General features: G+C 44.3%; 1 protein-coding gene, 1 long non-coding RNA gene and 1 pseudogene across 4 annotated transcripts; 2 read left to right on the forward strand and 1 right to left on the reverse strand.

Annotated features, from left to right (window-relative positions):
* Positions 1–108,314: 108,314 nt before the first annotated feature.
* LOC144755038 (uncharacterized) lies at positions 108,315–555,063 on the reverse strand. 3 transcript variants are annotated; one of them, XM_078643489.1, is made up of 8 exons: positions 554,927–555,063; positions 514,851–515,056; positions 339,806–339,916; positions 338,858–339,128; positions 304,176–304,228; positions 295,976–296,014; positions 164,384–164,435; positions 108,315–108,456 (listed from the first exon to the last, which is right to left on the reverse strand). In XM_078643489.1, exons 2-8 carry the CDS (start codon positions 514,969–514,971, stop codon positions 108,438–108,440), a joined length of 666 nt encoding a protein of 221 aa, XP_078499615.1. In that variant the 5' UTR covers positions 514,972–515,056; positions 554,927–555,063; the 3' UTR covers positions 108,315–108,437. The 3 variants fall into 3 exon arrangements, with proteins under 3 accessions (XP_078499615.1, XP_078499614.1, XP_078499616.1); XM_078643490.1 differs by lacking the exons at positions 108,315–108,456; positions 164,384–164,435 and adding an exon at positions 201,648–201,980; XM_078643488.1 differs by lacking the exons at positions 295,976–296,014; positions 304,176–304,228.
* A 159-nt stretch (positions 555,064–555,222) lies between these two features.
* Positions 555,223–585,666, forward strand: LOC144755039 (uncharacterized). The gene is made up of 4 exons (XR_013594827.1): positions 555,223–555,305; positions 584,160–584,322; positions 584,850–585,040; positions 585,495–585,666. It is a non-coding gene; the product is annotated as an uncharacterized LOC144755039 (long non-coding RNA).
* Positions 585,667–864,460: 278,794 nt separating this feature from the next.
* On the forward strand, positions 864,461–865,322 carry LOC144753466 (homeobox protein vex1-like; annotated as a pseudogene).
* Positions 865,323–1,153,433: the final 288,111 nt, after the last annotated feature.

Raw genomic sequence — 1,153,433 nt, forward strand, 5'->3', positions numbered from 1 at the left:
TCTCCAAATACATACTGAGTTGCTGGTTAATCATCCTTTCAATTAGTTTCGCTGTTCTATGTTGTGGTCCGATGTTGACCTTAATTGAAGTAACAAGATCGATGTTGGCCTAAGATCCTGAAATGAAGGCTAAGGGCAGTCTTAGTGTGGCATACACTAATTGTGTTGTCGATTGTTGATGCAGTACTGAGCAATGGTATTATTGGTACTTGCACAGGGAATCTTGAAGACAGATTTTAGAGATTTTTGAGGTTGCTTCAGAAAGATAATTTGAATGGTTCTCGAGAATTTTTCATTTGCGTGAGGGCAAAATTATACTGGTCCAGATTTGTCTGGATGTAAAAGATTTTCTCAGTGTATGGTTATATCGTTTTCTTTTAGTTGAGCAGACAAGTTGTTTTCAAATTGTTTGTTTTGTTAAAGACTTCCTAAAGACGCTGATGCTGATTTTGTGATGGGAGGGTCAGTCGCAACAGTTAAGCTGACATCACTAGGTGCCGCACAGGTATTGGTCAGTTGCTGAGAAATCGCGACTAAGTGCTGTGCTGGTATAGGTTGGTTGGAGTGAGTCGCGCTGGGTTTGGACAGCGTGAATAACTCTGATTGGTAGAAGAGAATCATAACACGGCAAAGGACTTATTGGAGATATTTTCTTAGTATAGACTTAACTCTTAGCATAGATAATCATGAAGTTTTTTTAATTGTTGAAAACTTTATTTAGTAAAGATGAGCTAATACCAATTAGAGGAGGAATTCCTGTAGCTCCTGAAGGGAGCCCTGCATCATTCATGTCACTAGGAAGGAGTTATCACACATGTACATGGTTAAAAAACTTGAATGAAATATACCGAGCAGGAGGGCAATTTAGCATTTCCAGAGAATGGGGCTTTTAATACTAGAATTTTAGAAAATGTAAATAACCAAATGAATACCTTGAGACATAATCCTAGAGCTATGAAGTATGAAGCTCTTGAAGAATGGGGACATGCGTCATACAAAAGAGAAAGAGTAAAGTATCAAATTAGATATAAGAATACTATGAGTAGAGATTCAGAAGCAAAGTGGGATGCTCAGAAGAAACTGAGGAGGAAAGATAAGGCAGAAGGAACACAAATGTTTCCAGTCATGATAGCTGAGATAAGTGAAGGAGAAAAATGTAAAGAGAGAAAGAAGAATGTTGAGGAACAAAAATACTGAATTTTTTGAAGGAGCTGACGATATAGATGATTATTTTTTAAATGAGATATTGGTGAATAGACCTCCACCTTATCATGAGGAACAAAATACAGTGGAGACAGGTTCCTTCCCTAGTGCTCCAGTAGTACATGTGGAAAATACACAGGAAAAAAGACCCTCAGGACAGAATTCAATTCCAGTTAGAGAGGAGTTGTTGAGAATAATTACAACAATGAATCCAGATGCTTTGTCAGTCCCAGTGACTATTGGTCCTATTGCTCCATTCTACAATTATTGACAGGCAGTTTCTCGAGTGCATGCTTTAACAATAAGACCGTGGGTGAAATTCATAAAGTTTTGAAAAAAATGAATGTGGATAAACAAGGATCGATTAAGAATAATGGAGCAATGTAAGTATAGTTACGGGAGAAGAGTTAGAGACATTAATTTGTATTTCAAAAAAATCAGTTTAAACCCAAAGAAGACGTTCATATGTAGATCCAAGGAGGACGTTGCAGATTGAGAAAAAGGTGACACCTATATCAAGAGGGTCAAGGTCAGGTGGAGTTAGTGAAGATATTCAGGGATCTGTAGGTCCTTCTCCGGAAGAACGGGATGAGTGGATAAAAGAAATAGCGCCTGCTTGTAACGTACAGAATAATAGATCAAGCATAGATGTGAGAAAATTGAAAGCAGATTTGGAATTAAATATTTTGGGAACAATTAGTCCAGAGAGATTAGGCAAATATCAGCATGAAGAATTGCTTTTCATGTGTAAGAATATCAGACGGAGAGTGAATATTTTAACTGAGAAGTATGCAGAGGTTGCATAAACATATGGGGTTAACATAGAGAAGTCCAAGGCTTTACAAAAGACATTTTGTTTAGATCTTAATGATAAAGATTTGGAGAGTTTGAATGTTTCAGGAAAATGTTTGCAGAACAAAGAGTTAATAAACACTCTAAAATGTTGGCTTGAAATAGACCAATGGGAATGCCGATAGGCAAAGAAGAAGGAGCATACAATAGTGATTTCATTGGCTTTCCCACTGTATCCTGTGAGGGAAACAGGAGCTGAAACAGCTGATGTGATGGCATATCGTATGAGAGAGGTACGAGCAGGTGGGTTTGTTCACATCCCTTGATCGAGGCAGGATATATTATCATCTACGAATTATTTTCCTAAGTTGAGAAATAAGCCAGTGGGTTGGTACAAACAAGCAGAGAGCTTTGTCAAGTTTTCCAAGGTTTTGTGGAAGGATTTGGATGGCTTGTTTGATAATGTAGTTCCTACTGATTCCTGGGTTGAGTGTAACATTGATGTAGATTGGCCGAAAGAAAAATATCCAAGAGATAGGAGCACCATCTGAAGAAGTCATGAGAAAGTATAATCAGGTCATTACATATTTGAAAGGGAAAATTTCACCCAAAGAAACAAATTGGGTGAGAATAGGCAGGACTACTCAAGAATTGAAAGAGTCAGTGCAAGCATACTATGAGAGGCTTTTACAAGTGTTTAAACAGTAGAATGGCATTTAGAATATTTTTGAGAAAGATATGGGACATTTTGTATATCGGTTTGTGTATGAATTGAGACCAGAAATAAGTGCCATGATTCAACAGCATTTAATTTGTTGGCAGAGCAAGTTGATTGAAAAGATTCTTCGTTATGCGAAATACTATGGTGATGATATTGATTTGTGTCATAAAACGTTAAAAGAGAAATTGATGCTGGCTCAGATGAAAGCAGCAAAGAAAGGGGGATTTTTGAATTTGAATACAGATTTTACAGAATTTATTAGAGAAATGGTCAGACTGCTACTGGTATGAGAGATTTAGAGTCAAATGGAAATACTATGATGCAAATGATACCGTTACAAAAAGGGAGAGATTGAGGTGGTAATATAGAGGAGATGAAAAAGAAGTTTCCTTGTCATGCGTGCAGCAAGTTAGGGCATTGGAAGCACAAGTGTAAAGGTATACAAGCAAATATCGTTGATACACAGTTCATAGATACAGGAGTAGATGGAATGAATCAGATGCAAATGAATCAACAGAATCAGTATCAGCAGATGTCGACTGGCAGAGGACAGGGTCAGCGAATACTTCAAGCTCCTATACAAAATATGAATGGTCAAGTACAAAGATACAATGCAAATATGAGCTTCCATACAAATGACCAATTGAATTCAAGTGTGCAGATGTCTTCTCAATATTTGATGCAGTTGGATGGAAATAATTCAGATACATTTCAAAGATGGTGCCTGAGGGGGTAGGAGGAGTGCATCCTTGGTGCATCCTTAGAGGTAGAACAGTGTGGTCCCTATATAGACGGTGAGGTTGACCGAAACACTGTTACATTCCTAGTAGATACTGGTGCTACCCGTTCCACTGTGAGGACTGTGAAAATTCCCAACCCACCCCTCTCAGGAGAAAGTATACAAGTTGTAGGAGTTTCAAATCAAATGATTAAGACCCCAGTGACTAAACTGATGAAAGTAATGGCTGGATTACTTCAGGATTTATATAAATGTGTAGTGCGTGACACAAGTCTAGCAAATCTTGTTCCAGGGATTCTGCACATACACAGAACCATGCACAGGATTATGGGACCTCGGCATATAGGGGCTGTGCCTTCCTACCGCCTTAGTTCCCATAAGCCACGGACCGACTAGCTATAGTGTCTCACTCGCTCTCCTAAACACTCACTAAGAAGCAAATGATTAGACACCCTAAAACACAACACTCCCAAACCTCATTGGAATCGCAGTAACAAGACACACCTTTTCGCTCACAATCTCGTACCTGTCCACAATAAGATATGACCGAGACATGAATATAGTTTGATTTTTTTTTTTTATTATTGTGGGCTAACATGCAGTATACGTGCCACAACCAGCAGAAAAATACATAACATGAATATGCTTAGCATTGCAGCTAGGCCATACATCATAAAGGGAGATGTCATCACATAAAGACAATGAAGAAAGGACTTTACAGCCACATGCATCAAGTGATTTAGGAATCGCAAACGGTGCAATTCGCAAAATTCGGCCGTTTGCGATTCCTAAATCACTATTTGGGATGCATCAATCAAAAACTACTAGAAATCGCTATTTTTTGCGATTTCTGAAAATGCGATTGCATTTAAGGAATCGCAATTTGCGATTCCTTAAATGCAATGTATGACACCTAAAATAAATTGTGAATTCGCAATTAGGAGGACAAAATTACCATGAGGTTGGACCTCATGGTAATTTGCGAAAAATCTGAAAAATGCAATTTTGTGCATTTTTCAAACTGTCATGTTGTGCACACACATGCCCTTAGGGCATGTGTGTGCACAACATATGTGCATAGATTGATTTCAGGGGTGCAACAGGGTGTCCTTTGGACACCCCTGCACCCTTGAAATCGCAATCTCAATTTGCGATTAGCTAATTGCGATTCACAAATTGAGATTGTCTTCCCATTAATTCCTATGGGCCTTTTGGCCCATAGGAATCAATGGGATGGGATTCCTTACTTGCGATTCGCAATTTGTGAATCGCAATTAAGGAAAAATATTCCTTAATTGCGATTCCTTAATTTTCCCAATTAAGGAATCGCAAACGGCAACAATGATGCATGTACCTGTTAGTGCCTAACCCCCTTTCCCTTTGTTAGAAGAAGTATTATTATATCATATAAGATTTCTGGGCTTTGTCACATTGGACCATAGATGGTATTTCTACTTCGTAGGTGTGTGTTTCTCTTCTCCCTGTCCGAGTGTGTGTCAGCTAAACATGTATCCCCGTAATATCAAAGTATGAGTTTACAGCAGCAGCTGCATTAGTGTGTGTTTGTCTAGGTGCCAGGGCCTGACCAGAACAGAATAACAATCAATCAATCAATCAAACAAATTTGTATAGCGCGCTACTCACCCGCTAGGGTCTCAAGGCGCTGGGAGGGGAGGGGTCGCTACTGCTTGAACAGCCAGGTCTTGAGTTGTTTCCTGAAGGAGAGATGGTCCTGGGTCAGCCGTAGGTGAGTGGGGAGGGAGTTCCATGTCTTGGCCGCCAGGTAGGAGAAGGATCTTCCTCCGGCGGTGGCTTTGCGAATTCGTGGGACGGTGGCGAGGGAGAGGCTGGCGGATCGGAGCTGGCGGGTGGGTGTGTAGAATGTGAGGCGGCTGTTGAGGTATTTGGGGCCCATGTCGTGGAGAGCCTTGTGTGCGTGGGTGAGGAGTCTGAACGTGATCCTCTTGCTGACAGGGAGCCAGTGCAGGCCTTTCAGATGGGCAGAGATGTGGCTGTGACGGGGATGTCCAGGATGAGTCGTGCAGAGGTGTTCTGTATGCGCTGGATTATTTTCTGGAGTTTGTATGTGGTTCCAGCGTAGAGGGTGTTCCCGTAGTCCAGACGGCTGGTGACGAGGTCCTGGGTGACGTCTTTCTGGTTTCGGTGGGGATCCATCAGAAGATCTTTCGGAGCATGCGCAGGGTGTTGAAACAGGATGACGAGACGGCGTTGACTTGATTGGTCATCGTGAGGGAGGAGTCCAGGATGAAGCCCAGGTTGCGTGCATGGTCCGTTGGCTTGGGGGCGATGCCCAGGGCAGGGGGCCACCAGGAGTCGTACCAGGCAGAAGGGGATGGTCTCAGGATGAGGACTTCTGTCTTGTCTGAGTTCAGTTTCAGACGGCTGAGCTTTATCCATTCCGCGACGTCTTTCATTCCTTCCTGGAGGCTGGCTCCGGCAGTGGAGGGGTCATTGGTGAGGGAGAGGATCAGCTGGGTGTCGTCGGCGTAGGAGATGATGTTAAGGTTGTGTTGGCGTACGATGGCTGTGAGGGGGCTCATGTAGACGTTGAAGAGGGTGGGGCTGAGCGAGGATCCTTGTGGAGCGCCGCGGATGACTTTGGGGGCCGCGGATCGGAACGGGGGGAGTCGGACTCTCTGGGTTCTTCCGGCGAGGAACGAGATGATCCACTTCAAGGTCGTTCCTTGGATTCCGGTGTTGCTGAGGCGCTGTATCAGGGTGCGGTGGCATACGGTGTCGAAGGCCGCTGAGAGGTCCAGGAGGATGAGGGCAGCTGTTTCCCCGTTGTCGAGCAGGGACCTGATGTCGTCGGTAGCTGCGATGAGGGTGGTCTCGGTGCTGTGGTTTGCTCGGAAACCGGACTGCGAGGGGTCGAGGGATCCGTTTGTCTCGAGGAAGGCGGAGAGCTGTTTGTTGACGGTCTTCTCGATGACTTTGGCAGGAAAAGGGAGGAGCGGAATGGGGCGGAAGTTCTTGAGGTCCGTGGGGTCCGCGGTGGGTTTCTTCAGGAGGGCGCTGAGCTCGGCATGTTTCCAGCTGTCCGGGAAGGTGGTGTATGCGAAGGAGCTGTTAATGATGTCCCGGAGTTGGGGTGCGATGATGGAGTCGGCTTTGTTGAAGATGTGGTGTGGGCATGGGTCGGTAGGGGAGCCGGAGTGGATGGTGTTCATCGGGCGGGTGGTGTCTTCGGTGTTGACCGAGGTCCAGGTGCAGAGGGTGGTGGTTGGGTGCACTGGTTCGGTGGTTGGGTGCATGGTCTGTGCGCCAAAGCTGTTGTGTATGTCGGCGATCTTGCGGTGAAAGAACGAGGCGAGTGAGTCGCAGAGGTCTTGCGAGGGTGTGATGTCGTTGTTGCAGGTGCTGGGGTTGGAGAGCTCTTTCACGATGCTGAAGAGTTCCTTGCTGTTGTGGGTGTTGTTGTCCAGTCATTCTTTGAATGTTGTCCTTTTGGTGGTGCGGATCAGTTGGTGGTGTTTGCGGGTGGCGTTCTTGAGGGCTGTCATGTTTTCTCTTGTCTGGTCTTGGCGCCAGGCTTTCTCGAGGGTGCGGCAGGTTTTCTTGGAGTTTTTGAGGTCGTTGGTGAACCACAAGGCTTTCTTGATGCCGGGTCTGCTGGGAAGGTTCTTCTGTAGTGCGAAGTCATTGGCGCAGTTGGTGAGCCACTGTGTGAGGTTGCGGGCTGCTTCGTTGGGGTCCGTCGTGCTGGTGGAAGGGTTCTGGCTGAGGGAGGTGGTGAGCTGGTCGGCGGTGATCTTACTCCAGCTTCTGCGGGGAACCTGTTGCGGGTGGTGGTGGGTCGGGGTTCTCCTGAAGTTGAAGTGGACGCAGCTGTGATCTGTCCAGTGTAGTCGGGTGGAGTGGCTGAAAGAGTTACCTCAACAGCAATATCTGCACGCGTGTCCGATATCAGAATACACATAGCCATCATGCTAGATCTAGTGCCAAGATTGGAATACAGTGGCTTTAGCCACCTATGGCGTGGGCCATTATAAACCGGGCACACAAAGAGTACATGAATTATCGTCTCTTTCTGAATATGGCAAAAAGGGCAATTGGGATTCATGGTTTTATTCCATTTAGCAATGAAAGATCTTAGAGGAAGGGAACCCACTCGGAATTGATGACATAGTTTCCTATCTCTATTCTCAGTAATCAAATTCCAGTAAGGTTCTGATTTCAATGCAAACTTGTGATCAAGAAAGACATCTGTAAGCAAGGTACTACCCACCGTTGACAGGGTCTTTCTAGTGATCATGTCCCAATAGAAATTTTAAATCATTTTTGTTGGGAAAGATGTTACCTATTGGATCATCCCACAATTGGCCAAGCCCCATTTCCCTCAGGTTGTGCTTAATGTTCTGCAGTGCATTACTTCACTCGCATACGATGGCTGGTCCAGAGCCTCCTCCAGTAGGCCTGGGGTCTGAAACCTGCAACCTTGTCTATTGAAGTACAGCCCAAATCTAAGAGTAAAGGCTTCATAGGTGTTGATTGTGGAAGGGCAGTCAGGGATCTCAAGAACTTATTTTGTGCTTGTACTAGGGGTAAAATGTTTTCGAACCCCCAACGTTCTGCACCATAAATAACGGAGGCCTTGATTTTCCCATTATAGATATCTACTGCTGGCCCTATGGGTTTTGTATGGGACAGACGGTGTTCCTTTAGTAGGGCACCAGCCAGCTGATTATGCCTTAAAACTATGGCATCTAAATGGGTGGCCCAGTTCATCTTCCTGCCCATAGTTACCCCTAAATAGGTGAATGTATCGGTCTGTTCCAATGATACATTGTCCAATACTATCCTACTCTTGACACATTTGTGCCTATGCAAAACCATGAACTTTGTTTTGTCTGCGTTTACCACGAGCTCATGGTCATTGCAAAAAAGTACAAACTGGTCAAGGGAACGTTGCAGACCCGACTGAGTTTTTGATAAAATGAATGTGACGTCTGCAAACATTAGTAAAGGTACCCTTGAACCGGCAAGAGATGGTGCATCAGTTGGAAAAACTGAAAACAAAATGTAATCAGCTTATTTATAAATAGGGAAAATAGGGTGGGGCGAGGACGCACCCTTGCCGTACACCCTTATTAACTGGGAAGGAATTGGTTAATTCACCCTGCTGCCCCACCTAACTTGAGCATAATTTACCTCATGCAATTTAACAATGAAGCCAAGAATTTCCTTTGGCATCCCAGCCTCCTTTAGCTATTCCCACAGCTTATGACGGGGAACTAGGTCAAATGCTGATTTTAAATCAACAAATGCTGCATAGAGGGTTCCCCCTGCTAAAATCACTGTGGACCAATAAATCATCATAAGTCTAAAAACGTGGTCAATGGTGCTGACATGGGGTCGAAAACCCGCTTGATAGGTAGTTAGAACATCCTGTTCTATTATCTATTCATTGACTCTACCTAGGACAAGTCTTGCAGCTATTTTTTGTAAAGTATCTACGAGGCTTATCGGCCTATAATTGCTGGGACTGGCACGGTCTCCCTTTTTATATAGAGGGATGATTGCCGCCCCTCGCCAAGTTTCCGGTACTGGAGCACCTTTGGCTATAGCATTTACAATGATAAAAATATAACCGATCCATATCTTCCTGTCTTTTTTATATAGGTCTCTCTCAACATTCAGGGCGTAGAACTCTAACTCATATGATGTGCGCATCCAAAAATGGAGAAGCACTGAAATCCACTGAATAGTCACCACTTCGTTCTACAGGTGAAAATTTCTTTACTTTCAAAGGACTTCCGTGATCATGTCCATCGCGATTGTGTCATTCATAGTAACGGCACAGGGCGCAAAAGTGCAATTGGCAAGCATTAGTATTGAGAAGCCATATTAACCAACCCAAGGGATGAATAGTGGAAGAGTTAAGGGTGACAATCTGGACCATAGTAGTCAAATCATCCTGAGTATGATTTGTATATTTCTGCCAGGTATAATAGGCTGCCAATGATGGAAACGGAGAAAAGTTAAAAATTTTTGCAGTAGTTAAACCAAAACAAGTAGTCGGTTGTACAGTCTGTTGCAGGAATATCAGCTGTGATGGTATCAAACACGCATGATGCAATTATTCAGTTCCCCGCACCTGCCAATCTTTGGTACCCCATATTGATTTCAAATCAATCATGTCCTTCCAATAATCATAACCTTTTAAGGATAAATTTGTTATTAAATTGAAGAATATACCAATTTAGTATGGGTCAGCATGAATTTCATTTGTATTGGTGAATTCAACTGAAAATAATAAGATTTCGGGTCTGAGAGATTATATCTAGAAAAATAGACAAATTGTTTCATCTGCGTTTGTGACCTAGTCACTGCTGCTACTGAACATGTGGCTACTGCAGATTTGGCTGCCTTATCAGCCAAAGAATCACCAACAGCATGTGCTCCCACACGCTGACGGCCAAGAGTATGGATAACATGTGGGAGTGGCAAACGTTCCTTAAGAGTGGCCACTTGGACCCAAAGCATTTTATGTTTTATAGTGCTACCTTTAGCATCCCGATAATCATTTTGAGCCAAAAGAACAAATTATCATTAAAGGATTGTACACAGTAAAAGGAATTGCACTAAAGCACATAGCTCGGCTAATTAAGCTCTACTGTCTCCAAGTGCCTGTGTGTGCGCCGAGGAAGATTTCAAATCACGACTCAACCATAGAGCCTGCTACAATTGTACAGGCTGCCGACTAACATGTTTAGAACCAACGACGGCCGGACTAGGAAGCAAAACTGGCCCTGGCAAAGTGCTCGGCCGCCCCCTCCCCCCTCGGGGGGGATGGGGGGCCCTGTAACAAAAGCGGCCCCCAGGGGCCCAGAACCGGCCCCCACCCGTGCGGTGCACCGGGGGATTGCCCGGTGCCCGCTATGGCCAGTCCGGCCCTGACCAACGACCAGTTGAGCAGAACCGTCCGTATAAATGATACATTTGTATCGATCAGGAAGAAGCAAAGATGACGGAGGGCAAGGAACCTGTTCATGTTGCAAAAACTCCGGTGTGTCTTTAAAAATAGGTAAAAGATAAAAGTGACATAAGCCAATGTCAATGAACTCGCCCACTGAATCCAAAGAGTATGTAAAGCTTTAGAATTCGGAACGCTCACCTTACTGACTGCATCTAGAGCAGGCACAGGCGAGACCATAAGAATACGCTTACCTTGAGCAAGAGAGTGTTCTTTAAGAATTGCCATCTCAACTGCTTTAAGAATTTTTTCAATTGAGGAAAAACGTATCTCTGCTGATGTGTACAAGTGTGATTTGTAAGCAACGGGGACTGTGTCTCTCTAAGTGAAACCTTCTGTACCTGGCACAATCCTTATGCCCAAATTTGTAGAATTGTCACAAGTTAACAAGAAGTTGGTCACAAGCAGATCAGACTGCAGAGACAGAAGAATCGTGGTATGTTCCGGAAGCCAGCTGGAAGATAAATACGAGGGTTGTTTCAACATGTAAAGTGGTTTGATACGCCGGGCGTAGTCAGGAATATATGTCCTCCCAAAATTAAAAAAAACAGCAAAGATTGTAACACATTTAGAGTGGATGGAGGTTGCAACTGAGCACATTTCTCCAAAAAGTGAGGAGCCAACCCCCTATCTCCTTTGTTGAGCTCGTAACTCAAGAAGAGTACCACCAAATAGGGGATGTGTGACTTATCAAGATAAAATGTGTTCCCTAAGTCAGCAAAAGACTAAATGATGCGATCCATATGAACAAGATGCGGTTTCAATTCATCATCTATCAAGTAAATGTCTTTGACGTATGAGAAATCATCAGGGTCTATGTCATGTAAAAGAGAAAAAGAGACAGAACACATGTTGCAAAAGCCCCAGGGCTATTCTTATAGCCCATAGGCAAACGTGTAAAACGTTTTTGATTGCCAACCAAGGTGAATGCGGGTATGGCACGTCTATCAGGAGCCAAATTGTAACTATAAAATCCATTGGATATATCTAGAGTGGTCTTATACTTCTTCCGAACAATGTTATTTATCAATGCAGAGCTGTGGATGTTCTGTACTGCAAACAAATGAAAATGGCTCTTTAAATTTCTGTAATCTAAAACTCTGTGATATGAACCTTCCAGTTTCAATATTGGAAAAAGCGGATTATTCATTGATGAAACACAGGGTTTAATCACACCCTGATATTCTAGTTGGATCAAAATTTCAATAACGGATGCTGTTGCATCACGCTTGTTCGGATATTGCACTTGTGGCTGAAGCATAGAACGTAATGGAATTCCATGTGCCGGTGAATCTCTATCCCAGCCAACCTGATTACGATATACAGCCGGCACTAGGGCTAATGCCCATTCCGACGTGTAAGCTTGTTTTTCCTCCTCAGAGACGTAACGGAAAAACTCAGGAGTATTACGTCCTCTCCCCAGGAAGAAGCTAAAATGAATGGAGGAGGCCAATCCACCTCCGCCAACAAAATGTCATTAAAGGAGGTAAGATTGTCCTAAAAGGCTGCCCTAATTGTGCTTTTAATATCACCTTCAATTTGGAGGACTATCTCATAAAGCCTATCAGGGGGTGCAACTAGTGTATCTGCTGTTTCCACTGTAATGAAAGTATCAGTTGCTCTTGCCTCCAGATGGAGTGCCTCCCGCGCTATGGTAACTTCCGCCACGCTGTTGAGGAGTGTCACCGCCCATCTCCAATCAAGGAGCAGTGTTTTCACCGTCTGAGGAATACTTTGCTATGAAACCAGCAACTTTCTTCTTCTGAAACTGGGCACGATAAGGAGGTAGTCCCTCTGGTTTGACTATTACGTCAAACTGACATGCCGGATCACGTCGCAGTTGAGTGGTCTCGCCTAGTCTGCGATCCTGTCGCTCCCCTCCACTGAATTGAGGTTCCGATGATTCATGAAAGGAACGATGGGAGCGAGGACCAGGAACCTGCAACCTGCAACCTCTCTGGTGTCTTAATTTTAGAGCGGTCAAGCAAATCATCTCTATGCTCAGGAGTATCAGGTGTCGGTGAATCTGCACCGGAACCATGCTTCTGTTGTTGCTGCCGCTGAGTTCTATTCCAAGCTTTTTTGAAAAGACTGGATGCCCCTCCTTTTTTAGGCTGGGGCTTAGTTCGTGTCTGTGTAAAAGGTCTAATTCCCAGATAATTACACCCCAAGGATTTATACATGTTCACAAAAATCTTTGGCAATTCATATTGTTTATCCACATCAACCACTGTCTCTAGGCACTGACTCACCTGCAATCTAACTGCTTCCCTCTTGACATTAGCAAGAATCATTTCAGAGGCAATAGGGAACATGCCTAATAATCTCATCCCCAACTCCAGGGCAGCCTCCGCCCTGTGTTCATCTTGAACCTTCTTAAAACTGTTGGAAGTATGGTCATAAAGGGGGTTCTAAAGCATCATGAAATAATCACCCCAAATACCTTCCGGCAAGTGGTGCAATCAACCAGATTGCGAATAAGGCCTTTAGGTAAGCTCATCGTAAGTATCCTGTGTTTATCTACACGAGACATGTGTGGAAAAATAGTTTGGAATTGCTCAATTTTTTCAGCCAACCAAAAAGGGAAATCATCCATGAATTAATCATGATAGGACTAATAACCAAGCAACAACCATGCCCAGGTGGCTGAGTGGCACCTGCCGAGCTGCAAGCACATTACGAGAGAAATACTGAATGACAATTCTGTGTGTATGAATCAAAGACGTGTATAATATGCGCAGTTCTGCATGTGAAATACCAAGAAAATTTAGATGTGGTGTAAATCCCACCAAAATGGGCCATATGGCCCTTCGACCGATAAGGAGCCGAGACAGACCAATGAAACCGCACTGAAATCGAACCACCTTCATATTCATGAAATAAATTATCGTTTCCATCAACAGCTGGAAACTTAACCCAGGAGTAAAAAACCTTGAAGCGGAAAGCAGCCTCCGCCTCAGTTTATTGCAATAATTGTCATTTACACAGCACTTAATTGTAAATTCGATCTATCTGAGCAGAATACAATTAGCTCACTCATTGCTTGATTATACACAGCCATTTAGCTAACATCCCGAGACGGGCAGGCGGCATCGGACAGTGAGGCAGGGAAAAGAAAAAACTGTACAATTTAAAGAACAATTACCAACACCCAACTCTGTGAATAAAGGGTAGCCCTCTAGGTTGCAGCTCGCAAAGCTAGACGTTGGAAACCAGGCCGAAATGGCCTCTATCCCCTCACACCCATTTGCTATAGTCTCCGCAATGAGCTATTAACTGCTGCAGGCATGCTCCCTCCGGTCAACTATCACCACCTAATATCTATACTGGGTCCACCAGGCCTCAGCCAATTCCAGCAGGCTCATTGACACTCTCATCCCCCCGGCACATACATCAACTGCTTCTTCCTCTTCATTCCGTTCAACACGCTGCATATACGATACATATAAACCCCCAAATAATGTTGTCCTACTTCTGGGGGGCAGCAGCTCACTACATGTTTCCGATTGTGTGGAACAGTACATCATATCTCGCGCCCAATGTCGCAGTGTCAGGACTGGCCCCCTCATCCAGCACAAAGCCACTCGTCTCTTGGCTATAAGCAGCCCCATATCGACCAGTCTGCGCACTACCTTAGGTAGCTCCTTCGTATATCCCAGAAGTGCCATCAATGGGTCCAGTGTAAGACCTATTTCAACCACTCTGCCCAACTCCTCAAACACGCTTTCCCAATAGGAATAAACTCCCGGGTACAGCCACGCCAGGTGCAGAAAATCTGCAATTGGTGAGCGACATCTCTCACACCTGGCATCATCTTGCAAGCCATATCTGCACAGCCGTTCAGGGGTGTAGTAGAGCGAAATGAACCAACCTATGCCTACCGTGTAGTGACACTTTCCTGGTGTTCGTGCAGCAATAGAACCATTTATCATCTTCCAGCTGCACATTCAAGTCATGCTGCGATGCAAGTCTAGCCGCAGTGTACTTATGTGACCTGTGCGACATCGCTATCCTATAAATGGCTGTAACCATTTTGCGGTGAGAGGTGCTTTTGATAACATGCATTAACTCCAGCACCTCCGATGGCTCCTCCATGCTGTCACCCTATAGCGCCCTGAGTTCTCTCCTCACTCTATGAAATTGAAACTTAGTCAGTGGTGAGACATCCTCCATCGCGCCCGCCACCTGCTCCAGAGCGCAGACTGCCCCGTCATGAAATAGGTCTCCAGCGACCTCAATTTTAAGTTCACGCAATTCCAGGACAACACCTCGCTCAGTACACGGCCCCTAGCCATCTCATCCATTCAATAGGCATAGCAGGGGAGTACAATAATGCACCCGACTGATTCTGCAACAGCCAATTCCATGCATGCCTAGTAGTGTTCAATTTTTGCTGGTAGAGTAGAAGGTTCAGTAAAGAGCCTCTCCTGTCGCAAATAAGTGACATCTGCTCCACCGTGTATCCAGGGATGCAATTGTGCTCCTTGGGCCACCCTATAATAGAGTTCGAAGTCCGGCGCACCCAGCCCCCCAGATGATATGGCAGTGTGAGCCCTCCCCACTTGGCCCTTGCTTGCCTACCTCCCCATGCCAATTTTAACATCAATTGCCTCTGTCTGTAGAAGAATATGCGCGGCAGCACCAAGGGGATATTCGTGAAAAAGAACAAGAGTCTGGGTAGAACTATAATTTTCATAATAGAGATACGCCCCTCAGGGACAGTGGTAAACGACACCACAAGTCAACATCATCTTCCAGCGAGGAGATGGCTGTGCCGTAGTTTTCCCTGAAAACTATATCCGCATCTGTGTGCAGTCGTATGCCGAGTCATTAGTCCACTGCAACGGATATTCCATATCAAATTCGGTAGTTGCTGGCGTAAGCAGGAACACAAGGGATTTGTCCCAGTTAACCCGGAGTCCAGACAGCGCACCAAAACGAACTACCTCCCTAATAACTGGGGCCAAGCTGTTCTCTAGATCCCTCACATACAACAGCGTAACATCCGTGTATGTGGATAATACTATTCTATACCTCGGGAATCCGATACCTTCATTCCCATGATATTCCCTCAAAGCGCAAGCCAGCAGCTCCGCTACCAGGGCGTACAACAGTGGGGACAACGGGCAGCCCTGTCTGGTGCCCCTTGTAATATTAAAAGAAGCCGAAACCCAGTCTCCCATTCTCACACGGGCCGTTGGCTTGTAGTATAGAGTCCCCAGCATCTGTAAGAACACCAAGCCCCATTCGTGTCAGTACTTGCTTTAGAAATGACCATTCCACAGAATCAAATGCTTTTCCCATACTGAGGAAGACAGCCACCGCTTTGTTTTCCTGTCGAATATGCTACATCGTGCCAAATACCGTATGGATATTATAAGTTAGGTTCCTGGACGGGATGAATCCCGCCTGCTCCGGTGCTACCAATATATGTGGCATCAGAGCAAGCCTGGTAGCTAAGATTTTCGCGAATATTTTCATGTCCACATAAGGAGAGACAGAGGGCGAAACGAACCGCATTCATCCAACGGTTTACCTGGCTCTGGTATGGCTACCAGCATAGCCTCCCTCATGGATGGGGGTGCAGTGCCTGTCGCACACATATCATCAAACAGGGTTGGGAGGTGCGGGAGCAATTGCCCCAGGAATGTCTTATAGAATGCAACTATCGATCCATCCGTCCCCAGAGCACTACCAGTTCTCATACTACCTATCGCCTCAATTATCTCGTCCCTCTCTATCGGACGCATCAGAAGTTCCCTGTGCAGGTGTGGGAGAAAGGGGAGTTCTATATGCTCCACATATTCGACTATTTGTTCGTCCGTCCCCATCGACCGGGAACTGTATAGCTCTGCATAATATTGTTGGAAGCGCTCTGCCACCTCCGTTTCCTTTGTCAAAAGCTCCCCGCCCTCCGTCTTAATCTCAGTAACTTGAGTTTTGCCTCGCCTAGCTCTCATTAACTGGGCCAGAACAGATCCCAGCCTCTCTCCCTCTCCATACACGAGCGCCGTGGCTTAGTTGCCCAAATGTTTCACTTCACTATCTGCGGCAGCGTGAAATTCCTCCAACGCCAATTTAATTTCCTCTTCCAGAGCCTCAATGCCCCCGGCAAGTCGTTGCTGCTCTAGGCTTTTTAATATACCTTCCAGGTCCGCCAGAGTCTTGCGTAGAACTTTAAGCACCCCCGAGTGCTTAGCCATCGCTACCCCTCTAATGTAAACCTTGAACGCCTCCCAAATGGTTTGAAAGCTATCCACTGAGCCAGAATTTGTGTCAAAGAAGGTATCAATGGCTACTGCCATCTCCTCCTTAAAGACCAGATCCAGTAAAGAATAAGGAGGGAACCTCCACATCAATGGCGGCAAGCGCCTGCCTGGGGACTCCAATACCAACAGTAGCGGAGAGTGGTCCGAGAGCATGCGCGGCAGCACCATACAATGTCATACCCTATTAATCAATGCAGTAGAAACCATCCAAAACTCAATACGTGTATGTATGTTGTGGTACGCTGAGTAATGTGTATAGCCCCCTGGACTTCCTCCAGGTTCCTGGCAGCCGCCGACTGGCTCCTGATGGGTCGCGCTGATCTGTTCCTGTCCGGGTCTCTAACCAGGTTAAAGCCCCCCCCCAAGGATCTTTGTGTCCCACCATTGGGCTATTGTCCTAGCTATGTCACTAAAAAACTCATGGCAATCAAAGTTGGGGCCATAAATATTAAATACCAGCATGTCCATACCCCACCCCATACACTTGGATATGACATATTGGCCATCAGGGTCCGCTCCAAGCATTGTGAGTTTAAGGGATGACCTGGGATTAACCCAATTCAGTACTCTAGCATGTGTGGTGAAACCCAACAAGTTAATGTTGCCCTCTAACCCCCTATAGTTCAACATATGGCTCATTTGTGGCGGATGTGTCTCCTGCAGGAGGGCCAGATCAACATTCTGCCTATTGAGGTAGCTCAAAACCTTCCTGAGCTTACGGTGATCGTTGAGACCCCTAACATTCCATGACAGAGTCCTTATTTCCCCCCCTGCTCCTGCTTCCGTTGTGGTTCACGTGCCATGTATTGCGCATTCAGTGCATATAGTGAAGCGAGCAAACTTGTACTTTGACGTGCCTTGTTGTATCCACTCAGTCATCACCCAACATCAGAACCATCCCCCCTCATGAATCCTACCTCCCCTCCCCCCCTTTCCCCCTCCCACACCAGACCTCCCCCAAACATGGCCGCATGTAATGCAAATCTCCGTCCCTGCCCGCCATGCCCCCTACCCTGAATCCCTTCAAATTAGAAAACAACAACAGTGCGAGGTACACGTGAGCGGAGGTAGCCCCTTGCGTCCAACTTCAGCAAGTAGCAACAACAATTGAAACTGGCCCTAGCTCCAGTGTGCCATCACAATCACCTTTGTAGCAAAGGCCATGAAGCATCAAACCCCCACAGTCGAATTTACAGTCCCCTATGTCATATCGCAGTGTTCTAGTCCCAACTTACTCTCCTAGTAACTTCACGAAGACATCGGGTCCATTGCTGCTGCATGCAGCCTGTCTGTGCGGGCAGACCCAGTCATTACTCAGCAACCAATTCGCATATTCGTAGCTGCCCCATCATTCCTACGTTTCTATCAGCAATGCAACTCCCTTAGCTATGAGTCCCATAGAGTCCCATCCCAAGTTCTATATCTGAACACGACAACCACCCCACCGTGTAGCCTCCAATACCTCACAGCGTTCTAATAGTGTCCACTGCAATTATCAATCCTGTTTGTCCAGCGTAGCCTCCTCCAACTCTTCTTGCTGTGATTGCGTCGGGCTGGTCCTCCGTTCTTTCGCCCAGGTCTTGATAGCTTGCTGCAAGGCCTTAGGGTCCATGAAGATATGCGACTTCCCCTGTCTGTTCACCCGCTGTTTCGCGGGATACAACATGGCGTAATCCACACCCAGCTCACGTAGCTGCTTCTTAAGTGGCACAAAGTGTCTGCGGGCCTCCTGTACTCTAGCAGTAAAGTCGGAATACAGTGAGAGTTCCGACCCCTCGTATTTCAAGATTTTCTTTTCCCGAGCGACACGTGGACGAGGCCCTAGAGCCGTGTGCTCTCTCTACTACAAACATTGCCGAGAAGACACCATCCCCAGCAGTGTGACAAGCAGTTTTCCATGAATTGTTCCATGTTGCCTGAGGGCGTCGATTCCGGAAGGCCAACAAGTCGCAGATTACAGCGCCGAGAGCGCGCTTCTATGTCCTCTGTCTTCTCCTGCAAGATGCGTATGACCTTATCCAGTTGTTTATGGTCAGCATCTAGGGTGGTGTGTGCCTCCTCCACTTCCGTGAGGCGCCTCTCGGACATATCCAGTCGTTCGGCATGCTTATCCATTCGCTCCACCATTCTATCCATCCTGTATGATAAAGCATCCATTTTAGTGCCCAAGGTGGTGATGCCGCTCTGCAAGGAGTGCTCCATGGACTTCAGGATAGATCGTATATCCTCTTCGGCGTCCTCCTGCGCTGGCGCCATCGTCCCTGTCCCCCTGCCTGGGGTGGGGTCTTGAGACTTGGACCGCTTTTGCTCAAAAGACAACTTAGACTGGGTCTTGTCGCCTTTTCCCATGCTCGCTGTGGGCGCCCACTCTTGACGACCAGTGCTCAGTCACAAACGGTCCCAAGACCAATGACAGGGCAAGGGCCGCCCCAAAGTAGACAAGGCTTGCCCGCCACTTCAACCTCTCACGACGCACAACCTCTGCCAGCACTCTGCGCCACCCACGCCGTTTCCCGTGTCTCCCCCAGTGCATGACAAGTATAGGGCCCCACCTTCTCCGGGTGGTAAACTGAGGGAATATCCAGGCCAGCTGGCCAATGTCTCTGTATAAAGGCAGGCAGTCCTTAGCCCAGCACACTCAACTACCTCCACCACTCTGCAGTCCTGAAAGGTAGTGCCTCAATCAAGTGTCTTCACACACCGGTCTTCACGGGCGCTGGCCGACCCCACTGCAGGCTCTGTAGCGCTGTCCAGGCTATATCTGAGCAATAGCCAGACCCGGGGAGATAAGGCCGCAGTCGGGATCTAGCCCTACTCCCCACACCTCAGTGTCAACCGGCCTCAATTGGCCCCAAAAGTGCCGGGATCCCGCGGGGCTATATCATGAGCATCTCGTATGGGCCTCACTTACTCCACTAGGCGGCACCCAGCCACTACCACTAGTCTCCTCGTGTTTCGCCACAGTGCCCGGGCCGTTCCGCGCCCCTCTGCTGCGATAGTACTCGCAGTTGTCCGCCAGCGGTCCCCTGCTGGCTCCTCAGCTGCCTCTTATCCTGCCTACCACCGTCGGGTTTTTCGCGGCTCTCTTCGGGGTCGTTTCTCCGCAGCCCCGCCCCCCGCGGCACCAGGGACTTGGCTCAGCCTCACATCCCGCGACGCAGCCCGGCCTCGAGGGTCACTGTGGGTCGGGGATTCGAGGCCCTGCCGCCAGTAGATATCTCGTCTTGTGCTAGCACTCCGCGGGCCAGCGTTCTCAGAACCAGTTCGCTCCGTCGTCTCCGGACCCCTTCAGGCGCTGCAGGGGCTTTTTTAAGTGCAAAAACACCGCCCGTGCTACTGGATTATTGCCGGATCTTGGTATGGCTTCACGAGCTCCGGGCTCAGGCAGCCATCACACTCCCGAGCTAGCTCCGCCCCAGGCGCAGCAATGTTAATTGCCATTATCGACACCATAAGGAAAATGGTAGCGCAATCAAATGATTCTTGTGAAGTGGTGATTTGCCTAACTGGATTCATGCTGCTCACACTCGTCGAGCCCCATGTCTACTTGAAAGTACAGAGTCAGTTGAAGGTGAAAAATTAGAACTAAAAATAGCCTGAATAGACTGAGAATCAAGTTGAGTGGGCGCAAGCTGCTGGGTCTTGCAACACTGTCACTGTTGAAGCAGAAAGGAAGTTTGTCCCTGAAAGTGACAGAGAAAAGGAAGAAAAGGAATCAACTAAGCGGAACCTTGAATCAAGTTAAATAGACAGTGTTTCAGGAAAACGAACAAGAAAAGGTGATAAATGGTCTGGAGGAGCTAAACAGTTGAAGAATACTTTGAGTGAAAATATTCCAGAAGCTGTGGTTGAATTATCTAGCCAATCTGAACAAAGTGATACAGACGAAGAAGAAAACACAGTACTCGGAACAAAAAGAGCACAAATTCCAAGTCCGAGGTATTCAGCACCTGAGTGGACATATTTGGCTGCCACAAATGATTGGGAAAAATAATTCATTGTGTTTTGTTCCAACGACAACTTATCATATGAGCCGCCCTAAATGAACTGTCCATGAGAAAAGAAAGTGTAAAAAAAATAAAAGACAGGAGATTTGAAAATAAGCCAGTGATCTGATTGAAATATAAACCTTGTTAGTCTAAATTTGCTATTCTAATCCTTGCTAGTCTAAACTGATTAGTCTATGCTGATTGAATATCACAATAGATTTTTGAATTTCTGGAAAATATATATTTTTTTCCTCTATTAAAATGGATTGAATTGAGACTGGTAATCAAAACCAACGCTCAAATAGGCGAAAGTGTTTTAACGCTTGCCTTATATGTGTCCTTATGATATTGTTTGTCTAGTTGGTGTTAGTACTAATTGTGCCTTATCTCATGTGTCCTATTAATCCTTCTAATGATTGTGTAAGTGCAATAACAGAGGTAGCAACAATGCTTAAAGAGCATACAGAAATAAATATTACAATTTAACAGGGAATGACTTACACCAAGATAAATCTATTAATGACTTTTCGTTAAATGTGTTTACTAAACTTGTGTATGAGTTTGTAGATACTATGGATGCAAGAGATTGTTTTGTGTGCATGCAAATAGCCTCGTCTGTGTCTGAAGGGGTGACTTATCACCACCTTCCTGTATCACATTGAATTACATGTAGTGTACTAACAAGTTTGTTCTATGACAAGGAGCAGTTTCAATATTTCTACTCTAACTACGATTTAGTTTTTTTCCTATTAAGACGAATATAAATATAGTGACTAGTGCGAAGAATGCAGAGTATATGGGTGATTTTATTTCATACCACTAAGCCTATAAATTCTGTACACGTACATAGAAACACTCTAACATGTAGTTTACACAGTATAGAAATAGAACAGGTGAAATAAAGTCATTTATGTCATGAGAGAGAAACTTATGAATTTACTAAGAAATGTTAGTGTTAAAAGTAAAAAGCAAATCCAGATATGGACAAAATGATTATGAAAATGTATAAAGTCAAACGAATCTTGTTTTCATTATAAATTAAGTTGATGCTACCTATATCGTTTCTTATGTTTCTTTATTTCCTTAAATGTAGGGTGCTTATTCTTTGGAAAATTATGAGTATGTAGTTTCTTCATGTAGGCCTCAAAACCTGTTAGTGTATTTTTATAATGTAGGCCTAAGGAAAATGTAATTTGTCCTTCATTATTTCTAAAATGCTGATCTAATTGCTTTAGTTATGAGTGTTTATCACAAGAGTTTCCTTCCACCGGTTCGAATATTCTCTCCATGAAATAACTGTATCAAGATTGTTGCAAGCTAACATGGAAGCAAGCGTATGGATATTAAAAGTTTCAATGTGGTTCCTATTTTTGAGGTGACTTGATTGTACACTCCCTCAGAGAAAAATGGACAAATGAGCAAAAGTATTATAATTTGTTTACACAGCTTCGGCTGGATCACAGGGCCCCCAGACCCAACTACAAAGCCAAGTTTGAATTTATGTGGGTGGTGTCACTCCCCAAACATCTTCTGAAGCTACGCCCCTGACAACTAAGTGTAGACTGTGCTCTGGAATGGCCCCAAACTTAACAGGGCAATCCATGATAATGGGTTCTACAGGACTGGGCAATGGTGGGCTGCTGACTAAACCTATGAAAAGGTGTAGCTGGACTAAGAACATTTAAGGGACAACACCAGGGCCTCAAGTAAAAACATATTGGAAGACAAGGGTACAGGTGAAGCCCTAGGCTTCTTTCAGACTCAAACAGGAAGTTGCCAGTGAATTTTGCATGACACTACTTTGCCCTTTATCTAGACACCTGCAGTAGATATTGCTGAAGGAGAAATTCACAGGAATCACTGTAGGAGAGGGTAGGGTAACCAACTCAAGATGGAGCAGAAGATGGAGAGAACCAAGGTGTAATCTTAAGGCAAAGGAAAATATGAGGCCTTCGTGAAGCAGGTAGGCCTCAAATCACTGGCTGGTCTGAAAGCATACAAGAAATTCCACTAATCACATGCCTGCCTGGCACAAAGAGATCTGCAGTACATTTTATTATATAAGGAACAACATAGAAGTGCACAAGAGAATAGTCCACTATCAGTTTATCTGCATTGGCTAGGATTTTCTCTAGGGCAGGTGGGAGCGATGCAACATATACTGAATAAAATACACACCTATGGTATGGGGTAAGTTTATTGCAAGTAAGTGAGGCATAACGTCACTTTAAATGTCACAAAACAATGACCCTTTAAAGTATAGAAGGTGAGGTTTACTCCTTATAAACGATATTAACACACAATAATGTCCACACTGCTATCTTATTTTAAATGCCTGGGTCCTTTTTACAAAAGTCGCTCAGTGGTTATAGGTAAGCATTATACCTATTGAACCTGTAGTGTATATACAGGCACAAAAAGAGGTCTGATTATTATTTGGTGCAGCTACATGAATTAAGCAGTTAAATGCATAATACTTAAAAATCTGTCTTTGAGATAGAATTTGTGGATAACAACCTGCAAATTGATTCCTGCTTTCATGTAGTAAACTCAAGCAGTGCAATGAATAAACATGCTCCCGCACCATAAATGCCTCAGTATCAGATAATGAAGGTGAATTTCAGGAAAAAATATATTCAGAGGGAAGCGGGCATTAAAGTCACTTATCCCTTTCTTAGTTGAGCAGTAGTTCTAATTCTGGTCAGTGATCTCTCTTTCACACTGTCTACTGCTTCTGCCAGCACGTGTTTAATGTCACAACTCACCAGTAGCATATTCCCGTAGTAATTTCCCTCACATATCAAAAGTGATGTCAGAATTAAACTCACAAAATAACAGACCGTTTTTAAGCAGGTAAATTAGGATTCGAAATGCATTATCATTGTGTTGTTCTGACAAAATAAGTTTTACTGAGATTCTCCAGTGTTTGATTGACTCATGACATTTTTATACTGAAAATAAATGTATTTATAAAGATCTGCACTGGGTATAGAACTAGCCATGTGCTGAATCTAATGACTGATAGAATATATCCATTTCTTCTCCACACATCTCTCCATCCTAAAGCTATATTGCTTTCCCGCACTTTTTTTCACTTGCTCGAGATCTGTTGGCGTAGCTGCCGAAATAAGAGTGGGGAAATCATTCAAATCAGACCGGGGCAAAATTGAAATAACTTAAGCGTAATTTGTGTAATTTTGGGAATTCTGCGTTATGGTTTTGCCCAAACTTCCCAGAATTAGGCCATAATACCCCATATGAAGTTATGCACCATTCGCAAAAATTACTTTACAGTGAAGATTGCAATTTCTGGTAATGCGCCAGAAAGATTTACCGCAAATGTGCAGTAGAAAGAAAATGCAAGCAACTGTTATTGGTGGCACTCTTGTTTAAATGAACCCTTGTGCGTAAAATTGACGTGAGAAGGCATTTTGCGCTAAAACAGCTCAAAAGGGTGGATTTGCATTTCACATAATTATTTGCAATTTTGCAGATTTCGCGCACCCGTAATTTACAATCCTTTCTTAATGCCTAAAACATCCTACTCTGTAGGAATGTGTCCAGTCTACATTTCATTTAATTTCCTACTCCTCTGGAGGGTCCCTGACTGCTCCCACTTATCCGGATCCAGGTGGATGGAAACGGCATGTGCATACTGCATGAAACATTGCCTGTGTGTAGAAACTTTATTTTTGTTAGTCATAACCATAAAAGTGCATAAAAGTTAATAAATATACAACAGTTCATAAAAAAAAACTCTATCTAAGGAACATGCAGGTGAACTAGACAAAACCCAAACCATCCAACAAAAACCTCAAAAAGGGTCTGCTTTACTACTGAGAGTAACAGGTGGAGGCTTCAGTACTACTGGTATAAAGTGCAATTCGATAGAGAATCAGGGGTGTTCAACCAGCTTATGCATATAACTAGATCTAGTGGGCTGCTCTGAATAGTTGACATTTATAGTACATAAGTACATCAACGAGCACGGTGCAAATATGTGTAACTCATAAAACATAACGAAGTTAACGGAAGACAATAAAACATCAAGGGTTACAGACACAGTCATTATTTTTCAAGGATGTCTTGTGGGGCATGCTATCCAAGATCGGCTCTAAAAAAGGGCTATATACGAATTTATAAAGAGCTCTCCATTAAAGCGCTGGTTGGCAAGTGAGAGGCGTTGAAGAATCTGTCCATACAACCCCTAGCTCAGCCTCAGTAGAGCTTGGCAGAATCTAAATTCACATTATTAGTTAGCCAGGCACTAAGGGGCATATTACCAACCAATAGAGATATTTTTTGTCTCTAACTTGTTTAGAGACAAAAATTATCGCCGCACATCGGCGATTTTTATCGCAGATAAACCTTGCTATTAGCAAGGTTTATCGCAAATGCGATAAAAAACGGCCGCAATGCATGAATATCGCTGAAAAGTCAGCGATATTCATGCATTATCGAGCAAATGCTCTTAGACATGTTATCCACCTCCCATTGGTTAACATGGCTAAGAACTGCTCAGGGCAGGTGTTAGCTTTTGGAGATATTCGGGCTTAGCGCGAATATCTCCAAAAGTTGGTAATAGGAGATAGCGATGTTAGCGACTGTTTCCAGTCGCTAACATCTTGGCACGCCCACTTTGCATGTCATTAGTGATAAATATCACTGACATGCAAAGCGGGGCCCAAGATGGTCGCTATCTCCTATTAGCTGTCGCTAACTGGTGTTAGCGACAGCTTGGTAATAGGGAGATAATTTTATCTCCGCTTTCTTGGCTTTTAAAGCCAAAAAAGCGGAGATAAACCCCCTTGATAATATGCCCCTTAATTCTTATAAACTAGGCTGTTTTCAGAAATCTAGACCTAGGGAGAACACATTTTTGATGGATATTAGCTTGATTTATTCGGAGACCCTCCTGGTAGTGCCTGGTTCCTAGGTTTAGACATAGTGGTTTTATCCATTTTATTCTCTGGGTTATATATGTGGGGCAGAACAACAGCCATGTTGGGCCTTTTTGCGTGCCACATTGCACAACAGACATGTATAAGTGCTACACAAGGGGTTGGACCAGGTGCTCATAAAACAAGCTAGGGGAGAGTGCCTATCCTAAACTAAATATAGACTTTTCTTAAGAAAGGGATTTGTATAAAGTCGAGAAAATCTTCAAAGATTGAGTCCATTTTGCGGTTCAAAAATGAGTGTCAAGTGACAATACATCAGAGTGGGTTACCGGGACAGTTTGCCAAAAGTACTTTTTGACGAGTGGGAATGCACTAGCAACGATTATTTAGGGCTTAGACGAGAACCTGTCCATGCCTATTTTGATAAATGAGATCTAGGTGAATTTAAGCCATGGAATGTTTAATGCCTAGGGCGTACTGATTAAATCGCTTAGGGCTGTTCTAAAGTGTTTCAGTTCCTCAGTTGACCAAAGTCTAAGCCAGTACAAAATATGCCTCAGCCTGGCATAACAGCTTGTCTTGTATACTTTCAGGTCCAGGTAGAGGAGGAGTAAAGGACAACTTTGTGGAAGTTTAAGTAGTGCTCTCATAAAAGAGTTCTCTGAAAGAAGTAAACCTTTGGCGTGGCTGTAGCCCCAGAGCTCAGAACCGTAGAGACTTGGACTAATGGCCTGTGCTCTATATGCCTGCAAGTTGGGGGAGACTGTGAAACATTTGAAGCCCTTGAAGAACTTGATAATTACACTGGATCTATATTTTAGACAGGCCTTGGTCTTGGCTATTTGTTCACCCAAGCTGTCCTTCTCTGCCAATCTGATGCCAAGACAATCAGTCTCCTTAACTCTTTTGAGTGGTTTGGATTCCACAACAATCTTGCACTGTTATGTTCCATATAGGTACCCCAATATAGGCTCAGGTAGTCTCCTACCTTTTCACCTACATTCCCCTGATATTACACTGCATAACAGTGCTTAGTACTGACCTTTTACCTAGTTACAGTAATTTCCAAAGATGACATGGGGTTTTCTCTAAAAAGCTTAAGCCTTATTCATTATGCATGAGGATTCTTGGAATTAAAGCAGGACAGCAGGCCTACCATCTCCTGCGTAATAACTATGTATAAGGGTCATTCCTTCTGTCATCTTAGTCTGACACGACACAGAAAGGTTTATCCCAAGGGGGTACTACTTTGGGTATATATAAACCATGTCTTGCTGAGGTAGTCAGAGGAGAAAAAGACTTCCATGCCGGCACACTGACGCAAGACGCTGGGGCTCCTGCACGCGGACACTCCAGCTCGCAGTGGTCTGACATCTCTTGCGGGGTGTCCATCTCGAGACCAAGATGTGGTCCCAGAGTCTCTCACTTTAGGTAATGGGGTTGACTTTAACCTAGAAGGATTCTTGGCTTTACACCCATATACATGCTAGGCACATGTACTTAGGGTCGCATTGTAGGAGTAGGTAGGAGAACGCATTTTACTGTCATGTGTTTTATATACTTGCCTGTATTCATTGTTTTAGCACAATGGTAGAAACCTACCATCCTTCTACTCTGTTAGTGCTTATAGTCATTTATATCTGCTACTGTCTAGTGGTTGTTTCAGCACACCTAGTTTACACTAGAATGGCGCTGGTTCAATAAATTGTTATTATTGAAAAACATCCTCACCGTTTATTCTGTGTATCTCTCTGAGAAAAAGTGAGTACGATTGACTGAACGAAAAGTAGTAGACTTTTTCAACGATCCTGAGGGATCAGGGTTGTCATGTTCAATAGTTGCCAAGAACTATTCTCTCCTTGGTAAGAGGGCTTTCTAGTGGCCCTATGAGCTAGCTGGTACCAGGCTAACATACCCGGTAGGGTGTGTAGAATCGGTCTGACACCAATCCTATAGTGTCTGTTGTCTAAATGTGCAGTTCTTATATATGTTTATAGGAACTACACAACAGCACCTATTTACCCTTTTCACATTAAAATCCATGAATTTGATCTTTCAAGCATTGATTCCAAGGCCTCTTTGTTTACAGAACTGTTTGAAGTTATCAACTAGGATCTGAAGGCATTTGTTTTTTTTTATGATTAGGAAGCTATCGTAGGTGAAAAGTAGCACTGGTTTCTTCTTCCTAGCCAGAGTGAACAAATCATTATCTATGAACCCATTAATTAACAGAAAAACATCGTAGATGCCAGCACCCACCTCTGATGTACCCCTATCCTGTCTGTAAGTTCCCTGCCCAAGCCACAGTGAACTCTAGCATAGGTATCTGTGGGTAGACGAATGCTAATAGATTACATGTCTGGCGGCATGTCCAAAGCTGATAGTATTTGCAACAACTTAGGTATTGGGACCAGATCCAATGCAGCACTTAGGTCCATAAATGCTACGTTTAAAGACTTACTTTGCCTAGCAAGACCACTTTCCAGCTGATAAACTTGAATTGAAAAACGTGATCGTCAGTGCTGACTTTGAGTTGAAAACCAGCCTGAAGTTAGATTAAGATTGAATTTTGTGATATTCAGGCTATGTTACAGGTCCCGGCTCGAGCGCGAGTGACAGATGGTCTGTTTACCACTTCACGGAGCCTCAGAACCATTTTAGACTACATTCCCCAGAATGCCCGGCATTACGACACGTGCTGAGACTCCGTAAAAGCGGAAGTGAGTCAGCGCAACGCGTCAGAAATTCTCTTTGGCAGTATTGATGGTGGTTGGGTGTTCTACAGTCCTGAAGGTCCGGTAAGGGTGCTAAGCACCGGCTGTTCCCTTGTTCCTTGGGTCGCCTTAGTCCCCTCTTCCATTGGAAAGTGTCAGGCTCGGTCTTTCTTGTCCTCGGAATTGTGCTGAAGATTAAAGAGTTCCACCTCTCGACGTCCCCTGTGTCTAGTGTCAAAACATACAGATCACCAGGGGAGTCGAGCGAGGGAGGGAAAGGAAGGGGACAGCGGGGAGGGAGATCTGCAACAACAACCACAAGTACACTAAGTACATACACTATGAGGTTGTACACAGTCCAAGTGAGTTTCCTTCCTTTACCAATAAAACAACAGCATGAACACCTTCCTACCTGAAAAGGAAAATACTGTAGCCCCAAATACCAGAAGAGATATAAGAGACACCAGGGAACAGACCAGCATTATCAGGTACAGTTCTTAGGTCCGAAGATCCCTTGAATCCCCTGTTACTTTCTCTTCTGTGGTTGAAACAAAATCAAAAGGTTGCGGAGACAAAACGAAGGTATGGGAAACAGGATCAGTTAATACCTCTTAATTGATCTGTACCCTGGTATTGTTCTATGCTTCGTGTAGACATTCAAAGGTATGTGGATGGACGAGTCTTGTCCAGATTCTATGGAACCAGCAATCACATTATAAACAATCCAGATAGCAGCAAAGTATGGTTCCCTATCAGTATACTTCAATACTGTTCGAGTTTCAATAACAAAAGGCAAACAATAGGATGTAGAACACAGCAACCAACAGTTCTGCTCTGTTCCTATCGAAAGAGGAATCTCTCGTCCTTGGAGACTCAACTCAGGAGTAGGCAACAAAAGAAAAGACCAAGACGAGGAGAATAACGTTCACCTCGCGTCAGTCTGCCGAGTCTGGACTACGTACCCAACCCAACACGGGGTACTAAAGGGATGAGTGCTAAACAGTCTGAGCACTTACCATCCGTTGCTGTAGACTCACCACTCAACTTGGCTCAACTGCAAGAATAATCGACAGCGTCTGTTTCCTCGTGGTACACCTATTTCCTGGTTGAACGCGGTGATGCGCGCCACGCCCCTTACGTCCCGGGCATGTCGGGAAGTGTAGTTCCTGGCCCCGGAACTCGTGCAAGGGATAAATACAGAAGCAGAGTCAGCGGCACAGTACGTAGTTCGTGACAGTACATCCCCCTTCACAAGGGACGCTGACCGGCGCCAGGCTTGCCCGGGCACAAACTGTGAAACCTAGCCACCAAACGAGGAGCATGGACCTCCCCAGCAGGCACCCATGAATTTTCCTCCAGTCCATACCCCTTCCAAGAGAGCAGATACTGCACCCTTCCCCTCACCAGCTTTGAATCCAGCACCCTCTGGACCTCGTACTCATAGTCCTGCTGTACCCAAACAGGCGAATGGGCACGCCGCACCGGTGCGAGGGTTTCAGGAGAGACACGTGGAAGACAGGATGTATTCTAAGGTGCGCCGGCAAGCGCACCTTCACTGCTACAGGGTTGACATGTTTTATCACACTATATGGACCAATAAACCTAGAGTTGAAAACACTGTGCTTCTTGAACCGAATGTGCCTGGTGGACAACCACACCCGATCCCCTTTGTTGTATACCGGGCAAGGCCTACGACGTCTATCTGCTTGAATCTTGTACCTACTCTTGGCTCGTATAAGATTCGCACGTGTGGCAAGAAGAATCCTGCAGACACGCAGTAATCTGTCCTTGACGTCACGCAGCCTGGCATTGGTATTAGGAAGCAGCATAGGTTTAAACCGAGGATGATGGCCATAAGAGCTAAAGAAAGGGGTGTTGAGTGTTGAGGAATGCTGTGTGCTGTTATAAGCAATTTCCGCCACCCAAAACCAATCCACCCAGGCTTCGGTGTTATCCTGCACATGACAACGTAGGAATTGTTTGAGCGTCTGGTTTAGACGCTCAGTTTGGCCATCGGTCTGGGGGTGAAAACTGGTAGAAAATTCCTTGGTGTTGGTGGTGGAATTTGTTGCCAATGGCCGCTCACACAAACTTACAAAACATACAAACTGCAGATCACAAAATGTAATCTATGCTATCAGATGCCCGTGCGACTTGATCTATATTGGACAGACAACACAAATGATCAAACAACGCATTAACCAGCATAAGAGCCAAATTAATTGCAAAGTCATGACAGCCCCCCTGGTATCACACTACCTACAGCACGACCACCATGACACGGACATGCAATGGCAAGTGATAGAAAAACCCACTCTGCCTATTCGAGGTGGCGATATCAGACCTCTTCTCAACAAGGCTGAGTGCAAATGGATGACAATTTGTGACTCCATTAACAAGGGATTAAACACGATCGATGAATGGAATGGTACTGTCACTACTTGAAATTACCACAGTCACTCTGTACCCTTAATCGTTTTATAGATCGTGCTTGATTTTTCATACTGCCATTGGCCCGTTGAACTTGATACTATCTAGCCATTGGCTGCTGAACTGTATTCCTCAGAACCAACCCCCCCCTCCTTTCCCCTGGCATCCTCACCCCTTCCCCAGCAGTTCACTCGGAAATAGATCCAGTAGACACTATCTGTATTTTGTTCACTGTTATGGATTACTATAAGTGTGCTGATGATGAAAATGATAAGAAATGCTTCATTCTATAAGTCCGCCAATTGATCAATTCTTCCACGAACTGCTGTTCTGTATTGCTACTTGATTGTCCACCATGCGCCGAATGCTTCTATTCATGAGTTGTTGAATGCCAAATGTTTTTAATCTCCCACCCCTTCTCTTGACTCCAGTCCCTCCACAACTTGATCACGTCACCATGATCATGACGCTCTACTCCTCTGTATAGGACTGCGCAGTCGCGGTTCTGGTCCACTTCCGGGACGCGTCTCCACAGCAACCCCCACCATTCCTGCCGCCCTACTTCACCCGCTATCCAATCCTCGTTGCCCCACGTCAGCACTCCACGCCTGACGGCATCTCCCCGCCCCACACCCTTGCCCCTGACTCCGCCCAAACGTGGAAGTTTAACAACGGTCCTGCACCGGCCCGAGTCATAACTACGCCGTGACTCGTCCATGCCGCAGCTCACAGATTAACTCAGGTAAGCGGCTACTTTGATCATATCCCTCACCCGACTCCCCCATTCCAGTCCGGATACTAACAGTCACCCTCCCCTTCCTTCCCAGTGTACTCGGAACACGGCCGACTTCGACGGCCTGTGAGAGTGCTAAGACTACTAACTAAGGTAGGTGCTCGATACTTTCAACCTACCATGGTTTCAATCTCCTATGCCATACGATATATATTCCACGCTCTCCCTCCGCCTACCTAGCCATGCCCCCCCTTCTCTCTCCTCAGTTCCTGCCCGCAGCCCAGACCCGATCCACGTCGTGGCTTGGCGCATCGCCTAAGAAAAAAACCCACCCATTGCTGGTCACACGGATTCCATCCAATCGGGATCCTCCAAGGTACCCCAACAAACCCCCTTCTTTCCCCACGCCTCGCTCGTGCACTTGGCCCCCCTCCTAATATTTCCTCCCTTCTTCCACAGCACTCCTTCATTCAGACAACCAGTCCTGATGATGATCCTAAATAATCCGGATCGAAACGCCGTCGACCTAGCAGCCTGATCTATAGGCGCACCTCTTTCTTGTGGCCTTAATTTCAAACTTAATCAATCGCGCCCACTGTGATATCACTATGTCACATGCGTCATTCAGCCACTCACTGTAAATAGCTTGCACTTTATGCACAGTGCGCCGTCAACGCTGTTCACCCTTCACTTGCGTTGCCACTTTCACATTGTACACGTTTTTTGCACCAAGTCTTATGTGGTTGTCATTATTACAAATTATGCAGTGCTGTTCTTAACTGTATATATCCGACCTTGCAACTACTGTAGCTATATAAAGATGAGTAACTATCTTTTGTACTAAACAAAATGTGTATTCTCCTTCTTGTCCACCCTAGTAATGCTATGTGCATGCTATTTATAATTGTCTAGCTAATTCCTACCTCTCAGGACATTGTGTTCTAATTGCATCTTACCTACCCAGTCCTGACCTGGTCCATGGGTTACACTCCTGTTATTCCTACAAAATCCATTCCAAAAAGGCATCTCTTATTGCCAAGAGTTCCTTCTCTGCTATAGTGTAGTTCATCTCAGCAGAGTTTTGCTTCCTGGACATAAATGCTATGGGGTGAAGCTGCCCGGTGTTTTCGTTTCTCTGGGACAGAACCGCTCCCAACGCAACTTCGGATGCGTCAGCCTCCATCAAAAAGGGCAAGTCAGGGTTGGCATGCACAAGAACGGGAGCAGAAGAAAACGCGCTCTTCAACTGGTTGAAAGCGTTTTGGGAGCTTTCGTTCCACACAAACGGGATGTTCTTCCTGGTAATGCGGGTCAATGGAGTCACCATCTCGGAAAATCCCCGTATGAATCTCTGGTAAAAATTGGCGAAGCCTAGGAGGCTCTGAATGTCTTTAACAGTTTCCGGACGAGGCCAATCTTTCACCGCTTGGACTTTCCTTTCGGCCATTACTTGACCAGATGGTGTGAGCATGACTCCCAAGAACTCCACCGTAGTGACGTGGAATTCACACTTGGTGATTTTACAATACAACCAATTTTCTTGCAATGCTTGTAAGGTGTTTTTCACGTGTTCTACATGTTCCTCAGTGGAGTCAGAGTAGATCAGAATGTCGTCAATGTAGACGACTACGTATCGGTCCAGATGTTCTCTCAAAACTTCATTCAAGAAGAATTGAAACACGGCCGGGGTGTTACAAAGCCCAAAGGGCATCACTAGGTATTTATAGAGCCCATACCGCGTCTGAAAAGCCGTTTTCCCTTCGTCCCCTTGTTTAATACGAACGAGGTGGTAGGCTCCCCTCAAGTCGAGTTTGGTATAGATCTTCGCCTGTCTTACTTGTTCTGGTAAAACAGGTATCAAGGGTAACGGATACTGAATCCTCACCGTTATGGAATTGAGAGCCCTATAATCAATGCAGCATCTTTTCTCCCCATTCGCTTTTGGAATAAAAAACAGAGGGGAAGCGGCAGGGGATCTTGATGGCCCGATAAACCCTGCTGTTAAGTACTTGTCCAGGTAGCTTCGAAGAAGCTCGTTTTCAGGTAGAGTGAGGGCATAAATCCTGCCGCTAGGAATCACAGCACCTGGGAGAAGATCGATACGACAATTGTATTCCCTGTGAGGCGGGAGTTCCTCTGCTTGAGAGTCGCTGAAGACGTCTTTATAAGCTTGGTAAACAGTGGGTAGAACCACGTCTTTCTCTGCTGCCGTGGCAATATGTTGTAAGGAGGCAAGTTCTCTTTAGGGCTTGTCCTGAGGCAGGATACAATGAGTGAGGCAATAGTCAGAATCGAACAACACTGAACTGGAGGACCAATGTATGGATGGTTCGTGCTTTTGTAGCCATGGAAGGCCCAATATAGCACCATATTGGGGAGCTCTAATGATGTTAAACGACATGGTTTCTTGATGATAATCATCATATGTAAGAACATAATCAGGAGTATGATGTTTGATGGGGCCGGCTTCCAGCTCCTTTCCATCCACCGCATACACAGTTTCCGGTACGCTTTTCGTCACTAGGCATGCTCCCAACTGTAGTGCCACATCATAGTCCATAAAAAACCCTGTGGTTCCTGAATCCACCATAGCGCTTATATCCTTTTCCACTGCGTCTATCACCAGAGTCATAGCGATAAACACATGGTTATGTTCTTGTGCAGTACCCGGAGTCAATGAAGGTATAATGTTAACGCTCGAGGGTTCCCCTTCTTCCACCTTCAAGCTTTTGAGTTTTCCGACCCTTTCTCTGCGATTCCAGCCACGGCCTGACCTGGTCTGAATATCCCAGTTTTTTGTTTTACCGTACAGTCACGGAGATAATGTCCCTTCTTTCCTCAGTAAAGGCACAACCCCTGTTTCTTCTATGGTCCTGCTCACTCAATGTTAAGGAGGCCCTCACAGCTCCTATCTCCATGGGTTCTACGGACGTGGTTGTTTTGTCGCCTTGTCCCACACGTTCATAGGGTTGCAGAGGACGGTCTTTTTTCTTATGATCTCCTTTTCTCTCTCTCAGCCTATGGTCTAGACGAAGAGTTAGCTCTATGAGTGCCGTACATGTGCGGGGTTGAGGATCAATGTGGGCTAATGCGTCTTTTAAATCATCGTTAAGTCCCTGGTAAAACACAGCCGATTGCTTAGACTCGGGCCAGTCTGTTTCTGCTACTAACTGACGGTAGTGATTGAGATAGGTTAGCAAATCAGACGTGCCTTGCTTCAATTCCAAAAGGTCTCTATCAGCAGAAAACGTGTCTGCTCTTCTATCAAAGGTTTTTTCGAATTCTCTACGGAATTCATCCCAGTCATACAGTAGCGGATCTTCACGTTTCACTATGGGTACTGCCCACTGTGCTGCATCACCCCCTAGGTACGAGATGACGAAGGCCACCCTGGCTAGGTTGGTGGAGAACATCTTGGGTTTGCACATGAAGTGCAGCAATACCTGAGTCATGAAGACTTGCACCTTCTTGTTGTCACCAGAGAAGCGCTCCGGGGGAGCCAAAGGGATTTGGCAGGCATTTCAACTACCACTGGTGTCTGAGGGGCCTGATTCCCACTTGCATTAAAGGGGTTCCCCTGTAACCTGTCCACTCTGGCCTGTAATTGGGAGGTTTCTGCTCTTGAGTCAGCCACTTCTTGTCTAGACGCAGCCAACTCTGTCTGCACCAATGCCAAGGCTGTCATAACATCATCAAGGGTAGCCATGTCTATAGTTCAGCACAACCAAGAAGACAATGTATACGTGGGCCAATTGATCTGTCAGGCTCGGTCTTTCTTGTCCTCGGAATTGTGCTGAAGATTAAAGGGTTCCACCTCTCGAAGTCCCCGGTGTCTAGTGTCAAAACATACAGATCACCAGGGCAGTCGAGCGAGGGAGGGAAAGGAAGGGGACAGCGGGAGGGAGATCTGCAACAACAACCACAAGTACACTAAGTACATACACTATGAGGTTGTACACAGTCCAAGTGAGTTTCCTTCCTTTACCAATAAAACAACAGCATGAACACCTTCCTACCTGAAAAGGAAAATACTGTAGCCCCAAATACCAGAAGAGATATAGGAGACACCAGGGAACAGACCAGCATTATCAGGTACAGTTCTTAGGTCCGAAGATCCCTTAAATCCCCTGTTACTTTCTCTTCTGTGGTTGAAACAAAATCAAAAGGTTGCGGAGACAAAACGAAGGTATGGGAAACAGGATCAGTTAATACCTCTTAATTGATCTGTACCCTGGTATTGTTCTATGCTCCGTGTAGACATTCAAAGGTATGTGGATGGACGAGTCTTGTCCAGATTCTATAGAACCAGCTATCACATTATAAACAATCCAGATAGCAGCAAAGTACGGTTCCATATCGGTATACTTCAATACTGTTCGAGTTTCAATACAAAAGGCAAACAATAGGATGTAGAACACAGCAACCAACAGTTCTGCTCTGTTCCTATCGAAAGAGGAATCTCTCCTCCTTGGAGACTCAACTCAGGAGTAGGCAACAAAAGAAAAGACCAAGACGAGGAGAATAACGCTCACCTCGCGTCAGTCCGCCGAGTCTGGACTACGTACCCAACCCAACACGGGGTACTAAAGGGATGAATGCTAAACAGTCTGAGCACTTACCATCCGTTGCTGTAGACTCACCAGTCAACTTGGCTCAACTGCAAGAATAATCGGCAGCGTCTATTTCCTCACGGTACACTTATTTCCTGGTTGAACGCGTTGATGCGCGCCACGCCCCTTACGTCCCGGAAATGTCGGGAAGTGTAGTTCCTGGCCCCGGAACTCGTGCAAGGGATGAAAACAGAAGCAGAGTCAGCGGCACAGTACGTTGTTCGTGACAGAAAGCAAAGCCGGTGCTCGTGCGGAGGAAGGGAGGTCGTCGACGCTTTCTGACATTATCGACCACATTGTTTCCTGGGTTGCTAATTCCTGGATCCTGGTTACTTTCTTCCCTGGGGTTCCTCACAAACAAAGGAACCAATTAGATATTGTGCACAGTTATACTGGAACTCTCTGGTTCTTCAATATTTATCGTACTCTAACAGAGTCTGCATACAGTGCTATTTGTTTGGTGTACCTTCGCTAAAACAAGTGGATTCTCTATATAATTTTGACTGGATTATTCAGACGATCGAATAATAGTGATTCACATGGTTGCATCAATAGGAAGTCCTGGAGAATTAACCGCGATTTCTTTTATTTAATAGACAAGATTTCAGTTGGCTCATACTTTTGAAACTTACCTTTCATGGGACAAGACTTATTGATTTTGTTTGTGTTCTTATGGCTCTATTTCAACAGGGGTACGTTGGAGGGGTATAGGACTACGCTCTATCTCTGTGAGGCATATTGGAGTGTAATAAGGGTAGGTGTTTGGTAGACATGTGTTTACTGTATATCGAATTAGTGAGATTAAATGTGCAACTCTGATATGCTGTGGTGTATTTGATGAATGTTTACGTTTCTCACATGTATCCCACCTTACAGACAAACAATAACACCGCAAAGAACCCTCTACCAATCTATCTAGGTGACAGATGAGTCTTGATCTAAGAGTGCCATTCTTTCACTTTACAGGTATAAATATATAGAGCTAATGCGGTTCTGACAGGTTTGCAGGTTAGTGGTAGTAAAGGAGTTTACTTATATTGTCCTTTTGTATTTTCAGGTCTCCCTCCCTGCTGTTCTCTTCCTTTCATTCCCTCGCTTGACCGTCCCATTGACCTGTGCCATTACGGCATTCAGGCTTGGGTATATCAAGAGGTATAAGCAACAAACTGATCCTGAGGACTGAACAGTGTGACAGGCTATGAGTTCATCCAGCACTTGATTACAGAATTTTTTTGCAGGATGTCGATTAAGAAAATCGGGCCGTAGTTGGCTGGATCATTACAGGAGCCCTTCTTAAAGATCGGGACTAACTAACTCAGCACCCCTCCAGGTTTCTGGGATTGGGACACCCTGGGCAATTGTGCTGCTTAAAATATTAATATTGCCTGAAGTGTACACGTTTCACTCAAGTACACACATGAAGTGCCTCAATTGTTACTCGTTCAAATAGTGTGCCGACATAATATATGATCAGTCTTAAGCCACACCTTAAAAACTATTTTTCACATCACCCATTATTTTTTGTGTACCTTATGAAAAGCGCACTTGACAACTTACAATGCGAATAACTATGTTCAATGTGCAAATCAGCACGCATATTTGGATTTTTGGGGACAAAATAAACGTTAATTCAGCAAACCTCTTTAATCAGCAATTCAGGTCAGATAAAGAGGTGGAAGAGAACGCCGCAATGAATGTAATTCAAAACATGTCTCAGGCTTTTGTTCTCATGCTGAGAAAGAATCTTTTAAGGATGCCCTGTCTTTAACCTTCCAGTGGACACTTCAGAGGGAGACTCCGTCTAGCCTCAAATTGATCAATAGGTTCATTATGACATCCTGCAGAGCGCTCCGACAATTTGTCCATGAGCTACGCCATGACTATCTTAATGTACATTTAGAGATTTTCACAGAATGGCAGTCTCTAAGGGATTTTAGATTTAGTAATGTATGGGAACATATTCTCCAGCGGCTGGTAAGTATTATTCATTTACAGACGAAGCAGCATGAGATAGTAGCTTTTCTAAACAGACAGCAATCACGATAATGTGCACTTGGGCACAGAGAGAGGCTTAATCAAGCAGGGCAGGCAGGGTTTCTGTGAGGCGCGCTTGTAAGTTTATTGAAATCAAATTACACATTTTCAATCCAGAAAAGGTCACAGAAAGACAAACATCGATTTCCAAATACTCCTGTTTTACACATTGCGTCCATTACTCATAGTGGGCCTGATGTTCTATGTTTTATTCTAATCAGCAACAGTGTTCGCAATTTTAGCATCAACTTTTTAGGGTATATGCATCAAGCTTTTTTTCCGGTGCCGGGCCGATTCGGAGAATTGGCCTGTTTGCGAAAGGAAAAAGGCCTTTTCTGATGCATGCACCTATTTCCATTCACAATTTAGGGAATCACAATTAATTGTGATTCCCTGAATTGCGAATTCAATTAGGGAATCTCAATTTGAGATTCCCTAAACGTGAGGCATTAACGGCCACATGCATCATTGTAGGATTTTGCAATTCCTAAATTGCGAAAATTAAGGAATCGCAATTTAGGAATTGCAAAATCCGATGCATCAAGAAATCCTAAAAGTTTTTAGGATTTCTTAATTTTCGGAAATTGCGATTCCTTAATTGAGAATCGCAATTAAGGAATGGCATTACATTGATTCCTATGGGCCTAGAGGCCCATAGGAATCAATGCCTTTTTGCACTTTTTTATTTTGCAAATCCCATTTTTTGGTGCATTGCAAGGGTGCAGAGGGGGGTCCAAAGGACCCCCCCTGCACCCCTGAAATGTATTTTAAAGTGCATGTTTCACACACACATGTCCTAAGGACATGTGTGTCTGTAACATGAAAGTTTAAAAAATGCATTTTTGTGCATTTTCATAACTTTTCGCAAATTACCACGAGGTTCAACCTCGTGGTAATTTGCACCTCCTATTTCAGAATTCGCAATTTTGAAAACAATCATGCATTGCATTTAAGGAATCGCACAAATGCGATTCCTTAAATGCAATCGCATTTTTAGGAAATGCAAAAAATTGCGGGGTCAGAATAATTGTTTCATGCATACCAAAAACTTATTTAGGAAGCCCAAACAGCCGAATTTACCGATTCGCACCGTTTGCACTTCCTAAATAGGTTGATGCATGTGGCCGGTAGCCTTTCCGAAATGCGAATGTGCATTTAGGAAATGCTAATTACCATCAACTTCGAGTTGATGGTAATTTGTGCATGCTTTGAAAAATGCACACAAATGCTTTTTCAAAGTGCCATGTAGTGCACATATGCCGTTAGGGTATGTGTGCACTACACGTGTACTTGCCTTTTTTTGGAGGGGGCTTCAGGGGGGCCTTAGCCCCCTGGCACCCTTGGATTTGTAGTCACAATTTGCTATTACCAAGTTGGTAATCACAAATTGCTAATGCATTCCCATGCATTCCTAAGGGCCTGTAGGCCTTAAAAATCGCTATTTGGTAATTGCAAATGGGGATGTTGATGCATTTGCCCCATAGTGAATGGAATAGTATTTTGTGACCCTACCTATGTGCTAATAGATAAGGATGCAAAATACCAAATTGCATGGGGTTGCAGAATGATCTGCCTAATTATTCTTCATTAGGCAAATGATAATCTGAGACCACCTGCGATTGACCCCAATTATAGCAATGCTGGCCTGCAATGGACAACTGACCACCTTTCCTGTGTTTACATTCCAAAACAGAACACTTTTTAAAAGAAGTCTATAAAGTAACCAGTGCTGCTTTTAAAATAAAGAAGTTTGCCCTTTTAGAAAACTTCAGAGGGAACAGGTAATGTCCCTACTATATCTGAGACTTCCAACACTATTCTCAATTGAGAAGGGATCATAGGGGACCCATCTACTTTGAATATCAGTTACGACTCCCAAATGAGAGGCCATTAGCACACCAGTAAACATAGCTCTCCGTTGTGTTTTCTCCCTTTGTGCAACAGTGCACTGCAAATTTGGTTGCTGGGCTGCTTTGAGTGAAAAATTAGTGAATCTGTAATTAATGGCACTGGAGTTGCACTCACTGGCAGATTAAATGCTCTAACTTAAACCAGCTATTCCAATACCAGAGCTCTTCCCAAACCATCGTCTAAGTGAGGCTATGGCATTGGTAGGTGAAGTCGAAACATGGTATTTGGGGAGCTTCTGTACGAATTTCTATTGGATCAGCAGACAGATTTACTTACTAGAGTATTTTCCTAATGCAGAGGAAGGATTCTCTATCTCTTTTCAGTAATACATGGGTTAGCATCCCAAGGAAACTTGCAATTACAGTACACAACCATTCAATGAATAAACAACCATAACTATTACTGCTAAAACAAAACGTTGTTGTACCTCAAAAACACGCATCATGATTACAGTGAAGGAGCCGGAGTAGCATGTTCTAGATCTGCTCTAGAACCTCTAGTCGATGGTAATTCTCAGCATTAGAGCGTGGAGGGAAGAGAAATTCATTAACTATGTCAACCAATTTGATTTCACTTCTCTGGGCCATAGTAATCACAGACTACAAAATAATGTTAGTTGATTTATGACAAGGCCAAAACAACTGTAATACAGACACCTTAAGATAAAGGTGTAAAAATATATTGGCATCAACATAAAGACAAACCTACGAATAAGATTGAAGTGATGAAATATACAAAAGACAGTCAATTCAAGAATCAGGATACAAAAGATAAAAAAAACAGGAAACCATGTTCCCCTGCATCAAAGGTTGATAGAGATAAAGCATTAATCTATCCTCACACTAGCACTAATGTGACATCCCTAATTAGGCATTCTTTGGAGCTGGATAGATTAGGTGTCAGCATGTGGAGTCTTCCTTCTAAGTCTCTCCACTTCATTTGAGTTGAGTAGCATGTGGCTACTGAGACAGTGCTCATTCTAAGATGGTCTCTCTACAAAAAGCAGCAAATGAATGGGCACTTTCCCTACTTACAATACTCCAAATATCACAGGTGTCTTCCCATGATTCCTTTCCGGTCACACCACCCAATCAGGCCACATTTGCATAGGTAGTTTTCCAAGAGATGAGGATTACTCCCAAACAGTAACACAATGTCCTTGATTGCCAGGCCCTCTCTGGTGAGAAAATACCAGATCCTTATCAGCATTATCTCCCAATGTATACTCTTCTCTCCTTGCCTAACTCCTAAAACAAAGACATTATTCTAACTAACAAGAGAGCTTCTTCCACCTGCAACATAAACGTGAGAAAGAACAGAATCTAACATGCACATGAAAATCAATTATTAATTCTAATGTGAGAGCTTCCAGGGAAAGTACATTTCAGGCCTACAATTTTCAGCTAACATAAGAGAAATAGAACATGAGCTTTATGCAGTTATATAGAAATTGAGAGATACACAGTTATTATTTTTCTCTACATATAAAATGACATGATCATAAAGCACATTCAATAATAAAATGATTGTCAATTGCACAACACGAGCGTTTCAGTTAATGTTTCCCACTGGTTACATTCGATTATCCAAGTTACTGCTTCACGTGCTCTACATTTTGACCTAAACACATCTCGTTCATGTTATTCGATTCAATTCAAGGTATGCTTTTATCTGTTTAAAATCACAAAACATAAAAGCATCCTAAAAACCATAAAAACATCAGTATATCCCAGAGTTAAAAGATTCATTAACATAATTTGTGATAAAAAGCATACCAATGAATCCCCACAGACTTTGTGTGAAATATATCTAATTAAAATCTTTTATCACAATATATATTTCTCAGTACATTTTAAAATTTGCAATAGTGTTTAACATCACAATATTAGATAGTATAGTACCAAAAGATAAAGTGCAAAGTGGTAAGCCATATATTTATACCGCGGCTAAGTATACAGTACAAGCATCATTTATCGTATTATATTCCAGTTTCTTCATAGACAAGTGCTTTGAGATGTGAGTTATTGTGTCTTATTTTAATTGCCTTCTAGATGAAGACTGACACAGCATTACAGATTTTAATATTACCTAGGCTACAGATATATTCAAAAGCAGGTCTATATAAAAATAACGTCTCCTTTAAGAACAAATGTCGTAAAAAACACTTCCTAAGCTCTCTATAAAAGTTACAGAACAAGATAAAATGTAGCGTTGTCTGATTTGATTTGCCATCACAGGGGCACTTTGGCAAGTTTTTACTCCACTTGCCCATTTTTGGAAAGGTTATTAACAAATTAGCCAAACCCATCTGTAGTCTTGTAAGGTAAAATCTGTGTGTTCTGTTTGTGACCTGCAATGAATAGTTTTGTGTCCGAGTCCCAGAGGTTCTCTCACAATAATCTTTTGTCAAGGGTTTTGTGTTAGCATCTACTTCCCTCAACCAATTACGTGAGTCCACCATACTACTTTTTAATTCCTTTTTGCATATTCAAGTATTTGGGAGGGATTTTCTGGATCAACATCATCAACACATTCCTTTAAAAGATTTCTGATATATGTCAGCCACAGGATTGTACTCCCATGGTCAAGTGTAATGTTGGATGGCAGCAAGCCCGAGAACTATCGTCCAATATCACTTCTTCCGTGGCCTGCTAAAGTAGCTGAGGCGCATGTCAACTCTGTCCTCTCGGAACATCTACTTCAGGCCGACATCCTAGACATGACGCAGAATGGTTTTCGTGCTGGGCATAGCACGGAGACGGCTCTACTGTATATGGTAGAGCACTTACGTTCCGTGCTAGACACGGGTCAAACGGCGGCGCTGGTGCTATTAGATCTGAGCGCCGCCTTTGACACCGTGTCCCACCCTATCCTCCTGCGTCGTCTAGAGGAAGTTGGTGTTGCTGGCCTTGCTCTCCAGTGGTTCCGTTCCTTCCTTGCCAATCGTTCCTTTAGTGTGGCCGTCCCGCCTTACCAGTCCAAACTACATCCTTTGGATCTGGGGGTTCCACAAGGCTCCTCGCTGAGTCCCACGTTATTCAATCTATACGTGAGACTGCTGGCTGAGGTAGTCAGGCAGTGGGGTATGACCATGGTGTCTTACGCAGATGACACCCAGCTAGCGGTCACGATCAGCGGGGATGCGGACGTGGATGCCCCCAGATTCCAACAAGGACTTCGGGCCGTGGCCCGCTGGATGACATCCAACTGTCTCCAGCTGAACGCTAGTAAGACCGAGGTGATGATTTTTGGCAAACAAACGGAAATCTGGGGAGACAGGTGGTGGCCAACGGATCTAGGCCTTACACCAACCCCGGTCTTTGAGCTCAAAAACCTTGGGGTTTGGCTGGATCCTACCCTTGCCTTCGTTAGCCATACCAAACGCACGGCGGCCTGCTGTTTTGGCATCTTGCGTGGACTTCGTCCCGTGCTCAAGTTCTTTGATGCCACTACTAGGCAACTCGTGATCCAAGCTACAGTGATCTCTAGGCTGGATTACGCCAGCTCCCTCTTAGTGGGTCTGAATCAAGCAGAAATTAGACGCCTCCAGCGTATTCAGAATGCGGCTGCGAGAGCGGTGGTGGGATTGCCCAGATTCTGCTCCACCACTAATACCCTGCGTTCGCTGCACTGGCTCCCGATGGCACAGAGGATCCAGTTCAAAGTGCTCTGTGTTGCCTATAAAATCCTTAAGGGATCCCCTGCCACGATCTTGTCTAAGCTCATGTCTCGCTATGTTCCCGTTCGGTCTTTAAGATCTTCCGACCTTGAACTGGCGGTCGTCCCCCGTTTTAAGCTTTGCAGGGCTGGTGGACGCTCTTTTCAAGTCCGCGCTGCATTGCTTTGGAATACCCTTCCCCTGGCGATTCGCGCCCTCGGGGACCTGTTCTCCTTCCGCCGTGCGGTTAAAACTTTTCTGTTCCCTTAGTGCTCTCTTTTAACCTGTGCTGTTTAGTTGTGTTATGCTGCTACCTTGTCGGGCGCCAGGACGCTCCTTCGCTGGAGCATCTGTGCGCTTAATAAATTTGCATAACATAACATAACATAACATAATACAGTCTCTAATTACGTCTTGTGTAAACCTTGCACCCTCTTTGCTCCATATCCAATACCAATTATTTAAACTTATGGTGCTTATAAAATCACTAATATATGGTGCCCCAAGTTCCTTATGTACACTATATGTGGGGTGGAGTTTGGTACAGCAAGCAATCTTCATAAAAAAATATTTCTTGGGTTTGGAGGGTTACACAATTTGCAGCTCCCCAGAGTGCTGCTCCATAACAAGTTCCATTTAGGCATTTGCTATTATATAAAGTCATACATTCCGTAATTGGTTTATTATCAATTTTTTTCGAAAATCTACCTGACAGATTTTATTTACATTGTTCAATCTGGGTTCTCCAGTGTCCCTTTGCATTGTAAACTAGTCCCAGATATACAAATTAATTTGTTGCTTTGATTGGAATACTATTTACATGGTGATTCCTAATTTTAGGTTTCCCTTGCCCACACACCATCGTAAAGGTTTTGTTCAAATTTAGTGTTAAGTCCTTATCATGCATAAATTCAGCAATTTTTTCTTTCAGGGACTGTAGTCCGTTCGCAGTTTGTGATAAAAGAACTGTGTCGTCCGCATAGAGTAAAATTGGAACGGAGCGTTTACCTACTCTTGGGGTGTCAGCATTTACATTTTGTAGCTCTGCAGCCACTCCATTTACATATAAGGAAAATTAAAGGGGGGCAAGGACACAACCCTCTCTAATTCCCTGGGTTACCCTGAAACTTGATGTGCACTCTTCTCCTACACCATAACGCACTCTAGTACTAAATCCAGTACTAAATCAAAGGCACTTGTGAGGTCAACGAAACAAAGGTGTAAGTGACCCTTTTTCGTTATTGTATATTTGGTTATGAGAAGTTGCAAATGAATGCACTGTTCTATTGTCCCTATCTCCCTTCTGAAACCATATTGTGTTTCAGTAAGGATTTTATTCGCCCCTGCCCACAATTCCAGTCTCTCCAGCAATATCCTGCCCATTACTTTATATGTTGTATTGAGAAGGGGAGACCGCAATTGGACTTTGCACCTTTGCACCCGACCCCCTGGCCCAAAACTGCATCTGCACTTTACCCTGAGTCCCTGGAGGGACGTGAAAACCGGCGCAGCGGTCCAGCAGCGCGGGAGACTGCAATTGAACTCCGCATCGTTGCACCCGGCCCCCTGGCCCGAAACTGCACCTGCACTTTGACCTGAGTCCCTGGAGGGATGTAGAAACCGGCGCAGCGGTCCCGCAGTGCGGGGCGTGCCCGGACTCGGCCCAGGCGAAGACAGGGCCAAGACTGGCTCTTCTTAGCACGTCATAGGCTGAAGTAGGCTGGGCTGGGCGGCAGCTCTTGGCCGCATGGTGGAGGGGCAATTGATTCACAAAGCAACTGCCAAAATGAGCAGGTGAGTCTGTGTCGTCTGGCCTTTTTATTTGTTGTATTGTAATTAACTGACTGACATCAATCTTTTTGGCAGCATACATCAAGTTATGGGGAAAAGGAAAACTATGTGTCAAATAAATCCCCATAAGGAGGGTGAAGGAGGAGCCATCCGACTCTCCTGAAATATCTGACTGGAGCCATGGGGGCCATAGAGCAGCAGTTTCATCTGTAGAGGAGGCTATAAACACCGAAAGATCCGGCTCAGAAGAATTGGGTGATACTGGGAAGGAGACTTGTACTTTTCCATCAGACATCCCTGAAATCTTTGAACCCAGCGTTAGTATCAATGGGTGCGTTTTGATTCTCTCGGATCATATCTCTATTTGCGAGCCAGACCTAGATGCTGCCCCCAGCCACCGACCAAACGCTATAAATTCACTATAAATTCTAAAACTAACTCAACTAATATTCCCTATAACCAGCCAGAGGTCAGAGTCATCACTAATAACTCTGTACCCGGCACTGTATCAAAAAGAATAAAGCAGTGAGCAACACTAATAAAGGCATGTCGCACAGCACTCAAAAGGAATTGGTGGTATTCAACAACAAGTTTGACACCCTGGACTCTTATTTGCGAGAAACTCTATCCGACCTTGTTAAAAGAGTGGGCATCCTGGAAGTCAGACTTTCACCTCACCTAGAAACCCACCAGTCATTTTCTGCAAGGCATAAAGTATCTTAACATAGGGACCCTGTACTGGAAGGGCAAGTAAACAACTCAACGGCAAAGGACGCTACAATTCCCAGTACTAGTGCGACCTTAACAAGACACAATCAGACATCCACTAATATAAATGTAGGCACTAAATTAATGGGCCCACCTGCTGACATCTCTCAGGTGTTTTTAAATTCTGTTCCAAATCTATCAAATAATTGGAATTCCCCTTTCTCCGGATGTTGCCCCCAGGTCAGGCCAGCAACAGAAAAATCCTTTAGGAATTCACAATCGCCCTGCATCAAATGTCTTAGCACCTGATTATAACCTAGTTGTTGATCCATCTAAGATAGTCTTGGACCTTCCTCCCGCTGTGACCCCATAAACTGTTATCCTGGCTAATGTACTGCGATTACCTGCCGGGGTTGTAGAACATTTGGATACATTAAGGAACAAATCCCTGTTTTGGTTAGGCTCCAAAACTGGTCCCACAGACAATCTCTTCCATAACTGTAAAATGGCCAGAATAGTTAGCTGGTTAGGGAAGGGCCAGAAGTCTATGCCATGGGACTGTGTGATACTGACTTTTAAGTCAATAGAGCTGGTTCACCACATCTTGTCTAGGGCGGGTTCGTCTCCTATTTCCTTGCATGACATCAACGTGGTACCGCTGGGTTTCTTTTATCAACCTCTTAATTCTACATGCTCATACCCACATGATAGGGAATACCCTATGAGGCACACACTATATAATGTCCCAGTGCAGAATCGCTGTGATCTCTTCTCCCACTTGGAGCAGGAGCACTGACGCCCTAAGAACAGGGAGGGACCAAACTTGTTGAGCAGAGTCGCTACCATAGATATGAGATGAGATCATTAGCACAGGGAGCAAATGATTTGAGCCCCATTAACGTTATGGCAAGTACATCTTTAATCTCAGAGAAGGCCACAAATGAGGATCTTAGGAACGATATTCCCCTGGCCCTAACCAACAAAGCCATTGAACCAGTCCTGCAGGTAAAATTCCAAGCCCAGTTGCCACCTCTGCCCTTAGCCTAGATAATGGTATAATAGCGCCCCCCAAAGCGGGCGTTGCAATGGGATTAGAACCAAGCACAAGAGATGCAAAAGAAAAATTCAAAGATTGTACTTGTAATGCCCTGTTTTGGAACATTGCAGGTTTAAAATCTAAGATTGTGAACCCACAGTGGACAGAGTTTTGTACTCAGGTTCGATATTTTGTGTCTGCAGGAAACATGGGCCAAAGATGTGATCCACATTAGGTTTAAGACCTTTCACTCTCCTGCAGTAGCATCAACGCATGGGAGAGCAATGGGGGGGGGGGGCTTTACACCTATGTAGCATACCATACAAACCTGTTGAACATAGTAACATTGGTTGCTGACTGCCACTTTCAAATAATAGGGGCTGGCTTGGACAGAACAACTGGTCTACTGATAGTGAATTTTTATAACAATGCTCCGCGCGAAGACCAGGCAGAAATGTTGGGGGCTATATCCCTACATGTTATTAAGATCCAGGATGCCTCCTTTAAAGATCTTTTTCGAATTTGGGGTGGAGATTTTAATATCAGTCTCTGGAGGCACTGGGACACTGGAGTCTGTGATTTTGGATATAACAGCGAGATTAGTCTCCCTCACTTTAACCACTCTGGTCCAGGGGAGATTTTAAATGATATTATGCTCACAGGTGACATGGTCTTCGCAAATAACTTAGGTAGCTATCGGTTCCATTCAGCCCAACGTTTAATGGACACAGACTTTACTCCACTATTGACTTTATTTTAATTTCATCAAGACATGCCTCTAGACTTATAAGTTTCCAAACTTATGACATCTCCCTTAACGATCACTTCCAGCTGAGTATTGGAGTCAAGCTGAATCGCAGACCAGTCAATGGAAGGACTCCTCCACTTATTGTGTAAATACGTCACTTTGACAAGACAAAATGGCTACGTGCTAAGCTGGAAAAAAAATAGACATCGACTCATTTATGAATAAGATTACATCTAACTGCAGCGAAGCAATCAATACATGCACAGGAGAAGGCCATTACACGTCCGAAATAGTGGAGGGGTTTTCCGTCTTATCTGAATTCATAAGTAATTCCCTACATGTAAACTCAAGTAAGATATCTACACAAAAGAAAGGGTGGTTTGATCATAGTTGTACTTTAGCTCACTCCAATATTAAATCTGCACTTCATAGTAAGCCTACAAATAATGATGAAATGAAAGAAGCGAGAAGGGCATATTGACATGCCTTGAAAGTGAGGAAAAATAGGCTAAGGGAGGACGCATGGAACAATCTGTGAGCTGCATCTGAATTGAAAGACTCCTCAGCGTTTTGGAAAGCGGTCAATGCTCCATTTCTAGTTGATGCAGGGAGGGCAAGCATAGAGATAGCGGTATCCAGGAGGAATGGGTAGACCACTATTCCAAATTATATTCTACCTCTTCCCCTGAACCAAGTATTAGCAACTAGGCAGGGGTTAGGATAGAACCCCAGATTGTTAATCACCACTGGATCTTAATGAGATTGAGGAGGCGATTAGATAGAGCAAGAGTGGTAAAGCTCCAGGCCAGATGGCATCCCTGTGGACCTTTTTGAATATAAGATAGCCTTCTGGGGACCTATTTTAACCCATGTCATCAATGCATACATATCGACCAGCCTTATTTCTACCTGGTGTGAATCGATTTTGGTCCAGTGTTTTAAAAAGGGGGACAGGCATAATCCAGCATGCTATCGCCCTATTTCACTCCTAGATTCCACGGTCAAAATATTTGGAAAAGTAATCTTATCTAGAATACAGGCTTGGGTAGATGAACACTCCATCATCAGTAATATCCAATATGGATTCCGAAAGGGCCTGGGAATGATAGACCAGTGCTTAAATTTAGAGTTAATTACCAACAAGTTTTCTAAGGGTAAAAGGGGCCCTCTTTACCTAGCATTTGTGGATTTGTCCGCAGCTTTTGACTTCGTCATTCACAACAAACTATGGCCGATTTTAGAGAAGTTGGGAGTAGAACCATCTATAATTCCCTTAATGTGTAAATTTTATATCGAGGCCAGAGCTATGGTGCGATTTGGCATGGGGGCGAATGTACTGACCATTTTACTGTAGGAAGAGAAGTAAGGCAGGGTTGTGTCCTGGCACTCCTCCTATTTACCTTGTATATTAGCAACCTAGATCTGACCTTGAGAAAGGAGTGCCAGGACCTCCCAGGGACAGGGAATTGTCCTCTCCCTGTGCTAATGTATGCTGACGACGCAGTGCTTATGGCCACACCCCAAATAGTCTCCAGAGGGTTTTATCTAGTTTTGTAAATTTGATGTCCAATTTGGGTCTCATAGTCAATCCATCTAAAACTTTTATATTAAAATGTGGCCAGGGGAGCAATAAGTGCTGCCCTTTCTTCCTATAGGAGAATCGCTTAACTTGTGCTAATACTTTCTCATACCTGGGGGTTCTTTTTGACTGCACTGGCTCATGGTAAAAGGCTGAAATTCTAAGGCCCTGGCAGCCCTGATCACTTTTGGCAGAAAACTAGGCAGACACACCTTCACAGAACTGCTCCACATCTACACAGCGAAATGCATCTCAATAGCAACCTATGGAAATATGTAGATGTGACTTCTTTACAGAAGATTGAAAATTGATTTCTTAGATATCTGCTTGCTATTCTGGCTAGTGTTTCTACTTTTAATTGTCATACGGAGCTGGGTCTATCGCACATGGAAGATGTCATTGGCATCCAGCCATTTCTCCTCTGGCATCATATCTGGACCACAGAACAGACCAGCCTAAATCGCCAAGTGATCAGAGACTAATGTGCGTTAGATGGGGCCTCTTACATAGGATGGCTCATGTATGTCAAAGGATTTTAGTGTAAATTGGGCCATCCAGAATATTTTGATAACCCCAGCAGTCTGCCTAAATTCAACAGGAAGGTTTTCAAACTTAGTTGCTTGCATTATCTTGAAAACAAAAGATTAAACACAGAGATTCAAATAATCTCAGTCTTGGCACACCAAAACATTCTGACCACTTTTAAGATACAGCCGTACTTAACATATGTAACCCCTGATTTTGATAGATTTTATTAACGCGTATTAGAATGTCCATTATTCATGGGCTATTTAGCTTCCCAATAATTAATGATTGGTCCAGGCAATTGTCTAATTGCCCATGTGATGACCTGTCTGCACAATCTACTATGCACGTCTTATTCTTTTGTAAATTGTATACATTCCAGAGGAAAAGGTGGATACTCCCGGTGCTCAGAACATTAGGCCTGAAACAATGTCACCCTGCTTTCCTAGTTATGCAGTCTCTGGGAGAAGAGCTCATAACTCTATCCATTACATAGTTTTTAAAGTCTGTTCCTAATTGCAGAAAGACTATTTTAATGTAAAAACCTGCACTGTAAAATGTATTTCTTAAATCTGTGGTTCTTCTTCTTTTATTCACTAGTAACATGTGTTCTTGCCCCTGACTGTACAGTATTTTAATGTGCTTTTATGATTATCTTTTTAATTGAATAAAGCTTGCTTTGATATGATTTGGTATGGAGAAGGGAGATTGGGCGATAACATTTGGGGTCTTTCCTATTGCCCTTTTTGAAGATCGGGACAATGATACTTTTCGTCCATTTTCTTGGAATCAAACCTTCAGCAATAGTGTTAAACGCATTTTGTAACAACTGGCCCCACAAACCCACATTAAGTTAAAAAATATCTATGGCCACACCATCAACACCAGATGTCTTTCCACTTGTACTTTTTTCTAAGGCCGATGTGACTTCATTTACAGTAATTGGGTCCAAATTGAAAGTTTCAAAATTGATAAAAATGTTATCATCTATTTCAGAAATATATATTGGATCACTATGTACTGTTAAGGCAGGGATTTCACTATCTGAATTAAAAACCTTCATAAAATGGCTAATCCACTCTTGGGGTTCTACTGGGCTTTCAATTTTTACAGCGCTACTATCTTTAAAATAGGGGTGTTTATCGTTTTCCAAAAAAGGGCGCAGTCCCTAGTATTAGCTGCCTGTTTAAGCATCTGCCATGCTTCTTTTTGAATCTCCCTCTTTCTTCTTGCCACTGTCTGTTTATATATCGGTCTCCGGTTTTTGATCTGTTCATTATCTTTTTGTCTAATTTTCAAAGCATTCTTTAATAGGTGGTTTGCCTCCATGCATTCTGAGTCCAACCAGCTAACTATATTTTTCTTTTTGTTCTTATTCTTAATTTTTAGACCCTGGGAAAAAGCTGTGGTTATTTTACACAAATCTCCCATGATAACTTCATTTGTTGATTCCCCTTTTTACATAATTCCATGTTATTTTTACTGTCAATAGTTGACCATCTGATCGAAATGCAATTTTCTCCCTGAGTTTTTATGTTTGGGGCTAAGTGTGGTCCTCCACAGGGGATATAATTTAATCTGACGGTTAGAAATACTGGGTTATGGTCGTTTAGACAGTTTTTTTTCACCTCCATTTTTACTATCCGATTCTGACCATGAGCCAAGATTAATATGTGATCAATTATGGAGCAATGGCCTTGCCCTTCAAAATTTAAGTTTAATTTTATTTAGCAGAGTTACTTAAAACCATTGCTACAAACAAGTCATTGCATGTTCAAAAGTTAAAATCGATTAAAAAACATTATATTGTTACGTTCCATTAATAAAAATGATTATTCTAACAGCGTCAGTCTCTTTCCTTGTCAGCTGCAGTGCCGATCTGATTTAACATTTTCTTCTCCACTTTTCCTAAAAATTTCACAAGCCTGCAGTTAAGCTGCGTGTCCCCAGGTGAAAAGCACGCTAACACGGCTTGCCTCCGTGTACGGATGGCTCTCTGATTGAAGAGTGGTTTTTAAAGCTGTCTCCTTTCCTCTGTTAGGTCTTTGCACGTACAGATGAGATGCAGCATATATTCCTCCGCTGTCCCACACAAACGGCATTTAAAATCAGATTGGTGTTTCAGCCTATGTGGAAAGTGCCTTGTGCATGGCAACACGCCTAGTCTGTATTTTAAAAATTAAATTTGTATATGTTTGGTGAGGCCGAAAGCTAAGTATTTTTGTGCAGCCTGAGAAGAGTAAGTACCCAGGGTCAACCAACCATGCGACCTCTTTGCTACGGTTGCCTTGTCTTCGATCCAAGATTCCATTTTTACAATTTTCTTTGTAGCTTTTTTGAAAAGACAGTGGCTTGTCGGGTTTGCCCAAAGTTCGGTTAGGCCCAGGATTGACACACTAGTAGCTAAATATTTCGCTGCGGGAGATGACTGTTTCTGTTGTAACTCAGTCCATAAGTGCCAATTTAAGGTGCCTGGTTTGGATTTCCTGACTCTGTCCCAGAAAATAACTGTTGCACCTTTCCTTGCAACAGTCTGTTTTTGCATGCCAAACTCAAGCCTGATTTGTGCTTGAGAGACTCGTGTAGGGAGACCTAAGACCATTCTGTATACTTTAGCAACCACAGTATCCAAGAGCTTGGAATCCCTTCCTCTCTGTGCCTCACTCCCGTACGTTATTGTCGGAAGAAGTTGTGCTCGTATAACTTCGACCAAAGGGGCGAGTGAGGGGCCAGTTAATCTGGAGTTTCGGTTTCTCAATGACACCGCTAAGGCAATGCCTTTCCTTTTGATTACATCTCTTTGGGTTACAAAATGCCCGCCTTTGTCAATAATCACCCCCAGGTATTTATTCTCTGAGACTGAATCTATTTGGATCTTATCCCAGAACCAGACAGGTATTTTCTTCAGGTTCTTTTTGATTGTCATGGTTTTGTTTTTCTCCAGGTTGATGGTTAAGTCATTAGCCTCAGAGTATTGGGACGTGATGTCTAGAAGACGCTGCAGACCCACCTTCGTTTGACTAATTAACACTAGGTCATCAGCGTAAAGGATACATGGTAGTGTTAGATTCCCAATCTTTGGGGAGTGTGAGTTGCAGGCATTTAATAACGGAATAAGATCTGCAAGAAACAGGTTGAATAGCGTTGGGGCCAGTACACAGCCTTGCTTAATGCCTTTTGTTGTTGGAATTTTCCTAGATAGCGTTGACCCGTCCCCGAGCTTTACTTGCACCCAAGTTTCAGTGTGCAAGTTGATTAACAGGTTCAATAAAACCTGGGGAATGCCCCAGCCTGCCAGTTTCACCCAAAGTTTCTGTCGGTTCACATGGTCAAAGGCTGCCCGGTAATCGATAAAGCATAAATGTAGTGGTGTTCTTGTGGCGTCAGCCTTGTCAATTAACAAGGCCATTGTTGTTATGTTTGTCGAGGTCCCCACGGATTTAGAGAAGCCAGTTTGATTTAGGGGAATGATTGAGTTATCTTCCGCCCAAAGGTGCAGCTCATCCAGCAGTGTCCCAGCAAAGTATTTTGCCCTCATGTGGAGTCTGATCCACTACTTCCAAATTATATTTATACAAGGCCCAGTTAATTGATTTTCCATACATATTATGTGGGAAATGAATGTAGCGTTCTCCGAACTCATCTCATATCCACACTGCTTCCCTATTGAGAATATCAAATTTCCTCCTATTGAAATCTCCAAACCAGATAAAAAAATAATGACCCTTGGACTGTTTTAAAAACAGGTCAGGCTCCTTCTCAAGGGATGAAATTACTTGATTTCTGTTACTGTTGAAGACATTATTGTAAAAATGAATTATCACAAAACACTGATTAGCATTAGTATTTAACCACAGAAACTGAAAATAGGGTGAGTCAGTATAAACTTGCTTCAATGTCAGTGGGCATGTAACCGAAAGTAAAACAACTAGGCCTCGCTTTACCCTTCCACTTCGTGATGGGCTTGCTTATGTATCAATTGTTGAAAAACCATCAACAAAAGAGGGTTCTGTGTACCAAGTCTCTTGTGTACAAATAATTTGACACTTGTTCAAAAATTCAGGCCATACCTTAGCATCCAATTTCGAGTTAAAGCCCGCGATGTTCCATGAAACTATAATCAAATTATAAGCCTGCAAATTTTGTGTTGACTATAAGCCTTTATCAACAAGGGAAAAGTTTTGTTTAGAACATGGTTCGGCACCCTGGTGCAGTCAACCTATATCACTGCATCATCTGAGAGCCGAAAATCGATTAGACAAGGGCAGAGGTCTATACCTATCAGCTGTTAATAGATCATTGCCATACTCTTTTGGGTTTCTATTAGATGGTCCATAGAAATATCCAAGCGGTACCTCTGTAATATCTCTTTTCTCATTATTAACTGACATTTCTCCATCATTAGGTATTTCTTCAAACAAGACTTCAACCATTGCCTAATGTCAAAAAGACAACCAAACAGTCTCTCTCTCCATTTTTCTGGGATCTCCCTACCCGGGTACTCTTCTCACCATGATAATATTCCTTGCAAGATTAGTTGAGTTATGGTGAGAATGTTTCATGAACCAATGCAAAACCTTATTCTTCAAGTCTACCCAACCCTCATTAACACCATCCTCCAATACTGGAATATCTCTAAGGATAATAGTGTAAGGTGTAGCCTTAGGTGGTAAATGAAGTGAACCTTGGTGATTATGTCTAGATTCAGTCCTTTCTATTATTTTATCCTTATTTATAATTGAGATGTGTAAGGCTTGTTGTTTTTATCACATTTTGGGATTATGACGGTGACTGCAAGTCCCTTTTTGTAATTTCCTTGACTATATTCTCTAAGATTCTTTCTCTATTTTTTCATCGTACCTAGATACAGGTTTTGCTGGTTTCTCTGGGCCTCATACAGTCTAATTACTAGCACTATCTCTTCTTTTATCCTTTCCCACTGTGTCTGATGGATTTTTATCAGATAGTACTCTATCGTAAGATGACAGATCTGTAATGACTTTCAGGATCTGTGCCTAATCACCCTTTATTTTCCCTATTTCCTTTAGGAGATTTTTTTCAACCATTTCAATCTTCCCAAGTAACTTTTTTGAAGCTAGGTCCAGTTAAGTTGAACAGTCATTGCTAGTGTTGGCCTTTTGCCCTCCATTGTGTTTAAGGACCATTTTCTGTGGTTGTTTAGTTGAACCATCACCTTTTGCTTTCACTAGCTGTTTACTTTTGACTACTGGTGGAATAGAACTTCTTATGTCTTCTGATAAAGCCAGTATTTGCAATGGGTCAGATGATACACAAGGTGCCCCACGTGCATTATACAGTAGGGCTGTGTGGGCATGGGAGTAGGGACGACCTGGACACCAAGTAGTGGGATTAAAGAAGGCTTTATTTTCAATGGTTTCGGGGGTTTGGACATCAGCGTCTTTCTATGGCGCAGGGTTAGTCTCTCCCGGGCGAATGTACTGGAGTCCGTGATGTTGGTCTTCTCCGGTTTCAGTCGAGGGCCGATGGATTGAAGTCAAGGGTTTCTCCGGCTTCGTCTCCGGTACATGGAACAAAACCATAAGAGAGGGAAGCCGTTAATATTCAATCCTCCACGGGTGGTGCACCACAAGGGACCAGGGAAGTGATGGGAACCCAGTGACACGCTTCAACCACTGTACAGTGCTTGGTGATCGGAGAGGTGGGGGGAATGCGAGGTACCGGGGAGGAAAAGGAAATAGGAAGGTAGGGCAACCACAGAGGGAAGAAACAAACCGGGAGCTGTGTACACTATTTACACGCTGTCCATACGCCTCCCCACCCAGGCTGCCCAACGCCGCCGTACCTGGGAAAGCCACACTCCTCCCTCGGGAGTGTGGCACGGCGGTCCACAGGGTCGTTGGCCCCCTGGCTTTACACCGTCCTCCGTCTCTCCGTCTCTCCCGTGTTCTTCCTTCAGGCTGCCTCCTTCCTCGCCTTCTCCGCTTTCGCCACACTTTTCCTTTCCGCTCCTCTCCGGCCGTTCTTCCTCCGGGGTGCTTGCACACCCGACGTACAAGACTTCCTGTCTTTTGTCCAATCCGGACACTCTGACGTCTGTTGTGGGCGTGTTCTCCTCCTCCGTGGTGTACGCCCAATTAAAGGAGCCGATGTCGTTGTCCTCGTTGTCGGGTCCGCTCTGCCCGTCATCCCACCTTCCTGACTGCAAAGAAGGAGGGGGTGCAGAGTCAGTGGGGTACGGTTTCCACCATTCATGAGAGCCCTGAGCCCCTACTTCATTACACTCCACCCCCCCTGGTTTCACCCGTTCGGGGAGGACTGGTATCCTAGAAAGGAAGTCGGCATTCCCGTTGTCCCTTCCTTTCCTATGTAGAACCGTAAAGGCAAAGGGCTGCAAGAAGAGGAACCAACGAAGGATCCGGGCGTTCTGGGATCGGTTTCTCTGCATCCATTGCAGGGGGGCGTGATCTGAGTATAGAATGAAGGTCTTTCCCTCCAAGTAGTACCGCAATTTGTCTACAGCCCAGCGGATTGCCAGGCATTCCTTTTCCACCGTGGGATACTTGCGTTCCCTTGGGTGCAGTTTCCTGCTCACATAGAGTCTCGGATGTTCGATTCCGTCATCCCCTTCCTGGGACAATACAGCCCCGATGCCTATGTCTGATGCATCGGTAGCCAGGGAAAAGGGTTTCTCGAAATTGGGAGGAATGAGGACTGGACTCGTGGTGAGTGCTGTTTTCAGGGACTGGAATGCAGCCCAGGCCTCTACAGAGGGAGGACTCGGAAGGGTATTTTTGACGTTTTTCTGTAGGAGGTCGGTTAGGGGGCCAGAAAGGCTAGAAAAGTCCTTAACGAACCGCCTATAATACCCAACGAGGCCTAGGAAAGCCCTGAGTTCCCTCTTCGTTGAAGGAAATGGAGTGTTGGTCATGGCTCTGATCTTTTCCTCCTGAGGGGCTATCACGCCCTCCCCTAGCATGAATCCTAGGTACTTCACTTTCGAGAAAGCCGCTCTTGATTTCTTCGCATTCACATGTAAACCGGCTTCCCGTAGGGCCGTCAGGACCCTGGTCAGGTGTCCCATGTGTTCTTCCCAGGTGGTACTTAAAATGACGATGTCGTCCGGATACACTGAACTGTACCGGGTGTGTGGAGCCAACACGGTATTCATCAACCTTTGGAAGGTGGCAGGGGCCCCGTGGAGTCCGAAAGGAAGAACGTTAAACTCAAAGAGCCCATCCTCAGTTGCAAAGGCAGTTTTGTGTCGGTCCTCCTCTCTTAGGGGTACCTGCCAATACCCCTTGGTCAGGTCGAGTATTGTAATGTATCTGGCTTACCCTATACGTTCGATCAATTAGTCTACCCGGGGTATAGGGAAAGCGTCAAAAGACGAAATGGCATTCAGGGCACGGAAGTCCATACAAAAACGGGTAGACCCGTCGGGCTTCGGAACCATGACTATGGGGGACGCCCAGTTACTTCTTGATGGTCTTACCACTCCGAGCCTGAGCATATCCTGGACCTCCTTCCTTACATCAGCCCTTTTTGCCGCAGGTATGCGATATGCCCTCTGTTTCAGAAGTGTGGCTCACTGGTTAGAGGAGGCAGACCTGGAAGCAGAGGTCAGCCCGGGACCAGGGTTCAATTCCCGGCTCGGCGGGGTCTTGAGTCCTAAAATGTCCATGGACTCGACAATTCTCGCTCCGGTGCCTACTCGATTCACGGGTTCACACTCTGCGACTCTGGGCAATAGCTTGCTTAATCTCCACAACGGCCCCTCGCGGCGGGATGCCTGGCTTTCACCTTGCGGATACCCTGCCGGGGTTATCTCACAGGGGAATACCAGGACGGGTTCCCTAAGCAAGCGCTTAGAAACCGCTTGGTGATTTGCGCTATATAAATTCCTGTACATTTACATTTACATTTACATTTCCATTTCACCACCTGTCCTTCTTTTGTTCGGATTTGGTGTTCGGCCAAATGGGTACACCCCGGGGTGTCCGAGAATATCGGAGAAAAAGGACGTAGAGTCAACAACAACTCCTTTCTTTCGGCGTCACTCAATTCGGTATTAACTGGAAGGTGGTCCAACGTGGTGGTGGAGCTAAGGGAGGGTAACGCCAAATTGGCCGATCGAGGGGGTTTTCCAATCCACCGTTTGAGGAGATTTATGTGAAATGTTTGTCTTCGGGTGTGAGTGATTTGTAGCCGGTAGGTTGTTCGCCCGATGGTGTCTATCACCCTATATGGACCTTTCCATTCGCTCCTAAACTTTTGGGTAGAAGACGGTAGGAGCACCAGGGCCCAGTCCCCTCTTTCAAGGGTCCTCCACTTTTTGCCTTTATCGTAATACTGTCTTTGTTTATCCTGGGCTTTTTCTAAGTTTGAGTAGGCCAAGTCCCGCAGCTTCCCCAGTCTGGATCGCAACTGTTGGGTGTACTCTAGGAGGTTTCTTTGTTCGGCTGCTTCTTCCCTTTCCCAGGCCTCCCTTGTTATCTCCAGAAGAGATCTCGGTTGCCGTCCGTACAGGAGCTCAAACGGAGAAAACCCCAAACTGCTCTGTACCTGTGATCTTACTACATAAAGGGCCAGAGGTAGCATTTTGTCCCAATCCTTGTTTTCTGCACTTAACAGTTTTTTTAGGGTTGTTTTCAACGTCCGGTTATACCTTTCTACGAGGCCGTCCGTTTGCGGATGGTAGGCGGACGTTCGGATATGGTGGAGGTTCAGCAACTTACATACCTCAACCATCATCCTTGAAACAAAGGGGGTACCTTGATCCGATAGGATCTCTCGCGGAAACCCCACCTGTGAAAACAGCTCTACCAGTTTTTCAGATATGTTCTTCGTGGTCGGGGCGCTGAGGGCGAAAGCCTCAGGGAACCTGGTGTTATAGTCTATAACCACTAGGGCATAGGTATGTCCTCGCGAAGAGCGGGGCAGGGGACCGATCAGGTCCATGCCCACTCTATCCCAAGGGGTTGCCTATTATGGGCAGTGGCTGTAGGGGAACTGCCGGAGGTCTGGTCAGGTTTTTCTTTTGGCATACCTCACATAGACGACAATACCTTTCTGCCTCCTTGTAAATCCCGGGCCAGAAAAACAGGCGCAAAATGTTTTGTGTTGTCTTGTCAGTCCCACTATGTCCAGCCGTGAGGTGGGTGTGGGTGTAGAAAAGAATCTGCTCCCTGAATTCTTTTGGTACTACCAGTTGGGTTGGATCCCCTGCTTTACCTTCCCTATACAGTAAGTCGTTTACGATACTGAATTTGGGATACCCTGGATCTGGAGAGGTCAGAGAGGTATGAGCAGCCTCCCAAGCATTCATGAGGGTCGGGTCGTTGGACTGAGCAAACTTGAACCCCCGGTCCATAATCCATGGTTCGGTCGACAGGTATGCAGTGGCAGAGTGGTCTTTTAGTTCTCTTTCAAATAGGGAGAGGAAGTCAGGGTTGTCTACTCCAATTACCAGTTCCTCTGGTAAAGTCCCTACCACCCCTACTTTCACCGAACATGGCTCTCTACCTATAGGGTGCAAGGTTATGCGGGCCAGGGGATAAGGTTTGACGTCGCCGTGCACGCATCTAATGTAAACGGTGCCTTCCTGTCCTATCTGGGAGGGGCTCAGCAATCTTTCTTGGATGACTGACTGCCTACATCCAGAATCTAGTAAGGCCTTTACTTGTCTCTGATTTACCCGTACCCTTACATAATATGAAGGTCCCATTTCCGCGGTGTACATCACGGCTTTGGGTATGTAGCCGACCTCCATGGGTTCCTCTGGGTTTCTTTTGTGGGGGCACATCCATGCTATGTGTCCCCACTCTCCGCACTCAAAACATTGGGGGCCTTTTAGGACAGAGGGTGCCTCCATTCGATAGGGTCGTGGTTTGACAGGTCCATGACCGGTTTCTTTTTTTCCGGTTTGGTCGGTATCTGGTTGGGCTTGCCGCTTTTGTCTGTGTCCCATGGGAATGATCGGGGCACCGCCCGATTGTAGTTGGAGGCCATTTCAATTGCCTGGGCCGCGGTTAGCCCGGGATGTTGCCGTAACCATCTCTGGGTGCCATACGGCAAGGCCTCCATGAACTGTTCTAGGATGATGCTGGACATGATGTCCTCTTTACTGCGCGAGTCAGGTCTTAGCCATTTTTCGGCGGCCATCTTGAGTCTCAGGTACATGGTTTTTGGATTCTCCCCTGTTATACCATTCTCCTTTCTAAAGCGGAGTCTATACGCCTCTGCGTCCATTCCCAGATGATCTAGTATCACCGCTTTTATGTCGGGGTAGGAGGAGGTTCCAGCGTGGTTGGCCACCTGATAGGCCGCCTGAGCCTCTCCCGTCAATAACGGGGCTAGGAAGAAAGGCCATTTGTCCTCTGGCCATCAACACGCCCTAGCGGCGCGTTCGAAGTTTAGCAGGAAGGCATCGGGGTCTTCCCCAGCCATGTACTTCTGTAGGGCCACTCCTGATGGATGAGGCCCAGCTGTCCTGGGTATAGGTAGGCCCGGGGTATGCACGACCTTTTGGATACTGTCCAACTGCTGGGTCATTGAGGTACGAAATAGTTCACGGTCGGCATCCGCCGTGGTGATCTGTTGACTGATTGCCCATTCTAATTTCTGTTGTCCTTCAATGAGGGTTTGAATCACTTGTTCCATGGCCATGGTCGTTTCCTGAGGGGACAATCCCACTTCTGACACCAGTGTGGGCGTGGGAGTAGGGACGACCTGGACACCAAGTAGTGGGATTAAAGAAGGCTTTATTTTCAATGGTTTCGGGGGTTTGGACATCAGCGTCTTTCTATGGCGCAGGGTTAGTCTTTCCCGGGCGAATGTACTGGAGTCCGTGATGTTGGTCTTCTCCGGTTTCAGTCGAGGGCCGATGGATTGAAGTCAAGGGTTTCTCCGGCTTCGTCTCCGGTACATGGAACAAAACCATAAGAGAGGGAAGCCGTTAGTATTCAATCCTCCACGGGTGGTGCACCACAAGGGACCAGGGAAGTGATGGGAACCCAGTGACACGCTTCAACCACTGTACAGTGCTCGGTGATCGGGGAGGGGGGGAATGCGAGGTACCGGGGAGGAAAAGGAAATAGGAAGGTAGGGCAACCACAGAGGGAAGAAACAAACCGGGAGCTATGTACACTATTTACACGCTGTCCATACGCCTCCCCACCCAGGCTGCCCAACGCCGCCGTACCTGGGAAAGCCACACTCCTCCCTCGGGAGTGTGGCACGGCGGTCCACAGGGTCGTTGGCCTTCTGGCTTTACACCGTCCTCCGTCTCTCCATCTCTCCCGTGTTCTTCCTTCAGGCTGCCTCCTTCCTCGCCTTCTCCGCTTTCGCCACGCTTCTCCTTTCCGCTCCTCGCCAGCCGTTCTTCCTCCGGGGTGCTTGCACACCCAACGTACAAGACTTCCTGTCTTTTGTCCAATCCGGACACTCTGACGTCTGTTGTGTGCGTGTTCTCCTCCTCCGTGGTGTACGCGCAATTAAAGGAGCCGATGTCGTTGTCCTCGTTGTCGGGTCCGCTCTGCCCGTCATCCCACCTTCCTGACTGCAAAGAAGGAGGGGGTGCAGAGTCAGTGGGGTACGGTTTCCAACTATCATGAGAGCCCTGAGCCCCTACTTCGTTACAGGCTGTTACTCTTTTCACATGGGCATCTGAGCCTGCTTCTGGTGCAGGCTCAGATGGAGCCAGTGTAGTCTCTTCTATCACAGTAGTTACTGCATTCATGGTGGCCGCTAAAATCACTATCAATTAAGCCCATTGCATTGTTAAGGTAGTTGGTTATAGGAGCACTCAATCTGGCGGTTTTGTTCTTACTACTTGTGACAGCACCTGCAAGTTTATGTTTCCCCATGTCCTGTGATGTATTATTAGGTATTACAGGATGACACCACCTTTCCACTGCATGAAATGGGGGTATATTGAACAAGGAAGCGTTTAAAGTTTCAATCTCTTACCCCAGTTATCAGCATTTCACAGAAGATTTCAGGGACGTGGCCCAGCCCAGCCTCTTCCGGCGGCTGACAGATGCAGACGGGCCTGCCCTTGGCTCGGGCGTCCTGCGCTGCGGGAGCCCACGCTTGTTTTTCAAGTGCCTCCTGGCGCTGCAAATCAGGCAGGTAATGGCAGGCAATGGCGGGAACCACGCGGTGGGAGTCAGCACTTGTTTTTCAAGCACCTCCTGTTATGTTATGTTATGTTAATAAATGTTTTGTATAGCGCTCAGCTACTCAAAAGAGTGTCCCAGCGCTAAAAAACCCAAAAAGGAGCCTAGCGGAAAAGGAGACAAAGGTTAGTGAACAAACAGCCACGACTTGAGTTCTTTCCTAAAGGCTAAGAGATTGTCATTCAGCCTTAACAACAATGGTAGGGCATTCCACAGTTGTGGCGCCAGGCGTTTGAAGGAGCGGCCTCCAATGCGAGCGCGTCTGAATGCAGGGACAGAGGCCAAGGCCAGAGAAGATGACCTGAGCAGCCTAGATGGCTGATAGAAGTCTAAACGCTTCCTAATGTAGATGGCCCCCGAACCATGAAGTGCCTTAAAGGCCAGAGTAAGAGCCTTGAAAATAATGCGCTTCCTGATTGGAAGCCAATGCAAGGCCTTTAAAAGGTCTTTAGTACTGGATCTACGATGCAGGCCAAACACAGCTCGTGCAGCAGAGTTCTGCACAATTTGCAGTCGTGTTAACAGGACTTTGGGTAGGCCGAGGTATAAAACATTGGCATAGTCCAGTCGTGATCCTATCAGTGCTTGGACAGCTATTCTTCTGTGGGCAAAAGAGAGTAGAGGCAGGAACTTCCTCAGCATTTTTAGAAACCCGAAACATTTGCCCACTAGGCCCAAAATCTGTGGCTTTAGGGTAAGACCGTCGTCTACCTTCACTCCAAGATTCTTGGCGTCGGATGAGGCAACTGAGGGTGGAAACATGGCTACTGGCCATGGCTACTCCTGGCACTGCGCTGCGATAGGCTGTGGGCGTTGCGGCTCTGGCCGTGAGAAGAATCAGGCAGGTAATTGCAGGCAATGGCGGGACCGGCACTGCGAGAGCCTGTGCTTGTTTTTCAAGTACCTCCTGGCGCTGCGATAGGCTGTGGGCTTTGCGGCTCTGGCTGGGAGAAGAATCAGGAAGGTAATGGCCGGCAATGACGGGACCCATTACATTGCAAGATTAGGTTAACACGACAAAAGATTATATTCGGATGCACGACAAAAGATTATATTCGGATGCAGTCTATGTGTGTGATTAAATGTATCCCTACAATGTAACATTGATTTTGCGCTAAATCAACAGCATGGATATAATCCTTCTAGGCTCGATAGGGAAGACCCCAACTTTCTGTTTGCCTTTTTCCTCTCACTGTTCAGGTTGAAGACCTGCACCAGGAAGACATGACAGCCTCTATTAACACGTTTTGGGCATGATTCACAAACAAATAGTATTAAATCCGCAATAGCATAGTACTACTTTGAACAGGTGTAAATTTACAAAGTTTTTGATATTTAAAAACGTTGTCTTTAGTATGCACAGAAATTTGAGCCAGTCACGGTTTCAGGGATACTACTTGAAATGTCATCTGGCATTCTTTGCACTGCTAGTTCTCAAATGCTGGATTATACACACAGTATATTCTGTATTGCAAAAAGCCAACCAGTCTGCATTTTCACGTTTTTGTTTTGTTTTATATATTTGTACATGGGGAGCCTCGAACCTCATGCGGAAACACCTCTGACACATGTTAACCTTTTGTACCAATGACCACAAAGGCCTCTTTTTTTTCTTTTCCCATCTCACGTGAAGGCGTCCCTTAATCTGATTGGGACCCTCCATTTTTTCCAAAGTAACTTGAATCTCCCTCTCATGCTTAAACAACAAAACCAATTGTTACTACCACATTTCGAGTGCAAGCCTTCTCTTCCCTCACCAGATCATGTATGTGGGTTTGATGTATGTGCCTACATCACTATCCACATGGCCCTTCTACATGTTGCGAATTAGACATAGTAGTACTGGATGTCTGTTGAGCTTCAGCCTGTTAACCTTGGTCACCGCACTGTCAGAACGAGCAGAAACACATCACCTATTCTAGGGATATGAGTTTACCTACTCACTGCAACGGTGGACCGAGAACTGTTTGTAATTACCCATCGCATGTATCTCTCCACCTTATGTTTCCCTTTCGTTTAGGTGGAACCACAAGTCGGCAAACATTCAGGGATAGACCGGTAAACATTGACAGGTCATCCATTATTAGAAGGGAGACCTTGAGCCTCAATTTGAGGCACACCCTATTGTTTTTGGTTCTGAAGAAGTGCTGCCCGATTGCTGGGCTGTTGAGGCATGAAACCTGTTGACCACTCAACACTAAAAGCTATCTTGGTACTTTAAGACCAAAAGATAGCACCACTACTTTTATTTAGACCAAGTATCCCTTCTCAATAAAATGTTGTTTATTTGATACCTGAGCCTATTTTATTCACCACTCACATGCATCACTAGTTACACTGTTAGTTAGCACCCTCACATGCATTCATCCATACTGCAATTTCGGATCAAAAGATCTCCGACAAAGAGGCCCTAGGCCCTTCAGACATTGCAGCGCCTGCTTGACAAGGAGTGCTCAATGATGAAGCATGACACCCTAACAGGTGTGTGAGGCCACCAAGATCTGAACTACAGGTCTTCCTTCGACAGGACAACCAGCCATTTGGATCAACTGTGAGTGATCATCCTGGCTAAGGAGGAACTATCCTTACTTTGATAGCTATATATCTGTTCCTTGGAAGGAGCTTGGTTGACCTCGTCTAATACTATTTTGCTATACCTTCTCTCTTTTCTTGTTAGGAAACATCTTAACCTACATCTCAATGAAATGCGTACATGTCCCATTCCAGGATGGTAAAGGATCAGAGAGGTGTATGTGAATGTCTACAATCTCATGGATTTGTGGGCTTTCACATGACCTTTAACTATAACATTTGCAGCAGCAATATTGATTTCAATGTGCTGTACAAATACACTGTAGTGAATATATATCTGCTTCGTATCCATTTGTGAATACCTGTCTAGCATAAATACAAGCATTTTTAAATGTAAATGTTTATGTTCTGCTTAAAATGCCTTTGCTATTTCAACCTATTGTCTCCAGGAAAATCCTAATGTTAATAAAGGACAAGAATTCTAAGATTTAATTTGCATCCAAAGTTCGCTTTTTTTCTTGCAGGGTGCAATGTACAATTCGAAAAATCCTGTCTACTGTTGTCCCAAATGGAACGTTTTTAAAAATGTGTTGTTGGAAGGTGGTGTATTAATAGGTGTAGGTAGGTACCTACACCAAGTAAGAAGGCCACAATCACAATATAAGGTCCAGTCATGGTCTCAAAAAATTATTCTCTGGCTGAACTCTTGGTAGCTGGCTGCAAGCAGGAAGGATTAAGTTAGGAGATAGTTATGTAAAGCATTTAAAAACACGAATACATGAGATAAGTAAGTCACAACCAACAATAAAAATCCAACAATCATTTATAAAACAGAGTAAATATTTTTAGGAGTGAAATGACAAACATCTAATTTAAGGTATTGGAGATATACATTGTTAAACAATAAACACTTTCTAGTGCCTTAAAGGCAAAAGCACCAACATGGGCCATTGAGTCGCATTTGGTCAGGAGGAAGTAAAAGTTTCAGGATGACTACAATGAAGCATAGGTCGGATACAGTGAGCGGTATGTCCCATTCAAGTTTTTACCTTCTGACGTACTCCCTTTTTTGGACCTTTTTCTTTCGACGTAAAGCAGGTCCCCTCCGCAGGCCGGATTTGGGGTCAATGCCGATGGCTTGCTTCAGCGGTATGCCTCGGTCAATTGCTGGAAGTGTCATAGATGACAAAAAGCTTCAGAGCTTCAGAAGGGTAAACATGAATTTCAGGCCGGGTTGTGGTTCGACGTCACAGCTAGACCTTCAATGACAGGTCGGTCATCCTATGGAGCATTTAGGTCAAAATGTTCCAAATGATCTCATACTTCTGCATATATTTCCAGAAGGTCCTTTTGGGGTTTCAACATGTTCACAACACCAATCCAAGATTTCCGAATCTCTGAGTTGTTCTTTGGCATGTTGGGACTACAATACCCACAATGCACCAGGCCAAACCCTTAAAAGTCCATTTGAAGGTGGCCTGCTGGGTTCCTCTTGGTGGAGATGATGCAGGTGTAGCTCTTTCAACCTGTTGCTTTCATGGAGTACACTCCTTCAAATTTCACAGCAAAGCAAAGTCCATTTTGGGCTGGAAACTAAAGTGTGCCGGAGGTGCAGTCCATATGATTGCAGTTTTCCCTTATGCAGACCAAAGGTCCAGCAGGACAGTCCTTCTTCTTGTAGTTTCAAAGCACGGATCTGAGTTGCTGGGAAGGTCTCCCATATTTATCCATGCTTTTAGGGTTACAAGCAGGGGGTATCCCTGACAAATGAGGTACAGGGTGCCCCCCTCAGGAATGACAACTCCCTCCAAAGTGGGGCATATGTTTGTCCCAGAAAGCACTATATGTCAAAGTCCAAAATAAAGAAATCTCTCCTGGAGCTTAAAATCTGTCTAACCCAACCTACAGGTGTGGCTAACTTTTCCTTCCACACTCCTTCCAGCCACTCTGCTAGTTCAATTGTAGGGGGTCCCATCTGGGTGGGGTGGTGGAAGTGGGGTTGGGCCTGGGTCCTTTCCTAAGTGTCTTTCTCTCTTTGAAGACCAGATTGGCTACCCAGCCCCGTTCCTGTTGTTTGCTCTGCAGCTGCAGTTCTCCTCTCACCAGATATCTCCTTTGTCTCAGTGTAGGCCACTTCACACCACATAAGAACAGTTTGACTCAGCCTGTTAAAGGCTGACCAATCAAGGGAGACTGCTAGAAGGCTGCATTTTGGCTCACTAGAAAAACACGTTCCATACCTTCTTTTCTGTCATAGTTATAATAAATCCAACCTTGGCAAGTTGTTAGATTCTTTTTTAACTATTATTTTGACAAGTTGAAGCATCATCTTCGTTCACTCCTGTCAATAGTCAGATTGTATTAAATGTTATTAAAGCCTTCCCATATTATCCTACAGAGCTAATGCACTACAATGGGGAAAAAAGAAATTGACAGTTTCTACCTCACTAAGGTTTAAGGTTAGAAAACATCATTTACAATGTCCCTGTTTATACAAGGCACCCTATCCCTGGGGAATTAGAAGAGACTTTAGGGGTGACAATGTAAAAGTAAGGAAGTTTAAGACTTTGGAAATACCTTGAACTCCACAGTCGAATGTGCATAAAATTTTAAAAAGTCAGCAGGCCACACAGCAGTGCACACTTAAGTGCATTAAAACTGCTCATCCTCTAAACCTACCTGCCCACCATATACTAGGGACAAACAGGTAGGTTGCCAGTACGAATTGTAGTTACACCCAGTTACCATGTACATTCAATCAGAGCACAGGTCCTGGGTCTGGTTAGCAGACCACAGGGCACAATCAGAGTCAGAAAACAAGCATCTATTAGCCAAAATGGGGGCAAAAGGCGGGGTGGGACAGCAAAAAGCCCTGGTTTATCAAAGGTCTCAGCTTATATTGGTTCTTAAAAAGATAAATAAATAAACGCCGTTTATGCTCACGCTATCATGCTTGATCAGAGTGATGTCAGTCATGAGTTATTTCAGTTGCTTAAACTGTGCATTCTTCTACAAAAGAGGGAAATGCTGAAATACACTTGTGATGAGAAAAACTGGGGGTTGGGCCCGCTGGGAAAGAGGGTAGGTCGGGCCACAATAAACTACAAAAGTGGGGGTTTTACCTATGCCTCTATTAAGAATTTCACAATGAATCTAAACTTAGAATGAACCAAAATTTATTAGTCTATCCTGACATTTAAGTTTCTTTCAATTTAAATTTTTGAATATTTTTGTAAAGGCAAACCAAAGAACGTTATCAACTTCACGTGCTGCCATATAGTGCCACATTGCACAATTTTAGAAAACAAATCATAAGTATTTACAGTGATATAAACCCATTACTACTCAAATGACAATACATTAGTGAACAAATAACAATATCAATGTGCTCACAATTTTGGTAAAACATGGAACTATTACTCAGCAATACAGTCTCAATCATGGGTATCAAACCATCAATTGACCGAAAAAATATATAGAGAGTGTTTCAACCCAATACAAAGTCCATCCGCTTATATACAAATCAGAGAATTGTGCATTAATCGCTGGCATTAAATGTCGATGCAAAAAGAAAGAAAAATGCCGACGCGTTTCGAGTCCCGTGGGTAATTCAAAGGACTCTCATCAGGGCTGTATGAGTCTGGTCCATGGAAACTATTTACAAAACAGAAAAAACAGGTGGGATTTTAACTATCGAGTCCTCAATCCATTGCTTATTTACAAAAATTTACAACACAGTACAGCATACCTGGCGATTTCAAATCCCAAGGCTGCACTTGTAGTGAACTGTGGTCTCTGCCGTGGGTGCTGGCTGCAATAGAGTGAGGTTTTTTTAGAAAAATGTATACTGCTGGGGACTGAATGAGGCAGGGGAAGGGGCATTATTTTACCTTTCGCGTTTTCACCCGGGCGGCGCTGCTGCCTTCCTGCCACCAATAAATCTCTTCTTGAGGATCACATTTTCTGCAACAATTTGAACATATGTTGTGGAGCTTGCACATATTGTGTCTAAATTGTGCAATGAAAAAAATTTAGTAGCTAACTTACTTTTTGAACGACCCAACCAAGGCGGGATTCACTGCCGCTGCTTTATGTTGAATACGTTTGGGTTCTGTGAAAATATGAATGAGGTGCACGAGCGTGTGAGAATAACTTCGCTGCTGGTACTGGCGCAAGAGTTGTCTCATTCTTTCTGCAATGAGTTCAAGCCTACCTTCGTTTTTGACTTTTGGAAGCGTATCCCCTTGGCACACAAACGCGGAATCAATCTCCTCGCAAGATGCGCGTTCGTTTCTCCGAGTTTGAAAAACGGGTCATGTGATGTTCATGTGACCTGTTGGGGCGTGGGAGCCTAGGGTGCTGAATGGTGTCTTCTGGGATTGGTAGTTGTGCCTGAATAATGTGTTCTGAGTGATTCTCACGCTCTATTTATTTCGCTTAGGCAGTTGAGCCCTTTATTTACACTGTCGAATTTCATGATTAAATAGGCTTCTTTTTGAAGTAAAGCAGTTTCGACATTAGTGTAATGTTTTGGGTCAATCCAAAACAATATCGTCCACCTGAAATCATTTTCACTGTGGTTACTGTTCACGAAATGTTCCACCATGGGCGCAGTCAATACTTTTTTCTTTATCCGTGAACGGTGTTGCATGATCCTTACATTAGCCGCCTGAGTAGTCTTCCCAATATACACTCTATTACAAATGCACACCACAGCGTAGACCACGTTCCTAGTTCTACAATTTGTAAATACATCATGTTTCCATGTCACACCATTGTGAGAAAAAACATTTCATTCCAATGTCACAGCACATGAGACACAGTTGCCACATTTACGATGCCCACAAATTGGTTTTAGATTCCACTGAGCTATAAGATCACTTTTTTGCTTTGGGATGGAGCTGTCAGCTTTTATCAGATGTTGCCCTATGCTTGTGTTTTTGCGCATGGCGAAAATTGTTTTTTGAAGTGGAGGTTCCAGCGTTTCCAGTAAATGCCAGTTATTGAGAATGATGCGCTTGAATTGGTTTGTGTGCTGACCGTAGGTCGATACGCAAACCAATTTGTCAAGCTCCTCCTTCTTCTTCACTTGTAACAAAGTATCCCTCGAAATGAATCTTGCTCTTTTTTTTGAGTGTGAAAGCAATTTTTTTGGATACCCCCTAGTCGCCATTTCCCCGCAGAATAAAGAAGCATGCGTCTCAAAATCCGACATGGTTGTGCAATTACGCCTTATCCTTAGCAATTGCCCGTAGGGCAAATTCTCTCTTAAGCATTGTGGATGTGAGCTTTTATAATGCAGGATAGTGTTTCTGTCTGTAGCTTTTTTGTGAATTGTCGTGAACAGCGTTCCGTTGCTGCTGCCTACTGTGACGTCTAGAAAAGTCATTTTTGGTTGGCTGGAGTTCAATGTGAATTCTATATCATTGTGTCGAGAGTTTAACCATGCATGGAACTGGTCTAACTGGGTCTGGCTCCCCTGCCACAGGAGCCAGACGTCGTCAATATAACGTAGCCATTGGTGTATGTTGTCCAAAAATGGATTATTATTGTATATGAATCGTTGTTCATACTGGTCCATGTAAAGCACTGCCAGCTCCGGCGCGTAGGGACAACCCATGGCTGTCCCTTTGATCTGAATGTAGAACTCATTTTCAAATTTAAAATAATTGCTCCGTAGCGTGATTTCAGCCAATGACACAATAAATGAAGTTGGTACCCTGTGTGGTCTCTCTCGCTGGTCCAGATACACTTCTATAACCTCTAACGCCTCATCCTGAGGAATTTGGGTGTATAGAGAGGCCACATCAAGTGTGACCATTAGTTGTGTTTCTTCATCGAATGGTTTCCCCTCTATTTTGGTGATAAAATCTGTTGTGTCGCGAAGATGTGATTTCACCTGCACTATACAAGGTTTTAAGAAAAAATCGATGTACTTAGACACTGACTCTAGTGCAGAATCGCAGCCCGAAACAATGGGTCTGCCTGGGGGTACCTGTTCATTTTTGTGTATTTTAGGCAAAAAATAAAGAACAGGCATTCTTGGCAATTTCTTGTTGAGGTATTCGAACTCTTTGGGACCCAAAAAGCCTTCATCCAGCCCTGTCCTGGATATTCTGTCAATTTTGTCTTGAATTGCATGTATAGGGTCCTCCTTAGACGGCCTATACCACTCACGGTTGTTAACGTGTGACTGCCCCTCAGTGAGGTACATGGAACGGGGCCACAACACGACTGCCCCACCTTTATCAGCCTGCTTTATTATAATTGATGTGTCAGATTTAAGATCACGAATTGCTGTGGTCACTCCCTTACTGATGTTATTTTTCATGAACCTTTTTGTTTTTTCGAGTTTACTGAGAGACGATAGGACCGTTTGTTCGAAAGCAATTATTTGTTTTGGAATGTTTTGAGTCGGGGTAAACTTTGACTTGACTCTCAAACCAGTAGTTTCATTACTAGACGTTACTTCGGCAGAAGCAAAGAAGGCCTTCAGTCGTATTTTGCGACAGAAATTTAATGCCTCCAATTTAAGTTTGGTAAAGTCTGTTTTTTTGTTTGGGACAAACTTGAGGCCGAGGCCTAAGAGCATCTCTTCATCTTTCGTAAGTTGTTTTCCCGAAAGGTTAACTATAGTGGACACATTTAGTTGTTGTAAGTCTTGTTGCGGGTTCGCATCTCCCATGGCTGCTTGAAGCGGACACGCGATTGCCCGCCCCTGGCTAAAAAAGAAGAAGAAGAAGCGGATGAGGCACCTCGTCTTTTAGAATTGTTCTGCCTCGAGTCGTTGGAGGAGTCAGATGAGGTCGTATCGGAGAATGTGAGGAACCTATTTCTTGATCTGCCCTGGAAGGATGTAAGAGCCCCCCGTGACTCTCCTGAAGTATAAAAGTCTTCTTTGAGAAAGGGATACACTTGTTCTAGTTTAAAAGATTTAGAATCCCTATCAAATTGAGATGATTTGATATTCAGGGTGTTATCTTTGAAAACCGCGATTTCCTTCTCAATTTTATCAAGAAGCGCTTTTGCTTCTGTAACAGTTTGGGTGTCGTTAATGGTTTTAATGAGTTCCTCTATTTCTGACTCTTCTTGGTTGCAGATCCGTTGTGCTGTCTCTATGGTTTGCACCATTAGATCTCTGCTACATTTAGTGTTTATTTGACTAAATCCCTTCTTATATTCTGTTTCTTCAATAAAGATGACCGGGATATTCTTGACCTGGAGGCCCCAAGGAATAGTCCCTGCTTTAAGGTGTTTTATCAAAAAATGACCGTGCAGTTCTGTTCGGATATGTTTTTTTTGAAGACGTATTAACTTATCGGCCTCATTTTGTTGTTTAGCTGAGGTACTAAGGGTGATTGAGGAAAATGGAGAGGACGCAATGAGGTTCTGTATATGGCTTTCCGTGAAGGACAGCGTATCTTTTTCTGCCATGCTAGGCAGGAGACAGCTCTCCTGCGCAAGAGTTGATCTTAAACGTTGTTGATAGGAAAGACACGTGTGTGTCAATCCCTACCCACTCGTGTGAATACCCGCTCAAGGAATGAGAAAAACTGGGGGTTGGGCCCGCTGGGAAAGAGGGTAGGTCGGGCCACAATAAACTACAAAAGTGGGGGTTTTACCTATGCCTCTATTAAGAATTTCACAATGAATGTAAACTTAGGATGAACCAAAATTTATTAGTCTATCCTGACATTTAAGTCTATCAGTTTCTTTCAATTTAAATTTTTGATTATTTTTGTACAGGCAAACCAAAGAACGTTATCAACTTCACGTGCTGCCATATGGTGCCACATTGCACAATTTTAGAAAACAAATCATAAGTATTTACAGTGATATAAACCCATTACTACACAAATGACAATACATTAGTGAACAAATAACAATATCAATGTGCTCACAATTTTGGTAAAACATGGAACTATTACTCAGCAATACAGTCTCAATCATGGGTATCAAACCATCAATTGACCGAAAAAATATATAGAGAGTGTTTCAACCCAATACAAAGTCCATCCGCTTATATACAAATCAGAGAATTGTGCATTAATCGCTGGCATTAAATGTTGATGCAAAAAGAAAGAAAAATGCCGACGCGTTTCGAGTCCCGTGCGTAATTCAAAGGACTCTCATCAGGGCTGTATGAGTCTGGTCCATGGAAACTATTTACAAAACAGAAACCTGTTTTTTCTGTTTTGTAAATAGTTTCCATGGACCAGACTCATACAGCCCTGATGAGAGTCCTTTGAATTACCCACGGGACTCGAAACGCGTCGGCATTTTTCTTTCTTTTTGCATCGACATTTAATGCCAGCGATTAATGCACAATTCTCTGATTTGTATATAAGCGGATGGACTTTGTATTGGGTTGAAACACTCTCTATATATTTTTTCGGTCAATTGATGGTTTGATACCCATGATTGAGACTGTATTGCTGAGTAATAGTTCCATGTTTTACCAAAATTGTGAGCACATTGATATTGTTATTTGTTCACTAATGTATTGTCATTTGTGTAGTAATGGGTTTATATCACTGTAAATACTTATGATTTGTTTTCTAAAATTGTGCAATGTGGCACTATATGGCAGCACGTGAAGTTGATAACGTTCTTTGGTTTGCCTGTACAAAAATAATCAAAAATTTAAATTGAAAGAAACTGATAGACTTAAATGTCAGGATAGACTAATACATTTTGGTTCATCCTAAGTTTACATTCATTGTGAAATTCTTAATAGAGGCATAGGTAAAACCCCCACTTTTGTAGTTTATTGTGGCCCGACCTACCCTCTTTCCCAGCGGGCCCAACCCCCAGTTTTTCTCATTCCTTGAGCGGGTATTCACCCGAGTGGGTAGGGATTGACACACACGTGTCTTTCCTATCAACAACGTTTAAGATCAACTCTTGCGCAGGAGAGCTGTCTCCTGCCTAGCATGGCAGAAAAAGATACGCTGTCCTTCACGGAAAGCCATATACAGAACCTCATTGCGTCCTCTCCATTTTCCTCAATCACCCTTAGTACCTCAGCTAAACAACAAAATGAGGCCGATAAGTTAATACGTCTTCAAAAAAAACATATCCGAACAGAACTGCACGGTCATTTTTTGTTAAAACACCTTAAAGCAGGGACTATTCCTTGGGGCCTCCAGGTCAAGAATATCCCGGTCATCTTTATTGAAGACACAGAATATAAGAAGGGATTTAGTCAAATAAACACTAAATGTAGCAGAGATCTAATGGTGCATACCATAGAGACAGCACAACGGATCTGCAACCAAGAAGAGTCAGAAATAGAGGAACTCATTAAAACCATTAACGACACCCAAACTGTTACTGAAGCAAAAGCGCTTCTTGATAAAATTGAGAAGGAAATCGCGGTTTTCAAAGATAACACCCTGAATATCAAATCATCTCAATTTGATAGGGATTCTAAATCTTTTAAACTAGAACAAGTGTATCCCTTTCTCAAAGAAGACTTTTATACTTCAGGAGAGTCACGGGGGGCTCTTACATCCTTCCAGGGCAGATCAAGAAATAGGTTCCTCACATTCTCCGATACGACCTCATCTGACTCCTCCAACGACTCGAGGCAGAACAATTCTAAAAGACGAGGTGCCTCATCCGCTTCTTCTTCTTCTTTTTTAGCCAGGAGCGGGCAATCGCGTGTCCGCTTCAAGCAGCCATGGGAGATGCGAACCCGCAACAAGACTTACAACAACTAAATGTGTCCACTATAGTTAACCTTTCAGGAAAACAACTTACGAAAGATGAAGAGATGCTCTTAGGCCTCGGCCTCAAGTTTGTCCCAAACAAAAAAACAGACTTTACCAAACTTAAATTGGAGGCATTAAATTTCTGTCGCAACATACGACTGAAGGCCTTCTTTGCTTCTACCGAAGTAACGTCTAGTAATGAAACTACTGGTTTGAGAGTCAAGTCAAAGTTTACCCCGACTCAAAACATTCCAAAACAAATAATTGCTTTCGAACAAACGGTCCTATCGTCTCTCACTAAACTCGAAAAAACAAAAAGGTTCATGAAAAATAACATCAGTAAGGGAATGACCACAGCAATTCGTGATCTTAAATCTGACACATCAATTATAATAAAGCAGGCTGATAAAGGTGGGGCAGTCGTGTTGTGGCCCCGTTCCATGTACCTCACTGAGGGGCAGTCACACGTTAACAACCGTGAGTGGTATAGGCCGTCTAAGGAGGACCCTATACATGCAATTCAAGACAAAATTGACAGAATATCCAGGACAGGGCTGGATGAAGGCTTTTTGGGTCCCAAAGAGTTCGAATACCTCAACAAGAAATTGCCAAGAACGCCTGTTCTTTATTTTTTGCCTAAAATACACAAAAATGAACAGGTACCCCCAGGCAGACCCATTGTTTCGGGCTGCGATTCTGCACTAGAGCCAGTGTCTAAGTACATCGATTTTTTCTTAAAACCTTGTATAGTGCAGGTGAAATCACATCTTCGCGACACGACAGATTTTATCACCAAAATAGAGGGGAAACCATTCGATGAAGAAACACAACTAATGGTCACACTTGATGTGGCCTCTCTATACACCCAAATTCCTCAGGATGAGGCGTTAGAGGTTATAGAAGTGTATCTGGACCAGCGAGAGAGACCACACAGGGTACCAACTTCATTTATTGTGTCATTAGCTGAAATCACGCTACGGAGCAATTATTTTAAATTTGAAAATGAGTTCTACATTCAGATCAAAGGGACAGCCATGGGTTGTCCCTATGCGCCGGAGCTGGCAGTGCTTTACATGGACCAGTATGAACAACGATTCATATACAATAATAATCCATTTTTGGACAACATACACCAATGGCTACGTTATATTGACGACGTCTGGCTCCTGTGGCAGGGGAGCCAGACCCAGTTAGACCAGTTCCATGCATGGTTAAACTCTCAACACAATGATATAAAATTCACATTGAACTCCAGCCAACAAAAAATGACTTTTCTAGACATCACAGTAGGCAGCAGCAACGGAACGCTGTTCACGACAATTCACAAAAAAGCTACAGACAGAAACACTATCCTGCATTATAAAAGCTCACATCCACAATGCTTAAGAGAGAATTTGCCCTACGGGCAATTGCTAAGGATAAGGCGTAATTGCACAACCATGTCGGATTTTGAGACGCATGCTTCTTTATTCTGCGGGGAAATGGCGACTAGGGGGTATCCCAAAAAATTGCTTTCACACTAAAAAAAAAGAGCAAGATTCATTTCGAGGGATACTTTGTTACAAGTGAAGAAGAAGGAGGAGCTTGACAAATTGGTTTGCGTATCGACCTACGGTCAGCACACGAACCAATTCAAGCGCATCATTCTCAATAACTGGCATTTACTGGAAACGCTGGAACCTCCACTTCAAAAAACAATTTTCGCCATGCGCAAAAACACAAGCATAGGGCAACATCTGATAAAAGCTGACAGCTCCATCCCGAAGCAAAAAAGTGATCTTATAGCTCAGTGGAATCTAAAACCAATTTGTGGGCATCGTAAATGTGGCAACTGTGTCTCATGTGCAGCGACATTGGAAGGAAATGTTTTTTCTCACAATGGTGTGACATGGAAACCTGATGTATTTACAAATTGTAGAACTAGGAACGTGGTCTACGCTGTGGTGTGCATTTGTAATAGAGTGTATATTGGGAAGACTACTCAGGCGGCTAATGTAAGGATCACGCAACACCGTTCACGGATAAAGAAAAAAGTATTGACTGCGCCCATGGTGGAACATTTCGTGAACAGTAACCACAGTGAAAATGATTTCAGGTGGACGATATTGTTTTGGATTGACCCAAAACATTACACTAATGTCGAAACTGCTTTACTTCAAAAAGAAGCCTATTTAATCATGAAATTCGACAGTGTAAATAAAGGGCTCAACTGCCTAAGCGAAATAAATAGAGCGTGAGAATCACTCAGAACACATTATTCAGGCACAACTACCAATCCCAGAAGACACCATTCAGCACCCTAGGCTCCCATGCCCCAACAGGTCACATGAACATCACATGACCCGTTTTTCAAACTCGGAGAAACGAACGCGCTTCTTGCGAGGAGATTGATTCCGCGTTTGTGTGCCAAGGGGATACGCTTCCAAAAGTCAAAAACGAAGGTAGGCTTGAACTCATTGCAGAAAGAATGAGACAACTCTTGCGCCAGTACCAGCAGCGAAGTTATTCTCACACGCTCGTGCACCTCATTCATATTTTCACAGAACCCAAACGTATTCAACATAAAGCAGCGGCAGTGAATCCCGCCTTGGTTGGGTCGTTCAAAAAGTAAGTTAGCTACTAAATTTTTTTCATTGCACAATTTAGACACAATATGTGCAAGCTCCACAACATATGTTCAAATTGTTGCAGAAAATTTGATCCTCACGAAGAGATTTATTGGTGGCAGGAAGGCAGCAGCGCCGCCCGTGTGAAAACGCGAAAGGTAAAATAATGCCCCTTCCCCTGCCTCGTTCAGTCCCCAGCAGTATACATTTTTCTAAAAAAACCTCACTCTATTGCAGCCAGCACCCACGGTAGAGACCACAGTTCACTACAAGTGCAGCCTTGGGATTTGAAATTGCCAGGTATGCTGTACTGTGTTGTAAATTTTTGTAAATAAGCAATGGATTGAGGACTCGATAGTTAAAATCCCACCTGTTTTTTCTGTTTTGTAAATAGTTTCCATGGACCAGACTCATACAGCCCTGATGAGAGTCCTTTGAATTACCCACGGGACTCGAAACGCGTCGGCATTTTTCTTTCTTTTTGCATCGACATTTAATGCCAGCGATTAATGCACAATTCTCTGATTTGTATATAAGAGGATGGACTTTGTATTGGGTTGAAACACTCTCTATATATTTTTTCGGTCAATTGATGGTTTGATACCCATGATTGAGACTGTATTGCTGAGTAATAGTTCCATGTTTTACCAAAATTGTGAGCACATTGATATGGTTATTTGTTCACTAATGTATTGTCATTTGTGTAGTAATGGGTTTATATCACTGTAAATACTTATGATTTGTTTTCTAAAATTGTGCAATGTGGCACTATATGGCAGCACGTGAAGTTGATAACGTTCTTTGGTTTGCCTGTACAAAAATAATCAAAAATGTAACTTTAAAGAAACTGATAGACTTAAATGTCAGGATAGACTAATACATTTTGGTTCATCCTAAGTTTACATTCATTGTGAAATTCTTAATAGATAAATATACTTGTGACACATCTCTATACATACATACAAGTGAAAATATCACTCTGCAACAGATGAATATGTGCAAATCAAATTGCACACATAACCAATATTGTACTTCCTCCTATACTCGCATACACTCAGAAAATGTTTTTGCAAATCAGGCAGCCAATACAGTTGTAGACTAGAGAACCTCCTGGCCTCTATGCAGACTTGTTCATGGTCACATCCAAACAGTAAGACGAGTGTCCCATGTGGGGTTGTACTCGTCCGTCATCCCGAGGCTTGATGCATCCCTACATCTGGCAAAGAGGAGATCAACTGCACGTCAGCTAACCTCATCCAATTTATGGCCGTAACCGCTGCAATGGCACACTGCCATGGCCGATGCAATGACCCAGCTCCAGCTGCAGCTGTTCATTACTTGGCTTCCTCCAAAGCTCCATCTTGTACCCAGACACCTCAGCTGCAATGCACGCTTTATTGGAGGATTGGGCTCGGCCTCCTCTGCTGTACAGACATCAGTGGACGTGGACTTGTGGCATGCTGGGGGTGGGGGGGAGTGCCCGTCCACATCTGAGGCCCAACTGCAGCAGTATAAAGGCTGCAAGCTGCCCAGATCATGTGAAGGCAGATACTGTGGACTGCCAACACCACCGGGGGGCCAAACTGAGGTACTACACCCAATTGGTGCATGGAAGAAGCCATCATATCCCTCAGGGCCTACCCAAGGTCCATTCAGTGCCATACTTGATTCCCCACAGGGGAGAAGCTGCAGTAGTGTTGAATGAAACCTCATCCACCCGAGAAGTGTGGGTCCACTACCTGTGGTGGGCAGTTATACCCCCTGGTAGTCCCCAACTCATTGGCATTTCTGCCTTCCCATATGGCTGATGACTATCAAAATGAAGCAGTAGGAGCTTAGCCACCTGTGAGGGGCCCAAGCTCCCATAAGTCCCCAACAGTGCTATCTCTGTGCAGTGCTCTGACTGATCCCATGAAGGTGGCACCAAGATGGCACAACTGGATTGGTGAGCTAAACAACTATTTCCACATGACATGGGGAAAAGACGGTACCTTGAAACAGTTGCTCCTCTTGCATGTTGGAGGCAAGGAAATCTACCAACTCTTTGAAACCATGCAGGAAGAGAGTCAAAAAAGGACTATGAGGCAGCAGTATTTGCCCAAAGTGCATTTTTTGACCCACAGCAAAGTCTGGACTTGGTAAGATTCAATAGATTCCCCACCAGAATGCCCTACCTTGTCAGCATGAGTGCAAGCAATGATTAGGCCAAAGATGTGCTTACCCAACTTATTCAGGGATGCTGCTCATCAACCATGCTCATCAACCATGTTACATCTTATCCTGTGCCAATATCAATCAATCATTTATACAGCACAACTAATCACTTGTGAGGGTCTCAAGAAAGTGGAGTTGCTAGCTGCTGCGTGGTGATCTGTTCATCCAATCAGCCATGTCTATAGTACTTTTTCATGAATTGCTGGAGTCATGAGGCAGTCCTGAGGTGCAGGGGAAGGTTGCTCCCATAATCCATCTTGCTTGTGATAAGGGCCTGCATAAGGGTCCTTCTAGTGTTGATTGGTAGCCACCTGAAGATCTTGCATGTACTTACCTGATTCTTCATAGATAGCTTGCTGTGCAAGCTGGTGCCAAGGTTGCGGGTGCAGTCTTTTGGGGCGGAGGATGGGCCGAGTTTCGCAGGACATCATACATCATACCATGATAAAGAGTTGTCCATCCATGTTGAGCTTGAGATAGTTGTCCATCATCCAGTCAACGATGCAAATCATAAATCTGTGGAGTTGGATCTGGTGGTGGAGGGGTCTTCTGACACTGAGAGGATGAGCTGGGTGTCCTCAGCGTAGGAGATGATGGTGAGTCCGTACGATCTGGTGTGTTGGTCAAGGGGGTCATGTAGCTGTTGAAATGGGTGGGACTGAGGGATGATCCTTGGGGGACGCAGTATATGATCTTCTTGGGTTCCAAGGTGAATTTTGGAGACAGATTCTATGGGTTCTTCTGGTGAGGTATGGACAAATCCATTTGAGGGCATCTCCCTGGATTCTGATGCGATGTAGTCTGTGTTGGCATGACCCAGACGCAGTCCTCATACTAGCTTGCTTGCATAAACCCCTCAACATGTGAGTATAGGAAATTAAGTTACCAATCTCGAAAGCCTCGAGGCAGACAGCAGCCTGTGAGATGGGTCCTCCCAGGCTCAGGGAAGAGAGGGTGCACTGCAGAAAATAAGGGCTTTCTCAAAACATCACCTAATGATGTCAACCCTAATGAAGTGTGAAAACTGTAGCCTAGAACCACACCAACCAGACATCTACCTGATCAAAGGCAAGACATTGCCCATGTGTGGCAAAGAAAACTACCCGTGTTTGCCGAAGCACAGACAAAGGGCATGCCCCTGTCCATCTCAATGGGAAAAAGGCCACCTCTGACAGTGAGATCACAAGCCTTCACTCAGGCAGGAGCATCCAAGACAATGAGGATGACGTCTTTACAATTTTCACTCACTAGACTATGACCAAGGGCAGGAAGTTATCCCCAGTGTGCAAATGATTGGAGCAGTGCTGGCCCCAGCCCTGATAGGAGCCTCCCTGAATGTCATAGGCATGTCTCAATTAAAACAAACTGTTACCCTCTCCCCCAACTAGAACCAATGACAGCCAAGATATTCACCTATAGTAGCTGGCATTGACTGTCAATAACTGGTGTCATTGAGCAAGTGTAACCAACGGATCTGCTTCCATGTCATTAAGGAAGTGATGGTCACACTCCTCAGCTGCCACACTACTAAGGACCCAAGTCTGTTGTTCTTTGCCCGACACATCCATGACACCCAAGCAGACGCCATTTTAAAAGACTTACAAAGCTATTTCAAGGCCTGGACTGTATCAAATGTGTGCGGATTAAGCTGCTCATTGACCAAATGGCCTGTTCTGTGGCCCTGCAACACAGAAGGGGCCGCTTGCACCTGGGACCATTGGTATAGGAGGAACTGTGTATGCTGGACACCCAGACATGATAAAGATGGTGGCTCAACCCACCCCATGTGTGTCCCCTCTTGTGGTAGCGCCCAGGCAGGAGCGGTTCACCTACGTGTGGATATGCACCTACTGAATGATGCAATCCAACAAGAACATCATGTACCCATCCTGGATGACATAATTGTTGAGTGATATACAGTGGTTCTTGAAGCTGGTCCTCAATCCAAGATACTACCAGCTTGAGTTTGACCCCACCTGCTGCTACATAACAACATTTTCTACCCATTTGGCGTTGCATTGTTATAATCGCCTCAATTTTGGCATCTCCTGGCTGATGAGGTATTCCAAAACACTATCCCACAGTTGCTGACTGCTCTGAATTGGCTCCTTAACATCAGTGATGATATCTTGATCAATCCAAGATGCTGGAGGAACACCACAAGTGGCTTTAAGTGACACTCTCCCCCTCGCAGAGCACATGCTCACACTACACTGAAAAAAGTTCCTTCTTTGAACAGTCCATTGAATCTTCGGATACATCTTCTCTAACCGTGGCCTGCGGGTAGACCCAAAGAAGACAGAGGCCATACAGAAAGCTCCTGTGCCAAAGGGTGCAGCAGAAGTGGAAGCTTCCTGGGTATGGCCATATACTATGGGAGGTTCATCCCAAACCTGGCCACACTGGCAGCACCCATGCGGGCCCAACACAAAAGTAGATGCAGCATGGAACTGGGCATACCGGAAAGGGTAGGAGTTTCTGCTGAGTGATGCCTTAATGACCCACTATGACCCACATCGCAACAACAAACTGGTGTTAGACACCGGTTCCAGTAGGCTGAGAGCAGTGTTGCTCCAAAAGAAGAGCCACAAGGTGTGGCTCCCCATTGCTTGCACAAATCGGGCCCTAGCAGGGACCGGAAACAGTTATGCCCCAAAAGAAAGGAACACCCTGGCCATCAGGTGGGGTTGCTGCCAGTACCATTTCTTCCTGTGTGGATGGTGAGTCCAGGTTTTAAATGACCACAACTGCTAGTTCTACTCTCTGAGGACACCACTCCAAATCCCTCACCAAGGATTAAGTGGCAGTGCCATTGCAGGCCTACAACTTTGAGGTCTCGTACCAGCCAGGAGCCCACAACCTAGCTGATTTCTTTTCAAAACACCTACAGAAGGAAGGCCCGAGGGCCCAAGACTAGAATGAGTGAGGTGAAGACATGGGAGTGCCTGCCCCTTGGCAATGGTAGTGGATGAAATATAAAAGGCTACAGACTTAGATGCATGCCAAACAGTGGAGGCACAACATTATAGTGTCTGGCATTGCTTCTTTCTCTGCTCGGGACGGTGGAGCCCATCCAACAAGCTTATTATAAGGCAGTTATGGCTTGTCTACCACAAACGTTACAGGTTCAAAAAGGAGCACTTGTGAGAGGCCACTGCATAGTAGTCCCATGAGCCCTGTGGGGCTGAATGATCGACCTAGAACATCAAGGACACCAGGGGAGAACAAAGACCAACGGCAACTGATAAAAAACGTGCATTTTCAGGAATAGATGAGATACTAGACAGTGCTATGGGCCAGTGTGCCCCCTGTCATATCACAGGAAAGGGGAAAGCCCCAGCACAGGTGGTGACAGAAGAGTTTCACCCAGATCCATGGACTCACCTGAGCCTAGAGTTCGGCAATTTCCCCCGGACAGGAAGTCCACTGTTGTCATCTTTGATACATGCTCAAAGTATCCAGTGTTTGAGGTGGTTCGATCAACAGCGCTCAGAGTTGTGAGAGACTTGGAGAAACTGTTCATCTCAGAAAAAGGTCAAGACTGAAAACAACCCACATCCTGAGACCAGGAATTCAGGGAACACTTCAATGGCCTAATAGTACGACACCAAAATGACCTCAAGGGAATGGAGAAGCCAAAAGATTTATGATAACCCTCAACAAAATACTTCAAATAGGGGTTGACCAAGGGTAAGATCTGATGAAAGGCCTTCCCCGTTTCCCTAATGGAATACTGGAAAACACCCCACCACAGCATGAGGTGTGACCATGTGGACCTTCTGCTGAAGCATCTGGCCTGAGTTATCATGCCCACAAGCAGAGATTGAATGCAGAAGTTGTGCAATAATGGTGAAGGCATACCCCCGAGGGGGCCTGTAATAACTGTAGGACCACCATACCAACACTGCAAGTTGGAGACATGGTATTCATCAAGGATCAACACCTTGCGGGTCCCGTTTGAGAGAGAACCCTGCTGGTGATTGAGGTCTGAGGGACCTGGAGACACAGAATGTCTCCTGGTTTAAGGAGGCGAAAAAAACTAAGAGAGCCAAGCCATATGTCTCGCAGGACCACCAAGAGGAACATGAAAGCGTTTGCCAAGATGAACTGTGGTGGCACCGAGAGGAGAAAACCAAGAAAGAGTGGACACCTTACGCTACCTTCAGCCCCACTCCATGGTTCATGACATTGTCCACGCAGGGGAAAGTGAAGAGTAGAATGAGCCTCCAGAGGATCACTTGAGAGCAGCAAAGTATTACAAGTTAAGACACAACCAGGAACCCAGGAGGCTCTTGAAGGACTTTGCATGAAACCTGGAAAAGGTCAACAAGCCTGCTCAAAGAGGTGGCATCCTTGCGAACTGACTTGGGGAGGGAAGTGCCACCCAGCCTCTATGTGGACGTGAGCCATGCACCACGCATCCCAGAGGCTAGGCTATGGCAATAGGCATACATAAAGTGGTTGTGTATCCTTTTTGGCTACACTCAACAGGTGTATACGGTGACCCTGTGCAGATACTATTTTAATGTGCTCATCCATCGCCCCAAGGCTGAAGCACCCCTACAGCAGTCACTTCATGGCTTCCATATCTGCTGTCATTTTTCCAGATTGTACCATGATTGACAGCTTCTTTTTTTAAGACCAGAGCCTTTTGACAGACCTCCAACATCATATTTTATTAGACAACACTGGAGTAAATTATTGCGGTTTCTGCTGTTGCTCATTGCCAATGGCATATTACTCAAATAATATAAGAACAATAAATACATAGTCCAGTTCTTATTAGGATGACACTGCCAGTACATTTGAAGAATAGACAAAAGTTTGCAAGTATTTTCAAATAAATGGTTTTAGTTAACCATGTGCCTAAACTATATCGATACATGAATCCGTTTTATGCCACTATAGGAGGTAACAAATATTATATTGTTCCCTATTTCCTCTTCCAAACAGAAGAGGTGAGTCATGGTAAGATCAGTACATTATTGAACAGAAAGATTCCTGATTTGGTCTCTTTGTTGGTGTTCTCTTCTGTCCGGTCTCCACTGTGCCATCCTAAAAATGTAAGAGGCCCTCGCAAGAAATTCTTTAAGGGCCCCTCTTTAAGACAATCTTCTGATTTTATTAACCATTTTATGGTAATCTAAAACCCAAGATAAGAACAATGGGAAATGTTAAAGGTTGAGATCGATAATTGTTTGTTAGATATGGAGAAAGACGACTTTCCTAGGGACCCTGGGCAATTTCCCACTTTGCCCATGCCTTAAAACGCTTCAGGGTCTCTAGCCAATATGCATTGTTATGTTATGTTATGTTAAAGAAATTTATTGAGCGCGACTAACACCATTAGGTTTCTTGGCGCTTATGCTGGGGGGGCAGTGAAGAGAGCGTGAAACAGAAACTAAATATAGGACTCAGTGAAGAGGAGTGTTTTAAGAAGGGATCTGAACCCGGAATATGAAGAAGACAGCCTAAGAGAGAGGGGAAGGGAATTCCACAAGATGGAGCTAGAAATGAAAACCTAAGGCCACCATGTTTTTTCCTCTTAAATCTAGGAACTGATAGCAGGGCCATCTGGGATGACCGGAGATTGCGAGGAGGAGCATACGGGTGGAGAAGAGAGGAAATAAAAAGAGGACCTTGGCCTGCAAGAGATTTTGAGATAATGCAGCCTAACTTAAACTTACAGCGAGCAGATACCGGAAGCCAGTGGAGACTTTTTAGGAGAGGACGAACATGTTGATCTCTAGGTTGGTGGTAAATCAGGCGAGAAGCCTGATTTTGGATCAACTGAAGTCTCTTAAGTTGGTAGTCAGGGATGCCTACATACAGTGCATTTGCGTAGTCAAGCCTAGAAATGACTAACGCAAGCAAGGCCTAAGTAAGGGCTTCGGTATTGAGTAGGCGAGAGATTTTACGGATTTTCCTGAGTTGAAAATGGCTAGAGGACACTACTGCGCTGATCTGGGGTGTCATACAAAGATCGTAGCTAATGACAACTCCCAGGCTTTTGGCTGAATTAACTGGGGAAGGAGGGCTACCCAGACTTGCAGGCCAAAAAAAAGGTTGCCAAGGATTGGAAAGTCCCCCGACAAGAACCAGCTCGGTCTTGTCGGGGTTGAGCTTCAGATGGTTTGAGCTCATCCAATTACTAATAAAGCAGAGCGTGTTTTGAAAAGTAGTGATTGAGTCATCGGAGGAATCAATGGTAAAGACCAGTTGAATGTCGTCCGCGTAATTGAACGCGGTGACACTCAACCCACGAAGGGAACGAAGTAAAGGGACCAGGTACAAATTAAAAAGGAGGGGGGACAAAGAGGAGCCCTGTGGGACGCCACAGGTCAGCTCGACCTGAGTAGCAGAGAACTGGGACAGCCTGACGGCTTGTTGGCGTTTAGTCAGGAAAGACTGTACCCAGTCCAGGGCGGTACCCCGGATGCCAGCCTCTCTGACACGGTCGACCAAAATACCGTGGTCGATCGTGTCAAAGGCGGCCGACAAATCCAAGAGGACCAGGGCCTGACAGATGTTGGCGTCGGCCCCTCTGCGCAATTCATCCATCACGGAGAGGATAACTGCCTCTGTAGAATGCGCAGGTCTAAACCCGGCCTGCTGGGGGTCCAAGACGCATGAATCTTCAACAAAAGTGCTGAGGGTGTGGGTTACATGCGACTCCAGGACTTTGCTAAGGAAAGGGAGAAGGGATATAGGGCGATAGTTGCTCATGATGGAGGGATCTGCCGAGGGTTTTTTCAGGATGGCAACCACCTCGGCCTGTTTAAAGGAGCAGGGAACCTCCCCGGTGGCCAAAGAGATGTTTAAGAGGGCCAAGGGGGGTTCAGAGCAGGAAGTAAAAGCTTCCCGAAGGGCCGAGGGAGGGCAACAGTCGCGAGGAGAACCAGAAGAGACTTTGTGCAAGAGTGAAAGAAAGTTGACTGTCGAAATGGGGGGAATCTGAGTTAAGATATGGGCATTGAAATGATGGCTGGAATCAATCAGCGGAGAGGGGGCTAGCGGGGCTTGGACAGAGATACTAGTTTTAATTTTAACAATTTTTTCCACAAAAAATTGGTTCAGGGAATCACACAGGGATTGGGAAGGAAGGGGCGCAATAGTGACTCTCGCCGGATTAGACAGTTCCTCAACAATTGAAAATATATCCTTGGATTTGTTTGAGGAGTCCAAAATTCTGTTGGAAAAATAGAGGGATTTAGTCAAAGTTATGGCAGATTTATACTTTCTAAGCAGGGAGGAGAATATCTCTTTGGTCTCGGGGGAGTACCCCCGGCGCCAGCGCCGTTCTGCCTGGCGAAGACCAAGTTTTTGGGCTCTAAGGTCCTTGGTAAACCACCTCTGGGCGTCATGACAGCGCCTTGCTTTGACTAGTTTTAAGGGTGCCACCACGTCAGCAGCAGAGGTAAGCCAATGAGTGAGACCCTGTGTCTGAGAATCGATAGAAACGGATGATCCAGTGGTGGGTGGGACAGATGAACTAAGGAGGGAGGTAAATTCATTTAAATCAGCCCTGTTCCAATTGCGTGCCAAGAAATTAGTTTCTCGGACCTTGGTAGCAGGGGAGGGCATAGCTAAAGTAAAAGTAATTAAAAAATGATCTGACCAGAGGCAGGGGAGAATGAGGGGAGCAGAAATGTCCAGGCAGGAGGTCCAAACCTGGTCTAAGGTGTGACCCTTGACGTGAGTGGGTGAGTGGATGTGTTGAGTGCAGTTTAAGCCTAGCATGAGGTCTGAGAAGGCCAGTGAGCCTGGGGTTTCAAGAGAATCCGACGGCCAGTAATTGAAATCTCCCAGGACCAAAACGTTGGCATTATTGATAGTGAGCTGGGAGATAAGATCACCAAACTGGGCCGAGAAACTGGGCATGGATTGAGGGGGGCGATAGACCAGGGCACATATGAGAGATGACCCTGGCTGTTCCAGTCTAAGTACCAGGCAGTCAATCATGGGGATACTGGTAGTGGGCACTGGGGAGAAACGAATTGGGTGCTTAATAATGGCTGCAACCCCCCCTCCAGCTTTGCCAGAGGAACGATTGACTTGTAATATATAGTACCCAGGGGGGATGGCCGCCAGGATATCGGGGGAAGAGTCATCTGTGAGCCAGGTCTCGGTCAGGAACAAACTGTCCGGCTGTTCCGACCCCAGGAGATAAAAAATATCTGACTGGTGGCTGACCAGGGACCGGGTGTTAAGGTACATCACTGACAGAGAGGAGTTTGAGGCTCTACCGGTGGAGAAGTACAGGGCCTAGGCCCCGGGGCTGGTGACCTGGCGGTAGGTGAGGGGAGAATAATCTCTGGAAAGGTTTTTCTGGCTGTGAACAGGCCGAGTGAGGCGAGCCTAAGGGATAATTCAGGTGGGGGGAGTGCAAGGTCATGACACATAATAAGGGAGGAGCGGTAATATGTGAGGGAAGGGGCAGAGTGGCGTGCCCCTTGCCCCGGCCGGCCGCGGACGGGCGCAGACGGGCTTAACTCAGGCGCAACTCCGGCGTGCCTACGACGCGCCCGCTGCACTCGTCCGCTGCGCTGACACATGGTGGGCGTTTAAATAGGAGAATGACGAGGGGGGTGTGGCGAAGCTCTAACTCGCCAGCCAACCCAACCCAAGATGGCGCCCGCGGCCGCTGGGGAGCCCGTTTAAGCGGTCAGCCCACAGCAGGCAGCTTGGCTTCTAAGAGGGTGAAGACCAAAATTAAAAAGTAAGTGTCACTACTCCTAGTCAGCAGGACAATAGTCAAAGTATTAAAAAGTTAATGTCGCTGCTCGTAGTCAGCTGGTCAATGATTAAAAAGAGTTGCAACAGCGCTCCAGCAATCGCGCACTAGCCCTCTGCCACCAGGCAGCTTGTGATCCCTTGCCTTACTTTAGTCTTGCCAACTAACATAAGTAACTCTGCTTGGCTCTTGTTGTAAATTCAGCATCTCATTTGCAGTCAACGTGTACTGTATCTTTATAGCTCAGCATGACTGAATGTTCAGCCAGGCTCTGTAGAGCTCCATAATTCCTTACCTCAGAATCTTCAATTTTTTTTAAATGTCTCCGCCATCTCTTACTCCATGGTGGTGCTCTGTACTAGGCCTGGGTAACATTTAAAATATGGGGGTATACTTTGTAATTTTACATTACTATGCCACATTGAGTAACTGTGCCACTGTTCGGTGCAAAATTATAATGCAGTAGCATTGGAACAACGTCAACAACAGAGGAATCTGGTGTTTGTGTCAAAGTTGTTTTGCTTTTTTGTAAGTGAAATCCATCTTCACATTAAAAAAAATGACAAGAGGACAAATTTCACTCCAAAATAATGTGCTAAAGACGAGGTTTGCATATTGCATAACTTTACATAAATTTTCCTAATTATACTAAAGTAATTATATGAATTTCACACTTGCCAACTTTGTATCCGCTGGACACCTTTCACGTCTGTCCCACTTTTTCCATGCTTGTTTGGCACCCAGTCATAAATGAATCACAAGTGATTGCTTGAAAGTACCCAAAATCAAAGTTTCGATGAGGACATAAGAAGTCTGACATCTAAAATTTAAGTGGGATTTAATTTACTAATTTACTTCCCTAACTTCTCAAGCTAACTTAGGTCAGACTTTAGAACCACACATTCAATTTGGTATGAAACGGTATGGGTTCCAGACTATACATGTCATGTCATATCAATCAGACAATGCATCTCTCCTGCAAATTCTCTTGCTTTAGCCTGAACTAATTAATTTATGAAAGAGATATGTGAGGCCTGGTATTTTAATTTTGTAAACCTCTGTTTACGTGACCTGTAAAACACTGTAGAGTGGCAAAAGTTATGTCTGTTTCAGTAACATTTTTAAATGAAACTATATTGTGCATTGTACAGTGAATGTAGTTTTAGATTATTTTTAATACATAATACTTATGCTGTTTGTTTAGAAGAGTAGTGATAATCAGTTTCTGCATTTAGAACTCACAATTCTAGTTTTTACAATGGGGGTGATCCCTCAAACAGCTAATTTTATCTCATATTATTGTTTAGGTTTTGATTTTATTGGGCTTTGTTTTACTGTGGCATTGTACTGAGAAGTGTTTTACCATATGATAATAAACTATCACTGCTGTGGCTACAGCACAAACATAACTGGGAAGAAAGTAATCAGTGAACAGGGGTCAGGAGCCCAGATTCAGTAAATCATTTTTTTTAGAGGTTATCTTTAGAACATTGATAGTGAAACCTAAAGGGGTGAGTAACTAGTTAGTGAGTCATTTATGTTCTATGGAGAGGTGAGTCTGCTTTTCTTCCTGCGTTGCAGAAATGTGGCTAGCCAGTGTAAGAGTTGATAATGTTTTGAAAATAAGGGTGTCTTTTTCAACTTCTTCCTGAACTTCTGGAAGGTGGGAGGAGCCAAGAGGAATGTTGTGTCGTAACCAGTGCTCATAGACTAAGATATTATCAACAACAATGGTCCTTAGTGAGGAAGGGGAATGTACAAGAAATGAATATAGACTAAATAGAACTATATTTGTTAAGAAATGCCCAGCCGGACACTTTAATGTCTTGATAACAATAATGCAAGAAGGAATAAAACACAGAGTGTGATGAACGTGGGACACCAGCCGATGTCCAGCTAACACACTGGGGGAACACAAACAAGGGAAGGAATGGTAGGCAAAATCGGGTCATCTAGAATTCAAATTATAAGAAGATCCACAGTATACACATATGCATGTTCAATTTTGTGTTAACTATGCATTTAGTGCATTTTTGTCGACGACGTTTCGAACCATGAGGAATCGTTTAGCTTCTAGTTTGAAAGCAGTTCTTGAGGAGATTCTGCGTACTTCTGATGGAAGAGAGTTCCATATCTTTCGGGCAGCGCCGGAGAAGGCTCGGTGACATATTCTCTTTTTGCTGAGGATGAGTGGTTTCAAGCGGAAAGTGTTAGCGCTTCTTGAGGCTCTACCACCACAAGATAAATCAAGCTTTTGCTCTAGGTACCTGGAAGTTTTGAAATGCAGGGCTTTGTGCGTCAGAAGGGAAATCTTTAACTGAATTTGAGCTTTCTAGGGCAACCTTTTAAGAGATTTTAGTACTGGGGAAATATGCTCACTTCGTTTGGTACCTGTAACCAGTCTAGCTGCCGCGTTCAGTGATGCTCTTAGTGGAGCCAGGGTATATTTGGGAAGGCCACAGAGCGCAGCGCTACCATAGTCTAGCTTCAGCAAGACAAGCGCTTGGACCACCGGCTTGAATTCAGATTGTGGAAAGAATGGTTTGATATTTCTAAGTTGTCCTCATCAAGTGAATAGCTCCCTTACACACATTGCTGATGTGATTTTTCAGATTCAGGTGCTTGTCCAGAGTGATTCCGAGAGATTTAGCTGAGTCTATGATGAGAGGGGTTCAGTTGAAGGCAGTGAGGTGATTCAGCCAAAGGTCTGGCTTGGGGATGTGGTTCGGAGGCGAGATGAAAGGAATTACATTTTGGAGGTATTGAGAAGGAGATGGCTCTCAGTTAACCAATTTTGAGTAAACATTAGGGTAGTGTTGAGTGAGATGATGTTATCCGGAGATGAGATTTTCAAATATGGTTGTGTATTGTCCGCATTCATATGGTAGAGAATGTTCGTGGAATTTAGTGAATTAGCTAATGGTTCCAGGAAAAGGTTGAAGAGGATAGGAGATAGGGCTTATCCTTGGGGGACACCCATAAGGACTGGAGAGGGCTGTGAGAGGGCTGTGAGAGGGAGTGGTTTGCCTTGACTCTTTATGATCTGAGGTGGAGGAAGAACGAGAACCATTGTAGGACCGCACCCGAGAAACCCATCCTGTTCTTCAGCATGGATAAGAGGTTGTCATGATTAACCGGGTCGAATGCGGAGGAAAGGTCAAGGAGGATTAGGAGGCAGGAATCATTTTGGTCAAGCATTTTTAAAATGTCATCCAGAACGTGAGTGAGGGCCGATTCAGTACAGTTCCCCTGCCGAAAGACAGATTGATGCTGGTCTAGGAGTTGGAAGTTCTCAATGTGAGCACAAAGTTAGGAATGTACGCATTTTTCTAGAAGTTTGGCTCTGTGTTAGTTTTTTTTAGAATAGGTGACACCTGAGCTGCTTTTAGGCAGCCAGAGATCGTGCCTTGTGATAGAGAAGCGTTTATAATCCTTGTCCAGGTGGGGATGAGTACATTCTTGATTTCTTTGAAGATGGCCGGGGGAAACGAGACACTGAAGTGGTTAGATGTGTTGATATTCTGAAGAATCTTGTTGATGTCTTTTTTACTGAATGAGGTAAAGGTGTCCCATGACGCATTGTTCATGGTGTTCAGGCTGATAGCTTTGCACTTTTCTAAGGGGTAAAGGGGTGGTGCAGACCCAGCGGATGGCAGGAGCGCCTTTTTAGAGGCTAGCTCAATGGTGATGAGTCTTGATTTCTCAGAGAAGAAAGCAGCAAGTTCATCGCATGAGGGTGGGCTGCCTCCAGAGTCAGAGTGTTTTGGACCTACCACTGATTGCTGTTTGACCAATTTGAAAAGTGTTTTGGGGCAGTTAGCAGCTTAATCAAGTTGGTGTCTGAGGTGTCAGCTTTAACACTCTTTATTAGTTTGTTGTAGAAGCTCCGAACCTCTCTAAGGATTTTTATGTTGGTCCAAGAAGGGTTTGGATTTCCAGTTACATTCAACTGCCCTGAGGTTGCGAGGTTCCATGTTTAAATTTTCGTTGTACCACGGTTTGGATATTTTTGTTGAGGCACTTTTCTGTTGGAGTGGTGCAATGTCATCCATGATGTTGGAGATGGTCGAATAGTAGGAGTCGGTGAGCACCTGAACCTCAACCAAGTCAGTTTGGGAGGAGAGGGCAGATTAACAGTGGGCTGCTAGTTCATCTGAGTTTATTGATCTCAGGTCCCTTTTCCAGATCTTTGATTTTGTTGATTGACCTTTCCTCATCGACACCTCTCTGTTAATTTAAAAGAGGATGCAGTGGTGGTCGGACCAATCGCATGGGATAATGGTATCCAAGGTGATGGTCTGCCCTTCTGAGATAATGAAGTCTAGATTTTCACTTTATTATGAGTAGGTTGGTCACAGTGCTGAGTCAGATCTCGACTGTTTAAGAATGATTTGAGGCAAGTTACTGCATGGTCATTGGGGTTAGACCAGTGAAGGTTGAAATCACCCAGGAAGATTTGGGACACGGCTGAGTCGACATTGCCAGAGATGATTTCCATCAGTTGCTCGATGAAGGGGAGATTGTCTCCCAGGGGGGTGATAAAACGTGTGAAGTTTGCAAACCAGTAGATTATTACTTGAGATGCTGAGACAGAGGTATTCACAGGAGGAAGGCAAAGAGGACTCAATGTGAGAAATCGAGTGTGGTCCTATGAATACAGGCTAGGCCACCACCCAGTTTCCAAACTCTGTCTAGCCTGATTATGTCATGAGTAGGAGGTACTAGGGGGTCTAGGATAGGAGTGGAGGCAGGATTTAGCCACGTTTCAGTGAGGATGATAATGTCTAAGTCCTTGTGTTAGATTAGGTCGAAGATGTCGGAGGCGTGTTTACTGGATGACCTGCAATTGAGTAATACACGTTTAAGTCGTCACAGATTTATGGGTGAAGAAGTCTGGATGACATTAACTCTTGTGAGGTTGTCCTTATTGATTTATCTAAGTATGTGAGGGGGTTCTCTGTTCAGATTTGAATGGATGGCTTGTATTTGTCTCGGAAGGAAAGCCAGCCTGCTCTTGTTTGACACTCCATTACCTAGAACTACCTGCTCACGTCTTCGTCTCCACTCCTCAAGGCCGAGGATGGGTGAAGGAATTCCGCTCACCTGTGGCTGGATGCTGCTAGCCTGCTCACACCTGATGCATGTGGTTACTGTGAGCTCTTTTGAGCCCCAGCTCCCTTCAGTCCAGTTTTGGTCATTGTAGGTGTGTTCCGGTGAGACCAATCCTTGTTTCCTGAGCTTGTGATATTACTTGATTCCTGAGCTATAGTTAATACTTGTTCCTTGGTTCCTGAGCTATAGCCATTCCTTGTGTCTGAACTAGCACTGCCCATAGAGCAACCATGTTTCCTGAGTTACTGAGCTATAGTTATTCTTTTTTCTGTTCTTGGGTTTCAGCTATTTCTTGTTCCTGATTTGCACTGCTTGCAGTGCTCCCTTGACTCCTTGTTTCCTGAGCTGTAGCTATTTCCTGTTTCTTTGAACTAGCACTGCCTGCAATGCTACATTGACTCCTGAATCTTTGGTAATTCTCTGTTTCTGAACTGGCACTGCCAGCAGTGCTACCTTGCCTTTTGAGCCTTAGCTCAATTATTGTTCCTGCCCCAGCACAGGCCTTCAATGCTGCTTTGTTTTCTTGATTCCCAGACCTACACTATTCTAATATACCCTTGTAGACACCCCTTCTGTATATCCTTTTCCAGTCCCTGCCTTTCTTCCCATTTCCTTGGTTCCAGTTCCTAGTTTGCTGTCTTTCTATTCTGCTGTTATGCTTCTGTGACTTTGTATGTTTGTTACCTGCTTTCTGCCAAGTGTGCCCTGTGATTTCCTTCCTTTCCTGTTACGCACTCCTCCTGGCCAGCTCCTTGTCTATTGTGCTTGTGTTTAGTTCTACCCCCTTGATGTTACTGCCTTGTGAGTTACTGTTTGATCACCAGGATCGGTGGGCACAGCTGACTACCTAGGTGGAGTTTCTTGTTCACTGTGAGTATTGGCTTTGAGTTACATTTATAACATCAGAATAGGTATGAACTCCACAGACCCTGCCTTTGCTGCATATCCTATATGTAGGTATTTGCAGTCAGTATCTGTAACAGCAATTGTGCATGAGAAACCTACTGAGCTTCAGTCTTACAGCGTGGAGCGCCTGAGTGCTGTATCCCAACACTCCCCTTTATTGTTAATGTTGTTTCATTAATATGTCTTTCACATTCGTCCTGGGTCTAGTTTTTCTGAAAGCTAAATCACCTGATGACTGCCTACACTTTCTGAGTCTTAGCCATCTTGTTCCTTCATGCAGGCTTCCCCTTCACATCCCTTTTTCCTCTGACTACCTGTATGATTCTGGGCAGTGCTGTACTCCTCTTTCTGCATATGTTTTCTACCCAGTTCCCAGTCCTTGCCCAAGTCCCTGACTGTGTACCAGACAGTCCCGGACAGGCCCTGACAAGAAGGACTGATGTCTGCGATTTTTTTCTTTCCTGTAATACATAATTTCACGCCAGGACATGCCTCCCCGCCTGGTGTGCCATTGTCCATTCGAGATGACTAGGTTCTCAAACAAACAAATGTGGGTTTGGTTTTTTCTGGTCTTAGTGGTGATACATTTGTTCATGAAGGTGATAGATGTCTGTAAGAGAAGTCTGTGATGTTTCATCTGTTTTGGGCTGATAGCGGTATTTTGTTTAGAGTCAATGAGAGGTATTACAGCACACTGGATGCCTTTTAATTGTGTCAATGTTGAGTCAAAAAAGCCATTAAATAAAGTATGGCCTATAGCCATATGTGAGAGGACTAGGGTGTGTAATATTGATCTACAATCACTTTTGGGAAAAACAGCTTTTACTTTTTTCAAGGCGCAGTAGACACCAAATTGTTTGTTCTTGTTTAAAGAAACATCTGCATTGAGAGAGAATCAATGTGATTCTGAACTGATCATCCGCTGTTGACTGAAGCCATTGAGTCTCACATCTGTTAACTTGGCTTGGGATTAAGGATTTTTTTCTTGCTATTATTGAATATGAGGAATTCAGTCTTCGTCAGATTGAGTTTTAAAAGGCCAGCCAAATCTGCCAGCTAAGCGTCTTCCCAGACAGAGAACACAAGCATCCCCAAAGCGGTTTTGTTCTGTTTAACCCTCTTTCCTCAAATATAATTTGATTCCTATGGCACAGTGAGCATGGGACCTTCATTTGGGCATTTCAGTCTCACACAGAGCTTTTATTCTAACATGCGGAAATTTATTGGAAGGAATGCTTCAGTTAATCTCATCTACTAGGGATTAATAACATAACATGTGTATTTGTAAAGCGCATGTTCACCACTATGGGTATCTTGGTGCTGAATAACAGATGTTTGTTGTTACCCAACTCATTGGTACTCATTTTATTGATCTCAAATGGATGAAAGGCTGAGTGGACCCGCCTGGATTTGAACCAGTGACCATGAGGTCGAACACAGGCCCCTGCAGTAGACGCATTAGTCCACTGAGCCACCAGACCTGGTCTAATCAGGTTCGCATTGCAGTCCATCATTTTTTACCACTCTTCCATTCTAAACGGGTGCAAATGACATGCAAATTTTCCCTGCTCCAATAGAAAAAGTACATTTTGAATCAGCAGGCCCAGAACCTCCAGGTGAGCAAAAAACAAATAGACTTGATTTTGGCCCATCGATCTGTCTGAGAATGAATAAAGCAATCTATCCCTTGTTTGTTTGTTCATTGTGATTAATGTGCCCTCTCTTTGGTTCCATGCTCCGTGTCTCAAAGGATCCAAACTGCACCTTACATATAAGGTCAAAATGGTCCAAAAACAGACTGAAGTTGCTTGTGTTTCCTCTCAAAGGGGACCTGGCTTGGCAGTTCGGGATGGACTGTTCATCTTGGTTGCGAGACAAAGGCTAATTTGCATATACATGGTTCCTGTCTGAACTGATAGGGTGTGAAACAAATTATGGAGTGGATTACCATCCAGGATGGGTATCAATGGCTGATATAAATTCAAGCAACTCATTCATCACTTTTTGTCTTCCTCACTGCTACATCCTAACTGCGCGTCTTCTGATCACTGTGCCATAGGACTCAAACTGCATCCTATTGATGAGACCAAAATAGGCCAAATAAATTCAGGGATTGCTTGTGTTCACGCTAGGAGGGTACATCATGGGGGTGGTGTACCCACTTTGAATTGAGAATCAGTCTGCGTATTGGAAGCTAGTTAGTTGGGGCAGGTGGGTTGGTTGGCACATTGTGGGAGTGGTCCCTCAAAGTGGTTGTTGGCCCCCGCCATTATTTAAGGCACCTGGCTCGAGCCTGCAGCTTGTGATTTGTCCTCATGTGAGTGGGCCTGTGTGAGCTTTATCACCATGGCATAGTGCCTTGCACCGTTCTCCCTTGACACCAAGAGATGTTCCAGGTGCAAAATTGTGATATCCTTGAGACATTTCTCTAATGTTCTGAAGGACCAAGGTCTGCCTTTCTAACAAGGTGAGCAGAGATAAACTTTGCCCCCATTTCACAAATATGTCCCCACTGAGAAAACTGTTCTTCAGAGAACTCATCCCAGAGGACACAATTTCCCCATGCTACCCCTCCTGCATGCGTGGGCATTTCATGAATCCAGCAGTTGTTCTGCATGTTGAGGGTTGTGGGTAATATTTTTCAGCTGGATAGAATTCCGCCTCAGCTTGAGTGCCCTCACCAAGAAAAGACAGATAGAATATCAGAGTTCCACCTGTGTGGAAGCATGGAGCAGGGGAAACAAATGAGGTACATGCAGACTGAGGAGTGGTTGAAAGTGATCACAGCATATCCAAGATGAACATTCATTGATTTTTAGCTAGTGGTGCTTGGGGGCTTGTATTCCAGAGGAGACCCCTAAATGAAGTCTGCAAGGTGGCAAGGAGGTGATATTGAGGATGCCATCCTTCCTGGTGACAACAATCCCCTCTTCCTCTGCAGCAGTGGAGGTCACAAAGACACAAATTGCAAAGAAGATTTGGAGTTGTCTTATGTTTACACACAGTTCTCTGATCGTGGAAAGAACAGCATCATAGTCCTGTCACTTGTCCCTAATTGCTGCAAGGAAAGGTACATGAAAGTTAGTATCTAAGGGTATCAGTTGTTTGATTTGTAACCATACATGTGCGATTGAATTGTGTATTAACTGCAACTGCTACAGTTGCCTTCTTAGTGGGTAGAACCCTTGATGTTTACCTGTTGACCGTCCCAGAAGGCGGCAGATGACGTGTCTCCCTTGATGCATCAAGCAAAAAAAGAATAATGAAAACCTTTAGAAATCTGACAATGTGACATAGTGCATCGATTGCAGATGTGATCGTGCTGCTCATGCTGATAAATATTTTAGAAATATGTTATATTCCTTTCCAGTGTACACTTTGTTAAATAGGCAATTGTTTGATAGAAAGGAGAAAGAGGGCAGTGCAGCAAATGATTATAGATATCAATACATGTACTATTGTCACAGACCTGACCGACAGCTGAAAGAAATTCCAGCTTGCATGAAGTTTTCTAATTTGGTCTCCTGTTTGAACACTGGGGGTCTTATTTCAATTCAGCTGTCAAGAAAGATTTAAATGCTCCAACACAAATAGTATTAAGATATGTTTTTTGCTATTAGTATTATAGAGTAAATAAACATACACATACACAGAATTCTCCTCTTCAATTGAGATAGCTGGCGGAGCCAGATTGTTTTTACATACTTCCGAAAGGAAGAAATGCAGTAAAGATACCATAGCATTATTTGTGTCAGGATATTAACAGGATTAGAGCTCTTGCAGTACCCACAGAAGGGAGCAACAGATATAGTTTTACCAAATATACTGTCTATTAAAGTTTTGTGTAGCATTTAATATCAAATTGTTTTCTTAGAGAGAGACATTTGGAGGTGGAGTCAGCCATGCAGAGAACTGGCAGAGGAGTGGGTGGTGGTGTAAAATGAGGGCGAGGCCACGTTTTGTGGCTATGCTCACCAAAACCTATGATGGCCCTGTTTGAGTGCATGTTATATCGTTATCAGGGAGGATATATCAGTGTGGTCTTTATGCCTTAATGCGTTTCTGCACGTGCATGTGGCGTTCTATCTCTATAATGCTTGGTGTGTATAGTGCCTCTGAAGATGTTGTACATTAATGTATATAGTGTGAACCTAGCAAGTAGAATTCTGCAATATCAATGGCGAGGTGTGATTGCAAGGGAAGTTGGGAGAGGGAGGTTGACTTTTTCTCATTGGGATTTAGTATTCATCAAAGGAGCTTACCTTTAAGTGGGTTGGGCGTGCAGGAATAGTTGACATGGTGAGGAGTTCTGAGATTTTGGGAGGACTGTGAAAGAGATGGGATAATGTGGCCGAGTTGCACAGAATCTAAAGTGACATGTACGGAGTTTGATGGTTTTATTTTCAAATGTACCATTGTTGCTCTCTGTGCATAGATATATGCACAGATTTTTGTTTAATACGTGCCAAGGTATATCTGTAGCTTTGCTGTTATTATTCAGTCTCCAAATGATTTATGCAAAAGGGTTTATGTATGGCTGTGCATCAGTATTTTGTGTGGCTCTTTCTTCATGCAGAATAATATTGCCGAATGACACCAGCACTGGCGTAACGAAAATTGAGGGGGCCCCCTCCGGGCTCAATTAGGAGCTCTCCGGACAGAGTGCAGTGTCGATGGGGCCCCCTGGAGCTTCAGGCCCCCTGCACCGCGTGAGCTGCGGGGGGCCTGTGTTACGCCCCTGGACACCTTTCATTAAGAAATATCAAAGGCCGGGCTGTGGTGAAGAAACTGTGAAGACAACAAGAAATAGATCCGATCTGTATATATGGCAAGTGGCAAGAAGATGTGGAAGCTGTTTTCTGCAGTTTTGACATAAAGCCACTGTACAGTGACTTTGGTTGCATACTGCTGTTGCAGTATAGCAGTGCACAAAAATTCCTCTTTCTGACTTGAATTCCAATCAAAGTGATAGCATTCCATTCGAAACACTTCTACGTAATACTATTTTATAGCTCACGCCTTTGACTCTTAACTCTTTCGAGCAGACAGAGCTTCGAGCATGTTTTTTAAAAACACAGCGCTAAAGCACTCCTAAAATGTTAAACTGGAACACAATACAGTTGCTGCACAATTTCATTAAACCAAAGCAAAGCTTTACAAAGACAAAAAACATCGAAATAAGATATTACAAATATAAGATCCGTAACACCTGTAGGAGGGACCTGTCTTCAAACAAGTTTCTGAATAGTTTCCTTTTTGTTATTTGCCCCAACCTAGGGGCCGATCTAAAAGGAAGTGCCGCAGCGTGGCAACGCAAGCACTTTGGCTGCGCCACTCTGCGGCACTTCCGAAGCACACGAGTGCAGCATATTTACAATAATATGTTGCATTCCTGTGCTCTCCCCCTGCGCTGGCGCACAAACAGCTGCCATGTGCCTGCTCAGGCACCAGTGCACCATGGTGCAAGGATGCCTGCGTCATGGGGAGACTGTTTTTGTGCAGGAAGGGACACCTTCCTGCACAAAAACAATCACTACACACATTTTCCTCTTTCAATGCGTGCTGTAAAAAGAGGAAAAAACTAGGAGAAATGTAAACATTTCTCCTCGTTGCGCCTGGCTATGTCTCCCCTGGGGAGGCGCAGCATTGACACCTATTTCCCGATCTACGATTGCTCGTATGGAAATGTACCTCGTTCCATGGGTGTTGCTTGAAAACACCCACAGCAACATCCATGGAACTCTCCTTCCATGCAAAGTGCTGCGTGTGAAGGGGCCATATTTACAAGGAAAGGAAAAGTCACGCAGGGTGGCTTTTCATCTTGTAAATATGGAGAAGTGCAATGCTCCTCCGGTACGTCACAAAAAGTTACATACTGGTGGCGCTAGGAGGTTGTAAATCTGCCCCATAGTTTTGGGGAACAAGTTAATGTTGCACAGATTGCTATAAGATCTGTCTCAAAGTAACACAAAATCATGTAACGAACATTATCACAGTCCAGATTATGGTGTTCGGGGAGGGGGGAAAGTGTTCAAAAACCGATGGTTCCTTAACAGAAGAAACCTAGATGTTGTATGGCAATATGCTTGTTTGGGTATCTTTCAATTCTGTGCAATGCAGTGTTGATAGAATAGACATGACTTAACAACTTAAAAAGTCAATAAGCTAAATGGGTGTTAAATATTTGCACATATTGTATAATGTTGACCCATGCGATCAAGTTCTGCGTTTTTCCAGTAAGAGTTTTGCAACACTGCTTTATTACACTGTCCTCCTGAACGAGGGAATGTTATTGGTGGTTAGACATTAAAGACAGTACATTACTCTATAACCTCTAGCACTGAACCACTTGAACTATCGATGAACAGCTTTACGTAAAGGACCCGAATTAGGTTTTTTCTCAGACAGGTATCTGCAGATGCCTTCCAGACATGTGATTGCTTCAACTTTATGAGCGCTATACGGAACATGGATCTCTACGCAAGAGAAATAAATAGTAATACTCTGATTACAATACAATGATGCCCAATAAATATACAATCAATTACTTAAAGAGAATGTATTTATATGAAAAAAGAAGACTCTGTAATAGGGGGGGAATGCTTGATGGGTAAGGGAGGTTTAACATATATTGTTATAAACTTCACTCCATTTTCCAAGACTAAAGTACTTATTGTTCCTGCTATATTTACCATGTACATTCGTGCTCATGTCCCTTTAACCTATATTGTAGTATATGCTTGTTGATGTTCTTAATATGATTTACTTCACCTAAGCCCGGCTTTTATCATATGTGCTATGTACAGTGTCTTTGATCTGGCTATAATTTGAGCACCCATCCCAACACATGAGCTGTGCCACCTTCTATTAGGCGGGCCTATTCATAGTCACTACTGTAAGAGCAGAATGAGGCAGATTAAAGGTGAGAAAAGAGCAGAAAGAGGCAAAATAAAGGTGAGCAACGAGTAGAAAGAGGCATAATAAAGGTGAGAAAGGAGCAGAAAGAGGCAGAATAAATATCAGAGACAAGCAGAAAGAGGCAAAATAAAGGTGAGAAACTATCAGAAAGAGGCAAAATAAAGGCCAGCAATGAGCAGAAAGATGCAAAATAAGAGTGAGAAATGAGCAGAAAGAGGCAGAAGAAAGGTCAGAAACAAGCAGCACGTGGCAAAATAATGGTGATATACGAGCTGAAAGAGGCAAAATAAATGTCAGTAACGAGCAGAAAGAGGCAAAATAATGGCGAAAAACGAGTAGAAAGAGGCAAAATAAAGGTCAGGACTGAGCAGAAAAAGTCAAAAGAATGGTGAGAAACAAGTAAAAAGAAGAAGAATTAAGGTCTAAAGGTCAGAAATGAGCAGAAAGAGGCAAAATAAAGGAGAGAAACTAACAAACAGGCAAGCAAAGGCCAGCAACAGCAGAAAGTCGAAATAAATACAAGAAGCTAGCAGAAAGAGGCAAAATAAAGGTCAGAAACAAGCAGAAAGAGGCAACATAGAGGTCAGAAACAAGCAGCAAGAGGCAGAATAAAGTCAGACGTGCAGAAAGAGGCAAAATAATGAGCAGAACCAGTGTTTAATTTGTAAAGAAAAAAGTGCCAATGCCCAGAGCTCTCCGTTGAGACATCGGCCAATGTGCGAGTGCAGAATAATGAGGCTGCTTAATCCTAAAGCCATCTCAAGCCTCTTTAGTCCATTACAGCCACTCCCTACCACTTCAGATCACTCTTGCAGCTTACTGCTTTCTCTCTTTGTGACACTCTCCCAGTAAATGTCTTGTACTGATAAATAAGTGCTAGCCCCCCAAAAAGTGCTGGTGCCCCCCATCGTCAACCACAGGCTCAAAGTAAGCACTGGACAGAACAAGCAGAAAGAGGCTAAATAGAGGGCAGGAGTGAAGAGAGAAGAGGCAGAAAATGTCCAGAAAATAAGTGGAGGAGGCACACAACTGGAGCCAGTAGAGGGTAGCATACTGCAGGTAAGCTGGACAGGACAACTGTCAGAGGGGGAGCTAACATGAGGACCTGCTTCCATGTGCCCCCTATTTTTTTTACCATGCACCCAGTACAGACTTACTCAGACAGTCAGGTACCCACTCACAGATCAACGCACCCACTGACAGACACACTCACTGCAGCACCCACACACAGACCCAAGCACACTCATGGACCCACTCAAAGATCCACTGAGACTCACTCACACACTCATGCATCTACACACAGACTGTCTGAGAGACTCACACACCCGCGCACAGACCCACAGAGTTTCTCACTTACTCACAGATTCACTCAGACACTCATGTAACCACTCAGAGAGCCACTCAGAGACTCTCAAATGCTCACCTAGACCCACTCAGACACTCATCTATCCACTCACAGACCCACTCAGAGACTCATGCACCCACTCACAGATCCACTTGGAGAGTCATGCACCCACTGGCTGATCAACTCAGACACCCACTCGCCACTCAGAGGCCCACACAGGGCTGTGTGCCATGTCGACTTCGGGTTTCTCTGCACCAAGACACACAGCCTGCAATGACAGAGAGATTAGCCTTGACGAGGGGTTCATGGGGTGGCACAGCCAGTGCTGCAACCCCAGAGGACCCTCTTGAGTACCCATGCCCTAGATACCAGGGGAACCACTTACTAGGGACTTACAGGGGTAACTGAAGGTGTGCCATTTATGTTATAGGGTTAGGGAAAGAGCACTGGTACTGGGAACCTAGTTATCGGGGACCCTTTACTCTGCAGTCAAAGGTGCATCAAAAGCCAGGCAAAATGAGGGGGGTACTGCAACAGAAAACCCACTTTACTACACTCACACATCCTCATCCAGTCACAGTCCCACTGAGAGACTCAGAGAGACTCATGCACTCACCCACCGAGCCACTCTGAGACGCATGCAATCTCTCCCAGATTCACTAAGAAACTCATATACTCACACATATAACCATTCACACACCCACTCACAGACTCACTTGGACACTTATGCACCCACCCACAGACATACTCAGACATTCACTCATCCACTGATAAACCTTTTATTGTACTACAAATGTACCTATAAGTTCAATCAGTAATATGTATTTTCTATAAGTTTATAAATACATTTTATATTGCACATTTGCCATTTTACATTTTAAAACTAACAATTAACAAATGAACATAACATAACTTACTCAACTTTTTAAAACCACAAATTACAAATATTTTCTTTGTGTAATATTTATTTTTATGGATTCATGGATCTGTTGCCACAAAGGCTGGGTTCTAGGCCCCTGCAAGTTCTGCTTAAAATGTAAGTGGCCAATTGCATTTCACAGGTCCACTATGGTAGTAAGGCTTGGGGTTATGTGAAAACGGACTTAATCCAAACAGTGGAAAATACATTTCTCTGACCACTGGTACAGACACCGCAATGTACACAGGACTGGTCTGTACATATTGTACTTGGAGTGAGATTTCTTGCTGATCCAGTGGCCCACAGTCCTCAACTTTGTTGGGTAAAAAGCTGGACCAGGCAGAATCTCAAATTAAACAGATTGATCCCCTCCGATTGCTTGGCATGGACGGTGCATCAAGAATTCAATGGAGTGCCTATATTAAAATGGCACTTATGGTGTCAGATAGGCATCTGCCTATCTGACACCTTATTGTCTGAGACCATGTGTTTACAGGGAATAGAGGCACTGTTCTTTGAGCAGGCAATGTCAAATAGAGAAGGGGTTAGAACTGTTGAAACCTCTAGCGAGGGGCAATATGCTTTTTAAGTCTGTTCAGGGAATGGAGCAGGTTGACCATAGGCATGGTGGGTTACTCCTAGTCAGGGTTTGTTTTCATCAATTTCCCCATTTGCTGACTTCTCTTGTTGGCTGGGTGCACTCTGGAAATAGGCTGCCCTGCATCTCCGACAATAGATCTCTGAAGGATACCTTACACTTTGTCATGTTTTTTAATTACTATAATTAGCCCAGAAAAAGGTTCCTGCTACCATGGCTGAGGTCCCTGAACTTTAACCACAGAACCGAGACTGCCCTCCTAACTGCCACGGACGACATTCGCACCCTACTCAACCAGCGCAACATGGCAGCCCTCATCCTACTAGACCTCTCATCAGCATTCAACACTGTCTGCCACTGCACACTAACTGCCAGACTCCACAACGCGGCATCCGGGGAACCACCCTCGACTGGATTTGCTCCTTCCTCACCGGCTGAACCCAAAAAATCAGACTCCCACCCTTCCTTTCTGAACCCACAGAGATCAGCTGCGGAATATCCCAAGGATCCTCACTCAGCCCCTCGCTCTTCAACATCTACATGGACTCAGCAGAGTATCCTATGCCAATGAAACCCAGCTCATCCTCTCCCTCACCAACGAACCCAACATCACCAGACACAGCTTCCAGGAAGGTATGAAAGATGTAGCCTCCTGGATGAGCAACAGCTGTCTGAAGCTCAACTCAGAGACTACTGAATTCCTCGTCCTCAGATCCACCTCCTCAGCATGGGATAACAGCTGGTGGCCAACCACCCTCAGCGAACCTTCCACACCCACACACCATGCAACTTCTGCATCATACTCCACTCATCCCTCACCATGCACTGACAGATCAATGCCGTATCCTCCACATGCTTCAACACCCTCAGCATCCTCTGCAAAACCTTCAAATGGATGCCCGCGAATCCAGAAGGATCATCACCCATGCACTCATAGCCAGCAGACTGGACTACATAAATGCCCTCTACCCTGTAATAAACAAACCTTTACTCCAGACAATCCAGAACACCACAGCTAGACTTGTCCTTGGGATCCCACAACAACGCCACATCACCCAACACCTATGAGAACGCCACTGGCTCCCTGTCAAAAAGAGAGTGACCTTCAAGCTCCTCATTCATGCCTATAAATCCCTCCACAACATCGGACCCCAATACCTCAACAAAAGAATCTCCTTCTACGCACACAAGGGAAGCCTCCAGTCCGCCGTCTTGCCCTAGCTGAAATCCCACGCATCCGCAGAGCCAGAGCGGGGGATGATCCTTCTACTACATCGCATCCAAGACTTGGAACAAACTCCCACTCAGCACCAGATAAGCCCCACACTGCAAGCTTTCAGGAAGAACCTCAAGACCTGACTCTTCAGCTGAGACAAAGCTGCATGAAACACCCTCCCCCAGTACCTTAAGACGTTCGTGGGTGAGTAGTGCACAAATCCATGATTGATTGATTGACTAACCAAGTACTCCCTGCTCCTATGTACTTACAATTGGTTCCTAGTGAATATGTTTGACTTGCCATGACAAGCTTTCTACTGGCATCCTTGGCATCTAGAGGTTTGAAGCCTCATTGACGACCTGGTGTATGCCGACGATATTGTGCTTTTTAATACTATTTTCATTCTGTATTTTATGCTGTTTGTATGCAATTGTTCCTTATTCATATATTGCTATTGTAACTTATGCTGTTCTTTTATGATTGCTTTTTTGACTGAATAAAGATTTTATGAAAATTACACTTTTTACAAATACAAAACACAAAGTCTTTCCCTGTTTTCTATTCATTTTATGGATCTGCAGAACCTTTGAGATGCCACCATGAATATGGCCACCCATCCAGATTGAAAACCATACCCTAAATCACTTATTTTGATTTTGGAATCACAGCTCTATCAATTTATAGCCTTTCCTGCAAAAGAAGAGAGTTTGAAAGATAAAAGAATGGAAAGAGCAAGGCAAAGAAAAAGGAGACTTACAACCTCCCCAAAAATCCTCTGATGTTTGGACTTATCTCTCTATCCCTCCACATACTGTGAAGAAGTGTTTAATTGGCACATCATCTGTTTCCAAACAACGAAAGACCATACATACAAGGACGTATCAGAAGACAAAAAGAGAAAGGGAAGGTGGTGCATTATCATCAGCAGTTGGGCCATCTTTTGTACACTTCCCAACTGAGCAGATACATACCATCACAGCTGATTCACTCAAACTGAAAGACACGGTCACTCATTGAGCCAAATACCATATGCCAGTTGACCTAAATATGCCATTTTCTGCCCAGTTTATGGATGCTGTCAAGAAGCATAATTCCTAATTTTTTTTTATCCTCATCCTTCCATCTTGGGAAACATCCTTTACAACGCAACTTTTACCACGCAGTGCTTTTACATCGCAACTTTTACAACGCAAACCATTACAACCCATTGCGCTGGGGGGGCGCTCTAGGATAGGGAATAGATTTAATTTACAATCCAACACCTTCCCTACTATCCACGGGGACTGGAGTTGGAATAGTAAATTAAACTATTCACTATCCAGCACCCCAAAGCGCTATGCGTTGTAATGATATGCGTTGTAAAAACTGCGATGTAAAAGCATGCGATGTAAAAGCATGCGTTGTAATGTCATACATCCTTCCATCTTCCATTACTCCTCAAACTCATGTAGATATCTGAAATTCAAATCTAGAAGTCATTTAACTTGAGATTACATACTATTAGATTACATACTATGAGCAAGCGAGTAGTTCCATAAGTGGATATGTCAGTGTGTAAGAGGCTGTATAAGTGTCTGAGTATGGGTATGTAAATGGAATATGAGTGGCTGTATGGGTGGGTGTCTGGGTGTGTGAGTTGCTGAGTGGATATGTGAGTGAGTGTATCAGTGCCTCTTTTGGTGTGCTACTGGATCTGTACGTAGCTGTGTTAGTGTGTGACTGGATGTGTTAGTGAGTGTGTGGATATCTAAATGGGTGTCCAAGGGGTTGTATGCATTGGTAACTAGCTGTGTTAGTGGGTGTTTAGGTATGTAACTCTGTGTGGAAGTGGTTTTATTAGTGGTAGATACAGACGTGCTGTGTGAGTGTGTGAATGTATATGTAAATGCCTCTGTTGCTGTCTGAATGGGCGTTTGAGTGGCTGTATGGTTTTGTAAATAAATATGTAAGTTGCTGTATGGGTGGGTGATAAACTGAGTGTATAACTGGGTGTAACGACGAGTGTGTCTGTAAATGACTGCCTGAGTCCTGGGTACATGCTTGGCTGTATAGGTGTGTCAATGCCTCTATGGGTGATTGAATGACTGTGTAGATGGATGTATAGGTAAGTAAATGGGTGTGTGAATGATGTTATGGGTGTGCTGCTAAATCTGTCAGTCACTGTCGGGCTATATGAGTGGTAGTGCTTTTGTGGGAGTCCTACTGGGTGTATATGTGCCTGCCTGACAGCGTGGGTACAAATTACATACTATTAAATTAAGTACTATAGGCAAGCACTCACATCAAATGTCTAACACATTCATTCATACTTGCTTAAGAAAATAACTTCATTTTCAGTATTTATCTTCCTCCTTTGTTGCTCACTAGATTTTTAGTTAAGGTCCTAATCTAACCTCCCTTTAAGTTTGCCTTGTATAGTAGTGTCTAGAAGCTACACATTTTCTTTCAGCTTATATACATTCACAGTTCTTTTTTTAAAATATACTTTTTTATAGTACAACCTAATTAACATACCTGTAAAACCTCTTTGCTGCTGTCCAACGTTTATTGTAATATCTGTTAGCATCTGTTTTCCAATGCTAATCTCAAGTCAGAACTGTGGAATTCCACCTCCACTCTCAGTAGAAAAGTACGTAAGATAGCTACTCTTCCACATGTGCTCTACACAGGTGCCATGAGTATAACACCCCAGCAAGTCTCTCGTGCCAGAGCCCAAGACAGTACTCTGCACTCTAGGAATATACCAATAAGGCGCTCTTGTTTGGTGTAACATGCGCAGAAACAATGGTAGTATTACTATGTGGCATATAGTAGCAATTGAATGTACCAATGCTTGTTGTCAGATAGACTGTGTATGTAATACCAATTGAATGCACCAATGTTTGTTGGAAGATAAACTGTGTACATACCAATGCTTGTTTACAGGCAGATTGTGCATATGAGCAACATGCAGTATTTCACTTGCCTGATTATAGACTCGTGTAAACTGCCAAATGGAACAAGTATCTCATGTCCCTAATAATTCATTTGCATAACTGTTTCCTGGGCACACCTTAATCCTATCTGCTCCAGTAATATTCTGAACATGTGCCATTATGTTAATAACTTTAGAATGTGGAACCACAGGACACGTGCACATGCTTTTCAGTATCCTTCCTTGGTTATTTAAAAAGGTGCTGTTAGAAAATTAGTGCTTGATTTTGTTACACTGCATCAGAGCAGCAGCCTCTTACCTGAATCCTGATTCCAGCATTGGCATCTCTCCATTGACAACTCTTCACCCTTCAGCTCCGGTCTTCTTCTCCAGCATTTGCCTTCCATCCAGGGCTCCAGCAGTCTCAAGAGTTGGTTGTTTTCCGGCTCTCTTCTGCCAGATTACAAGATCCCGTAGTTCCTGTAATGGAAAAGCAACAGAAAAGAGACAAAAACATTTTAAAAGTCACTCTCTGTTCCATCGCATACTCATACAGTATACTGCAGAACAGAAACAGGTAAAACAAATCCTTTTTTTGTATTAGCACATGAGACTGGAAGTATTGTGTTTTAAGGCACTTGATAGGTTATGTTATTTACAAAGAGACATTACCTCCTTCAATCTAGGTGCATTTGACCAGTAGAAAGACGTATTTCCTCTAATAGCAGCACCATTAGGAAAGTGTACATTGAGACTATTTAGGTACTTGGGGGCAGATTTATGAAGGCCTTGCGCCGCCGGTGCGTCACTTTTACCCATGTTAAAAATGACGCACCGGCGGCGCAAGGCCTTCATAAATCTGCCCATTGGTTGCTTCTGTAATCTGCAAAAGACACTACCTTCACTCTCTGTACATTTGAACTTTGGAAAGCCATATTTCTTGTAATAGCACCATCCCTACAAAGTCAACCATGGAACTTATACAGGAATTGTGAATTCTAAAAGACATGTTACGGTATGGTGTGACTCAAAACTGAGATCAGGATTTATATGTTTAAGATTTGGATTGTGGTCAATTTTGATCTTGGTAACGTTTTGATAACCACTATAGATCTCCTGTTGTTTGCCACCTTAACCAATGGATCTATGTAGCTGTTCTTTGACAGGCATTCTGGCTATGTTTCTGGCGTATGAAAGCTAATATTAATACTACTCAAATTGTTCTCAGTTACGAAGTATTAACTGCACACTTCTCCTTACAGAATAAGCATCACCCTACATATACTCAGAGCCCCGTGATCCAGAACCCAGAGACAAGACGCTACCCTGACCTGACCCGACCAGATCTGACGCAAAGGCTCCACATCCTTGAAGAAGCTGCCATTTCTCTTTCTCATCCCACCCACCCTTCCTCTTGGGAGCTCTCGGGGGAGCAGTGTTTTTCATTGCCGCCCTGTTAGTTTTCACTGGGATTCGTGGAATAACATTGCCCCACCGGAACAGCCTGGTTTTCAGGTGAGTGGCTCGCAACAACAGGCTACAGAATGTTCTTCAAGAACATTAAAGTCTGCATTCTGTTCTCTGTGTAGTTATCACCTACTCCCCATAAACACAAAGGCTCTTTTCAGAGCCAACCCTTTTCCTGAAGACAGTCTTTTTGTTTTCAAATCCTTTTTTCTAATTTCTCACTCATATCCACTGAATAGCTTTGGATCCTCAGTCAAATAAGGGGTCTGCCTGCTTTCTTTTAATTTCAATGACTACAATTCAATTTTAATTCAGTTTAGTTTTTTGTAATAAGTCTAACACAAACTATTTCTCTCTCTAAGGCTTTCTTCAAGGTTCCAGTAAATTACCACCAACATAACTAAGAAATCCTTTACAAATATGCTCCAAAACACATTTTTACATAAAACAATAACTTCAAATTAACCTAAAACGTATAATAATTATCTATAATTAAATACAAATATATCACAATACCCAAAAATTAAACATACCCCCCAAACATAAATCGAAAACATACATAATTAAAAACACAAAAACAATAATTATTAAATATAATAATAGATAATAGATTTCAGGGGCGTTATAGTTAGTTGGACATTTCACTTGTACAAAACCATTGAAATTCCCCCGTTATAGTTAGTTCAGCTAACTATTAACTTGCGCGCCCGCAATGCACTGCTGAAGACGTCACATATTACATCACTCATGACATGGTCAGTGACATCACTGATGACATCTCAAATGACATCACAGATGACATCACTGATGACATCATCCTTGTGATAGAGTGACAGACCTTCTCTCACCCAAATATAAACTTTGATACACAAACTCAAAAATAGAAATTAACAGTTTCAAAACAATGGACATACCCCCACGGACCCGCCAGCTCCCAACGCCCTGCGGGAGCTGGCATTGCTTTTCCACAAGGAGAGCTGCATGTTAGCAATCTGCTTTGCTTCATTGAAGCGAGAGCAGGTTTCCCTGCTCTCGCTTCAACGAAGCAAAGCAGTTTGCAATGACAGGGCGCTGGGACTCGAGCGAGGATCCCGCCCTGTCATTGCAAACAGCAGTGTCCCAGGGGCAGGCACCCTGGGACACTGCAGGAGTCAGCCCTGGGGGGTGGCGCTCTCCAGGGCCATAACTGACCCGCGACCCCCCTCACAAGCAATGCACAGCCCCGGGGGGTGGTGGTCCCCGGGGCTTGGGGGTCTGTAACAGACCCCCAAATTAGAATATTAGTGCCCCGGGGAGGTGGCTTTCCCTGGGGCGTGTGGGGGGATTGGGCTCCTCCACATATTTTTTAACAAGCCCCCCACACAGGAAATGTAATTTTTTTTAAATCCCCGGGGGTGGCGGTCCCCGGGGCAGCAGGGGGCAATGTGCCCCTGTTAATTAATTAATGAAAGCCCCGGGATTGGCGGTCCCTGGGGCTTGGGGGGACCTTAGAGGCCCCCCCACAGATTAAAAAAGACGCCCCTGGGGTGGCAGTCCCTGGGGCTGCGGGGGGGCCTTGAGCTTCCCGCAAATATTTTTGAAAAGCCCCTGGGGTGGCGGTCCCTGGGGCAGTGTGGGGGGATTGGGCTCCCCCACATATTTTTTAACTGCCCCCGGGACCTGGCCCACCCGGGGCTTAAATTAAACAAAGCGCGGGAGGCAACGCTTCGTTTTTTTTATTTCGCGGCTGGATCCACGGATCCAGCATGCACCTCGTGATTTCTTTTTTTTTTAATGCTTTTTTTGGCCCTGGGGGTCAGGGTGTTTCTACCCTGCCCCCTGTTCTTGTTTTGCGCCTTTGTTTTTCTCTTTTCTTGTGCCCCGGTTCTAACTTTACTTTTAGTGAGGAACGCCTACTTTGCATGTCATTAGCGATAAATATCGCTGACATGCCAAGTGGCAAAAAATAGGGCGCTATTGCCAGTAAACTGTCGCTAACAGCTGTTAGCAACAGCTTGCTAATAGGGCAATGAAAATATCGCCGCTTCAGCGGCAAAAAGTGCCCATAACGCGGCGATACAGCTCTTGATATTATGCCCCATAGTGCCCAAAGTCCCCATATATGTAACAGGTCAACTGCCACCTATCCTCATTTTAAAAGCGTAATTGTATGCACTAAAAAAGCCACCAGCAATACCCAACCTGCTCCTAGAACATAGGACAACATACAACACCGACCATTTATAAATAAAACATAATGATGAATCCTTCCTTTTACATGACAAACTTAATCACGAAAAACAAATCCTAATTTTCTGTGCAGCTAACAATTTCATGAAACGTACCCAATACCAAACCTGGATGATGGATGGGACCTTCAAAATGTGTCCCAAACCATTTACTCCTGTATGCACCATATATGGTGAATATCAAAACACCAATATCCATTTCATGTATGCTTTACTCCCAAACAAACAATTAAAAAAATATAGCACCACACAGGCCTACAAGGCTGTTCTATCACTTTAATCTGGTGACACCTCCAAAAATCGACACTAAGGGCCTGATTATGAGTTGGATGATCCAACTGCTTGACTGCAGCAGCCCAAAAAAGACCACTGCTCCTGCAGTCTCCCTCCCACTGTATTATGAGCTTTCCGATGGGCCGGTGGTGTTCCTCCTGGTGGCTTTCCATGCCAAACGACGCATGTTTGTCTCTATTAACTGCACATGTGTCAAACATACACATATGTATGTGTAAAAATACCACCTACCTACTGGAGTCTGGCCCCTATGTGGCCAGTCCAGTCAATGGGTATATGGTACAAAATAACCTTACCTGGATTTCGGTGCCAACAGGGTTGTTTCAGTCAGTCAGTCAAAATCTTTATTCGGATTTCAAAAAAATCCATAAAAGCACAGTTTTTAAAATACAATTCAACATATTTAAAATTGCAGGTACACTAGATGCAATAGATGTGTATAAAGTGCATATTAGTACAATTACAAAGTCACATATTTCCATTATCTAAAATGCAAAGGAGGTCAATAATCATAAGGAGTACAAATAAATCAAGGGCATCCCATACTTCTATGAACATTAAAAATAACTTCTAGGAAAGTGCTTGTGCGGAATATGGCTTTAAATTGCACAGTTAAAAAGATTAAGCATGCTTTACACAAACCTTTAGGCAACGTTGTAGGTAACAGTGTTCTAACAGATCTAGTATTTACAATGCATAAAACTGTTATACGACGGTTTGGGACAATTAAAAGCCACTGAAAAACTACTGCCATTACTTAAATGGGGTCCTTTGCCCACTGGATTGTTGTCAATGCCCCGGGGACTAGGGGAAAGCATGTAGGACATATTAGGATAAAAATCATGTAGATTCCAGGTAGAAATAAGTCCATCGCCATTTTGAGATAGCCATGTCTGCATGTATGGCACAATGTGTCTGCTCCTAAATCGTATCAAGATCAAATCGCCCAAGATGTCTTTTTTAAGGGGTCAAAGCCAGCCCACCCTCCGGACACTTATTATTCGGCCATCAAGATGGTAGGGCAAGGGTCTGTTTTTGGACAGCCAGAACTTGACCTTGTTCATAAGTTCATGTTGTCTCTCAGCTTTACCTTTCGCTAGTTCAGGAACTCCAGAGAGAACAATTACAAAAGGGGCAGCTTCTGGAGGTAGATGAATATGGGTGGTACGCACATGTTTAAATGGAATCTGACGTGCTGTTGACAATTTCGGGGGGGCTTTGGGATTAATAGGCAACAAGGAGGTTGGAGTTGGCAATTGAATAGGCACCGCTTCATAAGGTGTGATCAGATTAGATGGGTTTGAAGGAGCAGTTGTCGGCGGGCATTGGGTTGTTGCAACATGGGTTGAGGATTTCAGGAGACATTCAACAGAGTTCTCCAACCCCGTCAGCTTCTCCCCCAACGTAGTGATTTTGTCCATCAAGGGGTGTATTAAAGATGTGATCAGGTGCTCGATCATAGTCAGAAAAGCCTGATGGGAGGATGGTGGTGAGTCGTCCAGGTTAGCAACAGGTGGCGAAATAAAGTACGAATTAATTAAAGATGGTATAGGACTTAAAGAAGGTTTATCAAGTTTGGGTGTTTTAGGAAGACTCCCATTGACTTTGTCCCCATCGAACTTCCTTTTGGCAGGTGTAGCCCTGGGAGGTATTTGTTGAGTATCAGGAAAGGATTTCAACTCCCTTAGACGTGGTGATAAGCGGCGGCATTTTAACGTGGGGGAAAGTACTGCTGGAACGTACTTAACCTTACACAGGCTATTTAAGTCCTCCAGCCATGAAAAACTGGAAGGAGAATGTGCAAATATATCATACGGGATTTTATCGGACATATCCCCTGTTTTGGGCTGAAGCATAGTTGAAGAAAGTACAAGTCGGAAAATTACCTCTAAACTGACAAAGGGGGTGGCCCGTCCCCGTCCTCCTAAGTCCGATGAGGGCCGTAGAGGGCCCGCCCTTTGCCCGGGCTTCGCCCGGCGTCCCGCGAAGCGGAGCAGAGCGCAGCTTTGAAGCACCTCCTGGCGCTCTGGTGACCTGTCAATGCAGCGCCGCCGCTGAGGCTGCCGGGAGATGTAGTCCCGGGGCGGCGGCGCTGTAGTCTGCAAGGAATGACTCCTGGCGGTGGCGGCTGCAGTGGGGGCCTCCTCGCCTCCCCCCTTCCTCAGGTAAGTGAGCCTGGTTATGTCCCCCCGCTCCGCCGAGCAGAGCGCAGCTTTGAAGCGCCTCCTGGCGCTCTGGTGACCTGTCAATGCAGCGCCGCCGCTGAGGCTGCCGGGAGATGTAGTCCCGGGGCGGCGGCGCTGTAGTCTGCAAGGAATGACTCCTGGCGGTGGCGGCTGCAGTGGGGGCCTCCTCGCCTCCCCCCTTCCTCAGGTAAGTGAGCCTGGTTATGTCCCCCCGCTCCGCCGAGCAGAGCGCAGCTTTGAAGCGCCTCCTGGCGCTCTGGTGACCTGTCAATGCAGCGCCGCCGCTGAGGCTGCCGGGAGATGTAGTCCCTGGGCGGCGGCGCTGTAGTCTGCAAGGAATGACTCCTGGCGGTGGCGGCTGCAGTGGGGGCCTCCTTGCCTCCCCCAACAGGGTTGTTTTAATTAGAGTAAAGATGGTACTGTGCACAGGGGACCTGGAAAAAGGGATCAACGTTGGAGTCTGATGGGAAGAACAGAAAATGGGTGAGTATGTACCCCAAAATCTTCTATTCTGCCCACTCAAAGAAGGCAATCCCACCGTCACGGTCGGTTCGTCAGAAAGCCCACTCATAATTCTGATGGCAGTGAACTTCTCTGTACCACCCTATGACTGCTGCTTTCCATTGACCTCCATTGCTGGGGTCTGCGACTGGCTGGCGGTGTCCGCAGTTCACGGCAGTCTTTCCAAAAGCAATACAACAATCTCATAGCCAATTTAATTTCAAAATCAAAAGAATTATATCACTAGCTTACTTCCATTTCACAGAGGTGGTCAACCACTATGATTTACTAAAGCCCTTTCTACCACCAAAATGAAGACAAACTTAGGGCCTCATTTCAATTGGTGATCTTCCAGCAGGAGTGCTGCTTTGGTGGTCCCTGGAAGGCCACCGAGCCGTCGGCTTTACCGCTTGCCAGATTATAAGAGTAATCCAGGGTTGGGGGTGCAGTGGTGTTGTGGCAGTGGGAATGTTTAGCTCATAGGGGAGCCTTAAAAGCTTACCACCACCGTGACAACACCACCAGCATATCCGTGCACTGTATGGCATGCACCAACTCAGATGCATGGACCAGCCTCAGTTGATCAAAACTGACGCGTTGAAGCCTTCAACTCTTTCTTTGCCCAAGGTACTTTTTTAGCATACCCTGCCTGGGTTCTGTAGCTGGCCTGCCTTCCATCGTGGTCGGCCTGAACTTTGGATTTGCATCAGTCCCTCGTGACCTCATGTAACATTTTTACCGCTAGTGACTTCGAAGCACTGTTTTTCTTTAGAAATTCATTTGTTGACTTGTACTTATTAGATTGTTGTTGTCTTGGTCGTGTTTTACTTAAATAAATATTCTCTATTTTTCTAAACGGGTATGGAGTCTTTGGTGTTGTTTTCACTCTGTTAATGTAATTAAAATTTGCACAAATACTCTACACATTCCCTCTTAAGTAAGCCTAACTGTGCTGTTCCAAGCTCCCACAGGTTAATTTAGGTTATGTATTTCACTTACCCTGACTGTAATTCTGGCTCCTACTTAGACAGGCCATGGCTTGGCAGTTCGGGCTGGACTGTTCCCATCAGGCACAGGGTCAGACTGATTTGCATATGGCCATGTATGAACTGGGGTGGCAGAGTGGGCTAAAGAACGGTGATGGATTAAACCCAGATCAGTTGACTGGGGGTGAGTGCTTGCATTGTCAACGCTCCGTCCATCATTTCCTTTGTTTTTTCTTTGTTCGCCATAAGTTGGCAGGGTATGCTCAGACGTGAGTCCCTTGCTCACTTTGCCACTGGATTCAAGCAAGCCAGGCTGAAGACGGCTGAAATGCCAGAAACCAGTCCTCGGTAGCTTGTTTCCGGTCCAGCGAAGGCATGGCTTGGCAGTTCGGGCTGGACTGTTCCCATCAGGCACAGGGTCAGACTGATTTGCATATGGCCATGTCTGAACTGGGGTGGCAGAGTGGGCTAAAGAACGGTGATGGATTAAACCCAGATCAGTTGACTGGGAGTGAGTGCTTGTATTGTCAACGCTCTGTCCATCATTTCCTTTGTTTTTTTTTGTTCGCCATAAGTTGGCAGGGTATGCTCAGACGTGAGTCCCTTGCTCACTTTGCCACTGGATTCAAGCAAGCCGGGCTGAAGACGGCTGAAATGCCAGAAACCGGTCCTCGGTAGCTTGTATCCGGTCCAGGGAAGGCATGGCTTGGCAGTTCGTGCTGGACTGTTCCCGTCAGGCACGGGGTCAGACTGATTTGCATATGGCCATGTCTGAACTGGGGTGGCAGAGTGGGCTAAAGAACGGTGATGGATTAAACCCAGATCAGTTGACTGGGGGTGAGTGCTTGTATTGTAAACGCTCCGTCCATCATTTCCTTTGGTTTTTCTTTGTTCGCCATAAGTTGGCAGGGTATGCTCAGACGTGAGTCCCTTGCTCACTTTGCCACTGGATGCAAGCCAGCCGGGCTGAAGACGGCTGAAATGCCAGAAACCGGTCCTCGGTAGCTTGTTTCCGGTCCAGGGAAGGCATGGGTTGGCAGTTCGGGCTGGACTGTTCCCATCAGGCACAGGGTCAGACTGATTTGCATATGGCCATGTCTGAACTGGGGTGGCAGAGTGGGCTAAAGAACGGTGATGGATTAAACCCAGATCAGTTGACTGGGGGTGAGTGCTTGTATTGTCAACGCTCCGTCCATCATTTCCTTTGGTTTTTCTTTGTTCGTCATAAGTTGGCAGGGTATGCTCAGACGTGAGTCCCTTGCTCTCTTTGCCACTGGATTCAAGCAAGCCGGACTGAAGACGGCTGAAATGCCAGAAACCGGTCCTCGGTAGCTTGTTTCCGGTCCAGGGAAGGCATGGCTGGGCAGTTGGGGCTGGATTGTTTCCATCAGGCACAGGGTCAGACTGATTTGCATATGGCCATGTCTGAACTGGGGTGGCAGAGTGGGCTAAAGAACGGTGATGGATTAAACCCAGATCAGTTGACTGGGGGTGAGTGCTTGCATTGTCAACGCTCCGTCCATCATTTCCTTTGGTTTTTCTTTGTTCGCCATAAGTTGGCAGGGTATGCTCAGACGTGAGTCCCTTGCTCTCTTTGCCACTGGATTCAAGCAAGCCAGGCTGAAGACGGCTGAAATGCCAGAAACCGGTCCTCGGTAGCTTGTTTCCGGTCCAGGGAAGGCATGGCTTGCCAGTTCGGGCTGGACTGTTCCCATCAGGCACAGGGTCAGACTGATTTGCATATGGCCATGTCTGAACTGGGGTGGCAGAGTGGGCTAAAGAACGGTGATGGATTAAACCCAGATCAGTTGACTGGTGGTGAGTGCTTGTATTGTCAACGCTCCGTCCATCATTTCCTTTGGTTTTTCTTTGTTCGCCATAAGTTGGCAGGGTATGCTCAGACGTGAGTCCCTTGCTCACTTTGCCACTGGATTCAAGCAAGCCGGGCTGAAGACGGCTGAAATGCCAGAAACCGGTCCTCGGTAGCTTGTTTCCGGTCCAGGGAAGGCATGGCTTGGCAGTTCGGGCTGGACTGTTCCCATCAGGCACAGGGTCAGACTGATTTGCATGAATGTATGACATTACAACGCATGCTTTTAACACGCATGCTGTTACAACGCAGGTTTTACTACGTATACCATTACAACGCATTACACTTGGGGGTGCTGGATAGTGAATAGTTTAATTTACTATTCCAACTCCAGTCCCAGTGGACACTAGGGAAGGTGTTGGACAGTAAATTAAACTTATTCCCTATCCTAGAGCGCCCCCCAGTGTAATGCGTTGTAATGGTATGCGTAGTAAAACCTGCGTTGTAACAGCACTGCGTGGTAAAAGATGCGTTGTAAAGGATAATTACCGATTTGCATATGGCCATGTATGAACTGGGGTGGCAGAGTGGGCTAAAGAACGGTGATGGATTAAACCCAGATCAGTTGACTGGGGGTGAGTGCTTGTATTGTCAACGCTCCGTCCATCATTTCCTTTGGTTTTTCTTTGTTCGCCATAAGTTGGCAGGGTATGCTCAGACGTGAGTCCCTTGCTCACTTTGCCACTGGATTCAAGCCAGCCGGGCTGAAGACGGCTGAAATGCCAGAAACCAGTCCTCGGTAGCTTGTTTCCGGTCCAGCGAAGGCATGGCTTGGCAGTTCGGGCTGGACTGTTCCCATCAGGCACAGGGTCAAACTGATTTGCATATGGCCATGTCTGAACTGGGGTGGCAGAGTGGGCTAAAGAACGGTGATGGATTAAACCCAGATCAGTTGACTGGGGGTGAGTGCTTGTATTGTCAACGCTCCGTCCATCATTTCCTTTGTTTTTTTTTGTTCGCCATAAGTTGGCAGGGTATGCTCAGACGTGAGTCCCTTGCTCACTTTGCCACTGGATTCAAGCAAGCCGGGCTGAAGACGGCTGAAATGCCAGAAACCGGTCCTCGGTAGCTTGTATCCGGTCCAGGGAAGGCATGGCTTGGCAGTTCGTGCTGGACTGTTCCCGTCAGGCACGGGGTCAGACTGATTTGCATATGGCCATGTCTGAACTGGGGTGGCAGAGTGGGCTAAAGAACGGTGATGGATTAAACCCAGATCAGTTGACTGGGGGTGAGTGCTTGTATTGTCAATGCTCCGTCCATCATTTCCTTTGGTTTTTCTTTGTTCGCCATAAGTTGGCAGGGTATGCTCAGACGTGAGTCCCTTGCTCACTTTGCCACTGGATTCAAGCAAGCCGGGCTGAAGACGGCTGAAATGCCAGAAACCGGTCCTCGGTAGCTTGTTTCCGGTCCAGGGAAGGCATGGCTTGGCAGTTCGGGCTGGACTGTTCCCATCAGGCACAGGGTCAGACTGATTTGCATATGGCCATGTCTGAACTGGGGCGGCGTAGTGGGCTAAAGAACGGTGATGGATTAAACCCAGATCAGTTGACTGGGGGTGAGTGCTTGTATTGTCAACGCTCCGTCCATCATTTCCTTTGGTTTTTCTTTGTTCGCCATAAGTTGGCAGGGTATGCTCAGACGTGAGTCCCTTGCTCACTTTGCCACTGGATGCAAGCCAGCCGGGCTGAAGACGGCTGAAATGCCAGAAACCAGTCCTCGGTAGCTTGTTTCCGGTCCAGGGAAGGCATGGGTTGGCGGTTCGGGCTGGACTGTTCCCATCAGGCACAGGGTCAGACTGATTTGCATATGGCCATATCTGAACTGGGGTGGCAGAGTGGGCTAAAGAACGGTGATGGATTAAACCCAGATCAGTTGACTGGGGGTGAGTGCTTGTATTGTCAACGCTCCGTCCATCATTTCCTTTGGTTTTTCTTTGTTCGTCATAAGTTGGCAGGGTATGCTCAGACGTGAGTCCCTTGCTCACTTTGCCACTGGATTCAAGCAAGCCGGGCTGAAGACGGCTGAAATGCCAGAAACCGGTCCTTGGTAGCTTGTTTCTGGTCCAGGGAAGGCATGGCTTGGCAGTTCGGACTGGACTGTTCCCATCAGGCACAGGGTCAGATTGATTTGCATATGGCCATGTCTGAACTGGGGTGGCAGAGTGGAATAAAGAACGGTGATGGATTAAACCCAGATCAGTTGACTGGGGGTGAGTGCTTGTATTGTCAACGCTCCGTCCATCATTTCCTTTTGTTTTTCTTTGTTCGCCATAAGTTGGCAGGGTATGCTCAGACGTGAGTCCCTTGCTCTCTTTGCCACTGGATTCAAGCAAGCCGGGCTGAAGACGGCTGAAATGCCAGAAACCGGTCCTCGGTAGCTTGTTTCCGGTCCAGGGAAGGCATGGCTGGGCAGTTGGGGCTGGACTGTTTCCATCAGGCACAGGGTCAGACTGATTTGCATATGGCCATGTCTGAACTGGGGTGGCAGAGTGGGCTAAAGAACGGTGATGGATTAAACCCAGATCAGTTGACTGGGGGTGAGTGCTTGTATTGTCAACGCTCCGTCCATCATTTCCTTTGGTTTTTCTTTGTTCGTCATAAGTTGGCAGGGTATGCTCAGACGTGAGTCCCTTGCTCACTTTGCCACTGGATTCAAGCAAGCCGGGCTGAAGATGGCTGAAATGCCAGAAACCGGTCCACGGTAGCTTGTACCTGGTCCAGGGAAGGCATGGCTTGGCAGTGCGGGCTGGACTGTTCCCGTCAGGCACGGGTCAGACTGATTTGCATATGGGCATGTCTGAACTGGGGTGGCAGAGTGGGCTAAAGAACGGTGATGGATTAAACCCAGATCAGTTGACTGGGGGTGAGTGCTTGTATTGTCAACGCTCCGTCCATCATTTCCTTTGCTTTTTCTTTGTATACTTTTCCAACCAGAAATCTCACTTTCTAACACTTTTGATCAGAGGTGAGTATATGAATATTGTTTGTGCAGTACCTTACAGTAATTTGGTGTACACTGTTATCTGTATCTAGACTAATTCAAATCAATTGTCTCTGATCCCCATTTTCATTTTTTTCCTACTCTCTTCAATTGGCATTTCTAATTGTACAATCCGCTCTATTTGGCAATTTTGCTTTCTATTCTAAATCATGTCTCTGATTGGAGATTTGAGTTGTTGTAGTTAGAGAAGTACACAGTATAGCAACACAATGATTTTTGCAAGGATTTTGATGTTTCTACACAAGACCTCACTAAGAAGGTGGAGATTCAAAAGGTGCTGAGGACCTTGATAGAATCTAGGGATGCAGTACTTCAGATCCCTAAGGAGGGCGATGATATGGAGATAGCGGATGATGAGGAGTAGGACGAAAATTTAGTGGAGAATATGGGAGTACCAGTGGGCCAGGGGGCTGATACGTTGCAAAGAGCACTGGTTCCCCTAGACCAGGGAGCAGCGTGTCCTTCAAAGGTCTGTCTCCAGAGGAGCTGGCAGACAAGATGGAGGAGAGGAATTTCAAATTGGAGCTGGCTAAGCTCAAATTGGAGAAGATGAAGGCCTTGGAGGAACAGAAACAGACCTTGGCTGAGCAAAAATTGGCCATAGAGGAAAATCGATGATGTTGGTTCAGGAGTTGAGCTTGAGAGAGCTTGACATCAAGGCCAGACAGGTGAATTCCAGCAGTGGTTGTTGACAGCAATGCTTCTGTGCCCTCAGACAGAAGGGACCATATACCCAAGGATCTAGGGTCTGATTTTGTGGTGGAATTCCACAGAGAGAGATGATTTCAGGCCTAGGAATTTGCACTCCAAATGCACCAGGTCCCTGAGGCAGATTGGGGGGCTAGTCTTTGCATACATATCCCTAGTGAGAGGAGGACACTCTACTGGCCTAGAAGAGAGTTACAGGATGATTTAGCCCCCAATGAGGTAGCCCCTAATTTTAACGTTTGGTCTGACCCCAGAGAAATATAGGCTGAAATTGATGGATAGTCAGAAGATTTCCCACAAGATCACGTTTATCGTGTGGATTCCTTTTGCAAGGCACTGGATGGTTGGGTGAAGGGCAGTGAGGTAAAATATTACCTGGGGCTGTATAATTCTTTTGCAATAGAGCATATGTTCAGTCTTTGTTTTCCAGATCTGTGCCAACACCTTTTTGATAGCAAGCTCACTGGCTACAGAGAGTTTTGCTAAGGAGGGGTACGGCTGGGTCAGCACCAGGATGTACTAGAAGGTATCTGAGAGGATCACCACAAGGTTGGTCAGGCGCCCCAACAGCAGGAGGAGGGAGGGGCAAAAAGAGAAAGGAGTTATATTAAGGGCCCCAAGCTAGTTCTGTAGGTTCAGGTTCCCAGCCCCCTGCTGAAAAGAAGAAATGGTACCCTGCCAGTATGCCTGCAGGGAAGGTTCAGGAGAAGTGACATGAGTACCAGCAGCAAGAGCATTACAAATTGGATGCCAAGTGTCCCAAGTTGACAGAGTCCCCCATTGGTGGGTAGTCACTTGGGTTAGCTAGTGTAGCTCTTGGGGAGGAGATGGCCCCAGATAGTGCTGGGGAGAGTGTACAGTTAATCCTAGTGACCCTGGGTGATGGAGAGATGGTACAGAAAACCTATATGCCTGACAACACGAGAAAGTACAGTCAATGGGAATCCATCAGTGGGTAGAGAGTAGAGGCTCTGAGAGACACAGGAGCCAGTATGACTACCATCAGGTGTCATCTAGTGTCTTCAGAGCAGGTAGACCAAAACACATTCCACCAAGTTGTTTCTGCTGACAACCATCAGAGCTACTATCCCGAGGCTATGGTTCCCTTCGGGTTCCCTTGGAGTGGGGGGGTCTCAGTTCTGTTGAAGGTAACTGTGAGTTCCTCCATGCCCGTGAACTTGGAGCATCCCATCTGAAAGGAGGTGGCATTAAGGTCACACTTGGTGATGATAGGGTGGAAGAGGGGAGCAAACCTCTCCATGACCACCTGTCTACCAAGGAGCAGGATAGATCTTGTGCGCGTTGCGTATTTCCGTTTCCGGGCGCTATTGGCAATCTCGCGTTGTGTGCGGCGCGCTATTACGAGTTTGCGTGTGTTTTTGCGTGCTCGCGGGGGAAATATCGCTTACCCACGCGGTCCTCAATGGGCGCGGCCATCTTGTTTTTCATTCATTGCTATGGTTCTGGGCCTGGCTTTTCTATCCTCTTGTAATCTTTCCAATCCTTTGTTTCTTTTAACTTTTTTTTGCTCTTTTTTGCTTATTATCTATCTCTCTATTTGTCTAGATCTGCATTTTGTGTTTTTTTCTACCTTTTGTTATTCTAATAACTACTTTTTTTGTTTAGCTCTCTCTTTTATTGTATTTATTTCTTTCCCTCTATTCTTTTCTTCTTTTGGCCAGGACCATGGCAAAAGGAGCCGGCAAGGCAAAGGGGAAGGGTCCCGCACCCCGTAGCCAGCTCCCTTGCGGGCGATTGAGGGGAGTTGATGTAGTGGCCAGGGAGGTTTTTACCGAGGTGGAGGTGGCCACCCTGATATTTTTTGTTCAGCACGACCTCCCTAAGACCTTGGTAGCAGGGGGCAGGCCCGGTAAAGGGTATGGCCGCCAGGAGCATCAGCAGCGGTGGTATAAGGTGTGCCGGGCCATGCAGAGGGAGTCGGGGGTCCGGCGCACCTATGACCAAGCGACGCACCGGTGGGCCGACGTCCTCAACCGGGAGCAGGACCTGCTCCACCTGCTAGGTGTGAAGAGCCCTGGCCTTGGTGAGTAGCTATTTAATAACTACTTTGTATTCTTCTGCTCTGTGTTATATTGCTAATATATGTTTTTCCCGAAAAGCAAGAATGCTGCAGATTCGATTACATTGCAGGTAAATTAATGTTTAAATAGCTTCTGTGATTGCAGGTGCTCGCCTGCTCAGTGGCGTTGCTACTATGCTTACTTGTTTGCAACTTTGTGCTCATTTGAGAGCAGAACTGCATAATGCTAGAGAGACTAGAGACTTAAGTCTAGTCCTTCCTTTGTACTCCTGCTGCCACTAAGAAGAAGAAATAGTGATGGATTGATAGGTTGAGTATATTATGACTTGTTATTAGTAGTAGGACATTTTTTAGTGCTCTGCAATCATGATGACGACTGTGTCTGTCACGTCGCGTGCTGCTGAGTGCTGGCAGTCGCAGTAGAACCTTTTTGTTGTTGGTTTCGTTAGTGATTTACATAACTTTCCGAGTAGACATTCTGCGAATCCAGCAATACTGTACTAGTATCCTCCTAGTTGACCAGATCAGATAGGTCAATACATGTAGTGCAATTGTTGCTAATTTGTTTCCCCGAGATAATTTTAGATTGTGGTCAAAAATATCAAATATTTCAAAAAAACAATCATCCATGTTGTGTTTCTTTATTTCATGATCATCAGCACCTCCCAGGGGCAAGGTGACTAGCACCATTGAGACTCCGGTGGAAGAAGGTGGACAGTCACAGGATCGGTCCCTTGCAGGCTCTCTGCTGGCCCCAGTAAGTTGTTCTATTGTTATATTAATACTTCTACTTCCCTAACTTTTACAGCTCCTATTATTTACAAACTGTTTTCTAATTCTATTTTTTACAAAATAGTCTTTGATCTTCTTCTAATCTAGACTACTTTCTACATTCTTATCCGGCCTCTACCATCACTCTCTGTGCTACTACTATTTATGATTATGAGTCGGTCTGTGTAGGTAGGTAAGCTTGCCCAGTCGGCAAACGATGTTAAACAAATCTCTGATCCAGCAATAGCTCTAGGCACTGAGTGCAGTCATCTGGGTTGCCCTTGCTGTCTATTCCAGTCATCTTAATGTAAGTGCTTTGACACTTTCCAACAACAAAATGTCATTGTTTACACCAAGTAAAAGGTAGCAGTTGCCTTTTTGATTTGAGAGGAGCACATCCCATACTGCTAGTGTTTCAGGGACTATTCTGCACACAAAGAAGTATGGACAAGATAAATAGGACATTGTTGATGATAGGTGCAGTTCGACTTTCGACATACCTCAGTCCGAACAGAAGTTGAACCCCCAATCCCCTGACCGACTATCTAGTGTGTCTGACCAATGATTTTACGACCCAGAAGAACAAAAGAAGACTACCGCCGAGTCCCGGCCTATCTGAGTCACTGAAACATGACTGCCAAGTGCAGTAGTTCAAACCTTTCCGTTCACTCACTCGTGAAAAAAAACACACAGTGTTTGTTAGTTTTAAAGTTTTATTTTCAATTAAGAAATGAAAAAATCATTTCTTTATTTTTAATAGTGTAGTATTCGGAGCAAGCACTGCTGATAGATGACGTTAAAGTTTAAACAACATTCCCATGAATCAAATTACTTTAACATAATAGTTAACAGACACATGAAATTATTAGAATAACTGTGCGGGAGCCCCCACCTTCTTTAAAGTACTTAAAGTACTGCTGGTGATGACTTACTAGTAGTTGGTGAATCGTCCTGTTGGCAGAAGGGCAATGTAATCGTCTTTCTGTAATTAGAAAAATAGTGCACGTTAAGCAAGCATTCATCAGTTGTCCTAAGAAGTGTAGCATTTAAAGGAATAAGCATATAAAAATTTAACACCCTCCCCAAAACCGTTACTTTTTTTCAATCCCAGTAATAAAAAATGTGTTATGTAACATTTTCTTCCACTACGAGACGAAATAGGGGGTTGTGTATGGCATCTGAAAATATGACATGTTTTTTCTAGACGTCACAACATCTGATGACCACAAGTGCCGGGGCCAGCAGTGCGGAGGGCTCCACTCAAGGGGCGGATGCGGCGGCCCCACCAGGAGGAGCTGGGGGGGAAGGCTCAGCGGCGGCAGACGGTGGTAAGTTATTATACTCCTTACTTATTGAAATTTTCAGTAGGCTCGCAAAGGAGTGTATGATGTACTGTACAGTACACAGTACACTAGTGCAAGTACACTGTACTGTTAAAAACAGTTACTAATTTAGAACTACTTTTTTGGCTATCACGGAGAAGACAGTCAACCTTGACTTGTAATAGCATTAGCGGCGGTACTTCTCGGGTAAGCAATGGCCCCTCTATTTGACTTCAACTCAGCTGGCAAACTTTTATCGTGAAGCCAAGTCATATCAGATGTACTATAGGGATGTGAAGAACGAAAAGTGAAAGAATGGTGAAACGAAGGACGAGCGAGTCTTAACATTTATGACTGTAAAGAATGGTGTTTTTGAATGCAAGTCAAGAGAAGAAGACAATGGTTTCCAAAATATAATGAAAAGGGTGTTAGTTGGTTGTTGAGAAAAAGAAAACTTGGTACATAGTGTGGAGTGGTGTGGCTCAATGGTTAGAGGCAGCAGACCTGTAAGCAGAGAACAGCCCGGGACCAGGGTTCAATTCCCGACGCGGCAGGGTCTTGGACCAGGGTCAACGGACTCGATAATTCTCGCCTCAGTGCCTACTCTAACCAGGGAACACACTCGGCAACTCTGGGCATTAAGCTTGCCTCATCTCTACAACGGCCCCCCACAGACGTCGGGGATGCCTGGTTTCACTCTGGAGATACCCAGAAAAGGGACCATCTCACAGAGAAAACCAGGACGGGTTCCCCAGCGGTCTACAGCGCCAGGACACTCGGGTAGAGTAACAGTGCGCTTTACAAGTATCCCACATTTACATTTACATTTACATTTGAGACATTAAGAAGAATGATAGACGTACTTTGGAAGCCTGGATGTTATCTTCTTTTTCCTCATCGATAGCAGAGGTGTATGATGTAGTAGAGCAGACGCTGAGTGGATGAAGATTATTACTTTGAGCAGCAAGTCCGTGCCGGAGTAGCAAAGCTGAGGAAATCCAAATACTAGAATTTGTGATTGTTCACAAATACTCCCTGCCTTGACTAACAGTACAGTACTTTACTTTGCAAGCAGAGTATCTATTGTGTATGGATTGTATAGTTGACAACATTATATCAAGTCAAGTCCTTTCCTCCGCCAATTATGGGTACCACACTCACTCCCTATGTTAATAATTTTATTTCAGCTGTGTCATGGGTGGACTATCGCTGTAGTTCACTCAATCTATCAAAACAAAGCACCTAAAAGCATTCATCATATAACCAAAGATCATGTGATTGGCAGGATAATGATATATGATCAGAATTGAATAATCTTCATTCTTCTTTTGTAGTAGTCAACTCAAGCCCCGGGGGGGCGGTGCGAAAGATATCATTACATTGAGCAGTAGCCCTTGATGTAACCGAGTATGGCCAGTGGCAGAGCCACCCCTATAGAAAAGTAAAAGCTTCCTATCCCCAACTGCAGGTACTGCTTAAAGTACTGCAAGTCTGCGTCATCATGGCTTGTGTCTGTTTTTCTTGGGTGCAAGCTGAGTAAGCTGCCACAAGTTCACGTACCAGTAATTTCTTTTGCAAAACAAGAGAAAAAACCAGAAGACTTTTTTTAGTACTCTCTGACTATGTATGTATTAGTGAGTCCATCTTTAGTCCTGCTAGTGGAATTCCTGAAACTCCCAGTAATGTCACAGGCGTACAAAGCCGGCGGAAAGATACATGCCAAAATGTTATACTGTGTTTGCTACTTGCTGGTGTTACTGAGAGTCAACTTTCCGTTGAATTATTTTGACTTTATGTTAAAGACTATTGGCTACAGTATTTTTCTTTCTTTCTTGGTTCATATAGATGCTACTCCGAAAAAGCTCACCCGAAAGGAGATGGCTGTCCGGGCCAGGGCCCATAAGCTGGAGGCTATTTGTGCCGAGTATCGGTGGCTGTGGGCTCTGGAGCAGGAGGAGGAGACAGCCACCACTGCATTCTCCTCCAGTGCCCCCGTGTCCACCAGCCAGAAGCCTCCAGCCAAACGGAGCCGTGGCCCGACATCCTCCCGCCGCCTCCACACAGCAGCAACACAATCAGCTGCCCCCCCCAGAGCCTGGATGGTACGTCAGTGCCGCCTCCGTAAAAGAGTGGAGTACCTGGAGCGGTTGGCCGAAAAACATCAGCGCCAGCTCTGGGACCTCCGCAAAGAGCTGCGGGACGTGCAGCAACAGCTGTCCACACTACGCTACCGGAGGAAGTGACTGTCCCTTGCCCCTTTTTTAAAGACTGTTGGGGGGGGGAATTGGGTATTTTGAAAAGGAGACTTTTGGACTTTTGGACATTGGTTGGGGTTAGGCAGGGGGGTGAGTGGGTTAATTTATTTTATTTTTGGACTACATGAATATATTTCATAATAATTATTTTTCATACCAAAACATAGTATACGTGTTCATATTATTTTGTGTGGGGGTGGGCGGTGGTTACTGGACGTTTGGTTTCTTCCAACTTACCAGCATGAATGAAACATCTAGTCCTGAAATGTTCCAAAATGCCAGTAACCGAGTTAGTGAATTCAGATGCCCTACTAGTACTTTACTAGTAGTACTGGTAGTCTCTGCTCTCCTCCCAGTCCTAGCCCATTATTCTACCTCTCCAAAATGCTTATCTTACCTGTGATTCGTGTTTGAGAATAGGGGTAGCCACAGGGCTGTCTGCATGGTAAATGGTGATTAAGGTTGGTTGTTGACTTGAATCCTCGACGGATAAAATATAATTGTTGTGCTGGTAGTAGTAGTGGTACACACTGGCAGTAGCAGCATATGAAAAAAAGGAAATGAAACATTGGGTGGCCTGAGCGTAGCATTAGAAACAGTACAATAGATAGTACGCTACAGACCAGTGCCATAAATTGTAGCCTAGAGACACAAAAGGGGATGATGGACGGAGCGTTTGAGCAAATCAAACACTCACCCCCAGTCAACTGATTTGGGTTTAATCCATCACCATTCTTTAGCCCACTCAGCCACCCCAGTTCAGACATGGCCATATGCAAATCAGTCTGACCCTGTGCCTCATGGGAACAGTCCAGGGAAGGCATGGCTTGGCAATTCGGGCTGGACTGTTCCCATGAGGCCATGTCTGAACTGGGGTGGCAGAGTGGGCTAAAGAATGGTGATGTCTTTAATGTGTGTTTGTCAATTTTCTTTCAGACCACAGGTTCCTCAAATTCTGAAGGACCACCCACTTTTTCTGGTTTGTTCTTTTTTGCACCTATTTTACACTGAGGTTTTAACTTTCACGTCCTCTGGCAAGGGTGGGCCTTAGCGCGCCTATACCACCGAGGTACACTGTTACACGGTCCTGATGAAAGCCCAGTAACATCTACACATAAATGTGCAGAAACATGTCGACCCCACTCTAAGTGGAAATACCCAACACATTAGTTGGTAAATTTCCCGACACATATATTTTAACTAATGCCCGGCTGAACACAGAATAAAGGTTTTTTGTCTGGCACAGCGCGTTGGCATTTTTTAATTCACTTATGATTTTTTCACACCATTGTCACGAAAAACCCGCTCCGCAGTAATCTGGCGTTGTAGCACACCAGGGAAGCATTTGGCTTCTCCTGGTGGGCCCGATGATGAAGCATGTCACCACCCAGGGTGGTGAGTGAGGGCTTCCTGAAAAAAAACCCTAATTGACCTCCACTGTGAACTTTTAGGTCGATTTCATCCTTCTCAACCAACTGTGCTTAACTATTTTTCTGTGTGACGACACTCTCTTACCTGTTTGACACTCACGAATTGGCCATAGTTCTTCCGTAAACCGACGATGATGATCCTTCCATCCCAGTGAGTGACTGTAAAGAAAAAAGATATATTACTTAATAAATTATCATGGTATATTGGCAAGTGAGTCCACTCCAAGGACATTTTGCATATTGTAAAATGCAACATAGTGGCCCCTGAACTTGAAGTACAATTTGAATTAAACAAGGTAAAAAAAAACAGAGAAGTTGACATGAGTTACAATTACTGTGTAAAAGATTAGATAATAACTAAGACAAGACATATGATTCATTTCATGCACAAAACACAAACAGCAATTGGTTTCATCAGAGCCAGACAGCCATTGCTATCCACTGCATGCCATCTTCTCAATTATTCATTACCTGTTATACTTTTTGTCCGCATCTTCTTCGGAAAGTGAGGGCCCACAGGGCAGCCTCTCCTGTCAATTTCAGAAGCAACTCTGTCAGCAATCAGTAAGCATGTAGTCAGTCAGTAATTTCTGTCCCACTTGGGGAGACTCATCTATGAAAACAAAGTTTCTTTACTTATTTCTTCGTAATCCATCTCCCTTGAGGGAAATGGATAGGTGGAGTCTGGAGGAGGAGGATAGAGGAGCATGATTGAGTTATGAACTTGTGAACCTCAGGAATGCAGACTGCAGCACCTTCAAATCAATAATGAAAATAAGATGAAGACAGTGCTGCTGATGGACTTGTTGTGAGAGTTTTGTTGTGGTAAAAGTTTTAAAACAAAGAAAGACACACAGTAATAAAAGTGAATAAGGACAGAAAAAAAGGAAGTCATTTTCAGGCCTCGGTGTCAGGGAAGTAGAGCTCGTCCCCAAACTCTATGAATTGAGACGGGAGTAGGTCAGCTAACAGAGAAGAACTTCCGTCACCTAAGTCGGTGTCCTCTTCTTCCTGCGTGCATTCACGTATTTTGTAATCTGGTGGTATGAAGTGCTGATTCATCTTGATCAGTGTTAACCTCTCCACATTTTTGGGCGAGAGGCGGGTCCTTTTTGAAGTTACAATGGCACCAGCAGCACTGAAAACACATTCAGAAGACACGCTTGCGAGTGGGCAAGACAAATAATTTAGAGCCAGGTTGGTGATCAGTGGCCATAGAGGCCTTTTTCTATACCAATACAGCAATGGGTTCTGATTAACAAGGACCTCTGTTTGGTCATCAAGATAGGTCTGCACCATCGACTCAAGGTTCTCCACGGTTGCCCCACTTTGCGTACCATCTGTGGCCTTTGCAGCACTGGAACGAGCAAACCCTTGATGAGTTAGCCAATCCGCTTCCGACAATATTATGGCTGGGCCTGGTGCAGGTGAGGGTGATGATATGGTTGCTGCTGGTGTCATTAACGGCTGTGAGGGAAAGTGACTCCCTTCGGCCACAGATTCAGAAGTGGAACTTGACGCCGGATGGCCTGCTGATTCAGTTGTACTTCTGCCGGCTCCTTGAATTTCCTGCCGCTCTTTTTCGAACTGAGTCACTGACACAGCTAGCCAATGTTTGTACTTTGAAACATCTGCTTCATCAAAAGGAATGAATGGTTTGCTGGCCACTGCCTTTTTGTACCGTGGATCCAGAATAGTGGCACAAATGTAATGTTGTTCTGTATGTATGTTTTTAAGCCTTTCATTGTCAACTAGGCGGCTTAATAACCTTTCCGCCAACTGATATGCGTCTTGCTTTTCAGCATCATCTCGGAACGTTGAAGACACCGCCTTCAGTTGGTGCTCTAGCATGACCAACAATGGGATAGCTTTGCCCAAAGGACATTCCTCCCTGCTGACTTCACGCGTGAAGACCTCAAAAGGACGAAGCATGTCTGTCAGGCTTGCAATTAGCTTCCATTCCTCCAACTCTAGCCTCATGTCTTTCATGGTAGAACCCAGTTTATAGACATATATTACCCCCCACTGCTCAGACAGACGCTCAAGCATGTAAAAGGTTGAGTTCCAACGTGTTGCCACCTCCTGGATGAGTCCTTTGACTGGCAGTCCACGTTCATGTTGAATGCTCCTCAGCTCCTTCCGGGCCTTAAAAGAATGGCTGAAATGTGTGCAGATTCTTCGGCAGGTGGTCTGTAACTTGATGACTGTGTTTTTTTTTTCAAGAAATCTTGCACCACGATGTTAATACTGTGCGCCAAACAAGGCACTCTGAAATAGCCACCTTGATGCATGGCTTTAACTATATTACTGCCATTATCCATGGAAACATAACCAACTGTGTGATTTCTTGGATGCAGCCATTCAGAGACCTTCTCATCAAACTCGTCCAAAAGGTTAGGTGCAGTATGAGTTTTCTCCATGGCAAACATGGCTAATGTTGCATGTTTCCGAGTAGCTTGAAAAGCTGTGTCCGGGTCAACACCTGGATTTGTCTTGTCTCTAACCCCTGCAAAAGAGACCCAGTGTGCAGTGACGCACATGTAATAAAGGGCTTGGCAACTGGTCCACATGTCTGTTGTCAAGTTGATAGTGTAAACAGCACTCTTCTGCAAAGCTGCCCCAATCACCTCCAGCACATCTTGATGTAGTGCTGGAACCGCAACTCTGGCAAAATAGGAACGGCTAGGAACCTTCCATTTAGGGCAGACTGTTGCCACAAATTCTAGAAAACCCACCCCTTCCACGAAAGAAAAAGGGAGAAGGTCCAGCGCTAGCACTTTAGCCAGCTTTGCGTTATACAGACGTACCATTGGGTGGTTGCGTTCAAATGGCGCCTCCGACCAAAACATGCTTCTAAGCTTGGGGTTGGGCCATTTTACGTGATGATGATGATGATGATGATGCAGACTTCAAACCAGTTAGGCTCATTGATTTACTTTTTTGCATTGGTGTCTGTCCCCGACTCTTAATGTGCCTCATACATGTTGCAGGGGTAGAGGGTGTGGCGCTACCACTACAGTGCTGCTGCCAGGGGTACTGGGTGTACCAGAAAAAATGTTGGTTGGTTCTTGACTTCCCCCCTGCACAATCAGCCCCTCGTCAGCATCAGATGCAATGTGAATGGATACATTTGGATCAGTTCTACTTTGGGCTTCCTGGATGTTCCTTAGGTGCGCATACCACTGGATAGTGTGGTGTTTTTTTAGATGACCTCTCTGGCCTCCGGTACCATAGTTGGTACCAAGCTTACCCCAACTAACTAATACTTTACAAATCGAACAAACGACCATGTTTTCCGCCTTTTTGCTAACAGTAAAGAAGTCCCAAACTGGGGACTGGAGATGTCTGCTGGTGGTGGAGGTGCTACTTTGACTTTCAATGCCAGATTAAGTGGAGGATGGGCGTGGCTGAATTAGTTTCTGTTGTTCACTTACAGCACCACTACTTGAGGTAATGGAGGTCGAGCTGGATGGAGGTCCCTGCCAGCCCTTCTGACTAAAAAAGATGGAAGCTATAGGTCGTGTTGGTGTTGTAGTTAACTGCGTTGGTGGTGATACCAGTGCCACGCCACCCACATCCCACTCAGCAGCCATTTGGGATAGGGTGAAAATGTCTGTCTGCTGCATGCCTGCTGGGGCTGGAGTGACGTCTGTGATGACTGGGTCGTCGTCAGACTGTTCATCAACAGCAGAAGACACCACTTCTTGTTCGTCGTCATCACCCATAAGTCGAAGCCTTGCGGGAACCTTCCTTTTAGGCTTAGCTACCTTTGTCGGCACATGGCGTGCCTCACTCTCAGACTGCATTTGTGGGTTCCAATCAGGATCAAGGTCATCATAATGAAGGGGGCTTGAAGAAGAACTTGTAGTAGTAGTAGTAGTAGCCCTCCTTGACCTTTTTGTTGCTGGGGATCTGGAAGACAATGGATCATCATCAGGAGGAGAGGCTTCCTCGGATGATACCTCCGCTTGAATATCAATTTCCTGATGTGCCCCTACTTCTGGAGGAACAAGCATTGTAGGCAGTTGTGCCACTCCATGAACCTCTAGTTGCACCTCTCCATGCACCTCTCCATGCGCCTCTCCTTGCGCCTCTACTTGTGCCTCGCCTTGCCCCTCTCCTTGCGCCTCTCCTTGCCCATGTACTTGCGCTTGTACTAGTTGCACCTGTGGTTGTCGTTGCGGCTCTGGTTGTTGAACACTCATCAGCTGAGTTACACCCGGCGTTGATTGGATGGTACTTTCTTGTGATGAGCCAACATCACTGGTCGATGGTGATTGAACAACCAAAGTGGCTGCATCAGCAGCACTCATGGTCTTGGACCTAACTTGGCGTGGTGGCACTGAGCCCAATGAAGTGGAGGTGCTGCTTCCAGCTTGGTCCCCGGCGGACACCGCTGCTGCTGCTGCAGGCGTAGTTTTTTCCCCAAAAAGGTGTCGGTGGGCACACCAGTCTCCTTGGTAGGTGGTGCCACTTGCTTCTTCTGCTCCTTCTAACTGGCAGTGGCACTGGCAACTTTTTTCGCTGAGGCGCTACGGCCACCTTTCTTTGGGCCCATCTTCTTCAGATGTCAGAACAGCAGGCCGCAGTTGCACGAGTTGCAGAGTTGTCTTGTCTGTGGCCACATGTGAAGTCACGTGACGTTGTACTGCACCCACCGCTGCAGGACTTCTTCCTGGCACTGGTGGTTCTCTTTTGCACCTAAAAGCAATGGAAGCCAGAGGAACATCAGTTAAACATCCCAAAAAGTCGAAAAACACACAAAAAATCACCACAATCCAATGCCATCCATGCCTTCAATGATGTTTAAATTTAAGATACCCCACAGAAAGACTTGGTCCATGCACCACTGAGTACCCCTGGGCATAATGGATGAAAGAACGGCAAACTGGGTGCAGGCCTAAGCACACTGCCTGGCTCCAAAATGACCCCTTGAGCCTTGACCCCCACCACATGGCCAGGCCCTGCCTGGACCAGGCCTCAAAATGGCCCCCACCCACATGGCCAGGCCCCAACAACACCCCAAAAAGTCGAAAAACACACAAAAATCACCACAATCCAATGCCATCCATGCCCTCAATGATGTTTAAATTCAAGACACCCCACAGAAAGACTTGGTCCATGCACCACTGAGTACCCCTGGGCATAATGGTTGAAAGCAAGGCAAACTGGGTGCAGGCCTGAGCACACTGCCTGGCTTCAAAATGGCCCCTTTACCCCCACCACATGGCCAGGCCCTGCCTGTACCAGGCCTCAAAATGGCCCCCACCCACATGGCCAGGCCCCAACAACACCCCAAAAAGTCAAAAAACACACAAAAATCACCACAATCCAATGCCATCCATGCCCTCAATGATGTTTAAATTCAAGACACCCCACAGAAAGACTTGGTCCATGCACCACTCACTACCCCTGGGCCTACTGACTAGTGAGGCTTTACAGGCACCCCAACATATAACAGTGAGCTAAAATTCCATGACATAAATAAGAATTAAGTTTAAAAAAAAATCACAGAAACAGTTGTATCATGCACCCATGACTAACCCTGGGCCTACCGGATACTGTGGCTACCCACAATATATATTTTTTAAAAGTTGTGAAAAAAGTTTTAAAACTGTAGTGTCAGCAACTGCAATGCCCCAAACAAACAACACCAACTTACTTGTAAAATCTCAAGTCCAAAAGTGATCCAAACTCCAAAGTCCAAAAAGTCCTCAAATACAGATATATCCAGCAGCAGCCACAAAAAGTAATCCTTCCAGGTCCAGATCCAAATCAAAAGTGACCAGGACATGGACAAAGCACTGGGAGGAGCCTGCTGGACAGGAACAGGAAGTTGGAGACTCTGGGGCACTTCCTTCCTCCCACCCCACTCCCAAAAATGGACTCCTTGCACCAAAAGTGCAGCCAAATGTCAATCTGAGGAGTTATTCTGATCAAAATCATGATTTTCAGAAGGTTTATGCTTCTTCCGGTGGATTTCTTGTGCAGAATTGCAATTTTTGCAATTTCGGGAAAGCGAGCTGTTCAAATCTCCCGCCGGAAGTCAGCTGCGCGCCGCATCTACGTGTTCGGCATTGTTTACTCCCGCAATGCGTATTTGCAGGCCCTTATGGCGTACTCGCGTTGTCAAACTCTCTCTGTGCAAGATGGCAAGCCGCGATGACGTAATTGCGTTCGAAAAACTCTCGCGCGATCACGCAGCAAGATCCAAAATGGCGCAGCACACGCAAACCGGGAGAAAAACAACTCGGTGGACTCAGAATCACGGTAAGTCAACGCCGCGCGCGCAATATTGTATTTTTCAAGCGCGACCAAGCAAAAAAATCCGCAGCTTGCGAATTTGCGGATTTTTGGGCAAATTTGCGTGATTTGCGGACCGCGAATTTGCCAAAAATCCGCACATTTCGCGAACAAAACAGATTTTACGCCCACGCTTAGCAGTTTACCTATTTGTTTTCCCTTACCCCAGGACTCACTACATAGTGTACCCATAATATTGATACAGAGGACAGCACACCTGTAAAGAACAAAATTTACAGGTTGCCTGATAAAGTGAGGGCTAACATCAAGGAGGAGGTCTCCAAGCTGCTGGTGTTGTCGGTAATTGAGCCCTTCAAAAGCCCATGGTATACCCAAGAGGTGTTGGTTCCAAATGCTGCCCCTCCAGGTGTCACACCTGAACTTAGGTTCTGTATACACTACTGTGAGCTCAATGCGGTCCCCCGGACTGACGCTCACCCCATCCCCAGAGCTGATAAGCTCATTAATTGGCTTTGAGCTGCCAAGTTCTGCAACACATTTTACTTAATGTCTGGGTACTTGACTGAGGGGGCTAAAGAGAGGTCAGCATTCTCAAAACCAGAAGGGCACTTCCAGTTCCAGGTCATGCCTTTTGGGTCCAAGAACACCCCTGCCACCTTCCAGATGCTGGTCAATGAGGTCCTGGCTGGTTTAGAGAACTTCAGTGTCACCTACCTAGACTCCATTCCAGTCTTCAGCTCTAGTTGGAAGGATCATTAGAACCCCCTCCAGGAAGTTCTTCAGGCTCTTCATAGCGCAGCCCTAACTACCAAGGCCAGCGATTGTCAGCTAGGTCAGGGTTCTGTTGTCTACTTGGGTCATCAAGTAGGAGATGGCAAGATGCAGCCCTTGAAGCCCAAAATTGACACCATTCTGGCTTGGAAACCCCCCATGACCCAGACCGAGGTGAGAGCCTTCTTAGGCCTCACTTGATATTACAGGAGATTCATCAAGGCATATGGCATAAATATAGCTCTCTTAACAGAGCTAAATTCCAAGAAGCGGCCACGTCAGATAATCTGGACAGAGACATTCCAGAAAGAATTTTATGCCCTGAAAGAAGCTATGTGCACGACACCCATGCTCAAGGCCCATAATTTCTTTCAACAGTTTGTTGTGCAGATGGACATCTCTTACTTAGGGGCCGTGCTCTCACAGTTACATAAAGAGAGCCTGAATCAAACTGCAGCATTCATCAGTAGGCAGGTACTTCCCAGGGTTCAGAGGTGGAGCGTTGAAATGGGAAACCTTTGCAGTGGTCTGAGCACTGAAGAGGATTAGGCCATACCTGTTTGGCACTCACTTCTGTGTTCAGACAGACCACAGGCCCCTCAGATGGGTAATGCAGATGAGGGGTGAGAATTCAAAAATGTTGCAGTGGTCCATCTCCCTGAAGGTAATAGACTTTATGGTGGAACACTGCCCTGACATAGATCAGATCACTGCTGAAGGTCTCTCCAGGTTCTTCAGCCTTAGAGAACAGAATTCCAAGGGGGTTGGCTAGCTCTCTCCACCTTCAGCTGGGGGAAACATGTGTTAGGCCTGGCATCATTGCCGTGGTTTCTTGTGACATTTTGCCTTCTGACCTCCTGTTTTTTTTTACTTAGTTTTGCTAGGTGAAGGATTCTGGCAGTGGTGGCTCAGATTTGAGTGACTTTACTTCAAAACAACTTCTGCCAAACCTTACATTTTGTGTAATAAGTATATATGACACAACTGTAAAAACGAATTACATACACATCACATTGAACACAAAGTAAATGCAACATACATCCTTGTTTCAAAATCCAACGTGATGACATTACATTTATTTGTCCAACACTTCTAATAACAATTTAGTAAGAAAGTGTCCAGCTTTGTAAAGCATTCAAGGTTACGTGTTTCTCTAAGCTGGCAGCATGTTCTAGTCCTCAGAAGAAAGGGGTTCAAAAGATACCTCCCCCCGCTCCCCCAGATAGAGCCGCATAGACCTCTGTAGTATGTCCTGACCAAGGGCTGAAAATGGCTCGGGCCTTGTAATCTTCAAAGGCCTGTTTGATGTCCCCCCACCTCAAATACATTTTGGGGTATAAGTACTAGACCCCTGACACCACCAAAGGAGAAACTCTGCTGGAACTAAGGACATTCTGCCTGGAAGAAGAGTTTGCTTAGTCCATTGCTGTGTAGGTCTGCTGCTTGCAGATTCTTGCCTGGGAGTGCAAAGGACTGGACCTGCTATATACATCCTTGAACCTGAGATTCTACAAGGGCTGTTTTCTGAAGTCCCAAGGACACAAAAGTCATCTTGCAACTTTGCTGGTGGTGCTTATAAACCCTGTTATCCGTGAGCTCTTCCCTTGCCTGAGGTGCCCCCTCCAGTCCTTGGCCACAGAAGTGAGTTCTGAAGATGTTTTCTGCAAAATTCAATGCAGAGACACCTAAGCGCTGATCGGAACAAACGCAGTGCCATCCGATGCAGTGCCGATTCAAAGCCAAAACAGCAATACATTATGAACACCATTACTTTGACATGCCAAAACATTAATCAGTGCAGGTTGTTGGTAAATAGTGACCCTCAGTTGTGGACAGGGCTTGTTGGCATTACTTGGCCCCATGTGTGCTTGCTTCATATAAGGTAGCACTGAATTTATGCGAGGTGTGGCCCTTTGTGTGACCATTTGATACATCTGTCATTTAATGTCACTTTCTCTTGCCCTGTGTATCACATGGCATCCATACATTGCAGCTAAATTTTGAGGATAATTTTCATCATAACTAATATAGCTACATTACTGCATGCCGATAGTACATAAGTACATACATTCCTACAGGGCCTCCAACCTCCAAACCCAGCACATCCGCCTCACAGGCCAGCAAGGGACCACATCTGCCTCACGAGCTATCCCAACCACCCATTAATTTTTTATCTAAGAAACAGTCCAGTCTTTGTCAAACACCTGCTTCATGTGCATACACACTCTCTCCTATTGGTCCTTAAGTCCTTTGGGGAGAAACTTGGCTTACCTTACTCCAGGAAGCCACCATATGTGGCAGGTAGTACATGACCATTCATATCAATGCACCATCATCTCCCTTGGTGAAGTCCTTGCCTCTACCCTTCCCAAGCATGACCCTATCCCTCCTTTCTACCCTAAACAAATACCCATTAGGCCCCACACTATGCCTCACTTACAAATAGCCCAAATACACCGACAAACCAAAGACAAATGTAATTACAAAATACAACAATAAGACACATAAAGTAGACAATATATCGGTAACATGGACAGACCAGACACAGACTACACCACAAACAGCCAAAATCTCCAGAAAATGTTCCCTGCACTCCAACAATCAGCACCAACCAAAAGAAACTAACACAAAGAAAAAGTAACATTTACACTTCCTGGTATGCAGCCTACTACACCCATTGCATCCTTTCCTGGGTGAACCCAGAACTTTTTTGACATTTCTATTGATTTTCTGACACATTACTACACAAATGTACATAAGTGAGGAACTGCATAGTTGCACCTATGCAGTAATGCCAAGGGCCATGCAATGGCGTAGATATACCTGTTTGGAGCCATGCAACAGAGACCATGCACTGGTTCTAACCCACACAAGAGAGGCAATGTGATGGTTCTGAGCCGGGTAACAGAGACGACTCACCAGACCGATAAAAGAAGAATATCTTCTGCTGAAGCAAACACCTTAGGCCTCCTTCCATAAGTCCAGGACTGGGGTGACACCACTTGGCCAGAGATACTGACATATGTCAGACTGAAGGTGCTGAAGCAGAGTGGTTGGAAGTCTTTTATGTTCCTGAGACTTCATAAAAGGAGGCCAACCAAATTGCTCTTGGGGTCCCTCTAGGTTCAAGGGATGCATGTGCAGTCCTTATAACCCAGCCAGGGGAACGGCTGGGCAGCACAGCAAGGTAGGACTTCAGAGATGATTGCTCCCACATTAATGTTCATATGAATTACCAGGAAACACATATGGATGTCAGCCACAGTATATTGTGCATAAAAACGTTCCAGAGATGCATGTAGGTCCCTTCTTTGTGATGTTTCACTGATTCAACAAACACTTATGGAAGCCAGAGACAGGCTTGCTCTCCCATACATCATTGTCTGTCCCACCCATGTTGCAGCTTTGCTGAACTATCAAACTCCATCATGTGAGATTCCTCTACTCCTCGTGTTTTCTCCAGGCAGCCATGACCTTTCCCACACAGGAATCCAAGGCACTCCATGTGATGAATCATGCTATGACCAGCATACTGACATGCAGCACACATACTCAGTTTTCGTACACTGTTCAGTACTACAGTCCCTTTGTTCTGTACTAGAGTGTGTCACTTTGAACAGAGACTTCCACCAGACACACATTATCAGTGTGCACAGTTTTCCACATTGCAACCATTGTCTTGTGTATGTCTTTCACAGGCACATGCATTTTGCACATGATTTTCTCATGTGCACACTTCAAGATCAACCTGATGTTGGGCAGAGGTGAGTAAAACACACAGCAGAAGAACTTTAGAAGAGGTAAGTGCGCCATTATGCCTCACTCTAGTGACCCAGGGTTGAATGGTAATGTTCACTATTACTGAGCACTACACGGTTTGATGCCACCCCCACATGTGTTCTGTTTTACTCCTGTCAAATGTAGTAGCATACCACAACTATGAAGGTAGGTCATCTGGGTGACCCTGCTGGTCCAACAAGTCTGCAATCCATGAGACAGGCCGATGTCATAGCACACACGCAAATTCTATGTTGCCCTATTGGAATATACCAGCTTTAGTGATCCAGACAACAATACAATTGTACACTCAGGACACAGGACACTTACTACCCAACACCACCATTGCACCATATTTAATAATGCATGTTCACACCCATGTGTGTGTTTTAACATATATCCTTCCAACATTACCCATCTCTGAAGTGATGTGATGTTGGCAAACATCTCCCTTGTCTTACTTTTCCAACAAATGACACACATTGATACTTCAATAGTTTAGTATGTTTTGATACAGGCTTTTGAGCCTCCTTGCAATGCTCTGCAAAGCATGGCAAATGTGTATTGTATTATGGGTGGGCAAATGTAGACCTCACATCAAGCAGCCCTGGGAAGGTGTTAGATGTGTGCTGTTCTGTGGATCCTGACAGATGCATCAATGCAATCTTTGCAAATGTCATTTAGACATGTACAACTGAGACTAGCCCTTTTGTCATGACACATGTCTCATATGATCTGTGATAGTATCAACTGCAACATTTGTATCAGCAAAGTGCTGCCTCTCTGCATGCTAGTCCATATGTGAAACACACATTAATTTGAAGACTATATCAGGGACTAACATATTGGGAGATTTCTGATCCATCATACACTGAGTGCCATGTTTATCACACTTTGATGTCGCAGCACTGCAGTGCACTGCACTGTTTAAGATAGGGAGGACAGGAAAGCCCCATATATACACAGATATATAGCAATCCTGCCTTCTCCCTTTCATGCATTGCACTGCTTCACATTGGTTTGCTGAGTTAATTTCTTATTAGTTGGAGATATGCCCTTGTGTTATCAACAGCTCAAAAATCAAAATTATACATGGTAACGCCTACGTCTAGTTGAGAAGATGTGAGTGACTATGTAGATACCTTGACATTCACACATACACCACACAATGGATGAGTTCAAAACAAATATTCATTGGATGATAATTTCACATAGTTTCTGTCATTATTGACATAATTTCCATTTTATTGAGAAAAATAAATATTAAGCCACAGATTGGTCCATCTCTGGAAACCTGCCATCGTCTGCTAAATGGCAGCATAATTTCCATCCTCGTCTTCCAATTCATGTGGATTTTCTGCTTCATTGTCCTATGGAAAATTGGTTTGCAAACAGATGTCATGCAAAATTGTGCATACTAATATGATCTTGCAAACCACGGGAGGGGAGTACAGTAGTCTTTCTCTAGATTTATCCAGGCAGGGGAACTGGGAATGTAGGACCCCAAACTTTCATTCAACGACATTCCTTATTTTGGTCAGAGCTGAGCTGAACTTATTTTGGATCGCTGTGTGCAGATTTTGGAATGGGGTAATGAGCCATGGCTGCAATCAATATCCTTGGTCACCTGAAAAGTTGAAAATACCAACAGTCAATGATTTGGTACATTGTTATTTAAACATAACTAACTTTGGTCATCATTACAATGCCAGTCGTACGAGCATCCAACTGACATCTTAGCGGGAATGGGACCGCCTAAAAAGAAGGTGCACGTCCCACCCGCCAAATACATGCCTTAAACATACTTTTTACTATTGTAGCTTGTGCTGCTGGATGGTAAAGGGATGCAGCACAAGATCACATCCATGAACTGTGTGCCAGGCATCTTGTGGTGACCTGGCACATGGATGTTTGGGGGACTTCATGTGCCAAGGGCATGGTGTCCAGTAGGGGCCCGCAGACTCGATTTCCATCTTATTTCATAGCGTACCCACTACCATGAAAAGGCAGAACGAAAGGGACATCATAATCCCGTTGGTGGTGCCTGCGCTGGCACCGCCAACATTCACGGATTACCTGTTTGACCGCCGCCCCAACGGGATTGTTGTCCCTGTCGGAGGTGGTAGTCTTTCCCTCTGCCTGCAGCACTCTGACCACCTGCATCGTAATCTGGTGGTCGGACAGCGGCCCTTAATGTTGTATGGACCGCCACTGGAAGAGGTCTGTAAAAAATCATAATCGGGTCCTACATGTTTTATGTATGCAGGCAAACTCATACCAATTTCTTTAACCTTCAACAGATATGCCTTAGGTACTGTTGACTATTGATGTTCCTGTAGGGGAGTGCAGTGGCTGCAGGATGCAAAAATTGCACATGTGTGCAATCAGTGGCACCAAATGTATGAGGGAATGCTCAATAATTTAGAACCCTTGCTTGGTATTCAATTGCTGTTGGTTAGTGTAGAGGAAGAGTAGGTAAGGTAGGGCCAGTTTTATTATGGCATTCAACACAGATGGGAGAAAGGCAGTTAAGGCTCCTTTTTATATACCAGCCAATCTTGCCAATGTAGTTTGGAAGGATCCAGAGAGGCCAATATATGCAGCACATACATCACTATAACATGTGCTGAAATGGCACAGTTTCTTGGAGATGCTGCCTGGAGACTTGGCCCTATCCTATCCAACAATTCCACAATATACTCCCTCTTCAATCTGTAAAACTGATGACCCCTCCTCTCTGAAGTCAATGAGGCATATGCGTTGGCAATATTCCTTCCTTCTTCATTGCCTCTGTTGTTATCACAGTGCTACTCTCAATTGCTGTATAACAACCTCCGAGGCGTAGTTCAGCTTGGCAAAGTGTTCTGTCATGATGGGGAATTTGTACAACAGCCACTGAATCATTTCCTATGCCTGGGTTACTGATGTGCAGCAATTCTGGTGCATGACTAGCTTTGCATGGCAATTGTACAGTACGCGTGATGCAGTGCTCTTGATACTCACGTCGCATTTCTTCAAGTCTTGCCACAACTCCTACAATAGACCAGGGACCCAGGGACATGCTGCTGCGGTCGTTCGCTGAATGCTGGGTGCTGACAGTCGGTCATTGCGTGTGGCAAAGAACTCCATCTCCCAGCATTCCGAGCAGTGCGCTGGCTGCTGACAACGCCCTACGCGCCAGGAGGCGCATAAGTATCGGCGAGGCCTCCAGCAGCGCGGTAAGCGCCCTGGTAAAGCCTGGGCCATGGGCGGGCCCATCTGCGCCCATCCATGGCAGGCCAAGGCTGGGCTGGGCCACTCCCCTTTGCCTCAAGAGCAACAGCACACCGGTAAGGAGCCGTATCATATAAACTGTACAAATCTGGGAACCCTTTAAATTAGTGGATTATGGGCAAGAGAAAACTAGCCAGCAATAGAGGGAAGTCCACCACAAAAAATTTGCCTATTACCAACTTCCTAAAAAATGCTGTTGGGTTAATTAATAACGAGATAACTCGGGTCGAGGAAGAACTCGCAGCTATAAAAGAGGCCTTAGATGCTGCAATGAAAAAGTCGCTTACAGAGGCCGGGAACATGCAAACTGTTTCACCTGTCATTACGAATAAGGGGGTTGAAAAGGGGAACGATTAGGTCCCTGTGGTAGAATCTATTAGCCATTGTGAAAATAACACAGTGAACATTATAGGCAGGGTAAATTCCTGTGTTTTGACGTCCCCTTTGGAAATTACCGTGTTATCTGACTCCTTGGAATTGGTTTCTCCACCGGCAAAAAAACTGAAACAACTCCCCCAAGTAAAACGTATGCAAACGTCAATTCAGCAAATAAAAGTGAAACCCAAATTGAAAGAAAAAAAAGGAGCAAAAAATGTTGGGGTGTCAAATGGTTTGGGGGGCACCCATATAGATAACATGGATAACCATGCCCAAAAACCAATAAATATGGAAAGTCTTTTTAAAAATTGCATGGTAAAATGGACAGCATTGAACACCGACTGATGTCAGAAATTGAACTAGTTAAAAAGGATGTCATGCACCTATTAGAACTGGTTTCAGAATCGTCACTCGCAAAGATACCGAATGAAACACAGCATAAAAGCACTAACTGAGATACAGAATGAAGGTTGTAGGACTCAAATTACAGCGGGTAAAAAGTACCCAGGATTCACCCCTTCTGTCCCATCATATCAGAATGACATGTCACTAGGCCGATCAAAAATGATGGAAAAAGACGGTTCCATAAATTTAACAACTACAGTGTGGTATCCTCCCCTTCTTTTCCCCCTCCGGCAGTTCCGCATGTAATGGAGCTGCTCGCGGTGACATCATTTAGAATGTCACCGCAACCAGCGTTCCAAGGCGAGCGCCGGGAGGACAGAGCGAAGAGGTCACCAGGTTGTGGCTGTTGCTGTGGCTGGGGTCGCTGTTATTTCCCCTCGCTGTTTTATCTGAATAAATAGCTACTTCACCTTCTACCTATCGTGTCTGCTGTGTTGACTGATACTACACTGGCGACGAGGACCGGGGACAGTGACCTCAACACGCCCGCGAAGTAAATAAGCGAGTTGAAGCTCAAGAAGAATTAACCCTCTAGACTCCCGAAGCAGACCGGAGAGCTGCGATCGAATGTGGTGAGGAGCAAGAGCGTGTTGAGACAGGAGGGGAGTGCGAGGTGTATTTAGGGACAGCTGTTGACACCATAAAGGAAGCGACGTATGTGGTGGATTGTCAGCTGGTGCAGGCGCCCTGTGCCGTAAGCTGCATGTGAAAGGCGCACCCTGAGCGTTTTGGTGACCGATGACTCGGAAGTGCTGTGGAGCGGCAGTGAAGATGAACGGCAGTGTGTCATGCTCTCCGTGAAAGAGCACCAGCGGTGACCATCCGACAGGTGGAGGCGGCGTAGAATGCATGAAGTGTCTGCGGGGCGCTCGGCGAAGAACGCGCATTGACAGTTGATGTAGGTGCTGGCGGCGCATTATAAGTGGACTTAGGCCGGCTTTGAATCACATTTGGACCACCTTTGGCGAGTACCACTAGCTCGAAGTCGTCAGCGCAAAGAGTCACGGGCTCCCATTCAGCGTCAGCGCTTTCGCTGGCATTTGTTTAAGTGAGGTGACTGGTGGTGTGAACGGCGCGCTACCTAGCCGTGCGTTGCTGATCGTGGACACAGCGTGAGCTCAGACGGCATGCTGGTGGTATTACAACACTACTAGAACCTCACCCTTTGTGAAGCCTGAGAACTTACTTATGCGTGTTCCTCGTCATCTGCTCACTGGGGTTAGATCTTGTTGAACAGCCTGCTGTCATAGAGAAGATTGACTGTGGGTTGCCCTCCTCAGACCCGGGACGTCCGGTGCATGCACGACAACAGGACTGTTACATAAGAGTGTTACTGCCTCAGTGTGAACCGACTGGTGCGCCACAGTGCCACCTAGTGGTTTAAAATGTTGTTGGTATTGTCAGTGTCAAGATTGCAGCATTAGTTGATTCTGTTCTAGCATCACTTTATGATCGGTGTCTGCACATCACTTTACTCCAGATACTGGTCACCTTACGTGTTCTCATACCCCTGTTAACACTGAACTACATTCCCTACTGCCTCTTAGGGAGGCTGTCTATGATATTGTAACTATGCAGAGTGTAACACCCCCACCCTTCTTCCTGACTAACCCAGGAGAACCTGCAATTCAATGGAAAAAGTGGAAGAAAGTGTTTCTAAATTATGCTACTGTGTGTGGTCCAAATCTTGGGTTAGAAAGGAAGGTAGAATTATTGGCATATTACTTGGGAACAGAGGGGGAAGAAGTTTTAGATCATCTCCCAGACCTAGGGGCGCAGAAAGCAAGGGGACTTAATGAGCTGGAAGTAAGCTTAAAGAAATTAGATTTGCACTACCTCCCTAAGACTAGCACCATAATGGAGAGATACCATTTTGGAAAAAGAGTACAGAAGGAAGGAGAATCCATTGAGGATTCTGTGTCAGACCTAAGGAAACTAGCTGCAACATGCAAGTTTGGTGGCGCAAGTGAGGAGAGGATCAGGGACCAGTGTGTGCTCGCTTGTAGGATGGAATGAGTGCGTGAAGAGTTGTGGTTGAAGGATGACCCACCCCTGAGGGAGGTCTTAATAATAGCCAAACAGGTGGAACACATGCTACAGTGTGTCAGTGAAATCAAACAGGATAGTGGGGAGAAAAGAAGTGAAGACAAGCCCAATGTAAGCGAAGTGGTGACTGAATGCGAGGCGGTGTCCGTGATCAAGGGTCAGAAAGTAGTAGGAAAAGAACAGAAAGAGAACAAGATGGGATGGTCATTCAAGGGTACCTGTTATAGATGTGGTAGGCAAGGGCACATGGCCAATGACAAGGAGTGCCCTGCTCTCAAGTTCACATGCAACAAGTGCGGAAAGAGAGGTCATTTCAGGCAGTACTGTAAAAGTGGACAAGGATACAGTAGACAGAGTAAGGACAGGACAAACACAGTGTGCGACAAAATAGTTGTGCGAGTAAGTGAAGGACTGATCTGCAGTCCCAATGACACTATATGCGATGAAATTGTTGTGCAAGTTGGTGAAGGTCAAGTCTGCAGCCCCAAAGACACTATAAAAGTAAAGGGTACTGAATTAGAAGCATTGTTTGATTCCTGTTCAAGAATAACAATCATCAGTGCAAAAGAATTTTCACGAGTGTCCAAGGGGAAGTTGATCTTGAGGAAGATGGATGTGAGGCCCGGGGGGTATGCTGGTCGCCCCATCTCAATGAAAGGTTACTTCTGGGACAAAATTGAGTATAAGGACAGAACAACAGTGTCTAAGGTTTATGTGTCCACTGTCGGTTGATAACATTTTGGGTTGGCAGGCACAGAAGGAGTTGGGGGTCTTTCTTAATCCGAATAGCCATCCCCAAATCTTAATACAAGAGGTGCAAGAGCCTAAGGAAGACATAGTGACAGAGTTCAAGGAGGTATTCAGTGAAGAGCTTGGGTGTCTGAAGAATTACTGCCACAAAATCAAACTTAAAGAAAACGTGAAGCCTGTAGTGGCCAAAGTAAGGAAGCTACCCATTGCCATCCAAGAAGCGGTGAAGACGGAACTCGAAAAGCTGTGCAAAGCAGGAGTCATCGAACCGGTGGAAGCGACAGAATGGTTGGCACCAATCGTGGCCGCCCAAAAATAGGATGGGTCTGTCCGCCTGTGCATTGATCTTAGAGCTTTGAACAAAGAGGTCGTGGTCGACCGTTTCCCACTGCCCAACATCGCCCAGATGATGAGCATGCTAGAGGGCGCAAGAGTATTCTCCACACTTGACCTAACTTCGGCTTACTTTCAGATCAAGCTGCACAAAGAGTCGCAAGAACTCACAGCATTTGTGACGCCCATGGGCGCATACAAGTTCAAGAGGATGCCATTCGGATTGGTTTCTGCGGCAGCCGTGTTCCAGAGGCTCATGGGGAACATCTTGAGAGAGATTCCTGGCGTTGTATGGTACCAGGACGATGTGCTGGTATTTGCTAAAGACCATGCAGAACATGACAAGAGGCTGAGACAAGTGCTGGCCAGGTTTAGGTTGCAAGGACTAACTGTGAGAAGAGAAAAGTGCGTGTTTGGCTGCAGGGAACTGAATTTCTTGGGACAAAAGGTGTCAGCAGAAGGAATTCGTCCCAAAGCGGAGCTCCAGAACACCATTGTGAACTTGGCGCCCCCAAAGAGCAAGGACGAAATTAAGTCGTTCATGGGAATGCTGGAGTTCTACAGCAAATTCATACAGAACCTTGCAGGGAGGACGTATGCCATCAGGCTGTTATTGAAAAAGGACACAGTGTTCAACTGGAGTCAAGAGTGTCAGAGAGAGTTTGAGGACGTGAGGAATGCACTTGCAGAAGCACCCAGCCTAAAGTCTTTCATACCCAATCGTGCGTCAGTAGTCACCACAGATGCAAGTGCAAAAGGGCTAGGGGCGGTCCTCACACAAGTAGGCAAAGACGGAGAAGAAACGATAGCCTTCGCTTCAAGATCCCTACAGAAGTCAGAGAGCAATTACTCTGTGATTGAAAAAGAAGCTTTGGCAGTATTCTGGGCATTGGGCAAATTCAGGGACTTCCTGTGGGGCACAAAGTTCACCCTTCGCACCGACCACAAACCATTGGTGGAGGTCCTCAGTAAGAAAGGCCTGGATGCCATATCTAGCAGGATCAGGCGCTGGGTTGTTGGCCTCCAGGAATACACGTTCTCTGTCGAGTACGTCCCTGGAACACGTAATTATGCAGCAGACTGCTTGTCGCGGCTGGTGGAAGAAAATGAAGTGAACGAGGTACACGACAAGGTGGATGAGGAAATTGATGACCATCAAATGGAAAATGTGTGCGCCATCCAGAAAGCAATAGGCGAAGAAACGTGGAAGAGGGCACTAAAGGAAGACGAAGTCTTGGGCGAGGTGTGCAGAAGAGTAAAGGACAGATGGAAACATGAAGATAAACGGAATGATGCTCTGCGGCCATTCTGGATTGTCAAGGATGAGCTGTCCGTTGTCGATGAGTGTCTGTTCAGGGGGACGAGGTTGGTACCTCCCGCAACAGTGAGAGAGAATCTGGTGGACATGGCTCACGATGGCCACCTGGGCATCACCAAGACCAAACAAAGGTTGAGAGAAGACTATTGGTGGCCGAGCATGGACCTTGCCATCGAAAGGAAAGTAAGAGACTGTATCCCGTGCAGCATCAGCGATAAGGTACTGAGACAACTGACGCCTCCAATGGTATGCAGGCCACCACCAGCAGGACCCTGGGAAGAGTTGGCTTTGGACATCGTTGGCCCATTGACGGGAGAAGTACGCACGCCGTACATCCTGGTGCCCATGGATCTGTACTCCAGGTGGCCAGAAGTGAAGTTGGTGAGTGAAATCACGACAAAGGCCATCAATGAGTTCCTCCAAAGTTTGTTCATTAGAGAAGGGTTGCCCAGCAGTCTACTCACGGACAATGGGGTGCAATTGTGTTCGAAAGAGATGGAAGATTTCCTTGAGGAAAGGGGAATCACACACAAGCGTTGTGCCCTGTATCACCCTGAGACCAATGGCATGGTCGAGCGCTTTAACAAAACCCTCAAACAGAGCATTCAGTTAGCCAAGATCAGCGGCATGGATTGGAAGGAAGAAGTATGGAGGCGGATAGAAGCGTACAGGTTTACCCTGCACCAGAAGACAGGTATCACCCCTTTCGAGTTGCTCCGTGCAAGAATACCCAACACCAAACTATCGCCAGGTTGGATGGGGTGGCATAAAGGATGGTCGGACCACTCCAAAGAAGTGAAGGGATTAGAGAGGCAGGAAGAAGCTATGGTTGGGAGGAAAGAAAGGTTCGACAGGCTCCACTCTACACAGGAGGCCAGGTTCAAGGTAGGGGATGACATTAAGATCAGGACACCCACTGGCAGGGCGAGTTGGTCAGGATATAGTAGGCCCACCAAGATCACTAAATTGTTCAGGAATGCTGTCAAGACCAAGGAAGGGAAGATATGGAACCTAGGAAGGGTAGTGAGATATCACCCCCCCGGGCAGGATTCCTGTACAGAGAGTGAGGGCGAAGTCAATTCTGGAGGGAGCATGGGCCCCCTCCCCAGGGAAGAGAGGCCGGTCCCCCACCCGGGTGGAAGGACTAGCCGGAGAACGACCAGACCACCCAGACATTTGGAGCAGTATGTGATGATGTAAATTTCTGTTGTACCTTTGACCCTAATGTCTAATTCTTATGTTTCATTCCGCAGGGAAGGGGGATGTGTGGTATCCTCCACTCCTTTTCCCCTCCCGGCAGTTCCGCCTGTAATGGAGCTGCTCGCGGTGACATCATTTAGAATGTCACCGCGACCAGCGTTCCAAGGCGAGCGCCGGGAGGACAGAGCGAAGAGGTCACCAGGTTGCGGCTGTTGCTGTGGCTGGGGTCGCTGTTATTTCCCCTCGCTGTTTTATCTGAATAAATAGCTACTTTACCTTCTACCTATCGTGTCTGCTGTGTTGACTGATACTACATACAGCCAAAGTAAATAAGTCGGAAACAATAGAAGGGCCAAAATCATTAACTAACAACTTGGTGGAAGTTCTGTGTTTACCCCCACAGGTGACCCCCTACGTGATTATTTTGAAAAATGTACCTACATTTAGAGGAACCAAAAGGGAATCATATGACACATTAAAAAAACAGGTTGTGCATTGGATATCTACTAAGTCTAAACTCACTATTAACTTACTACAACAAAATATTTTCATGTTGAGAAGAGTGAATTGGGTAGGCAGCTCATCGAAAACATGTCAGGGAGACTGTGTGGTAGGTAATGTTCAAAACAGGGAACTGGTAGGACATTTGTTAGATTTTTTCTGTAACTCCACAGCAGAATCCACTCTACATTTGGGTGATTATATCACCGCTGTTCCACTTGTATATTTTTATAGACCAAAAAAGAGGATTATTACAACAAAATTAAGAACTTGGGAAGGTATGATGTAATGGGGATTACTCCTACACCTAATAGATACACCCCACTAAGCAGTTGTAGTGATGTAGATTGACAGGTGATGGAAATTATTGGGCTACCAGTAAGTAGTCAGAAAGACCCTTCTAAGTATGACAAGATACAGCATGATGGGTACTTACACTATGAAAAGGATAGTAGGACTATTGTACAAGAGGATTGTGCTAGTCAACGACCTGTTAAACAGAGGCTTCCAGATTGTGAAAATGAAGTAGAGAGTACCACACAAGAGGATGGTGTTTGTCACCTCCCGCAAGAAAATGTATGTATAATGTTGTGGAATGTGGCAGGGGTAAAAAATAAATTAAATGATGAGGAATGGCTAGAAAAATGTGAGAACTGTGACCTAATTTTGCTCCAAGAAACATGGCATACTGAATCATTTTTTATAAATGGTTATCAAACTATATGTACATATGCCACACCATCTAGAATGGGTTACGCAAAAGGTGGCTTAGCAGCCGCAATTCCGGTATCCTCTCCCCGCATTTAAAAAAAATGTATATATCGCGTCACAATTTTATAAAATACTTTATTTTAAAGTTGAGGGGAAACAGTCCATTGTTGTAATTCATTTCTATAATAACATTTTCGATAATACAAGATGCAAGGTAATTAATTTGCTAGAAGAAGTTTTGGATGGTTTCCTAAAAGGGATGGGGGGGTAATTTTATGCTTATCTGGGCTGGTGACTTTAATGTAAAAAAATGTGAAGTTATAGCAGGAGAACAATGTGGCTATCTTGAGATCATTCTGGAGATCGAATCTCCTATTTTTCCCATGGCATTTATGGTGAAACCATTCATAAATATAATTTAGTAATTATGGAATTAAATGATTTTGATGGAAAGTCACCTACCCAGACATTTGTTGGTGCTGGATCGTCTTCAACCATTGATCATTTTATTGTCTCAGAACATTGTAGGGATCTAGTGGAATCTTTTACAGTTTGTGTAAGCCTATTTAGTGATCACCACACCTTAACATTGAATTTTAAGTTTAATATGTCTCGGACTAAAAGAGGGAAGGCAGCCGATCTTACCATCGAGACCCAAGGTAATAACGGAGTCTCAATAAAATGGTCAGGTGTACACGATTCTCTGTTTATGGAAAATCTTACTTGGAAAAAACAGCATGACATTGATACATGCCTAGATAGTTCATCCATTAATTTGTATATTACTAGCTCCTTTTCTAATGTTATTATTGAAATAGCGGACAATCTAAAAAGTAAAACAAAAGAATAAAGGGCGCAACCAAGAACCTAGATGGGTTAACTAGGTATGTTTAAGGTTAAATAAGGATTTAAAAACCTCCCTAAATACAAAACCCAGGAAAAGTGCTGAAATAAGTAACCTAAGGAGAAAGTATAAAATGGCCCTGAACCTTAGGAAAACTGAGATCCGAGAAGAGGCCTGGGATAAATTGATACAAGCTGCAACAACTCGTGATACAACCCTATTTTGGAAAACCATTAACTATTCTTTTTTTAGAGATACCTCAGTGGTAACGATAGATGTTTTAGTTCCATTAGAGGAATGCAACTCATTTTGAAGGCATTTTCAACGCAGAAGGCGCCATAGTCATGCAAAGGGAAAAGAGTAACTTTATTACATTTGAGCCAGTTGGGTTACCCCGGCTAACCCTAGAAGAAATCAAAGGGGCACTTAATAAAAGTGCTAGTGGCAAAGCCCCCGGACCCGATAGGGTCCCAATCAATGTCTTTAAGCATGATATCGAATTCTGGTCACCTATCCTACTGACCTTTTTTAATGCAACGTTTGATGGAATGCTTCCTACATCTTGGGTTGAAAGTATAATAGTCCCCATATTCAAAAAAGGGGATAGAGGGAATGCTAAGTGTTATCGTCCCATATCTCTCCTTGACTCTACCTCCAAATTGATGGGAAGAGTTCTGCTGGGAAGACTAGAAAACTGGGTCTCCGAGAACAACATACCATCAGAGCCCCAGTATGGTTTTAGGAGCGGTATTAGGACGATACAACAATGTGTAAACTTGGACCTCTTGGTAGGAAAATATACCCTAGCAAAGGGAGGGTCCCTACACCTTTGCATCGTTGATCTCACCAGTAGTTCTTTTGACCTGGTAAATCACGATAAACTGTGGCAAACACTGGTTGAGTTAGGCGCCCCCAAAGATATTGTTATTTACTTGTCCGGTTTGATATAAAGGGAGAATGTACGCCGGACTTTAGGGTAATTCATGGGATAAGACAGGGGTGTGTCTTAGCTCCCCTTTTATTTTCATTATATATAAATAATGTTGACCCTTTTCTGCAGAACTTAAAGGCCGATACCCAAAAGGTAGGTGCTCGTCCCACTCCAGTACTCCTTTATGCGGACAATGCCGTCCTTTTTTCAAGGACGGCAAATGGTCTGCAATGTTTGATAGAGGAAATGTGCTCATTTAATGACTGAAAAGGATTTAAAGCTGAATTTAACAAAAAGTTTCAGTATGGCCTGTGGTAAAAACAGAACAAGGATTAAAAAGCATTATGTGGGTGGCACCGTAATTGATAGAGTCTCAAGTTTTATGTATTTGGGTTTACTGTTTAATGAAAATGGTACTTGGGGTTTGCATATTAATCTATCAAATTTAAAATGTATACGAACAATAGAGGGTATATTTAGATTTTCTACAAAACTAGGAAATAAACCCATAAGGGAAATGCTCACCCTATATAGAAGCAAAGCTATTACAACTGCATGCTATGGTGCAGCTCTATGGGGAAGAGCTAACACTGTAACCCTTCAAACACAAGAGAACACGTTTTTAAAACGTTTACTAGCAGGTACAAGCTCTACATCAAATGGTTTAGTCCACAGAGATTTCTCTTTTCCCTACATTAGTGATTTTATAAGAGCAGCTGGTATTACTCCATGGAATGGGATATGGATGAGAGAAGAAGAAAGGTTTACTAAGAGTATAATACTGGATTGCCTGACTCTAGATAATAGCGGAAAAATACAGTGGCTTGAATATATTCAAACTTTATCAAAAAGTTGTAAATTGACCCTAGAGCGTAAATAACCTATGTCTATACAAGAGTATAATAAAAAAGAGTTGAAAACAAGGCTTATTACCGCAATGGATTTGGTAAGGGATGATGAATCAAGTACGAAACAAAGTATAATCTGTTACTATGAGCGCCCACTTTTTATGGACATACAACCTTATCTCATCAAAGTAAGAAATACCCAACATAGGTTATTTTTAACAAGACTAAGACTCAGTACCCTACACTATCTAGTTGCATTCCCTAAATCCAGTAAAAGGTACCATATTTTACTAAATTGCCCATGTGATGGAAAATCTCCTCAATCCACGCTGGATTTCGGATCACTGAAATAATATCGACGGACAGAATATCGACTAGCAAAAATATCGATGCCAAAATATAGACAGACAGAATATCGAGTTTGTATCTACAAACAGGTAAGTACAAAAATATCGAGTCCAATATATTGTTTACAAAAATATAGTTTATTAAAATATCGACTTTATTAAAAACGGTATTAAATTAATAGTTAAAATTAATTACTAAAATATACTTAAAAATACTTAAATTAACTTATAATAATTAAATAATTAATGAAAGTTATAAAAAATATTTCAATCATATTTGTTAAAACATATATATATAGTAACAAAATATAATTAAATAATATCCAATATTATTACCGTACAATAGCAGAAGTGTAAAAAATACTATTCCCACTCCAGAGAGTGCAACAGTAGGGAAAGCGTTGGATAGCGTAGGGGTAAAAATTACTAGTCCCACTCCAGTGAGTGCAACAGTAGGGAAAGCGTTGGATAGCGTAGGGGTAAAAATTACTATTCCCACTCCAGTGGGTGCAACAGTAGGGAAAGCGTTGGAAAGCGTAGGGGTTAAAATTACTCTTCCCACTCCAGTGGGTGCAACATTAGGGAAAGCATTGGATAGCGTACGGTTTAAATTACTATTCCCACTCCAGTGGGTGCAACAGTAGGGAAAGCGTTGGATAGCGTAGGGGTAAAAATTACTATTCCCACTCCAGTGGGTGCAACAGTAGAGAAAGCGTTGGATAGCGTAGGGGTAAAAATTACTATTCCCACTCCAGTGGGTGCAACAGTAGGGAAAGCGTTGGATAGCGTAGGGGTAATATTTACTATTCCCACTCCAGTGGGTGCAACAGTAGGGAAATCGTTGGATAGCGTAGGGGTAAAAATTACTATTCCAACTCCAAAGCGTGCAACAGTAGGGAAAGCGTTGGATAGCGTAGGGGTAAAAATTACTATTCCCACTCCAGTGGGTGCAACAGTAGGGAAAGCGTTGGATAGCGTAGGGGTAAAAATTACTATTCCAACTCCAAAGAGTGCAACAGTAGGGAAAGCGTTGGATAGCGTAGGGGTTAAAAATACTATTCCCACTCCAGTGAGTGCAACAGTAGGGAAAGCGTTGGATAGCGTAGGGGTAAAAATTACTATTCCCACTCCAGTGGGTGCAACAGTAGGGAAAGCGTTGGATAGCGTAGGGGTAAAAATTACTATTCCAACTCCAAAGAGTGCAACAGTAGGGAAAGCGTTGGATAGCGTAGGGGTTAAAATTACTATTCCCACTCCAGTCAGTGCAACAGTAGGGAAAGCGTTGGATAGCGTAGGGGTAAAAATTACTATTCCCACTCCAATGAGTGCAACAGTAGGGAAAGCGTTGGATAGCATAGTGGTAAAAATTACTATTCCCACTCCAGAGAGTGCAATAGTAGGGAAATTAAATACTTCATATATTATTTCAATAAATATAAATTAATATCTATACAAAATTAATTAAAAGTAATTACCAATTTAATATAATATAATAATTAATCAATTAAAATTACTAATTAAAAATAATTATTTCAATTATTTACCTATTATTACAAATTAATTACAAATTAACAAATAATAATTTAACATTTAAAAATTAATTAACAATTATTTCGAATTAAATACAATTAAATAAATTGATTTATTTAATTAAATATAAATAAATAACTTCCCACCCTATTCGCCTATAAATCCACAACCTGCTACAGAAAATATATTAGTAAAATTAACATAATTAGCAATTAATCAATTAATTAAAATTGATTGCCAATTAAATTGTAATTAATTACCAAATATAAATTAATTAATAATTAATTAAAATGAATACCAATAAATACATGTACATATTTAATTAATTATAATTAAATTACTTCCCACCCTATTCCCCTATACACCCACAACCCACTACAGAAAATAAATTAGTAAAATTAACATAATTAACAATTAATCAATTAATTAAAATTAATTGGCAATTAAAAGTTAATTAATTACCAAATATAAATTAATTAACAAATAATTAAAAATTAATAACAATAAATAAATTTACATATTTAATTAATTATTATTAAATTACTTCCCACCCTATTCCCCTATAAACCCACAACCCGCTACAGAATTAAATTACGCAAAAATTAAAAAATAAAAATGTCATTAATTAAAATTATTTATAACATAAATACACACTTTTAACACATATAATAACATAAAAAACACTATAAAAAATTCAATATTATCAGAAATTCGATAATTTTATTAAACTATATTATATACTTCGATATTTTAAATGTCTATATTTTTAACATTCAATATTACATTACTTACCTTAAAAACGATATTTTTGATGTCTATATTCTGTCCAGTCGATATTTTGTCCATTCGATATTTAAAACTCGATATTGTGTCCAGTCGATATTTTGGAGTCGATATTTTGACTGTGCACCCTGGATTTCTTATTATTTTGTAATTTTTATAGAGACATTCGTAAACTTGTTTTGAAATCTCTTTTTTTAGCAAATACATTTTATTACTATAAACAAGCTTTTAACTTTATCTGCAGCTTGGAGAATAATAAAATCATGAATGCTGCTTGCAACTTTACACAAATGTCTATAAAGAAAAGAAAGACTTACTCCTATTTAGATGCATTAACTTATGAATAATATGATGATTGACGTTGGAGTTATAATGCCATTTATCCAAAATGTATGATATATGGAATTGAATGCACTATATGCACTTTTGAGAAGTTTTTTAAGACTAATGATTTTAAAAGATCCTAATGAACCTTACTATTGATTTCCTTGGATTACTAACTAAAAATGGCCTGTATTTTTGTAAAATAATTATGAGAATGTGTAAGAAACATGTTTTTATTATTGTTATTAGAATGCTTTTATGGTCATCATAATGTACTGGATAAAACTTTTTTGATTTGATTTGATTTGATTTGATCCAGAGGCCAATATATCCAGCACATACAATGGCACAGTTTCTTGTAGATGCTGCCTGGAGACTTGGCCCTATCTTATCCAGCAATTCCACAATAGACTCCCTCTTCAATCTGTAAAACTGATGAACCCCTCCTCTCTGAAGTCAATGAGGGATATGCGTTGGCAAAAAATGTATTCCTTCCTTCTTCGTTGCCTCTGTTGTTATCACAGTGCTACTCCCAATTGCTGTATAACAACCTCCGAGGCTCAGTTGAGCTTGGCAAAGTGTTCTGTGATGATGAGGAATTGGTACAACAGCCACTGAATAATTTCCCTAGCCTGGGTTACTGATGCTCAGCAATTCTGGTGTATGTCTAGCTTTGCATGGCAATTGTACATTACACATGATGCAGTACTACACTTTTTAATATCACTGCATTATGGTTGCGTTGGATTTTGCAAAGGAATGCCTATGTTGTATATATTTTAACCTGGGTGACGCAACAGAATTCGGGGCAGCTATTGCACCACAGAATACTTTTAAAAAAAACATGCATTTGAATTGGATGTGTAGCTTTTTTAAATATGACTTAGTGCTTGCTCCGGCCCTGCGTCAAATTTATGATGCAATGATGGCACCAGGGCCGGACTGGCTACCGGGTGTTTCGGTGTGCTGCCGAGCTGGGGCTGATTTTGTTGATGGGGACCTGTGTGTGCTGAAAAACATTTGTTTTGCTATGTTTATTTCGAAGCACTCGCAGGTCCCCATCAACAAAATCAGCACCCAGCGCAGTGAAATAAGCCCCCAGCTCGGCAGCACAACAAAACGCCCGGTAGCCAGTCCAGCCCTGGACGGCACAAACCATCGATAAATATGCCCCTTAGTTCCTTGACTTATCCTGATCAAATTTTCAGATCAAGAAGATAAACAGATAAGACGTGAGAACCAAGGGTTCCTGGATTGCCATCATATATCAAGCATACCATTCTTTAGCCTCAGATTAATTCCTTGGAACAACTGTGTTGGAAGAAACCCTTTTCAAAAATGGTGAGGTCACCTACTTATCACTGACCTGTGCTAAAACATATTTTTGACTGGGCTTGTCCTCCTAGGCATTCACACCACTGCAACTGGTATGGTAAAAACAAAGAGAAAACCCTCTTAGAATCACAACTGAGGATCAAGAATGCACATTACCAGATGGTGAAGCAGATACAAGCAGGGCTTGCAGAAGTTGCCGCCCCCCCCCCCCCCCCGTTTATCCTATAGATTTGTCTAGGTGATTTTAATTTACTTCCTCCTTGTTTTCCACATCTTTATCATGTCCAAAAATAAGCAATAGACACTTTAAGAAATTGAAGGATAAGAGTAAATCTTTTCTTTACTAATTTTACAAATTTAAAATGGTTGACGAACTTATATTTCATGACTACTATCTTCACAACACCAACATACAAGCGCTGCGCTGTGAATTATTATGGTTGCCTGCAAGAAAAGACAACTTGCTTGGCATGACACACCTGTGTCCCACAAACCGCAGAATTATTTGTTGCTATTGAACAGGATAAACTCTTTCTTCCTCACTGTTCATATGTGTTCTGAAATTTTTTTTTTTAAAGCATTAACCTGAGTCTTGGGAGCATGCAGTTAATTTAGCTGATAAAGCATCAGTACGGCATATTATTATTATTATATTTCATGTTTTGTTGTGCTTTGGCTGCTTTGTACTGTGCATTTGACATCTAATCCTGTTTTCGTTTGATAGCTAGGTCAAAGAAGCCATTCTTTTTATTCATTTAGAACAGTATCTCCAATCAGTTCCTGCCGGCACCGCATTTACAGGTAATTTTCAAGATGATTTTTTATTTGCATTTAAGAAATAAATGCTACACTTTCTGCCATCTATTTGGATGAAGGCTCTTTGAAACACTAAAATAAAACAACATACCAGCTACAAATGTCTGCCACCTGGAAACAAATGCCCATGCCTGGGATAATAGTAAATGTTTCTTTTGAATCTTATTTTTCCTGTCATTATTTTCCCACTCGGGCTAACTGTGCACCTCGGGGATGATGAAAGCATGAATGGCGCTAATCTGCAATTTCGGCCCCCAGGTATTCTGCAGGTGCATGTTGAATGATAAGTGCTAGAGTATAAATGGAGCACTTTCATTCAGTGCTACGCGGTTAATTGTTCGGGAAAAAGGAATCTATCTTGAAATCAGGATGAGTTGCTGCAAGGATTTGAGTCAGGTGCATGAAATAGAACGTCTTTGACAATGGAGATACAAGATAGCATGAGTTAAACTTTATGCATCAGAAATAAAAAGCTCCTGGAGAACCTGTTATATAATATTCATATCTGTGAAGTAAAATCAATGTTTTTCAATGGACGCTGATACTAACGAGATTCATTATTTAGCAGAAGATGGGACTGTCAAGACTGGTTCTAGTAGCAACCCTACCTCAGACGCACCGCAATTTCACCTTGACTGTACCTTTTGAGATCTAAATAGGCATCTTCCCCATTCAATGTTACATCAGGCACATTTTGTACTAGGTGTTTGTATTTTACTGGAAATTGGTAAGCTAGTTAGGAAGCATGTCATTTAGGCAGAGTTTTCTGCAGAGGTGTTTGAAGTTCCTGGGCCAATCAAAATCCTAATTCTTCTTTGGAGATTTGTTGTGCAGAACTCAAAAAATGTGCTTCTAGTTACATCTGAGTGGTGTCTTGGTGTCATTGTTACACGATTGATTTCAACGCAGGAGAGACAGGTAACATGCCAACAGTTAGGGTTGAATCAGAAAGAGAGCCATGGTTCTCAGAATACAGGAATTCCTTTGTTTGCTAGTGTCACTAAAACTGCTATTTGGCCAAATGTCATGTCCCAGTGGTATGGCAATAAGTGCCACTTTCAAAGTGCACGTTAAACTCTATCTCCATACTAGCATACTATGGCCTGATTTATACGTGGTGAGGTGAAATGCATGCCCTAAATTCCAGTGAGCGAGCAAAGTGAACCTCATTTCTTCTGGAAGGGTTTAGTATGGTGTTCTCTTGAACATGCATGCAACAACATATCACGAGCTGGGGAGGCATGAGCTAATAGTGCATTGTTCAATATTCTGTAATGTAAAGGGGAGTCAGTTGATGCTGTGCTGCAGTCTAGATGTGGTGTATTGAATAAACCTAGACCTAACATCTTTTTTGTATGCATGCAATTTGTGGCACACACTACATTTGGCGATGACTGGAGAGCGTGCCCAGGTAAAGGATAGGATGATGCGAAGGAATAAATGAAACAAGCAAAAGCTCCTGCAGAGAAATCCCAATTAATCCCTTACATCACACACCCCAACAGCTGCCATAAGACTTGTCTGGTAGACGTGGGATGAAGAGATGAGCTGGATACAGGGGAGGGCGTGCTGTGTAAAGCACACTTGTTGCCATTCATCAACCAGGTATAGCCCCAACATGGGGCCTGACGGTCGGGCCGGAAGAAAGTAAGCAAGGCATACCCAAGAGTTTGGCAGTGCATCGCTAATAACTATAAGCTCGGTCAAAGCGAGAGCCTGGGGGACATGTTTATTTACGATCGAGCCAGCTCCATTAAAGTGTTTAGCGCGTGGGACTAGAACACATCTTCTAGAGGGAGAAAAAAAAAGAAAAAAAAACAGGCGCCACATTAGGTCAAGGGAAAGGCCAGGGAGCATTTTTGGCACAGCAAGTAAAGGAAAAGATAACAAGTGAAATCTGTGGGGAGTGGCCAGAGAAACATATATATTAAAAAAAAGAAAAAAGTTGAAATTTCGATGGCTGATCAGATATAGAAACACAATTTATTGTATTGGAGTCCTCATGCCTTTACTGTGTCTAAAGCCCAGTGATAGGCACATTATTGATGGTTGGCTAGTAAAGGACCTGCACCTACAGGAAAAGATGATACAGTTGCAGTTACAGGCACACCAGATAAAGGGGATAGACTTTTCAATTTGTGGGTGAAATTGACATAGGAACATTGGACTAAAAATGCAGAATGTTATTCCTTCAATCTTTTTCTTAAATAGTTTGAGGAATCCTCCAATCAAATGGAACAAATGAAAGAAAACTTCTTTGAACTATGCAAAAGTATGTGGAACTAATCTAAGTGTAGAAAAAAATACTCTCTTTAGTTACACTATTTGGGAGGTAGGGGGACAGGAAGTATTAGAGAACCTTCCCAATTTAACTGTGGAGGAGGAAAGGAACCTGAATGAGTATGAGATGTGTGTAGAGAAGTTGGATAGGCACTCTCTTTCCCAAATGAGCACCATAATGAAAATGGAACGATATAACTTTGGTTAAAGGGAATAAGGTGACTCAGAAACTATTGAGGAATATGTAACTAGTTTAAGAAAACTGGCAGTACCTGGAAATGTGGGGGTTCAATAGATTAGATAATAAGAGACCAATTAGTTCTTAGACGCAGTTGTGACAAGATTAGAGAATAACTTTGGCTTAAGGATGAATCTCCTTTAGGAGAAGTGATGCTCATAGCAAAGATTGTTGAGCATATTTTAAAATGCATGAAAGAGTTGAGGATTACAAAGCAGGAGCGAGGTACGAAGAAAAAAGATGATGATTCTGTAAACGTGGTCAAAGTGAACAGCTATGAAATAAAATGAGAGGAGCAAGTTTAAGGGTGAATATTATAGGTGTGGAAACTAGGGTCCCTGAGGAAATGACAGTGAAAGTCCAGCATGTATGTATTGCGACTTATATAGCGCACGTATCACCCGAAGGTATCAAGGCGCTTGCTTAGGGAACCCGTACTGGTATTCCCCTGTGAGATACCCCGGCAGGGTATCCACAAGGTGAAAGCCAGGCATCCCGCCGCGAGGGGCCGTAGTGGAGATTAAGCAAGCTATTGCCCAGAGTCGCAGAGTGTGACCCCGTGAGTCGAGTAGGCACCAGAGCAAGAATTGTCGAGTCCGTGGAATTTTGAGCCCGAGACCCGCCGAGGTGGGGAATCGAACCCTGGTCCACGGCCGATCTCAGCTTCCGGGTCTGCCGCCTCTAACCACTGAGCCACGCTTCTCCACTCTCCATGTGTGTGAGGAATGAAGGGTATTTTGGGAAGTTTTGCATGAGTATGGAAAGAAAAGTTGACCGAGATAAGAAGGTTCATGATGTGCAAAATTTAGTTTTTCAGGCGAATGATATAGTGTCTTCATTTTCTAATAATGTGCGTGTGAGTGCTGGTCATGAAAATCCTTCGAGTTGGATAAAATTAACAATGTTGAGCTTGCTCATATCTCACTATTATCTTTAAGAGGGTGTTTGATGTAAATGTTGTCCACCAAGTACATCTAGCAAGTTTGGATATTTGTCCAGGTGGCTATGGTGCTTCACCTATTGAAATGGAGGGTTTCTTTACAGGAAACATTAAATTCAAAGGGCTCATACATGAATCTATGTGGCAAACAAAGAGGATAATTTAATTGGATGCTTTCACCAAAACTTTTGGGAGTCAAGTTAAATCCAAATGCGGTACTGTGGGTGATAGTACAAAATATACAATCACGTGCAGCAGAATTTCTAAAAGAATTTCCTCAGATATTCCAAGGAAATTTTGGTTGTCTAAGAGGTTATAAAAAACACATTAGGTTGAGAAGAAACGCAGTGCCTGTAGTAGTTAATATAAGACTGATACCTATAAGTGTTCAAGATAGTGTAAGTAGTGAATTGTAGAACTTAAGTGTGGAAAGGATGACAGAGCCGGTTGTAGCTACAGGATGGTTGGTCCCAGTGGTTGTCACCAAAAAAACAAATGGAGATATTCAGCCGTTTGAGGATTTTAGAGCACTGAATTATGAGGTTGTATTGATACATTTCCTTTTCCAAATATTCAGGAGCTGATTGCAACGTTTGTACCGCTTTGTTCGCCATAAGTTGGCAGGGTATGCTCAGACGTGAGTCCCTTGCTCACTTTGCCACTGGATTCAAGCAAGCCAGGCTGAAGATGGCTGAAATGCCAGAAACCGGTCCTCGGAAGCTTGTTTCCGGTCCAGGGAAGGCATGGCTTGGCAGTTCGGGCTGGACTGTTCCCATGAGGCACAGGGTCAGACTGTGTTGCATATGGCCATGTCTGAACTGGGGTCGCAGAGTGGGCTAAAGAACGGTGATGGATTAAACCCAGATCTGTTGACTGGGTGTGAGTGTTTGATTGGTTCAGATGCTCCGTTTATCACCACCCCCTTTTGTACCGCTTTGTTCGCCATAAGTTGGCAGGGTATGCTGAGACGTGAGTCCCTTGCTCACTTTGCCACTGGATTCAAGCAAGCCGGGCTGAAGACGGCTCAAATGCCAGAAACCGGTCCTCGGAAGCTTGTTTCCGGTCCAGGGAAGGCATGGCTTGGCAGTTCGGGCTGGACTGTTCCCATGAGGCACAGGGTCAGACTGATTTGCATATGGCCATGTCTGAACTGGGGTGGCAGAGTGGGCTAAAGAACGTGATGGATTAAACCCAGATCTGTTGACTGGGTGTGAGTGTTTGATTGGTTCAGATGCTCCGTCCATCACCATCCCCTTTTGTACTGCAACGTTAACTGGGGCCACTATATTCACCACCCTAGATATATCATTAGCTTATCATCAAACTGAATTGGACAGAGTCTTGCAAAAGTTAACAGCATTTATAACACTGATGGACGCATATAAGTAAAAAGATTACCATCTGGACTTGTATCAGCTGAGTTAGTGTTTCAGAGGGTGGTGTCTGAAGTGATGAAGGACCTGAAGTGAGTCAAATACTATCAGGATGACCTGCTTATCTTGGGAAGGATGAGCAAGAACATAACTTAAGAGTGAAAATGGTTCTGGAAAGGCTGTTGAGTTTGGGGGTAACTCTTAAAGAAAAGAAATGCAAATTTAGTTTGCCGGAAATGTACTATCTAGGACATTTGATCACGGCGTAAGGAGTTTTACCAAAGAAGGATCTAGTATAGACCATTGTGAAAATAGATGAGTCATAGAGTTGGGAGGAACTGGTGTTGTTTTTAGGAATGTCTGAATTGCACGATAAATGGGTCCCAAATTATACAAGAAAAACTGGATGTGAGGACCCTGTTAATAAAGAAAGTCAAATTTGTTTGGAGTGAAGAGTGTAAAATAGAGTTTGAGGTGGTGAAAAATGATTTAAAAATGCACCTAGTCTGAAGGCTTTTGTTCCTGGTGATGAAACAATCATAAGTAGAGATGTGAGCCAAAACAAAGGGTTTTGGAGCAGTTTTGATTCAGAGGCAAGATGTAAGGAGGAATTGATTGCCTGCACATCTAAAGGTTTGAAAAATTAGGAAAAAACTATTCAGTCATTGAGCGAGAAGCTTTGGACATTTACCGGGCATTGAATAGGTTCAAGAATTGTGTGTAGGGTATGAACTTTATAGTTTGATAGGATTACAAACCCTTAAGGGAACTTTTTTTTTAAATGGTCTGGATGCTATATTAGCGCAGATTAGAAGGTGAATCATATCCCTACAAGATTTCAGTTTTACTGTTGAATACAATTCGAGAGCTAAGTATTACTCTGCAGACTGTCTCTCTTGATTAGTGAAACAGGTGGGGAAGGTCACTGAGTGTCCACAATAAATACCATGCCGAGTCCCCACACCTTTGCCTGACTTCGAGGATATGTCCGGGAGTAGGAGTTTGAGGTCTCACAAATCCAGATGATCTTACCTGCCTTGAAGCTTGCCGTGAATTCCCACTTGGCTGATTCTCCATCCAGCACCTGAAAGAAAAGAGCAACAACATTAGAACCAGAACTCAACCTTGGTCTTCAACTAGAAAGATGGTCAGTGCACTGAACCTAACAATGAACAACAGATAATTTTATTTTTTGATCATCAGAAAGACTCATGCAGGACGTTTACTGCTAGTTAAAGGACTGTGTGACTTTCTAAAAGGATTGAGGCATTTCTTTCCTGAATCTGTATGAAGCAAGAGAATTGGAGGACTAAAACCAAGAATCAAAATATCTGTATTCCTTAGTGAGTGCAGTGAACAATTTTGAGAGTGCATTACCAATCCTGTTAGAAAACCATATGATTGTGTGTTAAGAAGATTACTCATGTTGGTATTTGTTTTGTTGTTCACTACATAGACCCTGGAGTGGTCAAAGCCCAGCAGATGCTGGAGCAAAGTTACCACAGACCAGCTAAACACATCACTGAGCCAGAACCCACCAATCAACATCGCGGATACCAACGACGCGGCTCACAACCTCACATAGTGTATCATCAACTGCGCCAACACCCTTGCACCACTGAAGAACCCTCCAGGCAAACCCGGCAACAAGAAAGCCACATGGTTCACTGACGACCTCAAAGAATTGAGGAAATCATGCCTAACCCTCGAGAAAACCTGGCGCCACAAAAAGACGACAGACAACCTGACTGCCCTCAAAAACGCCACTCGCAAACACCACCAGCTGATTCGCACCACCAAAAAGACATCGTTCAAACATCGGCTGGAAAACAACATACACAACAACAAGAAACTCTTCAGCATCGTAAAAGAGCTCGCCAACAGCAACGACATCACACCATCACAAGACCTTTGCAACTCCCTCGCCACATTCTTTCACCGCAAGATCGCCGACATACACGACAGCTTCGGCGCTCAGACCCAGACTCCGCCCTCAGCCACAGAACCAACGCCCCCGACAACCACCCTCAGCAACTGGGCTCCTATCAGCACTGAAGATACCACCCACGTTATGAACACCATCAACTCTGGATCTCCTTTTGACCCCTGCCCTCACCACATCTTCAACAAAGCCGACTCCATCATCGCACCCTACCTCCGGAACGTCATAAACAACTCCCTCATGTCCGCCACCTTCCCAGAAATATGGAAGCATGCTGAGATCAACGCCATACTGAAGAAGCCCTCGGCGGATCCTAAAGACCTCAAGAACTTCCGCCCCATCTCTCTTCTTCCCTTCCCTGCAAAGGTCATAGAGAAATTCGTCAATAAACAGCTGACAGCTTTCCTCGAGGCAAATGGCTCCCTTGACCCATCCCAGTCCGGATTCCGAGCCAACCACAGCACTGAGACCGCCCTCATCACAGCCACTGACGACATCAGGACCCTGCTCGACAACGGGGAAACAACCGCTCTCATCCTCCTAGACCTCTCAGCCGCCTTTGATACAGTCTGCCATCGCACCCTGATAACCCGCCTCCACAACGCCGGGATCCAAGATAATGCCCTGGACTGGATCACCTTGTTACTCTCCGACAGAACCCAGAGAGTCCACCTCCCTCCCTTCAGATCAGTGGCCACCGAGATCATCTGCGGCGTACCCCAAGGCTCCGCGCTCAGCCCAACCCTCTTCAATATCTACATGAGCCCCCTCGCCGCAATCGCACGCAAACACAACCTCAACATCATCTCATATGCCGACGACACCCAGCTGATACTCTCCCTCACCAAAGACCCAGCCACCACCAAATCCAACCTCCAGGAAGGAATGAAAAACGTTGTGGAATGGATGAAACGCAGCCGTCTCAAACTGAACTCAGACAAGACGGAGGTCCTCATCCTCGGACCATCCCCATCCGCGTGGGATGACTCCTGGTGGCCCACAGCACTGGGCACCGCACCAATACCCACGGACCACGCATGCAACCTGGGATTCATCCTGGACTCCTCCCTCACGATGACCAAGCAAGTCAACGCCATCTCATCCTCATTCTTCACCACCCTACGCATGCTCCGAAAGATCTTCTGATGGATCCCTACTGAAACCAGAAAGACGGTCACCCAGGCCCTTGTCACCAGCGAACTGGACTACGGGAACGCCCTCTACGCAGGAACCACAGACAAACTTTAGAAAAGGCTCCAGCACATACAGAATGCATCCTCACGACTCATCCTGGACATCCCACGCCACAGCCACATATCTACCCACCTGAAAGACCTGCACTGGCTGCCCGTCAGCAAAAGGATCCCCTTCCGGCTCCTCAACCACGCACACAAAGCGCTCCACAACACAGGCCCCGAATACCTCAACAACCGCCTCACGTTCCACACTCCAACCCGCCAGCTCCAATCCTCCAGCCTCGCCAGCTTACCACGGATTCGCAGAACCACCTCCGGAGGAAGATCTTTCTCTTACCTGGCTGCCAAGACGTGGAACTCCCTACTCCCCCACCTACGACTGACCCAGGACCATCTCACCTTCAGGAAACACCTCAAGACCTGGCTCTTCGAGCAGAAGCAGCACCCCCCCTCCCTGCAGCACCTTGGGACCCTCACGGGTGAGTAGCGCGCTTTATAAATGTATTAATTTATTGATTGATTGAAGCCCAATACCAGGAAAAACCCAGCCTCCTTTTTGGCAACAAGGCCCTTATTCAACTCTTGTTCAATCAGGAAGAATCATAGCTCTGCACCATCACATATTTCCCAAACTCCCTTCCCCCTGGAAGCAACTGCCAGTACTCGTAGCCATCCAAGTGTTGAGGTTTTCATCACCTGTGACTGATAGGACTCTTTTCGCTCTCACAGATGCCTACCATTCAGGTGTGTGGTTCTTGACAGTCCCATTATGGCAAGAATTATGTAAAATATGCTAGTACCAGAATGTTGCCATTGATACTAGCTTATGCCTTGGGTGCCCATATATGAAAAATGTTCTTCAGTAGATCATAGTTGCCCCCCAATATGCCAAGGTTACCTTCCTTGAGCCCAAGAATTAACTCCTCTGACATTGTGCCATAGTTATCTATATACAATTAAATACCTCCAGTGTGTCAGGACCTGATTTTGCAATGGGTGTCACCATATTCCCATAAATTATCTCTAGTATACCAGGGTCACAGTTTACCACAGGTGCTCCCCCTTATGCCTATATTAATTTCTAATATGCCAGTGCCACAGTGTTGCCATGGATGCCCTCATAGGCTTGAGGATACTGCACCAGTCTCTCAATCAGTGAACATTAGGTTTTAACAGAGGTCTGAACATCTGCTGTTTTTGACCGTTCATCCACTTCTGCTAAACTCAAGCTGAGGATCTTTGTTTTAAGGAAGTGATGGACGTAGAGGGACTGACTGTGAGTTAATAACTGTAAGTGTATTCTTTTTAAGCATATGCCTCTGAGTAAAGGCTTGTCTTTTAAAATGTCCACAAGTGAGTGCCTTCAAATTTGAAAATGAGTCCTTGTGAAAATGTTTGCTTACACCTGAGTACCAAAGACATTGGGCATCATTTCGAGTTTAGTAGAGTAGGACATCTGAGATACATTGCAGGACTCCACCCCCACCAAACGTGTGATGCCCCATCACATTTAGAGGTGGGGAACCACAACGTTCCAGTAGCACAGCCACCAGTAACGTGGGTGGCCACTTGACCCTCAGTTCTCAGGGGCAACAGGACATGGCCACCACCACTAATTTTCCCTCCTCTGGCAAACAAACAAAGTCCCAATGTGCAGGTGTAACCCCTTTTTTAGTCAGTGGGATTGTTGTTGTCTTCCTTTTTAGCAACAATTCTCTACATTGAGTGATTGTTGCTAAAAGGTAAAAAGATAATACCAAATGGATTAAATAAACATGGTGACCAGCTCACCATTTAATAGTAATGAAAGTCCATGTGCCACTTAGATGAACTTACTTTCATTGTAGACATACTGTCCAGTCAGGAGAGAAATTCCTGATATAGCATATAGTTCTCCACGGGTGGGGTGGCTAGGATGGTCTCTTCAAACCCAGCAGACTGGTGGTGTTCTCATGAAACTCAAATTGCCCCAATGGTCTTTAAATATATTCATGACTTGCTTAAGTGCTTGTGATTGTCAGGAAAGCCCATTTAAATGAGAAAGTCCATGCTGATTTCATGAAATGATCTATTCTTTGTGCTTCTCAGCTCTATTTGACAATGTCTCTGCCAATCATTAATGTGCGTGTCTTAATCTATGTGTGCCTCCTGTGTATGCTGTCCATCCTGCATGTATTTGAGTTTGTATGCATGTCTGTGCATGTACTTCCTCTTCTTGTGTGTTTTGTAGACCACCAAGCTCTCTTGTGGTTTTGGCAATAGACATTTTATGTAGATTTTCTGGTCTTTTCCATCTCCCTGTAGGGCTAGCCTTGTGTTTTAGACTAGTCTGACCCAGACACTTGCTATCCACTATCTACTACGCCAGATTGCTTTGGGCTCCATCTGTGATATGGGCCTTCTGTATCAAGGTATTGACAATGCCATGATGGAGGGTTTCGTGGACAGCCTCTGGATCTGTGGCAGCTGGAGGTGTGAGCTAACTCATGGCTTCTTGTGTCTAGCTTCCTTCCATATTTGCACTAGGTGGGGCATCCTAGAAATATATATTGATTTTCATTGCTTTGTGTGTGGCAAGCAATTTGCCTCAACAGAAGATGTATTGTTACTCTAACGAGAGCAAAATAGAAAAGGAAGGGTGGTGTTGATAAGGGCTATAATAATTGGATAACTTGTAATACCATTAAGGGCCTGATTTCGAAGTCGGGTGGTATTCCTTCTACCCGACACCGACTTGGTCCTGGGACTCACCGAAACCTGGTTGTGGGCCCAACCGCCTCTTTAGTTTGATGACATTCCTATATTTCACTATGGGAGCATGCATTACAGCCATAAACCGGCTGTAATGCATGCTCCCATAGTGAAATGGGAGGTGCGGCTCATCCCTGCACCCCATGGCAGGCACCTCGAGGTTCCTGCCACAAGCTCCAGGGATCATCAGGTGGGTACCTCCAACCAGAGGCTGTGCACCAATGGGGACCCTGCTGTGGGCCCCCAAACACACTTTCTGACATGTGGTTTACATGTCGGACAGACCTGAATGGAAACCATGCCAGAAACCGTGCATTGTAATCTCAAGGGTGGAAAGTCCAGCCCTTGAGATTACTAGCCAGCTTCCGACTGGAGGATGGGCTCACTGAGCCTGTCGGATGCCAGCCGGAATGACCTGCTGGTTTCCTTTCTGACCACCTCTATCATAATGAGGAGGTCGGGAAGAAACCGAGCGGCCCTTTACAATGTGGCCCTAAAGGCTCCGACAACAGGTCGGAGTCTTTACAGGCTGCATTGTAATCGGCCCCTGAGTGTACATATCTGTAAATGCAGTGAAATTAAAGATGTCATATATGTAGTGAGTGATTTATGTAATAAATCACTGTCTTACCGCCTGTTGCACCAAAAATATCAGCATCCAATTTGTCATACTCCGCTATTTCTTTCTTCATAAAGGAATAGCTACTATGATCAATTAACACTAACACAGTGCCCATAGTTGCAGGCAGGAGCACCAGTCCTCATTTTTGGGAAACAACATTTGCTTTTCCTCAACATACTTTGAGTCAGAGCAAGAGAGAAGAAAACACAAAATGGGGATAGGAGAAAGAGAAAGCCGGGCAAGCAGTGACAAAGGGAGAAAGAATGGATTAAAAAGAACATGCAAGAGTGCGAGAGTCAGGGAGTGTCTGGTGATGGATTAAAGAGGAATGAGGTGGAATCAAGACTATGTAGCCTCAATACTCTATATCCCGACCATCTGCTAGCGTAGGCAATGTGCTTCTGAACAAAACTTCCAAAGCTAAGAAAGCATGATTTTGCAAATTAAGCTCTGCAATAATCCAATGTTTTAGAGCACCCTGGAGTGACTGAGCTCTAAAATACTTTCCCTACACAAGACGCTGATATTGTAGCCTTAGAGTTTGCCGTAGCAGGCTCCACTGGCCATTAAAGGCCCGCTCCATCATTTCGGCACGGGCCTTTAACAAGGAAGCTTTTTTAATGGATTATAGAGCCCACTACAGAGGGCTCCAAGGCTATTGGAACATTCTGCCCCTAGAGGGCTGGATGTTCTAATTTGTAAAACAAAGGTCTCACGGAGTCTGAGAGGGTTGAAGTCCCCTGGAGCTCGGGGATGTCTTTGTTAAACATTGGAATGTTCATGCTCTGGGCTACTAACAGCCTTTAGAAGCTCGGAGCACTACATTTTTTTCAATGGAGCACCCAACATTCCAGAGTTTTAATATAGGTAAACACATATTGTCATTTTGCTTTCTGTGGCCTATGATTAAAAAGTCTTGGTGAGACATTTTCTTTTTTTCGTTAAACATTTTTCAAGGTTGAACTCTTTAAGTGCACAATTATCTTTACCTAATTCTTTCAAAACATGGTGTATCTGCAATTTATGAATTCTGCAATAATTCATTTTCTTCACTGCTCCCTGTACTAGCTTTTTCTCAAAACAATTTGCCACACTAAAGCAATAAACATCATTCATGTTTTCCTAGCTATTCTCTTCAGTGTTCTGCCTCAATTAAGCACTTGGTATGAGCACACCAGTGGACAGATATATTCTCTTCTGTCCAAATGTTACCTCAATCAATAGACTTCAAGCTTCTTTTAGTGTATTTCATTAGTGTAATCGCATCTCGTTAATTACTGGATTTCCTGATTATCTGTCTAGTCAATTTGTCAGTTAGCATTGAAGGTAAGACCTGAGAAGCTGCACGTTATCTTATTGATATTTGCTTACATGACTTCTATATTAATTGAATACCTCGACCCTTAATTAGCTGTCGTCTCTTCTATGAGACATGAATGTGTTTTGCTAGCCTAAGGTGATGTAAAACTTATTTTGCTTAAAGCATGTAATGCTTGATGTTCTGAGGAAAGTGAAGACCCACCACTGTAAAAAGCTGGTTGTTATTTTGCCAGAGGTCAGTATGTGTTGTGTATTCTGGTATTAATTGTAAGAAATATGTCAGATTTTTTTGGGCAATGCCGTGATGAACTTCTTCTGGTCTAACTGATTAAGCAGATTAATATCCTTTAAACTGCCAAATAAATATCCAAATCGGACATCCTCAGACTAACAGGTGACTAAAACAGAGATTTTCCCAGCAACTGAATATGAAATTATTTATAAAACAGAGAACTACAATATATTAATGTCTATTTGGGTTTGTTTAGATCCATATTTGTTCAATTGAATTTCTTTCAATAATGGGCAAATGTGCAGATGCTGCCCATGTGCCCATTATGGAAAAATGGCAATGTCAGAGAAAGCAGAAGTACATTGAATCAGCCCTCATAATAACGTGAGCTCTTCTATTTACGATGTAATGCGATAAGGAGGGCTTTGTGGGACTGCACTAAGGTACACGTGTAAGCAAGCTTTGCTAGTCCCTATTGTACAAACAGGCAAGTGCAGCACTGCAGGGCTAGAATGCAGGGGTGGCTCCTCCACTAGGGCGGAGAAGCGTCGCCCCACTTCTTATCGCAGTGCGAGAAGCAGAAACATAAAATGGTAAAACATTCTGTTATTACCATTTTATGTTTGGTTTAGTTGCGGGCGGGCGGGACGGCTCTGAGAGCAGGGGAGGGGATGAGTGGTGTGCCTGCCCACTCCCGAGTGCTCAAAGACTGTTTCGTCAGCCCCTTGGCCCCCCAAACCAGTCTTACACACGCTGCCTTTTCTCCATGTAGGCTGTTACATGGAGAAAATGGCCTCCTCATTAGTCCCTGGCTGGTCAGCGTCCCTACCAACCACAAAGCTGCTTGTTGTGATTGGCTTAGGGGAGGGAGGGAGCCTGGCTCCTTGCTTCTGCTTCATGTTCCTGGAGAGCAGGAGAGCAGAGAAGACATGTGACCTGGGACCCGGCCATCGGAAAGGTAAGTTTATTTATCTAAATATTTCTTTTTTAATTAAATTAACCGCTGTGCGACCCTCCCTTCCCTGCGACACCCCGACCCACAAGTCATGCCGGCCACTACTGCTGGAATGACAGCACAAACATGTGCTGTTCAACCATCACCACGGTGCAGTTGCAGCTTTGTCGTTCTCCCACACATTTAGCTTGCAGTGAAAACAAACCTTAGAAATCGACCCTGGGAGCGTCCATTTGCACTTCCCTGGTGTCCTTCAACTAGCTAACCGGCGTGAACCGTATCCTGCTGCCAGTGGGTGAATTTAGGGTTGAATTGTTTCATTTTACTTACAAAAAGAGGTAATTTTAAATATCTCTGATTCTTCTGGTGCCAAGTCTGAAAAGAAAAAAAAATCTGATTCTTTACTAGTGATTAATGTAAAATACTCTACTGTACATGTATGTACATAGGCATATAAGCCTCAAAATGTTGGATGCCAAATCCTCCAGTTAAGTATATTGTGTACTGCAAAATAGTGGTATTGCTAAGTCTCCATTTCTACAATAATTTAAATGATCTACCAAACTTTCCAGGTCATAAATCCTGTATATAACCATGGTAAGTTCTCATGGTATTATACTCCTACCACTGCACCAAAAACCAGGACTGTGAGATAAATTCATAAGCGTTTATCTTACATAGAAAATTAATCCAATTTATAAACCATATAACACATCACACAGAACAATATTTGTACAGGAAACCATGTACAAATGTTAGTATATGATTAGGATTGTGCTAGCCGTTGTTAGACCTGGCATCTTTTGGTGTTTCCCCTGTATTTGTGCTTTCGGACCTCTTGGTTTTAACTCTGTTTTTGCTGGTTTAGTGTCTCTGTGTACTTTCTCACTGCTGTTCAGTGTTAAAGTGCAAGTGCTCATGTTGTAAACTGTGTTATGGATTCGTGTTTCCATGATTGGCATATTTGATTTACTGGTAAGTACGTAGTACGGTGAACTGAGAGTTCCAGGGCCTGTAAATCAAATTCTACAAGTGGGAATGCAGCACTGATTGCGCCATCCACAGAAGTAGCCCTGTAAAGAAATTTCAGACCTGCTACTGCAGAGTTTGTAAGTGCCATGTCGACTGGTGAGTGCACCCACTTGTCAGGCCTTAATCTTCCCTTTTTTTACATATGTCACCCATGAGGTAGGCCAAACGTACCCCTGTGGGCAGGGTTCTGTGTCTGTTAAAGGTAGGACATGTAATGGTGTGTGTGATATGTCCTGGTAGTGAATTACAGTGCATTTCATTTTTCACTATGGAAAGCTTATCTGTCCCATAGGATAGAATGGGAGTTTTACTTATAACATCTTATAAGCATAACTTTCCATTGGGCCAAGATGGGGTGATGGATTTTAGTATGCCTGGACTCAGAATGTAAAAATGCATCTTTTAGTAAAGATGATTTTTATGTTCTGTGTTTAAAAAATGCCACTTTTAGAAAGTAGGTATTTTCTCTGGGTTTGTGGATTGACTGTCTGGATTTGGAGTGACAGGGGCTGGGGATGTGCATTCTCTTTAGACAGCCACTGGTGGGTTTGAGGTGGGTCCTGCCTATCCTGAATGAGTCAGGGCTGGGCTGGATAGACCTGGGCTGAATTTAGAGTAGTGTGAGGAGATTTACTTGCACCTGGATGGGCCTGGTATGATTTATACAATGCTGTCTCCATCTCCTGCTGGGAAGCTGGGCCACAGAGAACCAAACTGGTTTGGACTAAGCACAGACACTCTCTGCCTGAGAGAACAAAGACATTTTGAGTTTAAATATTGGGGCAAGACCTCGGAACTGTAGAACTCTTTTGGGACCAATAATTCTGCCAAGAAGAAGAGCTGGAGAAGCAGTGAGGAGGAACTACCACTATGCTGTGTGCTTTGCTGTGTTGGGCTTCAGTGGCCGCTTCTGTCTTGGGCAGTGAAAGGACTGGACTGAACTTTCTACAACTTCTTTGTGTGTGTTCCTCCAAGGACTTGAGGTGGAGCTTGCCCCCTGTCCAAGTAGTCACAGGAACAGCAAATACTTCAATTTCATCTGTTACCAGCACTGGGGATTGTGTGTTTTGTGCTACAATAGAGGAAGAAGCAACCTGATGGCATCAACGACACCACTGCCGACACCGTGTTCTCAAGCCACTGCAAAGGGCACTGCTGCACTTCGCACTGCAACCCTGGTCTCACCGATGCCGCCACCTGACGCCGCCACCGAGCCGCTACTTGCACCATGACCTGTGGGCACCGCACTCCTCACCCCCTTGCTTCACGCCTCACCCCTGATATCACCGAAAATGTCACTCCATGCTGACACCAACGCCGCTGATTGCACCTTGGTTCAAGGGCACCGCTCGTAAGTTACACTATGCACCACCCTTATCCCGCACTGCAGCCTTGGCCTACCGATGCCAGTGCCATCGACTCCCATTTGTCAGCCGACGACAGTGCTTCAAGAACGATGACGCTGATGCTTGCACTGTGACCTGCCAGCTCCTCATCACATTCGCACTGCTGCCCTGTTCTCACCGACTATGTGGACGACTGTCATAGAGCTGCTGCCTGCACACTGACCTGAGGGCACCACATGCTGCACCGCTGCACTTGGCAACGCAACCCCAATGCCTGCCGACACCGGTGCTCCCGACTACAACTGCGAGGAGTTTGATCTGCAAAGCCTGTGACTTTAAGGGCCCGACAACTCCCTCATCGACCTCCGGAACGGACACCTGCAGATGTTGGCTCTTCGGGGCTCATTGAGAGGTAGCGATGCCTTTGCATTTCTAAAAGGTACTGTTTTGCGGGTCCACCCGACACCGTAGCTGGCCTGCGACTCCGTGGTCAGCCAGAACTGTTTGGATTTGATGTTCACAATGCCCTGATAGCCCCTGGATGGAGCTATTAACTTCAAGGAACTGTATTTTAATATATTTTTGATTATTGAGATTTCTGAGAACTGTATGGTGGATTTTTATCGTTTTTCGTCTTGTTTGCACAGATAAAATATTGGTTATTTTTCTAAAACTGGTGTGGTGTCCCTTTGTAGTGTATTCACTGTATTACTGTTGGTTATGTGCAAATGCTTTACACACTGCCTCTGAGATAAGCCGGACTGCTTGTGCCAAGCTACCAAGGGGATGAGCAGGGGTTATTTTAGGCGTGTAACTCCCTTACCCTGACTAGGAAGAAGGGTCCCTACTTGGACAAAGTTGCAAGCCATGTCCAACTAGAGACCCCCATTTCTAACAGCCGTTAACAATCAGAACATGTACATGTCCTCCACGACATGCACCATTCTTTCCAGGTTAAACACGCACACTACTGGATGTATTCCTTGAGTTCATTCCTCAAATGCAATTAAAGACATGTTTGTTGTCCACCTGTATTCTGAAAATCCTAATTGCCTAATTAAAGCAAATGCAAAAGTAAATGCCGAAATACAGCAAAAAATAAAACCTATACTGGGTATGCCTTCTTTCACTGCTTGAAATTATGAATATAGTGTGGTCCCTTAATCCACACAGGACATTAAGCTGAATTATAGCTCAGCCACCTTGAGCTGCAAGATCATGAAAATAAATAATATTTTACTCAGCTCAAGTTTAAGGTAATGATGTAACCTGTTTATCTTACACATAATGCTTCAATGTGACTGCTAATGTTTGGTTTTCACTTCTTATGTTTTAAATCAATTACATCAATGTGAAGCCATGAGTTATTGTCTGTAGCTCACTATAGTGGGGCAGTTTCAGTGTTTGTTTACGTTTAATTATAACATCAGGTTAATTGTACTTTTTAATATGAATTTCAGAATTTCATTTTATAGACAGACAATAATTTAGTAGGGCCAAAGGTAGCTATAACTTACTAACTAAGCAATGATTTTCTTTTTTGATGATATACCTCAACCAGTTCCATCCCACAAAGAGCAGCTGCACACAGACATCAGCTGTATGCATTGATTGAGTGCCACAGGGTATGGCCTAAAGCTAGACCATGTACTAGTTCCTAGCTCACATGGGCTAGCTGTACCTAGCCCTGGGCATGCACATTAGATTCATTGAGGATGGCCTTGCCTATCATTAGGACCTTCACCAAGTACTGATCCTACCGATCCTAGCTATGCTCAGACCTCAGCTGGCCTCCTGTAGCAGGGCATGGTCAACTTGATCCACCCAACCTAGCTGCTAGTGGAGTTTTGGTATTCCCAACTTGCTGCAGTCCCAGTGTCATGTTTATGGCAAGAGTCAGTGTCCAGGCATGCCAACCAAGGCAACCAACTTCGCCATGAAGGCAACACCATCACCTCCTCCTGCTTTCACACTCTCTGCATGTTATGTAAAATTTTAAGTGGATCTCACTGGCCACCAGATGTACCATTACAAGCAGACTGGACTATGACAATGCACTCTATCCTAACACCTCCTCTTCACAAACTTCAAACCATCCAAAACACCTCAGCCAGACTTGTCTTAAACCTCCAATGCAAACCCCATACTACACCACTCCTTATAGTGCTCCACTGGTTCCCCATCTAGAAGCACTGCCAGTACAAACTGCTCACACATGTATTCAAGTTACTACATAGCATGGGACCAGCAAACCTCAATCACCGGATTCACTTCCACCAACCCACCAGACAAATTTGCCCAGCATCACTCTCACTTGCACACACACCCCACATCCACAAAAAACAGAACAGGAGGTCAATCATTCTCCTACAAAGCCACCAAATGCCAGAACGACCTCCCCCAGAACATCAGGGCCTCCTCACTTCTTGTATTCTGCAAGAAGCTAGAGACCTGCCTATTCAGTTAGTCTTCTTGCTGGACCATCGAGACTGCCTGTATTCAGGCCGACCCTCACAATATGTCTACTCTCAACTATTGAGTGACTAAATACCCTCACGGTTGACAAGCAGCGCTCTACAAATCCACCTTAAATGTTTGCACCACATATTACCATGCAAGCAACCTCTGGGTATGGACTCTAGCCTATGTCAAGGTCCTAAACCTCCCACTCTCCTTCACCCCCACTTGTATAGTGCCCACATGCACTTGACCGACGCACTTGTGCAGCAAGTTCTGAGGACAAGGTCTGGCCTGTTAGCTCATCTGCATTCTTCACAGCTTCCTGTGCACATCCTTTGGTCGTCTGCAGTTGCACTATTTTTTTTCAGCGTACGATGGTAAAATTACAATTTATTTTTATTGCTTAAAAGTTGAATCACCAAATCAAATAACAGTAGGTTAATCGATAATCCTTTTTAGGTAGGCAAAGCCTGTGATACATTAATTCACAAAATATTAATTAATTAATTAATTAATGTATAGCATACAGATATTTTAGGATTACAACCACATTTCAGATTTCAGATTTATTATCCATGGTCACAGTCTAAATGCATAGAAAATGTATTATACTACTTTGATTTTGTTTTTTAATACATTTTATTTTGTGGCTGCGTTCCTGAGCCACAGTAAGAGTTTTGGAATGTCATAATTTTGTCTTCGGTACCAGCGTGTATGAGATCACCTTGCTCCACGAGTGGATCCAATCAATTACATCGGGGCAGTCATGGGAGCTTTAAGTGTATGACTGCTATCTTGATAAAAAGGACTTGCTTACATCAACTGTTTGGTGCAGCGATTTTACTTCAAAGTAACGCATTTGAGATCCATTGAGGATATTTAAGAACAAAGGCCTGACACTCTTTTGATATTTTTTACCTAAAATTGGCTACATCCCCAGCCCTTGTGAAAGCAGAAAAATATTACTATCATAAAGAAAACACCATCAGAAAGCAATATAAGCCTTTGGTTGTGCTGAATGATATGATATGATTTATTAATGTGCTTTCGGCTGAACTGCCTTTCGCACATATATTTTGAATAGCAACATATATTTAAAAACAGAAATGGGAGGAAAGAGAGCAGCATAGATTAAATATTCTTTTAGAAGTTGCTATGGATCCTTAAAAAATACAAAAAAATAATTAAAGACACAGAAGAAGGCATTTATAGACCTGAAAGATGCTGATTTAGCAATTTGTTCTGAGACATGCTTTTCAGTGTTATGCTATTGTAAATACATCTTGGCTATTTTAGCTTTTCTGCAGTTTTTGCCCCTTCAGTTCCAGATTTTGACCTGGTACAGCCCCTTGAGTCTTTTTATTGCCTTAGACAGTCCACTCAGTGAATAGAGAAGGTTGTATTCCACAGTCTCTACTTGATAAGTTGGTCAGGGATGTTAAAAAAGGATGAACGGATCAGAGAGGGAGGTGGATTTAGACTTCTGTTCTTTGCTCTTGTCTTCCACGTGGCAATTTAGGAAGGTTTTCAATATAAGTGTGCTATTTAATTTTTTCCTCAATAGACGACGTTATTTGGTGCCGGGATAGGTCCAAGTCATTTAGTTTCTTTTTCACAGGCCATGGCATAGTTGGATCTATTCTGCTTTAATGAGTGACTCTTGGCATCTGTTGAGGTTTGAATTATATGAAATGAACACAGTTGTGCACTTCACATACATATAATGCATACTGTTAGAAGCGTGACTTCCGGTTGGCTAGGGTATGCACCTAACCAAGGTGGAACTCACCACTCTAGTCAGCGTAAGGGCGTTACACACTCAAGATACCTCCTGCTCACCCCCTTAGTAGCTTGGCAGATTAAGCAGGCTTATCCCAGTGGCAATGTGTAAAGAGTTTTCGCAGCACACACACACACCAATAACACACTAGGCACACCACAATAAGAGACTCACACTAGGTTATATACAAATATCACTGTATTGTACATAAGACACATAGACCATAAATCACTTTGTAGAATGTAAAGCACATTAGACCACATTCACATAAATCACTGCGCCAACTAGGCCATTGTCATAGTCATAAAAAAGATCATAAATCACTTTGCCACCGGCAATTGTCATGAACATTACAGTGCACTAAAGTAAATACTGGTAAGGCTGCACACGTCATGAAAACATTATGAAAAGAGCCTTACACCATCACTGTACATAATATATCATCCCATAATACATCTTTTCATCAGGACATAAAAATGCAGTGGTTTAGAACACAGTAAGAGACTCCCACATCCCTGTACTGGGACTGGTTCTGCTGCATTACGTAAAAAGGTCCAGGAATTACCCCCATTACCAAAATCACAATGCTCCGGTGATAGGAAAGACCTGCACACCTACCTCATTAATTGCAGTAGTTGTGTGTATTGCTAAAAATGGCACTCCCTTATGGATCAACTGTGGTACCTCGGGACCGGGGAGGCAATTGTGACCCTTTTTCATCCCCACCGGTGTGTCGTGAAGGAGGGTGCACACACTGTAGGAAGGGTGGGGGACCTCAGTCGGTCTCCAGCCTATGTAAACTTAAGGAAGTGCAGCTGCCTGCGAACACGCTGTGCAGCTGCTGCCGGCACAGGGGATTCAATATTGCAAAAAGAAATGCCCCCCGGCAAGTGTCAGGATGGGGGTAAGGGGTGAACCACTTTCCTTGGCCAGGCAACCTCTCGGGGTCCCCCATGTATGGCCAGTCCAGCCTGGACTGTTCAGGGCAGCTGCCCACTACCACACGGGGCAGCTGCTGCACCACACAAATGGAGCTGCGTTGACTCAACTCCTTGCATGGACTCTCACTGGTCAAGCCACATGCAGAACTCTCCCCACTGTCTCAGGGGCAGGAGGTGCTGCTCCTCTCTGCTGTGCGCGGCCCGTCGATTTCCTGGTGGTGATGTCAGGAACTCCAGGCAGCCGTGTTAGTTGGCCGGTAACAGCAGTGCTTCCTGGACAGTGCAGCCTTGTTCTCCAGGGAATCGGGTGAGGCGCACTCCCCTTCGGCCAGTTGCTAGGCAGCCACTGGCATTCCGATGACCCCTCTCTGCTTTATCCGGCTCTCTCTCGGGCCCAGACACGCCAGCTTCTTTTTATTATAAAAAGAATGAAGTGCTCACCATGAGCTGCAAGGCCCAGAAATAAGGTACATGAAGCGCTTAACATGCACCACTTGTGTGGTACAACCACAAGGAAAAAAGTGGCGCTCACCCTTTGCTTCCTTCTGGGCAAACATAAGTGAAGAACACAGCGCTCAACATGTGCTGTTAGGTAATTGGAAAAAAAGAACAGCCCTGTCCTTATCTGCTACATTATCCAAAATGGGGTAACCCAAGAAGTCAAGGACCTAGGTATTATATACTATTGAAATACAGTGGTCTTCAACCATTACTTTCCTTCAACTGAATTAATCAATACATGATCAATGCTGCCACATAGTTACGGGATATGTCTCTCAGATCAACCCTGCACATTCAATGTATTCAATCTTTACAAAAACGAAAACAAAATGCAACAGCAGCAATTACAAAATCAGAGGCAATTTTAATTCATTGCGTTTACCACTATCTCTATATCAGAGGCTTTAGGGTTGCCCAAAGAGGGCGTGCAAGAAATAAAGAATTGTCAAGTGCTCAGTAGGAGAAAGTAGATAAAGGCATAGAGATATTCACAATATTATATACACAATAGATCGGTTGCACAGTTCACCGTCTTACAATCACCTGGCCTATGATATAAGTTTTATACACATTTTTCATTGAATGGAGACATAGCTTCCAAAAACGTATTGCACCAGAAAATGTGTTTCACAATCCAGGTATTGAAAAAAAGAGAGGGGGAGCGTCGACGTTTCGACTCGTCTTAGGGCCTAAAGGTGAGTTAGACCGTGGCCATGCAAGTCTTCATCAGGACTAGTACATTGGGCAACCTAAGGAGTATTGTTGGCCCTGAAATGAAGTAAGGATGTAAATCAGGCTGTTGCATTAACATTGCGACTAAGATCAGTCTCGCAAAGCCATAGGGCAAAAAAGAGAATTGCTTACCCTATAGTGGGGATGGACCAAGTGGAATATCTTCTCATGGGGCAAAAAAGAGAATTGCTTACCCTATAGTGGGGATGGACCAAGTGGAAAATAGGAGGCAAAAGGCAAAACGTTTGGGGATAAACCTGTCAAAAGCGCCAGGTCTAACACATACTATGTAAACTTATGGCACAAACACCACTGTTTTTCCGCTTTAAAGTACAAGTATTGTAGAAATTTGCCCTTTCTGCAGGTTCAAGACAGATATTGTGCCTTTTGCTGGGCCCTGTATTTTGTTGGCTGTAGTGCTCTGTGCACCCCCCTGCTAACCTGTGATAAAGAACCTGTCCGTTTCAACATGGTGAAATTGGCATGCCCTGGTTGTCACATTTAACTTACCAGTACATCCCTAGTACATCCCTAGTATATAGTACAAAGGGTACCCATGGCCTGCAAGTTAAATGATACTAGTGGACTAAGGCACCCTTGTGCTATCCACTACAGTGACAGTGCAGACATGACTGGGGCCTACTATTTGTAGCCTGTCTGTGGTAGTTTAAACAATGCAAATCAACCTGTCAAAATATAGTCAAGGCCTTCCTTTTAAATATTTCAAATAGTAACACTATCAATAAATACAATTTGATGTCAAAATATCTAAATATAATACAGATATCATTTTAGTATAGCTTAAAATGTAATATAACAATAATGTGTTTAACAAAATACAATTAAACACTTTTAATTATTCCTATTCAACAATGATTTCCATAATTATAAATTCATGATGAAATACTTTGACTACTTTAGGTGTAATATAATTTAATTTAATTTAATATTGTTCCACTAATGAAAGATTTAATTAAAAATTGTGCTGTCAATCCTATGTAAGAAAACACAAGGAGATGATGGACAGAGCACTGCAACTTTTCAGATACTCACCCTCAGTAACAGATCGGGGTTGAATCCATCATCGTTCGTACGTTGCATGGAATTTAAAATCAGGACATCTAGGAACTGTAATGTTAAGCACGTGCTTACAGTGAAAAATCCCTGGGTTTAATTATTACATCTCATAGTGCTTGTTTCCGTTAGGAAACGGCTAGAAAATCTTTTTGAAAAGGTATTAAAAATCTAATTTAACGGTAAAGTATTAAGGAAAAGATACGTTTAGAAAGTTACTTTTTCCCTGTCTGTATCCTCTGGAAGGCCATTTGCATTTGCTCTCCCACTTCTGCCAGACAGTAAGAAACATTTGAATAGGTGCAAACCAGTGTATAGTGCCTCACAAGAGAAAACAATAGCTTGACAGGAATGAGCAAAGATGGCCCCTCTGAGCCTGTCAGAACATGCCGGGTCATGCTTGAACAAGGCTACTTGTGTGGGTGGCGCATCCAGTGCTGCAGGTCCACTAGTAGAATTTAGATTACAGGCATTCGGCAAATGGTACACAACTTTACAAGGTACTTATAAGTAAACGACAGATGCCAATCATGCATACACTAATGTTACCATGTTTAGGGGAGAAGCACATGCACTTTAGCTCTGGTCAGCAGTGGTAAACTGCTCATAGTCATAAGGCCAACAAAAAGATACAGCAAAAAGTAGAGGCAAGCAGGCATAAAGTTGGGGGAAGACCACCCTAAGGATGACAGGTCTAACAGAGTCCTTCTTTGTTGTAGTTTAAAAGGCAGGCAACAGGTGACTTTAACTCAATTGCATTTTACCCGGTCTAACGGTGAGTTGAGATTCCATTAGTGGGACTCAATCATGTCAGAGATTCAACATGATGTAATCCAGAGCACAAAATCTAGCATGGTTTAAATGCTTCAGAACCCACTTCTACACACCGGTCATGTAATATCTGCCCAGTCTAGCTACCTCATTCAAATTATATTTCAGTCCACTGATAAACTCCACTGGTACACTCATCATTAAAACTGAGCCTAATGTTCTTTTGAGCAGGACTTCCAAAAAAACTTGTATAGCCTGCTTCCTTGGAAGGAATTCATTGTATAACTAGACTAAACAGCTTTTATTCTTGCCCTAATCTGCACAGGTAAGAAACAGGTATAAATATCAGTTACACACGTTTTTAGAATTTCGATGTATGTTGGTAGAGAACAATTGCTTATTATCCTCCAGAATGGGTGGCATCTATCAACCTCATAGGGAAAGTAAATGACACTCGTAGGCAAGATGGCGGTTTGACTCGAACCGCAGCAGCAGCAGCTTCCCTGAGCTCCGATAGCTGTATGGAACACGCAGGGTTTTCCGGCCGTGAATACAGGCTGCATCTCTATCAAACTGGTTAAATCTATCAAACATGCATTAGTATGTATTTTGCTCAGACTTTCACCCCATTCTCACCGCAGCAAGTGGATCGAGTTCAAACTAAATCTCAAAAGAATGGCATGCGATCCCTTTAAGGATTTACCGATTTGTCTCTTCTGTGCTGCAGAGACACAGCGGCGATCGCTGTACGCCTGCCTCAACCACTCCGTTCTGAGGGCTCTCTGCACTGCCCTGACAGGCTCAGTCAGGGTCCAGCGCGTCCCTTTCTCATTTGGGCGGGACGTGTTTATCCATCCACAGGATTCCATTTCCTCCCGCGACCCAGACTCGGCAACTTGCGGGAAGGCACGGCAATCTTTGACCTCCGCTCCTAATTCCTGACCTGAGACTGCCAACATGCCTCCGAAGACGGCCTCAGCGGTCTCCTCGGCTGCCGCTCGCGCAAAGCTTGCAAAAGCAGCTCGAATTGCCAGGGAAGAAACGGAGCGGATTTTGAAAGACGGAACCGGACTTGACAGCGCTTCCATCTCGACAGAGAGGCGCAGGGGAAAAGTTAAGAAACCACCACTAACAGAGGGTTCACCAAGACACGAGGCCCTTGCTGCCAGAAGGAAACTGACCCCTCAAGCTCAGCCTTCGCCAGGTGGCTCTGTGATAGATATGTTAAGGCGCAAACAGGGTGCCCTCCACAGGAACCAATCTGCTACCCCGACTCTCACCGAGCTTTCAAATAATAGTGGGCTTACTATTTCATCACCACACCTGATGCTACAAACTGTGAGTACCTTGAGCACTGTGAGTACTGGGTCTTTGACACTGACTAGTGATGTTAATGCTACAAATGATTCTGGGGATCCGCCTAGCCCTACTCAAAATTCAGAGGTGAATGAACAGAATGAATTGGGAGTTGAAGGACTCTGTATGTCTTTCTCAGGTGAAAGTGCAAATATACTGGGGGTTAAACACCGAGATGATTTAGAAGCTCTAACTGTGGGTCAAGGCTTGACCAATTTGGGTGCCACAAATTTCTCTTTGTTGGAGCCAGCATCAGATAATCTCACGACGAACTTTGAGCCATCTACTCCCAGCTTGGTAAGCGCAGCCTTAGAACCCTCCGTATCCTCTTTACCCCCTGCTAACTCTCTATCCGACCTACCATCAACTATAATACAGGAAGTATGCATCACTGTAGACAGAGACAAAGAACCCTCTGAATTCTACTCATTCTCCGATGAAGCAGGGATAGAGCTAGAAACGGATGAACCCGAGACCGAATCAGACCTAGAGCTCTCATCCGATTTAGAGGAGCAACAGGACTCTGAATATATATGTAGCTCCTCCGAAAGCTTAAATGAAGATCACGCAAAAACCAACACCATTCGTACCAAACCCACCGCAAGCTCTAGACCGGTGGACAGTGCTATTGAGGGGGATTATCTCCCCTCGAAACTATCTCTTTCCTCTACACATGAGCCCGACCATCCTAACTCTAGCGAGTTTTCTTCAGCAGCTGTAGAAACCATCTTGCAAGCTATTGCAGCTCACAGGGAAGAGACTACGCTAGAAAGTAAAAAATCCAGAGCTGCAATACGAAAAGTTCAAACGGTAGTCAGAAAGCTCACCAAGTCCTGCACTACTTTTGCGGAGAGAGTGACTGAGATCGAGTCAAGAGTGCTTCACAATGAGAATGAGGTGTTGGCCAACACTGAGAAAATTAAATTGCAAGATGCTGAATTAACAGACATGCAATGGAAGCTCGAGGACTTCGAGAATAGGCAACGCCGCAGTAACGTGCGTTTTTTGGGAATTCCAGAAAAAATTGAGGGAGAGAACATTCGCTCATTTGTAGTACAAATACTTAGAGACTCATTGCCTGAATTAAAGGACTGGAATTTAGATCTGGAAATACAACGAGCACATCGAGTTCCTTTTAAACCACCTACCAAGCCCGGTGCATACCCACGTGCCATCCTAGTATATTTTGGAAACTTTTTGCTACGCCAGATAGTTGCAGAGAAAGCCAGACCCGATCATAAATTAAAGTTCAAAGACTGTTCTTTTTTCACAAGACCTGACTTCTGTCATGCAACTGTAGAACGGTGATGGCGCTTACGTTCACTGATCAAGCCGTTTCAGGATAAAGGAGCTCAAGCCTACTTGAATAATCCTGCCAAACTCAAAGTTGTACGAGCTGGCCAGACTTCTTTTTTTACTTCAGAGATTAAAGCTAAAGCTTATCTAGATGAGATACAGTAATTTGATTAATGATTCTTAAACCCTAGTGCTGGATTCTTTTTCTTGTTGTTATCTTTTCATGTTGCACTAGGCCGGATTTGTTCGGCGACCCTGTGGTGATTATATATACTAGATTCACTCTACAAGCTTAAGTTGGTAGCTTAGGTACTGCTCTGCTTTTCATCACCCAGACTCTGGTAGAGTCTGAATGCCTTGTGTTTTGGGGGGGGTTGGGAGGGGAGAGTTCAGCAAGGGTGGTTGGGAAGGGGGGGGGGGTTGGAGAGGGGGTGTGCATCAAAAATAAAAAATAAACCAGACCAGATAAAAAGACACACAGCTTATATGGATTACTACAAAATAAATCTAAAGCAAAAGGAGACCTCATTTTATATTGTGTATTTACAAACATGCTTAAGAGTCATATGTCAGCAAACATTTAGCTTTGATAATGGGTAAGTTAACGATTCAAACAATGAATGTAGGGGGGTTATTGACTACTAACAAACGACAGCTCCTGGCCGAATTAGTCCGCTTAAATCCTGCTGATATTTTATGTCTTCAAGAGACACATATACCCTGGGAGAAAAGATCATTACTTAAATTAAGGGGATATAACTTATTAACTAGCTCATCACAAACTTCAAACATTAGGGGTGTAGCGATTATGGCAAAAACTCATCTTGGGACAGCTGTTCGGCAATTGTCAGACCCGCACGGCAGATGGGCGGTGGTCAAACTTGCTCTGGGAATTATAATTTGTACCATTTACGGATCTAACCAAGATGAGCCAGCTATTTTTGAATTTTTAGAAACAGAGCTCCCTACTTGGCAGGGTCCACTTATCATTTGCGGCGATTTTAACATCTCTCTTAAAGTCCAATCTAATGTAATACCACTTCAACAGAAATATGTAGGTCGCAAACCCAAGGTTTTCAAAGCACTTCTTAGATTGTCCAATAGTTTAGGGTTAGTTGATTTTTGGAACTACTCAGGTTCAGGTTTCAAGTCTTTATTTCGATTTTTAACAAATCATAAAAGACACATTAAAATACAGAAAACATTTGACTAAATCAATGAATTTAAGCAAAAACAGCAAAGAAAAACTGTACAAAAAAAATATAGGAGCATAGACAGCAATCAAAAAAGCAAACACACAAAAGGACATTTAAGACGAATGGGTAAAAGTGAATTAAATATCAAGTAATGAAAAAACCTGAGTAATTTATGAAACAATAAAATATGTTAGAAGGAAACATTACTGTTCGTGTTCATTATCAGTGGGCCCTTTCTTAACCAATTTACAAGTAATGCAGATGGAAAAAGCTAATTGTAATCACATATCGTTAAACTGATACATAATCAAACAGGTTATGGCAGATTGCGAGCCATATTTAGTTGGCCTGAGAACCATAGCATGTTTTACTTCTTAGCTTTCAACCTTAGGAGCCAAGCCCAACCCAGATATTTTGCGAGGCTTACGACGAAAAGTTCGGAAGTATTGGTCCTAAGCACCCGAATTGCTTCCATAGATGTTTTGAATGGTAATTTTAGAAAAAGGGGCTTTAACCACTTTTTCCGCGGTGCGGCATATCTAGGGCAAGCAAAAAGAAAATGTCCTTCTGATTCAACATGGCCTGGACAACATGTACAGTGGGGCGATGACCCTGTGGTCCATTTGTTTGAGAATGGGTTCAAAGGCAAAGTACCCACTCTAAACTGATGGTACAATTTTTTATCTAGCGGTCTGGTTATTATATCCCAGTAGGGCTCTCGCGATAGATCAAGTTTAAATGTTAGGAACCTGCCTGTGAGGCTGTTGTTATTAGAAAGTAGGACTCTTTTTAGGCGGGTAGTGGCCCAATACAGAGATTTAAACTCATCTTTAGAGGGAAAGGCATTGGATTGAGGGAATAGCCAAAGATGTTCTAAGCCCATATCAGTAAGGATAGTTCTGACAGCAGAAAGCCATGGGATTTTCCCCGAGCCAGTGATGGACCTAACTTCGGCCAGTTCATTTGCGAATAGCGATAGATCTGGGGACGTCCATATACGTCTCCATAGGGCCACTAGCCTAAATCTAGCCATCTCGTTGATCGGAGGGGAACCAAGGTCTAGGCAGAGGGGAATCAAAGGGGTCGACTGAGGTAGCCCTGCCAAGTTGCGGAGGAATCTGCATTGAGTTTTAAACAAATTTAGCAAGTCCATATGGCCCCAAAGATCCGCACCATATAAAATGGTGGTAGAGATTTTAACATCATAGATCTTAAGGGCCGGTAGGACCCGCTTTGTGGTTGATTCCTTTTGTTCTTTAATAAGGCAACCAGTCAGCCTTGCCAGTTTAAGATGTTGAATGTTAACCTGATCCTTCCATCTCAAACGGCTGTCAAGGGTAACCCCTAAGTAGGTCATGGTATCGACCTGCTCGAGGTTCACCCCATTCAACCTCACGGAGCTCCGAACTGGGTGATTTTTAGTGAAAACCATGAACTTTGTTTTCCCCACATTTACCACCAAGTTGTTGATGGCACAGTACTCCTCAAAGCGTTCCAAGGCCCGTTGGAGTCCGCTACGTGTTTTTGAGAGGATTAAAGTGTCATCCGCGAAGATGAGAAGTGGAAATCTCATCCCCGCCAACATTGGGGCATCAGTGGGGGTGTCCATGAAGAATTTGACAACTTGATCAATAAAAAGGATAAAGAGTGTTGGGGCCAGGACACAGCCCTGGCGGACACCTCGAGTTACGGGGAATGTCTCAGTCACTTGTCCCTGGCCGCCCCACCTTACCCTCGCGTAGTTGTCCTCATGGAGTCTAACAATGAGGTCTAGCAGTTCTAATGGGCACCCCAAGTTTTCTAACACACCCCACAATTTGTCCCTTGGCACCAGATCGAAGGCGGACTTCAGATCAATGAATGCAGCAAAGATGGTGCCGCCGCCGAGCCAGACCACCTTCCAATAGATCAGGCAGAGTCTAAACACCTGATCTATGGTGCTCATTCCTGATCTGAAGCCCGCCTGCATAGGAGATAGGATGCCCTCTGTTTCGATCCATCCCTGGACCCGTCCCAAGACCATATGTGCTATTATCTTTTGGATCGAATCGATCAAACTGATAGGGCGGTAATTTCCTGGGATGGACTTATCACCCTTTTTATAGATCGGGACTATTTCCGCTCCCTTCCATGATTTCGGAACTGTGGCTCCATAGGCTAGGGTGTTAGCTATCATAGTTATGTACGGGAGCCACAAGGCGGGATTCGATTTAAATAAGTCCGCCGGGATCAGATCCATGCCAGGTGCTTTCCCTTGGAGAGTCAAGGCCAGGGCCAGCTCAGCCTCAGCAATTGTGAAAATTAACTTTTCCCCTTGAGGGGTCTTCAAAAATGTATTGCCAAGGGAATTCATAGCTTCGGGGTCATCGGCTCTGAATTGGGCAGAGTAAAAAGATACCCAATCCTCAAGGGGCACATTGTTTCCCGGAGTAAAAGAGTCCGAGTTTTTCCCCCATTTAACTAAGTCCCAAAACCTTTTTTGGTTATTAGAGGAAGATGCCTCCAGGAGGTCTGACCAGAACTTATCTTCCCATTCCCGTTTGGCTTCTCTAAGAGTTTTCCTGTAATTGAGCTTTGCGGCCTTCACTGCGGCCATATCCCGTGTTTTAATGGCCGAGATGAGAGCTGTATGTGCCTCCCTACATTTCCTATTGTACCATTTCTGGGGCAAGGGATTTGTTTTGGTAGGAGCATTTCGGCACGGAAGGGAGAGCAAAGATTTCAACTGTTCAAAACATTCAATATGTAATCCCATCACATTTTTAGCCAGCCTTGAATCCGCCCCCAACAAATCAATTTGCGACATTTCATTAAGTGCATTTTTTGCCACAGTATTAATATTGTCCCATAGACACTTATCCTCTATAACCCGGGACCATTTCAATCTCCTCCTATCATTGGTGAATAGGGCATCCCCAGTACAGGTGGCGGTGGGCTCCTCTTGTCTCTTTAGGCCTGGAATCTCTAATGACAATGACAGCGGGTTGTGGTCGCTTTCCGGACGCTGCAGAACTGCCATGTCAATTAGTAACTGCCAGTGCTCCATGTTCAACAGAATATAATCAATGCGGCTCTGCCTCTGCCCGTTATCAAAGGTGCAATTTGCTTTGATGTCCGAAATAGTACGGCCATTACATGCACGAAAGCCCTTTTGTAGGCAGAATGCCATCCAAGACACTGCCGCCTCTGTTGCTTTTGCCCTCTTTGCCACTTTTAAGTCGGGAATGCCCCAAACGGAGTCCTCAGCCATACTCCAGGTGTCTTCCATGTCAAACAGTGGTTCTATGGTGCAATTAAGGTCACCAGCAAGAATAGTAAAGTTTCCGCTGTCCATTTCTGAGGTAATATGGTCGATTAAGTTCAACAAGAGCGGACTTCGACCACCGGGGAGACCTCTAGCATAGATATTAAGAATGTTCATATTTTGCTGATTCCCTTTGCTTAGTTTGATTTGGAGGAGGTCCGGATGGTCAACAGGGAGTTCGGTTGGATGGAACCCCATAGACTGTTTCACCCAAATCGTCAGGCCACCCGAGGCCCGCCCCTTACCCCCTTTAATTGCAGGTTTAAAAAAATTAATGAAACCCAACTTGTAGACAGGCTCAGTTGCCCAGGTTTCCTGCAGCAGAATAATGTCATAGTTGTCCACAAAGTTTGACCAATCAGTAGAGACAAGGCGGGCCTTAATACCTGCTATGTTCCAGGACAAAAATTTTAAAGTTTCCAAATTATCATTAGTGTTGACCATGGAGGGGGGTTGCAAAGGTAAGGGCTGTAGGACTCCCTTTGAGTGCCCATTATCATCTTTAACCTCTATATACCTAACATGGTCTATTAGAGCTATGGAATTATCCTTGATCGGGATCTCTTGAACAACTATGTTGGGGAGTGGTTTAGGTAGCAAGGGAGCTGGACCTCCAACCTCATGTACTATATTACTAGGTTGATATGGACTCACCATACTATACTCAATGGGCTCTTGGGCTACTGTTTTAGCAGGGGAAGGCTCACTATTGAGTCAATCGATAGCCTCAAGGCCAGAGAGGGGACCAAAATGATTAAAGAGAAAGGGACGCTGGCAGTCGAGGGGAGTCAATGCCAGGGGGTGTCTTGCTGCTGGGACCTGGCGAAATGGGGGGTAAGATTGGGGGGGTATTTGCCTATGTGGGTAAAAATACGATAAGGCTAAAGTTTGTACATCCCCCTGTCTTGCGAACCTTGGTTCACGTCGGATGGCATCAACCACCCACATATGTTTGAACGAGATTAAGATACAATCTCCCTCCAAATCTTTGGCCCCGTGTCCCACCCATTCTACTCTCCTCACGAATAATATCTCCGTGGGAGTGGAGGGGGGTAACGGGCGATTTTTATTTAGCCAAAACATGACTTTATTACGAAGGTCCACATAAGACTCCCTGGTCCCTGGTTTTAGTGGTGCTACACCTGTCAGGACAATCGTGTGTTGAGCTGCTTCAGGTGGTAGATCAACACGAGGGGTAGTTGGCCTTTTGCGTCCTCCCTCCCTGTAGTTAGTGGAGGCAGTACGCTGCTCTCTTTGCGTGGTAGGGGGAGCGAGATTTAAGGGAGGTTGCGGGGGAGGTCCCATAGATTGACACCCACCAGTATTTTGTTTTGCCTGAATTTTTTAGGGCGGCTTAGGTGCCTGGGGGTGGGTGCTAGTGCCTGGTTTGGAGGATGTTGTATTAGATGTGTTAGATTTTTCTCCCCCTTTAAGCGTAGTGATATTCGGCCCTGGTGCTTTATTAAAAGATGGTTTACCCCTTACCATATTATTGTTGTTACCAGGGGCCTTAGTCGTTGTTGGTATTTTACTGGCACCCGTATGGTTTGTGCCAAATAATGTTTGTAGCATCGCATGGTTTGAATTAATCAACGCCTCCATGCTATCTATTTTTGAGGTCATTAGCCTTGTCCGCTCCAGGACAGGCAGAAGTAAAGTTTTAAACATGGCCTCCATTTTAGCTAACAAAACTTCGTCACTATTAAGGCACATGGGGCAGGTACTTGAGGAGCCCAAGGCCGACAGGGAAGGGCATAGCATGTTGGTAAATACAGAGGGGATTTGAGGGTCTGAGAGGAGCTCAGACTGCTGTCTTGCATCATCTTCGGCTTCATTTACTTTAGGAATTTTTAAATCTCTATCCCCCGACAATCTAGAGTCCAACTTTCTCTTTTTAGTGTTGGGACCAGGATTGGGTACAGAATGGTTGGGGTTTTCAGCGGGAATAGAATTACTAGAGTAGTTGATGGGGAAATGTCCCGAGAGCTGGCTTGAATCAGGCCCCCCACCAATCAATAAATCATTCTCATCATCATCATCCCCCTGACTACATTGGGATGCTTCTATACTGTGCCTTTCTACCTTCAAAATATCTGCTAGTGGGCTCGCCCCTATTTTTTCTAAATGGACGATTGCGTCTGTAGAAGTAGTATGGACGCAGTTAAAGGCAGCATGTGGGGCAGTGGGCACTGGGGAAGTCGAGTTAGCTAAAGCCCCCAATGATGACCGCTTGCCACTGATGAGATCTATTGAGAGTCTCTTCTCTACCATTGCAATTTCCTTCTCCAGGATTCCAGTAGCCCGTGTTATAAAGGCGTCAAGGGGACCGGAAACAACTCCCTTGGAAGTGTGGATCTGCACAGATCGGTCTTTGCCTGACCGTAACGTCATTGCAGAAGGTGCAGTTTGGCAAAGTTTATACGAAATGTCAGGCTGTGTTGGCAACACCAAGGAACAGGAGATGTTAGTGCAGAAGCCGTCGCCTACCTTATGGCCTTCCACTCGACCAGGGGGGGTGGGCCTAGGCCGGACTCTGCCGTACTCGAACGGCCTCAAACGGCCCGCTCTTTGCCCGGTCTTCGCCCCGGTCGCTCCCGCGCGCTCCCGCGCAGCGGGTACTCCGCCCGGAAAAATAAGGGATGACAGGGGGCGTTGCCGGCGGGGAGAGCGGCCACAGGTGTTGCACGCAGGGACTCCTGGTCACTGGAGTCCCTGCTAGGCAGATCGCAGCCCCGCCGGTGTCCAGAAGATGTAGTTCAATAAAGGGCTCCCCCTCGCAGCCTCACTGGAAGTCTCTCCACGTAGCGGGACCCGCGCAGCGGGTCCGGCAAGTCGTTATTCCACACAAGCAGGGATCAAAGGCTGGGTCAATCCAAATCGCGCTGATGCGTTCACAGTATCCCACTGGCAAAGGGAGGCGCTGGGCTTTAACACCGCTTTGAAACAGGGCGTTGCCGGCGGGGAGAGCGGCCACAGGTGTTGCACGCAGGGACTCCTGGTCACTGGAGTCCCTGCTAGGCAGCTCGCAGCCCCGCCGGTGTCCAGAAGATGTAGTTCAATAAAGGGCTCCCCCTCGCAGCCTCACTGGAAGTCTCTCCACGTAGCGGGACCCGTGCAGCGGGTCCGGCAAGTCGTTATTCCACACAAGCAGGGATCAAAGGCTGGGTCAATCCAAATCGCGCTGATGCGTTCACAGTATCCCACTGGCAAAGGGAGGCGCTGGGCTTTAACACCGCTTTGAAACAGGGCGTTGCCGGCGGGGAGAGCGGCCACAGGTGTTGCACGCAGGGACTCCTGGTCACTGGAGTCCCTGCTAGGCAGCTCGCAGCCCCGCCGGTGTCCAGAAGATATAGTTCAATAAAGGGCTCCCCCTCGCAGCCTCACTGGAAGTCTCTCCACGTAGCGGGACCCGCACAGCGGGTCCGGCAAGTCGTTATTCCACACAAGCAGGGATCAAAGGCTGGGTCAATCCAAATCGCGCTGATGCGTTCACAGTATCTACTCAATAAAGATGATCCGGGATATACCTATTTCTCAAACCCTCATCAGAAACATGTTAGGATTGATTATTTTTTTGTATCACACGAATTCCTAGCACATTCTTCAATTAGCAAACAGCCAAAGATTATCTCGGACCATAATCCTCTTGTCTTTTTAACAAAAATACCCGACCTTAATAGTCAACCAAGGTCCTGGACTTTTGATCGTAAATTACTGGTGAATATCCAATATATCGCTCATATAAAACACTGGACAACACAATTCTTTGAGGCCAATCGCTTCAGTGCTTCACGGAATACAGTTTGGGATTGTTTTAAAGCTTCTCTCAGAGGTGAAACTATTAGCTTTCAAAATCACGCTAGGAAACAGCAATTTAATGATTTCAATTTAAAGATGCAAGCTCTAGTGACAGCTGAGCAAAAACATATTTTACAAATATCTAGAGGCTGTGATGCAAATCACGAGATGCATCAGGTCATAGCCCTAAAAACAGACCTCAATTATAATCTTAGTCAGAATGCGGCCCAAACTTACAGAGTTCATAGAAAGGAAGTATATGAGAGTGGCGAAAAAGTTGGGAGACAATTAGCATTACGCACACGTCAGAAGACCTCCAATAACAACATCACCGCTATTCAAGATAGTGGACAGGTCTATACCCAAACCGAAGATATTGCTAAGCAATTTCAACAATATTACCAGAAATTATATTCTGAGGATACTGTGTATACCGAACAGGACTCTGCTATTTTCCTACATAAATTCCTTAATTCTCCTGAAAATGAAACACGTCTTGATGACGCTTCCCGCAGGGATCTAGAAAAAGAAATCACCTTAGAAGAAGTACTTACTGCTTTATCAATCATGTCCACCGGAAAGGCTGCTGGCCCTGATAAAATTCCAATTGACTTATATAAAATATTGATCCATCAGCTAGGGCCGCTTCTCCACGATTTATTCTTAGGTATTCAATACAACGTGATACCTCCTGAATCCTGGAATGAAGCATATATTGTTGTCTTCCCAAAGAAAGGTAAACCCCCGGAACTGGTTACCTCCTATCGTCCAATATCATTAATCAATTCGGACTCTAAATTATACGCCAAGGTATTGGCTACTCGGTTGAGCAGGGTCGTTGATCATCTGGTCTCCCCGTGGCAGCATGGTTTCATCCCAGGGAAAGGGACTAGCAACCATATTAATAGAGTTATCACTTTGTTTGACTCCATGTCTGCCACGGGTGGCCGGATGTCGATGATCCTGCTCGACGCAGAAAAAGCCTTTGACCGTGTCTCTTGGTCTTTCTTATGGGCGGCTATGTCGCACCTCAATTTCGGCCCCAAATTTATAAAATCTATCAAGACAATGTATCATTCACCCAAAGCTAAGATTCAGGTACCAGGTTCCGTCTCTGGGCATATCACTATATCCAGGGGCACTAGACAGGGGTGTCCTTGTTCCCCCCTATTATTTGCGTTATACATAAACCCTTTAATTTTAAAACTCCTCGAGACTCATTTAATTAAACCAGTGGTCTGTGGTCAATACCAAACAAAAGTTTTAGCCTACGCGGACGATATAGCCGTTCTCACTCCTGATCCTTCAGAGGCAATTACTACTATCGAAAATTTGACTACCGAATACGGTAAATTTTCAGGGTATTCACTTAATAAGGGGAAAACTTTAATTCTCTGTACCAACAATATAGTCTGTTTGGACCCTAGGGTCGTGAATAAAGCTACATACCTGGGAATTCTGATTAGTCCAGATATTAAAAAAATAATCAATTTAAACTTTGACCCACTTTTTGATAGAATTAAAAAAGATCTTGATCGAGTGAACTGCCTATATCTTACAATTATAGGCAGAGCCAATTTTAAAAAAAGAATGTCTTACCTAGGTTTCTTTATTTGTTCCGTGCCATTCCATTAGCTATTGAGGATAGGATTTTAAAATTGTTAAACTCACTTATGTCTAAATTCATCTGGCAAAATGGCAAAATTAGGAGGTCACACAAATTGTTGTCTTTACCTTTACACAGAGGAGGACTAGCTATACCTAACACTACCCTTTATCATTGGGCTGCTTTTACACAGATCTTTGCTCCCCTGATCAATCCTAAATGCCTAATTGACAACAACGTTTTCACTACAATCCCATCTATTTATGAGCTTATCATGGGGAGTAATGCTGCAGGGTTGTTCCTGCGGTACACCGACTCCGCTTACTATAGAAATTATCGCTGCTATACAACCATAACCGATGCTCTTAAAGTCTGGAAAAAGATTCTCAGACATATGCATATTAGTAATATCACCAGATATACACCCTTGTGGCATTCGGCTCTCACTTCCAATAGCGGTTTTGATTCCACAGCAAGAAAATGGAAACTCCTGGGTATCTTAACAGTTCATGATTTTCTGTTTAAAAGATATGAAACTACCTTTCTGGACCTAAAATTAAAATATAATCTGCCAAACGGAGATTTCCTCAAGTACGCTCAACTGTTTGCTAAGCTTAAAGCCAATATTTCAACTGTGGACTTAGCAAATAATGAGCTATTCGACCTAGTGAGCAGATCTAATATAAGAATTGGCACCCTGTATGATACCTTTATGCTCAAAACCCCGGATGACCTCGAGAAAATCGAAGCTAATTGGGCAGCGAAGTTTGAGAATCCCGATGTTGATTTGTATAAATGTATTGAACTATCTAATTGTCTTCTTATGTCTAGCAACCTTAAAGCCCAGTCTTATAAAACCTTGTTTAATTTGTATTACACCCCGGCTAAACTGTACACTTGGGGGAAAAGAGAAAATGACCTCTGTCCCAGATGTGCAGGTGGATCCGCAGATAGTATACATATGTTCAGTAGCTGTTGTAAGCTCGATTTAGTAAAAAGCATGATTTCAGATTATTGGTTGACAATATTTGGCCACAGACTGCCTGAATCTGATTGTCTATATTTAATGGGCTACGATGGGTCCCTTAATTTCTCTAGGAGTGAGAAAAGACTTGTCTTTATTGGTACGGCTATATTAAGAATAATTATATCTGCCTGTTGGAAAGATACTGTTCCTCCTAGCTTCCAAATGTGGCTAGCTCGTCTCCTAGCAGTATGTAATTACGAGACATCGATCTATGCTACTAGGGGATTGAAAGCTAGGAAATTTGGCGAGGATATTTGGAGCCCTGTATTACGCTGGAGGGAAGGTATCAATTCAACTTTTAGTGGTAGCCATTAATGTTCCTTTTCATTTTGGACTTTTTACTTTCTTATGTCATGCCACACCGATACTGGTTACCTATGTCTATTTCTACTTTATTTTTTATTTTTTTATTTTTTGTTGTTTGTTGGCTGAAAAATAATGTACTGTTCTTTATTGTATTTTTCATGAAACGTTGTGTATCTAATTTCTGGTTCTGGTTTAAATAAAAAAAAAAAAAAAAAAAAAAGGGAAAGTAAATGACAGATACTTTGGGACTCACTATGTTACAAGTGTTCTTATGTGTACATTTTCGATTCTGGAGATTTGTATATGCTTTAGTTGGACTAACGCGCGTTACAAGAGTGTTTTGGGGAAGGGATTCCCTGGATTGGAAATGCAGGATGTCATTGACATGGACCCATCTAGTCATTCTAAGGTACGGAGCATCATAACTTGCCAAATGAGAGATAATGAATGCAAACAAGTGAGCCACTGCTTACGTTTACGTTTCCCTTGCTCACTTTGCCACTGGATTCAAGCAAGCCGGGCTGAAGACGGCTGGAATGCCAGAAACCGGTCCTCGGAAGCTTGTTTCCGGTCCAGGGAAGACATGGCTTGGCAGTTCGGGCTGGACTGTTCCCATGAGGCACAGGGTCAGACTGATTTGCATATAGCCATGTCTGAACTGAGGTGGCAGAGTGGGCTAAAGAACGGTGATGGATTAAACCCAGATCTTTTGACTGGGTGTGAGTGTTTGATTGATTCAGATGATCCGTCCATCACCACCCCCTTTTGTACCGCTACGTTTTTTGGAGAACATATGTTACATCTGAATATTGTAATAATTTTCAGTAAAGACTGTATAGCATTTCTAGTATAATGAAACTGCCCAATTTAAGTGTGGCAGCAAGGAAAGATAGTGGGCATTATTATTTTTTTTTTTTTGGTTCAAGGCACGAACATATGTTTATGAACAATTCTGTTCTGATGAGCCATTTGCGTAGCAGTTAAATCCATTAAAAATATTTGATTAAACTTTACAACGCATGCTTGCCAGTTTCCATGTAGCATGCAGCAAATCATGCCACTCCATTTAGTAAAAAAAACGTATTAGCGTACGGAGTTGCACTGAGAGCAAGCACAATCTTCTAAGGTATAAGTGCAACAACACAGTAGCTTCCCAAAGACATAACACATATTTGAAGTTTCAAGTGCCTAATTACTATATGCAATGGGAGCATTCGGTGCTGCCAGTTGTCAGACTCTCTCTGATGTGCTATGCAGCCCGGGAGCACTGCCGGATCTAGAGAGCTGCCTCTTGCCTTCAATTGGTAGAAAGAAAATGGCGCCATTCTCTCTTGGTGCTCCCTCGGCGTTTTATGAAGTAGCTGCCAGTTCGCACATAGCTGTACGGGCTCTTCTTCCCTTTGCTTTTTCCGAGAGCAAAGTGCAAAAAACAAATCAAGTAAAAAAAGGTAAACAATCATTTTTCTATGTTTTTGGGGCTTGCAGGACTTCCCTGACGATTCAGAAAAGGGGGTGGTGATGAACAGAGTGTCTGAATTAAGCAGACCACTCTTACCCAGTCCAAAGATCAGGGCTTGATCCATCACCGTTATTTAGCTCACTGCCCCATCCCAGCTCAGAACCTGGCTATATGCAAATTAGTCTGTCCCTGGCCCAGTGCATCATGGGAACAGGGCAGACCAAACGACCAAGCCAATTCTTCACCAGAAAGGAAACAAGCTACCGGGGACCGGTTTCTGGCATTTCAGCCTCGTCGGCCCGGCTTGCTTGAATCCTGTTGGAGCAGTGAGCAAGGGACTCATGTCTGAGTATACCCTGCCACACCTATAGTGGCCAAAAACGATTCAGAAAAGGGGGTGGTGATGAACAGAGTGTCTGAATTAAGCAGACCACTCTTACCCAGTCCAAAGATCAGGGCTTGATCCATCACCGTTATTTAGCTCACTGCCCCATCCCAGCTCAGAACCTGGCTATATGCAAATTAGTCTGTCCCTGGCCCAGTGCATCATGGGAACAGGGCAGACCAAACTACCAAGCCAATTCTTCACCAGAAAGGAAACAAGCTACCGGGGACCGGTTTCTGGCATTTCAGCCTCGTCGGCCCGGCTTGCTTGAATCCTGATGGAGCAGTGAGCAAGGGACTCATGTCTGAGTATACCCTGCCACACCTATAGTGGCCAAAAACGATTCAGAAAAGGGGGTGGTGATGAACAGAGTGTCTGAATTAAGCAGACCACTCTTACCCAGTCCAAAGATCAGGGCTTGATCCATCACCGTTATTTAGCTCACTGCCCCATCCCAGCTCAGAACCTGGCTATATGCAAATTAGTCTGTCCCTGGCCCAGTGCATCATGGGAACTGGGCAGACCAAACTACCAAGCCAATTCTTCACCAGAAAGGAAACAAGCTACCGGGGACCGGTTTCTGGCATTTCAGCCTCGTCGGCCCGGCTTGCTTGAATCCTGATGGAGCAGTGAGCAAGGGACTCATGTCTGAGTATACCCTGCCACACCTATAGTGGCCAAAAACGATTCAGAAAAGGGGGTGGTGATGAACAGAGTGTCTGAATTAAGCAGACCACTCTTACCCAGTCCAAAGATCAGGGCTTGACCCATCACCGTTATTTAGCTCATTGCCCCATCCCAGCTCAGAACCTGGCTATATGCAAATTAGTCTGTCCCTGGCCCAGTGCATCATGGGAACAGGGCAGACCAAACTACCAAGCCAATTCTTCACCAGAAAGGAAACAAGCTACCGGGGACCGGTTTCTGGCATTTCAGCCTCGTCGGCCCGGCTTGCTTGAATCCTGATGGAGCAGTGAGCAAGGGACTCATGTCTGAGTATACCCTGCCACACCTATAGTGGCCAAAAACGATTCAGAAAAGGGGGTGGTGATGAACAGAGTGTCTGAATTAAGCAGACCACTCTTACCCAGTCCAAAGATCAGGGCTTGATCCATCACCGTTATTTAGCTCACTGCCCCATCCCAGCTCAGAACCTGGCTATATGCAAATTAGTCTGTCCCTGGCCCAGTGCATCATGGGAACTGGGCAGACCAAACTACCAAGCCAATTCTTCACCAGAAAGGAAACAAGCTACCGGGGACCGGTTTCTGGCATTTCAGCCTCGTCGGCCCGGCTTGCTTGAATCCTGATGGAGCAGTGAGCAAGGGACTCATGTCTGAGTATACCCTGCCACACCTATAGTGGCCAAAAACGATTCAGAAAAGGGGGTGGTGATGAACAGAGTGTCTGAATTAAGCAGACCACTCTTACCCAGTCCAAAGATCAGGGCTTGACCCATCACCGTTATTTAGCTCATTGCCCCATCCCAGCTCAGAACCTGGCTATATGCAAATTAGTCTGTCCCTGGCCCAGTGCATCATGGGAACAGGGCAGACCAAACTACCAAGCCAATTCTTCACCAGAAAGGAAACAAGCTACCGGGGACCGGTTTCTGGCATTTCAGCCTCGTCGGCCCGGCTTGCTTGAATCCTGATGAAGCAGTGAGCAAGGGACTCATGTCTGAGTATACCCTGCCACACCTATAGTGGCCAAAAACGATTCAGAAAAGGGGGTGGTGATGAACAGAGTGTCTGAATTAAGCAGGACTTCCCTGCCATACATCAGTTGGAGGAGCTCGGCTATGTGTTTCTGAACTGGTGACCGGATTGCAGGAAGAGCTGCAGATGATTGGTGTACGGATTCATTTGTTTTCATCCTGCCTTTAAGTAAGATGTAGATCCTGTTCCTGCAGTGTTTCCTATTTTTAGGGGGTTGTTCATAGCATTAACACCTTTACCTACAATGCACTAATGGCTTTTAAGTGACCTGCTCTCATTATGGCCTTCGCCTACGTTTTTTTTGTGGGGGAGTTTTATATAGCGCGAACTATAGACCCGGGGGTATCAGAGCGCTTTACACAGGCCCCAGTTGCGTCATATACAGATGGACGTATTCATTTTATTAATCTCTTGCCCATATTTACACAGAGAGTATTTAACAGCCGTCAACTGCCAACAGGTGCGGGCATTAGCACTTATATATGTCTTTTATCCTCGAAAGATCAAAACTATTAGTGCCACACCTAGCAAGGAATTACTGCCATGACCCCAACAGATGCTTAGGAAGAAAACACCCACGCAAATGCTGTAACGTGATTAAGTTAGTACAAGGCAGTAGCATGACAGGACCTACTTGATACATTAACCAACTGCTTACGAGGTGAGGCATACATAATGTGGTGAAGTGGTTGTGAACCAGAAAGGAAGAGGTAGCATGAAAAGTATTGCTTTCGCTTTCATGTAGAAGTGGGGAGATTGTTGTCACTTTTCATTCCCCATCGGTGTTGGGTACGTTGCCCCTGGGTATTGTCACACTTTCCTGGAGTCGAGAGCTGCCTACTGTTCGGTTGTGCATTGGATTAAGAGGCTACTTCCAACACACTTGCTTCTCCATTTCTGTGGGTAATAGTTTGAGAGAGACCCCTGAGCACACCAGGGGATTAGAGTACTAGTAAACAGTGAAAAAGGAAGAGATCCCTTGGTGGCACTACTTGAATAAATCAATCAGTATCCACTTTACACCAATAATAGCCCATATATAAGAAGTGATCACTAGCATAAGATAATACACAATCAGCAAATTCTATAGATTTCTTTATTTTTGGATTTTTTTAAAAACACATTTTGAGTATTACAAATTCTAAAAACAGTACATTACAATTGCATTATAACATGTACATTAGCACCACATTTGTATCTATATTTCATTAAAACAACAATAAAAAAAAGATATAAACAATGTTTCTAAACAATATATAATCAAAAAACAAGGAGAGAGACAAACAACAGACAATTCCTATTTGTCATATGTAAACACATCAGGGAACCTAATTTTTAAGAAACTAATCCTGAACACACTCTAAATACCGTGTCTACAGAAAAGGCTCTATCCCTTGATTGTGTTAGATCTGGGCGTCGACGGGTTTCAATGGTTTTAGTTATAATAGACCATCTTTTTCAAGACAAATTTGATACTTCTCTCCTATAACAGGCACTGGATGGTTGCCACTTTCAAAGGAATCCTGCAGGTAAACATATTTATATAAATATTGTGTAAAGGAATAACATATTAACCTATCTAGTACATTACCATTCTTTTTTTAATACTAGACCCTCATCATTTGTATACAGGTTATACACAATCTATGCCTCACGAATCAGCCACACACCGCCTTCTGTGGCCTCTTGATCCAGGTTGCTTAAGTGGAAGAATGCTATTGAGGCTGTATCCCTGATGCCTTCCTACTTCAAGCTCGAATAACATACTTCCTTTGGGCACCTTTGTTCCTGTGTGTTAGACTTTCTTTTCAAATAACCTACAGGTGCATCGACAACACTGAAGATGTTTCCCCATGAGAGAAAGTCATGTTTTCTAGTTTCCACATATCTTCATTAATATTTTTACTTTGTAGGCGGGGATTCTTCAAACGTACTGCAGACTTGTACTGCTGTCTTGTTTCTAAGCCTTTAAAAAACAATAGGGCAGTGGAACTACCGCTATTCATTTCCCCCGAAGGAAGTTTCACGACTTTGAAGAACTCAGTGGAGCATGGTATTCCCTGATGGGATGATACGTCTTTGAGTTATTTCTACTACTGTTGTTGTATTTCAGGAGGGCAGTATAGATCCTTTCAGGGCAGATGAGTATGAACGTTCTGCCTCTAAGGCTGTAGTGTTGAAGTCTATTAGAGGTATCATGAATTAAGCTTAAGCCTTAGATGGTGGGGTGCTTAAATTACATTTACTCTATTCTTTCTCATATGAATGTCTAATTGTATGTAGACATGGATCTCCACAAGGCTATGTAGAATGAATGGAACTTCCTTAGTTTGCCCCTTCACTGAGTAACACCAAAGCCTCAAGATTTTACATTGAGAGGAAATATCAAATTGTTTATGATGCACTAAGATCTGATTGCCCATAGTAGAAAGTGTAAGACAATCTGTGTATTTTCCATTAGGATAGCAGTATCAGCATACAAGTTGGCATTGGAAATCTACCAACCACAGTAAGTTTTGTAAGACATTCAAGACTTTGTTGGACATGTTATGTTTATACAGGATGAACAATAATGGTGCCAGCAGGCATCCCCTATGGTATCAAAAGATGTGCGCAGTGTTCCTGTTTGCATGACCCTCACTTCCTGTTAGGTTATTCCTGTTCATAATATTATTAAAATTGACAAAAATGTAAGTCACCTTCACATTTTTCAACTTTGTCCACAAGGATACCATTTCGAATTAGGGATATTCAAAATGAACATAATTTGCTTTTGTGTAATTACGTGAAATTCTGCGAAAGTATGCAAAATTTTGCACTTACAAAATAATGCAAATCTGGCATTTAGCACTATATTTTAGTGTGGAATCCGTTGTCTAAAATGTACATGAGGACGCATTTCCTACTAACAACAAATGCCTAACAAAACACAAGTGCTGCAAACAACAGCCTCTTTTTTTTGGTTATTCATGTTGTTCCCGTTCTTCTATGCTAAAGGTTTTCTGTGAACATGGTGCAATTACACCTTATGACATAATGGCATAATTACACAGATTTAATGTGATAAGCGCAGCACAAAATACATTAAGCTACATTTCACCAGTGATGAGTTCAAATGTGGGCATGAATTTCCGAAATTCTCTGAATACACACATTCATTTGAATGCACAATAAAACTTGCCTGTTGTTGACTGGCTAGTGAAGAATTCACCTTTCATATTGTTTACATCTTTTTACTCTTCTACCCAACTCCTCATAGAGTTCTGGTCAAATTTTGCAATTGATAAGTCAATTGGCCTGGAGGATTTCATTATGTCGCATTAGACAGTTTTATGACACTGGACCAGAAAGCTGTTTTGCCATGACCTTGCTAAAAAAGTCTGATTCTGAAAATATCTGGAACGTTCTGGACAAAACAAGAAGCCACAACCTGTGTAAGTATTTTTCTAGGGACTAAGCTGAGGGTGTGGCTGGTCCATTCTGACAAAGTCTACAGCACATCATGTATTTGTCATTCTAGAGAAACCTGTATTGGTTGCAGTGGTCTTCCTCATGCCACAGCATGTAATACTTTGAGTGCTTCTGTGCAGTTTTGAAATGTTGGGAGGGGAATTTACCCTTCATGGTATACTGGTGTGTACCCCTTCCTGAATGTCCAACTCCACGTGCAACTGGGTCTTGAGTTTTATTTGTCTCATCTAGCATGCTAATCTAACCTGTGCACTGAGGCACAAGCCTGCCTATTGGAAAGCCAAGGCCTATAACTAGTTTGTGACTTAGGAGTACAGTAATCATACCCTTAGTGACATGAGATTACAGTCCATGTCTCAGGTTGTGAACATTCAACAGTGGTGGCAGCACATCAATATTTAAGGATTAACATCCCTTGGCAGAGATGTTATGTCTGTCTCAGAGAAGTGCAGCATGCTGGCTCATTCATGTAAAGTTCAGCTAGGAAGAGACAAAGGACCCTTGTTCTGGCATAATATGTGTGTGTTGAGTGCACATGTGCAGAGTAGATGTGCAGCACATGTTATAGAACGACTCAATGTGTACCTTCAGTGTGGGTGTTGTGACCGGTAGGATACATTTTGAATTTCCCCTGGTTTAACATGCCACAGGGTGGAGATAGATGCAGTTACATAGACAGTGGAAATGTATTGTCTGCATTCTTGTCACTGGAAGGTGGAGGCTCGGACACTGAAGTGAGAAATGATGCAAGGAAATAGGGCTATCCTTAAATATTCTTTGAGGCAATTTTAGAAAAAAGGCTGCTACTAGTCCTTCCTGAGCATTTTCTTTTGGTGGTTGATAGAGGAGAAAGTAGATCAGCAGATTCTGTTATTATAAGCTAATAACGGTCTATGCAGCCCATACATTTTGTCTGTCCCTGATTACTACTACAGGAAGATTGATGACAGCCAAGTTTAGAGATTTTGTATCTGTGTACTCATGCTTGGAGCCAGCATCATTCCTACCTGCAGTAAGAGCCATCACCTTGCACAAAGGATGTGTCTTCACCTAATGTTTGAATGGGAGCCATCCCAAATCAGTTCCAGAGTCAGTGGAACCTCATCCCTATCTGGAAAACGAGTATAAGGGTGCTACCCAAACAACCCACTATGAACAAGGAAGGGAGTGCTCTATAAACAAATCAAACAACTCTTCTGTGACCAGGATTGATGGTTTCCTAACGACAGTCCCTCAAATTTGAAGTCTGCACACCTTACTGGAAACGTCGTGAAAGTGCCTAGAGCCTGGAAGCAAGCCTGCCTGCACAGAGAGGAATAAAGAGGGCCTGGTCCTGATAGGGGAAGCCATCCAGAAGGTAAGCCGAGCCATGTTCCAGTTGGGATGAACACGCAAAAGATACCAAATTTTGAGTTTGATTGTATTCGGTTCGAACCCAGTGTGAGGTATGGTGCCACAGCCGCCTGGTGTGGTTTATTTTGTGAACTACCTGATACAAAATCATGTTTCCTTATTTGTGTGTGATTTGGTATCTCTCTCACTACCTGAGGATTTTTCCTGCTGCTGACCTGTGTTGAGATATTAGTGCCGCTGCAGCTGAGAGCTCCAGAAAGCATGTGGGCTGCAAACACCAATGAGAGACAATCACTGATTCAGGCCTGTTGCTCAGCATTCCTGTCATGACTTGAGGGACATGCCTGCCACCAGGGATGATTTTATCACTACTGCCACTGAGGACATCTTCGACAACCCAAAGGCTACAACTGCCAAGGAGGGATGGCTGGTGAATATGGTCTCCTATACCATAATTCCAATGTGAGCTGAGAGGAGGCACCTTCTCCTTAACAATGCTCTCCCTTCTGGAGGAGTCTGCAGTGTGACCATGAAGAGTGCAAGATAACCACTACAGTGATTGGAAGTGCTTTATACAGGTAAATAACAAAACACTGTGCCTGAAAGACCAAGAGACTGTTTCTTACCTCAAAAGTATGCATTTCATTTAAATCTGTCTCGAATTTGTAGCAAAATAAAAGACTGAACAGACTTATATGGCCCCTAATGTACCATTGATCATACAGCTATAAAAATGTGCTCTCCCCTGGGCTGATTCTTGCCTGAGATTTCCCAGAAGTAGCCATAGTGAAATAGTGTTTGAGTAGGTCAAGTATCACCACCCCTTATTAGAACCCCAATGTTTGCGGACACAATATGCATTGGTTACAGCCCAAAACAATAAAAGAACCCTGAAACAGAAATACTTTACTGCCTGCTATGTTTTGTTGAGTTATTAACATCTCTTTTCACAAGAAAACCCCTGGAAGGGGCAGCATTTCATTGTGTATGATGGTTGTTTTGTCTTTGACTGCTTGTGCTGCCAACCCTGTCAGGTGCAGAAAGGGAGTATTTGGCATAGTTCAGACCCATGGTAGGATGGGTCCCAGAATACAATTGACCACAATCATTGTGGTTGTGGTCAAGTAGCCCCTTCCTTTCCTTGTCCCATGGATTGGGTGTGACACCAATGAATAACAATCAGGTTGTGCAGGTAGTGATGATATAAATCTTAATCATGTGAGATTATTAGCTATAAAGGGGAATAGCAGTTCCCAAGATATTTACACCTGTAAATGTGCTTGTTATGCACTCAAGTTTTTAAGTGAACCTGAGTGTACATGTAGAGTGAGTTTCAACAGTTCTTGTTCCACTTGCAATTGGAGCTACTGCACGCATTTTAACTCCTTAGCACCAAGGCATACATGAGGACATTATTGTGCTTGCTATTTTGATATGTCTCCATTGTAGTAAGAGTAGTACATTAATCAATATGGTCTCCCCACATGTAGGGGTGTCAGATAGGCACATTGAAGGAGAACAGGAAACCCACAGAGTTCATCAACAATGTAAAGGTTATTTCTTTAAATATTATGACATAAGTCATCAGAGCGAGACATGAACATCTAGCACCATCTAGCACAAGATCAAAAAATCAATCTATTGATCAACTTTCTTAAATGTTGTTGGTGATAAACAGTATAGTATAGTAGGTGATGTTAACAATATTTAACACTGTATCAGGAAAACAAATGTATTGGGAGTGGTAATATGTTACAAGAATATTTCTTAATATTTAATCAGATACACTTCACATGAGGTACAGAGTAAAAAAAACTGCACAACTACATAAATACTGCAACATCGTAGCACCACAATAATACAATAACGAAATTACATAACCACGAAACACCACAAAAAAATAACAGTCAGGCAGGAAAACGGCTAAACAGGAATGCACCACAAAATTCTCAACACAGTACAACAAACTCACATGATACAACAGTGACACCACAAGAGCACAACAACACAGCACAGAAACTCACCAACACAATACACAGACACAGACAACTGCATACTGTTGGAACACAATCTGATATAATGCAATACGGAAGAATAACATAGCAAAAACATACCAACACAACAGTTTCACACAAAAACCAAAATAAAAATCCACCACAACACAAAAACATTAAAGTCCAACATTGAAATTGTTCTGTCGTGAGTGTGTTGTGCTTTGTGTAATGCTTTTTTGTGGTCATCATGTGTTGTTTTGTGTTAAATTCGGGTGATTCTGGTTTGCTTTGTTATATCAGTGTGGGAGGTTGATAGTGGTGTGTATTTTTGTGTTGATTTGTTTCTTTATTATTTTCTGCTACTTTTCTCATTATTTTGTATTGTTCTACATTGTTATTTGGTGGAAGTGTTGTGTTTCTGGGTGTTTTATCGTGTTATTGCTGTGCTAGTATGCTTTATATTGAATTGAGTTGTTTTTGAACTATACAGTTCTGTTGTGTTTTATCATACTACTGATGCACACTTTCTTGTATTGTCTTATGTTTTGTATTACTGTGTTGCGGCAGTGTTACATTTTATTAAGCTGTGTTGGTGGAGAATTATGTAATTTTGCACCAATTAGTTGGTTTTCTTTTCCATTAGTGTGGCATTAGTTGTGGCATTTACACTGCGATTGCCTTACCGTTATTTGGTCATGTTGTACCTTTCTGTTGTACTGTTGTGTTATGGTATAACCATCATGCTTTTTTGAGTACTGTGCTTTGTATTAGTATGTCATTGTTGTGTTCTCGAGTGTTTTCTAGTTCTTTTACAGACTTCAACAAATACTGACATGTTTCCATTAAAAAAAAGACCATTCAGTTAAAGTTCCAGCTGAAACAACCATTTACCACTAAGAAGTAAGAGAGTAAAACAGGTGCTTCAGGTGTGCAAAATTTTACCTTTCAACCTCTAAACGGGCGAGATTCCCCTGCCCCCTCCCCACCCAGTGCCTAGCATTTCTATTAATGTTTGGAACATTTCAATTTTAAGCTTTCATAACTTTTTTCAACAAGAGGTATCAAGTTTAAATTTGTGTCCTCTTTAGGCGCAAATTCTGGAAATCCAGAGGTACCAAGGGTTTGTGAATTTACCCGGGTGAATGTTGTTTTTAACACAATGGAGAAAAACAGCAGTGCGGGACAATTTATGTTTTTTTTCCTAAAACTGGCATCAACATTAGGGTTGCTGTGCAGCTCACCAATTTCCAAGATTTAAAACTTTCAGGCACAAGTAGTTATGTAAATATCTTTTAACAACAGTTTTGTCTTGTTGGAAGGGGCGCTCTCAGAGGGCTGGGTTGTGCTCACCGACCACCCCAGGACCCACCTCTCCCACAGATCTTGCCGAGTCTTATCATGAGGTCCCCACCGGGGAGGACTTCAAATCTAGGATCGTACACACTGAGCTCACACCACACTTACGAACGGACACCACACCGGTGGATTGTAATAACAAGTTCTTTATAAGCAGTAAAAGGAAGGTAGCACTCTTATGTACAATTGATCAAGGGATCACAAAAAGTCTTTGAGGGTTCAGGAAGAGGGAAGCGGGACAGTCTTTAGCCTTTAGGCCAGTACGAGGTGTACCCTACGCACAGCTCTCAATCCTCGAGCCGGGGGATACGACAGGTGATGATCGTACTGGCTGCTTCACTCACGGCGAATCAGCTCGGTCGTGATGATGGTCCAGCCGGACCAGAGTACTCCTCGAGCCGCGACGAGGTCAGCAGGGCTCGATCCGGAGAAGTTCGTGAGGAGCCGCGACAGCGTCAGCAGGGCTCGGAGGTCTTTTCAAGGTCGAGCCGCGACAGCGTCAGCAGGGCTCCGAGGTCTTAGAGATGGCGAGCCGCGACGACGTCAGCATGGCTCCGAGGTCTTTGCAATGGTCGAGCCGCGACAGCGTCAGCAGGGCTCCGATGGTTACGAGTTCAAGCTCGAGCCGCGACAGCGTCAGCAGGGCTCAGGTGGTTCAGTTCCGTGTTGCGAAGAAGGAGCCGCGACAGCGTCAGCAGGGCTCAGCGATGCAAGGTTAAGTTCTTCTCAGGGTCAGCCGCGATCAGATCAGCAGGGCTTCAGGTCCAAGATACAACTGCCCGCTGGTTGTCGGGCGGGCCCTGATATAGTCCATTCGCCCTTTGATGTCCGGACCCTCGCAGGCGGAGGTCTCATGCCTTGGGGGCTGGTCGCTGGCGAGGTCCGGCGGTTGGCTCTTTGATCCTTTAAAGATGCGTCCCAGACGCCAGTGGGTCTGGAGCCAGCACTCGGGGAGGCCAGAGGTGCGAACGAAACTTGCTCACAGGGGGAGGCCAAAGGTGTGATCGAAACTCCCTGGCTTATCTCACTCGGGGAGCCCTTTACCCCCCAGCCGGAACTGGCGCGCCTTTGGAGTCTGGGTTTCACTGGGGGCCGGGGTCACGCTAGGCCCCCGGAGTCAGGGATCACGGGAAGGAAAAATGGCTGCCGGGCCTTGTGGGGCATGCAGGTTTAGGCGCTCGGAGCCGGGGAGTGGGACGAGATACGTGGGGCTGGTCGCCGGTTACGGGGGCTGGGCGTACAGGGGGCAGGACGACCAGGGCTCGGGGTGCAGGCTACGCTAAGAGGGTGCGGAGGAGCAGGGTCGGACCACGCCACGAGGCCGGGTCCAACATGTCTTGTTTGTGTTTTGAAGCTACTTGCAGCTATTGGTGAAGACAGGTGTGAAGCTCCTGAGTGAACACAGAAATCTATCCATTTCTGAAAACTAGCCAAAATCCAACATTTGGAGAGGAGTGAGTCCTGTAATTCGCTCATGGGTTTCCCAAACAAATTGTTAAATAAAAAGAAAAAAAAATAGGGAAAATACAGAGCTAACATCATTTACATCTATATGTTTTGCCCCAATGATCGATTTACAAAAATGACATTACATTACATCCATTACAATCTTATGGTTGCAGGGATATAAAACATTTGATGGTTGTCCAAAACACCAGATACCCATAGTCAATAAATGAGCATCAGCCTATAATAATTTGTAATTGTGTGTACCGACCATGCACCATAGTTAATGACACAATCTAATGAATGAATAATGAGAAATGTGCGCTCGATACTGAATTTAGAAATAGTGGCTGTCTGTACAATTCTGAATTTGGTATTCTCCATACTATCATGTGATTCAAAAGGTGTTTAAAAAAAATATTCTATCTTGCACACTGGCTTACATTTATATGCCAAAAATTGATAGAATTTCAAGTGATAATAGAAATAGATATACCATTCTGCATTCCCTCACTTTTCTAAATAGAAAATAATATATCCATATTGTGGATTAGTCTGTCGCCACCAACAGGAAAGGCACCAAAACATAATGTGGAGAAATCCGGATTTTTACCTTGCAAATTCACCCATTTTGGCAAAGTGGGTAGCTGGGAAATTTGGGCCAATGATGGAGACCTACCAAACCCAAGCATTCCTAAAAAAAGACACCCTGGGGAGTGTGTGACATACATTGATTCCAATACCTTTTTTTTACCAGAATACCCTTAAAACCTTAAACATTGGCTGCAATTACACATTTCCCGTATATTTTCATGAGGAAAAGTAGTTAAATATATGAGGAACCCAAACAAATCCTACCTTTCAGCATTCCCACACCTTTCCAAATAACAAGCATTGGCATAGCCAATAGGTCTCGCTTTCGGGACCTTATAAGCATTTAGTTATTCAGTACAATATGCTTAGTGCAACTACATTAACTGTTGGATGGTTAAACACATATAAGGTCCCAAAGACGAGACCATTGGCTATGTATGCCACTGGGCGGAGACAAGCGAGACTCCTGACGAAGAGAACACAAGCCTTGAATAACTGATCTTAAAGGAAAAACTCTAAACGCCAAATTTTAAGCATCTCTATATTATATTTTTGTACTATTCATCCATCTTAAAATCCGATTATTTATTAATTTTAAGAGAATTATATGTAATGAACTTAACCTCTTCAGTGCTGCGCGAATTTCGCTGCAGTGCTGAAGGGTCATAAATCACATTGACTCATGACGGAAATGTTCCGTCATCAGCACCGGAGCACCGACGCTGATGACGGAACTGTCCGTCATGAGCACGGAAGGGGTTAAATAATCAAACATAAATAAATAAAAAAGACACACTTAACACCATGCCACTTAGTAGCTGTGCGGATCAGTGGAACACTTTTTATGGTAAACTATATAATCAAAATCTCTGGGGCAACCCAGTGCAGTAAGCAGCTGAGTAGAATGCAATTATAAGAAATACTATAAAGGGACCTGCGGAGATGCTACATGCTGCCAGCTTAGTAAAAAGAATAACTTGTGTGTCTATTTCTCACACCTCTTCATCCATCACACTGCTAAGCGCTGTGTCCCGTTCCATGATAACCACACCTCCGTGGTCATAATACATTGAAGTGCTTCCCACACAGGATCAAAACAAAAACACAGGGCTTGCAAACCACACACCCTACATGGGGTACCATGCTACCCAAGAAGCCAAGCGCCTCAACAGCACAGAGCGCTATATAAATGTCGCAAAACCACAAAAGTGCGTCAATACTTTTTGTGTTGCACTTGCAAGACAATCTGTATTGTGCCAGAGCCTATTAAATCTGCAGGAAGGCTCACTGGAAAGTGTCATTAAGATTTGAAGTCACTGTAACTGCTCATTTGGACAGAAAAGAATTCATGTCTTTTCCTGCTCATTACTGGCGCAAGGCAGCTGGATTCCGACCAGAAGAACAAACGCTGGCTCCTCCTGGCACCCGCTTCCTCCCTGCCCTTTGAGGCCAACATCCCTACGGTCTATATATAGACACGTGCCAGCGCTTGTCCAGGAAGTCATTGAGCGGACAACAATTGGACAAATGAGATAAGATTAATATAGGTTCATTTAGGAAAAATACCGAGGCGGCCAATCAGCGCTTCCTGAGAGCAGCTTGACCCCTACTGGATGGCACTGCCCTCCTCAACCTCGAACCTAGGACCAACGTGTTGCGAATACCAACTTCTAAGTATTTATGTAGTGCTTCATACGGTCATTTAGCATGCTTCAAAATATTTCAGATGTTGGTAGTTGGAAGAACCGAGGCGCAGGGGAGACACAGTGGTTTGCCCAGGATCAAACAGTGTCTCCGTGTGTGCGGGATCCATACATTTCAGCAGTTTAGCCATTAACTATTCTGCAGCCGCTACACTGTCTCTCTCTTCAAGTCTGGATGTGTGTGACGTCAGAAGTACTGCCTCAAAGCATAAAGATTTAGGGAAAATGCATTTTTTTATTTGGTCCGATTTTATTGTGTAACTTTCTCATGTGCTAGTATAGTGAGAGAGGGAGTATGTCATATTATTCGCTTTTGGGTAGCTCTAACAACCCTTTCAGTACATAGGGTGGTCATCTTTACTAGTTGTTGTTCCTGCACTTGCGGTCTAGATGGCTGGATATATTGCAATCTAGTTTTCGTACTAGTGACATCGACTAGTAGAGGGTTCTGCGTTATACCATGCAATTATAGGACTCTACCAGCTTAGGTGCGCATTTCCTGTGTTTAATTGCCTGTTTCATTTTAGGAATCCACAAATCTACCACTATTCTCATTAAATGACAGTTCAAGGCTATCTTTAGTGGTGTTTACACATTCCTGTATGAAATGCATTATTCGGTAAAAACTAATTTGAGAGATAATTCCGCCATCCCAAGAGACATGTTACTGTGTAATAGGTGCAACCCTGTGTGCTTCAAGTGCACGCACAAAACACTGGAGGCATGCTCCGTATTTGGTGCACTGATCTGCCACAGCCCGTTCTCTATTCGGTCTTTAAAATGCATTGTAATATTGTTGACACCTACATCACAAAAGGCAAGAAACACAGGCAAACAGCAAAGAGAAGCACTCTGCATAAAAGTCAACCCCCTGTTCCCTCATCTTACATCCACTGCTAGTGTGGACCGCTCTCATGTTAGAGAGGAGGACGGGGGCGGGGGCCGGACGGCTGAGAGCAGGCAGCGTTTCCTTTGCGGGAGCGTGCGACCATATGGCGCCACCATATGGCGCCGCGCGCTCCCTGAAGGAAATCGCCAAAACATGCACGTGTTGCATTGAAAGCAATGCAACGTGTGCACGTTTTTGCCTGGAAAGGTGAAGCGATCTCAAGAGGTCTCTTTCCTAAGTAGCGCATGTGCGTGCGTAGGCGAGACCTAAAAATGGTAGTGTATGTGTGTGACTGCGCCTAACACTCATGAAAAGAAATGACAAAATATGACATGGAGGGGAGGCAGAAAGACGGCGGGGTTCATGGTGAGACGGTGCAACACCCCAATACCTCAGTGTACCCACCCCACCTCTATTCTTTTTTTTAACCATTTTTTCCTGTTGTCTAATGGGCTGTCTGCCACCTCAAGGGGGCAGAAAAACTGCTTGCCCTGTCCTGGCTTAAGAGATTCTGCCCTTTCCTTAAACTGAGGGCAAAGGCCCAAGACTATTGACTTGTCTGGGTTGGGGCATGGCCGAATACATAGACAGGCCTTCCCACCCCTTCTGTTCTTTGACCATTTCCACTGGTGAATAGTGGGCTTTCTTTCCCCCGCACCTCCCCCCCCCAGGATGCCACTGAAGCTCTTCCCTTATGTTGTGGCTTTTTTTTCCTTCTAGTCTTTCCACCAAGAGCATTTCCTTATTATTTTATTTTAATTCATTTTCGATTTGGTTTTATTGCCATGTTAATCAAGAAACAACACAATGCCGCTGTAACATGCACATAACATGGAAAGGGTATTATGTGAGAGGGTGATGCAGAGGAGAAGGAATCGCATAATATCACAAAATTAAAACACAATACAGTAATTCCAGATGGAGACCCAGTTGCATTATTTCAAACCACGAATGTTACAATGACATGTAATGACAAGGGGTAGAGATACAGGGAGGTACAGATTGTTTATTTTTTGTGGAGCAAATTCCAGGGGCTATCAACTAACAGTCCCATATGGCAGAGTTATGTGGGGGAGCGGTATAAGTGGTGTAAAAATATGAGAGGCAGTAGCCTTAGCCTGGCAAGTACTGCCACCCAAGCACACACATGGGACCATTAGGTGGCTTTGTGTCCTCCTCCCATACCAAGCGTGCATCCAGTGGTATTGTGATTGGTGCAGAACTTTGCATGATAGTGTATAGGTGAGCAACTTATGTGCAGTGACTAATTAATGAGTATATGCTCTAGTATCTGGAGTGTGAGGGGCAGGAACAGTGACATGTAATGTGTAGCAGATATCATGAAATTGGTAGTATAGAAAAGTTTCCTTCCAGTGCTGTACAAGGAATGGACACATGGGATTCAAATGGTGGTATGAAAGTGTCTGCCAGGTAAAGGTCTGAGAAAGTTATGAGACCTTATGAATGGTATGCATCCTGTATCCTGCAAGATGGGCCACTGGGGGTTACACGCAAGAGCAGAGAAGGGACATAGAGGCAGGGGAGCCCCACGCATTTCTTCAGCCCATCCAATGCCCAGCGCACTCATTTTACCATGTCTATCTTCACCCATGGCGACTTATAGGGGAGGCAAAGAGAAGTAGAAATAGCCACTGCACAGCCCAGTTGAACTCGATGGCAGTGTGTGGATGAAAGGGTGTTGTGTAGAGCCAAAAGTGTAACGGCTGTGCCTGGGCACAAAAGGCCTAAAGCGACAAGTCCAGAGCACCCAACCCACCCTGGGTGAGTGGCAGTGTGAGGAAATCCCAAGAGACACCAGCTGTTTTCCAGCCCAAATCAGCCTAATGAGATTGGATCATAGACACCACAGGAAAGCAGCCATGAAGGGTATGGGCACATTATGGAAAAGATAAAGAAATTTCAGTAGGATAATTATTTTCGCTATCGTTATCTAACCAGAAAGCGAGAGTGGCAACCAAAACCATGATGGTATTCTATCCTCCAGCCATGAGACAGCACATCCTGAAATGGCTTTCCAGAGGTTGTCAGGGTCACGTCGTCAGGGTCATTGCTGAGCCAAATACCCAAATATCATACTGGATTGGACGCCCACTTCAGCGGGTAATCCGTGGTATAGAGTTAGGTCAGTAACGAGAAACACTATTAACTTAGCCCAAATTACCTGACTGCCTGGGAAGCCATCAAATCTTATAAAGTTCATGGGTTTCTGGAGCGAGATTATTTTGAGGATTGCAAATGTAAAGGGTATCATCATCGGCATACATGGAGACTATTAACCCCCTAGTGGTAAAGTCCAGGCCATGGTGGACATGATGTCGGAGTAATGCCGCCAGGGGCTCCACTGACATAACAAACAAGATTGGCAACAGTGAGCAGCCCTGAAAAGTACCTCTTGTGACTGGGAATGGATCAGAAAGCATGCCGTTAAGGCAGACGTGGGTAGTGGGGAGAGTATATAATAATTGCATTTGATGGAGGCATAGGGAGCTGATACCATAATGTGCAAGCAGAGTAAAAAGATAGGGCCACTTCAGCAAGGCAAATGCCTTAGTAGTGTCAAGTAGGGTGGCCACTGCCGAAATCTGGGGATGAGGATGATGCATAATGGTGCAAATGGTACAAACATTATGTGAGGTGGAGCAACCAGGGATGAAACCGGATTGATCTGCTAATAGCTTTGTAAAGATTTTGTTGTTGATATTTATCATTGAGAGCGGCCTGTAAGAGTCACAGCGAGAGGCATATTTCTCTGTTTTCATAAGTGTCCTGATGACCGCCTCACTGAGGGAAGGAGGCAAAGGCCCTGAGCGAGGGATTCCTCAAACATAGTGAGCATGTGTGGTGCTGGGAAGGGGAAACAACCTTTACAACGCAACTTTTACAACGCACTACCATTACAACGAAACTTTTACAACGCAACATCCATTACAACGCATGTCTTTACAACGCAACCATTACAACGAATGACACTACAACGCATACCATTACAACGCATGTCATTACAACGCAGTCATTACAGCGCATACCATTACAACGCATACCCCTGGTGTTAGAATAGTAATTTTTACCCCTACACTATCCAACACTTACCCTACGGTTGCACCTCTGGAGTTAGAATAGTAATTTGTACCCCTACACTATCCAACACTTACCCTACTGTTGCACCCCCTGGAGTTAGAATAGTAATTTTTACCCCTACACTATCCAACACTTACCCTACTGTTGCACCCCCTGGAGTTAGAATAGTATTTTTACCCCTACACTATCCAACACTTACCCTACTGTTGCACCCCCTGGAGTTAGAATAGTAATTTTTACCCCTACACTATCCAACACTTACCCTACTGTTACACCCCCTGGAGTTAGTATAGTAATTTTTTCCCCTACACTATCCAACACTTACCCTACTGTTGCACCCCCTGGAGTTAGAATAGTCATTTTTACCCCTACACTATCCAACACTTACCCTACTGTTGCACCCCCTGGAGTTAGAATAGTAATTTTTACCCCTACACTATCCAATACTTACCAATCATGCAATGTAAATTTTTGCGTTGTAATGGTATGCGTTGTAAAGGTAGTATGCGTTGTAATGGAATGCGTTGTAAAGGTAGTTTTACAATATTCGTTGTAATGGCATGCGTTGTAAGGGAATGCGTTGTAATGGATGTTGCGTTGTAAAAAATGCGTTGTAATGGTATGCGTTGTAAAAGTATGCGTTGTAACGTCATACATCCGCTGGGAAGGATGCATATTCTTTCTAGAAGGCGGTGGTAACCACCCAGACCCGGCACCTTGTCACCCTGAATGACATTTATTATTTTTTCAACTGTGAACAGGGAGTCCAGGTAGGTTATGTGGTCACAGTCCAGCCATACTAGTTGAATCCTATCTAGATATACAAGTAAGTCACTTTCTTGGTGGAGGGGAGTGGCGGTGTATAATTTGGGAAAGAAGGAAGTCATCATAATTAGGAGTTTGGAGGATTTGGATGGAGAATTTAAATTAGCAGCTAGTAGTTCCTCCTCGTATGAGGATGCATGTGGTTTAGAAGCATAGTTCCTAGGGTTCTCTGAGGGTGATCACAATCCCCATAGCAGCGGGCCTGAGCATCCCGATTTTAGATGTTGGTCTAGCAGAGAGCCTGCTCGGAGAACTCTGTCAATTTGTCTCTAATATCTACCAGTTTAAACTAATCTTTGGATTGGAAATATTCAGTCTTGAGAGCATGAATATTGCACTCTAAAAGTGCAAACCTCCCATGTATTACCAAATTATACCTTATTGTTTCGTAATACATGCGCCGCAAATGACCACCTTCAGGGCTTCCAAAAGAGTGGAGGGAGATTCTACAAAGCCCATATTATGAGCAAAGTACTCAACTATCTCTTTGTGAATCTCCTGTTGGAATACAGTGTCCCTTAGGGTCCCGAGCGGCAGACGCCAAGGAAAGGCACAAGTGGCTGTCTGGGGATTGAGGAGTTCTATTAAAATGGGGGCATGATCGGAGAGAATGAGTGGTATATGTGCCACTTTTGTGACCCAGGTCTGAAAGTCCTCCGAGGTTAGTCAGTACTCTATTCTACACCATGCGTTGTGGTGAACTGTAATGCAGTGTGTGCGTGAAAATGTTGCCATATGTTTTGGAGGAGATTGTTGAGGATGATTGTGCTGAGTGTCAATGCATTGTTGGGGTGAGGGCATTGCGAAGAGCCTCACAGATCCAATTGGTCATCAAGTGTTACATTAAAGTCACAACCCCATAATATTGATCCAGAACCTAGGCCAGCAAACCTCCAAAAAGAAAATCGGGTCATCAGCATTGGGTAATAGACTGCAAGTTAAAGAAAAAGGTGAGGGACCAGGGGCAGATAAAGGTCCAGCATCCAGGCCCCCACAAGGACTACACACAAAGAGGGTATGCAGTTCCTCTCAAGAGAGAAAATCATATTTTCAGAACCGACACTCACTGTTGTACCATAGGTCAAATGTCGGTGAGCATGTCTAGCCGTCGACCTACCTCTTGTCCGATACCTGCTGGACATGGGGTAGGCCGCACACTAGACATACTCGCCAACATTCAGTCTTTGGTACACCAGTGAGCGTTGGTTCTGCCAATATGACTGTGGATCCCCCCCCCCATGTGATTTGGTCGTATTTTCCCCTTAAGGTATACTGCATCCTAGTATGATCTATCTAGGATGCAGCATTATTCACATGTACTTGTTTCCGACCCTTACGTTAGTATGATGGGACTTTTGCCTTGGTGAAATGCCATGATCTTCATGACAGTAACAGGGCATTAAACATGTTGACCTTCTTTTAAAATATTACTTTGTGCTGGTTTGGATCATTGATTATATCCTTCTCTAGCCAGATCATGTTTTTAACTATAACAAAATAACCAAGTTAATAGGGAGTATTTTGATTTGTTTTAGTTATTTTACTTCACACTTTTTGACCAATCTACTCCCTTTTCACACATACCATCACACCTCACTCTTCACATCGGCAAAAACAAACGAAATCCATTAAAGAGCCCCCCTGCTGTGAGCATTGGGCATTGCAGCACCAGCCCAAAGAGGAGCTGCCCTATAATGAAGCATGACAACCCTTGGGGTATCTGAGGGCCCTTACTCCTAAGGGAACATATCCACTGCTCTGCCTCTTTGGCAGCCTTCAAGCTTCTCTTCTGATAGGAACTGCTGCATACCCTATTTTCGTATTGCCTTTGACTGCAGCCAGGATTGTTGACTATGTAGTGTGCCGGCAAGGTTAGCAGAACACCCGCCATCATCATAGAAGGCACAGTGACGTTGCCATTTTATGCTCTATGTATTAAAACGACAAAGCCACAGACACATCCCAACTGCAAAGAGGAATAGGAGTCACAGTCCCATCTGGCACGCAGCCCCAGGCCAGAGGAATGTGTTGGGTGGATCTCCTGAAAAACGCAGATGTTAACCTAGTGTTTGGCTAAATATGTGTGAACTAGGCATGCTTTCCTGCGGTCGCCAAGCCTGCAGATGTTCCATGCCAGACATTCGGTGGTTGTCATGGCATTTTAGCGAAAGGATGTAAGGAGTAAAGTGTGGTCAGCCGAAAAGTATATGACGTGCAATTGGGTAAGGAAGGGGACATACTCACAGTATATGTCCAAGGAAGGACACACTGCAGTAATAGAGAGCAGTAGAAAATAACAACCCAAATCCACCTCCCTCCCACTCCAACCACCAAACATGGCTGAATTTCACAATCCCACCCCCACCCCAGCATCCCAATATGAAATGAACAATAAATCTAGTTGAGAGCAGCCAGGTGAACGACCTAGACATGTAATGGCGAGGGAGTTGAGGGTATAAAACACACATCTATAGGACAGCAGTTGATCAAATCTGTCTAGCATGTCCATGAGTGCAACAGCCTCTGTGTGGTGCAACCAGCTAGCTCGAGTCCAAGAGTGTGAGTAATAAGAGGGGACATACAAAGGTCACCAGGAGATGATATCTAGCTTCACATCAATGGTTTTGAAACTAGTTTTGACATCCACAAGGAGTTCTTTGAGGTTGATATCATCTTGGGTGGCTCCTCCCATGTGCGCAGGCACACCCACCGGTGGTGATCCTGTTCAGCCTGTTGAGTGTGTTACTTACCTTCAAAAGAAAGCTTAGACTGGCGTATGTCCTGTTTACCCATAGTTATGGTGCAGTTCAAGAGAGCCCAGGAACAGCAGTATCAGCAGGAGTCCAGTAGATGGCAAAGGCCAACTGGAGATCAGTGATGCTGGGGTCTACAATAGCAACCAGTTCAGCAGAGTGACTGTAGCACCACTCCACCAACAAAGAGCAGTCTGTGATAGTTTCCGAGCCATACCACTTCCCAGAGAATGGTCACTCATGCAGGTCCCAATTATGCAGTCACAAGTGGGGAGATTAGGAGGTCCTGCAGGAACAGCTACTAGGAAATGATCTGCCCTGTCACAGTAAAACAAGGGGCCCACTGGGAGCGCCACATCAATGGGACTGTGGTCTGCAGGGTTTTAAGAGCAAAGGCGGTGGTGATGTCCATCACAGCCAACAAGGAGTAGTCATAGGGCTCCAGCCCTGTGGCGCACAGGAGTCAGATGCGAAAAAGCCAAAGAGAAACAGTGTTGCACACTCACCAGCTGCCAGAGGGTATTCAGGCTTGTTGCATACGGTCTCAGCGCTGGCAGGCCAAATTCGAGGTCGATGCGGCGGTCAGCAAATATGGCATCCAGTAAAGGCGGTAATTTATCACCTATGCAGGAGGCAAAGTGGGGCCTGATTGGAGCTGTCCACAGGACTAGGAGACAAGGCCCAGGGCAAGACAGGCAGGGCTCGCTGCAGCGGGGCCCAGCACCTTGTCCGCCAGCCACGTAGGCTGCACCCTGCCCAGTGAGTCAGGCCGTCAGAGTGCTGTGGGTCTGCAGAGGCCAGGCAGTAACCACCGTGTCCTCACCATCTCACCGACACAGCCAGGTTATTTACAGCAGTCCACGACTGTCTGGTGAGGCCCCATCTTAGAATGGGCTGGGTCAAACGTTTTGGGGTACCGCAGCAATCCAGGGTTTGAAGACTTGGCCAAGAGCAGCCCCAGACGATTGGGGTGCCCATGTGGTGGATGACTGGTGTAATGATCTGCTGTGACCTGTCTTCATGCAGGATAAAGGATTCAACTGGCAGAGCCCTCTCAGCAACTGGCCATCGTGCACTCCGGCTAAGTTCCACCTCCAGAGGCATATTCTTCTTTAATGTGAAAGATGACACTTTGATGTCCTCCGCCTTATTGAGGTGTTACAGTGGATGTCAGCATGTCATCTACAGCGTTAAAGAGAGTAAAATACCAGTCAGCTCACAACCTGGTATGTACATTATCTTAAATTAGTACTTCCCAATCTCACTTTATTGGAACAATTGATCCGAGGTGAGCAATCATAGACAGAGGAAAGGGAAGTCTAGCAGCTGTACAATGAATCAGTATCACCAGTAGCCAGTTGTACATAACTGGGAGACCGAACCATAACTTCTTGACTGTTCACTGTAAACAACCTGCACCTTATACCAAAGTATACTGAATTTATTGCGTGCAATGATCATCACCTATAAAATTGGCCGCACAATGTGGACTTGGGTATTACCCTCACCAAAGTCTGCATGTCCCACTGTCTACTAGGCCTCTAACCCTAATAAATATGTTTTATTGCACCCAGTATATACAGTTGTATGATAAAACCGCAAAACTCAAAATTAAATGATGTAGGCATCGGACGTTATCAGGCCATTCGTAAAACGGGTCTTTGACACACATCAAGCACACAGACAGACACGTATATACAGACATACACACCATTATAAACTTTGACCATTCAGCTATACCATATTAAGTACCTATGGCGTACGAGGCAATTATTGCGTAATATTGCAATTGTTTCAATTTCTAAAGGCAAAAGAAAACTGGGGAAAATGTAAAACATTCAGTGACTTATTTCCTTTGTTTGAAATGAATGGCCGCTTGAATAATTTAATTGCTGCCGTTACTATTGAAAAATGCATGTCCTGGAACAGAGAAAAAAAAAGGCGTATTTCGCTTATCTGCTAAATGTAATCCTAAAATAGTTGCAGCAATTTTGTGTCGTTCTCACTCATTGCAGGCGATTTTATTGGCAATGGCAGATGCCGTCAGCCATTCCACTCATAAACCTGTTTTTTAAATAAAAGATAAAGTACGTGATTTTGCTACAATGTTTCCTTTATGCATTAAATTTAGTATTCTGCAGTTGCCACCACAGGAGCTGCTGAAAAACCTACCCGTATCTATATGCCTTTCTGGAACATCTGCTATATTATTCCCCTCAGAAACTTCATTTTGAATCTCTGTTGCTTCTATCTATATTTTTCTTCAAGTATACAAATAGCCATGTAAATAATCAATATCTTTTACCAGCTGGGAATGTCACATAAGACTGAAAAAAGTTGTCGCGGAAGTGAGGTACATCATTTTGTTTTCACAGCAAGATCTACAAAATAGGCAAATCTGTGTAAACATATGCGCTGCAATCGATCACGATTGCGCATTGAAATATGAAATCACATTAGTAAAAAAGCATTTCCAGAGCAATAAGTCTGTTTTTCAGGTACTAAAATATATTGAGTGCGAAGTGGTGCTCATGTCTCGTTGGCAGGGAGCATGGAAGCAGCAGAGGAGTGTTAGTATCAGTGGTCTGTAGGGTATGGGTGAGATGATGCATGTTATGTTAAAGAGAACTGTATAGCCACCTATTGCCATCAGTACTACCTTGCAGCACTTTCTTGTTCTATAGAGCGTAGAATGGAGCTTGGATTTTGTGCAGTGATTAAAACACATTCCCACTATTGTGGTGTGAGTTAGTAAAAGGCTAGTATGAGATGGAGTACTGGGGATGTAAAATGTGGTTTTGGTCACAGCGTGGTTCTTTCAGAAATGGCGCGATGTTGGGCTATGTGAGTGTGGTGCTGTGAGGCAGTAGGGCAGTGTTGGAGGTAGCGGACTAATATTGGTAGTGCAGTCGCAGCAGTAATGGGAAGTGAAAGTGTGGCACTGAGAGGTGTTAGGGTGATGGTAAAGTGTTAATATTTAGGGGGTGGTACTATCATGCTGGTGGACTATGATGAGTTTTGTGAGGGAGCAATTTGCTACCTGGGTTTTAGTGAGGTGTTCAGAGTGGGAGCATTCCCATGGTTGTTGAACTGCAATGCTGTGGTGTGACTAGAGTTTCTAAGAGTGATATTCTGGTGCTTGAGCTGGAAGTGTAGTGGTGAGAGATTATTAGTGTGGTGGCGACATGAGGGTGCTACTGTGGTGATGCCTTGGCGTAGAGCACAGGTCTTCAAATCTTTGGATGCCGAGACCCCCCTGTCAACATTTTCAGTCGTAAGGACACCCTCCTGACAAACATTTCTAAACCTGTAGGCAGGGCTACTGGAATTATGAGGCAGGTGAGGACCAAATTACACGACAGGCTTGACTAAATTGCGTGGGAAGAAAATGTTAATAATGTTATGTGATACTGCGTTATTTTGGGCTAGAATTGTTTCATTATTTTGACATTTATTGTACACAGTAACACTGAGGAAAGATTTCACCCCATCAGTACCAGTTTATAACTAAAATACAGCAATTAACATCAGAAAGATGTCTAGTCAACCTTTGTGATGGGCCTTCCACTCCACAGGAATACGTGCTGCCACATTAGAGGCTCACCTGGCCGGGAGCAGCAGGGGTCCCTTAAAACCCTGGCGGTCTTGTGCAGAGATTTACCCATGCTGCTTTCCTCCCACCCCTCCTTTCCAGCCCTCTCTCATCTCCTCTCCTAATCCCGGATCCCTCTCTCACTTTGCAGGCCATTTTCGTTCACCCCTTTTTACAACTTCTGAACTCTCCCCATTCAACTTCTCACTTCACCCTTAATCACCTCTTGCCATTCTGTCTTTTCACTGCCCTCATCTCTAACAGTCTCTCGCATTTATCTCATGGCCTCTCTGGCCCCGTCACCTTCCATGCCCATCTGCACTTCTCATTCATCTCTAGTCTCTCCATTCAAATTGTTGTCTATTTGTATCTTACACCTCTCCAGTCCCCCATTCATCTTTCACATCTCTCCTTTGTTGTTCCAAACCTTCTTGAACCAATGTCCCTCTCCCCTGTTACCTCAGCACCAGTGCTTAATTTGAGCAGGTGGTTTCCGGTGCTCCGCACTGGCACTTAATTGTGCACACTGGCACTATGACTGTCTGGCACATGGTGGCTCTGTCTGTGTAATTTAGAGATGAGCAGAATAGCTGTTTATTAATTCACTATACATTAAAAACGATAAACTCCTGACATCCATGCCATTCTTATAGCCTTGGGGGCTTGAAATAGTCACACTTGTACAAGTGTTATGATTGGTAGTTGCATAGGTATTGTCATTGGCCGCACTGGCAAGGCAATGGGTGGGTGGCTTAAGTTGCAGTGGCCTACTGGTGAGGTCCCTGGCACATGTTTTGTTACAAATTAATTACTGCTCAGCACCCACCCCAGTACTCGCTCTCTTCCCGATCGCTGCTGTCCCTCACCCATGTCGCATCAAATTACTTTTAGGTCACAGATCTTCTCTCAGCTATCTTCTCTCACAGTTTAACAGTAGCCCTCCTCTGTGCCCTAAACTTTCCCTCACACTAAGTTCTTGCGTGTCTGCACTTCTCTTCGGCACTTCACATTTCTCCTCATCCCTGACCTCCTCAATCGAATTCTCTCACTCCCTTGCTGTACTTTCTCATTCTCTCATCTCTCCTCACCAAGAACACTGGATGGACCCGTATGCTCCTCTTGTGCCACTCTGATTTTTGTTCTAATCCAGGAAGTCAAAAATTGTCGGGCATGCTGTTTTGGTGCAAGAAGAACAGTTATGGAACGTGCACCCTCCTTTGCTTCTCTCCACCAAGAATCTATTATCCTTTAGGAAGATATAAAAACCTGGCTCTATGTTCTGTAGGTCACCCCATTTGGCTGGTTCGCCTTCCCCTTCTGTGTGTTTCTCATTTGCCTTCAGGCAGCAGATGGCTATTAGCCCCTGGACACCTTTTCGTAACAGTAGAACACTACAAATGTAAAAAATAATAGTAAGAGGCAGAAGCAGGGGAGCCACTAGACCCAAACTTCGTGGGGGCCTACAGTCCCAGGCAGGCCTGGCCCTAGCACTGGTCACACACGGTGCACCAGTCTTTTTTGCTGCCCCCTCCCCAGTTTTCTCCTCCATAAATTCCCTCACTACCACTCACCAACAATGCAGCTCATCTCTCTGTAGCACGTTTCTGACAAATATTCATTTTTATTTATAGCGCTACTCATAGTTTACTCACACTCAGTTCTGTGATCTGCATAGTACATGTTCTTTGTAGCAGGCACATTAACCCTCTGCACTATGTAGATGACAAGAGTGACCATGTGAGTGCACGGTGAGAAATGCAACAGTGTGAGAGTAGGGAAAAAGGAGTGACTGCAGGGTGAGTGAGGTGACCATATGAATTTGGGTGCAGATGTAAGTGCAGCGTGGGACAATGAATGCATGGTTAATGATGGGCTTGTTTGAGTGAGTTGCAAATTGAGCAGTGAGGGGGCAGGTGAATGAGGTGTCACATGAGAGCAGGATGAGTAGTGTGACTGCAGGGTGAGGTACAGGGTGAACAGCGCAAGTGCATCGTGAATGCAGAGTGATCGCTGTGAGTGCAGGGTGAGCGGGTGAATGATGTGTGAGAATGGGAAGTGAGTTCTCTGACTGCAGGGTGCATTCCCAGACACTTGAAGTAACACAGCATATTATTCACAGCGGCGTAGTGTTTCAGATATAAGTTAAACTATTGCTATTATGGCATTAATCAGGGATTGAGGATGGAGGAAATAAATAATATGCTGATCCGGCAACACACTTCCAGTCCCATGGTTAGGGTTGCCTGCTCATTATTTTGATGTCCCAGATGGTACAAAAATAAGCAGTCACCTAAAGCTGTATTTTTCAGCACTCTTCTGTGCCTACTTCGGACAGCAAATATGAATAGAAAGCACTTTTAATTGTGTTCTAGGGCTGCCTCAATGATCCATGAATGATAATAAAAGGGAACAAAGACAGAAAAGTCACATTTGGAATGAATGCATATGTTTTTATTTACAATCCTATTTAGTGTCAAGAAGAGGCCTTTCTTTGCAGGCTCTTTAAACATCAAATGACTGCAATTTATTTTTGGCAACCCTACTTTATATGTCTTTTCATGAAATACGTCCTCATTCATGAAATACATTCTCATACTGCTGCAGTAAATGTAAAATGCATATTCCTTACATTTGTAGAGTGGGGGCCCAGGGGGTACTGGAACTAGAAAAACAAGCATAGGCCTAGCCAATAGGTCTCGCTTTTGGGACCTTATAAGTATTTAGTTATGCAGCACAAAACCGTAGCTACTGTGTCATGGGCCCCTGTGCAAAGGAGGAAATATACGTACTGACTGCTGCCTGAATTATGAAATTCAGAAATATTCATTATTCTGTGTGCCCTCAGTCCTCTGAGCCCTGGTGCACTACACCTGCTGTACCAATGGAAGCTACGCCTGTCCACTTCATCTCTATGTGTCCTGGTGCTTTCTTACTATCTTCGACTAATTATAAAAAATGAGGTGCCCACTGCATTATTTTTGTATCTTATGCAAACTGAAAAACGTTGAAAATTCTTTGATAGGTGATAATAATTCTGGTGTGACCGGTGGAGGCCAGATCTGTGGGGGTATGGGTCTTTCTTAATGGCATTCTATCCTCATGTGCGTGAACTGTAGACACTTCTCTCTTAAATCGTAAATATGCTTCTTGAGTGTTTACCAAAGTTGGAAGTAAGGCATCCCTCTTCCCTCACTCATCACACTAGCTCTCTCCATTTCTTCCCTTTCACGCATTCCATATATCAGACCCCTATCCAGTTCTCTCCCTCATCCCATTTCCACCTGAGCATTTCCATTCTGCCCTTCTCCAGAGCTGTCCCTTACCTTAAATGTGAGGATGTTAAGAAAAAGCCCCAAAAAAGCTTTAAACCTCCAGCTTGTGAAGAGAATGAGATATTTTTCACTTTCCCTAAGTACAAACTCGTGGACAGAAGGAATTATCTGTGAATTGCAACAGGCAAAAGGAAGCACGGGTGCATTTAAATGTACGATGCATGTTAAAATTACAACTATTATTGTTCAAGTAGGTCCAAGCCTGAGCCCACCCTTGCAGCCCTCCGGGTGTCGGATCAGTGGCATCAGAGAGTCCTTCTTCCTATTCTTGGAAGCAGGACCCATCCCCCAGTCTGGAGAGTAGAGTGACTTCCCCGGCTTTCAGAACTCGGGCCTCCTGACGTGCTCATGGCCCTCTTGTTATGCATAGGTGTGTCCGTGTGAATGTGGCTGGCAACTTGTGTCGGTTGCCTTCTCGAGTTTCCTCTCAAGCCAGATGAATTTAACATCCCTGCTGCTGAACTGAGGGCGAGGATCATTTACAGGATGGGGGAAATAGATTTAGCTTAAATTGCTCCTCAAACACATTGTGGGGGAAAAACAATTACGAGGAGAGGAGGAGGCAGCAAGGGAAGGGGAGAGAGGAGGGGGCCTGCGCCTGTTCCCTTTGCGGGAAAAATTAAGCCTCAGTGACCAGTTTACAAAAGGTACGTAAACATGCAAATGGTCTTTAAAGACCTGTGAAAAATTCAGGCGAGCTGTGCTGGAGATAAGACTGCAGACACAGCCCAGCGGAGCCCACAGCAGCTTGAGCTGAGACACACTATGGGGGAGGAGAGGGGCTGAGTCCCTTGTAGTCCTATGGGCCTGGGCAGAAGTATGACGAGGATTAAGCGACCCCCTTTCCTTCATTCCACGGCCCCCCTGGGGGTCGCGCCCCACACATTGAAGACCCCTGGTGTAGAGTGATGCAGATAATTTGACATTGTGCCAGTTAGAAATAGTGGGGTTGTGTGATAGTGAACATGCAGTATTATTGAGAAGAAGTGTAGTAGTAGGGATGGTAGACTGGTCCTGGGGTTGTTGGTGCTGTCCTGATGTGAGATATTTTAGCCGGGGTGGGCCTGTAAGTGTAGTGGTTTTAGTTGTTAGTGTGATGTCTAGCAGGAATAACAAGAACAGGGGCAACAAAGCTGTGCTGGAATGGTAGTGTGGCCCTGGTTGTTGCAGTGTTTTGATGGATGGGATAGTACAATGGTAGAGGAATCTGTGCAGTGGTAAGTGGGACAATGAATAGCTGTGTGGCTGTAGGATGATGGTAGAAGATGATAGCCTGGGAGAATGTAGTGTGATGATGGATAATGCTGCAATGCTCTGAGGTGGTCTGTGTTTACATGGCTTAAGAGCAATCTGGGGTATGGTAGTAATAGTGTGTTGGGTGTGGCTGGTATTGAGGTGTTATGAGACACCAGCCTGATAGCGTGAGGTGGCTGCACAGTTGCATTGGGTCATGAGGCAGTGCAAGGGCGTGTTAGTAAAGGAGACGAGTGGTAGTACTTTGTTAAAAGTAATAGTGCTGTATGGTTTCACAGATTGTGTTAGGTGGTTGTGAAGTTCTGTAGTTAGTAGTAGGTCTTTTAAGTGGCTATTAGTATGATGGCATAGGATTGTGATGAAATGTTATGCATTAGAGAAGTCTCAGTTGCTGTTGAGTAGTAGTAATAAATAGAGATTATTGTAATAATCACTTGATCACAATTGATTACTAGTCAAAATAATAATAGTATAAAACATTTTGTAATTAAAACTTACAAATCTAACTTACAACAATCAAGTTCAGTACAAACACTACAAAGTATAGGATTCTGTAACTTCCCGACTTATGCAATGATCTACATACATTATTCGACCATCTACCACTGCATTACCATCATCTTTAGTTCAGTCCATTACCTTATAATAATAAAGTGCTAATGTGCCAAATGTGCAAGGTAAGTGCATTAACCTTCCAGCAAACTGATTGAGTACATACAGCTCCTAGTATTAAATGCTATTTGTATTCCAACTTCTACAGTCATTACATATATTGTTCAACCACCTGCCACTATATTAATTATCTTTTTATTAGCACAGTCTATTACTTTCACTAATATTCTAAAGTGCTAATGTGCCCGATGTGCAAAAGTGCATACAATTCATTGCATTTGTGCAGCTAGTCCTTTGTCTCTAAATGAAGGTCCAATTCTATGTTGAATAAAATCTGTGTTGCTTACCATTGTATATAGACAATTACACAGATAATGCTTTATAGTCATGATATAAACATGTTCTCATCATTATTATTGCACTGTCTTCTCCCAGCTTAAAACAGTATCTAACAGCATCCATTGTTGATCTTATTTTAGCATTTTTAAACAGGGAGCATAAATATATCTTCCGTATAGACAACAGGATTTGGCAGATACATATATTGTGTATAAGAGATGCAAATGTAGTTCCACAGAGGCAACCTGTTGGCCTGCCTTTAAGAGCTGGGTCCCATTTCTCTTCAAACTCCCAGATCGGAATGTAAAACAGTCTGAACATCAGACATTATCTTTTTACATTGCCAGGTAGATTTAGACCGAAATATTCTTGGCACTGCATGATTGTATTTTACATCTTGTAACTGATCTGACACAACACGTTTCAAGAGGGCAAGATGGCAGCCGCTTGAATCGAGTGAGCGTCTCTCCCTGTCTTACCTGAGAGTGCGGAAGGTTTGGAGCGGTTAAGGAGTTGTCAAGGAGTCGTTGGTGGACAAAGGCTGCTACGGTAGTAGCGGTAGTCGGAAAACGAGACCCAGGACAGTCAGCCGGTCTGCAAAAGGAGATCAAGCTAATGCCGCGGGAGTGGGAGATTCAGAGGCTGTGGTTGCGGTCCGCCCGGCTCGCATTCACCATTCTTCGAAGCCGCGCACACCTGGGAGCTTGGCAGGCGTGGCTAGCGGAAAAAGCCCAGAGGAGTTCTACCGAGGCAGCCGTCTTCCTGCACGGCCCGATGTCGCCGAGGAGAAATGGAAACGGGAACGGTCCCGTCACTGTGGTAAAATCCGCGGGGGAAACTCCAGCTATCAGATTAAAGAAACAGCCACCTGCGGGAGAGAAAACGAAGAGGTCGGGGAAACAGGAGAAACTTGAAAAGACTGGCCCCTGTGCTATGGCGGTGAGTGCAGGGCTAATGAAAGGGAAACTTCCTCCCTCCTCTGGCTCCAAGGAGAATGTCATTGCAGGTGCTAAAGATCAGGACGAAAGCAGGGCCTATGGCAGTTTTACCAGGGGATATTTCAACTGCTCAGGAGGGGGCAAGACTGGTGAAAGCAGTTACTGTCCCGTCTATGTTTTCTGGCAAGAGCGAAGCGAAGATACCTGTTGGTAAATCCCCTATTCTAGTGACGGTGTTAAATTCCCATGGCAGTGGTGGTGGCTCTAAGGATTTCACCAGGGATCAGTGTGCAACCGGGCTACAGAAAATAGAGGCTGGGGGGAACTTGAACGCTGTACTTGAGGTAAAAGAGACTTTGAATGCTGAAGAGAAGGAGGGGTCCATTATTGGGGCTGCGGCTATAAACTTTTTCAGTGGGCAACCACATCAGGGTACTATTCCCTCCTGTATCACGCTAGTGGAGGAGAATGAGGGTAAAGGAGTTCCCAGGTCAGCGGATCCCCTTCATGGGATAGCTTCTTTTCCCCGGTTGAGGACTCGGATATCGAACTTACGGCAAACTCCGAGAGCAGTAGCTTCACCTCAGATAAGGAGGATGGTAGCCCCCCTAAAACAGCCGACACTCTAAAAAGAAACACATTCCGACATAGCCGTAGTAAGGCTAGGCTAACTCTCTCGCATAGTGATGGGTCTGAGACCAGCAATAACCTTCAATGGGACTATTCACAGGCTGCGATAAGCTTAACCGACTCAGGAGGCTTAAGGTCACGAGGAACAGATCGGAAGGGATCTGGGGGGGAATCTCATTCACCCCCATCCAATAGCCTGATATACGATATGCTCAAATCTATCCAAAGCGAGGCAAGACAAGAGCACAAGAGGGCACAATTGGCGACGATGAAGATATAGGGGGCCATAAGGAAGAACACAAAGGCTTGTTCAGAAGTTATCGCCAGAACTGTGGCCTTGGAAGAGAGGATTGTCGAGCTTGAGTCTGGGCTTCAGAATACTGTCAACAAAACAACAGCAAATGATGATAAGTTAGCTGATATAATGTGGAAGCTCAAGGACTCTGAAAATAGGTTACGTCGGAACAATCTCCGCCTCCTCGGGATAGAGGAAAAAGCAGAGAGCCAGGATATTAGAGGCTTTGTTATTAAGCTGTTTCAAGTCGCATTTCCTGAGCTCTCTCATTGGTCCTGGGAAACCGAGATCCAAAGAGTTCATCGCTTTCCTCTTATGTTGAAATAAAACCCTGACCCCGGAGCCAAACCAAGGGCCATTTTAATTTTTTTGGGTAATTTTTTGTTACGTCAAGCCATCTTCGAGAAAGCCCATCCTGAGGCTAAGCGATCGGCAGAGGGACATATATTTTTTGTCCGCCCGGATTTTTGCCACGTAACTGTGGAGCGCAGGTGGCGAGTGCGCCTCCTGATAACTCCATTCCAAAAGAAGGGCTGTGAGGTGTTTTTAATGAATCCTGCATGATTAAAGGTCATCTTTAAGGGCAAGATCCGGGTGTTCACTTCAGAAATACAGGCCGAGGAGTACCTCAACGAACTTCCAGATAATTGATGATTGATGTTTGATGGCCTGTGGTGTTTTTTGGGGCTGGGTTAGGGTGGCAAGTGTGATCTGTGATTTCGTTTTGAGTATATGGTTTGGTGTATCCACTATATGCTGATGTTTGAGTGTTTATTTACTCCTTTTGGCTCTCCTTTTTGCTCCATTTTTTTAGGTTGGACTTTTAGACAGGGAGTGACCTTCGGGCACTCGAGAAGTGGGAGGCATCATATGGGTCTGGTGACCTGTTTTGCCTGTTTTTGGGATGGGGGATGGGTTCAGGCTGGGGTGGTGGGAGGGCGTACTAGGGTGGGGGAGGAGCTGTGGGAGGAGGCATGTTCAGGGTTTGTGCTACCTTTGGAAATAACAAAAATGAATCTAGATTGTTGTAAGAGTTTGGAGGTTTTTTTGCCTTTTTTCTTTTTTCTAGTCGTTTTTTTCTTGCTAGGAACATGTGGTAGGAAGTATGGCTAATATCCGAATAGCCACCATTAATATATGTGGATTAAATGACCCTGTAAAACGGTGTCGGGTTAGAGAAGATCTACGCTTCCAGCGGGCAGATATTATTTGTCTTCAGGAAACGCACATCGAGGCTAGCCGGCATAAACTTCTGGATTTTGACGGGTATCAATTACTTTCTTGGACTAGATTGGAGGCTAAAACTAAAGGAGTGGCAATCTTGGCACGAAGGGGGAAGATGAGTGTCATTCGATATTCGGTGGATAGTCTCGGCCGATGGGTTATAGTACACGGTAGATTTTTAGATAAAAATGTCACTTTATGTTCAATCTATGGCCCTATACTTGACGACCCTGAATTATATAAGTGGCTGAGTTTGGAGCTGGTTGGCTGGCCATCACTACTTATTGTATGTGGGGATTTTAATATAAATTTGGGTTGTGAATGGCTGAATCATTCTAGGGTGCCTTATGTAGGAAGAAAACCCAAAGTTTATCAGGCCATGAGATATTTTATAGAGTTACATGGGTTGATTGATGTATGGGCAGCATTGAAGCAGAAGGACCCGGGGTATACTTTTTTTTCAGCCCCTCACAAGACTTGTTCTAGGCTTGATTATTTTTTCATCTCCTCTGTTCTTTTGGCTGGTTCTAGTATCTTCAGGTTCTCGAGAGTTATGTCGGATCATAATCCGCTAGTGCTTGAGGTCACGATGCCAATCTGTAGAAATAAACCGGATACTTGGACCTTCAATCGAGGTTTTTTACGGACATTAAATTTATTGAAGTTATGGCTCCTTGGATTTCGACATTTTTAGATGAAAATTTAAATAGTACTGGGATTCAAAATGTATGGGATTCGCTTAAGGCTGGGATTAGGGGGGAGACAACTCGTTATGGGTGGGAAAGTCAGAGAGAAGAGAAGGTGAAAATGCAGAGACTGTATAAAGACCTAGAGGAGGCAGAGTTATCATTAGTCCATGCAATATCACGGGTACTAGCCGCTAGAATTAGAGAAAGAGAGTCTGCCACTCGGATTAATGCTATCCTGGATCCGATGCGGAGTTAGTGACAGAGGAGGGGGACATCGCCTTAGCTTTTCAAAAATACTATCAAAAATTATATCACAAGGATATTCTTGATACCGAGATATTACAGGCTGAGATACAGGAATATTTAAAAGAAACAGAGGTTGATGCCCTCTCTACAGAGGAGATGGGAATTTTGGATGATGAAATTAGAATAGAAGAGCTCTGGCAAGCGATCGATTCTCTTCCGGTTGGCAAAGCGGTAGGTCCGGACTTTATTCCGGGTGATTTGTACAAAACTTTTCGGCAACAGCTTACTCCTGTCATGTTGGAGCTGTTTCGCAGGGTGCAAAGGGGTGAGAAGCCCCCGAAATCATGGCAAAGAGCCAGAATTGTTGCCTTTTTAAAGAAAGGCAAGACTCCTACTGACACGGGATCTTATCAGCCCATCACGCTTATAAATAGTGACATAAAAATGTATGCTAAGATACTTGCTAATCGGCTCTCCGGTGTGATTAAGAAGCTAGTATCCCCACAACAACACGGGTTTGTCCCCGGAAGAGAAACGATCGACCATACACGCCGCACTATTGCTGTTTTTCATTTCACCTTGTTTCAGGAGACCCTATGGCTCTAATTCTGCTGGATACGGAGAAAGCTTTCGATAGGGTCTCCTGGCCTTTTTTATGGGCAGTTTTGCGACATTATGGTCTAAGTGATAGTTATATCTGTGCTATTCGGAGCATGTATCAACAGCCTACCGCTCAAATTTCTGTTATGGGTAATCAGTCCGGTATAATTACCATTTTAAGAGGTGCTCGACAGGGCTGCCCTTGCTCCCCCTTATTATTTGCCATCTATATCAATCCTCTAATTAAAAAACATTTTTCTAATGTTTTGATTCAACCGGTTAGAGCCAAAGAAGGGGATACTAAAATCCTTGGGTATGCGGATGACCTTGCCATATTGACTGATTCCCCACAGATTGCCTTAGCAGAAATTCAGAGATTGACAACTAAATTTGGCAAAATCTCAGGATATCATCTTAATGATCCCAAAACACAAATAATTTGTAATGAGAAAATTAACTTGACAGACTCACGGGTGATTGGCAAGGCAAGATACCTGGGGGTTGAGATAAGTGCCAAACCTGAGGAGATTGTAGAGATTAATTTAGCCCCTCTATTAAGTAAAATTAACTCTGAGGCACGACAGATTAATAATTTACATTTAACCCTTATGGGGAGATGTAATGTAGTTAAAATGATTTTTTTACCAAAGATTCTGTTTTTTTAGAGCTAGTTGATTTGATATGGTTTAAGAAAATTGAGCGTAATATTTCTTGGTTTGTATGGGCTGGTAAAAGACCCAGACGGGCTATGAAATATATGACGCTATCTAGGGAGAGGGGAGGTTGGGCATTACTGAATTTTCAATGCTATTACTGGGCAATTATGATGCGGCATTTAGGTTTATTATTAGATGGGGAGGAACTTGCTGGTGCTGACATTTCTATTTATCGGTTAATCTATGGCAAGGAAGCCAAGGGGCTGCTTTTCAGACATATTGATTTTGCCTATTTTAAAAGGGTAGGGTTCAAGACTCTGTTGGCAGCATTTAAGGTTTGGACACCCGTGAGAAAATTATTTAAAATCGGAAGATTACATATATACACCCCTGTTATTGGTAATACTTTGCTACCAGAGGTTTTCAGGGATGGCTATTTTAGAGAATGGCATATGCAAGGAGTTTTGGCAATAGGGGACATTGTTACGGAAACAGGGGTCATGTCCTTTGAATGTATTAGACAGAAATTTGGTATAGGCAACCGGCATTTCTTTAAATTTTTACAGATTCGTGATTTTCTAAGCCGCAAAAGGGTTAGTTGGGTCCATATCCCATTGGTGGATACGATCCAGTGTGGTGAATCAACTATCTGCACGCTGTATAAAATGGTGAATGAAACCAGAAGCGATGATCTGGATAAACATATCGGTCGGTGGTTGATTGATGTACAGGCAGGTCAAGAAATATGTGAAGAGGCATTAGGCTTCAGTCAAACAGCAACTATAGCAGCAAACCTCCAGGTTCAATGCTTAAGACGTATTTCAATTTGTATGTTACGCCACACCGTATACAACAATGGGGTGGGTTGAGTGGAGTTAATTGTCCTAGATGCGGGGAATTTGCTGTAGATAGTGTTCACATGTTTGCTATGTGCCCCAGTCTGTCCCAGTCTGTCCTCATTGTTGGATGCGGTCAAGCAACGGCTTGGACAGATGTTAGGTTACATGATTAAACTTTCACCACAGGTGGTAATGTTGGGAATCGGGGATATGGATAAGAATGTACAAGAAAGAAAGTTATTATTTATTGAGATGGCTATACTTAGATTGTGCATAGCAAAGGTATGGTTGGATCCTGCTCCTCCGAGATTTTGCGAGTGGTTTAGTAAATTTATAAATATAGGGAAGTGGGAATTGCTGATCTTTAAAAGGAGAGGCCCGGGGGCTCGGAGGGACGGGGAATGGATTTGGGAGCCTCTTACAAACTGGCTGAATTCAGAGAGTTAAGGATGGGTGAAGATTGTTAATTTTTGAGATACAACGGGTGTGCTTGCTCTCCTTTTGGATTTGCAATGTGTTTCTTCTGTGTTTTATTTAGTTTTTTTTTGTGTATCTCTGCAATGATAAATCCTACAGCTCCGGGGGGGGGGGTGGGAAGGGTGGGGGGTGGTGGAGAAAATTTGCTACAAATGTGGGGAATGACAAAGATGTAATGTACGTTGGTATTCTTTTGTCTTTATCTTCTAAATATGCTTTTTTGTCGTTTTCCCAATAAAAATGTATTAAAATAAAAAAAAAACAATATCGTTTTGCATGTGTTACAAGACTGAAAAAAGCCTGGCTACAGTATTTCTTTGAATGTGTTACAAGACTGAAAATAAAGTGGAAAACATAACTACTTGGAACTGATCTGAGGCCCACTGCTTGGTAGTACATGCGTTGCGAATAAGATTTTTTTGGACATAACAGTTCATTTTCCCAAACGCCTGTAGATCAGGCAAGTCATAAGATCCCAGTCCCATCAATATAGTATGCAATTCTGTATGTCTATGTATAGGTCTCCCCAGCTCTTCAAATATTAGATGATTCATGTAAGATGGATCGGCCTTGGCACATTCAACAATATAATTCACACTCCTCCTGTAGTGCAATGATACCATGTGGTGTAGTTCTTATATCCCTAATAGGCTCTGCGCATTGGAATAACATACAATAGATTTGACTTAAGATTGAGGTCAGTATGCCTCTATCCAGTACATTAAACTTAATTGTGTGTGCCAGCAAACTCAGAGGTCACTAGAACTTTCTTGAATGAACAAGAAGGGATTAGTCTCTGACAACTGCATAAACATGACAACTTTGTTTCCCTTAGAGTCAGAACAATATCTTCAGAGTCGTGGAAACAATAGATAACTATTTCACTCAGTCAATCATGCATGATTTGTTTCTACAGAGTTGCACAGAAATAGAGAGACGGCGTTTCAATAAAAAGGGTTTATTCAACAGTCTTCTTGCTCATGCAAGAGATATGAATTGCTACAATCGTAAGACAGAATGCGAAGTATAATGCGTACAGCGTAAAAAGTAATATAAAATAATACTGTAATAGCATGGTCTGTTGCTATAAAATACATACATAAATAACACAGGCTAAAATACCTAACTGGTGCTTCTAAAATACGCCTACCCCAATGTACCTAACCTAGGTCTAGTACGAGGAAAGAAGTAGGTGCTGGTTTTGCATAGGTTTAGTTTTGCCAATAATTGCCAAAGGTTTCTCTAGGTTCTATTCAGTTCCATACCTTAGAATGAGAGAGGTTGGTATCTCTTTCACGGGACTCGATTACCCAACACCCCGCAAGGGGAGTCAGAAACACTGGAGCTGGATTCTCGGCAGGAGGATGACAGCTTCTGGTCAGTGCGTCAGCTGGGGAGTTGACTTCCTTCTGTACTTGCTGTGGCGAGCCGCTTCGTACAAGTAGGTAGTCTAACTGCACTGAACCCCACCGTGCTTTGCCATAGCAAGTGAAGGTATATTTATACCTTGAAGGTGTTTAGGAATGCCAGTATTGATGTAAGAGTCGGGCATATGAATGTCATGAATGAATCTCTAAGAATAGATGTTCATGCATAATAATGAGTTTCTTGGAGAAATCAATATTCAAGCAAGGGGATGTCCCTAAAGGCTTAAGAGTCTGGTTCTCCAAGAAATCGTGGTGACGTAGACGAACAGATGTAAGCAGCCATGCCTGTATTTGGTTAGCATGGGCTATGCCTAAATAAGGATTGGGTTTCTATGCCTATTAAAGGCAATGTGAATTGTACCTATATAAGGGCATGAATCAGGAAATTCACACAGAATCTAAATGGATACACAACAACCAAGGACTTTAAATCAAGCTCCACTCTCATAACATAGTGAGAAGTTGGGAGCCGTAAATGCAATAAAATATATTCACATTTCTTGATTTTTTTTTCAAAACTGAAGATGACCTTGTTGCCCATTACTGGGGATGCATGTAATAAATATGGATCTAGTTTTATATGTAATCTATTTTCCTCTAAACATATTTATTATTCATAAAACCGATGTGGTAATCACTGTTGGTTTAGCTTTTGTTTGCTGTCCAAAGTACCCAATTTTTGTTTTGGACATATTGGCTATTAGCCCCCTCTCTGTATTATAAATATGTAATTTTTATTGAATATGTATTAAAAATGTAATAGGTAAAAAGGTTGCATTTTGTGCACTAGACTAATTTTATAATCCTCATTTTTAAATTGATACATTTTAAGATCTTCGTTGTGTGAGGGAATTTGTGGGGAGAGGTCGTGTGCTAGTATTGGGATCTTGAGAAGACTTCTTGTGTCTTTTAATTCTTTTATTTCTTCGGGGCATTGCTCTTACAGATTCTTGCCCGATATTGTGCCTCATAGTGCACTTCCTTGCTCGACGATCGGGCAGCTTTTTGGGGGGTAACTTTGAAGACAGTGGCCATCTTGGACGCGACTCGCGTTGTTCACGGTCAGCGTTCCAGATGATGCGAACTGATTGCCGGTCCCAGGCAAACCCTATATAGTTAAGTCAGATTGCCGGAGCGGGGCTGTAAAAAGTCTTGCATTTTGTGCACTAGACTAATTTTATAATCCTCATTTTTAAATTGATACATTTTAAAATCTTCATTGTGTTGTGTGAGGGAATTTGTGGGGGGAGGTCTTGTGCTAGTATTGGGAATTTGAGAAGACTTCTTGTGTCTTTTTAATTCTTTTATTTCTTCGGGGCATTGCTCTTACCGATTCTTCCCTGATATTGTGCCTCATAGTGCACTTCCTTGCTCGACGATCGGGCAGCTTTTTGGGGGGTTACTTTGAAGATAACGGCCATCTTGGACGGGACTCGCGTTGTTCGCGGTCAGCGTTCCAGATGATGCACGCTGATCGCCAGTCCCAGCCACACCCCTTAAATTGGATGCACAGCAGGAAGCACAGCGGACGAGCTTAGCAGGTGCACCTAAGGCGCGCCTAAGGCAAGCCCGTCTGCGCCCGTCAGCGCTAAGTCAGGGCACAGGGCATGTCACTCTGCCCTTCACAGCCCGAAGACTTGCGTCCCCAATCTCCTGCCCGTGGAGTGGCTGAATTCGTTGAAGCCCACTCCCTGCCCATCTCACAGAGTTTGGTTGAGCGACCTGTCCAGGGACTTCACCTGTGGGGACTGTGGGTTCAGCTTTACTCCGGAGCTCCGGTCATCAGGTCGGTCTGATGCCTCCCCGAGTCTGGGGACGATTAGTGCTTGCCTAATCAATGTGAGATCTGTGGCGAAGCACTTCGTCGATATAGCTGATCTGATCACGGATAATATTATGGACATACTGTTTGTTATGGAGACCTGGCTTGATGCCTTCTCCAACCCCACAGTGGCTCTAGCTACACCGGCAGGATTTAAAGTTCACCGGGTAGATCGCTGCGTGGGTCGAGGCGGAGGCTTAGCCATTTGGTATAGGGAAGACTGGACCTTTCGGAGCGAATTATCTACCCTTTGGGGTGACTGTGAAGCCTTGAACTTTAGTCTTCAACTATCAGCCCAATTTACTTTGGGTGGTTCCTTGATTTATCGCCCCCCCGGGCCTGCAAGGAATTTTCTGGCGGCCTGTGGAGGTGCTCTGGCCGAGTGGGCTTTATGGTTTTCGAAGTTTGTGCTGCTTGGGGATATTATCATTCCTCTTGACCACTCCGAGGAGGGGGACTCCATAGCTTTCATGGACTCCCTCCATCTAGCGAACCTCTCTCAAAGGGTTCTGTTCCCCACACATTTGGGTGGGCACACGCTGGACACCATCTGTGCCAACTTCCCCATACTAGTGATGAAGCCATGGCCAGTGGCCTGGTCAGACCACTTTCACATATTCTTCTCTTGGGATATGGATAACTCTCCTCGGTGGGCCAACTGCCGTCGCCCCCCCCGTCTCCAGGAAGGTGGATCCCGGCCAGCTAAGCGCCTCGCTTACCACTTCCCGGCCCTCCTTTACAGGTGGTTTGGAGGAGATTGTAACGCAATTTGCCGATTGGATTGCTGGCGCTGTTGCCAATGGGCCGGAGCAGTCTCAGACAAGGCTGCGGTGTGAATCCCCTTCTAAGCCATGGTATACTCCCGTGCTGAAGACTTTGAATCATGCCTGTAAGGCTGCGGAGAGGGCTTGGCGTCTTGGTGGCTACCACATTTCTGATAAAAACATCCTCAGATCCAAACAAAAACTTTATTATGTGGCGATAGGAGAGGGCAAAGGACAGTATTACGCCGCTCGTATTGAGCGGGCGAATAACAATTCCAAAGAAATGTTCGCAATTGTGCAGAGCTTCCTGTCCCCCTGCGCCCAGGTGGCGGCTTCTCCTGCCACGGAGGCCTGGTATAACACCCTGGCGTCATTCTTTAGAGATAAAATAATTAGCATCCAGGAGACTTTTTTGTCTTCTCCCTGGAAACAGCGACCTTGTGTTGCCGCTGCATCTGCCCAGGGCTGAACCGGTCTCCCCTTTCTCAGAATTTTGTCCTATTGACCTTGCTGGTTCTCTACGAATCCTCAAAGCCCTTAAGTCTGGCTCTCCTAACGACCCCTGTGTGGCCAGCTATTATCGGATGTGGCTGACACCATCAATTCGGAGGTGAATTTTATGGTCAACAAATCGTTGCGGGAAGCTTGTGTGCCGACAGACTGGAAACATGACCTGATCCTTTCTCTACTCAAAAAACTGTCACTTGATCCACTGGTTGCAGAAAACTATCGTCCCATCTCACTTTTGCCTAGTCTGGCCAAAGTCTGTGAGAAAGCGGTCACATTCCAACTTACCAACTTTGTTGAGGGGGCTGGCGTGCTTCATCCGGCGCAGTCTGGCTTCCGTGCCTCTTATAGCATGGAATCCGCTCTGCTAGAGGTCACAGAGTCGATTCTGGAGTATCTTGATGCCGGCGGGAGAGCAGCATTGGTTATGCTTGATCTCTCGGCGGCGTTTGACACGGTGCCTCACGCCATGCTCCTTGATTGCCTATCTGAAATAGGAATCTCTGGGTCGGCCTTGCAATGGATCAATTCTTTTTTGGAGGGAAGATCGCAGCAGGTTTGGCTTCCTCCGTGTGCCTCTGTGCCCATGAGGGTTTCCACTGGGGTCCCGCAGGGGTCATCGCTTAGCCCGCTGTTATTTAACATCTACGTGACTCCACTGATTTCTCTGGCGGAGTCACTGGGGGCTAAGGTGATGGCTTACGCCGATGACACCCAGCTGCTGTTTAGCTGGAGCAAGGACTCAGACTCGGTTAAGAGACCCCATCAGTGCTTGTCATCGGTGTTTCATTGGCTGGCCAATGCGCAGCTCAAATGTAATGAGGGAAAGTCTGAAGTACTGCTGTTTGGTTCTTTTTCTCCGTATTTCAGAGGGAGATTCTGGCCTCCTGGTTTTCCTTGCCCACCTGAGAATAAGGGTGCCGCCCAAAACCTTGGCGTTTGGTTCGATGAGAATCTGAATTTTGTAACGCATGTAAAAAACACTGGCTGGCACCTGTTTTGGTGTGTTGAAAAGTTTGAGAAAGTTTCTGCCGTTCTTGCCGAGCTCGGCCAGAGAGACGGTTGTTCGGGCACTGATTCTTTCCCGCTTGGACTATGCCAACACCCTCCTAGTTGGCAGCCCAGGTTTCCTTGTGAAGAAACTACAAGTGGTTCAAAACTCGGCTGCCAGACTCCTAGGGGGGCTGTCATCCAGGCACAGCGCCCGGGCTCTTCTACAGTCATTACACTGGCTTCCAGTCGAAATTCGCCTGAAATTTAAAATGCTCTCAATTGTGCAACAGACCCTTTACGGTCTCGCTCCTACCTTTTTGCAGAAGAGACTTGCTTTTTATACACCAGGCAGACAGATGCGTTCGTCTTCACAGCTGCTGATGCAGACTCGGAAGTTTAAGCGCCAGCGACTGGGAGGGAACTCCTTTGTGCGCAAAGCTTGTCTAGCCTGGAATGCGCTGCCTTGGCTTTGAGAGCCACTCAGGATCCTCTTCTGTTTAGGAAAGCTTTAAAAACCCTACTGTTTTAATTGGTAATTGTGCATCTTCTGCCTTTTTGCCGTTAGCGCCAGAACACTTCCGAGTAGCTGCGCGCTGTATGAATTAAAATAACATAACATAACATAATTGATTTAGTTGATGCTGGACTCCTTTCGGCATATGGGACAAGATCACTAGGTCATCTGCTTATGCCAGATATTTTATTTTTGTACCTCCTAACCATGGAGGAATACCCTGGTCAGACTTTAATGAGCAAGGACACAACCTTGCCTAAAGCCGTTTTTCAGTGCAAAATTTAGGTGATAACGTGATATAAATTGTTAGCTTTACCTGAAGCCATGTTTCGGAATGCAGTTCGACAATAAAATTCAAAAGGTTCGGATCGGTTTACCATGCTACAAGCTCTTTCCACAGCCTTTGCCAATTAACCTTATTGAATGCCGTGGAGTAATCCACGAATCAGGCATATAATGTTGTTTTCTGCATATATGCTTTTTTTCTCCATGTAGAGTCAATGTTGTGATGTTATCAATTGTTGAACATCCGGAACGAAATCCTGTTTATGTTGTTGAAATTAATAATCTTTCCTCTACCCAAAGCCTTAATTTATTTTGGAGGTGTTTAGCAAACTGGTTCCCTTCGAAATCTAGTAATGCTATTAATCTGTTGCTGGTCGGATCTGATTTTGGACCTCCCTTATATATCGGATGTGCAATCACTCCTTACCAGGAAGATGGCATTTTTCCCAGCTTGATTACATGTGAAAACAGTCTTTCTAACAATGAGCTCCAGAAGGTTATATTTAACTTGACCAGATCTATAGGGATACTGTTTAGTCCACCTCTTTTGAATGAGCGCAAACCTTTTATTAGTTTAGATATTTCTTTCTTCATCATGCCCGGAAATATTCCATTAACAGTTGGCGGTGTATAGTAACAGATGATACCTGATTGAAATAGAGCTTTAAATTATGTTTCCCACTAATCACTTGGGATAAATAGATCATCTGGCTGCTTATAGGAAGTTGTACCATACCTCACTCGGAACCAATATGCTTGTTCGTTCCCAGATGAAATACAATGCTATAAATTTTCATAGGCATTGTCCTCACTGTCCTGCATTATTTGTATGTTTCTGTTCTTTAATTCCCTCTTCAAGCCTTGCAACCGCAGCTCACGATCCTTAGACATTGAAAGTTTTAGTGTATGTTGCACTATGCAGCTGTATACTCTCTTTGATTCAATTAATTGCTGAGTAATGGGTGAGATTACTATATATTTTCTTGATTTCTGTGATTTGGTCGCCAGGATCAATTGTATGTTCTTTAGTATGAATTGCCAGGTAGTCATCCAGTCATCCCCTACTTCCAGCAATGCAAAATCTTTTCTAATGTATGATGTCAGAGCTACCTCCAAGTTAGACACCTTCTCTTTTAACATGTTCCTCCAAATAAGCCTACCATTAACAGCAATAAGTCTGTCACTGTTAGCCATTACACGGGTCTTCCACTGATCATGTTTAACCTTGATAACTAGCCTTTGAGGATCATTATCACTCCCGGGTCTTTGTATAATAGCATATTTTTCAAAAAATGGAAACATGAATAATGCCCAAATGTGTAGTCTATGGTGGTGGTGACCATAGGTTCTCTTAAAGCTGATGCAGCTGTTGATTCTTCTGCCAATCTTCCATTTAGTGCTCTGTATGCTGAGTCAACCAAAAGAATATATGCATACCTAGTTAGACTATTGGTGCTTTTAGGTTTTTTTGTAAAGAGATATTGAAGCTCAAATCAGGTTCCTCTATGCTTTCAAGTTTTTTCGCTTATGCCAATAGGGTTTGATTGAAGTCCCCTGTTAAAATGACAAACAAATTGACCATATACAACCATTATTTGCTCCGATTCCTTAAGTGTTGTCTGCTATCTGTGCTTCTTTTTTCACCAGTTGCAGAAAAAAGTTAGATGTTTATAATAGTAAGGGTGCAATATGGTTTGATAGAATGTGGTAGGTGGTTGTGCAGTTCTGAGGTTAGTAGGTCTTTTAAGTGGGTGGTAGTATGATGGCATAGGATTGTGATGCAAAGTGTTGCAGTACAGAAATCTAAGTGGCTGTTGAGTAGGTTTTGGATGGTAGTGCCCTGATGGTAGGTGATAATTTGGTAACATGAGGATAAAAAATGAGGTAGTGCGGACAAGGTCTGTGGCTCAGGAGTGGTTGTGCAGATCTTTTTGTTGTAGTGCAGTATTAGCAGGCTGTTTTTTGATGAACAGGTGGTAGTAAAATGCTAGATGGTTGCAGTTATTTTGTTGTCATAGTACAGAGAAAGGTCAGTGTCAAAGATGGCAGAGTAGTATCGGGGATTGTATTATTGTGCTGGATGTTGGCCGAGTGCCTAAACCCATGGTCATGATTTGCAGTGCAATGGTATTGCTGTGCTGGTTATTGTAATTCAGTCCTGGAAGAGGTATTGATATCTTGTCTTCTGGGATGGTGATTGATAATATGGTGCTGTCAGGTGGGAATGATCCTGGAAAAATGACAATGCTACCAGTGGCAGTGCATTGTTGAAACTGGAGTGCGGGGATCAGAAAGCAATGGCAAATTGATTGTAGTGTAGTGGTTTTGATGATAAAGTGGTGCAGCATTACAGTAGTGTGGGATGCCAGTGCACTGGCTGTAATAGTAGACCATCAGCAGTTGAGGTATTTTCAGTGTGCTGTGGTAGTGAGCTGTTAGGATGTGATAATGAAGTAGTGAGACGAGATAGTGTGCTGCAACAGTGTCAGATGTAGCGTTCAGTTCAGTTCATAAAGAGTATCCGTTTTTTTGGTAAACCATAAAAGTCTCACACACAAAAGTACAAGATATTTAGAAAACACGATAGATGTAGAAATAACCAAGAGCAGCTAGCCAATGTACAATTCATAGATAAAACACTATCTATTTTCAGCTGCATCAAAACAATTTTCCTTTTTAAGATACAAAGTGGGGGGGCGTGGCTTACGTCCGATGGAGATGGCCGTGGTTTCGTAGCTCTCCGCAAGACGAGGAGGGAGACCGGCCCGATGTTCCTTTTCCTGCTACGGACAGTACCTGGAAAACGAGGACATGCTGTAGGAAGGACTTCTGCTGCCTTCCATTCCTGTTCTGGGACCCTGTTGGGCATATTGTGAGTAAAGAACCGCAAGTGAATGCCCGTGGCGCCGCCGATTTGATGGCCGCCATTTTCTAATTTCTGCTGACGGAGCGAGGCTCCTAGCGGTCTTCCCTACGGTCCTGAGAAGCAGTATCCTCTTCATGTCGCAGTGATTCTGGAGGCCTGCTTTTCTTGACTTTATGCCCCTCTTCACTTAAACTTCGTGGGATATCATTTTATTGTGCCTTCACCTCAATATTTGATCCTTCTAACGGAATGCCGCCATTTTGTCCGGTGTGTGTCACAAACTGCCTCATTATTTCTAAATAGCTTTTTGACTGCTTGAAACAGGCATTATAAGCATCACATGCATATTTCTCTCCCCAAGTTACTCAAGTGGCTGTTTTGAATTTCTCTCACATGCGCCTGCTTTCTGAATGACGCTATGCTTTTTGCTGTAATTTCAAACAATGCTGAGCTCTATATCACTAATTCTTACGCTCATGTTGGTTCTTATTATTGTCTCTAAGTGATTTTTCATGTGCTCAAGGTTTTCAAATGCTGCCAACATTACAGGTTTTATGCTAGTGTACGCTTATATGTTCTGGGCTCATGTTTTACCTCATTCATGTTATATGCAGTTGTGATGCCAGCATGATTTGATGCGCCACTGGTTTTGTTGAATGCACTTACCTTTGCTTCCGCCTTGTTTTATGTAGGCTTGGCTCCACATATCCCTGTATTTCCACATTTTGCATTTTGAGGTTATGTACTCTTAAGCTTGTTAGGTCATTTTCCAAGTGCGTTCCGAGAGTTTCACTAATTTACCTCTGTATTTTGTGCTCCTGATTATTTTAATTAGACTACCTTGAATTGTTTCCACATATCTCATAGTTTTGAACTTTTCACTTTTTGTATGGGGAGACTCTCTAAAGACCTACACAAACCCTCCCCCACTGATAAGAAACTCTTAGTTCACACAGGTTCTCGTTTTCAGTGTTTAAATATGGAGGACTTACCTGATACCCCATCCTCAAAGGGTTCAACATCCTTAACTTCATCAATACCTGCTACCAAAAAAGGCACAATCAAAAGATTAAAGAAGGACCCTCCCTCGCCTTCTTCACAGGCGTCTTCTTCCACTACGATTGATTTAGTGTTGGATGAAATAAGGGCCTTGCGTCCCTTTATCGAAGAGACTAAATCCACACTCCAACAACTCTCAGACAAATGGATTTCTGTGGATGAACGGCTCACTGCACTCGAACAAAATGTTGCCTCCATGGAGTCCTCTGTATCCAAAGTTGATCCAGTATGCACACAAGTTTCGATTTTACATAAGCAGATCGAAAATTTGGAGAATAGGAGTAGGCGGAATAACTTGCGCCTTTACGGCCTTGAGGAAGGTTTGGAAGGATTTGTTCCCATTTCTTACTTTAAATCCTTCTTGCCAAAACTCCTTCATTTGCCAGAAGGTACTAATCTCAATATACAGAGGGCACATCGTCTGGGCTCCATTAGATGCACATCATCTGTTGCAACAATGAAGAGACCGAGAGGAGTTATTATGTACTTCCTTGAGTATACTGACTTACTCACAGTCCTATCTGCAGCAAGAGCTACGAACCGTATCACATGGTCTGGACATCCTTTATTCTTTTCACAGGATTATGCTAAGTCAACAGCAGATCGACGTAAGGAGTTCTTGTCTCTTCGACCACAACTGCGTTCCTTGGTAGCACAATATGGGTTGTTTCATCCTTGCCTTTTTAAAGTAACTCTCAATAACAGGACCACTACGTTTGATGACCCAGTAAAGTTGAAAAGTTTTCTTTATTTGCACTCCAACGATACAATGGATACCGCTTCATCTTCAGGCTCTAAGTAACTCTCTTTCAGTGCAGCGGTTTTGCTTCATTGTTTTGTAGTTACTAATTTTGCTGGTTGCTTATGTTTCACAGTATACATAATATGTTATATTAATTGTTTGTTCAGTTTCTTTTCTCTTACACAGATCTTTTTCCTGCTCGTCAGGCTCCTTACCTATGTTCTTGAGGTTCGTTGGTTCCAATCCCTCCTTTCGTCTTCCCCTTTGAGCTATGATCGTGCCATTGTCCACGTGGCTTCCACCCTCCCACCCTTTATGTGTTCCAGATGTTATGTAAGTTTTTTATTTTTCCCTTTCTCCTAGTGTTTTTTGCCATTTGGTTTTCTTTATGGTTTCATCTATACTCACACCCTCTTCCTTATACTCTCTCTTACTCAGATGCGTTGAACTTTTCAACTGCTTTTTTTTCCTCCTTCTGTTATTTTTCTGCTTCTTTTCTATACTATCTCTAGGAGTTCTGTTTTCTTTTTCTCACTTAGCTACTCCTTTACATAGTTGTTTGATAGTGCACTATTACTCTTCTTTTTTCTTGGTCTATCTTGAATGGACTTTGATGTATTTTTATGATTTTCTCATATGTTCTTTTCCAAGTTTAATCCTTTTCTGTTATATATCTCTCTTCCTATTCATTCTCTTTCCTTTTCTTTCTTTTCTGCCTTCTTGGCTTTCTTTTAAATTATTCTTCCGACTACTTGTTCACTGGCATATATTGCTTTTTGCTTCCTGTTTACCATTGTTATATCCGGTTTGGTTTTTGATGTTTTCTTCTTTATTTCACACATGCATGGCCTTTTAATTTTTTCTTATGTATTCCATGACTGGATTTTCATCATTATTGTCCTTAATTCTATTGTATGCCTTTGACAATTGTTTCATGGAACGTTAGAGGTTTGCATTCACCAATTAAGAGGCAAAGAGTCTTGTCCCACATTGCTAAACTCAACGCTGATATAGCATGTATACAGGAATCCCATCTTTCAGCCGAAGAGACTATTAAGAGGTTGGGTGGGGGAGGTTTATTTTTCCCCAGGTGATGGTAAGCGCAATGGTGTCGTGATTTTGTTTCGTAAATCTCTCCCGGTCAAAATTGTCACGACTAGCACTGATCAATCAGGTAGATGGGTCCTGGTAAATTTTACCCTGAATAAGGTTCCTACATCCATACTAAACATTTACGCCCCAGTGACTAGCGATGCCTCTTTTTGGTCCTCCCTGGCTCCACACATCACACAACATTATGCTGACAATTTCATTCTAGCTGGTGATTGTAATGAGGTTCTCAACCCATTTCTAGATAGACAATCATCCAGTGCTTACATTCCCCACAAATCACACAAATCGTTCACACAGCTTATTCACCAATATAAACTAATCGATGCATGGAGATTATGTACCCCTACTTTGCTAGAGTATTCATTTTTTTCCCCGCCTCACCAAACTCAATCAAGATTGGATTATTTTTTTGTTTTACATCATCTCTCTCAATCCCTCATTTCTTCCGATATTGGATCCATTTTAATTTCTGATCACGCGCCAGTTTCCATATCTTTGGATGTTCTTTGTAAACCTAAGTCCGCTAAGAAGTGGCGCTTCAACAATTCTCTCCTCCTTGATTCTGATTTTGTTTCTTCTTTTACTTCCTTTTTTTACTAATATTTTTTGTTGAATCAATCTGACGAGATTCATTTTCCGGTAGTATGGGACGCTTTTAAAGCTTCAGCTAGAGATTTTATAATTCAATATGTCTCTCGTAAACGGAGGAAGGCGCAACAAACCACCAAGGATCTCTTTTCTAAAATTAAGCGTTTAGAACACGCTTATTATACTTCAAAATCCAAAGAGTGCTTAAGTGAACTCATTGCCACCAAACTTCAATTTAATAAGGATACCACGAACAATGCTTCTAATTTTTTGCTAAAGTCTAGTGCCAAATTCTACAGTGGACAAAATAAAGCTGGAAAATTATTAGCTAATTATTTAAAAGCTAAACAAAATAGGGTCAACATAGACACCATTCATGGTCGGGATGGTTCACTTAAACATAAGGATAGCGATATTTTGCAGGAGTTTCATCATTTTTACGAGTCACTCAATTCTTCTGAGTCGACTGCTTCTGAAAATTGTATATCTCATTTCCTCTCTAAGATTCAATCTCCTTTTGTTTCGCCCCCAGATCTTTCTCCATTGGAAACAGATATAACGCAAACAGAGCTCTTTCGTGCATTACAAACTCTGAAACATGGGAAAGCCCCGGGCCCAGATGGCGTCACAGTAGAATTCTTTTCTCACTTTTCCAAAACTGCTTATCCCCAAACTACATACTCTGATCTCTACTTTCCTCGACTCCGGTTCCGCCTCTGTTACTTTTTCTGATGCTCTTATTTGTATTCTTCCCAAGCCTGGTAAGGATCCGCAGCATTGTAAAAATTATCGTCCAATATCTCTGGTAAATATTGATTATAAAATGTTCTCGAAAGCGCTGGCCCTACGTTTGGAGTCCCACTTACCTGAGCTTCTAGGCAAAGAACAGTCTGGTTTTGTTAAAGGCAGATTTCTTGCAGACAATACTAGATTATTCTTCGATGTCCTCTCTAAAACTTCTCACTCATCTCACCCTCTTGCAGCCATAGCTCTAGGTGCTGATAAAGCTATTGATAGGGTTGAATGGATGTATCTTTTTCAGACACTGAAATGGTTTGGCTTTGGGCCAAAAATGTCCACATTGATTTCACTCTTATATTCTCACCCAACGGCGGCCAAATGGTGGCTTATCCTCTTACTTTTCTCTTAACAGAGGGGTTAGGTAAGGCTGTCCTCTCTCTCCCTTCTTGTTTAACCTTGCCCTGGAGCCTTTCCTAATAAGAATTCGTCAGAACAATGACATTCATGGTTTCACCTTCCGGCAATCTACCATTAAGATGGCTGCGTATGCTGATGATGTCTCAACCCAGTTCTTCCATTCCTGCATTCTTAACTGAGGTGGACTCCTTTGCTCACGTATCCGGATACAAATTAAATAGGGACAAATGCGAGATTTTGCCCCTTACAAAATTTACTCTTAAAAATGATTTTTCTGCTTCGGGCTTTACGTGGAATACCGAGTCTATTAAATACTTAGGACTTAATTTCACGGCATCTCTTGCGGTACAGTTCCTCGTTGTTTAGATGATTGTATTCAAAAATTAAATACCCTTACTTTCCAAATGGCACCCTCTTTATCTGTCCTGGTGGGGGAGATTGGATACGATCAAGATGATGCTCTCGCCTATTATCCTCTTTACCATTTCCAATATCCCATTTTCTATTCCCTTAAAATACTTTAAGAAAATAAATTCTATTCTCTCTACCTTTCTATGGGGTCATAAAAAGTCTCTGATCAAACTGATGCGTCCTAAGACGGAGGGTGGGGTGAACTTTCCTAACTTTTTTCTATACCATAAATCTTTCCTGCTACATCAGGTCTCTAGGTGGATTATGGATTCTACCTCCTCGTCTCCTGTTTGGTTGGACCTAGAGCGTTCTTTCATCTCTCCCTTCTCTTTTAAAGAATATCTCATGTTTTCTCGAAAACCACAATTTATATCTACCTCTATTCTCAAACATACGTCCAAAATTCTTCCAAGTTTGCCGATCCCATCTTTTTTGAGCAACCTATTTAGAATAATATTTCTAACCTGATTGATAATAGACCCATCTTTTGGAAGGCATGGAGATCTCGCGGTCTCATATGGGTTCATCAATTATATCATCATAGTCGATTCCTTTCCTTTTCGTCAGCTGTCTCTTCCTTCCATTTTCCTCCTTCTTTCCGTACTAAATGTGCCTTGTTAATCACTGCACTTCAAAATGCACATGATGCATACCTTGCTTCTCCTTCTCTTGTTTATCCAGAACCCTCTAGTATGCCTTTATTATATTCCTTACTCCTCAAAAAAGCCAGAGCTTCCAAAATGTATGCTTCTCTTTTAACTTCATCTTCTTCTCGCATTAAAACTAAGACGGAGGAGAAGTGGGAAGAAGATTTACATGTCTCCTGGCCCATTGAAATTTGGGATAAAATTTGGCTGAAGCTGCGCAAGTTGTCTAGAGCTGCTAATGCGACTCAGACACTATTTTTTATTTATAATCGCTTATGGCTTCCCCCACTCACTCTCAGCAAACAGTTTCCAGAATCCACAGATCTATACTGGTCCTGTTCAACACCACATGCAGACCTTTTCCACATGCTTTTTGATTGCCCCCTAGTCCATACTTTTTGGGTTCTGGTTTGGTCCCAGATAAATAGAACTTTTTTTGCCACACATCCCTTTTCTGTTTCACACATTTTCTTGGGGAGCGCTTCTCCTATTTGGTATCCTGGCACATTGCGTACAAGGATAATCGATTTATTGCTAGCAGTAGCTTTCCAACAAATTACCAGAAACTGGAAAGACTTCACCAAATATTGTATCAGGCTTGGTGGTATGCTTTCTGCTATAATCACAGATTAGACACGACTTTTGTTTATCCACTGACTGGCTGCCAAACGAAAAGAATTGTGGGATCCTGTTACCTCCTTGTTTAACGACAGTGCCAGACGTTCTATGCCCCTATCTCCCCTGCAGCAGGAAGCCCCCAAACCTCCATGAATGCCTCTTGCTTGTTCCATATGCTTCTTTTCTCATAATTTCCTTTTGTATTTTACAAAATGTATATTTCATGTTATTATTTATTTTTAACTTCCTGTATGGTTTACCGTTATACATTTTAAGACTCATCAGTCATGCTTACAGTTTACTCTTTAACTTCAGCTGTTTTCCCTTTATTTCCCCTTTTCTTTATGACTTCTACCCAAAATTATGGTTTTTTGCTCTTAATGACATTATTGCATTTTTTCTTTTTTTTTCTATTGTATTAGTGCTTACTCTTATGTAACGTCTTTATGGATTTATTGTGCTTATTTCGTCCGAAATTACTTTAATACATTTTTTCCTGAACTTAAAAAAAAAATACAAAGTGCACAGTGCCATTTGCTAGTGCAAAGCTTTCCTGGCTAGCAACAATGTATAAACAGGGCATGTAAACTCTAATAATAAATAGCATAATAACTTTCCACAGAAACTGACAAGTTTCAATTAAGTAGTACATTCTCCTGTTGTCATTGTCTTTCAGGTGAAATTTGAGATTTGGCCAATGAATATATGTTTCTTTTGCTGCACACTAATGCCACTTGTTGTTTCATATAATTTGTGTGTGCAACTGTATTCTGTCACTCCTGTACCTTACATTTTTTGACTACTCACTATTGTCACCTTCGATTTAGATATTTTTATGTTCTGCACAGTTATTTTATTCCAGTATTTTGTCAGTATTATATTTCTACTTGTTCTGCACTTGTTTATAACCTACATCGAATTCACTCCTATTCCTAAAATGCACTGACGAATATCGCACATAGACTTGTCACTGATGTAACCTGCACTCATTACATTGTTCCCTCCCGTATACACTGATTACTACCTCATATTTGTTAGCTGCTCATTGGTGTCACCCCTGCTCCATGTAACTTACAGTCCTCATCAGTATTCTGCTCCCTTATATCTTTATTGTGCACCCTACACACTTGTGCAACTCGCACCCATCTCAAGTGTTAGTCTTGTATGCACCGATTACTACCTCAAATACCTTGGCAGCTCACTAGTGTCACTTCCCATTATCTCACTATTATTGTCTGCATCTGTACTCTGCATATAGCATTATTGCGCACCCACTAGTGTCACTTTTGGCCCACGCAACTGTTTATGACAGTGCACCCTCCCTACTACACCTACCTAGACTGTCCTCCCATCATGGAACCCGTCGGCAAGCACACACATAGAATCAACTACCCACCCTCACTCACTAAAAAAGCCGCTAAACGCTTTAAACACAACTTCCTGAGGTCCCACCCTGAAACTCCCTTTACAGACACCTACTTCTCACCAGTCAATGGTTCACTGAACTTGATATCATCTTCCACACCACACGCAGAGCCCAATGGAGAAAAGCGTTCCTCACCTTACTCACCGTCTCCACCTCCAGGAATTTCGCGCATGGCCTAAAACTCTCCATCACACCATCCCAACTCTTCCCGGGCAGAACCACCATCACTATATACAATAACGGGATTATCCTAATTCAATCCACAGATAAGAACCTGGAACTACTAGACAACCTGTTCCCCACGTTCAAACAACACCTCGCCAATCATCGGACCCCCACTCATAGCACCCTCAGGCCTATCACCCTTGAATTCACAGCCCCCAATCACAACCCTTCTAACCTAGCTCAACCCCAAAACGACACGCACCTTTCCTCCACCCCCGGCACCTTAGACATTCACCCACCTAATGTAGCTACCTCGCACTCCTCATTTACAGACATAGATCCCTCACCCACACATTCCAGCAGCACCCCCTCCCCCCCCCACCAACCTCACCTTGTCCTCCTCTCATACCACACCCATTCCTGTCACCCCTGACACCACAGCCTCAAACCACACTCATTCTAACCTAGCCCAGCCACAAAACGACATGCACCTCTCCTTTACTCCCGACACCCTAGTCATTCACCCACCTAATGTAGCTACCCCACTCCCCTCAAGCACAGACATAGATCACTCCCCCTCTTACACCAACCACCTCACCCCTTCCCCCCATACACCAGCCCCCATCCCCTTTCCTTTCACCCCTGATACCACAGCTCCCACCCAAAACGACATGCACCTCTCCTTCACTCCCGGCACCTTAGTCATACACCCACCTACCGTAGCTACCCCACACCCCTCAAGCACAAACATAGATCACTCCCCCTCTTACACCAACCACCTCACCCCTTCCCCCTACACACCAGCCCTCATCCCCGTTCCTCTCACCCCTGATACCACAGCTCCCACCCACAACCCGCCTAACCTAGATCAGCATCAGACCGACACACACAAAGGCAAACCCCACCCTTTATCCCCCCCCATTCTCAGCCCCCACTTCCACCCATTAACTAATCACACAGAACACACCACCTCCATCAACTCAACTACACCCCCTCAAAAAAGAACCATCTACAATCCCACTTCCCCCCCCAGTCTCACCCCCCACTACCCAACCTCCACCCCCTTCACCACTAATAAACGCCCATCCTCCACCCTGCACTCTCCGCCTACCACCAATACTCTCATCCACACCACCAACCTCTCCCCTATGTCATCCACGCCCGACCCTCCCATCCCCACCTCCAACACATTTCCCACACTGGACTACATTACGGCCTCCCTCCTCCAGCTCAAAGAAGACATGCACATCATCAAACAACAACTACTCTGTCTATCACACTCCAGTCACCCCTCACCCAACACCCTCCACCAGATCAAACAAGACATTCACATCATCAAACAATCACTCAGCACACACCCCAGACACCCCTCACGCGCCTCCACCATCACCTCCCCTCCCAACTGGTCCTCCACCCGGGCGGCGAACTCTCGCACTCGACTCCCACCGCACTGGACCTCAATCCCTGTTCACAACCGCGAAAACCGCCCCCATCGCTCCTGCAACCCTCTCTCGGACCTCGACACAATCACCCTCCTCCTCTCCTACGACTCAGCTCCCCATAGCAACACACCCGACACTCTCACTGCCATTCCTACGATTCACTCCAATCCCCTTAGACCCCCCACACTGAACAAGAGAATCGCTATCCATAGTAACCTGAGTAAAGTCCCCCTCGCTCTAGAACCCCCTTCCACCCTCGACACACCCCGTCTCAAATGCACTCTCCTCAACTGCAGATCAGCCGGTAGACACTCCTCCTCTATCGCCGATCTCATCCTAAAATTGGATCTTGACTTAATCATCATGACTGAAACATGGCTAACAGAATCTTTTACACCTATAATTGACATTCTGGTTCCCCCCAACTACCACATCACCAGACTTGACAGGTCTGGCAATAAAAAAGGTGGCGGAATCGCATGTATATACAGGAGCAACCTCTCTGTCTTGAAAGTAACTTCCCCTTCGTTACCCTCCCCAACCTCCTGTGAATACATCTGCCTCGATATTATCAGTGAGGGCAAACCGATCTGCACTCTTCACGGCGTTTACCATCCACCCGGCGACAACCTTACCTTCTCCCAACAAATCATGGATATGATCTCAACCAACTACGGGCGACAACTCACACAAATATACCTTGGTGACTTCAACCTCCACTGGAACGATCATAATGATGCGGTGGTAAAAGGTCTGAAGAATTTCCTTAACGCCCTTGACCTCACTCAAATTTGCAACAGTCCGACACACGAGAAAGGCTCTATCCTCGACCTTATCATCTCCAAAGAGGCCTCTATCCAACTCGAATCTATCCAACCCTGTGACTGGTCAGACCATCATATTATCACATTCTTCATCAATGAAAAAGTTAAATTTAACCCTGTTCAATCCGCCAGGCCCAAAGTCTGGAAAAGAGACATGAAAAAACTAAACTCAAACTCTCTGCCCCCCAACAGCTGCAACTTACTGCTTCCTCCTACTGGCGTTAAGGACGTCCAATCCTTGACTGATCACTATCTTAACACTATGACCTCAATAATTAATGAAGTCGCACCCTTGCAGCTAAAAAAAGCCTCCACAAAAATTTCCAATCCCTGGTACGACGGGAGTCTCAATGACGATAGACGCGCCATGCGAATGGCAGAGCGCACCTGGAGATCAGCTCCCTCTGCACTGAACCTAAAAACCCTGAAGAAAAAGAGAAATGCCTACTTCAGGAAAATAAAACGCTCAAAATCAGACTTCTTCAGCCATCAGCTCGACCAAGCCAAAAATCGTCCGAGAAAGCTGTTTGAGCTTATCCGAACACAATCCAAAGAACAACCCCAACCTCTCAACACTATGTGCGAAGCTCCCTCCTGCGAAGACTTCGCCTCTTTCTTTAACCAAAAAACTGACAACATAAAGAATGATCTCCTCATGGACGCAAGCCTCTATCCCAAACCCCACTGCATAGCACCCACTAAACCAAAAAACAATGCCACTTGGTCAACCTTTGTCACCTACACGGAAGAAGAAATTGGCAGACTGCTCAGCACTCTGAAACCATCCAATCACCTCACGGACCCCCTTCCTGCTAACGCTGTTAAAGTCCTTACCCCGTCGCTCCTTCCACTCTGGACTAAAATCATTAACAGCTCACTTCAACAAGGAACCATTCCCGACTCCCTCAAAGTTGGACAAGTCACACCCTTGCTAAAGAAACCTACAGCCGACCCCTCTGACCTAAACAACTACCGTCCCATTACCAACATTCCGACTCTTGCCAAACTGCTAGAAAAATGCGCACAAATACAATTGACTAAACACATTACTCAGTTTGATCTCCTCAACTCTCATCAATCAGGCTTCCGAGCAAATCACAGTACTGAAACTGCTATGACTCACATAATTGACGACGCCCTTCAAATCCTAGATCATAACGATACCTGCCTCCTCATCCTCCTTGATCTCTCCTCCGCATTTGACACCGTCAAACATGAGAATTTACTCGAACTATTAAACACAAGAATGGGCCTATCTGGAACTGTGCTCAAATGGTCCACGTCCTTTCTGCATAACAGGTCGCAGAAATTCAAGAGCAACAACTTGATGTCCGCGCCAAGACCTGCATCGCTAGGCGTACCACAAGGATCCTCCCTATCCCCAACTTTGTTCAACCTAGTTATGGAACCTCTCACCACCTTGCTACAAGAATCCAATGTACACTTCCACATGTATGCTGATGACACCCAACTTTATCTCAAACTACAATCACCCAAAGACATCACGCTCTTGAACTCAACGATCAGAAGCACTCAATACTGGCTGGCCGCTAATCATCTCAAACTCAATGCCCTTAAAACAGAGTTCCTTCTGATTTCACCGCCCACAAAGATCACTACCGCACAAATGTGGCTTAAACACCTAACAGCACTCAATGTTCAACCCACCATCGTGGACTCAGCGAAATCTTTGGGCATAACACTTGACACCAATCTCAGCATGCAGGAACACATCAACAAAGCAACTAAGGGAGCGAACTACCAAATCAACACCCTTAGGAAACTTAAACCCTTCCTGCCAGCCAAAGACTTCCAAACTGCTGTACAATCACTAGTCATACCTCGAATAGAATACGGCAGCACCGCCCTCTGCGGTCTCCCCCTAGCTACTACGGCACCCATAAGAGCCTCTTTAAACGCTGCAGCGAGACTTATCACTGGATCAAAAAAACACTCACACATTTCCCCTGACTTCAAATCCCTGAACTGGCTGCCTTTTGAAGCCAGAATACACCTGAAAATCGCTTGTTTGACGCACAAGGCTGTCCACCTGAGCTCACCTAGATACCTCGCTCAGAAGCTGACGATTTCTGGAGGCTCCTGAAACACTAGAGGCACAAACAATCTTTTGCTAAAGCCTAAAAGATTCCGCAAAGAAAAAACGTATAAACGCTCTTTCTCAGGAATGGCTCCCAGGATTTGGAACTCACTCCCCCCTGAAACCAGGCTCATCCCCTCTACCATACTTTTCAAGAAAGAAGTAAAAGCGATCCTCATGGCTAAATACACTTGAACCACTACTGGGGATCAACTTCAAAGACTCGATACTGATCTGTACTACTTGTTCGAACCCTTTGCATTTTTGTTCGACTTTGAAATTGACTTACTTGATTGTTTATGATATCACCTCACTGTACTTTTAACACTATTGATGTATCTATGTATATATGCTCCCCTCCTCTGTAAAGCGCTCTGATATCTGCGAAGATCTTGTTCGCGCTATATAAAACTTTCAAAATAAAATAAAATAAATAAAAATAAATAAATAAATGAATACTACTTGAACGCAGTCGTTCTTAAAGTGCAATAATGTGGGGTTTTTTTAAATGTCAGGAAAAGTACCATATAAAATATAAGATCCTCCACGGGTTGCAGGCAGGTAATCATTTTAAAACAATCTCAGATGGTAAAAGACAAAAGAATATCCCAGATAAAAGCGACCCATTATTTTTCAACTAACCTCCTTAAGCGAATTATAGCAAAAATAAATCTATATATCATTTCGCAAATATAGTTTGATTGGAGAAGTTGGAGATAAAACAACCTGGACTACATTTTTTGATGTTCAAAACACTCAAGAGTGGTAAAATGTATTCCCTGCGTTGTTTATTTTATAACCCGCAGAAGAAAAGAAAGTTCAACATATTCTGACTTGAGTTGCAGTCACATGGACATGGATCCAGATGGGCCTTGTTATATGTCTGGCTGGTATACGAGACCAATAAATAGGTGTTGCCGAATCTGAATCTAGTGAGATAAAAAAATTGAAATGACTAAAAGGGTACAAAAGAAATGGCTCAATTCGTTCAGTGTCAAGGGTAGATAATCAGCTACCTGCTTTGTACTGCGCTACTTATATTCTCTTTAATCACTTAAAATATTTTTTAAATCTCTTTTTAGTTGGAGTACTGCAGACAGTAATCTGAGGAATACATTTTCTGTTCTATGTAGAATGAACGAAAATCAGAATCCCCACTCTCCGGCTCAATGCCAAATCCTGGCTCAGCATCGGGCGGTGTAAATATTTATGAGGACTCGGTCGTTCTACAGCCGAGTTTCCTGGCAAACCTAAATAGGGCCTCAAGCATTCTAACGAAACTCCTTTTCTTGACCTCTAAGAGGTGGGCCCATGAACCTTTTTGATCAAATGGGATGCCTAGGTAGCAGAAAGTTGACACCTGGGATAATGTTTCATTATTATTGAAGCAGGGTCTCATTTTGCATTAGTTCTTCCCCACCAACATGACCTGTGACTTGGTGGTGTTGGTCTGCAGACCCAACCCCTGCATACAATCATTAAATCTGTTGAGGAGGTCCTGCAGGCCCACATCTGTTCTTGAGATCAGTAAACAGTCATCGGCATATAATAGAGCGGGGAGATTTCCCTGCAGCACCCGTGGCACATCGATAGCCCGTTCATTCAAAAAACTCTCTAGATCATTTACATAGATTCAAAACAGGGGCCAACACACACCCCTGTTGGACGCCACTATTCATTTTGATCAGGGCTGATAATTCTCAATCCGCCTAATATCTTACTCTGCCCTTAACATCCTAATGCATTTGCGCTAAAAAGTGGACCAGGGGGGCATCTATGCCCATGCCTAACATCTTTTGCCATAATTTCCCTCCCATCACACAATCGAAGGCTGATGTCAAGTCCAAGAAGCCCAAATAAAGATGCCATGGTGTATTTGCTAATTACCAAGTGACGGTTGAGTCATTGCTCCACCATGCCCAGGCCCCTTCTGAAACCATATTGTATGTCCGAGAATTTCCCCTTTTCTGCTATCCAGCTTTCAAGGCAGTCGAGAAAAACCCTGCCCATCAACTTGCATATGGTGTCAATCAGTAATATTGGGCGTCAACATTTGGGGTTCGACCTATCTCCCTTTTTGAAAATAGGGACAATTATTGCTGTAGACCAGGATTCTGGGGGACCCGTAACTGTGACACAACATGAAATGTTAGTTAAAATTGGGATCCAAAGGTCAGGCTTTGCCAGGAAGAGATTAGCCAGTATGCCATCGGGACCGGCAGCCTTGGTTTTTTCTGTCAAGCCTAAAGCCTTGGTAACTTCCTGGATTGTCAGTGAGTCGAATTTTCTCAAAGGCCCTTTTGTGTAGTTGCTGCATTGTATGGTGCCAGTCGGGTCCCCCCTATTATTATAAATTGCGTGAAAAAACCACTCATTTGAGGGAAGTGTGACATCGGTGGTAATAATATGGTCATCTTGGAAGAAGGGGGCATTGATGGTCTTCCAAAATAGATTACTATTTTTAGTGGTGCTGGCTTCATACAGCCTCTCCCATCCCTCCTTCCTAACAATCTCCCTACGATCTTCTAGAGTCTTTTTATACTGGCATCTTCAAGCTCTGACCGTACTAAATTTTTCGGCTTTTGTTTTGAAGCTTAGACGCGCTTGTTATGGCTCCTTGTACAATCATTATTGAACCACTTAGAATTTTCGCGGGCCGTAGGCCTTCTGTCACATTTTAAAATTTAATTTAAAGTTATAGAGATGCCTGTGAATGCTACTAGCATGGTTTTTGGATTTAGTTCATCTTTAAGGCAAGTCAAGAATTGCAACATTTTTTTCGAGAAGTTTTCCCAAAACCACCTCAGGGTTCATAGAAGCCCACTTACAAATGAGACCCTTATTTCTATGATGAGTTAAGGGGGGTGCTATTTGGGGCAGATCCTTGATTTGTGTTTCAAAGTGAATCACTAGAGGAAAGTGGTTCCTAAAAAGTACTTTTAGAATTGTAAAATATACTGACTTGGGCTTATAATAATCAGGAAGAGCAATAAAATCAATGAGTCTGCCCTGACCGCAGCTACTATACGTGATCTCCTCCTGCTTATCCTCTGGGTAGATAAAAAAGAGTTAAAAAGATTGCCACAGGAAATCTGTTCAAAACAACTGGCCCACAGGGGAGCTTTCCATGTGGTTGAAACAGAAACCTGTGATAATGTGCAAAGTCTGCAGTTAAAATCCCCGCCCCATAATAATATATAATCTGTGTTCAGTTCCATAATGTGCTTACTTAATAATGTTTCAAAGCTAGCTGCTAATTCAGTATTAAAAGTAATAAAATGTTATGATAGAAATATATGATTATATGTGGTATTTAGTACATATATGACATTAATAAATTGAAAGTGCAGAGTGTACAGGTTAGAGGAGCATATTTTGTTGCCCAAGGTTGTTATTAAAGTGAGCAAACCACCCCGGTCATGTCCTCCACATGAACGAACAGCTGGTGTGTCAATAGCTATAAAGCCATCTATATATATCTTCTCACGGGCCCACATCTCTTGGAGACAGATAATGTCATAGCGTTTTATAAAATCTAACCAGCCATCATTGTTCACCTTGGACGCAAGTCCAGCTACATTGCAAAATAGGCAAATGAGCTTATTGACCTCTATCATAATGAAACCAGTCTCTCTGACCACAGGACTATTCATACAGTTGGGTGAAGCCTCTTTGACTTTCTCTTTTATATTATCTCTGACCATACAGGGGGATGCCAGTGGCAGGGAAGTGGCTTTGAGTGCCTGTGTTGTTGCCCTCCCATCCTTGTTAGCACGATCTTCAATCGGAGAGGTCCCCAGTATATGTAGTCAATCAATTTGCTCAAGAGATGAGAAGTGATTGTAAGTTGGAATGGGAGGTCGCTCCGATACACCCCCATTAACAGAGAGCAACTGCAGGAGGGATTGCTTGGTGGGTCTATAAAAGTACCCCAGGACTACTACTTCAATCCCTCCTCCCGTTGGAAGTATTTGGGATTTTCTATCCAGAAGTCAGCCTACCTTGCGCTTATATCTAAAATTTACCATGATACAATCACCAGGTGTCTCTTTTGGATGATGCCCAACCTAGGACACACGTTGAACGTTATTTATACTCCCATAAAGTTCTTCACAACTAAAAAAGTGTGTCCTTTTTCGGAGCCAGTAGACAACCTTATTTTTTAATTGCCAGTGCTCTTCAGCTAGAGCATAAAGAGGGACTTTTTTAAAACTATCACTAGCTGAGTTGCCTCCAGGGGGAGTTGCAGAATTATTTGTGATCTTGTACAGACTACTCGATGATCTGCATTGGTTAAATGTTTTTTGGATGTACTAAGGAGGACCATTACTGGGCCTACTTAGTGGGCCTGATTATACCCTGGGCAGGCATACTGTCGAGTTAAGCTTGGTAGTGCGGGTAGAACTATTTTTCCTGCAATCCTCTTGTATGAGACCCTCACCTGACACCCACTGATTGTGGCCTACTGTGGTTGTAGTATGGGCCTCAGAGCTTTGCCACCCCCTTGGTAGCTTGACACGAGAAGTCAGGCTTATCTTAGAGGCATTGTGTAAAGCATTTTCACATAACCAACAGTAATACAATGTAAGCACTACAAAAGGACACCACACCAGTTTAGAAAAATAGCCAATATTTTTATATACAAGACCAAAAACAAGAAGAATCCGCAAACAGTACTTAAAAATCTACAGTTATCAAAATACGCTTTAAAAACAGTTCCTTGATGTTGATAGCTCCGTCCGGGGCTATCACGGCGTCATGAGCAAACAAATCTAAACAGTTCAGGGTGGTCGCAGCCTTGCAGACCAGCTACGGTGTCTGAAAGACCCGCAAACAGTACCTGTTAGAGATGCAGGGCACTGAGGTCCTTGAAGTCACTCGCGTTTCAGGTCGAACTCCTTTCTGTTGGGATCAGGAGCACTGACGTCGGCAGGCGTCGGGTGCTGCGGTGTAAAGTGCAACAGTGCGGCATGTGGTGCCCGCAGGCCTCGGTCGCATTGCGAGGAGTGGCGGCATGAGAAGACATCGCTCAGTGGCGGCATGAGAAGACATCGTCGGTGAGACCAGGGTCGAGGTGCGAGGCGAAGGCGGTGCTTGTCACGGTGCTGGCAGATCACGGTGCAAGAAGTGACATTGTCATTCCTGAAGTGCTGTCGCGGCTCAAAAATGGGAGCCGATGGTGCCAGCGGGGTAGGGCAAGGCTGAGGTGCGGGATGAGGGCGCTGCGTCGTGTACATTTTCAAGTGGTGCCCTAGAACCACGCTACAAGCAGTGGCAACGATTTTGGCATGGAGCGGCGGCATTGGGGAGGTCAAGGCATCATCGTGAAGCGAGTCGGTGCAGAGGGTGGTGCCCACAGGTCACGGTGCGAGCAACGGCTCCATGGCGGCATCAGCAGGCGTCACCGATGAGACCAGGGTCGTGCTGTGGCATTGCGGCGGTGCCCCCTGCTGTGCCTTCAGGACAAGGAGTCTGCAGCGTAGTTGTGACGTCGCCAAAATGCTTATTCTTCTGTCGCAGCACAAAACACACAGTCCCCAGTGCTGAGGGCAGAAGAGCTTGAAGTCTTTGCTGTTCCTGAGACTTCTTGAACAGGGAGCAAGCTCTACCTCAAGTCCTTGGAGAAACTCACAAAAGTAAATTGCAGAAAGTTCAGTCCAGTCCTTTCACTGCCCAAGACAGAAGCAGCCACTGTAGGCCAACACAGCAAAGCAAACACCAAAGTGGTAATCCCTCCTCACAGATTCTCCAGCTCTTCTTCTTGGCAGTCTTGATCCAAAAGAGTTCTAAAGTTCAGGGGTCTGGGCCCCAGTATTTGTATCCAAAAATCCTTTGATCTTCTAGGCAGAGGGTGTCTGTGCCCAACCAGAACCAGTTCTGCCTTCTCTGGTGTGATTTACCGGCAGGGGGTGGAGAAGGCATTGTCAGAGGCAGACCCTTTGAGGTGCAAGGAAATCTCCTCCCTCTTCCTCCATCGCAGCCAGGTCTATTCAGCCCTTTCTTGACCTACCTAGACTATCGAGAGCCACCCTTGCTTCCTAACCATCTGTCGTCCAAAACCCAGACAGGCCATCCACATTCCAAGAGAGGCACACAGTATGACTGAGCAAGAAAATACCTACTTCCTAAAAGTGGTATTTTCAAACACAGAATGTAAAAATCACCTTTAATGAAAGATGGATCATTATACTCTGAGTTCAGGCATACTAAATTTCATTTTCCCACCTAGTTCCCAGGGCCAGTTATGTTTATAAGATGTTATAAACAAACTTCCCATTCTGTCCTACGGGTATCAAGTAGCCTTGCAATAGTGAAAAACGAAATGGGCTCTAATTAACTATCAGGACATGCCACACACACACCATGGCATGTCCTGCCTTTCACATATACTGCACCCTGCCCGCAGTGGGAACTTTGGGCCTACCTTAGGGGTGCCTGACATGTAAGAAAAGGGAAGGTTAGGTACTGGCCAGTGTGTGCACAGTCAACAAACTGCGCGCAGACTCTGCGATGGCAGATCTGAGGTACCTTTTCCAGCCTACTCACTTGGGTGGCACAATCTGTGCTGCAGACCCTCGCGCAAAAACAACAGTTGATGGACAGAATGCAGAACAATGTCATACATTCACCCCAGTACAGAGATCTGGGCCTAAATCCATCATTTTTTTGCACTCCACACCACCCCAGTTCAGACATGGCCATATGCAAAGCAGCCTTGACCCTGTGCCTCATGGGAACAGTCCGGCCCGAACTGCCAAGTCATGTCTTCCCTGGACCGGAATCAAGCATCCTAGGACCGGTTTCTGGCTTTCAGCCGTCATCAGCCAGGATAGCTTAACTCCAGTGGCGTGGAGAGCACGGGACTCACGTCTGAGCATACCCGTCCCACTCGGGATGACAAATGCAAAAACAGTTGATGGACAGAATGCAGAACAATGTCATACATTCACCCCAGTACAGACATCTGGGCCTAAATCCATAGTTTTTTTGCACTCCACACCACCCCAGTTCAGACATGGCCATATGCAAATCAGCCTTGACCCTGTGCCTCATGGGAACAGTCCAGCCCGAACTGCCAAGTCATGTCTTCCCTGGACCGGAATCAAGCATCCTAGGACCGGTTTCTGGCTATCAGCCGTCATCAGCCAGGATAGCTTAACTCCAGTGGCGTGGAGAGCACGGGACTCACTTCTGAGCATACTCGTCCCACTCGGGGTGACGAATGCAAAAACAACAGTTGAGGGACAGAATGCAGAACAATGTCATACATTCACCCCAGTACAGAGATCTGGGCTTAAATCCATCATTTTTTTTGCACTCCACACCACCCCAGTTCAGACATGGCCATATGCAAATCAGCCTTGACCATGTGCCTCATGGGAACAGTCCAGCCCGAACTGCCAAGCCATATCTTCCCTGGACCGGAATCAAGCATCCTAGGACCGGTTTCTGGCTATCAGCCATCATCAGACAGGATAGCTTAACTTCAGTGGCATGGAGAGCACAGGACTCACGTCTGAGCATACCCGTCCCACTCGGGGTGACAAATGCAAAAACAACAGTTGATGGACAGAATACAGAACAATGTCATACATTCACCCCAGTACAGAGATCTGGGCCTAAAGCCATCGTTTTTTTGCACTCCACACCACCCCAGTTCAGACATGGCCATATGCAAATCAGCCTTGACCCTGTGCCTCATGGGAACAGTCCAGCCCGAACTGCCAAGCCATGTCTTCCCTGGACCGGAATCAAGCATCCTAGGACCGGTTTCTGGCTATCAGCCGTCATCAGCCAGGATAGCTTATCTCCAGTGGCGTGGAGAGCTCGGAACTCATGTCTGAGCATACCCGTCCCACTAGGGGTGACAAATGCAAAAACAACAGTTGATGGACAGAATGCAGAACAATGTCATACATTCACCCCAGTACAGAGATCTGAGCCTAAATCCATCGTTTTATTGCACGCCACACCACCCCAGTTCAGACATGGCCATATGCAAATTAGCCTTGACCCTGTACCTCATGGGAACAGTCCAGCCCAAACTGCCAAGTCATGTCTTCCCTGGACCGGAATCAAGCATCCTAGGACCCGTTTCTGGCTATCAGCCGTCATCAGCCAGGATATCTTAACTCCAGTGGCGTGGAGAGCACGGGGCTCATGTCTGAGCATACCCGTCCCACTCGGATTGACAAATGCAAAAACAGTTGATGGACAGAATGCAGAACAATGTCATACATTCACCCCAGTACAGACATCTGGGCCTAAATCCATAGTTTTTTTGCACTCCACACCACCCCAGTTCAGACATGGCCATATGCAAATCAGCCTTGACCCTGTGCCTCATGGGAACAGTCCAGCCTGAACTGCCAAGTCATGTTTTCCCTGGACCGGAATCAAGCATCTAGGACTGGTTTCTGGCTATCAGCCGTCATCAGCCAGGATAGCTTAACTCCAGTGGCGTGGAGAGCACGGGGCTCACGTCTGAGCATACCCGTCCCACTCGGGGTGACGAATGCAAAAACAACAGTTGATGGACAGAATGCAGAACAATGTCATACATTCACCCCAGTACAGAGATCTGGGCCTAAATCCATAGTTTTTTTGCACTCCACACCACCCCAGTTCAGACATGGCCATATGCAAATCAGCCTTGACCCTGTGCCTCATGGGAACAGTCCAGCCCGAACTGCCAAGCCATATCTTCCCTGGACCGGAATCAAGCATCCTAGGACCGGTTTCTGGCTATCAGCCATCATCAGACAGGATGGCTTAACTTCAGTGGTTGTGGAGAGCACAGGACTCACGTCTGAGCATACCCGTCCCACTCGGGATTACACATGCAAAAACAACAGTTGATGGACATAATGCAGAACAATGTCATACATTCACCCAAGTACAGAGATCTGGGCCTAAATCCATCGTTTTGTTGCACTCCACACCACCCCAGTTCAGACATGGCCATATGCAAATCAGCCTTGACCCTGTGCCTCATGGGAACAGTCCATCCCAAACTGCCAAGCCATGTTTTCCCTGGACCGGAATCAAGCATCCTAGGACCGGTTTCTGGCTATCAGCCGTCATCAGCCAGGATAGCTTATCTCCAGTGGCGTGGAGAGCACGGAACTCATGTCTGAGCATACCCGTCCCACTAGGGGTGAAAAATGCAAAAACAACAGTTGATGGACAGAATGCAGAACAATGTCATACATTCACCCCAGTGCAGAGATCTGAGCCTAAATCCAATGTTTTATGGCACTCCACACCACCCCAGTTCAGAAATGGCCCTATGCAAATTAGCCTTGACCCTGTACCTCATGGGAACAGTCCAGCCCGAACTGCCAAGCCACGTCTTCCCTGGACCGGAATCAAGCATCCTAGGACCGGTTTCTGACTATCAGCCGTCATCAGCCAGGATAGCTTAACTCCAGTGGCGTGGAGAGCACGGGACTCACGTCTGATTTGGTTCCCAGGCCCTGGCACTCAGTGTACTTTTCTAGGGGCTGACAAGAAAACCAAACAGCCAATCATGAAAACACCAATCCATAACATACTTTACCACAGGAGCACTTGCACTTTACCACTGATCAGCAGTGCGAAAAGTACGCAGAAACGCTACGCCAGCAAAAACAGAGACAAAACCATGAGGGCAGAAAGCAAAATCTCAGGAGAAACATGTCAAAAGATGCCAAGTCTAACAGCGATCTGCTAGGTTTAAGCTGTGAACTCTGATCATCATTAGACACGATCAAGAGGTCACCATTGAAAATGCAAGAGTTTCCAGTGTCCTTTCTGCTATCGGCCTGGTGCCGGGGCTGTGGTGGCTGAGCTGCACCCTCGCCTCTGATGTCTCCACCTGGGGGTTTAGTGTGCAAAGCTTTCTTAGTTAACCCCATCCTCTCCTCCACACTCTCAATCCTATTGTTGATCGCCCCAATTGCAGTAGTCACAAAGCTAGTTATGGTTGCGGCCACCGGGCGTTCTCTGGTGTTTGGCATCGCTGCTTTCCTCTTCCCCATAGTCTTATCTTATAAGACGATTTAATTCCCTTCCGGGCTCCAGTCCCACGTGCAAGGGCCCAGCCCAGCCTTGGTCAGGTGTGGAAGGGAGCAGACGGACCTGTCCTTGGCTGTGCGTGGTCGGGCGCCCCACACTGAGGGAGAGTTACAGCACCTTTGTGGCACATCAGGCACTTGGCCCTGCCCCTGTAGTGAAGCATGATGCACAGGGGGACCGTTTCCCACTCCAGCAAAAATGGCAAATGTAAAGCTGGAGCAGCAGGAGCAGCGCTGCCGGTAAGTTATGGGGGCTTCCCCTTGCCCAGACAAGTGTCCCGTTAATAGAGCGATGATGCTTTCGCCCCCAGTAGACTCACCACTTTAGCACCTTGACACCTTTGGGCATTATAAGTTGCCAAATGAAAGAAAATCAAATCAAATGATGGGTGAGACATACATTTGGATGATAGTGAATCACTTTCGTTACCTGGGCACCAGACTAGCTGATAATCGATCCTGGGCCCCTCAAATAGCATCTGCGGTGGCCAGGAAACTTAGGTATTCATCCAGTGATGCGGCCTACGCAGCCCTTGAAGTCTTCAGGGCCACTACTGTAGCTGGGGCCAATTACAGAGCAGAGATGTGGGGTTGTGTTGATCTGTCCTCCTTAGTACAAATTGAAAATACATTTATTCAGTCACTGCTTTGCTTACCTTCAAGCCCACCTCTGAATCCCTTAGGCACTGACCTAGCAATGAACAATGTGGACTGAATGGCTCTTTTCAAAACCCTGATGTACTGTTCCCTTTTTGGACCACACCAGAACTGGCCTTTTATAGGGACGCCTTGGAGGAATTAATTACTTTAGAATAAAACGTATGCACACCATGGCTCAAAAATATTAAACAGCTATGTGAAGCCACTAAGATGGAGGGAGTATGCTACTTGCCAACTGAAATGAAAAAGCTACAACTATCAAACTAAAGGAATCTTTCTGGGAAGTTACACTTCTCAGAACATGGAAAATGCAAATGGGGGAGCCTCTCTGAAAAATGTCTTCACATCAAATGACTCTCATGTTTGAACCTTACTCGGACAGGATCAGACCCTGGCAGGCCAAAAGTTTATATATTAAATTTAGAATTGCTGGCCTGCTGCTTGGGACAGTCACAAGCAAGTTGGACAAGAACACAACTCCAATTATCAACTGTCCATTCTGCCTGATGACCCCAGAGTCGACAGAGCATGTTCGTTTCTTCTGCCCAGGCTATGCCCAGCCACAAAGTAGGTGGATTATACCAGGCAAAGCACAAAAGTTGGGAACAGCAAATTATTGGGAGGCCCACAGGCTACTTAGATGTGACACAAGAGCAAATTGTTTTGCCATCTTCACATTTCTCCTCTGGGCTTGTAGTATTAGAGCAAACAGGATTGCCAAAGAGCGCTTCCCTGCAGGCCCCGCCCCTAACTAAAGCATTTACGCTTACACTCTTCTATGCGCCTTATAGATTTTGCTGCTATCATAAATTTGATTCCCTTATTTAGAAATAATTTTAACCTGGACATTGTTTCTAGAACAATAAGTTTCGAACTTTGTGCATATATTTATATGCTTTGAAAAATAAGCTTGAAATTCTATTAAATTGACAGGGATATCAGGAAGAAGCTCTATTTCACACTGATGAATTAGTCACTCAAAGATCACAAAGGGATAGTCCAGAACTGAGGTTATCCCTTCCTGATTCCTGTCCCGACAATACAGTTCGCTTGCTAAGCTGTACAGAAATTGCGCCATTACCACTCATATGACAGCACTTTTGTTGAAGCGTTGTAGCCCTCTATTTTCCTTTTTCATAATATTATATAATAGCTGTAATAACTTGGAGAGTTGCATTTATAATACATTTGATAGCAAGTGGATATTGACATAACATGATTTTTTAGAATTGAGATTGTGCACTTTTTCTATTGCCACAAACTCTAGTCATTATTACATAGATACATTTGGGCCAAAGATTACGCATGGGCGTAAAATCCGCTCCGCTCGCGGATTTTTCGGATTTTCGGCAAATCCGCAATCCGCGAACGCTCGCGAATTTGTCGAAAATCCGTGAATCCGCTCGCGGCGGATTTTTTGCTTGGTTGCGGCGCGCGGCGTGGTGCACGGCGTTCACTTTCCGTCATTTTAGCGTTTGCCGACTTGTTTTTCTTTGCGAGTGACGCGCCATTTTAGATCTTGCTGCGTGTTCCCGCGGGAGTTTGTCGCCCGCGAATACGTACTCGCGGCTTGCCACCTTGCACAGCACACCTCGCGAGAGTTCGCAATTGCGAACATGTAGTTGCGGCGGAAAGGAACAATCTCGCACTTGCGAAATAGAGATTTTGCAATTTCGCACAAGAAAATCACCAGCAAACAGGATAAACCTTCAGAAAATTATGATTTTTATCAGAATCACTCCTCAGGTTGACATTTGCATGGCCTTTTTTTTTGCAAGGAGTCCATTTTGGGGGGGGGGGGAGGAAGGAAGTGCCCCACAGTCTCCAACTTCCTGTTCCTGTCCAGCAGGCTCCTCCCAGTGCTTTGTCCATCTCCTGGTCACTTTCATTTGGATCTGGAGCTGGAAGGATTACTTTTTGTGGGTGCTGCTGGATATTTGGATTTGAGGCCTTTTTGACTGTCTTTGGATCACTTTTGGATTAGAAATCAACTTTCACAAGTAAGTTTGTTTGGGGCATTACAGTTGCTGCAAGTACAATTTTGGAACTTTTTCAGAAAATTAAATAAATTATATTGTGGGTAGCCACAGTATCCAGTAGGACCAGGGTTGGTTATGGGTGCATGATACAACTGTTTTGTTGAATTTAAACACCATTGAGGCCATGGATGGGCTGGGATTGTGCAGATGTTATTGTTTTTTGTCGTTTTTTTGGGCCTGCTGGTGTGGCCCTTTGCCCAGGGGTGGTGAGTGTTGCATGGGCCTAGTCTTTCTGTGGGGTGTCTTCTTGAATTTAAACATAATTGAGGCCATGGATGGGCTGGGATTGTGCTTATTTTATTGTTTTTTGTCGTTTTTGGGGGGCTGCTGGTGTGGCCTTTTGCTTGCCCAGGGGTGGTGGTGGTGCATGGACTGAGTGTGCCTGTGGTGTTGTCTCACTCTCTTTGATGTAAACATCATGGATGGCATTGGATTGTGGTGATTTCTGGCTGTTTTTCTGTTTTTTGGGGGTGTACTGTTGATGTGGTCTGGCCATGTGGGTGGTGGTGGTGGCCATCTTGAGTGCTGGCTGGTACAGGCAACATGTGCTTGGGGTGTAAGGGGGCCATTTTGAGGAGAGGCAGTGTCTGAGGCCTGCACTTATTTTGCCTACTTTTCATCCCTTATGCCCAGGGGTAGTGAGTGTTGCATGGGCCTAGTGTTTCTGTGGGGTGTCTTCTTGAATTTAAACATAATTGAGGCCATGGATGGGCTGGGATTGTGCTTATTTTATTGTTTTTTGTCGTTTTTGGGGGGCTGCTGGTGTGGCCTTTTGCTTGCCCAGGGGTGGTGGTGGTGCATGGACTGAGTGTGCCTGTGGTGTTGTCTCACTCTCTTTGATGTAAACATCATGGATGGCATTGGATTGTGGTGATTTCTGGCTGTTTTTCTGTTTTTTGGGGGTGTACTGTTGATGTGGACTGGCCATGTGGGTGGTGGTGGTGGCCATCTTGAGTGCTGGCTGGTACAGGCAACATGTGCTTGGGGTGTAAGGGGGCCATTTTGAGGAGAGGCAGTGTCTGAGGCCTGCACTTATTTTGCCTACTTTTCATCCCTTATGCCCAGGGGTAGTGAGTGTTGCATGGGCCTAGTGTTTCTGTGGGGTGTCTTCTTGAATTTAAACATAATTGAGGCCATGGATGGGCTGGGATTGTGCTTATTTTATTGTTTTTTGTCGTTTTTGGGGGGCTGCTGGTGTGGCCTTTTGCTTGCCCAGGGGTGGTGGTGGTGCATGGACTGAGTGTGCCTGTGGTGTTGTCTCACTCTCTTTGATGTAAACATCATGGATGGCATTGGATTGTGGTGATTTCTGGCTGTTTTTCTGTTTTTTGGGGGTGTACTGTTGATGTGGACTGGCCATGTGGGTGGTGGTGGTGGCCATCTTGAGTGCTGGCTGGTACAGGCAGCAACATGTGCTTGGGGTGTAAGGGGGCCATTTTGAGGAGAGGCAGTGTCTGAGGCCTGCACTTATTTTGCCTACTTTTCATCCCTTATGCCCAGGGGTAGTGAGTGTTGCATGTGCCTAGTGTTTCTGAGGGGTGTCTTCTTGAATTTAAACACCATTGAGGCCATGGATGGGCTGGGATTGTGCAGATTTTATTGTTTTTTGTCGTTTTTTTGGGCCTGCTGGTGTGGCCCTTTGCCCAGGGGTGGTGAGTGTTGCATGGGCCTAGTCTTTCTGTGGGGTGTCTTCTTGAATTTAAACACCATTGAGGCCATGGATGGGCTGGGATTGTGCAGATTTTATTGTTTTTTGTCGTTTTTTTGGGCCTGCTGGTGTGGCCCTTTGCCCAGGGGTGGTGAGTGTTGCATGGGCCTAGTCTTTCTGTGGGGTGTCTTCTTGAATTTAAACATAATTGAGGCCATGGATGGGCTGGGATTGTGCTTATTTTATTGTTTTTTGTCGTTTTTGGGGGGCTGCTGGTGTGGCCTTTTGCTTGCCCAGGGGTGGTGGTGGTGCATGGACTGAGTGTGCCTGTGGTGTTGTCTCACTCTTTTTGATGTAAACATCATGGATGGCATTGGATTGTGGTGATTTCTGGCTGTTTTTCTGTTTTTTGGGGGTGTACTGTTGATGTGGACTGGCCATGTGGGTGGTGGTGGTGGCCATCTTGAGTGCTGGCTGGTACAGGCAGCAACATGTGCTTGGGGTGTAAGGGGGCCATTTTGAGGAGAGGCAGTGTCTGAGGCCTGCACTTATTTTGCCTACTTTTCATCCCTTATGCCCAGGGGTAGTGAGTGTTGCATGGGCCTAGTGTTTCTGAGGGGTGTCTTCTTGAATTTAAACACCATTGAGGCCATGGATGGGCTGGGATTGTGCAGATTTTATTGTTTTTTGTCGTTTTTTTGGGCCTGCTGGTGTGGCCCTTTGCCCAGGGGTGGTGAGTGTTGCATGGGCCTAGTCTTTCTGTGGGGTGTCTTCTTGAATTTAAACATAATTGAGGCCATGGATGGGCTGGGATTGTGCTTATTTTATTGTTTTTTGTCGTTTTGGGGGGGCTGCTGGTGTGGCCTTTTGCTTGCCCAGGGGTGGTGGTGGTGCATGGACTGAGTGTGCCTGTGGTGTTGTCTCACTCTTTTTGATGTAAACATCATGGATGGCATTGGATTGTGGTGATTTCTGGCTGTTTTTCTGTTTTTTGGGGGTGTACTGTTGATGTGGACTGGCCATGTGGGTGGTGGTGGTGGCCATCTTGAGTGCTGGCTGGTACAGGCAGCAACATGTGCTTGGGGTGTAAGGGGGCCATTTTGAGGAGAGGCAGTGTCTGAGGCCTGCACTTATTTTGCCTACTTTTCATCCCTTATGCCCAGGGGTAGTGAGTGTTGCATACTTGCATGTCCCTAGTCTTTCTGTGGGGTGTCTTCAATGTAAACATCATGGATGGCATGGGATTGTGCTCATTTTTCTGTGTTTTGTCGATTTTTTGGGGTGTATAACTGAACTGATGTTCCTCTGTCTTCCATTGCTTTTAGGTGCACAAGAAGACTCAATAGAACCACCAGTGCCAGGAAGAAGTCCTGCAGCGGTGTGTGCAGCATAACGTCACGCGACGTCACGTCTGGACACAGAACCCTCTGCAACTCGTGCAACTGCTGCCTGCTGACCTGCTCTGAAGAAGATGGCCCCAAAAAAAGTAACCCGTAGCTCCTCTAGCAAGAAAGGTGCCAGTAAGGAGCAGAAGAAGCAAGTTACCAAGGACACTGGTGTGCCGCCCGCCCCTTTTTTTGTGAGTAAAAAAAAAAGTATGCCTGCAGCAGCTGCAGCGGGATCTGCTGGGGACCAAGCTGGCAGCAGCACCCCCGCTCCATTGGGCTCAGTGCCACCACCACCACCACGCCAACTTAAGTCCAAGCCCTTGAGTGCTGCAGAGGCAGCCAGTATACTTCTTCAATCACCATCGACCAGTGATGTTGGCTCATCGCAAGAAAGCAGCAGCAATGTCCCTCAATCAACACAGGTTGTTGTAGCTCATCTGACGAGTGTTGAACAACCACAGCGGCAACAACAATCACATGTGCAAGTACAAGCCCAAGTACATGTGGAAGGAGAGGCAGCGCAAGGAGATGCGCATGCAGAGGTGCATGGAGGGTCACAACAAGTGCCCACAATAGTTGTTCCTCCCGAAGTAGGGGCACATCAGGAAATCGACAATCAAGGCGAGGTATCATTTGAGGAAGCCACTCCTCCTGATGATCCTTCATTGTCTTCCACAACCCTAGCAAGGAAGAGATCAAGGGTGGTGTCTACATCCTCTTCAAGCACACCTCCTTCTGATGATACGGATCAAACTTGGGAACCAGCACCACAGCCGTCTGAGAGTGAGGCACACCATGATCCAACAAAGGTACTTAAGCGTAAAAGGAAGCTCGTCCAAAGTCTCAGACTTATGGAGTGTGATGAGGCTCAACAAGAAGTGGCGGATACTGCTGCTGATGAAGACTCTGCCAACGACGACCCAGTCATCATAAAGGTCACTGCAGCCCCAGCGGGCATGCAGCAAACAGACATTTTGACCCTAGCCCGAAGAGCTGCTGAGCGTGATGATGATGATGATGTTGTCGATGAGGAGGCAGTGGAAACACCACAATCATTGGAGTTAAGTAGTACACCAACTCGTCCCGCTTCCATATTTCTTTCTGGCAAGAAGAGACCTCCGTCAACCTCGACCTTAATTAGTGGCGGTGAAAGTGCAAAACGTACAAAAGTTGGGCAATCCAGATCCTCCACTTCATCTGGCATTAGCTTCATGACCACCACCACCAGTATCGCCGCCTCCTCCATGTCCCACAGACACTTCAAGTCCCCCGTTTGGGACTTCTTTACTGTTTGTCCAAAAAATCCAAAGTTTGCCATTTGTACCATTTGTAAGCAAGCAGTTAGTCGTGGTAAGCCAGGTACCAACTATGGTACCGGAGGCCAGAGAGGTCATCTTAGGAGACAGCACACTGTCAAATGGTTTGCGCACCTAGATGCGATCAAGAAAGGCCAAATTCAAGGAAACGTTGATGTTTCATCTGATGATGACGAGCAGGAAGAAGACGTGTCAAACACTTCCCTTACACCCAGTACCCCTGTCAGCAGCACACCCAATGTGAGGCACACTAAGAGTGTTGGAGCGAGTGAGACACCAACGCACAAAAGTTCACCAGCGAGCAAAATTGGGTCAACGAAGTCATTATCAGCCCGTAAATGCTTGGTCCAGGGCAACATTAGAACAATGCTTACTTCAGACGTGCCATATGAACGCAACCACCCACTGACGCGTCTGTATAACACTAAGCTGGCTAAAATGCTAGCTGTGGACCTTCTACCTTTTTCTTTTGTAGAAGCGGTAGGTTTTCTTGAATTAGTTGCAACGCTCTGCCCTAAATGGAAGGTTCCGAGCCGGTTCTATTTTGCCAGAGTTGCGGTTCCAGCACTACATGAAGATGTGCTGCAGGCGATTGGGGCAGCTTTGCAGAAGAGTGCTGTTCACACAATACATCTGACAACAGACATGTGGACCAGTGGCCCAGGCGATGATTACATGTGCATCACTGCACACTGGGTCTCTTTTTCAGGTGTTATAGCAAAGCTAAACGCAGGTGTTGACCCGGACCAAGTTTTCAAAGCTGCTCGGAAACATGCAACACTAGCCATGTTTGCCTTGGAGAAAAGTCACACAGCAGAAAACCTTTTGGAAGAGTTTGACAAAAAGGTGTTGTCAATGCTATCCCCCCTAAAACGCAAGATTGGTTATGTTTCCACGGATAATGGCGCCAATGTAGTTAAGGCCATGTCACAGGGTCACCATGTTAGAGTGCCGTGTTTGGCGCACTGTATCAACCTGGTAGTTCAAAAATTCTTGAGTGATAAAGAGAGTCCAGCGTTCGAGGTAATGGCCACCTGCCGCAAAATGTGCAACCATTTCAGCCATTCTTTTAAGGCCCGGAAGCATCTGCGGAGACTGCTACTTCAACGTGGAATGCCAGTGAAAGCACTCATCCAGGAGGTGGCAACACGTTGGAACTCAACCTTCTACATGCTTGAGCGTCTGCATGAGCAGTATACGGTACTCGATCACTATTTCTTGACAGAGGCTACATCTCAGAAGGAGGACCTGCGGATGAGTAAGGCGCAATGGGCCATAGTTAAAAGCCTGACAGACATGCTTCGTCCTTTTGAGTTCTTCACGCGTGCAGTCAGCCAGGAGGACTGTAATTTGGGAAAAGCTATCCCATTGTTGTGCATACTGGAGCACCAACTGATGGCGGTTTCTTCTGAGTTTGAAAAAGATGAAAAAAAAAAAAACCATTTCATTTTGTCTGAGAAATTATTACATCGCCTACGTGGTGATGAACGTCTTAAAAACATCAACTCAGATCAGCATTACATTTGTGCTACTATTCTGGATCCACGCTACAAAAAGGCGCTGGCAGACAACGCATTCTTTCCTTTCGCTGATGCAGATGTTCAAAAGTACAAACATTGGTTAGCCTGGTCAGCCAAGAGGTTTGAAAAAGAACGGCAGGTTATTGAAGGAGAAGCCAGTACATCAGCATCAGCATCAGCAGGCCATCCGCAGTCACAAGAATCCACTTCTGCACCTGTGGCTGGGGCACAAGTGACCTCTCAGCCGTTAAAGACACCGGCAACTGGATCATCTGCACCACACACAATGACAACACTAACAGTGGCTGGGGAGGAGGATTGGCTAAGTTTGATGGGGTATGGTTCTCTAAAAAATGTCACAGGCACAGCAAAAAGTAAGCAAAGTGGAGGAACAGTTGATGACCTTGAGTCGATGGTGCAGGACTATCTGAATGACTCAACAGTGGTCTTTCTTAATGAGGAGCCATTGCAGTATTGGCATGGCAAAAAACAATTGTGGCCACAGCTCTACAACCTGGCTATAAACTATTTGTCTTGCCCACTCGCAAGTGTGTCTTCTGAACGTGTTTTCAGTGCTGCTGGTGGCATTGTAACTGCCAAACGGAGCCGCCTATCGCCCAAAAATGTGGAGCGGCTGACAATGATCAAGATGAATCAGCACCTCATACCACCAGATTACAAAGTGCGAGAAAGCACGCCACATGAAGACGATGAGGACAGCAACGTAGATGAGGGGATTTTTTCTCTGTTCGGTGCCACTGACCTCATCCAGCCTGAATTCGCAGAGTATGATGACGAAATCTTGTTCTTATTCCCTGACACCGAGCCCTGAAAATGAGACAATCAATCAAGAACTTTCTTTTTCGTCCTTATTCACTTTTATTCCTGTGTGCTTTGTGTCTCTCTTTCTTTGTTTTGCACAGTTAATTTAATTCAAACTTTAATCACCTAATCCCAAAAAGAAGACCATCATCAGTACTGTCTTCACTTGTTTGCTTATTGATTTGAAGGTGCCGCAGTCTACATTCCTCAGGTTCACAAGTTCTGAAGAACATGCTCCTCTATCCTCCTCCTCCAGACTGCGATTTCCCTCCAAGCAGAGTGCTGGATTACGCACAATGAAGAAAGACTCAGCACTTGTGGGGGTGTTGTACTTCTTTGCGGGTGAGTTGACGGTTTTGGGCCCATTGCTGTGAAGCTCTAATAATGGACAAAAGTGTTTTGGACCAAATATGAGGTGAAAATTTCTTGCCGTTTTTGCTGACTTGCTTGCCTTTGAGGTGCTCTTTGGCGGGGTTCCGGGGGTTTGTGTGTAATTTTTGGTGTCTGTCGAAGCACTGCTGCGACAGTCTAATCTTGATTGCATTTGCTTTTCAGGAAATCCGTGGTGGAAAACAGGAGTTATGATGATTGATGACGACCTAGCTGCACAGCGCGTTACTTTGGACCGAAGGCCGAGAGACATTGTAAGTATGAGATTTAGCTTTTTCGCTGTTTGGTGGTGTTGTGTCGCGTGTTTTTTTGCGGGTGGGTTGGCGCCGGCGGGTCTTGCCTGGGGCTTTCCTGGGAAGGTCTAATACCGGATACAAGTGTTTTGGACAAAATCCATAAGGAACAGCCTTTTTTTTGCCATTTCTTCAGACATCTTGCTCAATGTAGCATTTTGGGGGGCTTCCTGCTGTTCGTGGGTGGGTTGCGGCCGGGGTCTCTGTCGAAGCACTGCTGCGACAGTCTAATCTTGATTGCATTTGCTTTTCAGGAAATCCGTGGTGGAAAACAGGAGTTATGATGATTGATGATGATGACGACCTAGCTGCACAGCGCCGCGTTTGGACCGAAGGCCGAGAGACATTGTAAGTATGAGATTTAGCTTTTTCGCTGTTTGGTGGTGTTGTGTCGCGTGTTTTTTTGCGGGTGGGTTGGCGCCGGCGGGTCTTGCCTGGGGCTTTCCTGGGAAGGTCTAATACCGGATACAAGTGTTTTGGACAAAATCCATAAGGAACAGCCTTTTTTTTGCCATTTCTTCAGACATCTTGCTCAATGTAGCATTTTGGGGGGCTTCCTGCTGTTCGTGGGTGGGTTGCGGCCGGGGTCTCTGTCGAAGCACTGCTGCGACAGTCTAATCTTGATTGCATTTGCTTTTCAGGAAATCCGTGGTGGAAAACAGGAGTTATGATGATTGATGATGATGACGACCTAGCTGCACAGCGCCGCGTTTGGACCGAAGGCCGAGAGACATTGTAAGTATGAGATTTAGCTTTTTCGCTGTTTGGTGGTGTTGTGTCGGGTGTTTTTTTGCGGGTGGGTTGGCGGGTCTTGCCTGGGGCATTCCTGGGAAGGTCTAATACCGGCTAGAAGTTAGTTGGACAAAATCCATAAGGAAACACCAGTTTTGGCACTTTGTAAGTTAGGGTTCGTTAGGGTTAGCCCTAGCAGCAGGATTGCATGTGTTTAGGGGGGTTCTATTGCAACGCGGTTCTGTTGTTGTAGAGCACTGTTGGAGCGATGCTGGCTATGGATACTTTTGCTTGCAGGCAAGTGGTTTGAATACAATCCACGGTCTGTATTTGGGTCTACTGTTACTTTCAAAGTACGTTTTGTAACCATTTTTCTGCTAGGCATCATCAAAGTGTGACTTTTTGAACCACACAGCGTACATACCTTTTATTTATTTATCAGTGGTATTGTAATAGCACTTCCTGTTTTCCGTTCAATAATTACAGGCCGGGTTTCAGTCAACATCCGCCAGGCAGGCAGTGGACAGGGTGTCTCTTCTGTCAGTGGTCACCACCACATTGATGGACGAAGCGTCAGCTGGAATGGAGGAGTGCCGCCAATAAGAGGAATTGTTTGCTGCATGCAACTTACTTACCAATTTCAACAGGACAACTCCAACAACATACGCAATACAGATACAGTATCCATTGTTGTCTTTTATTCTATGAGTGTGACTGCATGTGCTTACCTTTACTTTGTAACCAAAGATTGTCTGTAAACTCTGTATCTTCAATTATTGTTTGTCCATGCTCTGCTTTTTTTTTCTTCTCTCAACAAAACCTACCCAAAAAGAAACCCCCATTCCCATCCATTTTACAAACCCTAACCCTCTTCCCCCGGGCTGTGTTGTTTTGCTTGATGTCTGACTAAAATGACATCAATAATTCCACACACTTGCTGGGGAGGATAAGGTGATAGCAGCAACAGGCTGGTGAAGGAATACGAGGATATCTTCTAGACTTACTCAGCTTCAGTACTATATCTTCTAGTAGTAGTAGCCAATGTCAAATAAATTCAACGCAAGTACTAGTTATACTTGCAATACTTTACCATTTGTTAGGCTACATTATGGCACTGTTCTAGTGTACTGTCACCTGCTATTTTCTCGATCGTACCGTAACCGTTGTAATGCTACAGTAAGGAGTACAAACAAGGTTTCGTTTTCTTTTTTTCCATAGGCATGCAACTGCCACTGTGTCACACCACTAGTAACACCGCAATGAGGAAATGTCACCCGCCCAGGAATGACAACGTTAATCCCCATTTCACCTGGAGCCAGCCCTGGGCCTAGCCCTAATTTCTAACACAAATTACAGGTAAGATAAGCGTTTGGTGGGAGGTAGTATAATGGAGTATTATTTCGGAGTAGACAAGAGTTTGACGGTTGTACTACTAAAGTCCTACGACTGTTCAGGAAAACAAAGTTACTGTTACACCCCCGCCCCCCACCCACCAGACTGAAAAGCAGTAAAAAACAGGTATGGTCAGATAAAGTAGTTGAAAAATATATTTATTTATCCCTAACAAAATAATCTCCCTCACCCACCCTAACCCCAACGATTGTCTCTGAAACGTCCCAAAACGATCCCAACTCCCAAATCCCACCCCCCAAAAGTCTATAAAAAAAGGGCAAGGGACACTCCACTACTGGAGGGTGCTGGTGCTGGTGCATGATGCGGCATGGGCATCATACTCCTTGCGGAGGGTGGCAAGCTCGGAGCGGAGGCCCTTAACCAAGGTCTTATACCTCAGGACCTCCTGCTCCAGGTTGGACATGCGGACTCGGAGGCGGTGTTGGCGTTCCTTGCAGCTCCTGTGGGGGGCAGCTGGTGTTTCCGGTGCTTGGCGGTGGCGGTCGGCTTTCTTAGCCCGGCTCGGTCCCGCTGGTTTAGTCACGGAGGAGGATGCAGTCGAAGATGTTGCCCCGCTCGACTGCGTGTCCTCCTCCTCCTCCAGGGCCACCAGCCGCCGATACTCGGCGACTGTGGCCTCCAGCCTCCGTTGCCGGGCCAATCTAGCCTGCTCCCTCCTTGTTGTTGATTTGGAAGAAGGAGCAACTATATGAAGAAAGAAAGACATAGTCTGTAACCAATGCTCCTTATTAATAACACAAAGTGATTGAGCCGAAAGTTGGGTCACAGAGTACAAGTAGCAAATTGAAAGCACAGTACATAACTATTGAGGACAGTATCTATGTAACCCTCCCACTTCTGCATCCTTGCTCTAACAGTAGTGGTAGTTTAATGAACTAATTCTACGACCACTATGGACTTCCATTACAGTCGACTATGACAGTACACCAGTCTTATTCTTCTTCTTCTCTCTTGTTTAGGGAAATGGGTACGTTATCTTATGCAAGCCGGCAGAATGACATGGACACAGCACAGTGAAGTTGCACCCGAGAAAAAAAGTTGCACACCATGATGATGGAGACAGACTTGCGTTACTGTACCGGTCCAGTACATGCAGGTGGTGAAGCTATTACTTTTCTATTACGGGTGGCACTGAGAATACTCTGTTACAAGGGCTACTGCTTAATTAATTTACCTTTCACCCTACAGTGCAAATGAGTACTAGAAAAGGAAACTGAAGAAGCTAACTAATTTGATTATCTATCACTTCACATGGGACGTATTTAATGACAGATGAGATGACTTTAGGTGCTTTGCTTAATATTGAGTGAACACAGTGATACACCCACACATGAATGACGTACTACAAGTAAACTAAAGTTATTAAGAGAGGTACAGTGTCCACCGTAATAACCAGATATATGCTGTGAATGCAAACGCAATACAAAGTACTGCTACTATTCATGGAAGTATTGGACACATTTACAATTTCTTTTCCTTGCCTTCCCTGCACTGGGACGGACGTGCGGGTGCGGTGGTACATGCTCTTCAAGGTAACACTTACTTCACCTGGCGACCATCTACTCTCTCTAGATACACATTTGCTATGTAAGAGTCAGAGAATACCATGCTCCAGGCATCCATTCATTCAAAGTATACGCACACATACAGTTTCTGTTTCACCCACCCAGGCTGCTGTCCTTCCACCCATCCTTGCTTCATCATTGACCCAGCCATGCACCATACCATATTCTTTCCTTCCCAGCCACCTCTGGGTCCAAGCAAACACATATCGTTCTTCTTTGCCAGCCATCATACAAGTTCGCGTCCCACTTACTTACACCCTTCTTTCGCTTTTCGTTCATCCCATCCATCACGTTCGTCTAAGAACTTATTGGGATTCTTCTCACCAAAAACTTCACAGCTAAGTCGAAGTACATTTCGAGGAGGCTACTACCTGGTTGATTTGTAATTGTAATACACCCGTGCAGAAAGCACACTATGCAGTCTTCAATCTCAATAAGTAAGGAATATATAGCTTACCTGTTTCCGCCACCACCGTTTGATCCCCCACAGGAACGGCCACCAGCTCTTCTACCGCCGCATCCTCCCCAGAGGCCTCCGAGTCCAAGTCCAACACATCAGCCACCTCCGCGCTGGCCCCGTCACCAGATGTTACACCTACAAAGTACATTTAAGAAAGTTAGAATACACCACTCACTACTATATAATATTTGGTCTAGGAGAAATGTTAAAAAAACAGAATACAATGTAATAATTTGTGACTGTCTACTCCATAGTAAAAATGTCCCATTTTCCAGGGAAGGCTGTTGTCTTGCTGCACTTTTATGCACAACTGATGAATGCTTGCTTTTGATTTTTAACACGCACCACTTTTTCTCCTAACAGACAGAAGCTTGACTCCTGAGTCCTAAGAACACGACCAGGATCAAGTTCAAAGTAGGTGAGAGTTCGGCTCGACCACAAGAAATGTGTCCAATTAATCGTCAGCACTAACCACTTTTCCGTTTACAGTTAAATAGTTTTATGACAAAGTAGATTTCAATAAATGTGTTTACTTTTAATAAAGCTTTTACACTTAAATAGACTCTGTGGTTTTTGTTCCTCTAGACTAGAGTGGATGAGCTAAAGGTTTTGGAATTTTTGCAAGCATGAGTGCCTCTGACACTTCTTGACTGTGCTGTGACTCCGTACTACTCTCTTGTCCTGCGTACGATAATCTAGAGATCATTGGGGATCTATAATCGGTGACTTCGGGAGCTGAATGACTCTGCCACACTATCTAGTCAGTAAGGAGACAGTGCATAGAGGTATTGCTGAATATAATGGGAGTCCAATGGAATTGCCAAATGTCCAATCTTAGTTAGCTACACAGACAGACTAATAAAAATAGTCTAGTAATACCACAGGGAGTCATCATATTCGAGGCAGGATAAGAATTTATATTCAGTCTACAAGAAGATCAAAGACGATTTAGAAAAAATCGAATGAGGAACGCTAGGAAAAAATAGGTACTGTTTAGTAAAATGTAAACTTACTGGGGCCAGCAAAGGAGCCCTCGCCTGCCCGATCCTGGCCTGCATCCTCAGCACCCTCCTCCTGTGTCCTCTTGCCCTTGGGGGGAGCTGATGTACAACATGAAAGAAAGAAAAACCATAAAACATGGATGAGATTTTTCAACCAAATCAAACATTTCAAAAGAACAATAACAACATATTTTGGAAAAATAGCAAATAGATAGACAACTATTCCACGGGATCTATCTCATGTGGTATACTACGTTATTCGTATTGCCTGATTTGCGGAACGTTGACTTAGAAAGTTCCTATGTAACTCAATAAACAGACTACTAAAGAGGTTTGCCTAGGCCTGGCACTGCAGGCAGTAGTGCACAACACGTGACAGACAAAGTCCATCCTGCTTGCAGATCAGTGAATACTCAAACTATCAATCCACCCGCCACCACCGCCACTATTTCTTCTGATAGCCATGTGACTGTCTAAAGGAAGGACACTGGACTTCAGTCTGTTGGGGCTGATTTATAAGTCCCTTGCGGAAGTTGCGGCTGATTTTCCTCCATTGTTGCGTGCCTTTTCTGACGCAGCGGCAGAACAAAAGACTCGCCATGGTGTTGGTGCGGCGTATATATTAAAAAAAAAACACATATGGGCATATGGGCGATGCATCACGTTGTAAAGCCCTGCGCCATCAGGGGGCGTTCCGGCGCAAGGGAGGGCGTACCTGCGCAGGAACGAATCCTAAAAGTGGCTGAGGGAAATCTACAAGATGTCAATCAGTCATTTTTATGACAATGATGCATGACTCAAACCCTGCGCGCTTGAAGCCGACGTACGGCTTGATGCAGCATTGGGGAGATAGGGTACCCCAGAGCATTGCTGGAGCTGCGCCATCGTTGGCACGCAACTCCAGCAATGCGCTGCCTTTACGGCACAGATGCGTAAGGCTTCTGTGACGTTTTGGGCCAATGGGTGGTGGTGGCATGGCACACAATTACTGCCGCATCCCTGCTACTTTGCAGGGATGCGCCGGTAATTGAAAATATGACCCTTACTGTCTAGCATTACGCAGTTCTTTTCTTTACAGTACACTGATACATAATTTCTCAGGCCAATGAAATGCTTCTGAACACAACATACAAAACAAAGAAGCATAGTAGCAAGCAAGGCTACTGAGAAGGAGAGCAGTGCACCTGAAAATGAAATGCATAGAAGATTTTGAAATATAATTTACCTCAATGTAATCGGCAGCATTATTGCTCTTGGTAAAGAACAAAGATTTGCAAATAACAGAGCCGGATAAAACAGAGTAGTAAATGTACTACTACTACTACTCACCAAGCCCGGGGACCTCTACGCCGAGCGCGTCCAGCAAGTCCCGCTCCCGGTCCATGACATCGGTCCAGCGGTGGGTGGCCTGGTTATACGTGCGCCGGACCCCAGAGATCTTGTACATGGCCCGGCACACCTTCTCCCACCGCTGGCGGCGCTCCCGGATGCCATAGCCGGTCGCGATCTTGCCGCCTCCCAGGATCGTCTTGGGGAGGCGGCGCTGGACATGGAAGATCAGTGCCGCCACTTCCTCCGCGCTAAAGATCTCCCTCGGGACCACTTGCTCCCCCCTTAAACGCCCGCACGGGAGCCGGGCACGGGGTGCGGGACCCTTCCCCTTCTCAGGGTGCTTCCCGGCTCCCTTTACCATGGTCTGGGCAGAAATAAACTTAAATGATAAAGAAGAAATAGAATAGTGAAGAAGAAAATAAAAGAGTTTAAAAAAGTAGTTTAAAAGTAACTAAAAGCTGCAGAAAACACAAAAATATAGAGCTAGAAAAATAGAGGGTTAGATAATAAGTAAAATTAGATCAAAAAAACTTCAAACAAGCAAAGGATGGCAGAGATTGAGAGAGGATAGAGAAAGCATGCCCAGAACCATAGCAATGAATGAGAAACAAGATGGCCGCGCCCGTTCACGACCGCGTGGGTAAGTTCGCGCGAGATTTTCCTTGCGAGTACGCGCGAACTTGTACTCGCGAGCAGCACACTTTGCGAGATTACACATAGCGGGCGGAAACGGAATTACGTCACGCCAACAAGATGGCCGCGCCCGTGTACGACCGATAGGGTAACTTGGCAAACGAATAGCTAGAAGCGCCTCGCGAACACGCGCAAGATCACGCGAACATACACGTCGCAACAAAAACAATTTTGTATTCGCACGTATTCGCGGCTTCCGAAATCGATCTCGCACGGATTCGCGCCCCAAATAACGCGCGAAATTGCAAAAAAAACGATTTTAGCTAAAATGAAAGCAATGAGCAGGTGCAAAAGTTCAAACTTAACATTAGTAACATTCAAGGTAGTGCTTCCTGATGGGCCCCTCCAGAGTTTGCAACAATTCTATGACCCTGCTATGACCCAAACAGCAGGCTCATAGAATAGCACCATAAAGGTCCTGTAAAAAAAAAAAATCACTGCAACAAATAGCAAATTACAGATAAGGAAGGAAGCAGGTGCCAGCCAGACTGGAACTTTCAAAATTACTGACACATTAATGAAACACAAATTAATTGATGGCAGTTGAAGAAGGGCAGGTGTGCTAGCTTTTTTCAACCACCATAATCTACAGTAATAAATAAACCTAATAGGTGCCTGTGAGGATGTACTAGAGGGTGGCATGGGTGTCCCAGAGGGTGGCAGTGGTGAAACAGAGGGTGCTGTGAACCTGTGATGATAAACCAGACGTAGAAACAACATAGTCGCGGCCGTTGCAAGCCGAAAAGTAAGTTCGCAATTGCGAACTTGTCCCAAAATCGGCGCGAACACGCGCCAACACAAAAAACGGAAAAATCCGCAAGTCCGCTAGAGTTCGCGGATCTTCGCGGATTGCGAATCCGTAAATACGCAAGTTCGCGGATTGCCAATCCGCAAAATCCGCCCATGCTTAGTCCAGACTCCGCCGTAGGACATGGAGGACTATGATGGTTATTGTCTATGGTTGCGTTCTTGTTCTTTGATTTTGTACCGCGGTGACACCATTTTTGCATATGGAACCTTGTGCAACGAAGAATACTAAACCTAATATATTATCCATTTACTATGTAAATGTAAATGTAGGTGTACTTATATAGCGCAAACCTGTCACCCAACGGGCATCCTGGCGCTTGCTTAGGGAACCCGTCCTGGTATTCCCCTGTGAGAAACCCCGGCAGGGTGTCCACAAGGTGAAAGCCAGGCATCCCGCCGCGAGGGGCCGTAGTGGAGATTAAGCAAGCTATTGCCCAGAGTTGCAGAGTGTGACCCCGTGACGAGTAGGCACCGGAGCGAGAATTGTCGAGTCTGTGGAATTTTTGAGCCCGAGACCCGCCGAGGCGGGGAATCGAACCCTGGTCCACGGTCGATCTCAGCTTCCGGGTCTGCCGCCTCTAACCACTGAGCCACGCTTCTCCCATGACAATGCAATGTCATTTTCAATGCGTGTTTATGTGTAAGTTTTATTGCCTATAGCTGAAATAAAATTTCAATCAAAATACCGAATTTATTTTTAAAACAGAAGTAGTATATCATACATAATTAAAATAGTGCAGACGGTGCAGTGCTCAAAGTTTCAGTGGTGTGCAACATTAACAAATCTACATATATACATATATACATATATACAGAAGGGATGACACATAAATTCCATAATAACAGAATAGTGTATATTCCCAAATTACTGCCTTCAAAATATAGACATATCGGACAATCCCTATTCACAACCTTGACATTTCAATTCAATGTGTGGTCTACAAGGGTCTCTTCGCTATATAAAGTATCCATCTGGCACAACACCTCACTGTACAGTGCATCATTCGGAACTGCTGCTGCCCAAGGCTTTACCCGGTGCAGGCTCCTTGTATCTCCTGTTGACAACAGTCTCAACGCCGCCGCCGAAACTCCACCAGGCAGCTTCAGCAATCATCAGAGACAATGCATCACCTCTGCTTCACCTAGCATTCTCAATACCGCACTTCATCTCGCAAGTTGACAGTATCCTCGACATTGGCACATCAGGACCTTGCACCACAGCCTAGTCCCTTCTCAGAACCAACACATTGCCTCATCTGTCGGAAGTATCTTCAACGTGGATCAACGCAACTCTATGCAAACAGGGTTTAAGTTAATTTTTTCAGTTGGCCTCACTGGGTCCCTGTAGCTGGCCTATGCTCCATTAAGACCGGACAGAATTTGTGACTTTGTCCCAGTCCGGTGTGACCAGATATGCCCAACAGAGGTTTTTGCTTCTTGCCGCTATTTTTCGTTAAAACTTTGAAGTTTACTATCTCCAGGTCTAACATTTGTATTATTGTCATGTTAGTCTTGTTTTATTTATCAAAATAATTCATAGTTATTTTTCTAACTTATCTTTTTGTATGGTGTTTTCACTGTTTTAAAGTTTGAAGTGTTGCAAACATATTCATAAACACAAGATGAAAAGGAGCATATACTTATATTACATCCAATTGTAATATACAGTCAGTATCAAGTCCAACAAATCCAAATTTATTGAACAGGGAGTCTTTGTACATCTGTCTCCAATTTCACTTTATTACAGTTTTAGATAACATGCGTACATCCGCCCAGTCAACACGTTTCGTCCAATAGGACTTCCTCAGGGTTGGGTAAATTCCTCAAAGGAACAGGTGACTTTTTCCTTTATTCCAATTCTAGTGGGTGCTAAGTATCCTCATAGTGTCCTTATTTCTGCATGATAAAAGGTTAACTGCCTTCTTTTGTGATCTGCTGTGTTCCCTGTTGGGTTCCACTCGGAACCAGCGATTTGTTTCAGGCTGATACATCTATGTTGAACCGCTGGCCTTCAGGCAGTGCATGGAGCACTCAAGTGATGCATTGGTGCATCGCAGACATCGGCGATGTGGTGTCCGAGAATCGTGCAGTAGCAGTGATGCAGTGGCACTGCATTCTGCAAAGTTGGGGCTTCATTGTACGTCATAGTTGTTGCTTTGTGCAGTCGGCAAACAGTGTCCACGGCTTCATTGTAGGAAGCGGGAAGGAGACGGTGGCAGTGTCTCCAACCCGCTTGCCGGTCAGCCTCGCTCCTGAGGGTATTTTTAAAAAAAACGCCATAGCGATTGAATCGTTTTTAGAATTGAATGTAGACTGTGCTTTTAAATATTGTGTTTCACTTAAAATTGAAAATCGCATTTCCCGCATTACTCTGCACCAACACTTGCCTTAGACCACACTCCTGTGCCTCTATTGTCGCGCCATAGCGCTGGTAGCCGCCTCCCACCTCCCATTGTTGCTAGGGGGTGGTAGGCATTTGCGGCACTTCCGGTCCCACTAGGAGCGGTTAGCGCTCTAGTGGCTGCACACAGGGCTATTTAGGCGGAGCACTGGAGGAGCTCGCTGCGGGAAGGAGACGGTGGCAGTGTCTCCAACCCGCTTTCCGGTCAGCCTCGCTCCTGAGGGTATTTTTAAAAAAAAACGCCATAGCGATTGAATCGTTTTTAGAATTGAATGTAGACTGTGCTTTTAAATATTGTGTTTCACTTAAAATTGAAAATCGCATTTCCCGCATTACTCTGCACCAACACATGCCTTAGACCACACTCCTGTGCCTCTATTGTCGCGCCATAGCGCTGGTAGTCGCCTCCCACCTCCCATTGTTGCTAGGGGGTGGTAGGCATTTGCGGCACTTCCGGTCCCACTAGGAGCGGTTAGCGCTCTAGTGGCTGCACACAGGGCTATTTAGGCGGAGCACTGGAGGAGCTCGCTGCGGGAAGGAGACGGTGGCAGTGTCTCCAACCCGCTTGCCGGTCAGCCTCGCTCCTGAGGGTATTTTTAAAAAAAACGCCATAGCGATTGAATCGTTTTTAGAATTGAATGTAGACTGTGCTTTTAAATATTGTGTTTCACTTAAAATTGAAAATCGCATTTCCCGCATTACTCTGCACCAACACTTGCCTTAGACCACACTCCTGTGCCTCTATTGTCGCGCCATAGCGCTGGTAGCCGCCTCCCACCTCCCATTGTTGCTAGGGGGTGGTAGGCATTTGCGTCACTTCCGGTCCCACTAGGAGCGGTTAGCGCTCTAGTGGCTGCACACAGGGCTATTTAGCCCTTGCACTTTCTTGAGCGCGCAGAGATCGCGCGCAGCCCCGCCTAAGACCCGCCAAAGAGCTGCCCGTCTGCGCCCGTCCGCGACAGGATGGGGCACAGGGGCCATGGACTCTGTCTCAGCCCGCCCAGCTCTAACAGGTATGAGCAAACAATATATAACATATTCCGCCCAAACACTACGGGATCACAAGCCACCAATTGAATGCTGCACTAAAATACCCTGGCAGACAGTTGAGGGAGGCTTCTCATGTCTTCAGTGTCGACGTCAATCAATCACTAGTATTACCCAATCAGAGGCAAACACTCCCTCAGATGGATTAAAGAGCTTCCTCCTAAATGTACGATCCCTACCCAAACACCAGCACCAGGTTTGGGATTTAGTTAACACTATTCAGCCGGATATATGTTTCCTCACCGAAACATGGATGAAGCCCCATACAATCACAGCCATAGCAATGGGGATCCCATCTGGATATAAGTTTAAACACCTAGACAGAGAAGTGAAAACAGGTGGTGGTTTGGCCATAATACATAAGGACGAGATAAAGGTCACAATACTCGAGCAACATCGAAGTCTACAACTAGAAATCATGATCTTTAAAATCGACCTAACTAGCCACACTTCCTGGAAAGGCGCTCTGGCTTATCGTCCACCAGGATCAAACCCTGATTTTGCGCTCACTCTTCAAGAGCTTTTAGCTCCCTGTCTTAAATCTAAAGAAGACTTTATTCTCTTGGGAGATTTTAACATCCATGTAGATCAGCCAGAACTATCCGAATCCATTTCCCTAGTTACGGATCTATCAAATTTAGGTCTAGAATTACAAAATAAAGGACCCACACATAGGGGCGGCCACACGCTAGATTTAGTTTTTTCCAACTGCACTAAATTAACCTGTCTTTCAGCAAGAGAGATTCTTTGGACGGACCATTTCTTGTTAGAATTTAACTTACTGATTCCAAAAAGATCCACCAATAAAGCACCATCTCCTCCTACCTGGCGCCGTCAATGGCATAAAATCTCAGTCAATAAACTACAGGAAATTTGGATACAACCTGCCATATTGGCAGAAGACACAGCAGATATAGCGTTGGCTAAACTTAATGATTCAATTAAGCGAGCCATTGACATCTTAGCCCCTTTAAAATCACATAAACAGTATCCTTCCTCTAAGCAGGAGATGCAACAATTAGCAGAAGCGGGTAACTGTCCCAAAGAGCTTTTTAAAATTCTGCAGAATTTTATAAAACCCGCCGCATGTGAGAGCTCTGACGATTTTTCGCAGACTCTATGCGATGAAATCACGCTATTCTTCGAGGAAAAAATAAATACTATCTATGAAAGAATAGTGGCAGCTAAGAACAACATGGGTGATATCGATAAGCCCCTACCCCCGATCCTGCCAAAGCACAACAAACATCCGCTGCTATCTATTCCTCCAATTGACAATGCAGAGCTCCTTTCCCTTATCGCCCATATTAAATCTGGATATCCATATGACCTCCTCCCTGCCAAGATGGTTGCCCCTCTGATTTCTCTCTTGGGACCCTCCATACAGAGTGTTATTAACATCTCCCTCATGAAAGGACAGGTCCCGGCAGACTGGAAAAGAGCGGTGGTAAACCCAATCAGGAAAAAAGCGGCTTCTCCATGGACAGACCTCTCAAACCTGCGTCCTATTTCACTTCTGCCTTACATCGGCAAAATAGCAGAGAAGCACGTGAACACCTATCTATCAGGACATCTAGAAGCGACGGAGGGCCTGGACTACTCGCAATCTGGGTTCAGGCCTAACCACAGCACCGAATCAGCCCTCCAGACAGTGACCAATAACATCAAAATGGCACTGGATGAGGGCAGTTCTATGATTCTGGTGCTGTTGGATCTCTCTGCCGCTTTTGATACGGTGTCTCACGCGGTGCTCCTCGATCGTTTAAAGGACGTAGGTTTGGAAGGAGTGGCTCTGTCATGGATGAAAAGTTTTCTATCTGGTCGCTCCCAAGAAGTTTGGCTGGGCTCCCACAAATCCACCTATAGGGAGCTCAACAAGGGAGTGCCACAGGGCTCATGTTTAAGCCCAACACTTTTCAATGTGTATGTGGCCCCCTTGGCCAACTTAGCAAGATCATTTGGGTTTACCCCGGTGTCGTACGCCGATGACACCCAACTCCTCTTTCCTTTTAAAAGTCTGACCCCTGCAATAAAAAGATCATTTGCAGATGGAATGAGAGCAATATCAGAGTGGATGTCATCAAACTGTCTTCAATGCAACGTAGGGAAAACAGAGGTCATGTTGTTTGGACAAGCGGCAACACACTGGTCACCTGAATGGTGGCCCTCAGAATTAGGTCCTGTTCCCAGCCCTAAGAGTACGGTAAAAAACTTGGGAGTGTTACTAGATCAGACACTCACTTTTAAAGATCACGTAAACCAGGTGGCTGGTACCTGCTTTCGGGCAATTGGGATGCTAAGAAGAGTGTTTCCCTATCTGCCAGATTGCCACAGGAAAACACTTGTGCAGGCGCTAGTCATCAGCAGAGTGGATTACTGTAACGGTCTTCTTTTAGGAGCCAACGAAGGACAACTTAATAAGTTACAAGTAATCCAAAATACGGCAGCAAGGACAGTCCTGAATGTTCCCCCTAGGACTCCTTCCCGCCCCCTGCTGACTAGACTCCACTGGTTACCGGTGAGGAAACGAGTACAGTTTAAGACTCTATGTACCATTCACAAAAGTGTGATAGGCGAAGGCCCAAAATATTTGGCCAAAATCTTTCAGCCACACGTTCCTGGGCGCTCTCTGCGTTCTAGCAATCAACAGCTACTGCAGATACCTAGAATAAAGAAGTCTAGACAAGGAGGCCGAGCGCTGGCTCATGGGGGACCAGTGCTCTGGAACTCTCTACCTCTTGAGTTGAGATCACTCACTAGTCACCTGACTTTCCGGAAGACCCTAAAAACACACTTATTTACCAGCAACTAATTTCTTCCCTTGTAAGATGTACTATCCCTTTTGAATAAGACCATCTGGAGCTATATTCTTACTGGCAAAGCGCGGAGATACCCCTTTGGGGGTCTATTCAGGCGCTATACAAGAATATAAAATAAAATAAAATAAACGGTGATTTATCAATTTTGCAGAGGAATGCGCTGGTTCAAATCAACCTGTTAGGGTTGATGTGTTTGTTGCTGGGATTGCAGCGCCAAACACTCACTTCCAAGGGTAACGACTGGATTTGGTGCCCCTTGGCAGAGCTGGGCTCACAATAGAGAAGCCCAGGAATTGGTAGCAAGATGCAGATAAAGTTTTAATAACCCTGAGAATTCAGAAAAAGGAAGCAAGCACAAAAAGCTCTTGGAGTATCTTTAGAGATGAAGGATGTAGAGAGTCAACTCCAGACCTTTTTCTCCCCCAGAAAAGAAGCAGCCAGCAGGAGGTCAACTCAGCAAAGCAAGTAGCAAAGTGCCAGTCTCTCCTGGCAACACAATAGCTCTTCTTCCTGGTAGAATGTCTTCAGTTAAAGAAGTATTCTGAGTATATGATGTCAGAGGACCATTACTTATACCCATTTTAGCCTTTGAAGTGGGGAGACTTCAAAGAAAGAACTTTGTAGTGCACAAGACCATGCCCTTCCTTCCCTGGCCCCAGACTCACTACAGGGGGTATGAAACCCTTGGTGTGGGGACATGCACAGTCCTATCCAGGTACATGTGTCTGCTCCTGCCTCTCACTTTAGCTCAGGAAGACCCATCAGCCTGGCGATGGGCCTTCAGGATGTGAGTGGCACACCTCGCCTCCCTTTTTGTGTGACTATCTAGAGGAAATGCACAAACTACAGCTGTCACCCAACCCAAATGTTTATTCCAGAGACGGGCACAAGGCACAGAATGGTTAAAGTAAGAAAATGGCAAATTTCTAAAAGTGGCGTTTACAGACCTGCAATTTAACAACTAACTTCACTAAAATATGTGTTTTTAAAATGTGAGTCCAGAAACACCAAAATTACTTTTCCTATATTCACCAATTGAAAGTTACATTTTAGTGAAACAAATGTAACAGTATTTCACTACTAGGACATGTAAAACATACATGTCCTGCCTTTTAAGTACACTGCACCCTGTCCAGGGCCCACTCTAGTGGTTGCTTATGTGTAATAAAAGGTTTATGCCTAACAAGTATGTGATCTTGTCAGGTCGGAATGTCAGTTTAAAACTGCACACACAGGCTTTGCAGTGGCAAGCATGAGACATATTTGAAGGACTACTTATTTGGGTGGAACAATATGTGATGCAGGCCAACTAGTAGCCTTTGGTTTACAGGCCATGGGCACATGTAGTGCAATGTACTAGGGACTAGGGACGTATCAGTAAATCAAATATCCAATCATGGAGAAACCCATTGCCATTACAATGCCATTACAATTTAGACAGACGGCACATGCACTTTAGCACTGGGAAGCAGTGAAAAGATGCTAAAGCCAGCAAAAAATAAAGGTCAGCGCACAGTCAAAACAGGTCAGAAAGCAAAAAGTCAGGGGAAACCACATAAATAGATGCCAAGTTGAACATATACCATATACCCAGGCCCTGCTAGTTGACCTGCAACACTTAGAGTGCCATTATTTAGGTAGCACTTTAAAACAATTCCCCAGTCTGCCATTGCAAAATTAATGCAATTTTAAACTGCCAATTCAACTTGGCAATATAATCCCTTTGCCGGGCCTTAAACCTCCCTTTTAAAACAAATGCCACCCCTAAAGTAGGCCCTAGCTAGCTCATAGGGTAGGGCACATTGTGTAATTAAAAAGTTGGACATGTACCTTTACATTTTACATGTCCTAGATGTGGAAAACTCCTAAATTTGTTTTTCACTTCCGTGAGGCTACCTGTGTTTTAGATTAACATTGGGTTACCTTATTACATCTAATTAATGCTAATGTTTGACTGGGGCCAGGTAGCCAGTTCATGTTTGGTTTCTATAACCTAGTAATGAAAAATCCTCTTTCATGGTAAAGTCAGATGTTTAATGACAAAATTGGTCTGTCACACCCTCTCTTAAGTTCAATCCTGGACCTGCGAAAGTACTCTCAGAGGACTGCTTATTGCTGTAACCTGCTGTGCACTGTGCTAGACTGTTTTGCTATACTTGATAGGACTGCTTTTCTGCCTGGAGCCTGCCTTGCACCCTCGGAGGCCAGCCCTGCTGTTGAGCCCTGTGTCTTCCCCTGTACTCAGGACAAGCGTGACTCCAAGGGTTCGTTTCTGGCCTCCTGTCCATAGCCACAGGAGCACAAAAGGCTCCCCATCTTAAACCTGCACCTGGACCCAGTGTATGTGAGTCCTGAACTCTCAAATGGTGTTCCACCAGTCCTGGTCCCTTGGTTGTGGTGTAAACAGTGCCCAGACGACCAAACCTCAAAACTGAGGATTTGCAAACAACTGCTCTGTAAACCAGAAGGCGACCGGGAGAACCTGCTCATCTATTCACCGAGGAGCTTTGCCAGTTGGATTGATTTTTTGGCATCTCCTGCTACTTTCTTCTCCGCAGCAGCAAATCCTGTTCAACGGTCCTTCACCAGAGGGGTATCCTGTCTCCTGGACTGTCTCCGGCTACAACCTTCTGGCTCGTCCCGCTGGGGTTTTTCGACTTCCATAAAAACATGTAGCAATCTAACTTTAGCATTTGGCTGTCCAACCCTTGGACCAATTGGGCGGACTAGTCAGCAGCATGACAGAAGAAAGAGCTCTGTGGCTGGAGCCAGGTAGTGGGGACCTGTCCGCAGGGACAGGAGTATTGTAAATGTTGGAGAGTTGATACACTGTTCAGTCAGCTCTAGCATGTAGCAAAAAAGCCCGAGCACACCACCAGAGGGAACTAAAAAGGCTCTTAACACCAAACTGGGTTAGTATCAGCAACACGCCCACTCAGGTCGCCTATGCTTGTCCAGGGTTCCAGCAAAAGGCACTTGGAGTGGAGAGACATCCTGTAGTGCCAAACCTAGTGCATTCAAATCAAGGAGACAGAGAATCTAGAAGTCGCCATCGCCATGCAAGTGGCACCTAGTGGTTCATATACAAAAATCATGTGGCCGGCAGCCCTGCCGGCTCTCTGTCATGTAGCCCAGTCCCAGGTCAAGCAAGAGCATCCGTCTTAATGTATTTCAACACCACCTGCAGAGCTCCCAGGGCCCGGGGTCGACTAAGTCCCAGGGCTCCCTGAAGGACAGATCTGGGGCCTTGACATGCTCTGTGTAAAACTGGACACTGATGTCTCCCCAACGAACTGAGGCCTCTGAGAAAGCAGCGATTGCCTTCTTCCTAAGTACCTGTGGCCTTCAACTGTGACAGTTTCTCAGTTGACACGACCAGCTCAATCCACTCCTGGTTGGCATCAGCAATCCCAGTAGCCACCTCCACTTCTCCTCTCGGGCTGCATGCTGACCATGCACATGGAGCACTAACGGTGTCTGGAGAGGCGGATTCAGCATCTTACCATCCCCCTAGCAGTAACACCATGTTTCCATATCACTGAGCATAGGAAGAGGGGCAGGTATGCAGTGGCTTTCCCTTCCCTGTAGCGTGGGGCACTTATCTCAGCATGGGACCCCGCTCAAAGGGGGAGGCCCTGTGTCTGCATCATGGGTGGTGCCTAGATATGATAGGCACCAGTGGAAACTTTTGCGCACCACTGTTGTCAGCTCTGGTCAAGGAGAGTGATCTATGGAGCAGGCCTCTTGCTCAGTTGCAAAAGCCAGATTTCAGCCACTGAAGATTTGTATCACTAATCTATACATTTGCTTCCACACAGTCAAGATACCAATAAACTCTCTCTTACCTTAGTAAACGTTAGGACTGTAAAAGTCCCCTGCTATGCCTATCCTTTTACTTCTGTGCCCCTTTGGTCAAGATTTCCAACATTGCCCCGAAGACCTTTTACAATCGTTCCATACAAACTTGTACTTCTGGCCAATATCACCAGGCTGCCTGACTGCCAGTTAGGAATGGAGCTCTTTGCAAGCTAATGATATTTTTTTTCAAATTGATAAATGGATTCACCACCATCTACATCTCTTTAATACTGAGCTCATATGTTCCAACTTAAAAGTTGTTCTCAGCCATCCTTAAATGTGTGGTCACATTCAAATCTCCAAATGAACCAACAAGCTTTTGGTCCTTCTGATTTCAGGGGTCCCTGCTCAGCAACTATCTTCCTGTAGAATCACACTGTGTTTCTCAGCTCACCCCCTTCTGGATTTCCGTAAAGGAATAACTCAATTTACAAGGATAACCAAAACCTAATAGGGCAATTCCCATATTTTAAATATGCATATATAAACCAGTTGTATTGTCATATTCATGTTCAACATTCACAACACAATAAATCCCAAAACATTGCTATATTTTCTCACCGTAACTAATATATACTTACATATTGTCTTGAGTATTTCTTGCCAAAGTGCTTTAGCTTCTACATCAGATAAACAAGATATGATGACATAAAATCAATACACTGATGTCTATGCAATCAAGATTCCCAATAACTGAGTTTATATACTTTTTTCCTGTTCCCACATTCCTTAATCCTTCGCCCTACCAATGAGTTTGCAAACAATAAAACATGGCAATAGTAGTTTGTAAGTGAGAGATGTTTAGGTATACACAAATAATAATCAAACAATTGGATAAAGCTGGGGTACTAGTTATAATCGATACATCAGACTACTGCAATAAAGCAATAATATAACTTGAAGATGAAGCTACATATGTGACACTTTCCAATAATCCAACATCTAGATTACAAAACTAATTAGAGTAACTTCATAGAGAAGTAGTGAATAGTAGCTGAATAAGTGAGAAGAGTCAACAATATCTAATTAATCTACATACAATTATTACTGCCCTCTATCTAATTTGAAAAATTCATACAGATCCCAAGCATCCAGCTGAGCACGCAAGCATTGTTGATATTGAATTTCTTATTCAATCTCCTTTGCATAAATTTAAAGTATAGCATAAATCCTTCTAAAATAGGTGATATTTCAACCCAATAACACCTTTTGAAATGAGTCTGTAATTCACAATAAAGTATTTCTATTTCAGAAATGAATATGTCTAGTATCTGTAGATGTTGTACACAGTTATTGGATCTAATGCGAGCCCAGTTGAATTCTGATATGTATAGGTATTAATTTGAAAAATGACACTTATTTGGTAACCCTTTACTAAATGACAAAATCAGCAATTGGACCTGGGACATTGGGAACCAATCTAGTGGTAAGGATCACCAGATGAACTAACCATGTTCAATCACAAATTAAACTAAGTCAACAAAAGGCTTACAATTTCATATCACTAAGATTTTCATATATACATTTTCTGATAGTATATGTTAAATATGTGAATAACATTCCAAAAATACACATCAGTGAGTTGTGAAAATAAATTCATCATATTCCTCACAAGCTTTCTTCCTAGAAATATAGTGCAGCTACTACCACACTGCTAAGTATTTGGATGATATGAATCTCCAATAGGAATAAGCAACTATAATGCAAAAATTAGATCAAATAATATAAGGAACACATTGTGCAAGGCATCCCATATAAATAATTGGCTTTAAGGTGGAAAAATGTGTAAAAAGGGAAAAATAGGATAAAAGCAAAATGAAAAGTAACATAGCTTCATTATAATCCCCTTTAACATCATTAGTTAAAAGAATCATCATTAAAACTGTGCAGTGACTTATCAATAATGAAACACAACTATCTTCAATGATAAGTTGATATTTGTAAAGAAAAAAGTTGAGATATTACCTTGGCACAGTTGACTCAAGCAATCAATGAATACAATCTTTATTTAGAATGCTTGGACAGCATTCGTGAAAAGTACATCAACCACCACAAGAGTACAATACAAACAAGAAATACATTTAGAATAACATAAAATTGCCTTTGTTTTTTTTAAATGAATTTCTAAGTTTTTTTTAAATTCTATTTGCTAACTATGACGTCCTTGTAAGCTTCATTTTTTTCAGTGAATTTCAAAGGTTTTTTAAATCTAATTACTAACTATAACGTCCCTGCAATATTTGTTTTTTTGTGAATTTCTAAGGTTTTTTAACTAGCAGTCAAGTTGGCAGAGTGGTGGAGAAAAGGTGCTGGCCCTCCGACTAGCTGTCAGGAATTCTGCTGCATAGGAATTTCAGGAGGTACCAGGAGGGCTTCCTGGCCCCTAAGGTCTCACCGGAGCCAAGGGGACTTTATCCCCCAACTAGTGGTGCGCCAGCAGGAATGGTAGCAGAGTGGTGGAGAAAGGGGTAGTGGCCTCTGACAACTTCTCAGTAATCCTGCTGTATGGGAATTACTAAAGGTAACAGGAGGGGTAGTTGGCCCCCAAGCACATCCTTGTGGGACAGCTACCTGTCCTAATACCTCCATGCAGCAGGATTACAGAGATCTGATATCAGGCCACGCCCCCTTTCTCCACCACTCTGCAAACACACCTCCTTGTGCACTACTGCTTGGGGGATGAAGTCCACCTTAGGCCTGAGGCCCTCAGGAGGCAAAGGTACCTCATCCCCCACCAGCAGTGTGTCAAAAGGTTCATTTGCAGAGTGGTGGAGAATGGGGCATCACCTGAGACCACCTCTCAGCAATCCCACTCTGTGAGTCTTATTGGAGGTAACAAGTGGGCTAGTTGCCCCCTAAGGACCCTTCAGCAGCAAACAGGACTTCATCCCCTATTAAGAGCGTGCCAGGAGGTGCATATGCAGAGTATGAGAGAAAGGGGGGCCTTCGACGAGTTGCTGGCTTTTGATTTTTCTTGTAAGGCAGGGGGACTGCGTGGCCCTCCTTCACTTGACCCTTTTGGGCCCTGGGGACCCCATCCCCATGGCTAGGTATTTGTTCATGTATGATAATAAAAGTGAAGGAGGGTCATGCGGCCCATCTTCCCATGCTGATTTTGGCCTTGGGGACCCCATCCCCCGGGGCCCGGCCATTTATAGTTTTTTGTAAAAAGGGAGTGGGGCCTTGCTGCCCAACTCTTCAGGGCATTTTCGGCTGCAGGGACCCCATCCCCTGGGGCATGGCCTCTCACGGGGGAACACGGGGAGCCTGAAGGCCCCCGTGGACCCAGCCGGCTCCTGCCTTATGTGGGAGCCGGTATTGCTCTTTGCAGCTAGGGAGCTGCTAACATGCAGCTCCCTTGGTGTTAAAAGCGAAGTGTGATCTGCTTTGAGCAAGCAAGAGCAAAATGCTCTCGCTTGCTTAAAGCAGAGCACACTGTTTGCTACAGGATTGCAGGAGCAGTGCTCCCAACATCCTATATCAAACTACAATATCCCGAAGGTGGGCACCCCAGGACATTGCTAGAGTCAGCCCTGGGGGGGGGGTCCCCAGGGCCATTTACCCCTTCAAGAGGGGGGCCGCATAGACCCCATCCCATTTTGAAAATAGCTCCGGGGAGGTGGTGGTCTCCGGAGCAGCGAGGGTTGCATACCCCCCATTTAAGTATGGTAACTCTGGGAAGGTGGCAGTCCCCAGGGCTGTGTGGGGGGGCAGAGCCCCCATGCATCTTATTTGAATATAGACCAGGGAGGTGGGGATCCTGGGGCTGCAGGGGCCACGCGGCCCCCGCATGTCAGCCAATTAGCCCTGGGGAGGTGGCAGTCCCCAAGGCTGCATGTGGAGGCTAGAGCCCCAATGCATAATAATAAAATATTGCCAGAGGGAGGTGGTGGTCCCAAGGGTTGTAGGTGGCTGCAAGGCCACACGCCCTTTAAACAAATTGCCCCTGGGAGGTGGCCCCCCACACTTCAAATAGCCCGAGGGAGGTTGCGGTCCCCTTGGCTGAGGGAACGCAGGCCCCCTCATCTTTATTTTTAATTTCCCACAGGTACATGGCCAACCCAGAGTCCTAAAGTAAAAAAAGCACGGGAGCCCACACTTTGGTTTTTTTTCCCAGCCAGATTTGCAGATCAAAAGCAAATCCTGGTCAGTTTCTGTTTTTTAAATGCTAGGGGCCTCTATAGCCACCACTCTGCAAATGTGCCTCCTGGTACAGTACTGGCTATGGGATGAAGTCCTCTTGACTGCTGAGGGTCCTTGGGGGCCAACAACCCTCATCTTACGTCCAGTAGCTCCCACACACTGGGATTGCTGAGAGGTCATCGGAGGTCACACCCCGTTTCGCTGGCATTCTGCAAATGCGCTTATTGGTGCATTAATGCATTAATGGTTGGGAGATGAAGTCCCCTTGGCTGCTCATGGTCCTTGGGAGTGAACAGCCCCTCCTGTTACCTCCAATAAGTGCCACAGAGCGGCAATGCTGAGAGGTGTTCAGAGGCCACGCTCCCTTTCTTCACCACTCTGCTAACGTGCCTCCTGGTGCACTACTGGTTAGGGGTAGGAGATCCCTTGGATGATGATGGTCTTTGTGGTCCAAGAATGCCTCTAGTTACCTCCAATGAGTCCCACACAGTTCGATTGCTGAGAGATAACCAGAGGCACACTTCCTTTCTCCATCACTCTGCAAATGCACCTCCTGGCATACTGTGGGTTGGGGAATGAAGTCCTCTTTGCTGCTGAGGGACTTTGGGGGCCAAGAAGCCCTCCTGTTAATTCCAGTAAGTCTCTTACAGCAGGATTCATGATATCTGGTTGGAGGCCAAGCCCCCTTTCTTCACCACTATGAAACGCAATTACTAGTTAAAAAAACCATAGAAATTCACTTAAAAAAACAAAAGTTTACAGGGACGTTATAGTTAGGAAAAATAATTTAAAAACCTTAGAAATTCACTGAAAAAACAAAGATTGCAGGGGACTTACAGTTAGGCTCAGATTTCCCTTGTACTAAACCGCTGAAATTCAGCAGTTATAGTTACCTGAGTTAACTATAACTTTTGCCCCTACAATGCACTGTTTATGACCTCACTGACCGCACATATTACATCACTCATGACATGGTCAGTGAAATTACTGATAACATCACTGAGGGCATCTTAAATTACATCACTGATGAAGTCATCCACAGAATCACTCACTCATACACTCACACCCCTCTAGAACCTCTCGTATGCCCACTAAGACACCCATACAACCACTCACATACCCATTCACAGACCCACACCAGTACTTATATTGCCATTCAGTCCTCCATAGAGTCATTCAAACACCCACTCACCCACTCCTACAGCCACTCACACAACCATTCACTCACCCATATAGTCACTCATACAGCCAATAAACCACCCGTACAGCCACTCACATAGCCACACACTCACCCATACAGCTATTGACAGACTGTGAGAAGCTGGCCTGGTATATGATGTACACTTTTGTAAGTGGACCTCTTGCACTAGTCAAGGCAACCATTATGGTTATTTAAGAGGCCTTAGACAACCTTAGAAAGCTGTCTAAGTGATAGCTGTGGAGAGCAGCCTTCAAGCTTAGTCCAGTAGGAGTGTAAAGCAGCTTGTTTTACTAGAATGCAATCTTATAGTATAGAGTAAGTGAAAAATAACTACACAAGGTATTTATAAAAATATGTATTTATTATATAATATTCTCTAACACATACAAATATCTCCTACCCGGAGATATGCACAATGCACACAATACTTTTCAAAGAAACACAATAAATATACGTAATACCCAGTGAACCCCAGGGGGGACCAGTCCATATAATAAGATAGTTGTATACAAACCTCGCCTCGGATGAAGACAGTGTCAAGAGGATGTATAAGTGCTAGGGACCCAAGGAACGACCCAAGGTGAGTGACTAGGAACCCCACTGAGAGCGTGTGCAGTGTGAAAACACCACTGCGTGCTTCGTACAAGTCTACTTGTAAGTTGCGGTTGGATTTTTAAAGATTAAGGACCCTTCCCAGTGGACTCTGAAGAAACCCTGTGGAAAACAGAATGTTGGAGAGCCACCCCACCTGTGGATACCCTAGTACCCACATTACCTACACCATGTGCCTACGTGTGAAGTGATATCAGAAACTGCAGTCGAACCCAATGGAGGACTTCAGAAAAGTGCCACTGCTGAATAAGGAGAAAGTGGCCGGTGGAATCCGACAGTGTATTCAAGTTGTGAGGAATGTGAAAGCAGAGGGTACAGTCTATGTCACTCAGGAGTGACCAGGAGACTTGGAAGACGAATTCCCTTGGATGTTGGAGTTTACAAGGACCTTGACTCTGCAGCTTTGAGGACCAGGCGTCGCTGAGAAAGGCCAGGATCCATGGACGAGCTGTTCAACGAAGGATGTCAAGTGCTGAGGGGTCGGTGTCCGGCAGGAGCACCAACAAGCATTATCAAAGGCATCCAAAGCAGGAGCTAAAGAAGGAGCAATGTCAGGACCAGCAAGATCCAGGGGACTCACCAAAAGCAGAGGAGTCATGGTAGGCCACGAGCAATCAGGGGAGCCCAAGAGAAACAAAGGTGACCCTCAAATGGACCCACAGGCCGGAGGCACTGGAGTAGCAAGAGGACCTCAAGCAGTTGACAAAAAGATGCAGGCCACATTGCAAACGATGTAGTGTGGCGGAAGATTCTGATCACAGGAGATGCTCGAGGTTGGGACTATTTGGAGCCCGAAGTTGTTCTTGGATGGAAGCCAACAAGCCTTTGCAAGTGCAAGTTGACACGGTGCCCAGGTGTCCAGTTATTGCAACCCCACAAGGTATACTGGCCTCAAACTTGTTGAGAGGGCAGGCCTTGGGAGCTGTGAAAAACTACCACCTGTGTTCGGAGTCTGGAGGCGCTCAGGATCAGCAGACCGGTCAACTTAGTTGCAGTGCCTGCGAATTCAGGGGAGTGACTCCTTCACTCCAAGTGAGATTCTTTCAGGTGTTTTTGATGCCCACAGGCCTTGGGAGGTTCCTGTATGGTGCACAGGCACAGACGATGCAGCAGACTGAAAGGGAGATGAAGTCGAGCCCAAACGACATCTAGCAGACAGTAGAAGAAGAAGTGGTGTCTGATCTGAATCTTATCATACGACAAATCTAGGGACCTACAGCCAGGTAAGCCATTAAGTACCCAAGGAAAATGGTTGGTATGACTCAGGAGACCCTCCCAGGGGAGAGTCTGGACAGAGGGGAGGTAACTTCCATGTCCTTTGTCCAGTTTCACACTAGGGTGGGAACCAATGACTCCCAGGACTAGTTTGAACTGGGCTGTGCATGGGGACAACAAATGTGCCCCACATGCAGACTGCGTGGCGCTGACTAGCGCACCCACCCTGCCCTAATACACTAAATCCTATCTGGGAGGTGGTCACACCACCCTATGACGGGATACCTATTGTTCTGCCTTCCCCTGCTTGAGCTTGGCTCAGCAGCAGGAGGGCAGAATCGTGTCTCTGGCCGACGCCAACCATTTTGTGCTGTCTGGGTCTGGAAGACTGGTACCGAGGACATGGAGGGCTTGTCCAGTGCTTGGAATCATACCTTCCACATTGTTTATGGTGTGGGAGTATGATTCCAACATGTTTGATGCCAAAAAAGATAGGATTTGTTGCAGCCAGTTTCGAGATGGTCATCACATAATTATGCGATGCCCCTCTATATGGCATAGTTCCAATTCACTGACAACCCAGGAGAATGGACTCCGTAGGCTGCAGGGGTGTCCTGCTCATGCAGGGGCATCCTCTTACTTATAACCAAAAACTGTACCTTTAGGATTGCAAAGGCCTGCTATATGGGTGACTTATAGGTTTTAAGTGCTTTGACCCTAGCTATAGGAAACCTATATCTTTAGTAAGTGGTGCTAGCACCAACTTGCACAGGCTACAATGGCAGGCCAGTAGTTCCATTTTCAAATATCTTTCATGATTGGCAAAATGCATGCTTCCGCTGATGGGGGACCTCTGGGGTACCTATGCCCTGGATGCCTTTGTACCATATACTAGGGACTTATAAGGGTACCCAAGTATCCAATCTGGGATGTACCTACGTACTGAACATAACAATTTAGGGAGAACGAAGATAGACTGCGGTCCTAATTAGCAGGATCCCAGTCAGACTAGTCAATAACAGCTTAGCACCAGGCAAAAAATGGGAGTAACCATGGAAGCAGATCCTATTTTCCTACACATACCCACTTATTTCCTTTAAAGTTACTCACACATCCGCCTTCTCACCCATACAAACACTCACACACTCACTCACACAACCACTTACATACCCATTCACACATCCATACAAGCACTCACAAATTTGCTCACTCACCATTACAGCCATTGTCACACTTTCTCCAATATAGCCACACACCCCAACTTACTTAACAAAACACCCACTCAAACAGCCACTCACTCACCCACACAGCTACTTACACACCCAGTGACTCACTCATATAGCCATTCAGTCACCCACCCACTCACCCATACAGTCTTTACACACCCAGTTACCCACCCATAGAGCCACTCACACCGCCACTCACTCACTCTTACAGCCACTGGCGCACCCACACACTCACCACTCACACAGCATGTCACTCACCCACACAGATGCCCACGCACCCGAAGGTGATGAGTGTGCTTTTGAAAGGAACTGACATGTTGTCCTCACTTGTGGAAAACCTTTCAATTGCCCTATGAACATTGTTTTTTTATTTTGCATACTCACTGTGCAACTGTTGGTATTCCAAAGACATTATGTTTATCAAGAAGAAATGGTTGCTGAAATCAAAAAGAAAAGGTTGCTGAAAATGATGCACTGAGTATTTTTTCCATGTTTATGGACAAGCATTGTATTTACACAGAGCAACTGCAAGGGGGATGATTTCCAAAATGCATCTCTTAATGAATTCTGTGGCATGCATTAATGGAATTGATGGACCCAGTTCAGAGGGCCGGTCTCTTTTGATGTGAAGGAGCAGTGTTGGTTGTTAACACTCTCTGCGGAGGCGTTCTCATGAGCACCACCTGCTGTAAGGAAGCAAGCCAGCATACCCCAAAGGAGAGTAGAATATATACACATACATATGTATATGTATGCACTTAAAAAAACAAACGTTACAGGAATGTTATAGTTAGTCTCAGATTTCACTCGTAAACCAGATATATATATATATAAACATAAATAAAACATTAAACCATTAAACACTGATAAACAATTTTTACATTCAATTTCGTTTTCTAGCAATATGGCAAATTAGACTTCACAAATATTTATTAACACTTTTTGTCCCACAATATTTTTGCAGTCACAATATCTTCACCAAACTACATTTTCGTATCATTTTTCGGGTTACAAACTGAAACATTATAGCACGGAAAGTGATAGTGAAGACCTTTCCAACCTGCAGGTGTAACATTAGGGAAAGGATGAATTTACAAAGTATGCACAAAGATTTCAAGTACCAAACTGTGTCAAGAAACAGATGACCAATTTAGAAATGGAATGAAGTGGCCAATTTATAGGTATAAATAGTATTGAATGATGTGTGAACTGAAATAAACTCCTGGGCACTTCTGCCTATAAGAATGGTGCCACTTGGATGACAATTCTGGACCTTCTAGCATGTAGCAAATGCCATTTACAAATCAAGCTCTGAAAACCTTTGCTAGAGCCACGCATGTGTTTACATTTTACGTTGAAACTGACAATTTCATCTAGCTACATCAATTTAACCTTTGTTTTGTAAGTGAATTTTCTGAGGTTTATTTAAAATGTAAAGTAAGATATCATTAGCATACCTAACTATGACTTCACATTAATCTTTGTTTTTTTTCAGTTAATTTTTTCAAATTTGAAGTAAGATTATATTACCATATCTAACTTTGTTGAACTCCTGTTGTGCACTGGGCCTGTGGCCGATCCTCCCGGGCAGCCAATCCTTCCATCGCCAACGGACATCATACTGCCAATTTTTTTCAAATTCTCTGGATGTGCTGGCTCCCGTGGGACTCCTGTGAGCCCAAATGTACAGATGTTTAAACATTTTAAACCTCAACTACTCCAAAACTACTGAACCGATATACTCCAAATCAGAAACCACATTCTTTCTGTCTCTAGATCCAGCATTCTGCCAGTTTGGATGTATTTATGTTTGTGGGTCCCTTGCTTGCTGCACAACTGGATTCAAGCTACACTGGCTGATAAGGGATGATACCCAGAAACCTGTCCTGGGATGCTTGTTTCAGGTCCAGCGAGGACCTGGCCTGACAGTTCGGGCTTGACTGTTTCAATGGCATCAGGGTCAAGACTGATTTGCAAATAGCTGGGTCCAAACTGAGGTGAGGTGCTGAGCAAAATAACGATGGAATAAATCCAGGTCTGTGACAGGGGGTGAGTGTTTGAAAGGCTTTAACAATCTGTTCATCATTTTATTTTGTGATGTTGATATTTCTGTTAAGCCAATTCAGTGCTGTTCAAAATTCCCTATGGAACATGCATGGGAAAACTGCATTAAATAACCCCCTTCTTCTTGGCCCCTACTTGACTGATCACCCTGAAATTTTAAAAGAAGCAGCCAAGGAATATGAATATTTTTGGGGACATTTTCATGAAGATGCCTTAAATGTTCTTTGGTGTGCGGGCAGCTGGGGGTCTGCCTCTGGTTGTCCGTCGGGCTCCTTGGTGCCCTGGCCCCATCGCGGCTTGCTGTTGGTTGGTCTTTTCTGCTCCCAGTGTGACTGGCACACAGGCTGGTTGCTCCTCCTGCCCTAGCCTGGTGGCTGGTGGTGCGCCTGGGACTAGGGGAGGGGGGGTGTTGTTTGTTTTGTCCGTCCTCCCCCAGGGGAATTCCCTGTGGTTGATTGCCTGTTATGCTCCCTTTTCCGGTGGCCCCTGGGAGTCCGGGGTTCGTGCCACTGCTGTTTGGACTGGGCTGTCTTTTACTTGTACTGTGTCCTGGTCATTGGCGCCTGGTCTCCTCTCTTCCTTGGTGCAGTTGCTTGGCCTTGTGCCTGTTTTAGGCTTCCTGCCTTTCCTCCCTGGGTGCTCCTGGTCTTGCCTGGTCTCTGGCGTTTGGCAGAATCGAGCCTGGTCGAGGCCTGGGTGGGAATCCACCTGGGCTTTCCTGCTCCTGTGGGCTTTTCAGCACCTGTCGGTTGCCTTCCTCGGCTCTGCATCCTTGCCTGTGCGCTCTCTGGGTGTCCTGGCATTGTGAGCCGGTTGCTTTGGTCTGGTTCTTGCGTGCACTCCTGGCCCTGCTCCTGCCTGCCGTTCTTATCTTCCCCAAATGCCCTGATGCTGCTACTTCGTGGACCTTCTTTTGGCTGGCGACCTTTCCGCCCTGTTTGCCCCAGGCCGGTCTGGCCTTGTTCCGGCCTGTGTGGAGCCCTGGTGTTCTGTGCTTCTGGGTTGGCTTGTCCGGGGTCCCCTCCAGTCGCTCCTGGTTTGCCGGGTTGTGGCTGGTTTGGCTTGGTCTCCGGTTGTGCCTCCTTTATTTCGTTGGCTGTGCTGTGGCTTTGTGCCAGCTCTGGGGTGTATTTAGTCTGGTGTCCCCGGTCCCTTTCCTGGTGCCTGTGTCCTGGCTTGTGAGCTCCCTGCCTGTTGGATGGCCTGTCCCTCTCCTGTCGGTTCCTGGTTCTTGCAGGCTTGGGGTGTTCCTGCCATTTGTAGACTCTTGGTTTGGTCTGGGCCTGTCTTTCCTGCGTCCTCACCCAGGTCCTGCTCCTGGGGTGTGTCTGTCGGTGGGCATGCCCCCCGTTATCCCTCCCCTGTTGGGGTGCAGTCCTGTAGTGTTAGTCTTGTCACGATAGGGGTCTGCCCTTCTTGCTGCTGGTTGTCTGCGGCCTGGTGCTGCTTGTGCCTCTGGCTTCTCTGGTTCCTTTGGTTTCCGGTCTGTTGTTTCCTTGCCGGCAGCTCTGTTTTTCTTTGGCTGTTGCCTCTGTTGTGTTTTCGTCCGGCCTGCTGTGTGGTCCGGCGGTTCTGTGCTGGGGGCCTCTGTCAGCCTTCCTGCCCTTTGCCTCGACCTGTGCTCAGCGTGGTTTTCTGCCAGGTGCGGGTTGGGCCACTGGGTCCTCTTGCCTGGGAGGGTTGCTTGGCTTCGCTTGGCGTCAGTCCTGGCTTCCTGGTTCTTTTTTGCTGGTTGTGGCTGTTTTCTCTCTGCCCAGGGTTTTTCCCCTGCTCCTGCCCGCCCTTGATGCGTGCTGGGCTGTGGAGTTTGCATGTCTGTGCAGTCTGTTTGACTCCCGCACTGGCTTTTGTTGCCTCTCTGGCTTCCCTGGTTTTGGGGGTTCATTTTCCCTCCACTTGGGGTCGGGGGTTTGGGGTTGTGGCCATTGGCCCTGTCCCGTACCTTCATCCCTGTGTGGTTCTGGACTGTTTGTCCCCGGTCTTTGCTGCCCTCTCTGTTGTTTGGTCGGCTGTCTGCCAGCTCTTTCTGGGTGTCTTTGTGTCCAGGGAATTAGCCTCCCGTGCCCCTGCTGCTCTGGGGTTTTGGGTCGGACCCTGGCTCTGTTTGTGGCCTTGTTCCGTGTGGGGCATTTGGCTTCCTGGGGTTTGGGTATCTGGCTCTTTCCCTGTACTTTCTGTTTGGTTGGGGTCTGGCTGTCTGGTCCTCAAGAAATTCGTTCTTTCTGAGGTTGGTTTCTGTTGGGTTCTCGGGCCTGCTCCGTGCTGGCTCTGTGGGCCTTTTGGGGTGGTGTTCCTGGGGTTGTTTTCCTGTTTACCCTGTGTTTTTTTGTGTGCCTTCACCTTTGCTGACTTGTGGATGGCTCCCGGGCTCACGCTGTGGCTCTGCCTCCAGGGCTGGGTGCTTGGTGGTTGTCATCTGGCTGCTCTGGTGGTTGGTGCTGGCCATTCTTTCCTGGGGCCTGGTCCTCCTCTGAGCTGTTCGGGTGCTTTGTCCTCTGGGGCCCAGGTCGTTCTGGGGTTGTGCCTTCACCCTGTTAGCTGGCCCTGCCCTCTTTCCATTTTCTATCTCTGGTGTGGCTGGAGTTTGCTCTGCGTCTGGCTGCTGCCGGGTCCTGTGTGCCTGTCTTGCGGTGCTGGGATTGTCGGCCTTTGTCCGGTGGGTTCCCTTGGCCGTGTCCTGTTGGGGCTTTGGGGAAGGGGCTTCTGGTTCGTGCTGGCTTCCCTCTGTGGGTTGCCCTCTTCTTCGGCTTTGGTGGGTGCGTTCCTGCTGTGGTGGGGTGCTTCCTGTCTGGTTGCTCTGCCCGTTGTTTCCCATGGTTCTTTCCTTTAGCTTCCCTTGGTTTGCTGCCTTTGTGTGGTTTTCTGGGTGTGCTTGAGGGTTCGGAAGGCCGGGTTTTCTGCTTTGGTATTCTCCACTTTGTTAATGAATGGTACGAGGACATAAGGGACCTGGGGATAATGCTCTATTACTTACCGGTAATTTTCATTACTTCGGGTCCAGTTGTCCTTGCTCCAGTCAGGCGCCCCACCCTCCCTCCCGTACGGCCGGCCTTCCTGGGGGCTTGGTTGTTCAGGCAGAATGCTGGGTTAGTGCTGAATATGTACTCCAGTGGGAGGGGCGGGGTTATGGTTCCAGCATTCCTCTGCTCTTTTTTTCCTGATGGGAGATTGTTATCTCCACTTTGTTAATGAATGGGACGAGGACAACGGGGCACAAAGTAATGAAGATTACCAGTAAGTAATAGAGCAATATCCATTTGTAGCCTTCAATTTGTTTATGATTTTATTCGACAGTTAATCATCGCGTCACTTATTCTGGAGTGTGGGGCTTTGTTAGAATCTGTTGAAGAAGATTCAAATAAAAAAATCTAATTACATTTCAAGGCTTTTGTGCATGTGACATATTAAATATTTCAATGTACAGATGTTATTGATTTTCTGTAACAGAAACCGTGCAAGCTTTTCCCCCAATTCTGTCTTCGTGCCTTAGAAAGTGATTTTAGTTGGTTAGAGAGACGGCAGTCAACAAAGGTTTAAAATAAATATCATCTGAATGCATTTTTTAAAAATGTGTAACACATAAATGGCAGCATTCAGCTCCACATCAACATGTAAACTACTATATTTTTTGCTAACTGCACATAAATTGCATTATAAAAAATATCGGGTTTTTTCAGTGTTTAAGATTAATTAAAAAGCTGCAGTGTTTGCTTTTTCATATTTAACCTTCAGTAAGTTGCTTAGATTAACATTAACAATTTAAATAAACTTCAACCTAAAAAAATGCCTAACAAGCAGATATGAATGGTCTCTGGGCGCCATTGGAATGTACAGTCGAGGCAGTCTAAATTTTCCGAAACAGTTTACTGACTACAGGATTATCATCATATGAATACAAAATAAGCAAATAATGCCACATGCAGTGCTCTGATAACAAGAGACTTCTTACAGTGTGCCCTTCACTGTTGTCCTATATTTCGCTAGAAATATTCTTCTTAGGCCAACAGCTCTCTGCAAATCCACCCGAGGGCTGCACATTAGCAAAAACTCATTTGTACAATGCTCCATATTCATTATCTTCTGCTGTGGCTCCAAATGTGTCACTATTTGCTTACTTTCTGCTCTTTGCAACCTGAGGCACAAAGGTAGATTTACAAAGCAGTCTGTCATTTTGCACACCAGGGGGCTTATTTACAAGGCCCTTGCGCCACTTTTGCATCATATTTAACATGGGAAAAGTGACACAAAAAGTGGCGCAACTGCTTTTCGACCTTATCTTCATTTTGTACAGCGACGAATGTACAACGCCGGAGCTCAAAATGTTCATTCGGTAGGATTTGTAAAATCCAACATCAATAACAATTTGTGAGGCAGGATTCCATGTTGTGAATAATACCAAATAGCTGTAAATTCATGAATTTGAGCCCTACTCAGGACAACAGACCTCCATTCCTGCATACAGTGTTTTTTTTTCTGAGCACGCCCTCTGCCACCAAGAGACATTGATGAGGAACTTGCAGTGGTCACTGTCAGCTCCACCAATGCCAGCAAGCATCGTTATGGAAGTAGAAACTGACTATGGTGGCAGCTTCCACTTTGAGAATCTGTTTGTGTTCACAGTTGTGGTTGCAGACCATTGATATATGGCGGTCCAAATTTGGAATCATGTAGGACATGTAGGATGCCACTTACATGCCTCTCCTACCTCCTGAATTGCAAACAGTCATAAAGCGCAATTTAGAGTGGTGAAGACAATTCCCACTCAGAAAGCACCCCCTGTGCAATGCTGCTTTTGGTGTTTCTTTCAGCGAATCGTGTGCGTGTGAAGCCGTAGGATCTCCTCTTCCTTGAGTTTATCGGTCTTTGAGTCCACTTGTGATGTCTGCTCATGCCTCGTCCGGTTGACTTTTCATGTCACAGGACCATATTTCTTCTATTCCAACATGTGACTTTACGTTTGACTTCTCTGTCAAATTATGAGCGAATACCTTATTACTGTCTGACCATTTATTCTATTCTTCACTCTTGACTATTGCACTGCAACTCTACATTCGAAGTCTATATCCACTGTGACAAACTTGAGATGTGTAAAAGTCTTTATGGAGTTTCTGTTCATTAGGAGCAATTAAATCAAGATATTGTTCCCACCTCTAATGGTTATACAGTCTGACTCAGTTGATCGTTCTATGATTGAAATTATCTTGTGGAATTTTAGATCGGTTGGGAGAACCATTCTTGAACCTAAACTTTGGGTAACTAAGGTAGTATTTTATTTGTGAGGACTTTTGGTTTATGTGATTCAACCTTGGGTCATTGATGAACACAATCGCTTTTATGTTTTATCAAACATGGTAGCTCTTTGTTACTTATTTCAGAAATGACAGTCATCTTTATAAAAATGAACCCATTTCCCTTCTCGCCAGCGCTCTTCCGACCTTCTTTTTCCCTGATTGGCATGTGTGATATAGTCTGTGGAATGCACGTTTTCAATGTGAATAGAGCACACTGGACCCTCTACCAAGTCACAAGAACAGCTATATTTCGATATTTCGAATATGATCAGGAGAGTCCTGTGCTCTTTGACTCTATGGCCTGAGTCAACTTTCTCCATAGATACATACTTGACTTACTCCAGTATTCTGCAGATTCCTTGGCTTGTAACAGGCATGTGGCTAGGAGGGACTCTCTCATTTCAGAATGACAGACTGGCATGTGGTCTGTTGGTCTGCAAGGGGGTAGGAGGCCATTGGCTCCATCACCCTGGCAAAGAGATCCCAGCCTGTCTGGTGGGATTTTTGTGCCATGAAGGGCCAAGGCACTGAAGGCTTGCTAAGAGGCACAAAGTTGATATCGCTCGTTCAGCAAACATTCCCTTCAGAGTTAACAGACTCCCACAGTGAGAATGTATTTCTCGGAAACATATTTAAATGACCCAACATGTAGGGAGTTTTATACTGTACACCGGGGACATCCTGCACTTTCCCAGCCTTTTTTCACTATTGTATTGCCAAAACATGCAGGGAAAATAAGCATGGCCTAGTGGTCATATAGTGGACAGACGCTGGGTCAGGGGTCCACCACAGGACTTTTGGGTCTGGGGTTACTCTTGCTGAAGCCATTAGAACCTCCACTGGTGGTAAGCCAGAGGTTCCATAACCCTAGAGGGAGTGGAGAATCTGCAGGCTTGAAAGGGGTGGAGAACCATCTGTTTACAGCATTCCCCCCACTCAGCCAAGCTGCTAGAACTGATGTATTCCAAGTGGCTCTCTATCTCCCAGATCTAGTTTCACCTTTGAACCACCTCCTAGCCACCAGACGGGTGCGGAGAACCAGAAAATATCTGAATGAGAAAGTATTAGGAATTGTAGGAAGGACTGAGCACAGGAGGGAAACAGTGTGGGAACATTCAGTCCTCTATACCAAAATTTACCTGAATGCAGATTCCATCATTAGCACATGAACCTTCCCTTTGTATGCTTCCATGATTCCAATAACATCTAGAGCAGGGAACTAGAAACCTATCTTTTGAACCAGGTGATTGAAGGAGAGGAACTCGTGTTCACCCGAAATGCATAGGGAAAATAGGACTAGAGGACTGCAGAATAAATTGTATGGTCCTGCATGGGCCGAAGGCAGCAAGGTGCATCTTGTGCACACATGTCTGGAGTTAGAGCATGTGTGACCTTGCGAGCCTTCTTCTGAGAGAAGGCTATTTAGAAAAGCGGCCCCCAATTAAGCCATCATTAAAGATTGCCTAGCGTGTGATAAGAGCATTTGTACCATTTGTTTATCATATGAAAATCTTTCACAAGCTGAGCCCTGCTCTAGTGGGAGACTAGATAAAAAGTATTTGAAAGCACTAATATCAAACTATGTCCATTCACAAAGGCTCTCGATAGAAATTAAAAACCCTTCAGTGTTGGCTAACTCTCACTTGAGCATGGATAAATTACCGGTTTAATGCGTGTGGGCGGCAGGAAAGATCCTCATTATTCCACTTTAGGGCTGACACTGCTATGTACCTACGTTGCTTCGCTTTGGCCTTTCAGAAAAATGTGCCCATGTCCTAGTGATGGAAGATCTGCTCAAACAAAGTTACACTTTCGTTTCTTCTGTAAATTCTAAGTAAAATCCAGCAAACAACTTTTAATTCAATGTATTAGATCACCCAATTTTAGGCAGTGTAGAACAGCTGTATGCTACCTACAGCAAACGGAGAATGTTGACTGGTGTCTTTATGTAGCATCCTTTTTCTGATCTGCTGTACAGTCACGTAGCACGATGCACTTTGAGGCATTTATTATTTTTTTAAATCATTTTCATGTCTTTATTGCATATAACTCACTGTATTTTGATATGATTTTTTTTTATATATACTGTTATTTGTATGATATTTTAATCATGGTTTTAATTGGAATAATGCACTTTCGTGGTTGCTATTTGCACCTGAATAAAGGAATTTCTGAATTACGTAGAACAGCATAGATATAAGCAGGTGGAAAATGGTGGACAACACTAACCAAGCCTCTGCCCTCACTATGTGCTTTATACCAACATCTCACCTGACGAGCAAATACTGGCAGAGCAATCCCTGCTCTGAGATTACATTAACACTGTTAGTTGATCTAATTTTACAAGAAAGTGTAAGAAGCACTCTTACAGAGATTTGATAATATAATATAAACCTAATGTTTTGTACTTTTGTGAAACAAAAAATCTCTAACACTTAATATAAATGAGCCAAACTATGACTACACTGATCTTGCAGTTTTTCATTCCAGTTTTTTACTTTTCTGATTAGATACAGCTACTTTGATCTTTATAAAAGGAACTGTGTAGAATGCTAGAGAATACTGGTGAACAGGTGACACTGGAAAGTGGACTGTTATGGACAAATATTTCAAAATCATTATTTTAGTAAAGTGCTCCTTTTAGAAAGTGGTTTACTAGTAGTGATGAGCAGGGACCTGCCACTAGTAATAAGGTCACAAACACAATAAAGGGTTCATTCGAGGTCTCAATACATTATTTCCTTGCTTAATCCTTGGTAGCTGGCAATGACCAGGCAGGATTAACTTAGTAGACAGGTGTGTAAAGCATTAAAAACCATCAATACATCACATACATAAGACTCAATAGACAAGAAAAATCCAACACCAATTCATGAAAATAGGATATATTTGTATGAACAAATGGACACGAAATGACAAAAAAACAATGCAAGGAGCCGGCGATATGAATGTTTAAAGAATACGAACTTTATAGTGCTTAAAAGCCTAAAGATGCAGGTAGGGACATCTAGTTGTGCTTGACTCTCTCAATGTCGAGCAAGGCTCCACATCAGGTCGGGGTTCCAGCCAACAATGGCGGCTTGGTTTAGCACGAGGCATTGGTTAAATCTTGAAAGTCTTGAGCTCAAAGAGCTTTCATTTGGATGAACCTGAAATCCAGGCCACTTGACTCTCTTCGATGGTTCGGTCACCTTATGGGGCTTTTTGACTGACAAAAACTCCCCAAACTTCTAGATCTCCTTCCAGAAGGTCCTTTTGGGTTTCCAAAGTTCCACAACACAAACCCACTGGTCTAGAAGGTCTGAGATGGTCCTTGGAGTGTTGGGACTACATTTTCCAGAATGCACCTGCCTGGCTCCTTAAAAATCCACAGGATTCACTCCAGATGGGTCCTTCTTGGTGAGGATGGTGCAGCTGGAGCTCTGTTAACCTGTTGCTTTTAGGGAGTTACATTCCTTAATCCTTGTGAAGCCAGGCAAAGCCCTTTGTGCTGTAGTTCCAGAGTGTGCTGCAGATGCAGTCCTTCAGAGTGCCATCCTTTGGGTGCAGATCAGGGTTTCAACAGGGCAGTCCTTCTTCTCCTTGTTGTTTCAGGCAGTGATCTAGGTTGCTAGGCAATGCTCCCATATTTATTCATAGCTCCTGGGCTTGAAGTCAGGGACCACCTCTGACCAAGGGGATGCAGGGTGCCACCCAGGTGTATGAACACTTTTCCAAAGTAAGCATATTCTTGACCCAGAAAGCACTATTCTTCCAAAATACAAAATAGAGAAACTTTCTCCTAGAGGGTTGGATTTAGCTAAGCAAAACCAAACCACTTGTGTAGCCAAGGTTCCCCAACTCTCCCCTTTGAGTCCCTTCACTAATCTAACTATTGGGGCTCCAGTATGGCAGGAGATACAGGATGTGATGGCGAGCTTGTGCTGCCCTAAATTGTCACTCCCTCTTTGAAGACCAGTTTGGCTATTTCACCCCCATATTGCCTTTGGGTCTGAAAATTGCAGTTCTCCTTCCACATGAAATCCTTTGTCTCTAGTCAGGCTATTTCACACCTCATTAAGTACAGCTTGGCTCAGCCAGGCAGAGGGTGTCCAGTCAGAGCAGGGCTTCTGGAAGACTACATTTTGGCTTTCACAAAATAAAGTTCTGTAACTTCTTTTCTGTTATAGTTATAATAAATCTAACATTGGCAAGTTGTTAGATTTATTCTAAACAGCATGTTGATACTTTGAAGTATATTTGTTTGCTCCTTTCTTTTAATAGTTATACTCTAATAAAGTATTCTCATGTTAGCCTATGAAGCCATTGGCTACAATGGAGAAACACAATATAAGCAGTTTTTCCCTCACCAGGGCATTAAAACATATTTTATAATGTGCCAACTTAAAGTTACAAGGCTCTCTTCCCCTGGGGCACACTGTGGAGACCTTAGTGGGGATCTATATGTGAAAATAAGGTAATTTGAGACTCTGGAAGTACCTTTAATTCCAAAGTCGAATTTGCATATAATTTTTGATAAAAACAGCAGCCTGAAAGCCAGGACTGCCTTCAAAATGACAGCAGGCAGCAGAGTAGTGCACACTTAAGTGCATTAAGTCTATTTGGCCTCTAAACCCACATGCCCTAATATATACTAGGGACTTACATCTAGGCTGTCAGTACCAATTTTAATGAAACCTAATTACAAAGTTTCAAAGTTTTATTTATTATGATTTGGCTCTCATCGAGGGCCACATAAAATAACATACATAATATCAAATAACAAAATAAGGACACGATACAGACAACTTCAGAAGTAACAAGTAAATATAAGCAAATAATAAACTCCGCAGCATCTCCCAAACTCATATTAATATATATCTAAAAATCCTTTAAAATAATTAAATAATCTGGAACAGAACATTTCGTTAGGCGGGCAATACAGAGCATGGCAAAACATTTTTATATTCAAAATTCCCAACTGTAAACAGATAGGTTTTATCCATTTTTTGCGCCATACATGTAATATCGGGCAAACAAACAATACGTGGTTGAGGTCTTGAGCAGCATTATTGCATAGATTGCATAAAGGTGTCACATCATACCATTTTGCAAGAAGTGTATTAAGTGGAAGCAAGTTATGGCGTAAGAGGAACCATATCCTACGGACACCATGAGGTATATTCCACCTTAAATATTGTTGTGCAAGTTTAGGTGTATAAGTTAGGACCAGAGCTTCCCTTTCTTTATACTTCTGTTGGGCCAGTATATCCATCTTAAAGCATAGTTCCCAGGACCTACTTTTTAGCTTTTGCTTTAATTCTAATGGAGAAATAGAAAATAACATACTTTCATCTAATTCCAGTAGTACAACAGCTTTTCTAAAATTTTTCACCAGCTGCGAAAACTCATTAAAGGTACCTAAAAGCTCTTTTTTTATGAGTTCACGTAGGGTTCCTGGTTTAGCTCTGGCCAGGGAAGCTATCCACCTCACAAGAGCAGCCAGCCCTTGGGCCCAGCAACTTCGCAGACCAAATTCTAGTCTGCAGGAAGTCGTGGAGCAGGCTGAATTAAGTGAGGAGATTTTCCTTAATACCTTTCCCTCCACTTTTTGCATAAAATCCCATTGCTTTAGATCCACCAATTCTATTCCATAAAGAAGGGTGGCAGGAATCTTCGCACGAAACACCTCCAAGCAAGAGGAGAAGTGCCTCTTCCCTGTCGCATTATACAATGAACATAATCCCATACCGTGGGCAGTTGCCTTTCTAGAGTTATTTTCAATGTGAGGCTTCTCACTAAGGTTAGAAGATATAATTTTGCCCAAAAATGTATAGGAGTTAACTACTTCAAGTTTTTCTCCGCTTAATGACCAATTATAGTTCCTCGATCTGCACTTCTTTTTACCAAAGATGCACATGATCTTGGTTTTAGAACTATTAATTTTCATACAGTGTTTTTCCGCGAAATCATTCAAAGTATGGAGACGATTAGCGAGACCCTTAGGAGTCAAGTCTAAAATTAGTATGTCGTCAGCATACATTAGAATAGATACGGCAGTCCCTCCAATTACTGGGGCGAAACCATCACTTTCTGCAATTACCGTAGGCAGATCGGCCATGTACAGGGAAAACAATGTGGGTGCTAGTATACAACCCTGTTTTAACCCATTGCGTGAGGGGATTGCTTGCGTAAGACCCCTTTCTCCGCCTTGTAGCACCTTACACCAGGTGTTACAGTGCAGGGACATAACTAACTCCAATAAGTATCGCGGCATACCAAATGACATCAATTTTCTCCACAGCGTCGGTCGGTCAACCCTATCGAACGCTGCGGAGAAATCAATAAATGCTGCATATATGCCCCCACCACGAACACGCACGTATTTGTCCGTAATTACATGCAACATAGTTAGGTTATCTAAAGTTCCATGCTCTTTTCGGAAGCCTGTCTGTTCCCTGGGAATAACATTATTTACAAAAGCCCAGTCTGTTATTAATATTAATAGCAGTTTAGCGAAGATTTTTCCAATCGCATCTAATAACGCAATTAGGCGATAATTAGCAGGATTCTCACGGTCTCCTTTTTTAAAAATTGGGATTAAAATACTTCCCCGCCAAGAGTCAGGAACTGTTCGCTTTTTGAAGCATGCCTGAAACACAGGAAGCAGGATCCTGCTCCAATTTGTTACGTCTTGCTTTATTATAGACATGGGCACTTCATCTGGACCCATAGCCCCAGAAGAACGCATGCTCTTAATTGCGGTGGCTATGGAGTACTCAGTGGGGAGTTCCATTTTATCATCAATGTTACCGTCTGGAACCCAAGTGTCCCCGCCTGCTCCATTGGATGCATATAAGGTGAGCACATATTGGATCCAGACATCTTCAGTAATAACAGTGGGAGTGGATGTTTTAACAGACCCACATCCTTGTCTTATTATGGACCAAAAAGCTCTAGAGTTTTTACACCAAGATGCTTCTCTTAGACTGATCCATACCATATCTTCTTTGTCTCTTTTTAATTTGGCTCTCAATCTCACCCTCCTTCGCTTTAGTAACGCTAGCTGTCTCCCAATTTCTCCTGATCTGAATAGATATTGCGTCCTAACAAGTTTGTTAATCTCTTTATTTAACTTTAATAAGGGACTAGGAGAGAAGTATTTCTTTTTAATCTTTCCTTTACTCCTAGCCATTTCAGTGATTTTTAGGATAAGCGTTTCAAGGAATATAAATTCCCTACCTTGCCAAGAGTCAAGATTAGTTAGAAATTGAATAAGGATGTTTTGTACATTATTATTAGAGTTGATACCCCAATAACATCTCCCAGAAACGCAATTGATAGAAAAGCCTTTATTCATTAGAGACCAACGGTCAGATTCCGGGGGTATTAATGAGACAGTTAGTTTAATAATTTTATGGTCACTCAGAGGGGTATGTGTAATTACCAGATCTTTAAAACAAGAGAACGTATCAAAATCTGTTATTGCATAATCCAAAATGGATTCACCCCTGATAGAGCCATGTGTATAATTAGCAGGGGAATCAGAGGGCATTCTACCATTTATAATAATTCCCTCCATAGCACTAAGCTCCCCAAGAAGGATCTTGCCCCTTTTATTCGTTTTTATATTATTAGGCAAGCAAGCTTGGGGAATATTAAAAACTTCTTCTTTTACTTTGTTACGAAACAGGTCTAGGGAAGTATTGGACACTTTACAATTTAAGTCCCCCACCAGTAATAAGTACGGTGGGTCATCCACCTCTAATACCTGCTTTATGTAGGCAAACATACGTTTTAACACTGGAGTAAAAATATCTTCAGGAGGGATGTAGGCATTTAATATTATAAACGACGACCGTTGTACAACAGTATCCAGATTAGAAATGGTTATAGATTGAAATAGATTACTTTCATCCTTTTGGTGTGAGAATTGCCATTGTAATGTATTAGATAGCAAACAAGCAATTCCACCTTTAGCGTGGCCCCTTTTGGAAGACGTTGCAGCGGCTTCTAGGATGAAGTAATCATTCCCCCCATACGGGAGAGTATCACACCATGTTTCTTGTATACAGTACATATCTGCCTTCAGAGAAAGAAGATAATCAAATTTCTCCGGACAGTTAGACAATCCAGCAGCATTCCAAGACACTATATTTAAACACTGGTTAAAGATATGAAGATGATCGTGGGTTTCTCGAGGTGGTGTTTGAGAGAACTCCCGGTAACCAGTTCCACCTTGAAGCATCTTCATCTAGAGGGTTATCCGTGTTACCCGTTAAAGGCAAAACCTGTGAAACCATACGTTTACCTCTGGAAAGCCAAATTTTCAGGTCATTATTACCTACAGGATAATCATCCTGACCAGAGGATAACCTTGTGATTCCTTCAACGAAAGAATAACATATGTTTTTGTTAACAAAAGGTAACACGTCAATGCCTCTACGTTGAAAGGCTTCTGCTTGTTGAAGGACCAGATTAGCAATAATTTTTGAATAAAACTTGACCCTTGTTCGTTGGCCATTTATATTTCTTATAGGAAAAACTAAATCAATATCATTTGTCTGGACCAACTTTAAGCTTTCAATTTCATTAAAACAGCTTAGTAGCCAAGATCTATTCATTCTCAAATCAGAATCAAGTAAGGGCAAAAAATCCAGTAACAAAGTATCCACATAGGAAGTAGTACCCTTAGATGTCTGTTGAGAAACATTTCTGGGTACTTCCACCTGAGGCAGAAAAATAGGGGCTGTGGGATTAAATACTCTTGTTACTATTGAAGAATGTCTGTCAGTCACATTCATAGGTTGGGAAACATGGGCACCACTTGCAGACCCAGAAATCAACAAATTCGGAGTTGCATCATCTGTGGCCTCAGTTACTAATCCAAAAATCACCCCATTCGTAGTTACTTCAGCTGGGGTATCATTGGAGTCATTTAAGATACCTTCCGGCTCTACATTATCCAGAATAACAGAACGGGGACTATGCCCTCTTCCTATGGAAGCGGGCATTTCAGTTATTACATGTTTTGGAAAAATAATTTTTCAAGTGTTTTCTTTTTGTATTTACGCATCGGTTTCCCCTTTTTTACTCTTGTTGTCATTTTGGAAACTCGGGGAGACCCAGAGAGACTTTCTGGCACTTTTTTATCTGGCTCAAAAATGGGAAAGAGATCATGGGCCCCCGTTTGAGCTTCTTGACACACATTCTCTACCTGCTCAACTAGGGATGTTTCCGTTCCCAAAAGCGGGACCGATGAAGAGCATGGAATAGTGGGCTTACCAGTCTCCTGCTCCATTGGTAATCCCAATGGCGCAATTCCCTTCCCTTCAGTAGAGGAAATAGCCTCTTGATGTACAACAGGCTCAGGGTTAGAAGGGGCCACTAAAGACACAGGTTCATTTACAACCTTTTTCACATTTTGTGCCAACAATACTTGTAGTATTTCAGTAACAGAGGATAGAATACAATCAGAATTTACAGCAAATTTACCCATTAACAATAGAATGGAAGACAAAATTTGCTCCAAGGCTATGAGTGACTCAGAGATGGGTTTATCATTCATTGGGTAACTTGAAGATGTAAGAGGACAAATCCCCGATAGATTAAAATGACGGGATTGATCATTGCTCAGTGGAGATAAGTTATCTGTGGATTTGACAGAAGGGGTACTGCTATATAATAGCAGACCAGACGGTGTTTCTCCAATTGGCGTTTTATTAACTACAGTGGGAGGCAGAGATGACTTTTCCACATATCTTCCACAGAGTTCAAGATCAATACTAGTGGCTATGGACACATCACCCTTATCATCGTCCAAGATATCATTCCCCTTGTAGACATCATGAATCAGTGATTGCGATGTTAACAGGGGATCAACCACAGCCATATGTTCAGAACTAATTGGCAGAACCGCCACCTTAGACTGGCTTAGTGATCTCTTTATTTCCACCATGGGAGTCACCTCACTACCTTCCACCTTACTTATGCAGGGATTTAATTGCTGTACTGAATCATTATCAAATTTCCTGGAAGCTTCAAGCGATCTATCTAAGCTTTTTTCCCAAATTTGATTTAAATGCAACTGACCTTTCATAATAGCACCGTTAGTTTGTGTTTTTTTTTTCAAATGAATCGGACCGTGTGTTGTACCAAGATTCTCCATTACAACCTTCCCAGATCGTAATGTCTTAGCCTCCATCTTATTAAAGATATAACAAAGCCTACAATAAAGGTCCCAAACTTATAAAATAACAGTTAAAAATAATACACAAAATGAAATGAAGTGAGAGAGATACTAACAGTCTACTACTCTATGCCAATATTTCTGTCAGCATTAGCGTTACCAACCAATATAATAACGCAGACTAGTATATATACACATACGACTGAAGAGTCAAGATACCGGGGCCCAGCCCGGCCTACCTCGGCCACTGAGGGCCACAGAGGGCCCGCCCTTGTCCCGGGCTTCTCCCGGGCGCTACCCGCGCGCTCCCGCGCAGCGGGGTTCGAAGACTCTTTTTATTGACTGCCCTTAAAAGGGGGCGTGGCCTTGAGGGAGAGCGTCACCAGGTGGGATCGGTGAGGCAGCTGCTGGGACTCTTGGGAGTTGGAGTCCAGCGGTCTGCACGCTCGCAGCCCTGAGTGCCTCAAGCCCTTATTCCTCAGATGACAGTTGCAGCAAGGAGCTGTCCCAGTGAAGCGGGACCCGCGAAGCGGGTCCGGCGAAAAGTAGCGCTTTCAAATGCGCTTCAGCACGAACACAGGTCGCTGTATGACAGTCCTCCAGCGCTCAGCTCAGGTGCAGTTCAGCAGGCAAGGGGTGTGGAAGGGTAATCACTGCTGTTTGGAATCTGGCGCCTTTTGCAGGATAGAAGGGGGCGTGGCCTTGAGGGAGAGCGTCACCAGGTGGGATCGGTGAGGCAGCTGCTGGGACTCTTGGGAGTTGGAGTCCAGCGGTCTGCACGCTCGCAGCCCTGAGTGCCTCAAGCCCTTATTCCTCAGATGACAGTTGCAGCAAGGAGCTGTCCCAGTGAAGCGGGACCCGCGAAGCGGGTCCGGCGAAAAGTAGCGCTTTCAAATGCGCTTCAGCACGAACACAGGTCGCTGTATGACAGTCCTCCAGCGCTCAGCTCAGGTGCAGTTCAGCAGGCAAGGGGTGTGGAAGGGTAATCACTGCTGTTTGGAATCTGGCGCCTTTTGCAGGATAGAAGGGGGCGTGGCCTTGAGGGAGAGCGTCACCAGGTGGGATCGGTGAGGCAGCTGCTGGGACTCTTGGGAGTTGGAGTCCAGCGGTCTGCACGCTCGCAGCCCTGAGTGCCTCAAGCCCTTATTCCTCAGATGACAGTTGCAGCAAGGAGCTGTCCCAGTGAAGCGGGACCCGCGAAGCGGGTCCGGCGAAAAGTAGCGCTTTCAAATGCGCTTTAGCACGAACACAGGTCGCTGTATGACAGTCCTCCAGCGCTCAGCTCAGGTGCAGTTCAGCAGGCAAGGGGTGTGGAAGGGTAATCACTGCTGTTTGGAATCTGGCGCCTTTTGCAGGATAGAAGGGGGCGTGGCCTTGAGGGAGAGCGTCACCAGGTGGGATCGGTGAGGCAGCTGCTGGGACTCTTGGGAGTTGGAGTCCAGCGGTCTGCACGCTCGCAGCCCTGAGTGCCTCAAGCCCTTATTCCTCAGATGACAGTTGCAGCAAGGAGCTGTCCCAGTGAAGCGGGACCCGCGAAGCGGGTCCGGCGAAAAGTAGCGCTTTCAAATGCGCTTCAGCACGAACACAGGTCGCTGTATGACAGTCCTCCAGCGCTCAGCTCAGGTGCAGTTCAGCAGGCAAGGGGTGTGGAAGGGTAATCACTGCTGTTTGGAATCTGGCGCCTTTTGCAGGATAGAAGGGGGCGTGGCCTTGAGGGAGAGCGTCACCAGGTGGGATCGGTGAGGCAGCTGCTGGGACTCTTGGGAGTTGGAGTCCAGCGGTCTGCACGCTCGCAGCCCTGAGTGCCTCAAGCCCTTATTCCTCAGATGACAGTTGCAGCAAGGAGCTGTCCCAGTGAAGCGGGACCCGCGAAGCGGGTCCGGCGAAAAGTAGCGCTTTCAAATGCGCTTCAGCACGAACACAGGTCGCTGTATGACAGTCCTCCAGCGCTCAGCTCAGGTGCAGTTCAGCAGGCAAGGGGTGTGGAAGGGTAATCACTGCTGTTTGGAATCTGGCGCCTTTTGCAGGATAGAAGGGGGCGTGGCCTTGAGGGAGAGCGTCACCAGGTGGGATCGGTGAGGCAGCTGCTGGGACTCTTGGGAGTTGGAGTCCAGCGGTCTGCACGCTCGCAGCCCTGAGTGCCTCAAGCCCTTATTCCTCAGATGACAGTTGCAGCAAGGAGCTGTCCCAGTGAAGCGGGACCCGCGAAGCGGGTCCGGCGAAAAGTAGCGCTTTCAAATGCGCTTCAGCACGAACACAGGTCGCTGTATGACAGTCCTCCAGCGCTCAGCTCAGGTGCAGTTCAGCAGGCAAGGGGTGTGGAAGGGTAATCACTGCTGTTTGGAATCTGGCGCCTTTTGCAGGATAGAAGGGGGCGTGGCCTTGAGGGAGAGCGTCACCAGGTGGGATCGGTGAGGCAGCTGCTGGGACTCTTGGGAGTTGGAGTCCAGCGGTCTGCACGCTCGCAGCCCTGAGTGCCTCAAGCCCTTATTCCTCAGATGACAGTTGCAGCAAGGAGCTGTCCCAGTGAAGCGGGACCCGCGAAGCGGGTCCGGCGAAAAGTAGCGCTTTCAAATGCGCTTCAGCACGAACACAGGTCGCTGTATGACAGTCCTCCAGCGCTCAGCTCAGGTGCAGTTCAGCAGGCAAGGGGTGTGGAAGGGTAATCACTGCTGTTTGGAATCTGGCGCCTTTTGCAGGATAGAAGGGGGCGTGGCCTTGAGGGAGAGCGTCACCAGGTGGGATCGGTGAGGCAGCTGCTGGGACTCTTGGGAGTTGGAGTCCAGCGGTCTGCACGCTCGCAGCCCTGAGTGCCTCAAGCCCTTATTCCTCAGATGACAGTTGCAGCAAGGAGCTGTCCCAGTGAAGCGGGACCCGCGAAGCGGGTCCGGCGAAAAGTAGCGCTTTCAAATGCGCTTCAGCACGAACACAGGTCGCTGTATGACAGTCCTCCAGCGCTCAGCTCAGGTGCAGTTCAGCAGGCAAGGGGTGTGGAAGGGTAATCCTAATTACCATATACCTTATAATCAGAGTACTGGCCCTGTGCATGGTAAGCAGAGCCAGGCCACGGTCAAAGTCACTTACCATTGGTATCAATAAAAAAAGGGGGGTGATCAGGGCATAAAGTATGATTTTCTCACAGTTCCATAGAAATTTAATTTCAACAGAGTGACACATGCAAAAACAAAATAGCAAATGCACCATCTCTAATAATCATTCAGTGAATTTCCCACAGGCTAATAACTTGTATATCAAATAATAACGCGTTTGCACTGTGGCCTACCTGATAATTTGCAGGATTGTAAATCTAGGAATACCAATACTCATACTTATAGAAAGTCTATGATCCTAAGCACATTCAAGACTAAACTATGCCTGGGTTGTTATGCTCCCTTTTATCTAAGGCTGGCCACGTAGAGAGGGTGCATGAGTTCATTTTTGGAGGAGTTAAGACTTGGTGGGTTTTTTCTGTAGAGAGATCACAAGCACAACATGATAGAATATAATGCTACCTTAAGTAATAACCAGTGTTAAAAGTCCAGTAAGTATTTATTAAAAACGTATTTTAAATCATAAAGCAACAGAAATAATTAAAAAAGAATACATATAAAAAGCAAAAATTATTTGAAAAAACACATAACATGAAACCTATTTAGATGGTTAAAAATAAAATTTGCCATAAACTAAGATTCATGCAAACCTGTACAGCATCTGAAACTGAGCAAATGCCATGGTTCAAACAAAGGGATGGAAAACAACATCTGCATTCTTCAGTCAACACAGGGCACAAATGGAGTAAATTAGACCTAAGCCCAGATTTACAAAGGTATCCCACAATGCGGAATACCAGTGTTGGTGACTGCACTGCATGAGAAGGAGAGAGCAGCAAAGCATGTTATCTACTCGGATATACTACTACCCTGCACTCTCCCTAGGACTAGCACACAATCAGGCTGCCTTGCGGCACGTAAACATCTTTTATCATAATTTTTTATGCTGCAAAACTACTGCCTAGTATTTTTGGTAGATAGGGTTTTGCATTACAAACTATGGGTGGTTGCATAGGATCACCCATCTGCTACCCATGGAATGCTTGCTTGATGCACAGCAACACAATGCAACACTTTGTATTACTATGAGTCAACCTTCCTGGACTAAACTATTTTTGCACTGAGCAGTAAATCCAAAAGCTCATATTGAACAGGTTTGTGTCACTTTTGAATATCAGTTCCCTGAACAGCCTGGAAGATGTCTCTTGTCAGCAAAGTGAGCTCAACCAATGTTTGCATCCTTCGGTGCCACTGTCCATGGGATACTATTGCTGAGGGTTCGCTCAGATTTCAGTTTAATTATTTCCTCCCATAGGTAAAAATATAACAAGGCACACCCAAAGTGTTAAACCTGTCAGCTTTAGGGTGGTCACCCCCAAACCTTTTGGCTACTTACCTCCATTTTTGTGCTGAAAACTGTTTTTGCTTGTCTTGGAGCTCTGTGCACTTTACTACTGCAAATCAGTGCTAAAGTACATGTGCTCACTCCCCTAAACATGGTTTAATGGCATACACTTAATTGGCATATTTCATTCACTTATAAGACCCTTGTAGGGCCGTATACAATATAGCCAGGGCCTGTAAATTAAATGCTAGCAGTGGGTTAATAGCACTTATTTTGCCACCCACTGACATAGCACCTTATAACATGTACCAGAACTGCTATTGCAGCCTGAATTTAGATTGAAATTGGCAATTTAACTTGGCAATATAACCCCCTTGCCAAACCTTAATCTCTTTTACCGCTGTTAGGTCACTCTGAGGTAGGCCCTAGGTAGTTTTCAGGGCTGAGTTCATTGTAGTTAAAAGGTTGGATATGTACTTTTAGTTTTACATGGCCTGGTAGTGAAATACTCCTACACTTTTCACTACTGTGAGGCTTACCCCTCCCATAGGATAACATTGCAGCTACCTTATTGCATTTAATAAGCTGACATTTTCCGGGAGCAGATAGCTTTGTCAAGTTTGGTATTCATGACATTGTAATGCTAAATGCTCTTTAATGGTAAAGTCGGATTTTTTATTACAGTTTTGAAAAAGTCACTTTTGGAAAGTTGGTATTTTCCTGCCCTTTGTGCTGGGAGCCTGTCTTGGGTCACATGACTGGGTGTAGCTGACAGACTTTATGAATTCCTCTGAGACAGTCACACAATAGTTGGATAGGTGTGTCTCTGTGGGTCATCTACTGGCAGGATGGGGTGGAGTAGAGCATAGCACCATTTGCAACTAAAGAACTAACACCTCCATATTGTCACTTCAGCTTGCTTGGAGCCAGGACACCCCCCAGAGGTGTCCCATTAGTCCTGGACCCTTGATTTTGGTGCTAAAGGTGCTCAGATAGCCTAATCCAAACACTGAGAACTTTTTGGCTAAAAACTGCGCTGAGATCCATGACCCACTCGCCTATGCGTACAATGTGCATCACCAGTCGGATTGACTGTGCTGCTCCTCCTGCTACATGCTTTTCCACTGATGCGTGCTACAATTGGTTCTGTTGGGTTTCACAATTGCTTTGTAACAATATACATTTTTATTCAATGTCATCAGACAAAATGAATCAAAGATACACCACTCAATATACGTATACCAATATTGATATTTTATGTGAACTTATTATCATAAATATGGCTACTATACAATCAAATTCATAACAGAAAGTATTGAGAAAACTTTTTATGACAAAACAAAAATTGTGACATAAATAGTGACAGGCATGTGTAACACGAATCACATTTCAGAACAACATAAAGGGCTTCACGCAATTTGTGGTTTTCCGTCTTTTTTTATATTTCAGTGTAGTTCAACTCCTGGCGTATATTAGTTTCACAATTGTTTAGATAGGGGGAGTGACTCAAGATGTGAAGTGGCTGGACATCGACTTTTCGACCCAGGATATATGTGTTATTTTAAAAACATCACAGAGGGACTTTATCAGGACTGGCGAAAAAGCATATAGAAAGCCTATAGAAAAACAGGGACAAGAATGAATAAACGTGGTGTACCAAAACAGAGACAGACAATAATGATTGGAAGGTCTGTTTGAGAAAACACATCAATGAAGGTGGTGGACTTGTCCAGTTCTTGGATAGAGCCTGAATGCAATTATTGAGATAAGGTCCTAATTCAGTGCAAGCAATGTGCTTGTTCTCCATGTGCGATTCTAGGGGAATATCTAGAATACATGTTAAAATTACTAATTGAGTAGATTGAATCATGCCTCTGGTAGAGGGACCCAATTTTTGAAAAAAGGGGGGACTCGCTCATCTGGGTGAATGATTCTAGTATGGACGGCTTGAGGATATTCCAGGAAATGGCAGTCACAGTGCTAAATGAATTGGCATGGACGTGGCCTATTAAAAAATAAATACATACACGTGTTGGTAATTGTGAACACACTCATATACAACATCGCATGAGACGCATCCCTGTCACAATCGTGGTGCTAGAAATTGCATGGCCTGAATAAAGTGATCGGACAAAGTGAGCAAAGTGAGTTACAGATGCAACGGACGGTGCGCATTGTGCTCGACAACCGTACTTGACTTATCTTTATGAAATGAAAGGCCGACCCTGGACCCTTGTGCTTAAGGGGGTCTGTGTCATTGTAAGAATTCACAGAATGTCACAGTATAAAATCAAGCATGCATAATAGTTATGGAAGGTCTTGCAAGTGGAGAAGACAAACTCAAGGCTCATGTAGTGTTTTCGTGTGCCTTAAATTGTAAATGAGCTGAGCGCGATCAATTATGCCAACAAAGTGAAGCATACATTAAACTAATCTGAACATCCATGGGGATGTCCTTAGTGAAATCATATGTCAAAACTAAAGTAGTCACGCACAGGTAGAAGTCTGACTAACCCTCTCGTGGTCTTATGTTGACTGTGAAGATGATCCGGTGGGGTGAAGGCTCCCGGTCGGTTTATATGAACTTGAAAGTCGGCTGCCGCTGTGTCAGTGTGCACGCCTCTGTGGAACTCCAGAAATAATTGGCTCATCACATCTATGATGTGGTGCCTATCAGCAGCAAGTCCACGGAGTGAGAACAATGCTGCCAGTGATTGAACGCCCCTAGGTAGGATGCATTGTTGGTGAAATTGGGTGCAATATTAGGATAATTCCAGATGATGATCCGTAATACAAAAACTGATTTAAAACTAAAAAAGGCGGAAGGTGTTCATGGAAGGGGATCAATATCCAAGAAGAATTGTTAGTAAACTGTAAAGGTAACTTGATGACGTAAACCGTTGGTGTATTTGAACACCATTGCCTCTTCGTTTAGTCATGCAACTACAGCATTTAACTTTCCTAAAGTAGCATGGGGACTATTGTGTCAAAAGGGGTCACAAAGAATATAGTCCCTGACCTCGTCAGTGTGCAATCAAAGCATGGACCTCAGTAGTTTCTGCATAGACAACGCAAAACCTCTATGAATGGACATGTCAAAGTATCCATAGTATTATAGCATATATCAACAATTTTGGATCCGTGTTTATACTTATAGGAATACTGGTACACCAAAACAACTCTGTTAACATTTCTGGAATATCACATCCTTTTTTAAAGGAACTATGAGTGATGATTATGGCCAAGTTATACATTTGACAATTATGCATATTTAAATCAGTGAGAACATCTTAAACAATTGGTGTTTCTGTGGTTCATCTCAGCACTCCTGCCACCCATAACAACTGTAGCAGAGTCATCCTAAACATTTGTGCATAACTACACTAGAGCTGTAATGACAGCGCAGATACAATGGTCAGCAAGGTGGAACACAGTATGTGTGATAAGGATAAGGAAAAAACATTATAGTAATGAAATCTGTCCATTAATTTCCTCTGATTCATTTCAGCCATGGGCACCTGTGTGAAGGGTTGTATGATGTTACAACGCATACTTTTGCAACGCACACCTTTACAACGCATTTTTTACAACGCAACATCCATTACAACGCATTCCATTACAACGCATTCCATTACAATGCATGCCATTACAACAAATTTTTAAAAACTACCTTTACAACGCATTCCATTACAACGCATACTGCCTTTACAACGCATACCATTACAGCGCATAACATTACATTGCATGTATGATAAGTATTGGATAGTGTAGGGGTAAAAATTACTATCCTAACCCCAGGGGGTGCAACAGTAGGGTAAGTGTTGAATAGTGTAGGGGTAAAAATTACTATTCTAACTCCAGGGGGTGCAACAGTAGGGTAACTGTTGGATGGTAATGGTATGCATTGTAACGGTATGCGTTGTAATTACTGCATTGTAATGACATGCGTTGTGATGGTATGCGTTGTAGTGTCATGCGTTGTAATGGTTGCGTTGTAATGGCATGCTATGTAATGGATGTTGCGTTGTAAAATTTTTGATGTAATGGTAATGCATTGTAAAAGTTGAGTTACAAAAGTTGTTTCCCGTGTGAAGCATATGTATCCATCGGCACTCACAGATATTTAGTCTGGATTGCGTAACACCAGGCTGTTATGGATTTTCTCTACTATCCACCACTTCAAACTTTCTGCACTATGACCAGCAGACTCAAAGTGTTCCACCATTGGCAGCAGAAAACCCTTTTTAGGAGTAATTCACCAAAGGGGTATCTAGCCTCGTGGAACTGTCTTCAGCTACAACCCTCTGCCTTTGACTTCCATTTCAGAAACTAAGTATGAACATAGAAATCTTCACCTTGATTTTGACACATGCTTGTCTGATGAAGACGCTCCACTCTTGCACACATCATGCAGCCTTGCCCCACTAAAACTGAAGGTAAGTACTGACCAAGCCCAATCAACTTTCTGTATCTGAACCATTCTTCATTGGGGTTGACCTGGCCTTGCACGATTATATGTCTGTAGTTAAGGCATTGATCTTTTAATTGCTAGTTTTCACTAAAAAGTAAAAGAATTTTCAGAATCTACTGACTGGAATTTTGTTGTTTTGCAGTCAAATAATTCATACAAATTTCTTCTTGATTCTCAACTGGTGAGTGATTCTTCTTGTGTTGTGTTCTCACATATAGCCGCAGCCCTTGCAGGGAAGGGCGGTTGGTCCATGTGAGGGGATTTCGATGGACGCTGATGAGGAAAAGTTAATTATTTATTTAATTTTCCTATGTCATTGTCCATCAAAATACCACCCACATGGCCCCACTGTTCTTACCTGAATAGGTCGCGGCTGTTCACATTATTACTGTTTATGTGCTGCATAAATACTTTGCACATTGATTGAAAGTTAAGACTAACTGCGCTGTGTGGGACTTACTGGAGGAAACAGGAGGAGCTGTTGGCCCCCAAGGACGTCCTTGTGGGCCAAGTACCACTTCTGTTACCTTCTGTAAGTCCCACACAGTGAGATTGCTGAGACGTCTATGTAGGCCTCGTCCTCTTTCCCCACCACTCTACAAATGGGTCTCCTGGAGCATAGCTAGCTGGGGGATTAACTTTCATTGGCTCAAGAGGGTCCTTGTGGGCCAACTACCCCCTGTTATCTACATTTAATCCCACACTGTGGGATTGTTGAGAGGTGTTTGAAGGCCACGCTCTCTTTTTACCGCACTCCGCAAACATTCCTCCTGGTGCAATACTGGTTGGGCGATGAAGTCCGCTTGCTCCTGAGGGTCCTTGGAGCCAGTCTACCCCCCTGTTACCTCCAGTAGGTTCCACACAGCTGGGCTGCTAAGAGGATGTTGGCGGCCACACCCCTTTCTCCATCACTCTGCTAACGCACCACCTGACGCACTACTAGTTGGGGGAAGAAAGCCACTAGTCCTAAGCCCTCTGGAGGCAATGGGACATCATCTCCCCAACAGCAGGGTTCTGAGAGGCTCGTTTGCAGAGTGGTTCAGAAAAGGTCCGTGGCCTCCGAACACTTCTCAGAAATCCCACTGTGTGGGACTTACTGGAGTTAACAGGAGGTCTTGTTGGCCCCTGATGACCCTCAGCAGCCAAAGGGACTTCATCCCCTAACCAACAGCGCGCCAGGAGACGCGAATGCAGAGTGCTGAAGAAAAGGGGCAGGCCTCCTGTGTCCTGCCGCTAGCTTTTTCTTTCTTTTTATTATAAAGGAAGGGGGCCATGTGCCCCCTTTTCCTGGGCCAGATTGGGCCTCGGAGACCCCATCCCTGGGACCAGGAATTTTTAAAATGGGGGCTTTGCTGCCCCCTGCTAATGCCAAATAAGCCACCAGGTACCCCATCCTCCGAGGTTTGGAGTTTTGTTAAAAAAAAGGAAAGGGGGGCCATGTGGACCACTTCCCTTGGCCAATTGTGGCTCTAGGGACTTACCTTTTTTATTTATTTATTTTTAAAACAAGGGAGGGGAGCAGCGCTATCCCCTCCTGGGCTGATTTTGGCCCCAAGGAAACAATCCCCTGCGGCTTGCCCTTTATCTTTTTAAAAGAAGGGAGGGGTGCTATGCGGCCTCGCTCCCGGGCTGATTTCGGCCAAGGGACCCCATCCCACAGGGCCTAGCCACAATACTGGGTGCCCTGGTCCCACCCAGAGCACTCAGTTTTTCAAGTTGGGGACCACCGGGGGACCCTGCATACCCCCTCAGGCCCTGGGCATTGCCCACATCCTGCGGGTGTCAGAGTTGCTTTTGGACAGAGGGAGCTGCTAACTAACCCTGGGCGAAGCACTACGCTACGCTCGCGTAGTTTGCGAAGTTTGCGCAACTTCGCACTACCTGCGGGTGTCAGAGTTGCTTTTGGACAGAGGGAGCTGCTAACTAACCCTGGGCGAAGCACTACACTACGCTCGCGTAGTTTGCGAAGTTTGCGCAACTTCGCACTACGCGAGCTGCACGTACCACTGTGTGAACACGCACAGCGTAGCGTAGTGCAGCGGTCATTTTTTGATTGTTCGCGGTCCTCAACGACATGTTCGCGACCGCGAGCAAGCAAAATGACATCCCGGCGAGACTCTTAACGCTGGGAGGTCAGGTTTCTCATTGCGAGTGGTCGTGCATGCTCGCGACCGCTCGTGATGAGAAACTACCAGTTCGCGTTGAGAAAGCTGCCGCTCGAGTAAAAATCTACTCGAGCGGCAGAAAACTTCAGCTCGCACTGTGCAAGATGCCGTTTTCAATGATTGCACAGTGCCGGATGCTTGTTCGCACTATGCAATCATTGAAAATGCATCTTGCACAGTGCGAACATGCTACTACGCAGCTCGTGTAGTGCTACGTGAAGTTCGCATAGTGCGAAGTGCACTTCGCGTAGCTTCGCGTAGCTTCGGGTAGTGCTACTTCACAAACTACGCCCAGGGTTACTGCTAACATGCAGCTCCCTCTTTCCAAAAGCAATTCTACTCCACTTCTAATAAGCAAGAGCATTTTCTGCCCTCGCTTACGCTTACTAGAATGTTTGGAGGGAGCAGTCCCCTGCCAAGCCATAGCAAACTGCAAATGTCCCAGGGAGGTGATAGTCCCTAGGGGTCCCCAACGGATCTCCTGCATACACATTTTCTGAGCCCCGGGGAGTTGGTAGTCCCTGGGGCTGCCAGGTGGTTTAGTATTTATTTCTCATGTAGCCCTAAGAGGGTGGTGGGCCAGATACCCCCCATTTATTTTTCAGTTAGCACCGGGGGTGGCAGTCCCTGGGGCTGTCGATGTTGCTCAGGGCAATTCCTTGTAATGAAGCCCCGGGAAGGTGCTGGTCCCCGTGGCAGCTGGGGGCCATGTCCCCCGCATTATTTATATTCAAAGCCCTGGGGAGGTGGCAGCCCAGTGCTGCGGCGGAGGTTATATGGGCCACACGATGAATGACATAGCCCAAGGAGGTGGTGGACCCCCGGGCACAGGGGTGCCGCATGAGCACCCCCTGCATATTTTTATAAATGTGTTACTTTTTTTCTGACTTCCAAAACGGAATATACTAATGTGTCTCAGACACATTTAGCAATTCCCAATGGGGTCGCAAATTACCTGCCTCATCAATATTCATGAGGGAGGCTGCAATATGTGACCCCCATTGGCAATAACACAGGGATGGTTCCTTGAAGAAAAACGAGATTCATTTAAAAGAAAAAAATAAAAGGTTTTCTTTTCATTTTTGAAGTTCAAGCAGTGGGCCATGGGGACACTGGCAGGTATGAACAAATATTTTCACTGCCACGCACAAAGGAGAAGGTCCCCGGTGACCCCTTTTGCGGCTGGCTTACCACCTATTTGAAATGGGTGGTAACTGTGATTGTTTTGAGCCGCATTTGCAGTTGCAAAAAAATCATACAAACCCTTGTGAATCTCTATTAGGAAGGGATGCCCATGGCATGCCCTTGTCTAATAGCCACTCACAAACCCTATTTTACGAGTCTGTGATATATTGCTAACTCACTGAATAGGGTTTGTACATGCTATAACCCATTTTGGTGGCAGCAAACTGCCCGATTATCAGTTTGTGACCACTAAAAACAGTGGTACATCTGGCCCCAGATGCCTATCGACTTCAATGGGAAACAGCATGACTCAAAGATGCCTACTCAGTTCTGTGAACTGGAGGGAGGTGCGTTGATTTAGGAAATGCCAAGTAATGTGCTTGCTCAAATGTCACACTCCTTTACTTAAGTGGTTGTGGTCTGGGGGGACTATCACTGGACACATGACACACGATGGACGCACTCAACCGAATGTTATGACAATTGGCATTTGTGCGATTGATCAGCTAGGTACATGCAGCTACTTGTCTGGGATTGCGGGTAAAATATTTTTCTCACTCGCACATATCTGTACCAGCCTATGCATTGCCAATTGGTCCCAATCCACCATGAAGCTTACCTTCTCCATGACTCTACAATATTGACAATTTACTTTTTTGCATTCCTCAGGCCTTTTCTTCTTCAGCACTAAAGCTCTGTAACACTCCTGCTCAGCAGATTAGTTCTGCCCTGCACCCAAGAAGGTGATTCTGAGAAGAATGCAGATGCACTGCCTAAGACGATGGCTCTCTTAGCTACCAGCTGTGTGCAAGCTATTCTCAAAATGCATGATTCATGCATACAATCTGGGAATATTCCAAGAATATGGAAGGAAGCATTTGTGAGTCCTATTTTGAAGAAACTAACAGCAGAACCACGAGAACTCTGCAATTATCGTCCGATTTCTCTACTACCCCTGCTGGGTAAGTTGCTGGGAAGCATAATCAATAAGCTACTAAGTCAATATCTGGAGCTAAATGAAATTCTTGACCCATCACAATCCGGTTTTCGACAGGGTTATAGTACAGAGACTGCTATTTCAGTAGTTACAGATTCGCTTAGGCAAGAAATAGATAAAGGGGGATCAGTAATACTGATATTATTAGATCTCTCCGTGGCATTTGTTACCATCTCACACAAAGTGCTGGCGGAGAGATTAGACTCCTGTGGCATCCAGGCAACAGCCTTGAAGTGGTTGCGGAATTTTATGTCTGGCAGAACACAATTATGCTAGGACCTCACAGGTCAGATTCAATCAGCTTAGACAAAGGCGTACCTCAGGGTTCCTGCCTGAGCCCGACCCTATTTAATATTTATATGGCTCCGTTAGCAAGATAGTGGAACAGCTAGGCTTCGAGATCATCTCATATGCTGATGATATTCAGCTTATGTTCTCTGTTGGTCCAGATATAGTAGCAGACAAAGCACGGTTTGCCAGAGGAATGCTTGAGATCTCCAGCTGGATGACGTAGAATTGTCTCCAGCTGAATCCCGGCAAAACCAAGGTAATGCTAATGAAAAAAGCCACACCTAGTTGACCTCATCACTGGTGGCCTTCAGAATTGGGAGTAGCTCCTGTCCCAACACAATGTGTTAAGAATTTAGGGCTAAAACTAGACCAGTCTCTATCTATGAAAGACCACATTGCCGCCACAACTAGCTCTTGTTATTATAGCCTGTGTCTGCTTCGCAGAATCCTCCCCTTTATGCCCACAAACCACAGTAGAACCCTGGCCTAGGCCATGATTATCAGCCACCTGGACTATGGCAATGCCTTGTTGGCAGGGGTAGGAGAGACCCCGCTAGGCAAACTACAGGTGATTCAGAATACTGCGGCCAGGATGGTACTGAATCGCCCAGTGGGCTCTCCTTCGGCTCCCTTACTGCGAGAGCGCCATTAGTTATCAGGAAGAAAGACATCATTTTTTAAGATCAGTTGTCTCATATATAATGTACTTAATGGAAGAGGCCCTCAATACCTTCAAAAGAGACTTGTTAAACACGTACCGAACAGAAATCTAAGGTCCCAGGCTCTTGGTCTTTTACAAGTACCGCGTATAAGGTTGAGTCTCACTGGAGGAAAATCATTCTCGTATCTAGCTCCAAGATATTGGACTGAGCTACCTGATCCCCTTTGAAAAATCTCTATTATTAGCACATTTAGGAAACATCTTAAGGCTTTTCTATTCTAATCACACTCTTGGTTTCTAGTCTCAGGCTAAAATTTCTAGTCAAGCGCCGAGATGCCCCCGGGTGAGTCACGCGCTATAGAAATAAGTATAACATAACATAACATGACACTGTCCATTTTAACATTTAAATACAGAATAATGTTTCTTTTCTTAACAATAGCAAATTGTAGCCACTGTGTGGGTACTCCCTATTTTGTTTTTTTCAAACATAGGTAACAGAGCAAATGAATAACTTGGGACTCTGGGGCTGAAGAACTGTTTGAAATGCATTTAGTAATTGAACAGTGTCATTCCTTGATTTCCTTCACCAGTCAAAATGATAATGATGCTTCTCATCAACTTAATAAATGTTGTGTTTGTCCTTATCTCACCTTTACACATCTCCCCATTCGCATCCATTCATCAAAGCTCTAACCCTTTTCCCCCAGGTTGTGTGATCTATTGAGGTGTGACTAAATAATTTACAGTATAAATGGATCACACACCTGATGAGGGGATGTGGTGAAAGCGAGGCCAGCTCACTGTTACAGAATCTTTATAATTAAACAATATCCCACACCAGCCCTACTTACTCACCCAGGCATAAATGGGACGGCATAAATGGGACATCATCAAAGATGAACACAGTGTTAAAAACCATACATTTTATGATAAAATATGAATAACATGCCTCAAAGTAAAGTTAATGCCCGTCCAGGGTTCAATTCAGGGATTCAGGCAGTAACTTTACTTTGACGCATGTTTGCCCTCTGCTGCCAATTCAATGAGTGAATGAAGTACGGCTGAGACCGGTGGCAGGTTCAGTGGTTTATGGAAGTATGCTTGAAGATTTGACTGTCTGAGTGCGAGTGTGACATCAGGGTTGGAGAAACCCACAGAGGATGCTAGTTGTGAGCAAAATGGTCGTTATGTATTCATTTTTTATTTCATTTACAACTTCTGAAACAAAGTCTGAAGATATTGGCTTTCCTGAAGAAGGTGGGGGTTATAGAATGTTGGACCCACTGAAACGCGTTGATGCTTTGTTTTTTTAATACATCACAGATCAATGACATGTGCAACACTTTATGGCTATCATTTGACAAGAATTTGTTGATCTGATTGTGTGCATCTAATATCCCATTTTTTGTTGTTATGTCTTCTTGATTTGAAAACATTTTTTCTTACTTCTTTTCCCCCTTGCTGTTGTTGTGTGTTTTTTTAACCAGTTTTTGTATTTATGAATATTTGTTTGTAATTGAACGACATATTTGAGTATTTAATTTTCCCATTAAATATATGTTTTTTAACACTGTGTTCAGCTTTTATGTATATATACTATTTTAATAAATTGAAAAAGAAAACATTTTTTCTGACTTGATTTTTGAGTTCACATTATTTGCACCTCTGTGTTTGGTTGGCTCTGGTTGACTGATATTAAGTTTGATGGTGGATGTGAGAATCAGGTGTTGTGGTTGACTATTTGCTTCCAAGGGGATTGTTCTTTTGACTTTAACTTACCACTTGTCCCTGCCACCAGTGGGACTTCTTGTCATGGTCCCTACCAGGGGGTTCCCTGATGCGTGTGTGGTAGGTTCCGGTATCGGGAGCACAGCACCGCTGGTCAGCGGTCTAGTGCTCGGAACACGAAGAAGCACTTCTGGGTGAGGCCAAATATAGCTGCGACGCTCATTCCCGTCAGTGCTTCTAGTACTGATTCCCAGCTGCTGCCTGCCACTTTTACTCGCACCTCGGATCTTCACCAGTGCTGTTACACAGGAACCTTTGACCTTGGGACCGACTCCCGCTGGAGCACCTCTGCAGGTTCGTGACCGTGACACGCTATAGGAAGCGTGGTTGCGGCTTTTTCTGATTTCCTTCACTCCACTGGAGTGCCGATACTTGCCATCTGCGACATGCCTTGAGGAGCGTGGTCACGATCCCCTCCTGCTCTTTCTTGGCGCAGGAGCGTCTAAAAGCCTGATATTCCCCATGACACGCATTGGAAGCATGGTCACGGATATTCTTTGATCTTTCTTAGCGCATTTGCGCCTAGAAGCCTGGTTCTCTCCGTGACACGCAAAGGAAAGCATGATTACGGTTATTTCTTGTTCCTTTCCGGCGCAGGAGTGCCTCAACAACTTGTTCTTCATGACACACAAAGGGAAGCGGGGTCACAGTATTCTTTAATATTTCTTTCTTGGCGCAGGAGCGCCTAGAAGCCTGGTTCTCCCTGTAACACACAAAGGGAAGCGTGATTACGTATACTTCTTGTTCCTTTCTGGCACAGGAGCGCCTGAACACCTTGTTATTCGTGACACACAAAGGGAAGCGTGGTCACAGTATTCTTTATTATTTCTTTATCAGCGCAGGAGCGCCTGTACATCTTGTTGTTCATGACACACACAGGCAATCGTGTTCACGTCACGGATAGTTCTTGTCCTTCCCCAGCGCAGAAGTGCTCTTGTTTTTCTTCACTGCCTACTACCGTCATGCAAGTGTGCGTGACATTTCTACACCCTATTCACATAAGACGTCGGGAGTCCTGATACGGCCCTCTTCTTGATTGATTGATTGATTGTGGGTTTCTAAAGCGCTAGAATCGACTCCCGAAGGAGTATCTCTGCGCTGTAGACCACTGGGGAACCCGTCCTGGCTTTCCCTGTGAGATGGATCCTACTGGGTATTTCCAAGGTGAAACCAGGCATCCCCGGCGTATGTGGGGGGCCGTTGTGGAGATGAGGCAAGCTAATGCCCAGAGTTGCCGAGTGTGATCCCTAGTTAGAGTAGGCACCGAGGCAAGAATTATCGAGTCCGTTGACCCTGGTCCAAGACCCTGCCGCGTCGGGAATTGAACCCTGGTCCCGGGCCGTCCTCTGCTCCCGGGTCCGCCGCCTCTAACCAGTGAGCCACACCACTCCACTTCTTGAGAGACTTCATATTGGAATATACCTTCATGTGCCAGGTGACTAGTTATCAACTCTTCATACTGTCTGGTTGTTGCGTATGTGTGTATGCTCCAGTAAGAAGGGAGGGCAGATGCACTAATTGCTTGTTGTTCCTCTGTTTAGCTGGCGACACCCAGGAGAGCGCCCCCAGTGTAGCAAGATTCCTCACCTGATCTTCTCCGACGACGTCCTTTCCCGACAACTATAGGCACCCTCCCCTGGTTCCATTGTTGCCTGGGTCTGTATATTCATCTTGATCATGTAGGGAGGGGAACGGTGGAGGTTGTTCACATCGTTCCCGCGAGATAGCTCCACAAGTAAATCAGGTAAGACTTGTGGGGTCCCGACACTTCTCCTCCACGTTCGGCCCACTGGGCCTTCTTCAAAGTCCCTGACTGGCTGGCTGGCGCTTGTTAGGGCAGCACTGGTTGTCTTTGTGCCTAGAGAAAAACATAATGTGACCATTTTAGTTACCAGATTAGCCACCTAAGTTTTTATTTTGCACAATGTACAACAGCAATACCTCACTACAGTTGGATGAGCAATATAGCATTATCTTCTTCTATCAAATGTATCACTTTGGGAGGTTGGTTTGTCAGTTGACAACATTTTAAAGACCAGGTAGTCATTGAATCAACCAAAAATGGAATAATAAAGGCATAAAACCACAAAAGGATAAGAGAGAAATGCAATGAAGGGTGGAAGGGAATGTAAAGGAAATATGGTAGTGTTTTTTAATGGTATGTCATTCCTGCCATGCTGCACTATCATGGAAACTGCTAGTATAAGACAATTTTGGGGGGTCCATGACCATGATCACTCTATCTCTGTCCCTGTACTTTTTGAATGTTTTATCAAGAAAGCCTTCTCAACCAACATGTTTGCTGAATAGAATACTTGGGCCTGCCTGTGGGGCTCTTTACGTTACCAACAATCTGTTCTCCTCTTAACTGTACTACACAAGACATGTTAAAAAAGGGCGAGGGAACGCTTACTAAAAAAGGGAGCAGAAGAAAGCTGCACATGGGAAAAAGTTTGCTGCTGAAAGAAAAAAAATATATACGGCCATAATTTTACTATTGGGAATAAAAAGTAAGAAGTAATAAACACAATTTACAGGTGCCAGCAGAACCATCTTCTGTGGCTGGTGGTGGAGGTTGGTCCACGTGCCAGTGCTGGTGGTGGTGGCATATGATTGCCCAGGTGCTCTCTTCACCCTTGGGTGCTTCTGAAAGAAGAAGATAAAAACCAATAATTGGTGGTGCTCTCTACAAAAAAACATTTTGACAGGCACAGCATTGTACTTTTTAAGACAGATAAACTAGTTTCCTAATCCTAACCTAAAATTACATTTTATAGTATTAATGTATTCCAAGGTCAAGTCAGTATTCCTTTGTGTACTGCACATCATGGAGATTGGGACTATGAGCTACATAAAGCCACAGAGAAGAATGCAGACACCCTTGATATCCTACTAATGTAAAAGTGAGTGACGTGAGTTGACATCCCTTCAATAGATCAAGCGAGCACCTGGCTAACTTATACCGGAACAGAATCCTGGCAGTAGCAATCACTTGATGACCACTCCAATCCTATGTTCCTCCACCCTCCCTGTCAGGTTGCTACCATGCACCACAGCTCTAATCAAGGTTTTGTGTTGCCCTTGCCTATAAGGATTGTTGTCGTGCAGGGAGATGCGCCTTATTGCGCAAAATAATCCAGGGTGCCATGTAGCGCAGCACCCTTGCACCATGGTGCTATGGTGCCTGCATTTGTGCTAGGCAGCAGAGGGAGAGAGAAGGAATTCTACATACTTTGATAAATAAATATGTTGCATTCCTGTCCTCTCACTTTGATGCAGCACAGCAAGTTGTCTTGCTGCCCTTTCCCGCATGACATTTTGATACATCACGCCCCAGATGCACTCAGCAAAGTGTATACATAAACTCTAGCATATCAAATACCCACTCCTTTTGCAACAAAGACAGTGGACGCAACTACAAGCACTCTCTGATGCAAAAACAGCATTTGCTTTGGTGCCTGTGGTCTTTCTCTGAGTGACATGACTAAGTGTAGTTGACAGTTGGGCTTTGTGAATGTCACCTAAACAGCCACACAGAATGGGTAACTTAGGTGTGACTGGATGGGCCATTCACTATCAGGATGGGAGGGAGGAGCTGGGCCCAGCCCCACTTACACAAGAATAGGCTGTGGTCCGCCTCCACACAAAGGCCTGCACATCCTCCTTAGCTAGTCTGGAGCCAGGACCAGGAAGGCAGGGCACTCGTGTACTTCAAAGGTATGCCTCTAGAACACAGGAACTCGCAACAATTTTCGAAGGGGCCAGGAAATGTGGCCAGTGATCTGACTGAGGGCTGCATTGATGCCAGCCAAGGTGGAGGTTGGGGGTTTGGGATTGGGGTTTGGTGGTAAGGTGAGTGTAGGGTAGCTTATTTACACAGGCTGAAACAAGAAAACCTGGGATTAATACCAGCTACCACACTTAACCAAATTGTGTGATAACAATTGTTTACTTTCATTTGCACTCCTTTTTCTTCATTTTCACATTTAAGTAGACATTAAAATACATATCTTCTGATCCGCACTGTACAAAGCCTTCTCCTGTGTTTGATTTAATGAAGTATGATGTTGTTTATGTATAATAGGAACCCAGCCCCACCCAAAGAGTACACATAACAACTGACTTGTATCTTGGTTCACGCTTGGCATTGTTGTGAGGGTGGGGGTGAATAAATGTTTTTAAATTCATGTTAAAAAAAATACTTCTCAACATACTGATATAATCTGATTGTGAGAGGGTCGACGGGGATGCCACGATATCGCTCCTGCCCTTAAATCCCCCGGACACTGCCACCGCAAATAATGCTCCATCAAGACCAGGGAAGCAGGAGTTAATACCACTGGCCTCTCCTTGCCCACAGGGACGTCATGACCAATCAAATCACACGAGGGCAGGGTCACGCCCACTAAAGGCAGAACCGGAGAACCAGGAAGCGGCTTGGTTGTGCTCGAAGGAAGCGGAGGAGTAAGAAGACGCCGCGCCTCAGGAAGACACCGTGCTACAGCAAGAAGATGCCGCAGTACAGGAAAACACAGTGCTACAGCAAGACGCCATGCTACAAGAGGACGCCGAGCTGCCAAAGTCATGCCAAGAGGGAAGCTTGATGAGTGACGAGAAGGAAGCCACAGAGGGCTCCAACCTCCAGGACCCGGAAGGAGACAGAGGACCCGACTCCTGGACGGAGGAGTGGTGGATGCTCCCGGAGGACATTGGAGAGCCGCCGCAGCTCAGGAGAGTTGCGGCTGATGCAGTACGTGGATTGGGAGGGAGTGAAGGGAGGGAGTAAGGGGAGGGCTGGATTAGCATAAGGGTTCATCACTGATATTCACTGTGTGTATGTGTATCTCCACCATCTCCTCCTCTTACCCTTATCCCTCATGCCCCCCTCACCTTGCCATTTGTTGAATTCACCACTGTTGTATGAGTCGTTTCTGTAGAGACTGGTTGTGCTGGTACAGAGACGTCTAATGTATTACACCACACCCGATCTGGGAATCTGATCTGTTTTCTTTACGTGGAAACCACAATTCTCCCTCATATTCCGCCCTTCTTCCCATTACTTTTTCTTTGGTTATGCAGTACCCCTATGGGCTCCTTTGATCGGTGAAGGGTTCTGTCCCGCCAAACCAGTACAAGGACAGAATTTTGCTTCTCTCCCTCCAGCGAGCCTCCTGGGACCACCCCCATTTCCCTCTTTCAAGCAGAAGAACGGCCGAGAATCCAAGGGAGGACCTCCCAGACATTATTCAGGAGAGAAGATGACCACGATTCGCCCATATTGACGTTTTGTTTTCCTGTAACCTCAAATAAATAACATAATTGAGCCCATAATCCGGCCTACTTGTTTCTTCTTCCGCCCATCCCTCTCACACTGATGTATTAAGGTGAAATGGGTATGCATGCTAATGAAATGCACTTTCTAAATAGCTGTGCTGCTGAAAGGACTGCCACTCTGCTGCTGTTCTGAAAGACTTTTGACCTGCTGCCTGCTGCCCTCTTGGCTAGGTAAGAAGGACTGGACCTGCACCTCTTGAAACCAGAACCCAAAGGGACACCAAGAGATAGCTGGCTGGACTCCTGATCTGAAGCCCCGGGGATACAACAGGCTTCACAGCTCCTTGGAACAGATACATTGCCCAACTGTGAGCTGCATCCCTGATGCTGGACTTCACATTGTAAGCCCCATCATCAGTTTCTTGATGATGATGTTGGCCCTCACATCGCAGCCTCACTCCATCTCGTAACTGACGTTTCTCTTTGGCTGCGCAATGCATATTCCACGTGGTTCTTCACAATGTTCTGGTAACCTGGATTTAAGATACTCTGTTGACCAGGCCCGTGCTCCATTATGGTAGGCCTGAACTTATGACTTTGTCCCAGTCCAGCACAACCACATTTTACAGGTTTTGCTTTTTTGTGCCATTTTCACAAAAATCTTAAAAATGGCATATCTCTGGTTCTGCTGATTGCATTTTTATCGTTTTGGTCTGGTTGTATTTATTATGGAAAATCCAATGTGTCTAACTTGCTTTTGGACTATTTTTGTGTGGTGTCTTCACTTTATTAATATTTGAAGTGTTGCATAAATTCTTTACACAGCTAAGAGAACCCACAGAAAGGCGGAGTTTCAAAAGGCTCTGAGGTTTGGGGTGGAAGTTCACCTATCAATGGTTGAAGCCACAGAAGATGATGATGAGATGGAAGGGCCTGGTGGATACCTTCCTATGGTGCCACCTGCAGTTGAGGGGGATGACTTAACCCGTGAAGTGGAGCCCCCTGCCATGGCCGGCAGCATTATGTCTTCCCACAGCTCTCCCCAGAGGATGTATCAGAAAGAAGGGAGGATAGTAAGTTCAAGCTACAGATGGTCTTGTTAAGAATGGAGGAAAAGAAACTGGTCATGGAGTTGAAGGAAAATAAACTTGCAAAGGAGGCAAAGAGAGCGAAGACAGAGAGAGCCATAGAAGAAAAGAAAATCGTGTTGGCTCATTTACTAAATCTAAAGTAGCTGGACATCAAGGACAGACAGGCAGGGTCAAGCAGTGATAGTGACAGCATACCGGCAAGGTCCTCTATAGACAAGAAAGTCCATATCCCTAAATGTCTGGTGCATGACTTTGTTGTGGGTATGACATTGACAAATGGCTCGAAGCTTATGACATTGGCTTTACAGATGCACAGGACACCTGAGGAGGAATGGGGAGCTAGTCTGTGGAAGCACATCCCCGGTGAAGGGAAGGGCACTTAAATGTTACTAGAGAAAACGGACAGGTGGAAATAATACCACATGAAGGAAGTCCTTGTTAGGAACTATGGTCTTACAATAGAGAATTATAGGCAGAAGTTTAGGGGCACTCAGAAAATAGCCAATCAGACCTAGGTGAATTCAGTGGATTGCTTTTGCAAGACACTGGGTGGTTGGGGTGCAGGGCAGTGAAGTAAAGGGTTATTAGGGGCAGTACAATTGATTGCAAATGAGCATATGTTCAGTCTTTGTTTTGCATACCTGCGCCAACCCCTGATTGATAGTAAACTCTTTGACACAGGGATCCTGCTACTGAGGGAGACCGCTGGGTTAGCACCAGGGTGCACAAGAAGGTAACTGAAGGGGATCATCGCAAGGATGTATAGGGCTATTGTGAGAAGTTGGCCTGATATATGATGTTTCCAATTCTGGAACCACCTTGTATCAGTCCAAACTATCCCTTATGGTTTCTGGTTGTAAGTCAACCTTGTAGACAAGCTATCTTAATGGTAGCATAGACTAAGCAGCCTTAAAGGCTAAACTCAAGAGGTCGTGTTAAGCGAGCTGTTTTACCAATCACAGTCCTGTAATATCAAATGAAAGGACACCACACAAGTATATATTATAAAATATATCTGTTTATTTCTAAAAATAATCCCCAGTACTCTTTATGAATAAAGGGGCACAAGCGTTAAATCAAAAGCACAGTATAACATACAAAGTTGCACAATTATGGATGAGGGCGGGTGGCCACTCAGACCATATATTAAGAAAGTGGTATAAGAGATACCAATCGAACAGTGGTTAGGCCTAGGGCCTAGGGAATCGCTGGGAGCAGTCGGGACAAGCAATGCTGAAGTCGAGAAAAGCCCGCGGGATTCGGGTGCAGTGCTTAAAGCACACGCATGCACCAATGTTAAGTCAATGGTGCGTAAAAGTCACACAAAGAGAGTTTTAGGATACTTCCGATGAACCTAGAAGGACAAAACTTTAGACACAGACCCTAGAGGTGTGTACCAGTGTGGGAACACCGGCGTTGCAATGTTACCTCACCCACAGGAAGCGGGTGCATAGGGTCAAAGTGGCGTCGGGTTTCGTCACGCAGGTTCTGGGTGCTTGAAGCTGAAGAGGCTGCAGGCGATGTGAAGGAGAAGTGACCGGTGTGATCCAAGGGTGGATCAGAGTAGAAAAGTACCTGAAAGCAGAAGGGACAGAGTCTGGGTCACTCAGCAGTGACCAGGGTGGAACCAGGCAATGTCGGGCGCAATCAGGTGGTTGTCGAGGAGCTTCTCTCCGCTGCCACGTGGGCTCTGGGGCATCTGCGACGTCCAGGAGCGGGTCACACGTAGGCTCTCACCGTCGGCGCTGTCGGCTTCAAGATCGGAGCAAACAACACTTGGCAAGAGCAATCCACGCGGAACTGGGAGATTGCTTATCACTCGGACCAGGCGGGTCAGAGCGGGTGCTCCTTTTCAGAGGAGCTGGTGTAAATCTGGAGCCACCAGAATCACAAGTCGTATTTAGGTTTTTGCCGGCACAGGGGCCACAAGCCATCTGGCAAGTGACCGGGCCAACGTGTTGAGCCAAAGAAAGCAGAAGGGCCCCACGCATCACTCGTTGAGTGTAGAGGGGTGAACTTCAGTGCAAGAGTGGCTCAGGGTTGGGGCTTCTCAAACCCCAGTGTACAGCTTCGAGGGTCACTCATGGGCTGCACGGTCAGCGTCTCGTGGTCTTTTCAAGATGGCATGCCCCACGCCTCCGGTCGCCTCCATGGGTCTCAGCTCTGCAGGGACTGTGGATCGGGCTGTAAGAAGGCAGGCAAGCTTGATCTCGTCGATCTCTGTTGCTCGAGTTCCGGCGGGAACTGCAACAAAGCAGACGTCGAGGTGCTGGATGGTGCCTGTTTCCACAGGGTGGTCACTCCTTGACCACAAGGGAGATTCTTCAGTCTTTTACGTCGAGTAGGATATCGAAGAGTCCAGAGTTTCATTTCTTATGTTTCATCAGGATAATCTGAAGTGCATTGGCACTGCTCCCACTCTTATTCAAATCTGGGGGGCTGGATTACCTGCTAGGTCCCCTCCTATGGGTGGGACCCAGGAAGGGGGTGGATACACCCCTTTCCTTTGATCCAGGCCTCGCTGGGACTGGGGCTGGTGTGCCCCAGAACCGGTTTGACCGGATTATGCAAGGGGAAGCCTTGTGCTCCCCATGCAGTGTCTGGTTTCTTTCAAACCTCCCTGCTACAATCCACTATCTCCTGTCTGGGGTGGTGTGACACCTCCCCGTGACAGTAAATTCTTTGTCCAGGCCTCCTTGGCCGAGTTTCGGTCAGCTGCAGGAGGTCAGACTCTTGTCTGTGGCAGAAGCATCCATTTTGTGGATCTGAGGCTCTTTTAAAAATCAACCGCATTTCAGCAAAGTAACATGTCTTCTCCCTCTAGAGGGGTGGAATGCTATCACCGTAACCAGGACTGGCGAGGGGATGGTATTCCAAATCGTATGACACCTTACACGACATGTTTTGATAAAGCCAAACCAAAGTTGCTATATAACCGCGAAGATTATAATGCACTTAATAGTATATGGTATGGCATTATCCCGGAACAGCTTAGGGAGTTGTTCCCGACGGCTGCAGACAGGCTCAGCTCATGCTAGAGCTCCATCTCACATTAAACCACGCACTCTGCCTCCAGGATTGATAAGGCCTTCCATAGGAGTGGCTCACAGGTTTATATGTGTCCAGATATAGGTTTAGATATAGGTATACTATATCTAAGCAAGAGGTGATTACACCATCTTGCCCCAGCTGAGTGATCAGCCAGTTGTGTCAATTTAAGAACCAGCCAGGGGTGGCAAAAGATATGCTGCAGCCCCTGGTAGGCCTTGGTGGCACCTATGCCCTGAGCACCTATAGTGCATGGTACAGGGGCTGACAAGGAGTCCATTTCCAATTGTGGTATGTACCTATAGCACATGGATTACTAATTTAGAGAGAGAACAGCAGGCTGGGGGTCTGATTAGCAGGCCCACAGCCTCAGTAAGTTGAAAACCAGTGAAGCAAAATGCAAAAATTTGGGGTGACCATAGGTTTGCAGACCCTACTCTCCTACACAACCCCCCCCCAAACGCAGGGACATTAAACTTAACCTTGACCAGATAAGTCTTCATGTTCTAAGTGGAAGTACCTGGAGAGACCATCTGCATTACCATGGTCAGTCCCTGGGCGGTGCTCCACTGTAAAGTCCATCCCCTGTAGGGAAATGGACCACCTGAGCAGTTTGGGATTTTCACCCTTCATCTGATTTAGCCACAAGAGGGGCTTATGGTCTGTCTGAATTAGGAAGTGAGTTCCAAACAAGTATGGCCTCAACTTCTTCAGGGCCCAAACCACAGCAAAGGCCTCCCTCTCAATAGCTGACCAACGTTTCTCCCTGGGGGTCAGCCTTCTGCTAATAAAAGCAATGGGCTGGTCTTGACCATCTTGATTAAGTTGTGAAAGCACAGCTCCCACCCCCAACTCAGAAGCATCTGTCTGTACAATGAACTGTTTGGAGTAGTCAGGACTCTTCAGGATAGGTGCAGAGCACATGGCCTTCTTCAGGTCATCAAATGCCTTTTGACAGCTAACTGTCCACTGAACCTTTTTTGGCATCTTCTTGGATGTCAAGTCATTTAATGGTGTCACAATGGACCCATAGTTTTTCACAAACTTTCTGTAATACCCAGTCAGGCCCAAGAAGGCTCTGACTTGTGTCTGGGTAGTTGGAGGAGCCCAGTCCTGTATGGTCTGGATCTTGCTCTCCAGTGGTTGAACCTGACCCCCACCTACTAGGTGGCCCAGGTACACAACCTTGCTCTGCCCTATCTGGCACTTGGTAGCCTTGATAGTCAGGCCTGCCTTTTGCAGGGCCTCCAGAACCTTCTTCAGGTGGGTCAGGTGATCCTCCCAGGTGGAGCTAAAGACAGCAATATCATCTAGATATGCTGCACAAAAGTCATCCAGCCCAGCAAGGACTTGATTCACCAACCTTTGGAAGGTGGCAGGTGCATTCTTCAAACCAAAGGGCATTACCACAAACTGATAATGTCCACTAGGGGTAGAGAATGCTGTCTTGGCTTTTGACTCTTCAGCTAGTCTGATCTGCCAGTAGCCAGCTGTCAAATCAAATGTGCTCAGAAACTTGGCAGAAGCCAAATTATCAATGAGCTCATCTGCTCTTGGAATGGGATGTGCATCTGTCCTAGTGACAGCATTGAGACCTCTGTAGTCCACACAAAACCTCATTTCTCTCTTTCCATCTTGGGTATGAGGTTTTGGCACAAGGACCACTGGGCTAGCCCATGGGCTCTCTGATGGCTCAATCACTCCAAGCTCCAACATCTTTTGCACCTCAGCCTTTATACAATCCCTGACATGGTCAGGTTGCCTGTAGATCTTATTCTTCACAGGCAGACTGTCACCAGTGTCCATCTCATGGGTGCACCAGTTAGTTTGACTGGGTGTGAGTGAAAACAAGTGTCTGTGGGCTTGCAAAACCTGTCTGCAGTCCATCTGTTGCTGCTCAGTGAGGCTGCCTGCCAAGGCTACTCCATCAACTGAACCATCATCAGGGTTCTGGGAAAGCAGGTCTGGGAGAGGGTCAGTCTCTTCCTCCTGATGAGCAAGCTCATGTCCTCCCTGTCCACAAATGCTTTCAAACGATTTACATGGAGCACCCTGTGGGGGCTCCTAGGGGTTCCAAAGTCAACCAAATAGGTGACTTCTCCCTTTTTCTCAATAATAGGGTAGGGTCCAGTCCATTTGTCCTGGAGTGCTGCTGGGGCCACTGGCTCCAACACCCACACATTCTGCCCTGGCTGGAACTCAACCAGAACAGCCTTTTGGTCATGCCAAGCTTTCTGTAATTCTTGACTGGCCTCCAGGTTTTTGGATGCTCTCTCCATGTACTCAGCCATCCTGGAGCGGAGACCAAGTACATAGTCCACAACATCTAGCTTAGGCTTTTTGAGAGGTAACTCCCATCCTTCCTTCACCAAACATAGTGGACCCCTCACAGGGTGGCCAAACAAAAGTTCAAAAGGGCTGTAGCCAACCCCCTTCTGTGGGACCTCTCTGTAAGCAAAGAGCAAGCAGGGTAAAAGGATGTCCCATTTCCGCCTAAGCTTCTCTGGTAAACCTTTTATCATTCCCTTGAGGGTCTTGTAGAATCTTTCCACAAGCCCATTGCACTGTGGGTGATAGGGTATGGTAAACTTATAGTTTACTCCACACTCCTTCCACATTGCTTTTAAGTATCCAGACATGAAGTTGGTACCTCTGTCTGAAAGAACCTCCTTTGGAAAGCCCACTCTTGAGAAAACTGCAATGAGGGCTTTTGCCACCACAGGTGCTGTGGTGGTCCTCAGGGGAATTGCCTCTGGGTACCTGGTGGCATGATCCACTACCACCAGTATAAATCTGTGCCCAGATGCTGTTTGAGGATCCATGGGACCCACAATGTCTATTCCAACTCTTTCAAAGGGTACCCCCACCACAGGTAGTGGTATGAGGGGGGCCTTTGTTGTGCCACCTGACTTACCACTGGCTTGGCAAGTGACACAGGAGCGACAAAACTCCTTGACATTTTCTGACATGTGAGGCCAGTGAAAGTGAGGGACAAGCCTGTCCCAAGTCTTGTTCTGGCCTAAGTGTCCTGCAAGGGGAATATCATGGGCCAAGGTGAGAAGGAAACCCCTAAACTTCAAAGGTATAACCAACCTCCTGGTGGTACCAGGCTTGGGGTCTCTAGCCTCTGAGTAAAGGAGTCCATCATCCCAATATACTTTATGGGCACCTTGAGCATTCCCTGCAGCCTCAGCAGCAGCTTGCTGTCTGAGGGGTTCAAGTGAAGGGCAATCTAATTGGGCCTGCCCCAGGTCTGCCCTTGAGGGTCCCCCTGTCCCGAGAAACTCAACCTGGTCAGGCTCAAGTTCCTCAGAGACAGTCTCCTCTTGGACTGCAGAATCAGTTTCCTGTGAAATCTGATCCTCAACCTGGGGCAAGGGGGAAGGCACAGCCTTAACCCTTTTGCTCCTTCTCCTGGGTTGTGGTTGGTCTATTGTTCCAAGATCCACCACTGGTTCAGGAAGGCACTTCTTAGCCTGAGTCCTTGTCACTGCAAGGACATGTGCTGAAATCCCTAGCATTTCTGCATGAGTCCTGTACTCCACTTCTGACCAAACTGAGCTTTCAAGATCATTGCCTAACAGACAGTCTACTGGGAGGTCTGCACTCACAACAACTTTCTTTAGGCCATCTACCCCTCCCCAGGAGAAGTTCACAACAGCCACACTATGTGTAGTAGTGGAGTTGCTTGCATTGGTCACTAGGTAACTCTCACCTAGTACAATCTGTCCAGGGTCCACAAAGTCAGGTTTCACCATAGTGACACTGGCACATGTGTCCCTGTAGGCCTGAGCCAGTCTCTCATTTATCAAAGGCGTCTGCCTATATTTGCCCAGGTTACTGGGACTCACTGTAGTGGACAAAGATCATATAGGAGAACTGCCTGAGTAGGGACTCTGACTAGGCCAGATTCCATCTCAGTACCCAAGGTTAACCCTACTATACCCTTTGGTTGTGTGCCACCACTGCTAACTGTACTAGGGGGTGCAGGTGCTTTAGGAGCTGCAGTGGTGGGGACTGGATTTTTCTTGGTGCATTCACTGCCCCAGTGTGAAACTGATTTGCAGGTATTACACCAAGGTTTCTTTGGGCCATCGTTCTTCTTTTTCTTGTTTCCATTTTGGGAACCACCCTCCTTATTATTAGTTTGGGGGCCTGAAGACTTCTGGTCCTTTTCTTTATCTTTCTGATTCCCACCCTTCTGGTCTGTTTTCTTCTGGTCACCACCTTGGTTCTGGGGTTTCTGCTTAATCCTTGTTCTGACCCATTTGTCTGCCTTCTTTCCCAATTCTTGGGGAGAGGTCAGATCAGAGTCAATAAGGTATTGATGCAACAGCTGGTTCTGACAGTTATTAAGGATCTGCTCTCTCATTATAAGATTGTACAATCCTGTATAGTCTGAGACTTTACTTCCCTGCAGCCAACCCTCCAGAGCCTTAGTGACACAATCAACAAAATCAGTCCAGTCCTGAGTCTGTGCTTTTTGGGTGTCTCTGAACAACAACCTGTATTGCTCAGTGGTTAGGCCAAACCCTTCAATAAGAGCACTCTTCAGGACAGAGTAGTTTTTGGCATCCTCAGGTCTAACTGTGAGCAGCCTATCCCTCCCTTTCTCACAAAAGGAGTACCATAAAATTGCAGCCCACTGATCCTGAGGAACCTGCTGTACCATGCAGGCTCTCTCAAGAGCAGTCATCCATTTGTGGATGTCATCCCCTTCCTTGTAGGGGGGCACAATTTTTGTCAGGTTTCTATTATCATAGCTCCTGTCTTTCTCTCTAGGAATTATGCTGCCACCAGTGGCATCTAAGCCACACAACTTCTGTTCTCTTGCTAAAGCAAGTCTAGCTTGAGCCAGGGCTAACTCCTCCCTCTCTATCTGGAGTTTGACTGCCCTCATCCTGGCCCTATGCTCTTTCCTCTGAGAGGGAGTCATTCCTCTCTGAGATTCTCTTGAGGCACTAGAAATATGAGAGTCCCCTGATGGATATCTCACCCTTCTGTTGCCTGGGAGAATGAAGTTATGGGATCTGGGGAGGTGCTGGCCCTCTCCATTCCCCAGTAGGTTTAAGTTGGCCTGGTTAAGCCTGGCAACTATAACCTGGCTACCCCTCTGATCCTGATCTTCAGGATCCTCTATGTCTGAGCCCTCCACCTCCTCTTCTTCCTCTTCTTCTTCCTCCTCTGGAGTGGTCTCATTTACAGGGGGGTTCACTCCATCTCCTGAGTCTAAGGGAGCTGCACTCGCCTTATCTAAGTCATCCTTTTCCAGAATGGCTATCAGGGTAGGAATGGTGGGGCCACGACCCCTTTTTAGCCCTCTTGATATGCACAAGGCACACAAGTCTTTATGGCTAAGTTTGTCATAGCTGGAGGTTGCCTTGGTAAGGTCAACCATCACAGGCTGAGAGCCAGGAGCTTCGCCTGTGCCAGACATGACTACTAGTGAGGTGTTAGTGGTGCACTTACCTACACTAAGTGTTTTCCTACTGTACCTTGCTAGTGAGTTGTAGTCAGGGTGTGCTACTTCCTTTAATCTACAACTACTAAGTTCAGTAGAACTTAAATATGCTAAGCTTTTAATTTATATGTACCTAAGGTACTTGATGTGATCTTTCAATTTGATAAAAAGATTGCAATGGTAAAACAACAGCAAGCTCAAATCCGCACCGCTGCGCACCAATGTGAGAAGTTGGCCTGATATATGATGTTTCCAATTCTGGAACCACCTTGTATCAGTCCAAACTATCCCTTATGGTGTCTGGTTGTAAGTCAACCTTGTAGACAAGCTATCTTAATGGTAGCATAGACTAAGCAGCCTTAAAGGCTAAACTCAAGAGTTCGTGTTAAGCGAGCTGTTTTACCAATCACAGTCCTGTAATATCAAATGAAAGGACACCACACAAGTATATATTATAAGAATATATGTGTTTATTTCGAAAAATAATCCCCAGTACTCTTATGAATAAAGGGGCACAAGCGTTAAATCAAAAGCACAGTATAACATACAAAGTTGCACAATTATGGATGAGGGCGGGTGGCCACTCAGACCATATATTAAGAAAGTGGTATAAGAGATACCAATCGAACAGTGGTTAGGCCTAGGGCCTAGGGAATCGCTGGGAGCAGTCGGGACAAGCAATGCTGAAGTCGAGAAAAGCCCGCGGGATTCGGGTGCAGTGCTTAAAGCACACGCATGCACCAATGTTAAGTCAATGGTGCGTAAAAGTTACACAAATAGAGTTTTAGGATACTTCCGATGAACCTAGGAGGACAAAACTTTAGACACAGACCCTAGAGGTGTGTACCAGTGTGGGAACACCGGCGTTGCAATGTTACCTCACCCACAGGAAGCGGGTGCATAGGGTCGAAGTGGCGTCGGGTTTCGTCACGCAGGTTCTGGGTGCTTGAAGCTGAAGAGGCTGCAGGCGATGTGAAGGAGAAGTGTCCGGTGTGATCCAAGGGTGGATCAGAGTAGAAAAGTACCTGAAAGCAGAGGGGACAGAGTCTGGGTCACTCAGCAGTGACCAGGGTGGAACCAGGGCGGAACCAGACAATGTTGGGCGCAATCAGGTGGTTGTCGAGGAGGTTCTCTCCGCTGCCACGTGGGCTCTGGGGCATCTGCGACGTCCAGGAGCGGGTCACGAGCTGTCCCATGTAGGCTCTCACCGTCGGCGCTGTCGGCTTCAAGATCAGAGCAAACAACACTTGGCAAGAGCAATCCACGCGGAACTGGGAGATTGCTTATCACTCGGACCAGGAGGGTCAGAGCGGGTGCTCCTTTTCAGAGGAGCTGGTGTAAATCTGGAGCCACCAGAATCACAAGTCGTATTTAGGTTTTCGCCCGCACAGGGGCCACAAGCCAGCTGGCAAGTGACCGGGCCAACACATTGAGCCAAAGAAAGCAGAAGGGCCCCACGCAGCACTCGTTGAGTGTGGAGGGGTGAACTTCGGTGCAAGAGTGGCTCAGGGTTGGGGCTTCTCAAACCCCGGTGTACAGCTTCGAGGGTCACTCATGGGCTGCACGGTCAGTGTCTCGCGGTCTTTTCAAGATGGCGTGCCCCACGCTTCCGGTCACCTCCACGGGTCTCAGCTCTGCAGGGACTGTGGATCGGGCTGTAAGAAGGCAGGCAAGCTTGATCTCGTTGATCTCTGTTGCTCGAGTTCCGGCGGGAACTGCAACAAAGCAGACGTTGAGGTGCTGGATGGTGCCTGTTTGCACAGGGTGGTCACTCCTTGACCACAAGGGAGATTCTTCAGTCTTCTACGTCGAGTAGGATATCGAAGAGTCCAGAGTTTCATTTCTTCTGTTTCATCAGGATAATCTGAAGTGCATTGGCACTGCTCCCACTCTTATTCGAATCTGGGGGGCTGGATTACCTGCTAGTTCACCTCCTATGGGTGGGACCCAGGAAGGGGGTTGATACACCCCTTTCCTTTGATCCAGGCCACGCTGGGACTGGGGCTGGTGTGCCCCATTAACGGTTTGACCGGATTATGCAAGGGGAAGCCTTGTGGTCCCCATGCAGTGTCTGGTTTCTTTCAAACCTCCCTGCTACAATCCACTATCTCCTGTCTTGGGTGGTGTGACACCTCCCTGTGACAGGCAATTCTTTGTCCAGGCCTCCTTGGCCGAGTTTCGGTCAGCTGCAGGAGTTCAGACTCGTGTCTGTGGCAGAAGCATCCATTTTGTGGATCTGAGGCTCTTTTAAAAATCAACCGCATTTCAGCAAAGTAACATGTCTTCTCCCTCTAGAGGGGTGGAATGCTATCCCCGTCGCCAGGACTGGCGAGGGGATAGTATTCCAAATCGTATGACACCTTACACGACATGTTTTGATAAAGCCAAACCAAAGTTGCTATATAACCGCGAGGATTATAATGCACTTAATAGTATATGGTATGGCATTATCCCAGAACAGCTTAGGGAGTTGTTCCCGATGGCTGCAGACAGGCCCAGCTCATGCTAGAGCTCCATCTCACATTAAACCACGCACTCTGCCTCCAGGATTGATAGGGCCTTCCATAGGAGTGGCTCACAGGTTTATATGTGTCCAGATATAGGTTTAGATATAGGTATACTATATCTAAGCAAGAGGTGATTACACCATCTTGCCCCAGCTGAGTGATCAGCCAGTTGTGTCAATTTAAGAATCAGCCAGGGGTGGCAAAAGATATGCTGCAGCCCCTGGTAGGCCTTGGTGGCACCTATGCCCTGAGCACCTATAGTGCATGGTACAGGGGCTGACAAGGAGTCTATTTCCAATTGTGGTATGTACCTATAGCACATGTATTACTAATTTAGAGAGAGAACAGCAGGCTGGGGGTCTGATTAGCAGGCCCACAGCCTCAGTAAGTCAAAAACCAGTGAAGCAAAAAGCAAAAATTTGGGGTGACCATAGGATAGCAGACCCTACTCTCCTACAGCTATCCACCAGAAGAAGGAGGGGGGGGCAAAATAAACCTAAGGAGTTTAAAGGCCCAAACAGTTCCTCTGGACAGGACTCCCAACCACCAACTGAGACAAAGAACAAATTGGATCCCTTACAATAAGACTTCAGAGAAGGCACCCCTCAAATGCTATGAGTGCCAAAAGGAAGGGCACTTTAAGGGAGATGCCAAGTGTTCCAAGTGAGCACAGCCTTCCACTGGTGGGAAGTCACTGGGAATAACTAGTTTAGCACTTTTGGAGGCAAATTCCAGTTAGTAGGTTACCCTAGTCCCCATGGATGAAGGGGGGTTGTGCAGAGAACTCACATGCCTAGTAATACTAGGAAATAAAACCATTGGGACACCATCATTGGGTGGAGGCTCTGAAAGACACTGGAGCCAGTATGACAACCTTCAAATGTCATCTGGTGACCTCAGAGCAGCAGGTAATCCCTAATGTATTCTACCAGGTTGATGCCGCCAACACCCATGAGAGCAGCTTTCCAGTGTCTCTGGTTCTCTTTGAGTGGGGGAGGGGGGGGTCTCAGGTTCCTTGAGGGTTGCTGGAAGTGAGCCATCTCTGCCTGTGGATTGTCTGCTAGGTAATGACCTATAGCACACCATCTAGAAGGAGGAAGAACTCGGGTAGCCCTTGGAGATGGTATTATTGCTTTACTGGATGTGCCTCATCACATGGTTAATGGACACCTGAGAGGGTAGTCAAGATGTTCTGGAGCCTAGCAGAGTGCCCAGGTGCCTGGGAAAAAGACGAAGGGCAAGGGGCATGGGAAACCAGCTCCTGAAACTCACACAGTACGAGAGGAGGATGAACCTGAGGAGCGTGCCCCGGAGCCTACTGGAGAGTATGTTGCCGCCCTGGGGAACCTACATGAGCTGGTCAACTGGCAGCAGGAGGTGAGTCCTACCAGGGAGGAGTTTCTGCAAGGTGCAGAGGGTGTGCCCCACATTTGAGAGTTTAATGCACCAGGCCAAGGCCCAGGCAGCTGGTGACACCTCTGGTGATCAACTGATGTACCGAGAGAATGGCTTCCTGTATAGCGATCCAAAGCAGTAAAATTAAAAAAAACTCTTGCCTGAGCATGATATAATGCTCATGAATACATTAATTTTGTTCACCAGAGGGCACATGTAAAGATGTATGTATGTAAGATCTGGTACTCTTGGTACAGTTTTTCCCCTAACTTGTTGCCTTCAGGCCTCCTGTTTTTGGTGACCTCATGCTAAAGTGCACATGTTCTCTTCTTAAAATATGTTAAGTTGGTTCATACTTAATTTGGCATATATCATTTACTTGTAATTCCCTAGTAAAGTGGCACTACATGTGCCCAGGAGCTGTATATTTAATGCTTCTAGTGGCACTGCAGGCACCGATTGAGCCACCCACTTAAATATCACTCTAAACATGTCTCAGACCTGCCATTGCTATCTGTATTTGTGCAGTTTTAAACTGCCATTTCAACCTGGCAAAGTAAACTTTTTGTCAGGCCCAACCTTCCTCTATATTACATGTTAGTCACTCCCAGGGTACACCCTAGACACCCCAGAGGGCAGTTTGCAATGTATTTTAAAAGCAGAACATGCCCTGGTATGCCACACATTTCTGGGGAGTATACCTCAAATTCAATGTCCTTGAACACTCCTGTCTGAGTTTCCTAACCAAAAACACATTCAAAGGAGCAGGGGATTGTCAATGGACGTCACTCTTTGATAGTTCTTTTGGCTTCCAGTTTAACCCCTAAGGGTCACGGCCGCCGCGGTCTTCAAGCCCTTGGCGGCTTTCAGGATAGTAGCTCTTCCTCCCGCCCGGCTCAGCTCGTCAGCGCTCGCTCCGCTTGTGGTGTGCCGCCCCCCGCTGGGTTGTCCATTCTGGGCGCTATCCCTTGCCTTCCTCGCTCCCTGTCTCGCTGAACCCCTCCCCTGCTTCTCCCTCGTCCTGTGGCCACTCGACCGGTGCCCGCCATTCATCGGTGACCGGGCTGTGAAGGCACACGTACCCCTCCCCCTCACGTGGCCGTAGCTTCACATTAGGGGAGGCGGTGGCTCGGTGCCACGCACAGTTCCTCGGCCCCCGTAGTGACTGGTCCAGTTACTGGGTGGTTACAGGTGGCAGGGTGGGCGGCTGGGGGGGGGGGGGTGAGGTCTGAGCAGGGGGTAGTGGGAGGCTGCCTCACGCACATACAGCACACAAACGGCAACAACAGCAGTAATAGCAGACTCCTGGGCAGTTGGACCTCCCCGACACAAGATAGACAAGCAAGATTTTGACATCCAGAGAGGCAAAAGGGGATCTTGCCTCCCATCTCTCCTCACGTCTTAACGTTCAATTTAGGAGCCAGCAGCTAGCAGAACTTCCCAAGGGAAGACCGGAAACACCAGAAGAAGTCACCATCCTATTGGTCTACCACCAGTGGTCCCTTGCGGCCTGGCCTTTCAACAGAAGCAATGAGATCGGGGAGAGTAAGAAAAACAACTGCCTTAGCAACAAAAAGGAAGAAGGCAAAACCGGAGGCTGTCCTCGAAACCACTCTTACGAGCCCTCGTAATTCACCGAAGCCCCAAATCCGTATCTGGGAAGCAACACCTCAGGAAGAACAACAAGATCCTCGGTCAGGCACAAGCCTTGAGCGAGCTAAATTCTCGGTCGCTACTGGACTACTTTAAAAAAGCGCCGGGTGCACTAATGGCCACTTCTCCCCCTCAACTGGGGGAGACTACGATCTCCGGCATCATAGGCCATTCAGGATATTTGGCAAAATCGGTAAAGTTAAACACACTCTCACCGCAAATGCTGTTTTCAACAACCACTAAAACGTCGGCCTCCGACCAAGAAGTATTCACCTTCGGGTCTGAACTTAACGACCAGAGTCTAGCCCCGGCGGAAGATTTGTCATCAGGCAACCAGCCCCCATTGATACAGCCCCAACGACCACCTGCCTCCAACAAGCAAGAGGCAGGTTGCACCCCACAGCCCGTGGGGCCGCCAACCACCGACGCACTCCCTCAAGCAAGCCAGCTAGTGACCTCACCATTCCAGTCATCTCAATATTCCAACATCCCAAAGGAGGCTATTTCAGCTTCTCACCGCCAATTAACTTTTCCGCAAATTCACAATTTCTTCAACCAGGCATCTAATAATGACGTTGAAATCTCTCTCCAGCTGGACACCAACAGTCCTCCAAAGGGAAGTCCGGTCCAGCCCAACCAACAACAATGCCTGCTCTCACCACTAACAGCAAAAATAGCCACACCTAACTCATTCTATAAACCTGATATAAACGATTACAACCTGGCGGACTTGTCCCTCTTTCTGAAAAATCCGCAAACCCCTTCCGCTCCAAGCCCGAAAATAAATAAACAGCAAGAAGTACCTACTACACAGAGTCTTTGGCCCCAGCTACTTCAAACATTCCAATCGACAGTTATTGCATTAAACTACCACTCAGATAAACAGGACACGCAGGTTGACTTATTGAACACGCTAGCAGTATTTACAGCAGGGATCGACAATAAACTAGACAAATTAAACAACTTAATCATCGACGCACAATCGTCCTCAAAACTAGTACAGTCGGTTTGCTGCTGTTCTCCAATTATTGACTCACTCACTTCTCTGCCAGCCATCCTCACCATCGTTATAGACGAGGTTAAGCAGCAGAAAGAAGGCGGCTCGATAAAAAATCTACACAAGAAACACAAACCGCTATAAACTCGTGTTTAGAAACCGATAACATCCAGTCATCCCTTGCATCTGCTCCCCAGAGAAGTGGGGAGCAAGATCCCGAGCTAGGCGAAAGCAATAACCAAACAACACTACCCCTACATCAAATGCCCTCACTGACCCTAGCTCCGGTCCCATTCGGGCTAGTAAACTACACCAGCCCCAACGAGGGAGAGCAACAAGGTAGCCTGGGGACCACTGAATCCCCCAACTCAGAAATACAGTGCGCTCCTATGCCTCCTCTTTCCAAGAGGGAGCGCAAACGCCAACGCAAACATAGAAATAAACTTAAAGTCAAAGAAACATCTGCCCCCCAGAAACTATTCCCCGTTTTTACAACGACTTCTAAGAAGGCAGGTGCAAACATTTCATCAACACCTCCATCCCCTGTAAAGGCAGCACACAGCGATCCACTAGGGGGCCAATCCCTAAGTCCCGGTCAAAATCCCTCCTCAAGCGGTCGTGCCCCAAGTACTCCATCTGGCCCCTCAGGGACTCCTGCAGAAATAGAGGGACCTGATCCGCAGCCCGATATAGAAAAACCAAGGGCACCACTCAAGGATCCTTCCATCTCGAGGCACACAGGCATAAATTTACATCCCCAACCAGCCCTTCAACCCTCTCTGGCAGAGCAAGAAAAACTCAATACAGACACCATTCCTTTAAAAACAATCTTCATTCACAAACTAACTAATCTGCAGACCAGGCAGGTAACATGGCCAGAATCTCAACATCCGCCTCCTCCCCATCAAAGAGTAGACATAGGGGCCCCCCTTGAAAAAGCCCCTAGCTCAACCAAAACCCACGGCCTCACAGGGATCAAAAGTGACCTAAAACATACTACGATCCTATTAGTCCCCGAATATAAATCAAGGGGGAGGTATGATACCCTTAACAGGTCAAATATATTAAAACTAGTAAACGACATCCCAGGGTTTGAAGCACTATTATCGAATGATATAGACTCAATTGAATTCTTGCCCCCAAGGGGCTCCCAACCTTCTGAGGCAACCCTGGTGTCATTTAGATCATCCTACTGGGCAGGAGTGTTCATGGACCATAAAGCTGCCTTCCGGGATTGGGGCATTAGAATTTATCCGTACTCCACCCCCGGCTACCCCTCAGTGCTTTTAAATCGGCCAGGAGTAGGAACAAAAGCAGAAAGTCTCCCAGCTGGCAACAAAATTAAGCCTTATTCAATCCTAAAAAACGCGCTGGGGATCGCAGAAACACAGACACCCCTCTCTACCGGGGGACACGACCCGACAACATCCAGGGATGGGGATGGCTTCCGGCCGTCCTGTCTCGCGGGAAAATAGTCTGACCACAGGATGTGCCTTCAGTGGAGCAAAACCACAAAGCACCGGTACAACCATACCCACAAAAAACTGTGACAAAGACAAAGACAGACCCCGTTTTCACATTGTGTTCATGGAACATCAGTGGCCTCCAGCACAAATTAACCAATCTAGAGACACATTCCTTCATATACGGGCATGCACTAATTGCCCTGCAAGAAACATGGGCCACGCAAAGCTCACCAGTCACAGGGTTTATTGAATTATGGAAGCCAGGAATCAGAGTCTGCCGCTATGGCCACCCAAAAGGGGGACTGTCAATTTATGTTTCAAACTCCCTAAAAGGCCCGATTGTTCCGCTAAACTTTGAGGAAGACTGGCTACTTGGGGTTAAAATTAAATCATGGTACAAGCAACGCTCACTCCTCCTACTCAATGTGTATATCAACCTAAGTACGCGGACAAAAAAAGGACATCTGGCACGCTTATCCACTATCATGAGCGATTTGGCCGCTGACCACCCCGATTCGGACTGCATAGTAACGGGGGACTTCAACACAAATCTTTTCCAGGGCAAACCTACAGACCTTGACGGACTTTCTCCATTTACTCAGCTCGAGGTGCCAGACCAATCTAAGCCTCCAAATCAAGTCCATTGTGCCCTGGGTGAGCTCCTCGTGTTGCAACTATTTAGCGCTGGATACCTGGTAATGAACGGAAGGACACCGGACGACACCCCCCCAAATTGGACCTGGACAAACGGGCACAAGAAAAGCTTTTTGGACTTCTCTATTTGCAACTCAGACCTGTTTTATCACCTGGCCAGCTTCAGCATTCTACCACGACGGGAAAGTGATCACCGTCCACAGGTCATCACTCTTAACATAAAGCCGGAGTACCATTCGTCTGCCTTAAGTACTTGTATTGGGATTCACACCGAGAATCTGAGGCGTTTAAAATGGAGCGATGATATAAGCCCTAACATCATGAAGACAAGTTTGGCTCTTATCAATGGGGATGCAAATCAGACGGCTTCTCCGATTGCCGTATGGACGAATCTCTGCGTACAACTGGTCACTCTTTTTCCTGTTAAACAGCACCATCACAACGCCAGCACAATCTGGCAGTTCTCACTCTCAACCCAGTCGAGGGCGTTGAAGAAAGCCAGGAACAATGCCCTGCGGGCACTTACAAAATCCCCAGGAAATAATGATCTCAGTCATGTGTACAAATTAGCGCAAAAATCATTCAGGATGGCCTCACAAAAAGACAAACGTCTATATCAAAACCAGCTATGGGCCAAGCTCCTTTGGGAAAGCAAAAACCGCAATGCGAGAACATTTTGGGCCTTGATCAACCGTTCCAACTCGGGGGCATCAAAAGTTGGGTCGGCAAACATACAGGAGTCAGACTGGGCCGCCTTCCTGACCGACCACTTTAGGTCCCCGGAACCCACAGTGAGAACAGGAACCAGCCCCTGTAAAGCGGTTGAAGCACCCCAAAGTATCTGCAGACCCAAGAATACAATCTGTGAAGGCTATTGTACAGATGACATCAAGATCAACGAAGAAATGGTCGTCAACGCTGTGTCAAAAGCAAGATCGGATGGGGCCCCGGGCCCAAACGGTTTGCCTCAGAGACTGTTCAAATCCAACAAAGCTCTTTGGTCGGGGCACTTAACCACCTTGTTTAACTTTGTGCTTAGGTCTTCAACTGTTCCAGATTCCTGGCGTGGGGCTATAATTCACCCAATCCATAAATCAGGCTCCCGTGCCATTCCAAGCAATTACAGACTAATTGCCCTACTTGACATCGAGGCAAAGCACTACGCAGGCATTCTTCTGAAGGAGCTGAAGGGATGGGCAGAACAGCGTGATTTGTTACCAATGAACCAAACAGGCTTTACTGCCAATTCAGGGACCCAGACTAACTTGCTCACATTGTCAATAATCATCGACAAGTCGCTTTTATCATCAAGATCTGTGCACTGTTGTTTTGTTGATTTTAAAGCAGCGTTTGACTGGGTCTCAACGGCAGCTCTATGGGGTAAACTGAAAAAATGGGGGATCCCTGAAAAACTCCTGGATGCGATAATCCAACTCCACTCACACACCTGGGTTCAGGTGAAGCTGGGGTCCGGCACGCACCTCTCACGGAAAATCATGACTACCAGAGGAGTCAAACAGGGGTGCGTGCTGGCCCCCCTCCTTTTTAACTTGTTCATTGCAGACCTACCGGTCACACTTGATGAAATAAACAGCCACCCCCCTAAGGTTGGAGGCGTAGCAATAAGCAATCTTCTTTACGCCGACGATCTGGTTCTTTTTAGCCTTACTCGGGTCGGGCTTCAAAGGCTTTTGGACAGGCTATATAGTTACACTATTAAGAACCAACTTGAGGTAAACTTAAAGAAAACCCAAGTTGTGTCCTTTGGCAGGAAACGCAATGGAGGCGGTGCGTGGTCATATAACAATAATAATCTAACAACAAGCCGCTCATATAAATACTTAGGGGTCCACTTTGATTCCAGGGGTAACTTCTCCAAACAGCGTGACGAAATTGCAGTAAAAGCCACGATCCTACAGGTCACATTATCTAAGCTTGCTAAAGAGCTGTCCGGTCCAACCCTCTCATTCCTACTGGAAATTTTGAGAGCAAAAATCGGACCCACCCTTACGTATGGTAATGAAATATTTAGGGGTAAGCTAAACACAACTATGAACCAACTTGTGACCAAGATTTACAAAAAAGTGCTACATTTGCCCAAATCTGCCTCTGCTGCCCAGATCAGGCTAGAACTGGGCTTATTAAATCAAGAGGCTTTCAACACCGGCACATATTTAAACTTCTGCCACAAACTTAGAAAAGCAGCTATAGGCACTTTAGAGTCTCTAGTCTGGTTGGAGATCAGTCAGAAGAACCCTGGGGGCTCGTATGGCCGCCTTTTTACAGACTCTATCCGCGAAATGGCGGCGGGTGATCTATGGGCTCTCAATCCCAGCATGACAGCATTTAAAACATGTATCAAAAAGAGCGTCAGAATGTGCTCACTTATTATGGACAAAGAGCTACTCCGCAGACGCAGTCACGCATGGTCAGTTATGAAGTCTTATGGGCGCATATCTCCGGCTACTTACCTCTCCTGTACTTATTCATTGCATTTAAAGCGGAGTTTTCTGGCCATAAGATTGGGGGTTTGACGTTTTTTAAAAGATCTGCCTACATGGCAGCGTACCACGGAAGATTTAACTTGCAGAGGGTGCGGCATGACAACTGAAACGCTAGAGCACGTGGTTTGCTTATGCCCCGCACTTACGTCCCAACGTAGACGTAAACTCAGGATAGAGTGGAACAGGTTGGGTGTTCGGACCTGTAGACAGGCAATTATCACCTCTCTGTGCCCAGAAAACATAGCTCTGAACATCGCCATTACAACATATATTCGGGACGCCTATCGCATCTTCACAGCAAAGGCGTAAGGAGCAGCAATCCCCCGCGCTGTCCCGACCAGCGACCCATCCCAAGCTGCATTTTAGCTTTTAGTTTTAAGTATAAAATTATGAGTCTTAATTGTTAAACTCCGGTACATAATTTCCCCCTGCTCTTTGCTAAGTGTTATCGCTGTCTAATACTCAATTGTTTTAATTTTTAAGGTGTAATATAACTCGAGTAACAGGTGTCGATAGATTTTTACTGTTCAATTGTGAAAAAAAAATATATATATATATATGTTTTGAAGTTTTTTAATTATAATGTATCGATTTGTGGATCTAATTTGTAATGCTTTTAAGGATATTTTTCTTTTATCCAAATAAAGATTTTACACCCTACATAAGGCACATAAATGGAAATATTTGAGGAAGCGCACTGCACTCCTCTTTCCAGACAGAACTGGCCATACTAACATAAATGAGATTACTCACAATTGCAGTCTTCTTGCTTGCAGATATGCTACGTCCCCAGTTGCAGCGCTAACTGCTGTATAATGCCTTCCTCTCAACAGGGCTACACATTTCAAAATTCCTCTTCTTTATTAGAACAGTTTTGTGCAATCCTCAGAGTGGGTGCCTGCTGATGATTATGGGATTTGTATTTGCTACACATTGATTTTCACTCCGGAAGAGACCCTTAATGCCACAGAAAAATACTTCTCTAGGGACTTGGATCTTTAAACAAACTTTGTGTCCTGATGATGGTCTTGCAGATTATTTCCAACGGAGACCAAAACATCAGCACTTAACCCATTTTTCTTTTAGTTGTTGTTAACATTGATTTTAGAGATCTAGTCCCTATGTATAGGACAGTCTCCTTTTGTGATGATATGAGAAAAGGGTATTAAGACATTGATGACTAGTTGATATGCAGTTATAAGTATCATACCATCTGTTATCAATGGTACAAAAGGACTTTTTTGAACCCCTAATTTACCCTTGGTGTTTTTACATAAAATCAGAAAGAAGGAATATATCCGGATAATTGAATTTATTTCAACAGAAAAATAGTTGCAGAAGTTGCTTGAATTGTTTGGCAATGTAATGATGAGACATCTGAATTAAATGAGAAATTGAGATAAAACTTTCTTAAAATAAATCCCTTGTTGGCACCATTATCTAACTAACTAACTTTATTTACCCTAGCCCCCAAGGGTATATTGGGTTGCCCAAAGTTTGCTAAGTACTTTTAGAAAGTTGGCATTTTCTTACCTTAGCCATTTGGTGTTTGCAGCCTGTCTCTGAATGGCTTGACTGGGTGTAGTTGGCTGCTGGGCTTTTGGTATTCCTCCTAGACAACCACACACAATGGGGAGCTTAGGTGTGAGTAGATGGGTCATCACTGGCAGAATGGGAGAGAGGAGATGGGTACAGCCCCACTTACAGTTATGTAACCTGTGCCCTGCCTCCACACACAAACCTGCGTTTTAGTAAGCTGGAGTCAGGGCCAGGAAAGCAGGGCACCTGTGCACTTCAAAGGCATGCCTCTTGATGTTTCTCTTCACTTTAAAGGCACAACTTGGTATAAATTCTGGCCCACAGGCACCCGCTCTTCACTACACTTCTGAATAGTTGGATACTCTGCCAGGAAGAAGGACTAGTGTGCTGCTGAAAGGACTGCCACTCTGCCCAACTAGTGCCTCGAAGTATTTCTTTCCAGCGTGCTGACCTGGTGTTAGCTGCCACTTGCCTGGGTAAGAAGAACTGCACCTGCACCTCTTGAACCCAGAACCCAGAGTGACTCCAAGAACTAGTTGGCTGGTCTCCTGATCTGAAGCCTGAGGGACACAACATGGTTCCAACAACCTTCAACCTGTACCTGCCATTTGTGAGTCTACCATGCCAAGTGGTGGCACCGGAGTCCTGGGCTCTTGGAAGTGAGCTTAATGTGCTCTGCCCCTCTCTGTGGATCGAGCAGATCCAACTCATCTGCTGCTGCATGGCACAAACCTGAGCAGAACTGCAGTGCTGCTGCTTCTAAGAAGATTTGACCTGCCGCAGAGACCCACATCGCATTGGAGTCCATCAGAGCAGCTGCTGCGTGACACACCCTCAGCACAGTCCCTTGCATTCCTTGTAAGGGGCAGCCATGACGATGACAACAGACTCCACTTTGCGGCATCACAGCATGCATTGTACCAACTGCACGCCACATCCCCAGAATTGTATTTCACATAGTAACCGGTGACAATTGAATCCTTGATGACGATGCAGGCCCTTGCATCGCAGCTTTTCAACATCTCGGTATCTTTGACGCAGATCCTTGCAATGCTCCACAAACTCGGATTTAAGGTATTCTGTGCAACAGGCCTAACTGGGCCCCTGCAGCCCTCTCCTCATTGTGGTTGGCCTAAACTTGTGACTTTTTCCCGGACTGGCATGGCCGGATTGTTGGAAATCAGGACCTGTTTGCAGTGTCTCCCCCCTTTTTGCCCCAATAGATACCCTGTGGATTATTTCTGACTCTGAGTATGCCCTGGGCTCTGCTGGACAGCCTCAGGGCCAGTGCTATGTTGAAAACACACACCGTTAGGGTGAAACACACAGTGAAAACACCCATACACACATAAGGGTACACTGTAAGTTTGGAGGGGCGTGGCTAGCAGCCTAACATGGCGGACGTGTCTCGGTGAGGCTCCGACCACGGGGGCCTAATTATCCTGAGAAGCATTACAGAGGTGCTCCAGTGAAGCGGAAACTGGGCAGAGGCGGAGCACTGAAGCACCGGGAGACTGCTGAGCCCGAGAACGGTGGTGGCAGAGGCCAGGGCTGAGACGCGGCAGAGCAACGGAGCTTTCGGAGGCGCGAAAGCACCCGCGGATTAGTCGGGGCCTGACTACCCAGGAAGCCCGAGCGGCGAGGCGGGCACCACTGCTGGAGGGACACGGCCAGTCCGGGATCATTGTGTGAACAGCCCGCTCGCCGGAGCGGGGGGCACTGAGACAGGTGGAGTGGGGAGAAGCCCCGCGAGATGGCGGGAGAAAACAGTGCTGGGCCCAGGTAGTGAGGCGCGCCCACAGAGGCCTGCGGAAAGGAAAGTCGGCGTATCTGCGAGCGGGGGCTGCCTCCTGCCTGGGTCTCCCGGTGGGTGCCTGGAGTCCACAGTCATCCGCGGCGAGGCATTTGCAGTGGGGCGGCCCGTAAACAGGGCGCTGCATCCCCGACTCTTTGGAAGCTGCAACGTCAGGACCCGCGGCCCCCGCGGGCACAGCACTGGGCAACCGAAGCAGCGTCCGATGAAACACTGGCGGGGGCCCCTGCCGACATCCAGGTAGAGAGCGGCCCGACTGAAGAGAGCTGTGGGCGCCGACAAATCCCTCCCTGCCAGACTCTAAAATGGCGGCCGTCGCGACGCACTGACCCGCGCGGTCTGCGCTTGGCAGGAGCTGGTGGCAGAAGCAGGAGGCGGGTGGAGAGGCCCCCAGGAGACGCCCATTCCTTGCAGGTCTGCCTCACGCCCGCATTAGACATTGCCCCTGAAGAGAGATGGGGTCCCCCGGCCACCCGGTACACCACAGCTAGGCGGGGACTGCCGGTGGTGAAGGCCGGAGGTCAGGCGAGCTGCTGAGGGCCTGCTGGCACCCACGACCGGCCGCCACTTGCTGAGACGCCTGCTGGGAGCCTGGAGGCCCGTGAAGAGGAGGTGAGAAGGCGGCGCTGCAGGTGGTTAGGCGCAAACGGCTGGGGCACTGCTGTAGTTAGCGGTGCGCCCCCCACGAGAGGCCGGGGAGGAGCGGACGGCAGGCGTCCCCGCCGGGGCCAGTTTTGTACCGAAGCAGCCTGTGAAGCACGACGCCTAAGGGAGCGATGAGGACTCAACTCCACTGGGTGTGCACCGCAAAATGTAGTGTGAGCGACCCTGGTCGTCATGGCCCTGCACCCCACACAGCCGCAGCGCCATAGGAGTCCATAACACGCCCGGGACTGAGCTGATAACCAGAAGGGGGGGCTCCCGACTTGGCATAGGCAACAGACCCGGGGACAGGCGTGAGGCGCGCATGAATAGTGCCCACAGGCGAAGGGGGAGCGCAGGATATTAAAGGCTGTGGAAGAATACCTGCAGTGGACAACCGAGATCAACTGACCGGCAGTGGCAGCTGGCCCTGAGCGGGTTCATTCGAGCGACTGAGACGGCGGAGCCTGGGTGGGTCGGGACTCCCCCCCTCCTTCACAGACTGGTGCACCGATCCGACTCGTCAATGCCCACGGCGCAGCAGCTGGCGATGGGTGGGCTAAGAGACAAATCGAAACAGCAGCAACAGGCGGTGGGGGACGCGGGCCTAGTGCAGGAACGGATCAGAGAGGACTCGGAGATAACGATGTCACTGGCTGCCAAGATGGACACGGTGTTGGCGGCGATGGAACGCATAGGAACCACCCTGGCGCAAACCAAAACATCTCTCGAAGCGCTGATCGACAAAGTCACGTCTGTCTTCACGCTATTGCACGCTGACCACCATAAGCTGTCAGAGGAGGTTGTCGTCCAGCGCCAGTCGGTCCAATAATGCAGCCAGTAGTGCGTAGCCACACTGCGGCGCTGCAAGACCTGGTGGAGAGGGTCCAGGCGCTAGAAGATGGCGCTGAGGACGCGGAAGGGCGCTCCTGGCGCAACAACATCAGGGTGGTCGGACTACCGGAGGGAGAGGAAGGGAAGAACCCCGAGAAATATGTGGAACAGTGGCTACTGGAGATCCTACCACCTGGAACATTGTCCACGCATTTTGTAGTAGAGAGAGCGCATAGAGTACCGGCACAGAGCTCGGGACCCGGCCTCGCCCATTCCTCTTCAAACTCCTTAATTACCGGGATCGCGACGTGGTACTCCGCGAAACCCGGAAACTGACGGACCTCAAGGTGGGCAACAGCCGAGTGATGTTTTTTCCTGACTTCACTGCGACAGTCCAGAAACGGAGGAGCACGTATATGGCTGTGAAGCGGCAGCTCCAGGAATTGGACTTGCCTTACTCCCTGCTGTTCCCCTCGCGCCTTCGAGTGGTCATTAAGGAGGGCACGTGCTTCTTTGAGGCCCCGTCCAACGTTTGGGACTGGCTGGAGAAGACCGGACAGTGGTCAGGGGCGAGACCCGCGGGCCCAGAGGCAGGAGGCTGGTAAGAGCAAAGGTCCAGAAGACGGAGAAGGAGGAGAGGGGCCAGACAGAATGCGGAACCGGGTCAGGCCGCCCCAAGCCCAGAGAGAATGAGACGGGAGCGGCAGGAGGCACTGGCGGCAGTTGCGACGCTTGGAGCGGTCAAGGCCACTGAACATGCGGAGGCCCAACAGCTGAGTGACCGGGATGTAAGTGGGGCGTCCTCCCCGTCCACAGTTCTGTCAGAAGATGTCAACCTGCCGGTGGTGACACCGCAGACAGCGGACCTACTGATGTGAGCATGTGAGAACACCTGCTAACGGAACGGAAAATCATCAATTGTCAACCTTTGAACATCGACAACATATCCTTTGTCCAGCCGCCACGCTGGGAGCAGACGAAGTAGACACTGATACAGAGACACAGGCGCTACATAGGGAGGGGGGCGGCGTCTGGGGGCGGGAGGGGAATGCTCTTGCAGGTGGACAGACAAAGCTGGTTCCGGGGGGGCGCACAACTGCCATAATCGTAGGCCTGATCAAGTAATAGTGCAGAGGGGGCTATCACACGCATCCCATGAACAACGCACTGGCCATACTTGAGCACCTCTTAGGCATACATAGGCCCTACACATGGGAGTGACACCATTGTATTGCTAACCACACAACCCACTGTGCGACCACTGCGCTGAGAACACGACTCTCTGAGGGACAGACACACTGTTTGTTTGGACGAATGCCCCGTTGGGTAATCGCCCCTCATGTTTTGTTGTTTACTGTTGGCTATGAGATGCAGCAGCGGCATACAGACGAACCCCCTAAGCACCGACCCACTGGCCGCGCCTGGTGCCCTTCCAATCCCCTGACCCACATAAGGTGGCAGCGCGACACTGACAATGGCAGACACTAATGTCATAACGTGGAACATCCGCGGTATGCACACCCCAGGGCACCGTTACTCTGTTTTCTCTTACCTGCAGCGGCATGGGGTAGGGGTCGCGCTGCTGCAAGAGACACACATGTCCCGGGCAGAGCTTGGGAAGCTCCGTAGGAGATGGAGAGGCCAGATATATGGCACTGAATATTCAGCGCATTCGCGCGGCGCGCTAATCTGGGTGAGGGCCGGAGTCCCGTTTGTATGTGAGGAGGCGCAAATAGACCAGGAGGGCAGGTACTCTCTGATGAAGGGGAAACTCAATGGGCAGGTGGTGCTACTGGGTTCCTTGTATGCTCCCAACACAGTCCAACATTCTTTTCTGGAAAATCAGAATCGTACCCTCCACCCATACGCGGGAATCCCATGGCTGTTAGGTGGAGATTTTAATATGATATTGGACACACACCTAGATCGGTCCTTTCCCCTCCTACGCTCTGCACCGGTGGCGTCCAATGTGCAGGCGCTGCAGGACTGGCTGGCCCATTGGGAGGTACGTGACCTCTGGTGGGTGCAACACCCCACTGATAGAATATACTCATATTATTCAGCGGTCACCGACCTGCATGTTCGCCTTGACCATATAGTGGGATCCCAGTCGATGCTTCCGCTCCTGGCCGAGTCGACGTACCTAGGTAGGACACACTCGGACCATAACCCTTTGTTATTCCGGATTTGTTGGGAAGTGGACCGGCCGCCAGTACCCCTGTGGAGGCTGCAACCGGCGGCCCTTGAGGATGGTGAGCTTTGTTCCTCGTTGGGTACGGCCATACTGTCGTACTTTGAGTATAATGCGGGAACGACAGCCGATCCATTACTGGAATGGGACGCGCATAAGGTGGCCATCAGGGGACACTGTATCGGCGCCTCCTGGAACATCCGCAAGACAGTGTCCGATTCCCTGACCAGACTGGAGTCAGAACTCCTGCGATATGAGAGGGAGGGCGAGGGTGCTGGAAGGCACTCGAACAAGCTGGAGGAGCTGAGAAGGGACCATGCGGCCTTAATAGAACGGTTAAGGTGCCATAACTATGCGGCACACACAGCCAGGACACATGCGAGGACAGACAGGGCTGGGAGGTTACTGGCTTGGCTGGTGCAGAGATCGGACCGGGGAGCGTGGGTGGGAGCCATTCGGGTGAGGGGAGGGGAAATTCACCAGGTGATGACGGCACATTACAAGCACATATACACAGCCCGGGGCACTGGCTCCAGGCGCGCGCTCGAGGAGTTCTTAGACCTGGCGGCATTGCCTAAAGCGAACAACATGCAGAACGAGACACTCTGTGCCCCGCTCACCCTGGAAGAGATAGGGGAAGCGAGCAAGGCTCTGGCAACAGGGAAATCCCCGGGACCAGATGGCCTACCAGCTGAGTATTATAAGGCCAACAGGGAGGTTCTGTCGCCCTGGCTTCTCCAACTATACAACACAGCGATTAATGAGGATAGGCTCCCCCCGTCTTTGGGAGAGGCCTTTCTGGTGTCGCTCCCCAAGCCTGACAAAGACCCCACAGAGTTGGGCTCGTACCGCCCACTGGCTATGTTTAATGTGGATTACAAAAGCTATGCCAAAATCCTTGTGGAGTGGTTAGCACCGGTTGTGCCACATTTGGTGCACCCGGACCAAAACGACTTCGTACCGGCGAGGTCCACATCGCTAAACCTTAGACGGTATTTCAGGGTAGCAGCGGGGGCGACGGACGACTGGCCTAAAGCAGGATGCCTTATATTAGACCTTGAAAAGGCATTTGACAGTCTGGAATGGGGGTATCTGAAGTCAGTCCTGGAGAAGTATGCGCTTGACGCCGATTTCAGGCAGATGGTGGGCCTACTGTACCGAGACCCGGTAGTTCGGGTGCGATTGGGACCATATGTATTGGAGACGGTGGAGGTGGGCAGGGGCACCCGGCAGGGGTGCCCGCTGTCCCCGCTGCTCTTTGCACTTGCCATAGTGCCTCTGGCCGTGGTCATGCGACAGACGCTGGGTATTGGGATTCCGCTGGGAGACAGTGTGCATCAGGTGTTGCTTTATGCTGATGACCTGTTCGTTTTTATCAGAGATGTAAGTGCTGTTCCGGACAGCCTAGACCGTCTGCTGAGCGGCTTTGCGGAGCTCTCAGGTCTCCGGGTCAATGTGGGCAAGTCAGGCCTCTTTGCGTTCGGAGATGGACTGGAAGACGCCGGGTTTAGGCTGCAAGGCACAAGAGTTCAGTGGATGGCGGACACTTTTAAATACCTGGGGATCCAGATCTATCGCCAGCCAGACGATCTGCGCGAAGGGAACTTAGGCCGTGCAGTGACAGCACTCCGATCGCAGATTGGCTTCTGGTCCACGCTCCCACTGACGCCCACGGACAGAGTAGCCCTGACAAAAATGGTCATGCTCCCGCGCCTGCTCTACTACTTTACTAACTTGCCCCTGCTTCTGCCAGCTTCCTTCTTTGTCTCGCTAAACAGGATCCTCCGCGATTTCATCTGGGGCTCCTCCAGGTACCAGCTGGCACTCCAGAAGTTGTTCCTCCCCACTGACAAAGGTGGACTCACTGCCCTCTGCTTTGAGCACTACTACCTCGCTGCCCAGATTCAATGGGTTGCTCGCTGGTTGGCGGACAGGGGGCGAGAGGACACAGCTACCGGGGACCCTCCATATGCACTGGAACGTCTACAGGTGCTATTTTATCCACTGACCGCCCGGACGTGCCCCGCCCCACTACTGTTGCCGGTGGCGTACCAATGCTTTCACAGGGCGCTGAGGCTCACAAGAACAACTCTGCCATACGCGCCGGCGATACCCTTAGAGGGCTCTCCGGGAGGAGGGGGGGTCCTTACGTGTTCCATGCTAGAGAGGTGGCACGACACAGGCATACAGACACTAGGCGACCTGTACAGGGATGGGGTACTGACACTATATGAGACGCTGGTCACCGATGAGGGGCTCCCGTCTGGGGGGTTCCTGCTGCACCGCTCCCTGCTGGCACACATGACAAAGGGGTGGGGAGATGTTTCGACGGAGGCCACACAGCACCTCGTCATCCAATATTTACATGTCATGGGAGGGGGGGAGGCACCTGGTTAAGTGGTTCGCTGCAGCGCTGAGAGTGCATACGGTAATAAGCCTGGACGCTTTACGGGGCAAATGGGAACAAGATCTGGGGCGGGCGTTTGGCGATAAAGAATGGGAGAAAGTACTCCAGAGCCCTGTGAGGATACCCCGGAACATGAGGTTTCGCCAAATTCAGGTCTACATAATACACAGGGCCTACTTAACTCCGGCCTTAATCAATAGGTTTTTTTGCAGAGCAGATGCGACCTGTCCTAGGTGCGAGACAACAAATGCTGACATACTACACATTGTGTGGGGGTGCGCAGGGCTGGGCACTTACTGGGAGGACATTGGTAGGCTCCTCACGCAATGCACCGGGCGCGACATCCCATGCAACTGGCCTGACTTCCTTCTGCACCTCTTTAAAAGACCCCGGAAAGACAAAGCATCGTCCCGGTTCCTGGATTTGGGGCTAGTGGTAGCGGTGCGTCTCCTCACTAAGAGGTGGGAAGCACGGGACCCGCCCAGTGTGCAGGCTTGGACACTGTCCCTTAAGGCGTGGGCCAGGGCGGAAGGGACCGCCATATAGCTGGAGGAAACAGTGGGACTCTGTAGGGAGCCTATGGCAGAGACATGGGAGCGTATGCTTCGGGGCCTACAGCCGAGTGGGGTGGCTGCAGCCGAGGAGTCGAGTGAGGGCTAGGCGGGACTGCAGCTAACCGGGGGATACATGCAGAAGACGACATCCATGACGACTTGTGGGGTGTGCTGCGCGAGACCGAAGGCCGGGGAAAGGCGGGAACTAAAGACATGTGGGAATGGGAGGAAGGACATCTGAGTGAGTAGAGGATGAGGGACAGGGGATCTGGGGCGGGCACCGGAAGCAAGGAAGGGACAATATGAACTGTCTGCACAAACATGTCGCACTGAGCTTGGCTGCATCAGCAAAGTTAAAGTTTACTGTTTGAGAATATAACTCATTTCTGTACCTGGAGTTGGGTCGCATAGGCCCCCCTTAGTTTCTTTGATTCTGGACACACTCGGCCACATTTACTAAACTACAGGAGAGTCGGCACAGCAACTGTAGCATGTATGGGACATAACGTGTTTAAGTATTCAGCAACTGAAATGCAATTGTAATAATGTGCTAAATGAATGTGAATGTGTATCGTGCCGTTTGTAGACCTGTAACTGGAAAAACATTTAAAAATTTCCAATAAACAGATTTGACAAAAAAAAGGGTACACTGAAGTTAGGGTACACCTATGATTGGAATGACCTACAGTGTAAGTCCCTAGTACATAATAGGGGAGGGGGATTGAACCTACCTGGAAGTCCCAAGTATATAATGGGCATGGCAGTTCGGAGGCCAATAGCCTTTGTTGCACTTGCATGTGTGCACTGCTGAAAGCCTGAGGTCATTTTAAAAGCAGTCCTATGTTGGAACGCTGCTTTTAAATGTAAATAGCCCCCAAACTTGACTTGGGTGGTAGAGGTACTTCAAAGGTGATAGACTACAATAATGTGGCATATTAGGTACCCCCGGGTCCCCCCAGGTGTCCCAAAGGTAGGGGGGTCATGTACTTATAGGGAGGATCCTTACACAATAGGTTTTATATACACTCAGAATAGAAACATTGTACATTTCACTTCCCCCTCTGTACTAACCTGCTTCCCAAAATCGACTTTGATGATAGGAACACGGTGGAGTGAGGATCTACACTATGTTTGCACTTTCAGGACTTCTAAAATCTCCCTTAGTATCATAGTGGTGGGGTCACATAACTATAGACAGTGTCTTTATAAAAGATGTTTTATATGCCTGGTGTTGGAAATATTCTTGCTAGGAATCAACAAAAAATATCTTTCAAGGACTTGGGAAAATGGTATTGATAAGTCCAACAATATGCTATTGTTGAAATTATCCTAAAGTACACAGAAAGGAAGTTATAAGACTTTTTTTTGTATGTAAGCTAAAATTCAGCCTTCCTATGGTCTCCCCTTCTTTGTCAGAGTTAAAAGGATAAGCCAAGCAGCTTTGATGAGGGGATAAGTGGCTCACCCTGAGAGAGGCTATCTCTTGAAGAGAGCACTGCTACACAGGAAAGGCAGAGCAGGGGAGAGGGGTCGTAAACCATGGAGCTTCAAAGGAGAATGAGACAGCAAGGAATGCCAGGCCCATGTACCCACCTCCTACCCAGACCCAGTCACATGGCAGACTTAAGGCAGGAATTTGCAGATGGGAGGGGAGGATAGCTATGGAAATGAATGACACTGGAGGTTGGTTTAACTAGTTCTTGCTACTCTGCTGCAAGTTCAGCTGTACTGTATTTTGGAAGAATAGTGTTTTTTGGGTGAAGATTATGCCACGTTTTGGAGGAAGAGGTCATGTTCTGGGGTGCTGCCTGCACCTCACTGGACAGGAATGCACTAATCTTGACCCCAGTGAACATAGAATAAATGTGTGAGAGGTGCAAAGCCTCTCAGATCTGCTGCTTGATACTAAGAGAAGAAGAGGGGTCTCAAAGCTGGAATCTTGATTTCGCCATCAGGGCCTCCATTCTGACTGACTGTGCATGCTGCATTAGCTGGAACTACAGCCTTTTTGATATACCTTTCTTCAAAAGTCATAAAGAGTGGCCTTCCTGCAAGCTGCAGTTTAACAAGGCTCACCTGGACCATCACCACCAAGAATCCCCAACCTGGAGTGCGTCCAGTATATTTGTAAGAGTTTTGTAAGTGGATTGCAGAAACTGAATTCCCAAATTCTCAAGGACCATCCCAGAGATTTCAGACCCTTGGATGTGTTTTAGAAACTTTGGACCCCCTAGAAGAACTTCAGAAAGCAGTTTCAGAAGTTTGGGGCAACTTTGGAAAAACTCCATAAGGGGACCGACTCAGTTGGGAGAGCCAAGCGGCGACCTTCAACCGTAAGTCAGCCTGCTGGTTTGCCCCACTGAAATGAATTTGAGGTCTGACTTCCAGAGTTTGACCAGGAGTTTCCTTGAAAGCAAACTGTCAAACCCTCACTAAACCTGGATTGGTGAAGAGCATCGAGGGATCCCAGCAGAAAAAGCTCCATAAACGTTTCTAATAAGAGGGTAAAAACTTGATTGAGGCCTACCACAAGGGGTATCCGTGCAAGGCTCTATCAATCACCATTGGCCTGAAACTTTGACTTTGTCCCAGTCAAGCACCACCTGATGTCCCAAGGTGGTGCTATAGGTTTATAAGTGCTATATAGTGCTACATTTTTTTATTCATATCTCCGGTTCCCTATTTTGGAATGTTGTCATTGTGGTGTTGTTTAAAGATATAAATATTTCCTATTTTCATAAATTGTTGTGGGATTTTTATTGTGTGTTGTGTCTTAATTAATTACTGAATTGGTGTTTTTAAATGCTTTACATACCTGTCACTTAAGTTAAGCCTGTCTACTCACAGCAAAGCTACCAAGGGTTGAGCATGGGAATAATTTCTTGAGACTTATCCTGACCTCTAGACTATGTTAGTGGCTTTCCTGCTAGTGGTAGATGCACATTCACCACTACTAATAATTCACTTTCCAACACAGATATCCACAGTTGGCATTTTGTAGTTTTTGTCTCTATTTTCCTAAAAATATTTAATTGGATATCTCTGGTTCTACTAATTGTATTTTTGTCATTATGGTCTTGTTGTATTTATTAAATATCGTTCCATTTGTCTAACTTGGTGTGGAACGCGTGTAAAATCTTTATTTGGATACAAGAAAAATATCCTTATAAGCATTACAAATTGAATCCACAATTCGGTACATTGTAATTAAAAAAGTTTCAAAACATATTTTACCACAGTTGAACAGTAAAAATCTATCGACACCTGTTACTCGATTTATATTGCACCTTAAAAATTAAAACAATTGTGTAATAGACAGCGATAACACTTAGCAAAAGAGCAGGGGGAATTGATGTACTGACGTTTGAGAAATAAAACTCATAATTTTATTATTTTCTTTTTTTTTACTTAAAACTAAGGGCTAAAATGCAGCTTGAGTTGGGCCACTGGACGGGACCGAGCGGGGGATTACTGCTCCTTCCGCCTTTGCTGTAAAGATGCGATAAGCATCCGGAATATATGTTGTAAAGGCGATATTCAGAGCTATGTTTTCTGGGCACAGAGAGGTGATAATTGCCTGTCTACAGGTCCGAACACCCAACCTGTTCCACTCTGCTCTGAGTTTACGTCTACGTTGGAACATAAGTGCGGGGCATAAGCAAACCACGTGCTCTAGTGTTTCAGTTGTCATGCCGCACCCTCTGCAAGTTAGATCTTCCGTGGTACGCTGCCATGTGGGCAGATCTTTTAAAAAACGCCAAACCCCCAATCTGATGGCCGAAAAACTCTGCTTTAAGTGCAGTGAATAAGTACAGGAGAGGTAAGTAGCCAGAGATATGCGCCCATAAGAGTTCATGACTGACCATGCATGGCTGCGTCTGCGGAGTAGCGCTTTGTCCATAATGAGTGAGCACATTCTGACGCTCTTTTTGATACATGTTTTAAATGCTGTCATGCTGGGATTGAGGGCCCATAGATCAACCGCCACCATTTCGCGGATAGAGTCTGTAAAAAGGCGGCCATACGAGCCCTCAAGGTTCTTCTGACTGATCTTCAACCAAACTAGAGACTCTAAAGTACCTATAGCTGCTTTTCTAAGTTTGTGACAAAAGTTTAGATATGTGCCGGTGTGGAAAGCCTCATGATTTAATAAGCCCAGTTCTAGCCTGATCTGGGCAGCAGAGGCAGATTTGGGCAAATGTAGCACTTTTTTGTAAATCTTGGTCACAAGTTGGTTCAGAGTTGTGTTTAGCTTACCCCTAAATATTTCATTACCATACGTAAGGGTGGGTCCGATTTTTGCTCTCAAAATTTCCAGTAGGAATGAGAGGGTTGGACCGGACAGCTCTTTAGCAAGCTTAGATAAAGTAACCTGTAGGATCGTGGCTTTTACTGCAATTTCATCACGCTGTTTGGAGAAGTTACCCATGGAATCAAAATGGACCCCTAAGTATTTATATGAGCGTCCTGTTGTTAGATTATTATTGTTATATGACCACACACCGCCACCATTGCTTTTCCTTCCAAAGGACACAACTTGGATTTTCTTTAAGTTTACCTCAAGTTGTTTTTTTTTTTTTTTTTTAAACAATTTTTATTGCAGGAATATGTAACATAGCCATCATCTTAATGTACTTTACATAGATCAGCGTAACAGAATATAACGAATGCCATTCAAGCGAGTTGTACACAGCCATTCAGCCCACATCCCGGAGGTCGGGCGTCGCTAGTTTCGGATATTGTACATTCCTCGTGCTGAGCCTGAGACCAGTGTCAGTACATCAGGAGTTCGTCTTCCCGCTTTTCAGCTGTAAACATGGAGCCCCTACTCGCTAGTCCGTAGTGCAATTCCTGGCCAGCTGAGAAGTCCGTAAACTTGGTCCCTCCCCCACCCTTGCCTCCCAGTGTCTAAGTCGGTGCACGGTATGAGCATATGTATTAATGGTGTGTGTAACCTCTGTGTGTGTGTGTGTGTGTCCTAGGGGATCGTAGCTGGTACGTGTGTCGCTGCCTGTGGTGTCTCAACGTGTGTCTCTTCCTCCTCATCCTCCTCTATTGCGCTGTCCCTCAGTGCCTGCACTAATGCTTCCCACCCCATTGCTGCTTCTTGTGCCCTATTATCTGACCTGCGGCGCGCCATCTGGTAACGGATAGTGCTCTCCGCAGCCGCCCATTTTATGTATTCGTTCAACCATCTCCTGTGTGTCGGTGCTGTCTTCGATTTCCATCCTTTAGTCAGCTCCCTCTTAGCTATGAGTAGCCCCATATCTATAAACTTACTTGTCAGCTTGTTCTTTTTTGTGTGGGGGAACCAGTGTAAGATGGACACTGCACTATCATATTGGATATTCCTGTCAGTAACTGCGTTCAGGGTTACCTCTATGTCCGCCCAATAGCCTTTTAAACTTGGACAACTCCGTAACATGTGGACCAGGTCAGCCCTCTCCTGATTACATCTCGGGCATGCTGCGTCTGCCACCTGAAAGTATACTGCAATTTTACTCGGGGTGAGGTAAGCGCGGTGAATGATATAAAAGTGTATCAGCTGAAAGCGCGCGTTTCTAGTGCTCTTTCTGGCCCTCCGCACTAGCTGCGACCACACAGTGTCTGGAATGTCTAACTGCAGATCCGCTTCCCATTTAGCTTTAAGAGATGTAAGCGGCTGTAGGGTCTCCGTGTGCATTCTGCGATATAGGCACGTTACGGCCTTGAACGTCCCCGCTGCCATCATGGTGTACTGGCATGCTAGCGCTGTGTCAGGCTCTATTAGACCCCCTGCCCAGTGCTTTTGTACGGCTCTCACCACCGCCGCGTGCAGTAAGTAGTCTCCCCTCGGGAGATCATATCGATCCTGCAAGGTCTGGAACGGGGATAAAATCCCATCTTCGTAAAGATCACCTATCATCTGTAATCCCGCTTCTTCCCATAAATGCAGTCCTGACCAGTCCCCTCCGTGTGGGAGCGCCGTCACCATGCCCAATGGGATCTCCGGGGCATACGGGTGTCCAGGACCGGTTCGCCTCTGCATGCGGTTCCAGCACAGGCAAAGGGTCCGCTCCTCCTGGGAGAGCTCCCGCAGAAGCAGTTTCTGTTGTAGCGTGATATATGCCAGGACATGGCGGGGCGTGCCGAGGTCTCTCCCCTGCTCCGGGCCGCGGTACACTCTCGCTACCTCCTGTGTAAAGAATTGCATCTGAGCCGCTAAGTAATAGAGCTCGAAGTCTGGGACAGCAAGGCCCCCCTCGTCTCTAGAGCGGATCAACGTTGCCAGTGCTACTCTGCGTCTGCCTGTCCCCCACAAGAAGGATACCAACAGTGAGCTCAGTTGTTTGAAGATTGCCCCAGGTATCCACACCGGGAGGGTCCGGAAGAAGTACAATAGACGCGGCAACGCTATCATTTTCAGGAGTGCTACTCGGCCCGCCGTTGAGAGCGGCAGAGTGGCCCAGAAGGATATACAGCCCTTCAATGAGCGGATGCAGCGACCGATGTTACCGTCGAGGAGAGCCGTCGGGTCGTGGTAGATGTGCACCCCGAGGTAGCTCAGGCAATGGGGTTCCCAGCGTAGATTCCGCCGAAGAGGAGGGCATTCCTCCTCCCTCCGCAGTGGGAAGAGGCAGGTCTTAGACCAATTTACCCACAGGCCCGATATATTGCCGAAACGCCCCAATAGGCTCTCGGCCCCCTCTACCGCCGCTCCAGTGTTATCCAAAAAGAGGAGAAGGTCGTCCGCGTAGAGAGAGATGTAATGCAGCTCCCCCCTGAGATGCAGCCCGGTGTAATATTCCCCCTGTCTCGCCCGAGCCGCCAGAGGCTCTACTGCAAGTGCAAACAGCAGGGGGGCAGTGCGCATCCTTGTCTGGTTCCTCTAGTCACGTCGTATTGGTCCGATACTAACGATCCGAGTCGTACTCTCGCTCTTGCTGAGGAGTAGAGCACCTTCGTCCACTGTATGTACCCGTCTCCGAGGCCAAATGTATGCATCACTTTGTATAAATAGGGCCATTCTAGACTGTCAAAGGCCTTTTCGATGTCAACCGCTAACACTAGGGGGGATTGTGCCTCGGAGGGTGGGGTGTCCACCAACCTAAGTAACCTGCGGATATTGTGTGTGGTGTTTCTCGTGGGAATAAAGCCCGATTGATCCTTATGGACCAAGTCTTGCATATGGGCTATCAGCCTAGTGGCCAGGACTGGTCAGCATGGACAGTGGCCTGTAAGACGCGGGATCCTCACTATCTCTACGTGGCTTTAACAATGGTACCATTATGGCCTCGCTCATTGATCGGGGGAGTTTGCCTGCGTCCTTGGCCTCATTTTAGATCGTTTGGAGTCTCGGGGCCAGTAGGAGTAGGTATTTCCCGTAGAACTCTATTGGCAACCCGTCTATCCCTGGTGTTTTATTGCGCGCCATTTGCTTCACCGCTCCCCTAATTTCAGCCAGGGCTATAGGGCTCCCCAGAGCGTCCGCCTGTTCCTGCTCTAGCCGCGGTAGCTGCAGGTCAGTCAGAAAAGCATCCAGAGCTTCAGTGTGGTCATCCAGCTCCGCACTATACAGCTGCTCGTAGTACGATCTAAAGCAGTGTAGTATTGCAGATTGCGTGGTTTGGAGGTGATTCTCACCGTCCCTCAAAGCCAAAATCGGCTGGCTATTCCGGTTGGGGTTCGCCAGCCAGGCTAGTAGTGTTCCCGTTTTGTCGCCCTCCGCCAGAGTCTTCGTGAGGTACGCCTTGTAATCAAAGCTACGAAGGCGCTCCATCTCTACTGCCACCGCCTCCCGTGCTCCTCCCACCTTCCCTTGTAGTTCAGGACGATTCGGTCAATCCTGTTCTACCTCACGGAGGATGCACTCAGCCTTGTCCAGGTCGTCGAGTAGGGACTTGCGTGCCCCAGCGTATTTCCCTATACAGTGCCCCCGCACCACTACTTTAAATGTGTCCCACTCCACGGCTCTGGACGAGGCAGTACCCTCATTATCCACAAAATACTGGGTAATTCGCTCCTCCAACTCAGTTCGGAAGGGCGGATAGTCCAGCGTGTCAGGTCGCAGTTGCCATGCTGGGATCTTGGGGGGTTCAGTCATCCAGTCCAATGTTAGGAGAAGTGGATTATGGTCAGATAATGTACGTGCCAGGTATTCCGTCCGAGTTACTGCAGTAGCTACCGGGGGGGAGCATAGGAAGGTGTCTAGGCGTACGTGTAAGTCGTGGATACTAGAGTAGAACGAGTAATCCCTCCCAGTGGGGTGTTGCGCGCGCCAACAGTCAGTCAGGTTCCATGTGTTCTGCCATTCCGTCCGACATTTCGCCAGTCGGTGCACAGGGGAGGTGTGAAGCGGGGGGTGTGATCTGTCTAATGCGACGTTCTCTACCGAGTTGTAGTCGCCTCCCATTAGCACCGGACCCGCAAGATAGCTGGTGAGCCCCCTGGAGAGACCCGCAAAGTATTGTGCTTGCTCCGTGTTTGGTGCATAAATACTACAGAGCACTATGCGTCGGCCTCTGAGGAGTCCCTCCACTGCCACATACCTCCCGTTGGGGTCGATTGTGTGCTTAGTCACCTGGAAGGGTAGTCCCGCTCTAATCCAAATGAGCACCCCCCTAGCGTACGCAGAATATGCAGTGTAGTATAAGTGACCCCTCCATCTACGCTGGAGCGCAATGCCCTCTTTTTTAGTCAGGTGAGTTTCTTGTAAGAATGCTATGTGCACTCCTCTACGTTTCAAGTATGAGTGGACCTTGTGTCTCTTTGCCATAGTATTTAACCCCCGCACTTTCCAGGACACACATTTCAACGATCCAACATTAGCCATCATCTCTGTGGAGCGCAAACGAGTCAATGGTATGCAGCAACCTAGACACTGATTCGACACCTCCCCCCGCACTCCCAAATCGTCCCCTACTTCCCCCCCTCCCCTTCATACCTAGAGTCCCCCCAACCTCTCTAGTCCCTCCCTCCCCCAGAACAGGACCTAACTTCAAAAGAGTTGCTCCCATCCAAACAGTTGAGCAACGTGCTCTCTATGTTCCTAGTACGTAGTCGATGCTACGTTGGCCTTATGGGCCTCGGGGTGCGCACGCTAGTCGCCGAACTCTCTAGGTGCTGTCTCTTATTCCCCCGCCCTGACACTCATGACAATTCCCATACCATCCCATTCTCACAGTCGACTGCTCCAAAGTCCCTAGGAGTGGCAGAAAGCCCCTTCAGCTCCATTCAGTACCTTGTCGAGGGTTCAACCTTCGATGATCTCTCCCGACGTCTGCGGTGTGACCTTCGGGCCTTTGGCTCCGCCCAGTTCCGAAAGTTCAGTGTCCGAGCCCGTTCCCTGGCCTTCCGAGCCCGATCCCTTCTCCGAGTGAGTTAGCGCCGTGCCCGACACTTCCTTCACTGCCTGTAGCGCCGCTTTTCGTTTGCCAGCTGTTTGAGATTCCGTCGGTCTTTTGGAGCCCTGTCCGCGCCCTCTGTGTCGCCTCGAGCGCCTGAGCGTTTGTCCCTGGCGCTCTTCCTCTGCCCGGAAGCGAGCCCCGTCTGTGCCAGTTTTGTAGGTGTCCCACCAGGCCCAAGCATCCGCCGACGTCGGGAAGAACATAGATCTCTCGTCCACCACCACGCGGAGTCTGGCCGGGAAGAGCAGTGAATAGTGTATCCCTTCCGCTCTGAGCTCTTTCTTGATGGACAGGAAGGAGGCGCGCTGTTTCTGCGTCTCAAATGTGTAGTCCGGGAATAGTGTCACTTTGCTGTTGTCGACCTGGAACGGGCCCACTTCCCTTGCCCTTTGCAGCAGCCAGTCTCTGTCCTTGTAGTGTAGCAATTTTATGATCACCGGGCGCGGAGGGAGACCCGGCTTCGGTGGTCTCGATGGGACTCGGTGCGCCCTCTCCAGAGTGAAGAAAGGGGACAGGCCCTCCGGGGCCACCACTGACTGTAACCATTCCTGTAGGAAGCTCACCATGTCCGCCCCCTCCGTTTTTTCCGGAAGGCCCACGAGGCGCACGTTGTTCCTCCGGCTACGATTTTCTGCGTCCTCGGCTCTCCGTTCCAGCACCTGGATGCGGTCCAGCGCGTCCGCGAGTTTTCCATCCAATGATTTCTGCGCTGGTACCAGGTCCTGCAGGGTCGTTTCCGTTTCCTTGACTCTGTCCGCAAGTTTGGCGTGGTCGGCCCGCAGTAGCCCCAGTCCCGCCGACACTTGTGCTATGTCGCGGTGCAAGGCATCCTTTGTAGCGGCTATGGCCTCCAGGATCCTGTCCTGCATTTGCTGTAGTTCCGTTACTGGTTGTGTGGGGTCGTCAGGCGTGTCTGGGGCAGAGTTTCCATCGCCCTTGGGGCCTTTAGGCTTGCCCATAGTTCACTGGCGTCGTCCGATCGAGGGCCTGGGGTACGTGGCGGAGATGATCCCCTCACATTCCGAGGTGAGCAGAGCGCCAATCAGTGGCCGTGAAAAACCCTCTTCTCAAGGAATGGTCCCAGTGCGGGTCTTCCGCAGACGGTGTAGCCAGGGGTCGCCCCCAGTGTCGAGTCCTGGTGGGGCTCAGGCATGCTCTCTCTACGGTAGATCTAATCTCTGGGGGGGGCGGGAGTCCCAGGTCAGGCAGCAGCGTCAACGAGTCAGCAGGGCCCCCCGCGCAGGTCTGCTCAGGTCTCTGTAGGGCGTGGTCGTCTCAATACGAAACAGAGGCCCTGTGGCCCGTGGTCGCCATCAGTGGTCTCCTCAGGACAGTAGGAGGCCGCGCCGCCCAGTCGAGGTCAGGCGAGGGGGGGGGGGAGCCCCCTCGTAGCAAGCAAGGTTGCGGGTCGTCGCTGCCCTCCGCGACGACCCGGGGAGCCCAGTCACAGGCGGGTGAAGGGGTAGGCCCCCCCGCAGAGCTGCTGTCCCCCAGGCGCCGCAGACAACCAGCAGCCAGGCGCCCCCCGCGATCCAGATGCCAGCAGGTCCGTTCAGGGAGGCAGCCAGCAACAGGGAGTATGGCAACAGCTCGCGTCGGGCAGGCCCTCGCACCGGGGCCCCGAGTACCTCCTCTGGCGGGGGCAGGGCTCCGCTGCTCCTTCTCGGTCGCGGCAGCCGAGTCGGCCAGATCCCCCTTGTCTCTTGTTGTCGGCCTCTGCAGTCGTCAGCGAGTCTTCTACTCCGTGTGGCCGAGCCGCCCCATTCGCGGGTCGCAAGTCGCAGGTCGTAGGCCCCAAAGCCGGGGCGTCTATTTCCGTTCTCCCGGCGGGAGTGGGGCCCTCCCAGTCTCGCAGCCGGCTGACTTCCGCCACAGAACGCCCCGCTGGCGGGGACCTCCACTGACCCAGGGGGGTGCCGATCCCGTCGGCCAGAGTCCGCTAGCCGTGCTCCGCACCGTCGGTCGCCAGGGAGGGTGTCTCCGGGGCCCTCCAGCACTCAGCTTTTGTCCGGTGACGCCATCTTGGTTGCCAGAGGCCCGGCCTTCCCGTCGCTCGCGGCCGCCTACCGAGGGGCTCCGCAGGTTCGAGCCGCAGGACGGAGCAGTCCCGAGGCGAGCTCTCGGGATCCACCCGATTTGAGCGGGGATCCCGGGCCAAGGGAAGGAGTAGATCAGGATCGCCGGGCGGAGGGTCGGGAGCCTCGTTAGGCTGCGACTCTCTGCATCGGCTGCTAGCCACGCCCCTCCCCTCGAGTTGGTTCTTAATTGTGTAACTGTGTAGCCTGTCCAAAAGCCTTTGAAGCCCAAACCGAGTAAGGCTGGAAAGAACCAGATCATCGGCGTAAAGAAGATTACTTATTGCTACGCCTCCAACCTTAGGGGGGTGACTGTTTATTTCATCAAGTGTGACCGGCAGGTCTGCAATGAACAGGTTAAAAAGGAGGGGGGCCAGCACGCACCCCTGTTTGACTCCTCTGGTTGTCATGATTTTCCGTGAGAGGTGCGTGCCGGACCCCAGCTTCACCTGAACCCAGGTGTGTGAGTGAAGTTGGATTATCGCAACCAGAAGTTTTTCAGGGATCCCCCATTTTTTCAGTTTACCCCATAGAGCTGCCCTTGGGACCCGATCAAACGCTGCTTTAAAATCAACAAAACAACAGTGCACAGATCTTGATGATAAAAGCGTTTTGTCGATGATTATAGACAATGTAAGCAAGTTAGTCTGGGTCCCTGAATTGGCAGTAAAGCCTGTTTGGTTCATTGGTAACAAATCACGCTGGTCTGCCCATCCCTTCAGCTCCTTCAGAAGAATGCCTGCATAATGCTTTGCCTCGATCTCAAGGAGGGCAATTAGTCTGTAGTTGCTTGGAGTGGCACGGGAGCCTGATTTATGGATTGGGTGGATTATAGCCCCACGCCAGGAATCTGGAACAGTTGAAGTCCTAAGCACAAAGTTAAACAAGGTGGTTAAGTGCCCCGACCAAAGAGCTTTGTTGTGGAACGCTTTTTGTGTGGTGTTTCACTTTATAACTGTCTGAGTGTTGCACAAATACTTTACACATTGCCTTCAAGTTAAGCCTGACTGCTCTGAGCCAAGCTACCAGGGTGTTAAACACAGGTGAATTTAGATTTGGAGTGTGCCTCACCCTGACAGGGATTGTGGTTGTTGCTGGACTGCTAGACCAGGGCTATTCCTGATCTGAGTAACCATTGAGATTGGGCTTGCTATGGGTTTTCTTTCACATGTAGGACCAATATATCTCACGTTTCAAATCAGCTGCAATGGTATGTCTGCCATTTGCATCTTGGCTCTGTTATGTCGTGGCTTTTAAGTACTCTGCCTTTATTGTATTATCAGTGCATAAATGTTTATTTGCATATTGGCTTTGGCTGAGCTGTGGCTTGTCCCATTGTTTGGGGCACATGTGCTCGTGGCACCGAATCATGCTGCTAGGAATTCTATGCTCGTGTTTGCATGCATTCATACTGTTCTTTTGAATGGAGAGTTGCATGTCGGAGTCTTTATTTTCACGCTAACTCCCTCAAAATGTTCACCATTTCTCAGCGTTAATTCCTGGATTTATTTTTACCAGCAAGTAGATAAAATGCCCAGAAAGATTTTGGAGCTGTGGATTTGCAATGAATCTGGTATTCGAACTCCAGCTCGTTTGGGTAGTTGACCCACTTATACCTTCGAAACTTTCGCTTGTGCTTCACGCATTGGGATTATATTGTGCATAGGTGTGTTATCACTAATTGGCACGGATGCTTTTTGCAATTGTGCAGGGGCTGAACGTGAAATAGGTCATTTGCCTCGACTAGGTACTTTATAGTGAGCTTTGCTTTTATACTTATGAATGCTTTCCAAGAGATACACTTGAGGCATCAGTAGTATACCAACATATTTACACTAAAATGTGGCTATGTGCACATTACTGCTAGTATGTGAAATCTTCTTTTGTTAGGTCAAACGAAATAAATTATGCATCTGTTTTAAAGTCTATGATTTCACCTAAGATCGTGCCCCATAAAAATATTTTTGTAGAGTTATTTAAATGTTCCCACACTGAAAAGCAATGAAATGTCATTCAAATATCCAATGCACCTTAATAGAACATAACTTTCTCTAGCAACCTGTTCATTAGCCACTTTGCCCATATTCTCAAAACCTAGAGCCAAATCCCTGTTTCAAAAAATGGTGGTTTGTGAAAACTGTAATAGATGCTGCGTTTATTGCGATACCTGCACCCAATTATGGCAGGGAGACATTATTATGATTCACACAGCTTGAGAGTTAATGACTTACAGATGTTCTACCATTAAATTACATTTTTTAATTAAACAATTGATTTTAGAAGGATGTATGCACTTCTTTGCTGAAATAGTGCTTATATGTAATTGGTATTTTGTTCTTCCTTCGAAAGGTGCCAAATCAATCCTGCAAAAAGCATCTTATAGCCTCAAAGAAGAATTATTATTTGTACTTCTTGGAACGAACAACTGGATATTGAATTCTTGAAATGAGTAGTAACTCGCCGTCAAGTCTTATTTTTTCCAAATCCCCATAACCAAGGCTTTGATATTACAACCTGTACTTGTAATTCCACAATGAAGACAGATTTTAAGTTCAAACCATTCTGACTAGTAAAAGAGAGAAGCTATGAACATTATTTCATTGACTGGAATCAATCTACTATCTTAAGGTGGTGTGCTTTCAAACGGGCAAAACAAACAACACAGGTATAAATCACATTCTGCTCAAATTACATGTGAACACCTGGAGACGTTAAAAGAGAAGATGACATACTCCATCAATATAAATAACTCTAGAATCCAGCCTGAAAATGTTCAAAGCATGGAGCTAGTGATGCATGCAAAAAACACTTTAACTCAGTCTGTGATACAACCACTGAAAATAAACATGAGCCCTTCTGTTACGCGCATGTTTTGCTTTGCAATTCACTCAGCCATGTAGATAATATATTGATTGATAAAGTGCACTAGCATACATGACAACATAAAGATTGTGCATTCTGAATATTAATAAATAGATTGTTGGGTGCTTAAATACATATATGCTCCGTTTTACCGGGCATAAACGGCCTGCAGAAATCATGCAATTAACAATTTTAATAAAACATGCCCCTAATTCCATTGCACAAATTTTCAGCATGACTGTTGCTGCAAAAGTACATATTTCTGTAAAGCAGCTGCCTGACTGCAACTGTTTCAACTTTGCTGGTTGTCATGGTATCAAACATATTTTTTCCTATAATTCCAAGTATGAATCCGTATTTGAATTGTTGAAAATGTGACTTATTAGTTAATGACTTGTGTAATGCAGGGCAGTGTTCAGGTGACAGCCATGTACAAAAATGATATTTCCACTAAGTCTTAAAATACAGAACAAACAAATTTAACGACAAGGAAAGGACGAAATATGCACTATAAGAAGGAAAGGGGAGAAGCCTCCACGGGGAACTCTAAAGATATGTATTATAAAAGGCAAGACGCTGGAGGAATGCAACAAGGAGTAAATATATGTCAGTGAATATTCTCATCTTTGTAAAGTATTAAAGTGATAAATGCAGAAGTCACTGTAGCCAGAGATATTATTAGGGACTGTCTTGAGTGTAAAATGGGACACCCAATCTCATTGTTAGCGTGTGGGGTCTGTTTTCCGAAAGATTAGTTCACCGCGTGTATTCACAGACCCTGAAAATATTGTGAATGCGAACAAGAACATTTGCTGCAAACCCTGTTTCATTTTTGAGTATACCACTAGATTGAACGAGGATATGGTGAACTCAACAGTGACATCTTAAACACATGGCTGTAGTCAGCTCTCCTACCAGCTGCCTCTTTACAGCAAGAGGACACGAGGAACAAAGGGGCATATTCACAAGCCCCTATCGCCACCACAACTTCACTTTCATTGACATAATGTTGGCGATAGAGGCCTCGCCTTATTCACAAGGCAGCATTAAGCCACTTAACGTGGCTCAATGCTGCCTTGTGAATAAGGCCCCCTTTCATGCGTGTTTAGCGTGAAAGGGGCGTGCAGTGGGTGTTGTGGTGGGGGTTTCACCGCAAAACCCATTGATTTTGACGCTGCCCCCTATTCACAAGGGCAGCGTAAATAGGAGGTAGCGCCAAAATTAGGGCCAGGAAAACCCTGGTCTTATGTTGGCAAAACGAGGAGAAAGGCTTTATTTCTCCTTGTTTTTGCTTGTTCCATGTGTGCTGCCTTGTGCAGCACACATAGAAAAAGCCAAATGCCATAGTTTGTGTGTGTAATAGGCAGGTGTCCCTTCCTGTACATAAACAGACCTTTTTTCAAATGCCGATTTGTAACTTGCATGTGTGCTGCTTGAAATAGCACAGATGTAAGTTACAAATTGGCATCTTAGGTTTGTTTATGTGCAAGAAGGGACACCTCATCAAATTGACACAGAAAACATCACATATAAATAACAGAATTCACAGTCAAAAACCAAATTGAACATACGTCAAAAGAAGAATTATTTGCAACAGGTTACAACAAACGACAAAATCACTAAATGAATACAAACATGAAACAATTACAGAAAACATTTAAAGCTTGCATCATCTGTGAAAAACACAAAAGTATTTGTGAGAAGTGTCCAATTTTATGGACTAAACTTATTATTTCAGCAAGAATATCAGAAAAGTGTTAGAAATAATGAACTAATCTTTAATACATCCAACAATAAATGCATTTAGATTTAACTAAATGCCTCTCGAAATGCCAACACGTTTCCAGACCCAGACTGGACAGTACTGGGACTCTCCTCAGGGCTTCAAACAAATGATCGGGATATTTTAAAACAACAAAAAATGAAAGCTTTAAATGTTTTCTGTTTCATGTTTGTATTCATTTGGTGATTTTTTTTGTTTGTTGTAAACTGTTGCAAATAATTGTTATTTTGACGTATGTTCAATTTGGTTTTTGACAGTGAATTGTGTTATTTATATGTGAAGGTTTCTGTGTCAATTTGAGAAATATGTGTTTCTTTTTCAGTCTTTTGAAAAATAAATTTTGATCAGTTTAAAGACTACCTAATAAAAATTCCATTCAGACAGATAAAAGAATAGTCTGCCCGGTGCTCCATAAATAGTAGGCGTGTAGGCTAGTACGAAGCCAGGTATTCGTGTTGTATTTTGAACTTTCTATAAATGGCAGTTTCAGAATTATGACTTAGAATACAACATTATCATCAAATAGGTTTTGAATGACAATTCTCCAGAGATCAAACTCAATATTTCTACCTACTCCCAATTGAAAATGTTCACTTATTAAATGTAATAAGGTAATCCAATAATATCCTATGGGTGAGGGAGGCTCTGCAGTAGTAAAAAAGGAATTTAGGAGTTTTTACTAGTAGGAGAGGTAATGGTTAAAAATATATGTTCACCTTTTTAAACATACTACACTCTGCCCTCTTGGCTGTTCAGGGCCTACCCTAGGGCTGACATTTGTATTAAAAAAGGAGGCTTAGCCCTGGAAAAAAGTTTATTTTGCTTGGTTGATATGACAGTTTAAAACTGCACACAAAGGCTGCAATGGCAGACCTGAGACTTTTTTAAAAGGCTATTTAAGTAGTTGTCACAATAAGTTCTGCAAGCCCACTAGTAGCATGTAATTTATAGACTCTAGTCTAGGTGCATGTACTTCCACATTTTACTAGGGACTAACAAGTAAATTAACTATGCCTATTGGGTGTGAACAATTTCTATCATGTTTATGGGAGGGGTCAGAAACACTTTAGCAGTGGTAAAGTGTGGAGTGTTCTAAGGTCAGAAAAAATAGGAGGATTGAAGACAAAAAGTTGAGGAAACCATGCCAAGGATGTCAGATCCAACAGTTGATTAAAATGGCATGTTATTCAGTACCCTAAACTTCTATAACAACAGCCATGGGCTTCTGACAATTCTTAGAGCAATGCACTTGCTCTTTTGCAAATTAAGCTGCGAATTAGGCACTATCTGATGCCACAGACCCAAACCTCTGTGGAGGCACGTTTGTATCAGGGAGAAGATCTCCACTGCTCCTCTATGTTAAATGGGTCTCAGAATGTATCCAATCATTTTGCTTTTGTAGGGTACATCATTATAAACTTGAAAGTAGTTAATTTCTTTCTGGAAGTAATCCAACTGGACACATCCCAGCCTTTCTACATTTTAAACAGTAAAGGTAGTACATGAACTGTCACTAGTGAATATCAGACATTTGTATGTCAAGGACAAAAAAAGAATGTCTTCCTCTTGTCTTGCATTTTATTCTTTAAGTTTCTTTATGACTTGAATTAGCTACAACAATTATAGCCAATGCACATTTCCTTCCATAAGCAACTCAACACACACTCACATATATACAAAATCCCACTTGTATATGTGCACTGCAATAAAGAGTCTACGATAAGACTTCATGTGTTACACAGCACTGTGCCCTCTTATTGTGCACACCATATTCTGAAATACCACACACACACCATGATGAATAAATGAACAACTCATTTAAAGCCAAATCTTATGAGTAAAAATGGCAGTGAGTAAATGGGGAATACCTCCAAAATGGCAACAACAACCTAAAATAAAATACTGTGTTCAATGTTTGTTTATTATACAAGAATACCCTATTAATTCATGCACTTCCGTTCAACATAATTCAGTTCTACATCTAAACTGATGAAGACATAGAATGCAGCAACTAGAAATACACATTCAGTTTGACAAGTTCCACAAACGCATGATTTTTAAGACAGAGTACCTGTTCAAAATAGCATGTGTGCAAACCAAAAGCAGATTTATAACAAGTTGTTAGCAAAATACGTTTGTTGCTTGAAAATAAAAAAGAAACCAGTTTATTGCTAGGCTCTGTCAGGTTTACAGAGCAGTGCATCAAATTTCAGAAAGCATTGACAGCAACTGATGTGATGCTGGTTAATACTAATGCTTTAGAAATGCCTGCCAGCTTGGCCAAGTTATAAATGAAGTCCTAGATCCCAAGTTAAAAACTCTGAGGGTCAAACCTGGTTGGCACATACGACCCACGCTCCATTACTGATGGCATAAAATCATGCATATGTCCCGGTTTAGCATGGCCAGTTGATCCTCATTGGTGCTTGATGCTCTTTGGCTCTATTTATTCTTAAAAGTTAAAAAAAATATATATTTCTAGTACTCTGTATTGTTTTTCTCATTTTGGTGTCACTTTGTTCATTACGAATTCTCAATTAGTTATAAATTGAGGTGGGATTTTGTATTCTTTTTGACACTTTTTTACTTACGGATTCTTAATAACAGTAAGGGTATTTGGAATACACATATAACTCTATGCAAGCTGAAATGTGTGAAATGAGTGGAGGCCATTTATAGATTCTCCCCAAAAATTGGTAAAAAACCTGCACGGGAGACTCTTAAGTTATACGGAGCAAAGCGTATCACAGGGAGCTGTTACCGGGGAGTCCTATGGGGCCAGACCGATACTCCGCCTTTACAAACCCTTGAAAACAACTTTTTAAGACACCTGCTAGCCGTACCTGCCTCTATCTCTTCTATTATTTTGTATAGAGAAACTGGAACATCATATGTATATATGATTTGATTACCATGGCCGCTTTAAATTTGTTCACTTTGCTCACTTTGCCACTGGATTCAAGCAAGCCGGGCTGAAGACGGCTGCAATGCCAGAAACCGGTCCTCGGAAGCTTGTTTCCGGTCCAGGGAAGGCATGGCTTGGCAGTTCAGGCTGGACTGTTCCCATGAGGCACAGGGTCAGACTGATGTGCATATAGCCATGTCTGAACTGGGGTGGCAGAGTGGGTTAAAGAACGGTGATGGAATAAACCCAGATCTTTTGACTGGGTGTGAGTGTTTGATTGGTTCAGATGCTCCATCCATTACCACCCCCTTTTGTACCACTTTTGGCCGCCATAAGTGTGGCAGGGTATGCTCAGACGTGAGTCCCTTGCTCACTTTGCCACTGGATTCAAGCAAGCCGGGCTGAAGATGGCTGCAATGCCAGAAACCGGTCCTCGGAAGATTGTTTCCGGTCCAGGGAAGGCATGGCTTGGCAGTTCGGGTTGGACTGTTCCCATGAGGCACAGGGTCAGACTGATTTGCATATAGCCATGTCTGAACTGGGGTGGCAGAGTGGGCTAAAGAACGGTGATGGATTAAACCCAGATCTTTTGACTGGGTGTGAGTGTTTGATTTGTTCAGATGCTCCGTCCATTACCACCCCCTTTTGTACCGCTTTTGGCCGCCATAAGTGTGGCAGGGTATGCTCAGACGTGAGTCCCTTGCTCACTTTGCCACTGGATTCAAGCTAGCCGGGATGAAGATAACTGCAATGCCAGAAACCGGTCCTCGGAAGCTTGTTTCCGGTCCAGGGAAGGCATGGCTTGGCAGTTCGGGCTGGGCTGTTCCCATGAGGCACAGGGTCAGACTGATTTGCATATAGCCATGACTGAACTGGGGTGGCAGAGTGGGCTAAAGAACGGTGATGGATTAAACCCAGATCTTTTGACTGGGTGTGAGTGTTTGATTGGTTCAGATGCTCCGTCCATTACCACCCCCTTTTGTACCGCTTTAAATTTGTGGCACTGTGTCTGGACGAAGGGAAGAAACTCACTTTACGAGGAATATTATATTAGACTGTTTGTCCCAAGACCGATAGGAAAATACCTTGGTTAAGCCTTATTAGTGGTCTCTTAGAAGAATGCAATTTGCCCCTGAATGGGAATCAACCTGAAGATATACAAAACACTAGTAAGGTTGCATTAAAAAGCAGCCTTCTGAATGTTAGGACAGCCTTAAGAGATGAGGTTTCAAGTACCAAGAAAACTGTTGTATCCTATCTTGAGGGACCAATTGCTATGGGTATACAGCCATAACTTATTTTCATAACTAACGTACAGCATAGATTCTACCTAACCAGACTACGGATGAACACATTACACCATCTTTTTGCTTTTCCTAAAAGGGGCAAATGGTGTACTAATCTTCCAAACTGTCCGTGTGATGGTAGGTCCAAACAAAGCACCCTTCACTTTTTACTTTTTTGTAATTTTTATATGGAAATTAGGAACATTTATCTCCATCCAACTTTTGAAGATAAACGCCTGTTCTCCTATAAAACTGCTTTTAATTATTTACGAAATTTAGAAAAAATACTAGTCTGCAACGCAGTAATTTGTTATATAATGTCGGCAACAAAACAAAGGAATGAACTTGTTCACTTAGAAAAATTAAAATATGAATCACTATAAATATAACTGTATAATGATTGTGCTCATTTAAATTATGCTAAGATGTTGTTTTCTTCTGATATTTTTGGATATAAACGGATGTTATTGTATTTTATAGTATGCTTTTATGGACATTTTGTATGATCCGAATAAAGCTTGATTTGATTTGATATTTTAACTGTTTTAGTTTTTCTAAATGCTGTACACATTTCAAGCCATCTACTCTGTGCTGGAGCTCAGGTTGCAATCTCTGAAAGCATTAAATGCCTCTAACAAAATAGTGACCTTATTCCATGTGGGGGACTAAATTTACTCCACCATCCACCTCACTTACAGACTGAAACTTTATTGTTTAGTAAATTAAAACCATCACAATATTACATAAAAAAATGTTTTTGTGTACACAATAAAACGTATAAGACACATGTCACTTCCTTAAATAAAAATAAAAATTACTGTTCAGTATAATACAAGAAGTTTTCTATATATTGTCAGTTGAACTGGTATTTTTTTCAGCTACTTTATGATACTTAAATAGATCTTTAGCATCTTATAGTTCAGTTGAGTGTCTAATTGGTTATGGCAGCCCTGAATGTCTTAATGTTCCTTATTTTAAGATTGGCTGCAAAAAAGTCACTCATGCCGGATAAAAATATAGGCAAATGCAAATCCGATTAATAAAATCCTCTTTTATTTGAGCACAACATCTGCATGTTGTGGGACCTTTGTATTTCCAGCTTAGTTGACCTGCTGTTGTTGGTAGGTCACCAAACCAGAATGCCATCAGTGGTTTCTTGTAAAAAACAGAGAATGTGGTTCTAAAGTAAGGTGATTGTTTTAAGGAGTCGTAGTTATTAAATGCCATCCATGCGTGTGATTGCCTGCTAAATGTTGATTTATCTTCTAGCAATGATTGAAGTATTGCTGGTTTGTTGGTGAAATGCCTGAATTCTGAAAAGGACAAACTTTTTTTCCACAGATTTTCTGTCTTGGTGTTTTGAAGGGCTTTGTGGAGAAAACTATTATATGATGATTGTTTGTCTTTCTTAATTTCCATCCAAAGTGCTTCACTGAGTTTACACTGATCTCGATTAAGTTTTATTTTGTACCAGCTTTTAACTCTTGAAAACATCCTTCACAGTGTTTCATTTATTAAACCAAATTCCAGCCTTACCTGGGCCGGTGAGGCACTTTTCAGCCGCTGGAAGGTTTGTTTATAAGTAGTTACCTGTAGTTTGTTTAGTAATAGGGAATCTTTTCCATGTTGAATAATGCTGCTGTAGGTTAATGTTGGCAGTAGTGGCTTGAACGATGGACATGCCCGTTTTTTTTCTAGAGTGCTGAAGGCAAATGTTGAACCAGCCCTTTTTTCTATGTAATTCCATTGTGCTTGTTGATTGAATCTGTTGTCTAAATACACTCCTAAATGTTTGTAGTTTGTGAATTCCTCCAGCTTTTTGCCATTCGGCCAGATATTGAGTTTGTGGCTAGATCTGTTTAGATTCAGCATGGTTTTTGTCTTGTTTATGTGGGTTTCCAGTTTATTGTTATGTAATTCTGCATTTCTGTCAACGCCCTCTGGAGACCTACTTGCGTAACGCTCATTAGTACCATGTCATCAGCGTAAGAGAGGCGTGACAGTGGATACAGCCCTAGTCGTGGAGTGTGATTGTAAGTTTGATCCAACTTTTTGGCTAGATCTCTCATGAACAAGTTGAATAAGTGGGGGGCCAGCTCACATCCTCTTCAGGATATTAATCGAGGCCCTTGTCCCATTGCCTACTTTGACTCTTACCCAGGTGTTGGTATATAGTTGGGTTATTTCATATAGTATATTTCCTGGGATGGTCCAGTCTTTTAGCTTTGTCCAGAGCCTGTGGCGGTCCACACAATCAAAGGTTGCCTTCAGGTCGATAAAGCAGAGGTGTAGTCTTTTCCTATCCCATTTACATTTGTTGGCGAACTGAGATACCTCTAGTATGTTCGTAGTGGTTCCCGTTCCTTCCTTGAATCCAGTTTGATTAGGTGAGATAAGGTTCTGCTTCTTCAACCACTCAATTAGCTCGGCCAGAATCATGGAAGCATACTATTCAGATTCAACGTCAAGTAGTACAATGAGTCGATAATTTGCTGGATTTGTACGAACACCCCCTTGTGAATTTGATTTAATATGGAGCCTTGCCAGCTTGGGGGGATACTACCCCGTTGAATCTTTTTAGCATGAAGTCTGTCCAAACCTCCTCTTGCACCTTAGAATTATGCAGCGGATTAGTTGGCAAATTGTTTATTTGGACCCAGAAAGCCCTCGAGTTTAATTGCTTTGCATTGAATAGTAGTTTGGCCCAGTTTGCCTCATGTAAGGTCTTTTTCTCTTCCCAGAGGAGTTTTTGTACCCCTTTCCCAGCTGCTCCTGGAAGCCTTTTGCAGTTGTTGTTGTTGTAGTGATTTCAATTGGTGTGAGGTGACTTTGTTGTCATTCCCAGATTTCCTCCTATTGCTGTTTGTCTTTAGAAATGTGAAATTAGATGTAAAGTCCATCCAAGCACTTATTAGATCAATACTTGTGTTCTTGTGGCTGATCAGAGCTTGGTTCATTATTATAGGATTCAATTCTTGTGATGATGTGTTTAACCACTTAAGACATTTTTTGTTTGATTTGTTTAATGTGCCCACCAGTGCTAAATTGTTTGGATCCTTTTAGGATGTACACCAAACTAAATGTGCAGTTGACTATGGTCACTCTGCGTTGAGAAGTTGACAGAACACTGGGCTAAGTGTGGCATCAAGGATTGGGAAATGATTGTATAATCCAGTATTAATTGAACTTTTGTACTGTGATATGTGAATTTCAGGGGTGAATCCTCTGCTGTTCTCCCATTTACGACCCACAGTCCCAAGTACTCTAACATTGTTACAGATTCCCCACCTGTATGATTTGGGCGGTATGCGGGCAGCTGAAATTGTTGTAGAACTTCCCAGTGTATGTTGTCGGATGTTAATTTATCGTCTTCCTCAGGAGTGTGAATCAGATTGGAGTTGAAGTCACCTGTTATAAGTATGTCCCAGAGAGGCTGTGTGTTTCTTGACTCTAAACTGTTGATACACGGGATGACATGATTGCTTTTTGGTACTTGGATGCATGTATGTATTGATTAGTAATACTGTTCTAAATCTAGATTCCCATCGCAAGAACGTTTGATTGACTGCAGGCCAGAGTCTGGAGATGTTAGTTGTTCAGATTTGATGTTGAGTAATGTAAACACCTAAAATACCAAACCTCCTTTCAGGCAGCTATGAATTTCAATTTTTCTTGCTTCAATGATATAGTGCATGTAGCCTTCTAGGGAAAGATTGTCAAATGCCCATGTCTCTTAGAGCACTATTATATCATATTCATTCTTCCCAGTATTGTGGGGGTATACCATCTTCAAAATCTTGTGGGGATATACCATCTTCAAGCTGTTTCTTGGCTCCAGCTGTGTTGCGATAGAGGAGGTGCAGTTCTCTCTTCTTTGTGTTTTTTAGATGTTATCTCCCTGGGTCATTCTGTCTTGTTAGCATTTAGTGTTGCAGCTAGCCAATGCAACTTTGGAGCAGAATGATCTATTTGCGTTTCGGGGTAGTTTGTCTCAGATTTGTGATTGGGGAAACTTCCTCAAATGCTACTTTGAAGGTGCTTTTTGACCAATAGGGGCTGGGGATAGCTGTTCTTGTGTTCCCTTGACAGTTTTATGCCCCACTTTTCAAAATGTGTGGTTTAATATCTGTTTAACTGTATCTGCCACTGCCAAGTAGTTAAAATGTGTTCCGGATGTGTGTGGTCCTCGTTTGGCAAATATTCCACTGTTAAGAGATCTGTTCATTCTATATGTTTTAATTTTTCTGCCATCAGTTTTAATATATTCCCTCTATTTAATGTGTCATGTCGACCTTGTGATGTATACAGTAGTGTGAAAATTATATATTGCTCGTCCTAGTTGTTTTGGAAGAAGGTGTTTTCAGTCCAGTGATTGAGGTAGTCTAATTCTTTTGTGAAATTTCATTTTGTCAGTTTGTGTAGCCTCTATGGGTATTATATTTAACCTGTTATTTGCAAACTCATATCCGGAATGAGGATCAAATAAACCTGCTGCTTTTCCCAGTTATCCGATTCTTGGCCATTTATAGCTATTCCCCTGGTGATGGCATCGCAGGATTTGTGGTTCTGGGACACTGGATTTGTTGATCATAGTTTTATTTTATTCCTCCGCCGCTGGTTTTAAATCAATTTGTCTGGTTATTTTTAATGTGGCTGCGTACTGTGGGCTCCAGATGCCCAGGGCTGGTACCTTGACCACGGTGGCTTTTTAGACTGTTTTGTGGGTATTGACGTGCAATTTATGGACAAGATTGTGAACCATTACTGGCTTCCCTTTTGTTTGATCTTGCTTCTTTAGTTACAAGTTATGAGTGTCATTGACGTTGGGTGTGGTTAGTCTACTATTTAGATCACTTCTTAACTGGCCCCTTTAGTGTCGAGCTGTCTGTGCCAAATTCTTTCGTTATATATATTTCATCTGGGCTCTGCTTGATGGAATCGTCCCCCTCTACTGGACTATTGTCCTGAGCGGAGGGCACGCTGGATTCCGCCCCATTTCTGGAGGCGTTTTTGAAAATAGGAAATGGTTTCTGGACTAGTTGGTTTGGCGCTTGATTACTTTTTCTCTTGCTCTCCTATCTTTCTTCTTTTGTCTTCTTGATTGCCTTCCAGTTTTTTGGTTAGGAGTGTTGCCGCCTTTTGATTTCTGATCTTCCTTTATTGATCCCCTATTCAGTGATGTTTGCGCCTGCGAACACATTGTTTTTGCTGTTGGTTCACTTGATATGTCACGAGTCACTGCCCTTGGGGTTCATTCATTCCTAGGTTAATGTTGAATAATTTCATGATGTTAGTTGTCTTTACTAACCTGTTGTGGATTAGGGTGTTCAGTGGTTGTTTGTATATTCACTAGGTGTGCTTTTTTGATGTTTATTATTTCTTCAAGGATTGCTGATAAGGAGCTTAGTTTGTCTACTATGGGCCCACATTGGCAGGTTGGCTGTTTTAGCTGGTTTGAGTAGCTTGGATTATATTTGTAAGTTGTTCTAAATTTGTGTTAATTCCTGAAGTGTAAGTGGCCACTATGTTCATTAGGTCTATTTGCATATCTAGCTTATCCAATTACATTACCTTTGCCCTTGTAGTTGCTTGTAATGTGTTGAGTAGCATATTAAAGACCCCAAACTGGCCAGACTGGCCACATTCCTCAACTACTGGGTGTGATTTGTCATAATTTTTTATATTGTTGTTTTTTATACTATAGTGGTGTCTGGTGTTTATTTCCCCCTTGTAAGAATACTCTAGGACCTTCCTGATGTCACATGATGTTCGGGCTGATGCCCTGGAAGTAAACTACTTATTCGTTTGTTCCATATTGGCCTTTGTCAGGTCTGTGTCATCTGATGAAACTGTGATTATACTTTCTTTGTTTTTTCCAGGGCTTTTGTTTTTGGATTCCTGTTTGATTGTTTTTTCATCCATTGCTTCTAGGAGTTTCCTGTTGCATGAGAGGGAGGGGGATCTTAGATAGGAGTTTTTGTGAATTAGCATTTTGTGTATTTGCATTTGTTGCTTGATATTTCTATTTAACACTTCGGAATCCACTTCATTTGTTATTATTCTGGGTGTGGAGTGTAAGTTTTTTGTCATATATGAAACCATCATAATCTTTGGGCTTAAGAAGGGTCCTGTGTCTTCTGTTGTAATAAATTCACAATGTTTTGCCATTTGGTGGGTTACCTCTTGTTCCCCTACATCATTGTCGGTCCCATAGTTGATTTTCTGCAGTACCATGACGTGTATTTGTGCTTGGGTAGTTATTTGGTTGTGGCTAGTTTTGCTTCTGGCTTCTGTGACCCCCTTTGCTAACTCTGAAGGGTTAGCACTGTCAGTCAGCTCGGCCCCGTTGGTTTTCTTGCATGGGGTACCTTTTGGTAGCTCAAACATGGATACTAAATTGTGCTGAATCCCTGGTGTTTTATTCTTTCCTGGGGATTGAGGGACATCGCTGAGGCCCACACACTTCTAATTTTGTAGCGGGGGCCTTGGACGCAAAAGTGGTGCAAGGGGGTTGTAAATCTGGTACACAGTGTTTTGTTTTACTTTGCTTTCCTTTCTGTCATGTAGAGGATCCAGGGTAAATATAACGGTTTCTGTACTGCCAGTACCTTTCAACCCTACCCCCTAACGGCTTTCTGGCTGTTACCATAGTAACAGTTCATGGAACACTTACGTGAGCACAGAGGTTAGGAGTTCACCACACTATGTTACTAATGGAAAAAGTTACTGTGCTGGAGTTTTAAAACTTTTCCATAGGAACCGTTAGTCGTAGCTATAGACTCTGGGAAAGATCTGGTAAAGAGTTAGCCTCAGAATTATACTTCAAATTATCAATCTCATTTCTATTGGGGACTGCCACCCCCCAAAAAAAGAAGACATATATACTGTTTTTTAAAGAACTTTTACTGAAACAACAATAAATAACTGGAAACGTAACTTAAAAATAACAGTATATTAAATAACTAGAAACATAACTTTAACAAAACAATATAATAAACAAAATGTGATATGGACCCCAATAGAAGTACGGTAGGTAATCTGCAAAACAAAAAAGAAAATTAGTGTTTAAAATTAGATCGATGTGACTAAATGAGGTCAAACATTACAAGTCAAGGAAACACTTGGCGATATTTCCTTATTTTTCTGTCTGCAGTGTGCCTGATATATTTCACTTGTCTTATAGGACCGCGTTCAAGCGGTGTCTGTATGGAAGTGCCTACTGCATCAGATTTACACTATAGATCAACAGGTCTTTAAAATGATTCGGAGATGAGACAGAATTAGGTGAGAGATCAAGTCATTATGGAGGTCAATATTCTTTAGGGCTTATTTACAAGACTCTTGCGCCACTTTTGTGTTACTTTTCTCATGTTGAAAGTGACAAAAGAGTGGCACAAGGGGCTTGTAAATAAGCTCTTTTAATTCGAATGCATTTAATTGGAGAGATTGTATGTCTAGGCCGCTCTGCTTACCTTATGTAAACACTGTGACCAACAGAGTTCACAACTTGAACTCATCTTTGGTTCTACACGTCAGAGTGAACAGCAACGTCTATAACTTTAGAAGAGAAAGAGAAACGATGTGAGAGAGAGTGAGTGAGAGAAAGAGAGAAAAAACGACATTAAAAGAGTGAGAGAGAGAAAGTTATAGAAGGAGCAGTTAATACTGGAGAAAATACTCGTAGCTCACCTTTTGACTCAGTTGTGTGTCCAAGCACGTGCTGGTTCATAGTGCACCCTCCAGTTTAGTGATCTGAAAGATAGTATATAGAGTTAGTAATAGCATAGTACATGCAAATGCACACCTATATTTTTGGTTTATTTATTTGTACACTCAGGATACTATATTACAAGTTCCACTGTGAGGAGGTGTCTGTTTTTTTCCAAAGTAGTATATCCCAATCATTCCCACTGCATAGCGGTGAGTTCTCAATATTAGGTATCTAGACTGTTGTACCCCATGTGGCGCCAGGGGCTCATACATCGGCTCCTCAAACTGTTGTAACCTATCTATTCTCAGTGCCCGGAGGTAATTGTACATTCCTATGCAGTGAAGCTGCTGCACATTACCCACTCTCTCCTTTCACTGATGACTTGTCGTTGTTTCGGAAACAAGCTTCTTTGCTCACTTTGTGCCATTGGCCTGATTCAAAGAGGGTGCACTATGTGTCTCGAACATTGAGTTTTAGAGGTGTTGGGGGGACGCCAATTTGTGAAACACAACCTGTAAGATAAAAAGGAAGTTAACATTGTGTGTAATTTTTTATCAGAGAGATGAAGTGAGAGAGCGACTGCAAAGAATATTCGCAGCTCACCTTTCTGTCACCAGTGTGTTTTTCACCACATGCCGGGACATAATTGCACCCTGAAGCTCTACATTTGAAAGATAGTAAGAGAAAGATGTTATGATTGGTATTTGTTACTATCCTAATGTGGAGTTGAATAACATTGCACTTTCACACATGTTCCCTCTTGCATTTAAAAACAATTATTGATATAGTTTATATTCCGGACGTTTGACCGAATATAAAAACGTTCCTGCTAAGGGAAAAAAAATATACATGCAATAAGATACACTATATAGGATGGGTACGCCTAAATCACTGCATCGCTTTTTTGTATCCAGTCTGCTGCAGCCCTTCGACTCCCTCCGATGCGCACCCAGGCCTCGCTGCTCACCTTTCCATGGACAGGACACCTTCTACATCATGCAGTTCCAATATGCCACTAAGAAGTCTCAAACATGGTGCTGAGTCTTGATATCTCTATGGCTAATGACATACTCATGCTCCCATCATCATCATCGCAGGTTCTTCACCCGCTCAGTCTTTCCGGTACCACTAACTCAGTAACCAAAGAGGCCACGCACATGGTGGTGGACCCCCTGTTCGGTGGTTCGTGCCTACATGAGGCGCCCGAACCACCAGGACGGGCCTTCACAGCGCTTGCGATGGGAGCAAATCTAGAATGGTGTACAGCACGTGCGCCCCATCTTTTTTATAGGTAGGTCACGTGTGTAGTGATGGATATGTTAGATGGGTGTGGTGTGGGTGTATACCAGCCATGAGGGAGTGTGTGTGTGCCGTTCTGACAACTAGACCTGGAGCTAAGAAATCACTACAATGGAAATCTGGGCAATGTTTCGTTTTTGTTTTTTCCTGGTAGCGTAAGTGGAGTGGGCTGGCCTGACGTATGCTAGTGCTGCCGAGGCTCTGAACTTTGATTCCAGAGCTATGGGCACGGTCCAGTCGTGAGCTATATGAGAAATTAAGTGATTTGGGTGTCCGTTTTTAGTGCTGACTTCACCAGGGTCTTAAAAGTAAATGTGTCATTATATCTGTAAAGTTCCACAACTTGGCCAACATGGAAGGTACAGGGTATCACTGACTCTATATTCGTTCATAGTGGCATACATAAAAGATGGTGGACAGGACGCCTTTCTGTGATTATGAATGATTATTGTATATTCAGTGGAGTGTTGTAGCTGTATTAATACAGGGCTGTGAAATGTTTAAGTTGTAGTTTTTGGCACATGAAGGGCAGATAATATATATATATACCTATGTGTTCATTCTGGTACACTGTAGAACTTGATGCTGGAAATCAGTGTTCCAGTCTCGGAGTTGCTTGCACATCCTGTTATTGTAGATTAATGACGTAATGCACGCATTCCTGAGCATGTATTGTAAATACAGTGCTCATGTAAATAGCTGATATAGCTTTGGGTTGATTTTGCACTAAATAAATATGCTTTTAAAAGAAAAAAGAGGAATAGCCCACACTGACTATCACAGGTAAGTTGTTTGCATAGGCTATTTATAGCACAATATAATGTGGTAGGGCGGAGGAGCAGCATTTTACAAGCACAATAAATAGACAGACACAGTTAGATAGTTGAAATGGGTACAGGCACGTGTGCTTGACTCCATTTATTATGTTGTGGTTGGTAACAAGTAGAATAGTAATCATTATATAATATACAGTTATTTAATCATAAAAGTTGATGACTTTTGTTGTACAAAGGTAGGAACATTGTATGTGAAATAATACACAGGACATTCTATCGTAAAGGGTTCATGAGTTGTGGTGCACTGAGGTAGGGCGGTTTGTGTGGAGCCTGCGATGATGCATGGTTCAGGCAGACCGCCCTCGTAAAAATGTGTTTTGACTATTGAATTTTGCCTTAACAAGGGCACGTGGTGATTATTTACGGTGTACTGAGTTAGTGGTACGTATGGTGTATATCGTGTGCTCACCCTGAGATGATGCGTGGTCTGACTAGGTTGTACTGAAATCATTCACTGTTGCATACTGAAATATATGAACTTTGAGGGAAGGGCAGAAACTAGCATCGATGGTTATCAATTGCTCTGTAAACTAGGTCTACTGATTGCCCCCATAACCAATTAAATGTTTGCATTTTACGTAGTGCATTCTAACTTTCTCAAAATGGGGACATATGTCTGGTGGCGATGTTGAAGGTGATGTCCCAGAGGTACTTGGTATTGCCGTTGTTGGAGGTACATTTTGGCACAATTTTCTACATTCTTTGTTATCACAGTTCACAGAATGCAACAATTGAAGGAGCTTGTGCATACTAGCAGTGCAACAGCACTATTTTTTTCTCTGCTTTAAATTAATCGAGGCTGAATTTAATGCTGTCTGTAGTGTAGATGAAAAGGTAAATTCAAGTTGTGAACCCTACTTTGCACAGTGTAAATGGAAGCTAATATACAGTACAGTTATAGAACAAAGCTTTTTTTGTCAACTTATTTTAACAAAATCTGAATACATACAGTATAATTCTCTCTGCATTAAATATATCAAGGTTGAATTTCCTATTGTCTATAGTGTAGATGCAAATGTGAATTCAAGTTGCAAACCCTGTTGTCCGCAGTGTACATCTTAGGGTGGAATGCATCATCTGCAATTATGATTGAAGTGGAAGATAGAACATGTATGCATCGTGCATTTTATTATTCAACTAAATGTATAAGTGATATAAAATAAGGTTTTCAAGGAAGCATAATATAGGGATATTATGTAGGGTTTGATATGTGTTATACTTAGTTTGGTTTACACTGAGTTAGTGGTATCTAAAACAAGAAGGTTCTGTGGAGCCTGCGATGATGCGTGGTCCAAGCAGGCTGTACTGATAGTAACGTTTTTTGTGTTGTGAATGGTGCCTTAGTAAGGGCACGTGGTAATCATTTTTGGTGCACTGAGTTACTTGTACCATTGGTGCTTAGCGTGTACATATTCTGCGATGATATGTGGTCTGGGGGGTGGGGGGCACAGTAATTGGAGTAATGTCTTTTGTCGATTGGATTCTGCATGAATTCCATTTACATGTGATAGTATGCCTCATTGCTGACATAAAACTGTTCACTCTTCTTTCCGATGATTTCTGGTGCACTGAGTTAGTAGTATCTCTGGTGCTGACCTTGTAAGTACCCTGCAATAATTCATAATGCAGGGGGGCTATACTGGGAGAAATGTTTTTTGCCTAGTGAATTCTGCTTTAATAAGGCTATGGGGAAATGACTTGTGGTGCAGTGATTTAGTGGTACAGAAAGAACTCAGCATGTGTGTACCCTGGGATGATTTGTGGTTTAGGGGGGTGGTCGGAGTGGTATAATGTCTCTTGTCTACTGGAATGCGTCATGTACAATCGTCATTCTATCTGAAAAAAAATCGGAACACATACAATACAATTGTTTCTGCATTAAATTACTCAAGGTTGAATTCCTTATTGTCCGCAGTATACATGCAAAGGTGACTTCAAGTTGTGAACACTGCTGTCCGCAGAGTACATCGAAGGCTGTAGTTGACACAGTCATCGAGGAATGCTTTTTTTGTTACATACTTTAACAAAATCTGACGATTCAGTAGTATTTTTCTGCCTTAAATAAATCGACACTGAATTTTATGTTGTCTGTAGTACTTATGCGCCACTGGTATCAAGCTGTAAACTCTTTTGATCGCTGTGTACATTTGAAAACGGAACTCACTACAGTCATTGAGGAATGTTTTTTGTGGCATCCTTTAACAAAATAATCTTTGCCTTACATAAATAAAGGATATCTTGAATGCTGTCCGTAGTGTAGATGGAAAGCTGAATTCAAGTTGTGAACCCTGTTGTACGCAGTGTAGATTTAGGGCAGTAGTCGACACAAAGATCGATGAATGCTATTTTGTCACAGTTAACAGAATCTGAGGACACAGTACAATTGTCTCTGCCTTAAATAAAGCAAGGCTGGATTCAATGCTGTCCGTAGTGTTGCTGCAATGCTGAATTCAAGTTGTGAACCCTGTTGTACCCAGTGTAGATTGAAGGCAGTAGACAACACAAAGATCAATGAATGCTATTTTGTCACAATTAACAGAATCTGAGGACACAGTACAATTGTCTCTGCCTTAAATAAAGCAAGGCTGGATTCAATGCTGTCCATAGTGTTGATGCAAAGCTGAATTCAAGTTGTGAACCCTGTTGTATGCAGTGTAGATTGAAGGCAGTAGTCGACACAAAGATCGATGAATGCTATTTTGTCACAGTTAACAGAATCTGAGGACTGAGTACAATTGTCTCTGCCTTAAATAAAGCAAATTCAAAAACAACAGTTGATGGACAGAATGCAGAACAATGCCATACATTCACCCCAGTACAGAGATCTGGGCCTAAATCCATCGTTTCTTTGCACTCCACACCATCCCAGTTCAGACATGGCCATATGCAAATCAGCCTTGACCCTGTGCCTCATGGGAACAGTCCAGCCGGAACTGCCAAGCCATGCCTTTCCTGGACCGGAATCAATCATCCTAGGACCGGTTTCTGGCTATCAGCCGTCCTCAGCCAGGATAGCTTGACTCCAGTGGTGTGGAGAGCATGGGACTCACGTCTGAGCATACCCATCCCACTCGGGATGACAAATTCAAAAACAACAGTTGATGGACAGAATGCAGAACAATGCCATACATTCACCCCAGTACAGAGATCTGGGCCTAAATCCATCGTTTTTTTGCACTCCACACCACCCCAGTTCAGACATGGCCAAATGCAAATCAGCCTTGACCCTGTGCCTCATGGGAACAGTCCAGCCCGAACTGCCAAGCCATGTCTTTCCTGGACCGGAATCAAGCATCCTAGGACCGGTTTCTGGCTATCAGCTGTCTTCAGCCATGATAGCTTGACTCCAGTGGTGTGGAGAACATGGGACTCACGTCTGAGCATACCCATCCCACTCGGGGTGACAAATTCAAAAACAACAGTTGATGGACAGAATGCAGAACAATGCCATACATTCACCCCAGTACATAGATCTGGGCCTAAATCCATCGTTTTTTTGCACTCCACACCACCCCAGTTCAGACATGGCCATATGCAAATCAGCCTTAACCCTGTGCCTCATGGGAACAGTCCAGCCCGAACTGCCAAGCCATGTCTTTCCTGGACCGGAATCAAGCATCCTAGGACCGGTTTCTGGCTAAACATGGGTGTGAGTTGGATGTAATTCACGCAGTACATGTTCGACGTTCTTACAGTAGTTAAATGTTGATGTTAATTTGTTAGTGGTAAGTGGAACTATTGCATGATTTTTTAGGCAGCATTGTAGATTTGGTTTCTTGTTGGAAATATGGGGAAGTGGTCAACATATGAAGTAGAAATTGTTATTTAAAAAACCTTTGAAATTTACTGAAAAAACCATAGGTTTCAAGCAGGTTATAGTTAGGATTTATCATTAAAGAAAACTTTGAAATTCAGTGAAAAAAACATAGGTTTCAGGCAGGTTATAGTTAGGAATTAGCATTTAAAAAACCTTAGGAATTCACTGAAAAAAACATAGGTTTTAGGGTTGTTATAGTTAGCTGGACATTTCACTCATACAAAATCATTTAAATTCCTCCGTTATAGTTAGTTGTACTAACTGTAACTTTCGCGCCCGCAATCCACTGGTGATGATGTCACATATTACATCATTCATGACATTGACATTATTGCCTTCGGCGTTGCTCACTCTCTTTTTCACTTTTGACCTGTGCATCAATATTTCAATAATGTGTGCACTTCGCTCTTTATGAGACAATCCAGGGGTTTTGTGGGATATGTAGTCCTAGTGGAATTTCTGTGCATGCCCGGAGGTTGACATTTAAGTCGGGATGCTGTTACTATGTGTATTTTTAGCCCCGGATTTGCCAATGACTTTATTTGGATTTATTGACTCTGGATTGTCTTACTAGCAACGGTGGCTCTGGCAACTCGCCAAGAGTTCGCAGTACCTTGTAGCGGAGGTCACACGGAGACAGAAGAAAGGTGATTTGACCATCAGCTCAAGTGAGCAATTTTTTGGTTTTTTGTCTGTTCATTATTGGATAATAAGGTGAAGGGGCAGCAGTTGTAAATATGTAACATTTGTGTTTTTATATTATCGTGTTTTTTTTTTGTGAAGAGACTCTGGTTGCCCATTACTAAATGCTCACATTACTCCCATTCTTGATGAGTGGCATTGTATATAAACATGAACTTATTCATGCTGTAAACGGTAAAAGCTAACTTTGTAAATACAGTTTTGCACTGTGCAATTGATATAGTCTAATATGGTTTTAACAATACTATTACTCAGTTTTACTGAAAATAGAGCATGTATTCAGAATGTACACAGCAAAAGCATGGTGATTAGTAGTATGTTGTTTATGTTTATTGATGCCTCAAATGGTAAGGCCTATTTATACTGTGAAAATAATGGCTCCAAATTAGATTGACAAAGGATTATTGTAATCCGAAATGCATCTCTCTTGCCTCAGGGGTTGAGTGTTGACCTCGTGGCCGCGTCTTCGTCCATGGGGGTATCTGTGGAAGCTGGATTGTTTGGTTATACATATATATATATATATATATATTACTGCTTCCCTTTTCCACCGGGCCATGCACTCAGGCACGGGTGCTTGTTCGCGGGGGGCGTGCCCCGCTATTATTGTAGCTACTTCCTTCTCGTCTTCCCCAAAGAAGAAACCGCACTCACGGGAGGAGGATCAAGGTTTTATTTTAGACCCTCAGAGCACCGGACGCGTTTCGGCTACTGCCTTTGTCAGTGGTACACTGACGCGACATTTTTTCTTTATTTAAATACCCTTCACGTGTCATATTTTGTCATAGAGATAGAGAGAGGACTTTTTACAACAACAGTATGTGCCATGTTGGAGTGGTTAAAGTACAACATCTCGTAATTATCATCAAAATTCAAAATTCATTGCGCCCTGGATGGGCTACATGCTATGACCTTGTGTATCAATTCATGATTACTAACAACATTCTATTTACATATTCTAAACAGTACACTTAAATTATACCCTTTTCTTTTCTTCGGCATTATTTTGCCCTGAATGGGCTTTTACAACAAGGTCAACCTTTATGACACGTGAAGGGTATTTAAATAAAGAAAAAATGGCGCGTCAGTGTACCACTGACAAAGGCAGTAGCCGAAACGCGTCTGGTGCTCTGAGGGTCTAAAATAAAACCTTGATCCTCCTCCCGTGAGTGCGGTTTCTTCTTTGGGGAAGATGAGAAGGAAGTAGCTACAATATATATATATATATATATTACCTACTGGCGGTCGCCAGTAGGTAATTATAGTTAGGATTGTTTTCCAAAGGGAAATCGCAACATTCTATTGGGACTATCTTTGGCGCCGGTTGAGGAATCTGCCTGAAATTTTCCTTAACTTTGCCTCGCGGCGCTCCGGTCCTTCCCTAAAAGTTTGGGGGGGATTCATCAAGCGGGGGCTGAGATAAAAGGGGGGTCCCCATGTTAATTTCCATAGGGCGGTTGGACTCACTTTTAGCCCGAACGGCTGAATGGTTTTCCACCAAACTTGGCAACATTGTAGGGACTGTTAGCCCAATGTGCCTTTGCTATGTCTCAAGATATGTGCTCCAGAGGATTTTGAGTAATTTGGGTTTAAAAAAATATATATATCTATAGCCGCGCCCCGGTACGCGCACCAGGGCGCTTACCAGCGTGCACCGCGAGTTCGCGCGCGGAAAGCTGATTGGCTCTCGGGTGTCTGTAAACATTCCAAACAGTCTGGAGCGGCCGCCATCTTGTGTCTCAGTAGGATCGAGACACAAGAGGTGGCAAAAAACAAAGGGGGAAATGACCAAAAGGGGGCAGGGTAGACCCCCCCTGACCCCCTAGGTTTGATGTGGGGGCCATAAAAGGCTCCGCGGGGCAAACAATTTTTTTTTAACAAAATTTCGATTTTCGCAGGGGGAGCGCCCGGTACGCGCACCGGGGAGCGTACCGGGGAGCGTACCACGGGGAAAACCCAGTGAAACAGTAAAATAATAATTTAAAGTGCTTAGAGGTAGGGTAGCTCTGCATAGAGTTGTTGTGTTGTTTGGGTGTTTTAAGTACCAACATGTATGTACCAATGTAGAGTCTTAAATTCAATGTAGACCGTCTCCTCTGTAGATAATTTGCATGTTGTTACAGAAGTTATTGTGGTATATGGGATCCATATCATAGTCTGTCAGGAAAGCAGAAACAACATGGAGGCAGGAGATGAAAAAGAGATGTCAAATACACATTGGAGATAATAAAGTGGGAGAAAGGAAGTAACTATGAGCAAAATTACTATGTAACACAAAAAAGTTGCACAGTATACTATAAGTCTGACTTTATATTATAATCAATTTGGTACTAGTTTATGAATTACATATAAAAATGAATAATGTCTCGAACAATTTTTGGTTATTAAATATAAATTTATTTTTCTGATTATTTTTCAAAATTGAATAAAACTTCTAACAATATATTGTCTAGAATGTCCTCATTTTCATTCTGTGATTCTATTGCTTCCACACACTGAACTAATTCATGGTCCAGTGACTCATCCATAAAATCAAAGTCATCATTCTCATCAATAATTTCTTCAGGGTTGTTCTCCAGAACAATTTCGAAAGAAATATTCTGTTCTCCTTCCATTTTCTTGCTGTAAATTGCATAAAAAATAAATATATCAGTGGAAATAGGGCGCTGTTGGGTTTAAGTTCAGACAGGTAGTTTTGATTTTTTAACAGTGAAGTTATCTTTGGGCAGTGTATGGTATCAGGCTGGAAGTAGAAATATAAAAAAGTGTATGTGATAAAGCCTAGGTAAATTCATATTTATACCAGAGAAGCCTAACTCCATCCATAACTATAACAGAGAAGCCTATCTCAATCTATAACTATTATAGAGGGATAGTATATAACTATCAGAAAATGTTTTCCAAATTAACTTAAAGTGCACAACATACTTCACTTTCCAAAATAACAACTTACCTTTGAGAAAGCAGTTGAAGTTCTCAGTGAAAATCCTTTTCAAATGTACTTCAGGAAGTAGTAGTCAAAATGGCTGTGTTTCCCTCTCTTTTTTTTATATATATTCATTTACATAACCAATCAAATGTCAGGAAATAATAGTAGAAAATGAAAGTAACATTTTAATTGTTTGTAAATTCTAACACTTCAGATGTGTTTTTGTCATGTAATTTACCTCAGGATATTTAGACAGGGCTACAGGCCAAATGGCTCAATGGAATTCAACCAAATTTGGGAAAATGGCAGGGACTGGTATGTAGTATTGCCTATTCTATATTTGGTGAACTTCTCTACAGAGGTTTTTATGTAAATTAACTTTTAAAAATTTTTAAGAGCGCTTACCGGTGAGTGCCCCGGTACGCGTACCGGTAAGCGCAACGGGAGTCCTCCATTTTGTGTTTTGGTAGATTTGAGACAGAAAATGGAGGACAAACAACGTTGGGAATGGGTATAAGGGGGCATCGTAGGCACCCCCTGACCCCCTACATTTTCTGAGGGGGTCTTAGGAGGCCCATATAGGCCAAAAAAAAAAATTATTTTTTTAATTTTTCGCGGGGTGAGCGCCCGGTACGCGCACCGGGAAGCGTACCGGGGAGCGTACTTTGGTGAAAAATAGTGAAAAAAGTTAGAAAAATATAATCATTTGGAGTGATCAGAGGTAGGGTAGCCCTGAAAAGAGCTTTTGGGTTGTGTGGCTGATTTAGGTACTTACAAGTAGGTACCAATGCACAGTCTTAAATTCAGGAGGAATATTCTATTCCCCTCATCTGAGAAGTGCACACCATCTCCTCTGTAGATATCTTGCATGTTGTAACGCAAGTTGTTGTTGTATATTGAACCCATTCCATAGTCTCTCATGTAAGCAGAAACAGATTTATTCACATGTTTCCGTGCTTTCTCAAATTGTGGACAAAATTGGATGGACCACTTCCATTTCTGTCTTTGGCATATATTGGAAAATACCATGGCAATTTGAGGAAAAAGTGCCATCAATTGTTCAAAGGTGTCCTTTAAAAGCATTTCCAGACCTACCCCAGTCAAAGTGCCTAAGTCATTTCCACCACAGTGCAGAATTATGAGGTGAGGGTGTGGCAGATGCTAAAAGGTTTTCACCAATGGTATCAATTGATGACATCTCAATCCTCTTTGGCCAATCCATTTTATGTCTACATTTGGTAAGTCAAGGTTGTGAAAATTTCTGGTAGCTGCATACCTTTGAGCCCAGTGGATATAGCTATGTCCAATAATCCAGACAGAATACATGGTGAGAGGAGGTTCTGGTGCAGTCAGATGAAGTGTAGGAATAAAATGGCAGTTGGAACAGTAGGAGTTTGCACAAAAAAAAACTGTGGATTTTCAGTGCTCTTGAATCATAAGCAAGGATTGGTGGATTCAGAAAGTTGGAAACTGAAAGTTAGGGTGCATGGTTCTGTTCTGTGAAAGAAGTAATTTGAATGGTTAAGAAAAAGTCATTTAAAGAAAGATTGCAGCGGATAAGCTGGTGTATTGAGAGCTCAAACATCCTTGCTAAGTTCATTTGCAACATTGTAGAATAAACTTCTAACCCTGAGAGCACAGTGAGGAGGGAGTTGCTATGGTAACAGGTAGAAAGGGCTGAGGGGGGGGGGAGGGTGTTGGTTTGAAAATAGAGAGGGAAGAGTTTTGATTGGTTACCATGAGCAATATGTGTGTAGAATTAGAGGTTGTCTGTGCCATTAATGGTTGCAGTGCCTGGAGAACATACCTTTTGCTCTGCTAAAGAAATATTGGTGTGTGTATCTGACACTGTTCTCAATCTCCCAAAGCATTTGTAAAGGTGAGTTATGATTTATTCAATATAGAAAGAGAGTTCAGATTAAGAAGCACATTGAGTTTCTTTGCTGTTGGTTTGTGTGATGCTTTTTGAAAATGCATGGTTTCAATATTTGCAAGATAGAGGATTTGTATTTTGTGAAATAGTCATGTTTCAGTAGTGAAGTTGAATGGTTGTACATAGGACCTGTGCTCTGTATCTAAAATGTTAATTGAAAAATTATTTTAGTGCAAATCAATGAGTTTCAGTAGTGAAAATGAATGCTTGTAAATATGATCTGTGCTCTGTTCCTAAAATGTTAATTAAAAAACGATTTTAGGGCAAATCAATGGGTTTCAGTAGTGAAAATGAATGCTTGTACATAGGACCTGTGTTCTGTTCCTAAAATGGTAATTGAAAAACGATTTTAGAGCAAATCAATGGGTTTCAGTAGTGAAAATGAATGCTTGTACATAGGATCTGTGCTCTGTTCCTAAAATGTTAATTGAAAAACGATTTTAGTGCAAATCAATGGCTTTTACATTTTTAGGAAGGAATAAATAGTGTGTGCATAATTACATAAAAATATTTGAATCTTTTACAAACATGTCACCTGTGTTACCTCAGATTGGGAAGTAGACTGAGTTTCTTTGCTGTTGGTTTGTGTCATTTTTTGGGTAATGCTTGGTAGGAATGTTTGCAAGACAGAGGAAATGTATTTTGTAAAATAGTGAGTTTTCAGTACTGAAATGGAATGCTTGTACATAGGATCTGCACTCTGTTTGTAAAATGTTATTCAAAAAACCATTTTGGGGCAAAGCAATTGGTTTTAGATTTTTGAGAAGGAATAAATAGTGTGTGCATGATTACATAAAAACATTTGAACCTTTCTCAATCATGTCACCTGTGTTACCTCAGATTAGGAAGCAGACTGAGTTTCTTTGCTGTTGGTTTGTTTCATTTTTTGGGTAATGCTTGGTAGGAATGTTTGCAAGAGATAGGAAATGTTCAGTATTGAAATGGAATGCTTGTACATAGGACCTGCACTGTGTTTCTAAAATGTTATTGAAAAATCGATTTTGGGGCAAATCAATGGCTTTTACATTTTTGAGAAAGAATAAATAGTGTGTGCATGATTACATAAAAAAATGTGAACCTTTCACAATCATGTCACCTGTGTTACCTCAGATTAGGAAGCACACTGAGGGCCTTATTTATGAAAACAGCGATGCGTCACTTTTCACTGCACACTCCTTGTGACACCAATGATGCGTTATATTTAATGTATGACGCATCATGTTGCAAGGACTTACAGATAAGTCAGTATTTCTGATGTATCTGTAAGCGCAAAAGTGACGAATTGCTGGAGTGTGCCACAAAAGTGACACAACTCCAGCAATGCATCCTCTCACATGGGGAAAGCCCCATGTGAAAGCGTTTGCCTCAGTCTTACGCCTGCTGTGAGGCAGGCGCAAGATTTTGACGTAACAGTGTCGTAAAAGTGACGCAGTGAAATCTCATAGATTTCACTGCGTCACTATTACGAGGCTTTTTGCGGGGGAATGCCCCCTCTGTGTACATTACACCTGACAGAGATATAATGTGGCGCAGAGGTTTAAAAAGTGACGCATCTACCTACATGCGTCACTTTTTAAATATGGCGCAACAAGGCACATGTTTTATGCTGCCGATGCGTCACAAAAAGTGAAGCATCAGGAGTGCAAAACTGACGCAGGGCCTCATAAATGAGGCTTATCTTTTTTTGCACACTACTCCAGTTTAGTCCTGTCCACTGCACTCTTGGACACAAGCCTCACCTTTTGTGCTCCCCTGGACAGGCTTCATCTCATCTGCACTCCTGCTTAGGCCTCACAATCTTTTTTTAGAATAACATTTGAAAAACAGAGAAAAGGTCATATGTATAAGCTTTTCCTTACACTACTAACACATTTTTGGGGCAAATCAATGACTTTTACATTTTTGAGAAAGAATAAATAGTGTGTGCATGATTACATAAAAAAATTTGAACCTTTCACAATCATGTCACCTCAGATTAGGAAGCATACTGAGGGCCTTATTTATGAAAACAGCTATGTGTCAGCTTATTTACACCCCTGGACATGCGCCACCTTATCTGCACCCAGTTACCATCAATTATACTCAATACATTGAGGCCTGTCCAGAGGACACAGATGAGGTAAGGCTTGTCCAAGGGTGAGAGGAGGTCAGTGCTCTCCACTGTACTCATGGACACTGAATGCTTGTACATAGGACCTGCACTGTGTGTCTAAAATGTTATTTAAAAAACGATTTTGGTGAAAATCAATGACTTTTAGATTTTTGAGAAGGAATAAATAGTGTCTGCATGATTAAATAAATATATTTCAACCTTTTACAATAATGTCACCTGTGTTACCTTAGATTAGGAAGTAGATTGTGCAGATGAGGTGAGGCATGTCCAGAGTGACAGAGGAGGTGAGGCCTGTGTTCAAGACTGTAGTGGGAGAGAGGTCTTTCCTGGGGAGTGTAGGTGGTGAGGCCTGTGTCTAAGAGTGCAGTGGACTAGGCTTCATGAATCCTATCCCCCACTGCAGTCTTAGACACAGGCCTCACCTTCTTTATACCCCTGGACAGACCTCTCTTCCACTACACTCTTCAATACAGGCCTCATCTCTTCTGCACCCCTAGACAATCCTCACCTCACCTGCAACCCTGAATAGACTTCAACTAATCTGCATCCTTAGACAGGCCTCAGCTTATTTACACCCTTGGACATGCGTCACCTCATCTGCACCCAGTTACCATCAATTATACTCAATACATTGAGGCCTGTCCAGAGGACACAGATGAGGTAAGGCTTGTCCAAGGGTGAGAGAAGGTCAGTCCTCTCCACTGTACTCATGGACACTGAATGCTTGTACATAGGACCTGCACTGTGTGTCTAAAATGTTATTTAAAAAACGATTTTGGTGAAAATCAATGACTTTTAGATTTTTGAGAAGGAATAAATAGTGACTGCATGATTAAATACATATATTTCATCCTTTCACAATAATGTCACCTGTGTTACCTCAGATTAGGAAGTAGATTGTGCAGATGAGGTTAGGCATGTCCAGAGGGACAGAGGAGGTGAGGCCTGTGTTCAAGAGTGTAGTGGTAGAGAGGCCTTTCCTGGAGAGCGTAGGTGGTGAGGCCTGTGTCTAAGAGTGCAGAGGACTACGATTCATAAAGCCTATCCCCCACTGCACTCCTAGACACAGGTCTCATCTTCTTTGCACCCGTGGACAGACGTCTCTTCCACTACACTCTTCAATACAGGCCATACCTCTTCTGCACCGCTAGACAATCCTCACCTCATCTGCAACCCTGAATAGACTTCAACTAATCTGCATGCTTAGACAGGCCTCAGCTTATTTACACCCTTGGACATGCGTCACCTCATCTGCACCTAGTTACCATCAAGTATACTCAATACATTGAGGCCTGTCCAGAGGACAGAGATGAGGTAAGGCTTGTCCAAGGGTGAGAGGAGGTCAGTCCTCTCCACTGTAGTCATGGAGACTGAACGCTTGTACATAGGACCTGCACTGTGTGTCTAAAATGTTATTTAAAAAACGATTTTGAGGCAAATCAATGACTTTTAGATTTTTTAGAAGGAATAAATAGTGTCTGCATGATTAAATAAATATATTTCAACCTTTCACAATAATGTCACCTGTGTTACCTCAGATTAGGAAGTAGATTGTGCAGATGAGGTGAGGCATGTCCAGAGGTACAGAGGAGATGAGGCCTATGTTCAAGACTGTAGTGGGAGAGAGGCCTTTCCTGGGAAGCATAGGTGGTGAAGCCTGTGTGTAAGAGTGTAGTGGACTAGACTTCATGAAGCCTATCCCCTACTGCACTCTTAGACACAGGTCTCACTTTCTTTGTACCTGTGGACAGACCTCTCTTCCACTACACTCTTCAATACAGGTCTCACCTCTTCTGCACCCCTGGAGAATCCTCACCTGATCTGTAACCCTGAATAGACCGTTTGCTTTTTGTCATTGCTTTGTTGTTTGGTAATAGTGGTCTATAATGTGCTATTTTTTCTTTAACACAGATTGAAATCAAGATTTCAAGAGTAAGGAAAGATGCCCTCAAGGCAAAGGAGAAGGAAAGATGATAAGCGGAAAAAATCAAAAACAGCAACGGAATTACAGCACTCCTCCACAACAAATACTTCAAAAAACAGGAAAAAAGCTCCTGGTAAGACAACTAAGTCTTTCTTACGGAACATATGTAGATAAAAAAAAAATGTTGGACAGCATGTAGAAAAAGAGAAGGAGAGAGTAAATTTGAAAAGGAAGGAGAGGCCCTCAAAAAATCTTACTACTGGAGCAGGAGAGAATAATATGTATAGGAATAGAAGGCAGAATCAGTTTAGAGACATTCGTAAACGAATGTTTCGTAATAGGGTGGTTTTAAATTTGTTAAAAAACATTAGGAAAGGTAAACAGAGAGCTGCTTTTTATAAGAAAAAGAAAAGTGTAGAGAAGATTGTTGATCAGGCTTTTGAAGTTAAGAAAAAATTATTTATTTTAATAATCAATAGAATTAGGACACTTAACAAGACAATTGATGCTTTCAAATCAAACAGTAGATGGAAAAGAGTAATTAAGTTCGGACTAGTTTTTGTAAAGTTTTTTCAGGAGAATGGATGCACAGTTCAAGTTGTGAGCCATCTTTTAATGAGGAGAGTTACTTCCAGGAGAATGATTTAGTGCATGCAGTTGACACCAGTGGTCGAGCATATGAGGTGAAAGACGGTTGCCCGATTGAAAAAGAGAAACTTGTGCCTAGAGAATCAGAAGAGGTGTTAACTGATGAAGTTTTAGGGAGACGTACTAAGGGTCCAGTGTACACTTGGAAGTGTAGTAGTATTTGTACTGTGCGACAGGAATCAATTGATTTGTTTTGTAATTTCTTACGTACATATAGTAAGAAAAGTCTAAAACAAAAAATGAAGTTGTTGCAAGACTTAGATCCTTGCAGAGTGAGAGAAAACACAGGTTTGCAAGGGCATTCACTGGCTTGTCTTTCTAGAAAAGTCTGTCAGAGTGTTTTTCATCATTTTAGGATGTTAGCAGTGCATCATACCAAAATGAGGAAATTAGTGAGAATGTTGTATTATGCAAAAAGTCCAGCACTTAAGCTTAAACAATTAAACAGTGCTCTTTTGCATGGAACAGAATTAGATGTGAAGAAGATTTGTGAAGAAATTGAGATTTCTTATTTTGGTGAAAAAGAAGACAGTGTAGAAATTGACACAGAAATTCAAGGTAATGTGGAAGACAATGTACAGATTTCAAGTACAGAAAAGTTTGACCAGGAAATTACCAGGTTTAAGGTGAAATCAAGTGAAAGGCCGAATTTTACTTGTGTGTGTTGTCGACGAACTCATTATAAGCATCAAACTAGGTTAGTTGATTTATACGTAAAAAGTGAAAAGATAAATAATTATGAGTGGAAGGATTTTGCAACTTATTTGTGGGTGGAGAATTGTTTTGATTTGAGTTCTGATCAGCGTATTTGTAAATATTGTTATGATAAATTAAATCAAAACAGAATGCCTGCTAGAGCTGTTCATAATAATCTGGAGTTGGTAGACATTCCTCCTGAATTGATGGATTTAAATACATATGAGTCTATTTTAATTCAATGTGTCCATCCTTTTCAGGCTATTGTTCGCATGGAGCCTAAGATAGGGAAATTGCCTCCTTCAGATTTACAGAGAGGATTAAAGGGAAGAGTTGTTTATTTGCCTCTAGATTTCAAGAAAAATATTGATACAATTGGTGTAGAGAAAGTGGAAGAGGAACCTCTGGTTATTCTAGTTAATGGGGTTCCGACAAAGAGTAAGAAAATCTGGCAAGATTTAGTGGATGTTAGGAAAGTCAAAAAGGCAACGTTGTATTTGGTCAAAAACAATGAGTACTACAAACATGTATGTGTTGAAGCAGAGGAAACAGCTGCAGATGAAGACAGTGATTGTGCAGCTGGCCAAATTGAAAAAGTTGATGTATCAAGAAGTGAAGAAATATATGAACATTATACTGTTCATCCTTTGCATTCCAAAGAAGTGATGGGGAATGCAATTGACTTGTTTCAAATGAAAGCAGCAAAAGGAAGTCCCATTAGTGTATGGGAAGAAAGTTTGGAAGCTCGTTGTTTTCCACATTTATTTCCAACAGGTCGAGGTGGACGATATGACGATCAACCACTTCAAATTCCTGCATCTGAATATCGAACTGTAAGATTATATGCTGAAGATCCAAGGTTTCGTCAATGCATTCCCTATTTGTTTCATCTACTGTATGAAAGTGACTTGTCTGGGCTTTCTTATGCAGTAAACCATATACTGAAAAGTGGAGCACATCTGCAAAATGTTTCGGCGAGGGACTTTATGGAGAAAGTGAATCTGCAAGATAATATTTTGGAATCTCATTTAATCAATCTCATGGCATGTCAGCGTGGTACAAATGAGTACTGGTACCGTCGTCATGGGGAATTGAAATGTATGCTAAGAAACTTAGGAACTCCTACATGGTTCCTCACTCTTAGCTGTGCTGAGTATGCATGGGACGACTTACTTCAATTTCTACGAGAGGCAAATGCAAATATACAAAATATAGAATTCAAAACTGCTGGAGAACTGTGTTCTTTGGATCCAGTGAATGTATGCAGATATTTCAATCATAGATTTGAAGCTATGATGTCTTTTATTACCAACAAAAAAAATCCTCCCCTTGGAGAGGTTTTGGATTTCTTTTGGAGAAAGGAGTATCAAGCGAGAGGTGCTCCTCATATACATATGTTGTTGTGGATTAAAGATGCACCCAAATTTGGAACAGATTCGGATGAGACAGTGATGAGCTTCATTGAAGAGTATTCAACATGTGCTGTTCCGAAAACTACAAAAGAAAACAGTTTAAGGCAACAAGTTTTACGCTTTCAATCCCATCATTGTGGAAAGTACTGTCGTCGAAAATTCAGAAACAAGGACAAGTTCTACACAAAATGTCGTTTCAGCTTTCCACGACCAGTGATTTCTAAAGGAAGAGTAAATAATTTGATGTCTTCTCTGCGACATACTGTGACGAGGAAATCACCCAAAAATACATACAATTTAAAAAGAAACGAAGTGTCCAAGTACATCAACGACTACAACCCAGTGATTTTGTCCATGTGGAATGCTAACATGGATATTCAATTTGTTGCTGACAACCCTATTGCTGTGGCTCGATATGTGACATCTTACATCACAAAAAAAGAAAAGACAGAACTGAAGGAAATGTGGGAGGACATTTCGCATGAAAAGAGTCTAAGCAAGAAATTATACAGTTACAGTCTGAAGATGTTGTCGCATCGAGAAATTCTAGCATATGAATGTTCTGATCGATTGTCATCAGCAAGCCTCTATGCCAAATCTAGAACCATCATTTGGATAAGTCTAGGTCTTGCTGCAACACGAAACCGAGTTTTGAAATCTGTACAAGAGATAGAGTATTTGGCGTAGAAAGAACCAGAAAGTACAGATATTTTGAAGACAAACATGTTGGATACATACTATCCAAATAGAAGTCCTCACCTTGAGAACGCTTGTCTCTATGAAGTTCTTCAAAGCTATATTTATAAGAGGAACATCAGAGAAGATATCAATAATGGAATATATGCTGTCATTGGATGTGAAGGATGTCTAGTGAAACAGAGAAAAGGTCATTTGATTAATCATCGAAAATTGAGTTGCGAAAATCCAGACAAAAGGGAATTTTACTATTTGGCTCCTTTGCAACTCTTTAAACCATGGCGTACAGAAGAGGAACTACTTGGAGATTTTCTCTGTTACGAAGATTCTTTTAATGCAAACAAGGATACCATAGAATGTCTTGTTTTTCCAAATTATCTGCAAATGTTGAACGAAGAAATAGAGCAAGAAGCAACAATTGCTGCAGAGATTGTGAGAGACAGTTCTCAAGACAGTCAGAGTTCTACTTCATTAAGTCAGGATCCACTAGGAGGACCAATTATCCAAAATGAAGCTGCCACTGCCATGGATGAGGTGGAAAGAGCTATGGAACAAGCTCAAGATGATGTAGTTAACTTAGAAGATTTGGTGAAACAACTAAACCTTGAGCAGAAGCAGATATATGACGAAGTCACAGAACAGATTGAACATGGATTCACTCATGAGAAAAAAGAGTGCTCATGTACATCATTTAAGCCTGTCCAACTGTACGTGAGTGGAGAAGCGGGAACTGGAAAAAGATTTCTGATTAAAGCAATTGCAACTTATCTGCAGAAAAGGACTGAATCACCGCTATCTTGTGTTGTTACCGCTCCAACTGGGCTGGCAGCACATAATATTAAAGGGATTACTTTACATCGTTTACTGATGCTGCCAGTGGAGCATGATAACAAATTGCAATACCACAAGCTATCTGGAGATGCGTGTTCCGAAGTTTCGAGAGTCCTGAAGAAAATGAAACTTCTTATCATTGATGAAGTAAGCATGGTCTCAAATCTAATGCTTGCTTTTGTGCATTTGAGAATGCAAGAAATTCTTAGAACAGAGTATGATGTGTTATTTGGAGGGAAACACATCGTTGTTTTTGGAGATCTACTGCAGTTGACTCCAGTGAAAGGACAACCAGTGTTTAAAATGGTCACGCATGAAGATAACAAGAAGTGCCTAGGAAGCATTGGAAACGTTAATATATGGTTAAATTTCAAATATGCAGAACTACTCCAAAATATGCGGCAGGTAAAGGATGAAGATTATAAAAGTATTCTACAAGATGTAAGAATCGGAAAAGTAAGTCAGCATGGGAAAGAAGCTTTACATGGACGATTAATTTCAAATTTGTACACAAATGAAAACATTCTTCCAGAGAATATTTTTAAGAAAATTAACGAGAAGAAATCTGGTATATGTTTGATGCCAACTCTGAAAGAATGTTCCATGTTCAACAACAAAATGTTAGTTAGAAAATGAAGAGATAGTGAAATTGGAAGCTATAGATAAAATAGAGCATATGGGAGCAACAATTATTTTGTCTGAAAATTTGAAATCAAAATTGGATTCATTAGAGAAGACTATATCTAAAACTGCTGGTTTTGAAAAGACTCTGAATGTGTGTTTAAATTGTCGTATTATTTTGAGAAGGAATTTAAATGTTGAAAGAGGTCTGGTAAATGGAGCAATGGGTCATATTGTTGGTTTTGTGAATTACAAAAATAGAGATGGAATTGAAATTTTAAAAATTTAATTTGATGGCATTGACGAAATAGAACAAATTTGTCGTTGTTCAGCTAGGTTTTTGCTTGTGAAAGACTTATATGTTCGCCGAAAACAGTTTCCTATTTGTTTGGCATATGCGGTAACAATTCATAAATCTCAAGGTTTAAGTGTAGATAGTGCTTTGGTGAACATTGGAAGTTCTGTGTTTAAAGAGGGTATGGCATATGTGGCATTATCACGAGTCAGAACTTTATCAGGATTGTACTTGATTGAGTGTGATGAAACAAAGATTTGTGCTGATCTAGATTGTGTTAAAGAATACAATAGGTTAAGAAGAGAGTATGCTCCACATTTGCCTCAATATCCTCTGTTTGAAAAACGTGTGGTAGGCCGAAAAAGAAAAAATGAGAATAATTGCAGTGAGGTAGTAGCAAAAAGACAAAAAGTAGATGAAACTGTAATTGTAAGCAGAAAGAAAAAGGATTCTGTTGAAGATGTTGTTGGATTTCAGTTTGAAAACAGTTCTGGTGTCAACTGCTATGCTAATGTAGTGGTTAATGTTGTTTTTTTTCTTCTAAATTTACAAGAACAGATTGTTGAAAATCGGGATCAAACATTCTGCTGTTTATTGAATTCTGTGTTTGAGAAATGTAGCAGTGATAGAGCAAAAATAGAAAGTGTTTCAGAAATTAGAAATCTTCTAGACATATGTTTTGGTCAAAATCAATTTTCACAGAATATTCAGCAGGATTGTCAGGAATTTTTAATGTATATGTTTGATGTATTGGAAGATGAAGGTGTAGATATAAAAAATCTTTTTAGCCTTTCTTATCAATGGCAGCATGACTGCGACAACTGTAGTTTATCAAGTAGTACTAGAATAGACACTGAAAGATTTATATATTTGACTTTACCAGACTGCAAATCAGTGCCTTTTAATAATCTAGTTAAAGCAGCTGATCACAATATGGTGTGTACCCAATGTAAGTCTGCAATGCTGTCCACATTATTTTTACAAACTTATGGTAAATATGTGATTTTAATGTTCCAACGATGTAGACCTGATGGAAGTAAATTGTCAACTTCTATTAAACATTTTGTGGCTTCTCAGTTATCAATTTCAGGAAGAACGTTTGCAACTGTAGCTATTATTTATCATGACGGTCCTTCAACAACATCAGGGCATTACACATTCTATTTAAAAAGTCGTAAAGGTTGGACCCAATGTAATGACACTCATTTGACTTTCAAACAACGTTTGCCTTTTGACTTAAAAAATTCATACCTAGTGTTTTTAGAACCAAAATTTAAGTAACGGTAATTGGCCTATGAAGACGGGAGCAGTTAATAAAGGTTATTTTGCTGTTTAAAAATATATTCTGAGTAAAAATGATCCAGGTAATATAAAAAATTGACTTGTCATATAGGTACTGTAAGTGGATCTCATAGTAAGTGATATCAGTATTATACAAAATGATGAGAACATGAGTGAGTCAGAGATGGTTTTACAAATACTTAAATATTATGAAAATGTTGTATGAGCCTTTCTTTCAGAACGTCGGAAAAACTGTAATTTCAGAGTTTCTTAGAATTAATTTGAAAATATACTCATACATCTGACACTATTTGGCCAAAAGGAAAAGTATAGGAATGAGTGAAGAGTCATGACTGAAAAAAAGGAGTATATGAAAATAATGAAATTATTTCAGATGTTCTTGGAGCTTTTCTTCTAGAAAGTTGATGAAATGGATTTTTTAGTGAACAGCAGGGTACTTTCCAACGAGAAAAGGACCTTCATGATATACTATTTGGCCTAAAGGAAAAGTAAGTGAATCAAAGATTAGTGTACATTTGTCATTTGTCAGTATCTAAGGTTTTTTTTAAAACACAATCTTTTAGATTGTGGTTTTTTCCCGCTCTCATATGATGAGTAATTTGAACTCACTGTTTTAAGTGAAATTCAATATATTCTGAGAACAGCAAAAATAAACTATGTAACATGTTGTACAAGTTATTCTGTACTTTGGATTGTGTAAATTAAATTGTATTCCCATTGTCTGACACTCACTTTCCTTTTTCCATCCTCTTTCAGCTCTTTTTACTCACTTATAATGTCTTTCTCTCACTCTCTGTAACCCCCGTTCCTTTACTCCACTTCTTTCACAACCCCTCATTCTCATTTCAACTGTCTGCATCCCCTCTCTCCCTTGCATAACTTTTCAGCTTTTAGTCTCTCTGCTTTACTTCCCTTTTCCGTATTTTCCTCCTTTGCTCTTTTAGTAATTCCTCTTTACTCACTCAGCAGTATTATCGCACTCTATCACTATAAATCACCCACTCTCCCTCGCTTATCTTTGTTTGCTCCTTTCTTTTGATCTCTTCTCTCTATTTTTCGTTCACTACCTCTATGTCCTCAGTGCCTCACTCTCCTTGTGTTATGTTCACTTGTTTTTATCTACCTTCTATCATTTCTTTTACAACAACTTCACTGCTCCTCTCTCATCGTTCTTCATCCCATTTCTTTTACTCTGGTTCCATTACTATCCCTCATTTCCTTTCTTTCAATGTCCTTCTCTTTACTTTCATCACCAAATTATTTTCTCTCAGTACCACTGTTTTAGTCGTCTTCTCCTCTCTTTCCTTTTTTTGCTCCCTTACTCATTTCCTTTGGTCACTCATTGTACTCCACCTCACTCAGTTTTTCTCTTAGTGTGTCTGTCTACTAACTTCCTCACTCCATTTCCCTCAATCGTTGTATATTATCCTCTCTCCCTTCATCCCTTCACTCTATGACTGTTCTTCACTTACTCTCAGTTATCTTCTATTCCTCATTCTTCTAAATGCCTCCTTAATTAGACTCTTTTCCGTCTCAGTCATTATCTTTTTACTTACTACTGTTTCCTGATTTAGTTTTGCTAACTCACATTGTTTTAGTATCTTTCTTACCTTCACTTCATTTCTCTGTTCTTCTCTTCCTCTCTGTCAGTGAATCTATATGCCTTACTCTTAGTAATTTGCTCTCCTTCTATTTCTTTTTCTCTCTTTTTGTCCTTCTACCTTACTTTATTTCCCTTTCTGTGTCCTTCACTCTTACTTTATTTCTAAATACACTGTTATAATTTTTAACCTCTTCATTTGTATCGTTTAATTTAAAATACATATTTTACTAATTATAACTTATTTTTTCTTCTCTCTTTCACAGATACAAAGTGTAGTAAAAAATGTAATTAAAGTTACATTTATTATATGGTAAGTGTGACTAAAAAAATGTAGTTTGTCATCACCCTTTGCTTTAACCTCACTAATATTTTCTCAGCCAACCTCACTCCTGTTTCTTTACTCTGCTTCCCTCACTTATTCTTATTCTCCATGTTTATTCCCCTTTCCCTATTTCCCCTCTCATATTCAACTTCTTTCAGTCCCCATTCTTTACTTCACTTACCCTCTGTTCCCTTCCTTTGCTTCTTCACTCATTCTCTTTTTCTTAATGATTTACTTCACTCCTACACACACACCTCATCCCCCTCCCAACACATACACACACCTCTGACATACACCCCACACACACACCACACACACACCTCATACACACACACACAACCCCACACACACTCCTCACACACACACACACATTTCATACACACACATACATCATACACACATACCCCCCACACCCACACACCCCTCACACATATCTCACACACCCTCACCTCCACCCACACCGAAACACCCCACACACCCACACCCACAGACACACCTTACACACCCACACCCCGACCTACACCCACTGACTCCCTATAAGTCACACACACACTGCATTACTTACCTTTCTTTGCTGTTTCACTCAGACCCATTCAGGCACTGTTTCCTTTACTCTCTCTGTCCTTTCTCTTTGTCACTCCCCATGTCTTATCCTAATTCAATTTTTCACCCTCTTTCACCCCTCTTTACTTACACTCACTGCTCTTTTCTCACCCTCCCTCACCGTTGTTCATTTATCCCGGTTCCGTCACTACCCTTCATTCCCCAATTTTTACTGTCCTTTCTTTTTCTTTCAACACCCACTCACATTCTCCCACTATCTCTACTTTAGTCTTCTTCCTCTCTCTTCCCTTCTTTCGCTCCCTTATTCATTTTACTTTTCTCACTTTGACCCTATTACACCTTCTCTGTTTTTTACTATGTAATAAACAATCCCTCTGTGTTTCTCCCTCTAGCTCTCTTTCTCTTAACATTACTCTCTTTGTGTTCTTCCCTCATGCTATTGGGTGCGCGCCCCGGTGCGCGTACCCTGAGGAAAAAAAACAAAGATTCTTTAAAAATATAGGTTTATTTTTATAAATTAAAGGTAGTTCTAAAAGAGAACTGTTTTTTTCTTCTTTTTGTTGTTTTATATTTTTTTTAATGTTTTTTTGAACATTTTGTACTTTTTTTGGCTTTTCTGGACAGTTTTATATTTTTTTTGTATTTTTTTATGGGGAGAAACAAAAAAAAGGGAATTGAAAATGGCTCAACTGGAGCAAAAAACTGAAGAAATTAGGGTTTTTGGGGCAATTGTGGTGGTCACCAGCAAGGACGATGAGCTTTACGCTCTTTTCACCATAGGAGATGAGCTTACCACAATAAATACATGTAATTCGGAAATCCTCAAACCGTGGTTGAATGCAAGGCATCGTCTCGCTTGTCTCTGGTCCCGATGGAGTGGGTTGCTTTCTTTTGGAGGTAGTGCTTGAAGATTGGGGGAGGTTACTGGCCAGTTCCCTCATCTCTGCAGCAGAATAGTTGTTTGGATGCTTGCCGTTCATGTGTCTAATCATGGTATTATTACCAAAAGAATATTTCTTGTTAGGGTTCCCCCTTGAAAGTTCCATGCCACAGATTAGGCAAGTCACCTTGGCTGCATTGACTTTCTTCTTGCCCTCTGGGATAGAAAAAAACTCCCATACAATGTGTGGCCTTGGCTTGTATGTGGTATTGTCTTCATGCAGCCATCTTCTCCCCTCCTCCTCTTCCTCTTCCTCCTCCTCCTCTTCTTGACCACCAATGTAATGTTGTGGTGGTCCTTTTGGTGGTGGTGGTGGTGGTGCAGATGCTCCAGCTGCTGCTACTACTGTAGCCATTTTAAAGTACAAAATATTTCTCTAAGTTGTTCAAACAGGTCTTCCTCAGTCAAAGGACAAAGTCAGAATAAGGAAAAAAGGTGGGGTCTTTCATCATTTGGAAAAAAAAAAACTGTCCTGAACCAATGAAAAGTGTTATTTTCAGGTCACATGACCCGGGCTTTCATCATTTGGAAACCAAAACTGTTCTGCACCAATAAAAAGTGTTATTTTCAGGTCACATGACCCGACGCACTTACGCTATGCGCTCCGGGGCGCGCCCGGGGGCACGTAGCGTAAGCGCGTCAGGACGTTGCGCGATCGTATGCGCTCGCGTGCTTCCGGGTGCGCTTACGCTGTGCGTCATATGACGCATCACGCGGCTACGCGATACGTCACGATGTTGTTTTCGTTCGCGGGAATAGCGCTAACGGGACGCTCACCGGTACGCGCCCTGGGGCACGCCATAACATTGCGCTTACCCGTGCGTTCACCGGTACGCGCCCCGGGGCAAAATAAATAAATAAATAAATAAATAAATAAATAATTTACCTAACTATACAATATAAAAAAATTTATACAAATTTTTACTTTTGATACCTATAGAGATTTGCTATTAAAAAACCATTGAAATTCACTGAAAAAACCATAGGTTTTACACCAGTTATAGTTAGGAATTAGCATTTAAAAAACCTATTAAATTCACTGAAAAAACCATAGGTTTCACACCAGTTATAGTTAGCTGGAAGTTTTACTCGCATAAAACCATTGAAATTCCCACGTTATAGTTAGTTGGACTCACTATAACTTGCACGTGCAATGCACTGCTGATGACGTCACATATTACATCACTCATGACATGGTCGTAACACGTAGCATCACTGCAACATCTGAAATGGCATCACTACATGCTTTTTTTTTTTTAAAGAAAACCTGGTTTAGGCCAGTGCTTGGTAGAGCACCATTATTTATAATGGGCAGGGGAGCATATGGCCTCCTTAAGCCTTTTCTAGGTGGCAATGTTAGTATTCACTGAGAAAAAAGGTTAAAGTGATGTTATAGTTTGGTAAGGTACTGAGATTTCAACTTACATTTTAAAAATCCTGAAATTCACAAAAAAAACATAGGTTACAGTGATGTCATAGTTACCCCTTACAAAACTATAAAAAAACGATTGTTTTAAAATGAAAAAAAGCGAAATTCACCAATTATAGTTTAGCTATCTATAACTTGCAAACCAATGTGCACTGCTTAAGACCTTAGAAATTACATCACTCATAAAATGCTGAATGACTTCATTGATATCTCTGATGACATATCAGATTCCATCATTGATGGCATTACTGACAGTATCATGTAATCAATATAAGCCCATCTACAGGGTTTGTAGCATTAAATTAATTCAGCACACCACAGATGTAGACACGTTTCTATTTACCCACTTAAAAACTTCTCATGACTTGCAATTTTAAATCCAAGAGGTTGACAGGTATACATTTGCCTCAGCAAAGAGTCATTTTTCCAGTTCTCTAGTTTAGAAAGATACACTACACACGTGCCTCGGATGTGCACAGTGGCATACAACCGTAAAGTCATACTTACAACATCTCTAAGTTGAACACCTCTACCTTATTCAACAGTCGTAAAAGACTCCAAAATGTACCAAAGTTCTGGAAATTAAACATCCACACATTACAAACATCCTTGCTAAAAACAATTTGTTTATAGCTGTGTATTACAAATATTTATTATGGGCATGTTCCCAAATATCCATGGTTTAGATAATTTATTCTGAACAGTAGCTTTCCCATTGCTCATAGATTTCTTTGAATAGCATTTGACTTTAAGCCTCAACCTATTTTTATACATAAGTCTGCAACCCACATTAGGGGATCAATTCTGATTCGGGAAAAACCGCTCCGAATAGCTGTATTGAGCGTTTTTCCCGTACGAATCGTACCCTGCAACGTCCTCCGTACGTACGACGAAGTATGATATGTACCAGGAGCTGGATTCCGTACGAATCGTAGAGAGACCGTACAAATCAAATCCCCATACAAACCTCCCTCGGAACGCGCTGTACGTGACATCCGTGCGGTTCGCGGCTGGTTTTCCTACCCAGCAAGTACGATTCGTGTCGGGTACGCACCGTACGACGCTTTTTCTACGGGAGCCGAAAACATCCGGAGAAGCAGAGTTCGCCTCGAAACAGGTACGGAACGGCCCCCCGGGTATGGTGCATACACCCCATGATCGCAGGGGTATGGTGCATACCCCTGCAATCATGGGGTGTATGCACCGTACCCCGCGATCATGGGGTGTACGCACCGTACCCCATGTTCGCTCGGTGTACGGTGCGTACACCCTGCGATCGCGGGGTACGGTGCATACACCCCATGATCGCAGGGGTACAGTGCGTACCCCTGCGATCATGGGGTGTACTCACCGTACGGTGTGTATGTGATTGTGTGCTTTTCCGTACAAATCGCCCTTACCTGACATGGACCGTACGAATCGCGTCCTCATACCCCCATCCGGATCGTACTCGTCGGGTCGTACGGCATGTTTACAATTCATACGGAGAGGGCTCCGGATACGAATCGTACTGACGTTTTTTTCCAGGATCGGAATCGACCCCTATGTGTTCTCAAACTTTGTTTAACAGGCAGTTATACTTGGAACCCCAACTTTAGTAATTTGTAAATGGTGCACCACATTATCTTCAACATGTACAACTATGCTTGCTTCCAGGGCTCACGCTATATCCATACTGTGGACCCACACATAAAGACTCAGTAACGCTATGCTGTATATGTGTATGGTATTATCAGTGATGTTGTCAGTGATGTTATCCATGATGACATTTGAAATGTAATCAGTGATGTTGATTTACATGTCATTAGTGATGTAATATAGGAAGTCAAAAGCAGTGCATGTTAGTTCAGTAAACTATCATTGGAGATTTTCAGTGTGTTTTTGTTTTAAACAATAGATTTTACAAGGCCTGGCTATACCTCTCCTGTCAATGCACAGTCTCCATCTCTTTCACATTCAGTACAAGATTATTGAGCAGTGCTTTACTGTGATGACAGCAAAAATGTAATTAGCTATTGGTAGAGCAATACAATTTTTAGTTAATAATTTGTAGTGCAGGAAACACCTTTTAGGATGGAGCCTAAAAGGGGGGATATGTTTGATTATTCAAGCACTGGAATATTTTGACTGAAGATCATTATAGGTGCTTTACATTTACGGTAGGACGCACGAATTATAAGTATCTTATTTTCTTTCCTTATTTGAGGGCCCGAAAGAGAAGAGGAGGAGGAGGAGGAGGACCTAAGCCGCCAGCACTTTCCAAAGGCACTTCCCTCTGGTGCTGGTAAGTCAGTTTTAATTTGTCATATTTTATTTCACCTAAAATGCAGCATAATAATTTATATTTTCCTTGTTTGCATTTTTCCTGATTTTTTTCTTCCAACTTCCTCCTGTTCAGCTTTAGTGTCTGTTAACCTTTCATAACCCCAGTTTCTTCATATATATATATATATTCCATTCTATTTCAGTAGCTTACAATTGTCCTATCTCTCAAGCTTATTCACCTGTTTCCTTCTTTTTCGTTGCTGTGGCTGTGAACTCTCACTTACCCCTCTTTTACATTTCTCCTTTTTATTCTCTTTTTCCTCTGTTAATCATGACTTGATATAGGTGATGGTGTGAGAAATGTATTGTCAGTCAGTCAAATACACTTTATTCGATTTATAAAAATCATAAAAGGGATAAAACATTTATATACATACATAAAAACATTTATATACATGCTTAAAAAAACATCTGCTTCATAAGTTACAAACACCATACGGGGACATCGTAAGTAAATGCAATACACGTGATCCTAATGTACACAGCATAGATAATACATTTGAATAGAAAAATTCATTATACTAAATTAAGGGGCGCTGTTTTTGTTTTAATTCTAATTGCTGCCACTAGAAAACTAGCCACGCAAAATGTAATGTGAGTACTATTCAAGGACTGAAGATGGGCTAGAGAAGGCCTCCCCTGAGTGAAGCCAGCCTCCCTCAGGATTGGTACCAGACATAATAAAATGCATGGTATCCTGTGGTGAGAATTTGTCACAACTACAAGGTGGGCCCCCTTCTGGTTTAGCCCATGTTTGATAACTACCCAGAGAAAAATGGATCAAATTAAACGTAAATGTAATCAATAGGAGCCTATGGAAGGGCTTAGTTACGATCATAAGGTATGGCTCAAGTGAGGGGGAGATTGTTAACATATAATGTGCTCTTACTGAAGGTTTTATCAATTCCAGCTCCTCATGAGCCAGTCTTGCCCTCTCCATGAAATGTGTTTAAATCCAATTGATGTCCTCCCTCCTAATACTGGATGGTAATAGAAAGAGTTCAGGGCGTCCTAGCTGGGCGAAGATGTTTCTCAAGTATTCCAACCAAGGTATTTTCTTTACGTGATCCAGTGACATAACATCAGTCAAGATTGCATGATTAAGAGATAGCTCATGGTTGAGCCAAGTCTTTACCCAAAATATTAAAGGTGCCAGGTTAAGCTTGTCGGTTACGTAGTCCAGACCAACCTCGCAATGAATTGAAAAGGTTGGTGTGGACTGCGGGACAGACAAAAGATGTCTCAAAAACCTGTTCTCCACTCTTTGGATCAATTCGTTAGACGTATAGCCCCATAAAGGTGAGCCATACATGGCAATTGGGATGCATTTGGTGTTGTAGACTTTTAAAAGGGCCTCCATGGGCCTAGCCCCTAACCTTCTTGAAAACCCCATGAGGGCAGACGTGGATCTGGCCATAGATATGCTCTTAACCTTCACCTGGGGGCCCCACATACCCCTCTCGTAAAAAAAAAACAAATAGGGGAACACAGCAACCCTGGAGACCACATCACCCTTGCACATGAAAGATTTAGATTTACACTTTTTTCTGTGGTGACCAACCACCATCGTGTGGGATTTTTTAGCGTTTACTTTTAGGTCCAACCGATCCATAAAAACACCAAATGAGTCCAGGAAACGGTGGAAACCCACCCCGGTGCAGACTATTAAAACTGCATGTCCGCGTATAGGAGAGCCGGTATTCTTGCTCCTCCTACACGCGGAACGTCCCCTTTCACTGACTCTATATGGTTACCCAAGCCATTAATATAGATGGTAAAAATGAGGGGGGCCAAAATACAGCCCTGGTGCACTCCTCGCACAGATTCAAAGCGACTCGTGCACCTCCCCTCCTTAGTGACCCTAACAGTAGCAAACAGATCCTGATGGAGGGACGTCATAAAATTTACCAGCGAGTTATCGATCCCAATCTCCAAAAGAATTTCCCATAATTTTGCCCTGTTCACTAGATCGAAAGCCGAAGAGAGGTCCATGAATGCCAAAAATAACGACCCCTCCTTGGCTACCGTATATTTGGAGATTAACATGTCCAGGTTAGAACACTGATCGAGGATGCCCCTTTTAGCTCTAAAGCCACACTGGATGTTTGATAATCCCCCACTTCTCTCGATGTTATCCCCTAATTTAAATAGTAGGACTCTGCCTAGTATCTTGATCGCAGAGTCTAGGAGAGAAATGGGTCTGTAGCACCCCGGGTCATCTCGCTGCCCTTTTTTAAAGATTGGCATGATAATTGATGTGGCCCAAGTAGTGGGGATGGTGTTGCCATTTGCAGCCGAAAAAACTTTAGTAAGCACCTTAGCCCAGAGCTTTGGAGAAAGTCTGTAAAGATCGGCCAGGACACCATCCGACCCCGGGGCCTTGTTCTTAGAGGTCTCCAGAATGTCTCTCTCCACTTCTCCTTGAGTAAAAATAAGAGGAGCAGACCCAAGTGCCACCCTCGGGGCAACCTTGAACTCCAGAGTCTGTGTCGCCGTACACATTTCTGAAGTGCTAAAGCCATATGTCGTCAGGGATGACGCCGTCCGTATCCATATTATCTAAGTCTGAGAAAAATGGCAGATTTATTGTTGACCAAAACTGGGTACTATCGCGCAATACGTCGATAGAGAGTAATTTTTCCCATGCTGCATTTTTTATATCGTTCTTTCTCCCGTTAGTCATTGACTTATACTCCTTCCTTGAAATGGCAACAGCTGCCTTGTCTCTCGGAGTAGATTTAAGTACTTGCAATAATGCCCTATGGGCTCTTGAGCAATTGGAATCAAACCATCTGCGATGTTTAATTCCCCCCGAACCTGATTTAGCAGTCAACGCCTTAGAAATTTGTATACATATGGATTTGAAGCCCCCATAATTTCGTGGTTTGTGGCGTTATGATCCTGGCAAATCAACATATTCCCCTCAATTTTGGGGAGTAGTTCTTCAATAAAGTTTCCAGGGATCACCTTGGCCCATTTTAACCTTCTCCCTTGGTCAACGGGGCGTATGGCCGGCCCTGATTGTACGGGGCAAGACTTAGTACCCATTGAACCACCCCAATACACATCAAGCAGCACCGGATTGTGGTCACTATATATCGATACAATAGCTCTATAGGACGCAACCCTGTGTAAGATGCCTGGGGTCAGGAAAATGTAATCTATTATGGACCTGGGGTCAGTACCTTTATAAGTAATTGTTCTTACCCCCCATCAGTGTTGATTGATTCAAAAAGGTTAAAATTAGCCAGCATTTCCTCAAGAGCCTCTCCTGCCTTTGTATGCTCAAAGTGTAGGGCCGTTGAGCATGTTGGACCGTCGAGTTCTCCAGTGTTGCACAGGTCCTTTCAGGGGTGAATGTTAAAATCGCCCATTAAAATGAGCTCAAAAGTAGTGTGAATGTTTTGACTGAGCGTAAATAAAAAGTTTTCCAAGACAACAATGTGTTCATTTCCATTGTCCCTATCCCAAGAATTATAAAAATAATTAGAATAATTTTGCGGCTAGGGGAAACTACCCATTCCACAATTAAGAGATTCGGTGAGCATACTTTGACCATATTCAGGGTCCCCTTAAGTTTTAATGAAAAGAGAGTAATAAGACCCCCTTAGCCCTACCAACGGTGCTTGGGACAGCCGGAGAAGCAAAACTAGTAAAGCCATCCAACCAAAAGCTGGGGGAAGTGTCCCAAGATTCCTGAAAGGCTATAATGTTGTGGCTAGTAACAAAATCGACCCAAACTGCATCTGCCCTCTTTGCTCTAATTCCGGCTACATTCCAGCTAATGATTTTGCAGACTGCTGGTGCATCGAGGTGGATAGCCCTGGGGGTAGCAGACGTAGACGGGACTAGCTGTCAATCCAATTCCTATATCTCTGAGAGAGGGGCAAAGCGATTGCTCAAGACTGGGCCCTCAGCTCTTGAAAATATGGGTACTGACAGAGGAGAAGATACCACCCGGGATCCTAGCCCTCCAATTGGGGGATATATATGTATGTGCCCAACTGCTCTATCCCCTCCCACTACTTGGTTCGGACTCCTCCTTACTGTTACAGGGCAATAAGCCCCAAAATGGGTTACTAGGGGCGGGTAGAAAAAACCCAGGGGAACCGGTCTAATGTGGCCTGAATCTGAGATCTCCGAGCCATCCCAGAACAATCTATCGGCCAGGTCGTGGCAATTAAATTTTACTATCACACAGTCCCCAGGGACAGTCTTTGGGCGCTTGCCGATCCAACCCACCCTTCTAGCATGATAATCCTATTTGAGATGTTTGTCCCGCCGCTAGTAAAATCATCACACCAGGATCTGGCCCTATTTAGAAGATCCAGTGTAGATTCACCTTGGCCTTCATTAAGTGGGGGTACACCAGTAAATATGGCTACTAATGGTGCTGCCTCAGGGGGCAGATCTAATTTCACTTGGCAACCTCTTGCCCACCTAACTGGGACAGTTCTTGGGGGCTGTAAATAGCTACCCTTACAGCATAGGTTTGAATGTATTGCCTTTGTGCTAGAGAGGGCTGTGTTTAAATCCCGGGACCCATTATTGACTGTGGCCTCCTTTTTATCACACCGCAGCGGGCCATGTTTGCCAACAACCTCGCTAAAGATTGTGACCTGTGGATCTGTGCCCACTCTAGGTAGTGTCGAGGCTAATGTATAGTCATTTACAATTCTATCAATGAGTGAACATTTCTTTAACAGACCAGTGAGACAGGTATTTAAAGTTTCCAAAATGTCTTTTGCAATGCCCACTAGCAGGGGCTTAATGCGGTTAACAAATAAAACTTCAAGCTGGACGCCCAGATTATCATCTGACGCATTTTTACCAATGGGGGTGCCTTCCGTTTTTTTCCGTCTTTTTGAGTTCTGCTTCAGTTCTGGACGGGTCACTTGGGCGCTCTGTCCCGGGATGTTACCAGAAGAGGGACCGGACATTTGTGCCACTGGCGAGTTGGGATTTACCACGATCACCTCCGGTTCTAAAGGAATATGCGGTGAATGAGCAATATCAGCGGAATTGGAACCATTTGTTGTCGAATGGGGAACCAAACCCAACTCATGTTCAGCACTCTCAATTTCTTTAGTAAGGGCTCCCACAGCTGAGGAAAGATAAGATATAATAGTCTCAGAGTGTCTTGGGACCTTCGCATTCTTACCCCCCTCCTCGGCATGTTGGGCTTTCTTGCGCTTACCCATGGTTCGGTTGATGTCAGAGGGTTGGCCGAGCCCTGCCTCCTCCTGCCCCGGACGGCCACAGACGGCCCGCCCTTTGCCGCGATGTGGAGGGGGCTCCTGCTCTTTATGCGCCTCCGGGCACACTGTCAGGCGGAAGTGGGCGGTGCGGGCAAAGGAGCCTCGGAGCTGTAGTGTCCCCCCTCTGCAGCCGCGCGGTGGTGCTTGCTGCGGTGGCAGGGGAGACCAACAGCGTCAGGGCCGCAGGAGCATCTGGTGTGGCGAGTGTTGCAGCCTCCGGTCCGCAGGTAAGTTTGTTTGCCCCCGTGCAGCGTTTATGGCCCTCGCTCCTCAGTGGGAGCTCCTGCTCTTTATGCGCCTCCGGGCGCGCTCTCAGGCGGAAGTGGGCGGTGCGGGCAAAGGAGCCTGGGAGCTGTAGTCTCCCCCCTCTGCGGCCGTGCGGTGGTGCTTGCTGCGGCGGCAGGGGAGACTAACAGCGTCAGGGCCCCAGGAGCGTCTGGTGTGGCGAGTGTTGCAGCCTCCGGTCCGCAGGTAAGTTTGTTTGCCCCCGTGCAGCGTTTATGGCCCTCGCTCCTCAGTGGGAGCTCCTGCTCTTTATGCGCCTCCGGGCGCGCTCTCAGGCGGAAGTGGGCGGTGCGGGCAAAGGAGCCTGGGAGCTGTAGTCTCCCCCCTCTGCGGCCGCGCGGTGGTGCTTGCTGCGGCGGCAGGGGAGACCAACAGCGTCAGGGCCCCAGGAGCGTCTGGTGTGGCGAGTGTTGCAGCCTCCGGTCCGCAGGTGAGTTTGTTTGCCCCCATGCAGCATTTATGGCCCCCGCTCCTCAGTGGGAGCTCCTGCTCTTTATGCGCCTCCGGGCGCGCTGTCAGGCGGAAGTGGGCGGTGCGGGCAGAGGAGCCTGGGAGCTGTAGTCTCCCCCCTCTGCGGCCGCAAGGTGGTGCTTGCTGCAGCGGCAGGGGAGACCAACAGCGTCAGGGCCACAGGAGCGACTGGTGTGGAGAGTGTTGCAGCCTCCGGTCCGCAGGTAAGTTAGTTTGCCCCCGTGCAGCGTTTATGGCCCCCGCTCCTCAGTGGGAGCTCCTGCTCTTTATGCGCCTCCGGGCGCGCTGTCAGGCGAGAGTGGGCGGTGCAGGCAAAGGAGCCTGGGAGCTGTAGTCTCCCCCCTCTGCAGCCGCGCGGTGTTGATTGCTGCGGCGGCAGGGGAGACCAACAGCGTCAGGGCCCCAGGAGCGTCTGGTGTGGTGAGTGTTGCAGCCTCCGGTCCACAGGTAAGTTCGTTTGCCGCCGTGTAGCGTCTATGGAGAAATGTATTGATTTTTTGTAATCTCCCCTTACAACAGTTTAGCATTGCTTATGACACATCAACCCCATCAGGAGTGATATCTGTTAATAGATGTAAGATAATAGCACAGCAGCTCTCACAACCTGAGGAAAGTAGCTTTGTAAATTGATATTTTGGTGATTAGAGGGAGTAAGAGAAAGCTTTAGAGAGACAAACAACTTTCAACAAGTTCATGAACATGGCACATCTGCCATGGAATTTAAGTGACAGTTAAGTGCCTACTCAAACATGCTTTAGCAGCTTAGAAACTCCAAAAACCTGTAAAGATGCCTATGCTAGAACCCAAAATGGCCATGATACAAACATTCCAAACATATATAATTACATTTAAGAAAAGTTATACTGCAAATACATGGTGTAACTGCATTCCTCTTGAACTGTTCATCATGGAAACAAGGCGTGAACTGCATAGTGGAAACACAATGGCGTTCCACTTCCTTTCAGAAGGGATGGTCTACATAATCAGAAAAGAAAATGATAATATTTGAGATTCAATATAAACATGCTGTGTGGGGAGTCACAGTGCTGACCATAAGCTGGTGTCAAATGAACTAAGGGCCAATCTTATGCCACTTATCCCAGATATCTAGCTGCAACTACCCCCAATGAGTGAGCACCAAAACAATGAGAACATTTTGCTGTGCCTATCTTCATGTTTAACAGAAACACTTAGGATGTTATTTTTTCAAAAAGATATTGTCAGTCATAAGCTTTTATTCGATATGCAAGATATCTTATAAGCACATATACAAAACATCAATACAAAATACAAAAAGACATAGCTTTAAGAAGTCAGTATAAGAACTCATTTAAAACGAATAAAAGGACATAAAGCGCCCGATAAATAACTTAGCTAAGAAAAGAATTAAATCGCTACTGACAGTCTCTTACATCGAATAAGCCAAAACTGTTTTAAAAATTTAGCAATTCCGCACACAATGGGGGGGGAAGTGTCAGTAATTAAAATGCGCAAGGCGACTAGGTGGCTACGAGTACCCAAGATTTGGAAGAGGGGTTTCAACCAATACCTCCGGGGCCTGGCATAATCCGGACATTCAAATAGAACATGCACAATAGACTCAACCCTGTTCGGGCAACAAGCACAATACGGGGAGGCACGGGCCACTGATGTCCAGTTTGATACCACAGCTCCTAGCGGGAGGGATCCAACTCTAAATTTAAAATACAGGGCACGGTCAAATGGGAGTGTGATCAGGTCCAAATAGGGTTCAAAGGCCACAATGTCTTTAGTTTGTAAAAATGAGACCGTGGACTTGCAGTGCTTCGAGTTTGTGATTAAGCGCTCCGCCGTCCACTTCCAAAAGAGCGCTTTAACAGCTTCTTTAGGAGGGGCTGTGCGTGAAGTCCAACAATCCCCAAGACCAATCTTCTCCAGGAGCTTCTTGGTTTCGCTCAGCCATCTGATCTTGGCCCAACCCCCCAAACTCATTATTTCCCCCAAACCATCGGCGTAGGATTTTAAGTCCTCACCCCTCCAGATTCGTGTCCACAATAGGAGAGGGCGAAGCTGAGCCTGATCTTGGATGCTCTTACAGCCCGTGTCCAACAGCACTGGTACAGATGGTGTGCTCAGAGGAATGGAAATAATAGATTTTAGGAGTTTGGTCTCTGCTATCGCTAGGGCATCCAATCGGCAGTGGCCCCACAGCTCAGCCCCATACAAGGCTGATGTCACTACTTTAGCCTTGTAGATGTCAATTACTGGGGAAAGCGATCTCCTAGGTGAGGCCAAAAACTCCCTCACAAGTGCTCCTCCTACTCTTCTGTGATTTAGGACCATTTTCTCAATGTGGTTTGCCCAGGACATCCTATCCGTAATCCGAATACCGAGGTAATCGAATTCGGCTACTTTCTCTAAGGCCACTGAGTTGAGTGTAGGTGGACGGCCAAGTTTCCTGGGAGGATTTAGGACTAGGTATTTTGTTTTGGCCACGTTTATAATTAACCCTTTAGCAGCGCAAAACTCCTGGAAACGCGTTAGCAATTTCTGCAGGCCTTGGGGGGTCTTGGAGATCAGAAGCGTGTCGTCCGCAAAAAGCAATGTGGGGATACGGACTCCTCCGAGACAGGGGGCGTCGGCTGGTTCTTTTTGCAGATGTTTTACCACCCCATTCACATAAAGTGAAAATAGGGTGGGCGCCAAGACGCATCCCTGTCTAACACCCCTTGACACTGGGATCCTCTCAGTGAGTTCTCCATCTTTGCCCCAGCGGACCTGCGCAAAGGTATGGTCATGGAGACTAATGAGAAGGGACAAGATGTAAGGAGGTATTCCCAACTCATTGAGTACCCTCCAGAGCTCTTCCCGGGGGACTAGGTCAAAGGCAGTCTTCAAGTCTATGAAAGCCAAATAAAGACTGCCTTTGCCCAGATCAACAACCTTCCACCCCAGGAGAGCTAACCTAAACACCTGCTCAATGGTCCCCATACCAGCCCGGAAACCTGCCTGGAATTCTGATAGGATTTTGTTTTCCTCCACCCAATGTAAGATCCTTCCAAGGACAGCTTTACCAGCTATCTTTTGGGTGGAGTCTATCAGGCTTATGGGGCGGTAGTTTCCCGGGGTTTCCCTACACCCTTTTTTGTAGATCGGGACTACCACCGCCCCCTTCCAGGATTCAGGCACTGCCCCTCCCATCATGATGTCATTTAGGAGGGCGGCAATGATCCTACCCCATTTTACTGGGTAAGCCTTCATAAGATCCCCAGGGAGACCATCTGGACCCGGTGCTTTGCGCGGGGCCACCCATCCTATGACCCCCTCAATCTCTAGGGGAGTAAAGAAATCGTATGCATGGGGGACAACTGCTAATCTAAATTCCCTCCCAGCATTTAATTCCCCTTCTGGGGGGAGGTAAAGGGACCCGAAGTGGTTTACCCAATGTTGCGGGGGGATATTGCAGGGTCTCACAGATGCATCTGGTTTATTCCGTGTGCCTATGAGATTCCAAAAGGCCCTAGAATCCCTACCCTTACTAGCCTGAAGTAGGTCCTCCCAAAATTTGTCTTCCCACTCCTGCCTAGCAATCTTAAGGGATTTATTATAGGCCTTCCTTGTTTCCTGTATCTCACTACGGGATTTGCGTTTAACTGCCTCAACTAGTTTGGCCTTACAAGAACTACATTTTTTGGTATACCAACCCTCAGCAGGTTTTCTAAATGTTTTTTTTCCCAAGTTGATAGGATGGGATGAAAACACACTAGATAAGGCTTCAACCAGGGAGGGAAAAAGTCCACTCGCTCTACCTGCCCCCTCTAATGGGTTTCTAAGATCTATTACCACTTGATTTAAGAGGGTTAAGATTTCCCCTACCTTTCCCTCAGAGAGAATCAATTTTGCCCATTTTATTCGTCTACCACAATGGGAGACTTCGGACAGATCCGGGGGTACGGCGACCGGGTAAATGTTGTCCTTCATTAGGGGGCGCCACCACTGATCCATACTCAGGGAGAGGGAATTGTGATCACTCTCCGTCGTATGTACCACCTGCATGTCTTTTACAAAGGACCATAGACACACATCTATTAGGATATAATCCAACCTAGAGGTGTGTCCAGGCCTATTATACGTGTGTGCACCCCCCCTATCTGAGGTTGTCCTCCCATTGGCTGCCCTTAAATTAAATTCCAGGCTCAGGGAGTATATCTGGAGCGCCACTTCAGTCCACCTTCTGATCGGAGGGATATCCAGAACCGGAATCCCCAACCTAGCATCATCCTCGTCCTGATCGGTGGCGACGTCCGAGCCCAGGGGCTCGAACGTACAGTTCATGTCACCCGCCACCATTGTACGCGTCTTATGAGGGGTGTTTTTTAACAGGGACTCGAGGAGAGATATTACAGAAGACTTCCTCCCACCCTTGGTTCCCCGGGCGTAAATGTTATAGATATTCAAAACAGTTCTTCCCCTAGGATCTATTAGGGTAATGTTCTGAATGTCCGGGCAACCTGTGGGGAACTCCACTACTCTGCAATCTAAAGAGGCTGCAACCCATATGAGTAGGCCGCCCGAAGGTCGCCCTCTCCCTGATACCGAAGCCTGAGCAGGGGAAGAAAAGGAGGAAAAACCCACCCTATGAACCGGGACCAAACTCCATGTCTCTTGGAAGAGACACAGAGTGTGATCGTCAACACATGTAATGAATTCCGGTATATCTAGTTTTCTTGCAATCCCAGCGACATTCCAACTGCAAACCTTAAAGGCTAGGTCCGTCGCAGCTGGAGCGTCACTGGGTGCAAGAGAGTCCCTAGCGGTGGTCCTACTCATGTGTGACTGAGTTATACCGGGTTCTTGGGGAATTATCAGCGGGTCTACCATCCCCCCTGCGCTGCTTACATGGGTGGGTGACACTCCCGGTAGCTCCACACTACTCTCAGCTTCCAGTCAGTTAGGCTCTAGTCGCCGCAAATGATTCTCCCTTAAGCCTCCTGTGGCCCCAGCCCAATTCTGTACAGAAACAGGGGAAGTTAAGCTTCCTCCAGTTAAGACAATACTTTGACTAGGGTAAAAATAAGAGAGATCCACTACTTTAACCCCTGGAGCTCCCATGCATGTATTAGGGGTACAAATCGAGGGCACTACTCTTGGATCTTGGAAGTTTATAATTATACAATCCCCCTCCTGAGTCTTCTTCCCCTGGCCTACCCACCCCACTCTGCGAACACCTAAAATAATACCATCCACACCTGGCGGAATTGGCCTATTTGCCTTTAGCCAGTGGATACACTTATTCTTAAGTGACTGATGGTTTTCCAACTGGCCCTCTTTTAGAGGGGGCACATTAACCAGGACAACAACAAAAGGTTGACAGTCAGGTGGGAGGTTTACTGGGGGAATCCTCCGTACTAGTTTTCTAGGGACCAGTAACGTAGTGGATGGGGCCATAGATTGAGATGCAGATCTATGGGTTTCCCCTACCAGCGCCCCATTGAGTTTCTTCCGTGTGCCCATTTTTAGGGGACCTTCCATTTGGCCACTACCTGCCTGTGGCTGTTTTAGTGGTGGAGGGATTGGTTTATTTTTAACAGGCTCCTGATGTTTGGGGAAACCCTTGTCTTTTTGTCCCGCTTTGGGACGAGGGGGAGATTTAGGAGGTGGGATTAATGGATTGCTAGAACCAGCTTTAAGAGTACCTAAAGGGGTTAAGGGATCTCTCTGGGATGACAACTCATTCCCCTTTATGACCTTGTCCTTGTTTTCACTCATCCTAGCTAGTTGTTTAATTGTAGTTTTGAGTGAATGAAACCCATCAAGGGTTGATTGTTCTAGTTTGTCTATCCGATTCCCTAGCCCCTTAACCTGTGCTACTAAAGGATTCAAGAGGCTATATATCTTCTCAAGGATATGACCGGCTACTACTGGGTCGGTGGGATTAGGAGCTTTAGCCGTACTATCACCAGTATGTAGCCCCTTGGGAGAGGTCATAGGATCCCTTTCTTTGTCAGCTTCAATTTCTACGGTCCCATCCCTTAAGTTTCTCATCCCTGATCCAGCTAACTTTCTTGGTCTTTGATAAAGAGCAGCCTGTCTTACTAACCTACCCTTTTTGCGCTTTCGTTGTTTTTTACTTGGGGGCCTGAGTCCCTGACTAATGTCAGGAGATTGGGAGTTGGTGGGTACCCTGTCTGGCTCCCCTACTGGGGTATCTAATAAGGAGGTGAGTGATTTTAATGAGAAAGTATCCTCGGTGGCTTCGTGCGGACAGCTTAGGGGTAGGGGTGAAGGGGAAGGCAGCCTGCTAAGACCGCCGTCTTCCTCGGTAACCATAGGTGTATGTTCAACCAGGAGGTTTTCCAGCCTCTCTATATGTAGTTCTATACCAGCCAGCAAGGGGGGGTCGGTGGAGATGCTAGGCCCACTAGGTGGAGATACAGGTTGTGACCGGGCATTTATCAGTGTAGGCGACTGGGCAGCAACCCCCAAGGATAAACGTCTTGAGGGGAGGTATACCTCTGATAGCCGCCGCTCTGACATAGCAATCTCCTTGTCAATCACCGCCGCCACCCTGGTGATAAAGCGGTCCATAGTTCCTATCACAGGGCTAGCAACTTTTAACCCCCTATCACCTTCACTCCTGATGGGCTTTCCTGAGCGGGTAGGCATACTGCGGGGCACAAGATGTGGGCACCACTAGGCAGGTGTACTTACAGATAGTGGAGAGTAAGGGACGTGGCCCAGCCCAGCCTCTGTCAGCCCCTGACGGCCACAGACGGCCCGCCCTCTGCCCGGGCTCCGCCCGGCGCTGCCCGCGCGCGTCCCGCAACGCGGAGGGAGAGCCTGGCCTTTGTAGCGCCTCCGGGCGCGAAGACAGCGGGAAACCGGAAGTGCGCGCTAAGCCCACTGGAAGCTGTAGTCTCCAGCCGCGCTGATGGAGTGATGGCGGCGAGACTTACAGCGTTCCCCACCCAGGGACTGGCGCTGTGTGCAGGCGTATGCTGGCGAGCAGGTAAGGGTCTCCTGGCTCCTGGCTTGTCCCCCGCTCCACCGAGGGAGAGCCTGGCCTTTGTAGCGCCTCCGGGCGCGAAGACAGCGGGAAACCGGAAGTGCGCGCTAAGCCCACTGGGAGCTGTAGTCTCCAGCCGCGCTGATGGAGTGATGGCGGCGAGAATTACAGCGTTCCCCACCCAGGGACTGGCGCTGTGTGCAGGCGTATGCTGGCGAGCAGGTAAGGGTCTCCTGGCTCCTGGCTTGTCCCCCGCTCCACCGAGGGAGAGCCTGGCCTTTGTAGCGCCTCCGGGCGCGAAGACAGCGGGAAACCGGAAGTGCGCGCTAAGCCCACTGGGAGCTGTAGTCTCCAGCCGCGCTGATGGAGTGATGGCGGCGAGACTTACAGCGTTCCCCACCCAGGGACTGGCGCTGTGTGCAGGCGTATGCTGGCGAGCAGGTAAGGGTCTCCTGGCTCCTGGCTTGTCCAGATATTGACTTTGCAACAAGAAAATAAAATTCATTTTAATCTTGGTATAGACTTTGCAGATTGAGGGCCTTATTTATGAAGGCCAGTGCGTCACTTTTTCCCATTTTAAAAGTGACGCACCTGTGGCGCAAGGCCTTCATAAATAAGGCCCTGAGAATTTCAAAATTGTCAATTGATTAACACCTCTTTTTGTTTATCCTGATCAAATCAGATCAAAGCATGAAATACTAGGCCAAATGTTTGTTTCCTCCTGGATTGTCCATCTGTGCCATGCCTCTGGTCCATTTTAGTTAATTTACATTAACCACACACCACATATAAAAATAAGGCATACTTTCTTTAAAACAGCTATTTCTATTGTGTTATTGTTTCTTCTATTTAATCCTCAAATTTAGGGAGATTGTCTGGAGGATGATCATTTGCCACACTTATGATGTCCCAGAAAATGTCCTCATTGACAATGGTGTGTTATGGGGCCTTCTATTGTTTGGGTATGAAATGTTTATTAATGTTAACCATTTTCAGTCTCTCCACTTTTTGAGGAGATCAATGGGTATTTCTGACCATGACAATTGTCCCAGATGCACTAAACTTCCACTTCAAGAATGCACTGGCTACAGGATATGCATCATTCTTTTTTTGCCTGTCTACTAAGTTCTTGCCACTGTTACTTTTTATCATGCCAATAATTCTACAGCACTTGACTCAAGTAGACTTATCTTTGGTCATCCAAGTAGTATTGTCCCATCTTCTCAAATGCAATAGTTGTGGACATTGTCTGGGAGTTGCCTGCACCTGTGTATTTCATTTAAGTTCTTTTCAGAGTTTGGAAGTGTAAGTGAAGCTGTAGGTGCTGTAGATTACATAGCGGATGAATGTGGGATCACTGATGGGTACTGCTGTTGTAGATGCAACATGCATTGGTCTCTGAGCCACCTACACGATCTGCAGAGGTTGAAGGCAGAATTGCAGTTCTGTTATGATATTAAAGTTGCAACCGTTCATTTTCTAGGACACTCACTTTCTTGATTAACCAGTTCTTGTAAAGTGAGACATACACTTTATGAAACAAGAATGCAAAAGGGCGACCCTTCTTTATGTCAAAAATCCAGTATTGTGGCACAGATGTGTCCTTAGGAGGACACCATTTCTTTTTGCAGCCTTTCATTTGTTTTCACCTGGAGGATTAAGCTACTGACTGCAGATGTTTCTTCATTGGCATTTGCTTCAAATTGTATCGCCTGGCTCTGCAGCAGGAGTACCAATGGAATCCACCAGTCTGACTTCCCATGTCAAAATCTCAAAATGAAATAACATTTGTGTCAGGCAAAACTTTAGAAAACAACAACTGTATACAATAGACTAATACAATCAGCCACGTGCACCATACGTATAACAGGAACTATTTATTAGAAAAAAGAAAATTGAAAATAACAATATGTGTTTTTGAAGGGTCATAATAATTAATGTTCCACGTAAAAGGCTTTTTAAATGGAATAAAATGATTACACAAAATATCTAGCACCAGCACTAGCTAAAATTGATATACGTACTTACAACAATGCAATTTTGACATGTTTTAACAGTGCAGAGCCATTTTAATGAATAACTTTGTGAAATATATGAATATAACCCCAAAAGTGCTGGATGATTAGTAACTAAAGCCAAACAATTTGTATTCAGTTTTATCTATTTCAGTTCGTTTTTAATGATCTATGTCTTTTTCACTTACATGGTTTTAACAAGGGGTAGGCTTAATTTACTTAAATTGGTGCAGCGTAATAACACAAAATTACCAAAAAATACAGTGAGATTGCGGAGAATTACATGAGAAGAGAAATTATGCATTTAGAGCTATTTACTAAAAATGACCCCTTGAATCCAAAATAGATTTGAGGATTTGTATGCGCTAAGGAAATAGTTCTAAATAAAACAGAACAGGAAAACAGCAATTACTCAGTTTACTCTGGCATAATTAAAACTACTCCAAAGCCTACTTTTGAAAAGCAATAAATAGGTTGATTGACAAATATCTTCTCAGCAACCATCTTAAAGTATTCAGATATCAAACTACATTTCATGGTGGAAGATGATGCTTCAGCAGTTGCTAAGGGGGCACTCTTGTCTCAAATACATCCTCAGACAGAAACTTTACATCTCATCATTTTTATTCCAGGACCCTTAACAATGCTGAAAGGAACTAAGGGCCAGATGTACAACCCATTTTTTGCGGCCGCAAATTGGAGAAGTTCCCGTTTGCGGATGCAAAAAAGGGTAATAGCATGTACAATTGTTATTTTGCGAGTTCCTGACTCGCAAATTAGCATTTGCGACTCTTACTATTAGGAAGGGGCGTCCCTTTCTAATAGCGAGTCAACATGCTATGTACTAGTGTTTTGTGACTGCATTTGCCACCCCAGGGGACCTCTTCCCCTTTGTGAGTGCTAACGCGGGATTACTGGTTACTAATTATCTTACCAAATCCCAAACTATGTCGACTGAATCGTTGGTACCTGTCTTGGAGTAAAAGGTAATCTTCGTAATAAGTCAATCAATTTAAGAACTTACACCACTCTAAATGACCACTGACCAAAATTAAGTTTTAAAGATTTAATATAAAGTCAAAGATAACTGAAGATACAAACTTCTCAAAATGAGATTCAACAGGTAAATTGGTATCACTATAAACATGAACTTTTTGAATAGTCTGAGTCTGAAAAACAGAATAATAAGTACAAGCTCGAAAACCATCAGGGTTGCCAAAATGGATACAAGTTGCAACCTCAAAGTCATTACAGAAAAGAAAATTAAGGTTAGTCTGTCCCTACACTATTTTAAATGACATCCCTACTTAGCAAGATCTTTACCCTCTAGGTGTCAGCCGTGGTGACTTCCTAAGAAGATCACGCACTTCTCTTTGTCTCTTCTCTAATAATGGGTCTCTCCTGATCAGCCTATCTGCCTACCCATCCGCTTCCTTAGGCTCCCAAAATCATCTGCTCTGCTCTCCTCCCGGGTCTCTTTCCCTAATACCAAATCACATTTCTGATAGGAACGCCCCTTGGGACGCCCCTCACGTGGTACATCTTTGCGCGGTAAACTCCATGATGGTACTCTTGAAGACCCTCGTTATAGTTGACCTTGGTTCCCAGGCTTCTTCTTCAGTGCGCTGATACCCCCTGAAATTCCTGGAAACTCCTACAGGCCTGCGCAAGGCGCCACTGAACAAAGTCCCTTTCATTCGAGCTGATTAGGACCCTCGCACCTGCATACAGCTCGTCCTGCAGTGGGCCTCAAATTCCAGACTCCACCATATCTTTAGTCATAAAACACTCTCAAAGCTCTGTGCTGGACACCTCGCGACCTCTTCTCTAACGAGCACATGACGATTTACACGACATGACATTATCGGCTCTGGCCTACTTGATTTACATGCAGCAGGTCCCTGCACTCTTAAAACGTTAACTTGATTTAAACAGCAAACATTCTTAACTAGCATACGTTTCTAAAATAACACATCTATAAAGCATATACTTTTAACCTGTCAACCTTATCTCACATTATTTTAGCAGCACGTTCAGGTTTGCTGTGAATTGCCCTAAGGCCTACACATTATACTGGATTTTCAAAGTTACATTTAATTCGGACATGATTCTTTTAACATGAGAACATGAGGTTTTCACATATATTCCAACATTTCTACCTTAATCTCACACCGTTATAATTATAGTTACTCTACTTAACATTCTATACATTTCACTACTGAATATAAAACACTCGTGTGCAAAACATGTTTAAACTAACTACGTGCTTGTAAATATGGCGTACTTATACATTTTTTTCAAACTTGTGCTCTCTCAGTCCCCCCTTTGATGACCTTCAGGGGTCATCATCACCAAGACACTAAAAATGTAGAACCTTTTAAAGTGAAGACAGGGCAGTTCCACCTCTTTTCATACTCTCTAATGCTTTCAGACTCTTATATTGAGTGTCCTGCATCGCTGTCAACTCTTCTTCCTGTTTCTTCATAGCTCTCTGTAACCTATTTGCTCTATAACATTGATACAAACGCACCAATCCCCACAAAGTGATTACACAAATCACAATTATGATGATGGGTTTCAGTATGTACCAAACGATACCCTTTCCTAAGTTGGCAAACCAACTTCCAACTTTACCCATTCCATGGCCTACTTTTTCCCACACATTTACCTTTGCCAGGTCCTCAATTTCGTAGTGTATGGCAGTGATGTTTTGTATATATTTCTCTAGAGGTTTTGAATTGTCTGGAATGTAAGTACAGCATTCCTGGACCTTCAAAGCCCTACAGACTCCTCCCTCTTTTGCTAACAGAACATCTAAAGCAAGTCGGTTCTGAAGAACCATCGCCCTAATCGATTGCATCTCTCCTTCTATCAGCATCAATGATCTTGCAGTACTAGCAGATAGCCTATCTACGACTGTAGCTAACCTCCTGATCTTAATGTCATTCATTATCAATCCTAAGAAAGGGAATGCAGCACCTAGTACATCTCCAACTACCTCGGCTGCACCCAGCCCTCGTTTCCATCTAGTTGATATTTCCTTCTTAGGCGTGTCTAAATTCTCAACATGATATATTTTAGGGAAGACAACAGCCAGATAGCATGATCCGTACCAATTATCTGGTAACTTCACATAGGCATATCTTCCACATACAAAATATACATTTGGTATTGCTTGCATCCCTTTCATAAAGTTCTTAGAGTAATACTCCAATTGAAAGGCATGTTCACAATGGACTTGACCTACATAAAAGTTTTCATAATATGAGTAACTCCTGTGAATGCACAGTTTTCCCCGTTTATCCTTATCCAAAGCAATTGGACCAATACTACCTTTTCTTTGATGTGCCCTCTCCTCCTTGGTCCAATCTGTTTCCCATTGTCCTGATGCTTTCAAAATCTTCTGCCTCCTATATCTAGTATCTACCTGTGCTATAAACTTTTTCTCAACTTCTGATATTTGACAAGTCAGATTGTTCCTTCGAGCATGTGAAGTATCTAACGTTTTCCATGGAATAAACCATTTGTGTAATCTGTCTTCGCTTTTGTAGTAGTCCCATTTGTTCAAATGCTTGAAATTCGGAACCTCTGGCAATGTCGAGTCGAAATTCGAGAAATAATACTCGAATCCTTCTCGTCCATAAAACATGCTCAATAATAAACTGCACGTTATTCCATATGTCAACGGAAGATGATGGTATCTGATACCCTCCTCCACTGAAGCTGGTAATTGCATACAAACATAACAATCCTTCACTTCCATGGCATCAACATATTCATAAAGCAATTTAGCATAAGCATTTGACTTGTAATTTCCCTGTGACTCGTCGGTGTGAAGCCTTTTTATGTCTGCATCTAACAATGCTTTGTCTTTCTCATTGATGTTTCCCTTCTCTTTAATAATGGTAGTTTTCGGTGTTGATACTCCCTTATCCTCCTTAACTGCGGTTTCATCCCCTTCGTGTCCCGCTAGGAATGAAACAGTTACCACTAATATTATAAGAGAAACCACTACTCCTAAAAGTATAACAGCTATACATTTTGCCCTGCGGTTCGGGTTGCCAGCCTCCATGTTCTCAAACAGTGTAGTTTTTGACTTTCTTCCAGCATTCACTTCCTCTTCTTTTCAAACAAAGTCTTTCTCTCTTGCAATGTCTTTCTTTGAACACTTGGAAGCTTGACAATTTGTTTCCGCAAAACAGTTCAAAGTCCAGTAGAAAATAGACAACCCTAGCCCTTCTCCATCCACTAAAATGAAACCCCTATCACTTTTCTTCTTCCACTCGGCGCTAGGTTATCTTGCAACAAGTTTTTACAATTTCTTTTCAACAGTCTTATTTTCGTCTGAAGTTATGTATGACTCAAGGAGTGACACTACGTCTTCATAAATGTCCATCCGAAGTATCATTCCCTCAGGTTCTGGGCAGTTCGTCCCACAACATGGAAAGTCAACTTTTTCTAGGATTATTCTCCTTATTTCGCTCAAGACAAGTGGACGGACAAAATTGAGAGTTAGCGTTTTTTCAATTTCCACTCCTGGTACTATCAGTTCTACATCCACAATTACAAAGGGGTCCGTTCTAATCAAGATCACTTTCTTCACCTTTCCAGTTCTGCGCCCCTTTGAAGACATTCACAATAAGGTATTAATCCACAACAATAAGCGCTCCTAGCATTTCTACTACTCGCTCAAGCATTTCCAAACGAAGAAGAGTTCCCTCCAATATTGGATATCGTGAACAGCAAACTGGAAACTCAACTGTCTCTAAAATCAATTTTCTTATTCCACTCAGGAGAGCAGGATGAACGATGTTGAGTGTCAGCAACCTTTCGGTCTCCGCTCCTGGTAGTAGAAACTTTATTTGCACTGTGATGATCGGGTCAGTTCTGATCAGTTCCACTTCCCTTATCCTCCCTGTTCTGTGTCTCCCAGACATCTGCAACGAGGTAGGTCCAGTCGGGAGTAGAGTATCTTCTACTAGGCACTCGCACCCTCCTTGATCTTCTAAGACCCTCCTCGGCTTGATCCTGGATATCTTCTTCTGGATCTGAGTCTTCGGATATAGGAGTAAGCGTTTCTTCCTGGGCCGACCTCAAACTTAGCCTTCTTCTCCTTGTTGGCCAAGTGGCAGCTCCAAGCCTTATTCTCCTATTTCTTGTCCTCCCACTTGGTTCTTGGTCGCTCCGATACGGATCTGAGTCTGAGTCGTATTCACTTCTGCTCTCCCCTTCAGTTGCGTCTTCTGTCTCACTGCCGTCCTGCCTTCGCTCTTCTTCTGAATCCATTGCGTTCCCAACTTCTTCCGACACCCCCTCAGATGCCTCAATCCCTTCTTGCGACTCTTCTTCCACTTCCGGGCTTTCGTCTGGGATGGGAGCTGTTCCTTCTAGAGGTGCTGGAACTCTGCGAGTATGGGATGCATGGATCCAATTTGGCAGCCCCCCGCACTTCACCGCGGTGTTCGTGATCAGGATTACCTGAAAGGGCCCACGCCAGCGAACATCTAGGCAGTTCTTCCGGACGTGTTTTTTAACTAAGACCCAGTCCCCTGGGTTCAGGTCATGACACAGGTTCCTCGCTGCTGGAACTTCAGCCGCATGCACCTGAAGGGACACAGAATGGATGGCGTCAGACAGTCCTTTACAATAATCCAAGATCAGATCATCTGTAATATTCAATAGAGCAGTAGTTGGAACTGTAGGAAGTCTCATGGCCCTCCCCATCAGGATCTCGTGAGGAGAGAGACCTGTCCTCCTATCAGGTGTGCTGCGCATGCTCATGAGCACTAAAGGAAGAGCATCTGGCCAACTCAAGGATGTGGATGCCACTACTTTAGCCAATCTATTCTTCAAAGTGCCATTCACTTGTTCCACAATTCCTGAAGCTTCTGGTCGATAACTACAATGCAGCTTTTGATCGATATTCAGTGTGGAGCACAACATCTTCACTATTTCGCTGTTAAAATGTTTTCCTCTGTCAGATTCCAAAGAGGCAGGCACCCCGAAGCGCGGTATCAACTCCCTGAGCAACAATTTAGCCACTGTGAGTGTATCGCACCTACGTGTAGGGTACGCTTCAACCCATCTGGAAAATACGCATACAATCACCAACACATACCGAAGGCGATTGACTCTTGGCATTTCGATGAAATCTAGTTGCATTCTATTGAAAGGCCCCCCCGACCTCCCAATGTGACTCAGTGTGACTGGTGTCCGTTTGCCTACGTTCAGCTGTTGGCAAGTAACACATCGCTTACATACTGATTCTGCTGCTATTCTAAATTTAGGGCAATACCAAGTTTGCCTAAACACTCTCATCATAGCATCCCTTCCTAGATGTACTGGACCATGTATTTCTCTCGCCATGGGATTAGCTAATTCTTCAGGTAACACAGCTCTCCCATCTGCTGAAACCCAAAAATCCATTTCACTTCGCACACAACCTGCTATTTCCCATGCCTTTTTCTCTGTTTCAGGTGCGTTCTCCTGCATTATTCTTAAATCCTCCCAAGTGTCTACAGTTTCTAACATCATACTTAATTCAGTCTTTTCTTCTGCACCTTCTATTTCCACCTTTGAGAAAGAATAACTTTGTTCCGCACAATAGCGTGCGACTTCATCAGCATATCTATTACCTTGTGACACAAAATCTGTATTCTTAGTATGAGCTACACACTTCACTACCGCGATGTCAACAGGACCTTGTAATGCTTCTATCAGCAATCGCACAAATTCTCCATTTCGAATGGGCGAACCAGAGGAGGTCATGTAACCCCTCTGAGACCACAACTGCCCGAAATCATGAACCACACCGAAACCATATTGGCTGTCCGTGTAGATGGTGACTCTCTTTCCATTTCCTGCTATGCAGGCACGAGTCAGGGCAATAATTTCTGCTACCTGTGCGGAATGTACTCCTTCCAGGCAAGCGGCTTCCACAACTCCAGTAATGGTACAAACAGCATAAGCTGCTCTCAACCGACCAGTATCGTCTCTTAAACATGAGCCATCAACAAAATAAATTTCATCGGGGTCAGACAATGGCTCATCCACAATATCTGGTCTGGGTTTCGTGCATAGTTCAGTCACATCAAGGCAATCGTGGTCTTCACATCCTTCGCCTTCTATTACCGTAGGTAATGGCATCAAAGTAGCAGGATTCAAGACAGAGCATCTCCTGAGAGTCACGTTCTCTGCGGCAAGTATAACTTGCTCGTAGCGCGTGAGCCTACTATTGGTCAGATGCTGCGTCTTCGTCCTGGTCATTAGCAATTCAACTGAATGTGGTACATACACCACTACTGGATGTCCCATCACAATACTCTCGCTCCTTTCAATGCTGACACCCGTTGCAGCAACGGATTTGAGACATCCGGGCAACGCTGCGGCTACTGGATCTAATGTAGCCGAAAAGTATGCAACTGGTCTACGGGCATTACCGTGGGTCTGTGCCAAGACTGACAAAGCACATCCCTCTCTCTCACAGCAATAGAGTGAAAATGACTTTTCGTAATCTGGCATTCCCAGAGCCGGAGCACGACATAAATCGTCTCTCAGCTGTAAAAACGCCACCAGACATTCTTCATCCCATGGTACCGGATCACTCACCTCCTTGTGCGTCAGTTTCTGTAAGGGCTTTGCTTTCAGTGAGAAGTTAACTATCCACTGTCGGCAGTAACCCACCATTCCTAGGAACATTCTAACTTCTCTCTGTGTTGTAGGCGCATTCATTTTCATTATCGCCTCTATCCTCTCTGGGGACACCTTACGTTTCCCTTTTTCTAACCTGTGCCCTAGATACTGTACCTCTGTCAGACAGTACTGCAACTTGCTCGGAGATACCTTATGTCCATTTACAGCTAAATGATTCAGTAAGGCAATTGAATCTGCTTTACAAGCTTCCTCTGTTTCTGACGCAACAAGTAGGTCATCTATGTACTGTACCAGAACCGAGTTCTGTGGCAGTACTAGATTCTCAAGATTCTTTTTCAGCAACTGATTAAAGATGGATGGGCTATCTGTGAATCCTTGTGGGATTCGACACCATGTTAAAACGCGATCTTCCATTTTAAAAGCAAAAAGATACCTGCTCTCTTCATCCAATGGGATTGAAAAGAAAGCCTGACAAAGATCTATCACTGTGAACCATTCTGCTTGACATGGTATTTGAAACAATATCACTGATGGATTCGGTACCACGGGACAACATGAAACGACTATGTTGTTAATTTTTCGTAAATCCTGAACTATCCTAAACTTCCCACTAGTTTTCTGCAAACCCATAATCGGGGAGTTACAAGGACTGCCCACGATTTCTTTCAGTATTCCCTGTTGAATCATTGACTCGATCACAGGCTTTATTCCCGCAATCGTTTCCTGGGACAATTTGTATTGAGGCGTTCTTGGAAACTCAACATTTGGTTTTACCAATATTTTTACCGGTTCTACCCCCTTAATCAATCCTATTTCTTCTCCTGTGAAATCCCATACCTCTGACGCCACTGCATCTCGTAAATCTTGGGGAAGATCTTCTATTGTCAGAGTAGGATATAGTTCTACACAAGATTTGGAATTGGCCACCTTAAAAGTAGCATCTTCGTCGGTAGTCTGTACCTCCACTCCTTGCGGGGTGCAGTATATGGTGCAGTTCAATTTGCACAACAAATCCCTTCCTAACAGACATACCGGACTCGAGTCACAAACCACAAACTGATGTTCGTTCATGTGGTTTCCAATTTTCACAGACACTGGTTCTGTCAAGGGACTAGTCATTCTTTTATTTGCGACTCCTACCACTTGAATTGTTTCCCCTGACATTGGCAAGTCTGGAACTACCGCTGATCTCAGAGTCGAACGAGTAGCCCCAGTATCCACTAAGAACGTAGTGGGACACCCTGCCACTTCTGCCTCAACAAATGGCCCTCTTTGATCCACTTCTAGGACTGCCCCGAGGGTACAATCCTCTTCACTGCTCACCCGTTGTCCTGTCAATGGGTCAATGTAATAACACTTTTCTTCCTCGATAAACAGAGGCATTTGTTTAAAGACCTTTCCCCCAGCTGCTATCTTCGGTGGCTGTGGGAATTGGGCCCGTGGAGCCGAAGTCCCCCCTTTGGCCACCTTACTACTTGGGACTGTCACCTTTTGCACTGGGTCTTCTTGGACCTGTTCTTCTACTTCTAGCTCTCCATTTTCAGGGTTAAAGGGACACTCGCGTCGCCAATGCCCCACCTGGTGACACTGATGACACTTTGTCGTTTTCTTTAAAGTGGCAAAGTCTATCCTAGGTCTCTGCCCTTCTTCATTATCTTTGCTCTGACCATTTGGTTTTCGTCCCATCCCCTGCTTCTGCTGGCCACCCTTCCCAGCGGACTGCATTTGCACCACCATCAATTTCTCCTTTAGATTCTTGGCTTTAGAATCTATCTCGTCACTGCAGTACCTCGCATATCGTAAAATCTCATCTAGTGGTTTGTTCTGCCAACAGATTAAATGTTGCTGTATCATCAAACAAATATCAGGTCTCAACCCCAAGACAAACTTTGACACAAACTGCCCTATATCTTTGGGATCCATTACATCCAGTCCACTGTATTGCTTGAATGTTTTCAATAATCTTTCATAAAACTCGTGAACTGTCTCCTTGGGTTCCTGCCTTGTTCGGTCTATTTTTACCCAATCTATGTCCTGTGGTGGTACCTTATCTTTCAGCCATGCTATTACCCTTTCATACTTTCGCATGACAATCTCAGACGGTCCATTAGTCCGAGCATCCCTCAATGGTTCAGCATTTGGCCATTCGACACTAGTCTTACAAGGGGTCCACTGATCAGATGGGACCACGATGTCAAACAACGTGTTCAAATCAATCCACAATACTTTCGAGATTTTGACAAACCTCTCTACCTGTTTATACCATTCGACTGGATTGTCCCGCAACTTCGGAAATGAGTTGGTAAATGCAGCTAAATCTCCTCTACTCCAGGGCACATGTACATAATTTCCGTTTGATATTTCTCGCAAAGGGAATGCCTCCATCTGCATTACCCTTCCCTCAGGGGTCATCACATTTGTACTTCGCCTAACTGTGCCCTTTTTCGACCACCTTTCTTCCCATTTATCCAGTTCCCTCCACACTCTTATCCCTGTTACCAGCTCTCTTATGTGTGTTTTTAATCCAGTAGTTCTCTTCTCATCTAGATCCTGGTCTGCGTACTGTAATCTGTGGTTACTCTGCAATGCCCTTGTCCTAGACAAATCCACGGCATATCTATCTGCCAAATCAGTCAGTTTCTCATGAAACGCTCTAGCTTTCCTAGTAATATCCTTTGCCATGAACAATAACTCATCCTGTTCATACAATTCTATCCTTTCCAAAGGCAATGTTCCATCTATTATCTCATCAACATCTGATTTTAAACTGGTAACATCAAGCCTTTTTGCCTTAATTTCAGCTTTCAAGACACTCAATTTAGCTCCTCCATCCGCATCTCTCCCATCCCAGCTCCGAGATCTACGTTTAGGTATTGGTGAATTATAGGGAGTCCTCCCCTGTTCCCATCTCTCTAGATCCCATGCCTTTCCATCTTCTCGGGGTGGGTGGTGAAACACTCCTTCATGCCTCATAGCCCCTCTCTCCCCATCCGGGCTAGTTTCACGGGATGCAGGGTAAGATGTTCCATTACTCCCTCTTTCTTCCCTACTTCCCTGTGATTCCTGATTATTCGAGGCGTGGCGGGACCTATCGCTGTTCTCCTTTCTCCAATGTTGAACGTCTTCCCCGAGTGTATGATGAAGGCACCTAAACCTATTCTGAAAAGCCCGTACCGCCTCATCTCCTCCTTTCCCCCAGAGACGGGACATTTCCTCACATTCTACAATCCTAGTATTCTGTTCCGGTTGTTCTCTCTGATTTGTAGGACATGCATCCCCTCTATTCTCTTGACTTTGGCCTTCCCGGCCCTGACTGCTTTCGCTGGCCCCACAATGAGATACTGTCCCATTGCCCCTGGTATCCCACTCTTGTTCCGTTCTTGTCCTGTTACTCGGGGATACTACGGACCCGTCCCATTCCCTCAAATCAGCTCTTAACTCTGAAAAAGATCTTGGCCGTGGTCCCCTTAGATCCATTGGTCCTCTCGGACCTCCCTGTTCTGAATTGGGACCGACAGTTGTGTCTAATGGGGTGTTCCATGTTACCGAACCTGGCAATTGTTTCCATGCATTTGTCACATTATTCCTCCTTTCCATCTCAATCCTTTCCCTATCCAATTGCCTTTGTTGTTCCCCTCTATCTCTCTCAGAATTATAGATCGAAACTATGGGTCCTATGGTAACAGGCACTTGAAGAGCGTCTGGCAATCCCACAGACTCAACCCTTTCGGTATTTGGCGTTTTCTGCACCACAAACCTTCCCACTACACTCTGTACAGTGTTGTTTGGAGGTGTTTCTCCGCCTTTGTTAGGTGTCCATTCCGATATAGGGAGTGGTGTATATCCCTCTATGTCATTTCCATCTTCCCTTGCGAGCCCTCTATCTTCTATTAACCCCACTCTCGGAGGTGGTCTATCCATTAACAATCTGTTTATCAGATTGTCCTCCGACTCGCTTTCCTCGTCTTCTTCCATGAGGTTTCCTCCTCCTGACACCTCCCTCATCGGATACATTTTCTCCACCTCGATAGTCTGTACTCTCCAACGCTTTTCCTCCTCATCCCATTTGGAATCTCGCACTGCCCTTACCGATCGCGTCAGTCTTTGTTGACGCCTGTTCAAATTTCGGTCGTGTGCAGCCTTAATCCATGCATTAAGAGCCTCAAACTGTGTTGGTCTGGGCGAGGGTTTCAATGAGGACATGGTTGCTTTTAGCCGATGTAACACCTCTAATTTAAACGTCCCGTACCTCGGGAACTGCATTTCCTCATTCCCTTCCGTAAGCTTATTCCAAGCCCCAATCCACAATATCGTATGCAGCCCCACATTCGTTGCCATATAATGAGCTGGCGTACCCTCCGGCGGAGCCTCCTCCCCGTAATAATGTTCACTTCGTTTACGTTTAAAAATCCCTTTCAAACACTTAAAACACTTCATGATTTCTCTTTTCTCCGCGTTCGTTTACTTCCTGATGATATTCCACCAATCTCAGCCCCGTTCTCACTAACTGGCCTATCCGTACGCGACTTTCCTCCGACGTCACGCTAGCCGCCCAACCAGAGCGCGGCTCTAGCTAACGTCACACCAACCGCTCAATCAGAGCGCGGCTCTAGCCGACGTCACCCGTCCCCCTTCGCAGCAGTTCCCCTCCTTTCTCAGCTCGTCTCCTCGGTCATGCACGCGTCCCATTCATACTCTGAAAAATGATTACTTCCGTCCAAGCGATCACCTTTCTTTGACTGTACGCCCACAGTCTTTCTGTAGTTGTCACCTTAACTTGGCAAGATGTCTTTCCGTTTACTTCCAGACAATCGCCTTCTCCGATAGGTTACTCACACGCAGTAACTTTCGACCAGCGTCCGTTACTCATACATTCACTCTTACACTCCCCCTATCTTGGATCCACGGCGGTCAATGGTACCTCGTGACCTCCGTACTATGGTCGACAACTACCCTGGATGTTCGATACACCCAAAACCACTTAAGCTCTGGCCTGAACTTAAGATTTCACTAGTTCACCCGTTTACCAGGTTACCAGCTTACCAGGTTGCGCGCGCTCACAACCTTCTCTCATTCACACTACAGGCATTCAACTCTGCAAGACATTACAATACAAATACAACACAAAACACCGCAATCTGTTCACGCATGACCCTTTTTATACTCACTCTCCGATACTGCTGCTTTTCTCGCACCGTCTGCACCTTTCGGCACACGATTCTTCCGCTGCTCGTCTCTCGGCGTCTCGGGCCTTGGGGTAAACTAACCTCTCTAGATTACCTTCCTCAAGAAGATAACCATCCTCACTCTGCTACCAACTGCTAACGCGGGATTACTGGTTACTAATTATCTTACCAAATCCCAAACTATGTCGACTGAATCGTTGGTACCTGTCTTGGAGTAAAAGGTAATCTTCGTAATAAGTCAATCAATTTAAGAACTTACACCACTCTAAATGACCACTGACCAAAATTAAGTTTTAAAGATTTAATATAAAGTCAAAGATAACTGAAGATACAAACTTCTCAAAATGAGATTCAACAGGTAAATTGGTATCACTATAAACATGAACTTTTTGAATAGTCTGAGTCTGAAAAACAGAATAATAAGTACAAGCTCGAAAACCATCAGGGTTGCCAAAATGGATACAAGTTGCAACCTCAAAGTCATTACAGAAAAGAAAATTAAGGTTAGTCTGTCCCTACACTATTTTAAATGACATCCCTACTTAGCAAGATCTTTACCCTCTAGGTGTCAGCCGTGGTGACTTCCTAAGAAGATCACGCACTTCTCTTTGTCTCTTCTCTAATAATGGGTCTCTCCTGATCAGCCTATCTGCCTACCCATCCGCTTCCTTAGGCTCCCAAAATCATCTGCTCTGCTCTCCTCCCGGGTCTCTTTCCCTAATACCAAATCACATTTCTGATAGGAACGCCCCTTGGGACGCCCCTCACGTGGTACATCTTTGCGCGGTAAACTCCATGATGGTACTCTTGAAGACCCTCGTTATAGTTGACCTTGGTTCCCAGGCTTCTTCTTCAGTGCGCTGATACCCCCTGAAATTCCTGGAAACTCCTACAGGCCTGCGCAAGGCGCCACTGAACAAAGTCCCTTTCATTCGAGCTGATTAGGACCCTCGCACCTGCATACAGCTCGTCCTGCAGTGGGCCTCAAATTCCAGACTCCACCATATCTTTAGTCATAAAACACTCTCAAAGCTCTGTGCTGGACACCTCGCGACCTCTTCTCTAACGAGCACATGACGATTTACACGACATGACATTATCGGCTCTGGCCTACTTGATTTACATGCAGCAGGTCCCTGCACTCTTAAAACGTTAACTTGATTTAAACAGCAAACATTCTTAACTAGCATACGTTTCTAAAATAACACATCTATAAAGCATATACTTTTAACCCTAAGTTCAATAGTACATTTGGAAGAACCATGTCAACCTTATCTCACATTATTTTAGCAGCACGTTCAGGTTTGCTGTGAATTGCCCTAAGGCCTACACATTATACTGGATTTTCAAAGTTACATTTAATTCGGACATGATTCTTTTAACATGAGAACATGAGGTTTTCACATATATTCCAACATTTCTACCTTAATCTCACACCGTTATAATTATAGTTACTCTACTTAACATTCTATACATTTCACTACTGAATATAAAACACTCGTGTGCAAAACATGTTTAAACTAACTACGTGCTTGTAAATATGGCGTACTTATACATTTTTTTCAAACTTGTGCTCTCTCATGAGTATATTGGAAAATATTTTGCAAGATCAGGCAGTGGTCCCAGAGACCACTGCCTGCGCTTAAAAAAATTAAACTGAAAAGTTCCTTTATGGAAAAAAGGCTGTATTTAAAAAAAATAAAAAGCTGCTTTATTAAAAAGCAGTCCCAGACATGGTGGTCTGCTGAGCCCAGCAGGCCACCATCTCTGGGAGGGCTGACATTCCCAATGGGTGAGAGGCTCATTAATATTACTGAGCCTCGCAATTTGCGACCCTATTAGCAATCGCAAACAGTGTGAAATACACTGTTGTACATCGAAAATTGCACCTCGCAAATTGTGACTTGCAAAAGAGTCGCAATTTGCAATGTGCAATCTTCTTGGTCGTACATCTGGCCCTATATTTGTAATGATAAAGAGCTTCTGCCCATCAAGGAAGTTTTTGCACATTGAGTTCGCTATTTGGAAGATGCATTATATTATCTGTTAGTTTTGACCAATCATAAAAATACCTACAGTTTCTAACATCTATGAGATGCACAAATCTATTCACGCTTTCAATCCAACATTCTCAATTGCTCCAGAAAATGACAATGGAAATTTGATGCTCTTTCATCACTAGCAGATGGGTCAGATTTAAAAGACCAGCCTCCCTCACTTTCGGAAACTTCAGATTTTGCCCCTGAGGCAGATACAAGAGTTCTGAAAGAAGGTGAACGATGCATAAACTCTATAGAGGGTTAACGATTAACTTTGGTTAATTCAGGTTACATTTATCAAGGATGTTTATTTTATAATGAATGTACGTGGAAGAGGTGTGGCGCTGCGGCCAGGGCGACTGACGCAGGAATCTGGGGACCACGGTTCGATCCCCGGCTCCGGCGGCAGGTCAGCCCAGCACCATGTGACTCTGGGCAATAGCTCGCTTAATCTTCCCGACGGCCCCCCAGCGCCTAGAGACCCTTACGGGTGATTGTGCGCTTTACAAATGTGGACTTTACTTTACTTTTACTTAGCTGACACTTTTGGTTTTTCTCTATTGCCCAAATAGTCAATAACACATTCAGGGATTTGTAACATGCACAGGCAAATGTGTCTCATTAAAAGTCTGTAGGACATTTGCAACCCCTTCTCATTTGATCCCTTTGGTCATTTATGTCTATGGATTTTAGTGTGGAGCTCCCCAGTTCAAAAGGGAATAATATATTTTCATTAATCATAGACTACTTGACGGAACTGGGACACTTTGTATCCTTAAAATAATTATCAACAGTTCCTGATAGGGCCTGGATTTTATGTATGACATTGTTTGACACCATGGTCTTCAGAGAAAATTGTGAATGATTGAGAGGTACAGTTTATTTCTAAAGTGTGGAAAGAACCCGTGAAAAATGTGGGGGCCAAAAAATATCTCCCTACAAGTTATTACTCACAATCAAATGGCCCTACTGAAAGGTTATACCAGTGATTGAAAAGTGCCTGATATCTTTTCTTAAGTCAAGATAGGAAGATGGTGTGCTGTTGTTAACATTTGCAGAGTTTGTGTATAACACCTTACTACAGAGTGCAATATGCTACTCATTATTTTTCTTCTTATTGAAGGTGCATCCTCCTAAGATGTTTATATCCTTTATCTCTGCTGTCTAAATTCCCACCATTTCCGTGATCTTATAATCCAACAGTACTATCAGACATCAGGATATCACACATTTACACAATGAGCAAAGGGGAGCTTCAATTGCACTTTTGGTTATTTTCTGCATGGTCGGGACTACATCCCCCAGCAGTCCAGAGAAGCCCACTGAGAAGAAGGGGAGCCCACTTAGACCCGCGCACTTAAACACTTCATTAGTCCTGCTGTGCGGAAGCTTCAATTGTGGCTTTTGATTGTTTGCTGCTGGGGTGGGACTATATTCCCAGCAGCCCAGAAAAGACTGCAGATGAGGAAGGTGCCTGGCTTAGACTTGTGCTGTTAATGCTCTGTTAATCCAACTGCACAGGGGCTTCAATTGCTACTTTTTGTTGTTTACTATCGGGGTTAGACTACATTCCCCAGTAGCCAAGCCTTGCTTGTTAGAGACAAATCGAGTTCCTTTTACTTTTAGAATAACAACTTTACTTATTCCGTTTGAATTCATTATGAGGAGCTGTTATTTTTAGCTAGTCTGAAATGTCTATTGGGGCAAGGGTTATAACCCAACCAATGTAAATGCTTTTCAGGGATTCCATCGCTAATTTTTCAGCTATTTATGAGGAGCTGGCAAAGGTGATCATATGAATTCATGAGGACCCCTTGAATTACAGAGGAAGAGAGCTGAGGGATTATGTACCTGAATGATTTTGTGGACATGTTTGAGTTTTATGAGGATGATGGCCCTTCCTTACCAATGTTTAGGGGGCTGTGTGAGGGCGTCCATTATTGATTATATTTTTACACAAAAGGGATTTATTACCATGGTTCTCTCAGGGCTCAATACTAGAGACTCAGTGGGGAAATCACAATGCACTTACTGTTGAAACGCATTTTCCTTTGTGCAAGGCCAAACCTCCAGTGGTATTGATTAAGATTAAACAATATTCTGGCGATAGTCGTAGACTAGTTCAGTTTTTGAAGGATCCAAGAGCCACACCTATTTTTCTTCTTAATTTGCCAGCATTCTTGGGTTGTCTGGCAGAGGAAAGCGGGATGTTCTTTAGTCTGTTACCTTCATTAAGAATCATTTGATTGAACCAATCCACCCTGTTCAGTTCTGTCCAAGTGAGTTTGCAGAGCCTTGTTCTGCTGTCAACTTCTGTTCAAGGAAGGCTCTTTCGATACACCCCAGAGATCTCAGTGAGGTTCGGGAGGCCAGGAAGAATAATAAATGCACCCAGAAGAGTAGAAATGAAACTTTGTATGAAATGGATTAGAAACATCTAGAGATAGCAACCATGAGGAATATAGCAAAGTGTTTTGGGACACATTCACTAAGCTTCAACAGTTTGATGCCACGGCTAATCCCTTCTTGGTTTGTAACATATCTGGGTCTGATTGATTGGGTAAAGTATTTTGCTAAGATTTACCATACAGCTGAGGATAAATATCTCAAATATCTACTTAAGTCCCACCTGGATAACTCTACCCTGCTTCTGACTGCCTTATCTGAAGTTGAGGTAGCTATAAGGCAAAGCCCGGGTGTAAGGCTCTTGGATCGAATGGGATACCCATGGATCTTTGTTAGTGTAACATGAATCTTTAGGGTCCTTTGCTTACCAACTTATTTAACAGCTCTTTCTGTTGCCCGATTCCTGGGCCCTTGCATTAAAAGTTCGGATTTTTATAAAAGGAGATGCAACTCACTTTTGTGTTATTGTCCGATCTCCCTATGGATAGCACTGTAAAGGTTCTAGGGAGGACATTTTTCAGTTATTTGAGTTTGTGGGTCAACTAAAACAATATTCTGTCTCCCCATCAGTATGGCTTTTGTCCAGGGCTAGGTACAGTAGAGCTGTGCCTGAACTTGAACCTGATTGTAGGCAAGAATATAATTATCACGTGCTGCACAGTGTATGTGGCCTTTACAGATTAATCTACTTCACTTGACTACATAAATAGGACAAAGCTATGGCTGATTTTTATTAGATCTGGGGGTCAATGTCACATTGGTGGCTAAGGTGTGGTATGGCAGTTCATGAGAAACTTCTGAAACTTTTCCTTTAGCAAGTGGAGTGCACCAGGGATGCATTTTGGTGCCTCTGTTCTTTGTTATTTACATTAGCAAATTGAACTCCCAGTTGGCTGTTGCCACAAATGACATCAAGGAAATTGTAAATTCACTATTTCAGGCATTACTATATGTTGAAGGTGCTGTTCTAATGGCTAGGACCCAGAGAGCTTTGCACATTTTGGATGAGTCCTTTGTTTCCTTCATGGGTAGTTTAGACTTGTCCACCAACTTTGGTAAATCCCATATAATGTTGTGTGGCCCAGGAAAGAGTCATTTTGTGTCTTTGCCGATTGGCAATCATTCTCTCAGTAGTGTGTCCAAATGTAACTGTCTCGGTGTAATCATTGATTCAGCAGGTTTTTGGCAGCCTCAAGTACATGCTTTCCATCTGGAACAAAGCATGGTGGCGGGCTCTTTATTCAACCTCCCTCAGAGTGAAGGTAGGGGTCTACTTGCCCCCACATTAAGCTTCTAATGCAGTGTGTTCTAGTGGCTTTGTATGGAACAGAGGTATCATAACATCTCCCTCTTTCAGTGAGAGGAAAATCTAATATGTAGGTGTCTTCTCAATCTCCACCTGCCAGTTTCCTTTTTATTCTGTGTTCGGAATTAAGTTTACCTCATACTACAGATACAGTTAAGCTGGCTCCGCTCCTTCTTTAGGTTAGTGTGTGGTCTAATGCGGAGGTAGGTTTATTTTAGAATATCTCAGGTAAGACAGGGCCTTTCTATCACCTGGCTGAAATATATTTGTGCCTCTCTTAATGAAATCGGCCTTCCATTACTGTTTTCCACACCAGTCACTTTAGGAAAGGCTGATAAGATAATGGTGAAGTCCAGTCACACCGACTTTTGCCTTAACCAAAGATTGGACGGTGTCTTTTTTTTTTCAAGTCAAAAACATCTTTATTCAATTCATCGAATCATAAACGAACAAACAACATTACTTTTGTTACATAAAACCAAGATAAAACATTAATCCTCTAAAATTTTAAAATACAATACATGGGTTTGTTAGTCCTTACAATTAACGCAATTGCATGAGTGTTTACTAAAGTGCAATATACAGAGAACATGTTCATCAAGGTCAGTTTGCAATACACAATTAGGATAATAAAGTGCTTTAGTGCCATTAGTACAATTGAGCAGTTAAAACTTCCACCCTTTTTTCACTTATCATAAAATCAATGGGCGATAAGAATCTACTTTCACCAAATTCATTAAGCTTCAAATGTAAAGTGCGAAGTGCAAAGTGCAAAAAACATGTTCAGCAAGACCTTCCTACAGTACGCAATTCAAAGGGTAAAATGCTTTAGTACCATCAGTACAAGTGCACAGTAAGAACTTCAGCCCTTTCTTTATTCTCATAAAATTGATAGCCAAAAAAATCAACTGAGGCCAAATACAATAAGGTGTGAGTTATCAGTTTTTAGGATACGTAACATTTCAATATGACATAACGACCAAATTTCTGCCCAGCGGTTTTATCCATTTTCTTCTAGCATTAGTGTAGGCGGGGCAGAAAAATAGGACGTGGGCTATATCCTCCTGTCTTCCTAAGTGGCACATTGTACACTTACAATCTTTCTCCCCGTTCTGTAATGGTCCTCATTCAGATGTAAAAGGTTTGACTCGGAGAGTACCGTATCTGAATTTCAGATAAAGTGTCTTCGCATGTTGGGGTTTGATTTGGTCTAGAAATAGTTCAAAACGGCGAGTGATCTTAAACATAAAAAATTGAGTTGTAAGTTTCATATGTTCAGGTAGTGAAAAACGTACACATTAGTTTTTCACTACTGTGAAACCTACCTCTCCCATAGGATAACATGGGATTACCTTTTAATATTTAAACATGCTAACTATTGACTGGAAACAATTTAAAAAAAAAGTAATAATTGATGTCTGAGAAATTGTAATTTAAAACCTTCTTTAATGTTAAAGTTAAATTTTAAGTTAATTATTTGAAAATGCCACTTTTAGAAAGTTTGCATTTTTCTGCAGACACTATTTGGTGTCTGCAGCCTGTTCCTGGGTCAAATGACTGTATGTAGTTTGCAAATGGGCTCTGTACACTCCTCCCTGACAGCCACACAATTAAGGGCTTTGGTGTGACTGGATGGGCCATTACTAGGAGTATTTGGGTGCGGCTCTGCACAGCCCCCATTACAGATCAATAGGCTGTGTCTTGCCTTCACACAAAGGACTCAACACCTCTCCCGTGTTCAGGCAGCCACACTGCATCCAGTGCAGGTGAGCTAGGAAACTCCAAGCATTTCAAAGGGAATTTACTAGAAACATCTCCTACTTTAAACAAGGCACCAGGTATAAAAATAGGATCTACAGATACACTCTTCAATTCATTTTCTGGACCCGAGAGGAGACAGGACCTACCTGCTCATCGAGCTGCCGAAGTTTAATTGCAGCAAATCCTATTCAGCAGGTCTTCGCAGATGTGGTATCTGGCCATGTGGAGCTCTTGCCAGCTCAAGCTTGAAGTTTTGTCCTGCTGGAGGTTTTTGACTTCCAAAAAAGAAACTAAGTCCAAACGTAAAAATCTTCAATGCAGCGTTCGACCATTTTCGTTTTACTTTGACCCAGTCTGGTATGACTAGATGGCCGCGGTTGGTGTTTTGATATTTAAGGTGCTAGATTTTACTAAAAACTTTAAAACTTCTGATCTTTGGTTCTACTCATTGGATCTTTGTGGTTTTGGTGTCAAATAATTAATCAAAATGTACTCTGTTTTTCTAAATTTGTGTACGATTTTTCCTGTTTTATGTTTTCACTTTATTACTGTTTATTTGCTGCATATAAACTTTACACATTGCCTCTAAGTTAAGCCTGACTTTTTTTGTGCCAAGCTACCAGAAGATTAATCACAGGTTAATTAAGTGACTTTCGTTGTTCGCTCTGACAAGGATTGTGGCTGTTGTTGGAGCAGGGTTTCTACCCGTCAACTAACCACCCAATTTCTCCTAGAAGTGTTAAGTCTTCTTGCAAAAATCAAGAGCTTGGGAATTATAGTGAAGAGGAAGTTGGTGATTACGGCATAGGCTAGTGGTCTAGAGAGCCACTAAACCGATAGTAGCTCATGGGTCTTTGCTTCCCTAATTCTGAGTAAGCACTGGTCTACTTAAGTATGTTAGGCTTTAACTCACTGCCTTGCAACTGTGTACTTTGCTAAGCTGCTTTACTTTTGCTATACGGAATCAAATAGACAGTTAAGCTTTAAGGTTTTTTGTTATCTGGGATTCAAGGTGTGGGTTAAATCCAGTATTTACTTACAAACACCTTTCCACATGAAGTAGGCTTCTACTGTCCAATTCTCATTCATCCTCTGAAAGCACAAGGAAAGAAGTCGCTGACAAAGCCTGCATGTTTTTACCTTGGGAACCTCAGTGCTTGAGAGAGGTAGGGTCTGGCACGACATCTTCTGAAGAGAGGCCAATGGAGTAGTGTTTCTCTCTTTTTTTCTTTTCCCTTACTATTCTCCTCTAAATCTCCACAATATTTAGCCATTTACTGGTGAAATTCACATTGGCAAAAGTGAGGTTTGGTACCACGTCATATTTAAAAACATTTTATTCTTAACACAAGTAGTCCCAGGATGAATACCCATAAGCAGTTCAGCTGAGCGATGACCGATGCAGCTTCACAACTAGCATTAGGGGGAAACAAAGGTCACAAAGAAGCACATGCAATGGGTGCTACATTATCAATCATTCTCCCACTTCCAGGTTCAGTGAGAAATTAAATGCTGCATAAGTACAAATAGCAAAACAGTGGTTTAATAAGACAGCCTATGTGTGCAAGATGTCGACACCTAAAAAGCTAGGGAGGGAGTAGAAACCATCCATGACAGCACAGCATGCTTGAATCTCCATTCTTCTCCACCCTCACCAAAGGAAACAGACTCAGCTGGCTCCCAACATTCTCAAGTTTAGCAAAGATCCAATCAGACATCCTCCTCAGAGTAGAATCTTGATGAGAGCTCACAAATCCCCAAAGCAAGGCAGGTAGAAATATGACAGTGATGAGTTGGAGACTAAAACCCAACAGTGATCTATGTAGACCACTGTCTCGACTGTAGACACAAAAGAAATTGTAGGATTCTGGGAACATCAATCCTCTTTATGGCAACCTTATCTGGATGGGGCTTTAAATTCTCAGCTTTTTAATTGGACTTTCTCAGAGGTGGGACTCCCATCATAGTAGGACTTTGACAAGCAGGGTGGATATAATGTTCTATATTTTATGTTCCAATTCTACAGTTCCTTGGAAATAAGATGCATGAAGTGGACATTACATCAAATATGAAAGGGAGTCCTCTAGGAAATACTCTCCTTAATGAATTGTAATTTTATTTCATATTGATGATTAGTCTAGTGATTTAAGCCAATGTAGGATTTCCTCAAAGCACTCAGGAGAAAGAGAAAGTGTCTCCTGCCTCTTGTGAAGCATATTTTGAATTTATTAATGTTGTATAACCTATTTAAAAAATATCGAATGGCATCTGTTCAGTTTACCTAATGCACATTTTAAATTACAGGGCTGGTAATTGCTGAAGGGAATAAGCTAGTGGAAGGTTTTACAGCATATTGTGTTTCATATGCATGGATAGAAGAAAGATGGAAAAGTGTGTAGTGCCATTGGCACCAACGCATATTGGGATGGCCCAGTACACAATCTTTAAAAAATAATAGGATGTGCACTGTTTATTGACTAAGTTGAGGATATAATCAATGAAAAGACGGTATTGTCATCTTACAACAATGTTTCAAAATTTTTAGATCATCTCTTTTTAATATTGTGACTTAATTCAAACCTAATTCAAAAGGAATTAGAAGCAGGCTAATGGCCCAACCACAGCTAGCAGAATAAAATGAATCACTGAATACACGAAACCTGTGTTGTATTACAGCAAAATAAATATGGATATTTTTGTCATAACACTACACTTTTTATATTAAGATTCTTTGACAATAGCATAAATTACCAAATACATAAAAAAAACGTTCTCTTCTGTGATTTCATGCTTAATAAAGAAACTTTTTTATTAGCTTGATATTGCTAACTAAAATAGCTGGTCTTTTCTAGAAGTTTCCTCAAGTTCAGATATCTATCTTTTCTGTGTGATCACCCTGGATTTTCAGCTTTATATGAACTCTATCTTGGCTAGTACTAGGACTTTGTATGCTGTGCCAATAACAATCAGTACCACAACATGTGGGTCCCTAAAATTGTACTACAAATTTGGTTTCACCAAATCGATCTATTTAACAGTCCAATAGGGCTATTCTATGTTGTCCAGGAAATTTTACCATTGGTGTGAAAATGAAATATCATATATGTTCTGCACTGTTTATTTAAGCAACACACATAAAGGCTAAACATTTATGGCTTCAAAGAACACCATTCGCTTGGTTGCAGTTTGAAGACACATCAGAGATACATAGCGTGGAAATAATATGCTTTCTCTATGTGGAAAAAACTATTTGTATGCATTAGATAAGTCAACCTAAAGTGTTCTTTGTAAGCCCAGAGCCTGGGTGCTTGATACATAAAATGATTCATGTTATTCATTCAGAATAGTATAGCCACACAATGAACCATTGTCCTTAGGCTGTATTGAATGTGTAGTAAAAACTGCATTTTCCTTGTAAAGTTCTATGATAATTATTGTTCTAGTATGTTAAGTTATTTGCACTTACTTTAAAAACATTTTTTACCAATGAATGTCTTTTTCTGGTACCTTGAGTGGAAAAGTAAGTTTAACAACTTTAAGAAAGTGTGCTTTGTGCTGCCTGGAAGAATACCAGTTTACTCTAGAGTTGCACAGGAACAGGTGTCAGACGGCTTTGAGATGCAAAGTGGGGCTGGTGGGAACTGCTAACATTCATTCCTAGGGCCACCTTAGACTTTCTGTTTCCAACCCCAGCAAGAGCAAAACCCAGTTCTGACAGTGATAGAGAAAAGGATACCTCGTCTAGAAATGGTAGACGAACAGTAGGCTAATTAACGATCTAGCAGCGGCCGGCCTGCAGCAAATTGTCAATCAGCCCACCCATAAAGCTGGACACACCCTAGATGGGTTATTTACCAGCAACCCACACATTTTGGCTCCTAAGGTGATCCCTCTTATTTGGACTGATCACTCAGCAGTTTGTTTTTCCATAAAACTGAATTCCCTTCTATTCTCCTCCTCATCCTCTTCTTTTATCACTTTCAGAGACTGGAAAAATATCAATCCTCCCCACCTTGCTGCTTTGCAGCTTGACAGCATTATCACAACCGAACAGGATCTCTCACTAGCTTCCACTAATTATCTTAACAGCCTAAATATGGCTTGCCACAACCTAGCTCCCCTCAAAATCTCCCATCGTAGCAGAAAACTCCCCTCGGCCCCTTTGTTCACTGAATCCCTTCGACTGCAGAGACAACACTGCAGAAATTTGGAAAGACATTGGCGCCGCTATTATAATCCTACGGACAAAATTGTGTACAAAAGCGCCCTCTCCAAATATAAAGATCTTATTTCCGCAGAAAAGACATCCTACTACACTTCCCAAATCAACCAGGCAAATAATTCATCAAAAGAATTGTTTCAGGTGGTCACTCACCTTTCCAACCCCCCTGCCCCGCGCTTTGACGGAACACAATCCCTCTGCGACTCTCTTGCCAATTTTTTCAAAGACAAAGTCACTGCTATTTTTTCAGCCTTAACTCACGCCCCCCCTACTACCACGACGAATCTATCACCACACAGCAATACACCTAGCTTCTTGGTCTTCGAAGCTGTCACGGAGGAACAAGTCCATCGACTTGTCTCGGGCACTAAATCAGGATCACCTTTAGACCCTTGCCCTCCTGCCATTCTCAATCTTATCCCTGAAGCTATTTCCCCCGCTCTGACGACCATCTGTAACTCTATGTTCACAACGGGCACATACCCTTCAGTCTGGAAGGAGGCTATCATTAAGCCAATTCTAAAAAAAACTACACTCGATCCCCTCCTTCCTGCTAGTTATCGACCCATTGCATGTCTTCCTTTCCCAGCTAAAATTTTCGAGAAAACAATGAACAATACAACTATCGAAATTTATAGACAAAAACAACCGACTGGACGATACCCAATTTGGGTTTAGACAGGGTCATGGAACAGAGACTGCGTTATTAAAAGCAGCAGATGAAATAAGGAGGACCTTGGACAAAGGAGGAGCAGCTGTATTAATATTATTAGACCTCTCTGCAGCCTTCGACACGGTCGATCATGTCATCTTGATCGATCGTGTCTCAGCCATAGGAATTAAAAACAAAGCGAAAGAACTTCTCGCATCTTTCCTAGCTGACCGTCCTCAAACAGTAAAAATGGGCCATTTCACCTCCCACACCTTCACCCTTCCCTGCGGCGTCCCACAGGGCTCCTCGCTAAGCCCGACATTGCTTAACATTTATGTTTCGGACTTAGCGAGGGTAATAAATTCCTACGGAATTGCCCTTACAACTTACGCTGACGATACACAACTGGTGTTATCTGTACACAGCAATGGTACATCAGTTGCGGCAAACTTCCAAGAGGGAATACGGGCTATCAGTTCCTGGATGTCATCAAACTGTCTCAAATTAAACTCTGACAAAACAGAGGTGATGACATTCGGGAAACTGGAACCTATTTGGTCCCCTCAATGGTGGCCACCCGAGATGGGAGCTCCACCTCAGCCAGTCACTAAGGTTCATAACCTTGGAGTCGTATTCGATGATAAAATGACTTTTCATCATCACGTCAACTCCGTGGTCTCCTCATCTTTTTTTATCCTGAAAAGGATAAAAAAAACTGCTGCCATACCTCCTCTCGTCAGCCGGCAAAACTCTAATTAGCACTTTGGTCTTTTCAAAAACAGATTATTGTAATGCCCTTCTTTTGAACGCCCAGGAAAAAGTCATCAACAGACTGCAGCTAGTCCAGAACGCCTCGGCTAGAATCCTACTGGGCGTCCCCAAGTTCACATCCATTTCCCCATATATCCGGCAACTGCACTGGCTCCCAGTCAGGAGCCGGACAAAATTCAAGGCACTGTGCATTGCCTACAAAGCAGTCAACAACGTGGGCCCACAGTTCCTTAGAATGGCTCTCTGTCCGCTCGAACATTCAAGAACACTTCGCTCCTCCTCTGCTCATTTGCTCAAAGTCCCGCGAAAAAAAAGGGCCAACTGGGGTGACAGGTGTTTTACAATCTCCACAGACAAACTTTGGAACACACTACCCCTCCACATCAAAACTGCCCCCACCCTCATCAGCTTTAGAAAAAAATTAAAAACATGGTTCTTCTCATCATAATTGCTTGCCGTAGCTATGGTTGCATAAACATAAACATAAACAGTAGCTCTTATAGGCAGAGGCAGCAGGAACCATCTTGTTTTAGAGTTCATGGAAAGGTTTATAGTAAACCCTGAGAGGAAGTGCTGCATAAGAGATAGTGAATTTGTGCAAAAGTAGTCATGAGTGGATGTAGGAGATTCACTAATCATTGCAGCTGCACAAGGTAAGAATGGCAGCATCCCACCTCCTCGGCTTGGATAGAAAGCATCTGGAAAAAAAGTCTGATTGCTGAAAGAAGAAGAACCGATGACCCCTGACTTTTACTGGTACCCATGAACTTGAACTACTCTCTAAGGCTCAATTGCAAGACCTCAATTGTACCTGCTCAGAGGTACAAAAAGCAGAAGGACTTTTTATTCTAAGAGGTCCCAGAGGACAACTAAGTACTGGAACCTCTAGAAGGCCTGGCTGACTGAGACTTTTTACCTAAAAAGCTACCCTGAAGACCTGAGGCCTACTACTGGAGGGATTTAAACTTTGTTTCGAACTCCACAAGACAGGGACATGATACTGAGGTTTCCCCAGTAAGGGTGTTTTCTCAGTGGGAAGGAAAAAGTGGAACTTTTTGCTGCCCTGATAACTGGTTTAGCAGCCTGGCAGTAAAGAAATCCAATAATCTCATGAAGCCCTGCACAGCTGCAGATTCAAGGCTAAACGGTCAATTTAGTTTATGACTCAAAAGGGTGACTAAGGGCCTGATTTAGAGTTCAGCGGACAAGTTACTCCCTCGCTAACATGACAGATATCCTATGCACCATATTACAAGTGACATTGGATGTAATGCACTTGTAATTCAGTGAACGGAGTGAAGAATGAAGGTGAGACCTTCGAACATGGTGACAATGCAAAAATGTTTTAGTGGTGTAGCAACCTCTGCATTAAACTAATCAAGCTTTGTCATGCTCTGAACTGTTAGTGTCAAAACCTATAGCTTCAGAAGGAGCTTGATAGTCATATATTTGAGTAAGAGGGACTTTACCCACGCCAGCCCTGGACCTCACACCACTGGAATACTTTAAGCTTCAAAAAGTAGACCAAGTATGAGGGTAAAAATGTTGTGAGTCATTTGCAGTCAGTCAGAAATCTTCTATGTCCTCGTAAACCATGTAAAGCCATGCTTTACCTTGTCAAGGAGTTTTTTTACCTTTAAAATTTCAAAATGAATGTCTATTTTCCCCCTTGTCTGATTTTGGGTGTTTTGTGGCTTTTTGGTAGTTAAACTTTTCTCTATTTCTCTTTATAAGTTTGGGTATTACATTATGCAGTTTTTTTTTTTGCTTTGACATTTTTTGTGCTTCATGAACATAACTTGCATTTCCATGGGAACATGTATGCTGCATACCAGAGGTAGAATAGAAATTCTCTAACAAGTGTATTTTAGCCTGACCAGATTGTGTTTATTTAATTGGAAGGGCTTAACCCTCCCAAATTACTAAACCAGTTTCTCACAATTTAATTATCTACATGGCCATGTGTTAGCATGTTTAGGTGCAATATTTATACCCTATTTGTTTTATTGATGTATTAGTACCCTAAATCTATTGGCCTGCCAGTCAACACTTCTTAACCCCTTGCATGCTGCCGTCGGCCATTGGCCGACGGGAGCACTACCTCGCTAGTGCTGCCATCGGCAAATGGCCGACGCGGCCCCGCCCATTTGGCGGAAGTGCCTTACTGCAGCGAAATTGCGGCCGCGGCAAAGGGGTTAAACTGCGTCTATGTCTTCATTCTATCATTCGTCTGCTTGCCAACAATTTCCTCGAAGCAGGGAACTACAGTACCCATACATTTGTGTAATAAAAAAAAAGTTACAGGAAAACATATACCTGATCCCAGAATGTACATGTTATGAACACAATCTTGAGCCTATTTTTCATTTGCAGGAACAGAGGAGCAAAAATAAATGATTTTGAAATGACAGAGGGAAAGTCACAAAAAGGCAGAATTATACCACCAAACAAACTTGAAAGACTGAAAACTAGGGTTGGTGAACCTAGCAGAGTTTCATTCCACGGAATCCTGCTGAGTTACCAAAGTCTCGTGAGCGGCAAAGTTTTTAGTGTCGGGAGCTTGTTCTGCAGTGTAAAATCAGAACAATGGCACAACATGGCATGCCAGAAGTCACTGCTTCTGAGCTGCTACTCGAGTAGATTTCCTACTCGATCAGCAGCTTTTTCACCACATGTAGCAGCTTTCTCAGCGCAAAAAGTAGCAACCTTCTGCAACTGCCTGCATTGAGAAATCTCACCAGGAGGCATTCTAGCACTCGAAATTCACGTTAGGAGAAGCAAATTCTCACTTAACGGTGGCATTCGGCGCGTGCAGAAAAACTCCATCAAATGGCAGTTGGTGGAGTATTGTCGGTACTCTGCCAACTCCGCCGGATAAAGGGGAATTTTTGGCTACTGAAAACCCACACTGTAAACTACTAATGTACTTTACAAGTTAAATAAATCACAGCTCCTCAATGACAATTATGTGTTTTACTACGTATATTCAGCTCACTTATTCGAAAAATTGATATTTTGAAAGCCATGTTTTTGCAAATGCTAGAGGCTGTTCTGCATGTCCTAGAAGATTTGCTGCAGCAAACACCACAAAGTACAGGTGTAAACAGTTTGAGAACGCACTAACAGTTTCATAAAGAAGCTATCACGTAACTGAATGCTGATAATGTTTGAAAATGGTCATAACTGTTGTGTGGTGTGTGCTGGGCCCCCTTATGGCCGTGATAAGGCGGGCTTGCTTGCGCAGGGGCAGGTCGCGCTCCAGCGATACCACTCAGGCACACACCGTGTCATGGTCGGAAGTGACGTGCACGAGCGCCCGTCCTCCTTTTATTTAACCCCGCAGGCCAGGCCTGGCCTGCGGATGTGGGGATGCGTGTACGTGCATCAACTAGACCGTTACAGTACTACATCCCTATCCAACTATATAAAATTTTTCACAGCGGCTAACCATGGGTTCCATCTAGATATATGATTCAAACAAAATGCTCCAGTACTTGCATGTCCCTTGGTGTCAGCTTCAGGGCCTTAGCAGACAGGCATAGTCTTTTAACTTCTGACTCGGTGGTGGATTAGGCCGCAGATTGTACCTCTGGGTGTTGCCACGGCCACCTTCCATGCTTTGATGACTGTCCATAATAGTATCCGATGGTGTTGGGGATACCGACTCCAGCTCAGATCTCTCCGTCTGGCTCCCTGATGGTGAACTACCTTCTTCCCCAGGCGTTGCAGCTACAGGTGATCCATTGTCCTCTCTCATATCCTCCGAGCATTGTCTCGGTGCTGGTGGTATCACTTTGAACCAGGAGGTGTTTCTCGATACTTCCTCTTCACCTTTCCTTGCAGTGACCATGGTGCCTTTGGTGGACGTTATTGTCCAGGTACCCGGCTCATATCGAGTTTGGAATTTTCCCCCCGGGCGTCTGTTTCGTATGATCACTCGGGTCCCCTGGCTTAGGCGCCTTGGACTGGCTCTCCGGCGTCGGCTAGCTCGCTGGTTCCCTTGCCGTCTCCGTTCCTGTGCATCACCAGTGGGGGCCAAATCCGGTGTCCACCACGGGGCACTGGGAAGAAGGTCTCTTCGTTGGCCTTGGAACATGAGGGTCCAAGGGCTCCTTTGCGTAGTGCAGTGAGGAGTTCCCCGATATTCCCGTAGGAAGTCGTGTAGTCTCTGTTCGGGGTCAGCTTGTTCCACCACCGCTATTCGGAATACCTTATTGAGAGTCCGCATAAATCTCTCAACGTCCCCATTTGCTTGGGGCCATTGAGGTGTGATGCGACGATGTAGGATGCCTCTGGCCTTGAGGAACGTGGCAAACTCAGCTCCCTGGAATGGCGGTCCATTATCGCTCCGTATTTCAGCGGGGTATCCAAACATGGAGAATATCTTTTCTAGCGCCGGCCCCACATGTGTGAACGCAGTGGAGACAACCCTCTCCACTAACGGGTATTTTGAGTAGGAATCGATGGCCACAAGCGTGTGTCCTTCCCCCGGGAAGCTGCCAAAATCTATGCTGACCTTGGTCCAGGGAGATGTACAGGCTTCTTCTGTAATTACTGGTGCAGGTCTCTCAGGGTCGCTTGTCAGCTGGCAGGACATGCAGTTCTTCACGTACTCCTCCACTATGGTTTCTAGCTCCGGGAACCACACCTTCTCCCGCATACGTGCTTTCATCTTCGTCGCGCCTTGGTGGCCCCCATGGGCGAGTTGTGTCGCCCGGTGCCTTAGCCTCTGTGGTATCACCAGCCGTGACCCTCTTAGTAGCACTCCTTCTTCCGTGGCACTTCGTTCATGCCGGACACGCCAGATCTTCGTAAGTGCCTCTTCATCTTCTGCGGTCCAGGAGTTGGGTGGGCGTAGGTAGTCGGCCCACGAGCCTTCTCGAACTGCCTGAAGCGACCTCATGTAGATGTTGTCAGCTGCAGCTGCTTCTTTGATATCTTCTATCGTCATGCACTGTGGGTATGAGGTGAGTGCCACCCACTGTGCGTATTCCTCGCAGTCATCATCCATGGGTTCCGGCTCCTGTTGTGGGGGGTGGCGCGACAGATAATCTGCAGGACTTTTGGCCCCTGGGCGGTACACCACCTCCATCTCGTAGGATTGAAGTTGAATCACCCATCTTTCAATGCGAGGTGGTGGGTGGGGCGCAGTTCCCTTGAAGAGGGGCACCAGGGGTTGGTGGTCAGTGACCATGACGAAAGAGTGTCCTTGTAGATACAAATGAAAATGACTACAGGCCCATTTGATGGTGAGAGCCTCTCTCTCGATCTGTGCGTATCTGATTTCAGTTGGGGTCAGGGCCTTAGTGGCGAAAGCTAACGCTGTCCATTGGCCGGGTTCATGTTCTTGGGTCAGGACAGCGCCAAGGCCTACCGGACTGGCATCGACGATCACCTCCGTGCGTTTTGCGGGGTCAAAATAGGAGAGGGTGGCTTTCTCCAAGAGGGCATCTTTGATAGCCTGAAAGGCTTCATCTTCCTTCGGGCCCCACTGCCACGTGGCATCCGTCTTAGTCAGTGCTCGTAGCGGCCCGCTTCGAGTGGCTAGGCCCAGTATGAACCGGCCACAGTACGTGGCCATCCCAAGAAAGCTTCTCACTTCCGTCGGGGACTTTGGCGCTGGAGCATCCTTTATGGCTTTGGACTTCCTCGGGTCAATCTGGATTCCCTCCTGGTTGAAGACATAGCCAAAGAACTCAATAGAGGGTTGAAAGAACTGACACTTTTCTCTGTGGAGTGTCGCTCCATAGGTGCTCAATCTCTTCAGGACGTCCCGAAGGTGCTTGTGGTGTTCTGACGCGGTGGCAGAATGTATCAAAATGTCGTCACTGACATTTATTACCCCGGGCAATCCAGATAGGAGTTCTCTGATTGCGTTCTGGAACACCTCCGCCGCTGATGAGATGCCGAAGTTTAAACGTTTGTAGCGCCGGAGACCCAGATGGGTGCTAAAAGTGGTGATGAAACGGCTTTCCTCCGCTAGTGGTAGTTGATGGTATCCTGCGTTGAGGTCAATTTTCGAAAACCACTTTGATCCATTGAGGTCGGCCACAATGTCGTCCATGGTAGGGGTCAGATGTCTTTCCCTCCGGATAGCTGTATTCGGTAGCCGCATGTCGATGCATAGGCGGATTTTGCCCGGTTGCTTCGGCTTCTCTACAATGACCATCGGCGAGACCCACGGGGTGGGCCCCGTGACCTTTTCTATGACACCCAGGCCCTCCAGTTTCTCAAGTTCCATTTTCACCAGCGGGCGAAGGTGGAAGGGTATCCGGCGGTGGCGTAACGCAGTGGGAGTGACAGATTTGTCAATGTGGAGTTTGATAGGTTCACATTTTATGCATCCCAGACCTCTGAACAGTTCAGGGTATCGTCCCAATAGTTCGTCTACTTGGTGTGCTCTGATGCGATTGGCAAATGCTATTAATTTCAGGTCCTCCGCTGTGTGACTACTTAGCAACGTGTCAGCTTCTCGGTTGATGATGTGAACGGTCGCCATTACCTCTGACTCGTCAGCCTGAATAGGTATTATAATTTTTCCCTTGAGGGGCAGCGGTGTGTCTGCTCCGTAGGCGAAGATTCTTGTCTTGGATGGTAGTACCTCGGGCCGTGGGCGTAGCTTGTTGAATTGTTGCAGGCCCATTACGTTGACGGTGGCGCCAGTATCAATGATGGCCTTGACCTTGTTTTCCCCCATCTGCACAATACATGTTGGTTGTGGTCGCCGTCGTTGTTTGAGCTCCTGTGCGAAGGAAATGATGTACGCCTCTTCATCCTCCGACTCCGAATCGTCGTACACTGTGGGTAGGTGTCTTTCCGCTTTCGCCAGTGGTGGGTCGGTTAGCGACAGTTGACGAACGGCCCTGGTAGGCGTCCGTGATCCCTTGAAATTCTTGGATTGGTTCTTCCTGCGGCAAACCGATGCGAAGTGGTTTGGAATCCCACAACTTGCGCATGTTTGGCCCTGAGCTGGGCAGTCTTTGGCCGCGTGGGGCTCATGGCCGCAATATCCACACCGGGCTTGGGGCGGATCTCTCCGATATCCTTTCTGTGGTGGTCCACGTGATTGAGGCCGCACGGCATCTGCGTGCTCCACCTTGATAGTTTCGGTTTTGACTGGGGCTTTGTGTAAGGCCTGTTCCATGGCCGTGGCTCTGACGCTCGAGAGTTCGTGGGACCTGGCCAGAATTAGGATGTCTTCCAGTGAGATTCCAGGCTTACGTAGGATCAATCCTCTCAGTGTCTTGTCTCGACACCCTTGAATAATCTGTCTCCTTATGGCTCTTGGTTGGTCCTCATCGGTGGAGCTGGCTAGCTCCCTGACGCGGGTATGGAATTGGTCCATCGACTCACCCTCCCGCTGACGTGCCTGTCCCAACTTGAAGACTTCGAAGTCCACGTTCAACTGGGGATCAAAATGGCCATTGAGGGCAGCAACAGCCGCATCGTAGCTGTCTGCAGCACCCGTGTTAGGTAAATGTTTGAAAAGTCTGAATATCTCATCCCCCGCATAGTGAAGTAAAAGTGACCTTTTCACACCATTGTCAGTCTCCCCCGTGACCACGAAATAGTTCTCTAGTCTTTCGAGCCAGATTTTCCGGCGAGGCTGTAGACGGGTCCGCCACCTCACTGAATGGCGGCCGCACCCCCGCTGCGGCGTGCTGAAATGGGATGTTGATAGTGGGTGCTGGTGGATCTCCATCCCCCATGGTGAGAGAGTCACTGTAGGTAGATGAGCTATTACAGACGACCTTCCTGTCCCTTCACACGTAAAGACGACGTGTGCCCCCGCTAGTTCCTTTCTCAATGGCGCCGATCTGCAACACCACGTGGTAGCTGCGTGGCTCACCTCGGCTCCGCCGCGGGTTCAGCAGGCCTCCTGTGGCTTGAGGGTGTCATGGTTCCTTCTGGGGCCTTCCTCCAACACCAGGTCGGCGGCAGTACCCCTCCGGGGCGTAGCAGGGCCTCCCGATGTTGAAAATACAACACACACGCAATGCGTGAGAGATGGCAGGGCGTTTCCGCGGCTTACGCGCAATGCGTGAGCATTTGCAGGGCACCGCACCGGCCCGCGACTCACGCGGGATGCGTGGTGAATGGCAGCCGGTCGCGTAAGCAGATCGGCCGGAGCAGCAGCAGTGTTGCCTCTTCTTTCCCCAAGCAGCGGCACTGAGACGGCCAGGACCCAGGCAAGAAAGACAGGGACAGGCGGACTGGCCCAGTGAAGGCAGGCGCCGCAGCCAGTAGACACGCAGTATGCACCGCGGAAGGGAGCAGACGGCTCCGGGCAAGCTTTCGGTGTACGGGCGAGGGTTGGGCCCCCTCCGCTCGTCGCCAATGTTGTGTGGTGTGTGCTGGGCCCCCTTATGGCCGTGATAAGGCGGGCTTGCTTGCGCAGGGGCAGGTCGCGCTCCAGCGATACCACTCAGGCACACACCGTGTCATGGTCGGAAGTGACGTGCACGAACGCCCGTCCTTCTTTTATTTAACCCCGCAGGCCAGGCCTGGCCTGCGGATGTGGGGATGCGTGTACGTGCATCAACTAGACCGTTAAAGTACTACAATACCCACAAACCATACCTAGAATCCTCTTGCAGCATGCAGTGTCCAGGAAATATGTAATTGCCTTATGTTCCATTAGACAGATCACATGAATGGGTCCTGCCAAATCAAACTGCACTGAGAGGCTAACAATTTACGCTAAAGAATGCAAAAAAAAGTAGCATCAGTGTGTTATTGTTTGAAAGAGGCAATTTCCATCCACAACTAACCCAGAGTGAAGAAATGTGAATCTTGGCACTATTTCTTGACAGCACATTCAAACTCTTGTTAAAGGATTGTGAAGTGATCTCATAAGACTTTCATGAGGTAAAAATGAATAGTGCTCCAGAAGAAAAGTGTGTTTTTTCTGACTGGTAATCTAATATTTTATAGTAATTTCACACACACCTCATGTTTGTATTATTCACCGGCATTCATTTCATGCACTCTGGATTCCCTGAAGTTGACTCAAAGTCAATTTCAAACCATATTAGCATTTTCATCTTTCACTTACTACTTTTTTGTTCTAAAAGTGTTGCCTGCTCTTTTCATTCGGTAAATGTTTTATAAGCCTTTATTTTTCAATCCATGTACTGCTCCTGTGCATGTTGTTAGAACCGCAGACTCAGGATTAAACAGCTTTTGAGATCACCTCTAAAATCCTAATTGTTAATAATCATGTTATTTTCAAAACATCAATAAAATGAATCCACATTTAAAAAATAATGTATTATCTAATCAAATATTATATGCATTAACTGCATAAATGGCACTGCATTGGCTACTACAGGATCTTAAGAAAGAAAATGACAGTTTTTGAATAGCCACTCCCATTTTTTGCTGAATTTTATTTCTGGTCTTAGGCCCTTATTACAACTACTTTTGTTTTTTAAGGTAACAGTGGTCCTTAACACATCAGATAAGGAAGGAAAAATAAGTATAGACAACAATGTGTGCTATTAGCAAGGTAGTGTCCAGCCGGGCACTAATTTAATCAATGTTTTTTTTTTTTTAAATGCAAGGATTTTGAGTGCACAATAATACAGTGGGATACAGTCCTGTATCCGGTACATATATACAACATGAACATATAAGACATTAACAGAAAGAAGTAAGGAGGGAAGGGATATTTTTCAGGCAATTTATGAGAGGGGGCGCTTGGTATTTAAATTTAAGCGAACCTGGCTGTCCACATATAGTTAACACGAGATTGGTAACACAATGGAAACAGGTGTGTAACTATATCAACTGTCGACGGCGTTTCGATCCTTTACACTACATTTACAAGGATCATCATCAGGACTAACAATTACTTTGCCTGAATTAAAGTATACAAGCCTGTTGAAATTTGGGAAAAATGGGGGAAGAAAAGGCAAAAAGACAACATTTAGCTTCAATTGCTAATGAACATAGGTTTTGAGACTCTGTAGTTCCATACATTACTAGCTCTCCATGCTGGGTGAGGGACCTTCCATACGTGAAGTGCACATTTGCTCAGTGACCCATGTGCAATGGACGATTTTGGAGAAGTTGCTGACGGTGAGTTAACAGATAGGGTGGCTATCAGTACTGGTCCATGAGTGGTGAGGACTCATGGGTGATTAGGCAGTGAATGGGGCATTTGGAGTGATTGTGGGAGTAACAGGGGCATTTAGAGTGAGGTTATCAAGGGGCCAATCACACCTTGATTTAAGGGTTGATTGGCATTTAGGATATGAAACGCAAGACAGCCATGTTGTGCTGTTATGCGGAACCGGTACCACGGGGAACACTTCATGATGTACATCCTCAATTAAGTTCTGTTAAGGAAAAGGAGTTGCTTAGTTGCCAAGCCGGTGTGTAAGTAGCAATTGCCATGGTTAAAAGGAATGAAACCGCATATTACCTGGGGCCCCCCGAGAGTCGGGTATAAGTGTATCCGCCTGAATGTTGTTCCTGGACGGTGGTCTGGGCAGTATGGCTCAGCGTAGGTATAGATGTAAGGGGTTACCGGGGATAATTACCAATTTGGCGATTGTCACAGTATAATAACCTAAAATCAACTACCGGTTAGTATGATCCGGTATTGCGAACGGTCTCGTAGGGAGCCTAGGACTAGCGTGGCTTACCTTGTTGACTTGGAACAACTTCAACAGTTTCCAGTGCGTGGTAGCAGCATCACTGAAGTGGAGAAGCGAACCACTATTCTGCTTAAATAGGACGGCGAGGTGAGCGGCCATCTTGGAAGGGGGAACCGCGCATTGTGATGTGCACAGAAGTGTGTGGAGTGATCTAATTCCAATGGGAGGCAGCCATTGCCAAGAGTGTTTAACCGAGGGATTGAGCAGCAAGGATTACGTGCAGCTAAGGGAGGTGGTGCTATAACCCTGAGTGAGTTAATTAAGGAACATATAAAATGGATTATTATTGCGGAGGCAATATGCAAATACTTGACCAAGCATTACATTTGAACATTTTAAGGAGTGATGCTGTAATAGTAGTGTGTTATTTAGGAACGCATAGTTAAGAGCTACATTTCGAACCAAGGTCAAACTGGCAGTTAACCAGCTTAAGAAGCACTTAATAGAGTAAAACCATTCCAATACAGAATGAGTCAGTTACAGCTTGGAATCCTGTGCGGATCAATCACAGGCATTACACTTAAGCATTTAAGGAGTGATGCTGTAACAGTTGTGTGTGTTACTAAGTAACACATAGTTTAGATGTACAATTCAGAGCAAGGTCAAACTGGCAGTAGACCAGCTTGAGGACCACATAATAAAACAAAACCCATTCCGAAACAGAATTAGTCAGTTACAGCTTGGAATCCTGTGCAGAGCAGGGATCAGAGCACTTCCATTCAGTGTTTACAGGAGGGATGTCCAATCCTCATTCCTGTTCAGACCTGTCCTTATACTGTCCATTTGAATAATCATTTTCAGTTCTTATTTGGTCAATAGGAGTGCCATGTCTCCGCCGCATAGGGGTAGTTTGAGGGCTTTGAGGACAGTCCATTTTATGTCATTTTCAGTGTGCCCTTTTTGAAAGAAATGTTCAACAAGTGGGGCGTTCGGGGTCTTGCAGTGTACCCTGCTCCGATGTTGACCAATTCTCGTTTTGATTTTCTGTTTGGTCTGGCCGATGTATACTTTAGAGCAAGGGCATTGAATTAAGTAAATCACATCACTAGTGTTACAATTTGTGAACGAATGACAATTGATTTGTACATTGTTAAAAGTGAAGGATTTACCTTCCAAGGTATATTCACAAACATTACAAGCCCCACATTTAGCGTGTCCCACCAAGCGTACCTGGTTCCAATGTGCATCTAATGTGTGGTGCTTTGGGGGACTAGGTAGAGCTGCTCTTACTAAATGATTTACACCCTTCCCAAGATACACAAAAATATCACAAACCCTCCTGGTAGACCTATAGTCTCCAGTTGTGGTTCAATCCTTGAGCCACTGGGTAACTATGTCAATTTTTTCATAAAGGAGTTTGTACCAATCACCCAATGCTATGTGAGAGATAGTATGGCTATGGTCAATCTTATTGAAGACTACCCCTTTGCTGAAGACACACTTTTAACAATGTACAAATCAATTGTCATTCTTTCCCAAATTGTAACACAAGTGATGTGATTTACTTAATAAACCTTTTGACGGGGGACTTTTGATGGAGGGAGGGAGACCATACTTTTAAATAATAATAAATCACTCCTAAGTAGGCCTTGCAGTTCACAATGTAGGCTGCATGATATATAAAGTGGGATGTGTACAAATATAACATTATCATGTCCCTGCAGTGATAATCCCTTAATTTTGGAAGGCTCTTGCTGTCCTATTAGAAAACTATAGTACAAACTAAAATATTAATTCTGCTATCGCGTGTTTAGCATCCAAATAGATTTTGATTCAACCACTATAGTTAATAGTTAATAAAAATCCAGTTCAATGGTGATGTCAGATTTAAAAAAAAAAAAGAAAAAATTATTTTAGAAAGTTACTTTTTCCACCTCGAGATCTTGATGGCTAATTTGTATTAGCCTGGCAACAGCTGCCTTCCACTGCTTGCTTAAAAGAGGTATGAACACTGCTCACAGAGCAGGAACAATGGCCTAAATGTGAGGAGATGCTTTTCTCCGTGCAGGAAGAACGGTTTATGTACCCAGGAACTTCATTACCTTGTAAAGGGCCTTTCCTTTCACAAGTCAATGTAAGTTGAGATCTGGGGAAGCCTTACATTGTACCCCCTGACTGGCTGGCCCCGAAGCCAGTGGGAGCAAAGATACCCCCAGAATCAGTTTTGAGTGATCATAAAGCAGTGAACTGCTCATTTCCCAGAGCACACCTTTCTGCACAAGGAAGAAAGAGATTCCTTATATGTATCTTTAATTGTAAGATACATTGTGGTATTGGTTACAGAAGGGCAAACAAGAACTCCTGAAAAAGAGGGTTGAGTTACCCCTGGGAACCTTTATCTCATTGGTTGCGGGGGAGCCCCCACCCGAAAGCTGATGCCAACGATAAATGTGGCTCCCCTGATAACTCTCTTCAGGACACTTTATGGACCTGTGGAAGATAAGAAGAAGGATTGTATCTGTTGTGTGAGACCTAAGAGGAGACATTAATGGCCAAACCTGCTCATATGTGCATCCAGTGCAAAGAGGTGGACTCCAAAGTTCAGTTGGGTGACCTCCTGTGTGACTAAAGTCAGAGAAGAAACTGGTAGAGGCCTTTTTCATGATTGCCCACTTAACCTGTTGGAACTGGATGTGGACTGAACCATTTTGGTAGCCTCTGCTGGAGTGAGTCTTAACCTGAAAGTGTAGCCACTGTCATCCAGGGACACTTGGCTGTGTCTAATTGGACTTCTCCTCTCTGAAAATGTTTGACTTGGAGAACCTTTTGGCCTTTCATCTGCCAGAGGACAGAAACCAACCACCTGAACTGATCCAGCCAAAGTGTGACTTTAATAGGTTGACAAAACAGGTTTTTCCCACGTGGAGCTTCTACGCATCAACACATCTCCAGCTTGCACTTTAGAAACTAAGTTCGAAGGTAAAATCTTTGAGAGGCATGAAATTGCTTGGTGTATCTGACCCAAGCTCCATCATAGTTGGCCTGAAATTATGCCTAAATGCCTCATTATGAGTTTGGCGGTGTGGGAGTAGGGCGGCTCACCACTGCCCCACTCCTGTACTGCTAAACTCAAACACTGCACGCCCAATTATGATACAGATTGTGATCTAGCAGGCGGTGCAGTAAAAAGCCTCATTGAGTTTTAATACTGCCCCGTCATGGGACTGCCACAGTGTGTTCCAGTCCACCATGGACAATATGTGCCCCTGCATGCTCCTTCTTGCATTGAGTAAGCAGGCCCTGTTTCCCCACTACTAGCTTTTACATGGTGGTGCTGACCGCCACGTAAGGCTGGCAGTCGGGAAACTCAAAATATGCATGGTGTTGTTGCCGCAGCACCAACAGCATATTCTGTGCCCCTAATTACCTCGTCACCACATGGGGAAGTGGATCCCTGGCGGTTGCGGTGGTCAAATGGTGGTCCAACCACCAAATTTATAATACGGTGTTCGTATCACTGGTGCAGCAGTGGCAGGATCGCCACCGCCACGCCCACACAAGTCTGCCAGTCGATGGAATGCCAGACTCATAATAAGTCACTCATGGGGAGTGACTACTGATTGGTACTTTACTTTTTCATTCTGCTTTTCTATCCTAAATCTTTTTAAATGTATATCTCTGGTTCAACTTATTTATTGTGGTCATTTTTTGTGCAATTTGGTTATATATATTTTACTCTATTTTTATAAACTGAGTGGGAATTTTAATGGGTTTTGTTTTTCACTTTTTCACTGTTTCTAGTGGCTTAACTTATTTTTGCTAACCTAAGACTGTCTGCTCTGTGTCATAGCTATCAGGTGTTCATTTTGGGTTTAAATTACTGAAGCCTTAGCCTCAACCTAGAGATTAGTGACTTTACTACGTGCGGTGGACTACCATTCAACACAATTAATAATTCACGTTCACACAAATTTACGGAGATATGGTATGCAAATGCGAATAATTTTCAAATGTTATAAGTTTGCCTCTGAATTCTATGAGGGACTTTTTTGTAAACTATGCTTTTGTTCTTATTCTTTATTTTTAGCTGAGTGATCATCTCTTCACACATTGTTTGTTTGAGCACCATAGTTCCATTGTTCCATTTTTCAAAGGTAGCATTCAAATTGACATGCATGACCAAATAATTATTGTAGTCTATTCTCTGTAGATGTTCAGGGGTTCTCTGCACAGAATGACTGTACTTGTGTATGCATGCGATTCCGTATTTATTTCCAATAATCTAATGGACCGTGAAACCTTGCCCCATTATTTTGCCAGCTTTTGTAGTTCCTAATATATCTTTGAGATGTTATTAAATAATCACATGCTTCTTTGCACACTGTTCTATAAAATATTACATTATGATAAGTGGGCACCAATTTGTAAATCTACATAACCTTTTTTTTAATTAACTTATACATACACAGTGAAATAGCTAAATATTATATTTCAAAACCTTTTCCAAAACAATATTCTCTTTTCATTTCCATATTTAATTACCAAGGTACGTTGGGTGTTCAAGGTAAGGCTGCCTTTCTTGTCACACAAATAGAAGACTTTAACCTTCAGGTGAACCTTCCTCTAATACTGAAAATGCAGAAATTCTTAGCTCCATTCTGGGAGCAGCCATTCAGACAATTTTTTGTAATATTTAATAAATAGGGTTACAATTTCATTATAACAACTTAGGGTGAAGGTTTACAAATGTTCACTTAGAGCAGCTAGGCAGCCAGCAGCTCATCATAGGAATATATCTATGAGGATTGGTCCTACGCTGCTGTCTTCCACTGCAAAAGTGCTCTTTGTAAGTCATAAATCTTTATTCAGCTATATTCCAAGCCATAAAAAAGTACATCATAAAAAAATAATTTCTGATTTAAGGGGACACAATACAATTAATATTCCTTAAAAGGAACAATTTACAGATATCCCAAAGACAAACTTGATAGCAACAATTTCAAACATTATCGCCACTCAGAGCGTTAGATAATACAATACAGCCTGACATTTTCTTATATTTAGGAATATTAAACGTGGTATTAAAAAAAAGCGCCTTGGGTCGGTATAAAGTCTGAAAAAGAACACAAAGTGCAACGTGGTCTGCCTAGATTGTGAGTCACATGGACATACATCCAATCTGCCATCAGAAAATGCATTACGTGGATACGAGACCAGTAGATAAGAGGTTCCAAACCTAAACCTTATATGATAATATAATTTAGCATGGCTAAAATAGAAAGAAAAGTAAGGCTCGGTACCTAAAGAACAAACTAGAAATGAGGGCTCAATAACCCTTTTTTCCTCATCTCCTGCGTATATCTTTTCAAAAAAGTAGTCCACCAGAAATTCTTTCTTCAACTCAGCCCTTGATATTTTGGCAATATTTCCTGGATTGTTGAAACAATCCGACATTCCCAAATTCTTCAAATGGGCTCTAACATAGGATATCCAAGGGATTTTATTTACCCTTTCTAGTTTTAAGCAATCTGTGATAACGGCATAGTTCAAGACTGTTTCATCTTTGGCCAAATATTATACCACAATAAAAGAGGCGCTAATTGTATGCGAAAGGACAGGGGAATCACGCCAAGTTCGCTGTGACACATAGTGGTAGAAGTACTTGTTGGTACAGTCAACAGGCGTTTCAAAAACATGATTTCAGCTCTCTGTAGGCCTAAAGCATTGCAAGAACCCCAGACTCCAGCACAGTACAAAGTGGCAGCACACGTGCGTGCCTTGTAGATTTCAATAATTACTTTTAATGGGCGTGAGCCTAGTTTTTTAGCAAATCTAAAAAGGACCTCCAGATTTTGATTAAAACCCCTGGTCCTTGCCTCCATTAAAGGACACTATGAGCTTTTTAGAATCAAAAAGGATTCCTAAATAAGAAAAGGTAGACACATAAAACAATTTCTCACTGCCTATAAAACACGTCTTTACAGTTGTAGGATGTTTGGCCACCACCATAACGTGGGATTTGGCTACATTGGTCTTGAGGCCAAGGTCATTCATAAAATTGTTAAAACTAGTTAAAAGCTGTTGCAAACCCACCCTGGTTCTGGACATTAAAACACATTTGTCTGCATATAATAAAGCCGGTAGCGACTTTTGGCCTATCTGGGGGGCATCCACGTGCCCATTTGTAATAGCAGTTTCTAAATCATTTATATAGAGACAGAATAAAAAAAAGGGCAAGAACGCAGCCCTGGTGAACCCCGAGGCTCATTTTGATTGGACCAGTAAGTTCCACGCCTCCTCTGTAGCAAACCCTCCCAGTGACATCCCGTGCATAGCTGCTATAAAATGCACGGTCGCTGGGTCTATGCCCATTACCAACATCTTCTCCCAGAGCTTTCCTCTCTGCACCCCGGAAAAAAAGCAGACATCATGTCCATGAACCCAGATTAAGGCACTGTTCTACTGTGCCCAGGCCTCTCCTGAGGCCATAATGGATATCATTGAACATGCCGTTCTCTGTAACCCAGGACACCAGCCTTTCTAAGATTACTCTCCCCATGATCTTACAGGTGCAGTCGATCAAAGATATTGGCCGATAACATTTGGGGTCTGCCCTGTCGCCCTTTTTTGACGATGGGGACTATTATCACGGTTCTCCAGGAGTCAAGAAGTCCTTGAGCTACAGAGCAACTTAAAATATTTGTTAGAAGTGGAAGCCAAAGGGCTGTATTGGCCAAGAATAAATGTGCAGGGATACCATCAGGGCCGGAGGCCCTAATCCTCACAGTTTGGGTTAAGGCCCTATCTACCTCATCTAGTGTCGGGGGAGCCATAGTAGTAGCTCCATAATAAATATTGGAATTAAAAGCAGGTTCACAACCGATTTTATAGAGACCCGAAAAATGTTCGACCCAAGTCTCTGGCATAATGGCCGCATCAATTTTACCACTATTAGACCCTTTAAAATAATCAAGGTTTACGGTTTTCCCAAAAAGTTTAGAATCTTTGCTCTTGCAGGCTATATGCAGTTGTTCCCCGGCTCAGTGTCTGATTTCAAGCTTGTGTTTCACAAGCGCCTGCTTGTATTTGGAGCAAAACTGTTTTACCTCTATTAAATTTCGAGGTGTTATTTTCAATGCCTTAATCAATCTATTGTGACAGAGGGTGCAGTCATCATTAAACCACCTTTTGCTACTCAGTGGCCTAGACCTAGGTTTCTTAATTAATACGGCATTTATAGTCTCTATTATTGCGTCAAAAGATGTTATCATGAGTGAAGGATTTATGCTTTCTTCCAGGCAGTCTAAGACTTGAGTCAAATTGGTTGTTATAATTTGATATAAAACCCAGTCAGAGTTAATAATAGACCACTTCTGGAGTAGCCCTTCGTTTTTATCATAAATTAATGGACCCGATCTAACAGGTACAGATCGAGCATCAGTTTCGGTACCCATTTCTAAGGAAATAGCGTAGTAATCACTGAAATGAATTTTATGAATAGTAAAAACCAAAGAGTGGGAATTAAAATAGTCTGTGAAAGCAATACAATCAATTAAAGTGCCTTGGCCTCTCCCACTGTATGTTACTAGGTCAGTTCCTACTAAGGTGTTAAGATCCACAGTAAGAAAAAGGGAACATTTTGACAATATTGAATTAAATTGTTCTCACAGGGATTGTGCTTGAAATGACAACTGCCATCTATATCCCCAGCTATCAAATGGCAAGCACCCTGTTTTGAAAGAAGGCATAATTTGCCATTGAAGTCGCCTCCCCACAGAACTACAAAATCAGTTTATAACTCCTCTGGATGACTTGACAGTGCATATTCCAGCTCTTGAGCGATACTTGTGTTTGCAACATTAAAGTTATTGTGATAGAAATGTACAAGTACCAATGTCAAGCTTCGCTTAAGAGAGATATTAATATTCTGAAAATGCGATGAGTCACACTTAATCTTGCCTAACCTGCCATTCATTGTCGTTGAAAAAAGTGTCAATAAACCTCCTTTTGCATGTCCACCCAAGGAAACGTTAGCTGGTGTATTAATCGAGTAAAACCCATTTATATGTACGATATCTTGCAACCAGGTTTCCTGAAGGCATACTATGCTACCATTTTTAATGAAGGCAACCCATTCTGTGAGTTCCAGTTTATGCGACAGGCCTGCAATATTCCAAAAAAGACTTCCACAAGTGGTCATATTTTTTAGGCCAGTAGGCTCCACCACTGGAGAAGACAAGAGTGAGGCATGGTCCTCTTTGGGACCCATATCCTTTAATGCCGCAGGAAGTTCCAACTCTCCGTGCAACAAAAGATTCAGTGTAAATGCAGTGCTCTCTGATGATACATGGGAAGTCCAGCTAACTGAGCTAGGGGAGGGGAGACAGGGGAGACATAAATATGCACACCGCACACATAGGCATTAGGCGTTTCTATTTGAACACTGACATTGGGGAGTGCTGAAGAACCAACACTGTCTCTCATGGTCACATTATGTGGTGATAACTTGGCCTTCCCTGACACCTTGATATTAGGCAGTATATGTGATAAACCGCACTTAACCCCGGGCAAACTTCGAACCGAAAAATGCAGTCAATCTACATAGTCTAGTGGAGCAAAATGAATAAAAGTGGGAATAGCCAAAACAGATGACATATTCACAGCTGTGGGTTCAGGGCCTGGGACTCTTTTTGTTTCTCGCTTATAAAAATACCCCAGTGGCACTGCCTTATAAGGGCCCCTCAGCTTGCCACCCCGGCAGAGCCTGTCCATGAGACAGTGGACCAGGGACCTATCCCTGAAATTAACAACAATACAATCCCCTAGTTATGTTTTAACCTGTGAACCAACCCATGACACCTGTTCAACATTATTTATATTGTAGTGCAGTTCACTACTACTTGGCCAGTCCGCAACTTTTGGCAACCAATGAACAGTTTTATTCTTGAGCTGTTTCCAATCCTCTTCTTTGTCTGATGTCAAGGGTGGGAAATTTTTGAGGATGGTGACATATGGTGTAACATCAGGCGGGAGGTGGAGTGTTCTTTTGACATTTTCCCCATTGCCACTTGAAAGTGTATTATATTGTCCATCTACAGTGCTAGGTTCTCCAGGCACCCTCTCCCTGGATAATGAGCTTAACCGACCATCATCCCGTTTTTGCGCTTCAACTGAATGCCACATTGCTGATTGTAAAAAACAACAAGTGATGGACTGAATGTGGATCAATGTCACACACTCCCACAGTCAAAAGATCTGGGCCCAAATCCATCGTTTTTTTGCACTCCACACCACCCTGGGTCAGATAATGGCTTTATGCAAATCAGCTCTGACCCTGTTGCCCCATGGGAACAGTCCAGTCCGAACTACAACAGCCATATCTTTCCCAGACCGGAATCAAGCATCCGAGGACCGGACCGGTTTCGAGGTAACACCTCTCTTCAGCCCGGCTAGCTTGACTCCAAGTGGACTGGACTGTTCCCATGGGGCAACAGGGTCAGAGCTGATTTGCATATCGCCATTGTCTAACCCAGGGTGGTGTGGAGTGCAAAAAAACGATGGATTTGGGCCCAGATCTTTTGACTGGGGGAGTGTGTGACATTGATCCACATTCAGTCCATCACTTGTTGTTTTTGCAATTGCTGCCCTAAGTGCGCTGGGGATGCCCAGACGTGGGTCCCAGGCACTCCACACCACTTGGAGTCAAGCTAGCCGGGCTGAAGAGAGGTGTTACCTCGAAACCGGTCCGGTCCTCGGATGCTTGATTCCATTCTGGGAAGGACATGGCGTATGTAGTTCGGACTGGACTGTTCCCATGGGGCAACAGGGTCAGAGCTGATTTGCATATCGCCATTGTCTAACCCAGGGTGGTGTGGAGTGCAAAAAAACGATGGATTTGGGCCCAGATCTTTTGACTGGGGGAGTGTGTGACATTGATCCACATTCAGTCCATCACTTGTTGTTTTTGACATTGCTGATTGTGGTGCAGTCTGAGGAATGTTAATAGGGCAGACTTTCGCTCGGGCTGCCAACTGGGAAAGCATTTCTTGTGGTGTGCCCTGATTTGGATTAGAAATCAAATCAGGAGCAATACCAGGGCAGGAGATTAGCTTTGAAGCACTAGAACCAATTAATAATGTTAATGAAGAATCTATGCTATTCAGTACTCCCATCAATGGTTCAATAAGTGACTTGAAGGTAACCTCCAATGTGCTGGTAAAATCTGTCAAAGGCACAGACCCCCTTGTGGGCTTGATGTTTTTAGTACCTGAGCCAATATCCAAAACTGTCACCCTTTCCCCTCTCCTTGTAAATGGCGCCACAGTTTTCTTTCTTGTTACAGGGTGCAGTGGATCCATTCCATCCTATATGCCCCTGCGATACCTATAGCCATTAACCCAATGTTGTCCCCCACCGGGGAAGGTCTTGGGAGAGATTTAGCAGACACTATGAGATTGCACACTTTCACTGATCTTTACCAGGAAGAATCTTTCCGACCACCTCCGTCAACTACAGAGGATAGACAGGTGCCGTTTTCCAAATTATTTGCATATCATAAACTCAAGGCTACATGTCGATCTATACATGCTAGTTCCCAGACGCCCCACCTACCCTTAGTGCCTTAGAAAATGTTCTTATGACAGCCTCCCCTCGTTCACTAAACACCAGAATATACAATCACATGCAGAACTCGAGCCCCCTGACAACTTCACGGGCAATAGGAGCTTGGAATGAGGACCTACCATCATCACTTACAGATGACCAGTGGCTTTATTGATGCAGTCAACTAACAGCACTTTCCCCAAAATACAAGCTTTGTTTAGTCCACTTCAAATTTTTACATAGATTTTATAGGATACCTGTTAGTCTACATCATATAGGTCTCAAAGAGGATGACAGCTGCTGGAAATGTGGAAGTGCCCCTGCCGGGTTTCTGCATGTTGCATGGGACTGCCCCAGATTAAGGAAACATTGGGCTGACGTGTTCCACATCATTCACCAGATTACCAGATTGGCTGGGGACCCCACTCCGTTGCAGGGATTGTTGGGATATGTCAGGGACACTCCTGCCAAGCTCAGGAAACTACATGCATTATTGCTTCTTTTTGCTAAGTGACGAATTGCCATACATTGGGGAAGTAAAAGGGTTCCATCCAAGAAAGATTGGATTACGGACATCACACTTGGTCACTCACAACTGACCACTTTTTGGGAACTCATGCCCTCAACTTCAAGCCCCAAGGATATATAGGAACCATTTGTGGTGTGGGCCCGTGAGCATCAAGGGACCATAGATGACGTAGGACCACAAGAATAGATAGGCAGGGGGTCCAATGTAGGGGTAAATCACACTTTGGAGATGTGGCCAAAATGTAAATGTGCCTGCTTGTTTTCTGTGCGCCTTGTCTTTTGCAAGCTTAGATATCTCCTGCCCTGTTCTGTCCTCTTGCAATGGGGGTGATGTTGTGTCCTTTATATTAGCTACACCTACCATTTGACTGGGACCATCTATCAGAGCAAATATGTATATCAGTGTGATCAAAATACACGTCTTTGTTATGATACTGTAACCCAATAATGCAAAAGCAAATGTCTGGCTTTTTTGTATTTGTATGCACTGTTGGTTTTTGAAATACCAATAAATAAAATAAAAAATAAAAAACTTTTTTGTGAATAAATGCTCACACTCTAAGGTGCACACGGTGAGAGAAAACAGATTTGTTTTCTCTTAACTTAAAAGCTAATTTACGGTTGTTTTGTCAGCATTTGTAACTTAGGTTGCTCTAGATTTTGGCGAAATGTATCCCGGAAGGGGAGCAGTGCCTATAGTCACACTTTTGTCAAGGTCCACCGCCCGCCGTCATCACTTATTTTGTCCGTCATGCGGGATCCCAGCTTTTTCCACTTCTCTGGTCCTGATGAAAGCCAGCATATCTAAGCGCCTGGCTGAAACATGTAGACCGCGCTTAGGATATAAGAGTCAAGTTTGAACCTCTATAAATATCAACCAGTTCCCTTTTTAATCCTGCTTAGAATCAGATCTTGCAAGCCACTCAATCTCGTAGAGTGCACTGAGATGATTTTATTCATACTGCGGTAGCAAACATGGCTCCAAGTTTGTATTCTTTTAGGGTTCACTCAGCAACATGCATAGGGTATTTTAGCAGACTATGGGGAGTTGTTCTCAGGGTCCAGCTGAAGATGTCTTATCTGTTGTAAATGCATAACTATAACATCTTGACTTAAAATTGGCGGTCATGTGAAGCCTTTGAGAGTTTGATGCCGTTATGGTGCATAGATTATGACACCTTGATGGAGATTATTCAGATTTGAAAAGGGATTAGCCTATTGATGTCTCTGGAAGCCTTTTCATTGTAAGGTGGTTGAATACCGGCTAAATGAGGGCAGCATCCAGCAAATGTCGGGAACTTGAAAGCTATATTAGGTGTGTTGCATGTGGCACAAATTTGTGTCCATTATCATACGATTAGTGATAAAGAAAAACGGGCACAGGTGAAGCTTGTTAAATTGCATCAAATCCACAAACGCCGTAGAATGCTATCACAAGTGACTGGATGATATGATCAGTGATGTCACCTTTGACATCTTTTAACATTTCACGAGGATGTAATATGAGAGGTCATAATCCTTGCATATGAGGACCGCAAGTTATAGTTAGTTCAGTAAAACTATTTAAGGCGAACTGCAGTTTTTTTTTCAGGGTTTAAACATGTGTCTTTATCTTATTGCAAGACCTAACTATAACGTCTATTTAAACTTTGTTTTTTTCCTGTGAATTTCAGGTTTTGATTAATGCCAGCTAAGGTCTGACTACCATACCAGACTACAGCATCACTTTAACTTTTCTTTTTTTCAGTAAATATCCAAAGGTTTTTTGATCATATTTAAAAGTCAGCATATTCCCAACCCCTCTGGCAACCTGCAGCCATCGTGCCTGCCACTCCTGGACAAAGGACGTCTAAATCAAAGGGATGGTGCAAGGCTTGGCTCAGAGTCTGTGTCCCCAAGTCCTATAATGATGGCAGTAACATTTCCTTTATTGTTGCAGTCAACTAATCAGATCATACAGAACTGAGGCATCAGCACCAGTAACCCAGCACCAAAATGACAAACAGCAGAACAAGCTTCCTCCGCCAATCAATTTTTTACATTGTTTTGTTACCACAGGAGTCCTTTAGGACTTCTGTGGAACTGACCAAACAGATATACCTAACTTTTCCCAAGATGTAACCCCTTCATGCCCAAACCAAGCCTCTATTTAAACACTAATTTGGCAAAAAGAGATTTAACGAAATCCCAAAAAGGACACTTTCTGAGTAAAAGTTGAGCTTTTTTTCCAAACTTGTTATATTTCCATTCAGCACCTAAGAACAACAATTCATTTTTGAATTAACATGGAAAATTTCACTGATAATCCAAACCTTTTCTTTTCATTCACGAGACAGACATGAAGCTATCCATTTCTGTGAAAGAGCCAAGCTGGATGACCTCTTCTTTTGCAAAGTGTAATGCAGATTTGTGAAACGGCATCATAGTTATTGAGAAAGCAAAACGTGTTTAATATGGAAACTCTGGCCCATATGTCACACAGGGTGACTTTAGGTCGCCTTGTAGATATAATCAAGCCCATTGGCCACCTGTGCGTCAGAAAAATGTATGACCCGGCCGTGCAATGAGCTTGTAAGTAAGCCCTTATATAACTCCACAGTTTTATATTACAATTGCACGCTATAAGACTGCTGATGGAAAATGTACATTGACGTGCTAAAACTCCCAAATAAAAAAACATGCGCATCAGAAGTAGCTTCCTCTCGAAGTGAAAGAAGAGATTGGTAATCAGCTTTGCAAACTGGAATTCACAGCCTGCCTCCGTCTCAAGCAGCAGGGTCCTTTCAAGCGCATGTTCTCGGCAGCCTCCTGTGGAGATACACTTCAGCTCCGCATTGTTTGATTTCAAAGAGGATTGATCAGCCCCTTCATTCTACAATATAGCCTGAGGAGATATCGCGCAATTCCACTTTTGTTCCTTGTCTTCAACTCAATTATGTTAATATTGACACATGATGATACCATTTTCTTTCTTTTTGATTAACTTTCTCAGTATGGACCATATTTTTTCCCATGAGCTCCTAAATGAATCAGAGCCTATAAGGAATGCGGGTTTGTAGAGGATGCTGCGCCTTCATCTTTTTCATGACAACATCAGCACAAAATTTCCCCAGAGGTTTAGAAGAAACGGAATAGGTGCATCAGTCGAAGATTTACATACCAATGCTAAAAAGTCACATTTTACTCAAGGCGAAATGCTAGTATAAATCGAAAAAAACAAACTTCACCCAAAATATAACAGGACAAATTGACTAAAAGCTAAAGTTGTCAACATCATAAGTGATGGAGCTGTCATGCTAGCCATACCTGGAATATTACTTGACTTTGCCTCAGGAAATGCAAGTAACATGCTATAAAGAGCCCAGAAGCTGCAAAGCAAAACACCATCATGAGAGACTGTGCCAGTGATTTAGAAGAATTTGGGGCATATTATCAAGGCGGGCGAAATGAAATTATTGCCGCTTTAGTGGCCATTTTCGGCCGCTAAGCTGCGATAATTTCATCGCCCTATTAGCAAGATGTCGCTAACATTAGTTAGCGACAGCTTTTAGGTGATAGCGAGCGGTTTGGGGCCCGCTTTGCATGTCAACGATATTTATCGCTAATGGCATGCAAAGTGGGCGTACCCAACCTGTTAGCGACTAAAAACAGTCGCTAACATCTCTATCGCCTATTATCAACGCAGGCGTAGCGATGGAAATATTTGCGCTAAGCGGTAATATCTCCAAAAGCTAATGCCTGCTCAGACCAGTTCTTAGCCATTACATCCAATGGGAGGTGGATGTTATTGCTATGACCCTATTGTGTTTAATGTGCGAATATCGCTGTATTCTCAGCGATATTCACGCATTTCGCCGCTATCGCTGGATATTTTATTGCTTTAGAGATAAACGTTGCTAATAGCACGTTATCTCTGCGATAATATCCGGCGATGCTTGGCGATAAAAAAAAACTCGCTGAGCCCATTTAGGGATAAATATCGCTAGTTTTTGGTAATATGCCCCTTGATGATGAGGCTTTCACCAAAAATCAACATGAGTCCTCCACTTGGAAACTTCATTATAGTGCAAATAATAGGCATTATAAAAGGATGTTCTTCCTCTAACATAATAATTATATATTTTATGATTTTGTTGGATCTTTCAACCGGCTGATTGGTTGAGGCATGATAAGTCTTTGAAAACTAGTCAGGAATCCTACACTGATACTACATCAAGTTCAAGTATGTTGACATGAGGTTTGGGAACCTGTCAGAGACTGTCCTAAACGCTGGTGTCCTAAAGATACTACTCAATTCAATTAAATTCTTTGTTTATGTTGTGGAACTCAAATGAGGTCCATATCACCAAATTTAGAAATACAGTGCGCCAAAGGGCGGGGCGCAGCCTTATATGGGGCCAAATTGAGGAGGCTGGAGCACCTGAACCAGTTAGAAATAGCAATTTTAAACCTCCCGAAGAACATGCCACTGATACCACTCTGCCTGGATCTCGGTCCAAGGTCTATTATCCATTTAGCTGTTTTAAAGGTACTTATGTTCTGGATTAGACTTTGGACCAATAACACCCAGTTTCCTTTAAAGAAATCAGTGGAGGAATTATTAACGCTCCAAAGACAAACAGGGGGACTGGTCTGGTTTAAAAAAGTAACACATTTGTTCTACAAATTGGGGTTGGGGTTTATGTGGGATGACACGCAGTCTATTACCAAAAGAATGGGTTCCCAGCGTAAAAAAAAGTATTGGGATTTTATTGATTCATCTTGCACCTTAGGACACTTAGCACTTTAACAACCCGTTTTTAGATATTAAACGTTGCTTTAAGTTAGAAACCTACATGGATGATGTTGAACCCCCTCAGGTACATGCAATTTACATTTAGTTTAGAACTGGGGTTATCCCAGTGAATGCTATGAAAAGCAGTTGGACGAGCGCAACTGTAACTTCACTGTACCCTTTGTGTAGCGCTAGCCCTGAAACACTAGAGCACTTTATATTCCTCTGCCCGTTTTATGCCAATCTTAGGAAAACTTGGTTTATCCCGACTTGCCGGGTGCTGTCTTTCTAACTCCCCACAGATGCCTTACATGTTTTTAGATCAGACAGAACAAGGTGGCTAGTTTTTACATTATCAAAATACTTGCTCTATGCCTGGTGGAAGAGGACTAAATATGGAATAAGGATTTATAACACAGGGGAATGATTCAGTTTAGGAGAACAGAGGATGGAATCAATGAACTAACAAGTTTATAAACAAAGATACCTCTGACACCATTAATCACACTCTTTTTTGTTGCCTCAATAGTCCCTTTTATTGACTCTGGGCTTTAAGTGTATCTTTTTTCATATTTTGATTTTTTACATATTTGGGATTGTCATTCGTTTCAGGAAATTATATTCTCCTCTCCCTTTTTATTGTGAAACATATACATACACACAAAACATTAATTTGTACAACATGTACACAACTGAATCATCTATACAAAAATGTATAAATGATTAGGCTCTAAATGAATTCATCAAAACATACACAAATCATATTTACACATTTAGTATCATATTAGTCCTACTAATATTTACACAGACACTGGGGCAAGACAGTCCTTTTTTCCTTAGTGTAGTCTAATTTTGTAGAGTCCTATATAGGGTTGGATATCTATTTACAATTATTAGTTTAGTGGAAAATTGATAGTCTGTTCCACTGCGTGAATAGCCAAAACATGAGAGTTTGTCTTTTATTGGCTATTATATTCCAAACCGCTATTGATGGCAACGCGTTTCGACATTTTCCAGTTAGGACAAAAAATATTTTTCTGTCAGGTCTTCTTCAGGGCTGACCACTGTAGCAGTAGTAGGACATCTCAATACCTATAAATATAATGGAATTGCTTTTAGTGTATGTTTAATCATGACATAATTATCTGGCTATTGCAAGCACCTTATGCCCTTTTCACGTACCTATTGTCCTCCACACGCGGATTCACGGTGTGCGGGTTGTTTCCTTGATTGTCCTTCAGCCTATTCAGGCTATCCCAAAGCCTTTTTAGGTCCAAATTGTTTTTGCACTCTCATACTCCTAATAATATATCACAATCTTTTCACTAGAGGGATCATATCAAACTGGGGGAGAAGAAGAAGATACAACAAAGGGAATGTGATGCCATACAGAATCAGCATTGTCTGAATAAAGTTCTTCTAAATAGGTTCTCCAGACTACTTAATTTATTGGAACAAGGAGAGACTTTACTTTAGTTCCACAGCTGTGTGAAATGATGGCCCAGAAACGTTTAGCATCTATATGAAAGAATGCTTCTTTTAACTTGACCCAATTATAATCTTCATTTCCTTTCTGTAAGGAACGTTTTTTCCTAAATCGTCTCCTTTTCAAAAGATTGTTTAGTTTGGTTTATTCCGCGGAAAATGCCTGGTATTGTAACCTCACTAATCTACTTATCTCCCAGTTTAAACCAGTAACTGGGTTCGGATATGGTCTCCGGTGAAGGGGTACAGGTGGAGAACAGGGTTTTTAGTTAAATTCCATGCCTAATTATTGGATCCAGAAGAAAAAGCTGCAAATGAATCCCTTAGTAATTCTGACAATTATTCTTTGAGTTTTATGGATGTTTTGGAGTTCCAATGAATTCTACCATTAGATCTCTTGAACCCCACAGATGCATCTTTACAATTCCAAGTTCCTACCTCCATTAAGGAAACTTCATCTCACAGGAGATCAACACATGATCACTATAAAGGTTACCTAAGACTTCCATATGAGATGTCATTTTAAACATGGAAATTGAAGCAATTACATAATCAATAATGGAACAACTAGAGAGAGATTTATGGGGAACATTCGCTGGAGTATCATTCTCTATTCTTCCTTTTACATTTGAAAATGCAATATTCCTTAACCCTTCTAACAGAAGCAATACTCTTTTATTAGCTCTACAGTTAGAAGGAAATATTGCTGGGGGGATTTTTAAGGCTTCCTCTTTGGAGTCATTTGCAAATTACCTTATAGCCTGATTAGAAACATTGGTGTTCAGGTCGGCAAACAATACTATATAATCAAATATCTCTGTCACCGTAGCGGTAGCAATAAAGTCAAATATATCCTTTATCAGATGAACATGGGAAGAGTGAGGTGGAATATAAGCATTTACAACAAATAGGGAGTCTATACTTTCTTGTTTCAATTAAGGTTTATTTTTACCGACTGAATTAATTTGGAGTGATGGGTAAAATCGTTGTGCGTCTAACAATAGTTGGTACTAAGCAATACTGCTATACCTCCTTTTGCATGACCCATCTTAATGGGGATTGCTGGGCAATTCAGCACAAATCAGCACAATATCCCTCAGATGGATGTATGACGTTACAACGCATACTTTTACAACGCATACCGTTACAACGCATTTTTTACAACGCAAAAACTTTTACAACGCATACCATTACAACGCATGTTTTTACAACGCAAGTACTTTTACAACGCATACCATTACAACGTAAGTATTGGTAAGTATATAATATATTTTTTTTTAAATTAATTGTAATTAATATAATTTAATTTAATTTAATTTATTTAATTTAATTTTTTTTACCCTGTACCCCTGTACCCCAAAAACCCAAATTAACCCAGAAACCTAAAAATACCCCTGTACCCCAAAAACCCAAAACTGTCCCTGAACCCTAAAAATATCCCTGTACCCCATAAACCCAAAACTGTCCCTGAACCCTAAAAATACCCCTGTACCCAAAAACTGAAAACTGTCCCTGAACCCTAAAAATACCCCTGTACCCAAAAACTGAAAACTGACCCTGAACCCTAAAAATACCCCTTTACCCAAAAACTGAAAACTGACCCTGAACCCTAAAAATACCCCTTTACCCAAAAACTGAAAACTGACCCTGAACCCTAAAAATACCCCTTTACCCAAAAACTGAAAACTGACCCTGAACCCTAAAAATACCCCTTTACCCAAAAACTGAAAACTGACCCTGAACCCTAAAAATACCCCTTTACCCAAAAACTGAAAACTGACCCTGAACCCTAAAAATACCCCTTTACCCATAAACTGAAAACTGACCCTAAACCCTAAAAATACCCCTTTACCCAAAAACTGAAAACGTAAAAAAAAAAAAAACATATAAAATATTAAATATAATTATATACTTACCAATACTTACGTTGTAATGGCATGCGTTGTAAAAGTACTTGCGTTGTAAAAACATGCGTTGTAATGGTATGCGTTGTAAAAGTTTTTGCGTTGTAAAAAATGCGTTGTAATGGTAGTGCGTTGTAAAAATTGCGTTGTAAAGGTTGTTTACCCCCTCAGATAACCAATTGTTTGTAATCCAGATTTCTTGAATGAACACTCTATCGGCCACAAACTATTAGGAAATAAAACTTTCTTACTATCAGTTAATAATCTTACTGCATTCCACACAAACCAATTAAGGTTATTGCTAGGAACTTTTATAGTTTAGCCCAGTAGAGCAGTTGGAGTTAAGTACAACCACTAACCAGCTCCAGCTCTCGACTTCCTCATCTCAACCCTGCAGCAACTTCTCCTCTTTCTCAGAGAGCAGTTAGACCCTCCTACCCCCTTTTCCCAAGGAAACCCACACATTACTTTTACTCTCAATTGGGGAAGAGTCTGGGAAAGAAGAATCTGGGAGGTAATTACCCTTCCCCCTAAAGTTAAGTGAGGGCATTTCTTTAGCCTTCTCCTCCTGCAGGGGTAATACATCAATGCCGCAACAGCACAGCTTGTCGCTATTTGGAATTACTAAGTTAGATACCACTTTGGAATTAAAGGTCACTTTAGTCTCACAATTTTTACCAGAATTTGTTATCTGAACCAATGAGAGATCCCTAATTTGAATAATTTGTGAGTATGGAATATCTGCAAAACAACCAAGCATAAATGACCTGTTCAAATAAATCTCTTGGTCAAAGATGGCAATGAATTCGACAGTCAAGGTCACGATTGACAAAGTATAACTGTAGTGTCCCCAACAAACTTTGTCACATCAGGATTATAGACAACATTATCCCCCACATTAGAAGTAAATAACTTAGCAAGAGAGTTCAATGAACAGGAAGGGACCACTATTGTGGGTGACAAAACTGGCATGCAAGATACATTTGCTCCTCATGGGTTTGACGGCAGCTCATAAAATGTCCCTGAAGTTAGTTGAGAGAGGGAAGGTCCTGCTGTGTCTTTGGAGGAGACACCCTCCAGTTTTACAAATGTTAAGGTTGGGGCAAAATGTTCGTAAACACTGATGTTCTTTGACCACTTTTTACTAATTCTGTGAAGGTTCCTCCTCCTTGTGGTCTTTTGCTGGTTCTCTCCCTTATTCTTCTTGCTTTCCTCCTCTACTTGGAACAATAATGCTGTGGTTACTTAACGTTGAAATACAGGAAAGAGAGAGTTTTTTTTTCCCCTTGCTAACAAGGAGAGAAATTGGAGGCAGAATTGCACAAAAAGATTCTGGTTGGTCTCGGTGTGGCTCTGACTCTCCTTATTTTTTATCCTAGGTTATAGAAACTAGAAAATGATGGAACCCGCACAGCTTGGGTTGTAATCCGTAAGGTTGAACAGGTAAAGTTCTGTAGTGTGCTCAAAGGGAGTCGCTGTCTGGCCTGACAGAGAGAAATCCACAAGAACTAATACATTGCCTACCCCTTAAATGGGGAGAGCGCCTCCAAGCACAACTATGGGGTGACCCAACGGTCTTATTCCATAAGTAAGATCAATCCAAACACATAGCAGTGTTGTTCCAACTTTCGCAGTTTATTAAACACATTGCAAGTTCATGGCTTAACCATCAATCACTGGATAGTTGGTATTCAGAATGTACTGATCAATATTGAATGCATAGTCACAACAAATCCCGATGCATTTCGGGCCCCGCCCTTCTTCAGGGTATTACTCTACAAACAAAAACGAAAGAATCAATGTGTCAGCTAAAGATCATCCTCAAAGGTATCAAACACATAAAGTAACATGCACTGGAGGGGAGAAAGTAAAGGATAAAAATCTAAAGGATAGACCCGTCGATAACCAGTGTGTGAATGGTGGAAGAAACGTGAAGACAAATTCGCGTAGCAAGGAGCTGCGCAATTGCCCATGGCCGTACCATTGAGTTGAGGGGATATCCTCCACCGATCCTTGACATGGCCATTGAGAGAAGTGAAAAAATCATGAGGAGAACACTCCTCCAACCCAAACCCAAGAGACATTCTGACCGCATGGTCGTGGTTTCTAAATACTCAGTGATTTCCAATACTTTTCAACGCATCATTCGTAAGCACTGGCCGATCTTAACCATGGAACCAGATTTCCAAGATCTCTTCAATCCCCCTGTCTCCTACCCTCTGTACCGCTAAGAGAGAAGGGGGGGCAGAGCAGGTATGGTGGGAGGAAGTAGAGCAGAGCTGATCGGAACAGAGAGCCACTCGTCAGCCACTCTGCAATCATGGCATGACACTGGCGCATCCACAAAACACCAATCGATTCAGCAACATGTATGGTAAAATAACTTTGCAAATAGCAAACAATGGTAAACTTACAAAAAAGTGTACATTTACCTGTGTGAACCAGGTCCTGAGGATCTGATGGGTTGGACTTCCATTCCGTTAATTCTTTTTTAAGCTATTGTTTCACGCTCCAGATCTCTTTGACTCCCATACTGACTTGTTTGGGCCTCCATTGCAAAAGCATCCAGTCAAGCTGCCCCAATATGTATATATTTCTTACTTTTACCACGCCCAACTAGTAAAATTATTTGGCCTTGTGTATTTTGTGTATACTGTTTACTTTTTTTTCAAATCTAATGTTGGTTAACCCTGCATTATCCTGTTTTTCTATATTTCCTGTTTCTGTATCTAACTTTCTCTTGTCTGTAGTTTTCATCTGCTCCTTTCTTAATAAGCTTTCCCTCACCCCTCTGTACATATATGTCTTGTGGTACTGTAAGACATTTTTGGTATAGTGAAGAAGATTGCAGGCCCAAGCAAGCTAATATTCACCAAACATGTTTTTTGAGAAGGCTTTCCTGCTCAAATAGCCAAAATGAGAGAGCTGCCATTGTCACAGATGCCCCCCCCATGTTTTCTTATTATTTATACAGTATACCGGCACTTAACATGAACGTGTAGCATGGCAGGAAAGGAATGAAAAACCATTGCATTTGCCAACCAATATTATATGTCCTTCATTGACCATACCACCCCCTCGTTGCAGTTCACTATCACCCTTTCATAGCCCTGTCCCTCCATTAGGAGAAAAACATTTTTACCTGGCTTTTCGAACATGTTGTCAACCAACAGGCCATGTTCTCAACCAATGTAATAGTTTTGATAGAAGATACGGCTAACTGAACTGTGGTGAGGTATTGCTGTTATTTCAAAATATTAATTAGTTAGGTGGTGAATCTCGATTCAAAAATGAGTAATTTATGTTCATTTTCTAGCCCCACAGACCACCGGTGCCACAGCCAGTGCCAGTAGCAAGGCAGGGAGTGTGACAAAGGAGGCAAAGGCTGTTGGAGGAGCCCAGTGGTGGGTAAGTCACTTTGCTTGCTTATTGACAAATTCAGTGTGCTGTGTGTTAAGCGAGACAGATATCCCACCCATCATCATCACCTCCCTGCCCAGGTCATGTCACCACCTGTGACCTAACGGCATCATGGTTCAATTTGGCACAGCAGTGTTGGCTGTGCAATGTGCTTCTGCTTTAGCTAATGCAGCATTACAAAGTTTGCAATGCCTTGCAAACCAAAAACAATATGTGTTTCCCAGTGCACACTCAGTCAACTCCTACTAGTACTTCACTCCATCATTCCCTCCTTAGGGTCCCAGCCTACCAAAAAATTGGCAGATGGGATACTCTGTGACAAATGTTCTGAATAAAATATTGTCAGGTGGGACTTGAAAACGTACACTCAAAGCACCCCTCATACCTCGGACCAAAGCATCAGCCTCTGGAACCCGGAACAGTTTGGGACCTACACTGTTTACCCCATGGTTCGGGAACTCTTCCCTGCAGGAAAACTGAGGTATTCCCGAAGAAGGGGACCAATCAAACATTCATCAGGCCGAACAAAAGGCAGAACAGGAAGAAGAGGGATGCCACGAAGAGGAGACCGAAAGGTGGAACTCGGGAGAGTTGCAGAACACAGTGAACGAGGAAACAGAGTAAACGCTGATGAGAAGAAGTGAAGAAGCTGAAGTAGACCAGGGCTATAATGAAGGAGACGAGGAGTGTTTTGAGGAGTGGTGGAATCCCCCCCCCCCCCCCCCCCCAGGAAGGGCAAGAATGCTCCTGCAACTCAGGAGAATTGTGGCGTGTATGGTGAGTGACACCGTACACAAGCTTGAGGCTGGTGGTAGTGGGGACCGGGTGGGAGTACGAGGGAGCGGGGTGGGCAGAGAAGGAAGGCAATGGAAGAAACACTTCGGCACTATTGGGTGAGGGTCTCATGGGGACAACTCAGCCTGTATTTTGGTTTTTGAGTGTTTGGTCCAATTGCATATAAACCTTTACCCCCTTCACCTCTCTCATTCTGTTTGCACACCTATTTTTGGTTAAAACACCTGTGAGGGAATAGGTCACAGGACCAGAGCACTCTGGCCTTTATTCTAGTAAATTTGAGCCCTTTCTCTGACACCTAGAAGTTTATCCTTCTTTCCACGCCTTCTGTGGTGGCGGACCCTGAACAAACTACTAAGTGTAGATATACTTCGTACGGGCTACTTACCATCCTTTCTTCTTTCTTTGACCTTCCTGAGGGACTGCTGGTTGGTCGAAGAGCCCAACCAAATGAGACAAGGGTATGAAGGACCAGGTGACGACACCCAGTGACTAGACCCACTCTTGGAAAGACCAATTTATGGCAAGAACTGTCAATAAAACATAATCAGTGGCAAAGCAATCAAGCCTCCTAGCTTCTATTTCTGCCCATCCCTCCCACAGGTGGTGTCAGAAGTGGGCTCAGTGGAATTGGAGGTGGTTATGAATAAAATAGGGGACAGCCGGGAAAAGTTAGGGAGAATCATGGAGAAGTTATTAGCTATTGTTGAAGAAGATAGAGAGAAACTACACAAGACCCTCACTGAGCAAGGCCATGCACAAGAAAAAGTAATAGGCAAACTGGTGGAGACGCTTGGTCAACAGAGGGCACATACCACTCTTCCCTATGTAGTGATGCAAAAATACGTTAGTGGGGAAGATCCGTACTTCTTCTCAAATTTTGAGAGAATGGCCAGGGTGGCAGCATGGCCTCTAGATAAATGGGGACAGTACCTTGGACCACTTCTATTGGGAGACCTTCAGGCAGCATACCAAGCAGCTAATCCATTGCATATGACCCCTTATGGCGAGTAAATAGAAGCATACTGGAACGTATGAGAATTGACAAAGAAACGTACAGAATGTGTTTGAGGCAGATCCGAGAGTGACCCCAGGGGACCCAGAGAGCATTATATTGCAGGGTGATAGACATGGCCGATCGATGGTTAAAACACACAATAGCTACCAAGGAAGATATAATGGAGAAATTGTACCTGGAACAGTACCTATCCTCATTACACCCCCCCATTCAAAAATGGGTGCGACAACACACTCAGCTGACACTGGAAAGGGTAGTGGAAAGTGCCATTGCTTTTAGTAGAGCGTACAAGAGTCAGAAAGCAAGAGAGGAAATCCTGTGGAGACATCAAGAAAGGGGAACGTCCTCTAGAACTGTCAGAGCCCCCCCTAAAAAAAACAGAAACAGTGACCCTTTGACCAGGGTCTTTACCTATTGTTCTGAGACCACCACCTCACCCTGGGCCCCCGTGCTTCCACTGCGGAATGTTTGGCCATATAGCATGGGTATGCCCCCAAAAGTAAGAACCCATAGAGGTGGGTTTGACTACATCCTATCTGTGCATGTCAGGGGAACGCAAAGCCCTACCCTATCATCAACAGGTATCAGTCAATGGGGAACCCCAGGAGGCATTGATCGACACATGTTGTCTTCAGAGCGTCATACAACCCTAAGCCATCCCAGGAGGGGTACAAAACACCCATGGAACCATGAATATTCAATGTGTGCACGGGGACCAAAATCCTTATCCGACCACTGAAGTTTGGATACAACACTACCCTGTGGTCAAATCAGTATCGGTCAATGTAGGTCTCATTGCTAGGGTCTACCCCTATATAGAGGACTTATTAAAAGAGCCAAGATCGAGTGAAGACGAATGGAGACAAACAGCCCTGTTTGCCTACCTAATGGATCAGGAATGGCCGCCGGCCAAACTGAAGAAAAGTAAAGGACAGAAAAGGAAAGAAAAGAAAGAATGGACCCCAATTGCAGTAGCAATGGCAAAAGACAGCTGTATTCGGGAGCAGGATCAGCAGTTCCATGTAGCCTAAAGTGATGATCCCACACTGAAAGAACCCTGGAACCGGGCAGTAGAGATCGAAGATGCCCAGCACGTTGGTCCCCAGTTTTTGATAAAAAAGAGGTTACTGTATCAAAAAGGGGGAAAGATCAGAAACTACAACTGCTAGTTCCCTAGGCATTTAGAGAAAGGGTTCTATTTCTTGCTCATAGTAATTTCCTTGGGGGACATTTTTGAGGGGAGAAAATTGAGTAAACTATCTTAGAGCAATTCTATTGGCCCGGTATTTACCATCAAGTATGAAAATACTGCCTGGAGTGTTGAACATGCCAAAAGAATAGTAGATATATACCCCCAAAAGCGCATTTAGTACCCCTTCCTATTATAGAAGAACCATTCCCTAGGGTAGGAATGGATTTCATTGGACCCCTCATGCCCTCACACAGTGGGTGCCGGTATGTCCTGGTTATCGTAGATTATGCTACATGATTTCCAGATGCTATTACGACAACCCAATACAACCCAAATAGCAAAGGCAATGATCAATGTATTCTCCAGGGTGGGATTCCCAAAAGAGATTATAACAGACCAGGGAACACTTTTGTCTCTAAGTTAATGAAGCAAGTATGCCAACATCTAAACATAAATACGCACAGCTACAGACGATCCTCAAACAGACGGATTGGTAGGGAGATGTAACACTACCCTTAAGACCACCCTGAAAAAAACACTTGAATTAAAAACCTGCAAATGGGAAGACATATTGCCTTTAGCACTCTTTACCATTCGGTAGAAGCAACGGAAAAGCACTGGATACGCCCCTCTCAAACTATTATACGGGAGACCTTTTATACCCGTACCTTGCTTGATATGGCGAAAGAGTAATAGGAAGAAGAGGCGTCTGTAGCTCAACCCCTCCCCGAGTACGTCTGGAACCTAAAATCACATCTACAACAGATCAGGAGTAAAGTGAAAACCCATTTGGAACAAGCACAAGAAGCCCAAAAGAAACAGAATGATAAAAAGGCCACTAAAAGATCCTTGATTATAGGGGACAAAAAATGGCAAGGCGCTAAACCAACTAGGATAGGAAAGGTAGAGGAGTCCACCCTATTATTCCAACAAAGCGTTGATGCCGACCTACCAATGACCCGTAGGCAGGAGCTATATAATGAGCTGTCTCCGCTCCAGCATGTTTTTACGGTAAACCCTGGGAGGACACCCATGGTACATCATGAAATCCATACAATCCCAGGGAAAAAGTTACAGCTCCCTCCTTATCGTTTACCCGAGTCCGGACTAGGTATCATAGAAAAGGAAGTGCAACAGATATTGAAAATGGGAATTTCGAACCTTCACACAGTGAATGGTGCTCCCCCATTGTGAAAGTACCCAAGCCTGATGGTTCTATCAGGTTCCGCACTGACTTCAGGGAAGTCAATAAAATATCCCAATTTGATGCATATCCCTTACCCTGAGACGGTAAAATGATCGAAAGACTGGGCAAAGCCAAATATATGAGTACGCTTGACCTAGGCAAGGGATACTGGCAGGTGCCCCCACGAGAACAGGATAGCAAAAAACAGCTTTCTCCACCCCTGCAGGATTATATCACTTTACCATGCTCCCTTTTGGCTTACACCGAGCTCCTGCCACCTTTCAGAGGCTGATGAATCGCATATTCAAACCATCACTCCCAGATTAGTTTGGTAGTATCATCTTGTTTTTTTACCCTTCGCACCATTAGAAAGATTTCCAGATTCTTTTCTTTCCCTGCTCTAAAACTCATCTTGATGGCAATGGTGTTATCGCGCCTAGACTATGGTAACATCCTGTATAATGAAGTTCCCGCCTATGCCCTCCGACGTCTCCAGTTGGTCCAGAACCAAGCTGCCCGCCTCATCCATGGTCTCTCTAAGTCGCACCATGTCACTCCCCTATTAAAGGCCTTACATTGGCTCCCCATCAGAGAGCGGGCCCTCTTCAAGCTGGGATGCACTACGTTTCAGGCCCGAGCCAGAACCGCTCCAGCTTTTATAAGCTCGGAAATCAAAAACTATAGGCCTGTCAGAGAACTTCGCTCTTCCACCCAGTCTCTCCTCTCTGTTCCGCGGTTCAGGGAGAATAGTATGGGGGGTATGAGGTTTGCTGTTCTTGGCCCCTCTTTCTGGAACTTCCCCCCCCCCCCACTATCAGATCTACACCCTCGTATCCTGAGTTCCGCAAGGAGCTCAAAACTTTTCTGTTCCTGCAAGCTTTCTCGCCCTAATCCCCACACCTCTTCCTCCCGGGTTCTGCATCCTTCAGCGCCAAGAAACCGTTTGGTATACGTGCGCTTAATAAATACTTTTAAATTCAAATTCATGTGAAGAATTTGCGGCTGTATACATTGACATTATCATTGATAGTGATCAATCAATCAATCAATCAATCAGAACATTTGTAAAGCGCACTACATACCTGTGAGGGTCCCAAGGCACTGGGGGGCGGGGGTGCCGCTACTGCTCGAATAGCCAGGTCTTGAGGAGTCTTCTGAAGGTTAGCTGTAGGAGGATAGGGAGGGTGTTCCAGGTGTTGGCAGCAAGGTAGGAGAACGATATGCCGCCGGAGGTTGCTCTTTAGGTGCGGGGTACTGTGGCGAGGGCAAGGTCTAGAGATATGCTTCAGACCAACATATATCTCATCTGTGCAAGGTAATCCAGGCTTTAAAAGAGGGAGGGTTGACTGCAAATTCTGCTAAAAGCCACCTGGCTGGTCACTCTGTTAAATACATGGGGTATATTTTAGGGGAAGGATACATTAAGCCACAGGAAGAAAAGGTAGCTGCCGTATCCCAACTATCCTTTGCCCTCACAAAAAAAGATTTGTGTGCCTTCATGGGAATCTTGGGCTATTATAGAAAGTTTATACCATCTTTTTCCCAAATTGCTTCCCCACTGACTTATCTTCTTAGAAAAGTCATAAGAACAGAAAAGGAGCTCGAACAATCCTCGGCCAAAGTAATACAAACCTTTCACTAATTGAAACAGACCCTCACAACTAAACCGATACTTCTTAGCCCAGACTACTCCATGCCCTTCATACTGCAAATGGATCCCTCAGAATAGAGCATAGGAGCTGTCCTGTCACAACACGACTCACAGGGAATGAGAGGCCAATTATTTACATTAGCCGCAAGTTGTTCCCCAGAGAGAAAAACTACACTGTTGTTGAAAAAGAATCATTGCCCATCAATTGGGCTATTGATTCTCTAAGCTATTACCTGGATGGTCATGAATTTACTTTGTACATAGACCATGCACCACTTGAGTGGCTTTCCCAAAATAAAGGGCATAATGACTGGATCTTAATGTGGTTCTTGGCTTTACAACCTTTTAGATTCACTACTCTTCATCGTAAAGAAAAGGAACAAACCAATGCTGATTTTCTCTCTAGGTATCCTAAAGATCCAATTAGTGTAAACAGGAAAGTTAGGAAGGGGGATGTCAGGTGGGACTTGAAGATGTACCCCCCAAAGCACCCCTCATACCTCGGATGAAAGCCGCAGCCTCCCGAACCCGGAACTACTTGGGACCTACACTGTTTAATCCATAGTTCGAGAACTCTTCCCTGCAGGAAAACGGAGGTGTTCCCGAAGAAGGCAACCAATCAAACATTTATCAGGCTGAAGAAAAGGCGGGACAGGAAGAAGAGGGGCGTCACAAAGAGGAGACTGGAGGGTGGAACTCAGGAGAGTTGCAAAATGCAGAAAACGAGGAAACTGAGAAAACACTGAGGAGAAGAAGTAAGGAAGCAAAAAAAGACCAGGGCGATGATGAGGAGTGGTTCAAGGAGTGGTGGATTCCCCACAGGAAGTGAGAGAACTTGTGCCACAACTCAGGAGGGTTGCGCCCGAGCGGTGAGTGATACCGTACACAAGCTTTGGACAGGTGGTTGTGGGGACCGAGTGAGAGTACGAGGAAGCGGGCTGGGCAGAGAAGGAAGGCACGGGAAGAAACACTTTGGCACTATTGGGTGAGCGACTCAAAGGGACAGCTCAGCCCGTATTTTGGTTTTTGATAGTTTGGTCCACTCACATACAAACCTTTCCCCCCTTCACCTCTCACCTTCTCTTTGCATGCCTATTTTTGGTAAAAGCACCTGTAAGGGAACAGGTCACAGTACCAGAGCACTCTGGCCTTTATTCTGTTAAATTGTAGCCCTTTCTCAGACACTTAGGAGTTTATCTTTCTTTCCAGTTGTGGTGGCGGACCCTGAACAAACTACCAAGTGTAGATATACTTCGTACGGGCTACTTTCTGTCCTCTCTTCTTTTGTTGAGCTTCCTGGGGGACAGCTGGCTGGTCGAAGAGCCCAACCAAACGTGACAAGGGAGAGAAGGATCAGGGGATGACGCCCAGTGACCAGACCCACTCTTGGAAAGACCAATTTGTGACAAGAACTGTCAAAAAGACATAGCCATTGACAAACCAATCAAGCCTCCTAGCTTCTATTTGTGGAGAAGCGTGGCTCAGTGGTTAGAGGCGGCAGACCCGGAAGCTGAGATCGACCGTGGACCAGGGTTCGATTCCCCGCCTCAGCGGGTCTCGGGCTCAAAAATTCCACGGACTCGACAATTCTCGCTCCGGTGCCTACTCGAATCACGGGGTCACACTCTGCAACTCTGGGCAATAGCTTGCTTAATCTCCACTACGGCCCCTCGCGGCGGGATGCCTGGCTTTCACCTTGTGGACACCCTGCCGGGGTTTCTCACAGGGGAATACCAGGACGGGTTCCCTAAGCAAGCGCCAGGATGCCCTTTGGGTGACAGGTTTGCGCTATATAAGTACACCTACATTTACATTTACATTTACATTTCTATTTTCACAAATATATACTGTTCCCTTCCCTGTACTACAGTGCATAGTTTATAATCTGTCCACTCTCTACTTACAACAAACAGGATATCAATTATGTATGACATGTGTGATATTTTCTTATTCATCTGCCTCATTTAAGTTTGGCAAAACCAAAGGAAATGATGGACGGAGCGTTGACAATACAAGCACTCACCCCCAGTCAACTGATCTGGGTTTAATCCATCACCATTCTTTAGCCCACTCTGCCACCCCAGTTCAGATATGGCCATATGCAAATCAGTCTGACCCTGTGCCTCATGGGAACAGTCCAGCCCGAACTGCCAAGCCATGCCTTCCCTGGACCGGAAACAAGCTTTCCAGGTCCGGTTTCTGGCATTGCAGCCGTCTTCAGCTGGGCTTTCTTGAATCCAGTGGCAAAGTGAGCAAGGACTCACGTCTGAGCATACCCTGCCAACTTATGGCGAACAAAGCAAAACCAAAGGAAATGATGGACGGAGCCTTGACAATACAAGCACTCACCCCCAGTCAACTGATCTGGGTTTAATCCATCACCATTCTTTAGCCCACTCTGCCACCCCAGTTCAGACATGGCCATATGCAAATCAGTCTGACCCTGTGCCTCATGGGAACAGTCCAGCCCGAACTGCCAAGCCATGCCTTCCCTGGACCGGAAACAAGCTTCCCAGGACCGGTTTCTGGCATAGCAGCCGTCTTCAGCTGGGCTTGCTTGAATCCAGTGGCAAAGTGAGCAAGGGACTCACGTCTGAGCATACCCTGCCAACTTATGGCGAACAAAGCAAAACCAAAGGAAATGATGGACGGAGCGTTGTCAATACAAGCACTCACCCCCAGTCAACGGATCTGGGTTTAATCCATCACCATTCTTTAGCCCACTCTGACACCCCAGTTCAGACATGGCCATATGCAAATCAGTCTGATCCTGTGCCTCATGGGAACAGTCCAGCCCGAACTGCCAAGGTGGAGCCAGGGTAGAATTAAAGAAGCAGTTGGAGAAGAGTAGGTGCCATTGAAATTCCTTTTAATAAGTTAATAATACATTTCCCATTACAGCTGGCCCAAAACCATGCTGCAGACTGCAGAGAGTAGCAGACCCACTAGAATGCCTCCATTAATTTTGCATATCAATAATACTATTATTTGTGCTGCATATATGCCTAACTCTTCATGCAAGGTCTTTTTTACTCACAAAGTGTCTGTTTAGTTTTACTTTGAAATCCTTAATACAAATAAATCACTTTTACTCTGGTGATATTCTGGCTTAGTTCCTGGGAGTCAGTGCTATTGTTATGTGATGCATGTGTGGGAAAAACTTGGCACTATGACTAATCACATCAAAAATTCCAGTGCCTGTAGGAGACCAGCAATGTTCTGTTACTGTGCCACTATAACGTTTTTTAACTGAGTATTACAATTTGTGTCTTTGATTGTTTTTCTTTCTTGATATAGCTATTTCTGCTGCTAGAGGTCCAACCTGGCAGGAGATAGCTGCCCGACTGCAGCACCACAAGATGGAGGCCATCGTGACTGAATATCACTGGCTGGATGCTTTGGAGGAGGAGGCTTGTGCCTCCCATCCCTCCCACCAGCCTGGCCCCTCTCCATCCCAGCCACTCTATTGCCAGTGCTCCCAGCAGGCGGGGTCCTCCACTGCTGTTTGGCGGAACACCCCATCTTTGTCATCCACAACATACTGCCTTCTCTGCCGCTCCCTATGTGAGATGTCACTGATTCGGGTGAGACACCAGAACCTGGCACAAGAAGTGACATTCTTACATACCTGCCTGGATGCCCTCTAAGCCCTTTTCTGTTTGTTTGGCGAGACTGGTGGGTGTGTTGTAGGTGAAAGGGTGAGTTTTCTTTATAAAAAAATAAATGGGTAATTTCTAATATGCATATCACTTGCAATCGGTATTTTGTCTTTTTAGGGCAGCCTTGTGTTTTTGTTTATAGACAAAAAGCTGTGTTCTGAACAGTCACATACTGCACATTGACTTTCCCTATCTGAATCTGAAGTCACTTGCCATATATTTAATTGCTGGGTTACTTCCCTTATTTATACCCAAACAATACCCAAGTTATCAGAGTGGGAACAACACAGATTGGTCTTTATTATTGCTTGGTGCGGTTAACTACTACCCACTGTATCTATTGACCACTAGCCAGTTAGGCCCATGATAACTACATACAAAACAATCTTACTCTTTCCATTCTATCTCTGATTGCCAAAAAATCTACTTTAGTAGAAGATATTAACTAAGCTAGTTCACTGCACTTCTTAGTTCTCTTACCTGAATAAATGAAGAAAAGACTGCTACCTCTCTCAATCTTCCAAATTCTTATTGCATAGGTCCCCAAGGCGAATTCTGAATGGTGGTGGTAGTAGCGTGCTATCGCTAACAGGGAAGACATCACAAGCGACGTCTCACTCCCACGTATTTGAAATGAGGTGAACTATATGATCATGAAGAACGATTATCCATCACAGGCAACTAGACTGTAAGAAAACATAGAGTTAGTGGGCTATTTATTATCATTCCTTATGCAAGACTAAGATCAGACCACAACCATGACACAAAGACTTGATATTACAAAAAATAGCAGAAGTACCTTCTGAGCAAAGAGGAGCTAGTATTCAATTTATTAAAACCAAACTTACAAAGTTCTTAAGTCCGGAGTTGACTTAAGACAAGGTTAAGCATTTAAGCAACACAAGGCTTGATTCAAAAAGATAAAGTATGTTACACTTTTGGTGTTAGTTTACTGACTTGCAGTGTAAGTTTACGACTAGTAACTTTGTGAGTAGTAAATAATTTCTATCACTTACGTCAAAATGAGTTACTACAACTACTAGTTGGTGACTATTTGTAAGGTTACTACTTGTGATGGTAAATGTCTGGTAGATCAGTTAAACTGCAAGAGTGATCTTACAGCAAATTTGCAACTTTATCTTTGTGAATCAGGCCAGATAACGCACACTAGTGCTACTACCTATCGTGGAACACTGGAGCAGACATTGTTCTAACCCTGCGCTATAATGAAACAAACATCAATTGATAATAAGGTCAAGAAAGTGACATTAAGTTAGAATACATCCCCTCCCCTACCACAAGGTAGCAACTAGAAACTGCTAATATTGCTCTAATCAATTCGTTTTGTACAAGGCAGTTAGTCAAACTCAAACAAAGGCACTACAAATATGGGTAAAAGCTTGCAGTTTATTGGCAGTTTAGTTAGTCCAAAGGGAATAACAGATCTCAATCATGCTCACCCATCTCTGCAACATAGACAAGGCTCTCGGTGTCTGCAATGAAATGCTGTGTAGATGTGACTAAACTGACACTAAGGAATGGAAAAAAGATTTACGAAGATGGTTGAAGTCCCCCACTCTGACCTATGCAGGCAGAGCTCTGCTAGAGGTAACCTCACTAAAGTAAAGTTAGCACATGCCTTTGCTGCTTGCTATTTTGCAAGTCACCTGAGGAAGATAGATTTCCAAAAGTGTTTTATAAAATGGAGCACCCCCTACTGACATTCTCACTATACACAATGTTCAGAAAAGCAGACAATATAGGTTACTTATGCCCTATTTCCAACAATGATACCATATCTATTATATCTAACAAGGTGAGGACCCTCTTGAATGCTGTAATTACCACACCACGTTCCTGAGAAGTGTACCAGGCACTCATCCAGGAATCATTTCACAACCCTAGCACACGTCTTGTGGCAATGGAAGCAGAACACTACAGAAGCCTTGGATACCTCACTAGATGCTGTGAAAGCTTTTGATTGGGTTGAGTGGGGAAACCTGTTTTGAATCTTTAAGGGAACTGAGCTTGGGTATGACTTTATATCTAAGGTTTTTGTGTTCAGTCCTATATGCAGCAGTAAACACAACAAATGTACGTGTACACATTGTCAACATCTCTATTCTTCCTCACTACAAAGCCACTTTCAGCTTCTATTTCACAGTATAGTGTCATTTTATGGATTCACACTACATCGATCAGATTAAAGCTTTCTTAAATGCAGAAATACTCACATCATCAAGTGCTAAATCCTCAATGCCTGTCATTTCAAGGTATTTTGGTTTAAAATACATTCAATCCACAAGGCTCAATGACTGAACCAGCCAAGTACAGGCTCATTTTGCTGCTGCATGTTAAGGTCACGTTATATGCATCATTGCTATTGCAAGATCTAATAGAGAAAGCCAGCTGGAAGAAAAGAATTCTCTGTTTTCTAACAGGCTTTCGACTAGTAATTAGTACCACCTTCTCACTTATTATTAAGACAGCCTTTAATAAAAATAGATGGGGTCCGCCTCTGAAACAAACTTATAGACTGGTGCATACTGTAGTGTCATGTAAATAAAGAATGCCAGAACCCTTTTCGTTTCAGACCTATGATGTAAGCGTTGGAGGGTAATGAAGTGAATGCAGGTTTAGAACATTGAGTTCTTGCTTACACGCTCAAGAATAAAGACATGTATAACTGCTCTCTGTGTGTGGTGTAGTCATTGGTGAGTGCATGGGATGGGTAAGACACTACAACTGGAGACCAGTAGGGCATATGTAACCCGCAGATCGACATTGCGCTCCCAGAGAGTTTGCTGTGGTCCAATAAACTACATGCGCTTGCCATGTGTGCTGCAGTGGAAGTACATACTCAACGCTGGCACCTGTGAGGTCTCAGCACATCATCTGCCTGTGTTAAGCTTTTGCAGACAAAGAAAGCATCTTTGAAAATCTACATATTCAGGCCAAGAATCAAATGAAAAAGTTGCCAACAGAGGTACCGCTCTACTGTGCAAATGAATGCTGCATGTCACATGGTTTGATAAAGCCTATTGTGACAATCCAGTGTAAATTAAGCTGTAATCTGATATGCTATGAAGCAGACATCAACCAGGTGGTTACGAATAGACATTTAAGCCCAAAGCCAATTGAATATCATAACGTTATCCGCTTCTCAAATCATTTGAATACAAAAAGACTTGTCCATGCCCCGAAATAATGAGTCATCATACCGCAGCCTGCTGTGGAGTGGCCCCAGAGAGAGTGCTGGGATTGTGCATGCCAAGATGCCCATAAATGAAGCGGCCCACTGCCAAAAGCTGCCAAGTGGGGGCTCAGAACAACACAACTCTACAGATCTCCTTCAAACCAAAGAGCTCCAAAGCTCCAAACCATCAATTCATTTTTTGAGAGACTGGACATCCCCATAAAGCACTGTAAATTCAATTAACCTAATGATTTGGAAGCTACACTCCTCAGAGTGATGAATGGACGTCAGTCAGATTCCTTTCGATGGAGAATGCTGAAACAAACTCTGAGCTTAGAGCAAGTCCTCATGGCTGCCTGAGCTGAAGACCGTGCTAAGCGACAAGTGGCTGACATCAAGGCCAGAGGTACCCAGAATGCATCAGCCAGAAACATGAACAGTAAGCCAAAGCATAAAGCTGAGGGACGCAAAGCGATGTATCCACAGAAAAAGAAAATGTGCTTAAGACGTGGATTGTCATTTCCACCTAACAGTAGATGTCCCGAAATTGGACAGATTTGCAACGGCTGTGGTAAAGAGAACCAATTTGTGATGGTTTGCAAGGCGAATTGAAAAGTAAGTGCATCACAGCATAAAGACAAAATGGGTGACTGAGCGTTGCATCAACGATGTTTGACTCGCTCCCACAAAGCCAAACGGTCACATAAACTGAGGAAAATCGACACCAAGCAAAGTCGATCATCATCAAAATTATCGTCAAAGAGTTCCTCATTGTTGGTTTCAAGTGAAGGAGACAATGATAACTGTACAATGTTGATGTTTACTTCAGAGAGGGATGTGGACTAGTCAAATATGAGATAAACACAGACAAAAGAAAGATCAACATAAAAGGCACCATAGACCTACAAACATTGTCTGAAGATTGCCCTGAAGATAAATGAGTGTTTGATACCTTTTATTATTGATAGCGGTGCATCAATCAACATTATGCCTGAAAAGAAATAAAATGAATTGTCTCCATTACCACAACTTACGCAATCAAAAAATAAAGTTTATACATGGGCTCTGTTGACACCTTTGCAAAGTCAAGGTTTGTTTGTAGCTATGATAAAGCATAAGAAAACAGTGGTACAAGTGCCTATTCATGTATTTCAAGGTGCCGCTTGCAGCGGTGGACTTTGGATTACCTGCCTTGCCTGTAACGAGGGAAAAGGAGGGACACAGCGGCGGGCCTGTTTTAGCCCGTTATAGACCGGAAGAGACCGGACCGGGCCGATTCCCTTTTGCCCAACTTATAAATCGTGAGTATATGCACTCCAAATTGTTGTTCGGGTTTAAGGCTTATGGCGGGTCGTCGAGGAACGAATGCCACTACTACAACAGGACATGTTATTGGGACCCTAGATCAATTCATCGTAAGGGCATCATCGATATTGGAACGAGAGATAGGCGTCGCAGAACGGCGCCTGTCCCAGGATCCTGTATATCTAAGAAGATCTTCTATGGGCCCGATTGCACAAGTGCGCTCACCGACCCATCTTCCTCCAGACTACGTAACGGCTGGCCAAGTCACAGGGCAAATTAGTCATGTTACCAATTTACCTGATCCACCTATCGGGACGGTTGATCTGGATCCAACTGCGGGTCAGAGAGTCATATCCAATAACATCTCCTCAGATTCCCCTGCATGTAATGAAGGCGCTATACCCAAAAGGAAAAGCGCAGGTCCTACTCTTCGGGGAAGAAAACCTAAGCAGCAGAAAATAAGCAACCACACCGAAGTTTCTAGCGTGGAGTCAGGTGAGCCAGCTGATCTTGTGGTATCTGCAGCTAATAATTCAGATCAAGCACATCTAGTTGTGACTCCAAACCCGTTTAACCTAGATCTACTGCTCAACAAAGTAACAGAGAACTTGACTCGAATCATACAGCCATTGGAACATAGGCTTGCTTCAATTGAAAATAGGCTGGTAAAACTGGAGGCTCTAAGTGGAAAAAACTTTGCTCTCACAAAGGAAATGATGGCCTCTGCTGCCCAAGGCCGAGCACAGGACAATCCTGTGGGAGCTTTGTGATCTACATCTATTCCTCACGCCCCTCCCCCTATTCTGCCAACACCACAACCGGACACCTGTGACCAATTGCCGAGGGTTTGGCAAAACCAACGGATTTACAAACTAAGGTCTTCCCTCACTCTGAACTACCGTGCATTGATCTTCCGCCGGAAAGTGCTCCTTATGTGGTGGTCTTAACAGGGGTACCTAAACTGGCAGATAACAAACTTGAATCATAGACGGAACTTAAAAACAAAATGACGTACTGGCTAAACATTTGTAGACCCCTGCCTAGGAACGTGCGTTCACAAATTTTGTTTGCCAGAAGGGTTGGTTGTGTGGGCCCGAAAACTAAAAATGTGGCGGGTGACTGTGTAGTGATTAACTTTCAGAACCCAATGGTGGTGGACTATGTTTGTACGAACAATTCGGATCGTGTTAGCTCTAATATTAACACCATGAAGCTATGCTACTTTTATCCCCCTCCAAATGCCCCTTTTACTCAACACACTAGGTATCCCGCCCATTGGCAGCCACAACTGGACAATCGGTATAATGAAGAGAGTCTGTGGGGTAGGGGGGGTATTGATGAAACCCTTGGCTTCCCGGTATCCAATAGGTTTGGTGCCCTAGACCAGGTTGACTGACTAAGGATGAACACCATATGCTTCTTACAGTCCACTCCAGTTCACCAGAGGTTGGAAAGCCCTGGTGAATCTGTTGGGACATTAAAACTACCCTTAAAATTGGTCGAAGTTATGAACTGCCCGGAGAATTTGCCCCGACGCGTGAGTGAACACGGGGGTAGGCAAACACTTGACGCAGTACCAAGGGGTCAACAAACCTCTTCCTCCACTGGTGAACAAATAGTGTGTCCCGACTTTTCACATAGCACTCCTTTTACCATCAGGGGTGGCCAGGATCATTCAAAGTTGCAGGACAATCAGGGAAATACACTGATGCCCGGGGAAAAATCCCTGAAAATGTGTTCCTGGAATATTGCTGGCCTTGAAAGCAATACTGACAATCCCGATTGGGGAGCATTTATAGATCTCCACGGGATCTGCTTATTCCAGGAAACTTGGGCTCAGACTCCACCGCACAGAATGGGGTACATTACTTTTGCGGAACATGCCACTAAGGGTCCGAAAGGAAGACCATCAGGCGGGCTGTGCATTTGGGTGGGTATGCATCTTGGATTCAGGGCAAAAAGAATTAACACAAACAGGCCCGATTTAATCTGTATTATTATGACTCAAAAGAAACTACCCAAATTTGCCCTAATAAATATTTATTCGCGGCCTGTACGACACGGAGGAATATCCCAGACCCTTGTGGCTTTGACTACCCTATTGGAATCTCTACCAGGGGACACCACTCTGATGATTGGAGGTGATTTTAATTGCCACTTCGAACCTCTTAGTGGTGTCCCCTCCATTACATCAGAAGAAGATGAATTATGGTCAGTTCCCTCCCCGAGTATGTACTGTGCTAAAGGGTGGACACCCCTGGTACTCCAACTAACCTCACTTTCCTACTCATTTTCTATAAGAGCATGCAATGGGCGATTTTGTGGGGACTCTCCAGGACAACCAACTTACAGGTCACGCCTCTGTGATTGATTACTTTCTGGTCAGTCTGGAACTTTGGGATACAAGTCTAGACTTTAAAATAACAAGACGCACGGAGAGTGATCATGATCCCCTGACGACCATATTTGACCTTCAGTTGGTGGACGTTGATCACGATGATGTGACACCCACAAATGATGAACTGAGGGTAGTGCAAGGTGGGAGGCGTGTCCGCTGGGCAACATTTAAGCTGTCAAGCGAAAATATGGCCTCCCTATACCAGTGTATACTTCCCCTATTTGAAAGGGTAGATTTCATCCTTGGTAACTCTACAGCTAACGATGTGGGTGGTAACATGGGCGGAATCCACACGGATTTAGTTGCAATCCTGAAGGATTCCTTCTATAAAGTAGGCCCCTCTAAACAAAAAAAGCGGAGGGACACAAACTAGTGGTTCACCAGGGGATGTAGGGACGCAAAGAGTGAACTTCCTAAAGTCCTCAAGCTAGGTGAAAAGGCATGTGTCATTGATGCTAGGCAGGCATATAAGAAAATTATACATAACGCAAAATCAGAATGGGAAATTGAATGATGGCAAGCCATTAGGGCTGCGCTCATCAAAAAAGATCCAAGGACCTTCTGGAATCTTGTCCATACCGGGAAACCAGAGGGTAACTCTGTGATCGATCCAAACATTCCTGAAGAATCATGAGCACTTCATTTTAAAGAGCTATATTCTATTACCCAGCCTAAGAACAGTGAACCCTTGTCCACTTTACTGACCACTGATTTGACATGGGACAGGCCCCCCTGTATGTTAACGGAAGTTAAACTGGCACTAAAAAGTCTACAACAGAATAAAGCGCCAGGCCTAGACCGGATCCCAGGTGATCTGTTCAAAGATGAACAGATCATATGGGCACCTTATCTGCTATTATTATTTAATGATATTTTGCAGGGCTCACCATTACCACCTACCTGGACGGGAGCGGTGATAATCCCCATATATAAAAAGGGTTCACCGCTTGAACCGTCCAATTATAGGCCTATAAGCCTTATTGACGTGAGTCAGAAAATCTTTGCTCGGATTCTGCTGCAACGTTTGCAGGCCTGGATAGACGAAAATAGCATCAGGGCTAAAATCTCAACAATTGACCAACTTTTTAGGTTACAGGTTCTGCACTGGAAATATGTATTGGATGGAGGTAGCCTTTATCTGACTTTTGTGGACTTGAAGTCCGCATTTGCTATGGTGGATCGCAATCAGCTCTGGAATTTATTGCTGACAATGGGAGTACCGCCATATCTATGCTACCAACTCAGACTCCTCCATGAAGGGACATATGCCAGAGTTCGTTACGGAAAGTATGGACAATTGACGGGCCCGTTTCCTGTAGAAAAGGGTGTGCGCCAGGGTTGCGTCCTCGCGCCAACCCTTTTTTCTCTTTTTTTTAATGGGCTCATCGATGAACTTCTGGCTACCAAAGATACTGACTCCCCTAAGCTGGCCTCCCAAAGATTTCCTGCCCTCATGTTTGCAGACGACACCCTGCTGCTCTCAAAATCACCAATGGGCATGCAGCGGGTGTGAAATCAGTTCAGTATTTTCTGAAAAAAAAGGAATTTGGTGGTAAACATTGACAAAAACTAAGTATATGGCTTTTAATGTAAATACTAGTAATTGCCCCCACCCTATGATGGAGGGCAAGCCTTTAGATAGGATCCATACCTTCGAGTATCTAGGTCTAACGCTAAATGACAAAATGGGGTGGGCTCCCCAAAAAGTAAAGGCAAACTTAAAACTAATGCAAGCTGCAGGGGGTATTTTAAAAGTTCAAAACAAATGTGTTGAAAAAATAATAAGTGCACCCCTTGAACTTTTTAGTGTTCAGGCAAGGTCTTCGTCCTTTTATGGGGCGGAACTCTGGGGTCACACAACATCAAATGACCTAACTTGCACAGAAAATAAGTTTATTAGGCAAATTATGTCCCTCCCAACTAATACGCCGCTTGTGCCGCTAAGGCTGGACTTAAATATACGTCCAATTTCTGATGTTATAGCATCGCGGCCCTTGTTGTACTGGAGGAGACTTTGGAGTACGCCGGAGTTGGCGAGCTATAAAAACGAACTTATGGTAGTTCTAGGATCTCTAGGTGCTAATAAGATTCCCTGGATATCATTCGTCAGACATTCTTTGATCGCGATCGGGCTGGAGAATCTCTGGACAAATCCCGCGGACTCCAGCGCGGTTATTTCTAAGAAGACACTAGCTCTAATAATAAAGGATTACAATCTTACGTTCTTGGTGCTGCCAAAACTCTCAGCCTAACCTACGAGTTCCTTGAATTTAAGCCCCATTATGGCTTCTTGACTGAGCTAGACGTTATACAACCCACTCTAGCCAAGAAGCTTTTCTTACAATTCAGATATGGGACACTCCCCTTATATGCTTTTACTGATAGGTGGATGGTAGGTCCCCACCGCTCATGTCCCAGCAGCAGGAAGGAGGAGGAATCTCCTCTCCATGTTTTACTTTTCTGCCCAACATATGCCACAATACGGAGGAAGTGGGTTATTCAGTTGTGTAAAATTCTGGGCATTAGAAATTACCTTGTCTTTTACAGGATTTTGAGAACTGATACTAGTCGCTGTAGTTGCAAAGTTATTGTTCTTAATGTGGCAATTGCAACGGAAACTGACTAGTTAAATTATGTAGTTCTTCTGTATTAATTGAACTCAGGAATGAATTTGTGTACACATGTCATTTTTAATGTTTTCCTATTGCTTTTAGACCTAACTTAAATTTTTTATAAATCTTAAACCTTTCTTTCCCATTTCTGATATCTTGTAATGCTGCTGTATTTTAAAGTAAATAGATTGTGAGGAAATGTACTCCTGATTTAAAAAAATTATGAAGATTGATTATCTGGAATATGTATAGTTTTTAACATGCATGTGCTTTTATGGTTATATCTAACCGAAATAAAGCTTTTTGGAATTGAATGGAATGGTACTTCAATGTATGGCTTCAAATGCCTGGCTGCTCAGTTTTAACACCACTGCTTATATGGGACTGATATCAGTGAACTACAATATGAATGATCATCATGAAATTGTGAGTCCATTACCTTCAATATTTTATAGGTAAGGAAAGCTTAAGACAATGCAAACACAGTTACATATAAATGAGGATGTTCATCCTATTGCTCAAAGACACAGACAAATTGCATTTGAATTTCAAGAAGCTGTCAAAAGAGAACTTAATTCATTTCTCAAACACGATATCATTGAACACTCCACTGGTCCAAAGCCATGGGTGTTATCCATAGTAGTAGTGCCAAAAAAAGACAGTGAAGGAGCTGTGCACACTTGCATTGACATGTGTCAGGCCATCCCATCAAGGCAATCAAGAGAGAATGACTTTCAGGACTGCACATTGCTGATATGATAACTCAACTGAGTTGTGCAAAGTTTTTCTCTCGACTCGACCTAAACAAAGGATATCACCAGTTGGAACTTGAAGAGAATTGCAGGTACATTACAACATTGTCTACACACACTGGTCTGCTTACACGCTAAAGAATAAAGACATGTATAACTACTCCCCATGTGTGCTGCAGTCATTGGCGAGTGTCCCGCAGCAGCGGCTCCTCCACAATGGCAGAGGAGCATCGCCCCACTGGCTCAGAGCCAGCAGCTAAAAAACAAAATGATATTTTATTATTTTACTTTTCAACTGCTGGTGGAGCCAAGTGTGTGCAGGGAGGTGTGGGGCCGGGCCATAGGAGGGAGGAGGAGGGGAGTGGAGTACACTATAATTGCGCATATCAGTTTGGCCGGACGTCTGAGGCCAGCCAAACAAACATACGTAGTTAGGTTTTTCCAACCAAGATTTATTCCACAGCTGGGTGGAGAAACAGCACAGACTCCCTGTGCCTGACCGAGGATCAAACCAGCCAGCTCAGGTCAATACCCGCGCTGCTCTCATGCAGCATGAGAGCAGAGCGGGCATTGGATGGGGGTATAGGATGGTGTCCCAGGAGCTGCTGGGAGCAGGAAGCAGAGGAGCAGAGAGGCAACGGGCAGCATCAGTTATGTTTTTTATAATTACCCCCCCCCCCACCCCTGCTGCTGCCCGTCGCCCACCACTTTTATTTTCCAGCAGTCGCAAATGGTGCCCGGGCTAAGTAAGTTGCTACACATACACTTCCAGCTCCCCTCTCAACACCTCCATTTGCTCCGTTAACCTCAATGTTAAGTTATTTAGAACAATTTTTAATCTTTCACCCACAACCATTCATTCGCAATCCAAGTGAAGTTTTTTTATTGAAACAGTAGCTTTAGATTCAGTAGGGCTACTTGCTTCAGGTTGAAACATAATTTTCTAACCCGTTTTAAGTCGTTTTATGATTGGAATTTCAGCTATCGAAAGTTCCCTGGCTGACATCTTTCAATGTGCCTCCTAGTTTAGAGATATGAATCCTGTTGAAGGCTGATATCCCATTTCTATAGTTTAATCTTTTCTTGATCGCAAACAAAATGTATATCATTAGTAGAAGACCTTATTAGGGCAAAAGCACACAGCACACCACTCTCATTTCACACACGTCAATTGCACTTTTTCCACAAAGCCTCTAAGGTCTAATACTGAGATCTCCCATTAATGAATTATTTATTTTGTCCTATCGGATATCAATATCGATGGAAATATCTGTACAAGTGCCCATTTTGTGAGTACTATTTCAAGAACACACCATACATTATCTGCTGTTGCCCTGCTTGCTTTATACGCAATCTAAGGTGGAAGCAATTACTGCTGACTTTTTGCAGGTTAGAAATTAAGAGTTGTAAGTAAAGAGTGTAGGCTTGCTTTGAGTGAAAGGTTGGCATCATATATAAAAGCCTAATTAATGTATAGGAATGGATCAAAAGAATGCAGTTTATGCACCCCACACAAGGTATATTAATTGTGAGAAGTCTGTCTGTCATACCTTATATGCATATCAGGGGAGTTGCTTTTTTATGTAGTGTGGACGGCTCTCTGACTAACATGCTTTAATTTTAATCTAACGTCAGGGCTTCCACAAATAGATTATATCAAGTGTTAGCTCCAAAAGGCACTTGATATTGTTTATAATTCCCCCCAAAATAATACTTGGCACCTTACTCTTGTACATACCAGTGGGCAGTCCTGTATTGCTTAACAGTTTTGGATTCTGTAGACAAGGCAGGCACTTGGTTAAACAAAAACACAAACATTATCAAGAACTAATGCTTTTGTGTTTCATGTGCATTACTTACCTGTTAGAATGGCAGCAGATGTGTTTTAAATTGTTTTATTAACATGAATGTTGTATTTGAGGATAAACTTTTTCAACCCATTTTAATGGTTGTTATCATTTCAGCTAACTTTCACTCAGTGGTGTAGCACGGGTGCTAAGTATCCATGTGCAATAGAAGGAAACTGTTCCCCCTCACTATTGGTTGGATTATAACATGATTGCCAGTTTTCAGTGGGCCCCTCAGGCCCCTGTGTCCTGTTGCACCTGCTTCTGCTGCACAGTTAACAGGTATGCCCCAGTGTTCAATCTAATATAGTTAACTAATTAAAAACCATTTGGGGGGAATATTGGAAGAACTGCAGGTGATCTGGGCTGCTACCAGACTCACCGTTAGCAGTTTTACCATACAATGGGTGCCCAAGGGCTTCAAGTATCTGAGTGTCCATAATAATAGGAGCCGGGACTGGATGGTGAAAGATATATTGACTCACCTTATGGCCAAAACTGAAATAATTTTATAATATGGTCCTGTCCTAACTAAACCAGAACCCAAATGATCAAGAAATATAACCTTTGCATATAGATATATCTACATATTTGGAATGTTCGCACCAGATGTACAAATCTTTACTGTTAGAAGGTGAATTATTAGTTGAGGTGGAGAGTAGTCCACCACAAATTATAATATCACTATTCTTGTTTATTGCCCAGTAAAGACTTCGGTAATGTAACCCTCAGTTCAACTCCACAGAGGAAACAGGCTTAACTTGAAAAAATAGTATACAAAGACAAAAGCAAAACACAATAAAAATCCCACTCCAATTTATAAAACTAGAGAAATTTCACAAACAACAAATATACAATAAGGGGAAAAGGAGATGTGAACTTTTAAAGTTTGAATTCAGTTTTAGGACCAAAAAGTACAATGTGCTAACCGCACTCAACCGGTCGTAGTAGGCAGGGACAAGGTTAAGGTTTGAGGCCGACCACAATGGAAGGAGGGTTGGATACAAGGCCATGCAGGTCCTGGTCAAAGAGTTACCTTTGGACTTATCAATTGTTCTGGAGACTCATCAGTAGTGCAAGTTGCAAGATGTATCCGAGTTAGGGTTCAAAAGCAACATCAAGATGATTACTGGGAAAAGGTTTGAGAAACAGCACCTATTATTTTAAAAACTAAGTACTGCTCTAAATAGCAAACGAGTTCAGGGGTGCCTGTTGATATGTGGGTATCACAACAGAAATTGGGGTGTTCCTTGCCCTACAAGAGTAATTCCTATCGCATTTCGTAACTTGGTCAGTTTTCAATAAAGAAAGAGGAATCTCTTTCTTTTGTAGTTTGACCCTCACCCACTCTAATAACAGCATGCTTTATCAATGGGTTCATCCTAGCCCCTAAAAGCCAGGATGGTATCAATCATATTCCAGGGAGCCCATTTGATATTAATATTTTACCGGGGGGACTAAAAGAAATAAAAATACCTGAGAAAGACCTAGGCATCCCTTTAATGTTGGTCTTTGTGGGTATGGGTCCGGAAATAATCTTTAATGGGGTTCTTAGGATATAATTGTTCTTAGGCCCTAGAATGAACGTCAACATGTTTCAGCCCCTATCCTACAACCTATCTGGTCCAGGACTTTCTTCAGGAACTTATGGTATTAATTTCCCCAATGTTATATACATTCTCTCCTAGTTACATGTTTATGTGGCATGTAATACTAAAATTGCATGCAAGGGGGGGCAGAGCTAGCCACGCCTACAGATGGCTGCTTTGTAAGCTAGCTCCTGTGGTTGCTTAACAAACCTTAAACTATCCTGCGTTCACAGCCTGCCTCATGTGTTGAGACACCCAGATACCTACACCGGAAGATTACAGTGTCCAGGTAAACCAACTTCTGGGGTCAAAATCTCTCCTGAAATGACCAAAAACAGCCGCTGAGTCAGAACCGGAGCGAGGCCTGTGGAGTGCGCATGTGCAGGAGCCCGCGACCTCGTTGTGAAACTTCTGGAGGGGCTGCAATGCGAAGGCCGTGAAAGCGCTTCATTCCCCTGCGGGTGCGCAACGTGGACTGAACACTACTGCAGAGCCTGCCGGGCCGACCTGTATTGCACCTTGAGGAAACGGAGTGGTGACGGCGGCGCAGCGGTGACTGTGAGGCTCTGGCTGATCATTGAGGTGGAGGTGAGAGCTGCTGGGCGCATGGGCTCGGGCTCCTGAGGGCGGTCTCCATGCGACATAGGCACGGGCAGTTAGACGGGAGCGGCCTGCAGCTAGCGGGTGCAGGGGCTGCCTGCAGGGGTCCTCAGGCTCACTTACAGACAGTGCTGCAGGGTCCACACTGAACACGACATCACTGAGCATCGATAGAAGACACTTTGGCCACATACATCAGCATATATCCTTGGCACAGACTGCACGTGGGGTAATGAACATGGTGTGACGGAGTTGGGCTATGCAGTGTATGGTGGAGACCCTCGCGCTGCCACTGAACATTTGCTGAAGTTGCCAGTGGGTATACGCCGGGTAGAATTTCATCAAGCAACTAACGATCTGTGGCTTGATACACAAGTGGTGTGGGGGCCGAGATAGGAGACACGAGGGTGCCCATTGGCACCTTCTCCCCCTCGCCTACTGACTGCTCCAGCCTCGTTGGGGCTCACACTGCATCCCTCTTGATGGGTAAATTGGACCGAGCATACTGCCTGCAGCCTATCGAGGCCCACGAGGTGCAAGAGCACCAATGCCCTGAGTCCTGGACGCCCTGTTAATAGAAATACTAGCAACGGCCGAGCTCTAGCAGCATAGTGTAACAGCGATCTGACTGGCGCAAAAGTATTGGATGCCCGCCCACTGAACTCCAGCACTGAATAATGCAAATCTAGACTGTGATAACACAAGCCCTGCTGTGGGCGTCGCGGCCCACGCCAACACAAAAAATTGCAGGGTCTCGACCTACGAGATGCGATGCCCCAGTACAGCACTTAGTTGTCCACAGTGCCCCAACAATGGGGAAAACAGATAGGACGCAGCCCAAACTGTATTTTGAGCAGGCAAGGAAAATGGCCAACAACACTGCGGCAGAACAGTCCTCAACTCAGATGGCTACGGCGGCCGCAAACTTCGCTACTACTCTGGATTTCCAATCCATGTTCATGACGATTCAAGCAAAGCTGACTAACATAGATGGGGAAATTGACACTCCGACCTATAGAGTAGACCGTATGTCTTACCGCTCTAAGTGTACTGGGGATGCTCAGACGTGAGTCCCAGGCACTCCACACCACTGGAATCAAGCTAGCCGGGCTGAAGAGAGGTGTTACCTCGAAACCGGGCCGGTCCTCGGATGCTTGTTTCCGTTCTGGGAAGGACATGGCTTTAGTAGTTCGGACTGGACTGTTCCCATGGGGCACAGGGTCAGCGCTGATTTGCATATCGCCATTGTCTAACCCAGGGTGGTGTGGAGTGGAAAAACGATGGATTTGGGCCCAGATCTTTGGACTGGGGTGAATGTGTGACATTGATCCACATTCTGTCCATCATTGTTGTGTTTGCAGTTACCGCTCTAAGTGTACTGGGGATGCTCAGACGTGAGTCCCAGGCACTCCACACCACTGGAATCAAGCTAGCCGGGCTGAAGAGAGGTGTTACCTCGAAACCGGGCCGGTCCTCGGATGCTTGTTTCCGTTCTGGGAAGGACATGGCTTTTGTAGTTCGGACTGGACTGTTCCCATGGGGCACAGGGTCAGCGCTGATTTGCATATCGCCATTGTCTAACCCAGGGTGGTGTGGAGTGGAAAAACAATGGATTTGGGCCCAGATCTTTGGACTGGGGTGAATGTGTGACATTGATCCACATTCTGTCCATCATTGTTGTGTTTGCAGTTACCGCTCTAAGTGTACTGGGGATGCTCAGACGTGAGTCCCAGGCACTCCACACCACTGGAATCAAGCTAGCCGGGCTGAAGAGAGGTGTTACCTCGAAACCGGGCCGGTCCTCGGATGCTTGTTTCCGTTCTGGGAAGGACATGGCTTTTGTAGTTCGGACTGGACTGTTTCCATGGGGCACAGGGTCAGCGCTGATTTGCATATCGCCATTGTCTAACCCAGGGTGGTGTGGAGTGGAAAAACAATGGATTTGGGCCCACATCTTTGGACTGGGGTGAATGTGTGACATTGATCCACATTCTGTCCATCATTGTTGTGTTTGCAGTTACTGCTCTAAGTGTACTGGGGATGCTCAGACGTGAGTCCCAGGCACTCCACACCACTGGAATCAAGCTAGCCGGGCTGAAGAGAGGTGTTACCTCGAAACCGGGCCGGTCCTCAGATGCTTGTTTCCGTTCTGGGAAGGACATGGCTTTTGTAGTTCGGACTGGACTGTTCCCATGGGGCACAGGGTCAGCGCTGATTTGCATATCGCCATTGTCTAACCCAGGGTGGTGTGGAGTGGAAAAACGATGGATTTGGGCCCAGATCTTTGGACTGGGGTGAATGTGTGACATTGATCCACATTCTGTCCATCATTGTTGTGTTTGCAGTTACCACTCTGAATGACTGGATAGGCATATAGAGCAGATAGATATGGCAGAGAGACGGATTTCAGACTCAAACGCGCAACAACAAATAGAAACAAAACAGGAGAAGACCGAAAAAACGCTCGCAACTATAAAGGTAAAGTCAGAGGACTTGGAGGCGAGATTCTGCCGTAATACCCTACGCTTTATGGCCATAGCAGAATTGACGAACACAGGCAATGCTGGTGGCATTATTTGGCAGAGACACTTTTTCAGCAGTTTTAATTTTTGAGAGGGGGGACAGATTGCTACCCCCACCAGGGGCAAGACCGCGCCTGATCATAGTAAAACTATTGAACTATAGGGATAGCGACACAGCTCTCCAAAAAGCTAGAGAGATTGGACACTTATGGCCACAAAGGGATGACCATTTCCAGTTATCCAGACTTTACACAACAGGACGAGGAGGCGTGGAAAAAGTTTGTGGCAGTTAAAAAGACGCTACGGGACCAGAACATTCCATACTCAATGATATACCCAGCCGTCTTCAAATAACAGATGGGGGAAAAGTAAGGTATATAATGATCCCAAAGAAATGCTCAAATTCCTGCAACTGAAGGGCGCCCAGGCACCGCGCACAACATCGCCTAGAGGTGAGCAGGAAGAACAAGGACACCTCAGATGTTGAATAACAACAGCTTTTCCTGAACTATGAACAGTACTGGGCCACTGCCCAATGGATGGATCCGACAGTGCTCAACATGGACGCTGATAAGTGCTCACCACGAACTCATGGTTTGATTTACAGTTTAAAAACAGATACTGTGGGAGCGGTGTATACACACCTGGTGCAGTAGTATAAATAGTGCTGTTGCCCAGAAGGACAGCATGTTGTCTCTTCACTGAGCTTAGCAGGTTGTGTAGATGGTACTATTCCTTTCATACGACCACCCGTGTGGCGCAGTCACTGGGGTTCCCGGCTGGTGGCTCCCGCCACCGTGTGTGCACCACAACACAATATTGTTTCTTAAGAGACTGTTTGCGGTTGGAACTGAGGGGCTTTTAGTTCTAAGGGATGGCTTTAGCAATTGGGGTCTGCTTAAGTGGGTGGGGGAGGGGGGCGGGCTTGTTCAGAGTTAGGGTTTGTTAATGTGATTGCAACGTCAGGCCAGCTGCGACTTACATTGATTGCATTCTTTGATTACTGCAGCAAGACATTGAAATTAGCTCGATTGATGTTTCAGTATGCATATGGGTGAAAAATGAAATGTCCGAGGGCTTAATATCCCCAAAATAATTAGGCAGGTGTTTGCCTATTAAGATCGTCATGACATCCAGATCGCTCTCCTCAAGGAGATACATCTGCCCATGACCTCTGAGACAAAAATCACTCTTCGGTGGGCGGGGTATAAGTTGGCCTCATTGTATGCCTCATACGCTAGAGGGGTGCTTATTCTAGTTAAGCACGGCCTTTCCTTTGTGCCTATCAAAACGTATATAGACAAGGAGGGGCGTACATGGTAAGCTAGGGGTTACCCTGGTCACCTTTATCAATGTCTATGGCCCCATAGTGGATGAACCAGAAACCTTCACACGACTGTACAGCAAAATACGAGAGTGGATCGAGGTAGCCATTGTGTGGGCTGAGATCTCAACACATATTTGGACCCTCAATTAGACAAATCAAGCCCGCAAGGCCTACGTACACCCAAAATAGCACAGAGTATCAATGATGCCATGCTTGAATTTGGTCTCATAGACATATGGAGGCTACGAAACGGCACGGCAAGAGAGGGTACGCATGCTATGCCTGCACATAACAGCTGGTCCCAACTGGACTATATGCTTATTAACGAGGGGGAGAATGACTGGGTCACAGATGTCATGATACTCTTGTGCACACTTTCAGATCACAATCCGGTGATGCTTACTTTCAGGATTATGGCTACTGTCCATCACCCCTATGTGTGGCAATTTCACGCGCAGGCACTATTAGATCCTATCTACAATGACACTATTCGAAAAGCCATAGAACAATACTTTGATATTAATACGGGCACAGTGGAAAGTGCATCCACACTGTGGGCAACTTTTAAGGTGACAACACAATCAGAGAGGGTAGGGTCCAAGGGAGATATTTATAGACCACTCACAGTTATAGCCCCTTAAACGAAACACTGTATACAAAAATAATAACTGTGGGTCTGGGGAAACTCAAAAATTCTGTGTTCAATCAATGTGTCTAAACCATTACCTGATGCGCTAGGACCCATCACTCTGTGATATGGAATCCCATCAGTTACTCTAACTGGACCGCCCTGTTGATCATCATTTGGGCCAGTCTCAGTAAAGCGGTGTGTCCACAGCGCATACTCAGTACACACCGATAGATGTAACCAAAAAAGCAGTGCACAAAGAATAACAAGTGAGGTGAGTGATTAAAAATGGATAGTGGTTTCAAAGAGAAACTTTAATAGAGAGCAAACCACTTCCAAGGTTAAAAGACGTGAAAAGCAAAATAAACAGTAGTTTCAACAAATATCTACTGCCTGTTAGTGGAGGTCGACATGTTTCTGCAGTTGTAGATACAATGTGTATCTCCTGCTTCCTCAGGACCAAAATTATATTTTGCTACTGCTTGTACAACGTGAGTGTGTGTAGAACAAAAATTAAACAAACATTAGGATATCACCTGATAAGGCCTTCTCAACGCTCCTGTTAAGTAGAAGCTGATTGCCACAGGAGAAATGAATCAAGTATAGAGAACACATATAAAAGAAAACAGAGAGAACCACATTAACGAAGGTTATCTGTCATGAGTTTCCATCGCTATTAATGTTAATGTACTAGCAAAAATTCACAAGTACAGAGCCCAATCATTCCTAATTTGTAAGTGCCTCTCACTCACCTAGAGTTTGAGAGACCGGCGCCGCTCCTCGCCTGGCCACAGCTCAGGAATCGGGGGCACTGCTCTAATGTTAATACAAAGAGAACCACAGAAAAGACCAGTGAAAAAACCTCATAAGTGACCGCCAACTCATGAATCTTAGACCAATAGATTCAAGCAGTTAATTCAAACTGTTGTAAATAACATCTTTACTGGCACACTCCTCCAGTGCTTATTTGTTTCCAGCACCAAACAGATGTAGAGCCATAAGATTAAAAAGGTATAGAGAATCCAATGGTATATCTTCACATCAGACTCAGAGCAACTGATGTTTAAACTGAGTTTAACCATTGTCGGTAACGCTGAAGATCAACTGATCACAGCACATTCTAGATAACGTATTAGAAAGTGTTTAGTTCGCATACGGCATATGAAAGTATACAGGGGAGCAAAGGTCGCCGAGCTGTAGTCAAAAGATTATAAATTCGTTATGACCAATACTCGTGCAGCCGGGTGTTAAGTGCCCCGTTGAAACCACTTAATAGCCACATATTTAGGAAGCTACACTTTCTATACTATAAAAAAATAGGATTACCCCTCGCAGAGTTTCATCCGCCACCAGTACCGCACGTCGAACAGGTTCACCTACCTGTCCGTCGATACCCCAGTCAGGCATCTGCGCTGTACGGGGAGGTAACGGTAACGGCTCTCTCACCTCTTTTCTAGATGCGGAAGTATAGATTCCTTCCGGCATGATGGTGGTGCGCATGCGCCAAACCTCGTGTCGCGCAACTGACAATGTGTTAGTGCAGCGACTGAGAGTCGTGGGAATTGTAGTCATAACATCGAGTCTGGTCAACTCGATGTTATACCTGCCATTAGTTGGGAAGACTGTAAATAAATTACATCGACCACGGAGTTAAAGAAAAAAGTTTTAAAGTGATATGAGATTAGCACTTAAAGAGTGTATAACTTCACTCAGTGATAAAATGTTATCAAGATTGTTACCAATTTCCGTGACATTCATGGGAAAAGAAAGACTATATTGCATATGTATGTATCTGTGAACCATACAATATAGATGATATTACAGATCATTTGTTTTAAGTGTAGTTAGTAGGCAAAGGATAGTAGACCAACCAATATATAAACGAGTGCCTGAAATAAGGTGTGTATTTGTAAACAGAACAATCCCCTCAATGGGCACTCGAGTGTGACCGGGCACATAGACATAGTCCTAGAAGTGAGTAGGACAACCTATACATTCGCAAGTCACTAACTACAAGTTCACATAGCTATCCATATACAGTTTAGGGATGTAAATACTGGAGGTCAAGACACCGCATCACTCTACAACGAGGTCCAAGGTATGTCCTCATTCAGGCCGTTCTTATCTGTATTCAGACGGTATACCCATTTCTGCTCCAATTTGAAGAGATATTTCGTGATGTCTACAATGTGCGGTGGGATCCGCGGTTGTTCCAACACTGTCCATGAAAATTCTATGGGTGTATGCCCCACCTCTAGGAAGTGGTTCGTGAGGCGGGTGGCTTGCTTCTTACATCGGATTGTGCTCTTATGTTCCGATATCCTTACTTTAATTTTCCGAGTTGTCATTCCCACGTATTGTAGAGGGCAAGGGCATTTGATAAGATAGATAAGGTTGGAACTATTGCAGTTAGTAAACTGCTTCTGTTCCCACCGTCTGGATGTCCCGACATCAATACTTGTTGAATGAACCGTTTGTGCACATGCAGCACAGTTCCCGCAGGGATGGTGACCCACCACGGGTGGAAGGTCCCATAGAGTGCCCACTTGATGGCTTTTCTTTGGGCCCGGCCTGGTGTGTACTAGCCGGTCTTTAAGACTTGTTCCTCTTTTGTACGCAAATAGAGGTATAGGAAGATTGTCTGGGCCAGTATTGAGGATCCTCCAATGTTGTTTTACAATTTTCTTGATGGCATTTGACCGTGTATTGAATGTATTTACAAATGCTATCCTCTCATTCTTCGGTTTCGGGAGAGTAACTTCTAGAAGGGATTCGCGATTGTTATTTGAGGCTCTTTTTTTGGAATCACAAACCAATTTCTTAGGATACTTCTTATTACGAAGACAGGTTGCAAGTTCTCCAGCATGTTTGTTAAAGCTCTCCTTGGTGCTACAATTGCGTTGAATACGCAAAAATTGCCCAAAGGGCAAATTATCCCTGAGGGCCTTGGGATGACAACTGTCATATTGAAGCAAGGAGTTTCGTGCCATCGGCTTCTTATACAGTTCTGATTCGAGGCCCCCTGTGGTTGCTGTAATCCGAAGGTCCAAAAAAGCCAAAGTGGTTTTAGAAAATTCAATGGTGAAGCGCAAAAACATGTTTTGCTCGCTCAACCACTGATGAAAGGTCTTAAGTTCCTCCACAGTTCCACGCCACACAACCAGGATATCATCTATGTAGCGTTTCCAAACCCTTATTGATGGTAAATAAGGGTTTGTAGATGATAGTACACGCTCTTGTTCAAACCTATGGACGTACAGGTTCGCTAGGGACAGAGCAAAAATGCTGCCCATACTGGTCCCTGAGGTTTGAAGGAACACTGTTTCCTCGAACCGAAAGAAATTTTCTTTCATTGCCAACGTGGCGAGTTCCATAATGAAAGATATTGGAGTGATGGAGTCCCAAGTCTGTTCGCGTAGTAGTGACTCTACCACCTCTAGTGTCTAATTTTGTGGTATTGAGATGTAGAGGGACTCTACATCAAAGGATACCAAGATATCTAAATTAGTGTCAAACTCAATACCTGGTAAAGTTCTCAACAGGTCTTTTGTGTCTTGAATATAGGTTGGCATCAGCCTAACCAGGGGACGTAGAAAAATATCAACAAATGTCGATAAGGGTTCCAAAACAGACCCAATGCCGGAAATTATGGGACGTCCTGGTGGAGGGCATTGTGTTTTGTGAACCTTCGGGAGCACATAGAAATATGGCATCACCGGATTGATGGTACAAAGGAAGGAGGCTTCATTAGCCGTGATCCAGCCTTCTGATAGAGCCTCCTCAGTGAGATGTTTAATCTGCATAGAAAGTCTCTTAGTCGGGTCTATAGCCAAAGGACTATATGATTTGATGTCACTGAGTTGTCTGAGACATTCCTGCCTGTAAGTGCTAGAGTCTAGCAGGACCGTAGCGCCACCTTTATCTGCAGGTTTTATGATAACTGCATCATCTTTAGCTAGACCCGTCAAGGCATGCTGCTCCTGCTTTGAAAGATTCATGAATGGTGAATTCGTCTTGGTAAACAGAGTCTGAATGTCGTGTCTTACTGCTTCCTCAAAAGTTAATACCTTGGTTGGAATGGTATGTGATAAGGGCATAAAGTTTGAAGCCTTTCTTAACCCAGTATTAATCTCAGAGGAAGGGCTCTCAGAATTCAAAAAGAACAAATGCAATCTAATCTTCCTGAAAAACTGAGCCAACTCAATGTTGGTTTGAAAAGGATCTCCGGTAGTGGTCTGGACAAAACCCAGTCCTCGGTAGAGCACTTGAGTCTCGATAGAAGTGAGCTCTCTAGTGCTTAGGTTAATTATCAAACTGTCTCTGTGCTCGTTCCCGCTTGTTCCTGGGGGACTTGTTTGCCGCTCCGCAGGCCCATCGATTGCGGCGGTACTGCCCACTGCACTTGTCCCCGGGAAGATCGTCTTCTGCCTCTTGTCCTTCCTTGGCCAAACCCTAAAAAAGGTTGCATATTTTGATTGTGTGGAAAAGGCGTTGGACCAAAAGAGCCCATAGGTTGGGGAGGAAATGGACCTCCTGTCATCCATGGATTCGGTGACCACCAAGGAGTAAATTGATTGGAACCATAGTTCTGGCCTCTCCAACTCGTTCTGTTTCCTCTACCTCTTTGTTGGTTAGTAGGATTGCCTCGAGAACTGGAGTCTGAGTCACTAGAATTGTCCTCTGAGGTAGATGTACCGTAGGTGGAACCACCTCTTCGTCCAGTTCTGTTGTAGGCTGGCGGTACAAAAGTGGTACTGGTGTATGGATACACCTTGTCCATGGCAAATGCAAGAAAGATTTGGAAAGATTAATCAACCTAAGCTCTAGAGAGCTCACTTCTATCGAGACTCAAGTGCTGAACCGAGGACTGGGTTTTGTCCAGACCACTACCGGAGATCCTTTTCAAACCAACATTGAGTTGGCTCAGTTTTTCAGGAAGATTAGATTGCATTTGTTCTTTTTGAATTCTGAGAGCCCTTCCTCTGAGATTAATACTGGGTTAAGAAAGGCTTCAAACTTTATGCCCTTATCACATAGCATTCCAACCAAGGTAAGATTTATGCACGGATGACTTGTCTTGGTGGAAGTGGCGCTTTACACAATACAGGTAGATATCCTTGTGGTCAGTATCTAGGTTGTTGGGTGCTTAGGCATGGGTTGTCATCCTAACCCACCAAATTAAAGATAAGAAATTCCAAAGGTAACCTATCACACCAACATAAATTATTCAATAAACTTATGTAGTTATTTCCAAATTGAACATAAAGACACAATATGACAAAAAATAGAGTTCATTTAATTGTCAAGACTTTTCCCTCAGTCCAGCCAACACGTGTTTCGTCGTCTGGGCGGACACCCACGACTTCCTCAGGGCTGGGAAAAAAGATACAATACGAAGATATATTGGAGTTGCGAGATACACTATCTCGGAAATAAACAGTTTACAGTTCGTCATTCTATTAAACTTAAATCCATGCTGTAAAATTACTTAAACCTTTAAGTAACGTCCCATGATGTCCATACATGCATATGGAGGGGTATACCAGATTGAACAGTAATATCTCCGCGACTGGTACAAATAACGGACTACCTCACAGTTCGTGAAGGTGATTAGCCAATATCTCGTGAAGGTATTCTAATACTGCTATTCTAAGTGCTCACCCCAGTGTTACTTCAAACAGTTGGTGAATATTGATGTGCTTCATGGTGCCTGATTAGTGCAGTCAAATGCCCCAATCAACGGGGTCCCGCTCTATCTATTTGGTGCTGAGTACAAATATACTCAGGCTTACCTGATAATTGGTAGTAAATGGCCTGTGTGCCTAAATAAATCAAATCAAGACAGGGTATTACTAGTCTAGATATTTTTACATTTGAACCTCATATTGTGCATGTCAAACCAAGGTAAAACATACCTTCCAGCTGGTTATAATTCCGGCCCAGCCTAACGTGGCATGGGCAAATCTCTTTAGCTGCGCTGTGTTCGACTTATTTTCTTTGTTATTGCTAGAATCAAAGTGATCAGCAATTATTAGCTATGTTCTAAGTGACATTCTGTTATATAAATTGCATATTTGTAATACCTCCAGCTTACCTTAAATAAACGGTAGCTCTAAATCCTCCTGTTATGTCGGAGATCTTTAATTGTGATCCCCGGATGGGTATATTTAAAGCGACCTCCTTCCTCCAATTATTACAGAGAAATGATGTATTTACCTATCCAAGAAAGATCGATATTAGTAATTAGGTACTAATAAATCCCTGATATCCATAGTCACATATGTGACCGTTCTGCATATGGCAGTTTACCTCCAAGTATTACGGAGTTCACAGCGCAGTCCATTCACCGGCTTTCGCCGAACGTGCCGCTCAGTTTCAGAAGCCGGCGTCTGTGACCCGGAAGTCCGATATATCAGCCCCGGGTTCACTAATCAGGTCGGCCCATAGGTCTGGTAGTTTATGTGTAGATCTCGTCCTCCATATTGTGGAGGAAGTATATTGCCGAAACAATATCTTCCTATGTTCCGAGTCTGTGCGTACTTCGCATAATTACTTTCAATACGAATCCTATATTATTACGTGCACCAACAAGTGCAGGGAATATTACTATTTATATATCTTACTTCGTTCGGGTGTTGCGCATAAATAAACAGTACCGGCATGTGCCTCCATTATTAATTATAAGTGAGACTGTCGTGTCGAAAAAAAGAACTGTGAGGTTTACAGGCTAATATTTTGTGCGGATTATACACCATCCTTATTACTGTATATTCACAATCACGAGTGGTATTTACAATTACTTAAGTACGATGCAAACCACATATATGCATTACGTCCATAAATTGAAATTTACGACTTATGGTTACATAATTATATGTTCAATATATGTGTCACGTCCACGGATCAAATTCCCGGTTATGGTTCATTCGATATGTACAGACAGCAAATGTGCATTACGTCCGTGGATCATATACATTTACAGTTCTCGATCCACACAAAATTATAAATTGATCACCAAACGTGAATACATTCACAAAACAAAATATTAAGGGTAACACATTGGATGTTAAGATATTTACATATTTACATAGAATTACGAGTTACAGTTAGTAATTATAATATTTACATATGTGGTTACAGCACTACATGCTATGATGATGCCTGGGAATATTTGCTGAGCCTGTCACTATCCTTCCTATAGTATGCGGCATCTAAACTGTTATGTTCATATGTTCGTCATCATATTCTGCTTAATCCCCCAGATAGTAATGTAATTCCTGATCTGAATTCATCCCATGCTCCACCGCCCGCATGGTCAAAATCCATGAGGCTTCTCTGCGTCTCAACGCCAATTCTCTGTTGCCACCTCTTGGATCATTTCTTACCTGATCGATTGCACAGAAGCTAATTATTTTGTGTCTACCCTGTTTCGAACATTGGTTAACATGTGTGGCCGTGTTATATCGCGTATCTTGGTATTTGATGGCCCTTAAGTGTTCATACATCCTCTCTTTTAGCATCCTCTTTGTGCTACCAATGTAGAGGCTACCACAGACACACTTGATCATGTATATTACAAAACAGCTATTGCAGTTAAGGAATTGTTTGATCCTGAACTCTCTTCCCATATAGTTACTGAATGTCTTGGTCTTGTTCATTGCCATCGGACATATTTTACAGGTACCACATTTGTAGAACCCAATGCTTTTTTGTGTTAACCAATCAGGCACTTGCTTCAATTTCGGTGGATAGGTTGGGCTTATCCATGATTTGATACTTCTACCCTTTCTGTATGTAATTAGGGGATTTTTAGTGATGTATTTGCTCAGAGCTTTGTCATTGTTCAATACCCACCAATGCTTAAGCATGCTATTCCTCAGAACGATTGCAGCATCATCATAATTGGTGATCAGTCTGATTTTATCATCACCCTTGTTAGATTTCTGTTTATCTCGAAGTGTCAGTTCTCTTGGAGTTCTGTCAATTCTCTGTTCAGCCACAGTGATCATGTCTCTCTTATATCCCCTAGATATAAATCTGTTTTTCATACTGTGTTTGCAATTTACAAAATCCTGCTCTTTGCTACAGTTTCTCCTCGCTCGTGTAAATTCCCCAAACGGAATGGATTGAAGTTGGTGTCTTGGATGTGAACTCCCAGCATGTAAGATAGAGTTACATGCCGTCGGTTTCCTGAAAAGTCTGCTCTGTATTTTATTCTCCTCAATGAACAGTACTAGGTCTAGAAATTCTATTCTATTGGTACTAATAGAGTGAGTCAAATGTATGCCCATCTGGTTAGAGTTGAGATGATCACAGAATTCCAGAAGACTGTGCATGTCCCCGGACCATATTAGTAGACAGTCGTCAATATATCTTCCCCAATAAATGATATATTGATTCCACTTTGCGCCTTGTGCGCCCCAGATCCACTCCTCCTCGAACCTGCCCATAAACAGGTTCGCGTACGAGGGAGAGAACCTAGAGCCCATGGCTACTCCCTGTTTTTGACGGTACCAAGTAGTTTCAAAAAGAAATACATTATTCTGTAATATTAGTTTCATCATATCCATAAGCATTTCCGTGTGTGCCCATTGGGAAGCTGGTCGTTTTTCTAGAAATTTTCTCGCTGCCCTCAGACCCAGATCCGTTCTTATGTTGGTGTATAAGGAGGTGACATCAAGACTTGCCATAATCATGCCCTCCTCCCATGAAACATCCGATAAAATGCTAAGAATATGCTTAGTGTCCCTAATGTATGCTGGTAAGTTGCGTACTAATGGCTGCAAAAAGTTGTCTACGTATTGAGAGAGTCTTTCCGTGGGGCCCCCTATGCTGGAAATGATGGGCCTGCCTGGTGGATATTGTGCGTTCTTATGTATTTTAGGCAGGGTATAAATGCAGGGGAATCTAGGTTTGTCTATCTTTAAATATGTCAGTTCCTCCCTGCTAATTAGACCCTCGTGCCACCATTTCTCCAAGTGGGTGTTAATGTCTTTCTTAAGTTGTTCCATGGGATTCCCAGTCAATTTCTCATAATGTGTTGCATCTCTTAATTGTGATAAGATCTCAATATTGTAGTTGGTTGTGTTCATTACCACTATATTTCCCCCTTTGTCGGCCTCCCTAATGGTAACATTTGGTAATTTGGACAGTTCTAACAGTGCTTTACGTTCATCTTTATTTAAGTTCTCAGGTAACCTATTTGAATTTTTATTGTGTTTCAAGTGGGTGTATAAGTCCTCAGTGACCAGTTTATGAAACATATCCACACTGTTACCACTAGGTAGTGTGGGAGTCCATCTGGACTTCTTGTGTAAGCCACTAGATATAGTGTAGTCAGGTTCAATATCATGATCCAATAGCAGTTCATCTATGGACATATGGTCCCTGTCATCATCTACTATAGATAACAATATCTCACCATCTCTGATATCTTGTATCGTAGGAATTACATGAGTCGTATGCAGTGCTTGTGTTTCTATGCTTTTATTCACAGTTTGCATGCAATCAAAATGTTTCTTCAATTTTAATTTGCGAGTGAATTTGAAAAGGTCCACCATGGATTTGTGGATGTCCCCCTGTTCCTTTGGGCAAAAGCTCATACCACGTTCAAGTACAGAGATCATATCAGGTGATAATATTTTGTCACTGAGATTCACCACTTGCACACCATTACATTCATCTATGCTCTCCCCTATTTCCTCCAAGACCTCAATCTCATTCCCTGTCTTCCTGCATTTGGATCCTCCTCTTTTTCCCCTCCTTGTCCTTTTTGTATATTTGCCGCTTGTCTTGTTTGATCCCTGTCTCCCAGTTTTTTTCGTTTCACCTCCCTTAAAAAAGCACTACATTGTGCTGCATCATCAGATGATATTCCCTCATTCTCACTTGGAAGGGTCTCCAATGAGGTAGATACGGAGCTTGCTGGAGTTACGTTCTGGGCTTGTGCCATAGCTCCCTTTGTGCCTTTCTCCACTAAGTGATCATATTTCCTAGCGTAGGTAAATACCCTACCCTGTTTGTAGTCTGTATCATCCCTCTTTATTTTTCGCGCTTTGCGTTGTTTTATATCTAACTGATGTTTCTCTATTATATTTTTGAGAATTTCATAGTTTTTTTCTGTCGCTTCGGGGAGGTTAAGTTCTTTAATTTCCAATTCCAATGTCGCAATCTCCCCTTGTAGTTTTTTAACTTTGCGCGAAGCATTCTCAATTAAAATATTCATGAGATTATTGGAGTTGGAAATTAATTCCTTTTCCCAGGCCAACAGGAGATCTTCTTCCAGATCGTCATATGTGGGTAATATCTGTGAGCGGAGCCCTCTAGGGATTCTCTTAAGGCGAACGTACTGCTCTAGAGTGGCGCCATCCCACCATTTTGAATTCTCCGCTATCTTAAGTTTCTCTAGTTTGATAAATTTTGCTCTCAAACCCTCATGTTTTATATTTGTGTTCCCGCTTGCCAGAGAGGTAGTGATTGTTTCACCTCTCGCCAAACTGTCAAAGAGTTCTGCAGCTTCCTTTCCTCTATCCATACTCTCCTCAGTAATCAGTTAATTCCCACCTTTGTAGCTGCCCCACCAATCTAATGTAGTAAGATTTATGCACGGATGACTTGTCTTGGTGGAAGTGGCGCTTTACACAATACAGGTAGATATCCTTGTGGTCAGTATCTAGGTTGTTGGGTGCTTAGGCATGGGTTGTCATCCTAACCCACCAAATTAAAGATAAGAAATTCCAAAGGTAACCTATCACACCAACATAAATTATTCAATAAACTTATGTAGTTATTTCCAAATTGAACATAAAGACACAATATGACAAAAAATAGAGTTCATTTAATTGTCAAGACTTTTCCCTCAGTCCAGCCAACACGTGTTTCGTCGTCTGGGCGGACACCCACGACTTCCTCAGGGCTGGGAAAAAAGATACAATACGAAGATATATTGGAGTTGCGAGATACACTATCTCGGAAATAAACAGTTTACAGTTCGTCATTCTATTAAACTTAAATCCATGCTGTAAAATTACTTAAACCTTTAAGTAACGTCCCATGATGTCCATACATGCATATGGAGGGGTATACCAGATTGAACAGTAATATCTCCGCGACTGGTACAAATAACGGACTACCTCACAGTTCGTGAAGGTGATTAGCCAATATCTCGTGAAGGTATTCTAATACTGCTATTCTAAGTGCTCACCCCAGTGTTACTTCAAACAGTTGGTGAATATTGATGTGCTTCATGGTGCCTGATTAGTGCAGTCAAATGCCCCAATCAACGGGGTCCCGCTCTATCTATTTGGTGCTGAGTACAAATATACTCAGGCTTACCTGATAATTGGTAGTAAATGGCCTGTGTGCCTAAATAAATCAAATCAAGACAGGGTATTACTAGTCTAGATATTTTTACATTTGAACCTCATATTGTGCATGTCAAACCAAGGTAAAACATACCTTCCAGCTGGTTATAATTCCGGCCCAGCCTAACGTGGCATGGGCAAATCTCTTTAGCTGCGCTGTGTTCGACTTATTTTCTTTGTTATTGCTAGAATCAAAGTGATCAGCAATTATTAGCTATGTTCTAAGTGACATTCTGTTATATAAATTGCATATTTGTAATACCTCCAGCTTACCTTAAATAAACGGTAGCTCTAAATCCTCCTGTTATGTCGGAGATCTTTAATTGTGATCCCCGGATGGGTATATTTAAAGCGACCTCCTTCCTCCAATTATTACAGAGAAATGATGTATTTACCTATCCAAGAAAGATCGATATTAGTAATTAGGTACTAATAAATCCCTGATATCCATAGTCACATATGTGACCGTTCTGCATATGGCAGTTTACCTCCAAGTATTACGGAGTTCACAGCGCAGTCCATTCACCGGCTTTCGCCGAACGTGCCGCTCAGTTTCAGAAGCCGGCGTCTGTGACCCGGAAGTCCGATATATCAGCCCCGGGTTCACTAATCAGGTCGGCCCATAGGTCTGGTAGTTTATGTGTAGATCTCGTCCTCCATATTGGAGTGGAGGAAGTATATTGCCGAAACAATATCTTCCTATGTTCCGAGTCTGTGCGTACTTCGCATAATTACTTTCAATACGAATCCTATATTATTACGTGCACCAACAAGTGCAGGGAATATTACTATTTATATATCTTACTTCGTTCGGGTGTTGCGCATAAATAAACAGTACCGGCATGTGCCTCCATTATTAATTATAAGTGAGACTGTCGTGTCGAAAAAAAGAACTGTGAGGTTTACAGGCTAATATTTTGTGCGGATTATACACCATCCTTATTACTGTATATTCACAATCACGAGTGGTATTTACAATTACTTAAGTACGATGCAAACCACATATATGCATTACGTCCATAAATTGAAATTTACGACTTATGGTTACATAATTATATGTTCAATATATGTGTCACGTCCACGGATCAAATTCCCGGTTATGGTTCATTCGATATGTACAGACAGCAAATGTGCATTACGTCCGTGGATCATATACATTTACAGTTCTCGATCCACACAAAATTATAAATTGATCACCAAACGTGAATACATTCACAAAACAAAATATTAAGGGTAACACATTGGATGTTAAGATATTTACATATTTACATAGAATTACGAGTTACAGTTAGTAATTATAATATTTACATATGTAGTTACAGCACTACATGCTATGATGATGCCTGGGAATATTTGCTGAGCCTGTCACTATCCTTCCTATAGTATGCGGCATCTAAACTGTTATGTTCATATGTTCGTCATCATATTCTGCTTAATCCCCCAGATAGTAATGTAATTCCTGATCTGAATTCATCCCATGCTCCACCGCCCGCATGGTCAAAATCCATGAGGCTTCTCTGCGTCTCAACGCCAATTCTCTGTTGCCACCTCTTGGATCATTTCTTACCTGATCGATTGCACAGAAGCTAATTATTTTGTGTCTACCCTGTTTCGAACATTGGTGCACGTAATAATATAGGATTCGTATTGAAAGTAATTATGCGAAGTACGCACAGACTCGGAACATAGGAAGATATTGTTTCGGCAATATACTTCCTCCACTCCAATATGGAGGACGAGATCTACACATAAACTACCAGACCTATGGGCCGACCTGATTAGTGAACCCGGGGCTGATATATCGGACTTCCGGGTCACAGACGCCGGCTTCTGAAACTGAGCGGCACGTTCGGCGAAAGCCGGTGAATGGACTGCGCTGTGAACTCCGTAATACTTGGAGGTAAACTGCCATATGCAGAACGGTCACATATGTGACTATGGATATCAGGGATTTATTAGTACCTAATTACTAATATCGATCTTTCTTGGATAGGTAAATACATCATTTCTCTGTAATAATTGGAGGAAGGAGGTCGCTTTAAATATACCCATCCGGGGATCACAATTAAAGATCTCCGACATAACAGGAGGATTTAGAGCTACCGTTTATTTAAGGTAAGCTGGAGGTATTACAAATATGCAATTTATATAACAGAATGTCACTTAGAACATAGCTAATAATTGCTGATCACTTTGATTCTAGCAATAACAAAGAAAATAAGTCGAACACAGCGCAGCTAAAGAGATTTGCCCATGCCACGTTAGGCTGGGCCGGAATTATAACCAGCTGGAAGGTATGTTTTACCTTGGTTTGACATGCACAATATGAGGTTCAAATGTAAAAATATCTAGACTAGTAATACCCTGTCTTGATTTGATTTATTTAGGCACACAGGCCATTTACTACCAATTATCAGGTAAGCCTGAGTATATTTGTACTCAGCACCAAATAGATAGAGCGGGACCCCGTTGATTGGGGCATTTGACTGCACTAATCAGGCACCATGAAGCACATCAATATTCACCAACTGTTTGAAGTAACACTGGGGTGAGCACTTAGAATAGCAGTATTAGAATACCTTCACGAGATATTGGCTAATCACCATCACGAACTGTGAGGTAGTCCGTTATTTGTACCAGTCGCGGAGATATTACTGTTCAATCTGGTATACCCCTCCATATGCATGTATGGACATCATGGGACGTTACTTAAAGGTTTAAGTAATTTTACAGCATGGATTTAAGTTTAATAGAATGACGAACTGTAAACTGTTTATTTCCGAGATAGTGTATCTCGCAACTCCAATATATCTTCGTATTGTATCTTTTTTCCCAGCCCTGAGGAAGTCGTGGGTGTCCGCCCAGACGACGAAACACGTGTTGGCTGGACTGAGGGAAAAGTCTTGACAATTAAATGAACTCTATTTTTTGTCATATTGTGTCTTTATGTTCAATTTGGAAATAACTACATAAGTTTATTGAATAATTTATGTTGGTGTGATAGGTTACCTTTGGAATTTCTTATTCCAACCAAGGTATTAACTTTTGAGGAAGCAGTAAGACACGACATTCAGACTCTGTTTACCAAGACGAATTCACCATTCATGAATCTTTCAAAGCAGGAGCAGCATGCCTTGACGAGTCTAGCTAAAGATGATGCAGTTATCATAAAACCTGCAGATAAAGGTGGCGCTACGGTCCTGCTAGACTCTAGCACTTACAGGCAGGAATGTCTCAGACAACTCAGTGACATCAAATCATATAGTCCTTTGGCTATAGACCCGACTAAGAGACTTTCTATGCAGATTAAACATCTCACTGAGGAGGCTCTATCAGAAGGCTGGATCACGGCTAATGAAGCCTCCTTCCTTTGTACCATCAATCCGGTGATGCCATATTTCTATGTGCTCCCGAAGGTTCACAAAACACAACGCCCTCCACCAGGACGTCCCATAATTTCCGGCATTGGGTCTGTTTTGGAACCCTTATCGACATTTGTTGATATTTTTCTACGTCCCCTGGTTAGGCTGATGCCAACCTATATTCAAGACACAAAAGACCTGTTGAGAACTTTACCAGGTATTGAGTTTGACACTAATTTAGATATCTTGGTATCCTTTGATGTAGAGTCCCTCTACATCTCAATACCACAAAATGAGACACTAGAGGTGGTAGAGTCACTACTACGCGAACAGACTTGGGACTCCATCACTCCAATATCTTTCATTATGGAACTCGCCACGTTGGCAATGAAAGAAAATTTCTTTCGGTTTGAGGAAACAGTGTTCCTTCAAACCTCAGGGACCAGTATGGGCAGCATTTTTGCTCTGTCCCTAGCGAACCTGTACGTCCATAGGTTTGAACAAGAGCGTGTACTATCATCTACAAACCCTTATTTACCATCAATAAGGGTTTGGAAACGCTACATAGATGATATCCTGGTTGTGTGGCGTGGAACTGTGGACGAACTTAAGACCTTTCATCAGTGGTTGAGCGAGCAAAACATGTTTTTGCGCTTCACCATTGAATTTTCTAAAACCACTTTGGCTTTTTTGGACCTTCGGATTACAGCAACCAAAGGGGGCCTCGAATCAGAACTGTATAAGAAGCCGATGGCACGAAACTCCTTGCTTCAATATGACAGTTGTCATCCCAAGGCCCTCAGGGATAATTTGCCCTTTGGGCAATTTTTGCGTATTCAACGCAATTGTAGCACCAAGGAGAGCTTTAACAAACATGCTGGAGAACTTGCAACCTGTCTTCGTAATAAGAAGTATCCTAAGAAATTGGTTCGTGATTCCAAAAAAAGAGCCTCAAATAACAATCGCGAATCCCTTCTAGAAGTTACTCTCCCGAAACCGAAGAATGAGAGGATAGCATTTGTAAATACATTAAATACACGGTCAAATGCCATCAAGAAAATTGTAAAACAACATTGGAGGATCCTCAATACTGGCCCAGACAATCTTCCTATACCTCTATTTGCGTACAAAAGAGGAACAAGTCTTAAAGACCGGCTAGTACACACCATGCCGGGCCCAAAGAAAAGCCATCAAGTGGGCACTCTATGGGACCTTCCACCCGTGGTGGGTCACCATCCCTGCGGGAACTGTGCTGCATGTGCACAAACGGTTCATTCAACAAGTATTGATGTCGGGACATCCAGACGGTGGGAACAGAAGCAGTTTACTAACTGCAATAGTTCCAACCTTATCTATCTTATCAAATGCCCTTGCCCTCTACAATACGTGGGAATGACAACTCGGAAAATTAAAGTAAGGATATCGGAACATAAGAGCACGATCCGATGTAAGAAGCAAGCCGCCCGCCTCACGAACCACTTCCTAGAGGTGGGGCATACACCCACAGAATTTTCATGGACAGTGTTGGAACAACCGCGGATCCCGCCGCACATTGTAGACATCACGAGATATCTCTTCAAATTGGAGCAGAAATGGGTATACCGTCTGAATACAGATAAGAACGGCCTGAATGAGGACATACCTTGGACCTCGTTGTAGAGTGATGCGGTGTCTTGACCTCCAGTATTTACATCCCTAAACTGTATATGGATAGCTATGTGAACTTGTAGTTAGTGACTTGCGAATGTATAGGTTGTCCTACTCACTTCTAGGACTATGTCTATGTGCCCGGTCACACTCGAGTGCCCATTGAGGGGATTGTTCTGTTTACAAATACACACCTTATTTCAGGCACTCGTTTATATATTGGTTGGCCTACTATCCTTTGCCTACTAACTACACTTAAAACAAATGATCTGTAATATCATCTATATTGTATGGTTCACAGATACATACATATGCAATATAGTCTTTCTTTTCCCATGAATGTCACGGAAATTGGTAACAATCTTGATAACATTTTATCACTGAGTGAAGTTATACACTCTTTAAGTGCTAATCTCATATCACTTTAAAACTTTTTTCTTTAACTCCGTGGTCGATGTAATTTATTTACAGTCTTCCCAACTAATGGCAGGTATAACATCGAGTTGACCAGACTCGATGTTATGACTACAATTCCCACGACTCTCAGTCGCTGCACTAACACGTTGTCAGTTGCGCGACACGAGGTTTGGCGCATGCGCACCACCATGATGCCGGAAGGAATCTATACTTCCGCATCTAGAAAAGAGGTGAGAGAGCCTTTACCGTTACCTCCCCGTACAGCGCAGATGCCTGACTGGGGTATCGACGGACAGGTAGGTGAACCTGTTCGACGTGCGGTACTGGTGGCGGATGAAACTCTGCGAGGGGTAATCCTATTTTTTTATAGTATAGAAAGTGTAGCTTCCTAAATATGTGGCTATTAAGTGGTTTCAACGGGGCACTTAACACCCGGCTGCACGAGTATTGGTCATAACGAATTTATAATCTTTTGACTACAGCTCGGCGACCTTTGCTCCCCTGTATACTTTCATATGCTGTATGCGAACTAAACACTTTCTAATACGTTATCTAGAATGTGCTGTGATCAGTTGATCTTCAGCGTTACCGACAATGGTTAAACTCAGTTTAAACATCAGTTGCTCTGAGTCTGATGTGAAGATATACCATTGGATTCTCTATACCTTTTTAATCTTATGGCTCTACATCTGTTTGGTGCTGGAAACAAATAAGCACTGGAGGAGTGTGCCAGTAAAGATGTTATTTACAACAGTTTGAATTAACTGCTTGAATCTATTGGTCTAAGATTCATGAGTTGGCGGTCACTTATGAGGTTTTTTCACTGGTCTTTTCTGTGGTTCTCTTTGTATTAACATTAGAGCGGTGCCCCCGATTCCTGAGCTGTGGCCAGGCGAGGAGCGGCGCCGGTCTCTCAAACTCTAGGTGAGTGAGAGGCATTTACAAATTAGGAATGATTGGGCTCTGTACTTGTGAATTTTTGCTAGTACATTAACATTAATAGCGATGGAAACTCATGACAGATAACCTTCGTTAATGTGGTTCTCTCTGTTTTCTTTTATATGTGTTCTCCATACTTGATTCATTTCTCCTGTGGCAATCAGCTTCTACTTAACAGGAGCGTTGAGAAGGCCTTATCAGGTGATATCCTAATGTTTGTTTAATTTTTGCTCTACACACACTCACGTTGTACAAGCAGTAGCAAAATATAATTTTGGTCCTGAGGAAGCAGGAGATACACATTGTATCTACAACTGCAGAAACATGTCGACCTCCACTAACAGGCAGTAGATATTTGTTGAAACTACTGTTTATTTTGCTTTTCACGTCTTTTAACCTTGGAAGTGGTTTGCTCTCTATTAAAGTTTCTCTTTGAAACCACTATCCATTTTTAATCACTCACCTCACTTGTTATTCTTTGTGCACTGCTTTTTTGGTTACATCTATCGGTGTGTACTGAGTATGCGCTGTGGACACACCGCTTTACTGAGACTGGCCCAAATGATGATCAACAGGGCGGTCCAGTTAGAGTAACTGATGGGATTCCATATCACAGAGTGATGGGTCCTAGCGCATCAGGTAATGGTTTAGACACATTGATTGAACACAGAATTTTTGAGTTTCCCCAGACCCACAGTTATTATTTTTGTATACAGCTTTTAAGGTGACCATAAGAGGGGTCTGTATCAGCACCATGGCTGGCATTTTAAAATATATTTGGGGTCAGCTCACACAGACCGAATTAAAACGAATAGATTTAGAACACCAATACACAACCACACCCTGTCCTGCAACCTTAGCCTGTATTCACAAACTACTATTAGAATATGACTCTTTGGCAGAATCTGAGAGCTGCTACAAAGCATGCAGACAGTTGGAGTAGGCGTATGGTGAGGGAGGACGCCCAGGCCGTAGCCTGGCCACCAAAATCCGAGAAGACCATCAATACAGAACTAAAATCACAGATTACCAGAGGACGGAGCACTATGCCTCTATGGCGTTAGGGAACAATTCAGCAGATTCTACTCCGATTTATATATGTCACGGGGCGGCATCGGACTCAGAATTAGAAGCCTACTTAACTGATATAGGATGCGCATGGCTGGCAGACAACCATTGTGAATATCTAAATCAACCACTAGGAAGATATAAAGGCGGCAATATGTGCACTACCCAATCAAAAACCACCAGGGCCAGACTGACTCACAGCCTAATTTTATAAAGACTATATTGATCTAGTCACTCTCCACATGCTTGAAATGTATACAGAGGCAGATGAGTCTGGTGTGTTGCCGCCATTTCTTAGCCAAGCACTGATCATCACAGTATTAAACCAGCATTTCCAATGCAATAGGTCTCGCATTTGTGAGAGTTTGAGCTATTGGGGTTGTAAATTACAATGCTTTTTACTGATTGTGGTTTACAATACCAATAGATCAAACTCTCGCAAATGCGAGACCTCCTGCATTGCAAATGCCAGACGGTAATGAGTTTATGCTCTGGCCTGGGCTTGAGTTTCATTTCATTTTTCTACATAATGATTTGGCATTTTTCACAGATTGAGCTCATATCGGACCTACACTGGCAATAACAAAAACAAGTTCACGCCAGTGAAGAGAGTGTCTCCATTAAAGCATCAGCCGGAGAACCCTGAGAGCAATGACCAGAAGGAAGAGAAGGAGGGATACTCTAAGAGCAGTGAGCCTGAGGAGCACCCGCAGCCTGGCAGGCTCTGCCCCAGAGATGAGCCGGGCCTTAAGAACAAGGGCACCGAGCCAGCCATTGTGCTTGGAGAGCTGGAGCACTATGACCTAGACATGGATTAGATCTTGGACGTGCCTTACCTCAAATCTAGCCAGCAGATGGCGACTTTGCCCCGGGTGCCCCCAGAGAAGAGGACTTCGGGTTTGCACTCCAGCTTTAGAGGCCTACCGTGCCCGCAGGAAAAACGGACTGTCTGCCAGCCGGCTCGCCTCAGCTTTGTGTCCTGTTCCCCGTGAAAAGCTGCGAGAAGCGACAACCACAACCCATTGTCCTGGATCAGCACAAGCATCCAGCCGAGTGAGTAGAGCTCTCCCAGCCCGCCTGCATGAGCAGCGGCGCAGTCCATGAGCCCGACACGCACGTCAAGGGCTTCCTCGGCTGCTCTTCCCCCAATTCTGTGGCGAGCATGCCGTATCTGCCACCTGAGGGCCTTCTACCTGCAGGCCGCCGCTGGGTCAAAGGGCAAACTGGAGCCGCTGGGCGGGAGCACCACCTGGAGCGAGGAGCGAGGAGCGGGGCGATGACGTTAAGAAGATCTAGAGCCTCCTAAACGTTGTGAGGGAGGGGCAGATGTTGCTACTGGTAAGACTCACTGGTTCCGCGGTAAATTGAGCATGCATGGTGTCCAGAGTGTACGACGAGGTTTTATTTTTTATTTAAATTGACGAGGTTTATTTAAATTGTAACTTGTTAAAGTGTACCAGTGAGAAAGGAAATCAGTTGTACACAGACACCCTAAAAACAAGCACAAACACGCGCGCCTCTTGCGGCGGAGGGGAGAGGGGAGGCGGGCACGATTCACTCGCGGGAGCGATAATTGTGACCAGATGGGCCGCTCGCTCCCACAAGTGAATCTCCACACGTGCACGCGTTGCCATTGAAGGCAATGGAACGTGTGCACAATCTTTCTCTGAAAAGCCAAAGCCATCACGCTGCGAAGGCGAGACCTAAAAAGGACAAGGCCCCAGACTGTTGCGAATCTTATCGGACATTGTCGCTAATCAATCTGGATGTCAAGATTCTGGCAAAAATACTAGCTACCAGGCTGCAGCCCCTAATGCCTAGCTTAGTCCTTCCGGACGAATCAGGTTTTATCGTGGAGCGATCTACGTCTCATAACTTAAGAACCATCTATGCCATGTTTCATGTCTTCGACCCCAAGCTGCCCGCCGCCGCAGTCCTGTTGGACGCGGCAAAGGCGTTTGACTCTGTTATAATGTGCTTATTGCCTTTTTCATGTCTCCCCTCTTTGGTTCTCTCTCTGCCTGCTCAGCCTGCTATGATGTCATGTGGAATGTTAAGATGGCTTTGTATGTGGCAAGATCAGTTGGTGAAATGGGCTGAGCAGAGTGGACCTTGCTCCTGGTGGGGCTTTACCAGAGACTACCTGATTTACTAAGGATCTTCTTGTAACTATATACCTGCTGACTTCTACCTGATTAAACCTACTTATACCACCTACAAGAGATGTCTACCCTATTACTTCGTTTTAACACTGGCGACGTTTTAAAAAGAACCCATGGAGCTACCTTGGATGGATTTGACTTTTGAAACTGAAGTAAGTGAAGCTGTTTAAGTAGACGGAGAAGCATTTTTACTAAGGATTTAAAGTTTTGGAATTTAATGACTTCAAACAAGCTGAATGGAGGAAACTAGGCACCCAATAGGCCCCACCAGTGACCCTACCAACGGTCGCCCTTTTGATTAGATTGTGCCTGTTTCTATTAGCCTTCTTACAACCTCAGAAGAAGGTTTCAGCATATAGCTGTTTTAGCTTAATGGAAGTTTAAGAGTGCCCTCTTGTTTTAATGTTTTGGCTGCTGGTCTGGATTTTACTTTCATCTAACCCTGAAGGAAACCCAACTGTTTTCTGTTTTTGTCTGCATCGAATTTAACCTTGAAAAAAAAAAAACTGATCAACTGTTGGATTGGAGGCACGTTATACTTGTGTCAGTCAGCTTATCTCATGAAGTAAACCAACAGTTTCAGCGTGTCAGCAGCTGGATGAAAGTATATTTTTGTTCAACTTGGATTTTAAAGTCTATCTATAACCTGGATGTTCTGTGAACTGGCAGTGTGTGAATTAAATAAAAAAAAAAAAAAAAAAAATCGAGCCTCGGCAGGGATGTTCTTCAAATTCAGCCACTGGGTGGTGCTGTTGTGATATCTACCTTATTTTTCAGCCTAATTTTCGCTTAACATTAACCATGGCGAAACACAAGTCTTACCGGCTTCCTTCCTTTGGATGACAGTTGAAAGTTTCTCTCGGGAGTCGTCTTTCCCCTGCCGCCTCAATGTGTGACTGATGATGTCACAGAATCTTCTCCGAGTATTGGTGAATTGCCAAGAACATTCCTACATGCTCTGCCTCGAGCGCTGCTGTAATATCCTCTTGTGCAGTAATTGTGACTGACTGGAAGCGCTTTGTTGTCCTAACATGCCGAGAACCTCCCGGCATGACGTGCGCTGCGTGCTGTCATCTCCTCATCAAAAAAAAAAAAACGAGATGAACTCACCGGACTACGCGATATTTCATCCAGGAAGCAAACAGACTGTTGGTGAATGAAACTAACGACCCAACTCTTATGTTTACCATGGAAAGTTGAAGTTAGTGTTGTTGATACTTTCCAGTGTCACTGCTTTGGATTACATGTTGGGAGATTTCGAGTTGGGGGTGCTATTGGTGGCGCAATTCTCTACTTACGCTAGATTTAACCTACTACATTTGGATTTTAGATGGATGAATATGTGAATTAGAATCCCAAGGATTTAGCTTCCTGTTTTGCTGACTGGACTTTCGGGTGAGGTATCGCTCATCTTAGACTACGGTGACCACGTTTTTTGTTTTAGTTTGTTTTGTTAAAATTACCTTGTTTTATAATCGCATATTCACAACTTTGTATTGGAGACATGTTACTGTCATTGATTTGTGTGTGACTTTTAAGTGTATTTTGTCGGAATAATGTTGTTTTGCGGAAGACGTCGCGAATCTTCCTGTATTTACAACATTATTTACTTGAAACAGCTCCCCGGAGTTTGAGACACTTATATTATTGCTGGTCATTTATATTTTTGGCTCTTGTTCTCTAGGGTGGTGTTGATGAGTATGTGAGTTTTTTCCTAGACTTTGTGTGGTGTGTCCCTTTTACAGTTGTGCGTAGATGTTAGGTGTTTAGTGGTTTTCCTGGGTTTTGTCGTGGGTCTTGTTGATCCAAGTTTTGTTTTCCTTTGAGTGCGGTTGTTCCCTTGGTTCTGTGTTCTAGAGTGTCTTGTCTGCACGTTGTGCTTGGTTTTTTCTGAATTTTTAAGTCTTGGTCGATTTTGTATAGGATTTTTGACTTAAGGTTTACCTTTAGTTTTTCATGTGTGTCGTGGGTTTAAGCTTGCCCACAGTTCTAAGAGAGTGTCCTTGGTTTTAAATTACCCTTGGTTTTTGATTAACATGTACATGCTGTGTGTGTTTTCTTCACACATGGGTTAAGGGTTACCCTAGATTTTTGATTTTTCTGGTTGTGCTATTTGCCTACACAGTCTGTGTGTGACGGGTACACACTTATTACCTTCATTTTGGGATTTAGTGCAGTTAAGGGTTGTATTCCCTGTATTGCCCCAGTTTATCCGGATTTAGTATTGTGCTGGTTTTGTTTTATCGCAGTTTTTATGAATGGCACATTAAGTTTTGGGTGGAGTTTTGGATTTATTGGTTTTTAGAATGGTTTATCTTGCATTGTTTTTCGTTTGTTCATGATCATTTTCAGGGAGAAGGAGGTATTGTATTGTGTTAATACTGTGTCTTCTTCTTTCTGTTGGAAATGCGTTTTCCATCTGGGCATTTCTTTTTGTACTTATGATCACTATCCATAGGGAGAGTTGAGTTTGTTGCATTAGGTAATGCATTTCTCTTCTTCTCCTTTTGGTTTTTATTAGTTCATTCTCTCTTCTTCCACTTGTTGCGTTTATTAATGCATTCTCTTATTCTCCCTTTCTTTCGAATGGATAGGGGATGTTTTGATTCTATGTTTTAATACATTCTCTGTTTCTTCTTCCTTTATTTGTTCAGTTATTAAGGAGGGGGATGTGTTATAATGTGCTTATTGCCTTTTTCATGTCTCCCCTCTTTGGTTCTCTCTCTGCCTGCTCAGCCTGCTATGATGTCATGTGGAATGTTAAGATGGCTTTGTATGTGGCAAGATCAGTTGGTGAAATGGGCTGAGCAGAGTGGACCTTGCTCCTGGTGGGGCTTTACCAGAGACTACCTGATTTACTAAGGATCTTCTTGTAACTATATACCTGCTGACTTCTACCTGATTAAACCTACTTATACCACCTACAAGAGATGTCTACCCTATTACTTCGTTTTAACAGACTCCATAGAGTGGAGTAATAAGTTCCACATACTGAAGCACATGGGATTTTCGTCACTGTACCTTGGTTCGGTACAGCTCTTATATACAGACCCCTCGGCACTGGTGCGCGTAGGGGGCTTGACGTCACAACCATTTCAGATTTATAGAGGCATTCGTCAGCGGTGCCCTTTATCACCCTTTCTGTTTGCGTTGGCACTTAAGCTGCTTGCTTGTATTATTCATCAGTGCCACAGAGAATCTGCACTTAACTTCCTGCATCGCCTGGTCGGCATATCACTCTACGCTGACGACATGGTGTTATTTATAAGAGAACTGAGAAGCTATCTAGCAGTAGTGCTGAGGGAAAACATCCCCTTCGGACTATTCTTGGGTCTGCAAATCAATTGGAATATATCAATAGTTATACCACTTATGGCCAAAACAGCCCCCCAGAGCGTGGACTACCCCTTGGTGTGGACCACAGACCCAGTAAAATACTTGGGCATTTGGGTTCATTGTGATACTGACATAGTAATTAGAGAAAACTATGGCAGAGCATGCGCCTCCCTGGAACAACAGGTAGACAGGTTGCCACTGTACCTGGCTGATCGCATTGTGGTCATCAAAATGGTTATACTACCACGCTGTTTAAATTTATTCTGCAATATCCCAATCAAGCTGACACAACAGTTCTTCAAGGAGGTACGATCCTCCCTTATCCGCTTAATATGGGAGGGAAAGCAGGCCAGAGTGAGCTGGACCACACTGATGCTAGATTATGCGAGAGGAGGCTTCAGCACTCCAGGTTTCTTTTTATATTATTTATGCGCCCAAGCCCAATATGCCTAGTATTGGTTCAAACCACATGCGTACACTGCACATGTCGCAGTAGAAGACGGTGACGCACACTCAGTTCCTCTGTCCGGTATTATCACACACACACAGAGGCACGCCACGAACAGACATCAATACACTGGACACGACTATTGCAGCATGGCAGGCTATAGGCAATATGGCTAACAAGCTTCCTATCTGTGCACCAGCACTGCCCCACGCACATTAGGCAGCATTGTCAGTGACACGAGAAAAGGGCCCACTTAAAGCACTGAGAGAAGTGGGTGTGGTAACCATGCAAGATATTTATCCAGATGGACACGTTCTCACAGCAGAAGACCTGAATTATGTCACCAATACCTTGCAACTGTTCAATTACACCATACACAGACTAAGGCAAGTGATTAAAGCCCACTACCACACGTACCCAGCTGAACCTCCAACGCTGTGAGCTTTACAATTGCTACTGGTTGCACCTTCTAGACCTAAACTGGTAACGAAACTGTATAAAGAAGTACGGGACGAGAGGGTTCCCTAGCCGGATAGAAGTCAAACCCGCTGGAATGATAGATTAACCCCACCACTACTAGAAACAGAATGGGAGCACGTCTGCAAGATGACCAGTGCCCTCACGCCTAATGGCAACTTGCGCATTATACATTTCAAGTACATTCACCAGACCTACTACACTCCTGTTAAACTGCACAAATGCGGCCTCAGGCAAACAAGTAACTGTAAGCGATGCAGCCAGCCTGATGCTGACTTTTTACATCTGCCATGGGAATTCAGACAGTGCTGCTTTTCTGGGAGGATGTACTAAAACACATACAAGAAATGACAGGGATTATATTGCAATGTTCGCCTTCAATTTGCCTGTTGTGTCACGTACCTCAATTAAAAAGGGGGGTGGGTAAATTGGTGCGCATCGCACTACTGATGGCCAAGTGTCGAGTCGCACTGCATTGGGAAAGTGTAGTGGCCCCGAACACTAAGAGCTGGATTAAGGACATGGTGTCATGTAATGAAAACCTTGCATTAGATGCAGAAGAACTGCCCGCAGCATCTAGGCCCAGAGAGATATGGGAACCTTTACGACAATATATGCAATAATTAACTGTCAATAGCCCACAGACTGAGTAGAGATGGTATTACTGTAATCAGGATGTTGTATTGCCACAAATGTAATGGATAATGCCGATGAGACGATCATTAGTAATGTTCATTGTGAAAAGGTTGATCACAGAATGGTTCTATGTTTTGTTATTGTTATACTGCTTTGCAAGGCAGAGGAACTGCATTTATTACCTGAAATGCCAATAAACAGAATGTGTATATATTTTTTTTAATTGCATGCAAGGTGAGCAGATGCACTTGCATTAGTACAGGATTGTTTTTTACCTCATGGGATAATGGTCCTACCACCAGGAGTCAGGGAGCATGCCCCTGTAGGCACACAGTCCCCAAGGGTAGCATGCCTCACCAACACCTATTTTCATGCCCGCAGTCTCCTGGCTCATCCTGATGTTGATGCCTGCCCCCGAGTGTTAGGATCACTACCACAACAGGAGAACAGTGTCAGTCAGTCAAAATACTTTTATTCGATTATTAGAAATCAAAAAAAGACATAGATACAAAAACATCACAGGGAATAAACAGCAACAGTCCATCGAAAACAAATATAGAATAAATATAAATTACACATGAATTAGAACATGATTAAAACGTTCTCAGTATTTCATTTAAAAACAACCAATGTGCAAATAATTCATATGCTAAAAAGGAATACCCTGCAACCTACGACGCTTCTTATTGATACGGACACACGCTACCAGATAACTTGCTACATGGAAAATGACACGTCCGCTAGATAGGAGTTGCAAAAACAAGAGAGCGGGCCTCACCTGGAGAAAACCCGCCTCCCTCAAAATCGGCAACAGATATTTTTTCCTAGTTTCTGCATAGTAATCACAAAACATCATGAAATGTTGCGTGTCCTGTATTGAAAAGTTGTCACAATCACAAGGTTTAGCCTTTTCTGGTGTGTCCCAGGTAAAAAAAGAACCAAGCATAAAATGTATTAAATTAAAACGAAATCTAGTTAAAAGAAACCGATGGTACGGTCTCGTTACCAGAATAAGATAAGGTTCAAGGCCAGGGGCAGTTATTAGTGCATAATTTCTTCTTACAAATGGTTTTCCATCTCCATTGCCTCCCACTCAACAGTAAACAAATTTAACAGGGCAAATTTAATCTCCCTAACATCTTCTCTTTTTATACACCCTGGAGAATGAAAGTGCTCTGGTCTGCCTAATTTTGTGAACATAGCCTTAATATAGACCAGCCATGGGATCTTGTGAGCTCTATCCAGAGCAAGGCAATCCTTAAGAATCAAGTGGTTTAGGGAGATTTCCTGATTAAGCCAGGTTGTAATCCAGCAAATTACGGGGGAGGATTTCAATAGGTCTGTAACAAACCCCAGCCCCAGCTCTGAGTGAGTTGAAAAGGTGGGGGTGGACTGTGGTACGGAAATGAGGGATCTTAAAAATGTATTCCCCACCTTCTGGATGTTATCCTGATTTGCATATCCCCAAATAGCAGAGCCATAAGTGGCTATTGCCAAGCATTTTGCTTTGTATACTTTAAGTATAACCTCCATTGGTCTCGCTCCCATTCGTTTTGGCTAATCCCAACAGGGCCGCAGACGACCTGGCTACTGCGTTGCTTTTGGACTTCTGTTGGGGACCCCAGGTTCCTTTATCATCAAAGATGACACCCAAATAAGAAAAGATAGGAACCCTCTTTACTTCTTCCCCCCTACAAAAAAGAGATTTACATTTTCTTTTCCTGCTAAAATCTCCCACCACCATGACCTGGGATTTTGAGGTGTTAATTTTCAGATCTAACGATGTCATGAAATCACCAAAGGAGGCTCACAGTCTATTCAGGGCCACACCCGATCGTGCTAAGAAAACTGCGTCATCCGCGTAACGGAGGACCGGTATGTTGGTTACTCCTACACGCGGTACATCCACAGTTGCCTCTACTAAGGCTGGCTCTAAGGCATTTATGTATAATGTAAAGAGAAGGAGGGCCAGGATACATCCTTGCCTGACCCCCCTCTCTGACTTAAAGTGACTTGTGCACCTCCCCGCTTGGGTGACTCTAACTGACGCTAAGAGACCTCAATGGAGGTAGGCTAAAAATCCAACTAAAGGGGGATCAATGCCTATTCCCAAAAGGACCTTCCACAGTTTTGACCTATTGACAAGGTCAAAAGCTGAGGAGAGGTCCATAAAAGCAATATATAGAGACACCTCCTTAGCGATCGTATATTTGCTGATTAAGAGTTGGAGATTCAGACACTGATCCAAAGTGCTTCTCCTGGCCCTAAAGCCGTACTGAACGTTAGACATGATCCCACTATCCTCAAGCCAGTCTGTCAGCCTACCTATTATGACTCTGCCTAAGATTTTGACGGCAGAGTCAATTAGGAAAATGGGCCTATAACAGGTAGAGTCTCCCCGTAGTCCCTTTTGAAGATTGGTATTATAATAGACTTAGCCCAAGACTCAGGGAAATTATTTTCTCTTATGGCATTGAAGACATTTGTGAGGATCTTGTCCCAGAATTTCGGGGTACTCTTATACAGGTCCGCAGGGACCCCGTCTGGTCCCGGGGCCTTGTTTATTTGTGTTTCATTAATTGCTTTTTCAACATCTGCCTCCCCAAAAGCCATTATAGGCCCTAATTGACAAGAAACTTGGGCCACTTGAGAGGGCTCATGGCTCGACTGGGAATAAATACTTCCAAAATAGGCGAGCCACAACTCATCTGGGATGGTGCATTCCAATATATGATTCTCTACCCCAGAGAAAAAAGGGCTGGTTGATAATGGCCCAGAATTTAGCACTATCCCACAAGGCCTCTTCTGATAGCAAATCAGTCCAGGCTTCACTTTTAATCTGGGATTTGCGAGCATGAATAGCTTGTTTATATCTTTTCCTTAGTATTGCTATTTGTGTTCTATTTCTGGGCGATTCTTTCAGTGCTTTAAAAAGGGCGGAGTGTGCTTTAAAACAGTTATGATCAAACCATCTTTTGCCTCTTTGACTGCCAAATTTATTTTTAGCCCTCAAGTCCTTATTTACTTGTTGGCATATTACATTAAATGCCTCAACTGTCTTGGTGTTAGGGGCTAAGTGGTCCAGACGAATTCCCACCTCCAATTCGACCTTGCCCAAAACATCAATTCAATTTCAAAAAAGTCTTTATTCGATAATTAAATCATAAAAGACATGTAACACAAAAAACAAATCTCTAAAATACATGTACATTCCATAAAAAGAGAATAATTATAAAACAGTCAAAGACCAGATTAAATCAATATACAAGACTACTTTGAAGTTAATTAAAAGAAATTCACAATAAGTCCTTAGTCAGATGACTTCAGTAATAAACCTAGGACAGTTAGCAGATCCACAGTTACACATAACCAATAGCAATTCTAGAAGTAAAAACAACAGTCTATAACATTTTAATAAACCTGGCTCTAAGTATCCATGCCCACCCAATATATTTAGCTACTCCTATTACTATTAGGGGGGACAAATCAGACTTTAATAACCTGCTAGCAATTGTCGCTGAGCGTGTTCCCAGGTTCCTACAAACTGGGCTTAGCCACTTTACTCTGGGGGCAGTATACAACTTTGGGCTTTGTTATTACATCCCAGTAATTTTCGAATCTGGGGTCGTCTTTCAGTGCGAAAAAAGTGCTAGTAATGTTAGTATGTATTAGTCCAGTGTGTCTTTTGCTCGCCACCCATTCCCAATATTGCACCTTTAGATCATTTTTAGAGGGAAAGGTTGCATTGGCAGGATTTAACCAAAGTTCCCCGTGGCCCATATCACACAGGGTGGTTCCTAAGGCCTTAAACCAGCCAATGTTAGAGGAGCCAGGGAGATTTCTAACCTCTAAACATGCTCTTGCGTACAACTGAAGCTCCGGCGTAGTCCAAAGGCGCCCCCAAAACGCCAGTGGACTCAGTCTGGCCATATCCTCCACCGGCTGGCACCCAAGATCATACAGGAGCGGAAGCCGCGGAGTGGACTGTGGGAGGCCTATGGCTAACCTTAAAAATTTATTTTGGGCAGCCTTCAGGGGATCAATGTTACTATAGCCCCAGAGCTCAGCTCCATATAGGACAGATGGTAAAACTTTCAAGCCATAAATTTTAATCAGGGGCAGCATAGGCCTTGAAAACGAGCTTTTATGTTCTTTAAGCAATGCTCCACCTATCTGCGAATGCTTCAGTGCCAGAAGATCGACCTGTTGAGACCAACCAAGGGTCTCACTAAACGTAACTCCAAGGTAGGTAAACAACTTAGTTTGTTCCAGAGGTATACCTCCCATGGTAACCCTGGCTGTAATCGTGGAATGTCCTCTTAAGACCATAAATTTAGTCTTGGACACATTTACCTCTAGCTCATGTTCGCAGCAAAATAATTCAAACCTAGACAGGGCTAGTTGGAGGCCCTGTCTGGTCTTAGATATTAAGAGAGTATCGTCTGCGAACATGAGCAGAGGGATTTTCAATCCAACCAGGGACGGGGCATCAGTGGGCTGGTTTATAAAATATTGCGTTACCCCGTTTATATATAAAGAGAACAGGGTGGGTGCTAAAACGCACCCTTGCCTTACATCTTTAGCAACTGGAAATTTGTCGGTTACCTCACCAGGTTTACCCCAGCGTACTTGTGCATATGTATGGGCGTGGAGATTAACCAATAGACGTAGAAGGGGAGATGGCATACCCAGCTTCGCTAGACAATCCCACAGCTTAGCCCTTGGGACAAGGTCAAAGGCAGACCTTAAGTCCACAAAGGCTGCATAGAGATCACCTTTGCCTAAGGTGACGGTCTTCCAATGGAGAAGAGTAAACCGAAGAGCCTGATCTATAGTGCTCACGTGAGCCCGGAAACCGGCCTGGAGGGGAGTAAGAGTATTAGACTCATCAATCCATTCTTGAATCCTGCCAAGAACTAGGCGGGCAATGATTTTTTGCACCGCATCAATTAGGCTGATCGGCCGGTAGTTGGAGGGAACCGACCGATCACCTTTTTTGTAGATTGGCAGGATTTCTGCCCCAAACCAAGAGATGGGGACTTTAGCATCTGAGGCTAAAGCGTTAGCCAAGTGGACTAGATATGGGACCCAAAGGTCCTGGTCCTGTTGGAATAGGTCAGCGGAAATACAGTCCGGGCCTGGTGCCTTGCCACTAGGGATAGACTGCAAAATATGTTTAACTTCGATGCTTATGAATTTAAGGGGTGGACTGGGAATAGAGCACGGAATATCAACCTGTGAGTTGCTACGATTCTTAAATTGATCTTCAAAGTAACATACCCACTGGTTTTGGCCAACCGTAGCAGGACTTGGGCGATCTTCCTGAGATTTGCCCCATTTTAACAGGTGCCAGAATTGACACATGTTACGGGGGCTACATGCTTCAGTTAGCATTGCCCATCGTTCATCATCCCAGTTGGACTTAGCTTTATCCCTTGCTTTTTTGTATGCCTTCCTACAGTCCCTTATTAAGCTAAGGTTTTTTTGCTTTATTGAGTTAAACAAATCCCCATGAGTTCGACGGCAATCTTCGTCAAACCAGGAGATGATTTTCAGTTTTCCCCTCCTACCTTGATTGGATATGGTTTTAACAAAGAGTTTTTTAAGCTCTATAAATAAATTGTTGTGGATATCAGTGATTTTTACAATAATATCATCTTCGGACTTACAACCCAAAATTTCTTCCAATGAGCTTAAAACCAAGCTTCTGATCACCTTACGTGCCTCTACATTTACGGAGACTTTTGGCCACCGAACCCTTCTCATGTCGTTACTAAGCACAACTTCATTCTGAACGACATTCAGGCTGTTGTTACTCTGTTTCCCGTGAAAGCTATATTCCCTTAAGTCCATTAGCAATGGGTCGTGGTCACTTTCAGGACAAGTTATGACCGCCATATCTTCCACTATAGCCCACATCTTAACATCAACCAAAATATAGTCAATCCTGCTACTAAATCTACCGTTAGAAAAGGTGTGTCTACCTAACCTATCGGAACGCACCCTACCATTGAGTGCTCGCAGACCTTTATCCAGACAAAGCCCTTTAATAAATAACGCAGATTGCGTCCATTTCCTAATCGGGGCTAGCTCAAGCTGGGGGATCCCCCAGGTCATATCCTCGGCCTCAGTGAGTAAATCATCGCCTACACTCAAGGGTTCAAAACAGGAATTAAGGTCCCCCATTACAACCATAAAACCTTTTACATTTAAGCCAGAGAGAAAATTATCCAAATTATGGAGGCTTGGGGCAACCCTTAGGACCCGAATGCCTCAACACTCGACTGTCCTTCTACACACCCTCCCGCCAACTAAGATCCTCCAATCAAGCCCTCGCCGCAGTGCCGCGTATCCAAAGATCCACCATGGGAGGGAGATCCTTCTCCTACTTGGCGGCCAAGACCTGGAACTCACTTCCCACTCACCTCCGCCTTACACAGAACCATATCTCCTTCAGAAAAGAACTTAAAACCTGGCTATTCGATAAATAATCAACCCCCTCCCCAAGCGCCTTGAGACCCTCTGGGTGAGTAGTGCGCTATAAAAATTCTTGAACTTGAACTTGAACCCTTCCGCCCTGGATGCTCCTGGCATAAATGTTAATCGGCAGGATATCTATGCCTTTAGTGGATCTTATTCTAACTATCAGTATGTCGGGGCTATCAATTTGTATCTCATCAACTCTTATACCCTCACACTGTCGAACCTAGGTGGTCAGACCACCCTTTGCACGTCCTCTATGGCCTTTGATAGCTGGCTTACTAAAGTTTAGATATCCAACAAGGTACACCGCAGGGAGTGCCCAGGTTTCCTGGAATGACCAGACATCACTTTGATTAATAAAATCCACCCAATCCGGATTATGCAGACGGGATTCAAAGCCTGCAATATTCCAAGAGCCGAACTTCGTCCCGCATAAATCAATCCCTGGGGTGCCAGGAACCTTCACTAAAACATCTTCATTGGTGCCCATATAGTTTAATCTATCTATTGGGGGTGCATTCTCCCTACTGTTATCCAATTCAACCCTTCCATCAGCTCCCAACTCAATCGAAAGGACCTCATTACATAACCCAGCGTGATTATCAATCACCACATCGTCAACCTCTACTGTCACTACTTCTTGCACTACTAATTCAGTTTCCTGATTCCTACCCCTATCCCTACCGGAAGGAACACACTTCTCCCTACCACAATGTGTATATAACTCACTGGAGTTAACTCCATATTGAGAACCCGGTTCTGGGATAATAAAGGTAACCATAGACTCTAAGTTGTCCTTGGCTACTAGAAGTGTAGAATTGAGTCAATCATTTTGATCCATCCCAGTCAGGGGTTCATAGAAATTTTTCAATGGGATATTCCAGTGCTCGTTGTACCAGGTGGAATTGGAACAGTTACTTGTTATAGGGAATGAATTGGGTGGGTAGTGGCAAAGGATAGTGGGACATGAATTATTAAAGTTATTGGTAGGATACGAGAAGAATGGTTGAGGTTTTGGGATGTTCAAAAAGGGGGTATATCCACTAGCATTACGATAAACCGGAGGTCTAAGCAAGGGCTCTGGATAGAAATAACTCAGGTTTCTTGTGGATAGGCCACCCTCGTCATTTCCAGGAAACCAGTCAGTTATATGGGAGACCACTCTGTGATCTTTGAAATTAACAATCACGATGTCACCCTCTAAATCTTTTGGACGGAGACCCACCCAGTTGCACCTTCTTACTGAGATAATATCTCCATTAAGATGGGCTGGTAAGGGTCTATGATTTCTCAGCCAAAAGATGACTTTATTTTTCAAGTTTGCGTTGGCCTCACGGATACCATTTGCGATCGGGGGAACTCCAGTTAGGACGATCACAAAATTTGACGATTCAGGGGGTAGATCCACTATATTCTTATGAGTTGGAAAAGGTCTTTGAAATGAAGTAGTGGCTTTAACTGCCCCTAGTGACAATGTCTGACTCTTTACAGTGGGTGTCTTTTTAGAAACCAGCACAAGCTTCTCTTTAGCTGATTTATTTGCTAATGACGGTTTAGGTGTTAAGTTTTTACTGGGTGGATTTATATTTGTTTTAGACGATGTAGTTTGGGTCATTATTGAAGTGGGTGGTTGTACCTTTGGTTGTGGCTGATCCTTTAAATGTGTTGGATTGGATGTTTTAGTCGGATCAGCTTTTGCTAAGAGATTATCCATTTTCTCCCCCAAGATTCTAACCCTCTCCATAAGGGGGAGCATATACGATTTTAAAATTTGATCAAAGAGATCTATGGTCTCTTTTTTTGTCATATGTAGTTGTTCAACAGTGCAGGGTGGAGTAGATTGGATAAGAGAACCTGGTAAATCCACCCTCACTGGGGGGACGCTTTTTTTGTTCTTGGGTGTTTCTCCCGACGGAGATCGGGGGGCTTGATTTGTAGGGGTTTTCCTTTTAACACCCCCTGTTTTTCTCCTTTTTCTAGGCGGGGAATGATGAACCCGACGTAGATTCATAGGCTTGGTTATAATAGCTTTTTTGCTATGGTTAGGGGTTATTTTATTTTTAAGAATTGGCATAGTTAGGACTATACTATCGGTTGATTGATTTGTCAGAGAAGAGTGTAATTGGGGCACTATAGATGGTGCTACAGGGGTATTTAAGTCTATTAGACTGTTTGAGACAGTGCGTGGACTAGTACCATTGTCAACATTATTATTGCCTGAATTTATGACAGTAGTATTAAGATCACGAAAAATACTAGGGAGGTGGTCAGTACAAAAAAGATCAACATCTCTATCCGACCTACCAGAGCTTCCTGTGTCCTGAGTAATATTTCTATCAACCATGGCGGGTAAGGGTTTCTGTTTCAGATGTTCTATGAATCTGCGTCGCTCTGCGTGTTTCTCTTCTAATAGCAGTTGTTTATCTATCTCCTTATTGGCTTTCTCAAAATATTTGTCAAGAGGCCCCAAAATTGGGACTCCGACACTGGATGGTAAGGAGTTAGACATTTCTGTGAAGAGTTTTACAGTAATAGAAGATATAGAGACAAACTAACCGGAGTACGACTAAGGGAAAGTGCAAAGTATTAGGGACCGGGCCCAGCCCGGCCTCCCTCGGCCCCTGACGGCCACAGACGGTCCCGCCCTTGTCCCGGGCTTTTCCCGGGACGCTCCCGCGCGCTCCTGCGCTGCGGAAAGAACACTTGTAATTATACGTGGGCTGTTAGGCTGGAGGTGGGGCGTGGCGAGCAGGGAGAGCAGCCAGGTGACGGGAGGCGCGGGTTACCGGGACTTCTGGGATGCGAAGTCCGGTCCCGACGCTCGCAGCCCTGCGTGCACACAATGCACCCACAGAAACAGTCCAAGGCTCCTAGAAGGCAGGCACGGCGCTGCGGGACCCACGGAGCGGGTACCACGAGTTGTGGAAGAAAGGCTAGGTGAGCCAGCAGCAGCAACCACTACTCGGTCCAAAGGATGTCCCGGGGCAGTCAGCAGGCAGAGTCCTTTTCAGGCTGGAGGTGGGGCGTGGCGAGCAGGGAGAGCGGCCAGGTGACGGGAGGTGCGGGTTACCGGGACTTCTGGGATGCGAAGTCCGGTCCCGACGCTCACAGCCCTGCGTGCACACAATGCACACACAGAAACAGTCCAAGGCTCCTAGAAGGCAGGCACGGCGCTGCGGGACCCGCGGAGCGGGTACCGCGAGTTGTGGAAGAAAGGCTAGGTGAGCCAGCAGCAGCAACCACTACTCGGTCCAAAGGATGTCCCCAAAACATCATGTAAGAAGTTTTCCGGGATCAAGTTAGCCCATTTCAGTCTTCTGCCCTGATCTTTAGGTAACAAATCCGTAACAGTTAGAAAATGCGTATCTTGAAAACTCAAAAGCCCCCCTGAGACCACCTCTAGTGTCACAGGGTTGTGGTCGCTAAAAACTGAGTCTACTACCCTATAATTTAAAACATTTGACAAAACTAAGGATGACAAAAAAATGTAGTCGATGACTGTACGTGTGTGACTACCCTTGAATGTTATTGGCCTTGGTCCACCAGCACCACAGGCTGATTCATAGAGATTCAGGGAGGCCAAAAGGTTCTCCAAAGATGGGGTCAGGGAGCATGCCCCCGTAGTCACACAGTCTCCCAAGGGTAGCATGCCTCACCAACACCTATTTTCATGCCCGCAGTCTCCTGGCTCATCCTGATGTTGATGCCTGCCCCCGAGTGTTAGGATCACTACCACAACAGGAGAACAGTGATCCTACCAAGCTGAGGGAATCTACTCCCCCTGCATACAATTTTAGCAGAGCATGCCACATATACATGTAACTACAGTACAGTAGTAGACTGTACTGGAGGTAATAGAACAGTATGTGTTCCCTCTCCCCCCCATTGCGTGCATTGATAATCAAGACACTCACTCCCAGCAGACCAGTTTGAGGATACCATATCTGAACTGCAGATATAGTTTACATGCCAAAGGGGGGCTCCATATCATCAATTTTTACCTCATAGCACAAACTCAGTTTAAAATCAATAACAGTCAATGTAAGAGTACCTGTACTCTTGGTCGCTATATCTGTGGCAAGAACCTCCCAATAAAGGTTTTTAAACTTTGCTCTAGACTCTTGGCACAGTTGCTCTGGGGAAGAATGTTTCTGAGAGATAAGCGGGTGTCTCCTTCTCCCCGCCCCGTGAGTGTGTTTTGACAGTGCATGGTGCTTGCCAAATAAAATAATTTTCATTTCCAAAGCTTGGAAAATATTAACGGATTTTCAGAATAGCATAGAAAGGAAATCAACAATTTTTTGCAAAGTGATGTGAAATTGCTTAGGATTTGGAGGCAAAGAATAATAACTGAGTGCAGGAGATTGCTGGGATTCTGATAAACGCAGCTGAATGCTAAAGGTAATGACAAAGGGCACGATTTAATTCTTGGTGGTGAGGATACTATGTTTCAATGGCGACGGAGTATCCTCACCTCCAAGAATTAGGTCTACCCACCACCTTCAGGTGCAGGTGGACTTTTGGTTTAATCATTGTGGAGGTGACTGTCTCCGCTGTGATTAATCCTGGGGAGCAAGGGCCATCGAATAAATTATTACATGTCCACCCGTCCTGATGGGATGGATGGACATGTAGCCATTTTTTTACTGTTTCCTACCACCAGTTATAACCTGGCGGAAAGGAACATTAAAAACATTTTAATGCTCCAGCCGCCATGGGAAAAGCCTCCCAAGGCAAGGGAAGCATTTTTCTTTTTTTTTTTTTTTTACAAAAAGGGAATCACGTTTGGGGATTTTCTTTCTTTATAGAAAAAAAATATGACTGTTTGTTACAGGGCTGTGTGATGTCCTTCCAAGCCCTGTAACAAACAGTAAAATGCATTGACAGAAACTCCCATGATGGCGTTTCCTGCCAATGACTTCCCAAATGACTGCCAGCTGGGTGGTCATTTATAATTTTCGCGGGTGGATTAATCTCAGGCTGGCAGACGTCGTGTCCTCGCTAGGCCAATGGTAACTACTCCATCTGCCAAGAATGAAATTGGGACCAAGTCACCAAGTGACTGAAAAGTAAATTTTAATTGAAAAGTGCATATCTCAAATAAGAATTGCAATTTTGTCTTTAAAGCGAGCATTATCGTCACAATATTGTGTATTTAGCAGTTTACTATAAAGTCAATGATACCCTTAATATAATTAAATCACTTATTGCGGATTTATAGAGGTAATTCAATTGATTCCAATACAGTTCTTGAACATTACCATTGAAAGTTTGACTAACTAAACTTAAAGTTTTGCAACGAGACTGTCGGATACACACTCCAGATGCATATTTTTTTAGCTTTCCCATGTAGCTTCCTGTGTAAAAATGTGATGGAAAGGTATTAAGGGCCTCATTTATGAGAAATGACGCATCGCTGCTTGCGCACTCCTTGCGACATTCGTGATGCGTCATATTTAATGTATGACGCATCATGTTGCAAGGAGTTACAGATACGTCAGTATTTCTGACGTATCTGTAAGCACAAAAGTGACGCATTGCTGGAGTGTGTCACAAAAGGGACGCAACTCCAGCAATGCGTCCTTTCACATGGGTCTTGAAGGGCCTGCGTCAGTCTTATGCCTGCTGTGAGGCAGGTGCAAGATTTTGACGCAACGGCGTCCTAAAAGTGACGCAGTGAAATCTCATAGATTTCACTGCGTCACTTTTACGACCCTTCCTTGCGTCAATACGCCCCCCTTGCATACATTATACCTGGCGCAGGTATAATGTGGCGCAGGGGTTTAAAAAGTGACGCATCTACCTAGATGCGTCACTGTGTAAATATGGCGCAACAAGGCTCATTTTTTACGCCACTGGTGCGTCACAAAAAGTGACGCACCGTCGGCATAAAAGTGACGCACAGCCTCATAAATGAGGCCCCACGATTTTTAGTTTAACATGATTTCCTAAAGCATTTTTGTATTAAATGGAACAGCAGTGCACACGCTATCTCGAACGAGTTAAAACAAATAACATAGAAGGCAATTAATTGCCAGTGATGCACAGGCTTCCAGTCCTTGGGAAAAGCACGGCAACACATAGCAATGGAAAAGATGATAGAAACCCATTACTCAAAGAAATCTGAACTCGCATTCGGTATACTTGCCTTTGGGCATGTATGTGCTGAAAATTACACTGCAGACAGAGTTCAAATTTGATTCCATTGTGGAAATATGCGCATGAAGTAGTTTCATGAATTGCAAAATGTGAAAAAATATGCTAAATACTGAAGACGAGGTGAATTTATGGTGTACCATTTAACAGAAGTACTTTACAGCTGTTAATGTTAACTATTGTAAGTCATGCACATTGTATCACCCACAAAGGAAAACACTAGGCTTTAAAAATGTAACATGGGCCCTTATGAATAAAAGGGTTTTCAAATTCCGTGGCTAACGGATAATGTGTGGTACATAAGGGTTATTTACAACTGGTTTAAATGCTGTACGATTATTTTATGTTACACATTCCTGATGGTGTGAAGTGCAAAAATATTGTACGTTATTTTCAAAGATTACTTACATGTCAGACTTAATGAATAATCGAATGTATTAATTTGATTTTGATTGGTCGGTGCATGAGCTGTGTATTGTTTAACTGTGCAATATTACACCTCCTTTTTTGTAAAGAAGTACCACACAACAACTCAGTAGGCAACGCAATCTGGGAAAATAAACTGCATGGAACTTTTTCCATTTACCCTTGCCGGCCTTACTAATTCTCTCAAACCTCAGAATTCTCATTTAATTCATACTTCCACGAACTTCTAAAATATTTAGATGTTTGGGCAAAGTATTCAGGAGGATGCATACATCTCAATTTGACGCTCATTTACAGTCTGTGGAATACTTGCAGAGATAGACTGCAGTGCATGCATTGAAGCAAGAATACAATAAATTATATATGTGGAAATGTTCTTCGTGATTTGGGATGCCGATGTATGGAATTACCTCTTTTTACTTGATTACCCCATATTTTTGAGTGATTCTGGGGTTTTCAAACCTGTTGCAATAAGGCCTTGCTAATCTGGCCCCATTGCATGTGCTGAGAACTCTAAAATATGTGTACAATTTGGTAATCCCTAATTGGCATAGTTACCATACATATAGATCCGTAGTATATGGTACCTTGTGTACCCAGAGCCTGTAGGTTAAATGGCACTAGTGGACTACAGCACTTATTGTGCCACGACTAAAGTGATCATGTAAAACAGGCTTGTAAACCTGCCATAAGAGCCTTGCATGGCCGTTTCAGATCTGGCATTTCAACCTGTTAAAAAAAAACATTTTTAACAGTCCTAAACCTTCTTTTTCATACTTTTAAGTCTTCCCTTGGATAGACCCTAGATGGCCATAGGGCAGGGTCCATAGTATTTGAGAAGTAGGAAAAGTGTAATAAGGTTTTGCACGTCCTTGCAATGAAACCTCTCCAGCGTCGTTTTTCACTACAGCTCGGCTGGCTCTCCCATAGAAAAGCCCTGGGTTTTTATTAATAGCACCTTATAATGCATAACTTCCATTTGGGAGTAGCTAGAACCATGATTCACTTACTCTAATTTATAGTTATTTAAAATCCAATGGTCATGTTGAATTTTAAATTATTATCTCGAAAATACTACTTTTAGAAAGTTGTCCTTTTCCTATCTGAAACCTCTAGCAGCCTTTATGGATTTAAACCCCAACAGTCACTTGACAGCCTGTTGGGGGTGGGAATGGCTCACTGGAAAGGGAACACAAGGGCCTTGACTAGGAGAAGATGTGCACTCCTTCTGACTGGACTCGCTTCTTCTCTGGGGTATCTTCCCACTAACTTCACAAACTTCGAAGGGGCATGCTCTCTCATAGGCAGATGTAACTCGCACATAGTCCTGCTCCTGCCTTTGTCCATGAAGTCTGAGTGGCACCAACCCCAATGGGGGAAACCCTGTTCCAGAACTGATTTGCAGGGGGAGACATACCTCAGTGGTGTGCACAGAGATTCTGCCATGTTTGATTTAGGCAGAGCTGGGCACTGTAGAATTGGTGAGGGCAAAACCCCTAGGAAATTATGTGAGTGAGTAGGGTTCCCCTGGTCTATTGGCCAAAGAGTATCCCCCACACACCTGAAATAATTTCCCCAAAACCTGCCCAATCAAACACCCAAAACTTACCCCCAACAAACACCCAAGACTAATAATGTAAATTTAAAGGACTAACAAGCTTAGTAACAATCACACAATACAAGTATACGTAAAACAAACAAGCATAAGGTTGCTAAATATGACAAACATAAAAAAAAAATGGATTTGCCAGTTTATTCATACAATTAACAACCATAGGATTATGACGGATGTATGACATTACAACGCATGCTTTTACCACGCATGCCTTTACAACGCTGTTTTTACAACACATGCCTTTACAACGCATAGTGCTTTGGGGCGCTGGATAGTGAATAGTTTAATTTACTATTCCAACTCCAGTCCCCGTGGATAGTAGGGAAGGTGTTGGATAGTAAATTAAACCTATTCCCTATCCTAGAGCGCCCCCCAGCGCAATGCGTTGCAATGGTTTGCGTTGCAAAAGTTGCGTCGTAAAGGCACTGCGCGGTAAAAGTTGCGTTGTAAAGGATGTTTCCCGATTATGACAGGTTTAAGTCTCATACCGTGCTACGTTTCCGACCCGTGTTAATAGCACTTCTTAATCTTCTAACACTAATAAAATGTTGTCTATTTCACGATTTCTACTGTTCGTATACCCATCGCTTGACCAAACCTAATCCAGAGTCATACAATGTGTGTCATGAATAGGGCGTGGGCCTTGTATGCATATCTCATTAGGCCACTGAGTCTGGGGTGTTATCTGAGTCTTTTCGTGTTTCTAGAAAATATGTTTGGAGTGGTTGCCAGATGTTGCGAGGCGTGAGGTAAGTGGTTGAAGTTGAGAATATATGTCACTAATATATGTCACTGTTGGTGCTGCAAAATATTAAGCTTGTGATCCAGCACTTCAGTGCCGGTGGGTGTTTACCACCCCATCGTATTGCAATTTCAAATTTTGCTAGCAACAAGCCTATTGCCACAAATCTGTGTATAGCTTTGAATTGAATTGAATTGAAATGAATTAAGCTTTTATTTAGCCATCTGCCACCCTACTGGTATCCTGGCGCTCAGACTTAAAAAGGTCGACCTAAACACAGACCAGATCAGCAGTAGGAACAGGCTTAAAGGTCAGTCCTGGGGAAGAGCCAGGTTTTCAAGCTCTTTCTAAACTCAATCAGGGAGTTAGCTTGTCTGATTTTCTGCGGCAGCCCATTCCATAATTGGGTGGCTGCCACACTGAAGGCCCTCCCCCCCATCCTAGAACGCTTAAATCTGGTGCTCGCCAGCTGGCCTGTGCTAGAGGATCGGACCTGCCTTTTGGGGTTATACCAGGTAAATTTCTCTTGTAGAGGGGCGGTACCTAGATTGTGCGCAGCTTTGAATACAATACAAAGTGATTTGAAGTGTACCCTTTCCTGGCTGGGCAACCAATGAAGGTCTCTCAAAGCCAGCATTGTGGAGGATCTGCGTTTTCTGTTTAGCACCATCTTTGCCGCCACGGGGGCATTACCTCCTCGTCCGTCTTCCTCGCCACAGTAATCACCCATGAGCCTCCGGCTCCACACAGAACTCCAAGCCTAAAAAAGCGCTCTAGTCTCCCTCTCCCTCCTCCAAGATGGCCCCCAGTGGCTCCAGCCAATCCCATAAAGGAATACAGAACCACCAACACGACCTGTTCTTTTTTTCTGCACTACTCCGAGTGCTGTGTTCCCTGCTGGTCAGGTGAGTGGGACTGGGGTCTTGCTTGAGCAGCCCCGTGGGTCCATTGGTATCTCGTCAGGGGGAAGTAGTTTTATTGTGTGTATTGTTGTGTTTACTGCATTTGTTGGATTTGTTTTTGTAATTTCTTTTTCCCCCTGCATTTGCCTTTGCGCTCCGTGTCCTGCTTTAGCGGACTTTGGAGACGTTGGTTGCGAGCTTCGGTCGCTTTGGACCTCGCTTTGGACCTCGCTCTGGGTGGGGGCGCCTGGGGTCCTGCTGTGCGGGGACGTTCTCGGTTTGCTCTCTTGCCCGGCCATGCGTCCTGCTGAGTGGACATGGCGCGGCCGGGTGCATTTGTTCAGGGAGCCGGTGGCTCCCGTTCCCTCCCGCTTACCTGCTGGAACTTTGTGGAAGGCGGGGGCGGCGGTGGTCGCGCCTCCAGTTAGTACCTCTCTCTGGCACTTGCTGGGTCTTCCACGTGCTGCGGTTTCAGGCTGCTTTTGAATGTTTCTTTTGATTCATTTTGTGCGCGCGGGTCTGGATGTGTTCATATACTCTTTGGGGGCATGTGATGGGTTGTTTGTGTGGTTGCCTAGCTACCTCAAGACCTTTTTTTAACGGGAGCGTTGGTTTCTCCTTTGCCTGTGTTTGTACACTCGTGTCTGGAGGTCGTGGAACGTGATTCCTCTGACTTACCTGCTCCTGGTTCCTTGGCGGAGGCTTCTGCTTCAGGGGTGTCGATTCCTTCTGTGGAGTTCTTACAACACATGTTTGATTCTGCTATGGCTGCGGCTTTACTGGGCCAGGGGCCATTTCCTGCTGTGAGGGCTATATGTGATGTCTCTCCTGCTCTTGATTCAGACGCAGAGGGGGATGTTGGCATCAAGGGTCGCTTTGTGCGGGGGGTCGATCTTCTGTTGGTCATTGGACACTTTCACGGAACATGGGTGTTTCCTGTTTTTCTGCTTAAACGCTTTCCTCTGCGGGATTTTTCCGTGAAGTTTCCTTCCTCGGTCCTCTCCTGCTGTACCTATAGATCGTCGGGTGGATGGTGCGATGTTGCGCGCTTTTGCAGCAGATACTTTCTGCATCCGGGCTGCGGCCTATTCTTCTCATACCATCCATTCTTTGCTTGGAGATTTCGATCTTTGGCGGTGTTCTTGGACCAGGGGGTGGATGTCTTTTCTACTCTGGCGATGGTGGAACACCTGGTTCAAATGCTTTCTGTTGTTTCTTTTGATTCATTGGGCTGTAGATCAAGAGTGGGGGTCCTTTGTACTTCTGATCGTTCCGGGGTGGTGCCGTCGCCTTTGGTGTCCCCTCTTGTTGGAATTGGCGGTGGCCCCGGGGTGGGCCTTACCATTCGTGCCTTGCCCTCTGTTGGGCCCTCTGCTTCCTCTGCCTGTGTTTTGGTCCCTGGGTCTGCGGGCCTGGCTCTTGTGAGGGATTCGCTGATGCGTGTGGGTTGTTCTTTGACTGTTGCTGAGGTCATTCAGCAGTCCCGGCGGCCTTCTACGCTTCTGTCCTACGCTACGCATTGGGATTCTTTTGATGCTTGGTGTGTGGGTCACAGGCTGTCGATGGCTTCTTTGGACCCGGCTCGCATTCTGGGTTTTTTGTATGATGGGTTTGGGTTGGGCTTGGCCATTTCCACCCTCCGGGCTCAGTGGGCCACCATTCGGGCATTTCATGTCCTCCCTTTGGTTCGGTTTCCCCTTTGGTGGCACGGCTTTTATGTCTCTGTTTTTCCACCGTCCACGTCCTATCCTGTGTCCTACTCATTGGGACCTTTCTTTGGTGTTGAGTTCCTTGCAGGTGGCTCCTTTCGAGCCTTTGAAGTCGGTGGACTTGTAGTTTTTGACGCTCAAGGTCGTGTTTCTTGTGGATATTGCTTCTGCCCGGCGCATTGGGGAGTTGGATGCTTTCCTGAGGGCTGCTCCATTTTTTAGTTCATTTGACGGTTCGAGTGGTCTTGCGCCCTCTTCCTACGTTTGTGCCTGGGGGGGATTCTTTTTTTCACCGGTCTGCGGAGGTGGTTCTTCTGGTTCTTTGCCCTGATTCTTCTTGGCTGAGGATTGTCTTTTTCACCTCTTGGATGTTCGTCGTGCCTTATTGTTTTATTTGTCACGCACTTCTTCCTTTTGTAAGGCGGACATTTTGTTTGTCAATTTTGGTTTGTCCCGTCAGGGCCTGTTGCCCTCCCTCTCCACGGTCAGTCGTTGGATCTGGGAGGCCATTCTGTTGGCGTATGGTTCTGTTTCCGCGGTTCCCTCTCTTGCTGTTCTGGGTCGGTTCGCCAGGTCTGTTGCTGTGTCGTGGGCTGCTTTCATTGGTCTCCATGGGGGATGTTTGCGGGGCTGCCACCTGGTCGTCCCCTCATACCTTCTTGTCCCGTTACCGCCTTCAGGTTGGGGGTTGAGGTTCTGTTTCCTTTGCTTCTGCTGCACTTATTGCTGGTTTGCCTTGAGGTTTTTCCTCATGTGTTTATACTGTGTTTCACTGCATTCGTGTTGTGATCTGATTCCTTGCATGAAGCTGATTTGCTTTGGTATCGGCTCATGGGTGATTACTGTGGCGAGGAAGACGGACGAGGAGGTATGCCCTGATTACTTACCGTAATCTTCATTACTCCCGAGTCCTTGTCTTCCTCGCCACAGTATAGTTACCGCTCCCTCCCGGCCCTGTTGGTGGCTTCATGTCTGCGGCTTGGTTCTTCAGGTTGTATTGGTGTTTCTGTATCCCTTTATGGGATTGGCTGAAGCCACTGGGGGCCATCTTGGAGGAGGGAGAGGGAGACTAGAGTGCTTTTTTAGGCTTGGAGTAATGAAGACTACCGGTAAGTAATCGGGGTATTATGCATTTTGCACAAACCTGAGTTATTGTTGTTATTGTTATTTTTAGGTACACTTGTATAGCGCAACAGCTGCCTCAGTGGAGAGGCGTTCCGGAGCTGGCAGCAGAGTCAGTAGAGTGCAAAAGCTAGACTGTAGGAAATAGGAAGGTTTTGATAGCTTTACAGAAGGACAGCAGGCAATCTAGCCGACTGATCTGGACAGGGAAGGAATTCCATAGGTTAGCGGCAAGATACCTAAACGACCGACCCCCGGCACAAAGTTGTTTCACCAGGGGGACCATTGCCAAGAATTGCTCGACTGAGCGTAGCTGGCGTGTGGGTACATAAGGGATCAAAGAGTCAAACAAGATCTCGGGGGAAGATATTTTTAAGGTTTTGAAGGTCAGTCATAATGCTTTGAATTGAATCCTTTGAGGCATGGGCAGCCAGTGCAGGCGCCACAATGCACCCGTTGCAGAGCAAGCTCTAGGGAGCCGTAATAGACGTAGGGCAGCTGTGTTCTGGACCCGCGACAGGCATGTAACTTCGCCTTATTGATGCCCAACATGAATGACTTAGCATAGTCTAACTGAGACCGAATAGTCACTTGGACTATCACCTGGCGAGAGGTTGGTCAAAGAAGCCCAGCATAGGTCTCAGACCAAAGCAGGTGCCAGCGGTCTTCTTGGTATGCTCTTAAAACCCAAAATTAGAGTCAAACCAGACCCCTAAGTTTTTTACAAATGGCTTAGGGGTGGGGGCACTGCCCAGGGACGCCGGCCACCAATGCTTGCTCCAGAGCCCCGTGTCTCTCCCCACCAGCAGCACTTCTGACTTGTTGGCATTAAGTTAAAGGCAGTTGGTGGTCCTCCAATGCGCGATCGCTGCTAGGCCGCCCCGAAAATGCGATATCATCGGCTTACGAGGCCATGGTCAAGCCAGAATCCCTTGCCACCGCCGCCAGGGGTTGAACATAGAGATTGAACAGGACAGGGCTTAATGCAGAGCCCTGAGGAACCCCCTGCTTGATGACATAAGCTTGTGAGAGGAAGGGGGGGGGCGAGACCTGGAATGATCTGTCAGATAGAAAAGAACTGAACCACTCCAGGGCTGGACCTACCACCCCCACCTCCTCTAGGCAGAGCAGGAGGATCTTATGGGAGACTGTGTCGAACGTGGTGCTGAGGTCAAACAGGATGAGAGCCGCAGTTTGTCCCTCATCCAGGATGGTCCGTAGATGTTCACTCACTGCTAAAAGCTCGGTCTCGGTACTATGACCGGGGCGGAAACCATTCTGGGAGCTATCAAAGGCATCAAATTTGTTCAGATAGCTTGAAAGAATGTTATTAGTATGGACCTCAGCAATTTTTGCGACCCAGGGCAGGAGGGATATGGGTCGATTGTTTTCTGGTTTAGTTGGGCCCAGTGTTGGTTTTTTCAGCAAGGGAACCACCCTTGCTTGTTTCCATGGCAGGGCACTACCACCGTGGAAAAGGAGGCATTTATGATCTGGCGTAAGGGTGTCAATAAAACAGATAGAGCATCTCTGAATTGGGCAGGCCTCATGGGATCAATAGGGGAACCGGATTTGACCTTTTTACTTAGAGTAAGGAATTTGTCTTGGGAGATAGGGGGGATAGCTGTCAGGGTAATGGTGGGCCTAGAATCTGCTGTGACTGCAGGGTCCATAGGACCAGTGGCAACAGATTTATAAATGGCTTCAACTTTCTGAACAAAGAAAGTGGCTAGATCCTCACAATGCTGTTCAGACGTGATCCATGGAGTGGAAGGATCTTTCCTGGTTTTGACATCATTAAGTATTTTAAAGATGCTTTTTACAGGATTTTTGCTAGACTTAATCTCGTTAGTGAGGTAAGCCGTTCGCGCCTGATGTTTGGCCTTGTGATAGCATTTAGTCGCCTCCTGGTACAGCTTTTTAACCCCAGGATCGTAGGCCCTTCTCCAGGCCCGTTTTAACTTCTTAAAGATGCTACGCAAGGCTGCCAGACAGTCATCATACCAGGGATTAGACTTCGAACAGCGACCCTTTGACCATTTGGCAGGAATCAAAGTGTCTAGAGCATGAAGTATCCAGTCACAGAGTGCTTTATAAGCTTGCTCAGGATCAGTGTCTAGGATATAGGGGGAGGTTGCCAGGGTGGAAAACAGATCTTTTATATGAAGTTTATGCCAGCAACGTCTAAAAGTAGCCTTGAGGTTGGTTCTGGGTATGGACTTGGAGATCGGGAAGGAGAAAGTAACTAGAAAGTGGGCAGTCCAACACGCCGGACTGGGTGTCTTAACCAAAAACGAGGGGATATTAGAAAGACCGGGTCAAGTAAATGTCCGGCCGAGTGGGTGGGGCTCACCACCAACTGTTTTAATTGACAAGCAGCGAAATCAGCAAGCAAGCTCCTGATTTCAGTGTCATTAGGGCAGTCAAAGTGAAGGTTAAGTTCACTAACAAGGCAGAAATTCGAAGCTGTTAGTGCCAGGGATCTAACGCCCTCAAAATTGGCTGGCTTGAAGTCAGAAATAGGTCCGGGGAGCGGTAGACTAGTAGGCCAGAAATGGAGGAGTGTGCATTAAAGGAAATTGCAAAACGAGAACATTCGCACCCGGCCGCCTCCTCCTTGATGAATGTGCAGAGGTAGGAAGTTTTGAAAATAACAGCTATACCCCCGCATCTAGACTCCCAATTGAGGGTCAGAATGCTGAACCCCAGGGGTTGAGAGTGAGGCCAGGTTCAACCACCGAAGCATCAATCAGCCAGGATTCGGTAATAAAAAACACATCTGGAGATTCTTCCTCAATGAGGTCGTGAATCTCCATATAGTGTTTCACCATGGAACAGACGTTGAGATGTAATATTTTCATGGTAGGTCTAGAGGAGGTAGGGGGCAATGAGGAGCAGAAACTATAGCCACATTTTGGGCAGCAGAAAGGTCCTTCCGCTACATCCCCCTCTTCTGTCCACATGGTCCAACACGCTGACCGATGGACATCAAATATTCCCTGGTATAACTTAGCACCCCTGATTGGGCACCACCAGCATATTTGGCATCTGGCGGCGTCCAGGCGCGGACGGGTCTTAATGGGCTTGCCTTTGGCGTGCCGCCGGCATGCCCGCTGAGCTCCTGCCCCATGGGCAGCCTATGTAGTAAGTCCTCAAGCAGGGAGAGGACAAGACTAGACTGCCTCCCTTTGCAAGATGGCGGCCATAGGATGCCAAACCGGAAGTGGAAAAAGGCCACGCCCGCCGGGCCAGAGCAGTGTTCCCGCCACAACAATCAGTCCTCTAATGGCTTTGGTGGACCGGGGAGGTGCAGAGGCTGCTTCACACAACTTCACAACAAGTGTGTACAGTTAATTTAAAAGACGCTAAAACGAAGTTAGTGCCACATCTGAATTTCCTTAGTAAAATGCGTAACAGAGCCTAAAGAGTGTTAGAGTTTCTTTAAAAATAATTTATAACAAATAGGAGCGCACGAGGAGCCATTCGCTTCTGCCGACAACTGCTGGCTTAATAGCGCCTGTAATGGGTCAGGTGTGAGGGTCTGGTGTATCATGCATGATAGTTTAGTATGTACAGCTGTCCTGAAGTTGACTATTTTGGTGCAGGTCCAGGTCATGTTTATAAAGTCTTTGTGAGGTGTCTGGCATTTAGGACATGCGTGCAAACAAGCATTGTCCATGCAGTGTATCCTGCTAGGGGTAATGTATGCCCGCCATAGGAATTTGAAGTTGAGCAGCTTATGATTATGATTCATCGAGATTTTACATGTTTGTGTGCAGCAATACTAAAATTAAAAGTCGGATATAGCATGGTCCAGGTCTCGCTCCCATTGCACCCTTATTCCAGAATCCTTAGAGGGCAGTGATGTGATACAAGCCTGGTATAGCTTAGACATTAGATGTACCCCACTCAGATCTTTTATGAGTAAAGTCAAGGGGGTGACTTCTGGTGGCTCGAGTGGACAGCTAGGAAATTGTGCCTGTAAAGCATTTTGCAATCTGTATAGTATGAAATGATCCATCTGTGTCACGTTATGCAGTCTAACATCTTCTGTCCGGGTGAAAGCAAAGCCTTGGGGGAATAGGTCTCCCTTTGTGTCTAGGGAAAATTTAGAAATTGTACACTTGACAATTAGTTCTTGTGTGATTGGCAGCCAGGTACTGCCTACCAGAGGGTGGCTGGTGAATAAAGTAACTGGCCACCCATAACTCTAACTAATTTTCTCCATGCCCACCTAGTTGTTGAGACAGTTTGGCTATCTTGTGGGTCTCATTTCAGGCCTTCCGGTAAGATCACTGAAAGTGGAGTCAGGTATGTGAGGTCTGCTTCTGGTTTGATGTATGGGATCCTGACGTCTGGGTGATATGAGTGCCTGACAAAGCTACACTGGGCCACTAAATAGTAAATTTGAAAATGTCACCCCGAACCCGCCGCCTGTGTAGGGCAGCATCAGGGTATCCCAGCTAATCCTGGGCTGCTTGTTGCCCCTTACCAGGTGTAAGAGTGGTATGTGTAGTGTTGTAAAGAAGGAGGAGGTCAGGGGAATAGGTATGTTGTGAAACAGGTATAGGAATTTTGGAATCACAACCATTTCAATAATGGCAATTCTGCCTGCTATTGCAATTGGTAGTTTTAACCAATGTTCAACCTGGCTGGTCAGCTTGTCAAGTACAGCTCCGTAGCTCAGTTGTAATATCTGCTCTGGGTCTCTGTGGATATGTATCCCTAAATATTTTACTCATTGTTCATATCTTACCAGGGGGCAGTAAGTATCAATCGTCTGGGTGCACAGAGTCAGTGGGAGTATCCCAGACTCGCTCCAGTTAATTTGTAAGCCAGATGGCGCCTCAAATCTGTCTAACTGCCTGACAATGGGGTCTAAGTTTTCTCTGAGTTGCTGGATGTCATTCGCATATAAGGTGATAAGTAGGGGGCCTGTATTCAGTTGGATCCCTCTGTGAATATTTTGTTCCTGTCGGTGATGTACTAGTGGGCCCAAAGCTATCACAAACAATAGGGGAGACAGCGGGCATCCCTCTATAGTCCCGAGTGTGGGCTGAAATGCTTTAGTTAGCGTACCATTTAGTCAGATGTATACAGTGGGTTTAGTGTATAGTAAGCGGATAACGGAGGAGAACGTCCCTGGAATGCCTATTCTTTGAAGTTTAGAGTGTAAAAAGGACCATTCCAGGGAGTTGAATGCTTTTTCCGTATCTAGTAGTACAGCTGCAGCTGGGGTAATTGGTGAAATTCTGTGGAGGACTGCAATAGGTGTGCGTGTATTTGGTGCAGAGCATTTATGCTGTACAAACCCTGATTGCGCTGGTGAGATCATCTGATCTATGATAAGGGAAAGCCTGGTGGCTATCATTTTGGCGAGTATTTTGTTATCAAAGATCAGTATGGATAAACGGCGATACGACCAGATGCATCTCCAACATTGTGTCACAGACCATTGGCAATTTGGCATTGTTTGATGTGCAGGTCAACAACAGTCACCCGTGGAACAATCTTGGTGGAACTCCAAACATCACATCAGGAGACTGGCTCACCATCCCTGGTAACCTCAAGGCCACTACACTGTGGTGACAGTATCCTGTATGATTATCCATTGTGTTGCCAAGTCATGATGGGGACCATACTCCTGAGCACAATCACTCTTGTGCACTGTGTCACATGTCTTGCCAGAACACCTCCCTTACACATACCCAAACATCACTCACAGGGCATGGCCTGTAATGTAGGGCCACAATGGAGCAAGGGGCAATGCCAAGATGCAAGTTACATTTGACCAGTCAAAATACCAAACACCCTGATCACACACAATGTGCAGCAGCTAAGCCTCCATTGAATGCCCACATTGCAGGCATATGTGTCCATGCTCAACAGCACACACCTGACTTCATTCAGTCTTGCTATGATGTAGCATGTGACATTTTGCATGCTCATTGCAACATATGAAAGGGAAATGATAATCTTTCTTTACTCACCCATGTAACGCAGGAGACAAGCTGTCCACAGACCCTTCCCAGCCCCAGAAACCATGACTGAACGTGACAGCATCCAACGTTACCACTTCACCAAACCACTCATAAAGGATTTTTCAGAGCAGTTGGCACCACATTTGCAACCTGGACAGCCATATCCATCATCTCAGACCCCCAAGGTAAAGGTGATGGTAGCCCTACATTTCTTTGGCACTGGAGCCTTCCAGTACACTATGGCTACTGCTGGTGGGATGTCACAGACAATGTTCAGCCGTGTGCTCCGTGATGTTTTGGAGAGAATGTTGCATTTGCTGAACCAGTTCATCAAATTCCCAACACCAAGTCAATTTGCTAACATCAAGAGTGACTTTTATGCTCTGGGAAGGATGCCACATGTCATTGACTCCATAGATGGTACACATGTGGCTTTAGTATCACCACCTGCAAAAACTATTTCCACTCCATCAATGCCCTGATGGTATGTCTCCCAGACATGACAATCTCACATGTCTGTGCATGTTTCCCCGTATCCGCACACAACGCATCCATCATGAGGAACAGTAGGATCACACAGATGATGTCACAGCTGCAAAACCAGCATGCCTGGCTTGTCGGTGTGTAATGTCTGTTTACCTTGTGTGCTTTTTGTATCTTGGACTTTAACCCTCTTTTCAGACCCATGATATGTCTGTTTGTTTGTATGTAGGTGAGTCCAGATACCCCAACAGGCCGTGGTTGCTGGCACCACTCAGAGACCCTGTTACCCCTGCTGAGATTTGTTTTAATGAGGCACATGGGCGGACCAGGCGAGTGATAGAGCGGACATTTGGACTACTGAAAAGCAGATTCTGCTGCCTGGACTGGAGAGGAGGGGCACTCCAATATGCACCAGAAAAGGTGTGTAAGATCATCATTATGTGTTGCATGCTACACAACCTGGCAGTGAGGGAAAAGCTACCTCTAATCCAAGTTGATCACATCCAGCAGCTCCAGCAGGGGAAGATCCAGCCCTGGTTCACGTTACCAGTGATAAGGAGGATGAGGGGGATGTTCAGTAACAGCTCATCAACAACTTTTCTCATGGTGATGAGTATATAGTGATGAGTTATCTAAGCTTTATCTTTGCCTGATATGCGTATGTAGTGCAATGTCTCTGCACACATGTGGCTGCATGCTACTTGACATGATCCTTGCAGTTATGTTTCCGTTGAGTTATGCTGTTCACTATTACAGTGTTGACATGAATCCTAGGTTGTGTTCACAAATCATGAGACTTGTGTATGGAATGTCTATTAGAGATGTATGCAGTTATTTTTGTATTTCAAGACTGTTGTATGTCTGTCCTTCACAGGGTCCTTTGCTGTTGTCTGGTGACATGTGACCTCCAAAACACACAATGCTGTTCCAGGGTGAAAGTTGGATTGGAAACAGGAAGCGGTCCCACACACCCCAGTACTGACATTTCTGACCCTCTTGGTTACTTTGTGATCATTGTCACAGTGAAGTTACCTTGCATCTGTTGTGAATGTGACATGTTGTGATTGTGTAATAAACTTGTGCTCCACATTGGGGTGTGCCTCGTCTGTATACAAACATCCAAAATTCATTTGCATACTGTACCTCTGACCTGATTGCCACTTTCTCAGAATGTAAAGTCAAGTCAAGTCAAATAGTTTATTGTATATGATTACTTAAAATCGTTACAATTCACACTTCAGAAAAATATTAAACTTAATTTAATCTTCCATTGAATACTACTTTTTAGTGTCACTGTTTCCAAGATTTTAAAATCTGAATAACATTATAATACACATAATTTATTTATTTATTTATTTAATAGCATTTGTAGAGCGCGTGCAAATACCCGTAGGCGTCTCGGCGCTAGTAAACAATGCTGTCTATCCCTGATCAAGAAGATGGTGGCTAGGTTTACTGGTTGAATAACCACGTCTTTAATTTCCTTCTAAACTGAAGGAGGGTGGGGCTTATTTTGATGTGGTTCGGTAAGGCGTTCCAGATCTTGGGGGCTGCAATAGCAAAGCGGCGATCACCCCAAGAGACTGTTCTACTTCGTTGAACCAGCAGTTGGTTAAGTGAAGAGGAGCGAAGTGTTCTGGACGGGTTATAGGGAATTAGTAACTTTTTGAGGAAGCACGGTCCTTGATCCTGCAGGGTCTTATAAACTATGCATAGTGCTTTAAATTTGGCCCTGTTTTGGATGGATAGCCAGTGGTACTCTTTCAAGGTGTCCGAGATGGGGGCGAACTTGGGTTTCTTGGATAGCACGCGTGCCGCTGCATTCTGCACAGTCTGAAGTTTTTTTGTGACTCTGTTTTGTGCATTGAGCAGTAGACCGTTGCAGTAATCCAACGATGTCAGGACCAGGGAGGTGATTAACGTCTTGGCTGCTGAGTCTGGTAAATAAGGGATAATCTTTTTTATTATTTTGAGCTTGAAATGGGCGTTAGCTGCCACCTTATTTGCATGGGCCATGAAACTGAGCTTGTCATCAAAAGTGACTCCCAGGTTTCTGACCTTAGCGGTGGGGGTGGGAGGAACCCCAAGAGCCGATGGCCACCAAGCTGCCGACCATGCTGGCAAAAGGTTGCCAAAGATCACCACCTCAGTTTTATCGGAATTGAGCTTCAGGCAATTTCTTGCCATCCACTCACCGATAGCAACCATCCCCCTTTGGAATCTTTCTGCCACCTCCTGTCCGTTACCTTTATGGCCAAGACCAGCTGGGTGTCGTCAGCGTATGAGGTGAGGCCCATCCCGTGTGCTTTGATGACACTAGCAAGGTCCGACACATAGATATTGAATAGTGTCGGACTGAGGGATGAGCCTTGGGGAACCCCACACGGCAACGACAAGTCCGCTGATTGAAAAGGGCCCAAGGTGACAGCCTGGGTTCTGTTGGCCAGAAAAGAGGCCAGGAGATCCTTGGCTGTTAGCTGAATACCCATCCTTTCGACACGGTCGACCAAGATCTTGTGGTCGACCGTGTCGAAGGCCGCTGAGAGATCAAGAAGGACAAGCAGTGCTGTTCCTCCCTGATCACGGATGATTCTTATGTCATCCGCTGCCTTAATAAGAGCGGTTTCCGTTCCGTGGTGTTTACGGAAGCCGAACTGTGTGTCATCCAGCAGGTTGTGACTCTCAATGAATTCTGAGAGTTGATGGTTCATGGCCTTTTTGGTGACTTTTGCTAGCAAAGGGAGACTCGCAATAGGGCGATAGTTTTTTAATTGACCTTTGTCTAGACCAGGCTTTTTTAGCAGGGGTTTAATCAGCGTGTTTTTTAATACATCAGGATAAATTCCAGATATCAGTATAGAATTACAGACATGTGTGATACTAGGGATGACTGTGTCTGGTACGGTTGCGATCACCGAGGTTGGGCAGGGATCCAGAGCTGACCCCGCTTTGATCGATTTTAATATGCTCTTAACTTGATCCGTGGTGAGGGTTTTAAAATTGGTCATGGTGTTTTTCGGTATAGTCATTGAGGACAAAGCAGGGCTACTAACAGAGTCAGAGTTAAACACTTGGTATATGTCATTGACCTTTTTGAAAAAGAACTCGGATAAGGCATCACATAGTGCTTGTGATGGGGGGGGGTTGAGATCCGAAGTATTTCCAGAAAGGGTTTTAGCAATGTTATATAACTCTCTGCTAGAGTTTTTCGCGGTCTCTATATTAGAGGAGAAATAATGTTTTTTTGCTGCTACTATCATAGCTTTATAGGAAGCAAGAGCTTGTTTATATTTTTCCTTGTTTTCGCTATCGTAAGTTCTTCGCCAGTGCCGTTCTCTGTTCCTGGTTAGTTGTTTTTGAATTTTCAGATCTTTTGTATACCACTGAGCTTTAGGCCGGTTTCTATTCTTTGATATAGATTTAATAGGTGCCAGCTGAGAAGTAGCTTCAGCCAACCATTTCTGAAATTGGTTGGTGGCAATATTAGGGTCAGTAGAAAAATCCGGGATAGTGTTGTTTAACAGCATTGTAAGGTCATTGGGATTGATGTCCTTCCATGCTTTAAAAGTACCACTATTCGTGTACGCAGCCTTTTTCCTAGGCAAACCTTTGATGGTAAGGTTGCTAAGGATGACAGAGTGGTCAGTCCATATCATGGGGAGAACTGAGGCTATGCACAGACCTTCCACATTTGAAAAAATTCCATCTAGCGTATGACCTGCTTGGTGGGTAGAGGTCGTGACCAGTTGACTAAGACCCATTATTTCTAGGTCAGACGTAAGGGAAATAGTATCCTTATCGCTGCTTTGCTCCAGATAGAAATTGAAGTCGCCCATGATAGTGGTAGATTCTTCTGTCGCTATAAACTCCGTGATGTTACCAAGGTTATCAAGAAATGCTGATCTGTTCCCAGGGGGTCTATAGAGGAGCACTCCCTTGAAGTTGTAGGTAGGGGACAGCTTTATGTTAAAGTGCATAGCTTCACATGAAGTGGTGGGTATAGGCGAGAAGCGTACTTCCAAATGATCTCGCGCTATAATGGCTAACCCACCACCTTTCCCTTTGGGCCTGTCCTGCCGATAGGCACTGAAGCCTAAGGGAACTGCCGTTGCATAATCTGGGCCGGATGCCTCATCAGACCAAGTCTCTGTGATGTATAAAACATCCAGATTGAGATTGCTGATGAGATCGGCTATTTCCTGACAGTGCTTGCTGAGGGAACGCGCGTTAATTAGCGCCATGGTCACATGAGTGTCTTTCTCAGCTCCCCGGTTTTGATCTAGGTTGATAGAGTTCGTAAACGCGAGTGTAGTATTACAATGTTGGCATTGTGTTTGTGTCTCTGGAAACATTGTGGAGAAATCATATTTAGTACAAAGAGGGGCATGAGAAGGACCAATCTCCAGCAGTGTGCTCCGGTTATATGAGAGAGGTGGGCCAGGGAATGTGGCCCTAGGCCCGGTCCCGGCGCGGACGGGCGCAGACGGGCTTGCCTCTGGCGCGCCGCCGGCGCGCCCGCTGCGCCCGCCCGCTGCGCGGACGGGTGACACTGTTATTTTTATACATACTTCGGGCGGGGCGAGAGGAGGGTGGGAGGGGCGTCGAGCTCTCTGGCGAGCCTGCCCAATCAAAGATGGCTGCCAAAGTTGTTTAACAATGTTCCCAGCGCCTCAGTGGATCGACGCTTTGGGAAAGGGTGTGCCCAGCGAAATGATCTCGCTATAGGGATGTCAGGGAAGTTAAAAGCGCTCCGGTTAAAATATAATACAACTCTAAAAACAATTCGCAAATTCAATCGTTTTTTTTTTTTTAGTGCCAAAAAGGTGCAAGAGAGCACAAGGGCCTCCGGCTTCCGCCTCAGAGGGAAACAGCAGTTATACTGTACCGTTTAAATGTTATGTAACAGTTTAAACGATCTGTGCGGGTCCTATTTAAAGCTTTCAGAATTGCACAATTGTCTGAAAAAATCCAGGATTACTTTCAGCTAGATCCTGAGATAAAATGTCCATTTTAAATTCCAAACGTAACAATTTTTCTATGTTGTTCCCGTTATCCGGTAGAGTATAAATTATAATTATTTTTTTTTGGCTTGCTGCTTGAGCTAGTAGGTCATGTATGCGACGCCCCTGCCGTCCTTGATCATGCTTTATTTGTGGCCTCTAAATCGGCTTGCCTTAAAAGTTTCCTTACTTTTGCTAGGTATTTGACACCCCGGCAAGCCAGGATAATTGAGGATCCTTCCAGCCAACATATCACTGCTTGCCTGCAAGTGTGAATATTCAATTAATTAAAAATGTGTTTTAAAAGCCCCCTCCTTATATCCTTAACTGCTGGGCAAGCACACAGCAGGTGTGTTAGCATTTCGTTACTGAAGCAGCATAGTCAACAGTGTGCTGCTATGCCAGGACGGTTGTAGATCTTTTGAATCATGTATGCACAAGCGTTATTTTCTAAGAATGAGTTTAGTGTATGTGCATTTCAGTGTCTTTTCTGTACACAATAGTGGAGGCTATGAGTATGTTTGCCATGGGAATTTTGTGTTGTGTTGACCTTGTAGTATGTGTCTCCATATCTGTCACATCACCATGACTCACAAGACTGTGTGTTAATTCCTGCAGTTGTTTTCCTACACTGTATTTGTTTAGCAGGTCATCATCTCTATGTCACAAACCAAGTTTAATTCACAACAGAGGCAAGTATTGTGTGATTATGATTTAATTCAGATGCATATGTGAAGTAGTACACATAACTGATAGTGCTGTACAGTGTGATTGAAATCCAAAGTTCACAGAGGAGTTGTTAATGTTAGTAGATGAAATTTGCAGAGCCAAGTCCACAGACATTGTATTCATTGTTCCAACTTAGATCCTCCATCACATGTCGGAGAGTTCAGTGACAGTCTAAAGGGTGAATGCTTTGCACACAATGGAGGATATCAGGATCAGGTGTTCACTACCTAGGGGTATGCATGGCCATCTGTCTCTCACTTGTCCTTCAGTTTTAGGGGGACCCTCAGGTGCAGGTTGCTTTGGTGCCAGGGACTCTCCGCCAGAGTACTCATCCCTCCATGTGGCAGTTGCAGATGTTGTGGCAACAGATGTAATGGGCACATATGGAGGTAGTTCCATGTAGTCAGCAATCTGGGGGAGGCATGTGAGTATGTTCCTGTGCACCGCAGTGAGGTCATCCATTTTATCCATTTTGGACTCCATCCTGGACATGTGGGTCTCTACCCTGGAAATGTGGGTCTCCACCCTGGACATGTGGATCTCCACCCTGGACATGTGGGTCTCCATCCTGGACATGTGAGTCTCCACCCTGGACATGTGGGTCTCCATCCTGGATATGTGGGAGTCCATTCTGGACTAATGGGCAGCCTGCTGATGTGGTATGTCCTTGAGGATGTCAACTACCTGGCCAAAATCTCCAGTGTATTCTCGGTATGCATTTATGATGCGTCCTAATTGTAGATCATCTTGCACAGCAGCATTATCTTCAGGACATGATATCTCAAGTGGCACCCCCACACCTCTCCAACCCACATTGTACTCCCCACAGCAGAGCCCAGTGTCAGCCCTCTTATAAGTACTTGTCCACTCCCTGTGAAGCTGAGCATAGTTGAAGGTAGGCTTGATGGGCCATGAGGCAAGAGGGCTGTTGGCTGTGACTACATCTCCCATCATGCTTTTGGCTACACCCACCTTCTCAGTAAACCTGACCTTCCTTCCTGTGATTCGGTTTCCCTGTGTGTAGTAGTGTAACAGTGCTGGCAAAATGGCTGACAGTGGTGTTCTGCTGTTTGTTTGAGCACTGCTCCCAACAGGGCCTTGTAATCCCCACAGCAGAACCCAGTGTCAGCCATCTTGAAAGTACTTTCCCATTCCCTGTGAGATGGGCATAGTTGAAGGTGGCCTTGATGGGCCATGTGGGAGAAGGACTGTTAGCTGTGACTATGGCTCCCATCATGCTTTTGGCTACACCCACCTTCCCAGCGAACCCGACCTTCCTTCCTGTGACTCAGCTTTCCTGTGAGGTAGTGTAACAGTGCTGGCAAGATAGCTAACAGTGTTTGTTGGTGTTTTGAGGCCAAAGCCCTGCTGCATTTGTTAGCAGGTTTGTACATGTTATGACATAGTTATATATTACTCTGAGATTGCAGGTATTGTGTTTGTCTAACTGGCGTACAGAACACAGGATAATTAGCTTTCAGTTGATTTGGCATTGCTAACAGTGATTGGTTTTACTGTTCCCTTGACTGTAATGTCTGTGTGTGTGTACTGCCTCACAATATTGGCTACTTGGTTATGTACTCACCAGGCTCTGGTATTCCTGTTAATCCATGGATGCCCTCCGGTGGAAGGATGGCCCGCACCTTCTCCTCCCAGGAAGTCAAATGCGTAGGTTTTGCAGGGGGGCAACACTGGTGCGCTGACTTAGGGCATGGTCTCTGCCAATCAGCCTCTTGACCTTCCCTCGCACATCATAGTACCTCTTCGTGATGTTGTCCATTGTGCACAGGCAAGGTGCTTGTGCATTCACCTTGTTGACAATTCTTTCCCACATCTTTGTTTTCTGGGACATGGGAGTCTGTTGGACCAATGGGCCAAATAACTGTGGCTCTACTGTGAACTTTGGATTCTTCTTTGGGGGCATGGTGATGGATGTTGGTGAATATGGATGTCTAGGTGTGTGTGAAAGTGAGGGTGAGTGAGTAAAAGTTGAGCTGGGTGTATGTGAATGTGATTTGTGAGAGGTGCTAGGGGTGTAAAGATTGTGTGGTGGGTGAGTTGTGAGTGTATGTCTCAGTACAGTGTAGTGATGTTCTCTGCTTCCAGGTCTGTTGATTTTGCAAAGGATCATGGTAGGGATTTTGGCCCTTTATGTAGGCTGAGTTGTGGCTGTGTCTTAAATGTGTTTTTTTGCCTTTGACAATGCTTGTTTGATCTTTTTTCTGTTTGTTTCTGTTTGGTTTAGTTGAGCATGACGGAGACATTCAGTTGACCATGTCGGATGCTTTTCTCAGCATTTGCGGGCTAGTCCGAGTCTCTCCCACTCACGTTGTGCTATGTTGCAGCCTTCGCGTGCGAGTCTGTTACGTCTTGCTCCTTTACGGCCGATTCACTGGTTTCCCAATGTGTCGGTGGTACGTACTGTGCTTCGTGCGAGTCGGTTGTGTTTCACATGCATTGCATCGTACTCCACCAGTCGTACAGCGCATGTACGTGTCAGGAAGAATACATTCACTGTCCGTTTCGGTCGGAACGGTTTCCATCTGGTACCAGAATTGGGCCCTTAGTTGTTGAAATAAGAACAAGAGGGTCTATCATCTCTGTAATGTTAATAGCATGGTGTATATGTGCTAGTTGGAACATGGAAAATCATTGAACAAGAGCATACTTAGGAAATAATTTTTATTGTACTAAATTGTGAGCCTTACTTGTTTTGTCTTAATTAATCATGGCACAGTGCCTTAAAATGACCTCAGTAGTGCAGTAGGAGCCACTAAAGAGTGTTGAAGCAGGTGGCACTGATATGTGTGACATGTAAGAGTTCATAGCTGACGATTGACAACTATAGTACATATCTACCATCCAGTCTACTTGTGACAAGTGCTGGGGTGGATATTTTGCAAGTAAGGGTAGAAAGCCACACAAATGCATTATACCATTTGCACAACGAGGAAGCATGTAGCCAATATACAGACAGTTATTTACCCATATAGCTTCCTGAGGAGGATTCCTTGATGCAGAGCTAATTAATGTGGCTGAGATATGGGCCACAGGTCCCCCATCCAACAGGCATCCAACTTAATAGTGTTTTTTTACATTTTACAAATAAGACCACTTCACTAATGTAAAACATTATTTGTTATGCATTTTCTTCTCATCTAATAGGATAATATAGCAAATAGACATATAAGTTATACTACCTTTGTGAATGTCATCTATATTTGTGTTGAGTAGTTACTATTCCTAATGGCTGCAAGAGTTTTTTTTAAACATTTGCATAGCATACGACTTAAAGAGGAGTACATTGTGCTAAGAAATTGGGTTACTGGTTGACTGGGGTGTGAGCCCTATTGAAGCAGCAACTACAATCCTTGTCAGGGTAAAGCACAAGCAAACCCCATAATTACCTGTGCTACGTCCCTGGTAGCTTGGCACAGAGTAGTCAGGCTTAACTTAGAGGCAATGTGTTGAGAATGTGTGAAACACTTCAAACAGTAAAGCAGTGAAACACCAGACAAAGAGATCCCGCACCAGGATAGAAAAATAGAGCAAAATTAAATTAGAAAATAAGACCACATTGACAAAAATCAAAGCTGTTAAACTGGAGTAATGATTTTTTTTAAAGAATAGAATGTAAAATAGCACTTAACAGCAGAAATCGCCAACAGCGGCTATCTGGTTGCGCTGGACCAGGTGAAATTTCAAAGTGGACCGCAATGGAGCGCAGGTCAGATACAGTTCAGGATTAGGCTGGCTGAAGGTTTACCTTCTCAAGTTTTTTGCCAAGAGTCCCGTTCTCATTGTAGAGGGCCATGAGGTGCAATCAGAGCATCGTGAGAGGCTGTCAGTGTGTCAGGAAGAGTATGCTGGGTGTCACAGACAGGCAGGCTGAAGTTTTGTGTTGGCGGTCTCCTTTGAGCAGTTACTGCTGCTTTGTAACGAGATGGGATGGCAGTGGCTCGAGCTAGTTTTCAGTGCAAGTGACACGTTCTCGGTGTGAACCAGCCCTTATGCAGTGACACAGAGCCCAAAAGCTTGAATTAAGCTAGCTGAGCTACACCATGGGTTCAGGACCTGACGGGCACCACTTGGGGATCAGGAACTTGCGCAATTAATCAACTGGGAGGGATGAGGAATTACAGTGTCCGTTTCTTTCCCCAAAATATTCAATTAGCAATCAGCAAAATTGGACACATGTTACACTGCTCGACTTTCGGTTCAGTGCAAATAAGGAAACCCTCAGAGAAGTCAATGTATGCTTGAGAGTAGCGGTATATTAGCTTCATCCGCCCCACATTGACATTCATGCAGTTATCATAGGGTTTTTCCTCTTGGTGTGTACTGCTAGCCTCATCCAGAGGCACCTCCAGTCTCGAGTGCAGTGTCCAGAGACAAAAGGACTTTCCCAAAAGGATTGGATAAAAATGCAAAAGAGTGCCCAGAATTTTTTTTAATATTGGGCAAACTTACATTATTAAAAATTGCGAATACTCATTGGTAGACCGAGTTACAGGACTATATGGTATTACTAAGGTGGTATTGTTGACATGTTTCAGCTCTATTGGGCCAGGCGGTCTGTAGAGCTTTCGTCAGGACTTACAAAGGGTTGGTACAAACAAACACATATAAAACTACTCACACGAATTGTGCGGTAATCCCAAAACTCAATGCATTGATTTGAGTATTGTATTCTTCTCGATCTATGAAAGAATATACATATAGAGCTATGATCAGGAACTTGCTACAGCTGGGTCAAGGAGCTGGTTGGGAAGCATTTTATGTCCCTGAGGCTCCAAGCAGGAGGCCAGAAGACTAGTCTTTGGCGCTGCTCTAGGGTCCTGAGTTCTAAATAAAGTGGTAGGTCCAGTTTGTCTTCCCAGTCAAGATGGTAGCAGGCCACAGGATAGTACAGCTGGCCAACAGTTCCTTTAGAGCAGCAGTCCAGCTGAGTGGCAGTTCTTGCCGCAGGCAGAGTATACACAGGTCCAGAAATGTACTGAGAGTTGGTGTCTGAAGTCCAGAATGTATATCCAATTGTGACTTTCAAGTGGGAAAGATGCTTCCAGAGGTTTCCCTTCGAATTCCCCACGCATCCTGCCCATACAGCTTTCAGAGCTTCCCTTTGAATTCCCCACGCATCCTGCCCATTCTCCAGTCTGACTACAGGGGGTATGCAGCCCTTTGTGTGGACACAGGAAATAGCCTATTCTAGTGGAAGTGGGGCTGTGCCCAGCTGCTACCACCCATCCTGCCAGTGATGGCCCATCCAGCCACGCTGAAGCTCCTTATTTCATATGGCTGTCTAGGAGGAATCAAAAAGATCAAGTGTCAGCTACACCTGGTCATCTGACCCAGGTACAGGCTACAGGCACTAAATGGCTAAGGCAGAAAAATGCCAACTTTGTAAAATGACAATGCAAAAAGATGATGGACGGAATGTTGAACTTTGTCAAACATTTTTCCCCAGCCACATATCTGGGCTTAATATATTGTTATTTTGCTCACCACGTCATTCCAGTTTGGATCGAGCCATATGCAAATCACCCCCAACCCTGCTCCCCATGAGGACAGTCCAGCCCAAACTGCCAGGCCAGGTCCTACCTGAACCTGAAAACAAGCATCCTAGGACGGATTTGGGGTATCAACACTCATCAGCCAGGCTAGCTCGAAACCGGTAGCGTAGCGAGCAAGGGACCCACGACTGGGCAGACCCTTCCCACTTAGGGTGAAAATGCAAAACAAAAAGATGATGGCAAGAATGTTGAACATTGTCAAACATTCACCCCCAGTCACAGATCCCAAACTGCCCTAAGTGGCCAAGGGTATACCCAGATGTGGGTCACTTGCTCACTGTGCCACTGGATTCAAGCTACCTGGCGGATGAGGGGTTAAACACAAAAACCGGTCATAGGATGCTTTTTTCAGGTCCAGGAAGGATCTGGCTTGGCAGTTCGGGCTGGACTGTTCCCATGAGGAGCGAGGTCAAGACTCATTTGGATATGGCTGGATCCAAACATGGGTGGCATAGTGAGCAAAAGAGCGATGGATTAAACCAAGATCTCTTGACTGGGAGTAATTGGTTGAGAAGTTTTATCACTCCATTCATCATCTTGTTGGATATGCTATGTTCGCCCTCGGTGGCCAAGACGCAGTCCCTTCCTCACTGTGCCACTAGATTCAAGGTAGCCTAGCTGATAAGGGATAATACCCCAAAACTAGTCCCAGGATCATTGTTTCTATTAGAGGGAAGAGGTAGCTTGGCAGTTTGGGCTGGACTGTCCCCATGAGGAGCAGGGACATGGCTGATTTGCATATGACAGGGTTCAAACTAGGGTGGCACAGTGATCAGATTAGACCCAGATCTCTTGAGTGGGAGTGAGTGGTTGAGAATTTTCAACACTATTTGGACTCCGACTTCACTTTAAGTTAGGAATTTAAATTGCAATTCTAGAGACTAAACATGAACTGGTTACCGATTCACATGTGGAAATTACAGTTATAGAATATAATAAGGTAACTCCAATGTTATCCAACGGGAAACGTAGGCCTTGAAGTAGTGAATATTTTAAAGTACATGTCCTACTTTTTAAATATGTTGCACCCTGTCCTGTGGGCTGTCCATGGCCTTCCCTAGGGGTGACCTTTATGTATTTAAAAGGAAGGATTTGGCCTGGCGAAAGGTTTACTTTGGCAGGTTGAAAAGGCAGTTAAAAACTGCCATCACATAGGCTGGAATGTCATACCTGAGACATGTTTAAAGGGATACTTAATTAGGTGGCACAATCAGCGATGCAGATGCACCAGTAGAATTTATTTTACAGGTCCTGGGTACAAGTAGTGCCACTTTACTAGGGACTTATAAGTAAATTAAATACCAAATTGCATATAAGCCAATGTTGCCTTGTTTAGAGGAGAGAACACAAGCACTTAGTACTATTTAGCAGCGATAAAGTAACACTGAGTCCTAAAACCAGCAAAAACAAGGTCAATGAAAATAGAGGAGGAAGGCAATACCTTTTGGGGAAGACCACTCCAAGGCTGAGAGGTCTAATATTTGTGAATAAACATATGATTTCAGAAGACTTGGGAAAACAAGGAAATTCTATCACAATAATTGAAAACATGCCAAGCCATTTGAACAAATGGTAAAATTATGAAGGCAGTCAAGCTGGATGGCATGAGAAACTTTATCAAATTGTAATGATTGTTGGTGGAGAATATCGAACAACGATGGTTCCCGATGCACCATGCTACAAGTTTCGTACTTGCCTGCAAGGAGCACACTCTCAGTGGAATGTTCAGTCAAGAAGTCTGAGTGTTAAACAGTATAGATTATTATTGATTTCTATCATCATGCGGTAAACGTATCCAACTAAAGTAAATGTATTCAGAAGTTAAATAAAGAAAAGTCATATGAAAAGCATGTGACCTACAATGGATATGAGCTTTGTTTTGTAAAGATTAGGGGTGCGTATATAATTGAAGTACTTTTAATTAGTTTTATTTCCCTTTTTAGTTAAAAAAATTAGATGCAGAATGAAACTAAGTGAACATATATGTACTCTAACTAGTATGCCTGGGAATAAAGTTGTACTGCATCATTTTCAAATAAATATAGGCATGTTGTACATATGTACTCCCTGGTGATACAATTAAGGATGATTCGTTTTGGGTATAGTTCAAATATTATTTTTGGCTGGGTAATGGAGTCTTAACTTTTCACAAGAACACTTCAGTTTGGATTAGTGTATGTTGTATAATATATTGTAAATTAAATATATTAAATAAAATGTATTCATTTACAACAACAACAATATTTTGTGAAACCATTTTTGTGAAATTATTATTATTTAAGATTCAAGTATTTTTTTAAATATTTGCTTTCAGAAAGAGAATCATATCATCTGCAAACAATTTGACCTTAGGCATTCCTTCTTTCTGGGGCCAACAGATATTGTACAGTGTATTCCAATCCCAAAATAAACAGGGTGAAATGTATAGAAGGCATTGGGCATCTCTGATGGGTACCCTGATTTTAACAGTTTCATCTTCTTTAGAATTTATAATAGTTTGTGCCTCTGCACCCTGATGGACATTCGGAAGCTTATTAACCATGCTATTTGGAAATCAGAACCTGCCTAGTGCAAAAACAACGCATCCCATTTGACAAGATCAAATGCCTTCTTGACATAGAGCGCTACAATTGTAGCTCCTTCTTTACGGCTACAAAAAAAATGTGAATGCCTGAATCAAATAATGAGTACTTGCTGCCATCTGTATATTTGACAGCAAATGATTCTGGTCACAAAGAACTAGGGTTTGCCTTACAGTAACACTATGTGACGCCCAGATCTTTGCAAACAGCTTGTATTCTGCATTAGGCAGACTCATTGGGCGATAGGAATTCACACTCAAAGGTGTTTTATCCTTTTTAAAGAAGCTTACTACCACTGACTCTTTGAAGGTAGATGGAATAGTTGCCTCTTCCTTAATTACATTAAATGATCCTGTCAGATATGGGAGCAATTCTTTCAAGAATACTCTATACATCTGCGCCCAGCGAGTTGTACAGAGACCTGAGAAGACTTAAGGCATCATTTACAGCACCCTCAAAAAGAATGTGTTGCTCTCTACTGAAGAAGGACGACTATCCTGAAACACGTGTCTAGAGATACTCAGCCCTGGCTGCACCAACAAGGGTGAAAACCTAAAGCCTGACACCAAATTAAGTGTTATAATGCACTGCATTTACTATGATGCATCTAGGCAAACTTAGTGCTGAGATGTGAGGCATTGTGCGCCCACCCTCCACCTTATACACCTTAGTCGGTATCCCATCACTGCCACTGGCTCTAGCATTAGGCGCCCTTTACAAACTTAGGGCCACCGCATGTTCTGAGATACCCTCTAGTAACTCCTATTTCTGATCATTAGACAAATGTAGAAGCCTAATTAATGTATTAAAAACATCAAGACTCGATATAGAAACTGCTTGTGCTCTATCGTATATGTTCCTATAGTGTTGAAAAAATATCTCCGTAATGTCTTGATCATCTGTCTGAATGGCATTCAAGAGTGGATCTTCAATTCTTAAAATGAGCAGTGAATCAAGTTTGATTTGTATACACCAAGCAAGAAGCCTTCCTATCAGCTGGCTTTCTACATACTGCACTTGCTGAAAAGTCCTAGAGTTATTATTTAAAATTAAAAATCTCTTAAGTTCCGCTTAGCCACAGCTAGCTGCTTTCTACCCTGGCTCTTTCCTCTATCCTTGCCCTTCCTAAATTCCCTTGCTCAGCATGCAGATCACAAATTTAAACGCTGCGCCCAATTCCTGCTTCAATTAAAAAGTTTTTTTAAAAAAAAGAGTGTTATATAGCATGAAATAGACCCGAGACTTCAGGTATCAGAGCGCTTTACACGAGCACCAGTTTCGTTACAGAGGGACACATTCATTGTTGTCAGGCACAGGAAGATTAAGTGATTTGCCCAGAATCACAGGATGTTGAGCGTCATTGCCGATAATCGAACACGGTTCTCCAGCTTTGAGGTCGACAGCTCTAACCGCAAGGCTACATCCTCTCCCCATGTTTCCTTAAAGGCCTTCCATACTCCAAATGCTGAGGCAGTATTTTGATTCACTTCAAAGAACTCCCGGATAAATATTCACATTTCAGCAGGACAGACGCGATTTACCAGAAGTGTTCTATCAAACTGCCACCCTGATCTTAGAATGCTTAATTCTTCAAAATCCGGGTTGATACATGTGACTGAATGATCCAAAAAGTTGTAGGACAATTCACCTGAACTCCTCCAGACCATTGATTGCATCACAAAAAATAAATATAACCATGACGCTGTCTTTCAATTCAAATTCAAATTCAAATGATCTTTATTCGGATTTTGAATACATCCATAAAAGTACATACAGAATGAATACAATTAAAACAAGTTAAGACATATGTTTTAAAAAAATTGTTATAAAATACAGATTTTAAGCAGCATATATGTCATAAAGTGCGAAGTACCAATATAAAGTGCAAAGTACGTAATAGGGAAAAAACATTAATCACTGGGGTACTTAATCACAAAGTTCTAAAAACAATCATTTATAGCAAAACACGTATGCAATTAAGTCTATGTTCAATTTCCAGTGAATTAATAAAATGCATAGAATAAAATGCAAAAAATGCGCCAGATTACATAAAACTATTGTCCATTATCCATGTTCCATACTTGCCCTCGATCTCACACAAGCTTTTATAAAACAGCTTAAAGTATGTATAACATCATCAAAATGTAACATTTGAAAAAATTGTAATGCCAGATTATGATCTCTGATGTTATATTTGCGAAGAATCGGAATTAAATATTTGCAAGTATACAGTTTGTAATAGCCACAGAAAAAGAGATAATGCAACAGACTTTGTTTTCCACCATGAGGACATGGGCAATCCCGCTCTTCGAGTCCAATGTTATAGCCAAGGGGGAAGCTAAGCAAATTAACTATGCTTCCATCCCGAAACCTAAACAGGAGACTCCGGTTCCACTTTCCCAAAGGTAGTGATAAGTATCTGTAAAAATTAACCAGGCTATCACCGCCTGGGTCTATAATGCTCAGATATCTGATAACAGCAGGTTTGATAGATTCTGAACTCATGCGTTCCTCTTTATAGAGGACAAGCAATGCCTGTTTAATGTTATTCTTGTGGGCAGGTACAATAGAACTAGGGGAGCTAAATAAAGAACCATGCCCCACACTTTCCAGACTATTCTTAACTGCAGTTAACCAGGGAATATACTGTGATCTATCACTTAACAAGCAGTCGGATATTATACTGCGCGTTAGGGATGCTGCTGGATTTAACCATATTTTAATCCAAAAAAGAGCAGGCCTAGACCTAATAAAATCAGCAATATAAGGCAGCCCCAGTTCATTATGACAAATAAATGTAGGGGCGCTGAGGACTCCCCCCAACACCCTTCTACAGAATCTGTTTTCCTCCAACTGGAGAGCCTTACTGTTACAGTAACCCCACACTTCTGCACCGTAAGTCCCCGTTGGCTGGCATTGAGTGCGGTAAATGTTAAGCAGGGGTGTAAGGACATCAGCCAATTTGGGTTGTCGGAGAGATAAAATTGAATTAATTGACTTACTAATTTTATTCCTAGCATGCGCAGCATGTGGCTGCCATGAGCCTGAATTGGAGAACAACAGCCCTAAATAAGGGAAACTATTTGTACATTGTAGAATATTATTACCAGATTTAATTGAAGTAATATTGTACTTTTTTGGACCGCAATTCATGATGAAAGATTTTTTTAAATTGGTATTTAAACCAAGATCTGACATAAAGGCTACAAACCCAGAGATCAAAATGCGTAAGGCATTCGGGGTACGCCCCATTAGTACTGCGTCGTCCGCATAAAGTAAGGTAGTAATGGGGGAGCCATTTATAATTGGGACATCCTTACAAATCCTACATAAAGTGCTACTCAATCCATTAATGTATAAAATAAAAAGCAGTGGGGCGAGTACGCAGCCCTGTCTAACTCCTCTGCTAATAAAAACATCATTGGACAGATCACCATCATTATTAATTCGTACTCTGGCTTTTAAGTCCCGATGCAGGTCAGAAAGAAAATACACCAGTGAGTCATCCAAACCATAATCGAGCAAAAGTGACCACAACCTAGAACGATTAACAAAATCAAACGCGGAACTCAAATCCATAAAACCTAAATAAAGAGGGGATTTTTTAACAATGATATATTTGGCCATAATTAAGTTTAAGTTTAGGCATTGTTCGACAGTGCCTACTTGGCTTCTAAAGCCCAATTGACTACAATGGAGAACATTATTTTCCTCTGCCCAGTTCCTTATCCGTTTAAAAATCACCCTTCCCAGAACCTTTAGCGTATTGTCAATCAGTGAGATCGGGCGGTAACAGGCGGGATCCGACCTGTCGCCTTTTTTAAATATCGGAACGATGACACTGTTCGCCCAGGATTCGGGGATTGATCTATCACACAAATTATTAAATAAGTTACATAACAGGGGGGCCCAGAAATTAATTTCTGATTTAATTTGGTCAATAGAAAGACCGTCAGGGCCAGGGGCTTTATTGCTAGCGCTATCTATTATAGCATCCTCGACCTCCATTAATGTGAAGGTCAGAGGTTCGGTATTATTGGGTAGAGAGACAATATCCGAAGGAGTTACAGATGTAGCGTAAATTTGGGAAAAATGTTCTACCCACGCCTCACCCGTTATGTTACAATTTATTGGGTTAATGTTGGAGCCAAAAGATCTTAAGGACTTGACCTCTCTCCAGAAACCTGTGGTATCCTTTAATTTGGCAGTGCGCGTGAGAGATTCCCAATAATTGATCACTAAAGCCTCAGATCTAATGTATAGGGCAGTTTTGTATTTTGATCTTAGTTCTCTCACAGTTACCATGTCCCTAGGGTTAGTTTTCAAAGCAGCCCTCAGGTCCCTATTGGCCTTAGAGCATGACAGATCAAACCAACGGGGACCATGTGCTGTGTTCTGCCTAAATGGTTTGGAGGATTCTTTTTTAATGGCCCCACATAGATTGCCAAAGGCATCAACCACATTTCTACCAGAACTCGTATGTGACAGACATATCTCTACAATCTCAGGGTGTTTTTTGATTACTCTTGCGAGAATATCTTTATTGTCCACCCCTTTCCAAATTAATCTTAATCTGTCAGTGGACAATACCAAATTATGTGGACCAGACTCTAGCTTCCCTGCAACCTTCAAATTTTGTGGGATATGTAGATATATTCTAAGCGGATAATGGTCGCTATAAGTGGAACAGATAACTTCTGCTTTTAAAGTTATATCACTTAATTTGTGGCAAGTAAAAATGTAGTCTATCGTGGAAGCACAACCATGACCTATGAAGGTAGGTGTTGTTGGGCTATTTTCAATAGAACCTGCTATTTCTATTGAGTTTACTAGGTCGCGGGATGCTAAGAAGTTTTTCAGCTCTTCCCCGTTTTTACAGGGCGGCCTCCCACGATACATATGGGCATTGAAGTCCCCTCCGATACAAATGCCATCAAAGGGCCCATACTTATGACCTTCCATAATATCATCGATAAATGCAAACAACAAAATAAAATTAACATTGGGACGAGTAAAAAAATCGTTATTATAAAAATTAATAATACACAATTTCACTCTGTTAGTGTACGTCATAGCCATAAAACAATTGCCCGGTGTGGGGATCAGTTTAGTTTGCACCCCGGATTTTATTTTGGACCAAATGGATAGGCCCCCACTAGGCCGACCCATATGAGAAGGTGAAGCCTTTAAGTTATAACAGCAAAATCCCTCCTTTATTGGGTCCGTTAAACACCAAGTTTCTTGTAACATCAGTATATCACAGTTGCAATCAACCCAATTTAACCATTCCCCAATTTTCAGCTTGGATTTCAAGCCAGCTATGTTCCAGCTGACAAGAGATAATTCAGGGACCATGGACGATTGTTCCTGAGTCTGAGGTTTTTTACTTGGAACAGTTCGTGACATAGCTTGCGTCAAGACTTGGGGAGCAGCCTGGGGTTCTAAGTGAGGTGTCGAAGGTAATACAGCAAGATTAGTCAAAGAGGGTCAATCTTGCATATCCAGGTCCGACAAGGGTGCATATCTGTTAAACATCTTAAATTGAAATGGAGCAGTTTGGAATTGCATGGGCGGTTGCTGACAAAACATAGGCGGTGCTTGAAACTGTTGTGGATAAAATTGAGGTTGCATGGAGGGGGGCCGGGGTTGTATTATCATTTGTCTGTAAAAGTGACTCAAAGGTAGCATAGTAACAACAGTAGAAATGGCAGAACAGTTACTATGCCTATTAAGGAGGTTTCTCACAGTCCCTGGGTTTTGAAAATTAAGGACTATGCAGTCGCCTTCCTTGTCTTTGGTCAAGGGCCCGACCCACGACACCCTGCGTACCGATAGAATCTCTCTGGATATGTCATATCCTACGCCCTTATGCTTGGTCAGCCAGTCTATGCATTTGTTACGCAATTGCACCCATGATTCCCCCTGATCTTCCCTCAATGGCGGTATACCTGCAAGGACCAGAACAAAAGGGCATGCATCCGGAGGCAGATGTAAAGCCGGCCCTTGGTGTTTAAACGGTTTGCTTAGTCCTTGTCGGCCTTTACCCTCATTATTATTAGCAACCGCAGGTATAGATGCTATTGTAGTTTGAATTGGACCATTATTATTGTTACTGATAGTAGAAGTAATATTTTTTCTTGGAGCAGGTGTGGGGTAGGTTTAGTTGATACAGTGGGTAGATTAGACTTACTCCATTGTGACCCTCCATTAATTGGTTGGGGTTGAGTAGTAGGTAGGACAATAGGTGGAATTGAAGTCCCAGGATCACTCATAGCCCCACCCAAAATGGTGGTAATTTCCTGCTTTTTCAGTGACAGTGTGTTATTTACAGATTCCAATTCTTTTAAGAGACGGTCGGCTCTAATTTGATCCAAGATGACAGACCCCTTCCTTTTTGTTTCTCCGTTTTTGACCAGGTTGTCCAATCTGTCAAGTCTTTTAAAAACATTATTAAACTGGCCGATCATTTGTTTTTCTAACCGATTAAAAACAGTGTCCACTATAGTTTCAATGAGATTCACATTTTGTCTTGAGAGGTTACAATTATCCCCCATTAGTGTGGTTTGGGTCCATACAGTGTTAAAATTCCCACTTGAGTGAACGATGGAAGCTGCAGCAAATCCATCCATATCTGATAAATCTTTATCCTCCGTGATAACAACAGTTGAAGCCCCCGTAGTTTTTTGTTTGTTCCACAAACTTTGTGGGGTGGGCTGATTCTTATAAGTTAAAGGTTGTTTCCTTTTATTTGCACCTTGCTTAACAGTACCTCTTTTACGTTTCCCCCCTCCCTGTTTGTTGCTATGTTCCGGGCTATCCAGGGTGATAACATCAACCTGGGAAGCGATGGTGGTAGTAGGTATGACATCAGACATTGAAATAGCAGGAGGTGTTGATGTCAATACCGTGTTTGAGATAGCCACAACTGGAGTTAAAGAGGGAGAGTCTGAAGCAATATAAGTGACAGTATTTTCGTCATCCGAGACGATAGGCACATTTACAGAGGGATAGGATGGCTTAACCACAGTAACTGCAGGGGTTACATGTGTATTCCCATTTGTGCTGTTTGTGGCACTCGATTTAGTGTTAATGGTGGAAGGACCCATGGAGAACCTCCTCTCGGTCTCCACTATCTCATTAAAGGCTGAGTCGATCAAAGTCTCAAAGGATGTGATAAGGGAGGCGGGGGTATCGACACCCTGGGTTACAACGTCAATATTCATGCCGATAGCCGCACAAGCACCCGATGTGGTAAACGGATAAGGAGCTCACCTTTGGAATGCGATGTTAGGGAGGTGGCCCGTCCCGGCCCCTGCTGGCCCCGGACGGCCACAGACGGTCCCGCCCTTGTCCCGGGCTTCTCCCGCGCGCTCTCCCGCGCTGCGGGAGTACTAGTGGCTTAATATAGGGTGTGCACACATAGATGGAAGGGGTAGGAGGGGTCGGGGAGAGCGGCCCAGGTGTAGCTGCTCAGGGCTGGCGGGCGCTCCTGGGAAATGCAGTCCCAGATGAGCACACGCACTCGCTCGCAGCCCCGAGAAAGTACTTCCCTCAGTTTCTCCTTCAAAGCGCTGCTGTCAAACACTCCTCACGCAGCGGGACCCGCGGAGCGGGTTCCGCAAGAAGTAGGCTGGTGGCAGGCAAATCCAAAACGGGTAAGAATACAGGCAGCAAGGCGTCCCACTCGCCGTCAAAGCGAGAGCAAATTATAAAGGCTCGGTGGAAGGGTAGGAGGGGTCGGGGAGAGCGGCCCAGGTGTAGCTGCTCAGGGCTGGCGGGCGCTCCTGGGAAATGCAGTCCCAGATGAGCACACGCACTCGCTCGCAGCCCCGAGAAAGTACTTCCCTCAGTTTCTCCTTCAAAGCGCTGCTGTCAAACACTCCTCACGCAGCGGGACCCGCGGAGCGGGTTCCGCAAGAAGTAGGCTGGTGGCAGGCAAATCCAAAACGGGTAAGAATACAGGCAGCAAGGCGTCCCACTCGCCGTCAAAGCGAGAGCAAATTATAAAGGCTCGGTGGAAGGGTAGGAGGGGTCGGGGAGAGCGGCCCAGGTGTAGCTGCTCAGGGCTGGCGGGCGCTCCTGGGAAATGCAGTCCCAGATGAGCACACGCACTCGCTCGCAGCCCCGAAAAAGTACTTCCCTCAGTTTCTCCTTCAAAGCGCTGCTGTCAAACACTCCTCACGCAGCGGGACCCGCGGAGCGGGTTCCGCAAGAAGTAGGCTGGTGGCAGGCAAATCCAAAACGGGTAAGAATACAGGCAGCAAGGCGTCCCACTCGCCGTCAAAGCGAGGGCAAATTATAAAGGCTCGGTGGAAGGGTAGGAGGGGTCGGGGAGAGCGGCCCAGGTGTAGCTGCTCAGGGCTGGCGGGCGCTCCTGGGAAATGCAGTCCCAGATGAGCACACGCACTCGCTCGCAGCCCTGAGAAAGTACTTCCCTCAGTTTCTCCTTCAAAGCGCTGCTGTCAAACACTCCTCAGGCAGCGGGACCCGCGGAGCGGGTTCCGCAAGAAGTAGGCTGGTGGCAGGCAAATCCAAAACGGGTAAGAATACAGGCAGCAAGGCGTCCCACTCGCCGTCAAAGCGAGAGCAAATTATAAAGGCTCGGTGGAAGGGTAGGAGGGGTCGGGGAGAGCGGCCCAGGTGTAGCTGCTCAGGGCTGGCGGGCGCTCCTGGGAAATGCAGTCCCAGATGAGCACACGCACTCGCTCGCAGCCCCGAGAAAGTACTTCCCTCAGTTTCTCCTTCAAAGCGCTGCTGTCAAACACTCCTCACGCAGCGGGACCCGCGGAGCGGGTTCCGCAAGAAGTAGGCTGGTGGCAGGCAAATCCAAAACGGGTAAGAATACAGGCAGCGCTGTCTTATATTGGTAAGAGAAGCACGCAAATTATGCCTGGTCTGGAATATTCATACGGTAAGTATTGACCAAATTAAAATTGTGCCTAATTGAATCAAGAGCAGAGGCAGTTTTAGACTTTAGTGTCTTTTTCACCCTTTTTGAAGTATCTAATTCAAGATCTTGAATAAAGCTGAAGTCCCCTCCACATATCATAGGACCTTCAGCCCCCACAGCTATGCTAAACAAATCTTTAAGGGGGGTTATGTCATCTTGAATTGGACCATTGTGGATGAAAAAATTCAAAAGAACAGCTTGTATTTGCACCTTCAACCAGATCCATCTCCCCTGTTTGTCCCTTATTACTTCTTTCATCTCCCAATCTATTGATCTAGTAAGGTGTATTGCCACTCAAAGCCTAGCTAACCCGGTTGAAGCAAAGAAAGCATGTGAGTATTTCATTGGGATAGGAAGTTTAGGATTATTATCTTTGAGGTTGGTTTCCTGTAAGAAGTGCACGTCTAAATTAAGTGAAGACAACCAATTCATTATAGCGCGGTATTTCTGCACATTTAGAATTCCATTAAGATTACACGAGATTATACCAATGTCACGCATCATTCCAAAATCTCCACATTGATTGGCTAAAGCCCACCTCTGCATGTAGGTGTCTGAATGACCAAGCATCCCACTGTAGTATGTCAATAAATCACAGACTATGGTATTAAGTAAAAACAAGGTATGATTATTATTGTTATATAGCTAACTATAGTCTGGAACTATTTTAAAATGATCAGTTTTGTTGGATTAATGCTCTTCTGAAACTTATTCTGCAAAGCATGTTGATTATCTTAATGTGCAAATTACTCTCAAATTTTGCCTCCGTGTTCTGTGCATGAAAACTATTACTACGAACCTAGGCATTTAGCACGATTTAGAAACATCTCTAGTGTTGAATGTACTGCATTTGTAGGACAACCATTGGTCCTGAGATGGCTTCCTTTCCTCTCTTCAGCAGTTTTCTGTGTGTTTATGTTTCTTGGTCTTCCTCTCTAGTGCCAATATTGAGGCATTGGGATCCACAGATGAGTCTACACCATAGATATGGGGTTCTCTAGTGCAAGCTATAATCTGTCTTTAAATATAATCTGACTTGGATGCTAAGGCCCTTGCAAATTCCTCATGTATTTTCCATTGAAATCAATGGAAACTCCATGACGAGTTACCCTTGTCATTAGCATCCAAGGGGTCAACTTGGACAGCACATGATGTTGCCTAATTGATGGGTTTACCAAGTCCATGTGGGCTAACTTTAATATCCTTTCTTAACACAGTGGACCACTGACTATACTATTCTCCCAAGGGCTATATGGAACTGAATAAAGGCAACAGATCTTAAATATATAGTATCCTTGCTTAAAAATATGTCCCACATTAACACACTGCCTCCATTTAACTCTCCACTCCATAACTGTCCAGTTGGTGTCTCAAAGGATTTGACAATTACCTCCTTACTTCTCATTATTTACCTATTCCCTTTTCATGTTTTATAAATCTGCTCAATATATTCTGTTATCATCTGTGCTGATGCACAGATCATCCAGAAACTGAGACAACCTACACATTCAAAACATTTGGACTATGTGCATGACTGATGGCCATGGAATCAACTCAAACTTAACAGCTGAAAAGCAGAAATACTAACCTGTGACCCTTGCAAAATCACAATCCCAAATCCTCCCAGTCCAAGGAAATGAGGCATTCACCAATTAAACTGATTAAAGTGAAAGGACTATAGCATGATCAATGACTCTTTTCTCTCCATCCCGTGTTGGGTATTCAATTATGTATTTTACCTACCTGCGCTTCTCACATAGAAAACAGGCATCACAGCTATAATATGCAAACAGAATGAATGGCTATGCCTTGATGGGCATAATGGTTGTTGTTCCAGGTGCTTTGTTAAAACGCAGCCTTGCGCCAAATGATGACACAAGGATGCATTTTGCACTAAAATATAGCATAAGTAACAGATTTGCATTTTGAATAATTATGAAAAATGTTGTCTTATTTTGCAGAAATTTCACCTACTTACGTGGAAGCAAATTATGCAAGTTTCACACACCCTAATACATATGAAACCTACGAATTTCACAGTGTAGATTCTCTAGTCTGCTTTTATTTTTTGTTAATTCAGTTTGCATACCCTTCACATTCAGAACAAAGTATGCTTTGATTAATGTTTCTGATTACATTTTCAAAATGAATTGATGTTCATTTTAGAATTGTTATATATATAAATCACTCACCTTCAATATTTTCAGAGGAATAATTTTAGCATAAATTTCATGCATTATTGATGTCATTTATGTTGAGGTGTTCTTGCTCAAAACACTGAAATAGAAAATAATACATATTGCAGATCTTTTTGTGTTTTGCATGTGAAGAATATTAGAATAATTTCCATGTGGCCAAGGGTGCAGATGTGTTGTGCAAATTTTTATTGATCCTTCAAAGTAGTGATGTCGTATTAACAATTGAGTTTATGCTGTCTCATTTTTTTTCGTCAGAAGAAAGGACAGTGTTTTCTACAGGTGCTAAATAAATCTTTTATTGGATATTGGTTCTCCTTTTTTGTGAGTACATGTTTTTGAGTGTCATCATTGCAACGATGCTTTATCTTTTGGGTAAGCTTTTTGTGTAAGTATAGAAAAGGACATTTTGATGCATATAGCATTAGTATTCAGTTATATTCTTGAAAGCATGTAACATCAGTATATTCGTTGCTTTATTGAAATTTAGTAAGGAGTGCTCCACCTAAATTCTGCTCTCTTTATAATCCCACATCATTTTACCTTATTTAAGCAGTTTGTTTCCAGTGATAATTAATTCTACATCTACAACAATTCTATGAGATTTGTGTATAGTGATGGATTGGGATGAACATTATGGTAACTGTTCACATCTTACATAAAAATCTTGAAATTACAAGAAGAGTACTGACAAGCATTCTTTATTTTTATGTCAACAATTATCACAATGAACTCCCCCCATATAATCTGGATATATTATACATTGTATGACTAGTGTATAGCTCTATTTAGCAGACCTTTTGCAGTGTTGATGTTGTTGACTAATTAATTGTTTTTTGGAAAAAGAGTTACTTAGTTCTTTAAGTTTTTCTGTTGCATGTTTATATAATAGTCAACCAAGCAATCCTTGAACATCTTACTGGTCAATGGAGGATAAAGTAGTGATGGGTTGATTCTCTAAATGGCGGCTCTAGTCATTGAAATGATTACAGTTCTCAACTAGGGATTTTTTTAAGCAAAGATGTTTTCTCTATTATCTGGTCAAAAAGTATATTTTAATAAAAAAATGGTTATAATTCCTGTTGGTCCTCAACACATTTGCCTTGTTGTGATAGCTCTCCGGATGGACAGTCCATAACTTGAAGGCTCCGATGCTCCTATGTTATTTTCTGTCCTCTTTGCTATTTCAAACACCATTTCTACTTTCACTAAAGGTAATTGCAAAACTTCTCCTAAACAATTATGAGGTACAAAAGGTGGTGATGGACGGAGAATACAGTGGCAAAGTGAGCAAGGGACTCACGTCTGAGCATACCCTGCCATCTTATGGCGAACAAAGCGGTACAAAAGGGGGTGGTGATGGACGGAGCATCTGAACCAATCAAACACTCACACCCAGTCAACAGACCTGTGTTTGATCCATCATCGTTCTTTAGCCCACTCTGCCACCCCAGTTCAGACATGGCCATATGAAAATCAGTCTGACCCTGTGCCTCATGGGAACAGTCCAGCCCGAACTGCCAAGCCATGCCTTCCCTGGACCGGAATCAAGCTTCCTAGGACCGGTTTCTGGCATTTCAGCCTGTTTCTGCACCAGCGCAGGGGAGAGCACAGTAATGCAACATATCATTGTAGATATGTCACATTCCTGTGCTCTGAAAGTGCTGCAGCATGGCGCAGCCAAAGGGCTTGTGGTGCTGCGCTGCTGCACTTTCTTGGAGATCTGCCCCTATATATCCATCTTCAGAAAGCACATCATCTTCTATATGCAGCATGTCTTGACCCATTAACAGGATCATGGATATTGTTCGATATTAAATCATGCCTACTTTTTCAAAAATCAAAATATTTGTCTTTCTTAAAATATGTCTTTTTTACTGATTTGCTTTACCTCATTGTTTTAAAGATTGCTGGGATTTGTTAGCATGAGCTGAAAGCCATTTTTTATTTGGCAGCCATTTTAGGTAGTGATCCAGCGCTCTCACCAAAATATTGCACAAATGACACTATCTACTATCATAAAACTTACACTACAACACTAGGCCCATAACAACAATAGAGCGCCTGAATCATGAGGCGATAAGATCTAAATATAGTTGTTTAAACCATCTGCAATAATCAAGACCAGCTTGTCATTTTAGAAAGTTTATTTTAACACATCTAAAAAAACTTAGGTTTTGGTATTTTATTAAACAAGCATTAGAAAATGTCATAAAGAAAGATTTATTCAGTATTAATTAAAAGAGCATAAATCAAGAATTATTATTCATTAGCAGGAATAAGTAAAATTAAGCATTTCCAAAATCCTAACTATTTCTCTGTCTCTACCCTCATCACCTAGTAATAAAGTAATTAATAAAAATTTCTTTCCTCACGTGTAAAGTCCATCAGCATAACATCGTCCTCCAGAATTCTCGAGCGTAAGCCAACTATCTGTTCTCTGAACCTATTCTTATACCCTAAATTAAGCTGAGCTAACTATTTTTCACATTCCAGCAGACAAATTCTAGTTCTCCATTGGCTGAGCCACCTCGTACCACAGTAAACTGTGACACCTCCTTCTTACATGCCCGGGCAAATTCACTAGTTCATTGTTCATTTAGAAGTCTTGGCAGTTCTTCCTTAGGCTGCTACATTTTGTAGCGAAAGCTTCCTTTTAACCTTGAGCCTGTCAGCTCTGAACTCCCGTGGCACGTTAGCAAACTTCTCCAAAGAGTCATCTTTTTAGCAGTTCATTCCAAAACCTTTCAAAATAAAAGCTCAGAGGCCTTTTCCATCCTTTCAGAATTATTTTCACTTGAGCCATTTTCATCATTAGGCCTCTTTTCAATGAGCGTCAATTTTCTGCGCCACCTCTCCTGCGCCACTTTTAAAAGTGTACTATTTTTCTGCAGCCATCTCTAAACTTCACTTGTAAAACTATTATATAAACAAACACAAAGAATAATTAATGAAAGAAATACAGTTTGTTCTGTTGCCTCCCATCATTGCTAATAATTAACCCATTAGTCTAAATTACCTAGCAGTAAAGCACAAATAAAGCAGCATTTTATATCTACCAGTCTTCATGAATCCATAAAACCTTATGTGCACCTAGAATAGTAGAAATGACATCACATAGACAAGGGAAGCAAAATAAGCACATGCCATTATTTTAAAAACAGCTGCTATTAGTTATGACATGACAATAAACAAGATTAATTTATTATTTTCCACATACATGAGAATGCAACATAATGCACATTTATGAGCACACATGTTAATTTCCCGCGTGTTCTGTGAAAATGCAACTTTAAACTAGATTGAATTAGCATACACATAGCACAAATTGTTAGCATTATTAATTTATTTATGGAAGTGTGACTTCACGGGTTAAAACAGATTTCTGTTTTCTATCCCGCTCCATCAGTAGCCATGTGCTTGCCATTTGCTGTTACCCTCTTCAGAGCCTAGCACATGCTCAGAAGGGCCTAGCTAGTAGAATGCACCTGCTCCTCTTATAGAACTGTCAGGCTATTTTTGCTGCTGTATGGAGAAGTAACTCTCCTCCCACTTTGTTGAGCAAGCAGATCTTGCATGCCCATATTAGTCATTTTGCATGATTACATGAGCTAGAACTGCCCCTTGGTCTTATGCTGACTATGTAACCCGAAGCATATATAAGGCCCCTGTTTTCTGTACTCCTTAGACTGCCTCATATAGTTGCTAAGGGTCCCGTGTGACGTAGTCTCCCTCATCTGAGGTTAATAAATGCATTCTTTTTATATTTCAGCTTCTGTGCAAATTTCTTCTTTGATGGTTTAAAAGGACCAGGTATCAGTGAGACCCCTGAGAAGGTTTCTATGTTCTTCAAATGGCGCTCCAACGTGGACCTCATCAGAGAAGTGGCTATCTAAGGGAGTGATCTTGACACGAGACAGGAAACTACTGAGGAGGACAGGACAGGATTCTACTAAGGAGGTACTCTGTGCACGGAGATTCTAGAGATTCTGTCTCTGCAGCCCAGTATATTTCTGGTCTTCCTGATTGTGATCCTCCACATGATGTTTACCACTCCTGACTGAGAATCTTTTTGGCTTGAATATTCTAAAAAAATGACCGTTAGGTCATTCAGAACTTGGCAGTTAGAATTTGGACACCAAGTGATTGGTAAGGGTTGTTTTGATCCAACACTTGCTGTTGGTTTGATGCCTGGGATTAGTAAGGTAGTTTAGTAACGCTTACTGTGGCTTTGGAATTTGTGTTGGCCAACTTGGATTTGTATGGGATGAATATATGAATTGCAATTTGTGTAGGCAGTAATGAGGAGACTTTTCTCTGTTTTGGATTGATTTGAATGGCACACAGTACAAGAGTACCTTAACTGCTACTTTGGTCATATTACTGCATATTCTGCACTTTTTTTGTCATGCCTGTTTCAAGCACACATCGAAGAATGTGTTGCTTTTTGGAGGTACCATAGTGGGATGTGAAGTGAATTAGCCGGCTCCCCCAGAGGGAATACCTAAATAGGTTTAGGTAAAAACATATTTCTTCCTTGGTGATTCTGTATCCCCATGGAATTCAAATATGGACATAAAACAAACAAGGATCCTTTTCTGCGCACTTTTATAAATGTAGATATGCAGAGCTACTTTTTTTGGTGTTCTGCCAGCCAAAGCTAGTGAATTGAGTGTATTTTAGCTTCTTGAAAATAAAACAGTCTGTTGGGCTGTTTTTTGCAGTCTTTTGGAATAATATTGAGAAGCTCTTCTTGTAAATATGACTTACAACTAGTGTTTACAAATGGTTTAGTTTAAGTACAGTCTGTGGGCTGTCCTTTGTTTCTGTCCTAAGTGTTGACCTGTGGGTTAAATGTGTGTTTAAATGTCTATGTGGTTCTTGGTTTCACATTAGTGGTACTTCTGTGAGTAAATAGCGATTGCGCTCTTTGTGTAAGGATTGATAGCCTTAAGCGCTCTGTATTGCGTGTTCTAAGTGTATGATTTCTTCTGTATATGTCTGGAATGAGCTCAATGTGTGTGTTTGTGTTTTCTTACTGTCATCAGTCTGTTATGCAAAATGTCATTTAATTAATATTAAATAAAAATAACAAAAACCCAGAAATGAACCATATGATATGCTAAATAACTACATGTTACTATTAAATTGATGAGTATGCAACTATGCACATGTACAAACTGCCAATGTTAAAAGATAAAATTAGAATTCACATTGAATACGAATAAAATGGGCCTCAAAAAATGAAATTCTGTGTTTTGCAATAAATAAACAATTATAAAATGTTAGAACATTTTTCTTAGAAACAATGTGTTAGATATAAACATGTTAAATGCCCGCTTTACATATTTAGGTTGACACTGAACCTGAAGCACATCAGCTAAAAGTCAGGAGATTCACCCCGCATTTATTTGAAAGGAATGAGAAGAGCTCCTAGAGGTGAGAATGCGTGAAGTGACTATGTGAGTCCATACTTGAAACCATCACTAAAATGTAACGGAGGAATTAGAAAACCTTCCCTTTTTGATCTAATGTAAAATCATCGTAAACAATGTTGGGAAGAAAAGAAATGTGGCCATAAAGGGCAGACCTATCAAATAAAGAAAGGATGGTAAATGTCGTTTTAAAGTTTCTACATTTAAAAGTCATGAAGGATAAAATAAATCATATGCGGTCTATAATGATGAAAAAAGTCTCTTTAGTATGCCACTCTGGTTGATATCTATCTCTCTATATACAGAAGGATATCCTTAACTTTGGAAACGATGACCCCAAGATGTGTCCTGTCCTGAAGAAGGTGTAATGATATCCATGTTTTTGACACCGAAACGCGTCGACGCACTGGTCTGAGAACAGAATCCAAGTATAACCCAGGGAACAACAGATATCCATAAATTATTGGTACTGTAGCACCTATAAATGAATATAGAAAGGCTTTTTTGGATCAAGAGATCTTATAGCAAGAATACTCTGAGCTACACAAAGAAGGGGGTTTGTTTTTTGTTGTTTGTTGTTTGTTCTACTGTGAACTTTGGATTCTTCTTTGGGGGCATTTTGAGGGATGTTGGTGAATATGGATGTCTAGGTGTGTATGAAAGTGAGGGTGAGTGAGTAAAAGTTGAGCTGGGTGAATGAGAATGTGATTTTTGAGAGGTGCTAGGGGTGTAAAGATTGTGTGGTGGGTGAGTTGTGAGTGTACGTCTCAGTACAGTGTAGTGGTGTTCTCTGCTGCCAGGTCTGTTGATTTTGCAAAGGATCATGGTAGGAATTTTGGACCTTTATGTAGGTTGAGTTGTGGGTGTGTCTTAAATGGTTTTTTTGGGAGGGGTTGCCTTTGACAATGCTTGTTTGGTCTTTTTTCTGGTTGTTTCTGTTTGGTTTAGTTGAGCATGACGGAGACATTCAGTTGACCATGTCAGATGCTTTTCTCAGCATTTGCTGGCTAATCCGAGTCTCTCCCACTCACGTTATGCTATGTTGCAGCCTTTGCGTACGAGTCGGTTACGTCGTGCTCCTTTACGGCCGATTCACTGGTTTCCCTATGTGTTGGTGGTACGTACTGTGCTCCGTGCGAGTCGGGTGTGTTTCAAACGCATTGCATCGTACTCCACCAGTCGTACAGCGCATGTACGTGTCAGGAAGAATACATTCACAGTCCATTTCGGTCGGAACGGTTTCCGTCCGGGACCAGAATTGGGCCCTTAGTTGTTGAAATAAGAACGAGAGGGTCTATCATCTCTGTAATGTTAATAGCATGGTGTGTATGTGCTAGTTGGAACATGGACAATCATTGAACAAGAGCATACTTAGGAAATCATTTTTATTGTACCAAATTGTGAGCCTTACTTGTGTTGTCTTCATTAATCATGGCACAGTGCCTTAAAATGACCTCAGTAGTGCAGTAGGAGCCACTAAAGAATGTTGAAGCAGGTGGCACTGATATGTGTGACATGTAAGAGTTCATAGCTGACGATTGACAACTATAGTACATATCTACCATCCAGTCTACTGGTGACAAGTGCTGGGGTGGATATTTTGTAAGTAAGGGTAGAAAGCCACACAAATGCAATATGCCATTAGCACAATGAGAAAGCATGTAGCCAAGATGCAAACACTTATTTACCCGTATAGCTTCCTGAGGAGGATTTCTTGATTCAGAGCTAATTAATGTGGCTGAGATATGGGCCACAGGTCCCCCATCCAACAGGCATCCAACTTATCAGTGTTTTTTAAATTTTACAAATAAGACTACTTCACTAATGTAAAACATTATTTGTTACGCATTTTCTTCTCATCTATTAGGATAATATAGCAAATAGAGATATAAGTTATTCTACCTTTGTGAATGTCATCTATATTTGTGGTGAGTAGTTACTATTCCTAATGGCTGCAATAGTTTTTTTTTTAAACGTTTGCATAGCATACGACTTAAAGAGGAGTCCATTGTGCTAAGAAATTGGGTTACTGGTTGACTGGGGTGTGAGCCCTAGTGAAGCAGCAACTACAATCCTTGTCAGGGTAAAGCACAAGCAAACGCCAAACTAACCTGTGCTACTTCCCTGGTAGCTTGGTACAGAGCAGTCAGGCTTAACTTAGAGGCAATGTGTTAAGAATGTGTGAAACACTTCAAACAATAAAGCAGTGAAAACACCAGACAAAGAGATCCCGCACCAGGATAGAAAAATAGAGCAAAATTGAATTAGAAAATAAGACCACATTGACAAAAATCAAATAAGTTGCACTGGAGTTATGATTTTTTAGAAGAATAGAATGTAAAATAGCACCTAACAGCAGAAATCACCAACAGCGGCTATTTGGTTGTGCTGGACCAGGTGAAAATTCAAAGTGGACCGCAATGGAGCGCAGGTCAGATACAGTTCAGGATTAGGCTGGCTGAAGGTTTACCTTCTCAATTTTTTTGCCAAGGGTCCCATTCACATTGTAGAGGGCCATGAGGTGCAATCAGAGCATCGTGAAAGGCTGTCAGTGTGTCGCGAAGAGCATGCTGGGTGTCACATACAGGCAGGCTGAAACTTTGTGTTGGCGGTCTCCTGTGAGCAGTTACTGCTGCTGTGTGACGAGATGGGCTGGCAGCGGCTCGAGCTAGTTTTCAGTGCAAGTGACACGGTCTCGGTGTGAACCAGACCTTTTGCAGTGACACAGAGCCCAAAAGCTTGAATTAAGCTCGCTGAGCTACACCATGAGTTCAGGAACTGACGGGCACCACTTGGGGATCAGGAACTTGCTACTGCTGGGTCAAAAAGGGGGTTGGGGAGCCTTTTATGTCCCTGAGGCTCCAATAAGGACAAGTCTTTGGCGTTGCTCTATGGTCCTGAGTTTGTCTTCCCAGACAAGATGGTAGCAGGCCATAGGATAGTACAGCTGGCCAACAATTCCTTTAGAGCAGCAGTCCAGCTGAGTGGCAGTTCTTGCCGCAGGCAGAGTATACACAGGTCCAGAAATGTACTGAGAGTTTGTGTCTGAGGTCCAGTATGTATATCCAATTGTGAATTTTAAGTGGGAAAGAAGCTTCCAGAGGTGTCCCTTTGAATTCCCCACGCATCCTGCCCACACAGCTTCCAGAGGTTTCCCTTTGAATTCCCCACGCATCCTGCCAAAGCTGCAGTCTGACCACAGGGGGTATGCAGCCCTTTGCGTGTACACAGGAAATAGCCTATTCTAGTGGAAGCGGGGCTGTACCCAGCTGCTACTGCCCATCCTGCCAGTGATGGCCCATCCAGCCACGCTGAAGCTCCTTATTGCATTTGGCTGTTTAGGAGGAATCAAAGAGATCAACTGTCAGCTAAACCTGGTCATCTGACCCAGGTACAGGCTACATGCACTAAATGGCTAAGGCAGAAACATGCCAACTATCTAAAATTACAATGCAAAAAAATGATGGACGGAATGTTGAACTTTGTCAAACATTTTCCCCCAGCCACATATCTGGGCTTAATATATTGTTATTTTGCTCACCACGCCATTCCAGTTTGGATCCAGCCATATGCAAATCAGCCCCGACCCTGCTCCCCATGGGGAAAGTCCAGCCGAAACTGCCAGGCCAGGTCCTACCTGAACCGGAAAACAAGCATCCTAGAACGGATTTGGGGTATCAACACTCATCAGCCAGGCTAGCTCGAAACTGGTAGCGTAGCGAGCAAGGGACCCACAACTGGGCAGACCCTTCCCACTTAGGGTGAAAATGCAAAACAAAAAGATGATGGCAAGAATGTTGAACATTGTCAAACATTCACCCCCAGTCACAGATCCCAAACTTCCCTAAGTGGCCAAGGGTATACACAGACGTGGGTCACTTGCACACTGTGCCACTGGATTCAAGCTACCTGGCTGATCAGGGGTTAAACACAAAAACCGGTCATAGGATGCTTTTTTTCAGGTCCAGGAAGGACCTGGTTTGGCAGTTCGGACTGGACTGTTCCCATGAGGAGCGGGGTCAAGACTCATTTGGATCCAAACAGAGGTGGCATAATGAGCAAAAGAGTGATGGGTTAAACCAAGATCTTTTGACTGGGAGTGATTGGTTGAGAAGTTTTATCACTCCATCCATCATCTTGTTGGGTTTGCTATGTTCGCCCTCAGTGGCCAATACGCAGTCCCTTCCTCACTGTGCCACTAGATTCAAGCTAGCCTAGCTGATAAGGGATAATGCCCCCAAACCAGTCCCAGGATGCTTGTTTCTATTAGGGGGAAGAGGTAGCTTGGCAGTTTGGGCTGGACTGTTCCCATGAGGAGCAGGGACATGACTGATTTGCATATGACAGGGTTCAAACTAGGGTGGCATAGTGATCAAAAGAACAATGGATTAAACCCAGATCTCTTGAGTGGGAGTCAGTGGTTGAGAACTTTCAACACTCTGTCCATCATTTTTTTTGCAACTTACTATAAGTGGCATTTTACAGAATTAGAATTTGAACTCCGACTTCACTTCAAGTTAGGAATTTAAATTGCAATTCTAGAGACCAAACATGAACTGGTTACCGATTCACATGTGGAAATTACAGTTATAGAATATAATATGGTAACTCCAATGTTATCCAAAGGGAAAGGTAGGCCTTGAAGTAGTGAACATTTTAAAGTACATGTCCTACTTTTTAAATATGTTGCACCCTGTCCTCTGGGCTGTCCAAGGCCTTCCCTAGGGGTGACCTATATGTATTTAAAAGGCAGGATTTGGCCTGGCGAAAGGTTTATTTTGGCAGGTTGAAATGGCAGTTAAAAACTGCCAACACATAGGCTGCAATGTCATACCTGAGACATGTTTAAAGGGATACTTAATTAGGTGGCACAATCAGCGTTGCAGATGCACCAGTAGGATTTATTTTACAGGTCCTCGGCACAAGTAGTGCCACTTTACTAGGGACTTATAAGTAAATTAAATATCAAATTGCATATCAGCCAATGTTGCCATGTTTAGAGGAGAGAAAACAAGCACTTAGTACTATTTAGCAGCGATAAAGTAACACAGAGTCCTAAAACCAGCAAAAACAAGGTCAATAAAAATAGTGGAGGAAGGCAAAACCTTTTGGGGAAGACCACTCCAAGGCTGACAGGTCTAAAATTCGTGAATCAACATATGATTTCAGAAGACTTGGGAAAACAAGGGATTTCTATCACAATAATTGAACAAATGGTAAAATTATGAAGGCAGTCAAGCTGGATGGCATGAGAAACTTTATCAAATTGTAATGATTGTTGGTGGAGAATGTCGAAAAACAATGGTTCCCAATGCACCATGCTACCAGTTTCGTACTTAGCTGCAAGGAGCACACTCTCAGTGGTATGTTCAGTCAAGAACTCTGAGTGTTAAACAGTATAGATTATTATTGATTTCTATCATCATGCGGTAAACGTATCCAACTAAAGTAAATGTATTCATAAGTTACATAAAGAAAAGTCATATGAAAAGCATGTGACCTACAATGGATATGAGCTTTGTTGTGTAAAGATTAGGGGTGCGTATACAATTGAAGTACTTTTAATTAGTTTTATTTCCCTTTTTAGTTCATAAAATGAGATGCAGAATGAAACTAAGTGAATATATATGTACTCTAACTAGTATGCCTGGGAATAAAGTTGTACTGCATCATTTTCAAATACATATAGTCATGTTGTACATATGTACTCCCTGGTGATACAATTAAGGATGAATCGTTTTGGGTATAGTTCAAATATTATTTTTGTCTGGGTAATGGAGTCTTACCTTTTCACAAGAACACTTCAGTTTGGATTAGTGTACGTTGTATAATATATTGTACATTAAATACATTAAATAAAATGTATTTATTTACAACAACAACAATATTTTGTGAAACCATTTTTGTGAAATTATTATTATTTAAGATTCAAGTATTTTTTGAAATATTTGCTTTCAGAAAGAGAATCATATCATTTGCAAACAATTTGACCTTTGGCATTCCTCCTTTCGGGGGCCAACAGATATTGTACGGTGCATTCCAATCCCAAAATAAACAGGGTGAAATGTATAGAAGACATTGGCATTCCTGATGGTTACCCTGATTTTATCAGTATCAGCTTCTTTAGCATTTATAATATTTTGTGCCTCTGCACCCTGATGGACATTCGGAAGCTTATTAACCATGCTATTTGGAAATCAGAACCTGCCTAGTGCAAAAACAAAGCATCCCATTTGACAAGATCAAATGCCTTCTTGACATAGAGCGCTTCAATTGTAGCGCCTTCTTTACGGCTAGAAAAAAAATGTGAATGCCTGAATCAAATAATGAGTACTTGCTGCAATCTGTATATTTGGCAGCAAACGATTCTGGTCACAGTGAACCAGGGTTTGCCTTACAGTAACACTATGTGACGCCCAGATCTTTGCAAACAGCTTGTATTCTGCATTAGGCAGACTCATTGGGCGATAGGAATTCACACTCAAAGGTGTTTTATCCTTTTTAAAGAAGCTTACTACCACTGACTCTTTGAAGGTAGATGGAATAGTTGCCTCTTCCTTAATTACATTAAATAATCCTGTCAGATATGGGAGCAATTCTTTCAAGAATACCCTATACATCTGCGCCCAGCGAGTTGTACAGAGACCTGAGAAGACTTTAGGCAGCTTTTCCAGCACCCTCAAAAAGAATGTGCTGCTCTCTTCTGAAGAAGGACGACTATCCTGAAACACGTGTCTAGTGATACACAGCCCTGGCTGCACCAACAAGGGTGAAAAACTAAAGCCTGACACCAAATTAAGTGTTATAATGCACTGCATTTACTATGATGCATCTAGGCAAACTTAGTGCTGAGATGTGAGGCAATGTCCGCCCACCCTCCACCTTATACACCTTAGTTGGCATCCCATCACTGCCACTGGCTCTAGCATTAGGCGTCTTTTACAAACTTAGGGCCACCGCATGTTCTGAGATACCCTCTAGTAAGTCCTATTTCTGAGCATTAGACGAATGTAGAAGCCTAATTAACGTAAAAAAACATCAAGACTCGATATAGAAACTGCTTTTGAGCGTCGTTGCTGAGAATCGAACACGGTTCTCCAGCTTTTAGGTCGACAGCTCTAACCGCAAGGCTACATCCTCTCCCCATGTTGCCTTAAAGGCCTTCCAACTCCAAATGCTGAGGCAGTATTTTGATTCACTTCAAAGAACTCTCGGATAAATATTCGCATGTCAGCCGGACAGACGCGATTTACTAGAAGTGTTCTATCAAACTGCCACCCTGATCTTAGAATGCTTAATTCTTCAAAATCCGGGTTGATACATGTGACTGAATGAACTGAAAAGTTGTAGGACAATTTACCTGAACTCCCCCAGACCATTGATTGCATCACAAAAAAATAAATATAACCATAACGCTGTCTTATATTGGCAAGAGAAGCACGCAAATTATGCCCGGTCTGGATAATCCATACGGTAAGGATTGACCAAATTAAAATTGTGCTTAATTGAATCAAGAGCAGAGGCAGTTTTAGACTTTAGTTGCTTTTTCACCCCTTTTGAAGTATCTAATTCAAGATCTTGAATAAAGCTGAAGTCCCCTCCACATATCATAGGACCTTCAGCCCCAACATCTATGCTAAACAAATCTTTAAGGTGGGTTATGTCATCTTGAATTGGACCATTGTGGATGAACAAATTCAAAAGAACAGCTTGTATTTGCACCTTCTACCAGAACCATCTTCCCTGTTTGTCCCTTATTACTTCTTTCACCTCCCAATCTATTGATCTAGTAAGGTGTATTGCCACTCAAAGCCTAGCTAACCCGGTTGAAGCAAAGAAAGCATGTGAGTATTTCTTTGGGATAGGAAGTTTAGGATTATAATCTTTGAGGTTGGTTTCCTGTAAGAAGTGCACGTCTGAACTAAGTGAAGACAACCAAATCATTATAGCGCGGTATTTCTGCCCATTTAGAATTCCATTAAGAATACACAAGGTTATACCAATGTTGCGCATCATTCCAAAATCTCCACATTGATTGGCTAAAGCCCACCTCTGCATGTAGGTGTCTGAAGGATCAAGCATCCCACTGTAGTATGTCAATAAATCACAGACTATGGTATTAAGTAAACACAAGATATGATTATTATTGTTATATAGCTAACTATAGTCTGGAAATATTTTAAAATGATCTGTTTTGTTGGATTAATCCTCTTCTGAAACGTATGCTGCAAAGCATGTTGATTATCTTAATGTGCAAATTACTCACAAATTTTGCCTCCGTGTCCTGTGCATGAAAACTAATACTACGAACCTAGGCATTTAGCACGATTTACAAACATCTCTAGTGTTGAATGTACTGCATTTGTAGGACAACCATTGGTCCTGAGATGACTCCCTAACCTCTCTTCAGCAGTTTTCTGTGTGTTTAGGTTTCTTGGTCTTCCTCTCTAGTGCCAATATTTAGGCATTGGGATCCACAGATGAGTCTACACCATACATATGGGGTTCTCTAGTGCAAGCTATAATCTGTCTTTAAATAAAATCTGTCTTTAATCAACTTGGACAGCACATGATGTTGCCTAATTGATGGGTTTACCAAGTCCATGTGGGCTGACTTTAATATCTTTTGATATTAGTGTAGTTGCTGCTCTACTGCTGCTCAACCCATCCTCTTTTTTTAACACAGTTGACCACTGACTATACTATTCTCCCAAGGGCTGTATGGAACTGAATAAGTCAACAGATATTAAATATATAGTATCCTTTCTTAAAAATATGTCCCACATTAACACACTGCCTCCATTTAACTCTCCATCCCATAACTGTCCAGTTGGTGTCTCACAGGCTTTGACAATTACCTCCTTCTTCTCATTATTTACCTATTCCCTCTTCATGTTTTGTAAATCTGCTCAATATATTCTGTTATCATCTGTGATGATGCCCGGATCATCCAGAAACTGAAACAACCTACACATTCAAAATATTTGGACTATGTGCATGACTATTGGCCATGGAATCAACTCAAACTAAACAGCTGAAAAGCAGAAATACTAACCTGTGACCCTTGCAATATCACAATCCCATGTCCTCCTAGTCCAAGGAAATGAGGCATTCACCAATTAAACTGATTAAAGTGAAAGCACTATAGCATGATCAATGACTCTTTTCTCTCCATCCCGTGTTGGGCATTCAATTATGTATTTTACCTACCTGCGCTTCTCACATAGAAAACAAGCATCACAGCTATAATATGCAAATACAATGAATGGCTATGCCTTGATGGGCATAATGGTTGTTGTTCCAGGTGCTTTGTTAAAACGCAGCCTTGCGCCAAATGATGACACAAGGATGCATTTTGCACTAAAATATAGCATAAGTAACAGATTTGCATTTTGAATAATTATGAAACATTTTGTCTTATTTTGCAGAAATTTCACCTAATTACGTGGAAGCAAATTATGCAAGTTTCACACACCCTAATACATATGAAACCCACGTCTTTCACAGTGTAGATTCTCTAGTCTGCTTTTATTTTTTGTTAATACAGTTTGCATACCCTTCACATTCAGTACAAAGTATGCTTTGATTAATGTTTCTGATTACATTTTCGAAATGAATAGATGTTCATTTTAGAATTGTTATATATATAAATCACTCACCTTCAATATTTTCAGAGGAATAATGTTAGCATAAATTTCATGCATTATTGATGTCATTTATATTGAAGTGTTCTTGCTCAAAACACTGAAATAGAACATAATACATATTGCAGATCTTTTTGTATTTTGCATGTGAAGAATATTAGAATCATTTCCATGTGGCCAAGGGTGCAGATGTGTTGTGCAAATTTTGATTGATCCTTCAAAGTAGTGATGTCGTATTGACAATTGAGTTTATGCTGACTCAATATTATTCATCAGAAGAAAGGACAGTGTTTTCTACAGGTGCTAAATAAATCTTTTTTTGGAAATTGGTTCTTCTTTTTTGTGAGTACATGTTTTTGAGTGTCATCATTGCAACGATGCTTTATCTTTTGGGTACATTTTTTGTGTAAGTATAGAAGAGGACATTTTGATGCATATAGCATTAGTATTCAGTTATATTCTTGAAAGCATGTAACATCAGTATATACGTTGCTTTATTGAAATTTATTTAGGAGTGATCCACCTAAATTCTGCTCTCTTTATAATCCCACATCATTTTACCTTATTTAAGCAGTTTGTTTCCAGAAATAATTAATTCTACATCTACAACAATTCCTTGAGATTTGTGTATAGTGATAGATTGGGATGAACATTATGGTAACTGTTCACATCTTACATAAAAATCTTGAAATTACAAAAAGAGTACTGACAAGCATTCTTTATTTTTATGTCAACAATTATCACAATTAACTCCCCCATATAATCTGGATATATTATACATTGTATGACTAGTGTATAGCTCTATTTAGCAGACCTTTTGCAGTGTTGATGTTGTTGACTAATTCATTGTTTTTTGGAAAAAGGAGTTGCTTAGTTCTTTAAGTTTTTCTGTTGCATGTTTATATAATAGTCAAGCAATCAATCCTTGAACATCTTACTGGTCAATGGAGGATAAAGTAGTGATGGGTTGATCCTCTAAATGTAGGTTCTAGTCATTGAAATGATTACAGTTCTCAACTAGGGCTTTTTTTAAGCAAAGATGTTTTCTCTATTATCTGGTCAAAAAATATATTTTAATAATAAAATGGTTATAATTCCTGTTGGTCCTCAACACATTTGCCTTGTTGCATAGTTTGTGATAGCTCTCAGGATGGACAATCCATAACTTGAAGGCTCCGATGCTCCTATGTTATTTTCTGTCCTCTTTGCTATTTCAAACACCATTTCTACTTTCACTAAAGTTAATTGCAAAACTTCTCCTAAACAATTATGAGGTACAAAAGGGGGTGGTGATGGACGGAGCAGCTGAACCAATCAAACACTCACACTCAGTCAACAGATCTGGGTTTGATCCATCACCGTTCTTTAGCCCACTCTGCCACCCCAGTTCAGACATGGCCATATGCAAATCAGTCTGACCCTGTGCCTCATGGGAACAGTCCAGCCCGAACTGCCAAGCCATGCCTTCCCTGGACCGGAATCAAGCTTCCTAGGACCAGTTTCTGGCATTCCAGCCGTCTTCAGCCAGGCTTGCTTGAATCCAGTGGCAAAGTGAGCAAGGGACTCACGTCTGAGCATACCCTGCCAACTTATGGCGAACAACGCGGTACAATAGGGGGTGGTGATGGACGGAGCATCTGAACCAATGAAACACTCACACCCAGTCAACAGATCTGGGTTTGATCCATCACCGTTCTTTAGCCCACTCTGCCACCCCAGTTCAGACATGGCCATATGCAAATCAGTCTGACCCTGTGCCTCATGGGAACAGTCCAGCCCAAACTGCCAATCCATGCCTTCCCTGGACCGGAATCAAGCTTCCTAGGACCGGTTTCTGGCATTCCAGCCGTCTCCAGCCAGGCTTGCTTGAATACAGTGGCAAAGTGAGCAAGGGACTCACGTCTGAGCATACCCTGCCAACTTATGGCGAACAAAGCGGTACAAAAGGGGGTTGTGATGGACGGAGCATCTGAACCAATCAAACACTCACACCCAGTCAACAGACCAATGTTTGATCCATCATTGTTCTTTAGCCCACTCTGCCACCCCAGTTCAGACATGGCCATATGCAAATCAGTCTGACCCTGTGCCTCATGGAAACAGTCCAGCCCGAACTGCCAAACCATGCCTTCCCTGGACCGGAATCAAGCTTCCTAGGACCGGTTTCTGGCATTTCAGCCTGTTTCTGCACCAGCGCAGGGGAGAGCACAGTAATGCAACATTTCATTGTAGATATGTCACATTCCTGTGCTCTGAAAGTGCTGCAGCATGGCGCAGCCAAAGGGCTTGTGGTGCTGCGCTGCTGCACTTTCTTGGAGATCTGCCCCTATATATCCATCTTCAGAAAGCACATCATCTTCTATATGCAGCATGTCTTGACCCATTAACAGGATCATGGATATTGTTCGATATAAAATCATGCCTACTTTGTCAAAAATCAAAACATTTGTCTTTCTTAAAATATGTCTTTTTTACTGATTTGCTTTACCTCATTGTTTTAAAGATTGCAGGGATTTGTTAGCATGAGCTGAAAGACATTTTGTATTTGGCAGCAATTTTAGGTAGCCATGTGCTTGCCATTTGCTGTTACCCTCTTCAGAGCCTTGCACATGCTCAGAAGGGCCTAGCTAGTAGAATGCACCTGCTCCTCCTATAGAATTGTCAGGCTATTTTTGCTGCTGTATGGAGAAGTAACTCTCCTCCCACTTTGTTGAGCAAGCAGATCTTGCATGCCCATATTAGTCATTTTGCATGCTTACATGAGCCAGGACTGCCCCTTGGTCTTATGCTGACTACGTAACCCTAAGCATATATAAGGCCCCTGTTTTCTGTACTCCTTAGACTGCCTCATACAGTTGCTAAGGGTTCTGTGTGACGTAGTCTCCCTCAAATGAGGTTAATAAATGCATTCTTTTTATATTTCAGCTTTTGTGCCAATTTCGTCTTTGTTGGTTTAAAAGGACCAGGTATCAGTGAGACCCCTGAGAAGGTTTCTTCTGTTCTTCAATTGTACTTAAGCCTATAATGTAAAGTTACATTTTATGTTAAATGCAGCAAGTCCAGTAAGAACTTTCACTACACATTATGTGGCTAAGCTTACAGTCATATCCATGAAAGTATATTACTACATTTCTTAGGAAACTCTTTCTAGTATCAGATTGTCCATCAACATACAAAGGTATTTGTGACTTTTAGAAAATGTGCATCCTTTACTTTCAAGCAGAAGAACAATGTAAACATTTTCTTTTATTAAACCATTAATGGCCATGTAATCTGTATTTTTTTATTCAGGTAAAAAAGTATTGACGTCATCCTCAATTCCAGTATTCCAAGTTCTACATAACAATTTGCTGCATTGTAAAGAATTGGGTTTCCTCTTTTCTGCTGGTGTGTATGTTGATGATGGAGGCTATGCATTTACCTCAAGAGTACATTTACTAACCCTGTTGCTACTAATTGATCATTTCAAATTTCTTCAAATAACATTTTAAATATGTGGGCAATGGAGAGAAAGTCAAGGATCCGTTGCCAGCATAAACATTTTCTTCTAGATTTAAAAGTCGTCATTTATTGTGAATTCATCTCTCCGTGGTTTAAGTAGCTGAAGTAGACAAAAATGGTAAGATTATTTTAAAGGCCCGTGTTGATAACTAAGTTTACAAAATCGGTTAGATTATGTTTTCAAAGTTTTGTTAAGCTTCCGTCATAATCTTCAACTCTACACTTCTGATTATTTTGTATCAAGCATCATGATGTATGTAATTAGTTGAGCAATTTCATAAAGACGTGCTCACTAAAGTAGTAATATGTATAAAAAAAGGGGCACTACGGTAAACCTGGAACCTGGGCAATCTAGTAACGGATCAAACCAGCATTCCAGGGGGAGGTGTGAACCTTTACTTTCTTGCAAGGAGTAATTCTGACCATCAAGCGATTGGTTCCATTTCTCAATTGGACAATTTTCTTTTAATTTCTTAACTATTAGAAAAATAACATTGTAGTCCTATACTTAGATCAAATTATAAGAATGTTCAAATGGTGCAACAGCGCAGTGCAACTGAAAATATGTGAATGTAAAGCGTGTTGGTGCTATACAATCTATGTACATACAATAGTGACTGATTCAGGATGCATAAGTGGTTTGTACACACTCTGACACAGAGTGAAATGCTCCAAAGTCAAAATGAAAACAGTACTGATGATGCTCAAAGGATGCTGTGTTTTTGGTGCAGTTGATGGTAGTGCCTCTGTGTTGGTCCCTCGGTCTACAGGTGATGAGGGGCTACCTTGGCCATAGTACAAGGAATCTGGACTTTGACAGCACTACCAGGTCTAGCAAACATGGGTGCAACTTTTGTCTATCTCGGATTTGTTTTTTTGTGTGCCCGGTAACTGGTAATGGCAAAATGTTGGCAGTGGCAACCGACTTGTTGGTTTGGACTGATTCAACTCTTGTGTCCTAGAAGCCGGTTCCAGAGAATCTGCTGCCTAATCCTTGGAGTCACTGCTGTGGGTGAAGGCGGGAAACCAATTTTCCCCCCAAATCAGGAGCCGCAGGCACAGTCCCAACATCACTAGCCCAAAACTGCAGCAGGTGCAGTCCACTATACAGTGCATCCTTTCTTTGTGCAGGTTAAAAGAAGCTGGACAGTCGTTCTTTCTTGGTCCTTTCTTTACTTCCAGTGTGATCTGAATGTCAAGTTGCCAGGGGTGCCACATTTATTTCAGGAAAGAGCCCACAGGGGATCATGTGGTCACAAGACAATAGCCAACTGGTTCCCCTCCTAACTAATGGCTTGTTTCCTGCAATGATTGGCATCTAGCTATCTCAGAATGCCCCATACTTGCCTCTTTCAAAATGGCACTACCCTTACTTGACCGTCGGGAGCATGGTAGCCCACCCTGAGAGGTGTAGCTACCAGTGGGCTGCACACCCACTGAAAAAGGTTTGGGCACGGGTTTTCCCTTTCCAGCTCTGTCTCCTAATTGTCTGCAGGAATATAAAGCATCCTGCTCATAGGAGTTGTTGCAGTCGGCCCTGTAAATGTGGCTTCTTCATTGAAGCTTTCCATTTGGGCTAACACCTCCAGTGGCCGTGTAACACCTTGCTCTGTGGCAACTGCTTTTGTTCCTGGGCCAGCGAATTGTTCATACCTCTCACCAGGTGATCTGAAATCTTTCTGTGCATTAGGGCCTTTGTGATTCAACTGGGCTAGCTGGAGTGCTGACTGGCAACTTTCTAAAAGTTGCTAACTTTAAGGGTGACTTAAAATGTGGCCTGGGCATTTGGTCGGATTTAATGCCACAAATAATTTGACACCTTACTCAACCTTGTTAGATAGCCCCTTACAGGAGTGGGTCAGGCTGGAATGCCTGCTGGTAAGCTTGTTTTAGCCAATGGGGCAACTTACCTTTCCACAGCAAAAAAATCATATGTCCAACTTAATTATATACATAGGCTTTCCTTAGGGGAGACTCATATATATCCTTAAGGGAGGTGGTAGCTTAGTCATTAGGTGTAATGGCAAATTTGAACTAGCAATATAAACACAGCCATTTCAGTCTGAAGTGGTAGGCTGGAGTCCATTTTGCCATTGTTACATTCACGGTGGTACAAGCAGTGCTGCAGCTCTGGCTGAACACTCTGACTTACATGCCCTGGGTACATATACTAGGGACTTATGAGTAAGTTAGTACTTGGCAATTGGGTTTATCCAATATAACTTATCTTTTGTATAGGGTAGGTCACTGGCACTGAGGTCTGGTTAGCAGATCTCAGTACACTATCAGAGTTAAAAGACCAGCCACATCAGTCCAAAAATGTGGGAGTAAAAATGTAAAAAGTGACATTTCCTTACACTGTGTTTCCCTGGCAACAGCACAGATGCGAGGAAGGTAGTCATCAACCAACGTGAATTTTAGGTATCACTTGATAGTGCAATTTTCACCTAACATTATGAGATCAACAAAGAGGAGCTTCTGATAGAGGGGCATAGACTCCACCCACATGTTGGTCCCTCCAAGAACAGGATTTGATTGGACTGAATGTGCGTGCTTCCGCTAAAAAGATTGAATTATAGCACTTTTTGGCTTGTGGCAATGTTTATACTCGATGCAGTAGGACTGAGTTGGTTATGGTGGAAAGCCAATGATCATGGCTCTAGGCCACTTTTTATTATGACATTTTAAGATAAAGGCACTAGCTATAACCTATTAATTCTGAAAAGCATATGTTAAAGTTGACAGGTATTTAGATGGATTGCTATTTCCCGTAGGTAAGGGCTTTGATGTTGGGGTGTCACTGTGATGTTTCTTGTTAGGTACTGTTGAGGGGTTGCTATTGTTTTGTCAGCTATACTATTTTACATATTTGTAAAATTATAACTGTATGCATGAAGGTTTGCAGTTTATGGGCACTTAAATTGTCCTGTGTTGGGTAAAGTGTAAAGCCTAGGTAAAGAGTAAAGGCTTCATCAATTCATTGAAAAGCATGCAAGATTTCATAGGTTTGATCTGTTAATTATGCAACATTATGACATAACCAGTAGAACTGACCTACTTATTGCATTGAAGAAATTAGGCTTTTAAGAATGAATTGTTATTACACAATGATGGAGCCTGCGGTCAGGTACTTTGCTACATAGTATATTTTAGATTTCTATAGTAGGCAAGGTTTCTAATGTTGATCTATCAGAACAAGCTTTAGGGATAGAAGATATGTACCTCAATGATCATTATTAGGCTTAGAGAGATTGTATTTTGCTTTGACAACTGTAATTAACGTCAATAGGAATTTAAAGGTGGATTGTTATTACTGTAAGTTGAAGCCTACAGATTCATTTTGTTTGTTGCAAGGAATCTCGTTGATTACCTTAGTAGGCAAGGGTTTAGGTGTTGGGCACCCCCCTGGCAACCCATTAGTACAGGTGATTTGCACTGTCAGAATCCGTGTTAAGCCTTGTGTTTGAGAGATACTATTTTGCTTTGTCAACTGTAATTTTGTATACATTTGACATTTTATGACTGTAGCTTAATGGTTGCCTTTGAGAAATCGTATGCTCAGTACAGTAGGCCTGAGTTGGTTATGATGATAAACCAATTATAACATCTACAGGCTTGATTGGTAACAGTGGATTTACGCCACATTATGTTACAGGAAAGAGAAAGCATTTGGTTGCATGTAACTTCACAAGTTACTATCCTCTGCAATAGTTTTGGTGATGGTCACTCACTCTGACAAACCCTTAGAGTAGAACTTCACTGGGATTATCCTTGTTGGGCCCTATTGAGAGGTTTTGTATATTGTTTTGCCAACTCTAATTTTGTACATATTTGTTATTCTATAAATGTACAATTTGCTTTTAAAAAACCTTATTGTCACTTTACCTGTGTGCACTTGCTTCTTGGCTTCTTTGTTGTCCTGCGCAGCCGAGTTATCGCTGCCGCAGCCCCCACAAGCTTTTCCCGCCGCCAGCTAGGCGAGGACCGAGGCCACGCCCCCTTTGCGAGGCCACGCCCCCTTGCGAAGCCACGCCCCCCACACCACCCTTCCACTCCCTATAAATAATGTGCATCTTTCGGACGCGCAGCGGACGAGCGCAGCGGGCGTGCCGAAGGCGCGCCTAAGGCAAGCCCGTCTGCGCCCATCCGCGCTAGACCGAGCCATGGGACATGGCACTCTGTTCCGCCCTTCACTTATTCAGCCCAATCCCTTAGGGATCTTCAATATCCCGCATTCACGGCTCCCCCTACCGCTATCCGACGCACAATTGCCCTCGGCATCTCGCGCCATAACCAACTCTGCTTAGATGGACATCTACCCCCAGGTACGCCTAGCAAGAGCTCCACTTCAATCAGGGTACTCTACCTAAACACCCGCTCGTTAGTGAAACACTCCAAGGACATTTTTGTTCTCCTGTCTAATTCCAACCCCGACCTGCTCCTGCTTACGGAGACCTGGCTAACCTCCGAGGCTCTCCCTGATATCCTGGCAGCCCTCCCCCCTGATTACTACATTCTCCATACCGACCGCCCTGACGACCGGCCCGGGGGAGGGGTGGCAGCCATTATATCAAAACGCCTTACCTCTATTTCCTCTAACTCCCTTCTCTTTCCGGGGGTTGAGAATTTACTTTTTAGTGTACAAACCGACACTGGCGCCCTCACCTTTCTCCTATTATACCGGCCTCCCCACTCTATGCCCTCCTTTCCCTCCATCCTGAGTGAACAACTATCCGCGTTATTGACAGTGCACTCTGACTTCGCCATTTTCGGTGATCTAAATTATTATTAACAACCCCAATGCTGGCCCTCACGCCATTGAGCTCTTCGAGACTCTTGCGAACCTGAAACTCACTCAGCATGTCTCTCATCCTACCCATATTAAGGGCCATATTTTAGACCAGATTTGGTCCTGTAATCTGGCCCTGTCCTCACCAGTTATTCTCCCTTGTACCTGGTCTGACCACCACTTGGTGGATACTACCATCACAGTCACCGGCCAGACTCTCACTCCCCTAATGGCCGGGGGACAGTCACGAAAATGGAACACCTATGATGCCCAGGGCTTTCTTTCCGCCCTCGTCGAATCCTGTCCCGACCCTCACCCCTCCAGCGACATCGATCATCTGGAACAGGAAATAGGTTCCTGGCTGGAGTCGGCCAGCGACCAGTTCGCCCCCCTGGTCACTTTCCCTCGTACTAGGCATCGGTACTCTCACAGGTGGTTCTCCGACGACCTCAAGACTCTGAAACTAAAAACACGCCAGTCAGAACGCACTTGGAGGCGCGACTATTCTGACTCAGCAAGACAGGCCTACTTGGCCACACGTAATAACTATAAATCTGCTATTAGGTCAGCAAAAATGGAACACTTCTACAATAGGATTGCTTCAGCTACAAATAAATCCAAGGAAGTGTTCAGAGTTCTAAACGAGCTAACCACTGATGAAAGATCCCTTCCAGCTCAGACTCCTACTCAGGCCACCTGTGATACTTTGAACTCCTTTTTTTTGGAAAAAGTCATCAAAATTAAAAAATCTATCCCTCCCCTCGCCCAGCTTCCTCCTCTGGACCCTTCCCTCAATAACACTTTGACCTTCACTACCTTTCCTGTCTTAGACACGACCTCTTTAGCGGAACTTGCCACCCGTGTGAAATCGGGCTCCCCTAATGATTGCTGCCCTCCCTCTGTTCTGCGTAGCATCTGCCTTAATCTTCCAGATAGCATCTTACACTTACTCAATGGATCGCTCACCAGTGGCAGTGTCCCCACCTCTTTTAAGGAGGCCATCTTGGTGCCCCTTCTTAAGAAGCCGGGTGCTGACCCTGCCGAGCCATCAAACTATCGTCCCATCTCCCTCCTTCCCTATTACTCTAAAATCTTGGAGGCCCATGTCACCCGGTGCCTATCAAACTTTGTTGAATCTTCCCAGTACCTCGAGCCTAACCAGGCGGGCTTCCGACCTGCCCACTCGACCGAGGCGGTCATTCTGGCAGTTCTTGATACACTCAGGAGCAACGCTGACGTCGGGAATCCCCAAGCCCTCGTCCTTTTGGATCTGTCCGCCGCGTTCGACACGGTGGACCATAACATCCTTCTCCACCGTGTCGAGCAGGCTGGCATCCGAGGCCCTGCTCTCGAATGGGTCAGATCCTTCCTCACTGGAAGAACACAGGCAGTTTGCCTGGGCCCCTATACGGCCAAAAAATCTCCTACGTCCTGCGGAGTCCCCCAGGGCTCCTCCCTCTCTCCGCTTCTATTTAATTTGTATCTCTGGCCACTGATCCAATCCCTCCTCAAATGGGACATCACAATCTTCAATTATGCTGATGATTTGCAGCTCGTTTTTTCCCTTAACTCCCCACTAGCTATCAATACGTTCCACGCAGTAATGATCCACATACAACTCTGGATGGACCAGAACCAATTAAAACTGAACCCAGGAAAAACTGAGCTCCTTCTCCCTGGCCTAAGCCACACCCATTGGGGCCCTCAGTTCTGGCCGCCGGAGCTTGGTCCCCCTCCTACCCCAGCTAAAACAATAAAAAGTCTGGGCGTAATTATCGACGTTGAACTTTCCCTCAAAGCCCAAGTTGGAGCGGTAATTTCATCATGCATGTTCCAACTCCGGAGGATTCGTAAAGTCCGTCACCTTCTCCCCCCTGCGGCACTCACTCAATCTGTCACCTCACTTGTACTCTCTCGTCTTGATTTCTCCAATTCCATTTACCACGGTCTTCCACTCTATCTGCTAAACCGCCTTCAGGTCGTCCAAAATCAGGCAGCCCGCCTGATTTACGGATTACCTAGATGGCAATCCGCTAAACCCCTGCTTCACAGCCTCCATTGGCTCCCAATGAATCAAAGGGTCGCCTTTAAGGTCGCATGTCTCACCTTCAAATGTCTTCACTGCTCCAGTCCAGGGTTTCTCAACTCCCTCATCCGACCCTACCGCCCCACACGCAATCTTCGTTCTGCTCGCAATGACTTACTAATTACCCCTAAAAACAAAACCAAGAAATATGGTGGTCGCCGCTTCTCTCACTTGCCCCCCACTCTTTGGAACTCCCTCCCTCTGCCTATCAAATCTTCCCTCTCTCTTCTCTCATTCAGAAAACACTTAAAGACCCATCTCTTCCCACCCCTATGTTAGGTTGCTCTGTATTCCGTTTTTCTCCTACCCTGTCTAGCAGCGCCAGGAAGCTTCGGCGTTAGTGCGCTTTACAAATGGCACCTAACATAACATAACATAACAATGTAGGCCTCATGGTTCCTAGATTCAACGCACCTCTGTAGGCCTGGTTTGTATATAGAGTCATGCCGCTATTAGATTCGTTCACTGGGAAAAGTTATGTTATATTCTTTAGGTGTGAGCTGATTCTTATGAAAAGTGATGATATAGCAAGTAGCCCCTACTTATTTTGAAAAATATGGTGCAAAGTCAAACATCTTTTAAGGGTGGAATTTTACTGCAATGTGCTAAAACCTATAGAAAGGCATTTTGGTACATGAAATCTCGCACACTACTGTAGTAGGCAAGGATTTTGGTACCGATTATACACTTGAACAAACCATTTGGATAGATGATTTGCACTATTGTAAGCCTTATAAGGCTATATTAGTAGGGATTTTGCATTGTTTTGATAACTTAATTTCATACATATTTGTAAATTTATTACAGTATACCTGAATGGTTGACTTGTTGGAAGTCTTATAAACCAACACAGAGAAATAGGTCTAAGTTGCTCATGGTGACAAGCCGATGATAAAGGTTATAGACTTGAAAATGTATAATGAAAATAATGATAGATTTTGCATTGTGTTGACAACTTTATTTCATACATATTTGTGATTTTATTACAGTATACCTGAATCATTACCTGTGGGAAGTGTTATCAACCAACACAGAGCAGTAGCTTTAAGGTGCTTATGATGACAAGCCGATGATAAAAGTGATAGAGTTGGAAATGAATAATGAAAGTTATGAGAAGGGCTGTAGGCTTTACATGTTGATTGCGAAATGCATAGGTTAAAGGCAATAACATTTATGGGTAGGCTGTTATTATTCTAATAAAGTCTACAGATGGGAATTTTGTTACTTGGAGTCTCACAGATTACCGTAGTAGTCAAGCAGTTGTAATAATTCTTGCTAGAATCTCTTCTTAGATGTCAGCCAGGATCTTGTACTAAAAGAATCATTAAATAATATACGCATTCCTATATAGAAATATATATCCATATCGGTACATATAGGGGCTTTGATTTCACTCTGTTTTGCCATTGACTGCCTGAGTGTCATTTACACTGTGCTTCCATGCATTGTAGCAAACTACATGGGGTAATGGTTCAACTTGCATCTGTCACTACCTCTTTTACCCTGTTAATGATAGCCTTTTAGGATCATGTGTGCACATTCACCTGAAAATGAATTTGCTTCAGTATCAGGGCTACCGGACCACTCCTTTAGTGTTGAATGTTCTTGTTTTATTATTCCCCTGTCATTTCTTTTCCTTTCATTTCTTAATGTTTTTTTAGAGGACACCACAACTTTCCTGACAGTGCTAATGGGTTGCTTGCTTGCAGCTCATTTAATCGGCAGTGCACCACATTCCTCATGGCCATGTCCTCTAAACCAGGAGATAAATATTGAATGATGTTGTCTATAGTGTATCATTGTTTTACCATTCAAAGATGGACAACACATTGGTTCTAAATATGGTAGTCATTTTCAAAATCTAAAACAAAGATTGCCTATTTACAATGCCTTTGCAAGATGGACATCAGCTACTGTGTTTGGTTTTGTTGTTGCAAACCTATGCCCACCTTGTGAGTGAGGATTGTTGCACGGCACAGCAGTTGAGGGGACAACTTCAGCAGAGCATGGTTGCAGTTGCAAAGCTGCAAGCTGGCCCGGGAGTGAGGTGAAAGGGAAAGCCAGAACAACGGTTTCCTCCCACGGATGTATTACGCAATGGTTCAGTCCTGGTTACGTCCTGATAATTAAAGTTCTCACAGCCAGAAGCAGCCAAAAGCAGAAGCAGCAAAACGCTCCCGCCTTGAGGCAGCAGTTAAAGAGAGCTGAGGAACCGAGGAGGCAAAAAAGGAGGAGACATTCAATGGCGAGTCCATATCTTTGGTGGCCCTTCGCTACTGCACCTCCTATTGTCTTGGAAATTTGCCCAGCTTTTGTACAGCCTTTGACATCCAGCCGTCACTTTATTTTCCTTTTGTAATATCCAGAATCAAGGTGCTTGAAAGGAACACCCTTGCAACCACTTTGTTTACTTTCTCTGGTCATGAGAACACCTCAGACTGCTTACTTTATCCAGCCCTATGTTTAGAGCTGTGTAAAAAATAAACTCAAGGAGTGCGATAACTTCAAAAATATTATGCTCAGGGCATGTTATTTCCTCTTCATCTAGACAATCCTATAAAGCAAGGAGATCGCACAGTGGGACAAAACAACTACAGCAACAGCATCTTGTTATAAATCCCATCCAGATATCACCAGTTTCTTCTGATAGATGTCCTGGATTGAACTTGAGATGACAACAGTGATCCCCGATAGACCGGCCCATACCCCTCATCTAGTAATACCCCCTTCTTTGGACTATGCTGAATCTCAGGGGGGTCCTTACATCCCTGTTGGGGACTGGTCTCAGACAAATCAGGAGCCCAGGATGGCCTAGTTCGACAACCTTCTGATGCTTCTCTTCCCTTGAATATGGCTACAGATGCTCCCGTTGCCCGTCAAAACTAGCCCCTTTATCCCAGAATAGATCCAAGAAAAACTGCACTCCTGCCGCTATACCTGCCCAGGGGGGCCATCTGTAAGGGATTATGTCAGGATGGTGATATTGACGAGCCTTCGGGAGACCTAGTATGGTTGGGAGGGTGACAATATGTAAAGAATCAAGGTCCAGGGAAGATTATACACTCCTAAATATCGATATTAAAGCTCAAAAAGGAGGTTGGGAAGGTCCTCCCGATCATACCTCTAAGGGTGATCTTCCAACAAACAGATCTAATGAAAAGATTTCCTTCAATCTTAAGTTCTTCTCTTAGGCGTCTCTCTATGCCCCCCTTATATTGCAGCTCAAGTCACCTGACTCAAAATCTGTTCATGATGTATTCTTGCCTTTTACACAGCCTAATATTGGAAATGGCAGGGATGGTGTCTCCTCTGAACACCTCTTTTGTATTGAAAATATTTTATATTCCATTTTGTCCCTATTAGAGAAATCTGTATTAAACTCTGATCATATAATGGAAATGATGCCCACAATTTTGTTTGAAATGCAGAATGTAAATAAGTCTGGCCGCTAAACCTATACTTACAACTAAGTCTGGGCGGTGAACTCTGCTCTGCTCGCAGAGTTTGCGGAGTTATCTGCACTCCGCATTACGCAGAGCTTGCGGAGTTCCTTAAAATTCCACTTCGCGTTACAGAGGTTTTTTCCTTGCTCGCATTCCTCAACGTCAAGTTGGCGAGTGCGAGTGAGGAAAATCAATATCCTGGTGAGATTTCTCCTCATTTGCGATCGTCAACATCAAGTTGGCGAGCGCGAGCGTGGAAAATCAACCTCCCGGCGAAGTCTGGCCCGCTAAACCTATACTTACACCTAAGTCTGAGCGATGAACTCTGCTCCGCTCACAGAGTTTGCAGAGTTATCCGCACTCCACGTTACGCAGAGATTGCGGAGGTCTGTAAAACTCCTCTTTACATTGCAGAGTTTTTTTCCTTGCTCGCATTCGTCAACGTTAAGTGCGAGTGAGGAAAATCCACCACCTGGTGAGTTTTCTCCTCATTTGCGATCGCCAACATCAAGTTGGCGATTGCGAGCGTGGAAAATCAACCTTCCGGTGAGGTATCTCAACGCGGGCAGTCAGATTTCTCATTGCGAGTGGTCGCATATGCTTGCGGCCACTCACGTTGTGAAACCGTACGTTCACGTTGAGAAAGCTGCCGCTCGAGTAAAAATACATTTGAGCGGCAGAAAGGAAGCATCACCCGCTTGCGCTTGCGCTGTGCATGGCGCCGTTTGTGATGATTACACAATGTGGACAAGCACCTGGCACTGGCACTCAAAATCACAGTGAACTGCATTTATCTAACGCACTCCGCTGCTCGCGGAGCTCCGGGTAGTGTGGCGGAGTTTGTTTTGCACAGCCATTACTTCCTGCCCCCCCCGACCCCCTCGGGAGGGCTGAGAGACGCTGCTGTTTAAGTGGGTATACCACTTTATCTGCTGTCTCCTTCAGAACCCGTGTGTAACCTGGAAAAGGAAGAGCTTTGTTTAAATACTTTATTTGGGGATGTAGAAACAAAAGCCTAAATTGAAAATTTTAAAAAGGTTAAAAGAAGTTGGGAAGCCCACAGTACTTGTTTCACAGTTAGGTTGGGGAGGGTAGGGGAGGGGAGGTTTGAACTCCCTCTACATCCCATGCCCAGTACCCTAATCTGTCAGGAGAAGGTGGGTTGAAAGCAATGAAGGGGGGCAACCCCACAAGAAATCAAAAGAGCTAGAATTGCAAAAGGAAACATGAAAAAAGACCAGACCATATCCCAAACGATACGTTTTTACACTGATCACTGACAGGCAGTGTGAAGCACTGATAATAAGGGAGTCAGGGGGGGGCGGAGCTTGCCGGCGCCGATGGTGGAGGTCTAGCTTGGGAGCTCCGCACCATTGCCCACTATAATCCTGTTTCATATCCGACATCAACGGGGTGAGACGGCCACTGGTGGAGGCTACACTCCTGGGAAGCTGGTGGCTGCAAGCGGATAACTCCCGGTAAGAATCTGCTACCGGAGACGGTCCTGAGCTCTGTCGCGGCGCCCCTCGCGGACCAGGCCGAGATCCCCGGAGTCTCCTGCGGAACTGTCCGGTTACGTCTCATGACGTGCGGCGGGAGCAAATCGTAAGGGCCCGGTCTCGCCGGAGCTGCACTGCGGGACGGCTCTTAGGAGGTGCACACTGTTTGCGGGAGTCACAAGAGCGACAGCGCACTCGGGAGCTCACGGGACACTGTGAGTACAAGAGTACATTGCAGGCTCGTGGTAGAAGACCTGGGGGAGTCCCGGAGTGGCAGGAGTGCGGAGCTAGAAGAGTGCGGCCGCCATTGCCTGCGCGCTCACTGAAAACTCGGAGCAATAGAGGGAGCGTCCCTAGCCACGGCCTGGGGGCAACAACAGAAGTGTAGTCCCTGTCTCCAGAGCGGGGGTGTTGATTTGCCTGCGCGAAGCTATTGCCACTGTGAAAGAGTCCTCCTGGGCAGACGCCATTGTCTACTCGAGTATTCTGCCACTGGACCACAGGCTGCCTGACGTGAAGGACAGGACAGCGGAGGTGGGGAGTGAGGACGTGGGCTGAGGGACAGAGGAGTAGAGCGCACCAACTGAAGCACTGCCCCCCCCTCGCATTTCTGCCACGCGGGGCCGGGATACTGGGCCCCCCCCGCCACTACAATCCTCCATTGCGGATGGGCGTGAAGTGCTGCAGACCCTGCTGGCCCATGGTGGGTGCCTGATTGCGCTGTGCCTGCGTATTAAGTGCTGCTGCTGCTCAGGGTGCGATCGTATCTGCCGCTGAGCCCTGGGGATGAGGTGTGATTCCACCTACGCTGGTCAGTGCGGGAGGCACTGATATATGCACTGCTGTAACTACACTACGGACCGGCGCAGCCCGGACTGCTGAGAGTGACTTAATCCAATCATCAAAGCGCTGAGGCCTCCCGAGCCACTAGCTGCCAGACCGGGCGAGGGCTGCAGAGTGGTGGCCACACTGATACGCTGGAGTGCGCTGTGCCGAGATCGACTAACAGAGTGCCCTGCCTGGTACCTACCCTGGTGAGGCGCGTTCAACATGGGCAAGGGCGACAGAACCCAGACCAAGTTGTCATTCGACCAACGTCGGACGAAGGAACCGGGGGCCCAGGCACCCGACCCATCACCGCGGAGTGGCACCCCTGAGGGATCGCTATGTGCGAACATAAGAGAAATGCTGGTAACCATAAAGAAAGGCCTACAGGATAGCATGGCATCCATTGGCTCCAAAATTGACGCCCTCACGTACCGGATGGATCGTATGTCGGAACGGGTAGACAAACACGCAGAGCGGCTGGACATGTCTGAGAGGCGTCTCACGGAGGTGGAGGAGGCCCAGACGGAATGGGACAAAGACCGCAAACAGTTTGGTAGACTACTACAGGTGATCCAGGACAAATCGGAGGATTTGGAGGCCCGCTCGAGGCGCTCGAACATTCGCATAACGGGTGTGTCGGAGACAACGCAGACCGGGAAAATGGAACTTTTTGTGGAGAAGCTCCTAACTACCATATTGGGAGAAGACGTTTTCTCACCGATGTTCATTGTGGAAAGGGCAAACCGCAAGCTGGGGCCTCAGCCTCGCCCGGGGGCATCTCCGAGACCAATAATAGCAAAATTACTGAACTACAGGGACAGAGACATAGCCTTGTGGGTGGCTAGGGAAAAAGGGAAACTGCAATATGAAGGAATGGACATCTCCCTATACCCAGACTTTACTGCTAAAGTCCAGGAGGAAAGGCGGCGCTTTGCCCCGTACAAGAAGCAACTTCGCGAACTAGGGCTGGACTACGCGATGCTGTACCCGGCGAAACTGCGCATTAATAGACAGGGTCACTCACATTATTTCACGGACCCCAGGGAACTTCAGAAATCCCTCAAGGAATGGACTAAGGAACGGAGGAACAACCCGAGAGGTCAAGATGGAGAACGCGAGGGGGCCTCCCAACTGGACGAGCAGGATGAATGAGACTAAGACTACATGAGCCTACTCACTGTCTGCTGGCGAAATCTGATGGTGAGGCTCTGTCCACAATCCCCCACTGCAGTGACCCTGAGAAAGGCCAGGTATAGCCCCGTAGGGCGAACACCTAGTGATAGTACTGCAAAGGCTGGGTGAGGTTATTTCATTATATATGGGCTCCGCATTGGACATGTTACACCGTTATTTTAAGATGTGACCTTGGCAGCGGTATATGCCTCATGGCACGGACTGGGTACACCCTTATATTATAGAGTTGCTTGTAAGGGTGCCGGGTAGAGACACATGGGAGACCTCTGGCGTAGGGCTGTTAACTCATGTTGATGTACAATTGAGGGGTAATGGTGCTGGGGCGGTGCTGAAATGTACAATGAGGAAGTATTGTTGTTTGTTCTGTTTGGTAACCTCCGCCCTCGTGCTGTTAGCTCATGTGGTCCCAACGGGGACTGTTTTTGGGATTGTTGAGGGGAGTTGCAGGAAGGGAGGGTGGGGGGTGCTAAGGGGGAGTGACGTGGGGAAGGGAGGAGGAGGGCTGTATCTTCCATGCTAGGCCATGTTGGGGTTGGTCTGCTGTGGGGGGGAGGGGGACTCAGGGGTCGGGGGGAAGTTATAGTTGGGATGGTTGTTCACGAAATATATTGCCTCAGGGGACACAAAGTGCTCGCTACGGTTTACTGATTGTACATGATGTGGCCAACCCTGTCTTCCTGACTTCATGCTTGGACTTCTTGACATGTCCTCATGGCTGTTGTAACTAGTATGCAGACGAGCGAACGACCCTTCACGCTGCACGCCCTCACATGGAATGTTAGAGGTCTGAACGACCATAGAAAACTTAGAAAAGTGTTAAGTTACCTTAGACGCCACAATGTTGATGTAGCATTCTTGCAGGAGACGCACTTACCACTCACGAGTAGAATGTTGCACACCAGGGGCCTCTCGGGGCGTATAGCAGCGGCGGGATTTACCACACATGTGAGGGGGGTTATTACATGGGTCAACCCAAAAACGAACACCCAGATACAGACTTTGGGAGTGGACTCTGAGGGCAGATATGTTATTGCGTCATGTAGAAGACTGGGGGTGGACCTGCTGGTGGTCAATACCTATGGCCCCAACTACGACTCCCCCGAATTCTTTGACACACTGGACGGAGAAATAGCTAGGCACAGCAACCCACATGTACTGTGGGGAGGGGACTTTAATTTAACACTTGACCCGGACGTGGATAGATCAGCGGGACATCCCCATAGACCCTCGGCAGCCGCACAATCACTCACAGCAAAGTTACTGATGCTAGACATGGCTGACGTGTGGAGGAGTAGGAACATAGGGAGGGGCGGTTTCACACACTATTCCGCATTTCACGAAATACACACGAGAATAGATTACTGGTTTGCCACTGCTGGGATCAATCGCACAATTAGGCAATGCAGGGTGCTTCCGCGCACACTCTCGGATCACTCCCCGGTGCTGATAACCCTGGAAACTCCTGCGAAGAGGATTGCTCCTTTCACGTGGCGCTTCCTGCCTTACTCCCTCCTAGACCTGATCTTCCGCGGTGAGCTGGCGGAAGCGATAGATGTGTTCTTTGAGAAGAATGTGGGTTCAGTGGAGGACTTCCAAACGCTTTGGGAGGCATTTAAGGTCTATATACGGGGCGTTGCAATGTCCACACACTCTAGAGCCCTGAAGGCGACAAGAACCAAACTAGCTGAGCTGGAACAACAGCTGGTGGTACTTGAGGGACAAAGACGATCTGGACCAGATGAGACAGTGGAGGGAGAGATCAAGAGCCTCCTGGTGGAATTCCTCGAGGCAGCAGACAGGGAGGCCCAGCATCTAGGCAAGTACGCCACGGCCCGCACATATGGCGAGGGAGAACGGCCAGGATCAGTTTTGGCCAATATAATCAAGGGCCGCAGGGGAAAGGTGCGAATTTCGGATCTGAGAAACGCGGACGGGGTTAGAGTAACGGATGAGGCGATCATAGCTGCGGTCTTTAGAGACTACTACTCAGAGTTGTACTCTCCCAAAAGTGGCGACATGTCGGCCGAGATTCTAGATTACCTGGAACACATTAGGCTCCCGTTCCTCCCGAACTCTGACCGGGAATTCCTCATGTGCCCCATTCAATTGGACGAAATCAGAGATGCACTCGCCACTATGAGATCAGGTAGTGCGCCAGGCATAGACGGGCCTTCGGTTGAATTTTATAAAACTTTCCAAGACCAACTTATGCCACACATACATGCGCTTCTAGTGGACATCTGCGAACAGGGCAGCATGCCTAGTTCTATGAGGGAGGCGATGATCGTCACCATTCTGAAACCAGGTAAGCCACAGGACCACTGTGGTTCGTATCGCCCTCTCTCGTTGCTTAATGTGGACACCAAACTGTACGCTAAAGTCCTGGCGACTAGACTAGCGTTGTTGGCCCCTGACGTAGTAGCCCCGGAACAAGCGGGGTTCATACCCTCCAGAAATCTGACCTACAACATTAGGACAGTGTTAGGGACCATTCAACACGTCAAGCAGGACGGTCCGGCGGTGGCGCTTTTTCTAGACATAGAGAAGGCATTTGACTCCGTAGAATGGCCGTTCCTCCTTCAGGTACTAAGGCGGATGGGACTTGGTGAACCCTACATCCAAATGGTGGGCGCGCTTTATGACGGTCCTTCGGCTAGGGTGCGTGTGGGAAACTCGATCTCTCAACCTCTATACATAGGCAGAGGCACCCGTCAGGGGTGCCCATTATCCCCTCTGTTGTATGCACTTGCAGCTGAGCCCCTGGCTTGTGCGCTGAGAGAGTATCATAGTCATCGGGGCGTTCGCTTCCCCACGTACAAAATAGTGGTATCCATGTACGCAGACGATACGCTACTTTATGCCCATGACCCGGCTACCACACTTTCTCCACTCCTACGAGAGGTGGTGCGATTTGGCGCGTTATCGGGCCTTAAGGTAAACAGGGCGAAATCGGTAGTGATGCCCCTGACTCCGGTGACCAAACAAGTGGAGACCGAGTTCCCTGTTCAGTGGACTGAGGACCCGATTAGGTACCTGGGGATCCAGATCCATACAGACCCGGACCTGCTCATGAGCCAGAACTACGGGAGGGCGGTCAGCAGGCTTGAGGATGACGTAGACATTTGGAATAAACTGCCTCTCACTTTAATAGGACGTATTGCAATAATGAAGATGGTAGTGCTGCCAAGGTTGTTGTTCCTCTTCAGCGCTTTGCCTATGGTGCTCTCCAAGTCCTTCTTTCACCGCCTAACGAGCATTCTGATAAGATTGGCGTGGGCGGGGAAACAACCGAGGGTTAAATGGACGACGCTCACCCTGCCGTACAGCATGGGGGGTCTGGCAGCACCGGACCTGGAATTGTATTACAGGGCGGCCCAGGCATCCCACCTACATACCTGGGTGCATGGCGACAGTAGGATCCCGCATGTCCGGATGGAGCGCCTGTTTGCGCATCCATTGCCCGGCCACGATATGCAAGCCACAGGACCGTCGAACGGGAATACTTGATTCCATCTCATCCACCAACCACGCGTGGCACTCTCTCCTGCTCCATCAGGGAGGGGCCACGCTATACTCGCCGGAGATGCCGACGGACTGGATGCTATGGCTCCCGCCCATGGCTGAAAAGGCAACCATACAGGAACTAGCTAAACTGGGGCTGAGTAAGGCGGGCAACCTATTCCAGGACGGGGTGGTCAAAACCTGGGAACAGGTGTGGGGAGATGGAGGCGCACCTCCGCTGCTCCGACGATTCCACTTCCATAGAGCCCGGAGCGCCCTTCAGGAGATGCTGGGCGCAGATATGGCAGAGACTCCGGAGGTCCCGGAACTGACGTATGTAATTAAAAGCAAGGAGCCTAAAAAACTCCTAACGAGTCTTTACGGCATAGCCCAATCACATGGTGCGCACCAGCTTATAAAAGCCAGGTTGGACTGGCAGAGGGATCTTGACACCACGCTGGATGACGCGACATGGCGATATTGCTGTGAAAGTACGAGGTGCATCTCTCTAAATGGAAAGCATAGGCTTATACACTATAAATTCCTTCAGAGGGTGTACTACACCCCGAAAGACAAAAAAAAAATAAAAAAAAAATAAGGGAGTCAGGAGTACCTAACTCTCCGTTCGAAGGGGGGGTGCCTATGGTGGCCCCCACACTACATGTGTTAGTAGGGAGGACTGGGGGATCTGGAGCAGCCATGTCTTCTCCAAATGTGATGCCCCATTCCCCCAAAGAAGTTCAATTCCTCTTGCTTAATGAGTTGGTTTGACCCCGGGAGGGGGAATGGGAATGGGGTGTGGGGTTTCTTTGACTTAAATAGTGTCCAGGGTTAGGGTGGTCGGATATCTAGAGGGGTGGGTTCAAGTGCTTAGTGCCACTCAGGGTGGGCCCAATAGAGTTTATACAGGGTCCAATCTACTGTCCAATAGAAACCTAGAGGGTGGTCCTCCTGACTTTTTTGTTCCACACTCAAGTATTCAGCTTAACAGTGGGGCACAAGCTTCTACCCACAGGGATAGCCTCTCCTTATGTATCCCCTCAAGGGACGCCATAAAGAAAATCAGTGTGGTGCAGAATGTTTCATCCTCCATTATGGACTTCATTTGCTTATTTGACAAAAAATCCTTTCTAATAAATAGAGGATTTATTCTCAGCTTCTTCGAGGCCTTAAAGTTAATATCCATTAGTGACATCTCTAATGTGAAGATTCACTCATTCAATACTTTTCCCTACTCTAGAGTCACTTTCTGTACCTCGATTGTTGCTAATTTGGTCTAGCAGAACTGTGAGCACTTCCTTAAGCAAGGGATTGAGATTACACCTGTTTTAGAATATGAGGAATCTCCTCCTATGCATCACATAGCTCAATGCCCGAACGGTCTAAGGGCCACTACTAAATCAGGGGTGTCTCATGCGATGGGTCCCGACTCAGAGTAGTTACCCAGTGACTCAAAAGATATTGTGGTCTCTTTGGGCCAAAGGGGACAAATAATAAATATGGTGACAGGCTCGGCAGCTGATCCTCAGGTTCTGGACATGGAAGATGATTTGGCCCAGTGGAGCATGGTCGCGAGAGCCTTGAATAATGCCCAAAGTCCAGCGGAAATGAGTGATCCTTTGAGGTAGCCAGGGGGGTTTACCGCTGTCATGGAATATGCCCATTCAGGGTCACAACGAGATAAAACAGAATTTTTGGAAAACTCTAAACCCCCTAATTATGTGTTTATTAGAAACCTGGTCCTGTAAGGAGTTTGACTGTAATGGCTGCTTTGTATTCTCTAGTTATGCTAATCGCTCTGAAAGGGGACATGCTAGGTTGGCTATTCTGCTCAAGAAATTGATTATTTGGAACCAGATGGTATTTCTTCACCCCTCAAATGTTTGCATATGTTTGAAGTTTGCTTGCTTGGGAGATATTTTGACCACTTGGTGAGTGTATTTTTTTTATTCGATCACGATATAGCTATTAGGGAAGAATGTTCCCTAGTAATAATCGTGGGAGACATAAACGCCAAAGTCTCTAACTCCAAGATTTACGCTAACCCTGATAAAGATGAAATCTGGCATATACCTGAGATCTTATTACCAGAAAATATATGAACGGATAAACAAGGTTTCTCCTTCCTCGAGACCCTTAGAAGTATAGATTTCATTATTTTAAATGGGAGAGTGCCTGCAGGTGAAGCTGCTCTTCTTATGTTTCATTTCCCCCTTACCAAGAATTTTTTAGACTATGTGCTTGTCTCCTGTCAAATGTTCGGGGGTTTGAGAAAATGTCTTAATTTTCCTGTCGGTTATGAGTGACCATAACATAGTGGGCATGACAGTGGCTTTTAATTTACCAGCATTGGATCGGGGGAACTTTGGCCTGGCTATGGACACTTTTAATAGAGCAAATGGATGTTCTTTTTGGACAGAAACAAATATGGCCTCAATCAGTTTGAATATTAAGAGGGCTCATGCAAAGTGGAGTGTGTTCTCGGCCATATCATTCAGTGTTTCGATTACAAAATGTAAGAGATTCGTAATTTAAGATCTAGCTCTGTTGGTCCACAAATGCCTAAACAGGGCACATTCACTTTGAAAATATTAAATCAATAAATAAATCGATTATTTCGAAAACAGCATTTCCAGTTTTCCATGGTTTGCCAGTAGGACATTAATCACCTTAAATGAGTAAGCAGTTACTGTAAACTCAGTGAAAGGAGAAGAGGTTGTGATTCTAAGTGGATCGGCTTGGGAGAACCTGCAAGGGCCAAAGACTCCAGAAAGTACTGGCAACTGATAGTAGAATACTGCGACTCAAGGCAGAAGGCACTGCCTATCCTTATCCCAGAGAAGGACTAGGTGGATTATATCTCACTATTATATAGACCGGTCGTCCCTGAGACAATTGAAGTAGATGAGTCCTCTTTTTCTGAATATGGTCTTCCCTCAGGGAAGGATTTAGTGGGGTTTTAAAGAACACTAGAACATCTGCGTGCAGGATCCTGATGGAATTCCCATCACATTAATTAAAATGGAGGCTGTTGCCTGGGGAGCCCTTCTTGCCCCACTGATTAATAGATGCTTTCAAACTGGGGAAATTCGCCTTTCTTGGAAGGGGAGTATTGTAGTCCCTTTGTCACAAGAAGGGTCACAAAAAAGTTTTATTTGCTAAGAGCATCCTCTGTCATTTGCAACAATGGGCCCTTGACCAGGATATTATACCTCCAGAACAAGCCAGTTTCATAAAGAAGCATAGCACTCTGGATAACCATGCAGTCCTCCAGACTATCATAAAGAAATATGTCTTCTTCCAGGGCATGCCAGTCTTTATATGGCATTTATTGATTTCTCCACAGCATTCTCCACGGAGTTTGATACAGTGGACAATCAAAATGCTATGGAGAAACTTTATTTACGACTGGGTGTCCCACATCATCTTTTGGGTCTGATTGTGGAGTTGCACTCAGATACCTGGTGTCAAGTTTTGATGAGAGGATTGCAGGGATTATCACATAGGATTAGAACACATAATGGACTTAAGCAGGACTGCATGCTGGCCCCTCACTTGTTTTCTTTATATATATCTGACCATCCCAGTGTCCTAAATTCGGTGAGGGGGGATACCTCCAGAATTGGTACAAAGTATGTTTGTCCTTTATTATATGCTGATGATTTGACACCTAAAGGATTACAACATCATTAGGAGCCCTACCCAAATATGCAGAAGCCCATTTCTTGAAAATCAACATCGCCAAAAGCAACATCTTGCTTTTTCGTAAGAAAGGTCTTAGATTAAAGAGGTGTTACCAGGGGATGTTGGGGTCTGAAAAACTGGAACTTGTTGATTCCTATTTATATCTTGAAAAGGTTGCTTCAAAAACCTGTGCAGGATATAGAACATATTAAACTCTGTGTAAGCAGGACTTTTACCCTGGCTAGTGCACTAATTTGTAGGAGATGTCAATTTGACCATGTTTTATCAGTGTTCAGAGTCAGAATTCCTCTTACTCTGTCCTATACTGCTGAGGTCCTAAATGTGAACCATTGGCTTTCCCTTGAAAAGGCTGCAGGTTGAATCTTGCGGCAAATCGGTGACTTAAACTCTCTCGCCACCCCTCCCATGCTTTACATCTTGAATTCAGCTTAGTCTCCTCATATATCTCCTCCCTGGCAGCCGTTTTGAGGTTTGGTACTTCCCTCCTTTGAGGGGAAGAGGGTACACTCAGAGCTGCACTGAGATATGAACTTTGTCTTAAGCTGAAAGAACAGTATACATTTTTTAGGTCCTTTAAGCAAGGATATGACTTATTTGGGCTTAGCTGGAATACTGACTCCCCATGCCAAAGTCTGGATTGAAGCTGTGTCCTCCATTAGCTTGCCCAGAGATATTGCTTTAAGCCAGCCCAAGTCGTGCAATGGGGTGGTTTGTGGGAGAGCTTTGGGGAAATAAAAACACAGCCCTATATAGCTTGGAACCTACCTCACAGGATCAGAAGGCTGATGCTCTTGGTGAAACTGTATTTGTTGCCCTTAAGAGAAATTACCGGTATTTGGTACAAAATTTCGAAAAAAGAGAGAATCTGAGAAATGTGTTGTTTAAAAGTTCAAGATACTTATCACATGCTATTTGTGTGTCAGTAGTTTCAAGAGGCTAGGCAAATGTTCCTATGACCTTCATACCTCAAATCCAACATTCATTCCGACTACACAGCCGGCTCATTAATTTTGTCCCCACAAATGAAATGGTTTGTGATAGGATTATTGATTTTTTTTAAACTTTTTGGGCTATCTATTAGGACATTTTAATGTTACTTCTAATGTTGTAACATGTGTACTTTGTATCATCATAGTGTATATGAATTGCAATATATTTACTTTTTTAGACTGTTCCGTTTCACCCTGTTCCTTGTATATTGCAGTTTGCATTTTGCTGTCTTACATCACTTTTTAATTCTCCTCTGCATTCTGTATGCATGATAAGATATTTTAAGGAGGCAGCTTTGTACACAGGAAAACTATTAATTGAAGGAAATGCATTTTTTGTCTCATCAGTAGTGTGTAATTATGTGGACCATATGAGTTTTGTATCAAAATAAACTTGACTTGACTTGGCCCACCTTGTTTAGAAGGGAGCATGTTTTTTCTACATATATTGTTTTAATTTATCTTGCATAAGTTGTTGAGTTTAGGTAGTTATTCTGAAAGTTGAATGAAAGAACGAGTCAGTAGATTGATGAATGGATGTAGGAGTCTAAAGATATGTGACAGAGTGCATGTTTGATGGCCTGTTGAGTGTCTTCCTTCATCAGTGATACATAAGGCACTTTTATTCATATGCCAGACCTATTGGCATTGCTAATGCCTCTTTGCTTTGGAAAAGTACACCTGTTTAAAAATAGTGCAGTCTTTGTACACACTTTTGATTTATTTGCATGGAGGGCTAAAAGCACAAATCACTTTTGCTTTCAGCATAGCTTATTACCAGTATTTGCAGCCTGGAATATGTGTGCCGAGGCTGGATACCGAAGGTCCTTGCTGTTTCCAATCTGGGACCTATGAGCAACTGCAATCTTCTGTGGGTGTATGCATGCCTAGCCTGACTATAAACTGTGCAGGGCACAGTGAAAGCCTGAACCTTCATTCACTTTCATGAAGGTCTTAAATCACAAATCACTTTGTATTCCAGCACAGTAGTTATCAGTGCCTTCCTACAGCTTCCCATTGGTGTAAGTTGTCTGGAGACAAGAGACGGTGGGCCCGATTCACAGAACTAACTTAAGACAAAATCCTAAACTTACTACCATTTTGGTATTTTGGTATTTTGGTATTCAAAGAAGTTAGGAGTCCTAACTTTAGGACTCCTAAATGCCTTCCGTGAATACCGAAAGTCTTAAAGTTCTGATTTTTCTCAGTTTAGGAATAGTAAAGTTAAAATATTTAATATCTAACAATACTGTTTGAATAAAACTTAACTCCCTCTCCTGGCCAAAAAACGTAGTGCACAGGCCCTAGAAAACACAGTTTAAACAGCTCACAGAAGCACCCTCTGATGTAGAATATCCCTGTTGCGGGGCGGGAGGCAGAGGGGCTGGTTTCACTGGCTTGTGAACACAAAATGGTGGCTGGTGCAATGTTTTAATATACAGGTCTTAGCAAAGAGCAAAGGAGAAATTTGGAGGGAAAACTGAATTGTCACTAGGAATGAGAGGGATAAACTACAGAAGTTGGACTGTAAATCCCACAATTCAACACGTTAAATGAAAGCAATCATGGGCAGGGAAAACCCCAAGTTTAAAACACAAAACAGGTGATAAAATATGCAATCACAGGCAGGTTAGAACTACAATTTCAAACGTACAACCACAGGCAAAGACAGTAATCACAGAAAGGGAAAATTGTTTTTTAAACAACTTTTGTTTTGGGAAGAGACAGAACTAGTCTGTCTCCTTGCCACTTCCTGGACTCTGCTCACTGCAATATGGGACATAGGTAGGCTGCAACTCACAAGATGGAGGAGAGTGATTTGGGGTGCACCCAGCAAGTACTTAAGAGACCTGGGCAGGTGTGAGAGGAGGGCTCATAGTTGCCTGGTCGCTGAATAGCCAATGGTCTGCTGGCCTGGAGGTGGGGTCTGGGGAGCTGCTTCTCCTGTTCAGAATCTCCTAGGATAGTGACCTGACAGGCTCAATCCACACTTTGGACTCCTGCAGGTAAAGGCCTCACTAACTTGAAATCTAACAATACTGTTTGTGTAAATCTTTACACCCTCTCCTGCCCAACAAACGAAGTGCACAGGCCCTATTAATTACACTTCAAACAGCTCACAGAAGCACCCTTTGATGTAGAATATCCCTGTTGCTGGGGGGGAGGCAGGGGGGCTGGTTTCACTGGCTCGTGAACACAAAATGGTGACTGGGGGGGTCTTAGCAGAGAGCAAGGGACGAATTAGGAGGGAAAACTGAATTGTCACTAGGAATGAGGGGGATAAACTACAGAGGTTGGACTGCAAATCCCACAATTCAACATGTTAAATGGAAACACTCATGGGCAGGGAAAACCACAAGTTAAAAACGCAAAACAGGTGATAAAATATGCAATCACAGGCAGGTTAAAACTACAATTTTAAACTGTAACAACCACATGCAAAGACAGTAATCACAGAAAGGGAAAATTGCTTTTTATAAAGAACTTTTGTTTTGAGAAGAGACAGCACTAGTCTGTCTCCTTACCACTTCCTGGACTCTGCTCACTGCAATCTGGGACACAGGGAGGCAGCAACTCACAAGATGGAGGAGACTGATTTGGGGTGCACCCAGCAAGGCCTTAAGGGGCCTGCGCAGGTGTGAGAGGAGGGCTCAGAGTTGCCTGGTAGCAGAATTGCCAATGGCCTGCTGGCCTGGGGGTGGGGGATGGGGAGCCGCTTCTCCTGTTTAGAATCTCCTAGGAGATAGACAGGCTCAATCCACACTTTGGACTTCTGCAGGTAAAGGCCTCACTAACTTGATATCTAATAATACTGTTTGAATACAACTTTACTCCCTCTCCTGGCCAAAAAATGAAGTGCATAGGCCCTAGTAAACACTGCTTAAACAGCTCACAGAAGATGTAGAATATCCCCGTTGCTGGGGGGGGGGGCTGGTTTCACTGGCTTGTGAATACAAAATGGTGGCTGGGGTGCACTGTTTTAACATGCAGGTCTTAGCACAGAGCAAAGGAGACATTTGGAGGGAAAACTGAATTGTCACTAGGAATGTGAGGGATAAACAACAGAGGCTGGACTGCAAATCCCACAATTAAACACGTTAAATGGAAGCAATTGTGGGCAGGGAAAACCACAAGTTTAAATCACAAAACAGGTGACAAAATATGCAATCACAGGCAGGTTAAAACTACAATTTCAAACTGTATCAACCACAGGCAAAGACAGTAATCATAGGAAGGGAAAATTGCTTTTTATAAACAACTTTTGTTTTGTGAAGAGACAGCACTAGTCTGTCTCCTTACCACTTCCTGGACTCTGCTCACTGCAATCTGGGGCACAGGTAGGCTGCAACTCACAAGATGGAGGAGAATGATTTGGGGTGCACCCAGCAAGGCCTTAAGGGGCCTGGGCAGGTATGAGAGTTTGGCTCAGAGTTGCCTGGTAACTGAATAGAAAATGGTCTGCAGGCCTGGGGGTGGGGGCTGGAATGCTGCTTCTCCTGTTCAGAATCTCCTAGGAGACAGTCAGGCACACTTCTCATTATGGACTGCTGCAGGTAAAGGCCTCACTAACTTGAAATATAATAATACAGTTTGAATAAAACAGCACTAGTCGGTCTCCTGACCACTTCCTGGGCGCTGCTCACTGCAATCTGGGGCACAGGTACGCAGCAACTCACAAGATGGGATGGGCATGCTCAGGCGTGATTCCCTTGGTCGCCATGCAGCTAGATTGAAGCTATCCTGGCTGATGAGGGCTGAAAGCCCGAAACTGGTCCTAGGATGCTTGTTTCCAGTCCAGGGAGGACCTGGATAGGCAGTTCGGGCTGGACTGTTCCCATGGGGCACAGGGTCAAGACTGATTTGCATATGGCTAGGTTCAAACTGGAATGGCATGGTGAGCAAAACAAAGATGGATTTAGGCCCAGATCTCTGTACTGGGGTGAAGGTATGCCATTGTTCTGCATTCTGTCCATCAACTGTTGTTTTTTCATTTGTCACCCCGAGTGGGACGGGTATGGTCAGACGTGAGTCCTGTGCTCTCCGGCCCCTGGAATCAAGTTAACCTGCTTGTTTCCAGTCCAGGGAGGACCTGGCTTGGCAGTTCGGGCTGGACTGTTCCCACGGGGCACAGGGTCAAGACTGATTTGCATATGGCTAGTTTCAAACTGGAATGAAATGGTGAGCAAATAAATTATGGATTTAGGCCCAGATCTCTGTACTGGGGAGAATATATGACATTGTTCTGCATTCTGTTCATCAACTGTTGTTTTTGCCCCTATCCAAAACAACAGGCTTGTCTCATGCCATTCCCTCAAATGTGCATTACTATTGCACTCAATTTCAGGAATGGGATTCCCTCTCAATCTCTCATAACAAGTTTTGTTGTTCAATTGCCTATTCAATTCACCCAGATAGTCCTCTTTATTTAAAATGACAACATTGCCCCCTTATCTGCTTCCCATATGACGATGTTAGGGTCATTCAATAGATTGAATAAAGCATCTCTTTCTTTTTTAGAAAGATAGAGGGGCGAACGTAAAGTTCATTATTCAATTGTGTATCCGCTAGTTGATAAAGCTCAGTCGTTACCTTCCTGTAAAATCTTTCAATAGTTGTATCGTTATGTGTAGATGGGATCAATTTGGATGTAGGTCTCAGACCCCTGTACAATGTAAGATCTTCCTCTATATTTAAATCATTCTCTAATTCCCTCATGTTGTCATAAGTATCCTCATCTTCTATAGTAATGAGTGTATGTATCGCATTTACATCTTTTGTAGACAGAGAGGATTGTAAAGGAACATTAGGAATGTTAGTCATATTAGCACGAGTGGTCTCATTCTCTTTGAAATTTTTTTTAATTTTACTTACCGCACAAACTTAAACAAATCAATATGTGCATCTGTAAAATCACACTTTTCAGATATACAAAAATGTAAGCCTTTCCTTAACACATTTTCTTCAATTACAGAAGAGTGCATTTGGACAAGTTAACAATTTTCAAATTCGTGCTGGAGTACCTGTATCTACAGGGAGGTCTATCTCCTGTTCTGATTGAATTTGGTTTGCTGTCTGGTTGGACGCTGGTTCTTGTGTTTGCGTACACCCCTCCTGTGCCAGCCTACACGAAGGAATGAAAGACGTCGCCGAGTGGATGAACAACAGCCACCTGAAACTGAACTCAGACAAGACGAAAGTCCTCATCCTGGGATCAACCCCCTCCGCCTGGGACGACTCCTGGTGGCCCCTGCCCTGGGCACCACCCCCAAGCCAACGGACCACGCACGAAACCTGGGCTTCATCCTGGACTCCTCCCTCTCGATGACCAAACAAGTCAACGCCGTCTCATCATCCTGTTTCAACACCCTGCGCATGCTCTGAAAGATCTTTCGATGGATCCCCACCGAAACCAGGAAGACGGTCACCCAGGCACTCGTCACCAGCCGACTGTACTACCGGAACACCCTCTACGCGGGAACCACAGCCAAACTACAGAAAAGACTCCAGCGCATACAGAACGCCTCTGCACGACTTGTCCTGGACATCCCCCGCCACAACCACATCTCCACCCACCTGAGAGACCTGCACTGGCTCCCCGTCAGCAAGAGGATCACGTTCAGACTCCTCACCCACGCACACAAGGCGCTCCACGACCTGGGCCCCAAGTACCTCAACAACCGCCTCACTTTCTACACGCCCACCCACCAGCTGCGATCGACCAGCCTCGCCCTCGCCACCGTACCACGCATTCGCAGAGCCACCGCCGGAGGAAGATCCTTCTCCTACCTGGCGGCCAAGACATGGAACTCCCTCCCCATCCACCTACGGCTGACCCAGGACCATCTCTCCTTCAGGAAGCAACTCAAGACCTGGCTTTTCGAGCAATAACAGACCCCTCCCCCCCCAGTGCCTTGAGACCCTAGCGAGTGAGTAGCGCGCTATACAAATTGAATGATTGATTGATTGATTTCTTCCCATTGTTTTTATTTTTTGTTGCCCAGGCGACACCTTTGAACTTCCTTTAAAAAAAGAGAAACCTAATGTTCTGGAATGCCTGTGCCTGTTGCTGCACCACCCTGCTCACTCTCAACTGAAGAAAGGGAGATAGTACTTGAGGAAACACATTGGTCATAGATCTATTAAGATCACCATTTCCCTGTTTAATTGGAACATCATCATATTTTCTAGCAAAAGTAAAGATTTTTCCCTTGGAATAATCTCCTTCATCCCTCATGATTTGTTTCTGTTTTTTTGTCACGTAAATAGATTTGATAACTGGCAAATTCATTTTTCAGGATCTCATAATTTTTCTTTGTTGCATCATCTAACTTAATTCCTCTGATCTCCCTTTCTATTTTATCAATTTCTTCTCTTAACTTCGGAACCTTTCTCTCAGCATTTTTGACTAACAGCTCCATCATCCTATATGATGCATCATATATTCCTTCTTCCCAGTCTTTTAACAGATCTGCATCAAGGTCCTCAAACTTAGGGAATATCATTATACAAAGACCTCTAGGGATTCTTCTATTCTCCAAGTACTTGGGCATGGTATTCCCATCCCACCATTTGCTAAGTTCTTTCTTCTTTAGGCGCTCCAATTTAATAAATTTTTCTTTAAGGCCGTCACTTCTTGGGGCCCTGGTTTCCTGATTATTTATTGTTTCCGGATTTTTGCTAAACAGTTCACCAAGCATGGCCTCTCGGTTATCCTCAAAGTTAATAATGAAGTGTCCTTAAATAAATCCCCAAAATAGTGCAGGTTATCCAAAAACAGGAAAAGATTCACAAAATGGGTCTACAATGTAATACCACACTTATTTTAGACTTGGGAATACTGTTGGATTTTGGTGGGAAGTTCAAAGGAAACAAGACCCCTTAGTTTCCTAGATTAGTAAAAAGAACTTTCACACCAAACAACTACATAAAAGTTTGATCCACACACATTGAAAATGTAAGGAAACAATTCCACCAGGATGTCATAATTTAAATATTCCTTTATTATAATTTCGTCCTTCACAGTAGCCAACGCATTTCGTCCTGTTGGAGGACTTCTTCAGGGCTTCAAGACATAGACAACATACAGTATTAACAAATAAATTGCTTCAAAAACCAACGTGTGTGTATAGACAAAGTCATTTACAGAATTCATACAACCAAAGAATCGGATTCTGTTTACATGTTTATAAAGTTGTTCCTCGAAGGCAATGTTCATACTAGGCACATTATTTTAAATTACATTCACATTAGTACGTCTGGCTACATCACACAGTATGACAGTATAGGAAACTCTTACAACATGAGTTCTGTCAGACATTGACATGATAAGCCTGTGCTTTTACAATCCTATATTTACAGAATAAAAAAACTATGTATTACATATTTATAAGTTGAGCAGAAAACATCCCAAGTCTAGTATTACATAAGAGAAGATTCCTGTTACTGTGCACAGTTGCTTTGGGAGAACCTTATTTTTTCTTATTTCTCCTGTCAAGGCACTATCCAATGAGTAGGCCTCGTATAAGTATTCCCAGCAGCATTAAAACGCCACTGTAATCTCATAAAACCTATAGCACAACCTCAAAAGAAGGACAATAACAGTCAAGGTTAGTTACACCTTGTAATTACCTCATCAACTGTCCTCTGAGTAGTACACGTTCTCTTCTTACTCCGGTTGTCAACCACTTTGTATCTATCCTTTCTGAAATACATATAAGGAATAAGGGATATTATAGTCTCCAATAGTATATCCTTATTATTCTTATTTACTTAATCAATGGCTTAAGTATAAAAAACAATATACCTGTATCACTGGAATATTATAATCCCACGACTCCACAAATTATTCCTAATGTTCTCTTCTATGTTTTCTCTTTCAAAGTAATGGCAGCAACAAAAGCTGCAAGACATAAACAGTGTAAAAAGTTCAATAGGAATAAAAAGTTGGGTGCGCTAATCAGGTCAAAGCAGAGTATGCCATCTAATCTGTGCGCATACTAGATATAACATTCCGAATAATGCCAGCAACAAAGGCTGCACACATAATTCATAGTCAGTCATCAGATGGCACAACATTGAAATACCCCTCTCATTTAATATTTCAAATTGCATACCTTTGCTCACGTTTTAAGCTCCCAGGCTTGGCAGGTGTTTAATGAAACACTCCTTAGGTGGATGAAGTCATGGTCAACTCATACATCTAATAGGAATGGAGTAAAATAGAAGGCAGGGGTCACATGTTGTGAGCGATACATCCCACTTGCATGTATTTGCATGTGCATACACATAATCGAATACCTCTATAGCCCTTAAAGTTAATAGAACTGCGGTTGTATGGTTCCTATACAGGTCCCACTACAGTTCCACTATTGTGTTCACCCGCTTCACCCCCTTATCTACACACATACAGGGACACCCTATCCTCTAATGACCGCTGAATGTCAGAGGCAAATAAACATAATTTAGATGTGTGTGTGTGTGTGTGTGTTTGTATTTTATATAGGGCACTTCTACCCAGAGGTCTCTTAGAGCTGTATTCATACCGCTGTGGAACCCATCCTGGCTTTCCTGTGAAATGTCCACTCCTGGGCACCCCCAAGGTGAATCCAGGCATCCAAGCGCTGCTGGGGCCGTTGTGGAGATTAAGCAAGCTATTGCCCAGAGTCACAGAGTGGGACCCATGATTAGACTAGGCACCGAGGCGAGAATTATCGGGAAACATCATTTACTACAAAGGCATTACCACGCATAACGTTTACCACGGTACACTTACCACGCAAAACGTCTTTTCAACGCGGGTGCCTTCTACAACAGTCTTTACCACGCAAGTACGTTCTGCGCGGGCTGGGGGGGAGATGTGGTATTCCTTCCAGTCGTTCTGCGTGGGCTTGGGGGGCCTGGGGCGGTCTGGGGGTTGGCTGGGGGGGTATCCCCACCCAAAAAAAACCAAGGAGTGGGTTACTTAAATAAAAAAAAATGCTCTTCAGTACCTCTGAAGTAAAAGGAAAGAGCCTCCCCCAAAGACGTGCCATGTATGTCAAAATAGCAGTCCTTTTTTAATTTTGGTAGACGTGTTTTGATGCTTGTTTCCATGGTGGATGGAAGTAAGGGCTGCTGGTGAAAGACGTGCAGGTGTCAGGTAAGAATATAATCATTATTAAAAATATATATATATTTAAGCGCACATTAAATTAAAATAATTTATAAATCTAAAGTAATTTGTAGTTTTTGCTTGTTTAAAAAATCGATCGATTTGGTTGTATGCAGTTACTACATACTCTAGACATACTTTTTTTGCCTATCAGTTTCATTATGTTTAATACAGAGTCATTTGTGCTTAATGGACGTTGGATGCTTAATGACGTTTCTACGCGTGGTATAATCCTTCGTTGTAAATTCCAGCGTAGTAAAGCCACTTGCGAAGTAAAATTCGCGTGGTAAAGCCAAGCGTGGTAATTGTAAGCGTGGTATAATCATATATTCGAATTATCAGGTCCGGGAAAATTGAGTCCAAGAGCCTCCGAGGCGGGAATTGAACCCTAGTCCCAGGCGAGACCTCGGCATCAGGGTCTGCCGCTCTAACAATTGAGCCACGCTTCTAGATACCTGCATCATAGTCATAATGACCACATGTTTGCCAATATGCTCATTTTTCTGATCGTTACATCTCACTCTCACATTCCTAGAGACCCTATGTGGTCCACATAATGGCTGCACCTTTACCGGTGCATTCATTGAATGTGTGCAGTCAAACTTCAAATGGCTTTGAATACTGACATCGTAGTCATGATAAATACATATTTGCCAGTGTGCTCATTAGCTTTTCACCACATTGCACTGTCACATCTTTAGAAACCTGGCTACACCTTTACCGGTTGCCATGCACGTTTTAACCTCATTGTGCTCTCGCATCTTTAAAGACCCGTGGCAATATGCATAAGGACTGCACATTTACCGGTGTTCCCATGAATGCGTGCAATCAGACATTGAGTGACTTTTTCTATTCGCCCATATATAACTCCCTTTAGAACCCCAAATACAGTGGCCATATGGTGGAGCAGTAGCATACCCCTCCCCCCAAGCGCCTTGAGACCCTCCCGGGTGAGTAGTGCGCTATACAAATGGCATGATTGATTGATTGATAGTTAGTTAGTTCATAACTCACCATGGAATTCAATCCGGGCAAAGTGTCCCTCCTTCTGTATACAGCGCCACCAAGCCAATTTCAAAGAGCGGCGGGTTTTTAAACCCAAACTCCTGAACTCGGGCATGCGCCATGGATGCTTAACACCTTAGGAGCTAGTAAACAAACCTCCCCAGTGCTGCGCTGTCCATTATCCAGTGCTGAACTGGACGTCCAGCGGTCGCACGCAGCACTGGGGAGGTAGTGCCCGTGACGACCGTTGGCCGACGGCAGCACCTAAAGGGTTAAAACAAATATATAAATCTGCCATTTGTTAGTGTGTTTTCACATTATAAGTGACCCACGAACACCTGGTAGTCCTATTTCCAACGACCGTCTAAAATTAATCATTAGCCAAAGCAACATGAAGGAGTTGATATGCATCACTTATACACCAGTTTTAAAAAAAAAATGTTTTAGTCTTCTGGACACTTAAGACGTAACCTCATACATTTCTCATCATCGCCATGATGCAAGAGCGTTGTAGCTAGTGTACAAATAAATGGCAGCCATCTTATAATGTGGTCCCCAACCACAAATGCCATCGGGCACTTCAGATGTAAACGCATGTATTTTCCCTTTATCGCCGCCATAACGAAAGAGAGTTGCCTGTGATGCACAGATACGTGGCAACAATCTTCGGAGTACTCGACCATAAATATCATCGGTTAACGGCATTCCTATTTACGGTGCTTGGCTTCAGTACAACTTTTTAGGAGATAAAATATCCAGTCAGTGGCAGGGCATAACAAATCTACTCGCCACTAAGCTAGCCTTTATATAAGGACCACAGTAGCTTGTTCCAACACTTATTCTATAAGGTAGTATTCCCTATTCCATAGTGTATCATGAAATACAAAATATTAAAAAAACAACAATTAAATATAAACAACAATAGCAAAAGTTTCAATTTTCCTACTTCAATTGAAGCAATTGAAGCAAAAGTAGGAAAAGAGTTCAGCTTTAAAGGGGTGGGATTTACCCTCCCCTCTCCTTCATAGACAGAATCAGGGAAGGTGTTGGACTATATAGGGGTTACATATTATACCAATCTAAGAAACAGTGGACAAAGTGATTGAGTTAGGAAGGGTTCAATATGCCATTTCAATTCCTACTACCTTTTTTGAAAAAACATTAAGGGCCAGATGTAGGTAATTCCTATTTACTGACTCTTAAATACCGACTCATACCGAATCGGTATTTAAGAGTCGGTAAATAGGAAGGAGGCAGATGTAGGTACAAAATGACCGATTCTGTAAGAGTCGGTATTTACCGAATCAGTAAATACCGATTCGGTATTTCACATTGATTCCTGTGGGCCTTGAAGCCCATAGGATTCAATGTGAAATACCGATTCGGTATTTACAGATTCGGTAAATACCGAATCCTGCAAGGGTGCAGGGGGTGTCACTTTGACACCTTCTAGCACCCCACATACAGGCATGGGTGCTATGTGGCACACAGACATGCCCTAAGGGCATGTCTGTGTGTCACATGGCACAGGTGTGCATGCACAGATGTGCATGCACACCTGGATTCGGTATTTTACCAGCCAATAGGATTGAGTGGTAAAATACCGACTCTTAAGGGCCTGTTAGGAGTGTCACCTACATATGGATTTACAGAATCGGTATATTTACCAATTCGGTAAAATACCGAAGTGGTAAATTTACCGATTCGGTAAATATACCGATTCTGTAAATAACGACCCACCTACATCTCAAAAGCCAAATACCGGTCGGTAACGGCCGAAATCGTCCGTTACCAACCGGTATTTGGCTACCTACATCTGGCCCTTAATACCTAACAGCATAAAATTATTAAAACATTATTTTAAAAAAATGCTTTATATTTAAATATAATTTAACTAATATTAATACAAACACAATTTAACGAATGAAAATACTGGAGAAATACATTCAAAATGAATGCACTTCCCTCCATATCGCCCACAAAAACCATAACCCCCTTAAAAATATAAATAACACAATATAATTAAAATAATAATGCAATAAAACAGTACTTAAAATCAACAATATATATATATATGTATATATGTGCATGCAGTTAACCGGCTCGACACCGGTTAGTAAGGAGGCACTCAATCAGGCAAAGTAGTTTTAGACCAACAGCTTTATTTTAGCTTTCTCGTCGAAACCCAACGCGTTTCGCCTTCAGCCGAAGGCTTGGTCACGGGTGTTGAGCTCTTAACACGAGCCTACTTTTATGTTTGGTGCACAGTGATAAAACAAGTGAAATGCAAGTGCATTATGGGAAACGTAGTTTTAACATGTGATAATTGTTAAGGTGCACATTTTTCAAAGGAATTAAACATTTAGAGTTTTTGCTTCAGGAATTGCGGTAGATTCGTTCGTGCAATGATGGCAATTTTGGTTTCAAAGTCTTTGGTGGCTATTGTTTCACTTTGCCATTCTAATTCTTACGTTTTTACAGTCTCATTGATGAGTGTATTCATTGTAGTAAGGGGGTAGTACATTTTTGTATGCAGTTCATAATGGGGTTTATTAGGTTTCTACAAATAGTCTTTTCACAGATGTACGTGCAGTTCTTCAGTTTGATTGAGTCCTCTTGGCTCTAGGGTTCTGAAGGCAATGATATGTTTGGATTCTTTTTGCCTTAATGCTTTCCTCCGATTGCCACCTCTTTCTGAATCTGCCTGTTGGTCAATGGCGCAGTATCTGAGGGTTTCCCAATTGTTATTGTGGTGTTGACTCATGTGTTTAGCAATGGCATTGGATTGATCTCCATGGGTAACTGCTCGCGTGTGTTCTAGTATACGTTTTTTGGCCTCAAAGATGGTGCTTCCAATGTAACTTTTTGCACATGGACATGTTACCATGTACACATCAAATGTACTTTTGCACGTGAGATGATGTTTAATCTTCCATTTCTTGCCTCCAAACATTTCGATTTCTTTAGTTGGTGACGCTATTCTGCAGACCTTGCATTGTTTGCAGGGCCAAAATCCTTGGCGGTGCAACCAGGTGATGTTTGGGATGTTTTTGAAATGGCTGTGAACCAATTGATTGCCCAAGTTTTTTGCTCGGCGATAGGTGACATTTGGATGCTCCCCGATGATTTTGGCCAACGTTTGATCTGAACGTAGTATATCTCAATGTTTTTTGATTGCCCTTGTTACTAGTCCTCTCTCTGCACTGTAAGATGTGATTAGTCTGATTTTCTCTTCTGTTTTTGTTGTTTTAATTCCATGAAGAATTTGATTTCTGTCTTTCTCAATCACTCTTTTGAGACATTTTGCCACAGTCATGGGTCGATATTTTCTTTTGATGAATCTGTTTGAGGCCTGTATGCTATGCTTCTGGAATTCCGATTGTTTCGAACAATTTCTTTTTAAACAAAGAAATTCCCCGTATGGGATATTTTGCTTTAGTTTTTCTTCGTGAAAACTTTGTCCATGTAGAATGGAATTGGTAGAGGTTTTCTTTCGATGTAATGTAGTTTCCAGATGATTGTTTTCGATGTAGATCTCTGTGTCCAGGAATACTACTCTTTCACTACTTATTTCGTAGGTGAACTTGAGGTTTGTTGGGGTGTTGTTCAGCCTTTCAAAGTATTGTTCAAAGTCTGTTTGTTCTCCATCCCAGATTATGAAGAGATCATCTATGAATCTCAGCCAAATGATCGTCTTCTTTTTCCATGCATAATGTTCCGATTTCCAGGCTTCATTCTGTTCATACCAGCCCATTGTGAGATTGGCATAATTGGGTGAAAAGGAGAAACCCATAGCACATCCGCATATCTGTTGGTAGATTTTTTTGTTGAACAAGAAGTTGTTGTTATATAAACACAGGTGGATCATTTGATTCAACATTTCATTATGTTCTCTGTATCTTATGTTTCTTTTCCCCAAATAATATTTACATGCATTTATGCCAATGTGGTGTTCAATATTAGTGTACAGTGATGTCACGTCCATAGTGATGAGTTTGAAAGTGGGTTTCCAGATAATCTTTTCTAATTGTTTTAGGAGATCTGTGGTGTCTTTTATGAACGATGGTAGTTCTCTTACTAAGGGTGCTAAAAAGAGGTCGATGTAGTTTGAAATCCCTTCTAGTAGAGAATTATTGGCTGATACAATTGGCCTTCCCGGCGGTTTTTGACTGTCTTTGTGAACCTTTGGTAGGCAATAAAAAGTGGGGAATGTTGGAAATTTGTTCGTCATATATCTTTGTTCATCCTCACTTATTAAGCCAGTTGCTGTCCACTTGTTGAGCAGTTGCATGATTTTTTCTTGCAATTCTGTTGTAGGATCTTGTTTCAGGAGTTTGTAACAGTTTGTATCCATTAATTGACGTTGGGCTTCGTCTATGTAGTCTGTTTTGTTGATAAGGACGATGTTCCCGCCCCTATCTGCCGGTTTTATCTCAATTTTCTTGTCTTCTGCAAGATTCTTTATAATTGTTTTTTCTTTCAGAGTCAAGTTATTTTTGGTTTGGTTTGGTTGAATTTTATATAGTTCTTCAATTACTAGCTCCTGAAATATATCGATCTTATTGCCAGGTGGTAATGTGGGATTGTATTTCGATTTTTGTTTAAGACCACTTTCATTAGCACCATCTTGTTCAATTGTGTCTTCCATTGCAATTAGTTCTTGTTCTTCTTGTGAAATTGTCATTACTCCCATTGTCATTAGAGTGGAGAGTGCCATGGCATCTTCTGCATTTAAATTGATATTAGGTGTTTGTCTTTGTTGTGTTTCTCTGTTGGTAATTTTTTCTGCATAGATTTTGGCCAGTTTTAATTTTCTCGTGTGTTTGTACAGGTCTACACGGGTCTCAGCAATGTTTATGTGGGCAGTTGGGCAGAAGTTTAATCCTTTCTTCAAGGTGTCTTGTTCCAATTGCGTTAAGGTTCTTGATGAGAGGTTGATTATGTTTAGCTCTTGTGAGTCTTCCACCTCAGAACCAAAACCTGAAATATATATATATATATATATATATATATATATATATATATATATATAAAGCAATTCAAGAAATATATTAATAAATACATAAGACTAAATTAACAATATATTAAAATGCAAACAATTATGCACTAAATAATCACATCAGTAATTCATATAATTTTTTAACAATTATATATGTAATTAATATGAAAATCATATTTGAAAAAATACAATTTAAATAACTTCCAACTATATTCCATTACAAAACCAACAATCCACTGCTAGATTATAAATTTCTAATGATACCATAGAAATATATAATATAGATTGAAATCATAAAATGCACTTAATGCTAAATAAATCATAATTTATCATTTAAATAACTACCCACCCTATTCCCATACAAACTCTAGAACCCAGCACTAAGGGGCAGATGTATCAACATCCTGATTTGCGAATCTAAAATAAAGATTTTTTTGAAATCGCTATTTGAAATTTGCAAATCGGGATGTATGTAGAAAATTGCAATTTTTGGGCGATTTCTTAAAATCCCTTAATTGCGATTAGCAAATTGCGAATCGCAATTATGGAATAATTTCCCATTTATTTCTATGGGCCAGGAGGCCCTTTGGAATGAATGGGAAGTTATTCTCAATTTGGGAATCGCAATTTGAGAATCGCAAATTGAGAATCGCAAATTGAGAATAATTTCAAGGGTGCAAGGGTGTCATAAGGACACCCTGATGCACCCCTGAAATGAACATGTCTGCGCATATGGCGCACATACATGCCCTAAGGGCATGTATGTGCACCATATGGCACCTTCACAAATGCCAAAAAGTGCATTTGTGAAAGAAATCGCAAATTACCACCAACTTGAAGTTGGTGATAATTTGCGATTTCTTAAGGAGAATTTGCAAAAATTAAATGCTTGTTGCCTAGCATTTAAGGAATCGCAATTTGCGATTCCTTAAATGCTTACGCAAAATTAAGCAACCGCAAATTTTGCGATTCCTTAATTTTGCGATGCTTTTTTGCGAATCGCAGTGTTTGCGACTAAAAATTGCCTTGATACATCTGCCTCTAAGTGTTTTAACTAAGCTATATAAAAATAAACTTACACACACATAAAAATAAAATAATTATTAATAAAATGAATATTTTACATAAATTATTGCCTAATGCATATTTAATGAAACATAACAATTATTTACCATAAAAAAACAATAATTTATCATTTATATGACATCCTGCCCTATTCCCATACAAACCCAACCACCCACTGTCAAATTACTAATTACATTCAAGAAAAAGATAATTGCACATGAAAACTTGCACACTATATTAAAAAAAAGAACACCTGAATTTAACATTACTAATATGCTAAACGTATGCATATACTGTCACTGGAACCAAGCTATACCTGGTTGTTGAATCCTAACCAGGGTGAAACTGGTCCCGGGTTGCTTGTGATCTGGTTCAGGCAGTACCTTGCCTGGATGTTTGGATGGGATTAGGGTCATGACCAATTGCAAATGTCTGGGTCCAAACTGAAATGGCATAGTGTGCAAAATAACGATGGACCAGGACACAGCCTGAGTAATTACCAGTAGCTGAGATTAACCCAAGAATTCCATCCATCACTCCTTTTCTATACTTTTTGTGTATACTTTAGTATGCAGACAAACAGAAATCCAGCTGTGTGGGTCTTACTGGAGGTAATAGGAGTGCTAGTTGGCCCCAAAGGACCCTCAAGGGGACCTCATCCCCCAAATGGTAGTGCACCAGGAGGCATGTTTGCAGAGTGGTGTAGAAAGGGGCGTGGCCACAAAAAACCTCTCAGAAATTCAAAGGACAAGAATGTGGCTAGTAGTCAAAACAAAGGATAATAGACTTTTCAGTCAAAACTTGGAAAAGAGGTTAGTAGAGATTTAGATTGTAGCATCTGAATGCACACTTTCAAGTGGAATAGTATAAAGTATACAAAAATAACATAATTGCAGACAGCCATCTTAAAACTCCTCTCACTAGATGCCAATGCACTGGACAGTGACAATGATGGAAAAATGATTATCAATGTAAAGTTTTGTGAACTCCGTGCCCTAACGCTGTCCCAATTGCGGTCTTCAAACTAGATGTTTACTTCGTGCCAAGGCAACATTAACTGTGTTTTGTACTCTAATCAGTGAGAGAACATCCCTTCCTCATGGTACAATATTATGCACACACATCAAAAAGTGGAGCATGGTGCCCTTAATAACTACTGCTTAACTGGCCTGTTCGATGCAGAAACAAAGATTTTTTAACAATCTTTCTCACCAAGTACAACACATTGGATGGCTCCAAACAATTGCCTAAAATTGCTTACTTCAGTAGACACCAGAAAAGGATTTTTCAGAACTATTGATGTGGTGCCCTTTTTTTTCTTGAGCAGGTCTACCACCATCCATGGCAGCTGCTGGTAGCGGGGTGGGGAGATGGGGCCAGCTGGGGGGATTTCGAGAGACGATAACAAGGGAAAATTAAATAAATAATACATTTTCCCTCATGGTCGTCTCTCGAAACCCCCCCCCCGCCGGCCCCACTGCCTCATCGCTCGTCCCTGCAGCACTTGCTACCCACACAAAAAATGGCCACAAACTGTAGTGTTGTTTAGTAGACCACAGTGCAACCTTCGAGGGGGCAGAGAGAAGGACTGTGAGATAAACTCACTTTAATGTATCTTGATCAAGCACATATGCATTTGGTTTGATCTTGGTGAAGGCTGAAGGTACAAACTAACTCATCAGACTTCTTTACAAGAAATTTAGGGATGCAAAAGTCCATAAATAAGGCATTATCTTAGCACCTCCCCATTTCAAATTTTACTTTGGCTCATTTGTTTAGAAAGTAAAATGTTTACCAACCAGGTTTAGAGGTTTCCCCCTGTTTTGTCTTACTAATAATGAGTATCTGATCATTTTGAATCTGGCAACAATGGACTTTCAATGTCTTCTGAATAGAATGACCATCTATAATGATTCGAATAAATGACAGATGAACATATTGAAAACTAAGATCCTCATTGTCGGTAGGGGACAGCAGCAGATATCCTGGTCTGTCCAACAATCCAAGCTCAAGGAAGTCAAACAACATAAATTCCTGTGAGTTATATTTCCATCTACATTGTACGGGGCACCCCATTTGTCTTGTTTGCAGTGCAATATTTTTTTTTTGAAAGGGTTAGGAAGCAGCACTAGAGGAATTCATGGTCAGAGCCTTTACGGGCTGTATCTTAATTGGACCCATAGTGTGTTCAAGGAGTACAATTGAGATTATTAAAAAAGATATGTGTACACTATAATATAGGTGTTAACCGATGGGTTATTGGGAGTGGTAGGTAGGCACCTAACATCAGCAAAAAGACCACCAACACAGTACTGGGTCCTAAATAGGGTCTCAATAAATTAGTCCCTTTCTCAACTCTTGGTAGCTGACACCGACCAATAAGGCTTACCTTAGGAGACAGGCATGCAAAATATTTTAAAACACCAATACAGTAAATAAGTAAAATACAACACACAATAAAAATCCCACAACATTTTATAAAAATAGGAAATATGTGTATCTGTAAAATGACACTGAAACCATTGAAATCCAATCTAGGGAACTGGAGATATGCTTTTTAAAGAATAAACACTTTCTATGCTTAAAAAGCAAGAGTGGCAATTTTCAGACATCTGGTCGCACTTGACAGGAACAAAGTCAAAGTTTGAGGCCAACAGCAATGGAGCCCTGCTCGGATACCCCATGCTGTTGGTTAAAACTTTTTGGGAGCTTTTTCCGCAGAGGCCCCTTGCTGCTCTCCACTAGTCTGATTTCAATGAGGGTTCGCTGGCTTGACTTTGCGGAAGAATCCAGTCAAACTTGGAAAGTCAGACCTCCGGTGCTCTTCAGTGGGACAAACCTGGAAACCGGGCCGGGTCACGGTTGAAGGTGGCTAGCTTGGCTCTCGTGGTCGGGTCGGTCACCTCCTGGAGCTTTTCCCAAAATGTTTCCCAAACTTATGGAGGTCCTTCCAGAAGGTCTCCTGGTCGGGTTCCAAGTGTCCAAAACACAAATCCAAGGGTCAGGAATCTCCTAGGAAGGTCTTTGGCAGGCCTGGAATTCACTTCCTGGAATGCACTTGCTCAACCCCTTAAAACTCCATTCCAGAAGGGGGATTCTGGCTGGAGAAGAGTCTGTTAAGCTCTGTTAACCTGTAGCTGCAGGAAGTGTACTCCTTACTTCTTCTTCTTGAAGCAAGGTACCATCCTCAGAGATGTAGTCCCAGATAGTGCAGCAGGTGCACTCTTCACTAGGCAGGCCCTTGGGTGCAGTTCAGGATTCCAGCAGGACAATCCTCCTTCTTCCTATAGTTTCAGGCTGCAGAACTAAGAAGCTATGCACCTCTCACATATTTAATCTTAACTTCTGGGCATCAAGAGGGGAGCACTACTGACCAATGAAGTGCAGGGTGCCACCCAGGTGCATAACCACTTCCTCCAAAGTGTGGCATCTTCTTGTCCTTGAAAGTGCTATTTCTCTGAAATCCATCATGGTTGAATTCTCAGCAGAGCAGCTAGAGTTAACTACATCAACTCTCAGTGTGGCTCATTTCCATAGCTCTCCTCCCCCTAACATCTGCAAATTTCTTCCCAGCTGGCTGGGGTATAGGGAACAGGGGTAGGTTGGCCTGGCATTCCCGCTCGTTCCTATCCTCCTTTAAAACCTCATGCATTATGACCTCTCTCCCCAGCCCTGCCATTCCTATGTAGCTGCAGAGCTCTCTCCAGCAGATAGCTTCTTCCCTGCATAATCATTTATCATCTAATCAAGACAATCATGCTAAACCTGTTAGCATTGACCAATCAGGGAAGACTGCAGGATGGCTGGATTTTGGCTTACAGACAAGAAAGTGTTATAACTAAGCCCGGGCGGGAAACTGCACTCCACCAGTTTTTGGAGTTTTGTGTACTCTGTGTCCGTTGAGAATGTGGAGTTTGGGCATAACTAGGCTTTCCTGTTTTCAGTTTCTATTTTTGGTAAATTCTGGTGGGGTTTTTTCAGTGTTTTCAATATCTTAAAAAACAGTTGTTATCAGTGGTTACACATTTTCTCGCCACTAAAAACAACAGAAGAAGTGTTTTTCCGGTGTTTATGGAACGTTTTGTTTTTATTATTGCTTGCTTTCTGCACTGAAAGAACACGGTATATAGGCAGTGTACTTATAGTGTATATGAGGTCCAAATAGATTTTTGCTAATTAATCTTATTGTAGTACACCATACAATACTTCTTCAGTGAGTCTTTGGGTCATGTGCGCTCGATCTTTCCTTCCCATGTAAACGTCTGTGAAAAGGCCCTCTCAGCATTCTTAGCCCATTGGGCTGAGAACCATCAGCTAAGGGACACAGTTGGGATGACTCTTTCTTTGATGCCACATAAAGCACAAAATGATAAATATTTGCGTTTTAGTTCCTGTGCATCAGAAACCAATGCACCAGAATGGGCTAAAAAGTCAATAGCATCCCTCATTAACTCTTAAGATTGTAAAGATGCTTTCAGCATACCATCTAACAAGCGGTAAGGATCTACAACAGGGAATCACTTCAGCTCGGGGATCAATTTTGACAGGTCATCACACAACTTTTTTATATACGTAGCTGAATCACTGCAAATACAAACAAATATCACTCCAATCTTTGTTGAACTTGGAAAGAACCTTTTTTGCGGAGCATTACAAGTGACACTGCGTTCCATGTTTTCCAAAAGTCTGGTGTCATGTTTTCACCACTATCCCAGATGCTTGGTGATATATATACTTGTCACTATACCTTGCATTGAATGTTTAAAGCCTGAGGTGTTGGCAATTAACCTACTATCCATACTGACCCACTAGAAACTATGGTCTGATGTATTAAGGGTTTTTACTCATTCTCTGTGGGTAAATGTGATGACACATATTAGGAAAGATTTTTATGAAACCAGCCATTTTACCTATTGCTGAAAGAATCAAATGCAGCCAAAATATCAAATATGAGTTTGATATTTCCTGATTCTCTAAAGTTTATAAAATAATTAAACTAGACCTAAAACATGAAACTAAACCCTGCATCTTTAGACCAAAGGCCACAAAACTGAAAAAGTAAAAGGAAGAAGAAACAATATTTTAGTGGCATCCCTAAAGAACAAAACTCAAGCAGAATAATGTTAGCCAGTCTTTCTTACTGCTACTTGTAAAACAAAGTTACATTGTATTGACCCCTTCAGGAAGAAAAAAATGACTCTTTCACTCTCTTTTTACTTTCTTTGAATGGCATTTAGTTTGTGGTTGTCCAGGTGTTTTTTCAGTGTTTATATGTTTTCACCGGTGAGGGCTATTTTTCTTTCAGTGGGGTTTTATCAGTTATTATAGGTTTAAACCTAAAACCCCACAGCCTAGGCATAACTAAGGCTCCGTGGCAGAGCTTAGTTAGCCGGCCCCTCCACCATCCAAAAGTAATTATAAAGTAATTAAAAAGGCACATACCTGCTGTGGCTGCCTCCTCCTCAGCACGGCCACTCTCCTTCCTCCTCCTCGCCATCCTTCTTCACTGATAAACTCTACGTTGAACGTCTTGCACGAGCGCACGCGCAAGGCGTACAACATAGGGGTTTTCTAAGAAGAAGTATGGCAAGGACGAGGAAGGAGAGAGACCCTGGCGAGGAGGAGGCAGCCACAGCATGTATGTTCCTTTTTTATTACTTCATAATTACTTTGAGAGGGAGGAGGGCACAGAACTTTGTATAGAGGCACTACGCCTGCTCTGCCCAGGGTTAGTTATAACTTATTATCCGTATAAGTTAAGATAAATTCAACAAGTGCAATCTGTTGGATATATCAACACCTTTCTGTTAAGTCTTTGAATGAAACTTTATATACTTTCGTAGCAAAAGTTATGCATCCATAAAATATTTCCATGTTTGCATATGAGGCCAAGTATCTACAATGGAGAAAATTCAATATGCAATTCCTCGCTCACCAGAGTTTATAAAAAATATTTTAATGAGGACCCTGCTCATAACTACAGGACCCTACACCCCTGGGACACCTAGGGGAGATCTGGGGGTTACCTAATATGTAACATTGATGCAGATTAATTCTTCACAGTGCCCACAACACCAAAGTCAACTTGTTAGTGAAGTTCCTGCAGTGGGGAAAAATAAAAATGGCAACTTTCACTCACCAGTGTATATAAAACATATTTTATAGGGACCCTGCTTATATTTACATTACCCCCACCCCTGTAACACCTAGGCGAGACCTTGGGGGTACCCATAATGAAAAAATAAGGTAAATTGTCATTTTTAAAGTGCCCATACCACCAAAGTCGAGTTTGCAGTGAGTTTTACTTTTAAAAGCAGGGCTGCAACACAGGGCTGCTTTTAAAATGACCTCAGGCTCTCAGCAGTGCACACATATAAGTGCCACAAAGGCAGCTGGCCTCTGAACTGCCAAGCCCTATTATATAGTAGAGACTTATAGGTCGTTTTTCTCCCCTTGCCCTATTATCTACTAGGTATGGTAGGTCATGCTAATTATAAGTGTACCTCAAAGCATATGACTGTGTTTAACATAACACTGACCCTGGGCCTGGCTAGTAGAGGACAGGACACAGTCAGAGTCAGTTACCACCAGTGTCCGTCAGTACTCAAAAAGTGAGGGTGAACAGGCCTTTCTAACAATAGGTATTGCATCGAGGTGTGCAAAAGATGACATCCTTGCTATGCTACAAACATAGTGCACAATAGCACAAAGTATAATAGCGTTAACTTTGAAAAGCCCTTAAACATAAGTATAACTATATAATAAAGTTTAACAGCACATACAGCTCACTGCTGGAAGGACTCAAAACAAAAACACAGCATATTAATCTTTATTAAGTACAAAAACAGCATTCCGGCATGTCAGAGCCACTTCAGAAATATATGCACAACCCATATGATAGTAGACTTTGATCTATGCAGTGTAACCCAAGACCATGTAGCTACTGAGAAGCAGAGGCAAAAGTTTAAAAGATGGCTTAATAACCACCTTAGCTAACAGAACCATCACTCCTTTTCAGCTCATTAGATTTTCTGTAGTTTCAAAGAGGTGTGCAAGACAAAATAGCCTTCCTTTTCAAGATAATGATGTATAGTATCTCCTCTTGGCTGTTGCCGCAGACGTATCGTCCTAAATTCCATGTATTTCATCACAGCGGCCAGTCCCAATGATAACAGTTTGAAGTAGGGCCTTAGTGGCACATCACTTGGCTTTACGTATTTGACCTGTGGCTCTTTTATCTATTTTGCAGAACCTCAGGTTTTACCTGGGAAGATTTCGGGTTTTTGACTACTGCAGCAATGTTTTCTCAATACTTTCTTTTTTGAGTTTTTAGAAGTTACAACAATACAGTCTCATTTGATTTTTGTGCAATTATCACAATGGAACCCGCAGCTTACAGAAATGATGTTAAAAAAAAATCAGTTGCTAAGCATTCTCAGGTAAGTTCTTGAAAGATTGTGATAGAATATCCATCATGCGTTCCATTATTAAGGCCTGCCATAGGTGAGCATGCCACTGTGTTATAGAGGGGGTTTCTGTCCTCTTCCATGTGCCTGCCACTGCCATTTTCCCGGTCCCCAAACACAGCCACAGAATCAATCTATCCCCTATTATTTGATGTTTTAGAGAGTCATCCCTTATTCTAAGGAGTATAGGGCCTGGTTCATCGGGTATCCCAAAAATCTCCTTAATGCTAAGATTTCAGCTCAGAAGGGTTTAATCGAAAGGAAATCTCACCAAATATGCAACAAATCCTGTAGCATACCACAACCTCTCCAGCACATTTCAGATGTCATAGGAAAAAATGTATTTAATTTGGTCGGCTTTAGGTCCCAATCATAAAGCACCTTGAAATGGGTCTCGCTTAATCCCATGGAGTGTTAGAATTTAGGTGTTTCCCTCCAGATTACCCCATTGGGAGGTAGAAATGTCCTTGCCTAGTGTCTGCTCACAGAAGGTGATGTGTCTTGGGCTAGGGTAGCTTTGAATGAGAGTAGTAGGAAATAGAAGAAGGAAATAGTGCCCTTCGATCTATCTCCCATTTTCACAAAGCGTTGAATAGGTGTAAGGTCCCTAGGTGCTGCCTCCCTCATATCAGCTCCTAACACCCAGTTTCAGGGTTGTGTATAATGGTAGTGTTCCGATGCAGGAAGCTGAAAATGACTGCGACAGTGCTCAAATGTCAGTATGTCCCCGGTGTGGAAGAGATTTGACACAGTTAGACAGCCCCCTTCTTCCCATGCATCAAATGCTCCTGGGTGTGAAGCTGGGGGAAGGCTGGGTTATAGTGTATCAGCATGTATAGGGAAGGAAAGGTAGTCCAAGCAGCTGTATGGTTGACCTTGTCCCAAAATTTAAGTGTGGTTCTCGTGTGAGTGCTCACGTATGTGTTAATTGTGTGGTCCTTCTTGGACTTCCAGAGAATATTCTAAATACATCTCCTTGCCACTTACTGTCCATGTGGAGCCAGTGTTTATCAGAGATTCTTGCAGACCATTCTTGAATTATCCTTACTTATGATGCTTTATAGTATTGAGGAAAATGAAATTTTGCCTGACCAAGATGCCCCCTATGTGTACGTGTACCCTATGTTACATGTATGTGCATGTCACCCATGCATATTTCTCTTAGTGGCCTGAATCACAAGGCCTCTGCAATCACGTCCTGCATTAAGGTGCCTGTCATCAAGTTTCCCAAACGTTAAGCTAACATGAAGGCCCATGTATTTGCATTGTGCACTTTTAAATAAATATCGTAATGAACCCTTTTTGTGGTTCAGTCTGAGCCACTTTCTGAATTAGGGTTTTCATGACTCCTGACACACTGAAAGCTGCAGTTACGTATCTCTGACCTCGCATACTTCTAGCTCAGCCGAGCAAGGGTAGCCAAGACAGTATATTTTGTTTAACAGTTATCTGCATGCCCGGTGAAAAAGGTAAACAGAACCCGTCTGCTGAGATAGGGCCCAGCTTTTCTGTCTCTGTTTAAATGAAATTACAGTACTTGCATCTGTAGAAAGCTCACAGCCCCCATGTAATGAACGAAGAAATATATGCTTTTTCTGATTCTTAGTGATGAGCAACCTTTGCTTCAGATAATACATCCCCTGACTTAAGATATCAGTTAGTACCAGACGTGCTGGTCGCCTTGACACTAAAGATCTCTCTACTAGACTGAAAGTCAGCTCTCCTCCCAGTTACACGTCAATTGCACGTCATGATCAAGTTGCGTGCACAAGTAGGGCAAAGTTCCAGCTGGCCATGTAACTCCTCCTCTGTGTACCACCCACCTATGACACCTACCTATCACCTTGCTATGACTCATCAAGTGTACACCCTCATGCACGCCCACATGCTCTTATCTCTTTCTTTCTTGCTCTGCCTGGAGCGCTCCTCCCTATGTACAAGGAAAAATGTATATATGTGTTGTTCTCTGTAAATAATGTTAGAAAACCCTTCCTGAACCTCAGTGGTGATGGAACAGATTCTCCCTTAACTCGAGTTATTGGAATAAAGCCCTTTTAACTTGGACATCACGGACTCTCTGCCTCTCATTTAATGCATGATGCATATTTATGCCTAGAAATTATGTCAGGGTAATATTTTATTTACCACATTAATCTGGCGCCCGAACAGGACTATCCCTTTCCCCACACGCCGGCGATGTAGGTCCAGCTTTGCCCCCTTCTACAGCCGTGACGGACTTTAAAGTGTACACGCCATCGGGATTTCCCGCTACTCCCTCAGGCCCAGGAGGAGGGCGGACTGTGACCAGGCATCCATACGAGGCGGTGAGGATTGCGGATCGTCTCAACCAGAGCCCGACCTGTGAGAGAGCAAGGTCCGAGGTTTCCAGAGGTCCACCCGTTCCGAGGCGCATGCGTAGACGTAGACGTAGATGCGTAGAAGTCCGAGGCCTTCAAGTTTCAAGTTCTGCTTCCCGGTGAGTACCACTATGGGGAATGCATAAAGTTTCAAGACGGGTTCATTTTATATGAACACGGTAAAGACGGGTCCACGGTAAAACGTGGGCACGGTAAAGACGGGTCCACGGTAAAACGTGGGCACGGTAAAGACGGGTCCACGGTAAAACGTGGGCACGGTAAAGACGGGTTCACGTTATTCGTGAAAACGGTAAAGACGGGTTCGTTCACACGAGCACGGTCAAGACGGGTCCATGGTAAACGTGGGCACGGTAAAGACGTGTCTCATTTTTGAGACCGGTATGGTTGTACTGTATTCCAGTGCATATAGTTTTTCAAGTACATGTTTAGTTCTTTGTATTGGTTTAGATCATGTTTGTTTTAATGTTATGATGTTTTAGTGTGAATGATTGTTGATTGTTTCAGTCTATTTTTGTGAATATTGTGTTTCCATTGTGTTGGTTTCAACATGCCACTGTTTTCGAAATTACGTCAGATAGGGACCAGGAAAGGTATACTAGAAGAGTCAGTTAACATCCCGCCTAGAGACACACCTGGTCAATATATGTATAATAAGCATGGATTAGACGCCATCTTGTTTTTAGATTTATGGGTAGACTATACAAAGGACCTGGAGGAAAAGTATAGATGGCCTATCTCAGGAACATGGGATTCAGAATGCATTATGAGAGTAGAGGAAGCGCTATGGAAAAGGAAGTCAAGACCCTCTCAGAAAGATGCCATTGAAATGTGGCGCAAAGAGTCACATAGGAGAATAGAGAAAGAATTCAATAAAGCAGAGAGAACTAAACAAGCAGCGGAAAAAGCCAAAGAGTGGAGTTCCTTGTAAATAGCTCCTTGTAAATATGGTTTATGAAGAGCATGTCATTATTATAACTTGTTGAGTTTCTTGTGAATATGGCTTGTGAATAGCGCCATGTGGTTATGGTTTGTGCAGAGCATGTTATCATTACGTTAGGCAGGAGAGAGCTGGATCTCTTTCAAGTGCTTGGAGAAAACGTTTTGAAGATGTGCGTACGTGTTATGTGATAACGTGGAGAAATGAGTTCATGACTTTCCCATGTACTGCAGTCATTGGGGAATGATTGTGCTTCAGCTGCCAAAGGGTTAATATCTTGTATTGAGAAGGCAGTATTTGTTTTAACATGCTGTTTAACATGCATGGTTATGTGAGCTGACACTAAAAGTCAGTGAGTGTTGAGATGAATGATGGTTCGATTTAACTTTTTCATTGGTTGCTGGGTCTGCCTATGTGCTTTGTCAGCTTGCTGACTGAATGGTAATATCTTGCATGGAGAGTAAAGAAGTGTTCATTCTTGGAACACTTGATTTAATGTGTTTGACTCAGAAGTCGGTAAGTTGTAAATAAACCAGTCGGATTGAGATAAGGGTTTGCACGGAGGGTGCTTTAATGTTTTCACGGTTGAGAAGAAAATATAAAACAGACCCATCATAGAATGTGCTTTTAATTAGTGTAATGCAACCGTGTGCTAAAATGTGTTCTACAAAATATGCATTATTATTTTTCCCAATGCAAGCTGCCCTTTAGAATAGCGTGTGACAGTTAATACACTCAATTAGAAAACATGGCTGTTTGAAAAATGATGAATCTGGCCCTTTTAATAGGTAGAATAGAAGAGCTTGCACACTTAATTATGAAAATAATGGTTTTGCAATGCAAAATTAGGGTGTTTCACATGTTATTTTCAGGAAGTAAAATGTGGTGTGTTTCCATGCCATGTTGTTCTGTTTCTTTTTTTCCTTTGCAGCAAGTAACAATATGATATAATTATTTTAAAATACTAGCATGTGTCTAAATTACTAAATAAAATATGTCCTTATTAATTACTGATTTTAGGATGCTTTTTATCACGTTTTAAATTTGCTTCAGTTAAGTTAGAGAATGTTGGTTAGCTCTCTGGCCTGGGTACAGATATGTTTTGAATTACAAAGACTGTATTTTGCGACCTTGAGGTGGCCTGGCTCCCGAGAAAGATATTTTGTGAAGGGAGGGCTTTTCCCTCTTGGAGCACCGAGCAGTGCCTGTCTTGTTATTATGGCCATACTCCAATTCTTTTCCGCGGACAATTGTTGATATAAACTGACTCAGGCTTCCTTCGCATGCAGATACAGAATGCTTGCAATTTGACCAAGCTCTCTCTTCAGTAACTTGGCAGCTGTTCTTAGCTCTCAGAGTTTTGAAAGGGTGGAGGTACAGCCCTGTGGGTGACATCACGATGAAGGGGAAGGCAGTGTAGAAAAAAACTTGATGAGCCGCGGAAGAAATGTTTATATAAGGAGGGGGTCAAGTTGCTCTTCCTTACAGTCAGCACTGGAAGCTTCATTGACTCCAGATAAGGCATGCTTGCAAATGAATAGTTTTTGCCTCGTAGTGTAAACAGAATAATTGGCAGGAGTTTCGCTCTTGCAATGAGCCCTAGCATTTACAGTCAAGCATTAAAAAGACAGCTGGACAGTATTAGCATGCCTACCAACACTGCGCTACTTCAGTACGTAGACGACATCCTGATTACAGCACGTTCAGAAAAAGAATGCGAAAATGCATCACTGACAGTTTTACATTTCCTGGCAGATAAGGGACACAAAGTGTCCCCTTCGAAGTTCCAATTCTGTGAAAAGCAAGTGGTGTACCTTGGACACTTGCTTTCCAAGGAGGGTAGACAGCTAACACAAGAACGTATACAGCTCATTGCTAACCTTTCACAGCCCAAGACACAGAAGGAGGTACGTGCTTTTATTGGCCTCACTTCTTACTGTAGGCAATGGATTCCCCAGTATGCATATCTAGCCAAACCACTCATACAGTTAACTACACAGGAGGCAGCCACTCCGACTGTCCTCCCTTGGACACAAGAACACACCTTGGCATTTGAGGAATTAAAAAGAGCATTATGTCAAGCGCCAGTTTTAGCGACTCCATGTTACATGAAACCTTTTATGCTTTTCGTAACTGAACGAGATGGAACAGCGTTATCTGTCCTCACACAAGATCAAGCAGGAAAACACAAGCCTTGCGCTTATTTTTCTAGTACACTAGATCCAGTGGCCCAGGCTCTGTGTTAATAAGAAAGGCTCGGTACATATGGGACACAGCGAGTGTAAAGTTGTAGTAGAGTTTAATGATAAAGGACTTTCTTCTTTCAAAACATCACGCCATACCTATTTCATTTGCGGTCAGACAGCCTATGTACATCTGCCCTTAGACTGGGGTGGGACTTGTTATATAGCAGTCTTATTGCCACCTGTATTCTTGGCCCCAGCCCATTATCATAGAGATTCACGACTAGAACATGTTAGAGTAAGGAGAGAGACAGATGCCTCAGGGATTGATCAGACTGAAACAGCTTGGGAGCAATATACAGATTTCAACAAAGGATTCTTTTTCTTCATAGGTCCCGTCCAAAACAGTAAACTGATACGCAAGTTAACAAGGACTCTTGAGGCAGTAGTGAATGTGACTGCATCTGCCCTGGCGAACTTGACCCAGGAACAGTCTGCTATGAGACTTGTTGTTCTTCAAAATCGCCTCGTTCTAGACGTCATCTTGGCGGATAGGGGCGGAGCTTGTAGCGTGATCCGATCTAGTTGTTGCATTTTCATCCCAAATAACGCGCCATCTGTGTATGCAGCGATAACAAGGCTCCACAAGATTGCTCATGTCATACATCAAGACCCAGGCACATGGACTTGGTCCAGTTGGCTCTGGGGTGTGATATCTGCTTGGGGATGGAAAGTGTTGTCCTTCCTAGGAATGATCCTACTTATGATATTTGGTTGCTGTCTCTGTCTGCAGTGTGGCCCGGCCATTTGCGGCCTGTGTGCAACTGCATGTGTTCCACATCCAAGTATACAAAGGGTTAAGGACGAACAAATGATGCTGTATGATCAACTATACGGTCTCATGAATATAGATGTATCCTGAAGGGTTAAGTAGGGGACAAGGAGGGAATGAGGAAAATGAAATTTTGCCTGACCAAAATGCCCCCTACGTGTACCCTATGTTACATGTATGTGCATGTCACCCATGCATATTTCTCTTAGTGGCCTGAATCACAAGGCCTCTGCAATCACGTCCTGCATTAAGGTGCCTGTCATCAAGTTTCCCAAACATTAAGCTAACATGAAGGCCCATGTATTTGCATTGTGCACTTTTAAATAAATATCGTAATGAACCCTTTTTGTGGTTCAGTCTGAGCCACTTTCTGAATTAGGGTTTTCATGACTCCTGACACACTGAAAGCTGCAGTTACGTAACACATAAATCACCTTTTGCTGGTAGAACTGAAATAAACGGTGGACCTGTATTTTGCTTGGGCTGAACGTTTAACATTATAAAATTAACGGATGCATTTCCCTGCTCGTACTCTTCATTCTCTAGATCGGTTCCCTTCCTTTGGGGAAATCCGTCTTTGTCTGGAAAACATGCTTCATTCATTACTTTATTCAGGTTTCCATATATCCAGCCACCTGGATAAGCTATGTACTTTCTATCTATTGAGGTCATTAAGGCAAACCATGCTCCACATGAACCATTGTGTGAGAACGGTAGAGGATAGAAGGGCAGATCTCCCTTTGTTTTTTGATAAGGAGGCAGTTGGCCACATACCCAGCAATCAGTTGCATTGCTGGTCTGGTGAGAATGGTGTAACATTCGAATAAAGGTATTGTTACGCAATGCAAGTCGATATGACAATTCATTAGGTGGCAGTTCACTAAATGTATGCTCTATGGTGCTGTTACTGGTCTCTGACCTCGCATACTTCTAGCTCAGCCGAGCAAGGGTTGCCAAGACAGTATATTTTGCTTAACAGTTATCTGCATGCCCGGTGAAAAAGGTAAACAGAACCTGTCTGCTGAGATAGGGCCCAGCTTTTCTGTCTCTGTTTAAATGAAATTACAGTACTTGCATCTGTAGAAAGCTCACAGCCCCCATGTAATGAACGAAGAAATATATGCTTTTTCTGATTCTTAGTGATGAGCAACCTTTGCTTCAGATAATACATCCCCTGACTTAAGATATCAGTTAGTACCAGACGTGCTGGTCGCCTTGACACTAAAGATCTCTCTACCAGACTGAAAGTCAGCTCTCCTCCCAGTTACACGTCAATTGCACGTCATGATCAAGTTGCGTGCACAAGTAGGGCAAAGTTCCAGCTGGCCATGTAACTCCTCCTCTGTGTACCACCCACCTATGACACCTACCTATCACCTTCCTATGACTCATCAAGTGTACACCCTCATGCACGCCCAAATGCTCTTATCTCTTTCTTTCTTGCTCTGCCTGGAGCGCTCCTCCCTATGTACAAGGAAAAATGTATATATGTGTTGTTCTCTGTAAATAATGTTAGAAGACCCTTCCTGAACCTCAGTAGTGATGGAACAGATTCTCCCTTAACTCGAGTTATTGGAATAAAGCCCTTTTAACTTGGACACCACGGATTCTCTGCCTCTCATTTAATGCATGATGCATATTTATGCCTAGAAATTATGTCAGGGTAATATTTTATTTACCACAGTAAAGGTGTAGGTCTCGCAATGCTAATCTCCCCAGAGTTTTAGGCAAACAGAACTGTTTATATGGGAGACAAGCTCTTTTACCATGCCAAATAAATCATATGGACACATGGAGCGTAAGGTGGGTAGGAATTTGTGAATAGAATATGAGAATATAACTTCATTTGCGTGATTACCTAAAACCATTGCAATGAAAGAGTGACAATAGTGTGTTAACTTCTCCAAAATTAAGCCCAAAAATTTACAATTTGATTTTTATGCCAAAGATTATACTGAATTTGCACCCTGTAAAAAAAGTTGTTAATGGAATGTTGTTGTAAAAAACATTTTTAAAAAAAAGGAGGTAGACAAATTAACCTCCCTCCCTACATTCGTTTTGGTGGGGATTGTAATCAAATTATGGACCCCTTCCTTGATCGTCAATCAAAAGTTAAGTTTGTATCGTCCAAGATGCATACCCAATTTGTCAATTCAACTCAGAACAGCGCTTTGGTTTACATATGGAGATTATGTAATCCCGACCTTAGAGAGTACAGCTTCTTCTCCCCTCCTCACCAATCCCAATCCCGATTAGATCATATTTTCCTCAGTAAACCCTTGTCCCAGCATGCTATACGTTCTGAAATAGGTTCCATTCTACTCTCCCACCATGCCCCTGTTTTTGTGGCTTTGGACTTTCTCCCATTTTCCCCTCATTCTAGCAGATGGAGATTCAATAATGCTTTACTTTTAGATCCCACTTTTACTACTTTTGCTACTGAATTTTTTCTTCTTAATCACACCCCTGATTCCTCTTTTGTTATGGTTTGGGACTCCTTCAAACAGCCTCTAAAGATTTTATTATCAATTTTGTATTACGACGAAAGAAACTCAGAGAGGCCAAATTGGCTCAAATTCTGGCTGACATCAAACGCTTAGAACTTGATTATCACTCTTCCAATTCAGAATCTTCCCTTAAAAAACTCCTTGAAGCGAAAGTTTTCTTCAACAAATTTACAACTGATGCTGCCTCTAACCTCTTATTAAAATGCAATTCCCGATACTATGGTGGTAAGAATAAGATGGGGAAACTTCTTGCCAATTATTTAAAAATCAGAAAGGAACGTACTAAGATTGAATCTATTAGAACTGCTTCCGGTGACTCCAGATTTAAGGATCAGGACATTCCTGCTGAGTTTGTCAAATTCTATGATAATCTTTATACTCCAGAACAGGTTCATACCTCTTTAGATCTTCTTTCTTATTTCCAGTCTCTTCCATCTCCACCGGCATCTCATGTTAATTTCAACTCTCTGGAACTGGAAATTTCGCTTTCTGAAATCTCTCATGCTGTTTCTAAATTGCGTCACGGAAAAGCTCCCGGTTTTACTATCGAATTTTATTATCACTTTGCTTCCCTCCTTCTTCCAAAACTTCTTCTCTTATTTCAATCCTTCCTTGCAGCGGGTTCTTCAAGCGGTTCCTTTCAACAGGCTTTAATATGCTTACTCCCTAAGGAAGATAAAGACCATTCCCTTTGCAAGAACTATCGCCCGATTTCTTTGGTAAATACAGATTATAAAATCTTAGCCAAGATTCTAGCCTTACGATTGGATCCCCTCTTACCTGATTTAGTCGGTCCTGAACAGTTGGGTTTTATCAAGGGTCATCTTTCTTCTGATAATTCAAGAGTCTTCCTTAATATTCTCAGCAAAACTTCGTCATTAGATCTTCCCTTCGCAGCTATTTCCTTAGATGCGGAGAACGCTTTTGACAGGATTGGATGGGATTTTATGTTCCAGGCTCTCCGTTGGATTGGCATCCCGCCCACTTTCATTTCTATTATCTCCTTGCTTTACTCTAATCCCCAAGCTTCCATTTTCGTCAATGGTAAGACCTCGGATTATTTCTCTTTACATAGAGGTGTTTGGCAGGGTTGCCCTTTATCCCCTTTATTATTTGTTTTAGCCCTAGAACCCTTCCTTACTAAAATCCGTCAAGATGACAACATTTCCGGTTTTCATTTTGGTTCTCGTCAGGTTAAGCTGTCGGTTTATGCGGACGACATCCTTTATTATTGCTCTGATCCTCTCTCTTCTTTACCTTCTTTTCTTCAACAAGTTTCTTCCTTTTCTGCGGTATCTGGATATCGCCTAAACGCTGATAAATGTGAAATCCTCCCCTTAAACTCTCTCTGCCAGAAACATATTTTTTCTCAGTCTGGCTTCTCATGGCAACCTTCTAAAATTAAATACTTGGATATTTGGTTCGCTCCTCTCCTGCCTGATACTCTTAAATTGAATTTTGATTATATCTCTAAGAAAATGGAAGCAGCTATCACACGTTGGCATCCGCTCTTCTTGTCCTGGTGGGGTTGGCTTAGTTCTATTAAGATGATGCTCTCTCCTCTTCTTCTTTATACTCTTTCTATGCTCCCTTTGCGTATTCCGATTTCCTTCTTCAAAAAGATTGACTCATTACTAATGAAATTCTTATGGAATGGCAAGCGCCCTCGGATAGCAATTGCCTCCTTACGGAAGGACAAGGCTCAGGCCGGTGTTCATTTTCCAGATTTTAGAGAGTATCATCGAGCTTTCTCTCTGAAACAGTCTACTCACTGGTTCTCTTCTGATCTTCCCTTTTACCCTCCAGTTTGCTTTACCATGGAATCCTCTTTGCTCTCACCCTTCAAATTCCGTGAATTTTTGTCCTTTACGTCCTGTCCGGTCCGCCTTCATACTCCTATTATTTCTCATTCTCGTACTCTTCTTCTACCTTTCTTATCTTCTTCTTATCCTTCCCTTCTTTCCTTTCACGAACAACCTATCTGGTATAACTCTCACCTTAAAATACGTAATCGCACAATTTATTGGAAAATCTGGCACTCTCGGGGATTATGTTGGATTTCTCAATTGATTTCACATGGCGTCCCTCTTTCCTTTTCGGAACTTTAGTCCTCTTTCTCATTACCTTCCAGTGCTCGTTCACAATATGCTTTGCTTTATCCTGCTCTTACCCTCTACCTCAATCATTACCACCATCCAATGATATTCCTCCAGACCGTAAATCCACTTCCTCATTATTAGATTCATCTCCCTCTGCTTCTTCCCTTTATAATTCTTTCCGCTTTACGATTGATAGAGTAAAATCCAAGCATGAACTCGCATGGGAATCTGATCTCTCTCAAGATTGGTCAACTATTCTCTGGGATAGGCTCTGGACAAAACTTCATAAAACCTCTAGAGCTGCACAAAATACCCAAACTTTATATTTTATTTATAACAGGATTTTATTCACTCCACTTGCTCTATCGCATTTTTCACTAGATACCCTTTCTACTTGTTGGTCCTGCCCCTGTACTTCTGCTGACTTGAAACACATGTTGTTTGATTTTCCACCCATTTCCCAGTTGTGGAACTCAGTTTGGACCCAAATACAAAATATTTTCCTATTTCAAATTCCCTTCTCCCCCTACCATGTCTTTTTAGGATCTCTCTCACCTGCCCTCCCTCAATCTCCACGTCACTACCTGCTGCTTGACCTTCTAGTAGCTGTTGCTTTTCACATTATCACTTCTAATTGGAAGCAAGCTGCTAATGTCTCCTATCGTTCCTGGTGGAATGATGTCTGTTTTCATCATTGCCTAGATACCAATTATATATCCCCCATCTCCCTGCCGATAAAACGAGATCTGGTCTGGCTCCCTTTGGTAACATATCTTTCCTCCTCTGCTCTTGTAAGCTCCTCATTAGATCCTGGTGCAGCTGAGGTACGCAAACCACCATGACTATCTTATTGCCTTTTCCCTCCAATCTTAACTTCCAATGTTATGTTTTGTGCATTTGCTTTATACATATTCACCTTTTTTCACGTAAATTTCATGCTCGTTATACATGCCTTTTATTAGAAGTCTTCATTTACTGCTTATTTTCTTTTGCTTATTTTATACCATTTTATAATAGCTAATGTATTTCTTTAAGATGTATTTTATTGTTATATCCATTTTCCTGTTTTTTTCCCCCCCCTTTTCCCCTTCAATAAAATCAAACTTAAAAAAAAAAGAAAAGGAGGTGAATAAAAGATCCCAAAATGGGATAAGTCAATGTTCAACAGTACGTTATAAAGAGCCAGCAATGTGCAAAATAGTTCTCTAGACAGCCAAGGTAATGTTTGCTGGTGACCACAGTTCAGTTGGTCTCTAGCTCCAGATCCTGTTGAATGTTTGTGAGTCTCAGAGTGAGTCGGCCAGAGCTTAAAGTGAAGCCTGTAGATTCATGGGACCAAATTGCTGAGTAAGGGGAGTATATCCGCTATGGGTTGGCGGAAATGAGCAAAAGGGTTATGCAATTCCATAAGGAGGTTGAATCATTCTGCTCAGTTGCTAGTCGTTGTCAAATCAGCATCGAGCCTTTAGTTGAATTACAGAAAGGTATTAGACCATAAGTTGCTGGTTATTAGAGGTTTTTTCCCCCATCATATCCATGAATCGTACAAAACGGCAGATCAACTGAACTTCTCCACCTTCAAAGCATGCTTTCACTGCCTGCCTGCATGTTTTTATCCCCTTGTTCTTAAAAAGGGGTTTTAGTAGCAGTCGGCGTTCCTCTTGTAACTTCCCACAGATGCACAATAGGTGAAGCAAATCCTCTTTTGCTTTCCCATATTGGCGGCAGGTAGTAGATGTCTGTATTAGTTTTCAAGGTGGTAGGTGTAGCAGGGTCAAGAGAATACCTAGTTGATATTGAAGATATTTTTCTTTTATTGTCTTTATAAATCCTGCTTCTAAATAAGCTTGGAAAGAGAGGTCAATAAAGCTCTGCAGAACTAACCATCTGTAGGTCCTTTCTTTTAGCGCTGCCGTGTCTTCCACTAAGGAGACCCTTTTCACTGTCTTATTAACAAGATGTTTGAAGCTGTTATGCGTCCCTGAAGCCTCCCAAAGTTCCCATAGGGTCAGTGGATCTATTGAAGCTAGCAGGTAGGTCATGGCTGCACTTTCTTTTTTTGATTGTAGTTCCCTCCATAACTGTGCATTCAGCGACCCAGAATCAGCACTTTTGATTTTATGCCAGAATTTGATATAGGCACCTTTGAGGGTGATTTCTTGCATCTGCAGGCCAAATTATAATCTTATTTGGGCTGGCAAAGAATATATATAGGTAGATTAAATATCGTTCTTAATGCTCTCCAAACTATACCGTCCAGCGTGCCCGCATTCCTTCCCCTCAGACACTCGCTCCCAGAAGTGATGGTTGGCAAGAGCTTTGCTTTGAACACCTGGAGCAGAGGCCTAAGGCCTGGGCAGGTAATGTTGTATTTGATGTTTTTTTAATCCTACCAGCACTGAGTTTCCTCTTCTCTTGTTGGCTTATTTTTTGTGCTGTAAATGTTCCTTTGTTGTGTATTATGACCCCCCAGATATTTGTATTCTTCAACCACTTCTAATGGTTAAGCTGCCAGAGACCGGCAATAGCTAGATGTCTTCTTTTTGTTGTTTAATCGCATAACTTTAGACTTGTCTAAGTTGATGCTTAGACCATTATTAGCAGAGAAGTTTTGGGTGGTGTCTATGTGATGTTCTGGAGACCAGTCGGAGTTCGGCTGATCAGTACAACATCGTCAGCGTAGAATACATTGGAGAGGGCATGTCCTCCAATCCTTGGGGTAATTTTGTTGCTTGAACTGCATCACAAAATGCGATGCAGTGCACGCAACGAAATTTGTTTTATTTATTTTTATGTTTACTTACCTGTTAAAGTCCGTAATCCATACATTACTGCCCCCCACCCTGCCCCTCCCCCTCCCCACATCACCGCCCGGCCGGTACTCCCACTACCGGCCGCGGCAGCTGAAAACTGTTTATCGTGAGCCCGAATTTTGAGCTGTTCTTAGTTTTTGAGTTGTGTGAGAGCTTGGCCCACAACTTCTCCTCCGCTTCCCTTTTTACTTGTCAGATTTTCTTTTTCTTGTTTATTTTTAGTTGCATTAGCTTCTTCTAGTTGATAGGGTCTGGGACGATTTGCCGGAGCTTCAATAATATTCTGTTTGCTTTCTTGGGTTCCCTTAAATGGTAGTTGTGTAAGGAGGGGAGGTAGGTGATTTGCTTATTTGATGGTAGAGAAGAAATCTGTTTTTGAGAGTTTCTCTTGATGATGAGTAAACCCTTCCGTTTGTGAGTGCATTTCTCCTACCTTTTTGATCAAATGTTCCCAACGTATTTGCACATTTGTACCTGTAACCTTTTATTCGTCCCAAAGTGTCTTTACTGAGGACAGCACTTTTCTGGTTGGCTTGTTTTACATTCTATCCTTCAGTTATTGACTGTATGAATATAACTAGGGTCCTACACTGGCTGAGTTAGTGTTGTGCCTTTTATGTTCATTGTGTTTTCTTGTTGTAAGTGGTCACTTTGATCTGATGTACCTATCTGAAATTCGATGAGTTTACTGATCGGAGGTAAGGATACAATAGTGTAATCTATTAATGTGCTGACTGATGCAACGTGAAATGTCGCTGCTAGAGGTTGGTCTCCTGAGAAACGCCTGTTTAGGGCACAGAAGCTGAAATGTTTCATATCCCTTATAGATTTCTTAGCTAGCCTTTATTGCTTTCTCCAGTTACATTTTTCCTGTTGGGGAATGTTTCATGCCGAAAATTGTTCTTCCAGTAATTCATCACGTTCTCAGGGCCCAATTAGATGCATGTTACATACGCTTGTTACCATGAAATTAGATGTCAATTCTTCTGATAGTAGTCTTGTTATTTCAGATCCTAAGGGTTTAACTCCATTGATTTTGTTGCGTGGGTGGAGGTATATATTTAGCAATATTAGTTGTTGCTTGTGATACCACCTCCTATGTCCACTCTGAAGGACTTTATTGCATTTGTTGTAATTGTTTTGACATTCACATCCTTGAGCGCAATTATGATCTTGACTGAGGACCTTCTTTTAGGTGTACAAATGTGGTACGTTTTATTGCTGGCAGATGGTGTGTTTTAAAACCATGTAAATGGAACGATTGATCTAGCCAGATTTCTTGTAAGAAGATTAGGTCAACATTTTGGAAATATAGCAGGAGCTCTGTATCCATTATTTTGTTTCCCAGGCCATTTATATTCCAGGAGCAAAGTTGTAGCTGAAGATTTTCTGCTGGGTGTTGTTTTGCTCCCTGTCCGGTGCACTTGCTCTGTGGGTTTATTGTCTTAGCTAGCCAGGTCCAGTCACCTAATCTGGTCACTGGGTTCCAATTGTTTGAATCTGTCTGCGATGTGTCCATGCTGCATGAGCCTTAAAGCACAGATTGTGTCTTCCTCCTGGAATGCAAGGTATAGGGGGTTTCCTGCTCATTTCTAGTTGGTAGCAGGGGATCAGGGTAGGCCATTTTTTGATGGAGCTTTATTTTAGTTCCCTAAGCATTTAGTTGGTCTTCCTCTTCCAAAATCCTCTTTGCTATTTTGCATGAGGCCCAGGTTCCCTTTGTTACAACATGGTCTGAGAGTTGTTTGAAATCCTTGTACTCAATTATTTCCAGGTCATGCGATCCTATATTTGCTAGGCTGCTGATTGATGTGAGTAATCGTATAATGTTCCTTCGGTTGATGATGTCCCCCCAGACACTGGACTTGTATTCAGAAATGAACAAGATAATGCGTGCTTTAGGCTGTGGCTGTTGATCGTCACATGGCAAATCTGCTTCCTCCTGAATGTGGGGATTTAGGAATTTAAGTTGAACTGCTTGTCCCTCCATAATGGAGGGGTTTGTTTTTGTTGTAAAAACTGTTGCTACAATCCTTCGATTAATTGAAGTATCAGAGGAGTCGCTGTTTACAGTCTTTGGAACTCCCTTTGTTGCTATGGGATAAGATCAACAAAATAGTTTTCACCTCTTTTCCCTTCTGGTTCTCTGCCCACTGCGGTGATTCCCTTCTGGTTCTGTGCCCACTGCAGTCATTGTGTCTGGTTGGCTGAAGTTGTGTTCCGCATTTGGGGTTGTTGGTCCACAGATGGCCCTCTGTATTGAGCTTTTTGTTATTGGGGTTCAAAGCCATTTTGCATGATAAGCCTTTATGTTCTTCTTACTCTTTCTTGCCTTCCTCCTCTATTTATGGTTAGGTTTTATTTCTCATTTTCCAACATCATCAGGCTGCTCTGGCACGCAAGGGCCCTTTTTGATAGACCGTTCTCCCACAAATTGCAGTAGACCTGTGGACTCTAGATCTTTGGTATGTGCACTGGCCTTCTGATGGTCATTGTGTCCTGATCCCACTTCTATGCTGGGTCTGTCCCCTTGATCCTTTTCACTGGTGTAATCTGCTGTCATGTTGGTTGTATTTGCCATCCCAAAATTGGCATGGGACAGTGCCAATCTAGTTTCGGACGACTTTTTCTTGGGTCCATTCACTCGGCCTGAGTGAATCATTGCCCCTGTGATGCTGGATGTTCCCTCTGTGGAGCCCTTTCATTGGGTGTCTTGGTCTGCTACTCTTGCCCTATTCATCACCTTCTTTATGTCAGATAAGAGGTCCCCCATTGCGGCTGGAAGAGTTGAGAGTTGTCAACACACAGGTGCAGTGCAATAGTATTATTTGTGTTTCCGCCTGGTCCCTTTTGATCAAGTTATTCATGTCCAATAGTTTGGTGTCAATAATTGAGACATGAATAGCCAGGGAGTTAAGGATAGATAATTGGATATCCATTTTGTCGGAATGGTACTGCATTGCGTTTATTGATAGTTGCCTAGTGGTTAGAAGAAAATTCCATAGTTTTTCTTTGCCAATTGGCTTCTCTTCATTACTAGTGCTTTGCTATGTGTTGTTAGTGTCCTACTGCGGGGGATCAGGGGTGTATGAGGCTGCTAACCATTGAAGTACCATAAAAATAACCCATAGGGCTATACCTACCAATAGCCCCAATCCCATTACCAAATAATCAGTCAGTTGGCAGTGAAGAAGGTTCAATCATTTATGCAAAATACTCTACAGAGGAGCCTCTTCAACCCTCACCCATCAGGTGCGTGGAGAAGACTGCTGGCTTACATTCAAACAGAAGGCTATATACTTTCAGTTCAACTCGTAGAATCACTGTAAATGGAAAATCACCAGTTGGCCCCCGGGCCCCAAGGAAGGACCATATATGGCACACATGATTAGTACAAAGCTTTACTATTTATTACTGAGAAGGTCAGGAGGGGTGACTCCATTTCATCTTGGTGCCCGGGAGTGTATGCTTGGCGCCTCCTGAAATGTGCTTATCATACCCAAAGCCAGATGCGACCTTGAGTCCCAGGACAGAGAGAAAACATTTTACCTTCAGCGGCTTTCAGTAACTCAAATGACTTGGGGCTTGACAACTACTGGAGAGTGACACATGATCGCAGCTTGTGTTCGAATCAGAAGAAAGAAAATGGCTTCTGTATGGTTCTCAGTCTACTCTGTTAGCACTAGAAACGCAGGAAAAGAATAAACCTTTTCCTTCCAGTTAACACATATACTAGTTATGTTATGTGTATACCAAACAAAGAGGATATAAAGATACATCATGCTAACATAATATATGTCCGATACTCCTCATGCATAGGAAATCTAGGCCCAGATGTAGGTAATAGCACATTAACGAATGGTAAATACCGAATTTCACCGATTCGGTATTTACAATTCGGTAATTGCTATGTAGGTAAATAATTCGGTAAAAATACCGAAACGGTAATATTCGGTAATTACCGATTCGGTAATTACCGAATCAGTATTTGCCATTGATTCCTAGGGGCCTTGAAGCCCATAGGATTCAATAGCAAATACCGATTCGGTAATTACCGAATCGGTAAAATTACCGAATTTACAAGGGGGACAGGGTGTCACTTTGACACCCTGTTGCACCCCTGTTTCTGGCTTGTGTGCCATGTGACACACAGACATGCCCTTAGGGCATGTCTGTGTGCCACATGGCACAGGTGTACATGCACAGATGTGCATGTACACTGGAATTCGTTATTGCCATGGAATAGTATTCCATGGTAAATAACGATTCGGTAAGGGCCTGTGGCACTGATTACAGTGCCACCTACATCTTGATTTACAGAATCGGTATATTTACCGATTCGGTATTTTACCGATTCTGTAAATTTACTGAATCGGTAAATATACAGATTCTGTAAATAAAATGCCCCCTACATGCCAATTCCCAAATACCGGTTGGTAACGGCCGAAATCGGCCGTTACCGACCAGTAATTGGCGACCTACATCTGGGCCCTAGTTTTTATCGCTCAGAACGGGCCCTTTTAGCATGATGTAGCTAACTAAAGCATCTCAATCTTCAAATATTCCTTCATCGATCTGCATTAAATCCTTAATCTCCTGCTGTACTAACTGGGCCTTTACTGCTGCTGGGGAGGGACCAGTCACAGAGAAAGTGAGTTTAGTTGCGCAATAAGAGCAACATGCAGGTCTACATTGTATGCAAAGGCAACAGATGAATATTATACCGGCTACACTTGCCAGCACCATCAAAATTTTCCATCCCCAAGTAGATAACAGACCCCAGAAACAACCAGAGAGGGACCTGGTATCAGTCTCTGCATGTATTTCAGAAGCCAGACGATGTAGCTTCTGAATGGCTAAATGAACAGAGGGGGCGGAGTCAGGGATATAAACACAAAAGGAACTGCCAATCATATGGCATGCTCCTCCTCGATCTGCCAAGATAATATCTAAAACCATATGGTTTTGAAGCACAACGAGTCTCGTCGCTTGTAGCTCTACAGTCAAATTAGTCAATATCCCTGAAGTGGTGTTAATTACCCTTTCAACGACTTTGGACAAACAGCATACTTCTTTGCTGGTGATTATGGGCCCCCAAATAGGAAATACTCCTTTTACAATGTCGATAAAATGCTTCTCGGGAGTATCTGTCTGATCTATGTCAGTGGTATCTATCTCTCTTCTATTTCTTATAAATAGCAAGCTCCGTTTATCTAAACGGTGATCCTTGTGATAATTAGGAGGGGCTATATACACTGGGGGGTACACAAAAGACAGATAACACCGTCCAGCCCAACCTCGGGGAAGCCCAGAATAGGCATTTTCTCCATAGACAAAATATACATTAGGAGGGGTTAACAACGGAGGGCTGCTTAAGGTACGTAACCGATAGGTGTAATTACATTGACTTTCTCCTACCGATATGTATCCTGCTCCTTGAACACAGAATGCAGAGGTGCTATTCAATATGGGAACTGGAATGGCCCTATCATCTGTAACATTTCGTTCTTGAAACTGGCAGAAGTAGTGGGTGAAATTCAACTCAGCAAAATCCAAAATTTAATTCCTCAACCAAGTGAGGTTTTCATGGGTTGTGTACATATTCATACGTGCGTTCGGATCTAATGATCCCTCTCAATTATTTCCATCAGGGTCAAATCCTTGGTGAACTTCAATGTTTGCTAAAATCATTTCATAGTCTTTTTCTGAAAATCTTTGAGTGTCTACTGTATAATGCATATACATCATTGAAAGTAATTTAAACCATACTTCGCAACTTTCCAGATATGACAAGGGTAAGGATATGAATAAATCATGCTTGTGCATAACAGAGGGCAGAAGGCCACAAACCCAACAGTTCGTAGTATTAGTAGCGCTATGTGTTTGATGAAGCATTTCAACACAAACATTTTTCGTATAAGTCTGACGGTGCCTTTCCTTATGTGGTGCCAAAGTGTTAGAACACATGTTCCTGAGGTGGGGTAGTGGTTCCTAAAACAGTATGCATGGGATGGCAAAATTCTAGATATATGAATAATCCCATTAATATGATTAGCAATGTTGCTATAATAACCACGAATGCAATTTTAACACGTTGAGTCCAACTAGAAAAAACACGTATATTTACAGGAAAATAACGTGGCGCAAAATGGCGTTCCTCTTCAGGAACGCAATGGGCAAAGGGATACATGCTAGCTAAAAGTCCAAGAATAAACTCTGGCAATGCAGTCCAACCTGCCAGAGGGTACTTCTTTCCTGTGACCATTTAGAGCCTCACAGGCAGGCTCCTATCGTTCATCACAAATGAAACCAAATAATCTTCTCACGTTGGAGTTATGTCCTCACACAACTCTTGAAGAAAACATAACCTGGGCCTTTTACACAAGAAATTCAGTCTTTCTTTCTGAGCAGAGCAAGCAAATGTTCAAGGCTCTCAACGCGTTCAGTCCAGTGTCTCGCTCAGTACCCCAGAAGTGCATCTAACAGACATTCGTGGGACAGACAGGTCTGTACCTTATCACTCAAGTCTCTCCGTATCTCCTATAATATTCACCTGGGGTACCGTGTTGTTTTCTGGGCCGCAGGTTGTATCGAGCATGGCCAGGCGCTTCCTGATCAAGGAACAACTACGGGGGCAACAGGATCCGGGGCGATCACTTGTGCAGATGACAGAGCCCCTTCCTAGCCCGGTACTCCTTCTCCTTGCCTTTCTCCAATCTCCTGGGCATCAGAAAAAGGGACAAAGCGAGGGGCTCGTTCACTTTCCTGGGTCAAAACTCCTTCCTGGATTCGCTGATCATAAGGAAGCGGGAGGAGTAGTTTCCTTACGTGCGATACATGTCTCCAATGTCGCTTGCCGTATAGGATCTGAAGTGGCTCAGACCAACGGGGATCCAGGCTGGATTTCCGCTGATAGTGATGGACCAGAACACACTGTCCTGGCTCCAAGCGATGCCCGGGACCCTCCGGCAGGGGCGGCAAAACTGCTGAGACCTGTCGATGAATGGAACGAAGATCTTTAGTCAAAGCATACAGATAGTCTGTCAACATAGGATATTCAATATCAGGAAATGCTCTGGGTCTCAGGACGCCCCAAACATTGGCAGGGCACCCAAAAATAACCTCATAAGGAGACAAGCCAGAACGAGAATGTGGGGTAACCCGTATTGACATCAATGCTAGTGGTAAGGCATCTGGCCACCTTAACCCAGTACTTTTTGTATCTTTGCTAGTTTGAGTTTCAGTATTCCATTATACGTCTCGACCAACCCAGTGGACTGGGTGTGTCGAGCCGCATGGAATTTCTGCTTAATCTGTAATCCATTTGAAATGTGACTGATAAGATCTGCATTAAAGTGCCCCCCATTATCACTCCAGATCACCCGAGGCTATCCATTGCGTGGGAAGTATTCTTTTATCAAAGCCTTTGCTCTGGCCAAAGCAGTATTGTCTTTGGTCTGGTAGGCTTCCACCCATTTACTGAAAGCGCACACCAGGACCAGAACATATTTCAAATTATTCACACGCCCCAGTTGCATGTAATCCATTTGGAGCACCTCAAAAGGCAAAGATGGTGGTGCAAAATTTCCCCTCAAAACAGGTTCCCTGCCCCCAGGATTATGTCGCAAACAAACCATGCAATATTGCACCAAATGAGCAGCAGTTCTTGGAATATTAGGATTATTCCACACAGGGTCTAACAAGGCGCAAATACCCTTTGCCCCGATATGTGCTGAACCATGTGCCATGGTCACTACGGCATTCACCAATGCATTGGGAAACAACCATCGCTGTTTCTCTGTCAAGTCAATCCAGCAATCATTTGCATCCCATTTCCCCACTTCCTTTTCCCAGTGAGCCAATTCAGCAGGGGTAGCTTCTTTCTGTTTTTCTAGGACACTTCAATAGTGTTGTCGAACTTTTCTGTTTCTGCCACCCACCTAGCTGAAGTAGTCACAAACATTGAAGTCATTTTAGATTTTGCAGTTTCTTTAGCTACCTGATCAGCAAAGGCATTACCCATACCCACTGCATCTACCACTGTCTTATGTGCACTGCATTTGACTACAGTCATCATTTTTGGTAATGTCAATGCTGTCAGTAATCGTAAAATCAAAGGGCCATGTTGTATTCGCTGTCCGTGGGAAGTAAGAAAACCCCTTTCTGCCCACAGTAGACCAAAACTATGAGCCACGCCGAAGGCGTATTGACTGTCCGTGTAAATATTCACTCTCAATCCTTCACTTAACTCACAAACCCGTAGCAATGCCACTAACTCAGCTGCTTGTGCTGACTGATAGGGTTTTTGGGATGCCTCAACTAAGGTGTGTAGAGTAGGTATCGCATATGCAGGAGTTGTCTTGCCATCTGGTAATGTGAAACAAGAGCCATCGACATACAATTGCCCTTGGGGGTCAAATAGAGGAATGTCTGTGATGTCTACCCGTCCCTTCGTCTTTTCCTCCGTCTGAAATATACAATCATGAACATCATTGTTCTTTTCGTCCAAAGGGCGGGGTAGTAACGTAGCAGGTTTCAGAGAGGCACATCGTTTAATTGTAATGTGGGAAGCAAACAAAGTCAATTCATAACCTGTAAGATGTGCACTCGTAAGGCGCTGGGTCTTTGTTTTGTTCAATAATGTATCCACAGCGTGCGATACCATCACTGTGAGGTCACTGTTCAGGACGAGCCGCTCCGACTGTTGAATGGCCACTGCGACCACAGCAGTAGCCCTTAAACAGCTAGGGAGTGCTCTGGCGACGTTATCGAACACCGCCGAGGAATAAACACAAGGTCTCTGCTTACCACCAAATCCTTGTGTCAACACAGAAAGCGAGCAACCATCCACCTCGTGTACATAAAGCACAAAAGGTTTCTGGTAATCAGGAGTACCAAGAACAGGTGCAGAGCAAAGAGCAGTTTTTAAAGAATCGAAAGCATTTTGACAGTCATCGTTCCAGGGTAAAGGTTCATGCACTTCTTTAGTGGTTAAGTACAGGAGAGGTTTAGTAGGAAGGGAAAAGTTAGGGATCCATTGGTGACAGTAAGAAGTTATGCTGAGAAATGCACGAGCATCACATTGTGTGCAAGGCACCGACATATTAGAAATGGTAGTCACACGCTCAGGGGTTAGTCTCCTGCCCTCTTTCGACAGTAGATGACCTAGGTAGGTCACCTCCTGTCGACAATATTGGAATTTAGAAAGGGAGACTTTATTGACATTAGCAGCCAAATAAGACAATAATTTAACAGTGGCTTCCTTACAACCTTCCTCAGTATCCGAGGCCACCAACAGATCATCAACATATTTCAAAAGTACATTACCGGGGGGCAAGACCAAATCATCCAACAATGTTTTCAAAGCTTGACTATAGATACTAGGACTCTCCATGTACCCCTGGGTAGCGCGACAAAATCTGAAGGAGCTACCAGATAACGAGAAGCCGAAAATATGACGGCTATCAGGGTGGATTGGAATGCTGAAGAAAGCCTTCTTCAAATCGATCACGGAAAAATATTTTGCAGTGGGAGGAATCATGGTGATAATAGTAGTGATGTCCGAAACCACTGGGTATTGGGGCACCACTATTTTATTAATTTCTCGCAAAACAATCACAAAACGATAAGTATCAACATGGTCAGGGTCACTGCCAACCGAAGCCTTTTTCAAGATCGGTAAAATGGGGCTGTTGCATATATTAGCAGCCGTCTCCTCCACTGCACCCTTTTTGATCAAATCTTGTTTAATGGAGAGCAAAGCTTTCCCACCGGCCGGAGAGATCTTGTACTGAGGTATGCACCGTAGTCAAGCGTTGTGCTTTAAGGTGATAGAAATGGGTGGAATCTTTAATAATCCTACATCGGTGTCTCCAGTGGCCCACAATGTCGGCGGGATAACAGCAAACTCAGGAGGGAGGGGTTTATTTTTAGTAAAACACTGCAAAGTGTTCTTGCCTGCTTGGATTTTTAACCAATCCAAGCCCAATAAGTTTTCACCACAGTGGGTGGTCAAGAGAAATGGAGGGTCTACCGTAACTGGACCAATCGTAAATGGAATGGGTTTGGAGATGGGGCTCACCACCGGAATTTCTGAGAATCCCACCTAAACATTATTTTGCAAAGACAGAGCAGCCCCTGGGACCAGTGAACAAGAAATAGAACTATTCATCGCACCCGTATCAACTAAGACATTTTCAGATGTCTCCATTTAATGCGCCTTTACATAAGGACCTTGCTGATCAACAGGTACTGACACCTGGCCCCTACTCTGTGCTTGGCTGTCCTATGCATAGTCATAACCTTCAGTTGCATCCATTACACAATTTTCATTATGATACTGCCTGCCTCTTGGATTATCAAAATGGATTTTTTCTGATCCAACATGCGTTGCCTCCTCCCGTCGCATATCACTTCGATCCACACTACCTCGACCTCTTCCTCTCCCTCTTATAGCCCCATTCTGAGCCAGCAACAACGGACACTGAAATCGCCAATGCACTTTTTCCTTGCAACAGGCGCACTGGTTTATTCCCAAAGTAACAGCGGAACCTTTTCCTCGTCCAGTTCCGGCCCCCCTCGGGACGAACCCTCTACCGCCTCTTTCTATGCCTCATCCTCGAACAACCTGTTGCATCAACACCCGTGTTTTAAGATTCTTCGCTTTCTTTTCCGTTTTATCCTTACTCTTATTTTCCCTATGTTCGTAATATTGAGCCATACTCAATATTAGGAGGGCGTAGAAGTGGTCCAAGTACTTTCAGCGGCTTGCAGTCGCGCAGAGACTTCTGGTAACAAGTTGGTCATAAAACTATTAACAAATAACCGTATTCTACCTTCCACTGACTAATCCTGTCCACTAAAATCAATGAATACACCTTCAAATCTAGTGAAACATTCAGAGACACTTTCATCTTTCTTCTGTTTACATGCTGTCAATTTATCCCAATCCAATTTACGAGGCGGAATCAAGGAATGCATGTAAGTAATAATACGGCCAGGTAAGGCCAACAGTTCGGGTTTTGGTTTATCACCAGGCTTACGTTCCTTATCCCAATCTTTTGTCTGATCCCATGTTCCGCCTAATTCTGCAGCATGGTCCTGATCATGCACCTGACCCCATACATCAACAGGGACTAGCAACGCGAAAAATAGCTCTATATCAGCTACGGTCATAACGGTTGAGGAAGCCGCTTCTGTGAGCTCCTTGCAGTAAGCCGTAGGGTTTTTACAGGGTCAGGTAGCTGCGATTTTAACGAAAGGACTTCACTCCTTTTCCACGGAGTGTAGACCCACTGCTCCTGTACTCACGCCTCTACACGAGGTCTAGTCACTACATCCTGATAATTTTTAAGTTCCGGTAGCTCAGGGTGTAAAATAGGATGGACTTCCCGCATAGGGTGCTGAGAGTCCCATGAGGTAAATTTTTGGGGCATTCGTTCTCGATAACTTAACAAAACCTCAACATTTTTGTGCACTTCCTCCGGTCTAAGATCAGACTTATGAGTCCTGTCCCGAAAATCATTCTTCACTTTGGGGGCCATCCCTCCTGCAAAATACTGTTGCCATAAAGTAATAAGACATGTAGCCATATGTTTCATGGCATGTTGATGCAAACGGGCTCAAAGTCTCGAAGTGTACTCCATATGTCAGCTATAGTATAAATAGGCTGTCGCATCCACTGAGATGACTGATTTTCAATCATCTGTTTTTCAGTCCGTCCTACAGTTGAACAAGTAAACAACTTTCGTGTGTCGAAAATCCCCGGAGCACGAGCTGGAGTTGAAGCAGCCAAGGATGGGGTCATGCTCGCAGACTGGGAAGCCCGCGCAAGAGAAGGCGGAGACAAAACAGCTGTGGACATAATAGAGGAAGGCAATGTAACAGACCTTAAGGTAGTCATCTCAGACACAGAGGGAGATAAGACAGAGGACGCTACCAGAGAGGCAGAGGAAGAGGAAACGACAGGGGCAGAGGCTAGAGGGACTTGTACTGGAGTGGAGGGAACAACAGCATATATACGTTGTGGGGCATAAGGAGGAGGTGGACGAGTATCCAATAAATCCTCCATCTCATCCTCCACTTCAGTCCTGGTCACATAACTTTTATCTGCCTGTAATCTAAATTGTCTGTCTGCACAATCGATTCCCTTTTCGGTCTGAGCTTTATCATAAGCTATGGCTTTCTGCGTAATTGTATGACCTCCCTTTATATTACATAATTTCTCCTCCCTTATACGTCTACGCTTCGCTTCATTCTGCCACATGTTTAAAGAATCAAACATTGCCTGTAGACTTGGTTTAGAAAAGAATCGATCCTGCAAAAAAGTATATTTTTCTCACCAAAAAGACCAGGGTAAAGGCCATTGCAACTCCACATTGTCCTTAGTATATTTATGCCATAGCATATTAAACAAAATGGGTGTAATACCATGTGTAACATACATATCATAACTTGGATTGCCCTCGGGAGGGGAAGGTTGACTTTCATCCAAGCGCGTGCCCTTTCAGCGACAAGAGCATCAAAAACATAATTTGGTAAAACACAGCATTATGATCGTTAACAATTACACCTCATTCAAGAAACAGTCTTTCAAACATGGCCATGTTCAAACACTGATAACAAAAAGGAGGACAAAGTTCCTATACAAGGGTGCAAAAGTCACCGGTGTATCAGGGTGCAAACAGTCACCCATGCATTAAAAACAGGGAAGGATAAGGGAAAGGTAATCCTAGGTATAAAGTACCCTAATATGAGATGGAAAGACATTCAACATCCTCTGCTGCCCTCACACACCTCAAAGGATGTCATGCTTCATCATCGGGCATTTTGCTCCTCGTAGGGCCGGCACTGCAATTCCCTAGGGGACCCCCGAAGGGTCACTTTGTCGGAGATCTTTTTGAGGAAATGCCGGATGTTGCATGAGGGTGTGTGGGGAAGGGTAACATTTTCACCCATTCTCCGACTCAAACACACACACACAGAGCAATTTACAAAAGTGTTCAAAATGACATGTCTCTTTTATATTTTCCTTTCCAAACAAAAGAACAGAGCCAGTCGACTCCTGTTCATGGAGAATTACTCAATTCAGATTCCAGACCAACAGATACCAAAAACAAGCAGTCCAAAGACTACCCAAGGACCGTCGGACAGGCATAACCACAGACTGTCCTACAGACCATCCCGGGGCCTTCCTGGTTCATCCTTGGAGTATTCTGACTAAGCCTGCTGCCTTAGCACTGCTACAGATATGTCCAAGAGGCCACCCAGGTACAACCACGGGCCTTTCCGAGACCAGTCCGGCCGGGTGCGTACCACACGAGCCACACCAAGGCGTTCAATTGGCGTCTCTATTATTCACAAAACAAGTCCAATGGAGCACCACAATTCTAACCCGTTAGACCCCCAAAATTCTCCGTGGTACACCGACCACCAAATCTAATAGAGTTAACTGCTCCAAAGGCACTGCTCAACAGCGCGTTCCAAAAAAACAACACCAAAATCAATCCACTCACCTGGTGCACGCAGGTACAATTGCGCGTTCTCCACTGCCAACTCCTGAAGACCAACACGGTCAGCTCCTGGGTTACGCCCGTAGGACTCCGGCGAAGGGTCACTAGCAGCTGGGGGACCCTGATCGTGGGAGCGGAGTAAGTCGAAATTTTCCGGTCAATCCACCCGTTCGATCAAAGCTCCCCTTTCTTTGTCCTTTCTTCCCCGTTACGGGAGGACGGCGCTATCACGGAGTCCCACAAGAGTCGCCAACTGAAGTACCATCAAAATCCAATTATCAAATAATCAGTCAGTTCGCAGTGAAGAAGGTTCAATAATTTCTTAAGCAGGGAGGAGCCAAGATGGCGATCGGAACGGTCGCATAAACGCCTCGCTCCTAGATCCCTTCCTCCCCGCCGCCTATCCTGACTTTAATCCTGTTCGGGGAGTTCTGTATTCGATTACCAGGGAAGCGCCTTCACTTACCGTCTGTTTCCGGGGCTCCGGCGTGCAGTGGTTTCTGCATTCTGCCCTTGTCGTCTTGCCGACCTTCCCGGCCCTGACGCCGGGGCTTCGAGTGCAGTGTCTGCCCGGAGATGTTCGGAGTGCCGGCGGTCCGGGTCCGGTGGAGAGACCCGATGGTGGGAGCCTGAGAGCCGCGAGCCGGAAACATCGGAGCGGAACCACCCCCGATAGTGGGCCGCCCCACATGCCCGATTGCCTGCCGGACTGGAGAGAGAGGCCGCGTTGTCCGGCACCCCTCGGGTGAGACGCCCGCTCCTGTTGCTTGTCCCGCCTGGGATCCGGTGCGGAGCTCCCCGAGAGTTGTGGGGAGCACGCCCGTTCTTCTGGTGACTCTCCTTTCTCCGCCGGGCGCCGTCCGCCGCGGATCGGCTGTGTCTCCTGTGGCCTCTGGCATTCCTGATGAACTTGGATGCGGGCGAGACAATGGCGATGTGCGAGGTGCTCAAGATGGCGGATGGCCCCTCGGAGTGTCTTCCTCCTGGAGACAGGGACGTTGCTGCATTTGTTCTCCCCGGCCTTCGTTTGCTTTGGGCGGCGCCTACACGGAGCGCTGTCTTCCTTGCCCTGGCTTCTCTGCGGCTCGACTTGTCCTTGAAATGCCGGAACTTGGAGCTGCGGATCGCCGCCATGGTTGCTCCGCCATTTTGTGACGCTGGTTCGTCTCCCCGAGTTGACATCGTTGAGCCTCCTTCGGCTGCTGTGCTGGGCTCTCCTGATGGGTGTTCGATTCCAAGGGATCAAGTGGACCCGGTGCCGATGCTGCAGTATTTTCTACATCCTGATTTCTTTGTTTTGTGCTGGACATCCCAGGTTTTGGACTTGGCCACGTGGATATTTGGTGCGCTTTTGCATTCTGACTGCTGCCGAGTTTTCCTGGTTGCTTCTTGGTGGCCGGGACGGTGTTCCGCGAAGATTCCACTTGCTTTCCCTGTCTGGTATGAGCCCGCTATGTCATACTGTTTCTTGGCCATGCCGAGGTCTGGCAGTTCTGTTCTTCATAGAAGTGGACAGGGGTGATCGTGTCTGGGTGATTGCGGGACTTTCGTTTTGTTAATGGCGTCTCCGGACCTCGTTATTTGGACAATTCCTGTCTCCATCCTCTGTGTGGGCTATTCTTGATATCCTTTTTTGACCTCGATTATTGAATCTTTGTTGCGGGTGGGGAGGTGTTGTGTATTTCGATCGCCGGCTCCTCTCCTCGCTCTCTTCTTTCTCCTCTCCTTCTTCTTTTTCTCCTTTTTCTTTCTCCGTTATTTCTCCCTTTCTCTTTCTTCTATATTTCGGGTGACTCTGGGGCGACAGGCACGCTGTTTAGTGGGGGTAGGCCATAGCCATTATAGTGATGTAGGGTGGGGGGGTGTTTGTTGTTTTAGCTTGTTTTGTTCTATGGTCCCTTTTGCTTTCTTCCTAGGGGGTGGGCTATGCCCCTTTGTTCTTTTTCCTTCGTTTCGCACGTGTCTGCACTTTTTTCCTTTTTGGGGCGGGTGGGCTGTCTGTGTGGCGTCCTATTCTATTGTTTGCTATGACTTATCCTGTATTTTTGACCCCTTTGGTGGGCATAGGATGTCTTTGGGCTTTGACCCTACGGTGGTTACCTGATGGCGTGGGGGGCTGTATCCCTCCTGTTCCCCCCCTCCCCCGTTTATTTTTCTGTATATGCGGCATGACGCCCTGGTAGATATGGCTGCTGCCTCCTTTATAAATCATAAAATGAAACCTTTATTATCCTGGCGCTTACTGTGTAGCAACTTTCTTCTACGTCTATACTGTATTTGCTTTGCCGTACGCATTGATGCTGCTCCTTGTTGACTCTCCTGATTTTGCGGCCGGCCCCTGTGGTTGTAGGCCTGCGCTTGTACTGATACGAGTATTTCAATAAAGGTTTTAAAAAAAAAAAAAAAAAAATTCGTAAGCAAAATACTCTATAGAGGAGACTCTCCAACCCTCACCCATCAGGTGCGCGGAGAAGACTGCTGGCTTAAATTCAAACAGAAGGCTATATATTTTCAGTTCAACTCATAGAATCACTGTAAAAGGAAAAACACCAATTGGCCCCCGGGCCCCAAGGAAGGACCATCTATGGCACACATGATTAGTTCAAAGCATTACTATTTATTACTGAGAAGGTCAGGAGGGGTGGCTCCCTTTCGTCTTGGTGCCCGGGAGTGTAGGCACTGTTTACAAAGACAATGGTCCCTAGACAGTAAAGGTAACGTGAGGTAATACATATAGAGCAAGAATCGATTCTATATTGTCTGTCCAGCCGGACAGTGTTTAATACCAAGTATATTCGTATAGTCATTAATCCATGTATTATCAAGTGGGGCACGACCTGTGTCCAGCTACCACACAAGGACAATTGTGACATACACAGGGGGTGTAACCGATATCATACACTTGAATAACACTGGTTTACACGCTTTAATAACACCGGTTTAATAATCACGTCACTGCAAGCAGCTACTTTCAATGTGCAATCGAAAGGAGTTTAACCACACCATTAGTTACGATACGCAGAGCACAGAGCACCCCACGCAGCTTAATAACGTTGAACACAATGGATTCTCGAACCATTTTTTCGAATGTCTCACTAATCACACGGTGGTGGACATAATCTCGGCGATTCATAGAGGCCGTAACAAACCGGTTATATTTTAGATAATCCCTTGATAAAGGCTAACACAGTCGAAATGCATTGGGATGGAATTGAATGAACAGTGAATGCATATGAGGGAATATTGCATCATGGGAATTGAAGTTTCCAAAAACATTTGAATGAAAATAATGTGAATAAAAAATATCCAATAAGGAATATAACAAAGAGTGAATTCATATTTTGGATACATGTTGGATGAACTTATGCTGGATACACAGCACCCCTTACCTGTGCCCAGGGAGACAGTCTAAGGTTCCTTAGGACTGCAACCACAGTGTTTACATACACTCCCGAGTGGGGAGTGATTCCCAGGAGCACCGACCACTAGATAAAACAGAATAATTTCAGCAGTGCACGACATATACTCTATTGCTATTATTTGATTCACCATTTAAAACTTCAATATGTGTCTTTTCACATTTGCTGATGTTACTTACAGGGCAATTTGTTAGTTGGTGTTACTGTGACCAATACGATTGGACTTGGGAAGTAAACTGTGCCTGCCTTATGCCACAGATCTAAATTAAGATTGCTCTGTGATACCTAGGACAGACCGGAGCAGATTAGGGTGTGCAGGTCTTCCTCATCTGTCGACAGGCATCTCTGTAGTGATTCCTTTATTTCCTGTGGTTGGGGAGCCTTGTCGGTGGTTCGTTTTTGCTCTCCTTTATAAGTGGCCCCGTTATGTGTTTGTACAAAGCCATATCTGAGGCTTTCTTGGTTAATTGGAGATGCAGCCGTGTGAGACTTAATTGAAGAGGTTGTTTTGGGGGCTAGGTTTGTACTTGATAAGATTGTAATTGTTGGTTTGAGCGAACACCTGAAGCCCCACCGACCTCTGTCAAAACAGGGGGTGTGTTCCCTTTGCAGTTATTGCTTGATATTATCAAGTTTGCCATAGATGTTTCTGTTGTGGAGTGGGCGAAGCAGAATGAATTTGTTTTTTCCATTGCCAGATCACAACTGTCCTTTTTGGTGGATATTATTCCTTAATAGCTGCCAGTGCCTGGGTACTCTATGGCCAAGCTTGTGTTCTCTTCAGTTGCCAGCTCTAGCTTGTCTGCTGCGGGTATTGATTGACCCAAAACCACCGGGTGCAGTGGGGAGGGAAGGCCATTAAGGCTTTCATTGTTTGAGCATAGTACCACCCCTGCATCCTTCACAAATAATGTGTTTTGTAGATCCTTGGCTGGTAGCCAGTTTTTGTTGCTTTGGTGGATGAGGTAGAGTCTACCACTACCAGAACCAAGGATGAGCGATTTTCTTTCATCACAGAATTTTTCTTAGCGGTTTCATTAAGGCCTTTGCTCTTCCTTTTCCTTTTTAGGTCTCGGCTAGCCGCGCAGAAGCGCGTCTCCGCCGAGAACCTTTTGTCGGCGTTTGAGCTTCCCAGGAGACAATCTTGGCCGCGCGCATCGCCTTGGAGGTGATTTCAAACTGACACGCGCACGCAAACGAGCGATGTGGCCAGGCGCTGTCTCCATGCGCATACACACACAGACACACACACAAGCGCCCATGCACGCACATTCATACAGACACCCACCCCCCCGCACACATACACACACACGCGCGCACACACACGAGTGCACCCCCCTCTCCCCCGCCGTCGCACACATGCATACACACACAAACACACACGAGTGCACCGAGGCCCCCCCCCCTTTTCAACTTACCAGGTCAATTTAGAGGGACTCCGCTCTCCTTCTAGCGTCGCGAGATGCTTTCACTCCGCCTGCCTTCTTTTCCGGTCCAGACGCAGTCCCGCCCCCGTCACAGGTGACTTTGCCTGACTTCCAGTGAGGCTGCGTAGAAAATAATGCTGGGCTCGTGAGTAACAGTGACTTCCTTGTTTTTACAAATTAGGCGGGTATGCTGTGCAGCTGAGGGACAGGAATGAACACTGCAACAGCACACACACAAACACGTGTTTCTAGGCCGGTGACAAAATCCAAACACCCCTGAGGCGGCATAGCGCGAGATGGTGCAAGCTCACAATTTTGACGAAACGAAGACCTTTAGCGCAAACCAGGGATTTCTGCCCAAATGAATCATGCAGAAGGGATGTGCTGCAGAGGGTCGGGCGCATCCGGAACAGGATCTAGTGGGAGGCCTCAGAGATGTCAAGTGGGTCCATGTCATGTCCTCAACCTTCAGCCAGCCCTTACTCTTAGTTAACTGCACTTTGCATTTTATGACTCGCAGTGTCACTAACAGCTCTGTTTACATTGGCATACAAGTCCCAGCTTGCATATATCTGCTGGCAAAATGTAATCATAAACTCCCTATTCACCACAACACAAAACCCTTTGCTGCCTGTGTGACATGTTCATTTCACTTATACCCAGCTTTTAAGTCCACAGCAACTGACATGCTGCGAACTTCAAGCTTGTGTCTGCACTGTTGAAAGTTAAGCCACAAGTCCCAGAAGACAACATGCTCTTGGCTATAAAGTCATGGCTGGCTAAAGTTGTCACACGTGACCTGGGGCTACTTGGCAGTTATGCAGAGACTTACCTGACTCATGCCATATGGGAACCATCAAAGAACAAGTATTCTCCAGAGCCCAACGCAGTATGGACTGGACTCCAGTGGGATGGGGACAGGGATTCTCTCTGACCCGAAGAGAGGATTATCCAGAAACATGCACAGGCAGGGACCCATGGACATGTGTGGAGAAGAACACAGACTCCTCCTGAACTGTTCTGGTAAATCATGGACAGGAGGCAACCTTGGTGCAGTTGGTTACAACGTAGGCACGAGGAATGAGCTGAGAAATGACGTTTCTCTCCTCAACTAGACATCCAGAAGTAGGGCACACAAAACTAGAGACGAGGGGGGATGGGAGACTCCACAGATGGCAGCAGCTACATCATTCACTGTAAAGTGGGTCAAGGCGGGGACATTCATATCAAGCGAAGGCAACAATGGAATTGAATCATCGCAGCTGTGACCAGAGATCACTGGCATGGCCATGTCTGCCCCAAGAATGCAGGAGGGAGATGGAAAACGGACAGAGTTATTAGAGAGACATGAGCAGAGGGGGAAAGGTCACAGACAAGGGGGTGCGGTTCTGCGACGAGTATGTTTTGTGACTGACCACAGAGTTAATTTCACAGTGGAGCAACGCCGTATTTTTATTATCATTAAAATACCTTTTTAGGGCTCGGCTATAACGCGCTGAAAGCGCGTTCTCGCCAGAGAACTATTGTCGGCGTCTCAGTAGTCTGAGACGCCGAAGGGAGACAAGACCTGGCCGCGGGCAGCGTTTTTCCATAGGATAACGTTGTGCGCGCTGCCAGGTCTTGTCTCCACGGCTTGCATGGCAGGCCGGATCGCGTCGCGCGCCTCTGTGGAATGCAGGGGGAGTCTGCAGAGACGCGCGTGGCGCTGATAACACGCTCCATGTGTTAGTTATTACAGCCCGGCCACTCACAGCGCTGATGCTTTGCACTGAAGCCAGCACGCGCTGCCCGCCCGCCCCGGCGTCTCGCGCGCCCTGATCTATTTCCAAGGCCTCCGTAAATGGTTTCCATGCCAGGGGAGTGCGCGGCAGCATCCGCAGCCCCTGCGCCCTCCCTCTCCCTCCCCCTCTCATTCACCAGGATCGTCTTTTAAAACTTTGTCTCCCGCTAATCCTTTCCCCCCTGTTACAATAGGACGTGTGTTACAGTGTAAACTTTGCAAACTGCGTTTTATAGTACATACTTTACATTTACACTTGATGTGCAGAGTCACATCCAAATTTTATGAGAACGTGAATGCATATGTACAAATGCACTCAAATAACCGCTTAGTTTACGTAGGCACATAACGGTTAATGCTATCACACGTGCGATGCTCATACCCTGCTCATACCCTATCTAAGACCTACTCTGTAATTTCTTTGCTGCTCGTGTTTGTACCCTATCCCTCTAACAACGCCAAAACACCCCCCACCACAAATACCCTTCCCGCTCCCATTCGCGCCATTTTCTCTCTCTTCCCTACCAACGCGGTCCACACTACCCCTTCACAACATTCTTTACATACACAACTAAAACAGCCACTAGCGTCCTTCTCACGGTCTGCTCCTCTTCTGTAAGGGTTCCTTTTTAAAACTCTATTAAGTAGCAGTCATTCATTACGTGTAGGCACATAACGCTTCATGCTATCACATGTGGTATGCTCTTACCCTGTCCTAACACCTACACCAGCCCCCCTCACCCCCTTGCCCCGCCCCCGGTGCCCAGCCAGGGCTTGGCCTGGTCGCTGCTGCTTTTAACCCACACGAGGTCAAGAGTTTAAGTAAGTGACAAGGGCTGCGATGCAATTCTCAGAGCGGAAACGTGCAGCCTGTGCACCAATCACAGCCCGAGGAAGGGTGGGCCACCCAGGGGGTGGTGCAGCTGCACCACACACACAACACAAACACAGTGGTGTGCAGGTGGCATGCTGCGCAGAAACAGGCAGGTACTACACAGTCATGCTGTAGCGCACTCTGTACAAATGACACAAACAGAGAGAGACGTGCAGCAGACTCGCAGTACACAAACACAGCAGGCTGCATGCACAGACACGGACACCACCCGTGCTTAATTTGTAAAAAAAAAAAAAAGTGCCAGGGCTTTCATTTGTAAAAAATTAAGTGAAAGAGCACTCGTCAGGAGGCTACTGTAGTTAGCCATACACATTACGCGACTTTGAGCTATTGGCATTGTAAATGACAATGACTTTTATTTATATTTTTGTTTTTAAAACATAAATAAAAGACCTTGTCATTTACAATGTCAAGACCTTAAACTCGCGTTAATTTACAATGCTAATAGCTCTAACTTTTGCAATGCCGAGACCGTTGCATTGTAAATGCTTGTTTTGATTGCCAATGTGGTAGTCTGCCTTTCCCTCCCAGATTTCATATTGTTTCGAACCTCCTTGTGCACTTGTGCAATTTGTCGCTTGTTTGTTTGGACCTATACTGGCCCGGCTGGAGTGTGTATGTGTATGTGTATGTATACTTGTAAAGCGCACTGTTACCTCGTTACGTGGTGTCCTGGCGCTGTATACCGCTGGGGAACCCGTCCTGGCTTTCCCTGTGAGAGGGCACCCCAAGGTGAAGCCAGGCATCCCCGGCGTTGCAAGGGCCGTTGTGGAGATTAAGCAAGCTATTGCCCAGAGTTGCAGAGTGTGACCCATGGTTAGCGTAGGCACCTAAGCGAGAATTATCAAGTCTGCGGACATTGACCCAAGACCCTGCCGCGTCGGGAATTGAACCCTGGTTCCGGGCCGACCTCTGCTTCAGGGTATGCCGCTTCTAACCAGTGAGCCACACTTCTCCACGTGCACCTCTATTTGTGCGTTGAGTCAGTCTGATTGATCTGTTGTCCTTGACGCTTACTTGTTCCTTTCCTCCCCTGGGTTGCATGCCTTAAGCCCCTGCTTTTAGTGATGGGGATGAGGAGCTGCTATTTGGATATTAGCTCACAAGCTGAGCCCAGGCAGAATCCAGGCACTCTCCCCCCTTCAACTCAGGAGGTTTTTCAAGAATTTCTAAGAGCCAATCTCTGTACGCTCTCATACCACCCCTGCCTTTTGCCAGATAACACAGCTCCTGGCAGACCAACAGGTGACTGACCCATACGGATTGGAACATTCTGCATGAGAGGGCCGCAGTCCTTGCTTCCTCGAACCACTCATTGGCTCCCTCTAGTTGTTCTCCTCTATATTTGCTTTAGTCCAAGAGCCTGGCCAAGGGAACACTTAACCGGCGACAGGGAGATTCCGGGAGCAGTGTATGCCTTGTTACCCTACCATGCTACCATACTGGCCGTGATCTAGATTGGTCCGATGTCCTAATGCTCTGGTAAGCAGAGCGGTGCTCTACCTAAGCCTACGTACCCAAAGCCACAGGTCATAGCCAGGAACAACCGGCTGCTGAGTGTGCTGAGAGTGGCACTTCTACAGAAAGCGCAAAACACATTAGTCTATCATGATCACCAGGTCGTTCAGCTTTCGTTGGGGAGAACACCTGGGCACACACCCGGGGCTGATAGATGAGCTGATAGGCGAGCCTCAGAGGGGAGAGATAATAGGAGGCAGTGACTAGCAGCAGCACACTCCTGGGCCTGATGGCTGAACCCAGGAGGGGTAGGCAGTAATAGGCGGTAAAAGGGGGCAGCAATTACCAGCTGAATAAACCGCAGGGAGCTGTGAGCTGTGTTGTTCCATGCAGAAGGTGCAGACTGAGTGGGAGCTCTCCAGGCTATCCTTCAGGCCCCCGCCGATGCAAGACGACCCGACAGACCTACGATGCCGCCGCCCTCAACGCACTCAATGCCGGCCGGAACCCCGCCTGCTGCCGAGCCACCCCGAGACGCATCCACGGACCCTTCACCTGCAAGGCCTGCAAGTTCACCTCCCTCCGAACCTGCACCGCACCCGCCAAGCCAAGCACCAGCAGCAACCACCTCAAGTGCATCCTGCTCAACACCCGCTCCGTCCACAGACACGCCGTGGAACTCTGGAACCTCCTCGACCCAACATCACCAGACGTCGCCTTCCTCACGGAAACCTGGATGAACGTCTCCTCAGCCCCCGACATCGCCATCGCCATCCCGGACGGGTACAAGATCATCAGGAGGGACCGCGTCAACCAGACCGGAGGAGGCATCGCCATCGTCCACAGGAACACCATCCGCATCACGACCGACTCCAACAACACCTTCGCCGCCGCCGAGCACCTCCACTTCCAGATTCACACCGACCCAAAGACGACCCTCAGAGGCACCCTCGTCTACAGACCACCGGGACCACGCGCACAATTCAGCGAAGACATCACAGACTTCATCAGCCCGCACGCCCTCCCCTCCGCTGACTACATCCTCCTAGGAGACCTCAACTTCCACCTGGAGAACAACAAGGACCGCAACACCGCCGCCCTGCTGGACAACCTCGCCAACCTCGGACTCAAGCAACTGGTCAACACCCCCACCCACTACGCCGGCCACACGCTTGATCCCGTCTTCTCATCCAGCAAGCACATCACCTTGAGCCACTCCACCGGACTCCACTGGACCGACCACAGCTGCGTCCACTTCAGCTTCAGAAGAACCACAACCCTCCACCACCCGCTACAGGTTCTCCACAGAAGCTGGAGCAAGATCACCGCCGACCAGCTCACCACCTCCCTCAGCCAGAACCCACCCGCCAGCACAATGGACCCCAACGAAGCAGCCCGCAACTTCACGCAGTGGCTGACCGCCTGCGCCGACGACCTCGCACCACTGAAGAACCCTCCCAGCAGACCCAGAAGCAAGAAGGCATCCTGGTTCACCGACGAACTCAAGGACTCCAAGGAGACATGCCGCACCCTCGAGAAAGCCTGGCTCCTCGACCAGACCACTGACAACATGACCGCCCTCAAACACGCCACCCGCAAGCACCACCAGCTTATCCGCACCACCAAGAAGAAATCACTGAAGGAACGACTGGACAACAACGCCCACGACAGCAAGGAACTCTTCAGCATCGTCAAGGAGTTCTCCAACCCCAGCACCGGCAACAACGACATCACTCCGTCACAAGATCTCTGCGACTCCCTCGCCTCGTTCTTCCACCGCAAGATCATCGACATCCACAACAGTTTCAGCGCGCCATGCACGCACCCAACCGTCGAACCAATGCCCCCCACCACCACCTTCCGCACCTGGACCACGGTGACCACCGAAGACACAGCCCGCACGATGAACACCATCCACTCCGGATCTCCAACCGACCCATGCCCCCACCACGTCTCCAACAAGGCCGACTCCACCATCGCACCCCAACTCCGGAACATCATCAATACCTCCTTCAACACCGCCACCTTCCCGGAGAGCTGGAAGCATGCCGAGCTCAGCGCCCTACTGAAGAAACCAACAGCGGACCCCACCGACCTCAAAAACTTCCGCCCCATCTCGTTCCTCCCTTTTCCTGCTAAAGTCATTGAGAAGATCGTCAACAGACAGCTTGCCGCCTTCCTCGAGACGAACGGATCCCTCGACCCCTCGCAGTCCGGTTTCAGAGCCAACCACAGCACCGAGACCGCCCTCATCGCAGCCACCGACGACATCCGAGCCCTGCTCGACAACGGAGAAACAGCGGCACTCATCCTCCTGGACCTCTCTGCAGCGTTCGACACTGTCTGCCACCGCACCCTAGTTCAACGCCTCAGCGACATCGGCATCCAAGAGAAGGCACTGGAGTGGATCATCTCGTTCCTCGCCGGAAGAACACAGAGAGTCCGCCTCCCCCCGTTTCGATCCGAGGCTACCGAAGTCATCTGCGGCGTACCGCAAGGATCATCACTCAGCCCCACCCTCTTCAACGTCTACATGAGACCTCTTGCAGCCATCGCACGCCAACACAACCTCAACATCATATCCTACGCCGACGACACCCAGCTGATCCTCTCCCTCACCAGAGACCACGACACCGCCAGAACCAGCCTACACGAAGGGATGAAAGACGTCGCCGAGTGGATGAGGAACAGCCGCCTGAAGCTGAACTCAGACAAGACGGAAGTCCTCATCCTGGGACCATCGCCCTCCACCAGGGACGACTCCTGGTGGCCCCCCGCCCTGGGCACCGCACCCAAGCCAACAGACCACGCACGCAACCTGGGCTTCATCCTGGACTCCTCACTCTCGATGACCAGACAAGTCAACGCCGTCTCCTCATCGTGCTTTCACACCCTGCGCATGCTTCGCAAGATCTTCCGATTGATCCCGACCGAGACCAGGAAGACGGTCACCCAGGCACTTGTCACCAGCCGACTGGACTACGGAAACGCCCTCTACGCCGGAACCACAGCCAAGCTACAGAAAAGACTCCAGAGCATCCAGAACGCCTCCGCCCGACTCATCCTGGACGTCCCCCGACGCAGCCACATCTCCGGCCACCTAAGAGACCTGCACTGGCTCCCCGTCAACAAGAGTATCACGTTCCGGCTCCTCACCCACGCACACAAGTCTCTCCACGACCTGGGCCCCAAGTACCTCAACGACCGCCTGACCTTCTACACGCCCACCCGCCAGCTACGGTCTACCAGCCTCGCCCTCGCCGCCGTACCACGCATCCGAAGAGCCACCGCCGGAGGAAGATCCTTCTCCTACCTGGCGGCCAAGACATGGAACTCCCTCCCCATCCACCTTCGGCTGACCCAGGACCATCTCGCCTTCAGGAGACAACTCAAGACCTGGCTGTTCGAGCAGTAGCGGACCCTTTCCCCCAAGCGCCTTGAGACCCTTGCAGAGTAGTGCGCTATACAAGTGTTATGATTGATTGATTGATTGATTGATGCCACACCCTGTCCTAGCTGGGCTGCCTCCGTAGGGTCCTGGGTTCACTCTCTGCAGCAGCCTGCTATGGCTGCTGTGCTCAGTGATGTGCCTGCACAGCGCTTTGCCTCATCCCTGCTGCTATCCAGGCATATCCCAACTCGCTCCTGGCTCTCTGCTTTCAGCTCCGCAGGTGGCCTCCACAGCTGGTAGTCTCCAAAGAGTCTTCAGGGCAGTTTCATGGCTTTGCATTCAGCTCGCCCTCCAGCAGCGCAGAGTATCGTCGAGGAAGTGCATTCATTTTTATGTCACGATAAGGTCCAGCCATGAGAGATATAGGGGATCCCATTGTCGAAGGTCACTCTTCAATTGCAGAAGAAGTGGGGACTTTTGGCCTTAAAAAGATCGGAGAGTTTAGGTGTAATTATAATGCCCAGATAAGTAATCGTTTTCTTCGCCCACCAGAAAGCAGTGTCCTCTACAACCCGTTCCACTGCAGATTGGGGTAGAGTCAAATTAAGGAAATACGGAAACCAGAAGCCAATTTAAACTGTTGGACCTCTGTCCGTAGGGCTCTCAGCATATTCATAGGATCTGTAATAGTCATTGGTGCATCATCGGCAAAGAGAGAAATCTTATGTTCTTTTCCACCAAAGTCAGTGCCTCGAATAGTAGGTGTTGATCTAATCTTAGCAGTAAGAGGCTTAACACTAAGGGCAAACAGTACTGTAGAAAGGGGGCACCCCTGCCAAGTTCCTCTCTCTAATTGAAAGACATCAGTGCGCTCTCTGTTAACTAGGATCCGGACACAGGGCTGTATCGGACTGGCCCTAATAATGTCCACAAATCGGTCACAGAAGCCACATTCTTGTAATGTATGTAATAAGAAGGACCATTCCACCCGGTTGAAAGCTTTTTCTGCATCTAACTCCAAGAGGGCTTGCGGTGTTGATTTATTTGTAGTTTTTTCAAACAGGTTGATGAATGAATGAGGGTATTTGTAAAGCGCACAGCTACTCAGGAAGAGTGTGTCCATGCTAGAGAACCTCAGAGCTGTGCTGCTGCTGTCCCTGAATTGTGGGACCTTTAGGTAAGTGGTTGAAGAGTCAGGTTTTAAACAACTTTCCGGAATGTAAGTTGGTCAGACACTTGTCTGAGTGTCACCGGCAGGAGGTTCCAGAATCGGGCGACCTGCACTTTGAAGGAGTGACCTCCAGTGTGGGTATGGGATAATTTAGGGACAACAGCCTGAAGCTCTGAGGATGACCTCAGAGTTCTGCAGGGAACATAGTGAATAACTCTGCATCTGAGATATTGTGCACCCATACCCTGTAGAGCCTTAAAAGCCAGCACTAAGGCTTTAAAGCAAATTCGTTTCCTATCAAGAAGCCAATGCAAAGCCTTCAGGTGAGGAGAGATCTCAGCTTTCGGTCCAAGCAGGAGGACTGCCGAGGGGGCTGCATTCTGGACCACCTGTAGTCCAGCCGGGGCCGGCAGTCGGAGTACCTGCCGGGAGGTGACGTGGGGAGGGGGAGGAGCAGGGTGAGGGGTAGTAATGTATGGATCACGGATCTTTACAGGTAAGTAAACCTATAAATAAATAAATCAAATTTTGTTGTGCGCACTGCTGCACCAAATGCGATGCAGTGGACGCCTGGACAACAGTCTTTCTATGTGCGAGAGGCAAGAGGGGAAGAAACTTTTTGAGCATCCACAGTAGGCCAAAACAGGATCCTGCGACTGATTGTAGTTAGGCTTTCATGGACAGAGTATCATCCATCTTAACACCCAGGTTCTTGACCGTGTTAACTGAAGCGAGGGGAGGCGACAAGTCTCATGGCCACCATTGTTCCCACTCATCCCGAGGTAGAGAGCCGAAGGTTACCTCCAATTTCTCTGGGTTGCATTTAGGTTGGTGCACTCTGAGCCATGTGAAGGCCCCAGTCAGGCATTCATTGATATTTATTGAAGAGTTTAGTTTTATCAGCATGTCTCCTGGCCTCTTACCGCCTCCTGAGTTGGGTACCCTCAGTCTGTGTACTCTGTCCATTTTCACCTTTAGGCCGAGAGAACCCAATAACTCAGAGAACAGTCCAAGCATGAATGCCTTCAGATCTGGTCCCCCCACACCTTCTTCCAGATTGCGAATGCAGATGTTCTCCCTTCAAGATCTGTTCTCTAAATCATTGCATTTTAAAAGAGATATCTGAAGGTGCATTTGAAAACATTTCACTGCATTCTCCGCCTTGGTTAAGCGCTGTTCCAGGTCTTTCATTTTAGTTTTGCGGTCGATAGTGCGGGTGCCCTCTGAATCCACATCTTGTTTGAGGGAGTTGAGTTTGCTTTGGGTATCCGCATGTAGGCTTTCCAGGATTCTGCTCATATCCGACATCAAATCTTCTTGCAGTTCTCATTTAAACTCCCTTAAGGACATCAGGAGGTAAGCACCATATTGTTGTCCATATCTCCCACAGGGGTTACTCCCCTTGTGTCCGATGGAGCAAAGTAGTTAGAGACTCTTTTAGCCTGTTTTTTCTTCAAAGGCATAAAGTCGGGAGATGTCTACATCAAGCTATTACAAAAAAGGAGAATAATACCATGCACTTCGCCTGGTCTGTAATTACCATTGAAAGGGCTGCCAGTTTCCCTTGGTCGGTGAACTAGATGGATCACCGGTCGCCTGGGAGTGTTGTCTTTACCCATATAGTCAGAGTCAGGATGATACCTCCGTTTATATTCTAGTGTGCATTTTCCTCAAGGGGCATTTTGGTGAGGCCACAGACTTGTGCTGCTCCCTTCATAGACGTGCATCTCCCGGTTATTATGTTGTGCATCATATATTTTATCTTATATTTCAGTTGTACTATGTCCCTAGGACTCGTTGCCTGCCTCGTGATGCTTCTCCTGCCGCATGCCCTTGCCCAAGGGTTCTATGATGTCTGATTGTTGCACAGTAGAATCTTGGGCATGGGCGATGGTTGGATTGACAGTTGCCATTACCTGTAGTCCCTCAGTAGGCGTTCTCGCTGGTGTCAGTGACTTTCTTACAATAAAGACTTTTTAACTTATCTTCTGCCTCTTCTGTCTTTACAATGTTGGCAACGAGGATGGGATCCGAGTGATGCATCCTGGTCCAATCCTGATGGTGCAGTGGGACCTCCCAGTGCTTCTGCTTTGGAGGGTGTCTGAGTGATGCATCCTCCCGGCTCCAGTTCTGCTCCTTACCTGGTGAAGTTGCCACACCGACGAGTCCAGCTGCATGGGAGTTGTACTGTCCTGACACTAACTGTAGAAGCCACACAACGTTTGTCACACCATTGGGATGTTTTTGATTTAGAAGAGTACCCTTTGGATTGGCCTTCGCTGCGACCATGTTCCAGAGATTCATCTTTCAGGATGACATTATGGTGATGGGCACCAATAGGAAGGAACATGATGACAAATTACATAGGGTATTAAGTATCCTTGAACATCATGGTCTTACCGCTGATGTCCAAAAATGCTAATTCGCTACTAGTAATGTCACATACCTAGGACACGAGATAAATGGTGATGGCATAAAAGTAAAAAATGAACTCCTCTCTGCCATTAGAGAAGCCCCTTCTCCAAAAAACAGGGATTAAGTAAGAGCCTTCCTAGGCCTCTCTGAATTCTATGCTAAGTTTGTCCAAAACTTCTCCAAAACGTTCGCTTTGAGGCAACTCGTTAAACTTAAAAACAAAGTTGAATGCTCCACCACTTGTGAGGAGGCTTTCAATAGAATTAAAGATGACATTTGCAATGCTCCACCGCTTTAAGTTTTAATCTGTCCCTGCACAGTGTAGTCACTACTGATGCCAGCGGTAGAGGTCTAGGAGCGGTCCTCACTCAGATCACTGAAGTTGGCAATGAGGTAACTGTGGTGTACGCCTCACATTCGATCACATCTACTGAAGAAAGGTTTTCTGTGATTGAGCGCGAATCCTTGGCATGCGCCTGGTTTTTAGAGCACTTCAGGCAGTACATATGAGGGTACCTGGTCACCGTTAGAAGTGACCATAAACCGCTTGTCAAGGTACTCTCCACCAAGGGCCTACAACGTGCCTTTCCCCTTCTTGCACGCATTTCCGTCAGGATGATGGATTTTAATTACAACGTACAGTATGTTCCAGAGTAAAGAATTCTGTGGCAGACTATTTAAGTCAGTTGCCTTTGCCAGAAACAGGAGATCATACCTCGGATATTGAAAAGTTTTGTGTTGCTAACATCCTAGAGTGGGTACCCTGCATATCACAGTCCGAGAGGTTATCAGCCCTGGAGGGAGAGTCTACACTACTTGAGGTAAAAAGGTATATAAAAAATGGTTGGCCTGCAAATAAATGTATTCCCAAACAATTTCACACCTTCTGGGAACTCAGAGACGAATTATCCAACGAAGGAGACTTAATACTTAGAAACGGTAAAGTCATACCTCCCACCACTGTACGTGCAAAACTCCTTGATCTATGTCATGAAGGACACCTTGGCATAGGGAAGACTAAAAGTAGAGTGAGGAATTCATATTGATGGCCGGGTTTCAATCTTGAAATTGAGAGGAGTCAGAAATTGCTCGGACTGTGAGAATTCTGACAAATCACAACACATGCTTAGGCCACCCCTCCAACCCCTTGCTAGTCCATTTATGCCTTGGGTTAGAATAGGCATTGATATTTGTGGTCCCATTTGGGAACATGGTGAACAATTGATCCTCATTGTACTAGTGGACCATTTTTCTAAGTGGCCGGAGGTGGAAGTTGTACAGAACACCAATGCAAAAACAATTGTTAGGTTTTTGTGGAGTTTATTTCTTAGAGAAGGCCTACCCAAATGTATTGTGTCAGACAATGGCCCACAATTAATTTCTGCCATTTTCAAATCATTTGTAAGTGAGAATGGTACCTCTCATAAAACCACTTTGTTGTACCATCCAACTGGTAATGGGGCAGTCGAAAAGTTAAATCCGGTCATAAAAGGTATTGTACAGCTAGCCAACCACAACAACCTTTCATGGAGGAAAGAACTCATCCACAATTTCTGGGCTTTCTGTGTAACTCCTTGTGAGTTCACTGGTACCAGCCCCTTTGTACTGCTAAGAGGCAGAACCCCTATTACCAAAGACAATGTGGGTTGGCTCACACCCAAGAGAGTTTGTTGGTCTTCGGAAAGGTGAAAGAGAAGGTGTTACACTCATAAAGGACTAGCAAAAAGTACTATGAATCGAGGCATGCATGCAGGAAAGTGAGCATACAGGTGGGCGACAAAATCAGGCTAAGGAGAACTGACTTCGTAAGAAAGGGGCGAAGTCACTTCTCACAGCCCATGGAGGACAAGAAAGATTTCTGTAACTCTTCCCTCTTAAGTGATGGTAAAATATGGCATTTTCCTCATTATCTTTGTGTAGAAGTGGCGGGATCGCTACCCCCTCTCATGTTAACTTTGACAATAACGGCCCTCCCTTTTCCCCAGACTATGATTGGATTCTGGATGGCGAGGCCGGTAGGGATTCTTACACATAGAGTACGGATGTTGCGTCTCCTGACGATGTGAGCGTTCCTGATGGTAGGGCTACTCGGGAGGACAGTTGTAGTACCTTCAGTGGGAAATTATCCGAGGATGCTCCACAAAATCCTGGTACAAGTGGTGTAAACCTTGAACATGAAAGACGTGATACTGACGATGTTTTCCGCTCTAGTAGCACCAATGGTGAACAGATATGGTAGGGTAGTCAAACCACCTGCTAAGTTACGCGACCTCTAACCCTGTTTACCAGGCAGGTCGCTCCCCTCACCGCCACGCAGCCCCCTGTGTGACCACTGACCGCTGCTGCATTGTGTCTGCCTGCGTTAAGAGTGACTGTGCCCTCCTTCTCTTCTGTACCCACGAGTGAGTGATTCTCCCCCACTGTACCTGTGTATGTTGCTGCCTTGATTGTTCCCCTTCCCTTTGGTGCCCAGATTGTGTCCCTTTTTTTTTTTTCTTCTGTCATTCCCCGCGTCTCCCCCTCGCCGCCCGTTTCCTGCCGCCGCGTCCCGTAGCTCCGCCCCCCTCGCACCCTATTGGCCGCCCCGCTCCCACCTCCCGGCTGCTCCTCCCTCCCTCTCCCACTCATATGGAGGCCGCGCAGCGGTAGAGAGAGCGACCTCTGAACCTGTTTACCAGGCAGGTCGCTCCCCTCACCGCCACGCAGCCCCCTGCGTGACCACTGACCGCTGCTGCATTGTGTCTGCCTGCGTTAAGAGTGACTGTGCCCTCCTTCTCTTCTGTACCCACGAGTGAGTGATTCTCCCCCACTGTACCTGTGTATGTTGCTGCCTTGATTGTTCCCCTTCCCTTTGGTGCCCTGATTGTGTCCCTTTTTTTTCTTCTGTCATTCCCCGCGTCTCCCCCTCGCCGCCCGTTTTCCCGCCGCGCGTCCCATAGCTCCGCCCCCCTCGCACCCTATTGGCCGCCCCGCTCCCACCTCCCAGCTGCTCCTCCCTCCCTCTCCCACTCATATGGAGGCTGCGCAGCGGACGCGCAGCGGACGTGGGCAGCGGTCGCGCATAGCCCGTCTGCGCCCGTCCGTGCCTGGCCCGCGCCCAGCGCCAGGACCCCTGTCTCCCGCAGACACCAGCCCACCCGCCGGACCTACGACGCCACTGAACTCTACGCACTCAACGCCGGCCGAATCCCGGGCTGCTATCGAGCCACCCCGAGACGCACCCACGGACCCTTCTGCTGCCACTCCTGCAAGTTCACCTGGATCCGGACCTGCACTACACCAGCACCGACCAAGCCGAGCACCAGCAGCAACCACCTCAAGTGCATCCTGCTCAACACCCGCTCCATCCACAGACACGCCGTCAAGCTCTGGAACCTGCTCGACACCACAGCCCCAGACGTCGCCTTCCTCACGGAAACCTGGATGAACGCCTCCTCAGCGCCCGACATCGCCATCGCCACTCCGGACGGCTACAAGATCATCCGGAGGGACCGCGTCAACCAGACAGGAGGAGGCATCGCCATCATCCACAGGAACACCATCCACATCACGACCAACACCGACGACACCCTCGCACCCGCCGAACACCTGCACTTCCAGATCCACATCAACCCCAAGACCACCCTCAGAGGCACCCTCATCTACAGACCCCCAGGACCACGCACACAATTCAGCGAAGACATCGCCGACTTCATCAGCCCGCACGCCCTCCTCTCCACTGACTACATCCTCCTCGGGGACCTCAACTTCCACCTGGAGAACAACAACGACCGCAACACCACCACCCTGCTGGACAACCTCGCCAACCTCGGTCTCCAGCAGCTGGTGACCACCCCCACCCACTACGCCGGACACACACTCGACCCCGTGTTCTCATCCAGCAAGGACATCACCTTCAGCCACGCCATCGGACTCCACTGGACGGACCACAGCTGCATCCACTTCAGCTTCAGAAGGACCCCGATCCACCACCACCAACAACAGGTGGCACGCAGAAGCTGGAACAAGATTACAGCCGACCAGCTCGCGAACTCCCTGAGCATGAACCCTCCCACCAGCGCAACTAACCCAAGCCAGGTGGCCACCAACCTCACGAAGTGGATCAGCAACTGCGCAGACGACCTCGCCCCTCTGAAGACCTCGCCTAGCAGACCCGGCAGCAAGAAAGCCCCATGGTTCACCGACGAACTCAAGAGCGACAAGAAGAACTGCCGAGCACTCGAGAAAGCCTGGCGCAGAGACCCACCACCGAACAACATGACTGCCCTCAAGCTCGCCACCCGAAAACACCACCAACTGATCCCGCCACCAAGAAAACTGCATTCAAGGAACGACTGGACAACAACGCACACAACAGCAAGGAACTCTTCAACATTGTTAAAGAGCTCTCCAACCCCAACGCCGGAAACAACGACATCACCCCTTCGCAAGACCTCTGCAACTCCCTCGCCTCCTACTTCCACAACAAGATCGCGGACATACACAACAGCTTCAGCACTCAACCGACGCACGCCACGACTGAACCACCGCCCCCCACCACCACCCTCTGCGCCTGGACCCCGATCAGCACCGAAGACACCATCCGCGCGATGAACTCCATCCACTCCGGATCTCCGACCGACCCCTGCCCTCACCACGTCTTTAACAAGGCCGACGCTGTCATCGCACCCCACCTGGGGGACATCATCAACACCTCCTTCAACACCGCTACCTTCCCGGAGAGCTGGAAGCACGCCGAACTCAGCGCTCTACTAAAGAAGCCATCAGCCGACCCCACCGACCTCAAGAACTACCGCCCCATCTTGCTGCTCCCGTTTCCTGCAAAAGTCATCGAGAAGACCGTCAACAAGCAGCTGGCCACCTTCCTCGAGACGAACGGATCCCTCGTCCTCTCGCAGTCTGGCTTCCGGGCCAACCACAGCACCGAGACCGCCCTGATCGCAGCCACCGATGACATCCGAGCCCTGCTCGACAACGGAGAAACAGCGGCCCTCATCCTCCTAGACCTCTCCGCGGCCTTCGACACTGTCTGCCACCGTACCCTAGTGCGGCGCCTCAGCAACGTCGGAATCCAGGAGAAGGCACTGGAATGGATCATCTCGTTCCTCGCCGGTAGGACACAGAGAGTCTGCCTCCCCCGTTCAGATCAGAAGCCACCGAAGTCATCTGCGGCGTTGCCCAAGGCTCCTTGCTCAGCCCAACCCTCTTCAACGTCTACATGAGCCCCCTCGCAGCCATCACACGCCAACACAACCTCAACATCATCTCCTACGCCGACGACACCTAGCTGATCCTCTCCCTCACCAACGACCCCGCCACCGCCAGAGCCAACCTACACGAAGGGATGACAGACGTAGCCAAGTGGATGATGAACAGCTGCCTGAAACTGAATTTGGACAAGACGGAAGTCCTCATCCTGGGATCTTCACCCTCCGCCTGGGACGACTCCTGGTGGCCCCCCGCCCTGGGCAACGCACCCAAACCAACAGACCACGCACGCAACCTGGGCTTCATCCTGGACTCCTCCCTCTCCATGACCAGACAAGTCAACGCCGTCTCCTCGTCGTGCTTTAACATCCTGCGCATGCTACGTAAGATCTTCCGGTGGATCCCCACCGAGACCAGGAAGACGGTCACCCAGGCCCTCGTCACCAGCCGTCTGGACTACGGCAACAACCTCTACGCCGGAACCACCGCCAAACTCCAGAAGAGACTCCAGTGGATTCAGAACGCCTCTGCACGACTCATCCTGGACATCCCCCGACGCAGCCACATCTCCGGACACCTGAGAGATCTGCACTGGCTCCCGGTCAACACGAGAATCACCTTCCGTCTCCTCACCCACGCACACAAAGCCCTACACAACCAAGGCCCAGGATACCTCAACAGCCGCCTCAACTTCTACGCCCCCACACGCCAGCTTCGATCGACCGGCCACGCCCTCGCCTCCGTCCCCCGCATCCGAAGAGCCACCACAGGAGGAAGGTCCTTCTCCTACCTGGCCGCCAAGACTTGGAACTCCCTTCCGACCCACCTCCGCCTGACCCAGGACCACCTTGCCTTCAGGAAGCAGCTCAAGACCTGGCTGTTCGAGCAGTAGCGGATCCCCCCTCCCCTAGCGCCTTGAGACCCTCCGGGTGAGTAGTGCGCTATATAAATGCTATGATTGATTGATTGATTGATTGATTGACTTTGTGTGTGACTAAAGCCTCTGGTACCGCCTTCCTCTGCGTTCTGTTTCACACTTGATATCCTCTCTCACCTTTCAAGTTTTTGTTCATCAATGAGAAGGAGATGTGTTATGTTGTACATCACATATTTTATCTTGTATTTCGGTTGTGCTATGTCCCTAAGTGTCGTTGCCTGCTTCGTGCTGCTTCTCCTTCCGCTTGCTCATGCCCAAGGGTTCTATGACGTCTGATTTTTCCATTGTAGAATCTTGGGCATGGGCACGGTTGGAGTGGCAGTTGCCGTTACCTGTAGCCCCTGACAAGACGTGCTCTCTGGTGTCAGTGGATTTATTACAATAAAGACTTTTTAACTTACCTTCTGCCTCCGGCGTGTCTTTACACCGGTCTCCCTGGAGGAGAAGAGGGTGACCTACAGTGCTTCTAGTTGGAAAATTCCAATATATTGGATCCTTAATTTCGTAGTTCAGGATTTTGGTGTGAGGGCTATTGTGACGCTCGGGAGCGGTGGGGTAGGTCCTCCTTACGGGAAAGAGAGAAATAAGCTGGCGCCTGGGCTACCTCCCATCCCTGGGAGCCGCCATGTTGGAGTCAGGCAGCTGGGATCGCCCAACCCTCAATCCTGCCTTCTCCCATGATCAGTGCCCCAGTATCCTTGTTAATAGCCTCTGCCTTCCACTGTCAAGGGCATTCACTGATGGGACGTCTGGTTCCTCAGGGTTGCTCCGTTCAGTAACGTAATGAAGGCTAGGATTGAGGTAAGATACTAGTCTCCATCTTCTCTGGGGATGCTCGATTCTGCATGTCAGCCAGATTCACCACCGTCAAATGCTCTCTCCCCGCTCACCACTTTATTTTCTCTTGGGGAGCCTGTGATTTAGTTGCCGCAGAGGTCGTAGCAGCTAGCTCTGGTAAGTATGTGGGCCTTGCCTGATTTGAGCCACGCAGCAGCCCTGATGTCTCATCCGGTCACATCCACCTCTTAGTGGCTGGGTTGTTTGGTTTTCGGCGGTTCCATCCATCAGTACTAGTAAAGCCATGCCAATGGTGTAGCGAGGAGCTTGCTAGAATTCCATGCAAAGCGCCATGTTTCATTCTTACAGCAGAGTCCTTGTGGTTCAGTTCCGCTCGGCCATCTTGGCTGGCCATGCCCCCACTGCAGTAATTTAAAGGTCTTAGGTGGAATGATTAGTAATGCCTTGTAAATAAAGTTGCAGCATATACTATGCATCCCTTTTGTTTCCATAATGCTTTTCCAAGAAGGAGTTCGGCAATTTGTTTGCCTGCGTGTATGTAAAATGTAGAATGGAACGGTGAGCCTATTTTTCCAAGAAGTGGCTCTACAAAAGGACATACGTTTTCTTTAAAAAATCCAGGTCCTATAATAACAACTTTGAAGAAGGGAAGAATCGTGCTCTCTGTCTGTTTAGAACGGAATGTGTCTTTTGGCACGCATATGCACTAACCTAACAAGTGTAAAAATTAGTGCAAGAGTAGGTAAAGCACAGCTCAGAATTATGGAGCCATGGATGTCATCTGTTTATAAAATAGTGTGTGAGATGTTGACAGAACACTTAAATTCAGAACAAGCAATGGCAAATCTAATTGGACTGACATTGACAAGCTATTGCAATGGTATATATATATATATATTTTTTACTTGCAACATGTTCCAAAAAATAAATTGGAAACATGGAAACATGTCACCTTCTAAGGTATTATTTGTGAAGGAGGTAGGAGTGAATCACCATCTAAACGAAGATGAAACGTTCGGGAAACTGCAATGTAACCATGTCACTGCAAGACCTTATAACAGCAACTTTATAAAAAAGAGACAGAAAATATATCAAATTGCATGGAAAATAAGTATTTGGTATTTAATTTGAATATGAAAATAAGCAAACTTTGAATCACCTTCGGTTGAAAGGAACCATAGCAGGTGGGTGTAACAATGTGCACAGGCTTTGTGCAGTCACTGACAGTGACAGAAGCCAGTGGAAAAAGTGGGATTGTTTCATTGCCACATGGTACCTGCTGTTGGGAGGCAGAAACAAAATGTCAATGACCAATAGAGAAAGTCCGCTGATAAAAAAAAAAACACTATGTAAGAATATTATACATCATTCTTTTGTAATAACAATAGTCCAAAGACAGTTAAGCTGTCTCCAATGCCAGACCCAAAAAAGGCAGACCTCTATTCTGCACCAACGCGCACTTTCATGAGCTAGCTCATGTTTCCAAGATATTTTCGCTGCAGGCGCGCATGTGTTACCAACAAAGCCAATTCCTAAAAGAGTCACCGTAAAGCCCTCCCTGCATTTCTGCACTCATAAGCATGACATCATGATATGGGCTCTGGCCCTTATTATACTAGTAAGTTCTACGTCTTGTGGAAAGAGTGCAGGTGTAAAATGTTCTTGTGTACGCTTTAGCCTCCGTTTAATAAAAGGACAGGCTCATATTTAGCTAATAGGACAGATCCCAAAGGGACTTGTTAGCAGCAGTCAGAGATCAATTACAGTCGGGTTTTATAATACACTTCTGATGCTTTATTGTCAGCCATGAAAGTGAACGTTTATGTCTGGAACAACAGCTAGCAGGTTATTAATCATCTCGAAAGAATAGCTTCATGGATCTTTAAACTGCCGTCATTGAGGCAATAAAACCCTCCAGTGCAGCCTTTAATGAGGCAAAGTAACTGACCATGCTGGCAAGCAAAATGCACAAAAAATGCCCAATGTGGAGAAAGATTTTGGAAGGCTGCATGCCTCAAAGCACCCCATTAACGTTGTACAGGATATAAAAGGTATCACTGTACTCCTCTCTGCATGGCCTAGGTATGATCAGTGCATATAAGGTTAATATTTGTATTACTCTCACCCATCTATAAAGAGGAATTCTCTACGCGTGATCCAGGGGATTTTACATATCTTAGAATGAAATACTGAACGTGCAGGTTAGGCGGATAGATAAATGTGTAAGGAAGGTCCAGTGTTGCTCTAAGTAAAATTAAAACTAACGTGCTAAAATAAGTTTAAAGCCTCCAAAATTCTAAACAACTACATTTAAGTAATTTATTTTCAGATTCCTTTTAGATTTGTCTAGCCTGCGCTTTGATTTAAAAAATCACGGTGATGTTCGAAAAGTAATGCGATTTTTTGGGGATAAATGAAACAGTGTTTAGGATGTCTGCTTTGGTCCTAAAAGCCATGTTTAATGTTTCCAAAGGGACACAAAGGATCATTATATTTTAATGAGTCAGTCAAGGATGAACATTACACTGTATTTCTGGCTTCAATACCTTAGCCAGAAATTAAAACAAACAAACATCCATACTATAGAGAATGTGTATATATGCTGGTATATTTTTTGGATGTTTAGTTGCTAAATCACCGAAATAATTTAGCAGGACTATGCCAAGAGCATGCTTGGCTTCTTTACATTTTGTCAGCTGATCTTCAGAGCACCGAATTTTAGCAATTTTCAAAGCTTTGTTTGTTTTTTATGATTCTTTAACATTTGCAAATAAAGTAGGAACAGCTAGGGTACATAGGGGCATATTATCAAGAACGGAGTTAAAATTATCGCCGCTTTAGCGGCAGGAAACTGCCGCTAAAGCGGCGATAATGGGCTTGATAATATGCCCTTGTGAATTCCCATAGAAGCCAAGGTTCACACCAGAACCTGGGCTTCTATGGGAATTCACTAAAGCAGCGATAATTTTAACGCCGTTCTTGATAATATGCCCCTATGTTATCACTTGTGAGGTGGGGGTTTGACAATAAAAAAAATTTAAAAGACTTACCTGGTGCAGCCAGCTACCTCGCACTCTTGTGCCTGCAGCTCCTGGTCCCAGTAGTTCCCGGGACAGCATCACGGTTTCCCCATCCACACCCAGCGCTGCTTTTAAGCATGAGAGCAGCATAGGGATTGGCCTGAGAGGCTGGATTAATGCTGGCTCAGGCACTGGAAGTTTGTGCTTTTTCTCCAATCCTGCTGTGCAATACAGCTGGGTCGGTGAAACCTAAGGGCACATGTCAGTTTGGCTAGCCTAAGACGGCCGTACAAACTGACAAGTACACTTAAAAGTGCACGTTCTATTCCTCCTCCTCCCTCCCGTGACCCAGCCTCACCACTCACTGCACACACTGGCTCAGCCAGCACCTGAAAAATAAAATGATAATAAAATGTCATTTCATTTTTCAGCTGCTGGCTCTGAGATAGTGGGGCGACGCTCCTCCGCTATTGTGGAGGAACCACCGCTGTTATTACTTCTCTGTTATAGAGTGTAGAGACTTCACTCTTTAAAGTGGATTATCTTTTGACTGCTTGCTTCCTGTAGCATTGTGGTGATTTTAAAAATAGTTTAACATTTTGTGTTTTGAAGCAGTTTTTTATTACCAAAACCAATCATTAAAGTGCAAATTAATATTTTATCTACAGCTGACAACTTCTAGACTTGTGAGAACTGTTTGTGACAACAGTTGGCATGTGCAGTGTCTTGAAGTGAGTTTAATTCTCTGAAATGCCATGGGTAATAAGTGTAACAATCACATGTGGGTACTTTCCAGCACTGTCGTCCAGAATTTATTCTTTGGACAGCATCATATCCTCTGCCATAGACATAATTGAACAAGACTTGCTAATGTTACAACATGGCCAGACTCAATTACGTTCTATAATGCTGCTAGGCTGGACGTTACAAAACCTTCGTGCTGGCTATGTGCCTTGGCGTCTAATCAACACCACGTCATTGTTTACTGTATTTAACCTTACAGATAAACAAATCTCTTTGGCACAGAGGGAAGCAGAATTTACGGTGCTGAGCATAGAAAAACTCGAAAGATTGCCATTAACCGTTTCTGAGAAGCTAGCAGTTGAATGGATAATACATGGCACCATCACAATACCAGTGACGATATTCCAGTTTCAGTATTGCTTAAAACACATACCAGCAGGCCTGTATGAAAGGTTGGGTAAAGAGTATATAAAGTCGACCTGGGATTTACCATATACACACAAATGTTGGAGTGGGGAAAAGGAGGTATTTCTTAGTGGTAAAAATTGCAAAACCACATTAAGCGGAACACTTCTATGTCAAGGCATTAATTTACATGGAGCCTGTGAGGGTTCTTCAAACAACTTATCATGCCACCTGCAGGGTTCCCCGGCAGCAGTGATAGATCCAATTTTTAGGCAGCTTTCCAATGGAAGCTACATGATGCTGAAATATCACAGCTGTATGGATAATACATGGCACCATCATGATACCAGTGAGGATATTCCAGTTTCAGTAATGCTTAAAACACATACCAGCATGCCTGTATGAAAGGTTGGGTAAAGAGTACATAAAGTCGACCTGAGATTTACCATACACACACAAATGTTGGAGTGGGCAAAAGGAGGTATTTCTTAGTGGTAAAAATTGCAAAACCACATTAAGCGGAACACTTCTATGTCAAGGCATTAATTTACATGGAACCTGTGAGGGTTCTTCAAACAACTTATCATGCCACTTGCAGAGTTCCCCTGCAGCAGTGATAGATCCAATTTTTAGGCAGCTTTCCAATGAAAGCTACATAATGCGGAATGATCACAGCTGTATTGGAATGATGCCAGGGACAGCCTATCTGTTAGTGTGTCAGCCAAGTTCACTTGTTGTATGCAAGTATTGTTTCCAAAAACTAAGACAGACGGGAAGTCACCACTATGGCCTACACTGAACATCTCTTCTATACGAATTGATATTTTAAGCAGAATGAAAGCCATTCTTTTACAAAAAACGGTGCCACTGACCTCGTCCAGAGAGCCGTATGATCTGCAAATTGCAAGGTCCTCTGCAGAGATACATGCATTATTATCAACAAACTGCCCCATATATTTCGCAGAAATGTTAGGCCGTATCTTAAACATGTCTGATACCAATGGCATTGTACATGTATTTAAGATGATTTTTTCGGGACTATTAGCACCTTTTGAAGCAGTCCTGGGCATTTTTCCTAACTTCGTGCACTCTGTGTTTCGGCGGCCTGCCTCTCATCTTGGGACTCGTAGCAGGGATACTATTTTTATTCCTCCTGCTCCGTTATGGCAAGTCCAGTCACCAGCGATACCCAAATTACCATGGAGAATGCTCTTCTGGCAATGCAGTATCATGAACGCATAACACAGATCCTTGGCTTGACACGTTTGAGAGATCTGAATACCACGTGGTTCCTGTCATTCAGACCAATCTGGCAAGATTGCATCTTACCTGTTCTACAATGCCTGCTGTATGGAGAGGAATGTGTGTTGGATATCTAACACTTCCATCAGCTATGCCAATGGATGTCAACCCATTACTGGGTCCGGTAACGGCTCATGTATTGTGTTGCCCACAAAGGCTACCAATCCTGATGACGGCATTCATTGAGATCTCACCGGCAATTCCAGCTGTAGGTGTGATACGATGACCTCCAGGCACACAGGTACCATCAACCGCGAACATTGCTAATGCGACTGATGCTGACGGCGATGCTTCTCTTCTGTGTACGATTGATCTACTTAATGATGTGGTTCACCTTTCATCTACTTTGGTAGACGATTTCTTTGCCAGCCTAGACGAATTAATGTTTTCTCCTGACACTGAGAATATCTTTTGAAGTAAGCACACAGCATTCTTTCAACTCTGAAAATTCGACCTTCAGTTTTTCATAACAAAAGTTCTAACTTTGGGACTCTATTTTTTTTTAACAAAATATTTTGGCCTTTTTCCAAACACAATGAACTTTGGCATAAGCAATCTGCTTAAAGTAGAACTATTCTTAGAGAACAAGAAATCGTTGAATACTTCCTAGAAACAATATTGACCTAATTCACATACCAAAGCAGTTTGTATATTCTGCTATGGGATGGTCTCAACTTTTCTTCTGTAAATAAGAGCCATTTCATAAATGTAATTTTGTGATTCATTTGGTTAGCATTTCCAATATGATAATATGTGCTTACGATTACATCATTGCCTTTTAATGCGTTCAGTACAAATGCTCATTTTTCTTTCTTCGTGTACAACAATTTCAAAATGCATTTTGTATGTATCTTGGGAGGGATTGAAAAACACATGCTCTAGAATATGTTTTAGTGCTTGAACTTAGTTGAACATGATAAACGTGGAGTGGGTGTTGTGTTGCATTTTAGGACCCTACTGTAATTATCCCGATTCATGCCCTTATATACGTATGAATCACCATATCCTTATATAGGCATGGAAATCATAACCATATTTAGACATAAATCATGCAGTCCAAATACAGCAGGGCTACTTCCACTTGTTCCAAAAATCCACAACCAAATCTTGGAAAACTCGGCTTCAGCAGCTAGGGACTTCCCCTTGCTCGAATACTGACTTGTCCAAGAACTCATGGAGTTTTCAAAGAACTAAGACTCTTTGATGATGTTATTATGTCCACCTTAACGTCAATCTCGGCACCTTCAAGGTATAAATATGCCCACACTTGCCGTAGCAAGCACACAGTGGTTTGGAGCAGTACGACTATCTACTTGCCCGACGCATCGTGCTACAGCAAGTGCCGAAGAAAGCCGACCCTCCAGCAGAAGCACTGAGAGAGACGCTGTCTTTTCTTTTGCCGAGAAATCCAGCTCCAGTGTTTCCAAGCTACCCATGCGGGTTGTAGGGAAATCGAGTCCTGAGCCAGACCTACATTCTAAACTAAGGTACGGAGTGATTAGACCCTTAGAGAAATCTTGGATAGATTCTTGGCAAAGAATAATAAATTTATGCTACACCACACTTACTTCTTACCTCGTACTAGACTTAGGTTAGGTACATCGGGGTAGGCGTATTTTAGAAGCACCAGTTGAGTACTTTTTAGCCTCCTTTAATTATATATGTTTTTATCTATGGTCTTGGAGCCATACAATGCTTTTACAGTATGATTTTATCCTACTCTTTTTACTGTACGCATTATACTTTGCAACCAGTATTACAATTGTAGTAGTTCATTTATTCTGCTTGAGAAGGAAGACTGTTCAATAAATACTTTTATTGAAAACGCCGTCTCTCTATTTCTCTGCACCTCTGGTGAAACGAAGCATGCACGAATGACTGAGTAAAATATCTATCTATTGTTTCCACAACTCTGAAGATCAGTTTTATCTTGGGGAAACAAAGTTGTGATTTTTATGCGGTCGTCAGAAACTAAATCCCTTCTTGTGAACTCGAGAAAGTTTCTAGTGACCTCAGAGCTAGCTGGCACTCACAATTAGGTAATAGTAGACATAAGTCCTACGTCCCATCTATAGGATATATTATTCCAATGCGCAGAGCCTATTGGGAATATAGGAACTACAATACACCTACATATACCCTTTCCATCATAATACACTTGATGTAATTCTACTGATTTTATCAGTGCTTGCACCCGGTGACACGTGTTAAACCCTCATAAGCTAAGTTGAAATTCGGTGCCCCAATAAAACATGGCTACATCACTAAGAATGGCATGGAAAAGAAACAATGCCAATGTCTAATTTTGTCTCCCACTGTCCACATTTAGGACATCTAAGTAGAAGACCATGATACATTACCTTGATCAAAGACAGTAAGCATAGTACAATATGGTGATCAGAGTTTGCAATACAAAGATTTTTAGATCGTTTGATTGAGTTGAAAGCAGCTCTCAAGTCTATGAGGACAACCAGTGTGCCTTTGTCCATACTGTATCACAAATTTTGTGTTTATTAACCATAAGCTACAGATCTGCTCTTTTGCCATGGCTGAAGTTCTAACCCCCATCTGGACAGATGTAAAACATTAAAAAACTCCTTTGTTGGCTTTCAAGTAGACCAGTATATTTCAGATCTCTTAGGGCCTGACTCACAAAATCTTTCTTCCATGTGTAGGAGTGATTTACTCCTGTACATTTAAAGCTAGATCAAGAGTAAATTATGAGGAAGCTAATTTTACTCACAGAATATCGTTTGTGAATCAAGCCCATACTCATTGTCTCTGGTAAGGGTATGCTTCAATTTAAATAGCTTGAATTCTGCGCCATGATGGTCGGATTGTATATACATTTATACAGCACACGTTTGCCTTTTGATGACAAGAACTTGAGAAAATGGTCTGGTTTTGCACCCCCAGTTCCTTCACGGTGTGGCATCTATACCACACCGTGCAGGAAGGTACAGCTCTAAGAAAGGCAGACGCATGTCATGCTCTTCAATGAGCCTGACAGACCACCACCTTAGAGCACAGCAGTATTTACCAACCAGACTAGAAATGAACTCCTAATCTGGTGGGCGGCAGCACTGCGGGTTTGGTGGTCCTACAGTGGATGGTGCTTCCCACCATCCATTGTAGGCTCGCCAAAGTCATAATAAGGTCCTTAGTCTCTGAAATGGAAGTCAAACAATCCTCCATGGGGCAAGGTAGTAGGCTGTAGCTGTACAAGGCTCTACGACATCTGTTACCTGCTGGACAAGATCCCAGTGAAGCTGTTGACTTTAGGTGGAAAAGCTCTTAGCAAGAAAAACTTGAATTTTGCACACAAAGAACATTCCTCAGTGGCTGGATACTTCAACACATTCGCTTGGTGAACATTTCTATGTTTATATTTAGTTACATTTTTGGAGCTCAGATTCTTCCAGTGGGGCAAGGTTCATGAAGACTGGATACCTTGGTGCTAAATCCGGTGTGCTGATGAAGAAAAGTTCAAATCCTAGCAGAAACACACCTTCATCACATTGACTTTGTAGGTTTGTGCCTGTCCTCCATAGGTCTTTGTAGCCAAAACGTTTTTAAGTCCCTGGTTTCAGGAGATGTTAGGGTGCGTACACTTTGGCACAGCCAAGAGTCCCAGGATCTTGGGGACATTACTTGGGGGTTGAGACTCAGTCCAGTAGAAGTGACCGGCAGGGTCCAGGGCAGGTCCAAAAGGTCATCTTGGCAGGTGCAGAAAAGGTCTTGTAAGTTGTTTTGCCCCAGTATCATCAATACGAAAACAGCCTTATGACTCTTGGAGTCCACATAGTTGTCCTGGGTATGTGAGATGTGCAGGTCCAGTTTTCAAGGCTCTTCTCAGGTCTCAGACAGCAGGTGCAGTCCTTCTCCAATCTACCACAAGTCCATAGTGTTCTGAGAAGTGTACTGTGGGTGCCACATTTATGACTGGCGTTAGTGTGTGGCCACCGATGTACACACCTAAGCACCACTCACACACTCACACACTCACTCACACACCTGTGCTCTCACAAACCCACTCACATGCCCAAGTTACAGGGATGTTTTAGTTAGGTAAAAGCATTAAAAACGATGGAATTCACTGAAAAAAAGGTTAGAGAGATGGTACCTTTGGTTTGAGCGGTTTTGTGTGTGTAAATTGTGAACCTACCCTAACTATAACGTCCCTGTAACCTTTGTGAGATTTAAATCCAACCTTTGTTTTTTAGAGAAATTCTACGTTTTTAAAAAAAAATTCGATTTCCTTACTATAACTTGTATCTTAAAATGGAACTTCACCGTTAAAGAAGGCTTTAAATTATAATTTATTTGAGTGTAAAAAAACATATCTTCATCTGCTCCCAATTTATCAGATTTAATAAGGTAACCCAGCGTTAGGCAATGACAGAGATCTGACTAACAACAGCGAAAAATGAATTTAAGAGTTTTTAACTACTGGGACATGCAAGACTTTAGCAAACATGTCCTACTTTTAAAAGGATCCAATTAAACCGCCTTTCAGACCCATAGTTTCGGCCTGCGGTTCGATCTCTGAATCCATTGGTAAATTCGCCGATAGGTTTCTACAACCCATCGTACAGAAAAGTATCACGTATATCAAAGATACCACAGCATTTTTTAATCTTTTGGAATCAGTGACATTGAAACAAGACACCATGTATTGGCTATGCACGGTCGATGTGACTGCTTTATACACATCCATTCCTCACAATGAGGGCATCGAAGCTCTGGAATGGAGCCTGCTCAATAGCGATTTGGACGATTCTCAAAAAATTTTCATTATGGAGTTAATGCAATTCGCATTGTACCACAGCTATTTTGAATGGCAGGGTCAATTTTTCAACCAATGTAATGAGACTGCCATGGGCTTTGGGGGGGCGCCCTCTTATGCCAACATTTTTATGCACAAATATGAAACGGATCATATTTTACATGAACAATGTTGGGTTGATGGCCTCGTCATGTTCAAACGTTACATTGATGATATTTTTTTAATTTGGCAAGGTTCCAGACAACAACTTGAAGAAAACATCACAGCATTAAACACACACAATGACCATATCAAATTCACACACAATATTGAGATGGAAACTATCCTGTTTTTAGACGTCCAAGTGACAATCTGGAATAACATCATCAGTACTAAAGTGTATACGAAGAAGACAGATAGAAACGCAAGCCTGTTGTTCCAAAGCTTTTACCCTGAATCTTTAAAAAAACATTTACCTACGTCTCAATACATCAGACTCAAAAGAATCATCAGTAATGATCAAGATTTACAAGATTCATTTAAACAACAATCTGCTAAATATCAACAAAGAGGCTATCCTCAGGACATTTTAGACACTTCTCTAAAAAAATTGCAGAACTACCAAGATCGACTCTATTACAAGAGAAAGAAAAAAATCACAGATAAAATAACTGTTTGTGTATTGAAATTTTCTACGGAATCCACCAAAATCAAATGAATAATCAATAATCATTTGTCATTAATTAGAATGGAACCCGACCTAAAAGGTCTATACAGTAAAAAAATCACATTTGCATTCCAAAGATCCAGGAATTTGAAAGAACTGTTGAACACACCTACGAAAGACAAGATTATATGGAAAGGCATGCAAAATTGTACACATTGCAACAATGTTATAGTGGGGGAAACCTTCACCCACTCAATTAAATGCAATCTAATTGACTTACATCTTACTAGCACTTGTGACACCACTAATTGTATCTATGCCATTAAATGCCCTTGTGGCAAAATATATGTGGGACAGACTGAGCGTAAAATCAAAATCCGCATCACGGAACATAAGAGTAATATTCGTTTGGCCAATATGAAATCCACCATAGCTTGTCATTGGAAAGAAGCGGGCCACCAAATTTCTCAATTAAGATTCATGATTTTAGAGACCATTCCACTGCGCCGAGACATGGATCCCTTGAAACAGAGACTGCGAGCTGAAGATCATTGGATTAAGAAATTAAATTCCATGCATCCGATCGGGATGAATGATCGGATTGAATATTCATGTTTTTTGTAATTTGCATTGACTATGGAAATGTCCTGAGCCCCCGTTTATCTGGTCATTCACTTTTATTTCTGATTTTTTGTAACATTATTTTTTGTACCATATGCATTTTTGGAATGTGCACTACATTATCTGTGTTTATTGTATCACGTTGTTTACATTTGGAACAACCTTCCTGTTTTGTTTTTTTCTATTCTTCCCATCTGGTATTCACACAACTTTATTTCATTCGCTCGTGTTACACACTTCCTGGTGTGAAGCACATACACTCCTATCACATGGTACAGGTTCGGGTTATATCGGCGATTCCTATTGGGTACGTTATGCCGATCACGTGGTTCTGGTAACATAGATACTCCCTATCATCAGTCACGTTAGGAAACCTTTCCGATTCTTGAATTTTGAGAGACGCGGCATGTCCGGTCCCACGTAAGTTGTTTGGAACTGTCTTAATCTTCGATATCGTGCACTGTATACACCATGGAACTATCGGCACTATTTTTCGTCTTTTTGTTAATACACGTAACTGTCAGATACGTTCCACTTTTGTTTATCTCGTTCATTCACTGGGGCACAGTGGTGTCTTTATGGTACCCCGTTTAGTTTGGCACATGGATTGATTCAATACCACGTTTACACTTGAGGCTGTTGGAACTGTTGTCACTCTCAGTTTTTCGTTTTCCGTATGCATGTGGTCCTTTCTAGCTCATTGTTTTGATATGCTTTGATGACATTACATTGTGGAGGTTTTGATTTGGTACTGTTTAACTCTCTTTACAGACCCCTGACGAAGGGTCCCCTGTGTTGTTGACCCGAAATGCATTGGGTGTATTTAAAACATCGTCAACAAGAATCAACTGCTGCATCATAAGATTATCATTCTGTCTGAAAAAATTCGCTGAACTTTATATGGATTTGAAACTTTGAAATTTTGATTTGTTGGAATCACAACTGAACTTTGAAACTAATAAATGTAACTTTGTGAAGAAACCTACATGTTTCATTGATAACAGCGCGCACATTCTGTGGAGTAGGCCACGCTACCCACAACATAGTTTTCCGTTTGCAAAAGGCACGGTCAGACTACTTGCGTCGAATGCTGCGCCATCCTGGAAAAACCGCATAACAAATTTTAAAAAATTGTTTCTGAAACTGTTGAGTGCACCAGGATAACACAGTTGCTACTTTTAAAATTCAATGCATCCCTCACAATGAACCGGGAAGGCTTACCTTAGGGGTGCCTTATATGTATTAAAAAGGTCTGGCAAAAGGTGTATTTTGCCTGATCAATATGGCAGCCTACAACTGAACTTCAGGGAACAGTGGCAGGCCAGATACATGTTTTAAAGACTGCTTTAGAGGGTGGCACTACAGGTAAATTAAAGGTGCCAATTAGGTGCAGACCAATGTTGCCAAGTCTGAAGGCGGGAACACAAGTACTAGCAGTCCTAAAGCCAACAAAAAAGAATTCAGAAAAAAGGAGTGGGGGCAAAATGTTTGGGTGAATGCCACGCCAAAGATGTCAGGTCTTTCAACAACCCATCAATTTCACAACTAATTTGTACAACAGACTCAGCAAAATGTTTTGTACATGTTGTGCTTGACAGAATGAATCCTGGTATGTATGCTGTTGGTGTACGTGGTTCCTCTTTGTTGTGAATGATTACCTACCCATCATGTAATTTATTTGTGCGGGTATTATTTAGTTGTTGATTTGTTTTGACAGTGGCTATTCCACTTGTTTATCCACCTCAAATAAAGATTGAATTCCTCTGGGCAGGGGCCAACTATTAAACCTGCATCACCACAGAACCCAATTATGCATGGATTACCCAACCTGGGTTCACACATATTTCAGTAGACTTCTGCCTATTGCCATATGCATTTGTTCAACCTGTCATCTAAGTATGGTTGTATTTATGCCATTAGTAACTGGCTGTGCCTTTGTATTTCTTTTGGCTGCAGATGTACCTATGGGTCTAATGATACGAATAGTTGTGTGTGTCATCTATGTTTATGCGTGCCTGTTTTGGACATGAGTGCCTGAACGGCTGCTGATTAACATGCATAGGTGCCCACAAGTTGGTTCATGTTGTGGTGCCAGTGTCATTTGCTGGTGTGTCTTCATAGTTGCATGCCTGTGGGCTTCTCTTTATATATGTGTGCTTGTACCACCTTTGATGCATGTGTATTTGAACCTGTATGTTGACTTGTCTGTGCATATGTTTGCCTGTTGGTCTACTAATCTGTGTGCATGGATACCTTCATATTAATTAGTCTCTGTTCATATGTGGCTGTGTTTCTGTTTGTATATGTTAATAAATACAATATGTTTGATGGCATGGGTGTATGGATGCGTGTATGTATCTCTGTGGTCTCTGAGAATAGATACGTGTGTATCTGTTAATCCCTGTGCAAAGAATAAGATTAGTTGCTTGTCACCATGTGTGGATACATGTGTGATCTCTGTGTGTTGTGTGCCTCTTCGCTTCTGTTCATTGTACACAAACCATACTTATTAGTGATAGTGAGTTCATTGCTGTTTTAAAGTGCATCTTTCAAATGATGTGCACTCATAAACATTTATAGAGTCGAAGGCACTAGTGAACACGATAACAGCAAAGTATCTAACCCCCACATCCTGAAAAAGCCTCTGATTTGGTGAAACCGCAAAGACACCTTTATATTTCATTCACATTCATTAATGGCCCTTGAAATATAGACCAGGAAGTGAATGGAGGGCTAACAAATGTTGAGAAGATCAAGTTACTTTTATGTAGGTCACCACAGAGGTCCCAGATAACTACTTTGAGTGATTAAAAGCCGGCACCAGACTTATGGCGGGCAGACCTTGCAGTACTGTACTGAATACGCTGAGGCTAAGCAAACCAAAATAACTATATACTGGACCAAATGTACAGCCAACATTCCATTAGCAGCAATGCCGCAGCAAATTAACACGCACAGAGCGCAGAAAATAAAATCTAACTATTAAAGTGCTCCGCTTTTTCAGTGGGCATTAAGCAGGTGCATGTCATTAACAAACAAAGAACACGACGTTGGAGATCATTATGATTAAGTACAGAAATTAAAAGAGCTAGCAGGCAACATTATTTACTAAACAGACATCATACGAATACAAACAAGGACTATGCATTCAATTGTGCTACTTACTGTTTATTAAACATGATCATTTTACACCAATATTATGCAAAAATAGTATAATATGCTTTACAATAACTTCAAAATATGAAATAGCCTTTGCTTATAGTTTTTGTTTAGAAAACATAGTTAACCGAAGCAATAACTGACTCTGGAAGAATTAGGGCACTTAGCACATAGACATAATGTATGGGCTGAGATTTATTTCTTGCCTGAGCATACTTGTACATTGCTTTCTATTAAAAAAACATTACCGGAGGTGCGCCAGGAAACACGTGCCCAGCACGAGTTTTCTGCTGTACTTCCCAGAATCGTATTTAACATCTCTATTGAGGTCCTATGCCCCATTTGTGGAATTCTCATTGAGCAGAATTCCACACAGTAAGAATGGAGGCTCCTGTTTAAATACGAACCATTAAATATATTAACAATAACAGTAATATAAAGTAAATTAAATATATTCAAATAATTGAATAACATACACAAATTGTATACTTATTTAAAAACACACACACATATCTATGTTAACCTGGGGGAAGTACTATGCTACGCTCGCGTAGTTTGCGAAGTTTGCGCTACTTCACACTACGCGAATTGCACGTAGCACAGTGCGACCAAGTGTAGCAGTCATTTTTTGCTTACTCGCGGTCCTCAACGTGAAGTTGGCGACCGCGTGCGAGCAAAATGACACCCCGGCGAGACTTTTTCCTCGTTCGCGATCAGCAACATCAAGTTGGCGATCGCAAGCGTGGAAAATAAACCTCCCAGCGAGATTCTCAAGGCGGGGAGGTCAGGTTTCTCATTGCGAGTGGTCGCGTATGCTACCAGTCCGCGTTGAGAAAGCTGACGTTCAAGTAAAAATGTACTAGAGCGGCAGAAAACAACAGCTTGCACTGTGCAAGATGCCGTTTTCAATGATTGCACAGTGTGGACAAGCATCTGGCACTATGCGATCATTCCGAACAGCGCACTACGCAGTTCACGTAGCGCTACGCGTAGCTTGAAGTGCACTCTGCGTAGCTACGCGTAGCGCTACTTTGCGAACTACGCCCAGGGTTAATCTATGTACATGTGTATATTTATTAAAACACATATATTTTAAATCTATTATTAAAATATTTTTTTTATTTATATTAGAATGTTCTAATTTTTTGTAAAGTTTAATATTATAGCAAATATCTACATGTATATACATTAGGGGTGGGCAGACATTTCCGTTCTGCCCACGAAATGGGCGGAGATTTGCTCCTTCCGCAAAGAAGGCAGAGAAACGGGGCAAATCTCCGCACACTCGGGGGGCGGAACGGAAGATGGCTGCTCGCCCGCGGGAGCCTGCGCATGCGCATTCCTTGCCAGGAATGCGCATTCGCAGGCTCCCGCGCTTGCGCAGTTTCAAGAAGAAGGCGCAATAGACCAGGAAGATGACCCAGCGATGAGGTAAGTATTATTAAATCTTATTTTAGGCTTTAATTAATGTTTAATATTGCGGGCGTGAGGCGGGCGGGAGGCGGGCGGACGGCGGAAGGCGGGCGGGCGACGGGCGGGTGTCACGTAACGGAAATTTGCGGAGAGGCTCGTAGATTTATTCAGTCTCCGTGCCTCTCCGCGAATGTCCCTTACGCGACTTCTGCCCACCCCTAATATACATATACATAATAAATTTAAAAAACATAACAAATGAACTGGACATTTTAAAAAAAATATACCAATTTAATTAAACATAAAAAAATAAACAATTTAACAAATTAGATTTTACTAAAAATATATTACATATTACTAACCTTACTAAATAAAAATATTATGGTAAATACACAGAAATCAGAGTAATATAAAAGTAAACAATAAAAACAAAACTGTAAAACGGTAGGAATAACACATATACTATTGCCGGTCCTATCTGTGCAACAGTAGGGAAAGCGTTCGGAGAGAGGGCCGTACAGACTCCACCTTTTTAGAGATATTTACAGCCCTGAAGTATGGGGTCCCCAGGGCATAACAAGGCTCGGGAGGAGGAACGCTTAGCCCCCTCCCCTTTAATTGAGAAACTAACAACCTTGGAGATGGGGTCCTCAGGGCCTAACAATACCAGGGAATGTGGCGGCTCTCCTCCCCTTTAATTAAAAAACAAGCAGCCCTGGAAGATTGGATCACCAGGATCAGGCTATGTGGTCAAGCCCCCACTGCCCTGTATGGTGTTTTCTGTGGGACCTGGTCACAGGCCAGGTATGGGGCGGGGAGTTGCATTTACTTTTGGTAATTAAGTATTATTTATGTTTTTAAAAAACTAGAAATTCTCAAAAAAAACAAAGGTTAAAGTTGTGTTATTGTTAGGTGTGATAAACAGATCTGGGTTTTAAAAAATGTTATTAGGTGAACTTGTCAGTTACAACATTAACTTTTTGAAATAAAAAAACACAATAATTCACGAGTTAGAGGTAGCAGAGCTAACTATAACTTGTGCCCTCACTATGCACTGCTTAAGACCCCACATATGACTTCACTCACGACATTTTCTGTGACATCATTTTAGACATCATTGGTGACATTACTGATGCAATCATACAATGAGGGTGTTAGCTTTATAGTTTACATAGTGCCCATCACCTACCATATTACTTTTCTACCTCTTTTTGTACAGCCAGGGTGCAGCTAGTAGGTGTAAATATATATATAAAGCATGTGCTACTAATGCATCATTGGTGTGCTGAGGTATTGAAGACGTTATAAATGTTTCCATTGAAGAGTAAAAACGCGGTGTGCAGGTGACAGTTTACAACTTGTGTCCATTATGTTCCACACAAGGTTTTAGGCTCTGTAGAACAAAGTTTGCGACAGGGCAAAGATTCTACATACAACATACAAAGTATTGTAAGCACCTTGTAATTATTAGATAGAATTGTGTCAGCATGACAATTTCTATCAAAGGAGGCTATGAATGCCAGGTATTATGCTATGTGCTTGTTTTACTTCAAAAGATTGGTATCTGTAAAATGCTCACTTCAGTATGAAGGCTCTAGCTATTATGTTTGTTAGCACCTTCAGACCTTAGTTATTTTAAGTGAAGAGTCTCTCTTTAGGTAAGTTCCGCATAGAGGTTACACTGGACTTAGTATATACTTTTTAATACTGTATGTAGTGTATTTCTCATGAGAGTTTCACTGTCTGCAAACAGTGTGGTACAGAGAAAATGCTCACCATTGAGCAACCATTGTCAACAGTAAACACTTTTCTTGCGTGTGTGTGCAGTAGGGTTGGCCATAGGGCCTGGCACTGGCAACTCCATCCACCAGGACTCTTTGTTTTTAAGGCCCTTCCCAAGCCTTGTAGGCCCTGGGGATCCAATCCTCCTAAGAATACATATATCTAACAATCTGAACTGTTATCAGCTCCAGGGCCTCTATCTTCATGTGGCCAGTTATTTAAATAAAGAGGAGGGGGCTGTGTCGCACCCAAGCGTTGTTAGGCCCTGGTGATCCCATCCTCAAGGGGCATTTTTTTAAATAAAGCCCCCCCTCCCCAGGGCGATTTCGGCCATGGGAACCCAGTCCCAGGGACCCCATCCCCCAGGACCTAGTGTGATTTTTAGTGTAAGTGTGGCTTGGGAGCCCCTTCCTGGGCTGATTTTGGCCCCAGGGATCCCAAACCTAGACCCGGCACACTTTTCAGATGGAGGGGGACACGTGACCCCTCTTCCCAGGTAAATGTAAGCCCGTAAATCCCATTCCCTGTGGCACTGCTTTATTTTCAGTAGAAGGGTAGTGTGGCACCCCTCTCTCGGCTGATTTCACCCATGGGGACCCATCCCAAGGGGCCTGGCATTTTGTTTAGAAAAGGGGCACATGACCTCCTTCTAGGGGTAATATCAGGCCAAGGGCCTCCCATTTCCTGGGACCAAGCTGTATTTTCGGGGGGAGGGAAGTATGCAGCCCCTCCCAGGACTGATTTCGACCAAGGGGACCCTGTCCCTTGGTGCCACACTGTGAAAGGTGAGTGCCCTTGTGGGCACCCAAGGCCCCCGCAATACTATGATTGGGGGCCATGGGTAAGCCCAAAGTCCCACATGGCCCAGCTGGCTCCCCGCATACAGTGTGAGCCAGTATTGCGAGTGCATGCAGGAAGCAGCTACCAATGCTGCCCTCTGTGGGTGTGAGTAATCTTTTGATCTGTTTCCCTGCTGGTTAAGTGTGGGCAGGGAAACAGAATAAAGTCCACTCCCAGAGAGTGGAGCATGTTCACTCCATTGTCACAAATTTCAGCCCAGCGGTGGGCTCCACTGGGCCTCTGTAGTCTCCAGATTAGAACCATGCAGCCCCCGATTAAGAAATCAGCTCCGGGGGCTCCATGGGCATAATTTGTTTAATGCAGCCCTACCTCCATGTTTTGTTCCCTATCCCGCAAGTGTCACCGAGTTTTTTGACAATTTGTTTTCTTTTTTTGGCCCCAGGGGCAGTCCCTCTAGGTCCCCCCATTTGGACTAGGGGGTCAGGGTATCCATATAACTTCATTTTTCCTATAACGTCAGGACTTCGGTCTAAGTCTCTGAGTCCTGTAATGGCTGCAAGCAAAATGTTTCTCATGTTGCTGGAAGCCAATCAGAGTGCTCACTTTCCTGGGATTCTGACTTCCATGGGAGTGAGATGGCCCAAGGGAACTAAAGCTCCCTGGGCCAATCAGAACACTCTATTTTTAAACTGGCACTCCTGTGAAAGTCTCTTGCAAGCCTAGGTGCAAAACATGCAATTATGTTTTACCCTAAATTTCCCAAAAACTACTCAGCGTATTTACACCAAATCACAAAGAGCACAATCTGTGGGCCAAGATCAATCAATCAATCAGGGGAATTGTAAGTGTGCTATTCACCCGTGAAAGTCTCAAGGGGCTGGGAGGGAGGTAGGCAGCTCCGTTCGTTCAGTCGAAGAGCCAGGTCTTGAGCATCTTCCTAAAGATGTTCAGGGAGGGGGCGCATCTGATGTCGATCGGGATCTCGTTCCAGGTCTTGGTCATGATGTAGGAGTAGGTTCTTCCACCTGTTCTGGTTCTGCGGATGTGCGTGTTTCGGCAAGGGGGAGGTTGGTGGATCAGAGGTTTCTCTTGGGTACGTGGAAGGAGATTCGTCTGTTGAGGTATTGAGGTCCTGTGTTGTGAAGGCATTTGTAGGGGTGGGTGAGTATCTTGAATGTGACTCTCTTCTCACTGGGGAGCCAGTGCAGGTTCCATAGGTGTTGGGTGGTGTGTTTGAGTCGAGGAATGCAGAGGACAAGTCTGGCTGCGGTGTTCTGTATGGTCTGGAGCTTGTGGAACAGAGACTTGTTGATCCTGGCGTAGAGGGCGTTTCCGTAGTCCAGTCTGCTGGGTATGAGTGCATGGGTGACAGCCTTCCTTGATTTGGGGAATCGGGCTTTCTGACGAATTTTGTGTAATTCCTTTCAGCAGTTTTTGTTGTAGCCTGTTTCAAATAAGTTTATGGGAAATACCTAGGGATTTTGCATTTTGGGATCCCCCTCTTTTCTTGGCCCTGCTTGAAGGATCACCCAAAATGTTTCAAGGAAGGAGTTAAGTTGGATTAACTGTTTTTGGAGAAAGTTCTGTAAAGATTTGTCAAATGGGGCCAAAGTTATTGGCACACAAAAAATGCTCTTTTCATGGTAAAGCAGACCTAACCATTACTACGTATTGAAAACCATCACTAAGTAATATATATATGTGGTTATAGTAGTTAGATCTGCGATTCCATAGGAATGTACTGCTAACTGCCAACATATTACATTACTCATGACATGTTCAATGACATCCTTGATAACATCTCTGCAACATCTGAAATGAAATAATTGATTACAACATTGTGCCTGGCAGGAATGTAAGACATAGTTCCTTTAGGCCACGAGTGATAGTTACTTTAGATAACCATAAGTGGTGAATTTTCAGTGGTTTTGTAAGCTTTAAATGGTAGTGTTTAACCTGACAATTTCACCTAACTATAGCACCCTTCAACTTTTGTGTTTTAAAGTGAATATATATGAAGCAAGCAAAATGCAGACTTTTTTAAGAATGAAAATCAATGTTTTACGTTAAAATTGCTACTCTTACAGCGCTAAACAAGTTTCTTCACGGGAGTATGCATTTTGCACAACCCACAAAGATGAGTCGAATCAGTTTTAACAAAATAGATTGAATCAATCAACCAAACAATCAATCAGTAGATTTTTATAGCTCTTTTCGACACCCGTGAGGGCAACAAGGTGCTGACAGGCTCCAGTTGATTAGCCAAATGGCCAGGTCTTCATTGACTTCCAGATCTCTGAAAGAGATTGATTGGTCCGTAAATGAAAGGGTAGCTTGTTCAATATCTTCACTGCTAGGTAGGAGAAGGAGCGACCTCCGCATCTGCTATGTCAGATGGTGGGGGTGAGGGTTAGAGAAAGGGACGCAGAGAGGAGGTGTCTGGTGGTATGATGGAAGTTCAGGCAGTGGGTCAAGTTGTCAGTCCACAGTTGTGTACAGCCTTGTATGCATAGATCAGTAGCTTGAACTGCATTTGTTTCTGTACAGGGAGCCAGTAGAGGTACCTGAGGTAGAGGGTGATGTGGGTTCATCTAGGGAGATCTGGGCACAGTCTGGCTGCAGCGTTCTGCATCGTCTGTAGTCAACAGAAGAGGTGAGCTGTGATCCCTGTGCATAGAGCGCTTCCATAGTCCACTTGACTGGAGATGAGGTCCTGGGTGATGGTGAGTTTTGAGCTATGGGGTAGCCATTTGAATATCTTACAAAACATATTTTGTACAGCCTTGTGTTTAGTGTGTGCTGGGAGACTCTACCAAAGGCTGCAAGAGGTCTAGGAGGATCAAAGCAACAGTCTCTTCTCGGCCGAGTATGGCTTGGATGTCTTTGGTACCTGCGATGAAGGCTCGCTCGGTGCTGTGGTTGCTGCCGGATTGCGAGGAGTGGAGTAGGAGGTTCCATTCCAGTTGATAGGAGATTTGTTAGTTGATGGTTTTTTCTAACACGTTTGCTGTGAGTGGGAGCCAGGAGAACGGACAGTAGTTGTTGTGTTCCCTGGGATCTGCAAATGGTTTGTATAGCAGGAAGTTGACTGATGTGTGTCTCCAGTCTTCGGGGAACGTGGCTGTGGCAATTGAAGTGTTGAACGGGGTGGCTGATTCTGGCTTTGCCTATGTTGAAGATGTGGTGAAGACATGATTTGGTTGGGGCCCCTGAATGGACCAAGTTCATGATGGAGGTGGTGTCCTATGTGGCGAGATGACTCCATTTGGTTAGTAAGATTTCTGTGGTGGTAGGGGGGACCTTGTGTTGCTTGAAGAAGTCGATGGACTTGCACTTGGGTTTTAAATTTCTGTAGATGTGGACGATCTTGTCAGGAAGGAAGGTTGCATAGAGTTCTAATGAGGGGGTTTGTTGCAGCTGAGGAATTGGGGAATTTTGTGACAATGTTTTGCTGTTTTGGGATTTTTGGACTCATGATAAGTATTTACATTTTGACAGTCTGGATGTTTACTATTTTAATTTGTCGCACAGTAAATATTTACATTCAAGCAAGTGAGTGCTGGGTTGGTTTTCCTACAAAAAAAGGAAGTGACTAAGTTGTGAATAATATATTTTAGGCTTTGTGAAATAATAATTAAAAGTGGTATTTAGATATCATGTATGGAATGTGGAGTTTTATATGTTGTATCATTCTAAGGTAGCTTCTGCTAGATCAATCATCACAATTTTAAAATACCTCTGTTCCCATTAACTAAATTAAAGAAAGTAATTTGCAGTGACAGCCTTTGTACAAATCACTGCATAATTTGAGTGAATTGAGTTGGCAAATTCAAAGTGGCTCAGCAAATTTTAGAAGTCATTTACACTTAAATTGTAGTGATCCAATAGCTCACCAGCTCAGTGCAGGCCATGGCCTTTTTTCACCTTGACCACTTCTGGAGGATTACCTGCTATATTCTGCAAGTATCTCACTAGCAGTGAATGGGGCATGGTGGGGACACAAGTTATAATTTGTTCATAGTTTGTTCGCAGAACTTTGACTGATGAATTTCAGTTGTTTTTTTGGTTTGTAAATGTTAATTTTAACCCAATTCAACAGCTAACTATAACCTCCCTTAGACTTTTAGTTCAATGAATTTCTTTGATTTTTTTTCAGTAAATTACTGTTTTTAATCATATTGAGTCATCTCCTCAACTGCACATGGCTTTTGGCTTTTGGCCATGTACAGCTGGGGTTGTCACAGGACCTCCCCTGCCAGGTGGCCAACACACATAAGCCTGCCTTCTGTGATCAGTTTGCTGCCCCTGACCCCTCCTGCTCTCTATGGACTGCTTGCTGCTTCTGCCCAAGGCGATCTTCCCTGAATAGGCAGCTTGCTGCACTTGCCCCTCATGCTTGTCCTTCATAGTCAGCTTGCTGAGCCTGCCAGTTCTGGCTTGCCCCTCTTTGGTCAACTTGCTGATCCTGCTTCCCTTTTACCTTGCCTACGTTCTCAGTGTGTGTGCCCCTTCAACCTCCATCATGCCCTTTGTGGTCTGTTTTGTTTTCTTTGCCTATGCAGGCCTTCCCTCCATGTTCAGCTTGCTGCAGCTGCATCCCTCCCCTGACTCTCTGTCCACGTGCCTCTGTCCCCTCCAGGCTGCTCTCAGTCCTCAACTTTAATTTCGATACAGGCTGCTTCACATTCTACAAGGACCCCCCCCAACATCGGAAAAAACACTGTATTGCATTGCATTAATTCAAAGCATCTTAATCTAAGGCATCCATGCATAACTGCTTTTCATAAGAGAACAATCATGCAGCATGCAGAATAGGCATACAGTAATTAAATAGGATTCTAAATTCATAACATTCAAACTTAATCATCGTTCTGTTCCCACCTCCTCTTACCCTTTGGATGTTTGCCAAATAGAAATGAATCATGCACCTCTCTATAAAACAATAACCGTAACCTATGTTATCATAATGTGTCTCCGAGAAAGTTTTCCTTTTAAAGGCTGCAGGTTAACATTCTGTTACATTCTGTGGGGGTTTAGTCCCCTATATGGACCCAAAGCTCCTCATCACTATTGATTCCTCCTGGAATCTTTGTTTTCATATTGATAATCTAGTTTGATTTCAGCTGTCTTAAATTACGTATTCTATTGCCTCCTTTTACGTGTCTTGGTACTTAGTCCAGGTAAAATAATCGATGTTGATTATGATCATTCCGATCCTCCAGCTAATAGAGATGCACCATAACTATGATTACCTCTAGTTTTTGATTATGAATATTGAAGTTATGAATGATTAACTTGTGAAACATTAAAAAAGATTCACCATCATCATGTAAAATAGAGTGTCAATTGTAAGTGTTCTGTTATTCACCAATTATTAGCGATATATGCTAAAATGGCCGCCTTATTTACTGTGTTTGTCTTTCCTTTGTCTGTTTTCATGGATTATGTGTCACACAATGTGGTTTAGAAGGGAAAATGGTGAACGTCACACTGACATTGAGAAAGGCTGAGTGCCAAAACATATCTGTTTTTGTTAGTGGCAATTAATTGGATATTAAATTCCCCATGAGTGCACATCAGTATTGTCATCCATGATGTAATTTCAGATATTGCAGTGATGTTATCAATGATATCACAGAGTATATCATGAGTGATGTATGATGTAATATGTGAGGCATTTATCAGTGCATGGTGGGGCACAAGGTATAGGTACTTTAGAGCAAAAATTATAGTTAATGATATAACGATAATTGGTGAATTTTAGTGATTTTGTTTTAACTGATGTTTTCACCTAACTATAATGTTTCTTTAACATTTGTTTTTTTCCAGTGAATTTCTATTTTTCTAATGTTAAGTAAGATGTTGATTGCCATGTATTGTGCCCAACCCTCTTCAGGTGTCCAACACCAAACCACACAAATCCAAATGCTGTATGTGGCATGGGTTTTGGCAGAGGACCCTGCCTATGGCCAGGTCCTGCCCCGTGAACAGGCTCCCCACCCGCAGTGCACAGCCGTTGGTTGGGCACAGAGCCTGGCCTGAAGTCAGGCCCTGTGCACAACACCTGCAGACTGACTATGTGATGTAACAATATAAAGAGTACCATTTGAAGTAGGGAAAACCTACTGACTGTGTCAAAGAGACAGGATGCCAAAACAAAAAAGGTGAGCCTATTACTTTTTTTAAGTGGTCAGTATATTAACATATATAAAACAGATCTGTTTTCTTTATCAGGAAGTGAGTAATAATTAGAATCAAATATATGTTATATAAATTCACATATTTTAAGATTTCAGTCCACTAGTGGTCCCTGCAGCTGAAGAACATACAGCTATACCTAGGAGTGCAATACACATATGGTAAGCTCTACTGGGGTAATGGATTTATTGACCAAGAAGACTTACACTGATTTTTTTTAATGATGCTAGGAGGCTATTGCATGTCCAGCCACCCTCCACAACATTATAAAAATGAAACAAATGATTGATGGTGCCCCTGTCACTTCTAGGGGCACTCCCAGAATACAAATATATTAACAAAAAGCCCTGGGAGAGCATTATGGGGGCTCCTTGTCTGTAGCAATGAATAATAATTGAGATGCTCATACCAGTCATGTATTATTCATTTTCTTAAATGGTTTATGGGTGCCATCTTGCCCATCCAGGAAACCAATACCTTTATTATGATGGGGGAAGCAGGGGGAGCCCCAAGGCCCTTGCAGTCTCTGCGGGCTCCCAAGCCAACACAAAGGTGGGAGCCAGACATTATTTGTTTTAATTATCTTCCAAGTAACATTTGAGGCTACAGGATAAATGCCAAGGCCCCTGTGGCCCTGGCCGGCTTTGTAGCCACTGCTGTGGTAGAAGCCAGCCATTGTTTTTTCTTACATTTTTGCAAGTGGGTGCTAGATTCTCCTCCCCTCAAAAATTGATAATGTCCCCAGGGATAAGGTGCCTGGAGCCTCTAAGAGGTATGGGGAGGGGGGCATGCACTCCCCTCCCTTAATGTAAAAGTTTGGCCCTGGGGGATGGGGTCCCTGGGGCCTATTAGGGGCTTAGGGTTGGGGACTGCATTCCCCTCCCCTTAAAATTAATGTTGGGCCCCTGGGCATGATTAGAAACCCCAGGGATGGGTTCATAGGGGCCTCACAAAGGCGCATGAAGGGGTTCTTGTGTCTACAATACATGTACAGTCTTATAGAATCATCCTTTTTAAATAGTGCAATGTTATGCCATTGTTAGATTTGAAACTCTCCTTTCCGTTGTGCATTTATACCTGCTATGTTAGGTTAGCATTATGTGGCTAAATATACACTATTTATATTTACACTGTGTATTCGCATTATACATTCCACTGAGTTATCTTCGCAGCTTGTAAGTTTAGTTAGCTTGCGTGTCTCCATTTTGTATTTCGTAACCAGTGGAAGACTGCTCAAGCCACGCTCATACTAGGCTTTATTTCTGTTTTCACTTGCCTTAGCAAAACTGTACTTTGTTATTATTCTCTCTCCTGTTCACGGCTGCATCCCGACTTGCTAATGAACTGATATTCTTTCTCTGCATTTCAATCTCGATATGTAGCTGTGCTCCCACATTAGGAAATGTAGACTCAGCATAGTGGCCTTGAAGTAATGATAGTGCACCCATCTGGAAGCTCATATTTCTGTACGACCTTTGTTCGTGCCTGGCTCAAGCCGGTAATTTTCCATTAGAGCCATGACCGTAATCTCCAGAAGGGTTTATTATGTATCAGCGTGCCCTGGGGATTCAGTCCCCCTATGCAGATATCTTATGGTGAAGGCCTGACTGGGCTCCTCTGCAGAGTATAAACTTAATAAAGTAAGTTTGTATTCTCTACTGTCTGACCGACTCTTCATTCTTGGTAAGGCATAGCAGGTGGTTGTAGACAACCCGCGTGGCCCTAGAGGGCCCCGTCCTTCAATGTGATTATAACAAGACCACCACCAAGGTAAGTAAATGAGTGGCGTTTTCCATCCACCATTTTCTAATCTCTGTTATCAAGCTTTGAATTCCCCCTCATGTGGAGAAGTTGCAACTCACATTCTGGGAATCCCAATTCATTGTATCATAGCAATAATGTTTGTTTGTAAAATAAACTTGAGATTTGATTGTATGATCTAGAATATGTCCCAACAAGCAGTCAATTCCCATTTCAAACCATACACCTTTAAATACTGTAGCAACCTCTATTCCCTTTACAATATCTATTTTAATGACACTTTGGGAAACCTAACGATACAAGCAATCAATAAGGAGAAAATCAGACAGACTTGTTTTTTCCTTTTCTTCCTTACCCCAGTTATTTTAAAATCACAGTCTAAAATCTTGATTTCGTAGTTTCAGTGATAAAGTTTGCAAACATTCGTTTACCTATGATTATATTCCTAATTATTATCAGAAAAAAGAGGCAGTATGTGGTGCATTAAATTGAAATGCACTGGCGCAAATAACTCACAGTTCTATTAATTGAAGGTGCTTTCAAACCATCTTAATTCCTAAATGGTATTGTATCCTCAATTACATAGATCTCATTTCAAATTCAATCTTTACTATTTCAAAGTAATTCCCTTTGTGGCTTTCTGTGTTTCAAAATTACATGTTCAGTTTGTATTTACAAATTGTTACTTGCTGTTACTTGCTGTAACACATTATGTCAACTCATTTAATATGTCAAATACTTCATAACTCCTTTAACTGTATTAAAAAGTTGCACTTTAAGGTTAATGATCCTACTTTAGTGTTTCAAAAATGGGCATGCATTTAGGCATCCTGATTATATCCCCACTATAATACTGTCTGTTTCTTCCTCTGAGATTCAGCAAGGAAGCAAAATGTTGCAGAGAACAACAGAGAAACTGGGTTTTATAATCATTTTGTTCTGGGCCAGCTCACAGATGTTGAGGAGGTCATGCGCCAATGATCACTTACAGCAACACAATTTCTTTATGAGTTAGTGTAACTGTCTTACAAATTAGGCATTAATGTAGTTAATCCCCAGCCCTAAATAACAAATGGAAATATTTTTTTAATGAAAAAGAAAAGATGTCCATGTTTACTAACATAGGCACATTTTATGTATTATTGATTAACACTGCAAAATGCGTTTGAAAACTAATTTCCTGTTGTGCACAAACAATGATCAATTGCAGGTGATCAATCAATCAATCAATCAATCAATACATTTGTAAAGTGCGCTACTCACCCGTGAGGGTCTCAAGACGCTGAAGGGTGGGGGGGTGCCTACTATTGTTCAAATAACCAGGTCTTGAGGTGTTTCCTGAAGGTGAGATGGTCTTGGGTCAGTCGTAGGTGTGCGGGGAGGGAGTTCCATGTCTTGGCTGCTAGGTAGGAGAACAACTTCCTCCGGTGGTGGTTCTGTGAATCCGTGGGACGCTGGCGAGGGCGAGGCTGGTGGAGTGGAGCTCTCGGGTGGGAGTGTAAAATGAGAGGCGGCTGTTGAGGTATTCGGGGCCCATTTTGTGGAGCGCTTTGTGTGCGTGGGTGAGCAGCCTGAACGTGATACTCTTGCTGACGGGGAGCCAGTGCAGGTTTCTGAGGTGAGCGGATATGTGGCTGTGTGCAAGGGATGTCGAGGATGAGTCGTGTGGAGTCGTTCTGTATGCGTTGAAGGCGTTTCTGAAGTTTGGCTGTGGTTCCTGCGTACATGGCGTTTCCGTAGTCCAGTCGGCTGGTGACGAGGGCCTGGGTGACCGTCTTTCTGGTTTCGGTGGGGATCCACCGGAAGATCTTTCGGAGCATGCGCAGGGTGTTGAAACATGAGGATGAGACTGCGTTGACTTGCTTGGTCATCGTGAGGGAGGAGTCCAGGTTGAATCCCAGGTTTCGTGCGTGGTCTGTGGGTGTCGGTGCAGTGCCCCGCGTTGTGGGCCACCAGGAGTCGTCCCAGGCAGATGGGGATTGTCCGAGGATGAGGACCTCCGTCTTGTCCGAGTTGAGCTTCAGACGGCTGTGCTTCATCCATTCTGCGACATCTTTCATTACGTCCCGGAGGTTGGCTTTGGCGGTGAGAGGGTCTTTGGTGAGGGAGAGTATCAGTTGGGTGTCGTCGGCATAGGAGATGATGTTGATGTTGTGTTTGCGTGCGATGGTGGCGAGGGGGCTCATGTAGATATTGAAGAGAGTTGGGCTGAGTGAGGAGCCCTGGGATACGCCGCAGATGATCTTGGTGGCCTCGGAGCGGAAGGGAGGAAGGCGGACTCTCTGGGTTCTGTCAGAGAGGAACAATGTGATCTAGTCCAGGGCCTTTCCTTGGATCCCAGTGTTGTAGAGGCGGGTTATTAGGGTGCGGTGGCAGACAGTGTCAAAAGCTGCCGAGAGGTCTAGGAGGATGAGAGCGGCTGTCTCTCCGTTGTCCATCAGGGTCCTGATGTCATCGGTGGCTGCGATGAGGGCGGTCTCGGTGCTGTGGTTGGCTCGAAATCCGGACTGGGATGGGTCGAGCGAGTTGGTTTCTTCGAGGAATGCAGTCAGCTGTTTATTGATGGTCTTCTCGATGACTTTAGCCGGGAAGGGGAGAAGAGAGATGGGGCGGAAGTTCTTGAGCTCTTTGGGGTCCGCTGCTGGTTTCTTCAGAAGGTCGTTGATTTCTGCGTGTTTCCAGCTTCCCGGGAAGGTGGCTGACGTGAAGGAGCTCTTAATAACGTTCCGGAGGTGGGGTGCGATGATGGTGTCGGCTTTGTTGAAGATATGATGAGGGCATGGGTCGGAGGGGGAGCCAGAGTGGATGGTGTTCATGACGCGGGTGGTGTCTTCAGTGCTGATGGGGTCCATCCGCTGAGGCTGGTGGTGGGGGTCGTTGGTTTGGTGGCTTGAGGCGGAGTCTGGGGTCCGAAGCTGTCGTGTATATCTGCGATCTTGCGGTGGAAGAATATGGTGAGGGAGTTGGAGAGGTCTTGCGACGGTGTGATGTCGTTGTTGCTGGCGCTGGGGTTGGAGAGCTCTTTGACGATGCTGAAGAGTTCCTTGCTGTTGTGGGCATAGTTGTCCATGCGCTCTTTGAACGATGTCCTTTTGGTGGTGAGGATCATCTGGTGGTATTCACGGGTGGCGCTCTTGAGGGCTGTCATATTTTCTGCTGTCCGTTTGTTGCGCCAGGCTTTTTCGAGGGTTCGGCATGATTTCTTTGCGATTTTGAGGGCGTCTGTGAACCATGCGGTTTTTCTGTTGCTAGTCTTGCCTGGGAGTTTCTTCAGAGGAACGAGGTCATTGGCACAGTTGGTGATCCACTGTGCGAGATTGTGTGCTGCGTCGTTGGCGTCGGGGTGTCGATAGGTGGGTTCTGGCTCAGTGATGTGGTCAGTTGGTCTGCGGTGACTTTGCTCCAGCATCTGCGGGGGATCTGTAGCGTCTGGTGGTGGGAGGTGGTCTTCTTGAAGGTGAAGTGGATTCAGCTGTGGTCGGTCCAGTGTAGTCCGGTGGAGTGGCTGAAGTAGACGTGGTTGCTGGCGGAGAAGAAGGAGTCGAGCATGTGGCCGGCGAGGTGGGTGGGCGTGTCCACCAGTTGCTTGACTCCTAGGTTGGCGAGGTTGTCGAGCAGGGTGATGGTGTTGTTGTCGTTGTTTTTCTCCAGGTGGAAGTTCAGGTCCCCTAGGAGGATGTACTCTGTTGAGGCTAGGGCGTGCGGGCTGATGAAGTCGGCGATGGTTTCGCTGAATTGTGTCCATGGGCCCGGGGGTCTGTAGATGAGTGTTCCTCGGAGGGTGGTCTGGGGGTCGGTGTGGATCTGGAAGTGTAGGTGTTCGGCGGCGGTGAGTGTGTCTTCGGCGTTGGTTGTGACGCTGATGGTGTTCCTGTAGATGATGGCGATGAGGTTGTCATGAGCACCACCGGTGGTCACAGACTGCCGTTTAGCCCACTGAATGCAGCACAGAGTGCGGAAGCAGAATGGCCGTGAACTGAACTACAAGATCCAGAGGCATTGCGGCTCACGCAGGACGTGGGTTACGTCAGCGCGGATCCCAGAATATGATGGCGGCGGACGGACGGGGCTGTGCCTATAATTCTGGTGTTTCCTGGATCAACGGTCAGTCTCTCGGTGGTTCCCGTTCCTAATCTTCGCAGATGCGGTAAGGTTGCACATGCACCAATCCTGTGACCACCTATCCGTTCTTATCCGTTGACGGAACGTTAGTGCTTTCATTGCTTTTCTTTGTGGCATGTACGAGCGGGGATCGCTCTTTCTTCGTGTCAGTGACATTTGTTTATTTACTCTGTTGGTTGAGACCCGATTTCGGTAGTCTCGTGCAGAGGAAACGTTGCCTTATTTTTGGTACCACTTTGTTCATTGTTACTTCTCTGTTGGCTGTGAGCACGACCTGGGACCACTTGCAGAGGGGTACCTTGTTGTCTTGTTGATACATTCAAGGCACGTTTGTATGTTAGCAGAACTCTGAATCCTCGTGCTTCTAGGCGCTAACATTTACGTTGCCTTACCTATCCCTTAGTGAGTTCAACTAGGAATATTTTCAGTTGTTTTTCATTGAACCTTGCTTTCATCATTCACTGGAACCTGGCCTTGGCGTCATTGTTTGTTCTTACATTTCTTACAGGAGAGTTTAGAGGGCAAGTGCTAACGAAATCCTTGATTGAATTCTTCATCACTCTAGATGGTATGCACTACTAATATGACATAGGAAATGTAATGCGTTTGAACCATACCTCATACAAAGAAGCAACTGTGTGTTCATTTATCTTTTTGACTTGAACCAGAGTGTGAAGCAACCTTACCACTGCCTCTCTTCTCTCTTCTATGGCCTAGGCTCATCTTATTTTCCTTTACAGGTGAGAGGAAAACAAGGCTTTGTAGAACAGTGCATTGTTACATGTTGTATGTTATCATATAGTACACACTTACGCTGTGTTACCTTCTGTCTCCCTCAAGATCTCCCTCCCCGCAGTCCCAACCCTTTCCTTCCCCTCGCTCGATCCCCTCTAAGTCTGTGTTGTTATACCAAGCCAGATTTGGGGCGATCCAGAGGTGGGCCTTTTATACTACATCAACACCATCCTGAGGATCAACCTAGTGGAGCCTGACAGAGGTAATCCAGCACAGAAGTGTTTATAAGAAGTACCCATATGTTGGAAAATATTCCAACATATCATCTAAGGCCGCATCACTTCATTGTTGTGTGCACTGTTTTTCTTTAGCAAAATAGCTCAGAAAGTCCCAATGCTTCATTGACAAAGAGGTCTCAGTCAGAATTTAACCAGTAGCCCCTTTTTCTGATGGTGGTAAGCGGGTAAGAACATATAATTAGATGTGTACTACTGATTCCCCAAAATCGTTGGGCCCGATTCACAGAACTAACTTAAGACAAAATACTAAACTGACTATCATTTACAAATTATGGTATTCACAGAAGACACTTAGGGCCAGATGTAGGTAATTCTATTTTACCGATTCATAAATACCGAATTTTAACGATTCGGTATTTATGAATCGGTAAAATAGAAGGAGGGAGATTTAGGTAAATTTGGTAATTAAATTACCGAATCTGTAAAAATCGGTATTTACCGAATCGGTAAATACCGATTCGGTAATGCCCATTGATTCCTATGGGCCTTGAAGCCCATAGGAATCAATGGGCAATACCGATTCGGTATTTACCGATTCGGTAAATACCGAATCCTGCAAGGGTGCAGGGGGTGTCACTTTGACACCCTCTAGCACCCAGAATTCAGGCTTGTGTGACATGCGGCACACAGACATGCTCTAAGGTCATGTCTGTCTGTCACATGGCCTAGATGTGCATGCACACATGTTCATGCACACCTGGATTCGGTATTTTACCACCCAATTGGATTGGGTGGTAAAATACCGAATCTGAAAGGCCTTTGGGACTCAGAAGAGTCCCACCTACATGTGCAAGTTACCGAATCGGTAAAAATACCGATTCAGTATTTTACCGATTCGGTAAAATAGAGCCCCTACATGCCAATTCCTAAATACCGGCCGTTACCGACCGGTATGTCATTTTTGTATTCACAGAAGGCACTTACTCATTGATGAGTAAGTGCCTTCTGTGAATACCAAAATGAGTAAGTGCATTTACTCATTTTAGTATTCACATCTGTGATGTGATGTGAGTCACATTATGTGTTTTTTTGTTTAACATGCATTATCACCCTCAAGGGTATTCTGGTGCTGATCAGGGATGTGTGCCTAGCCTTGACTATGGTAGATTGGTTAATTGAAAAGCCAGGTCTTCAGGTTTTTTCAAAATGTAAGAAAAGAGGAGGAGGCTCAAATGTGGAGTGGGTTATTATAACACTCATTAGGCGCAATGTAAGACAACATCTATCCTCCTGTTCTGGGTCTCTGTACTCATGTGATGTGTGCAAGTAGAAGTCCTAAGGAGCTGGGGTGTCTGGATGGTTGGTGGAAGTAGATGCAACTGGTCAAATAGGTGGGGCCTAAGATGTGTAGTACTTTGAATGTGTGTTTGAGTAGTTTGAAATTAATGTATTTGTGTATCAGGAGCCAGTGGAACTTGTTGAGGTGTGCTGTAATGTGAGTTCTACATTGAGGATTAGTCTGGCTGCCGAGTTCTGAATATTTTGTAATCTCCTGGTGAGTTGCTTGGTGATCCCAACGTACAGGGGGTTCCCATAGTCAAACTTAATGGTGACTAAGGTGTGAGTGACATGTTTCTGGTGTTGATTGGGAGCCCTTTGAGGATCTTCCTCAGCATATTCAGGGTGTGGAAGCAGGATGCAGTAACAGTGGTCATGCCAGTTTGCTATGGATGATGATTCTTAGGTTCCTGGCATGGGTGCTGGATGTGGGTCAGAGCTTCCCTGACCATGAGTTGGAGTCTCATGGTGAGGTGTTCTTGCCGAAGATCATTACTTCTGTATGGTTATCTTGTCCATGTTGAGTGTGAGACTGTTGGGTTTCATCCACTTAGCGACTGTGGTGATGCAGAAGGTGAACTTGTTGCTTATATTAGGGGCTTTGTCCAAGACGGAACATTTGAGTTGTGTGTCATTGGTATGCAAGGAAGACACTGAATATAAGGAACAATCCATATGGAGTGGTCTGCAATGATCCAAATGGACACATTCTAATGGTTTATTTGAAAATGAAAGTGGTGTCTGAAGTGGCAGAGCAATGGTGAAACCTTTAATTTGTAGACAAACTTTGAAACAAAGAACACATTTTTTAGTCTGTTGATAAAGACACTGCCACCAAGTAGAGTGTCTGTAATAAAGAAACTGTAGCCGCCACACCAACATGGACAGACAGCCATCTGTCATGAGCAGCTATTATTAACTGTAACCTGTGGTACTGGTGCGTATCACTCCATCACCCACCCTGGCAATGCTCAATAGATGGGAGTCTTTTGCTGAATAGCCTTTAGGTAGGGGCTTGCGACTAGCAGGAGCAGTGACCACAGCCATGATGTCATCATCTATCCCTGTATGTGAACGTGTAATTGCACCTACTAATACAGTCTAAAAAGCCGCCATGCAGCTACATCAGCCAACAAATTCCCTGCAACATGTATACCAAAACGTTGATGACTCAATCTGTGCATCACATAAACCCATGGCAAAGCATCTTACATTGCCACTAAATTACCCCAAAGAAGCTTTTGCTTGAGATCATTGGGGTATATTATCAAGGGGTTTTATCTCCGCTTTTTTGGCTTTAAAAGCCAAGAAAGCGGAGATAAAATTATCTCCCTATTACCAAGCTGTCGCTAACACCAGTTAGCGACAGCTAATAGGAGATAGCGACCATCATGGGCCCCACTTTGCATGTCAGTGATATTTATCACTAATGATATGCAAAGTGGGCGTGCCAAGATGTTAGCGACTGGAAACAGTCGCTAACATCGCTATCTCCTATTACCAACTTTTGGAGATATTTGCGCTAAGGGCGAATATCTCCAAAAGCTAACACCTGCCCTGAGCAGTTCTTAGCCATGTTATCCAATGGGAGGTGGATAACATGGCTAAGAGCATTTGCTCGATAATGCATGAATATCGCTGACTTTTCAGCGATATTCATGCATTGCGGGCGTTTTTTATCGCATTTGCCATAAACCTTGCTAATAGCAAGGTTTATCTGCGATAAAAATCGCCGATGTGCGGCGATAATTTTTGTCTCTAAACAAGTTAGAGACAAAAATTATCGCTAGTTGTTGATAATATACCCCATTGTTTTTAAAATCTCTGAACCCATTAAAGCACCAAAGAGGTAAATTGTCATTAAAGAACTGGACAGAGTAATAGGAATCACACACTATAAGTGTGGGGAATTCTGAATCCATATTCTGCAAGGCCAGAACCAAAGCTTTTTATTCAGCCAGCTAAATGGTAATCACCTAAAGTAGCTGTATATGTTTGTTGTGCATGAAATACACCATCTTTCATGACACTGTTTACTGCAGCACATGCAGCCTGGTACTTGCACTTATTATCCACTGCACCCTGGGCTAAACGATCAGTATGGATTACAAAAACATACTGATCTATTGGTAAAATTGCACTAGCCATGGGTTATTCTAGTTCATACTTGAGGTATTCCTGTGTTCTCAATTCAATTCAAAATAATTGTATTCAGAATCTTTTCATAGATCCATAAAAGTAAATAGAATGGAATTGAATAATAAACATGAATCCATACATTCTATGGTAAAAACTCTTTCAATAAAATAATTAATGAAAACATTATTAAAAGAAACCTACTAGTGTTGATGGTAAAAAAGCTTATTGTTCTTAAAACCATCTTTCAAACATCTTCAATAAACCAGTTTATCCAAATGTACTAGGGATTTCCTTCTTTTTACAGCTTGGGTGATGTAACCTGCAACCGCATGGCACTCTATTTCATTTTCTAGTGTACATAAGGTGATCATTGCACCCTTATAAAAAATGTTTCTTAGTTGCAAAGATTGGTCTTAAAAATATGTAATATCTTGATGAAACCTACAAAAAAGCATAAATTACATTGTAGACTGGGACCTTTTCCCATCACATGGACACATTTGAATTGTTTTCTTTCATTTTTCATGTTTTGGGAATACCACCATTTGGTGAATTTTGTCCAGCCATAGCCTAGTCAAATAAAATCTATCTTGCACAGCACGAACTTTGACTAGGTATTCAGGTAAACCTGAGACGGTTATATTTGACACATATCTTGACACACTTGTTTTTTTTTCCTTCTCTACTATCTCTGTCTAGGTGCTGTTTTTCCATGTAAATTGTTTTTACCTCTTTATTGCCATATTGTAATATTCCTGCAGGTTTCATCACTGACGGATCTTCGTCCACCTCTTTGAGTAACTTATCCATATAGACCAACCACTGGATTTTCTTATAGTGTGTCAAAGCTAAGCAATCCTCAATTAATGCCCTGGTAAACTTTGCTCCCTTCTTACACCAAATATTCTACCAGGAGCATAAAGCTTGCCCTTGTATTATATCAGTAACATAGGGTGCATCCAATTCCTTATATAAAATATACACAGAAGTAGACCTAGGTACTGCCAACAAACGGTAAAAAATGCATTTTCACACATTTGTAATGTAAGTGTGTTGGTGTTTCCCCACACTATTGGGCCATATGTTGCTACTGGTATACACTTCCTGCTGTATAGTTTAAACATATCACAAATGGGTCTACTACCTATGATGTTAGAAAATCAAAAAATAGCCTCCTCAATCCGTATTAATTTAAGTCTTCTCTGCTCTATATGCGGGCTCCAGTTGCTGCTATACGAAAACAATATACACAGATAGGAGAATCTGTGGACTTCAGACAATTTAAAATCACTCAAAAAGTGATCATTTTTCTTGGCCCTCCCCCATCCACAGACCATCATGAACATCTTGGTCAGATCTAGTTTTAGTTCACTTTTATTCATGTATGAGACAAATGTATTGATCAGCTGTTGTCAGCCGTTGGCATTCTAGATATTACAACTGCATCGTCTGCAAACAGGAGCAAAGGGGTTGGGGCCTATTTTTGGGGTATCAGTTTTCAACTCTATTGTCTATCCCATTAATAGACAATGAGAAGAGGCGGGGTGCAAGGACAAAGCCTTGTCTAGTGCCCCTACAGACCATAAAACTTGGGGTACACTCACCTTCCCTCCCATATCTTACTCTTTCAGTCATTGTTCTATATAATGTGAAAAGCGTGATACAATGTCATCTAGGGCACCCAAATCAGTCATTGTTTCCCATAGTTTAACATAGTTGACACAATCAAAGGCACAGCTTAGGTCAGCAAAACAGAGATGAGTATGTTCTTCCCTGTCTATCATGTACTTGGCGATAAGTAGATTCAAATTAATGCATTGTTTCACCATCTCCATATTCCAGTGAAGCCATATTGTCTGTCAAGATGTTATCAGTAGCCCATACCTCCAGTCTCTCAAGTATTATTCTCCTCAATATCTTAACGGAGGAACCCAGCAGGGATATGGGGCGATAGCATCCCATGTCCCCCGTATGGCTTTTAAAAAACAAATTGGGACGATAATACTATGCATTCATGTATTTGGGACGCAGCCTTGGGTGGCTGCATTGCAGACCTGTGTTAAAATGGGTGTCCATAGCATTGTGTGTTCTTTAAATGCACCAGGCAGAAAACCATCTGGTCCCAGCGCCTTGCCACATTTCGTTTTATTAATCGCAAAAATGACCTCAACTAGACTGATCTGCTGTAAAGCAAAGAGATCTAAAAAAAAGTTGACTTTCCTGTGTTATTACTAGGATTAGTACATATACCATGAAAATGTGTTACCCAGTCAGTGGGGGCAACAACTGTTTCCACCATAAGGTTTTGTTCATCTTTCCAAAGGGGTGTATTTACCACCTTCCAAAATAATTCCCCTGTGACAGATGCCTGGTTCAATTTTGACCAAGCCTGCTCTTGTACATCTTCATTCCTCCGTTTTAAGGCTTGTCTATATATTAATCTAAGCAGCTTAAGTTCTGACCTATATCTGGGGTTCATATCTAAGGCTTTTTTTAATTCCTGATTGGCCGGGTACATTCGCGATCAAACTATCCCTTAGTCTGCTTCTTTGTGACTGTGCTATCCCTTCTTAGATTCAAGGCTATGGCTATAGTAATTTTACCATACGCATTCACAACCATGTTGGTAGAAGGATCAATGTAGGTACATACAAAAAAGCTTTCTTTGTTCTCATTAACCACTGTTTCAAATAGAGTATTTTCGTTTATCCCTGTCGTTTAACACCCAAAATATAGAATTAAAAATATCAAAAGGACACAATATCGAATTAAAAACATCGAGAGGACAGAATATAGAATAGACATAAAATATTTGGAAATAATATCGACATATAATTAAGTAATATCGAATGTCATTATATAGAATGTCAATATATAGAATGTTATTATTTAGAATGTCATTGTATCGAAAAAAAATTATTGTATTATATGTGAGTATATGTGTTAAAAGTATATAATATTTTTTAATGTATGTTACAATTTTTTTAAGACAATGAATTTTATGTTAATTCATTTTGCATATATTAGTTCTGCAGCAGGTTGTGGGTTTATAGGGGACTAGGGTGGGAAGTAATTTAGTTTAAATCAGAACAAATAATAATTAATTACTTAATAATGTTATGGTTAATAACTAATATTGGTAATTCATTTTTGCGTATATTAGTTCCATAGCGGGTTGTGGGTTTATAGGGGAATAGGGTGGGAAGTAATTAAATTAAAATTAAAAAAAATATGTTAATTAATACTTTTATGGTAAAGAATTATTATTGGTAATTAAATACATTAATGTATTATTAAATGTTAAAAAAATTATTAATAAAAGTGTTTAATTAGTTGATAATTATGCAAATTGTGTAAATTGTTATCAATTAGTAATTAATTAAATATTAATTATTAATAATTCATGTGTTAATATGTAAACTATGTTCATTTTTTTAGGCGTGTGTTGAGTGTTTATAGGGGAGTACGGTGTGTAATATATTAATTGAAAATACCTTTTTATTAATATTTATATAATGTTTATACAAAGTTATTTTATACTGTTAATTGTGTTAATTCATGTAGATATCATTGTTATTATTTTTTTCTTAATTGTGATTAGGTAATTAATTGAATGTTAATTAATTATGTTAATGTATTAATATTTTAGACTATTGGAGGTGACTTTTATTGGAAAATAGTGGGAGGTAAATGAAATTTAAATAATGAATTATTTTTTAATTAATTTTAATTAAATTGTAGTTCTGGTTCTACTAATTTCTTACTCTACGCTATCCAACACTTTCCCTACTGTGCCACTCACTAGAGTTGGAATAGTAATTTTTACCCACCCGCTATTCAACACTTTCCCTACTGTTTCACTCACTGAAGTGGGAATAATAATTTTTCTTCTCCCGCTATCCAACACTTTCCCTACTGTTCCACTCATTGGAGTGGGAATAGTAATTTTTAACCTTCCGCTATCCAACACTTTCCCTACTGTTCTACTCATTGGAGTGGGAATAGTAATTTGTACCCACCCGCTATCCAACATATTCTATACTTTTGCACTTGTTGTAATGTGAATAATATTTTTATTCACTACGCTGTGCAACATTTTTATTATTGTTCCATTTAATGCAATGTAAAATTTTAACGTGCATACAAATGTTATTATAATTTTTTAAGCATTGTATATTATTTATTTTTAAATGTATATAATATGTTAATTTATAGGTGTATGTAATTATAGTTTAATACTGTTTTAAATATGTTATCATTAAGAATATTAATTATTTTTTAATATTATTAAGTTAATATATATGTTAAAAATACTTTTTTTACCATTACATTTATTATTTTTACATTTTAAGCTTTTTTATATTATGGTAACTATGTTTTACTTAATTGTGTTTATTATTTAATTACTTTTATATTATTTTTAATACATTTAAAAAATCAATATTATAGTTATCTATATTTTTAACAACGATATTTTGTACTCGGTATTTTAGTACTTACCTGTTTGTAGATAGGGACTCGATATTATGTCCATCGATATTTTGGCTTCAATAATATGGACACTTGATGTTGTGTCCCTCGATATTTAGTCACTGATCCATCCCTGTCCATTTTATACTAATACCATTTTTCCCAGCTACAGCTATATTAGGTGCCTGAAATGTATCCTCACTTCCGCTTATTTTACACTTAAAGTCAGTGTTAAGGAAGAGTGGTCACTAAAACTTGTACATTCTGTATAAATTGACCCAAAATGATTCTGGCTTTTGATTAACATTATAATGTGGTCAATACGCGTTGGGCATCCTCTGCCTTGGAAAGTGGGTTTTGTTGTGTCTCATCACCATTAGATACTAGTATTTTTAGATTGGATTTGCTGGGAAGCTTATTTAGCCCAGCTTTCATGGGGACATGATGTTGGTTAATCTCTGTGATATCAAAAAAGCAACATATATTTGTCCATGAGAGACTACACTTACAAGCGTTAAAGTCCCCCACCCAGATGTTATTACATTCGGGGTCCTCGCCATCTACAACATTAGCCAGTTCTTTTGCTAGGTCTACCACAAACTTATAATGGGTTGCATTAAGAATGTTATTATAATAATTTATTAGAATGAAATGTTAGTTGCTGCCCACTACTATAGATGCCAGGTGGAAATAAGGGGAACCACTGAACACCTTTTTTAATACAATCTGTGCTGTTGAGGAGATACAAATTGCTAGGACTCCCATGGCTCATCCATATTGTGAAGGTATAGCTGGGGTGGAAATTGTGACATAGCCATCGATGTGTGGTATTTGTGTGTGTTATGTTTCCTGGAAACACAACATTTGTATTGATTTAATACTGTCTATCCACTCCTCATCTTTGAGCTTGTTCTCGATCCCAGCTATGTTCCAGGATCTGAGTTTTATTTGGCCAGTTGCCCATTTACCCTTTTAATTTGTCCAGCGTTGCTATTCTCACTACCTTTCCGGTTCCTATCCCTATTATTACTTTCTACCACTCAAGCCTCATTCAGTCAGTCCTGTTCACCCAGACTAAATCGCGGGTCATAACAATTTTGACAAGCCCGTGATGGACCCTGACTATGTGTGTTTTGTGATAAGAGCACAAATTGTTGGGTGTTTTTAGGGAAAGAAAAGAGGGTTTATAAAACAAAACCAGTGGTACAGCAACTACTTGTTACTCTCTATTGGCCATATTTTGCTCTTTGGACTGGATCTTCATGAAGAAGGTTTTGAATACCCCGGTTATTGGAAATTGATAATGGGCGGGAGGGACTCACCCCCCACCCGGTGAGACCCACTCAGCTCACAAGTCTAACCATTATGATTTCTTCAAAGAGAAGAAAAATGTAAGATCTTAACTAGCCATCCAGTGTGCCACTTTATTTCTTAATTCTTCCCAAGATTCATTGGCTTGAGATTAGGGGCTCCTTTTAAGATAATGATATAAGTAGTTTCCTCTAGGGTAGATGTAATTGTCTGTGGTGGATCGCTATGCCCTCGGTGTAATTATGCTAAGTTGCAGTGACAATGCATCCCTATCCTGCATTGTCACCCCTCTTATTTCTACGATTGCTCCAGTACTATCTGTTCTTGGTTGTCGTGTTTCCACAGGGAACAGTGGATTAAACCACTGTTGTGTACTTAGGTTACTTATGAGTAGTAGGGCCATTAGTAAAATCTTGAGATTGAGGATTGAGTGAGGGTACATCACTTTTGGGTTTCTTCTCTGGTGATCGCGCTAGATTCATACGTCATAATAGGGTCAACAATATAATCTACATCAGTAGCTGTTAAGGAAGTAGCCCACTGGATCCATCTTGGATGCAAGGCTTTTGCATTAGCAATGCTGGCCTTGGTGACAGCCTCTAAGACCGGAACAGGAGACACCACAATTATGCATTTCTCCTGAGCCAATAGATGTTCCTTTAAGACAGTTGTTTGTACTGCAGTTAAAAAAATATGTCGATGCAAAATGCATTTCTGCATTGGAATATAAATACAGTTTATAAGCAATCAGCACTGTCTCTCCTTTATTGAATAAAACATATGTGTAACTACTGGAGCCTGCAATTATACTGATTACTAAATTAGTAGTGTTAACACAACCATGCACTTGTTTAGACTCTTGCATGGCTGTTTGCAAGTTTCTGAGCATAGTAGCATGTTCAGTAGTCCAATGTTAATTGGAAAAATCTGGACGAAGTAAATTGTACAATAGTTTAACCCATTGTGCATAATCTGGTATGTATGTTCTACCAAAGCAGGACATTGAGTAAGGCAATTTTAGATTTTGGAAAATTTAATTTATAGCCATGGTCCGCGAATCCCAAAATAATATTATCCACTCTGACCAACTGTGTATTTAAATCATAATGTGTGAGGCAAATGCCATAATCAAAAGGCAACACTTCTAAGTCAATTTCTTGTAAAATTGACATAACTTGTGCAGCAAACAGATGCGATCCGGTCTTATCCTTTTGTTGGAGCCTACAGAATCTTGTTGGGCTCCTAGCCCTGAGTATACTGTCAAATTGTGGCTTTCAGGTGCTATCTTTTGACAGAAAAAGCTATTGGAAATGTTCAGTGTAATTTTGTATTTTTTTTAACTAATATTGTTTATTAAGCCAGTGCTGTGTGAAATGTGTACACAAAAAGTGTGTGTGTGTGTGTGTGACTGTTTAATTGTAAATAGTCCAAGACTAATCCATAGGGATTAAGAACAGGAAACAACAGATTATTCATGGGGGAGACACAAGACTCAATCACACCTTCATATTCTAATTGTGATAGAATCTCCCTAACAGGGATTTAGATCCATTTTGAATAGAATATTGTGCTAGCCCCTGTGGACTGGCCCTTTTAGGTATGCCATGATATGGTGAGCCTTTATCCTAACCTGCCTAATTGTGATATAAAGCTGGGGCTTTCCCAAGAGCCCATTTGCAGTATATGCTACTTTAACTTCCTCTGGAACAAGAACAGTCCCCTGTGAGTCTTTACTAACACACTGTGGTGGCCAATCATTCTCAGCCAATAGAATGCAACATTCATTAGATAAATTCTGTCAGAATATTACTTTAATAGTACGCAGTATGTCACCCTCAATTTGTATGTCCAAGTCATACAGTCTATCAGGAGGACATAACTACTGATCCGAAGTTTCAACCTGTACATAGCCATTAGTCAGTCTCGCCACCAGAAACTCTTGAAGGATCTGGTGATCTATTGTGACCTCTGCTTAACTGCAGAGAAGTGTTCTCTCCCATGTTTCGTTCCGAAGAAGAGCTCTGAGTATTTGTAGCATATTTGGCAGAAATTCCTGCCACTTTCTGCTTTTAAAATTCACATTTTTCTTGTGAAAGTTTCTCTTCCATTTTAATGATGAGGTCAGGGTCGTGGACCAGGGTCAGCGGACTCGATAATTGTCGCCTCGGCGCCTACTCTGACCAGGGATCACACTCGGCAACTCTGGGAATTAGCTTGCCTCATCTCTACAACGGCCCCCCACATTCGCCGGGGATGCCTGGTTTTTCACCTTGGAGATACCCAGTAGGGACCATCTCACAGGGATAGCCAGGACGGGTTCCCCAGCGGTCTACAGCGCCACGACGCCTCAGGGCAGCAGTGCGCTTTACAAAACACATACATTTACATTTTTACATTTAGAGGAGCGCTGTGAGTCTGGTTTTGGTTTTCCGTACTCCTCCTGTCTGTGGTTGCCTCGTCCTGAATGCAAAGGATGCGTATCAAAATACTGATACCTATCAGGTTGTTTAAGTGCATCACAGTTACGTAAATTGTAACTTTTTTGGAAGACTCCTGTTGCGGTGATCCAGTCCTTTTTTTAATTTTAGCTCTGTCTTTATTTTTATGCCAGCACTTTGTAGAAAATGTAAGTGTCTGCTTGGCAGTGCCAACATCACATTTCCCTTTAAGTTGTGGCAAATTAGGCCTCATTCCCTAATTATCACTACCTAGAGAAGTTTAGGTTTTAGAAATTATGTTTGGTAGCTTGCGTTCCTGATCTACAACTGGAACTAAAGTGAACTGTTGGCATATCAGCAAAGAAGTTGCCTCTCTTTAAATATTACTTAAAATTATTGAGGACACTTTGTCAAAGTTGTCAATGAGTTTCATCCCCAAATCCAGTGCAGGGGTTGCTCCATGTTCAGCCTGAATCTGTTGAAGCACTTCAGGTAAAACTGTAATTGAAGGAGTAACATAAGCAATGGTGAAGATGACAGCAAACACAGTACCCCATGATATACACTCCTCAACTGGGGCAACAATACCAAGTGTAGGACCCATAGTGAGATACATTTATCTTGGGGTCCCATATGGTGAAAACCTGCTTCAAGCTGATTTGTTATTTGTGCAATCCAAAACAGAATTTCATCGCGTTTGGTAGGAAACCTGCCCTTGGACACATTAAAGATAATTGGACTAATTGCAGGCACAGCTAACTGCACCTGTCCAGCTTGAAGAAGCCTTGTTGGTGCAGTAGTAAATATATGCATAATACACTGCATTAGATGCCGATACAGCCTAACCAAATGATTTAGAGATCAACCATTTCTTGCTGGTATAATGTATTTGCATGCGGATGAGGCTTATAGCCGGCTAACCCTGACCAGGTTGCCTCATCATTAATGAGAGGGCCCAGTCTTACTTTTGAACCAGTTATGATGTTGCTGGTTTGTTAATGGTATTTGTAAATATCAATAAGGTCTATATTCAGCTGGAACTGTAGCCTCGGTGTATGTGTGAAATGTCTGTAAACTGTTATCGACAGCATGAAAATCAACCCAGGGATAAAAAACTTCACATTTGTGAGTTTTGTGTGCCTCAACTATGATGGTAACTCCTCCAATGTCATTGGCGAGCCCTTATCTAGTCAAATGATTAGTAACAGCTTGTCTGCAATTAACAGCAATCATTCCTGGTTGCACCATTTTAAATGAATGGAATTCAAAAAAGGAAAAACTACGAAGGAAAATCCTTTTAAAAGATCAAGTTTGATCAACCTACAGACATAAATAGGTTATTCCTATTAAAGCTGAGGAGGATAAATCCTTATCACAATGGACGTCTCTGTGTAAAGGTAGTAAAGGATCCTTGGGCACATACAAGAGAACTTCTCAGGAGATCTATTAAATAGGCACCATACTTAGAACTTTGGTGGTGCCAATTTATACGGTTCCTATAACATTTGCAAGATTGTTTATACAGGCAATAAAATTTCACTATATAGAGACTGAGTCTAATAAGATTATCAGTAAATGTTTGTTTTTGCTGGCTAGCAGTAACAGATCCAAACCCCTAACCTTTCTGAGTTTTAGATGTTTTTAATAGCCTGGAACATGACCGTTCTGATTCCCAAGGAATGTGGGGGATCAGATCTAACCCTTTTGTTTGTCACTTTTGTGTGCCCAATGTATAAAAAAAGAAAATGATAATGCATTTCCAAATGTATATTGAAAAGCTAAAATCCTTGTAAATAAAATGTGAACTGCGATTATTAGACACATGAAACACTACATTGTTATAATAATTATTAGAATGATGAAAAACATAAGCAGCTCAATAATGTCAATTGTTCCTAATGTCACTAATGTTATTCCATTCTTTCATTATTACCTCTACCCTAGTGAGAGCCTACTGAAAGTACTCTTCTGCCAGACCTGTTATAAAGATCTTGGTAGTATATAACTGAAAGCCAGCCTCAGTGTATAAACAAATGCCGCCGTCTAAGTGCGCAGGCCTGCACACTTCTCTTGCACAGCTATCTTCCTTCTCAAGATAAAGGTCGGTGCCAGCTGGGCTGCATATCAGTCACAGCAGTTTTCAATATAACTTCAGTGTGAAGTCCTCTCAATGAATTCAGCATGGGTGTTGATTAAATATTAAAACACCATCCTTATCCTACTGTGCCAGAGGTTCAGAACAGTGGGCCTCATTACGATGATGGTGAGACCACCACTGGCAGCCCATCTGTGGCGGTCCCACTGCCATTGAATCTTGCATTACCACCTGCCACATTATGTTATGTTATGTTATGTTATGTTAAAATGGCTTTTGTAGAGCGCACGGCTACTCAAAAAGAGTGTCCCGGCGCTTTTAATTAACGAAGGCTGCAGTAAACTAACATAACACATTAAAAAAGAGAGAATTACAGATAAAAAGAAAACAACACACGCAGGGGGCCTACTGGGAGAATAACCAAGTTTTAAGGTCCTTTCTGAAGGCTAATAAACTAGTGGCTCCCCGAAGTGACAGGGGCAGAGAGTTCCACAGTTGGGGCGCCAATAATCCAAAGGAGCGACCTCCCAGGCGTGCTCGCTTCACTCGTGGAACGGTCGCCAGAAATAAGGATTCTGATCTCAGAGAGCGAACCGGTTGGTAAAAGGTGAGTCTCCTCTGGAGGTACTTAGCCCCCATTGCATGGAGGGCCTTGTATGTCAGAGACAGAACCTTAAAGGCGATTCGCTTACGGATTGGAAGCCAGTGCAAAGTCCGGAGCAAGCCCGCAGCACTGGCACGTCTGTTCAATCCGTAGATTGCTCGTGCCGCAGCGTTCTGCACAACTTGCAGCCGCTGTAACAGGTACTCTGGCAGGCCCAGGTATAGAACGTTAGAATAATCCAACCTGGAGCCTATCAGGGCCTGCACAGTCAGCCTCCTGTGCTCCTCCGATAGTAGGGGAAGAAACCTCCGTAGCATCCTCAGGAGGCCGAAACACATACCCGACACCCCGAGAATCTGGGCCTTCATTGTTAGCCCCGTGTCCATCTTAACACCCAAGTTCTTAGCCAGTTGGGATGAACACGTAGGGGGGGACATATTAATAGGCCACCAAGCCTGCCAATCTGGTTCCATATCGCACCCAAAAAAGAGTACCTCAGACTTATCGGGATTGCACTTGAGGCTGTGTAGATGGAACCATTGAAACACAGCCCCAAGGCAATCCCGGATACTCTCCCCCTCAAAGTCTCCTCCTCTCTTACAAGAGAAGAGGAGCTGGGTATCGTCGGCATAAGATACGATCCGGGCCCCAAACGACTCCGCCAATGCCGCCAAAGGGGTCATGAAGATATTAAAGAGGGTCGGGCTCAAAATAGAGCCCTGAGGGACCCCGACTCCCAGAGGCGGCATCACGGCGGAATCTGGAGCGGCCCAGACCGTTTGCCGGCGGCCAGCTAGAAAAGAAGAAAACCAGCTGAACACCGTTCCCCGAAGTCCTATCTCATGGAGTCTTGTGAGAAGACCATCATGGGGAACGGTGTCAAAAGCCGCCGACAAGTCCAACATCACCAGCATGGCTTTGCCCCCTGAATCCAAGATCCCCTTGATTGTTTCGGAGACCTCAAGGAGCGCAGTCTCCGTACTGAGACTCGGGCGAAAACCTGACTGGGTGGCATGCAGAATCTCATTCGACTCTAGAAAGTTGGAGAGCACCGTCTGCACGTGCTTCTCAACAACCTTCGTAAGAGCCGGCAGCAGAGAGATAGGCCGATAGTTAACAGGGGCCTTCGGGTCCAGGCCAGGCTTCTTAAGCAGCGGGATGACCATTGCCTGCTTCCAAGCCTGCGGAACCACTCCCTGGCTCAACGAGAGATTCAGCAACGGATTAGCCAATGGATTAATAACCTCAGCCAGTTTCGCCAGAATCTTAGCAGGGCAGGGGTCCAGGGGCGAGCCAGACTTCAAGTTACTCAAAAGTGCTAAGGAAACGGGCGCCAAGATAGGTGGAAATGCGCCCAATGTGGGGCCCGGCAGCGCCGGGGGCGATCGAATGGCCTCAATGACAGTCCGCTCCTCGGGAATGATCGCCGGGAAAGAAGCCTGTATCAGTTGGATCTTGCTGGTAAAAAAATCAGCAAGATCCGCAGCCCACGCGTCAGAGGGCCTCTCCTCAGCAGTGTTTATCCGGGGCGATGTAAACTCCCTCACTATAGAGAAGATCTCCTTGCAGGAGTTGGAGGCAGCATCAATCCTCCCTGCCAGGTAGGTTTTCTTACCTAGGCGGATGTCTCGGTGATACTCCTTGACCATGTTCTTAAAAGCCACCTTCGCCTCCACGTCATATTTTAGCCGCCAAGCTCTTTCAGCTACCTTGCACTGCTGCCGCTTAGCCGACAGTGCAACGGTAAACCAAGGGGCGGAGACTCGTTTAGGAGTCAGACGGGGGACTATTATGACGGATCTAACAGGCTCACGAAGCCCGTCGGACCGTCAGAGGTCTGCTATCCCTACAATGGTGTCGGTGCCTGCCAGGCACCGCCATAGGGATTCCAATGTCCCTTGTCGCCAGCCATTTCATGGTGGTTTACCCGCAATGAAAAAGCAGGAGAAAAGGTACATTGGGGGCCCACAGTAGGCCCCTCTTCCCCCATGGCCCTCTGACATGGGCCCCATATCCCTGCCCCATGTGGCAGGCACTGCATGATATTTTGATATTTTAAAGGTAGATAATTAATAAGAATGCTTAGAAATAGTTTAAACGTTTTAAATATTATATCACCATTTAAATTAAATTGTATATTTAAGTTATACTTTTTTCTAAAATTGTTTTTGTTAGTTTGTTAGTGCACCTTCTAGTTATTTTTAAATTAGAAAATATTCCACATTAATGTTGTTGTAATTTGATTAAATTCAGTCTTATTTTACATAAAAGCGGTTTAATTTGAGTGGGAGTAGTAAATATACTCCCCCCAATAAAATCCAACACTGTCTCCAATGCAGCTTAGATTGGAGTGGTAGAGTTATGTAATCTCTTTAATGTCCAACATTTCCTCAAAGTAGCTCAGATTGAAGTGGGGATAATAAACGTTCCCCCTCAATGTCCAATATATTAAATTAGATTGGAGTTGGAGAATTCAAGCTTCCCTATTACATTCTACCACTTTTCTCAACGTAGAATAGAGTGGCATTGGTATAGTAGTTGGTATGGTCACAGTGCACAGCCTCGTGCTTCCTCTATCAATTGGTGTGGTCACAGGGCAGCTGGTCGTGACAGGTTGAGTTACCAACAATGGACAGGATGTGGCTGAGTCTCTGGCACAACTGGGGGGTGAGGCACACAGGCAGCTTCTCGGAATCGGCTCGACCACAAGGAGCAGGGAGGGTTGGACAAGTTTCAACAGGGACGTGGAAAGCAATTCTCCATCAGGTTGCCGAGAGCATGGCAACACAAAATGGAGTCATGTGGGTTATTTTAAAATACAGTTCAACAGTCCCTCCTTTAGCCATGTAGAGGCAACAATCAGTCGTCATCCAGGTCAATGTCCATCATCTCCTGGACCTCTTTCTCGATCATCATCATGGCATTGTGATGTAGAATTTCACTGAAAAAAAAAGAAATGTCTTGTCCATTTGGGGCATAATGAATACAAAGTGATGGGAGGGAAATGTAACCTAATATAATAGATGGCCAGGGCATTAGTGTTGTTAGAGCTCTTCTTTCCAGTGTCCTTTTACAGTGAGCCATCACTGGTAAGCTCCCATTGTTCATCTTAGCGTTGGCGCTGTTGAGCACCAGCGATGGAGCTATGCGTCCTGCTCAGATCCAGATTCCACGTTGCAGGGCGAGGTTGTTCTTTCTCTGGGATCACAATCCCTTTTCCCTGTTCACTAACTAATCCATCATTGGTACCTTATGACTGGGGACCCGCACCTTATTCTTTATCCGTGAAGTCCATCCCTACGAACCCTATCCTATCTTTGTGCATTGTTCCTTCATCAAGTTGATAAAAAAACATGTAAAAAAGGGGGGTTTGGGGGAGCCAAAGGAAGAGAGGGTGGAGTGAGGTCAGACTGGAGATGGACCAAGGGGGACAGAGGCTCCGCACAAGTGAGCCCACAAATTAGGCCCAATGGGCTGAGACTTCAGGCACAAGTAGACCAACAGGATGGGGGCTTCTGGAAAGCCCTTCTTTCTTTCATTCTCCTTGTCGGTGTTAGTGCCTCATCCAGCATATCTTCTCTCTGCGGCTCCACCTTGGTCGTGGTCATAGGTGTTCCACGCCTTGCAGTCAGGCTGTGCATCACGTCCGACCTCTTTCTGCCAATGACTGGAGGGCATTCTTGAATCTAGCAGTGAGTATAAAACAAATTTTTTAGAGAACTGGCAGGGGAAGAGGTTACACAATATAGTTTTCTCTCCCAACCCCAAGCAGCTGAGGAAATACGTATCATTTACTAAAAAGGGAAGATACTGTTGATACTCTGAATCTTTGCATCTGTGTATATTATTCATTCATGAACGTTCACTGTTGTGCAGGTCTACAAACACCTATAGGAATTTCTATTATCTTTTGTGTCCATTCCTTTCATATTCATGGCTGTTGCAGGAAATCTAAAATTATTAATCATATAGCCTGTCAAATTCAAACAGACTTTTCCAGCAAAAAGAAACCCGTTGTTACAAAGCAAATTCCTGCAGGGCTACATTTTCTTCAAGATCTGCTAACCACAATAAAAAGCGTGATGCGTAATTATCATGGGCCTACAGGTACCCTTCCTAATATTGTGGATCATAATAGTACACAGGCAGAGTGTTGTCCCATCCTGTAATGTTTCTTACTTTCATCTAAACATCTTGTCCTCAGTACCCATTCAGGAGGGTTTACTACAACATTCCTTTCACTTTAGTTCAAATAATTTTTTATAAATATTATTCTTATTTCTGCATTATCCTTTACAACCTGGCTACTTCATTAGTTAATGAAGGACTTGCGATGTTCCTCCAACAAAAAAAAACAGGCCATTTCACAAAATTAGAAGGACTACGATTTTACTTCAATCGATGAGCGTGCTCCTCAGCAGAGAACTACAGAACAGTTAATAAGAACATACATAAAATGCAATTTTTAAACCTAGTAGCTTGCCTGTTTATCAAATTGTTTTCTTGAAACACCTGCTAACTATCCCTGTTTTGCAGAACGAGAAAAACACCTCCCACCATTTTTAGTCAACTCTTTTTAAAAACCAGGACATGAGCTACATTTCTTGAAATTAGCTGGGACAGCTGGTTAAAAACTGGGAACGTCCTGGCCAAACGGGGACGTCTGGTCACTCTACTTATATGCAATGTGTGTGGTAACATGAACGTTGGTGGTGATGCCATTAAGGCATTGTTAGATCTGGGGGTCTCTAGTTGGCAGAGGTAGGTACCACTGTCCAAATAGGGACCCTTGCTTCTAGTCAGGACAAGGAGATAACTCTCTGAGATAACCCCTGCTCGCCCTCTAGGTAGCTTGGCCTGAGCAGTCTAGGCTAATCAGAGGCAATGCGTAAAGTATTTGTACCAACACTCACAGTAACACAGTGAAAACACCACAAACTGATTCCACAACAGTTTAGAAAAATAAAGGTATTTATTCTAAAACTACACAAGACCAAAACGATAAAAATCCAACATACACGGTTTAAGAATATGGTTTCAAAGAGTTCTTAAGGTTGCGTTAAAGTTCTTCAAGTTGCGGTAAAAATAAACCACAGTTGCGTGAAAAGTTCACAGTTGCGTCACGTTTACTCACAGTACCTTTAGTTGCAACAAAGTTCCAAAAGCAGAAGCTGGTGCGGTGGAAAACAAGCGATGCGTTGCTCCTGAGACCCTGGGGAGGCGATGCGACAGCCCCGCTGCAGCAGCGGGCGTGTTGCGACGAATCCGGTCTGTATGGGGAGGAAGGCCACTTGTATGGATTCCGGTGCGTAGGTTCCGTAGGAAGTCTGTTCTCGCAAAGGCACGATGCGACGATCTCGTAGGTGCTGCGACGATCTCCGGGGCGACGATGCGCGGTCCAGCGGTGATCGCAGCTCCTCGATGCGATGATTCTGCGACGACACTCGCAGCGACGTGATGCGGTCCGCAAGCAAGCGGTGCGGCGTTCTCACCCAGCGACGACAGGCTCTGCGACGATACTCGCAGCGATGTTCGATTCTCCCGCACCGGTCTGGTGCGTCCCGCAAACGGAGGATGCGACGTCTCTGGCAGCGGCGTCAGGCGCTGCGACGATCTCGACCTCCGTAGCGGCGGGAAACTTCTCGCACTGTCGGGGATGCGCTCCGCAAGCGAGCGATGCGACACTTTTCAATTTCAAAAGTCTCTCAAGCTTTAGTCTCAAGCTTCCCAGCACAGGTCCAACCTCCAGAGGCCCCACAACTGGATCAAGCACTCTAGGAGGGACAGAACTCACTCAGCAGAGTTCAGGGAAGCTGGGGGTGAAGTCCTTTTGTTCCTGGGACTTCAAAACAGGGAGCCAGCTCTTCTCAGGCCCTTGGAGATTCCTTTCAAGACAGGGGACACAGCTCACAGCAAAGTCCTTCCCCTCTCCTTGGCAGCAAAGCAACAGCAGGTCAGTCCAGCAGAACAACAGCAAGACAATCTTCCTTCTTCAGAGTCAGCTTTCTCCTTGGCAGAGGTTCCTTCTTGATTTCCAGGATGATCTAATTTTCTGTTGTCAGGGGTCCTGTACTTATACCCCTAAAGTCTTTGTTCTCTTGGTGCATGTGGGCCCTGTGCCCGGTCTGAACCAGTTCTGGGTGGATCCTGAGCACTTTGTTTTGGTGGCTGCATCTTTCCTTTCAGAGTGAGGGGCAGGGTCCTCAGCCGCCCAGCAGGGGGGTGGAGCCAGCATTGTGGAAGGCAGGCACAGCCCTATTCAGCCCAGGTGCTAACTCCTCCCACCACTCAAGTCATTCAGCCTAGTGCTGACTCATCCATCCTGCCGGGGAGTTCCCCAGCCCCTGTCACTCACAAACCAGACAGTCAATACACAAACAGGCCCAGGCACACAGAAGGGTCAGACAAGAGAACAGCAACTTTCTAAAAGTGCTGTTCTCAAACACAGGATTTAAAAACAACCTTTCCTAAAAGATGTGTTATTAAATTCTGAGTTCAGGGATACTAGATACTTATGTCCTATCTTGTTCCTATGGGAAGAAATGCTGTTAACCACTGTAGCCAGCATCCCCCATGTTAATCTATGGAGCAAGATAGCCTTACAATAGTGAAAAACGAAAATGGCTGTAATTCACTACCAGAACATGTTACCTGCACCAGTACATGCTCTACCTTTCACATACACTGCACCCTGCCCAGGGGGGTACCTTGGGCCTTCCATAGGGGTGGCTGATGTGCACGAAAAGGGAAGGGTTAGGCCGGGTCAGTGTGGACACTGACCAGGAGGACATGGCTGTTCTAAACTGCCCATAGGCACTGCAGTGGCAGGCCTGAGACACCATTTTAGAGCTACTCCTGTGGGTGGCACAATCAGTGCTGCAGGCCCACTAGTAGCATTTGTGATCACCAGCCCTGGCACACCCAGTGCACTTTACTAGGGACTTCATGGTGATACAAATATGCCAAACATGTATATCCAATCAGAATAACACTTTAAACAGAGAGCATATGCACTTTAGCACTGATCAGCAGTGGTAAAGTGTGCAGAGTCCTATTGCCAACAGCCACGGGTCGGGAAAAATAAGGGAGGAAGAAGCAAAAAGTTTGAGGATGACCCTGCAAAAAAGGCCAGTTCCAACACAACCCCCTTCCAGCCTAAAGCCAGGGTAGACCAAACGATACCTCGATGGGATTCCCTGCTTAAGGCGATAGAACACGGAAACTGGCCCACACAGCAGGGCAGTCCTGTTCTACGCTGTCCTAAACCCAGTTGGATCACTCTATCCATACTCTCAGGGTCCACCATGCCAATACATGTGGAACCCTTCTCCTCACCTGTGGACACCACCTGTGCAGCACCTAACCTTAATTTACTCACAGGTGTGTCCCAACAGACAGACAGCAAGCCACAGTGACCACCAACAGTGATCAAGGGTGAGACCCAGGCCTCATGCCTCTCAGGGCTCTCAAACCTCTGTGGCGTCAGAGGGTGGGGGGCAGTAGCCCCAGATGCTTGGCACCCTTTGTCCACTCCCTCTCTTGTCAGGTCAGGTCTAACATCCTGGCACTGACCCACCAGTCCCGGACCTGTATCCGGCGGCTGGACAGGAGGCTGAGGTGGGCTTCTCCACACCCGGTCCTCCTCTTCCTTGGGGCTCTGTACCCTCCCACCTGGAGCGGTACCCCCTTCTAGAATAGCCAGGGCACCTGTGGCAGGTGTCCCGCACCATTCATCAACCAGTTCAGGGGCGCTATCCTGCAACTGGTATTCCAGGTCAGGGGGGATACCCCGTGCCTGGCCCTCAAACCTAGGCTCCAAAGCCTCCAGGTCAGACAACACCTGGACCTGGCTTCCCCACCCAGGGACCAACCCCTGCGATGGAACACTTGCCTGGCGCACCAGGACTTCACTCACAGATATGCCCACACTAGTAGACAGTACCCACCTGGCCAACACAAGGGTGAGGCCTAGTCCACCCCAAGGGTAAGACTCCTGCCCTCCTTCCAGGGGTAACCCTCTCCACCAGGATAACCAAGAACACAACTTTCCTACCAGTTCAGGACCTCCCTCCAGCAACTGGTCTCCCAACCTAGGGTTTAACCCCTCAGGTGGTACCGGGGTCAGAGGCGAGGACTCCCTCCCTCTGCACCCCCTTCCAGAGCGCTGCACCCTCCCTACTGGAGGGGTACCCCTGGGAACCATATTGGTCAGGACACTGGTTACAGATGTCCTTCCTGCCAGGTCAGGCAAATCCTGAACCTGGTCTCCCAACCCTGGGACCAAAACCTGTGGTTGTGCATTTGCCTGGCACGCCAGGACTTCTGGGGACTCACATAGTACCCCCTTGAGGGTGACACACAACTCATGTGTCCGGTGACAGTCTGCCTGGTGCAAATCTCCCGATCCCTGTCCACCTGACAGCGCGGGAAGATCCCCCAGGACAGAAGTGAGGTTACCATGGTCACTCACTAGGGACTCAGCCCTTCTGACTGGTCCCTGACCCACTGGTTCTCCCACTGGGGACTCCTTCCCCATCTCACCCCTCAGTCTGGACTTCTGCACCCTCCCAACTGGAGTGGCACTGCCAGACACCAGAACTGATGGAGGCCTGGTTACAGGCACTCCCCGTTCAACAGACACTAGGAGATCCTCCTCAAATGGCCTACAAGTACAGTCTAGGTCCCCAACCTGGTGTTCCCTTAAGGAACCCTCCAGGCCCTGAGACTGGGTTTCGGGCTCCGTGAGACACGCCGTCCCACACTCATTCCTTCTCCACTGAGACCGGACATGAGCCCCTACACCCCTCCCACTACACTGGGACCTAACTGGGCTACACTGAACCTCTTCCAACCCACAGGTCTGGAAGATATCTAAGCCACTCCTTTTGGGATCACTCCCCAATGCCTCCTCAGACTCTCTGGAATCCACCAAGAGGTCTGCCTCCAACGCAAGCTCTCTGGGATCAGAGAACTCACACTCTACCGGGTGTTGGCATAGCTCTGGAAAACAGGGACTTAAAAAATGCTCTCCAACAAATGAATCAGACAGCCCCCCACAGTTGTTAACCAAGCTACCCTTTGCCTCACCCTCCAGTGCCTCACACAAGTACCCCACACCACTCTCCTGAGACTGGCAAGACAGTACCTGACTGCCTCTGTCACACAACCCACACTCTTCTGGCTGGTCTTCACACACACACACCAAGGTTTCTACCATGGGGGAACCCCTCTCCCTGTACCTCTCATCTAGAGTCAGTAGAGTGTCCCTCCCACCACTAGGAATATGGTCCCCTGTGCCAGTCCCCCAATCTACTTCAGAGACACTGCACTCCACCGGAACTACATCATAAACCTGAACCCCCTGGTGTATGTCGACCCCCTCCCTCAAGTCAGGCGCCACATCTCTGGGTGTTTGTACCTTTCTTTCCACACTAGATATCATAATCATGCTGCCACCATCTGAGCTGGACTCCACCTCCAACTCAGCAAAGCTCACCTCTTGAGCTACCCATGTTTCTTCTTCAGCTGAGACCCTCATGGCCTCATGCCTCTTGAGCTCCAGCTCAAGCTTCCTCATTCTTAATTCATGGGCCAAGGTCAATTTCAATTCTTCCAGGGCACGGGCATTTTTGCTCTCCTCCGCCGCCCTTTCTCTCTCTTTATCCATTTCCAATTGCTTCAGCTCCATTTCAAGCCTCAACATTTCTAACTTATGATCTCTTGCCCTTTGGTTTTCCTCCAACTCCTCTGGGGAAAAACTTTCAGCTGAATGGTTGCTGCCAGCCCTTGAGGCTGCTCTGGACACAGGCAGATCCTGTGGCCTGAAACCATCCCTTTGTGCATCCTCATCCACTTCTGCATCATCTGTCTCCCCAGCCTCTTTGGTCTCCCACCAGGCCCTTAAGGCCTCCTGTAGCTCCTCCTTCTTGGAGCGGCGCTTCATGGGGCATCCAAAGTTCCTGCAGAACTGCCTGAGTTTACCTACTTTGTAATCACTTAACATTTCAACATCAAACTCCAGTTCTGCAACATCACTTGCTGGTTTACCATTCTGAGACATGATGCTTGGATTCTTTCAGGGTTATGATCAAAAATAGAACCAAAAATAAAAAATGTAGTATGCGGTGACGTAGTGGTCTGCACTCACTAGTGATGTACACCAATTACTGTGGGTCAAGTACAAATACAAGTTCAAATCCCACCGCCTGACCACCAATGTTAGATCTGGGGGTCTCTAGTTGGCAGAGGTAGGTACCACTGTCCAAATAGGGACCCTTGCTTCTAGTCAGGACAAGGAGATAACTCTCTGAGATAACCCCTGCTCGCCCTCTAGGTAGCTTGGCCTGAGCAGTCTAGGCTAATCAGAGGCAATGCGTAAAGTATTTGTACCAACACTCACAGTAACACAGTGAAAACACCACAAACTGATTCCACAACAGTTTAGAAAAATAAAGGTATTTATTCTAAAACTACACAAGACCAAAACGATAAAAATCCAACATACACGGTTTAAGAATATGGTTTCAAAGAGTTCTTAAGGTTGCGTTAAAGTTCTTCAAGTTGCGGTAAAAATAAACCACAGTTGCGTGAAAAGTTCACAGTTGCGTCACGTTTACTCACAGTACCTTTAGTTGCAACAAAGTTCCAAAAGCAGAAGCTGGTGCGGTGGAAAACAAGCGATGCGTTGCTCCTGAGACCCTGGGGAGGCGATGCGACAGCCCCGCTGCAGCAGCGGGCGTGTTGCGACGAATCCGGTCTGTATGGGGAGGAAGGCCACTTGTATGGATTCCGGTGCGTAGGTTCCGTAGGAAGTCTGTTCTCGCAAAGGCACGATGCGACGATCTCGTAGGTGCTGCGACGATCTCCGGGGCGACGATGCGCGGTCCAGCGGTGATCGCAGCTCCTCGATGCGATGATTCTGCGACGACACTCGCAGCGACGTGATGCGGTCCGCAAGCAAGCGGTGCGGCGTTCTCACCCAGCGACGACAGGCTCTGCGACGATACTCGCAGCGATGTTCGATTCTCCCGCACCGGTCTGGTGCGTCCCGCAAACGGAGGATGCGACGTCTCTGGCAGCGGCGTCAGGCGCTGCGACGATCTCGACCTCCGTAGCGGCGGGAAACTTCTCGCACTGTCGGGGATGCGCTCCGCAAGCGAGCGATGCGACACTTTTCAATTTCAAAAGTCTCTCAAGCTTTAGTCTCAAGCTTCCCAGCACAGGTCCAACCTCCAGAGGCCCCACAACTGGATCAAGCACTCTAGGAGGGACAGAACTCACTCAGCAGAGTTCAGGGAAGCTGGGGGTGAAGTCCTTTTGTTCCTGGGACTTCAAAACAGGGAGCCAGCTCTTCTCAGGCCCTTGGAGATTCCTTTCAAGACAGGGGACACAGCTCACAGCAAAGTCCTTCCCCTCTCCTTGGCAGCAAAGCAACAGCAGGTCAGTCCAGCAGAACAACAGCAAGACAATCTTCCTTCTTCAGAGTCAGCTTTCTCCTTGGCAGAGGTTCCTTCTTGATTTCCAGGATGATCTAATTTTCTGTTGTCAGGGGTCCTGTACTTATACCCCTAAAGTCTTTGTTCTCTTGGTGCATGTGGGCCCTGTGCCCGGTCTGAACCAGTTCTGGGTGGATCCTGAGCACTTTGTTTTGGTGGCTGCATCTTTCCTTTCAGAGTGAGGGGCAGGGTCCTCAGCCGCCCAGCAGGGGGGTGGAGCCAGCATTGTGGAAGGCAGGCACAGCCCTATTCAGCCCAGGTGCTAACTCCTCCCACCACTCAAGTCATTCAGCCTAGTGCTGACTCATCCATCCTGCCGGGGAGTTCCCCAGCCCCTGTCACTCACAAACCAGACAGTCAATACACAAACAGGCCCAGGCACACAGAAGGGTCAGACAAGAGAACAGCAACTTTCTAAAAGTGCTGTTCTCAAACACAGGATTTAAAAACAACCTTTCCTAAAAGATGTGTTATTAAATTCTGAGTTCAGGGATACTAGATACTTATGTCCTATCTTGTTCCTATGGGAAGAAATGCTGTTAACCACTGTAGCCAGCATCCCCCATGTTAATCTATGGAGCAAGATAGCCTTACAATAGTGAAAAACGAAAATGGCTGTAATTCACTACCAGAACATGTTACCTGCACCAGTACATGCTCTACCTTTCACATACACTGCACCCTGCCCAGGGGGGTACCTTGGGCCTTCCATAGGGGTGGCTGATGTGCACGAAAAGGGAAGGGTTAGGCCGGGTCAGTGTGGACACTGACCAGGAGGACATGGCTGTTCTAAACTGCCCATAGGCACTGCAGTGGCAGGCCTGAGACACCATTTTAGAGCTACTCCTGTGGGTGGCACAATCAGTGCTGCAGGCCCACTAGTAGCATTTGTGATCACCAGCCCTGGCACACCCAGTGCACTTTACTAGGGACTTCATGGTGATACAAATATGCCAAACATGTATATCCAATCAGAATAACACTTTAAACAGAGAGCATATGCACTTTAGCACTGATCAGCAGTGGTAAAGTGTGCAGAGTCCTATTGCCAACAGCCACGGGTCGGGAAAAATAAGGGAGGAAGAAGCAAAAAGTTTGAGGATGACCCTGCAAAAAAGGCCAGTTCCAACAGGCATTAAAAACAAAAGCCACCGACGTATATAGCTCCCTTTTTAGGGTCATATTAGGGGACATCAGTCGTCTTACCCGTCCTTTCATTTTCAGCCAATTAAATTCCATCATTTTACAGAAAGGAGGGGTAGTAACATGGCAATATATGGTATTTTGTTTCTGTCAATTTTTTGTGTTAAAGCCAAATAGATGTGTACTTGTGAGGTACAGTGTCGTCATTTATTAAAAAGCGATTTCACAGCATTCTGTGAAGCGAACGGCTAAGAGTGAGTCCATCCAGTTGTCAAATGGAATTGATCCTAGCAAGATAATTCCTAGACAGCATAGGTAGGCTCAAAGAGAGAGAGAGAGAGAGAGAGAGAGAGAGAGAGAGAGAACACAACAAGTTATCCAGTGCACTTACCACGTAGGAAAGTACAGGACAATTCGCATATTAAGTACATAAACCAAAGGAAAACACAAAATGCACAGTCTTTGTATACACACAATACAGAATAGGACGTGACAATACATGTACCAAGCACGAGGAAAAACGCAGCGTTAGTTACACAAAAGGACATTTTCATGCACGTCGCGCATCTCATAGTTGACCTGAAAATACTTACTTTTGATGGCTAGACACAGAGTCGTACTAATACTTACAGTGGGGTCCCCCAATCAACTGCGTGAGAAACCATAACTGTAAGTGCAGTGTCAAGGACCAGGCCAGCAGGTTGGTGTATGGAAATGGCAGCTGCAGCTGCTGCTCTCAAGCAGCTGGGTAGTGCATGGGCTACGGAATCTAGAACTGCAGAAAAATATGCACAGGGGTTTTGTCTTTCACCAAAACACTGTGTTAGCACTGACAATGCGCAACCATTATGCTTGTGTACAAAAAACAAACGAAGGGCTTCTGATAACTAGGGGTGCCTAGCACCGGGTCGAATACAAAGCTGATTTCAGTTCTTCAAATGCATGCTGGCACTCATTTGTCCAAGGGAGTGGGTGGGGAACATCTTTAAGTGCGAGGGTCAATAAAGGTTTAATGAGTAAAGAAAAATTGGGTATCCACTGTCGGTAGTAGTAGGTGATACCAATGAAAGCACAGACCTCCTTCTGCGTCTTTGGTGGGGGCATTTTACTGATTGTTTGTATTCGTTTAGGGGTGAGGCGGCGTCCCTCCTTCCACAGGAGATGACCTAAGTAGGTCACCTCATGTCGACAATATTGGAGTTTGGATAAAGAAACTTTGTGATTGAACTGGGCCAGATGTACAATGAGAACAGTGACAATAAGTATTTATTATTGGTATTATATTTTATTATTATTTTCTTGCATCGAAATATATATATTAAGGAATTAAGAGCATGAAAGCATGCAAGAAAGTCACCTAATATGCCACAAAATCATTATTTTTGTGTTTTATATAATCACTCCGTTCGATTTCATTTTTTTTTTAATTGAACATTTCTCACCTTCGAATAATTGTGCTTTTCATTGTCTTGTGAAATGTAATTCTAGTTGTATTTTGGAAAGTCATCTGTTTCTCTTCGTTATAATATCAATCGCAAAACAACATGAAGCTGACTCTAACCCTTTCATTCCCCACCCCTGTGGAGCACGGGAGCGTGGATGATGTTAGTGGGTCAGGGCCGCTTTTTTGCTTCCCTTTGTTTCCCCCTTCGTTTTAAGAAACACACAAACAGCTTTGTCTGAGCTTAATGCCTATGGTTCAAATACTGAAAGAGACAGTTTCCGTAATACAACGCACAGTTATGATCAGCATGAAAGCAGCACCTTTATCAACACTGTCGTTTCCCTGCGCAGACACACTCTTAAAATAGATCAAAGATTGGCGACGAGGACAACGTTCAGCACAAACACTGCAAAAGCACAGTGTGCGGAATGGCGTCAAATAATCAAGGGAAAATCGATGTTATTTAGTGGTAATTTGAATTTTAAAAAATCAGAAACATTATCATATCAAACGATTCACACAAGGGCATGGGATGGAAAGAAAACAAAAATGCACCTGGATTGTTGCCTGAAAATGGAACGTGGATCTTGTTCCTGACAAAAATGGTGTCACATTTTGGACAGTTCCCACACAAAATCAGACAAAGAATGCCCAAAATCACCAATATTGTACCAGAGAGAAACGATGTTCAGCCCAACTTCTACATAAATGCAAAATCTAAAATTGGCACGAAGATAAAAATAGTTCTTAATGAGAGTCATGTAGATGTCATGTTCTCTCTGCCAGTGTGATTTTGTACCCTAGTGGTCCGATAATGGCATAAACATAGGCTCCGCACTGGAGGACCCTTGCAGTGAACACAAAAGATCACCTTCGCTGGAGCAGTCTTTGCAGGCCTGAGACAGGCTCGGAAGAGATAGCCAATGAAATGCAGGAGTTTTGAAATAAGGCTCGACTTGATAAATTCAAATACAAATAGACCCGAATTGCAATTAGCATCGATTCCTCCCAGTTTCCCCTGCGCAGGGAGTGGAGGCTGCCGTCAATTCAGGCAGATTTGCCTGGAAATCAAACTAGTTTCCTTTACGGCCACTCTTAACAGATGTGGGCAGCGTCTGATATGAAAATGAGATTTATGACCATGGGCTAATACCTGGACGTGTGTTTATTCTGCACGCCTGCCGGCTCAGTGCGGAGCCAGGGCTGGCCAGACCTCGAGCGACCTAGCATGGACGGGCAATGGAGGCACAGCTTGGCAAAGCGAGCAGGGATCTAGCAAAGTGTGGCTTCGTGGACAGTGGCAGGAGCAGTGGCCGCGGGATATACAACTAACACAAATCGAATTCAGAGTTACCGTGCACTGGGGTGGCGCTTCATACACATTTCATCCTAAAGCATCACAGCCCCATGTCAAAGTCCTACTTATGAATATCGCATTTTGTATGGCTACAGACATAATGCTTACTCTCTGTACATAGAGTGTAGTGTACACTTTCAGACAGCGAGCTAATTGTGTAAACAATGTGTAGATTACCGTGTATAACCCACACCACTAAAATACAATGCGCCATTATCAAGTACTACACACCGTAAACCATCATCATCGTCACCCCGACGTATAACACCGCAAAATGATGCGCCATCATCAGAACTCAAAGAAGGTGCACCATTGTGTGCATCACAGTGCTCTGGGTGGCCCTCAATCTCACCAACGCAGTACCTTGCACAGTTCTTGTCTCCACTAAAGCTGTCCTTAGGGCCCTTATCAGCACAACATACACATCATTGCCAGCACCGCAATAGCTTGTGCGTTTCTCATAAGCACAAAAGAGACACCATTATCAGCATAACAATGCCCTCCACAGTCACCGTCATTACAATAAGATCATCTAGGCTCAAGTTCTCATCGACACCATTGTAAGCATCATCAAACCTTGCAAAGTTCTCATTGTCACAATAATAGCAGGTCGGCGACAAACACTAGCACAGTCCGCCGCACCACAACCTGCTGCACCATTATCGGCACCACACTATGCTGCACGTGGCTATCACTACAATACACTCCATCATAATACACTACACATACATCATCACCATAAGAGGATGTACCACTGTTAGCACCATACTATCCTGCACAATCCTCGTCATCACAGCAAGATGTATAGCTGTCAGCACCATACCACCCACAGCCCTCCTCGCCACCTTAAAATGGATTATACAAGACCCCTATTATCAGAACTACAGTCCCCTGCACTATTCACACCACAACGATAAGCTGCTGCTGTCTCTTCACCACAATACCATGCACACTCATCCACATTACCATGAGATCACCAATACCACGATACAGTGCCCAGTTCTCTTCACCAAAACGATGCAGAGTTTTCAGCAAGACAGTTCCCTGCACAGTGCACGGGACCACGAAAGACGCACCATTATTAGCATCAAAATACCATGCCCCGTACACCTCGCCACAATAGGCTGCACTCACATCAGCACCACAATATGCTGCACACAGAAAGGGATCACTAGAGTGAGATGAATCATTTTTAATCTATCATGTATTACTATACCCTCTTCTATTCTCTGATTATCATGATAATGGGCTTTCTGAATCACACTCATACGTATTATTTTAGCTTCGTTCTTTTTGAGTTTGATTTCTTTCTGACTGCACTCCTTGCGCCAAACCCGAAAGGAATCAAGCATTGCAGGCCTAACTTTTCTCTGAAACAATTTCTTCTCTAAATTATCTAATACAGGAGGCTCAAAACTGCCATGTATTGGCCATTGCAATTCATGTACTTCATGATTAGGGGTCCCCAAAGGAGGAATCGGACAAGATTCCTCCAAGGCGGAGTCCTGTGTACAATAAAAACAACACCATTTCCGGAATTTACTAAGTCCAGGCATCTCTAGATGTGTATCCTGGATCCAAACGTCAAAGGGTACAATCGAATATTTGCAGCCTATAACTGCGCTTACCTCTTGGCTTCGGCTTTTGCAAAAGTGGAATCAAATACCAAAATTAAAATACAATTCACCAAAGAAGTGGGCCACTCCCACTCTTACCTGACCGTTAATCTTCCGTCACATGGCAAGTGTCCCAAAGGTCATGATCTCCAGAGACTAGGAACCGGAACTGGGGCATCAGTCGGGGCCGCAGTCAGGTAGCCCACAAGTAGGAGGAATCATGCAATGGGAGACCTCGGGCCCACAAAGACAATTTTCAGCCAATGTAGTGGCGCTCCTCCCTTGGAATTCGATCACGGACCCCTCACAACCACCAGGCTTCATGACAACCACCGAAGATGCCCCACATTGAGGCGCCAGATTGTAGAACCGGCTTTTTGGAGACCTCTCCCCCACTAGGAGAGTCAAAGCCAGTGGTGCAGGGCACACCTTAGAATCTACGGGTTATCTTTGTTCAAGTCATACATTACCAAAGATACGAGGACAACCAGCCATGGAGGGAAGTAAGTTATTTATTAGCTCGAGCTAAGGACAGAGCTCCCAGAATGGTACAAAGACAATTCTACGGAGACTGCTGTTTTACTCCACAGCTTACACATATTTATAGCGCTAGCCACACCCATTTGTACAATACACAGTTCCACATTTTGATAAGTTCCTCATTCTGACAAGTTCTTCGTCAGTCTTGTGGTGCAATCGTGGTTAGGGGACATCTGTTCTCTGATTGCACAATGTTCACAGCCTCGGGCTCCCTTGCTCAATGGTGTGGTCACAGGGCACAGCCCCGTGCTTCCTCTATTAGCTGGTGTTGTCACAGTGCACAGCCTCGTGCTTCCTCTATCAGTTGGCGTGGTCACAGGGCAGCTGGTCGTGACAGGTTGAGTTACCAACAATGGACAGGATGTGGCTGAGTCTCTGGCACAACTGGGGGGGTGAGGCACACAGGCAGCTTCCCGGAATCGGCATGACCACAAGGAGCAGGGAGGGTTGGGCAAGTTTCAACAGGGACGTGGAAAGCAATTCTTCATCAGGTTGCCGAGAGCCTGGCAACACAAAATGGAGTCATGTGGGTTATTTTAAAATACAGTTCAACAAGAGACAAGACTTTGTTTTAACATTTGCTGCTATTGGTTCTATTGTGTGTTATTAGGGCTGCATCTGCTGCTTTTAAATCTGATCTAGGGCATCTTTTTAGATCCGTGACTAATACGGTTTGGGTGTTTTTAAGGGGCTTAAGAGTTGCTGGGGAGATTTTAATTGCACATTTGCACTACGTAGATCTATCGGCTGATAGTCCACAGTTTTAAATTTGCCCGCAGTCAAAAAGCAGGACCGCCGCCATCTTGGGAGGATTCCAGGCAGCGGTCTAGCTGAAGAGACCCTGCTGGTACTTAATCCGAGGCAGTCGCGGATGCGCAGCAGACGCACGCAGTGGGTGCGCCACTTTGCCTGCCAAAGGCAAGCCCGTCTGCGCCCATCCGTGCAAGCTCAGCGCCAGCCCCCCTACCCAAATTGCATCAGGTAATACCAATTCTTTCACCTACTAGAGCGCCGAGCTAATAGACTTAAAGGGGTCCAAGATGGCCCAAAACTGCCACAAACTTCTTCCTGACGGCAAACCCCACCAAACCAGAATGATCTGCCCTGGTTGTAATATTTCTCTACCAAATATTATCGGTCAACTTGCGTATTGGGAAAAACAGATTAGTAGCTGTAAAATCACCTCAAATACTGTGTGAAATTGCGCCCTTATTAATGCAAGGTTCCTGGTTAAGCACAACACAGAATGTGCCACCTTTCTTGAAGACGAGGGGATAATGATCGCCTTTGTTACAGAGACCTGGACTGATGCCGCCTCAGGCCCAGACTTAGTGAAAGCGACACCTTCTGATAATCTCTGCTTCTCGCTTAACAGACCATTCAAACAAGGGGGTGGGCTTGTGGTTACACCATAACTCCATCACTTCATCCTTTCAGCCATTGAAAAATGAGGAATGCGAAGCATTAGATTTCTGTATATACCTCTCTCACCACAAATCTTTTAGAGGCTCGCTTATCTACAGACCCCCTGGGCAGAGGAATAGCTTCATTGAACAAGCTGGCACCCTATTAGAAATAGGACTAAACTCCACTGTATATACCATTCTAGGTGATTTCAATTTTCATTTGGAATCAACCTCAGATCTCGATACAGCCAGTTTTCTAGATCTTATGTCGTCAGGGAATCTAGAACAGCTTGTCACAGGCCCCACGCATCAAGCAGGGCATACCTTGGACGGCATATTCTCTAACAACCCTCAGATATCTTTTACAGGCCTTCGCCCCCTTATATGGTCCGACCACTCGGCTGTTCCTTTGAAACTCACCTCATCCCTCCTCTCAGACCCCAAACCCTCCAAAATATACCTCGAAACAAGGGCATGGAAAAACATTGAGGCTGAAGATCTAAACAAATTGCTTGCTGCTAACAATTTCCCTCTCTCCCTGCAAACTTTGAGCAGGCAACTAATTGCTATACTAATTGGCAGGAAACAAGTTGGCCCCCGTGAAAAAGGTACGCATCCACAGACAGCGCCCTTCAGCTCCCTGGTACTCTCGTGAACTCAAGGACCAAAAGTTGGTTTGCAAGCATCAGGAAAGGTGCTGGAAGAAGGAATATAATGAAGAAAAGAAAAAAGCATATAAACAGGGTCTAGCCCAGTATAAACAGCTACTTCACAGTACTAAACAAAAATATTTCACAAAATAAATTTTAAAATTGTCAAATCCCTAGCTCATCCCGTTACTGCTCCCACCCCCCCAAGTCAAGACCTGTTCAAAAACATAGCAAAGTTATTTTTCGATAAAGTTAATGCCATCTTCTCAGCCTTCTCAAACATGTCAAATAGCAACCTTTCTTCCACACCCACCACTGTAACAAAAGACTCTAAAAACAACACAGTTAAAAAAAATCTTTTATCCTCTCACAGATGAAGACACCTATAAAATCCTTATCCAGGCGAAGTCAAGTTCCCCCTATGATCCTTGCCCTATCGAAACTGTAAAACTCACGGCTATGGCAGTGGCAGGTAAACTCACATCCATTTTTAATGCTATGCACAAGGAAGGATACTTCCCAAAGAATTGGAAACAGGCTTCCATCCTTCCACTTTTAAAGAAACCCAACTTAGAGGCCAAGGATCCAAATAATTTTAGACCCATCTCTAGACTGCCCCTTCCAGCGAAGATTATTGATAAAAACATGAATGCCCAGCTCAACCAATTTCTCATCCGTTCCGAGACACTTGACCCCACCCAATACGGGTTTAGAGAGGGGCATAGTACGGAAACGGCACTCATCAAATCCACGGAAGAGATCAGGGACATTCATGATCAGGGAGGAAGTGCCGCCCTGATCATGCTGGACCTCTCGGCGGCATTTGATACGGTCCACCACACCTTGCTGGTGGACCGTTTGGAAGAAATAGGTGTCAAACAAATGGCACAAGCTCTCCTTAAATCCTTTCTTTCAGACAGAAGTCAAATGGTCAAACTAGATACGTTTGAGGCTGAAGCTTTTTCCCTACCCTGTGGAGTTCCCCAGGGATCCTCTTTGAGCCCCACACTTTTTCCATGCTAGCCCCACTTGTTGAGTCTTTTGGGTTTAATCTCACATCTTACGCTGACGATACCCAAATTGTGATTAATATTCGACCCGATAAGCAAGATGATACTGCTTCTAGGCTTCTAGGCTTTAGAACTGTATGTATACAGTGAGTGATTGGGTGGCATGGAACTGCCTAAAGCTAAACTCCAGCAAAACGGAGGTGGTATTTTTTGGCAACAACCCCTCCTTCTCGACCCCAAACTGCTGGCCATCTGCCCATGGCCCACTACCACCACCCACCAAGAAGGTGAAGAACCTGGGAACTTGGATCGATGACAATTTAAGCTTTAAAGACTGCATTAACGCAGTGACATCAACCACCTCACTCATTCTCAGAACCTGCAGGAAAATAATGCCCCTACTTCCAAAAGATGCAAAAACAACACTTGTAAGACAGAATGCAGAACAATGTCATACATTCACCCCAGTACAAAAATCTGGGCCTGAATCCATCGTTTATTTGCTCACCATACCACCGCAGTTCCCACATGGTCATATGCAAATCAGCCTTGACCCTGAGCCTCATGGGAACAGTCCAGCCCGAACTGTCAAGCCATGACTTCCCTGGACTGGAATCAAGCATCCTAGGACCGGTTGCCAACTATCAGCTGTCTTCAGCCAGGATAGCTTGACTCCAGTGGCGTGGAGAGCATGGGACTCACGTCTGAGCATACCCGTCCCACTCGGGGTGACAAATGTAAAAACATTTGATGGACAGAACGCAGAACAATGTCATACATTCACCCCAGTACAGAGATCTGGGCCTAAATCCATCAACTGTTGTTTTTGCATTTGTCACCCGGAGTGGTGCGGGTTAACATTAACATTAACATTGAATGTTGTATTCTAAGTTGTTGACAGTTTTGTTCATTTATTTATATTTCTAGGAATTGGTAGAGTTTAGGGTGGCTTTGCCTAAGTGTTCCTTGGACGGCATTGAGCCACGGTGCCACTGCATTGATTGTTTTGGCTTGTTGTGCCTTGTTATACAGTCATATACATCCTGCCATGGCTTTGATAATTTGGTTGGCTTCTGTAGCCATGATGGTGCTGTCTGCCAAGGCAAGTCTCTTCAAAATAGTCAATTGGGGGACTTAGTCTGCCTTTGTATGTTTAGTACTAAAGTGATTTTATTAGGTGCGTGTAGTGGTGTTCCAAAATCCGTTACTGGGACTTATGCTTTGACAATTACATTTTTTCATAGGCAAATTGCTTATTTATTGAGCATCCAACACTAAGAGCTCAATTACAAGTCTGGTGGTCCAAGGACAGTCACACTCATAGGGGCAGGCAGCTGTGTTCTTCCGACCTCCCTATTACAGTTAGGGTGGTTAGACCACGATTGCCCCACTGCAGCCACTTGAAAATCACCATTACCTGGTAGTGCTGCAGTGGTTAAGTAGGCGGCAATATGCTTGGCGGGACTGCTGCGGTCTGGGCAAGCATATAATGAGTATCCTCTCTGCCGCGGTTTTCATGGTGGTTCCTCCTCCATGAAAACCGCGGAGGAGAGAAAACAAAGGGACCCTACAAGGGCAAGGGGTGCATCTCATGTGTCCCCCCTGTATGTATGCCCCACAGTTCCTGCATAGCATGGACTTTACAGTCAATGCCATGCAGGATCTGGTTTTGGTGATCCCATTGTGGTGCCTATTGTCAGGGCACCACTGTGGGCACGTAAAAAAAAAGCCAGCCACACACAAGAAATACTCGTAACCTGGAGGGTGGCCAGACCATGGGTTCGACAGTGCGGGTATAGGACGTACCCGGAGGCACACCACCAAACTCGTAATCAGGCACTAAGTGCAGAATTTTACGATGTCCCAAAAAACTTTGGTTTAGATGGTAGCAAGAGTCCTGCATAGCTGTATGTGGGTATATTTTTAGAATGAAGCTAATCATTGCTTGATGAAGTCAATTATTATTTTTGAGGGATAGAATTGTTAGTTTAGAATTTGTTTAAGTTATTTGTATGTGGTATGTTGCACTTTGTTGTGCAAAAAAGCAGAGAAGAAAGATATGTATGTGTTGTGTTATTCACTGTAGATTATATATTTTTGCACAAATGCTGAACGAATGGTGAAAGGGATGATTTATGTGCCATCCATCATCCACATGTGTTTTGTGCTAATTCTAGGAGGTTATTTTCTGTAGCAACAATTACTATTCTTCTGTCATTGTTAGTGTTGTCATGCATAAAGAAGGGTTCCCGACTATGGGCCCGATTATGATGTTAGCGCTAGTACTTACATCCAGCATAGTGGTCGGTTGGACTGCAGCCGGCAGGGTGACTGACAGACACCCCAACAGGCTCAAGGAGCCTGATGGAGCCTCGGTATGATGTTAATCCCAACAATGGGGGCAGTGCCTGCTGAGGCACCACTGGAGGGATTACACTATCCCTTTTCTCTCTGCTTTTACATGGCAGTCCAACAGCAATGTAAAGTCAGACAGAATGGGACATTGAGGCCCTAGCAGGGCCCCCATTCCCTGTGGGCCTCCACTATGAGCAAAGGGGGGCACATTATGTGCCCCCAAACATCCATGCACTGTGTGCCAGGCCCACATGGCACCTGGCACATGGTGCATTGATGTTTGAAAACAGCCCTTTTCCACTGCAGCTTGTGGTGTGGGCCTTTTCTAGGGCTTCAGCACAAGCCACAATTGAAAAGAGCAGTCACAATGTAATCTGGCAGGGGAAACCACCGACATGTAGTCAGTTGGACACTAGCCCTATACGATGTCGGTCGGACGCTCATCCGACCACCATCGTAATGAGTCCCTATTTGCTATCTAACAATGTTTGTTGAAGTGTTCATTTTTGTGAGAGAATATGGGATATGTGTTTGATTTTTACCTTGTTTAAAAATAGATATATTAGTATTTGATGTTTTGAAAATAATTTTGGCTTTTTTAGCCTTTTAGTTTATTTTATTTAATTGTATTTTTTAAACTCCACACTTGTTTGTCAAGTTTGGCATTTAGACAATTGCTATGCTTATTTCTATTTTCCAATTTTCAGTTTTGCTCCACTGGTGTTTAAAATGTTCGCTGCTGGAGTTATAAATTATGATTTATTTAATGTATGGTACTTTTAAAAGTTGGCGTTATTTTGGGTTGATTTCTTGATTTTTGTCTGTGTAGATTCTGACAGTGTGTGGGTATCTTAAAGTGTTGGTATTTTCACTGCGTATTGTGTTGTATATATGGTGGTTACATAATTAATAAAGTGTTTGTATTTGGTAAGTTTGCTTGAAGTTTAATATAAGTGGTTGCTTTATTTGATATTTAGTTTCTGTTTAATTTTTATTTTGTGGATGCTCATAAGTGTTTATATATTTTTTTTCATTGTATTTAATGTTATTTTAATGTATTTTATTTAATGTGAAAAAGAAAAGATCCCTTGGTGACAAAAACTGGCACTACAAATTGGTGTTTAATTTACACCAATTTAGCCCATATATTAGAAGTGAATATTTAAAAACCAGTCAGTAAATTCTATGATTCCTCTTTATTTTTTGTTAAAAATTGAATATTTGCAAAAGTTAAAAACAGTACATTACAAATACATGTACATTAACACCACATTGCATTAAAAATGAACACTAAAAAACAATTTTTTTGCTCAAAAATGTTACTAGTCCATATATAATCATCAAAAAAGGGAGAAAGGAGAGAACAGAAACAGACAATCCTATGTGTCATATATGTACATATCAGGGAACCCGATTGTAAGAGACTAATCCAGGACACACTCTAATTTTAGTATCTATGGATGAAGCTCTATCCCTTGATTATGTGAATCTGGGCGTCGACGCGTTTCGATGGTTTAATTACAATTGACCATCAAGACCGAATAGATACGTCTCTCCTATACCGGGCACTGGATGGTTGCCACTTTCGAAGAAATCCTGTGAATAGACATACTTAAATAAGTATTGTATATAAAAAAAATCCAACCTGTCTAGTACAGTGACATTGTTATTGACACTCATCATTTTGATCCATTTTAAGCCAGGTTTTACGCGGTCTATCCATAATTCATTGTGATTTTTACCAGCATAGTACAACGACTTATTTTGCTACTGTTTGCTATTCAGTTCTTATCATTTTTGGATCTCACCAGGACATTTTCTCAGGTTGTTATCATTTCTCATATATGGGCTCTTAGTGCTCATTATCTTTACCCCTTCCATATAGACAAGTGGGTTACGTGTGCCAAATTTAATCGGATCACCTATTACCTCCCACCCAGGGACACATAGAGGACCAATCCATGGTGTGGGTCTTACTGATTTCATGTCTTTACCTTATATCATATTCGCCTTTATACTTCTACCACTTTTCATAGTTTATATTTTTTATTTTTCCCGGTCATCCGGGTGGGGTCACCTTGGATATCGAAGCTCTGTATACAAATATCCCCCAGGATGACACAATCAACGTCATGTCCTCAATATTGAACGAGAAAGACCTAAAGGGAGGCCACAAATAATTCATCCTGGGTTGCATAGAGCTAGTGTTAAAAAAACACTATTTTTTGTTCAAGGAAGAGTTCTTTAAACAGGTGAAGGGTACCAGCATGGGGCCACATGTGCCCCCAGTCTGGCATGCCTATATGTAGGCCATTTCGAGCAGAAGCACATCTACAACGAAATGGCACCATACTTCGAGAATGTGTCTCGATGGCACCGTTTCATCGACGATATCATTTTCATGCTGTAACGGTGCTAGGGAAGAACTATTGTTGTTCTTGGAATGGTGAAACATGGGAGATGAGAACCTAAAATTCACAGCACACTACAGTGATGCCAGCGTGGATTTTCTGGACATTAAAATAAAAGATTCAAACGGTGTTTTAAAGGTTGAGCTTTTTTCAAAGCCATCGGATAAGAACACCTTGCTCCTGTACCAGAGTAATCACCCATGTTCACAAAAGGACAATATTCCTTTTGGGGAATTTTTAAGGCTGCGACGGAATTGTAGCAATCTAAATGATTTCTATTACCATGCAGAAATCATGGACAAAAAATTAAGAGAGAGAGGGTATCCAAAAAAACCCTGAAACGTGCAAGATTTTATGATAGGGACCGTCTTTTGGATATCAACAAAAAGATAAAGAACAAAGTCTAAGAGAGGATAGTGTTCGTAAGTCAGTATTCAGGAGTGAGTAACAAAATAAAAAACATTGTGAATCGGAATTGGAAAATTCTGAATGATGGTCTTACAGCTCCAATACCCAAACCGCTGTATTCATTTAGGCGGAGTCAAACTATTAAGAACGCCCTAGTACAAACATACAAAAAATCTGAAGGGAGCATTCAAAGTACCCTAAACAATACAAAATCTACAGGAAATTATAAGTGTGGCTCCTGCTCAATCTGTCCAAACTGTATAGAAACAACATTTTTGAATTTTAATGGAAAAAATGTGTCCTCCAAAACACTCAATAACTGTAGGAGCAAGAGCGTTATCTACTTACTCATTTGCCCTTGTGGCTATGGGTACGTGGGGGAGACTTGCAGGGAGCTCCGGATAAGACTCCTGGAACACAGGTCATCTATCAAGAATAAAAAAGAAAATGCACCCCTGACTGATCATTTTTTAAGAATACCCATGGTTGTAATGATTTCTCCTGGTATATTCTAGAAAAGGTCACTATCAGTCGTAGGGGTGGTAAATTAGAGGCAGTAAGGAAAACACGTGAACAATGGTTCATGTGTTCCCTTAACACGATTGACAAGGGCCTTAACACCAGAGAGGAATGGATGAGGCTAGTAGTTAATCAGTAGAAAGACACCAGATAAATCTATTACCCAGGGCAATTTTAAATAGGAAGATGAGAAATAAATGAATCCAAGAATCATATGAAATAGCCTCGGTTGTATAGAATAATTGTAACTAATTTACAACTGAGAGGAAAAGAAATTTTAAACTTACAGTAAAAACAAAAGAGGTTAGTATTGTGGAACAAATATGTTCTCACGGTATTCCGCGATATGAGTTTAAGAATGACATATAATAGTCGGTACTTTTAACATAAAGTGGATTAATATAAAATAGTGAGAAAATAAACACCAATTCATAGTAAAAACAAAGGAGGTGGGTAGTCGGTGAAAAACAGTCCTTTGTGGCATTCCGAGACACGCGTGTAAAGAAGTGGGATCCACACCAAGGTAGGGAAATGGCTTTATTTACGTCCAGCCACAGTAACTCCCCGGCAGCAACTGCCGAGACTAGAATCATGGAAGTGTTCCACGCAGGGAATGTTCTATGTAGAATACTAGGGCAGGAGGAGAAGACCCAACACCCCTCCCTTTCTTCATAGAGAAAACAAAAGAACGAGAGAGGATAGGAGAAAAATGAAACTGAAGGAAAAAGGACAGAGAGAAAAGGAGAAAGCAAGACAAAGCAAAATGCATCATTAAACAATGTAAAGCAAGGATACAAAGCAAATTACATCACTTCACAATACAGAGCAACAGTTCATTTCAGTGACCCAACATTAGAAATTACCCCATCACATAGTCTTGAAACTTAGCAGGAACAGATCTGACTCTGGAGGGGGTTTCCCTCTGCGGAAAGTTCTGCCCTGAACGCACCGCACCACCCACCTTAGGAGTAGGAGGGGGAACACTGATTCCTAAATGCCTACCGACACTCTCAACCATGGGGCCAGGCACAATAGAAACCAAACTCTTGCTCCAAACCCTTCCATCCTCCAACACCACCACAAAATCCTTCACCGCAGACACCTTCTTGGGTGAATAAAACCGCGACTCCCCTTTACGGAGAAACCCAGGTTTCTTTATCCTCACCCAATCACCAACCTTCACTCTGGAAGAGGGCAACACATCCGATCTGGCATCATACTTGCTTTGGACCTAAGACCTGAACAAAATGTTCGACATCCTTGTCCACAGACGGCCACCAAAAATCTTGCCTCACTCTGCGCTTCATAGAACGAATTCCTGGATGTCCTTCGTGAGCAAGATCAAGAATTTTACCGCGAATTGAAACGGGAACAACCAATAAACCACCTTTTCTCAAAATTCCATTCACAAGGGATAACTCGTCCTTGACTCTCATGTAAGGGATAATTGCGGCAGGACAAGCTTTTTCACACGGCCAAGGTTTGCGAAGAAGATCAATAACCACCTGCATGTCATCATCCGAGCAATTCCTTCCAACCACTCACTCTCAGAAAGGGCACAACCAACAGAGTCACACAAAGAACCAACAGCACAAACCACATCCAAATCATCACTCGCAACGCTGTCATCACTATTGGGCAGGGGTAGCCTAGACAAATAATCAGCAACCAAATTCTTTGCCCCAGCTACGTACTCAAGCTGATATTGGAATTCTTGCAAATTGAACTGCCACTTGGAGATTCTAGGTGTTGCTCTACCTCCACCTTTGGTGGTGAATAAGTCGACCAAGGGCTTGTGGTCAGTTCTTAAGATAAACCTGTTCCCCCATAAGAAATTCTTGAAATGCAAAACCCCCCACCACATGGCAAGAGCCTCCTTTTCAATGGTAGAGTAAGTTCCCTCAGCACCCCTCAAGGTTCTGGAGGCAAAGGCAATAGTTTCCTCACGTCCATCACTCCTTCTTTGCATGAGGACAGCCCCCAACCCCACATTACTTGCATCGGTGGAAAGAATACATAAATCATTGATGTTGAACAATTTCAGAGGGCGAGCACCAATAATTTCTTGCTTAATGACATTGAAGTTGTTATCACAATTATCATCCCAAACAAACTTGACATTTTTCTTAAGAAGACTGCGCATAGCAGCAGTTTTAGAAGAAAAGTTTTTAACAAATTTAGAGTAATACTCCACTAGACCAAGATATGAGCGTAGCTGATCCTTGTTGGTGGGAACAGGAGCATTCTGAATAGCATCAATGATTTTGATTTTAGGTTCAATACCATTCTGGGATATGTGGTGACCAAGATAATCCACTCCATCTTGGAGGAATTTGCATTTGTCCTCCCTCAAGGTTAGCCCACTAGATCTTAAAATGCTTAAAACAAATTTCACACGTTCATCATGTTCCAATTCGGACTTCCCATGGACTAATATGTCGTCCTGGAAAAACACAACCCCTGGAATATCTTTGAATAGATTGTTCATCAACCTTTGAAAGACAGCTGAGGCTGAAGCCAAGCCAAACGGCATTCGAATGTAACGGTAAGCTCCCTCCGGAGTTACAAAAGAAGTGAGGTGCTTAGAACTGGGACAAAGCTCAATTTGATGGTATGCAGATGAAATATCGAGGGAAGTGAAGAATTTAGCACCCTCGAGAGTGGCTAGCATTTCGTTGATATTAGGGAGTGGTTGCCGGTCGATCCAAATGTTGGCATTGAGATCGCGGAGGTCAACACACATCCTTAAACACTTGTCAGACTTCCTCGCTAAAACAATAGGAGCAAGCCACTCAGAACCCTCAATTGGCTCAATCACACCTGCAGCACATAAACGCTCTAATTCCTTTTTTAATTCTGCACGTAGGCTTAAGGGCACTTTCCGTACTTTATGGGCTACCGGAATGGCACTCTCTTTTAAAATTATTCGGTGTTGAAAACCTTTGAGTTTACCTAACTCTCCGCTAAAAACCTCAGCAAACATTGATGCCCATTTATTGTTAGACACATGAGATACAGCAAGTAATTTAGGTGATGCCAAAATCGAAGAGTAAAACTCACATAGTTTAAAGCGGGGTATCACCATGTCAGGATGATTAGGATCTAAAACGATGTTCAAATCCCCCTGCTCGTCCCACCCCAATAGATTGGTACCATCTTTCACTATGAATACAATGCAAGTAGAGTGGTCCCCATGGAACTCTAGTTCTGCAAAACATTTTCCCAAAACTTCAACCCTTTTGCTATTATAAGCAAAAATTTTGATACTGGAAGGTTCCAGAAGTACATTAGATAATTTGCTGAAATCAGTAAAATTCAACAAAGTAAAAGGAGATCCAGAATCTGCAAGGAATTTGCAGACAACCCCATTCACAGCTATTGAACAAGAAGGAGACTTCCTCTTCCTAAGACCAGACAAAGCAAACAGTTCTACCACGCCGGCTTCATGTGAAGCAGCAGACAGCATCAACAGTTCATAACACTCCTCATCAGATTCTCCAGAAATGTTTTTTATGGAAGGGACGGGTTTACTCGTAGAAGTAGCCTTGCACATGCGGGAATAATGACCTTTGTTCCCACATTTATATCAGGTTTGATTGAGTGCAAAGCAAAATTTAGCAGAACCTAGATGGGACCTGCTGCCACAACGAAAACATATCAATTCACTCTGTATAGACTTGTTTCTGGTAGAAACATTGGATGGAATTGAGCGGGTAACATAAGGTAAAGGGGTGATTTTAGGTCTGAAAGGAGGTTTTGAATTCAATAGCTTAACCTCTACGGCAGAAGAGGATGTGGAAGCAGAAGGAGAACTCATTTCTTTGACACAAAATTGGGAATGTTCAATGCTTTTAGCCAAAGTGAGGGCAGTCTCCAAATCAGGATCACCAGAAGCAAGCAGTTTCTCTTGAATTTTCTTGTTGGAAGTACGTTCAATTAGTTGATCTCGTATGATTTCATTTCTGAATTCCCTGTAGTTACAGTTGATAGCTAAAATGCGAAGGGCTGCCACAAAGTCATCAATTGATTTGCCAGGGGTTTGGGCACGTTGAAGAAACTTGTGGCGTTCGAGCACAACATTCCTTTTGGGAGAGAATCTTTTATCAAGAGTTTTGATCAGTGTGGCATAATCATCAATCAAAAGTGATTCTCCGGCATCTCCACCACTAACTGTAATACTGACTACTTCGAGAGTCAAGGTTTTTAGTATGTTCCTGCCTTCAGTGCCAAGATTGTAAATAAGTAGAGCTTTTTTCTTTTTGCCAGTGAAGGTATCGCCATCAATAGCTTCCAAATATGCTTCAAAGGTGTCCTTCCACTGCTCCCATGGTACAGGGGGAGTACCAGCAGTTTGTAAAAATGGAGGAGGGGCCAAAACACGATCCATTGCGTGGGTGAGTTGCTGCCCCAATACTAAATCCTTAAAATAGATACACTCCAAAAACGATGGGACTATAACACATTATGTGAGGATCAGGTTTGGTGTGCAGAGAAATGCATTATGCCAAAACACATGTAAAAGATAATGCAGTGTGCACACACGGAATTGGGAACAAATACAAGTAAAACAAGTAATTTTGTCAGATAATCTGTGCCACACGCCAAGGAAATTGAAACTTAGGCAATAGCTGTGCGCAATCCACGATGAAATTGAGATTAGACGCTTTGATGAGAAAGCTGTGCGCATCAGCGGTGAAATTGGAGAGGCAGAGCAGCTGTGCGCGTCGTGCGAGCATTTCTTTGGTTGCTGGGATACAGAAGCAACCTAAAATGGCCGCCCGCAACGTGCAATGTGGCGCTGACGTCGTCAGGCAGGTCAGGCGAGAACGACGTTGCAGCGCGAGAGCAAGGAGCAGCTCTATCGCGCAGAGAAACTTAATAAAATGTACCTTTGAGCACACGCTGCGGAGTAGGCAGGCACAGAAAACATAGGAGCAGGCAGGGGAAGTCAACAGGAAACGAAGGGGATTTTCCTCTGGCAGGACATCCAAACCACGACAATACCAGTTTGTGAGGAAAACCGGACCGCTTCAGAGGGAATCCACGTCAAGTTGGGGAGGCTGGGAGCTGGAAACGATCGTCGCCACTGTAAAGAAGTGGGATCCACACCAAGGTAGGGAAATGGCTTTATTTACATCCAGCCACAGTTACTCCCCGGCAGCAACTGCCAAGACTAGAATCATGGAAGTGTTCCACGGAGGGAACGTTCTATGTAGAATACTAGGGCAGGAGGAGAAGACCCAACAAAGCGCTAAACATGGATAAAGAAATGAGGTATAAAGGGAACTATAGGGGCAAAACGCATTTTGCGTATAAACAAGGGGGGTTTGCAATCACGTCTACGGTAAAGATGTGGCTTGGCAGCACATCGAGGCTTGGATGCAGTCAGGTCAACCCCGCCCAAGAACTAAGTATGAAAGAGAGGCTTGGAATATCCGGCCAATCAAATAGGTGGGTATTTCACCTTCCGGGTAAAGAGGGCAGAGCTTCCGGAGTAGGATTGGAAGAGCGGGAACTCTAAATAGATGCACCAGGTACTGCTTAATGTGCACCAATGAGGTCTTAGGTCACAAACATATAAATATACTCACACAAGTGAGTAAAGGTAGCCAGCCTTTTTCTCCATATACACGACCCGAGGGATGACAAAAGACCAGACCTGGGAGTTAGAGCACGAAATTTTGGAGGTAAGGAGGACTATGTCCAAATGCTCAGGGCTGCTCGAGTAGAGAAGGAGGAGGAGCTTTAATAGTATAGTGATTCTAACAGTGGAACTGTGTCCATTTTATTATTTTTCCAAATTAGAGCATTTCAAGACTGACCAGGAGGTATATAGATCAAACACCCTGGGGATTGCAACTAAAAGGGAGGATCTTACCTACCTATTTTATTGTAAGTGGTATATTTATGCATAAATAGTTGGAGGAAATAAATATTCACAAAGTATTAGTCAACATCTATGTATGTTGTTTCCTTAATTTTCAGTGAGTAAATAAGAAGGAATACATTTTTTTAGAACCGCTTATCAGCAGGGCATATAATCCGTCAGGAAGAAGGAGTTTTGGAAATAGTAGCGTAAACTAAAGGAGGTACGTTATTGTCCTTATCTTTTGCCCTAGTACACAGTCAGAAAGTATAATAGTATCAATAATTAGAACACCAGAATATGTCATTGTATCTTACTACAGAGTCAGGAAACAAGCAGCCAATGATTGTACTATCTTAAACGCTGCTCACCATAATCCTAGGAAGAAGGGAACATCCATGAATAGACGGGATAATTACAAACAGAAGGTAATGGCTAAAGAAAGAAATATACAGGCAAGATATAATCTAATGATAAGGGTATATTGATACAAGAAGATTTCTTTACAGACCCCACCCGGATGACCGGAAAAATAAAAAATATAATCTATGAAAAGTGGAAGAAGTATAAAGCGAATATGGTATAAGGTAAAGACATGAAATCAGTAAGACCCACACCATGGATTGGTCCTCTATGTGTCCCGGGGTGGGAGGTAATAGGTGATCTGATTAAATTTGGACACAGGTAACCCACTTGTCTATATGGAAGGGGTAAAGATAATGAGCACTAAGAGCCCATGTATGAGAAATGATAACAACATGAGAAAATGTCCTGGTGAGATCCAAAAATGATAAGAACTGAATAGCAAACAGTAGCAAAATAAGTCGTTTTACTATGCTGGTAAAAATCACAATGAATTATGGATAGACCACTTAAAACCTTGCTTAAAATGGATCAAAATGATGAGTGTCAATAACAATGTGACTGTACTAGACAGGTTGGATTTATGTTATATGCAATACTTATTTAAGTATGTCTATTCACAGGATTTCTTCGAAAGTGGCAACCATCCAGTGCCCGGTATAGGAGAGACGTATCTATTCGGCCTTGAAAAAGATGGTCAATTTTAATTAAACCATCGAAACTTGTCGACGCCCAGATTCACTTAATCAAAGAATAGAGCTTTATCCATAGATACTAAAATTAGAGTGTGTCCTGGATTAGTCTATTACAATCGGGTTCCCTGATATGTACATATATGACCAATAGGATTGTCTGTTTCTGTTCTCTCTTTTCTCCCTTTTTTGATGATTATATATGCACTAGTAACCTTTTTGAGCAAAAATCAGTGTTCATTTTTAATGCAATGTGGTGTTAATGTACATGTATTTGAATGCATTTGTAATGTACTGTTTTTAACTTTTGCAAATATTCAATTTTTAACAAAAAATAACGAGGAATCATAGAATTTACTGATTGTTTTTTAAATATTCACTTCTAATATATGGGCTAAATTGGCGTAAATTATTCACCAATTCGTTGTGCCAGTTTTAGTCATCAAGGGATCTTTTCTTTTTCACTATTTACTAGTACTCTAATCCCCTGGGTTAAACAGGGTCTCTCTCTAATTACTACCCATTTACTGCACAGTCCTGTTGGATTGGAGAGCATTCAAGGCGTGCCCTTGAAATAACATATATATTCTCTGGCTTCTACCACGAATAGATACAAATATCTTGGTCTCGGTGTTTGAGACTACCATACAATGGATACCCTCAAGACTTTTGGGTTCACCGAGGATCGCTTAAGCAGGCTTTTGAATCAAAACCCACGAGCAGGGGGTACATCGATGGCTAGTAAAAGCGGCCACGAAGAGCTAATCAAAATTCTCAATCTTAGAAAAAAACTAATAAGAACAGAACTCCACGCAGAATTCCTAACAGGATATTTAAGAGCTGGAGTCATACCACTAGGACTACGCATCAGGAATGAGCCTGGACTTTTCACTAATGACAAAAAATTTCTAGAGATCTGGACGCACATCGCGAATCGATGTAGCAGAGATTGGCTTATCCTCATAATTGAGACAGCACAGGAAGTAGTAATACTAGAGCGTAAACAAATAGAAGAATTAGAAACTGCATTAAGCCAAAATACAGCAGTAGAGGATGCCAAAAAGAAATTAGAGGAGATAGCACTAGAGATAGAAGGGTATCAGGAATATCTAACAAATAAAAAATCACTAAAATTAAGAAAAGAAATAGAAAAATTTAGTGCAGAATCCGTTTATCCATTTCTACAGAAAGATTATTACACCAACAAAAGAGAAACAAGATGGGAAAAACCCCAATATCCGAGACAGGTTTACTCTAGAGGAGGAAACAAGAGAATCACTTTCTCAGAAACCTCTGGGTCCAGTGAGGACGAGGAACACAATAATGAACAATGAGGGAGACCGATTCCTAATTTCCAACAAGATAATTAACATTTGTTAGGTGGTCACCCATACAGGGGCCAGAGAGGGTATCAGAACTACTCTCGAGAAGAACCGATGAGGAGCCATCCACCACCAAATCAAGGAACACCCAATTACCTGAAAACAAGGAACTCACGATATTGGAGGTGAATGAATTCCCTATAATCAACCTATCAGATAGGGAATTAACTAGTGAGGAAAAGGAGGTTTTGAGATTTGAATTTAGCTTTGTGCCCACGCCCCCCCCCCCCCATAGATTCGAGCTCGAAAAAGATATTAAAAGCTTTTTTTAGAAAAGTCAGATTGAATAGATTTTTTTCAGATAAAGAATATCAGCCTGCCCCTAATACAACAGGTTTTAAGCCCCAATCCACTTTTACTCCCAACCTAAGTCAGGTAGAAAAAAAAATTGAGGGGCATATTACCAACGTTAAGCGATATTTATCGCTAACGATGCTTAGCAACGAATTTTTTAACTCTAAGCATCGTCAGAAATTATCGCAGATAAACCTTGCTATTATCAAGGTTTATCGCAAATGTGATAAAAAACGGCCGCAATGCATGAATATCGCTGAAAAGTCAGCGATATTCATGCATTACCGAGCTAATGCTCTTAGCCATGTTATCCACCTCCCATTGGATAACATGGCTAAGAACTGCTCAGGGCAGGTGTTAGTTTTTGGAGATATTCGCGCTTAGCGCGAATATCTCCAAAAGTTGGTAATAGGAGATAGCGATGTTAGAGACTGTTTCCAGTCGCTAACATCTTGGCACGCCCACTTTGCATGTCATTAGTGATAAATATCACTGACATGCAAAGTGGGGCCCAAGATGGTCGCTATCTCCTACTAGCTGTCACTAACTGGTGTTAGCGACAGCTAGGTAATAGGGAGATAATTTTATCTCCGCTTTCTTGGCTTTAAAGACAAAAAAGCGGAGATAAACCCCCTTGATAATATGCCCCTGAGTTGTTTGAGAGAATTGTGGAAATTGACATTAAGACAAGTCTTGCTTCCCATCAGGGACAAGCCAACAATCTCTCCAAAAATCATAGAATAGCTTTGAAACAATTACAATAATGTGACCAAATAATAATCAAACCGGCAGACAAGGGGGGTGGAGTAGAAGTATTGAGCAGCAATGATTATGACAATAGAATGAGAACCCTTTTGAATGTAACTGAACATTATATACCAGTTCCATGGAATTCGATTGAGAAATTAAAAAAAGAGGTGGCTCGCTTTTTAAATTATGGCAGGGAAAATGATATTATTAGTGAGGATGAATATATATTTTTATTCAATACCAACCCAATAATTCCGGCAATATATGGATTGCCCAAAATCCATAAAGATGTAACAAATCCCCCCATGCGACCAATTGTCAGTAGTTTAGGGTCACTGTTAGAGCCCCTGAGCAAATATGCAGACTTCTTTTTAAGGCCAATTGTTCAGAAACAGAAGTCATACTTAAAAGATACTGCAAACACAACAGTGATGGACAGAATGTGGATCAATGTCACACATTCACCCCAGTCCAAAGATCTGGGCCCAAATCCATCGTTTTTCCACTCCACACCACCCTGGGTTAGACAATGGCGATATGCAAATCAGCGCTGACCCTGTGCCCTATGGGAACAGTCCAGTCCGAACTACAAAAGCCATGTCCTTCCCAGAACGGAATCAAGCATCCGAGGACCGGCCCGGTTTCGAGGTAACACCTCTCATCAGCCCGGCTAGCTTGACTCCAGTGGTGTGGAGTGCCTGGGACTCACGTCTGAGCATTCCCAGTACACTTAGAGCGGTAATTGCAAACACAACAGTGATGGACAGAATGTGGATCAATGTCACACATTCACCCCAGTCCAAAGATCTGGGCCCAAATCCATCGTTTTTCCACTCCACACCACCCTGGGTTAGACAATGGCGATATGCAAATCAGCGCTGACCCTGTGCCCCATGGGAACAGTCCAGTCCGAACTACAAAAGCCATGTCCTTCCCAGAACGGAATCAAGCATCCGAGGACCGGCCCGGTTTCGAGGTACACCTCTCATCAGCCCGGCTAGCTTGACTCCAGTGGTGTGGAGTGCCTGGGACTCATGTCTGAGCATCCCCAGTACACTTAGAGCGGTAATTGCAAACACAACAGTGATGGAGAGAATGTGGATCAATGTCACACATTCACCCCAGTCCAAAGATCTGGGCCCAAATCCATTGTTTTTCCACTCCACACCACCCTGGGTTAGACAATGGCGATATGCAAATCAGCGCTGACCCTGTGCCCCATGGGAACAGTCCAGTCCGAACTACAAAAGCCATGTCCTTCCCAGAACGGAATCAAGCATCCGAGGACCGGCCCGGTTTCGAGGTAACACCTCTCATCAGCCCGGCTAGCTTGACTCCAGTGGTGTGGAGTGCCTGGGACTCACGTCTGAGCATCCCCAGTACACTTAGAGCGGTAATTGCAAACACAACAGTGATGGACAGAATGTGGATCAATGTCACACATTCACCCCAGTCCAAAGATCTGGGCCCAAATCCATCGTTTTTCCACTCCACACCACCCTGGGTTAGACAATGGCGATATGCAAATCAGCGCTGACCCTGTGCCCCATGGGAACAGTCCAGTCCGAACTACAAAAGCCATGTCCTTCCCAGAACGGAATCAAGCATCCGAGGACCGGCCTGGTTTCGAGGTAACACCTCTCATCAGCCCGGCTAGCTTGACTCCAGTGGTGTGGAGTGCCTGGGACTCACGTCTGAGCATCCCCAGTACACTTAGAGCGGTAATTTCAAACACAACAGTGATGGACAGAATGTGGATCAATGTCACACATTCACCCCAGTCCAAAGATCTGGGCCCAAATCCATCGTTTTTCCACTCCACACCACCCTGGGTTAGACAATGGCGATATGCAAATCAGCGCTGACCCTGTGCCCCATGGGAACAGTCCAGTCCGAACTACAAAAGTCATGTCCTTCCCAGAACGGAATCAAGCATCCGAGGACCGGCCCGGTTTCGGGGTAACACCTCTCATCAGCCCGGCTAGCTTGACTCCAGTGGTGTGGAGTGCCTGGGACTCACGTCTGAGCATCCCCAGTACACTTAGAGCGGTAATTGCAAACACAACAGTGATGGACAGAATGTGGATCAATGTCACACATTCACCCCAGTCCAAAGATCTGGGCCCAAATCCATTGTTTTTCCACTCCACACCACCCTGGGTTAGACAATGGCGATATGCAAATCAGCGCTGACCCTGTGCCCCATGGGAACAGTCCAGTCCGAACTACAAAAGCCATGTCCTTCCCAGAACGGAATCAAGCATCCGAGGACCGGCCCGTAAGCATGGGCGTAAAATCCGCTCCGATCGCGGATTTTTCGGATTTTCGGCAAATTCGCAATCCGCGAACTCTCGCGAATTTGTCGAAAATCCGTGAATCCGCTCGCAGCGGATTTTTTGCTTGGTTGCGGCGCGCGGCGTGGTGCATGGCGTTCACTTTCCGTCATTAAGCGCTTGCCGAGTTGTTTTTCTCAATCATATTTTGCAAGTGCCGCGCCATTTTGGATCTTGCTGCGTGATCCCGCGGGAGTTTGGCGCCCGCGAATACGTAATCGCGGCTTGCCACCTTGCACAGCACACCTCGCGAGAGTTCGCAATTGCGAACACGTAGTTGCGGTGGAAAGGAACAATCTCGCACTCGCGAAATAGAGATTTTGCAATTCTGCACAAGAAAATCACCAGCAAACAGGATAAACCTTCAGAAAATTATGATTTTTATCAGAATCACTCCTCAGGTTGACATTTGCATGGCCTTTTTTTTTGCAAGGAGTCCATTTTTGGGGGGGGGGGAAGGAAGTGCCCCACAGTCTCCAACTTCCTGTTCCTGTCCAGCAGGCTCCTCCCAGTGCTTTGTCCATCTCCTGGTCACTTTCATTTGGATCTGGAGCTGGAAGGATTACTTTTTGTGGGTGCTGCTGGATATTTGGATTTGAGGCCTTTTTGACTGTCTTTGGATCACTTTTGGATTAGAAATCAACTTTCACAAGTAAGTTTGTTTGGGGCATTACAGTTGCTGCAAGTACAATTTTGGAACTTTTTCAGAACATTAAATAAATTATATTGTGGGTAGGCACAGTATCCAGTAGGACCAGGGTTGGTTAGGGGTGCATGATACAACTGTTTTGTTGAATTTAAACACCATTGAGGCCATGGATGGGCTGGGATTGTGCTGATTTTTGTCGTTTTTTTGGGCCTGCTGGTGTGGCCCTTTGCCCAGGGGTGGTGAGTGTTGCATGGGCCTAGTCTTTCTGCGGGGTGTCTTCTTGAATTTAAACATCATTGAGGCCATGGATGGGCTTGGATTGTGCTTATTTTATTGTTTTTTGTCGTTTTTTGGGGGCTGCTGGTGTGGCCTTTTGCCCAGGGGTGGTGGTGCATGGACTGAGTGTGCCTGTGGTGTGGTCTCACTCTCTTTAATGTAAACATCATGGATGGCATTGGATTGTGGTGATTTCTGGCTGGTTTTCTGTTTTTTGGGGGTGTACTGTTGATGTGGACTGGCCATGTGGGTGGTGGTGGTGGCCATCTTGAGTGCTGGCTGGTACAGGCAACATGTGCTTGGGGTGTAAGGGGCCATTTTGAAGAGAGGCAGTGTCTGAGGCCTGCACTTATTTTGCCTACTTTTTATCCATTATGCCCAGGGGTAGTGAGTGTTGCATGGGCCTAGTGTTTCTGAGGGGTGTCTTCTTGAATTTAAACATCATTGAGGCCATGGATGGGCTGGGATTGTGCTGATTTTATTGTTTTTTTTTCGTTTTTTTGGGGCTGCTGGTGGGGCCTTTTGCCAAGGGGTAGTAGTGCATGGACTGAGTGTGCCTGTAGTGTGGTCTCACTCTCTTTAATGTAAACATCCTGGATGGCATTGGTTTGTGGTGATTTATGGCTGTTTTTCTGTTTTTTTGGGGTGTACTGTTGATGTGGACTGGCCATGTGGGTGGTGGTGGTGGCCATCTTGAGTGCTGGCTGGTACAGGCAACATGTGCTTGGGGTGTAAGGGGCCATTTTGAAGAGAGGCAGTGTCTGAGGCCTGCACTTATTTTGCCTACTTTTCATCCATTATGCCCAGGGGTAGTGAGTGTTGCATGGGCCTAGTGTTTCTGAGGGGTGTCTTCTTGAATTTAAACACCATTGAGGCCATGGATGGGCTGGGATTGTGCTGATTGTATTGTTTTTTGTCGTTTTTTGGGGCTGCTGGTGGGGCCTTTTGCCAAGGGGTAGTGGTGCATGGACTGAGTGTGCCTGTAGTGTGGTCTCACTCTCTTTAATGTAAACATCCTGGATGGCATTGGTTTGTGGTGATTTTTGGCTGTTTTTCTGTTTTTTTGGGGTGTACTGTTGATGTGGACTGGCCATGTGGGTGGTGGTGGTGGCCATCTTGAGTGCTGGCTGGTACAGGCAACATGTGCTTGGGGTGCAAGGGGCCATTTTGAAGAGAGGCAGTGTCTGAGGCCAGCACTTATTTTGCCTACCTTTCATCCATTATGCCCAGGGGTAGTGAGTGTTGCATGGGCCTAGTGTTTCTGAGGCGTGTCTTCTTGAATTTCAACACCATTGAGGCCATGGATGGGCTTGGATTGTGCTAATTTTATTGTTTTTTGTCGTTTTTTGGGGGCTGCTGGTGGGGCCTTTTGCCAAGGGGTAATGGTGCATGGAATGAGTGTGCCTGTAGTGTGGTCTCACTCTCTTTAATGTAAACATCCTGGATGGCATTGGATTGTGGTGATTTTTGGCTGTTTTTCTGTTTTTTTGGGGCGTACTGTTGATGTGGACTGGCCATGTGGGTGGTGGTGGTGGCCATCTTGAGGGCTGGCTGGTACAGGCAACATGTGCTTGGGGTGCAAGGGGCCATTTTGAAGAGAGGCAGTGTCTGAGGCCTGCACTTATTTTGCCTACCTTTCATCCATTATGCCCAGGGGTAGTGAGTGTTGCATGGGCCTAGTGTTTCTGAGGGGTGTCTTCTTGAATTTCAACACCATTGAGGCCATGGATGGGCTGGGATTGTGCTGATTTTATTGTTTTTTGTCGTTTTTTGGGGCTGCTGGTGGGGCCTTTTGCCAAGGGGTAGTGGTGCATCGACTGAGTGTGCCTGTAGTGTGGTCTCACTCTCTTTAATGTAAACATCCTGGATGGCATTGGTTTGTGGTGATTTTTGGCTGTTTTTCTGTTTTTTTGGGGTGTACTGTTGATGTGGACTGGCCATGTGGGTGGTGGTGGTGGCCATCTTGAGTGCTGGCTGGTACAGGCAACATGTGCTTGGGGTGCAAGGGGCCATTTTGAAGAGAGGCAGTGTCTGAGGCCTGCACTTATTTTGCCTACCTTTCATCCATTATGCCCAGGGGTAGTGAGTGTTGCATGGGCCTAGTGTTTCTGAGGGGTGTCTTCTTGAATTTCAACACCATTGAGGCCATGGATGGGCTGGGATTGTGCTGATTTTATTGTTTTTTGTCGTTTTTTTGGGGCTGCTGGTGGGGCCTTTTGCCCAGGGGTAGTGGTGCATGGACTGAGTGTGCCTGTAGTGTGGTCTCACTCTCTTTAATGTAAACATCCTGGATGGCATTGGATTGTGGTGATTTTTGGCTGTTTTTCTGGTTTTTTGGGGTGTACTGTTGATGTGGACTGGCTTGGGGTGTAAGGGGCCATTTTGAAGAGAGGCAGTGTCTGAGGCCTGCACTTATTTTGCCTACTTTTCATCCATTATCCCCAGGGGTAGTGAGTGTTGCATACTTGCATGGCCCTAGTCTTTCTGTGGGGTGTCTTCAATGTAAACATCATGGATGGCATGGGATTGTGCTGATTTTTCTGTGTTTTGTCGATTTTTTGGGGTGTATAACTGAACTGATGTTCCTCTGTCTTCCATTGCTTTTAGGTGCACAAGACTCAAGAGAACCACCAGTGCCAGGAAGAAGTCCTGCGCGGTGTGTGTGTGCAGCATAACGTCACGCGACCTCACGTCTGGACACAGACAACTCTGCAACTCGTGCAACTGCTGCCTGCTGTTCTGACCTGCTCTGAAGAAGATGGCCCCCAAAAAAGTTACCCGTAGCTCCTCTAGCAAGAAAGATGCCAGTAAGGAGCAGAAGAAGCAAGTTACCAAGGAGACTGGTGTGCCGCCCGCCCCTTTTTTTGGGAGTAAAAAAAAAAGTATGCCTGCAGCAGCAGCGGGATCTGCTGGGGACCAAGCTGGCAGCAGCACCCCCGCTCCATTGGGCTCAGTGCCACCACCACCACCACGCCAACTTAAGTCCAAGCCCTTGAGTGCTGCAGAGGCAGCCAGTATAGTTCTTCAATCACCATCGACCAGTGATGTTGGCTCATCGCAAGAAAGCAGCAGCAATGTCCCTCAATCAACACAGGTTGTTGTAGCTCATCTGACGAGTGTTGAACAACCACAGCCACAACAACAATCACATGTGCAAGTACAAGCCCAAGTACATGTGGAAGGAGAGGCAGCGCAAGGAGATGTGCAAGCAGAGGTGCATGGAGGGTCACAAGTGCCCACAATAGTTGTTCCTCCCGAAGTAGCGGCACATCAGGAAATCGACAATCAAGGCGAGGTATCATTTGAGGAAGACACTCCTCCTGATGATCATTCATCTTCCACACCCCTAGCAAGGAAGAGATCAAGGGTGGTGTCTACATCTTCTTCAAGCACACCTCCTTCTGATGATACGGATCAAAATTGGGAACCAGCACCACTGCCTGAGAGTGAGGCACACCATGATCTGACAAAGGTAGTTAAGCGTAAAAGGAAGCTCGTCCAAAGTCTCAGAGTTATGGAGTGTGATGATGAGGCTCAACAAGAAGTGGCGGATACTGCTGCTGATGAAGACTCTGACAACAACGACCCAGTCATCATAAAGGTCACTGCAGCTCCAGCGGGCATGCAGCAAACAGACATTTTGACCCTAGCCCGAAAAGCTGCTGAGAGTGATGATGATGTTGTCGACGAGGAGGCAGTGGAAACAACACCACAATCATTGGAGTTAAGTAGTACACCAACTCGTACCGCTTCCATATTTCTTTCTGGCAAGAAGGGACCTCTATCCACCTCGACCTTAATTAGTGGCGGTGAAAGTGCACAACGTACAAAAGTTGGGCAATCCAGATCCTCCACTTCATCTGGCATTAGCTTCATGACCACCACCACCAGTATCGCCGCCTCCTCCAGGCCCCACAGACACTTCAATTCCCCAGTTTGGGACTACTTTACTGTTTGCCAAAAAAATCCAAAGTTTGCCATTTGTACCCTTTGTAAGCTTGCAGTTAGTCGTGGTAAGTCAGGTACCAACTATGGTACCGGAGGCCAGAGAGGTCATCTTGAGAGAAAGCACACTGTCAAATGGTTTGCACACCTAGATGCGATCAAGGAAGCCGGAATTGGAAGTCAAGAAAACGTTGATGTTGACACTGATGATGACGAGGAGGAAGAAGACGGGTCAAACACTTCCCTTACACCCAGTACCCCTGTCAGCAGCACACCCAATGTGAGGCACACTAAGAGTGTTGGAGCGAGTGAGACACCAACGCACAAAAGTTCACCAGCGAGCAAAATTGGGTCAACGAAGTCATTATCAGCCCGTAAATGCTTGGTCCAGGGCAACATTAGAACCATGTTTTCTTCAGACGTGCCATATGAACGCAACCACCCACTGACGCGTCTGTATAACACTAAGCTGGCTAAAATGCTAGCTGTGGACCTTCTCCCTTTTTCTTTTGTAGAAGCGGTAGGTTTTCTAGAATTAGTGGCAACGCTCTGCCCTAAATGGAAGGTTCCTAGCCGGTTCTATTTCGCCAGAGTTGCGGTTCCAGCACTACATGAAGATGTGCTGGAGGCGATTGGGGCAGCTTTGCAGAAGAGTGCTGTTCACACAATACATCTGACAACAGACATGTGGACCAGTGGCGCAGGCGCTGATTACATGTGCATCACTGCACACTGGGTCTCTTTTTCAGGTGTTAAAGCAAAGCTAAACGCAGGTGTTGACCCGGACAAAGTTTTCAAAGCTGCTCGGAAACATGCAACACTAGCCATGTTTGGCTTGGAGAAAAGTCACACATCCCAAAACATGTTGGACGAGTTTAACAAAAAGGTCACGAAAATGCTATCCCCAAAAAAACGCCAGATTGGTTATGTTTCCACGGATAATGGCGCCAATGTAGTTAAGGCCATGGCGCTGGGTGGCTATTTCAGCGTGCCGTGTTTGGCGCACTGTATCAACCTGGTAGTTCAAAAATTCTTGAGTGATAGAGACAGTGCAGCGTTCGCGGTAATGGCCACCTGCCCCAAAATGTGCAACCATTTCAGCCATTCTTTTAAGGCCCGGAAGCATCTGAGGAGGCTGCTACTTCAAAGTCGAATACCAGTGAAAGCACTCATCCAGGAGGTGGCAACACGTTGGAACTCAACCTTCTACATGCTTGAGCGTCTATATGAGCAGTATATGGTACTCGATCACTATTTCTTAACAGAGGGTACATCTCAGAAGGAGGAGCTGCGGATGGGTGCGGCGCAATGGGACATAGTTAAAAGCCTGACAGACATGCTTCGTCCTTTTGAGTTCTTCACGCGTGCAGTCAGCCAGGAGGACTGTAATTTGGGAAAAGCTATCCCATTGTTGTGCATGCTGGAGCACCAACTGATGGCGGTGTCTTCTGAGTTTGAAAAAGATGTAAAAAAAAAAGACCATTTTATTTTGTCTGAGAAATTATTAGAGCGCCTACGTGGTGATGAACGTCTTCAAAAGATCAAGTCAGAACAGCATTACATTTGTGCTACTATTCTGGATCCACGCTACAAAAAGGCACTGGCAGGCAAAGCATTCTTTCCTTTTGCTGATGAAGATGTTCAAAATTACAAACATTGGCTAGCCTGGTCAGCAAGAGGTTTGAAAAAGAACGGCAGGTTATTGAAGGAGAAGGCAGTACATCAGCATCAGCATCAGCAGGCCATCCCCAGTCACAAGAATCCACTTCTGCACCTGTGGCTGGGGCACAAGTGACCTCTCAGCCGTTAAAGACACCGGCAAGTGGATCATCTGCACCACACACAACACTAACAGTGGCTGCTGTGGAGGATTGGCTAAGTTTGCTTGGGTATGGTTCTCGAAAAAATGTCACAGGCACAGCAAAAAGTAAGCAAAGTGGAGGAACCGTTGATGACCTTGAGTCGATGGTGCAGGACTATCTGAATGACTCAACAGAGGTCTTTCTTAATGATGAGCCATTGCAGTATTGGCATGGCAAAAAACAATTGTGGCCACAGCTCTCCAACCTGGCTATAAACTATTTGTCTTGCCCACTCGCAAGTGTGTCTTCTGAACGTGTTTTCAGTGCTGCTGGTGGCATTGTAACTCCCAAACGGAGCCGCCTCTCGCCCAAAAATGTGGAGCGGCTGACAATGATCAAGATGAATCAGCACCTCATACCACCAGATTACAAAGTACGAGAAAGCACGCCGCATGAAGACGAGGAGGACGGCAACGTAGATGAGGGGATTTGTTCTCTGTTCGGTGGCACTGACCTCATCCTGCCTGAATTCGCAGAGTATGATGATGAAATCTTCTTCTTATTCCCTGACACCGAGCCCTGAAAATGAGACAATGAATCAATACCTTTCTTTTTCGTCCTTATTCACTTTTATTCCTGTGTGTCTCTCTTTCTTTGTTTTGCACAGTTAATTTAATTCAAACTTTAATCACCTAATCCCAAAAACAAGACCATCAGCAGAACTGTCTTCACTTGTTTGCTTATTGATTTGAAGGTGCCGCAGTCTACATTCCTCAGGTTCACAAGTTCTGAAGAACATGCTCCTCTATCCTCCTCCGCCAGACTGCGATTTCCCTCAAAGCAGAGTGCTGGATTACGCCCAATGAAGAAAGACTCAGCACTTGTGGGGGTGTTCTACTTCTTTGCGGGTGAGTTGACGGATTTGGGCCCATTGCTGTGAAGCTCTAATAATGGATAAAAGTGTTTTGGACCAAATATGAGGTAAAATTTCTTGCCGTTTTTGCTGACTTGCTTGCCTTTGAGGTGCTCTTTGGCGGGGTTCCGGGTGTTTGTGGGTGAGTTTTGGGGTCTGGGAGCACTGCTGCGGCAGTCTAATCTTGATTGCATTTGCTTTTCAGGAAATCCGTGGTGGAAAACAGGAGTTATGATGATTGATGACCTAGCTGCACAGCATGTTTGGACCGAAGGCCGAGAGATATTGTAAGTATGAGATTTAGCTTTTTCTCTGTTTGGGGGTGTTGTCGCGTGCTTTTTTGCGGGTGGGTTGGCGGGTCTTGGCTGGGGCATTCCTGAGGAGGTCTAATACCGGATAGAAGTGTTTTGGACAAAATCCTTAAGGAAAAGCCTTTTTTTTTGCTATTTCTTCTGACATCTAGCTCAATGTAGCATTTTGGGGGGCTTCCTGCTGTTCGTGGGTGGGTTGCGGGGTCTCTGTCGAAGCACTGCTGTGACAGTCTAATCTTGATTGCATTTGCTTTTCAGGAAATCCGTGGTGGAAAACAGGAGTTATGATGATTGATGATGACCTAGCTGCACAGCGCGTTTGGACCGAAGGCCGAGAGATATTGTAAGTATGAGATTTAGCTTTTTCGCTGTTTGGGGGTGTTGTCGCGTGCTTTTTTGCGGGTGGGTTGGCGGGTCTTGGCTGGGGCATTCCTGGGAAGGTCTAATACCGGATAGAAGTGTTTTGGACAAAATCCTTAAGGAAAAGCCTTTTTTTTGCTATTTCTTCTGACATCTTGCTCAATGTAGCGTTTTGGGGGGCTTCCTGCTGTTCGTGGGTGGGTTGTGGCCGGGGTCTCTGTCGAAGCACTGCTGCGACAGTCTAATCTTGATTGCATTTGCTTTTCAGGAAATCCGTGGTGGAAAACAGGAGTTATGATGATGACCTAGCTGCACAGCGCGTTTGGACCGAAGGCCGAGAGAGGAGAGATATAGTAAGTATGAGATTTAGCTTTTTCGCTGTTTGGGGGTGTTGTCGCGTGCTTTTTTGCGGGTGGGTTGGCGGGTCTTGGCTGGGGCATTCCTGGGAAGGTCTAATACCGGATAGAAGTGTTTTGGACAAAATCCATAAGGAAACACCTTTTGGCACTTTTTGTAAGTTAGGGTTCGTTAGGGTTAGCCCTAGCAGCAGGATTGCATGTGTTTTGGGGTGTTCTATTGCAACGCAGTTCTGGGGTTTTAGAGCACTGTTGGAGCGATGCTGGCTATGGATACTTTTGCTTGCTTGCAAGTGGTTTGAATACAATCCACGGTCGGTAAGGGTGTATTTGGGCCTACTGTTACTTTCAAAGTACGTTTTGTCACCATTTTTCTGCGAGGCATCGTTTTTGGAGATCTGATTGGGGGTCTTCTACATTTTTGCGACTGGCTTTAGTAAGGGTCTTGGTGGGAGCATTGCTGGGAAGGTCAAATTGTGTTCTAAAACACAGTTTACAGTACACCTACCTTGAGGGGAAAGATCCGCTATAATATTTTGGCCATACTTATTTATCCTTAAAAAGGTGACTCAGACAGAGCACGCAATTTAAAAAATATTGTACTGTCTATTAGGGAAATCAAAGTGTGACTTTTTGCACCACACAGCGTACATACCTTTTATTTATTTATCAGTGGTATTGTAATAGCACTTCCTGTTTTCCGTTCAATAATTACAGGCCCGGTTTCAGTCAACATCCGCCAGGCAGGCAGTGGACAGGGTGTCTTCTGTCAGTGGTCACCAACATTGATGGACGAAGCGTCAGCTGGAATGGAGGAGTGCCGCTAATAAGAGGAATTGTTTGCTGCATGCAACTTACTTACCAAATTCAACAGGACAACTCCAACAACATACAGAATACAGATACAGTATCCATTGTTTTCTTCTATGAGTGTGACTGCATGTGCTTAGCTTTAGTTTGTACCCAAAGATTTCTTTATCTTCAATTATTGTTTGTCCAGGCTGTGCTTTTTTTTTCTTCTCTCAACAAAACCTACCCAAAAAGAAACCCCCATTCCCATCCATTTTCCAAACCCTAACCCTCTTCCCCCGGGCTGTGTTGTTTTGCTTGATGTCTGACTAAAATGACATCAATAATTCCACACACTTGCTGGGGAGGATAAGGTCATAGCAACAGGCTGGTGAAAGAATACGAGGATATCTTCTAGACTTACTCAGCTTCAGTACTATTTCTTCTAGTAGTAGGAGCCAATGTCAAATAAATTCAACGCAAGTACTAGTTATACTTGCAAGCAAATACTTTACCATTTGTTAGGCTACATTATGGCACTGTTCTAGTGTACTGTCACCTGCTATATTCTCGATCGTACCGTAACCGTTGTAATGCTACAGTAAGGACAAACCAGGAAACGTTTTCTTTTTTTCCATAGGCATGCAACTGCCACTGTGTCACACCACTAGTACCACCGCAATGAGGAAATTTCACCCGCCCAGGATTGCCAACGTTAATCCCCATTTCACGTGGAGCCAGCCCTGGGCCTAGCCCTAATTTCTAACACAAATTACAGGTAAGATAAGCGTTTGGTGGGAGGTAGTATAATGGAGTATTAGGACTAGACGAGAGATTGACGGTAGTACTACTAAAGTCCTACGACTGTTCAGGAAAACAAACTTACTGTTACACCCCCGTCCCCCACCCACCAGACTGAAAAGCAGTAAAAAACAGGTATGGTCAGATAAAGTTTAAAAATGTATATTTATGTAGCCCTAACAAAATAATCTCCCTCAAGACCCTCCCTAACCCCAACGATTGCCTTTGAAAAGTCCCAAAAAGAACCCAACTCTCAAATCCCACCCCCCAAAAGTCTCTAAAAAAAGGGCAAGGGACACTCCACTACTGGAGGGTGCTGGTGCATTTTGCGGCATGGGCATCATACTCCTTGCGGAGGGTGGCAAGCTCGAAGCGGAGGCCCTCCACCAAGTTCTTATAGTTATGGACCTCCTGCTCCAGGTAGGACATTCGGACTCCTAGGCGGCGTTGGCGTGCCTTGCAGCTCCTGTGGGGGGCAGCTGGTCTTTCTACTGCTTGGCGGTGGCGGTTGGCTTTGTTAGCCCGGCTCCGTACCGCTGGAGCACTGCGCATGCTGCCGGCCCGTGGGGTCACGGAGGAGGATGCAGCTGTCCCAGTCGAGGATGTTGTGGTTGCACCGGTCGACTGCGTGTCCTCCTCCTCCTCCAGGGCCACCAGCCGCCGATATTCGGCGACAGTGGCATCCAGCCTCCGTTGCCGGGCCATTCGAGTCTGCTCCCTCCGTGATGTCGATTTGGAAGGAGCAACTATATGAAGAAAGAAAGACATAGTCTGTAACCAATGCTCCTTAGCATTAATAACACAAAGTGATTGAGCCGAAAGTTGGGTCACAGTACAAGTAGCAAATTGAAAGCACAGTACATAACTATTGAGGACAGTATCTATGTAACCTCCCACTTCTGCATCCTTGCTCTAACATTAGTGGTAGTTTAATGAACAAATTCTAAGACCACTATGGACTTCCATTACAGTCGACTATGACAGTACACCAGTCTTATTCTTCTTCTTCTCTCTTGTTTAGGAAAATTGGTACGTTATCTGATGCAAGCCGGCAGAATGGCAGCACAGTGAACTTGCACCCGAGAAAAACAGTTGCACACCATGATGAGTGAGACAGACTGGCGTTACTGTACCGGTCCAGTACATGCAGGTGGTGAAGCTATTACTTTTCTATTACGGGTGGCACTGAGAATACTCTGTTACAAGGGCTACTGCTTAATTAATTTACCTTTCACCCTACAGTGCAAATGAGTACTAGAAAAGGAAAATGAAGAAGCTAAATAATTTGATTATCTATCACTTCACATGGGACGTATTTGATGACATATGGGATGACTTTAGGTGCTTTGCTTAATATTGAGTGAACAGTGATACACCCACACATGAATGACGTACTACAACTAAACTAAAGTTATTAAGAGAGGTACGGAGTGTCCACCGTAATAACCGGATATATGCTGTGCTTGCAGTTGCAATACAAAGTACTGCTACTATTCATGGTAGTATTGGACACATTTACAATTTCTTTTCCTTGCCTTCCCTACACTGGAACGGACGTGCGGGTGCGGTGGTACATGCTCTTCAAGGTAACACTTAGTTCATCCAGCGACCATCTACTCTCTCTAGATACACATGTGCTATCTAAGAGTCAGAGAATACCATGCTCCAGGCATCCATTCATTCAAAGTATACGCACACATACAGTTTCTGTTTCACCCACCCAGGCTGCTGTCCTTCCACCCATCCTTGCTTCATCATTGACCCAGCCATGCACCATACCATATTCTTTCCTTCCCAGCCACCTCGGGGGCAAAGCAAACACATATCGTTCTTCTTTGCCAGCCATCATAAAATTTCGCGTCCCACTTACTTACACCCTTCTTTCGCTTTTCGTTCATCCCATCCATCACGTTCATCTAAGATCTTATTGGGATTCTTCTCACCAAAAACTTCACAGCTAAGTCGCAGTACATTTCGAGGAGGCTACTACCTGGTTGATTTGTAATACACCCGTGCAGAAAGCACACTATGCAGTCTTCAATCTCAATAAGTAAGGAATATATAGCTTACCTGTTCCCGCCACCACCGTGCGAACCCCCACAGGACCGTCCGCCGGCTCTTGCACCGCATCCTCCCCAGAGTCCTCCGAGTCCTCGCCCAACACCGCCACCTCCGCGCTGGCCCCGCCAGCAGATGTTCCACCTACAAAGTACATTTAAGAATGTTAGAATACACACCACTCACTACTATATAATATTTGGTCTAGGAGTAATAAAAAAATGTTAAAAAAACAGAATACAATGTAATAATTTGTGACTGTCTACTCTAAAGTAAAAATGTCCCTTTTTCCAGGGAAGGCTGTTGCCTTGCTGCACTTTTATGCACAACTGATGAATGCTTGCTTTTTATTTTTAACACGCACCACTTTTTCTCCTAACAGACAGAAGCTTGACTTCTAAGAACACGACCAGGATCAAGTTCAAACCAGGTGAGAGCTCGGCTCGACCACAAGAAATGTGTCCAATTAATCGTCAGCACTAAGCACTTTTCCGTTTTCAGTTAAATAGTTTTATGACAAAGTTGATTTTAATAAATGTGTTTACTTTTAATAAAGCTTTTAAACTTAAATAGACTCTGTGGTTTTTGGTCCTCCAGACTAGAGTGGATGAGCTAAAGGTTTTGGAATTTTTGCAAGCATGAGTGCCTCTGACACTTCTTGACTGTGACTCCGTACTCTTGTCCTGCGTAGGATAATCTAAACATCATTGGGGATCAATCATCGGTGACTTCGGGAGCTAAATGACTCTGCCACACTATCTAGTCAGTAAGGAGACAGTGCATAGAGCTATTGCTGAATAGAATGGGAGTCCAATGGAATTGCCAAATGTCCAATCTTAGTTAGCTACACAGACAGACTAATAAGAATAATATAGTAATACCACAGGGAGTCATATTCGAGGCAGGATAAGAATTTATATCCAGTCTACAAGAAGATCAAAGACGATTTAGAAAAAATCGAATGAGGAACGCTAGGAAAAAATAGGTACTCTTTATTAAAATTTAAACTTACTGGGGCCAGCAAAGGAGCCCTCGCATGCCCGATCCTGACCTGCATCCTCCTGAACAGCACCCTCCTCCTCCTCCTCCTGTGTCCGACTCCTCTTGCCCTTGGGGGGAGCTGATGTACAACATGAAAGAAAGAAAGACCAGAAAACATGGATGAGATTTGTCAACCAAATCAAACATTTCAAAAGAACAATAACAAAATATTTTGGAGAAATAGCAAATAGATAGACAACTATTCCACGGGATCTATCTCATGTGGTATACTACGTTATTCGTATTGCCTGATTTGCGGACCGTTGACTTAGAAAGTTCTTATGTAACTCAATAAACAGACTACTAAAGAGGTTTGCCTAGGCCTGGCAGGCAGCAGTCCGCAGCACGCGAAGTGACAGACAAAGTCCATCCTGCTTGCAGATCAGTGAATACTCAAACTATCAATCCACCCACCACCACCACTATTTCTTCTTATAGCCATGTGTCTAAAGGAAGGACTGGACTTCAGTCTGTTGGGGCTGATTTAGAAGTCCCTTGCGGCTCATTTTCCTCCATTGTTGCGTGACTTTTGTGACGCAGCGGCAGAACAAAAGACTCGCCATGGTGTTGGTGCTGCGTATATATTAAAAAAAAACACATATGGGCGATGCATCACGTTGTAAAGCCCTGCGCCATCAGGGGGCGTTCCGGCGCAAGGGAGGGCGTACCTGCGCAGGAACGAATCCTAAAAGTGGCTGAGGGAAATCTACAAGATGTCAATCAGTCACTTTTAGGACAATGATGCATGACTCAAACCCTGCGCGCTTGAAGCCGACGTACGGCTTGATGCAGCATTGGGGAGATAGGGTACCCCAGAGCATTGCTGGAGCTGCGCCATCGTTGGCACGCAACTCCAGCAATGCGCCGCCTTTACGGCACAGATGCGTAAGGCTTCTGTGACGTTTTGGGCCAATGGGTGGTGGTGGCATGGCACACAATTACTGCCGCATCCCTGCTACTTTGCAGGGATGCGCCGGTAATTGAAAATATGACCCTTAGTGTCTAGCATTACGCAGTTCTTATCTTTACACTACACTCATACATAATTTCTCAGGCCAATGAAATGAACACAAAATACAAAACAAATAAGCATAGTAGCAAGCAAGGCTACTGAGAAGGAGAGCAGTGCACCTGAAATGCATAGAAGATTTTGAAATATAATTTACCTACAATGTAATCGGCAGCATTATTGCTCTTGGTAAAGAACAAAGATTTGCAAATAACAGAGCCGGATAAAACAGAGTAGTGATGAATAGCTACTACTACTCACCAAGCCCGGGGACCTCTACGGCGAGCGCGTCCAGCAAGTCCCGTTCCCGGTCCATGACATCTGTCCAGCGGTGGGTGGCCTGGTTATATGTGCGCCGGACCCCAGAGAGCTTAAACATGGCCCGGCACACCTTCTCCCACCGCTTCCGGCACTCCCGGATGCCATAGCCGGTTGCGATCTTGCCGCCTCCCAGGATCGTCTTGGGGAGGCGGCGCTGGACGTGGAAGATGAGTGTGGCCACCTCCTCCGCGCTAAAGATCTCCCGTGGCACCACTTGCTCCCCCCTCAAACGCCCGCATGGGAGCCGGGCACGGGGTGCGGGACCCTTCCCCTTCTCAGGGTGCTTCCCGGCTCCCTTTACCATGGTCTGGGCAGAAATAAAGTTAAATGATAAAGAAGAAAAGAAAAGAGTTTAAAAAAGTAGTTTAAAAGTAACTAAAAGCAGCAGAAAACACAAAAATATAGAGCTAGAAAAATAGAGGGATAGATAATAAGTAAAATAGATCAAATAAACTTCAAACAAGCAAAGAATGGCAGAGATTCAGAGAGGATACAGAAAGCATGCCCAGAACCATAGCAATGAATGAGAAACAAGATGGCCGCGCCCGTTCACGACCGCGTGGGTAAGTTCGCGCGAGATTTTCCTCGCGAGCACGCGCGAAATTGTACTAGCGAGCAGCACAGTTTGCGAGATTACACATAGCGGCCGGAAACGGAATTACGTCACGCAAACAAGATGGCCGCTCCCGTGTACGACCGCTGGGGTAACTTGGCAAACGTATAGCTACAAGCGCCTCGCGAACACGCACAAAATCACGCGAACATACACGTCGCAAAAAAAAATTTAGTGTATTCGCAAGCATTCGCGGCTTCCGAAATCGATCTCGCACGGATTCGCGCCCCAAAAAACGCGCGAAATTGCAGAAAAAACGGTTTTTGCTAAACTGAAAGCAATGAGCAGGTGCAAAAGTTCAAACTTAACATTAGTAACATTCACTCTAGTGCTTCCTGAGGGGCCCCTCCAGAGTTTGCAACTATTCTATGACCCTGCTATGACCCAAACAGCAGGCTCATAGAATAGCTACAAGTAGACCATAAAGGTCCTGTGAAAAAAAATTGCACTGCAACAGAAAGCAAATTACAGATAAGGAAGGAAGCAGGTGCCAGCCAGACTGGAACTTTCAAAATAACTGACACATTAATCAACCCCAAATTAATTCATGGCAGTTGAAGTAGGGGAGGTGTGCTTGCTTTTTTCAACCCCCATAAACTACAGTGATAAACAAACCTAATGGGTGGCAGTGAGGATGTACCAGAGGGTGGCATGGGTGTCCCAGAGGGTGGCAGTGGTGAAACAGAGGGGGCTGTGAACCTGTGATGATAAACCAGACGTAGAAACAACATAGTCGCGGCCGTTGCGAGCCGAAAAGTAAGTTCGCAATTGCGAAATTGTCCCAAAATCCGCGCGAACGCTCGCCAACACAAAAAACGGGAAAATCCGCGAGAGTTCGCGTATTGTCGCGGATTGCGAATCCGTTAATCCGCAAATTCGCGTACGCGAGATCCGCTAGATCCACCCATGCTTACCGGCCCGGTTTCGAGGTAACACCTCTCATCAGCCCGGCTAGCTTGACTCCAGTGGTGTGGAGTGCCTGGGACTCACGTCTGAGCATCCCCAGTACACTTAGAGCGGTAATTGCAAACACAACAGTGATGGACAGAATGTGGATCAATGTCACACATTCACCCCAGTCCAAAGACCTGGGCCCAAATCCATCGTTTTTCCACTCCACACCACCCTGGGTTAGACAATGGCGATATGCAAATCAGCGCTGACCCTGTGCCCCATGGGAACAGTCCAGTCCGAACTACAAAAGCCATGTCCTTCCCAGAACGGAATCAAGCATCCGAGGACCGGCCCGGTTTCGAGGTAACACCTCTCATCAGCCCGGCTAGCTTGACTCCAGTGGTGTGGAGTGCCTGGGACTCACGTCTGAGCATCCCCAGTACACTTAGAGCGGTAATTGCAAACACAACAGTGATGGACAGAATGTGGATCAATGTCACACATTCACCCCAGTCCAAAGATCTGGGCCCAAATCCATCGTTTTTCCACTCCACACCACCCTGGGTTAGACAATGGCGATATGCAAATCAGCGCTGACCCTGTGCCCCATGGGAACAGTCCAGTCCGAACTACAAAAGCCATGTCCTTCCCAGAACGGAATCAAGCATCCGAGGACCGGCCCGGTTTCGAGGTAACACCTCTCATCAGCCCGGCTAGCTTGACTCCAGTGGTGTGGAGTGCCTGGGACTCACGTCTGAGCATCCCCAGTACACTTAGAGCGGTAATTGCAAACACAACAGTGATGGACAGAATGTGGATCAATGTCACACATTCACCCCAGTCCAAAGATCTGGGCCCAAATCCATAGTTTTTCCACTCCACACCACCCTGGGTTAGACAATGGCGATATGCAAATCAGCGCTGACCCTGTGCCCCATGGGAACAGTCCAGTCCGAACTACAAAAGCCATGTCCTTCCCAGAACGGAATCAAGCATCCGAGGACCGGCCCGGTTTCGAGGTAACACCTCTCATCAGCCCGGCTAGCTTGACTCCAGTGGTGTGGAGTGCCTGGGACTCACGTCTGAGCATCCCCAGTACACTTAGAGCGGTAATTGCAAACACAACAGTGATGGACAGAATGTGGATCAATGTCACACATTTACCCCAGTCCAAAGATCTGGGCCCAAATCCATCGTCTGTCCATCATTGTTGTGTTTGCAGTTACCGCTCTAAGTGTACTGGGGATGCTCAGACGTGAGTCCCAGGCACTCCACACCACTGGAATCAAGCTAGCCGGGCTGAAGAGAGGTGTTACCTCGAAACCGGGCCGGTCCTCGGATGCTTGTTTCCGTTCTGGGAAGGACATGGCTTTTGTAGTTCGGACTGGACTGTTCCCATGGGGCACAGGGTCAGCGCTGATTTGCATATCGCCATTGTCTAACCCAGGGTGGTGTGGAGTGGAAATACGATGGATTTGGGCCCAGATCTTTTGACTGGGGTGAATGTGTGACATTGATCCACATTCTGTCCATCATTGTTGTGTTTGCAGTTACCGCTCTAAGTGTACTGGGGATGCTCAGACGTGAGTCCCAGGCACTCCACACCACTGGAATCAAGCTAGTCGGGCTGAAGAGAGGTGTTACCTCGAAACCGGGCCGGTCCTCGGATGCTTTTTTCCGTTCTGGGAAGGACATGGCTTTTGTAGTTCGGACTGGACTGTTCCCATGGGGCACAGGGTCAGCGCTGATTTGCATATCGCCATTGTCTAACCCAGGGTGGTGTGGAGTGGAAAAACGATGGATTTGGGCCCAGATCTTTTGACTGGGGTGAATGTGTGACATTGATCCACATTCTGTCCATCATTGTTGTGTTTGCAGTTACCGCTCTAAGTGTACTGGGGATGCTCAGACGTGAGTCCCAGGCACTCCACACCACTGGAATCAAGCTAGCCGGGCTGAAGAGAGGTGTTACGCTCGAAACCGGGCCAGTCCTCGGATGCTTGTTTCCGTTCTGGGAAGGACATGGCTTTTGTAGTTCGGACTGGACTGTTCCCATGGGGCACAGGGTCAGCGCTGATTTGCATATCGCCATTGTCTAACCCAGGGTGGTGTGGAGTGGAAAAACGATGGATTTGGGCCCAGATCTTTTGACTGGGGTGAATGTGTGGCATTGATCCACATTCTGTCCACATTGTTGTGTTTGCAGTTACCGCTCTAAGTGTACTGGGGATGCTCAGACGTGAGTCCCAGGCACTCCACACCACTGGAATCAAGCTAGCCGGGCTGACGAGAGGTGTTACCTCGAAACCGGGCCGGTCCTCGGATGCTTGTTTCCGTTCTGGGAAGGACATGGCTTTTGTAGTTCGGACTGGACTGTTCCCATGGGGCACAGGGTCAGCGCTGATTTGCATATCGCCATTGTCTAACCCAGGGTGGTGTGGAGTGGAAAAACGATGGATTTGGGCCCAGATCTTTTGACTGGGGTGAATGTGTGACATTGATCCACATTCTGTCCATCATTGTTGTGTTTGCAGTTACCGCTCTAAGTGTACTGGGGATGCTCAGACGTGAGTCCCAGGCACTCCACACCACTGGAATCAAGCTAGCCGGGCTGAAGAGAGGTGTTACCTCGAAACCGGGCCGGTCCTCGGATGCTTGTTTCCGTTCTGGGAAGGACATGGCTTTTGTAGTTCGGACTGGACTGTTCCCATGGGGCACAGGGTCAGCGCTGATTTGCATATCGCCATTGTCTAACCCAGGGTGGTGTGGAGTGGAAAAACGATGGATTTGGGCCCAGATCTTTTGACTGGGGTGAATGTGTGACATTGATCCACATTCTGTCCATCATTGTTGTGTTTGCACATACTTAAAAGATACAGCCCATACCATCTCAATATTCGAAGGACAGAGCTTTGACAAGGGGACCCAGTTTTGGGTCACCTTGGATATCGAAGAACTGTATACGAATATCCCCCAGGATGACACAATCCAAGTCATGTCCTCAATTTTGAACGAGGAAGACCTAAAGGGAGGCCACAAAGAATTCATCCTGGGTTGCATAGAGCTAGTGTTAAAAAACAAAATTTTTTGGTTCAAGGAAGAGCTCTTTAAACAGGTGAAGGGTACCAGCATGGGGGCCACATGTGCCCCCAGTCTGGCATGTCTATATGTAGGCCATTTCGAGCAGAAGCACATCTACAATGAAATGATACCATACTTCGAGAATGTGTCTCGATGGCACCTTTTCATCGACGATATCATTTTCGTCTGGAACGGTGCTAGGGAGTAACTATTGTTATTCTAGGGAATGGTTAAACATAGGAGATGAGAACCTAAAATTCACAGCACACTACAGTGATGCCAGCGTGGATTTTCTGGACATTAAAATAAAAGATTCAAACGGTGTGTTAGAAGTTGAGCTTTTTTTAAAGCCAACGGATAAGAACACCTTGCTCCAGTACCACAGTAATCACCCACGTTCACAAAAGGACAATATTCCTTTTGGGGAATTTTTAAGGCTGCGACGGAATTGTAGCAATCTAAATGATTTCTATTACCATGCAGAAATCATGGACAAAAAATTAAGAGAGAGAGGGTATCCGAAAAAACTCGTAAAACAATCCCTGAAACGTGCAATATTTTACAATAGGGACCATCTTTTGGATATAAACAAAAAGAAAAAGGACAAAGTCCAATATAGGATAGTGTTCGTAAGTCAGTATTCAGGAGTGAGTAACAAAATAAAACACATTGTGAATCGGAATTGGAAAAATCTGAATGATGGTCTTACAGCTCCAATACCCAAACCGCTGTTTTCATTTAGGCAGAATCAAACTATTAAGAACGTCCTAGTACAAACATACAAAAAATCTGAAGGCAGCATTTAAAGTACCCTAAACAATACAAAAGCTACAGGAAATTATAAGTGTGGTTCCTGCTCAATCTGTCCAAACTGTAAAGAAACAAAAATTTTGAATTTTAATGGAAAACAATTGTCATCCAAAACACTCAATAACTGTAGGAGCAAGAGGGTTATCTACTTACTCATTGGCCCTTGTGGCTATGGGTACGTGAGGGAGACTGGCAGGGAGCTCCGGATAAGACTCCTGGAACACAGGTCATCTATCAAGAATAAAAAAAAAATGAACCCCTGACTGATCATTTTCTTAAAAATAACCATGGTTGTAATGATTTCTCCTGGTATATTCTAGAAAAGATCACTATCAGTCGTAGGGGTGGTAATTTAGAGGCAGTAAGGAAAACACGTGAACAATGGTTCATGTGTTACCTTAACACGATTGACAAGGGCCTTAATACCAGGGAGGAAAGGATGAGGCTAGTAGTTAATCAGTAGAAAGACACCAGATAAATCTATTACCCAGGACAATTTTAAATAGGAAGATGAGAAATAAATGAATCCAAGAATCATATCAAATAGCCTCGGTTGTATAGAATAATTGTAACTAATTTACAACTGAGGGGAAAAGAAATTGTAAACTTACAGTAAAAACAAAAGAGGTTAGTATTGTGGAACAAATATGTTCTCACGGTATTCCGCGATATGAGTTTAAGAATGACATATAATAGTCTGTACTGACAACATAAAGCGGATTAATTTAAAATAGTGAGAAAATAAACACCAATTCATAGTAAAAACAAAGGAGGTGGGTAGTCGGTGAAAAACAGTCCTTTGTGGTATTCTGAGACACGTGCTAAACATGGATAAAGAAATGAGGTATAAAGGGAACTATAGGGGCACAACGCACTTTGCGTATAAACAAGGGGGGTTGCAATCACGTCTACGGTAAAGATGTGGTTTGGCAGCACATCGAGGCTTGGATGCAGTCAGGTCAACCCCGCCCAAGAACTAAGTATGAAAGAGAGGCTTGGAATATCCGGCCAATCAAATAGGTGGGTATTTCACCTTCCGGGTAAAGAGGGCAGAGCTTCCGGAGTAGGATTGGAGGAGCGGGAACTCTAAATAGACGCACCTGGTACTGCTTAATGTGCACCAATGAGGTCTTAGGTCACAAACATATAAATATACTCGCACAAGTGAGTAAAGGTAGCCAGCCTTTTTCTCCATATACACGACCCGAGGGATGACAAAAGACCAGACCTGGGAGTTAGCGCTCAAAATTTTGTAGGTAAGGAGGACTATGTCCAAATGCTCAGAACCGCTCGAGTAGAGAAGGAGGAGGAGCTTTAATAGTACAGTGATTCTAACACTGGAACTGTGTCCATTTTATTATCTTTCCAAATTAGAGCATTTCAAGACGGACCAGGAGGTATATAGATCAACCACCCCGGGGATTGCAACTAAAAGGGAGGATCTTACCTACCTATTTTATTGTAAGTGGTATATTTACGCATAAATAGTTGGAGGAAATAAATATTCACAAAGTATTAGTCAACATCTATGTATGTTGTTTCCTTAATTTTCAGTGAGGAAATAAGAGGAATACATTTTTTAGAACGGCTTATGAGCAGGGCATATAATCCGGCAGGAAGAAGGAGTTTTGAAAATAGTAGCGCAAACTAAAGGAGGTACGTTATTGTCCTTATCTTTTGCCCTAGTACACAGAACATATAATAGTATCAATAATTAGAACACCAGAATATGCCATTGTATCTTACTACAGAGTCAGGAAACAAGCAGCAAATGATTGTACTATCTTAAACGCTGCCCACCATAATCCTAGGAAGAAGGGAATATCCAGGAATAGATGGGATAATTACAAACAGAAGGTAATGGCTAAAGAAAGAAATAACAAAATCAACAAGAGAGATAGGGCGCGAGTAGACACTCCTGTACCCCAATAATTATATTTTAAACAACGAAGGAGTGACTTAATAAATAAAGAAAGAAATATACAGACGAGATATAATCTAATGATAAGGGTATATTGATACAAGAATATTTCTTTACAGACCCCACCCGGATGACCGGAAAAATAAAAAATATAAACTATGAAAAGTGGAAGAAGTATAAAGCGAATATGATATAAGGTAAAGACATGAAATCAGTAAGACCCACACCATGGATTGGTCCTCTATGTGTCCCTGGGTGGGAGGTAATAGGTGATCCGATTAAATTTGGACACACGTAACCCACTTGTCTATATGGAAGGGGTAAAGATAATGAGCACTAAGAGCTCATATATGAGAAATGATAACAACCTGAGAAAATGTCCTGGTGACATCCAAAAATGATAAGAACTGAATAGCAAACAGTAGCAAAATAAGTCATTTTACTATGCTGGTAAAACTCACAATGAATTATGGATAGACTGCGTAAAACATGGCTTAAAATGGATCAAAATGATGAGTGTCAATAACAATGTGACTGTACTAGACAGGTTGGATTTATTTTATATACAATACTTATTTAAGTATGTCTATTCACAGGATTTCTTCGAAAGTGGCAACCATCCAGTGCCCGGTATAGGAGAGACGTATCTATTCGGTCTTGAAAAAGATGGTCAATTTTAATTAAACCATCGAAACGCGTCGACGCCCAGATTCACATAATCAAGGGATAGAGCTTTATCCATAGATTTTAAAATTAGAGTGTGTCCTGGATTGGTCTCTTACAATCGGGTTCCCTGATATGTACATATATGACAACTAGGATTGTATGTTTCTGTTCTCTCCTTTCTCCCTTTTTAGATGATTATATATGCACTAGTAACCTTTTTGAGCAAAAATTTTGTTTTTTGGGTGTTCCTTTTTAATGCAATGTGGTGTTAATGTACATGTATTTGAATGCATTTGTAATGTACTGTATTTAACTTTTGCAAATATTCAATTTTTAACCATAAATAAAGAGGAATCATAGAATTTACTGATTGTTTTTTAAAGATTCACTTCTAATATATGGGCTAAATTGGTGTAAATTATACAGCAATTTGTTGTGCCAGTTTTTGTCACCAAGTGATCTTTTCTTTTTCACTATTTACTAGTACTCTAATCCCCTGGGTTGAACTGGGTCTCTCTCTAATTACTACCCTTTTATTTAATGTGTACAAATATTTTTTGCGTCTATATTTTAAATACATATTATCTGGCATTTTAAATTAGTAGAGTATTGTATTTTAATTCAATTCAATTCAATTATAAGGAGCATATTTACGTCTTCTGGCGCATCTCCACAAATCAACAGGGATTCGCCAGAACAGATGCGTCACGTAATCCCCCCCCTTGCGCCACCACAGATGCATCGCATTTACAATGCGGTGCACCATGGTGCAAGGAGGGGCGGATGCGTGACGCATCTTGAGGTGCACGGGCGGCGCATTGTTGGAGCCGCGTCGCAAGCGCGATGCAACTCCTGCAATGCACAGGGGCCCCGCATACTCAACATGGTCACTCACTCCTTACGCCTGCTTCTAGCAGGAGTAAGGATTTGACGCAGCAGCGTCGTAAAACTGACTCAGTGAAATCTTGTAGATTTCACTGCGTCAGTTTTACGAGGCTTTCCTGCGAGGGAACGCCCACCCTGCGACAGAACGCACACATGAAACCTGACGCAGGTTTCATGTGGCGTAGGGCTTTACAACGGGACGCATCTGCCTAGATGCGTCACTTTGTAAATAAGTCGCAATGTGGCGCATGGTGTACGCCGCCGCTGCATCACAAAAGTGATGCAACGGTGGCGTAAAAGTGTCGCAAGGGGCTTGTAAATCTGCCCCTAAGTATTTATGTATTTATTGTCAACAATATTTTTGTTGTTGATATTTATATTTTCGATATTTGAGTATAGTCATGTATATTGTATCTGTATTGATTTTGTAGACAATATTTCTAGTTTTTTTGTATATATTTTTGTGAACAATAGTTTTCTGAGATATTTCTGTATGTCAATATTTTTATTCTCAATATTGTTTCATACAATTACTCCTTCCCACAACAGGCTTCACCTGCCAGAAATTACAGACGCAAACAACTGTTACCTGCCCACACATTGTGATTCTATTTTTGGAGCAATATGCACCTAAAATGAAATTATTGACCCAATTATTATCAGGCCTTAGAATATATAGCCACTAGATTTTATACAATAAATGATTAAAATGTCTAAAACATTTTGAAAAAGGGGAATAATATAATAAACTAAAATCCCAATTAATCATAACAATGGAAACCAATGCTTTAAAAATAAAAATAAAGTCACAAATTCCGAAAAATAGTCTATGCACCATACCATATCTTATGGCCCACTTGCAGTAAATGCTGAGTACCTATATTGGGCTTTCAGTTGCGCCTAGGGCCCCACTAAGGTCCACAAGTAACAGATGGCATTAGGAAAGAGCTAAGGTCTGTCAGACATGTGGTGCTCAGGCATATTCTAAGGAATACAGAAAAGACAGTTCAGAGGAATGACATTGCAGTAGAACCCAAAAACCTCTGTGTTGGGTACTCTGAGCAGGATATCATATTTGAGAAATTATGCTTATTTCCCTGAATGGGAAAACACTCTCCAGTTCAGGTAGAGCAGCACTATTTCATAAATGTACACCTGCATCTGATTGGTCCACTGATGGTTCGACTGCACAATTCTTCTTGGAAGAAGAACTTAGCTTTATGAAGGCAGTAGCATCAATGCTACCTAGGAAATGGTTGGCATCTCCAGAAATGGGCGAAATAAACTCTTTCTACTTGGACCTGCGTATTGTAGTCTCCTCCTTCTTTAAATATGATATTTACAAACTACCAGATGTTAAGGCCTGATTACGATGCCCGTTGGACTTTCGTCCGACCGGAACCGTGGCGGAAGAAGGACCGCTCGACTAGATGTAAATGTAAATGTGTGTATACTTGTAAAGCGTACTGCCGCCCCATCTCGGGGCATCCTGGCGCTGTATACCGCTGTGGAACCCATCCTGGCTTTCCCTGTGAGATGCCCCCTCCAGGGCACCCCCAAGGTGAAGCCAGGAATCCCAGCGTTGTTGGGGCAGTTATGGAGATTAAGCAAGCTATTGCCCAGAGTTACAGAGTGGGACCCATGATTAGAGTAGGCACCGAGGCGAGAATTATGAAGTCCGCGGACATTGAGCCCAAGACCCTGCCACTTTGGGAATTGAACCCTGGTCCCGGGCCTGACCTCTGCTTCAGGGTCTGCCGCTTCTAACCAGTGAGCCACACTTCTCCACCAAATGTCCTGCTGTCCACATTAGGATGCAACCGCCTTTGCGGCAGTTGCACTGTGTATGCTTTGCATTGCAGCATGTGCTGCAGGCTGCAGCACATACTGCAGTACAAACTATACACACTCCAAACATCCCTGCACTATGCGGCAGGCACCATGCAGTGCATGCCACATGGTGCAGTGATGTTTAGGGTGGGACCATAGATGCCCCTCAGGGCCCATAGCGGAGGTCCTGGGAGGAAGGAGGCCCCCTAGAGACCCCCCAAGTCACTTTATGCCTGCCTATTCATGGCATGTTAACCACCATGTTAGGGCAGCAGAAAGGGACATCCTATCCCTACGGTGGTGCCTGAGCAGGCACTGCCCCAGTGTAGGGAATCGGAGTCCAACCGTCGGAGTGACATGATCCTTGCTCCTGTCGATGCGGTGGTGTTCCCCCCCAGCCAAGATCTGATCGCCTACATCCTAATGCAGCGGCTGGATCCAATGGGTTGGATGGCAGTGGAACCTCACTAGGCAGGTATTTTTAACTCACATAGAACATACCACTCCACATTCACAAACACCACTTACACCACACATAGTCCATCACTAAAAAAGTGCTCCTACGTAGTTCGCAAGTCGTAGCACGCCTCAGTCCATAGAGCACTGGGATGGCCCCAATGATGAAGCATGTCGCCTTGCTGACTTTGTTCTTACCCGTTTGGGATTGACCTGCCATCAAACCTACTTCTTGCGGAACCCGCTCCGCGGGTCCCGCTGCGTGTGGAGTGCTTGTCTGCTGCATTCTGAAGGGGAAGCCGAGGGAAGTACTTTAACGGGGCTGCGAGCGAGTGCGAGAGCTCATCTGGGACTGCATTTCCCAGGAGCGCCCGCCTGCCCTGAGCAGCTACACCTGGGCCGCTCTCCCCGACCCCTCCTACCCTTCCACCGAGCCCTTATAATCTGCTCTCGCTGAGACGGCGAGTGGGACGCCTTGCTGACTTTGTTCTTACCCGTTTGGGATTGACCTGCCATCAAACCTACTTCTTGCGGAACCCGCTCCGCGGGTCCCGCTGCGTGTGGAGTGCTTGTCTGCTGCATTCTGAAGGGGAAGCCGAGGGAAGTACTTTAACGGGGCTGCGAGCGAGTGCGAGAGCTCATCTGGGACTGCATTTCCCAGGAGCGCCCGCCTGCCCTGAGCAGCTACACCTGGGCCGCTCTCCCCGACCCCTCCTACCCTTCCACCGAGCCCTTATAATCTGCTCTCGCTGAGACGGCGAGTGGGACGCCTTGCTGACTTTGTTCTTACCCGTTTGGGATTGACCTGCCATCAAACCTACTTCTTGCGGAACCCGCTCCGCGGGTCCCGCTGCGTGTGGAGTGCTTGTCTGCTGCATTCTGAAGGGGAAGCCGAGGGAAGTACTTTAACGGGGCTGCGAGCGAGTGCGAGAGCTCATCTGGGACTGCATTTCCCAGGAGCGCCCGCCTGCCCTTAGCAGTTACACCTGGGCCGCTCTCCCCGACCCCTCCTATCCTTCCACCGAGCCCTTATAATCTGCTCTCGCTGAGACGGCGAGTGGGACGCCTTGCTGACTTTGTTCTTACCCGTTTGGGATTGACCTGCCATCAAACCTACTTCTTGCGGAACCCGCTCCGCGGGTCCCGCTGCGTGTGGAGTGCTTGTCTGCTGCATTCTGAAGGGGAAGCCGAGGGAAGTACTTTAACGGGGCTGCGAGCGAGTGCGAGAGCTCATCTGGGTCTGCATTTCCCAGGAGCGCCCGCCTGCCCTGAGCAGCTACACCTGGGCCGCTCTCCCCGACCCCTCCTACCCTTCCACCGAGCCCTTATAATCTGCTCTCGCTGAGACGGCGAGTGGGACGCCTTGCTGACTTTGTTCTTACCCGTTTGGGATTGACCTGCCATCAAACCTACTTCTTGCGGAACCCGCTCCGCGGGTCCCGCTGCGTGTGGAGTGCTTGTCTGCTGCATTCTGAAGGGGAAGCCGAGGGAAGTACTTTAACGGGGCTGCGTGCGAGTGCGAGAGCTCATCTGGGACTGCATTTCCCAGGAGCGCCCGCCTGCCCTGAGCAGCTACACCTGGGCCGCTCTCCCCGACCCCTCCTACCCTTCCACCGAGCCCTTATAATCTGCTCTCGCTGAGACGGCGAGTGGGACGCCTTGCTGACTTTGTTCTTACCCGTTTGGGATTGACCTGCCATCAAACCTACTTCTTGCGGAACCCGCTCCGCGGGTCCCGCTGCGTGTGGAGTGCTTGTCTGCTGCATTCTGAAGGGGAAGCCGAGGGAAGTACTTTAACGGGGCTGCGAGCGAGTGCGAGAGCTCATCTGGGACTGCATTTCCCAGGAGCGCCCGCCTGCCCTGAGCAGCTACACCTGGGCCGCTCTCCCCGACCCCTCCTACCCTTCCACCGAGCCCTTATAATCTGCTCTCGCTGAGACGGCGAGTGGGACGCCTTGCTGACTTTGTTCTTACCCGTTTGGGATTGACCTGCCATCAAACCTACTTCTTGCGGAACCCGCTCCGCGGGTCCCGCTGCGTGTGGAGTGCTTGTCTGCTGCATTCTGAAGGGGAAGCCGAGGGAAGTACTTTAACCGGGCTGCGAGCGAGTGCGAGAGCTCATCTGGGACTGCATTTCCCAGGAGCGCCCGCCTGCCCTGAGCAGCTACACCTGGGCCGCTCTCCCCGACCCCTCCTACCCTTCCACCGAGCCCTTATAATCTGCTCTCGCTGAGACGGCGAGTGGGACGCTTTGCTGACTTTGTTCTTACCCGTTTGGGATTGACCTGCCATCAAACCTACTTCTTGCGGAACCCGCTCCGCGGGTCCCGCTGCGTGTGGAGTGCTTGTCTGCTGCATTCTGAAGGGGAAGCCGAGGGAAGTACTTTAACGGGGCTGCGAGCGAGTGCGAGAGCTCATCTGGGACTGCATTTCCCAGGAGCGCCCGCCTGCCCTGAGCAGCTACACCTGGGCCGCTCTCCCCGACCCCTCCTACCCTTCCACTGAGCCCTTATAATCTGCTCTCGCTGAGACGGCGAGTGGGACGCCTTGCTGACTTTGTTCTTACCCGTTTGGGATTGACCTGCCATCAAACCTACTTCTTGCGGAACCCGCTCCGCGGGTCCCGCTGCGTGTGGAGTGCTTGTCTGCTGCATTCTGAAGGGGAAGCCGAGGGAAGTACTTTAACGGGGCTGCGAGCGAGTGCGAGAGCTCATCTGGGACTCCATTTCCCAGGAGCGCCCGCCTGCCCTGAGCAGCTACACCTGGGCCGCTCTCCCCGACCCCTCCTACCCTTCCACCGAGCCCTTATAATCTGCTCTCGCTGAGACGGCGAGTGGGACGCCTTGCTGACTTTGTTCTTACCCGTTTGGGATTGACCTGCCATCAAACCTACTTCTTGCGGAACCCGCTCCGCGGGTCCCGCTGCGTGTGGAGTGCTTGTCTGCTGCATTCTGAAGGGGAAGCCGAGGGAAGTACTTTAACGGGGCTGCGAGCGAGTGCGAGAGCTCATCTGGGACTGCATTAATGTCATTTTAATGTAAATAAAACAAAGCTGATGGTCTTCGGGCAAAGGCGCCAATCCCAACCCAGGGTATCTCTGAACAACATCAAACTAGAGGTAGTAAATGTTTTTACATAACTAGGGGTGGAGATATCAAGTAAATTTGGTTGGTCGAGACATATTGAGAAGGCGGTACTGAAACACCAGCAGATTTCAGGAGCTCTCCGGGTAGAACAAGCAAAATCCAAAACTAGGCCTATTAAACCGGTTCTCATGGTCTACGATGCAAACGCCCTGGGTGCAGCCCTTTACGGGGCTGAAGTTTGGGGCTTTGAGAGGCTTACTACCCTCCAAAGATCTGAGAACAGGTTCTTGAGAGGGATAACTAGTCTCCCCCAAAGCACCCCACTAATACCGCTTGGCCTGGATCTAGGAAGGAGATTGCTCAGTGATCGTGCCCGACTAAGGCCTATCCTCTACTGGAGACGGCTATGGACGACCCCAGAAATTAGACACTATGCTGAGGGGTTCGCAGCCCTAGTTAAATCAGATGTCTTCCACAAAATTGCATGGCTAAAGATGCTCAGGGACGTCCTTGCTGAGCTTGGTCTCTCCAAGCTCTGGGAAAATCCCCTTGGGGAAGTATTCCCCAGTAAAACCATCATAAAAACCATATATTGGGATCACATTGAACAGAAGCTTTGGAGGAGCGCAACCTCAGAATCTATGGGGGGCAGATTTATGGAAATTAAAACGAGACCTGCCCTAGAACTGTATTGGGACATTATAACTGTTCCGTTAGACAGGAAATTATTTTTCCAGTTAAGGGCAGGTTCCCTCCCCCTGAGGTCATTGACGGCCAGTTGGAGAACTAGTAGTAGCTCGTGTTGCCCGGCATGTGGCGCCCCCAACGAAAGTATCGCACATTTCCTATTTTTGTGTGAGGCCTATGTAAACCCGAGAAAATCCTGGCTGGCACCTGTTTGTAGAAATCTTGGTGTGCTAAGTGGTGTCGAGGGGTTGAGAATTATTTGCACCTCCACCGAAATGTCCATTGTAGTAGGAACTGCAAAATACCTGGGGTGGGCATGGTCCATAAGGCGGAGGGCTTTATCTCCCAATATGCTCTGAAATTTTATCTCGAGAGAATTATGAATTTTAATAATGCTGCTAACATGTATGTTAAGAGTTTTGACTGAATCAATTTGGGCATGGCCCGTAATGCGGAGGATCTTGCACTTTAACATGCATTTAGTCCCAGTACCTTTTGAGAAAGCTTATATTAACTATTATTGTTAAATATTTTATCTGTGTGAATTATGAATTTTAATTGTAATTTGCTGTTAATGCATGTCGAGAGTTTTAATGTATAAATTTACATGTGTGTGCTTTTATGAGTGTACAACTCGAATAAAGCTTTTCAATCGGAAGCATGTCACCGTGGGGAAACCCTAGTGAGTAAGGGGACGCAAAAAAGAAATATCATTTTCTTTCCATCTACATCACACAGATACTCCAACCTCAACGAGTGTTGTGAATACTAAATACTATTTACCTACTGGACAGGTTTCTGACTTTTGTTTCACAAACGTTTTTTTGTTTATTGCTAATGATAGGAGGGTGAACCTGGCCTTATTCTTTTCCCTCTTTCTCCCCCTTTTTTTGAAGTAACAACTCAGTGCTCCAAATTAGAACCAGAAAATGTTTTGATGTTCTTTTAGCCTGAGACAAACTCAAAGCATCATTTGGCTCTTTTCTGTGAACAGAAATAAATAGCTGTAATCAGCAGGAAGCCAGGTACGGTTGTATTTCTACATAGACTAACAAGGAATCCAACAAGCATCTCTTTCACTGCTGGGGCACAGATAGACATCCCCTTTCACTCATATTGCTTTTCATGACAGAAAAGCGCTGTGAGATGAAGGAGTTGTGTCTCAGATAAATGGTGATATGCTATGTGCATTATGTTAGAGGCTAAGAAAAAACCCAGCGTTGTCTGGTTCTTCTTGTGTTTATGAAACGTTCCCCTATTGGAAAAAATTCACTCCATGTTTTGTACAGCACAGTAGTAGAATCAGTCACTATTGTGAATCAGACTGTGTTCTTTATTTAATATACCTTCACAAGTATTGGCTTTGCATTCTTGCTAGTATGACAGATACTCAATATTAGTTCATTTACAAATTTCTTCACACAGTTGCTTCATAAAGGTTCACCACATTGTGCATAAAATCACATTGTACTGTTAGGTTTTCATTTGATTTTCAAACATAGGGTGGCCAAATTTGTATAAGTGCCATGGTACCCTCCTATAGTGTTCCACAAAGAATGTAGTATGGACCAACATCACTTTAAAATCGTATTTCTTTATGCACTTTTTGAATGGACCCTCTCTTTTTAGAACTGTCTACACATTGCGGCCTATGCCATTCAGGTACGGTCAGGGCATAATACAAGGAGGTGCATTAGTCTGTTCATCTTCAAAACACATGTAAGATTTCAACCATATCTGTATTTACCAACAAAATATCTATAACACAGTTTTATCAGTATATACAACAAGGACCCATTGAACAGACTACCCCTGTAACCTATTTAAGAGTATATTTGTAGAAATATAACAAACTCCATGATTTAACCATGAATCAATTTCATGTTTTTCTCTTTGTGTTTGATGATTGTTCATGCTATCTCTTGATTTTAATTTTTTAGATATATTTTATTTTAATAGACACAACCCTGACACCCTGTCCCCTTCCAAGCAGTAATTCATCTTGTATTACACCCATTTTAGCAGCAGTTCTGTTTAATACATACACTCTCTAAAACACTGTAAAAAAAACATTGAGGATGCATATAAATTAATTTGCAAGTACATTTTGAAATTCCCCCATAGAATTTGGATATAAGTCCCAAAATCCTCTTGTGCATATCAGGACCACCTACTATAGCCCCCACATATGTCTACTAGATCACCTATCCTCAATGCCCCTCCTCCATCTGACAGTGACAATAGCTATTCCCTCAAAGGTGCCCAGCCTTGTAAGCCTCTTATCCTGACTATTTTACCTTTCCGGGCAGATACAGCTTTTTCAATAAGATAGACAGAGAGAATTCGAGCCAAATATTGCTGGAACGAGGAGGTACAGGATCAAACAAGGCTGTAGTTGAGCATAGTCTTAACATTGTCATTGCTGCAAAAATAAAAGATTGAGCCTGGTACACACTCCAATTTTTTGCTTTTTGTGAGCCCCCAATATCAGTAGCTGCGGAGTCACCTCAACTTGCAAGCCCAGTTTTACTAAACTCCACTAAGCCCCCCCCGTTTTTTATCCAGGAAATTTCTAATCTGTAAATATTTAAAGAACTCATTATGTCTAAATTTAAAGTTCATTCTAACATCCTCAAATGTATTTATACAATTACCTAACACAAAGTCACCCAAAGTAAACAGACCTTTTTTTTCCATCTTCTCACATCAGGATCCAGATGATCTCAGGTGAAATAGGATTTTCTTGTATTGGCTTGTAATAATTAACTCCACAAGGCCCAGTTTCTTCCGTACAGCAGACCAAAGTCTAAAGTCACCGGAAAGAGATTTAAATCGTACACTTTTATAATACCGAAACTCTATCTGACGTAATAGACAACCTAGTTTACCTATCAGCAGTTCACAGATCCTGAGTAAGCCTTCATCTACCCTTTTCTGCTCCTCTTCCCCATAAAGTAATATGGTCATCTGTTGCAGAGCTGTGGCCCAGTAATATAGGTAGAGGTTTGGTACAGCCTACCAACCCCCACCCTGTTCTCTCGGGAGAGTCATACATTTCAGGGCTCTTCTGGGTCAGGTGAAAGCCAACAGAAATATTGAGATCATCCCGTCCAAGACTTTAAACCAATAGCTTCCTACTTCAAACGGGATGGCCCTAAAAATTGTTTAAAACATCATCTTTACTAGATTGCTTCTTCCAGCCATGGTTAAATGAATGTTGTTCCATTTTGCAAAGTCTACTTTCGTTTGCTTGATTAAGGGTGCTAAATTTATTTCGACAATTTGATCTGTGTCTGCCATGATGTTAACCCCAAGATAAATTGTTGCTTGAGACTACTTGACTATCTTCCCATTGTATGTTACTGTTGCTTACTACCAGGGTTTTATCTTGGCTAAGCCTCTATCGAAATGGGTTGCTCCAATTGATCCCGATCCTCTTCATTTAGCACTTCTCCTGCCACTGCATCCAAATACCTTTCTATTTCTCCCACATCTACATCTACATCCAAGCCCTCATCCTCTGTATATAGTTGTTGGTAAAACCTTTGAAGGGTAGCTTGTATTTCAGCTGGATCTGAGACTATTCCCATAGTTGGGTCATTGTTGTCCCTTATGTCACCTTGTGTTATCTGCTGCCTCGTACGGATTGCTAGTTGTCACCCCACCTTTTCGTTACATTCGTAGGCCCTATTCTTCCATGTCAAATATTTATCTGCTGCTTCACCTAGTGTGATGTCAGTGATAGCTGCTTTGGCGACTGCCACTTTTAATTGAGCCTCCTGAATCCCACGTCCCCTTGACACTGCATCTATTAAACTGGTTTCCTCCTGCAGAGAGTTTCATACAGTTCTTGTAATTACTGTTTCTCTTTTGTTTGATGGGACCAACTAAATCTAGAGGTCGCCCCCCGGAAACAAGCCTGAAATGTGTCCCACACCATGCCTATTGGAGCACTTCCCACATTCTCCGACATAAACTTAGGGAACCATTCTTTCATACACTTAGCATATAACTCCTCCAGCAGCAATGCTCTCTCAAAAGACCAACTACAGGTTAGATGCAGCACGGAATTTTTATGTATCTCTAGGGCTAGCGGTTTGTGATCTGACATCACCCTGGATTACTTACAAATTCTACAGGACTGCAGTAATTTATTTGATAAAAAAAAATAGTCCAACCTCACATGTACCTTATGGGGTGCCAAAAACAATGTTCCAAGGGTCCAAATTTGCTTTCTCAGCCCACACGTCGACTAACCCATGAGTCCCCATCAGGTTACTCAATGCCCTAAAGACCTTTGGTTTTCAACCATTATAGAGCTCCCATTCTGCCCTTAACACTTCTCTGTCAATATTTATATTAAAATCTCCACATATAACTAGCGTCAGCAGCCAATTAGCCAGCTCAATATTTAGCCATTCTAACAAATTCGGATCATCCCCTACGGATCCACAAGCTAAACAGAGAATGAAAGACCCATTCATATAAAATAATTCTGTAATGATCCTGTGGCCATTCTTATCTGCCTTATGGCATGGAAAGTGTAAATTCCCCTTCAGAGCTAATATTGCACCCCTGTGTTTGAGTCCCTTATTTTGTACAGCATATAACTTGGTACACTTTAAAATATAGAAAGTAGCGTCATCTTCCTTCAATAGTTGTTTCCTGAAGGACTATTATGTCTGCTTTTAAATATTGAATTTCCAGATTAACCCTTTGTTTTTTCTGTGAGTTGTTAAAGCCACATATATTAACTGTAGCTACCTGTAAGTTGCTCATCTTTCAGAATATACTTCTCCCTCTTTGCTGCTGCTTGGAAGCACCCCCCTCTCCCTTCCTTTCATCCCTCCCCTCCATACCTTCCCCTGAAAAGCCACACCCTCCCCTCTACCACAGGCTATTGGGTCTACAGAGACCCTAGTCATACTACCTACCAAACAGGCCACCCCCCCACTCCAGGCCAGATTGCCTGTGACCTCATGAGACATAGTGAAACAATAGCATATCAAGCCCATCTGCTCCCCTTTATAGAATCTGCATACCTGACCCATTTATTTTTAACCTTAACCAGCCCCCCGATATTTCTTTTAAATATTCATGTGCTCTATTCTCTGAGGTAAATGTCTGAGTCTATCCTTTACAAACAACTTTGAGGCGGTCTGAGTTCATCAGGTACATTTCACATCCAAGTCCCTGGAATGGGGTGAATATCTGGAATAGTCACCACCTTCTTTCTATGGTTGTGTGGCAGAAGTCTTGTTGAGCGAAGAAAGTATGACCATTAAATGATCTCTTTGCTTCAGGTCTGGCCTTCTCCTCTATTACCTGTCTTCGTAAATAGTTTCCAAAAATTACCAGGATCTCTCTTTGTTTTTCCGGCTGTTTTAAGTGTCAATTTTTCTTTAGCATCAGTTGAAATCTGGGCACTCTTTGCACCTCCGCTTCCCAGTTCCATTGTGCAAGCTTGGGAAACGCCCCTTTCAAAATATTCCAGCTTCCACATCATATCTGTAATTTAAGTTTCCTGAGCCTCGTATTGTTTCTCCAGAGCGCCCACCTCAACTGCCAAAACCTCCGTCCGTTCTTCTACCTGGATGATCCTTTTGAACATTTCAGAGCAAGACTTATTGACTTAAGGAACGTATCGTCCCTCGTAGCTTTTTAGTGGCTAGGTGGGAATCTTTTATTCACTGTGCTGGCCTCTACTTGTATTTGCTTCAGCTTGGAATATATAAGATACATCAGGGTGTTTTTTTACTTTTCTGGCAGCGCTTTTGTTCCACCTTGCGATGTACCTGCAGTCCCTGGAATAGCGTCCTGCAAGATCTCCTGTGCCGCAGAGTTATGCCATTGTAACTGTCTAGTAGCACTGATGTCTGAATCCTGGCCACCCTTACTACCCCTTCTCTTAACTTTATGTTTCTTTTTGTGAGTGAAGATACGCTTCCTTGTGGCAGGTCTAACACTGATAAAGCAAGATTTCGCATCGCGACTTGCTCGATTCATGAACCTCGAACCTGTCATAACTTCATAACAAGCGTACGTTTTACTAATATCTTTATTTTGAAAATACGTGTGTGGTAGCGAAGCTTGCCTATGTGTTTTACTAATATAAATAATCGTTGTACCTAAAAATGGCCGCTGCTTGTATTTCTGTTTCTGCGCATGCGTTAGGCATAGTCACGGGACATGGCGCAGTCACAGTTTGAGAGGGAAAGGGTGCGCATGCGTAATAGCCTAGAAAGGCCGCTCAAACATAACCATGTGGTGAAGCTCGTGCCTTTGCTCTCGTGTCGTTAAGTGTTGCACTAATATCTAATTGCATAGTATATTTTTATAATGATAAAACTGAATTATGAAATCATGACATGTAATACATTCATTTATTTTTATGTACTAATTTGTTTTCGCTTACTTTTCATGTATCATCGTCGCTGAGGGGTGATGGGGCTGGGGAGTCCATCTTGGAAGGCAATACTGCGCAGGATCAGCCGTGGCGAGGTGGCATTGAAACCAAGCCAAAGACGGTTGCTACCAGAGCCTGCATGGGAAGATGCACCTTCACCCAGCGAGAAAGTCTAACTTGTACCATATTTGAATACATTGTATTTCTTTCCATCATTGTATTCCCTGCGACTTCTCGTGGGAACCCCAATCTTGCTAGGCGGCACCTTAGAATGCAAAATAGGCCTTAGAATAGTCTGTTCTGATTGGTGTGTTAACCAAATCCTACCTTAGGACCAATCGAAATTGGGGATTCTGACACTTTGCAACATTTGGGGGGTGGTACACGGTCCAAAAACAGTATATCTACCCTGGGTTCACCTAGGGAATTTGTCCGACTTGTCTGAATAGCTGACCTGTCACTGACCCAACGCATTCAATAGGTGATTTGAAGATACAGAGCACTGCGGAGCACTCTGTCCGAAATTTGACCATAGACTAAGGTTTTACTAAACCTCAAAAGTGCTGGCGGAGCACTTTGCTGGGAGTTCGCTGACCCAATCGGGGTCTTGATCGATAGCTGCAGAGAGGGTGGAGCGCAGGCGTTGCTTCCAAACTGCGGGTGCTGGTCGTGTCCTGGTGGTCCTGTCCTGATCCTAATCTGGGTTTCCTGTCCTGTCCTGGGTGTCCATTCTGCACCTGCTGTCCATTGAGGGGTATCCTTCCTTGAGGGTTTCCTGTCCTTAACTGACCCGTTGCCAGGGTTGGTTTCCACACCAGTCTAGGTAAATATCGCTCTGAAGCTCTTAAACTGCATCTTTCTATTTTTCTGTCTTTGCTTCAATAAAGACATATCTTTGCATATGATAAGTTTTCCATGCTTTCCGCAAACCATTGCATCTCATAAAACTGTTTGCATTTATTTGCATAGCGTGTTCCTATGTTACCCTACCTTTTAGAAATCATTTTCGCCATTGCAGTTTGCAACTTCCTGTTATGGTCTCTGTTTTTCACCCATAAATATTACTAAAGTAACTTTGAAATTTAGCCCAATAGTTTTCTTAGTTTGTTTCCCTGTTGCATTAGCATTTAAACGCAAATGATTGCCCTTATAGTTCTCTTATGCAGCTATGAATTCTTTGCAATTTTGATATTAGACTGTCTCCTCGTAGTGGAGTATATTTCCTAAAGATTTTAAATCTAAGATAAAGCTTTTAAAACTCTCAATTGTCCGTGGTCATTTCATGAAAATTAAAAATACAATTAGCGAGGTTTTGTATTTTGCTGCCTTTCCTTTTACAGCTAGCTCCCTGACCCATCGTGGTCATAGGTACCCATAACTGTGGATGGTAAGTTGGGTACACTAGAAATAATCGAAAGGAACTTACAATTATTGGTAGTAGATTGTGACGTCATCCGATCAATGTATATGGTGATTTGAAATATATGGGCCCGAAGCCGGAAGTGGCGAAATTATTGGTCGGGTGACCCGCGATCTCTAGCAGTAATTTTCTGGTAGCATCGAGGATGGTTAGGGAATAGTTAAAGGTTAGGTAGGACTAATTAGATTAGCTAAGTTGGATGCTGCTAGGTAGGAAACCTTATTTGCTGCTAACGAGAGTAGGCAATTCGGGTGATCTGATCACTCACTTGAAATGTTTACTTTGAAAAAATTATGAAATGTTTTAAACTGTTTTCCTTATTATTGTACTGATATATGTATTAACTCATTTGTTCGTAAGTGTTCTATGTATGTTGGGAATCCCCGGGGAATTGAATAGCGAGTGGTGAATAGAATCCACTTGCTCTGAGGTCATTTGCTCTAAGGAAGGTTGGTGCAGGTTAGGCAGAACTGGAAGCACTAACTAGGGTTTTTTCTGAATGTATGTTTGAATAAATGTTAGCAACGAGGTTCATTGGCAAAATTCCTATTGTGGCATAACTTAGTGAAGGTCACACCGGAAAAGTAGCAGGTTCATCGGAGCTTGAGTGATAGCAAAAGGGTACATTGGTGAAACTTTGGGCTCAGTATATATCCCGAAAAGAAGTGGATGAGTCAAAGAAATAGCGGGTTCCCTAATGCTTGAGTGAAGGGTAGGCAGAAGAGATCTACCCGTATTGTATGAAAAGTAAATGGAAGTAGTTTACTTGCAGTGAAATTTTCTTTCCTGTCTAGACACTTGAGCACAGTGGCGAATGTGTATTCGTTGTAAAATAACCAAGCACTAAGCACTTTAGAAAGTAAGAAAGTTTCCGTTACCTTGTGAAGGAGGGAGTCAGTCGCGAAGCTGTTCTGACGTCACTCCGTGCCGCGCTGGGATTGGTAGACGGAGCGGGTGTGTAGCGGAGCTGAAATTGTAAAGGAGGGGTGAGCGCCGGAGCGTGAGAACTGTCTCGCGAAAGGGCCGCGCACCCATTGGTCGAAAATATTTGAACTCGTGCATTTTATTGGCCGCACGAAAATAAAAGACGCATTTTGATTGGAAGTGATTTTGTAAACAAAGTCACTCATAGGAATCGTATGTGGCATTCGTATAGACCACATACTCGACCCGATCCACGGCATATGGGATTTGAAAACGATCAGTGGAAAGGTGTTAAAACCGACATTATGTACGGAAATAAGAGAAAATTGTCCCTTGTAAATAAAGTAAAGAATTACTTCAAAAAAGACAAGCCGATTAAAACTAGAGAAGGTGTTGTCATCCCACCACCGAATACTCCCGCATCTTTCATGATGTTCGATAAAGGGTACAATACCTGTGTATGGTTGGAAAATTGGGCAGAATACACGAAAGATGACGGAGTATTGGCTTTTCCGTTAGAGGGTACCTTGAACAGCAGGATTCTATTTAATTTGAGAACCCGAATGAATGATTTGCATCCCAGACCTAGGTTATCACAGTATGAAGCGTTAGAGGAATGGGAGATTGAGGCTTTTGAGAGGGACAAGCCCCGGATGGATAAAGGGTTAACTAAGTTTTATCCAAAGTTGAAGCAGGAAGCCCGAGCCAAAAAGATGAAACAGTGGAGACAGAATATGATTGTAGAAGGGCTGTTTCCAATGATGCCAGCATGTGGCCCTCCTACAGGGGAGAAAAAGACAGAAAAATGTAAACATTGGGGGCCCATTGGAGAGTCGGATGATGAATTGTTAGATGACATATTTACAAGAAGCCCACCTCCTTATAATGAAGACCGTAGACCTTCTAGTGAGGGGGAAATTTTCCGAAGACCTCCTCCCCCGGAGGAGGCCAGATCTGCCAGTGCAGGAGGGGGTTGCTTCATACCTCCCTACCCCGAAAGTCTAGGCCCTGTAGAGAAGAGGGATGTTTATCCAAAGATACCCGTTATTGGGGAGGCGAGATACTCCCGTGAAAAAGACTTTTGTTCTCGACCCCCTTACGGAGGTGAAGCGAGACCCTCAGGTACAGGGATGCCGTTCCTACACCCTCATTATGAGGAGGAACAAAGATCCCTAGGCACAGGAAGTTTGTTCCCAAGACCCAATTATGGTGAAGGACCAAGTGAAACACATCCCACTGCCCCGAGTTATGCTCCCACTCTGACCCCGCAGGTGTTACATGACAAAACATTAGAGAGAATATTGGAAGAAAAGGAGCGGGAGGTACTAGCAAAACAGAGAGCTGAGATCATTCAGAAAATCTCCCAGTTAAATACCAGTCCTGAAGCCTTGACAATCCCAGTAACTATCGGACCGGTGGTTCCGTTGTATGGGGAACGTCAAGGGAGTCCGAAAACTCCAGTCATTACTCCCGTCATGGCACAGCCCAGACCAGAGCCCTTAATTGTAGATGAACAGACAAGTGAGGGCGAATCTGAAGTCTCACTATTGGATCTGCCCATTAGAAATACAGGGAGAAGGATGCAGAAAAGACATAATCCTTTCAACACGAGGGAGATTCAAATGGAATCAACTTCGGGTACTAAAAGTGTCACGTTGGTGACTCCTGAGGAAATCGAAAGATGGAGTCAAGAATTAGAGAAACAAACTCCACAGACGAAACCTTTAGATCTCTGCAAATTAAGAGTAGAAATAGAAGAATTAATGGCAGGGAATGTAGGATTAGACAGATTAAATACCTACTCTGAAGAAGAGCTGCTGTTTATTTGCAAGAGTCTTACCCGAAATGCCCGAGTACTTCATGAAAAATTGACAGACACGGCTGCTAGCATGGGAATAGATATTTCAAAATCGAAACCTTTGCAGAAACCCTACAGAGCAGACTTTTCAGACAAAGATTTAGAAAACCTGAATGTGTCCGGATAGAAAGTACAGGTCAAAGAACTATTGACAGTATTGCAGAAATGGGGAGATGTAGAAAGATGGAAAGCCAGATGGGCTAGGAAAAAAGATGAGGCCAGGACTAAGCAGGCAACTCCCGAATTTGTTCTAAAGGAAGCTGACAAGCCAGAACAGTTATGCCCTATGCGCGAAGTGCCAGGTGGAAAATATGTACACGTTCCATGGTCCAGACAGGATATTGTGTCCTTTACTAATGACTTCCCAAAATTTCGCGAGAAGCCCGTGGATTGGTACCGACAGGTAGAAAGGTTTGTAAAAGTACAGAAGTGCCTGTGGAAGGACCTGGATGGGTTCTTCGACATAGTGGTCCCTGTAGATCTGTGGACCGAGTGTAAAATCGCCATAGCTTGGCCCAGTGAGGAATACCCGAGAGATTCTAAAACAGGAGAACCCTCTAAAGAAGTGATGAGAAAATATGAATAGGTAATTCAGCATCTGAAGCTAAAAGTGCCCGCAAAGGAAACTGATTGGACCAAGATAGATAGAACAACGCAGGAAAGGGACGAGACTGTGCACTCCTTTTATGAAAGGCTGTTGCAGGTATTTAAGACATACAGTGGTATAGATAACCGAGATGAAGGACATGACCCACTTCATTTACAGGTTTGTAAACGGTTTAAGACCCGAAATTTGTCAGTGGATAAAAGATAACAAAATTTGTTGGCAATCCAAAAAGATGGATGAGGTCTTACGGTACGCAAAGTACTGTGAGGATGAGATGGCAGAGAAGAAAAAGGCTCTCAAGGAAAAGGTGATGTGGGCCCAAGTAAAGCTCGCAGAACAGCAGGAGAAGCAACTGAGTAAGTTAAACAAAACTACTCAGAACCAAGGCCCTGGGGGCGGGGGTGGAGGAAAACCCCGAGCTTAAATGAGCAGAGAGGAAGCCAAAAAGAAATTTCCCTGCCACCAGTGCGGAGAAATTGGACACTGGAGAGACGAGTGTCCATATTTACAGTCTGATAATGCCCAAACACCTGATTTAATTCCACAGACGCAGAATGAAAAACAAAGAAAGACCCAGCAGCAGGTAAAAACGATTCAAGTGCCCCGAGCGCCAAAACCTATTTTTAAAGGGAAATCACCGCAGGGTGACGATGTGGAGATCTGGGGAGGCAATGAGAATAGAAATACAGCAACTTCGCAGTATTTGTTAGACAACACTTTCTTCTGTGACGACCAGTACTGACGGGGCCTGAGAGGGGAGGACGAGGAGTGCGTACTTGGCGCCTCCTTGCCGGTAGACCAGTCGGGACCATACATTGAAGGAAAGGTTGATGGAAATGATGTCACCTTTCTGTTGGACACTGGTGCTACCCGTTCTACTGTGAGAACAGTGGACGTTCCAAACCTACCCCTCTCGGGAGAAGCAATCCAAGTAGTAGGAGTATCTAATCAACTGATTAGTACACCTGTTACCGAGCCTATGGAGATCTCAATTGGAAACTTTAAAGAAATGCACAGATTTGTCGTCTGTGATACTAGTCCGGTAAACTTACTGGGACGAGATTTGCTGTGTAAAATGAACTGCACCATCTTTTGCACACCAAAAGGCGTCGAAATTCAAACCCCAGATGAAGATGGCATCTACAAGTTAATGTTAGTTAGAACTGACTCAGAAATCAAACAAATGACTATACAGGACTTACCGGAAGTACTCCAACAGACAGTGAAACAAGAAGTGTGGGACTTTACAGGAAAAGATGCAGGATTAATGAAAAACGTAGACCCCATACAAATAGGCATGAAAGAAAATGCAGTGTACCCCAATACCAAACCTTACAGAATGAGTGCAGAAGTAAGAGCAGGAGTTGCCATTGAAATACAGAAATTGCTAGAAGCAAACATAATACAGGAAGTGATGAGTAGCCCGTGTAACTCACCCATTATGGGCATCAAAAAGCCTAATGGCAAGTACAGAGTAGTGCAGGACCTGAGAAAGGTAAACAAGATAGTGGTCCCGTGCTGCCCTATTGTCCCGAACCCAGCAGTGATTCTGTATCAGATCCCCTGGGATGCTGAATGGTTCACTGTGATAGACCTATGTCATGCATTCTTTTCGATTCCATTGCATCCAGATAGCAAATTTCTTTTCTCATTTGCTTTCAACAGTCACATGTATGTCTGGAATAGGGTCCCCCAGGGGTACACAGAAAGCCCCTCTATCTTTAATCAGATCTTGAAAAAATGCCTTGAATCTTTAGTCTTACCTGGAAAATCTGTTTTGGTGCAATATATCGACGACTTCTTGGTAGCGTCCAAAAGTCATAGGGACTGTGTGGATGACACCATTGCCCTACTGAATCACCTGAGTGAAAAGGGACATATAGTGGCCCCTGAGAAATTGCAGTTCAGTTCAAAATCAGTAAAATATCTGGGGCACCAGATAGAGAAAGGCATCAGAAAAGTCACCTCAGAGAGAGTCAGAATAATTCAAAATATGCAGTTACCCCGTACTCAGAAAGAAATAAGAATGTTCCTGGGAGTTGTAGGTTACTGCAGGCAATGGATTGTGGGATTCGCAGTCCTTGCAAAACCTTTGATTCAAATGACAAAGAAAGGAGCAAAGGACCCAGTGGAATGGAATGACGAGAGCTTGACAGCTTTCACAAAGTTGCGAAATTGTCTGTGTACAGCCCCTGCTCTAGGGATGCCTGACTACTCCAAGGAGTTTGGCCTATTCTGTGACACTCGTGACAATTGTGCATTGTCAGTCCTGACTCAAGAGCATGGATTGACCAGAAGGCCTGTGGCATATTTCTCTGCCACTTTGGATCCAGTGGCTGCTGGATTACCTGGATGTCTGAAAGCAGTAGCTGCGACTTGCACCAGTTTAGAGCAAAGTGAGTCCATTATCATGGGACATCCCATAACTGTTGATGTTCCACATGCAGTTGTGATCCTATTGACTCGCACAAAAACTCAGTATCTCACCCCTAGTCGGCTGACTAAATATGAGAGGATTCTCATGGGTGCTGCGAATATAGTCATCACCCGATGTAATATTTTAAACCCCGCTACTCTACTCCCTGACTCAATGATAATGGAAGATAAGGGAGATAATGAGCATGACTGCATTGATCTGACTGAGTTCAGTACTAAACCTCCCCCAGATATTAAAGAAATTCCTTTGCCTGTACATGATGAGGAATGGTGCATGGATGGTTCATGCATGAGGCATGAACTTGGAGGCCTAAGTGCTGCCTATGCTGTGGTCACGTTAAACAAAATTGAAGAAGCATCCTATTTATTTGGAATAAAGTCTGCACAAGTAGCTGAATTGATTGCTCTGATAAGAGCTTGCAAATTGGGAAAAGACAAAAGAATAACAGTATATACTGATAGTCAGTACTGTTATGGGGTTGTGCATGACTTTGGCCAGTTATGGCTCCTAAGAGAATTCCTGACTTCATCAGGTACCCCCATTCGAAATGGAAAAGTTGTTCAAGACCTTTTAGAGGCAATCCAGTTACCAAAAGAATTGGCAGTGGTCAAATGTATTGCTCATAAGAAGGGCCTTGACCCTGTATCTTTGGGAAATGACTTTTCTGATCGGGTGGCAAAACAATGCGCTATGGATCACATGACAATAAATCCCAGATGGGGGGGGAACTGGAAACAGCTGCCAACTTAGAATGTTTGAAGAAGTGCCTACATGGGATGAAGTGAGAGAATGGCAGCATGTGACGCCCGGGGAGGAGAAAGAGAAGTGGAAGGAACAAGGTTGTAGACCAAGACGTGAGGATGGTGTCATTGTGGGCCCAAATGGTATGCCTGTGTTACCCAGACACCTGCTAGCCCCAATGGCCAGATTGATACATGAGGGATCACACATTGGTAGGGACGCCATGGTTCTGGTGTTTCAACAGACTTGGTACAACAAGAAGTTCAGGAAGGTAGCAGAGTCCCTTTGCCAGAGGTGCTTGACATGTCAGCAGTTCAACGCTGGCAAGAGAACAGTAGTTGAACTGATGAAAATTGGGAGACCAGGGGGTCCCTTTGTGAGAATACAAATTGATTTCATTACCATGCCTCGATGTGAGGGAAAAAGATATGTCCTTGTCATTGTCTGCCTATTTTCAAAATGGGTGGAAGCTTACCCTGCCACACATTGCGACGCCATAACAGTAGCCAAGTTATTACTGAAGGAATTGATACCTAGGTTCGGGGTTCCAGTCTTTATTGACTAAGATAGAGGCGGACATTTTCAGAATGAAATCTTGGCTCAACTCTGCAAAGCATTTGGTATCACACAAAAGCTGCACTGTGCATATCATCCAGAGGCTTCTGGAGTGGTAGAACAAATAAATGGCACCATAAAGAATAGATTGGCAAAAATATGTGATTCTACTGGCATGAACTGGATAACTGCCTTGCCTCTTGTTCTGATGGGACTCAGAAGCCTTCCAGATCGGAGAACAGGCATGAGCCCCCATGAGATATGGATGGGAAGAGTGATGAGACAAGCATGGGTACCAGGATACAAACTGTTAAGCATGTCTGATGATTTTGTACTTGAATACTGCAAGCAACTGGGTGACCAAGTGCGTTCTATCTCTCGCCAGATTGGGACAGACGCCGTCGCCAACCCGACAACCCCAGTTCACAAATTGGTTCCTGGTGACTGGGTTCAGATAAAGAAACACACTCGTTCGAGTTGCCTTGAACCAAGGTGGGGGAAAAAGCGCCAAGTAATCCTGGTAACCACGACAGCTGTGAAGTGCGCAGGCGTTCCCAAGTGGATCCATGCCAGCCATACCCAGAAGGTGATACCTGACGAGAAGCCTGGAGCTGAAGGTTGTCCAGCTGAGGGGTCTGCAGACGTTGGTCCTGAAGTAGTTGACGACAGACGGCCGAGCACCAGCCCAGCTGGGGGTCCCACAGGCGTTGGCCCAGAGGTAACTGATGACGTATGGCCAAGCACCAGTACTGCTGAGAATCCTACAGACGTTGGTCCGGAAGTAGCTGATGACGAGCAACCGAGAACCAGCCCAGATGATTGGATACCCATAATCGATCTCCCTGGAGACCCACTCAGAACCAGAGAGCGAATAAGAGAAGACAGAGAGTGGAATAGAGAGGACAAGCAAGGCACAGGCGAAGACCCTCAGATCATTGAGATTCACATCAAGTCTGAGGACAAAGAAGAAGGTCAGACAGGGACAGATCAGGTGATTGACACACCTCCACTAACTCCTGAAATCGAAAAGGGAGAGACTAGAAATAGCGTAAATGTTCGAGCAGAAGAAAATCAAGAGATCGAAGTGCTTGAACAGGATCAGTTAGAAGAACGTGTTCAGGACGCAGAAACAGAGACATTCAAAAGCAAAAACCAAATTTCACCTAAACCAGGCCAGCTTATTAACCAGGCAGAAGAAATAGATACAAGACCTGGGACTAGTCAGACAGGAAGGGAAGAAACTGAAACCGAAGCGCAACAGACAAGTGAAAATAAAAGAGCATTAGAAGAAAGCCAAATCTCAGTGCCCGCTAAAAGACTAAAGAAAAAGAAACACATTGAGCCAAGGTATGTTAAGAGACTGAAATTAAGACTAAAAACAGTCCAGGAGAAACTTGCAGATATACGAAGAAGTCCCCGTATTGCAGAATAACCGGAAGATAGCTCCAAAAGAAGGAGTAAAAGAATAAAAAGACTGAACGAAAAATACCAGGATCCGGAGTGGACCTACTTAATCTTGGAAAATTTTGAGGAACTTGATATAACTGACGAAAGCGACGAAGATCAGGTTACTGATTTGTCTACCGAAGAAGAAGAGCTCACCTGAAATTGCACAGAGTAAGCTACCTGTGTAAAGTTACAAAGAGGGGTTGAAAAACTTCTTCTGAGCAAAAATGTCTGAGTCAAGAACAAATGGAAGGCCTAGTCGCAGTTGTTGCAAAACATGCTGCAAAGTATGTATATGTAGTATAGTTATAGTTATATTAGTTTGGATAGGACTAACAGTTTTTATTCCCTTTATGGTTAGTAAAAATACTAATATTGATCCTACACAGATTACTGACACTGAAGAACTGACAACACGTAGTGTAGAAAGACGTGAGGAAGCACTCAGACAAACAAAACGAGACTTAGAAGCATCAGATGAGGAAGGACTACATTACCACGGAGTTAAGAACCAGACACACTTAAATGTTTTCGCAAACTTGTTAGTACACTATGTAGAGACTATGGAGATAGAAGATTGCTATGTCTGCATGAAGCTACCTACTTCTGTAGCTGAAGGCGTGACATACCATCACTTGCCCCTGACATATGGAATTTCCTGTAGTGTTTTAGCAAGCTTATTTTACAAAAGAGGACCGTTACAGTATTATTACTCTAACAATGACGTGATTTTTTCTGAACTTCCCATACGTGGAAATCTGAATCCTGTACATACCAAAAGTGACGTTACACGTTATATGGGAGAATACTTTCTGACTATTGGTACTATAGACTTAAATGAAGCACACAGAGACAACTTGACCTGTTCATTACATGAACAAGAAAAGGTATTTTCAAACATGGCAGAGAAAAGAAGGGAGAGTTTCCAAAGAAAGGCAAATGACAAAAGGCAGAAAACCCCTAAATGGGCTGAGAACATGGAAAGCACCTCAACTGGCGGGGCGGGACCTGCTCTGTTGCTGGATTTCGAAAAGAAAGGGAAACTCTGTCTTCACCGCGAGAAGACTGATTATTATAATAACATTTTCATTGGTTCCAGTCAATGTGAGCACAATTACAAGGTAATTGGAGGTTGGGGTTTCAAAAATGGGTCAGAGCCTGTGTTTCCTGGAATTTATTATATATGTGGAGACAAGGCTATTTTCAAATTGCCGGATCACTGGTATGGAAGCTGCTACTTTGGCATTGTCTTCCCGAAAATATACCATGTGAATGAAATTACTGGAAGCAATGAAAACACTAATGGCTTAGCGCGTAGTAAAAGAGAAAGTGTAGGTGAAATAATGGGTAGTATTTTTAGTGCACTGATACCTGGAGTGGGAGTGGTTCTGAACACTCACAGAATTTGCAAATTGTCCACAATAGTGGATGTGCTGTCTACTGACACAGCTCATGGATTTCTGCTGGTCAATACTGAAATGGTTGCGATCAGAGCAATGGTTTTGCAGGACAGACTTGCTCTTGACACCTTATTAGCAAAAGAGGGCGGAGTCTGCCGGATGTTGAAGGCGCAACATTGTTGCACTTACATTCCGGACAAAAGCGTGCAGCTCAAAAGATATGTGAAAAACATTACTAATTTGGAAAGGGAACTCAAACCACTCGAGGTTGACAGTGCCTGGAAGAGACTAGTTGATGGTCTCTCAAATGTAGGTCACTGGTTTGCTAACTTAGGTAGAAGCTTATTGTTCAAGGTACTGATGCCAATAGGAATTATAGGTCTTATCCTATTTCTTATATTCGTCTGCTGCAAATGCCGAAAACATACTAAGAAGTATCAGGTGAATGCAAGAGGAGTGAAACGGAATGCGGATGAACTTGAATTGGAGGAAAGAAATAATCAGATTTACAAAAGGGTGAAAAATTCTCACCCTTCCAAAAATGAGAAAGAGAAATTGAATCGCCTGTTGGAGGAAATAGAGTTGTACAAAGTGTGAAAGAAAGTTGGCATCTGATTCCGAGATTTTGTGATGATAGTAAATATCATCAAAGAGGGGATTGATAGAGCAAGATTTCGCATCGCGACTTGCTCGATTCATGAACCTCGAACCTGTCATAACATCATAACAAATGTACGTTTTACTAATATCTTTATTTTGAAAATACGTGTGTGGTAGCGAAGCTTGCCTATGTGTTTCACTAATATAAATAATCGTTGTACCTAAAAATGGCCGCTGCTTGTATTTCTGTTTCTGCACATGCGTTAGGCATAGTCACGGGACATGACGCAGTCACAGTTTGAGAGGGAAAGGGTGCGCATGCGTAATAGCCTAGAAAATCCGCTCAAACATAACCATGTGGTGAAGCTCGTGCCTTTGCTCTCGTGTTGTTAAGTGTTGCACTAATATCTAATTGCATAGTATATTTTTATAATGATAAAACTGAATTATGAAATCATGACATGTAATACATTCATTTATTTTTATGTACTAATTTGTTTTCGCTTACTTTTCATGTATCCTCGTCGCTGAGGGGTGATGGGGCTGGGGAGTCCATCTTGGAGGGCAATACTGCGCAGGATCAGCCGTGGCGAGGTGGCATTGAAACCAAGCCAAAGAAGGTTGCTACCAGAGCCTGCATGGGAAGATGCACCTTCACCCAGCGAGAAAGTCTAACTTGTACCATATTTGAATACATTGTATTTCTTTCCATTGTATTCCCTGCGACTTCTCGTGGGAACCCCAATCTTGCTAGGCGGCACCTTAGAATGCAAAATAGGCCTTAGAATAGTCTGTTCTGATTGGTGTGTTAACCAAATCCTACCTTAGGACCAATTGAAATTGGGGATTCTGACACTTTGCAACATTTGGGGGGTGGTACACGGTCCTAAAACAGTATATCTACCCTGGGTTCACCTAGGGAATTTGTCCGACTTGTCTGAATAGCTGACCTGTCACTGACCCAACGCATTCAATAGGTGATTTGAAGATACAGAGCACTGCGGAGCACTCTGTCCGAAATTTGACCATAGACTAAGGTTTTACTAAACCTTAAAAGTGCTGGCGGAGCACTTTGCTGGGAGTTCGCTGACCCAATCGGGGTCTTGATCGATAGCTGCAGAGAGGGTGGAGCGCAGGCGTTGCTTCCAAACTGCGGGTGCTGGTCGTGTCCTGGTGGTCCTGTCCTGATCCTAATCTGGGTTTCCTGTCCTGTCCTGGGTGTCCATTCTGCACCTGCTGTCCATTGAGGGGTATCCTTCCTTGAGGGTTTCCTGTCCTTAACTGACCCGTGGCCAGGGTTGGTTTCCACACCAGTCTAGGTAAATATCGCTCTGAAGCTCTTAAACTGCATCTTTCTATTTTTCTGTCTTTGCTTCAATAAAGACATATCGTTGCATATAATAAGTTTTCCATGCTTTCCGCAAACCATTGCATCTCATAAAACTGTTTGCATTTATTTGCATAGCGTGTTCCTATGTTACCCTACCTTTTAGAAATCATTTTCGCCATTGCAGTTTGCAACTTCCTGTTATGGTCTCTGTTTTTCACCCATAAATATTACTAAAGTAACTTTGAAATTTAGCCCAATTGTTTTCTTAGTTTGTTTCCCTGTTGTAATAGCATTTAAACGCAAATGATTGCCCTTATAGTTCTCTTATACAGCTATGAATTCTTTGCAATTTTGATATTAGACTGTCTCCTCGTAGTGGAGTATATTTTCTAAAGATTTTAAATCTAAGATAAAGCTTTTAAAACTCTCAGTTGTCCGTGGTCATTCCATGAAAATTAAAAATACAATTAGCGAGGTTTTGTATTTTGCTGCCTTTCCTTTTACAGCTAGCTCCCTGACCCATCGTGGTCATAGGTACCCATAACGGTGGATGGTAAGTTGGGTACACTAGAAATAATCGAAAGGAACTTACAATTATTGGTAGTAGATTGTGACGTCATCCGATCAATGTATATGGTGATTTGAAATATATGGCCGAAGCCGGCAGTGGCGAAATTATTGGTCGGGTGACCCGCGATCTCTAGCAACACTACCACTGTCCCCTGATGTACCTACTGCAAACTCTTCATCCGTCAGGCCTTCACTCATTCCAAATAAACCTGAGTCATCCGTCAGTGAATAGAATGTATTGAACACATCTTGAGAACCCACATTCAACCTCTGCTGGCTAGAGGCCTCTCCCAGTGTTAGTTCCCCATCCAGCTGATCTTTCAGTGCAGACCCATTCCCCCCCCACCAGGACATCCCTCCATTCCCCCATTCATCTACCCCTGGTGTCTTTGGGGCACTCATGTCTGCTCGTCCATCAGCTTTTGCGATAGCACATGAGTCTGGGGCACCATCCCCCACTACATTCTGCTGAGGTAAATCATCTGTACTCACAGTTCTTATAGGGGGCATTCAGCAGCTTCTCCTTTTCCTTGAGGGGTATTGCCATAGGTTTCTTAGAGCTTTTTACAGCTTTTCCGTGGGGTTTAATGGAAACAAAATCAAAGGAATCTCCCGTTCTTTTTCCTTCTTCCTGAATATATCCAGCTTCGCTCTTATGACCGCGTCCTGTTGAAGGGCCACCCCTAGATTGCTCATACCTGTCTCCCGACTCTCTTTTCCCTGTGTCGAGGTCTCACGCATCTTCTGTGCACCAATTCCTTTTCAGGGCTGAGTTTTTGCACAGGTGCCCCCTGAGGCTGCGGAGTCAGCACCTTCCCATAATGCTCTGATAGTTTTGCTAATTTTCTGTGGTATTCTCCGCCGCAGACCTGCTCACAGCTGTCGGCCCAGAAAACCAATGCTCCACCCACTACTCGCAGAAGCAGGGAGACGCCTCTCCAGCCACCGACTCTGATCAGCAGCGACTTTCCGTTCATGTAGTAAAAATCATTTGGCTTTACACTATGCAGAATCTTCATCCGAACAGCATTCCATTTGTCTTTCCTTTTATTTATTTATTTATTTTATTCGACTTATATAGCGCATTATAACCCTGGGGTCTCTAGGCGCTTGACAGGTAGGCACAGCAGAGTTCCTAAGAAGCCATATTAAAAGTTATAGCCCATCCCAGGCCTTCTGGAAGAGAACAGTTTTTAACTTCTTCCGAAAAGTCATCAAGTTGGATTCCTTCCGCAGATCCACCGGTAGATTATTCCAGGCTGCTGGGAGGGAATTGGAGATGGCGCGGCCACCCACTGTAGCCAATCTGAATCTTGGTTGGGTAAGGAGAGTTGCTTCAGCAGATCTTAGCGACCTACCCGGTTTGTATGGAATCAGGCGGGTCTCAATGTAACTTGGCGCCTTTCCATAGAGCGATTTGTGAGCAATACAAAGCCCCTTAAAGAGCACCCTCTGCCTTACTGGCAACCAGTGTAATGCACACAGAAGTGGGGACGCATGCGAGCTCCTTGGTTTCTTGAAAATGAGCCTAGCAGCATCATTCATCACCACTTGAAGTTTGTCCAACAGTTTTTGGGGCAGTCCTAAGTAAAGCGAATTGCCGTAGTCCAACCTTAATAATATCATTGCGGACACCGCCCGCCTCAAGGTGGAAAAGGACAGGAGTGGCGCGATTTTTCTGAGTTGTGGAAGAAGGCCGACACATGTTCCTACCACCATGGTGACTTGCTTCTGCATGGATAGTTTGTCATCCACATGAATGCTTAGGCTTTTTACGACCACTGCAGGTTCTGGGGGCGACCCGAGTTCTCTTGGCCAGAACCCGTTGTGCCAAGGATTGCCCGCGATGGTGATTGGTAGGACCTCCGTCTTATCGGGGTTGATTTTTAAGGAGTTCCGAGACATCCAATTGGCTGTAAGCTTGAGAATGTTTTGCAGCCTTGCTGACGACCCAGGAGCATCATCCATTTGGATAATAATTTGGGTGTCGTCAGCGTAATTGTACACCTGACAATCCAGTTGATTGAGGAGTGCAATCAACGGTTGAAGGTATATATTGAATAGAAGGGGCGACAGGGCCGACACCTGCGGCACTCCACAGGAAATTGGTGTTGCAGTGGAGAGCAGCTCTCCCAGCTGTACTCTTTGCATTCTCCCTTGTAGGAAAGAAGCAAACCAGGCATAGGCTGTGCCCTGAATGCCGAAATCCCTCAACCGCGACAGAAGTTGTTTATGACACACGGTGTCGAACGCCGCGGAGAGGTCTAACAACACCAGGGCACCAGGTATCTTCCTATCTGCCCTATTCCTGAGCTCATCCAAGATAGACAGCATGACCAGCTCCGTGCCGTGATTCGCACGGAAGCCTGATTGGTTTGGTTCCAACAAACCATTCCTTTCCAGATGATCGGAGAGGTCGGACAAAACATGCTGTTCAAGGACTTTGGCAAGGAAAGGAATCTGGGAGATAGGCCTGAAATTTTTCAGGCATTTCACCTCTGCCCCTGTTTTTGTTAACAGAGGAATCAGTCGTGCCTCCTTAAAAGCTGACGGAACCTTGCCTAGTGCTAGGGATGAATTCAGGAGGGCCAAAGATTCCTCTTCTATTCCTGGCATAGCCAGCTTAAATATTTCCGGAGGGCATGGGTCAGCCTGCGAGCCCGACTTGACTCGCCCTAAAAGCAATGCCAGTCTATCCTTCGCAATCAAGGGTAGAGTATCCAAAGGACTGTCCACCTGTTTCCTGGCCAACGTGGTCTGTAGGGAGCAGACATGCACAGGAGTGCGAGCAATTTCAGAGATGATGTCGGTGATTTTGTTGGTAAAGAAGTCCTGAAATCTCTGGCAGTCCTCAAGAGTAAATTCCGGCCTCTGCTCTTTTATCTTTCTGAGTTCATTTAGAACTCTAAAGATTTATTTTTGTGGATCTTTAGCTGTGGTGATCCTTTCCTCATAGAACTCGGCCTTCCTCACAATTATTGCCCGTTTGTACGTCGCTAATTCTAGCAAATACAGCCTTCGCGCATTAGTGTCATAGGCTTTGCGCCAAGCTCTCTCCGCCTTATGTAGAATCCTCTTCATCTCCCTGAGAGAGTCGTTGTACCAAGGGGATCCAGCGCCTCTGTTTACTAAGTTGACCCTACGAGCTGGTGCCACATGATCGACCACCCTACGAAGTCTGTCTTCCAAATTACTACAGAGAGCATCCGGATTAGTCGCTGGAGGATGCTGGGGTCGATTCGCTAGGAGCTGTGCTACCATTTTGTCTCCATTGATGTTCTTCCATTTCCTCACCACCTTTTACTTGTTTACCCCTTTTCCTGAGGCTTGTACTTAACTACATTTTCGCAGGTTTAGCTCCATTGGTCCAAAGTCAGAGAAGGGCAACATATCGGCGTACTAAGCAGGCTCCATCTCGCCTCAATTCTATGCTATCTCTTTAAAAAGCAAATTATCCTTTTGCATTCATTTAATTATATGCATGTAGGTGGGGGAGTCACAATGAACATCCTAAGACACCAGCTTAGACTAGAAAAAGCATTTAGATTATCAAATACTGCTTCAAAGAAAAAAAAGGAAGCATTTACAAGATAACAGTTACAAGACCCATCACTCATTACAGGAATCCTATAAAACTGATTGTATTGTCCTATTAATTACCAGCTCAGCATGGTGTCCTCTCTGGGAATAGAAACGGACCTGATAGGTTTTTAATTGAATTTCTGATTGGTGTGGGTCATTGTGAGGGTCCAGGCAAAGACTGTCATCTTCCTGGAGACTGCAGACAGAGTATTGGTTGTCACTTAACTCACTTGCAATAATTCCTCATGTTAGGTTTTCTCGATATATATCTACCAAAAAAGGTCTTACCTGGTAATACGGCCATTACTTATATGTGGCATAGTCCCCCCGTAATTGCATGGTTAGCCTCAACGTATGCCTTGTGGAACTGGTCTTGCAAGTAGTATTATAGAGCTGTAAAGAAGACTAAACAGAGATTATATCAGTCTGAAGACTGAGGAGTACTGGTGCCTGCTTAGTATGCCGATGTGCTGCCCTTCTCTGACTCCGGATCAATGGAGCTAAACCTGCGAAAATGTAGTTAAGTACCGGCCTCAGGAAAAGGGGGAAACAAGTAAAAGGACAGTGACAACAATGCAAAGGCATTGTAACGTACCTTGAGTGCTCTTTTTCTCCTGCAACCTTTGGGTGGAGCAGTCGACGAGGTCAACTTCTTATCTTAGGCACCGTTTTAAACCCACCCAGTCTCTTCAGGACATACGGGGGGAGAGAGACAGAAGTTCTACAACTCTTGGGAATAGTGAGATTTAATATCCACTTTCAGAGAAAGAATTTGACTACACCCTTGACAATACTAAATTACAGAATAAGTGTACATCTGTCCTTCAAGTGGCCAAATGCCTCCTCACGTAGTGACACTTGAGTATATTACTTTACACAAGAAAGACACATTGTATAAACAATTGACATGTTTCAATCCCAACATCTCACATAATGAAACGCAAGCATTACAAGCTCTACTCGGAAATATCTAAATATGCCAAAATAATAATCAAACCTGCCAATAATAGTGATAGTAGGGCTTGCATTTATGAGTAGTGCCATGTATATTGCAGAAATCATGCAAAAGCTTAATAATTAATGCCATTAGCGAAATATTCCCTCTCATCCCACTATGGACATAAAAAATCTGCTTAAGAGCATTACTAAAGAGGGAATTCAAATGGATGACTCAGTGCAACAAATTAGATTTCCTGAACCAAGAATACCCAATCACCATATTATGTATGTGCTACCTAAGGTGCACAATGCATTTCTAATCCATCAGGCATATTCATTGTATTGGGATGTGAATCTCTGCCAGATTCTTTATCACAATATATGGATGTATGTTTAAAGCCATTTGTCAATGGCCTTAAATTAGAGACTCAATGGACTGCATGAAGAGGCTTGAGAATGTTCCATTTGATCAGGGGTCTGAGATATTGGTTAGTTTTGATATAGAGCAAACAAAAGGAGATGATAGAAGGACTAGTTTTGATATAGAGGAATTCCGTACTAGCATACCTCAAGATAAAGCCTTGACATTTACAGCAGACTCTTTGTATAAAAGGTCCACCATGCATGCTGTACCCTAAGATTATTTGATTCAATTGGTAACTTCTTCAAATTACAAATGTACATACAAATGAAATGTGTGCCCATGGGGTGTGTATTCGCTCTGGAGATAGAACATTTTCTCATGGTGTATTTCGAGGACAAATGGATTTAATTTGAAGCTGGCCCATTTAAAGACCAAATAAAAATGATATAGATACATAAATGATGTATTTGCCAATTAGAAGGACTCCCTTGAAAAGCTTGTACAATTTTGAAAAAACAATAGAGGGCTGGATAGTTAAAAGAAAAGCATTAGTTTCGCAGGAATCTGAAGCCTCTGACGACCAATCAATTTCCGATGTGTCTGTTTCAGCCTTGTTGCATGGAGATTAGGGGTATGCGAAATTCTCTTAATTTGTGTCCGCGTAAATATGGGGAATAGCAGCAAAATTACGTGTATATACACATCATTTTGCAAAATGCACATTTTCATTAATTGATTTTTTCCATTGATTGAGTGTCAGCAGCCTCGGATTCCTACGGAACCTTTCCTTTTCACTTAACTATCTGAGCCTCCATTGACTTTTCAGGCTAGTTGTCCTTAAGTCCACCTTCCCTATCGGGAGAATGTGGACAACCTATGTGGATGCACCCTCCTTCAGCCCTCCGCCAGGTACGTCATAGGTCGGTTTAGATTGATGACTCTTCCGCATCATATAGTCTCCCTTAGGTGAACATTCCTGTACTTTTCTCTGCATTATGTCTTCTTATTCCCTTTGGAAATTCATAACATGATTAAGTAACAGCCTCTCTGCCCCTCGTGCTCAGTCACTTCTTGTTGTGTATTGATGATGACCTATTAAACTGATGCGGGTCGAAACACCACCAACAGTCATTCTGCAGAAAAGACAATTTCTGATTGACTCCAAATAGAGAGGATTATTTCAAGAAACTTTGCCTTTTAGAAACACCTCTCGCCCCCAAAATGAAATGTTTTTTGGTCTTCTCGCTGTTTCTTTTATTGTGATTACCTTCGTGGGCCAATGTTCCCACTCCTGAGCACTGTGTGTTCACTTGCAAACTCAACACTTACTATAATCTGTATTCCTTTTTTATGCTTCCTTAAATATTATTGTTATAAAGAATTTTGCATGAAGGATTATTCTGTACATGCCTATCTTTTGCAAATCGTGGAGTAGTTCGAAAGTGTAAGAATGCAGACAGCCTCGCCTCTGCCCGGGAAGGGTCTGCTGTCCGTGGAGTGGATGGCACAGAGCAGCCACAGGGCCCCACACAAGCCTGACCTGGGCACCCTCCACTGGGAGCGAGGCACGTCCATCAGTGCTGAGGGGGAGCGAGTCCCACAGGGAGCCCCAAGCTCCTTGGGCAGTGACAACAGAGGGCATCTGGTCCATAGAAGGCTGCACGTGACTGGACATGGTGCGTTCCGGGAGTATCCGAGCAGAAACAATACCACGGGGTATGACTCCACTCTCGCGCTGACAGGCCCCGGCTGCGGACGAAGGCTGGCCCCAGAGACTCCCAGTCGGCAGGGGAAGAACTGCGAGGCGAGCAGCCGGAAGTGGACGCCAGAGGACCCGAAGCGGCCCGGTCCAGGACACGGTTCACGCGGAGCAGCTGCGAGAGCTGGAGCCGAGCTTCCGGGAGCAGAGATACATCGGGGGAAACGAGAAGCGGAGGCTGTCCAGGGTGCTGAAACACTCCGAGTTTAGGATTAAAAAAACCTGGTTTCAGAATCGCTGGATGAAGTTTAAGCGCCAGAGCCAGGACGCCCGGGTGGAAGCTTTCTTCTCCAGCTTGCTTATCCCTTATTCCAGCTATCCAGAGCTTCCCACGGCAGACTGCATCCAGAGGAGCCCTCTTTCAGGGCCTTCTCCACCTTGCACGGCATCTCCCGACGGACATCCCAGTGTGTCCCTGCAGCCCTCTCACGGACGTCTGCAGCCAGTCCCTCTCACAGCCCTGGGCTTCTGCCCCTACCCACCCGCTGTGCTGCCACTGCCCCTCCACGGAGAGTACTCTAGCCCCAGGTTTCACCCCTATTTCCCATCTTAAGAGCATGGCCCTTGTAACTAACTTAAAGTACTTTTAATCCTCTTGCAAAGGACAGAGTTTATCATAAAATATAACATATATTGCGCTCTCACTTAATGTTGGTATTGCTACTGCTTGACAAGTTCACTAAGTAAAATAAATATAAAATTCCATAATTTCCGGATGCAGTCTGTGTTTTTTGTTGATCTGCCCGCTCCTTCCGGTTGAGCAAAATTCTCCAGTTAGTGAGGCCTAAGGGAACAATAAAAAATGCCGCGGCACAGGATTCGCAAAGTTTTAAAATGTTTTATTTGTGATATTTATAAATGGAAAACGACATTCAGATGTACAAGGACACAAACGCAGTTTATACACTGCAGCAACATATACAGAGATGGGCGTTATTATTTTGTGACGGTAACTCTCTTAATTTCAGTTATTAGCCTGTGAATATACCATGTGCAATTTATTTTCTAATTAACTTTAAGGGGATTACATAATTTGTGCTTGCAGGAGACTTGTTTCTCAAATAGCACAGGAATTATGAAACTGAGAGGTAGGGGGGATCTCCTAACCTTTCACACAGAACAGCAACCAAAGTTACACCAACATGCATACCCTTGTACCATAGTTCAAGAGTGTGATGTCCACCATAGTTTTATTTACTGCAAGGAAAACCTCCCAGTACAAGGACAGTTTTCATACTTTTCCCACGTTGTACGTTTGCTATATGGTGCACCAGGCACAAGGTTGGAAATTGTGGAGACTTTTAACACTTCGTCCACCATTCTGCCTGTTTTGAGAAGGTATATTTTTGGTGAAAAGCTCTGTCTGCAAATACTAATAGAAAAGGGATTTGCTTGGAGTAGGAGTATGCCTAAGAATGCCCATGCACCAGTCATGGAATGCTCTGTTCCAGCAAAGTTTTGCACAGGCATGAATTCTGTTGGAAAATAAATCCGAACACAACACGTTTTGCTGGGATTGCGTCACTTTTGTGACACAAGCCCAACACAAAGTGTTGATACATTTCAGCCTTGGTGTGTATTATTTCCACATGAGTTGCACTAGCAACGTTCTCTCCATTTCTTTAGAAAATGTGTGGGCAATATATGAGCTTGTATTTCGGTGCCTTTTTATGCCTCGCATAAGATTTTCCCTCAAACCACTGCCTGTGTGTAATGTAAATAAAACCTGTACTTCTCATGAGAATTAGGTTACATACAGAAAAAACAACTCATTTTTTCTCACCTCTAAAACATCATCCAATTTGGGGGGGGGGGGAGTTTGAGGGGAAATGTGTAATAAAGTCAGAGGGCAACGACGGTACAGAAATTACAATGAGACAGAAGAGACGCCACCACGCTGCATTTGTTGGTTGCCATGTTTTGGGACTGAACTTTCACTTTGAAGGAGGATGTTTTTGAAGTAGTGATATCATTTTTTAAAAATGATCGAGCCATTCAATTGCCGCAATGTAACCTTCCACTGCACTTAGCGGACTTTTATAGCCCCGGGGTCACCAGCTTCCATTCAGATTTTTTTGCTATCTTTCTAATCAGCAGCCTTTTTGAAGTCACCCCAGTTCTAATTCTCGCGTAGTTGTTTCTTTCTATCCAGCACCTGTTTGTACTTGACTCTTGCATTTCTTAACTGTAGACCCAGTGTTGTAGCCAGGAGTGTATAGTCTGGTGGGCACGCCCCCCCATCATCACTGACAAGGACGTTTTCTCATGATGGAGGAGAGGCACGTTGGATGTCGTAGCTTGTGAAAAATAAAACAGTGCACACTATGACGTTTTAAAGCCAAAATTATTATGATGAATCTTTTTTTATGCTAATCTCCCCAGATTTCAAAGCATGTTAGTCAAAACTGAACTTCCTTTAAAGGCATCCTTACAAGAGGGGTACCAGATTCCCTATAGAATCAGTGTGAACAGGACTTTTCAGTGTTGCACAATAACACATTGCGCTAGTATACTGGAGTACAACTAACCAGAATTTGAAGACAATTTTGCATGGGACCTGGAAGTTCTCTAGCAATAGACTTAAGTCATATGTAGTGGCATATAGAACATTACAAAGATCCCTTGCTTGACCCCAAAATGGCTGTCACTGTGTTCCCTACCACGTCGTGCTACTCCTCTAAGAATTCACCGGACTTTGACCAGTCATCAAATCATCCCCCATCCGCCCTACCCTTCAGGATACCAAATCTGTGAACCTACCTCTGACCGTGGAGACCTAGCCTTAAGGCCGATGTCCAGTGGAGCTACTTGATAGTTATAGAGGAGATGGGCTGTGGACTACCCCTTTGGCCCTCACCTACCCAACCGGACATTGGCCAGACCTTACTTCGTCCTCTTCCCCCTTCCCCTTTACACTACCTACTTTCTGCTTTACGCTTCATTTATTCCTCCTCTTTGCCCTCTAACTGTTTTCTCATTGAGACCTAGGTGCTTGACTGATGCCTGGTGGAGCAACCTGATAGCTATAGAGGAGATGGGCTGTGGACTTCCCCCTCGGCCGTCACCTACCCAGCCGGACTTTGGGCGGACTCTCCTTCATCTCTCCATCCATCCTATCTATAGGCAAAAAAAGAGAAATAAAGATAGTTCGCCTTGTTATTCCTCACTTCGGGATGCGTATGGATTTTGTACTTCCCCAGGTTTACATGAGTTTGTAAATCTAGTGCAGTGTCAAAATCCATGGGTGCTGCGCGGAAACATCCACGCTATACCCATGAAATCCTCCTGAGCGCAGAGTACGGTGATGCAGCGATTTGCTCTGTGTCACCTTACTGAAGGGTTTGTGGGGCTTCATAAATGTGATTCAGAGCTCTGCGTCAAGCATGTACCACCGTTTCGTGGTGCAAATGTGATACAAGGCTCTCATAAATAACCCCATAAGCACATAAGAGCTAGGGCAGACACAGCTCTGGCTGCATAATATTTAGGATTGTATATAGTAATACTACTGTAGTACTACTTTAATTTTCAGAAACGGTTGTTGACTAGGATCCATAGTTTATATGGGTTTGAACAATCTCACACTCTTTTCTGTAAAAACTGTGGCACATGGCTGTGCAAATATCTTCGCAATGAATGGTTCAATTTCTGTCTTCCTTAACATTTTTGTATGCAGAAACACTACTTGAGCACATATTTATTTCCTGGTCCAAGATATTCTGCCCCAGTTCCAATGGGAAACATCCTTTACAACGCAACTTTTACCATGCAGTGCCGTTACGACGCAACTTTTACAACGCAAACCTTACAACAAATTGCGCTGGGGGGCGCTCTAGGATCGGGAATAAGTTTAATTTACTGTCCAACACCTTCCCTAGTGTCCACGGGGACTGGAGTTGGAATAGTAAATTAAACTATTCACTATCCAGCACCCCAAAGCGCTATGCGTTGTAAAGGTTTGCGTTGTAAAAACCGCATTGTAAAGGCATGCGATGTAAAAGCATGCGTTGTAATGTCATACATCCAGTTCCAATACATAATTCACCTGATAATTATGTCATAGAAAAACCTTCTAAGCCTTCTAACTATGATCAATATTGGTGATTTGTGTGTAACTCGTAAATGCCTTTGGATGTTTAGTCAGTCACTGGTGGGAGACCATGTCTGTAATCATTTAAGACTTTTAGGTTCATAACTAGGTGTATGTGAAATTTGATCATTTGCTTTAGAGCAATTATATCAAACTTTGCCAACATTACACGAAATTACTGAAAATGATGTGAAATGCAAAACTGGCATTTGTAACTGTAATGTCTCCTCACATCCATTTTCAATGTGCAATGCATTTTGCAATAAAAAAATATATATTGTGAATAGACAAAATCAGTGTGAACTACAGCCACTTGCTCTCGATTGTTCATATTGTTCCTGTGCATTCGGAGTAAATCTTTGGTGCCAATGATACATAAATATGTGATGCAGTGTCATAACCTGATTTTGTGAACTTTGTGTAAAAAAAAGTATCCTGAATTTACCAAACTAACACTAATTACATCAGCGTAATACTGGGCCTATTCACAACTCTGCACCTGTGATTATCTTTTGTGATACTCTAGACCGCTGTGAGACGATACACTGAGTTATGCTATCCTAGATTATAAACACGTACAAAATGATAATGTAGAAAAGTTGCAGCAGCAGCAGCATAGGAAACTTGCTAATTATTATAATGACCCCAGCAAAGGGTACACATGTGCACCTAGTTGCAGCGTGAACCTAGACTTCATTCACAGGAGATGGTCAGCACAGGCAAAAGGCTCATGAGTACAGTGAAGAATATGGAAAGATGATGGGGCTTCAAACTAGGGAAATACACCCATGATAGTAATGGATCAGATTACATTGAAAGGGCTGTACTAGTTCTCAAGGCTAAGAAAATCACATATTGGTAGCTTTATCAAAATATCTAGGCTGAGGATTAAAGGATGGGAGGAATAGAGTGCCAGCTATCTAGGAAATAAACCTAATTGGATGTTTTGAACATGGAGGAATCCTCATTGTTGAAAACTCCAAAACCGGTGCACAATACTACTGACGTTATCCAGAGGTTGCCTAGTAGTATTTTATAAATGCTTTCAGTTCCCTGATTGTGCCAATTCTTTGGAATTATCAGCAAACATTTTGGAATAACATTAGCATTGCTATGTTCGTGAAAAAAGGAAACCAGCCTTGGCTTGGACATTGCAACTCTGACACTCTGATTTATTTTATAATATTAGCAAATGCTTTCTGTAAGGTTATTTGTACATAGGTCTCTCCATGCTCCAGGTATGTGTTCCCAACATGGATACAACCCTAGATATTAATAATGACACCTTTTGGGTCTGTGGCTGTCATGAGCAGGGAACTGCAATCATCCTAATGGACTCAGAGAAGAGTACACAACACTCTAGGATATTACAGGCACTCTGCTCTGCTTGCATCATGAGCATGGAATATATCTTTGAGACGATTCTAACAACTGAAGATGCTAGCCAGTGCTGCTCTAGTTCACCTTTAATATTTGCTATCTACTTCATGCCTTTTCAAAGGCATTTGTTGAAATTACATATTCCAAACGGTGGTCCTTCATTTAGATCAAGAACAAAACTATGCCAATGAAGATGATGGCAGCAATGAAAAATAGTGGTTATGGGACCTGATAGTTCAGCTATTGCCAATAAGACTGCAGTGCTTGGGCTATATATGGATTCCATTTAAATGCTAGCAAAACCTAAATTATTCATGGCCTGTCAAGGGGACAGTGTATCTAAGGATTTGTATGACAGTAGATGTGGGAAAAGTGTTATGGTTAATTTTGAACCCTTTTTTAAGCAGGGGATCTGAAATGGAGATTGTTTCCAGTTTTTATCTAATTTCAAATGAGTCTTTAAACTAACGCTGCGATCGCTAAGGTGCACTGAAGAAAGCTGGCTAAATCTAAGACACTTGCTGCATGAGATAGAATACGTGAACATGGCAAATAATTTGTTAAATTACAGAATGCACAATGAATTCACTAATATGTGAGATTCTTCTGTTACATAAATTTCAGGTTCCAAAGTGCAGGGTGGGGCTACATTAAGGTATCGTTAGATTAGTCAATCCTTTCTAAACGACAAACCTTGCTTGTTTAATGAGATCCAATTAGCCATTAGAATCCCTCGTTTTTTTTCAAATACCCTAAAATGTATGAGTTCTTTAACAAAAGTAGGGGAGGAGGGATATTGAGCATACTGCCCCTACTCGTCTAATGGTATTGCTTTAGGGCAAAAAATGGTGCATAATGACCCATGCATAGTAAAGCATCTCTTGGGCTGCTCAGTGAATGACTTTGCATATAAAAAAGCTGCATAGGTCGATACAAATTAGTTTTGTTATTTTTACAGCAACATTGATGGAAGGTATTGACTTAGGACAATTCTTTTGTGAATCCAGGCATGCGTAAATGCAGGTGTTGTGGGCTGCAAACATAGGTTTATGGCCATATATAGCTTTGGGAATACGGCCATTTATATCCACTGATTATTAAATGAAGTGTGTACTGTTTACGGTTCTTTTCTTCATTTATTGTCATGTTATTCAAATATTTTGAAGAAGGGATGATATTTGTATTAAGTTGCACTGAAAAGGGAAGCAAAATATTTACCACACAGATTACTAGAGTTATCACAATATTTTGGGTCATTTCGGGCTATTGGAACAGGAAATTGTGATGTTACAGATGAAGTGTTAAAGAGACAGCAAACTGTCTGTTTTGGAATTGGAGGAAATTAATTGCGGAAATGCTCCTACAGTGGTGCTATACACGTGGTGGTCATTGACCTGGCTGGTGAAATGCAGCCAGAACATGTGCTATTACTCGCAACTTTGTGTCTCCCACAGTACTTGTTTGGAGCCAGTGGTTATTGGTGGGGTCCACCTGCACTCGTTTTTGGGGACTGTAAGAAATTGGGCTGTTGGTTTACTGGGATGTGAGCCCTGGCCAAGCATCAACCACAATCCCTGTCAGCGTAAGGCACACACAAACCCCAAATTAACCCGTGTTTAACCCCCTATTAGCTTAGCACAGAGCAGTCAGGCTTAACACAGAGGCAATGTGTGAAGTATTTGTGCAACACTTCAAACAGTGAAAATGCCAAACTAAAAGATTCCCACACCAGCTTAAAAACATTGGGGAAGATTTACAAGCCCTGTGCACCACTTTTGAGTCACTTTTCCCATGTAAAAAGTGACACAAAAGTGGCGCAATGGACTTGTAAATCTGCCCCATAGGACTTAGTTTAATAAATAAAACAAGACCAAAATGGCAAAAACCAAATTAGTAGAACTTAGAGATATTGCATTTGAAAGATTTTGGAGAAAATAGCACCAAAAGGTGTAAAAAGCCAACTGTGGAATGTGGTTGCACCAGACCTGGACAAAGACACAAGCTCAGCCTGACCATGATGGAGCGAAGGCTGGCTACAGGGACCCAGTTAGACCAACTGAACAAAAGTACCTTAAATCCAGGCTTGCAGACCTTTGCGTTATTCCATGTCAAAGATGCGTTGTGCAGCTGAAACAATGCATTGGTTTCGAGATGCGGCAAGACTGCAGTGCAAGAACCTATTGCGCCGGCACCAAAGATCCCATCAACAGGGCTTGTTAAGCGAGGCCCGGCATCCAGGATGCTTCTCACCCAGGCAACAGGTCAGCACAGCAAAGCCGAAGTCCAGCAGAGTGTGGAAGAACATGGCAGCTGCCTGATGCTGCGACAGACCACACTGGAGAAGAGGCTTTGACTTTGGTGGTGCAGGCTATTAGATATTAGTTATTTTTAAAAGATTTTGCCATTTTAGAATTGGGAGAGGGAGAATATTTTTGACTCACCAAAAGTAAAAAAGACTTGATCCTGTATAGAGAACTCAGCCGTGAAAGAGGCAACAACACCAATGTTTCTCCAGACTTCTGGCCAAAGTATTGAAATGTAGTCACAAGATAGCAAGAGAGTTCGCCTCTGAGGGACCCTAGGCAGAGTTAGCACTGTTTCAGTGCATGTGACACCTGAGGCTTGTGCACAGAGAAGAGGCTTCTGGAGACGGAATACCATACAGATGACGCCAACGCTTTGAATGACGGACTGACAAGCGATGGTGTCTTGAACCCAGGCACTTTCTATAAATGTTGCAGCTTCCCTCAAATTTGGGTTAGAGGGAGAAGCGCACAGAGGCACCAAAGACACAATGGTGTCCCAAGTTATATCACCAAGCAGGGGAGGCATTAAAACAAGGTACAAGGCCTCTGTACATAACAGATCCTCTTTGAGATTGACACTTGTGAGACGAACTCTAGGGGTAGGAGTTCATGACAGGGAGGAAATCAAGGGAATGCCACCAAGGAAAGTACAGCCAACATCCAACAGTAAGTCAAGCAGCATACTTTTACTAAACTTAAAAACAGGAAGGAGTGACTGGAGGGTAACACTACAAGCAGAACACCATCGCCATCATTAAACTCCTTTTTTAAGATTATGGACACAAACAGGAAGGAGATGCAGAAGTGTAGGGGGATATAATTCTTACGGTGTGAGAGGGGAGCAAGCATATATATTAAACGTTGCAGGTCCACCCATCTCATAGGGTGAACATTTGAGTGCCTCCAGTCCCCAAACATATTGGTGGGTAAGGCCTGAGGGGAAGAACACCAGAATAGGGAGCTAGACCCAGAGCTAATGCCAGATGGCAATAGTTCGTCTGAAAATCCTCAAACCTTCCATGGAGAGAGCAGTTTAGAGTGAAGGAATAATATCTTGAGCCTCGAGAATGACATCATTTTGAGATTCAAGACCTCAGAGGGGACCCAGTAGGACATTCAAGAAGCTTACCAGGCTCTAGACACTTGGACAAAAGACCCAAGGTGTTAGAGGAAAACATAGAATGAATAAGTATGGTCCTATCGGAAAACACACAACATATTGAGCCAGTAAAGAGACTAAACAGACTTTTGATTGGTGATTTGGAAAGATTAGAACTGTACTCCAGGAGGAACAATTTAAGAATCCTAGGGGTTTACTAAAGAGGTAGAAGGTAGGAATGTAAGGAGTTAGTAGTTAAGGTGTTGAAAGAGGGCCTCCTGAAAGACAGGCAAGATCTCGATTTAGACAAGGGTATTCAGAGGATACACAGAGATCATATATGTAAACAAAAATTCCCAGGCATGCACAAACGTTACTAGCATGTACAGGTACAGATAAAATTATCTACAAGAACATTAAACAACTGCTTTCTCCAATAAACTTGGTTTTAATTTCTCTTAGGTTTTCATAAAAAATCATACGATAAAAATGTGTATTACAATGTTCAGGGGAAATGCAAACTTCATTGTAAATATACATAATTTGTCATGTTTAAAATTTCATTAGACACTATAAAAATGGATGGTTTCCTGTCGACGCGTTTCAACACCTTACTTGTGTCTTCTTCAGGACTGTACCATCGATATTCTGTAAAATGATAATTATGAAATTTTTTTACTTTACAGTTCTTTTCATATTGAAGCAGATTTCAATCGTTCATTTCATGCTACTTGTACCGCTAGTCAATCTTTCATAAATATTGATGTACCGCATTAGTGCTCTAAAAATCGGTAGTGAACCCATTAAATGCATCTATTCTCTCTATAAACATTGGCATCTTTGAGGTAGAACATAGACATGCTTCAAAGCTATTCACATTGTCAACATATGTTATATAGCATCCTTGAGATAGAGCATAAACATGCTTCATAATTCTACACATTGTCAACATTTGTTATATAGCATCAGCATTTTTTTGTTTTTTAGTAAGAACTAGATGACATGCTTGTATCCAAGTAGGCTGTGTACTGTGCTGTACATATAATTTTAATGCATGCAAGAAGAAGAAAGGAAATACCCATTAACAAATAATATCGTATAGGTCTGCACAGTCATGGATGGAGTTCTACCGACTGTCCAGAGTAAAACGCTAACGTCACCAAAGTTTACAGCGGTGTTTTGCCCTACGGGAAGAGGGCATCCAGCATTGCATTGCATGGTATGCGCGCTGATCCAATGGTGAGTATTTACTAAGGGCAATAAGTCTTGCATATATATCTTAATCTAGATATGTGGGATTGTTCAAACATATTAATATTAGGCTACCCTTATCCCTATTTAAGAAACAAAACACTACAGAGGTATATCAAGGTGACTATTCTTTCCCTTATTTGCAGTAAACACTTTTCAATTTACATTCCATACTCATACATTTAAATGTCTCACCTTCTAGTGCGTCAAAAGCTGACGTGGATATATTCTAGGTGTATCTTTCTAAAAACGGGTAAAAACCGTAGGAGCACGTAGGTCACAGAGATATAAAAGGGACTTAGTATCTGAAATGGTATATAAATAAAATGTGTCATATTACGTATTCTGGTTTAATTAAATGGCACAAATGCATTACAGTATGGCACTGATGCTTGTTACCTTAGGTTAGGTGATTCGTATCTAGTTGCATATGTTGTGATGATAATAAACGAACTGTCCTCTTTCAGTCTATGGCTTATCAAACAGCTGATGCATGCTGTAAACCGCACGTGTAGCCGGCCCTGAAGTTTAAAACATTAGCTGTTATAGCGTGTATTTTCTTTTACCCAAATCTGAGATTAGAAGGGACAATGGTTCTTACCGAATCGATGTTATTAGTCAATCTAATCCGAGAGTTTGGTATAACACGCGGATATGTAGGGGAACGGTCAGGCTTAACGGAATGAAATTTTCATCAGTCCCACGGCGGATCGAATGAAGAGACACTCTATGGTGAAAGGGACAGCTGTAAGAATTGAGGATTGATATCTCTACCCTCCCCCTAGTCATAATGGGCATGTGCAGTGTAAAAGCGATTCTTACCGGCAGACTATCACAGGTTTAGTTGTCTGTCTCAAGCGGTGCAGCGTGGGGACTGATAACGGTAACGTTTATCTGCATCACGGGGCAAGGGAAAAAGGGTGTTACACAAGCGGATATGCAAACTAGTCTCTTTTGCGTGGAACAGCTAACGCTAATGTTACAATTCTTCTCTTACCGATATCTCTGGTCTGTGAACCACGTATGCTGTCTTCCTTCGTTTGGTTAGGATTTGAGTGTGTGATTTCCCGGGCCTTTTATATAAACGGTCTAACTATTGGTGGATTCGGCCAGTTTTACTTAAAGGGATACAGCATCTTTTACAGGAAGACGTTCATTCTCAGTCATAGTTTTCTCGGCGATTACACATTCATAAGGTTAAGATCTAATTTCCCCCAAGCGTATGCAGCGTTATGTATCAGACCCTTGGGGGGTTTTTGTTTAATTTGTTTCTTTCATCTCTCCTGACGTGGGTAATCTCATATTGCGATCATTCTGTAATATACGGGGGGGGGGAGGGACTACTTTATGTTTCAATCTATTTGCAATGTAAAGTGAACCTACCTTATAGACATCAGTTAACATTAATTACTATGTCACAAACAGACCTCATTCAGATATTGCTATTTGGGCTCATTGACATCACAGTCAAGAGTGGTTGTATTATAGAATATTATTTACATTAAAGGATGGCATTCGACCACGGTAAATCATTGTTCAGGCCATGAGAAAATGTCTTGAGCGAAAAAATCCAGAAGACTTCTTTCTTCTTTCTTATTTTATCGCCACCCGTATTGTCGGGTGTATGTATTTTCTCAAGAATACGCCATCTGATGTCAGTTGGGGCATGGCGATATTCTAAGTAGTGGCTCACTAAAGGAGATGTCAATTTCTGTGTCTTAATAGCTGATTTATGTTCCGTCAATCGTGTTTTGATCATGCGGGCAGTTTCGCCAACGTACCCTTTATTGCAAGGACATAAAATCAGATAGACAACATTGCTTGTCTTACACGTCCAGAGGTCCCTTGCTGTTATTTTAAAATCATTATGTATTAGAGTATCTCCTGGAATGATTCCATCACAAGATTGGCATGAGCCACATCGAGAAGTGCCTTTATAGGCATCAGTGCCTGTTATTGACTTTTGTATAAAGGGGGTTCTTGCCGTTGGACTGACAAACCGCGATCTGACTACCAAATCTTTCAGATTTTTATTACGCCGGTGTGCGTACATCGGCTTGGCGAGTTTGGATTTGGATGGATCTGTATTTAGTAGGTGCCAGTTGGCATTGATTGTTTGTCTGATGGTGGCATTCAATGTGGAATGCTTAGTAATGCATACCAGTTTTGGTTCTTGTGTTGGTTTATTCTGTTTGAGGAGACTCTCTCGGTTATAAAACCGGGCTCTCTTGTATGCTTCTCGCACCAGACGTCGTGGATATCCCCTGTCTATGAATTTTTGTTTCATTTTTATAGATTGTTGGTCGTAATCTTTAATGTTGGTGCAATTTCTCCTGACACGGAGGAATTGAGAAAAGGGGATTCCATCTTTTTGGCACCTAGGGTGGTAACTTGAGAAGTGGAGGAGGGTATTCCTCGCGGTAGGTTTCGTGAATAGATCTACCTCCAGTTTGTTAGATTGATTTCTGATGTATATATCGAGAAATTCTACCTGGGATTCATGTACATGAGCAGTGAACCGAAGGTTACTGTCGGCCATGTTGATCCATTCCAGGAATTCTCGTAGAGTCTGTTCCCCATTGGTCCAGATGAAAAAGATATCATCTATAAACCGGTACCAATGGGAAACAGACTCATAGAAAGGGGCCATTTCATTGTATATATGCTGTGCCTCAAAAAGGGCCATATATATATTCGCTATGGACGGAGCCATGGCTGCCCCCATGCTCATGCCCTTAGTCTGCTGGTACATATGGTCACCAAACTGAAAGACATTTTCTTTCAGTACCAAAGTGAGGCATTCACAGATGAATTGTTTGTTACATGGAATGCTGTGTAGATCAATAAACCACATAGCAGCCTCCACTGCTTCTGTTTGGGGAATATTGCTGTACAGAGCTTCAACATCAAGAGTGACCAATAGGTCACTATTGGTGTTGAAGGGAAGGTGTTCTATCTTGGTGATGATCGCTCCAGTATCTTTAATGTACGATGGGACAATGATACATATGGTCTTAAGATGTTATCTAAGTATTTTGAAATGGCCTCAGTGGGGGTGCCTATGGTGGATACAATGGGACGATAAGGTGGATCTAATTGGTCCTTGTGCATCTTAGGCATCCCATAGATACATGCTATCTTCTTTTGTGATTTGTTTAGGAACTCATGTTCCTTTTTATTTATTATGTTTTCCTCCAGAGCCTTTGTGGTAATTTTTTGGATTTTGTTAATTACTCTCATTGTAGGGTTGTTTGTCACTTTTTTATAGAAGAGGGGGTCATTCAACATGTTTAACATACACAGAGATCAAACAGGCAAAATGAATCCTGTAAAACCCCTAAAAAAATCTTAACTAACTTCCTAACCCATTCAACAAAGGTATTACATTTGACTGGAGCTTTGAAGGGAGGAATACTTACATAGCAGAATTTGACATGCCAAATTGCTCAGAAATAGGTAAAAACACTGCTCAATGACAATAGGAGCTAGGGAGTAGAATCGATGAGCTAAGAAAAACTGGGAAAAAAGGTGTAGCTCAAATTCCCTGCCCTATTAACGGTGATGTGGAAGAACAAAATGCACTATCTGAAGTAGGGCAAAGAGGTAGGAGAGTTTAAAAAGAAGATGGAACTACATCCCTGATGTAGATTTTGAGTACAAAGGGTAGCAGAACTCCGAATGTGATAACAAATAGGTTAATATAGGTTCACCTAGCTTGGTTTAAGGCACAGCATACAATATCAACATTAGTTATTTTAGGTTTGTTTGTTACCTTCCCTTGGAGGTCCCCATAAGGCAAAGATGCCGTCTGTAAAGTTAGGGAGGATTCCTTAGGGGGGGGGCATGAGTGGGATGGGAGTATTTGAAATAAGAATAAACAAAATCCTCTGGACATGCGTCAGCATGAAGGACTTGTACAGCAGGTGTTGGGAGATTAGGGTCCTGTAACAATGGTTTCTTATCTTAGATCCTAGAGGTAATGATTCTTCCTTTTCTGAGGAAAAAGGAAGAAATAGCTCTGGCATAGAAATGACGAGGCAGCAGGTTGAGATTCTTACCTGGAACATAAATGGGTTAAGATTTAAAAGGAGATAAAGGTTAGTGGTTGAGCACCTGAAGGGAATCAAGGACCAAGTTACAGGAGACACATCTGGCGCGGGCTGAATGTAGGGCATGCTTCAGGTGTAGTAGATGAGTCCAGGAAATGATATGTTCTTTACAGGCATCAAAACATAGAGATTAGCAAATGTTATGAGTTCAGTGATTCACTCCAAACAGAAAGGCTTTATTACGGGACAGCTTAATGAACTGACACACCTTTTGATTAGGGCGATTGATATAGCAGAAATATGTAGGATTCTATTGAAGATCGCCACCTTAGATTCCACCAAAGCCTTCAATACAGTAAGCTGGATGTACCTCTGGGAGGTGTAAAGTATTTCTGACCTCAGTAGTAGGTTAAATATTTTAATTGAACTCCTGAACAGATTGCCCAGAGCCAGCATATTAATGAATAGGAGTTTAACCTGACCTTCGGGATGGGGACCAGACAGGGATCCTCTTTATCGCCATTATTATTTGATGTTTATATTGAATGCTGTGCCCAAATATTTGTCAAAATAGTGCCATCTTACAGTTCACTTCCCCGGGCCTAGCAGTGAAGATCACTTTCTATGCAGATGATTTCATCCTGTATAGAGCCAACCCTGAATACTCAATCTCAAAATTAGAAGCCCATGTTGAAACATTTCAGGCTATTTGATTAAAAGGACAAGACAGAGATCGTGACATGGGCAGATACAGAGGGCATCAAAGTTATCCAGAGGACCACGGATTCAATTGATGCTCACTGGACTGTCTAAGGTGGAACCTGGTTCCACCTTAGACAGTCCACGTAACTTAACTGTCTTTGACATAAATTTTAATCTTGGTCCAGTGAGCATCAATTGAATAAAGTTAGTTCTGTGCTCTCTCATCCAATTTTATAACACATTGTTTATTGTTTTTCAATTCACATTTATCTGCACTGCACACCCCAGTTACATCACTTTTTTTCCACTCATTAGTTGTTACCGAGTGGTAGACCATACTGTTGTTGGCACAGCGAAGAAGACCTTTTAATCATCTGGTCTCCTTATGACTGTGATAGAACATACTCACACGGATGGTCCGGACAAATCCCAAATGATGAAGGGCGGATCCGAGTGGTGACTGATGGGCTTTTTCCTCATCCACTTGAGATGTTATTGCACACCACGCTTCTGTTTAGTTAGTTTAAGGCCTTTGTACTGTCGGTTTGGTGTCTGTCACCTTCGAACTCTTCCTTGTTCTAGACCCTCTGATACTTTTTGTAGTTGTTTGGTATTTGGGGACTGTATTCAGAGCCAGGTCTTTAAATATTCCCTAGGTCCTACCCCACCGTTGTGTTTTTGTTGTTTATTTTGATTTATCGACATCAGTAAGTTCTGGATCTTTAAATCTTGTTTTTGATGTATGTCTTGTAAACTGTGTTCATTGTTTTATGCATTTGTGTTGTTTCTACTCGAAAAGGGAAACTTGTCATAAATTGAAAAACATAATTGTGATAAAAAGGTTTACATAAGAATGTGCTTGATACTCAAACACACTGAATTAATGTGCATGGTGTGTTCTTTTTTTTATTAAATAGCGGGTAAAGGCCAGTTGGGGTCCTTTATTGATTTTGTGAACTTTCTATAAGTAGCATTGTCAGAATTTCAATTTGAAATCTGACTTTATCATAAATTAGGATTTTAAATTGTGAATCCAGAGACACCAAACATGAACTGATTATCCCTTTCCATTTGGAAATGACACTTAAAATATGTAATAGGTCAACTCCAACGTTATCCTATGGGAAGATAGGCCTTTCAGTAGTGAAAAATTTATTTAAGAGTTTTTCTCTGCCAGGGCCTGTAAAACGTAACAGTGCATGTCCTTATTTTTTAAAATATTGTACCCAGCCCTCTTTCCTGTCCAGGGCATACCCTAGGGATTCCTCTATATGTATTAAAAAGGTGTATTTGGGCCTAGCAAAAAGTTAATTTTGGCAGGTCAAGGTGACAGTTTAAAACTACACCCACAGGCTCTACAATGTCAGGCCTGAGACATGTTTAAAGGGCCAATTAAGTGATGGCACACCCAGTGATGCAGGCCCACTATTAGCATTGAATTTACAGGCTCTGGGTACATGTAGTAACCCTTTACCAGGGATGTATAACTAAATTAACTAAACGCTAAATGGGGATAAATCGAAATTACCATGATTAGAGGGGGAAAGCACAAGCACTTTAGCAATGGTTACAGTGGCAATGTGCACAGAGTCCTCGTGTTAGCAAAAAGGAGGTCAGTAAAAATGGAGGAGAAAAGCAACAAGCTGGGGGGGAAGACCACACTAAGGCTGGCAGGTGTAACATGGACCGGCACTTATTTTTCCAGATTAGACATTAATAGCGAGCAAGAAATGGAAAACACACACAAGAGAAAGAATGCGGAAGAGAAAGGAGGAAAAATAAACAAGGGGAGAAAGCATGCACCGACATCAGTGAGGTGAAGGGGCAGGGAGTGTCTGTCTGCTAATGAATAGAAGAGCCATGAGGTCGAGCAAGACTACACAGCCCTGGTATTTTTAGCGCTGACTTTTAAATGCAGTGTGCAACAGGTTTCTGAACAGAGCTCTGGGCCCCACACTTATTCTATTGCACAGTAACCACTGGTCTCAGTCCATCCATCCATCAAAGCTTTATTCGAGAGTTATACTCATAAAAACACAAACGTACATTTAAAATACATCATTTAAAAGATTATATCCTAATTATACAAAATTTTAAAACAATTGTGCAGACATATACAATAAAAAACTTTGATGCATGATTTACACAGAAACCACAGACAGTACCCCAATCAATTTGCTTTAGTAAGAATTGCCCTCCGTCTGATGGACCATGCCCAACCCAAGTACTTTGCTGTTGCTAAGACAGCAGGCATATCGGTGGAGGTATAGAGTATTCGTAGTGCCTCAACACCCCTAGATGTCCCTAAGTTTCTACAGACAGGGGCTAGCCAGACTTTTCTCGGGCGGTGTAAGCTTTGCACAAAAATAGAAAGTGGCCTATACTTTCGTCTGCTGCACCACAGGCTGGGCCGCAAGAGGTGGTGGAGCTCCTCCACCTACCAGTCAATGATCTCAGAGGAAGGGCACCTGATCTTAACTGGAAGAAAAGCTTCCTGTCCCCTGGGTTAGTGATGCTGTCCCAATATGGTTCCAAGGCAGGATACAGTTTGAATTAAAAAAAACGCCCCGCCATGGAGTCAGATCTCGTTTTGTTCCAGAGTCTTCCAGCTACCCAATCCCAGTATAGGCCTTTAATCATATTTTTGCTTGGGAAGGGTTCCCCAGATGGATTGTCCCATACATTTGAGAGGCCAAGATCGCCTAGGGCAGTCCTGAGATTTTTTAGCCAAACTATCTTGTGGAAAGTATCAGCTTTAATTGTGGCCAAGAACCCCTCTGCATAATGCCGGATCTCCGGGGTAGTCCAGAGGCGTCTCCAGTAGAGAATCGGCCGCAACCTCGCTTGGTCGCTAACTGATCTTCTCCCTAGATCAAGACTAAGTGGGATTAATGGTGTACTCTGCGGGAGTCCTGTGATTCCCCTACAAAACCTATTCTCAGATATCTGCAAAGGGAGTAGCTTCCCAAATCCCCACAGCTCTGCCCCATAAAGGGCAGACCCAAGAGCCTTGGCGTCATATACAGCCAAGACGGGTTTTATTGGCTTGGACTTTGACTTTTTATGTTCCACCCGAAGTGCCCCCGAGATCTGTTGGTGCCTCAAACCCGCCTTTTCTATGTGCTGGGACCATCTCGAGTCGTTTGCTATCTGTATCCCAAGGTAGGACAATACAGTAACCACCTCAAGCTGACAGTTGTTCAGGAATATTTTTTGTCGGGGTCTACGTTTTGATGTAAAGGCCATCAGCTTGGTCTTACCCATGTTGACTTCCAGGCCATGCTCCCTGCAGAAAAGATCGAAAATATTCAGAGCTCGCTGCAGGCCAGCCGGAGTTTTGGATAGAATTAGCGTATCGTCGGCGAACATCAGGATCGGAACCCTGAGGCCCGCCAACGAAGGCGCGTCTACACTGGCGTCCAGCATCCGAGCCACTATCCCATTGATAAATAAGGAAAAAAGCAGAGGAGCCATTGCGCACCCCTGTCGCACTCCACGCTCAACCGGGAAGTCAGCAGAGGATTCGCCATTCATGCCCCATTGGACTTTGGCGAAGTTACATTCATGCAACCTCATTATCAGGGTAAGTAGCTCTGCCGGAAGACCTATTTCGCTCAAAACTGCCCAGAGCTTTCTCCTTGGGACCAGGTCGAAGGCAGCCCGCAGGTCAACAAAAGCAACATACAGGCTGCCTTCGCCAAGCGCCACCGTCCCCCACTGCAGCAGAGCAAAGCGAAACACCCGGTCGACTGTACTTGTAGCCCGCCGAAAACCAGCCTGATAAGGGGACAGGGCTTTGTTTTCGTCAACCCAATCCATTAGTTTATTTACCACCATCCTCCCTACCACTTTTTGGACAGTGGCGATCAAGCTTATCGGCCTGTAATTAACCGGGAGAGACCGATCCCCTTTTTTATATATAGGTATGATGGTCGCTCCCCTCCATAGTTCGGGACAGCCGTTCCCTTCGCAATAGCATTTCCCAAATGGAATACATATCTGGCCCACCTCACCTTGTCGTTTATAAAAACGTCAGAGGGTACACCATCTAGACCCGGGGCCCTTCCCCCGGGGGCAGTGCATATTGCGACTTCGGTTTCTTTGAGGGTAAATAAATTCCCAATAGAGAATACAGCTGAAATTGCTTCCACATTCTTAAACTCTGCAGTCTCAGCATATTGGGGTTTGAAATAATCCACCCAGGCACCCTCGGCGACGTTATTGTCGGGTTTGTCTGGAGTTCCACCTCTACTCCACTTGACAATATACCAGAATAACCTGGAGTCCTTAGCCCCCGATGCCTCCTTTAATTCGGCCCAATGCTTTTCGTCCCATGTTTTTTTGCAAGGGATATGTTAGCCTTGTAGTGCTTCCTAGCGCCACTAATCGCTGCCCTGTCCCTGTTCCTAATTGCTCTGCCCAAACTTAATCTGGCTTCCCTGTACGGTTGATTAAACCACCTAGCTGGTTTGGGTGGTTGTTTACTATTTGTCTGACGGGGCCTCAAGAAGTGCGGTTTTAAAAGGGAAAAGAGCTTGTCATGTATGTCAGTTATTTCCCTAGACCCTGGGATTACTGGGTTTGCATCCTCCACAGCGGTGATTGCAATGTCCACCTTAGAACTTATAAATGCCATAGATTCTGCATTAGCCAATACACTCGGCCAGTTAAGTCTGCGCATGTTGTTGGCCATAGTAGGCAGCGGACCATCAATCGATTGAGGATTCCTTGATGTGGCCAACCACCAATTATGGTTTTTTTAAGACACAAGGGGGACCCAACAGATAGCTAAGTACCATGGGTATAACAACGTTATAGTGAACAGAAGGTCCTTAGCTTATTTCAGAATCAAAAACACAATACTGTATAGAAACACAATGGAAAACTATACGTTATAAAATTTCCAAACCCAGCCGGGAGAGGAGTTTATTTTATAAAGAAGCAATGTTCAGTCCAACAATACAAACGTAATCACAAGACACAAGCCTGTGCCGTACATAAAAGAAGGAAAAAGAAAAATAGAATAAGGGTGAAAGGGGTGTCTATCAGGCATAGAGCGAGAGCAAAGACAGGGCACTGTTGATAGGTAAAAAAATCAATAACAGTATCGCCTGGAGTGGAATATAAACAATCTTATTGGTCAATATTGTAAATATGAACCCACTCATGGGTGTCGACGTTTCGATCCCTATTGCTCAATTAGATACATGGGATCATCATCAGGACATTTGTAATGAACAAGACATGCCTGATTGTAAGGAAGCCACGCAGTAAATTGTCGTGGAGGTCTCTTAGGGGGTCCGGAAGAATTTTGTAATGAAGAATAATTACAAAGTTTAATCGTTCTCAACCGCAAGGGATGGCGCTTGATGTGCTCATCAGGGCAGACGAATAAGGAGTTTAAAAGTAACCGTGTAGGCAACAGAGACCGTACACGTGGGATGCCAACAATGTGGCTTTCCGACGTCAGTCCAGATGAGGACTCGTCTTTCCCGTGGCTTCTCGGTCGGTGCCGAATGCCTACACGGTTACTTTTAAACTCCTTATTCGTCTGCCCTGATGAGCACATCAAGCGCCATCCCTTGCGGTTGAGAACGATTAAACTTTGTAATTATTCTTCATTACAAAATTCTTCCGGACCCCCTAAGAGACCTCCACGACAATTTACTGCGTGGCTTCCTTGCAATCAGGCATGTCTTGTTCATTACAAATGTCCTGATGATGATCCCATGTATCTAATTGAGCAATAGGGATCGAAACGTCGACACCCATGAGTGGGTTCATATTTACAATATTGACCAATAAGATTGTTTATATTCCACTCCAGGCGATACTGTTATTGATTTTTTTACCTATCAACAGTGCCCTGTCTTTGCTCTCGCTCTATGCCTGATAGACACCCCTTTCACCCTTATTCTATTTTTCTTTTTCCTTCTTTTATGTACGGCACAGGCTTGTGTCTTGTGATTACGTTTGTATTGTTGGACTGAACATTGCTTCTTTATAAAATAAACTCCTCTCCCGGCTGGGTTTGGAAATTTTATAACGTATAGTTTTCCATTGTGTTTCTATACAGTATTGTGTTTTTGATTCTGAAATAAGCTAAGGACCTTCTGTTCACTATAACCACCAATTATGGGTCACACAGAGAGGATTGTGGTCACTCTCCAATCTGCCCTTAATTTCCATGTCGCATACCAACTGCCACAAGTTTAGGCTACAAAGGACATAGTCTATCCTACTTTGGTTACAACCATTGTCAAATGTACAGGCACCTTCCCTATCGCTCTTCGTTCTCCCATTTAGGGCTCTTAGTCCTTGCTCCAGGCAAATGGCATTCAGTTGTAATATATCTTTCGTCCACCGCCTGACCGGGGCCAGATTTAAAATTGGAACGCCCCATTGCATGTCTTCCTCTTGCCCCAAGGGATCATCGGAGCTGTCCAATGGTTCGAAAGTCCTGTTTAGGTCGCCAGCTACTACAACTTTATTCCCCAAGGACTGCATTTCCAGGGAAGTGGACAAAGCCTCTATAATAGGTGAATTCCCTATGATACTGCCCCTGGCATAGATGTTATAGATATCTATCCCTCCCCAGTGATCTGATGCCATTCTTATCATTTGGATGTCCTTGCAACCCAAATCCACCACTTTGATTGTTGCTTGTAGGCATTGCCGTATCCAAATTGTAAGGCCTCCCATCGGTCGGCCCCTGCCGGCTCTAGTAGCCGGGATTGCAAAGTTTAGATAGCCAGGAAGAAATATAGGATCGCAGGCCCATGTCTCTTGGAATAGACATACATCAAAGCCATTGATGAAGACTATCCAGTTTTGGGATGTCAGCTTGCTACTCAACCCCGCGATGTTCCATGAAACCATCTTCCCTGAACAGGGGCCATCTATAAGAACTGCTTCTGCAGAGGGCACCACAAAGTGGCTTCTTAGAATTCCTGCGTGCCCCTCCTTATCTCGATTTTTGCCCTCATTAATATGCACAACCTCCCGAATACCAACAATGTTAGTTGTAATTAGATCCTCATTTTCAGATACCCCAGGAATTGGGATAAACTCCCCACACATTGCCTCCAGATTCACAGTTTCCCAACTAATACTAGTTTCATTTGGTTCCACATTTTCGGTTGTCAAAAGAGTTGATACAGACTCCCCACACATATCCCAAAGATTCATATTTTCCCAGTTGTTCGTGGTATAATCGGAATTAAATTCATCATAACCCGAACCCTGGAGATTTTTTCCCTTTGGTCAATGAACCCACCCCGGATCTGCCATCGCTTCAAAACGATTATACGTTGGTACATTACAATGGTTTCCCCATTGGAAGGGTGTAGCGAAAGGAACAAATCCTGGAGAGGGGAGATTATTGTAACAACCTACTTCAGGGACTATACCAAATTGAATGCCTGTTGGTCTTGGATAGAAAAATGTAAGGTCGACAACACCAATTCCAGCACTACTTGTGCCCCAATTTTGCCTCGTGATCAAGCGCACCACCCTGGGATCTTGGAAATTGACAACTATACAGTCCTCCTCTAAGCGCTTGGGAGTACAACCTATCCAGTCTGTCCTTCTTACTCCGATGATCAACCCGTCCACTTCCCTGGGCAATGGTCTATTGATCCTTAGCCAGTGCATTGCCTTGTTTTTAAGCATCTGGAAGGATTCTCTTTGCCCATCCTGCAAAGGTGGTACATTGGTGAGGATAGCAACGAAAGGATAGGAATCTGGAGGAAGATTCATAGGTGGTGTCCTTCGAGGCGCCCTCATAGGAAGTGTATCAGGCAAACTAAGGGCAGGAACAGCAGGGCGGGATGTTGGAATGCTTATCGGGGCTTGGGAATTATTCAATACAGGATTACCAGTTTTAGAACTATCTTTGGTACCCGTGCTACAGTATCTGGGCGCTTTTTGGGTTGAGAAGTATTGCTACTTAGGTGGTCCGGTAGATGTAAATTAGTCTTAGGGATTTGTCCCGTCGACCGAGGCCTATTTGTAATAGTGGCTACAGGGGGAAGAGGCTCAGCGGCAGATGCACTGTTTGCCAGCCCACTTGATTTTGGAAGATTATTACTATCCCCCGTCCTAGGGTGGGACTTGATTAGGGATTTGGTGGAAAAGAAATTATCTAGGGTAGCCTGCTCGAAGTGGTCTAATCGATCGGCTAGTCTTTTGACTTGTTCCTCGATGGGAGTCAGGAGAGACCTCATAAGCCTCTCCAACTGGAGGAGCAGGGGTAGAGCAGGAGGTGGAGTCTCGGCCGATCCCATCACTGAAGAGTCACTAGGGTTGGATGCAGAGCTAGCCGGGGTGACTCCGTCCTTAACAATCTCGACCCCATTGGAGCCAACCCCATTAGGCTCGCAAGGAGTACACAAGCCTATTCCAATTTTCCTTATTTTTTGGGGATGTTTAGGAAGATAGCACTTCTTCGGGGCAGTGCATCTTTTTCTTTTGGTGCACGGTTTGTTGATAACCACGTGGAGTGGCACACTCGATTGGGCAGTATTTGCCTCACTAGTAGGTAAATCAGTTAATATAATAGGCGAGGTAGGAACCAGGATGGTCCTATTATCACCCGCAGAGAAGTTAGTCATTGGGCCAGGTGATTGGGAAAAAGCATAGGGCGTTTCTAGTACCGCTGGCAGGATTAGAGATGATAAGGGAGGAACCAATGCCGGGAAGCCCAGAGATGGCCGTTTCTCCAGGGGAATGTTAAGGAGTTCAATAGATAGCCTGCGCTTGGCGCGTCGCTCCGCCAAAGCAATCTCTTTATCAATGTCTTGAGTTGCCCGGCTAAAATATTTATCTAGGGGACCCAAGATTGTTAGCCCCACCTCGGGCTGGGGGGAGCTTTGGACAGGGGTAATTAAGGGGGAAGACATACTTAGCAGGCAATATACTTTAAAGAGGGAAAAAACAATGTAAACCAAAACAAAATTTCTCAGGACACTGAAACAGACTATGGCAATGATTAGTAGGTTAAGCAAGTCAAGATATCAATATGGCTTACAGATTAAATCAGTATCCCTATAGCAGTAACGCGATGTCAGAGTGTAGGCCCAGCCCAGCCTCCTGCAGCCCCTGACGGCCACAGACGGCCCCGCCCTTGTCCCTGGCTTCTCCCGGCGCACTCCCGCGCGCTCCCGCGCAGCGGTAATGTGTCTTGCTTTTATTATAAATGGACCAATTGGAGGTGGGCTTTTGCAGTCGTCCGATGCTCAGGGGGCGGGGCTAGCAGGGAGAGCGGGCCAGGTGTCTTAGATTGGCCGGCAGGGACTCCTGGGAGATCGAGTCCCTGCACTTGCTCGCAGCCCTGCTCTGCCCCTCTGCACCCCGGTAAGGTTCACAAGTGGCACCAAGTCCTGGCCACGAAGCGGGATCCGGGAAGCGGGTACCGCGAGTTGTTTTTGTGCAAAAATCCAATTCCCCGGGTTTGAAGGTCCTGGGACACACGGAGCAGCCCAGCAGGAGGATTCATGGCACAAAGAACACAGAGAACAGAGGATCCCACCAGTTAGTGTAGGAGGTGGGCTTTTGCAGTCGTCCGATGCTCAGGGGGCGGGGCTAGCAGGGAGAACGGCCAAGTGTCTTAGATTGGCCGGCAGGGACTCCTGGGAGATCGAGTCCCTGCACTTGCTCGCAGCCCTGCTCTGCCCCTCTGCACCCCGGTAAGGTTTACAAGTGGCACCAAGTCCTGGCCGCGAAGCGGGTACCGCGAAGCGGGTACCGCGAGTTGTTTCTGTGCAAAAATCCAATTCCCTGGGTTTGAAGGTCCTGGGACACACGGAGCAGCCCAGCAGGAGGATTCGCGGCACAAAGAACACAGAGAACAGAGGACTGGTCTCAGTCTAAAAGCTCGAGTTCCTTATCAGTTCGTGTTTGAAAAAAATGGGGGGAAAAATATAACTAAATGTATCTATTGCAGTCTATTGTACCAGTTTCGAGCGAAAGTGGAGGAAGCAAGACTCATCTTAGGTGTAATTTATACCGACGTAGAAAGTATTTCAACCAGTCAGATGTCAAACGCGGAGAACTACACAACTAAAGAGCAAAGTTAGGGAAACAAAACTCTACTCCGTAGTTTTGTTTGACTTTTACTCAAACAGTGCCAGCGATACAGTGATACAGAATTACTTGGCGTGGGCGTCAGACAGGAATCGCTCATGAAATGTTGAAATGATAGAAGAGGATTTAAGTAAGGTGTCGCCAAGCACTAAACACAGAGAGCTGAAGAGGAGGTAATATCGGTCCAATTTCCTTTGCCGTAAAAGAAAAGTAGCCAACAGAAAACTGAACAGGACAAGAATGTGTAGTTCAATTTTGTAACCTCATGCGGAAAATATAAAAGGAAATTGGATATTTGAACAATACTGATTAAAATATATGCAATTGTATATATACTTGCAAATCCTATGTTGTTCCCACCTCAAAATGACATTAAAGTTTGTCGCCTTCATATTACATTCAATTAAGAAAAAGTCATTCACCCTGCACGACTGTTACAATTGTAAATCATTGGAAAACATGGATTCTGTATTTGGGGGCATGTCAAAGTCTTAATTTGAATTCAAAAGAAGGTCAATAACCCTAAACATAGTAATTTTATATCTATCTCTAGCTCATGCTTCAATTATAGTTTTTTAATGCCCAAAACGGTGTGTTCAAAGCAGTGGAAATTGGATTTTTCAAATCAGATTTTCACTGTGACTCAGAAACTATAGGCACACCGGAAGGCATTATGTCTCGAACACTAATGGAAATTAAATTAAAAGAGCATATTTCTGCTGACAGAACAGTACCTTTAGTGGGGTTGTTTAAGACACACACTATAGTATTTCCTTTGAATAATTCCATAGTTGCATTTATATTTTATTTTACGGTTAAAAATATGGTAAAGGTATTTTTTTTAATGTGCAGGGGTTCATACGTCTTCGCTGCCATTTCTAAGCACCATATATACCAAGTGTTCATATTACCCCCTATAGTGGTACCCAGTTCGCCAATCCTAAAATGGTGGAATGCTTAATTCAGACATTGACTCATTAAGCGGTTTTGTCGAACAGATGGATAGTAAGGGGGTTTGCAAAAACCTATCCTATCTGAGAGCCAGCTGATCCTTTAATGCCACACGTGGGGCCTGATTCACAAAGGTAACCTTACACGTTTTGTCCAAACTTGGACCAAATTACTACGTTCACAACATTGGGAATTCACAAAAGGCATTTACGAGTACTATCTTTATGTTCGCACTTTGGGCGGAGATCTGCCTTGAGTGTGGACATAAAGAGAAAAACAAAGGAAACAAAGTAAGAAAATGTACTGTTTCAAAGCAGACGGTTGACCATCAAAGGTCTCTCTGGCTATGTGTCCATGTGGTCTGGGCACTGCAAGGTCTCCCAGAGGAAACATGTTACCCTTAAAATGGTCAAACCCCATGATGCTCTGATAGACAAATGTTAGTGACACCAAAGCTCAGGGCGCGTAGAGCAACACACGTAAAGAATGGGATGTTATGCCCTTTGTGTTGCATGTTGAGCTTGGATCTATTCCTTAAATAGGGAGGCCTTAGTTGGGGGGGTCATAACAGTGTTGTGGAGTTGTGGGCCATTTTGCCTATTTGAATAAGATCTCTTGCTGCCATAAAACTTGCATTCTCCTCAAATACTGTATTTGATGGAAGAGTCATGCAGCTGACAGGTTATATAAGGAGCTATTAACCTGAATAAATCACCCCACATGGGCGTGCTCTTGGAGCACGTTACCACAGTGCTGCAGTAGATTATCTTAGTCTCTTCTTTCCAGCGAGAGCAAAATTGAAAACTCACTTGTTCATGATCTACTGTTGGAGGCATGGGCAAGCACTTCTGTCAGTTTGGTGAGTCTGCTGAAATACTGGGGTCCTCATTTCAAATGGTAAAATGTCATCCAGAGGTAACTGTGAGTGAAATTCTGCCACCCACAATTCCTTGTCTCTCCAGACCCGCTATTTCTGGGCATGGAGACACCAGACCAGTTGCTGCTAAGGAAGGGCTACAGGCAGCTTTACTGTACAGTCCCCACCTGACCACTGAACCAGCAGTGGTGGAACAGACTAGCTCCCACCAGAGAGGCACAAGCTATATGTTTGCGGTGTAATGCAAAAAATATGAGCCCCCCCTGCAGAATGTGGTGAGGAATGAATGAGACGCCTATATCTTGCAGATATTCATAGGCCTTGGGCTGATTGGGGGCTAAGTAAAGGGTGGAGGCACCTATGTGCTCGAAAGGTTGTAGGGTCTGTGCCTCTCCCAACCTACCCATCTACCTCTCTGCTACAGATCCAACACCTGCCAGCCCTTTTCCAGATGTTCACTCCAGCACAGTGCAGGTCGAAAATGCATGTGTTCTTCTCACCAGAATCTGAGAAAACCACAAACAAAAGGAGATGTCATCTCCGAGTCTGTGTGGTTATTCCCCATTCCAGGGAGAAAACTGGTGGTTGCGGAAATTTGGTGCAGGGGATACGACATAGAATCAGAGATTTCATCATTCCAGTAGCCCCACACCAAACTCTGGAAATCTTATAAGCAGGGCCATAGTCTTGATATTGCCATTGACATATTATTGCAGTTATCTTGAATACTTCATAGGTGTCAGCACAGTTGCTGGGTCTAAAAAACACATGATGGCAGGCTTTCAAGGATCACAAGAGTCACCGTGTTGTGGCCTACCAGTGTAGAGATGGATAATTTTAAGAGGATACGGTGCATGCTTAAGTCATGTAAGTGACAATCATGCAGCACATTCTGAGGCTAATGACTAGAAAGAAATGTCCAGCATAATTAGTTAGGCATACTCAGCAAGAAAGTATATATGGGACGCTTTTAATGCTTGAATGCGACCAGCAGAGATGAACATTGAGTCAATGTATTGGCAGTGTGGACCAGGGCCAGATTGTGATGCAATGACCGATATAGTTAGCTAGACTCACGTGTGGGATGATACGTTCCAAATATAAGGCAGCGGCCTTATTGAATCATGGACATGCATGGTCCTGGAGTAAAGTACCGCACTTCCACTTGGATCGTATTGACGTGATTGAGGCACAAAGGAAGTTAACATGCAATCAGACAATTTAACATTTGTGCGATAAATGTGGCTAAAAAAGTAAGACTAGGAATTGGAGGATAAGGTTTAGAAGGTTTATTACAAATTTGCAATTAGTCCAACAGTTATGCAAGTCATGATTATATAATATTCCAGGAATAGATCAAGTGTTAGCATAAATCCACACTCGGAAAGGACTAAGGGAAGCAGAGAGGTCTGTACCTCTCAACGTACAAAAGAATCTGCCCCACAGTGAAGAGGGTTCATGAACACCATGATATATGGCATATATGAAAAACGTTATTCAGATGTGTTATCTCAATCATACCACCATCATCCAATTAGAAAACACTGGGGCATATTACCAAGCAATAGCGATAATTATCGCTATGCATGGTTAGCGGCTAAAATTATATCGCTGCGCTCCGACGATTTTTACTGCTGAGATACCTTGATATTATCAAGGTTTATCTCAAAAGCGGTAAAAATCGGCCAAAATGCATGAATATCGCTGAAAAATCAGCGATATTCATGCATTACCGAGCTAATGCTCTTAGCAATGTTATCCACCTACCATTGGATAACATGGATAAGAACTGCTCTGGGCAGGCGTTAGCTTTTGGAGATAATCGCACTTAGCGCGATTATTTCCAAAAGTAGGTAATAGGAGATAGCGATGTTAGCGACTGTTTCCAGTCGCTAACATCTTGGCACGCCCACTTTGCATGTCATTAGCGATAAATATCGCTGACATGCAAAGTGGGCCCCAAGATGATCGCTATCTCCTACTAGCTGTCGCTAACTGGTGTTAGCGACAGCTAGGTAATAAGGCGATAAAATTATCACCGCTTTAGCGGGAAAAATTCCCGCTAAAGCGGCGATAAGGCCCTTGGTAATATGCCCCACTGTTCGAGTGCTTTGCAACATGGCTTTTCATTCCCAACACCTCTGCTAAGACACCAGTTCTCAGCCTAGAACAACTTGCCACTGCTGGAACAGGATGACCAGGAGGCTTTCATGTAACATGTTAAATCATCACGTCCTTGCCAAGATTTTCTTCCCATCCTTGCTATCACTAGTATATTCTTCTCCTAACTCTTGCTACTGAATTCATGAGTTGGGCCCTGAAGGGGAGAACGTTATTCCAAGCAAAATGAGAAATAGGCATCTTCACGTAAAAGAAATACAGGCCGAGTTAGGCTGACGTACAAATCAACTCAACATGTGCCCTTTTAAATGTGACTATAGGTGCACCTACAAATTATACATAAATGCATACTTTATTGATAAATCAGGAATATACTCAAGTTATACCTTCTTTCATGTTATTCAATTTATGCATATGTAAAAGTGATCGAGAACTATATGTTATATTTGTCAAAACAGTGCCCAAGTGTATAAAGAATCTCTGTTTTCTACAAGAGATACGCTTCTAGTGTAAGAATGATTTCTGTTAAGGACTACATTTGTGTTTCTCTTTAAAATGTTAAAACACACAGTTTATAGGTTGGCAATACAAGTAAATAATCAATGCAACCTTTGTGACGTGTAGGGGGGGAACCAAAACTATGCTGCTCCCGGGGCAGTAACTTTATTTTCCTTAATACTTCAACCATTTTCCACACGAATTGTATAAAGCCCGCGCTCAATGTAATACAGTTTGTTAATTAATAAAATAAAGATGAAGTCATTGCAATACATTTCTGAATGTTTGTGTTGGTGCAATGACAGCATTAATCCTTCTGTACAAACTCACAGGACAAAATACAAACAGGCATTTGAAGTTTGGGAACATTCCTTTCTTTGGATTGCTATCACTCGTTTTCCATTGCAATCATTGGGCATTAAAATTGGTCATCTGAAGAAATGTGGGAATGGGGTATGCCACATGCATTCTCCCTTCCACCTACAACTCAATTCAGAAATTACTAGGACATTGATTTTCAATAAGGTCTTCAAAAAGGAAGAGCATTGAAAATATAGGCGATGGAAAGAAATGCAGGCATCTGGCATTTCTTCGACAGTCACTAACCTTATTCCTTGTTGAATGAGCGTGGGCCCTATGCTGAACATAAGTTCTACTTTTTGTAGCTCTCCTCACAATACATTGCATGCACTGATAAGTGTAAAATCTTTTCCACCTCTTCCAACTGAAGTTTCAGGTTTCAAACTGAGAGTACTTGTCATTATTTACGGTAGACACCATTTATGAGCTTTTCCGGAGGGATTTTTTGAGGTTTTACAAACTGAGAAGCAGGACCCTTTTCTTGTACACTTTGTTGCCCAATGTTGGTGCTTGTTTGGTTTGTGTTTCACACTTGGACAAACACTTTTAGTGGGTGTGGGCCACCAAGAGTGGTACCACCATTAGGAGTGGCATAACTGCATGATGGTAACTAAATAATCTTTTAGCCTTGCTTGGAGTCCTCAATTTCCTTTTGAGACCATAGTATATTTCAGGAAGGAATCCAGAGTAGTTCTGTGCTCAAGTCATTCTCCAGGGCCAATCACTGGTTAATGAAGGTGAATTAACACTGCAGGTAGACCTTCCCTACCCACCCCACAAGTAATTTGGCTGCCATCTTTGCTGAGAAGGCGGCAGAACCAATCCCCGCCCGTTCTTCACAATGAAAATTAACTCATGTAACAACTAGATAGCATTCATAGAATGGAAATCATGATAATGAAGTGGTGAAAACTCTTCTATAACATGCAAAGTCCTTCCCTACCACCACATTGGAGTCAACGATTGGCTTCCAGACATGATGTAACTGAAGGATATCTGAGAGTTTTGGATACTTTGCAAGGGCTGAAAGGCTTGAGGCAAGACTTTGTTGTACTTAGGAAGGGCATTTCAGACCTGAGAATAATGTATGAAGGCATTAAGCCAACAATTAAGAATGCCAGACATCATCTGGCATAAGAACCTGTGTGTTAGAACAGCGGCAAAAGACACCAAAACAAACAAAAACATCTCAAGAAACAACTGCAAAAGACTCCGAAAATTAGGTGTTGTTCCCAGGAAATCATCATTTATCCCCTCCTACAGCAACCGAAGCAGCAATGTAGAAGACCACTTAAATGAAACAGCAACTGGCTCATTCATGTTGTATATACCACATTTGGATTTCTTTCTAGATTGCAATAAACAAGTAGCATGAGTTCCTCCCATAGATCTTCAAGTGAATGCAAAACAAAAAGGGACTCATAACTCTATATTTGACATCTGGATACGTGACTGACATGCTCCACTGGTCAATGATGGTAAGCAATCACAACTGTGCAAGTGCCACACAGAAACCAGTGCTAGAGATGTTGTTACTTATTGAAATAAAATTGCAGCATGGTTTATGTCACAGCCCCAATAGCCTAAATGCCAATCTATCGCACCCTTCTCTCTATTCTCTCTCTTGGTTATCAGTGGCTACATTATGATGGGTTGCCTTCCTCACCACAGAGATCCTGGTTTTATGAGCCTGCATTAGGCATATCCCATTCATTTAACCCAATATTTTTCCAACTTGGGAGGATTTTCTCAAGAACGTGCTATAATCGGTTAACGCGATGTTTCATATCGCCGTCTATGGCGGGAAAATAACCCTGTGTTAACGTCCTATTCACAACACGGCGGTAACATGTGATAGTCTCTAGATAAAGCGTCAAATGTCTGAAATAAAGTCACCAGGACGGCGATAAAAATCTAAACCCCAACGTGAAAAAAGCTGCAATGGGCACAATCGCATTAAAAAATCAGTGACAAGCTGTGCCAGACCTGCAATTCACTCACGTCAAGCTGGAAAATTCACTATAAAAGTAGAAAAAAAATACAAACAAAAGCAAAACAACTGCGAAGCACAAGGGAGGTAGCAGGAGCAAGTACAGAGGACAGCCAGAACCCCACAAGCCCCTCGAAGGCCCAGGCCGGGACCTCAGGCTCAGGGAAGGGCAAGGACAAGAAGAAGAGGAAGACAGGGTTCAGTGCACAGGAAACCAGGATCCTGATAATGGAGGTGATAAAACACCATCAACTACTGTTCATCACCCCCACTGTGTCATTGGCAACAAAAAATGGAATATGGCAGTCTACCATGGACAAGGCGAATGCAGGTAGAGTACTGAAGAGGACAATAGAAGCGGTCATGAGGCAATGGAATGATGTAAAGTGCAAAACCAGGCAGGAACTCGCCAACAACCAGAAGGCAGAAATGCAGACTGGAGTTGGGAATCCAGCGCCACAGGCGGAGCTGTATGAGATGGAAGAAATGGTGTCCACAGTCATCAGTGTGAAGACGGTGGCTGGAGTTGGGGTACCGGACACTGCTCAACATGACCTGACACAAAAGCAGCAGGGTGAGTAATGACCAGGGACTGGGGGGATGGGGGAAGATGGGCACAATGACACATATGCACAATTTAGTATAGCTCAGTGCACACCCACAATGACTCTGGAGCATGTATCTTATCCCCTTAGCACTCTGCAGCACACCTAGAAACAGCAAGTAGGCCCCCGTCCACTATGTGCCCAGAGGGGGCCCTTCCCACACACCACCAATCTCACAACCAACCCATGGACATGTGTTAAACCCAGCAAAGCGGTGTGTTTGTGAGCAACGCTGACAATGCAAGTGACACTGCATGACGAATAGCATTGCCGCAGTCAATATATCATGAAATGTTGCACGCCACGACACTGAGGTTGCTGAGTGTGGATCCACATCCGTAAAGCAGCAGGTCACACTCTGACACATCCACGTGCACAAACAACCCCTGATGTCAACAACACATCTGCTGACAAACCATGCCCCAGACCCCTAACTCCCACCAAGAGACCAATGTACCCAAGTATACAACATCTCAGCACTGTATAAGCACAGAAGTCAAAGTAACACTGCATAAAAGGGATAAGGGGCAGCAAAATCAGAGCACACACATAACATGCAGAGCACATCAACATTGACAACACTGTGGTACAGACCGCAACACGTCCACAACAGAACAGAGGACACAACTGGTGCCGCTTGTGTGTAGAAACTTGCCAATCACATTTGGCATAGCAGGGAAATGTGAGATGATAATGTACAAGTACAAACACACATCTGTGATGTCATTGAAATGTCCACTGTCCAAATAGGCAGCTCCTCCCAAACAGTCACAATGTACCATGTCATGCAGTCTGTATGTAAACATGTACAATGCGTCAACATACATGTGAACACAATGTTAAACTGCATCTCCCCTTCACATTGCAGACGGTAAATTAACACCTTCTGCAGAGCAGACCGAACCTTTCTTCTCTGATGACAAAGAGGACCTCCACACCTTCGACACAGACGCCCTCCAAGAGTTCATTGACAGCTACGTCAACCCACCTCCAAGAGCAGGGCAGCTCAGCTGCATCGATGAGACCCCACCCCCTGCACAGACCACACAGCAGGCAGCACCCACCACCACATCTGCCTCACAGGACTCCCACAAAAAACATATGGCATTCGAACGTCGTGTGGTGGGGTGCCAGGAGAAGATGGCTGAACATGTGGGGGTGGGATTCAAGCGCATGGCAGCAAAACTAAATGCCATATGTGGTTATCGAAGTCCCATCAGGGACCACTCACAGTCCCTAACAGACACCCACAGTCGGCCCCATGCTCTCCAATGACCCATGGCTGACATCGCTGGAGTCCTGACTCTGAGACAAGAACCACTGTCTAGTCATTTCATTTCATTTCAATATCTTTATTCGACTATCAAAAGGTAGTCACAAAAGTACAATCATAGCACATTTAAAACATATTCAAACAGATAAGATAACAGTTATTAAAATTCAATTACTTGAGTTCTGACCATACACAAACTCATATCAGGACGTTAAAGAAAAGATAAATAACATTTTTGTTACATATCAAAAAATCTGCTATTGATGTGATAGAATCATATCAGTTCCATTCTGCACTATTTAATCGTTTTCTCAATTTAATTGCTTTCAGGATGAACAGGAAGACACTATAACAAGTCAGGGGGTCACCAATGTCACCAAAAACTTCATAGCAGCTTTGTGTGACCTAATATTGTGGGAAACAACCATTACAACGCAACTTTTACAACGAACTACCATTACAACGAAATTTTTACGACGCAAAAACTTTTACAACGCATACCATTACAACGCAGGATTTTACAACGCAAGTACCTTTACAACGCATACCATTACAACGTAAGTATTGGTAAGTATATAATTATTTTTAAAATATTATATGTTTGGGTTTTTGGGTAAAGGGGTATTTTTAGGGTTCAGGGTCAGTTTTCAGTTTTTGGGTAAAGGGGTATTTTCAGGGTTCAGGGTCAGTTTTCAGTTTTTGGGTAAAGGGGTATTTTTAGGGTTCAGGGTCAGTTTTCAGTTTTTGGGTAAAGGGGTATTTTTAGGGTTCAGGGTCAGTTTTCAGTTTTTGGGTAAAGGGGTATTTTTAGGGTTTAGGGTCAGTTTTCAGTTTTTGGGTAAAGGGGTATTTTTAGGGTTCAGGGTCAGTTTTCAGTTTTTGGGTAAAGGGGTATTTTTAGGGTTCAGGGTCAGTTTTCAGTTTTTGGGTAAAGGGGTATTTTTAGGGTTCAGGGTCAGTTTTCAGTTTTTGGATAAAGGGGTATTTTTAGGGTTCAGGGTCAGTTTTCAGTTTTTGGGTAAAGGGGTATTTTTAGGGTTCAGGGTCAGTTTTCAGTTTTTGGGTAAAGGGGTATTTTTAGGGTTCAGGGTCAGTTTTCAGTTTTTGGGTAAAGGGGTATTTTTAGGGTTCAGGGTCAGTTTTCAGTTTTTGGGTAAAGGGGTATTTTTAGGGTTTAGGGTCAGTTTTCAGTTTTTGGGTAAAGGGGTATTTTTAGGGTTCAGGGTCAGTTTTCAGTTTTTGGGTAAAGGGGTATTTTTAGGGTTCAGGATCAGTTTTCAGTTTTTGGGTAAAGGGGTATTTTTAGGGTTCAGGGTCAGTTTTCAGTTTTTGGGTAAAGGGGTATTTTTAGGGTTCAGGGAAAGTTTTGGGTTTTTGGGTAAAGGGGTATTTTTAGTGTTCAGGGTCAGTTTTGGGTTTTTGGGTAAAGGGGTATTTTTAGGGTTCAGGGTCAGTTTTGGGTTTTTGGGTAAAGGGGTATTTTTAGGGTTCAGGGACAGTTTTGGGTTTTTGGGGTACAGGGTTAATTTGTAAAAATAAAATAAAATTATATTTAAATTAAATTAATTAAATGTAATTAAATAAAAAAATTATATTTTAATAATTTAAATTAATTTAAATTAAAAAAAATATATTTAGGGTTCAGGGTCAGTTTTGGGTTTTTGGGGTACAGGGTTAATTTGTAAAAATAAATTAAAATTATATTTAAATTAAATTAATTAAATAAAATTAAATAAAATTTAATTATATTTTAATAATTTAAAATAATTTATATTAAAAAAAATATTATATACTTACCAATATTTACGTTGTAATGGTATGCGTTGTAAAGGTACTTGCGTTGTAAAATCTTGCGTTGTAATGGTATGCGTTGTAAAAGTTTTTGCATTGTAAAAAATTCGTTGTAATGGTAGTCGTTGTAAAAGTATGCGTTGTAACGTCATACATCCTAATATTGTGGGTGACAAACAATGGTTTTAAATAAAACATCTAAAATTCTGATAAAAGTGACAAAACAACATACAGTGCAATGTGCTTTTATTATCGCACAAGCATAAAAACTCTTCCGTCGGATGAGACCTCATTTTAGGGAAGGCTACAAGATGGTGAACTATACCACATCTTAGTCTAATTAGCACAAAGTGGTGCTGAGCATTAGACACATATGTCAAATAGTTACTAGTACTTGCATCTAAGTTGTATGATATATACAGGGCAACAGTAGATTTATCTTTCTCAGCCTTAGAGCAGAGGATGAAGATGCGGATGATTCTGCCTTAATGGTAAGAAGGACGCATTAGCATTCATCTCCGCCATATGGGCTGTTTCTGCTTGGTTCTGCCCTCTGCACCATCACCTTTCACTGGCCCGCCAATATCAATCAATCAATCAGGGGTTTGTTTAGCGTGACTACTCACCCGTGAGGGTCTCAAGGCAATGGGGGGGGGGGAGGTTAGCAGGATCCGGTCCATCAAGGGGAGGGTTTGTGAAAGAGCCAGGTTTTGAGGTTTCTTGCGAAGATGGGGAGCAATGTTGTCTGTCTCATGTGGAGTGGCTGGGTGTTCCAGGCTCGGGCCGTGAGGAAGGAAAAGGAATGGCCTCTTGATCTGGTCTTTCTGGTGCAGGGATCATAGCGTAGGAGAGCTGGGCAGATGGTAGGGTCCTCTGGGGGGTGTGGAATTTGAGTAGGCTGTTCAGGAATGTTGGTCTGGTGTCATGGAGGGCCTTGTGGGTGTGGGTGAGCATCTTGAAGATGACTTTATCTTCGATGGGGAGCCAGTGGAGTGTGGGCAGGTGCTGGGAGATGTGACAGTGTCTTGGCAGGTTGAGGACCAGTCTTGCGGCGCGGTTCTGAATGTTCTGAAGCTTGCGGGTAAGGTATTTGTTTAGAGTGCGTTGCCGTAGTCGAGTCTGCTGGTGACCAGGGCGTGAGTGATGGTCTTTCTGTGTTCCAGGGGGATCCATTTGAAGGTCTTATGTAGGAGGTGGAGGGTGTGGAAGCAGGAGGACAAAACAGAGTTGATCTGGTGGTTCATTTTGAGCTCGGAGTCCAGGATGATTCCCAGGTTACGTGCATGGTCTGTGGGGGTGGGCGAGGGTCCGAGGGCAGGGGGCCATCAGGTGTCATTCCATGCATTGGGGTTTGGGCCCATGATAAGTACTTCTGTTTTGTTGGTGTTTAGTTGTAGGCAGCTGTTTTTCATCCATTTGGCGACGGTTACCATGACTTTTCGAAAATTGAGTCTGGCGGTATTGGGTTCGTTGGATAGGGAGAGGATGAGTTGGGTGTTGTCTGAGTAGGACACAATGTTGAGTCCGTAGGTTCTGATAATGGGGGGAACAGAGCAGTGGAGACGTTGAAGAGTGTATGGCTGAGGGAGGACCCCTGGGGGACTCCGTAGGTGGGAGGTGTAGGGTCAAGGAGGAAAGGGGGGAGTCTGAAGCACTGCGTTCTGCTGGAGAGGAAGGAGCAGATCCAGTTGAGGGTATTGTCTTGGATCCCTGCGTCGTGGTGTCTGCATATTAGGGTGCGGTGAGGGACTGTGTCGAACGCCGCTGAGAGGTCGAGGAGGATAAGGGCTGCTGTTTCTCCTTTGTCCAGTAGGGTGCAGATGTTGTCTGCTGAAGCGAGGAGGGCCGTTTTCGTACTGTGTTTTTTTCTGAAGCCGGATTGGGAGGAGTCGAGGATGTTGTGTTCTTCGATGAATGTGGCGAGTTGGCTGTTGATGGCTTTCTTGATTACTTTTGCTGGGAACGGGAGCAGGGAGATGGGTCTGTAGTCTTTGAGGTTGGTGGGGTCCACCAAGGGTTTCTTCAGGAGGGGGTTGTCCTCGGCGTGTTTCCAGTCATTGGAGAACGTGGCGGTTGCCAGGGAGCGGTTGATGGTGTGGCAGAGCATGGGTGCGATGGTGTCGGTGGCAGGGTCTGTGGGGGCCCTGGAGTGGATTGACTTCATCGTCTTCAGTGTGTATTCGGTGGTGAGGGCTGTCCAGTTGTTGATCTCTGGCTTCAGGGTGTCGGGGTGGTTGGTGAGGTTTCAGTGTGTTGGTTGTCTTCGGCAAAGTTGGTGTAGATGCTCTTGATTTTGTGGTGGAAAAAGGTGCTGAGTTTGTCGCAGAGGTCTTGTGAGGGAGGGATGTCGTTGGACTCGCTGGTGGGTTGGGCAAATTCCTTGATGATGTTGAAAAGTTCTTTGCTATTGTGTGCGAGAATGGAGATTCTGTCTTCAATCACTTTTTTCCTTGTTTTTCTGACGAGTTGGTGGTGGGCGTTGGTGGGGGCTCTGGTGTTGTTGTAGGCTTCTCTGGATTTGGTGTTCATCCAGGCCTTTTTGAAGTGGCGGCAAGTGCATCTGGAATCTCGAAGTTCAGCGGTAAATCATCTGGCTTTCTTTGCGTGGGTGTTGTTGTTTTTCTTGAGGGAGGCTATGGTGCGCTGCGGTGTTGGGGTCATCATTTCTGCGATGGTTGGGGTGGAGTTGCTGAGTGATTTTGTTAGCTGGTCATTGGTGATTCTGGTCCAGTTTCTTTGTAGGAGCATGTGCAGGTGTCTGTGGATGATGGGTGTTCTGACGGTGAAGTGGATGCATTAATGGTCAGTCCATGGGAGTTCGGTGGTGTGGCTGAAGATGATGGAGTTACATTTTGTGAAAAGGGGTCGAGAGTGTGTCCTGGTGAGTTTGTGGGTTTGGTCACAATCTGGTGGAGTCCAATGTTGTGGAGGTTGTAAAGGAGGGATGTGGTGCTGGGGTCCAGTTAGTTGTCGAGGTGGAAGTTGAGGTCTCCCAGTAGGGTGTAGTTGGTGGACGCGATGGCATGCAGGGAGGTGATATCTGCGATGGTGTTGGCGAAAGGTCTGTGGGGTCCAGGGGGTCGGTAGATGAGGGTTCCTCAGAGGGTGGTGGTAGGGATGCTCAGTATCTTGCAGTGAAGGTGTTCCATGAGGTCTGTGGACTCGTCAGGGTGTGTGCTCAGGCGGAGGTTGGATTTGTGGATGATGGCGATTCCTCCTCCCGGGCAGATGGCGCGGTCCTTCCTGGAGATCTTGTATCCTTGGGGAATGGTGATGGTGGAGTTGGTCCATGCTTCGGTGAAGAACACTACATCCGGGGTGGTGCTGTCGAGGAGGTCCCAGAGTTCGGTGGTGTGTTTGTGGAGGGATCGGACGTTGAAGAGGATGCATTGCAGGGTCTTCGGTTGGGTTATGGTCTTGCGGACGGGTTGCGCCGGGTCCGTGGTCTTGGCGGTGGTGCAGGTGTGCCAGCAGTGGAGACAGCTGAAGGGTCTGTGGGTGTCAGATGGTCATGCTAGCTTGCAGTTGTTGTTGCATCCTGAGTTGGGAGCGTGGAGTGCCGCTGGGTTGTAGCGTTGGCTTTGAGGAGGTCCAGGGTTCCTGGCACTGGTCGTGGTCAGGTTGAGGACAGGCGCTGACGGGCTTGCCTTTAGCATGCCTTCAGTGCAGTTAAGTAGGGGTCAGGGAGGGCTGGACAGTCCCAGGAAGGCGGGAGTGGGTAGGGGAGCTGGATTTGACTAGTCACCTTGGTCGTGCTGGGGAGAGGGGGCGCGGGGGTAGCAGCGGCAGGGAAAAACAGGCAGAAAAGGCAAAGAGTAGGAATGAGGCAGTGAAAGGTGCAAGAAAAATGGCAGAAAGACACAGAAGGAGAGTTAGAGGGGCCGATTAAATCAGTGCTAAACAAGTGAAAACGGAGAAAAGACACAGAGGGGGAGTGAAAGGGGGAGATTAAAATCAGTAAAAAACGAGTGAAAACCGAGGAAAGACACAGAGGGGGAGATTGGGATCGGTTAAAAACAAGTGAAAATGGAGGAAAGACACAGGGGGGAGTGAAAGGGGGAGATTGAAATCAGTTAAAAACAAGTGAAAACGGAGGAGAGGCACAGAGGGGGAATGAAAGGGGGAGATTGAAATCAGTAAAAAAATAAGAGAAAACGGAGAAAAGACACAGAAGGAGAGTAAAAGGGGGAGATTGAAATCAGTGAAAAACAAGTAAAAACGGAGAGAGAGAGCGGAGCGAGAGAAAGGAGACAGAGGTCCACTGGACCACCAGGGATGAGGCTCAGGTAAAACCTGCGGGCGGAGGATGGCCTCGAACACCAGCACTCAAGAGTGCAGGAGCTCAGGGGAAGGGCTTACGTGATGGTGGAGCTGCAAGGGGGGGAGAGCAATGAGAATGAGTCAGTGGTCTTGCTCACCTTGGACCTCGACATGGACTGCCATATTCTGGTTGGTTACAAATAACACAGCAATCAGACTGCAGACTGAACTCTTCCTCTTCCGATGAACTTCTCATTCCCTAAAGGACTCTAGCTGGCCCTCCACGGGCCAACAATGTAAAGTGGGGTTTGCATGGACCTGTACTGCTCCAGCTACAACACTCCACTGAATGTGCATTAAACATTCATTTTCACACAGATGTGTCATGTCTGTGATCATTTAAGTGTGGAAGTATGGATGTATGTAGGGTCAATGTTTCCCCCTTGCATCCATGTTGCTCATGTTGTGGGACTTGAGTCACAGGGTGAAACATTACTGATTGTGGTCCAGGTGGCGCCAACACTACAACAGAGACACACGCATTAGTTGCTTCCTTATCCAGTTCAGGACAGAACCACACCCAGAGCCCTGGGGTCATTGTTCACACCCCTACGCTGGACTGGCATACACCAGGCCAGCCCACTCTGCTTACGCTTACAGGGGACGACGACAATGCTAAATGTCCCAGGTCTTCCTGTAGAGATCTACTGATCACAGGTCTAGTTGTCAGTATGCCACAGTCACTCCCTCATGACTGGTTTCCCCCTACACCACATCCTTTCAGCACACCTGTCACAGGACATGTGAACCCTTCTAATAAAAAGGGCAGGGCGCACGTGCTCACACCATTTCCACTCTCTATATGGGTGTATCCGTGTGGTTAATATTTATGCATACTACATCACATTCCCCACTGCCGGAGGTGACATGATGGCGTCAGCACCACAATACTCAATCAAAGAGAGTCCATGACTTCCGTTGCACAGACTTGGTGGCACTGGAAACACTGCGGCCAGCACGGGCCTAATGCCACAGGACGGTGACTTTTGGTGCACTGAGGTAGGGACACCATAAGTGCTGAGCAGGTGGGCAGCCTGCAATGATGTGCCATCCTGGCAGTCCGGACTGGTAAGGATTTGTGTGAGCCCTGCTGGACCACAGTGTATGCCTGAGCCAGCGGGCAGAGCGGGCCAACAGTGACTTGGTGTTGCCTTGACCTTCACAGAGTTAGTGGCACTGTAAAAGCTGAGCGGGTGTGCAGCCTACGATGATGCCATGTGCACGGATTGGTGTCACTACAACGCATGCTTTTACCACGCATGCCTTTACAACGCGGTTTTTACCACGCAGTCCATTACAATGCATAATGCTTTTAGGCGCTGGATAGTGAATTATTTAATTTACTATTCCAACTCCAGTCCCCGTGGATAGCAGGGAAGGTGTTGGATAGTATATTAAATACATTCCCTATCCTAGAGCGCCCCCCAGCGCATTGCGTTGTAATGGTTTGCGTGGTAAAAGTTGCGATGTAATGGTAGTGCGTTGTAAAAAATTCGTTGTAACCGTGCTACACCCATGTGCACTGATATGATCTCTGCCATTGCAAAATCAAGACCCAGAATCACATGTGTGACCTGGTGGCCCGGGGTACGGGGCTGCATGATGTGGAGGCTGCCAAGGTCATGGGCCCCAGGCTTGGAGTTTGCACCAGCATGTGGTGGGCTCTCTTGGAGACACGCCGGTGGCGGAAGAGGAGCAGTGAGGCCTGGGTGCCCGGGGCGGGCATTCCCCGCTGGGCAGCGGGAGCGCTGGGGTGCAGCAGTCTGTGTGCTCAGGGCCAGACAAGCCATGATGACGTATGCAATTATATGAACTCTGCCATTCATGAATCTGGACTCTGTTTCAGATAGGGGACCTGAAGGACTGCAGTGTATACCAGCACGTTGTTAGATACACACCAATGGCAGCAGGTGAGATGTGAGGTCTGGCTCCGCAGCGCCGGCACTCTCTCTCCCTCTCCCTCTCTTCCTTTCACTCTCTCCCTTTCTCTCTTTCACTCCCTCTCTTTTTCGCTCTCTTTCTCTCTCTCTCTTTGTCTCTCTTTCTCTCTCTTTCTCTCTCTTTCTCTCTCTCTCTTTCTCTGTCTCTCTCTTTCTCTCTCTTTCTCTCTCTCTCGTTCTCTCTTTCTCTCTCTCTTCCTCTCTCTCTCTTTCACTCTCTCTCTCTCTTTTTCTCTTTCTTTCTCTTTTTCTCTTTCTTTCTCTTTTTCTCTCTTTCTCTCTCTCTTTCTCTCTCTCTCTCTTTCTCTTGCTCTTTCTTTCTCTTTCTCTCTCTTTCTGTATCTCTCTTTCTTTCTCTCTCCTCCCTCTCTCTCTTTCTTTGTCTCCTTGCAGGCTGTGACTTACAGATTGTCCAGAGAAGACTAGCCATGACTCTATCAAATAGTTGTTTGGAGTGGCAATGTTTTTTGCGGCTGCTATTGCAGGTAAACCGGTGATATCGGCTGTTAGCACCAGCTTGTGAAAAGGCTGATAAATGTATCGCCAATTTGGCTGCGATAAAGTGCTGATAACTCAGCGATAAGTCCTTGAGAATATGCTCCTTAGAGTTTCATACACAGGCAGTACAGTACGGAGACAGTGAACAAGGTTTGCCTTTCTCTGTTTCTGAGCTGTGCTGTCGAAAATGATGCGTCAACTCAGAGAAATGTTTGGTAAATGAATTGAATTTACGCGCTGCAGGCGCATACAACTGGGCACTCTGCTTTGCCCTGAGGCAGTGGAGCCCACCTTGATACGGCCTCAGATGCCTTTGAAATATTTTTGTGCATTTTGTTATGAAATAAAACTGGACAGCACTGGATCAGTAGGCCAGATACATTTTGAGAACTATATGGAAGATGAAGCCTCTGGTACAAGGACAAAGGGCCAGATGTACAAACACATTTTCCCGTAGAAATAGAATGGGTAAAACTGTTTGATACATCTGGCCCTTAATTCTTTGCAATCCTCGCCTTGCCTGGCTTCATAAGATATTTAATCTTTATTTTGTTTGTTTTTTGTTGTATGCACATGTCCAATCATTCAAATGGTTGATGCAAATAAAAATACACAGATGCACTTTTTAGCGATGTGCAGTCTTATGCCCTTGCTGAACAATTGTGCCTGTTTGTGAGTAAAGTAAAAGGATATGTATTTGTAGAGCATGTTTCTTCTCCTCTGACGAAGCACATTCCAAAAATGCAAACTGTTCCTTCAGTTTATATCACGGAGATAGATAAGAGTATATGATTGATTTTTTTCTAATACTTATTGATTTTCGTATGGTACAGGATACAATATATAATCAAAACAGCAAGATTTTAATAGCAGCAGAATGTGCATAAGAGGGAAAAATGTGAAGCATAGGCTAAAAACAACTCATTCATTCATTTACAATGACCTCATTATTTAACAGTCTGATAGCCTTAGCAGCTCGAAACACAGTAAAATGGCCATACAGCAACGTTATTGTTGATTAAAGTGCAATCAATTAATAAAGTGCAATGGTAAAGTGATCACCAAATCATGTGGCTATCTCAGCACCAGGTTGGAGAGAGTAAAGTACATTATGACGAGACATCCAGATATGTCTCCAACAAGGTACTAATAACAACACATGGAGCTCATAGAGCACATAGACCCATCAAGTAAAGTACATACTGGATAAATGCCCCTGGCCACCCATGGGTATATCTTCCCCATTCATCAACTGTCATCAATTGCTGGCACAGCTTGCATGCTCCCTAATTAAATGCCTCCATCCATTTTAGCACGGAGGACCAAATTAGGTCGCCCCGTCTCTGTGTTAGCTGGCCATTCCTTTCATATAACCCAGAAAGCGTGACTGCCACCTTGCGAAAGTAGAGGGATCCGAGTTGATCCACCCTGAGTCTGGCTACACATATGCGGGCCACCATCATAGCCACAAAGATAAGATTGATTACCCCCTTAGAGAGCTCCCAGTCCTCACTCAGCCTCAGCAATACTGTTTGTGGTGTGATCTTAACTTGTTTTTTGAGGATCATGCCAATAAAGGCTTGAATCTCTTGGAGGTAGTTAAGTAACCGGGACAGGCGCTAACCATGTAGACGATGTCAGCTTCCTCTGCCTCGGCCCACCTCTATGGCACTTTGAATCAGTTCTCTTACCCCATTTGAATAGGTTATTGGGCGTATAATAGAAATCAAATATTGCTTTAAAGTACTGGCTTTTTAGGCCGGCGGTCAAGAGAGTCTCTTTACATTCTACTCCTGGTCTTGCTTGCTTAGCAACATTAACCTTTCTTTTAATCTGCTGCTAAACCTTAAAAGCCCCATCTACTGCTTTAAACATTGTCTTTTTATAATAGCTTCTCTCCAAGTTCCTCAAAAAGCAGCTCTTGGCTTCACAGCCCAATGTAAGCTGATATATCGATGGTGCTTTAGCAGGTTCAATACTATGAGTATTACAGCTTATCAGAATCTTGAAGTGCTGCAACATACAAGACCAATAGAACAGCATGAATTTGGGGACCGCCCATCCCCCACGGTCTCTGGGGTGGATCATGCACCTTGTCGCCCTTCTTGGCTTCTTGAACTGCAAAAAAAAAACGAAAGCACAGACTTTCCAGCTTAGTCAGCCAATTCTTGTTAATCTCCAATGGGATGGCTCTAAAAAGATATAAAACCTTCAGGAGAATAAGCATTTTAGCACGTTACATCTTCCTATCAAAAAGAAATGCAGGATATTAATCCTGTTTAGGTCCTGTTAGATCTTACTGAGCGATTAATCTAGATTTAATTCCACTACTTTCTCTAAGTTAGGTTTTATGTTTGCTTGAAGGGTTACCTCTTTTGCCCAGCACAGATCCCAAGCGTCAGTGCCTTTAGTGCAAATCAGGAGTCTTACACCCATTAGGATGATACCCAGCGATAGCACCAAACACGCAAGCCTCATTTTCCATAGCCTTCAAAGCATTACAGTGGTCAGATGTTACAACCACTATATCGTCAGCATAAGACAACACTTTGTAATGCTTGTGATATATAAAGACTGACTGAATCCTTCAGTTATCTTCCAATCTGGTGTTAAAGGGGTCGATATATAAGGCAAAAAAGGGTGAACAGGGACACCCCTGCCTTGTACCTCTAGTGATATAAATCAGGTCCTACCCCATCACCATAATCTACAGTCGAGTCTTTGGAGAATGGTACAGAGCCAGAATGGCTTTAAGAAAACCTGAACCTTATTATCTCCCAGAGATAACCCGAAGAGATTCAGCCAAAGGCTTTCTCTGCATCCAGCAGAACCAGTCCAATAGGTGTTTTGGTGACCTCCACTATGTCTAACAGGGTAATAACACTCCAGACATGGTCAACTGTCCCACATCCCAGTATAAAACCATGCTGGCAAGAGGAGACCAGGTTAGCAACTATCTTCCCAAGCCTGATGGCCAAAATCTTTGCGTAGACTATAGCATCTCAATTAATCTTAAATACGGGTCTGTGTGCCTCAGAGTTTAAAGGGGAGGTGCTTTTTTCGTAAATATCACAATATTAGTGTCATCTCATGATGGCGGGAGTCACCCCTTCCATCTGAATACATAGGAAAACAGTAGACATGGCCTCCAATAGCTTGGGGAGAAATATCCTGAAAAGTTCAAATGGGTTTCTATCTAGTCTAGCAGCTTTCCCCATAGCCAGAGAGCCTACTGCTGCCGCTGCCTCTGGAAAAGATTAACTGCTTGAGGGAAGCTCTTTCCTCCTCATTTAATACACGTCCCCTCAGTGTGCTGAGAAACTTTGCATATCTATCTTATTGTGGAGAACTATCCTCAGAATACAGCTGAGAATTATAGTTCTTGAATACCTCGAGGATTTCTATGGAGGTTTTGATCTTCTGCCCTTATTTGTCACAGATAGCTTTAACTACTCTTTCTGCCTCCTTTTGTCTGCTGCAATGTGCCAACAGCCTGCTTGTATTCTCACCCTACTCATAGCGAACTATGCGGAAGGGTTGAAATTTAGCAGCCACCTCTTCATTGTACTGCTCATTGATTCTGGCTTTAAGCAAATCAATACTCTGCATGGTTCAACCACAGTCCTGTTCTTCCTTTAATATTTTGGCTGAAGCGGCTTTTTGGTTAGAGAGGCTGTCATTAAGTGCGCTTACGGTGTTGTTTGAAAAGGCTAAAAGTTAATGTCTCCCCCTTTATCCCTGCCTTGAGAGAATCCCACACCGTTTTAAGAGTAGCGGTACCCTGGTTAACTAAGAGGAACTCTTTGAGCCACCTTCACATGTGTTCCAGATATTACTCTTCTGTCAGGAGTTTCCTCTCCAATGTCCAGACTCCAAATGGTCTTTCAAAGCCCACTATTGCACATTCTAACACTAAAGGGTTATGATCAGATAATACGCTGGGGAAACATTCAATTCCAGTCTGCCTTGTTAAAGATGCAGAAACAAATACAAAATCCAAGCACACCTGTTTATTGTGATGGAAAAGAAGAAAAAAAAACTATATCGTGGATCAGGGTTTTTTCATGAGCCCATACATCGATCCAGCCATGGTCTCTCTAACTAGTTGTTGCACTGCCCTAAAGACCAGCGGTTTGCTAACAGAATATGAGGAGTGCTCCCCAGCTTTCTGTCCCATGGCCATATGCAGATTAAAGTCCACACAGATGGTGACCGTCTAACTGTGGTCAAACTGACTCCTCCTCCTCGCCTGTTTCGTGTGGAGTGTGTGAGAAGCTTCCAAGGTGTAGCTCCTCCTTCAACCAACAATGCTTTTCCGCCGTGGGGCACCCGGCTAGTGTGAGCGCTGCGGGCTGAAACTGTGGCTGGCTGAGAAGCGATTCGGAGCAGTTTTTAGTGCATACTGCAGCAGTGTGGCTAATTGGCAGCCCTTGAAGAGGCACATATCTCCTTGTCTAAGGATGGTCCCCAAACCAGAGGGGGCCCCAAAAGTTCAAGTGAAGAATCCCAAGGCTGCTCCGGCAGGCAGCGGAAAGCTCCTTCCGAAGAAGGGAGATAGCAGAGAAGCTGCCCGATAGAAAACTGGCCCTCATGCCGGGGTCGCTGTTGCAACTAGAAAAGCAACTGATTTCTTCAAAAAAGCAGACTAGGACTCATGCCCTACCACATGAGTTTTGTTACCCTCTCTGTCCAATTGAACTGCTGTAGGGTGGGCAGCGATATGGAAGCCTTGACACGAGTGAAGAACAAAGTAGTGTGGGGATCACAGGGCCGGTAATTGTGAGTACTCCTGTGCAAGTCTACTTCCTTCTGCTTTAACTGCCCATGTGTAGCTGATGCGCTGAGTGTGAAAATAGGGGGCAAGAGATTGCTGCCACGCCACCTTCTGTTGTTGAAATCAAGCAGGTTCCTTGATGGTAGGGGGAGTGAACAGACTGAAGAGGAAATCCAAGATTGCTTTAAATCTCAAACACCTAACCCAGAACCAGGACATATCAAATATAAGAAGGCAGGTGAGGACAAGAAAAGGAAGCCAGGTAGCAATAGACAAATCTCACCTAGTCTAGTACGGGAAACTGACAATGTGGTCCACCTTTTTCACTCTCAGATCAATCTGATTGAACTGGCGAGGACTCAGATGGGGGGCTGAGAGGTGGCTCAAGAGGCAGTCCAGAGAGCTGGTCCAGCTAATTAGGTGAAGGAGGGGATGGCTCTAGCTTGATGGATTCCTGGCAAACTATCAACAACTTGACTCCACCCAAAGGGGTAATGCCAAGCCTGGTCTAAAGTAGGACTATTCAGCAAGGCCAAGGCAGGAGGGAAATAATACTAGCACTCAGCTGGGAGGGGGGGCAGCTCAACTCTTTTCAATTACCATGGTCGTCACATACCAAGGGGTTATGGCCCATTGTGATGAAACCAGGTCAGACAGTTGCAGACTGCAAGCAGAAAACCAGAAGCAGTGGGGGGTTGTGTGAAAGGTGGCAAAGGCTTGCTCAGAGTTTTCGATCAGAATGGCTGAAATGGAAAGCAGGGTTGCTAACCTGGAGGCCGATGTGTTAGCGAATAGTAAAACCCGAATGGAAATTGGAGTGCGACTCATAGACACCCAATGGAAGCTTGAGAAGTTTGTAAATAAATGAAGCCACAATAATGTCAGGGTTTTGTGTGTTGAGGAGGGCACTGAGAAAGATGACACTCAGAGTTTTATCACTGGCCTGTTTAAGAACGCTTTCCCAGAACGGAAGGACTGGAATTGGGATTTGGAGATAAAGAGGGCACATCGATTCCCTTTCAAGCAACATCGGCGCCAGGGTCAAGCTGGGGGTAAACCGGGGGGCATTCTTATATTCTATGAAAACTTCCTGCTGTGCCAGGCTATCTTTGGAAAAGCCTGCCTTGATGCAAAACGGGTAGCTGATGGCTGCATGTTTTTCATGCTGCCAGACTTCTGTTATATTACTGTTGAAATGCACTGGTGTCTGAGGCAGCTGATGCAACCTCTGCAGTTTAAAGCAGTGTAGCATTTCTGTTAAGTCATGCAAAGCTGTAAGCTATCTTTCAAGATAAAAAAATATGTTTTTCCTTAGAGGTCAAAGTTTAAGATTGTTTTGATAATATTGAATAGTATTGGACCTAAGTTTCAAGTTTAATAGGCTCACTGTTTGTTGTGTCACACAATACCGAAGGGGAGGATTAGAAATGTCTTATGTGTGATGTATGGTGGGTGAAGGACTAAGGAATGAATTGTCTCTCTCTATTTCCTTGCTTAGGCAAGTTTGCTGACACTGTGGAGTGTTTTCTTTTTAGTGCGGGGAGGAGAGGGGCAGGAAAAAATGCACTTGTTTAACTTTTCTTCTGCTTCATTCATTCTGGTGCTTTATCTCACTTAGGACTAGGTCTGGGGCGTAAACCTCCATCTATGGGCTGGGGGGGGGGGGCAATCGCCTTTGTGAAGAGTGGAGTGGGTGTAGTAGTAGGGAGGGGAGGGGTCCAGGGGAGAATGGTGTTGACGTGGCTCTGGGGGGGGGGGGGTAAAGGGAAGTGGGCGGTTGCAACTATGTTATGGGATGCAGAGACGTTAGTGGCAGTTCGAGAATCAGAAGTAAAAACATAGAATGAGCAGTGTTCGAATGGCTTTTATAGCCCCATAAAAGATGGTGTATTAAATGCAGAGCAAATCCAGCAGGAAATATGGCAAGGGGTAAAAATCATTTTTGCATGATAAATGCATGTAGCTTGAATGACAGAGGCAATAGACGTGAATGGCATTGGGCCTCAGGATAATGAAGCCAGACAATGTGCATTAAGGAGATGCTTGTCCCATGGGAGAATAGGAAAATACTGGAAGGCATGGGGTACCTAGTATTAAGCTGGACAACACGGGGGATGACAGCGAAGGGGGTAGCAATACTCACTAGTATGGCTGTCAGGGTATTAGTCAGGGCGCAGGCTGATAAAGTGGGGAGATGGACCATTGTGGACCCTCACATTGGTACAGGGAGTGTTACTCTGTGCTCGGTATATGGCCCAACCTGGATGATCTGGCTGTCTTTAGTAAGCTTAATGTGTCAAAATGGCCAACCCCTTCCTTCTCTGTAGAGTATATGATTGTTAATGTGTATAACAGGAAAACACATCACAGCATGCAAGATAAGGAAGTGGATTATAAAAAATACCTTCACATCCATACTAATATTATAAAGAAAGAGCCCAAACCTTTGAGGCGGGTAATCTCAGTAACCACAGCACCAATCACAACACCCAATACAGCGTTGGAAAGGGCAGTTGCAGCAGAAGGACATAGGCTATGCAAACGGCCACCATATACATTTAAAAGGTAAAAGAACCGTGCCAGCAAAGTAGTCCCTTTTGGGCGTGTCTGCGTTGTGCTGTGGGCGTGGGCTGGGGTTGTGTCAAACGGTGGGGGCGTGACAAATGCTGGGGGCGTGTGTCCGCCCTTCATGCCATGTGAGTCGTACATACAAGCGCCAATTACGTTGCTGCGCAGCATCAAGGGGCACACTGGGGGCGTGACACGCTGGGGGCGTGAGAAACAATGGGGGAGTGTGTCCAGCCTTCATGCCATGTGAACGCAATTGCGCCGCATCAAGGGGCACGCTGGGGGCGTGAGAAACGCTGGGGGCGTGTGCTACGTTCCGCCCTTTATTCCATGTGGGTCGTACATTAATCAGAAGAACGTCTGTTGTGGCTGTGTGCTGGGTGCGTGACAAACGAGTTCAGCTGGAGGCGTGGTAAGTAACGTTACTGCAGCCTCTCCTGCGCGCTGTTACTGAACTCTCTCATTCAACTAAATACCAGGTGCCTGATAACATCAACCAGGGCTGCCGCTGGGCCTCAAGCGGGGGAACACGCGCCTGCTAACATCAAACAGGCCTGCATCTGGGCCTCAAGCGGGGGAACATGCAAATAAGCGTGTCTGCGGGGACAATTACTGCAGCCTCTCCTACTCGCTGTCACTCAACTCTCTCATTAAACGGATTTACCCGCGGCTGATAACTCTCTCATTCAACGACATTACACGCGCCTGCTAACATCAACCAGGGCTGTAGCCGGGCTCAGGCGGCGGATCACTACACCAATTACACGCGCCTGCTAACATCAACCAGGGCTGCAGCTGGGCCTTCTCCGTCCCGATTCTAATGAAACAAAAAATGTTGTCTACCGTCAGATTTTAAAATAAATTGCCCTTGCCAAATACACACATTACACACATTCTATTTCATACCCGGACAACGTCGGGACGGGCTGCTAGTTTTACAATATTGCTGGTTCCAATATCTTATGATTTAGAAACTGACATAGAAACAAGCAATATACTGGTGCCCCGAATAGTTTAACAGCTGGAGCAAAGCTATTTTACCACCTCACAAGGTTATATGTTATGGAAGCTTTAAAGGTATCAGGAAATGTAGCAGCACTTGCTGACATATCTCAAATAAACAAGTGACCATAACACATCAACATACATGAAGCAACACAATTAAAACACAGGATTGCAATACACACAAAAAACGGTCAAAACAGAATATAATACTGCAAGAGTACACACACTATATCTTGCACCAATAATTCACCACAAAAACACAGCAGCACAAAAAACAACAGAAGTCAAAATCACCACAACACACCGTGATGCAAACAATTTATACAAATATCCTTTTCAGGCATTATCACCTACAAAAACGTGCTTTCAAAATACAGTGGTAAAAGGCGTTTGCTCCAAGCACTAACTTGTCTTACCACCAAGGGCATGATATTTATTGCACAGGTCAAAAAACTGTTGTGATCCGTCCCTTGAACTGTGGTTGATGTTTTTAGGAAATGCAGGGCCATATTATCAAGAAAAAGCGATACATTATTGCCGCTTTTATCAGCAGGAAACTGCCGCTAAAGAGGCGATAATGGGCTTGATAACATCTCCTTGTGAATTCCCATAGAAGCCCAGGTTAACACAAGAACCTGGGCTTCTATGGGAATTCACAAGGGCATATTCTCAAGCCCATTATCGCCGCTTTAGCGGTCGTTTCCTCCCGATAAAAGCAGCGATAATGTATCGCCCTTTCTTGATAAAAAGGCCCGCAGTTTTTATTACACATTTAACGTTACTAATGGCTGCTTGTTCAGCACAGTACGCTTGTTAAGATACTTTTTTTCCAAAATATTCTAAATACAGAAACATTTTTGAGCCATTTCCTGCTTTTTTGAGAAGAGAAAACAGCCAGACCAATGAAAACATGTATGAAAACTCTTTGTTATGTAAGCTATTCATAGTCTAAAATAAAAAGTACACTAATCAAGAATAGTTACACATTCATACATTCTAACTTGGATTGGACTCGTGGACATATCTGTATAAAGGTTAGTGAAGTAGTCAAGGACAAGCAACACCTCAATAGTCACTTATGGTGTATTCTAAACCTTGTAGTGCATCGGTCAAACCAGTATTTACATGGCGTGTGTAGGAAATGGCGGGGTTGAAAGTAAATCACATTTTTCATCAGTAAAAATAAAATTGGCAAATTCGAAAATTTCTCTTTTTTACAACTCTTGTTCTTTTTTTTAACGCTATGCATTCCTATTGTCAGAAAGATGTGCTAAAATCACCATTCAATATGAATATCATGCGTTCACAAACCAATCCCATGTCTGCAATTACTTTTTCCTAACTCTGTCTCTAAAATTCTATAAACAGAAGATGGCACGCGGTTTCACACAAGGTAAGCAATATGATTGTGAGGCATCCATTTCATCTTCATTTTTGTTGAGATGGCCCATTAATGCACCACTTGAACAAAGATTGACACAATCAGCTCGTTTAGAAAAGCAAAAGCGCCCAAGTCAGAATAAATGAAGTTCAAAAACCTACTTTACCAATTGAGTCATAAAATAAACTGCCTATCCAGAGCTGCCAATGTTCCAGTCCTTTGCCAGCCGCCTGTAACTGTGGAAAAAAACTGATTCATTTAATCGGTTGTCACCTTACTTGTTGCTTAGTCCCTCTACAACTGTAAATGGTCTCTTTTATTGACTGGCGTCTTTGGTTAGTCAAGTAGTCTAAAAACAAGTTAGCAGAGTATCACTACTACTCAACATGTTTGAGGCAGTCAAGCTATAAACTGTCTGTATGAGTATATATTTAAATTCTACCTGCCTGTTCTGTCTGACTTGACTTCCGGTCTACTTGAATGAAATCTTTAAAAAAAAAACGTATTGAGCGGTGCATTAAGAACATGATATACATAATATGATCTAAACAAGCATAAATAACCATTTTAACACAGATACAATAGCTTAGTCTTTCCAAGACAATATGTTTGTAAAATATGCCCATCGCAAATAATTGATATAAAATCCACATTAGTTTCAAAGTGTCACTTTGCAAAAAATGTGATAAAGTGCAGTGGCAAGGAAAGTGCTAGTGCTTTATACAACAAACTGGTAATATTTTATATCAATAGCGAGTGATCTTGTCCCTCCTTTAGGTTTTCTAGGTTACTTAAAAACTTCAAATTTTTGTTAAATTTCCTTATAGCTCCCACCCATCTTGCATACACTTCTTAAAATCTCGTGTCCTTTTCAGTTTATTAAACTATTTCACATGGTAGGGAACATCTCTAGATTTCCAATTTTTTAAGAATTAAAGAACGGGCTACAGTACAAGAAATAAAGAGAAACACTTCTTCGGCCTCTGTTAAAATCGTTCTGTCTCTACATAATCCGAACAGGGCAGACTCAGCCTCGGGTGCGACTCTCTTCCCGATTGCCTGACCTAAGTCTAAAAAAAATTGCCTCCCAAAAGGACCTCCACCTTGGACATGTAAAAAAAATATGGTGCCAATCCCCCTCTCCATCCGCCTGCCAGCGGAAACACTTCTTTTCCGCATCCGGGTATCTTTTTACCAATGCTTCTGGTGTTAGGTAGGCCAGCCAACGTGATAGGAAGGCCATCCTTTTGAAGTTTGCTGCACGCCGCGATTTTCTTCCTAGGTGGCATAAGTCTTCCCATTCTTTTGTGGAAAAAATACATTATGGCTCATGGACTATTTTTTCCAAATGATTCTCAATCAAGGGTGGTTGACCCTGATCATGTAGCAAACAATACTAATTCCCTACACCATTTACTTCAGCCCCATAAAGAGCTACCACAAATGTATTGGGAGTATCAATAATGCCACGAGTGTTGTTTAAAAAATGGACAATTTGTAGGTATTCAAAAAAGGCAGGTTTCCTTAGGGTAAAACACACAAGATGATGGACGGAATGTTGCACAATGGCAAAACATTCACCCCCAGTCATGGCCATATGCAAATCAGTCTCGACCCTGTGCCTCATGGGAACAGTCCAGCCCGAACTGCCAAGCCATGTCTTCCCTGGACCGTAATCAAGCATCCTAGGACCGGTTTCTGGCTAACGGCCATCTTCAGCCAGGATAGCTTGATTCCAGTGGCTTAGTGAGCGCGGGCCCCACGTCTGGGCAAAAGATTCACCCCCAGTCACAGATCTGGGTTTAATCCATCGTTATTTTGCTCACCAAGCCACCCCAGTTCAGACATGGCCATATGAAAATCAGTCTTGACCCTGTGCCTCATGGGAACAGTCCAGCCCAAACTGCCAAGCCATGTCTTCCCTGGACCGAAATCAAGCATCCTAGGACCGGTTTCTGGCTATCAGCCGTCTTCGGCCAGGATAGCTTGACTCCAGTGGCTTAGTGAGCACGGGACACACGTCTGGGCATACCCTTCCCACATAGGGTGAACAGGCAAAACACACAAGATGATGGACGGAATGTTGCACAATGGCAAAACATTCACCCCCAGTCACAGATATGGGTTTAATCCATCGTTATTTTGCTCACCAAGCCACCCCAGTTCAGACATGGCCATATGCAAATCAGTCCTGACCCTGTGCCTCATGGGAACAGTCCAGCCCGAACTGTCAAGCCATGTCTTCCCTGGACCGGAATCAAGCATCCTAGGACCGGTTTCTGGCTATCAGCCGTCTTTAGCCAGTATAGCTTGACTCCAGTGGCTTAGTGAGCACGGGACCCACGTCTGGGCATACACTTCCCACATAGGGTGAACAGCAAAACACACAAAATGATGGACGGAATGTTGCACAATGGCAAAACATTCACCCCCAGTCACAGATCTGGGTTTAATCCATCGTTATTTAGCTCACCAAGCCACCCCAAATCAGAAATGGCCATATGCAAATCAGTCTTGACCCTGTGCCTCATGGGAACAGTCCAGCCCGAACTGCCAAGCCATGTCTTCCCTGGACCGGAATCAAGCATCCTAGGACCGGTTTCTGGCTATCAGCCGTCTTCAGCCAGGACAGCTTGACTCCAGTGGCTTAGTGAGCACGGGACCCACGTTTGGCCATACCCTTCCCACATAGGGTGAACAGCAAAACACTCAGATGATGGACGGAATGTTGCACAATGGCAAAACATGCACCCCCAGTCACAGATCTGGGTTTAATCCATCGTTATTTTGCTCACCAAGCCACCCCAGTTCAGACATGGCCATATGCAAATCAGTCCTGACCCTGTGCCTCATGGGAACAGTCCAGCCCGAACTGCCAAGCCATGTCTTTCCGGGACCGGAATCAAGCATCCTAGAACCGGTTTCAGCCGTCTTCAGCCAGGATAGCTTGACTCCAGTGGTGTGGAGAGCATGGGACTCAAGTCTGAACATACCCATCCCACTCGGGGTGACAAATGCAAAACAACAGTTGATTGACAGAATGCAGAACAATGTCATACATTCACCCCAGTACAGAGATCTGGGCCTAAATCCATCATTTTTTGCAGTTTTCCTTAGGGTCCCAGCCCTTACCACTACCTCCTGCCTGGAGAACACCATATTTTGAATAAAAAAATATCTTAACTCCCCTAAACTACAACCTTCCCAATTATTCATATGGCTTAGTCGAATCTGGAGGCCGAGACTATTACATTCTCCCAATCTCATGTACTGTAGGCCTGAGGAGCATGACTTTTTAAAACAGAACTGGATTCTAAAAGAGTAGTCCCTTAAGGTCTGATATCTAGTTTTTTCTGGAATTTTAGAAGTTTTTAGAAACACTTGAATTTGCAATCCTTTTTCTGGTGTCATTTTATCAATAAAGAAACTATCTCTAATGCACTTAGAACCCAGCAAGTCCGCCACTAGGTCTAAGAATGCGGCCTCATAGTAAGTTCTTAAATGAGGTAGAGCTAGACCCCCCTGTGCAGTCGATAATTGTAATGCCGTCAATTTAACCCTTGAAACTTTCTTCCCCCAGACAAATTCTCTAATCAGAGTTTCAATTTCTTTAAAAAAAGACACATTTATTTTTATTGGGACATTAATAAAAGAAATAAGAGTAGCGGAAGTATGGACATTTTAATTAATGAAACTCTTCTCACCAAAGTTAGGGGGAGTAAAAGCCACTGTTCTAAAAGTCTTCTAATTTTTCCTTTCATCCTTAAATAATTCAATTTATATAACTGTTCGTATTGGTTGGACACATAGATCCCCAGATATCTGATTGGGTCTAATTTTGCGGCTTGTGCCCTCAGACAAGATGGAGAAAAATTTAGATCTGTGTGGAGGGCTAAAACTTCGGTTTTATCAGAGTTGATTTTATAGCCCCCAATTAGCTCAAAATACCTAAATTCCCTTAACACTATCTATAAATTATCCTTGCTGGGCTTCAAGTATAAAATAATATCATCTGCAAACAGTTTCAACTTTGCCATACCAGAGATTGAAGGTTGAATAGCAGCATTATTTCGCATTTTAATTACCAAAGGTTCAATAAAAAAGGTAAAAAGCAGTGGTGAAAGCAGACAGCCTTGCCTTGTCCCCCGGTTTATTTTTACAGTGCCTGCACATTTCAAATGTATTACTACCTGAGCCGAAGCCCCCTGATAGATGTTGCATGGCATAGTAATGATCAGGGGGGAGAAATCGAATTGACCGAGGAAGAAGAACAGGATTTTCCAATTTACCAAGTCAAATGCTTTCTCCGCATTGACCATCATAATACAGGCCGGAATAGAATTGGTATTAAAATAATCCAAGGCCTGTATTAAAAACTCGGTATTGGCCGCCATAAATCTTCCTGCTGTAAAGCCGGTCTGGTCTTTATGGATTATCTCTTGTGCAGCGAAATAAAAGCGCCCAGCCTATACCTTCCTTAAAATCTTATAATCAGAATTTAGGAGACTAATAGGCCTATAAGAATTAAGATCCATTGGATTTTTATCTTTTTTTTACAAAGGACACGATTATTGCCTTTTTAAAAAATGAGGGTACCAAACCGCCCTTTTTGATATAATTAAATCATTTTTTCAAAGGTGAAATTAATTCTTTTGAAAAAGTTTTATTAAATTCGATGGGGAAGCCATCCTCCCCAAGCTTTGGCCCCAGCTGTTGCTTTAATGGACGCCAATATCTCAGCGGGGTCCACGTCAGCTCCTAACTCATTAAACCGGCTATCTGAGAGTCTAGGGTTATTCACATTCGTAAAATATATTCCTGGATAGACTCCTGCTGAAAATGTTCTAAAAAGGTCTGTGGGATCTCCTCCCCATTAGCTACTTCTAACTCGGTCTTAGGGTCTAACACTTTTGATATTATAGCTTTTCTTGTTTTTTTCTTGTAGAGTTAGCCTATAGTTTACCAACCAAATGGCTATCTTCGTAAACCCTTTGTTGATACAATTTAGAACTGCAGATCTCTTCTAGAACAAAAAAATCCCTCAGGGCCGTTCTAGCCTGCTCAAGATAATGAGGACGCAGCTGGATCTGCTGAACATACTCCTCTTTGACCGCTGCTTGTAATTCTGCTATTTTAAGCCTCCGGGCTCTGGCCTGAGCAGCCGAATAGGAGATTATTTGTCCAAGGGCTGCCGCTTTGAACCAGCCCCATACAGAGAAGGGTTCTACAGTGTTCTCATTGATCCATATTCAGAGATCCACTCTCTAAAGCTTTTCACCCAATCTTGGTCCTGGAGGAGAAGGCGGTCTAGCTGCCACCTGTGCCGCTCTCTGCACCCTCCAAGCACAAGTTCGAGCTCTACATATGCCTGGTCAGAAAAAGAGTTACACCCGATTTCTGCCTTTAAAGCCTGAAGGGCTCTAGATGCAAGGAAAAAAATCCATTCGGGACACGGTTTGAAACCTGTGCGAGTGGCAAGTATACATTTTTTTATCTGGGTTTATATTTCGCCATGGATCTATTAATTGATATTCTTGTTTATTTGCCTCCACAATTTATTTTAGTATTGGGTTTAAGTTGGTTTTTTTTATTTGAAGTTTCCTTTCTTAAATCCTGGATAAAGTTAAAATCGCCACCTATTAGAATCTGCCCGGGGGCTCTCCTTAGAAGCTCATGAATTTTAACCATCCCTGAGGTATCGTCTGAAACATGGCCATAATAGTTCCTCTTTAGCTTCCCCTTTAACTTTGTTGCCACCCATATCCATCTCCCCTGTGGATCCCTGTGCATTTGTACAAATTCCCAGTGTAGTTTTTCAGAACAAAAAAATAGCGACTCCTCTCATAGCGAGGCCTGCGGATGCAAAAAAGACATCAGAAAACCCCCTGGGTAAAAATAATTTCGGGGAGTTATATTTTAAATGCATCTCTTGAAAAAACAAAACTTGAGGATTAAACGATATCAGCCGATATCGCTGATAAGAGCGCTATATTTACGTTTATTAAGGATTCCATTGACATTGACTGACAGAATCTTGCATTTACTAGTTTCTATTACTATTTCTATTTCTGCCAGTTTACTCAATAGTGAATCTCTAAAATTCTTGCTATCTGTACCCAATGCTCCTGCTCTTTTTCCTGCTGTGAGCCAAACCCCCTTCCCACCCCACAAAAAATGCTCCACCCATCGAAATGTGAAAAAAAAACACTAGCCACGCTAGCCACATTTTGACCCACCCATCTAACCTCCTGGGTGTCATGTAACTACACCCTAGGTGACACTACTAACCCCCGCAGAGGAAGGAAAACAATGAAAATTACTAAAATAGCAAGCACACATGAGCGCCACATACTGGCCCTTTTCAAGTATATAGGGCCGGGGTTTTTATGCTACTACCTTAAGCTCAAGATCCACTCGAGATCTCTTTTAGTAAAGCCTGAGCCTCTTCCAAATCAGAAAACATGAAAAACTTCCCCTTAACTAAAACCCGCAATTTAGATTGTTGAGCAATTGAAACTTGCGCGCCATGAGTTTTAAACAAATAAAGAATCTTAACAAATTATTTTCTTCTGCGCGCCGCAGCAGCAGTCATATCAGAAAAAATATGACATTTAATGGTTTTGTTTACAAAGAACTGCTTCTGCTGGATCGCCTTTGTTAGGATTCGCTCCTTAATACGAAAGTCTGCAAAATTCAACAAGATTGTATGTGGTATCTTGGAGTTAGGGAAGGAATGGGCCCGGAACTCAATGTGCCCTAGTGATAGTGAGGTCTCCTTCGAATTCCGGAAGACCTTTCTGCTTAATAAAGGAATTGACCCATTCCATGGGTTGAGACCCTTCGATTCCTTCTGGAACCCCCACTATGTGGAGGTTTGACCTTCAGGAATGGTTCTCGAGATCCCCAAGTTTGTTCTCCAAATAACTTTTGTTTTCTGCTGCCTCTTTCACTTCCCCCAAAATTGTATTCATTTGATCTTCTAGTACTTGTAGTCTTATTGGGAAGCATGTCATTACTTCCTCGATTTTGCCTAGCCGTTGGTGCAGGCAGGCAATCTCCTCTTTTTGAGTAATTTTCAAAATTGATGTCCAACTGATAGGTTCCTGGTATTTCCCACTTTTGACTGGAGTCGATTTGTAATTCCATACTACCCTGATTTGGATTTTCAACCATGGTGTCCTTCTGGACCAGCAGACCCGCTGTCAACAGTTGGCCCAGGGACTGAGGTCGGAGTTGTGGCTGAGAGTGCGATTGAGATGGTACAGGGTTTACAGAGATGGTTACTGATGCCTTGTTACCTTCGTCTGAAGACCCAGGTAGCTTCGCTTGGATTGAACAAGAAACAATCATTTCTACAAGGCATGATGGTACTAGAGAGACAGCCTGGTCTTGACCTTGACCTTGATCTAGTTCTTGGACTGCTGAATTATTACATACGGACAGTAATTGAGTCTGACCAATATAAGGTGGCTTTGTGGTGTCTCCTAGTCCTTTTTAACTAGATCCACTGATGCTTCTGGAACCACTGGTAATGCTGATGGCCCCTTTGATGTTTTAGGGGTTGAGCTTAGAGGGGGGTTGTAGAATTGCTTTCTTTAGAAATAATGGAAATTGCTTTGCTTCTTTTAATCCATTTTCATGACCATCGAGTGAAAGATTATCCTATTGTGATTTTAACACTGAAGTTACAATTTCCATTAGATTAGGTGCAGCAGCTGTCTGGTCAACCACCCCAACCTCACGTTGTGGGGACCCTGTGGGAGGGGCCTCTTCCTCCGAGATCTCAAGGGTACTATCTTGGCCATGGGAATTGGTGGTTTATTCCTTATTGGCCAACCGTAAAGTCCCTTTTGACTGAGCTAAGCGTGTTTTAGCCTTAAGGCAAGCGCAGAGTCAACTTTAGCGAGTGCATTAGAATGTTTCAGGGGTTTGCCCATTTTTCTTCAATTACCCCCTTCTCCCTCTTCTCTCTCAGTGCCCCCTTAAGCCCCCCTTTAGCCCTTAGCAGAAGACTCTTCACCGGACTTCAGGCTCCTCAGGGGCTCAGTCTGACCGTACACTGCGCACTGCACACTATAACATGGTGCAATGTCAGCACTTGGATCTGGCCGGTCAAAAGGACTGATAGATTCTGGGGGAGCAGCTCGATCAACACACCACCACATGAAAGCAATTAGAGAATACCGCAAGAGTCCAACTGAATTAGTGTCAGTGGTTGGACGCCCGCTACCGCCATCAAATCCCGGCATTTTGCGACCGCACGTACGTCCGCTTAATCCGGCTGCCTTGAATTCCTCTGATGGGGGGATTATGAATCAAATCCCTGAGCCCAACATAAGCTTCGGCGTCTTCAGCGACTTTCCGTGGTTCACAGGGGTCCGAAAACAGCCCTTTCTCTCGGCACGGCCTCGGCATGGTCGCTACTGCCAGGTACAATTCTCCATTACGGGGGGTGCAGCAGCGTCACCTGTGGCTACTCGAAGGCATGGTTCTCCGTAGCCATCACGTTGGCCTCCTTGAATGAATTCATCTATTCCATAGATCATACAGGTGAGCCCCTACAAGAAGCCTTGACATAGTTCACATAAGTTATGCGGAAGACCAAAAGAGTCAACTTCCGGCCTTACTATAGATCACCTAATTAAGATAATTGACTCATTCCTGTTAGCCTGGAAATTTAAAAGGTTTGTTTGCATCCTATGAAATATCAAGGGAGGGCTGTCCCTCATCTTAAAACCTTAACACAGCCATTTTCTCACACTAGTGGCAGGTTGAAATATCCTCTCTCCCTGCATACGAAACGTATGTCAGTTAAACAATCAACCACAGAAATAATTAGGCCCACAGGAACATAATTTACCTAGAGGTCGAATAATTGCCGAAAGCTCAACCGGAAATTTGAATCAATTTAAGAAACACAATTTTCATGAAAATTTAGACCTCAGACAACATGATATAGAAACAGGTAGAGAGAAAAATGGAATCAGAAACACAGGATAAGGTTCTTTACTGGGATAGCGCTATGCTGAGCTAATCATAACTACAGAGAGTGATTTTAATTCTCTTTTATTCATACCACTGACTTTCAAGTTTCTTAGGATTAGATAATCAAAATAAACATTTATCACAAAATCGCTAGCTCGACCTCTCCCTAGAATGTGGCCTTCTTGGTTGGTATGGATTTTATAGTCTGTGGGCATTCTTCCTCAAATGATGATGCTAGTTTAGAAGTGTCAATATGAGTCTCTCCAAGAAATTTTCATAAAACAGCGAGTCCCTCTATGTTTACTAAATGTTAATTCTGTCTAAATTCTCAGCCTATCAAGAGTATCTCTTTTCATAAAATATATCCAAACAGAAGTTAGATATTTTGACAATAGATGCTGACTCCTCATATTTTGTTAATAAAAGAATGTCAGGTAAAATTCTGAACCACAGCAGGTAACTGAATCTGGACTATAGACGTGTTAGGTGAAGGCATGTATTGTTCTTGCGAAGCACGTGTATTATAAACGTTGCTCCATCCCTTATTTATGATGTTCAAATCCAATCAATAGTTTCAAGAAATTGTTTTGTTATTGGGTAAAGTGAATATGAATCACAACAGGGATCTCTGGTAAACTAAGTATGTATTGTAAATAAACAATAATAAAAATGAAAAATTATGAAATAATGAAATGGTAATGTTGACATCCTGGGTTACAAGGTCTACATTATTTTATAAGATCTCTTGGAGGTTACCAGTGTCTGAGAAATGGTAATATCCAATGAATCTCTTATTAATCTCATTCATTCAAATTTGTAGTGTTGCATTTGTAGAGTAGGGGGATAAAGCACCCCGAGGTCATCCGACCACATGTGACTCTGGCCACTCCCAAAGGATGTCACAGGGGACAGGAAATGACTGAGGCCTGGGAGGATATGGGCACAGACTCACGGAGCTAGGGAAAGGAGGATGCAGGATCATGACGGATATTCTGTGATGCTGCATGATAGATTAGAAAAAAGGAGCATACTGCTAATTACCTTGCCTGGAGTCCACTCTGTCCAGCGTGCCACCCCTAAGGCCGCAACACAACAGCATCCTATCCTTTATGCCTGAATGAACACTGTGTGGATAATGGTTCTACCGAACGTCATGGATTCTAACACCTCCTTCATGGAAATAGGTTCCATTGCACAAAGTCCGTGAAATCTTCATGTTCGTGTTGCATAGGCTATCATATTTTAGTACTCCTCATAAAGTACTATATGCAACACCATACTTCAACATGACTGAGATTCATAATGCATGCCCCAGAGGTTGTATTCTACAAAGTATTAGAATGTGATATTAAACTGCTGTTGAAAAATCCTTTGGCCAATAGAAGCATTCTCTTCAAGTACAGTCTTCACTACTCCAGAAATATTTCGGTGTGGGCATTTGCAAAGCAACTGCAGTGATTTATGGATACAATTGCTCCAGTTGGGTACTAGATGTGCCATGTCATTGAGGTAATAGTGCCTATAAGAAAGGTGCCATAGAAGTATTAAATTACAACTCTACTGTGGTAGAGTCAACAATGGATACTTGGTAGATGGGTTGGAAGATTGTTGTGGATAGCCATTTTTCCCTATGATTTGTTTGATCTTTCCACTGCATTCTATTTTAAAACTCTTCTCACACTCCAAACGTAAGATCACTTGCTACACATTCAAAGAGTACTTGAATGTAGGTCACAGATGCCTCAAGACTAGCCCTTCATTGCAACCCCCATAAGAATTCAGTAGCTCCAGAAACGCTAAACATGTTGAAAATAGAGGAAGAGAAAAGATTGTTACGGTTTCCTCAAGAGAAAGTTAGTATGTTTTGAATTCTAGAAAATATCAATGATTTTACTCATATTCGGACTCTATTGCTCCAATGGACCAGATAACCACTCCTGAAAAAATGTCCACAATTAATAACAAAACTTAATGGACCATGAAATGCCTGGAAGGCAACACAGATTTATTATTTAAAAGATTTTTATTTTTATTTAAATACAAGAAAATAAAAGAATCATCTATACAAGAAACTGGTAATACATGTTTTAATCTCTTTTAAAGCTGCTGTATTGATTTTTAAGATTCTTCTAGAATAAGATTTAGAATGTGCCATTCAGTAACTGTATTTTAACTGATTGAATTGATCTCTTGTTGGCCACTCCTCAACAACTAATGTTCAAATTGTTCACAGTCATCTTTTAAGGGGTGATTATCATTTTTTTCATTGGGTTGTTTGTACAAATGTGTGCACTTACGTGACACTCACTGGGTGACGTGCGGACTAAATGTAACTGCTGCATGATTAAGTAGCAATGAGGGCCATTGAAGACCATAAGGTTTGTGAAGGCCAATGGCTTGTCACTAACTGCTCATATTCTGTGAGTTGGCACATAATCCCTTGCAATTTTCCCATTCTGAAATTTGCTAGAAATTAATGTTTGTGGGGGTTACTGGGTGAGTTTGCTAGTAAAAGTTATTGAGTATCCACAAACGTACCTCTTGTTGCTCTGCCAGCCTAACTGTGGTCCTGTGTGCCAAACCAAAGAAGCACAAGGCATCAACTCACAGCCACACCGGAACGGCTGCAGCAGGAAGCATCCCTAAAGTCGCACCTCAGTTTGCAGCCTGCAATCCCTTCAGATCCTCTGCTGCGCAACAAGTCCTTGACACAGGCTTTCGTATCGCAGGCCCCTCATTGACGGCATCCTTGACAATGACACAGTACTCTACATCGCAGCCCCTCACCTTCTTTAGAACCATGCTACACATCTTCAGAGCTGGACTTCGCAGAACATTCCGCAAACCAGGATTTAAGCTACTCTTGTTCAGCGCCCCGAACTTGTTCCCAGTATGTGTCATGTGCTCCATTGCAGGCGATCTGAACTTGTGACTTGGTACCGGCCAAGCACCACCAGATAACCACCTTTGATGCTGTTGGATTCCGCCCAGCCCGAGCACTGCAGGAACGTAGCATGCACCAGTCCCCTTCCCCTGCCCAGTGGCCACTCACAAGATTAGTACAATGAGTAAGCCAATGGACCTGAAAAGAGGGTGGTATATTGAGGAGACACCAAGTCTTCCACCCATAGATATCTAAAGGACACAGCTCCTTCCCACACCTTCTGTACCTGTAGCAAACAAAAAGAAAAGAACACAAACTCTACTTATACAGCTGTATCCCAAATCCAATGACCATGAACTGCCCCAACACACAAAATGCCACTTACCCGTGATAGTGCAGGCTTTGCTTCGTGCAGGCACTGGACAATCCAATTTTGACAACTGCTCTCTAGATGGATTGCCACGCAGGAGCTAATAATATCGGTGTCCTTCGTTTTCCGACTTACGAGCCATAAGGGGAAAAAAGATCCAATCCGGACACAGTATGACGCTGTACCAGATAACAAAAAAAAAACCTTAATAAAATGAGTAGCCGGGAAAAGAACAGGGAAAAGGGGATCGGTCTGTAGTACTCGGTAACGCCGGGTCTTCCCAACTTTCCGTATCACAGCCCTTCGCGGAGCGACCCGAAACGTCACATCCGCCACAAAATGATGCAAAAAGCGTCTCAAGAAAGGACGTGGTGCGCGGTGAAAACGCTTCGTTTCTAGGGCATTTCTCCGTAGTCACAAAATAAGGGCAATGTAACCAGAAAAAAAGGAAGGCAACACAGTGAACGGGAGCCGCCGAACACTAATGCAAAATAAAAGGGAAACAAGGCGGGGAGACCACAAAAGGAAGGGAAAGGGAACCAAAACCTGGGAATAGGAACTAACTAACTATGGACACAAGAAAAAGGGCAGCAAACAGGGGAAGGAAAAGTCTCTCACGAGCCTGTGAAAGCAAAAGAGGAATCCAGAACAACAGGAATCCTCAACAGCAATAACCAGCAACCAGGGAGCAGGATACCAGAATCCACACAAGGGCAATATCAAGCACTGAGACAAAGGTAGGACAACCTTTATCCCTCTGCCCAGATCATGTGATGTCAGTACATGGTCATGGAAATGGGACTAGCCCCCAAACCCTAACAGTACCCCCCCAACGATCCTCCCCACAGGGCGGGGCTTCATTGGATGTTGCCTATGGAACATTCGAACTAATCGTGGTGCATGTACCCCCCCCGCTGGCTCCCATGTCCTGTCCTCCTGTTTGTAACCCCTCCAATCCACCAGGTAGAAGAGTCGACCCCTGACCCTCTTGGAATCAATGATAGCCTGCACTTCAAATTCCTCCTGGCCGTCAATTACCAAAGGAGGAGGAGGGGGCATCACCTGCGCTGAAGGAACATAGGGTTTCAGTAGTGATGTATGAAACACAGGGTGCACTCCGTAATCCGATGGTAACTGGAGCTTTAAGGCCACAGGATTAACAACCTGTGTTACCGGAAATGGACCCACAAACCGAGGCTGCAATTTGCGAGATCCCTGCAATCTCAGATTACGGGATGCCAACCACACTAAATCGCCCACCTTATATAAGGGAGCCGAGGCCCGGTGTTTGTCTGCTTGTGTTTTCATAGATGCCTTGGCCTCCACCAAACTTTCCCTGGCCAAGCCCCAAATGTGACTCAGTCGCCCACACACATCGTCAATGGCCGGCACACGTCCCGTAGGCTGTATAGCCACCGCCCTAGGATGGTAACCAAAAGAGCAGTAGAAGGGGGTCATGCCCAGAGCGGAATGGAGGCTGTTATTATAGGCAAACTCCACTATAGGCAGAGCCGTCACCCAGTCACATGATAAAGATGAAATCAGACATCTCAGGTATTGCTCCATCGTCTGATTAGTCCGCTCCGTCTGACCATCAGACTGAGGGTGGTATGCCGAAGACAAACGTATCTCCGTTTTCAATACCGAACAGAGTTCCGTCCAAAAATGGGACACAAATTGCGCTCCCCGGTCAGAAATAATTACAGCCGGTAACCCATGTAACCGTACGACTGAGGACATGAAAACCTCAGCCATCTCCTTGGCCGTAGGGATTTTGGAAAGCGGGATAAAATGCGCCATTTTGGTGAACAAATCCACCACCACCATTATGGCAGTGTAACCAGAGGCGACAGGCAAATCGGTCACAAAATCCATACTCATGGTATGCCACGGGGCAGGGGGTACCTCCAGGGGATGGAGAAGCCCCGAAGGCCTAGTGTGCGGAGGCTTACTAATGGCACATATAGGACAGGCACGCACGTACTCCTGAATGTCACTAGACATAGAATCCCACCAAAACCACCTCATGCACAGTTCCTTCGTTTTCCTTGCCCCCGGATGCGCTACCAAAGCGGAGGAATGACACCACTCCAGAACCATAGGTCTCAGAACAGGGGGAATAAACATCTTACTCTCGTGGTATAGCAACCCCTCTTTCAATGTCATCAGGGACAACGATAACCAGGGAGCCAAATCCAACTGAGTCAGTCTCTCTTTGACTACTGTGGGGAAATCATCCATTACCATGGCCCCTATAATCCTTTCTCCCTGAATCATAGCCCTATCCTCACTCAAGGAACCTTCTTCCTTGGGGTCTCCATGGATACGTGATAGAGCATCCGATTTGATCTGTTGAGCAGCTGGCCTATACGTGATGATAAAATCGTACTCGTTAAAAAACAAAACCCACTCTGGCGAGGTGTTAACGCCCTAGCAGAACGAAAGAATTCTAGATTTTTGTGGTCAGTATAGATGGTTACTACATGCCTCGCGCCCCATAGATAATGGCGCCACTCCTCAAAAGCCAATTTTACTGCCAATAATTCCCGCTCTGCCACCGTGTAATTTCGTTCTGCTGGCAGTAATGTCTTGGAGAAAAAAGCGATGGGATGCATATGGCCAGTGGCCTCGTCACGTTGGGACAACACCCCACCCACGGCACACATAGAAGCGTCAGTTTCTACGAAAAAGGGCAGGGCAGGATCAGGGTGCACCAACACGGGTGCCGGAGTAAACTGTTCCAACAGGGAACGGAAAGCCACCTGAGTCTCACTGGTCCACTCAAAAGGGACACCCTTCCTCAAAAGGCGGGTCATGGGTGACACTATATCGGAAAAGTGTGAAATAAACCGCCGATAAAAATTGGCGAATCCTAGGAGCACCTGGATCTGTTTCACTGAAGTTGGCACGGGCTAGGTCACAATGGCCTGTATCTTCTGTGGGTCCATCCGGATCCCTGCCGCCGAGATGATGAAGCCCAAGAACTCCACCTCAGGGGCGCTAAACTGGCACTTCTCTAACTTGGCGTAGAGTTGATGTTCCTGTAGGGTTTGTAACACTTGCAGCACGTGTTCCGTGTGTTCTGCCCTGACTTCAGAGAAAATAAGAATATCGTCCAAATAGACGATAACAGTACGATCTAGGTATTTGCTGAGGACCTCGTTAATAAAAAACTGGAATGCCGCTGGCGCATTACACAAGCCAAACGGCATAACAATGTACTCAAACAGGCCATATTTGGTCTTAAAGGCCGTCTTTCACTCATCCCCGGGTCTGACCCTTATAAGATGGTAAGCACCCCGCAAGTCTAGTTTGGTAAATACCGTTGCTTTGCGGAGCTGGTCCAATAACACGGGGATGAGTGGAAGAGGGTACCTGTTTTTCACCATAGCCGTGTTCAATATCCTATAGTCAACACAAGCCCTCAACGTCCCTTCCTTCTTCGGAATAAAAAATATAGCTGATGACACAGGGGAGGAGGAAGGACGAATAAACCCCAATCGTAACATCTCATCGATGTATCCTTTCAGATGTATCTCTTCGGGTTCCGAAAAAGCATACACACGGCTGCAAGGCAGTGAAACCCCCGGTATCAATTCAATCTTACAATCATAGGATCTGTTTGGTGGTAGGTCTTGAGCACAGCCCTTATCAAACACATCCTTGAAGGCAGAATACTGTGGCGGGACAGAGCCCACCTCCGCCACGGCACAGAACAAAGGGTTAACCTGCTCACGTGCCACAGTGTAACAATTCCCCAAACAGTACACCGAATCTAGCGTCACCAATCTCTGTACCCAATCAATCTTGGGGTTATGCTTCTGCAACCACGGGACACCCAACACCAATCCAAAGGAAGGGGCATCGATCAAATCGAACACCACTGTTTCTGAGTGCCCGTTTTCACATAACAAGCATAAAGGAGCGGTCTGGCGAGTGATACAGCCAGAGGTCAGCTCAGTCCCATCAATGGCCCTCACCGGTTCAGGTTGTTCTTTCAACTTACAAGGAATCATTAGTTTCTCGGCCATCGCTATATCTATAAAGTTTCCAGTAGCCCCTGAATCCAACAAAACAGATACAGGGACATGATTATGTACTGAAAGCAGTAGCTGAGCATTTATAACGAAATGTCTTGGAGCTTGGTCTACAGCGCCCAGAACTTCATACTGTTTATTTCGTTCCACACTCGTTCCTCTTTCCACTTGTATACAGGCCACCTTTTTACCGAAACCTGCACCAGAAGGCTTAACAGAGCATTCCCGTGCAAAATGACCTCCCTGACCACAGTACAAACACAGATTGTTCTCTCTTCTTCTTTTCTTTTCCTCCGGGGTCAGGGGACCCCTCACCCCTCCTATCTCCATGGGTTCGGGCAACGCTTTACTCTCCCCACCTACCTTCGTCTCGACTTTCCCATAACTACTACTGGCTGCCTGGAAACGACTGCGTTCTCCGCGCCGTTCTGATACCCGATGATTCAATTTAACCACAAGGTCTATGAACGCCGCGCAGTCCTCCGGTGGATCCACCACCTGTGATACTATGTCCTTAAGCTCCTCGCAAAGACCCTGGTAAAATATAGAAGTCCTCTTTTCAGTTGGCCAGTGAGTCTCAGATATCAACCGATTAAAGGAAGCTATGTACGACAGCAAATCCTGCCTGCCCTGCCGTAACTTCATCAATTCTGCATCACTCGCCTGCATGAACGCATGCTTGGCGAACAGACCCCGCATCAATTCTTTAAACGCGGTATAATTGTACAGCACACGATCGTCACTGTCCACCAATGGAATAGCCCACTGGGCCGCTTTGCCAGCCAAATACGATATCGTGAAGGCGACTTTAGCAGAGTCGTCAGGGAAGGCACTTGGTCTACACATAAAATGCAGCTGACACTGGGTCATGAACATTCCAAATTTGGCGCTATCCCCAGTGAATCTCTCAGGGTGTGCTAAGGGAACTGCAACAGGGGATGACACGGTCACTGCTATGGGACCGCTGCCACCGACCGCACCTTGTCCCCCCCCTCCGCCATACTGAAATGTGGCGGGCTGTATGACAGGAGCCGTTCCCCTTTGTTGCGACTGCTCTCTTGCCCTAACAGCCACCAGTTCCTGTTTAAGGCCTACGTTCTCTTGCTGTAGCTCCTGAACCTGCGCCTGTAAAACATGCAAAGCCCCCATAATGTCTTGCATTGAGGGACCTCCCGCATTCCCACTCAACAGGTTCCCATCCTCATCCATGCTAGTCCGGGCAGTGCTAATATACGTGGGCTTGATATTCTGTTGGATTCCGCCCAGCCCGAGCACTGCAGGAACGTAGCATGCACTAGTCCCCTTCCCCTGCCCAGTGGCCACTCACAAGATTAGTACAATGAGTAAGCCAATGGACCTGAAAAGAGGGTGGTATATTGAGGAGACACCAAGTCTTCCACCCATAGATATCTAAAGGACACAGCTCCTTCCCACACCTTCTGCACCTGTAGCAAACAAAAAGAAAAGAACACAAACTCTACTTATACAGCTGTATCCCAAATCCAATGACCATGAACTGCCCCAACACACAAAATGCCTCTTACCCGTGATAGTGCAGGCTTTGCTTCGTGCAGGCACTGGACAATCCAAATTGACAACTGCTCTCTAGATGGATTGCCACGCAGGAGCTAATAATATCGGTGTCCTTCGTTTTCCGACTTACGAGCCATAAGGGGAAAAAAGATCCAATCCGGACACAGTATGACGCTGTACCAGATAACAAAAAAAACCCTTAATAAAATGAGTAGCCGGGAAAAGAACAGGGAAAAGGGGATCGGTCTGTAGTACTCAGTAACGCCGGGTCTTCCCAACTTTCCGTATCACAGCCCTTCGCGGAGCGACCCGAAACGTCACATCCGCCACAAAATGATGCAAAAAGCGTCTCAAGAAAGGACGCGGTGCGCGGTGAAAACGCTTCGTTTCTAGGGCGTTTCTCCGTAGTCACAAAATAAGGGCAATGTAACCAGAAAAAAGGAAGGCAACACAGTGAACGGGAGCCCCCGAACACTAATGCAAAATAAAAGGGAAACAAGGCGGGGAGACCACAAAAGGAAGGGAAAGGGAACCAAAACCTGGGAATAGGAACTAACTAACTATGGACACAAGAAAAAGGGCAGCAAACAGGGGAAGGAAAAGTCTCTCACGAGCCCGTGAAAGCAAAAGAGGAATCCAGAACAACAGGAATCCTCAACAGCAATAACCAGCAACCAGGGAGCAGGATACCAGAATCCACACAAGGGCAATATCAAGCACTGAGACAAAGGTAGGACAACCTTTATCCCTCTGCCCAGATCATGTGATGTCAGTACATGGTCATGGAAATGGAACTAGCCCCCAAACCCTAACAGATGCTTTGTTCTTCTAGGCACAATTTTTACTTAAAATGTTGAGTTTGCACATCTCCGATTCAACTGATTTGATTTCTGTTATTTTGGTGTCTATTAATTTATGACAATTTACTCTATTTTTCTGAATTGGTGTGGGGGTTTTTGTGTTGTGTTTTCACTGTATTACTGTTTGAAGTGGTGAATAAATACTTTACACATTGCTTCTAACTTAAGACTGGCTGCTTGGTGCCAAACTATCAGAGGGTTTAGCACAAGTTGATTTGGGGTTCACTTGTGCTTCCCCCTGAAGAGATTGTGGTTGCTACTTGAGAAGGGTTTCACCCCCTCCCCCAACACCAGTTACACTAAAATCCCAAATAAATAGTTTGATACCATTTTTAGATTCTTTAAATGTTCCTTGATTGTCCTTTTGGCTTTATCCATATTCCCCTAATTCTACTTGACTGTTGTGCCTGAAATCACATCTTCAAGGGTAGAGTTTGAGCTTGCCAACACAGATGCCTACTCTGTGGCTTAGCTCAAGTACTTCTATAAAGAGAGTTGACTTCCAACCAATGGCAACATCAGAATGGTGGAGCTTCAAAAGGCACTAAGTAATTGTTTTAGAGTAACAGAGGGGGATAATGATATGGAAAGGCATTGAGGGGACCTGAATAACAGTCATGAGGTGCAGAATTCAGCTGAGGGGTGTAATTTGGCACCTGAATTGGAGCTCCCTGTCAGAATAAAGAGCAGTGTGTCCTCCCAAGGTACCCAAGGAGGATTGGGGTAGGACAGTCTGTGGTAGATCATACCTAATGAAGGGAGGTACCCCCTACTGGCCTTAGAGAAGGGGGACAGGATGAGCATTCTCTCTATGGTGGATATCCTTGTCAGGAAGAATGGCCTCAGCCCAGAAAGGTACAGGCTGAAATTTAGAAACAGTCAGCAGCTGCCCCATCAGTCCTGGGTAGATTTTATGGATTCCTTTTGCAAGGCATTGGATGTTGGGTGAAAGGTAGTAAAGTGAAAATTACCAAGAGCTGAAGAATTTAATGGCAAGAGAGCACATGTTCCATCCCTGTTGTCATCTCTTCTGGTTGCTGTTCTTATGGACAGAGTTTTCCTTGGGTTGGAGGTAGACGTCTGACCCAACGGCTGGAAAGAACCATATCACTTTGTTGGCCATGATGGTACTGTCTGCCTACTGAGATGCATCTGTGACCTAGTTAATAAAGGTATTGCACAGATGAGTTCCTCAAGTGAGAAAAAGAGTTCCCCATGGGGCATTCCAGTGATTCAGGAGAGTAGAGACAGAGAGATCAAACTGAGTTCTGAGAGGAGTAGAACTGACAAGTGACCCTGCATAGCAGGGCCTTTGTCCAGGTTCTATTGCCTAAGCAGGAAATCCCATCAAGGTATTGATTAACCTACCCTGGATTTCGGCTGGAGGGTGGGTATCTTGGACTTGGCCTTGTCTGCAAGGTCATCCCCAAACCTTTTTCCATCACCCTCCTCTTTTCTGGCTCCCTTTTTGTTGGCTTTTTGGACTCCACTAACAAGTTCTAAAGTGTTTGTGCTCTCTCCTTTAAACATGGTAAAATTGGCATACATCCCTTTGGCATATTTCATTTGCTTGTAAGCCCCTAGTAAAGTGGTACTGAATGTACACAGTGCCTGTAAAATAAAGACCACTGGTGGGTCTGCATCACTAACTGTGCCACCCACCTAAGTTGCCTTGAAAATATTTCTCAGGCCTGCCATTGCAGCATGTGTGTGCAGTTTTAAACTGTATTTTCAGCTGGCAAAATAAACCTATTGTCCTTTTTAATATATCTGTCACCACTATGGGAGCTCAAAACAGCCGAGAGGACTGAGTGTAGTGTATTTAAACATTTGGACATATAGTTTTAAGTTTTGAACGTAGTGGTAATTAAAAAATAAAAACTCCTAAATTCATGTTTCACTACTGCAATGTCTGCCTCTTCCATAGGATAACATTGGTTTAACTTATTACATTTAATAAGTGATAACTTTCAGCTGGAAGCAGCCATTAATATTGAGTTTGGTGTCTAAATAATTTTAATTTAAAACCTGGTTTAATTGTAAAGTCAGATTTTAAGTCACATTTTAAAAATGCCATCTCTGACTTGATGAGAGTGAAGAGCCGTCACCTATACCACTTGCACATCACAAAGGCTCTGCCTGAGCACAGTCACAGAGGATTTGACACTTGTCTATTGTGACCCCACACAATCTGGGGCTAGGACAGGGGGCATGAAATTCCGAGAAACTCTGGGGTAGGGAACCTTCAGATCCTTCTCCTACTTCAAAGTGTACACAAGGTTTTAATATTGGACCCTCAGATCCAACTCTTTTTTACAACACTGGATCTGTGAAAAACTCAGAAGGTTTGCTGTGCCTTCAACTTGAAATCACGCGCACCAGAGTAACTCCAAGGGCTAGTTTGCTGTCTGGCTTCCTAATCCAAGCCTCAGGGACAGAAGATATTCAAATCACCATAAACCAGCACTTGGGCGTTGTCTGCTGTGTGTCCTACGCCCAAGTGGTGTCATCCCAGTCCTAGAGACTTGCAAGTGGGCCTAAATCTGCTCTGCCAGCCCATTGTGTTCCTGTGAGCAGATTTGATGCAAGATTGATACATCTCTTCGCAGCCACATCGGATTCGGTGCTGGGCGATACATCACAGACAACAAACTTCGCATCCCAGCCTGCGGTCCCCTCAGAACCGTTCCTGCTCGATGCATCCCTGATGCATGCATTCACATCTCAAGCCCCTCATCAATGGCATCCTCAATGACAATGCAGAGCTCTGCAACCCAGCCTTGCAGCTCCTAGAAGCACCCTTGACACAGGATTTCATAACGCACTACAAGCAAGGATTTAAGGTACTCTTGCTCAGCTGGCCTAACTTAGTTCCTGGATCCAGCCCATGGTCCATTGCGGTTGGCCTGAACTTGTGAATTTGTTCTGGTCCGGCACGATCACAGTTGGCACTTTGTTCTTATAGGCACCATTTTTAGTTAAACATTTATAATTGTATATCTCCGGTTCTACTGATTGGATTTTTGTTGTTTGGGTCTGTTCTGCTCGATTTTTGGGCTCTATTTATGAGTGATGGTGACTTTAAGCTTGCTACCATCCTGAATCTCTATTCTTGCCTTGTGTTGGTCCTTTTAAGGCCTTTTTGCCATACCTAGAAGCATAAACTAGAGGATAGCTGCTTAATATGATGATATATCCCTTATTGTTGACTCTAATCCATCTATTGCCTATTGGCTTTGACATAATTATGTGTCCTTTCATGATTCTACCTGTAGTAGAGGGTGGATCCTGTTGTCTTGACTTCATATTACATATTGGTATGGTTTGTGTAGGTACTCTGGTAGAGCTAAGTGTTATTTCATCCTTCTCAGGCCTACAAGGCCCAGAACTAGAGAGACTCCATTTTGCTTTCTGTCCCTGCAGACTGAGATGCTTGCAGGGTAAAGGTAATGTTTTAGTTATGAGGTGTTGTTCGCTTGGAGAGAACCGGCTCAGGCTGGCCCTTATCGAAAGAATGTATTTTTCTCTATGTTGAAGACGCAACACCAGGCTGGCCAGCTGGGGGCGTGTCCTTAGCATGGAGTGGTACAGGAATTTGGTGGGCGGCAGGTTACTGGCTGGAACTTTCCACTAGAGGAGAGCATTCTATATTAGCGAAGTGCAGAAGAGGAGGAGTGTCAGTTGGTGTTTTGGACCGTTCAAGTCAGTTGCAGTGGATTCTGTGAATGGAGAGAGAGAAGGCAGATGATTGCTGAAGTTGGAGAAAGCAGTCAGATGAATCTTAGAACAATGTTGGAACTGTCAGCTGGAGCTGCCGGTGTATCCGGATGCAGATGGAGGAGTGGAAGTTGCCAGCTGGGGCAGCTGAGCCAGAGGAGTGAAGCTGTGGTGATGGAGGGAGAGAGAGAGAGCCCTGATTCCACCAGGAGAGAGAGAGAGAAACAGTCCTCCTAATAGGGTGAGGTGTTCTAAACTAGTTTGCTTTACACATATATATTAACCTTGCTTTGATTTCCTAGGTTAGATTCCCTACTGTAATGTTTTATTGTATTACTAATCCTTTTCCTTTCAGCAGTGTGCAGTCTATTTACAGTCCCTGTTAGTTAGATGTGGATGTGGTCTTCACAGAGACCCTGCAGATCTGTGTATGGGTCTATTATGTGTTGTAGTATGGTGTTATATGTTTGTTTATCATAATGGGAAATAAAGTACCCCAGTTCTTAGTGAACCGACATGTGCCGTGTGTTCTTGTATGAGAGGGTAACCTATTCTTCTAGTCAGGTGCTGCTATGTGAACAGATGCTAACCCTGATCAGGTAAGTGGTAACTGAATAAGGGAGAGAGGAGCCCCTTGAATTAACGACTACGCCGTACATTACCTAAATTGGCAACTATTGTGTGATCCGGAATAATGTAGTACTATACCCCTGATGAATAGTGAGACTGATCCCTTTATGTAATGGTAATCATAGGACACTGATACTGCCAGGTAATAAAGATACCCCAGTTCTTAGTGAACCGACATGTGCTGCGTGTTCTTGTATGAGAGGGTAACCTGTTCTTCTAGTCAGATGCTGCTATGTGAACAGATGCTAACCCTGATCAGGTAAGTGGTAACTGAATAAGGGAGAGGGGAGCCCCTTGAATTAGAGAACATGTTGTACATCATCTAATTTGGCAACTATTGTGTGATCCAGAATATTGTAGTACTATACCCCTGATGAATAGTGAGACTGATCCCTTTATGTAATGGTAATCATAGGATATGCTGCCGTCTGGGTAGGTTGTCTGGGTCTGTATGAGACCGCGAGATCGCCGCTGATGCTGCCGTCTGGGTAGGTTGTCTGGGTCTGTAGGAGACCGCGAGATCGCCGCTGATGCTGCCGTCTGGGTAGGTTGTCTGGGTCTGTATGAGACCGCGAGATCGCCGCTGATGCTGCCGTCTGGGTAGGTTGTCTGGGTCTGTATGAGACCGCGAGATCGCCGCTGATGCTGCCGTCTGGGTAGGTTGTCTGGGTCTGTATGAGACCGCGAGATCGCCGCTGATGCTGCCGTCTGGGTAGGTTGTCTGGGTCTGTATGAGACCGCGAGATCGCCGCTGATGCTGCTGTCTGGGTAGGTTGTCTGGGTCTGTATGAGACCGCGAGATCGCCGCTGATGCTGCCGTCTGGGTAGGTTGTCTGGGTCTGTATGAGACCGCGAGAACGCCGCTGATGCTGCCGTCTGGGTAGGTTGTCTGGGTCTGTATGAGACCGCGAGATCACCGCTGATGCTGCCGTCTGGGTAGGTTGTCTGGGTCTGTATGAGACCGCGAGATCGCCGCTGATGCTGCCGTCTGGGTAGGTTGTCTGGGTCTTTATGAGACCGCGAGATCGCCGCTGATGCTGCCGTCTGGGTAGGTTGTCTGGGTCTGTATGAGACCGCGAGATCGCCGCTGATGCTGCCGTCTGGGTAGGTTGTCTTGGTCTGTATGAGTCCGCGAGATCGCCGCTGATGCTGCCGTCTGGGTAGGTTGTCTGGGTCTGTATGAGACCGCGAGATCGCCGCTGATGCTGCCGTCTGGGTAGGTTGTCTGGGTCTGTATGAGACCGCGAGATCGCCGCTGATGCTGCCGTCTGGGTAGGTTGTCTGGGTCTGTATGAGACCGCGAGATCGCCGTTGATGCTGCCGTCTGGGTAGGTTGTCTGGGTCTGTATGAGACCGCGAGATCGCCGCTGATGCTGCCGTCTGGGTAGGTTGTCTGGGTCTGTATGAGACCGCGAGATCGCCGCTGATGCTGCCGTCTGGGTAGGTTGTCTGGGTCTGTATGAGACCGCGAGATCGCCGCTGATGCTGCCGTCTGGGTAGGTTGTCTGGGTCTGTATGAGACCGCGAGATCGCCGCTGATGCTGCCGTCTGGGTAGGTTGTCTGGGTCTGTATGAGACCGCGAGATCGCCGCTGATGCTGCCGTCTGGGTAGGTTGTCTGGGTCTGTATGAGACCACGAGATCGCCGATTCTGATACTGCCAGCAGGGTAGAGAGGTCTGGGTCTGAGTGACCGCGAGGCCGCCGATATTGATACTGCCAGCAGGGTAGAGAGGTCTGGGTCTGAGTGACCGCGAGGCCGCCGATATTGATACTGCCAGCAGGGTAGAGAGGTCTGGGTCTGAGTGACCGCGAGGCCGCCGATATTGATACTGCCAGCAGGGTAGAGAGGTCTGGGTCTGAGTGACCGCGAGGCCGCCGATATTGATTCTGCCAGCAGGGTAGAGAGGTCTGGGTCTGAGTGACCGCGAGGCCACTGATTGCTAATATTATAGGAGGTACATGGTATGTATCTTAGGAATTCCCTGTCCTTAGGGGGTAGATACCTGTTGTGAATAGGTCCTAGGGAGGGGCAGAGAGTAACGTTCTGGCTGGGTTAGTGAGGCTCTGATGAGCTGGTTCTATCTAATCTGAGAACCCAAGCAGAACATATGGCGTCACGAACCGTTTACGTTAACCTGTGTGAAAACCCTTTGAAAATTTGACATCTGTGAACAGTCTGTGAATTGCATGGTGAGGTGTGGTCCCTGACCTATTGGCTTGAACAGTTGGAGTGTAGGGAGATTGCAGTACATCATGGTATCTGACTTATGCAGTGTAGGAGAAATACTTTTCATCTTGGTGTTTGAACTGTCAGGCTTGAAGGGTGACTGTGTATGAAAAAGGCTTGTACATTGCTTCTCAAATGGCTTGCTGCATTTGCCTATGCTGTGAAATGTGCAATGTATTCTGTGATATAACTTGCTGAAAATCTTGTAAATAGCGCCTTCTGATTAGGGCTTTTGGTACCTTGTAGATAGCGCCTTCCGAGTAAGGCTTGTGATTGATTTATAGAGTTGCTTGTAAATAGCGCCTTCTGATTAGGGCTTTTGGTACCTTGTAGATAGCGCCTTCTGAGTAAGGCTTGTGATTGATTTATAGAGTTGCTTGTAAATAGCGCCTTCTGATTGTGGCTTGTGTATGACTTGCGAGGTTCCTTGAGAATGGTGCCTTCTGGAGGGGACTTGTGATTGATTTACAGCATTGCTTATTATTAGCGCCTTATGATTAAGGCTTGCGAGTAGTTTGCTGTGTTTCTTATGAATAGCGCCTTGTGCTTAGCGCCTTGTGCTTCAAATGTATGAGTGGCTTCTTAAGACCATGTGCATAGCGCTTTGTGCTTCAGATTTGTGAATAGCTTGTTTAATCCATGTGCATAGCGCTTTGTGAGTGACTAGTTGAATTATTTGTGAATTACGCCTCGTGCTTCTGACTTGTGAGTAGCTTTTTAAGGATCTTGTGCATAGCGCCTTCTGATTAAGGCTTGTGTGCCTTGTGCATAGCGCTTTGTGCTTCTAACTTGTGAATAGTTTGTTGAATCCATGTGCGTAGCGCCTCGGGTGTGACTAGTTGAATTATTTGTGAATTGCGCCTTATGCTTCTGACTTGTGAGTAGCTTTTTAAGGATCTTGTGCATAGTGCCTTCTAACTAAGGCTTGTGTGCCTTGTGTGTAGCGCTTTGTGTTTCAGATTGGTGAATAGTTTGTTCCATTGAGCAGGGAAGGGTTGGATCCTTTCTGTCTGCTCGGGGAGAAAATGTGTTTTTATTTCTGTGGGTTTTGCCCTTGAACACATGATTTAATGAGTCTGACTCGGAGGTGTAAATCAAACTGTCGGACTGCGAGGGGGTGTTTTGGTGGATTTCAGCTGTGCACAGATGGTGCAATCTTCGGTTGTGGAAATGAATTTATTTCAAGGTAGAATGTGCTTTAATTGGTGAAATGCAACCGTGTGCTTTTAAATGAAATGATGAATCTGGCCCTTTTTATAGGTAGAATGGAAAAGTTTGCACACTTAATTATGAATTCTTGGTTATGCAATGCAAAATTATATGTTGCCCCTTGTTTAATTTGATGGTGTTTCACATGTTATAAAAAATGAAATGTGTCTGCATGCATTGTTGTTCTACTATTTTTTCCCTTTCAGCAAATAGTGAACAGTTATGACAATCTTATTTTGCACATGTGATTATGTTTCTGAAACATTTTGATGTTCGTGTATACAGTCAAGGGTGGATATGAGGTTCTATTTTGATTTTGACTTTAATACACTCACATCCCTTACATCAGTTTAAAATTGCTTTAGTGCAGAATGCCGTCTTTTGAATGTTGGTTAACTTTTCACATGGCTATAGAAAAATAAAATGCCAGCTGCAGGGAGTTTCATTTAAAAATGTGTGAGAAACTCCACAAAGCAGAAGTTGTTGTTGTAACCTTGAACGAGATAACTCAGGCCCGTCCTCAGACCAGATGGTGGGGGCCTTGTGCGAGTGAAGGCTCCCTTTGGCCATTACCCAATTTTAGAGAAGCAGAGGAGAGAGAGCTGTCTCCTATTTTGTTATGATTGGAATTGAGCCAGCCCCTGAGCGCGGATGGCTCTGAAGGGAGGGGTAGGCGAGCAAGGAGTGTGATTGCAGCGAAGACCGGCTCCTGCTTGTTATGGTTGGAGCTGGTTCAAAACTCTGAGCGCGACCATCTTTCTAGAGGGTGGGGCTGTTTCTCAAAGGAGTGAGGAGTGACTAGGCCCCAGCCCTTCTGACTTGTGTAAAAAAAATTTGGGGGGGATTTTGCCCAAACAAATTATGGTATAGGTAGAGTGTCCAAAATATCCCTTGGATTTAGAGAGTTCTTTTCAGGAATTAGGAGGTTGTCTTCTTACAGAAATGAAAAGCACTTGGGGTGCTTTTTGAATGGAAATTTTCTTTTATAAGATGATTGATGCTTATCTCTCGTTTCAGGTTGATGGCTTGTGCGGGAGTGCATGGATGGTCTGCCCCGCCCCGTTTGTTATTTTGTTTTTTTTAATTTTCTTGTTGTTATGTTAGTTTGTTATTTTCTGAAATGCGGAACCAGCTTGGGCCCAAACTACACCGGAGCTGATGGCGAGAAGCGGTGTCTTACGGCGGATAGCTGGAGTTCCATGGATGACAAGATCAGATGGGATTCCTTCCTGGCAAAGAACTTTGGAGCGGTGTGTCTTGCACACTGGAGAACTGTCATACCTGCTTTCTGTTTTAGAAAGAACAGACTAACTTTTTTGATAGAGACACTTTTAATTAAAATCCTTTTGTTGGTTCAAAATGTAAATCTTCAGTTGGATGCCTCAGCAGTACCATTCCTGGATTTCCTAAAAGAATTTTTTTTTTTTTTTGACAAAGCCAATAGTCTGATGCTTGAAAAAGAATTTTTTTTTTATTATTGACTTTTGAAAGTGAGGATCTAAAATAACCCATTGGTATTTGGTTATAATGATGTTCCTTTATGAAAGGAGTCTATAATGTAATTCCTTGGCCTGCATTCTTGAGTCTTGCATTTTTTCCCATGTTTCTATTTCAGATGGACATGATGCCACTTTTTGCAGTTACCACAAACAGGCCCCAATGATAATGTTAAATTTGCAGTCCTGTTTATGCTTTTGATTTTCCAGTTTGAAAGATGCAGTGCCACATTCATAATTTGGCCTTTGGTTTAATGATTCCTTTTGATATATGCAAATGATTTTGTTTGAAAGTCATAGGGTGCAGTATATAATTAGTGAGCTGCTTTAGTAATCTGATGCCCTGTGATACATGATATTTTGATCTTAGTATGCTATGCTATTACAGATTGACGTTACACTTGTCTATCTTTCACCTATTGGATAGTTTTCCTGTTTTCTGTAAAACAGTTTTGCCAATGAAGTGAAAGTGGTGTTTTGCATGATGGTGCACACATGTGTCCCACAGATTGATCCAGAGGGATTAGGTGCACACTGTTTCCTGAGTTAGATGACTTATGACCTTTGCCTATTGACTTTGGCATGGTCTCCTATCACTTAGTTTTTCAAGTTTAAGTTTCTGATTCAGCTATTTTAGCTATAGGGATTTCTGGACAGACTATGTCTGAATTATCTTTTAGATGAGTATATGCACCACACTTAGATCACTGTTTCTGATTTCTTGCTTGATATGCATAGTGCTACACCAGCTATTTTGTAGGAATGGGGTTATCCTTGTTTTCCTGTTATTACACTTTTACTTTGATCCATCAACTTTTAATTGGAGCAGTGGGATTAGTTCCAAGGGTGGTCACCCTAGACTTTAAGTTGTCCCGGGAGGTGTGTCATTTAGTTAGTTCATGTCCTAGATTTACTAGTAATAGTTGCCCAGACATTGAGGACCCTTTGTTATGTTATTTGTCAGACTTTACCAAATCCTTTCTTAACTTGACCGAAGTAGGTAGGCCTCGTTTAGGCCCTTTGTTGTTTTTACTTCACAGACATGTCCCTACATCAATGGATTTCATGAGTTATTACTAGAAGTTGAGGCACATTTAGTTCAAGGGTGCTTAGGTTAGTTTCTTAAGTTGACCGAAGTAGGTAGGCCTCATTTAGGCCCTTTGTTATTTTTACTTCACAGACATGTCTCTACATTAATAGATTTCATGAGTTAGTACTAGAAGTTGAGGCACATTTAGTTCAAGGGTGCTTAGGTTAGTTTCTGTGGTTATCAGATATTTTGATTTGTTCCCTATATCAAGCTTTAGGTGGTATTTCCTTGGTTGTCATTCATTTTAGGGAGTCTTTTTGTTTTTGATTTTGTTGATAGATCATGTCGATGTTTGTTTATTTGGTTGTTGTTGTTTATAGATGTTAGCAAGTTAAAGTCAAGGGTGCAATGTTCTGCTCGATTTTTGGGCTCTATTTATGAGTGATGGTGACTTTAAGCTTGCTACCATCCTGAATCTCTATTCTTGCCTTGTGTTGGTCCTTTTAAGGCCTTTTTGCCATACCTAGAAGCATAAACTAGAGGATAGCTGCTTAATATGATGATATATCCCTTATTGTTGACTCTAATCCATCTATTGCCTATTGGCTTTGACATAATTATGTGTCCTTTCATGATTCTACCTGTAGTAGAGGGTGGATCCTGTTGTCTTGACTTCATATTACATATTGGTATGGTTTGTGTAGGTACTCTGGTAGAGCTAAGTGTTATTTCATCCTTCTCAGGCCTACAAGGCCCAGAACTAGAGAGACTCCATTTTGCTTTCTGTCCCTGCAGACTGAGATGCTTGCAGGGTAAAGGTAATGTTTTAGTTATGAGGTGTTGTTCGCTTGGAGAGAACCGGCTCAGGCTGGCCCTTATCGAAAGAATGTATTTTTCTCTATGTTAAAGACGCAACACCAGGCTGGCCAGCTGGGGGCGTGTCCTTAGCATGGAGTGGTACAGGAATTTGGTGGGCGGCAGGTTACTGGCTGGAACTTTCCACTAGAGGAGAGCATTCTATATTAGCGAAGTGCAGAAGAGGAGGAGTGTCAGTTGGTGTTTTGGACCGTTCAAGTCAGTTGCAGTGGATTCTGTGAATGGAGAGAGAGAAGGCAGATGATTGCTGAAGTTGGAGAAAGCAGTCAGATGAATCTTAGAACAATGTTGGAACTGTCAGCTGGAGCTGCCGGTGTATCCGGATGCAGATGGAGGAGTGGAAGTTGCCAGCTGGGGCAGCTGAGCCAGAGGAGTGAAGCTGTGGTGATGGAGGGAGAGAGAGAGAGCCCTGATTCCACCAGGAGAGAGAGAGAGAAACAGTCCTCCTAATAGGGTGAGGTGTTCTAAACTAGTTTGCTTTACACATATATATTAACCTTGCTTTGATTTCCTAGGTTAGATTCCCTACTGTAATGTTTTATTGTATTACTAATCCTTTTCCTTTCAGCAGTGTGCAGTCTATTTACAGTCCCTGTTAGTTAGATGTGGATGTGGTCTTCACAGAGACCCTGCAGATCTGTGTATGGGTCTATTATGTGTTGTAGTATGGTGTTATATGTTTGTTTATCGTAATGGGAAATAAAGTACCCCAGATCTTAGTGAACCGACATGTGCCGTGTGTTCTTGTATGAGAGGGTAACCTATTCTTCTAGTCAGGTGCTGCTATGTGAACAGATGCTAACCCTGATCAGGTAAGTGGTAACTGAATAAGGGAGAGAGGAGCCCCTTGAATTAACGACTACGCCGTACATTACCTAAATTGGCAACTATTGTGTGATCCGGAATAATGTAGTACTATACCCCTGATGAATAGTGAGACTGATCCCTTTATGTAATGGTAATCATAGGACACTGATACTGCCAGGTAATAAAGATACCCCAGTTCTTAGTGAACCGACATGTGCTGCGTGTTCTTGTATGAGAGGGTAACCTGTTCTTCTAGTCAGATGCTGCTATGTGAACAGATGCTAACCCTGATCAGGTAAGTGGTAACTGAATAAGGGAGAGGGGAGCCCCTTGAATTAGAGAACATGTTGTACATCATCTAATTTGGCAACTATTGTGTGATCCAGAATATTGTAGTACTATACCCCTGATGAATAGTGAGACTGATCCCTTTATGTAATGGTAATCATAGGATATGCTGCCGTCTGGGTAGGTTGTCTGGGTCTGTATGAGACCGCGAGATCGCCGCTGATGCTGCCGTCTGGGTAAGTTGTGTGGGTCTGTATGAGACCGCGAGATCGCCGCTGATGCTGCCGTCTGGGTAGGTTGTCTGGGTCTGTATGAGACCGCGAGATCGCCGCTGATGCTGCCGTCTGGGTAGGTTGTCTGGGTCTGTATGAGACTGCGAGATCGCCGCTGATGCTGCCGTCTGGGTAGGTTGTCCGGGTCTGTATGAGACCGCGAGATCGCCGCTGATGCTGCCGTCTGGGTAGGTTGTCTGGGTCTGTATGAGACCGCGAGATTGCCGCTGATGCTGCCGTCTGGGTAGGTTGTCTGGGTCTGTATGAGACCGTGAGATCGCCGCTGATGCTGCCGTCTGGGTAGGTTGTCTGGGTCTGTATGAGACCGCGAGATCGCCGCTGATGCTGCCGTCTGGGTAGGTTGTCTGGGTCTGTATGAGACCGCGAGATCGCCGCTGATGCTGCCGTCTGGGTAGGTTGTCTGGGTCTGTATGAGACCGCGAGATCGCTGCTGATGCTGCCGTCTGGGTAGGTTGTCTGGGTCTGTATGAGACCGCGAGATCGCCGCTGATGCTGCCGTCTGGGTAGGTTGTCTGGGTCTGTATGAGACCGCGAGATCGCCGCTGATGCTGCCGTCTGGGTAGGTTGTCTGGGTCTGTATGAGACCGCGAGATCGCCGCTGATGCTGCCGTCTGGGTAGGTTGTCTGGGTCTGTATGAGACCGCGAGATCGCCGCTGATGCTGCCGTCTGGGTAGGTTGTCTGGGTCTGTATGAGACCGCGAGATCGCCGCTGATGCTGCCGTCTGGGTAGGTTGTCTGGGTCTGTATGAGACCGCGAGATCGCCGCTGATGCTGCCGTCTGGGTAGGTTGTCTGGGTCTGTATGAGACCGCGAGATTGCCGTTGATGCTGCCGTCTGGGTAGGTTGTCTGGGTCTGTATGAGACCGCGAGATCGCCGCTGATGCTGCCGTCTGGGTAGGTTGTCTGGGTCTGTATGAGACCGCGAGATCGCCGCTGATGCTGCCGTCTGGGTAGGTTGTCTGGGTCTGTATGAGACCGCGAGATCGCCGCTGATGCTGCCGTCTGGGTAGGTTGTCTGGGTCTGTATGAGACCGCGAGATCGCCGCTGATGCTGCCGTCTGGGTAGGTTGTCTGGGTATGTATGAGACCGCGAGATCGCCGCTGATGCTGCCGTCTGGGTAGGTTGTCTGGGTCTGTATGAGACCGCGAGATCGCCGCTGATGCTGCCGTCTGGGTAGGTTGTCTGGGTCTGTATGAGACCGCGAGATCGCCGATTCTGATACTGCCAGCAGGGTAGAGAGGTCTGGGTCTGAGTGACCGCGAGGCCGCCGATATTGATACTGCCAGCAGGGTAGAGAGGTCTGGGTCTGAGTGACCGCGAGGCCGCCGATATTGATACTGCCAGCAGGGTAGAGAGGTCTGGGTCTGAGTGACCGCGAGGCCGCCGATATTGATACTGCCAGCAGGGTAGAGAGGTCTGGGTCTGAGTGACCGCGAGGCCGCCGATATTGATACTGCCAGCAGGGTAGAGAGGTCTGGGTCTGAGTGACCGCGAGGCCACTGATTGCTAATATTATAGGAGGTACATGGTATGTATCTTAGGAATTCCCTGTCCTTAGGGGGTAGATACCTGTTGTGAATAGGTCCTAGGGAGGGGCAGAGAGTAACGTTCTGGCTGGGTTAGTGAGGCTCTAATGAGCTGGTTCTATCTAATCTGAGAACCCAAGCAGAACAGGGTCTCAAATGATTTCTTAAATTATACTCTAATTGTCTAAATTGGTGGGGAATTATTCTTGTGTTGTGTTTCCACTGAGTTACTGTTCAAAGTGCTGCATAAATACTTTATCTCACACAAAAAATCCACCTCAGTGAGATTGTTATTTTACAATTCTGCAACATGTTGTTATTGTATGATTACCAGCCTGTTCCTAAATACACAAAAAGGTTTACCAAGATGTCCTCACAGACCTCCCAGGTGTCATACTTCATCATAGGATATCTCCATACTCTCCAAAAACGTTGTTTTGATGGAGCGTTGCTCTACATCCTGATATCAGGGAGGTACTTAATTCTGGACAAGGATCTGTAAAATAGATTAAAACCAATGTGATATCCCAGCCTGGATTTTACATTGTATGATTCTACTTGGTATTAAACATTAGGTGTGGTGTGTCAGGACATCAGTACCCAAACCACTCTATGATGTCGAATTTTTTTTGCCTAGCCAACCAAGTCCATGGGATTCATCAGGAAGGATGACGGATCCACTTTAGGCATATACTCTTTGTATATACTAATGTAATGGGGGCCTAACGCTTGTCGCCACCCAAAGTGCATATGTCACTTAGATACCCTAATAGAGGGTCATCTGGGTCCCATGGAGAAAGGCCTCAGGAAGCCCTATAGTCACACTTACTCCAAGGTGCGTTCCTCACCGGCCACCTAGTCATACTGGCTCTTCCGATGATCCATAGTTAAAATTCCCTGCTTGACAAGAGGGTTAAGCTCAGATTAATTTGGGATTTGCTTGTGATTCACCCTGAGGAGATTGTTGTTGCTGCAGTGCCCCTACTTCCAACTGCTAACAGGGGCAATAATGGGGAAGCCATACCTAACAGGGCCTCTCCTACTGTCCACACAAATCAAAAATATTTGGCCTCCTACCACCCACCCCCACCTCTCTGTACCTCACTTTTCGTCCCTCCAGCTCAGAAAGGCCAGTCATAGAAGTATGAGATTCCTTTATGATGTAGCAACAGTGGGTAACAGGTTTTAATTAACAACTGTTCCTACGTCATAGCAGTACGTGACTGGATTTTAATCCAGCTATTTACTCTAGTGGCTCTCTACCAGAGCGACAGATATCATGGACATATATAGCATTGTGAATGGATAACAGGGAATTACGTGGACGTTTTTCACCTAGGGCTTACAAATGTTATCAAATAAACAAGAAGGAAAAAGCTAGAATTACCTATGATGTTATTCAGAACCCCAAGATGAAAAACATCCCTTCAATTCACTTGTTACTCATCTAATATTTCAGTTATGTATGCCCCAAAATCATCTGCTCCTGCTTTCAACTGCAATGCAGTGGCAGAGGAGTATTGGGTGAGCCATATATAACATGTTGCTCGAATATATCCCTGTCCAATCTGTAACACACTTTCTGCCACCCTTGCCCTACCCCAACCACCTTCCTTGCCCTGGTGCATCTGTACTTTATGCTTTCTGTCAAATCAAATAAGCTGAGCTGCACTGACAGGCTCTCAGGGAAAGGTTTTATGACATCACAACAGTGGAATCAGTTTTGTTATTAACTGTTATTATGTCATAACAGTAGGTTAAGAGGTTCAGAAACTGAAATTAACAACAGATCCTCTCTTTGAGTGCCATACTAACGAACATCTTGGTGCTAACAATCACCCACATTATTGTAGAATGTTTCTTTGCTTGAGATGTCTGCTTGGGGTTTGAGACACACTGTCATTGCATTCACCGGATGGCCCCTTTAAGGCTTCTTTTTCTTTCTAATTGTGAATGCAGTCAGGTCATTCTCTGGAAGTACACGTCGCAGAGCCAATGCCAGCACTGATTTTGGAAGCAATGATTTTGGCTAAACAGTGGCAGGTATTTCTGCCGGAAAGACAGGTCAATACCTTGCTAAGTAAACGCTGCATTTATTATTCAGCCCGACCAGGCTCTGTCCCTGAGAGTAAAGCCTGTTGATCCCGCTACAGTGACTGGGGAGATCATTAATGGAGGCTTCGCGGTTCTCATCAGCTCCTAATGCAAGCAGTAAAGCCTGCTCAATTCAAGTCCATGCTTTTTCCAGCTTTACGATATTGAAGAGAGATAAGGGAAACCCTGAGTTCGTATCTTTCTACTTCTCATCTCATAATTCTTCCCAGGACACCCATTCGCTCATTTGCATCCCACTTTGCATGATGCTGCAGGCAGCGTTGTCTGCTAAATGGAATAAACCGACCATCTGAGGAAAAACCCAAATGTTTGCTTGTTATGTTCTTATGCAAATTGGAGCTGGCAGCACTTTGCCGCGCTCGGTCAGATGTACGTGTGCTCCGCTGAATTGTTTTAAAAAGTAGAACCTGTGTGACCTAAACAGCTTGCTATATTATATGCTACATTTGTTTTAAAATGTTGTTCTTTGCTAGGAGGAGGACACAGAACAGGCTGCCACCATGAGGGATTTCTAATGCATGCAAGGCTCTGCACGCCATCAACCATAAGTTAGAGGCTGTTTTGGCACGCCTGAAGAGGAAAAATGCAAGTGTGATGTATTATTATTTATGCCAGAACCTCAGCAAGGTGTTAAAATATGGTGAATAGATTTTAGTTTAAAACAGGGGAATAAACCAAGAGAAATAATTGCATTTTTTTTTATTAGATGCTGAAATTGCAAGGCGACTGACAGGAGAAATTAAGCAGATTTATTCTGTACACTGGATCCCAGTAAGAAATTAAGGGCTAGATGTACAAACAATAGTACTAGCGATTACCAAAATAGCGATTTTTTGCTATTCGCTGTTTGGTAATCACTATTACTAATGTACAAAAGGGCTCTATGTAGCTCCTATTCTTTAAATAACGATTTGTAGTGGGTCACAAATAGACCTACCTCTTGAATATTACTGAGGCTGGTCGCAATTTGTGACCCACTACGATTCGCTGCCATCACAGAGATGGTGCCCTGCAGAGGTTAACAGACCGCCTTGCCTGTGACTGGATTTAAATGAACGAAATCTTTTTTTTTTAATGCAGCACGTTTTCCGTGAAGGAAAACGTGATGCATTTAAAAAGAAAAAAATGAACGTTTAATTTTCATGTTTTAAGAGTAGGCAGTGGTCCCTCAATCATTCTCAAAGGGGAGCAGGCACCTTGAAGACCCTCTACCATTTGCGAATGGGTTATCACCAACTATCAATTGGTGAAAAGGTGCGAATGTTTTGCTACTACAGTTCGGTTGGAAAACATTTGTACATACCAATGCGAATCAGTATTTGGAAGGGACACCCTAACGAAGCCACTTCCAAATACCTAATAACAATCCCAAATTGTGATTCAGTTACAGGTTACTGAATCGCAATTAGGGCTTTGTACATTTGGAGATGCCTTTTCGCGTTCCCAAACTGCCAGAATAGGCGACTACAAAAAGTTTTTGTACATCTCGTCCTAAATTGTAAATGTGCTTCTCTAGGTTTACTACTCTAATGGATGAGGATTTGTGCATTCTTAGAATTCTCAAATATTTCCAGGTTAAACCGAGAACCCTGGGGCAATTTCTAACTTTTTCCAAGGTTTGAAAGACATAGCAAGAAGTTTGTATATACTTACCCAGAAATGTGTAAATTAATTGTTTTTAACAAACGTATAGGGAATTCCAGCCCTAGAAGTCTCAATTCTTTCTAACATGAGGCGATATACTCATATGGGTGGTTAAATATTACGAATGCAAACATAATTTATGAATTATATAAAAAATACTTCTTTCCCTTATAAAATAAACTATTTGTGCCTGCATGTCAAAATTACATGCACAAATAGTTTTGCGACATGCGCGCACTTAGTTCTTTGTTTCTTTGCACCGAATCTTCATCGCTTCGCCACGGAAGCACAGTAGAACCGACGCATCACCTCCCCTCGCTGAGATGAACTGACGCATCCCCTACTCATCAGTGGGGACCCGTTTTTGCATGTAAGGAACCAATGCATCACCTTCCCTGCAACACTTTTGTTATATAGCGTTATGCATCCAAAGGTATATTGAACTCACACTGTCACATTTACCATCTAAAGAGAACTAAGCTATTTCTACCATTTTTAAAGTACAATATTGTGGATTTTTGTCGTTTGTGCTCTTGTGTTAATTCTATATAAAAATACTTCTTTGCATACTGCAACTTGTGTGGTGTCCATCTGTAGTGTTGTCACAGGATTACTGTATGTGTTTACAAATGCTTTACACACTGCCTCTGAGATAAGCCTATCAGCTCGTGCCAAGCTACCGAGGGGGTGAGTAGGGGTTATTTTAGAAGTGTACCCCCTTACCCTGACGGGAGGCAAGGGTCCCTATTTGTCAAAGGTACCTACCTCTGCCAACTAGAGACCCCCAAATCTAACATTGAGGTATAATGTATACATCTTATCTATACTTACCTAAAACAGAATTGCTTTCTATAGATTTTGGGTCAGTAATTGTGTAATATTACTATGGACCTAAGGATCAAAAAATATGTCAGTAAGTGGTTGCTTCTTGTAAATTGCACAGTATAATATGATTCAACCTGATGCATGCATTTATCAGTAGTTTGCAGTCACTATTTCTAATCATAGACCTGGCTCCCTACTGTACCACTTATTCTCCTTCTCTATTTCATCCAGCCCTCTCCGGAGTTATTGGGCTGTCCTAAAACTCTGTTCCAGAGGTCTTTCCCAGCTTACCAACCTGACATCTGAAGGATGAGGCCTGGATGGTGGCTTTGACCTCTTGCATCTCTTCAGGCGCCCCGCTCCTCACATCTTCATCAACTTCTCCCATTGGCACTGTTGGCCTGGCCTCCGCACAGTGGGGCTAATTAGGTTTTGCATTGCCCTTGCACCTCTTAGGGGGACGCAGGGTGATGCAAAATCTAGAATGAGACTTACAAGCCATGCAAGGCCATCTTGCATGGCCCTGTGTGGCTTAGTAAATCTGGAGTAATAAAACACAGTATAAGTTGCTGCCTTGTGGCATTACATGGGTGGTGTGTGGGTGCTACCAGGCTGTATGGGTGCTACCAGGCATCCACTATTGTGTAGTCCCTATAAACCTATATAGGATCAGTGCGTTCAGACAACATAGACAGTGGGATTGGTGTCCAGACTGATTCCAGAATCCCCCACCGGGTATGTTCGCCTGTATACCTGCTGGCTCACAGTGCCATTGTAAATTCCTCTTACCAAGGAGAGAATAGTTCCTTGCAATGATCGAACATGACAACTCTGTCCCATCAGGTGTCGTGGAAACAGTACAGTACTTTTCGCTCAGTCACTCATGCTCATTTTGTCTCAGGGAGAAACACAGCATAAACAGTGGGGACGTTTTGAAATAAGTATTTATAGAACCAGTGTCATAATAGTTTAAAATAGGTGTGCTGAAACAACCATAAGACAGAAACAGATATAAATGATTTTGAGCACTAACAGAGTAAAACGATGGTAGATTCCTACCATAGTGCTAAAATAATGATTACAGGCTGGTATAAAAATACATAACAGTAATAAAGCGTACTCCTACGATGCAACCCATAATTAAGGGTGGGCGCAAAATCCGTTCCGCTCGCGGATTTTCGCCAATTTTGCGATCCGCGAATGATGCGAAATTGCAGAAAAATCCGCAATTCCGCTCGCGGACGGATTATTATTATTTTTTTTCAGTGTAAAGGGTGGCATCTTTGTGGATAAATATGCGGTAAGGACTCATTCTGGCACGATGCTCCAGTCACAAAAATTAAACCTCAACACGAAGCACTTACATATATAAGTAAAGCAGGTGCCCAAGTTGAAGCTCAAACTCAGTCATGCATTATAATCAGCCCAAACAACTAGTGAGCATGGTCAAGATTAGGCAGGTGTGCTTCCTCCCCATATCTACCGCCTACAATTAGATGTAATCCTTGATGGAGGTCTTTGCATCCACAAGTTTCTCGAGCGCAATCCCTGTGTACTTCCTGTGACCAGGAGGCTGCTTCCTTCTCATCTGCTGCTCTGATCAGTCTCTGACCCTTTATGAACAATAGGCATGTGAACTCGCATGGAAGCCCCACCCGTTTGGCCCCACACACACTAGGTTATGCAACGTCTTTGCGCCCTTTCCTCACAATGATGGACAGCTCACTCGAGGGACCTCTGTGCCTTTCGCCGCGGTGGCAAAATTACAGACACACGTGGTCACTGGAGACAACTCTTCTGGCCCTTTACACAGCTGTAGTGTAGCAAAAGCACTATACATTTACCCAACGAGGTAGCACTTACTAATTAGACAGTAGAAAGTACTCCAGTTGAGTAGAGGTATGGCACAACACAGTGGCATCTTCGTGGATAAATATGCAGGCAGGACTCATTCTGGCACGATGCTCCTGTCACAACAATTAAACCTCAACAGGAAGCACTTACAGATAGACATAAAGTAGGTGCCCGAGGTGAAGCTCAAATTCAGTAACGCATTATAATCAGCCCAAACAACTAGTGAGCATCGTCGAGACTAGGCAGGTGTGCTTCCTCCCCATATCTACCGCCTACAATGTCACATTATTGCAAATGGCAAAAAAAATCTCCACAGTGGCGGACGCATCCTAATACGCCCCGCGGGACCCCTGCCCTTATGGCAGGCGGTCCCGATTACCGATGGGATGGCGGGCGGACTAAGTCCGTCCGCCATCCTAATGGACCCCCTAGTGTTGTTTTGTATTTTTTCGCACAATGTTATTCACTGATGCGGCACTGTGTTTCTGTACTACAAATGTCATGTGTTCAGATGTCTGTAGGCTAAGACTAGACAATATGAATGATCAGGTTTTATTACAGGAAACAAAGGATTATTCATTGAAGAGGTGCAAGTTTCTATTACACCTTGGTATTTAAGTTGATCTAAGATCTCCCTGACCTATTTCTTCACTTCTTGTTTAATAGGGTATTGTCTCTGTGGAGCTGGAGTAGTTTTTACTCTGATTACATGGTGAGGTGACTCAGCATCCCACCCTACCTGCTGGCGATATAATGCTGGAGCAAGTGCTACCTCCCACTCCTGTGCATGTGTAGGCTTCAAGGGTATTAGAATGAGGTTGGAAAAAGCCGGTAAAATTACTGTTTCTCCCTTTGGGCACTCCATAACAATCTAAGGCGGCCAATCTTTCGCAGCCAAAAGGATGTCATAGCCAAAAGTTATGTTCTTCCAAAAGAGACCTTTAATTTTCCTAGGCTTGTATCCCTCCATTTGGAGTGTTATCTCATGTAACCAATGTGGGAAATTTCCTCAGGTTCTGGTGAGCTTTTGTGACTTCTGCTGCACTACCTATCGTCTCAGAGACCATTCCCAGTTCAGAATTTGAGTCCTCAGATTTCTGGGCATGTCTAACTTTAAGACCTGTTACCTTCTTCTTTTTAAATTGAGGTTTTGATTATTGTTTAGCTTCTTTTTTGATATTACGGTCTGAAGTACGCTGTGTGTCTCTGGACTTTGTCTGTGCCTCTAGTCTGTGTTCTGACCGTCCTTCTCTTTCAGAATTTTTTGATTAACCCAGAATGGATCAGGAGGAACGTGTATAAGTATCCTTATACCTGTCAGGTTTTTTAATGTTATCACGATTCCCAAGGTTGTACCTCCTTTCGGAGGGCTCCTGTTGAGGAGACCCACCCCATGATTGTGATCTATGATTTCTATTTTTTGCTTTTTCCTATACCATTTCTTTTTGGAACAATCAGGTGCTTGCTTGGTGTTATCCTTCTCAGGATGACCCATGAGGTGATAGCTCCCAAACTATCTCTACCTTATTTGGCATAGGTATTTTCAATAATTTTAGGTAATTCACACTCCTGTTGTAAAGGAGTGAAATCCCTCAGGCATTGGCGTATTGCCACTGTTGCTGCCTCCCCTTTTATGTTTGCCAATATAATAGTTGATATCTGGGCAAAATTTCCCAACAATTTTATCCCTAGGTTCAGGGCAGGTTCTGCTCCCTACTCATTCTAATTTCGTCTTAATACATTAGGTATTGCGGCAATAGAAGAGATACCATGAGTTCTTGTGTAGATGGCAGCGTAAACTGTACCCCGAGAGGTATAATACTCTACCTGGGGAACTATCCTCATTGGCAAGCAGATTGTTAGCAATCTGTGTGTTTCTTGAGAGCTTGTGTGTGGAAATTTTCTGAGCTATCCAGAATGGGATTTGCTCACGTCTAATGGGAATTTTACCCATAACTGTCTGTAGTGTTTGTGGAGTTCTTTTAGTTGTAGATCCCTGACTTTGTCCTGCTGTTGTAGCCCATGTTGGCTGAAGTGTGAGTGTTCTCATAACGAACTGTGCCAGGATTCTGTAAAGTTTTAATAATTCTTTGTGTAACAGACGTCGGTCTGCTACCAGCTTTGTGTTAATGTCTGGGAGTGGTGTATGAGCCACTAGGACCGGCGAAGTTGTTCCGTCTCTGCAGAGTGGACTGAGTCTTACTTTATATTTTGTGTGTGGGAGGGCATCTTTAAACCAGTTTATGTGCTCCTGGGTAAGCGGGACTTTAATGTCCTCATACGGACAGTATTCTTTGGTGTGTCATCTTCAGTGTAAGAATGATATTGATTTGTGCGTGCATCTGCTTGTGGAAATGTAACCCAAGAATAGAACACCTCAGTTGTATATGATTCATGTGCTTCGATCACAAATGTGACTGTCCCACCCCATGCTGGGACTCTGTTGTCTGCTAGCTTTGAAGTAAGGGCAGTTCTGACATTTTAAAAAAATGTTTATTTCGCCTTCTTGTTCTCTTTCCTCTAGTGGCGCAATAAGATCATCACCAGGCATTGTTAAAAAAGTTTCAAGGAAACTGAGATAAGGTTTTATGCACAATAGGAACTGTTTGTCCTTCAAGCTTGAATAAACCTACATCCAATACATAGGGTTTGCCTACTCAGCTGTGGCAGATTTTTTCCTCCCTTTCCAGACGTCTCTGGAATAATGTGACTAGGGGTCTCTGAGAAAAGCATGAATGAACTACTCAGATTTGACCATTAAATAAGTACCAAACCAACAACGGCTGCGCCATGTCGTGTAGTCCCTATATATCTATATAGGATCTGCGGTGCACAGTCTAAATATCGAATCTTAAATAATGACCTAAAGAAATATCGAGTTGGTAATATAGAAGGTACAGAATATCGAGGTCAAGAATATCATTGGACAGAATATCGACCCTAAGGTAAGAAATATCGATTTTTTTATATCAATGTATGTAATATCGAAGTTAGTAATATCAATATCAAATATATCGATGTTACTAATCTTGATGTTACTAATATCGATATTTATAGTATTGTTCTGTATTTCATTATGTATTTAATATCTTTGTGTTAAATGTTTTTTGTTAAGTATTCTACTGGTTTTAAATTATATGTATACTATTTTTATATGTTAATAATGTTTTTTAAGTCAAGTTTGTGTTTTAGTACTGGAGCGGGTTGTGGGTTTATAGGCAAATAGGGTGGGAAGTAGTTTAATTACACTAAATTAATTATACATTTTTTGGGAATTATAAATTAATTTAAATTAATTTTTGCATTTAAGTTCTGTAGCGGGTTGTGGGTTTTTTAGGGGAATTGGGTGGGAAGTAATTTAATTGTAATGAATAATGAATTATTTTTATTTATTGGTATTGATATTTATTTTATTTTTAATTAATTATGAATTGATAATTCATTTTTTTAATTGGTAATACATTTTTAATTGGTAATTAATTTTGAATAATTGGTAATTAACTCTTTTTAATTGATTACTTGATAATTATGTTAAGTGTATTATTTTATTATTGGATTGTGTTTTGCATATATGGGGGAATAGTGTTGGAAGTAATTGAAATTTATTTAAGTAATTATTACATTTATTGTTGGGTATTGATAATAAATTCATTGGACAATAATTATTAATTGGTAAATATTTTGCTTTATAATTTTTTGGGTTATGAAAATTAATTTATTGTTAATTAATCATTAATTGGTAATTAAATATTATTCATTGGTATTTTTAATAAGTATATTAAAAAGTAATTATTAATTGGTAATTAATGTTTAATAAATATTATTTTTGGTATAAAAAATCATTTTATTGTTCAATATTTTTTAATTGTTAATCACTTTTCAATAATTAACATGGTTTTGTTATGAAAAATATTTTATTGTTCAACATTTATTATTTGGTAATTGATATGTATTCATTGATATTTATTGGTATTTATTATTAATTTATTGTTAATTAATTATTCCATGGTAATTATGTTTTAATAATTAATAATGGGTATTTGTATATAATTTAGAGTGATTTAAAAATTAAATCATTGCTTATTTTAAATATAAAAATGATTAATAATATGTTATATTTAACTTCTACGCTATCCAACACTTTCCCTACTGTTCCACTCACTGGAGTTAGAATAGTAAATTTTACCCCTACGCTATACAACACTTTCCCTACTGTTCCACTCTCTGGAGTTGGAATTGTAATTTTTACCCCTACTCTATCCAACACTTTCCCTTCTGTTCCACTCTCTGGAGTGGGAATAGTAGTTTTTACCCCTACGATATCCAACACTTTCCCTACTGTTGCACTCTCTGGAGTTGGAATTGTAATTTTTACCCCTACGCTATCCAACACTTTCCATACTGTTCCACTCTGTGGAGTGGGAAAAGTAATTTTTACCCCTACGCTATCCAAAATTTCCCTACTGTTGCACTCTTTGGAGTGGGAATAGTAATTTTTATCCCTACGCTATCCAACACTTTCCTTACTGTTGCACTCTCTGGGGTTGGAATAGTAATTTTAACCCCTACGTTGTCCAACACTTTCCCTACTGTTCCACTCTCTGGAGTGGGAATAGTAATTTTTACCCTAAGCTATCTAACATTTTCCCTACTGTTGCACTTTTTGGAGAGGGAATAGTAATTTTTACCCCTAAGCTATCCAACACTTTCCCTACTGTTGCACTCTCTGGAGTTGGAATTGTCATTTTTACTCCTACGCTATCCAACACTTTCCATACTGTTCCACTCTGTGGAGTGGGAATAGTAATTTTTACCCCTACGCTATCCAAAATTTCCCTACTGTTGCACTCTTTGGAGTGGGAATAATAATTTTTATCCCTACACTATCCAACACTTTCCTTACTGTTGCACTTTCTGGGGTTGGAATACTAATTTTAACCCCTACGCTGTCCAACACTTTCCCTACTGTTTCACTCTCTGGAGTGGGAATAGTAATTTTTACCCAAAGCTATCTAACATTTTCCCTACTGTTGCACTTTTTGGAGTGGGAATAGTAATTTTTACCCCTAAGCTATCCAACACTTTCCTCACTGTTGCACTCCCTGGAGTGGGAATTGTAATTTATTCCCCTACGCTATCCAACACTTTCCCTACGGTTGCACTCTCTGGAGTTGGAATAGTAATTTTAAACCCTACGCTAACCAAAGTTTTCCTTACTGTAGTTTTATTTTGGAGTTTGAATAGTAGTTTTATTTCTTTAGCTATTTATTATTTTTTGTATTTTTTTAGACAATGTAGTATATAATTAATTTTAAAAATATTGAAAGTAAATTTAATTTTGTTTAATTTAACAAAAATAATTATTTAATTTGTATTTATGTTATTGTTTTATGTGTACAGATGGATTTGTAATTTATAATATTTTTTAATAATTAATACGTTATTAAAATAATTATTAAAACTGATTGTTAAGTAAGTATATATATTATAAATTGTATGTATATGTTTAATTAATGATGTATTGTTATATATGTATTACTTATTAATTTTAAACATTATTAAATATTTTTAACTATGTTTATTTTATTTATAAGTATTATTTAATTTATTTGACATCTTTTTTAACAAAAAAACAATATTTTTAAGAACGATATTTTTAACATCGATATTTTATTTTCGATATTTTTGTACTTACCATGTTGTCGATAGGATTTCGATATTTTTGACATGGATATTGTTGCTCTGATACTTTTGTAGGTCATTTTTTTTACCTTTTATATTTTGTCAGTGATTCAGGATCTGCACGTTTAGACAACATAGGGGGCCATTAGGGTGGCGGGCGGGCCTTGCCCGCCCGCCACCCTATCGGGAAACGGGACCGCCCGCCTCGAGGGCGGGGGTCCCGAAATGTGCATTAGGATGCGCCCGCCACACAGGCGGGCGCATCCTGTATTGTTGCCATTGCGGCGGGCGGAGCAGTAATCTCCGCCCGCCGCCTTGTGAAACGTGCAGGTTGTGCATTTCAAAGTGCAACATGACAGGCACCGCGCGGTGCCTGCCATGTTGCACTTTGAAATGCAGGGGTTACCATAGGTACCCCCCATGTGCAACCCCCCAAGCCAGGGACTCCCAGGGGGCCCGCAACGGGCCCCCGCAGGGAGTCTCCGCATGCCTTTCCGTGGCGGCATTGCCGCCACGGAAATGCATTGATGTCAGCCCATTGTAATATGGCGGGCGGTGTCTAACAGACACCGCCACCATGTTACTCGTTTTCCGCGCCGGCCACCAGGCGACCGGGGCGGTAAACATGCGGGCGGTGTTTCTCACCGCCGCGGTCCACCCCGCGATACTAATATGGCGGGGGGGATTTGGGCTGTGGATGTCGGGCGGATTTCCTCCGCCAGGCTGGCGGTAGCCACCGCCAGCCTGGCGGAGGAAATCCGCCCGACATCCTAATGGACCCCATAGACTCTGGGATTGGTGTACAGACTGATTCCAGACACCCCCCACCCGGTATGTTCCCTGTATTCCAGCTAGCTCACAGTGCCACTGTACACTCCTCTCACAAAGGAGAGAATAGTTTGTGGCAAATATTGAACATGACAACTCTGTCCCATCAGGGATCATTGAAACAGTACAGTACTTTTTGCTCAGTCACTCGTGCTCACTCTGTCTCAGAGAGAAACACGGTAAAAACGGTGGGGACATTTTGCAATAAGTATTTATTGAACCAGCGTCATTCTAGTGTGAAATAAGTGTGCTGAAACAACCATAAGACAGAAACAGATATAAATGATCGTAAGCACTAACAGAGTAAAAGGATGGTAAATTCCTACCATAGTGCTAAAACAATGAATATAAGCAGGTATAAAAATACATGACAGTAATAATGCATACTCCTGTGATGCAACCCTAGATAGATGTACCTTAGTGTACCTAGCATGTATGTTGGTGTAGAGCCAAGAATCCCCCTAGGCTAAAGCCAACATCATTACCTGAAGTGGGAGACTATGGGACCCAATCTTGGTCTAGAGATGGACACCATGCAAGGGACCTTCAGACCACTGCGAGCTGGAGCAGCTGTGTGCAGGAGCCTCTGCGTCTCGTATCAGTGTGTCAGCATGGAAGTCTTTGTCCTCTGCCTGTCTTGGCAAAGTCATGGTATATATAGATATATATATATGGAAACGCCCATTTGGGATGAAATATTAATGATAAATTATAAAAGTAAATGTGCAATGAATTGTTTGAAATCATATATATGAATAACAGTCTGAGAATAAGCACAAGCCCATCCAGGGCGGAATGATGTAATACTGGGAAATAACAGTTCCAATATGGCGAATATGTTTGGGTGAGAAGTCCCATTTCTATCTCTATATGTTATTATCACATGTTGGGTATTTAAACGGAAAAAAATGGCGCGTCAGTGTACCACTGACAAAGGCAGTAGCCGAAACGCGTCTGATGCTCTGAGGGTCGGAAATAAAAGCTTTTGCATCCTCCTCCCGCGAGTGCTGTTTTTCTTTGAAAAGTAAGAAGGAAAAAGAGCGACGATAATAGCGAGGAACGCCCCTCGCAACAAGCACCCGTGCTTGAGTGCACGACCTGGCGTGAGGTGGAAGCAATAATTTTAAACGCCGTGCACCGCCGTCACCCACGGAGAAAAGGGATATTAACGTACTTGTTAAAAGACTGGAGATCCAATATTTAGAGTGGGAGAGGCGCACGAGGGAGTATGAGCAGGAGTAAAGGCAACATACAACACTCCAAGTAAGCATCATAAACGACATCGACGTGCCATGTACAGCGATACAGACCGCCAGGAGGCGGCAGAAAACGCTTTTAAAAAACGCACACAAGCAAGTGTGACTAAAAAGAAAAAACAAGATGGAACCAAAGGGTCAACAGTAACAGCGACAACTTTATACGGAAAATTGGAGAGATTGTTCGAACGAGAAATTAGAAAGTGGTGGGAGGCCACATCTTTGCAGAATTATGCAGAAGTGAAACGGGTACCGAGGGGACTGAGAGTGTATACGGTCCGAGCCTATGAAAACCCAGACCCCCAGCTGCTAGAGGAATGGGCAGAATACACAGGAGAATTCTGCCAAGGACTATTGAAGCTATTGATAAAATTCGCATGGAGCGATCATGGTAAAACACGGGAAGAAATAGCAGAACTTGAAAAAGAAATTGAGGCACTGGGGGAGGACAGCAAAAGGCTTGACGAACTGAAAGGTGCCATGATAAAACGTCTGAAAGTATACGAAGACAAAATCAGGAGACGGAAACAAGAAAAATTTGAAAGAGACGAGGGAGACTATATGACGGGCAGGGTATTAACTTTCGCCAAACGATACGATGCCCAGGTGAAAGCATTAAGAGCAAATAACAAAGCGGCGAGGACAAGAGGTGAGGAATCGGGAGACACAACGGAATCAGGAGTCTCAGAAAACGAAGAGGCCAGGAAAGACAGAGAGGCGGTATCGGTCGTGGAAACACAACAACTCCCTTTTCACGACGAATTTCAAATTATCAGGCAGTCACGAAACCAAGGTGGCAGGGGCAAGCCCCCAGAACAACAACAAAGAGGCGCCCCACGCGGAGGATCGGCGAATGGAGGAAAAAGCAACTACTCGCCGCCGAGGACCCGCAGTGCGAGACACAACAAAAGAAGATGATTTTGAATGAGGAACAAATACAAGAAAATAATTTGACTATCGTGAACCTGAGTCAACATAATCTAACGGAAGAAGAGGAACATGTTTTAAAATTAGGTCTCTCCTTTTGCCCTTCTAAACCGCTCGAATATACACAAACCAAAATAGACCTTTACAAATTCTCAAGAAAGTTGAAACTTCATAAATTTTATAAAATGCGACAGCAAAAGAAAACAACGCAAATTAAAAGAGGGGAGAGACAAGGAATCCGAGTGAGAGATATACCAGCTTTGGAAGCAATGCTAGAACTGAGAGCAGAAGGAGCAAGTCAATCTGAGAATTTGTCGCAAGTGTGCATACCACAAGAAGGAGGTAACACGAATTTCAAACCAGCATCGACATTCGTGCCGCAAATGCCCAGTGATAATATAGACCTTTTTATGGAATCAGTCTCTAAAGAATTAAGGAAGATAGAGAGAAAAGGTTCAACGAACAACCAGTGGAATTTAACACAGAAACATCGAGAGGCAATAAGAAACTTACAAAATGATAAAAAAAACTGATTGTGAAGCCCTCAGACAAAGGAGGGAACGTGGTTTTACAAACGTACGAAGCCTACAATGAAGAGGCATTAAGACAATTGCAGGATGTAAAGTGCTACCTTAAAGTGGGGAGGAAGGACTACCAAGACAGTATCACAGAGTGCCATGAAATGCTAAAGAAATGGCACAGTGAGGGGATAATTGAGACAGAAGAATATCTGTATCTACAATGTTTAAACCCCATAACACCATGTTTCTACCACCTACCAAAGGTGCACAAGGACAAAGTGAAGCCACCAGGACGACCAATTGTAAGTGCCCAAGGGAGCCTTTTGGAACATTTATCGATTTATATTGACTATTTCCTGATTGACTATGTAAAGACCCTAAGAAGTTATCTGAGAGATACTAAAGATCTGTTAAGCAAGTTAGAACAGCTCACTTTAAGAGAAGGAGATCAACTTATAGTAATGGATATCGCTAGTCTATATACTAGCATAGACCATGAACAAGGGATGAAGGCGGTAGAAAACATACTGTCAACAAGAGAAGCTAACTTTGCAAAACACAATGAGATGCTTTTGGAGTTTTTAAACTTTAGCCTTAAACATAACATCTTTCTGTACCAGGACCAACATTATAAGCAGTTGGTAGGGGTGGCCATGGGCACAAGCTATTCCCCCAGTTTCGCTAATATTTTTGTGGGTTGGTGGGAGGAAAATGAAGCATGGAACCTGAAGTATGAGGAGTGGACACAACACATACTAGTATGGTACAGATATATAGATGATCTGTTGATCATCTGGCGAGGGCCAGAAAGCAAGGCAAGGGAATACATTGAGAAACTCAATGATAACACACATAACTTACGTTTCACGAGTGATATTAGTAACAGCAAAGTAAACTTTCTCGACCTGGAAATAAAAATAGAACAAGGCAAAATTAACACACAGCTATTTAGAAAACCTACAGCAGGGACTCGATATTACATTCCATGAGTAGCCTCCACCTAAACTAATTCATAGCATCCCATATGGAGAATTGTTGCGTATTAAACGCAACTGCACGTCGAAGGAAAAGTATCAAGAAAATGCAAAGAAAAGCATAGAAAGATTCAAACTCCGAGGTTATGGTGAAAAATGTCTGGAAGAAGCTTTATGCAAAGTAGATAAAATCACAAGAGAGGAGACACTAAAAACAAAAAAGAGGGAGAATGATAAAGAAGGAAAGTTCAGACTAATCACCACGTACTCGGAAGGTGCAAGGATGCTAAGAACAGTACTAAGAAAAAACTGGAATCTGTTAACAACAGATCCAGTAATAGGTACAGATATACCCAAACAACCTATGGTTACATATAGGAGAGCAAGAGCATCAAGGAACACCCTGACGAGCAGTTATTTAGCATGTCCGGTGGCACAACCATTTGGTAAACCGATACCGGGTTTTTACCCCTGCGGACGCTGTAAAGCGTGTAAATATAGCAAGAAAGTGACATCTTACCAGGTGAGAGAGGAAGTTCGTAAAATCAAATCCTTTTTAACATGCACCACACCGTACACAGTTTACTGCCTAGTGTGTCTGTGCGGATTGCGCTACATAGGCAGTACTGTGAATCCAACTAAGATGCGCATCCTGGAACACCTTAGGGCAATTACGAACTGTGATCCGTCCTACCCAGTAGCTAGACACTACAAACAACATCACAAAAGTAATAGTGAGCAACTAGAATACTTTGCATTAGACCAAGTATCCATCAATCCCAGAGGGGGGGACAGATTACAGAAACTAAGGAGGCTAGAATCCAGGTATATAATAGACATCGGCACCAAGAACCCGGGAGGGCTTAATAGCCATGAAGAAATGACAGTCCATCTAGGCTAGCGGACCCTCAAGATGCAGTATAAAGAGAAAGTTTAAAGTTACAGTGAACCCAGAAATATTTCGTAATGACATGGATAGATGATTTGAGATTTTAACAAGTGTGTGGAAATTTTATATCTCAGGATAATTTTGACTTTGTTTGTGGGGATTAAGTATATTATTTGCACAGTGTGTTTTTTTGAGATAGAGTAAATGAGTTACTTAAACGCCCATCCAGGGCAAAATAATAACACTGTTATCAGTATGGAAACACCCATTTGGGATGAAATAATAAAGATAAATTATAAAAGTAAATGTGCTATGAATTGTTTGAAATTATATATATATATAGGGATATTTGTAAAGCGCATGGTTACGCAGAAAGCGTGTCCCCGCGCTGGAACTGGGGCTTAGAGACAGAAGGAGGGGGAAGCTTAATTAACCCTGAAAGAGGTGCATTTTAAGTTTCTTTCGGAAACTTGATTCTGAGGGGTCCAGGCGAAGGTTGAGAGGTAAGTCATTCCAACTTTTCGCCACCAAGTAGAGGAAGGACCTCCCTCCCATGTGCGTCCTGCTAACCCTAGGGACTTTTAACAGGCCTCCGTGAGAGGAGCGCAAGGCGCGTGATGGTCCATACCTGGTGATAAGGTTGTGGAGTGGGGCTGGCGCCTTTCCAGCAAGAATGCGATGGCAAGTGCATAGGGCCTTGAATGCGATTCTGCTTTTTACTGGCAGCCAGTGAAGGGTCTGAAGGGCAGCTTTGGAGTTGGATCTTTTGGGGAGATTAAGGATAAGGCGGGCTGCCGCATTCTGTAACACCTGAAGGCGGTTAGTTGCCTTACAGGTTGCTCCCAGATACAGTAGGTTTCCGTAGTCCAGCCGTGATGTGAGGTGTGCATGCACCAGCGTTCTCCGGGCGGACGTAGGCAGGAGAACAAGGACCTTCCGCAGGCTTTTCAAAACACTGAAGCAGACACCCGCCACCCGGTCTATCTGGGGTCCAAAGGAAAGGTCCGCGTCGAGCCAGATGCCTAGGTTTTTGACTTCCTGTCGGGGCGTTGGGGCTTCTCCTAGGCATGGTGGCCACCATGCCGATGACCAAGCAGACGGATTCTTCCCTACCACGAGCACCTCGGTCTTGCTGCCGTTAAGTTTGAGGCGATTGGTGGACATCCAGGTTGCTAGTTCTTGCATGCAGATTCTGAAGCTGTCCATAGCAAGGGCGGGTGCACGCGAGAGGGAGATCACCTGCTGCGTGTCATCGGCGTAGGACACAATTTGCAGCCCATGCCCTGCAGCAATGGAGGCCACTGGGGAGACATAGAGATTAAAAAGAGTGGGGCTCAGGGACGATCCCTGGGGAACTCCCTGGCCCAAATCTATGTCCCTAGAATAGTGGTCGCCCTGGCGGACCTGAAAGCTCCTCCCAGTTAGGTAGGATTGGATCCATTGGAGTGCAGCTCCTGATATTCCTCCATTATTCAGAGACTGTAGCAAGGTGGTATGGGCTACAGTGTCGAATGCTGCACTCAGATCCAATAGGATGAGGGCCATAGTATGACCCTCATCCGCCCCCTGGCGTAGGGACTCCACCGCTGTCAGGAGCGCAGATTCTGTGGAGTGGCGGGGACGGAAACCAAATTGGGTATCGTGAAGTAAGGCAGCCCTATCCACGAAATCCATTAGTTGCCGATTGACCGTTTTTTCTGCCACTTTGGGCAGGTAGGGTAGAAGGGAGATAGGTCTAAGATTATCTAGTTTGTCAAAACTGACGTTTGGCTTCTTTCTAAGGGGTAAGACCACCGCTTTTTTCCAGTCGTTGGGCACGGTCTTAGTGCTGAAAGATGTGTCTAATAGGTGTCTTATGTAGGGTTCCAGTACCACTAAACTGTCTGTTAGGCGTTTGGGTGTAGTGGGGTCGCGTGGGGAACCCGACTTCACCGATCTGCAGATTTTTAGAAGTTCTTCAGAGGGCGGGGTGACAAAGTTGGTCAGGCTTTGTCTATCCCCCCATTTCCTAGGGCTTTCAACAAATTCTAGCCCGTTAATGGGTTGAGTTGGGAAAGCCGAATACATTTTTGTTATTTTTTCAGAGAAGAAATCTGCGATCTGATCGCAGGATTCAGGCGAGCAGTCTGCTGGGGTATTTGCAGGTTTTCCGCTTGAAAGAGTTTTGTAGATCAGAAAAAGCTCCTTCATAGAGTTAATAGCTTCGCTGATTCTCGCTGTATAGTAGGTTGACTTGGACTTTCTGATTAGTCCATGGAAGAGGCGCCTCACACTCAGGTAGGTGTCCCTGGTTTCTTTGGAGGGTGACCCCCGCCAGTGTCTTTCTGCTCTTTTCAGTGCGGCTTTCCTGACTCGCAGTTCGTCATTGAACCAGGGGGCTGTTTTTTTAATACGGCTGCCTGTTTTGGCTTTTGAGAGGGGAGCGGTGGAGTCAAGAGCCTCATGGATGCGCTTGCAAAGATTGGTGTTAGCCGTGTCAGCGTCATTCCCTCCGGGGTTTCCCCCTTTAGTTAGAGCCTCGCAAAATTTGGATTGGGAGAAGGTGGCCCATCTCCTCCTAAGGTGGTAAAGTGCCACTGGTGGCGGAGTTTTTCTTCCAGGAATACGTATGGAGAAAGGTACTAAATGGTGGTCGGACCAGGGAATCGGGATAGGGGTTGAAGCTTCTATTTCATTCCAATTAACAAATATAGGGTCGAGCAGATGTCCTAATTGGTGAGTGGGACCCTTAACAATTTGGCTCAGTTGAAGGGCTCCTAATGCCTGACAGAAGTTCTTGCTGACGCTATCAGAGGGATCATTGAGATGTAGGTTGAGGTCTCCGAGTACCAGAAATTTTTCTTTGCATAGTGCCGTCTCTATGATGCCCTCGACCAGGCTCTCTTCGAACCTGGCCAAAGGTCCCGGGGGTCTGTAAATTAGCACGCCCTTCAGTGTGCAACCATTATTCACTTTGATGGTGAAGCTCCCAGCTTCACTATCTAGGATGGGGGAGTGATCTAGTTGGCAGCGTAGATTTTCTTGGGCTATGATTGCAATTCCGCCTCCTCTTCCTTTGGGTCTATCCTGTCTGTGCATAGTATAACCCTCTGGGAGTGCCTCAAGGGCATCTGGAGTGGAACCTTCGTCAAGCCAGGTCTCAGTTAAAAACATAAGGTCCCACCGTTTCTCTGTGAGTAGATCATGTAGATCTAACTTATGTTTCCGTAACGAGCGCACGTTGAGTAATCCGCATTGCAAGATATGGTCTGTAGTGGCTGTGTTCGCGTCAGGATCAGGGTCATAGGAGAAGTGACAGTTTTCATAGCCTATGTTGTCCTCCACTCTTAAGGTGTGTGTGCAGGAAATGGCCGTGTTGTGGCGGAATTTTGTCAGTTCCTGTTTGCTCCAACGGATGTGAGTCTCCTGCGGAGCATAAGGTATGGCCCTGGACCGCGTACGATCGCGGACGGGCGCAGATGGGCTTGCCTTTGGCGCGCCTCCGGCGCGCAGGCGGCGTGCCTGCTGCGCGCGTCCGCTGCGCGTACGTGGAGGGCACATTTCTAGTGGAGTAGAAGGGGGCGTGGCCTGCGTCGGTGGGCGTGGCTAGTGCTCGCTCCAGTTATGGCGGCAAGAACTTCGACCCGCCGCAGCCCTGAAATCGGCAGCGCGGGGGTTCTCAACTGGTGAGGTGGGGGGAGTGCTCTGGGGTAATGTGCTACAGTTTTTAAGTACAATTTTGATTAAAAAGTCTTAAAACACAGCGTGAAACTATTTTTACCAAAATGCAATTTTAAAAGTAGATCATTAAAATCAGGTGCTCGGGTAAATTTTTAAAAGCAATGCTCCCTCTCCCGGCTATCTCGCCTCAGGAGTGATAAGTCTCTGTTTGTGGCTTGTAATCAGCTTGTTTTTAAGGTTTTGCGGAGGGGGCGTGGCCTGCGTCGGTGGGCGTGGCTAGTGCTCGCTCCAGTTATGGCGGCAAGAACTGCGACCCGCCGCAGCCCTGAAATTGGCAGCGCGGGGGTTCTCAACAGGTGAGGTGGGGGGAGTGCTCTGGGGTAATGTGCTACAGTTTTTAAGTACAATTTTGATTAAAAAGTCTTAAAACACAGCGTGCAACAATTTTACCAAAATGCAATTTTAAAAGTAGATCTTTAAAATCAGGTGCTCGGGTAAATTTTGAAAAGAAATGCTCCCTCTCCCGGCTATCTCGCCTCAGGAGTGATAAGTCTCTGTTTGTGGCTTGTAATCAGCTTGTTTTTAAGGTTTTGCGGAGGGGGCGTGGCCTGCGTCAGTGGGTGTGGCTAGTGCTCGCTCCAGTTATGGCGGCAAGAACTTCGACCCGCCGCAGCCCTGAAATCGGCAGCGCAGGGGTTCTCAACAGGTGAGGTGGGGGGGGTGCTCTGGGGTAATGTGCTACAGTTTTTAAGTACAATGTGAATAAAAAGTCTTAAAACACAGCGTGCAACAATTTTACCAAAATGCAATTTTAAAAGTAGATCTTTAAAATCAGGTGCTCGGGTAAATTTTTAAAAGAAATGCTCCCTCTCCCGGCTATCTCGCCTCAGGAGTGATAAGTCTCTGTTTGTGGCTTGTAATCAGCTTGTTTTTAAGGTTTTGCGGAGGGGGCGTGGCCTGCGTCGGAGGGCGTGGCTAGTGCTCGCTCCAGTTATGGCGGCAAGAACTTCGACCCGCCGCAGCCCTGAAATCAGCAGCGCGGGGGTTGTCAACAGGTGAGGTGGGGGGAGTGCTCTGGGGTAATGTGCTACAGTTTTTAAGTACAATTTTGATTAAAAAGTCTTAAAACACAGCGTGCAACAATTTTTACCAAAATGCTATTTTAAAAGTAGATCTTTAAAATCAGGTGCTCGGGTAAATTTTTAAAAGAAATGCTCCCTCTCCCGGCTATCTCGCCTCAGGAGTGATAAGTCTCATATGACTAACAGTCTGAGAATAAGCACAAGCCTATCCAGGGCGGAATGATGTAATACTGGGAAATAACAGTTCCAATATGGCGAATATGTTTGGGTGAGAAGTCCCATTTCTATCGCTATATGTTATTATCACATGTTGGGTATTTAAACGGAAAAAAATGGCGCGTCAGTGTACCACTGACAAAGGCAGTAGCCGAAACGCGTCTGGTGCTCTGAGGGTCGGAAATAAAAGCTTTTGGATCCTCCTCCCGCGAGTGCTGTTTTTCTTTGAAAAGTAAGAAGGAAAAAGAGCAACGATATATATATATATATATATATATATATATATATATATTGCATATTCGTTACCCTCAAGACGACGCGCCCATAGTCCAGAGCCATCACTTCAAAGGAAAAACGGAAGACCCAGATGCAGTGAGTTACTTTATTACTCAGCACGCCACGGCAGTATAACGTTTCAGCCTACACAGAGGCCTTGGTCACATGGCGCACAGACAGAGTTACGTGAAATTTAAAGTGCAAGTGCATTCCAAAAACAACAATTTGATTGGTTAACCAATTTCAAACCAGGGGAGTGTCCTTAAAGCCATACACAGCGTAATGCATTTCCTGCTGGACTACACATTTTATCTTTTTTCATCAGCCATTGCTTTGCTAAATGTTTCAAATATATATATAAATATCCGACACACTAAACAATCATTTACATATAAAAATATACTATCATAATAGAAAAATATAACTATATGTTTATCCACAATATTTCATATATTTACAACTATTTACATAATATGCAAGTAATGATTACTGTTTTTAAAAAAGATATAAGTTAATGTATACAATTCATTATCTCAATTGCTCGGATATATGTGCAAAAATACGCTGTTTGATGTTTTAGCAATTTGTGCTAAGCCTGACACATTTAAAACCCATTGGTAAAAAATTGCCAATACAACTTCGAAGGTTATTGCAAAGCAGAACCCCTAATATGTTGTAGATTTAGAATGCATTATTAAACAAGTGATTAAAAACAAATGTTTTAGCTCAGTTAGTTGTTTTGCTTTTATATTCTTAACCAGCTATACCTCCAAGTATGGAACACAGTTTCTTAACGGATATGGATCAAACAACCAAGTTCTTTCTTTCATGTGTGTTTGTCCTGGTCAACTACAAATAAACTTATAAGGGACATAATTGTTGAAGCCTATGTGCAACTAGGAGAGAAGGAAGGAGATAGTCAGAGAACTAGAGGCAAGTGTAAATATCCTCAGTGGAATTGAGACCATTAGGAGCCTTACTATCCATTTCAAGGATATATCTAGTCTCAAGTGCTCTTAAAATACCCTCTCTGTTACCGCCTCTCCTAAGAGGACCAACACAGTCTATGGCAAAGTATCTGAGGAGTCCACTTTTATTGTTGTGGAATTCCTTAAAATGCCGGGCCACTGGATATGCGGTATCATTTGTGTTAATGGCCCTTATGTGCTGGAGTACCCGCTTGTGAACCTGCAATTTGGTACTACCAATATATTGCAGACCACATGGGCACTCCAGCACATAAACCACATATTCTGTCTTACATGTCAACTGTTTGTTGATTTTCCTTGGCACTGAGGAGAATGCTGTTAGGTACTCTGTTTTATTCAGCCCCTGCGAGCATGCCTTACAGCTGGAGCACTTTTTGAAGCCTCGACTTGCTGCTAGCCAGTTTTTGGGTGGGATTACCTCCGGACTCGATTTAACTAATGCATCATTTAATGAATATGCTTTGCGGTAGGTAATGATTGGCTTGTTAGGCATGCGTTCTCCTATCACCGGATCTAGTTTAACCAGATCCCAGTGATGGTTGATTATTTTACGTAGTGCCATGTGTTGACTATTGTAAGTCCAGATAAGTCTGACTGGTTGGTTGGCCCCATCTTTGCCAGCCCTGTCTTTTTTCTTTTTGTGGATCAGTGCATCACTGCGAGACAGGCCATTTGCTTTCCTTATGGCTGTATCAATAAGGTTTTCTGCATAGCCCCTCGCCAGAAACCTTTGTTTGCTGGCTGCCTGTGCTGTTATACAGTGCATATCCGTACTGCAGACCCGCCGAATTCTGAGCATCTCCCCATAGGGGATGCTCCGAATTAGATGAGGCGGATGGTGACTTCCTGCATGCAGGATAGTATTTCCTGCAGTTGGCTTTCTAAAGAGCTTTGTTTCAAGCCTGTCCTGACTGACCTCCAAGGTTATATCCAAAAAGTGGGCTTCCTTTTGACTGATGTGTGATGTGAAAGACAAATTGAAATCATTACTGTTCAAGGCAACAATAAAATTTTCAGCTTCTTCCTGTGTTCCCCGCCAGATCATCAAAATATCATCGATGTATCTATACCATCGTATGATATTGCGAGAACACTGTTCATGGTGAATACCATTGAGGACCTGTCTCTCCCAGTATCCCATGTGAAGACAGGCATAACTGGGAGAGAAGCAGGCCCCCATGGCAACGCCCCTGACCTGCTGATAATATTGGTTCAGAAACATGAAATAATTGTTGTGCAAGCAAAAGCTAATCATGGTAAGCAGCATTTTGTTATGCTCGGCCAATTCAATTGGCCGCTTCCCCAAAAAGAACTCAATAGCCCTTAATCCATCTGCATGCACAATACTGGTGTACAGTGATGACACATCCAAAGTGATCAACCAATAGTCACTACGCCATTGCAATTCTTCCAGCTTCCTTAGCAGGTCACTGGAGTCTTGAACATAAGAAGGAAGTGCCAACACATGTTCTTGAAGAAACAGATCAATGTACGCAGTGGCTTTTTCCAACAACAATTTTTACCAAAATGCTATTTTAAAAGTAGATCTTTAAAATCAGGTGCTCGGGTAAATTTTTAAAAGAAATGCTCCCTCTCCCGGCTATCTCGCCTCAGGAGTGATAAGTCTCTGTTTGTGGCTTGTAATCAGCTTGTTTTTAAGGTTTTGCGGAGGGGCCGTGGCCTGCGTCGGTGGGCGTGGCTAGTGCTCGCTCCAGTTATGGCGGCAAGAACTTCGACCCGCCGCAGCCCTGAAATCGGCAGCGCGGGGGTTCTCAACAGGTGAGGTGGGGGAGTGCTCTGGGGTAATGTGCTACAGTTTTTAAGTACAATTTTGATTAAAAAGTCTTAAAACACAGCGTGCAACAATTTTACCAAAATGCAATTTTAAAAGTAGATCTTTAAAATCAGGTGCTCGGGTAAATTTTTAAAAGAAATGCTCCCTCTCCCGGCTATCTCGCCTCAGGAGTGATAAGTCTCATATGACTAACAGTCTGAGAATAAGCACAAGCCTATCCAGGGCGGAATGATGTAATACTGGGAAATAACAGTTCCAATATGGCGAATATGTTTGGGTGAGAAGTCCCATTTCTATCGCTATATGTTATTATCACATGTTGGGTATTTAAACGGAAAAAAATGGCGCGTCAGTGTACCACTGACAAAGGCAGTAGCCGAAACGCGTCTGGTGCTCTGAGGGTCGGAAATAAAAGCTTTTGGATCCTCCTCCCGCGAGTGCTGTTTTTCTTTGAAAAGTAAGAAGGAAAAAGAGCAACGATATATATATATATATATATATATATATATATATATATATATATATATATATATACATACATTACCTACTGGCGGTCGCCAGTAGGTATATACAGTTAGGATTTTTTCCTATGGGATTTTTCAAAATTCTATGTTGAATAACTTTGGCGTTGATGGACGGAATTGGCTGAAATTGTCCTGAAAATGGCACATTTACTCTCCGGTCCTTCCCTGAAAGTTTGGGGGGGATTCGTCAAGCGGGGGCCGAGAAAAAAGGGGGGTCCCAAAACGTGTTTTCCCCATGTTAATTTCCATAGGGCGGTTGGCCTCACTTTTAGCCTGAACGGCTAAATGGATTTTCACCAAACTTGGCAAAATTGTAGGGACTGGTAGCCCGATGTGCCTTTGCTATGTCTCAAGATATGTGCTACAATGGTTTTTACGAAAATTAACTTTGAAAAAATATATATTGGGCTACATTGGGCTATATATATATGTTAGAGCCCAAATGTAGCCCAATGTAGCCCAATGTAGCCCAATGTAGCCCAAAGATGGCCACCAGAGACAAAAAAAAAACAAATGTAGCCCAAATATCAGCTAGATGTAGCCCAACTATAGCCCAATGACAGAATGTCCTAGAGTGTTCTAAAGAACAACTAGAGCGCTAACAGTCTTACTTATGACAAAAGTATGGCACACCTGAAGTCATCTTGATTGGAATAAAGTGTTAACACTTAAAACATTTAGGGGCCGATTAGGATGGCGGTTTTTCCGCATCCTCCGGGCCGGCGGAAGTGTCCGCCGGCCTGGAGGATGCGGAAAAACCGCGGCGGAGACTCCAAAGACCCACCGCCAAATTAGGATGGCTGGTGGGTCTGGAATTCCGTCCGCCGCTTTTCCGCCGCGGTCGGCTTCCGACCGCGGCGGAAAAGCTATAACATGGCAGGCGGTGTCTATGAGACACCGTCCGCCATATCATGATGTGTGTGTAAATATGCTTTTCCACTGCGGCATTGCCGCCATGGAAAAGCATACGGACCTTCACTTCGGGGGCCCGTTGCGGGCCCCCTGGGTGAAGGGGTGGTGGTGGGTGCACATGGGGGGTACCTATGGTACCCCCCTGCATTTGCGTGCACAATGCAGCAGGCACCGCGCGGTGCCTGCCGCTTTGTGCACGCAAATGCTGTGCATGCATTTTTTACATTGGGGCGGGTGCAGCTTGAAGCTGCACCCGCCGCAATGTTAGAGATAGAGGATGTGACCGCCACCCTGGCGGTCACATCCTAATCAGATCGGAGGGAACGCCGCAGCCCATGCGGACGTTCCCTCCTCCTCAGGGGTCGCGGACGGACTCAAGTCCGTCCGCGATCCTAATCGACCCCTTAATTTGCAAAGGAACAAAATGAGGGGGTTCATTTTGCCATAGAAATTATGATTAGTGCTGAAGAAAGAAAAATTAGGGCACATTTTGAGTGACTTCTCAAATCCTCTTATATTTCATAAAAAAAATTCTGATATGCAGTCTCCCAAGATGGCCACCAGAGACAAAAGAGCCCAAATGTAGCCCAAATGTAGCCCAATGTAGCCCAATGTAGCCCAATGTAGCCCAAAGATGGCCACCAGAGACAAAAAAAACAAATGTAGCCCAAATATCAGCCAGATGTAGCCCAACTATAGCCCAATGACAGAATGTCCCAGAGTGTTCTAAAGAACAACTAGAGCGCTAACAGTCTTACTTATGACAAAAGTATGGCACACCTGAAGTCATCTTGATTGGAATAAAGTGTTAACACTTAATACATTTATTTTGAAAAGGAACAAAATGAGGGGTTTCATTTTGCCATAGAAATTTTATATATATATATATATATATTCACAGAAAAAACCATAGGTTTGAGACCATATATAGTTAGGTATTTGCATTTACAAAACCTTGAAAATTCAATGAAAAAACCATAGGTTTGAGACCATATATAGTTAGGTGAATATTTTAATCATACAAAACCAATGAAATTCCCATATATAGTTAGTTGCACTAACTATATATTTCACGCACCCGCAATCCACTGCTGATGATGTCACATATTACATTATTCATGACATGGTCAGTGACATGACTGATGACATCACTGATGACATCTCAAATGACATCACTGATGACATCACTGATGACATCATCCAGTGACTGTGTGTTTCTGTAAAGTTTAAATATGTTTTACATATTGAAGAATGAGTGAATGTATAAGTGTCTGGATGAAGGATTTATTAGGTGCGTGAATGACTGTATGAGTGAGTGAATAAATGTGTCGTACTAAATGCATGGGTTAGTGACTAAACTGTCTGAGTGTGTGCATCAGTATGTCTGTTGTGGTGTAAACTGCTGCATGTGTTGATCATTAGCTATACAAGAGGCTATATGTGTTATTGATTGGTTGCCCAAGTATTTGTATGGGAGATTGAGTGTGTGTGGGGGTGGCTGGGAGGTGTGTGACTCTGTGCATAGATGTGTGAGCAGTTGATTCACTAGGTGTATTAGTTCAAGAGTGCATGTGGAAACAGCTACATGGGCAGTTGACTGTGTGCATGAGTGTATTGATGAGTGAATGGATATCTCAATGCTACATGTCATAGTAAGTACATATGTAAAACACAGTACATGTGAGAGTTGGCATATATAAATAACTGTGCATGAGAGCCAGTGAATGTGTGAGTGGCTGTATGGATCATTGTGAACTTGTATCAGGGATTGTATAGTAGAGTAAATATGTGTTAGTATATGTTTGAATAAGTAAGGTGTGTATAACTGTGTAGTTGAGGAAATGGAGGTGAGATTGATTCTTTGCATGACTGACTAGGTGTGTGAGTAACTCCATGGATGAGTGACAGTGTGTGAGTGTCTGTATACACTGAGTGTATCTAAGGTTATATTAGAGTCTGAAGAGGTTCATAGTATTAGCACATGAATGATGTCATCAGTGATGTGATCAATGATGTCAAATGAGATGTGATCAGTGATGTCATCAGTGATGTCATTTGAGATGTCATTGATGTCATCAGTGATGTCATTTGAGATGTCATCAGTGATGTCATCAGTGATGTCATTTGAGATGTCATCAGTGATGTCATCAGTGATGTCACTGACCATGTCATGAATGATGTAATATGTGACATCATCAGCAGTGGATTGCGGGTGCGCAAAATATATAGTTAGTGCAACTAACTATATATGGGAATTTCATTGGTTTTGTATGATTAAAATATTCACCTAACTATATATGTCTCAAACCTATGGTTTTTTCATTGAATATATATATATATATATATATATATATATATATATATATATACACACCAAGAATGTACCCTCAGGGGATTCTACCTTGCTGTGTCATGTCAGCCGAGGATGACAGAAGGGATGACACATAGTTATTATGCAGAAGATGGTGATCCTGCTGTGATTCTGAGAATCTTCATGCATAATTAATGTAGCTAGTTTTCGGGGAAAACCACACGACATCTTATGCAGCGCTTAACTAGGTAAAACGTCAATACTAACTCCTGTTATGTAGTGTAATGTATGGTAAATGTAAGTTGAGAGAATACTCAGGCCTATATTGGGATATCTTATGAAACATAACACCTCTTTTTATTTTCTGGTACATTCCCAGATTTACAAAGATTTACCGGGGGAGTCTTAGCGAGAATAAATATAATTTAAGCACACATAGAATGAGGAAAAAGCCTCAAAGGATTTTTTATGCAGCATGGTCTGCCTTCTTGCACAAAAACAATCCTGTCTGCAAAATAGGCACCCTTGCACCATGGTGCAAGTGTGGCTGCATTGGTGCTAGGTAGCCAAAAGTGCACCAGTGCAAGCAGAGAGCAGGAATGCACAGCATCTTGTGCAGTGGAAGTCAATAAAAAATCCTGCACCTTAAAGAAGGATCTGTAACATATTAGAAGAGTGATGCCTCATAAATTCACATACTTAGTATAATCTGTAGACTTAAATAAGAATTGCTCTTTGTCCACGCAGAGGAGTACCAATAAAGTTTTCCCAAAAAACGAACATATGGATTGAAGAGACTTTAAACAAATATGTAGAGGATGCACCACATCGAGAACCATCCGTTAAAATGTAAATACCTAGAATTACATATGTCTAGTATAGAAAAGAAAAACTCGGAACATGCGATGAATTCAGTGAATTGACAGCATACTACAACTCCCAGCGAGCCCAGCGTCTGAGAATCAGTCTCTCAACATACATAATAGGAAAGCACCTGAAAAATTGGTAATACATTACAACTCCCAGAGACCCAATCGTCTGAGGATCAGTCTCCCTAAATGCGTAATAGTGAAGTGCCTGATGAACGCCTATATGCCTAGAGAACATATACATTGACGCATTCCAGAAGCTTGATTGAACTGTATTAAGAAGAAACGCGAGGTAACTTTTATCATACTGGGATTTTGAAAGATCCTGAAGCAAAGTGCTATTGAATATTAACTCATTGCAAATTTTCTGAATTACAGGCGTGCCTCCGTTCAATAATATTATTAAGAAAGTAGGGCAAAGGATCTACTCCGCTTCCCTTTAGAAGCCGACAAACGTTTAAACTTTGCAGTTGCCGACAGATTGATTCCAGCTGCATTTGGAATCAGGCTCCAGACAGATACGAGGCAAAAATCTAAATGTGTATTAAAAACTGCACAGAGAGAGCGTTATGACAAAGCGCTTGTGATATGAAAAACGTGAGGTCAGTGGACCACTGGTCTCATCCTTATGTGCACTCAATATATCTTCCCAAACATTTAGGAGTTCCAAACTATTTTATGCTTCATATGTAGTATTTTATTCACGATATAATTTCATTTGTGATTATCGTTTTATACATTTGTTGCAGATTTTAGCTCTTAGATTCAGAGCATAACACTGTCCCTTTTATATAAGTCCAATGCATTTCGGGGCCATATTGCGCCCCTTCATCGGGGAAAGGATACTGTGATAGAAAAGAGAGAGTACCGTGTAAGTATAATGTATTTCGAAAAATGTGGGTGGAACGTGGGGGACAAAACAACGTGATGAGTTACGGGGTCACCCTTAAGAAAACCGTGGTCCAAGTGCCAAGTTCCATAAAAGAGAAATGGAGTCTTACGTGTTTTCACAATGGTGGTAAGGTGAATCTGGGGAAAGAAAGTGAATACATCTAATTACCGCCGGGACGCGGTAAAGTTAAAGTCAGGGTAGCATACAGTTTACCGTCCTCGTGTTACGAGGGACGGAACTAACCTGGGGTGTGGTTCTAGGTTTCTGCCGAAAAACGGTCCGTTCATCAACGCCGGTCAGGACACGAATGTCAGCTGCCGCGTTTACTCGAGTTCATGAACTCGCGGTCACGTGATCAAAGAGAGTGAGGAAAGACTCGGTCCCGTGATTACGGTGATAACAATATGTAGTTTACGGGGATATGGCTGTGGGAAGGGGATATTAAGGAAAGAAGTAAAAAGTGAGAGGACAAATAAAAAAATGGTAATGTTTAAATGGGTGCCAAAAGTCAGAAAGTGAAATGAAGCAGTAGCTTGAAAACGCTAAAACAAAAAACATTAGTGTAATACATCACAGTAAGTTCACTTAGGAGACACTCTATTACTCGAAAAAGCAATTTTTACAGGTAACAAGCAAGTTCTATTCTGTCATTAAGACCGAATGGCTTCTGTGTAGAAAGTCTATAAATCCAGGTATTTTCACGTTGCAACAGGAATTTTGTATTATCTCGTCCTTCAATTTTAGGTATAGTTTCAAGTATGATGAACTTGAGCTGAGAGATATTGTGTTTCTCGTCCAGAAAGTGCATGGCTATTGACGATTTTGTGGATTTCAATCGGATATTAGATTTGTGTTCTGTGAGTCTAGTTTTGATTTTGCGCTCAGTTTTTCCAATATACAGTTTGCCGCAGGGGCATTTTAAGGCATAGATCACATTACTAGAGTCGCATGTTGCGTTCACCTTAAGTTTTATGGTATGGCCTTTCATAGGATGATTGATCACATCGCCTTTAATGATACAGTTACAATTCCCACAATTCAAACATGGTTTAGTGCCAGTGAATTTCAGCCTGGTGGTGGGTTTGTGTCGAATTAATTCACCAAGATTCTGTGCCCTAGAGAAGGCAAACAGTGGCGGTTCTTTGAAAATCTGTCCAAAGTCTGGTTCCAAGTTCAGCAACGGCCAGTGTTGGTTGATGATCTGTTTGAATCTCCTAGTTGCGGTTGAGAATTTGGAAACTACCACTGTCCGGGTCTGTTGTATTTTATCGGTGGGTTGTAAAAGTTTTTGTCTTTCAATTCTGGCAATTTTATCTTTGGATTCTCCTATGATGTTTTGAGGATATCCTCGCTGTTGAAATTTGGTGGCCACCTCCTCAATGCGTTGTTGGGATTTAAAAGGGATCTGATGTAATTCTTTTGGCCCGTGCCATTTGTGAATATGGTAAATGCTGTTTGAGGTTCGGTTCATGAAAGCTCGCAAAATGCAACATATTGTTCCTGTCGGTTGGTTTGGTGAAGAGATCAGTTTCAAAATTCTGTTGGTTTATGGTGATTTTGCCATCTAGAAAATTCACACTAGTATTAGATATTTGCCATGTCACTTGAATGCGTTCATCTATTTGAATAAATTCCTCCAGTAGGTGTTGTAATTTCGTCTCAGAGGCTTTCCAGACGATAAAAATATCATCTATGTACCTGGTTAGAAGTAGTAAGTTCCTTGTCCATTCTTCATTTGTGAAAATGTGGGTTTCCTCATATTGTTGCATAAAGATGTTGGCGTATACAGGCGCCGCTGAATTGCCCATGGCCATGCCTACCAACTGTTGGTACCATGAGTCTTTGTGTTTGAAGTAGCTCTGATATAGGACGAAGAGCATGAGTTCCATCAAGAATGTTTGAAAATTGATGTCCAGGTCTGTTTTAAGAAGTGCTTGTTCAATAGCCTCTATGCCTAATGAATGAGGTATAGAGGTATATAAAGATCAAACATCTGCAGTGCAAAGAATTAACTGGTCTTCTGGATTGATTTCCAAGTTGTTCAATTTGGAAATAAAATGTGTGGTATCCTTAGTGTATGTTCTCATGGATTGCACTGTAGGTTGTAAGTATTTGTCTAGGAGTTGGCCAATGGGTTCATGTAGACTTCCACGCGTGGAGACTATGGGTCTCATAGGAGGGTCAGTGAGATTTTTATGGATTTTCGGTACCATTCTGAGTGTTGGACTCTTGGGATTGTTTTTGGTCAAGAAGTTTTTGGTCCTGTCATTAATTATGCCTGTTTCATGTGCTCTATCAAGGATGTTCATTAGACTCTTCATGTATTCTGTTGTGGGATTCTTGTCCAGTTTCATGTACGTTGTAGTGTCCATAATGTGTTCCATTGTCTTCAATTCATACATGTCTTGGTCCATAATGACTAGGGCGCCCCCTTTGTCAGCTTTGGTACATGTGATCTGGTCGTTATGAGACAACTTCTTTAGGGTGTCCCAATCTTTTTGTGGACCACGGTTTTCTTAAGGGTGACCCCGTAACTCATCACGTTGTTTTGTCCCCCACGTTCCACCCACATTTTTCGAAATACATTATACTTACACGGTACTCTCTCTTTTCTATCACAGTATCCTTTCCCTGATGAAGGGGCGCAATATGGCCCCGAAATGCATTTGACTTATCTAAAAGGGACAGTATTATGCTCTGAATCTAAGAGCTAAAATCTGCAACAAATGTATAAAACGATAATCACAAATGAAATTATATTGTGAATAAAATACTACATATGAAGCATAAAATAGTTTGGAACTCCTAAATGTTTGGGAAGATATATTGAGTGCACATAAGGATGAGACCAGTGGTCCACTGACCTCACGTTTTTCATTTGATATTTTAACGCCGAGGGACACTTGACGTTACTTGTGTAGCACCAACAAACTTATAAACTGCTTGAACATTCTACAACCTGCTGTGCACCATAGCATACAAATTATAAAGCGATTGTGATACCAGCTAAATGCATATTTTTTTGTAAATCACTGGCGGGCCTCCGCGAAAGAACATTATCGAGCGAGTTAAGATAAAGGATTCACATCCTTCTCGCATTCAAGAAAACGTCTACTCAAGTAAGTTACCCCCCCAAAAAAACATGCTTGAAGGTTGACATACGCAGATATTACAAAGGACGCATAATAAGTAATCGACATCGGTTCATTTACAGGTGTCTCCCTCTCAGAAATTGCTGTAGCTCCAAAGAGGAGCACTAAAGACTGTGACATCAATGTAAGTTTAGCTTCCCCATTAATAGTAGTCAAATAATAAATAACCGAATGAGGACACTTCTTAAACAATTTTTTGTGTTAATGTCTAAACAGTTGGGGGCCGATTTCGATTCGCTAAATTACAGTCCGAATAGCCGTACGGAGCGTTTTTCCCATACGATTAGTACGTATGACTGTACCCGTACATACGATGTAGTACGATGTGTACTCAATGCAGTTCTCCGTACGAATCGTACAAAAGACCGTACGATTCAAGAAACCGTACGGATCGCTTTCAGAACACACAGTACGCGATGTTCGAATGGATCGCAGCAGCCTTTTACGAACAAGCAAGTACGATTCGTGTGGACACCACTCAATATGACTCTTTTTTCAGGAGCTGAAAATGTCCGGAAAAGCTGATTTTGCCTCGTAATGTGAACGAATGGACGCCCTGGGTATGGTGCGTACACCCCATGTTTGCAGGGGTATGGGTCGTACACCCCATGATTGCAGGGGTACGGTTTGTAGGGGTATGGTTCATACACCCCATCAATGCAGGGGTACGGTTCATAGGGGGTACGGTTTGTACACCCCACGATTGCAGGGGTACGGTTCGTACACCCCACGGAACCGTACCCCTGCAATGATGGGGTGTCTAAACCGTACCCCATGGAAACGTACCCCTGCAATCATGGGGTGTATGAACCGTACCCATATGAACCGTACCCCTGCAATGATACGGTGTACGAACCGTACCCCATGAAAACGTACCCCTGCAATCATGGGGTGTACGAACCGTACCCATCGCATGGTGCGTATGTGATTGTGTGACTTTCCGTACGAATCGCTCATACCCGACGTTTCCGTACGAATCGCGTTCTCATTCCCCGGGCCGGATTGTACTTATTGGGTCGTAGAGCATGTTTATGATTCGCACGGTTCACTGTGAGGGTCCGTGTCGTATGGATTTTCCCTTGCTTTTCGTACGGTTAGCAACGATTCGGTTGTATATTTCTCATACGAATCGTACTACGTGATTCGGACGGAATTGTATGATTCGTACGGAAAGGGCTACGGATTCGAATCGTCGTATGGATTAGTTTACCGAATCGGAATCGGCCCCTTGATATTGGAGGTCGTACATCTAATCCAGCAACAATAAGAACAGGTGAGCATTTCTAAGCTTTGAGTTATAAAGTAGAAAGAGAAGCTTGTTGGTTCTCAAGAGGCAATCTAAGAACAATTTTTGTTTGTGTTTCAGCTGCTTGGTCCTGATGAGAACTCTAGAAAGGGCGCGAGTTTTAAACGCGTAGACCATTTTGTGTTGTCAGTCATAAGAATACGAAACAGAGTTTGAATTGTCTAAATATTCAGAGTTTTGTGTTTAATATCGTGAACTATGGCTTGGTATAGAGACAAGGACTAAAAAGATTCAGAAAAAATAAAGATAAGTGGTGTGTATGGTGTGTGCGGCGAATGAATGAATATAAAGAGAGTTTGAAGAACGTATGAGAGTGAGAAAATGGGAGAATGTTGAATGAGAGTAGAAGATTTTATGAAAAATTGGTAGCGGTGTTTTAAAAAAATTATGTTAAAAAAGAAGATGACGGAAATGTGTAAATTTTGATATGTGAAAAATAAATAAAAAGGAAAGATGTATTTCGATACAGAAAAAGGAGTCTCTGGTACATGTTGTTGGATTATCAATATGACCACTCACGAAAGAGAGATGAAATAAGTTAGCAGTATTGGCATCTGGTAAGTTATTTAGTGAATTGAGGCTTGGCCTTACTGTTGGGAGCCTAAAACCTGTGGTGTTGTCTGGTGTGTCTTGTAGCATGAACACCACTGCTGAACAATGCTGGGCCTCATTGCTGTCATCATAGTTCAGCCTGTCTGTGTCACAGCACCCAATTGTTCAAATATGCTTCTCTGAGTCCAGGGAACTCATCTGAAGGTGCGCTAAAACTTTCTCAGTCATACCCTTTTTCTTCATGCAGGCACCAGCACCTGTATCCATCACTGACCAGCATCTCTCCTCCTTTGGCTCACCAGAGCTATTTAGAGAGCCTTTGTCTTAGACGATGTCCACATACCCTCCCACAACGACCTTTCATTTGTTGATCCCATACATTGAAAGATGGTCAGACAACTCTCCCCATAGTGCTGCTGCATTTTTTTCATCTTTTGGTGGTTGTCCATTCCACAGATCAATAAATGGTCAAGCAATTGTCTTCCCCACCCTGTACTCCACTACTTTTGTTTCAATAGATTGAGTTACTGTTGGTTGGGGTGAGTGGAAGCCCCACTTCGGCAACAACCACAATCCTTGCCAGAATGAACCACAAAAGGTAGAAAATTAACCTTCACTTAACCCTCTGGTAGCTTGGTATGAGACAGTCAGGTTTAACTTAGAGGCAATGTGTGAAGTAGTTATGCAGCACATATACTGTAATAAAGTGTAAGCACAACACAAGCAAAATCCCAAACCAATTTGGAAACAAATGGTAAATTGTACCAGATGAAGGGGCACCAAACTTAATTAAATACTATCAGTACAACCCCAGTAATGAGATTTTTAAGTTTCAGTGGAAAACTGTGCCTAAAGATCAAAGCACAAACCGCCGGTTTCTGGTCATGTGAGACCGAGGCAAAGTCAAAAGTTAAGGTTGACCAAGATGGAGAGTGAGTCGGAAAAAAGGCATAAATTGGGCCCAGCCGAGGCTTATGTTTGGACTTTGAAAAATGCTGAAAAAAGATCAGATGAAGGTAGAGTTCCGCAGACAAAACAGCATGCTGTATTTGAGAAGAATTATTTACAACAAGGGGTGGTGATGGACAGAGTCTCTGAATTGCGCAGAGTACTCTCACCCAGTCAAGGGATCAGGGCTAGATCCAACACCGTTTTTAGCTCATTGCACCATCCCAGTTTCAGAACCTGGCTGTATGCAAATTAGTCTGTCCCTGGCCCAGTGCATCATGGGAACAGGGCAGACCAGACTACAAAAGCCAATTCTTGCACTGGGAAGGAAACAAGCTTCCGGGGACCGGTTTCTGCCATTTCAGGCGTCTTCGGCCCGGCTTGCTTGAATCCTGATGGTGCAATGAGCAAGGGACTCACATCTGAGTATACCCTTCCACGCTTAGGGTGGACAAAATTATTTACAACAAGGGGTGGTGATGGACAGAGTCTCTGAATTAGGCAGAGTACTCTCACCCAGTCAAGAGATCAGGGCTAGATCCAACACCGTTTTTTAGCTCATTGCACCATCCCAGTTTCAGAACCTGGCTGTATGCAAATTAGTCTGTCCCTGGCCCAGTGCATCATGGGAACAGGGCAGACCAGACTACAAAAGCCAATTCTTACACTGGGAAGGAAACAAGCTTCCGGGGACCGGTTTCTGCCATTTCAGGCGTCTTCGGCCCGGCTTGCTTGAATCCTGATGGTGCAATGAGCAAGGGACTCACATCTGAGTATACCCTTCCACGCTTAGGGTGGACAAAATTATTTACAACAAGGGGTGGTGATGGACAAAGTCTCTGAATTAAGCAGAGTACTCTCACCCAGTCAAGAGATCAGGGCTAGATCCAACACCGTTTTTTAGCTCATTGCACCATCCCAGTTTCAGAACCTGGCTGTATGCAAATTAGTCTGTCCCTGGCCCAGTGCATCATGGGAACAGGGCAGACCAGACTACAAAAGCCAATTCTTACACTGGGAAGGAAACAAGCTTCCGGGGACCGGTTTCTGCCATTTCAGGCGTCTTCGGCCCGGCTTGCTTGAATCCTGATGGTGCAATGAGCAAGGGACTCACATCTGAGTATACCCTTCCATGCTTAGGGTGGACAAAATTATTTACAACAAGGGGTGGTGATGGACAGAGTCTCTGAATTAAGCAGAGTACTCTCACCCAGTCAAGAGATCAGGGCTAGATCCAACACCGTTTTTTAGCTCATTGCACCATCCCAGTTTCAGAACCTGGCTGTATGCAAATTAGTCTGTCCCTGGCCCAGTGCATCATGGGAACAGGGCAGACCAGACTACAAAAGCCAATTCTTACACTGGGAAGGAAACAAGCTTCTGGGGACCGGTTTCTGCCATTTCAGGCGTCTTCGGCCCGGCTTGCTTGAATCCTGATGGTGCAATGAGCAAGGGACTCACATCTGAGTATACCCTTCCACGCTTAGGGTGGACAAAATTATTTACAACAAGGGGTGGTGATGGACAGAGTCTCTGAATTAAGCAGAGTACTCTCACCCAGTCAAGAGATCAGGGCTAGATCCAACACCGTTTTTTAGCTAATTGCACCATCCCAGTTTCAGAACCTGGCTGTATGCAAATTAGTCTGTCCCTGGCCCAGTGCATCATGGGAACAGGGCAGACCAGACTACAAAAGCCAATTCTTACACTGGGAAGGAAACAAGCTTCCGGGGACCGGTTTCTGCCATTTCAGGCGTCTTCGGCCCGGCTTGCTTGAATCCTGATGGTGCAATGAGCAAGGGACTCACATCTGAGTATACCCTTCCACGCTTAGGGTGGACAAAATTATTTACAACAAGGGGTGGTGATGGACAGAGTCTCTGAATTAAGCAGAGTACTCTCACCCAGTCAAGAGATCAGGGCTAGATCCAACACCGTTTTTTAGCTCATTGCACCATCCCAGTTTCAGAACCTGGCTGTATGCAAATTAGTCTGTCCCTGGCCCAGTGCATCATGGGAACAGGGCAGACCAGACTACAAAAGCCAATTCTTACACTGGGAAGGAAACAAGCTTCCGGGGACCGGTTTCTGCCATTTCAGGCGTGTATCGATAGGGGGTGTATCGTTTTTGGCCACTATAGGTGTGGCAGGGTATACTCAGACATGAGTCCCTTTCTCACTGCTCCATCAGGATTCAAGCAAGCCGGGCCGAAGAGGCTGAAATGCCAGAAACCGGTCCCCGGTAGCTTGTCTCCTTTCTGGTGAAGAATTGGCTTGGTAGTTTGGTCTGCCCTGTTCCCATGATGCACTGGGCCAGGGACAGACTAATTTGCATATAGCCAGGTTCTGAGCTGGGATGGGGCAGTGAGATAAATAACGGTGATGGATCAAGCCCTGATCTTTGGACTGGGTAAGAGTGGTCTGCTTAATTCAGACACTCTGTTCATCACCACCCCCTTTTCTGTATCGTTTTTGGCCACTATATGTGTGGCAGGGTATACTCAGACATGAGTCCCTTTCTCACTGCTCCATCAGGATTCAAGCAAGCCGGGCCGAAGAGGCTGAAATGCCAGAAACCGGTCCCCGGTAGCTTGTCTCCTTTCTGGTGAAGAATTGGCTTGGTAGTTTGGTCTGCCCTGTTCCCATGATGCACTGGGCCAGGGACAGACTAATTTGCATATAGCCAGGTTCTGAGCTGGGATGGGGCAGTGAGATAAATAACGGTGATGGATCAAGCCCTGATCTTTGGACTGGGTAAGAGTGGTCTGCTTAATTCAGACACTCTGTTCATCACCACCCCCTTTTCTGTATCGTTTTTGGCAACTATAGGTGTGGCAGGGTATACTCAGACATGAGTCCCTTTCTCACTGCTCCATCAGGATTCAAGCAAGCCGGGCAGAAGAGGCTGAAATGCCAGAAACCGGTCCCCGGTAGCTTGTCTCCTTTCTGGTGAAGAATTGGCTTGGTAGTTTGGTCTGCCCTGTTCCCATGATGCACTGGGCCAGGGACAGACTAATTTGCATATAGCCGGGTTCTGAGCTGGGATGGGGCAGTGAGATAAATAACGGTGATGGATCAAGCCCTGATCTTTGGACTGGGTAAGAGTGGTCTGCTTAATTCAGACACTCTGTTCATCACCACCCCCTTTTCTGTATCGTTTTTGGCCACTATAGGTGTGGCAGGGTATACTCAGACATGAGTCCCTTTCTCACTGCTCCATCAGGATTCAAGCAAGCCGGGCCGAAGAGGCTGAAATGCCAGAAACCGGTCCCCGGTAGCTTGTCTCCTTTCTGGTGAAGAATTGGCTTGGTAGTTTGGTCTGCCCTGTTCCCATGATGCACTGGGCCAGGGACAGACTAATTTGCATATAGCCAGGTTCTGAGCTGGGATGGGGCAGTGAGATAAATAATGGTGATGGATCAAGCCCTGATCTTTGGACTGGGTAAGAGTGGTCTGCTTAATTCAGACACTCTGTTCATCACCACCCCCTTTTCTGTATCGTGTTTGGCCACTATAGGTGTGGCAGGGTATACTCAGACATGAGTCCCTTTCTCACTGCTCCATCAGGATTCAAGCAAGCCGGGCCGAAGAGGCTGAAATGCCAGAAACCGGTCCCCGGTAGCTTGTCTCCTTTCTGGTGAAGAATTGGCTTGGTAGTTTGGTCTGCCCTGTTCCCATGATGCACTGGGCCAGGGACAGACTAATTTGCATATAGCCAGGTTCTGAGCTGGGATGGGGCAGTGAGATAAATAACGGTGATGGATCAAGCCGTGATCTTTGGACTGGGTAAGAGTGGTCTGCTTAATTCAGACACTCTGTTCATCACCACCCCCTTTTCTGTATCATTTTTGGCCACTATAGGTGTGGCAGGGTATACTCAGACATGAGTCCCTTTCTCACTGCTCCATCAGGATTCAAGCAAGCCGGGCCGAAGAGGCTGAAATGCCAGAAACCGGTCCCCGGTAGCTTGTCTCCTTTCTGGTGAAGAATTGGCTTGGTAGCTTGGTCTGCCCTGTTCCCATGATGCACTGGGCCAGGGACAGACTAATTTGCATATAGCCAGGTTCTGAGCTGGGATGGGGCAGTGAGATAAATACCGGTGATGGATCAAGCCCTGATCTTTGGACTGGGTAAGAGTGGTCTGCTTAATTCAGACACTCTGTTCATCACCACCCCCTTTTCTGTATCGTTTTTGGCCACTATAGGTGTGGCAGGGTATACTCAGACATGAGTCCCTTTCTCACTGCTCCATCAGGATTCAAGCAAGCCGGGCCGAAGAGGCTGAAATGCCAGAAACCGGTCCCCGGTAGCTTGTCTCCTTTCTGGTGAAGAATTGGCTTGGTAGTTTGGTCTGCCCTGTTCCCATGATGCACTGGGCCAGGGACAGACTAATTTGCATATAGCCAGGTTCTGAGCTGGGATGGGGCAGTGAGATAAATAACGGTGATGGATCAAGCCCTGATCTTTGGACTGGGTAAGAGTGGTCTGCTTAATTCAGACACTCTGTTCATCACCACCCCCTTTTCTGTATCGTTTTTGGCCACTATAGGTGTGGCAGGGTATACTCAGACATGAGTCCCTTTCTCACTGCTCCATCAGGATTCAAGCAAGCCGGGCCGAAGAGGCTGAAATGCCAGAAACCGGTCCCCGGTAGCTTGTCTCCTTTCTGGTGAAGAATTGGCTTGGTAGTTTGGTCTGCCCTGTTCCCATGATGCACTGGGCCAGGGACAGACTAATTTGCATATAGCCAGGTTCTGAGCTGGGATGGGGCAGTGAGATAAATAACGGTGATGGATCAAGCCCTGATCTTTGGACTGGGTAAGAGTGGTCTGCTTAATTCAGACACTCTGTTCATCACCACCCCCTTTTCTGTATCGTTTTTGGCCACTATAGGTGTGGCAGGGTATACTCAGACATGAGTCCCTTTCTCACTGCTCCATCAGGATTCAAGCAAGCCTGGCCGAAGAGGCTGAAATGCCAGAAACCGGTCCCCGGTAGCTTGTCTCCTTTCTGGTGAAGAATTGGCTTGGTAGTTTGGTCTGCCCTGTTCCCATGATGCACTGGGCCAGGGACAGACTAATTTGCATATAGCCAGGTTCTGAGCTGGGATGGGGCAGTGAGATAAATAACGGTGATGGATCAAGCCCTGATCTTTGGACTGGGTAAGAGTGGTCTGCTTAATTCAGACACTCTGTTCATCACCACCCCCTTTTCTGTATCGTTTTTGGCCACTATAGGTGTGGCAGGGTATACTCAGACATGAGTCCCTTTCTCACTGCTCCATCAGGATTCAAGCAAGCCGGGCCGAAGAGGCTGAAATGCCAGAAACCGGTCCCCGGTAGCTTGTCTCCTTTCTGGTGAAGAATTGGCTTGGTAGTTTGGTCTGCCCTGTTCCCATGATGCACTGGGCCAGGGACAGACTAATTTGCATATAGCCAGGTTCTGAGCTGGGATGGGGCAGTGAGATAAATAACGGTGATGGATCAAGCCCTGATCTTTGGACTGGGTAAGAGTGGTCTGCTTAATTCAGACACTCTGTTCATCACCACCCCCTTTTCTGTATCGTTTTTGGCCACTATAGGTGTGGCAGGGTATACTCAGACATGAGTCCCTTTCTCACTGCTCCATCAGGATTCAAGCAAGCCGGGCCGAAGAGGCTGAAATGCCAGAAACCGGTCCCCGGTAGCTTGTCTCCTTTCTGGTGAAGAATTGGCTTGGTAGTTTGGTCTGCCCTGTTCCCATGATGCACTGGGCCAGGGACAGACTAATTTGCATATAGCCAGGTTCTGAGCTGGGATGGGGCAGTGAGATAAATAACGGTGATGGATCAAGCCCTGATCTTTGGACTGGGTAAGAGTGGTCTGCTTAATTCAGACACTCTGTTCATCACCACCCCCTTTTCTGTATCGTTTTTGGCCACTATAGGTGTGGCAGGGTATACTCAGACATGAGTCCCTTTCTCACTGCTCCATCAGGATTCAAGCAAGCCGGGCCGAAGAGGCTGAAATGCCAGAAACCGGTCCCCGGTAGCTTGTCTCCTTTCTGGTGAAGAATTGGCTTGGTAGTTTGGTCTGCCCTGTTCCCATGATGCACTGGGCCAGGGACAGACTAATTTGCATATAGCCAGGTTCTGAGCTGGGTTGGGGCAGTGAGATAAATAACGGTGATGGATCAAGCCCTGATCTTTGGACTGGGTAAGAGTGGTCTGCTTAATTCAGACACTCTGTTCATCACCACCCCCTTTTCTGTATCGTTTTTGGCCACTATAGGTGTGGCAGGGTATACTCAGACATGAGTCCCTTTCTCACTGCTCCATCAGGATTCAAGCAAGCCGGGCCGAAGAGGCTGAAATGCCAGAAACCGGTCCCCGGTAGCTTGTCTCCTTTCTGGTGAAGAATTGGCTTGGTAGTTTGGTCTGCCCTGTTCCCATGATGCACTGGGCCAGGGACAGACTAATTTGCATATAGCCAGGTTCTGAGCTGGGATGGGGCAGTGAGATAAATAACGGTGATGGATCAAGCCCTGATCTTTGGACTGGGTAAGAGTGGTCTGCTTAATTCAGACACTCTGTTCATCACCACCCCCTTTTCTGTATCGTTTTTGGCCACTATAGGTGTGGCAGGGTATACTCAGACATGAGTCCCTTTCTCACTGCTCCATCAGGATTCAAGCAAGCCGGGCCGAAGAGGCTGAAATGCCAGAAACCGGTCCCCGGTAGCTTGTCTCCTTTCTGGTGAAGAATTGGCTTGGTAGTTTGGTCTGCCCTGTTCCCATGATGCACTGGGCCAGGGACAGACTAATTTGCATATAGCCAGGTTCTGAGCTGGGATGGGGCAGTGAGATAAATAACGGTGATGGATCAAGCCCTGATCTTTGGACTGGGTAAGAGTGGTCTGCTTAATTCAGACACTCTGTTCATCACCACCCCCTTTTCTGTATCGTTTTTGGCCACTATAGGTGTGGCAGGGTATACTCAGACATGAGTCCCTTTCTCACTGCTCCATCAGGATTCAAGCAAGCCGGGCCGAAGAGGCTGAAATGCCAGAAACCGGTCCCCGGTAGCTTGTCTCCTTTCTGGTGAAGAATTGGCTTGGTAGTTTGGTCTGCCCTGTTCCCATGATGCACTGGGCCAGGGACAGACTAATTTGCATATAGCCAGGTTCTGAGCTGGGATGGGGCAGTGAGATAAATAACGGTGATGGATCAAGCCCTGATCTTTGGACTGGGTAAGAGTGGTCTGCTTAATTCAGACACTCTGTTCATCACCACCCCCTTTTCTGTATCGTTTTTGGCCACTATAGGTGTGGCAGGGTATACTCAGACATGAGTCCCTTTCTCACTGCTCCATCAGGATTCAAGCAAGCCGGGCCGAAGAGGCTGAAATGCCAGAAACCGGTCCCCGGTAGCTTGTCTCCTTTCTGGTGAAGAATTGGCTTGGTAGTTTGGTCTGCCCTGTTCCCATGATGCACTGGGCCAGGGACAGACTAATTTGCATATAGCCAGGTTCTGAGCTGGGATGGGGCAGTGAGATAAATAACGGTGATGGATCAAGCCCTGATCTTTGGACTGGGTAAGAGTGGTCTGCTTAATTCAGACACTCTGTTCATCACCACCCCCTTTTCTGTATCGTTTTTGGCCACTATAGGTGTGGCAGGGTATACTCAGACATGAGTCCCTTTCTCACTGCTCCATCAGGATTCAAGCAAGCCGGGCCGAAGAGGCTGAAATGCCAGAAACCGGTCCCCGGTAGCTTGTCTCCTTTCTGGTGAAGAATTGGCTTGGTAGTTTGGTCTGCCCTGTTCCCATGATGCACTGGGCCAGGGACAGACTAATTTGCATATAGCCAGGTTCTGAGCTGGGATGGGGCAGTGAGATAAATAACGGTGATGGATCAAGCCCTGATCTTTGGACTGGGTAAGAGTGGTCTGCTTAATTCAGACACTCTGTTCATCACCACCCCCTTTTCTGTATCGTATTTGAGAAGAAGTCATCATTGTCAGGAATCCACTCGATAAAATCTCAGTGAAGCTGTTGACAACAGTGGGAAAAAGTTCTGAGCAACAAAAGCTGCATTTCTAGGCCAAGCAGGTCATTGTCATCAATGGGGAGCCGGTCACGTAGATCCTAGTGAAGATTTTTACATTTTAACTTTTTGGAAGTCAAAAATCTCCATCAGAATGAAGCTGCAGGCTATAGCCGAGGAATGCTCCATGAGGCCAGATGCCTTCACTGAGCAGTCCAGCTGAAAAGGATTTGCTGCTGTGGAGTAGAACAAACCAGGAGCTACCACACAGCCAGATTGACTGGCAATGCAGCTTGGGCGGATCAGCTGTCAACTAAGTCCTACTCTTCTGTTGCTGCTCCTGGAAGTTTTTGATGAAAAATGTTCCATGTCCCAACTTTTAGGGTTAGACAGGAACAGTACCAAAAAAATTACTTCTACCTTTCCAGGACCTGGCGGGTACTACCTGGGGCAGGGGTAGGATTCACTCCAGCAGAGGCCAGGTTCAGGGTTCAAGGCCTCAGGAGCTTCCTGTGTTCCTGTAGCTCACACAGGAGGAAATCCATCTAGTTTTATGAGTTTCTCTGCTAGTCATAGGTTCAAGGCGGTGGTCAGGCTCTCCTTTAATCAGCAGGGCAGTGGTCTGGTGGCCGGGCAGTCCTTCCAAAGTCTTCCACAGGTCCAGGAGTGAACTAAAGTGTTGTTCTCAGAGTCCAGTATTTATACCTTATGCCAGCCTTTAATGTGGGGGATTTCTGTAAACTACCCCACATCACATAAGGATCTTCCATTCTCCTTTTAATTCTCGAAGAAGTGTAGGGTGACATAGGCTAGTGTCTGGTTCTTTTGTGTGTGCTGAATGCAAGCCCTGTCATATATATTATGCTTAACAATACATGACCCATAAACTGGCCCTTTGCCCTGCATATGGCACAGTGGAGTGCTTGTAGTTAGTTAGCTGTGCTTCAGGACATAACATATTTGCACACATTGCCCCTTGTTGCGAGTTACCCTGTATGTCTTTAAGTTCCTTAGTGGCTGCAGTGTCTTTTCGTGGAAGTCCTGCCACCATCTCCTCTGGAATGGCACCTGCCACCTGCTCCTCTCGGGCATCCAGCACCTCCTAGTACACTGGGCTCCATCCTCCAGTCTGCATTGCTGCCTTCAAGTTGTTTGCTATTTTCTCCTTTGTCCTGCGCTTTAGGTCATGCCAGGGTTTATTCAAGTTGGTGACTGCCCTCTTTTCTTGTCCCACGCTGTTTACCTTGGCCAGTGTGAATTGTCAAATGGCTTCTTTCTTTCATAATGGCTATTTCGAGGTGACAAACAGCTGGTGTTGGTGGTCTGCCATCTCAGTCATTAGGATCTCATTCTCCTCCTCACTAAATCGCACTTCCTCTTCCTCAGGAAGTTTGCCAGGACATCTTGTCTAGTGCTGGGGTTGTTGGGGTTGTTGTCCTGCAGCTGATCTCTTCTCCCTGCCCCATAGCTGTATTCAGTGAAATCTGGTATATATATTTTTTATTTGCATAGTTTTTTATCAAATGTTTTCACATTACACGCAGTAAGTGTCATTAAGGTTATTTGGCTCATGTTAAGTAACGCTATTCTGCCTTATGACACTTTTACAGCAGATGTGTGAGTTTTTACAATGTCATAATGCCGGCTCCAGTGTCAGTTTTTTTAACATAGCTGGCAGCTTATGACATGGTGCGCCATAGAGTAAATGTTGTGCATCCATGTCGCAAACAAATGATGTAGAACTTCACAAGTGATTTTGACCCATTGCTGCCACAGAGCAGCGATATGTAACTTCTTGTAAATGAGGCCCATTGTTTCACCTTTATTAAAATCGTTTTTTCAAAACTCTCACATGGGATTTGGAATACAATGTGCAGCCAATAACTTTTGCCTCCCTTTGAAGATGATGCAAACATGATAGAAGAAGGCCCAGTGAAGCTTCATTTGTCACACTCCTAACCAGGGGCTGCTCTTCCATTTGAGCAGAGGAGCATTGCCCCACAACCACCAGAACTGAAAAATAAAATTGCAATAAATGTATTTATTACTATTTTATTTTTCAGCAACCCATCCTGACCTTACTGCCAGGACAGTGCGGTGCCAGGGCTGCCTAGTAGCAGCAGAGGGGAGCTGGGTGCTTTAAAATGCACATGTCTCTTTAGCTGCCCATCGTGGGATGCCCATCCTACCATGCACATTTTAAAGTACTTAAACCTAGCTGTCTTGGTCAGCTGGGCTAGAGAAAGCGCTGGCCTCCAGTGCTCTTAGGAGTGCTGAGAGAGCCTGCTCTGTCCAATCTTGGTGCTGCTCTCATGCTGTGAGAGCACCACTGTGCCTACCACAAATTCCAACTGTGCCCTGATCCCAATCCACCCTGTATCATGGATGAGCATTCCGCTTGCAGCTTCTCAGAAACCACTAAATCTGCTCACTTGGGTAAAGGTAGTTATTTTCTCAATGCCCATTTTCTTTTTAAGCAACCTCTCCACTTTGTTTGCTCCAGTAACACCAGCCATCTCACCTTTACATTGGCAAGCTCACCCCCCCCAATGAATTATCCTCATTATGATTAATTCTTCCTCCAACCCTATGAGGCATTGCTCCCATAAATGCTATGCATCTAGGCTTATAATAACATATTCATGTGTACAATTGTCTAACAAAATATGCTATTAATACATTTTTATTGGATAGGCATGTTTACCTGGCATGATTGCACAGACTCTCATGTCACAAAGAGTAGCTGCCTGCAACTTTCCATAACCATACAGGTTGGCCTCTAGTGAAAAAACTGCTGTCGGCCATAAGTAGAAAGGATGCACAGCCATGAACCATCCCCATAAATCCTTTCAGTCGAAACATTTATTATTGCCATTTTTACAGAGCAAGACATCATCACTCTCCAGTTTCATTGTATTACAATTAATTTCCAATAAATGGCAAAGGGATTCACAATAGACTGGTGAAACATCTGACCATTCTCTTCTGTGTGCATTCCCTTGCACCCATTTATCTCTGGTGCCAGCGAAAGCTAGCCAATGTGTGTTTTCTCAGGTGAGGCCAGTTTCTCCATATACAGAGCAATGCTAAATCTTATAAAGGTTGTAATTTGTAAACATGCATCTCTGTAGCCCCTTTACCAATGTCCTTAATAGATAGGTGACTAATTAGACATATGCATTTGTTTGCAGCTTTCTTTTAGCATTTAACAAGTAATATACTGCAATTAATAATTCTACGGTCCCAATTCTAGCATTTAAGTCGATACTAAAGTAAAACATTAACACGCTGGTCACAGAACAACAATATCTATTTCAATGATGAGCAATGACAATATATGTATAGAATGAGATTAGAATGAGGAAAAGTGGAAACAAAATAATCCCTAAATGGGATTATGGAACACTCTAAGGGCCTAATTAGTTTTGGCAGCCCATAAGATTGCCAAACCTGCAGTGGCATGGCGGCAAGCGCCGCATTGACCGTCCAATGACCACATTACAACGTTGGCAGTCGGACAGTCATGGGCCCACTGCAACAGTTGGGATTTGCAATTTCCTCAGCGTTGATGTGGTGGTCTGGGGCTGCAATAAACTGGCAGTGGGCTGCGGCATCGCAAATCATATTAGGACTTTTCTGACCTCCGCACTTTCCATGGTGTTGAACCCGTCATGAAAAGTGTGCTGGTCAGGTAAGTAAGGGCACCTGGTGACTCTGTGTAAGGATCTGCATGCAGGAGCACGCATGGTGCACCCTAACGCGTGCATCCACCCCAGTTCCTTCACGGCATGGACTGCAAAATCCATGCCATGCGGGAATTTGCTTTGGCACTCCCTCAGCCCTGCAGTTTAAAGGCTCACTTGTGAGCCTTTGAACAACACTGCAGCCGGACTGCCAAGCAGACTGCCTGCCAGATCACAAAATGACTTGTAATCTGGCAGGTGGGTGGTGGATAACTTTGGGGGTGTGGTAATGAGGCGCTAGTGTGCAGCCCTCTCCAACACCACAATTATCGTAATCAGGCATTAAGTGTAGCAAAAAATGGTAAGTGGAGATTAATACATGGAATCAGACCTTAAACTTTTTTTTTCTTAAGCCTTAAGGGGCAGGGAATAAATAAGAAATCATCTAAGAAGTAATGTCTTATCTTAAGGGAGCTCACAACTATATTTTATTATAAACCAGATTCTTCATGAATAACCAAAATGTCTCATTTCAATCATTGATTGATTGATGAGGAGAATACAACATTCACTTACAAAAAGACAGGCATCAAAGAGTTCAGAAATTGTGAAGAATGGGATGTGAATGAGTCAACACATTTTTTAAATATTTTTTGTGAAATATGCTTGCCTTGTGGGTAAGTGAGTATCTCAAGAAAGGTGTGCCACAATCAATAAGCAAACAATCATTAATGAGGAACTCAAGCAGTCTAATAGGTTCATGTAGAGCTTGGCAGCATGGAAGATCTGTAATAAATATGCAGTGTTCCTGTTCCGCTAAACTTGTGGTTCACCTGCCAAATTAAATGCCAATGAACCACAGGGTTTATAATTGGAAAGCCTCAACAGGCTTGTCAACGACTTTGACCATTGTCCCACTATATTTAGGGTGGAGTGACCATTAATTATTTTCCCAGACTGGGTCCAACATGAGAGGCAGAAAATCCCCAAAGTGAATGAGAAACTCCTTCTGCTTCCAGCAAGTTGTTTTTTAATGGCTCTAATGCTTGGCATTAAGGAGCAGAGCTATCACAACTAAATATATTATCATGTCAGCGTATAATTGTGCACTAATTTTTAAGGCTACAGAATAGATTCTGAAAAGGTGATCTGGAGTGATTTTCCTTAAACAAAGTTTCGAGTATGCGTGTTGTACAATCAACTTTTTGTTGAGAAAGAGAAATCCTACTCCAGATGATTTCCCAATGTTTCCCTTTTTTGACCCTGACAAGCAATGTACTGTCAGTGTTACTTGAACTTAGATGCAGGTGTATTTAAGGATTTTGTATATATATCCATTAGTGACTATACTTCTTACAATGACTTTTGTCCATTGCTTGACTGCCTTCCATTCTGCAGAGCATCTAAATCGGTTTCCCTTGCCATTGCTTCTCTGTTCTCCCTTTTCATAGATGGTAGTGTCATATCATTTAGGATAGCCGTGTCATGTATATCCCATTTTACACACATTGTCCCATCCACACGACAATAATGATTCTAAACAGGTGGCCTTTTACCTAGTAGCCTGCTCCTGTCTCTTCAACACCAGGCTCTAGGTATTGTATCATAATCCTTGTACCTGACATATATAGACATGTCTTCAGGTACAGTATCATTATTCTGTATAAGGGTCACCACTTTTTTCATCCTTGGCCAACAGCCAGCTGTGCATTATTGCATTTGTTTGGAAAAAAATCATGATTGTTTCCAAAACATTTATGGTTCTTTTCAAAACGTATCAATTCTAGAAGAAACCCTGGAGTGACCACTTTAGTGTAAAAGACCCTCAATCCCCCATTGCGGGTGTCATCCTCGAAGCAGAAACGGGGTCCTTCGGTCTCAACCATCGGGTGAGGGGCTGATTCTTCCCTAGGTGTTTCTTGTCTACAGATACACATAACTCAACACAAATGCATGCTACACATATACATGCTACACGTACAGTTCTAGGGTAGGTACATTTAGGCAAATTACTTACGGTGCTCATTTTAGGAATATGCAAATGCTACTGTTTATATCTGAACTGCTTATGTTCATCTTATTAGCACTATGGTAGAAATGTATCTACTATATACTATAGTCATACTAGCAGTCTCGTTCTTATATTTCTGTCTCCTGATTGTCGCTGCAAATATGTTTTACAGAAGACTGACGCTGGACCAATAAATACTTATTGAAATGTACTAAATGCCATCCTGTGTATTTTCTGAGAGTAAGCAAGCATGTGTGTCTGAGTGAAACATACCATACTATTGTCCTTGGAAGGTGACCATTGGCAGCAGAACAATGTAGGAGGTCTTTATTGCCACTATCAATAACACTTTTGAATTAGCCTAATGATTTTCAAAGTTTATGTCAATTCTGAGGCCACCCAGTGATACATTGATTTATATTTAGCTGTGCATACAAGGTCCAAAGGTGTCAGAATCATTTACATAGACCAGCATCTTTTCAATGGATGTAAGTAAAAATGATAAATAGAACAACAATTTGGATATGCAGAAAATGCAGAGCAATGCAGTTACATTAGTTATATATAAAATGTAGAAGTACATAGTTATAATTTGAAGGCAGATCGTATATAACCAAGAAACAGAAATACATAGTCTATTTAATTATAGCAATTATAGTAAAGTATATAGTGTATTCCACTCAGTTCTTGACCTTGAGCTGAAAACCCACGTTACCTCTCAAAGTTTGTTGTCATGGTCTAGAGCAGTGGTTCCCAAACCTTTTAGAACCATAGCTCAATTTTTAGAATGACAAATTTTGTGTCCCACCTACCTTCAATATACATGATGAGGGGTGATTTTTTAAATGTAACTAAAGCATCCTGCAATACCACAATGTCATTTACGCATAGCAAATTTTCGATTGAAATGGCCACTAACCTTGACAGGCAGTTTTCCTGCTAAAACTGAATAACTCACAAGTTATAATTTGTTGACATTGGGTTTTTGTGCATATTTATCATTTGAATATCACCAGTAAATTGTCTTGATCTGTTTGGATTGTATTAAAATCCCTGTTTCCAGAATTACAAAAAATGTGCTTCATTTTTCCATTCCTAACTGCAGGGATTTACATTTTGTTGTGTGATGCAAAACAATGACAGCCTTTCCTTTCACATTCCCAGACTGTCCAGTCGGAGAAAGTGAAGTAAACACCAATCCGCAGCAATTTGTCAGAAGACAAAGCTTCACGTTTGCCCTGTCTTTAAATCACCAGCAAATGTTAGAAGTTAAACACAGAATTTAAAGCAATCTTTATTTATTAGTTCAAATTATCGGAACCACCAAAAATCTGCCCAAGACTGAACCAAACGTCAGGAAATACTGGTCTAGCTTACCAAAGCCAACAAAAGATCAAACAGAATCAGCAGTAATGAATCACAACACATTAAAAATTAGGATTATGGACTCAGCAATAATATTCACAATAGCTTGCTGGGTGCTGTATGAAGGTGGGTTATTAGTAGGTAGAGGTAGGTACCTTCAGCTAGTAATAATACCACAATCCCTAATAAGGTACAGTCAAGTCTCAATAAATGAATCCTTGCTCAATGCTTGGTAGTTTGGCAGACAAGCAGTCAGGCTTAACTTAGGAAACAGGTGTGTAAATCATCTTATATCACCAAAAAGAAAAACAATTAAATGAGACAGCACAATAAAAAACAAACATCATTTTATAAAATAAATAATATTGTTATCTTTATAATGACAACTAAAACAACAAAAGCCTGATGAAGGAAACTGGAGATATGATTTGTTAAAGTTAAAATAAAATAAATGTGCATTCTACTGCCAACAAGCTTAAAGCACCACTTGCTGGTGGCACTGGACCAGTACAAAGTCAAAGTTTTAAGCCAACCATGATGCAGTGTGGGGCGGATAGGTTTAAGTTTAGGTCCTGGTGAAGCTTTTATCTTCGCTCTTAGTCACTTTTTTGGACCTTTTTCACTCGATAGAGAGTTTTCGGTTCCTCAGATCCAGAGTAGGCTTCGACAACGGTGGCCTGCTGCAGAGCGATGCCTCTGTGAACTGGTTGAAGTCCTTGTACTCTGCATCAGCAGCGAGGACCTCCAGAGTTTCCAGTGGGACAAACCAGTGTGCTCAGGCCAATTCTGAAATCTGCGATGTTGGCTTGACTCAAAATATCGAGCCAGTCGTCTTCTGGAGCTTTTTGACAAAGCTTTGCAAAAAGTTCCCAAACTTTCAGAAATTCTTCTGGTTAATTTCCCTTGATTTGAAAAGTTTCCAGTCGCACCAGCCAAAGATTTAGAAGTTCTGGATTGCCTCTTGGGGTCTGCGAATCAATCTACCACACTGCACCTGATCAGTCTAGGGCAATCCAGTTGTAGCTGGTCAGCTGGTGTAGTCCTCATGATGGATGTTGCCAGTGGGTTATTCTTGCACTTTTCCAATCTGTTGCTGCTCAGGGAGTCCGCAGTTCTTTTGTGGAACCTTGAGAGTGTGCCAGCTGCAGTCCTTCAAAGTCCAAGCATTCTGTCATGCAGTTGGGCAGTCCTTCTTCTCCAGATATTTCCAGTAGGAATCAGAGTGTCTTCTGCAGATCTCCCATATTTATTCCCCACACTGGGCTGGCAAGAGGGGGCACCCAACCAACGGGTGTTAATTTGCCTCTCTCTGCTATGACCAATTCCTGCAAAGTATGAAATATGTTTGACCCAGAATGCCTTGTCCTTCAAAAACCAAATTGGAGAAATGTTGTCCTTGGAGTGTGTGTTTTGCTAAGCTAAACCACAAGTGTGACTAACAATTGACTAGACTCCTCTGCCAGCCCCTCTTCTAAAACTAATTAGGGTGGCTCCCATCTGCCTGGGGAGTAAGAAGGGGGGCTGCTGGCCTTGGTCTGGGGTATCTGTCTTCCTACCTATGCAGTCTAGCTTATCTCCCCAGCCCCGATCCTCTCCCTGACTCTCCCAGAAGCAAATCTCCTCTCACTAAATTGCTGTGTTGTTTCAGCCCCAGGCCTCCTGACATGTATCCAGGGAGCAGCTTGGCTCAGGCTGACAAAGGCTGGAAATTAGAAGAGGCTGCAACAGACCTGTTTTAGTTAACTTCAGGATAGTGAGTTCTGAAACTACTTCCCTATAATAGTTATAAGAAATCTGACCATGGCAAGTTGGATTTATTGTGACCATTATTTTGATACTTTGAATCATATTACTATTGAACTTCCATCAAAAGTTAGACTTTATTAAAGTTTAATGAAGCCTATCAATGTTAGCCTATGGGGCTATTAGCACAACAATGAGGAAAAAAGAACCTTAGCTGTTTTCCCCACCAAGGAATATAAAACATATTTATAATATTCCTGCTTTTTAGAAAAAGGCACTCTACAATTAGGGCCACCAGGACCGACATAAGGGGTGACATATATGTAATAGAAGGGCAGTTTTGGACTTCTGAAGTACTTTCAATTCCCAAGTCAATTTAGAAGAGTTTTATTTTCAAAACCCATCTTTTTCCGCCCCTAGGAAGGCAGGCTTGGCTTTAAAATGACACCACACACCACAGCAGTGCACACTAAAATGCATTAAGTCCACTGGGGTCTCTAAACCTGCATGCCCTAACATATACTATGGACTCACAGGTCAATTAGAATTATACTAATTACCACATAACTCTTAAAGACAGAGCACTGGACCTCGGCCTGGCCTCGGTCAGTAACCACCAGTATCAGTCAATAAATTGAAGTGCTCAGGGCAAAAATAATGACTTTCCTAGAGTTGCTAAAACCAGCAGTGATCCCAGACTGGAGAGCATCCAATAGAGCTTAAAGTCTGCAAACATGTATGTCAGGCATTCTTTTCTGCACAGAAATATCACGGAGTAGATATCTTGGAAAACATGTCTGCGAAGGCGAAAGATGATTGCCTTTCTGATCCTTTATAAAGAATTATTTTGCAAGCTGCGTCATCATACAGTTTTGCAAAGATAAACATTGGCTTAGTGTGCATAGTGTGTCAGTTGACTGAATTAATTTTTCACTTCAAGTAGTGTTCCCCTGTTTTCAAGGTTGCCCATTTCTATGTCTGTGCACCTTTCTTTAAAATAGTGATTTCCAATTAGCCTTTTTTCCTAATTTCTATTTGGTAATCGCTATTTTAAATATATGAAAGATTTCTTTTTAAATGATCGATTCCTAGTGCATCGCAAATAATACTACCTTATGAATATTTATAAAGTAGGTCACAAATTGTGACCCACTAGGAATCGCACCATCACAAGGATGGTGGCCTTCTTGGGTCAGCAAACCACCATGTCTGTGATTGCTTTTTATTATAGCACATTTTTTCAATGCAGCCCATTTACCTTAAAGGAAACAGGACTGCATTTTAAAAAAAATATCTTTTTTTTTGTTTAAGAAGATACAGTGGTCCCTGGACCACTGCCTCATCTTAAAAAACAGTTTTCATTCACATTTGTGAATGGGTTACCACTACATGCTTGTAGTCAGTAAAGTATTAATGTTTTGTAACCAGGATTTAATTGCAAAACATAAATACATGCCATTCTGATATGGTATTTGGAAGGTACTCCCCTTCCAACTACCAAATTAGTATTTGGTTGCTAACATATATAAAACAGCATTTTTGAAGTTGCAAATGGACCAATTCTTCGAATTAGGAATTAGCCATTTGCGGAAAAAATAAGCTTAGTAGATCTGGCCCTTCATTTAAAAACTCTGGCAGTCTTACGTAGGTTTGTGGCTCTGTGTTTGCAGTGAGGCCCGACGCATTTTTCCCTACATTATAGAGACTTTGTAATCAAGATCATAGAACTTGTGGTTTAATTTTTCTGTCTTGTTTTCAAATTCCAAGAGTTTCAAGTTGGTTAACAATCTCTGTGTTTGCTGTGTAGTTTAGTTGCTTCTCAACTTGGTCATTGTGCCCTTAACATAGAGACTTTGAGCAAGGTTTAGAGTTTGACGGAAAGGGTACTCAGTTGCAAAGGTGATGGAATACCATGACTACTACCATGACTACTAGGTTTATGCCAACACAATAAAATGTATTCTGTTAGAATAAACCTTCCACTGAAGGCCATCAGACGAAAGCCATTTGACCATCAACCCTATTTGGAGTGGGTAGTTAGATAAGTTTTATATATCTTGGTTGTGAGGGACAGTAAAAATAAAAAAAGAATATCACCACACCTTGTGACAAAACTCTGAAGGTGTTGGGGTCATTAGTTTTTATGTTCCGAAAGCAAATTACAGAATTAGGAGTTTGTTTTTGGGGCAGTAAATCTTTTAAACGTTTGGTCCAACCATCTGTCTCTAATGGCGGACAAACACCAAAAGTTTTAAATGGCTTAGTGTGAAGTGCATACCCACACAATTCAGCACTGGGCCGGCGGTGAACTCCGAATTGAGCCCTTTGACATCTGCTTTTTTAAATATTCATTGATACTGTAGTGCCAAATGCTCATATCCTCTTAGCACCAGAAAGAATGCCAATTTTTTAAAACAGAAACATCTGAGTCAAGCCTGCTATACATAAGGCTGTGTTACCCTTAGTTCAAAATATGAGCTTTTTAGCCACCGTAGCAGATAAGCAATGGTAAGTGAATTGAGATCCTTACTCATGGCTACCTTACGAATATTTGTGGGAGTCACAACCACATTTTAATCTGAACTCTCAGGGCTAATTTCTGCCAAATATTAGCATTATAAATATTGCTGCATTATTCCAAGAATAACTACATGACTGTTATAGCAGCCAGAACTTTTAACAAATGATACATCACCGAACCAATCTCCTCAAATATCGCCCCAAATATGTTTAGAGAATGGGCTCAAGTGTCCAGTCGCTGCTAGCTAGACACATCCAGGATTTCCTCTTTAAAAATACATTTTCAACTGTAGGGCTCTTACAGTTTCTAAATGTGTTGATGTTGTACTGGAAACAAACAATTTCAAAGCGTCAGTAGAGCATTTGTTAGACAATAATCTTCATTTTTCAGTGCCTCTGCCCAATTATATGTTGCAAACTCCCACAAGAAAGGTGGCTACTTTTCATTCATATCAAGAGTAAGTTTGCTATATTGATATGCTGACCTTGGTTTATAATTCCATACAGCACAGAAGAGGTATAAAAACGAAATGATGAAACAATCATGGGTGCATTCTTCACTAAAGATAGAACATTTATGGATAGCTGCTCTCACACGCTTGGTGTCTCATTCAATTGAAGATAGAAGGCTGCTTCTACCTAAATATATTGTTCTGTGAAGATAGCCCTCTTGTCCAGAATGAGTACTGCAAACACATGCCAGACAAGAAGAGAGCAATACATACCAAACGTTTCAATCTGGGGCCACTCACTCCATCTTCATTATTTTCTGATCCAAATTACACTTCAAGTTTAACTTTCCTGCATTTTCCAGAAGAAGCCCCCTGGAGAAGTCCAAATGGCTCACATGGATGCAGACTAGAATCCACTTTCTTGAATGGTCAAGTCACTCTTTCTCCATCGGAGACCTGTTTACTGGGTCTAGGCATGAAAATTAAGTACTGTGGATTGTCCGACCTCAGGCAACCTCCTCATTTACTTTATCTGCTGCCGTGCCCTCAAGGACATGCTATGTTGGAGCTAAGCATGGCCTTAGCAAGAAATGTATTAAAAGTATGTGTGTGTGTGGGGGGGAGGGAGGGGGTGTCAGCATTGGTGCACACAAAGACAATCCAGTTCAATATTGACACTAAATATTGTCAGATCATAATATTATGATAACAATGTTGTAACTTCAAAAGTATGGAGCATGAGCATAATAATATTGTTTTACATTTTGCAATAATGCAGAATTTTAAAATATTGTCTACGATATACTTTTTTATTATGTTGTTTTATGTTTGGATTGTATTTTCATTACAATATTTATATTATTGGGTAATGTATTTAAATTATTTTCTAAAATATAATATAAGAGGAATACACTAAAATAGTCCAGAAAAGTGTACACCAACATACATGAAAGTGCACTAATAGATCTAATAAATACTAAAGTTGTCGAGAGCTGTAGAATAGGTACTATTACAAATGTGTAAGTAAAAACGTGAGCGATTTGCAATAAAAAGGTACGAGCAAAATAAGCCTCATAATCCATGCAGTATGGGACCCCCAGTACATGCCTAATAAAACACCTATGTTGGGCCTACTCAAATAACAGAAGAGGTGATGTAATCTAATATAAAGTGCCAGTGCATAGAATATAAATCCAGTAGGGGTTTGAAAAGCCATCACGCGCTTGGGTATTCCTTCACAACTTCAGGGGTACACTATTAAGTCACACCTGGCAATGCTTTGCGTCTAATTAGCCAGGCATGGCTAAGGAACTTGGCCACACCACACACAAAAAGAGCTCTTGTATCAGACTTTAGGATGCGCAGAGCAACCCGATGGTCCTGCGTGCCCATTTGTTGGCAGATTGGTTTTAGCCATTTAGACCTGGGAGCTTTATACGGCGTGCAAGCAAACGTAACATGTGCAACTCACTTCAACGGGTCTTCTGATGTCGGTTTCGGTCGGTGCCATTTGGCGGTGAATGCGCGGACAGGGAGCTTGCCGAACCTAAAGTGAATATACTGTGTCCTGTCCCTTGGGACTTGAATTAAATTTAAATAAGGCTCTTGGGGCCAGATGTAGGTAATTTTATTTTACCACCTCTTAAATACCGAATCATACCGATTCGGTATTTAAGAAGTGGTAAAATAGAGGGGGGGAGAAGTAGGTATTTCAGATTCGGTAAATACCGAATCGCTAAGCTACGGTATTTACTGATTCTGTAAATACCGATTCGGTAATGCCCATTGATTCCTATGGGCATTGAAGCCCATTGGAATCAATGGGCATTACCGAATCGGTATTTACAGAATCGGTAAATACCGGTTTCAGCAAGGGTGCAGGGGGTGTCACTTTGACACCCTCTAGCACCCCAAATACAGACATGTGTGCCATGTGGCACTCAGACATGCCCTAAGGGCATGTCTGTGTGTCACATGGCACAGGTGTGCATGCACAGATGTGCATGCACACCTGAATTCGGTATTTTACCACCCAATTGGATTGGGTGGTAAAATACCGAATTCTGAAGGCCTGTAGCACTGTAAACAGTGCTACCTACATCTGGGTTTTACCGAATCGGTAAAATTACGGAATCGGTATTTTACAGAATCGGTAAATTTCCCGTTTTGGTAAATTTACCGAATCTGTAAAATATTGGCACCTACATCTTGAAAACCAATTACCGGTCGGTAACGGCCGAAATCGGCTGTTACCGACCGGTAATTGGCGACCTTCATCTGGCCCTCGGTGTCTAGTCTGCTTATGGAGGTAGAATTCTTCCGTCAGTCTACCCACATCAGGTTTGTTGATTCCCTGGCTATCCATCCTCCTCCAAGACATCTGTTTAATCTCCTCTTTACTTGGTGGGTCCTGCCCGCCCCAATGTCCTTACGAGCCCAGAGCTGTCAGAGCTGTCAGTGTCTTCCTGATACTTAGGATCCATCTAATTATATGACCGACATCTTAATGTAAGACCTCAGTGAGTGCCTCAGCATATTTGGAAAGTTCATGGGTCCACCTAATGCGAGCCCAGAAGAGCAATGGGCACAGCTTTGCTATGTCACTGATTGACCTCCTGCCCATGTCGAGCATTAAAGATGTTAATGGTATGTTGCAGAGAAGCATCACCAGATCCCTCAAAAACTTATATTCAGATCTGCAGATGTCCTCGACATTATCAAACCCCTATAGCTTGGCTCCATAAAGAGCTGTGCTGACTGCCTTGGCGTCATAAACCATGAGGGGCAGTGCAACTGGCCTACTCTGTGAGGAGCAATGTTCTTTGCCTAGTGCTCCGGCCACAGGTACATGGCCCATAAGCATCTTAGCTAGGTGGGGATTCCACGACATTTTATCAGAGAGTAGGACACCCAGATATTCAAAGTTCACATATAAAGAAAACAAGATGAGTGCCATAACACAGCCCTGGCAGACTCCTCTGTTAAGTGGGATCTGCCCAGTCATCTGGCCTTGTGTCCCCATCTCACCTGGGCATAATTGCCCTCATGCAGCCGGAACAACAGGTTAAGGATAAAGGGTGGAACACCCATATCTCCAAGTGTATGCCACAACTTATCTCTGGGTATCAGGTCAAAGGCAGTCTTTAATTCAATCAATGCGAGATAAAGACTGCCCTTGCCAATCACCACTATCTTCCAGTATATAAGGAGCAGCCTGAAAATACAGTGCTGGCCCTAACGCCAGCTTGGTATTGAGAGAGGATGGCTTTGTCTTCTGCCCATAATTGGATCCTCTGTAACAAAACTCTACCAAAGACCTTCTGCCTTGCGTGTATGAAACGAACTGGTCTGTAGTTCAAAGGGTCTTCTCTAGCACCCTTTTTTAAAATCGGGACAACTTCGGCACCCTTCCACGACCCCGGTACAGGGCTACCACTGGCAATAGCGTTAACGAGGAGAAGGATGTAGCATGCCCAGTTTGTTGTATGGCTGGGGATGTGGTTAGGGATTGAGCAGGCTTGTTTCTTGTTGCCCTGAGTGACTAGGGCACAAAATAAATTGGTGTCTTTCTTTAGACTAGATTCCTTCAACTTCTGCCAGTGAGATTTGTCCCATTCAATCTTTGCATGGAGCAAAGCTGCTTGGTAGTTCTTCCTGGCAACTTTGATCAGGGGGCAGTTCTTATCCTTTGATTGCTATTGTTCATGGCTGTTGTGTATGCCTGCATTCTTTCCTATACCATGAATGAGGCCCTTTAGAGGGCATATTGGGCCTACTGCTCTTGCCGGTGACTAAGAAGTATGCACTCATTTGTTCCACTGTGCGAGAATTGACAGTGCTAGCATCTACCGACCCGCATGGGTCTGGGACCGTGGCCTGAAGGTCCTGGGTGCTCCTGGTTAAGCCTTGCTGTTTGCCAGCTGTTTTAGATTCATGTAATGCGACCTTGTGCCATTTTAGTAATCGTTGGCAATCAGAGGGAACTAGCTCTCTGGTGATAATTGGAGATGGGGTGCTCTCAAGATGGCAGGGTGCAACTCACGGAAGCTTCATTGTAGCGCAAAGGGGATTATGGTCACTATCAGTGGTATTGCCCACCTGTATTTCTGCCTGATCTCCCCAGATCCTTACATCTAGTAAGATGTAATTGATGCGTGAAGGGCAACTCGCTCTATTATAGGTGTTTGCGCCCTGAATATCCAATGGAGTCCTTTCATTCAGTGCTCTCAAGCCAAATTCTGTTGTGAGGTCACTGAGCTGAAGAACGAACTGTGTCTATCTTTTGACCGGCGGTATATTTAGTGGGGGTACGGCCCATTTATTGTCATCATTCTCCACCCCAAGCAAATCCTTGGTGTCCAGGGGCTCAAAAGTGCAATTGAGGTCTCCTGCTACCGCGATTCTAGAGTGAGGCGACCAACTGACTAGGCTTTCTTCCAGAGCTGTGATAATAGGTGAGGGCCTGCCCCTTTGGTCTCACTTACATAGATGTTAAATAAATCAAGCATCCTCCCCCACTGGACCCCTGATACTAAGGGCCCCTTTAGGATGGCGGGCATATCGCCCCCGACAGGCCGGCAGTAGCCACCGCCGGCCTGACGGCGGCCATCAGCCTGCCATCCGTGCAGGAATGACCCCCTGCCATATTATTATGTCCAGTCGACATGTCGACCGGGCGGAAAAGGGTTCTATATGGTGGCGGTGTCTATCAGACACCGCCAGCCATATTAGAATGGGCATTTTACAATGCCTTTCTGTGGCAGCATTGCCACCACGGAAAGGCATGAGGAGTCTGCTTTGGGGGCCCGTTGCGGGCCCCCAGGGACTCCGGGGGGTGGGGGGTGCACATGGGGGGTACCTATGGTACCCCCCAGCAGTTCCATGCACAATATGGCAGGCACTATGCGGTGTCTGCCATGTTGTGCATGGAAGTGCACAGCATGCCTTCATGACATTGTGGCGAGCGGTGCTGAGTGCACCGCCCGCCACAATGTCAGGAATGCTAATTGCAGGCACAGGACCCCCACTGTTACAGCGGGCGGTCACTTTCTACGATGGGATGGCGGGCGGACAAAGTCTGCCCGTAATCCTAATGGGCCCCTTAGTATCAAAATATTCAGGCAGGAGCTTGGTTGTAAGGTGATTCGACAGCCCAGAGCAATATTCGACCAAATAATCAGACCCCCTGATGGACGCCCTTTCCCTATCGTTGTTAATGGCGAGTAATAACAAGTATAGCCTGACTTGTGAAGAGGGACTAGACTCCATGTTTCTTGGAAAATACATATATCAAAACCCTCAATAAAATTGTTCCAATGAGGGATTGAAAATTTGCTTCTTAGCCCAGCCACATTCCACTACTTGCCACACTACGGCCAGGAGCACACAACCCCTCTCAGCCCGTCGCATTTATACCCGAATAGCACGGCTGACCTGTTGTTCAGCATATACTATTGCCGAACGCCTTTCCTTGGATTCTGACGTACCCCAAGACCACTTGATATGCACCACGCCTCCACAGCCCTGATGAGCCACAGTCCTTAACCTGTGATGAAACACGTGTCGGCTGGCGTTTTTCGACTAAAGAAAAGAAATAAAGACTAACACTCAAAACTACTAATTGTCTTCAATCCATCAATAATATCTACATTTCTCTTTTGTCTCAAGAACTACCACATTACCGATACTGTTTTGATCTCACGTGTGCACAGTACCTGTTGTTCATTTGTTTCAAGTGTCCGGGCATCTCTGTGCCTGTTCACCGTAGAGAGGCTTTCAGGTTTCCCTCTATACTGTTTGCACCGTCTTCACTGTTTTCCTATTTTATCCATCATCACCGCTATTGCTTGCACTGTGTGAGCGCCTCATACTGTCAACCGAAACCTTGAGTTGAACCCCCACATTCCAAGATAGTATCTTCAGGCTGGCCCAGCCACAGTGTTTCTACTTGTAGTATGTTTGCTAGGCAGGGCTATGGTATTAGACAGTGCCTGAGAGTCTAAAAATACTGGATATTCCGCTCCTCTTACCCTCTCAATGACTAAAAGGGTGTTACTATGGCCCATCTTCCCCCAGGATCTATCTTCCATTAACACAGAGCAGTACTTAGGGCCAAGGTGTTATAAGAACTTAGCTTACTATTTACATGGATGAAATGTGACCCGGGGTACATTTGAGGTTCAGTTGGTGGTCCATCAATGGCTTCCAGCTTAAAGAGTAGATGGTTGCATGGCGGGTGGCCTACTCCTATTGACAAGGGGAAATTACCTAAACTGTATTGAGAAAGATTCAGGGGGACAGGTACGATATTCCAAGGATATTTTCAGCCCCGTCAGCCCTGTTCATGGTAAGTTCAATGCAATCTAAAGGCTGGGCAGAAAAAGCCCTAATGATGTCATCCCGCATAACCGAGCGGCAGCCGCTAACATGGTGAATCCCAAGGATGGCTTTGTTAATCAAAGAAACTTCGTCCTCAAAACCACTCACTGGGCCAAGCTTGGGGGCATTAACCATCACAATTTCTGGAGCTTTGGGTGGGTGAGAAGTAAGTGGATAATTCGATTTAGTTTGAGCCTTTTGTAGGGGGTGATGTGCCAGGGGTGGAATAGTGGGTCTGATGGGGTTTATTGAATTCTGAGCGACTGCTAGGCTATACAAATCTTTCTGGGTGCTAGCTTTAGGGTTATTTGAATGCTTATGCATGGGGTGGGATGGAGTGCACTTGAAGGATGATGCAACGGGGGGGGCGAGATGGAACCATGGCCTATAGTACCCCTATCGTTGGTGGCTGTCACACATGCCATGTGAGATTGCAGGTTGAGTTTAATCAAAATATTTGTACACCGCTGACTAAATTTACATAGAAGCTACGGAAGGAGATAGAGAGGCTGAAGCTAGACACAAACACAGTATTAACCTTTACAGTGAAACTCCATCTGTAAGGTGTACCCAACGATATCTCATACAGGTGCAGAATACACAACACAGATTTTACCTGACCAGGCTTGGGTTTGATACCCTTCATTACCAAATAGGATTCCCCGAAAAGGAAAAGTGGTGCCATAAACTTCCGCCCTGTCCCTGTGACAGAAGGTCCACCTAATCTACACTGCATTTTTGACTTTTTTGTAGTTTCTATATGTATATTCGGAGATCAATTTTAAAACCTTTGTTTTTAACTAAGAGGCTTTTTTTACTATAAACAAACTTTTAACCTTCCAAGTAGTTTGGAAAATCAGAAAATTATCAATGCAGTTATTCTGTACATACAACAGGCTATAAGGAGAAGGAAGGCATATGTTTTCTTGGAAGTTTTGTCGTATGAACAATTAGACGATGGCTCGTAGTTCGAGTCATTTACAAATGTATTTGCACTTTTTGTATTTTAATGAACTGCCCGTTGTACCCCCCTGATTGTACATTTAGCATTTGTTGGCCTAGATTGCTTTTTTGCGCATAACATTGTATTGTAATCTGACATCTTGCAACTCAATGTAATGCTAATCTCTGGATGTTTTAAAATTTTAATTTTAAATGTTTCTTTTAATAGTATGCTTCTATGATAAGAATACTTACACCACATAAAGCTGATTTGATTTGATTTGACTAAATTGATTCTTTTGTAATATCAGTTAACCAGAGTAGTGAGATCTTCAGTCATGGATCTCAGGGTTCCTATATCGGACCTAAGCATGTTAATGAGCTGGGATGAGTCCTGTGTTTTCTGGGCTGAGCTGTACATTAAGCCCTACGATAGACATAGATGGTTGCTGGGGCGTGACATCACTGCAGTCGTCTGGCAAATCCGCCAGTGGTAAAAACCTGTTTGCATGGGAAATAGTAGGTTCAGACTGGCTGTTGTTGGTGCAAATAGTTAAGGTGGGAGAATGACAAGCTCTAGTAGAGGGAAAGATGTGTGGCCCTGCCCCACCTCTTCCAGCCTATGATGGGCAAATATGGGCCCTCCCTCCCGCGTGCGTCCCATTCTGCGGGAGGATTTTGCTGCCCTTGGGGCGTCGCTGGCAGCAGGCTGAGGACCTGCAAAGAGTGATGAGACCCATAGTCCTGTTCAGCCCAGTGGTGTCCTGGCTAAAAGCAAAGAAGCAAAGAAGCGCAAACACATTGATATTCATACATTAATATAGTACTAGAGAATTTTTTTTCATTTGGGGTTATTTTGATAGATTTATTTGACTTATAAAATTTTTATTATAAATTTATTTGTATGTTTCCACATTTGTAGAGTGTATTCAGTTTGGGTAGTGTTATTTTTAAAGTGTTTATTAACTATTGGTAGTTTTTTAATATGACACGTATAAAGGTTGTCACTGTTATATATTTGTTTAGATGTTTTTTGATTTTACAATTGTTTATTTATTTTTATTTTAGTGGTGTTTGGTTTATTGGGCAATTTGGTTGGATAGCATGCTATTTAAGATAAACATTAATTTATATTAATTGATTACTGTTAGACCTGACAAACTGATGGTGGCCTACCCCCCACGTATGTGCCTTTCCCTCCTGTTTTGCTGAAATTCATTTTTGTTGGCTTTGGGACTGCATTTGCTAATTCAAGTAAACATGGTAAAATTGGCCTAAACTCAATTGGCACATCTAATTATTGTATAAGCCCATAGTAAAGTGGCATTACATGTAACCAGGGCCAGTAAATTAAATTCTACTAGTTGGGCTGCAGCACTTATCGTGCCACTCATTTAATCAGTCATTTTAAAGCATGTTTCAGGCCTGCCATTGCAACCTGTGTGGAGTTTTAAATTGCCATTAAATAAACCGGTGGCAAGGTCTAAACCATATTGTAATACATATAAGTCACCCCTAGAGTTAATATATGTTTTTCACTACAAGGCCTAACTCTACCTGAAGGTGACATTTGCTACCGTATTACATTTAATAATTGATAACCTTTGCTTGGGAAGAGATAGAAATGTCATGTTTAGTCTCTCGAAAATTGTAATTTAAAATCCTCTTCAATGGTAAAGTCAAATCATATGTCACAATTCTGAAAATGTCACTTTTAAAAAGTAGATTTTTCTTGTAACCATTTGGTGACTGTATCCTGTGTTGTGGGTCTCATGACTAAATATACTTGGCAGCTGGCCTTTGTGTATTACTCTCAGACAGTGTCACAAGAGGGCATTCCTTATATAATAGGGAGGGGAGGAGCTATGACTTAACTCATTTTCAATTCAACTGGAGAACTATCTCCAGTTAAATTCCTCTCAAACGGAGATACTCCTTATAGGCAAGGATACGCAGAAATGGGACAAACATTGGTGGCCCACTACATTAGGACTTCCCCCCCCTCCCAAAGAGGTTGTTAAAAATCTGGGTGTGATGCTAGACAACTCACTCTCTTTGGAAACCCATGCTAAGAGAGTGGCAGGTACTTGCTATGGTCGCCTACGCTCCCTTAAACACATTCTCGGTTTCTTTGAGTCCTATACCCATCAGATTATAATCCAGGCCTTAGTCTTATCCCATCTAGACTACTGTAATGCTCTCATGATTGGCTCTAATCTGACTGTAGGAGAGTAGGGTCTGCTATCCTATGGTCACCCCACATTTTTGCTTTTTGCTTCACTGGTTTTCGACTACTGAGGCTGTGGGCCTGCTAATCAGGCCCCCAGCCTGATGTTCTCTCTCTAAATTATTAATACATGTGCTATAGGTACATACCACAATTGGAAATGGACTCCTTGTCAGTCCCTGTACCATGCACTATAGGTGCTCAGGGCATAGGTGCCACCAAGGCCTACCAGGGTCTGCAGCATATCTTTGCCCACCCCTGGCTGGTTCTTAAATTGACACAACTGGCTGATCACTCAGCTGGGGCAAGATGGTGTAATCACCTCTTGCTTAGGTATAGTATACCTATATCTAAACCTATATCTGGACACATATAAACCTGTGAGTCACTCCTATGGAAGGCCTTATCAATTCTGGAGGCAGAGTGTGTGGTTTAATGTGAGATGGAGCTCTAGCATGAGTTGAGCCTGTCTGCAGCTGTCGGGAACAAATCCCTAAGCTGTTTCAGGATAATGCCATACCATATACTATTAAGTGTATTATAATCCTCGCGGTTATATTGCAACTTTGGTTTGGCTTTATCAAAACATGTCGTGTAAGGTGTCATACGGTTTGGAATACTATCCCCTCACCAGTTCTGGCGACGGGGATAGCATTCCACCCCTCTAGAGGGAGAAGACATGTTACTTTACTGAAATGCGGTTGATTTTTAAAAGAGCCTCAGATCCACAAAATGGATGCTTCTGCCACAGACACGAGTCTGACCCCCTGCAGCTGACCGAAACTCAGCTAAGGGGGCCTGGACAAAGGGATTCCTGTCGCAGGGAGGTGTCCCACCTCCCCAGACAGGAGATAGTGGATTGTAGCAGGGAGGTTTGAAAGAAACCAGACACTGCATGGGGAGCACAAGGCTGCCCCTTGCATAATCTGGTCAAACCGGTTCTGGGGCACACCAGCCCCAGTCCCAGCGCGGCCTGGATCAAAGGAAAGGGGTGTACCCACCCCCTTCCTGGGTCCCACCCATAGGAGGGGACCTAGCAGGTAATCCAGCCCCCTAGATTGGTATAAGAATGGGAGCAGGGCAAATGCACTTCAGATTATCCTGATGAAACATAAGAAATGAAACTCTGGACCCTTCGACATCCTACTCAATGTAGAAGACTGAAGAATCTCCCTTGTGGTCAAGGAGTGACCACCCTGTGCAAACAGGCACCATCCAGCCATCGATGTCTGCTTTGTTGCAGTTCCCGCCGGAACTCGAGCGACAGAGATCAACGAGATCAAACTTGCCTGCCTTCTAACAGCCCGATCCACAGTCCCTGCAGAGCGGAGACCCATGGAGGTGACCGGACGCGTGGGGCATGCCATCTTGGAAAGACCACGAGACGCTGACCATGCAGCCCATGAGTGACCCTCGTAGCTGTACACTGGGGTTTGAGAAGCCCCAACCCTGAGCCACTCTTGCACCAAAATTCAGCCCTCCACACTCGACGAGTGCTGCGTGGGGCCCTTCTCCTTCTTTTGGCTCAACGCATTGGCCCGGTCACTTGCCAGCTGGCTTGTGGCCCCTGTGCCGATGAAAACCAAAATACGACTTGTGATTCTAGTTGCTCCAGATTTGCACCCACTCCCCTGAAAAGGAGTACCCCCTCTGACCCTCCCGGTCCGAGTGAGAAGCAATCTTCCAGTTCTGCATGGATTGCTTTTGCCAAGTTTTGTTTGCTCCAATCTTGAAGCCGACAGCGCCGACGGCGAGAGCCTTTGTGGGACAGATCGTGACCTGCTCCTGGACTTCGTAGATGCCCCAGAGCCCACGTGACAGCGAAGAGAAGCTCATCGACAACCACCTGATTGCGCCCGACATTGCCTGGTTCCGTCCTGGTTCCACCCTGGTCACTGCTGAGTGACTCAGACTCTGTCCCCTCTGCTTTCAGGTACTTTTCTATCCGGATCCACCCTTGGATCCCACGGACACTACTCCTTCCCATCGCCTGCAGCATCTTGAGCTTCAAGCACCCAGAACCTGCGTGACGAAACCCGACGCCACTTCGACCCTATGCACCTGCCTCCTGTGGGTGAGGTAACATTGCAACGCCAGTGTTCCCACACTGGTACACACGTCTAGGGTCTGTGACTAAAGTTTTGTCCTTCTAGGTTCAGCGGAAGTATCCTTAAACACTGCTTGTTTAACTTTTACGCACCATTGACTTGCATTGGTGCATGCGTGTGCTTTAGGCACTGCACCCGAATCCCGCGGGCTTTTCCCGACTTCAGCATTGCTTGTCCCGACTGCTCCCAGCGATTCCCTAGGCCCTAGGCCTAACCACTGTTCGATTGGTATCTCTTATACCACTTTCTTAGTATATGGTCTGAGTGGCCCCTCGCCCTAATCCATAATTGTGCAACTTTGTATGTTATACTGTGCTTTTGATTTAACGCTTGTGCCCCTTTGTTCATAAAGAATACTGGGGATTATTTTAAGTAATAAATACATATATTTTTATAATATATACTTGTGTGGTGTCCTTTCATTTGATATTGCAGGACTGTGATTGGTAAAACAGCTCGCTTAACACGACCTCTTGAGTTAAGCCTTTAAGGCTGCTTAGTCTATGCTACCCTTAAGATAGCTTGTCTACAAGGTTGACTTACAACCAGACACCATAAGGGATTGTTTGGACTGATACAACGTGATTCCAGAATTGAAAGCATCATATATCAGGCCAACTTCTCACATTGGTGCGCAGCGGTGCGGATTTGAGCTTGCCGTTTTTTTTACCATTGCAATCTTTTTATCAAATTGAAAGATCACATCAAGTACCTTAGGTACATATAAATCAAAAGCTTAGCATATTAAGTTCTACTGAAGTTAGTAGTTGTAGATTAAAGGGATTAGCACACCCTGACTACAACTCACTAGCAAGGTACAGTAGGAAAACACTTAGTGTAGGTAAGTGCACCACTTACACCTCACTATCAGTCATGTCTGGCACAGGTGAAGCTCCAAGCTCTCTGCCTGTGACAGTTGACCTTACCAAGGCAACTTCCAGCTATGACAAACTTAGCCACAAAGAGTTGTGTGCCTTGTGCATATCAAGAGGGCTAAAAAGGGGCAGAGGTCCAACATTCCTACCCTGATAGCCATTCTACAACATGATGACTTAGCTAAGGCGAGTGCAGCTCTCCTAGACTCAGGAGATGGAGTGAACCCCCCTGTAACTGATACCACTCCAGAGGAGGAAGAAGAAGAGAAGGAAGAGGAGGAGGATGGTTCAGACTTAGAAGAATCTGAAGATCAGGATCAGAGAGGTAGCCAGGTTATAGTTGCCAGGCTTAACCAGGCCAACTTAAACCTACTGGGGAATGGAGAGGGCCAGCACCTCCCCAGATCCCAAAATATCATTCTCCCAGGCAACAGAAGAGAGAGATCTCCATCAGTGGACTCTCATATTTCTAGTGCCTCAAGAGAATCTCAGAGAGGAATGACTTCTTCTCAGAAGATAGAGCATAGAGCCAGGATGAGGGCTGTCAAACTCCAGATAGAGAGGGAGGAGGTAGCCCTGGCTCAAGCTAGACTTGCCTTGGCAAGAGAGCAACAATTGTGTGGCTTAGATGCCACTGGTGGCAGCATAATTCCTAGAGAGAAAGACAGGAGCTATGATAATAGAAACCTGACAAAAATTGTGCCCCCCTACAAGGAAGGGGATGACATCCACAAATGGATGACTGCTCTTGAGAGAGCCTGCATGGTACAGCAGGTTCCTCAGGATCAGTGGGCTGCAATTTTATGGTACTCCTTTTCTGAGAAAGGGAGGGATAGGCTCCTCACAGTTAGACCTGAGGATGCCAAAAACTACTCTGTCCTGAAGAGTGTTCTTATTGAAGGGTTTGGCCTAACCACTGAGCAATACAGGTTGTTGTTCAGAGACACCCAAAAAGCACAGACTCAGGACTGGACTGATTGTGTTGATTGTGCCACTAAGGCTCTGGAGGGTTGGCTGCAGGGAAGTAAAGACTCAGACTATACAGGATTGTACAATCTTATAATGAGAGAGCAGATCCTTAATAACTGTCAGAACCAGCTGTTGCATCAATACCTTATTGACTCTGATCTGACCTCTCCCCAAGAATTGGGAAAGAAGGCAGACAAATGGGTCAGAACAAGGATTAAGCAGAAACCCCAGAACCAAGGTGGTGACCAGAAGAAAACAGACTAGAAGGGTGGGAATCAGAAAGATAAAGAAAAGGACCAGAAGCCTTCGGGCCCCCAAACTAGTAATAAGGAGGGTGGTTCCCAAAATGGCAACAAGAAAAAGAAGAATGATGGCCCAAAGAAACCTTGGTGTAATACCTGCAAATCAGTTTCACACTGGGGCAGTGAATGCACCAAGAAAAATCCAGTCCCCACCACTGTAGCTCCTAAAGCACCTGCACCCCCTAGTACAGTTAACAGTGGTGGTACACAACCTAAGGGTATAGTGGGGTTAGCCTTGGGTACTGAGATGGAATCTGGCCTAGTCAGAATCCCTACTCAGGCAGTTCTCCTATATGATGTGGACTTAGCTTTGTCCACTACAGTGAGTCCCAGTAACCTGGTCAAATATAGGCAGACGCCTTTGATAAATGAGAAACTGGCTCAGGCCTATGGGGACACATGTGCCAGTGTCACTATGGTGACACCTGACTTTGTGGACCCTGGACAGATTGTACTAGGTGAAAGTTACCTAGTGACCAATGCAAACAACACCACTACTTCACATAGTGTGGCTGTTGTGAACTTCTCCTGGGGAGGGGTAGATGGCCTAAAGAAAGTTGTTGTGAGTGCAGACCTCCCAGTAGACTGTCTGTTAGGCAATGATCTTGAAAGCTCAGTTTGGTCAGAAGTGGAGTACAGGACTCATGCAGAAATGCTAGGCATTTCAGCACATGTCCTTGCAGTGACAAGGACTCAGGCTAAGAAGTGCCTTCCTGAACCAGTGGTGGATCTTAGAACAATAGACCAACCACAACCCAAGCGAAGGAGCAAGAGGGTTAAGGCTTTGCCCCAAGTTGAGGATCAGATTTCACAGGAAACTGATTCTGCAGTCCAAGAGGAGACTGTCTCAGAGGAACTTGAGCCTGATCAGGTTGAGTTTCTGGGGACAGGGGGGCCCTCAAGGGCAGACCTGGGGCAGGCTCAATTAGATTGCCCTTCACTTGAACCCCTCAGACAGCAAGCTGCAGCTGAGGCTGCAGGGAATGCTCAAGGTACCCATAACGTTTATTGGGAGGATGGACTCCTTTACTCAGAGGCTAGAGACCCCAAGCCTGGTACTACCAAGAGGTTGGTTATACCTTTGAAGTTTAGGGGTTTCCTTCTCACCTTGGCCCATGATATTCCCCTTGCAGGACACTTAGGCCAGAACAAGACTTGGGACAGGCTTGTTCCACACTTTCACTGGCCTCATATGTCAGAAAATGTCAAGGAGTTTTGTCGCTCCTGTGTCACTTGCCAAGCCAGTGGTAAGTCAAGTGGCACAACAAAGGCCCCCCTCATACCACTACCTGTGGTGGGGGTACCCTATGAACGTGTTGGAATAGACATTGTGGGTCCCATGGATCCTCAAACAGCATCTGGGCACAGATTTATACTGGTGGTAGTGGATCATGCCACCAGGTACCCAGAGGCAATTCCCCTAAGGACCACCACAGCACCTGTGGCGGCAAAAGCCCTCAATGCAGTTTTCTCAAGATTGGGCTTTCCAAAGGAGGTAATTTCAGATAGAGGTACAATTTTCATGTCTGGATATTTGAAAGCAATGTGGAAGGAGTGTGGAGTAAACTACAAGTTTACTACACCCTGTCACCCACAGTGCAATGGGCTTGTGGAGAGATTCAACAAGACCCTCAAGGGAATGATAAAAGGTTTACCAGAGAAGCTCAGGCGGAAATGGGACATCCTTTTACCCTGCTTGCTCTTTGCTTACAGAGAGGTCCCACAGAAGGGGGTTGGCTACAGCCCTTTTGAACTTTTGTTTGGCCACCCTGTGAGGGGTCCACTATGGTTGGTGAAGGAAGGATGGGAGTTACCTCACAAAAAGCCTAAGCTAGATGTTGTGGACTATGTACTTGGTCTCCGCTCCAGGATGGCTGAGTATATGGAGAGAGCATCCAAAAACCTGGAGGCAAGTCAAGAATTGCAGAAAGCTTGGCATGACCAAAAGGCTGTTCTGGTTGAGTTCCAGCCAGGGCAGAAGGTGTGGGTGTTGGAGCCAGTGGGCCCAGCAGCACTCCAGGACAAATGGACTGGACCCTACCCTATCATTGAGAAAAAGGGAGAAGTCACCTAATTGGTTGACTTTGGAACCCCTAGGAGAACCCACAGGGTGCTTCATGTAAATCGTTTGAAAGCATTTCTGGACAGGGAGGACATGAGCTTGCTCATGGCCACAGATGGGGAACAGGAGGAAGAGAGTGACCCTCTCCCAGACCTACTTTCCCAGAACCCTGATGATGGTTCAGTTGATGGAGTAGCCTTGGCAGGCAGCCTCACTGACCAGCAGCAGATGGACTGCAGACAAGTTTTGCAAGCCCACAGAAACTTGTTTTCACTCACACCCAGTCAAACTAACTGGTGCACCCATGAGGTGGACACTGGTGACAGTCTGCCTGTGAAGAATAAGATCTACAGGCAACCTGACCATGTCAGGGATTGTATAAAGGCTGAGGTGCAAAAGATGTTGGAGCTTGGAGTGATTGAGCCATCAGAGAGCCCATGGGCAAGCCCAGTGGTCCTTGTGCCAAAACCTCATACCCAAGATGGAAAGAGAGAAATTAGATTTTGTGTGGACTACAGAGGTCTCAATGCTGTCACTAGGACAGATGCACATCCCATTCCAAGAGCAGATGAGCTCATTGATAAATTGGCTTCTGCCAAGTTTCTGAGCACATTTGATTTGACAGCTGGCTACTGGCAAATCAGACTAGCTGAAGAGTCAAAAGCCAAGACAGCATTCTCTACCCCTAGTGGACATTATCAGTTTGTGGTAATGCCCTTTGGTTTGAAGAATGCACCTGCCACTTTCCAAAGGTTGGCGAACCAAGTCCTTGCTGAGTTGGATGACTTTTGTGCAGCATATCTAGATGATATTGCTGTCTTTAGCTCCACCTGGGAGGATCACCTGATCCACCTGAAGAAAGTTCTGTAGGCCCTGCAAAAGGCAGGCCTGACTATCAAGGCTACCAAGTGCCAGATAGGGCAGAGCAAGGTTGTATACCTGGGCCACCTAGTAGGTGGAGGTCAGGTTCAGCCACTGGAGAGCAAGATCCAGACCATACAGGACTGGGCTCCTCCAACTACCCAGACACTAGTCAGAGCCTTCTTGGGCCTGACTGGGTATTACAGAAAGTTTGTGAAAAACTATGGGTCCATTGTGACACCATTAAATGACTTGACATCCAAGAAGATGCCAAAAAAGGTTCAGTGGACAGTTAGCTGTCAAAAGGCATTTGATGACCTGAAGAAGGCCATGTGCTCTGCACCTATCCTGAAGAGTCCTGACTACTCCAAACAGTTCATTGTACAGACAGATGCTTCTGAGTTGGGGGTGAGAGCTGTGCTTTCACAACTTAATCAAGATGGTCAAGACCAGCCCATTGCTTTTATTAGCAGAAGGCTGACCCCCAGGGAGAAACGTTGGTCAGCTATTGAGAGGGAGGCCTTTGCTGTGGTTTGGGCCCTGAAGAAGTTGAGGCCATACTTGTTTGGTACTCACTTCCTACTTCAGACAGACCATAAGCCCCTCTTGTGGCTAAATCAGATGAAGGGTGAAAATCCCAAACTGCTCAGGTGGTCCATTTCCCTACAGGGGATGGACTTTACAGTGGAGCACCGCCCAGGCACTGACCATGGTAATGCAGATGGTCTCTCCAGGTACCTCCACTTAGAACATGAAGACTTATCTGGTCAAGGTTAGTTTAATGTCCCTGCGTTGGGGGGGGGGGGTTGTGTAGGAGAGTAGGGTCTGCTATCCTATGGTCACCCCAAATTTTTGCTTTTTGCTTCACTGGTTTTCGACTACTGAGGCTGTGGGCCTGCTAATCAGACCCCCAGCCTGCTGTTCTCTCTCTAAATTATTAATACATGTGCTATAGGTACATACCACAATTGGAAATGGACTCCTTGTCAGCCCCTGTACCATGCACTATAGGTGCTCAGGGCATAGGTGCCACCAAGGCCTACCAGGGGCTGCAGCATATCTTTTGCCACCCCTGGCTGGTTCTTAAATTGACACAACTGGCTGATCACTCAGCTGGGGCAAGATGGTGTAATCACCTCTTGCTTAGGTATAGTATACCTATATCTAAACCTATATCTGGACACATATAAACCTGTGAGTCACTCCTATGGAAGGCCTTATCATTTCTGGAGGCAGAGTGCGTGGTTTAATGTGAGATGGAGCTCTAGCATGAGCTGAGCCTGTCTGCAGCTGTCGGGAACAAATCCCTAAGCTGTTTCAGGATAATGCCATACCATATACTATTAAGTGCATTATAATCCTCGCGGTTACATAGCAACTTTGGTTTGGCTTTATCAAAACATGTCGTGTAAGGTGTCATACGATTTGGAATACTATCCCCTCGCCAGTTCTGGCGACGGGGATAGCATTACACCCCTCTAGAGGGAGAAGACATGTTACTTTACTGAAATGCAGTTGATTTTTAACCCCTTCCACGCTGATGACGAGTTGGGCTCATCATGAGGTAGCCTCCTGGCACGCTGATGACAAGCCCAGCTCGTCACGTAACATGCGCTTTAAAAACTCTCAGCGTACGAGCGGAATTCCGCCCGCATGCATGCGGTTAAAAGAGCCTCAGATCCACAAAAGGGATGCTTCTACAACAGACACGAGTCTGACCCCCGGCAGCTGACCGAAACTCAGCCAAGGGGGCCTGGACAAAGGGTTTCCTGTCGCAGGGAGGTGTCCCACATCCCCAGACAGCAGATAGTGGATTGTAGCAGGGAGGTTTGAAAGAAACCAGACACTGCATGGGGAGCACAAGGCTGCCCCTTGCATAATCCGGTCAAACCGGTTCTGGGGCACACCAGCCCCAGTCCCAGCACGGCCTGGATCAAAGGAAAGGGGTGTACCCACCCCCTTCCTGGGTCCCATAGGAGGGGACCTAGCAGGTAATCCAGCCCCCTAGATTGGTATAAGAATGGGAGCAGTGCCAATGCACTTCAGATTATCCTGATGAAACATAAGAAACGAAACTCTGGACCCTTAGACATCCTACTCAACGTAGAAGAATGAAGAATCTCCCTTGTGGTCAAGGAGTGACCACCCTGTGCAAACAGGCACCAACCAGCCATCGATGTCTGCTTTGTTGCAGTTCCCGCCGGAACTCGAGCGACAGAGATCGACGAGATTAAGCTTGCCTGCCTTCTAACAGCCAGATCCACAGTCCCTGCGACCCATGGAGGCGACCGGAAGCGTGGGGCACGCCATCTTGGAAAGACCACGAGACGCTGACCGTGCAGTCCACGAGTGACCCTCGAAGCTGTACACCAGGGTTTGGGAAGCCCCAATCCTGAGCCTCTCTCACACCGAAGTTCAGCCCTCCACACTCGACGAGTGCTGCGTGGGGCCCTTCTGCTTGTTTTGGCTCAACGCATTGGCCCGGTCACTTGCCAGCTGGCTTGTGACCCCTGTGCCGACGAAAACCAAAATACGACTTGTGATTCTAGTTGCTCCAGATTTGCACCCACTCCCCTGAAAAGGAGTACCCCCTCTGACCCTCCTGGTCCGAGTGAGAAGCAGTCTTCTAGTTCCGCGTGGATTGCTTTTGACAAGTGTTGTTTGCTCCAATCTTGAAGCCTACAGCGCTGACGGTGAGAGCCTTTGTGGGACAGATCGTGACCCGCTCTTGGACTTCGTAGATGCCCCAGAGCCCACGTGACAGCGAAGAGAAGCTCCTTGACAACCACCTGATTGCGCCCGACATTGCCTGGTTCCGTCCTGGTTCCACCCTGGTCACTGCTGAGTGACCCAGACTCTGTCCCCTCTGCTTTCAGGTACTTTTCTATCCGGATCCACTCTTGGATCCCACCGGACACTTCTCCTTCCCATCGCCTGCAGCATCTTCAACTTCTAGCACCCAGAACCTGCGTGACGAAACCCGACGCCACTTCGACCCTATGCACCCGCTTCCTGTGGGTGAGGTAACATTTCAACGCCGGTGTTCCCACACTGGTACATACCTCTAGGGTCTGTGACTAAAGTTTTGTCCTTCTAGGTTCAGCGGAAGTATCCTTAAACACTGCTTGTTTAACTTTTACGCACCATTGACTTGCATTGGTGCATGCGTGTGCTTTAGGCACTGCACCCGAATCCCGCAGGCTTTTCCCGACTTCAGCATTGCTTGTCCCGACTGCTCCCAGCGATTCCCTAGGCCCTAGGCCTAACCACTGTTTGATTGGTATCTCTTATACCACTTTCTTAGTATATGGTCTGAGTGGCCCCTCGCCCTCATCCATAATTGAGCAACTTTGTATGTTATACTGTGCTTTTGATTTAACGCTTGTGCCCCTTTGTTCATAAAGAATACTGGGGATTATTTTAAGTAATAATGCATATAGTTTTTATAATATATACTTGTGTGGTGTCCTTTCATTTTATATTACAGGACTGTGATTGGTAAAACAGCTCGCTTAACACGACCTCTTGAGTTATGCCTTTAAGGCTGCTTAGTCTATGCTACCCTTAAGATAGCTTGTCTACAAGGTAAGACTTACAACCAGACGCCATAAGGGATTGTTTGGACTGATACAAGGTGATTCCAGAATTGGAAGCATCATATATCAGGCCAACTTCTCACACTGACGGTGACAAACAGGCTACAAAGAGTCCAGAATGCCGCGGCCCGCATTCTATTTGCACTACCTAAAACCTGCCACATTTCTCCTATTCTTCGACGTTTGCACTGGTTGGCTGTCAAACAGCGTATCCAGTTTAAAATCCTATGTCTAACTCACAAAATCCTGTATGGTACTGCCCCTCAAACCCTGCAGGGACTCTGCTCCTTCTATGCCCCTACGCCTGCCCTTCGATCGGCAGATCTATTTCTTGCCCGTACAATCAAGATCCGAAGGAGCAGAGCTGGTGGCTGCTCTTTCAGGTATCTGGCACCAAAGCTGTGGAACTCGATCCCTCTAGTGGCTCGGACCACTTCTAACCACATGTTGTTTTGTAAACAGATTAAAACCTGGTTGTTTTCTACCATTTAATTCATCTACACCTGCTGCGTTGTTCTGTTCTTAGGTATGTCCACAGCGCTGGGACGCCCCGTTGCTGGGGTAGCCATGCGCTATATAAACAGGGTTAACATAACATAACATAACATAACATAACATAACAATAAGGGATGCCTCCTACACTCACAAATAGCAGCACACTAGATTCTTTTTACCCTAGATATCTTGGGGCCTGGGCAGGAGAAGGAAGAAAATTACAGAACCTGATGTGGGGGGAAGTCTAGAAGATTATCCCACTTCAAAGATGGCACCAAGTATAAATATTGGACCCTGGGAGAACCCACTCTTGAGTACACTCCTGGACCTGTTTATACTACAGAAGGGCTGCACTGCTGTCAGTGGCCTGCCCTGCATCTTGAGGCCTGCCTTGCCCTCTTAGAAAGAAAATTGGACCTGCCTCATTTATCCTAGTAAGAGTGACCAAAAGAGTCAACTGGATGGCCTCCGGTTCAATGCTATAGGTGCACAACAAGCTGCAGAGGCCTCCCTGCAACTGACCAGATGCCCTGCTGTACTAGACCTGGCTGGACCTGCAACTGGACTTCCCTTAACCCTGCTGGCCTCTACTGAATTGAGTTACTGATGCCCAAGTGGTGCCTTCCCAGGTCATATATTCTTTTGGCTGTTATCAGAGAGAACTTCTCATGGCCTAATAAAAAGTTCCCCCAAATCTGTTGCAAAGCAAGTGAAGCCCTACAAAGCCTCACTGCACAGCTGCAAGCTTCATCAGAACCAAGCTTGAGCAATACTGAGCCCTGCAAAGCTGCTCCACACATCTGAAAGCTTAAACAAAACCGGCACTGAGCGACACAATCCCCTCATAGCCAAGCTGCACAGATGACAGCTTCATCAAAATCTACACATACTCCTGCAAAGCCTCACAGCACAGCTTCATTACAAACCAACACCAGCCAATGCGAAGACTCATTAAGCAACAGTGCCCAAACTGAGCACCAAAGACATAAGGTACAATCCTTAGTGGGTTAAAATTGGTCCTGTGCCCTGCCTGCACTCAATGACAGGCTTCGTGAGCTTTCTGCCTTTTGACAATACTTTTATCTAAACTTTTAAAATGTGATAGCTCTAGTTCTACTGATTGAATATTTGTCATTTTATTCTCGAATTATTTATCACAAATGTCTTCATTTTTTCTAAATAGGTGTGAGATTTTTCTTATTTTGTGTTTTAACTAGATTGCTGTTTGAGTGCTGCATAAATAATTTAAACATTGCCTCTAAGTTAAGCCCGACTGCTTTTGTGCAAATCTACAAGAGGATGGCAAGGATTGTGGTTGTTGCTTGAAAAGGGGTAACACCTCCCAACCAAGTACACAATTTCTCATAATTACCTTACTAAATCTATTAATCTTTAGCCAAAATTCTTTGTTGAATCATGTGAATGTGTTAATTTAACAAATCTGTATTACGTTCTAATGAAAGTGTGTGAGGTATGTTGTGGAAATGAGTAGGTGGTGTTATAAATAAATATATAGAGTCAGTACCTGCTCTGTATTTGTGATCAGAACTGGTACTATATATATAGGTTTTAGGGGTGTTATAGTTAGCTGGACATTTCATACCTCGATGTCTGTGTCAACTACAGCCTTCGATTTACTCTGCGGACAGCAGGGTTCCCAACTTGAAGTTACCTTTGCATGTATACTACGTATGTGTTCAGATTTTTTCAGATAGAATTACGATTGTACATGATGCATTCCAGTAGACAAGAGACATTATACCACGCATAATCACAGAATATGTACACGCTAAGCACCAAAGGTACTAGTAACTCAGTGCACCAAAAATGATTATCACGTGGCATTACGAAGGCACCATTCACAACACAAAAAACATTACTATCAGAACAGCCTGCCCAGACCACGCATCATCGCAGACTCAACAGAACCTTATTGTTTTAGATACCACTAACTCAGTAGAAACCAAACTAAGTATAACACCTATCAACCCCTACACAATATCCCTTTATTATGCTTCCTTTAAAAACGTATTTTATATCACTTATACATTTAGTTGAACAATCAAATGCACACTGCATATATGTTCTATCTTCCACTTCAATCATAATTGCAGATGATGCACTCCACCCTAAGATCTACACTGCGGACAGCAGGGTATACAACTTGAATTCACCTTTGCATCTACACTATAGACAGTAGGAAATTCAACCTTGATTATTTAATGCAGAGACAATTATGCTGTATGTATTCAAATTTTGTTAAAATAAGTGAAAAAAACATTGTTCTATAACTGTACTGACTACTAGATTCTATGTACACTGTGCACAGTAGGGTTCACAACTTGAATTTACCTTTCCATCTACACTACAGACAGCATTAAATTCAGCCTCGATTTATTTAAAGCAGAGGAAAAAAATTGTGCTGTTGCACTGCTAGTATGTGCAAGCACCTTCAATAGCTGCATCATGTGAACTATGATAACAAACAATGTACAAGATTGCGCCAAAATGTACCTCCACCAACAGCAATACCAAGTACCTCTGGGGTATCACCTTCAACATCGCCACCAGACATACGTCCCCAATTTGTGAAAGTTACAATGCACTGCTTGAAGAGGAATCATTTAATTTGTTATGAGGAGCAATCAGTACACCTAGTTTTCACAGCAATTGATAACCATCAATACTAGTTTTTTTTCCCCTCAAAGTTCATATTCTCCAATATGCAACAGTGAGTGATTTAAGTGCAGCCCATTCATACTACATATCATCACAGGGTGAGCACACGATAAACACCAGATGTACCGCTAACTCAGTACACCGTAAATAATCGCCACGTGCCCTTGTTAAGGCAAAATTCAATAGTCAAAACACATTTCTACCAGTGCGGTCTGCCTGGACCGCGCATCATCGCAGTTTCCACACAAACCACCCCTACCTCAGTCCACCACAACTCATGAAATCTTTACGATAGAATCTACTGTGTATTGTTTGACATACAATGCTCCTACCTTTCTACAGCAGAAGTCATAAACTGTTTATAATTAAATATCTGTATATGATATCATGATTACTATTCTACTTCTTACCAACAACAACGTAATAAAATGGAGTAGAGCATATGTGCCGGTACCCACTTCAACTATCTATCTGTGTCTGTGTGTTTATTGTGTTTGTAAAATGATGTTCGTCTGCCCTACCACATTATATTGTGCTATAAATAGCGTAGGCAACCATCCTACCTGTGACAGTAAGTGTGGGCTATTCCTCCTTTTTTCTTTAGCATATTTATATAGCGCAAAATCAACCCAAAACTAATACATTGTCAAGTACGTGTACAGTACGTCATTATTCTACAATAACAGGATGTGGAAGCAACTCGGAGGCTCGAACACTGATTTCCAGCACCAAGTTCTACAGTATACCTGAATAACCACATACGTATATATATATATATATATATATATATATATATATATATATATATATATATATATATATATATATATATATATATTAGCTGTCCTTCATGTGCCAAAAATGCCAACTTAAACCTTTCACAGCCCTGTAATACTTCAGCTACAACACTCCGCTGAATGTACAACAAACATTCATAATCGCAGAAATGCGTCATGTCCACCATCTTTTATATGTGCAACTATGAATGAATATAGAGTCAGTAATACCCAGTACCTTCCCTGAAGGCCAAGTTGTGGGACTTTACAGATATAACGTCAGCACTACAAAACGGACACCCGAATCACTTCATTTCTCATATAGCTCACAATGGGACCACGCCCATAGCTCCGGAATCATTGTTCAGAGCCTCGCGCAGCACTGGCATATATCAGGCCAGCCCAATCCACTTACGCTTTCAGGAAAACACAACAACGAAACATTGCCCATATTTAATTGTAGTGATTTCTTAGTTCCACTTCTAGTTGTCAGAAATGCACACACACAATCCCTCATGGCTGGTAAACACCCACACCACACCCATCCAGAGCATCCATCACTACGCACGTGACCGTACCAATAAAAGAGAGTGGCCGCACGTGCTCTACACCGTTTTGGAGTTGCTCCCATCCAAAGCGCTGTGATGGCCCGTCCTAGTGATTCAAACACCTCATGTAGGCCCAAACCACGAGTAGGGGGGCCCACTACTACATGCGAGGCCTCTTTGGTCACTGAGTTAGTGGTATCAGAAGCACTGAGCGGGTGAGGAACCTGCGATGATTATGGGAGCACGAGTATGTTGTTAGCCATACTGATGTCAAGATTCTGCCCCATATATGAGACTTCTTAGTGACGGATCGGGACCACATGATGCAGAAGGTGTCCTGTCCACGAAAAAGTGAGTAGTGAGGCCTGGGTGCGCATCGGAGTCGAAGGACTGTAGCAGACTGGATACAAAAAAGCGACTGTAGCGGGAGTGGTAGAAAAGGGCAAGAGACGGGTCTTTGTTTTAGTCGGGTTTATTTGTGATAACCAATAATCAGTGCAGGTCTTTCGTATAGATATCCTCCGTGGGGAACGGCTTATTTCGGTCTGCCTTCTCCTCCGGTGGGCCGCTTCTCCCTTCTCTGTTCTGCCGGGACTTCTCCTGGCTTTCATCTCGTCCGGCTCCATGTTGCAGGATCTCTCGCGACGTGCGGGGAGAAAGGAGAGGACACGTATCAGATCGGGTACTCAATATTCACAAGTGAAGGGGACAAGGAGTGAGGGAGCCACCACTAGTGAACAAACATGGCTCTGAGGGGGGGTGGTGCAGTGTAGGAAGGGTAACACTGGGAAACAGCCAAAGGAATTGGTCACGTCACGGACCCACCCTTGCGTCCCACCCAACCCACTATACGCCCTGTACCTCGCAGAGCCACACACCTCCTGGCGTGCGGCTGGGCGGCTCGTAGTGCCGTTGGCCTCCTGGCTCCTCGCTCTCCCTCCAATCTTCTGTAGATGTTCCTTCGGTCTTGCTTTGTTCCTCCACGTCCGACAACTCTCCGCTCGCTCCGATCTACAACAACTCTCCTCCCGACTCCGCTCCTTCGCTTCTCCAAACTCCTCCGGTGTACAAGCACACCTCTTCCTCCTCACCTGGTGCTTTTGATGTCACACCTGGCTCCGCCCACTCTCCCAACTCCGGCCAATTAAAGGGGCCGTCTTCATCTTCCTCCTCAGGTAAACACCATTGTCTGTCGGAGTGTACCCGATCGGGTTGCTGTGGAGACAAGAGGGGGGATCATGACATGAATCCCCTACCGGGGGTATAGAGGTACTGATTCGCTGGGGTAGCGGTCCCCCCTGGTTACAGCGACGCAGCGATTTAGACAAACGCAGTTCTATACAGTGTATCAAACGTCCGGAATATAAACTATCTTTGATTCACTTACTTTTCCTTTAGGCCAAATAGTATATCATGAAGGTCCTTTTCCTTGGAAAGTACTCTGCTGTTCTCTAAAAATTCCATTTCATCGACTTTCTAGAAGAAAAGCTCGAAGAACATCTGAAATATTTTCATTATTTTCATATACTCCTGCTGTTCAGTCATAACTCTTTGCTCATTCCTTCACCATTCCTTAAGGCCAAATAGTGTCAGATGTATCATTATATTTTCAAATTAATTAAAAGAAACTCTGAAATTACAGTTTTTCCGACGTTCTGAAAGAAAGGCTCATACAACATTTTCACAATATTTAAATATTCGTAATTCCATCTCTGACTCACTCATGTTCATCCTTTCCTATAATACTGATATCACTTACTATGAGATCCACTTACAGTACCTATATGACAACTCAATTTTTTATATTATCTTGATCACTTTTACTCAGAATATAATTTTAAACAGCAAACTAACCTTTATTAACTGCTCCCGTCATCATAGGCCAATTACCTTTACTTAAATTTTGGTTCTAAAAACACTAGGTATGAATTTTTTTAATCAAAAGGCAAACGTTGTTTGAAAGTCAAATGAGTGTCATTACAGTGGGTCCAACCTTTACGACTTTTTAAATAGCATGTGTAATGCCCTGATGTTGTTGAAGGACCGTCATGATAAATAATAGCTACAGTTGCAAAGGTTCTTCCTGAAATTGATAACTGAGAAGCCACACATTTTTTAATAGAAGTTGACAATTTAATTCCATCGGGTCTACATCGTTGGAACATTAAAATCACATATTTACCATAAGTTTGTAAAAATAATATGGACAGCATTGCAGACTTACATTGGGTACACACCATATTGTGATCAGCTGCTTTAAGTAGATTATTAAAAGACACTGATTTGCTGTCTGGTAAAGTCAAATATATAAATCTTTCAGTGTCTATTGTAGTTCTACTTGATAAACTACAGTTGTCGCAGTCATGCTGCCATTGATAAGAAAGGCTAAAAAGATTTTTTATATCTACACCTTCATCTTCCAAAACATCAAACATATACATTAAAAATTCCTGACAATCCTGCTGAATATTCTGTGAAAATTGATTTTGACCAGAACATATGTCTAGAAGATTTCGAATTTCTGAAACACTTTCTATTTTTGCTCTATCACTGCTACATTTCTCAAACACAGAATTCAATAAACAGCACAATGTTTGATTCGGATTTTCAACAATCTGTTCTTGTAAATTATGAAGAAAAAAACAACATTAACCACTATATTAGCATAGCAGTTGACACCAGAACTGTTTTCAAACTCAAATCCAACAACATCTTCAACAGAATCCTTTTTCTTTCTGCTTACAATTACAGTTTCATCTACTTTTTGTCTTTTTGCTACTACGTCACTGAAATTATTCTCATTTCTTCTTTTTCGGCCTACCACACGTTTTTCAAACAGAGGATATTGAGGCAAATGTGGAGCATACTCTCTTCTTAACCTATTGTATTCTTTAACACAATCTAGATCAGCACAAATCTTTGTTTCATCACACTCAATCAAGTACAATCCTGATAAAGTTGTGACTTGTGATAATGCCACATATGCCATACCCTCTTTAAACACAGAACTTCCAATGTTCACCAAAGCACTATCTACACTTAAACCTTGAGATTTATGAATTGTCATATGCCAAACAAACAGGAAACTGTTTTCGGCGAACATATAAGTCTTTCACAAGCAAAAATCTAGTTGAACAACGACAAATTTGTTCTATTTCGTCAATGCCATCAAATTTAATTTTTAAAATTTCAATTCCATCTCTATTTTTGTAATTCACAAAACCAACAACATGACCCATTGCTCCATTTCCTAGACCTCTTTCAACATTTAAATTCCTTCTCAAAATGATACGACAATTTAAACACACATTCAGAGTCTTTTCAAAACCAGCAGTTTTAGATATAGTCTTCACTAATGAATCCAATTTTGATTTCAAATTTTCTGACAAAATAATTGTTGCTCCCATATGCTCTATTTTACCTATAGATTCCATTTTCACTATCTCTTCATTTTCTAACTTTAACATTTTGTTGTTGAACATGGAACATTCTTTCAGAGTTGGCATCAAACATATGCCAGATTTCTTCCCGTTAATTTTCTTAAAAATATTATCTGGAAGAATGTTTTCATTTGGTTACAAATTTGAAATTAATCGTCCATGTAAAGCTTCTTTCCCATGCTGACTTACTTTTGCGATTCTTACATCTTGAAGAATATTTTTATAATCTTCATCCTTTGCCTGCCGCATATTTTGGAGTAGTTCTGCATATTTGAAATTTAACCATATATTAATGTTTCCAATGCTTCCTAGGCACTTCCTGGTATCTTCATGCGTGACCATTTTAAACACTGGTTGTCTTTTCACTGGAGTCAACTGCAGTAGATCTCCAAAAACAATAATGTGTTTCCCTCCAAATAACACGTCATACTCTGTTCTAAGAATTTCTTGCATTCTCAAATGCACAAAAGCAAGCATTAGATTTGAGACAATGCTTACTTCATCAATGATAAGAAGTTTCATTTTTGTCAGGACTCTGGAAACTTCGGAACACGCATCTCCAGATAGCTTGTGGTATTGCAATTTGTTATCATGCTCCACTGGCAGCATCAGTAAACGATGTAAAGTAATCCCTTTAATATTATGTGCTGCCAGTCCAGTCGGAGCGGTAACAACACAAGACAGCGGTGATTCAGTCCTTTTCTGCAGATAAGTTGCAATTGCTTTAATCAGAAAACTTTTTCCAGTTCCCGCTTCTCCACTCACGTACAGTTGGACAGGCTTAAATGATGTACATGAGCACTCTTTTTTCTCATGACTGAATCCATGTTCAACCTGTTCTGTGACTTCGTCATATATCTGTTTCTGCTCAAGGTTTAGTTGTTTCACCAAATCTTCTAAGTTAACTACATCATCTTGAGCTTGTTCCATAGCTCTTTCTACCTCATCCATGGCAGTGGCAGCTTCATTTTGGATAATTGGTCCTCCTAGTGGATCCTGACTCAATGAAGCAGAACTCTGACTGTCTTGAGAACTGTGGAGAAGCGTGGCTCAGTGGTTAGAGGCGGCAGACCCGGAAGCTGAGATCGGCCGTGGACCAGGGTTCGATTCCCCGCCTCGGCGGGTCTTGGGCTCAAAATTCCACAGACTCGACAATTCTCGCTCCGGTGCCTACTCGACTCACGGGGTCACACTCTGCGACTCTGGGCAATAGCTTGGTTAATCTCCACTACGGCCCCTCGCGGCGGGATGCCTGGCTTTCACCTTGTGGATACCCTGTCGGGGTATCTCACAGGGGAATACCAGGACGGGTTCCCTAAGCAAGCGCCTTGAGACCCCTGGGTGATTCGTGCGCTATATAAATCGAAATACATACATACATACAACTGTCTCTAGCAATCTCTACAGCAATTGTGGCTTCTTGCTCTATTTCTTCGTTCAACATTTGCAGATAATTTGAAAAAACAGGACATTCTATGGCATCCTTGGTTGCATTAAAAGAATCTTCGTAACAGAGAAAATCTCCAAGTAGTTCCTCTTCTGTACAGTCAGAGAAAAATCCCTGGAGAAATTAATGTATAGGGATACCTTAATCCAAATAAACAGTATAGATACCTAAATTTGATATTAAACAATCTGGTCACGGACTAGTTTGTGATGTTCACAATTTTTTATTAAAATATGCATCATGGTTAAAATTTCAGTAGAAATACAATTGTAACATACACTCAAAATGACGGAATTTCAGAAAATTAAACAACAATTAAAAAACAATTGAATCTGTTCAAATTCAACTGAACAACACAATACATATAAAAGTGCACAATTTCTAAATTATCGACATACTTTCATTATAGAGAAAAGGATAGACAAAAGACAGAAGAAACCCCTCTATAGGAAAAATAAGGAATATAGTCACATATAAAAAATGATTCAACAGCCTATCCAATAATATACTAGGAACCCCGGTATTGCAATGTGCAGAATATCCAGAATTCTAGAGGCTTGAATTCATAAGGAAGTACAAAAAGGCGTTGACGCGTTTCGGTGTATCAGCACATGAATATAGCTACACCTTCATCAGGACGGTATCGATAGGGGTCATCTGATTCAATTGGTAGAAATCAAAGCTTTATTTTGAACACTAGACAACAGACTTGGTGTTGGTCAGTTTTCACAGAACTCCAAGGGTACGATGTGGACCGTTTTATTTTCGGATAATTCCAATCGTTTTGTCAAGTGGTACAGGTTTATGTTCTTTTTTTCCTGTCTATATTTCCTTTAGATCTGGAATCCTTCGTTATGGGTTGTATCTTCCCTTTATTTCGTGCGGTACCCCCTTTTATTTAAGGAGGGGTCACTTTCCCCGTGGTTCGCCTTATGTTTCAGCCTCGTCACATGTCGCTTGATAACGATCAAATGGGCATACACATGTATCTTTATTTTGAACACTAGACAACAGACTTGGTGTTGGTCAGTTTTCACACAACTCCAAGGGTACGATGTGGACCGTTTTATTTTCGGATAATTCCAATCATTTTGTCAAGTGGTACAGGTTTATGTTCTTTTTTTCCTGTCTATATTTCCTTTAGATCTGGAATCCTTCGTTATGGGTTGTATCTTCCCTTTATTTCGTGCGGTACCCCCTTTTATTTAAGGAGGGGTCACTTTCCCCGTGGTTCGCCTTATGTTTCAGCCTCGTCACATGTCGCTTGATAACGATCAAATGGGCATACACATGTATCTTTATTTTGAACACTAGACAACAGACTTGGTGTTGGTCAGTTTTCACACAACTCCAAGGGTACGATGTGGACCGTTTTATTTTCGGATAATTCCAATCGTTTTGTCAAGTGGTACAGGTTTATGTTCTTTTTTTCCTGTCTATATTTCCTTTAGATCAGGAATCCTTCGTTATGGGTTGTATCTTCCCTTTATTTCGTGCGGTACCCCCTTTTATTTAAGGAGGGGTCACTTTCCCCGTGGTTCGCCTTATGTTTCAGCCTCGTCACATGTCGCTTGATAACGATCAAATGGGCATACACATGTATCTTGTCAATCTCGATGCGGCGCTTTCCACGGGTACATCCTCTCTCGTTCTCTCGTTTCCTCCTAGTGGATCCTGACTCAATGAAGCAGAACTCTGACTGTCTTGAGAACTGTCTCTAGCAATCTCTACAGCAATTGTGGCTTCTTGCTCTATTTCTTCGTTCAACATTTGCAGATAATTTGAAAAAACAGGACATTCTATGATATCCTTGGTTGCATTAAAAGAATCTTCGTAACAGAGAAAATCTCCAAGTAGTTCCTCTTCTGTACGCCATGGCTTTAAGAGTTGCAAAAGAGCTAAATACTAAAATTCCCTTTTCTCTGGATTTTCGCAGCTAATTTTTCGATGATTAATCAAATGGCCTTTTCTCTCCTTCACTAGACATCCTTCACAATATTCCATTGTTGATATCTTCTATGATGGTCCTCTTATAAATATAGTTTTGCAGAACTTCATACAAACAACTGTTCTCAAGATGACTACTTCTATTTGGATAGTATGTATCCAACATGTTTGTCTTCAAAATATCTGTACTGGTTGGTTCTTTCTCCGCCAAATACTCAATTTCTTGTACAGATTTTAAAACTCGGTTTCGTGTTGCAGCAAGACCTAGACTCACCCAAATGATGGTTCTAGATTTGGCATAGAGACTTGCTGATGATAACCCATCAGAACATTCATGTGCTCCAATTTCTCGATGCAACAACATCTTCAAACTGACACTGTATAATTTTTTACTTATACTCTTTTCATGTGAAATGTCCTCCCACATTTCCTTCGGTTCTGTCTTTTCTTTTTTTGTGATGTAAGACGTCACATATCGAGCCACAGCAATAGAGTTGTCAGCAACGAACTGAATATCCATGTTAGCATTCCACATGGACAAAATCACTGGGTTGCAGTCGTTGATGTACTTGGACTCTTCGTTTCTTTTTAAATTGTATGTATTTTTTGGTGATTTCCTCGTAACAGTATGTCGCAGAGAAGACATCAAATTATTTACTCTTCCTTTAGAAATCACTGGTCGTGGAAATGCGAAACGACATTTTGTGTAGAACTTGTCCTTGTTTCTGAATTTTCGACGACAGTACTTTCCACAACGATGTGATTGAAAGCGTAAAACTTGTTGCCTTAAATTGTTTTCTTCGGTAGTTTTCGGAACAGCACATGTTGAATACTCTTCAATGAACCTCATCACTGTCTCATCCGAATCTGTTCCAAATTTGGGTGCATCTTTAATCCACAACAACATATGTATGTGAGGAGCACCTCTCGCTTGATACTCATTTCCCCAAAAGAAATCCAAAACCTCTCCACGGGGAGGATTTTTTTTGTTGGTAATAAAAGACATCATAGCTTCAAATCTATGATTGAAATATCTGCATACATTCACTGGATCCAAAGAACACAGTTCTCAAGCAGTTTTGAATTTTATATTTTGTATGTTTGCATTTGACTCTCGTAGAAATTGAAGTAAGTCGTCCCATGCATACTCGGCACAGCTAAGAGTGAGGAACCATGTAGGAGTTCCTAAGTTTCTTAGCATACATTTCAATTCCCCATGACGACGGTACCAATACTCATTTGTACCACGCTGACATGCCATGAGATTGATTAGATGAGATTCCAAAATAATGTCTTGCAGATTGACTTTCTCCATAAAGTCCTCGCCGAAACATTTTGCAGATGTGCTCCACTTTTCAGTATATGGTTCACTGCATAAGAAAACCCAGACAAGTCACTTTCATACAGTACATGAAACAAATAAGGAATGCATTGACGAAACCTTGGATCTTCAGCATATAATCTTACAGTTCGATATTCAGATGCAGGAATTTGAAGTGGTCGATCGTCATATCGTCCCCCTCGACCTGTTGGAAATAAATGTGGAAAACAACGAGCTTTCAAACTTTCTTCCCAAACACTAATGGGACTTCCTTTTGCTGCTTTCATTTGAAACAAGTCAATTGCATTACCCATTACTTCTTTGGAATGCAAAGGATGAACAGTATAATGTTCATATATTTCTTCACTTCTAGACACATCAACTTTTTCAATTTGGCCAGCTGAACAATCACTGTCTTCCTCTGCAGCTGTTTCCTCTGCTTCAACACATACATGTTTGTAGTACTCATTGTTTTTGACCAAATACAACGTTGCCTTTTTGACTTTCCTAACATCCACTAAATCTTGCCAGATTTTCTTACTCTTTGTCGGAACCCCATTAACTAGAATAACCAGAGGCTCCTCTTCCACTTTCTCTACACCAATGGTATCAATATTTTTTTTGAAATCTAGAGGAAAATAAACAACTCTTCCCTTTAATCCTCTCTGTAAATCGGAAGGAGGCAATATCCCTAGCTTAGGCTTCATGCGAACAATAGCCTAAAAAGGATGGACACATTGAATCAAAATAGACTCATATGTATTTAAATCCATCAATTCAGGAGGAATGTCTACCAACTCCAGATTATTATGAACAGCTCTAGCAGGCATTCTGTTTTGATTTAATTTATCATAACAATATTTACAAATACGCTGATCAGAACTCAAATCAAAACAATTCTCCACCCACAAATAAGTTGCAAAATCCTTCCACTCATAATTATTTATCTTTTCTCTTTTTACTTATAAATCAACTAATCTAGTTTGATGCTTATAATGAGTTCGCCGACAACACACACAAGTAAAATTCGGCCTTTCACTTGATTTCACCTTAAACCTGGTAATTTCCTGGTCAAACTTTTCTGTACTTGAAATCTGTACATTGTCTTCCACATTACCTTGAATTTCTGTGTCAATTTCAACACTGTCCTCTTTTTCACCAAAATAACAAATCTCAATTTCTTCACAAATCTTCTTCACATCTAAATCAGTTCCATGCAAAAGAGCACTGTTTAATTGTTTAAGCTTAAGTGCTGGACTTTTTGCATAATGCAACCTTCTCACTAATTTCCTCATTTTGTTATGATGCACTGCTAACATCCTAAAATGATGAAAAACACTCTGACAGACTTTTCTAGAAAGACAAGCCAGTGAATGCCCTTGCAAACCTGTGTTTTCTCTCACTCTGCAAGGATCTAAGTATTTCAAGATCTTCATTTTCTGTTTTAGACTTTTCTTACTATATGTACGTAAGAAATTACAAAACAAATAAATTGATTCCTGTTGCACACTACAAATACTACTACACTTCCAAGTGTACCCTGGACCCTTAGTCCATCTCCCTAAAACTTCATCAGTTAACACCTCTTCTGGTTCTCTAGGCACAAGTTTCTCTTTTTCAATCGGACAACCGTCTTTCACCTCATATGCTCGACCACTGGTGTCAACTGCATGCACTAAATCATTCTCCTGGAAGTAACTCTCCTCATTAAAAAATGGCTCACAACTTGAACTGTGCATCCATTCTCCTGAAAAAACTTTACAAAAATTAGTCCGATTAATTACTCTTTTCCATCTACTGTTTGATTTGAAAAAATCAATTGTCTTGTTAAGTGTCCTAATTCTATTGATTATTAATGTTTTTTAACACATTTAAAACCACCCTATTGCGAAACATTCGTTTACGAATGTCTCTAAACTGATTCTGCCTTCTATTCCTATACATATTATTCTCTCCTGCTCCAGTAGTAAAATTTTTTGAGGGCCTCTCCTTCCTTTTCAAATTTGCTCTCTCCTTCTCTTTTTCTACATTCTGTCCAACATTTTTTTTTTATCTACATACGTTCCGTAAGAAAGACTTAGTTGTCTTACCAGGAGCTTTTTTCCTGTTTTTTGAAGTATTTGTTGTAGAGGAGTGCTGTAATTCCGTTGCTGTTTTTGATTTTTTCCGCTTATCATCTTTCCTTCTCCTCTGCCTTGAGGGCATATTTCCTTACTATTGAAATCTTGATTTCAATCTGTGGTAAAGAAAAAAGAAAAAAATAGCACATTATAGACCACTATTACCAAACAACAAAGCAATGACAAAAAGCAAACGGTCTATTCAGGGTTGCAGATGAGGTGACGATTGTCCAGGGGTGCAGAGGAGGTGAGGCCTGTATTGAAGAGTGTAGTGGAAGAGAGGTCTGTCCACAAGTACAAAGAAGGTGAGACCTGTGTCTAAGAGTGCAGTGGGGGATAGCCTTCATGAAGTCTAGTCCACTGCACTCTTACACACTAGCTTCACCACCTATGCTTCCCAGGAAAGGCCTCTCTCCCACTACAGTCTTGAACACAGGCCTCACCTCCTCTGTCCCTCTGGACATGCCTCACCCCTTCTGCACAATCTACTTCCTAATCTGACATAACACAGGTGACATCATTGTGAAAAGTTGAAATATATTTATTTAATCATGCAGACACTATATATTCCTTCTCAAAAATCTAAAAAGCCATTGATTTGCACCAAAATCGTTTTTTAAATAACATTTTAGACACACAGTGCAGGTCCTATGTACAAGCATTCAGTGTTCATGAGTACAGTGGAGAGGACTGACCTCCTCTGACCCTTGGACAAGCCTTACCTCATCTGTGTCCTCTGGACAGGCCTCAATGTATTGAGTATAATTGATGGTAACTGGGTGCAGATGAGGTGACGCATGTCCAAGGGTGTAAATAAGCTGAGGCCTGTCTAAGGATGCAGATTAGTTGAAGTCTATTCAGGGTTGCAGATGAGGTGAGGATTGTCTAGGGGTGCAGAAGAGGTGAGGCCTTTATTGAAGAGTGTAGTGGAAGAGAGGTCTGTCCACGGGTACAAAGAAGGTGACACCGGTGTCTAAGCGTGCAGTGGGGGATAGGCTTCATGAAGCCTTGTCCACTGCACTCTTAGACACAGGCCTCACCACCTACGCTCCCCAGGAAAGGCCTCTCTCCCACTACAGTCTTGAACACAGGCCTCACCTCCTCTGTCCCTCTGGACATTCCTCACCTCATCTGCACAATCTACTTCCTAATCTGAGGTAACACAGGTGACATTATTGTGAAAGGTTCAAATATAGTTATGTAATCATGCAGACACTATTTATTCCTTCTCAAAAATGTAAAAGCCATTCATTTTCCCCAAAATCGTTTTTCACATCACATTTAGGAAACACAGCACAGGTCCTATGTACAAGCATTCCATGTCACTACTGAAACTTCACAATTTCACAAAATACAAATCCCCTATCTTGCAAATATTAATACCAAGAATTATCAAAAAACATGACACAAACCAACAGCAAAGAAGCTCAATGTGCTTCCTAGTATGAGGTAACACAGGTGACATCATTGTAAAAGGTTCAAATGTATTTCTTTAATCATGCAGACACTATTTATTCCTTCTCAAAAATGTAAAAGCCATTCATTTTCCCCAAAATCATTTTTCACATTACATTTAAGAAACACAGCACAGGTCCTATGTACAAGCATTCAAGTCAACTACTGAAACCTCACTATTTCACAAAATACAAATCCTCTTTCTTGCAAATGTTGATACCAAGCATTATCAAAAAACATCACACGAACTAATTGCAAAGAAGCTCAATGTGCTTCCTAGTATGAGGTAACACAGGTGACATCATTGTAAAAGGTTCAAATGTATTTCTTTAATCATGCAGACACTATTTATTCCTTCTCAAAAATGTAAAAGCCATTCATTTTCCCCAAAATCGTTTTCACATCACATTTAAGAAACACAGCACAGGTCCTATGTACAAGCATTCAATTTCACTACTGAAATTCAACCATTCTCAAAAAACATGACACAAACCAACAGCAAAGAAACTCAATGTGCTTCCTACTCTGAGTTAACACAAGTAACATCATTGTGAAATGGTCAAATTTATTTCTTTAAGCATGCAGACACTATTTATTCCTTCTCAAAAATGTAAAAGCCATTCATTTTCCCCAAAATCGTTTTTCACATCACATTTAAGAAATACAGCACAGGACCTATGTGCAAGCATTCCATGTCACTACTGAAACTTCACAATTTTACAAAATACAATTCCTCTATGCAAAGAAACTTAATGTGCTTTCTACACTGAGTTAACACAGGTAACATCATTATGAAAGAGTCAAATGTATTTCTTTAAGCATGCACACATTATTTATTCCTTCTAAAAAATGTAAAAGCCATTCATTGCCCCCAAAATCGTTTTTGACATCACATTTAAGAAACACAGCACTGGTCCTATGTACAAGCATTCCATGTCACTACTGAAACTTCACAATTTTACAAAATACAATTCCTCTATGCAGTAAAAACTTTTTACCAAGCATTATCAAAAAGCATGACACAAAGCAACATTAAAAACCCACAATATGCTTCCAAATATTCTCCATAGAGTATACAACTCTCTATCTATATTAAATGAATCATTACTCACCTTTACAAATGCTTTAGGAGATTGAGAACAGTGTCAGACACACACACCAATATTTCTTTAGCAGAGCAAAAGGTATGTACTCCAGCCACTGCAACCATGAATGGCACAGAGAACCTCTAATTCTACACACATATTCCTCATGGTAACCAATCAAAACTGTTCCCTCTCTATTTTCAAATCAACACCCTTCCCCCCCTCAGCCCTTTCTACCTGTTACCATAGCAATTCCCTCCTCACTGAGCTCTCAGGTTTAAAAGTATATTCTACAATGTTGCAATTCCACTTAGCAAGGATGTTTGACCTCTTAATACCCCAGCTTATCCAGTGCAATGTTTCTTTAAATGACTTTTTCTTAACCATTCAAATTGCTTCTTTCACAAAACAGAACCATGCACCCTAACTTTCAGTTTTCAACTATCTGAATCCACCAATCATTGATGTGATTCAAGAGCACTGAAACTCCACAGTTGTTTTTTTTGCAAACTCCTACTCTTCAAACTGCCATTTCATTCCCACACTTCATCTGACTGCACCAGAACCTCCTCTTACCATGTATTCTGTCTAAATTATTGGACACAGCTACATCCACTGGGCTCAAAGGTATGCAGCTACCAGAAATTTTCACAACCTTGATTTACCAAATGTGAACATTAAATGGATTGGCCAGAGAGGATTGAGATGTCATCAATTGATACCATTGGTGAAAACCTTTTTGCATCTGCCACACCCTCACCTCATAATTCTGCACTGTGGTGGAAATGACTTAGGCACTTTGACTGGGGTAGGTCTGGAAATGCTTTTAAAGGACACCTTTGAACAATTGATGGCACATTTTCCTCAAACTGCCTTGGTATTTTCCAATATATGCCAAAGACAGAAATGGAAGTGGTCCAACCAATTTTGTCCACAATTTGAGAAAGCACGGAAACATGTGAATAAATCTGTTTCTGCTTACATGAGAGACTATGGAATGGGTTCAATATACAACAATAACTTGCGTTACAACATGCAAGATATCTACAGAGGAGATGGTGTGCACTTCTCAGATGAGGGGAATAGAATATTCCTCCTGAATATAAGACTGTGCATTGGAACCTACTTGTAGGTACCTAAATCAGCCACAGAACCCAAAAGCTCTTTTCAGGGCTACCCTACCTCTGATCACTCAAAGCAATTACTTTACTCTAACTTTTTTCACTGTTTTTCACCAAAGGGCGCTCCCCCTGAGAAAATGTTAAAAAAAAATGTGGGGGGCCTATATGGGCCTCCTAAGCCCCCCTCAGAAAACCTAGGGGGTCAGGGAGTGTCTACCGTGCCCCCTTTTACCCATTCCAACGTTGTTTGTCCTCCATCTTGTGTCTCAAATCTACCGAAACAAAGATGGAGGACTCCAGTAGCGCTGCCGGTACGCGAGTCAAGCTAGCCGGGCTGAAGAGAGGTGTTACCTCGAAACCGGTCCGGTCCTCGGATGCTTGATTCCGGTCTGGGAAAGATATGGCTGTTGTAGTTCGGACTGGACTGTTCCCATGGGGCAACAGGGTCAGAGCTGATTTGCATAAAGCCATTATCTGACCCAGGGTGGTGTGGAGTGCAAAAAAATGATGGATTTGGGCCCAGATCTTTTGACTGGGGGAGTGTGTGACATTGATCCACATTCAGTCCATCACTTGTTCTTTTTTGCAATTGCCGCCCTAAGTGCGCTGGGGATGCCCAGACGTGGGTCCCAGGCACTCCACACCACTTGGAGTCAAGCTAGCCGGGCTGAAGAGAGGTGTTACCTCGAAACCGGTCCGGTCCTCGGATGCTTGATTCCGGTCTGGGAAAGATATGGCTGTTGTAGTTCGGACTGGACTGTTCCCATGGGGCAACAGGGTCAGAGCTGATTTGCATAAAGCCATTATCTGACCCAGGGTGGTGTGGAGTGCAAAAAAACGATGGATTTGGGCCCAGATCTTTTGACTGGGGGAGTGTGTGACATTGATCCACATTCAGTCCATCACTTGTTCTTTTTTGCAATTGCCGCCCTAAGTGCGCTGGGGATGCCCAGACGTGGGTCCCAGGCACTCCACACCACTTGGAGTCAAGCTAGCCGGGCTGAAGAGAGGTGTTACCTCGAAACCGGTCCGGTCCTCGGATGCTTGATTCCGGTCTGGGAAAGATATGGCTGTTGTAGTTCGGACTGGACTGTTCCCATGGGGCAACAGGGTCAGAGCTGATTTGCATAAAGCCATTATCTGACCCAGGGTGGTGTGGAGTGCAAAAAAACGATGGATTTGGGCCCAGATCTTTTGACTGGGGGAGTGTGTGACATTGATCCACATTCAGTCCATCACTTGTTCTTTTTTGCAATTGCCGCCCTAAGTGCGCTGGGGATGCCCAGACGTGGGTCCCAGGCACTCCACACCACTTGGAGTCAAGCTAGCCGGGCTGAAGAGAGGTGTTACCTCGAAACCGGTCCGGTCCTTGGATGCTTGATTCCGGTCTGGGAAAGATATGGCTGTTGTAGTTCGGACTGGACTGTTCCCATGGGGCAACAGGGTCAGAGCTGATTTGCATAAAGCCATTATCTGACCCAGGGTGGTGTGGAGTGCAAAAAAACGATGGATTTGGGCCCAGATCTTTTGACAGGGGGAGTGTGTGACATTGATCCACATTCAGTCCATCACTTGTTCTTTTTTGCTGGTACGCGTACCGGGGCACGCACCGGTGAGCGCTCCCAAAAGTTTTTTTAAAGTTTATTTACATAAAAACCTCTGTAGAGATGTTCACCAAATATAGAATAGGCCATACTACATACCAGTCCCTACCATTTTCCCAAATTTGGTGGAATTCCATTGAGCCATTTCCCAGTAACCCTGTCTAAATATCCTGAGGTAAATTACATGACAAAAACACATATGAACAGTTAGGATTTACAACCAATTAAAATGTTATTTTCATGTTCTACTATTTTTTCCTGACATTTGATTGGTTATGTACATGCATATAAATGTAAAATGAGAGGGAAACAAGGCCATTTTGACTACACCTACCTGAGGTACATCTTGAAACAATTTTCTCCATTTATCTTCATCACCTTTCAATAAGGTAAGTTGTTAATTTGTAAGGGGCACTTTAAGGTAATCTGTAAAAACGTTTTCTGATAGTTATTTACTGTCCCTCTGTTATAGTTATAGATTGAGATAGGCTTATTTGTTATAGTTATAGATTGAGTTAGGCTTCTCTGGTATAATTATGAAATTACTTAGGCTTCTTCACATACACTTTTTTGATATTTCTACTTCCTGCCTGATACCATACACTGCCCAAAGATAACTTCACTGTTAAAAACTCACAAATACTTGTCTCAACTTAAACCCAACACTGCCCTAACTCTACTGATATATTTATTTTTAATGCAATTTACAGCAAGAAAATGGAAGGAGAAGCAAATATTTCTTTCGAAATAGTTCTTCAAAACAATCCTGAGGAAGACTTGGACTTTATGGATCAGTCTCTAGACGAAGAATTAGTTAATTGTGTGGAAGAAATCGAATCATGGACTGAAAATGAGGACATTCCTGACGATATAATGTTGGAAGTGTTATTAAATTTTGAAAAATCAGAGCAATACATTTTTATTTATTAATTAAAAATTGCTCTAGACATTATTCTTTTTTATATGTAATTCAAGAAATAGTACCAAAATGAATATAACATAAAGTGAGACTTATAGTATACTGTGCAACTTTTTTGTCTTACATAGTAATTTTGCTCATAGTTACTTCCTTTCTCCCACTATATTATCTCCAATGTGTATTTGACATCTCTTTTTCATCTCCTGCCTCCATGTTGTTTCTGCTTTCCTGAGAGACTATGGTATAGATTCCATATACCACAATAACTTCTGTAACAACATGCAAGATATCTACAGAGGAGCCGGTGTACATTGAATTCAAGACTCTGTATTGGTACCTACATGCTGGTACTTAAATCCCCCACACAACACAACAACTCTATTCAGAGCTACCCTACCTCTAAGCACTTTAAATTATTATTTTACTGTTTCGCTGGGTTTTCCCCATGTGTGGGGGGGTGAGGTGTGTGTGGGGGATGTGTGGGGTGTGTCTGTGAGGTGTGTGTGTGTGGGGGGGTGTGTGTGGGTGTAGGTGTGTGGGGTGTGTGAGTGTGGGTGGGGGTGTGGGTGTGTAAGGTATGTGTATTCAGAGCTACCCTACCTCTAAGCACTTTAAATTATTATTTTACTGTTTCACTGGGTTTTCCCCATGTGTGAGGGAGGGGAGGTGTGTGTGGGGGATGTGTGGGGTGTGTCTGTGAGGTGTGTGTGTTTGGGGGTGGGAGGTGTGGGTGTGGATGTGTGGGGTGTGTGAGTGTGGGTGGGGGTGTGGGTGTGTAAGGTGTGTGTGTGGGTGTGTGGGGTGTTTGGGTGTGGGTTGAGGTGTGGGTGTGTGAGGTGTGTTTAGGTGTGTGTGTGGGGTGTGTGCATGTGGATGTGTGTGGGATGTACTTATAGGTACCTAAATCAGCCACAGAACCCAAAAGCTCTTTTCTCAGCTACCCTACCTCTGAACACTCAAATGAATTATTTTACATTAACTTTTTTCACTATTTTCCACCAAAGTGCGTTCCCCAGTACACTCCCCGGTGCGCGTACCGGGCTCTCCCCCCGCGAAAATCGAAAAAAATTATTTAATTTTTTTTGCCCCTCGGGGCCCTTTTATGGCCCCCACATCAAACTAGGGGGTCAGGAGGGGTCTAACCTGCCCCCTTATGGTCATTTCCCCCTTTGTATTTGCCACCTCTTGTGTCTCGATCCTACCGAGACACAAGATGGTGGCCGCTCCGGACTGTTTAGAATGTTGACAGACACCCGAGAGCCATTCAGCTTTCCGCGCGCGAACTCGCGTTACGCACCGGGTGCCCTCCCCGGTACGCGTACCGGGGCGCGCTTACAGATATATATATTTTTTTGAACCTAAATTACTCAAAATCCACTGGAGCACATATCTTGAGACATAGCAAAGGCACATCGGGCTACCAGTCCCTACAATTTTGCCAAGTTTCGTGGGAATCCATTCAGCCGTTAGGGCTAAAAGTGAGTCCAACCGCCCTATGGAAATTAACATTGGGAACACACGTTTTGGGACCCCCCTTTTATCTCGGCCCCCCGCTTGACGAATCCCCCCCAAACTATTAGGGCAGGAGCGGAGCGCAGCGGGGCAAATTTGAGGAAAATTACAGGCAGATCTCTCAATCTGCGCCAAAGTTATTCCCAATAGAATGTTGCTGATTCCCTATGGAAAACAATCCTAACTAAAACTACCTACTGGCGACCGCCAGTAGGTAATATATATATATATATATATATATATATATATATATTCCACCACACTTGTTCGCCTTTCGTAAAGAACGACGTCCAGGCCAGCAATTTAGTTCGAAAACTGGTGTTTAATTCACAGCCCACTCAACGCGTTTCGGGAACAAATTCCCTTGCTCGTGAGCAAGGGAAGTTGTTCCCAAAACGCGTTGAGTGGGCTGTGAATTAAACACCAGTTTTTGAACTGAATTGCTGGCCTGGACATCGTTCTTTACGAAAGGTGAACGAGTGTGGTGGAATACTTTGGGAGTGGCGATCCTGTCCTGGCCCGCTGCTGTAAGCGGCCATTAATGCTTCGCGCCGACTTCTCTGTTATATATATATGATTGAATTCTGTCTTAAGAATAATTTTTTCTTGTTCAATGACATCTTGTATCGACAGTCACGGGGCACAGCCATGGGGACCTGCTTCCAATTTATTCATGGGCTGGTGGGAGGAGCAGGTCGTCAGAGAAATGGCAGAATTCGATCAGATTGCCCTGTGGCTTAGATACATAGATGATATTTTTTTCATTTGGTGTGGAGATGAGGCATCTGTGCAACTATTTATTGACAAACTCAACCAGAACCATTTGAACTTGAAACTGACAGAACATATTCATAATCAGAGGATCGAATTTTTGGATGTGATTGCGGAAGTGAGTAATAATCAATTGAATACCAGACTTTTTCGTAAAAAGACAGCGGGCAACAGCATTTTAAATGCCAACAGTTGCCACCCCCGTAGCCTAGTGTGCAGCATTCCTTATGGGGAATTACTGCGGGCCAAACGGAATTGCAGCACACAAGAAGCATACCAGGATGAAGAAAGGGTTATGTGTGAGAGATTTCAGTGCAGAGGTTACAGTCAGAAAGTAATCAATGCAGCAAAAGTACGAGTGGCTGAAATAAACAGAGAGGAATTACTTAATCCTCGCAGTGAAAAAGAGGAAACAGAGAATGTTAGATTTATAACCACCTTCTCTGGACAGGCACATGAGGTACGCAGGGTGTTCAAAAAACACTGGCATGTTTTACAAACAGACAGTCATCTTAAAAAATATCTGAATGACAATCCCCAAATCACATTCCGTAAAGGGAAATCACTCAAAGACGAACTCAGTCATAACTATGTAAGTTCGAAATTGTCTTTAAAAGATCAAGAAAATGTGGGCTTTATTTGCTGTCGCAAATGTAAAGCTTGTAAGTTCAGCAGAAATTGCAAATCCTTAACAGTTCCTAATACCAACAGAGAGTTTACTATTCGTAAACGATTGTCATGTAACACGCCCTACAGCGTGTACATACTAATCTGTCCGTGCAACAAGTGGTACGTGGGCAGCACAAAACATCCTGCAAAGAAAAGAGTGTTGGAACATCTACGTGCCATACATACCAACAATAAATCATACCCTGTTGCCAGACATTTTACAGCAACGCACATGCAGAATGAAAAACTTGTACAGTTGGTTGTGATTGATAGCGTTGATCTGGGATTGAGAGGCGGCAATCGGGAATTTTCACTCAGAAAGTTAGAGTCGAAGTACATTGTGGATTTTGCCAGTTTGACACCCAAAGGGTTGAACGTTACAGAAGAACTGTCAATACATTTATATGAATGAATGAAGCATAAGTCTAATGTTTACAGAAATATCATCTCATTTGTCCGCGGCTTTCTTGATTTTAAAATATAACAATTTAATTTTTAGATTTCACACATCACGGGATAACTGAAGAACATGATTATCTATGCAGCAAAGACATGCAGCTTGATGGAACAATGGACATAATTGGGTTATGTTGACATAATGCATTGATATGTATCCCACTAAGACATTACTTTGGCTGACAAGAGAATATGCCCACTTGGGCACAATAGTTTCCAAATGAACTTTGGTGGAACATAGGATAACACAGTCCCGTAATACTTTATAAATTGATGGCTGTATGCCCACTTGGGCTATAAAGTTTATTGAGAATGACCGTATTAATAGGTCTAGGTATGGTAATGGTATATGCCTTGTTCGATTGGATGGAAAAGTATAGGTCGGACAAACGCTATTTTTGTGTTGCTATGATACGAATGAATCAACCAATAGCATACAGTTTTGTTCGCTTTTACATAGAAAGTGGGATGCTCGATATTTATTTTAAATTCCCTGTGATACAGTAAACATTTAGTATCCATAATCCACGATGAGCATGACCTGTGCAAAATGATGCAATTTTGTATATAGAATTTCCAAATAATTATTGGACTCAATTGTATACTAACATCAGGGCACAATATGAGAATCATATATATTTGTGTAGTGCTATTATATGAGATAGCAAAACGACAATTCTAGGTACATTAAGTAAGAACTGTCTGTTGAAATAACATGTTACAAGATGTCTGCCAGTTTTCCGTGATGGAACCTATGTGCGCTGGGTGTTGGGTTTTAAAAATGGCTGTCAGCACCACGATATGAGCGTGACCAAGCCGTAATGGCAAAACGCGTCGTGGAGATTTTTTCATCTGCCAAATAAATCTTCGATTTGCAGCTCTGGGTGTCTCGTTTTCTTCGTAATTTGGAAGAGTGGTGGAGTGAATATATATATATATATATATATATATATATATATATATATGTTCACACAAAGTGCCCTAGAGCATTTGGGAGGTCACACGGCTTGGAATCCACCATCCGGTCTGTACGTCATTCTCCCCAGCGTTTTGCCTCAGTTAACTGTTGTGCCTGACGCGTTTCGATGCCTTGCGCATCTCATCAGAGGCTGCTTCTCTTTACCAGTGGAATGGCCCTCTTTTATTTCTATTCTGGCATGCAGGTGATTTCTTTTACCCTGAGTGGGTTTGCGCTTTCATGCAAAGTATATGATGCATGCTGGGAACTGAAGTCACTTGGTTGAAAACTCGAGTTCAAATGGAGCCAGTGGGTTCCCACTGTAGAGTCATTAAAAGCTTTCGATTTTCCTGAATAGGATTCAGCACAAAGTGGAGAGTTCATTGAAACGGACTCCAGACGCTGTAATGCCACGGATAAGTTCGATGACACAGCCTCTCTTCTTTTCTTGTTTTAGAGATGGTGCTCCTCCCCCGACGGGGCCGCCGCTGTAATTATGTTCACACAAAGTGCCCTAGAGCATTTGGGAGGTCACACGGCTTGGAATCCACCATCCGGTCTGTACGTCATTCTCCCCAGCGTTGTGCGTCAGTTACCTGTTGTGCCTGAGCCGTGTGACCTCCCAAATGCTCTAGGACACTTGGTGTGAACATAGATATATATATATATATATATATATATATATATATATATATATATATATATATATATATATATATATATATATATATATATATTACCTACTGGCAGTCGCCAGTAGGTATATATAGTTAGGATTTTTTCTCTATGGGTTTTTTGAAAATTCTATGTCTAATAACTTTGGCGTTTGTGGACGGAATTGGCTGAAATTTTCAGGAAAATGGCACATTTTGTTTCTGAGCAGCCCCTGAAAATTGGGGGGGGGTTTCGTCCAGGGGGGGTCGAGAAAAAAGGGGGGTCCCAAAACGTGTTTTTAACATTGAGTTTTCCATAGGGCGGTTGGCCTCACTTTTAGCCCGAACGGCTGAATGGATTTGCACGAAACTTGGCAAAATTGTAGGGACTGGTAGCCCGATGTGCCTTTTGTAGGTCTCAATATATGTGCTCCAGTGGATTTTGAGAAATTAACGTTTAAAAAAAGATATATATCTGTAACAGCGGACCGGGCAGCGTCCCAGGACGCGTACTTTTCGCGCAACGGAGCTTTGTGAAGCAAAGCTGATTGGTTCTCCGGCGTCTGTCAACATTCCAAACAGTCCGTAGCGGCCGCCATCTTGTCTCTCGGTAGGATCGAGAGACAAGAGGAGGCGAAAGCGAAGGGGCAAATGACCATAAGGGGGAATAGTAGATCCTCGCTGACCCCCTAGGTTTGATGTGGAGGTTTTAAAAGGGCCCCGCGGGGCAAAAAAAAAAAATAATAATAATAATCGAACGGCTGAATGGATTTGCACGAAACTTGGTAAAATATTAGGGACTGGTAGCCCGATGTGCCTTTGCTAGGTCTCAATATATGTGCTCCAGTGGATTTTGAGAAATTAACGTTCAAAAAAAGATATATATCTGTAACAGCGCTCCGCTTCGCGTACTTTTCGCGTTACGGAGCTTTGCGAAGCTGATTGGTTCTCCGGCGTCTGTCAACATTCCAAACAGTCCGTAGCGGCCGCCATCTTGTCTCTCGGTAGGATTGAGAGACAAGAGGAGGCCAAAGCGAAGGGGGAAATGACCATAAGGGGGCATAGTAGATCCTTCCTGACCTCTTAGGTTTGATGTACCATTTTGCCAAGTTTGGTGTAATTCCGTTCAGCCATTCAGGCTGTAGACGTATGTTAAAGTCCTATGGAAAATTGCATGGGGAAAACACATTTGAAAGTGTTGAAATTTAGAACCAATTAAAATGTTACTTTGGTTTTGTATTTGTGTGTGATGAAAGTTAATTTGTTATGTATATATGTCAAATGAGAGGAAACCACAGCCATTTTGTGATACTACTGTCTGAGGTACATTTGTGAGGAATTTTTGGTGGTGAATTTCTGGTGTTTGATTTACACAGTACTAACACTTCTCCTACTTTTAAAAAGGTGAGTTGTTAATTTGTAAGGGGAACTATGTTGTACACTTGAAGATAATTTGAAAAATGTTTTCTGTTATTTATTTGCAGTCCTTCTGTTATACTAAATACTTGATAAAGTTAGTTTTATATTATGTATTACTAAAAACGATAAATGAAAGTGATTATTTTTTTCTGCAATTTACAGCAAGCAATTTCAAAATAAAATGGCTCACAATGAAGAGACCGTGGCAATTTCTTTTGAATTGTCCACTACATTGATTGAAATTGAGAGCACCAATAATGAAATATTGTCACAAGGAGGACATGACTTGTATGATTCCATTAGATTGATTGAAATGGACAGCACCAAGAATGAAATATTGTCACAAGGAGATGACTTGAATGATTCCACTACGTTGATTGAAATTGAGAGCAGCAATAATGAAATATTGTCACAAGGAGGAGATGACTTGTATGATTCCATTAGATTGATTGAAATGGACAGCACCAATAATGAAATATTGTCACAAGGAGGAGATGACTTGAATGATTCCACTACATTGATTGAAATTGAGAGCACCAATAATGAAATATTGTCACGAGGAGATGACTTGAATGATTCCACTACATTGATTGAAATTGACAGCACCAATAATGAAATATTGTCACAAGGAGGAGATGACTTGAATGATTTTTTTGATCAATCTCTTGATGGCGAATTTATCGAGTGTTTGGAGACCATAGAGTTACAAGAATCATTATTGCAGACTTTTCATGAGGACATTGCTGATGAGGACATGTTACTAGTTCTTTCAAATTTAGAAAATAAATAATAAGAATAAGAATAAATTTATATTTAGAAATCAAAAATTGTTTGAGACATTATTCATTTTTATTTTTAATTTATGAGGTTGTAGCGAAGTGATTGTAGTATAAAATGAGACTTATAGTATAGAGTGCAACATTTTTATGTTACATGGTAAGTTTACTCATATTTACTTCCCTTCTGCCACTATATTATCTCCAATGTGTATTTGACATCTCTTCTTCATCTCCGGCCTCCTTTCTCTCACTGTGTGTCTCCGATGCATCTTATCGCTGCTATTTTGTGTAATTACAGAAGAGAGTAAAATAAAATAGTTCGGAACGTGAAAAGGGGGCAAAGTAGAATACTCCTCACCCCCTAGGCCTTTTTAGGCGGTCCCAAAAGGATCAGTTTCTGCTTTCCTGAGAGATTATGGTATGAGTTCCATATACCACAATAACTTGCATTAAAACATGCAAGATATCTATCTCCTATTACCAACTTTTGGAGATATTCGCGCTAAGCGCGAATATCTCCAAAAAGTAACACCTGCACTGAGCAGTTCTTAGCCATGTTATCCAATGGGAGGTGGATAACATGGCTAAGAGCATTAGCTCGGTAATGTATGAATATCGCTGAGTTTTTAGCGATATTCATGCATTGCGGCCGTTTATTATCGCATTTGCGATAAACCTTGATAATAGCAAGGTTTATCTTCGATAATTTCTGACGATGCTTAGCGGTAAACAATTTGTAGGTAAGCATCGTTAGCGATAACTATCGCTTAACTTTGGTAATATGCCCCAACGTCTGTTAACGTTCGATTCGAAGGAAATGAGGAAGTGTTGAAAAACATTGTCTGCGCCATCTTGCCTTTTTTGAAATGCCACACTTTTGTCGTGCACGGCAGCCATTTTAGATGTCTTGACCAGACCCACTCTCTGCACGCTGTCGATTCGTAGCATGGCTCCTCACCCTCGCAAGCATCTTCCCCAGGCACTGGTCCCCACCGCTCTCTGTCTTATGCATGGGCAATAAACCTCCCCCCATCTGCGCTGCTCTTCCCTGAGAATCACACTCTGTGCCCGCCCGACACCTCCCTTTCGCCCTATTCACTACCGCACCCTCTGACACTCCTCTTCCTCTGTGTCCGATTGTCCAGGCTATCAGCTAGCCCTGCAGATGTAGTTTATGGCCCCAGCTGTAAAGAATCACCCCTCTTCAAAGGAGTTATAGTAGATCAAGGCCCACACCCGAGGAGATCCGTCACACCACACGTGTTCCTACTATCTGAAAACCATCCTGTATTGTGATTGGGGAGGGGACCGAGCCTGAAGCGGAAGATTCCAGGAATGACTCTTTGTACATCAATGTTTTTACAATTATGTGTCACATTAAAAATATATAGCACTCCAACAAAGTAGTAGGAATATAAAACTTTAATAACATATAAATATATACAACAAAACAAAAACAGTAAAAACATTTAAACAACGAAGAGACCGTGGCAATTTCTTTTGAATTATCCAATAGATTTATTGAAATTGACAGCACCAATAATGAAATATTCTTGTCAGTAGCGGTCTGTTGTGCGAATAGTTCCAAGGCAGCAGAACGCGCTGAAATCTAGATGGCACGAAAGTGATGTCTAGCAAGTTGCCGCCCAGCAAATAACGGCGTGGGGCGCCGCGGGGGTGCGTGAGTCCAGTAGGCACCACAGCTATTCTTACCGGCATTGCAGAATTACTGCTGGGGACAATGCCTGTGCTGTAGCAGGGTCACAGCAGAAACAAAAAGAATTCTGTTGAAGATGTTGTTGGTTTTCAATTTGAAAACAGTTCTGGTGTCAACTGCTATGCTAATGTAGTGGTTAATGTTTTGTTTTCTCTAGAAAATGTAAAAGAGGGGGAGGCAGTCCAAAGTTCCATTAAAAGGGCAAAGGAAAGGATCGGTGGTTTGAACTATCAGTCAAAAAGGGGAGGGGGTGCAACAATTTTTCCTACCGGGTCACACTGTGCTTTCACCGGAAGTGAGGTCTGCAGGATTCTAGTAATTCAAAGTGAGGCTGGCGCCGACGTCCCGCGGATACAGTTTCGTCACTCCACGGGTGATCATGGCAGTCATTCCCCATCGGGGGTCGGAGACTCCCGCGGCTCCTCTAGAATCTTCAAGGTCGTGGAGGACTACGGTGGTGGAGTCAACCAGTGACCGGGCCATTTCTTTATGCTGGGCCCGCTCTTGCCAGGTCGACCGCCATTTTGAGAGTTCGGTAGCTACTGGCGATCGCGGGGTCAAATGAGCGGACGGGCTCCACCCTGCCGGGCGAGACGTTGCAGCATGGCCACAGTGGAAGAACCCTTTTCCGGGCGCCTGGAGCGCTGAGGGTGCAGCTGGGAAGCCTCCACCTGGGGAGGCGGGAGAGGCCTGTTCGCACCGTCTCTCCCTCCCAGTGCACCCCACGGCGTCTCGCTTGAGATTTGTTATGGCCGGACCAGGCGATGAGGACGAGGGGGGGGGGTCGGAGGCATGTGCAAGACATCCCCCCCCAGTGTTGTCGCAGCCATTATTCATGAAAGAAGAAGTGTCCCGTCCGTCTTCGGGCCGGGCTTCCGGTAGATGTCGGCCGGACGCCCCTGGCTCTGGCCCCATGAACGGGTTTCTTGGTTTATCGGCTGCAGCCGGATCCCGTCGGCCTCGGCCCCCCGACCGTTGGTGGCCGGACCGGAAGAGCATGTGGCGGGACTACCTGCAACTCTCAAGGGCCACCGCGGCCGGACTGGGAGAGAGAGGGGAGGGTCGAGGAGACATTCCCCCCCCCTGCAACTGTTCAGCGTTGTAAAGGCAATCCCCTGGCCGGGTCCCGCTGGCCTCGGCCTCTCCTCCGGCTACACCCTACGTTAGGATCTCCTGGCCGAGGCGTGGCAGCAGGACCTGCCTTATATGGGCTGCTCCCGGCTGGGCGTAGCCGGAACCCTGCCCCACCTTGGAAGTTTCCAGAGTGGGGGCGGATGTTCTACTGACTTGCATTTTCCCTAGTCTATCGATTTTTTTGGCGTGGCAGGCGGTGGGACAGCGAGGGGTGATTTGGTTTCTCTTACTGTTTTTCTGGTCTCTCACCACTGGCATATTTTTACGTTTTCTTGTTTCTAGGACATTAATAGGTTTTATCATTATGTTATGCTATCGTTTCTTTGTTCGTTGTTTAATAAAAGTTCATGTTCATCAGTGGCCTACTGATTTTTGTTTTCCTATTCTTTTCTTTCCAGGTTGTTTCATGCTAAAGTTTCTGTTAACAGGATACAGTGATCACTTCGTTATTATTGCATATGTCCTTTTCACTAGGGGTGCTCTCTGGTCGGGCCAGATGACGTATGTCTAGTAAATGGTCCGGGTGAAACAGGTGCATCAATCAGTGGGGAGTAGATAGGCATGACAGATTACAACGGGGGAGAAAGGTCCGCATAACGTACCCTTTCACTACTTGCAAAGATTTTCCTACGTTTATTTGCAAACAGGGAATACCTCCAAAAAGAACTAATTCCCAAACAGTCAATGTTCGGACAATCAATCAATCAATGAGGAATGAAATAGGTACGACGTGTTAAAGGCTTGCGTTACCTACCCTTCACTATCTGCAAAGGGAGAGAGAATATTCCTATTCTTCCTCGTTTGCAGGCAGAGAAGATCCTTAAGAGAACCAACTTCGAACAATTCAATGCTCGATTCAAACAATCAACAAGGGGTACTGTGAACACAAATGAACGCCGCTTATGTACATACGCATTGCTATTTTCAACAGGTTGTTCCTAATGTTTCTATTTTAGCGAGGTCAAAAAGAGATCCCATTAGTGGCCTACTGATTTTGCTCGATTCCTTTTGTTTTTTTACACGATTTTTCGCTATCTGCAAAGACTAAACAGAGTATTGCGACTCTGTGCTTGTTTGTAAATAGAGAATGAACCAAAGAGAACAATCAATCAAATGGAGAGAGAAGAAGGCACGACGGATTACAAAGGGGGCAAAGGGCTGCGTTAACTACCCTTCACTATCTGCAAAGAGAGAGTACTCCTAATAGAAATGAGGGGTGGGGGGCAGCATTCAAAGCAGATCAGTGTGCATAAACACGAAAATGTTTTTACTTACCACGTACTTGACATTCGACAGCTTATGATATTTGCTATTAAAAAACCATTGAAATTCACTGAAAAAACCATAGGTTATAGACCATATATAGTTAGGAATTAGCATTTACAAAACCTTGAAAATTCACTGAAAAAACCATAGGTTATAGACCATATATAGTTAGGAATTAGCGTTTAAAAAACCTTATTTTACTCACACAAAACCATTGAAATTCCATATATAGTTAGTTGCACTAACTATATATCGCGCACCCGCAATCCACTGCTGATGATGTCACATATTACATCATTCATGACATGGTCAGTGACATCACTGATGACATCACTGATGACATCTCAAATGACATCACTGATGACATCACTGATGACATATCATTTGACATCAATGACCACATCACTGATGATATCATTCATGTGACAATACAATGCATCTCCTCACATTTTAATATAACCTCTGTTTCACCCAGTGTTAAAAAGAGTATAATTTTTGAAACCATTGACACACCAATACTAGTTACTACATACGCACTCACTGATTGCTACGTCTACACACACCTTCACTCATTCACCCATACAATCATTCATACATACAATCACTCATCTTTACAACACTATCATATGCACTCATACACCTATACAGACACTCACAGTCTGCCACTCATCCATGGAGTTACTCCCACACCTAGTCAGTCCTGTAAAGAATCAATGAGACTTCCATTTTCTTGTCTATACAGTTAAACATAGAGCACCTTACATTTTCAAACATGTACTAACACATACTTACCTTCTTATACAATCATTGATACAAGTACAGATTGATCTGCACAGAGTCACACACCTCCCAGCTAGCCACACACACACTCAGTCTCCCATACAAATACTTGGGCAATCAATCAATAACCCATATAGTTACTCGTATAGCTACTGATCAACACATGCAGCAGTTTACAGAACAACAGACATAATGATGCACAAATTAAGACAGTTTAGTCACTAACCCATGCACTCAGTGAGACACATTTAATCACTCACTCATACAGTCAGTCATGCACCTACTAAATCCTTCGTCCAGACACTTACACATCCACTCAACCTTCAATATGTATGACATATTTAAGCTTTATAGAAACAAAAAATCACTGGATGTTGTTATCAGTGATGTCATCAGTGATGTCATTTGAGATGTCATCAGTGATGTCATCAGTGATGTCACTGACCATGTCATGAATGATGTAATATGTGACATCATCAGCAGTGGATTGCGGGTGCGCGATATATAGTTAGTGCAAATAACTATATATGGAATTTCAATGGTTTTGTGTGAGTAAAATAAGGTTTTTTAAATGCTAATTCCTAACTATATATGGTCTATAACCTATGGTTTTTTCAGTGAATATATATATATATATATATATATACATATATACTTTTCTTTTGCCAATCCCTTTGGCGCTGTTTGACAAATCTTCGCTAAATTTTCAAAACAAACGGTTTGCTCAGGTGAGCTCCAGTCTAGTAAGGTTTGGGGTAATTCATTGAGTGGGGGCAGAGAAAAAAGGGGGTCCCAAACCGTGTTTTCTCCATGTTAATTTACGTAGGAAACTTTAGACAAAGCTACAGCCCAAACTGCTGAACAAAATTACACCAAATTTGGCAAAAAGGAAGGTCTTGGTTCAGAAAGCGGTCTTTTTTATAGGGTGTAAATCCGTTCAGTATTTCCTGATATATTCCCAAATTAAAAATATCGATATCTGGGTACCGAGGAGGATTCGCGAACCCTCCCGATCACAAGCTATATTTTCATTGGCTACCAACACTCCAAACACTGCCATTGCAAACACTGCTTTGCTTCATGGAATTTAGAGTAGGAAACCTACTCTTTCTTCCATGAACCAAAGCAAAATTGCTTTTGGACAAGGGGAGCTTCGCTAAATTTTCAAAACAAACGGTTTGCTCAGGTGAGCTCCAGTCTAGTAAGGTTTGGGGTAATTCATTGAGTGGGGGCAGAGAAAAAAGGGGGTCCCAAACCGTGTTTTCTCCATGTTAATTTACGTAGGAAACTTTAGACAAAGCTACAGCCCAAACTGCTGAACAAAATTACACCAAATTTGGCAAAAAGGAAGGTCTTGGTTCAGAAAGCGGTCTTTTTTATAGGGTGTAAATCCGTTCAGTATTTCCTGATATATTCCCAAATTAAAAATATCGATATCTGGGTACCGAGGAGGATTCGCGAACCCTCCCGATCACAAGCTATATTTTCATTGGCTACCAACACTCCAAACCCTGCCATTGCAAACACTGCTTTGCTTCATGGAATTTAGAGTAGGAAACCTACTCTTTCTTCCATGAACCAAAGCAAAATTGCTTTTGGACAAGGGGAGCTGCATGTTAGCAGCTTCCCTTGTCCAAAAGCAATGCCGGCTCCCGCAGGAGGTGGGGAGCTGGCTGGGACTGCGGGTGCGTAGGCTAGGCCCCAGGGGATCGGGTCCCCAGGGCCATAATTGGCCTCAGGAGAGGGTCCATGCGGCCTTCCTCCAGAACCCCAAAAAATTATAAAGTCTGGCATGCCTGGGTGTTCAGGGCCCTGGGGCCAAAATCGACCTCTTTCCCTTTATTTATTTACTTATTTATTTATTTTTAAAAGGCTCAGGCCCTGGGGGATGAGGTCCCCAGGGCCCAAAATTACTAAGCGAAGGGGAACCACACAGCCCCCCTTCTAAAAAAGATTATCAAAGAGAAGCCAGCATCTCGCCCAAGGCCCCGCCCCGACCTGCACCACTCTGCAAATGCACCTCCTAGCACGTTCTGGGTTGGGGGATCAAGTCCCCTAGAATCTTAAGATCCTTAAGGGACAAATAGCCCACCAGGTACCTGCAGTAAGCCCCAGTGGTCCGAGGCCACGCCCCTTTTTACACCACTTTGGTGCACTGTTGGTGGGGTGATGAGGTCCTTTTGTTTCCTGAGGACCTCAGGACTGAAGTAGACTTTAGCCCCCAAGCAGCAGTGTGCCAGGAGGCATGTTTGCAGAGTGGTGTAAAAAAGAGGTGTGGAATTGGATCACTCTCAGTAATTCAGCTGTGTGGGGCTTATTGGAGGTACCTGGTGGGCTACTTTGCACCCAGGGAACCCTCAGGAGGCAAGAGGTCATCATCCCCCAACAAAGCCCATGCTAGGAGGCACATTGCCAGAGTGGTGGACAAAGGGGGCATGGTCTGTGTCCCCCTATCAGCAATCCCACTATCTAGGGCATACTGGAGGTATCAGGTAGGCTACAAGGCCCTTAAGGACCCCCAGCAGTGAAGTGGACTCTAATCCACATCCAAGAGCGTGCCAGGGAGTGTGTTTGCAGAGTGGTGGGGAAAGGGGTTGTGGCCTACTATGAGAACTTAACAATGCTGCTGTGTGGGACTTACTGGAGGTAATAGGAGGGGGTAGTTGCCCCCCACGGTTGTCCTTGGGGACCAACAACCCCTCCTGTTACCTCCAGTAAGTCCCACACAGTGGGATTGCTAAGAGGTCTTTGGAGGCCACGCCCCCTCCTTTCTCCATCACTCTGCAAACACACCTCCTGGCACAGTACTGGTTGGGGGATGAAGTCCACTTTACTCCTGAGGGATGTTGGGGGTCAAAAAGCCCTCCTGGTACCTTCAGTAAGTCCTACACAGTGGAAATAATGAGCGCTGGTTGGAGGCCCAGCCCCGTTTCTCCACCACTCTGCAAACGCGACTACCAGTTAAAGAGGCATTTGTAATGTAATAGGTCTCACATTTGCAAGAGTTTGAGCTATTGGTGTTGTAAATGTTACAGTTTTTTACTAATGTTTTTTGGAGTGGAGTGGATGTATGTTGTGTGTAGTGGAATTATGTGGTATGTTCTGCACTGGCATTATGTAGAAAGAAAGTATGTGGTATTTAGCATATAGGAATTATGTAGAGTGGGAATATGTGTTATGGAGAGTAATTATGTGGTATGGTAGCCTGTGTTGTGGAGTAGTAAACTCAGGTTTAGTCTTCCTCGTTTCCATAGAAGTCAAACTATGAACTCATGGGACAAAAAAAAGAAGGAATCACTGAGGAGCACTTCTGGACCTAGTCAGAGGTATGAGAAGAGCCGCTGGATTCATGCGACTGTTTGGCAGCACCGACTTTCGCACAAATATGCACTTTCCACATTAGACACACAATCCATCATCTGCTGCCTAATCTGCAGATTTGAACAGAAAAAGGCCTTGTTTCTAGCCTAAAAGGCTCAAACGTTACCAAAGTGTTACAGCGTGGTGGAAGGTCCTTTGCAAACCTAGAATGGTCACCTGTTACTCATTCATAAATGTGGGTGTTAAATTGATGCTAATGGTGTGCAAGCCACTCTTACTTCTTTCTGCACCTCTCTTGCTTCTTTCTGCACCTCTTTTGCCTCTTTCTGCACCTCTTTTGTCTCTTTCTGTACCTCACTTGCTGTTTCGTGCATCCCTTTTGCCTCTTTCTGCAACCCTCTTCACTCTTTCTGCACCCCTTCTGCTTCTTTCTACACCTCTGTTCCTTCTTTCTACACTTCATTTGTTTCTTTCCGCACTCCTCTTGCTTCTTTCTGCACTCGTCTTGCTTCTTTCTCCACACCTCTTCCCCTTTCTGTATCTCTCTTGCTTCTTTCTGTACTTCTCTTGTCTCTTTTTCAACCCCTCTTTCCTTTTTCTGCACCTCTGTCACTTCTGTCTGCACCTCTCTTTCTTCTTTCTGCACTCCTCGTCCCTCTTTCACACCCTTCTTCACACATCCCTTTTGTCTCTTTCTGCACCTCTGTTCCTTCTTTCTGCAGTTCTTTTCTTTCTTTCTGTACCTATCTCTTCTTTCTGCACCCCTCTTCCCTTTTTCTGCACCCCTTGTGCCTCTTTCTGTACCTCTGTTCCTTCTCTCAGCACTTATTATGTTTCTTTCTGCAGGTCTCTTGCTTCTTTCTGCACCCAGTACCTCTTTCTTTACCCATCTACCCTCTTTCTGCACCACTGTTGCCTCTTTCTGCCCCTCTGTTCTTTCTTTCTGCACTTCTTTTGTTTCTTACTGCATATCTTGTACTTCTTTCTGTACCCCACGTGCCTCTTTCTGCACCCCTCTTCCCTCTTTTGGCACCCTTCTTGCCTGTTACTGTACCTCTGTTGCTTCTTTCTGCATTCTTTTGCCTCTTTGACCTCTGTTGCATCTTTCTCTACTTCTCTTGCTTCTTTCTGCACCTCTGTTCCTTCTTTCTGCAACCCTTGTGCCTCTTTCTGCAACCTTCTTCCTTCTTTCTGCATCCCTCTTGCCTCCTTCTGCACCTCTGTTCATCTTTCTGCGCTTCACTTGTTTCTTTCTGCACCTCTCTGGTTTCTTACAGTATCCCTCTTGCCTCTTTCTCCACCCCACAACCCCTTTCTGTATTCCTCTTGCCTCTTTCTCCACCTCTGTTCCTTATTTCTGCACTTCGTTTGTTTCTTTCTGCACCTGTTGCTTCTTTCTGCACCCCTTTTGCCTCTTTCTGCACCCTCTTGCCTCTTTCTGCACCCCTGTTCCTTCTTCCTGCTCATCTTGTGTTTCTTTCGCAGCTCTCTTGCTTCTTTCTGTACCCCTTGACTCTTACTCCACCCCTCTTCTCTCTTTCTTCACCCCTTTTGCCTCTTTCTGGACCTCTGTTCCTTCTTTCTGCACTCCTTTTGTTTCTTGCTGCACATCTCTTGCTTCTTTTTGTCCCCTCGTGCCTCTTTCTGCACTCCTTTTCCCTGTTTTTGCACCTCTCTTGCCTCTTCCTTCACCCCTTTTTCTTCTTTCTGCACTTCTTTTGTTTTTTTCTTCACCTCTCTTGCTTTTTTCTGCACCCCTCTTGCCACTTTTTCCAACCCTGTTCTCCCTTTCTACATCTCTGTTGCTTCTTTCCGTACTTCTCTTGCCTCTTTCTCTATCCCTCATCCCTCTTCTTGCACCTCTTTTGCTTCTTTCTACACTTCTCTTGCTTCTTTCTGCACCTCTGTTCCTTCCTTCTACAACCCTTGCATCTCTTTATGTACCCCTCTTCGCTCTCTCTGCACCCTACTTGCCTATTTCTGCACCTTTGTTCCTTCTTTCTGCACTTTGTTTCTTTCTGCAACTCCCTTGCTTCCTTCTGCACCCCTCTTGCTTCTTTCTGTACCCCTCATGCCTCTTTCACATCCCTCTTACCTCTTTCTGCATCCCTCTTGCCTCTTTCTACACCTCTGTTCCTTATTTCTACACTTCTTTTGTTTCTTCCTGAACCTCTCTTGTTTCTTTCTGTATCCCTCCTGTCTCTTCCTCCAGACGACCACCCTCTTTCTGGAGTCCTCTTGCCTCATTCTGCACCTCTGTTGTTTCTTTCTGCACTTCTCTTGCTTCTTTCTGCATCCCCTGCGCCTCTTTCACACCCTTCTTCCCTCTTTCTTTATCCCTCTTGCCTCTTTCTGCACCTCTGTTCCTTCTTTCTGTATCCCTCTTGCCTCTTTCTCCATCCCACAACCCCCTTTCTGCACTCCTCCCGACTCTTTCTGCACCCCTCTTACCCCTTTGTCCACCTCTGTTGCTTCTTCCTGCACTTATTTAATTTCTTTCTGCATCTCTCGCTTCTTTCTGCACCCATCTTGGTTTTTTCTGTACCTCGGTTCCTTCTGTCTGCTCTTCTTTTGTTTCTTTCTGTAGCTCTCTTGCTTCTTTCTGTACCCCTTGCCTCTTTCTCCATGCCTGTTTCCTCTTTCTGTACCCCTGTTGCCTCTTTGTGCACCTCTGTTCCTTCTTTCTGCCCTTCTTTTGTTTCTTTCTGCAACTCTCTTGCTTCTTTCTGCATGCCATTTGCTACTTTTTGCACCCCTCGTGCCTCTTTCACACCCCTCTCCCCTCTTTCTGCACCCCTCTTGCCTATTTCTGCACCTCTGTACTTTGAATCTGTTGCTTTTTTCTGCACTTCTTCTGTTTCATTCTGCACCTCTCTTGTTTCTTTCTGTATCCCTCTTGCCTCTTTCTCCACTCAACTTCACCTCTCTCTGCATTCCTCTTGCCTCTTTCTGCACCTGTTGCTTTCTTCTGCACTTCTTGTGTTTCTTTCTCTACCCCTCTTGCCTCTTTCTCCACCTCTGTTCCTTCTTTCTGTACTTCTTTTGAATCTTTCTGCACCTCTAGTTTATTTCTGCAACCCTTTTGCCTCTTTCTGCGCCCCTCTGGCCTCTTTCTGCACCTCTGTTCCTTCTTTTTGCTCTTCTTTTGTTTTATTCTGTAGCTCGCTTGCTTCTTTCTGCACCCCCTTGCCTCTTTTTCCATCCATGCGCTCCGTTTTTACATCTATGTTGCTTCTTTCTGCACTTATCTTGCCTCTTACTCCATCCCTTATTCCTCTTTCTGCACCTCTGTTGCTTATTTCTACACTTCCCTTGCTTAATTCTGCACCTCTGTTTCTGCTTTCTACAACCCTTGCACATCTTTCTGCAACCCCGTTCCCTCATTCTGCTCTATTCATACGTCTTTCGGCACCTCTGTTCCTTCTTTTTGCACTTCTTTTGTTTCTTTCTGCAACTCTCATGCTTATTTCTGTACCCCTCTTGCTTCTTTCTGCACCTCTGCTCCTTTATTCTGTACTTCTTTTGTTTCTTTCTGCACCTCTCTTGTTTCTTTCCGTATCACTTTTGCCTCTTTCTCCACCCAACTACCCCTTTCTGCACTCTTCTTGCCTCTTTCTGTACCTCTGTTGCTTCTTTCTGTACTTCTTTTGTTTCTTTCTGCACCCCTCTTGCCTCTTTCTTCACCTCTGTTCCTTCTTTCTGCACATCTTTTGTTTCTTTCTGCACCTGTTTTGCCTCTTTCTGTACCCGTTTTGCCTCTTTCTGGACACCTTTTGCATCTTTTTGCAACTCTGTTCCTTCTTTCTGCTCTTCTTTTGTTTCTTTCTGCAGCTCACTTGCTTCTTTCTGCACCCCTATGCCTCTTTCTCCACCCCTCTTCCCTCTTTCTACACCTCAGCTCCTTCTTTCTGTACTTCTTTTGTTTCTTGTTGTACATTTCTTGCTTGTTTCTGAATCCTTGGTGCCTCTATCTGCACCCCTCTTCCCTCTATGTGCATCCCTCTTGCCTCTTTCCACACCTATGTTCCTACTTTTTGCACTTCTCTTGTCTCTTTCTCTAGCCCTCTTTATTCTGCCTGCACATCTGTTGCCTCTTTCTGCACCTCTCTTGCCTCCTTCTGCACCTCTGCTCCTTCTTCCTGCACATCTTCTGTTTCTTTCTGCACCCCTGTTGCCCCTTTCTGCACCTCTGTACTTTCTTTCTGCACCTTTTTTGTTTCTTCTGCACATCTCTTGCTACTTTCTGTACCCCATATGCCTCTTTCTGTACCTATCTTTCCTCTTTTGCACCCCTCTTGCCTGATTCTGCACTTCTGCTGCTTCTTTCCGGGCTTCTTTTGTTTCTTTCTGCACCCCCTCTTCCCACTTTGTCCACCTCTGCTCCTTCTTCCTGCACTTTTTATGTTTCTTTCTTCACCGCTCACTTCTTTCTGCACCTCTTTTGCCTATTTCTGCACCCCTCTTGCCTCTTTCCACACCTCTGTTCCTTCTTTCTGCACTTCTTTTGTTTCTTTCTGCAGCTCTCATGCTATTTTATGCACCCCTTGCCTCTTTCTGCACCACTCTTCCCTCTTTTTGCACCCCTCTTGACTCTTTCTTCACCTCTGTTCCTTCTTTCTGTACTTCTTTTGTTTCTTTCTTCACATCTCTTGCTACTTTCTGTACCCCTCGTGGCTCTTTCTGTACCCTTCTTCCCTCTTTTTACACCCCTCATGCCTCTTTCTGCACCACTTGTGCTTTTTTCTGCATCCCTATTATTGCATCCCTCTTGCTTCTTTCTGCACCTCTGTTCCTTCTGTCTTCTCTTCTTTTGTTTCTTTCTGTAGCTCTCTTGCTTCTTTCTGTACCCCTTACCTCTTTCTCCATGCCTATTCCCTCTTTCTTCACCCCTGTTGCCTCTTTGTGCACCTCTGTTCCTTCTTTCCGCCCTTCTTTTGTTTCTTTCTGCAACTCTCTTGCTTCTTTCTGCATGCCTCTTGCTACTTTTCACACCCCTCATGCCTCTTTCCCACCCCTCTCCCCTCTTTCTGTACCCCTCTTGCCTCTTTCTGCAACTTCTGTACTTTGCATCTGTTGCTTTTTTCTGCACTTCTTCTGTTTCATTCTGCACCTCTCTTGTTTCTTTCCGTATCCCTCTTGCCTCTTTCTCCACTCAGTTCACCTCTCTCTGCATTCCTCTTGCCTCTTTCTGCACCTGTTGCTTCCTTCTGCACTTCTTTTGTTTCTTTCTGTATCCCTCTTGCTCCTTTCTCCATCTCTGTTCCTTCTTTCTGTACTTCTTTTGAATCTTTCTGCACCTCTAGCTTATTTCTGCAACCCTTTTGCCCCTTTCTGCGCCCCTCTGGCCTCTTTCTGCATCTCTGTTCCTACTTTTTGCTCTTCTTTTGTTTTATTCTGTAGCTCTCTTGCTTCTTTCTGCTCCCCCTTGCCTCTTTCTCCATGCCTCTTCCCTTTTTCTTCATCCATGTTCCCTGTTTCTGCACCTCTGTTCCTTCTTTCTGCACTTCTTTTGTTTCTTGCTGCACATCTCTTGATTCTTTCTGCATCCCTCGTGCTTCTTTCTGCACCCCTTGTGCTTCTTCCTTCACCTCTCTACCCTCTTTCTGCACACCACTTGCCTCTTTCTGCACCTCCGTTTCTTCTTTACACACTTCTTTTGTTTCTTTCTGCACCTTTATTGCTTCTTTCTACACTCCTCTTGCCACTTTCTCCATCCCTGTTCCCCCTTTTTGCATTTCTGTTGCTTCTTTCTGTACTTATCTTGCTTCTTTCTGCACCTCTGTTCCTTCTTTCTGCAACCCTTTCATCTCTTCTGGTTTTAGCTAGATTAGTGTAGTTGAATTTCTTTTTAGTTTATATTCCATTTAGATGACTTTTGAATGGATTTATGTTACAATGGGTTACTGCAGCCTGGATTTAAAAACAGCACATATTATGTGAATATATAAAGTATGTGCAGATGAATAATTTACAATTAAATGTTTGTTAAAGCTATTTTATTTATTTTAATTCTGATTTCCACTGAATTCGTTTTTTTAATACTTTTATTTTTGCAATGTTTTAATATTTTAAAAAAAATCTTGCATGTTTTCAAAACAATTTCAACATTTTTAGTAAAATTATTTGATATTTATTACATATGTTATCAATTTAAATGGGTATATTGTGCTTTTTTATTCAATAAAAATTATTATATTGTTTTAAATAGGGCTTATATTTAGAATACATACAGTGTAATTACTGATATTGTGATTATCTTTTAGAACTTAATATTTTTTATGTAAATATTTTTATACTGTATATTAAATGTATATAAAGTAGATACTTTTGTTGTTGATATTTTGAGAAGATTATTTTGATACCGCAATGTTTAAGTGGTTAATATGTTGACATAAACAGCATCATGATTTAAAAAAGATATTGTGCTGGGAATCATTTTTTACTTTGGTCAGAGCTATTCTTTCCTTTGAGTAATAGTGAATGAGGTAAAGGGTAGGATTGTAAGTCACAGTTACTGGTACTGTTAACTGCCACGAAAATCCCCCCTGCTATATGACCACACACCTAATCCATGTCCACATTTTAACTGTGCAAGCACAAACCATTGGCTTGCGCATCTGGCAAAATTACTCTTTAAGATAACTTTTCATAGGAATGTTGAGGAAAAGAGTAAAAAGTGTACAAAGGGAAAACCGAAGGGAAAATGTTGACTATATTAATGTTTGGCAAAGATGTGTTTAAAGCATATACTCACTTGAAAATTCATGAGGAATGTACTTAAGGAGCATAGCAAGAAGGCACTGCTAAGTCTCATTATTTACAAACTGGCCAAATCACAGATTTCTGGCATTTATCCTAAACAGGAGGAGGATTTCTGGGCGGATAGGTTTCTTAGGGCCTGATTATGATGGCGGAAGGCCCGCCACTGACAGCCAGTCGTTGCGGGCCCTCCACCATCGAATTGCTCTTTTCCACCTTCCAAGAGGCAGTAATTTTCTGAACGCCTGTCGGAGCAGCCGCATTGCCCAGATTGGCAGTGGTGCCCGATAGGCACCGTCGGTCAAATTAGCCTGTCCATCCCCGCCATCCTTACCATGGCAGTTCAACCACCATGAAAAGGCTGGCGGGGATGGACTTTGGGGACCCGTTGCAGACCCCTTGAGCAGGGCAACTTCCATTGTTCAGCCCGCCTACATTTCCCTGCACCATGTGACAGGCACAGCTTGGTGTCTGCTATGTTCTGCAGGTAAATACAAAACTGGTATTTTTTTCATTGCAGTGGGTGCTGCAGACAACAGCACCCGCCCCAAGAAAAAACATGTAGAATGCGACCACCACAGTGGCGGTCGCATTGTAATTTGGCCTGTGGGACCGCTGACACTGTGTTGGACCATCCCCGTCTCTGTTAGTGTGGCAGGGGATGTGAGCCTGCCCACCATCCTAATCAGGCCCTTAGGGGCTCATTATGATCCGCCATCATTTCGGATTTGGGACCAGCTGCCTATGAGGTGGCCTCCCCACAATTCAAATTACAATGCGACTGCCACCACGTCAGTCGCATCACCTATACTTTGCATTGTGGCGGGGATGTTGTCATCCGCCCCTGCCGCAATGCAGAAAAAACGGCCCTTGCATATTCCTGCACTACGTGGCAGGCACCATGCGGTGCCTGCCACATGGTTCTGGGATATGCAGGGGGCACCATAGTAGCCCACCAGTGCCCTACCCCTGGGATGAATAGGGACCCACTGCAAGCCCCCAAATCAGTTTCCGCCCACCTTTTCGTGGCGGGTTGACCGCTGCTAAATGACTGGCAGAAAGGGATATCATAAAACCAACGGTGCCTGGCAGGCACCGCTGTAATGCTGGGCAATGTTGCTGCTCCAAGAGGCGGTCAGAAAAGGACCGCCTGTCAGTCTTTCAAACCACCAGGTTCCCCCAATGTTTCCCCCGCCATCATAATATGGCGGGGGAGATTTGAATTGCGATGGCGGAGGGCCCGTCACCGACAGGCTGTCGTGGGGGCCGCCCGCCATAGTAATCAGGCCCTTGGTTTGGAAAATGATTGTGATGCTACCCTCGGGGTTCCAGTCAAGCATTCTCTCTGCATACAAGGTTTATTGTTGCCCCTGTGTTTTTCAAGGAAGCAGTGAGAAATGAGAAGATCTCAAAATGGAGTGTCATAAATAATTATACAGCCTAACTGAAAGGTGATACTGGGCTGAAACTGAAGCTAATAGAGATTTTTCATTCCCAGGAGAATGTGGTCAAACATTCTCTTCTTGAAACATGTCTTACTACTGAATGCACGTAGTCAAAAGAATATGGAATATTCTACTAAAGCTTTAATTTTAAAGGCAGCTAGAGAAGGGGGCTAGAGAGCTCACCTATGATTATACCAATGAGTGGAAGTCTCTGGGAGTTAGAAACTGTTATGGAGCTTCAAATTAAAAAAATACAGAGGGTGCACGACATCACCTTTCTAGAAATCTATGGGCAGATGTGTTCAGATGCTGGCCACAAAATGTGGTTGTAATATGTAGGCAGTCTTTTTTCAACCAGTATCTAACTTTGCAAACCCAACCACTATATTAATAGGTCAGTTTGACAAAATTCAGATTCTGAGTGGGTCACAGTCAAACTACTTAATGAATATTCATTAAACAGGTCACAAATTCAGACTTATTCCATTTGCCCACAAACACAGTGATGGCGGTGCGCAAGGGTCAGAAGAACATCATTCCTGTGATTGGTTCTTAAATATAAAACCCTTTTTAATGGGGCTCCTCAAAGTTTTAAGTGAGTAATGGCAGTTGTCCCCTGGACCAATACCTGCTCCCCCTGAAAATTGCAACCTAATTCACAAAGGGGAAGGAGTCAAAAAGTGAGTCTGTCCCTTTTGTGATATAGTTGTCTCATAAGATTCTAGTAGGTGTGAATCTTGAAGAGTAAATGGCTAAACACAGTCCGAAGGGGCCCGGATTGAGGACTCCAAAGACACAGTGACTGCACACAGGTACAAGGAGCTTATTACATCTCTGACCAACTGACAGGAGCTTTTCATATCTCCAACAAACTTAGGGCCTGATTACCATTTTGGCAGTTTGGGATCATGCTGCCACACCAGCAGCCCACTCTCACACTGACAAACTTGACTACTCGCCAGATTAGGAGCTTTCTCCTGGTCTGGCGGGTGGTGCTTTGGTGGTCCAACGACAGTGCCTATCAAAGGCTCATATCAGAGCCTTTGAAAGGGACCACAATGGGAGCGCCAACGCCCGTTCCTGCATGGCATGGACTGTGAATTTAACAAAAATCACAGGGGATTGATTCTGTTTAGGTAATCAGAGGCAGGAATCAGAATAGATATTGTTAAGTATACAAAGCCTCTGACACCATGGATCGCACAGGTTATTTTTTGTTCAAGTCCTATTTATTGACAATGAACGCTATTATATTAGCACATTATTTTGGAGTTCAAAAAGGGTACACATTGGGTGTGAACAGCTCAGCTTGGAATATCTCCTTATGACATAAAGTACATTTACTATTTACAACAAATAACTTGTTTAAGTAAATCAACGTGAGGAAAACACAGTGACAAAATTACAATGAAAAAATTAATAAATTCAAACGATCCACAAAAAAGAAAGAGAAAAGTGAGTTCATGTGACAACAAAATATTATTTACAACTGGTTTTTCAAGGTCCTACTATAAATCTAAGGGAGATTATGTTAGTGTCCCAGGGGAATATTATCAATGTGTCCCTCAAAGGGAAAAGTTAGTTATCCTGTATCTCGCCAGGGACAGTCATGTATTCAAAGGTGTTAGATGCCTAATTGTGAGATACGTCTCTCACTATATGTCCCAAGTATTTGGTAAGATCATATGGCAAATGTCTCTCCTGGCACTGAAGTTGAGCCTACGCGTTTCGACCTGGATGGAAATCTTGACAGGATGGGAAGTTTAAGCAGGTCTTCATCAGGGCTCGCAGTAGGTGTTGGGGATCATCATGTCACACCTACGGGAGATTTTTAATGGGCATGTTTTAATGGTTGAGTATGGGACATGGGACCAGTTACAGTGCTTATAAATAGTATTTACAAATAAGTGTAATTGTTAGTTGTTTAGGTTGAAGATCACGTACCCAAGTGAGGGAAAATCAGTACTGCATTCCTTGAGTACAGTTGAGTAACAGGAGGCGGGGTTTCTCACAAGCCGGTGTGTTGAGGCTGTGTGTCCGCAGTCTTTAGTTACTGTGGAGAGAAGCAGGGAGATGGATTCAAAACTTCGTGTGGATCAAATAGGTCCCGTGAGCTTCTATGAGTTTGGTGCCTATTTCATGGTGCATACGTAAAAGCGGCATGTAGCCAGTCTCAATTGGTGTTAAGCTGGCATGAGGCATATGTGCTTTGTTATTAATTGCAGAGTTACGGTTAGCCGTACTTGTCTGTGAGGTGCCAGGGCGTCTCATACCTGGGGAAATCCAGATTTCCCCAGGTATGAGACGCCCTGGCACCTCACAGACAAGTACGGCTAACCGTAACTCTGCAATTAATAACAAAGCACATATGCCTCATGCCAGCTTAACACCAATTGAGACTGGCTACATGCCGCTTTTACGTATGCACCATGAAATAGGCACCAAACTCATAGAAGCTCACGGGACCTATTTGATCCACACGAAGTTTTGAATCCATCTCCCTGCTTCTCTCCACAGCAACTAAAGACTGCGGACACACAGCCTCAACACACCGGCTTGTGAGAAACCCCGCCTCCTGTTACTCAACTGTACTCAAGGAATGCAGTACTGATTTTCCCTCACTTGGGTACGTGATCTTCAACCTAAACAACTAACAATTACACTTATTTGTAAATACTATTTATAAGCACTGTAACTGGTCCCATGTCCCATACTCAACCATTAAAACATGCCCATTAAAAATCTCCCGTAGGTGTGACATGATGATCCCCAACACCTACTGCGAGCCCTGATGAAGACCTGCTTAAACTTCCCATCCTGTCAAGATTTCCATCCAGGTCGAAACGCGTAGGCTCAACTTCAGTGCCAGGAGAGACATTTGCCATATGATCTTACCAAATACTTGGGACATATAGTGAGAGACGTATCTCACAATTAGGCATCTAACACCTTTGAATACATGACTGTCCCTGGCGAGATACAGGATAACTAACTTTTCCCTTTGAGGGACACATTGATAATATTCCCCTGGGACACTAACATAATCTCCCTTAGATTTATAGTAGGACCTTGAAAAACCAGTTGTAAATAATATTTTGTTGTCACATGAACTCACTTTTCTCTTTCTTTTTTGTGGATCGTTTGAATTTATTAATTTTTTCATTGTAATTTTGTCACTGTGTTTTCCTCACGTTGATTTACTTAAACAAGTTATTTGTTGTAAATAGTAAATGTACTTTATGTCATAAGGAGATATTCCAAGCTGAGCTGTTCACACCCAATGTGTACCCTTTTTGAACTCCAAAATAATGTGCTAATATAATAGCGTTCATTGTCAATAAATAGGACTTGAACAAAAAATAACCTGTGCGATCCATGGTGTCAGAGGCTTTGTATACTTAACAATGGACTGTGAAGCCCATGAGGCGCAGGAACTGGGTGCATATAGACAGGGGGGTATAACATGTGCCCCTCTGTCTGCATCTACTGGCCCAGAGGCAACCAGTTTCCTCATCACCACCCTTTTCATGGCTGGCTCACCATAATGAAAAGGGTGGATGTGAGGAAACTCATAATGTGCTTGGTGGTGCTGCAGCAGCACCACTAGCATATTGCGGCTGCACACCACTGCAACAATGCGAGAGATCACAGATGCTTGGTGATTGCAGCGGTCCTTTGGCGGTCCGACCACCAAAATCATATTAAGGTGGTGCCTACACCGCTGATGAGATTATCACCATCATCAGAACGGGAAAAAGTAATGGAGCGCCGGGCCCGAATGGCTTACCACAAATTGCCTTTAAGGAAGCACCAGACTTTTGGGCCCAACATCTCGAAGAACTTTTTGCCGATGTTCAAAGTTATAACCGCATCCCAGAAAGCTGGAAAGGCTCTATCATCACCCCAATACACAAAGGAGGAGACAGAGCCAACCCTTTAAATTACCGCCTAATAACACTCCAGGACATCGAAGCTAAATATTTTGCCTCTCTCCTTTTAAAACCCACCATGGGTTTTGACGGTCCATCAGACTGCCAAACTCAGAATTAGGACCTAAGGTACTTCAGATTCCTCTTCCATGGATTTAAATTGGTCTTGACTACTATGGACAGTTTTCAGCCGTTTACTCATAAAGATTCACACCAACTAGGATTTTATGAGACAACTTGTAGGTGAACTTCATGAGTTTAAGATATTTTTTAAATCAGAAGTTTTTTCTTGACCACTTTGAGGTGAACACCATTACAGTAGGCTATTTTTGGTTAAGAGCTTTCTCTTCTTGAAGTGATATGTGACCTGAAACACATATCCTTTATTACAGAGAAACATGTAAATGGATCCGCCTTGCCACTGATCCCAGGCACCTAGGTGATACTGTGCTTTGACAGAAAATTTCGGCAATCAGCCGGTATTTTGGAGACACAATGGGGGAATTGCCTCCAACAGACTTTTCCTTAGCTTTACAGAATTTGGCAATCTTTACTATACCAAAAGCCTTGAAGAAGTCACACCGGTGATGAAACAGAAGTTACAATCAATAAACAAGTCTCGGATTGAATTATTTTGTGATCCCGATTTATTGGACTAAATTGAACTATTGGACTAATTACAGAGTGCTGCGATAATTTTACACTTGCGTTATCAGTGTCTGATATCCTACAGCACCCTTTCCTTTAAGCATTACGCACTCTGGGGCATATTACCAACAACTAGGGATAATTATCGCTATGTTGGCTTAGCGGCAATAATTTTATCGCCGTGTTGCGGCGATTTTTATCGCTTAGGAGCCTTGCTATTATCAAGGTTTATCTCCTAAGCGATAAAAATCGGCCGAAATGCTTGAATATCGCTGTAAAGTCAGCGATATTCATGCATTACCGAGCTAATGCTCTTAGCCATGTTATCCACCTCCCATTGGATAACATGGCTTAGAACTGCTCAGGGCAGGTGTTAGCTTTTGGAGATATTCGCGCTTAGCTCGAATATCTCCAAAGGTTGGTAATAGGAGATAGCGATGTTAGCGACTGTTTCCAGTCGCTAACATCTTGGCACGCCCACTTTGCATGTCATTAGTGATAAATATCTCTGACATGCAAAGCGGGGCCCAAGATGGTCGCTATCTTCTACTAGCTGTCGCTAACTGGTGTTAGCGACAGCTAGGTAATAGGGAGATAATCTTATCTCTGCTTTCTTGGCTTTTAAAGCCAAAAAAACGGAAATAAATCCCATTATAATATGCCCCTCTATTTGCTTTAACCCACTCAAATTTGTCTTTGCAATAGGAAGTGCGATCGTGGGACGCATTATTACCGCTTTGTATTGTCATTTGAAAATTGCCAATTATTTATCAACTCCTAAAATAGATTTGTTATAGGGGAAATAACATGTTTGCAATCTCTGAATTGGAGTGTTTGGAACAGCACAACATTTTAGCAAACCCAGTGCTAAATATTTCTCCGTAGATTATGCATTGAATATAATATTCACAGCTTTAATAAGAAGCTCTCTGTTTAATTTTGGCAAAACAGCACCCGCTAGTCTAATCTGTTTTATAAATGAAAGTTCAGAATGGCTGTGTCTAATTGAGCTGTGCATGATTCAGATTCTAAGGGGCAGATTTACAAGCCCCTTGTGACACTTTTACGCCACCGCTGCGTCACTTTTGCGGCGGTACACAATGCGCCACGTTGCGACTTATTTACAACGTGACGCATCTAGGCAGATGCGTCACGTTGTAAAGCCCTGCGCCACATGAAACCTGCGTCAGGTTTCATGTGGGTGTTCTGTCGCAGGGTGGGCATTCCCTCGCAGGAAAGCTCCGTAAAACTGGCGCAGTGAAATCTACATGATTTCACTGAGTCAGTTTTACGATGCTTCTGCGTCAAATCCTTACGCCTGCTTGAAGCAGGCATAAGGAGTGACGCACCACATTGAGTATGGGTGGCCCCTGTGCATTGCAGGAGTTGCGTCGCGCATGCGAAGCGACTCCAGCAATGGTCCGCCCATACGCCACAAGATGCGTCACGCATCTTCCCTTCTTTTCACCATGGTGCGGCGCATTGTAAATGCAGCGCATCTGTGTTGGCGGAAGGAGGGAATTGCATAACGCATCTGTTCTGGCGCATCCCTGCTGATTTGCAGAGATGCACCAGAACATGTAAATATTCCCCTCAGTATATGCCATGACAGTGGGCTTGCATGTTGTTTTTAAGGGTGAAATATTGTTTGGGGAATAGCAGTACATGTTTGTTTGTGAAACACAATGTTGCATATGTACTTTAAGGCAGGTACACATTTTAGAATTGCATAGTGCTAATTTCCCTGCTTTACATCTATCATTTAAGTAGTTGTCTTTTCAGATACTTACATTGCTCTCCAGTTCGGCAAGCATTTTCACCAAAAATAGACTAAGATCTCTCTCTATATATAAAACATATACATATATATAAAACATAGACTTAAAATTGAAAAGCCTTATGTCCTTTATATGGTTCACTGTCACACTGGCAGGCTTAAGGGCTTAACTAATCAAGAAATACCAATGAAAGGTCAGCGTGTTCTTTTCCATCCACCAATTGTGAAGGGCAGTTTTAATTGGTGTGCTCTCTGTTTCATTAATATTGTCCTCACTGATGCATCTCCAGTGCTGGCCATGCTGGCTCTTCTTCAAATGCAACTTATCTAGCAAATCCATGTACACCCTATGGTATTCTCTTGCCACTTCTTGCCCTATAATATTGCTCCCTCTGAGAGCAAGGGGACAAAGGGACAAGAGAATTCTCGAATCTCCAACACAATATTGAGGTAAACAACATCCTTTGACACAAGTATAGGTTTAATAATAACATCTACCATAATATTGTATCCATATACTTGTAATGGTAAGTATAAAAAATATTGCGAATAAAATATAATGTAACACTAATATCGTCCAAAAACATACAAATATATATATATATATATTCACAGAAAAAACCATAGGTTATAGACCATATATAGTTAGGAATTAGCATTTACAAAACCTTGAAAATTCACTGAAAAAACCATAGGTTATAGACCATATATAGTTAGGAATTAGCATTTAGAAAACCTTATTTTACTCACACAAAACCATTGAAATTCCATATATAGTTAGTTGCACTAACTATATATCGCGCACCCGCAATCCACTGCTGATGATGTCACATATTACATCATTCATGACATGGTCAGTGACATCACTGATGACATCACTGATGACATCTCAAATGACATCACTGATGACATCACTGATGACATCTCAAATGACATCACTGATGACATCATGACACACCAATACCAGTTACTACATAAGCACTCACTGATTCCTACGTCTACACACACATTCACTCATTCACCCATACAATCACTCATACATACAGTCACTTATTATTACAACACTATCATATGCACTCATACACCTATGCAGACAGTCACACACTGCCACTCATCCATGGAGTTACTCACACACCAAGCCAGTCCTGTAAAGAATCAATCACACTTCCATTTCTTTATCTATACAGTTAAACACAGAACACCATACTTCAGTGACATCACTGATGACATCACTAATGACATCTGAAATGACATCACTGATGACATCTCAAATGACATCACTGATGACATCATGACACACCAATACCAGTTACTACATACACACTCACTGATTCGTACGTCTACACACACATTCACTCATTCACCCATACAATTACTCATACATACAGTCACTTATTATTACAACACTATCATATGCACTCATACACCTAGTCAGTCCTGTGAAGAATCAATCACACTTCGATTTCCTCATCTATAGTTAAACACAGAACACCATACTTTTCACACATATACTAACACATACTTACTCTCTTATGCAATCACTGATACAAGTACACATTGATATGCACAGAGTCACACACCTCCCAGCCAGCCACACACACACTCAGTCTTCCATACATCCAGTCATTCTTCAATATGTAAAACGTATTTAAACTTTACAAAAACACACAGACACTAGATGATGTCATCAGTGATGTCATTTGAGATGTCATCAGTGATGTCATCAGTGATGTCACTGACCATGTCATGAATGATGTAATATGTGACATCATCAGCAGTGGATTGCGGGTGCGCGATATATAGTTAGTGCAACTAACTATATATGGAATTTCAATGGTTTTGTGTGAGTAAAATAAGGTTTTCTAAATGCTAATTCCTAACTATATATGGTCTATAACCTATGGTTTTTTCAGTGAATTTTCAAGGTTTTGTAAATGCTAATTCCTAACTATATATGGTCTATAACCTATGGTTTTTTCTGTGAATTTCATTGGTTTTTTAACAGCTAATATCTGTAGCTGTAAAATTTATTCTTCTTTAAATCCAAAAATATATTTTATATGTTTATGAATAATTTTTTTTTTAAATATTTTTTTTTCTTCGTTCCCGCTTCGCGAATCGGGAAGCTTCCCGTTAGCTGACCTTGATGCCGCGAAATAGACCGCGAGCCGGTAAACGTTTCTTTACCGCAAGTGCCGCGTTAGAAAACAACATCGTGACGCCTCCCGTCCGCATGACGTTTCACGTTGTCGCGTGATACGTCATATGACGTGCTACGTTAGCGAACTGGTACGCGAAGCGAGTCGCAAAGCGCAGGTTTCTGGAAGCAAACCGGGAGGCCCTGCAAAGCGCTTAACGTAAACACAGCAAGTCATGTGACTTGGTAATAACACTTTTCATTGGTTCATTTCACTTTTGGTTTCCTAATGATGTAAGACTAGGTCATATAATCTAAAATGAACACTTTTGATTGGTTGAGAACTCTTGTTTTTCCCAAATGATGAAAATCCCTCCTTCTTTCCTCACTCTGACTTTCATCATTGTGAGAGAAAGACCCTTTGTGATCACTGAGCAATGGCTTCTTTAGTAGCTTCAGCTGGTGCTTCCCCACCACCTCCACCACATCCAAGGAAGAGTGGACCACCTGCTCAAGTTATAATTCAACAAGAAGAAGAAGAAGAGGAACAGGAGGACGAGCACGAAGAGAGGCAGTTTTTGCCTGAGCAGCCCAGGACGTCTCACCGGAAAGAAAACTTCATTTGGCAATTTTTTAAAATTCCCAAAGGTCAGAAAAAAGTAAATGCAAGATACGTAACTTGCCTTATATGTCAAGATAGACTGTCCAGAGGGACCGACAAAAAATACAGTTTCGGAAACTACACAATGCATCGCCATATGACTAGGTGGCATCCTAACAACTACAGTGCTGCACAGTTTCGGAACGACCTAGATAATCTCCCTATTATGGCCAGAAGATCTGTTGTACCGGAAGTAACGGGACCAGAGGGCAGGGAGATGGTGCCAAATATACAAATGAGATTTGGTGAAGTAAAACACACCTGCGTATTTTGCGATGGATTCATTTCCTACGGAGAAAGAAGCATCACTCTGATCAACAGAGCTATTGACTATCATATGCAAGTTTGTCCGAAACGCCCAAAATAATAAATACTTCTTTTTTTTGTTTTGTTGCTCCTGTTGAGCCCTTTACAATGAATCGTTTTCATTGCCCCCTCCAAGAAAAACCCAAAAAAATATAAAACTGTTCCGAAAAATTCAAAAACAGTAAAAAAATGTTCAGAAAAATAAAAAAAAAAGTTCTTTTCAGAACTACCTCCCCGTTATTAAAAAATTGGTACAATATTTGGAACTGTGCCAACCTCTATTTCTCTTAGTTCGCTTCCTAGTTCGCTCGCCGGTACGCGAACTGGAAGCGAACCAAAAACAGTAAGTATAAGGGAGGGAAACACACACTTATGTTAAAATAAAGACAGCTATAGGGGAGTAAACTAGAGATACTATTACCCGTAATCCACTGCTGATGATGTCACATATTACATCATTCATGACATGCTCAGTGACATCATCAGCAGAGGATTGCGGGTTTTTTGACAACATGCCTTATCCACGGTTTAATAACGCTGCCTTTTGCTTTATATAAGTTTTCAAATTGTATGAAATATATACCAATAGGTCGTTATGAACCTTTAGGTAGTGCTTTTCTTCATGAGGTCTGGTCGTTTCCATACACATACAGATGTTTCAAAGATGATCAAGAAGTTTATCTGAATGGAGAGGAATGCACTGAGACGCCAGATCATTCACTAATGTGTAGGCACATACAGTTACACGGTTCATGCAACAAACACCGACCAAATATGGCTTGCGTGTTGCAAGGCACGCCAGTTCCTGCTATCATCCCCACGTTCAAGTTGTTGGAAAATGGTAGTTATTTGATGCTCAATAATGAAGATTGTTCTGAGTTAATTAAAAGTATTCCTTTTATCGTAACAGTAAGTGAACGGGTTATTTGCTGCAGAAATGTTCTATTTCCTCCCACACATGAACATAGGGAGTTTTCAATCTGGCCACAAATACCAACCTTGGGACACGTTTCAACGGCATGGCAAGAATAAGAGCTCTTTTGTCTCAGAGAGAGGTGGCCTTGAGTTCGGCCCGTGAAACTTTCGTACTTCACATAGCGAACACCCGTACAGAGGTGCACACCCTTTTCAATTAAGATTTGCCTTTCAATTTCAGCAACATGTTTCCGACTATCTTTAACGCATCCTCCACAAAGTCCCTGACACACTTTTTTAAAGTTGTTACCAGTGGTCTCGTGACTTCATTTGAGAAAATCTTTGGAGTCATCCCTGCTTCCTTTCATTGTATTTTCTGCACTCTGGTTCGTGGATTGGCATTTTTACTTGCATTACCAGCGGACGCTCTTGTGCTTTTTTACATTTTTAAATATGGATGTCCCTCCTATGCAACCTCCGACCCTGCAGCTGCTGACACTGTTCCGCAATCGCATGCTAGAATATTATGGCACAATGCCGTTGGCGATATTAAGCACGGCATATGGATTATCTTTTCGGTTCTCCTACTTCACCTGTGTCCAGCCTGTATTTCACTGCCTGACCTGTGATTTCGATTGGGCCATTGATTTGTGTCTCTGCGGACCGGTTTCTCCTGACGTCGACTTTAATCAGCTGATGACTCCTATCATTACTCACGAGTTGGTTTGTCCTGGCGAAAGGATTATGGCTGTGGCATTGATGCATGGACTACTTGGTCCCTGGAATTTACTGGCGGCAGCACAGTCTTTCTTGGAAGAGAGCTTTCTTGAAAACCCACCGAGCTGTCCTCTGATGGTGATAGAGGATCCGGTGCTGGGAGAGCACGTATGTTCTTTTCCGCTTTTAAATTGGATGGCTGAACTGTTTTTGGATGAAGACGGTGACTTCCTATTGGAGGCTGTTGCAGCTTATTTTGCATACACAGTTATGTCATAGACCTTTTTCATGTTTGATATGCTGAGTACTAGCATTTCATTGACAATTCATTGACTTATTTATCAAGTTTTTATTATTTACCTTGCCTATTGGCTTAAGACTCGATAAAGTACTTGGCTGTTTTATTTTTCTTTAGCATTAAATTTTCCTAGTTTTTAATGCTTTACCTTGCGGACCGTCCACATATAAACTTGCAATCTGCTCTCATGAGATGGCACTTCTATTATCTTATTCAGTTCGTTTCCGGATCATGAGGAGGTGTCATCTAGGTCCTGGATATCTTTACACCGTGTTAAGTTAGCATGGGCTCATTACCGGTTTAAACGCCATTTTTCCTTTTTTGCAACTTCTGCACACGACACTTAGTTGTTGCTTTAGCTTTCCACCTAGTAGTTCATCGTGGTTTACATGAGAATAATATGTTATTGGTCTACTATCTGCTTTACTTGTTAAACTATATCTGTACAGCGAGTGCTAAAGTTTCAAGAACAACACGATACAGAATTGTTATGAGGTCTGATCTCCACGACTTCATACTCATAACATAAGTGCAACTTCTGCCAATTCTGGGCATGAGGCGGGTTTTATATTGCTTTGCCGAACACACATACACAACAGTTGATGCGGTTCACATGAAGAGAGAGCTGGTGTATGGTGATGTGATTCCTTCAAATCTAAGACACTAAAGTATGGGCACGCCCTAAACCAACACAAAGAGACCTTCTTAGCAAATAATATAATATGTGTATTAGGGAGGGTGAGATATAAGCAGCCGCGGGCCGTGGAGGGAGTTACGATGGGGCAGGGAGGCGGGGAGGGGGAGAAGCAGGGTGGAGCCCTCTCTACCTTGCCCCTCCCCCTCCCCGCCTCCCTGCCCCACCGTAACTCCCTCCACGGCCCGCGGCTGCTTATAAGTGTTGCTAACTCTTATTCATTTACAGCATGTTAACATACTGTCACCATTCGCTTTTTATGTACTAGTAACTATGCTGGTAATTTTGCTACTGATAATATGTGTACTTGTATTCTCCACCCTGCTTCTCCCCCTCCCCGCCTCCCTGCCTCACCGTAACTCCCTCCACGGCCCGCGGCTGCTTATAAGTGTTGCTAACTCTTATTCATTTACAGCATGTTAACATACTATCACCATTCACTTTTTATGTACTAGTAACTATGCTGGTAATTTTGCTACTGATAATATGTGTACTTTTATTATCTAAGGTACTACGCCTGAGAAGACGGCATTAGTAAATAAACATTTCAAATACACATCTGTTCTTCTTAACTCCATGTTCTGGTTTCTAAGAAATCTATAACGACCGACTGTTCATGAGTTCCACGTATCCTGAGGTACTATAAGTTCATATTCTGGATTGTCTAAACATTGAGAGTTTGTTATATCCAATGTGACACTGTACCTAGCTTGCTAAGGAGTTTTTGATTACTAACGTGAGTTTTGGGACACCCTAATTCGCCGAGGTTCCAATCCTCTGTCCACAGTTCTGTGTGACAACAGAAACCCTGCGACAGGGGCACCCCCGACCCTTGCTGGAGCTTCATCACACTTGCGATACAACTCCAGCAATGCATTCGCCGAGGTTCCAATCCTCTGTCCACAGTTCTGTGTGAGAACAGAAACCCTGCGACAGGGGCACCCCCGACCCTTGCTGGAGCTTCATCACACTTGCGATACAACTCCAGCAATGCGCCACCTTTACGGCACAGATACATCACGCATCTGTGCTGTTTTTGCCCCATGATGCGCCGCATTGTAAATGCAGCACACCATAGGTGACGGAACAGCGGCACAGAATGACTAACACATCCCTGGTGATGCGCCAGTCATCATAAATGTATCCCTATGCTTCTTATCTTGTTAGAGATGAACCGCCATATATATCATCAAAGTTTTTTGCATTTCCTAAATAGCGAACTTTAAGGAATAAATAGCGATTCTTTACCATTCCTAGTTTGCGATGAGCTATTTGCTAATTAGCCGAATGTAGCCCAATGAAGCCCAATGTAGCCCAATGTAGCCCAAAGATGGCCGCCAGACACACAAAAAAACAAATGTAGCCCAAATATCAGCCAGATGTAGCCCAACTATAGCCCAGTGACAGAATGACCAATCAGCTTCGCAAACCTCCGTTACGCGAAGCGGAGCGCTGTTACAGATATATATCTTTTTTTGAACGTTAATTTCTCAAAATCCACTGGAGCACATATATTGAGACCTAGCAAAGGCACATCGGGCTACCAGTCCCTAATATTTTGCCAAGTTTCGTGCAAATCCATTCAGCCGTTCAATTATTATTATTATTTTTTTTTTTTGCCCCGCGGGGCCCTTTTAAAACCTCCACATCAAACCTAGGGGGTCAGCGAGGATCTACTATGCCCCCTTATAGTTATTTCCCCCTTTGTTTTGACCTCCTCTTGTCTCTCGATCCTACCGAGAGACAAGATGGCGGCCGCTACGGACTGTTTGGAATGTTGACAGACGCCGGAGAACCAATCAGCTTCGCTTCACAAAGCTCCGTTGCGCGAAAAGTCCGCGAACCAGAGCGCTAACCGGTCCGCTGTTACAGATATATATCTTTTTTTAAACGTTAATTTCTCAAAATCCACTGGAGCACATATATTGAGACCTACAAAAGGCACATCGGGCTACCAGTCCCTACAATTTTGCCAAGTTTCGTGCAAATCCATTCAGCCGTTCGGGCTAAAAGTGAGGCCAACCGCCCTATGGAAAACTCAATGTTAAAAACACGTTTTGGGACCCCCCTTTTTTCTCGGCCCCCACTGGACGAACCCCCCCCAAATTTTCAAGGGCTGCTCAGAAACAAAATGTGCCATTTTCCTGAAAATTTCAGCCAATTCCGTCCACAAACGCCAAAGTTATTAGACATAGAATTTTCAAAAAACCCATAGAGAAAAAATCCTAACTATATATACCTACTGGCGACCGCCAGTAGGTAATATATATATATATTTAATATATATCTATTTCAAAGTAGTGTATCTTAAATAGTTTAATATATAACATTACTATACTGTAAATATCAAATTAATCAAATAGTGAACCATCCTACGCACAGAGTTAAGCATATGTTGGATGGCATATTTACCAACAAACCTGGGCTGTGCTTTGATAGAGTGATTCCCCTGACTTGAACAGACCATAATGTGGTATGTTTTAATTTGGCAGTCCCTAATAAGAGTAATGCTATCTCAAATGCCCTAAAAATTGCAAAGAAACACCTCTGGTGGAAAGTTAAAGGTGTTGTTTTGGATCAGGGGTTGAATCAACAGAAAGCTGACCTAAACGGTAATATTGAGGTTGCTACTGGCAACATTATTAATTGGCTAGAATCAGTAGCCTTGAAGATGGCACCTTTAAAAACTTTTGAGGGTTTTTGGAAAGCCTCCACTGCACTGTGGTATTACCTGGAGCCGAAAAAGTCAATCAAAAGTGTAGGGCTCTCGAAAAGAGAAAAAGTGCAATACGAAGTGGCAAAATATGAGCATAAAATGTTGGTTATGCCGGAGAAACCCAAATGCTTTACTGGTAAAATATGTTTGGCCAAGGATTCTACTAAAGAACTGTTTAAGACAGTCACTTATCTTACTAACTAATTTAATGCACAGCCTTTTGTGCCCTCAAGAGTTCTTCAATAGACTGGGTAACATTTTCAGTCCAAGGTATAAGGGATATATGTTGAATGTTCTTCCATATCTAAAGGGTCTGGTCCAGATATGGCATTTGTCTTCTTCCCTTCTTGTAAGGAATCTGCAGATGCCATTGAACCGTGTTAGTCTTTGCAGAATCATTTCACCCCTCTTTCAGAGGATAGAACTTTAGATTTCTTAGAGACCATTAAATCAGTGTCCCGCTGTACCCCTGTTCCCTTTTCCATATGCTATCTGGTACTGTGGCTAAACAGCTTGCCATTTTGCTTAATAGAGTTTTGACATTGTGTACTATTCCACTGGATAGAAAGTGGGCATCAGTCTGCCTACTGCTGAAAAAATCGACTTTGGATCCCAGTGATACAAAAAACTATAAAGGTATATCAAGACTGCCTATGCCAGCCAAATGTTTGGAGGATGTACTTAATACAGATTTAAGAGCCTTCATTGACATCCAAAAGATTTTGGATTATTCTCAACATGGGTTTAGACCTTCTCACTGCACTGAATAGGCATTGCTGGTTGCTACCAAGGAGATTCGTAGACAGGTGGAGTCAGGTGGTAGGGCTGGCTTGAAATTTCTCAACCTCTCAGCAGCATTTGATACATTGAATCATTCACTGTTAATCAGATGTCTTGAGGGGGTTGAGATTATAAAAAATATCGAGAGCGCAGCTGTGCCAAATTCAGAAGAGCCTCGCTCCAACATTTTTAAAATGCAGGGGTGCACCGTATTCACAAAAATACGACGCACCCCTGAGTTTCCCATAGTGCTGGTGACTTTTCCATGTGCACATAAACAATCAATAATGAGGTTTTGATGTTTATATGTTCTGTAGACTGCAGCACACATGGAAAGAGCAAAAAACTAAAAAACTAGGAGAACTTAAGAATTTCTCCTCGTGTCACCATTCTAAATGCCTGGTAATCCATGCAGTTAGAATAGCACTGTTTTTGGTGCTTCCCCATCCTTGTAAATCTGGGGCAGCATCAACGAGCAATGGGTGTTGCAGTGGAACGCCCAGAGAAACACCCATTGCATGCCGCAGAGGACTGTGGTGGAAAGGGGAATATTTACAAGGTGGCATTAAATCACGTTAAGTGGCCTAGTGCCACCTTGTAAATATGGGAAATGGTTCTATGCCACCAGAGCGTCAAAAGAGGTCACGCTTCGGCGGTGATAGGGGTTTGTGAATATGCCCCCATACCGTGACTCAAATCATTTTTACCTTGCCTTGTGGTGTGCACCAGGCATTGTCACTACCACCTACACTCTTCATTATATAATTGACTCCATTTGCAAAACGTATTAGATCTCACAGTCTCACCGTGGTGTCATACGCGGATGACACAAAAATTGTAGAGTCCATCTATTCTGATGCTGATGAGGTAGCTACTAAATTCAAGGAATATCTGCTAAACATTGTCATCAGGACACAACGTAATTATTTAAAAGTGAATTCCAACAAAAAGGAGGTAATCCTCTTTGGTTCTAACCTCTCCTTCTGGAACTCATCTTGGTGGCCTTCTTCGTTAGGCACCCCACCCTGTCCAGTTCAGAAAGTAAAAAACCTTGGAGTGTGGTTTGATGAGCAGCTTTGCATTTCACATCAAATAAACAAGATTTACATCTTCCTGCTTTTAACTCTTTAAGGTTCTGAGGTAGGTGTTGTCTTTTGTTCCAGTGGATTTGCAGAAGGTGGTTATTGTTGCATTAGTTCAACTGAGAATAGACCATTGGAATGCCATTTATTTGGGCATACAAAAAGTTGCAGCTGAAACTTCAGTCACTCGAGAATGTGGCTGCTCGTCTGATTCTTAGGATTCCCAAGTTTAACTCAATCTTCAAGGGCATTTGTTTATTTATTTATTTTATTATTTTATAGAGCGCAAACTTGACCCGTTAGGGTATCAGAGCGCTTTCCAGGGAATCACAGCAGTGTGCAATAGGCTTGGAATCACAAAGTATACAACGGTAAAGAGGGGTCGGGTGTGGATACATAATGGGTGGAGGACAAGTATGTACAGTTTACATTTAAGTTACTCAAGATAAGACGCCAAGTTTTTCGGTGAGGTCGCTCGGTACTCCGAAGGGAGGTGCTAGTCGGTAGTTGGTCAAGGTCTCTTTGTTGGTAGGAGGCAACATTTAGGAGAGGAATTAACCCATAAGGAAGGTTTTGGCCTCCTTTTTGAAATGTGCCAGAGAAAGGATTCTTCTGATGGCGGCCGGGAGAGAGTTCCATGGTCTTGGAGCGGCTCCAGAGAAAGCCCGATTGAACGTTTTTTTCCGGAACCATGCAGGTTGGAGTAAGAGGTCTCTGGAGGACCGGGAGTTTCTGATTCCACTGGATACCACAAGTTTCTGTGCGAGATAACGAGGGGAGTTTGAGTATAAAGCCTTGTGTGTGATGCAAGCCAGTTTGAGTTGTATTCTGGCCTTCAGGGGAAGCAACTTCAAAGCTTTCAGGTGTGGAGAGATATGGTCAATTTTTTTTAAACTTATAAGAAGTCTGGCGGCAGCATTAAAGCAGGCTTTTAAGGGTGCCAGGGAGATCTTGGGTAAACCTGAGAGAGTAAAACAGCCATACTCCAGTCTGGAGATTACTAGCTCTTGGACTGTGGTTTTTAGGTTGGCAGTGTTGAGGAAGGGTTTCAGTTTCCTTTTACTTTTTTTTTTTTTTATTCATCATCATCAAGATTACAATTACATTTTCATTATATATTTCAACGAGATAAGAAAATCAAATAACATTCATTATTAACTTAATCCTTTAACAAGTTTATAAATTCGTGCTTACATTTAATAGATTCTATCCATAATAGATCTTACAAATTCAATTTAATACCTAAAACAAATTATTAGTTATCTTACTGTATGCTTATAACTCCCCCAGCTTTTGCTTCCATGTTATTATTGGAGCCCATATTCGCCTCGCAACTTCCCTTCTTACCCTTCCCTTTTTTTCGTATAAAGCCTGTTCCAAGGGAAAGATTGCCAGCAACCTAGAAACCCATTGATGTACAGTCGGTGGGCTAGGATCTTTCCAAAGCGATGCTATACATAGTCTGCTTAATACCATGGCTATATACAAAAACTCATAATGTGGAACAACCACGCCATCCTTAGCAACTCCTAAGATCATAACTTCGTTTGACAATGTTATATTCATTCCCAGTGTTTTCTGAAAAAATTGTTCCATATCCTGTTTATAGCTATCTAACCTGGGACATGAAGCAAACATGTGAATCGTATCGGCTTGGGTAGAGTGACATCTTGGACATATTATCCCACTTGTTCCACCCCACTGTGCCACCCTGTGGGGGGTATAATACAATTCATACAATGTTTTATATTGCTGTGTTTGCAGATTTGTTGAACTCAGCACCTTATTTGACATTATTAACGACTTCTCGGCCTCGTTCCCAGTCAGCCCTAATTTAGTTCCCCATTTCTCAAACATTTTTTTAGAGTCATCCTTCTTAAATTTACATATTTCGACATACAGCTGCGAAATAGAGCAGCCTGACTCCTTTCTCAAGTCTTCCATCAAATCTACTTTTTGCATGTCAGCCTCTCCACCCCTCTTTCTTGATAGGACTGACCTAATTTGTAAATATTCATAAAAGTCTCTTCGCCTTAAATTATAAAGCCTTTGCGCGTTTTCGTAAGTGATAATTACCCCTTTTCAGTTTCCTATGGTAGTTCAAGTGGAATCCGGCTGATTCAGCCATCGAGTTGATGTGGTCTCGCATGTTCCAATTGCAGTCAACGGTTACTCCAGAGATTTTGCTGAGTCCACGATGGTTGGTGGGCAATCTAAGGCTGCAATAGCCTTGATCCATATCTGCATCTCGGGTTTGGTTTTTGGAGGGGAAATTAGGAGAAATTCTGTTTTCTTTGCGTTGAGTTTAAGATGATTGGAGGTGAGCCAATGAATTGTTGATTTCAGGGCCTCATTCAGGGAGAGAATCTCCTCGACAGAAGAGGCTTTGATGCAGAGCTGAGTGTCGTCAGCATACATATGGTAGGAGATATTTGCTGTGCATAGTACTTCGGCAGATGGTTCAAAGTAAAGGTTGAAGAGGGTAGGGGACAGGGTTGATGCTTGAGGGACTCCGACCCTGACCGGAGAGGGAGCAGATAGGTTGCTGTTGATTAGGAATCACTGCGATCATCAGTTTTGGAGGAAGGATCTAAACCATTTTAGAACATAGCCATTCAAACCCATGCTGAGTTTGTGGTGTTTGAGTAGTTTTTCGTGGTTGGCCAAGGATAGATCTAGGAGGAGTAGAAGGCACATTTTCCCTTGGTCCAGGGCTTGGAGGGCATTCTCCATGATATGGAGCATGGTTGTTTCAGTATTGTGCCCAGGTCTGAATCGAGATTGGAAGTCATCGAGAAGGTGGAAGTTGTTGATGTGCTGACTTAGTTGCTGTTGTACACACTTCTCCAACTCTTGATCTAGGAGGGGGATGTTAGAGATAGGTCTGAAGTTGTTGGCGCAGGCTGGATCCAGCGACGGCTTTTACAAAATGGGGAGGACTTGGCCGGCTTTCAGAGAGTCAGGAATGGAACCCTGTTGGAGTGAGTCATAAATTATTTCAGTCCAGCTAGGAATAATGGATGGGGCGGTGGTCGCTAGGCAGTTGGATGGGAGCTGGATGTTGAAATCGTTATTCGGGTTTAGGGACGATAGGATTTTAGAGACAGAGTCTTCGTCATAGAGACTGAAGTCAGTCCAGAGTGCTTGATTTTTAGGTGAAGTCTGTGAGGGCATCTCAGGAGGACCTTCATTGGTCAACGGTGACTGAGCGGGTCAAATTTAAAGCATTGTTCATGGGGCCTTGTACAGTGAAGGTCCTGTATACGTTCAGCAGTCTTTCTTTTGGCACGTGCCGAATTGTATTTTAAGATCTGGTACTGCAAAAGTAGTAACAGTTCCTAAAATAAAGAAAGCAATCTTGAGTGGGTGTGTCATTGGTTCTGTGGATGATGTCATTAGTGATGACATCACTGATGTCATTTGAGATGTCATCAGTGATTTCACTGACCATGTCATGAGTGATGTAATATGTGAGGTCATAAACAGTGCATTGCAGGAGCATAAGTTATAGTTAGATCAGGTCACTGTAACTGCTGAATTTCTATGTTTTTGTATGGGTGAAGCCTAAGTGTAACTATAATGTCCCTGTAACCTTTGTTTTTTCAGTGAATATATATATATATATATATATAATGTGACCAAGAGCTTGTTTGTTTGAAAAGCGTCTGTTTTTTTTGCTCCAAAATAAATCTAATTGAATTATACCTGTATCGGTGTGGCTCGTGCCTGCTGAAGCTTGGTAAGCGTGGTGGTGGATATATACATATATATATATATATCAATTCAAAACCACCATCACAAAAAGATGTGTTATTAAGTTCTGAGTTTAGGTACACTAAAATCCATCTCTCCATCGTATGCCTATGGGAAGATATGCTGGAAACATGTGACACAGCATTCTCCATTCTGTCCTATGGGCAAGATGGCCTTGTAACAGAAAAAACGAATTTGGCAGTATTTCTCTGTCAGGACATGGTACACACCTCAGTACATGTCCTACCATCCACATACACTACACCCTGCCCAGGGCCGTACCTTGGGCATACTATAGTGGTTTTGTATGTGCATAAAAAGGGAAGGGTAAGGCCTGGCAAGTGGGTGCACTTGTCAGGACAACAAGGCAGTTAACAAACTGTGTGCAGGCACTGGAGAGGCAGACCTGAGATCTCTTTTTAGGGCTATTTGTGTGGGTGGCACAATTAGGGCTGCAGGCCCACTAGTAGAATTTGAATTACCAGCCCTGGCATACATAGTGCACTTTACTAGGGACTTTACTAGTAAGACAAACGTACCAATTATTGACAACCAATTACCATAACACTTTATACAGGAGGCACTTGAACTTTGACACTGATCAGCAGTGGCAAAGTGCCCAAAGCATCTAAGTCGGCAACACAATGTCAGAAAAAGGTCTAGGAGGAAGGCAAAAAGTTTAAGGAACTTTAGCAAAAAAGGGCCAAGTCCAACAGGTCTTATGAAGATCTTCAAGCTAAAGAGCCCATATAGCTTGGGTTAAGTCCAATTCTAGTGGATTTTGTGCTTAGGGTATTACTATTTAAAGTAACAAGGCCACCACTCAGTAGCCTGACTGTTTTTTGTTGCTACGCGTTCATGTGTAGTTAAGTTGGATAAGTTAAAAGCTGACATTTTCCAAAATTCTTGAAAGCAGTTCATTTGATAGGATGTTAAAATCTCCCGTAAACTGCCTCATGAAGACTGAATATGCCTTTCCAGACCAGCGTTGTTCTATGAACAAATTGGAAGTGCTTGTTCTTGAGTAATTATAGGAGTTGGCAACCGGTTAGGGGTCCTGAAGGGTTGGAGATGAAATTGTGAATTGTGGAAATTGAAGGTAAAGAAACAGAATGTTGATCTTTTAGGGAAAATTGAGTTGTTGAAACAGGAACATTTACATAATCATACTTGAGGTGAAATCCTTTAATATTGCACATTCTTATTGTAATTGGTAAAATTTACCCACTACTTACTTAATTTGGTTTAAGACCATGTGGTTATTTTGGTTTTAGAATCAACCTGACAATAAAACCCTATTGTGCCAGAACAGATCTTCTAGCCCAGATTTTGTAAACTACTAACCCAGAGTTCCACTTCATGTAATGTCACTTTTGTGATTCTGTTTGTGCATCAATCGAAGGGTAATTACATTTGTTTAAGGTATAGACTGCAGCTCTTGAACATGGTTTATAAATGTAAGATTATTCTGAACAAAAATCATTGTGCAGACCTTCATATTTGGATGTTCAACGTAGGTCAATGTTGGTAGCTACGTGATTGCCTTCATTATCTGTCTAGGCTCATTTATTTGCCTTGCCAGTGTTTTCTAAATTGATTAGATTATTAAATCTGAAATAACCCTCTGTAAAATGATATTACCTGTCACAGACTGAGATGGTTGATCTCTTTGAACGGGCTCGGGCTGAACACCAGATGTTGGTGCTGTCATAGTATACGTTGGATGAGAGACAGGCTGATGACAAGTCATATTGGTATCTGTGCACTAAACGTTCTGTAATGATTCTTATTGTATCTGTCAGATCAGCCAGACCAACAAGAGATGTATTATTAAGGTTTACTTGAGCAGAGCTTGTTGAATAAACCATTAAGGGGGGCACTCTCCCGACTACTTCACTGTTTTCCAGGTCTAGAGTAGGTCTGGGCCTGACAAATACAGTTATGTGATAATGGGTCATCTGGGGTTACACCTGATGTCACACCCGATGTTGACTCTACAAGAGTTAAGTTATCCAGCATTATTTACAGAGTTAAAAATGGGATAATGTTCATGAGATGTATCAGAGGAGTTGAAAGTGCAAGGACAGCTGATTTTATTGCAAATGGAGCTGTTGGCTGCAGAATTGTTTCTACATTTCTATATTTCCTTTATCCACCTTTTACTTATATGCTGTTGGAATCAGTTGTTAGTGTCATCAGTGATTGTGGTGCTTTCTAGTATTGAAGCTGATAGGTCAGCAATAGCATAATTTTCATGATTTATAAATGTTTAACTGTTAGTTCCCAGATTGTCTGTTGCAGCTGTCATAACCTTGGGGAGTGGTTGTACGTTTTTATGATCTTCCTTAAAGACATTGCTAAAGTATCTAAAAGATTTTTACTATAACAGTTCTAAAGGTTCACTGATATCATTGATGTGAAGTGTAGAGGAAAGGTTAGCTTTCAATTTGGAGAATGAATGCTCAGCTTTCATTAAGTATTTGGACTCATTGCTCAAGGACTGCTTTTCCTGTTTAATATTTTTTATTTAAGATGGACATGTGCTCTTCCATAATCTGGGATAGGTTAGAGAGAACATCGGACATTAAGATAACGTAGAGCTAATTGCGTCCATTGCACCGAGTACCGGCTTGGTGGTCGCAGTTAGTTCCAAGTCTGACTTAAGTGTGGATTTCTGTTCAGATAGACCAAGAGACCCTAAGCTCATAATAGTAGCTTACCACATTAGGGGTGGGGCAGTGAGACCATCAAATTCTGAAAGCAGCAATAATGTATCCACCTAGCTGTTGAATTCTAGAGAAACCTCTTTTAGGCCGTCAGGTTCCTTATTGTCATCTATTCCACATATGGAATCAGAACTGCTGAGATTAGCTAAAATATTATCCTAAGTATTGGTAGCTTGTATTGTTGAATTTGTTTCAGCTATAGTAGCTCCATAATAGTTATTTGGCGTGTTATCACTTGCATTTGTTGTTCCTGTGTTTAATACTGTGCTGGTAGGTGGTGGATTATGTTTGGAATGATTCATTATCATTTTGGTGCTGAAACCATTAAAGTAGTAGCTGCCACTGTTGCAGAAGTGTGGTTGAAATATTATTTTATAGTTCACTGAGTAAGGCTAGTAAATACTGGAGTACCTCGTTCCAAGGGAGAACTAGATCCAGATGATTATCCAGGAGTATCATTGGTTAGAGCCTGTGTATGCATCGAGTGAAGTGATTTAGATGTCATTAAGTCTGCCTTCAAAGACACAGAGAAAGGAATAATTAAATAATCTGACCCCCTCAGTGTCCAAGTGATTGCACAGATTTATGGGAAATTAGATGCATACAGATTTAAGGTTTGTTGTCCGGTCATCAAATTTATACTTTTCTTGTGTTTTTGCCACTTAAGCAGGTTAACAATTTCTGGGATCTTTTTCATGTGATATTAGTGGTCAGTATTTGTGAAGTTGATTGATTATAGATGCACCACTGGTAAAAATGTTAATAAAGAGTCCAACAGTTTATAGCTAAAACTAAGACTAAAGCAGACAATGCAGGAAGATAAAAACACTGTAGTTAACAGCAGAGTCAGGTTGCAGAAATAGTGATCCAAGAGACAGAGATCAGAGCTAAAATCCACGAAGCAACCCCTTACCCCGGCACCCTGCACACAAGTAAATAACCCCCGGCACCCGAATCCCAGTGGGCACCCAGTTATCTGAAATCCATTGGTCTTGTACGGTCCCTCCCTCTCACTCACAAACGTAGCACTGAGTAGGCATGTGTGCACCTGCCTCTAGCACCGATCATCTGGAACAGACTACAAATCTTGCTTACCCAGTAATTGGTCTTGTTTATAGATTGCCTGTGGGACACCATTTGGTCCAAGTGCACTATCAAGCTGACTTTTTCTTATGATTTGTAAGATTTCTACTTCAGAATAGACGAGAGTACATTGGGGTATACCTTCTTTTTGCTTTTCATGTGTCTTAAAGACAACTGTGGGCAGCTGATCCAGTTTGTTTATTGAAAATGTCGAGATTAAGTGTTGTACCCATGCATGCTTAGCGACGCAGGTCATGTTTATAGTTTTGGCGGTTCTGCTCATAGAATTCACCTGCCCCCAGAAAGCTCTAGTGTCAGTTTTCTATGTATTGTATAATAATTTCATCCAAAAGTTATTTTCTTCAGTTTTTTTATTGATCCAGATTTGTTTCTTGTATTTTTTCTTTAATAAACATACCTCCTCCCAAACTTCAGACTGTGGACTATGATATCGAGCCTTTCTGAGGGCCCTTCTCAGGTGTTTTCTTAAACTTCGTAATGGTTGACTGAAATAGATGTTGTTATCTGTCCGGTTTTTGTTTATCTGTTTTGGTCGACACTCCTGCTTTAGGTAGACTTGCCAAAAAAGCAGTCCATGATTCTATAATCATTTTCTTTTCTAACTCAAGCATTGTCATTAGGTTTTTAGCTTTTAAAGCTATATCCGGTAAAGTGTTGCATGTCCACCTCAGACGTTTCAAGTTGATTGTTGATATTTCCCCCTCTATCACTGGAGCTTCTAGTTGTTTAAAGGTTGTTATTTTAAGTTCAATATGCTGAGCTAAATGATCACTCTTGATTGTGCCTTTGATTTGAAAACTGTTTATTTGCCCAAGAAGTGGGAGAGTTACTATTGTGTAGTCCAGGATTGAGCTTGAACGAGGGCCAATGTGTGTACAGTTGGCAGGTCTGTCCTGTTTTATTCTCCCGTTCAAAGCATGCATACCCAGATTTTCGAGGTCGCTTATCAATTGCTGGCCTATTTAATCATTGTGGTTTTGTTCGGGAAACAACTGTGTTTCCACGGCCCAGATTTCATTTGCTACAAGGATGTTGTCTTCCTCTTCCTCACGGTTTAGTAGATTTGCATTTAAGTCCCGAGTAAGAATTATCTCACAAGTTGGCTGTTCGAAACGAAATTCCGCAATAGTGTCAGTAACTTTCTTGAAAAGATCTTTTTTTATCTTAGGTTTCGGATGAGCATAGATATTGATTAGGATTTTAGTGCTTTCCCCGGTATGTGTGCCCAGATCCATTTTTATTATTTGCATGGCTGATGTTGTTGATATCAGCTGTGTTGCTGAGATATTTAGTGTGGTCGAAATGTAAACAGCGAGGCCCCCCTTAACTCTTCCATGTTGCTGTGTTCTTATTGCATTCACGTGATGACCTATCCTACCTGGGACATCTACAGGGGCTGTCAGCCAAGTTTCTTGTATTATTACTATATCATAATTATTCCAGGATGCTGTCTTTCCTTTGTCCTGTAGGATTCCTTTTGCACCTGCGATGTTCCAGGTTAGAAATTTTATAGAGGACAGTACTGTTTTGCCTGGTGCTCTATAGCTTCATTCTCCTGTCCACCCAGGGGTGGGCAACCTTAAGTCTATTTTTCCTGTTGCTGTGTGATTTTGCCGTCTGCCTCTTTGGCACCTTGCAATACTGAGGAAACCATATTTTTTACTAAATGTTTTATCTGGGGAATACTTAACATTAAAAATGGAGATGGATAACGTTGTATTACTGCAATGGTAAGTGAAATTCCCCAGACCTCAAATTTTGTGGTTTATTGTAAAATAGACTACTCTGTCATGCTCCTAAATTGTCAACCACATCCGAACTGTTGACTAACCTCCACTGGCTGCCTGTAGAAAAACGGGTCAAGTTTAAAGCCCTAACCTACATGTTACGCATTAAACATCTACAGTCGCCCAGCTATTTGCAACTTTTAGTCTGCCCTTATGTTCCCTCCCGTAATCTCAGATCCTCCATCCAAGAACAATTTTGAGAACCTAAAATCAAGCTTTCTCGGTATACAACTGTTACAACGCAATTTTTACTCCGCACTACCACTACAACGCGACCATTACTCCGCATACCATTACAACGCATTGCGCTGGGGGGCGCTCTAGGATAGGGAATAAGTTTAATTTTCTATCCAACACCTTCCCTAGTGTCCACGGGGACTGGAGTTGGAATAGAAAATTATACTTACCACTATCCAGCACCTCTAAGCGCTATGCGTTGTAACGGTATTCGTTGTAAATACCGCGTTGTAATAGTATGCGGAGTAAAAGTATGCGTTGTAACGTCATACATCCAGCTTTCTCGCATGGGGGGTCACTCCTTTGCCTACTTGGGCCCTACCCTATGGAATACCCTGCCACTGCCTCTCCTTTTGCAACCCAACCTTCTTTCATTCCGCAGATCCTTGAAAACATGGCTTTTCAGCCAATAGGCTGCTCTACTCTCTGTGTTCTTGTACAGTGCCGGGAAACCCTTTTTGGGTAGCTGTGCGCTGATATACAAATTTTAAAATAATAATATTAATAATAATGATGACTTACTACCCCGGGTTGGTCCATGATGGTTTCACAAATTGATGTTGATGATAGTATTATTCTAGCTTGACTTGGATTTATATTGGTATTCTCCAGGATGTTGACCAGTAAACTGTCCGAGATACTGTCCGAGCTCTTACACGGTACTCATTCGTTGTCATGACCATTTGCTCCTGGTTTTGTGTGTACTTCTACTTGTATTTGAATTGTCTGCTTATTATTGTCCCAACTAAGCAGCTTCCCACCCACGTCTGCTGTTGGCTCGCACCTATTTGGTGCTTGTTTTTCAATAGTATATGGTGTATAGTTTGCAGGGTGTGCCATTTATATGACCGACATGTTGCCATTTTTATCATCCATCTGAGGTGAGCTTTCATTTGTGTGGCCTCAATGGTTTTAGGAGTCCGTTAACTTTTTCCGGCATTGAGTAAATGGCTGCAACTGGATCTTTTGAAAATGTGAATTTACCAGTTGAATTAATTGAGCCGAAAATGAAATAAATGGGTGGTATCAAAGCATTTACTTGATTTTGTGGAAGTTTAGTAGTGCTACTCTGGGGGAGGCTGTTCCTTTGTTATCCAAATTAGCTTTGCTTTTCCGTTTCATGGATTGTGGTGGATTTTTTCTTGTCCTGCCAGACCTCATTATACTACTGAGTATTACCCTTGTCTGAGCTTCATGGCAGTACAACCCAATTTAATATTTATGATATTTAGTATTTAATATGTCTGTATCCTGTGCCTCCTATGGGGTGTCTCCTTGATTATTTATTGAAACTAGCAACGGAGTTCCATGCACCATGCACCTCGCCCACTCTGTACCCAAACTGAGCTCTCACACCTTAATCAAAATGCACCAGTTATCCCCTGGAGCCTAGATACCTTGGTGCATTGGTGCAAGGGGAGCGAGTTGCAACTAATTCACAAGAATGTGGCCCCTGGGGGAGAACGGGCGTGGGCGAGGGCAGAGCTTCCCACGATCTCTGTTCAGTCCACACTCGTCAAGGAGCTGAGGAACCTAAGGTGCCTGAGGTACCTGAGGGGGGGTAGAAGCAGGCTTGCCCAAACCTCAGCACCCCCACTGCTTCACCACAGTTCCGGGCACAAGCAGCCAGCCAGGCGAGCTCAAACGGCTGCTCGCCAGAGGAGAGGAAGGAGCAGGCTTACCCCACCCTCAGCACCCCCCCTGCGCCAGGTGCAGGTACAGGCACAGACAGCCAAGTGAGGTAATACGGGGCGAGATGAAACAAATGTATTGGCAAATGTATCAGTATCTGTAGCGCTGCTTCCCCCAAGTGTCTCCTCCACTTGCCTGCTGTTGGTGTTCACTATTCGCGTCCCTGCCAAATCTGCTTTTCTTTCCACGGTTCTTTAGCTGCTTAGCTGCTCTTTAGCCGTTGCGGTTGATGGCTACGGCGGCTACAGCGGTGGTTGTGCGGATTACGGTTGCGGTTCTGCTATTTGTGGGCTGCCCTCTGGCCTCCTGCCTCCTTCTGCCCCACATCACTTCATGTCACCGCTCTGCTACCTTGTTGATGACGCTGCCTTGAAAACCTCACGACCGCCAGAACAGCTCACTCATCGCCTCGATTGTCCTGATTTGCTTGCTTTGGTTGCCCAGGTACTCGCTCTCTCGCGGCTCCCACTACCGTGGCGGCTGCTCCTCCACTTGCCCCCCGCAGTCCACAGTCTGCTCCGCGCTCATCGGAACTCAGTCACTTCAGTCACTTCCGCTTCCCATGAGAAGGTGCAAACTGTAATATATGCCTGGGTGGAAGTCTCAAATTTTCACTCAACGGAAACACGTGGAGTTACATAAAAAGTCTGCAAGATTCAACAGAGTTCCACCAAAGGGCAGAAAATGCATCTCATGCTGCTTGTCCTCTGAGTTTCATGCCAGTAGCACATTCCATGATGAAAAATCAGCACTAACTGCACCGCATGGTGTGCAAGCCCAATGCCATTTTGTTTTATCCAACTTGCTCCTGAACAGTTTGCATTTAATTCAAGGCCATCCATAAACCAATAGATGTTTTAAAAAACATTTAGCACTAAATATTGTTTTATAATATACCCAAGGCCCAATACTGGCAAGCTGTGGCCCATGACCGGACTAGCACACAGGCAATAAAATAAGCAAAATAGAGGAAAATTCACAAACAACACATGAAAATAGAAAAAAGTTATTTAAACCCAGGCCCCCAAGGCTCCCAAAAATTTGCAAATATTGCCCCTAAGCATTAATGCAAAATGGACCTATACTGTAGCTTCAGGCCACCCAGAATCAAATACAAAAAATAAGAACAATTGAAGGAGGAAAAAACAATGTTGGTGCATGCCTTCCATTAAACAACAAACTTATCCAAAGGTTCTTTAACTTTTTTAATTTTCACAATCAAAACTTGAATTCCAATGGCATAAGTATGCAACAGGATGGCAGTCCAAGACGGTGATCCTTTTCCTCCAACTCTAAATGAAATGTGACAGAGGGATGGACAAAGCAGTGGGAGAAGCCTTCTGGACCAAAAGAGGAAGTTGTAGTCCCTGAGGCACTTACTTCCTGTTAATAGTTTTAAGTTAAATTAAAACATGCAGTTTGAGCTGAAAAAGCAACCTGAACCATCTGTTCCTGCCAATCAGTTAATCAATCAGGATTTATCAAGTGTGGCTAATCACCCAATGGGGTATCCGGGCGCTTGCAGGTCCTGTAGGCTTATTCGAACAGCCAGGTCTTGAGGGCCATTCGGAATTCCGTTGGTGAGGTTATGGTCTGGAGGTGCGTGAGGAGGCAGTTCAAGGACTTTGCTGTGATGTGGGAGAAGAGTTTCTTTCACTTCTGCTTTGGTAGATGCAGGAGTATAGGCAAGTGAAAGGGAGGAGGAGCCTAATCTTCTTGACAGTTGGTGGAAGTTCAGGTGGTGGTTAATGTAGGCAGGTCCTTGGCTGTGTAGATCCTTGTATGAATGGTTTTGCAGCTTCAATTGGCATCTCTTTTTTATGGGGAGCCAGTGGTATTTCCTGAGGTGGGATGTGGTGTGGATTCATTGGAGAAAGCCGAGGATGAGTCTGGCTCCATCGTTCTGTATGGTCTGAAGTCTCTGTAGGAGGTGTTCCACAATTCCCATGAAGAGGACATTGCCGTAGTCTAGTCGGCTGGTGATGAGGGGTTGTGTCATGGTGCGTCTTGTGTGTAGGGATAGCCACTTGAAGATCTTATATAGCATGCACAGAGTGAGGAAGCAAGCGGAAGAGACTGCGCTGATCTGTGATATCATGGTGAGTTTGTTGTCAATTATGATTTTCAGGTTTATGGTGTGGTTGGAGGGAGTGGGTGTGGGTCCTAGGTCTGATGGCCACCAGGAGTCCTTCCATGTGTTGCTGCTATTGCCAAAGATAAGTACTTCCATCTTGTCTGTGTTCAGCTCCAGGCTATTGTTCTTCTTACTGTCGATGATGTTTGTCACTAATCTGTGGAAGATGGTTCTGACGATGTTGGCCAGCGGGGTCATATATGCGTTGAAGAGTGTAGGGCTGAGGGTTGTGCCCTGGGGGACACTGGAGGAGATCTCCTTGGGTTCAGAGGTGAAAGGTGGGAGGTGGATCCTCTGGGTTCTTCTGGTGAGGAAGGAGGTGATCCAGCTGGGTGCATCCCCTTGGATGCCGATGTGGTGGAGTCTTTCGATCAGTGTGTGGTAGAATATGGTGTTGAAGGCTGCCAAGAGGTCAAAGAGGATCAAAGTTGCTGTTTTTCCTCGGTTGAGGAGGGTTTGGATGTCACAGGTGGCTGTGCTCAAGGCAGTTTTGGTGATCTGATTGCTGCATTTTGAGGCACTGAATAGCTGGTTCTGCTAGAGTTGTGTCATGAGTTGATGATCTTTTCCAGGGCCTTTGCTGGAAATGGGAGCAGGGAAATTGGCCAGTATCTTTTGGGTTTGCTGGGGTCAACAGAGGGCTTTTTGATTAGCGGTATGAGTACCGCGTGTTGCAGTGGTGATAGAGGTGTTGAGTAGGGGGGTGAGTTCCTGGCCGATGCTTTGGTTTCCGAGGTTGAATATGTGGTGGGGGCATGGGTCTGTGGGAGCTTCCAAGTGGATGGGTTTCATGGTGGGGGTGGGTCCTGTGTGGAGAGGCTATTCTAGGTGGTCAGTGTGTGGTCCAGGTGCCTACTACTGTGGGGTTCCTGTAGAATAACTACTTGAAAAACCTTTTTTGAGTGAATTTGCTGCTGTTCGAATAGAACAATTACTCAGGAAGCAGCCCTCTCTCTATGATCTGTCGCAACTGCCCATGTTTGTAAAGTCTCACAGGAAGTTCTCTGAGCAGCTAGAAATTGCGCAAGGCGATTCGAAATTTCACTCATGCTCGCATTCTGAATCCTTGCATTGTTCTTGTTGTCTTCACTTTGCTCGAATGTGAAATAAATTCCACCATGCAGCGATTAGCAGATTTTGGCGGGAACCCCATGTTACCAGAGTAAAGAAAGGTTGGCAACATTCTCCAATTCTGCTTGTGAAATAAAAATTCTGCATCGTTTTACTGTAAGACCCAATGACCCGCGACGAAGGTCAGACTTCTCTATATATTGCGTGGTTTTCCATCAGCTGCTCATGGTTTGGCTATAGCACCTACTATGGCTCAACTGATCATGTTTTGTTTATGTATATGCAACTACTAGTAAATATATCGGGCCCCTTGTACCATCAATGTGTTGCCACCCTTGACCTCAGTGTAACAGAGTAGGTGTTTCTGGAACAAATGTTTTAATTATTGTTTTTATTGTGTTCTCTTTGGTTCTCTCCCTGATTGGGAATTGGACCCCCTCTAGTTCTATCCACTGCATAATAGCTGGTAGTGTGAGATTGCACAAAAGGCGAGACCTAGACAGAACAGGTTCAGTCATTTACTGCCCTATCCCTCCCAGTAGTAACCACTTCCATGTCCTCTTCTCAGTCCCCTTTTTCTCCTTTTTCTTCTTTTGCCCGGTTACCTCTGCTAACCCCACACATCTGACCCTCCATGCCTATCTGTAGCCAGTTTTACCTGCGGCTCAATCTACTTTAGTGCCCTTGGGAACTGTACTCTTGAGCACAGCTAGTTTTTCCCTCGACTATAACCGAAGCAATGAATCATAACTTTACCATCCCAGGGGAGTCCCTCCCTACCACGTCATTACCAACCCAGTCTCGTTTTTACTTTCCATCTCCTCTTTCAACGTAAATGGCCTAACACTCTACATAATTGTAAAAAGATCCTCTGAAAAAAGGACATACAGATATAACACTCCTGCAGGAAACACACTTGTTGGCTGAGGAGGGTGAGGAGTTTTGCAGAAACTGCGTCAGGGATGTATTTCATGCACACAATGCTGAGAAGCACATGGCTCATGATGATTCCCCTCTGAGACATGGGAAGTGGGGGTTATCCAAGCTCATCCATAGATCTTTGCCTGTAAAAATCCTAAAGACATGGATTGGTAAGGGAGGTAGCTCTGTTTTTGTTAAACTCAAACTCCAAGATGCATATTTGGTAGTGAGCTAGGTATATGCCCTATGAGGGACTAATCAGACTTTCTAGCACACATAGCACACTCCTTGTCCTTTTTGACAAAACTAAAGTGCTCTTTGGAGGATATTGGATTATCACTACAAACCCTGTACTGGACAGGACTGGCACACCTGACCTGAGACATAATAGGGATAGATGCGTTCTACGTGGTATTATCCATGACTATGACCTTCTTGAACTTTGGCTGTTACTACACTCCAGGAATGGGACTATATGTTCATGCACCTATGGCACATGTACAAGAATTAAGTATTTGTTAATGGCCCCCAATTTAACGTGACACGTGGTATTTTGCAATATTTTTCCTACTGGATTCTCAGAGCACAACCTATTTGAGACAATATTGGACCCCTAAATGATCAAGCCATCCCAAAGCTGCTGGTGCACGAATATTGACCGATATAGGGACCCAAGGACAAGCAACGCCTTTTGCTTCTCCCTTCAGTGCTACTTAGACACTAATGTAAGGCCAGTGATCCACCTGGAATCTGTGGGGGAATATAAAGCTTGTTTGCAAGGAGACATGATGAGAGACTCTGCTTCGGCTAAACAAAACTCTCTACACTCCCAAACATGCCTACAACCCCATATCCATTCGCTCAAGGTGGCCTATGTTCGAGTACAAACACAAAATACTCTTCTCGAAGTGAGGCAAGCAAAGTATGACATGAACGTCTTACTGACATCACAGGCTGAAAAATCCCTTTCTTGATTGAGTTAACAGCACCTTGAAAAGGGCTGAAAGGCAGGGAGGCTGCTGGCACTCCAGCTTAAGCAGCGGGACTCGAATAGAATCACACTGTCCTACAAAACTAGTGCTTTGTCTTACTGAATAAACCCCACGATATCCTTGCAGAATTTCAAGCATATTATTCTATGGCATATACTTCTGAGTGAAAAGATTCATCAGATGCAGAGAACGCCTTTATGAAAGACTTACGCATACAGAAACTGACACATATGCGCAGGGACCTGTTGGACCTTGCTGTCAGGGAGGACGAGGTAGTAGTGGCTATCGATTTTATGGCAACAGGTAAGTCCCGTAAAGACGATGGGCTCTCAGTAGAATTCTACAAAACCATCAAACACCTGTCGCCCCGATACTAATGTTGGCCTTCAGATAAGCCCTCAGGCTGATATTCATCCCTACATCATTTATCAGGGCGAGATTCCCTTTAATCTTGAAAGCCAGGAAGGGCCCTCTTGCCTGCACCAGCTAGAGGCCCATTTCGCTCGTCAGTACATAGATTTTAAATTTCTTGCAAAGGTATGTGCAAATAGACTGGGCAAATTAATCACTGCCCTAATCTATCCAACTCTGATGGGGTTTATAGCAGGTTGAATGTCTGCTAATCACCTTCATACCATTCTACACCTTTTATGACACTTGCAGAATGATGTTGATGAGAAAGTTTTATTGTCTTTACATGGAGAACAGACATTTTATTGTGTTGAGTAGGGCTGTCTCTTTTGCACGATGGATCTCATGGGCCTGGAACCAACGTTATCACCTTAGCCAAGGGTTTTTTTTAGTTCCCCCCCAACCTCGGTCTACTGTGGGGAATTTTATTCACCTTACTTCTCTATTCACTGGGGAAAATGGCAGAGATGCCCTCTATCCCACTCACTTTTCTTGAATTTTTTGGAACCTTTGGCCATCACAAGGCTGGGATCCCTACTGTAAAAGGTGAACACAAAGCCCTCTACTATGAGGACAATGTCTTGATCACCCTATCAGTTACCAGAATGCCACATTCGAGGCAGGAGGAGTTAACCTTTTTTAGGTGGAAACTAAAAATGGACTCACCAACTACGAGTCAGACGAGGCTAAAACGAGTTATTGCTGCTGTAAATGCATAGAATACATAATTATTCAAAGTTCACTGAGTGCAGTGAGTTTGTTTATTGAAGAGATAGTTGGGAAACTCAGTCTGTTTCCCACGCTTACGCCAGCTATCAGTGTGCACCACTATTTGAGACAGCATTGGTTTTGGAATATAAATAGACTTTTTATTTACTCTTGAACTCCCTTCACCACTACCCACCCCTAAAGCCTAAAATGACTCTTACTTCCCTTTACCACTATCCACACCTAAACCATAACATTATCCTTACCCCCCTACTCTACCCATCCCTAAACCCTTCAACTACTTTCACTTCTCTTTACCAATGCCCACCCCTAATTCCTAAACGTACCCTTACCTCCCTTTACCACTTACCATCCCCAATCCCTAAAATTACTCTTACCACCATTTACCCTAACTCACACTTAAGCCCTTTTTAAAAATGACATAATAATAGTGTTATTTTTTTTTTTTTTAAACACTTACCTGCAAAGTAAAGGCATGAGTGGTAAACGTACGAATACTTATATGTGTGATACTTGGCTACGTGGTAAAGGCTGCATGGTAAAGGCATTACAAGGTAAAGACTGTATTGTAAAGGCGGTCTACCGATGCATGCTCAACCATCGTGGTGTATAAATGTAATGGAGCAGCTCCTCAACTCCGGTGATGTCTAAGGCATTGAGGGATGTAGTAACATTATGGCTCAAGGGCAGGTTCAGTCAAGTTGTACACAGACAGGTTCTTCTAGTCAGCTGGAATCTGATTATGCTGCTGTGCAGAACACTTCAGCTCCTTGACCACATGTTATTTCTTCATTGTTTAGGTAACATCATAAAGTAGACTCAGACTTACCCTGGTTTAAAGAGAGGGTAGCAATCAGGCAGTTTCTTCCTTGTCCTGACGTTCTCTTTTCCTACACTGCCGTGCAGGCCTCCTTGGGCTTTAGGATTATGATGATCAGTAACTGATAGACGACTGGCTGTGGGGTACAGTGCACATACCATTCTGCTGGTGAAGGCAGGATGCTAATACGATCGATGGGCATGCATTTTTCAATAGTTTGTGTCCTTGTCTAATCCTGTGTCTGTAGCTTTGAAAAATTCATGAGTCTTCATGAGTCATCAGATAGGTCATTTCTCACTATCCAAGGCATTATATAAATGTTCCTTTGAGTGGTGGTCCACATATGCCAGTGGTGCCAAGAGGGAGGGCCACTACATAGGAAATGGGAAGAAGGGTGATTTTCATCTAGGCAAGGGAACCTACACTGGGACAAAGGGAATGGGCTACATACCTCCTATACCTACCAGCTACTCCGATTTCACAAAGAAAGGCAGGAGTAGCATATATGTAGGCTTGGATGTCAAAGGTAGACATCACAAGCTTAACAGAAAGGAAATCAACATGCTGTGCAGCACAAGGACATAAGGTTTGAATGGACCCCAGCCTTCAAAGGTCCATCCAGGAAACACACAAAACATCACACATAATATGTCTCCTACACCTGATGATGTAAGCATTGTACCCCGTTATGGGAACTGGGTGGATTTTTACAGAAGAGCAAGAGTAGAAAGCTTACCTATGGAATGCAGATGTAAAGGATTGTGCCCCTGCAATTTAACCATGTTGCTGCCACAAATAGTGCAAGCAGTTAGCCTGAGTCGAGAGTGCGTAGACATTCTCACTCAGAATGAGGTACAACTTGGGTGTTCCCCTGATATCAAAGCACAGCTCTCACATCAACCTAATGAAAAACTATATGGAACTCTTTCCAGTATGCTAACATGATTGTTGGACTCACTGGAGACTGCAAAGTCTTGATAAAGTTTTTACTTCCCATCACAAAAATTGTTGGGCTGCTTTGCACTACTTTGCGTAAAGGAGGTCTACTGGTGGGACTTGATGGTCATGGACTCTGACACAAAGCCAGATCTACAAAGGCCGTCAGACCTAGGATTTTTTTCAATAGATAATGCCCTCTTGAGACAGGTGCAAAGTAGAGGAAATGTTTTAATTTCACCCAACATTTCACTCATTGCATGTGTGCTGTACTGCACAGCACACATCCAATGTGTGAAATGGTGAAAACAATTCTCTTAGTATAGAATGTTGTACTGGAATTGTATCCTTCCAGTACAAAAACTGTGCTAGAAAGCACAAAAGCACCGTTGCACTATGGTGCAAACACCTTTATGCTATCATGCAAAGGAGTGTGCATGGCGCTAGACAGCCTGTTTGTGCAACAGTGGGAAAAGGAGCAGCAGTGCCATGTTTGTTAAATATGGCTCTGTGCTGCATCACAAACCATGGGTGGGTGCATCTGAACTCCCATGCACCACCCTTGGAACGCCCCCTCGACACAGAGCAATGTCACACATTCAGGTAACTTTCCACTGCAAAACAGGTTTTGCGCTGGAAAGTAACTTTTTTTTAAAATTGGTCAGTGACGCAAATCCAGACCAAAATATTTGACAATCTGCCCAACAATGTTTGTTCTAATGGGCACTATTGAGCAGGTTGTTCGGGTTTTGTATTTCATGTTGCACCGTTCAATATGCACCTGCATTTTTTCGCATTTATTCTTTTTTTTTAAAGATTTTTAAATTGTGTCACTAGCGCCGCTATGAGCTACTCGCACAATAAAATAGTTGTATTTTGGTTGACATGCAGCTGCTTTCTCACCTGGTTGCTTTGGGTCCGGCTACGATATTCTCTGCATCATTTTTATTCTCTGCCTCATTCTGCAGAAAGACCCACAAAAAAAACAGCCTAGAAACATGCTCTATTCGAAAATGACTTTCTCTGCTTATTAAACCTTTAATGCAGCTTCTAATATGTGTTTAAAAGAGAGCACATATTCGAGACAGTTAAGTACGCATGAGTGCATTATGCAAATATATTTAAAGAAATTGTGCATGCTTCAGAAGATATTCCCGTATTTGAATCTGCAGTGTTTGAGACTGCTTTTCTAATAATTGGATAGCAAACGGCAGTTGTGACAAGCCTGCTACTGAAATTTCCCCATTACTCGACTTTGATTCATTTTCTATATATCCTGTACTTAGAAAACTCGCAGCACCTGCAATCTGAAAGCCTCTGCTGTATGAACATCATATCACAACACAGTGAATGATAATGCAGTTTGCATTGATCGCTACAATGTATATTGCCAGGAAAAGGTAAGATTTCCTGCACTTTGTACATTTAAAAATGTTATTTCACATAAACAATTCAATTTTAATGTTCAGTCTGTGATGTATTTAGCTGTATTTTTTCGATATTTATTTCCTCTTAAAAGCTCTTCTAAAGCCACAACTCACGTCGCTTCCAGCTTTGAAAATGGGGCCATAAAAAACATTGAGTCTTTTAAACTAGCAGGCAACTGCACATTTTGCAGTTGGTTCATCTTGACCTCTTGTTATGCCATATGAAATGTGCTTACACATATCACAGGATGGACAGCAAAATAACACATTTATTGAATGATAGAAATTTGAGATGCCTGTGGCATGAAACTATAGATAAAAACAAAGACAACTTTTTACCAAAGCTCAGTGCTCTTTTCTGTTGTGCGTTTGTTTGTGCTGGCGCCTATATGTGAACATGCACATGCTAGTGTGTGTGTGTGTTTAGTGTCTGAGTACCCTTGTGTTGCGTTTGTATACCCTCATCAAAATGGGAGATCTTCACTTAGTGTGATTCCAGTGGTTACAGCGGTATTCATTTACTATTCATTTACTATTGAAATATTGTATTTATTTAGTATGCCTGAAGACTATGTAGTATGCCCACAAGCCGAAATATGAAATGAGGGAATAATAGTTCTACTCAAATACCCTTCAAATACATAATGAACACTTCAATTGATTGCTAAAAGACTAGTGGTATTCTAGTATGTGAAGCTTAGTAGTTTCCTGTTAGGGTTTATTTGGCTAGTCTCATTGATTGTAACCACTGTTTGAAGACTAGTGGTATTCTCTGTGAGCAATATCTGAATACTAACGGCGGGGGGGGGGGTTCGCGCAGCAAGGTTTGCATGGGGGGTTCGCAGAGGGGGTTTCTTGCCAGGGGGGGTCGCGTGGCGGAGGGGTCCGCACAGGGGGGTTTCACGCAGGGGGAGTTCATGCAGTGGAGGCTCACGCAGGGGGGGTTTGCGCAGGGGGCATTCATGCAGGGGGGGTTTGCGCAGGGGGGTTCACACAGGAGGGGGTTTGTGCAGAGGGGGGTTCGCGCAGGGGGGATCACGTGGGGGGGATCAGGCAGGGGGGGTTCATGCAAGGGAGGGTTTGCGCAAGGGGGTTCACGTAGGGGGGGTTGCGCATGGGGGGTTTGCCCATGGGGGTTTGCGAAGGGGAGCTCACGCAGGGGGGAGAAGTGAACGTGAGTCCTTTGGGTAGACTGCAGGAGACAACTGGGAAGAATGACACGGCCTGGGGAGGGTTTGAAACAGGAGAACATGAGAGCAGCAAGCAGGAGAGGGAGTGCATGGATAACTGGACACTGCAGTGGTGAGAGACCTTGTTATGTGAAAACTGTGGGTGTGAATGAAAGCATGAGTGTCTCCACACCTGTGTAAACATTTACAATCTTTTTGATAGGACCATCAGGAAGAATGAAGTAAATGAGAATGCTAGCAGCTGAGGGACAGTATGAGTTAGCTCAAACAAATCATTTATTTGTTCATCTATTTAAACTCAATAATATTTGGTGTTATAACTTTCTATGTTCAAGCCTCCACTCCAGTGGTGGCTGCTTTCAATCGAAAGTGGTAGGACAGCGGATATTTAAAAAAGAAAAAAGGACTTACCTGCCGCTGTCCAGCTTCTTCCACGAGCACAATTCCAGCTCCCACACTGCACACCCAATCCCGAAGCTGCTCTCATGCTATTACCCAGCATGACACCATCACCAGGATTGGCCTGAGCGGACTGGTTTAACACTCACTAAGGCATATGAGTCTGTGGCTTTTCTCTACCTGGAAATATAACACAGCTGGGTTAGAGAAACGTAAGTGTGCATGTTGGTTTGGCCGGCCAAACCAACAAGCAAACTAACAGTGCCCACCAGTCCTCCTCCCTGCTATTGTCCCTAGAGGATGGCCCTGCCGTAGACTCGGGCCACTTGGCCTAGCCAAGGAAAAATAAAATGATACATTGTTTTATTATCGTTTTATTGTTCATCTGCTCGCTTTTGGCAGTGGGGCAGGGCTCCTTTGCCACTCCGGGAGAGCCCTCGCTGCTCTACTCTCTACCCTCCCAACCCCACCACCTTCAAACCTTACCAGGAGAAAAGACAGAGGTGAAGACTAGGTAGTGTTTAAGAGATAGAGGAAGCTGGGTAGACTGGAGGTTTCTTTGTCCGTGGAAATTTTTGTAGTTGTGCCTCTATATATGATCTAACCTCAGGGTAAGAGCAAACAAAGATCTGGTGGCATTGGATGTAAGTGGAGGAGGGATAGAAAATGGGAGAGAGAAGAACTATGAAAAGAGTGGTCTAGATGGATGTTTCCTTGGGCATGCAGATCAGGTGGTTACGAGAAATTTCTGAATTGACCTATTTAGTACTGTGACTATGAGTGACACTTTCCCACGAGCAAAATCAAGCAATGAAGATAAGCTAAACATAAATATCAGAAATGACACCCTTTTGAGCAACGAGAAACTCATAGCTTCTAAGTTTTCAGATTAACATTTCCATAGTATCATTGTACATACAAGTGTCATTCTACAAGCAAATGTACGACATGTGGAGCTTTTCCCTTCAGCTAACTAAAAGTTCTCAGTGGACTGACATGTGCCACTGTCTGCAGACCATCCAAAAAAATAAAATGTAACTACGACAGAAGTGCCCCATCGTCTAGGTCATGGGTACTCACAAACCTTCTCTTGGCGCTGAATTTACAGTGTGGTTTGTGGCCGAGGACTGCACCGGTGGGGGCTGGGTCAGTGGGGGAGGGGCTAGAGAAAATAAACTGTGACACAGGCCCCTGCAGCGGACGCCTTCGTCCAGCAGACCCGGCATACACACATCTCCCTCTCTCTCTCTCTCTCTCTCTCTCTCTCTCTCTCTCTCTCTCTCTCTCTCTTTCTCACACTTTCTCTCTCTCTCCCTCTCCCTCTCACTCTCCCTCACCCTATTCCTCTCCCTCTCCCCTTTTCTCTCTCCCTCCCTCTCTCTATCTCTCTCACTCGCTCCCTCCTTCCCTCTCTCTCTCTGTCTCACTCTGTCTCACTCACTCTGTCTCACTCACTCTGTCTCCCTCTCTCTCTCTCCCTCTCTTTCTCTGTCTCCCTCCCTCTCTTTCATTCCCTCTCTGTCTCCCTCTGTCCGTCTCCCTCTGTCTCCCTCCCTCTGTCTGTCTCCCTCCCTCTGACTGTCTCCCTCCCTCTGTCTGTCTCCCTCTGTCTGTCACCCTCTGTCCCCCTCTCTCTCCCTCCCTCCATCTCTCTCCCTCCCTCTGTCTCCCTCCCTCTGTCTCCCTCTCCCTCCCTCTGTCTCTCCCTGACTCACTCCCTCTGCCTCCCTCCCTCTAACTCCCTCTCTCTCCCTCTGTCTCCCTCCCTATGTTTTCCTCTCTCTGTCTCCCTCCCTCTGTCTCCCTCTCTTTGTCTGTCTCACTCCCTCTGCCTGTCTCCCTCTCCGTCGCTCTATCTTTCCCTGACTCACTCCCTCTGCCTCCCTCCCACTTTCTCTCCCTCTGTCTCCCTCCCTCTGACTCTCTACCCCTGTCTCCCTCTCTCTCTCTGTCTCCCTCTCTCTGTCTCCCTCTGTCTCCCTCCCTCTGTCTGTCTCCCTCTCCCTCACTCCATCTCCCCCTGACTCCCTCCGTCTCCCTCTCTCTGTCAGCCTCTCTCTGTCTCCCTCTCTCCCCCTCCCCCTCCGTCCCTCTGTCACCCTCTGTCTCCCATTCCCTCCCTCTGTCTCCCTCTGTCTGTCTCCCTCTTTTTCCCTCTCTCTGTCTCTCTCCCTCTATCTCCTTCCCTCCCTCTATCTCTCTCCCTCTGCCTCCTTCCCTTTATCTCTCCCTCTCACTCCCTCTATTTCCTCCCTCTGTCCGTCTCCCTCCCTCTATCTGTCTCTGTCTCTATATGTCTTTATCTGTCTCTATCTCTATCTGTCTCCCCTCATCCGGCTCTCACTCCCTGCTGCCCTATGTCACCTCACCCGGCTCTCACTCCCTGCTGCCCTCTGTCACCTCACCCGGCTCTCACTCACTCCCTGATGCCCTCTGTCACCTCACTGAGCTCTCACTCCCTGCTGCCCTCCCTCCCACCTCACCCGGGCTCTCACTCCCCGCTGCCCTCCCACCTCACTGGGCTCTCACTCCTCGCTGCCCTCCCACCTCACCCGGGCTCTCACTCCCTGCTGCCCTCCCACCTCACCGGCCTCTCACTCCCTGCTGCCCTCCTACCTCACCCGGGCTCCCTCACCGGGCTCTCAGTCAAATCAAATCAAATCAATAAGCTTTATTCGATAATCACAAGGATATCATAAAAGCACACATTACAATAATTGAATTGCAATTAAAAAACCACATATAAGTCTATAAAGTGCCAGAAAAACGTAGCTTCACAAGAAACGAAGGAGTTAACTTTAACAATAAAAGAAATATTAAAAAGAATATAAGACAATAAATAGTTATAAAAATTCATGTATCATATCGAGTTCCTGAACCTTAGCAGCAATTTTAAAAACTTTTCCACAGTAAGTATCACTTCCCTATTCTCCAATTGTTGTAAGCGAACAAAAGCATCCTTGCAAGACCGCAATCCCCAGGTCTTCAGTAGAGGTTTCAGTAAAGATTTTCCAGGTACTTGATAGTATTTACAGAAAAGTATGCAATGTATATTAGATTGGGATGCAATATCATCACAAGGGCAAGGGAGCAGGTTTCGGGACCAATCATTGCAAGAGGGGAAAGTAATTTGCCGAAAAAAGGAGCATTCTTGAAAAGCAATTAATATCAGTTGCCAGATATAGTTGAAGACCCTGAACCATAGTGATCCTTTGGAAAGCCAAAACAGTTTTATTGTCCTTTTGAGTAGACCATCTTTTGGCTTCTAAATGGTCCATTAAGAGCCTTCTCAAGGCTTTCCTCGATATTTGCTCCAAACTCGATGGGTCAATAAAAAACTCTGGGCTGCCAATTTCAAGACACATCCTTTCAACGGAAGACATCCATTTTATGTCTTTTGCCCCCTCCAGTTTTTGGCAATCAGCTATTACTTCACGATTAAAGGCCATCTCTGGAGTAGTCCAAAGCTTATGCCATAAGAGAATGGGCTCAGTCTTGATTATGTCAGAAATAAACGGTAGCCCAACTCTATGTGCGTCAAATAGGTGGACGTTGACTTCGGCAAACCTAGGAGGTATCTGAGGAACTTATTTTCATCCTTCTGGATTGATGTTATTGTATCGGTCCCCCAGAGACCTGCCCCATAGATTGCCGTTGATACGCATTTTGCTTTGTAAATGGTAATAAGCTGCTTGACTGGTCTCCCCCCAATTTTACTAGCAAAATCTCGAAGTGCGCCAATCGCTCTTGAAAAAGCAAGCTTCCTGGATTTTACAGCGGGTTGCCAGGACACCTTTCTATGAAAGCAAATACCCAAATATGGAAATTGTTCTACAGTGTCTATCTTTTTTCCCTCGATGAATATCGGGCATGGGGTTTTCTTTATTTCCTTGCTACAAGCCAAGGAAAAGGTCTTAGCAATGTTTACCTTCAAACCCTTTTCTTTCATAAAGAGAGTAAATTTAGTGACCGCCCTTTGCAGCCTCAACCTTGTTTGAGACAAAATAGCCGCATCGTCTGCGTACAACAGGATTGGAACGGCATGGCCCTCTACCTTAGGGTAATCACATTCAAAGCTCCGCATGAAATCGCCAATGGCATTTATGTAGAGCGAGAAAAGCAGGGGGGCTAAGATGCACCCCTGCCTCACACCTCTGCCAATGGTGAATCTTGAGGAGCACTCCCCTCTCTGTCCATACCGCACCCTGGCCCTGCATCCCTATACAAAGCAATGATAAAATTAAGAATAGACAAGTTCAGTCCTAAGTGCTCCAAAACACTCCATAACTGGTTATGGTCAACACAGTCGAACGCTGAACTTAGATCTATAAATGTAACGAAAAGGTTCCCATTTTTAGCCTCGACATATTTAGAAATTAAAAAATATAAATTTAAACTCTGTTCGACCGTGCCCCTACCTGTTCGAAACCCGTATTGAAATCTAGAGAGGACATCTGCCTCCTCTGTCCAGTTATGCATGCGTTTTAGGATAATGCGTCCCGCAATCTTCATTAGGGCATCAAGCAAAGAGATAGGACGATAACAAGAGGGTACATGCCTATCCCCTTTTTTGTATATAGGTACCACAATGGCCTCTGACCAGGTTGGGATTAAACCATAAACGTTTGCACAGTTCATAACGGAAGTTAATAACGGGGCCCAAAAATCTATTTCAGCCTTGAAGACATCCACTGGTATAGCATCTGGACCGGGGGCCTTGCCAGATCGACTCTCCTTAATAGCAAGGATGACCTCATCACATGAAAAAACAATGTCAGGAACACACTCTCTCGAGCCCACTGTAATACTAGGACAGGAAGGAATAAGGTCCGATGGAGGTGTACCGAGAGGACTTGGGTTGCTATACAGCTGTTGAAAATAGGCAGCCCAAGTATCTCCATCAATGGCCAGGTCTAACCTCTTCTCAGGCATTTTAACCCACGGGAGTGGGGCGTTGACAAACTTCCAGAAAGCCGAGGAATCGCGATTTTCGGAGGTTGCCAACAATGTCTGCCAAGCCTCCGCCTTCAAAGTTTTTATCCTACTCTTGATAGCATGGCGGTAACGATAACTAGCCTGACGTATCTCAGGTAAGGACTTCGGGATGGAATGTAAAGCCTTTTTCAATATCTTGAGTGCTCGTGTACAATTGTTATCGAACCATCCTTTAGGTATAGAGGGGCCTGGCTTGAACTGGCGAGTAAGTAACTTTTTTAGGGTTTCTTGTATTTTTGAGAAAGATTGTAAAATTTTTTGAGGGCGTTCTGTCATAGACAGACAAATATGCACCTCTTCCCGCCTCATCTCTATTAAGTTCTTAAGAAGGCCAGCAGGGTCAATTGTTTCCCATTTAAGAGTGTAGCCATTTACTGCCCCTATTGAAATTGGTTGGTCATACCTTACTGGATGAGAATGGTGACTTATAATGTCGGATGGTAAAGAAATGGAGAAGGCTATGGGGTAATGATCACCATATATCTGATCTAGCGTATCCCATGAGGCTATCAAAGAGGTGTGCATCTTAGAAAAGAATACAAAGTCAATGGTAGAGTTTGAGCCTCTTCCCTGAAAAGAGGGTTTAAAGGGTATCGGAGGTGAGCATAGCTCATTTCGCAAAAGCTAAGTTAAAATGTGCTAAAAAGTTATTTAGTGCCTCCCCTGTTTTTGAATGCATGAAATGGTTTGAAGTATCATCATTTTCCGGGGAAGAAATAAAGTCACAAAGTCCCCTTGAAGCATACTGGCAGGTGTAACAGTTAAAATCGCCCATAAAGGCAATGGCCCATTCCCCCCCAAGCAACTCTTTAACAGAAACAACGGCATGAAACAATTCATTTAACACCCTCTCCAAACCATGTAATGGCATATTATTATAAAAATTTATTATTAACAAATGCAAAGATTTACCGGTTTGAATGGAGATAATTTGATAAGACTCCATGAGAGAATGTTTCCGTACGCTCAGACCCCTAGCAATATTAACGTAAACACACAGCCCACCCCTATTTCTTCCTTGCTTGCTCGATAACGCCGGTGAGTGCAAGATCTGAAAGCCCAGAAGATGAACCGGGGTTTGTACCCACGTCTCCTGGAAGCATAAAACTGAAAAAGAACTAACAAAATCAAGCCAAGATGATAAGCCTATTTTAGTGGAAATTCCAGCCACATTCCAACTAAGTATCTGAATTTGGGAAAGTGAGGCACGATTCATAGGATGATTATAAGATACCTCTGTGTTATTCTCCTGATTTGCCCAAGATTGTTTGGTTAAGGGGTCCGAAAGAACTGCCCGACTTGCTGACCCACTGGCATCTATCTTTGTACACAGAGAGACGCTATTTAAAGGTGCTACATCAGAGCTCGCACCAGTTACATTCCCTCTCTCGGGGCTATCCAACCTTGATAAAACCAATGCGCTACCAGAAACTTTTGTACTGGGCTGTGATCCAACTATAGAAAGGTATACATTTTTGTGTAAGTCCAAAGACTCGAGAAGAAGTCCTTTCTATGGGCTACTGTTTTTACAAAAAGGAGACCTTACATCCTCACTGCCATTTTTACTCCCCAAAGATGTTTTTGAAGTTGGATTTTTTGAAGGCGCAGTGTTCGGCTTTTGATATTTAGGAAGGTGCTCAAAGCGATTTATCGAGCATACATCTAAGGTGGAAAGTCATTTAATATCATCCAGGCCGGAAAGAGGCGCATAGGGGTTAAAGCAAGGAATATTCCACTGAGGCGTTGTAGGTGGCGGGCAGTGGCCATAGCCAGAGAAAGCATGTGGGAAGGAACGAGGAAAGGTGTTTTCCATATATCTTGGCCTTAAGGGATAGGAGTTATGTGAATATCTATAGTGCTGGGAAGAAGAATAGTTTTCACAGGGCTGTGTTGAACAATAATTCTTGCGGGGCATCAAGGCTTCAGGATAGAAGTAACTCAAATTTTTAGGAATAATCGACCCCCTACTCGTATCTGTAAACCAATCCCTGATGTGCGAGATGACTCTAGGATCTCTAAAAGTGACAATCACAACATCGCCCTCAATGTCCTTTGGTCGCACTCCCACCCAGTTTGTTCGTCGCACAGAAATTATATCACCATTTAGGTGAGGTGGCAGTGGTCTGTTGTTGCATAGCCAATAAATAACCTTATTTTTTAGGCTGGTGTGATTTTCAAAAGATCCTGATGGTAAAGGCGAAACCCCTGTTAGAATAATAACATAGTTGGAGGCGTCTGGGGGTAGATCCACATTTCTTTCACGTAGAATCTGGGTTGGTCTGGTTTTATCCTTGTTCAGCTGGGAGTAGGTCTTTTCATGCCCCAATCTTGCTGATTCCACAAGTGGATTTACTCGAAGAGACTGTGACTCTTGGGGCATCTTCTTGGTGGCGGAAGAGACCTTATTATTCGCTAGTTTTATTTTTGCAGAAGGTATTTGCATGGTAGCTGTTTTTACAGCGGATGTTGCTGTAACCTTTGTTGTCACTTTTTCTGCCTCCTTCGAGTTTGTTGATTTTATTACATCATTTTTTGTTTGGATCATTTGTTTAGCACCTTCGACAAGGGTATCTAATTGGGCGCCTAGTCTCTTGAGTTTCTCTACTATTGGTAGCAGCAAGACTTTCAAAAGCTGTTCCATCGCCTCAGTAAAGTCTTTCAATGATGGAGGCACATAAGAAGGGATGATATTAGATGGACTAGTCGAGGCTAAGCTTGGGTCCCTTTCTACAATTCCAGCTAATTCCTGTCTCAAAGAGACTTTAGATGGCAACAAGTTACAAGCAGGGCTCGCTATTTTTCCCCCGCCTCTTTTCCTTCGTTTTTTAGGAGGCGAGCGAATAATTCCGCGTTTGTTTTTTAAAGAATTATTATCAGTTAATGATCTAAGTTCCATAGGAGGGGGAGGTCGTGTTTGCACATGTTGATCAACCCCTGAGCCTATTTGAGCCACAGAAATATTTAGACTAGGATGTTCCGGAGCCTTTGGATCTATAGGGGTGTTAAGATCAATTAAAAGGTTGGTAGGGGGAGGTGGGGCTGACTGGGTGACAACAGATATCGACATGTTAGCCAGCTTTGGGGAAGAGCTGACTTGAAAGATTAAAGGGATGCTCTCAGTATTAAACAGATCAGTGTCTGTGTTTTCAATTGTGACGTTTTCTAAGTGCGGTATATTTGTTTCCTTAGGAATTGGAGCAATGACTGTGTTTTTTAATAGTTCAATAGAGAGGCGACGTTCCGCACGTCGCTCTGCCAATGCTATATCTCTATCTACGTCGGCAATTGCTCTCGAGAAGTATCTATCCAAGGGGCCGAGGATAGATACTCCTACCCTCGGTGGGAGTTCATCAGCCGCAGATGTAGACATTTCTGATGGTATGAGTTCGTAATTAGAAACTTTTATACATACATCGGGGGTCGGGCGTAGAAGTTAAAGGGTATGCTCAGCCCGGCCTTGTTTGGCCTAGGAGGGCCGTAGATGGCCCGCCCTTTGCCCGGGCTTAGCCCGGCGCTGCTCCCGCGCGCTCCCGCGACGCGGAGGACGCTCTGCACTTTAAAGCGCCTCCTGGCGCGTCACGATCCCCCGGAGGCGGCTGGGAAACGCAAGGGCACTTGGGAGATGTGGTTCCTCCCTGCCCCTCGGTCTCCCCTCCACTGCGGTCGCGCTGATGACAGGGTAGCTGCGATGGCAGGGAGAGACCGGGCGTTCTGCTGGACTACTGCCGCGTAGATTCACCTGTCAGGATTGGAGCGTCACCCCCACAGCAGGACCGGCGCAGAAACAAGTCGCAAAACGTAAGCTCCTATTTAGAGAAAGTCCCCTCTCAGTCCCTGCTGTACTCTGTCACCACACCCGCTGTCCTCCCTAGTGTGTGTGTGTGTGTTAGCCTGGGCTGACACAGCTTCCAGTGCACACACACAGCCGCACCCCAGTACTTCAAAGGTCTTTAAAAGACCATTGACATGTTAATGAGGCTTTGTTCCTCTTCATAGCGCCCTTGCAGCTCCACTTTGACTGTGGCTGGAATCGCCGCCCCCCATAGAGCAGTACTGGCGGTGTTTGCTGACACAGGTAGGATGTCTGTAAGGTCCGCGGGCTGCCGAGGAAGGCTTGCCGGGCCTCTGGTGGCCTGTGGATCGTACTTTGAGTACCCGTGGTCTAGGTGTAGCCAACCGTTTCAATGCCAGGGTGTTTGCACATTCCTGAAACACATAGCAAGCGTCCTAGTGCTAATAGGGCAGTAATGCTGCACAATAATGGCGCTAGAAGGATGAATAACTGGAGACTTAATTGACTCCTTATAGCATAAATTACGCCTGGGTGGGGGATTTGATACTTGGGCAGGTAGCTGAATAGATGGATGTTATGTTATGTTATGTTTATTTATATCGCGCATGGCTACCCCAGCAACAGGGCGTCCCAGCGCTTGCGGACATACCTAATTATAGTGCGGCCCAATGGAGGTGTGAGTGCCAAGTCACCAGGGAATCCTAAGCAGAAGAAAACAACCAGGTTTTGATGTGTTTTCAGAAGAGAAGATGGTTAGAGATAGTGCGTATGCTTAAGGGAATGGAATTCCAAAGTTTTGGAGTGAGATACCTGAATGACTGGCCTCCAGCTCTGCACCTCCGAATATTGATAGTACATGCAAGAGATATGCATGTGAGAAGCGATGAAAAAGGTAGGCATGTCTGCGTGTGTGCATGCGTAGATGAATGAACGAACAGAGACATGGGGAGTTGGATAGATAGGTGTGGAGGTGAGTGAATTGACTGAAAAACGAATGGATGCATATGTCAGCTCAAAATTAAACATTGGGATAGAAGGATAGTTGAAGCAGGTAATCTGTCATTGGAACGGTGGTCGATCAAGGAATGGGTGCACGAGTAGAGTCCATCATAGTTATAGCAATATATGAGTTCTCCCCATGAATTCATTGTTCAATCCGTGCTCCAACCACCCCAGTCAACCATCCATGCATGCATTCATCCATCCACCCCTCTCAAATCTATCTACCCCTCTCCAACCCATCATCCATCCATCCCCATTAACATGTACACTATCCCTGTGGGTCATTTCTAGGTGATATTCTCTCAGAGCAAGTAAATATTTCATTTCTGTGTGATCCTGCAGATAGCTGACAAAAATTATCACTGTCCCTGTGATCAGCATGCTCCTAGTGCACGCAGGATATAGAGCTGATGTCAGCAAACCTATTCCCAGATGCTGCTATTTCTTAGGGCCTGCTCTCTCAGGCCGTGAATACATCCCCAGCACATGCGTGTAAACCGCATTGCTCTCTCACACCTCACAAATAGAAGTCATGTTGCTGTCTCAGGTCCGCATGCAGTGAATGGAACACCAACATACTGAATGAACAACATTGACACACCACAAGCACAGACACGAGGGAAGGACAAGTGCTCTCTCACGTCGTCAATGGAGCAAAGCAAGTGGTTGTGCAGTGCACGACGCTCTTGCACCATGAGCACAGACACGAGGACATTGGCTGTGCTCTTGCAGGTCCTGAATGGAACCTCAGAGCGGGAGAGTGCACATCACCCCCACAGCACGAGCACTTGAAAAGACATGAGTACAGCCTGTATAGGGATGCCATGCCGTGGGGTTATGATATGAATATTTATTTACTCGCACTAACCTCAGTGGCAGTACAAGTCTACAAACGGTCCTGAGGCACAGCCTGAGATCCACAGGCGAGAAGAGAACTCTTGTCTGGTCTGGTTGCATGGCATAATGATGTGAAAAGCACAGGCAGAGGTGCACAAAGTGGCCGGGCAGACTGCAAGTAAACTTACCAACTTCCGCCCGCTCGCCCCTCCCACTTAGCTGACTCAGGCGGCAAATGGACAATGTTGCGAGTGCGCCACAGAGCTACAGTCCGTAAAAGCAAAGCTGACCCAGCCTGATCAGCGCGATCGGAACCACCTCCTGGCTAGAAGATGAGATAGATTGTAAACAATAAACACCAAAGGAGTGCAGCAACTTCAAAGGGTAGTAAAATAATACAGAGAGAGGAAATCGCCATTCCTCATGGATTCACTGCCTCACTCACCTCGGACATCGTGTCCCTCCCATCTCTCCTACACCAAGTCCCATCCTGCCGGACATACTTGATTTAACACCTGCACATTTCTTCGTTTTTATCTCAAATGAGACACAAAGAGAATAAGAGTATAATTCCTCCAGTTTTAGCTCCATGCTCACAGCTTCAGATTACCCTAATTTTCAGCTCCATGTATAACAAAGGCCAGCGAGCTGTCGGCTAGCCAGTGCTGCTTGTTTTGACACCAATTGCCGTGATTGATTGGCCAAAACAGCCTGGGAGGCGGGGACAGGGTTACAAGGTTGGTTGCAGTATAGCCCTTATCCAGTTTATTTCAACAAACTTTATTGTGCACATGAGAGTAACAAGAAGACGTTAAAACTAATTTATTCAAACAAAGCGAAAATCTGAACTTATAATTTAAAAGAATAATAGAAGAATGACGGCTTGGAGTCTGGAAATTAGAAGATCTGACTTTAGAAGGGTGCAAGGGCGTATTATAATGTTCAATGGTCCTGTGAATGCTTCCAATACTTATACAATAAGGAGGGATGTGGCGAAACAGCCAAGTTCTAGGTTACCAGTTTCCGATCAACATCCTGTGATTTTTGGCACATTACCTAATCGCGTCTTGTATACAAAAATGAGCGTGTTCATGAGTTACCGGTGCTTTTTTAATCCCTCAGATACCTTCAAGTTGACTTTGTGCTCTACAAAACTGAAAAAAAAAAATACTGAATTTATACACATCTTTTCTGTTCTCTTTATGAAGGTCAATTATTCCCTCCCCCCCACCGTGTGTCTCATGTGCAGTTGTGGGCTTGGCTGGGCAGTGTCTGTAGTCTTATCTTCGGCACACCCGAGTTTTCACAGGTCTTTAAAGACCATTTGCATATTTGCATACCTTTGTAAACTGGTTACAGAGGCTTCATTTTTAGGTCTCGCCTACACAGCAGCATGCATGTGCTGCATAGTAGGAGACCTTTAATATTTGATTAGGTTTTTGGACCAAAAACATGCATGCGTTGCATTGCTTTCAATGGCAACGCGTGCAGGTTTGCCGCTTGCCTTGCAGGAGCGAGCTTTGAAACCATCCGTTTTGTAATAAACAGATGGTTACTGCTCGCTCTCGCAAGGGAAACTGGCGCAGGCCCCCTCCTCTCTCCCCTCCCTCTGCTGCCTCCTCCTCTTTCGGCGTGAGGCACACGCGCTTGTTAACATAGGAAGCATAGACACAAAGGGTCTTCGAGTCATGTCCATTACACCCCACACCACTTCTGTGGGCAAGCTATCACAGTGTGGCTGCACTGTTAGGAGCCATCGGCTAAACCCCAGAACATAAGAGTACAAAGCACTTAATGCTTTAAACCCAAAGCTACTGCAAGGATGCGTGAAAATGACAAAATGAGGCAATACCATCAACAAATGTACCGCATTATGCTGCATAATTTGACTGTTCTTGCCACACACTTTAATACATCCTACCACATAACTCCAGTAGCCCTGCATAAGGAGCTATCTATATCATGCACTAACAAAACACTTGACGTCATTTCGGATTTCACCAACTCCTTTGATCGCACCCAAACCACAGAGCGGGGGACTCTCCACGGCCACCAAAAGTTGCAACCCCAGCACCCACTTCCAGTCTGGAGACTGCGAAAATCTGCAAACACCCCAGACTGACTACCAGAATGCAGCTGTTTGCAATCACCTGGAACCGTTTGCCACCACTTGCATTTACAACTTCTACATGGTCACATTTCAATGAAGCCATGGGATAAGAGTATACCCTCAGTGATTTACTGCCTACAACAATCTTTATAACCTCAATAACACGGAGTATGCATAGCACCTTCCCAACAATTGTATGGACAGGGAAAACTGCCGGAACCCAACATCAGCATGGTCTGTTGACACTGTACTTGGTTGTGCTTATTGCCGTTTACTGGAGTCCTGTTGGATTAAGGGTAACAAGATGGAATGGATTCTACTGGGTAGGAGCCTGCTGGAGTCACCCATGGATCTGTCTTAGGAGTAGGATGCGTTTGCTCAGGCGCCCTGCAAGTAGGTTTCTGCTAGGCTGCAGATGCTCTACTTTAGGTGGGTGTTGTTTCCTGGGCACCACCTCCCAAATCCACCACTAATAACTTCACAACTGCAAACAACCCCTGGAAAGTATTCAGCAATGTTTACCACCATGTCACCGCAAGCATCCCGACCTTGCATCCACCAGCAAGCTCATCGGCATCTGTAATGACTGCTCTCAGATGCTACACCGAGCCATTCAAAGATAGCAATCCCACACACCAGTCTGGCAAGCACATGTCCGTCTTCCAGCCGACTCCTGCCAAACACACCTAGCATCATAACTTTGGTTTACAAGTGCTAAACTGGCCACCAACAGTCGCAAACTCTCACCTGCTGCCTGTAGACAACCTCCATCCAGGCTTTATCGAGTGTCACCCCAGCGTCACTCAGACTCATAGCTGCAAGCTTGCACTAGCCACTGTACAGATCTGCCCCCACGCCATCATGCAATGCTCCAGCACGGCAAACCGCTACTTGTCAGCCTGCAATGCCTGACTCTGCCCCTTCTACTGCCATGTCCAACAGTCCGGGACTAGCTAGTATGACAGCCATATCAGCCCAGTGTCCTCCAGCTGTGTCCACACCCTGCCACACCAACATGTAAAACCATTAACATACCCAGTTCACACCTCACTTCCTGTTGCTAATGCAGCTCTACCACAAGTACTGGTCAGTCTGTAGACTATATCCTGAAAATACTCGTCGGTACCAGTGAACCCACTACCTACCCTAAACCTGCATCATCCCACCTCCTCCCAGGCGTACGCGACCACCCACTACAGTTTTCTGCAACCCATCGAGACCACACACTGACAGTGAATAATGCTGCAGTTAAAGCTACAGTCCGACGCTGACCACCCTCTGTAACCGCTGTGCCCCTGGTATGGGTGGAAAATAAACAATTGATTCTTTAGGGTAAGTATTATTTCTTTAACTTGTTATAAATCCTAAACAGTATATACCATCTGAAATGTGTTTATCAGAGAACAAAGCAAATATGCATTTTACGATGAGATCATCAATGGAGATAAGATAATTACAATCCAAACCATTTTGGGTAAATCAAAGCATTTTTATACATTATTTTCATTTATAGTTACCCAGCTTATACTTATGTAAAAAGGCTGTACAAGGTGCAATATGGAGCATCAAGGTGAAAAATAATGTGACAAGCAGTGCTCGGTGATATTTGTGAAAATGTAAACTGTACAATGGTGTTTTTTTTCTAAAAACAGGGGGGGAAAGGGGAAGAGAATGGCCAGTGGCACAATGTTTTTAATGAACTCTGTAGACCACAACCGATGGTCTTTTGTGCAGAGTCCTTAAAGCTGGTCCATAAGTAATAGTGTACACGTTTTAACCCTAAGTACGCCCTCTTGTGGGGTCTATGCGGGTCTTCATCAGGACTGGGAAGGGGGGCATGGACAGCCTCTGTGAGTGCCCAAGTTGGTGCACCCTGGTGGTGTTGAGCAACAAGAGAATCTGTCGTTGACACATTGTGTTGGCTCACTTGGATGAGTCTAAGATGTTGGTAGTTGCTGAGATTTACTTTCAGTGTTTGTTCTAAACTGGGGGGTCCAGTCCGATCACCCGGGGGAGTTTCAGACTCAACAGAACCAATTGTTTATTTTCTACTTACGCCCAGGTTCTGAGGGATACTGGGTTACCCCATTGTACTGGTATGGGTGGGGCCGGTAGCACGCAGAAAAGCTGACGACACACCCCACAGCTGACTGCACAACAAATGCACCTCAAGCAAAGGCCTGCCAGCAACAAAGGGACTTCCCAGATTCAAGATGGCCTCAGACAGGTGTCAGCAGCCACCACCACACAAAACAATCTGCCCTCTTCCACAACAACCCGACGAACAACCAACGCGATGGGCAAAACACCACCACAGACATCGGAGAAGAAAACGAGCTCTCAGATAGGCTACGTAGTGTCAAGAACTATGCCAGTCCCATCACGTGAAAAATCGATTGCACCACCAAGGACAGCACCTCACACCGCCTACACAAGAATGCAATATTTGCCACTGCGGCAGGCCAGGGCACCCTGAAAGAACTAATACAGACACATCACCACCCAAGGACCACTTCACCTACTCAGTACAACTTTCGGGGTATGACATGTAGGCCCTTACACTAGTCGTGCATGTTCATTACCAGCCACTCCAGAATGGTCATCCATTTGACACTGCCCCCTGGCACTGCCCACGCTTTAGGTAGACATCAAAAACACTCAGCGCACCTTCAAATTTTGCCCATGCAATTATATCCCAGTGACCTGCTGTCTTCCATGCAAGGGCATATTCTGAGCTAGGCCCTTTACAAAAGTTGTGCCGATAAAACAGCACAACCCCTCCCTTTCTGAAGACTGATGCACCCATGCAACAGTGAGACCACCCCCCATCCCACATATGGAAGCAGTGTTATCACTCTGGGGCATAGACTAGCTTGTGTGGGTGCAAATGGGTGTCACACCTGTGCACCACATATCCCTCTCAGTATACGCAGCTTTCATTTGCTTGCACACCATACCCCTTTACTTATATCAAAACTTAGCAACATCTCGCGGGTAAATCTCACAGAAGCGCCTGGCTGTCGCCTACCACCCTTGCACCCATAGTTCCCACAAGAGCACCCCAAAATAAATACCCTCCCCACAACCCCCGGTTCTTACCGGCAGCCTCCCCAGAGAGGCGGGTCTCAGCAGCTTCAGCTCAGGCCCATTGTAGGTGGTGTAAAGGCAGCCCCCCAAAGTCGTCCCCGCCGACCGCAGTTGGGAGATCTGGGTGAAATAGGTGCAGGGCCTCAGCTGCGGGCTGGAGAGTTCGGGACCCACGAAGGAAAGTACCTTCTGCGGCTGGGCAGAGTCCAGCACCCGTCCCGGTGCGGGGGACACCCCCCGGGGTACCTTCAACATGGCAGGGGAGAGGGTACGAGATAAGAAAAATACCTTCCGGGACAGTACCCCTGCAACTAAGTAGCACTCTCCCTACGCAGTTAAATCAGACACCTACTAGCCCATCTACCATACAGCTGATACCCTACTAATATACAACAGTGCCCCCAAACCAACAAGCAGCACCCCTATCAAACAGCAGCAAGGGCCCGGGAGAGGGGTGATTGTATGCGCAGGCAGGTAGGCTGTTATTCATGCTGCTCGCAAAATCGCCGCTGGGCACAATGTGAGAGGTGCTGCAGCAGCGTACAGGCGACCCTGCCCAGCCCCTCCAGCGGGCCCTCATCAGTGTGAAGGATGAGCTGCACTGTCAGGTGGGAGAAGAGCACAGAGGAGACAGGAGTGAAGCACCAGGGGAACCAGTATCTGCAGTCCCTCTTGTAGGAGGTGGCCCGGTGCGGCAGACAGCAGGCATGTGCTTCCCATCACAGGGTCAGAGAGGGCCCGCTGGCAACCACAGGGGCAAGGAAAGCCTGCTGACACTCGCAGGACGGTGGGGGGCGGTCATCACACTGGGAGCTTTAGCTACCCTCTCACAAGGGGCGCCTGCTGTCCATCACAGGTGGATGTGTGTGCTACCCCTAACATCATCCTATACTCAAAATACCCACCCCTACCGTTAGCCCAAAACTTTACCCCACCAGTATCCCGATATACTTACACCTCTGACCCCAAAACAGTAATGCAACAGGAAGAAGCAGGCAGCTATTACGGCTGTGTGGTGCCAAGTAGTGATGAAGGGCGAGCAGTCTGTACGCAATCTTAGCAGGCAGCGGGTCAAATGCACACAAGCAGCACCCCAACAATAGAGCAACCCCTCACCCTGACACTAGGTTGACCGATAGCTACCAAGGTTTCAGATTGGTTAGGTGTGACATTTTCTGAATTTCACTGTAATTATGAGTGACATTAAATGACTATGAGTGACACTTTCGTACAAGAAAAATCAAGCAATGAAGATGAGAAAAACATATAAATACCAGAAATTACACCCAGCTGTCAAGTTTTCAGATTGATAAATGTGACATTTCTAAGGAATAATTGCATTTATGAGTGACATATAGTTCCTTTTTTTTTTGTGCCTAAACACAAGCAAATAACAGAAAGAAATGAAAAGAAGAGGGTAAGCAAACAAGAAGACAGTAGCAATTGCTTTTCAACATTGATACAAATTGTATAGACTAACCGGTTTCCATCCCCCTTCCCCCGTTCCACACGAAAATAGAGTTAAAACATCAACCTTCTACAAAAGTACCCCAAATTTGTTCATGCTTGTTCAATGTTTGTGTGCCCCTGATGTTAGCTAAAGCTAATTCCATAGAGTGTATCTCAGTTACCAAGGCCCACCAATCCCAAACCTTAGGTGTTTCTAAGCTAATCCAGGCTCTGGCCAAAGTTAGCTTAGCACAGGACATTAGTATCATGACCAAAGCGGCCTCCGGGAATGATACGGGATAAATGTCTAGCAAGACAGAGGTGGCCGTGAGTATGGGCAACTGAATACGTTTCAGTTTCAGTACTTTTTCGATGTCTAGCCAAAAAGTTTTAAGATTCGGGCAGGAAAATAAAATGTGTGCCAAGTCGGCTGCTTCAGTGGAACATTTAGGGCATTTTGTGCGATTGCTGTAAATATTATTAGAGGACCATTTAGAGATTTTTTCCGGGGTGTAGTATAGCATGCAGGTTGTTCTAAATTGTTGTAGTCTTAGACTGGATGACCGTACCTGTTTGTTAATATTTGTAAGAGAGTTCTCTATCTGTTTAGGTGTTATGTTTAAGCCCAACATGTGACATATAGTTCCAAATGTGGGACACCTTGAGTAACAGTTTCTCACAAATGTAACCGAGGAATAAAGTCCATGTAAATAAATAAATATCGGGAACTACCCACTTCTGAGCCATGAGAATGCTTACAAAAGATCTAGAAAGTGCTGTAAATTCTCTGTAATGCAACGCCAGCAACAGATTTTGCATTTCTATGGTGATTTTTACTGTAGTGAATACAGAGTTAATTACTATATTGCTGAGGCCCAATCAAGCTTTTTCAAAGAGTTTGTTCTCAATCCCTCAGCACATCTCTCAGGCCCAGATTCGACTCGAATACGGATTTAAAAATCAGAAACCATCCAGACAAGGGGTGGTTGTCAAATACTATTGGCAGATGAGTCAAGCAGAAGATAATACACTAGCCCACTCTTGCTGGGAAGAAATCGAAAAGCAAGCGAGGCTAAATAATTCCATCGCCACGGTTCTAAAAGAATCACTTAAGGACCTACACCTCGAAGAGGCATGGCATACAAACAACTCTTGTTAGAAGCGGCTGTCTCTCGTTGGCAGAGGTATACACTTCTGACAAATAGGGACACACCTTTTCTAGTCAGGGCAAGGAGATCACACACTTAGATAACCCCTGCTCACCCCCTTGGTAGCTTGGCAAAGCAGACAGGCTTATCTCAGAGGCAGTGCGTTAAGCATTTATGACCACATACAGTAATAAAGTGAATACACTACAAATGGGCACGACACAGTAGTATTATAAAAATAAGTATTTTTATATAAGGCTTAGCACAAGACCAAATAACGACAAAAATATACCACAATCTTAATAAATACTCTTGGAAGGAAAAATAATAGTTCAAGCACGGTTTCTTCTTAGCACAAAGTCTTTAGTGTCAAAAGCAACTCTTCTTCTCTAAAACAAAGTTCTTGGTAACAATGTAACCCACACGGGAGTCACACGACGTCGAGGCAAAGTTAATCCAAAGGTTCGGCGTCGACCGCGAGGAGCGCTACGTCGAGCCCGGAGTCGCACAGACCCCAACAACACGGTACCTTGGAAAAAGTGAAGCACTCGATGATCAGCGGCGTCGAGATGTCCGGCGTCGCGTCTTCGGCGTCGATCGGGCCTCGGAGTCGGGGCGATCTGCAGCGGCGTCGACCGAAGTCAGGCGGGAGCAGCGCTCACGGGATGAGGCGGGATACGGCGTCGTCGATGTCGATGTTGCAAGAGTGAGCAGCGCTCACGGCGTCGAGAGGGCTCGAAGTCGATGCGATCAGCAGCGGTGCAGACACGGGGTCACTTGGAGCTGGAGCCGAACTCACTACTCACTGGCGTTGCTGCTGGCGTCGATCGGGCCCGGCGGCCGGCGTCGAGGAAGCGGGACACTGGAGCCGTTACTCACGATGTCGAGCTGGATTCGGCGGCGTCCGTCGGCGTCGAGATTGCTGGATTCTTTCAGAGGTGCTGGATTCACAAACTCCAGCAAATAGCACTTTAAGCAGATGAAGTCTTTTAGCCCTGTGACTTCAACAGGAGACTGGCACTCTTCCAGCCCTTGGAGATTTTCTCAGCAAAGAGTGAGAGTACACACAAAGTTCCTCTCTCCTGGTTCCTTGGCAAAAATAAAGAAGCAATGCAGGATTCCCCCAACAAACAGCACTCTGGCAGAAGGGGTAGGCAGTCCTTAGATCAGCAGGCTTCTTGTCCTTGGTTCAGGTTTCCTTGTCAGAAGTGATCTGATTTCTTGGTTCAGGGGTCCTTCTCTTATACCCCTTTTTGGCTTTGATCCCTTTGTCCATGCAGGGGAATTTCCCCCCATCCTGGGTTTGTTGTGGGTGTTGCCAGGCCAGAGCACCTGGCCTATTCACTGGGCAGGGCAGAGTCCTCAGCCGCTCAGCAGGAGCGGAGCCAGCATTGTCACTGGCAGGGGCAGGGCCATCAGCTGCCCGGCAGGAGGCGGGCCAGGAAAGTCCCAGGCAAGCACAGAGTCATCAGTCGCCTGGCAGGGGGGCGGAGCCAACATTGTATCAGGCAGGGCAGGCTATCAAGAGCTACTCTCCCCTACTCTCAATGCAAATGCCCCACTCATCCCACACGGACTCATTCAGACTCTCTGGAGCCACCCAGCTCCTGTCACACGCACACCAGAACCAGCAGAGACCGGTAGACAGTTAGACAAGAAAATAGCTACTTTCTAAAAGTGCTATTTTCAAACACAGAGTCCAACAACCATCCACACAAACGGATGCATTATTAAACCCTGAGTTCAGGGATACCAAACTCGACATTGCACCATGCTCCCCGAGCCCGCTAGGATTATAGCATTAATAATCCTGGCAGCCCATTCTAACTGATGGAGAGCAGGTTACCTTACAATAGTGAAAAACGACTATGGATGTAATTCACTATTAGGACATGCCAACCTTGTCAGGCTTGTCCTACCTTATGCTTACAATGCACCCTGCCCGTGGGCCTACCATAGGGGTGACTAACATGAAGTTAAGGGAAGGTTTAGGGACTGGCAAGTAGGTGTACTTGCGCAGTCCTCGTGCCAGTAAGACTGCACGTGGTCTGGCAATGGCAGACCTTCAGACATACTTTTACTAGGCCGCTCTTGTGGGTGGCACAACATGTGCTGCAGGCCCACTAGCAGCATTTGTATTTACAAGCCCTGGCACCCCTGGTGCACTCTACTAGGGACTGATAGTAAACCAAATAAGCCAAACATGGAAGTCAATCAATACAGCAATTTCACATAGGGAGCACTTGCACTGTGGCACTGATCAGCAGTGGCACAGTGCCCAAAGCATATACCAGCAAAAACATCGTAAACAGAAGAGGCAACCAGGAAAAATGGAGGAGAGACTCATGCCAATGATGCCAGGTCTAACACGTGTCCCCTCCAGCTGAAATGTGGGGAGAACTACCCTTACCCTAGGGAGTCCTCATCACTAAGGCGGAAAAATCTGGACAGACCATCAGCATTGGCGTGATCTGTGCCAGGGCGGTGTTCCACCGTGAAGTCCATCCCCTGTAGGGAAATGGACCACCTCAACAGCTTTGGATTCTCACCCCTCATCTGCATTAACCATCTGAGGGGCCTGTGGTCTGTCTGCACCCGGAAGTGAGTCCCAAACAGGTAGGGTCTTAGCTTCTTCAGCGCCCAGACCACAGCAAATGCTTCTCTTTCTATCGCACTCCACCTCTGTTCCCTGGGAAGTAACCTCCTGCTGATGAAGGCTACGGGTAAGTCTCGGCCCTCTTCATTCACCTGAGCTAGAACAGCCCCCACGCCATGCTCTGAAGCGTCCGTCTGGACAACAAATTCTTTCGAAAAGTCGGGTGCCTGGAGTATGGGTGCTGTGCACATTGCAGTTTTCAGGGTGTCAAAGGCCGTCTGACAGGCGTCAGTCCAGTTCACAAGTCTTGGCTGCTTCCTGGAAGTCAGCGAAGTCAAGGGGTGCACAATGTTACCATAATCCTTGACAAACCTCCTGTAGTAACCCGTGAGACCCAGGAAGGCTCTCACCTGAGTCTGGGTTTTGGGCGGTGCCCATGCCAGGATGGTATCAATCTTGGGTTGCAGGGGGGCCACCTTGCCGCTCCCTACTTGGTGCCCCAAGTACACCACTGAACCCTGCCCAATCTGGCACTTACTGGCTTTGATTGTGAGGCCTGCTCTGCGCAGGGCCAACAACACTTCCTGGAGGTGGCACAAGTGTTCCTCCCAGCTGGCGCTGAACACTGCGATGTCGTCCAGGTAGGCGGCACTGAAATCCTCCAGTCCAGCCAAGACCTGGTTGACCAACCTCTGGAAGGTGGCAGGGGCATTCTTCATCCCAAAGGGCATAACCCGGAACTGGTAGTGCCCATCTGGTGTGGAGAATGCTGACCTCTCTTTTGCCCCATCGGTCAAGGCGATCTGCCAGTACCCAGACGTTAGATCAATCGTACTAAGGTACTGGGCAGCCCCTAACCGATCGATGAGCTCATCAGCTCTGGGGATGGGGTGCGCGTCAGTCTTGGTGACTGAATTGAGTCCTCGGTAATCCACACAGAACCGAAGTTCCGGTGAAGCACCAGGCGCTGCAGCCTTTGGAACCAAGACCACGGGGCTGGCCCAAGGACTGCTAGAGGACTCAACCACCCCTAGGGCAAACATCTTGGAGACCTCCTCCTTGATGTATGCTCTGACCTTGTCAGTCACTCTGTAAGCCTTGTGCTTGACAGGAGTGCTGTCCCCGGTGTCTACATCATGGACACACCACTGAGTAACACCAGGAATCAAGGAGAACAGATCAGGGAATTGCCCCAACAAATGGCGACAATCCTGCTGCTGTTCAGGGGTCAGTGTGCCAGAGAGGACAACACCATCCACTGACCCATCTTGCTCCTTTGCATACAGGAGGTCAGGAAGAGGCTCACTCTCCTCCTCCATTCCAGCATCTGTAGCTAGGAGCATGCCCACTTCGGACCTTTCTAAGTGGGGCTTCAATCGGTTGACATGCAGGACCCGCAAGGGGTTCCTGGGAGACTTTAAATCCACCAGGTAGGTGACATCGCTCTTCTTCTCCACAACCTCGAATGGTCCAGTCCACCTGTCCTTGAGCGCACAAGGTTCCACAGGGGACATGACCCAAACTTTCTGTCCAGGCTGAAGCTCTACCAGAGTGGCCCTCTGGTCGTACCACCGCTTCATCTCCTCCTGGCTGGCCTCCAGATTTGCCTGAGCAAGATCCCTGAAGCGCCTAGTCTGGTTCCTAAAGGCCAGCATGTAACTGTATACATCCTGGGGAGGTTTCCTGGGAGATTGCTCCCAGCCTTCTTTGACCAGACTTAAAGGTCCTCTTACCGGGTGACCATACAAAAGCTCAAAGGGGCTGAACCCTAGAGACTTCTGTGGCACCTCACGGTAAGCAAACAACAGGCATGGCAAGAGGACGTCCCATTTACGCCGCATTGGTTCTTCAAGACCCATGATCATGCCTTTAAGGGTACGGTTGAATCTTTCAACCAACCCATTACCTTGAGGGTGGTAAGGAGTGGTGAACTTATAAGTTACCCCACACTCCTTCCACAGGGACTTCATATAGTTGGAAATGAAGTTGGTGCCCCGGTCGGACACCACCTCTCTGGGGAACCCCATTCGGGAGAAAACACCCATTAGTGCCCGTCCCACCACGGGGGCAGTCACTGTTCTGAGAGGGGTGGCTTCCGGGTACCGTGTGGCATGGTCCACCAAGACCAGGATGAACCTGTTGCCCAGGGCTGTCTTGGGGTCCAGTGGCCCAACAATGTCAATCCCCACCCGGTCAAAGGGGGTACTGACCACGGGAAAAGGTTGGAGGGGAGCCTTCTGCTTCCGCCCGCTTTTCCCACTTGCCTGGCAAGTCTGACAGGTCTTGCACTGGATGTCTACATCCCTTCGCATCTGAGGCCAATAGAAATGGGTGACAAGCCTGTCATAGGTCTTGTCCTGCCCCAGATGTCCAGCTAAAGGAACGTCATGAGCCAAACCCAGTAGGAAGGCTCTGAAGCGCTGGGGTACCACCAGCACACGGGCTGACCCAGGCTCAGCAGCCTTAGGCTCGCTATACAGGAGGTCGTTCTCCCAGTACACAAAATGTGACCCTGACTGATCACCTGAGGTTTGGGCTGAGGCCTGCTGCCTCATACCCACAAGAGAAGGGCACACTTTCTGTTCTGCACAGAATTCCTCCCTGGAGGGACCACCATCCTGCTGCCAATGGGTCAGCTCGGGCAGGTCTCCCAGTTCGGCAACTTGTTCACCTGTGGGTTCCAGGGCATCCCCCTCGAGGTCTGCCTCCTCCTGGACCACGGGAACTACGGGGGACGGTTTCCCGCGCCCCCTGCCTCTTCTCTTCACAGCTGGGTCCTGGGCCATACTTTCAGGCTCCAGAACCCCATCAACACCCTTACTTGCTGTCATGGATCGAGTGGTTGCACACACCCACTCTGGCACACCCAACATTTTCAAATGTGTCTCCCTCTCCACCTTAGCCCAAGGGGAGTCTTCTAAATCGTTGCCCAGGAGACAATCAACAGGCATGGCGGGCCTCACAGCAACCTGAAGAGTACCTGAAACTCCCCCCCATTCAAAGGAAACTTGAGCTACCTCACACTCTTTCTGGGAGTTGTCAGCAGCTATCACAGGGTAGAATGCGTGGGGAACAACCTGCTCTCTGGACACCAAGTGACACTTGACAGCTGTCACACTCGCTCCGGTGTCTCTGAGAGCTTCCACTCTATGGCCATTACTGGTCACCCACTGCCTATATTTCTTAGTGTTACTAGGCAGAGGGGGTGGAGGGACCAATTCCATGTCTCCTAGAGAGACCAGGGACATCTCCGCGGGACCCTCCCCACCATGGGCAACCATCTCCTCCCCTCCCAGAGCTACACTAGCCAACTGACGGGGTGGTGCACTGGGTAGTGCACCAGACTTCTTCAAGGGACACTGAGGGTCATAAAAACGGTGTCCTACCTGCTTACAAACGAAGCAGGTCAGGGGGCCCCTATGACCAGGTTTACCTGGCGGGGCCTCTGATTTCTTCACAGGGGGAGGCTGGGAACCTTTCCCTTGGTTCCCTTGGGGATTACTTTGGGGCCCTTTCTGGGACTCCTTCTGTTTACCCTTGTCCCCCCCACTCTTCTGCTGGGGACCCTGCCCACCTTTGGCTGAGTCTCCCACTGGACCCTTGTGGACCCTGGTACTGACCCAGCGGTCCGCCTCTTCAGCAAGTTTTCTAGGGTTAGATATCTTGCTATCAATAAGGTGCTGGCGCAGCTCTGGAAAACAGTTATTAGACAAGTGCTCCCAAGCAAACAAATCATAAAGAGCATCATAACTTTCCACTTTGCTGCCCTTTACCCAACCATCCATGGCTCTGCAAAAATATGACACATACTCCACCCACGTGGTACCAGGCAACTTCTTACATTCTCTAAAGGCCTGTCTGTACTTTTCTGGGGTTAGGCCATACCTTAACATTAAAGCATCTTTCATATGAGCATAAGACGTCCTATTCTCAACAGGCATGTCTAACAGGGTATCTCTTCCCTCATTCACAAAGCGACCCCACAACCCCGCTCCCCAATCCTTCTCAGGGACCCGGTGGGCCAACAATGCTAACTCATATGCTTTAAACCACTGACCAATATCCTCATTCTTCTGAAAATCTTTGATCACATCTTTGGGAAAATAAAACCTACTTTCTGCAGGCACAGATGGGATGCTGCCACCAGAGGGATTCAATTCTAATTTTTTAGCTTGGAGCTCCAACTCCCTCAACTTGGTATCACGCTCAAAAGCTAACTTCTCTCTTTCAAACTCTAATCTTTTGATCTCCAAATCAGCTTCTCTCCTGCCTCTTGCATTCTCTATCTCCAACTGCCCATTTATCTTAAGTTTTGCCATTTCCATGTTGTAGGCTCGCTCCTTCGCCCTTTCTTCTCTTTCTTCAGGGGAAAGACCTTTGGAGGAAACACTGCTGCCCGGAGGGGATACAGGCCCAGTCACGGGCACTTCCTCCTCCCCTTCCTCTGTCGGTACCCCCACCGGATCAGAGGGGTTTCTGGCCTCTAACCAGGCTTCCAATGCTTTGAAATATTCTGCTTTCTTGGAGAGGCCTGGAGTAGGGACTTTCAATTGTTTGCAAAAGTGTTTCAGCTCCTTTAAGGAATAATCATTTATCTTACTCCTATCAAATTCCTCCACAACAGCAACAACAGGGGCAGTGACTCCGGCGTCACTCATGGTCAAAACTGGCAGTTCCAAAAATCAAGCTTCAGGAAAAGCGGAGAACAAAAATAGAATATCCAACCAAAACAGATTGTGGCTGCGCTATGGTCTGCTTTCACTATGTAGCGCACACTAATCACTGCACATGGGTCATAAATGCAAAGTTCAAAATCCCACCGCTGCCACCAATGTTAGAAGCGGCTGTCTCTCGTTGGCAGAGGTATACACTTCTGACAAATAGGGACACACCTTTTCTAGTCAGGGCAAGGAGATCACACACTTAGATAACCCCTGCTCACCCCCTTGGTAGCTTGGCAAAGCAGACAGGCTTATCTCAGAGGCAGTGCGTTAAGCATTTATGACCACATACAGTAATAAAGTGAATACACTACAAATGGGCACGACACAGTAGTATTATAAAAATAAGTATTTTTATATAAGGCTTAGCACAAGACCAAATAACGACAAAAATATACCACAATCTTAATAAATACTCTTGGAAGGAAAAATAATAGTTCAAGCACGGTTTCTTCTTAGCACAAAGTCTTTAGTGTCAAAAGCAACTCTTCTTCTCTAAAACAAAGTTCTTGGTAACAATGTAACCCACACGGGAGTCACACGACGTCGAGGCAAAGTTATTCCAAAGGTTCGGCGTCGACCGCGAGGAGCGCTACGTCGAGCCCGGAGTCGCACAGACCCCAACAACACGGTACCTTGGAAAAAGTGAAGCACTCGATGATCAGCGGCGTCGAGATGTCCGGCGTTGCGTCTTCGGCGTCGATCGGGCCTCGGAGTCGGGGCGATCTGCAGCGGCGTCGACCGAAGTCAGGCGGGAGCAGCGCTCACGGGATGAGGCGGGATACGGCGTCGTCGATGTCGATGTTGCAAGAGTGAGCAGCGCTCACGGCGTCGAGAGGGCTCGAAGTCGATGCGATCAGCAGCGGTGCAGACACGGGGTCACTTGGAGCTGGAGCCGAACTCACTACTCACTGGCGTTGCTGCTGGCGTCGATCGGGCCCGGCGGCCGGCGTCGAGGAAGCGGGACACTGGAGCCGTTACTCACGATGTCGAGCTGGATTCGGCGGCGTCCGTCGGCGTCGAGATTGCTGGATTCTTTCAGAGGTGCTGGATTCACAAACTCCAGCAAATAGCACTTTAAGCAGATGAAGTCCTTTAGCCCTGTGACTTCAACAGGAGACTGGCACTCTTCCAGCCCTTGGAGATTTTCTCAGCAAAGAGTGAGAGTACACACAAAGTTCCTCTCTCCTGGTTCCTTGGCAAAAATAAAGAAGCAATGCAGGATTCCCCCAACAAACAGCACTCTGGCAGAAGGGGTAGGCAGTCCTTAGATCAGCAGGCTTCTTGTCCTTGGTTCAGGTTTCCTTGTCAGAAGTGATCTGATTTCTTGGTTCAGGGGTCCTTCTCTTATACCCCTTTTTGGCTTTGATCCCTTTGTCCATGCAGGGGAATTTCCCCCCATCCTGGGTTTGTTGTGGGTGTTGCCAGGCCAGAGCACCTGACCTATTCACTGGGCAGGGCAGAGTCCTCAGCCGCTCAGCAGGAGCGGAGCCAGCATTGTCACTGGCAGGGGCAGGGCCATCAGCTGCCCGGCAGGAGGCGGGCCAGGAAAGTCCCAGGCAAGCACAGAGTCATCAGTCGCCTGGCAGGGGGGCGGAGCCAACATTGTATCAGGCAGGGCAGGCTATCAAGAGCTACTCTCCCCTACTCTCAATGCAAATGCCCCACTCATCCCACACGGACTCATTCAGACTCTCTGGAGCCACCCAGCTCCTGTCACACGCACACCAGAACCAGCAGAGACCGGTAGACAGTTAGACAAGAAAATAGCTACTTTCTAAAAGTGCTATTTTCAAACACAGAGTCCAACAACCATCCACACAAACGGATGCATTATTAAACCCTGAGTTCAGGGATACCAAACTCGACATTGCACCATGCTCCCCGAGCCCGCTAGGATTATAGCATTAATAATCCTGGCAGCCCATTCTAACTGATGGAGAGCAGGTTACCTTACAATAGTGAAAAACGACTATGGATGTAATTCACTATTAGGACATGCCAACCTTGTCAGGCTTGTCCTACCTTATGCTTACAATGCACCCTGCCCGTGGGCCTACCATAGGGGTGACTAACATGAAGTTAAGGGAAGGTTTAGGGACTGGCAAGTAGGTGTACTTGCGCAGTCCTCGTGCCAGTAAGACTGCACGTGGTCTGGCAATGGCAGACCTTCAGACATACTTTTACTAGGCCGCTCTTGTGGGTGGCACAACATGTGCTGCAGGCCCACTAGCAGCATTTGTATTTACAAGCCCTGGCACCCCTGGTGCACTCTACTAGGGACTGATAGTAAACCAAATAAGCCAAACATGGAAGTCAATCAATACAGCAATTTCACATAGGGAGCACTTGCACTGTGGCACTGATCAGCAGTGGCACAGTGCCCAAAGCATATACCAGCAAAAACATCGTAAACAGAAGAGGCAACCAGGAAAAATGGAGGAGAGACTCATGCCAATGATGCCAGGTCTAACAACTCTTATTCTAGTTTTAAAATGCAGCGAACAGTGCAACCAAACAAATCTCACAGTTAATGGACAAAACTGCATTCTCAAAGAAAAATCACACTTGAGCAGTGATTCAATCTTATCAGACGCTTAAACCACAATCATATTTGTTAGAAAACTTTTGACATCATAAAAAGCATTATTTGGCGATGTTATGGCTGGGGTCATTCCCCACAAAGGATTTAACCCCAAAATGGAAACATGTATGGCTAACAAAAGAATGCCGGCTGTGCTGACAAGGAGAAGAGTGTCTTTTACATCTCCTATGCATCTGCCCCTCACTTTTAGAAATTCGGAAAACGGTCCTCTGTGAGCTGTTGAGAAAAAAAACAGCTACGGACATGCAGAGCCGCAGTCATACAATGCCTTGGAGGCCAGTCAATCAAACTATCTTGTAAAGCCATCATGCTCTGGAAAATGGCAGCCAAAGAATTAGACAACAAAAATGAATGAACTGGAGCGGTTTTGACAAGTCTGCTTGGACCTTTCTCTTTTGCACTGATATTATTTCCCGACTTCTTGCTCACTGTACCGCCTTGCACTGCTCAAAATTGCATCAACTACAAATGTATACTTTGTGTACTATCTATTGATGATGATGAAAGCATCGTGTTTTAATCTTTTGTACCTTTTTAGCCCACATTTTTTAACATTTTTGTACTAAGTGCTTTATCCACTCTTTTATGATTTTTTAACGAAATCAAATAAAAGTATTATTGACTGACTATTGCAGAGGCTTTAAACTGTTTCAAAAGGCTAGATCTTTGGTAAGGGCAGTAGTCACTGATAGCCAGACATATCTCAGGCAGGCCTCAAATGTGACCCTTTGGGGTCCGGACTATTCCCTTCAGCTAAAAGTGCTTGCTGCACCAGCTGTCATCACTGAGCTCGAGTCAAGCCTCTGGGACCGTAGATGCCAGCATGAAGCTTTGATGTTTAGGTCTCCCAGGACTGCTAGATCAGGCGCCAGAGGCATTGCATCTGTAGAGTTGTGTGCTTTGTAGGAACCAGAAGGGTTCTTTAAGGGGTTGGATATGCTTGGTTGACTTAAAGATGGGGGAATTAAAGTCGTTGGGGCATATTATCAAGCAATAGCGATAATTATCGCTATTGCTTGGTTAGAGACAAAAATTTACAGCTGAGCTGCGGCGATTTTTATCGCAGATAAACCTTGGTATTACCAAGGTTTATCGCAAATGCGATAAAAAAGGGCCGCAATGCATGAATATCGCTGAAAAGTCAGCGATATTCATGCATTACCGAGCTAATGCTCTTAGCCATGTTATCCACCTCCCATTGGATAACATGGCTAAGAACTGCTCAGGGCAGGTGTTAGCTTTTGGAGATATTCGCGCTTAGCGCGAATATCTCCAAAAGTTGGTAATAGGAGATAGCGATGTTAGCGACTGTTTCCAGTCGCTAACATCTTGGCACGCCCACTTTGCATGTCATTAGTGATAAATATCACTGACATGCAAAGTGGGGCCCAAGATGGTCGCTATCTCCTACTAGCTGTCGCTAACTGGTGTTAGCGACAGCTAGGTAATAGGGAGCTAATTTTATCTCCGCTTTCTTGGCTTTTAAAGCCAAAAAAGCGGAGATAAACCCACTTGATAATATGCCCCCTTGTTAAATTGTGCCTCTTACCTTTCCTCCCTGATCAGGTAGTTTTGCAGACTGGCACTGTTTGCAGTCGAGGTTCCTTTCCAATTTAATTGAATGTTCTAAAAAATATATATGTGAATGTGGGCCTACGTAATATAACTAGTGCTCATGTAAAGAGGTTCAACAATTTTGGATTGAGGTGAAGATATATAAAATTGTAAAATAAAACATGTCACCTAGAAAACGTTTTGCCCTAATTCCTCTGCACTGGGCTGAGCGCTGATAAGCGTGAAGGCTAGACTGTGTGTCCTAAATCACAGGGCTGTCAGACTGATAAACTTCAGGTGTAAAGCTGAGTGCTGGCTGGCCCGGAGAAATCTCTGTGTTACTGAAACAAGAAACACACAAAACAACTTCGCCGTTATCCATAGCAACTGGTCACCTCGCTATGACCAGGCCCAGATCATGCTTCAATATGCAAGCCGTCTCATAGGTGTGAATTGGGAAGCACATTTGTACCAATACGGTTAGATAACAGTAAACTACTTGCTGACTTGCAAATTACTTTTTACAATTATCCTATTAGTATTTGAAGAATCAAATTAATTTACTGGTGCACCCACCTGACACTGTGCTCGGATCAGGCAGCTGACGACCTGCCTTTAGACTATGGCAGTCCTATGCACGTCTAGGCCTGCCTGTGCTGTTCAGAACAGACAGTCACAGGACTCATCCATGTGGTTGCCAGTAAGTGGCAGCACCATGGACACACATATCCTGCTGTGCCCTCTGGAGTCGAGGGCCTCTTGCCCCACGTGGACCCGGGCTGAGTCTCCCAAACAGGATGTGAGAGGCCCAGCATGGAACGGACCGGCAGCGCTGCAGCGCGCTAGTGATATTAATACAATTTAAAAACAAATGTTGCAGCAGAGCAAGGTACCGCTCTAAGTTTGTGGCGCTCTTCATACAGGCCGCACCGACGCAGCAAACACCAACCCATGCATGATTGTTAAGCTCAGCAGAAGCTGGAGGGGCTTGTATGCAGAGGAACAACTCCAGCGACCGCCGCGGTCCTTGAAGGGGTCAGCTGAGCACTGCTGGTCGGTCCATGTTTCATTAAATAACCGCGGCACAACTTAAAATTTACCTACTTTGCAGGACCCCTCGACTCCCATGGATGACCCAGAGACTAGGCTCTCACTGCGGCATGATCTACTACTCCCCCGGCCAGGACCCCCCTAGCCGACCCCTGATTTTCACCGCTGGGTCAGATGGGTGCTGCCGGAGCTGGAGGTGTCCCGTCGGGACGGAGGAACACGTAGGTGGCGGTTGAAGGTACGCTCTGATCTGGATGGACGTGGATTCTGTCCCGGACTTGGGCCGCTCGATTGCTCCTCTTCCTCCTTCTTTTTTTTTAGCGGCAAACTAACGTGCTGCGAAATGTGGATCTCCCAGTGAAATGGGAGGCCGCTGATTGGCTGTGAAGCCTAAAGGCAAAAGTCGGCTGGCCAGGGGCGAAGGGAAACTAAACAGCTACAGATGATTTGTTTGCCCTAGTTCATATTAAAAGGGATAGGACGGTGGGGCATGGCTAAGCGAGCCACGATGGCGGCCGCGGTCTGCTGAGGCTCTGTTACCGGGTGGCCTAGAAGATCGTCCCACCTCGTCGTCCAGGGGAGATAAATACATCACCCTGACGGCGGACTCCTCGCTGCTCCCGAGGATGCTGACGGCAGGCGCTCTTTCACGCTATCCGCGGATTATGGCCGATGTCATCTGTTCCTGAACTTGGTCCCAACATGGCAGACACCCGATGTTAGCCCGGACTGACCTGTGGAGTGAAGCAGGGCCTGAGATATTCCGCCAGAGGTGGCTCTAACAAGTGCTGGACACCTGAGCGGTGCATGGGACTCCCGCCGCGTCCCTAGCTGCCACCTGCCACGACACTGCTGCATACTGGGGGCACACCGGAGAAGGCCGGTGACTGACAGTGGGGGCTGGTGGTGCCGACAGCGCCGCTGCAAGACAATCTCCGTCCACCAACTTCGGAGGCCATACCCCGCTGTCAGCGGGAGACGGGCCTGGACCCGGGTGCATTGATGTGCCCCCCCTTGCTGGATGCGCCGCTTCGGGCCAACGATGGCCTGACCCCAAGATGGCGCCCGTGAGGACGCGCTCCCTGCGACCGATAGCAACAGGCTCCAGGGACACCAACGAGTGAAGGCACGGCCGCTAAGCGACATGCCACACACTCTCTGCTACTCCTGCAACTCCCCTCCTATCCAGCCACACCACTCGAGGGGCCAGAACGCAGCCGACTCTCGCCTGACCTTACGATGGCGGCTCTGACTCCCTGAGTGGACCGGAGCCGGTCACCCACCTCTGCGGGCCCCGATCAACGGTCCCCCCTCCCCCCTGGGAGACAGTCACAAGGCCCCAGCAGCACCCCGACACGAGGTGACCTGGAGAACTCCTCCCGGCTACTGGCTCCGGAGCTCCGCGCCAACAAGACTGCCTGACCCCCTGCTGGCGCCCATCCGGTGACGCTCCCTACATCCAGTGGCCAGACTATCCGGAAGACCCGGCGTGTGGAGCCACAGAGGGTGAGAAACGTGCCACTAGCTCTCTGCTACCCACGCAGCTGTTTCCCCGCCCCTGCCCGGGCACGCCGCTTGGGGGGCCGGCTTGCAGCCAACTCCTGGCCGGACCGCGGCCGGCTGCTCTGGGCGCATTGCACAGGCAGACACCGGCCACCCTCCTCACAAGACTCGGCGGTTGGATATCTGGACAATTCCCACCCAGGGCGTAAGTCACCAGGTCACGGTGGTGTCAAGGATCCGGTGATCTGCGCGGCAGCCCCCCCACAGTTCACGGCTGTGAGAGCGGCGGGGCGGACCCCGTTGGGGGGGTGGCGCTCTTCGGGCGCACTACGCCCCCTATAGCAAGAAGTCCACCAACAGGGCAACGGCCCCCCGGGGGCACACTGACCCAGCCCTGCCACCACGCCTCACCCCTCAGGAGGCACATGTGAGACCTGCAGCCGGCACCATGGGAAAACCCAGGGCTACCCAACACACTTCGGTCTCGGAGACAGCACCAGAGAACCAGCCCAGAACCAACACGCGCCCTGAAGCACTCAAGGCCCAGTCAGACCCAACCATCTCGGACAAAGTAGACCAAGTCCTGGCCGCAGCAGTTCTCGCGGGCGAGGTAATGACTTACCGTGATTCTGTGTTCGCCGACTCGATTTTCTTTCCCGTTCGCGTGTGCCACAAGGTTTGAAATCCAGCCGCATGATCCCGCGAGAGCGCGCGAACGCAAACACGTCATTCAGATGCGCTATCTTCCTTCCAGCGGCAGTGTTGGTAATATCACGTTCCGGAACACGCAGAAACTACAATCTGGCAAAGAATATCTCTCGAGCACGATAAAACCTTCTCGAAAATGATCATTTTGCTCAGAAAAACTCCTCAGATTGTGATTTGGATGTAGTCTTTTGTGCCAGGAGTCCTTTTTTCTACTCTTTTTTTCAAGAGGAAGAAAGTGTCCCTGAGTCTTAAACTTACTGTTCCTGTCCAGCAGGCTCCTCCCAGTGCTTTGTCCATGTGCTGTTCACTTTCATTTGGATTTGGACCTGGAAGGATCACTTTTTGTGTATGTCTGCTGCATCATATCATTGGATCGGATTTATTGAGGACTTTAGGATTTGAGATTTTGTTTTGCAAATAAGTTGGAAAATTGGTGTACATGTATGTTTGAGTGGGGCTTTTTTTACCTTCAGTTTTCTGGGCTTTTCAACGTTTTTACAAATTATTGTTGTAGATGGCCTGTACTTACAGTAGGGGGCGAGTTGTATTTCTATGAAATTTCAGCCAGTAGGCAAAGACTGCAAATACTCTTTAGCGGAGGCCTCGGATGTGAAATAACAAGTCTGGCCCTTGTTCACTATCTTGAGAGTTGCCGGTTGCAGAAGAAAGGCCTGCAGGCCCTTAGATTGATCTGGTGCAATTAGCTGGCACAGCTGCCAGCGCTTCCCAACTGTTGAGTGGCAGTAATCTGGGCGTACGAAGAATTGGATCCCTTTACCGGATCACTATTTTTCAGGTCGCGCAAGGTCATATAGAGCCTGTCTTGCCAGAAAGTTATTCAGTGAGATTAATATAGCGCAAGGGTGCACAACCTGGCCAGCTTGCACATTTCGTGCCGGGCGTTGACGAAATGGAAATCGGTGGACTGGAATAGCACCAGGCTTCTTCAAGAGTTTAGTGCTAACTGTAGTTACACAATCGCTACAGTATATCGTCAGGCTTCTTCAAAGGTTAATATTACTGATAGCTGCGCCGCTACAATGTATCAATATGGCAGTAAGGAGCTTTTCTACAAAGGATTACTCACGAACCCTGGGAGTCACTCAGTACACTCTGCTCTGCTCTGCTTGCACTCGCCAGTCTTTTTTTTTTCAAGAACTCTGTAATTTCTGTAGATTTTGCAAAATCCCCTCGATCCTCGTTTCCAGCACGGGAGAAGTTTAAGCCCAAAGCAGTGTTTCCCACACTGAGACGTTGTTTCTTTGTATTAAAAACGCCGCCTCATATTGAACAAGCAGCTCCCGACGGCCATCGTCCACCATCCGCCATTCCGTGGCAGTGTCGGCCGAGTGCCGCCCCGAAACCGGGGGAGTAGGGGCGTCGATCAGCCCAGAGGGAAAAACAGCAGTGAAGCAGCGGGAAAGCAGCCCGAAATCATCCGTGAAAGAGGCTAACTCCGTCCGGGCAATGGGAGAACAAAGCCAGATGCTCCAATACTGCAAATCGCAAAAAGTCACACGCCGCCGACCTCCGCTGACAGCGTTTTGGGAAATCCGAGCGGAGCTGCTCACACACGCGTATGCAATGCAGGCGCCATCTTGCCTAAAAAAAAAAAGTAAAAAAAAAAAGGCTTGGTATATTGTTATGGATTAATTTACCAATGTTACTGTAATATTATTTTTGGGATATGGGTCTGTCCGAGCATTCAGAGAGACGCTCACACTCATCAAGGGGCGCTAGGCCCTATTGCCTTAGTGATGGGGGAGGGTGCTGTTTGGGGTGGGGGGGTTTGCAGGGAGGGTGTGGGTTTTTGGGGGTAAGGGGTTGGGGGTCACGGGGGTTTGGGTGAAAAGGGGAAAAAATCAGTTCACAGCGGTTGCTGTAGCGACTCAAGAGTAATGTTATTTTGTGAATTTTGCGACGACCAGCGATTCGATAATAATGATAATGGCTAATAATAATTTACGGATTTGTACATTTAATGTATGTGGCCTGAACAATGTGATGAAGCAGAGACGTGTGAGGGAGGAGATATGATTAATTAATCCGGACATCTTTTGCCTTCAGGAAACCCTTATACCCTGGGGGAACCGGAAAGTATTAACTGAATTGGGATATTCACTGCTAGCCGCATCTAGACAAGTTACAATAAATCGAGGGGTTGCAATCCTGGGGCGTCAAGTACTAGTAGTGGCTGGTAAAACTAAGGTGGATAATCTTGGCCGTTGGGGTATCGTAGAGTGTATAATCGAGGGTAATAAAATTACAGTTTGCACGGTGTATGGTTCTAATCTTGATGAAGTGCAGACTTTGGATTTTTTGCATGTTGAGCTCCCTTTGTGGGATACCCCCCTGGTATTATTAGAGGATTTTAATATACATGGCGAGCCATCCACTTGGGATCCCCAATTTATTAACTATAAAGGTCGGAAACCAAAAGTGTTTTATGCGCTTCATCAACTATTGGCTCAGCATGGCTTGGTTGATGGGTGGCCATTGGCTAACCCGGGGGACCCGGGATATACTTTTTTTTCTTTTCCCCATAATAAGTTTGTTCGGTTAGACTATATTTTTGTGCCTAGATTTTTAACGGTTCGGGCCAAGATGCAGGTCACACCACGTATAACATCAGACCATGGCCCTGTAGTTATGGACCTTCCTCGCTTTAACTTTGTACGGGCACAACGTTCATTTACTTTTTCTAAAAAATTGCTAATAGAGGAGGATTACATATGCCATATTCAATTATGGGCCAAACAATTTCTTGAATATAATAGGGGTACTGCTTCTCAAGCAATGGTTTGGGACTGTTTCAAGGCCTGCATAAGGGGGGGAACTTGTAGATATGGTTGGACTCAACAACGTAAAAGGAAACAATTAATTGAGAATTTGATTTTAGATTTAAAAACGGCCGAGCGAGACTTAATTTTAGTAATTAGCACTAATAGTGATAGCCAGACTGCTCAGACCAAGGTCGCTTGCTGTAAGGCAAAGATTAATGGTGTCTGGAGTGAGGACATAGCAATCCAGTACAAAATTAATAAAACTGAGCGATACGAGTACGGAGAAGCCATGGGCAGATGCCTAGCTCAAAGACTCCGGGGCCGACAAGTGTCTCAGAGAATCGAGGGGTTGTTAGATAACCAGGGCCGTTTAGTAGCCGCTATAGAGGGTATAATAGAGATATTCCTGCAATATTACAAGGAACTTTATACTCAAGATGTGATACCCCAAGATCTGATTGAACAATACCTGTTAAGTATAGATCTACCTAAGCTAGGAGATATGATAGAGAGGAGCTAAAAGTGCCTATTCTATGATAATTACAGTCTGCACGTGAGGACTTGGCACCTGGGAAAGCAGCCGGACCTGATAAACTGCCTTTAGAGGTATATCGCATTCTATTTCTGGTAATAAAAGATGATATGCTGGCTACTTTTATCGCGGCCCAGATAGGTAACCCCCCTGTATCTTGGGATGATGCAAATATTGTTGTGTTTAAGAAGAAAGATAAGCCTGCTGAATTGGCTGGCTCCTATAGGCCTATATCGTTAATAAATGCCGATGCCAAGGTATACTCTAAAATTTTAGCAACCCGGCTAGTTCAAAGCGTCCCTCTTTTGGTGTCCCGCCATCAACATGGTTTTTTACCTGGGAGAAGTACTGTTGATCATTTGCATAGAGTTGTTGCCGCGCTAGTTTATGCTGCAGTGTTTCATAAAAATATTGGTCTAATCTTCCTAGACGCTGAAAAAGCGTTTGACCATGTCGCCGTTGCTTTTCTCTGGGCAGCTATGTGCAAAATGGGGTTGGGCCTCAGTTCTTGCTCGCTCTCCAGACTATGTATAAGCGACCTAGGGCAAAGATCTGCGCGATGGGTAATGAATCTGCCTATGTATACATCACGCGTGACACAAGGCAAGGATGCCCATGTTCACCGCTACTATTTGCGATGTATATTGAACCTCTGTTGCGCATTCTTGAAACTTCGCAGGATATACAATCAATGGTGGTGGGAATTATTGTGTACGTGTCCTAGCATATGTTGACGATATAGCAATAGTTACATCTGATCCGGAGCAAGCGTTATTGGAAATTGAACATGTGACTTCTGAGTTTGGGAAATCATCCGGGTATAAATTAAATCTTTCAAAAACCCAGGTCGTTTGTACCCCAGGATTATGCCCCGGGGAGCCGCGAGTGACACAAGAGGCCCGATATCTGGGGATTAAGATAAGGATGTTCCTTCAAGAAATTGTAGCCGTTAACTGGGCGGACATATTAGGTTCGGTTAAAAGGCAACATGAAAAGGTAGAATGTTTACATCTATCTTTGGTTGGGCGACGGAATGTATTGAAGATGTGCATATTACCTCGGGTACTTAATTTTTTTCGGACAGTACCACTAGAGTTGTCACATAAGCAATTAATCCATTACTGATAGGTTCATCTGGGGATGGAAGAAGGCCCGGCGGGCTTCTAAATATATGACGTTACCACTTTCTAGAGGGGGATGGGGCGGTGCCTAATTTTGTTTTCTATTATTTTGCCTGCCTTTTACAAAATATTGATATTTTAGTAACCGGTGGAGAGATAAGGCCGTTCGAAACCCCCAATATTTATTTGATGATATTGGGGGACCACTCGCGACATTTATTGCTTAAATTTATCGGGCAGAGCTATTATAAAAAAACTAGATTAAAGACCGTACTCGCTGCATTTAATGGGTTGAGATGGGTGCGCAAGGCTATTTGCCTTAATAGAATCAATTACTATACCCCACTAGATTCTACAGAATTACTTCCATTAATATTCTGGGATGCTAAGATGAGGACTTGGCGGGATAAAGGGGTTCGTTGAATCGGGGATATTTTCAATTGTGGTGCTATGCTGTCATTTATGGAGTTAAGGGACAAATATGCAATTGTGCAGAACGATTTCTTTAAATATTTGCAGTTAAGGGATTTCTTTTTTAAGCACCCTGAAACAACCCCTATAGTAGTTAATGATTTGTTTGAAGCCTTGTCTAAACGTGCTAGGATTGGGACACTGTATAATATTTTGCTTGCAACACAACGTGATGACATTGCAGCTCATGACGCGAAATGGAGTATTAGGCTTAGCATTGCTGGCTCGATTATTCAAGAATCTATTGATTTGGCTTCCATAGTTATTCTGTCTGCCAATTTACGGTCCCAGCATTATAAAACTTTATTTAATTTGTATTATACACCTGCTCAAATGATGAAGTGGGGCAATGCTCATGCAGGGAATTTTTTTAGGTGTCAGATAACGCACGCTGACATAGTGCATATATTTTATGATTACAGTGTGTTAGCACCTTTTTTTCATCATTTGAACAGTTTTTGTCACATCTTACTAATGTAAATATCATGGTATCTAAAGAGATGTTGTTGCTTGGGCTATGTAGATATGGTAATACATGTCAACAGTACTATCCGTATAGATTCTTTCTGTTCATGGCCATGTCAGTAGCTCGCTTATGCATCACTTCAAAGTGGCTGAAAACAGAGGCGCCTAGGTATGAAATGTGGCAAGTGAAGTTTTATAATGTTTTTTATACAGAATTTAATCTTTACCGTCTTAAGGCACTGAAGAAAAAACAACTAGGGATTCAGATTTGGCAGCCCATGATACAGCATATGGAAAGTGTGTGATTTGTCAAATATTGTTTTCCTTGTTTGAATCAATAACTGTAATCTGAGTATCTTGGTTTAGCCAATCAATTCTCAGTATCGTTTTTGTTTTTTGCTTTGCCTTCCCTACAGCACACCGAATATTGTGTTATTTATGTAAGCTTTTGTGATAATGCTATGAACTGAAAAATAAAGAATTTAAAAAAAAAGAAAAAAAGAAATTTCAGCCAGTAGGCCCAGAGGTACCCATGAGTCCAACCATGTTTCTGTGGTGTCTGTTGAATTTCAAGTTTTTAACAACATGGATGGCATTGTATTGAATTTCAAAATGTGTTTTTTGGAGTGGAATTTCAGTTTTTTGGTGTGTCTTAATTAAATAAGGGCTTTACAGCCAATAGGTAACCCTAGGAGTTCATATAGTTGTAAAGGCCTGCTTGAGTTCATTGTATGTACTTTCTAGTTATTGTGGGTGGCCTGGCCATGTGGTGGCGGCCATTTTGTGGGACCAGCCACTGTGCTTTTGCTGTAGGCCTCCAAACTTGTGGCCTACTCTGCCAGTAGGCTCAGAGGTACTTCTCATCATCAGTCATCATGGGTGCATGAAAGTTAAACAACTGTTTTTGTGTTGTCTGTTGAATTTTAACATCATATATGGCATGATGGCTTTGGATTGAATTGCAAAATGTGGTTTTTGGGGTGGAATTAGATTTTTTGGGTGTGTGTTAAATAAATAGGGCTTTTCTGCCAGTAGGTAACCCTAGTAGTTCAGCTTGCGTAGTTTTGGTAACTCTGCACAGCGCGACAATGCGGACTTACAGTTTTTGTCTTCTTCGCGCGCTCAATCTGCGTGTTCGCGCACGCGATAACGACTTTTTGTACAGTTCGCGATGCGGAACACGCCGAATTTGCAATCTGGCGAACAATATCTCTCGAGCTGCATAAAACCTTCTCGAAAATGATGATTTTGTTCATTTTGCTAAAAAACTCCTCAGGTTGTCTTTTGTTTGTAGTTTTTGGAGCATCGAGTCATTTATCTTTTCTTTTTTTTTTACCGAGCAAGGAAGTTCCCCAGAGACTCCAACTTCCTGTTCCTGTCCTTTGCATGTACTTTCTTGTTATTGTGGGTAGGCTGACCATGTGGGTGGCAGCCATTTTGTGAAACCAAGCATTGTGCTTTTGCCATAGGCCTGCATTGTCCGTCTTCTCTTTCTTTTCATGTTGTTGTAGGTGACCAGACCATGTGGTGGTGGCCATTTTGTGGGACCATCCACTGTGCTTTTGCCATAGGCCTCCAAACTTGTGGCCTATTCTGCCAGTAGGCCCAGACTCCCAGAGGTACTCATCAGGGGTGCTTGAAGCAACTGTTTCTATGTTGTCTGTTGAATTTAAACATCATTTAGGGCATGGATGGCATTGGATTGAATTCCAAAATGTGGTTTATGGAGTGTAGTTAACTTTTTGGATGTTTGTTAATAAATCCCTTTTCTGCATGTGTGTATGTGTTGTTGTGTAACTTTCCAACCTTCTTAGCCATTCAGATTTTCTTTTTTGCATTAAAGCTGTGTTGTGTTACAGGCATCCTTTGTCTGGCCATATAGGGATATAGGCCTGCTTGAGTTCATTTTTTTCCGGGCCTTGCCCTTGTGCCTGTGATGAGGGACCATGTGGCTGGGGGCCATTTTGTGGTGGTAGTAGTAGTGTGCTGTTTTTGCCACATAGGCCTGTGTGTCTTTCCATTGTTCCTCTTGGCTTACTGCTTCCATCCCCATTGCCAGCTGCAGGTCCCTGATGCTGCATCCATCCCACATGATGCACAAATTAAGGCCAAACAGGTTCCACTACATTTGTATTTTTGTTCTTTGCTATTCTTACTCTTCCTGAGTGTACACAGTACACTAGTAGTAATTAAAAACAAATCACAACAAATTCCACGTTTGAATGATGTTCTTCTGGCCTTTTTCCTTTTAGGTGCACAAAAGACTGAGGAGGAGGTGTCTTGTCATCATCGCCAGTTGTACTGCCAGACAGACGTCCTGCTGTTATACGCAACGTGATGTGTGGTGTGACCTGACCAGACATGTCTGCAACTTGTGCAACTGAGTGCTGCTGACATCTGATGAAGAAAGCAGGTACCAGGTCCCCCAAGACCAAGAAAGCTGCTGAGAAGTAGGAACAACAGAAGAAGGAAGTGACACTTAAGTCTGGTGTTGACCCCAAAACCTTTTTTGGGAAACCAAAAATTACACCTGCAGCAGCGGTGTCCGGGGGGCAAGCTGGGGGCAGCACCTCCGCATCAGTGGGCCCAACCCCCCAAACCCAGGCCCAAGCAGATAAGTGTGGAAGAGGTACCCAAGCTAATGGTGGAAAGCAGTGATGCTGAGCCTGACCTAAAGTTACCGCTTTCTCAAAGTAGTACACAATAAACGCAGGAGGGAACACAGCAGATAAGTGGCGAACAACAACAGCCGCAACCACCGCCCGCAATAGTAGTTGTTGTTCCTCCCGAAGTAGGGGCAGTTCAGGAAATTGAGCCTCATGCAGAGGAAGAAGAAGAGGAAGCCACTCATTCAGGAGATCCATTGTCTTCCAAAACCCCAGCCAGGAAAAGGAGAGTTAGTCCATCGAGTTCTTCGCCAAGCATCCCTTCTGATGATCTAGATCTCACTTGGGAGCCACAAATATCTGAGCATGAGAGGGAGACACATCCCAAGACCAGGCTAGGGAAAAGGAAGTTTCTAGGAAGCCTTAGACTTATGGAGGTAGATGCAGAAGAGCAGGATAATGATGATGAGCCAGTCATCACGAACATCACTCCCGGACCGAGGACATTGAGACCAACATTATTACCCTATCCAGAATGGCTGCGACTAGTAGGGATGTAGCACAAATACCACCAACACAGGTAACACCAACACGACCTCCAGCTTCCATATTTACATTAGCAAAGGGCGGGCAGTGTCCTACATCGAGCACAAGCACCACCTCAGCAGAAGTAGGCAGTGGTACTGCACATGTAGTGCAAAGTAAAAATTCCCTTGGAGTTACTGTCACTAATCGTCATCCAAACTCATATACCACTTCATCCACAATGATGCCACAAACAGAAGGTTTTTCCCAATTATGAATGCAAACCTATTGGAAATGCGACTCTCAAAATTGTCAGAAAATATACAAAATGTATTATGCAATCAATAAAACTGCTAAAAACACAACGAAAAATTAATTACACATTTGTGATCCCTAAACAAGGCAATCATAATAAATTAAAATACATAGCAAAGAAGAGACATAGTAAAGTGATTCATTTCGAAAGCATCTAAGATAATTAATCAGTTCGAATCTTGAAGCAACGTCAGGCTAATATTAGCAAATGACAGCACACTAGTTCCTCTGATTTTGATTTTGTAGTGGCGTTTCGTACCACGGGGGACGATAGGCCAGTATGTGTTTGAACGACTAAGCGATTCTCCTTAGCTGGGAACCTAAACTATGGAGGAAACCGGGGATCGTGGGAGAAAATACAATACCAGTGGGTTGATATTCGGAGCATTCCATCTACCTGCTTATAGCGCTGGATTGACTTTGACTCAGGTTGCCCATAGTGGGAAATTTTAAACACTGATTATATTTGGGACTGCGAAATAAAGCGAGTCTCGACAGGATTTGAAGGCATAGTATTCTTTTAGCTTGCGCAGAGTACCGGTTCAACTCTGATTATTTCCGTGTCAGATAAGCCAGTATATAAAACAACTTATTGACGGATAGGGCCCCTTTGTGGCTAAATAGGAGTTTACAACTGGAACATATTAAGTCCATATTGTACAACAGGGGAAGTATCTTTACAAGTCAAGTACACGGTTATGATCAGATAATTGACTTTTAACATTGTGAATGAAAAAAGAGAGACAACCAAGCAGTTTGTCTTGAAAAAGGTGGTGCACATCAGGCAGCACACCAAAACGCGTTGACGCTATTGTTTTTATTAAATCTGACGAACTAGTGTGCTGTCATTTGCTAATATTAGCCTGACTTTGCTTCAAGATTCGCACAGATTAATTATCTTAGATGCTTTCAAAATGAATAACTTTACCATGTCTCTTCTTTGCTGTGTATTTTAATTTATTACGATTGCCTTGTTTAGGGATCACAAATGTGTAATTAATTTTTCATTGTGTTTTTAACAGTTTTATTGATTGCATAATAAATTTGGTACATTTTCTGACAGTTTTGAGAGTTGCATTTGCAATAGGTTTGCATTCATAATTTGGAAGAACCTCTTGTATGTGGCATCAGTGTGGATGAAGTGGTATATGAGTTTGGATGACGATTAGTGACAGTAAGTGCAAGGGAATTTTTACTTTGCACTGCTTGTATTGGCACCCAGTCCCTTGGGAGGTTGTGCCACACCCTCTGGAGTGAATAGTGGTACTGCCCAGCCGCAGAGTCAAATTCAACACACACCCTCC

The sequence above is a fragment of the Lissotriton helveticus genome, chromosome 5_1 (assembly GCF_964261635.1).
Source record: "Lissotriton helveticus chromosome 5_1, aLisHel1.1, whole genome shotgun sequence".
Taxonomy (NCBI): domain Eukaryota; kingdom Metazoa; phylum Chordata; class Amphibia; order Caudata; family Salamandridae; genus Lissotriton; species Lissotriton helveticus.

Bases quoted from the DNA above. Each gene is read 5' to 3' on its own strand.
- LOC144755038 (XM_078643488.1), bottom strand. From the start codon at position 514,971: ATGTCTTCCCTGTTAGCGATAGCACGCTACTACCACCACCATTCAGAA. The intron at 339,917-514,850 runs GTAAGAGAACTA...TTCTTCTTTCAG, and splicing joins TCTTTTCTTCATTTATTCAG to AAGCACCCAAGGGTGAAGAG. The intron at 164,436-338,857 runs GTGAGGAATCTT...CTTTTCTTTCAG, and splicing joins ACGTCGTCGGAGAAGATCAG to GTGCTGGATGGAGAATCAGC.